The sequence below is a fragment of the Pararge aegeria genome, chromosome 9, assembly GCF_905163445.1.
Source record: "Pararge aegeria chromosome 9, ilParAegt1.1, whole genome shotgun sequence".
Lineage (NCBI taxonomy): Eukaryota > Metazoa > Arthropoda > Insecta > Lepidoptera > Nymphalidae > Pararge > Pararge aegeria.
In genome coordinates, this window is record NC_053188.1 from 14,067,573 (window position 1) to 15,221,005 (window position 1,153,433).

General features: G+C 35.9%; 36 protein-coding genes and 2 non-coding genes across 73 annotated transcripts; 16 read left to right on the forward strand and 22 right to left on the reverse strand.

Annotated features, from left to right (window-relative positions):
* Positions 1-543: 543 nt before the first annotated feature.
* Positions 544-131,275, forward strand: LOC120626133. Of its 12 annotated transcripts, XM_039893429.1 has the most exons (25): positions 544-922; positions 1,113-1,389; positions 58,291-58,468; positions 59,646-59,748; positions 61,642-61,763; positions 63,709-63,863; positions 65,309-65,479; positions 68,360-68,408; positions 72,198-72,362; positions 72,943-73,235; positions 73,717-73,868; positions 74,312-74,529; positions 75,066-75,405; positions 75,963-76,120; positions 77,096-77,209; positions 78,147-78,285; positions 80,391-80,597; positions 110,092-110,266; positions 115,384-115,410; positions 121,327-121,458; positions 122,762-122,881; positions 123,514-123,569; positions 125,234-125,273; positions 126,645-126,653; positions 127,291-127,433. In XM_039893429.1, exons 2-25 carry the CDS (start codon positions 1,288-1,290, stop codon positions 127,297-127,299), a joined length of 3,234 nt encoding a protein of 1,077 aa, XP_039749363.1. In that variant the 5' UTR covers positions 544-922; positions 1,113-1,287; the 3' UTR covers positions 127,300-127,433. The 12 variants fall into 12 exon arrangements, with proteins under 12 accessions (XP_039749363.1, XP_039749364.1, XP_039749352.1 ...); XM_039893430.1 differs by lacking the exon at positions 125,234-125,273 and having other exon boundaries at positions 127,291-127,352; XM_039893418.1 differs by lacking the exons at positions 125,234-125,273; positions 126,645-126,653 and having other exon boundaries at positions 127,291-127,936.
* Positions 131,276-135,961: 4,686 nt separating this feature from the next.
* Positions 135,962-150,533, forward strand: LOC120626223. 4 transcript variants are annotated; one of them, XM_039893628.1, is made up of 10 exons: positions 135,962-136,284; positions 139,973-140,057; positions 140,896-141,027; positions 142,718-142,861; positions 143,780-144,000; positions 144,598-145,131; positions 145,219-145,560; positions 146,057-146,297; positions 146,884-147,183; positions 147,833-150,533. In XM_039893628.1, exons 2-10 carry the CDS (start codon positions 140,003-140,005, stop codon positions 148,177-148,179), a joined length of 2,316 nt encoding a protein of 771 aa, XP_039749562.1. In that variant the 5' UTR covers positions 135,962-136,284; positions 139,973-140,002; the 3' UTR covers positions 148,180-150,533. The 4 variants fall into 4 exon arrangements, 3 of the variants coding, with proteins under 3 accessions (XP_039749562.1, XP_039749563.1, XP_039749564.1); XR_005658847.1 differs by lacking the exon at positions 135,962-136,284 and having other exon boundaries at positions 139,983-140,057; positions 147,833-148,899; positions 149,219-150,533; XM_039893629.1 differs by lacking the exon at positions 139,973-140,057 and having other exon boundaries at positions 135,963-136,284.
* A 1,243-nt stretch (positions 150,534-151,776) lies between these two features.
* On the reverse strand, positions 151,777-169,981 carry LOC120626197 (exosome complex exonuclease RRP44). Its single transcript, XM_039893580.1, has 15 exons — positions 169,782-169,981; positions 169,053-169,381; positions 167,708-167,904; positions 166,799-167,025; positions 165,826-166,099; positions 162,946-163,116; positions 162,213-162,328; positions 161,090-161,345; positions 159,143-159,267; positions 157,304-157,474; positions 156,324-156,530; positions 155,130-155,350; positions 154,288-154,456; positions 152,933-153,073; positions 151,777-152,086 (listed from the first exon to the last, which is right to left on the reverse strand). Exons 1-15 carry the CDS (start codon positions 169,833-169,835, stop codon positions 151,817-151,819), a joined length of 2,928 nt encoding a protein of 975 aa, XP_039749514.1. The 5' UTR covers positions 169,836-169,981; the 3' UTR covers positions 151,777-151,816.
* A 78-nt stretch (positions 169,982-170,059) lies between these two features.
* On the forward strand, positions 170,060-171,989 carry LOC120626198 (uncharacterized protein C15orf61). 3 transcript variants are annotated; one of them, XM_039893584.1, is made up of 3 exons: positions 170,060-170,553; positions 171,324-171,388; positions 171,843-171,989. In XM_039893584.1, exons 1-3 carry the CDS (start codon positions 170,522-170,524, stop codon positions 171,968-171,970), a joined length of 225 nt encoding a protein of 74 aa, XP_039749518.1. In that variant the 5' UTR covers positions 170,060-170,521; the 3' UTR covers positions 171,971-171,989. The 3 variants fall into 3 exon arrangements, with proteins under 3 accessions (XP_039749518.1, XP_039749517.1, XP_039749516.1); XM_039893583.1 differs by having other exon boundaries at positions 170,061-170,553; positions 171,210-171,388; XM_039893582.1 differs by having other exon boundaries at positions 170,067-170,553; positions 171,205-171,388.
* A 2,110-nt stretch (positions 171,990-174,099) lies between these two features.
* On the reverse strand, positions 174,100-182,850 carry LOC120626388 (odorant receptor 4-like). Its single transcript, XM_039893903.1, has 10 exons — positions 182,708-182,850; positions 181,180-181,428; positions 179,217-179,317; positions 178,539-178,706; positions 177,905-178,106; positions 177,440-177,539; positions 176,585-176,689; positions 175,720-175,881; positions 175,228-175,261; positions 174,100-174,263 (listed from the first exon to the last, which is right to left on the reverse strand). Exons 1-10 carry the CDS (start codon positions 182,848-182,850, stop codon positions 174,238-174,240), a joined length of 1,290 nt encoding a protein of 429 aa, XP_039749837.1. The 3' UTR covers positions 174,100-174,237.
* A 3,687-nt stretch (positions 182,851-186,537) lies between these two features.
* On the reverse strand, positions 186,538-195,713 carry LOC120626487 (odorant receptor Or2-like). Its single transcript, XM_039894015.1, has 8 exons — positions 195,508-195,713; positions 193,987-194,087; positions 193,198-193,365; positions 192,036-192,237; positions 190,794-190,893; positions 189,505-189,609; positions 187,997-188,158; positions 186,538-186,597 (listed from the first exon to the last, which is right to left on the reverse strand). Exons 1-8 carry the CDS (start codon positions 195,696-195,698, stop codon positions 186,538-186,540), a joined length of 1,089 nt encoding a protein of 362 aa, XP_039749949.1. The 5' UTR covers positions 195,699-195,713.
* A 4,209-nt stretch (positions 195,714-199,922) lies between these two features.
* On the forward strand, positions 199,923-228,489 carry LOC120626538 (probable cytochrome P450 304a1). Its single transcript, XM_039894082.1, has 9 exons — positions 199,923-200,068; positions 203,729-203,977; positions 210,526-210,698; positions 215,589-215,861; positions 219,256-219,373; positions 219,811-219,991; positions 221,351-221,468; positions 226,996-227,137; positions 228,153-228,489. The coding sequence occupies exons 1-9, from the start codon at positions 199,972-199,974 to the stop codon at positions 228,335-228,337; spliced, it is 1,536 nt and encodes a 511-aa protein (XP_039750016.1). The 5' UTR covers positions 199,923-199,971; the 3' UTR covers positions 228,338-228,489.
* Positions 211,484-211,555, reverse strand: Trnaw-cca. Its single transcript has one exon. It is a non-coding gene; the product is annotated as a tRNA-Trp (tRNA).
* Positions 228,490-239,950: 11,461 nt separating the features above from the next.
* On the reverse strand, positions 239,951-241,431 carry LOC120626488. Its single transcript, XM_039894016.1, has 2 exons — positions 241,291-241,431; positions 239,951-241,054 (listed from the first exon to the last, which is right to left on the reverse strand). The coding sequence occupies exons 1-2, from the start codon at positions 241,429-241,431 to the stop codon at positions 239,951-239,953; spliced, it is 1,245 nt and encodes a 414-aa protein (XP_039749950.1).
* An 18,049-nt stretch (positions 241,432-259,480) lies between these two features.
* On the reverse strand, positions 259,481-264,151 carry LOC120626262 (patched domain-containing protein 3-like). Its single transcript, XM_039893695.1, has one exon. The coding sequence runs from the start codon at positions 263,337-263,339 to the stop codon at positions 260,499-260,501; it is 2,841 nt and encodes a 946-aa protein (XP_039749629.1). The 5' UTR covers positions 263,340-264,151; the 3' UTR covers positions 259,481-260,498.
* Positions 264,152-264,779: 628 nt separating this feature from the next.
* On the forward strand, positions 264,780-272,159 carry LOC120626248. The gene is made up of 5 exons (XM_039893660.1): positions 264,780-265,726; positions 266,883-267,005; positions 269,115-269,261; positions 269,963-270,184; positions 271,768-272,159. Exons 1-5 carry the CDS (start codon positions 265,265-265,267, stop codon positions 272,041-272,043), a joined length of 1,230 nt encoding a protein of 409 aa, XP_039749594.1. The 5' UTR covers positions 264,780-265,264; the 3' UTR covers positions 272,044-272,159.
* LOC120626247 (interleukin-1 receptor-associated kinase 4-like) lies at positions 272,057-276,382 on the reverse strand. The gene is made up of 4 exons (XM_039893659.1): positions 275,928-276,382; positions 275,131-275,297; positions 273,579-274,693; positions 272,057-272,654 (listed from the first exon to the last, which is right to left on the reverse strand). Exons 1-4 carry the CDS (start codon positions 276,086-276,088, stop codon positions 272,265-272,267), a joined length of 1,833 nt encoding a protein of 610 aa, XP_039749593.1. The 5' UTR covers positions 276,089-276,382; the 3' UTR covers positions 272,057-272,264.
* Positions 276,383-277,676: 1,294 nt separating this feature from the next.
* LOC120626295 (DNA polymerase zeta catalytic subunit) lies at positions 277,677-293,915 on the reverse strand. Of its 2 annotated transcripts, XM_039893761.1 has the most exons (21): positions 293,783-293,915; positions 293,536-293,656; positions 292,436-292,569; positions 292,048-292,176; positions 291,188-291,282; positions 290,311-291,092; positions 290,054-290,231; positions 289,784-289,878; positions 288,556-289,706; positions 287,604-287,720; positions 286,838-287,522; positions 285,696-285,887; positions 284,838-284,958; positions 283,438-283,682; positions 282,793-282,950; positions 281,902-282,039; positions 281,330-281,467; positions 280,865-281,055; positions 279,353-279,580; positions 278,593-278,809; positions 277,677-277,941 (listed from the first exon to the last, which is right to left on the reverse strand). In XM_039893761.1, exons 2-21 carry the CDS (start codon positions 293,594-293,596, stop codon positions 277,780-277,782), a joined length of 5,217 nt encoding a protein of 1,738 aa, XP_039749695.1. In that variant the 5' UTR covers positions 293,597-293,656; positions 293,783-293,915; the 3' UTR covers positions 277,677-277,779. The 2 variants fall into 2 exon arrangements, with proteins under 2 accessions (XP_039749695.1, XP_039749696.1); XM_039893762.1 differs by lacking the exons at positions 277,677-277,941; positions 278,593-278,809 and having other exon boundaries at positions 279,381-279,593.
* A 2,278-nt stretch (positions 293,916-296,193) lies between these two features.
* On the forward strand, positions 296,194-331,962 carry LOC120626167 (protein Lilipod). 2 transcript variants are annotated; one of them, XM_039893529.1, is made up of 11 exons: positions 296,194-296,526; positions 296,620-296,884; positions 297,435-297,662; positions 300,843-300,908; positions 315,940-316,092; positions 320,893-321,014; positions 321,856-322,017; positions 323,071-323,302; positions 324,133-324,289; positions 330,729-330,880; positions 331,151-331,962. In XM_039893529.1, exons 1-10 carry the CDS (start codon positions 296,464-296,466, stop codon positions 330,874-330,876), a joined length of 1,596 nt encoding a protein of 531 aa, XP_039749463.1. In that variant the 5' UTR covers positions 296,194-296,463; the 3' UTR covers positions 330,877-330,880; positions 331,151-331,962. The 2 variants fall into 2 exon arrangements, with proteins under 2 accessions (XP_039749463.1, XP_039749462.1); XM_039893528.1 differs by having other exon boundaries at positions 330,729-331,962.
* On the reverse strand, positions 303,455-313,931 carry LOC120626169 (tetratricopeptide repeat protein 12). The gene is made up of 3 exons (XM_039893531.1): positions 313,542-313,931; positions 307,048-307,293; positions 303,455-303,769 (listed from the first exon to the last, which is right to left on the reverse strand). The coding sequence occupies exons 1-3, from the start codon at positions 313,821-313,823 to the stop codon at positions 303,557-303,559; spliced, it is 741 nt and encodes a 246-aa protein (XP_039749465.1). The 5' UTR covers positions 313,824-313,931; the 3' UTR covers positions 303,455-303,556.
* A 222-nt stretch (positions 331,963-332,184) lies between the features above and the next one.
* Positions 332,185-334,678, reverse strand: LOC120626168 (ribonuclease P protein subunit p30). Its single transcript, XM_039893530.1, has 2 exons — positions 333,708-334,678; positions 332,185-332,310 (listed from the first exon to the last, which is right to left on the reverse strand). The coding sequence occupies exons 1-2, from the start codon at positions 334,473-334,475 to the stop codon at positions 332,275-332,277; spliced, it is 804 nt and encodes a 267-aa protein (XP_039749464.1). The 5' UTR covers positions 334,476-334,678; the 3' UTR covers positions 332,185-332,274.
* A 394-nt stretch (positions 334,679-335,072) lies between these two features.
* On the forward strand, positions 335,073-337,480 carry LOC120626514 (putative malate dehydrogenase 1B). The gene is made up of 5 exons (XM_039894040.1): positions 335,073-335,227; positions 335,325-335,875; positions 335,953-336,434; positions 336,924-337,034; positions 337,247-337,480. Exons 1-5 carry the CDS (start codon positions 335,090-335,092, stop codon positions 337,471-337,473), a joined length of 1,509 nt encoding a protein of 502 aa, XP_039749974.1. The 5' UTR covers positions 335,073-335,089; the 3' UTR covers positions 337,474-337,480.
* A 634-nt stretch (positions 337,481-338,114) lies between these two features.
* On the forward strand, positions 338,115-640,363 carry LOC120626268. Its single transcript, XM_039893708.1, has 15 exons — positions 338,115-338,499; positions 596,503-596,632; positions 616,947-617,068; positions 621,907-622,719; positions 622,868-623,008; positions 623,926-624,050; positions 626,616-626,744; positions 628,404-628,572; positions 628,900-629,063; positions 629,609-629,776; positions 630,219-630,421; positions 630,984-631,149; positions 633,380-633,513; positions 634,428-634,539; positions 634,684-640,363. Exons 1-15 carry the CDS (start codon positions 338,394-338,396, stop codon positions 636,256-636,258), a joined length of 4,257 nt encoding a protein of 1,418 aa, XP_039749642.1. The 5' UTR covers positions 338,115-338,393; the 3' UTR covers positions 636,259-640,363.
* LOC120626270 (2-oxoglutarate dehydrogenase, mitochondrial-like) lies at positions 411,319-444,780 on the reverse strand. The gene is made up of 21 exons (XM_039893710.1): positions 444,712-444,780; positions 443,677-443,793; positions 442,348-442,435; positions 440,846-440,928; positions 440,321-440,462; positions 438,441-438,519; positions 436,383-436,559; positions 434,159-434,307; positions 433,531-433,616; positions 432,464-432,643; positions 424,813-424,993; positions 423,809-424,027; positions 422,858-423,051; positions 422,545-422,673; positions 420,102-420,223; positions 418,021-418,133; positions 417,315-417,502; positions 415,522-415,618; positions 414,907-415,099; positions 413,789-414,085; positions 411,319-411,446 (listed from the first exon to the last, which is right to left on the reverse strand). Exons 1-21 carry the CDS (start codon positions 444,772-444,774, stop codon positions 411,350-411,352), a joined length of 2,994 nt encoding a protein of 997 aa, XP_039749644.1. The 5' UTR covers positions 444,775-444,780; the 3' UTR covers positions 411,319-411,349.
* Positions 467,781-468,578, reverse strand: LOC120626269. The gene has a single exon (XM_039893709.1). The coding sequence runs from the start codon at positions 468,576-468,578 to the stop codon at positions 467,820-467,822; it is 759 nt and encodes a 252-aa protein (XP_039749643.1). The 3' UTR covers positions 467,781-467,819.
* Positions 640,364-642,254: 1,891 nt separating the features above from the next.
* Positions 642,255-649,125, forward strand: LOC120626345. Its single transcript, XM_039893841.1, has 7 exons — positions 642,255-642,494; positions 643,431-643,635; positions 644,110-644,189; positions 645,538-645,627; positions 646,257-646,361; positions 646,765-646,890; positions 647,533-649,125. The coding sequence occupies exons 1-7, from the start codon at positions 642,324-642,326 to the stop codon at positions 649,123-649,125; spliced, it is 2,370 nt and encodes a 789-aa protein (XP_039749775.1). The 5' UTR covers positions 642,255-642,323.
* A 3,094-nt stretch (positions 649,126-652,219) lies between these two features.
* LOC120626195 (contactin) lies at positions 652,220-658,956 on the reverse strand. The gene is made up of 3 exons (XM_039893578.1): positions 655,286-658,956; positions 654,144-654,329; positions 652,220-652,818 (listed from the first exon to the last, which is right to left on the reverse strand). The coding sequence occupies exons 1-3, from the start codon at positions 658,736-658,738 to the stop codon at positions 652,507-652,509; spliced, it is 3,951 nt and encodes a 1,316-aa protein (XP_039749512.1). The 5' UTR covers positions 658,739-658,956; the 3' UTR covers positions 652,220-652,506.
* A 3,008-nt stretch (positions 658,957-661,964) lies between these two features.
* Positions 661,965-758,767, reverse strand: LOC120626156. 2 transcript variants are annotated; one of them, XM_039893488.1, is made up of 8 exons: positions 758,720-758,767; positions 714,374-714,660; positions 679,279-679,358; positions 667,909-673,719; positions 667,659-667,825; positions 667,148-667,359; positions 665,564-665,754; positions 661,965-664,577 (listed from the first exon to the last, which is right to left on the reverse strand). In XM_039893488.1, the coding sequence occupies exons 4-8, from the start codon at positions 673,687-673,689 to the stop codon at positions 664,353-664,355; spliced, it is 6,576 nt and encodes a 2,191-aa protein (XP_039749422.1). In that variant the 5' UTR covers positions 673,690-673,719; positions 679,279-679,358; positions 714,374-714,660; positions 758,720-758,767; the 3' UTR covers positions 661,965-664,352. The 2 variants fall into 2 exon arrangements, with proteins under 2 accessions (XP_039749422.1, XP_039749421.1); XM_039893487.1 differs by lacking the exon at positions 758,720-758,767 and adding an exon at positions 714,766-714,854.
* A 26,222-nt stretch (positions 758,768-784,989) lies between these two features.
* LOC120626163 (angiomotin-like protein 2) lies at positions 784,990-812,573 on the reverse strand. Of its 4 annotated transcripts, none has more exons than XM_039893518.1 (18): positions 812,471-812,573; positions 812,090-812,269; positions 810,868-811,040; positions 809,953-810,107; positions 807,228-807,432; positions 806,099-806,334; positions 805,348-805,540; positions 803,208-803,357; positions 801,438-801,546; positions 801,165-801,310; positions 798,954-799,093; positions 797,727-797,933; positions 795,667-795,801; positions 795,121-795,251; positions 794,575-794,697; positions 793,431-793,516; positions 787,137-787,352; positions 784,991-786,217 (listed from the first exon to the last, which is right to left on the reverse strand). In XM_039893518.1, exons 2-18 carry the CDS (start codon positions 812,160-812,162, stop codon positions 785,951-785,953), a joined length of 2,745 nt encoding a protein of 914 aa, XP_039749452.1. In that variant the 5' UTR covers positions 812,163-812,269; positions 812,471-812,573; the 3' UTR covers positions 784,991-785,950. The 4 variants fall into 4 exon arrangements, with proteins under 4 accessions (XP_039749454.1, XP_039749452.1, XP_039749453.1 ...); XM_039893519.1 differs by having other exon boundaries at positions 805,360-805,540; positions 812,090-812,273; XM_039893517.1 differs by having other exon boundaries at positions 812,090-812,273.
* Positions 812,574-813,224: 651 nt separating this feature from the next.
* Positions 813,225-816,028, forward strand: LOC120626580 (rhodanese domain-containing protein CG4456-like). The gene is made up of 4 exons (XM_039894133.1): positions 813,225-813,622; positions 814,160-814,360; positions 814,789-814,951; positions 815,766-816,028. The coding sequence occupies exons 1-4, from the start codon at positions 813,568-813,570 to the stop codon at positions 815,815-815,817; spliced, it is 471 nt and encodes a 156-aa protein (XP_039750067.1). The 5' UTR covers positions 813,225-813,567; the 3' UTR covers positions 815,818-816,028.
* Positions 816,029-816,806: 778 nt separating this feature from the next.
* On the reverse strand, positions 816,807-819,762 carry LOC120626179 (peroxiredoxin-2). Its single transcript, XM_039893549.1, has 4 exons — positions 819,474-819,762; positions 819,285-819,402; positions 818,050-818,455; positions 816,807-817,886 (listed from the first exon to the last, which is right to left on the reverse strand). Exons 1-4 carry the CDS (start codon positions 819,643-819,645, stop codon positions 817,833-817,835), a joined length of 750 nt encoding a protein of 249 aa, XP_039749483.1. The 5' UTR covers positions 819,646-819,762; the 3' UTR covers positions 816,807-817,832.
* A 727-nt stretch (positions 819,763-820,489) lies between these two features.
* Positions 820,490-880,279, forward strand: LOC120626178 (histone-lysine N-methyltransferase 2C-like). 7 transcript variants are annotated; one of them, XM_039893541.1, is made up of 53 exons: positions 820,490-820,631; positions 820,806-820,893; positions 822,752-822,962; positions 823,157-823,297; positions 823,586-823,858; positions 824,865-825,141; positions 825,972-826,086; positions 827,515-827,634; positions 828,426-828,715; positions 829,493-829,572; positions 829,951-830,084; positions 830,469-830,563; positions 830,910-831,177; positions 831,832-831,992; positions 832,401-832,644; positions 833,075-833,234; positions 833,551-833,816; positions 834,854-834,928; positions 836,097-836,333; positions 837,365-837,499; positions 838,689-838,855; positions 839,654-839,885; positions 840,322-840,479; positions 840,723-840,847; positions 841,712-841,848; positions 842,238-842,440; positions 846,489-846,624; positions 847,164-847,379; positions 848,069-848,203; positions 848,655-848,768; positions 849,846-849,946; positions 850,613-850,827; positions 851,250-851,472; positions 851,757-851,867; positions 852,266-852,364; positions 853,995-854,205; positions 855,177-855,263; positions 855,687-855,790; positions 858,941-858,997; positions 861,249-861,563; positions 861,798-861,956; positions 862,059-863,207; positions 863,306-863,365; positions 863,544-863,634; positions 863,711-863,811; positions 863,928-869,780; positions 870,259-870,477; positions 871,368-871,523; positions 872,476-872,614; positions 873,986-874,268; positions 875,141-875,270; positions 875,802-875,984; positions 877,137-880,279. In XM_039893541.1, exons 2-53 carry the CDS (start codon positions 820,806-820,808, stop codon positions 877,227-877,229), a joined length of 15,132 nt encoding a protein of 5,043 aa, XP_039749475.1. In that variant the 5' UTR covers positions 820,490-820,631; the 3' UTR covers positions 877,230-880,279. The 7 variants fall into 7 exon arrangements, with proteins under 7 accessions (XP_039749475.1, XP_039749478.1, XP_039749476.1 ...); XM_039893544.1 differs by having other exon boundaries at positions 861,261-861,563; XM_039893542.1 differs by having other exon boundaries at positions 855,180-855,263.
* Positions 880,280-883,331: 3,052 nt separating this feature from the next.
* LOC120626138 (GTP-binding protein SAR1b) lies at positions 883,332-891,802 on the reverse strand. Its single transcript, XM_039893436.1, has 5 exons — positions 891,663-891,802; positions 891,310-891,359; positions 889,568-889,687; positions 887,587-887,888; positions 883,332-886,372 (listed from the first exon to the last, which is right to left on the reverse strand). The coding sequence occupies exons 2-5, from the start codon at positions 891,350-891,352 to the stop codon at positions 886,256-886,258; spliced, it is 582 nt and encodes a 193-aa protein (XP_039749370.1). The 5' UTR covers positions 891,353-891,359; positions 891,663-891,802; the 3' UTR covers positions 883,332-886,255.
* A 928-nt stretch (positions 891,803-892,730) lies between these two features.
* LOC120626624 (40S ribosomal protein S14) lies at positions 892,731-894,152 on the forward strand. Its single transcript, XM_039894242.1, has 3 exons — positions 892,731-892,811; positions 892,992-893,237; positions 893,884-894,152. The coding sequence occupies exons 2-3, from the start codon at positions 893,001-893,003 to the stop codon at positions 894,100-894,102; spliced, it is 456 nt and encodes a 151-aa protein (XP_039750176.1). The 5' UTR covers positions 892,731-892,811; positions 892,992-893,000; the 3' UTR covers positions 894,103-894,152.
* A 1,351-nt stretch (positions 894,153-895,503) lies between these two features.
* LOC120626625 (cytosolic carboxypeptidase-like protein 5) lies at positions 895,504-919,771 on the reverse strand. Of its 3 annotated transcripts, none has more exons than XM_039894243.1 (18): positions 919,367-919,771; positions 919,123-919,274; positions 918,847-918,972; positions 918,144-918,354; positions 917,189-917,310; positions 916,147-916,418; positions 914,537-914,633; positions 913,905-914,084; positions 911,765-912,012; positions 910,880-911,021; positions 910,234-910,317; positions 908,900-908,995; positions 907,213-907,341; positions 906,543-906,714; positions 904,897-905,035; positions 904,149-904,356; positions 901,215-901,352; positions 895,504-899,411 (listed from the first exon to the last, which is right to left on the reverse strand). In XM_039894243.1, the coding sequence occupies exons 1-18, from the start codon at positions 919,467-919,469 to the stop codon at positions 898,770-898,772; spliced, it is 3,261 nt and encodes a 1,086-aa protein (XP_039750177.1). In that variant the 5' UTR covers positions 919,470-919,771; the 3' UTR covers positions 895,504-898,769. The 3 variants fall into 3 exon arrangements, with proteins under 3 accessions (XP_039750177.1, XP_039750178.1, XP_039750179.1); XM_039894244.1 differs by having other exon boundaries at positions 907,213-907,338; positions 919,367-919,469; XM_039894245.1 differs by lacking the exon at positions 910,234-910,317 and having other exon boundaries at positions 919,367-919,469.
* Positions 919,772-920,509: 738 nt separating this feature from the next.
* On the reverse strand, positions 920,510-934,724 carry LOC120626380 (pyruvate kinase-like). 3 transcript variants are annotated; one of them, XM_039893889.1, is made up of 11 exons: positions 934,621-934,724; positions 928,884-929,016; positions 927,991-928,214; positions 926,008-926,230; positions 925,477-925,583; positions 924,380-924,526; positions 923,517-923,618; positions 923,052-923,297; positions 922,228-922,450; positions 921,787-921,943; positions 920,510-920,791 (listed from the first exon to the last, which is right to left on the reverse strand). In XM_039893889.1, the coding sequence occupies exons 1-11, from the start codon at positions 934,654-934,656 to the stop codon at positions 920,779-920,781; spliced, it is 1,611 nt and encodes a 536-aa protein (XP_039749823.1). In that variant the 5' UTR covers positions 934,657-934,724; the 3' UTR covers positions 920,510-920,778. The 3 variants fall into 3 exon arrangements, with proteins under 3 accessions (XP_039749823.1, XP_039749824.1, XP_039749822.1); XM_039893890.1 differs by lacking the exon at positions 934,621-934,724 and adding an exon at positions 934,049-934,204; XM_039893888.1 differs by lacking the exon at positions 934,621-934,724 and adding an exon at positions 932,107-932,255.
* A 1,155-nt stretch (positions 934,725-935,879) lies between these two features.
* Positions 935,880-954,934, reverse strand: LOC120626379 (ubiquitin carboxyl-terminal hydrolase creB). 3 transcript variants are annotated; one of them, XM_039893887.1, is made up of 12 exons: positions 954,794-954,934; positions 953,525-953,781; positions 951,828-952,094; positions 951,384-951,549; positions 949,328-949,535; positions 945,929-946,079; positions 944,925-945,042; positions 943,922-944,124; positions 943,090-943,250; positions 941,628-941,830; positions 940,243-940,433; positions 935,880-939,509 (listed from the first exon to the last, which is right to left on the reverse strand). In XM_039893887.1, the coding sequence occupies exons 3-12, from the start codon at positions 952,081-952,083 to the stop codon at positions 939,325-939,327; spliced, it is 1,842 nt and encodes a 613-aa protein (XP_039749821.1). In that variant the 5' UTR covers positions 952,084-952,094; positions 953,525-953,781; positions 954,794-954,934; the 3' UTR covers positions 935,880-939,324. The 3 variants fall into 3 exon arrangements, with proteins under 3 accessions (XP_039749821.1, XP_039749820.1, XP_039749819.1); XM_039893886.1 differs by lacking the exons at positions 953,525-953,781; positions 954,794-954,934 and adding an exon at positions 952,238-952,335; XM_039893885.1 differs by lacking the exons at positions 953,525-953,781; positions 954,794-954,934 and adding an exon at positions 952,207-952,335.
* A 9,086-nt stretch (positions 954,935-964,020) lies between these two features.
* LOC120626382 (regulation of enolase protein 1-like) lies at positions 964,021-968,458 on the forward strand. The gene is made up of 3 exons (XM_039893891.1): positions 964,021-964,567; positions 966,984-967,140; positions 968,167-968,458. The coding sequence occupies exons 1-3, from the start codon at positions 964,304-964,306 to the stop codon at positions 968,406-968,408; spliced, it is 663 nt and encodes a 220-aa protein (XP_039749825.1). The 5' UTR covers positions 964,021-964,303; the 3' UTR covers positions 968,409-968,458.
* An 11,072-nt stretch (positions 968,459-979,530) lies between these two features.
* Trnae-uuc lies at positions 979,531-979,602 on the forward strand. The gene has a single exon. It is a non-coding gene; the product is annotated as a tRNA-Glu (tRNA).
* A 19,972-nt stretch (positions 979,603-999,574) lies between these two features.
* On the forward strand, positions 999,575-1,004,564 carry LOC120626489 (larval cuticle protein LCP-30-like). The gene is made up of 5 exons (XM_039894017.1): positions 999,575-999,583; positions 1,000,962-1,000,999; positions 1,001,355-1,001,618; positions 1,002,553-1,002,669; positions 1,004,057-1,004,564. The coding sequence occupies exons 1-5, from the start codon at positions 999,575-999,577 to the stop codon at positions 1,004,562-1,004,564; spliced, it is 936 nt and encodes a 311-aa protein (XP_039749951.1).
* Positions 1,004,565-1,032,562: 27,998 nt separating this feature from the next.
* On the reverse strand, positions 1,032,563-1,035,428 carry LOC120626490. The gene is made up of 2 exons (XM_039894018.1): positions 1,035,425-1,035,428; positions 1,032,563-1,033,896 (listed from the first exon to the last, which is right to left on the reverse strand). Exons 1-2 carry the CDS (start codon positions 1,035,426-1,035,428, stop codon positions 1,033,277-1,033,279), a joined length of 624 nt encoding a protein of 207 aa, XP_039749952.1. The 3' UTR covers positions 1,032,563-1,033,276.
* Positions 1,035,429-1,076,613: 41,185 nt separating this feature from the next.
* On the forward strand, positions 1,076,614-1,081,607 carry LOC120626180 (protein ALP1-like). 2 transcript variants are annotated; one of them, XM_039893551.1, is made up of 3 exons: positions 1,076,614-1,076,683; positions 1,076,909-1,077,025; positions 1,078,098-1,081,607. In XM_039893551.1, the coding sequence occupies exons 1-3, from the start codon at positions 1,076,637-1,076,639 to the stop codon at positions 1,078,975-1,078,977; spliced, it is 1,044 nt and encodes a 347-aa protein (XP_039749485.1). In that variant the 5' UTR covers positions 1,076,614-1,076,636; the 3' UTR covers positions 1,078,978-1,081,607. The 2 variants fall into 2 exon arrangements, with proteins under 2 accessions (XP_039749485.1, XP_039749484.1); XM_039893550.1 differs by lacking the exon at positions 1,076,614-1,076,683 and having other exon boundaries at positions 1,076,706-1,077,025.
* Positions 1,077,019-1,082,370, reverse strand: LOC120626181. The gene is made up of 2 exons (XM_039893552.1): positions 1,081,889-1,082,370; positions 1,077,019-1,077,777 (listed from the first exon to the last, which is right to left on the reverse strand). Exons 1-2 carry the CDS (start codon positions 1,082,073-1,082,075, stop codon positions 1,077,164-1,077,166), a joined length of 801 nt encoding a protein of 266 aa, XP_039749486.1. The 5' UTR covers positions 1,082,076-1,082,370; the 3' UTR covers positions 1,077,019-1,077,163.
* Between the last annotated feature and the right edge of the window lie 71,063 nt (positions 1,082,371-1,153,433).

The window sequence follows — 1,153,433 nt, forward strand, 5'->3', positions numbered from 1 at the left end:
GTAAGCACTTCGAAATTATTAAAATTGAAGTCATGAAGAACTTGAATGAACCTGAAGAAGATTGAACCAATTTTAATAGAACTTTGACAAGAAGGTCTTTGCCAATTCATAGTCGTTGTTTTTGCTTATTTATAGTAAAACAGACAGCAAAGCCAGAAGCGTTTGATCGTCGCCATGGTTCCATTGCGAGTGAGCCGTTTATACCGCATACTTAATGCGGCATAAACGGCCGTAGCCAAGCCGTATCTATTGATTAAATTGAAATTTGTTCACAGGTCCGAGGAATTGCAGACCTGACTTCAATTTGATTTTGATGTCAATATTTTTTTCTCAAGAACGCCTGGAGGATGCGTTGCAGTACGCAATGCGAGGAAAGACAGATGCAAAGAATGATCCTTAATAAATGGGTTTTAATTTTTTTTTATTACACTAGCCGTTCAGCGCGACTTCGACCGCGTATAAGTCAAGCTTAAAAGATAGACATTACATTGTATTTTGTATGTTTCACAAGCGGGTGGGTTCCACGGGTTTATTTTGAAGCCATACAATTCAATTGCGAGGGGTGCGCGTGGACGTATGGCATGGCATGAGTCAATCAACAGCTGTGCAAGGTCCGGCTGCCGGCACGTTGCGCGCGCGCAGGTCGCACCATCCACTAACGTTTGGCATAGCAAGTCGCAGTACAACATCGAGCGCAGTGCGCGCTAGGCGCCCGTTAACCCACCCATCGGCAGCAGGTGTGGCGTTGACCGCGAATATTTAGCTTCGATCACACGTGGATCCTTATTGAGGTTTTTTTCAACGAAACATCAGTTCCGTTAGCTGTTTACTTGGATGTATTCATGATCGTAACTCGTTGGTCTTTTAAAATGAAAATAACAGCATACAGTGTTTGTAAACAAAAGTTCTATTTTACATTCAGGTCTGTTTATGCAAATGAAATCAATACTATTACTAATAGTAAATAGTTGTAATTGTCATTTATTTAGTTTGCTTGAGTAGTATACTTAAATTATTTTAGTTTCGTTAATACACGCTGAAAAGTTTATATGTTTGCGTCATTGGATTGTTTCTAGCGTCAAATATTTAAATAACTCGACTATTTCCATTAGGTATGATACAAATAACTAACGGAACAAAAGCAAGAAAAACAATGTAGGCTTGTATTATTTATTTATTAATGTTATTTTAGATGTGCATTGTGATGAAGTGATTATAATAAATACTGATAACCGTTAGTGGCAGATGTGGCATTGTTTCTAATTTGATTGTTGTGGGAGCGAGCCTATGGGGCAATGTGTGTCCCGGGACCATCCGGGCCCGTACGCGTTCTCGCGTCACTATGACGCAGAGAGCCTTGCTAGCAGCATCAGCGGGAGCACGCGCAAAGTAAGTGCCACATGTTTTTTTTTCTTGAAATTTTAGTTATTGTGGTAAAGTAAGTGCCACATGTTTTTTTTTCTTGAAATTTTAGCTTATGGGGTAATTAATGTGTACCCCTGAACCACTGGTTTCTATTGTGTGTCACTGGAAAGGCTGTTGTCATTTTGCTTAAGTATCCCTGAGATATATCTATATTCTATACGAGTTCAAGGGACTTAAATATGAATAAATAGAAACACTTATTTTATTAGTTCCAAAGACATTCGTATGTCACATTTGACGATTCTAATGGGGACTAGACTTGTGCTGTGACTTGCATAGTGACAGTCCGGTGTTAATTAGAGTTCTGTGACCAAGATCATTCAGACCCTTACCTACGCGTTCACATCATTTGCTGAAGGGCCTTGCGAGCATCTTCAGCGGGTGCGTGGAGCAAGAATACAGTAAATGTAACCTGGAAATTAAGATTTATCGGGAAATGTGTGTCCCAAGGTCGCTCTAGTCTATAATTATTTGTCTCATGATTATGAGCTATGTCGCAGAAAGATTTATAAGGTGTAAGTGCATGAAGAAGTTATTATAAATAATTTTGAGCTTTAGCCTGTAGAAGCGGAATTCTAGGGCAAAAGTGCCTTAAAGTGCGTCAACCAGTGCCTTCTGTGAGGCTCAGATTCGGTTTATTTGTTCGTTTGGACTCTGTGTGGGTTTTCGGACCAAGGTCATGGGCGTATTTACCCTAGAAACAAAAGGGCCATGCCCCGGGGCGGCAGGCTACGAGGGGCGATAGTTTGACCAACGGAATCGGTAGCGTGATCCTTTTTTAGTTCTTATTTTCATATGTGTTCAAAGTTTCTTCGCTCATTATTATCATTCAAATCAACAAACTTTGTTTTTTTGTTTTTTTCCATTCATTTATGGGGCCAATCTTACCATATATACGATTTCCGCATCACTATTATCAAGACAATCTGGGGGCACAGCACAAGCGCATAGAAACAATTTTTTTTAGTGTGTTTTGAAGGCTTGTGTGGGGAAAAGTGTGCTTCAGGACAATTCAGCACTACGATCATAATGCTCACATCATGAAACTCAAATCCGAAAGAATGAGCAGAGTTTGCAGGACTAGGCACAGAATAAGTTTCTTAAAGTGAGACAAACAGAGGTATCTTCGTACCTTATTAATTTCACATTTCACACCAGTAAAGCTACTACTTGTGTGTAATGTAGAAGTTCCCTTGTGCAGGGAAATACTACTATCCTACTTTTTTTTGCTTAGTAGCATTGCTGTGGTCCGGTCTGAAGGTCCCTTCACCTTCAGATCGTGGTTGCCGGCTCATGAGGCTTAACACCTACGCCTCAGTTCACAACTACGCCTCATTGATGGTCACGGGGCGGCACATTGTAGAACGTGCTCTTTGCATGCCCTGTGAAGTGTAGCTCTGTTTATAGGCGATGGTCTTCTACTTACCATCAAGTGGCCCATCTGCTCAATCAGTCAATCAAAATAATAAAAAAAACAATAATAGTCTGGACATGTATGACCCATCCACCCACTAGAAATTTTTCATGATACACATAATGTTAATTTTATTAACGTTATTTTAAACTAGATGACGAAAATATTCTTTCTACTTCTTTAGTTTAATAAACAAGATTTCATATGGCAATTTCTCTATTTTGCATAATCTACCTACTTTGGTAAATGGAGATTAAGTAGGTATTGATTTTATAATGCTCTTTCTTTTTTTTGTTACAACTCAAATCTTGCTCATATAGGAACAAGTTTACACCGATTAGGTCATCTAAAGCTGATCGGAGGAATGTCTTTGAAATGAGTCATACTTATTACAGCTAAAAGTCAATCGCAGCAAAGAAATTTGTACCGATATAAAAAAATACCTTATAGCTGACATGATAACTGTTTCGTTTTATAGTACACCTAAGAATTATACAGCCTAACGGGCGAAGATCCAAAGACGAGGAGGGCCAAGTTCTGCTGGAATGATTGCATGCCGTCAAAATACATTTCGAAATTGTGGGACTTGGGATGATAGAGAGAGATGGAGAAATAGTATGGCTGCCCTATATAATATTTTTTTATCCAGGTAGCTTACCGTTCCGCTTTATTAAAAATACGTAATTTGGCATTGCTAGTTTTATACGTACTCTTTGCAAATTTTATATTAAGTTTGTAGGTCACCATCCGTTGGTAGTTGGTAACTGCCAGAAAAGTATTGGATAGAAGCAGGCGTTACTTTGCGGAATTCCATAATATACTCGTATTATGAATTAAGCTTAATTGGCTATCCTCCACGCTTTTCGCAGCAATAATGCCAGGAAAGTTACTGAATATGGGAGATGACCTGTGCTAGGTACTTACTAAATTAAGGTTATACAGTTTTGTGTGGCTTTTTAACCTTGATTTAATATGTTAATATAAAATGTTTGGTCTAGAAAATTTATTCTCCAAACAATTTGAAATGTCAAAGCAATAATATACTATGGTCGTTTATTGTTGAAAACCGTGGGGTTAGTTTTGGCCATTATTGACATAGTGTAGAATACACACGACTGTTGATGTACGACCGTTTTTTATAAGGCTGATTAAGATATGACGGCAACTCACTTAAATGCCGAAAAATAAAAGTAGGTATACGATTAAACAGAGATATTGAATAAATGAGCGCTTCCTTGATTTTCACCTGCATCAAGGAAAGACTAATATTCATATGTCATTCGCCTGATACGTGGGATAGGTGTAGTCTTACGGACTTTACTCGTAGCTAATATAATCTATAAAAGCTTATTCTTACATCTTCAATATATACACAAAAATTATCTATTTCATGAGAATTTAACCCGGTATAGACAGGTGGTGTTTTGAGTAAACATCACTTTTATGAAGACTTTTTTATAATGTAGCATGTGAGTACAGAAATATGCATGCCAAAATAAGAATTTTGAAGTCTAGCAGAGATAACGAGTTTTGATTTTCGTCTCAATCTTGCTAAATAAAATTTATAAAGATAATAAGCACCACCCATGCCCCTAATGCTATTAGTTGGAGGTACTTCACCATGACTTACTACCTGGTAAGAATGCAGTGAAGAGTTAATTATGCTTTGAAGGTTTTGTTAAGTACATACGAGAGTGAGGTATAAGTCATGAAAGCTATAGAAAACACGTAAAAGAAACCCCATATGTATATCACACAGCGTTTAATCTTTTGCATCTCTTATTACGGCATAACAAATTAAAAACTCAAATATCAAACTATTTAACTTTTAATTAACATTTTTTATTCTTCAATAGTGACTTGAACTTCCGTCAATACTTTTTTTCTTTATTCTTTCCCATACTCTCTTTACTCTTTCAATCTGGGTTCCTGTTATTTTGAATTCCCACTGTAACTTATATCGACCACTGATGCATAATTTTGACCAGTCCATCAAAGGCAGATTTGCCAACAAATAAAATCAGCTACTGACTTCCGATCAGCCACCACCATTCCTAGATCTTATGGTGTAGGTGTACATTATTAAAAAGTTTGACCTTTGGCAAGCAAAACTATGGCATTAATATTTTATCTATTCTATGGAATCTGTTGGATGCGCTGCAGACAACCTTGTAACGATGCATTTAATGAAATATCGCTCTAGATCTCCGGGTCTTTCGAAACGTGACAAGGGATGAATGGAGCTTTGTTCAGATGGTTATGAACGATGCTCGTGCGCAGTTACAATTTTACAATTAAACCGGCGTGCGATTGTTGCGCGATGGTCACAATGGGGGGCAGTGACCCGATTATCCCCCTTCAATCGTTGGTTGTAAGGTTAACAATTTAGCGTCGTAACTGTTTGTTATTTTCATCGTAACAATTTTTGCCACCTAAATCGGAGCGAGTAGGTAGATATTATTTGACCCAAACTAAAAAGAGAGCGCTCTTTCTTTAAAACGATTTATAAGTCATATTACTTTTATAGCCGCTTGAATAAAGTGTTCTGTGAAAAAAAGTAATAGGAAGATATTTTAATTGTGTAGAAAAAAGTTCCTATCTTTTGACGACTTGTCATGATTTTGTTTAATGCTTAATCTTTGCAAACCGTCAACTTAAGAATATCAATATTTGGTAGCTAGTACTAAAAAAAAAAAATTTAAACTGTTCCATGGAGTTCCAAATTAAAGCCTCGATACGCTGAGCATCAACGATTGGCGCTAAGGTAGGTACCTCTACCCCTATGAAGTGGCGTGTATAGGGGAATTAACCAGGCAAGACATAAATCAGGAAGATTACTTAAAATGGATAGAAAGAACAAAATTCTATTTTGTTTTAGGGCAGGCTGCGCCTGCATAAAGTATATGCTATTGCACATAGGTTAATTTTCTTTAACATGATTGTTTATAAGTACTTATTCATCATTCCTATAATACAAAGGTTTTATTAGTCATTATTTTAGAATTCTCACGAAGCTTTACGAATTGTAGGTACGTATTGTGTATTCCATTACTCATGTGAAACCACCAATTCAGCATAATAGGCTACGGTCAAAGTTATTCATATTGCTTTTATTGTAAACGGAAGGCTTTTTTATTGCTCTACAAGTTATCAGTTTACTGCAATGTCTACCATTGCTAAGTGAATCGATGGTGCAGTCTAAAATGATAGCGGACTAACCTGTTGGGGGGTATGTGCCCAGTGCGGAGAGCAGAGAGCACCGATGATGAGAGTCGCTGATGATGAGAGTCGCTGATGATGTCGATGACGATGTTGATGATGGCAGTCGGTGATGCGCCTGATCTCTTTTATTTCCTCGATTGTCATGGAAAGTTTCCTGGATTGTTTCATTTTATTTCCTGCAGGAATTGTTTTTCTGCAAAAGTTCTAGGCAGCATATCTTTTAAGTTTGTTGATACGTGAACGAAGTGTCGGGGGACCGCTAGTAAGATATAGCATAACATATTATTAGTTTAAACAATGTATTTAACAACATTTACTAAATCGTGGTTACTATACGATTGATTAATTTCTAAACGACAAGACTGCTTGGAAGCAAGCCACTCCGCACTCATCTCTCACAAGATAGACAAAATATAAAGATTGTTAGACTATAAAATATTATTGAAAAAGAGCTATCTGCTGAGTTTTTGAACAGGTGGTAGAGTCACTACAAGCAGACTGACTTGACGTTTAAAAAGTTCTTTTAAACTAGGTCTACTTAAAATAAAAGAATTTTGAATTTTGTATTTTTTTAATTTTGCGTTGATAAATGACGTTCGTAGTCAAAATATAAGAAAAGGAGTCATGATATCTAAGTGCGCAATGTAGCTTACGATTAAAGTTACAGACAGTTGACGAGTGTTACGTAGTAATTACGTTTTCACATCGCGATCGTCACGGGCTGCAGCTAGTTTACGTCTCGATGCTTCCTTTAATCACATGTTACTAATGTGATTTCTTTGTGTTTTTTATTGTACAATATGGAAATAAGAAATGTACTTTTTTATTATTATTTGACACATCATAAACATAAGACAATATGATTATATTATATTGATATAGAAACTAGCAAGTTACAGTACCTAGGTACAATAATTTAGGTGCTTTGGTAACTAGTCTGAATTCCTAACTAATGTTCGTAGTCTTTATGATGTTCTAAGTAGGTGCAAAGCTATTTTTAAGTTAATACTTAATGGTATTTTATGTAAACTTTAATAAATATTTTTGGGTCATATGTTCTTGCTGCAGAATATAAAATAATAGTTGACATACATACGCACGTTCGTATAAAAATTTAAGAATTCACAGTGCTTCTCAAATGTAAACAGAAGACAGAAAAGACAAATAAATTAAAGCAAATATTACGCGTTCTTGCAAAAAAAACATAAGTATCTTAAGTAAACTTCTTAGCTAAATCCATACCGCGTAACAAACATCAAAACGGTACTTTTAATGATCTAGAATCCTTCGAAGCAATTATTTTGTGATATGCAAGGTCATTCCGTATTTAGGTGGCAAGCTAAATATGGTGATCATTAGGTATACCAAGTGTTAATCATTTAGCTGTCATATTGATCGCGTAACGTAGATAAACCACCGAGATGACGTCATCTCGGTGATCATCACAGCGAAGGATATAAATAATCAACATTTGCCGTAGTTTTGACAGGTGTTTTCCAATCGATAGTCTACGTTACTTAGTATCGAGTGGCGTACTATAAACCCTAAAAATGAATTAGTTCAGGGCATCAGTTACATGAAAACAAAATTGTGCTAAGCGTCAGTTCGTTAAAACAAATTATTGTACGTATTATTATTAAGAGAAAAACTGCATTCTTACTACTTACGCATTTTAAACACTTACACTTACGAATATATGTATAGACCACTGAGCTCTATCGTTACCACAAATTGTCCTTATGCCAGCTGTAATCTTGTCCCCATTTGAAGCACAACTATGTACATATGGAGTACTCTGGAACTAAGATTACAGTGTTTTTAGTAATTCAAATTTTAGTTCTTGAGACACTCGTACTACAGCTTCACAACTTACAGCGCCAAAATGGCGTCAATCGATAGGAAAATAAACAAAGTGGCAATATCCTAACAGTGCTTAGAATGGAGCTGAGTGTTACTTGGGTCCAAGCGGACAATAAAAACAAGATAATTCAGAATAAGTATGTTAACGTTTTAACATCATTCATGAGTCACAGAACCTGAAAGACAGACATTTACCCTATAACTATATTAAAGTTAGTTTTACTTGAATTGAAAATTGCAATTTCATTTAATCCTACTTCAGCTTTCATTTGTTTGACATTAACATCCGTTCTAGGAGTAATTAAATTCTCAAAGTGGACTTATTGATAAAGAACATTGCACTCGTTTCCATTCCAATATCTACCAAAACAAGATTATAAGTTACCTATAGCCGAGAAATAATTGCTCTATTACGTTTGTTAGTCAAGTTAAATTCAACCTGTACTCAAGGAAAACGACTCTTTCTAAAAATATGTCAAGACAGGGTAATGCTACTATACTCTAGTAAATTATATCTAGTTAGTTATTCTCGCGACTATATTAAACTCTATCAATTTGTAGTGACTCACAACTGATTTGGAAGGGAGATTATTTTTAAAATAAGCCTAAAAAATAAACTTAACTGTTGCTCTTTTTGTAAATCAACGTTTAACAATTACCTGAATATTTCTTCTTTATTATTTACTAGCGATATACATGTAATCTGAATGAATTTGTTGGGCTTTTCCAGTGTCTGTAAAACCATATATAAACACAGTGCGCATTTTCCACATACATCATAATGTTACCAAAAATATCAACTCCATATTTTTCATGTAACTTTTTTAGTTCATAGTGACATTGGTAGAGATAATTTATTTTAGTTCTTCTCTTCTAAACATTCTACGTGTTGTACAGTTCTATCTTGTTTCCGCATCTTTGGTTTCACTGAAATGATCTCAACTGCATACTTAGCTCAGTTTTTAGACACCTGACCTTGTACTTTCAAAAGTAAGTAACCAAGTTTGAAATGTGAATTCGTTTCCACCTTTATTAAATCGGCCAAAAGTGTCTGAAACTCTATTGTCGTAATGCATATACAATCAAACAAGTTATAATATAATCGTAATTTCAGTAGATGTGAGAGGGTGATAAGTAATTCGCTAGACTCTTAACAAATATGTTGCTTACCACAAATCGTAATTTCGTGGTTTTACATAAGACTTAATTATTGCTTATTAAACTTCACTCAGCAAGATTGAAGACTCTTTAATTATATACAAATACCTTCTGTTTACTTTTGTTTTCTTATTGAAGAATGTTACATATAGCAATACATCTGGTGTTAATTTCAATATAAGGATTTATATCTTAATCAAATAGTTGACCGGCATAACAAATATTTAGTAACTAGCGGTCCCTCGCGACTTCGTCCACTAATAAGTCAACCATAAAATATAGCTGCAAAAAAGACGGACTTTTTTAGAACTTTCAAAGGGGAACAACTATGTCATACATGATTTTACGCAGCGGAAGCTCTCCAAAGGTGTTATACTCCTATTTGTCATAACGTGATGATATCCAGCACTGAAATAACTTTTCAAATCGCACCAGTAGTTCCTGAGATGATAGCGTTCAAGTAAACAAACAAACATTACAGGCACTTATGAAGCGTTAATACATTTAACATGTTACACTGATGTTAGTGATGGTGATAACTTAAAACTAAAGCTAGGAGGGTTCCAAACGCACCCTGGTCTAAGAAGTTTTTTTTTTATCACAGTCTAGTTAATGTTAAACTATTAAGTTAGAGCAATTCATACTTAAGCTTTTTTATCATTTATGTAATCCTTAATATTATAATAGTATGTTTCTAACTTTCTATATATTTAAGTAATTATAAGATTGTGCCTTCCCCGAGTTGTCGTACGAGGCGACAAGTAGAATATAAAGGAGAACGGGTAGCGTGCTCTGTGCTACTACTACCATATAATACCACATATATTGCGATAACCAATCTGTATTCTCAGCGTAGTGACTATGGGCAAATCCTTCTATCGGCAGAGGCCTTTAGTCCAGCAGTAGACTGTTATAAGTTTATTGATGATAATAAATAGTGGCGTACAGTCATAGAGGCAAAAGAGCACTGCCTGAAGTAGATTTACATCGATGGCACTGCCTATTTATATAAGCAGTGGTTCACAGAATTTTTGATCTGAGAATGCATAAGATGGAAAAACTCTTCTCCTTTATGAGTTATGTAAAAATTTTAGTGTAGGCAGTGCTTTTGTGCTTGTATGAAGTGCTTCAAAGATGTAACTCCCGAGCCCTTTTAGTATCATAACCTTTAATTCTACATCAATACGCGCGCACCATTAACTTTTCCAAGTTATGTGCGTTTTAAGCAATTTAAATATCACTTCCTTCAAAGGTGAAGGAAAACACCGCGAGGAAACCTGCATGCCTGAGAGTTCTGCGTAATGTTCTCAAAGATGTGTGGGGTTCACCAATCAGCACTGGGCCAGCAGCGTGGTGGACTACGGCCTTAACCCCTTATCATTGTGGGGGGAGACCCGTACCCTGTAGTGGGCGGGTTATGTGATGAGTTGATATAATGATGATGATGATGATACATAAAGAACGTTTATCTAAATCTTAGTTACCATAGTTTTTATATCAATGAAATCGCGTTCAGCACTCACAATAGGCATATGGTAGATACTTTTTATCCTGCATGCTTGTGATAAAATCTACCACTCCCATATTATGTGAACCATGCGAAACTTTCCCCTTTGTGGTGGATTAATTCACCTTTGTATTTATATGCGAATGCGGTTACTACGAGATAAAAAAAAGAGTTATGTTTGCTGCGTGGATAATGTTACAGAGACTTTCACAGTGGTAATCGAATACGTTTGGGAATAGCCATGTACGTACCTTCTTATAATAGCGACGAGATTGATCTATTTATGTTTCGCGTACTTTCGAGGGTCGATTCACATTTCGTATTCTTTTCAGCAAGCAATCTTCTTCTTAGTCGGTTCGCTCTTGTCAGAGCGGTCGTGGTCGTCACTTAAGTGTTGTGGCACGCTTGACTATTCTTTGCCATTCCTCTCTGACAGCTGCCTTTACAGCACACTCGTGTATGGGGACAGCCACTACAGCCTTTATTTGTTCAGACCATCTCATGGGCGATCTTCCGCGTGATCTGGTGCGCTCGATTCTTCCTTGGACAACCAGACGTTCAATTGAGTCGTTGTCTCTTCTTGATACGTGACCAATGAAATTGAGAATACGAGCCTGTACTATGGAGGATAGACGTTGCGTGATGCCGAGTTCTTCAAGAATGGACTTATTGGTCTGGAATGCATTCCAAGGTATTCTTAACATTCTTCTCCAGCACCACATCTCAAGAACGTCTATCTTCTTCTTCTCACTCTCCCGCAGGGTCCATTTTTCCGAAGCACAGAGGTATATGTCGAACACAAGCGCTCTAACTAGCCGGATTTTCGTGGCTTTCGTTATGTTACGGTTCCTCCATATTTTAAGCAAGCAAAACTTATCTTGAAACCTTGCTTGCAAACACAAAAAACATGATTGTTTATTTTCTATTAAAGAAGTTTCGGTAGCAGTTAAGAAGTGAGTGGTGTCAGCCCCGTCGCCTCGGAGCGCACGTAAAAGCCATCGGTCTCGGTTATTATCACTTAATTGAGGAAATAGTAGTTAAAGCCCACCAACCCACATTGGAGCAGCGTGGTGGTTCTATGCTCTAAAATTTTGGGACATTAATAGGCTGCGGATGATTATGAAAAAAATATTATTTTCTCCTTTAACTCTACTTTCTAAGCTTTAGATTTATGTGTTTTTAGATAGAGCATAAGTCATAGGCTTCATCACTATCGCTGATGATTTATTATTCTAATCAAAATGGTAATTTTGAAACAGTTATTCGGTCAGGTGAAAGATATTTTGTTGTATGCGTTGTTTATAGTGTTTCCACGGCGCACGACCGGCGGCGGACGGGTCGTGAATCGTGATGATATTGGAAGATAATTCGCTCATTATAAAAGCGAGTTGTAGTTCACCAGTAGGAATCGGATTCATGATAGATGCATGTATGAATATGTAACGTTTAGTGAACGTATAGCCTTTATTTCTAGAACCATGTGAGAATTAAATAAATAATAATAAATGAATAAATTGTTTGTTGCCCAAGCAACTGAGACTCGTAATCATGTTAGTAATACATTAAGCAAAAAGACTTAAAAACTACGGTAAGCATTTCATATTAATTATTACAAGACCTTAGTAATACTTGGATGAAGTATTCTAAGATTGGTTAGTCTATTTTGCTTGCAAACATGGTCAGGATAGTATGGGAGCTTGAGCGCAGCTTTGTCAATAGCGACGATGTTTATATTGCACGACTCATGATGCGAAGCATCAGGTGCTTTACGATAGAAAATTTTTTTTCGCCTCATTTCGGCGGCTATTTTTATTATTATAGCCTTGTTAGTTCACGGAATCAAGATATTTTGCATACTATTGTCGAGATAATTTAATGGAGATTAATTCCATACTTATAAAAAATTGATTTACTACAATAGAATTGGAAAAAAACACCAAAATAAATGTGTGAAACCCGAAACCCCGAAACTTGTGAAAAAATACATTATTTTTAATTTTAATTAGTTAATTTTAAAAATAGTTAATTATTTTTAAAATTAATAAAAAACGAAAACTGCAAGACTGTATATCTATATATATCCATGTAAAATTAACATGGATGGTGATATATCTATATCTATAGATATTATGTACATTTTATTCCTCCAGGGGCGCCTGTGCATTGCACACATGAGACGTGCATTTTTGCACGACTCATGTGTTTTTTTTTCGTTATTTATTGACAAATAATGGGATAGCTATTTTATTAATGAGTTGTGCACTTTTGGATTTTCCAAATTTTTTATACTTATAAATAACACATTGGTTATAATAGCAACAATAATTATGATATACTTAGGTCACCTGTACTTATTCTAAGTTATCACTGTACAGATTTACTTTTTGGGTTTGGGTTTCTAACCTTGTTTAATGAAGGTTTTTTTTTAATTTTTTTATCGGGAATGATTGAAATTGTAGCTGGCTGTAAGTGATTATCAGATACCTTAACTTCACTTTAAACACGATTATCCACTTACTTCTTTAACTACTTCTTGTGCCCAGAAGGCTGCCTTTGTACACTAACACAATAAATTGTTTTTTTTTTCGGGGATGATTGAAGTTGTAAGTGGCTGCAAGTGATTCTCAGATAAAGAACCTTAACTTCGCTTTGTATACTGTCCACCTTTCTACGTACCTACTTACTTCTACAGCTCCATCTTATGCTCAAGTTGCCTCTAGAAGTTAAGGCTGACTTTGCATACTAACAGAATAAATGAAATAAAATAAATATTAATTTAATTTAGACATGTTTCCATATAAGTACAACTGTTTAATGTCGTATTTAGTATTTGTTTTTCCTGAATTGTTTCTATTTTGTTTGTTATTTATTATATCGATCTTTCTAGATATCTACCAGGATAACAACATCTGCTTTATCCAATCAGATTCGTCTGGACAATGATAACATTCAAAACAATTGCCCAATCAGTATTGATCGATTTTCATAGTGTTATTTGTATTAAGTGAGATTTGAAATACCGATCTGAATAAATAAAAACTAATTTAACCATGATTGCTCTATTCGGAATCGTTTTTATCGTTCAAAGTCAATTTTCAGCATTGAATTTGTATAATAAATGGATTTAAGTCAAGAAGTTATAAGTTTTTCAATTTTATCTTTGAAATATCTGCACTCGACCGAGACCGTGAGTAAGTACCTACTTTACTATACAAATAGACAGGTATATGTCGTGTCACGCAAAAAGAGCATACATTCTTCAGATTTGTTGTTAGAGTGAGAGCAACCGGAAGTTCACAGTTGACTATAGGCTAGAGATGTCTCACATCGGGGGAACGGAAGGGTTGAGATTCGGACTTTGGCTAAAGATCGTCATATGACCGGTTACGATTACATGCAACGTTGCAATTGCAATTTTTTTTCTGCAATTTGGGTGCTTCATCAAGCACGTCATAAATTAAGTTAGATATTTTTAATAAAATTGTTTTTACCTACACTTGAAGTAAAAATCAGTATAAATTAGTAATTACAAAATAAAGCAACCAAAATACTCTGTAATATTAGTTAACTAATATTTCAGAGTATTATCCAATTGTACATTATCCAATAAACAAACAGTTATATCATACTTGAAATTTTTGAAGGAAAATAATATTATTCATAGTTTTAATCGAAGGTTTCAAACTTTATGTCGTCACGGAAGTTAGCTGCGAGCTTCACACAGGTAGTCAATTGTACCGCTCCGCTGATTGGTTGATACCGATATTGAATTCACGTTTGAAACGCAAGATTTTCTAGAAGTTATAAAGTTTGAATCGGACTGCAATTTAGTTCTTTATTTTTATCGATTTTTCTTCAATGATCCGTGGAAAGAGAACAATTTTTGTTCAAGAATAATATTTTTTTAGTGTTGTGAAGAACCTCATGGATTATTTACAGTTTCAGTTCTTTTAACATCGTTAAGCAGCACTTAGCAACTTAAGTTGATGATGGGTTGGTTTTTTTTTTTTTTTTTAAATGGTGTAATCATAAATTCTTACGAATTTTACCGTACACCACCGTGCCGTCGACAAAAGGTAACCTAAGGTAAGGTAATGTTGAACACCGAAACCGTGAATCAACCCACAAAGAAAACCCACGTCCGGTTGAGAAATCGGGGACTTCATATTCGACTCCGAATACGCTACAAAGGTGATTAAAATAGATCGCAAGTTTACTGCTACAACTAGTTTAGCTAACCGTTATGACCAACCTTTCATAAACTGGGTGTTTATGTTATGACAGCTAGTTGAACGTCAATGACACCACACCACTGCAATTTGAACATTATAACCACGTTCATTATTAATCATGTAAAGCTAAACCACTTTATTGAACGGTTTATATATTATAAAATAAAAATTAGCGGTTTCTATCGCGGTTTAATCTTATGCCATAATGAGTTGACATCACTGAGATGTTATTACCTAGATGGATAAACTACATCATGCGTTGATCAACAACCTAAATATACGATTTATATTTTCTTTTGTTAGCAAAAGACAGAGAATCCAATGACAGAATACACATCATAACTTAAATTAAAATAAGATTACCTTTGCTTGTAGGAAAATTATTTACAAATGTATGCCATCGATATTGTTATTTATGGGAAAGGTACCTAAGACGTTGGCGTTATTGACTCTTTGTATGGCTAAGGTATATTGCTGCTATATACTGCGCTATCTATGAACTAGACTAGACGGAAAATCGCAACCTAGATTCAACATACGAGTACCTGTCTGGTGACTGGTAATGTTGTTTTAAGAAATACTTATTTTCATTGGCATTTGAGAAAACGTTTGGAAAATTACAGATTTTTCTCAACAACAGGGATCGGAATAAAAACTACATGACTGGTGTCAGTGATCACTCTGCTATAGAGTTACTAACATATCACTGTCCGACCTGTAACTCACCTCAGGTGTCGAGTTTCTAGACCTAGCTCTTAAGAGGTTTATGACTTAGGTATTGAAACTTAGGGCCTTTGTGTTAAGAATTGCAAAGGCGTTTTAATACGAAGTTGTTTTATAACCTATACCTTTGTGTTGTACCAATAAAACAGGTAGAGTACTTACGTAGAGATTTTTACGTTGGGTACGCTAATAATAGTTTTCCAGATTTGATTTGGAATAAACACAGTTTTTTAATGTGATGTTTCCGTTGTGTACTATTTATAATTATATCATCAAGCACGGAAATCAGTTTAACTGATGCCCTACAGAGAATGACTTCGTCTCTCATACTTAAGAGGGATATAAAGCCTAGGCCTACCACGCTCCAAAAACAAAAGCCTTCTTGTTGGAAACTACTAGGAATTCATCTATAAAAAGTATTAGTGATAATCTTATAGACTCTGTGAGAAAAATGATTATAATTTAAAATTACGGACGTATATTTTAGTATTTAAGAAAGTTGACAACCCTAACTAATTTTAATGACTTCAAATCTCTCTAACGCAACTATGCACGTGAACGTGTGCGTTAATGATTGTTTTAATATTATTCAGGACCATAACCTTTTTGCTATTGCCATAGCAAGCCATGATTTGATCTTTAAGGTAAACACGGCTGATGTTATGGTTGTCACTGTGTACTTTATATGACAATAGTTATTTCTTTGAAAGTATTGACAGGACAAAAAGTTGTTGCTTCCATTATTATGAATACTTTAATAAATACACCGGCTGCACACATCCTTTCCAACTAGATAGTATACATCGTGTAACAGAATTACAAAATACCTTTAAAGGGTACATCTATATATATGTATATTTCATAAGGAATCACCCTGTAAAATCATTAAATCAAAAGAAGCTTTTTTTTTTTTTCTATACAAATTAATTCAAAACATTCTAAGTTTATACTTTTGACAACCCTATTGAATATAAAAGACCGACACGCGCATAGTTCCTACGCTACGCAACGCATACGCTGATATTCTTTCAGTATATACTGTGGCAGAGGTTTATTCAAAACCTATTAACGTTTCGGTTTCCAGGCCATAATCGTCATAATCTACGCCATGGCGGTCGTAGCCTTAATAGGTACGATTTACTCGAGACACTGTTATCCGGCAGATGATACCGCTACACAATAACGATAAAATGTATCCTAAATCCATTACGACGCGGGTAGCTCCATTAGATCGCCTTACGGATAAAGAGCGCTGACAGTCGGTAAAAGCGCGGTGGGCGATATGAGTATGTAAAATAATATAGACATTTAAAATTGAAAACCCCTGTCTCTCAATATTGTGTAGGTACATTATTCTACTAGTCAAGCCCTTTCAATTGATACCCATGTAAGAGAATGTAATTGGACCGATTTTCATCAAACATACCTAAGAGCACTCGCGACTAATTTACTTTTCAAACAAAAAAAACTAAATTGGCTTATCCGTTCGGGCATCGTAGTGCCACAGACACCACCACCACCACTAGGTGGGCCATCTGCTTGTTTCGTCAATTATTACTATCGTGAGGGAAGAAAGGATAAAAACTAATTAAAAATTTAGAAAACTCAACGAATTTAACTAGTCAAGCCCTACATCGAGAGAGTTAATGTGAAAAAAATGTGATTTGCCATTTCAAGGTGGCAGCCATTTTGGATTTGAAATTTATCATACTCTGTGTCATCTGTGTGTTCTATTAGTCAAGCCCTTTCATTTGATACCAATATTGAGTTAGTGAAAAAAATGACATTCGCTGTTATGTGGTGACGGCACTCTTCGACCAATTTTCTTCAAACTAAGCCAAGAAAACTCCTAACAATTTCACCGTTCAAGAAAAAATTCTAGATGCCGCAGACAGACAATGTTTTTAAAAATTTCACATAATTTGAATATTATATTTTCCAAGAAAATTCTCATACTAGTTTACGAGTGCATAACTCGCAGTCATCATATAATTATATAGTAAGTAGGTAAATCAGTGTTTTCTACACATTACTTTGCTGAATTGCACAAAAAGCGCATTCAAACTTTCACTGTAATCGTGCAGAATGCATTGTTCAAGAGCTGAAATGAATCGTATTGTAAGCCGGGGACAAAAAGGCGAGTAGCATTCCATTTCCAATCTTCCGCCTTCCGCGCAGCCGGGATTGTTTACGTACAATTAACGATTCGGGTCCTAAAGTACTTTTTCTATCACGGAGAAAATCCCTGCCTTACGAGAGAAGCGGAGGTTATATCAAGCCCGGTCCAGATAAAATGTATCATTTAATTATCGTCTTGTAGCGGATTTTTTTTTTTTTTTTTATAAAATAAAAAACAGACTGTCTTACAACGATAGAGTAAGAAATAAATATTATGTTAAAGAAAATATTTATTTCATTTAGATCTTTACCAAGTAAAATGTTGTAAACAACTAGGTATAGATTTGCTATTATCTATTACTAGCTGTTGCCCGCGACTTCGTTTGCGTTTGATTTTGTTTTTTGATGTGACATTAAATTTAAATGTAGATCTAAAAAGATTTAAAGTATTCAGTATCGCTAAGCCTTTAATGAGGGGTTTGCTGCTGTCCGCTGAGGAGTTCTGTCCTCTATCTCCAACCACATCCATCAGATCTACACAAAGTAAATTAAATTATTTAAATCGGTTATAATTTGTCGGAGTTATGGTATAAAATCGTCAAACACTTATCCCCTCTCCCAAAGGAACCGATTATTACTTCTAACACTTCCAAGAATATGTGTACAAAGTTTCATGAGGATCGGTTACAAAAAAACTTACATTGACATTTATAATATTAGTAGGGATAGGGATAGGGAAGGAGGAAGGATATTAGGATATGTTTCAACCAGCACTGGGCCAGCGTGGTGTAATACGGCCTTTTAAAACCCCTTCTCATTGCGGGAGGAAACACGTGTCCTGTAGTAGGCTGGTAATAAGTTATTATTAAATTCTTTATTGCACACACAAAAACAAAATACGAAGAAACACATTAACAAATAAAAAATAATAATAAACTAGTTCAAGTGTGCAAAGGCGGTCTTATCGCTAAAGCGACAAGACTTATCATCGCAATACGCATCATGTGACGACGATATGATGACGATTATGTGTTTTAATAGGCAAATGTTAAGTACTCATACTCTCACCTTTTACAAAATATTTCTTTTCACGTAGAAGTTATAGGTTGAGCAGTTCTCCCGGCATTTCTGAATCAGCAGCTTTATCGCGACGAGCATAAATTGCTTAAATAAATTGCTTAATTTACCAATACTTGTGAAGCAGGTTGTATCCTTATCCTTCCTGCGCTTTAAGGGTATCTACCTTAATATTGTGTGGCGCCAAAATAAACCCAGTTTCATTTGTATTCACGAAATTTGTTTCGGAACTTATGAATAATAAATTTATTAGATTTAGGAATATCCAAGGAGTGCTTCTTATAATGATTTCATGTAAAAAGCTGGCAAACGGAAATTAGTGTCATTAGAACAATATTGTTAAGAGATTTCAATAAGATAATTAATTATATAGCTAACTAAGTATACCCCTCGTTCGTTTAGCTCGCGTGCCTTTACCCCTTATCTTTTTCAACCAACGTATATTTAAGTTAAAATTATAAGACTACACCCAGCACGGAGATTATCTTTAAGATTAAGAGAAAGCTCTGTGCAGTTATGCATACCTGGTAATATTGCAGATGCGCTTATCATTTAAGTGCATTTCTGATGGCGATGAATATGAAAACATGTTTGTATTTAAATTGGCTATATTTCATATAGATTCCTTGAACCCAGCCTCACCAACTTGAATAGTTTTATTCAACACAAGTTAATTTCAGTTACTTTGTGGGTTCTGATAGTCCAGTGTTTAGATCTTCAGCTTCTTTTTGGAATCTTATCAGGCACCTCTAAACAATTCAAATTACAAAATTCAAAATTCATTTACTTCAAGTAGGCCTAATTTATAAGCACTTTTGAAAAGTCAAGTCAGTCTGTTTGTAGTGACTCTACCACTGGTTCGGAAGGCAGATTCCACTGAGAAGAGCCGTCAAGAAACTCAGCAGATTGCTCTTTTCCAACATCATTTTGTAGTTTAACAATCTTTAGAATGTTTCTTTTTTGTGAGAGATGAGAGCGGAGTGGCCTGCTTCCAAGCAGCCTTGTCGTTAACTTGTGTAACTTTTCTAAGATATGTGTGTTTTAAGTAATTAAATAAGCAAGAAGCAAGCAGCAGCGTTGAGGCAAGAAGCAGCGTTAAAGCAAGTAATGCTTCAACGCTGAAGGAAAACCTCTTAACGATACCTGCACGGCTGAGAGATCCCTATAATATTCTCAAAGGCGTGTGGTGTCCAGCATACCTCACTGGGCCAGCGTGGTGGTCTATGGCCTAGCGCTCAATATGGGAGGAAACCCCATAAGGTAGATGTGTGGGTTGTTGATATAAAAAAAAAAAACCTTCACTAAATTCTACTAGCTCTACACTTAAATTTACTACGCAATTTACTTTGTTAGAATACTGGTAGTACATTAATTACTTAAAGTATTCAATTTCAGTATAGGTAAAGGTATAAAGTTAAACCTCAAAACGGAATTGCCCTCATAAAAAGCTTCTCTATTACGCCGAGCGACTATAAACTCTTTCTCAGTAGATGCTTGGGCTGAGTACTTCCTAAGTGCAATATAATCTTCACAAAGTTATTTTCCGAGCTTCATTAGTTACTAGCGGTTTCAGGTATGTTTAAACCATACAAACTTTGACGATTCACCGCCTTGTTGCCTTGATCGACTTTCATGGGTTGTACATGGATTCAAAATAGCCTATATATAAAATTCCAGAACAATTAAGAATGGAAACCCCTTTCAATGCTATACCTACATTCAACTTGTCAAGCCCTTTTATTTGATACCCATACTGAGGGGGTTTACCTTATGGGTCCAAAATGGTCACGGTTGCCGAGCAATGTGCCCAACATATTGGCGCTATTTCCTCTCGGGGTTAAAAAGCTTATAGTTTCAGTGATTCAATAACGTTTTGCTTGCCAATCTGGATGTCATAGTAAGATACACGTTTAGAATAGAATAGAAAAACTTTATTGCAACACAACGAAATAGGAAAAACACACGGAAAACAGTTATAGTACTTAGTGCTAGGGTGCAACGGTACACTAAAAGTGTTCTTTTAAAAGCAACTGAGCATACGAAGCCGATAAAAAAGTGGAAAGTGAAAAATAAAATAAACTTACATGAACATACATAAGTTTTTTTAAATAACCCGGTCAAGCCTCTGAGTCGTTAACGTAGTAAATAAATATCTTACGATAATAATTGTAGGAATCGAACCCTGAACTCAGAAAGCAGGATCCATGCCCACTGCGCCACTCGACCGTCAAAAATAATGCTAAATCATCAATTTAAGTTATCTCACAAATAATTGTCCCAATTTATAAAATGTAATTTTCCATTTTGGCGTCGGCTGCATAACTCGTAGACACGGCTATCAGTTTATGTCACCGTATGAAAACGCTGCCCATTCATGGACTTAAAAAGAGAACTTGTTCATATTAAGCAACTGAATTGTGGCGATAATTGAAATTCGCGATTTAGTGGTCTTGCCACATCGAGCTGTAAAGTGTAAGAATTGCTGTCCGGATAATACACAAGGCTGGAAGCTAATTGGAAAGAAGGTTCTAGATCACTGCCAATAAAAATCTTAATAACAACACAAAAGATATGTTGTGTACGCGTCACTTTGTCGCCGCGAACGAGACTCAGAGCACTCAAATTTTGAATCGACTTTATTGTAATTACCGAACGACATTGTTCATTATGCTCTAAAAAATTGAGCACGCTATTTTGAAAAAAATACATGACTGATTTTTTTTCCTTACTTAAAGTGCTAAGGGGTATTTCTTTCTTGTTATTAAGATTTCTATGTCACTGCCTTTATGTAATACTAACTAATACTCTATTTAGCGTTTCGGTACGATGTCGGGTGGAAACCTGTTAGTGACAAAGACGCTTAATGACATGTGCAAGTGTGTGCTATTACATGCATGATAATTTTTCTTTTCATATTATCTAGGAAATACCCCTGCAGCTGCAAATGTAAATACAGCTTATGGTTGTCACTGCGTAATTTTGCTGTGAAAACTTTGCACAGTTACTTATTACCTCATCAGCTCACCCCCTTGGCAAGCCCTTTCTGGACGAAATGAAAGAATTCGTGTACACGATTTCAATAAGCCCTTTTCTACTTTTTATTTTTATTCCATTCCCATTCCTATATTAATCATGTTGAGATAATCCGAGAAAAGTTTTCTCTTGCATTGTCACCAGTAACGGGCTAACCTGTTAGGGGTATGGCAGATTTATAGAGTGACAAGAGTTACAAGATTTAAATTTTGCATGTGATGATTAAAGCTGTATCTGATTTCTTTCAGTAAAAACTATTGCAGTGGTTTACTCAAAAACTATTAGGTTTTCGGTTTCACAGATAAGTCAAAGAGACAGTACATAATGTACCTAACGACGGTGAAGTATTATTTCGGTTTCATTCACACGTTGTATAATATTTTTTGGCTAGGCAGTGCTTTTGTGCATGGATGCAAAAAGTAGGTTATAATATTAACTGCAAAGATATAAAAATATACGCTTAATGTGGTAGTATCATTATTTTCCAATAGGTACCTTCAAGTACTTTCAAGCCCTTTCACTGACGATCCCTTACGCAGGCGCTTTTAATGCGCGTCTTAATATAATTTTAATTTAAACTTATTTCTACAATATAACAAGGGGTTCACCGCGACTTTGTCCGCGTAATATTCTTAAAACGTGAAATTATCCCATTTAAAGTTTGTTTAAAATAAGAGGTTTTCAGAGTTATTACATATAGAAATCTACGCAGATTTTATTGGCTTTACTTCAAAATTAAGGGACTTTCTTACAAAAGATCAATTCTTTCTTATAACGCATATAAAACCCTAAAAGAAACCTACCTTGAAAGGAATGTCGTACAAACTACATCCATCCATCCCTGAATATACACTTGGGTGGGATGGATGGCTGGATTGATTTTTGGACTTTCATTTTTTTTTGGTTGATGTAGTTGTATCTACAGAGTGGCATAAACTTTATGACTTATATAGTTTATTCATAGTTTAACAACATAAGTATAAAACTAACAAATTTGTGTGTGTGTTCCGTGTGTGTAAAAAGTGGCACAGTGGAATTTTGTGTTCGTAGTATTTTTATGCCATATTTGAATATGGATTAAAAGATAATGTGATACATATTAGTATTTTATGTCGTAGCCATAAAAGATTTTTAATGTAGCATTATTTGGGAGGAGCAAAACTACGTGATTTTATTAAAGGTCAGTTTGCGAAATATTAAAAAGGTGAAAGTTTTAAGGTCGATTACGGTCAACTTAACATTTTCCCTTTTTTCGTCATAGCCCATGAACAAAAATCAATCCCCCGATCATATGCCCTGACTAGTGATAAAATTAATGTGTTTAGCTACCAAAGCACAGCAACTGGGAATAGAAGAAGTTTTGACTCGTTTATTATTTACATTTGCTCTCCAATGCTTTTAGCAACACAAAGCTGTGGGAGAAGTCTTTTTTTTTATTTCCCCCGGGAGGAAATGGTCACCTGTGCAGCTGGGCATAGGTCTGTTGTAAGGAGTTCAGATCATTTATTCAGATATTTCGTTTAATTTATCGCCTCGACTTCAGGGTCCCGCAGGTAATAGGCATGATGATAAAACTGCGCTATAATGTTCGGAAATCAAATCAACTCAAATATTTTATTTCAAAGTAGGTACCTAACTGTACACTTTATGTCATACAAATCTGTCAATATTTCAATAATAATTTTTATTATTACATGAATTGGTTCAACCATAGTACCAAGTATATAATAAGTTTTAATATAAAACAAACAAGTATACAATAAGTTTTAATAAAAATCTTATTTTTGGCATTGATAGCAAAAAACTTGGCAACTGTTAATTTGAAATCACACAATACCTAACATCATAACGGAACGCTTTAGCGTTTACGCTTAGCGGCGTCTTTGTCGGCGGGTGGTAACTAGCCACGGCCGAAGCCCACCAGACCATACCAGAAAAATTCAAAAATGATTGCCCCCGCTTGGGATCGCACTCTCACTTGGGACCTCAAACTGATAACTACAGTGCTCACCGTCGCGCCAGGATCGGCAAAATTAATAAAATAAATAAAAAAAAACATATAGTTACTTAACTGAATGTGCCTTTGAATAATATTAATGTTATCTTTATATAGCAGCTAATTAACAAAAGGAAGTTTAACCAGTAACAAAAACCTAGTGACGATACGGTAGTGTTTTTTTTAATAATTAAAATACAAATGAAAATCGTACCTACCGCGGTTAAGATGTGTTTAATGTTTAACGACTTCCCTGACGACTTAACGATTTCCCTGGTGGTCTTATAAGTGGAAAGTCCTGGGTTTGATCACCGTAAAGGCAAAATTCCGAATTATCTGTTCCGGTCTGGTCGTAGGCTCTTAGGTAGGATATAAACTGATTTATGTACAAACCTGTAAAGTGGGTGTAAATACATTGCCCTCTAGAAATTTAAAAGAATGCAGCCTTTTATTCATAAAACACTAACGCACAAAAAAAATTGTAGACATAAAATAAGTTGCGGCCTCGCTGAAAGCGGTTTCGGCCGTAAGCGACCCGCTTTTGTGTCAGCCCTCCGCGTTCTTATACAAGGCGTTGGTTTTTCCTTGAAACCTGCGGGAAGCTTACATTTCCCCGGACTAAAAAGCAGCTTATGACTTAATCCAAGGTGTAATCTATCTCTATTCCAAAATTCAGTCCGATTGGTTTAGTAGTTTATGCGTGGAAGAGTAACAAACTTCCATCCATCCATACAAACTTTCGCATTTATAATATTAAAGTAGAATAATAGTAGTCAGTGGCATACATAGAGGGTATGCACAGGGTATGCAGATGATATAAAATAAAGAAAATCTCAAGTAAGAGTCATAAAAAACTTAAGAATAGGCATTGTAAGAGTTATAAAAAGCCTAGCCTTAAGTATTTATTAACTGTACTGGAGATTTCCTACATTTTATATTATTTGACGGCCGATTGGCGCAGTTTGCAGCAATCCTGCGTTCTGAGCCCAAGGTCGTGAGTTCGATTCCCACTACTGGAAAATGTCTGTGTGATGAATGTTTTTCAGTGTCTGGGTGTGTTTACATTATATGTATATTTTAAGTATTTATGTATGTTATTCATAAAAATATTCATCAGTTTTCTTAGTACCCATAACACAAGCTACGCTTACTTTATGGCTAGATCGCGATGTGTGTATTGTAGTAGTATATTTATTACGTATTTATATTTATCTGCATAACCTGTGCATACACTCAATGCACGCCACTGGTAGTAGTAGCGATTTTTGTGAAAGCCTTCGCCCAGAGATCATGCTTTTATTTGCCGCTAAGCAGGATAAATTATTGCTCTAACCAGGTTGCTTCTTTAATAGTTTTTAAATGACATTGTGAGATGGTGATATCGAAAACAAAATAACAACCGGCTAAGTTTGTTGTAGACTTCTTCGTAGACCAGGGCGCGTTTGGAACCCTCGTAGCTTTAGTTTAAGTTGACGAATTTATTTATTGCCATCAACTCACTATGTCATATTTTACATGTAATATATCAAAAGTGCCATCTATGTGCCTATATTTTTATTACTGTGTTACTGTGGCCTGATGGGCGTATGCCGGCGTGATAACAGGTACAAGAGGCTTAACAACTACGCCTTAGGTTGAAGGACACAGGGCGACATATTGTAGAACGTATTTCTTGCATGCCCTGTGACGTGTTGCTGTTTATAGGCGATGGTTTTACAATCAGGTGGGCCAACATATTTCTATCAAAAAAATTGGTTGTCTGTAAAGTCGGCTTACTGACGATAGTTGAACGTGACAACGTCGTAAGAAAATACTGATGGAATGGTTGCATTTTTCAAAAGAAAATTTTAATTTTATTTGTTTGATAGATGTTATCGTTGCTATAAACAATTGACACCAGATTCACTTTTCACTGCACTTCATCCTTGCCGAAAACATGTAAATGTATTATTGTATAGAAGCTGTCCAGGCGGACGCATCGCTCACTCGAGTAGGAGAGAGACAGATGTCGAACGCGGAGGCTGACTGTGCCTCTTTGTCGCTCGTTCCGCGCTCTCGCTTGCACATCAAGCCTTGAATGGAACGCCTCAGAGCGAGGTAACGCCGCATACGTCATGTTTTTTCGTGCGTGCAGCCAGCTACATCGAATTATAAGACGACATTATTGACGACGTCAAAAATATCCGCTCGCAGCAGGGCCGCAGGCATCGTGATGCGCTTCGCCCACACTGAATATAATTAATTAAATATACGGTACTGGAACATGCCGCCCGCCAAGCCTACACAGGGTTACCAAATTAAACGCTCTAAAAAAACGATGTCATTGATTGACAGCCAGTAAATGTTTATACAGATTCAAGCTTTAAAAAATTGGGCGCAACTTAAGAACAAAGAGCCATGTTTGCTTTGTGCTATCCAGTGGAGAAATTGTAGACAATGTCACGATTTTTGTACTAGAGTCTTCTAACTTGAAGACTTTTAATTCTGACGGGTCACAAGTTTCTCGTATTAAATGCCTGGCAATCCGTCTTAAGGGTGTATATGCCATTCTTTTGCAAATCGTCTGCATCGTCTCCTACGGAGGATTGGAGATTCTATACGTAATTTTTCTATCCTCCACCACATCTCACGCCTCTTATCTATATTTTCACAGTACTCCTACTGTAAAGAAATAGACCTGAAGGTCTCCGTATATCTATGGATATTAAATCGACTTAACCCGCTCATCTTTATGAGACAGAAGTAAATTACGCCGTTTTAAGCCTTAATATCATATGCATAAACCTTTTAAGGCTCTAACCGATGCTGGGTCGATAGATATATGAGGGGGGCTCTTGACAACCCTGCGCCTCCCGGTCAGAGGTGTTACTAAATAATTGTACAGCCTTTTGTATAATTTTATAGATTCATTACATTGAATACTAGCACCTACGTAAATATGGATGTATGGATATATAGGTAAGATTATATATATCCATACATACGAGTACATTTGTATAATCTACAAACATTCATCCAAAAGATTATCGTTATAGTTTTTGTACTTATTCTCATTTTTAATAGGCTTGTAAAATAAATGATTTATTTTACAAATGCGCACACATACACGCACTACAGGGGATTATAAATATTTCTAATACCTTTTAGTTCATATTTTCACACAAGAAAATAATAATTTTATATGTTTTTTTTATATTCAAAAGAAGAAACAAACAGATAATTTAGACTATAACAAAATCGACAAAAAAAATAACTAAAACCGATTCGCAAAATGAAATAAGTGAGTACTATTTTAATTCGAGATAGTCATGAAAATTGTTCCCGACCCAAATAATATGTACTCGACGAATTCAGACTAGACGCAGGGCAATTTTATAAATTGATACATAGCAACGGCAATAAGTAAGCTAACCTCTACGATAAATGTAAAAGAAAACTACTTAAATAGTAGCCTCATTATGCACAATGCCTTATTCTATTACTGATCTTGCCTTGAACTTTATATTATCTATTTATTAGTGAAAACAGGTATCAAGTCATGCTGAGTTAGACATAAAACTAGCATAGGAGCAGTGGCGTGCACTGGGTTTCTTACCAGGGTATGCATACAGTAGGAAAATTGCATAAAACGGCAAAATCCTCCTCCTATACGAGTTATACATAAATTTTAGGGTAGGCAGTGCTTTTGTCCACGTATGAAGTGCAGGCCACTGCATAGGAGACATAAACTTTACCCTCCAATTTTATCAACTGACAGAGGATTTGATTTTATAATCCATCTACCAAAGCACGGCAATAGACTGTCTAGCAAGAGAGAAACATTTTCTCCACGGAGAAAGGGCGAAATCTCCAGTTTTATCCACTTTCCAATCATATGATGTAGGTCAAAACAATTAATAAAAATATTGTCTCCATTCATCCGAAACGGCGAAAAAAAAAATTGCAACGTTGCATTCTGAAATCGAATCCTTTCATGACACGATCTTAAGCGATAATATATTTAGCGATAGAATATTTAAAAAAAAAGACCAAAAGTCGGCATCGCGGGAAATAACAAGTACCTACTTAATATGTAAGTCGATGTAACTAGATACATAAGCAAAGAACAATAACTAATATTACCTCGTAAACACAGTGCATTGACAATGGCCTTATTATATTCGGCCTTGAACTTTATTTACCCAGTTACCCACTAGTACAAACAAGGTCTGAAGCCAATTTACATTGTCAACGCAAGTTCATGTTTATTAGTGACCATTTATTGTAGTTAATCTAGACTTTCTTTTTTTAATTCCACTACAAGTTAGACCCAGTTAGACCCTTTACTGCACTCAGATGCATCTAAGATGGTAGCAGACAAATCTGTTAATTATATAAATAAATATGCTACGAAAATACACACATAGCCATCTAGCCCCAAAATAAGAGTAGCGTGTGCTATGGGTTCTAAGACAGCTGATGAATACGCTTAGGAATATAATACTCATAAATATTTATAATAAACAGATAAACACCCAGAAACTGAAAAACATTCATGTTCATCACACAAAATTTTTCCAGTAGTGGGAATAGAACCCAAGGCCTACTGAGCCAACCGGCTATCAAAAACCCCTAATAGGTTTCTTCTCAGCATTGTACGGGAAAGCTAAATCTTTCAGCAGCCTCCCATCGGACCAGAAAGGCTAGAATGGGCAGGAATTATTTTTTCCCCGCGGAAAGAATAAAATTTTATCTTTATCGCGGCTTTATCATCTAAACGCGGGTAAACTTATTCTATTCCCTGTTGCCATGCTTTGGGAGGTGGACACCTTAATTTTATCCCTTGTCAGGGGATAGAATCAGGGACAACTTTTTTTGTATACAGGAGGTAATGAATTTTTTATATTTAATTGAACTTTTGAGATTTAGAGATCATTTAAACCAAAAAGAAAAATACGGTGTTGCAAAACTAAATGCTTTTAGCTTTGAGGTACCTAATTATTTGTTTGTAGTTAAAAATATAACTTTTAATCATCATGTATGTTTGTCCAACTTCAGATACGAGTGATATATTACAGATTTCGTATTATGTGATCAAATTAACGTTTGCAAAAGTTTTCAATTTTCCCAAGACTCTGTAACTTTTAATGAAAAGAATAAACTTTATTGAAAGAGCTTAAATGGAGTTTGCTTTTTTTGCGCATCATTGTTTTCACTTAATGGATTTCCAGAAGATTGTTTGAATTGAGTCTTTGTGGATTAAGAATTGACGTTAAAAGCTAAAGATATAAAGATATTATAAAAGCTTTTAATCTTACCAATTATTATACTAGCTAAGTCGTAATAAACTTGAACGAAGAAAGAGCACACTCTTTCTTCGTTCATGTTTATTACGACTTTATACAAATCCTATAGGTCGACGAAAATTATATCCCCCGAATATATCCCCTCCCAGGGGATATAATTAACGTGTCCCCCTGCTAAGGCACGGGAACGGCATAGGAGAAGTTTACCCCGTAATTTTCCTATCATTTATTTATATATATACATTTTTTTTCAAATTTTCAACAGTGTGAATTCTAAAAGAAAAACAAAAAACACTATTAATAATTTATAAAAAATAACCCCTCTTCCGCTTGCGGGGCTTTTGAGTACCCAAGCAAAAAGCGCGGTGCAGCGGTCATTTAAGGACGCAATACGTGCGGTTTCAAGCATTACTGCCTTCTGTATACGATCCTTGATCCAATAACTAAGCGAATGCTTCTTAACATATCGGTCGAAGCTTTTCGCGAGAAGACCATTGACTGAAACAACTATCGGAACGATGACTATTTTGCACTCCGCATGGCGGAATCTCGTGAGCAAGGTCCAAGTATTTACCCCGTTTTTTTTTGCACCCCGTTATTATTACACATATGTTATTTGGATATTACTTCCACTAGTGCGCCAATGCTCTGAAAGTTGATAAAGCTGAGGGAGAAGATAAATTTTTATCCTACCCCCGGGGAGATAATGGTCTCCTAGCCGTGCTGGGATAAAAGTACTTAGCCTATGTAACTCCGTTATTTCAACTAAATCTATGCTAAAAATCAAGGTAATCGGATGCTTAGTTGGGGCGTGAAGGAAGGAAAAACAAACCAACACAGTATATAATATTAATAAGGATATCCTTCTCTTCTGAATTCTGTTAAAATTAAATTTTAAAAAGGCCATAGACATCTTGCAGAGAAGTAACAACTTGATCTAACCAGCGCCCAGTGGAATGTAGTCTCTAGTCGAAGAGGGAATGACCTCAAACTGCGTAAACGCTTTTTACTTATACATGCGACAGCACTATGAAGCGTTGAGTATTATTGTATGAATGAATGAATATACTTTTATTGCACACCATAAAGTACATAACAGAAAAGTACAACAAAACCGTATAAATATAATGTACGGTGATAACCTATTTTATATCTGTATCCTAGATAGATATGCCCTGCGGCTACGCCCGCGTAAATTTTCGGGACACAGCGTACATGGTCTACACCTATAGTCATACATATCATTTTTTTATCTTTCGTAAAAGAAATATATATTTTTTTAATAAAAAGTATCTTATATAACTTCTGACACCTCTAAGAATACGTGTACAAAGTTTCATGATGATCGGTTAAGTAGTTTTCGCGCGAAAGCGTAGCAAACAAACTTACATTCACATTTATAATATCAGGAAGGATGAGGCGGTGATAACCCAGTGGGTAGGACTTCGGGCGGCCGAGTTCGAGTCCCAGCACGCAAAGTGTTTTGCATTTTAAGCAATTAAAAACCCCCGATTTTCAATATAATGTTATTATACTTACTACAATAACAAGTAGCCCTTTGTTACCCGTATTGAGGGAATTGTAAAAAATAAATCTAATTCGCCATTTTGTGGTGGCAGCCATCTAGGATTTGAAATTTGTAATAGTGTATATTCATCATCATCATCATCATCATCATATCAACCCATTCCCGGCCCACTACAGAGCACGGGTCTCCTCCCAAAACGAGAAGGGGTTAGGCCGTAGTCCACCACGCTGGCCCAGTGCGGATTGGAGGACTTTACACACCTTTGAGACAATTATGGAGAAGACTCTCAGGTGTGCAGGTTTCCTCACGATGTTTTCCTTCACCGTTGAAGCAAGTGATATTTTAATTGCTTAAAACGCACATAACTTAAAAAAGTTAAGGTGCGTGCTGGGATTCGAACTCGGCCCCCGGAAATGTGAAGTCGAAGTCCTTCCCCAGTGAGTAGGACTTCGACTTGACTTCGACCGGAATGTTAGAAGTGCGTTGTTGGGGTTGGAACTTCTTTCCCCAAAAGGGAACCCGATGCCTTACTCACTACACTATCACGGCTTTACTGGGCTATCACCGCTTCAAAGTTACATGGGTTTAGAAAGTTAAATAGAACTGGATGAACTGGATGGATGTATGAAAATAAACTTAAAAAGAGTTTGACAGGTTGAATCAAACGTGATCATTTGCGGTCCAGCCAACGACTCCCTAAGGAATGTGGTCACGCGGGAATGGCCGCGGACCCCGAGTCATTACGCAAACACGCACAAAATGCGTCTCCATTTTGTATCGTTAGGGCTGCCACAAATGTATTATGGTCCTATAGATAAGTTAACAATTGTAAAATCAAATAATTTCGTCTCAAAAAAACTCTTAAATATCTTTTTAAATGTTACTTATCACTGTAAAAACCATTGGTGACTTTAAGAACAAGTTATACAACAAGATTAAAAACCGAAACTTTCTAGACTCCGAGTGAATTTAGACAAAAAAATGCACTAAAGATTAAACTAAAGCATAATAACAAGAAATAGGATGTTGCTAAATTACAAATATCTGTTTTTTGCTACACCTTAGCCCTTGACTGCAACGTCACCTAAGGCTAAGTGATGATGCTGCCCGATATGGTACCGGGCTAACCAGTTAGGCAGTAGGTATGCCAATTATATCCCTAATAATACTTAAATAAATATGTACGCTACATCGTAACCAGTGGCGTGCATAGAGGGTATGTACAGGGTATGCAAATGATATAAAATGAAGAAAATCTTCAGTACGTGTTATAAAAAACTTAAGGATAGACATTGTAAGAGTTATTGAAGTCTACGCTTAAGTATTTATAATTCGTACTGGAGATTTTCTTCATTTTATATCATCTGCATACCCTGTGCATACCCTCTATGCACGCCACTGATCGTAACCAAACGCTTAATCGCTTAGCGGCACGTTTTTGTCGCTAGGAAGGTAATTAGAAAAGCTTAGAAACCGAATACTCCACATAACTCCGGAATGTTAGAAGTGCTTTGCTGGGGATGGAACTTTTTTCCCCCAAAAGGGAAGCCGATGCCTTACTCACTAAACTATCACCGCTTTTTTACCCAAGTTGCTTGTTGCCAACCGCAATTGAATAAGTGAGCTTCATCCGTAAACCGGAAATTTCCAATCATGTTTATAGATCAATTTTGGTAGCCCTACAATGCATTCCATGTAACATTTCTTATACTGGATGAGTTAATCTGAAACTCAAATTAATGTTTTTGTAATTTTTTTTATTAGATGTGTTTGCCCCTACTTCGACCACTTATAATTGACGGCCGATTGGCGCAGTGGTCAGCGACCCTGCTTTCTGAGTCCAAGGCACCGGGTTCGACTCGGTACCCGGACTCTATCGCGAGAAGCTCTACTACTGCTAGAATACTACTACATCCCTATCCCTATCCCTATCCCTATCCCTATCCCTATCCCTATCCCTACTAATATTATAAATGTCAATGTAAGTTTGTTTGTTACGCTTTCACGCATGAACTACTCAACCGATCCTCATTAAACTTTGTACACATATTCTTGGAAGTGTTAGAAGTAATATAGGATACTTTTTATCCCGACATTAAGCTCGGTTCCTTTGGGAGAGGGGATGAAAGTGTTAAACGATTTTACACCATAACTCCGACCAATTATAACCGATTTAAATAATTACTTTTGTACTATAGAGGTTATAATATGTGTTTAATTTTGCCCAAACTTTGTATAGATCTGATGGATGTGGTCGGAGATAGAGGACAGAACTCCTCAGCGGACAGCAGCAAACTCCACATTCAAGGCTGAGCGATACTGAATACTTTAAATTTTTTAGAACTACAACTAAATTGAGTGCCACATCAAAAAACAAAATCAAACCCAGACGAAGTCGCGGGCAACAGCTAGTATTGCTATAAAAGCGAAAGTATCACTCTCTGTTTTTAAATTGAAGCACTCTTACCTTGTATTCTACAGACGGACATAGGCAGTGGCGTCCATGGCAAAAATCATGATTTATGCCTACATGGACTGTTACTTTTTATGGAATACGTGGAATTGTCACTATATAAAAAAATAAGGTGGGTCCAGCAAAGTTAGCACAGGCAGGACACAAAAATAATATCCCCCGATTATATCCCCCCACAAGGGATATAATTACCGCGTCCACCTGCTAAAGCACGGGAACATGGAATTGGAGAAGAATTTACCCCCTTTTATTATTACACATAAGTATATTATTATCCTTTCCCCGGGGATATAATTGTCCCCTGCCATGCTAGCCATGCAGACGAAGAAGTTGGACACGTGGCAAGGTGTTTGCTTCAGGCGCTCGATAAGAGTCAAAAATAATATCCCCCGATTATATCCGCTCAGAAGGGATATAATTACCGTGTCCACCTGCTAAAGCACGGGAACATGGAATTGGAGAAGAATTTACCCCGGTTTATTATTACACATAAGTATATTATTATCCTTTCCCAGGGGATATAATTGTCCCCTGCCATGCTAGCCATGCAGACGAAGAAGTTGGACACGTGGCAAGGTGTTTGCTTCAGGCGCTCGATAAGAGACGATAAGGTGAGCACAGCGGCCACGTTTTACCAGAACACGGTAATGTGTGGTAGAAACGTTCCTGAAGATGGCATGGATACCATTACGGTTTATAAAAACGTTTATAAAAGCTGACAGAACGACGGACTACGTAGATGCTTAGAAACAGGATACCATTAGCACCCTTCGGGAACGGAATCCTAAAATCACAACTTAAATAATGCCATAGAATTTATTTATGCGTCGACTAATATTTACACTGCATAGTGAATTTGAACCCTCTGTATTAGTGAATAGAGTATTTTATTAAGTACTCGTCTTCTAAGAGTGTGCAAAGATTATTGTGATGAGAAGGAAACGCGTGCATGTAACCAAGGCCGTCTTTATACAGCATAATGTGAAGCCTTTGAAGGAGTCGCATGAATATATAAATACAGCGATATCTTAACCTTTTCTTGGCCGATCTTCGTAATTTTTTTTTATTTTACTCTAGGTCAAGACTCAAATAGCTCCTTTTAATGTTTCATAAAATTTGTAAAATTAAACAATGTGTATCGATGTACATTTAAAAAATATGAAGACAGTCTTTACCGACGAATTACGTAAAATTAAAAAAAATAGAAAGCCGTTTTTGATCATTATCTAACTGTTGGACAGTGTCGGTCTTTATAGCTAGACCTTTTTTTTAATAAGACCTATACCGACATATCCAAGTCAAAGTCAAAAATCTTATTTATATATTTCTTGTGTGCGTGTGTATGTCACTGAACTCCCCCTAAACGGCTGGACCGATTTGAATGAATTTTTTTGTATGTGTTTTGGTGGCATCCTGGATGGTTTAGATTCACAAATCAGCCCGACAAATGGCTCTGGGGTCCGCTAGTATTTTTATACAATTAGATAAATGATGCGTACATTACATAAAAGTGGTAATACCATGATGATGTTGGTGATAACTACATTTGTAAACTTAAAAATAAAGCTACGAGGGTTCAAAACTCGCCCTGGTCTAAGAAGAAGCAAAAAAAATTTTCCTGGTATTCTTTTTGCCATCACCATCTCACATGGTTATTTAAAATAAAAATTTAACCTGATTAGAGCAGTCGTAATTCACAGCCACGCTTTTTTATTGTTCTCGTAACTCTTCATATTATAATAGGATTTTTTCATAAGTTAACTTTTAATACAAACTTTAAACCTTTACATTTTACTATCTTGTTAATATAAATAACCTTTTTGTGTTTATTGTATCCGAGTGGTTATAGTTGTAACATTGTTATACATTTATTTTAAAATGCATTTATGTATATTTACGATATGCTACATGTAGGTATTTGTGAGCATTAGGTATAGACCGTAGGCTAAAGATTACAAAACAAACTATGTATTCTGTGACTGTAGGTGTGTAGGTATGCTTAGCGACTATGGCTACGTAAAAGCAGCCCCTCGAGTGCTGCAGATATACGTATTAGTAATGGGTGACGATAATCCCTTCTTATCAAGCCTGACTGCACACCTACTACTTTACCAGTTCAAGCTAAATTTAATTTTCTTTAAAAAAAACTGAAACTTCAACATACAAAACAATATTTTTCATTTTACTTAAGCATTAGGTTTACAAGTGATTTTAACACAGTAGTGCACATTTCATATTTATTATAATTGAATTATTATTGAAAGCCTATACTACCTAAATAACAATAATAATTAGTTTAACAATATAACCTACTTACGAAATATTAATGGCGCACCTTTATATTAGGATATATGTAGGACCTGTATATTATATCAGGATAAATAGAAAATAAATTATCATTAATATTTTAGTAAACTAAAAACTAACTAATGAATAAATAAAGATAAATGTGGAGAACTTCCACCATTTTTGAAGTCAATCTTATATAACCTACACAGGTATTATGCACTAACACGAAAATTTCATTTCTGTACACTAACGGTGCAAAGTCTATAAGGAATAGTCCGCACAGCTTTGTTAAAGTTCAAGGTTACAAAACTAAACTTTTTGTATAGTATTGTATAAATTTAGCTGCTCATAGACTATGAATGTTGTTTTTATTCTGCGAGGAGCGCATCATGGCCTTTGGTTGCCCGGACAGCTCTGCGAACGGCAGTGCGATATGCAAGGCTACCTTGAAAGGCGACAAGCTAATGGGACAATACAGTATTCATGTAATAAAACACTTTTATTCCATTTCTTTTTCATGAGATCAATACTTTTAGAAAAATAACTGTGCATACAATGTTGCCATAAAAAGATCAAAACATTGTCTTTACATTTGAGGTCAAATGGGGTCACGAATAAATATGGCAACAGCAGAAAGGTTATGGCTCATAGTACATTTTAAAAGTACAATTAACACATTGACGTTACCAGAAACGCGTCACATCATCATTATAAAACCATTGGGCCTCCTCTCAGAATAAGAAGGGCCTATATCAGGTGGTTCTCTTAAGGGTGGTGTCCTGGTATCAGTGGCGTGGACTTCATAGATGCACAAAAGCACTGCCTACCCTTAAATATTTGTATAACTCATAAAGGGGAAGGATTTTTCCATTTTATGCCATTTTCCTTCTTTATGCATACCCTGGTCAAAAACCCTGTGCACGCCACTGCCTGGTATCCCAATTTATTTAACGTACCTACCTATACAATAACCAAGTAGAAATGTAACAGTTTCCATACCGCAAATAACACAGGTATAGTTTTAAATAAGCAAGACCCACTAGTTTATTTAAAGAGGTAGAGGTAGAGGTAGGATACCTACCTATATATTCGTAGCTTTAATTAAATGTAAACCTTGACACCAAATACAGGACGTTTCATATAAGAAACAACAATGCAATGGTTCATTCGTCGCGGAGAATTGTCAAGATGCTACAATACAATGCACCTACTGTTTCCGTATCAGTTTTAATAGCGTAGAAAAACACTGGCTTCTATCGGAGACGATAAAAATTCTTCACATTACGTCGCATGTTTTTACTAGTGCTTTATTTACTTATTTATGTTAATAAGTGCTATATCAACATAATATATACACGATAAGAAAGCTTAGAAGCAATCAGCCGGAAATATAAAAAAGCTATCCCATGCCTACACCTATCGCTGTATGAAAATATTAGACCAAGTATAGACGTTGAAAACCTGAGTTGAAGGCCAAGGTACATGGTTCTGAGCCCTGACAAACTCGAAAATACAGCATTGATGCAGCTTCGGTCCCATCGATCGAACTACAGTTGGAACGATTTGTCCAGTGAAACATCTATTGAAACCTAATGACATATTTTACCTTCGCAATAAAAACATAATATTTATACAGCATTAAAAATATATGAAAGAAATTTGAATTAGTTTCTTGTATTTATAAAATTTAATAAAGAGATGGTACGCATTCGTTTTATAGAAACAAGTAATAATATCATAATATTTGTATTAAAATTTATTATTGTCTGAACGTAATTTAGCTACCAGCGCCTACGTACAAAGTAATTAGTATATTTTAATGCGAAATCGTGCTTGGCTTACGCAAGTTGTTCAAGCTAATGGGGACGTTTTATGATAATATAAAAATTGCAAAACCATTATTAGCTTGAACGGCAGAAAACTTTGTTTAATTTTAACGTTTGCACAAAAAAGTTCAGAGCGTCTAAGTTATAAAACTATACAAAAGAAAATGCAGTGCAATTTTATCCAAGGGCAAACGAAGACTTTGCCAGAGGAAAAATTCCTTTCTAAACATCTATACACGTTGTGACAATGTTGCAATGATTCAATGTGTAGGAAGTTACTGTTTCGGGCAGCGGTTAATAAAGATCGATAAGCACTTAAGGTTCGCTAACTCTGACATGATATAGCACTAAAAGAAATGAAGCAAGGTAAGAATAAGAAATCCTCATAGTATTACCTGTACAGTATATATCTGTACAGGTAAATCAGTTAGATGCACGAATTCATGCGTGGCTTGTTGCCTTCCGCAACAAGAAGGACGTAATTGAATGTCCTGAACTCCTTTGTGCCTTGAAACAGTTTGAAAACAAGCCACTACATTCATACTAACTAAGCACCTGCTTTAATTTTCGTTTTATTCACAAGATTTTAATTACATAGCTTCGTTCCTGTTTCCGGTTTGTTATGAATTTTTAAAGCCCGGGTTAGCGTTCAACTGATGTGAAATTCGGTACACTTATGTTAATTCGGTGAACATGAAGCTGGAGGATAACATGACATTCTCTAAAGATAACATGGACTCGCTGACGGTAGATATGGACTCATGGGAACATTCTGATAGTAAGACAAACAAATCAAACTTTTTAAATATTATTATTTAGATAGATAAGTACAATTTGCGTGCAACGCGTATATATTGTATAGTAATAAATGAAAGTAAATAATAATAATAAATAAATAAATATACATACTATGACTATACACACATCGCCATCTAGCCCCAAAGTAAGCGTAGCTTGTGTTATGAGTACTAAGATGACTGAATACTTTCTAAATAATATACATAAATACTCTTAAATACAAATAAACATCCAAACACTGAAAATCATTTGTGTTCATCACACCAAACATTTTCCAGTAGTGGTAATCGAACCCACAGCCTTGGTCTCAGAAATCAGGGTCGCTGCCCACTGCGGCAATCGGCCGTCAAAATATTTGAATAATTTCACTAATTTATAATATCTGAAGATGTGGACGCATCTGGCTAAAAAACCACGCCGCGCCCTCATACAGGAAGTATTAAATAAAAGAATTGCCATATTATAAAAAATACGACGTATCCACGCATTACGAAGGCATTTGTACCTAATCATACTTTCCCAAGATTTCTATATAAGAAAAGCCTCATAAAACCATTTTACCGGAAAGTCCGTGAGAACAAACGTTTAACTTCATTTCCTAGTGCAAATAACGTGCAAACTGCATTGCACTGCGAATTTTGCTATGCTAAGGTATTCTTATGTTAAAGAAATTCCCTCGATTGTGCAGGAGTCACGAAGTAATGTCAAGTGCTCCGCAGTGCATGGCCACATTGGCTATGTTTTATCATCAAATGACCCTACCGGCTAAGTAAATGTCAAAACAGTCGAGAATTTCACAGGGGTTGACATGCGCAATGAAAGCCCGATCAATGCACCCCAGGGGTGCGCGCGCCACCCTGCCCCGCTCGACACGGCTATCTACGCAGTTCGTCACAAAAACACCATCAGTTTGAACTCGTTCGTCGTATCGCCCTTGAGAAATAAAAAAAACATTCGTCGATTAGCCATTTTTTTCAAACAATTGTCTAATCATTTGGAATTAGTGCCCAAAAAGTTCTCATTGAGAACAGTTCACTGCTAGATCGTTTCATACGATTTAGCTCGTTAAGGACACCTACTCACCCGTACGTACTCCTCTCAGTTGGTGTTCAGTCGGTCCTCGGTCGCGTGAGTCATTGGATTATCCCACTCTGTTAGATTTGCTTTGTTAATTGATATCAGTAATAGTGGCGTGTGTGACAGTGATTTCGGATGACGCTGGTGCTGCTGTACGGGGCCCTTTTAATGAACTGGTATAGGGACCCGGCTTAGGGAGGCCTACGCAACCAGCGGAAGGGATGGATGACTGTAGCATCTTCTATGACGACGACGGCGAAGCTCAGTGCGATATGGTAAGTATTTGTTACCTAGTGTAACAATTCTAGATAAAATTAAACAGCATAAATCAAAACCTTCTTTTATATTATCACTAACCATTGGATTGTTTGAATGCATTGTGTACTTTGATCTTTTTAGGTTATGATAATTCATTGTTACATAACCACGAAAAGAGCATTCGCGAAAGTTTCACAAAATGGACGTCCCATTTCACCCTGTTGCAATATCTATTCCGCTGCTTATGCGTTACGAGTCTATAATATAGGTGTACGATCTACGTCTAACGTTTATCGATTTGCTTTACTACTTTGAATTTTTTTGACGATACTCGAGACCTTTCGGGAATCTCCTTTGAATTTGACGCTATACCGTTGACGATATTAGTACACAATTATATGGTTTATTCATATACTGTTACCATTTTCTTCCATCTTACAGATCTCGATAAATTTTAGTATCATAATACGCTTCTATTGGTTCCAATAATTAAGAGTGTTAAACTAGAAACTTGATACGCAAATACACAGAAATACAATTAAATTATTAAAGACCAGTACTTCGCTTTAAGTCTGGCCCGTACTGCCTAAAAGACAGACTCAAACATAGGGTTGGGTGGGTAGTCCGCAATGGCAACATCATAAAACTTATAATCGGGAAACAATAGTTGAACAATTCATCAATGTACTCAGAACTATGGTATTAAACATTCCCTCAAACAGAAAAAGAACTCTCGTACTAATCTGTTGTTACATCCGTATAAGCAATCTTTAAGCGACACAATGATGATGCACAAAAAACAAACACACAGATACATAAAGACAAGCATACACAGAAAGCCAGAAAAAGCAATTAAACCTAATAATATTAGTAAATTTGTATCTGGGGCTAAAATTATCACTTTTAAAATTAACTACTATTATTAAAGGTGAATTTGAGTGTTCGTTCACTTGACTACGATACTTTGTGACTGATTATGCAACCTAAAGTGGAAACACTTTATCTGGACAAGTTGTTGTTGAGAGTTGCATGTCAGTTTTTATGTGTCTTAGATACGCAGTCCAAAACCTGAATAGAGGTCTAGCATTAAACCTGTATTATAATGCATGTTAATAGTAACATATATGACTTGCACAACATTTCTTACGACTACAAGTGAAGTGAAAGTAAAAGCATCGTGTTATCAATTGCTAGTACTAACTTACTAAGCGTTCACGCACCCACGTTTGCCATTGTATTTCTACGAGTATAACAATTACAATTCTCCACCGGCGCGGCGTAAGGTCATTTATACATTATGTCCTGTGGGATGGGAAAAAAATATTAGAAATGCTAGAGAATCTATGTATTTTTGGAAGTTTGTTAAATAGTCTTTTACACAAGGTATACTTAAATTAAACTACCTTCTATTTCCTATCTGTCCCAGAAGTAGAATCTTCAAGAAGGCGATATTACCTTTTGCCTCATATAAGGCCTCCTGACTTTTAAACTACTTTTGTGAATAATTACTTATTAGTTATCAAGCAAAAGTAGTTATATTAATTAAATATTTGTTTCTACTTCTTTTAAACTCGTGGTATATAGTATATAGTATATGGTATATGGTATATAGTACAGTTAAAAACCGACAGTTTAAGAAATAACTCATTTGACTACAATACAGTCTGCAAGCAAAACCTGCCTATCTAAGCAAGTTTGTTTTCAATATTTTTTTTGGCTTTAATGATCAAAATATTATAATGATCATCTCATGTGATCAAAATATTATAATGTTCTTAGGATAGATTTTTTCCAAAATTCACAATTATCTCAAATTGATAACAAGTATAAGACCTTTTCCAACAATCTCGTAATTGATATACGAGTACAAATAGTAAATTCAATTCAGTAAACAAAATCTAGAGGAAATTATAAATTTTGTTTACTTTTTTTTAGAAAGGCATATCTCTAGATAGATTTGGTGATATTGACGAACGAAGTGTAGCACCATGTAATTTTGATGTCTGACTTTTAACCGTCTCGTATCGCAATTTTAATGGCGGTTATTAAAATGTTTTTTATTGAAAATAAGTAAGCAATCGGTTTGCGCTTCAAACTATCTTCCCTGACATTGATTGTAGTTTTAAAATGGAATAAACCCCCATTGATTTTTTCTTCCACGCTTCCGAATTGAACCTCTAGTGTCTAGCGGCCCTTTGGCGTCCGCGTTCTAAGTAGGCACCTTCAAAGCGAGTGTGAAGCTGAAAATCAGGGCAACTTGCTTCACAAGCGTCCTCAAACCTAGATCTTGTCATTGTTTTCCGTGATGCATGATTAAAGTCAAGCTAAAGCATATTTACATAATAATGACTGCTGGAATTAAAGATTACTTTCTTTAATTATTATGTAATCTACTTTTGTTGAAGTCGAGGGAAGGTCTAGACGGCAAAATAAACTTGAACATTAAAGGCTTTAGCTCAATCAATATAATAATAGCAGCATAATATTTTCCAAGTTATACATACAATTTATTGAATGGTACTCTAAAAATCATCATTACTGGGTACTACCCAGTAATGATGATTTTTTAAGCTGTTTTCCGTAATTACATGTCTGTAACTACGTGCATAAGAACATTTTAAGATTCATGCTAATTTTGGAATTAATGTAACCATCTCACTGCGTGAACGCATGGTCTAGAATTGCTGTGTTTTATAAGAAACTTAACAATTGAGATTATACTTACATATATGTGTCTTTACAAATATATATAATAAATAAATAAAATAAATATACTACGACAATACACACATCGACATCTAGCCCCAAAGTAAGCGTAGCTTGTGTTATGGGTACTAAGAAAACTGATGAATATTTTATACATAAATGCAGATAAACACTAAGACACTGAAAAACATTCATGTTCATCACACAACATTGCCAGTTGTGGGAATCGAACCCACGGCCTTAGACTTAGAAAGCAGGGTCGCTGCCAACTGCGCCAGTCGCCCGTATATGTTACAAGCTATCATCAATCATAGAGTAAGATCTAAATCGGTCCACTGCTGGACTAAAGGCGTCTCCTATCGGGAGGGTTGGCCCATAATCACAACGCTGGGCAAACGGGTTGGGGATCGCAGTACATAGTAGTAGCACGGAGGATGCTGTTGACCGTTCTCGTACGTCACCGCGGGTAAAGAAGTGGTGATAACCGTACTCTGATCTGCCGTCACCACACGACTTGATTGTATGCATCCCTATTTCTATCCCTATCCCTACTAATATTATGTCAATGTAAGTTTGTTTGTTAACTTTCACGCAAAAACTTCACCGATCCTAATGAAACTAATCCTAAAGAACTCGTCAGCGGACAGAAGCAAACCCCTCCTTTAAAGCTTAGCGATACTGAATACTTTAAACTTTTTAGAACTACTATTAAATTTCGCGGGGAATAGCTAGTAAGCTATATTTAGTCACAATAATTTTATAGTAGGTAGGTAAATATTAAAAGCTTTTGCATCGATTTATTTACAGTTTTTATGAACACGTTCTTGAAATATAATGGGAAAAAGAATTCATTCTGTGCTAAAATTGCCAACGTGACTTTAGCTACTCTTAACCTATTTTGAAGTATGTTTTCCTTTATCGTCAATGATCGTAGAATTATTGGTACCGTTATTTTTTATATTCATAAAATAATTTATGTTATTGCAATTCATATTTTATGAGCGATTACATAGCTAGCTGTTTTTATCTAAGCATCGCGTTGAATTATGTGGCATCACGATTACTAAGAAGTGAGAAAGGAATAACCCAGTTTTGCAATCATCTGCAAGGATAAATTCCACATGGGCTATAAGGTTACGATAGTACCTACCCAATGTTGTACCTTGATAATCCAGTAAGTTATTATGGATCTAAGTCCTAGAGTCTGGTTCGTTATATTACTGGTTCATCGCTGAAGCTATTATAACAAGTATTATTCGAGAAATGGGAGTGTGACGAAAAATCAACATAATGTCTATTTATTTACTTTTAATAATACCTAAGTGTCAGTTAAATTGTAGTATTTAATTTCCTCTAATTTTGGGTGTCACTCCAAGAAAGGACGAACTTTTGTCATTCTCTTGTTTCGAAGGACCGGAGCGCAGTTGAGTACTTTGGCATCAGCCAATAAGACATAACCCAACTCCACATCTCAATTGTAAGGACTATAGATGGGAGTATAAACTTATTTTTTTTAAGAGTTCATCCAACGTCTTGAACTACGTTTGCGACGCTTCATTATTTTGATTTTTCCTGTGAGCATGAGTGATTCTACAGATTCCTATCTTTAAAGCTATGTGGCCGTGCTTTGTCAAGGCGAGTTCACAATTCACTTCAAGCAGTATATCGCAAAGGCTTATCACTCTTCCCGAGGGCAGCGATTAGGAACATGGGTAGATCTAATGACTCTCGAATCAATCTCAGCTCCATAAAGAAAGGTGGAGACGATGCGCATCATGGGTTTCGATGTATAAAGAAGAAACATTATAAATCGGCAATTTTTGTGATAGAATTGAAAAATGCTCAATCCTGAGTGATTAACAAAAAAATTACTAGTAGAAGTTAGAATCACAAGGAATACCGACTTTGGTTCAGAGGCTAAAATTATTGAAAATTGAAAATATGAAGATTAGGTTATTTAACTGGTAACAAAAGAGTCATATCTAACGAAAAGTGATAATACGTCTTGAGTTAGAGATTCGATAATACTTTCGGGTTGGTTTTTGGTTGAAGCCGGATAATAGCCATCTTTAAAGATAATTTATATGTTGCTTTCGATTATATATGAAATGGGTTGCTACCGATTGCATTTCCTCCACTGTATGTGGCATAATGAGGTCGTCTATATCCAGGACACGCGATGCGGATGGAAAAGCGCTGACCTATTATTGTATTACAGGTTTACTGTGGGTTCACTTTAACCTAGACCGCATTCTATTGTAGCATGTCGACAGGACATAAAACGCCCTGACAGAGCAGAAAAAACTGCTGAACGACATGGAATTTTACATTGTTACATAAAAAAAACTACACAATCGTTTAAGGTTTAATTATCCATTGGCCTTCTAAAATGCTCTAGGATAACCTCTGTATCTGTATTAATAAAATCCATTCGAGAGCTTTCCATTCGATAAACAAGACAATAGTTTTAATTACATAAAGCTGTGATAACCACGGGCCACTTAAGTGGTCCGAGCACAAAATCTAATTAGTTCTTCCTGCCTATAACTCCGTACGGTGCTTTAATTCCTAAAAGCCGACAGCCATAGTGTATTATTATATTCTGATTCATTGTGTACTGCAAAACTAATTATTAGAAGCTAGTCTGTGTTAGAAACAAAAACCTCAATAGTTCTGAATCCTACTCTATGGACTATTGCTCTGATCCAACTTTATGGACAATTGCTCAATTCATATATAGACATGCTATGTTTGTAAACAAAAAAAATGCCTACTAACACAAGCCAGAGTAGCCAGAGTAGACGGTAAAAGTCAGTAGATAGCAGCGAGCTTTTAGAGGAGAAATGGTCAATTTGTTTATGTTAAACCAGTGTGAAGTTCTTTTTTGAAACGAATTTAAATAAGCCCAAATCCCAAGTTTTCCCGCAATTCTATGGCCAAAAAATCTGTAAAAATAGGCCTTAAATAACAGGTATGGATTTAGAAATGAGCGTTTAAACTCTTTAAAGACAAAGTGATGGTTTTCATACAAAGGAAGTTTTAAATAGATAATACAAAAGATTTATTACCTCCACGTCACTCGACACATAAAATCATAATGATAAATGATCGCCACGATCCCAACGGTATTGGTAATCAACGACTGATGAGGCAGCTCATTAGGTGCTACGAAACATGGTCTTAAGGTTCTTATTTATTTTAGTTCAACCGAGTTACATCACACCTACTAAGGGGTCTATCAAAGCTGCTTTTACCAGTGTGAGGTCCAACAACTTGGGATCCCAACGTCGTTCAGTTAGTTCCCTGAGCAATGTGCCCAAACTATTGACCATTACAGCTTCGTGGTTCGTTAGGCTATGTCGGTAACTATGGTTCTATTACGGATAACCTTCGAGAATAGCCATCTCTCCGTAGCCCGCTGAGTGACTTTCAGCCTTCTTATAAGGTCCATAAGCGACCACGTTTTTAATGCCGTTGCATCACTGGTAACACTTACTTTAGAAGCGTGTCAGTATTAATATAAGCAATTAATTTGCATTGTATTTTATCTAGATAGGTTTGTATTGGACGATAATCATAACTGATAGAGAGCAAGGGAAGATTTAGATTGAGGCGCGCTTTAAGGCATTGGTTAAGGCTCAATACCTCGCATACTGTACGGATCAATTCTGTGTGGTTAAATCTGATCTCGGTGTGTTCACTGATGAACTGATGAAGATCATGCGCGAACGTCTGGAGTTTTGTGAGAAGACGGTACAAACTTAGATCAATAATTCCTTCATTAGGTCTTTGTTATTTTTTAATATTGGCTAATTGTGTTTTCCGTTTTGTTGTGTTGTTCTTTTTTTTTATTTTTATTAGTGTAATTAGCTTGTGGCAGTTCTAAATAATAATAATAATTAAATAAAATGTTGTATGTGGCAAGAAAAACGGATACCTACTTACAAGGAGGGCGATTCACACTTTAGTTATTCGCATCAGAAACGTGGATAAAAAATGTTCCGTGCAAGTTGATTACATAATAAGAATGCCAGTATGTAGTGCTTTTCGTATTCACTTTTCTGATTATTATTAAGTAATTTAAGTGAAAACTTCTTTATCACAGTAGCATCTTGCAGCCACAAACACCTACCCTGATCGTTGCAATCGAGTAAGTATATTTCGCACATGTTAGGTTTCTCATTCTTATTCTACGTTAAACAAATAACACAATCTCAATGAATCTCTGTTACGCCAATAAAGATATTTTTCAATCCTAAATATCAGTCTATGGTGGTTACTATCATAGACAGCAAAAGCTTTACCTAATTGCTAGTTTTTGTATATATTTGGATAAACTAAAATAATATATAATTTGGCTGTCTCTTGGAGATTTTTCGGTGACATTTCCTACTAAAAACTATACTTGTCTGGAGAAGCCACGATTGACATACATCTGTCCGGCTTAGACCGTATTCTATTGACAGTTCAAAGAAAGTAACAAAAAAAAATTGTAACAGCAATATGTCAGTGTATCATATCCATGCACGTCAGTATGACCTAAATAGTGGACTAGAACCGAAGTAACACTTATTAATTCTACAAACGCCTATCAAGAGTAGAAAGTAGACAATTCATAGCGCTGGATCAAATTACTAACTTGACACGGGATCGTTTCTGTTAACGTTCAGTTCAGATGGAAGAGTTATTTTACTGAACGGAACACGAGATATTAGTGCGCCTTCCATATTATAGTAATTTTTTTAAGTGCAAACTTCTTTGAGTACCTTTGGGTGAACAAACCATGGAACACGCGTCATCGTCATTGAACGCTTTTCATGATTTAAATGTATACTGTGTATATAATATGTACATAGGTTAAGTTTTGACTTCTATCGGCTTTCCCCAAAGATAGCACCGCATGTTTTTTTTTTTAATGAAGATTTTTAAATAATATTTATAATAAAATAGTATTTGTAAGACAACATATTAGTCTTTATAAACAAAAAGTGGATATAAACAGTCGACTTACAAGAAATGGTCATATATTAGTGACATCTGCATATCGTCTGCGAAAGGTACAGGTATACATTTGTGGGATTGAGTATACGCTTTTATAATATGATTTCTAAGGTATTTTGGACCTACCAATGCATAAATTTAAAGAATATGTTAAAACACATTTATTACAGCGAGGTTACTATACAATTGATGAATTGCTTAATGACAAGATTGCTTGGAAGCATCCGGCTCCGCTTTCATCTCTCACAAGATAGAAGAATAAATGTTGAAATGTAAAATGTAAATTGTTGTTGTTGGAAAAGAGCAACTGCTGAGTTTCTTGCCGGCCACTTCTCGAATCTGCCTTCTGAACCGGTGGTAGAGTCACTACAAACAGAGAGACTTGACGTTTCAAAAGTGCTTATATTAGGCCTACTTGAAATAAATGAATTTTGAATTTGAATTTGAATTTAAAGTAAACAATCATTTTGTTATTCCTCAAAGTTAAGTACCTCTTTAAAAAAAGAAGCGGGCATAGCCTAGGACTTCAGCCTCGCTTTTAAGGGGATTGAGTTAGATCCCCAGTTCGATCGCACCTATTATTGCAAGCAGATGGCACATATAAACGGTTTATTGGCGATAAACCATCGCCAATAAACTCTACAGGGCATGTAACGAACACGTCCTGAAAAGTGACGCCCGCCCTTTTCATTAACCTTAGGCTTAGAACCCTTCGCCCTTCAGAGCGGAACTCAGCAAGGCTGCTGGGCCGCAGAAATAAAAGCATAGTGGCCGGAAGAATTGTCACAAAAAGCTCTAGGTACTTACTCCTCTAACTTTTCGGAGTAACTTCTATTTGAGCAATAAATACTTGCTTTAATGGCGAACGAAAAGCGTGAAAGAATGATGGAGAACCTCAAAAGTTCTCCATAATGTTGAAAGGAGTGTGAAGTCTACCTACCAATTCGCATTTAGCCAGCGTAGTAAACTGCGGCCTCCACCGTTCTAATTCTGAGAGAACTACCCGTGCCCTGTAGTGCGCCCGTAACGGGAATATAATGAATAAAAGAAAATCAATACAGAAAATATAGAGTCAGATAGAAATATAGAGACAGATAAAATGGTATAACAGAGCGTTATACCGTATGTCGTGACGATACAGATCGATTTATCCGTCAAGCCACGCCAATAGACGTTTCAAATAAACAAGTAACACTTTCTTTTTAATCCTAGTAAGGAAATAGCGCGTTTCAATACCTATTATCACTGGCTACTTACAGCTGACAGTTGAAGGGCTGCCATTATCACAACAGTGCAAATGGGTAACCCAGAAACGTCAATCAGAACTTTAAATACAATAATCTTTGCTGTACTAACCTGCCGTGGCTACGCAAGTATGGTGTCTTATCAAAAACCATGTTTGACGACCTCAATGGCTTAGTGGCGAGCACTGAGGCCTTATAAGCGGGAGGTCCTGGATTCGAATCCCAATTTAGGAATTTATATCTTTTTTAATTTCTTACGGCTGGTCTGGTAGGAGGCTTTTTACCGAACAAAGTTGCAAGCGATTTAGCGTACCAGTACGATATCGCGTAGAAATCATATGGGTGTGGGCAGTGGCGTAAACTCGGTTTCTTACCAGGGTATACAGCAGGAAAATTGCATAAAAGGGAAAAAATCCTCCTCTTATACGATTATATAAAAAATTTAGGCGGTGCTTTTATGCCTGTATGAAGTGCACGCCACTGGGTATGGCTAACTGCCATACTTCTAACAGTTTCTCCCACTACTATCTTACACTGCATCATCACCTCAGATGAGATTGTTGTAAAAAAATTTATGTTTGTAGTAAAAAAACGAACACTTATTTTAAGCCTGACGATTGTAGTTAAAGGCTAACATGTAGAAGAAAAAAAATAGTACAATTATTTTTAGTCCGACCAGGGAATTGGGGCCAGTACCTCTCGATCCGTAATCTTACTTGCTAACCACTAGACCAATGAGGTTGCAATTGAGTGGCCCAGTTTAGGCGAGCAAGCCATTTCATTTGCAAACACATTACAAACACACAATGCAATAAGGAGAAAACATGAAGTCCATTGTAGATACCGTATGAAGCAATAAAACATTACATCGAATGTAAACAGTTGATGATATCATTACGAATTTCACACTTTGTCTTCTTGTTCGACTGTTATAGTAAAGAGTAGTTCGACAAAGTATATACTAATATTATAAATGCGCAAGTTTGTTTGTTTGTTTCAACTTCCTCGTTGGTATTGTGGTCTGCATTTTCGACTGCAGATCACGAGATCCCCCGGCCAAGGAATATTGTAGGGTTTTTCAATGACGACAGGTACGAGTCCGGAGTTTGGAAATTGGCAGTGATTAACCTGAGAGCTAGCTGTAGGTTCTGCTTTTATTTCCGGTCGTGTCGGAACTGCCGTCACATCGGAATATGAGTGTGAGGGAATAGAGACTTCACTGTGTTTACGACACGGCCAAAAACTGTTTGTTTTTCGCCTATGTTGGGCTCAACCTCTGAAGATTGACCACTGTGGTCCAAAAATTGATGTTTGTTTGTCACCTATGTCCAACTCAACCTTTGAACCATTCATTATGAAAGAAAGGCTCAAATGTACTTAGCTTGCATGCTAGAGTTGGAGAAAGGATTATAAGAAGATTGAATATTTATACCGGAAAAGCTTCTGTAATAAGTTACCCGCGTGATTTCAAAAAAAAGCATTTGTTACCTATATATATGCGTAGCTTGAACGCTCACTTGTCTAATTGGAAATTTGCAAAGATAGAGTGTTCATCTTACAGTTGGCTAGAGGATATACTAGTATTTTATCCGGGGTTAATAAAAGATTTCTGCACGGCAAAAACAACGTGTTAATCTTCTCCCACCACATTTTTATCATCTCTCCGAACATGGTCGCGCCGGTGGAAATAATATCCAATTAATATACGTGTTTTATTAAATAGGAGTATACTTCTCCTTTTCCATGTAGCCGTGGTAGTAGCACGGAGTACGCTGCTGCCTGATCTCCGTTGTATTCCCATAGTCGTCTCATACGACGCCCGCGCCGGGTGGCGAAAACTGTAACAGTGCCCGTTCTCGTCGTCGGAGTCTTTTGATCTGCAAAATAACTTACTATCTTGCATTACAGATACTTTTACACAAGAGATAGGAAAGAGGTTTGTAACCAACAAAAGGCAATATATAGTTTTAACTTTTTATTTGTATTTGGCTGTAACTGTATTCCCGTGGGAGGCCCTTGAATGAAAGGCACGTGTGGTATTCGCTAACGGTCAGTATCAATTTATTCCAGCTATACTGAAACCCGTTATAGGGCCTGCGCAATCTTGGGACTGGTTATCAATCAGTTATCATGAATATCATGCGGTGATGGATGAAAATTTCTTTTAAATTACATCACGGTGTGATTTTTTCTACCACATAATTTTATGACACATTTTGGTACAATTCCTCACTGAGTCATTGTATAGTATTAGCGGTGGGAACTTAGGACTATAATTGTTTATACAGACAATCTGAAATAGATGAGCGACTTTCAGTAATCATTTTATAATCAATCCATTTAAAGGCCGATTGGCATAGTGGGCAGTCACCTAAATTATAAAACATTTTGGCAAAATTCCTCACTATTCATAAAATTATTCATCATTCATCGTAGTAGGTACCCATAACACAAGCTACGCTTACTTAGGGTCTAGATGGCGATGTGTGTATTGTCGTAGTATTATTATTTATTTACTACTTTTCAAGTTATGCTCACAGTAACCTTGGGGAGCTGAATTTTTTAATATATGATTTTTATAAAAGTACGGCCGTGTCGTGACGGCAGATCAGTATACAATGGTCACCACCACGTCGTCTTTTTCGGGTGTCGTACGAGGCGACTAGGGGAATACTTTACCAGAAAACGGGCAGCAAAGTCCTCTGTGCTAACACTTCCATCTACTATTGACGACGGCCGACTGGCGCAGTGGGCAGCGACCCTGCTTTCTGAGTCCAAGGCCGTGGGTTTGATTCCCACGAGTGGAAAATGTTTGTGTGATGAACTTGAATGTTTTTCAGGGTCTGGGTTTTCATAACAACAAACAGTGGCGTGCATAGAGGGTATGCACAGGGTATGCACAGAGGGTATACACATGATATAAAATTAAGAAAATCTCCTGTAAGGGTTATAACTAACTTAAGGATAGGCATTGTAAGAGTTATAAAAAGCCTACGCTATAGTATTTATAACTCGTACTGGCGATTTTCTCCATTTTATATCATCTACATACCCTGTCCATAATACCCTTTAAGCACGCCACTGTTTGTTATTATGTCATAATTTTGCTGAAAGAATGCTTCAAGATTTCATGAAATTCTGGAATAGGTGGTATTGTTTAGGAAATTATTCCAAACGACAATTTACGGAAGTCTTAATACAAAACGCAGGCTTCGCGATAAATTACTTTAATAGACTCGTATCCATTTGCTCCATGAAGTCCAACTTTCATTGATCGTGAAATGTGATCCTCGATAGTCGCAACTACAATGATTTGTTACAACTTTCGCTTCTTCTGTTACAATCGTGATCATTATTCGTGCCCATGAAAGGGCCCCATTTGAATGATCTCAAGCGTCACATTAAACTTTGATAGGCCGTGAAGGCTTTTGTGTGTGGCTGAACACAATAACGTCAATGGACGCATTTTCGTCGATAAAAGGTTCGCTCGAAGCCCTGCATACTGGATTCGTGCAGGTTTCCTGCCCTATTACACGGCGGAGGCTTACAAAGGCTTTTATTCATTGCACTGTCTGCATAACGCTCAGTGCGTAGGCACTCTGTAAACATCACTCCGAAAAATCAAAGAGAGTCGAAAAGATTTAAAAGCTTCGCAATTATTTTTCTTGAATATTCTTTTATATTAGTCCATTTTCTTTTATATTATTCACATTTGAATAAACTAAATTAAATGGAACCACCAATGACAAAGTTCAAAGATATGAACTGTTAGGTACTCTATTGTTTCTTTACAAATCACATTCTGATATCAAATAAGTTTATTAAAAATGAAAACTAGAAAGGTTACTAGCTCTAGCTAAATTACAAACCTATTATAAAGCGTTACAACATTAAATTATGCTTTATGTTTTTGGCCATATAAATCAGCTTATTCAACTACGACTACTCTGTAGATTGTAGACTGTATTTATAAATGAAACGAGATACAGAAAAAAGTATTTAAACGTTCACAATACCGTCTAAGCGGCTTAACACAAGCTGCAGCTTTTATTTAACGTTCATTTAACCTTGGTGTATTTGAGCCGTGCCTATTTCAGTCCATTATCATCAGCGTGCTAAGCGGGGACTGTTCGTGACCTTTGCTTAGAGCTTCCTTATGAATTTACTTAGTTCTGCTTTGTTAACAACCGGTTTTAAGTCACCACACGTGTTTTTTATGTTTTTTAATTAGTCTTAGTATTTAGTATCTATCTGTGTGCACTCATTTGAACTGCAATCCAACACTTCACTCCAGTCCTTGCTTTAAACGGTGATGGAAAACATCGTGAGAAAACCTGCATGCCTGAGAGTTCTCCATAATGTTCTCAACGGCGTGTGAAGTCTACCAATCCGCACTTGGCCAGCGTCTACAACTACGCCACTACGGCCTAAACCATTCTCATTCCCAGAGGCGATCCATGCTCTGTAGAGGGCCGGTAATGGTTTGAAGATGATGACGGATGATGATTTAGTATCTGTGCATACAGGCTGCATTTGCACTGCAATCTAACGAAGAAATTTAATATTTTCAATTTCCTATATATTAAAGTCCCATAGGGGATTCGTAGATATCTTCCAAACTACTTCCAAACAAGTAAATTAGTGAGTACCTATAACGTAATCGCTGTATTACTTTTTAAACAATATAGTTGGGTTCCCCTCTCACCTTTAAAGAACAATGGCGATGTTTTGACCTGCGATTGTGAAGCAATACAATTTCATGCACCATAACACGGAGCATTTGAATGCGCAGTAGATAGTAGTACCGAAAATTAATTATCATGATATCTCCCACGACTGTTGTGATGGTATCAGTATCGTTTGCTTGCACTATTCTCACGATGATATTAAGTAATCAGTGGTACTGGTTACTCGTATTTTTGTTTCAACATATTAATGAGATAATACCTTTAAGAATGGACACCGCTTTTTCTGATCCCATACGTAATTGTATATTGAACAATGAATTATGTAAAAAAATAAAATAAACCGTAACCTGACTGCCATGGCAATAGCGTACCTAAGATAATGCACAGTTGTATGGTGTACCTACTTTCCTTACTACTTATATATACTTAAGTTAAGTACCTATATATAACACAGCCTTTTTGTTTAAACGTGTCATTGTTTAGATAATAGATAGACAAAAATACTAAGGATATAATACAGTTTCAATTTGACATTTGCAGGTAGGATACAATATCTTCTGTTAATGGTTTACTTGACTAATCGAGCCTTGAATCGAGAATATTTCTAGAGCTAGAGTCACTACCAACAGAGAGATTGGCAGTCAGCTTACCTATCCCCCGACTGAAATAAACAATTATAATGTTTGTATTTGGTTGATTAATCTGACTTATTTCTAATAGTTAATTTCGGAAATTTACTTAGAACTAAAAGGATGAAGACAAAACTGAGATTATTCAGAATGGGCTGGCAATGGTGCCAGTTCTGTATATAAATCTCTAAGCTAAACTAAATTGACAGGTTTTAGAAATCAACCGCGGGGAAAATTGACAAAAGTAAGGAAAGGAAAAGCACTTCTTTTAGATTTGTCAATTAAGTTTAGTTGAGTATAACAGAAGTGTTTAGTTAAGTTATGTGCTTTTTTATTATTAAAATATCACATACTTCAACGATGAAGGAAAATATCGTAAGGAACATGCCTGAGAGTTCTCAACAATGTTCTGAAAGGCGTGCGGAGTTCACCAATCCGCAATGTTCCTGTGTGGTGGACTACGGAATTAACCCCTTCTCATTGTTGGAGTAGATCTTGTAGCTTTGTACTAGGCCAGTAATGGGTTATGGCCAGTTATCACATATAATGATGATGGTGATGATGAATCTATTGTAGATACAAAGGCGCATTTGGAACGAAAGTACCAGGACCACATCGTCCGAAACAGTCCTTGAATAATGTCAATGATCCTACGATATAACTGTTTACGGAAACATTTGTAGTTACGCTATTACGTGCCTCAGTTGGAAATACGGTAATAATTTCGTTACTAAGGTTTATATCGCTACATTAATCTTTAATGCTATGTAAATTATTTTGTTCTGTATTTGGCCTAACGCTGCTATGTATGGGGTCGGCACCCGGCTATCTCTTAAGGGAATACACGAGGACGGACTTCGTAATGCGTTAGAATACAAAATTAGTGACTGGACAGCGTGCTTTTGTTTATTTTATAAAACTTTTGCTTATTCAAAGATGCAGACAGATAGAAAATACTTTTATTTTCCTGTTTTAGGAGACTGTTTTCACGCGATAGACAGTGTTATGTTAATAGTAGGTAATTTAAAATAAATTATGGTAGATATCACGTTTATTGTTTCAGTCGGCAAATGCATAAAGCGATCCTACTTCTTAATTACCCGTGAGATATTCCTGGTACATTTCCTTTAAATAATAAATAATTGTACCTACCGCGCACGAAAGGTAGAGCGTTTCATTTTCCAATAAAAAAATTAAAAAATACGCCGCGGAGCAGGCCTAGCAAAACAGTTTTACTAGGCGATACTACTCTACGCTGATATTAATGTACCTACTTATTATTTACATTCAAATATACCTACTTATATAAAATTTTAAAAACATGGTTTTTATGCAACAACATTTAGTTATGCTATATTATTTATTCTGTAGGAAATAAATAATATAGCATAACTAAAAAAAGTATTATTTACAACTAAGAATTAAAAATTAAAAAAATACTTTATTAGTTACTGCTCTAACGATAGTAGTGGTGACGCGTCGTGACCACCGCCACATTAGATATTTCACATCAAAAATACTGGTGCGGATTAAATACATGACACTCGATTTAACTATTCAAGTCAGGCTCATTCGAATAGAATCGATGTTGCTTAAATATTCTATGTGGATACTTGTGAGTAAGCCCTACCTCCGGATTGTTAAGGTTCCCTACACGGGGCAATTTATCGCATGGCAACCCGTCGCAAGCTATATCGCAAGCCACAGATTATCGATATACTTATTAAGGCAATTTCAGAGATTGCATACCATCTGGCCTGTTTCCACTTTAAAGTACACTCGTGTAAGTCGCGCAAACTCTTCCGGGCTAATGGCAAAAGGAAGTCGCACGAGTTACTGGTACAATCTACAGGCACATGCCACTTGCACAAGTAACAGGTGTAAACAATTTACACATGTTATTTGCATAAGTGTTTCTACTTGCACGAGCTTTCTGAGATGCCATGTGTAAACGACGCATAGCAATCGTTCGCAGCAACCGATTGCACGTGTGGGGACAGTAGTTTTGAAGCGACGGATCTCTCCAGCAATGGATTGCCTGTAATATATGGGCTGAAATGTCATGAACTTTTGAACGCATTTACAAATATCTACCCACAACCTGAATTTTTGTTGCCACTTGTGTCCCGGCAACTCTATTTATACCAAAATATTGAACCGCTGCGATCTGCATGCAATCGATTGCTGCGACGGTTTATACTGCCCTCTACTAGAAATGAGTGAAAACATTTCGACTAAACCAAGGCGGAATTCCTATGCATATTCTTTCGCACGCCGTTGAATTTTTTAAGCACTTACCTTCCCAGGCGTTTATTGCTTTATTTCCGACTAAAAAATATTTCCACAATCTTTTAGGATATAGAATACCGGTATTAGACAAAAAAAATGTTTTAACCGGCAACGTATCCTGTAATAAAAATTTAAAACTTGACTTTGTGAGCTGTAACCGAGTAGACCTTCTAGTTAGAATTTGCTTAAATCAATTTAATATGCATGAAATTTCTCTACATTTTTAATGTTTTAACTTTTGTGGGTTTATATTGTTTTGAATATATTTTATCCAGCGTTGAGAATCCGCAAACGGTAGTGTTACTAATTCGGTAGTTATCGTTCTAGCGCTGTGGATACTTTAAATAAATTTAAAAATTTAAATTATATTTAATTTCGAGATGCTACCCTTATCTAAAGGGATCAGTTGTTAAAGGAGAGCAATACTAGATCTAATCTAAAATCTGATGAATCTAAATTAAACTACCTATTAATTTCGATTACCTACTTATTACTTAAGATGTCTTTCAATAAGTTCAAAATTTATTAAACGTAAGCTTATAGAAAAATCCTATTATAATATTAAGGATTACATGTATGATAAAAAAGCTTGGGTATGAATTGCTCTAACTTCATAGCTAAACATTAACTCCACTGTGAGATGGTGATAACAAAACAAAACTGGCTAAGTTTGTTGCGGGCTCTTCTTAGACCAGGGCGCGGTTGGAACTCCTAGCTTTAGTTTTAGGTTAACGAATGCAGTTATCACCATCACCTAACATTAGTGCTAATATGTTAAATGTATAAACGCTTCATGGGTGCCTGTGATACGGTCGGCATGAATAAAACAATTTTTAATTTTGAATTTTGCAAATTTTTATTCGGACCTCACTGGCTCACTGACTTAACAAAAATATAATTATTGGTGCAATACATATCTTTCAAACTCTTAAAGTTTGGCATACAGGCATAAAAATTATATCTTCGTTTCTAGGATACAAGTAATATATGTGTAATGTGATTTCGTCAAGATCGATTTCATTACCGAGCCAATCGTTATTAGCAAATACCTACTATATAAATATTTTAGTAAATCCTGGATAAACACTTTATTTTCTCGGGATAAAAAGTATCCTAAGTCTGTTTTAAATATGCAAACTATCTCTATGCCGAATTCCATAAAAATCGATGCTAGATATAGGTAAGTCAGTAGTTTTACTTATAAAGTAATCATACGTGATTTCTGATTACGGACGGATAATAAGATAATTTTACATAAATTACACAATGAATACAATCGGCTAGTCATCTCCAGAGCCTCGACGAGCGAGGTCCACCGACCTATTGTAATCCGGTTTATTTTTTATTTATAGATACAATAAGTTTCACACGTCTTAATTCTTAATAAAAAACACTCAGTGCAAGTTTTTATAATAGAACCTGATCGAAAAAAAAATTAATTCTAGTAGGAATTAAAAATATGCTAGCTGCTAGCATACACTTATCTATAACACTATACATAATTTCCAATACTAACTACAAACGATTTTAAATGTCTGTTAATTCTGATGCCTTTACAATTTATATTTTCAATCAAACTCAACGATCCACATACCTACTCTTAAGTACATCTTCTAGGCCGACGCATATTATAAGTTTGTAAACTAGCTGAAATAAATCAGATACAGCCCTAAAGTTCCCACTACATGCAAAAGTAAAATCAAGTGACTCCTGTCACTTTATTAGGTACGCGTCGCGTAGTGTAGGTACTATGCGTGTTTCGGCATTTTATCTTCAATAGGGTTGTCATAAGCACTTACAATGTTTTGAATTAGTTTATATGCAAAAATAAATATGCTTCTTTTGATTCAATATTTTTACAGGGTGATTCTTTATAAAATATAGTTATGCACCCTTCAACAGTTTTTCGTAATTTCCTTACACTTTGTATATTTATATACAATGTGTAAGGAATTATATACATGAAAGCAATAAATAAATGAAATTACTCTTTGACAGTTTGGCTTGGATTGGAAACTGAAGGAATTAGTACCTATTTGAGGAATCTATGATTAGTACCTACATTTTAAAATTAGTACCTCATATATTCCTAAATTGTCTATTGCAGGGTCTCGAACCCGTGGCCACTCAGTCTCACTTATACCTTCCTCGCTATTCTAAAGTGTTCATCAAGGTATTTACTTGCTTTGCACTTGTAGAATCGATAGTATTTACGGAGGGATACTAGGGTCTCGGCAGTTGATTGGTTTGGAAAGTGTATTTGCCAGGAGGTTTCTGACGGTCTTTGGCTTGGCGAGGGGTTGGGGTACCTCGTAGCCGGAAAGCTCCGCTATATTTGGCTTTCTTATGTCCTGTAGTAATAGTTGTACAGGACATAAGAAAGCCAAATATAGCGGAAGCTATGGGAGACTTCATATTAGAAACTTATTTCCAGGGTCACTCTGAGTCGAAGGGTGCAAAGAAGAGGGAGAAAAGTGCAAACGGGAATGGCAACAAGCAAACCCGGGGCGTCGCTACATCTTTTGGTTTCCGACGTCGCCCCGCCAGCACATCGCGAGCCGATGACAATGCGCGCAGGAAGCAGAAGTCACACGATAAAAATGGAAATGGAGGTAAAATGACAAATATTTTCCACGAATGTCAGCGTCAATTATGGTTTTTGCAAATCCCGTGGGAACCGTTTGTTATCCTGGGATAAAATGTAAATAATATTAAATAAATAATAATCCTTAATTGCCATACTCTATTGTTAATAAAAGATATTGAACGTTATTATTTAACAAAATGGTAAAAAGAGCAGATTTTCAGTCGGCTCCAGTATCAAACTGAGCAAACAGCCGCGTCAATGGTTGCGTTATTACTATACCTATTATAGTATAATATAACTAACCAGAGTTAGAAATTTTAATAAAAATTTTTAATAAATTACAAATTTTAAAAAAAGGTTTAAAAGTACCTAATTGTATCAAATAAATTAATAAACTGAAGAATGACTTAGTATTTAATACAAACAAAACTCATTTGATATAGATATATCTAGCTGCTTCGATTTGTAAGCTGAGGTAGAATTTCTTTAATTTGTGTTTTTCTCCTATTTTGCTAAGAGTAGCCTATGTTACTTTCACTCCTTTAAAAAAACGCTATGCCAAAAATCAAGTTGATTCCTTAGTTAGGGTGTGAAGAAAGGACAAACTCTTCTCATTTATAATATTAGGAAGGACTAAGAGAAGCATAGATAGGGCAAAGTAAAATTCTAGATGTTTAACTTTCATCACTGTTTGTATGAATGAGAAAGCTTATGTCTGTTGTTTTATAAGCATATTTAGTTGTTTCTACTCTCTCTTATTTTCGTCGCGTTAAATTCAACGTGATATCCCTGCCTCCTTTTCTATCCCCGGCACGCATATCTATTCTACCTCCGACTTTTCGGAGCTATGTGCGTTTTTAATCCAAATTCAAATTCAAACTCAAATTCTTTTATTTGCATAAAACATTGTAGTTATACATGTTTAGTCATAATATATGACATGTAAATCTTAATTATATATTACATGCAAGCACCAAGCAATTAAATATTACATGCTCTAACAGTGAAGGAAAACAACGTGAGGAAATCTGCATGCCTGAGAGTTTGCCATCAATTTCAAATGCCTTTGAAGTCTACCAGTCCGCACTTGGCCAGAGTGGTTCGACTGTCTAACGCTAACAATATTTTTTAAATGGATTGTTTGTTGCTGAGATAGGCTTGTTCAAGCAGAAAGGGTTAAAAATATTTTGACTTATGTACAGGTTCAACGGAAGATCTTCGTCCAGAAGAGGTGTTGTCCGGTCGTTCGACGCCCCTCGCACGGCCACGGAAGGAAATATCGGGGCAACCACTACGTACAAATAGGTAAATTTTATTTTACAATAATTTACATCTGCATGTTACTATACTCATTGGTATGGCACCACAGTTACCTAACTAAGTCCTCCTGTCAAATATGCCAGTAGCATTCTTGCTAAGCGGCTCCATAAGTGATAATAAGTGCGAGCTAACAACATTGATAAAAAAGTATATAATTAGACAATTAAGGTTGATTGATTGCTTCGCTTAAAATGCTTCCGTAAATGCTAAATATTCGTCCATCTTTGCTTACGTAGGTACTGATGCTGCTACAATGAAGTTTAATAATTGAAGCATTTAAATAATATTTAATTGTAAATTTTTTCATAGGCGTACGTAATTGTAGACGGTCAAACATAGCTCAATTAATATTATCAATAATAGTCTAGTCTAGATCAAATCTGAAAGATATACGTGCAATGCATCAGTTTATGTGTATCGTAACATTAAAGAGGAAAAAAAGTTTCATTCATGAAGCAGGTAATATCTATTGTTTACAAAACTAATTACGTCATAAGCAAATGATCTAGAGAGAGCAAAACTAAAAAGTGTTGTCACATTAAAATAGTAATCTGTTAGGTAACAGGAAGTAGAAAGTCAATCAAGAAATGATAATGATATAAACAAAAGGAAATCTACATCCTTTAGCACTTTCGTTGCGTTGGTTGATAAAAAATGAAAACATATCGAAGTAAGCAATTATTTATAGCCACACCCAAAACAACTTTTATGTTCCGGTTTCGCAAGAGCTTGTTACATCTGCCGCAATTTTTATTTTATTTTTAAGGCAATGCTATGAATAAATTTCTTTGATGAATTGCAACCAATCGATTGTCTCGTGAAATCTTTCGGATTTTAAGCAATAGGTTTCAAGTAAGTTAAGACGAAAGCTCTTTAAAATTTTGCTATTCTAACAATCGTTAAACTTTTTACGTTTAATTGTATACAATTGTGAATACTAGATACGAACGTAGCAATAGTTAATACATACCTACTTACTTGACGTAAACACTGACCGACAAATGTCGTAACGTCACGATAATCTCCTTGCTCTGTTCCTTCTCTTCTCTCTTCTAAAGCTACAGCCACTTTCTTATTCAGGCAATAAACCAGAATTCTTAATATACTTTTCATTTTTCATTCACGTTCGATATACATTAACAAATTATTTTTCAATATGTAATCGAATTCAATAATGATTACAATATGTTAGTATATTTTATCCAAGTTAGTCAGTAACTCTGGAAACTATTAACACATAATCCAACATTACGAAATTGACTGACGTTCGTTACAATTTAAAGTATTAAAATACCGGCCTTCAAATTTGCATTAATTAAGTTATTTGTGTAAGTAGATAGATATATTCCACATAAGTATATTCCGACAAATATCACAATTCAATCCAATTAAATCAGTAGTAACTAAGTAATAATAATACATGACAAACATTGGTAATCAGACATTCTAACGCAGTCATTTAAATAATAGATTGCATGTGTATTACGAAAATTAAGATGTCTATTTTAAAAAATATAACCATGATTACAAGGCAAATTTGTTTCAAAAAAATATTGCTAATAAATTTTATCAGGCGATTAATTTACCCAAGTAAGTGATCGAATTCATTATGTACATAATTATGAACATTAATTTATAATTGAATGTAATAACCTAGTGCTACTATTACTATTGTAGTGCTACTTATATATATACTATTCAACCTTTGGTTATTATGTTATGTACACAGAAACCTTACACCTATTGTTTATTTACGGCATGGCGTAAAAAAACGTAAGCTTAGCTTATGCAAGCAAAAATTATATCGTTCGCTTAAATATTAAATTTTTATGCGACACCTTCTTGTAATAATTTGACAGTAACTCCTTAATTCCCTAGGTTCGGTTTCAGGCAACCGCACAGCAAAACAGCCAAGGTGGCCGACGTGAAAGTGCCTGCTGAGGAGGCATTCAGCGCACCAGTTAAGGATAAGGAAACCGCCATCAATAATAATACGTTAGGTTCGTATTCTAATTTCAAATTGTAAATAAAATGAACAGTCCATTAATAGATTATTCCGGCACCAATTTATTTGAGAATAAATATACTTGTTTAATTATTATTTAATTGCGACATTCCATAATACTCAATGACAAGGTGTGCAGGTGACATGTGCTGATCTAACCTTCAATTTTATACTTCCAATTATTCTATTTAACAAATGAAAATATTTGTAAATGGTAAAGTGATATGAGTGAATTTTAAATAGAATATAAAATGAAATAGTGAATATAAAAATGAAATGGCGGACTCCCAGGAAAATTTTACTCTTTCATCAATAAATAATGATAAAAGTTTTACTTCAATCGTGCGTAAAAGTTACCCGCACACACTTTTTTTTACTTTGTAATTAGTGTAATTGGCTTCTAGCCGTTCCAGTTAATAATAATAAATGAATATATATAGGTATTACTCAGACTTGAAGTTTTCGTTGATATTCAGTCTATATTGCATACCAACTATGAAACTAGTTACAAAATCAAACTTAATGCCTTAATGTAGTTTATACAAGTATAAAAGTAAAGTAGGTAGGTATCTATCATTCAATTCAATGCATCAGAACTTTTAGATGATGTAACGAACCATATTATTTGGATATACATATCTTTATATGGCCGGAAAACAATTTTCTACGTCTAACAATCCTATTGTTTTACTAACATGGTTGGTATAAATAATAAATCTTATCTTATTAGTTAGATTTATAAAATTCCGATAGCTTTATTCGGTCTACACAATACACAATGATAAATTGAGTCGACAAAGGCAAGAAACAGAAATTTATTTTTATGATTATATATGTCTAAGTGTTTTTAAATACACTAAAATATAATTATATCTAGATGTCATATAATTATTTTCTTCCGTAGATATAATTATTTTCTGTTTTGTAGTTTTGGGTTACCTACTGCCTACTCTTAGGAATGAGGAAAGTAGAGGTTAGTCAAGTCAAGTCATGTCAAAAATTTCTTTATTAAAATAGCCACATAGATGGCACTTTTGACAAAATGTATATATTAGTGAGTAGTGAAGGCTACGAGGGTTCCAAACGCGCCCTGGCCTAAAAACCAACCACAAACTTAGCCGGGCGTTCTTTTTGTTATAACCATCTTACATTGTCATTTGAAAATATTTATTTAGTTAACTAGATCCTACAATGTGAGTTGGCAACTGTTAACATAACTATGTCAGTAGGTACTTATTAATAACAGAATCGGCAGCTTTACGTGCTCTCCGGAATAAGAACTAGGGGACCAATAACACCACACATTTCCCGTCACTTTCCAGACTAGGACTAGGAATTTTTTGGCAGCATCACATCTGACATGCAACACGACTGTAAACATTACCTACTGATCATTTTTTTTTTTCAATTTTGCACTAATGTATAGAAGTACCTATATATCTATATTTCATCATCATCAATACATTACCGGCAAACTACAGAACACGGGTCTCCGCCCACAATGCGAAGGTGTTAAGGCCGTAGTCCACCACGCTGACCCAGTGCGGATTGGTGGACTCCACACACCTTTAAGAACATTATGTAGAACTCTCAGGCATGCAAGTTTCCTCACGCTGTTTTTCTTTACCGTTGAAGCAAGTGATATTTTGGTCACTTGAAAAAAGCACATAACTCAGAAAAGTTAGAGGTGCTAGCTGGGATTCGAACTCGGCCCACCCAAGTCTAGCTCCTACCCAATGCGGTATCATCGCTTCGGAAGCCGAACCACCGACGCGGTGATAGGTATAGTTTGCACACACTTATTTGAAGTTGGCTCCTCGAGACGTTGGCGCATGTTCAAATGCCACTTCAGGTTCTACCAATAAATTCCTAGAAACTTCAGTCCATCGAAAATAGTTCCCGTGTTTTGTACCTACCCTGATGAACTGTTCCTCTTTCAGATAAGAAAAGTACAAACCACTATAACTTGCCACTCCTGGCCACCCAGGTGTCGTCCAACGGTGTTACAAATATCGTGGGTGCCGGTGGGGTGCCTAAGCCTGTCACAAAACAAACGGTTATACTGACCTATCAGCCACAGCAGTATCCTCACCAAGTAAGTCAGAATATAAATATAAATATAAATATAAATATAAATATAAATATAAATATAAATATAAATATAAATATAAATATAAATATAAATATAAATATAAATATAAATATAAATATAAATATAAATATAAATATAAATATAAATATAAATATAAATATAAATATAAATATAAATATAAATATAAATATAAATAGAAATATAAATATAAATATAAATATAAATATAAATATAAATATAAATTTAAATATAAATATAAATATAAAAATAAATATAAATGAATAAATATAAATTTACTACGACTATACACACATCGCTATCTAGCTCCAAAGTAAGCGTAGCTTTTGCTATGGGTACTAAGATGACTGATGAATATCTTTACGAATAATACACATACATAAATACTTATTATACCGTTCAATATCCAGACACTGAAAAAAATTATGTTTATTACACAAACATTTTCCAGTGGGAATCGAACTCACGGCCCACTCAGAAAGCAGGGTCGCTGCCTACTGCGCCAATCGGCCGTCATATATACTTAATCAACATAAACATCAAAGTCAAAATCAAAATTAACATCCCAGTCCCAGGGGATATTAATTGGACTGATAATGACGCATTACAGACAGTTCTGGATGCATATTACACTAATTGGTGGGCCAGTTTTTATGATTATATTGAATTAGTGATATTGATTAATACTCGGGATCGTCGCCTTCACGTGCTCTGCGAGGCATATAAATGAACAAAGCTTATTTCTAACTCCAGGCACTAGGAATTCTTGGCCGAAACAACCAATACCTTGATAACAATAAGTGTGTGCTCGGAAACCGCGAGAAACCAGGCGTATGTTGTTAATATCCCAAAATCTCGCACAAATCTTTGCATCATCTATTCTTATATGCATGTCTAGGATTTGGAACGCCCTCCCGAGTTCTGTGTTTCCTAAGTTTACGACCTGGATATCTTTTAAACAAGAGTTCCACATCAGAACTTTCCATCGGGTGATATTGGTCAAGGTCAAGCGCTAGTAAATTACCAATAAAAGAAACAAAAAACCACCCTCGGAAACAAAAACGCAGGCTAGACCTCATGATTCGTAGTCACTTCGTAACAAACAGTCAAATTTAATACGCCTCATCAACCACTAATACTACCTAACTGCTGGGCAAAGGCTTTCTGTGTCAAAGTAGCGAGGGATAGTGCTTAAAACCCCATGCCGCTGAAATATAAAACCCTCATTACAAAGAATCAACCCATTACCGGTCCGCTTCAGGGCACAAGTCTTCGAATAAAAACGATTTTAGGCCGTAGTCCAGAACGCTGACTAAATGATGATTGGTGGACTCCACACCCTATTGAGTACCATTACAAAGAACTCTCAAGCATGGAGGTTTTCTAACAATGTTTTCGTACACCTTTATCAAGGTTTATCTAATTTGCAGGACATAAGAAAGCCACCTAGAGCGGAGCTTTCCGGTTCTAGAGCTACCTCAACCCCTCGCCAGGCCGTAGACCCTCAGAAGCCTCCTGGGAAATACACCTTCCAAACCAATCAACTGCCGAGACCTCAGTATCCCTCTGTGAAGACTATCGATTCTAAAAGTGCAAAGCAAGTAAGTACCTTGATGAAAACCTTAGAACAGCGAAGAAGGTGTAAGTGAGATTGTTAGGTGAAGGGTTTTTTCTAACAATATTTTCTCAGTACCAGAGACTCCAGAGTTAGGAAATTGAGAATTGGGGTGTCACATTCTTGCCTCGGAGAACACGTTAAGCCATCGTCAGCAGGCCTTAGAGCAGCGTGGCTGTTTCCGCAACTGCCTTTTCGGTATGATGCCACATGAAACTACTTCATTGCATGGATTACTAAATGACGCGTTGGTCACTAGACCACAGATGCTAACCATTGGAATAGCATGTTCAACTTCGGATCACAAGGTTCTAGGTTCATTTACCAGCCATCGGTTAGAACTTAGCAGTGGTCACATCCGTTCCTCGAAATGCATGTTAAGCATTTGTTCGCGGTTATTCTTGCTAACATTTTATAGTAATCGCTAAAGTCCGTCAACCCGCATTGTAGCAGCGTGGTGGGTATATGCGCTTTTAGGCCCCCTCATCAGAAAGGAGATCTGTGCCCAGCAATGAAACGTTAATTAGGCTTAAGATGATCATAAATGATAAATAAATACTAAACAGGTTAACTCCAGGTTATTGCGATTGGCTCCAATTTACATTTCGTACATTCACCTACCTTGCGATTGGTCCATTTCGTACTTAGTCCAATTCACGGTTGGTTTAATATTGTACTAAGTACAAACTACCTCTCGGTCCACATGCGAATCTTAACATTTGTGTCTGAACAGTATAATAACTAAATAAATAACATCAAGAACTCTTGATGCTCTTCACCGTTGATCCCTAAACTTGGCATGAAAGCAATTTTATTTTGGATATACTTTCCCAACACACGTTATAAGGGTGCCAATTCTAATACAACCCCGATAAGAGGCTTGCCCGGAATTCTGCAGACAACTTTTTATTACTATCTAGTCGCACTATGGTTTAACATTAAAGTTTAGAAAAGTCCTATTATAGTATAATTGACTACGTAATCGATAAAAAACTTGGTGTGAATTATTGCTCTAACCAGGTTGCCCTTCTAATAATTTTAAATGACAATGTGAGATGGTGATAACGAAAAAAGACACCCGGCTAATTTTGTTCTGGGCTTCTTTTTAGACCAGGACGCGTGTGAAACCCTCGAACCTTTAGTTTTAAGTTTACGTTACGAATATTGTTATCGCCATCATCTTATTAACGTGTAATGTACGCATCAAAAGTGTTACTATGGGCCTACTTGAGTAAAGATATTCTGGACTTTGACTTTGACTTTGACTTTGAAAACCGACTACGATTAAATTAATCTTAAACTAGGATACACAAAAGCTCAAAACAAGTGGATACCTATTAAAAGTTTAAAGCCCTGATTTTATATACGAGTATATCGAAAAACCATGTACTACAAATATATTTTTTTTACTAGAAATCTTTATCCATTAGTGCGTATGAATTATTTAGTTGCATAATTTAGAAGATATAAAAAAAATATTATATACTATGCTTATTTGTAAAGTATAATTGTCTAAAAACACACACAAGTGAAGTTTAATAAATGCTTTAAAAAGGTTCGAAATTGTTGAAACTCAGTACTATTGAAATAAACTAATAAATATGAATGAAAAAAATCGTGGGTATATACCGATGGCGAACGATGCAACACTTTCCGGAAGTAGCTTACCTTACCACAGAATTAATTCACTTTCTTTAGCCACCACCAACTTTATGAACTAGTCAAAATTCTCGTTTACCACACATACATATTTGATATGCAAAAATATGCTCTAAGCGCTAAACAAAAGATATATTGTTCTATGAAGTCTGAAGTGGGTCATACTTCATCTATTTCAGGGCTGTTGGTTTTGAAACCGAGTGCCGTTTGCTTAAAATATCACTGCAGAGTGCATTCACGTGGAACACACGAGATAATGCGCTCGGGATATATAGTTTGTACGAAATATTTAGGTACATATTTTCATTACACATCTAAGCTTCCATACTAATACTACTACTAATAATATACTTTTTATCCAGGGAAAACTTTTGCGATCCATCATTATCAGCTGTTAACTGTAACAACTGTTATACACAAGTAAAATTAAATTGCCTGCTTAAAAACATTTAAGTTCATTTATTTACAAATTTTCGTTAATAAATTTGTTTTCATATTTCACATAAATACTTTACGGTGGACCCTGAATTTCAATTTTATTTAACAAACAAAACTTAAAATATATATTCTCATATTAAGCATAATACTTTCTCCGGTATATCATAATTTAAATAAAAGACGTTTCAATTATACTTTACCAAAAAGTTATAATAACAGGTGATGATATTTTTTATAATAAAATTGAGTAAAACTAAAAAGAGATTGTAAACGTACATCTATTGCGTATATTCCTCGTTATTTAGCAATTTAATGACCCCTTTTACGGTAATTAATTTTCCGTGTAGTTATTTCAAGTTAGTTTAGATTAAAGTAGAGTTTGTTTTAATCAACACGTGTATTGCGTTCTTTCAATCTGTTAAAAAAGCTAAGTATATTGTGTCTAACAATTTCTTAAATCCTACTAGAAAAGTGCGGCACGGTGCATAAATCAAAAAACATGGAACCTAGTTTACAGTGATTTCGAAGTGAGTGGTTTGATTTATCTTCAGATAAGTCTCGCGTTTTTACTCCCGTGCATCTTAAGCTGTCTCTACGTTAAGGGACATTTTACTAACGTGTATTGACGTTGGACGGTCTCCTCGTGTTATGATAATATGATTTTTAAACAGTTAAAATGGTTAATAACTTAATGCCTTTTACTTATTACTTAATCTCGATGAAGTAGAGTGACAGTGAAAAGTGTAATGAGTGTCTTTGTTGTTTTCAGGTAGTCAATAATACAAGGAAGGCCGGCGCTATCGACGGATGGAGAGAAGGTGCGTATTTTTTTCATATACATCAAGTTAACTACTTTAAAAAAATATTACACAAAATTTTTATACTCATAAGTATAAACCTAGGTTTTGTAGGTCCAAGTCTGCTTTTGCAGTTGTTTTTCTGTGGTTTGATCAGTGACAAAAAGTATCTACAAAAATAATACTTTTTATTCTTATCTACTAATAGTAATATTAACATAGCAAGTACAACCAATAGTCAAAGAAGTTGGAGCATCTTTACGATCAGCAGTGCAAGTTTTTTTCTTAACTGATTGATTAAGAAAAACCTTATGGTACCTAAGTAATTGGGCACGTACTAAAACTTTATTTGAATAATACCTAATAGACCGTAAACGTTTTAATTTAATGTTAGATTTTAGTTAAATTTAATATCATCATCATATCAACCTATTACCGGCCCACTACAGGGCAAGGGTCTCCACTAACAATGAGAAGGGGTTATGACCGAAGTCCACCACGCTGTCCCAGCGCGGATGGACTTCTCATTTGACCTTTGAGAACGTTATGGAGAACAGTATGCAGGTTTTCTCACGATGTTTTCCTTCACCGTTGATGCAAGTGATATTTTAATTGCTTCAAACGCACATAACTTGAAAAGTTAGAGGTGCAGTTGGGATTCGAAATCGCCCCACCGAAAGTGAAGTCGTATTCCTACCCACTGGGCTACCACTGCTGCAGCAATTTAATATAAACTTTAAAATACTGCAGATTTGGGCCCCTGATACATTATTCTGTATCTCAGAATAAGGTTCAATGACCTCTCTTAGTTTTCATAATATTATTAATAGACCCACGTTGGACCCTAACATCCTTTTTTTATTTTTTTATTCCACTACAAGTTAGCCCTTGACTGCAATCTCACCTGAGGTATCTTCAAGATATTCTGTTTATTATACCGGAACACTATAATAAAAAGAATATCTTAAAGAAAGCCACTTAAAAACTAAACAGCTACCTAATACCGAATTTAATTTAGATGTTCCGTAAAAGTTATGAGTTCAGAATATGTAAAAAAACAATACGCTACGCACTGAGGGTTCCGCAGCTTTGAAATAAACATTAGTTATTATGAAAGTTAAGCTTAATTTGCTATAGTCCGCGAAAATCACGAGATTCTGTATGGTGTAGTTTATAATTTCTTCGATCCTTATACTCCACACCAAACAGATCTTGGGCAATGTACCCTCTACGCACGTTTCGCTCCGAAACCGGAGCATTCTTAGGAGATGTTTACTTTACAATGAATAATTGTTAACTAATATTCATTGTTTTAACATAATATATCATGGATATCTGCAAAGTAACGCCTGCTTCTACCCAAAACATTAGTTGTATGTTTAGCAGATTTTTTTTTATTAATAGTGTCTGAAGGATGAAGGGCGTGGTTTCCGGTTTAATTACAGAAGGCTTAACAGCTTCGCCTCAGGTTAATGGACACAGGGCGGCACATAGTACGATGTGGTCTTTGCATGCCCTGCGAATTGTTACTCTGTTTATATTAGACGGTTTTCTACACACTATAACGTGGTTCATCTGCTTGGTTCTTCTATTATCACAACAAAAAAACAGATAAAGTTACTATTTTTATGTTTGCTTCAAACAAAAACCTCTAAATCGTATTTAAACAAGGTTGATAGGAAATGATGTTGCATTGTGTAGTATACCAACTTTTTAATTACAATTGTTGCTAAGCAATTTAAGACATAAGCAGTTTTAGAAACTATCGAGAACTTTCGGTTAGAAACCATTTTGGAAAGTGTGGTGAAATAAGCCCAAGAATATGATGAAAGTGGCAACGAATGGTGTAATTGTATTTGTTTTGAGTATGTCTGTGAATTATGTTAAGCTTTAGCTTAATATAATTCACAACATAAGTCATGACGGTTTTTTATTTTTAATTTTTGGTATGGAACCCTAAAAATTAAAGTCACAAATAAAACAAACGTAAGTAGGTGCATATGGTAAATGATATAAAACTTAAATAAAAACAAAAATCCATAACCGGCAGTAGTAACCGGACCAGGCCTCATGAAAATCCCAAACTTTCATTCTACTGTCGCATCGCACGCTCGTTACTCGGTAATTAGGGTAAAGCAACCTGTTTAAATAATTTAATTTAAATGGTAGATATTAAACGTAAAAATACAAACTCTACAATTTTATTATTGTTTAGATTTATGATTAATTACGCCAATGGCATTGGGCATACTGGCGGAGCTAACTTCCTTTTAACGCAATCCGAATCGTGCCAGTTATTAAATTTAACTTCAGTAAGTAAATTCAGTTTAATATTTTTAAGAACAAACAAAATCAAATAGTTGTTTCATATCCTTTTGATAAAATTCAATGAGTGTCTTAGATAAAATTGAAAAAGTAAGCGAAGATTTTTTTAAAGATAAGTTTGTAAGTAGTTACTTCAGTAGGTACTAACTACTTAGTCTAGTCAACAAGTACAAAACGTGTTAACTCTTGATAAAGCTCCTAAAAATACGAGATAAATGTATCGAAATATTAGCACATAAAAAATTGCAATTGTTAACCAATTAAAAAAAACATAGCATTACGAGTTTTGTTCAAAACCCAAAAATGATAATGAAAATGATAAATATTTGATGAAAAATATAATTTAAGACGAGGCCAGTAAAATAGACCGTCTCTCGATACATCATTTTTTTTTTACTTATGACTTAATTCCTTTTTTTTTGTTCACCAAAAGTACCTACAGAGTACTACCACAAGAAATGCAACACCATTATCACAGTTATCGCATCATAGCGATATTTTTTAGGGCAACCAATAGTTTAACACTATTACGTTATTTTGAACCGCTTTCGTTGCGAATAATAATTGTTCCAAATGTAAAAGAGATTGCACACTGAAAGCGCCATGCGTATGCGCAGCCTATTTGTGCGAATATAGGCTTTGTTTTCAGTGTGTTTGTCGGTGCATCTTTTTAACAAGTTGAAAATACTTAGTCTCTCGCATAGCAACTGAGCGATCACACTTCAGAGTCACATCGCAAATCGCACCACGTTTCAATATGTTATCATCATCATATCAACCCATTACCGGCCCACTACAGGGTACGGGTCTCCTCCCGCAATGAAAAGGGTTAAGGCCGTAGTCCATAACGCTAGCCAATTGTGGATTCGCAGACTCCACACACCTTTGATCAGATTATCTCAGGCATGCATGATGTTTTCCTTTACCGTTGAAGCAAGTAATATTTTAATTGCTCAGAACGCACATAACTTAAAAAAAGTTATGAGGCTAGGCTATCACCGCTTACATATATTGTTTATAGTAGCTAATAATTCACGGACCAAACATATGGACACCCTGGCGATGTTAAGTGGAAAACCACTGCCTCTAAGCAGACCAACACTTCGCATAGCATGCAAGGAGCATGCCCTACAAAATGCATTCCTTTGTCCATCAATCTGTAATCGTGTAGGTTGTGCATCGCCAACCCAAAACACAGCAAAGTAGAAATAAGCATAGCGTAATTCTTTCCCGGACGAGCTCTAAAAGGTCACAAAAAGCTGTACTACTACTAAACTGAAACAACATGTTGCGGAAATGTCTCCTGGAAGCACGCGCGGCTTCAAGCTACCGACAATATTCTCTTTAAAAGAAGCGGCCGACAACAGTCGGATCGGCCTCTGCGGAGTGTAGACTTCGAGGTCTCCCTTAGCTTCCGCAAAGTAACGCAATTTATAAACCTTCCTTGTAAGTATTCAACAATTAACCTTCCAATGTACGTTTCAGGAGCCAGTTCAGCAGTGTCATCGGACTCCGGGGTGTGGACGGGTGGCGAGGGCGGAGACCTATCACCGCGCTCGCGGCACCGGCCTCGCAACCTTGAGATGGTGATGCGTGGGTCTCACAACTTCCACCTACGAGAGCTGCAAGTTGCTGACTTGGATATAATGGGTAAGCGCTTGTTTTAAGGAGTTACCTTTTTAATCATCTTCTTTTGGTTACTGGCTTAATCCCAAGCGGCACAATTTACTTCGCCAATGAGGCCAATTCTGTTGTCAGTATTCATAAAGCTGCCAATTTAAAACATAGTTTAAGTACAGGTTCATAAATGTGTTATACTTTTCTACGTTGTGCATAACGAAAAGAATAGGTCTGTAAATTTAGATCATGCGCCGTAGCTGTTAGTGCTGAAAAAATTGTAAAAGTTGTCTAATAAAAAAAAGTAGAGAAAATTATGGAAACAATTAATTGTAAGAAGCCCACAATAAGAATTTAGTTAAATGAATCAAAACTAAGTACACTTACATTTTATAAAACTTAACAGCCTACATAATACTAAACCAAGGTCACGTAATGAAATTTAAATTAGGTACTTTAATTCATTAATCAAAGTGCTTCATCTGATAAAAAAACAATTACGCAAATATGACTAAGAATCACAGATAAATCGATCTACAGACGTCATTAAAGGAAGAAGAGAGACCGTCTTTATTTCTTCTTAATCGGTTTAAAATACTGTCATTTGTTTCAGATGAAGCTGTTGTGACAGGCCATGCGGTCATACCTCTACCGAAATTACCAAGTTCATTCAACGACGAATCGTCCCCGGAGAGTGAACCAATCCCCACGTACATGCCACCGTCTCCCATCGCTCCTAAACCCATGCCCATACCAGAACCCAGCCAAAGTCAAAACTCACCCATGTCTACCTTAGAACGCTATAGAAATAGAAGTAGGCCCAGTAGAATTCAAACTAATTTTGAGTACAAAGATGAAGAGAAGTTATTATTGGACAGAGCACAACCAGAAGTACTTAATAAACAGGTAAATTATACGCATACTTTCAACAACAAGTTATTCATCAAAATAATATTAATATAAGCTTTTTAGCTTCATTAGTTCTTAATTCTAGCTAATATTAAGTTACGGTTTGACGACCGATCTTCATGTTTGTTTGCATATTATACCTAACTTAACTTATAACACTTACCTTTAATCCAGAAAACAAGGATATTTTCGAGAAGCTATTTAACTATCCTAGAGGATTGGTAAATAGCGTACAAAGCGAAAAGTACAAAGTGAAATGATCTATATTTAAACGCGGTCGAAGCCGCGGGAATTAGTTAAAAATATTAATTCTTTGGTTGCATGGAAGAGATCTCATTGCTATGTAGTCTTTTGTAGCAAAGAGGCCGCAAAATTGCAGCATCTATGATCTATCTAACTTGCTTTATGTATTCTCATTTTCAGTTTTATTTCGTGATGTACAATAAAAGTGATTCAGAAATTCATTTATTGTTTTCAGAAATCATTTATAATGTCCTCAAGTGGAGTGGCATCGCCTGCCACCGTAGACTCTAGTAAGGAATCCAGTCCGTCTTGTAAAAGCGAAGCCAGCCATTTTGGTAACAGTAGCGCATGGCAAACCAACGCTGCTGGTGAAGCTATGGCTACAAGGTATATTTCTAAATTATAAGAAAAATAAAATATTTAGGTCTCCACACCATAGAGAAAATATTGATCATTATAGCCAAAAAAAATGGCAGATGGAAAAATATTTTGTGTAGCAAACATATGAAAATATAGTTTAATAAAATAATAACAATATTGAAAATATAACTTTTAAACGACGTCGACGAATATGAATTTTTAAACAATTTCATATCGTCAAAAACTATAATTACGAGTTGCAATGAGTAGCTATAAGACAATTAGTAGAAGTTGAAGTTGTACCAATATCTAAATTGTATCAGCTGAGATAAAATATGGCATAGATTTATGACACTGAAAGCAGAACCCACTGAAGTCCATGATTACCATAAAATTACCATAGACATCGACTTTCTCTCACACTTAAGCAAAAAAAATTAATTAAATTCACTGTTTTCATTACACTAAAGGTCTCAAGACGACGTATCAATTGCGCTCAGCGTGTCCAGTTGCGAGGACGACAAATCTAAACTAGAAATAAAAGAACCCGAAATAGAAGTTAAGAGGGTTGAGGTAGAAGTTCCAACAAAAACTATAGTTATAGCGGATGAACCGCCCGTGCCACATCCATTACTGATGAAATCGCTTACTTTGAGCCAACATGATTCCCTTCGAGGCACTATGATGGGTAAGTCTTGCTCGTCTTCTTTTATCCTATTAACGGTGTTAATTTTATTTTTTATTTATCAAACGACAAATAGTAATTACTTTATTAGCATTAAAAAGCAAATTAGCTACTACTAGATGACGCTACAGACGCTATAAGACTGATGTGAAAGGCATATACTAATTTCGGCATCGACAGTAGGAGAGCCGTAGCTTAATTGGTGAAAGCGCTCAGGCCGCGATTGCCCGAGAGTCGCAGGTTCAAATCCTGTCGGTTCTGAAAATTTTTATATGCATTTTAAATTTATAAAATTGATAATTCCTCCAAGTGTAGGTAAAAACACTAATAAAAATTATAACAAATTACGTCAGTATATAACTAAAACGAATAGCGACTTTTGCATGAGTTTCCTCAGCAAGGCGCTGGATATCCTATCCGTTATATTTATATATATACTTAATCAGTCAAATGAATACCAGCTATTAGTATACCTGGAACAAAAATAAACAGCAATGTCTTATGATGTGAAACAATGTGACAATTTTTTTTTTATTCAGGTTCAATGACAAGTTCGAACTACAGTACGACTAGTACATGCACAAACCAGAGCGCAGAACACAACTTGACGCTCACACTCGAAGAATCCAAATTTGATATATCTGCTCTTGAAACATCAACACAAAGTCTACTTGATGACGAGACTTCCCCAGCCGATAGCCTGATATCATCTACAAGCACGAGTGACTCAAATAACGATTTGCATGTTGAGAGAGAACCACCTTCAATTTCAAGTGCATATCAAACTGCTAACACAAAGACTAGAACTCCAGAACCAATAATGGAAGACGAGGATGATAGAGTTGATGGTGAAATTCTACAACCAGTGAAGGAAGGAAGGTACGTTGTAGAAATTATTATATTAAAACCATTTTAATAAATATTCCTTCCATTTTGGTCCAAACCAGAATGACTAGTTGTATGAGAGTTGCTTAGCTAGTTACAGGTAGTTATTAGGTACCAACGGATCAAAAGTGCCATCTATGTGCCAATTTGAATAAATAAATATTTGACTTTGACTTTAACATACTATGATTAAAATGGAAAGTGATCATATTGTAGAAGTGTAGTATCTTAAAGAAGAACAACGATTAACCCTTAAAAAATAAAACACTGGCGAAAAAACATTGATTAAAACGAGAGAGCTTGTCATGGAACTGTACATTTACCTTATCATAACCACGTAGGAACTCTACGCAATGCGCCGTATGTTGAGTTATCTGAAATGGTTATAAAAAGTAACCAGGTACCTCCTGAGAAAATTTTATCAGATAAACCCAATATCTAACAAGTTCTGGCCCAACTCAGGTTTCATAGTTAAGCATGTGAACCACTCGAATAATTATGAATTCTTAACATATATCCTATAATTTCTAACATTACTTATGTCATTTTAGTAGTGACGGCTCAGGAAGCGGCGAAAGTGGTGGCAGTAAGGACGTAACTCCACCTTCACCTGGTACTCCCACTCATGCATCCGGATCATTATCCCTCTCCGATGGAAGAGACTTCTTCGACGATGAAATTGCCGATCAACCTGCATTGCTATTTAGAAGTAAGTAAATTCAATTTCGCTATGTAGCGATAAGGCCGCCAAATTGTATACTTTTTGTTAAATTTTTACTTATAATTTGTTATGTTTATGTGGTGTACAATAAAAGTGTATTCATTCATTCATTCAATAACAATAATGGCTAATATAACAATTGTACAATAATGGCTTCTTCTAATAGAGAAGAGAATTTACGTTAATGACTTTTACGCAATCATGAGATAAATGTCTGCACGGAAATTTCGACAGTATTTTGAAAATAATAAGCAATTAATAGGAAAATCCTTTTATGGAGCACTGGGTTGGTACACACTCATACACCAAGCGCTCAAGAAGGTACTTACCTTAATTAGAAGATATGTTTGACCAATTTTAATTAAAAAATTAGTTAATAAGATAACTGGCTTGTACAATGGAATTTTATTTGAAATAAACGTTATTATTATTAATAACAAATCCTGGAAATAATCTACTACTTACAATAATATTTACAAAATATATACGCCATCTAACTGTTTACTTATGGATATGGTATTATTACTAACTAACTAACTTAACTACAAACTCAATTACTAAGTTAACTATTGCCCCTTGGAATTGTTAGACTTACCTGTTAGGTTGGACCAGTTTTCGGGACACGACAATTTGGCAATATACAAATAAAACCCTGGAAATCAATTTATAAGTACACAATATTACTTACTATAGATAAAATTGCGACTTTTAAGTTCGAGGTATAGAAAGAAGCAAATTTTACCCAACTTTAAAATACTTTTATATCCAACTCGTTCTAGAGAATTTCATTTATAACCATCTAATACTTTGAATTTGTCTGTTCAGTTGCAATTTTTGCCTAAGATATAGAGGTTTTGTAATACTACAATTATCACTGTATTATCTTATGTTAGTTTACGTTAGTAGTACCATATTTTAAAAGGCGATTATAATTTGTTTCGCATTTTTTTATTCTTTGTGTAGAAAACAACCACGGAAGTCCATCAGTCAAAAGGGCAGATTCGGACCCAACTAAAAATCTCAGAAAATCGAGAGACCACGTCTTGTCAAGTCCACAAACTCAACGGAGTCGAAAATGTGAGTTCTTTTTACAATTTTAAATAAATTTAACAGAAGCAATAACAGCATCGCTTTTGGGGAGACCGAGCTCGATCCTCGGCATCCATCTTACTAACTAACTTTAAGAAGTTATATGCACTTATAATTTAAGCAAATAAATATCACTTGCTTATATCGTAAGGAAACCTGCATTTTTGTGAATTCTCCATACACAATGGCTACCTTTTTACATGGAATAAATGCTTTTAAGATACATCTCATGCCATAATACTGTACTAAGTAATATACAGTTTAGGAGCGCTGTGCGTTTTAATAATTTATATATCACTTGCTTAAACGGTAAAGGAAAACATCGTGAGGAAACCTGCACACCTGAGAGTCTTCTCCATAATTGTCTTAAAGGTGTGTGTGAAGTCTTCCTATCCGCACTTGTCCAGTCTAGTGAACTACAGTACCTTGAAAATGAAAAAAATAGTGTGATGATCGAAAATTTTATATTTCGAGTTTGTTTATCAAACAAGACGTTTTTGTGGTGCTCAGAAAAGTTAGCTTTTACATCGATGCAAATCGTTATAAGTATATATTATAAAACAAAGTCCTTCTACGCCTCTTTCTTTCTGTCAGGGCGCGAAAAACTCGAGAACCACCGAACAGATTTACATACGGTTTTTACTAGTGGACAAAGTGATTAATGAGGAAGGTTTAAGTGTAAAATTCATTCACGACGATTGTGAAATATGTCTGAAAAAATCATTTTCATTGTATACAGATGAATACTACGATACTAACTACTATTAACTACGAGCTTTACTGGCGTGCGCCTCGAAAATTATTAATGTAAATATATAAAAATAATGTACCTACTACATGTTTGATTTCGGATTGCGGGATTTGTGAAATACCGGAAGTCGCGGGCAACAGCTAAAGCTAGTTAGTAATAAAATGTAATCAACAGGCACAGGTCGCAACCCGGCAACTGAAAGAACACCATCCCTAGATACTCTCTCAAGCCTCGCTTCAGATGATCTCATGATGGACAACGACTTGGCACAATCCATCTCCAGCCTACAAAGCGTCGACGATTACATCGAGAGGTACCTGTTCTTACTTTTTAATAAAACCTTGTTGTACTCGTCCTACCACAGAAAAGAAAAACACCGAGCGGTGGGCATTTTTCTCCTCTAGGGTTTCGGAGGCATTCAATCAACTCACACGAAACGCTTTCATCCACAGCCGGCCACTTAATCCCCTACAAGGAAAGAGTAAAAATACATCTTCTAGACAAGTATACTTTACCTAAACCATCATTGGTTTTATCTACTCTACTGAAGTAGAAGCGAAACGGAAGCCAATGATGTTAATTTGTGAATAGAAGATTAAAAAAAATAACAAAATACTAAGGGCTAAGATTACTTAATGTCGTTTGACATCAGAATAAGAATTATTTCCAGTTCAACTTCCATTCTAATTTCTATGACCATGAATGTTACCAAATAAATTTATCATACCTATGTACAATAATTTTATTCAAATAACTATGCGATCCTAAAAGAAGAGTTATTATTTATCCTATTATCATCTGTTTCATGGTAATATAAACTTTCACAACAGATTATATAAAATAATGGCTACAAAAATGTAGTAACGTCTTCCAACGAAAAGCTGACGAAAATTGCTGGATTTCATTTTAGATGCTTATCGCTTTTTAATAACAATGTACCTAACCATTGTTTGCATAATGCGGGAAAAATAGTAGATTCATGCTTTAAAACTTCTATAATCTTGAGTAAGGCAGGTTATAAACTCATGCCATGCCTAAATAAAAAGCAACGATAGTATTTCACCGTTCGTTCTCAGTTATATAAATACCTATTATGTATATAAGGTATTTTCTCGTAAAGCGAATTGAGATCTGCACTACTTTGTATAATTGAACATGATGTAAGTTATAAAAGTGTTAAGGGGCTTTCTATAGGTATATGCCTGTCAAATGCATGTTATCTTTTACCAACGAGCAAAAATTACGATAGGTTTGAGCCCCGAGAAGCCCCCTGAAAGCGTGATAAAAAAGAAAGTTAAACCTGCGAGAGATTCTTCGAACAATAGTCCCATAAAAATTAGAGATACTAAATAAAACCTCAAAAAACCTACTACTTTAAAAGTTAAGGTTAGTATTCTATATAAGTATTTTATGATATAATATGATATGATGATAGTGAAGCGATCAAAGCTGAGTAGCTTTGTGTCTGTTTTAAGAAATGATGTATAAAAGGAACACTTGGCTTAATAAACCAGGAAAAATGCACGATGTAATTTACCTACTGCTATAACTACCACCGGTTCGGAAGGCCGAATTTACCAACAAGAAGCCGGCAAGAAACTCAGCATCATTGTTCTATCTTGTGTGAGATTAAAGCATTTATTAAAAAATTCGTTTATTTTAAAAATTATAGAATAGTAGCTTCGATGTATTAAATGTAGTTTTATACATTCTTTATACTTATTTTTTTATTTATTTATTAAACTCTTTATTTGTATACCACAACATTAACAAAATATAATAAAAATAGAAACATAAAGAAAGAAGTAGAATACAAAAGGCGGCCTTAACTCTTAATAGCAAAACTTATGTACCTTACTTAAGTACCTTTGGTATCATGTTATAAAAGCATATACCTACCTACTCAGCCCACAAAGGTTTTCCGCACTTTTCCAAAACGATATGCTGATATCACTTATTTATGTCCGTTTCTAGACGAATCTTTATAAGATCTGTGTGGTATAGTGCATTTAGATTGAAGAAATTATAAATTGCACCGTGCAGATATGAATGGTTTTCGCGGAATATAGCAAATTAAATCCAATGCTCATTGTATTTTATGGACTTCCGCAAAATAAAGCCTCCTTCTATCTAATATTTAATGTAAATATGTAAATAAATACGGTATTGGGTATTTAATGCCAACTAATATTATGAATACGAAATTGTGTTTGTTTGCCCTTCTTTCTCGTCCTAAGTAAGCAACCTATCGACTTGAGTTTTGGCATAGAGTTATTTGCAAGGACGGAGAGTAACTTGGGCTACTTTATATTCCAGTAATAAAACTGTTCCCACGGGATTTGTATAGAACCGTAATAAACGCGGAAGAAAACCAGACAACAGTTAGTGATGTCTATATAACTTCTCAACTCCACACAGGCTCGACAGCTCGTTCCGCAGTGGTCTCAACTCGCTGGACGAAAGGCAGTTCCACCAGGAATTATCCAGCTCGAAGACAGCTATCCGGCAGTGGAGCCAACTGTTGGAGAAGAACAACTTGCTGGACAGGCAGCTGGCTGCGATGGCGCAAGGGAAGATCGCCTCAGACTCTCTCACTGAGAGCACGACGAGTCTTAGCAAATTAGGGTGAGTTTATTCGAGATATTTCTATTCAATTAATCACTTCCACCAGAGCTCATTGTGGGCACTTATTGCAGTTGGTTTTTCTCTGCCCTTTTCTCCAGTATCGCATTTCGCAAGCCTTACAAAGAAACGTGACAAAACGTCGGAATAGTTAAGCATTGTTTTGTCACACTTCTACTCACAGCACTTTCCAAATGCAAAAACAATGAGTGTAACACACGTTCATACGCACACACAAGCCCTTGTAAATGTGAATTCGAGGCATTTATTATAAGTTTCCTTCTATATGATTTTATATGAACCGTGACAATTTACTTATTTATTTAATAGGAAGCCAACGTTATATACAATGCCTTAAATTTATTATAAACATATAATAATAATATGAATTATAAATTGTTTACCCCAATTACAGGCTAACTCTGCATGCATCATGAAATATAGACGTTCTTCAATGAACTTAAAACTGAACAGATAAATTTAAAAAATACAAAAGATACTAAACCCTATAATAAAAATAAAAGAGGATTGACAAGTTAATTTAAATATTTATTTCAGTAAATTCACTTTAATTTCACGTAACGTGGCATTTATTTATCACGGCACTTCTTATTCTTTCTGGTAGTAAAAACTTTCGACTGACTAGAAACTATGAAATACCTACGTATTTCATAGTTTCAGGAAATCTGAGTTTTAAATTTTTGGTATCGGTAGGCGGTTATAATGCAGATACCAATTTTAATTTTTATCCACAAAAAGATGATAATTTAAGTTCTAAAATACATTTCACGAGTTACGAAGCGTCATAAAATTTAAACAACTTTTTTATTTGGAAAAAAAAAACAAAACCAAGGATGAATAATAAATGTTACCTGCTTTCCAAATATAGGACAAATAACTGAGCTCGGCGTATATTTATGGTAAGTAAAAGTCGTGCCACGTAAAAAAGCGATGCTGGTTAAACTCCGCATTGGATAATTAATAAGTCCTTACATAAAAAAATATGAAAAATATCAATTTAAAAATATTATTTTGAATGTAGCCTGAAAAAAATCTATTTGTTCTGACTGTGTAATTGGAATAAAATTCACATTAGCTGGAGCTCTTCATAAGGACCAATTAAAATACCATTTTCACAAATACAACATAAATAAGGACTAGTGACATAATAAACTTATAAGTATAATATACCTAAAGTTACGTTAGTAATATGCATCATTGAATATAGTATATTATGCAACAAGTCCGGTACATGGCCTTTTACCGTCGAGGTGGTAGGTATAAGGCGCGTGAGATGTAAGCGAGCCCGATACGGAAGCCAAGAGTTTAATGAGAAATGTACTATACGCGCTTTATACGACGATATCATAACGTTTGTGAGGAATAAAACCAAGCTACAGTTTTAAATATGTTCTCAGAAAATTACTAACCATTTTCGCCGTTTTTCTACTATATGAAAGTTTCGTAGACCGAGATTGGTGGCAACAGATTTTTCACTCACGATTCGTGCTTCAACTACTGTTTCCGTCGGAGTAAAACTCTTTATGCAACGAAATTCATTATGAATTGTGAATATTTTGATCAAATTAAAGAAAATGCGTACATATTATAGCAGCAAAATACTGCTGCCCGGTTAAATTAAAATCTTCATTCACGTAACTTGCAGTGAGATACAAACTTAATCTGGATTTCGTAAATAAAACACAAGTGCAGTAATGTTAAATAAAACACATACAGCCTTATATCGATGTCATATGGTAGTCGTTACGAGCAAGTGTGATGATATTTTAGTATCTAAGGCCATGGGTTCTCTTTTTAAGTGACGTGACGTATAGGAATAATTTATAGTAGCCAATAACAATTCAAATTAAGTGTAATTTAGTGTTCTCTAATTACTAACTAAAGCTTATTTAGAACGTACCTAATTACCTATGCAGTTATAGTGAAATAAAAGGTGCTTGCTTTAAAACCGACTGAAAATATCAGTGGTACGGCGTTCTCTTTTCCATGCAAGTAAAGTTATGCTATTTTAAAAATATATAATGCTTGTATGTGCCCAGTAGAAAACAAGATAGGATCTAAAAATTTATGTACTAATATATAGCATAAATACTGGCTGTGGTTTTTTCTTCCCTAACATATATATTATAATTGCTAAAGTGTCTTTGTGTATATAAAAATCTTTGTGTCACGGTGTATGTGGCCAATGAAACGGCTCGACCTGTTTTTATAAAAAAATTATGTACCTGCCTTTGGTAGGTATGAGACTTGGAAGGCTGTAAAGTATATTTCATACCGCTGTAAAGTATACTTTTTTATTCATTTTCTCCAAGAAATCAAATTCCGAACCCGAACGTAAACAGCTATAACAACCATTACGAATCTGATCTTACTTAAATTCTGATCACGATTTTCAAACCGTTCCTTCCGTTTCAAAGTCAGTGAGTACTTTAATAATAATTGAATTTTATTTAAAACATTGCCAGTGAAATAACAAATCAATGTAAATACATAGTTATGTTTGTTTATTGAAATTATCAAACAAAAGATAGCGACGGACAAAGGCGATTCTACGGATATCGCCAAGCATTGTCAAACAATCATCACTTTTATCTTTCCAATTATTGTTTACAAATTCCTTGGGAAAATAATTCTTAAACACAAATACTGTTCATAATTAGTATCGGAATTCTTGTTTGTGTATAATGGGTTTGTAGGAGTAAAGTTTTGCAAATAAAAATAAACAATGATGGATATATAGATAAAGTCTTTTTATTGCACAAATTAAAACAGAAAACAAGAAATAACAAAAACAAAACATATATATATATATATATATATATATATTATATATATAAAATGCGCATAGGCGGTCTGATTGCTTTAAGCGTCGCTGTCTCCTCCAGACAACCCTTTATCGAATAATGAAGTAAGCGAAAACGGGATAGTGCAACAGGTTGATATGAGTGATAAAATAAATTAAATACACTTTTCAAACTAATTATACGTAAAATTTAATTAAATACCTATAAATATATATACATACATATCGATTTATATATAAATAGATAGAGAGTGATAGTGAGATGTTATTACTTGATGACCAAGCCCTCAAAACTTTTTTATCCACGGTTCCGACAAGAATGAATAACCGTTTTCTAGACAACAAATAACAACCATTTGGGTTTCCACGCAGCATTACAGATGTCAACGCAAACGTATCTTATATTTATAAAAACTGGAGTTGGAGTTGGGTCTCCTCTAAGAATGAGACGGCCTTAGTCCACCAAGCTGGTCAAGTGCTGATGGGATTATTAAAAATTATTTGTGTGATATAAATTAAAATTTAAAAAACGCACATAACCCTGATAGGTAAAGTTGCGTGCCGGGAATCGAACTCGGTTCCCTCGAAAGCCTCTCAGTTCCGCCGAAACCGAAGCCTTAGCACTAAACTACAATAGATTTCTCATAAAAGAAGTTAAGTATTTGGATTAATTAAACATTGGAAGGTCAGATATCTTCACCTTTAACAGAAATTGGAGCCAACGAACAACATAAATATAAAAAATAATAGGATACAAGAGGTATTTTGCAACAACCCACGTCTATACCATAATCTTGTGATATAAAGATTAGTCGGTCGGTTTTTTGCCGCTATTCCTAGCCTGCTATAAGATTTAAATCACAGTTTAGAAGAACCAGCTTTTAGTCGCATTCCGTTTCAAATAAGATACCCAACATATTTATCTACCTACAATTTATTTAGTTTTAGATCTACGACTGTGAACTAGATGCCTGCTTCATATTTATCAAGTAGATCCGGAAGAGCAAAGAAGGGTATATTCCGGAGGTTAAACGGTGCTATCATACATATTACCTATGTTTCTGTAGAAGATAATAAATTCTTATCTTTTCTATACATGTGTATAGACAAAATCGTGTTAAGGACCCACAGCTGGGCGTAGACCTCCTTTCTCATCGGAGAAATGGATTAAAAGTGGGTTGGTGTGCTATAAATCTTTCAAACTACACAATATGGTTAACGTTATCTTACTTATTAGGAACACATTTTTTCTTTGTTCCTGAACAATCATGTCCTAAAATCACTGTAATTTTATTCAAAAAACCCTCTCATTTTATGTTTTATACTAGAGAAAGATGGTTTATATAAATTTAGCTTATTGCCAAGGTCTACTGCTTTCAAAGCCATATTTACTGGATACAAGAATGTCTGCCTATTCGCCAACGCATTTTTTGCATTAAAGGCCATTCCATAGCAAACAAAGCTGTTAAATTTGAACTGGAATTTATAACCAATGTTTACGCAGTTGGAAACGCGTTTGTTTCAGTTATGCGTGATTGTTAAGCATGTATATTTGCGTGTTTTTCTTTAGTTTGCGCTCTTGCTTATGATAACGATCAGAATTGTTGAAAAGTCGTGATGAAATCCCACGATGATTATTAACATTAATATTATGTTAATTTTGAGACTTTTTTTACCAACTATTTAGGGATCCTTCTTAACCATGACCTATACGAAAACTAGTTGATGTGCAAACGCTTGTTCGTAGGGTTACCATATCTAAGGATTTATAATGAGAGTTCAGGGTTTTTGGACTCTTCTCAGAATTGCGGCTGGGATATCTTTCACCTTGACCTTCTTTGGATGGTCGTAGGATGGAAGGAGTTAATTCATGCCCAGAACTTTACATGAATGTAATGAATCTCAACTTTTTGCCTCCAAAGTGTGGGTTACTAACTCCTTATAACCTAAACACAACCTATTAGATGTGGTTGGTGAAAAGATTCGTGTTTATTTGTTACCTATGCTCGGTTCAACCGTTGAACTGATCTGGATGTAATTTGGCACGCATTTAGCTTGCAAGCAGGTGACGACATTTTATCCCGGGGAAATAAAGGGTTCCTGCGGAATTTTTAAAAACGAAATTCACGTGGACGAGGTCGCGTGCGATTCAAACACTCATATGTACCCAAAATATTGAACAGATTTTTTTGATAACGATAATTTCATGGTTTCAAACCATGATGTCTCATGGCAAATTGATGCTTTGTTTATGGCTATAAATACAGAACAAAGATACATAAACGTTGCAGCCTGTAGCTCACAATCCTTAAACTGTGGGTATTCGTCTGACCTCCATCGTAATCGGCAACAATAGTAATTACACAACAATAGGATTTATTTATTTGTTCCCCAGCGTCTTGAGGACGAACTATGCGAATCAAGTATGTGAATTCAGTGCTTTGAAATATTTAGGTAGTTACATGCATACGTAGTACTTGATTTGCTTGTAACAGTTTTATGCGAAATACTTTTTTTTTAATACAATGGCGTGTACATAATGTAATACTTGTTTTATCATGTGACTACCTAATAAAAATTGGAACAAATTAATTGTATGCAAAAAACTTCTTAAAGAGGAATACTGACCAAAATTTATATTATGTCAACATCTAAAGATTTCTTAATAAATATTTATGAGCAGTCATGTTTCATTATAATCTTATTGTATTTAAGTTAGATTATTATTTCTCCAATCTAGATTTGAAGAAGTCAAATTACGTAACTTCAAATAAATAAAAACTAGAACAATCATAATCGAACTATTTTAACATCGAGAAAATGAATTAAATATTAGGAATGGCGGTTTAGAAATAAGTTTCGGTTTCGCAAGAGACATTTCACGTCTCTCAGCCTGATTTTCAAGGTAAATTTTACGGTGAACTCTGGTGTCGAAAGGTCCTTGCACCATGGTAATCAGATGAAGCGAGGCAGCCGGCTCGTACTTCTACAGACTGAACAACTTCCATCTCCAACTCGGGTCGGAGTTTTTCCAAATTTTAACCATGGCTGATGCACAGTTCACCTTGATGGACCGAACTTAACGCTTCATGTTTTAAACTTCAAATTAAGTCAGTCAATAAACTTTTTGAACACAAAGCCGCAATATTAAGATGGCTGGAATAGTCGACTCGACGGATAAATACAAGGATTTAGCCAATGCAAAATATTCTTGTCAATATATTATCTAGCATTTTGTTAAAAAAAATAACTATGCAAAAGTAAGAAGCAGAAATAAGGGACTAAATGAGACACTTCTTTTAAATCATGCCATTAACCAAAACTAGGCGCAGCGCAGGAAGGCACATCCTATAAATCTGTATTGTCTTCATCCACGCTTGAGAGAATTCTGGTTACACCCTTGTTGGAATGTTTACGCAGCGGACTTGTGGGCAACAGAACATCTGTAGACGGCTTTTGCTTCGGTTCATCTCGACTCGACCGCCTGCGCCCGCGTGCCAGTCTTTGATGCGTCGCGCGCGCGGTCGTACGCTATAACCACGGAGTTTAATGTTTAAAAAAACCACGTGTTTCAAGCTACGAAGTATTCCTCGATACGCCGGTCATTGAACGCCGAAATACGATCGAAAAGCTATTAGTGTAACTGGATTAAGATTTATTTCTGTGAGCATAATGTTATTGTCTTCTTGAGTGCACCGGTACCGGTAAAGTGTCATAGTGCAACCACTAATTCGATTAGGCAAATCACGTTTGTCGATATGTTTAATTGTATTATCTTTGATTTGCCGGCTGAATTTCTGCTGCAACTATAATATTATGACGACCTATTATATTTAATTGAGTTCATTGACACCTATGTACAGGACCTATATGCAGCATAATTAGTGGTTGAAATTAATATCGCTTTGATAACATATCTCTTCCCTTTAATAAATGTTAGACAGGCAGTTTTATTATTATTATAGATAGACAAAAAATCAATAGGGTTTTCAGATTGATTGATAAATTTGATCGTTGGTATGTTTTGTCTATCGGTATAGCAAGTGATCCCTAAATGTAAACCCCCTCGACATTGCTCATTTGAATTCTTTGTGATGGCCACTCTTAAACATTTGATCTATAATTAATCCAGAATAAAAATGTTGTCAATATAGATGAAATAAATTTGTTACTCAAGATTAAAATAAACGTCTACATCCAACAGCGTAAAGATACTAGGATAAGAGGAATCATTTCTATTTATGTTTTTAATTTACTCTCACTTGAATGATAGTTAGAGGGAGATCCCGAGCACTTAATTGCTTCCTGTAGAAGCGATTCAAACAGCTGCCCTTTGGTAGGAACAGATGTAGCATTGAAAAATTCCTTGTGTTCACGATTTATTTACGCCTCTTTTTTCTAAGCACACAATTGTCAACAAATCTTTTCCATAGTATCCTTTCATAAGTTATATTTAAGTTAATTCCATTCAGTAGATGAGACGTGTTATCCAAGAAATTTGGATTGAATTATTTTTCATGTATCATTTGCTGTTAGGTAGTTTTGCCATTTTTTTGTTAAATACAGCACAATCGCCTGACTGATTTTAGGTAAGTCAGCGATGTGTTTTTTATGAAATGTTTTTTTTTAATATAGGTCACATCTTTATAAAGCTTTATTTATTTCAAAATTAACAATCTTACTTCGTGCCACATCCTCACTTACTTTAAACGAGGTTTCGACCAGAATATTTGTATTGACGTTCCTACCTACTCACTAATGTGCTCACAGAAAATGTATAATCTAATCTAATCTATTAAAACTTCTGATCTCTTTTTCTGCCATTGCTTTCCCAATTTATATCTATGATGACAGACGTGAGCAAAAATACTTACGGCTACATTACAATGAATTGCCTTATTATACCGAACAATTATTTAAACAAGGGCCCACAATTTTCTATGTGGAGAAAAACAGCACTATTTTTGAATCTGTCCATTTAGTCTAGAGATTTCAGTACAACATAATTAGAACTGATTTCTGATTGTTTTTGTGCAACAACATGTGGCTCTCATGTCAATAGCTGGTGAGCTTCTGAATGCATCGATTAAGGGAGTTTCAAAATTCCTTCTCAAATTCTAACCAAGTTTGATTAAAATTATTTACCTTTTTTATAATATTCCAATTCGAAAATAGCTTTTTCATTCCATATCATAGTATCATGCAAAATTCATACAATATTTAGTATTTAGTTCAGTTTTTAAATCGTAACATCATAATATTTTCATAAACCTTAGTTATAAAACTTTTATAGTAAAACTTTTAAATTCTAAAATAATGGGTTTTATGAATTTCAATGGCTATCACAGAAATGTCATACTTAATAGTTTTTCTATCAGAAAATTAACGTAGATTAATAAGTGCCTTCTAACAGATACATGTTGCTTAGTAACAAGCCTGATCAAAATTCATTATAAAATGTTCTTCCCTCTTTTACATTACTCACTTCGGTATGTGCTTTCAAGCTTTCAACTGTGGCTTTTACGCTAAGTACACAGTGCTCCCGCTGTTGTCGAAAGTGTTACCATGGCAATATTGAATAGCTTCGCTATAAAAATTTATTTTTTGTTATTTTTTTACATAAGTTTTTTCCTTGTAGCTTTTGCTCTATCGTTAGTTTAAAAAAGATTTGTGATATTTAAGCTTAGCAGGACTTGAATTTTACCTCGTAAGTAGTATTTACCCTTACAAGATTAAATGGCCACTGATGTTTTTCATTCAAACGTGTAAACGTTTTCAACAACGACAATTTATCTTTATTCATAGATAAGAGACCCAAGTTCCTATGTGAGTGATTCGTTTCTTCTGTTAAAACCGTATAAACCATATTTATTATATATGCCTAAGCTAAAAATATTCATTTATTTATGTTAATTGACCAAATTTGATCCTAATTGCCCTGTTGCCAGAGAGACAAGAAATAGCTTATGCACCGCTCAGTCGGTTGAGCTTTGTAGCATGGATAGCCTCCTAAGCTACTAAAAATTAAAAATATTGAAATTGATTGATTGATAACGTAGCTTAGGTATATGCGATTATCAAGCTAAGCAAGACTATCGCTCAAGGTAATATAACTAATCGCATGTGCGATCGATTGTTTTAGCAACTGTTGCTACCAAAGTTTATTGCTTGAGCAACAGAACAGAAGTTTCGGCAACACTCTGTCGACTACTCAAAATTAAGAGTGCGGTGGTTTTTATCGTTACCAATTGATAACGTAGTTCAAGTGCCTATCGCTCGTCCTATTTATAGCAGTCATGGTCTCCCATATTCCTTTTACTTGAATGACAGAACAGAAATTTCTACAACGCTCGGTAGGTTGAGCTATAGTTGATCTAGACCTTTGTCTTGTAAACCGCAGTCTGAATCTTTAGTTCTCAAATGACACTCAACTTTCCATATCAAGATAACTGAATCTGAAATAAAGTTAGTCATTGTGTGTGATAAGATATACAGTTAATACCAAGAAACTCAGTGGTTTTGTTTTTTTTATGAATGCACGAGTTTTATTTATATATCATGTCATGATTTTTTTTTCAAGGGTCAGAACGGCAAGAATACAAACAAATTTTTCCACATTTTATAATACTAACTTAGGGCTAGTTATACAAGGGTGCCATGCCGACGGTGTATTATGATAATAAATAAGTTTAGTATCACCACTTTTTTTGGGATCACTTTAGGAACTTTTAGGGAAAAAATTATTCAAAGTTTTTACAGAAAAATACGCAGTGGCAACCGAAAAATAAGCTGTGTTTACGTTAAAGATCGAAAAGTTATGATTGTCAATTTTTGATATAAGTGAAGACCCCATAGATATACTCGTTCGTAGGTACTGTGTCTTACTTTTGTTTTGCTTCATAATATTAAAAATGATTTTGCCTGCAACTAGTGGCTCATAAAAAGGTACTAAAATGATTATATTATTCAATTCACGTTGCAGAATCTGTGCATGGAATTAAAAAACTCGATTATTATACTATACGATTATAATTTTTATTTGTTTTACATTCAGACAGAGTTTCCTCTTTAAATACTTTTTACAAAATGATTGTCCGACAAGTACATACAGATATATTTACTATTAATTAATATTATTGACACTCGTTTACTTTCTTCCTCGTTTAATCCTTATATTAGGGACGTCAAGATCAATTGACGATTAGACTAGAAATAGGGCTCTCAATAGAACCCAAACTAGTGCTACAGAAATGGTATTCTGTGTCACACTATTACACTTCTCTTATGTCAGGCCCTTACTGTGTTAATGCTATGTACTCTTATGTAGTCTGTAGTCTGTCTTACTGTAGTCTAATCGACACTGCATCGCGCTGAGGTCCATAAATATGGATTATAATTACAAAAACAAAAGCGTCAAAAATATTAATTTACACTAGTTGGTAGGTACCTAGCTACTTGTCGGACAATCATTTTGTAAAGTTATTTAAAGGGAGAAAGTCTTTACGAGCCTAGTCCGAGCTACACTAACATTATATAAAACTGTCATTAAAAAAATAAAAATAAAAAACGTTTGACGATAATAGTAAAACTCCGGATGTCCTTAAATTGACAATAAAACAGCCACATAAAATTTTAAAATATTTTCTTACTCATTTTTGTCGTTACACTCTAGAATACCTACTAGGTTTTTCTATAAATGCTTAGGTACGTTTAATTTGAACTTATTGACACACAATCTTTAGTCAACATTTTGGTGCGAAGAACTAGCGTCAGAATTTGAGGGCATCGTGAAGGTATTTGGAGGTCAAGGCTTCAAACAGAGAAATCAACGGACAATAAGTTTCGCATCGAGGTTTCGTGCAATTTCCTATATTGGACTGCATACAATTTAGTAATTTTAGGTATTAAAAATGTGATGTAAACAAGATGATGACAATTTACATTGGAATGTTTACTTATCTTCAAGGTAATGAGATGAACCATTTCTTATATCTATCGTACGCAGATACTGAAAATTGTATCTAAGTATATGCTACAGCGAACGGAAAAAAATATTTCATTTCCAAACGAAAATTTAAGTGACCTAAAAAAGATTTCCAAATCCTTCTTCAAGATGCTCTTTAAAGTTTAAATTACGGAAAAACTACTTGTAAAATTGTTGAAACTTGAAATAAGAAAAATAAAAGACCGACATTAAGTACCAAATTAAATAACACGACATTTATAAATTTATAAACAGTAAACATATCTTGACACTTGTGAGCCACGGTGATCAGTTATGCTACTTACTCTTTTCCACGTTAACAAAGAGAGAAGTAATTTTACTTACTATGATAATGTAAAAGAATTGCTAACCTAGACAATAAATCTCTTAGAAACGCCTCATGGAGCAATTAAAATTTAAATTCTTACTCTGGTCCACATTAAAATCCTGGTATGCCCGGTTGGTATATTTCTAATTTATCTAATGTTAAAAAAAAATTAAAATATATTACACTTATAATTACAATTAATTACATATATTTGATATATCAACACTTAATAAAGTACTTACCTACCTTCTTAACTAGAAAAAAAAAACTTCAACCGCATGACCTAGCTCTTTCGATTCTCAATTTTAATGATTCTCGTATGAATGAAGTATCATATCAAGACTTTCTTTTTTATAGAACTAGGAAATTAATTCTGCAGAAATAACAGTTTTGGTATTAATTAAAACAGTAGTGGCATCGTTATAATAACGTTAATCTGGCAATTCATACCAATTTGCAAATAGATTAAGTTTTATGGTCTAAAATTTTATTTGAATATTTTTTATGTTCTGTTTAACAATACTGGGATTTAATGAAGTAGGTATTTATGGGGAAGCATTTATGTACCTACCTCCTGGATACTATAGCCGCAGTGTAAATTTTCATCAAAACTAACGTCACACCAACGTAAATCTGTCATTTTGAATTATTAATGACCAAACGTCAAATTATAAATTTGACATTACATTCGAATTAAGTTACATAATATATAAGGGCACAGACAGAGCTATGATAACCTAATTAAATAAAGTTTAAACTATTTAGTTCTCCTGCACTTGTATACCTATCATATATTTTCAGAATTCACAAAGCGAGATATTTCTTTTTAATTTACCCATTACATATATACGATACTTATGTTCTCTTATTTTTGCACGTTAACTACATACTTTTAAATTGTAAATTATACGACAAATCCTAACATATATCGCTTTTTCTAAAATCGCTATTTTCTTATCTACAAAGGTACTGAGTATTGAGTTTATACTTTTACCTCTTCAGTATAACTTCCATGTTTCTAGTGACGCCAGTACGCTACGGAGATGTGGGCAACAAAATAAGCTTTCTTTAACTTGTGGTTTTGTGCTGTGATCTAAATAAACCAGAACTCTAGTGTTAATAATAAAAAAGTGACTATAAAAGTGTGAACGCTTGTCATTCCTGGAATGACGATGGAAAGGATCAGTGTTGTTTTGGAGAAGGAGGCGCCGGTCAAAGGGATCGTGGCGCAAGTTGTCACAATGCTAAATGGCCAAGCACAAAGGTATGATATCCAGTTTTTATGCCATTATAAGTTAGCCCTTGACTGCAATCTCACCTGCTGCTAAGTTATGATACCTAAGATATTAACCGGCTAACCTGTAAGGGGCATGGCAGTAAAATTAAACCCATTATATGTATGGTTTTCTACGCGACATACCGGAAAGCTAAAATCTAACTAGCCATGGCCGAAGCCTTCCACCAGACCAGACTAGAGAAAATTCAGAATTAATCAAATTCCTACATCAGCATCAAAGCCTGGACCTCTCACTTAAAACCACAGCGCTCGCCACGGCGCTAGGAAGGTCGTCGTCGTTAAATATTATTATATATATATTGGCGACCATTCTCATTCAGCAGTGAGCTTTGTGGTCTTTTAAATCGGGAGGTCCGGGGTTCGATCTCCGACAGTGGATTTTTAGAAATTCATAATTGCTGAATTTACTCTGAGCATGTTTGGTTAAAATATCTCATGCTTCAGCGGTGAAGGAAAATATCGTGAGGGTACCTGCAAACCATTATGGAGTTCTCTCCGTTCTCCATCATATTCTCAAAGGTGTGTGAAGTCCACCAATCCGCATTAGGCCAGCGTGGTGGACTACGGCTTTAACGCCTTCTCATTGTATGGGTAATGGGTTGATATGACGATGATGATGTCTGGTGTAGGCATCGGCGGAATTATTATGTATCTGTGTAATATCGCAATTTTCACTTTGATAAATCAAACGTGCAAATAATCCCAATAAAAAGTGACTGTATAAACATCTACATAATATCAGCAATAATTCTCGAGTTACCCGTCAAGTAACTTATGTAATACAAGTACCACAGGTGTATGCATAAGCCATACATGATATATATTGTCTATACGTAATGATTGACCGGCCCAAGCTAACTTAGCACCTTTGAGCATAAGGGCCTTCACGCTCCGACATTCGAAAGGTGCTGGTATTGAACGACAACACTGCATGACTATTCCAACGTAACGCCACATTTATTAAGCATTCAGCAGGGCTAGTACATTCATGAGCCAAAAAGAAATCCCCCTATTATATCCCCTGACAAGGGATACTATTTACGGGTCCACCTACTTAAAGCACGGGAACAGGGAATAGGAGAAGTTTACCCCAGTTTTTTTTTATTATTCTATCATTTATTTTTTAATTATTAACAATGCTTAAAAATAAATTAAAAACACTATTAAAAATTTATAAAAAAAAAAACTTCCACCCTCCGCTTGCGGGGCTTTTGAATACCCAAGCAACCGGTGGTCAGGGCTCCAGAGTGAGAAACCTCCTCACAATACGCGCCGTTTCAAGGACTACTGCCTTCTGTATCCGACCCTTGATCCAACAACAAAGCGAAAGCTTCTTGAGATGTTGGTCGAAGCTTTTCGCGAGAAGACCATTGACTGAAACGACGATCGGAACAACAACGCTCGACTCAACATTCCACATGGCGGTAATCTCGTGAGCAAGGTCCAAGTATTTAGATACTTTTTCCTTTTCAGCTTTCACCAGATTACCGTCATGTGGAATAGTTATGTCAACAATTATTTGGATACTAATGATAATACCCCAGTTTATTATTACACATATATTATTTGGATATTATTTCCACACGTGCGCCAGTGCTCTGAGAGTTGATAAAGCTGTTGGAGAAGAAAATTGTTTATCCTTTCCCCGGGGAGAAAATTGTCTCCTTCCCATGCTAGTGCAGATAAAATTTCAGGCATTCAGTAAAAAGATCAGAAAGGCACCGCAAAACAATAAATATTCAGGTTGGCATGTGAAATATGTTCATTAATGTTCGCGTGAATTCATATTTATTTTTGTGCGTCAGTACTCAGAATATTTATAGATGAATGATCCATTTCATGATGAATGGCCGTGGCATAAAATTGCAATTTTGTATAGTCCGAAAAACCCCAAAGTTTTCATAATACTCCAATTGGAATTTTAAAAAAGTAAGTAGCAGAATTTTTACTTAATCAACTAAATACAGTTTTGTTCGTTCGTTCGTTGGTCTTAACTGCGGCATTGGTCGAGTGGCTAGTATGTTCAACTACGTATTACGAGGTGTTCGAATCCATAGTCGGACCAAAAAATTTTGGGTAGTGTGTTATTCCTGTTAACGAATTTTCAGTACGAGCCCGGAGCTAGGAAATTGGCGGTGTCAACCCCCGTGCCTCGGACGTCCCTGGTATTATCACTTACTTGGGAGTCCGTCTTGGCTCTAAAGTAGTCTCTCCTATAAGTGAAGTCGCCTGTGCCCAATGGGATAAAAATAGGCTGCAGATGATGTTGATCGTACCGTCTTGTACCGGATTCTATTATTACGGCTATCGACACTAGTAGACAGTGGCGTGCACTGGATTTCTTTCCAAGGTATACATACAGCAGGAAAATTGCACGAAATGGCAAATATCCTCCTCTTTTACCAATTATAGGGTAGGCAGTGCTTTTGTGAATGTATGAATTGCACGCCACTGCTCGTAGAGGACAATATGGTGCGCTTGTATGAAACTTTTCCAAGTTAATGTTGCGGTGTTTTATACGAAAACCTGTTGTGCGAAAAAAAAGTAAAATTTTTAGCACTCGCTTTCGCGCATACCGTTACCACGACGCTGCTAACGCTCCGAAATCCACAAAATCGGCGAAGTAATTTAATGTGAGCTTATTTTGAATTATTTTTTTAGCTTAATGGTTAGAACATACGCGAACAATATTCGGTCATACTCGTATTTTAATACAAGCGATGGTTCACTAAATAAAAAGTATACCTACTTACCTGTCTATGCCCATCCATCTCACTGCAAATCAAACCTCTGACAACATTCCAAGGCCTCGATACATAATGTTGTACCAGTTAATTAATGGATACGTTGAAACACGTTGATAGTAATTATTTTTGGTATCCGGGCAAAAAAATTCGAGCCATGATTAAATATTGAGTTATAAATGGCCTTACAGACAACTCAACGTGTAACGTACGCTCAAGTTATGTATACACCGGCGTGTCTGTCTCACTTGCTGAAATAGGTACCTACTTTTTTATAAAGTAAGTATTTATCCTTTGTTTAAGTCAAATTGAGTTTGAGTGTGAGAATGTTAATTATATAGCACTTCATAGATCTATGTATATATATATATAGCTCGTTTTTGATCTATTTTTAGAAATGCACCTTTATTATTTAGGTTTTCAAAAATTCAAAAAATTCAAAATTCAAAATTCATTTATTTCAAGTAGGCCTAATATAAGCACTTTTGAAACGTCAAGTCTGTCTGTGTGTAGTGACTCTACCACCGGTTCGGAAGGCAGATTCTACCGAGAAGAAGCCGTCAAGAAACTCAGTAGTTGCTCTTTTCCAACATTAACAATTTACATTTTACATTTCAAAATTCATTTTACTAATATTATCTATTATTACTATATCTTCATATGTATCCTACTTTTTAAGTTTATTTTTGTTGTGTCCATTGTTTTTTTTCCTATTTGTGGTGTACAAATAAAGTGTATAAATAAAATAAATAAATACTTACGATGGTTTTAAGTATATTAGGTATTATTGTAAATGAAACATTACATTAAAAACTTTCAACTTTTCAAAACTTTATTTACATCGATTATTTGGGTGAATAGGCCTATATATGTGCATGTCCACTAATATATAATACTAGCGTACCCAGCCCACTTCGCCGGGCTAGATTTTGCTTTATTTTATTTCAACAATAAACTTACATCATTAAATTTTTAATTTAAGTCTCATAATATATTAAATCATTTATTTATTTCCGTATTCATTCTCGTCTATTCTCTTTTTGAGTGGGTGAAGATCATTATCTACCAGTGGCGTGCACTTCATACATGCACGAAAACTGCATACCCTAAAATTTATATATAACTCGTATAGGAGGAGATTTATTGCCGTTTTATGCAATTTACAACTGTATGCATACCCTGGTAAGAAACCTAGTGCACGCCACTGTTATCTACACCCATGTACACCCAACAATAGAATATCATCACAGTAAATAAAAGCTGTTTTTGACAGTTTGACAGTTCAAAAATAGGAGTGCTCCGATCGTCACCAAACTTTACAGGATTACTCGCCAGGTCAATCTGGAGATTCCCTAAAAGTTTCATTGAAATCGGTCCAGCCGTTTCGGAGCCTATACGGAACATACCCACACGTTTTCTCTTTTATGTATATAAAATATATATTGGTTGACATGCCCATAAATAAAACCTATTTCTCATTGTGGGAGGAGCCCTGTTCTCTGTAGTGGGCCGGTTATGGGTTGCTATGATGGGCATCAGCCCATAAAATATAATTTTAGCAATTTACAATATAAGTGGACTTCAAAACTGTATTTAAAGTCAAAACACAACTATCTCTTAAGTGTCTAAATATAAAATTGAGACTACCTACTTAAATTCCGCGCATGGTATCGTAAGGTAACAAACCTGCATGCCTGAGAGATTTCCATAACGTTCTCAAAGGCGTACGAAGTCTTGGTCAGCGTAGTGGACTACGGACTAGACCCTTCCCGTTCTGGGAAAGGACCCGTGCCCTGTAATGCACTGTGGGCCGGTTATGGGTTTTTAATGATGATGTTACTTTAAAAACGCTACTACGTCGCATGCCGGTGTGATAGGGCCTCTATAAACCGTTATGCAATCAGATGAGTTCAACATAATCTGCAGTACAATATTAAACGACTCGACGAGTAGATTGGCGACTGTGGAGATTTACCGTTACATCGTCCGATGTTTTTGTGTTGCGAATGATGTGCCACTTTTCAACAACTAATAATGCGTCATCTAACGTAATGAAGTCGATGTTGGATTATGCAATTAATCTAAAGGATTAGGCGATTTGATTGGATTATAAAACTGTGAAACCACTTTCACCGGTTTAGTAAACTGGCCCCACGTCCATAAACCCTAAATGCACGTTTAAAAATCGAGAAAAGAAAATACGAGATTTTTAAAATTAAACATGCACACCCGTAGCGGAATGAAAAATAAAAAGGTAGTGCCAAATGCTTGACATTAGAGTTACAGTATTTTTAAACCACCTCATTCTTCTAACTAGCAAATCTTTAAAAGCCAGTGCGAATTGGTGGACTTTTAACACGTTTGAGAAAATTATGGAGAACTCTCACAAAGGCATGTTTCCTCACGACGTTTCGTTTCACCGTTGAAGCGAGTGATATTTCAATTAATTAAAACGCACATAACTCCGAAAAGTTAGTGGTACGTGGTGGGTCTCGAACTCGGATTTCACGAATGGAAAGCCGAAGCCTTACCCACTAGGCTATCACCGTTTTGCACGGTTATATACTTCATATAGACTGTCAAACTTTCAACAACGAAATGATCACCTAGCGAAAATGTAAAAAAAAAAATGAGCGGTTCAAAGTTAATAATAATAAATGATAAATATACTACGACAATACACACATCGCCATCTAGCCCCAAAGTAAGCGTAGCTTGTGTGGGTACTAAGATGACTGATGAATATTTTTATGAATGACATACATAAATACTTAGAATATACATATAAACACCCAGACACTGAAAAACATTCATCCTCATCACACAAACATTTTCCAGTAGTGGGAATCGAACCCACGGGGTCTCAAAAAGCAGGGTCGCTGCAAACTGCGCCAATCGGTCGTCAAAATTGGTTCCTGTAAAGGGCCTACATAAACAATAATTAATAAAAATGTATTTTAAATTTATATATTTAGTAGGTACTTATAGCTCGCATTAGTGTGGATCCATTACGAGCTTCAACCCTTTTGCATCTTTTGTATCGTCCCTTCGTGTATCCCCCTAAATTACTTTAAATAACACGCCAAGAGTTCGAGTATTGCTTTGAAGTTTAGTCGGCCAGGTAGTCAGGGGATTTGCCAGTCCCTTCGGTTCCACAATAATTTTTCGGCTCACATTTCAACTGATTTGCACAATGGCCTCGAAATATCTAATCTATTTTTTTGTAAAGATCAAAAGAGTGAAACTAAGTATATATTGTACCATAAGTGCAAAGGTCAAGCCTTTTGACTTATGGTACAGAATCACAAAATTCTTATTATGTTGTAAAAAATTGTTTAATCTTTATTATCTTATTGCGCATAATATATTTATATATATATTCTAGCGGCCCCAGCGCAATCTGTCGGGCAGATTTGTGAATATAAACCATCCAGGGTGCCACCCAAACGCATACCGAAAAATTCATTCAAATCGGTCCAGCCGTTTAGGAGGAGTTCAGTGACATACACACGCACACAAGAAATATATATATAAATATAAATATATATGTATTTATCCCTTTTATTTTCTGTTACATATCTATGAATATAATGAATGTGTTGCCTGTACCTACTAGTGATTGCTTACAGCAATAAGGCTAGTATGCTTTTCATATAAGCACTTCTAAAGCATTTCTAAACCATTTCTTTGGTTTATTTTTAAATAAGATAACCGTAATAATATAGCTTGGCATTCATACATATCTGTATTAATGCATTAAAATAACGAATGTTTCATCTTAATTGTGAGCTCTCAGTCTCCCTGACGCAGTAGTTAGCACTGTGGTGTATAGATATGAAGGGTTCCGGGTTCAATTCCCAGCAAAGGCATTTAGAAGATAATTGCGGGTTGGCCCGCAACTATCTCGCCTGCATCATCACTTATCACCAGGCAAGATTGCAGTCAAGAGCTTGCTGCAAGCATGTCATGGAATAAAAATCAATACAATTTTAGTTTAGTAGGTACCTACATGCTTTAAGTGTATTGCTACAAATTTAGTAACGACAAATTTAGTTTCGAAAAAAAAAATACATTTTATATACCTAATGTTGCTGTTACTAGTTAAACCTTGATTTCGCCGCTACTGAAGTAATCCATACGTATAGAGTTACCGGCTTTCAAAATATTGGAAAACAATAACCGCAAAGGCAAGGAAATAGGTATAAGTTTTGTAAGCCGACATGGATAAAATCGATACAAACTTTTGACGTAGGTATTGGACAGAAGCAGGCGTTACTTTGCGGAAATCCATGATATATTACGAATACTAGCCGCTTCAGCTCCAAAAGCAAATCAAAATGTTATTAGAGACTGTGGCGTGCACAGGGTTTTTGACCAGGGTATGCATAACGCAGGTACATGGCATATAATGGAAAAAATTCCCTCCAATACGACTTATATCAAATAATTTGGGTATGCAGTGCTTTTGTGCATGTATGAAGTGCACGCCACTAATGTACCTAGGTGATCTAAGAAAGTTAATTTTATTGCAAGCATACCATTACTATATCGAGCAACCATATTATATACTAGCGGATCGTAGATCTTTTAAATGGGAACAACTTTGTCAGAAATGATTTTATCGAAACTTTAACCGTTTACGTATCGGAAGCTCTCAAAAGGTAGAACCCCCGATTTTTGAACATTCTTTATTGGCTCTATGCTTCAATTCGTCTTAGCGTTATGACATATAGCCTATAGCCTTCCAACTCTGAAATATTTTTTCAAATCGGACCAGTAGATACTTCCTGAGCACTCCACGACCTTCATCGCGGTTAAGTAAATAAACAAAACTCTCCAGCTTTATACATATATTTATAAGATTAAGAAAGATTTGCATGTAGCTTTGTAGCTTTGCGGTTCACTCGACATGCACTGTACCGCTAGAATACTCAAGAAGTGAGTTTATCTCAGCTACCACATATTCAGGATATCCATAGATACGTTGGTTTACCTCTGAACAGCCTCGTTAGTCTATTGCTAAGCATGCTGAAGTATAGATCACGAGGTCCTAAGCCCGGAGTTTGGAAATTCGTGGAGTCAAACTCCGTGCCTTGGACAGAACGTTGAGCCGTCGGTCCCGGGCTTTTCACTGATTTGGGCAAATAGTTGTTAAATCCCGCCAACCCACATTTGTGCAGCACGGTGGGTCATTGTTGCGAGTTCAGTACAACAATGTGCTGAGGGCGGTGTTGAAGAAGCCACGACGCTGCAGCGCGTCAAAGATGTTTGCGGATGCGCGGGTAGATGATTTCGACGCGATCATCCGCGCGAGCATCTGCGTCAATGATGAGCAGGCTCGTGAGCAGAACCAACACCCTCCTCAGTATACTGGACAGCTATCTCTGGGGGTGCTGGGATGGTGTGCACACGCGCTATAGGGGGGGCTCAGTTAGACTTTAAGGAATTTTGTATATAGAACAAGGTTGTTTTTAGTTGTTAAGTACTAACATAGGTTTAAATACATTGTATTAATAACATGATATGGAGTAATGTCCGAAATAAAGATTATTATTATTATTATTATTATTTGCTCAAAAAGAGTTCAGTGCCTAGCAGTAATACGTTAATAGGCTAGGGGGATGGAGCGAGGTTTACTTCTACATGTGCGAGAGTCTCGCTTGGCCAACCACATTGTCACACGCTTCGTGACCACGAACTGAACGTATCTAATACTAAACATCAGAGGAAAATGGATCTTATTTGCAATAGTTAAAACTTAAGTTTGCCTACAATTCTTTAGCTCGGGCTTTTGACAGAACGTATGTTTTAAATGAAACAAAAATCAGAAGCACAGGATTGAAGACTTTAAATTCAAGGAAATTAGGCCCAAATTGACGGACCAAACCACGGCCCACCTGATGGTAAGTGAAACACCATTACCTATAAACATAGCAACACTTCACAGGGTATGTAAGGAGCACATCATGAACCCACGACCTTGGACTCAGAAATCAGGGTCGCTGCCCACTGCGCCAATCGGTCGTCTCAAAATAACAATAATCTCTACCGACAAAGACGTGCCACAAGCAATATAATGTCGATCTGCGGCGCAGAAACCGCTAAGAGGAGTTATGGATTTTGTATAACTTTAACATCATCACTAATCACTTGGTGAGATTGCAGTCAAGGGCTAACTTCTAGTGGAATAAATGGAATAAAAAAAAGTTACGTTCGCCGTCAACGGAAACGTCTATGTAGGAGGCTCAATAGTTCCTACAGTATGTTCTTACACAATTTCGATTTCCATTCCATTCCAATCTCTAATACTTCCTTTACTATCTGTAACTACAGGTAATATCATCATAAGCTAATGAAGGACTAATTGCTGTGAAAAACATCTCCTTTCTCATAGACGACATCCAGTAGAAGGTTGACCCATCACGTTACTTCAATCTAATTTAATTCAATTTTGGTTTATTGCTTTTATCTGTGCCAACTGGGCACATGGTTGCTTCAAGCTCGATAAGTCACGACGGCTTAACATGCTCTTTGAGGAAATGACGCAAGTTTAAGGCCAAATTCAGACCGAACGTCAACGTTGTTGAACTGGGGCAATCTCCTGCCATAACGAAGACATATATATTAATACATTGGAATCATCATTAAATAAGTCTTAAACCTAACCATTAAGAAATGGCAGAAAAAATATGAATGAGCGCTTGAAAAGAGCCTACAACCGAGTAGTTGTAGTAGACATGCAGTTTTAGTCGGAATAACCATTAATTCATGTATGGCAATAAGATATTCCTCGTTTACTAAATAGGAGCCTAAGCAATACGAACTGAAATAAAACAAAATGCAACTGGTTGATGATGTATGAAGATTACACAAAGCTATTGTTACGCGCGAGTCTCGAGGATCATTTTAATTATGAGTCAGCTGGAGCAGGGTTAGACTTATTGAGCGTCTCAACGCATGCGCGATGGACGCACCAGACGTATCAGTCGGAACCACCGGCAGCGGCGACCCCGTACAAAATAAACAATCGTATCCAATCCGTGACACTGACCTAGAAGTTCCTTGACAAACAAGCCATATCAATGCAAATTAAGGATAATACCTTTAGTTTAATCCGCGGAGTTACTAATGGAATAAAAAAACAGCAAAGACACTCCTTGTGCGGAACGATGACAGTGAACTCGTGTGTTTTCAAGACTCGTGAGCAAAAGAAAGTGTTTTGTGAGAAGCAGCGAGCGTGACGTAGTGTGACGCCGCTAGCCAGTAGTTTCGACGTTCAGTTGCCCCGACACACCTGGCTGCGTCAGTAGTCGACATGCCCCTATTGGCAAACTAAACGCGATCACCGGTGACAAGCACACGGGACGTTGACACCTGAATGCCAATTAAACTTAAATGTCAACGTATTCAGAAGAATACCGCCTACATGGCAGCATAGCAGTACCTGTATTTTAATTGAAGCGCCAGTCGGTTCGAAACAGAGTGTAACAAAAGAAATCTGTGCAATGATTGTGATCCGTTCGGCGTGAATGGATAGGGTCGCCGTGAGATCTGATTTTTCCGAGCGAGCTGGCGGCGGTGGCACGGCGGCGATAGCGCGGCCGCGCAAACTTCAGTTGGCCGTGTGCGTGCGCGCCGTGAAATTCTCTCGCAATGCGTCCCGCGTCGTCCATGTCCAACGCAGGCAACGTTGGAGCGCGGAGGTTGAAGACAGACCTCCGCGTAGCGGAACCTTCTGGGAGGTCCTCCAGCCCCGCTCCCAGCCTTCGCAGTCAAAGGGCCAAACAATACAGGTGCACTTATAAAATAATCCGCGAAATTACGTGTCATATTTTGGTTTCGTGTAACTCTTGGTACTTGTATCAAGTCTCTTAAAATACTTGTATCAATCTCAGTTAACTTAATCAAAAATAACCCATCGTAACAGTGTATAGCTCGATAAGTAGAACGTATCAGATTTCCCAAATATTTATCAGTGCCACAAGTGTCTTTATCATTCGATAATATGAGTTACGTTACAAGCTCAACGTTTTCAAACAGTTGATTTGAATGGTAGATTCCTCTTTAATAAAGTAATAAGAACTATTAAACCTGTTGCTTTGTGGGTATGTTAAGTGTGATTGGTTGGCGTAACAAGGCCAAATTAGAAGTTATACACGCTTTCTGTGTTAACTATGTCTACAGTTAAATTAATTATTATCCAGTAAAATTATCAAGGACTTTTCTCAAAATACAAGAATGTACCTATGAGGTTATTACAAATAGATAATAGATTAAAAATTCGCAATAACGCATTATAAAATCTGGTTTTTTGGTCGTGGTCAACATTGCAACATCAAAAAATGTGTGCTGTGTATAATGTATGAAATTTTGCAATTTTAAGCCGCTTAAGTTAGACCATTAAAATAACGAAATTGCACTGTTTCACCTATTTCCTTTACGCTCTATTGCTTCTTGTCGTAATCGAAGAATTAATAATTGTTTACTTCTTTTATGGTTTTACTTATGAGGAAATCGTATAAACATGCGCAGTTCAGCTGACTTGTCGTCATGTACATATATAACCTAAAACTTGTTTATTATTTATTTACTTACTTATTCAATAATCTTAATTGTACTATAACTAAGAATTTGTATGTCCTCATATTTATTGTCATCGATTAATGTCGGAGGTTTATAATCTGATAAGTATAGTAATTTTATAAAGTCGTTAAATAATTAAAATTTTGATAACTATAAATTGATAACTGCTAGATTTCTAGAACAAATGCGCTAATAATTGAATGAATGAATACACTTTTATTGTATACCACATAAACATATAGTAAAATTATAAATAAAAATTTAATAAAAAGTATACAATTTGGCGGCCTTATCGCTACATAGCGATCTATTCCAGGCAAACAAAGGCGTTAAACACAGCTCAAGAAGAGAGGTGGGTGGTGCATTAAAAAAAACATATAATTGTTATTTCATTAATAAATAGTTTTCAAGAAACAATTAAAATTATATTTGATTCGCAACCAATGTTCATGACATTGAGTGGTTGAGTATTTTGATATAAATACGACTGTATTTTCGATACTCTTTCGTCTTGTTTGAGACTCTAAACGATGCAGACGTTGTTGTCACTTTTTCTTAGTCGTTATAATTTTTTATTAAAAACAATCCATTCTCAAAATGATTCATTCTTAAAAATATCAGCTCAATTAATAATCGGCACAGAAGTATTAGTTGAAAAATGTAATCAACGGTAACCCATTGGTTTTCTGATACCATACAACTATATCAGTTGTAATCTGATAACATCCATTCGCTTATAGTAAAGGTATATCTACAATACGAGGTATTGTAATTATTAAATTTATTGCATTTAATTTCAAAGGAATTTTTTACCTATTCAGCAATATCTTTACTGGATTTGCGTAGGCATATTTAAGCCTGCACACATCACATTCATTATTAACTTCGCGAAGTAAGGTAATATTGAGTAAGCGCTATTTTAAATATTAAGTATTTTTTATTAAACTACCATCCATAAGAACTTCAAAATCACCCAGTCCCACGGGTCTTGAAAACACTCAGTGTAGATGTCACCAATCCAGTTAGGTACTAAATGATGACGTGATGTCGTTTTCTTCTAATTCCTTTGATTGGCTGAATCTAGAGTGCGTTTGTAATGTGGTAGGTATAATGGTCATAAGCTGTAATAAAATTGGGACGTAAAGATCTCGACTCAGGCCATTTTTATAACAGGATAAGTTTTTAAACAAACTCAGGGTTTCTTTGGCCGTCCCCTGGATATTTTTTTTGTCCTCTACAAGTTAGCCCTTGACTGCAATCTCACCTGGTGGTAAGTGATGATGCAGTCTAAGATGGTAGCGGGCTAAGCTGTTACGGAGTACGGTGGTCATACCCTAATCGTTTTCTACGCGACATCGCATTAACGGCACGTTTTTGTCAGTAGGGTGGTAACTAGCCACGGCCCAAACCTCCCACCAGACCAGACTAGAGAAAATTTATAATGCCGGGAATCGAACCCGGTACTACCAGGGTATGAGAAAGGGGTTCAGGGGTACTAGACTCGTTCTAGGTTAACGCGCTAACTTCTACTCTATCTATCTAATCATAGCGTAACCTATCATCAGGCGAGAGTGCAGTTGTAAAAAAAACGTAATATACGTAGGCAGATTATTATATGCCATGAGCAGTGGCGTGCACTTCATATATGCACAAAAGCACTGACTACCCTTAAATTTATATATGCCTCGTATAGGAGGATTTTTGCCGTTTTATGCAGTTTTCCTGCTGTATGCATACCCTGGTAGGAAACCCAGTGCACGCCACTGGACATGAGAGTAAAGTGAGATCTAAGTAGGTAGAAGATTTCTTTCTTTTTTGTTTATGTATATCTAAGACCGGCCATTGCCATTTTTGTATCGCTGCATATGAAACTAGATCTCTAGCAACTGGTTTATAACGTGATCTTAAAGTTGCTCACGGTCAAATCTTACCATTCAACTTGGATTCGTTACCTTCATTAACGTAGTTGGTAATTCTAAATGCGAACGTAGTTCTGCGGTTATTAAATGCACTTACGTGGAAAATAAATTGTTGTGTATGAATTATTATTATTATTAAACTCTTTATTTGTATACCACAACATTTAAAATATAACAAAAACAGAAACATCGAAAGAAGTAGTAATACAAAAGGCGGCCTTATCGCTTAATAGCGATCTCTGAATTATGTAGACTTATTTATTGCTGAAGTCGGTTTTTTTATCAATCTTAATCATATCAACCGATAGACGTAGGTATTTTGTAGGGAGTTCCAAATTTGTGCCGCTTCGAACCAGCAGCTACCTGCGACGCGCTTATTGTCGTTAACGCGCTCTTGGCCTGCCTTAAAATCTTATACTAATAAATACAAGCAGAAGAGTTTCTTTGTTTGATTACTTGAACGCGATGATCTCAGGAACTACTTGAAAAATTGCGATTTGAAAAATTATTTCTGTATTCCATTTATCGCGGAATTACACCCTTGTGAGAGCTTCCGCTGCATGCGCTGCTCAAACGGTTAAAGTTTCGATAAAATCATGTATCACAAAGTTGTTCCCGTTTAAGTTATTAGAAAAAGTCCGCGACCAGCATATGTCTATCTCTTAAGGTTGACTTATACGTGGACAAAGTCACGAGGGGCACTCTACACTGAAAAAATTTTAGAAACAATATTAATAACGATTTGAGCATTGAAATGTGTGCACAAATAAAGTCAAACAATAATCAACAAAATGTTTACTACGCTACCTCATGGTTTTATTTCAAATTAAAATTAGGTCGTTCCACTTCGCAAATTAACGTTCTATTCTTATAGACGCGACAGGCCCAGTAATATAATGTTTTAGGGCTGTAGGTAATTTTGCCCTTGAGTTTATAAATGTCCGGAGGCTTCGGCTGTGGCAAGTTTCTAATCCTTCCGTTCCAATCCTACAGACAAAGACATGCCGCTAAGCGATTTAGCGTTTTGGTATGATGCCGTGCAGAAAACATAGGCTATGCTATGGCTTCTATAACCTAACAGGTTAGCCCGCTTCCACATTAGACTGCATCATCTCTTCCCATCAGGCGTAATTGCAGTCAAGGTCTAACTTGAAGTGGTATAAAAATACATTTTTGTTATCTGATAAATCGATGAAAACTTCAGCGTATTATAAGTGCGTACAATATCGCTAGGAAAATACAAACAAACTGAAGAAACAAAATACCTAATATTATCATAACTATACAAGACTGTTTTTAACTCCGTCGTTTTTGGGTTGTCTGTCTGTGGCGTCGTAGCTCCCGAACGGATGAGCCTATTTTGATTTTATTTTTTTTATGTTTCAAAGGTGGATTAATCTGGAATGTTCTTAGCTATGTTGTTGAGAATTGGTACAAGATGGCCGACGCAACGACATGGCGGATTACATAATTTTTCTACAACTCCTTCAATCTGGGTATCTACTAGTAGAATAATGTCCATTATGTTGAAAGACGTGGGTATTTTAATTTTTTAATTCGTATTACCTATTAGCATTGGCGGAGTAAATTTTTGGGCTCGGTAAGTTAAACCGAAACTTGAAAGGCGAGACAAACTAGCACTAAAACATTTGCCATTTATGTTCTGATACGAACTGCGTAATTTTGTCGACCTCGCTGGCGCAACGGTGAGCTCTGTAAATTTAAGTAGGAGGCAATTTGGGAATTTATAATTTCAGATTTTTTTCGGTCTGGTCTGGTGGGTGGCTTTGCCTGCCACCCTACCGACATAGACGTGCCGCTAAGCGATGTAGTGTTCCGGTGCGGTGTCGCGTAGATCCTCCCTAAAAGGTTAGCTCGCTTCCATCTTAGACTGCATCATTACATACCAGGTGAGATTGCAGTCTAGGGCTAACTTTTAGTGGAATAAAAGAGAAATCCAAGGTATTTTCCCGAAGAAGCAAGCTGGGAACATGGAAGCGCGTCCCAAAATAGACATCGTCGATGACATTCTATAACATTTACTTCTGGATTAAAAGCCTCTCACGCTGCGTTAAAAGCCTCTGACGCTGAACAAACGGGTTGGTGATCGAAGTAGATAAGTAGTAGTAGTAAAACCCCGTTATATTCCCTAAGTCAGCTCGTACGAAGCCCGTGGGAAGAGAAGGGGTAACAACTGTATTCTAATCTGCCGTCACCACCCGGCACCTAAACTCTATCTAAACTCTTCCAAAGAAACATAATATCCGGGATCCTCAAGTCCTAAGGTAAGGGATCTCAAACCTTTGCCAAAAAATATGTTTTGAAAACATACATTTCTTAACGATATTAATTACTACAACTGTTGAAAGTCTGTTCAATTTTATACTGTAATTTACACCGGCCGGAGAATTGTGCATTTTTCATTTATGCCTTTAATTTATATTTTTTTGTAAATTTAGCTTTTTTGCGATTTTTTTTGTGGAATAAATTGTTTTTCTAAGAATAATCTTATGGAATTAAATTAAATACGAATATAAATAACAAGACAAGTTAAAGGAAAATTTAAATGTAAAATATGAGTAGATAATCGAATGTAAAATAGACACTATTTATCATCATGAAGAGTCGGATTGAATGTGTTCTGTACCTATTTATAATAAAAGATCCGATGTCATTACGTTCCAAAATAAACCGAATAATACGTTAATTTGTTTTTTTTATACTAAAATATCGATACCTAGCCATAGTCAATCAACAGAACCTTTCAATACGGTATAGCACTTCGATATAAAATTCTAAATTCTCCTGCGGATGTACGAAGCACGCGCGTCTTTTGGTAGCACGGCGGCCGGCGCCTATGACAAAACGCGGCATGGACCAAGACGGCACGGCACAAAGGCGACCGTTTCTAAGCGAATGGACTATACCTTTTCTGTGCCAATACCGGGTTTTAATCCTCCGAAACAAATGGATACTTAATCCTCTACAGAACGAGTCATGTCCTTGCTTGGTTGCTAATCCTCAGTTAGAATAAAGAAAAGTCACAAACTTGAGTACTGCGGCTTCCCGTCTACCGTCTACCGTCGTTCGTATTATTGAAAAATATTGGTATGCCCTTACTATACAAACTTTATAGGAAACATCATTAAATCTGAATAGATTTTTTTTGATACACATTAACTTATGTTCGTCTAATTGCACTACTCCCGCCATATGACTGCATGACTGTACATTTCACTTATAGGATAATATTCGTTTAAACGTATTCGATATTTAAAATAAATATATTTTGTTTAAAGTAAAAAAAACTACAAAAATATTTTAGGACGTCCGGATGTCTGTCCGTAAGGATGTGGCACTCTCACGAACGTAAAAATATACGTATCTAAGTTTTTTTTTTTTAATTCTTCATAATCGCAGCGCGCTGTTTGCTATTTCAAATCTCGGGATAATTCGTTGCCGTTTAATTACAATTAATAAAAAACTAAAAAAAAATTATTGGTCTTTAGTGTGTCTCTTATGAAAATTGGGTTCGTTCACAATGCTTGCGAGCTATTTATTGTGTTGCTTTACGTCGAGAATGGCGCAAAATGTTTTTTTATTCCACCCACGTCATTGACTGATAGTAAATGATAATTATAATTAAAAAATATAAATAAATGTTTATAGTTTAAGGTACTTTTTTAGTGAAAAATTAGATTATCAGGCGTGCACTTTTGGATTTGCCAAACTATTATTTTGTATTGTTTTTGATTTACTGTGTAACTGTTAAATGAAATGAACTTATTATTAACTACAAGTATGATCTTTGTTTCCAGGGCCAGTCTTCCCGTCCGCACAGCTCGCCTTCTCCAGCGGTCGCGCACACAGACGCCGTCCGACGCCGGCATCAGCGACGGTAGCACTTCGCCGGCGCCAGCTCCGTCCTCGCTGCTACAAGATGTCGTCGACATCAAGACTTTGCTTTTGCAACTGAAGCGGGTCCTACAGGAGGTCAGTAAATACTCGCTAATGCATGAAGCTCACTGTAGACTTTTTATTTAGATACTAATGTCCGTTTTCACTTACAACGATGTGGGCATTGCCTAAATAAGTAACACCTAATCCAAGGAGATTCCTAGGCATATTTTTATATTCTATCATTTATTTTTAATTCTGAACAGTGCCAAATTATATAAATTAAAACAACACTATTAAAAATTTATAAATAAAACATCCGCTTCTCCGCTTGCGGGGCTTTTGAATGCCAAAGCAACAGGCGGTCAGGGCTCCAGTGAGGAACCTCCTCACAATACGCGCCTTCTGTATCTGACCCTTGATCCAACAACCACGCGAAAGATGTTGGTCATAGCGTTTCGCAAGAAGACCATTGACTGAAACGACTATCGGAACAATAACGGGCGTCTCAATACCCCACATGGCGGTAAACTCGTGAGCAAGGTCCGAGTATTTAACAAATTTAATATATATATTTAATTTATTTGGCATATTATTATTATTTTATTATTTAACTCTTTATTTGTTCACTACTATGAAGTAAGGGAAATAAAAGAAGAACAGAAATACAGCGACGGAAGTAGAATACAAATGGCGGCCTAGCTTAGAAGCGATCTCCAGCAGTTATCGCCTAAGACTTGGTGCAACGTTTTTGTCTATAGACGTCATTAGGCATTCGATTAAGGCGATGCTAGGTTTAGTGAATACGGGCAATAATTGAATTTGCACTATCCCGTACTTCCAATCTTTATATAATAATTAATAACTAGTTTCTGCTTCTATTAATTAATTGAATTTCATCTAATACAAAATCACTTTACTCTTCAATAATATAACCAACGATGGCACAGGTCTCCTCCCACAATAAGAAGGGTTTAGGCCGTAGTCTGTGGACTCCACACGCCTTTGAGAGCATTGTGGAGAACTCTCAGGCATGCAGGTGTACCTTTCCTACATAAAACGCACATAGCTTAGAATAGTTAGAGGTACAACTTGCTAGCTGGGATTCGAACTCGCCTCGAAAGTGAAGCCGAAGTCCTAACCACTAGGCTGCAATACATTAAAACATTTCTTTAATAATAAGCAAACAAGTAAATAAATCCAGTGTATAAAACTACATACCTAATTAAATTTAGCCTTTTATCTTAATTAGAATTCAAAACACTCGTTTACAATCATTATGAAGATTGAAAACATTCAGATAATATAAACACCCACTTTTTAGTTTTTATAGTAGGTAGTTATGTGCAGTTTTTGGTGAATTTAGAAATTTCTACTACGAGTTCACTGTTCAGTTACGTTTGACTATATAGAAATGAGAAATCGAATTATAATGGCGTGTCAATTCTAACCGTGAATGATATAAAATATCTTCTAATGAATACAATCATATAAGCTCGGTTTTATTTTGGCCAGCTTTGTAGCAAAGATGATGAAAGAGATTTCAAAAGGTCTATTAGGCATGATCATAGGTTTCATAGGTTTTTCATAGATCATAGACAAAGTTAAAAATCAACCAATGTTATGATTAAAACAAACGTTCAAAAACAAATGTTAATGGGTGTACAGCTCCCGGTAAAGCTAGTTAGCACATGAATGTAGATCATAATATTTTCCAGTCCAATGGAAAGTGATTAAAACGCCGTAGACGGTAAAATTATGTATACCAAAAACTCAAATGTTTTTTTTTTGTTTTCATGAACAAAAATTCCTTTTTAACGATATGTAGGCTGTAGTTATAAATTAAAATATAGAGAAAGGAGCCTCATTTAATTCAGATATTTTTGATGACTTTTACTTGTGAAGATAAAGATTTCAAATTACGTCATAAGTACTTCGCGTGTTTCATACAGTTATCACTTTCGTAATGAAAGGAACATATTGTAAAATATACAGGCGGTTATTATAATTAGGTAGATTCATAATTCGACTCTGTGGCATGCATTATATTCTAATCAAGTGGAACTCTATAATTAGTAACGTTATATTAACATACACAGTTACTCAGCATTGAGTAGTAACAGATAATGCTATCTCGTTTAGATCAAAGACAATAGTGGGAAAATTTCTAGTTCCATGTGCGATAGTGCCTTGATATTGTAGTAAATAACATAACACACTAATTAAAAAACATACAAAAACTACGTTAAAGCCTTTTAAATATTTGAGTATAATAGAGGAATGTTTAAATGCAGTGCGTTGAAAATTTTCATATACATAAATAGATTAGGTCCGTTGTCCAGGGGAAAGTGGCAGGCAAACGGTCCTGCGGTCGATAACCCATGCGTTGGACAGACCTAATAAAAAGCTACAACTCAAACCTCTATTATAGTCCAATGTTGCCGAAACGCTCACGACCGTAAGGGGCTGCTAGCCAAGGAAAATGGAGAATTGTCAACCACGACCACTCTGTCTAGAGTGAACGACTAAGAATGAGATTAAATAAAACTAGCGGACCGCGAATGAGTCGACTTAAAAAAATAGTCGTATGTCCAAAATAAAGGATTCTGAGATTCCAATATAAATTAATCCTAGCTAGATCGATTTATCGCCGTTGAAACCCCCTGTATACTAAATTTCATGAAAATCGTTGGAGCCGATTCCGAGATTCCAATTATATATATATACTAGCTGTTGCCCGCGACTTCGTCTGCGTTTGATTTTGTTTTTAAAGTATTCAGTATCGCTTAGCCTTAAGTGAGTATTGTAGTATATATATAACATGTGACAAATAATTTGCAATAAAATAAAATTGCGACTATAATTAAAGGTCTAAGATATCCTATCTCTTAAGTTGGACCAGACTGCTCACGGTGAGCCAATTTTATTTAAAATCGGTTAAGTAGTTTAGGAGTCCATCGCGGACAAACATCGTGACAGGAGATTTATATATATTAAGATATATCTTTATCGATAAAACACGAATAAAATTACATTTTCTAAAAATGAATCTTAGCTAGTTCGATTTATCGCTTCGAAACCCCCTGTATACTAAATTTCATGAAAATCGTTGGAGGCGATTCCGAGATCCCAATTATATATATACAAGAGTTGCTGGTTTAAAGATATATATAAAGACGATAAAAGTTGTAGTAGAACTGAATGTGACAGTGCTCGGTCAGGTGCTACCGCCATACTTATTCCGCCAAGCAGCATCGCTCTGTTTCGGTCGTGGTTTCCGGTGCAATTACAGACCTACGCCTCAGTTTGGTGGCACTTGGTAGGACGCGTTCGTTTCGCCCTGCGAAATGTTGCTTTATTTATAGGCGATGATTTTCCACGTACGATGAGGTTTCCCATCTGTTTGGTCCGTAAACTATCACTATAGAAGGAAAAATAATTCATGGGAAGATATGCTCGTATCTCATGGTTGAAAACATGCTATTTCCTAAACTATTCTTCAATCAAATACTCTAATACTGAAAGTGTTTTTCTTTAGATTCCATCTTCCATGTTAGAAAATCTTGATAAGATCTTTAGCCAAACTAAAGGCATAATCTATCGTATGCTAGATAAGCATATACATCTGTTAAATAATTAAATAAACTTTGACTGCGATGAAGTTAAGAATCTTCTTTTCTAAGCAAAGTACACACCGAATCGATGGCCGCGGCTACCAACCCACGACCTTAGAGGCGTGCGATCAATCGCAGGATTGCACAAACAAAAAGCGTCTTGTGATTGGTCGAACGCAAGACGCAAAATTGAACGCCATCACGAACGCAGGTTGTACGTTGCGTTTCTTTTTTCTGAAAAGCGATAACTACAAACAAACAATTATGCCCGTTTTCACTAAACCTAGGAATCGCCTTGTGATTTTCGCGATTTCTAGAGAAAAAGAACGTTTCACGAACTCTCATGTGATGTCTAACGAAGTCTGGTCTAAAGTTACGACACCGATTTGGCGGATAGTAAAGTTTAAGGGAGTCGTAAACTGACACTTGACAGATGAAAAAAAAAAACGGTTTCCATACGAAAAACGATAAATATGATAATACAAACACAGAACACTACACCTTGTGGCAAATTAGGTTATATGAGTTGCCTAGTAAAAATCGTTCGGTGAAAGGTAAATGTATGCCTAGGAATCTTCTTTGATTAGGCGTTACTTTGTTTATGTCCTTCGTTAGTGCAAACGAGCATTACTCTACTAGATAAGGTGAAATCTTACAATCTCGTAAGCAGCTTAGCGTTGTCCGTATACTTAACTCGCCAAATTTATTTTAGCATTACTGACCCGTCTTCGATATTGCTGATGTATACGGGGATTAGGGATTATCCATGTGCTACAAAATGGACAGTCTGTTTAATAAGATTGCAAAATTGTAATTAGTGTACATACCTACTTTCTCTCTACAACGCACTTAAATAAATACTATCGTAAATCTTTTAAAAACGAGTTTTAATACAGCATGATGTAATCGGCTGTAGACATTTTAATAATATTTTTTCTGCATTGGTGCTAATTTGTTTGTCCAAAAATATCTTATGCTTTCTTGTTTTAAAAAAAGGTGTTTATTATTTTTAATATGCTCTAAACTTTTTTTTTTACTGCCGAAGTTTAAAATCCTGAGTACAAACCAATAATCCAGCGCCTTCTGCATATCCGAATGATCACTTTAAATAAAACAGCATCACTAATATCACAGCGTTTTTATATAGCGCTTTTATATTTAAACACGTTGGATCGTGGACAGGTTTAAAGGATTTTCAATTTCTTGCATTAAAATAAGCTGCACTGCATTTTTTTGACTTTCATGGTTAATTATTTACACGTAAAACCAAACTTAACTGAATTGACAGGTCTTACAGTAGCCTTTGATCTGTCAATTTAATTTGACATGGAGCGTGTTTAACAAGATACAACACAGCGTTGGTCGCAGTTAGTACGCAATATTGCACGCTGGTGCCACCTGGGCGCTTTGGTTTGGTTTTGCATTTTGGAGATTTATGTTCTACCGAATTAACTTCTTTGGAGATTAACTATTGTAACTACGTGACCCTTTATTTAATATGTGAATGCTTTTTTTTGCTTGTACTGCACACTTGATTTGTTTTGTTTTGTAACTGTTTATGTTTTCGTTGCATTGCCTTGTTTGCCGTACGCATCGCAGCCCGGGGAGGAGCATCATTCGATGAGTGTAAGTTACCAACTCTTTGAGCTGAGTTTGGGTTTTTTTTTATTTTATATCAAACTGGCTCTGTGGTCCAGTAGTCAGCATGCCGGACTACGGATCACTAGTTTCTGGGTCGATTTCTGGTCGGCCATAATATTATTAGATATAGAGTTTTTATGACGACAGATTATATCACGCCTTCTAGCCCGGGGAATTAAACCAACTAAAATAAAGTAAACGTAAAACATTTTACGTTATCGACGAATTGCTGTTTTTTAGTCTCACTTAAAATCGAGAATGGCAGGACCAATTAAAATAACGTTAGATTCTAAACTTCAATGGGGCCCTCATGTAAATAATTTATCGAACAGGCTTAGTTCTGCTGCCTATGCGGTAAAGAAGATACGCCATATGACCGACGTAGAAACTGCTAGACTGGTATATTTTAGTTACTTTCACAGCATTAAGTCATATGGAATTTTACTTTGGGGTAATGCTGCTGATATTAGCACTATTTTCGTGCTGCAGAAGAGGGCTGTTCGTTCTATCTACAAAATGGGTCCGAGAGAGTCATTGAGAGATAAATTTAAAGATTTTAAAATAATGACAGTGTATAGTCAGTACATATTTGAAAATTTAATGTACGTCCATAAAAACATTTCTAAATTTAAGAAAAAATGTGACTGCAATAATTTAAACATTAGAAGTAAGAATAAACTTACAGTGCAATATACTAGGTTACATAAAATTCATAATTCGTTTAAAGGAAATTGCATACAATTCTACAATAAACTACCAATTGACATCTTGGAGATGTCTCTTAAAAAGTTCAAAGTTTGTATTAAACGTAAGCTTATAGAAAAGTCCTATTATAGTATAAAGGACTACGTAAACGATAAAAAAGCTTGGGTGTAAATTATTGCTCTAACCAGGTTGCTCTTCTAATAATTTAAAATTACATTGTGAGATGGCGATAACAAAAAAAAAAAAAAAAATACCCGGCTAAGTTTGTTGTGGGCTTCTTCTTAGACCGGGACGCGTTTGGAACCCTCGTAGCTTTAGTTTTAAGTTTACGAATGTGGTTATCGCCATCATCTCACTACCGTGTAATTCTTATGTACGCATCAAAAGTGCCACCTGTGGGCCTACTTGAATAAAGATATTTTTGACTTTGACTTTGACTTTGAATTTGGCTAGTTTAGGTCTTGAAATATTTGTGGAAATTTAGGTACGGTATAAACGGTGGGAAGAATACCCATAATTTAAGTTAAATTTTATAAATTTCTTGTGCGTGTGTTTGTCGCCTAGCTCCTCCTAAAGAGCAGGACCGATTTTTTTGTAATTTCGGGAGTATATTTTAATGGCTTTGGTTGGAAAACCCAATAACACCAGGTAGGTGGTGCTGCTGTACTTTGTTACAAAGAAGATCGTTATGATATTACAATGTTTTTCTTCAGCCATTAAAGTATGGCAGTCTATTGGTTAAAACGGGTTAAGAGGATATTGAAAAGAAATAAAAAAGCTTCGCCGCTCCGTTGGAGATGCGCGTGCTTAAGTGGCTTTTGCGGAAATAACTATGGCCACCCATAACTCACAATTCCAGGACAAAGGGAAGAAAGCGAGACAACTCGTTTTTTTCTTTGTTTACCGAATATTGAAATTCGCTTTCGATTCGCTGCGGCCAAGATCTGGAATGATCTTCCTCCTCCGTTCCGTACATGTGATAATATTCTTGGCGAAATAGTATTTAAACACAAGCTAAAAAATTTATACCTTAGCTTACAAATTGAAGCAGCGAGATTTGTCTATGCAAAATGAGTACTGTTTGGAATAATTATGTATTTATTTTTTGGTTTTTTCTACAATTTAATTTTGTTTTCTTTAATATATATATGTTTAATTTAATTTAAGTTTGTGTTAGTTTTTTAGTTTTATTGTATCTCTTTTACAGTTTATTTGGATTTTTTTTTTTTTTTTATTTATATTTCTTTCTAAAATTTAGTCGGGCGTCGCGGTTGTTTGCTCAGTCTGATACTGGTGCAGACTGAAAATCAGCGCTGAGCATTGTTGCTAATGCACAGCATAAGGCTGAGTTTGCGGCCATTTGCCATATTGTTAATATTTATTGATGATTCTTTTAGTTATTAATCTTGTATTAACAATAGTGTATGGCAATAAAGGATTTTTATTATTATTATTATTATTATTATTAAAAGGAAATAAAACCTTCGCGTTGTTCTTATTTTCAAAATGAAAGATGAAAATGGTTTTTGGGTCAATTCGAATAATAAGTATGCAATACCACGCTGTATTTGCTTTTAGAAATACATTTTAGTGCAAAAAATTTTCTTAGGTATAGAATAAGGAGCAGACTGGTAGTTTTGATGATATATTATGAGTGACCAATCACAGAACAGATCTTACCAAATGATAAACCCAAATAATCCCTTATATGCAGCGGTGAGTGCTGTGGATCTAGGCGAGTAGGTCTCGGGTTTGATCTCTGGCAGGGGCAGTTTGGGAATTTATAATTTCATAATTTTCTCTGTTCTGGTCTGGTAGGAGGCTTCAGCCATAGGTAGTTACCACCCTTCCCACAAAGACGTGCCGATAAGCCACGCTATATGTAGTGTTCCGAAGCGTTGTCGCGTAGAAACCGATTCATCATCATCATCATTCACTTCAACCGATTGAAGTCCACTTCTGGACATACGTCTTTTGTAGAGAGTTCCAAAATCCACGGTCCTGGGCCGCTTGTTTCCAGCGGCTCCCAGCGACTCGTTTGATGTCGTCTGTCCACCTTGTTGGGGGCCGACCAACACTGCGTTTTGTGCGGGGTCGCCATTCCAACACCTTGGAACCCCAATGTCCATTCGGTTCTCCGAGCTATGTGCCCCGCCCATTTCCACTTCAGCTTAGCAACTCGCTGAGCTATGTAGGTAACTCTGATTCTTTTACGGATCTCCTCATTTCTGATTTGATCACGTAGAGATACTCCCAACATTGCTCTTTCCATCGCCCGCTGAGAAACCGATTAGAAGTATTTAATATAACTGCAATACTCCTAACAGGTTAGCCCGTTTCCATCTTAGACTGCATCATCTCTTACCAGCAGGTGAGATTGCTGACAAGGGCTTACTTGTAGTAGAAAAAAAAAGTAAGAAATACTCTTCCTGGCTAAGTTCAATCAATCAATCAATCATTTTTTTGTTTACATAGGTGTTCATTAATTTTTATAAGTGTCACATATTCCGCCAAGATTGGCGTGCAATAATTTATTTATCATTATAAATTTCTACATTAAATTTTTTTTACATTAACTAACAAGTCACATTTAAATTAATTAATTAAAGGTAAAAACACAAAAGAAAGGAAAATAAAAATAAAAGATTAAATAAAAAAATAATACTTAATAAATAAAACGAATTCATGAATGTCTATAATTATAATAATTTTCCATTAAGGTAGTCATTGATATGATAATAAATTCTATCCAAAAGTTTATCAAATAACACTGATTTGAAACGTGCAACAGGTACCTAAAAGCTTCAGCGCATCTTGCAAGTGGTTGTAAATAAGTACAGCCATACACTGTGCCACGGCGAGCTTTTGCAAAGGTTAGTAGGTAGGGTGAAGAGACAAATAAATAAATAAATATACTACGACAATACACAAATCGCCATCTAGTCCCAAAGTAAGCGTAGCTTGTGTTATGGTTACTAAGATTTACGAAGATGAATAATTTTTATGAATAACTAGCGTACCCAGCGCGCTTCGCCGGGCTAGATTTTGCTTTATTTTACTTTAACAATAAACTTACATCGTTAAATTTTTAATTTAAGTCTCATAATATATTAAATCATTTATTTTTCTCCGTACTCATTCTCTTCTATTCTCTTCTCGAGCGGGTGAAGATCATTATCTACACCCATGTACACCCAACAATAGAATATCATCATAGTAAATAAAAGCTGTATTTGACAGTTTTACAGTTGAAAAATAGGAGTGCTCCGATCGTCACCAAAATTTACAGGATTACTCGAAATCGGTCCAGCCGTTTCGGAGCCTATACAGAACATACCCACACACTTTCTCTTTTATATATATAAATATATACATAAATAGATAAACACCCAGACACTGAAAACACTCAGGTTCATAATACAAATATTGTCAGTTGTAAATTTTATGCAAATGTAGATATTATACACTAGTCAGATGCGTAGATACAAATTCAAATTATTCATCAAACAATATCCAATGCACTGTTGCGAGTGGTTCTGCTAATAAATCAATTGGCGCATTTAAATTTAACTGACCCTAATAGCAATGAAATCCTCACTCTGCGAGTTTCCACGCACGCTAATTGTAAACGAAAACATTATCACGTTTGTATTTCTCAAATATAATGGCTCTCTCTAGGTCTCTCATAATACATAATTCTCTTTTGCAATTAAATAATAATAATAATAATAAATATTTATTAACAACAATAAATAAATTACAACATACAACAACAAGAGGACAGAGAAAAAGAAAAAAAATACAATAATTTAGGACTATGTTGCTTCGTTGTGGTCAACGGGTCACCTACTCTGTGCCGCAGCACCATGGCAGTAAATGCCAAGGAATACTACAACGCTGATTTTTAAATCGACATTTTAAAGTGTTAATAATAAAAACTCAATTTTGATATGGCAATCAATATATGTGTCAAAACAAAACGGCTCTATTAGAAATGACTAATTAGAAATTATGTATTTCTCGTTAAAACTCCAATGTTTATTTCCTTCCAACCTGTCCTTTGGGGTTCGCAAATTTATGAACATAAATCGAACTTTGACAACCGTCGCGTGCGCACGTACCTACGTACTAATCGTGCAAACAAAAAACAAGTTACAAAAATTATATAAATTAATATTGTTTCACATAAGGCCTCATTGGAATTGAAAATAAGCTACGCGCTTTTTACGATTCTCGAAGGATTACTGTTAGTAGATTACTTTTAATCCAGTTTTGTCCTTCCCATGTTTTCCTAATCTTCATACATCTTTCTTTTTTGCCTATCAATACAGTCCAGTTCTCTTAAAATATGACTGTTCTCAAAATGCTTTATTACCCCCATAAGTATTTAACCGTTTAAAACATAAATATTAACTCCTCTAATATAATCTAAACCGATATTAATACATTTAAGGATTATTTGTTTTTAAATCTGTACCGTTGATGTGATTCATGTCGACATGGTTCATGATCAATTAAAGTTTAATCAAAATGAATATGAAGAGCGATCTAAACGAGCATGCTAGGCTAAGCCGAGAAAGTAACTCGGTGCTGTTAGTTCGTATAGATCAGTTTTCTGATGGCTAATTTTGAAAAACTACCGTACCGAAGTATCCAAAAAAATCTCATTTTGCAGAAATAAATTGCATAAAACGATTTATTTGGACAAAACAAAAAATCCCGCGAAAGCGCTCGCCGCGTGTAATGGCCGCACTCGTGACGTGATAGGCAAATTAGAGTTTAGTAAGTGTTTGTCCTATAGCGAAAGATTGTTGATTTTGGTATAATTAACAAAAAAATTAGCAACTGATAGTTTAAAATTACAAAATATTTGATATAAACAGAGATTTTTATAGTTCAAGCGGTACAAAATTATGTTTATATAGACGACGTCAGAATTACGAAAGATTCTGCAGTTTTATTCATTGAAAATAAATATCAATCTCACTTCGAATATAAATAAAAAAAAGTTTTTCATGATATATATCAATCTTAGGTATACCTAATTAGACAAATACAATATTGTAGCGATTCTTTGTAACTATCATCATGCCTATTGTCTATGGAGTCAACAGCCACAGACCCTCATCGCTCACTACTTCGCGTAGTAGTAGTAGTTCAGTTTCATGTAGTCAATGGTGATGTTCTATGTTACAGAGTGAAACTCTCGACCCGTTGCTGGCGGCGTGCGCGGAGAGCCCCGCGCGCGGCAACGGGCGCCGCCCCCCCGCCTCGCCGCTGCACCCAGACGCCTGCGCAGAAATGCGCCGACAGATAGTCTATCTGCAGGTACAATCGGGTTTTAACTAACGTGACGCTAATGCCCAATGATAAAAATCAAACTAATCTTAAATCTTCACATCATCATCGTATCAAGTATGAACCCATTACCGGGCTGCTTGCAGAGTGATCTCCTTCCACAATGAGAAGGGTGTAGTCTGCAGTCTACCTCACTGGAAAAGCTGCTTATTTACTAGCTGGGACCCGCGACTTCGTCTGCGTTCGATTTTGTTTTTTGATGTGGCATTCAATTTAGTTGTAGTTCTTAAAAAAAATCAAGTATTCAGTATCGCTAAGCCTTCAATTAGGGGTTTGCTGCTGTCCGCTGAGGAGTTCTGTCCTCTATCTCCAACCACATTCATCAGATCTACACAAAGTTTAGGCAAAATAAAGCACATTTTATAACCTCTATGTACAAAAATAATTATTTAAATCGGTTATAATTTGTCGGAGACTCGGAGTTATGGTGTAAAACCGTCAAACACTTTCATCCCCTCTCCCAAAGGAACCGAGCTTAATGTCGGGATAAAAAGTATCCTATATTACTTCTAACACTTTCAAGAATATGTGTGCAAAGTTTCATGAGTATCGGTTGGGTAGTTTTTGCGTGAAAGCGTAACAAACAAACTAACATTGACATTTATAATATTAGTTGGGATAGGGATTTATTTAACTCTTTATTTGTACACAACTATGAAATTAGGAAAATAAAAAAAAACAATAGAATTAGAATACAAAAGGCGAAAATTTTCACCGCTTACTAGTGATCTCTGCCAGGCAACCTTTGGATTAGGACAAGATAAGTGAAAGCGGACAGGTGGTGTAAAATTATAATAAACCTACATTCAAATAGCTAAATACAAATACATAAACAAATATATATCCAATCATACAAAAATACTTAAGAACATATTAGATAATAAAAATAAACATAAGGTACTAAAAATCGTCATTGTTGTGCAAGATAATATGCTTTCACCGCGTTTTTAAATGTTTCAAGCGATTTTGCCTCACGTATATTTAGTGGGAGCGTCACAATTCAATAGCTTGCACTGTAAACGAGAGTTTATAGAACGCCTTTGAGAACATTATGGAGAACTCTCTCGCAACATTCCTCGCAATGTTTTTCTATACCGTTGAAGCAAGTGATATTTAGATTGCCTAAAATGCACATAACTTCGAAAAGTTACAAGCTTGCTGGAATTAAAACACAGCCCCTAATGTGAAGCCGCAGTCCTAACCACTGAGCCGTTTACGTGTGTGTGCTTCGTGATACCCACAGGGTTTAATGACGATTTTGTTTGGGATGCAGGGCCAACTGGAGGAGCGCGACCGACTGGTGCGGGTGTTACAGCAGCAAATGCTGCGCATGGCGGAGAGCCATGAGCCACGGGCTGATGACACCTGCAACGTCGCCACGCAGACGGATAGGGTAAATGTCCTTTTATGGTTTACTGAGAAACGAAAAGACACTTTTGAAGTTTTTTTTTAAGACCTTAATACATCAAAGTTTATGTCTATGTTTTATTGTATACTTTGTGATTTCCCGTCTCTTTTCTAGTTTGTAATCCTTTTGTATAGGTATACTGGAAGAGATCACTCATAATGTCACTTTCGCTTGTGTTATTTTAGTTCTGTCTATTGCGTTAAAGTTGTTTAAACAAATAAATAAAATATAATGTAGGATGTAGTCAAACATTCATTCAAATCACGAAACCGATGAGACTTCGGAGGAAATTTTCTGAGAAGTCAATGTTCCAGTCAATTTGATAAATAACTCAATGGTAAATAAACAAGATGTTAACTGTCGTTAAAAACTATATTAATTGTAAATAAATGCGAGTAAACTTTACCGATTGTTACTTGTCAATCTTTAGCAACATAGTCCGTAGAGTAAGTTTTAATTCAGGTTCCAAAGTTCTTAATTTAAATATTTATAGGTCTTATAGTATTTGAAAACAAATGAAAACAATTGAGTCACATTTACAAATTATGTATGGTCATAATATGATATCACTATATTAAGTCAAATATATCTAATAAAGTGTTTTAATGATATTTCAGTTGCGGCCACCGATCGGCACCACACTAACAAGTTCTGAAAATTCCGGATTAGTGAGGTAACATAATATTCTTGATTTCTGCTAATCTAATATTTCATGTATCTCGAAATGAACCTTACCTTGGTCATCATTTTTTGCTTTATACCATACCCGTTGTTAAAATGAAGTAATTTACCTAAATAAGGCAACTTAAAAAATATTTTTTATTGGAAGCCTTTTTTATTTCTGTTATATTTCTAACAGAAACAAAACTTTTTATTTTAGATTTCATAGGATTTTTTTTCCAAGTATAACCTAGACTCTCAGCTAGTAACTGCTGTAATATTCAAGAATACCTACTTACCTATTGTAGCATTCTTTAATTTAGCCATATGAAATAGCTACATTTATCCATGCCTTATAAGCAATACTTCACAATTACTTACATTTTGTTTTTAGACTAAATTATTATTTATATCAATCAGAAGGCACTTTAAAAAAGATACAAGTCTAATTTTAAAAATAATCATTATTATCAAAAATCGCGGCGGCGGAAAAAGTTGGGAAAAGTCTCAAAGTCCGCTTAGATTTTCTTTTTTATATGCAAGATTTACTTTATTCAGGTCATCTTTATTAAAGTGAAAATACAATGTAGTTCCCTTTTAGTGTTTCTATGATTTATGTATTTGTTGTTTTAGGTTATACATCGCAACGGTACAATCACTCAAATCATTATTACATATTTTGCACACATCATTCGTCATATGTTACATAACATATACCCCCTCATATTGCTTATTGAAATGCAAGGAGCAATGCAGTGTCATTGCGCAAAACTCGATGTCCAAAATTCAATGTCTAGCGACTAATTTACGAACTTCAAAGTGGGTTATTGTTTTCAGAGATTACATGAGTAAGAAAATGACATTCACGCCCACATCCATGTGTAGAGTCACCCTTACTTTAACACCATATTTTACTGGTATTTTCATTTGATATTATTTCATACTCATAAAGACTATACACATTTATAGTAACTTTAAATGTAATTTCTACCTCTAAACATATTCCATAATCTTTTTATTTCTTTTTTGTTTTGTCGCTAACCTTGAGGTCCTATCACAAAATGGAGTATATGGCCACGGACATATGATTATGTTACGCACCATCCTACTATAAGCCACAAGTGTTGAGTTAAATCAATTCTTAGTATTACATTAAATTTTTTTCGTTTTCTGATAGAAAATACTGTACTACTGCTATTAATTGTGGCCATAAGCCGGTTAAGAATTGAACTTAGAAATTTAACCACATGTTAAGGTCTCGAAGGAATCGGGAAGCTTGTTATCCTGTGACATTGACCTTACTTTAGAATTAGTACTTCGTTGTGGCTAACGAGATGGTTGAACTGAGATCAACTTCATTTACCAAACTATGTCACAACACGTCATTAATTATTAGTATATTATGGGCTTAGAAAATAAGATTTTATACATATTAAGATAATCTAAGTGTTGATTTAACACAACTCGGCGTTGCATTACACATGAGGTGGGGGCCAGTGCATTCCCGGCTTAACTTTTTAACCGGCCTAAGACCTAAAAATGTGGTCAGACCTAAATTATCCGCATCGTATCCCTTCAGTCATTATTGTAATCATTCTGTTCTAATTTCCTCACATGCTGCTTTCGATTCGATTCGAATATGATAAATTGAAAATGTTTGGATATTGATGGGACCAGTTTCCACTTGGGTGGTACGAGGGTTCGTCCGTCGGATCAGGTAGCGTGGATCGACTGCTTGCTCGCTCTTTGCCTGTTGTGTTCAATCAATTTATTGTGCTTGCTGCATCTTTTGTACAAAAGCTCTGAGGACGTTTTGATTGCTGATGTAGACATGGAAGAATATTGTCACACTTACCTTAATTTACCGAAGTGATCTGTTTAAAAAGCATGATTGTGTCTTTGAATGCAAAGGCCTAGCCTTTGCCGTATATAACATTTTATTAAGATATAACCTATATAACAACATCAGTTTACGAGGCTTTTTGAGGACCAGTAGGTAGGTTTTACCCTTAGTACGCAAGACCACATATTGCTAGTGTCAATAGTTTTCGAATGATTGAAACTATAATATTAAATAGACAAGGAATAGAATGGACTTCTGTTTCAACCATCGAATTATTCTACACCTTTGCAGCCTTCCAACTTCCCAAGTATTTGCAAAATATCACAGAGTAAAACAGGGAGCAATAAGTTATTGCTAATCTGACGTTGATTACACCAGTTTTCTGAAATTTTCGGCAGGCTGTCGAAGTAAAGAGTAACTTAGGGTCCATTTTACTTTGATGATTAAAAATTAAAAATTTAAAATTCATTTATTTCAAGTAGTGTTACTCTAAAGGCACTATTAAAGTAGGCCTACTTGAAATAAATGATAACAGTTTTAACACTCGAAAACCATCGAGGTTTGCGAATTATGCTATTTCGTACTACGAGTAAAACGAGTGGCGCTTTTTTTTTAAAAACTTTATATAAGTTTTTTTTTATATCTTTATATTTATAAACGGCCGTCTTATAATACTTAGATATATATATGAGGCATATAAAGAACAAAAGTATATGCTTACCCGGGTGGTGAAGGCACCAGACTGGAAAAATATATTGATTAACATATTTTATATATTTATATAATGACTTATATTACATGGTAGTTAAAATCAAATTGTATTGCCTAACGTAATTTTTTTATTCATAAGTATTTTACTATTGCCTTTTATAATATGCTATTTATAATATGAAATGATTGCAGATAAATTGGTGCAATGCATTTTTGTATAAAAGCTATTTTGGATTTAAATATTCATTATATGGGTCTATAAATCAATAAGATAAAGATTTTTCTTGCAAAACAATTACTTACGCACAACAGTTAATAGTTAAGTACTTTGTTATTTAAGTCTCCAGCACGAAGTGTCTTCAGTCTTAGGAGAGAGACAGACAGGAATTTCGCACATTACCTATTTTCTTAAAACGTGTTATGTGTTGTGATTTGTCCATAGTAGTGTGGTTTCGTTTTACTGACATATTTAACCTAATCTGTTACAAACCGTGATTATGAGCATTGTATACGTGTTACACGCTGCCATACCAGAACGTAAAGGTGAGGAAAATAATTAACACACAAACTAACAAAAAAATATAGCAAAACCATTAAGACAAGATAAAAACATTTTTACTTTAATATCGTAGAAAAGGACAGAAGTAATAAGGCTGGAAATTGAGCCTTTAGCTGGAATCGACAAAACAAATTCTACATTTTTAAGTATTGTTTTATTGTTTTTGAAAAAAAAATTGATGGTAAAATTAAACTTTAATAATTTATCTGTAAACATATTCAAACAAACCTCCCTGGTGCAGCGGCGAGTGTGAGGTGTAAAGTCTCTGGTTCGATCCCCGCCTGGGGTAATTACGTAATTTATAATTTCCGAGTTTCCTCTGCTCTGTCCTAGTGGGAGGCTGCCACTCCAGCACCTTGGGAATATTAGTATAGAAGTATACATTAGTATATGAGTGCGTTTTTAATTGAAGCAATTTAAATTTCGCTCGCATTAAACCGTGAAGGAAAACATCGTGAGGAAACCTGCATGTCTGAGAATTCTCCATAATGTTCTCAACGACATGTGAAGGTACCAGGTATAACTACGGCCTTATCTAACCTTACCGATGATGATGATGATGATAATTATCATCCGTAGCATATTAGTATCTGTGCTTATATATTGTTTTTGTGTGTGCAGTTGGAATGAACAAGCTAGTGGGAGGAAGCTGCCGTCGTATAGTGAAGCACAAAAGACAAAGAGGCCTGCCACCAATGGGACCGCGAAATGTCAGTGCGGTGCGAGAAAAGTGAACGGTGTGACGAATGACGAGAACAGACTGACGGACAGTAGAACGGACTCGGTTCATCTCAAGTCAAATAGTCGAGTCGGATCCAAATACCTTCAAGCCTTAGCAACTAACACGGAGAACAGAAGATACATTAAACGCGATTCATCTTTAGGCGAGAAATCTGAACGGAGGAATCTCTATTCAGGCCGATCGCGGTCAATAGAGAACTTCCACAACCAGCACTATCTGTCCACTGAGCCATTGCTATCCAAAACAGCTGTGATAGAGGAATCTTCAATCAAGCACCACACATCGTACGGTGATCTATACAACGGAAGGATAAGTAGTAAGGAAAGTGTGAACGGCAACCGGCACAGTCCTAGTTTAAACGGTCAGTCGACAGATACAGATTACAGCTCAGATGGTGGATACAAGTCCCTGCCGTCGTCGATAAATTATAATGGATGCTCGCCCAAAAAGGTGAGCGGTATACCAAGGAGGTCTATAGAACAAAAACTAGTTACTCCAAAGAAGGTCAGGGCGAGCGCAATCTAAATCCACTTCGCTATTTGGCGTATTATCATTTTCTTTCATCTTCATCGTGCATCCTAGAAATCATATATACAAGCAAAATATCATATAACACAAAATTAAATTTAACCGCCACGTAATAGTAATTATAATATCGTTAGTTCTTTTTTGTTTAAGTGGTGAATTAATCGGGAGTCTTTGTAGCTATGTTTAATGAAAATCCTTCCAAGACGGCCGCCGCCAACTCGTAGCGAGCTGTGGAAAAAAGGAAATTCGACCTTTTAGCGTTGGCGGCCATCTTGGATTTAAAATTTTTCATAGTTATTAGTAACTTGACCAGTAGCGCGCTTTCATTTGAAACCCATATTGTGGGAGTTTTGGAAAACTGTGTTATGAAAAGAAGGAAGAATTTCAATCAAACATAGCTAAGAACACTCCCGATTAATTCACCTTTTAAAAATAAAAAAAAATAAAAATTGGTTGGTCCGTTCGGGAGGTACGATGACACAGACAGACACGTTTATAACACTCCGTCGTTTTTTCGTCGGGGTTTAAAAATGGAAATGCAAGATGAAGGTGCAAAAAAAGTGATAACGTAGCTACAGGCACTAAATTAAAGCATCGGCCACATCGTGACGGAGAGCATTGCAGGCCAATATAATGATCACCATTCCCAAGTTTATGTAAGATTAATCACGATGCAGTCGATGAATTAATAATTTTGATGATTGATGTACAGCTGTGTGAGACACTCTAGGATTTCCCCTTATTTTATACGTCATGTCAGTCGTTACTGGGCGCGTAATTAATATTGTGTTGTGAAATTCGACACCTCGTTGAATGTCATAAAAAATCAAGGCGTATTTCGATTTCACAATTCGTGAATTAGATTCCCGAGAGTTAAACACAGCTGTGTCATCTTCGAATGCTACCTATATCAGCAAGACGCCAGTGCAAGGCATGTACGCATTTATATCACTCGCAAGGCTTACATTAAGATTTTACGTTGTGGATGCCAAATTATAATCTTAATAATATCGTTAAAATATTAAATTCACAGTTGAATGTTCAATTTTTCGATGTTTGACATGAAATGTTTATTATTCCATTTCGTAGCCGATTGCTTTGCGCAATTTTTTTTTTATACATAAGCTATCTACTATTTGACCCCTACTGTACATGACAGTTAGCGGATATACTTGAACCGGGAGCTATTTTTTGTAGATTTTAATTTACGAATTTGTATACAGGCGATAAAATGTTATCTTAGGTTTTCTATTGTAGACATACTGGTAGTTAATGCTGTATAGCGGATTTATCTCACGAAAACCGTTCAGCCTCGGTTATAGTAATACAGTATACTGACAAGCATATTTATATATGTAAACCTAAGCAATGTGAATAGAAAAATGTAAATATGTTTATTTTTAAGACAATTTTGCTAAAATACCTGACAAATAATCAAATTCTGATTCTTATCTTGAAGTAATGAAATAATAAATTTGAGAACATTCATTAGTAAAGCTATATTTGTATGTATACTATTAACATAATTTCACAATCAGATTATTACCTCGCTACGAACTATTTGCATTTAGTAGCTAACGGTATTCGATACTGGATTGATAAGAGATTCTGATATTAAGTCCAAACTATTAGTGTGCAATGTGCGTATATGCACACCCACTACTGGAGCTATTTAACAGTCTTCGTGAGATAAAACAACTGTAAGATGTGATAAGAGTGGCTGTAAGAACTTGACTTTAATTTTGTCATCCTTACCTTTGAATTTAATAATGAATTGTATATTGTCAGATAGTTTTTCATTCATAAACTATTTATTCCTATATCGATTTATTCCTTTTCCCCATTTAATGTTTTTTAGACACAGGAATAGTTAGGTATCAAATAGGTACAAGCTAACACGCTTAAATAAGGCATTTTTATATCCCCAATGTCATTTTGAGAGCATTTGTCTAATGAATTTTAATGTTAAATGTACTCTAGTGTTTTGAATATAGTGAAATTGTAATCTTCCATTGAACTTTAATATTTAGCACTGTCAGGATCTCTTGTAACAATAAATATTAGATCTACCAATTTTTAAAATTTAACCAAAACCATCGATTTAAATGCTGTACGGTTTCAAAAGGGAACCTTTTTTGTTTACAAATCTGAAAGTAATAAACACAAAGAAGAACATACAGAAACCGTGTATCCTATGAAATAAATATATACTCAATATTTCAAAATCATGGAGTTAATAATAGGGCGCAGTTTAGACTACAATGCCTGTTTTGCAATCTTATCTGATCTTAAAATTAAGCATTGAACATTTTGTGACGTAGTTTTTGACAGAACTTCATATATGTAAACATAAATTGCTTAAGACATATTATTGCTGATATGCAAACATAAATTGTTTAAGACATATTATTGTATATTAAGATTAAAAATTTTGAGTTTGTTTTAGTGACGTAAAATTTGTCACTTCTGTATACAAACTAAATTCAGTTCTAGAAACTATAAATTATGGTTTCGAAACACATAAGTATACTAATTCTAGGAGTAGGTATACTGCGATCGAAATCATGATAACCCAAGAAATGTAATTTGTGACGAAAAATTTGACGTATCTTAGTTACACGAACTGTTGAGTATGACGTCATAAATTGAAGTTACAAGTGTGATACCTATAGTCCGACAAGCTTATCTGGCCCGGTGACAGATTTGCTTTTATCGCATGCGAAATGTCAGAGACTAGCAGGTCAACCGACATCTCTACTTATTATGGTGTCAATTAGTGTAATTTTTGGCTACCGGGCCAGATGAGTTTGATGTACTAAATGATTTTAAATCATAAAGAATCGAGCCCAAGAAGTTTAACCTAGAACTTGTAATGGTGAAATGGTCTTTTTGCTTTCCAATTGATTAACTTTTACACTACTAACAGTGACAACTCGCACGTTACATCGCGATATCGCGATAATTACAAGTTTTGGATCACAATGCGACAATCGCAAGTTCTGTGCTAAAGCCAGAGAGTTCCAGCTGCACCGGCTACATTAGCCCATGTTTGTAATAGAAACCAGTGTTACAAGAGCTCCGGCAGGTCGTAACCCAGCGAAATGCGAAAGCATAACATCCTATATTGATACCTAGTGTTATCGTATTGTAACGTCATGCATACGCATACAATCGTGTACTTATGCTACTTATATGTCGGTTTATTGCGTTATATCGCTCCTCTATTACTTACTTAGACCTTAGTTATATAAGTCAGAGCCCACTAGCTTTAGTAACAAATATATACCTATTAATTTAAAAACCAATATTTGTTTCAATAAATAACTTTAATTTTTACATGTTTATTTTTTATCACCGACTGCATTTCCGTACACCGATATGATAGTTAGGTTAGGACTTCTAGCTCGATTTAAAGGGGCCGGGTTCGAATCCCAGCACGCCACCTACATCCACCACTAACTTTTTTAAGTTATGTTGTTTGACGGCCGATTGGTGCAGTGGGTAACCCTGCTTTCTGAGTCCAAGGGCGTGGGTTCGATTCCTACAGCTGGAAAATATTTGTGTGATGAACATGAAGGATTTTCAGTGTCTGGGTGTTTATATGTATAATATTCATCATCTTAGTACCCATAACACAAGGTACGCTACTAGATTGCGATGTGTGTATTGTCGTATTTATTTATCACTTGCTTTAACGGTGAAGAAAAACCTGCATGCCTGAGAGTTCTCAGTAATGTGTAAACCCTTGTCATGGTCCGATAATAGATAGATATGATGATGATGACTGTGTTACAACACATTTCCCATACCATTATTATAAATGCGAAAGTGTTTTCGTTATTTAGTACTTCGATCACGCAATAGTTTAACTGATAGCTGCTATTCTTTGCATAATTTATGGCGCCGTAGAGTGTGAAATCCTACTTTTTATCCTTTAATGACTATCTTCTAAAACGTAAAGATGGGAGTCTCCATAAAAATGTATTGCCCTGTCTACTCCCAGGATAATGCCTCTAGAACAATCTTTTTTTCGGTTCAACAGAATTAAGAGCATACAGAATCCTCATTCAGCCATTATTGCATAGAGAGAGCACACACACGCTAGCTCGTAAACTTTTCCCATTTCCTCATTTTATGGTAAACGTTTAGAACATTAGAGGTTTAATAATTACTGTCAACTGCTAAAGGAATGGAGTGTCTAACCGCCGGTTCGAGAAATATTACTAAAGTGGAGTCGTTTTTAATGCTTCGAAATTAGTCGTGTACACGGATTCTGTATGTTCCTAACTCTGTGAATCAAAGCCTAGTGTAACAACACAACACTATTTATGTCGATATAATTTCCGACTTTCTCCTGAGATCAATACAGTAAATATATATAAGCTTAAGTATTTACTGTGCCAATATTGTTTCACAAATAACTGCACAACGTTGTGTTAAAAAAAGATGCGGTGACAACCAAAATATCAGCTGTGTTTACTTTTAAGGTCAAGGGGATTACTATGGCAACTATATGGCAATACAAAAAGGTTATGGTTCTTGATAATCTATATATATATAAAACAAAGTCGTGTTAGTTACGATTTATAACTTGAACGGAAGGACCGATTTTCATTATTTTTGATTTGTTGGATTTCTATTAGTCCGGAATAGGATAATAAGTATATAATAATAATATTTATCGATAAAACAATATAATCTAGCCGTTAGTAACAAAACACAACTGACAGCGCACGCCAGTTTGTCTATAAACGTAGAACGGTTGATGTGGCCTAAAGAGAGCTACATTAATCCGAAGTAAGATGAGCAGTACGTATTGTACTTTACAAAGGCATTGTGATGTACAAAATATTAAGGAGAAATGAAATTCGCGGGGTCAGCTAGTATAAAAAAAACAATTGACAAACGTGTTCATACGATCACACATCTTTGTTAATCATTCGAGGACCAAGTAGATTGTGTACCTATGAGTAGAAAACAAGCGTCTATAAACAGAGCGACACTCATCGGAATGCAAGAAACACGTCCTACAAAGCGCTGGCTGGTAAGGCCTTTAACAGTCCACTGTTGGACCAAAAGACCTCTCACAACGGGATGGTTTGTCCATACCCACGCTAGGTAGGCGGGTTTGTGATCGCAGCAGATGGCTGCAGTGGCACTGGGCCGCTTCTACCCGTTCTCCTTTATATTTCCTGTCGCCTCGTATGACACCAGGCAGAGGACGGATTTCAAGCCTCCAGTGCCCGTAATTGCCACGACAACCACGCCCTACAAACCGAAACAGAACAATGCTGTTACCCAACAGCATAAGCAGAAATAAGCATGGCGGTAGTAGATACTTCCCGGATTAGCTCTGTCACAAATAGCTCTAATTCTAAAACACACCTTCCAATCCGACTTATTATTATTATTATTAAATTAAAAACAGTGTCAAGAACACAATCATTAATAAGTTATTACATAAACATAAATAAAAAGTTAGCTGGAGCAAGCTAAAATACATAATCTCCTCCGTGCCCAGGTTTTGCTAAATTGTATAAACAACAATGTTAGGTATATAGTGAAGTAGGTCAACAGAAGTGATTAAATGTGAAGTTGAAATACTAAAGTAGATTGCAGACGTTTGTTTAAATATTAGATTCATTAATTGTTATGTATATTATACCTAATAATTATTAAGTTCGGCTTGGGCTAGCATAACGATCCGCTGCCATTTTTAATTCGAAATCGAGCCACACGGTGAACGGATCGTCGGCCTGGGGCCGGGGGCGCCTCATGTGAGGCTGAACCTCGGCTCAGGTGACATTTTTATTGTTTTAAGCGACAGCTTATAGAAAAGTCCTATTATAGTATAAAGGATTACGTGAAGGATAAAAAGGCTTGGGTGTAACTATTGCTCTAACCAGGTTGCTTCTTAAATATTTTAAAATGACAGTGTAAGATGGTCCTAACAAAAAGAACACCCGGCTAATTTTGTTATGGGCTTATTAGACCAGGGCGTGTTTGGAACCCTCGTAGCTTTAGTTTTAAATTTACGAATGTAGTTATCGCCATCTCTACTCACTACTATGAGCCTTTTTGAATAAAGAAATATTTGACTATGACTTTATTGGAGTGATGGGGTTTCGAACGATGTCGGTCAAACCAATGCAACGTGCATCGGTGAGAAAATGAAAACCGTCAACTGATTAGTGAGGTTTGTCAGGTTTTAGCCGCGGCTTCTTTCTAGCGACCGGCAAAGTATTATCTAGAGACTTCGTAAGTCAGACTCATAATAAGTACCTTATAATTTTTAGATTAGCGCGATTCTATTACAGGCGCAAAGAGGCACAAATATAGACAAGCTGACGACCTCCCTAGTCACGGGTTCGATTCCCGGTTTGGGAATTCATTATATCCAAATTTTCTCTGCTATGGAGGCTTCGGCCATCTAGGCCCTACTGACAAAGACGTGCCGTTCGCGATCCGGTACGATGTCGCGTAGAAACCGATTAGAGGTATGTTAATTATAACTACCATCCTCCCTAACAGATAAGCCCGCTACCATCTTGGACTGCATAGTCACTTAGGTGACATTGCAGTCAAGGGCATTCGGATTAACAAGTTATTGTTAATCCGAGGAAATGTATACCGATGAAGTGAGTGGACGTAAAAGTTACCATCACGTCATCTTGTCGTTGTCCACTCTCGATCTTGAACCTTGGACGAGCCGCGATAAGGGTAGGGTTGGCACTAACGGAATCACTAATCTAGGACAACAAAACTAAGTATAGCCAAAAACCTGGTCAGGTCAGAAGATGTTGACTTAACAATTATTCATTGTAAAGTCAACATCTCCTGAGGATGCTCCGGTTTCGGAGCGAAACGTGCGTAGAGGGTACATTACCGAGGATCTGTTTGGTGTGGAGTATACGGATTGAAGTAATTATAAATTACACCATACAGATTCTCCTGCTGTTCGAGGAGTATAGCAAATTAAGCTTAATTTTAATAATTGATTAGGTCCATCAAATCTGATTTGTAATGTCCTTTTTTTATATTTTTCGATTTACAATACTGGGTGTTAAATATTTGTGAACTCTTTATCCTTGCATAAACTGTTTCGTTTCAAAGGATGGCATTGTTTACGGTTACGCATTAAACCTTTTTTGATCATCATCATCATATCAACCCATTACCGGCCCACTACAAGCCACGGAGATCCGACCCCTTCTCATTGTGGGAGGAGATCCTCCCACAATGAGAAGGGGTTAAGGCCGTAGTCCACCACGCTGGCTCAGTGCGGATTGGTGGACTCATCACACCTTCGAGAACATTATCGAGAACTCTCAGGCATGCAGGTTTCCTCACGATGTTTACCTACACCGTTGAAGTACTTAATTACTTAACTTAGAAAATTTAGAGGTGCGTGCTGGGATTCGAACTGAAGTCGAGCTCCTACCCACTCGGCTATCACCGCTAAGGAAAAATAAGGTAATTAAAACATTATCACGGAAGAACAATCGACGTTTTACTTAAACAAATGATTAATATTTTTTATAAATAATTCGGGAACTAGGTCTCGGGCTTTCTTAAAAGAATTGTCAAAAAGCGTTAACGAGACCAGATCCTAGAACCGGCAGTTATCTTGGCAAAAGAATAAGTTTGGCAAAAATTGGCAAAAATGCTAGCATCTTAGGTACTAAGCCTAATGTGCTGCGGCAGTTTCATAGATGTTTTATATTTTATTTAGTTTTTTTTATGTATATGTTGTTTTGGTCTATCAATATTTTAATTGAAGTACTAAATTTTAAAATACAAATAATAATTCTTCAAAATTATTAAGTTGTATTTTTTTTATAATAAACCGGACATTAAGGTTTACGTTTAATTGAAAATTTAGTACATAAGTTACGATAGTATAATAGAGGTCTGTGGGATAAGTACTTATACTGTTAATTTGTCCGCGAAAGTTGCCAATAGATTCACCGGAAGCCTTTGCAAAATATTACACATAAACTCCGACGTCGATGGGAAATAATAACCTAATATCAGGCAGTGTCCGGGTGTAGCTAGTGGTACCTATCAACGGTCAAGGAACAACCTTACACAATCACCATACAGGATGGATGGCAGCCCTAGATAAGGGGAGCATACACGCGGTGGACGGCGGCCGGTCACTCCGCTATTGGTGTGCGGTAGTGTGGCACGGTATTGGTGTCAAAACAAAAAAAGAACACTAAATAAAGTTCATCTGTGTATTGTTGTGTACTTTTAATGCCGCATTTGTGTTTTAATTTGGAATTATACTCTAATATAAGCTGTGTTTACCGGAAAAAAGGATTGGATATTGTCATAATTGGAAGGTAAGTTAATGTTTTCTGTTTAACAGTTCGAGAGAGAATTGAGATAGTGAAAATAAATATAGCCAAAACTATTGAGATAGTTAATAACGATATGAAAGAATATAAATTGTAGAATAATAAATTACGATGAATTACTTAGGTATCTATAAAACCGGGAAAATACGATGGTAGATATATCTATGTACGGACCTGCCTGAACAATTTTCTATAAATTCGCTGGCTAATAGATAATTTCTAAAAATATATCTTTTAATTTAGCTAGGAACCTAATAGCAATAAATATGGTAGTTCTTGACTTAAAGCTTTAAGAAAAGGCTGTTTTGATATCGCTGAGAAATAGTTTAAAAGTGACTTAACTTCAGAATTCCTCAGTTATTGAATCTGTTTTGCACTATATTTAGGTATAATATTTCCAGATATTACCGACAAATAAGCAGAGTGATATAGGTTTTGAATTTAATGAAGATAATTAACAAAACAACAAGCAACCTAGATATTCGATTATTTATCACGAAATATTACGAATTAGGTAGGTAGGTTGTTGTTTACTCAATATTGCACGAAGAGCTGACCAGTTCCGCTTGAAATACTGACCTGATTAGGTTCATAATATTTGCTAGCGCATGAAATTTTCATAATAATTTAGTTCCATATTTTTGGTTGGGTTTAGCCTTGTGGTTAGGAATTGGGGATACAAAATGAGAAAAAAAAAACGAAAGTGGTAGCGGATCTTGCAAAACTCGTCCGTGAGTGGATTACATCGTTTAATTTAAATTCTATCATTATTGAACTCAAATTGTAAAACCTTAAATATCAAACCTTTATTCAATTAAACCATTACATATACTTCTATGGCATACATCAGTCATCATTGTGTTACAATCCCGATACTAAGTTTTGTTCGTTTGTTTGATAAGGTTTTTTATTTTTGTTGTGAATTTCAATGTGTCTATCGTGTAACGCAAAACTATTATCATCATAAAGACTGACTGACTGGCTTCTCTTAGAAATAGAAGGGTTTAGACCGCAGTCCACCACGCTGGCCCGGTGCGGATTGGTGGACTCCACACGCCTATTGAAAAACTAATGGAGAACTCTCAGGCATGCAGGTTTTTATTCACCGTTAAAGCAAGTGAAATTTTAATAACTTAAATTAAAAACGCACGCAACTTCGAAAATTACGAATGGTGCGTGCGGGGATTAAATGCCAATCACCGACAAAAAATTATTCCACGTTTATTTAACCTCACTCATTACCGGCCCACTACAGGGCACAGGTCTCCTCTTAGATTAAGAAGGTTTTTAGCTGCCAGTCCACCGGAGCGGAGCGAGGCAGCGGAGCTGAGAAACGTAGAAATATTAACCAATAGGATTGCACAAAATCTCCGCTGCTCTTAAGTGAACCAGACACAGTACGCAACTGCGCTCCGCATTAGTCCGTTTCCAGGCTCCGCTCCGGTGGACGGGCAGCCTTAGGCCGTAGTCTAACTTCCACGCTGGCTAGTGCGTATTGGTATACCACGTTTATTTGCAAGGGCCTAAATGTTTACATCACTCAGCTTTTGTGCGGGCTGGTGTGCAACCTCGTTGGAGTCATAGGTTAGGTACGCGGACTAAAGGTTGGGATTTATCAGACTAGGCTGAATAGGCATTGAATCTATCGCTCGATGCCCGTTTGATTGTTCAATGATATCGGCGTGCATATTAAAACTAGAGTCGATAGCGAATAGCAATGGGTTGATTACGTTATCGGTAAGTTCATGATTGTTGGTAGTCGTAAATAGTACGATAATCTCCCCTTAAGTGAAATTAAGTAAATAGTGACCTAAGGACGGTGGCGTAATTTATTAGCAAAAGTCAAAGAAGATTTTTAGGGATTCGTACGATAGTTTTATTATCAATTTTATGAATTTAAAATGCATATAAAAATTTTCGGAACCGACAGGATTTGGGACAGGATTATAGCGCTTTTTCCAATATTTTATTTTTTCCTGTCGGTTCCGAAAATTTTTATATGCATTTTAAATTCATAAAATTGATAATTCCTCCAAGTGTAGCTAAAAACACCAATAAAAATAATAAAGTTTTATTATAAACGATAAAAAAGAAACCCATACTTACTTAACACACATACTCTAGATAAATAACTCAAAACAGTCTTGTCAGAAAAGTAAGTCAAAAAATTTTACTTTATTTTACAAGAAAAACATAGCTGATAGCAAAACTACTTCGTAACATTGGACAAAAATATAATAGCGGAATATAAATAACGAAATAAAAAATTAAATTCGGCCGAGCAGGATTGGTCTATTCAAAGTTCCGATAGCACTTTTTTTTATTCATACCAAAGGAAACTGCTAAAGCCTAGACTTAAATAAAAATGAAAGTAGCACGACTCAATTTCATGTTGTCATTAAACTATCTCCTATCTATTTATCACATTATATATACATGGGAAAGACCACCACTAATCCCGTAGTCCAGGTACGTTTTTAAACGCTTACTTTTATTAATGTAATCGATTCGTCATGCATTTTGCGTCCGGTTCGCGAATATCAAACCGATATAAATCATTTATTGTGTTTGATTAAACAAATTGATAAATAAACCTGTGTAAAAATAACATGTTAATATGTATGAAAGCTTCATAAGTGTTTGTGATAGGCCTACATGAATTAAGAATTTTTAAATTTGAACTATATGTCGATTTTAACGAGTACCGCCCAGATTTTTTTTTCACCTTGCCGCTAGGTTAGGTAGCTTGCTTTTTTTTCGGTACGATGTCTCGTAGAAACCAATAATGGTTATGGAATAAATATAACTTAGACATTTCATCATAATTGCGAGTTCTCGGTCTCTCTGACTCAGTGTTGAGCGTTGTGGTCTCATAATTTGTGTGGAAAGTTCTAGGTCCGATTCCCATCAGAGTCAATTGGAGGATAACTACTATACTCCCTAACAGGTTAATCCTATCACCATCTTGAGACTGCATCATCAATTACCACCGTGAGATTGGAGTCGAGGCCTAACTTGTAGTGTAATAAGAAAAACTAAAAGTTGGTAACTACCAAACTTCTACAATTTGTCCATTGAGGTGGATTTTTTAAAAATATAGCTCTGAAAATAATTGATTTTAAATATAAGAAAAATAGCTATCCCACTACATGCAATAAGCCCACGTAGAATTGAAAAAAAATTGTCCCCTTATTGGTTCTATTGAAATGTCTTTGATAAAAAAAAATATATAACGACAATACACACATCGTCATCTAGCCTAAACGTAAGCGTAGCTTGTGTTATGGGTACTAAGATAACTGATGAATAATTTAATTTATAAAATACATAAATACTTATAATATTAAGAAAAATACTTATGACACTTATAAGCATTCATGTTCATCACACAAACATTTCGAACCCACGGCCTTTGGACTCAGAAAGCAGGGTCACAGTCCACTGCGCCAATCGGCCGTCTTTGGAGTTATACTTATAAGGCTCCAACTCTCTCGTTTGGTCAATAAGTAGCACACGAAAGTATGTTATTATATTTATCTTTCTTATAAAGTCAAACTAAGTAGATAGAAGATTATCTTGAATTAAAATAATACTTAATTAGTATTCCTTAATATAAGTAGATAAGCAAATTTTCATTTCAGTGAAAGTCTCTTATAAGCTGGTCGTTTTGTAGGTAATAAGTATCCAGTGAAACAGTATTATTATGTATTCTACGGTGAAAGTGATTTCAGATTTCTCTCCGTCGTGTCGTTGTGGAGGTAGCTATATCTAATGTTGTCTTATATTTTGTGCAGCGTAAGCTTTAACACCTTCCTTCCTTTGTACACTTCGTATATCATATGTTTATTATCACAATTGATGGTCCATAACTAATAAATATTTTTAAAATATCCAAGAACGTAAATCCGTCCCATTTATTGGCTGCATTTATAAACGCATGTGGTGGAGAATGGCTAGTTTTATTTTTATTGGTTGTGTGTTAAATAAATAAAAAATAAGCTCTATGCAGAACAAGTTTACAACAAAATCAAAGATTAGACCTTTTTCGAGCCAACTGTTAGTCGTATCGTGATGCTGTATAGCCTAAAATCTTTTTATTGCACAACTTTGAAACAATACAAGGAACACACAAGAAAAGAAAAATAAGTAAAATTAAAAATATCTAACAATAATCTTTCTAATTAAACGGGATATTTCGAGACACAGATATACCTACAAACACGCTTTCCAACTTTGTAATAAGCAGCCTCATCAAAAGCCTATCCACTCACGGGCTATAGGCCTCTCCGAACAGGATGGTTTGATGGTGATCGCAGTAGTAGAACAGAGTACGCTGCTGCCCTTGGTCCGGTATATTCCCTTAAACTACTATAGCTACTACATATACTTTGGCTTTTTGTTATTGAGTTACAGATCACACACACTTAACAGATCTGATATACAGGGTAGAATAAAAAACACCAGAAAGCTCTCGCCCTGTAGTTGTTTACATTAAAACTAATAACTTTTGTTTTACGATTTTTTTAGCTCGATAATTTGTAAAATATTAAATATTCAACATACTGCATAGATTTTCGAAAAAAAAAAATCTTACAGTTGCAGTTAATGTGCTCGAGATGGTGCGAGCTGAACGTGGCCTGCGTGTGCAGCTACGGGAGCAGATCTACGCGTACTGCGCGTTCTGCATAGCAGTCTCAGCCTTGCCTGCCCTGGCTTTATCTTACGTTGGTAGGTATGCAATTTAATGTCAATATATTCATTACTAGCGACCCCCCGACGTCGCACTGGTAACTTTCATATTTAAGTCAAAAAAAATTACTTTATGTGATTTAAATATAAAAGTTAGACACAATATGCTGTCGCTGACTTTTTTTTTCTAGTTAATTTATAGCTTCTGACACTCGCAAATCATGTAGTTTTCTATTGTTAAAAGAATTTTCAAAATTCAGAGCTTACGCTCTACAATCTCACAAACTTTACCATTTTAAAATATTATAGTATGTATAGAGAAGTGGATGAGCAATTTCGTACAATTTCTGATGTCCCGAGAAGATCCGAAATAAACTCTTTCGCAGGCGATAGCTAATTAAGAATAAATAATGATAAATTTCACCCAAAAGATTTACCTATCTATAGAAATCGCGTCGCAAACTATAGATAATTATTATTGAGAACACAGAGAATTTAATACTTTTTTTTTCTTTAGGTATTGTCGAATTAGTTTGTTTCACAATTCAGTTAAAGAAAATAATACTCATAAATATGTCTGTATATGAAGTGTATATGTATGTATATAAAGTGTCAGCTCAAAGTGACCCAACTAGACAACATTTTAGGTCTCTTGCACTTATAAAATGTGTATTAAATAACAGACAGTACATAAGTGAAAGCACCTAATCATAATTGAAAATTATTCAACGGTCGTTGACATATAACATCAATAAAATTATTTAGATAAGAACGCAACAAAACATGCTTCTTGAATGATAACCTGACGTACAATTGACAATTTGTTTTTATTATGATGTATCTACCTTAATATATCTCTAAGGTAACCTAAATTAGCGGATCTAAAATAATTATTTTCCAGAAAGAAAATAATCCTGCTGTTAGACCTTCTAAGTTTAGCTTTCTTATAAAATGTATGGCGGGCAAGATACAGACAGATAAAAATGAAAAATACAGTTTTGGCTTCAGTATCGATTGTTATGTTAACCTAGCTTTGTATTTGTATGTGCAATGAAGACTTCTTCTTCTTCAACTCCAAATGTTTACACTTAACATTAAATAACTACCTAATTGGTTGCTCTACATAATATTATAAATACTTGGGTATTGCAAAATATTATCTTCGGTCATAAAAAAGTGTTGTAACTTGTATGTACATAATTCCTGATAACGCTTAGAATGTTATAGACCAATGTTTGTAGGTAATCAAATTCAGGATCACTTATTTAACATGTTTGGTTTAAGTTAATACGTTATACTTATCTAGTTAGGTAAATACTATTGATATTTATATGTAATTCCTTATTAGTTTAATAAATGCGTATAATTTAGTTGCAATCTCACCTGATGTTAAGTGACGCTAGAGTAGTAGTAGTAGAATAGAAGTTCTAAATCGATTTCTATAGTTTTTCCGCTCAAATAGTCTTCCTACATACTATTGGAAATTAAATAACCACGTATTTATTTTATTTACTTTACAGCATAGCATACATAAAACCTTTAAGCATTAATGAAACCATAGAGTTTTTTTACGACATTCCTGGGGCAACGGTTAACGCTGTTAATTAAGGATATTGATAATTTAAATTTTATTAGCGATATTGATAAATATCTTCCAAAACGTACCTACGTGAAATATGTTACCTCCCACATTTATATCTGCTAATGAAATCATTTTCTACCGTTACAGTGGTACGAATAAGCAAACATTTATGGCTGAAACTACTCTCAAGCAGGTATCCAAATTTAGAGTTCATAAGAACGGACACGGTCCGATCTCTGCTGGACACGCATAGAAATCAAGGCATAATCAATGTGTTACTCTGTATAAAAGGTAGGTGCAAGTTTCGTAAAATCTGACTCCTACGACATGATCAACTTGTAGTTATAGCATATAATTAAAGTATCGAAAGGTTCCAATTATGAATTCGACAGCTGTATCGAAATATGAATCTTGATTAATAAAGGCAAACGAAAGGAAAGGCAAAGGTCGGTACCTATACAACCTATATATCTAATATATCATATTATTATGAGCCGTAACCATCGCCTAAAGATCATCACCGTAAGCAATAAAAATACAGGTATAATGTTTGCCATTACGGATAACTGCTGTATTTATACTTTATACTGGGATTACACTACTCTTACAATTTCTATTTGTATTGTTTTTTAATTTAAAAAAAAATCTAAGGATACGCTTCATCAGACAGAAAATTGGAAAATACTTCACCTGACATCAATACTTGCCCATGTTCACCAACACCCAAAGGTACTTAAAATGTTATTCTTGATGGCTATATAAGTACCGACCTTTGCCCGAGTCGACAAAGATTCCAGATACCTTTATTATCTACCATCATTCTCGGCCTATGAATTAAAAGGAAATTAAAGCAATAAATACCCTTCAAGCTTTTCCAATATGGGTTTTAACTAGTATTATCATATTAGTAATAACAGCGACCAATTCACGACGGCTTAACGTGCTCTTCGAGGCACAAAAGAAGAAGTTGATCAATTTCCAAACTGCGGGTTGGTACCAAGAACTGTTTAACAGAAAAACCTACGAACCCAACAATTTTCAAGCCTGACCCGCGATTCGAACCATGGGATTTTGTGATCTATAGTAATAACCACTAGACTACCGACGCCGTTCAGACGGCAAAACCGCATCTTAAAACACCCGTGGTATGGAAATTACTTAAAACACCCGCTGAATCTGACTAACAATCCAAAATGTCCATAATTTTAGGTGCGTTAGATACCGAGGAAATAAAAAATGCACTGGCGCAACATGTGATTGATCGTCGAGACCAGAAAGGAGACTTACTGTTCCCCAGATTACGACATTTGCTGGTATCAAGTTGGGGAAACTACGCATGGGATGCCAATATACAATTCAGACTCGAAAACCATTTTGTTATGGCCAACGGCGTTTATCGCGGTCGACCGGTATCTGATAGTAATATTCAGGTAATCAAAACAATAGTTCCACCATTAGGCAACAAAGAAGTGAAATTTCTTTGAATATTTAATAGTAGTTGTATAGTCGTAGTTGCGCCCATTCGTTGCCCTTTTGGCCGGCTGAACTGACTCTCACTTTATACTAAAAGTAATCAGTGACACATGACTACATACAGATGAGGTTTGAGTCACTTTCGGTTCCTTTTCTGATATTTCCAATTCATGGGTCATATCGTCGTCTAACTGTATCACAGCGTAAGTATGTCTCTCAGTCTCTTTAAAATACCCTGTAACTACAATTTTGTTTGTTCCACGGGAGGGTCATTTTCTTAAAAATGTATTTTTTAATCCTTTTTTCTCCTTTTACTAAAATAGCTCTTTCACCGAATCACTTTTGGGTCATTTATCAGCGTAAGTTACGCGTCGGGATTCTCGAAAACGATATTTCCATTACAAGGTTCAAATAATTTCCAACATATTTCTTATTTGTCACAAACTCCCTATTACAACTAAAGAAGTTTCACTTCAACACCATTGAAATTTTAAAGCTTGGAGTATAATACACATACTCAAACTCTTCTGCCACTCAAACGTATTATTTTGCAGGATTATGTCAGCGAAATTATATCTAAGTATTTCCCAAGCGACCAACCGCCGTGGCAGTATATAATTATACCCTGCGTCTCCATTGAACCAAAGTATTACATTTTAGTTCGAGTTCATCACCTCCTTCTGACTGGCAAGAAATCTCTTAACATCGGCGACCTTTTACTGTTACGGGACAAGGAGCCGAGTCGGATATTCGAGCAAACTGAATCTTCCCAGGAAAGCCCATTGGCAAAGCTATTTCCGAACCCATCTGCGGTGTTGGAACTTTGGGATAAAGTAAACGAAAATTTATCCAATATTTGGAATGAATTCATATTTGAGTATGATCCCACCGAAAGCACACACTCGATGAAAAGTTTGCCTGGAATTTTCCATGTAGCTGGGATTGTGTTAATATCAGCTGCAAATGCTTTAAAAAACGTTACCAGAAAAAGATCAGAAGAGAAAGATTCGCAGATAGCAAAAACGGCTAGCGTATTTTTAACTGCCGTGCAAGGTGAATGCAAGAGGAGAAATTTAACAATACCTAAGGTAAACAATGTCTCACTGCCGTTACGTATTGTCAATACATTTTATTTATGTTCTCTGCATATTAATTTATAATCTTATTTTTTGTAGGTGTTAATATCACCTCTTGTAACATTCGATCCACGAAAGTGGCCTAGAAAAATATTTGAGGCAACATATTCAACAACTCAAATATTTCTAAGGTTACCGGCGTCTATTCGGGATGAGGTAATGGCATTGAATGATCTCCGAACTACGGGGCAAGTGAAACACATTAATACATTGACGTGGAAGTACGGAGATATAGGACAACTATGGGTTAAGGCAACGGCGGAAGCAATGCGAGGCCTTGTTGAAATATATCGAGCTCCTTCAAATTTTTGGACGGACACCATAAGAGCGGATGGTGGGAAAAGGCATATTCTACAGACTGTCTCATTATGCGGAAGAAAGGTACATAATATCAATAATATCTCTCATTACAACCATATAGTGGTTATGGATTAAACCTTACTCAATTAGTGTCTAAGCATATTCTGTTTGTGTCTATCAAAAGTATTTTTTTTTAGTACTATAATGGCCCATGGCTATATGATGGCCCACCTGCTTGTAAATGAAAACCATCGCCTCTAAACAGAGCGACAATTCATAAGGCATGCAAGGAACACGTCCTGCAATGTGCAGCCCTGTGTACAACCTGGGGCGTTAAGCCCAATATGTGGATGTTATTGCACCGGCAATCCCGCCCTTCAGACCAGAACACAGCATTCCAAGAATACTGCCTTGTGGCAGAAGTATTTCCACCATGGAAATACTTCTCAGAGCGAGCTCTGTAAAGCTCTACTACCTACTAGTAATTCTTGAAATGATGTGGACTAAAATACGATTTACAAAAATGAAACAATCGCATTGGTTTTACACCTTATTACCTTTCTTTCTTACCTTACAGGTGACGTCATGGTCGCGTCCAGTATCTAGAGCCGGAATTGAGCGTGCAGCACGAGCCTTAGGTGTATCTTCCACAGACTTGGCGTTGTTTGCTGCAACTGAGTCCCTGCGTGCATTCTTTGAACATGCTCAGAGCGACACACCTGACTCCATACTTATCACGGCCAGGGCTGCCTCTGAGAGATTTCTATATACATTCTCTGAGGGCAACGGGAAGGATTATAAAAAGTCGCAGACAGGAGGTAAATTACTTTTACTCCTTCATAATTCCATTATTATTAGCAGTGATAACCCTATGGCTAGTGACCAGTGACTACTAAACCCGTCACGCACTTCTAACTTTTCTAAGTTATGTTCGTTTAAGCAATAATTAATAATCACTTGCTTTAATGGTGAAGCAGAGCATCGTGAGGAAACTTCCATGCCTTTGATTTCTCCATGTTTTCGAAGGCTTGTAAAACCCTTCTCATACTCTTCAGTGGGCCGGTAATAGCTCGATGTGATTATGACATTCCTTGCAATATTTTTTTCTTGACTTGTTGATAATTGTTTCCAGGGACTAGTTATGTTAGGTTACTTAGCTTGCATGCACGCGTTTATGTATCACATGGCAATTTTTTTGGTTTGCTGAGAAGGACATGTTTTTTTCCTAATTCTAAGGTCGCTATGAAGTGATAAGGTAGCCTTTTGTATTCTGTTTCTTTCTTCGTGTTTCTTTTTTTGTCTTGTATATAATTCTTGCTGTTGTGTGTGTTTTAGGTATACAAATAAAGGGTATAATAATAATGGCATGAAAATATTGATTTTTTGGTTTATTAATTTTTACAGGAATGGTGTGTCTGTCCCTACCTGTGGGTGCAACTCCAAGACGTATAGCTGCAGTTGTTGATGAGGCTTGCAAGCGTCAAGGATTATTGGCAGCCGGTTGGGCAGCCCAAGCTCGATGTGGTGCTCTCACACGATCAGTGCCATCACCGCTAGCAAGACTCACAATGAATGTATTATCTCGCAAATTCGCCGTATCCTATGCTGAAATAAATGCTCCTCTGGATACAGCGGAGCGGACGACGATGTGGGACAAGTCTATAGATTACGTTATTTACTGGAGACCGCCGCAAGCCAATATAAGTGAGTACCTTATCTATATTAATAAAAGCTAGAGTTTATTTTTGTTTTAGAGCGCCAATCTTTGGAACTAGATGGGTTAGATGACATAGATTTTAACTTAACATACCTACAAGGTTTTATGCAAATAAAATAATTTAATATAATTAAAAAAAAAAATCTTGATACCTCAATACTGAAGAAAGGTTATAGGCAAGCAACGCATTTATAGATTTTAAGTTCTCGCAGATTGTAAGTTACGCTTACTCTAAAGGCGTGCCCTTCTGTGCGTGCGAGTCTCATCCCAGAATAACGTGAGTCTTGGCCGCTATTCATCACACCAGTCAAGTGTGGGTAGTGACTTCACACGATTTTGACAACATTATCGAGAGCTCTCAGACATGCAAGTTTCGTCACGATGTTTCAGCGTTAAAGTTCCTGATTTTATTTTAAAGTTAAAAGTAAAGTTATAGTTGGGCGGATCGACCTTAGTTTCATTGCAAGTGAGGCCGAGGTACTAAACTTATACAAACTAGGTTACCAATACTTCAAGGAAGAATTTACATATAAGAAATTGATCACGGATGACGTTAAACCGCCCGAATGCCATTTTATCCGTAGTAGAACATTCTTACTCTTACACCAACGGGACTGAGCAGTTATTACATTTCAGGCATGTCACTAACAGTGATACAGTACGCAGACTCCGTCCGCTTAGCCGTAATGGCGGACGCACGTCTGGCCCCGATGCACACAGTTCCGGTCACACGTTGGCCTGCTGTCATTGAAAATCTCGTTAACAAAATTGACCAGGAAATCACTCGTATTGCTGCGCATGCGCATATGCCTGAACATATACCACGTAAAGTTCAAACACAAGTATCTCTTCAGGAAGCTCAGGAAACCAGCCAAGATGTAGAGACTGAACCAAACATGCAAGGAAGTCAAAGCTCTCTTAAACCAGCCGGTCCTGTAAGGTATAGTCCACCGCCGGAACGCAAACGTGTAATTGAAAAGTGAACTTTGCGTTTATAGGAGTTTTGATACACATCGTATAAATTTAGAAAAATCATATACAGGATTTTATTTACCAATGCTCAATTTTGGTGGGTCTGTATCATTAATAGAAAACATTTCTATTAAATGTTTAATTTTATAACATTCGAGATTTGTAATAAAATAAGAGCATAATCGCGGCGCCACGCCACTGCGAGAACGTTGACCGGGAGGATAACAGCTAATAGCTTTCGAATGGATTTGTTTGTATCGATATTCTAGTGTTTTGTTATCGTGTCTGTCTGTATTAATTTTTTATTAAGTACTGGAATAATAATACTGTATATCATTTTCCACAAGTTTGCTTTTGTCCTTGTTTATGACGAAATACAGGGAATGGTAAATAGTAACAATGCAGACATAGGATGTTTATACACAACATATGTCTGCATTGTTACAGACATATTTTGAAAATAAATTCATACTAATCCTTATTAATACCATAAAAGCCTTTTTTAATCCCGCACAGCCCCTGGTGACATCTGGCACAGAGGCCTGCAGACAGACATGAAGAGATGAGAAGGGTTTTATTATGATGTCAAAGCATCCGGGGACTAGATCCGAAATTTAAATAACTGTGTACAGCAAGCCGTTTAAAAAAAAAATAGAGATATCTTGCAATCTGCAAATTGCATATAGCCGATAGCGAACTTCTAGCCCGGGAATATAAAAGTGCAATAGCTAGTAAGTTTTTAAAAATGGGCTACTCGTTATAGAGTCGAAAACTCCGTATTACTGATTGCTGTTTTACAAATGTTTTCAAAGTACGCTGACTGTAGAAGTGTAGACCAATTAAAGCTTTAAAGCAAGGTTCATTTTACTCAGATAACCTGGAAAACGAGTGTACTATAGCGAGACTGTCAATTTTATAATAAGGGTACATAAAGCTAATTAGCAAGTAGCAACAAGGATGACATACATAAAAAAACGATGTCGAAGTTAATTATAAACTTAGAGGTGAACGCGGGAGAGGAAATGTAACGTTACACGCTATTCTTATTAGGGAATTTGGTGAGAACGTAGCGCGAAGCGCAACGAATACGTGAAACGGTTCCACACTCATGTCTTGCAGCTATTACGTACTTGCGATCTCGAACTCGTTGAGCAGCTTTTACTATAATCATAAAGTGCAACGATATAAATAGTGGGTACTTTGTAAACTCATTGGAAGAATAAGTGTGCACGCATAGCTGGGTCGGCCAAATCAGACGTCGCGAGCAGCGACGGGATAGTTGCTACACTCCTTACCCACTTTCACTCCCTTCATACCTCACCCTTTCGACGTACATACATACACAGGTATTACATTGTATAATTAATGCACCACAATGTATAAGTTAGTTAAGCAAAAAGAAAGATGTGGCAAGTTAGTAATTGTAATTTCGATATTCTTGATCCTACCTGAAGATTACCCCAGTCTTATCGTATGGAATATGAACTTTATATATAGCTGACTTTCGTTGGCGGATGTTGAATTGTTTGTTGTTGATTTGTTATGCGAAGTTCATAATGCTGTCAATTGAAATCATCTTCTTAAACAAAATTCAAAACATTTCTTAAACAATGAACAATATTAGGTCTTTCAATATACATTCAATACACCAAACAGAGCTTCAAAAATGTCCGCTCTAGGTCACTTAGCAATTATTTAAGGATGCTCCGGTGTCGGAGCGAAACGTATGGCGTGCGTATAGAGTTATATTATGGTAGATCCGTTCCGTGTGTCGTATAAAGATTAAAGAAATTAGAAACTGCACCATATAGATTTTCCTACTTTTCGCTGATTACTAAATTGAATAAGAATTCCTTAAAATAAAGTCTGATACACTTGAGTGTATGAAACGTTATTTTGCGGAATTCTTATTATTATAGCCTACAGAAACCGTGTATACGGCTAATATTGAAGCATGAAAAACCACTCTAGACACTTCATACCATTTAGCAGTTAACTGTTATTATTTTACCTCTAATGCTCTGTGTTAAGTAAGATGTGCCCGGGCTGTTTTTACTGTTTTTGCACAGCACTTACAATGCACAGCATACAATAATGGCTGAATGAGGATTCTGTATTTTTTTAATTCGACTGTCTGATACTATCCAAAAATTTCTTGAACGATACCAAATATGATAAATAATAACGCGAGGGTAAGCAGATCTTTATAGGTGCCAATTCCCTTTCTTTGACGTACCTACGCTTATGTTCGCAGATTATTGTGAGTCAAAGTTATGTGATAATATAAAATTAAATTAAGCAAATTAATAAAATGAGCTTGGTACTTATTAAAAAAACGAGAGTACTTGTATAAAATAAATCATTATTCCACAGTGGTGTTCTTATTTTAGGGGCGCCGCTTACGTCAGACTTTAGGTTCGAATATTTTGGAGTCTGACAGACATATAGGAAGTTTGTGATTCATATTGCAATAAGTGTGTTTCATTTTCTCTTGCAATAAATTCGGACTTTGATTGTCGGACGTAGGCGGACGCCCTTAATCTAAATCGAGGTTTTGGATTTCATGTCTAATCCAGAAACTTTTCGTTATCTGTCTCAGTGAGCACGTTAAACCGCAACATTTTTTTTTATTCCACTACAAGTTAGCCCTTGACTGCAATCTCACCTGGTGGTAAGTGATGATACAGTCTAAGATGGAAGCGGGCTAACCTGTTAGGGAGCATAGTATTCATACCCCGAATCGGTTTCTATGTGTCATCGCACCGAAACACTAAATCGCTTAGCGGCACGTCTTTGTCGGTAGGGTGGTAACTAGCCACGGCGATGTTATTCTGCCAAATTTTAAGGTAATCTGGTCAGTGGTTTAGGTGAAAAGAGGTATCAGACAAACAGTTACTTCCAAATTTATAATATTAGTTTTAGTATTATTCGACGGCCGACTGGCGCAGTAGGCAGCTTGGCAGCGACCCTGCTTTCTAAGTCCTAGGCCGTGGGTTCGATTCCCACAACTGGAAAATGTTTGTGTGATGAGCATGATTGTTTCTCAGTGTCTGGGTGTTTATCTGTATATTATAAGTATTTATGTGTATTATATTCATACAAATATTCAACAGCTATCGTAGTACCCATAACACAAGCTACGCTTACTTTGGGGCTAGATAGCGATGTGTGTATTGTCGTAGTATATTTATTTATTTATTTATTTAGTATAGACAGATCCTATTGAAAAAAAAGGGTTTATGAACGCTTCTTAGTTAGAAGCGATGATAGCCCAGTGGGTGGGAGCTCGACTTAACTTTCATGGGGCCGTGTTCGAATCACAGCACGCACCTCTAACCTTTTTAAGTTATTTGCGTTTTAAGTGATTAAAATATCACTTGCTTCAACACTGAAGTAAAACATCGTGAGGAAACCTGCATGACTGAGAGTTCTACATAATGTTCTCATAGGTGTGTAGAGTCATTCAATCCGCACTGGGCCAGTGGTGGACTACGGTCTTAACCCTTTCTCATTGCGGGAGAAGAACCGTGCCCAGTAGAGGGCCGGAAGTGAGTTTATGTGATTATGATGATTATATTTAATTTTAAAGTTTAAATGAAAATTTCAAATTTAAACGCAGAAAACATTTATTTACAAACACAATATGTCCTATTTTTTAGATTTCTTCTTTTTACTCTTGGTGTCTATCGTATCTTTTCTCTTCTTCTCCCCTTTGGAACTCCCAGTGATATCCACGACTTCCACCTCCTCTTTTTTATCCGCGGCGTCTTCTTTCACGTAGCTAACGCCGGGTATGTACGGTGTCACCAGTTGGAAAACGAGCTTTCTGTGTTGCAAGTTCGAACTGTCGAGAGTAAGTCTCACTGTCAGTTCGTCAAACGTTTTTAGCACTGTGTCACCGCATATTTGCACGTGTTCCTGCGAAATAAAATTGATCATAACTTTTGTTTTATCATGGAAGGTGTAGTAATTAAGATGCTGCTTATTACAAAATAAGGTTCACACACAAATTTTATTACCTAGTTTTAAATATATGGACTTGTCCACCAATCTGAACTAGACCAAACCAGGAAATCTGTCAGAATCTGTCTGTTCAGAATTGTCTGTGCCGGGGATCGAACGGTGACCTGCCTCTTATAAGACCAACGCGCTGACAACTGCGCCAGCGAAGTCGACGGCTCAACATTCCTTCACGCATAACGCTTTATTTCACGGTTTCAGCCCAAAATCAACGTCGTATATTATTGCGATTGCTTGTAACGCAATAACATACTGACACACATATTGACTGTCTTAAAGACAGGAAATATTCCATAAGAATATTGGATGACTCACGCAAGACCGTGATCTGATCGTTTACATATATTTCGCTCGCTATACCCGCTCGGTCAGTGGCGTGCATAGAGGGTATGCAGATTATATAAAATAAACAAAAATGTCCAGTACGAGTCATAAATACTTAAAAGTAGGCTTTTTATAACTCTTACAATGCCTATCCTTAAGTTTATGGATAGAGAGATTTTCTTACTGGAGATTTTCTTCATTTTATATCATCTGAATACCCTCTTTGCACGCCACTACGCTCGGTATAACGAAAGTGACATATATCGTTTACCTCAGCAGATCCTTCTCGTCGCAGTAGCACGCAAAGATAATCGTGCGTAGAACGCGACTACGCTATAAAGACTGCATTAAGAGAGTGTGTTTGCGGCACTAAACAACAATTCAGTGTTCCACGATATGTTGCGTACAGTTTAAACTTACCTCTTCGTTGTAAACGAATTTATCCGACGGCAAATAGAGCGGTCCTTCGAGCCCGTACTTTGGTATTAAAACTTGCAGCGCGTTCCGTTTCACCGCCAATACCACCGCGGCTTCGATCTCTTCGCGGTTCTTGAATAAGATCTAAAACAACAAAAATAGAAATACTAATAAGATCGTGAATGTTGGTTTAACATTGAGCGACACGACTAGTGTACGACCACCTACAAGCGACACGACTGGTGTACGACCACCTACAAGCGAACGACGACGTCATAAAACAAGGCGGGAGTTTGTGCGTTTCAACTGCGAGATCGGTATCGAATATTGTTGCATTACACCGGTAGGTACGATCGTAAATGTAAGATCGTGAATGTTGGTTTAACATTGAGCGACACGACTGGTGCACGAGTACCTACAAGCGATCGACGTCATAAAACCAGTCGGGAGTTTGTGCGTTTTAACTGCGAGATCGGTATGGACTATGGTTGCATTACACCGATAGGTACGATCGTAAATGTAAGATCGTGAATGTTGGTTTAACATTGAGCGACACGACTGGTGCACGACTACCTCCAAGCGAAGAACGACGTCATAAAACCAGTCCGGAGTTTGTGCGTTTCAACTGCGAGATCGGTATGGACTATGGTTGCATTACACCGGCAGGTACGATCGTAAATGTAAGATCGTGAATGTTGGTTTAACATTAAGCGACACGACTGGTGCACGACTACCTACAAGCGAACAACGACGTCATAAAACCAGTCGGGAGTTTGTGCGTTTCAACTGCTAGATCGATATGGACTAAGGTTGCATTACACCGGTAGGTACAGTACGATTCTAACTTAAATGCGTCTGCGTGAAGTTAGCAGACGTGAGCTGTTACCAGTGGCGTGCACTTCATACAAGCGCAAAAGCATTGCATACCCTAAAATGTTTGTATGACTCATAAATGCGAAGGATTCTTCCATTTTATGGCACCTTCCTTCTTTATGCATACCCTGGTCAAAAACCCTGTGCACGCCACTAGCTTTTACCCTCCCCACTACACCGGACACCCAAAATGTGTGTGGTGCGCAACGTCGTGCGCAAACTTCAGGGGCGCATTTACGTTTTAATCGTACTGTACGTCCGTAAATGTAAGTTCGTGAATGTTGATATGTAAGTAAGTATGTGTGAATGTTTTTGTGTTCAAATTATTATTGGTTTAATTTAATGAGATGTTTAGTTATATATGTCTGTAAAGTATTTAGAATAATTATTATTATAATTTAAGTATTATGTTTATATATTGTTATTGTATTGTTGTTATTATATGTGTTAGTAAGACCCTACAGAAGTTTTAACTTCCAACTTACGTGTGTATTGAGGGCGACGGACGCGCGACCGGCGTACTGCGCCTGTCGATGTCTGTAGTTAAGGTTATCGCACAACGCCTCCGCGTGTTTGGTGTCTAGCAGCGACGGGTGCGTCACGTCTGCTCCTATACACGCGGCCAACAGCCGGTGCACTATGACGTCCGCGTATCTGATGATAACAGACAAAGATATTGTAGTTAAAAAACATCCTGCCAGGACTGAATTTTCCGTTAATCAATTCCAATAGCAATCTAGTTATCTGTATAATTTAATTAACAAGAAACTCCGAAAAATTATAATACAGCCTTAAGGGCTGTTTTATAATTTTTTTTATTCATTATTAATTTTTTTAACGTACAAACCTGGAAAAAAATATTATTGAGTACCTTTCATCTCTTAGTTATGAAGACGTGGAAAACCATTTTAAAGCGTATTGTATAATTATTTGAAGCATATCAATTATTTGTATTCTTTACTCACGCATAACAACGCACACTCATTACATACATACTCAGACGAAGGAAAGAGAGAAAGAAAGAAAGAGAGAAATAAAGAAAGAGAGAAAGAAAGAAAGAGAGAAAGAAAGAAAGAGAGAAAGAACAGAACAGAACTGAACGGAACGAAACAGAAGAGAACAGAACCGGGCAGGCGTATTCTATACTCCCGCATACACAAACACACTCACACTCATTACATACATACTCACACGAAAGAAAGAGAGAAAGAACAGAACAGAGCTGAACGGAGCGAAACAGAACATAACAGAACTGGACAGGCAGACAGACAGTCTTTCGTCCGAAAGACTGTCTGTCTGCCTTAGAAAGAAAAAATCCGTATCTAACCTTCGTATAGGTGACGTGAAGTGCGTGTAAATGGGGCACGCAAGCCCGTAGTGGTAGAACTCGTCTGGGGTCTTAGTGCCGCTTGAGAAGTAAACTGCTTGCTGCATGCACCGCGTCGCCATTATACGCAGCAACGTGTTGAAAAATGGCCGACCGGGTATCACAGCCGCGTCCAGGGATTTTGAGAAGGCTTTGTTCGTTGAAACATCTAATTCGAAACCCTGCAAAACGTCATTTATCACTGATTACTGGAATGCGGTGATAGTCTAATTGTTAGGACCTACCGCTTTCGGGGTGCCGATGCGAGTTCGAATCCCAGCGCACACCTCTAACTTTGCTAAGTTATGAGCGTTTTAATTAATTAAAATATAACTTGCTTCGACGGGTACTTTAAAACATCGTGAGGAAACCTGCATGCTTGATTGCCCCGTAATGTTCTCAAAGGCGCGTGGAGTCCGCCAATTCGCCCGATACGCGTGCAGTGGTAATGGTATTTTTAATCCTACAGTTCGAATCGAAGTTTTCATATATGAGTCCCATATACAACGTGTAACCGAATTACGAAATAATGTTGAAGAATGCATAAGTATATTTCATAATCACCCTGTAAAAATATTTATATTAATTATCACGTTGTATATGTAACTTCCAAAATGAATTATTGGACATCGGTCCCCGAGGACAACACCAGATCGGAATCAGACCATTAGCTTAATACAAGTGGAGTTTCTTGCCGGCTTCTTCTCGGTAGAATCTGCCTTCCGAACCGGTGGTAGTCACTACAAACAGACAGACTTGACGTTTCAGAAGTGCTTATATTAGGCCTACTTGAAATAAATGAATTTTTTGAACAAGATTTGCACGCTCGCAAACGAAGAGTCATTTTCGCTCGGTATCGTCGGTGTAAGACGGACCTAAGTTGACTCCATATAGAGTCGGAAATCCTGTACTTCTGATTTTTGCTTTACTTTTCCAAAGAAATTGCAGGCATATGAACCAAAGAATTTTAGGGATATTTAAGCTTTAATACAATGTACATAAGATCCATGTTAAAGTATATCCATACTCGGAAAAGGTTTTTCGATTGCGAGCGAGCAAATCGTGTACTAAGGCTACAGCTCGGAAGAAGATCTTTTTATTGCTACGGTCGATTGCATCACCGTATTTCCTGTACATGAAAGACCCATCTATTACCTGTTGTCTAGCGGCCTTGAGGAATGTATGGAAATTAGCGGGAGGCGGCGCCGGGTGTCGACGCAGTAGTGCGCACCGCGGGTAATCGGTCGCAAGGTGTCGCGCCACGCTAACATTGGCTAGCAACATGAACTCTTCCACCATAGAGTTTGTGTCAACAATTTTCTTCGCTTGCACTTCTATGGGATCGTGCGTTTCCGAGTCCACCTGGAAAAGAATATAAAGAAATAAGATTGTATAAGCCGGTAGTATTTTTAGACATATTATTACTGAATAACAGTGGCGTAGACAGATGTTATGCAGGGTATGCGGATGATAAAAATTAATTATATTAATCAAGTACGAGTTATAAAATACATTTTTTAACTCGTACTTGATTAATATAATATATAACTCTATAACTCTTAAAAAGCCTATCCTTAAGATATTATAACTCTTACTGAGATTTTTATAATTTTATATAATCTGCTTTTTATAATTTATATACTACATCAACATCAAATAAAAATTCAAAAAGGGGTATGGCAGTTATATTAAACCCATACCCCTTTTTATTCTTTTTTTTAAGGGGATCAATCTTCAAAGAGGGTATCTTTGAAGATTTCTCCCCTTAAAAGTCAAAGTCAAAGTCAAAAATTATAAAGTCCTCAGGGAAGATGGGGTTATGTGGGATTCTTACCCACTAAAACCCCCTTGACACATATTTTGGAGGCTCCGTGATGGTCCAAAAACCCTAGGGGGTTAGGCCTAATCGGTTTCTTCCCGATATCCAGTGGCGTGCACTGAGTTTCTTACCAGGGTATGACTTATACTAGTTATATATAAGTTTTAGAGTAGGCAGTGCTTTTGTACATGTATGAAGTGCACTAGCCATATCTACCGGAACGACAAGCCGCTTAGCGCCGCACGTCTTTGTCGGTAGGGTAACTAACCAAGACCGAAGACATAATTCAGTGAAGCGAATCTACTAAACTGCTTACTTGAAACCGTATTTCGGGCGAGGCGAGAAGTAAAGCGCCGTTGTCGAGTCTCTTTTGCTTCATTTTCTTCGCGAGCGCATTCAGTATACGCAATGAGGAAGCGATTTCGTCGTTTCGGGATTTCTCGTCTATCGCCATTTGCGCCTCCCCGTAAGTCATCGCTGCGTGTGACTGGAAGTATCAACTTTTTTTTTATAACAGCATTTTAAGGGCCAAGTATATCGCACACCTGATGTTAAGTGGAAAACTACATCTTATAAACAGATAAACACTACGCAGGGTATGGAAAATAACACATCCTACAAATTGGCGCCTGTGTCCAAAGTCCTAAGGTGTAAGGACGCGTTAGGGCGCGTTCACATAGAACGTCCGTTTATTAATTATTTATTTATTCATAAGACACACCAGCAATGAATTGTAACTACATTCATAAAAAAATAAAGTTTTAGAATTACAAATCCTGTCTACAATAATCAATTATAGGTGTATACAGCATTATCGTTGCTATTACCGGTTGCAATTTAAAAAAAAAACTTAAATAAGTATTTAACTAAAGAAGATTATTATAAATAATAATGTAAATATGAATAAAGCTATTATAACAGATTGATTAGTAATTATAATTAAGATTATAATTAAAATTAAAATTAAGATTATTTTTATTTAATTTACATACAGTTTAAACGTATATTATGTTTCTAGCGTATGTAGTTGTTTGAGCGAGTTCACACAGAATACAGTATTCCGGATCCAGTAAAAAATACCGATCCGACAAAAAAGCAGCAATCCGTTTTACAGGTCCGTCTTAACGTATATGTTATGTTGCCAGTTCACACACATGCCTGTGTGACTGACTGGCGCAGTGGGCAGCGACCCTGCTTTCTGAGTCCTAGGCCGTGGGTTCGATTCCCACAACTGGAAAATGTTTGTGTGATGAACATGATTTTCTTCCAGAGTCTGGGTGTTTATCTGAAAAATATTCAACAGCTATCTTAGTACAAATAACACAAGCTACGCTTACTTTGGAGCTAGATGGCGATGTGTGTATTGTCGTAGTATATTTATTTATTATTTATTTATTTATAGTATTCCGGATCCAGTAACAACAAAAATACTGATCCGTTTTATTGGATCGAAACCGCGCGAGGCTTGGCACGGGGGTGCGCGGGGTGCGGTGTCCTCTGCACAGCCGCCATTTAGAACGTCCATCCCCGTAGAAAGTAGACTATACACTGAAGAACGAAAATCCAGTACGACCGGATCTGCTAAAATCGGTCCTGTAAAAGCTGTGTGAATATTACCACCAGTAGCGACGGATCAGTGGATCCTGTAAAATCGGATGTTCTATATGTTGCCAGTGATTACGGATTCGAAACGTGGTCACTTATTATGGACCTCATAAGAAAGCTCAGAATCACTGAGCGGGCGATGGAGAGAGTAATGTTGGGAGTATCTCTACGTGATACGAGAAATGAGGAGATCCGTAGAAGAACCAGAGTTACCGACATATTTTTCGCTCAGCGAGTTGCGGAGCTGAAGTGGAAATGGGCACATAGCTCGGACCGTGGATTTTGGAACTCCCTACAAAAGACCTATGTCCAGCAGTGGACTTCAATCGGTTGAAGATGATGGTGATGTGAACGAGGCCTTAGGCGTTATGTGCCTATATTGACACCGGCAACCACGATCTTCAGACCGGAACACTTCATGCTGCTTTGCGCAACAGATAAGTATGGCGGCAGTGCTTACCCGGACGAGCTCTGTCACAAAAAAACTCTACTATACTCCTAAGGATTTCTTAAGACATGGTACAATATAACATCATGAAACCCGCTTTACCTTTATGACGCTCTTGTGGAACTTTGTAGACAAAACGTTTGCGTTTTCGTCGATCACCCACATACATGAAAACGCCAGACGCTCTTCGCCACCGCGTAATGAACACAGATTTGAACTGAGCAGATCTGGAAACAAAATAATAATAATAATAATAATATCTTTATTTTATCAAAGTAAACGTATACATTTCATGAGTGTGAAGCCCTGTCTCCTGCGGTAGTTAAAACTGTGTTACAGGAGACAGTGTCTTCCCTATATCTATGGTCTTATTAACAAACGCTTGACAATTTTACAGGGAAAATTATATAAAGGAAAGAGAGGAAAAAAAAATGAAAAAAAAAAAAAAAAAAGAGAATTATGTAAATTTTTGAGGCGGGTGCTTAGGTACATTTGATATGTTTGTGAGTGTGCGCGTGTTTGTATGCGTGTGTGTGTGCGTGTTTGTATGCGTGTGTGTGTGCGTGTTTATATGCGTGTGTGTGCGTGTGTGTTTGTGTTTAATTTGTAATTTGTTTTATTTAAATTAGATATTCTTATGAAATATTTTCTCTGTACCCTCATAATCGTAATCTTTTAGCCAAGATTTAATATATGTCTTAATTTCTCTATTGGTCATGTCTTTTAAGGTACCTTTTTTTAAAAGGTTGTATAGGCAGGGTGCAAGGAAATTATAGTGCTTACGTGCAAAACTACTTTTTATAATAGGAATTGGGCATCTATCAATTCTCTTTGAACAGGTGGGTAGAAGGGGAACCGTTTTGCTATGGTATCTTCGCAATAATAATAACTTCTAAAAAAATAACTTCTTACCAAATAATATCTTAAGATCAGGTGAGATTGCAGTCAAGGGCTAACTTGTAGTGATTGAGTGAATAAATATACTTTTATTGCACGATACAAAATACATTAAAAAATGAACAGTATAACAAAACAACGTATACAATTTATCGGCCTCATCGCTTAATTTCTTCCAGGCAACCGATGGCGACGAAAATAAATACAGAAAATAGGTACGTGGTGCATACTAAAATAAATATACATTATATATATATATATATATATATATATATACACATATATATATAAAACAATACTTGTAAGTTTGTAACTCAACAGAAATAAGTAACTACGAATATAAATATAATAATTTTTTAATTTAAAAAGCATATAAAAAAATTCGAAACAGACAGGACTTTAACCTGCGACTCTCTGGCAATCGCGGCCTGAGCGCTTTCTCCAATTATGCTACGGCTCTCCTACCGATGTAAAAGGCATATACTAATTTCGGCATCGACGGTAAGACTACCTTTGCATACCTATGTTTGTGCAATTATGTCGCTGTATGTGTGCAATAAAGTGTTACCATCTATTTACTTATCTGCAAAATAACATAAAAATGAAAAGAATTCAAATACATAGGCGAAATATATTGCCTGGAGGAATTTTCTTCTAGTTTAACCTCGGGTAAAGTAGACAGGTTGATAATTATTACTGTAAGTAGATAAAGGTTAAATAAAACAAATACTTATAGATAAATAAACCACGCATAGACAAATAAGTACATAAATAACATAATAATACTTAGGCGCATATACGTACAAAAGACCTACGTGCAGTGGACAAAAAAGAAGTGTTAATATACACGAGATTCAAAAACATTTTTTTTATTTATATTATATATATATTTATATATATTACATGTATTATATATACATATATATTTATATATTATATACATATATTTCGTTTTTTTATTTACTTCCTAAAACTTTTTGGTAGAAAATGCTTTAGCATTAAGTCCGAATTTTGTTAACCGTTTCTTTTTTTTTGTTGTGCAATAAAGTGACTCAATAAAATAAAATAAATTAATCTGAGTATATCTTCGAAAGAATCGGTTCTCACCAGTTATGTTTTTTCATCTGAAAACTTAATAAAAAAAATACTTACCTGGAACCATATCAATTCTCCTGTCGACTAAATAGACGGTCGTCGATCTTGAAGCGGCCTCCTTATCCAAGGCAGTATTTGGTCTGACAAAATAAGTGACGTCAGCGATATGCACTCCTACGTCATACTGTTTGAGGCCGTCCGTAGTCTTCGTCAATAGAGGTCGCGCGTGCAAAGCGTCATCGATATCGGTGCAGCCAGGAGGATCGACTGAGCAGACGCATACTGAACGTAGGTCTACCCGTTTTTTTATCTCCTATAACAATGTATGGATGAATGTTGCAAATTTCGTCACTATCCTGACAAAATCGATTCAAATATATTGTACCAAAGAAGTCTGGGTGATATCCCAGTGGGTAGGACTTCGACTTCTCTTACGTGGGGCCGAGTTCGAACACAGCACGCACCTCTAACTTTTCAAGTTATGTGCATTTTAAGCAATTAAAATATCACTTGCTTCAACGGTGAAGGAAAACATCGTGAGGAAACCTGCTGGTTTATGAAGGTGTATGAAGTGAATTCCACCAATCCGCACTGGGCAAGCGTGGTGGACTACGGCCTTAACCCCATTTTCATTGTGGGAGGAGACCACTCGGATTTCCGGTATGGGTTGATAAGATAAAAGAAATCTTAGTAACAAGACACAAGAAATTTTGTGTACGTATAAGGTGATACGTATTGTTGTGAACGAGACTCAGAGCATTCGAATAAAAAAAAATGTAACAGTGTAATACTTTTTTGTCATTTTTAAACTACATTCCTAATTACTGAAGGGCATTTTTAGTGACTTATATCCCTTGTGAGGGGATATAATTTTTTGTCTCCTGCCTATGGTATCCCTGCTGGCTAAACTCCTGACGACCTTTTGCGCTGTAACCCGGTGTCTGTTACTACCCTTCAGGTAGGTACTCTGCGCCTGCGCATCTCTTTGCAGTAGTGTCAATGCTGCTGTCCCTATGGGCCTAGATTATCAGAGTAAGGGAATAGTATATAAGGGAAATTACATCTGTCTTTGCGAACACTTGTACACTATAACTTCTCCCGCGTAGTTGGATAATCTCTTAGGAGATTCATCACCGTGGCCGAAATCGGTCAGGGAAATTTTCCGAAAACAAATAATTACCTCTTCGGGTATAGTCCAATCGTTAGCAGGTAAACACGCAAGCACAGCTTCGCTGAAACGCGCGTGTGGAACATCGTGCTCCAGTAATATAACTTCGTTTTCCGCATTCTTGTTACCTGTAAGACAGCAATAACAGATTCATGCCCATTTTTCAAACCCATACAAAAAATATGGCCAAAGAGAAAATAAATAGAATTTTTCTATTTATTTTTCATTTATTCAAAACGTATATTATTCATAGTAACTGAAATTACGGAATAATGTTGAATGTTGCGTAAGTATATTTCATAGGGAATCACCCTGTAAAAATATTTAACCAAAAGAAGCATATTCTTTTTCCTACAAACTAATTCAAAACATTCTAAGTGTTTACTTATGACCACCCTATTGAAGATAAAAGACCGACACGCGCATAGTACCTACGCCACGCGACTAAAAAAGGTTGCCAATAACCACCACGCTGGGCAGACAGATTGGTAATCGCAGTAGGTGGTAGTGGCACAGAGGACGCCGCTGCTGCCCTGTCTCCGTTATATACCCTTTTAGTGGCCTTCACGACACCCACGGGTAAAGAAACAGGGGGGGGGTGGGGGTGTGGTGGCCAAAACTAGTATTCTGACATGTCGTCAAGCTAGATAATTCTGAAAAATACTCACCAATACTCCCCAATGATCGTGGCGAAAACTAGTATTTTGACATGCCGTCAAGCTAGATAATTCTGAAAAATACTCACCAATACTCCCCAATGATCTCACGAAGTGACCCAAAGGGTAGCGGCTGTTCCTAGGCCATGAGTCCAAAGCAACTAAGATCCGTTGGGACACGAGTAAGTCACTCTGACGTGTTTCGATACGCACTCTTGGTATACGCTTTTCCGCTGGTACGAATAAATGGCGTGTTGCACCTGTTATAGATAATAATAAATAAATAAATAAATAAATATACTACGACAATAGCCATCTAGCCCCAAAGTAAGCGTAGCTTGTGTTATGGGTACAAAGATGACTGATGAATATTTTTATGAATTATATATACATAAATACTTAGAAAATACATATAAACACCCAGACACTGAAAAACACTTAATGCTCATCACACAAGCATTTTCCAGTTGTGGGAATCGAACCCACGGCCTTGGACTCAGAAAGCAGGGTCGCTGCCCACTGCGCCAGTCGGCCGTCAAGGATAATTAAATAAATTAAAAAATATATATTAATTGTCATATTTGGCGGACAAAGCGGATGGCCCATCGGTTAGTAAGTGGAAAAACATCGACAATAAACAGAACAACATATCGCAAGGCACGCAAGGTAAACGTCCTAAAAAAGCAGCCCTGTGTCCATCAAAATGAGGCGCAGGTGTTAGTCTCATATGCCTGTAGTTACACCAGCGACGCCCTTGACACCGAAACATAGCAATGCCGCCTAGCGGTACAATGAGCATGGCGTTAGAAGCTTTTGTAGTCTGAAAAATACTACTACTGAAAAATAAATTACTGATTTATCTTACGTACGGATTTACTAGTGAACGCTATTTTCATTTGAGTTGTCCCATCGCGGTAAAAAAAAAAATAGTTTTCACCTTAATCAATTATCTGTCGATGAAACTGTATGCAGTTTTAAAACAAAATAATATAGTTCTTAGCTTTAAAAATTATTTATTTATTTATTCACAAGACGCACCAGCAATTAATTGTAATTCATAAAAAAAAACAATATATTTGTTAGAATTACAAATCCTGTCTAGTGCCATTACAATAATCAATTATAGGTGTATACGGCATTAACGTTGTTATCTCCGGTCACATTATAAAAAAATAAAAACTAAAATAAGTATTAAACAAAAAAATATTAAGAATAATAAATGTAAATAAATTAGAATGAAAAAAAAAATGTTTTTGGATACATAGCTCTAGGCGAATTTCCGTGTTTCGTTTGGGTGGTAACTAGCAAAGGCCGAATCCTCCCACCTCACCAGTCCAGAGAAAATCCGGAAATGATATATTCCCAAATAGCCCCTGTCGGGATTCGAACCTGGGACCACACCCTATAAGACTGCACTGCACTGCGCTTACTGTTACTGTTGTTATTTATAGTGTTCGCAAAACAGTTCGGGTACTGGTCGTTAATTCCTTAATCCTGTTTTTATTTGCCAAGAGCAATTTAGACCTTCGATTAGATTTAACTTTAATTTAATCCTAAAAGGTGCAATACTAGATTATTTTGTAATTGCTTATACATAATTTAAAAAAAAAAATCCTAAAAAGCGATGAATGAGATCCTTATAAAATTTTAATATGAATATTTAAATAATAATTACATGTGATGTGTCTAATACAACAAAAATAGAGATTTAAATCAGTTCGGATTTTAGGAGATTTGATGAAACATAGCCAAAACAAAACAAGTGTATATAATTGACGCAGTCTTTTTGAAATATGGTTGGCGCGTTTATGTCAACAACGTGCAAATTTTAGAAATAAAGTCACTATTTTTACTTGCATTTATTTGTATTTTTAAGTAAGTAATCAATAATTATATTGGATTAATAAAGTTTGCTGGAGGGTTAACTATATTCTTATATGAATTAAAGGGTGTCATAGTGGAAACTTTTACTGATTCATAATTGGAAAAATTTACTAAAATTGGCTTATTATTTTAAATAAATAGTTTGTAATAGTTAACAAAAAGGACGCTAAAAAACCGTTTTTTTTACACACTCTTTAGTCATTGCAAATGCACTATTCTCAATGCCTATATAAAAAAGTGCCGATATATCACAATAGATACAAAATACTCTCCACTTTCACGTACAAATACCTCACACATTTAAAAGTTTGGTGAATGTAAACACTACACAATATTATAAACTATCAAACATTCCACTCACTATTATCTACTCATATTACGTGGGAGGATAGTGCCGTAAATGAATAAAAATGTATTGTTAATAATGCCGATACTATTATTTTTAATAAACACAAAAATTAAAGAATTTAGTTTAATTATTACAGGTTAAAGAGCTCGAGACAGGCGTCAATGGCCACTTTCCAAGCATGGCTGGATGTTTGCCCATTCAATTCTAAATCACAACAATATTATTATTTTTATGCAGTACTGTTATAAATAATAACACGTGCCATTAAATATAAATATACTACGACATTACACACATCGCCATCTAGCCCCAAAGTAAGCGTAGTTTGTGTTATGGGTACTAAGAGGACTGCTAAATATTTTTCTAAATAATATGCATTAAAACTTACAATACTTATACAAATAAATACGCAGACACTGAAAAACATTCATGTTCATCAGACAAACATTTTCCAGTTGTGGGAATCGAACCCACGGCCTTGGACTCAGAAAGCACACACCCTGCCCACTGCGCCAATTGGTCGTCAATCGTCATTGTAATATTGAAATGGAATTGTTTTGATATCTTTTAAATAATTGTTTATTACAAACTCCTAATGGCGTAGTGGTATTATAAGTAGGAGGTCTCAAGTTCGTTTACCAGTTGGGGCTATAGGAAAATTACATATAGGGTTTAATATGATGATGAGATCACAGTGATTCGCTTATTTAGAAAGCAATAAAAACATTATACATACCCCGAAATTTGCTAGGTAACAATATCCCACAGTACTGTCGCCACTTTCTCTTAATAATCCCAACAACCTTCCCTGTCGGCGTAATATCATCACTTGCAGTATCAACCTTGGTCTTAAGCAATGTGGAATCTTCTAGGAAGTCCCCTGGGTCATCAGCTTTGTCTTCTAGAACTATGTCGCTGGGTTGGCTCCATTCTTCTTTTGGCAATATTTCTATAGCCACTATATCTCCATCTATCGCCCTGTTTATACCTATATGCCCTTGTAAAAGAACCTGAAAGAAGTTACTCTTCTTTTAATATGATAATTAAAAGTAGATTAAATTCTTTTAGGGTAGGTTTGCAACCTACTAAAGTCCCACTGTTGGGCACATTCCTCCTCTCTCTTAAGAGAGACGTTTTGAAAGCATTGACCCACCATACTGCTCTAAAACAGGTTTGTGGGCATTTTTAACCATTATAGTAACAAGTTAGTGTTATAACCGGCACAGAGGGCTTAATGCTCTCCAAGACACAATTTCCCAACACCAGGTTGGTAATGAAAACTCTTTACAACACAATACCTAACCTATCCGAGACAGACGCGGGATTCAAACCCAGGCCCATGTGTTTACGAATACATGCTAAACAAGGTAACATGCTAACCACCGGACCAACGAGGCAGTGGTTTTTAAATATGCAAAACAAAACCAAAACTATTTATAGTTTTTGTGTTTTGTTTGTCTACATGTAACGCTCAAATGTAAGGGCCAACTTCAAAGTATTTTCTTCCATTACTACATTCGGGTAGGTTCATAGATATAAAAAAAAGTCTTAAAGTATAATTTATACCGATTAGGGTGTCCCTCTCCAGATTTAAAATATTTTTTTTTTATTTGACATCAAGAAATACCAATAACGATATATTAACAAATTAATATTTAATGTGATGCTACTTTTACAGATAGGTAGGGGTACCCTAGTTAAATACTTACTGGTTTCTCATATCCACTAACAGAAGCTGTCCCTTCCATGAAGTTATCCCTTGACGCGTGGAAAGTTCCTTGATATAGCTTCCCATTTCTTATACCAGTATGTATCTGACTTGGCGTCAAATGTGCTGGATACAGGGCATCTCTGGAGCAACTTTCTGGTATAACATTCTTTGACAGCTTGTCAGATAGTCCAGTAAAGCCTTTTACATTTTCAATATAATCCTTTACTGAAAAATTAATTTGATGTTATAATTAATAATTATGATAATTGATAGTAATTGCAAGCCAGTGACAGTCTAATGCAGGACTAATAGATGACTGTGACTGGACTGGAAGATGGGACTGTTTGGCCATAATAACCAGGCTGGGTAGTTGAGTTGGTGATTGCAGTGGTAGCATTAGCACAGAGGATGCTGTTGCCCTTTTTCCTTTATTTTCCTTCAGTTGCTTCATACAACACCCTCGGGAAGGGGAGGGGTTGGTTACAACTGTATTGCCATCACTGCACAGCACATAATAGGATGTTATATGTCCTTAACAAGGCTGCTTGGAAGCAGGCCACTCTGCTCTCATCTCTCACAACACAGAAAAGTTCTAAAGATTGTTAAACTATAACATGATGTTGGAAAAGAGCAATCTGCTGAGTTTCTTGCTGGCTCTTCTCAGTGGTGGTAGAGTCACTACAAACAGACTGACTTGACGTTTCAAAATTGCTTATAAATTAGGCATATTTGAAATAAATGAATTTTGAATTTTATAATGTTGTATCAAATTTCATGCTAATATCATATAATTCTCCATAGTTTCATCCACAATTCCTGTGTTGTAGCAATCATACATAAACAGCTACATGATATTTGTTTCAAACAGAGTCACAGGACTTATAGTTATTTATATTAAGAAACATACCAGTGCAGCAAACAATGCCCCTTTCTTGAGCAAGTTTCCTGTTGTTCTCATCATCAGTCAGTAAAACAATTTGTGGGAACTGTCCAGCTACATTGTTAATGGAAAGATGTGAGGCATACCACTCTGCAGACTTACGAATAGCTCTGTCATTACGGTCGTTCTGCTTTTCACCAGGATTTCGTTCAACATATGTATCTCTGCAAGAACAAAATGTTTAAGTTTTCTGAAGTGAATCTTCATACATCGTAATTCAATGCATTTCACATACAGGCAAATTTAGTTATATGACAGAAAGAAGAATGATATCCAAAGAGAAGAAGAAAGAGATTTATTTATACATTGCAATAAACCCTGCTTCCTTGACTTTTTTTAGATCCTGACACTGTATGTAGTGAAGTAAACAGTAGCTTGATGACGATCTGTATCAGATCTTTGTTACAGCTTTCTTCTTCTTCTATCTTGCGGGAGATGAGAGCGAGGCTGGCTGCTTCCAATCTACCTTGTCATTGTGGAATTCATCAAATGTATAGTAACCTCGCTGTACTAGATGCGTTTTTACACATTTTTTAAATGTATGCATTGGTAGGTTAAGAATTTCCTTAGGGATCATGTTGTAAAAGCGTATACTCAACCCCACAAAGGAGTTCTGCACCTTTCGCAGACAATATGCAGATATCACTAATTTACATCCTGGTAAGTTGATTGTTAATTTCAGCTTTTTGTTTATAAAGAGTAATATTTTGTCTCACAAAGACTATATTATTATAAATATATTGCAAAGCTACTGTAAGAATACCTATTTGTTTAAATTTTTCACGAAGCGATTCGTATGATCCAAGTTTATATATTGATTGTACAGCTCTTTTCTGTCATGAGATGTAGAAGTGTAAAGTGATTTTAATTGGAGTTTATAAAAGAAGTTGCATAAGGTGCTGAAGTCTTGCCAATGAATTGTTTGTTTGTCATATATGCTAAACTATGTAGTTCAAGTTAACATTTGATAGCTATATTCCCAGGAACTAAAAGTCACATTAGATATATGACTATGCTCTATTTATTGTGCTTACAACCTAGTAAATGCAGTTAGCAGTTAAATATAGTGACTATATAGTTTCTGAGATTTACAAAAAAAAAATAGAGCTTAAAAGTGGTTATACTTGTGCCTAATTGTTTGTCTTTATTTATTTAAATATAAAGTAAGGTATATTACAAGTTTGTCAAATATGACAATCTGTGCATCTGAGTATCCGTCAAGCAACATCAGGACTCAAACAAAACATAGTTAAATTAGAATGCTGTCTTGTAAGAAGTATTTGCCTGAGTATTATTATTTTAAGATACTTACTTATGATGTTCGTTTACAAAAGAGTAAAACTTTCTCCTCTTATTTCCAATAATTTCAAGTAATCTTTGAAATATAGCTGAGTTTTGGTGTTTCACTTCTTCTAGTACGGTTTGTAAAATAATTACATTTCTCAAAGCATCCTCTTCTAACACATCTATCTGGTGCAATACCACATTACTGTCAAGCACTAAATAATGACAGTAATCGAACAGGGCACAAATAGATTCTGGTTTAGACTCCAGAACCATATCATCATCTTTTTGTGGGCATACATTACACGCTGCTGAACCACAAAGCAGGTCATCACGCAAGTAATGCTCCCTAACAATCTGAAACAATTTAATCATTATTAGTTTAGTTGTTTATAATAAATAAAGTTGTTTCAAATTTCAATAACAACAACATAATTTTGTAGTAACATCTAACAAAACAATTTATACTAATCCATCCATACAAATATTATGAATGTGAAAGTTTGCTTGTTTGTTACCTATGTTTAGGCTCAACCGCTACAACAATCATTATTAAATGTGGCACAGAAATACACACCATGTGAATAATTACATTTTTTTTCTCCTTCAATCCCCAACCCGTCTACCCAGTGTGGTGATTATGGGCAAACCCTCCCATTGGGAGGAACCTTTAGTCCAGCAGTGGACTGAAGGTTTATTGATGATGTGAACAAATTACCCATAAAAAGTAAGTTTAAGTATTGCAACATAACCTCACCTTCAAAACATTGCCGCGTTTTGTTTTAGTAAGAAATGTTTTTGTTGTCCACATTGTAGAATTAGGATATGAAAATACTTAAATTTTCATTTATGAGCATGGATGGTTTTTTTCCAAAAGGCAATGTTTAAGATATTAACACTGACGTAATATAAATCAAACTTAGAGGTAAACAATAACAACACAGACAAAAGATACGAAAGATCACAGAGTAAAAATAGACCAGTGTACCCCCACAATACACGTCACACTTAGAAATACAGGATGTACAACTTAGGTACTAACTTGTTGATTTAAAATACAATAGCAACTTTGGAAAAGTAATGATGGTGATACTAAAATAAAATAGATAAATAGTTCTGGGAGTTGGCAGCACTGTGTGTGCATGCTTATATAATTTCTGTCAAAGAAAAGCGATAAATGTATAAGTATTTACATATAGGTATTTTATTATTAATGAAAATCTTGTGACCCACTGAGATGTAAATGGGAATATTCAAAAACCTTCAGGCATTATCTATCTACGCAACAAAATGAAGCCAAGAATAACTGACACAGAATACTTTTTACTGAGAATTATTTAAATCAAGGTGCACAAATGAAATTGCTAATCCCAAAAACAATGTGGTTAATTAATATAAGTCTGTTCAGGAGAAAAAACCTCATTACACTTTCCTTAGTTTGCTTCTCGTCTAAACCAACATCTGCAGAAGTATTAACATCATATTTGTCACAGTGTAATGAACCTCCTTGGACCTCCTATTTTGTTAAGGTAAGGCCAGGTGATAAGGCTAAGCCCTCTTGGGGTATATTCAAAAATCTATGAAAACAGGAAGGCTATAGGAAGCCTAAGAGTTTTTAAAAATAGGTACCCTGCCACTTTTACTTAGACTTCAGTTTTATGTAAATCTGTATCAGATCATTATAAGTCTGCATTCCAGGAACAGCTGTCTGTTTAATCAATAATCATATTGGTCACTGGGTATGCTTCAGAAGCCTTTTGATTTTGAACTTAGACATCCATACAGCTTCAATAACTTCTAATAAGCTCGAAAGATTACCACTGCGTTTATTATAATAACAGAGACCAACAGCTTAAAGTGCTGTTTGTGTGCACATGCAAATAGGTAGAATGTTATGCTCCTAAAGTGGCTTTGGTACTGAGGATAACTTCACAGGAAATTATAAACCAAAATAAATTTTAGCCCATCTTGGAAATGAATCCTTTAAACCTGTGATCCACAATCAGAAATCTATCTGGCTGGAGTTTATGCCACTACACTATTTGACATCTTAAACACCTCTGGCAGCAGTCATTGTGTGTGACAGTCACAAATCGACCTATGCCCTGCTACTGTTTATAGCTGATGTGACAACTGCTGATATAATGGGGATACAAATTCATTACTCATTATGTTTGTAGTACAGCAGTGTGAAAGATAATCAATTTGGTATGTCCAACTTTAACTGGAAGGTTGGAAGATCAAACTATCAAATATTAAGAACTGGATGCTACCCATACATCAAATACCATTGTTCCAGAAAAGAAGCAGAGAACTTGGATGCATCAGATAGATTTATGAGAGTGATCAAGGTTGTTAATTTTGGTAAGAATAATTAATTTCAATCATAACATTCAGGGTGTGCAGTAGATGATCTTCATTTATTTAATGTTTTTTTATTCCACCAATACCTTGGCTAAGATAGCTCTTCACTGCAATCTCACAGGATGGTGATGATGACTAAGATGGTAGTGGGCAGACCAGCGAAAATTCAGAAGTTCTGAATGTCTCCTTTTAAGACCTCTCACTTAAGACAGCACTTACCACTGTGAAAAAATTGTGTACATTATTTTCACAGTGCTCTCTCAGGCTCTTCTAAGCTGAATACTTTTTTTATGTGAAAGCACATTTTGCATAAAAAAAGCATTCGCCCTGTTTTAAGATACCTTATTGCATATAGTAATATTGTTATATAGGCTCTTAAGCTATATTAGCTTATTTACCTAAGGTAAACATTTTTTAAAGTCATCTTAAAATTGGAAAAATATTTCCTTTTTAGGTATACCTTGTCTTCTTTATGGACTTGCAGCTACACAATTGATCAGGCACTCAGAGGTTGTGCAGACTTCAAAAGGACCTGTTACTATTTATTTCCTGTTACCAGAAGATAAGGGATCAATTTATTAAATTATTTACTGGATTTTTCTTGATGCATATTTTATTTTGACGTCAACCTTGGAATATTATAAGAGTAGTGTAACTTTTTAAGTTAGCAAAATCTAGTTACAGCTTACTGCTGGAATAAATGGCTCACCCAATAGGAGGTTTTGCCCACAGTCACCACGCTGGGCAGATGGGTTGGTGATGGTAGTAGTAGCACAGAGGATGCCATATTCCAATAATTAGCTAATTTGTATGGAATTGTCAAATCTTGCAATCAAGATGTGATTTTCGAGTATGCAAACAAATTGTGTTTATGTGTTCAAAATCTCTAACTTCTCCAGATTCCAAAGACAGCGCTTCCAACGAACTTTTGTAAAGAATATAAGAGGAAATAAGAGGTAGCAGTTACCTAATGAACATTGAAATTGTCTTGTAATTCTGATAAATATATTGCAAAAATCGCGTTAAAGCATCCGAAAGAAATTATTCATGGAGCCAAAACGATCGGCAGCGTTACGATTAGGAATGAGTTCCCGACGAGTCACAGTGTGACTTGTTGGAAACTCTTTTTCCCAATTCACCGTAGTACCTACGTACGTAAAGGAAGAAATTATGATTAGGATTGTCGATGGGGATTCATGGACGATGTGGGTAACCCGACTCACGAACATTATCACCCATACAAATAAATAAGTTGGCATTTTTTTCCCCAACGAGTCGCACGTTCGTATTGTCAGGGGCGAACATTGTTTATAACGAAATTCTGTAATCAAAGGCAGTAACTTCATACTATTTTTAAAATTGTATTTTGTACCCGTGAGAAGCAGGGCCGGTCGGGTAGTTATTGGGCTAGCTACCCGTTACTATACGAGTCTCCCTACGAGTCTGAGTTCCGTCTGGGAAGTAAACAACGGGTTCCCCGGACGTCTAATAAAGCCAACGTGAGGTTGCCGTGGTGGTTTTTTAGTTTGGGTAAACGAGTCCCACATAACCTCTGTCCTGCCAAAAATTACAGAGGTCATGATGACAGAGGAGGAGGAAAAATAAGTCCCGGTCGGGTGGGTAACTATATATACCTATATGATTGCGCCCGAGTCGAGCTAGGTAGGTATGTTCGTAAAAACCCTGCCCATAAAATCAGTGCTTACGAAGCGACTTCTAAAGGTTAGCGTGATTAGTGATCACAAGCCTTTATGTAAGTACCTACTTATCACCATATAAAACGTCCCCATCGTCTCCTATAATATATTATATTGAGTTTATTGCTTATTTGTAAGTACTATGTACTTGGAAACGTCAGATGCTGAGGAGAACAATGACCGTTCGGTATGTTATCGGCGCATGGCTACTTCCTCATCAGTCCTTCAGTGTTGTGAATCATGTACCTACCTCTAAGAATATACCTAGGTAGTAGATAACTTGACAGTTTTGCTTGTAAACGATAATTTATCTTTCTGGGGCAACCTACGAATACAGTTGTTCTGTATTCTGTGTGGGTAAGCGACTTGAGTAGGTACACACTATCTGACTAATTTGAATTAAAGTACCCACCTCAGTAGGTGAGTAAGTATACTTACAACACCAGAATAATATCTTCCTCTCTATCTCAAATCCCTCTTCTCAATTTCGGCTCTAGTTTTCTTCTCTACTCTTCTCTTCTTTATATACGGACCTAGTTTAAATCGCTTCTCGCTTCAGTAATGGTGCATCCATGTAGGTAGGTATGAGAATAGCGGGGCCAGTGGACGACGGTGATTGAAGGCGTACTTACTCCTGGTGCCTTTGGAGGACTTGTGGGTGTTGAAATCGGGGTTGTCTATCACCCACAGTACAGACGTCGAGTTGGCTGGCGTGCTTTTAGTCCGCCACGCCTCTTAATAGCAGAATTGGTGTGTCTTATAAAGAAAATAAATAATTTGTAACCTTTTTTTTTTTCTTGTGGGGAAATCCTCATGGGTACCAGCACACCACGGGGAGGTGCAGTGGTTATATCAAACTTCTACCGACGAAAACCCCACGGTATTGCATCTCGTCGCCTGGTGACTGGATCACAGCAACGCTTTCGCACAAGGTTAAACTTGGGTACGCAATAAAAGTAATTATTTCTTGTGATTAAGAAATTTATTTGTGATAAAGAACATTTTTAATAAAGATCTTGTTTAGATACCTAACTTCTCCTACATGGGCAATACATGTTTTTGTCGAACTTGAAGTTGTACCAGTTTAGATTCCTAACATTTTAGTAAAATTAAAGGTCAGTAGGTAATAAGGCTTTCGCAAATGTACAATTCCTAATCCATATCAGTATATTGGCGTAAAGTCAAAGTCAAAGTCAAAGTCAAAAATATCTTTATTCAAGTAGGCCCACAGGTGGCACTTTTGATGCGTACATAAGAATTACACGGTAGTGAGATGATGGCGATAACCACATTCGTAAACTTAAAACTAAAGCTACGAGGGTTCCAAACGCGTCCCGGTCTAAGAAGAAGCCCACAACAAACTTAGCCGGGTGTTTTTTTTTTTTTTTTTTGTTATCGCCATCTCACAATGTCATTTTAAATTATTAGAAGAGCAACCTGGTTAGAGCAATAATTTACACCCAAGCTTTTTTATTGTTGACGTAGTCCTTTATACTATAATAGGACTTTTCTATAAGCTTACGTTTAATACAAACTTTGAACTTTTTAAGAGACATCTCCAAGATGTCAATTGGTAGTTTATTGTAAAATTGTATGCAATTTCCTTTAAACGAATTATGAATTTTATGTAACCTAGTATATTGCACTGTAAGTTTATTCTTACTTCTAATGTTTAAATTATTGCAGTCACATTTTTTCTTAAATTTAGAAATGTTTTTATGGACGTACATTAAATTTTCAAATATGTACTGACTATACACTGTCATTATTTTAAAATCTTTAAATTTATCTCTCAATGACTCTCTCGGACCCATTTTGTAGATAGAACGAACAGCCCTCTTCTGCAGCACGAAAATAGTGCTAATATCAGCAGCATTACCCCAAAGTAAAATTCCATATGACATAATGCTGTGAAAGTAACTAAAATATACCAGTCTAGCAGTTTCTACGTCGGTCATATGGCGTATCTTCTTTACCGCATAGGCAGCAGAACTAAGCCTGTTCGATAAATTATTTACATGAGGGCCCCATTGAAGTTTAGAATCTAACGTTATTCCTAGAAAAACTGTCGTATCCTCCAGTTTCAGTTCCTCATTATTAAGTAGTACAGTGGTTTTCATGTGTTTAACATTAGGTAAAGTAGTAAATTGAAGTAGCCGTATGCTGTGCTCATTATCTGAAAATGTAAATAATATATATAGAATCAATATAGGTTGACTACAGATAAAAAATTAAGTTCACACGAACTACCTACCTGCGAACGAAAAAAACAGAGAAGCAATGTTACTTAATCAAAAACTTAGCCTCGGTACGAGGGCTTATAAACTGTCGCGCTAAGATTAGTTCGCTTGTGACAGTGCTGACAGATGAGAAAGTTCTAGGGCGTAGTCCACCACGCTGGCCCAGTGCGGATTGGTGGAGTCAACACACCTTTGAGAACGCAACGTTTTGGAAACAGCAAGTGTTTATTCAAGATCGGAAAGTTTGGAAAGTGAGACCTAACTATACCTACGTTTTTCGAGTGGTGATAGGTATAACTATTTCAAGTAAGATAATATCTTAGCGCATACGTCTATCACTTGACTTCTTATCATTGTGGATATTTAGCATTTATTTTCTACTAGATATACAGACCGAGGAGAAAGTTTCAAGTTCCATGGGGGGCAGTCCTGTAAACTGGATAGTGAGGGGGATCTGCGAGCGCATGATGAGCATGGTGATGTCTTGACGCACCAGCTGCCCGAGGGGCGTCCCTTGCCAACCGCTGCACCAGATCGCATCACCCACAGCAAATGCCTGGCCGTGTTAACATAATTATCATCACCATCATCAAAGTATTTCGGCCCACTTCAGGGCACGGGTCTCCCTCTCAGTATGAGAAGTATTTATTGTAGTCTACCACGCTGGTAAAGTTCGGATTGGTAGACTTCACACGCCATTAATTATGGAGAACTCTCAGTCAGGCAGGATTTTATCCTCACGATGTTACGGTGGCGGATGATATAAAATGGAAAAAATCTCCAGTAAGTACGATTTATACAAGGGTCGGTAAGTATGTAAGAGTTATAAAAAGCCTACCCTTCAAGTTTTTATAACACGCACTAGAGATTTTCTTACTAGATTTATTTACTCGCATTCCATTAGTCATCATCATATCAACCCATTACAGGCTCACTATAGGGCACGGGTCTCCTCCCGCAATAAGAAGAGGTTAAGGCCGTAATCCACCACGCTGGCCCAGTGCGGATTGGTGGACTCCAAACACCTTTGAAAACATTATGGAGAACTCTTAGGTATGCAGGTTTCCTCACGATGTTTTCCTTTACCGTTGAAGCAAGTGATATTTTAATTGCTAAAAACGCGCATAACTCAGAAAAGTTAGAGGTGCTGGTATTCGAACTCGCCCCCTCGAAAGTAAAGTCGAAGTCTTACCCACTGGGCTATCAGCGCTTCCTTCCCATACCATTAGTACTTACTGATTTTTATGAGTGTTACTTACTTTGTTTCTTATGAGTGTTCCAAGATAGCATGGTATCCAAAGCTGCAGGCACACAGCAATACCCACCATTATAAACAGGAAGTGGAGCTTACCATGTTCTAACGACTGAAACAAGGTGATAATATCAGAAGTGCACAATAGCAGGGGGCAATAGAGACATATATTATCGAATAATTCGTAAACAGGCATTTGTAATGCTACCTGGAGGGAGAGTACTCTGAATAATGTATTAAGAGTACTTTCCCTTCTGCGTAGCTAGCATGGGCAGGAGACACTTATCTCCCCGGGGAGATAAGTGTAAAATTGCCTCCGTTAGCAACTCTCAGAGCACTGGCGCACAAGTGGAAATAATATCCAAATACTTAATATGTGCGTAATAATAAACGGGGGTAAACTTCTCCTATTCCTATTATCCTATTTAAGCTTTAGTAAGTGGACACGTTTATTATATCTTTTGTCAGGCAATATAATCGTGGATATCATTTTTGTATCCTGCATGAGCAAGCCCTGCAGGTGGCATTTAAAAAATCCACTTTGTCTCCTCCATCTGAGAATTCTTTGGACGAGTTTCAAGAGTGAATTTTAGGGACGCGCTTAGGACGCACGTAACGATTGTCAATATGGTCACCAAATTGGATCCTCTATTTAACTAGCTCTATATATTCTTATATCCTATTATACTTTTTCCTGTGTTGTACAATAAAATTGCATTCATTTATCATTTCTTTACTTGTACTTAAAAGAAGTAACATGCATAAAAGAAAAAATGAAGCCAAACATTTGATCTATACAAGTTAAAAGGCCTATGCCAAACAATGCTGTCTAGAACTTATGTTTACTAGACTGGGTACTTACATCAGCTACTTGATAAGCTGCTAAGGACATGGGAATCGAGGTGATCGCCACTTGGTAGACTAACGGCGGCCCGTACACAGATGAAATTGCATCGATCGAACTGTGAAAATTAAGCTCTTTTTAATGTTAGTTATGTGCGGTTTAAGCAAAATATGACTTGTGATAACGTTGAAAGAAAACATCGCGAGGAAACCTGCATGCTTGAGTGTTCTCCATAATGTTCTGAAAGTCGTGTGGATTGGAGCCCTCTAATCCGCACTGGGCCAGCGTGGAGGACTAGGTACGGCCCAGACCCTTCTTATGTGTGAGGAGACCCGTGCCCAGCAGTGGGCCGGTAACGGGTAGATGACGATGATGAATGGTCTATTCGATTTGAAGAAAATGTGTAAGGAGCTTCGTTAAGACGCGTTCGGGTTTTTAATGTTAAATAGAGATCTATGTACTCAAAAGTAAGTAAGTACTTACTCCAGAACGAAATTATGCCATTCAATAATTCTTCTCATCCTACTATTTAGGATTGATTGCACTTCGATTCGATTGCGATCATATTTGGATAATTTTATCACGCTCTCGTCTAGGCCATCGAAAAGCACTTCGCAGTCAAGTATCATCATACTCATCAAGTAATAGTTATGAAGCAGGACGTGAAATAGAACATATATATACACTGAAAAAAAAAATACTTTAATAAAAACTGACTCGGAGAGTCAAGACATCTACCTAATTATGAAAGATAAAAATGCATAGATAAATCATTCATAGATTTCAGAGAGTTAAGCAAACACCTACACTGCTGGTCTCTACCAATGGGAGTTTAGGAGTTTAGTCATGATCACCCCTTATTCGTGCGACACCCGCGGGAAGAGGTGTGTACGCCGTGTGGTGGCGGTCTTGTGAACCAATGCTAGCAGACTAGCGAAAGAGGTCTATCAGTAATTCCAATGTTGATTCAAGAACGACACTAATTGTTACCACTACGCCGCTTCCCGCGACGCCGCTGTGTCCTTTGACTTCAGTGCGAATTTGTTCGTTTGCTAACTTCTATACAGTTGTTCCCCGACGCCGCGACCTCTGTTTTTATTTCACTAACAAAACTTACCGCAGAAAGTCTGAATGATAACAATCATATCAACTATTTCCCAAAACATGAATATTTCATAATTTGGAGAACGATAAGGGTCGTCGTCAGGCAGCCAAAATGGAAATATCATAGGCCTCAGTGTGTTTTCAGTTTGAGTTGCAAACAAACTTTGATACATAAGCATACCTATAAACGGGAGGACAAAAATCTTATTATATAAGTAGAATGACAAATAATGCTCAGAATACATTTTTGAGCCGAAAACAAACTATCTCTCGTATCAGTAAGTCGCAACTAATAAATATAGCTGATAAGTGTACATAGTTGCTAGTGACGGAACGTCTATTTCCTAAAGAACTGTTGACGAGTAACTGAGGCCATTTTTTTCAATAATCGATGGCTGCTGCTAAGAACATATCGCCTAGAAAGAAAATAAAAAAGTTCTAATATTGGAAGTTTGAATATGATGCCTGTTTTTTTTCTGCAATTTGGCAATAGTTTATTTCCAATCAACAAAAATAAAATATGAAAAGGAGTTATAAAGAGTAGAAATTATCTTCTACTCTTTTTTTGTCAAGGACATAGGCCATACGTGTAAGCTATACTTTTTAATTATCACCTTATCGTGTTTTTTTTGCCTGTATTCTTCTGCCTATATTTCATTAAATAATAAATTATAAAATAATAATTATAAACCTATTGTGCTTGCCGTATAGCTTATCGAAATAGCGATGGTGAAGGAAAACCAGATTAGGCATAGCTGCCATATCAGCAATTGTCCTTTTAGAAATGAATTTCTGAAAATAAATCAAGTGGTTACATTGGAAGATTGCACATTTTCAACTTAAATTTCATTAACTATACTATATATATATATATACGCAGATACCAAACAGTAAAACGTAGCATACTTAATACTTATTCCTTATGTAAATATCACAGGTAAAACCAGTAAAGATAAACCGTCTTCCAAAATAAATGTGAATACAACAAAAAAAACAATAAATAAATATTTGGTACAACTCTTTATGTCAGGGTGATTTTCCGCCTACGCTTATTTATTCAATCGCGTGAAATGTAACTAATATTTATATATTTTTTTATTTTTATTTAACTACGAGTTAGCCCTTGACTGTAATCTCACCTGGTGGTGGTGATATTAAACCCTAAAAAGGTTTCTATGCGACATCGTACCGGAACGCTATATCGCTTAGCGGCACGTCTTTGTCGGTGACTAGCCACAGCCAAAGACTCCAACCAGACCAGACCAGAGAAAATTCAGAAATTATAAATTCGTATAAGGAATCGAAAGAGCGACATCAATTTATCATTATCGTTATCATATCAATCTCCCAACAATGAGAAGGGGTTAAGTCCGTAGTCCACCACGCTGGCCCATTGCGCATTGTTGGACTCCACCCACCTTTGAGAACATTATGTAGAACTCTTAGGCATGCAGTTTTCCTCACGATGTTTTCCTTCAACGTTGAAGCAAGTGATATTTTAATAACTGAAACGCTCATAACTTTGAATAGTTAGAGGTGCGTGCTGGGATTCGAACTTGGCCCTCCGAAAGTGAAGTCGAGCTCCCCAATGCGCTATCCCCGCTTTTTCTTCAGCTAGGCATAATACTGGTAAATAGTATTGTTTATATTAATACTATTTATTGTTAGCGGATAGCGCTCTTTCCAAAAACATATGTTATATTTATTTTGAAAATTGGTTTAAAAAAAATGCGCATTCTTTGGGGTTTAATTTGTAAATATCTTATTTATAATAGCTTAATGTCAACTGCTTATTTTTAAACAATTTTGATTTTCCCTATGAGGTGAGAGGGTGAGATCCCCCTTTTTTGTGACCAGTTTGAATTGCTTTTCAACAATATCAAAGTAATGAAATAGCAACACGTGAAATCCTTATATGGATAGCTAATGAATATAGATCATCATCGCTGTGCTTGTGTATTTACACCGACAACTACGCCCTTTAGATCAGAACCAATCATTGCTACAATGATGCTTAGCGTGACTGTAGTACTTCCCCGGATGACCTCTGTCACAAAAAGCTCTTCTAAAAGACTCAATTAGCTTATTTGTATGTGGATTACTTGGAGGCTCTTCCTGGGTCAGTGCTAAACATAGATTGTCCGATACTAGATTGTTCTTAAATGGATATCAGTTTATTAGCATGCGCCCAAGTGACGTAGGGCCAGAATGCTAACTGAGGAAGCTAAGAGGCGCAAATATGAAAACCTTGCTAGCAGTTTTATTTTTGGGCTTTTTGTACTTTAAGGCCGTGAGTACCGTAGGCTTTTAAAAGAACTGGCAAAAAAGTTAACTAGTCTACCGGTTTCTTAAATATAGTTCAACAGGTACATACCACGATAATATTTTGGATTTGTCGATATTTCGACCCCGTCCCGTCGAATATGTACCCGTTGAACTATATTTAAGAAATGTTGATTAACCACAAAAATCTTAGTTTAAAATCTTTAATTAGTCTACCGGTGATTCTAAAGTTTACTAAAAATTACTAAGGAAATTCCCTCGCTACGCTTTTTTTGAAGACGTTTTATATTTTATTTAGTTCTATTTTATTACATCGATTTTATAAGATAATTATCACTTTAAGCAGAAGCAATTAAGACGTTACTTCTTACCTGTACGTTGACCCCAAGTTGCAAATATGCAAGAAATCTCTGTTCATAGAATTAAGTAGATCCACAAGCTTTGTCCCATTATATAATACACTTATATTAACTACGGGAACTGCACTTAAAATAATAGAATAACAGAAACATTCTATTGCAAATGAGTAGTCCTTTACATCAAAGCCGTGATACGTAAACATAAGTTCAAACGACGTTCCTACCAGTGACGTTGTAATGCATATTACTGGCCAAATAAATCTGCAATCAGAAAAATCTATCAAAATTATGTTTATATTTTAGTTTTTCATTTCATGCCATCGTCTGCTACTCTCTACCCTGATCCAAAACTCTGTGTACGCTAATGTTCTACGAGCGTTTTGTCAATATCGCTTTTTTTTTTTTAAATCCCTAATGAAGTCAATATCTCCCTATTATGCTCCGGTATAGGGGTAAACTTCTTTTGGCAAATTTACTTTAATCAATTTTACTATGGCTTACCCACTCTGTCCGCAATTTTCTTCTTATTTTTTTATAAAATATTGACCCCTCATAAATTTATTGAATGTCATAATTATTCTGGCATCAATATAGTATGAAAAAAAATAGTCAAGTATAATATGAAAAAAAGACACCTAAAGCTTCAGATTTCCGAGATACAAGTAAATAACATGAACGTAAATAAAGTGGCGGTTGAGTAGGAAAGCGGAAATGTTCAGAGAGCCCTTTGAATTTACAAATAAAGAAAATATTTTAGTGTGGGCTTAAAAAAAATACGTTGATCCACAAACGAACGGCCCAATGTCTCAAGACAGATTGCCGAGTTACAAAAAGAAATGAGAAAAAGAAAAAATAAAAGTGTGGGCTTAAGGAGATGCGCAAACGCAGACCCTTTTATGCTATCGACATGCGACATCGAGATAGGAAACAGTGGTTGAAGTCTAGTTACGGCAACTAGACACAGACGCCGATTGGTAAAATTGTTGAACACTGTCCTCTCAACTCGTAACTTGTATATCCATACAATTAGCATGGAAATCATTAATTAAAATTGTCTGAGATAACTTTTTTGTTAGTTGTTGCTTAAGCACACCGATCTATTCGATAGATGCGTCAGGCCGGTCAGTGTATTTCTGTATCACGTGGAATGGAAGCAAGAAAGAGCTGCGTCTGCGTTGCCTACTTAAATAACAATGTGCTATTGGAAACAAAATGTTCACTGCCTATTGCCGGTTGGATTTTCGTTGCCATACTATCGCCCTTACTAATAAATATTGTAAAATGGTTGCGCAACGATTTGTCTTCGGCTTGAAAGCCATACAGCTGATGAGATTTTCTACCTTTCTTATTCGATCGCGTGATCGTGAAGAAAATCGGTGTACTTACTACACCGATTTTCTTTATATATGTATTAAATATTGAAAGAATATCTTCTATACTTTCAATGTTTATTAAGGGGGATAGTTGTCTACGTTAGTAGACCCAGCGACCAGCGTCTAAATGCACAATAAACGATGAAGTTACAAAGGTACATATTAACCTGATATAAGAGTCCGGGTTGTTAAAGAATATCCCATTCAATATGAGGAATATTTTCAGTTGCGGATGAAATTTAAAAAGATCTAGATTCGGAGAATCGTAGTCTAAATTGCTCTTCCTAAAAATGCTCTTCAGTGTTTCCATTGTATTTTATATATAAATTTCGCAAGCTTGAAATATCCAGGATACGTTTTAACTTTCATGCATCGCAAATCAAATCTTCACAAGTTTTAATAAATCTATAACCTTTATAATATTCTGAATAGGTAAGTATTAAAAATAAGTCAAACCTCAGTTTTTATTCTCATCTGAAAGACGATTTACGTACTTATACATTTACTTACAAACAAAAACCAAATGGCTGTATATGTAATGCATCGGAAAATAACATGTTGTAAGTAGGTGGTAACTTACCTCAGATGATGTTACCACGATATTAAAAAACTTACGGTCGCCCTTGACTTCGTCAGCGTCAATTTTTGTGTTTGAGTCGGATTTTCGTTTTTTTTTGTCTTCAAAACCAAGCTAAGACCTACAGTCGTCTAAAGAAGCAAGCTACGTTTTTTGAAGCCCCAGCTCCCGTAGCATCGAAAACAAAGAAATGTACAAGCGGTATCACTTTCAAATTTGTAGTATGGATGAATTCGAAATCATCTAATGATGATTAATATGGGCTATGGATGAACATTTGGTGCTTTCGCATGATTAACTGGAAATGTAATTTAATGCGAACTACGCGGGCAAATTAGATGCAATTATTAAAAATTACCTACATGAAATAATGGTATAGAATAACTATTTATTGAAAAGCAGCTTTTTTAAAATAAGCTTTGTTAATATTGATACATGGACCGTTTATGCCATATTTTTTTTATTCCACGCCTCAAAATCTTTAATTTATCTACCTGCCTTTTTGGGTTACCACAAATGCCGTTTTCTTGTGATTCGTATTTGATATTTCCATATACTCTTGTAGCGAGAGATAAAAAAGACCGAGTCCGATCAGTCTAACTTCTCTCAAGCCTCCGCATTATGGTGGCTATGCTCTAGGATTCAAGTTCTCCCTTTCATGAGGTGGCAGTGAAAACACTACAGTCTACAAGTCTAGTAATTGATTTGAAAACCCTGTAGTTACATAAATAAACTTTTTTTATTGCGATCATAAACTCGATATGTTCTTCATCCATCCACTCAGCGTAGTGGGCCTCACCTCAATCCCCAGCACGGAGGTCTGACTTTTTATAGATAATTGCGTTTGAAGCAAACCTGCGTGCCTGAGAGTTCTCCATAATGTTCTCATAGGCGTATGGAATCTAACAATTCACCAGCCACTATCAGCGTAGAAAGGAAAGAGAAACTGCCGAAATTCGTGCAAGCTTTTTCTAGAAAGAATCTGCCTTCGGAACCGGAGGTAGAGTCACTACAAATGGCGTTTGAAAAGTGCTTATGTTAGCCCTAGGCGGCAGAAAAAAATCTGCTCTATATTTATATAAGGGCTTCTTTTATATTCTGACGTTGTTCCTAAAAAAACCGGACGAAACTGCTTGATAAAGTTGCTCAGACTGAGAGTAGTCAGTGGCGTGCATAGAGGGTATGCACAGGGTATGCAGATGATATTGAATGAAGAAAATCTCCAGTACAGCAGCAGCAGTTTAAATACTTTTCATAACTCTTACAATGCCTATCCTTAATTTTTTTAGACCTAGTACTGGTGATCCTCTTCATTTTATATGATCTGCATATGCACGCCACTGAGAGTGTAGGTCCGAATTAAACTATATGAGTTCTCGAACTTCGATTTTCGGTATCAGCCAATCAGCGCGTAGTAGCAAATTTCAGCGACAACATAAAGTTTGATTCCAACTAAACATATGTATCTAAACTGCATACCATATCCGGGCATCGATTTCAAGGTACGCATTTCAATTTTTGGAAACCTGTTCAAAGAATATTTAAAACTAGCTGTTGCCCGCAAATTCGTCTGCGTTTGTTTTGTAAAAAAAATTAAAGTATTCAGTATCGCTAAGCCTTAAATGAGGGGTTTGCTGATGTCCGCTGAGGAGTTCTGTCCTCTATCTCCAACCACAGTTTGGGCAAAATTAAACACATATTATGACCTCTATTGTACAAGAATAATTATTTAAATCCGTTATAATTTGTCGGAGTTATGTAAAATCGTCAAACACTCATCCCCTCTCCCAAAGGAACCGAGGTTAATGTCGGGATAAAAAGTATCCTACATTACTTCCAAGAATATGTGTACAAAGTTTCATGAGGATCGGTTTCAAACAAACAAACTTACATTGACATTTATAATATTAGTAGGTATAGGGATTAGTAGGGATAGGGATGTCAAATGGCGTATACTCCATTGAAAGTAGTTATCTTGCTTTTAGAAGTAGTAGAGATTTTTTTGGCAATGCTCGTCCAGGGACCAAGGCATATTATTAAGTCTTAACACCTACGCCTGAGGGCACAGGGCGGTACAGTGTAGGACATGTTCATTGCATGTCCTGCGAAGCGTTGTACTGTTCAACCGGAGAATATTCTCCGCTTCTACTTACGTTCAGGTGGGTCATCTGCTTAGTCTGTCAACAATTACTATAAAAAATAACCGTGGAGTATGTCGTCATCTCCTATGGCTCTGAAACATGGTCGTTAACTATGGGCCTCATAAGAAGGCTCAGAGTCACTCAGCGAAGTCGACGAGTCGCGAAGCTGAAGTGGCAATGGGCCGGACACATAGTTCGGAGAAAGGATGGACGTTGGGGTCCCAAGGTGCTGGAATGGCAGCCCCGAACTGGTCGATCCCCAACGAGGTGGACAGACGACATTAATCGCGTCGCAGGTAGCCGCTGGATCCAAGCGGCTCAGAACCGTGGAATTTGGAACTCCCCACAAAAGACCTATGTCCAGCAGTGGTCGTCTATCGGTTGATGTGATAATGATGATGATGATGATGATGACATCATCACATGGCAAAGGGCTCCTCTCAGAATGGGTTAGTTGCTCTCAAATGGAAAGGGTTTATACCATAACCTACCACTAGTTTTTTTTTTGACGTGACAACGTCTTATAATTCGATGGATGCACGCACGAAAAAACATGACGTATGCGGCGTTACCTCGCTCTAAGGCGTTCCATTCAAGGCTTGAAGTGAAAGCGAGAGCGCGGAACGAGCGACAAAACGGCTCTCTCCTACTTGAGTGAGCGATGCGTCCGCGTTGACAGCTTCTATACAATAATACATTTACATGTTTTCGGCAAGGATGAAGTGCAGTGAAAAGTCAAATCTGGTGTCAATTGTTTATAGCAACGATAATATCTATCAAACAAATAAAATTAAAATTTTGTTTTGAAAAATGCAACCATTCCATCAGTATTTTCTTACGACGTTGTCACGTTCAACTATCGTCAGTAAGCCAATTTTACAGACAACCAATAAAATTTTTTTTTGTATGATTTAGTAGATAATTTTGATCCCGGATAAACAAACGATAAGTACTTACCAGCAAGATTTTTCAAGCTAACCTGCAGTCGCGAGCAACGGCTATTTAAATGAAATAAACAGTTTCCGTTTACAATAATTATATTTCAAAGCAGATGTAACACACAAATGAAAAAATATTTATTCTTACTTACTAAGATAGCACTTGAAAGTTAATTGATAGCTACTAGTTAATAGTTAATTGAATTAAAATGACATTATTTTGGCGTGAAGAAATGCTTATTTAACATAAAAATAAAGCACTTTAGTTAACTTTGTAATAAAACATTAATTATAATGTGCACTAGAACCATTAAAAATATTCTTTTTTGATTTTTGTTTATTTATCCTTTAGAAGTATACTGCCGCAACACGTTGAAATATGTGTAGGACGAACTCATTATCTGGAAGTATACGTTAATTATTAAACATTAATCATATTAACCCATTACCAGGGCACGGGTCCCATGAGAAGGGTTTTTTAGGCCGTAGTCTACCACGCTGGATAACCGTGGATTGGACTCCACACGCCTTTGGAGAACTCTCAGGCATGCAGGTTTACTGAACAACTGCCGGCCAATCACGGCTGGGCCCCTGCTGCATGACATATAGTAGAACCAATCAAGTATCGCACCATGCATGGTGCGTGCGCGCATAAACTGATTGGTAACCATTTCCAATATCAATTTGCTAGACACGACCAACATCCTACTAATAGATTGAAGTAAGTAGTGAAAAATTTTGTTACTCAATCACGTAAAAACGGTTGAACGGATTTGGATGAAATTTGGTATTCATGTAGCCTTTGACATGGAAAAGAACATAGGCTGGGCCTAGGACTTTTATCCTGACTCCTTAAGTGCTTCAGAATCTCAGAATCAGACTTCAGAATTTGGGTCTAAAGCTTCGCTCTAAACCCAATTCTGAAGTCCACGCAGACGGAGTTGCGGGCAGAAGTATTATATAAATCATTGAGCTTATATTATAATCTCACTGATATGAACTATATCTTCTGTTATAATTTGATTAAAATGTTTTACGTGCGTTTGATAATGACGCAGGTTGGAAGTCTCGATTTGGCCTCGTCATTAAATATATACAATAGATGGAATGACGCATCTCGTAACTTATCAGCTGCCATGTTTGATTACGAAGCTCTTCAAATCATTAAATTAGCTATTTTACAATTGATATACAAATTTCTGAACAAACTGTAAAGCTAAAGTTGCAGTGGGCAACATGAAGCACGGAGGACCCACTGCTGGACACTAGCTGAACAGACATTCAGCGATTAACACAGTTGAGTCGCTGGACACTTGCTATACAGAACTGGGGACTGTGGATGTCCTTACAAAAATCCAAGCCCAGCGGTGAGACTTCTATCGGTTGAAAAACTAGGTTGAAAAACTTTTTATATTTATACTCTACTTATTAGAACACTACAACACAAACTACACCAAAAGAAAGCAGACACTTAAAGTAGTAGGATACAAAAGGTGGCCTTATCGTCATGTAGCTCGCTGTATCTTTGCCAGTCAACCAGAAAGTTGGGGCGGGGCGGTGCGTATAATATTAAAAATATATACATATGAAAAACTTACATACCTACTAATACATAAGCTTAGTGTACTAATAATAAATATAAAAAATAAATAAACGAATATATTCTGTAGCATAATTACCATAAATAAATTTAAGAAGATAACTTCTTAAATTTGAGTAAGAGCAAATAATAGGTGTTTTTATTGTGCAATGAGCCTTAGTAGCATTTATAATTTTGTGTTCATTGACGACGATACATACCGAGGAGAAAGTTTCAAGATCTAAGTTAGCTAGTCCCCTAAACTTGATACTGAGGGGGCGCTGCGAGCGCATGATGATCATGATGATGTCTTGACGCACCATCCGACCCAGAGGCGTCAAATGCCAACCGCTGTTCCAAATCGCATCGCCAACGGAATATGCCTGACCGTATTTTAATAAACAAGTCAAATAATAAGCGTAGTAAGGGCCTTTTTTCTGTTATGCGTATTTCTAAGAACATGCCGATTTGAACCGCATATTGCCCGCTCGTGTTCTATCATTTCATAACTTACCTTATCTTTATCAAACTGGCTGCGCTCATGGGAGACGCGGGCAGTTAACTGCATTAGAGCCCACTCGCTAGCGCGCCTGCAATAATCTACATATTGCATTAGTGCATCCCGTATTATATAAAATTACGGGATACAGTCGGCCGGAAACGACCAGATCCGCACGCGGGAGAAATCCGCATAACAGGAAAAGGCCCTCAGTCAAAGTGGGTATATATTTAGTATTTACGTGGTTTGATTAAAAACATATTAGATTGCTTGAAATAACCCGAACCGCTTAGTTTTTATAGTATAGCTAATCTGTTAAAAACTATGCTAATTGCTAGGTACTGAAATGGTTTTATTGTTCTGTACGATTTACATAAATACTAAAAAATTTACTACGACTATACACACAAAACCTCTTAAAGCTTTATTTATTTAAGATTTTAACTTTTCTATCTATTGAGTTTAAAAAAAAAAGAAAAAAAGAGATGAAAAAGAGGTTTTCATGTAAAAAGACACCACTTTCATCTCTGTATTTTTTTACATTTGTGTCGGTATATTCTTATGATACTCTATTTGAACTAGCAATTTTTAAATTTAGATTTTCCTATTTCGGCCTTACAATTTAAAAGAATTCACTTGGCAAGTTTCATTCTTATTTTGGTACAAATCATTGAAATGTTTCTTCTCGAACGCATGTTTTCATGTTAAACGTAAATAATATTGTATCTAACTCACTATCATTAATTGCTAAGTTACATACCTAATAAAATATTTGGTTTTTTTTTAATAAAAGATTTGTACATCTGTGTTACAAAGAACCTACCTATAAAATATTTTTTCGTATAGCTATGTAAAGAAATGAAATTGTATATTAGTAGCTGTATTATTTGAACACTTATATTTTGTATATTTTTTACCTCTTTTGTAATGCTGTTGTTTTTCATGAATAAATAAATTAATAAATTGGCAACTCTAATTATTTGGGCACCAATTGAAACCAATTCTGTAATCTCTTAAGCGGATAATAGTGCCGATTATTTTATAAATAGATCTCTGCCAAAACTAAATTAACAGTATCAATAAAATGCTATCTTTTACGGCAAGAGTTCCGAAAAGGACTACTTCAACAACTTGCAGTTAAGTAAAGTTTATAGATTTATGAACAACGGGATTGGCACCAATGTCATTGAAGTTCCTGATTTCTTTTACATTTATGTTTTTGGTACTTACTTTGTTTCTTATAATTGTTCCAAGGTAACATGGTATCCAAAGCTGCACGCACACCACAATACCCAACATCGCGAACAGAATGTCGAACTTACCATGGTCTAACGACTGAAAACAAATATCAGATATAAGAAGCAGGGTAGTAAAACACAATCTACAAGATTTTTATTTACGCTTTAAGTAAATAAATGAATATACTACGGCAATACACACATCACCATCTAGCCCCAAAGTAAGCGAACCTTTTGCTATGGGAAATTAAGATGACTGATGAAAATATATATGAATAATATACATAAATACTTATATTATACAAATAAACACCCAGACACTGAAAAACATTAAAGTTCATATCCAAACATTTTCCAGTTGTGGGAATCGAACCCACAGAAAAAGTATTCAATGTGTAAATGAAAATCGAAATAATACTCTTCACAGGCTTTAGAGGTACATTTAACGTACATGATATGTACATTAAATGTACCTTTCACTGAGACTTATCTGTGAAACTGAAAACTTAATTAGTTTTTGAGTAAACCACTGCCATAGTTTTTATTGAAAGAAATCAGATAAAGCCCTAAAATCACATGCAAAATGAAGATTATCCTGTCACTTTATTAGCGAAGGTACGTTTATTATACGAAGGTAAGGTTTACTTTCAATAGGGTTGTCATAAGTAAACACTTAGAATGTTTTGAATTCGTTTGTAAGGAAAAATAAATATGTTTCTTTTGATTTAATACTTTTACCTTATGAAATATATTATTTCCTTCAAAAAGTTTTCGTTATTCGCGTTGTAGAAATAGTAGTAGTAGAACTTTTTGTGACAGAGCTTGTCCAGGGAAGTAGGTAATACTGCCATGATATTTCTGCCGCAAAGCAGCGTTGCTGTGCTAAAGCGATATTTATACAACTTCCAAAAATATAGGTATGCCATGCCTCGGTCCCGAGTACACCACCAGCTCGAACTAGATCCTCTATTGATACGATAGATCGCACATCCGTAGCTTCCGTACAGAATCAAGCAGAGTTAGCATGCAATTTCAGTAGATTAAACGTATTCTGGAGTGGAAATTGGAAACTCAGGTTTTCTTATTATTTTCCATCAGGCATAAAAATCCTCAAGCTCTTACCTATCTAGTATAAAAAAAATAGTTGAACCTTGTTCTTTAAGTTTGATATTAAAATTATCCAACCGTGTTAGGGCGTTACGTCCAGAAATCATCGATGGCTGACAGACAGATGGACAAGTAGGTACACACGTTGCTATTTACTGAACTGGGTATACTTACTTCAGCTATTTGGTAGGCCGTTAAGGAAATGGGAATCGAGCTGAACATTACTTGGTAGACTAGCGGTAGACCATAGATAGTTGAAACTGCCTGCACTGACCTGTCAAATTAAGAAGAATTTGAAGTCAGTAAGCACCTAAATAATACAATTTTTATTGTTACATACTTCGAAGCGGTGATAGAGCTGTGATAGCCTAGGCACGGCACCACAGACTTTTCGGAGTTATGTGCGTTTTTAATTTAAAACAATTTAAATATCTCTGAGAAAGAAAACATCGCGAGGAAACCTGCATGCCTGAGAATTCTCTCTCACTACTACTAATGTGCACTTGGCCAGCGTGATAGAATACAGCATAAGCCCTTCTCATTCTGAGAGGAGGCCTCTATGCGTTGATAATGATGATGATACTTCTAAGAATTAATTCTTTAAATGGAATGGAATGGAGACCATTCAGCAGCATGGCAAAAAACTTAATATTATTAATTAAGATCAGACAATACTAGTGGGTGCTATTCTATCACTAGCGCCATCTATGGAAGCAACAAAAAATCTGTGATTTTCTTTGCTATCCGGTCTCAAGGCTGCCTGATAAAGTATCTACTGGTTCCACAACATTTAGCAGAATTATACTTTAGTAGTCGGGCCAGACACTAGCGTATCTGATATTACAAAAAAACACCTTCAAAGGGAGGTTAAATGGGCGTTAAAAGTCTCTGTCATAGTCACGATGTACGAATATAGCGTATTATATATTCTGCGGCTCTACCAAAACTAATAAAATTGCACATTACTCCTATCCGATTGGAATCCTGCATTTTTCCGGGGAAAAATGGCTGAATTGCTCAACGACATACCCGACCACATTCCTAGAAGGTTAGCCCGCTACCGCTATCTCATCTAGAGATCGCAGTAAGGGCTAACTTGTAATTGAAAAAAAGTGTTTTCGAGTCACATGCTAGTAAAAGGGAAGATACCATAGAAATATTAATAACAAGACACTGGAAATGCCCTTTAGTACTTTAAGTTTAAAAAACACTTGTCTACGAACGAAGGCTCCCAGCGGCCATACTACCATGAGTCATAACATGTGTTTCAAATGTTTTCTTAAAATTCGAGTGCTCCGAGCCTGGCTTATGACTTATAGATTTCACTACGCATTTCTAGATTATTATTACATAGTCACTAAGATTTCTATGGAAGAGACGTATAAATAGGTTTAAATACTTTAAAACAGTACTTACTGAAACACTATATTATGCCACTTGACAATTCGTCTCATCCTACTGTTTAGAATTGAATATACTTCAATTCGACGAGGAGAGTATTTGGATAATTTTGCCACACTCTCGTCTAGACCAACGAATAGGACTTCGCAGTCAAAGATTATCATGTTCATCAAATAAAAGTTATGTAGCAGAACATGAAATAAAATGTAAACAAATACTGGAAAAAATAAATCACAAATTAATTTAACTCTCAATAGCCTAGTCACAGTAAATAAATAAAAATCAGTATGAAAACAAACGTTCGAAACGGCCCACTCACACAGATGCACGCACAGAAGAGGTGCCTAAGCTATTATCGCATGATTGTAGTCGGGGGAACTAACTACTAGCTATGGGGCCTTGTGCATCTCTGTGTGTGTGCTGGTACGAACTTTTTTTTTCGTAGTTTTATATTAACTGTGGTTTAGTTGGAGATTCGGTCTCACTTTAATTACTTATACCTTAAAAAAATAAAGGATTACTTATTGTCTAATAGCGACCCGCCCCTGATTCGCACGGATGAAATGAATATAAGTGTGTATGTAATTTGAATTTTTTTTCCGGGAGTTTGAATGTCGCACCCGCGTCCCTCTTTCCAGCGTTCCTTAGAGATAATTTTAATGATCCACTGTAAATGGCAATTTTGATCCGCATCGATCCGCACCTAATGGATTTAATTGGAGGAATAATACTGTTTTGTTTAAAATATCTTGGTAAATAACTCATAACTTCATTGCAAAATAGAAAAGATAAAAATGGGTACTCTTGGTTATGCTTTGGAGATAAAGATATACCATCGCGGACTGTATCATTGATCTTCTTAAGTTTTATTTACTTCCGTAATCCATTGATTTAATCTTAAGGTTTAGCCAGCATTTGCAGTGTATGTGCACAAATGTATTTTCTTAAATCTTTAAATTTCTTGGCTTTTATCTTCTATAATATGTATGTTACTGCATACAAACCATCCTCTTGAATTACTCTTGTAATACACAAAGCAACGGCCTAGTTTAATAGATCTAAGCGTGCCAGGGTTGGAAGAGATTTTGTTTTATACTACATAAATGAGATGTACGTGTTTATCTAGTATGTAAGGTTTGGATTGACCCATCTCAGTGCATTTCACATAGGTACTTACCGCAGAATGTTTGTAAGACGATAATAATTATCATTATCTCCCAGAACATGAATATTTCGTAATTTGGAGTGCGGTATGGATCATCTTCGGGCAGCCAGAATGGAAAGATCAGAGGTCTTATTGTGTTTTCAGTTCGAGTTGCAAACAAACATTGATACATTAGTATACCTACAAACATGGAAAAAGGCGATATAAATATCAGACGTTGGTCTTATTTTGAGGATGAGTTAAAAGTCAAAGTTAAAGTCAAAAATATCTTTATTCAAGTAGGCCCGTAGATGGCAATTATGATGCGTTAATTGGGTACATGAGAATTGTAGTGAGGTACATGAGAAATGTACATGGTAGTGAGATGATGGCGATAACCATCTTCGTAAACTTAAAACTAGGGTTCCAATCTCACCCGGGTCTAAGAAGAAGCCCACAAAAAACTTATCCGCGTGTCCTATTTTGTTATCACCATCTCAGATATTTATAATCAATGAACCGTTGAAACCGTTTTTTAACGGTTTGATGGCGCACTGGGTAGGACTTAGGACATTCCCCTGCCCACCCCTAATGGGTACGCCCATGTTTGGATATAATATTAGTATTGATGTATATATGGACGAATGAATGTATGAATCAATACTCTTTTATTACAAACCAAACAAAAGTTTGAAAACAAAAAAACAACATATTGTTTACAATTTGGCGGCCCAATCGCTACGTAGCGATGACTTTCAAGCAATGGATGGCTTATGGATAGTGTAAAAAATCTTTTTCAAACAATTAAGGTAACATAAAAACCTATTGTTGCGGCGAAGTAGCTGAATGAGACAACTGTGACCAATGAAAACCACGATACGCATAGCTGCCATATAAGTAATTGCCCCTTCAGAAAAGTGTTCCTGAAAACAAAAAATAGTGTTTGAAGCGAATATTTTAACTAACTGACTGAATACTATCTGAATATATTAAAGCTTTTACTTTTATATTTTTAACGCTTTTGTTGTACAATTATAATCCTTCCGGACGTCAAGGTATGCAAACTTAATTCTTAAAAGCGATTGTAGTAAACTACTTGAAGAAAATAGACTTCAGGTTGTACCGAAATATACATTGATAATTTACACGCACATCCTTTCCATTTTTTCTCACTACAATAATTAATTATAAATAAATAAATATACTACGAAAATACACACATCGCTATCTAGCCCCAAAGTAAGCGTGGCTTGTGTTATGGGTATTAAGATAGCTGACGAATACTTTTATGAATATAGTACACAAAAATACATATAATATACAGATAAACACCCAGACACTGAAAAACATTCATGATCATCACACAAACATTTTTCCAGTTGTGGGAATCGAACTCACGGCCTTGGACGCGGAAAGCAGGGAAACCACTACCCACTGCGCCAACCTAGCGCCTATCGTAAGCTGTTAAGCTAGCCCTTACCTGCAATCTCACCTGGTGTTTAGCTACGACGCAGAGTAAGATGGTAGCGGGCCTGTATGGCAATTGTATTTAACCCAAGTAAGGCAATGCAGCGAAACACAACATCGCTTGGCAGTAAATTGATATATTATTAATTCCCAAATTATCCCTACCGCAGTTCGCATCCAGGAACTCCCGGTTAAAATACCACAGCTCTCATACTGCGCCAGGGCGTTCGTAAAGAAGTCTTAGCTATACATGAAGGTCCCTATATGCGCTAAGTTATGCGCTGTGCGCAAAGGTTTACTCTGTAACCTTATTATTGTGTGGTTATCAGTTCCCAGCTGCATCAATTTGTAATTTTATAATGTTTAAAATTACACAATTGCGCGAGACTTTTACGAAGATATACTCGTATGTCAAGATATGAAGGGTATATCTTCTGGTGCCGGAAGCAGAGATATTTAGGTGCTAAGTGCTGATAAATGTGATTGAAAGAATTTAATAAAATTAATAAATAATCTATATAGTTTTTCACGGCGAAAAAAAGATGTTATACTTAACCATATTTCTGACTAAATGGTTGTACGCTATACACTATTTAGTAAAAGTTGCATGATAGAAAAAAAAATAATGTAAATATTTTGAGTATTTTGGTTGTTTATTTTTTTTCATTTTTTTTTTACACAAACTGTTAGTTCCTTCAAGTGAAGACCAGAATACTTTAATAAAAATATACAATTTAATATATGATAATATGTACACTATGACTCTTAGAATGCATACACAATTGAAAAAAAATGCAAATTGCACCGTTGCGTACTAAAATCTAATCCGTTCAAGTTAGGTTAGGTTAGGTAGGTAGTTCGTAGGTAAGTACTTACCTATACCTTGGCCCCAAGCTGCAAATATAAATAAAGTCATTGTTCATTTTGTAAAGGAGATCCACAAGCCTTTCTTTATTTAAAATCACGCTTGTATATACAATAGGAACCACGGTTACAATAACAAAATAAATGAAGCATTCTGTTGCAAATGAATAATCTTGTACATCTACGCCGTGATACATAAACATTAATTCAAACGCTGTTCCTACCAGAGACAAAAGGCCGCTTAAAACTGGCCAGACAAATCTGCAATAAAAAAAAATTGTTGAAAGAATGGCTAGGAATAACTTGAAAGCCGGCTGTTCGGTTTTTGCTAAAAAAAAACATTTATTGTTTACTTCGCTCGCGTTCTTCAGCCGTGTTTACTACGTTTTTTTCTGGGTCTCCCCAGAAGGGGAAGGGCGTAAGCCCTAATCCACCACGCTGGCCAAGCGCGTAAACTTCACGCCTTTTAGAACATCATGGGGAAGTCACAGGCGTACAGGTTTGCTCACGATGTTTTCCTTCAACGTTAAAGCGAGCGATTTTTAATAGCATAAAAGAATAATAAGTCTTAGCAGTTCTTCGCCCTTGTTTATTGCGGTTTCAAAAAATGGTTAAAAGATAAGAACTTTTAAACTGTTAATGATTTTTTACAACAAAAATACTTTTGTTACATTTTACCTACCTATTACTTTTCTTATCTATAATTCATTATTTAAATTTTACTATGGCAATACATCCTATTTATGTTTAATATGTAACAGCTTTAAAACGTGTATTTTGCAGATAAAGATATTCTATTCTTTACTCTCATCATCATCACTTTTATAGGGAGGATAGAACATAGAGGGAGGGATATATTTCCTTACCGCTTATTTTTACTCTATTTTATTCTATTCTACTCTATTCTTACAAATCCCGTGATGAATGGTGTTCACTTTCCTGAGATAAAAGTAGCCTTTGTTACTCTACGTCCTGTTAACCCATTATTAAACTAAAAGGCACCCTGATATTTGAAGTACTGCCAGCTGAATTGTGACAAAACACTGCATAGGTATCTGTTCCTACGTTATGCCACGTTCTGCCACATTAATAGTGGTAAAGCGCACCCTGAATGAATAAGATCTTCTTAGGGGGCGTTCATAAAATACGTGAGTTTTTTAAGGGGCCCTCCCCCCCTTCGGTCAAATCTCATCCAATCTTACGTTGGAGAGAGGGGGGATCTCTGCAATTATGTCGCAATTTTTTTCTGATTTAAACAAAAAAAATATACTATTTTGGACCATTTTATTTGGACTAGATTGTACATGCTTAAGATTTAATTTTAAATGCAATTGTAATTGGATAAAAATCATTCACTAATTCGTTAGAAAGAAAATAATTTCATTCATACTTCGACGTTATACATCTACTGACTGACAAACCACCATATTTGTTTTATACCATTTGTTTTTTTTTCTATTTACAATAACGCGTTTACGTTTGTAAACCACATTTTTTAAACGTGAGATTGCTTGATGGGAGAAGGGGTTGAATAAAATCTCACCAGGGTGGTACCGAAAATTTTAAAAAATACCTCACGTAATTTATCGATGTCCCCTTATATCATTGTATATAAAAAGAGTAATAAAATATAAATTTACATAATAACCTGATATATGAATTGTGATTGTTAAAGAATATCCCATTCGACACCAGAAATATTCTCAACTGTGGATGAAATGTAAAAAGATCTAAATTCGGGCAATCGCAGTCAAAGTCGCTCATCGTGAAAATTCTCTTAAGTGATTCCATTGTTATTTTTTTATATTAAGTATGCTGATGAGATAAACCCACTTTCACTCAATCAATATTTTAACAATTGGATACCTCATAGGACCAATAGTATTTTGAAATAGACATTTGTGTGTTATTTATAAAAGAGTTGACTTATTTTGAGATTTATTTTTACTGTTTTAAAATTATAAATATTAACTAAATTCTTGTGTTGTTATTATTTTCGTGGTTTAACTGAATTATACTGTTCACGCAGTATCACATGCTTCAGCACATACGTATGAAACAATAAAGATAACTTCATGTAGTCATCCAATACGTTATCATGATTAATACCGACAGACGCTCGCGACTTTGTTCGCAAAGAATTTCTAATTTTCCGAGAGATTTAGAAATTTTCCCAATACGGTTTCTAGAGCCGAACGTAAGTCTATAAAAGCAATCTACAACTGTCTTCCAGCTCTATACAGCGAACAGCTAATGTTTTTTTTTAAATATTAATCACATAGAAATCATTGGTTTTCCCGATATTGAAAGTCTATTGGCTATTCTTTGATAATAAGCAAACGGACGAACATACGTCTTTTATATTTAAATTATGAGTGAATCTTTATGTAAGTATATGGAGCTATGCACATTTGATGCTTTCGCATGATTAAGTGGATATGTAATTTAATGGGAAATAGGCTGTCTAAGTGGAGGCAATCGAATTAATAGCAATTACATTCAGATTATGGTGCACAGAGTATATTACGGGGTAGCTATTGTTAAATAGGTAGGTAAATGATTACTAAGTATAGAGAACGGATTTATAATTATGTACTAACTTAATATGTACCTACTTCTACCGCGTGCATTTAAAATGGCTGGCTTTTACGTAGGCAGGTACGGGTGGTGCATTAGGATTGAAGAAATTATTAATTGTACCTACGACAGTTTTTCCCTTTTTTTAATCCCCAAACAAGTCAGCCCCTTGATTACAATCCCAGCTGAAGGGTCCGGGGTTTTTTAATTTTTTTTATCCATTATTATTTATTTTTGTTATTTCACTAAAAGTTAGACAGCAATCTCACCTGGTGGTAAGCAACGAGGCAGTCTACTCATTTGAGATAACATCGAAGCGGCTTTGGGGTGTGGCACCCCCAATATATTTTACTAGGCATCGTACCGGAACGCTAAATAGCTAAGCGACACGTCTTTGTCGGTAGGGTGTCGGTAGCCATAGTAGTAGCTATCCATCAGATACAGTATTACTATTACATTACTTATATTTATGATCTTTAAAATGTCGGCGGACGTTTCTATAACATGCTACGTTAGTTAGGTTTTCTGACGTTGCACTTTGTTACAATCATTAATAGACTAATCTAGATATTTTTAGTACCTTTGATATAGATATAGATTTGTAATTATTGATTCAAATCGCGTCTTTTGATGATTGATCGGCGTAAAGATATAGGTAACTGAGATTAGCCGAAGTTAGACATATTATCTTAGCTACCTACTGCTACTAGTGATTACTAACACCTTAGTCTACCAGTTCAAAGCACCGACCTCCTTTAACATACAGGAGAGAGATATAGCTTTTAAGAATGTTTCCCACGAAATTTACCCAGTGCCAGCGCAGAAAATATATTTTTTTTACTCCTCATGCTTTTAAAATTCCTATTGCTCTCGTGCATAAAAGCGATTGTAGGTAAATCGGGACCGAAAAGCAGCAGCAAAAATAAATTTACGTGGAATGTAGGCAGGTATATTGTGCCAGTAACATTTTCAACTAAAAACGCACTTTTGTTTAATCAGTTTCCCACTCAAGTCTATAATGGTTTGGTCAAAAGTAGGGCCAAACCATTATAGACTTTAGCCTAGATTATAGCCAAGCCTTATTCTTATGAATAATTGAGATCAATTTTGTTGACTTTTAAATATTTTATGATCTGTACCTTACTTGTAGTAATAATTACCTACCTTTCTTGAGTGATAATTTAACTACTATTTACTTCGATCGGACTACAGTAGAATCCTGATACTTCAGTACTTGTTAGATTATTATTATTCACTAGTTGTGTAATATGACTTGTAGCTTTTAAATACCTATTTAACAATGTTTACCTTACTTGAAGTGGTAGTGGTACCTAACCTAACTTACCTTTCTTGAGTGATAATATACCTACTATTTACTTCGTTTGGACTATACTAGAATCCTGATACTTCAAAAGTTTGTAGAGTCTTTTTTATGAAAAAACAAAGCTTGTTTGTGGAGCTGCCCTTCCTTCACGCTCTAACTTAGAAACCAATTAACTTGGTTTTTGGCAGAGAGTTAGATGAAAGGTCGGAGAGTAACATAAACAACTTTAAATATAATAAATGCGGTGCGGACGATGAACGCGGGTATCAGCTAGTAGAGTAGTATATAGTATCTAGATTCTAGTGCCACTAGTGGGGTGTTACTTGTGTACTTTTAATAATTACCTTTTTAATTACATGATCGTTAACCCAGAGCCTCAGTATACCTTAATCTACTTAGCTAAAGAGACGTAACTTTTAGTAGGAAGCCTAATTGACTGAAGTTAAGTTTTACAAGGCGAGATGACAAGCGCTATATGATATTTGATTTAAGTATAATTCATCAATAAGATAGGCCGCTTTGAAAGTGTTTATGACGAGCCACAGTAATCAGTTGAGTGGACGCATTCGTGCACAATGATTGGTGTTATCATATCGGTGTTGTTAATTATATTATTTTGTTTGCGCTTTTACAAAAATGCATATATCAAGCCTGTGGATAATTTCCCACCCGGTGAGTATTAAGAACATTAGATATTTATTTAATTAAAATTAAAATCTTCTACTTGTACACTTGTACATATAAATAGTTTTATATATAATATATATATATATATAAATATATTAGGTCGTGGAAAAAGTTTCTTTGCATTTTTTAAGAAAATTCAAAACATTTTTTAATATAGTTTATTTACATTTAACTAGAGTATGTAGGTACCATTTTGTTCGATAACTTTTTGTTATTTTTTAGGTAGGGACATAATCCCATTGCTATAGAAATGTTGGGGCTTCTGATCAAAAAACCGCGACGAGTAGTTTTGGCAGTGCTCTCCTGACACTGCCTAAAGAATTCTGAAACAGGAGGAAATCTGAAGGTGCAGGACTATCGGTCGGATACATTAACACCTCCCAGCCAAACTCTCTTAATTTTGCTAGTTTTTGAGTGGCTAAAGATGTGTGATGTCTAGCGTATCATGATGAAAAACCATATCCCATTTGTTGATAATTTCCGGCCGATTTATCTCAACTTCTTGCTTTAATCTCATCAGTTGATCGCAGTAGAGTTCAGAATCGATGGTCCTGTCTTAGTCTTTGTCCTTATCGCTTCGTAGCGATCTCTGCCAGGCAACCTTAGGGTAAGGAAAACAAAAGGATAACAGACTGCAGGCTGTGCTTATTAAAAAAAAAATAATAACTACATAACTACTAATACTTGAACTAGATTACAAAAATAAAATAACATATAATATAATAAATATTAAAAAAAAACTAATATATACTTTAAAATATCATAAATACTTTAATAAGTAAATACTATTACAAGTCGTCTTTAATGTAAACTATAGTGATTTTTGACAGCTTTCTTAAATATATCAAGTAATTTAGACTGCCTTATGTCGATTGGGAGCGCATTCTACAGCTCTATGGCTTGCACTGTAAACGAGTGCTCGTAGACCTTAGTTCTATGAAAGGGCATTCTATATAGAATAGCAAGATTTTGGAGACGCTCAAGTTTGTTAATCTGGTCTTCAGTCAAATTAAGAAAGCTTGCATCCGCATAATCGAGAATTGACAGAAGGAGAGAATGGGCTATCATAACTTTGGTTGGGATTGATATGTCTTCTGCCCATGCTAGCCGTGCTGAAAGAATTACTACTTATTTCTAAGTGATGGCTACGTCATGAAATAAACCTACTGTAAAAGTTTTATGTTTCTATAACCACAACCAGCATTTTAGTCAGTGTGTTGATGGATCAGTTATTTTATTGCTGTTAAAGAAAATGAAATCTAAGCAAGACATTCCTTACATTCTAAGTTTTATTACAAATGGGGATTGCGACAAAGCCTTCTATCTATTCTCGATTATGCGGATGCAAGCTTTCTTAATCTGGCCGAGGATAAGCTTAATAAACTTGAGCGTCTTAAAAATCTTGCTATTCGGTTCATATTTGGCCTTCGCAAATATGACCATGTTTCCGAATTTCGACAAAAACTCAAGTGGCTTCCTATTCGTCGTCGCCGGGATATGCATGTACTTTCACTTCTGTACTGTGTGTTATTCATCTAAAAACTCCCGCGTATTTGAAAGAGAAGTTCACTTTTCTTGGTGAGCAAGCTGATTTAAGATCGTGCCGTGCGCTGACGCTGAGTATGCCTTATCATAAGACAAAATTTGACAAGCGTTCGCTTAGCGTACGAGCTGTGGATTTGTGGAATGCGCTTCCAATGAGCATACGACGATCCAAATCACTGGCGATATTTAAAAAAGCAGTTAAGGCCCATTATATTGTCAACTACTTTTAATAGCATTTATATACTTACTTACTCATTTATTGTATGTTAAAGTATTTAAATTTGTAAGTGTTGTTATTTTATATATTAGTTTATTTTTATATTTATTTATTAATTATATTATATACTTTGATCTATGGGTGTACACTAGTTTATGTATTAGTATGTAGTTATTCGCATATATGTATTTTAAAATTTGTACCACCGGCAGTCTGTTCTCCTCTTCTTTTTTTCCTAATTCAAAGGTTGCCTGGCAGAGATCGCTATTAATTATATTTTATATATGTTAATGTTATGATATACAAATAAAGAGTTTAATAATAATAATATCATTATCACATACAGCCTATTAGGGCCCCACATCTAGACAAAGGTCTTTCTCTCTCATGGGAGAGACCAACGACGAGTTGATGGGCTTCAAAGACCACTGGATCAAATGTTTGGACGGTACCAATGTTATAGTCCGCCCTAGTTATCGCACCCAAGATCTACGTGATCTTTTGTCATAGAGATATATTCTTTTCTAAGAGTAGATAATAGTTGACCGACAAGGCAGGTAGGCGAAAAACCATCGCCCATAAACAGGGCTACACTACACAGGGTATGCAAGGAGCACGTCCTTCAACGTGTCACCCGGTTTCCATCAATTTGATGGGTGTACCTATGTACCTATATACCTAATAATTACACCGGCAACCACGCACTTCAGACCGGCAGGATGATAACGTATGTCGCGACAGGCTTGCGACAGGCGTAAATATTGCAATCACTGCTGTCAAACGTCACGTTTCCATACAATGAATAAACAAAACTGACATTTGACAGCAGTGATTGCAAGATTTACGCCTGTCGCAAGCCTGTCGCGAGATCCCCGCGGAACACGGTCTGTATTGCAACAATGCTGCTTAGCGATAAAAATTACTTCCCCGGACGAGCTCTGTCACAAAAAGCTCTACTACTACTAATTTATAAACTTACTCGTAGCTGCCGTAATATATTATATATGTAGTGATTTTTCATTATTATTTAACTAAGTAGGTACACGTTATCTCTGTCGGTTATACATACTTATAACTCGTGAGTTATTTGACCCACAATTGTGATAATTTTGTTTATAAATTTTTAACTACTTATTATGGGCTAAGTACTTATATTGTTTCAGATTTTTGCAACACTTATTAAATGTGCTCATTATCAGTGTTTCATCAGCAATCGCTTCGGAATTATGATTTAAATTCCGTTAGAATAATTCGACATAAAGAACAGATTACCATTAAAATATTTATAAACGAAAATAACCTATGTATTAATATAAAACTATATAAAATGTAGAACGTCTTCGAAACAACCGCAGCTAGGTATAGTGCCTAAGATGCTTGCAGTATTAGCCTTCGAATGGCGAAACTAATTCATTGTCAAAGCTAACTGCCAGCTCTAGCATCACCGGTAGACTCGTAAGCCCGTTTAAACAATTTAAGAGAATTTTGGCTATCAAAAAACGTGTAGCATATTTGGAATTTGAACACAATTCTTGAGGAAGGTTATGGCTATTAAAATCACGATACATGAGCAGAGCAACATAGGGCGATGCGACACTGTGAGTCGTAGAATTTTATACCAAACGGGACAGTTATAGCGGCGCGGCGGTGTTCTAGTGCTTAGTTTACGCACGCATCGCTAATTTTTAGCAGTTAGTTTCATGCGTTTGAAGCAATGAAACATCACTTGCTTCAACGGTGATGAAAAACATCGTGAGGAAACTAGCATGCCTGAGAGTTCTCTCTAATGTTCTCGAGGGCGTGCATAGTTTACCCATACTCCTTAGAACTTATCTTTCTTACACGTTCTAGAGTGTTTCTAGTTATTATTTTCACTTTTTCAGGGCCACCAAGCTTACCAGTGTACGGCGCGTATTGGATTGTTCTCATGAAGCAACTAAACAACTTGGGTGGCTCTTTGAGAACCCTCGCCGCGGAATACAACACGAAGATAGTTGGCTTCTACCTCGGCCCGTACGCAACCGTCGTGATCGACGACCCGAAGCTGATTAAGGAGGGCTTGTACAATGAAGACTTCGATGGACGTCTGGATATCATTGTAGCACGAATGCGATCTTATTGGAAGACGCTCGGTAAGTTACTTGGTACTACTTTATTTTTAACCCCAGACGCAAAAACGTCGCGGTTTTATAAGTTTAACGTGAATGTGTGTGGTACGTTTGACGAAAATCTGTCCAGGAAGGCTGCCGCAACAAAATAGCGGTTGACATATTTTTCCCACAACTCCCTCAGTATGGGCAAAAAATGAAAAGGTTTGACTTGGCCGACAGTAGAAAATGGCAAATTAATTTTGATTTCTCATAACCACACAATAATATGGGTATCAAATGAAAGGGCTTGATGTAACCGATATTATAATAGAGATATATAAGCTGAACGTGGCCATCACAATACGCAGTAGGACGGATGTACAGAATATTTTATCACGAAAATGCGACAGCGAGTCTTCTCTGTAAGTATAATGTGGCCGCCAAATTTAAAGCATTTGAATTAGTTAATAAACTCAAAACCTAAAATTCACGTCCATAAGGACAAACTATAAGGATAACAATTTGGAAGCACGAATAAATAAAACGCTCAGGTCACTAATATCAGGTAGATTTTATTACGATGCAGTGGGTTAGCTAAGTCATTAGGTAAGTATATTTATTACAGAAATAAAGATATCTCTCATATTGATACGATATCGAATTAATTTAAATGTTCACAAAGTTCTTGAAAAGGTAACCTTTGATACTCAAATTAAAATATTCTTTATTCATGTAGGCCTATCCTATCCTCGGTATCTACTTAAATAAGATAGATAGATAGATGTTACTTAGGCATTGCATTGTTCGTCGTTAGAGAAAACGTGCATAAGTTTATTATCAAAACATGTAGATAACCTTATCCAAATATGATTGTTTTGGTATAAGAGAAAATGAAAAATTTATATTATGGAATATACCGGAGGGGTTTACGTTTCATCATATCAACGCATTACCGGCCTACTACAGGGCACGGGTCTCTTCCCAGAATTAGAAGATTTTGGGCCGTAGTTCACCACGCTGGCCCAGTGCGGATAGTTGGACTTTACACGCCTTTAAAGAACATTATGGAGAATCTCTAAAACGCAGGTTCCCTCACGATGTCTTCCTTTACCGTTGCGGCAAGTGATATCTTAATTTCTAAAATCGAACATAACTCAAAAAAATGCATGCTGGGATTCGAACTCGGACCCCCGAAAGCGAAGCTGTCCTAACCACTAGGCTTTCACTGCTACACGTTTATGTTTATCAGCGGTATGTTTTCCAAAACTGAGCTACTTAGCTCAGTTTTGGAAAACATACCCTTTACGAGATATTGACTAAGGTTTGTTCTTGTACTTGAATAAATACTGCGATACTAATGTTGTAACATTTAAGTTTCTACTGGTCATTTAATAAAAATTTGGAACACAAACACCGCTGTTGCGTACTTAGATATATTCCCTCGCGGATTTTTTGTAGGTATCAATTAGTATGTACTTTAATTATGTAGTACATAATTTTTTTGTGTCATCCATAGTTTTCTCAGCGCACGCCAAATAATGACTTTTATAGAAAAAATGTAGCCACTTTGGGTACAGGGTTACTTTTTTACAAAATAAAGTATAGAATATGCTACTTCCTGATAGTTAAGCTTTCTTTTGGCGAAGAAATGGTTAAAATAGGTCCAGTACTTTCGGAGCCTATCGGGTACAACAAACAAACAAACAAAAATATCTTTCCTCATTATAATATTAGTATAGACTAGCTGTTGGCAGCGTTCTTTGACGCGCTGAATACGGTTTTCTACAAATCCCGTGTGAACCGTTTTGTTTTTAATAAGTAGCCTGTGTTAGTCTCCGTACTTTCAAATGATTTTATGCCAAAAATAAGAAAGTAAAAAATAAAATAAACACATATATATTAGTAAGGATTTCCTATTAACATTTAGTATCATTATATAAACATTTATATGGGTTGAAGCGGTGAGAGCGCAGCAGGTAGCACTTTGAGTGAAGTCAAAGGAGGCCGAGTTTCGAGGGTCCGAGTTCGAATCCCAGCACGCACATCTAACTTTTCTGTTATGTGCGTTTTAAGTAATTAATATATCACTTGTTTCAACGGTGAAGGAAAACATCGTGAGGAAACCTGCATTCCCGAGAGTTCTCAAAAGTACTGGGCCAGCGTGGTGGACTACGGCCATAACCCCTTCTCATTGTGGGTGACCCGTGTCCTGTAGTGGGCCGTTAATGGGTTGATATGATGATGATGACAATTACATAATTATATTTGATAATATTGTTCCTAGAAGAATATTAAGCTAATCACTGAGTTTATGGTTATGCCTTTATGCGTTGACCATATTTATTAGGTAGTCATTTACATAATTACAATCTATTAATAGTATAGATAAATACGATACAGAACTGATAATAATCGATCAACTGATAAATAGTAATTTGCAACCTCGTTGCAATTAAAATAAATACATTGAACTAGTTATCGCCTGCCGCTTTTTCCGCTTTAGCTTCGATCATTACAAATCCGTTATGCTTATCTGTGCCGCCAAACGGCGTTGCTGTGTCCCGCTCTGAAGAGCTAGGTTGCAGGTATAATTACAGGCACACGAGAATTAACGCATCGGGTTGACGTACACAGGGTGGCACTTCGTAGAACGTGCACTACAAAGTCGCTGTGTTTATAGGCAATGGATTTCCATTTACCATCTGCAAGGCTAGCACAGCAGGGCTACCACAGGCGGGAGACTAAAATATATCCACGAGTACATCCCCCGACAGGGGATCTAAATAACGTGTCCACCTGCTAAAGCAAGGCAACATGGAATAGGAGAAGTTTACCCTTCTTTATTACATATATATTATTAGGATATTATTTCCACTTGTGCGCTAGTGCTCTGAGAGTTGAAGCTATGGGAGAAGATAAATTTTTATCTTCTCCCATAGCTTTAGCATCCCCGGGGATATAATTGTCTCAGGCAGGAGATTAAAATTATATCCCCCGATTATATCCCTTGACAGGGGATATAATTAATATGTCCACCTGCTGGAATCTCCTTAAGAGATACCCGGCTTCCTGGGGGGGTAGCTCTGGTTATTTGGGATTCCTAACCACTAAAACCGCCTCGGTGGCAAATCTGGCGGTGAAAGGTCTCTCCAGATATGATCGACCTTATACACCTTTCGGCATCCCAAGCGCACCCAGCCATAGTGTGTTGTGCGGTATCCCTGTCTGCTTCACAGTGATAACATCGGGGCTTCGCTTCACGGCCAATTCTAAACAGGTACTTACTAAAACAACCATGTCCGGTAAGCACCTGCTTAAGTCTAAAGGTGATATTGCCACCTATTCCTGCCATACTGCCTAACAGGTTAGTCCGTAATCATTTTAGACTGCTAACCTAAATGGTACATTACAGTCGAGGGCCATCTTGAAATGCAATAACAAATAATAAACCTATAACTATACACAATACCTATGTATATAGTATGTTGGTCAAATGCGGAGAATATAGATTAGTCACTCTATGACTTGTTCCTCTTTTGTTAGAGTAGATAATTATATCGCCAAGTTGGCCTTTAACACTTGTAACATAGTTTATGTGACGCCAGGGTGACTTCAAACAACAACAGACCGCATATTAATACGTAATAAGCGCAGCTGTTCTTTATTAGTATTTACTATCTATTCCCCGTGGTTTCACTGATGTTAACTTGCATCATTAATCATCAATAACCCATAATAGTCCGCTTCTAGATTTTTTTTTTATAGTAATAATTGACGGACCAAGCTGAAGACCAAACCATCGCCTTTCATCAGCAGGGTTAGGACAGGCAGGAGACAAAAAATATATCCCCCGATTATATCCCCTGACAGGGGATATAATTAACGTTTCCTGCTAAATCACGGGAACGTGGAATAGGAGAAGTTTAGCCCCGTTTATTATTATACATTTGGAAATTATACCCACTTGTGCGCCAGTGCTAAGCAGGGCAGGAGGCAGGCAGGAGACAAAAGTAATATCCCCCGGGCCCCAATTATATCCCCTGACAGGGGATATAATTAACGCGTCGTCCTGCTAAAGCACGGGAACGTGGAATAGGAGAAGTTTACCCCCGTTTATTATTACACACATATTATTTGGATATAATGTCCACTTATGCGCCAGTACCAACGTTGAAAAAGCTGTGAGAGAAGATATTTTTTTGTCCTTTCCCCGGGGAGATAATTGTCCCCTGCTTATGCTAGCCGTGCAGAGCCACACTTCGCAGGGCAGAAGGCACACGTCCTAGAACATGCCGCCTTGTGGCCATCAACCTTAGGCGTAGGTGTTCAGCCTCATGTGTCTTTAATAACACTGGCAACCGGAAGTACTTTCCCGAACAAGCTGCCACTAAAGGCCTCTCCCAACGGGAGGTTTTGCCCATACCCACCAAGTAAGGCAGATGGGTTGGTGATCGTAGTAGCATAGAGGACGCTGCCGCCCATTCTCCGTTATATTCCCTTAGTCACCTCGTACGAAAGCTACGGGAAGAGGAGCCAGTGAGAACTGTACTCTGAACTGCCTTCACCACACGATACATAAATTCTCCTCTTAGCTGCCTTGACCGATATTTGGAACATCGGTAGTTTCGCCAGGTTTATCTACATGAGATTGTCTTGTTCTTGCTGTAAAAATCAATTCGCTTTGTCTAATAAACACGATTGAAAATATAGTGGCCCTCTGGTAATCCGATAAACATATTGGAGGACAGTGTTGAACTTTTGAATTTGTCGGATTATAGAGTAGATTATAGACTCCCGCCTTAAACCTTCCATAGTGTCCGGGTTTTTTTACAGAGAACCTTGTAAACCGACAAATTACAGATCAAATCATAGGATTTAATAGATAGCTTTTTTACCTTATAAAAACACGTACCTTCAGGATAAAATACCTTTCAAATGGTGAAGGAAATATATAAATCGGTTTAGTATTTCAGAGTTTAGCGATTACAAAAATACCAACTATCTAATCAATATTAGTATAGAATATGAGTCAACAATGTTTGGTATAAGGAAAACGAAAGCGTTTGTATCAAATGTAATTACCTCCATTTGTAGATTAAAAATGTATATAATCTAGATAGATCATAGAATAAATAGATTTTTCAATATCCAAGATGAAATAAAAATACCGGAAAGCTCTCGGCTTGTAGTTGTTTACGTTGAAACTTATAACTTTTGTTTAAAAATTTTTTGGTTATCATTATAGTTTGTGAAATATTTAATATTCAATATTTTAGATAGATGTTCTTGTAATACGCTTGGAGTCGTTTTCATTTGTATCGACACGTTATAAAGAAATTTAAGAGGAAGCATCGCTATTGGTTAGGGCTGCCGCGATGTCTTGGCAGCTGCTCGACGGCAGGCCTCAACGCATTGACGGCAGATTTCGACGCTGAGCGTGTATACGTGCTTAACCTTGTTTTTACCATCCTTTTCCATGAGAAATTGAGAAAATCAGTATACCAAATCAGTATTTAACTTGTTTTGTAGGGTTTTGTTAGCTGTTTTAACTATATAATACACCCTGTATTAGTTTATTGTTTGTTTGTTTGTGATTTTTGTTTCAACGTGCTAATGTCTGCAAGAATAAGAAAAGTTGCATTTTTCGAGAGCCCAATTCTTTGACCAAAAAACAAATTATAATGTACATAAACAAACGTATATTGTTTAGAATACCCATAAAAGCTCACGGTGGAAGCATTTTCGTATCAGAAGTCGTTAAAAGAAAAAGTCGCGACTCGTGAGTATACAAATACATAGATTGGAAATGCTGTAAACAAATAACAATATGTTGTATTCTTTAATGACCTTAGCACAGTTGATAATGTTTGTTATTATTGTTATTATATCACTGTCTCGAGGTCTAACCTGTAAGTACACAATCAGACAAACAGCGCCCTCTACCTTATTGCAGTAATCTTCCGCATTACCAGCCAGGTTGATACTTTGAGTTATAAATAAGCCACACTTTCTGCCACTAGATGATCTAATCAAAAGTGGTACCTATATTTCGTGAAAAAAAATTAGCCACTAAAGGGGTACTCACACGGGGCAATCCGTCGCTTGGTGCACGTCTTCATGCATTTGTCTTTAACCACGTGTCTGTGTGTGTGTGTGTGTGTGTGTGTGTGTGTGTGTGTGTGTGTCTGTGTCTGTGTGTGTGTTCACACAGAACCGATATTGATTTAGTTTTTTTTTGTCTGAAAGGTGCATTAGTCGAGAGTGGTCTTAGTTATGTCTGATAAAATTCGTACCCAGAAGATGGCCGCCACCACAAAATGGCGGTTTACGTATTTTTTCACAATTGAGGGAGTTGTAGTTGAGTTGTAGAAAATGGGTATCAATTGAAAGGGCTTGACTAGTAGAATACTTTAAACTACACAACATTTCAACTCCAAGATGGCCGCAACCCTAAAATGGCGAATAACGTTTTTTTTCACAACTTCCTCATTATGTGTATCAAATTTAAGGACCTCGACTCAAGAATAATGTAAACGATAGTCGGGGTTTTTTTTTAATTTTAACTTAATAAGTTTATGGTTATTTTACAGGCATCTTCTTTACCGACGGCTACTTCTGGCACGTGCAGAGGAGGTTCACACTGCGATACATGAGAGATTATGGGTTTGGACGACGAGAGGAGAGCCTGGAGGCCGTGGTTGCGAGTGAGACTAAGGAAATGATCGATATGGCGAGAAATGGTCCCAAATATCCAGCTGAAAACGTAAGTTGTTTAGTAAAAGATATTCCACCAGACGCGACCCCTAAGATGAAGAGTCAAATCAAATCTGTAGTATATTTTATTCCTAGAAGCATATTGTCGTGTGTTGCTAATTTGGTCTTAGACGAAATACGACGAAGGTGATTTAAATCACCGCGCAGTGTCTCGTATAGGCAGAGAAATATCAATTCGATAGACAACGATTTTAATGTCCCAAAAGATAAATTATTGCCAGAAATGTGGGATTTAATAATGAAAGGATAACAATATGAATATTGAAGCAAAAATAAACTTGTTGTGCAGTTTACTTAGCTACATAAAATTGCCTATGAATAGGGCCATTGTTTATTATTTTATAACAAATTACTTAATGAAATCTTTAACATGTCTCTCAATAAGTTCAAAGTGTATATATAAAACGTAAGCATTACTACCGTCCGAAAAATCTGAGTTACTCCCTAGTCGCGCCTAAAGAATTCTTACTTAGATTCCAAATATATTTAGTGCTTTTTTGTGTCCGGGGGAGAAATATCGCCATGCTTATTTCTGCATTGTTGCAATTCTGTGTTCCGGTCTGAAGGGCGGTTGCCATATAATTAAAGGCACATAAAACTTACGCCTTAAATTGATGGACACAGGACGTGCTCCTTGCATACCCTGTGATTGTTAGTATGGAAGATTTCCAATTACCATCAGGTGGGTCATCTGTTTCATCTGTCAATTATTATGTACAATAAAAAAAAATCATACTGTAGTTTCACAAAAAAGTTTAGCAAAAAAAAAAGATTTGACCCCGACGTGATTTGAACACGCAACCTTCTGATCTGGAGTCAGACGCGCTACCGTTGCGCCACGGAGTCACATATAGTTCAGTTCGATTAAATTGATACGATCTAAAAGCAATACCGCAAACCGAATTTTTAATTTTTATTACTTAGCAAGCATGAATATGCAAAACAAATTAACTCGAGTATGCCGACTTTGTCAAAGTTTTAATTGCAGCATTTTACTTTTCTGTCTAATTAGTGAGCGCGCACCGGAAACCAATTATTCATTTATCTATGATAAAGTCATTCAACTATTTATAATACATTTGAAATATAATAATACATTAAAAAAAAATTATAAATAGGTTGCCTCCTTTTGTAGTCTTTTAAAATATCGCGTTTAAATGTTTATAATATTCATATTTTTTTTAATTCGATCAATGACCGATTGGCGCAGTGGGCAATTACCCTGCTTTCTGAGTCAAAGGCTGTGGGTTCGATACCCACGACTGGAAAATGTTTGTGTAAAGAACATGAATGTTTTTCAGTGCCTGAGTGTTTATATGTATATTACTTTGGGGCGAGGTGGCGATGTGTTTACGATATACTTATTTACACGTACATACACGTAGTATATTTATTTAAAAAAAAAAAAAGTTGTGTTGTGTCCAGTGGCGTGCACTGGGTTTCTTACCAGGGTATGCATACACCAGGAAAATGGAAAAAATCCTCCTCTTATACGGGCTATATTTCAATTTTAGGGTATGCAGTGCTTTTGTGCATGTATGAAGTGCACGCCACTGGTTGTTTCCACCAATTCGCATTGGGCCAGTGTGGTAGACTACGGCCTTAATCAATTCCAATTATGGGAGGAGACCGTGCCTTGTAATGGGTTGAAGATGATGATGATTATATAATATTGTAATTAAAAATATAATATCGTAAATTAAAATAGAAATTTTAATAGTTAGATTGCTTCCAGGCATATTATTAAACAATATGTTTAATAATCAATTAATATAATAATAATATAAAGGGTTTCTGAGGGATTGTTTTAAGAACTCGAAATAGTTGGAAAATCCAAAAGTGCACGCCTCATAATCTCATTCATTACAATAAAATTGAGATCAAACCACATCTAATTATACCGTGAAAAGTAATAGGCTGCTATTCCTCAAAATACTGAAGCCTATAAAAAAAAACAACACGATTAGTGAAGTATTTCGCTCGTTATCGTGACCACAAGATACGGGATCCGCACATACAGACACACGGACGTCAAAGTACAGAACTTTTTTAAACAATTTGTTAGTAAGGTTAAATAATAAAAAGAGATTTAAAATATCATGAGTGTTAAAAATAGTGTTTTTTCTCAACATTTTTCTATTTATATTCACTTATAAAAGCAATAAAGAAAAAAAAGTTTCTGTTAAGTTGGAGAATCACTCGGTGTGCCTAAACTGACAGTAATAAACGTAAAAATAACATAGGATTATCCATAAATATAATAATAATATAAAGGGTTTCTGAGGGATTGTTTTAAGAATCCAAAATAAACGCGGACGAAGCTAGTAAATAGGTAATAGTTATACGACGTTTTGAAAACACCGAACCGCTTATCCGAGTTTGACTGATTTATAAATAAAACCGTGCCAGTTAGAGACAAGTTTTTATGTTTCCTGTACTTAATTGGAATTTGAATGTGCCAGAAAAAGGTATCCTTCGGTAACACAGAATTCTAAAATCTGACTCCGAATGGTTAAAAAGGCACAAAATCTAAAGGCAAGGCCAAACAGAGGCGTCCAACTTGCTTCTTTAGCGGAGTTAAATTATTATTTTTTATGACCCTATTATATAATAATATAATAATCAAAACTAAACTAAATAAAAAAAACTTACTTGAGATATTAATATTAAATATACAATAAGTTACAAATTACAGCCCTACATGGAGTTTATATACAGCTTGTAAATTGGAGAGTCGTATCTATTATTAATGCTTTTAGAATGCCGTCACTGCTTACCCACGTTTTTTTCATCAAGGATATTATTCATTTTCTGTTGATGGCAAGAAAGTCATCAGTATCTAAAAGTCTACGTGTAACAAAAATTATGCAACATGGCAACAGGGAATATATATATATATATATATATATATATATATATATATATATTTTACTATTCCACTACAAGTTAAACCTTGACTGCAAGCTCTTGTAAGTGATGCAGTCTCAGATGGTATCTGTCTAACCTGTTAGGAGTACGGCAGTTATATTAAACCCAAACACCTAATCGATTTCTACGCGACATCGTACTGGATCGCTAAATCTTTAGCGGCACGTCTTTGTAGGTAGGGTGGTAACTAGCCACGGTCGTAGCCTCCCACCAGACCATACCGGTGGAAATCAGAAATTATAAATTCCCAAATTGCCCCTGCGGGGAATTTAACCCGGCACCTCAAATTTGAAACTTACCGCTGCGCTAGGGAAGTCGTCACAAATAGGTTTACCCCATTTTACACATTTATTGTTTGGATATTATTTCCACCTGTGTTCCAATAATCGAAGAGTTGATAAAGCTGTGGAAGAAAATAACATTTTATCCTTTCCCCGGGGAGAAAAATGTCTTCTACCCATGCTATCCGTGCAGGACGCAAACTTTAACGCGGTTTGGACGCAGGTTCGACGCACCAGTGTAGCTTTCGCCTTAAATACATGATACCTACTATGATGTATAAATAAATGTACTTACCAAAGGAGATACTGTTGTCTTTTTATTAAAAAAAACCATTTTGCTTTTACTTTGTTATTTTGATACATATTATATAAGGCTTTCAAATTAAACATGTTTACCTGTATACATACCTATTTAGCTGTTATCTCGTAAACTACACAGCGCTGATTGTTTTATTGTTTTTAGGTATTTATTTTAACATCTTTATTGCGTAATAAAGAAAAACAAACAATGGATGCTAATAACACAATAATATATGTAAAAAACATATTAATATATAATATTTAAATTATTCTAATGATCAGTTAGAGTTAAAGTCAAATATTTTTACACATAAACACCGAGACACTGAGAAACATTCATGTTCATCACACAAATATTTCCCAGCGTGGGTGCGATTTCCACAAACCGCACCCACGGCCTTGGAATCAGAAAGCATGCTCACTACACCAATCGGGATTTTAGTTCAGTTTAGTCGGGTATGCATGGCGTGGTTGCCTCAACAATAATTTAAAAAAATATGCTAGTTCATATCGCTTACCTAATACTTCATAGTTTAAACGAAAATAAGTATTTTTTATAAGCTTACCTTTAATATAAACTTTTAACTAAATTATAAATTACTAATTGTACTTTCAACGTTCAATTTATTGCAGTCATTTTATTTCTTCTATTTGCACACTAATAGTTATGAAATCATTAGTTATACAAATTCTGGCAAATAAGTAAGTATGCAATAAGTTAACAATCTCTGAAGTAAAATGTTATAAAAAGTAAATGGGAACTTATTTATGAAACAATTTATTTAAAGATTGCTTTAGGAATTAGACCCCTTTACACACAACTGTACATATCTTTCTTATTTTTGCGTACTATACGCAGGTTATATATTCGATTCTTAATAATTAAAGAACATTATTATAATACTACTATTACTAAACGCGACATATGATCAAAATTCATCCATTCCTGATATAAGTAGGTACTTTTGAAACGTCAAGTATGTCTGTTTGTAGTGACTCTACCACCGCCGGATTTACTGGTTCGAAAGGCAGATTCTACGGAGAAGAAGCCGGCAAGAATCTCACAAATAACGCTTTTATAACCAGCGAACGAAAAAAACATAATTTTAGAATTTAAAAATCACTGTTTTATCTTGTGTGAGATGAAAGCAGAGCTGCATGCTTCCAAGCAACCTTGTCATTAAGAAATTCATTAATGGTATTGTAACCTCGATGTATGAAATTTGTTTTATGTGTGTCGGAATAGTTATGCAGTGTTCTCCTTCCTTCACATGACAACGGACAGAACTTTCATTCCGAAATTATGTCACGTGTAAGATGTCTCATAAGTATGTATCAGGTTTTATAGCATTTCTTATTTTTTTTTTCAGGAATTGGTGAAAGGCGACTTAATATGCCTGCAACATTTTTTCGACGTACCATTTATGAATGGTATGGTACACATTTTCGCCCGTACCACTTTCCCCAGGTCCGAATACAAAGTTCTTTTTGACCTAGCCCGCGCAACTTTACTATTTCAAAGGGGGACCAATGACTTTGGAGGTGCTTTAACAATAACACCGTGGTTAAAAGATGTTCTTCCGGGTTACAGTGGCTATTCTAATTTGAAGAAAGGAAACCAGGCTTTGTTGAATTTCTTTGATGTAAGTAACTTTAATTTACGCAATAGTAATAAAAAATAAGTACGTAAATTTTCACATTGATAAAATAAAGCTGCCATAGCGATTTTTATCAAAAACTTACTAAAGGCAATATTACATTGAATAATGTAAGAATTCTATCGATACCTCAAAGTACATTCAAACTTTTTCATTTAGAAGTTATTATGGAACAAAAGCAACTCACATACAAAAATAATATATTCATGAACGCTGCAAAAAAATAATACACTCCTTTTTGTGCAGGCGCTTAAATAACAGTTATCGTTCATCAGCTTGTAATAATAAAAAAACCATTCAGTAAAAATTCATAGCTCGATTCCTCAAACTTCAAAAAATAAAATTAAAAAATCTAACATCGCATTGTTTTAAATAAAAATAGCTATCGCGGGTCAATGAACTGACGGGCTCTAACCGAAAGTGTGTGGTTGACCGGCGTCTTCTTCTAGAAAACTCCACAAAAGTTAACCTCAAAAACCTCTTTTCATGATAAACTGCGTATGGCAAACACTATATTCCCGCCCCGCAGGTGGTAAAGTTATTCAAAATGTAACTGTCGGAACAGCCGCTCACAATACTTCCGATTATTTTATTAGACAATCCAGCTTGAAATGAAATTTAGTCAGGGCACATAAATAAACATAAATAATTGACTCAAGTTCTACAACAAAATCATCGTATATAATTTACATTATTTATTGGAAATAACTATTATTTTCTTTTGTTAAAATTTAAAATAACTATTTTTGACCGCGCTCATTACAGTTTTTTTTAATCCCGTAGATTATTTTCCTAAAGGAAAAATGCCTATGTTACTTTATATGCCAAAAATCAAATTGATTGGTTGCTTTGTTAGTTTTGAAACGAAGGAAAACAAAAAACTTTGGGAAAAACCACTTGTTACGCCACTGTTGACCTTTGTTGAACTACTTAACTTCCATAAAAGACACCTGCGACCTGTATTGAAGACGTATTAAACTTTCATAAAAGACACTTGCGAACTGTATACGAGACGTACTAAACTTTCATAAGCGATACTTGCTTCCTGTTTACGAGACGTACTAAACTAGCATAAACGACACATGCTTCCTGTATACGTATACGATACGTACTGAACTTATTACGGGACGTACTGAACTGGCATAAAATATGACAGTTATTTTCTATATCCGAGACGTATAAACTGTATACGGGACGTATTGAACTGGCATAAAATATGACACTTGCTTTCTGAATATGATACGTACTATACTTGCATTAACGACATTTGCTTCCTGAATACGAGACGTACTAAACTGTACACGGGACGTACTGAACTGGCATAAACGATGCTTGCTTCCTGAATATGATACGTACTAAATTTGCATTAACAACATTTGCTTCCTGAATACGAGACTTAATAAACTATATACGGGACGTACTGAACTGGCATAAACGACACTTGCTTCCTGAATATGATACGTACTAAACTTGCATTAACCACGTTTGCTTCCTGAATACGAGACGTACTAAACTGTATACGGGATGTACTGATCTGGCATAAACGACACTTGCTTCCTGAATACGATACGTCCTAAACTAGCATGTTTACGAAACGTATTTGAAGATTCTAGGGCGCCAAGGTTTGTCATATAAAATTGTGATTTTCAAATAAACACTTTTTCTTCCGGTCTATCACAATATACACGACTTCATAATAAATCATTCAAGGGAAATTGTATATTATTTTATAACAAATTATCGAATGAAATATTTGAGATGTGTGTCCAGAAGTTGAAAAAATGTATATAAAACGTGAGCTTAAAGAAAAATCCTACTATAATATTAAGGATTAATAAACGATAAAAAGGCTTCGGTGTGAATTCATCTAACTAGAACATAGTGGTGAGATGTGAGAGGAAATTACCCGACTAAGTTAAGTATCTAATAATATCCGCGTAGTGTCAAACGGGGGTGCACTTCTCATTTCCCCTGTTGCCGTGCTTTGGCGGGCTATAATCGAGGATTAACATTTTTGTCCCCTACCGAAAGTTACCTACTGGCTATGCTGAACCCTTGGTAAAAGTTTTGAAGTTTCCAAACCTAACTTCGTTGTTAAGTTACAACAGCCACATTTGCAATACCTTATTAAGTCGGCTCGAAGCTTGATTACATAGCATATAGAGTTCGAACAAGATGACAAGTACTTAGGTACATAGTGATACTCTATAAAACTATCTGAGTGGCGTTGTTAGTAAAAAAATAAAAATGCGTTGATACACATCATTGACTTCCGCAAAGAGATGCCTAGTTCTATCCATAAAAAAATATATTCAAATTTGTTCACAAATGGGTTTATTCCACTTCAAGTCACAAGATCAGCAGGTTATTGGCCCCATTGTCAGTAGGTGATCAGTAAAATATTATGTATTTATAAATAGCATTTATATGCAAATGCGAAATAAATTAATAGTCGACCGCTCTAACAATAACTGTCGATGGAAACGTTTTTATATTTGTATTTTAATTATTCCGATATCATATAAAAATATATTTCGTATAATAAATTCAGCTGCTAAGATGTGTCATAACTTGTTAGAGTTCCTTCACATTAAGGTATTTTTAATTTTAAAAAAATTCAGAGAAGGTTTCTAGCTGTCAATCTCAGCGTTATCTTTATCTTTATTTTTAGTTCCTACGTTATACGTACGTCCAGTTTGTGTTGTACAATCACTTTATAATAACAACCAATTTTATTCATAAAGAGTTTTGTCAATCGTACAAGGTAACCTACAGGGATGATGAACCGTTTTAAATATGAAGAGCAAGCCACCTAAACGAATTTTTGGCCCTTAACAAAAGCCTATTTAACAGTCCACTGCTGGGCTAAAGGCTTCTTCCAACGAAATGGTTTGCCCATAATCACCTCTCCGAGCAGGGTTGGAAATTGCAGAAGTCAGTAGCAGTAGCACAGATGCCGCTGCTGCCCGTTCTCCCTCACTTAGTTGCCTCGTAACCGCGGGAGGAAGGGTGGTGACAACTGTATTCTGACCTGCCGTCACCACACGGTGTCGTATGAAGTCTATACGCCACAGCCGCTGACTAAAATTCAGAATTCTTTTATTTTAAGGCCTAACAAGTATGTTGGTTTGAAGTGTCTCTTCCAACCACCGACCTGTGCTTCTAATGGTTACGAAAGCAAATTCTACCAGATTCTATCGTTTCTTCAACATCATTATTATTACAACAATTGTTCTTTCTATAGACAGACGAAAGTTAGGAAATTCATCTATTATATATTAGAAACCCCTTGTGTCTTGTTAAACATATAAACTTTTTAGCTTAAAAAAAGTATAATATATAAAATATAAGCTAAATAAAATTATAATATTTTTTCCAGAAAATAATAAAGCACGCATTAGCGACTCATGACAAAACATATGATCGCCATTTCTTAGACGTGTACATAAAAAAGTGGAAGGAAGAGGAAACGACAGTCAAAAAGACAACATTCTCAGGTTGGTATTTTACCTCAACCTTAAAATTACCTAGTTTGTTCCGAAAATTGATAGCTACGGAATAAATACAATATTTTTTACAAACTATTTTGAATTGTAGGATATATTCACACAAAATCTCTGTACTAGAAGTTATAGGGAAACTAAGTGCAGTTCGTCTTTTAAAATAAAAAAAAGAACTGTCACTCTTTTGTTTGCAACATAGGACGTTTTTTCTACTTTTCTATCTTCCAAGCTATATGTCCAATAAAAGTGTGTAATAAATGTTAAACCGTTTTTTTATGCTTACGTAATGTAGCATGATTATGTACATTGAAATTACAAAATATATTAAAAACTGAATATAATTAAATTAAAATTGCATAGGTACTCGACTTGAAAGGTTTATCTAATAATAAGAATTCAATTTAATTATTAAAATAATGTTTCTTCTACAGAACATCAGCTACAGCTGGTCTGCACGGACTACATGTTTCCTGCAGCGACCGGGGTTCAATCCGTGCTTACATTTTTACTTGAAAGGATATTATTACAGCCTGAAATTCAAGACAAAATTCACGAAGAAATCGACAGGGTGGTCGGGCGAGATCGACTTCCAACGCTAGATGATAGACGAAAGTATGTCAATGAAAATGATCTACTCATTTTCATTAAAATGTCGTGTCAAATTTTTTTGTATTATGTGATTTGATATTGAGCGACAGTCCCCGGCTTCGCACGGGTGTAACGTGTTATGCACACGGTACATTACACCTGTGGGACAATTTAGAGTGATAAATAATAATAACGGTTAAGCAAATGTTGAGTCGACCGTTGTTGTTCCGATCGTCGTTTCAGTCAATGGTCTTCTCGCGAAAAGCTTCGACCAACATCTTAAGAAGCTTTCGCTTGGTTGTTGGATAAAGGGTCGGATACAGAAGGCAGTAGTCCTTGAAACGGCGCGTATTGTGAGGAGGTTCCCTCTGAATCCCTGACCACCGGTTTCTTGGGCATTCAAAAGCCCCGCAAGCGGAGGTTGGAAGTTTTTTTTTTTTATAAATTTTTAATAGTGTTTATTAATTTATTTTTAAGCATTGTTAATACTTAAAAAAAAAATAATAATAATAATAAATGATAGAAAATAAAAAATACGGTTAAGCCATTTTTGACCTTGTAAGGTATAGCCAGCGTTTGTAATGTCATTATCATCATCATAACTTCAACTGATGGACGTCCACTGCTGTAGAGATACTACCAGCGTAGCTCACCCCATCTTTTGCAACGGTAACGCACGAATCGCCTAAATAGGATGCATAATGAGTTAGGTGATGTCTATAGAAAAACCACCGTTTCACCAACTCCTATGTGAAAATTTGATGTGTTTATAGGAATCTCCTTAGATTAGGCGTTAATTATTAAGGTATCACCTTGTTCTTCGTTAGTGAAAATGGGCATATTATATATTTGTTAAGAAATAGCATTACAAATTAAAAAAAAATCTTGGCTTTTCTCTTCTTTAATAAAACGCTGCTATAATGCATAAACAAGCTCCTCTTAAGTCACTATGTATTGCTGAAAACTGCACTAAAATCGGTTGCGTTGTTTCAAAGAATTAAGAGTACAAACAGAAATAGTGACTTTTCATGCTATGTAAAAAAGATTAGCAGCGTTCTTCTCTAGAGCTTACTTATATTAAGTATAAGTTATTCATATAAATATTCATCAGTCATCTTATACCAATACATCTTAACACAAGTACCGCTTAGTTTGGGGCTAGGTGGCGATGTGTGTATTGCCTTTGTATATTTATTTATTTATGCTATAGGTGGTCAACAAGGGAGATAAAAAATCATAGTAAATGTGTCACGTACTGTATGTACGTTCCCTAGTAGCAAATTAAGCTTAGAGTTCATAACTCATTCTCGTTTCATTCGTATAGAGGGAATTTCGCAAAGTAATTAATCTATCCAGTATTTTTTCAACATAATTTTGTTTTAGTATGCCTTACACGGAAGCCTGCATCAGAGAGATCATGAGGTACGAGCCACTGGTGCCCCTTGGAGTACCTCATCGTGCTATGAAGGCATCCAAATTCGGAGGTTATGACATACCTGAGGTAAAGTACTACAGTTATGATGATAATTTTTAGACTATAGCTGTTGGCAGCGTTCTTTGTCCGCGTTTTTTATGGTTTTACGTACTTTTTTTCATTCGTATCTGTCTCTCTGTTTGTATCTGGTGATACTATTAAATGAATTCAAATGAATCTTCGCACCATATAAGGTCATACATACTACGAGGTAGAACATAGAATACTTTTTATCCCTAAATTCAGCTCAGAGGGGAGCTCGGAGAGGGGATGAAAGTGTTTGACGATTTATGACCATACCTCTGTCAAATGTTAAGCTGTTTAAATAATTATTTTGTACTGGATTTACATATTCAAAATTAACTTTTCATTAATTTCACCGATCAATCTCCTTCGTGAACACGTCAAGATAAGAGGTATTTCTATGATAATAGTGGTTCTAAAAGAGCAATCGGCTGAGTATCTTGCTGGCTCTTCTCGGTAGAATCTGCTTTCCGAACCGGTGGTAGAGTCAACAAATAGACTTTCATGACGTTTCAAAAGTGCTTATAAACAAGTCCTACTTGAAATAAATGAATTTTGATTTTTGAATTTCTACCAATGCGGACGTGTTGTTTTAGATTACATTTTTTACAGCGAGGTTAATATAATATTAGATGAATTTCCTAACTTTCGTCTTTATGAAGAAAGAACAATTGTTGTAATAATATAAAACCACCGGCCGGTGGTTAGAAGAGACACTTACGAGACAACTAAGGGAGGAAGAACGGGCAGCATCGACCTCTGTGCTACTGCTACTGACTACTGCAACCCTGCTCGTCGGGGTGATTATGGGCAAAACCTCTCGTTGGAAGAAGCCTTTAGCCCAGCAGTGGACTGTTAAATAGGCTTTTGATTAGGGCCAAAAAATGGTTCATTCTTAAAATGGTTCAACGTCCCTGTAGGTTACCTTGTATGATTGATTCTACACAAACTGTACGTACGTATAACGTAGGAACTAATAATAAAGATAAAGATAAAGATACCGCCGAGATTGACAGCTAGAAACCTTTATTTCTCTTCAGAATATTTTTTAAATCAAAAACACCTTAATGTGAAGGAACTCTAACAAGTTATGACAAATCTTAGCAGCTGAATTGTGGGTTCGATTCCCACAGCTGGAAAATGCTGTGATGAACACGAATGTTTTTTAGTGTCTGGTTGTTTATCTGTGAATAATGTACTTAAATACTTAATATTTTAAGTATTAATACATAAATACTTAAAATATTAAGTATTTAAGTTCATTCATTATTCATGAGATATTTATCAGTAGTCTTAGTACCCATAACTTAGGTAGCTAAGCTTAGGTATCTACTTTGGGCCTAGTAAAAAAAACGTATGAAAGTAAATCCAATGGTAATTTTTCATATAAACTAGTGCACTGGCGTGCATAGAGGGTATGCACAGGTTATGCACGTGATATAAAATGAAGAAAATCTCCAGTACGAGTTATAAATAATTAAGGGTAAGCTTTTTATAACCCCTACAAAGCCTAACCTTAAGTTTTTTACGACTCGTACTGGAGATTTTCTTAATTTTATATCATCTGCATACCCTGTGCATACCCTCTATGCACGCCACTGATTACTAGTGTAATCTTAAAGAAAAATCTAATTTTGATAATCTTGGGAATAAATTACCAAAAAAAAAATGTACCAAGGAATACAATAACTAAAGATACTTCATCATCATCATGATTATCAAACCGTTACCGGCCCACTATAGACCTCCTCTCAGAATAAGATGGGTTTAGTCTGTAGTCCACCACGCTAGCCAAGATCGGATTGGTGGACTTCACACGCCTTTGTGGACATTATTAAAAACTCTCAGACATGCAGGTTTCCTCGCGATGTGTTCCTCGACCATTAAAGCAAGTGACAAACTAAAATAATAAAGTTTTAAAAGTTAGAGGCGCCGGGGTTCAAACTCGGAAGTGAGTCCAAAGTCCTAACCACTGGTCACTAAGAACGAGGTTTCATGTTAAACTATTCTAATATACAAGAAAAAACTAATTATAATAATCTTGAGGATTAATAGGCCCGAAATACAATAACTAAAGATACTTATCTGTGGTCAATTACATTTGTCCTTCTAAAAGTACAATTTTTTTTTATCACGGTGCTTATATCCTGTTTTAAAAACTAAATATATTTCTCACCGTTATTATGTATTATGAGAAAATCTTATAAAGTAGATAACTATATTATTAGGTAGCGTGATTTTAATTGAGTAATTTATTTCAATTTAATGACTCTGAAATCATTTATAATAGGTACTTACTTACTGTAGGTTTATTAATTAAGTTGTTATGTTTTACTATAAACATAGTAGGTAAAGAAATTATCTACATAAATAGTAGACGTATTAATTTTATGGCTTATTAATATTTATTGTAAATGCGACTTGGATAATGTATCCAATTACATACTACTAAAATAATCCTCGATTATCTGCTTTTAATTGGTCCACAAAAGGTCGCAAGCTCAGAGGTGTTTAGGTACCTATTTTTATTATAACCATTAACTGAAGACAGAAGTACCTACTAAATGCGGTATGCCAGCTCGATTTCATCCATTTAGTATCCATCCATCCAGGTAAATTTTTGTAAAACCCTTTCGCTAACGTCCAACACATAATTATTCATCTAGGTAACCTCCAAATTTTGTTATTATGTCATGCAGCTATTTACTTACTTAGTTATGATAAAAAACCCTGCCTTCTGGGTCTCAAGCCGTGGGTTCGATTCCAAAAACTGGAAAATGATTGTGTGATGAACATGAATGTATTGTAGTGTCTATATAATAAATATTTATCTATATTATTCATAACAATATTCATCAGTTATTTTAGTACCCATAATGTGAAGCTAAGCTTACTTTGGGGCTAGATGGCGATGTGTGTATTGTCGTAGTACATTCGCTCGCAAATAGCGTACATGGGAATTCCTCTAGCTGTGGCAACTGCCAATATTCATTCATCAATCAGGAAGATAAGGAAAACAGCGCCTCGCTTTTACTGCCTTTAGTCAAGGCTTTCATAAATCATGCTTTAATTGTATTTCAGTTTATGATAAATAAGTAATGAAACCTGACCTTTTCAAAAGCAAATGTTCTTGCTATAATATTATTTTTAACACTATTCCTATAATATTATCACTATAATATTATCTTTAACACTTACCTCCTGAATTGCTATGCAAAATCCAACGCCGATGGCAAAAGGCCGACCAGAAGTTTATTATTCGCTTGAAATAGCAAATGCATTTTGTCCTTGCCAGTTAAAACTAATTGGCATGCCAATCAAAGTGTGGTAGAGTAAGTTCCAAGCCAATAAGTTACAAAAAAAATTCTTGGCATCTCAAAGTAGTATGGTAGAGTCACTACAATCAGACATACTTGACGTTTCAAGAGTGCTTATAAAATAGTCCTACTTGTAATAAATGAATTTTGGACTTTGAATTTTGAATATGTCTTAAACAAGTGCTGTATCACAAGGAAATAAATAGCGCCCAGGTTACTTTGACATAAGTCGTCCGGGGAATTACTAACGTTATATTTATTTCTAACGCCAATTAGCATTGCTGTGTTCTGGTCTAATGGGCGTAACATAAGGCTTAACACCTACCCCTCAGGTTGACGAGACAAAGCGGAGTTCCTTGCATGCCCTAAGAAGTGTTGCTGAGTTTATAGGCGATGGTTTCACTAAAAACATGTGGGCCGTGCTTGGTCCAACATGAGGTTGATGAACACAAAAAAAAAAATAAGGTTGATATCAATTTACTTTAGGTTAAAGATTTTTACAGGAGAATGCTACTAATGCTTGATTTATTTAGTTCGGTGTAATTTACTTCAATAGCATAGCAAGATGTACTGAAATTGGTTATAATTTAATTTTTACTTTTGTTAATCATAAAAAACTAGCCAGCGATTTTCGTCTGCGGTTTATTCCGTTTGTTTTCGTGGGAGTAAAAATTAAATCTTTAAGCCTTTGTTACTCTCCGTCCTTTCAACTTACTCAGTGCAAAAATCAAGTTGAGCGGAAGCTTAGGGCGTTAAGCAGAGACAAACAAACAAGCAAACTTCGCATTTATAATATTAGTGAGGATAATTACCTAACCTACTGTTTTTAGCACTACGAAGTTATCTTTAAACACGTTATTTTATTATAGCTGATGATCTGTTAAACATAAGCGTTAAAGTTATAAGAGTTAGTTATAACAATGTAAGACACACGCGCCAAGATTTATTAGTTAATATCATGGTCACATGGTCAACAACAAGAAATGTGCTTGCTAATATCTGTCTATCCTCCAGTATAAAATTACCTATAGCGACCCGCGCCGCCTTCGCATGGGTGCAATTTATGTAAGTGTGTATGAGTTGGATGTCGCGCCCGCCCGCGCCACCCCGCCTTCCCCCTCTTTTATCCTATAAGATTTTAATTTTTTAATAATATACGGTAATGGACAATTTTGATTCTCATGATATGCACAACGTATCTTATGTATTTAATTGGATAAGGAATATTACTGTATTATTTATAATTGTTTTGTTAATAACCCATAATTTTTTTGTGAAATGTGAAAGAAAAAATACACCTTTGGAGACAAACATACAACATAGCGGACTTTTGTAGACCTTTTTAAGGTGTACAATACCGTAATACATTATCTATCTCGTAGAGTTCGGCCAGCGCTTGCAATGTATGCGCACAAAAAATGTGTTTATTTACGTTACATTAGAAATCGTAACATTCATCAGTATTTCTCTCGTATATTATGCATGTATTATACAATATTAAAACCCTTACGCATATAGGGACAGACAGACAGCGGCAAGCAACTTTGTTTATACTATTTAGTAGTGATATTGATCTATTAAGGTCTTTTGTGTATCAGTGAAGCGGTAACCGTTACTGCATGTATTATGTTGTTGTAAGTATTTGTGTTATCGAGTCTTAATTAAAAAAGCGGTAATAGCTTAGTGGTTAAAACTTAACAATTCCCCTCCATTTCGGGGGGCCGAGTTCGATCCCCGGTATTCACCCCTAAATCTTTGAAGCAGTGTTTTTAATTGAAGCAATTTCGATAGAAGCAGGCGTTATTTTGGGCAATTCCATGATATAGTTACTATAAAAATTAAGCCTAATTTGCTATACTCCGCGAAAACCAGGAGAATAACAAGAGTTTGTGTGTTCGTTTTGAAGTCCACTGCTGCACATAAGTCTTTAGTAGGGAGTTCCAAAATCCAAGGTCCTGGGCCGCTTGTTTCCAGCGGCTCCCAGCAACTCGTTTTATGTCGTCTGGCCGTCTCTTTGGTCGCCGTCCAACGCTGCGTTAACCAGTGCGGGGTCGCCATTCAAGAACCTTGGAACCCCAACGTCCATCGGTTCTCCGAGTTCCATTGCCACGTCAGCTTTGCGACTCGCTGGGCTGTTGGATGTTGAAAGACTGAGTAGTATATGTATAATGAGATACCTAAACCCTTCATTTGATATGGGTGTTTTATTACAGAATACCGTCATTTCATTCAACTACCTAACTTTGCACCACGATAAAGAAACATGGGGAGATCCAGAAAACTTCCGGCCGGAGCGCTTCATCGAGAATGGGCAGCTGCAAGTATCTAAGGATAAATCTCTTCCGTTCGGAGCAGGTGAGAGAATATTTAAATCCTAAACTCTTTGCAGTGTAATGGCACATTTCAACTTGCAGCTTCTTTAATAAATGCGAGAGCGTAAAATAACTCTGCATTACTGTGGGTGACGGATAACCCCGTTTCACTAGGATCTAGAGGAGATAAGAAGGAACCTTATTTAACAGACCAGTCATAACTTTCCTTCTTTAAAAATACATTTATAGATATACAATTTTCAGTAAGGGCGGCAGACGGAAAACTCTGTTTCACCAAAAGCTAGAAGAGCGGTGAAGAAACCTTACCTATTTAACACACCAGTCATAACTTTCCTTCTTGAATTTTAATTTTTTTTTAAATTTTGAATTTAACAGTAAGTTTATAGACATACAACTTTAAGTAACGGCGGCAGACAGACAACCCCGTTTCACCAGAAGTCAGAGGAGAGGAGAAAGAACCTTATTTAACACACCAGTCATAACTTTCCTTCTGTAAAAGTAAATTCATTGATTTGCAATTTTAAGAAACGACTGAAAACCCCATTTCACGAGGAGCCAGAGGAGAGGTAAAGGAACCTTATGGTATCACACTAGTCATAACTTTCCTTTAACAGTAAGTTTATAGTTAGAAAATTTCAAACAACGACGGCAGACAGGGCGGGTTTGTCTTATTATGACTGGAAACTGGTTGATTAGGTATAAACTAGGGAAGTGAATGCAAATTAAAAACGACTATTTACGTGGGCTAGACGGATATGTGAGTCATTTTGTTATAAATAAAAAACAGGTTAGTTAGCAAACTACAGAGAGAGCCTAGTAAGAGTAGGCTAATTGAAAAATAAATTAATATAACGCCAGTTTTAGAGTATATTTTTTATATGCCCGATTGTCGCTAAATAACAGGTAGGATTTCGCATAATCTTGCTTGACCAAGCTTTGGTTGACACTGCAAAAATTCCGTAATAATGTTTACAGAAATCTAATTTGTTTCTAAGGAGTCTTATTTCAATTTTATCTACTAACGTACAATTTTGCAGGTAAAAGGCTCTGCGCTGGAGAAACCTTCGCTCGGCAATCGATGTTTCAAGTGTTCTCTGGATTCATGCAAGCATTCAGCGTCTCAACGGCGGATGGGAAGCCGTTGCAGAAGCCGATGAAAAGAATACAGGGGATCATCACCACGTTGCCGGAGTTCTGGGTCCGCGTTACGCCCAGATTCTAAGCCTCTACAAATATTTTATACTCTGCCTAGGCACAAGCCACGCGGAAAAACGTTAACATAACGTATTCGTTCAAACTTACAAAAATACTTTTGCCAGCGTTCTTCGTCCACCTTTATTAAGCTTTTTATAAATCGCATAGGAACTGTTTGTTTTTACTGGGATAAAAATGAAAAATGGAGGTAAATTGACCAAAATTCAAAATTCATATATTTCAAGGAGGCCTAGTTTATAAGAATTTTTGAAACGTCAAGTGAGTCTGTTTTTTAGATTCTACCGAGAATAGCCGGCAAGAAACTCAGCAGATTGCTCTTTTTCAACATAATTTTATAGTTAAACAATCTTTGGAATATTTCTTTCTGGTGAGAGATGTCGTTAAGAAATTTATCAATCGCGTATTTACCGCGATATTGTTTAAAACCAATATTTTCAACTAGCTGTTGCCCGTCCTTCGCCAAATCCCGTGGGAACCGTTGGTTTTACCGAGACAAAAACGTTATATGCCTATTTTACTTTACTTCCTTTCACTAAATGCCAAAAAGGTCATTTATTCAGGTCGTAAGAAAGGACAAACAAACAACTGCAGTATCACTGAATCATTTATAATATTAATATAAAAATACGTCGTCGTACGCCCCCAAATTCATTAAAATATATCCATCACAGCTATCAATTGCACCCAAATCGTAGTGATCCATCGCTTCAAAATCGCCGTCCCATACTAACACACATTATAATATAATCGTCGCTGCGGTCTATCGCTATGCCTCGTTTGCAACGAGACGCGACATAAAAGAATGCTCGTGCAAGTAGAATTGCCCAGTCAGACAACGGAAGGTATATTTGCATCGTTCGAGTCCATAAGAATTATTAGCGTATTTGTAAAAATACTAATCAATTGAATAAAATATATAACCAATATGAATTTATAGTGATCAGTGAAGTTCAATTAAAACCCACTTTATAAAATTACTGTAACACTAGTGACTAGTGTTAACAGTAGGTGTGTGCATGTCACTTGCATCAGTAAAATATGCATATATGTATTATCAACGGATGACATCATATGTACTCGAGTGTACCTACGTGCCCCAGATTGCATGCGATCTAAGAATTTCAACATACACGTGGAATAATTCGTCACTTGCAATATCGCTTGCTACAGATTGCCAGGCGATGGATTAACCGATTATAGACATTTAAAGTACGCGTGTAAGTCCAGAAACACACGTAGTGTATCTTGTGCTGCTCGCCGATCACTACTGCATGCTTTAACGTGCAAAATATACACTAGCATACCGCGTTTATTACGGGTTTTCCAAATCTAGTGGCAACCTTTTGTTTTCCTGCACGGCTAGCATGGGCAGGAGACAATTATATACCCGGGGAAAGGATAATAATTTATTTTCTCCCACAGCTTTATCAACTCTCAGAGCACTAGCTCTCAAGTGGAAATAATGTATATGTAATATGAACGGGGGGAAACTTCTCCTGCTCCCTTTTCCCGTGCTGTATCAGGATGACACGTGAATTATATCCCTTGTCAGGGGATATAATCGGGGGATATAATTTTTGTCTCCTGCCTATGCTAGTCCTGCTGGGATTATATGTTACTCTCCGTACTTTCAACCAACTCTGTGACAAAAATCAAGTTATAAATATAGATAAGTAAACGCGTGAAGGAAGAACTAACAAACCAATTAAAAAACTAGCGCATTTATAATAATAATACTTTGGTGCCACACTCTATTGTATAATACAAGGACTCGAACTAAATTATTACCAATTTATTATTATAAATATGGCGAATGGCCGCAAACTCAGTCTTAAGCTGTGCCTTATTGGCAACAATGCTCAGCGCTGATTTTCAGTCTGCTCCAGTAGCAAACTGAGCAAACAACCGCGTCGTCGCCCGTTGCGTTATTATTATAACTAAGAGTTAAATTTTAGTAAAAAAATTAAATAAATTGTAAAAAGAACAAATAAAACGAACACAATCAGTACATACTTACAAGTAAAATGTAAAAAAAGGTGTATTAAGTAAAAAAAATAAATAATAAAAAGGTGTAAAAAATATATATAAGTATATTAGTATCTTATATTAAATATTAGTATTTATTTATAATATTCGTATAAAGGATTAGGATTACGCTGGGCGAAACAGGGCCTGGAAGTCTCGCATGTCGGTTGTTTGTTGTTTTTTTTCTGTAATGCATTAAATAAAGCAATGAGCCTCTCAGGTCTATTGGAATTCAGTTGCCTAGTAGTAGTAGGTAATATCGAGCCTTTACCACCGACTTAGCGTAACCGATAACAAGCAAACTTTACAGAAGAAGGAACTTAATTTCATTTTAACAAAACATTTATATGGAAAAATATTTTATTATTTAACATAATATCATAAGATTTCAATTCAAAAGCACATTTATCTACGAAAGTATGTATTTATAAAAACTTAGAATTCGTTTTTCATCGATCTCGCTAAGTCGGTGGTAATTGTTCGATAACGATATACAACGTGTAAATGAAAACCGAAATAATACTTCACAGGCTTCATTGCCTATAAAGCCTGTACCATTATTTTCTGTCTCTCAGACTTATCTGTGGAACTGAAAACCTAATAGTTTTTGAGTAAACCACTGCCGTAGTTTTTACTGAAAGAATTCAGATATATATCCAAAATTATAGAATTCAGATATACTATAATTTTGCATGTGAAGTTAGACATGCAAAATTATAGTCATGTGACTGTTATAACTTTATAAGGTACGCGTCGCGTATCGTAGGTACTATGCGCGTGTCGGTCTTTTATCTTCAATAGGGTTGTCATAATGAAATACTTAGAATGTTTGAATTCGTTTATATTGAGAAATAAATTTTCTTCTTTTAATTAATTATTTTTACAGGCTGATTCCTTATTAAACATACTTATGTATCCTTTAATATTATTTCGTAATTCTGTGACACGTTGTGTATTTATTTACACGGCGTGTATTTATTTACACGGCGTATTTTAAACAACTGCAGTAAAACATACAAACACGTGCACAACTGCAGTAAAACATACAAAACATGTTCATTAGGTAAACGGCGCAACATACGCTCAGTGTGTTTTTACCCTATGCCTCTGAATTGAAAACAGATCTTACACTCATTAATAAAATGTGCATGACCAATATTATTTATCTGTAAAGATGTCAAGTACCAGGAATAATTAAATAAAGAACATCCATTTCACGGTCAGGCTTTGTCACTCCATACGTGGATGCATTTAACTACCTTCAACTCGTATGATTCATAGAGGTCAGTGGAGCCCTGCATATGTCAGGGCTCACAGTTTTCGATACGGTTCATGCGTTTACTTCGAGAACTTGCACGTAAATAATAAGTTATTATTCCAGGTTTATTGTGTACCAATTTTGATTACTCGTTTATCGATTATTATATAATAATTTTGTATACTTGTATACAGCTACTACATACTACCTATTTGTAAATATTTATTCTTTATTCATCCTTTTTTATGACACCAAAAGATTGTGAAAAGAAAGACAATAGTTTTAGATTCGCACAAAATATACGGTGGGAACTAGAGAACTTATACATGTATGGGTCCTAAAGAACTAAAAACAAAAACTTTATACAAAACGAAAAAATATTAAATGATTGTTTTCTGTAGTAATTTGGTGAAATATAGGCCCAGTTTTTTTTTAAAGTACTCAAAGGATATTTATTTAAGTGACTTTATTCCAGCATTCCCAATCCTAGACATTAGTAATTTCCTTCAAGTGGATAACTTTTTTACTACTTAAATAGTATCCTAATTCTTCGCCTTTTCTAAACTAGCAGTAGTAGTAATTTAAATGGATGTTTTTTTCTCCACTACACGTTTACCCTTGACTGCAATCTCACCTGGTGATAAGCGATAATATAGTAAGTCTAAGATTGTAGCGGACTTACCTGTTGGTTAAACTAACCTAGTATGTTAGTCATACCCCCAATCGGTTTCTACGCGAAATCGCACCGGCACACTAAATCGCTTAGCGTTAGCTTGTTTTATTTTAAGAAGGTATATTTTTGTCTTTTTATAAGTGGTAGAGCTTTTTGTGGCAGATCTCGCCCGGAGAAGTACGCCATGCTTATTTCTGCGGCCAGGCATGGCTATGTTCCAGTCTGAAGGAGTGGTGTTATTACATGCACATAAAGATTAGATACAAGCTCAATGGACCTCAGGTCAATGGACCCAGGTCAGCGATTTGTAGAACGTATTCATTGCATGCCATGCGAAGTGTTTCTCTGGTTGTAAGCGATGTTTTTGGATACTTCATCAAGTGGGCCATGGTGGTTGATCCGCCAATAATTATTACTATAAAAAAGCAACCAGGTTGGTGTCGCCTAGGCTATTAAACAGGTTCTTTAAAAACATATTCCTACTGCTACTTAGATATTATAGCTCGGAGAACCCATGGACGTTGGGGTCTTAAGGTCTGGAATGGCGACCCCGCACCGGTAAACGCAGCGTAGGTCGGCCCCCAACGAGGTGGACAGATGACATCAGGACCGTGTATTGTGGAACTTCCTACAAAAGACCTATATCCAGCAGTGGACGTCGATTGGTTGACATGATGATGATGATGATGATGATGATGATGACTTATATATTATTGTAAAAAATTAATTTAAGACTATGAAGGTTAAAAAACAGTAATATATAATAGTACAAACCTTATTTTGATAAACAAAAGTATAATTTGAATATATTTTGTACCGGAAAAATAAAAGTATAAAAAATGTTGATATTTTATTTTGTATGTCAGTTACAACCCTAAGCGATGAACAATGAGTAATAATTTTAAAACAAACTTACTCAGTGGCTTTGTGTATAATATTCTTAAAATGGAAAGGAAATTCAAAGAGAGTAGAGTAGGTACAAAGGCGGTTTTTTCGCTTAGTTGTTATAACCGCCAGGGAACCTTTGGACAGGCATAACGTGATCGAGAACACGCAAATAATGAGAACCCAAATTAGACTGCACAAAAAAACTAATTTTGAAACAACATCACAATCTATATATATATAATGAAAATGGTCTTCGTTTGAGGCTCAATCACGCCTAAACCACTGATCGTATCGACATGAAACTACCACCATTCGATGCGAAATTTTTCCTAGATGGTTTATGGCTATCTATTTTTTGAATTCCAACATTCCTTCTTTTTTTTATTGCTGTTTTACTTTTATGAACATTTATCCCGCTAATAAAAACAAAAGATAAGCATTTTCTCTTGATTCTTTTGTTTTCATGGATTTCAACAGAGTGTATTAAACGGATTATGGTTTTTTACATTCAGCTAAGAATCTACTCACGGTAGTGGAGAACGGCTGGACCAATTGGGCTTTTTTTTATCTTCAAAATTGTCAGGAGAAAGTTTTGTATGTAAGAAAATTTTAAAAAAGCCCGATAAAAAGTAAAAAATTTCGATGATAATCGAAGAATTCCCATCTTTATAGTCACTCACCACGAAATCTCGGGAACCATAAGACTTAGAAACGTGAAACTTGGTAGGAATATTACTTTTGCTATGTAGAGGTCAGCTATGAATAGATTTTAAGAAATTCATTCCCCAAAGGGGATTGCGGGGGCGTTAACAATGAACAATTCCCGTTTTTAAACTATAGCTCCTATAGACTTCAAATTTGGTAGGAATCTTCTGTAAGAGGTGTAGAAATAGGCTATGAACGAATTTTACGATAGCTCACCCCACAGGGGGTTGCAGGGGTGGGTATTAACAATTAATATTTTTAATTTTCCAGCTAAAGCTCCTACAAGCTCCAAATTTTGTAGGAATTTTCTATAAGTGATGTAAAAATGATTTATGAACAAATTTTACGATATCCCACCCCAAAGAAGATTGCGGGGGCGTTAACAATGAAAATTTTCAATTTCCAAGCTATAGCTCCTATAGACTCCAAATTTAGTGAGAGTGTTCTATATGTAATATAAAAATGATCTTCGAGCGGATTTTACAATGAATCACCTCCAATAAGCTTCGCGGGGGTGGGTGTTAACAATAAAAAAATTCAATTTCGAAATATAGCTTCTAAAAATTCTAAATATGGTAGGAATCTTTTATTATTCACATAAAGAACATCTCAAAATGGATTTCAATAAAGTCTACTTCCGACAGGAATTGCGGGGGTGGGTGTTAAAATCTAAAATTTTGATTTCTAACCTGTAACTTCTACAGACCAAATTTGGTGGGGATCTTCGTGTATGTAGGGATATTCGTGTATTTCCTTACAACAATCGTCTTTTTGGCAGCGGAGAAAAAGTCATTGAGAGGTTTCAAAAACTTAACTTTACATGTAGCTATCCAATCAACGGACTAAGAATTTGACATTCATTTTACTTTTGCAGACTACATAACCGACGAATTCTTTTATTGCGGGATCGCGGAAATGTAACAGATTAAAATGAATGCATTTTCCAAGCACATGAGATGTGGAAAATAAATTTAGTTACTTATTCCAATAGAATTCATAAAAAACATGCACAATTAATTTTCTATAAAAAATTGATGTCACGGAGAAAATTTTAGTTCACATATGAGACTTGCAATGACTTTAACTTAAACTTTCAATGCTCATTTCAAATTTTTTTCTTCATGTCAATTATTATTAATTTTTGGAAGAAAGGCACGGAAATGTTATAATGATTGCACATTGAAAGTTACAATGAATATTAGTGAGAAAAATCACCTGGATGAAAGATACAGGCTAAATCGATGGAATTTGGAATTTGAGTAAGTCTAAACAATATCGATGCTTACAGTTCTATCCGCGGGGCCTATTTATGTTCATACAAAAATAAAAAAAAAGAGAATAATAAAAATATGAAAAAATAAAATAAAAATGAAACATAAAATGTAATTTATTTCCTTTTTCAATTCGCCCAGCGAAGCGGGCGGGAAACGGCTAGTCTATATATATAAAAGAAAGTTGTGTTAGTTACACCATTTATAACTCAAGAACGGCTAGACCAATTTTTATGATATTTGATTTTTTGGATTCCTCCTAGACCTGAATAGAATAATAAGTATTGAAATATAACATTCATAGAAAAAAATATCCGCGGTACGAAGTTCGCCGGGACAGCTAGTATAACATAAAAGTACAAATTAGACAAAGAACAAAACGAAACGAACAAGCGAAGAAACAAGTATAAGATGGTTCGAAATCTTTGCTAAATATTAAAAATGTGTGAGTGAGTTGGTTTGTCCTTCCTTTATGGCCTAGAAAGCAACCAATCAACTTGATTTTTGGCATCAAGTTAGTTAAAAGACAGAGAGTAACTTAAGCTACTTTTTATCCGAGGAAATAATAACTTTATATACTTTATCTATATATATAAAAGGCAATGGTGACTGACTGACTGACTGATCTATCAACGCACAGTTCTAACGATTAGACGTCAGCATCAGCTAAGGATTTTTGAAAATTCCAACCCTAAGAGGATTAAATTAGGAGATGAAAGTTTGTATAAAATCCTTCATTTATCAATTTATTTTTCAAGTTACATCCATGAAACTTTAAATTTAGATTTTCGATTTAAAAATAAGAAATATGTGTTTTACAAATTTTAAGAATTCCAGTTCCAAAGGCATCAAATAGGGGATGAAAATATGTAAGAAAATTCTTATTTTTCTTTTAGCAGCAAGACATTTTTTTAAACCTTTGTAGTTAAATTTACCAAATCAAAAATTTTACTCAACGTGAGCTCGTCAACGTCGAGCAAAAATTATATAATTTAAAAAACCGTAATAAACTTTAACGAAAACTTTCTGTCAGGTTATGTTTAGTAGCGCTATCTCTAATCAGTCGATAAGGATGTCTTATTGATTATCTACTTTATTTTTTTATCTAAAATTTTTTGATGTTATTGTTGATTATTAATTAAGATAAAAATATATCAATCTTGAATGAGTTGTCTTGTCTGTCTTGTCTTGCGATTTCGATTAGCGTTTTTTTATTACGTGAGCAATGAGCAAACATAATCACCTATCTATCTACTGGACAATGAACCGACTATTACCTCCTTTTGATTTTTATGAAGTGTTACGTAGATCAACCGATTTTCGAACTCTGCCCTAATAAAGTCTGACTGTGATAACCCCGTAAGATCTTAGAAGGGTAACGCGCATTCGACATCGTTCCTTACGAAGACCTAACAGAAAGAACTAAAAGAGCCCTACCCAAAGGCCAAATACGTTGTAAAACAAAACCAATAAGGATTGGATATTGGATATTGGATAGAAGCAGATGTTCCATTGCGGACAATGAACATTATATAATTTGCTATACTCCACGAAAATCAAGATAATCTGCACGGTGTAATGTTCAAGTTCTTTAATCTTAATACGCTGCACCAAACAGATCTTCGGCAATATACTATCTAGTCTCTACGCACTTCGCTTTAGGGGATGCTGACTTTACATTGAACAACTATTAAGAAAGTTTTAATTACATATTTATAATATTTAAAGGAAAATAATTACACTTTTTATCTATTGTCTACGCAAATAAATTAATTACGTCTATACATAAATATCGTGTAAGGTAATTGTGATATTAATAAATGCATGGCTAGATAAGCTGGAAAGTTGGTTTTGTTTAACATTTAAAGTTTGTTACCACATATATACTTATTGTATGAATGAATAAATACACTTTTATTATACACCACATAACAATATGTATAGTAAAATTATAAATAAAAAATTAACAAAACACAGTATACAATTTGGCGGTCTTACATAGCGAACTCTTCCAGGCAACCAAAGGCGTTAAACACAGCTCAAGAAGAGAGGTTGATTGATTGGTATATAACATCTAATATTCTATTAAACCTCTTTCTTTAATTAGTTTTTTTTTATTTATAGACTAGCGCTTGTCTGTTATATCACCAGATGCAGTGGCGTGCATAGAGGGTATGCAGAAAACCTTCAGTTATAAAAAACTTAAGAATAGGCATTGTAAGAGTTTTAAAAAGCCTACACTTAAGTATTTATTACTCGTACCTACCTTAGATTTTCTTCATTTTATATCATTGCATACCCTGTGCATACCCTCTATGCACGCCACTGACCAGATGGTAAGTAATCATGAAGGCTAAGGTGGAGCGTGCTTGCCTAGAAAATGCCTTTTCACTCTTGATTATAACGTTATCATTTTATAGGTAGTGGAGAAACTGGAAGCTGCTTACAGCTTCCAGTTGGAAATTTCTAGAATGCCCTTAGGCATTCTAGAAATTTGCAGTGCGAATCAAATATGAGGATGCAAAGTTTAATAGTTTTTAGTAAAATACTTATGTATTTAAGTTTTATTTTTTTATAATGTGACCGAAGATACAACGCTAATGCTGTAAACAACCACCACACCACCGTGAAAGAATAATAACTCACCACGTAAGTCTACTTTAAATATGAATTAACGTGTTTTTGCCTTACTTCCATACATCAAATACCAAAAACCTTATCTTTATATTCAAAGTGCTCTGAAATATTAATAAACGTTTCATTGACCTATAATTGATTATTGCAATGACACTAGACAGAATTTGTAATTCTAATACATCATTTAATTTTTTTATGAATGTAGTTACAATTAATTGCTGGTGTGTCTTATGAACAAACAAATAAAAAGCGCTACGTACGTGTCCATAGTGTAACAACCACGTACGGTAGCAGATCCTTACGGTGCCTCGCGGATCGATGGAAAAAGTGATTGGAGAACTCTATCAAACAGTTCTTGAGCACATTCTCAAAAATATATCTTATAGAATACCGAAAGGTAGAAAACCTTGCTCCAAACTCAGAAGTTTTTTATTGGCTAGGTCACCGATGAGTCTTCAAGCAAGGCGATCCACAGAATCCAAGGCTTCACTGGTAGTTGGAAGAACCAGCCCCAAAATAGGAGCAGTATGGTTCAAGTTGAGAAGCTGTTAAGGCGTGATGCTGTTCGTATAAAAATATAGAAGGTAGTTTAGTTTTAGGGTGGTGATATCCGCTAAGAGTTTCTTTAAAATAAAACCCCTAAAGGGATAAAACGGGTGTTGGATTGTATTAAAGTCCTGTAACATTACGACTCCGCGGTGAAACTACTATTATAAATGTGGAAGACTTTACCTACCTGCTACATGCTTTTTAGTATACACTTTCAAATAAAAAAATAATTATTAAAATCGGTTCAAATTTAACGGAGATATGAAGTAAAATTGTTAAAAATTTTCATTCCGTTTCCCGGAGGAAATATTCCGATACGGTTTATCGCCATATAAAGTATCGTATATGTTGACCCGGAATACCACTATACCAAATCTTATTTTAATCCGTTCAGTAGTTTTCACGTGATGCCCGGACAGACAAACAGACAGACAGACAAACAGACAAAAATTAAATAAAAATCTGTTTTGGACTCAGATTATAAAGAATCCCCCGGTCAAAATTTTCAAAATTTATTAAATGTACAGAAATCGTCCAGTTACAGTTTTATTATAACTATAGATATATTATGTTTTTTAAGTTACTGAAAAATATAGCTTATAGCTTAATAGAAGTACCTCAGTAGTTTTCTGGATTGAATAACGCTTTCTCCATAACAATCTTTCATTCAAATAGTCTGGAGACACAAGTCTTTGAACGGTGCGTTCGATTATAAAGCAGCATCACCCTATCAAAATTTTCAAAATATATTAAATGTACAGAAATCTTCGAGTTACAGTCTCATTATAAGTATAGATTATAGAATTCTGAAAACGAAGTCGCAGGCAACAACTATAGCTACGGAAACATTGAACCTATTTTCTCGTACTAAGGTATTTCAACATACCTACGAATTTTAATTCTCAATTTTAATATAGGTATTTTATATTTCGCTCATTACAAAAGTATTTTTTTATCTATTTACAAAGTTTCTTTGTACTGGATTGTCACTGGTGTTATTGACCGCGTGGGGCGAGAGATTATTTAGGTGACAGACAGATAAATTGAACTTTATCCGTCTGTCGGAGTGCACTCTAGTAGGTATATTATAACGATCGTTGCTATATAACATACTAGCTGTAGCCCGTGACTCCTTCAACGGATCGTGTCATTTTCCGGAGCAAAATAGCACATAGGTACAGTACGCGCGGCGAGAGTTTGGCTTTGACCTTCGGGTGGAAGGGATTACTGCGCATGGGTACTGTCACGCTCACAATACTTTTCCTTTTTTATGTACCAGGTTGGATATTTGAGTGGGTCAAAATTCATGTACAGTGGTAATAATGCTAGAAAATAATACGAAATAGATAAACTTCTTCATTTATTAAAACTATTGATAGTTATTTTACTTATATAAAATGTTTATTTCCTTTTAAAGTTTACAGAGACAGCGATGAAAATTCTAAATAATTGTTTTTTAATAAAATTATTTATTCCAAGATACATGTAAAATTGGTACATACAAACAAAAGAAAACTTAAAATAATTATTAAATACAAAAGTTAACATTAAAAAAAAGTCTTAGCAGCAGTGCTATTCAGATTCTGAATCAGTTAAAGGTCGCCTTCTATGAAATCACCGCATGGTCCAGTGGTGCTGCCGCGACACGAAATTGTGCAACGTCTTTTGCTTGTTGAGGGTCCGGTTGCAGTTGTCATCATCATCATCTTCATAACCATCATCAGAATCATCGTCTTCGGAACTATCATCGACGCGAATTATAAATTGCTCGGTAAGTAAATCAACTACATGGTCACTCTTGACGTACTCTTCTTCTATATCTTTTACCTTTTTACATATTTTTCCCCATTCCTGGGCACGTATTAAGGATACTTTTTCTTTGATAAGTTTGGTACATTCTTGTAAATTCCATTTAACATTTTTGCTAGCTACATATTGTTTAATAGTAGCCCATGCCATTTCTATGGGGTTGAGGTCTGGATGGTAAGGCGGTAATCTCAATATGCTATGGTTTGCTTCTGCTATAATTTGATCTATTGAAAAAGTTTTAAATCTTTCTTTATTAGCTTTTATCAAGTTGTACAATTGTGGCTTGAGCATTGTTGAATCATATTGTATGCCTTTATCAGTTAGCCAATTCTGCATATCGGCTTTTTTGGTATTGGAGGACGGTGCTAAATCCCATTGTTTATTGTGGTATGAAGCGTTGTCGACAACCACTACAGAATTGGGTGGTATGTTGGGAATTAATTGTGTCCTAAGCCATTTTTCATAATTCTCGTAATTCATGTTGTCGTGATAGTCCCCTGTTTTGGTGCCGGCTTTAAAAGTTAATAAAGCATTTGGTATAAACCCAGCTTCAGATCCTGCGTGGACTATCACGACTCGTTGTCCTTTAGAAATGGGTTTTTTTAGTCCTTCCGTAGGGCCATCGCTCCAGGCTTTGGTTGTTGAGTGCGATGAATCTACGTAGGATTCATCTGTGTAAACAATGGGTCTTCCTTCTTGTCGATATTTTCTTATTTTACTTAAATATTCAATGCGTTGTAATCGGATATTCGATGTTTCTATTAGTAATTTACGGTTGTTTTCTGTTTTTTTCCAGCGAAATCCTAACTCCTTAACAATTACACGAAGACTTCTTTCTGACCCTTTAAAGTTTATATCTTCCTCAAGTTTCTTTTTTAGTTTCCCAATGGTGGGAAGTTCATTATTCGTCTTGTGAAAATTGTGTATACATCTTTTTATAATACCTTGGTCAAAATTATCAATATTCGTAACTGGTTTAGCTCTGGGACGTTTTTTTCCAGGTGTTCTGAAAGTAATTAGCAAATCGGAACTCTTGGCTTGATTTGCGATATTTTTTACAGTTCCAATTGAAGTCTTAGTGGCCTCCGATGTCCGTTTTTGAATTTTAGCTAATTTAATTTAGAAACAGTTTCCGTTTTCATTACCTGCATAGTCTGTATAGTTTGGTTATTCTCCGACTGACTGAATAAAGAAGCAACTTCCTCAATCTGACTTCGAATTTGCTTCAATGAATCGACACATTCGTCAGCTTCTTTCTTTAAAAAGCAATTCACGTCATATATCATTTTCCGTGCTTGCCTTTTTAAAACAATGTTTTTTTTACGCATTTTCAAATCACTTTTTAATATTTAACAAAAAAAACTTAAACAAACAAACTCAACAAATAATAACAATCGACAACAATAAACAATTAACGAAAATAGCAATTCACTTGTGAACGTGATTGTACAACAGGAGTGCGCGGTACGTCGTATCGATGCGAGAGGCAGGGAACGACTGGAGCGCCAATCAGAGCACCGCGTGCGCCTACACACCCGCCCCACACCCCGCTAATTGCCCGTTGATACCCAATTTCTGATTTTTGCGCAATAACGGTCAAAGCCAAACTCTCGCCGCGCGTACTGTACCGAATTATAAACTATCCCTGTGCTAAACTTCATCAGGACCCGTTCAGCCGCTTACTAGGTACCTACAAACTAGCTGGTACCCTCGGTTTCAACCGTGTTAGCTTAGGGTCGTAACGCAATATTATTTTTATATTAACTTCAATATTTAATTTCATAAAGAGGAAACATTTTTTTGGTATTTTTGGATGAATTCAAAACTAATAAACTGAAATAAAATTTAAAATGGCCTATAAAGAGCTATATTCTGAAAAAATATCACAATACGCGGATAAAGAATTCCGTCTTTACTTCTGCCCTGATTTACCACTTTACGCGTAGCGTAGTTTTTAGGTTTTTAAACAACTTTTTTCATAATTTAATATCAGGACGACTTTGTCGATGTGTTGTATGTATCATATTCATCATCAACAGTATAAAATTTTTAACGGGCCATTGCAGGGCACAGTTCTCCTTCCAGATTTAGGCCATTGTTCACCACGCTGGCAATGTGTAGATTGATAGACTTTATACGCGTTTGAGAACTAGAGAGCTTTCGGGCATGCACGTTCCCTCACAAGCAAGTGATAACTGCTTAAAACGCACATAACGTCAAAAAGTTATGAGATGCCCGCCGAGATTCAAACTCGGTGTCCCAGTAGTCCTCACCACGACATAAACATACACACCTCTTCTGCTAATAGTCTTTGAGTCTCAGACGGACAGAAATAAATACTTCTTTTGCGGTTGAGTTTGTTTTCCATTACTACCTATCTTATCTGTGTGCGTGCGTGTGCATGTGTGCGTAATATTGGCGATGAACTTTGGCGATAGGTTTTTGAACTATGGAATTAATATGTAGTTATTTACCAAGTACATATTACTTCCAAGGTTAGTAAAACCGACGTCTTTATCGTATGTCCAGCAGTGAGCGACCTGTGGTTGATTAATAATGCAATGGGACAATACTATACGCCATTTTAAATGCAGTTCAATTAAGACATTTAATAAAAGGCAATAATGATGGCAGGCAGGCAAACGTGAAGGAAAGCATCAAACCTGCGTGACTGAGAATTCCCCATAATATTCTCAAATGCAAGTGGAGTCCACCAATCCACACTGGGCCAGCGTGGTGGACTATAGCTTGAACCCTTTACATTGTGAGATGCCCTACAGGAGGCCGGTAATGAGTTGATATGATGATGATAAATGATGTCAGGCCTTAGGTGCTAAAAGCGTTCTGTAACTATTATACCAGGGTAGCATAGCTTCCCTGCGAATATAAAAGCGTTACCTCGAGGCCCGTTATTCCGACCAACAACCGCTAGGAGATGACCCGCACGCAGTCGTCTACACGATTGCGCACAGCAGCTCATCGTGCATCGCCCCCACGGTGCGCCGGACATGGCATCAAAGGATCGTTGCCTAAAGCCAAAGTTCCTTTTAGTATTAAATCGAGGCTACCGAGGTTCTCCCCAAGCTTATCACATAGGTAAGGAGACTCAGCTCCAAGGGCCGAAAGTCGAAACGTACGGGACCCCGTTTGGCCAACACCAACCAGCGTAGACCCCCTCTTTCGAACAGATCCTTCTCTAATATTTATCTTTAACAGAACACACCTGACAGGCACTGGAGCAACGTCATTGTATTTCTTATCGGATTAATAATGTAAGCTGTATTATATATTGATTCCTGATACGAAAACTTTGCAGTCAGTCCTAAATACGGCACTGCGCGGTTTATCAAAAGTGCCATCTATGTGCCTATTTGAATAGATAGAAAATAGAAATATTTGACTTTGAAATATGCTTGTGATTACACCGGCAACGACGCCCTTAGCACCGGAACACAGCAATGATGCTTGGCGGCGGAATTAACCATGGTAGTAGGTACTTTCCAGAACGAGCTCTGTCTGTTTAATGAACGAATACACTTTTATGAGTTTTATTGTACAACACATAAATAATAGTATATTGTGCAACAAGTGCGACAAGTTGTCGATTGCCCACGAAAGCGAAGTTGAACGCACGAGTCTTTACAAGCAAATAACAAGTTTGATAAGAAGAAAAAAATATATTTTGAACAATAAATAAAAATTAATTAATATTAATAAACAAAAAATAAATTTTTTGAATTTTTTAAAAGGGCAAAGCCTTCTCAGACCAGAAATAATAGCTGAAAAATTAAGCATTCAAAAAAGTATCAATTAATTACAAATGCTTAGAATTAAACAGCTCAATATTAATTAATTATTTACACTTTCGTTCAAATAAATTGTCACATTTGAACAATTTGAAAACGTCAAATAGTATCTGCAACCCGTGCGATGTTGTCAACGTCATTTTGCGTGCGACAGGGATAGTTTGCGTGTGCTAAGTACAATTTGCGAGATTTTTCATAAATAACAGTTTTATTTATGAAAAATCTCACGCGTAATTTTAAAATGGGCAAACGGTTCTTTTTCAACCGCAACAGCGAGCGTCGATTTTTTTTGTATTACTCATGCGGGGAAAGTAGTATCCCCGCATGAGTAATACAAAAAAATTCGAGCAAGTTAGATAGAGGGTACAATTTTTTCTTTCTCGATAGTACCTATAAAAATGTAAGCTCGTTCAATGTATTCAAAACTAAATTAGCTTCTTATAAATTAAGTAATACCAATAAATTAAAAGACGAATACATTGAATGAGTATATAATTGTGTAAAAGTGTATTAAATTATTATAGAAAATTAAGTTTCCTATGTAAGTGTACTTAGGTATTTTTATGGGAATAATTGTCTTTAAATCTAACCTAATAGCCACGGTCAAAAACTCCCACTAGCCCAGACCAGAGCATATTCACGAGAAAAAAATCAGGAATTATAAACGTAAATCTTATACGTGAAGAGTAGTTTGTGTGTCTGACACGAACCTTCCATCGTATAGAAAAGAGGGATTTGTATAATAAATTTTCCATGCTACTTTTACACTTGTTGGGGGCTTTAACGTTAGATTATTATCACAATAATTATCATAATTATCACAGGTTATCTTATTATCAGTCATAGTTACAACCGTGACTTCAAGCACGTGCTCTTCGAGGCACGGGGGTGGGTGGCCACGGCCAATTTCCAATCTGAATAGCTTGCAAGCTCGCAATTCTCAATTTTTGATGTTTTTTAATTAGTTCTTTGTAAAATAACCACAATCTGGACTGTTTGCGTAATTGAAAGTATTTCTTATTTCCTCAATTTTATTTACATAACTACGAACCTACTTTTTTCGTTAAAGAAAAAAAAGGTAATACTTTCATTTTTTTATCAAGATAAGTTTGTCGAATCGTATCCAAGGTATAATAATTTCATTTTGAAGAAAGGAACTCTAAAAATCAGTAATAATAATTAATTATCTAGTAATCCTGTGTTATCATAGATCAATAATTATATACCTACCCAGAAGGTAGGTACATACACTATCGTAAAGTGAATCTCTTGAATGGAAAATCACAAAAAAGTAGTTTATTAAAACTATTCCATTCACACACGAATGTTAATCTATAACATAACTTCTTGCTCTATTTAAGTATTAAATCAATCGGAGTACGGCGCGGCGGTCGTATCGCTTTAGTCAATGACGTAGGTGGAATAAAAAAAAAATACTTTCAGCATTTTGCGCCATTCTCGACGTAAAGCAACACAATAGCTCGCAAGCATTGTGAACGAACCCAATTTTCATGAGACTCACTAAAGACAAATCAAATTTTTTTATTAATCTTATATCTTTAAACGAGCAATTCTTGTATATATTTAAATGGGGTTTCGGGGCGATAAATCGATCTAGCTAGGATTCATTTTTAGAAAATGTCATTTTATTCGTGTTTTATCGATAAATATATATATTTCTTATATCTTTAAACGAGCAATTGTTGTAAATATATAATTGGAATCTCGGAATCGGCTCCAACGATTTTCAACTAATTTAGTACACAGGGGGTTTCGGGGGCGATAAATCGATCTAGCTAGGATTCATTTTTAGAAAATGTCATGTTATTCGTGTTTTCCGATAATAACCGATTTGGTGCAACGAAGTTGCGAGGGTCAGCTAGTTTTAATTAAACGACAACGAATTACCCAGAGATATTAAATAGCAAACAGCGCTCTGCGATAAAGAAGCTTTAAAAAAAAAACTTCGATACGTTAATTTTCACGGTCGTGAGAGTGCCAGATCCATACGGTCAGAACAATCTGGCCATTTTCAAATATATTTGTAATTTATTTTTTTTTACTTTAAAAAAAATTATTGTTTTTAAAAATATCAAATACGTTTAAACGAATGTTTTTTCTTCCTATATCTATGTTAATACTGTCATTTTTAGTTTCGAAAACTCCGTGACTTTCATATAATGTAGAGTATCACCTGGCGTTCAATTTGGGTTGGTGCGGCAATATAATAAAAAATAGTTATATATATAACTTAATATTCAATATTTAATATACATAAATAATAATTATAATAAACTACTTTATCATAAATTTTAATACTACAGATATTATACATAATGTACTTATATATATTATGTATAATATGTGTATTTTGATGCAGTATTCTACGTAGTATAATGTGAAATAGATAAGAAATGGTGTTCAGCTTCTTGAATAAATTCAGGGATTTAGCCTGACGTATGTCAGCAGGGAGAGAATTACCAAGTCTGACACTATTAAGTATTAACCGTAAAGGGTTACTATAGTATTTACATGTCTACATAGAGGTCATTCAAATATCATTCAGATAGTTAGAGATCCAAGAGAGAAGTTAAAGACTATAGCGGAAAATTATATAAATTAACAAAAATCTCATTTTACAAATAAAAAAATGGAATAATCTTATCAAATTAGTATATTGTCATCGGTCCTCGATATATCTTCAAACTTTGAAGATATATCGAGGAGGAAACGTTTGAGGAGGGTCAAAATCAAATCCAAAGGAGTCGGTTACAAACATAACAACAAAGCTAATAAAAATCTTATTTTTTATATTGAAAATTGGAATAATCTTCTCAAATTAGTGTATTGTCACCGGTCCTCGATATGTCTTCAAAGTTTGAACGAAATCTGACCGTTTAAAGTGGGTCAAAATAGCGACCATAGAAGTCGGTTACAAACATACAAACATACAAGTGAAGCTAATATAAAGCGTGTAATAAATCAAATGACTTGTAATAATATGATGAATTCTATTTTTAATACAATTCTACCGGACCAGCTTACTTGTGACCTAATTAAGAAATTGGGTCACAAATGAGCAGGTCAGTTACCCTTTTTTATAATTTTAATAACCTAAATCATCGTTTCTGAAACAGCGATATTTTACTAATTAAAACTGAGAAAATAAAATTATCCTTGTAAGATAGATACCTAATTACATTATATTGCGATTAACGAATTATTTATTATCTAGACAGCATATATTTTTTTAAATGACGTAACTTTTAAGTAATTAGGCCAATTTTCGAAACATATATCAGCATGTTTATGTATACTTATATAATATTAATTAGGTAAGCAGCTATGTAAAAAAGATATCTGATTTAGCCCAGCTAATATACGCCAACGTTTTTGGTATATACCTACTAGCCAAAAAAGTACACCTAATATATTATAGAGTCTGCTCGAATAGTTTGAATAAGGCGCTACTTTACTTAGTACAAATAAATACATCTTTACTTATCTTATTTAACCATTTATTTAAATAATGGGATCATTCCTTATATTTCCATCATCATCATCATCATCGTATCAACCGATTGACTTCATCTGGACAGATGTGTCAACTATCAGTGCCTCTTCAGTAATCGAATTTAATTAAAATACCTTACAGCTAATAGAGATTACATACAGCATTACAAAAGTAATTACTCTGTTCTTATTAGTGAAATAAAATTTATTATTATTATTATTAATAAAAAGTCTCCAAACATTTTTTTTTAATTCAGAGATTTTTATTTTATTTATATTATAGATATAACCTAAAATAAACTATGTTAAACTAAATAAAATCTAAAACGCACAGTTCCTAAGATGCTGGCAGCATTGCCACTTTGGATGGCCAATTCTTTAGCCAAGGTAACTGCCCGCTCTAGGATCACCGGTAGAGTCGCTAACCCTTTTTGATAATTCTTTAAAAAGAGCTCGTGATTTTGGACCCCACGCTCCCAAAGTGGCACTTAAATGAAACTGCTATCCAGGTTTTCATATTTACGCCTCTAAAACTCTAAACTTTATTGACAACAAAAATATTTCCACTGTTTTCCACCAATCCGCACTTGGCCAGCGCGGTGGACTACTGCTTAAACCTGAGTAGTTTAGTGTAGTAGATTTTTTGTGACAGAGCTCGTCCGGAATGAAGTCCGGGAAGAAGGAGAAACACTTTATTGCACGTAAACATACTTATAGGAAAAGAAACATTAATGAAACAGTAAACAATGTAGACATGCAAAGGCGGCCTTATTGCTGCAAGCAATCTCTTACAGGCAACCTTTGTAGAAAGGACTTAGAGCAAGAGAACGGGATAGTGCCAAGAGTGTGGTAGTATATACATAAATACCAAAATGTATAGATACTTATACATAAATAATTTATATAAATATACGTAATATATAAGTATAAAATATACATAATATATAAAAGTAGATTTTAATACATAATTTACAGACAGTAATAAATCAACAACTTCAACTACCAACACTCAAAGAGAGGTAGTAGTCCTTCAGACGACTCTTAAAAATAGGAAGGGAAATACTTCCACGGATTTCAGCAGGCAGATTGTTCCAGCATAATTGCCTTTAAGGTGAAAGAATTACCGAAGAACTTCGTTTTACAAAATGGGAGTACCAGACGGTTACCGAGGCGGGGTCGAAGGTTGAAATGAGAAGTAGAGTCAGAAATAAAGCGAAAACGATCCCTTAAATTAGAGGGAGATAGTTGACTATTAAGAATAGAATAAAAGAACGACAGTAAATGAAGTTCACGACGTAAACGGATAGGCAACCACTTTAGCCTAGCTCGGTACTCCGAGATGTGGTCAAATTTACGCAGTCCAAACACAAACCGGTTGCATAAATTTGGAAGGCGCTCGAGCTTATTAAGAAGTTCTTCGGTAAAGTCAGGATAACAGGAGTCTGCGTAATCCAGTATAGGAAGAAGAAGAGATTGAGCAAGGGAAATTTTAGTTTTGATTTTTCCAACGATTTAAGTACCCAATCGAAGCGAAAATGTTTCGACTCACCTCAGCTATCTGTGGGAAAGTACTTCAACAATGCGTATTTCTGCCGCTATGCAGAATTGTTGCAATGCTGTGTTCCGGTCTGAATGACGTGGTTGCTGGTGTAATTACTGGTCACCGGGGGCACTTTGTAAGACGTGCTCCTTGCATGCCCTCGAAGTGTTCCTTCGGTTATAGGCTATGGGTTTCAAGTGACCATCCGAAGGGCCATATCTGCTTGGTCGTTCAAGTACTGCTAAAAAAAAACCCTTCTCATTCGGACCTGAGACCTGCGCCCTGAAGTGGCACAAGTGGGCTTATTAATAATGATAATCTCACAAACTCGGAAAACTACTGAGCTCGTTGAGCTCATATTGAAACTAAAAAGTTTTGTTTTTTTGCTTTTAGCTTAAACGCCAATCTAACTACTAATGAGATTTTAACAAACCTTTTGGATGTGATAGGTCAATTCTTGAAGAAGGTTATAGAACTATTTTAAATTTCCCTTGGTTAAAACATTTGAAAAGGGAAGTAAGTTTGTTTTTTTTCACGTCACGCCACGACACTTAGGTGTCGAGCAAATAAAAGAATAGTTATGTGATTTAATAAATGAATGAATGAGCGTAGGCGGGTGGCGCGAAGCGGCGGGTCGCTGTATATTGTGTCAATAGCAGAAGAAGGCACGGGATTCTTCTACTTCTTCTTCTTCTTCTTCTGCTTGCGGCTCAGGTTTGCCTGGTTCCTGGCGTCACGTCGACCGGCTACGAACTATTGAGACGCCGCTGTCTAGATCTCCCAGCAAGCATTGGTCGCCGCCAGGAATAGCAGCGCTTTCCTTGCTGGAAGAAGTTTAGCATCCTCTGGTTGCATTAGAGGCACGGGATACCGCAGTTTATAATTTGCCGCATAATAAATAATATGAAATATTATATACGATAGGTACATAATATATCATAGTATACTTATGGATAATTAATGTTATCACGTGTTCATTATAGTTACTGGTGGCATTTGACCTCTTTGGTGTACGATAACTCTTTACTCGTTGGTATTAAAATATTAAATGTAATGAAAGTAGGTCACAACTATCTATGAAAAATAATAAAATTATCGTCCAACTGTACGCCAGATTAGCGTACCGAGGCGAGAGTTCCGTAGGGAGGTACTTTGAAAGAAAAAGTTTAATCATCTATTTAGAAATATTATTTCACCAAAATACTTTACTAACTGTAGGTACCTTTATTATCATTTTGTTGGGCAGTTTAGTTATTTGGTAAAGCGTTAGCACCTATTGCGTTTTCCAAACATGGTGCTGTTTAGAGAAATCGTTAGACTCTTCTTTTTTTATAATATTTTCATAACATTTTTAAGAGTCGCTTAAAGAATTATCTAACACTGTATGTAGGTATGATAATTATATTTCACATTTATGTTCTCTTTCCATACTATTATGTAGGAATTAGTTTAGGTACGAATTTCACCACTGTAAAATAAACTAATTAAAAATATGAACCTACAGGTTTTGTAATTTTTAATATGTATGTATATTTTTATTACTTAGTTTGCGCACCGCTAAAACGGTAATTCATTTTCTCAAAATGGTTGCCTGGACGAAATCACCATGAGTGATAAGGCCGCCTTTGTTACTCAAATTCTAATGACTTGTACCTTTAGGTATTATTTTCTTTTTGGTTTTTTATGCAGTTTTAAGTTTCTTTGAGTTGATCTATCCCTTATAATGACGATTCAAAAACACCCTTCATTGTTTAAATGATTCTGTAGATAAGTCGTTTGTTGTGGCTAGCGAATATATAGAAGAAAGAGACTTTTGTAATGTACACAAACTCTTTAAAAAATACTAATATTTCCGTAGTAGGTGCACATTACATGCGTTTATACAAAAATCGAATCTTTTGTCTTTAAAATATTAGTGTGAAAAGTTGGCGCAATCAGTGAATAATTAAAGTTAATTAAAAAACTGGGACCTTTATCACGCGGATTTCATACTATAAGAACCCCAGGCTCCATCCTAAATCCCTCATTGTTTTCCAACAGAAATGATAATTATCAAGTCTATATCATAAAAACCTAGTTAATCCGAAATTTGTATGAAATGAGTAGGGATATCTAATAATATGAAGTGATTTTAATATAACTAATACCAGGTGTTAAGATAACTTGAAGTAACTGCCAAAACTTAGATTAAATCGCAGATAAAAATGGTGAAATACCTACCTGATTAGTGATTACTTAGTTACTATGTTGCGTAGGTACTTTTAGTTTTTAGGGTTCTGATCCGCATTATTGATGATAACACGTCGCCTTGTTGTCTGTTGGTCCATCCGTTTGATTTGTCCATTCCATTTGTCAGGTCTCATTCTGGTTAACAACTTGATATCAAGTTGAAAATTATGCTGAATACTCAGCCTCATGTAATCCGATGGACGTATTTTGTACCAAATCCCACGGACTTGTGTCGCATGCGTTCAGCGGCGGTGGTACAAGTCGGGGGTCTACCAACGCTGCGTTTACCGCTGCGCGGGGAGCCTAGCGTCCATGGGTTTTCCAAGCTAAGTGCCCCACCCCACAGAATAAAGACATACAGAAACTGTGTTCACCACTAATATTGGACCATTGAAAACCACTCAACTTTAGAGTTGTGTAGCGGTCTCCGCATTAACAAACTAGATGGCGCTACAAAAATCCTGCATCACGCTAAGTAAGTGTTCACAATAATTTACCATATATACAACTTGAAAAAATAAAGGACCTCCAATGTTCTAAACGTTTAACATGAAATGGGATAATAAGAAAAGTTTGTGAGCTAGCAACATTCCGCGGGTGTAAAGTAAGACGCTTTAGTTTTAAGTTAACGAATGCAGTTATTACCATCACTAACATTAGTGTAACATGTTAAATGTATGAACGCTTCATAAGTGCCTGTGATAAGGTCTACACGAATAAAACATTTTTGAATTTGAATTTGGCGTGCGCATGGCGTTTCACTGTTTTTGGACACAATGCACTGCATACAATAATGGCTGAATGAGGATTCCGTATATTCTCAATTCTGTGTCCCACCCATTGCCTGTTCAGCTATGCGACTCGTTGAGCTTTGTCTCTAAATATAGCTTTCTACGGATCTCCCCATTTCTGATTTGATCCGAGAATGCCCGGGCGAATACTTCCTATCGCCTGAATGGTACCCATTACATACATTCATACAAAAATCTAATCTTCTGTAAAAATTTTTTTGTATCATTATATGTAATGGATGCCTTTAAAACTTCTTTTCATACCAAAAGTCTTATGCCCTTTGCCACTATTCTTAGGAATCGCATATCTAATTATTGAGGCTATTTATTAAAAAAAACATATCACCTACTGTTACGTGATAACTATTGGTGGATAGTTGATGTATGCCTAGGAATTTTCTTAGATTAGACGTTACTTATTAAGGTATTGCCATGTTGTTCGTCGGTGAAAACGGGCAATAGTAACAAAAGTCTACGTAATTATTTGCTATAAAGAGGCATATCCACAGTGGCGTGCACAGGGTTCTTGGCCAGGGTATGCATAAAGAAGGTAGATGCCATGAAATGGAAAAATCCTTCTCATTTATGAGTTATACAAAAAAGTTAGGGTAGGCAGAGCTTTTGTGCTTGTATGAAGTACACGCCACTTTATATCCAGTGACCTAAATTCTTATAATTAAGCATGCATGTTGCAACAATTGAAAATAAAAAATCTCAACTTCCTTGCCTTTCAATTTCATCGCAATAATATAAGTAGAACCATTTCCTATTTAATACATCAGTAATAGTACTTAACAAAATAAGTTATGCTCGTCAAATAAAAGGCTTCTACTATCTATTAAGTACTTTTAATAAATTTACATGTATAAAATATAAAAATATATATAAATAAATACCAATTTTCGAAACCCTCAGTGCACATATCTGGTTCGCACTTAGCTAGTTTTTGCTTAGAATTTAGATCTGAATCTAATAAATTAAATTATTATCTACCTAATCAATTTTTAATTCGCTTAGATATTTGGATAAATTATTTCATAATAATTATTTTCTATTGGCACACAATAAAGCCTGTAACTATTTTTAACCTAATAAGTCTCATATTAGTGGGCATTAAGACAAGACTCATCAGCTTATCTCATATATGTACTATTTTTATCAGGGCCTTACAAATAAACGTAGAATAACGTCGGAAACCTTATTCAGTGTCCTGTCACATTTAAAATGATCTATCATGAATTATCACTTTAAGTGAAAAAAGACGGCATACCTAATTATAGTTTTTAGCATTAAATGAAAAAAGAATCTGGTAGTGGCTCCATGCCTTGTCATACAAAATCTTAGCACTTGTTTGGAGAACAAAAGTTTTTGTGTATTTAGGTCTCAGGTTGGGAACACCCGGGACGCCGGGACTCGGGATTGCAGATTAAAGGAGGTAACTAAGTTAGGAATTCAGGGACTGTCTTGCCAAAAGAGCGTCGGCAGACTATAAAGGCATGGTTTTCTAAATGACGGGATCGAAAGGGCTCCTGTGGGACGCAACACGCGTTGGCAGTTGACACATTGGCCTCATCTGAAATCATGGAGACAGCATCAAAACCGGGAGACGCAGCTGAGATGGCTTAAAACGCTAACAAGCATGACTGTACCTCTCTAATAGAAAGCGACATTTTTGTTCCGTTTACCGTGGAGACTTTGGGGCCATGGAGTCTAATACGGACTAAACCCTTCTAATTCTAAAACATGTGCCCTGTAGTGGGCCCTTAATGGACGGAAACGATGAAACTGGTCAAAAAAAGAATAACATATCTTTTTGAGGATCTATAATATATAGGAAATTTATAGATTTAAAACAATTCATGATTTTGAATCTTATTTTAGAATACGCAGTATATTATTAAAGTGCAGGAATCTATTTTGTAAAACCTTTTCTGGGGGAGTGCAATTCCAAATTTTACTGAATAAGAAGGGAGGTAGTCTATTATTTAAATATAAGTTCGTGGAAAACATACTTAAGCTCCGAAACGACTTGCTTACTTTTACAGCCGAGGTGTATAAAAACCCGGAAGGAACAATGTTCTTTTGGCATGAAGGCATAGAAAAAATGTAGAGGCTATATGGAAGCGAGACCAGATATAATTTGAAGGTAACTTTCCCTACTACAGTTCCTGGGATGATCTCGAAGATTGACAAAGGGAAGGACGGAGCTATATAGTCATTTACGCTACCTTCGGATATGTAAAACACTAAACATTTACATTATAAGTATAGATTGAGAATGTCCGCCTTTTTTGGTCGATTAATAATTATATTTTGCAGGCTGATAGCGACACTCGACGCTCAATCATCCGTAGCCAAACGATAAAACGATTACGTCGGTACTCGTTCGAAGAGATAAATACTGTTTTTATAATATACCTAATTGTCAATTCACTATCCGAACAGAATTTGCGACAAAGGAGTATATGGGTATCTCATCTATGCATCTTCAAATCACCGATGAGCGTGCACTGTCGGAAATAGGTCTTTTGTAGGAATTTTCAAATTTCATATTCTTGTACCACTTGTGAGACTGTTTTGATATCTTCTGTCCACCTCGTGTAGTGGGAGGTCAACGCTCAAGGCCATAGCCAGGCAGTCCTTTGGATGGAGCGAGTTTTGGACCTGAGATAATAATTACCTAAATTATAGCTAAATCTGTGATAAGTACCTATTTGTATAATCTGTGATAAGTAGATATTTGTATATGTTTATATTATATACGTATGTATTTTAAGAAGCGATGATAGCCCAGCGGTAGGACTTCGACTTCACTTTCGAGGGGCCGAGTTCGAATCCCAGCAAGCACCTCTTATATAACTTCTCCAAGTTTTGTGCGTTTTAACTAATTAATATATCACTTGCTTCAACGGTGAAGCAAAACGTCGTGAGGAAACCTGCATGGCTGATAGTTCTCCAAAATACTCTAAAAGGTGTGTGTAGTCCACCAATCCGTACTGGGCCAGCGTGGTGGACTACGGCCTTGATCCCTTCTCATTGTGGGAAGATACCCGTGCCATTACCTCTTACCGAAAAAGATGGAAACGAATTATCATATCATTAGTTTAAGGAGTCGAAAATATTTTAGCAAAGTACGATTCGAACTGCATGACTTCTCGAACTTCGTGCGTTTCGATGCGCAGAATTCAATATTCGGTATCGGCAGGACAGTACCAGGAGATAGGCACACAAAGTAATATATATTGTGGTTAATCGACAATAGTAGATTGTGCTACAAGGACATAAAGCGATCCATTTCATCGAGGATAGAATGGAATTTATGACCGAGTGACTCTTCTTTTCACTTCGATTGCGAGGAAATTTGTTCTAGGTCTTAGGTTCGATTCCCGGGTCAGATCAAATGTTAATATTTAAATGAATGATGATATGTGTTTTACGACCGAATTTGGCACCGGTTTTTTTATTCGATTGCTAAAAAATTCAATAAATGATTTCTATGTGATCAACTATACTCGAACCCAGAGCGAAAGTCAGTTATAACTATATACTTTTATACACAAGTATATAAAATTGAGTTTTAGTCCGCCTACACATAGCCTAAAGTACGACTTTAATGCCAGTTTTCACTGGTGACGAACTATGTCAATGCCCTTATAAATATTGTGGTCTAATATGTACTGTGTTTGTAAGGATACCTGCGTTGTGAATTCCGCGAAATAAATCCTATCCGCAACCAATCCTTATTTCCTTTTTTATTATTATCAGTATCGCAATATAACATCGAAGTGTGAGGGCATGTGTTAGGTACATTAGGTACAACTGTTTAGGAAGCTTTTGTTTACTTCGTTAACACAGGGAGAGATAGTAACCTAAAGCTTTTTTTCTAATCTGTACCTAATCAATCGATAAGATGTATTTTAGCTTCACAAAATTGTAAGAAACGATAAATTACTGTGTAGGTATTAATAAGATCGTGAGATTTATCTAGGCTACTTCCCAAAGTAGTTTCGTTACTTTCAATAGTTTGCTTACATTTAGATTGCCAGAAAACCATAATTTGGCACAGGATATCAAATACTTCGATGAACAAAACATAGAAAATTTATTATATTAAAATTGCGTCATTCTTCGAAGACTAATTTTATCTGTTGAATAAAAAAGGACATGTAAGTAGGTCATTCACAGGTTAAGATGGTCACCAACTCGAAAGATTAAAAAAATGTGATCATGTTTTTCAGACGATGGAACAAGAGATCCAGTAAAAAAAAAATGTCTGATTCGGACAATAAGTAACTACGAATATCTTAGTTAAAGCCCTCCGGGTGGAGTTTGAACACCTTAAACCTAACCTTACCAAAGCTTTGTTTTCCGGTCCGGGGTCGCCACTCCACTGACGGATAAGGTTAGACTTGGAGTATCTCTACATCCATACAAATATAAATAAAGTTGAAGTGTTTGTCAGTGATTTCGAAATTCTGCCTCTTATGAAGCACTTATCATTAAGTATTAGGACAATAGCATGACCCAAGTACGTTTTTAAAATGCTTGACTGTCTAGCAAAGCGACAATCTGTAAAACCCAGACTCCTCCAGTTCCAGAACGAATATTATATTCACGTTATATATATTATATTCACGTTCTAGTTTTATACTAACCGTAACCCCATCAGAACTGCAAATAGAAAGCTTCGACATTATTTACATCTTATTCTTAAAGTTATAGTCCATTTTCTTTTTGAATTTTGTTACATTTTCTAGTTTGTACCTACTGCCTATGCACCGTAATATTTTAACTTCCTTGAATATGACTTTTGATAAACGACTAAAACAGCGGGGGGTATCCTTGCATCGTTCGAGTCCATGTAGGACTAAAGTGTATTTATTTTCGGATGGACACTTGCCGATACCCACCTGAGGGATTGCTACGGCGTCACCGGGGGAGTGGTGGTTCGACGACATCGGGGGGGCCTGAAGTGTATCGAAAAAGAAGTCATATTTATATCAAAAAACCCACCAACTCAATGTCATGAACATTGTTTTTTAATCAAATTTGTAAAAATCCTATATAAATTAATTAAATATCTGGCAAATATGAATTTATAGTTATCTTAAGTTGAATCATTTACCTACTTTAACAATTTCTTGGTCTGTAAGCAATGACAGAAATAACTCAAAATCTCAATGCAGATAATTTAACGATAGCTCAAACGTAGTACGTCCATTATTAGAATTTACATATATGGGTACCTACCTACCCAGTTTCACACGCAAAGAGATCATCATAATTATCCAACCTGATCTCAGTTCTCACAGCCATTTTTCTGTCCTATCTAATGAATTAAATGTGATTTTTTATCAAAACAATTTTAAAGGTCAAGTGTTAATAAATTATGTTACTAACATAGATAATTTTTTGTAGGTTGAATTGTCTGAGGTTCTTCCGCTAGATTTTGTGACCTTGCACATTTTTGGACACCAATAAATGTTGCCAGTGTTTCCAGTAAAAGATCCTTAAAAACACAGAATTCTCAATCATGATTCAGCCATTATTGTATGCTTTGTATCCAAAAACAGTGAAAAGGCCCCGCACACATTCTGCGGGTGTAAATTCTTTCACGCCCTGCTTAAGCACCCAATCAAGAGTTATGAGAAAGGACGAAGAGTAACATAGGCTACTTTTTATCCCAGGTAGACAAACGGTGTCAAGGGATTTAAAAATCCGAAAAACACCTGTATAAACACGGACGAAGAACACCGCTATTAAAATAATGAACATAGGTAGGTACTGTGTCGTATTATATTTTGATTTTTGAGGATTGTTTTATTAAACGTTAGAAAACTTATTACTGTTTTTATTAAAGTTAGGACATTATTTTAATGGTGGGCATTTTGCAAATGTTAAATGACATAAATCTTTGCAAGATTTTCTTATCTTGTTGTGATACTCTCTTATCCCTGATAATGATAAGAACCTTTCATTGGCAACTATATTTGACCGTGGCTTCGCCCGCGTGAAATAACTTTTAAAATAGGTTGGTTCCAGTAATCTCACGATAATAACATAGCTAGTTAAATCAATGATTAGGTGATAGGTCATTTTAAATTAATAGCAAAATCTAACAACAAAATACTACTTTCCTTCCCTAACTCACTCACTCTCACCACTCACTGACAAATAGTCTTGTATAAAAACATCGATCTCGCTAAATCGATAAAAAACATGATGTTTTAATTTTTTTTTTGCTCACTGATATAAAACTGATATTTTTTTCGGATATATCGATCGATAAAGTTAGCAATGTATTAATCAAATTGGAGGTCAATACTTTTTTTCCCTACCTGCATCCATGCTAAAAATACCTACGATTGGTTTTACAAGCGTTTGTAATGTCGGTGCAGTGATTAAGCCCAGCTTAAGCAGGCAGGCAAGCATTTAAAATATTAGTATGGAATGTATCTACGTGCACAGTAATAGTTGAAGCATAAATTCAGGTTTAATCAAAAGTAGATTAGATTTCAGAAAGTGGATTACTGTGGTAGCGGACTGAAAAGAGTGCATAATCTCTAGTATGCTCCTGTTTATCAGTACTAACTCTAGATATAGAGGCTAAACGGCAGGGTAATTACGTATCTCGCGACAGGCTAGCGACAGCGTAAATCTTGCAATCACTGCTGTCAAACGTCACTTTTGTTTATTTATTCTATGGAAAAGTGACGTTCGATAGCAGTGATTGCAAGATTTACGCCTGTCGCAAGCCTGTCGCGAGATACGTAATCACCTAACGGATTTTGTTAAAGGTATTAGTAGTGGTCATATTTTCCCAAAGTAACAGCCACGCTCAATAAAACCTAATCTATCCGCTAACATAAAAAAAAATAACAAATAGTTCAAAGGACTAATATCTTCTTCAGGTGTCAGGTTTTAGAGATATAAAATAATTTACTGGTGCTCTTTAGTGAATAAGCATAAAACTAAAATAAACGAAGGAATTGTCCTGATAATAAATAATGTTATGGTACCTAATCCAAACGGCGAACGAAATTTTCATTCGCTGAATACAAGTCTAGATCAATAAGAGACCAACCATCGAAGTCAACCTTTATGTTAATTTCAAGGTGTGTTTGATTTTTGAGCCTCCTTAAAAAAAAAGAGTAGATTCTTAAATATCTCAAACAGTCTTTTATAAATCGATTTGAGTTATTCCATAATGCATTAGCAAATATAATGGCAGAACTAGTAAATGTATTCAAGAACATCCTCTCAGCCCCTCGTTTTAGTTTAAGACTTACGATGACCTTCAATCAGTTAGTTGTAAGTAGATTGCAAAATTGTATAGCAAATAGGTACTTAAATAATAATAATAATACTCGTGATGATAATATGTCAAGCTTCGCTATCAAATACGCATGATAACAAACTGACCCAAGGATAGTTGACATAAAAAATAAACAATTAATATTTCGATAGCAAATCAATTTATTTTATTTTCTATATAATTTGACGATACTTCACTGAGTTACAGTTGTAAAAATATTTCATGTTTTCTGTGTTGTTACAAGATTATCACATCGCAAACATAATATATAGCCTGAGGGCTCACTACCATCGCTAATAGCAGTATTATATTAAAATGCCAGTCTATTTGACTTCCTTAAAATAAGTGTTATAACTGTGGTAGAAAGCGTCAACAACATTTTAATAATACTGCTTTAAGCGATCGAAGTAAGGTACTAAATAATTTACACCTGTATTCTTTGCATACGTTCCTTATTGTTTAAATATCATAGTGACAGTATGTACAATAATCAGGTTATCTCCCTCGTTCCTTAAACATTTTAAAATTACCTTAATTTATTGTAAATATATATCTACATTCCTTCCTACCTACCTACCTATAACGAAAAGTAATACCATTATATATTAATCTTTAGCACCAATATTAGTGTAAATTTTAATGTAAAAAAAAATATATAATATTTTCAACATTTCTGCCAAATATTGTTACTATTTTGACTTGTGAACAAATCTCTACGTTGTTAGTCCTTGTAATTTAGCTTGGTTCATAGATTTGTATACAGCCAAATTTAAATCACACTATACCTCCTGTGTAAAAATTATTCATTTCTAAACTATTCAGTACGTTAGTTATACTTATTAAAATTGGAAGCTCCTGTTCAATACACAATAAATACGTATGCTTGACGATTTTCTTAATATAATAAATTACTAGTTTTTAAACCTTTATAATAATGATAGCTTTAATCTGGCTAATAATAAACAGTTGCCTTAACCTCGTAATAGTGCACAATGATTTAAAAAATATACATCATATCATTAAATTTAGCACAATATTATAAAAAAAACTATATGATAATTTTTCATGATGCAACGCCACTTTTAGTTACATCTATGAACAAGGAATTCTTTCAATGGCCTCATTATAATCGTAATTTATTCCATCGTATTAATCGTAATCAACCCTCAGTCATTTGTTTTCCTGTATCGTAGATTTTTCCATTCAACTCTACAGCTTCCGGTGCTTTTATTTCTTCCTCATCATAAGCCCGGTGCCCTGCTGGCCCAATTAATGATAAAACTACTGGTAGAAACATTAAACCGTTAAAGAGTCCGAACAGTATTACAAGTAAAAATATTTTGAAAAATGATTGAAAAGTGTATGCTTTTGACATACTAAGAAGCGACAAGGAAAGTAACGTGGATCCACCACCTAACAATACAGCAGACCCAATCGAAGTGACAGTCTTAAAAGTTCTTTCATTGCGACTACCTTGTGTGATAGTTAAGAAAGTGTGACCAACGTGGGCAGCATAATCAACACACAAACCTATCGCAAGTTCAAGACCGATACAGCAAACTATATCTACAGTCATACCCCATCTCTGCATCCAGCCTAGAACATTAACTATTGTTAACAAAACGCAAATAAATATCCACAAACACATCTGAAGATTCGTGATCAAGATAACGGTACAAATCATGACACAAAGTAAAGCTAACTCTATATTTCTTTCAACTTCCACTGCTATAATCTCGTCCGTGACCCAATTACCAAAAACTTTAGACCACACACTACGATAACCAGAGCCGGTGGTAATATTAGCCGATTTCACGATATCTTTAACACGATTCATTGCAGGAATGTATTCTGCGGGACCTTCGAACCTGGTAAACCTAAATGACATCGATGAAGCTGTAATATCGCTAATACTTTCACCACATGTAAGATTTCCACTGAATTTAAAATTTAATTGAAACCTTCCACCAACGGGACTAAACAAAAATCTTGATAAATACTTATTAAACTGTTCATCTGTTACAGTTGTTGAGTTTAACAAGTCGTGGTGAAAATTAATTAAAACATAACCATGAAAAATTTCTACCCATGTCATTAATTCAGCTACATAGGACTCATTCCTTAAGACCTGTACCGTGTTGTATAAATTTACAAATTCTGCGTTGTAATCCATGTCGCCCAGAAAAATCATTGCAGGTTGCCCTTCATCGGGATAATAATAATCATGAATATTAATAAACTCTTTGAAATACGTATCTTCAGGAATAAACCACTTTGGGTCAAATCTTTGTTCTAATTTAAATATTGCCTGAACACTAAAACCTGTCATAATTAATGTAAACAAAATAATGATTGCTTTGCCGGAATTCGTTAGAACAATATTTTTATATACATAGGCCAATAACTTCTGAAATAATGTTGTTTCAGTGGACACCGTTATCTCCTTTTTATGTTTGTAACAAAATATCACACCATTCCTTTGTTCCTTTATTCTTTTAAGATCTAATGTAAAAACTGCTACATAAAACGTAACAGAATAACAAAATATAAAAAACACTCCCACTGCTGCATATATACAAAATGATTTTAATGATGGTAATATGGTGATAGCTCCAATTAATAACGCTACGATATCTGTAAACGATGTTATCACAATGGAAACCCCCGCATGCTTAAGCATCAGACCGACTTTTGCAGAAGTGCTTTTGTGTACATCTGTAGCTAGAACCATTTTCCAACATGCATTCATTACAAACATATCATCTACTCCTAATCCCATTAATAGAAAAGGCAACGACGAGTGGACAGGGCCAAATGGTATACCAGCCAAGGAACACAAACTGACTGTAGTTATATAGGCCATCCCAACATTCAACAACCCAATGCTACCTAACGTTAACCGAATCTCTAGCCAGTTACATCGAGATACAGCACACACGACATAAATAAACATTAGTATTATGCCTACAGACAGTTTATCCATATCTTGAAACATAGTTTGACCACTTATATCCGCAAAACTCCTTCCTGCTTCATAATAGAATTTAACACCGTTCTCAGTAAAATTTAAATTATGGGCATAGTTTAGAAATTCCGCTTCCCAAAGTGCTACAGGAACAGACACCCAATCTTCTGTTCCGACTAAGTTTCCCACTTCGTTGAGATTAACTTCTGACATGTTTACATACATATACCATGACAACAATATTGATTTAGCTTCTACCACATGTCCCATTTTATTTTTAACTACTCCACCTAACAGATTTACGTAGTCCACAGGATGACCTGTGATCGGGTTTACTTTAATTTCATTGATTTTATTGACTATCTCATTTTTTGTAAGATTATGAATCAATTTTTCACTGTTATTCCAAATATCTAATATATTATACTGGTGACACGCTAAAGGCAAATGGTTGAGCACACCACAATAAAATCCATCTCCAAACACGAGCCCAGGATCGTGATAATCTACTTCAAAGGTATTATAGTTCGATAGAGAATTGCTATTATTAGACTTTAAGGAGACATCAGATCTTGGTTTCCAACTAGAATCGACTATTGTAACAACAGGGACTTTAAAGCATAATTCACTTAGATTGTAAGTTTTATTTTGAAAATCTATACTGAGGGTATTAATATGATCGGTAATATTTTTTAATAAACGCATTACAGATGGATCTAAGACATTATCGGCAGTTATCAGTAATTTCTGAACTCTAAAACCCGTTCCAAACTTATCGATATACCAATGCGTGTCATAATAAAAGTCTGAATCTGGCGGGACCCATAAATTCATAGGATTTTTTTCTATGTAAAATGTAAATAGTCCACCGCAACACAACAGAATGAACATCCATGTTGCTGCTATCACCCTCCACGGATGTCTGGCGACACAAACTCCAAGAGAGAAAAAAACACTCTCAACAAATGTAACAAAAATTGAAGAAATGTTTTCCCATAGTTGTTGAGGAGACTTGATTTTCTTTTTACGAGGCATAGGTAAAATATTATTTATAATGTCTATTATATATCTTAATGATATCGTAAACTAAAGTTTTGCTTATAATTTGAATATATAATTCCTAACTTGCACTAAATAGTTATTAGGCCACAACACATTTTGTTAGTTTTTCGAAGATGACGTTTTTGCTTCTATCCAAAACGATAACACCGCTACTTTTCAATCACTTAAACACGGTGAAACACATCAGTCATCACTTTTTTCAACACAACCGAGGGACAACATATTAAATATAAAAAATAGTTGTAGCCCTCTATAAATATACTTTCAAATTGCTGTCATTTTGTAAACACTTAAACACAATACGTCCTGCTACACGTGAACTGAGTACAAGTATATCATCGCCAATTTATCACTTAAACTGTTCAGCGAATACTGCAGTGAGTTTGTTTCAAACAACTCCCGATTGTTGGCGGGAAAGCGCAGAACTCCACCGTAAGACGCGGATTTTAATTGTACTAAAAGAAAATTCAGTGCACAACCGCACACTCGGAAATTCCAATGACAATAGTCGTAAATGCGTAAGCCGTAAGTTGTAACTCGTAACCCAGAATAACGACGATCAAAAATACGACCGACGCGGATGACCCCATCTACTTGTTTAGGACGTTAATTTTCAGAGCCTACTAAAATTGGCCGTATCACATTAAAAAAATTATATTATTTAGTTTCTCGGTAGACCTACAGCTGTATGTTGTTCGATGCAATAAATGAAATCCTTCGGTTCTGTTGGTAAGCTAACATATTAGATGGTCTACAGTAAAATACTTAAATACCTACCACCAACACTAAAGTACTCTCTGCACAGCAAATATAAACTAAAATTTAACTATATAATAATGTTGTCGATATCTAAGTATCGATATTAACACTCATAGTTGCGTCGCTATTTTTTTTCATATCGATACATAGCTTCAAAAATAATATTATTATTATTACTAATGCTTCTATAACAAAAATAATAGAATAAAAATTAACTTAACGATTTTAAGTAAGGAGCTAAGCGTGTAGTTTCCTTAATTTTTGCCCTTCTTTCGCTTCCCTATTGTCCATAAGGAACAAACAATTAAGATTCAAGGACAAAACAATTAAGGACATATTCGAAGAAAGGTGCCAACCTTTTGCTTCTTTCGTTCCAAAATTCTAATCCGATGCAGAAATTAAAAAAGTATAATGACGATCTAGCGAAACAAAAACATTATAATATATTCGTTAGTTCTTTTTAAACCCTTTAGTTGTTTTGTTCAATGGAAATTCTAATAGAATGATATTGTCAGGTTTCAAAAATGTATCAAACTCGGGTACATTCTCGAAAACTGGCAATATTAAGGTATCGACATCATATATATCACACAAAATACAGAAATACCGATACATCGATAATTTTTCTTCAAGCCTATTATCTATCTATGAAATATCATTACGTAGGTAGTATCTTAACAATCTGTGCAAACTGTACAAAAAATCAATATTTTGCAAAGTTGAAATAGGTACGAAAATTCAAAGACGTATTTTCCAAAAATATGGTTCAGTTTCACAATTTTGGTATTTAAGTGTTTACATCGTAATCAATTGAGTGTAAAATCCTTGTAATACCTACAAAACGTTTACTGCATTGCATGTGTATAATATTGTTTTTTTTATATTCCGATTTCCGTGTGTTTACTCCTATTGATGATACCTTAAATTCTCTGGACTTTCCTCCTTCTCCGTTCTTGGAGGAGTACTGATAAGTGTTCTGAGTTCTGGAGCCACTCGATATCTGGGTTTTTGTTAATGGATTTGAAGTTCTACCTGTGAGTTCTACCCGGTTTATCACGTTTATTGAAGCGATTTGGAGGTACAAAATGTATTAAGTATCTGTTACTACACATTGAAGTGTGAATAAACAAGAAAAAACAATGAAATACATTACAAAACTACTCCATGCTATCAACAACTGCTTAATACCAAAATTATCTAAAAGTTATTTTGAATGTACTACTCATGTAGAGTTTGATGTCCGCAATGATAATTTAGACAAGAACTTTGAACAACTAATGCAGTGTCTCAAAGATCTAACTTTGGAGAACAATGATGAAGCTCCAACCATAATATCATCACTCTACATTTTGTACCAGGAGCTCAAATGTGATGGTCCATGGAATAATGATAAGACCAATGAGTACTCAAAAAAACTGAACATTACTTTTGAGGTGTTGGCCGCTGTTTCCCTGGAGCGTGTTATTCAAAAAAGTACATTCAATGTACAAGAAATATTTGATAAATGCTTAGAAGAGCTAAACTGTAAATTAACATCTGATGATTTTAAGAAATATCCAGGCCTTATCGAAGTTTATTGCAATCTATTAGCAGATGTGACGGTAACTAGTTAATCCACAATACCAGCTTCATGTTATTAAAATGTTAACATAAAAAAATTCAACACAAAGCTTCTGAGGGGACGTTGAGCTAACAAGTTTGTGGTTGGGTGTTTAGCTCTCAAATTGAAATCTGTGATAGAAGGCCTAGTTATCATTATCAGACCATTAAAGACTCAAATTTTCCACATTGGAAACCTAAAAGCCTATGTAACTTCCTCTCTTAAAAAATTACAGGTTTTTACTAACAACAAAAAATGCAATGCCTAAATAAGTAATACCTACTCTAAGGAGATTCCTAGACATACCTCACCTGTTCACCAATTGTTTTCACCTAAGTGTTGGGGAAATGTATTTTTTCTATAGACTTAACCTAAATCTTTAGGCATTCAATTTAGGCAATGCCTTGGTTTAGTGAAAAAGGGCATTAGAGTAATCATGTTATCTCTAATGTTGAAACCGTTTATTCACTACTTTTGGACAAAATGCACTGCATGCCTGAATGTCTGAATGAGGGTTCTGTATGTTCTTAATTCTGTGAAAAAGACTTAAGGCAGTAACCTAAGTCAAAGTCAAATAGACTTTTGATGCGTAGGTTGAATAAAAATGTGTACATGGTAGTGAGATGATGGCAATAACTGCATTCGGAAACATTAAACTAAAGTTACGAGCTATGCTAACAGATGAACCCTATTGTCCATCCTCTTGATTAGTTTAACTCAAACCCAATTACTTCTGCACTAAAAATAGATGCAACTGACAAATGACAATACATAATCACTATAAATCTATTAACACCCTATCTATTGCCCTCTACAGGTTAAGGGTCTGGAAAGAAAAAAGTGTAGCCTTTACTCAACCAAACTAGCCAAGTGCAGATTGGTCGACTTTACACACTTCTGAGAACATTATGGAGAACTGTACAGCGTGCCAGTAATATTAAATTGCTAAAACGCACATAACTAGTTTATTGTCAGAGTTGTGACTGGGTCCCAACTAGGCTTAGCGTACTTTCACCGTCTCTCTATCCTATACCTCACAAAGAAAAATTTTAATAATTACTTCAAAGGAGTGTGTCAAAAGGCCAATTTTAATTTTGATCCAAACACACTATTGATTTGCTTTAAAAAGTTGACTAAAATCTTTTCAAATCCTTCAGGAGTACAATGTCAAACTGAAACCGGAAAAAATATTTCCAATGTTGCTGCTATTAATTGATGATTATATACTTATAAATAAAATGAAAGGATTGGTGTGTTGCATGAAGACTCTGGGATGTATGGTGGGTATTTTTTTTTTCACTAATTAGGTGCTTACAACATTACGATAATATTTTTCTTATCATAACTGGGCATAGGTGATCTCTCACGTAAGACAAGAATTTGATCATATAGCCCCCCAAGCTACTTCAATGCAATTATTATTACAAGATAATAAAATAAAACAAGAATATGTTGGTTATTACGGTTTGTGACCATAAAAACAGCACTATACAAAATAACAACAGAACTTACATGTACAAGTTATACCTTCTTCTGGTCCTGGGCCTGTCTCCATACTTGGTTCGCCTGAAGCATTTTATTGTTGTCTGTGTATTTTATTTACTTAAGAGTTAAACTTATTCTTAGATAAAAGTGTCCTTGTTATTATTATAAAACGGATGTGCAAATGAGAGCACAACATAGGCTGTTTTTAATAAATCTATTCTTTAATGGTGCAGGTTATATTTCTAAATCCACTTCAAGTTAGCTCTTAACTGCAAACTAACCTGGTAGTAAGTTTTAGTGCAAATTAGATTTAAATGCATAGTCTTTCTTTTTGACTTCCAGTAGGAAAAGTTTCTTTGCCTGAGCTTAAAATAATGCAATGTCTATACCTTTCTATTTTTTTTGTTATATAATCCGTGCAAACTGTGTGTGTGTTTTCCGGGATACAAAGTATCTTATCCAGGATGCAAGCGATCGCATATTATGAAAATTAAGCTTAATTTGGTATACTCCGCGAAAAGCAGGAGAATCTGTGTGGTGTAATTTATAATTTCTTTAATTCTTATACTCCACACCGAACAGGTCTTCGGCAATGTATCCTCTACGCACGTTTCGCCCCGAAACCGGAGCATCCTCAGAAGGAAAAACCCAAACAAGTTTATTGGCCCGACCCGGGGATAGAACCTTATTATTCCCAGTCAAACCTGGTAACCACTACCAAGACAGTTAACACGTTGGCGCAACTGCTCGATTTGCCACCCGTACTGTCCATTGTCCATTGACCTTAACTATCCAAAACCACTCCACTTTAGTAGTGCTTCTCAAATAGGCGTTTAGTAACTTCATTCCATTTAGCAGTTGACAGTAGTCATGTTATCTGTAATGTTCAAAACGTTTACCATACAATGGGGAAATTGGAAAAGTGCGCGGGCCATTTTCACTGTTTTTGGGCACATGCAATAATTGCTGAATGAGACTTCTGTATGTTCTTAATTCTGTGAAAAAGACTTACGGCAGTAACCTAAGTCAAAGTCAAATACATATCTTATTTCAAATAGGCCCAAAGAAAGGGACTTTTGATGCGTACGTTGGATAAAAAATGTGTAGATGATGGCGATAACTGCATTCGGAAACATTTAATTAAAGCTACGAGGGTTTCAAACGTGGCCGTCTTAGCAGAAGCCCACAATAATCTTAGCCGGGTGTTCTGTTTTATCACCGTCTCAAATTGTCATTTAAAACTTTAAAAAACAACCTGGTTAAAGCAATCATTCAGACCTAAGCTTATAATATAAATAGGTACTACTATTTTAAAGTTTGTTTGTACTGAATAGACTCTGAAAGTAACGGACCGATTTTAACTATTTCTTTGCCAAAAGTAAGCTAACCTATCACGAAATAATAGAATCTTAAAAAAAAATCTCTATAAAATTCATAACTTGGCGCGCGCTGAGAAAACTATGGGTGATATATAAAAACTATGTACTACATGATTAAAGTACTCATTATTGCCTACAAAAAAGCCTACGAAGTTATACCTATCTAAATATCATAGAGTCTCAATACCAGCTTTTGTGTTTTAATATTTTACTACTATTTATTTTACTGACTCCAGTTAACATTGCTTACCCAGCGCAAGACTTATTTTGCTACTGCAACTGCCACACATCCTCAAATAAACTGCTCCTATGGGTTGCTTTAAAAACGAAAACAAACGCGGACGAAGTCGCGGCCAACAGCTAGTCCTTAATACAACTTCTAGACATTTTCTATAAGCTTAAGTATAATACAAAATTTGAAATTTTTAAGAGATGTAATCCGAATTACATTCATCATTTTTACTTAGAATTACATACTGAATATTGTGAAATAAACTTATTTCCACCTAACATTTCTATTTACAGAAAAAACAAGACTTTGATGGAGGGAATTATTATGAAGTGCTTTATAGAAGCCTCAAGAGAGTGTTTTTAGAGAAAGATCTCAATATCACAGGATCAACACATATATGTCTTATAGAATTGTGTAACCTATTTCCAGATTATATAAAGGTAAGGTAATATTCATCATAATCGTCGTCATAAGTTCAAACTTCAAAATTCATTTATTTCAAGTAGGCCTAGTTTATAAGCACTTTTGAAACATGAAATCAGTCTGTTTGTGACAACCATATTGAAGATAAAAGACCGACACCTGAATATTACCTACGCTACGCGTCACGAACCTTATAAAGTGACAGAAGTACCACTTCAGACAGACAGTCAGATTTTACTTATGCACATGGTGTTAGGGCTGTATCGGTTTTGTTTTAGTGAAAACTATGGCAATGGTTTACTCAAAAACTATTAAATTATAAATAAATATAGTACGACAATACACACATGGTCATCCATCTAGCGCCAAAGTAAGCGTAGCTTATATTATGGGTATTAAGATGCCTGATAAATATTTTTATGAATAATATACAGATAAACACCCAGACACTGAAAAACATTCATGTTCATCACACAAACATGTCCCAGCTGTGGGAATCGAACCCACGGCCATGGACTCAGAAAGCAGGGTCGCTGCCCACTGCGCCAGTCGGCCGTCTTAGCGTTTCGGTTTCTCAGATAAGTCTCAGAGACAGTAAATCTCTAAATAATGTACCTGTAAAGCCTCTGAATTATATTATACTATTACTATATTATATTATATCGGTTTTCATTTACAAGTTGTATTAATAATGATTATAATAGTATTCATATTTCAGTATGACAAAATGGATAATATGTATTCTGGGATCCTACAACAGCTTAGTATTGAATCAAACATATACAGGAGAGCTGAATGCTTGAAATTCGCAAGATATTTACTAAGAACGCACGGAATTAACTGCCTTAGTAGGGGCAGTTTGAGAACTATTATATGTGACTGCTTGGAACTGTGCACAAACGATACAGTCGCCAATGTTATTTTGATGGACACTTTAGCGGTAAGATTTAATTTTGTATGTCATGTCATGTCTTGTATTTTCCCAGATTCAGGGAATAAACGTATCCCGGCGATAGGGTCTTACAGGGTAATAACAAAAAAAAAGCTGGCTAAATTTTAATCTAAGATTTTCGTGGTTTATCAACATTTCTTAAAAAAAGTACAACATACCACGCTATTTTTGGCTATGTCGATATTTCGACCCAGTTGCATGGATCGTGGTCACGACGGGACCGCTTGGTAAATAGTATAGTAGTGTCATCATCATCATATCAACCCATTTCCGGGCACAGGTCTGCCCCCACAATGAGAAGATATTAAGGCCGTAGTCCACCACGCTGGCTCAGTGCGGATTGGTGGACTTCACACAACATTGAGAACATTATGGAGAAGTCTCATGTGTGCAAGTTTGCTCGCGATTGAAGCAAGTGATATTTTAATTGCTTAAAACGCACATAACTTAGAAAAGTTAGAGGTGTGTGCTGGGATTCGAACTAACCCCCCGAAAGTGAAGTCGAAGTCCTACCCAGCAATATAGTACCTAGCTAATATAGTATATAAATATGTATAATAATATGTGGTTGTTTGGATCTGTGCTTATACAAAGTAGTTGTCTGTTTTTTTTTGATAAAACGTTAGTGCTGTGGTGGGTTTAAGCTTTTAATTTTATTGTTTTAAACCCACCATGTTGCTTCAAATCGGGTAAATGGTTTAATATTAAGTTAAAGTCATAATAACTGGGACTGAAGCCTAAACATGGCCTGAGTTGGTAATTACCTGTTACTCCGAGTTGGTACTGAGAATTTTTGTGATGAAGAAGACCAATACCTAACAATTTTTGACCCATCCTGGGAATCAAATCATGGACCTTATCAACAATTATTCATTGTAAAGTCAACATTTGAGGATACTCCGGTTTCGGAGCAAAACGTGCGTAAAGTTACATTAACGAAGATCTGTTTGGTATATTCCACATTTGAAGAAATTATAAATTACACCATACAGATTCTCCTGCTTTTCGCGGAGTACAGCAAATTAAGCTTAATTTTCATAATGGACTTTTGAATCTGTTCAGCCCATATTCCCACCCGTAGTCAGAGCAACGGTCAGCATTTAATTAAATGGTGTCAGCAGCTAGCACAACCTAATCCTAAGCACCTCAGATGTTGCATGTTTTCCATTTCCGCTTATATTATGTTGTAGACGCGGTCAATTTTACTTAAGTCACAGAGAAGCTGCAACCAAATTTAATCTAAAATACTTATCACCGCTTAGCTTCCAGCTCTTCGCGATTTTAGGAACCAAACAACGCGGTGGTGGGAATGTTGTGTAAAATAGCAAATTAAAAAGTCGTTTTGGAGTCTAGACATATTTGAACATCAGAGTAGAATGGATTTTATTATTATTGCGTTAAAGCTCTATTTGTCTATAATTTTTCAGCACGGATTTTTGCAAGAACGTTTGTTAAATAAAAATCGATTTTTATATTGACGGTATAGAGTTTGATACGCGAAACCGATTGCGAGCGTAGACGCAGACGAAGTCGCGAGGAACCGCTAGTTAAATAAATTTGCTTATTTCCAGGTCCTCGATGAATGGACTACACAATGCTGGTGTGTTTGGCAACTCTCTTCAGACCACAAAATAATTTCTACGCTATTGAAAGTTCTATACACCTGCAAGGAACAAAAGTTTGCTGCACACATTCAAAGGCTTATTATAATTCTCATTTGTCTGAATAATGAAAATGAAAGAAAACAACTTATGGCATGTTTAGATAAAGCTGATACTATTTGTAATGATACTTTCAAGACGCGGATATTTGAATTGAAATATTTATATTCGAAAATACAATTTTAATAAGTCATAAAAATGTAGAAAAAATATATATTTATTTGTATTTAACATATTTATAAGCCATAATATTATCAGTAATTAGTCTCAGTGTAAGCCTTGCATAAAAAGTTTCAAATTCACAGCACTTTTCTTTACCAAATCCTTTCATGATTTTACATTACTAATTTGGTTATAATTTTGTTGAATATCTAGAATTCATAATTTTATATTTCAACAATATAATGTTACTCATTTTTCATTTTATTCAAAATATCACAAACTTCAACAATAGTAGGTCGACTTTTTCTGTTGTGCTCTAAACACATTCTGGCCAAGTTGTAAACATCGTCAGCTTTTACCCAAATATTAACAGAACGATCCAGTAAAGGAGTAATGTCGTTGTTCACGGAATTCTCTTCGACATAATGCTTTATATTAAGATTTTCCCCGTTGTTTTCGACAATAGGTTTTAAACCTGTCAGTAATTCTAGAAGAACTATACCAAAACTGAATATATCAATTTTTTGTGTAATAGTGCCATGCAAGCCCTCCGGTGCCATGTATGCTGAGGTCCCCATGGGGTATGTAGTGACAAATGTGGAGTCGTATTGTTTTGCCAATCCAAAGTCACATAGCTGAAACAAATTGGGTAACATGAGCTTTGCTGGAAATAGGTTCCCTATTCCGAGTAACAGAGTATCAACCCATACTAAACTACCATTTCTTGGAACATGACATCAGACATTTGATAAATAATTAATGATTTTCTGTCTATTTTTGGCAGCGATCAGGCCATTGATGATGGGACCCGCCATGTATTCGGGGGTAAAAACCTTGGCGAGAGTGCGGTGAATATGCAAGTGAATCCATTGCTCTCACTTATAGGTCTATCGAGGGACACACAGAGTTTTTAGTGGGTGCAAGTCCCACATAACTACTCTGTTTCCCCCAACAGAGTGGTCTGTCTATCTGATGTTAAAATCTGGTTTGGAAAGCAGACTCTACATACTAAATATAGATTCTTGTTGAGATTGACTAAATGAGATTTTATAAAACAAGATACTGTAGCATAATTTCAAGTTTGATTTTTAGATTGTTTCTTTTGTAAAGTTTGACCTATACAATGTTATGTATAATATGAGAATTTACTATAAATTGAATCAAAACATGACTTATTTCATCATGTAATAATGACTTCTGTGCTGTATGTAAAATAAAGGCTAATTCGAACCTCTTAAGTTTGACACTCATCCAAGGCTAAACATATGTCTTAGTGGTTGATCAATGGTATCAACAAAATATGCTGAATCTAGTGAAAAAACTTAAAATATAATTTATAACAAATAGTAGAATTTTCTTTGCAATTAGCAGCAGTGCTTGCTATTTTCTTCAATAATATATACTTATCCTAACCAAGAAAAAATATAGGTATGCTTGCCTTATGTTGGCACCAACAGTATTTTTTTTTCTGTAGTATAACGACGGAGACAATTATTTTGATAGCAGATTTTTGGTCTAGGTAATAACTTAAATTATATTAAAATAAATATGATACATACCTTCGGAACACAATCTCTTGTCAATAATATATTAGCAGTTTTAACATCACCATGGACAAAATGTTTTGTAGAGTTTTGCGAATCTGATTCGCCAACTCCATTTAAAATAGTATTGCCTCCTTTATTTTGTAAAGGTTTGTCACTAGTATGTAAATATTTCAAGCCTTCAGCTGTCCCTATCATTATATTAATTCTTTGAATTTCATCTGAAATATGTTTGGCTTCAATGTTCTGCTGAAGAGAACCTCCATCAATATATTCACAAACAATGCAGGGAACTGGTCCATTCATAGAAAAACCCCATATTGGTACAATATTATTATGTCTGAACTGAGAGAGATATTTAACTTCTGCGTTAAATATTCGCATTGCTATTTCAGGTCTACGGTGTATTGCTAAGTGGCTGTGGGCTTTTTTAACAGCAAGCATTCCATATGTAGAATCTTTGCCTACAAAAACATCTCCAAAACCTCCACTCCCTATTCTGCCTTTTAGACCACATTTTGGATCCACAATTAGTGATTCTGAGAAGTTTCCTGTAATATCATCTAGTGTTCCATAGTCAAAATGAATCAAATTAGTATCTTGAAGTATTGCACTGTCTATTCCTGTAGAAATATTAATATTTGGAAAAGAGGTCTGATAGGTTTCAGGATAATGCATACCAATGTTTGCATTGCTTTGTGTGCTGATTGATTTCAAAGTCCTAGAGTCTGTTGAATCTATAGTCGGGGTAGTTGATTGTTGATGAGTACTTCTAGCATTTGCAAGCATAGCACTCAAGTCTGGTAAATTCATAGATTCTTCAGCTGGTTGAACTTTCGAAAATACTATAAGATCATCTGCTGATTTCATTTGAGCTGTTGTTTTGTTGCCAAAGGATTGGTGTACAGTTTCTGGTGGCATTTTATAAGTGGATGAATGGGAGAATTTTATCATATCACTAGCAGATTTCATCTGTCTCGTAGATCCGTTACACAGTGGGTTTGAGTTTGATTTCACAGCTGTGGTCATGTCATTAAGTCTTTGTTCTGCACTAACATCATTTAGAATTTCTGTCACATTCAAAGAAACAGGTTTACCTGGCCCATAATCTGGACGCACTGGTAAAGATTCTAGAAAAGAAAAATTAGAAGCATTATTAGGTCAGAACTTTGTTTGAAATCCCGCATAAACCTTACCTTTTTTAAGTTATGTGCATTTTGAGTAATTAAATACACTTGCTTTAACACTAAGAGTGTTATGTATGTTATATTCCAAGTTTAACTAAAAATATTGATTGTTTTTTAAATTCTATTCTCCATTCTGTTGAAAACAAATCTACTAAACTAATTTTGCAGTTCTAAACAATAATTAAGTTCTTTGTGGAAAAGGATGGCAATAGTTTTAAACCTATTATTTTAGTGTAGTTTCTCTCTCTCTATGGTTGTTCCTTCATCACTGAAGATCATGGTCCTGGTGAGATCTCAACTTTGCGATGGTAAACTGTCTCCATCAACTTAGTGTAGTTTTTAGTCAGTAACAAAGAAAGTTTAAATTGAATAATATATACCATTTAAAATCCTGGCAATTTCATCAGCAGCTCTAAATATTTGAGCTTTAACTAAAATTTCCTTCAAAATGCCAAGTGTGGGTCGTACCCGGCCTGATGTGCCCCACTCATCCATTAATATCTCCGAGCATTTTTGATTGGTTGATTTTGCATGCTCCTCTATCATTCTGAAAGTAAATCATCATATTATTACGAATTTAATATTTATGAACAATAAGCTCCTACATCCATGCGGACCCTTATTAAGGGTTTTCAAAAACCCATTGGAAACGGTCGGTTTTCCAGGTATAAAAGTAACCATCATCACTCTATCCTTTCAAATAACTCTATGCCAACAATCAGGTGCATTTATTACTTTGTTAAGGTGTGCATGAATGATAAAAAAACAAACCCACTTTCACATTTACAATATTAATAAGGAAAGAAGGGTTTTAGCATTAAGATAATTCCTATTCTATGTCATATTCAACAACCTAATTAATTTATTAAATGTAGCCTATAAGTTAATTCGGGTTATAAGCGATCACAGTTCCAAATTCCAGCCAAAATGGTTCAAAAAAGTAAAGAAATTACAAATCATGTAAAAATCTTTTTTTTTATTCTTCTACTAGTTAACCCTTGACTGCAATCTGGTGGTAACTGGTGATGCAGTGTAAGAGTGCAACTGGCTCACCTGTTAGGGCATACTCTAACAGGTGAGCCAGTCGGATCAGAATCAGAGCCAGAAGTTCCATAGAACTTCAACACTAATATTATTAAAAACAACCTTGTTATTCATAGTTCAAGTTCCTACTTACCGCACTTGCTCATTATTGTATTTCGGTTCAAAATCTTCACTATGTAGGTTTTTTGGTATAATAGACATTACTTTCTTCCAATCATTGTTAATCTCTAAGATATTAACAACTTTGCACAGTGCATCTGCAGGGAGCTTCCGAAGTTCAACGTTTTTGTACATGTTAATAAAATATTGCACTATTTCGAATACCTACGCCACAATCAAATGGATAAGCGAATAAGGAAAAACCTATCCATGAGTAGGACTACTTTATTGACCTTAGATAACTTTTAAAGCGGGTTTTCAGTAAAAACTTTTAACCATTAGTTCAGATTTTATCTAAAAAACTTGTAAAACCCAAAGGCCTATTGATATTTGTTTGTCGGACTCGTATCTAGGTATTTATCAAAGAGGTATTTATTTACTAGTTTGCACAGTTTTTTTTTTCTTCTGTCTTTACACAGATTAGCCAATGTCTTCTGCACGGATTACTGGTCTGTGCCTATTTGCTTTTTTTTTTTTAATTTATTGTACGGCCGTGGATTCAAGTCTTATTAAGTTAGGGAATTGGACTACTTTTAGCTATAGTCGTAAAAATGTAATAGGCCCGTTTTGACATTTGTCATCGCGACGTAACTAGTTATGGAACCATAAGACTCAGGACTCGATACTCACGATAAATCAATTCAAGTTTGTATCAGTACTTGATTGATATTATTAGTATTGTAAAGTGTTCGTTCGTTCAAAGTATTCCTTTAACTTCACAACCAATACGCGTGACTGGCTGTTGATTATACGTCCACTTTTCAACATGTTGAAACAGAGTTAGTACTATATAACAACAAACACAAAAATCGAGTCAAATCACTATGTTTAAATTAATGTCCAAAATAGAAGAGCCATAATTAACGCAATAGTAAACAATATATATCAAACTTAAACGAGCGCACAGTCAACTTTACAAGATGAGGAACGAAAAACTGCGCAGTGCGCGCGGGGACGCTTCAGTCATGTGCCGCTTGGTCAGATACATCATCTCAGACTCATTATTTAGAACCCATTTTGAGAACCAAGCTCATTATTTGCAGTAAAGATATCTACACAATATTTAATTTCGATATTCAGTAAAAAAATGGTTACAGCTCTAGTATAAAAAAAAAAAAGACTGAGAACGTAACTGTTTTCGGAACGTTTCGCAACAATTATAAATTGCATGCTACTATGAAGTAAGCGCAAAAAGAATACTCGCGATATATTCTTTCATATTATTTAACGTCCCAAAAAAATTTACGTGTTTTTTAAAACACTGTATGTAATTGATTTTTATTTTTTTGTTTCTTTCAGTTTCGTTCCAAGTTACATTCTATAGTCTTGCACAAATGTCAAAACGGGCCTATTACATTTTTCCGACTATAGTGTTTGTAAATTATATAATAATATTTCTTTATAATTTAATAGTGCTTAATGCACCAGAAACATACTTTAAAAATATTTTCACAATTCGCGGGACATACGTGTGTAAATAAAGTGATTTAATTTAATTTCATTCAGTAAGAGTAAAGTTCAATGTCATTCAATGGACAAATAACTAAGCAAATACTAAAATATATATAACACGTCGTGCGTGTTATTTTATATAGGTATTAGTAAAATTACTAATTCTACGTAAATTGATTCCACGAATCCATGAAGTAGGCACTTCTTGGAAATTAAAGCATTTGTAACTTCCGTTGGGGCGATGGGATGCCAGAATAAAAAAAAAACACCATAGATATAAAAAGATTTATTAATAAATATTTTAACTACATGATTCTATATTGACTTTCGCCAATAAATAATTAATTAAAAATATATTGACTAAAACCGAACCGCTAAAAACCGATTCCCTCTTCCATATAGTTGGGCGGTAAGTTAGCTGTGATGTCGCGTATTTGCTGCAATTTCTGTTGGGCGGATACTCGTCGCCACAGAACAGGGCACTCCGTGTTCACACATTCCATGTGTCGCGGGTGGCCGCAACATGAGTTACAAATCTGCAAATGAACGATGGCACCGTATGAGAAACAGTAACAGTACGGACGCCGAACACAGACTATGCGATACTGAGCGATCACGCCCAAGGTCCTGTACCCTTATTTTATTTATTTAAACACTATAATACTTATTCTAGGTAAATAAAAAACAAATAAAAACTTTTAAGCATAAGGCTACCTAATAGTTGAATACCAACTCACAGCGGAAAAATTAGACGGGCGTGGGGTGCTACTTCCTAATATATATAATTTTTAGAGATCATACAATAAAATTATTCGAGGCAAGCTCACGTGATCACAGACGCCATTGATTGGTTGACTTGATATTAACATTCTTGTGACGTCACAAGCCTGTAAACAATGTGGTTATACTATTGCTATATATAACTTTATTACTTGAGACTTAAAGATTATAATATACATAGGGTCTCTCGGATTCTCGGAAAGAACTGTAAACATTTTCAGAACACTCCTATATATTCAAAAATAGTTTTTAAACCATTTGTTTCTCTTAAATAAAATGTTATAAATTACTTCAATTAAAAAATAACGCACTTAACCCTGAAAAGTTAGAAGTGAGTGCCGGGGATTAATCTCGGACCCTCCGAAAGTAAAGTAAAGCCTAGTGGTAAGTGAGGGAAAATTACTCACTTGGTAGCAATATTGCACGTGCTCATCTGCCCTGGCGTGTCTAGCGGCGAGTAGCGCGGCGGAGGGGCGCGTGCGTGCGGCGCACGGAGCGCACAGAGAGCGCGCACCGCGTGCGCCGCACACAGCGCATCTGCCGCGCTCCATATACCGCGCGATCCCGCCCGCAGCGCCCGACCTTTCTATCTGCGCTTCACGGCTCCAGCCGATCTCTTGCCACCTATTTATTAACCCCCGACCCAAAAACGACGGGGTGTTAGAAGTTTAACGTGTATTTGTGTGTGTCTGTCTGTGACGCCGTAGCTCTTGAACGGATGCACCGATTTTTGATTTAGTTTTTTGGTGTTCATGGTGAATAGGTCGGGAGTGTTCTTAGCTACATTTGATGAAAATCTGTTCAAATATAATTCGTCATTTTGTTCACCACAAAATGGCGAATTATATTTTTTTTGCACAACTTCCTTATTTCAAATGAAAGGGATCCACGAGTGTCGGGGGTTTTCAAATTTTTAATTTAATTTTTGAATATTAGCTTTTGTCTTCGCTCCGCGCTCTCAAACGCGTATTCGACTTCGTGTTAATATCGAGAAAAAAGTAACAGCTTGTTAATCTACTTGTTGCGATCATTAGATACATTGCCCAACTATATAGATGGCACCACAAAGATTTTTCTTACAAACGAAACCGCTATTATTATTTTATAGATGGCATTTCAAGCGCCATCTACGAATTCTCCACAAACGTACGCAATAAATTCACTCACCACTTCAATACATCCACACCAAGCAAAGAAAGACATCTATGCAGCGGCGGCAAAAGAACCCTCGTCGCATAGTACGCGACGTGCGGAGATAACGACGCATCGCGCAGCAGTTCTCTCGGTGAATGCGATAGTTTCACTAGCGGTGTATTAGGTGCGCCTGCGCACACCAGCCACGACACCCGCTCGCCGGAGCGGGGCGCGCGGCGGCGGTCGCGAGATACCAGCCGCCTTACAACAGGGGCTTTATTAATAAATATAATAAATTAATAAAATCATTTTATTTCAGGTTGGGGACCCATATACAAAATTGAGAGATTAACATAAAATAAATATAAAAACACAATAATCAGATTAAAAAAAAAAACAATAATTCATTAAAATCTAAAATTAAATAAATTAAATTACATTAAAGTTTTGGAAACTGGTGCACTATTTGCCAATGTTTAAAAAATACGTTGTCAGGGGATGCCCGAGCGACGATTCTAAGGAGCTTATTATTAGGCTTTTGGTAATCAATATCAGAACAGGATGATTTTTTTATATGGCCGTCTTATACAGTACAGGATCCTCAAAAAAAAGAGCTGTGTTGCTAAAAGACAAGTCATGGATTCAGGATTCTAGGCCGAGGGCATTTCGGGAATCAATCACAGAACAGGATCAATTTTTATGACGGTCATCATATATCGATATTTTAACAGATATATTTCAATGAAGGTTTCTCAGCTAAAGGTATCTTTGAGCCGCGACATGGCGATAGTTGATAATAACTAGGAGTTTAATTAGCAGTGGCATATTGAGAGCTTATTGTGACAGAGCTCGTCCAGGGAAGTGCTTATTTCTGCCGCTAAGCAGCATTGTTGCAATGCTGTGTTCTGGTCTGAAGGGCGTGGTTGCTGGTGTAATTACAGGCTCATGAGGTTTAACACCTGCTTCTAAATTTATGAGCACAGGGCGGAATATTGTAGGACTTACTCTTTGCATGCCAATTAACGTCAGGTGGACCATCTACTTGGTCCGTCAATTATTAATATTAAAAAAAATTACCAAGATTTCAAAATTTGATCTATCTTTACTAGATCGCTTGTCTTTTCCGCTTGTTTCCAGCTGCTCCCAGCGACTCGTTAATCAATCGGGGGTCGCCGTTCCAGCAACTTCGGCATTCAACGATTCCACGGATAAATAAATAAATATACTACAACAATACACACAACGCCATCTAGCCCCAAAGTAAGTGTAGCTTGTTTTATGGACTGATAAATATTTTAAATAGTAATATACATAAATACTTATATTGAGTAACAACACGTAAACACCCAGACACAAACATTCATCTTCCAGCTGTGGGTATCGAACCCACAGCCTTGACTCAGAAAGCAGGATAGCTGCTCACATACATAAATATTTTACAATACTAATAAACACACAGACACTGAAAAACAATCAAGTTCATCGCATAAACATCTTCCAGTTGATCGAACACACAGCCTTGACTCGCAGCAGATAAATACTAACTTCGCGATTTCATTAGGCGGAGCGGCGGCGCCCGGTCGATATCCGGCGGGGCCGTGATACTCCCTCGTGAAGAACAGTTCTTGCGGCGACAGACTGCCCGCAGCCAGCTTTGTTAACGTACCGCACACCAATCGCTTCACGAGAGACATGTCGCCAGTTTCGAATAACGCACACAGAGAGCGCTGGAGAAGCTAAAAATAAATTTTGACCCATTGTAAAACAAGCTTGGATGTATACTCCATTTTCTGTAACTCGTCAGATTATTTCAACAATCTTTTCATTACTTTTTAGTGTAAATTATTTTATAAATAGATGAAAAAATAATTATAAGATACGTTTTTAATAAGCTCTTTGGCTTTTCCCCTTACTTCAGAAAGAATATTTATAAATTATAAATAAATAAATAAATATAAGAAATATATGGCAAAATTAGTGTTCGGCTATTCCTAAGAAAAAGCGGCGTACCTTAACACCAGCTGGGCAGCCATCTCTTCGAACAGTTTCTATACCTTTGGCTTCGTATACTGGCTTCTCTTGATCTGGGCTTTCATACATAAAGCCGACGTAACGTTTCTTAGTTTGTAAGATGCAAGGCTGATATACCTGTATTATAAAAAAATTGTATTGTAAAATTTATTCTTTAATTTATGTGTCACTAACTTGGGATTTTGTAAAATATTTCATTATTCTATTCTAGTATGTGTGTAGTGTGTGTGCGTGTGTAAAGTGCTACATATTTTACTGTGCAACTTGTAACCTATTTATAATGGAGTTTCTAAATGTTTCATTTACTTTTTTATCAATAAAGACTTTTATTATTATTATATTATAAGTTTTTTTTTATTCCACTACAAGTTAGCCCTTGACTTACACCTCACCTAATAGTTAGTGATGATGGAGTCTAAAATGGCAGCGGGCTTACCTGTCAGAATTATATCAGTTAAATGAAAACCCTTTGGTTTCATACACGGCATCGCACCGGAACGCTAAATCGCTTAGCGGCCTTGATGATGCCTCTGGCAAGGGTGTAAAAATACCTTTTCTAGCTTAAGTGCGACCGGCGAGGGATTATCGGCGGTCACAGCATCAGCTATCTGTTGGCCGATCTCGAATGCTTCCGCGCGAGTGCCGCCCGGTACCAACACGAACATAGAGTCCGTGTCGCCATAGACAACCTGTTTTACAAATATCGTCTTTGATATCCGGGTACAACCACAGCAGTTCTTTAAGTTTCGGCCATGAATCAAAACGTAAAACTATTTATTGGATAGAAGCAGGCGTTACTTTGCGGAATTCCTTAATTTTCATAGTAAAACTATTTAGTTACAAGCGAAACTTAAATATCACTTGCTTAAAGCGGTGAAAGAAAACATCTTGAGGAAACCTCCATGCCTGAGAGTTCTCCACAATGGTCTGATCGGCGCGTTAAGTTTTAAAATCCGCACATGCCCATCGCGGTAGATGACGGTCTGAATCCTCTCATTTCGAGAGGAGACCCGTAACCTGTAGTGAGCCGGTATTGGGATGATGATGTTGACAACCCACCCCGGCTTCGCACGGGTGTAATTTTGTATACATTTTTTAAAGCCTTTCTTGATAAATGGACTATCCAACCAAAAACAAAAATTTTAATTCAATCGAGTTACAATATTAGTATATAGATTACTTCCCCGAACGAGCTCTGTCCCAAAAAACTCAACTACCACTATGTAGGAATACAATGCTATAATGTTTATGGACAGGCGACTTATATGAATGTTTACAGGGACACGTGTGGTATGAGACCACGATTCTATGATTTCTCTGATTTCCAAAAGATCTATGTCAACCAATGAAGGTATATCGGAGGAAATGTTGATGAAGTTGATGAATGTTTATAATCTTCGTTTTTAGCAAAAAAAAAAACAGTCACAGATTAGTTTGCGAACCTTAGCATTCCACTTGCTACTCTTCACAAGTCTGATCGCACGTTCGAGCGTTTCTCTTCCCTTAGCCACCACACTGTCGCCAACTTCCACGCACGGCATACGACCACTGAAGTTGGCCGCTGTGTATCCGTACGTCACATTCGCTATTAATTTCAATCCTAAAAACGTATTATAGATAGATAAGTCAATCTAATCCGAAATCCACAGATTGCAGGTTGATCTTCGTAGTATCTTTTCCCATACTGCTTTGTACATAAGGATATCACTACAGATTTCAATTCTGATTTTTTATTAAACTTCGGGCGATATAAAATAATAAAATTTAAGAAAACAACAATTATTCATTGTAAAGTCAACATTTCGAGGATCCGGTTTCGGAGCGAAACGTGCGAAGAGTGTACACTTCCGAAGATCTGTTTGGTGTTGAGTATAAAGATTGAAGAAATTATAAATTACACCATACAAATTCTCCTGCTTTTCGCGGAGTATATCAAATTATGCTTTATTTTCATGACATAAATGCAATGCAATGTGGTCAAAGCGCTCAGGCCGCGATTCCTGTCGGTTCCGAAAAATTCTATAAGCATTTTAAATTTATAACATTGATATTTCCTTCAAGTGTAGACAAAAATTATAAAAAAATACCTAATTGTCTTGAATGCATGGCCTTCTTCACGGCTTCGTCTGTCTGTAGTTTCATGCCTTTTTTTACGGCTTGCCTGGCCGCGAGGATTCTTCTCAATAACGCTGGTAAGACTCCTCGTCGAACTGAAGATTTTACGAATCCCACTCCTACAGGCGACCAATGAACGAGGCCGCTTTTCATTAAAGCCTCCAATTTATTTTGCGGTATTCGCAATCGCCACGCTCCGAATTCGTATGGGGCGCTACTGTAAGTGTATGTTTTTATTGCTAATTTAATTAATTCAAGAGAATCTAATTCAAAATGAATTTATTTCAAGTAACCCGTAGTTATAAGCACTTTTGAAACGTCAAGTCAGTCTTTTTGTAGTGACTCTACAATTTGTTCGAAAGGCAGATTTCTAAGAAGGTAGATCTAATATTATCTTCGATATACTGTTAAAAAAGCATGTACCCATTTTTCTGTAATTTACTAAGACGATATGCTATTGTTTATATCGAAGTTTTGTTTATAATAACTAATGTTTTTTTTTTTATAAAGATTATAATATTATACATATATTGCGTATATTTATGAAAGTAAAGTAAATCCATCTGAGTTTAATGTGTATGTAAACAATAATAAAGTCCTAACTAGTTACAAATCAGTAATCATTAATCTGTGGAACTAGTTCTAACGCAAATCACAACACGCGTGAAGTTGTTTAAATTCGTTTGCTAGTCATCTTCACTAATTTCCATACTAAATTATTAAATAATCTAGATTGTCTCTGTAAAATAAAAGCCCCATATAAGCAAATGAGTGTAAGCGAGACAAAGCAAGACCTACTATCGTGATATTTCGGCGCGGCGCTTAATGTCATTGTATCGCGTTCGGCTGGTTGCTACCACAGAGTCTACCTACTAGAATAACGTAGTGCTTGCAGTAACGTAGACAAAGAGTATAATCTTTGTCCACACACTATTGAGCAAAATATAAAACATTATTTTTAAATTTAAAAGAGATATTTATATGTAACGCTAGCCCGGCTTTTCGGTTTCTATGGTAGTACCTCCACTGCTTCTAACCTTTAGTCCAGCAGTAGACTGATATAGGCAACTTAATACGATAGGGTTTGCCCATAATCACCACGCCAGGTAGACGGCGTGATCATTTATATGTTACTGAGTATACATTGATCTTGAATGAATGAAATACAAGCGTCAAAAAAAAATACACAATTAAAATACAGGAGAAAAGTGGCCTTATCGCTTAAAAGCGATCTCTACCAGGCAACCTACCATCTTCTTGTTCTTCTCACTGAGCCGACGTCTGCACGTAAGTTATCCGCTTGTTTACGACAAGCGTCTGATATAAATTATTCTAATTGTAATTAATATTTATAAAAATAAGTAGTTCTTACCCGTTTATATTTTGTACTCTTCCTATACAAGTTGAGAAACAATAATTGTATGCAATCATCATGGACGGATAGAGGCTTTGGAAGTCTAAAACTATGACAGGATCTGAGTAGAAACGTGATTCTGTAATAATTAATATCAGTGAGTAAAAAAATTACTAAAAAATTAATATATTTACTTAAATGCGACCAAAATTTATTACTTATAATATCAAATAAAATCCAATCATTTAATCAATCAAATCGATATTATATGTTTACGTTTACGTTTTTCGTAAAACCCACAGAACCAAATTTCAGTTCAGTAGTTTTTGCGACCGAAATTCGTAATGGACGTAGATTATACCCTGGATTAGCACATACTACTTATTATCCCGCATAAAAATAAAGTTCCAGTACAATTTAAGAAAAACCAAAAAAACACGGACGAAGCAGTTGGCAACAGCTAGTGTATAAGGTAGATTCACTCAATTTCTAACCTTTGTTCGACTTTTTTTTTTTATTCTACCGGAAATGTTAGTTTTTGCAGGTTTTCTAGACCTCCCTCACGTAGTGCTGAGCGCTGCGGCCTTTTAAGTGGGATCTCCCCGGGGTCGATTTCCGGCAGAGGTAATGTGGGAATTAATAATTTAAAAATTATCTACTGTATGGTTTGGTGAGATCGTATTAAGACCTATATTAAGCCGCCAAGTCATTTAGCGTTCCAGTACGATGTCTTGTAGAACTAACTAACCCTACTATAACCCTAACAGGTTAGTTCGCAACCATATAAGGCATCATCGCTTACCAGGTGAGATTGCCTCAAGGCCTAAATTGTAGTGGAATAAAAAAAAAGATGGTCATTATTTCAGATTTTGTTACCTGGCTCAAATATAAGAGGCAGGCACTCTGGTGCACGCATAGCAGCCCTCTGCTTCACGGTGGGTGACAGTGCAACCAGGTTAAGAGGCCTCGCCGCGCGGAGCATCAGCGATTCCACCCGGAATTGAGATCCCCTCGACAAAACCTCCCACCACTGTAGCCCGAATAGTCGCGCTAGTTCTGATGTACGATCTGAAACATCGAACGATAAGGTAGTTTTCATATCCTGCTGACGGACTTCCTGCTAATATCATAAAACTGAAAGTTTTTGTGGACGTTTGGATGTATAGCTGTTTGCTACTGTTTGACATAAATTTTATCATTCGGAATAAAATATCGAGGGTTTGAAGATGGTTGAGGAGCGCGACCAAGGAATCAAAGGTGGGTTGGGGCCGCTCAAACAAAAAAGTATTCAGAAGGTCATACAATTGGCAGCGAGCTGAAAAATTCAAAATGGCGGAGACAAGATGAGGGCAATGACCTACATAAATTCTAATTCAAAATTTCTTTATTCATGTAGTCATATCACAGGCACTTATGAAGCGTTCATACATATATGTTTACATAATTGTAAGGGGACGGTGATAACTTCGTTCGCCACTTAAAACTACAGCTATTAAGGTTCCAAACGCACCCTGGACTAAGAAGAGCCCACAACAAACTTAGCCGGGTAATTTTTTTTGTTATCACCATCTCACAGTAAATTAATATTAAACTATGAAGTGAAGTAAGAGCAATTCACACCCAACCCTTTTAATCATTTAAGTAATCCTTAACATTGTAAAAGGATTTTTCTGTAAGATTATGTTTTATATAGACTTCCAACTTATTGAAAGACATCTCAAAGATATCATTCGGTGATTTGCTATAAAATAATATACAATTGCCCTTGAATGAATTAACAAAAAAGAATAAACATGTTGAATTTTTTAAAAAGCCTTTTATTAGTTATATCAAACTGGCCCGCGTGACACACAGAGACAGTTAGTAGACTTATACGAGTAGCTAGACTGCACCGTCACTTACCACCAGGTGAGATGATTACATGCAAGGACTTGTAGAAGAATTAACAAAAAAAAATTCGGGAACGTGGATGTACTAATTGTACTGTAATGATTGGAAAAATCTGGCTTCTAACTTACTGATTATATCAAGCTTATCCAACATTCTTACAGTCCCATTTAATTTAGTCAGATAATATTCCACCGGAATCCATCGCAATATTCTAGATTGGTCATTCCACCATCCAGCTAATTGGGCATAAGTATAACTCGGCACCCTTTCTTTTAACACTTCATACATACAATTCTCAAAACTGTAGCTCGACAAAGCGAGTTCGTATCGAAATAAACGCCAAACATTAAAAGTGATTCTTCCAATTACTCTACCCTCGAATTCGTTTTCATCGTTTCTATATCGTTTCTGACGATTTTTCTCCGTGATTCTAGAAATTTCTCTTATCATTTCCAATCCCAATACTTGCGCTCTCTCAAGAATGTAGCCCCAAGAATTCATTTCTATCTCATATCCACACATTATATCGGGATCGTGTTTCCGGACGAAATCTATGATCTTTTCTAATATAGTATTTTCGTCATTCACGTAATTTATATCGTAATCGAATACACATTTGTCTAAGAACTTAGTTCCGCTAGTATTATCGACAACAAAAATTTCAGTAACATTCCTTTGTAAACGGTGATTAGGAGGACAGTCATTTGTAACTGAAAGAAAAACAGCTTCTATTTGATCAATTCCTGGATCAGGATTAAGATCTCCTCGAACAGACGTATGTACCTCTAAGAGCATCAACGTAAGAAAATCAGTCTGAAAAAATATACCAAATTGTCAATACTCTTGGTAAGAATAAAAATAGATGTATAAAAAAGTTCAAGAAAGATTTCTTACCTCAACTGTTTGAGAAACCAGCGAATTTTCTTTATTATTTTCAATGCTTCCAAAACATAGAAATGATCCATCAGGCTGCATTGTAACTTGGAGTGTATTATTTAATTCAGATTTTTCCTGTTCCAAAAAGTATGTCAAACATGAAAGTAAATAATTAATAAATATACTACGACAATACAAGTATCGCCATCCAGCCCCAAAGTAAGCGTAGCTTTTGTTATGGGTACTAAGATGACTGATGAGTATTTTCGCTGTGAGCTGATACTGCTGATGCTGATTTTCGAGTGATGACGCTGAAAAACATCCATGTTCATGAGGACTCAGAAAGCAGGGACACTACCCACAGCGCCAGCCAACCGTCATACATCAATAATTAGTTATTCTATGCATGGCTCAACGACTGAACTTAATTCTGGTACATAAAAAAGATGGACATGGGTACTCTTTATTGGTAAAGAATTTAGAAGCCACAAGGGCCTTCTAACTCTTTGCGTTGCGTATTTAGAAAGTGGGAAACAAGGCGCTGCATATGTGTTGATTGTATTTGAACTATTACTTAGGTGCAGATTATTTCGGTGTCTCTCGGTTCGACTTTAGAAAAGTGAAAGTCGAACTAAATACTGAAGTTTCTGAGGGCACTTCAAAACAGGACCCTTGACAGGTGAACCTGATTCGGTGTTCAAGACTATATAAAAGGTACTAGGCATTAATTACCCAATAAAACATAAGTGCAAGACTTGCGGTCGGGCAACGGATACTCATATCACGTACTTTATATAACTTTAGATTTTGATAAAACAAATAAGAAAGAAATGCGAAATTGTTTAATAAAGTTTTGCTCCATTGCAATATTCCTGGGTTTTGAAAAGATTTAATTTGATCAATTATCCCATGACATATTATATAATATATACTACACCATTTTAAACTGAATTTTGACAGAGCAAGTTACCTTATCTGTTAATTCCAAGCTGATCGTATTGTTTAATTCATTGAGGCCTATAGCTTGAGAACATTCCAACTCTTCATTGTTTACAAGAATCTCTTTAACATTATCATCGCTCAATTCATCTGCCTTTAAAACTGTTTGGTTAATTTCAATCCACTTTATTACTTCACTTCGGGTAGGTGGGCGTTTCAAAGGTCGCAATATACATTGTCTGTTATTAGCAAGCAACAGTTTTAGTTTATCGGGCTTTGAAGTTTCGTCAGACATTTCGTTTGTCTGCAAAAATAATAACTGACGCCATTCTTCTATACTCGTAGCGTCCAAAACTTTATCAAATGGTTTTTGGTCTTGCATCAGTCTGCTTTTTAATTGTAATACCATTTGACCTATTTCTACTTTATCACCAACATCTTTGTAACTCGAAAAATATGGGGCGGGGTTTCTTGTTTTTGGAATGGAAAATGTTTGTAATGTTGATAAAATATATTCTTTAGTGGGAGGTCTAATTTTTGGCGTCAGAATTTTTGATTTAAATTTTCTATTTTTATTACGTTTGGATACCGAATCTTGTTCAATCTTTACTTGCGGCTTATTATCTAATATACTTTGGCTTTCTAATTCGAAAGATTCACTTTTTACTATCTCGTCATCTTCAATAGATAAATCAAATAACTTAGATTTATTGTAAAAACTTTCTATTCCCATATCTTCTTCAGGTGTTGAATCATAATTGTCTGTTACAGAAATATTCATCGACTCATCTTTGACATACTTTATTTTCGATGGACCTGCTACTGGTTCAAATTTTTTCTTTAAATCATACAGAGTAGCTACATTAGGTACTGCCTTTTTATTTTCTAATGAATTTTGAGCAATCTTTATATTATCAAGATCTTCTTTTAACGCATCTTTCAATCGAGCTTCTTTTATGGGAGAATCTAAGTTAGAGGTCCTCATAAGGTGTACACTTGAGATATCATCTACGGTTTCCCTAGAAACATTAATTTCATCGGATTCACTATCTTTTGCTTTATCTTGGTCGGCCTTTAGTTTATTTTCTTCAGATATTTTATTTAAATCTACTTTCTTGCCTTTCGGCCGCGATAAGCCTACTTTAAGGGGTCTCATTTTTCGTTTTCTTACTTTTTTTACATCTGAAATTTAAAACCGTTTATTACGAATTAATTTCGTATATTTAATTAAACTGATTGAAAACGAAGAGATTACGTACGATCGTCATCAAATGTGCCATCCAATTGAGGTATATTAGCTCCATCCCAAAAGGAATCATGCCAAGAAGGCGAGTTTTCGCTATTTTCCTTGTTGCTGTAATTATTTAACTGAAATACATATATTAAGGTAACCATATGTTTATTATAGTAAGCACTAAGTGAGGGATTTTTTTAATTTGTTTGTCAAGGCGATTTAATGCGATCTAATTGACGCATAAAATTAAATAATTTTTGACTGCCAAGCTATGGAGGTATAAAAAAATAGTTACCAAGTATCAGGATCCAAAAGAATTGTTTCCTCATTAAAGATTTGCGAATATTCAGCATCAAAATCTACATCTTGTTCTACATCAGAATTTGCTGGTGTACCCATAATACTGCCATCTTCAGCAGGCTGTTCATCTAAATCTTGTAACATATCAACCAGATCTAAATCTTCACTGTCCACTGAAATATTTATATTGATTACTTAACCCAATTATAACGTGATTAAATTTAAACATAATATTACAAAGTATTAACTTACAATAAACCTGGCTGTATTTTAATGAAAAACTGCTATTTAAAGCAACATCTTCATCGACAACAGTATTATCTATATCGTAAATTGACTCATCTTGTACTCTTCTCATAGTTGTATTAATACTCAAATTAATTGTACTTATTGGTATATGATTACTTATGTCAGTAGCATTTAACAATTCTAAACCATCTTGAGTTTCGGCTGGATAGTGTACTAATTCTGTTACATTCTTATCATCTACTGGTATCTCAACTATATCCGCTAGTTTAATGGCCATCATTTTTTCGAATTTACTGTGCGTCTCTGTTTCCTCAATACCTATTCGACCCTGAGATAGTGATTTGGAAGAAATCGATGCATTTAGTTGTTTTCGCCTTTCTATCTCTTGATTCCATACCTCTTCAAGACCAGGGTTTTCAATACCATCACCTCTGCCTACTCTTTGACGGTTTATTATATGAGATGCTGTACAGTCAGCTTCGTAATAACAACTGCTTTCCGGTTTTAAGCGTATATCCTCAAATGATTTATTAGACTCGTCACTATACTGTGATAGGCCATTTCTACGAAATGTTATACATTGCAAATCAATGTTACTCATACCAAAAAGGTTGAAGTCGATAAAGAATTGCAATGTGAAATTTAAATGAGACTCGTGAGGTTGTAAAGATTGCCCTAAAATTGCTCCATTAGTACACAATTCAACTGCTTGTCTTATAAGACCAGGGCTATACAAAAATATTTTTAAAAATAGATGTTCTTTTTCATGAAATCCATAAAAAGGTCTGGAAATAACAAAATACTATGGTGTTTAAAATTCAATTTTATCAAATATTTCGGTTGTTAAAAAAAAAAAAATTGTATGGATGAAAATACTCACAATCCTTTTACCAAAGTTATTTTGTAAACATGTTGATTTGCTGATGTTGCTTGTTTTAGTGCAATGTTCAGAGCTTTGTCTAAACTGGCTGCTATCTGGAAAGATCAAGAGTATTTTATTCCTTTTTGCTGATTTATTTTAAAAACTATTAATTTTTTATACCTGGTGATATTATTGCTACATCTAAATTGGGCATCTATACTTATCCTAAACTGTACAATCAAATACATATTACTAAATATATAATAAAAGGTAAAAATATGGAAACAGTTAATAAGTTGATATGTTATAATTTGAGAATTGTTTGGTTGTGCAACTCTGTAAAAAAAAATGTTCTTTGCATGTATAAAGATCATTTTTAAATAGCACATAAAATAAACTTTCTCATCATCAGCATAATGTCCCACCAATGGGAGCATACTTTCTTATAGAAGAGAGAAATGCTGAGCTTAATCAACCATACTACTCGAACACAATGTGGTGATAGAAGTTATAAGAAGATAGTCATTCTGAGCTTAACTAACCGCACTACTTTAATGCAATGTGGTGATAGAACTTCACAATTATTATCAAGTATTAGTGACCATGGCCAATCTGTTAATTTGCCATTAGCCTTTTCTCTGAGTTGCCTCAGAGAAAAGGTTAATGACAAGTTGTGGAGAAAAAACGAGGGCAGTTAAAGGCTAAATTCAGACTAAATACAAAAGTTGTAAACCCATCTAGTAATGACATGTATGAATGGTGTGTGCCATTCTTTCTCCCTTCTTACAATTGAGAAGCATGACACAATTTTTAAAAATGTAATTTAAGAATTTGTGTACAATCAATTGAATTACCTTTATCAGCAATTGTCCACTTACTTGATATAAAAACTGGGGCTCTGGATTTGGTGTAGGGCAAGGTATGTAAAAATAGGGGAATACTCCATGTATATGCAAACATGCTTTTCGTCCATCAGGCGTGGGCCCAAATATTCTCAACACTGGTACCTGTTAAAAAAATATATGTCAAATCTGGTTACATAAAAAAAAATTATAGTTACTATCTCCAGTTTTAACCATTAGCTATGGATCCATTACCCTCATCAGGTTTACACTTGACCCTTAAAATTACCAACTATAGTGATTCAACAATAAAACTGTGTGGAAAAATATCATTTCAAATATTGATGTTTTCATCACTGATTACTGACAGCATTTTAGACAGTGACTAAGTTATAACTTGTAATATAGTTTAGCTCAATTATACCTGCTTTATATCTGACCCTCGAAATTCTGAATATATGACATCTATTCCAGGCAATGGCTTTGTTAAGTAATGATCACAGACAACTATTCGGATAGAAAATTCTGGTTTTATGTTTGTCACATCTGAACCTGAGTCTGAAACATATTTGCATATAAATTTTAATAAATTAAATTGAAATCTTTAAAAGAACCTGAAAATAAGGAGAATAATTGATATAATTTTTTTAAATGATGAGGCTTTTTCAGCTTTGATAGCCGTTGGTAAAAGTTTAAAATATAGCAAAAAAAAAAGAAACTTATCAGTGTTACGAAAATAATTGCTTCTTAAACGCTCATGCCTGTTTCAAACCAAATTTAAGGCATAATTGAAAATGTATTTGAAAGTGTACATTGTGTAATCAGGTAGAGTAATAATATTGATCATATTTTGAAAAAAAGACTTGTTTTTTTATTAGTCTGCACTGCAATCATCAGAATATTGTTATGCACCTATCTATTTTTACAGGACTTTATAACCAGTATATTATTTTACAAGACTTTGTAAGTAGTAATCTGAACCCATTTTTTTCTGCTATGCCAACTTTTAGGGAAAGTACAAGGTGCATCGTTCATTAGAGCTGACTGCAGTTATTTTACAATAAAAAAGATGAGTGTGCTTAAATTAAAGTAATTTCAAGGATGGTAACATTTTGAATTGTGCTTCCCGAAGGCGGAAGAAGGAAGGGACTATCCTGCTGCATATATTTCTTTGTGAAAAAATATTTTTGCTAAATTTGAGTTTATGCTAACATTTATATCTGAAATAGATTCTTTTCTTATTTCCAGCACTAAAACTCAACAAATATTTTAATTTAACTTTTTATACAATTACAAAACAAAATCTCAATAAAAACAAAATGAATAATTCTAAGTCTACTACAGAATGATGTTTATTCTATATGTAGTTGAGAAGTTTCCTTCGAGAAAAGTGAAATTTTCATTTTTGATTTTATAAAATTTATGTGAAGGGGTTAGATGGGAAAAGTGCCGTCCTGTATTGAGTGCAAATGCATAAAATCAAATTTTGGAAGGACAGCGTAAAATAACAAAAATAATGCTTACTTGTACCGTGTTTCTTTTCAGTGAAACTTTTTTCAAGTTCTTTCGCATGCTGTCCAAGCATCTTCAGAAACTTGTAGACTTGTGGTATTCATCACAGGAAAACGGATTAATATTTATGTAACTATAATATACCGATAAAATTGGTTTAAGTACAGAACTTGTTTTTAATCTAAATGTTAAAACGGCTGGTATGGCATTACCGGGCAAGGTAAACATTTCTTGTTGACTAATAAAAAGTAAGGTATACCTTTTCATTTCATTTCACAGACACTTTAGAGCATCTAGTCCATTCATCAAAAAGTATAGCGTGATAAAAAAAGGTAAAATATTTAAATTGAAATATAATTGAGCATTTTTAATTTTGCTTACTTGACTTTAAAGTTTGACTTTTGAAGTTTTGACACTTTAAAGGTCAGGAAGTTAGGGTAGGTACCTACTTATTAAACTTTGACCTTGAGGTGAGGCCAGTGCTGCCACTACATTCAAAGTACTCTGTGGTTACCAACATCCATATTCCAAAGATATTTTAGGCCTTAGATGTGTTTGGTCTTAGTTCGGGTTATGGAGGGTAGAGGTAAGGAGAGTCATCTTATATGGGAGAAAAGTTGAAAAGTGTCCAGTTGTATGCGCTAAATAACAGTTCAAAAATCCTCCACAATGGCGCTGGTGGATGCACAGGGTATGGTATGAATGTAGCAATCGTAGATGAATTGAAGTATGCCGAGTTAAAAAATTTAATGTCATTATCGACTAAAGTAGTTAATTATTGAGAATTTCAACAACTTACGTTGTACAAAATATTGTGGTAAATATAACCTTACTTCCTTGTTTATTTTTCAAGCCTACTCTAACAATATTTATATTTGGCGCTTCCTTTAAGAGTTACCTTGATGCAAATGTGGCGCCATCCTAATTTAATACATTTTGACGACACTTTTTCATAAACACAGATGATCCTCCTTACCTCTACCCTCCATAGTTCGGGTGTGAGTGAAGTTAATAGGTACGTAATTTCACTGAGAACGCCAAACTAAAAATTCAAAAACTCGAAGCCTACCGGGCTTTGAGTTTATAGTTTATTACCGGGTATAGCGGTAAAGGTATAACGATAGAGTTTATAACGGTTCAAATCGGCACAATTTTAAGCTGTCATTTAAATGACAACTTAAAACTGTGTCGATTTTAATATTAGATTTTAAGCGTTATCGTGAGAGGCCTGCGAACTATATTTGATATAATATAGACCCTATTTCTGTTAAGATTTATTAAAATGCAAAATAATGAAGCAACGATTTTTACAGTTTTTTATCTGAATCTACATTGAAGTCCGAGGATTTTTTTAAAAGGCATTCACACGTACCACTTCAAAGAGCCTACTTACACTTTATCTTCTAAGTCTAATAACTACATCTTATAAGTTGTAGGTTTAACTTAATGGCTACTCAAACTCAGTTGCAAATAAATAAATTTATTTATTTGCAACGGGTTTATAATATGTATCTTTTCGAAATCCTCAAAAAGAGGTCTGCGATGCCCGATGCTTAGCCCTGGACAAAAATTACACCTGGTGGACGTCACGTGTTGACACAGCCTAAGATGGTTAACAGTCCTGTTAATATTATGGCAGTTATATTAAAACCACGCCTCTAATCAAGACGCATGGCATGACTACGACGACTTCCCAGGCGATGTGGGCTTTTGCGGTTAATTTGCTCTCATTTTTTTTTAAATAATTTGTCGTTTTCAGAACTCATGATCAGTACTATATGAAATTTAAATGGGATTTTTTAATTATTTCGGGATAAATCCCCTTCGAACGAAAACAAAAATATGAAAATCTATCTACATATGACAAAGTTATGACCAAACATAAAAAAAAATAAACATCTGAATTTATAAACCCCTCCTTTTTAAAGTCATTTAAAAAACTAATTGCTACATTTTCTGTTGAAAAGTAATTTGACACTTTCAATAGCAGATGATCGTTATCGACTGGGAAGTGTTAGTTACAGTTCAAATTCCTTTCAACATTGCTATCAGCGCAAAAATTTACAATATAAAATGGCATCACTATGGAGATGTATATTACCAGTCCAGCGTAGTGTAATTAATAATTTATATCTATCCTCTATTATACTGTAAAATAGAGGTCAGTGACTGCATGCAATATTGGCTGAATAAGGGTTCTGTATGCTTCTAATTCTGTTTATGGCACCCACACTATTAAAGCGAAAAAAATATAAGCCTGTAAAGTGCGAGTTCGATTCTCACACTGTTTTATTATAAACCTACTGAACTTATAAGATACCGAATTTAATAGGCTCGCTTACATCTTAGAAAATCTGTGGCAAAGACTAGTAGAAAAAATCGAATATAATATAAAAAGATATTTAATAGCTATTATTGGAGTAAAAAAATTTAAGCTACGGGTCCGCTTACGTTAGTCCGCAGATGAGTTTTGATTTTCTAATTTAAGTATATATTTTTTTAATGCAAAAAAATAAATAAAAATCCTATTTTACTAACGTTGAGAACTTGCCTGTGAGTTGTTAGTTGCAGCATCTGTGCATATGAGCATAGACTAGGATTTTTTTGACACTTGACACTCAATTGACAAATGAAACTATGATTTACACAACTTGACAGCTGATCAAAGAAATTTGTCGTGTTTTTACATCACTCGTCTGGGTCTGAGCATTGTTCAATAAAAATATAAAAGTTTTCATAAAATATGAAAAAGTAAATTTTCTAATGTGTGCTTGTGATACAATTGAAAGGCATTATTCTGTAACAATATTAAATGTGAAAAGTTTTATTTTGTGACGACTGGAAAGTATGGTGCATGATCGTTCGCAAAAATGAAGTGCAGTTTAAATAATAAAACCAAAAGAAGAGTATCAATAGAGAGATAAAGTTGAACAGAGAACGATGGATGATGAAGAAGCTGATTTGCGTGAGCAAATATTCCACAACAATGTTCGAGAGCAGATAGTAAGCTTCGATCTGTTATTTTTTATTCATCACAATGAATAGAACATAAACCCTACGCTTCATTTTATTAATACATGTTACGCTTGTCCGTAGATATTCCTGCTTTTGTTTATACTTCTGTACCTCTTCTCGTTTATGCTAATCGAGAAGTTTCGTCACCGGGACAGTGAAGATTTATTGAGCTCTGATGAAGACGAAGTAAAGGTGTACAGGATAAGTTTGTGGCTGTGCACATTTGCACTGGCGGTATCCCTAGGCTCAGCACTGTTGCTGCCCGTGTCGATAGTCAGCAATGAAGTGCTTATATTGTACCCAAATAGTTACTATGTCAAGTGGTTGAACAGTTCTCTCATACAAGGTAAGTGAAAGAAAAATTCCTAATCGCATTGCCTAGAATGTGAGTACATTTTGGCATCATACATTGGCATGAAATCTAAAGGTGTTATGCACTTTAGCAATGTGTATTAGAAATATTCATGATTAATATTTATGCAATTATTCTAATCTCAAAAACTTAAGGATGCCACTGCTACAATCTCATTGTTTGGTGGTAAAAAGGTGTTTGATTAACAAGATTGTGAAATTTATGAGAAAGGTTACAAAAGTATATCTTGTAAAAACCAATAAAAGGGCAACATTTTGTACCCATGCTGCCTTTGCAAACTGTTCCACATTTAAAATCTTTTTAAGTATCTTCTCTCTTAAATTAATGGTTAGTATTTCTTGTTAGTGATAAAAGCTATAATAGACAAATCTACACTTATTTGTACTTCAAACCTTCAAACCTTCAAAGTGGGTCCTATCCCTTTACTTACACCAACTAACATTGCTTACCCAGCGCAATTTGATATTTTTTGCTGCTGCTACTTCCATTACTACGATAAATTTAATTTAAAAATTTGTTTCAGGTTTATGGAACCATGTGTTTCTATTCTCTAACCTCTCGTTATTTGTGTTCCTGCCATTTGCCTATCTATTTTCGGAATCCACTGGGTTCCCTGGCTACAGAGGTTTGAAGGGACGCGTCTACGAAACCTTCATTGTGCTGGCTCTACTAGGAGTAGTTATGCTTGGTCTTGCTTATGTTATATCCGCCTGGTTAGAGGGTGACAGATCCAGTCTTGATGCTTTATTAAGTAAGTGAAATGGATTTATGATGTAAATTAATGCTTAAGGAATTTTCATGTATTCTTTTTCCTCTCTCTATTTCCGACAGGGTGTTTAAAGTTTTTTGTATCTGTGTGTGTGTGTCTGTCTGTGGCATTGTATTTCCCGAACGGATGAACTGATTTTGTTTTTTTTTAATTTTAAAGGTAAATTCATCGGTAGTTTTAGTGATGTTTGTTGAAAATTGGTCCAAGATGTCCGCGGCCGCCGCCACAAAATGCCGGATAACATATTTTTTCGCAATTCCCTCATGGGTATCAACTAAAAGGGCTAGACTAATAGAATACTATACACTATGACAAACGTCAAATCCAAGATAACCGCCACAAAAAAAAGGCGAATTCATTTTTTCCACAACTCTCTAAATATGGGTAGGTATTATTTGAAAGAGCTTGACTAGTAGAATAATGTACGCTGTACGCTGTACGCTTGTTTTTTTATAAATAAATTAATGAAAATACTTTATTCCTTAAAGCCCATAAAATACAAAAAATACGGTAAAAACAAGTCAATACTATACATACACAGCAACAACAGAGGAGAGTAGATAATGAATATAATATATAATGTGTAAACAATAGTTTCATTACTTTCTATGATGGACAGACATTGGAGGCTTTTTGATAGGACCCCGTTGGCATCCTTTAGGTAGAAAAGATAAATAAATAAAATAACTTTCTCTTTTTTTTACTAAGTTCCATAATTACTATACGATGTTATAGTGGTTCGAAACACTATATCGACCGAGATTGCTTGTAGCGTCAATATCTCGTGCTAGGATTCAGGATGCATATAAAAAGGGTCAGCAGAACAATGTCGTGTGTGTTGAGTGTTAAAATGAATGAATGCAATGTAAACTAGTCGAACGTGATTCCTAGTTGTTTGTGCCTAATTGACTGTGCAATGCGCCTCTATTGTTTCGTGGCCAATGTTTCGTTGTGACCTCGGGGTGTGTAATATCGTCCTCAATTGGTATTATGTTTGAAAACGCGTCTAGATGATCGCTTTTAAACCATCATTATTCTTAAACTTATCTAAGAAATTCGTATGAATACTTATTATTTATCTAAGCAATGTATGTTTTACAGTTTACTGTATGTTTTTCACATCTTATTTGTTTCTATAATTTTTTATTTACGCACAATTATAACCATGTCCACTTTAGCATAGGTTTATTATAACGTTTTTAGTAAAAATTGGTGGCATATTTTTTTTTTACTTTATTATTTAAAGCAAATAAAAATACGTCATCAATAAAGTAAGGTATTTAAAAACTCCAGACCAGATATTGCCGGCCTTCATTGATGATAGTTCGTCAAGTCGATCTTTTTAAAAGAGTTTTAATTCTTGGCATCGTATGACAAACAAAAAACCTCGTTAATGATATAAACCTAAGCTTCTCGTGGTTAAACAACATAATTTTAAAATAGTCAACGCGTAATTATTGTTGTGCTATACTATATACTCATTTACTAATATAAAAAAAAAACTACAACTACAAACAAAATGCAAAAAATTATTAAAAAAAATATATTAAAAAAGTTTTATGAGGAAAATCGAACTACATATTTGAAAGACGCTTAAAAACAGTTTGGAACCGAGAATCACGATATTATCGACATGCGTTCAATGGCCGTAACGATCTTGATTTCATTAAGTATTGCTTATCTGTAAAACACTGAACATAACACTGTTTGGGTGGTTACTACCTAGGTATGGCAGACCGACTCGTTAAAAAACCAGCCAAGTTACGAATCCATACGATGTATTTTTTTTTTGTTTAAAGATAATTTGATTTTATTACAATTCTACACGGACATTGATATTATATATTTTCGATTGTTCTTTGTATTTGTGCTCAAACACCTACTTTCCTGTATAATTTTAACCGGGAAGTACCTAGGTTTTAATAATCAGCCGGTGAATAACACTTTTACTATGAAAATGCGCCGCTAAAGTCTATTAGTAGAGCTTTTAGTGACAGCTCGTCCGGGGAAAGTAGGTACTGTCGCTAATCGCCATGGCGATTTCTGCCGCTAAGCAGCATAGCTCTGTTCCGGTCTTAAGGGTGTGGTTGTCGGTGTTACTGCAGGCAAATGAGGCTTGACACCTATGCCTCAAGTTGATGGACACAGGCCGGCACTTTGTTCGACGTTTTTCTTGCTTGTATAGACGATTTACAACCGATTTAATATTTTTCCATTTACAACCAAACAGGTAGGTACCATCTGCCTGGTATATTAAACTATAATATAAAATAAAAAAATATATTTTGTAAGAACTTTAAATTCTGCAGCGAGACCATCGACTTTTTAATTCGGTATATAAAAATAATTTTATACTTTTCCAAGTAGTATATAAGAAAAAAGTTGTGGTATACAGACGTACGGACGAACAGACGACGAACGAACTGATTCTTTACCGAAGGGTAAAAAGAGCGATTGCTTAGTTGGCATCGAGTTGTAGATGTTGTGACGGTCAGACAATCTGATAAAATGTCGTGTTTAACACTTATATTACACTTGCTAATAAAACTGATTGAATGTAACTGTTGCATTTATATTTTCACTTTCTATGAGTGTAGTCAAGCGCGAAACTATTTAGAATTAAAAAAGAGCGTAGATACGAGTCGTTCGTCGTTTAAGAATATGGAGAGTACAAGTGGAGAGAGTACATACATTATTTTAGCTTGGTACTCTTACCAAGCTAAAATAATGTATGCCCAATCTTGAGATTTTCGAGATAAAGTAAAATGAAAATTTAGCAATTAATGAAATTATTATCAGCTTTAATAATTTTACTAAAATTAAGTTTTACTCCGATTTATGTTTTACTACGATACTGAACATATTAGCAGTGCGCACGTTTGTTTCCTTGAATAAGTCGCAACTGTGCTTAAAGTTTTAATCATTTTCAGCTGTATCTAAACGGTAAAGCTCACGGATTATTATTGACACTAAAATTAATAATAAAACCATTTTTGGACTCTCATCATAAGCCCGAACCAGACAAAACTTGAATTATTTAATATGGTTAGATTTTTCCTTCAGTGTTTTTTAAACTCAACACATAATTTTTTTTTATGTTGGGCCTTTGAAGTCCTGTCGTTCATGCATATATAGCTAAGCACAACGTATTTTTGTTCACAGATTTATGGACATATCTGCCGTTCTTGTACTCCTGTGTATCTTTCGTCGGTGTTTTGATGCTGCTTGGTGAGTTGCTTAAAATGTTTTATATATATTTTTTTGTAATTAAAGTACAAGGTCGCACTTGATTGCAATATCACCTAAGATGTTAGTGGACCAACCTGTTAGGGTTATGAGAGTAATGTTACCCATAACCCATAATCGATTTTTACGCGGAACCGTACCGGAAATCTACAGCTTTATGAACTCTCTGAGCACTGGCGCACAAGTGGAATGGACAATACACACATCGCCATCTAGCCCCAAAGTAAGCGCAGCTTGTGTTATGGGTACTAAGATAGCTGTTGAATATTTTTATTAATATAATACACATAAAATACTTATAGTATATAGATAAACGACCGGACACTGAAAAACAATCATGTTCATCACACAAACATTTTCCAGTTGTGGGAATCGAACCCACGGCCTAGGATTCAGACCTCAACTGTCAGACGAGGTCCAACTTCTACTATTCCATGTTCCCGTGCTCGTGCTTTAGGAGGTGGACCCCTAAGTCATATCGCCTGTTAGGGGATATAATCGGGAGATATAACTTTTGTCTCCTGCTAGCCCAGCAGGAGCGTCCCACCAGACCAGACCAGAAATTCCCGAAGTTAATTATAAGATGATTATAAAACCAGAACGCTCACCTCTGCACCAGTGAGGTTTTTCAATTTGAATAATGTCGAACTCCCAAACACGCGTCGAGAAGCTTCGCCACGAAAAGCGTTCAAAACAAACACAAATAAAACACGTGAACTGGTATTGACCTTGATTTAAATGTGCTGTTGATAGCCAATACAAAAACAATGCTAGCGAATGCGAAAATATTATTTGTGCACTTAGCGTTTCTTCAGAGCGAGGTTTATAAATGTTCTTTTTCTAGTAGAAGCGTCTATGCTAAATATAGGCGGTTTGAATACCCAAGGCAACGCACGGCCGGGGGTCAAACATTCCAGTATCACTTAGTGTTTTGAGCGTCATCCTCAGCCTAAAAATGATTGCTGAGCAAGTTTCTCTGTCATTGAGGAGAGGGATTTAGATCATAGACCCAACACAAGGCTCCAAAGTTTGATGGCCGACTGGCGCAGTGGGCACCGACCCAGCTTACTGAGTCCAAGGCCGTGGGTTCGATTCCCACTACTGGAAAATGTTTGTGTGATGATCATAAATGTTTTTCAGTGTCTGGGTGTTTAGCTGTATATTATAAGTATTTATGTATACTATCATAAAAATATTCATCATTCATTTTAGTACCCATAACACAAGCTACGCTATTTTAGGTCCAGATGGCGATGTGTATATTGTCGTAGTATATTTATTTATTTATTTACTTAATGTAGGTTTGTGGGCTTAAACAATTTTTTACTATCCCATGTAAGTGACGAACACCGGCTACAACGGTAGCCCTCCGAGACACGTACAATAATCGTCGCAAATTATGTATGGTCGATATAGAATAGGGTGGCGGCTGACGGATTTTGGTCTAGTAACTGGTCCCGATAGTACTGAACACATAATATGTATAATACTTTATACGATGACGATGTTTGAAAACCATGACTATTATTATGAAGAAAAAGCTGATTTTAATAAAATAGATTTAGCAGTAGGATAGAATAGAATAGGGCATAATTTACTTGCTCACTGTTTACACATAGAAGGTATAGTAGTAGTGCTTTTTGTAATAGCTCGACCGGGGACTTACTATTGCCAGCCTTATTTCTGCCGTCAATCAACATTTCTGGGTTCCGGTAGAAGTGTATGGTTGCAGGTGTAATTACAGGCACATACGACTTAGCACTAAAATCAGTTTGGCCCGTCAATTATTAATATAAAAACAAACTGTCTAAACAAACCATAAATTCTTTGAGATAGTATTAGTGAAACAATTTTTATGATAGAGATATTTACGTTAAAACGCACGGGTTTGTTATATTCTGTAAAAAACACAGACATTAAATCAATATCTTTGCTCGTAAGCTAGTACCTATTTTTATTTAAAAAAAACTGTTAAAATATTTTAAACCGTTCGATTTTAGCGAATATCAATTTTCTGTCCACGTTCACTTTTGTAAATTTCTGTATGTAGGACATCCATTTTTTATTGGGTTATAATCCTGATTAACAAGATTATCGTTATCATTTACAATTGGTACATCGATACATAATTAGTACTTACTAAAATTACTTCATACTGATTAATAACATTTCAAAGCAGTTGCCTACTTTTTACGATACTTGTTCGTGTCTTTATTACGTAGAATCATTGCCCGTTATCTTTTCCTTATTAATATTAAGAAACACAAAAACTTAAATTGCTTATTTATATTTTTAGTTCATGAAAAACGGTATGGAATCACTGTTCCTTATATTTCCTTAAAAAGAAACATAATATCTTTTCGTTTCATTATTAAATTACCAAATAAGATTATGATATCTTTTTATTGCGATACATATAATACTTACCCTTGACCTTCTTTCTGCACGCTACGTCTATTTTTCTATCAATAAAACATATTTATCATATTTCATTACTTTAATTTTAGCATTTACAGTAGGGTTTGAAACTAAAATTAATGACTACAAGAATTTGAAAATGGAAACTACTGAAAAACAAAATATACTCGCTGAAGTTTTTCCTAAAATTCGATAAAAGGATGTAGAGAATTCTACAAATCTCCCTCTTCATCTTCAACACCTTCTTTTTTATCCAGAAAATATTTAATAAGATCTTCGTGCTGTGGAAACTTTTCATCTAACTCTGTCCTGCATTCCTTCAGTTTGTCAAATTCTTCTAATTCCTTATAGGCCTTAGCTTTATACAGACGCGCCTTAAAGCTATTCTCATTGAGACGTATAGCCCATTCGCAGTCAATGAAAACCTGTAGAATGTTTACTGTTATAACTGTAACTGATAAACAAACTAATAAAACGAATAAAACTAATGTACGTATAACTATAACTAATATCTATAAACCATTTAAAAATTAGAATTGTAATGATCGTTTTTTTTAAATATATTTTTCGTTGTTGAATAAACTTCTTATGTACTATTTGTGAACTCGCTATCCTTACATAAACTGTTTCGTTTCGAAGAATGGCGTACTGTTTAAGTCATGTATTAAAATATTATTTTGGTCCATAAAAGAAAAAAAAAATTTAATGAATTCAGTGTCAGCACGGCTATGACATTTCTCCACGGGGAAAGGGCAATTTGTTTATCTTCTCACATAGTAAATAATATTCTGAATGCGAAAGTGTGTTTGTTTGTTTGTCTTTCCATTACGTCGTAACTAAACAACCAATCTACTTATTTTTGGCACATAGGCGAAGGGAGAGTATGAAACGGTTCCCACGGGACTTGTAAAATCCGTAATAAACGGGGACGAAGAAGAAGCCAGTAGTTTTAGAGAACACCATGCTTATTTCTGCCAGTCTGCAGGGCGTGGCTGCTGGTGAAAAAAACTGGCACAAGAGGCTTACAGGCTGAGATGTAGGTGTTAGGCCTTAAGACCTACATCTCAGGTTGATGGATACAGGGCTACACTTTGCAGGTCGTGTTCCTTACATGCCCTACGCAGTATTGCTCTGGTAAACCACATGTGGGCCTTCTTCTTGGTCCGTCAACTATTACTATATAAAAACCTTGAAAATACCATATAAACCCCTGGAAAAGCATTACGCTATAATACTAAAGTTCTAAAACACAACGCCTGGGACTTCACAAATCAATTTAAGTACGCGGTATATCGTAACTTTTTCGCTAGAATTTAAATGGCTAGTAGAACAAAAATCATAGTATGTAGGTGCATTTACGATAAATTACATGCAAATAAAAAATAAAAAAAAAACCGGTTGCTGGTAGGTTTGTGAAAACAAAAAAAGTTACTTGATAGACTAAAGTGTCTATGTTCGCGTAAGATTCTACATTTAAATATCCTTTATCTTGATAAAATTATTGTTTTTAATCTGGTGCCTGTGGTTCTGCTTGCATTATACAAAAACAAGATGTCCCTCGCGGTTTGACTTCGTGAACTATGGGTCTTAATGTAATGCTATACATTTTCAGCATGCCTGTTGCCATTTTTCTGCATTTATTTTGTTTATAAGGATTATTATTTTATGATTGATAGTCACATTTTAATTTTCAAATGGTGCAAGGATTATTAAAATCAATTTTGTAGCTTCCGAGTTTAGCAATTTTGTAGATTCAAACAAATAAATAGTTCCTCTTAATAATGTTATTATAGATTCACTCTTTAACCTCCTCAATAAAATGTCTAACGAATATCGGATTGAAGCAGGCGTTACTTTGCGGAAATCCATGATATATTATCAAAATTAAGCTTAATTTGCTATACTCCGCGAAAAGCAGGAGAATCTGTGTGGTGTGAGGTATAAGGATTGAAGAAATTATAAATTACACCACACAGATTCTCCTGCTTTTCGCGGAGTATAGCAAATTAAGCTTAATTTTGATAATGTCTAACGAAGATTATACTTGATTTGAAATTTGAAAATATTGTATTATTATGTATAATCACTAATTAGTATAATTAATGTAATACAGTATTTTTTGTAAGTCATTATACAATTCGCATAGCGGCCTTATTTATTATCATTAAAGTTACCTACATGTTTATATTAACTTTGACGTAACCGAATTGTTCGTACACGTTTTACTTATTATTGTTTGATTCTTTGGTCTAGCTATGGATCACGAGGTCCAATCAAGAGTCTTAGATAGGGATTTTTTTTCGATTTTCTCCATTTTATATCATCTGCATACCCTGTGCATACCCTCTATGCACGCCACTGCCTGCGATGTTTTGCTCTTTTTATAGGCGGTCAGTTTCAAACTAACTATAAGGTGGGCCGTCGTCTTGGTCAGTCAATGATTAATATAAAAAAAATTGGATCAGCGTTAAGCGTCTGTGGTCTCTTCCTATTCCTATGAGATAAGCTCTGCAGTGCAATGGGTCATGAGGTTGTAGTTCAAATAACGAATGAGCGATAAAAGTGCACCATTTAAAAAACAAGATAGCTGTTTAATACTTTGCTACACAAATGTATTCCATTCATCAAAAGCCTATAGCAGTCTAAGGCTGGACAAAAGACCTTTGCCAACGGGACGGTTTGCCCATAATTAAGACGCTGGGCAGACGGGTTCGTGATCCCAGTAGATAGTATCAGCAGCACATAATATGACGCTATTGCCCGTTCTCCGTTATATTCCCTATTTACTTCCCACGGGAAGAGGAGTATTTTATTTTATTTTTATTTATACACTTTATTTGTACACCACAAATAGGAAAAAAAAAACAATGGACACAACAAAAATAAACTTAAAAAGTAGGATACAAAGGGCGGCCTTATCGCTTAGTAGCGATCTCTTCCAGGCCTCAACCTTAGGATTAGGAAAACCGATTGGTGGGGTGTATTATTATAATATACAAACTTACTAACAATTACACACTAATACTTATCAAGATTACACACATACAATAATAATAAATATAAAAAAATTGTATTGTCATTATACGGCACAAAAATAATTATGACAGCTGTATTATGCCTGCCCTCTAATAGTAAATAGAAAATAGAGAAATGTTAACCTCGTGTAAATTGCTATTTGCCACGACTATGATTTGTTCAACAAACATTCGAGTCGTTTGGTTTGAACTTGCGGTACCTCATTAGTTGGTTTCTGCGATTTCATTCAATTTCCTACTTTCACACAGTGAAAATTCTGGTTTGCAATCGTGGATACGAAATGTGGTGAGAAATATCACGCATCCGCCTCCTTCATCCCGCTTTTCCTTACCTGATATCTACGCCCTACGAGAAAACTCAGACAATAGACCAAGTGTTTTTTTTAAATATTTACTCGTAATAGTTTGGCATTCCCTGGCAAGGCGGCTCACAGTGCATACCTTATCATAATTCATAAGCTTAATAATTGAAAAAGCTCGGTCAAAGTAAGTACATCATAATTACCAAGCTTGATATTTGACAAAGCATGGGGCTTTGTCAAATATCAAGCACAGTGCAAACCTTATCATAATTCTTAAGCTTGATATATGACAAAGCCCGATCACAGCACATACATTATTCACAATTCCTAGGCTTGATAATTGTCATTGCCTGCAATGGTACATACCTTATCGTATTTCCCAAGCTTGATATTTGTCAGAGCCCGGTCGCAGTACATCATTGCGTTGTCCTTAACCTGTTCGATAGCTCGGTTGTAACAGGAAAGCGCCCTATCGTACTCTTGGCGACGGAAAGCCTTGATAGCTTGAGTCTTGAGAGTGTCGGCCTTCTCTTTGCGAATCTTGCGGTCTAAAGCTCGGCGGTCCGCATCTTTGCCTACTTCTGCCATCCATGCGTCTTTGTCCATTTCTCCCTAAAATTACAGTACAAAAAGTATATATTTTCAAACTATTGGTACGAAAAAAAAATACTTCAAAAGGTTATATTTACATTAATTTTAAATACACCGACTTCAAGGTCTAGAACTTTTTATTTTTAAAATGTTTCAAGTTATTTTGAAAATTACAATGAAATTACGAAACTCCTACAACAGCGAATCACTTAGTGCAATAGGTCTCCATTGCACATTGGAAAGGGTTTAGGTCTCCTGTCACATTGGGAAGGGTTTAGTTAGTCCGCCACGCTTGCCTAGTGCGGATTGTAGGTCTCTTCACACACATTTGAATGGGGCTAGGTAGTCCGCAACGCTGGCCTAGTGCGTATTGTAGGTCTCGTCTCACATTGGCAAGGGTTTAGGTAGTCCGCCACGCTTGCCTAGTGCGGATTGTAGGTCTCTTCACACATTTGAAAGGGGCTAGGTAGTCCACAACGCTGGCCTAGTGCGGATTGGTAGTCTTCAGTCTTCACACGCCTTTGTGAATGTTATTAAGTACTCTCAGGCATGCAGGTTTACTCACTATGTTTTTCTTCATCGTTAAAGCAAGTGTTATTTAATTGCTTCAATTATAAAACTCACATAACTCCGAAAAGTTAAAGGTGCTAGGAATCTAAATCGTTCCCCCCCAAAGGGAGGCGAAGTTTATCACCACTCCACTATCACATCTCTACTAGGCTATCATTGCTTTTTATTTAACTAACATACTATCAAATATCGCAAGACAGATTTGGCATGGAAATAGATTTTTTTAATGGTGAAAGCTAAATATATTATTTTAAAAGAATATATTTAACAAAAGATATACATTTACATATACATGTATGACCTAGGCACTAATTAACGATATATAAGTATTTACACTTATGTGTTTTAAAATATATTTTGGCAGCTTAATATAGACATCGGTCATCGTGCTGCATACAATTAAATAATTATTTATTTATAGGTACATTTTTCGCATTTAGATTTGCACATGTCTAGATATATAACAATTTAAATAAGTATCACGAAAAAATATCGGTTTTCACGATGAAGTTGCCACCGTTTGCCTACTTGTTATTGACAAATACAGAGTTACGAACACACAGAAACCGTGAACTCGACTTGAAGCATAACACAACTCCACTTTGTAGTGTTTCTCAAACAGGCGCGGTTAGTCAGCTAATTCTAATTATTTTACCTCTAATGTTTTTAACTATTATGAAACTTTATTAGTCTACACCGTACTAAGTGTTTACTATGACAACCCTATTGAGGATAAAAGACCGACACGCGCATAGTACCTACGTTACGCTTACGTAAAAAAGTGACAGGAGTCACATAAGTTTTAATTTTGCATGTGATGTTAAGGGCTATATCTGATTTCATTCAGTAAAAACTATAGCAATGGTTTACTCAAAAACTATTAGCGTTTCGATTAAGTCTCAGAGACAGTAAATAATATACCTCTAAAGCCTCTGAGTATTATTTCGGTTTTTATTTAAACGTTGTATATAATATAAATAAATAATAGATTTTAACAAAGAATTTAGAAAAATAATACTACCCCAACAGTGTGAGCTTTGTGATCTCCTCACAATTTTTCAAAGTTCAAGACACCGCTGCTCAAACTACAAAAAAATATGTTATTTGATTGTTTAGGTACAGAAGGAGCGCCTAGAGGTGCACTTTCTCTGGACTTGGACCCAGGTCGGGAAGCCCTGCTCTAAGGCATAAATCGATTTTCTATTACGAATCAGATTCATCCGTTTATTGATGGAGCAAACTACTTGAATGCGATTCCAGTTTAGCATTCCAATGGTAAAATCAGTTTAATAGAAATCTTGGCTATTGCTAGGTATGCGCAATTACGCAATATTCAACATTGCACTGTCCTGTTTCGCTTACACATAAGATATTGGTAGGTATAGATTTCTGACAATTCGCACCGGTTTGTTTGTCATCAAGAAGCCTTAGTTTAGTTAGTTTTGTCTTGAAAATGTTTGTTTGACTGGTTAACTACAGTAAAGCTTATTTCTGACGCCAAATAGCATTGCTGTGAAGGGGTGTTAGCTGACATCTTTGACCGCATCATCTATATGCGATTGCTGGCACAGTGGTAATTTTGAGTGTGGTTTCACTTTTATGATGGATAAAATAAATAAACGTAACATAACGTCGGAATAGTCATAGTAATAATGATAAAAAAATAATGTTTATTTAGAGACATTTATTTATTTATTTATTTATTCATTAAGAGCACTAACAACATGCATATTACACATTTCACCCATTCGTAAGCATACACACACACACACACACACACACACACACACACACACACACACACACACACACACACACACACACACACACACACACACACACACATACACATAAACGCACTAATAAAATCTCGTCGTTTATGCGCGAGGGAATAGAAAGTGCAGTCGGTTGAAGTGTCGCAAAACACTTCTTATCTATAACGACGTCATTAATAAATCTTTTTTTTATTATTAAATACCTTCATCGAAATATAAGATCTCTTCACTTGGATCTATAAAGCACAGTTGGCTCTATTTCTGTATGCCATATGTTTAGCTCAAAAAGTAGCGGTAGGTGTATCGAGGCAATAAATTCATCATTTAAAAGTATCGACTAAAAATACGCTGTTCGCTGTGTCTTCTAAAACGAACGGGAGTCTTTACGTGTTTGACCGACAATATTTTATTTTTACGAAACGGTTCTTATATCTTTGCTTTCCAAAAAGGCCCGCATTCAAATGCCGGTTTAGTTAAGCTGTAAACTTTTTTTTGATAGTTATAATACTGAAAACCGGTTTTAGAAATCAAAAGCCCGACTTCTATATAGGTCAAATGTTTTCAATTCGTTAATTTACACCGATTTTCTCACCGATTGGCTGATTAATTAGCTCTCAGATAGGTCCTCTAAAATTGAAGCTTCGTTAAAAGGAGTCCAATTGTCTTCTTTTAATTTTGTTGATGATAAGTTATATTGAGCAAGAATGTGAATTTGCAATAAAGTGCCAAAAATAAAAATATTTTAAATTCAGTTTTCAAAGCCGCAAAATTAAAAAAAAAACGGTCAAGTATCAGACGGACGCTTGGAGGTTTCTGGGAAGAAACTATAATTATTATAGTACCTTCCATTACCGTATTATATTGCAGTGCATTTGTAGTTATATATTTAGCTTATAGAAAAATCATAACTAACAGGTGATAAAAAAAAAACCCGGCTAAGTTTGTTGTGGGCTCTTTTTAGACCATGGCGCGTTTGGAACCCTCCTAGCTTTATTTTTAAGCAACGAATGCAGTATCAACTTCACCTAACATTAGTGGTAACATGTTAAATGTTTGAACGCTTCATAAGTGCCTGTGATAAAGGTCGACATGAATAAAACATTTTTAATTTGAATTCTAATTTATCTTTAATTTTTTGTTCATTTTCACTGTGCACGATAAAAAGCATATTGGTTAATTAATAGTTATTAAAAAGTAATGTACATTGTACGTTTCATATTAGATACATTCTACGTTTCGTATTAATTCGTGTCGAAAATTTTTACACGCAGGTATTTAGAAGTAGGGCGATCGTTCGTTTTATCTTTATGCTACTTATTTGAAAGATATTTGTTATAGTTCTGCAGTATTAACGATATGTTTGTATGCTTTGAATTAGTAGTGGAACAATAAATATACTCCATTTGATTTCATATTTCTCAGGGTGTTTCCTTATGAAATGTTGATGCATAACTATATTCCTATATAACCTTCACGGTTATTTCGTAATTCGGTTACACGTTGTATACATAGGCGTGTTTCCATGTTTTCTCGCATTACATAACTGAGCCTTCCGGTCTCTGAAGTGCGTATGATCGATAACAGTTTTCCACTTTTTCTCTTACATACGGACTTATGTACTTAGCTTTCCCTTCGTGTTTAGCTTTACTACTCGTCAATGTAGGCACCTATTTCTTAACTGAGTACGCACTCGTTATATTCATAGCGATGCACGCGCCAAACTTTCACTGACAAAACGATTTGTCTTAACTATTTATATGCTTTTTATATGCGCCAATCGATTATGTGAGCTAAATGAATGCTGTAGTACTAGGACAATGAATATATATATAATAATATCTTGCAATAAGTGTTCATCCAGGGTCACTGGTACCTCTTTATTAATTTCAATTAAGTTGTTTTGGACTTTTTGTGTATGTTTGATTGAACGTAAATTGGATGTTATGAAAAACAAGAACTAAAAACACTTGCTTTCGGACCTTGGATATTATACCATTGCGACGTTCTGATAATCGTATTATAAGCTGAGTAAGTAGCAGTTATTTTGAGGTCCCATAGATATTTCTATTTTATACTAATTCGTGATTCAAAAATGTTTCTTGTTGTTATTGTTATATAGAGGTTAGGTTAGTCAAAAATTTGTTGTAAAGAGGTAAAAAATAGTTTTATTCACCTCAACTTTGTTTTTGATTAAAGGTATTTGCACTTTTTAGAAATTTACTCTTATTGCAATTCAAGGGGATTATGAAGAATTTGTTAAATCGAGGAAGTTTTTATATTGAGGTAGCTACGTTAAATTAAGGTTGCACTGCAATATGAGAACAATGAAGTCGTTCGGTGGTTCAGTCAAGAGTTAATTTACGATTGCTACGCAAACACTGGGCCGCTGATCATCATACATGTACGAGTACATTGTATGGGCGCGGTAGAGCCACAGATAACCCAATTTACATCTACTGTAGGTACTATTATAGTAAGTAACTTATTTGTCCTTCCTATTTGCGAAGCTTGCCTAATTCCTAGTGCTTGCTTAAAAGCTATTTTATGCGGCTATACTTAATGGTATTTAAATTTAATCAGTCTGGTATTACAAAAAGATCTTAAAAATAACTACTTCCATGGCCACTACAAAAGATATAACGAACTACCTATACTGTTCCATTTTGTATTGAATAGGTATAGATGTCTGTTTTAATTTTTTGGCCATTTTATGCGAACCCTGTGCATCCTTGATCAGCTTTTTGAACGAGAAGTAACAATATTTCAAAAGTTGTTTTATCCAGTTTTGTTACGGTAGTTTATGAAATATGAGGAGTAATCCCTACTAATATTACAAATGTGAATGTAAGTTTGTTTGTTACGCTTTCACGAAAACTACTAAACCGATCTTCATGAAACTTTTTATACATATTCTTGGAGGTATTAGAAATAATATAGTATAAAAAAAAAAATTTAATGAAAAGTATACTTTTAGTGAAAAAATCTCAAAATTACATTATACATATATTAGACTATGTAGCAGTACGCTGCCTCCCAAAATTACGCGGGCGAAGCCGCAGGGCACATCTAGTAATATAATATAGTAATAATATACTTGCATGGTGGTATGGGCATTAAATGTGAAGGGGAGAATACTGAACAAATGTTACCCGATGAATGTTAAAGTGGAAAAACATAGAAGAAAGACGAAGGCCAAAGAAGAGATGGATGCGTGTTAGGATATAAGTATAAGAGGATATATGTATGAGAGGATATACTACTTGTATATCCTGTCATACGTATATCCAAAGGAGTTGATAGTAGAATTTATAAATCAGCTAAACAAGAATAAAAGCACATGTTATTCAGTCCACAAAAATACTGTGGGGATTATGGTCAGGTCTTCGATCGAATTCTAATTTCGTCGTGAATATTATACAAACAAACATCATCATATTTCATACAATAAATACGGATTATCTTTAAACCCTAGGCAAATCAAATCAAACTGTAAAATTATCAGCATGCATGCGTTCACTTACGAAACGAAACGAACCAAAGTTACCGACATAGCTCAACAGGTCGCGTAGCTGAAGTGGCAATTGGCGGGGCACATACTCGTAGGTCGGAGTGTCTATAGACGTCCCAAGGAGCTGGAATGATGACCTTGCGCCACCGGTAACGATGTTACATATCAAACGAGTCGCAGGGAGCCACTAAACCTAAGCGTCACAAGACCGTGTTATTTGGAACTCCCTTCAAAAGATATGTCCAGCAATGGACGTCCATTGGTTGACATGATGATGATGATGCGTTCACTGCTGGACATAGTCTTCCCTAGAGCTCGCGTCCACATACGATGCGTAATCCAGTCACTTCTTAAGGTCATCGGCCAACGGCCTGGAGGTAGTCCTATGCTAAAATGCTTATTATTTTATAACTTACAGTGTCTTTCTTATCTAGTGATCGGAAAGCTTTGTGATTGATCACGGTTCGATCTCCCTTCACCTTCATTTTCACATCCTCATCCAATATGACTTTGCCTTTAAGGTACTCGTCAGCTATGGCTGTAGCGGCATCAGCTTTTCCTTTGTCACCGCTCGCCATATCCCTCACCAACCCGGATACTTCACCTATCTTCTTCATGAAGTTGTTCCATTCTTCATTCAATTCATATTGCTGGTTAGTCTTGAATGCAGGGTTCGATAATCTTCTGTTTACACTCATTGTTTATTGTTAAAGATACAGTATTGTTTGAATAAGTCTCAGAAATCTGTGTTTATTTATGTAAACGAGATTGTAGCTATTAACGCGTGGCTAGCGATATTGACATAATTGTTTGCATAGTTACCGTTGTCAGTCGAGTCTGCTGACATGACATTTCGTAGTGTTGTTTGTAAATAAAATTAAAAGTATTCAATAAATTTGTAAATAAAATTAAAAGAGGTCTGTATGCAAACACTACATTTAAGGACATGTTCAGTGAAGATTTAATATTTTTATACTAAGCCTCTTATAACTTTTCCGTGTTTGCGGGCATTTAAATTAATTAAAAATTATAAGCAATATATTAATTACGTGTCTACTGTCTAGAGCCTACGTTGTTGCGTAGGATAGCGAATGCCGCTAAAACTTTTATGTGATTTATTTTCATTGTCTGTTATGATTTTAAAATAAATCTAGATTAGAAAAGTTCCTCAAGCATTCTTCCGATTTATTTTAGGCAACAAAAAAAATGACAATTTGACTAAAGTATGGCGTAACGAGCGTTATAATTTTGCCCAATTTGTTAGTCTGTCTGTGATATGTTAGCTCCGAAACCGGATGAACCGAAGGAGTGTTAAGATAAACATCTGCGAATGCAGCCGTTTGCGGATTATAAGCTCTTTTTGGTTTTCGTATTAACCCAATAGGGGTAAAAAATTAAAATAAAGTAATTTTGATATTTTATCCTTCGTTCATCAGCAACTTTCACATTTATTACATGAGTGCAGTATGTCGAAGACGCTGGCATGCACGTGATAACTTAGTAGAGCTGTTTACGAAAGAGCTCGTCCGGCGAAGTACTACCGCTATGCTTATTTGTGCCGCCAAGCAGCATTGCTATGTTCCGGTCTGAAGGGCGTGGTTGCCGGTGTAATTACAGGCATAAGAAATCTTAACCTGCCGCCTACGTCTCAGATTGATGAGCATAAGCCGGCACTTTCAGGACGTGTTCCTTGCATTCCCTGTAAAGTGTCGTTTATAAGCGATGGTTTGCCTTTTACCATACCATTATACCTCTATTGTTTATAAATTGCTACATGCACATACATAAGAGACAAGACGCCCCGGCGGGGCATTGCAATAAAATAAAATTTGTCGAAATTATTTTTATTTCTTTACTTAATTTAAATTTTATATCAAAATTAAAATTTATTATTACAATTGATTTAAATATTAAAATATGTCAACTTAGAACTAAGGAAAAAAAAGAAAAAAATTTGTTAACTTAAGAATAATTTCGATTTACATTTATTATAGAATCCATCTGCAGGGCTAGCACAGGCAGGAGACAAAAGTTCTACCCCCCGATTATATCCTCCTGACAAGGGATATAATTAACGTGTCCACCTGCTAAAGCATGGGAACATGGAATAGGAGAAGTTTACCTTTAAGTTAGTTTAAGTTTAAGTGTTTATTATTACACATATTTTATTCTGATATTGAAAACGGTAGGAGAAGATATATTTTTATCCTTTCCCCGGGGATATAATTGTCTCCTGCCCATTCAGACGCCCGCAGGTTGGGCGTCTGACTTGTCCGTCAATTATCACTTAATATAAAGAAAAAAATAAAACATAATACCTTTACAAGATTACTTTATCAATATTAAAGACTCGTTTCATTTATTCATGACAATACTTGCACCATCTGTGCAAATATTATCATCAGTAAATTTGTTTTCCCAAGAAAATAATGATATCAAATTATGCAACACCATGGATTTATTGAGTGTTTTTGAGTTATACTATTATTTGAATTCTTTATGAAAATCAAATCAGATATATATAAAACATAATGAAAACATAATAAAATCCAGCGAGCTAGCATTCATCCCCCGGCTATATCCACTAACAAGGGTTAAAATTGACTTGTCAACCTTCCAAGTAACAATTCCACGATATCAGGGAATAAAAACGAAATGAAACGTTTATTTGGATATTACTTCCACACGTCACCCGAGCGACCATGCTCGAAGAGTGGATAAAGCTGTGGGAAAAGATTAAACACTTTGTTGTCATGTCTCCTGCCCATTCTAACCGTGTTGGTACAATAAACTTTTCTTTATCAATTTTCGCAGTATTCACCCCGCTTGGTTTCGTGAGACTTTTCGGCGTGGTCGGCGGTGTCTTGGTCAAGCCCCAGTTCCTAAGGGATCTCAATGAGGAGTATAATGTGCACTCGTGTGAAAAGCAGACCACGCAGCGACGTATCAACAATTCGCTTGCTACAGGTGAGGTCAATTAACGTTTTCTTGAGTCAATAAACTAAAAAACACGCAAAAGCGGGATTTTTAGTAGATTTTCTTAAACTATTATTGTTATAAAAGCTAAATTAATCGGTAACCCATTCACCATTAAATTTGTAATATTAGAGAAATCGACTAGAAATACTGGTTTGAAATTAAAATTAACATGATTCCTGTACTGATTGTCGATAGCACTAGAAGAAAATTATATAAAATAAGAAAAATCTTGAATGAAATAAACTTATCAAATTAGTGTATTGTCATCGGTCCTCGTTATACCTACAAAGTTTGAACGGAATCAGACATTTTGAAGAGCGTCAAAATCAAGTCTAAAAGAGTCGGTTACAAACATACAGGTGAATGAATGTAAATGATGTGCCCTAGGGAAGCACTTTACTACCAGTCTACAAGGCGCCGATGGCAACCTAATGGTCTTTTTAGGTAAATAATAATTAATCTCGAAAGGTGGAATGTGGTAAATTGTGCAATTTCAAACAAAATTACTTATGATTAATAAATAAATAAATTATTGTCGTAGTATATTACTACGACAATTAACACATACTACGATGGATGGGTACTAAGATGGATGTTGAATATTTCTATGAATAATATACATAAATACTTATAATATACAAATAAAAACCCAGATACCGAAAAACATTCATGTTCATCACACAAACATTTTCCAGTTGTGGGAATGGAACCCAGGGTCAGCAGAATCGCTGCCCACTGCGGCTCTCGGCCGTCAAGTAATAAAGACTCCTGACTACTCATATTAAGGTTCATATAATCTTGTTAAAACAATAAACTGTAGGTAAATTGATATGAGATATCTCTGTATTTTCATAAATTTGCCAAACCATTATTTACTACAAAACTTGTGCTAACGTTGAAACAACACTAGACATAAACATTTAGTTAAACAAGCGACACACAAACTTTCACACTCCACAAACCACTTGCATTAGAAATTGGTTGAATGGTTCGAAATCTAGAAGCGACTTGAACAATAACTAGAAAAGTGAGGCTGTTATTGTTCATTTGTTGCCTATCTTTTAAACACAATAATTTTACTATTGCCAAATTACACACCTATTAGATAGAGGTTTCGGTGAAAGCTTTTGTATGTTTAAGGCACGCTAAGTGATCTATTCTTTTTGATCGAAGGTAGACTTACGACAGACTTAAAGCAAAATAAAAAAAAGTATACTTCTCGTCTTTTTTATTTAAATTGTAAAATAATGTTGGAAAATAGCTGAGCTGGCTTCTTCTCGGTTGTATCTACTTTCCGAGCCGGTGGTACCGACACTAGAAACTGACATAGGTACTTGACGTTTCAAAAGTGTTTATATTAGGCCTTTCGAAAGAAATGAATGCATCGCTGAATAGGGTACCCCCCCTGTTGAAGAATTTTCTTGCCGGAATTAGAGGTAACGGCCTTAACCCCTTCTCAATGTAGATGGAGCCCCTGCCATTAATAATCACTCCAAACTGTCCCACATTAGTATCTACATAGCACCCGTGTGCAGCTGGCGCGGGTCTCTACTAATTATATATTATAGTCTTCAAATCTACATAACAAGGGTTTTATCATATAAGATTGAATTAGATTTGTAGTCCTAACCGCTCTAGGCCCCAGGCCATGTGCCGTCCCGTTTCTCAGCAACATCGTTATAAACTAGATACTTAATTGTCCAGTAAAATTTACCATGAGTGTTTTTTTTTCGCACGATTTACCGCCCTTAATATCTGGCCGTCCTAGGCCCGGGCCTACTGGGCCTTAGTGCAAATCCGCCACTGAATTAGGCATATTAAACCAAATAATCAAATACATACATTACGTGCATACCTACCTATGTAGGAAGCATCTTACTTCCTCATATACCCAGTTCTACTAAAGAAATAATATGTCGCTTCTTTGTATGTTGTGTTTGGAATTATATTAAAAACATCTGCATATCATCTGCGAAAGGTACCTATCAAAAGTAGTATTATTTAGTAATATGATTCCAAAGGTAATTCTGGACATTGCACAAGTTTAAAGTATAAAACGTCATTTATGACATCAAGGTTACGGTAAAATTGATGAATTTTTAAATGACAATAACTGACAAGGTTGCTCGGAAGCAGACCTATTCGCTGTCATATCTCGCAAAATAGAATAATGATATTTATATTGTAAAGTGTTGATGTTGGAAAAGACCAATTATTGCTGATGGTACAAGTAAACTAGAACTAGATTGTGTTTTAAAATATCATATGAAGTAGGCCTATACTTGAACATAAAATAACACGTTTGTGCCATATTATATGCCAGACAAACGAACAAATCTTATTTGAGTTTATTGCCCGATAACGTTGTAGGTATATACTCATCAAACCTTGGCCTTTGTTTACGTCAGTGAATAAGTGGGCACTCTGTACAAAATATGCCATTATAGGTACTATTGTCAGTAGAAGGTCAAAGAACATTTGCGTTAGATACTTATAACTATTTTATTTCATACTTATTCCTAGATGTTGATCGTGGGCAATCGCCTTCGTTTCCGTTTTTTAAAAATCGAAGTATAATGTTTGTTTTCGAAGTATAAAGTTGTTTTCTCGGTAAGTTTAGGAATAACCATGTATGCGTTTTGACTCCAGGATATGAATTTCACTATCATTAAAAAAATTATCGAGATCCGTTCACTGGTTGAACCCACTGATCTCTACTATAGTGAGTAGAATAGAATTCAGTAAGTTGAACCTAACATAAATGAGCAATCAAAAACAAACACATAGTTATTGTTCAGTTTATAACACTTCCGCATTTATTAATAATACTTCATGCTTAGGTTCCCATACAAATCTTGTTCGAAGATTCAGCAGCTACATTCAGCTACATTCAACCGTTTTCTTTTTTTTAAATCGAAAGGTTTTCACCTGATTGCGCATTCTGTAAAATAATCTTTCATCGTGGAATTCTTATAAATCCTAACACATATCAAAATTAAAGTTCTATATGTCTATGAAATTTTGATAGGACCTTGCATTCGTATAAGTTTCTTTTTATAGTCATAAATAACAGACGGACCGAACCGGTGGCCCTGATGCAGTGGCATGCACACAGGGTATGTTCTAAGCGGACAGGTATAAAATGAAAATAAAATTTGAAGCTAATAATTTGGTTCTTAACGGAAAAAAAACCAAGTGTATAAAATTCACTTTACCTAATGTTAAACACGTGAAAACCACTGTACTACTTAATAATGAGGAACTGAAACTGGAGGATACGACAGTTTTTCTAGGAATAACGTTAGATTCTAAACTTCAATGGGGCCCTCATGTAAATAATTTATCGAACAGGCTTAGTTCTGCTGCCTATGCGGTAAAGAAGATACGCCATATGACCGACGTAGAAACTGCGAGACTGGTATATTTTAGTTACTTTCACAGCATTATGTCATATGGAATTTTACTTTGGGGTAATGCTGCTGATATTAGCACTATTTTCGTCCTGCAGAAGAGGGCTGTTCGTTCTATCTACAAAATGGGTCCGAGAGAGTCATTGAAAGATAAATTTAAAGATTTTAAAATAATGACAGTGTATAGTCAGTATATATTTGAAAATTTAATGTACGTTCATAAAAACATTTCTAAATTTAAGAAAAAATGTGACTGCAATAATTTAAACATTAGAAGTAAGAATAAGCTTACAGTGCAATATACTAGGTTACATAAAATTCATAATTCGTTTAAAGGAAATTGCATACAATTCTATAATAAACTACCAATTGTCATCTTGGAGATGTCTCTTAAAAAGTTCAAAGTTTGTATTAAACGTAAGCTTATAGAAAAGTCCTATTATAGTATAAAGGACTACGTAAACGATAAAGCTTGGGTGTAAATTATTGCTCTAACCAGGTTGCTCTTCTAATAATTTAAAATGACATTGTGAGATGGTGATAACAAAAAAAAAAAAAAAACACCCGGCTAAGTTTGTTGTGGGCTTCTTCTTAGACCAGGACGCGTTTGAAACCCTCGTAGCTTTAGTTTTAAGTTTACGAACGTGGTTATCGCCATCATCTCACTACCGTGTGGTTCTTATGTACGCATCAAAAGTGCCACCTGTGGGCCTACTTGAATAAAGATATTTTTGACTTTGACTTTGACTTTGAAAAAAATCTCAAGTCCACTCTACGCGCGCCACTGCCCGGATGGTAAGTGAAACAGTATCGCCTATAAACAGGGCATGCAAGGAACACGTCCTTCGTTGTACTGCCTTGTGTCCATTAACCTAAGGAGTAGGTGTTAATTCTCATGTGCCTGTAATTACGCCGGCAACCCTTCTGTCCGGCACACAACATTGCAACAATGTTATTTTCGAGCAGATATAAGCATGACGGTAATACTTTCCCGGACGATCTCTGTCACAAATAGATCTAATTGAGCGACACGAAATTCTTTGAAGATTCTTAAACGTTATTGAAGCGAAGTCCTTAAGTATTGAAGTGGGTAGGACTTGGACTTCACTTTCGGGGGCTGAGTTCGAGTCCTAGCACGCACCTCGCGTTTTAAGCAATTAAAATATCACTTGCTTCAACGGTGAGGAAACTTGCATGCCTGAGAGTTGTTCATACTCATACTGTTCTCAAAGGTGTGTGGAGTCCTCCAATCCGCACTGGGCCAGCGGGGTGGATTACGGCCTTAACCCCTCCTCATTGTGGCAGGAGACCCGTGCCCTGAAGTGGGCCGGTTGGGTTGGGTTGATATGATGATGATGAAACGATGCTTTGGTTTTAGGTGGAAGCTACATATCACCAGAGCCGATGTGCCCGAGCCGCGGCGACCTCTCGGGTCTGAGGAACGGAGCCCTGCAAGCTGGCCTTAATGAGCAGCTCGAGAAGATTGATGCTAAGATCAAGGTCAGTAAAGATAATATACCTGCACCGGTTAATGCAAACTAATTTCTATTTTAAAGGAGTCCAATGAATTATAAATGCAGATAGACAAACGAAGAGGATCCTATATGATTTTTTTTGTGGATTAATTAAAATAAAAATCAAGTCAGGGAATATAATTTTTGTCTCCAGCGCGGATAGCATGGGCAGTAGACAATCCCCGGGAAAAGGATACAAATTTTACTTCTCCCACAGCTTTATCAACTCTCAAAGCATTGACGCACAAGTGGAAATAATATCCAAATAATATATGTACACATACTCGTGTATTATATGGATAATGCCATGCGGCTGGCACGGGCAGGAGACAAAAATCCCCCGATTTTCTCCTGAAAAGGCATATAGTTAATGTGTCCACCTGCTAAAGCAGATGAACATGGTAAAGGAGAAGTTTACCCAAGTCTATTATTTCACACATATTTTATTTTGGATATTATTTCCACTTGTGCGCCAGTGGTCTTAGAGTTGATAAAGCTGTGGGAGAAATTAAATTTTTGCCCCCCATTTTACGGGGGTAAAATTCTCCTATTCCATGTTACCGTGCTTTACCTTGTGGACTCGTTAATTATACCCCTTGTAAGGGGATATAATCGGGGGATATAAGTTTTATCTTCTGCCTGTGCTAGCCCTGCAGGGAGATAATTGTCTCCTGCCCAAGAAGCATTTCGCTTTGCATAGCTTTGCGAAAAATTAAAGAAACATAAATTAAAATGATTTGAGTTGAATGGAATGTATAAAATTAGGTAAACAAAAAAGATATAAAATATATTTCAAGTGTTTAACGTAGTTTCATTACAATCCCCAGGAGGTAGATAACCAACGGAAGACATCACCCCTGCAGCGGAATGTCGCCTACCCATTAGCGATGTTGCTGCTTCTGGCGCTCACAACCATAACCGTGCTGATGGTGCTGCAGAACACTCTAGAACTGCTCATAGGAATTAAGGCGCTGCCGTTGAGCACTCGTGTGAGTAGAAGCCTGAGGACCCATCTGTTGCCATAGTTTTGTTATGGACAGTTTGGTTACCATATACTATAGAATCGTTTCCCCTTATAGCATAATCTTTCATTCCTTAACTGAAGCTGTTGTCGGTGAAGCCTTCTTCAACCATCTCTATCCTTTACCTATCCTTTACCTCTCTTTTACCTCTTTATAAGTTCCTACCCGAACCTTTTAATTGTCCCACTGTCCAATTGTCTCGGACGTCCTCGTCCTCTCTTGCCATCTACTTTTCTCTCAAATATATTTCTGGTAAATTCATCATGCATTGTACCATTGCTCGGCGAGTTGATAAAACTGCGGGACAAGATAGAATTTTGTAGATCTTCTCTCTTCTCCAGGAAAAAAAGGCTCATGGCCGAGCAGCAATCGCGGCCTGAGACATATGCCAGTTTAACATGTATAGTTGCCATTCAAATATATAAAAATACTAAGATAGTCTTTGCTTTATTTTATTTAAACAATAAACTTACATAATTAAATTTTTTATTTAAGTCTAATAATATATCAAATCATTTATTTCTCTCCGTATTCATTCTCTTCTATTCTCTTCTCGAGCGGGTAAAGATCATTATTTACACCCATGTACACCCAAAAATAGATAGATAGATAGATAATCATAGTAAATAAAAGCTGTATTTGACAGTTTGACAGTTCAAAAATAGGAGTGCTCCGATCGTCACCAAACTTTACAGGATTACTCGCCAGATCAATCCGGAGATTCCCTGAAAGTTTCATTGAAATCGGTCCAGCCGTTTCGGAGTCTATACGGAACATACCCAAACACTTTCTCTTTTATATATATATATGTATATATATATATATATATATAGTTTATTTATATAGTTAGTTTTAAAAACCTGTAAACCCTGATTTAATTTTAAAAAATCTTACATTTAACAAGAAGGCATATTCGGTGGCCACTGTAATTGTGTTGATTAAACGGTGGATTTCCAACACTGCTAATTATTGTGACTCTGTAAAACTATATATATATTTGGAACACTTATTTTTTTGCAGCAATTCACACTGGGCATCGCATCGCTATCCAAACTGGGGTGGGCGGGTGCTACATTGGAGGCATTCCTTATCCTATACTTGCACGCCGCCTCCCTCACGGGTCTGGCTACCCCTATGAGCATGTTGCGAGTGTTGCCTCGCGCGAGGCAAACGCCGCTCACGAGGATCATAGCGCTGTGTGCGGTGCTACTTGCGCATTCTACTGCGCAGCCGCTGCTCGTTAAGATATTAGGTTAGTGAATAGAAGTTAGAACTACTACACTTTTCTGTATATCGCCCTCAAAGATATCCCTCCTAGTCAAAAAAAAAATGGTTGTTATAGGTAAATACACATACTAATATAAATAGCTCCTTATAATAATCCGACATGGCTCAGCGAGTCGCAAAGCTGAAGTGGAAATGGGCGGGGCACATAGCTTGGAGGACCGATGTACGATGGGGTTCCAAGGTGCTGGAATGGCGACCCCGCACCGGTCAACGCAGCGTCGGTCGGCCCCAACGAGGTGGGCGGACGACATCAAACGAGTCGCTGGGAGCCGCTGGAAGCAAGCGGCCCAGGACCGTTGATTTTGGAACTCCCTACAAAAGACATATGTCCAGCAGTGATGATGAATACAAATATTCTTGTTTTACATACAAAGAAAAAAATATATTTATTTCTATATTTTTGCACCTTGTTAGTACGGCAAGGCGAATTTATATAGAATGTACGAAAACTATAGAAAATATGACGGCGGCGGCGTTTTGTGGATGCGGCCAGTGGTTATAAATCTCTTCAAGGCAGCTAATGGCGTAAAATACGTATATACGCGCGCACACACAAACATAAACACACCATACACACCAAGACACACTACTCAATCGTTTTATTTTTATTTTATCTTGTTTTTGCTATGGAAGAGTAAGGCCTCCTGACACAGGTATTTTGATGCTTACTAGGAGGTCTTCACAACATGTATCATTTACAATGTAAGAAACTAAATAAACGATTTTTATTTTTTTTTTATCTTTTTAGCTTCTGCCGAAAAGTCTACACTAGACTTAAGACCAATTCCGTTGCAGGTATAACGAATTTCGATCTGCTCGGCGAGTTCGGTCGCATCGAGTGGCTCGGCAACTTCAAGCTGGTGTTGCTATACAACGCGATATTTGCGGCAACCGTGACCTTCTGCCTCGTCAGCGAGTTCACGGCGAGCGTACGCCGCGAGCTCTACAACAGGTTGGTGGAAAACGTGAACACGCTCGCACACTGTGTGTCTTTCCTCAACAACTGACAACTGTTTGTAACTTGTGCTCCTGTACGTACTTTGTCATATAGTGGAGGTTTCAAACTATTCATCGATCATCAATAGCGTATAACAGTCCAAAAAAATAACTTGGAGGATCTTTAAACCCTGATTTAATTTTAAAAAAAATCTTACATTTAACAAGAAGGCATAGTCGGTGGCCACTGTACTTGTGTTGATTATACGGTGGCTTTCCAACACTGCTAATTATTGTGACTATGTAAAACTAATCGTTTGAGTTTAGTAGAATATGACCACCGACTAAGCCTAAAGTTTAATGGTTATAAATGAACTTAATTATCTCAAACCAACTCAAAATAAATTAAGCTGATGTATATTAAAGGGCAATTTATAGATGCAATTCCGTAGCTGCAAAATTAAAGTGCAACTTGCCGTTGTGGAATCTGATTGGAGGTCACCTAACGGTTTTACGGTATACTAGATGAAAATATTTAGCTGTAAAATGTTTTACTTATTTATCCGTACTACAACAAAAGGTTAGATTTTTTATTTTTGGATCTTTTAAAGTAATAAGTAACCTTGTATTTAATTATTTTTAAACTTTGGTAAAACTTTAATATATATATTTTTATTGGTCTTATAAAAAAAAGGTAGACCAAAGACTGTTTTGCTGTTTATCTTTTTATCTCTTAATTAATTCTGCCACTATATTTCATAAGAACTATAGGAGCATTTTTTAGATACACACGTTCGAATTTATAAGAATATGATATTTACTGTGGCATCAAAATATTTACCTGTATTTAGTGTTAATGTAGTTTGCCATTATTGTTATCACAAAATAATGTTTTATGTACGGACCAAATGGCCTTACCCTGTGTAAGATATTATTATAATCCAGTTTATGAATTATGTTTTCGATTATAATTTAATTAATAATAAAAATAGTAAATTATAAAAAGTGAATTACATAAACAAATTAATTAATTTTCTAGATATAAAATTGCATTTTTAATTATTATGCATTTACTTTTAGCTGTATGAACAATGATTTGTATTTTATAATTATTTTAAAACGAATTTTGACATTGAAGACATTAAATGTATGTTTTTGAGGAAAGATGCAGATCTAAATAAATAATTTGATTTGTTTTTTAACCTATGAGACTGAATTTGTTAACTATTATTTGAATTTATGTCGGGAGATTATTTATTTTATTACGTGTAAGATAACGTTTAAATTCGGTTTAGTTTGTGAGTGCTATAAATTATACTAAGCAGTTGAAACATTTGTCCTTGAGCTTTGCGTTTGTGGGTTTGCGTTCATATAATTACACTTGGTCTGTCGTATTGTGCAACTTTATCGATCGATCGTTATCGAATAGGTAGAAAATCTTACACTCTTACACAGATGTATTTAATAGTGAAGGTTGGGTGTCCACCTTCACTATTAAATACATCTGTGTCGCTAACCGACTTCTTTGAGCTTTGATGCCGCGTATCAATCGATTAGAATTAGTAGTCACTTCATGCAAGCATAAACTCGCGGCCTAACCCAAAGGCGTATTGCAGAAGAATTTTCCAGACATCCGCCTGATATCTACCCTGTTAGAAATACCTGTGCACCAACAGTTCTTCATATTGTAGCTTTTCATAAACATACGTTTCTCATGTTTCATACAAACGCAAAGCTTCATGTGTTGTTCGAAGACAGCTGAACCCCTTATGTAAGTTTTTACGTCAGCAAACGTAACGCCGCAGTTACGTTAATAAGTCTTATACATGTGGAGTTGTCAAACCATGACGTCAGGGGATTGTCGATGGAATTTTACGAAGACTTCTTATTGGCTGCCGATATTCCACTATTGGTACCAATAACAATAACTGCGATTATCGCAATGTGTCAAACACAAGTTTCGCAACCTTTATTCATTAAGACGAAGTTAGACTAACGTCACACTTATGTTTGTTTACGTGGAGACGTATATTAAGGGCTTTAAGGGCACTGTATACTGTATTTTTTAAAAATCGTTCGTTGTGTAAAAAATCGTTTTATTCCTTTCTAGTGTAAAGTAACTTTTAAAATAACATAAAAAAAATGTTCGTTAAAAAAGAAATAGATTTTCTTTATGAATTTTCATCAACTACATTCTTAGTTAACATTAAAGTTTTAATTAATTTCGACGGCATACTTTATACTAAAAATGAAAAATAAAATTATGGTTTACATAATTCATAACAAGTAAGAAAAAATAGAGAATACTTGTTCCAATATTTTGCCATGAACACTATTTTTAATTGTGATATGTCTTTATAATGCAGAGTTAAATTTTGGAACCGGTCAGTGAGACGAAATGTTAGAGAAAGAAATTTAGTCTAAGGTCAATGATTTGCAAAAAAAAAAAAGCATACACCTGGTATTCGACGTGTGTTCTAGAGAATCGTAGATGATTTTATAGCTAATCGATAGAATGTATTATTATAAGAAATAAATGTAATATAAAACCTAGGTCCTAAAATTAAAGAGAGGATACATTAAAGATTCCCAATTTCTCTATTTCTAATAGTTTTAATCGTATCTCTCGCTGACCGCTTCCAATAAACACCCTGTTTTTTCTGATTTTGTACCTATGTGTCTATAAAACTTTTGGCTGAATTTAGAAATAAAAGATTCTTGTTTAAAAAAGACATCAAAGACTGTTTTAATTTAAGACACAAAATATGTTACGATAAGATCATACTTTTGTATGGAATAAAATATAAGAAAACGTCGCATCGGTTTATGATGTACATTATCTGTCGAACAGTATTAGAAAAATGAAATCGACATATAATGAAACGAAAAAAACACGTTTTTCTTGGGACAAAAGTATGACCTTTATAGTTGTATTTGTTTGCTCAATTGTCACTAACCAAGAGAACTGCTAGTTCAGATATAGTATTATGTCGTATGTTTAGTTGCAAAATGAGGGTAGATATAAATTTGCTTTAAACTTGCCATAGACAGGTTAGCTAAGGTTATTTGTCCCACTGCGAAGTTAGATGCCTAGTTAACGTCGTAAGTGCTCTTAGGGCTTTGTTCGTTACTCAATGACGGCCCATTGGCGCAGTTTGCAGCGACCCTGCTTTCTGAGTCAAAGGCCGTGGGTTCGATTCCCACGACTGGAAAATGTTTGTGTGATGAACATGAATGTTTTTCAGTGTCTGGGTGTCTATCTATATATTATAAGTATTTTATGTATATTATTCATAAAAATATTCATCAGTCATCGTAGTACCCATAACACAAGCTACGCTTACTTTGGGGCTTGATGGCGATGTGTGTATTGTCGTAGTATATTTATTTATTTATTTATAATGACACACATGTATACACAATAAAACTTACCAGTCGGAATTATAAGTTGGAAGCACGAAATTTATAGACCTGTGGAGGTCTATAAATGCTTCCATACTCGCCATTTAATATTTCACGTTTCATTTATGGACTCAAGAAGCTACCTACTTTGCAATATGTAAAGTTAAGAAAATTTGAGGCTTTAAAAAGTTAGCTGTTTAGTCGTATCTCACTGGTTGTTACCAATGATGTTTTAAGTAAAATATAAGAGAAAACTGGCATTTTAAACCTTGGCTAGGTAACCAAGTGTGCGTGCGCGCTCGTAACGTTACAAAATTTTCATGTTAGGGGAACGTATCGTGCCATTGGCCATCACATATTGCCGGTATTGTAACTTCTTTACCTCTATTTAAAACCATTTCATCATTTCATTCGCTTCGTGAGATTCTCCACGTACATATTTCTATTCGATCGCGTGAAAGTTAATTATGATTTGTATGCAATCGAAAGAGCGCCATCTAGTAACAATACTTGGAAACAGTATGCCGGTTCCACACAAATTGTAGTTAACTTTGTCACAATCGAACTGGTAGACGTAGGTTCAAAATCTCACTAGGCATTCTGATTGAGCTAGTCTCGCAAACGTAGGTCACTTAATGATGTTTCGAAGAATATTTAGTCCATTAATGGTAGTGGTAATTTTCTAATATTGGGGACAGCACTAGAAGCATATATTATCTATGTATAGTTAAAATACGGCACGATTGCAATAATTACTAACGCACACATTAACATAATTATTCGTAAAACAATGTTCTCCAACTAGCAGTTTTCTTACAATAAAATAGCGTAAAAAAAAATAACCGTTACCTAAGTATAGTGACTAGAAATTTATAAGAAAATAGTTTAGAAAAGTTACACGATTATCTACAAAATTTATAGAAAATTCTTAAAATGGTCTCAAATAGTTGAAAAAAAATATTATTTGTGGTGCTGTCGACATACGATATTATTACAAACCGATATCACCTTGTAGGTACTTAGCGTGTTAATAGGGTATCGCTTATAAGCCTTGCGTATGAATCGTCTATGAGTTAGTTAATAAAATATATTGAACTAGTGTGAGTTTTATACATTTTGTATTATCTGTACCAAACGTTGAGAATGCATTTGAAAAATATAATATGAAAAAATCGAAACGGTTTTTTTATTTTCTACGCTCTACGACTCACACCTAATTTACTATTTTAAACTAATGTTGAGGTCATACTGAAAAGCTATCTGCCATAGACAAGCACATGTTTGATAAAAAGTCGTCAATATGGCATGCGGTAACAATTGTTTGTTATAGTCTGTGGAAGCTAAATTGCATCATTATTTTCGGTTATTATTTTATGGCTATGGCTCTTGTCACAAATATATTTCCTTTAAAAAAAAAAAAAAAAGATGTTGCTTGCCGCTTAGATTTATTTTTATTTTTGACACAGGGTGTTTAAAGGTTTTTGTGCTAATTTAGCTGTACACAAATTCTTATCCAATCCGACAACCTTAACTAGTGGTACATCCATTTCCTGACATTTTCTGGTGAGAGTTAAGAGTTTTTAATTTATAAGTAGTGCTATCCTTTTCACAATTTTATATCTTGAAAGTGATGGCACTATGTACCACAGGATAGAAGTAACGATGGGTTGCATGCAGGGAAGTATGTGGAAGAGTCAGAGAGCGATCTCAGTTATTTCACGCTTGCAAGTCCGAAGGGGGTCACGTGTGTAGATCTTAACCGTTTAAACTAATATCAATGTACCTACGGGTACCAACAACATAAGCTATCGCTTGCAGTTTAGCTCAGTACTTGCTTAGCTACATCATGTAACGATACTTTACGCAGTCCTTCTACGATGACTTATACCTAGTATCAAGGTTAAGATAGTCATTACAGGCTTAGCTGGGTTGTAAAGTTTTACGAAAATTCATTACAAAATTATTTCATTGAAGAAACATCCCACGACCAAACAAATATCTGTTCATTGTAATATTTCTATCTTACTTCGCCAATGATCGCGTCTCTCTCAATCGTGTGATTCGAAAGCTGCCATCTAGCTTTGATAAATGTTAGCGTCCCTTTCACCCGCTCAGAGTCCGTAAAGCGCAAACCGTAGAATAAAGATGATTTAAAATTCTCAGAAATCTTACGAGCTTATTATCAAGGCTATATTGCCTCGCGATGTGTGAAAAGTAGGATATTCATGGGTTAAGGCCCGTAACAAAAGACATTGCATTACCTCCATGTTTGTCTCTTCGGGAGGCTTTGGCCGTGGTTATTGACCATCCTACGGAGAAATACTTGCTACCATATACCAAAGCCTTAAGCCATGTAGAGGTATCGGTTAAACAAAAGAGCTGGAAGCAGATTGTCCTGGAATAAAAAATAGAAAAGATGTGGGAAAAAAACTCTTTAGATCCTGTGCTGAACCCAAGCGGTGGTGCATGCCATTTCAGAACAATAGATTGTGCTACTGATATTATATAAATACTTTAGCATTAGGAACTTTGAGAACTGTGAATTGAGGATGTTTTTACAACAAACTAGTGCCAACTGCTCAAATTCATCTTAGTTTTTTTAATTCATTTTTTTGATAAGGTAGTAGAAATGTAGGTAGGTAAAGCTATTATGTAGAGGATATGTAGATCAAATGCCAAACTTGTGATTATCACATTGCCATTATCGCACGCAAGTGTTACTATTGGCTGTAGGTACCATTGCCTACTCTTGCTTGAGATGCAAGTGTGGAATAGTGTCAGCCAATCAAAGAGCAAGTCAGTCGTTAGATATTAGTAGTAGCACGGGGACAACGAGACTATTTTGAAGCACCTTAACTATCGAGGCTTTTTTGAAGCACTTCATTTATAGCTACGGATTTTATTTTCGCTCACTTGGTATCAAATTCGCCCATTCGGTAATTCTATTCGCACGCTTTGTTAGTCTTTGGCAACAATTACCCTAACTCAGCCTAAGTATCTCAATTTTATCGTGTTATAGGTTACCTATTTATGTTTGGTTTGCATTTTTTCAGATTTAAATGGCTGACCGATGTTTTTGTAATGCAAGAAAACTTGCATTTGTCAAAAATAGTATCGCCTATAGCAAGATTATCAACGGAACGCACAGTTACTGCTGAGAAGACTGATCCAAACCATGATAAAATAAAAAAGAACATTTAAAAACGTAAGTAGAAAGAAACAATGGAGTCTTTGGGACATTCTGCAAGGAAATTAGAAAAAAATGTAGGTACGCCCGCCTTTATACAATCTTGGAAGATATTCAAATTAGGTAAAGGAAAGAAATTCATCTTTAGTTATAAGTTTGTAGGTAGTTACTATTTAAGAATGATCTTAGTGATCCATGAGATATTTTTACGGGCTAAGGTTCGAAGATTTAAAATAAGAACAACTGGTGATGACTCTGGTGAAACTTTAATCGGCTTTTCAATCCAAGGTTCCAGAACACACCTGCAATCGGAGGCTAATCGTAGACCAGAATGGTGGCGGAGACTAAGCAATTGGCACACACACCTGTACACTGGTTTTATTTGGCAGTTGTCATGCTAAAACTCTCAGAGCAGACAAACATGGCTGCGATGTTGGCTGATGCTGGCTTTTATACCCCATATTTAATTAAGATCTAGAAAGAGACTAAATGTTACGGTGATTGTAAATCAGAAACTAAATTTTTTCTTCCAAAATCACTTAAGAGTTATCTTCAGTACGTTTCGAGGTGTAGATATTTACCTACGTGTTAACGCGCCATTATGAACTTTAAGTATCTTGTAAAAGTGGTATTCACTTTCAAGTAACTTTTGGGAGGGTCTACTGACGCTTCGTTTCCTGTGCAGGGTTGCCACTCCAGCGCATAGTTACCACTTATAATAGCTCTTTTTGTAGCCCGTCGATTAATCCTAAACTTCCTATGAGGTCCATAGTTAGCAACCATGTTTCGTTGTCATATAAGTCATCACTAGCGACACACTGTTCGAAAACTTTTTCAAAACCTTAGGAATTTTTTATGTAAAAAAATCTCTAAAAGTTTCTCGAACGCTGCCTATGCCTCTTGAACCTTTAGGCAATAAAAAAATTCTGTATGATAAATCCAGCAACTATCATATTTAAAACTTATTACAGTATGTACATTCAGGACAGTATATTTCTATATACTGAACTGAATGTACAGTGTTCCAATTAAATACATTTTAATAATTATACCTATATTGTTCAAACTAAAGACTATATTTTAAGGTGAAATCATCTAATGAACATATACTATTTTATAATTCGATTCGATTTAACATTTAAATAGAAATATCAATTATTTATTGTAATTATGCATTCAGAATTGTGTAATCTGTGATTTTCTTTAATGTGATCATAATATAAGCTATGGTATAACATGGCTTAATTTTTTATATATTTTGAACAGTGCAAAGTTTTTGTAAGAATTTTAAATTAAGTTAATATTAATACAAAATAATAAAAATATGATCTGATAAAATTTAATACATTGTAAATAATATTATTGTGTCATATGTGCCTTTCACAGCAAATAATTGTCGAGTGATTGTTGCCTTATTTTAACAATCTGCACCCCACAAACAAACACACCTGAAATAAAGAAATTGCAGCCAGATCAAAAACCTTAAACAAAAAAATGTTAACAATCTTCCCATATTTTTTTTGTTGAAAATAATGTGTTGTGTGTTGTAATAATCAAATATATGATTATTTTTGGTCATGTTTTTTCATAGCACATACTTTTTTCAAAACAAATATTGGAAAGACGGTTCACACTATGAGATAAGAAAGTCATAATACATTTTATGGCAGCATGCAGATACATAAGTCCAGTGTCAGTGGCATGCATAGAGGGTATGCACATCTGCCTAATGATATAAAGTGAAGGAAATCTCCAGTACGAGTTTAAAAAAACTTAAGGGTAGGCATTGAAAGAGTTATAAAAAGCTTACCCTTAAGTATTTATAACTCGTAGTGGAGATTTTCTACATTTTATATCATCTGCATACCCTGTGCATACCCTCTATGCACACCACTGTCCAGTGTGTATTAGGCTAAATTAATAAATAGTCCATAATACATGTGCAGACTGGTACAATCTGAAACTAAATGACTATATCAATTTGACAACATCCTAACTAATATTAAAAATGTGAAATTGTTTGTTATTGCACGCCTCATAAGCGAAGCGTTGAGGTTGTGCTCTACTCTCGACATTTCAAAAAAAGCAGTTTTCTTGAAACTGAAATTGATTTTTTGTTATTTATATTGCACTTACAGGTTAATTTGAGTACTCTAATATCAAGTCAAATAATTTGTCAGGCACATAAAATACATTTCAATAACAATTTTTTGTTTAACATAGTAAATAATAACATTAAACATAATCTTTTCTGGACGTCCGTGTATGGACGGGTGTATGTGGCATCAAAATTGGTCGAAAAAATGATCGTATTGGAATAATTTTTTTTTAATTATCTAAAGTAACACACGACATAATTTCTTAGTTAATAAGAGCGTTCAATTCACTGTCGTTAAATTTCCATGTAATTATTCTAGCTAATATTAATTGTAACTTTCAATGTGCAATCATTATGACATTCCCGTGTCTTGCTTACAAAAAATGAATAATAATTAATATGAAAAAAAAAAATTGTAATGAGCATTGAAAGTTTCAGTTAAAAAAATTTCAATTTTGGATTTTCCAAATTTTTTTGTTTAACCTCGCTTATGCCCATCTAAGCAACCAATAAACTTTATTTTTGGCATAGAGTTATAGGCTCACATCATTTTATCCCAGATAGCGAGCAGTTTCCCAAGGAATTTGTAAAAAAACCGTAATAAACTCAGGCAAAGAATGTACACACCAGCTAGTATTCTATAAACATTATTAGTTCGGAACTGTTATGTACAACAGGTGGGAATCGGTAAGAAAATTTGTAATAAATAAATTGATACTACTCCTCATGTGTTTTATTGTCTCTTACTTCTAAATTGGAAACTTCCATATAGTGTTTACCACATTTTCTTCCTTGAGTTTTTAGAATTAGCCTCTGGGCATTGTCTCTGATCACTTCTAAACACTGGTTAGCATTTAATCCAAGTATAAATCCTAGATTTCTAACATCATGAACTCCTCTGCAATGCATGTATGTTGCTGAGCCACTGGTGACTATTATGTTCTTGGATTTGCCAACTGCATGATAGTTATGCGCAGTACTGATAATGTTCTTCCGTGACATTGAATCTCGTATGGCAACTGAATACATGAGTTCGAAAAATATACCTCGCTCCACTGCCTGTCTGTACAATTTGCGACTAACTTTGAATGGCATTCTTATTTGAGGGTCAAATGTTATTACATCTACATCAAGAGTCCCACAGGCATATTGAAAAGCCTGTATTGTTTTAGGCATTACAGCAATAATATCATACTTCTTAATATTTTCAGACTTATTGAGCTTGAGTGAAATACTTGAGTCTGAAAATTCTATGGTAACCCTCTGTAAAATATTTAGCTTGCAATTCTTTTTTAAATCCTCTGGCACGTCAACCGGCAAAGGGATAAAATCTTTCTTCTCAGTCGGTTCACTTTTCTTCTTTTTCTTTTTGGGTTCTTCGCTTACTTCTTCAACATGTGTGTTTAGTGCTATAGTATTGAAACCTAGCTTCTCAATTAAATATAATGAGTTGAGATCGTAATTTTTATCTATGCTTAGATCACAAAACCCCCAAACACGTTCTTTATTTTGCATTGTTAGATTGTTTTATTAAGCATCAGATTGCTAAGAGGTTATGTTATGCTTTAATGATAAATAATGTGTTTATATATTTAACAGCTTACAGATTTTGGTTCTATTATCACTTGTAAATCATATCACTTGTAAGTAAATGCGTAGGTACAGTAAAAATCCAATGGGACGTTCACACTTCACGATCCATGATTTGTTTTGCTAATGTCGTTGACGTGACACTGGCACTATAGTTCAGGAACAGGTTCCATAGTGATTACTAATATAAATTTCTAGTATCGATTTCACAACCAATGATGGCCATCAATTAAAATTAATTTAATTTAGAATTGTAGTATAATAGTAAATATGTTAGTATAGATACAATGAGGTAAATAATTCATTACGGAATAATAATAATTTTTTTTTTTTTTTTTTTTAATGCGAACTTTTTAGCTCACATTAAAAATAATACCATAATAGTTAAATTACGACCAAGAAGTTTACATCCACTAATCACCTGAAACATCATAAACAGATATCTATTGTATTTATTTGAGTAATAACAAAATAAACTTTGTACCAATAATTCTTAATAACAAAACGTCTATAGAAGGAATTTCTTACACTAAAACAATATGGGTATTCGTATTGTAATTGCTGGAGAATCTCAGTGCAATTTGTTCGCAGAGATTTGTTTGGTAGCTGATTACTTATCTCAAAACCTACCCATATTTTGCTACGAAAGTATTGAAAAACCTGTGGCAGAATGGAAGGTTAGTTTATTAGCAAACTGCATCAAGTACCTTATTTTTTGAACCTTCATTCATAGACATTGTTTAGCATTCACTGATAAAATTCTAAAAATTTTAGCCGTGGCTATTTAAATTAAACCAAAATTATAAATGGCACCATATCGAATCACCTGTTGTTTGGAAAGAGCTACTAATGACTGGAAGTGCTCCGATTTACATAGGAGGAGCCAGTGAGTTTCTGGAATATATTCATTCCTACTACCAATTTGATGTTTTTATTGCACCAAAAAGATTTGATCATCTAGTAGATTATAGTGACCAATTTCAAAAGAAAATAAAACAGGAAGTTCAAACTGAAAAGAAATTTAGTAATTCTGAGTATTTTGAAAGGATTGAGAAAACTAGTTACACGGTATGCATTTCTGGGGCTGGAAATCCTTTAGCCATGTTTTTAATATCTGGGCTTTTGGAGACATTTGGAAAAATGAGATTTTCTAAAATATACTTGTATGACGAAGTCTGCTCACAACGTTTAATGGATTTTATAGAAAATGAATGTAATTACATAGAGTCCGATTATTCGGGGAAAATTGTAAAATATACAGAGAAGATTGGAGTTGCCCTAACAAATTCAGATCTTTTAATATTATTAAACTATGTACCATTTCGGTGAGTGACTATTTTATAAATTTAGATTTTTTCGGGATTTTTAATAATTTCTCATGCCGTTCTATAAATTTCACCAGGTCAACGTATTCCATAGGAGATTGGCTTTACAAGAACAAAAAACTCATGGAAAGCATGGCAGTTAAAATAAATGCTACTGCTTCACAGAATATGTATATTATTTTACCAAACTTAGGACCTGCTTGCTATAATGCGACTATACTCGCGAATTCATTAAATAAAATTGATAAAAATAATATAGTTGTAGTAACATCGGATTTAGGACTGGATATATTACCAGTTGCCGCTGAGATAGCGGAGGTACCTTTAAGAAATTTGTTTTGTCCGCCAGTTTGGGGCTTCGTTGGTATAAATCATCTGGCTGATATCCAGACAACATTTCATAAATATAATAGTTTTGACCCTTATGATAGACACACAAAGGTGAGGAGTTCTACTCTATGTATTGGAACACTTACACCGGAAATACGGACAATGGAATACTTGATGTTTTTTGATGAACGTTTGTGGAAAACTGTTGCTGATAGAAAAGTAAGTAGTTGCATACCTCTTTCCCAAATTATTCTGACAAAAGTTGTTATGTGGTTGAAATCCACCCTTTCCAAACAAATGTGTGATTATCGAGTGTACTAACTATGTATCTATCTTGTAATGAGGCCCGCTTCAGCGGATGCACTTCGACCCTCCAGGATCTTTTGTGCTCGTACTAACTATGTAAGTTAGCAACCTGTCAGAAATCTGAAATTTAAGATTTCTTATAAACACTTAAGTAATAAAAGTCATTATCGAACGACTGATATACTAAAACTTATTATAAATAGTTATAATTACAATTATAGGCGAATCCGAACCGCGACGTCAAACATGTGAGCTTAACTGTGATTAAGTTTGCGTCAAGCGATAGTGAACCATACGAAACACTCGTTAGAGCAACATTCATGTAATATGATGCAACCGGGTTTTTGGACGCGAGGGTGAGGCCTTCGCGTAAGAAAGATACCTTTAATGTTTCAGAGTGAAAAACATATAGCTGAGAGAAAGTTGTCCATAAATAAAGCTGTGGCAGTCTTAAATTTAGTAAAAATATGGCTTTTTGACCGTAATTCTAATTACATAGTAAATTTAGGCATTAAATGTGATGGTAAGTTATGTTCTTTAATAATATAAAAAAATATCTATCGAAACCCAAATAACATATTGCCTATATTACATAATCTTGTTAATTATTATAAAGCATTACTTGACTCCATTTTTTAATTTAATAAAAATAAGAAAATATTCAAAAGATAAAAGTAGATCAACTATTACATTTTGTCCTTACTACTTTAGGATGTAATTTAACACGCTTTCTAGGATCTTTTGGACTTAATTTTAAGGGATATTTTTCTCAACCGGCTCAGTTGGTTAATGGAGCGTGGAAACCGGCAAGTCATTTTATTCTTCCCAGAGATCCACTAATGAAAATATCATATTTAGAACGCATGGCAGAAATTGTAATGAACTTGAAAAAAACTGATTTGCCACAAGTAGCAGAATACACTCCTTGCATTTGTAAAGTGAAAGTGAAAATCAACCTTTAGTAAGGTAAACTTTAATACTTTTGTTTAACCACTTGACCGAACCTAACCAAAACTTCACTATTAATAAACTTGTTTTTTTAAATCTTTTAAATCCTTATAAACGCCCTAACTATGCAACAAATAAACTTTATTTTTGACATGCGGCTGAAAGGACGAATATATCCCAAGAAAACTAACGGTACCTATGGATTTTGTAAGAACCCATACTAAACACGCACGAAGATCGCAGGCAACCGTAAACCTACTTAATAAAATACATTAAGAACCACTTGTCCGATTTATTCAGGTCTCATTTATAACGCTGATCGTCGTGCAACTTAATTTCTGGATAGTGAAACATTATATATATTTTCCTGCTAAATATTAAAATTTACAAACATACTCGTTTATATTGAATCTCATTATCGTGTATCGTATTTATACGTGTGTATAAGATTTCATGATTTGAAATTATATACCTTTTTAGTATGCTACTTTAATCAATTAAAATTAATCAGATTTGTTTTAACTTTTGTACGATTAATTTGCAATTTGGTTTCGAAAAAATTTAAATAATCGATTCTCAATCGATACGATTTTTCTGAACGAATGTTTTAACGCCAGATGAATGGAACATCACTAATGTTTAGACGACAGCGAGACGTCGCGAGGGTCGTAGATAGTGAATGTATTCCGAGTTCAGCGGTGAAATGTTATGACGTGCAGCAACTGCCTTTGTTTCAATAACATTCGAATAGTTTTTCTAAAGGATCTTAGTTAACATAATGTAACGTGATATACAATAAAAAAAAGTTAAGTGTTCTCGAATTATGATTTTCTCCAAAGTATGATCGTGCCACGAAGAATTAGCATAGTTAGGTGTTCACATTGGTTAAGTTCTGTGAATGTTGTGCCAATAATGAGATAGTGGAGTGTTTGTGATGCGGCTGTGGGACATGTGGGGTGTGCTGTGGACCCTCGAGGCCCTGGCGCAGCTTGCGGGGGTGGTGTCGACTCCGTTGGATCCCGCGCCACTGTCTCTGAGAGGTGAGGCCTAAGAACAGAACTCTTACCTCCTACGCGCTCCTTACTTGCCAATAACACTGCATGCCCTAAACTTGTTTTGGTACCTTTAACTTTAGAATAAATTAAGTTTGTCTCCACCATATATTATATTGTTGAGTTTTACTTAACAACAAAACTTTTAAAATGTTTGTTTAACTTATTTGTCTTTTTTATTGGTTGGTTGTTTGTTTTATTCAAGAACTAGTTGTAGCCCACAATAGTCAGCATTTCATATATGGTTATTTTGAAATTTATATAATATAACAAATAACTAAAAACTTTAAATATTAAACTTTTTTTTTTAATTATGTTATTTTCCCCGTTTATTTTGATTCCCTATATAAAGGTCTGAAATCTTTGAAATTAAATTTTGACCATTTAATAAAACAAAATAAGTTTGTTAAACTATATTAAAGATTTTTTTACCTGTCTCCAATAATGTAAAACTATCTTTTTGTTACTAGTTGTAACTAAAAACAGTAAAGAAATAATAAAAACATACAAAAAGAACTAGTAGTATTGTGCAAAGTACACTATTGTAATTTTAATATTTTATACATAAATTTTTGAAAATTAAATTATCAATATTTCTCTTTTTAAACCCATCCATTTTGAAATTACTTACTGGATGGTTCAGAGTATATCTTGCTTATTTTTGGTAATTTATTACTACTATTTGTGGTTATCCAGTTTAATGAAAGTCCTGGACCAAAGAAACTGTTTTCAGTGTTTTCTTTGTGTTGTGTGTTTAAGAACAACACCATTATTATATTTATGTTCAAAATAACAGCATTAACTGTAATGTTGCTTTTTGCATGTTCTCGCTATGAAATTCAAGCAAGGCGTTTATTGGTGGTGCGAAGAAAGTAGTAATTTTAGAAGTTTAATGTTGGATAGATGCACATACTTTTCTAAATTTCATAATAATTTACATGAAATAATAAGCTTAGTTTTCTATCAAATACAAATTAGTGTGTGGGAATTGTCTTTGACGCCCACCAATCCGCATTGGCGCAGCATGGTGGGTCTATGCTCTACAACTATCTCTCCCAGTGGACAATCTGTGCGATCTGTGCCCAGCAGTAGGAAATTAATGGGCTGCAGAGATTCTTTTAGTTCAATACAAAGCAAGCTTATTGTTTCTTGTGAATTTTAAGTTCCTGATCAAAACAAAGTCATTTATTTCAAGAAAGGATATAGTTCTTGGAAGACTTATAACTATGCAATATGCAAAAATAATTTATTTTAATTGAAGTAGCTGTGATGTTCAAAAATACCAAGGAAGTTTTAATTTATTGTTGTAATAATTAGTGTGCTTGTAAAATTAAACATATTATTTTGTTTGATAAAATCATGTTTTTTCTTTTTAATAGTGTTTAATCTTACTTTACAGTCTCAAATAAAGTTCAATAAATCAACCTTGCAATATTGATCTGCTATCACTAAGGTTTAATTATAGTATCTATAAAATCAATATCACACTAAATAGAATTGTACTGTACACACATAAGAATTGCGCGGCGAAACATTCTACACACTAAATATTTGTCGCGCAGTTTACCTTCGTTGAAGCGTATTGCGGTTTACCTTATGCGATTTTATACAAATAATTTTTAGCCGCTGGAGTGCCGCCGCAATGCAGTTCTGACTAATGTGGCTAAGCCTTTAATTTTGGCAATAGAAAAACCGACCCTAAAAGATTTAAATCAAGACAGGGAAACATTTAATACGTTTAGTCAAAATCATTACTCCAAAGACGGGCAATCAATTATACGTTACTTAGCAAAGGTCGACCGCAAATCCGAACAAATTGCTCTGAGAAACGATAATCTGGCAGCTATTCGCCAGGCCGGGGATCGAGGATTCCATCCCGCAGGCAAAGGCGCATTAGTTCACGTTACGCGTTGGAATGTACTCATTTTCTTTTAATCGGACTACATAGGTATTCAGGATTAAAATTAGATCGGGGATTTTGCGGGCCATTAATTTGCGATGGTGGATGTGTGGTATTGAATAGAAATCCGGAACTTAGATAATCGAAATGGAGAAGTGCAATATTGTAGATCGTTATTTAACAGTACACAAAATCACTACCACAGTTGTCTTATCGATTCCATCAGTATAATAATATTTTGAAGCTAGATAAAGCGGTGATATCCTATAGGTTGGACTTCGACTTCACTTCCGGGGGTTGAGTTAGAATCCCAGCAGGCAATGCTAACTTTTCTAAGTTATGTGCTTTGAAGCAATTAAAATATCACTTGCTTCAACGGTGAAGGAAAATGTCGTTAGGGAACCTGCATATCTGAGAATTCTCCATAATGTGCTCAAAGGTGTCTGAAGTATACCGTGGAGTACGGCCTAAACCGCTTCCCTTTGTGGGAGGAGACCCGTGCCCTGTAGTAGGCAGGTAATGCGTTGTTATGATGATGATGCAGATGAATAAAATTTTATAACATAGGGTGGTGTGGTGATGCAGTTTAAGATAGTAACTTTTTAGGAGTATGGCAGTTATATTAAACCTCTACCCTAATCTGTTCCTACACGTCGTAGAAACAGATTAGGTTAGGTGTTTACAGTGGCGGGCATAGAGGGTATGCAGATGATATAAAATGAAGAAAATCTCCAGTAAGAGTTATAAATACTTAAAGGTAGGCTTTTTATAAATCTTATAAGGCCTATCCTTAAGTTTTTTTTATAACAAGTACTGGAGATTTTCTTCATTTTAAATCATCTGCATACCCTATGCATACCCTCTATGCACACCACGGGGGTTTAATATATTAATTCGCATAGGAACTAATATATTAATAACGTTTTTAATGAATAATATACATAAAAACTTATAATATACCTACATATAAACCCCTAGACACTGAAAAACATTCATCTGTGGACACCAGGGAAGTAGGTTTTACGGCTATGATTTTTTGAAATTTCACTTTGCCCTCAAAACTACGGGCTCCCATAAATTCTATGGGTCTTTCCTTTGCATCATGGACCACCACGATATCATGTTTTAAGAGGCCACCTCAGGTTTTTATTTACGACCTGGGTATTTTTATGTTTTTTTTAGTCTGTTTGCGTGACAATATAAACACCTTTCTTTTCTTTTTTTTTATATTATAAGTATTTACGTATATTATTCATAAAAAAAAAGCTATTATAAGCTACGCTTTCTTGGGGCGATTGGTGTATTGTCGTAGTATATTTATTTATTTACTTATAAGAATGATGAAGACCCACTTCGTACGTTAGTGTCCACATCTTTTACTTTGCCGAAGGTTGACCACTAATCCGCACAAATTACTTCTTCGTGAGACGATAATCTGGCAGCCATCCCGACCAAGTAAGAGGGTCGAAATTCGAAAATTCCATTCCAATAACGCATTACTACAAACCACTCTTCGTTATTTCCTTATTCACTTTTAATGCATTGAGGGTTTTTAAGGTTTCAGGTTGCGGGATTTTATTTTGGTTGATTCAGCTTTGTCTATAGTCTATTGCACAATGTCGCGGGTTCGATTCCTAAGTCAGGCTTTTTCACGCACGTCCGGAAGGTATACAACGTGTCGCTTCTAACAAAGCCAACAAAAGGGACATGCTGTGGTGGTTTTTATTTTGGGTATACGCCTATAGTGGGGGAGTCCCACATAACCTCCGTCCTCCGTCCACCACGCCAAAAAAAGGCCTTTTTACGCAACTCCTGGTAGAAAACGCTTTTATATCAAATCTGACTTTTTTAAGTCATGTATGGCAGTCTAAGATGATAGGGGGTTAACTTTTTAGGGGTGTGGTATATAAAACCCATATCCCTTATTCATATTTACGCGTCATCGTACCGGAACACTAAATCACTTGGTGGGATGATTCTTTCGGTAGTTTGTTAACTAGCCATCCCGACAGAAAGATCAGGAAAAATCAGAAAGTGTAATTCCCAAGTTGCCATTGCCGAGGATCGAATCCAGGACCTCCACCTATTAGATAACTGCGCTCGCCAATATGCCAGTGAGGTAGCGTCTGATATTGGGTAAATAAAACCTGTAACATGCAACATAAGTTAAAATGTGGTTCAAACACTATGTTAATTTCACCGCACTGGTTGGTCACATGTGGTAAAAGGTGCAAGGACAATTTGGTGTGACCACAAGTCCGCAATAAATATACATACTTACAAAATTCTAGTTTGACTTTGGTATAGTAACAATTAATGGACCAATCCCGTATAATTCGCGAGATTTATCCCCTTTTTTTGTCCGAGATTAATCTCGCTAAAAAGGCCGAGATTTCGCGAGATCGAGATCGAGTGTAAGCCTCTTGTGTCTTTAATAAAACCGGCAGAAGACACACCAGTGCTGGTTGGCGGAAGAAAAAACTATGGCGGTAGTACTTTCCCGGACGAGCTCTGTGTTACAGTAAATTTATAAAGTGGGTAAATAATTAAACTTTTGATAACTATAAATTCATATTTGCCAGATATTTATGTTCATGACATTGACTTGGTGGGTATTTTGATATAAATACGACTGCATTATCGATGCACCGCAGTCCTACATGGACTCGAACGATGCAAAGATACCTCCCGGTGTCTTAGACGTTTATCATCTGTTATTAAAAGCTCTACGACTATTTGACGTTTGCTACGGCCAGCTAATCATCCGCCGACTAATTGGCCGCACTTCAGGTTCTAAAAAATGCAATATTGGTATTTCTAAAAGCTTTACCCTGCGGTGTTACCCGCGGAGTACAGCCATTCAGCGTATAAGTATTTTTTTTTGCAATAAGACTTATTTTCCCGGGAAACGCCGAAGTATATAAATCGAATTTTGAGAAAGTTGATATGAAAAACTCTAGCTATAGTACTCATGAGCAACACAATCTACGAGAAATTCAGTTATTCATGAATCGCGCAGGAACCATAGATTTTTCGGGGTAAAAAATATCTTTAAACATTATTAATTCCATTATAAGTAAATCCGTGATTGCAATCTCACTAAGCGCGAGTGATGACGCCGTGTAAGTTGGTAGCTGGCTAAACTAAGCCTTATATGCCTAAGATGGCAGTTATAATAAACAGGTAAGCCCGCTATCTTCACTTACCACCAGGAGAGATTGCAGTCAAGGGCTTACTTGTACTGGAATAAAAAAAAAAACTCTGTCGGTTCGGTCGATTTATACGCGGCATCGTACTCGAACGGTAAACCGAATTAAAGATTTGTTTAACTACCTACAACAGAATTTGCGCCAAGGGGATTTATCATCACAGTTTTTAATGTACGAACCTAATTACCGGTTTCAAGAACGTGTCTTAGCTCTCGACCCACACAGATTCCAGTTAATTTGGTAATACATTCCATCAACTTTTTTAAGTTACGGAATATTTTGATTCAGATTAAGTTACCGTATTTCTGCGGCGTTGCTTTTAGTATAACTACTAAACTAGTTCTAGGTATTAGTTATACTAAAAACAACGTCGCAGAAATTACTGCCGTTAAAAAAGGCGAATTTCTGATAGTTTGCTAAAGCTGAGTTTCAGAATTGTCGTAAGTCTGAAAACCTGTTTTAGCAAAATGTCGAAATCTTTTTCATTAGTACGGCTGAGTGGAGTTCTTTAAATTATATGCTTTCGAACGTCAAGTCAGTCAGTCAACGTTTCTAGTGACTAATACCGTTTCGGATGGCAGATTCTATTCTCGCCAGCAAGACTTGATAGAATAGAAACTCAGCAGATTGCTCTTTTTCAAGAAGAGAAGCTCTTTGAGAGTTAAGAGCGAAGTGGTATGCTTCCAAGCAGCCTTGTCATTAAGGAATTCTTCAATCTTGTAGTAGCTAACCACGATCGGCTATATATAGCTGATGATTAGTTCAAAATCATCAGCATCATCACTTCAACCAATTAACGTGCTAGACATAGGTCTTTTGTAGGTAGTTCCAACATCCACGGTTTTGAGCCGTTTTTTTCCAGCGGTTCCGAGCACCGACGATGCCACCACAGACCACTGTGGGGGCCGACCAACGCGACGCTGCGTTTACCGGTGCGAGGTCGCTATTCCAGCACCTTCCAGGACCCGTGGGGACCCCTGCCCTGTAGTCGGCCGGTAAAGGGTTGATAACAATCATAATGATATTTTTTTATTTATACATATTACCGGTAGTTACTATCCATTTATATATTACCGTAACTTTGTCCGCGTACACGTAATTTGTTGAATTATCTTATTTGCCAGTGCATTGTTGCTTATTCTATAAGCAATCTAGTTGTTAAGTTGATTGTATGTGCGCGGCATTACGATGATCGCGGGCACATCGGTTGCATAACAAGAACGTTGCGTCCAACTAACGGGATTGGCGCGAGTTGGGACCTGAGAACTTCCATCTACAGTCTATATCGGCTTAGACTCGCCAATACGGCTACATTGACCGGGCATTTGCATCTCATCTTCGCAATTAGAGTTTGGACATCCTTACGTAATATATAAAACTAAGTAAAAACTGTTTTTGCACAAAGATCTTTTAAACTACGTAACGAATTGCAATGCTTGTTGCAAGTTTTCAGCAATAAATAAAGTTACTCAAGAGGAGTTTTTTTATGTATGTGTGCAGTTTTACTGCCTATTTATTGAATATAATCATAAAAAAATATTAAAATAGACCTTTTGAAAATTATTTTTAGACCTACCAATGTATAAGTTTAAAGAATATGTAAAAACACATTTATTACAGCGAGGTTACTATACAATTGATTAATTTCTTAATGACAAGGTTGCTTGGAAGCATCCGGCTCCACTTTCGTCTCTCACAAGATAGAATATGAATGTTAAAATGTAAAATGTAAGAAATTGATTACGAAAAATAGCAACTGCTGAGTTTCTTGCCGGCTTCTGCCCGGTAGAATCTGCCTTCTATAAACCGGTGGTAGAGACACTAAAAAAACCTCAATAAAGGTCGCTAGTGAAATATAAAAGTACGCGGAGGTCGCTACCAAAGACTTTTGAATATGTCAAATCATCAATTTCAAGTAGGCCTTAGATAATCATTAATAGTGTAACTCACAGTCAGTGTTTAACTTAGGCTTACGGATTTCGTACGAGGTGACTAAGGCAATCGTGCAGCAGCGTCGTCGGTGCTTCTACTACAATATACTGATAAACTGTAATGATCAAACAGTCTGCCCGGTGATTTGGGCAAACCCTCCCGTTGGCCTTTAGGCCTAATATAGGCTTTCTACTCCTTTGAGCGAGTGAGGTGCATTGAAGATCAGTTTGCATTTCATCTTTGTAATTAAAAATTCGGCCATGTAATATAAAAAAGCCGAATTCGCCTTTTAAAAAATTACTTTTAAATCTATTAATTTGAGGCCTAAAAGCTTCTTAATAATAAATAACTACTGAAAAGTCTTTAAAGCAAAAGCTCTTTAAGTTACCTAGTGTGACGATCAGATTGTGTCTGATTTTTCAAATAAACGTTGTCGTGAAATATAACAAAGGACGAACTTCGGTTCAATAGCAAAAACTTTTAAAATATGAAATCAAAAGGCCTGAAAAATTGATTAATTTCAATTAGGCCTAATATCAGCAATTTAAAAACGTTTTGTAGTGACTCTAACACTGGTTCGTAAGGCTGATTCTATCAAAAAGAAGAAAATTCTGACGGCAAGAAACCCAGCAGTTTCAAGACTCCAACATTATCAATTTAAAATTTTACAAACATTATTTTGTCTTGCGAGAGTTGAAAGCAGGCTGGTGTGGTTCCAAGCAGCCATTAAATAATAAATATCTAATCCTGAGAAGGCTGGAAAGGAAGGCTCTTTGAGCTAGTGAGTTGAAATGACGATCAGTACATTAATCTCACCGGGTGGTAAGTCTAAGATAATAGCGGGCGTACCTGTTAGGGAATATGGTAGTCGTACCCCTAAACGGTTTCTACACGACATCGCACCGGAACACTAAATCGCTTAGCGGCACGTCTTTGTCGGTAGGGTGGTAACTAGCCACGGCCAAAGCCTCCCACCAGACCAGACCAGAGAAAATGAAACTAATGTTTGTTCTACGTTCTCTTAATTACAGACTGAGTGAGCCCGTTGGACTATATTACTGGTTGGAACTAAACTAAATATTACATTATTAGAAGTTTCAGTTCGAATCAAGCTAGGACTTCTAGATATTTCAGTAGAGAGTAGATGTCGAAATCTCACGAGATGGTCCCGTTTCGTCATTTCTCATCACGGAATATTGTTTAATAGGATTGGAGCCAGTTTGTTCGTGCGTTCGTGATCGAGACCGTGACTGATAGATACAATGCCCCTATCGATGCAGATACTTTTTAGCGTACCGTTGTCTAACATGAAATCCTTTGAATGTATTTTCCCTTTTCTACCTCTACTGTACATACGGAGTAAGACAATAAAGCACTACTTTTTAAATATAAAATTTTCACATCTATAGATAATCACCTAAAGACAGATACCAATATAAAACAGGCCCGCAATTTTAGTTTAAAGAGGAAATTCGACTTTTAAATCTATCCAGTAGGCTAGAATAGGTCCGGTCCATAAAAAACATCAAAAATCCTTGCCTCATTAAAAGGATATTCTAACGACCACGCGAGCAGCGGTGAGCGCTGTGGTTTTTAGTGGAAGTTTCGGGGTTCGATCCTTGGTAATTTGGAAATGTATGATTTCCGAATTTTCTCTGGTGTAGTCAGGCTTCGGGCCTTGGTTACTAAACACTCTCCCGATAAAGTCGTACCTTTTACCAATTTGGCGTCCTGCAGGGTGATTACGTATCTCAAGACAGGCTTGCGACATGTGTAAATAATCTATCTATCTTATCTTAATATTATTCATTGTAAAGTGAACATTTCCTGAGGATGCTCCGGTTTCGGAGCGAAACGTGCGTAGAGGGTATATTGCCGAAGATCTGTTTGGTGTGGAGTATAAGGATTGAAGAAATTATAAATTACACCACACAGATTCTCTTAATTTTGATAATTTATCATGGATTTCCGGAAAGTAACGCCTGCTTCTATCCAAATCTATCTTTGTCTATCTTTGTGTTTTTATTGTAGCATGTATCATCCTGCCGGTACGATCTCGCGTAGAAACCGATTAGGGGTATGGTATTTTATATACCTAACTGTCGTACAATTGGCATACCCGTAACAGGCTAGCCCGTTACCAATAAGTCTGCATCGTAACTTAGCAGCTCACTTTTGCATTTATTACGGAATAATATGGTTGCTGAACCCTTCCATCCTTGGGACCTGTCACACACTTGCACAGCTATAATAGAAGGTTGTTGTTGAATGCAGTGTAGTCGGCCCCTCGATTACAAGCGTTACGCATTTCCATGTAATTGAATCATAATAATCTAGTAGGGGGGAATGGATGCGCGATTCCTGTTTACTATTCGCGCGAACAGGATGGTTACTAAAGGCAATGGCAGCTGGGTCGAACTATCGACAAATATATCGTGGTTCTACCATAATATAACCATTGAACTATTTTTAAGAAATGTTAATAAACCACGAAAATCTTAGTTATAAAATAAAAATAAATAAATAAATATACTACGATAATACACACATCTTCATCCAGCCTCTAAGTAAGAGTAGCTTGTGTTATGAGTACTAAGATTACTGTTGAATATTTTTATGAATATAATACACATAAATACTTATGACATACATATAAACGCTCAGACACTGATAAACATTCATGTTCATCACACAAACATTTTCAGTTGTGGTAATTGAACCCACAGTCTTGGGTACAGAAAGCAGGCCAACTTCACTCAGCGCCAATCGGCCGTCAAATAAAAAGACAGTCTTAAGTTATAGTTCACGAAACAATCGACAATGATCCCTTATTCTACGCAAATATCGTTAATCCTCATTGGATTTCAAAAGCTTTCCCGGTTGGCTTTAAAAGCGATTTGAAAATCTTTTTTCCAACTTTTTCCAGGTCAATTTACTGCGGAGTCCGGTTAAGCGATTCATCCAGGGCCATTATCCGCCACTCGGTTCTAGGACGCTAGATATCTCGACCTAACCCTGTAAGCTAGGCCGATTATCTACATACGTTTATCTATCCATTGTCAGTTTTTTCTTTGCAATTCTTTCCAAACTTGTTTGACTTAGAAATATTGCTTTTGCATCGTATCCAATAAAGTAATGCTTTGATAGGGCTGCCATGTTTAAGCAGTGCCTTTCAGAGATGTTTGTTAACGCCAGGGTACACTGCTTCTATGCTGTCATGCGTAAAATATGCTTCATAGCCAGTATGGTTACCTTGTGTTTTATAAACCTTTGCTGCTGTTGACAGTGGTGTGATTAATGTGTGGGTAGAACTTCGACTTCACTTTCTGATGACCAGATTGTCGGAACATTACAATAGATGAGTGGAATATGACTAGGATACAATCGATTCGATTTACATCCATCAATAATAACTGCTATATCCCTAACATGCTAGCCAGTGGCGTGCATAGAGGGTATGCACAGGGTATGCAGATGTTATAAAATTAAATAAAATCTTCAGTATGAGTTATAAATACTTGAGAGTAGGCTTTTTATAACTGTGACAATGCCTATCCTTAGGTGTTTTATAGCTCGACCTGGAGATATTCTTCATTTTATATCATATGCATACCCTGTGCATACCCTCTATGCACGCCACTGATGCTAGCCTAGTTACCATCTTAGACGCCCATTTTCACTAAACCTAGGAATATTATAATGCCTAATGATTGAGGCGGTCTCTAAAGGAAAAAAACGCTTCACCAATTCTTAGGTGATAACTATTAGTCAAAGGTTTACGACTAGGAATATCCTTAGGCCTAATATTGACTTATATAGACATTGCCTTGTTCAACGTTATTGAAAATGGATATAAATGGATTATAAAGTAAGATTCAAGTTATGAGCCAACTTAGTACCTAAATAAAATCACGTCAGCCTATTATTTTTCCCACTACTGGGCATATAAGCCTCTGCGCTCATATAAGAGACGGAAATAAGTCCGTAAAAAGACGGAAATAAGTAAGTTTAAAAAAAAATAACGCGTGCTTAGCCTTATATCCGACTTAAGCAAAAATTAAAGTGAGACAAAGTTATACAACCGGCATAAATCAGTCTCGTTTTAAATGAAACTTTACTCAAAGTACTCTGCAGATCTCATTATTATCATGTAATTAAAATGAAAGGTACCGATGGCTTAACGTGCTCAACGAGGCATAAAGGAAACGTAAAGGCCAATGTAGGTCACACCTCCATTTATCGATTTTCTTCCACGTTACCTTACCGGAGAAATCCAGTGGCTTTCATTGGTTTTAGTGTTTTTCACGCTGGCCGAAAAAGGCTTAGCCACAGAACTAGTGACACTGCCATTTACCATTCGCTCAATCAATAAATAGCTCCATCAAAGAATTCAACAAGACCTCAACAAGACAGTAATGAGACACAAAGCTGTCACCAATTAAAAATAAGTCAAGAAAGAGCCCTTATTGGAAAAAATAGCGCACAAAGTTCAGAAGATCTCAAATCAAATAAACGTGATCGCAGTAAAAGTAATAAGTACCCAACTTGTTTGATGTCGCTCGGCTTTGTTCCTTCTAACGAGCTCCATCACTAAAGCGAGTGTTAAAGTCAGCTCTAAGAATGGTATTTCCACTTTGTGTTTTAAAGGTTTTCAGGTATGGCTATAACACTCAGAAGCTTTAAATAAAACCAAAATGTTCTGTTACAATCCCTCCTTGTTTCTAATCTACATTTTGTTTCTGATCTCCTTGTTGATGATCTTCAGATGATTGTTTTTTTTAATTTAGTAAATTTTAACAGTCGCGTGAGTTTTGTAGTAAAATATATATACTTAAAATTATTTTTAATAAGTGATATTCATTAAGTAACTTTTCCGATAAAGTATTTTTCGTCTACTATTTTCAAAAATATGGTGTTCCCTGAAACATTAGTCAATTGACACGGACTGCATGTTTATTGATGGTATGATAAATATCACTCAAAAACAATTATCATAGGCTTATTAATTGTTATATTATAGCTGTTGCCCGCGGCTTCCGAAGCGGTTTGGTTGTTTTTTCAGTAATCCTGCGGGAACCGCACATTTTTCCGGGATAAAAATCAACCTATGTGTTAATCCAGGGTATAAACTATCTGCATTCCAAAATTCAGTCAAATTGGAAAGAGTACCAACATCCATCCATACAAACTTTCTCATTCATAATATTGTTTATGTTTGTAAAATTGTTTAATGCAGCACACAGATAGACTTGAAACCCCTTCGAAATAAACTGGAAAGCTACTACGAAAGATAGTATCCCGATATATATTATTATATTCTAATTTCGACCGTGTAGAAAATAAGTACGGCAATTTGGTTATTTGTTATACCAACTTCTATTCAGAATTGTAAGTAAGGAAAGACGTCTTAAGTTGTACCTAACTTGCTCCGTTAGTTTGCTTAAGATATGAACCATCTTTGTTTTACTTATATAACAATCCGCTTACACGTTCCAGGTGTATTAGAAACACAAACAATATTAAATTGTTGTACAATATGATTATTTTGTAGTTGCACTTTATCAGCTTCTTTAGTCATGTCACCAGTTTCTCTGCTTACGTAAACCCTGTGTCTGGATTACGCGGTAAACAGATTGAGTTTTTCCTTGTTATCTACTGTTCCTACGACATTTGTTGCTAAATCTTAGTTTCTGAATATCTGACATCCTCTAGTTGATAAATATACTAGTATTCTTCGTCTACCTCGATCACCCAATCATGATCACACATCTTAACCGGATGAGTGTTGTTTGTTAACTTAATTAAATGCCTGATTTTGTTATTCTGGCACTCGCTATCTGTCATCTCATACAAAACATTTTTGTTTCCTCCCAGGTCGTTCTGTACAATCGTGTTAGGAAGTTTTATAAGAATAGCATATGTAGTTGCTAAATAAACACCTCACATAATTCTGTCAATATCCTAATGCTATTAGTCCATTAAATAAAACAGATTTCCTCAGTCATAATTTAATCATAAGGGCCTTCCTATTTACTCTTTGAATAAATCTTCAAAATCTTACGCATTCACATAAACAAACTTAAGTATAATGATAAACAGTAAATGTGGCAAATTATAGTTAAGGAAATAATATTACGCTTTATTATATATTTAATAATTAGAACATTTTTTTCTGTCGGAAACGTTAAGTAACAGACCAAAACTACCGGTGGCAAACATCAAGGTTATCTTCGTGCGTTTTAATAGCAAAAAGACTAATATCATTGTTGTTGAAGCTAAAAACAATATACTGTAAGTAAATCTTGATAAGGCGTGGGTAAAAAGCATAATGAGATTACGACATCGACTCAATGATGGGAATGTTGCGACAGGTTAGGCCACGATTGTGTGTCGGAAATAATGACTATTTCACACAAAGTTGTTTTTTGTCGTTGTTTGGTATCATAGATTCCAGCAAAATAGAAGGCTCGCTTTTCGGAAGATAGGGTGTAACTCAATATAATCTTATGTACTTTGAAGTGTAGCTTAAGAATTAATGAAGAATGCTTTATTGAAAATCGTTTGACCTTATTTGAAGAACGAAAAATATAATTGAATTGCACGAGTGGCGGACACGGGATAGGGTGAGGATGGAAGTATACTTGCGCTTATCCTTAACCTTATTAATCCTTGTGATTAACCTTGATTATTGATAAGAATATTTACACTTATAATAATTATTTATATAAAGAGGCGTTCGGCAGATGCGTTTAGAACAGTAAAAGATAAAATTAAGCTTAAAAATTTTAAGGTAACTAAGAGAAAGCATGGTGAATTATGAAAACGTTAATAAAGGTTGTAAGCACAAACAAAAATTTCATTAGTTTCAACATAATGTATCAAAATATAGCAATGTGTCTGAGCACCCTTAGTCATATTTGATACATGGCCTTACTGAGAATGCGGTCCTCATTGACCGATGAGCATCAAACATGAAATCAGTTTTTGGTCCGAAGTCAAGCTATTGATAAAAGACTAAGACACCGGGAGGTATTTTTGAATCGTTCAAGTCCATATAGGACTGCGGTGCATCGATATTGCAGTCGTATTTACCCACCAACTCAATATCATGAACATAAATATCTGGCAAATATGAATTTATAGTTATCAAAAGTTTAATTATTTACCCACTTTATAAATTTACTTTAACACTATTCTATTTTAATGTTTGAACATACTTATAAAGTGTAGAGCCAACTATAGTGTTTTGTGTTGGTGGTGTCGAGTTACATTACGATTTATAATAAAGCTTTTATCACAATAGTGTACGGTGTGTGGCCTGTCAGTTCAGGATTTTGTACTTCATTACAGAATAACGACTGCATTTAATTAAATGCGCACACGGAGAATTTTGAATATTTGGCATAGTTAAAGTTTATTTAGAGATGTGCCGAAAGTCGCCAAAATAAAAATATATTTTATCTAATCTGTTATTCTTACACGATAGCGATCTCTAGGAATTGTTAAGCTATTTATCAAAATATGTATTACTGTAACAATATTTTAACAGGTGAAAGAAAATGCTGTTACCAAAATATCCGAATTATTTATGAAATAACATGACTTTCAACATTACGGCTAAATAGCTCGTTGTGAGATAAATAAGTGAATCTTTTATATTTTAAATTTTCTCTGTCCTAAAGTACGAGTCTCAGCGTCAAGATTAATTTCAGTACTTAAGGTTAAGATGGAGTTATTTCGTTAAAGTCGTGATACTAATGGACCATTTTATAAAAACGTGGGTTTTTATTCATAAAATACAAGTTCCCCGTAATTTCTAAACAATAAGTAGGAACCCCTTTACCCCTTATCAAACATTATCCTCTGCGACTTTGATCAAAATTCTGTAACCAAACGTCTAAAACTGATTGCGCGATTGGGACCCGCGAAACTTTGTTTTTAAGTTACAGGGGTAGTTCTTGCACAGCTTAATTTTAATTTTTTTTAGTATGCATATAGTTAGTAGGTGCATAAAAAGTGAAGTAGCGCGGCCGATACAGCTGTCATCAGTAATCTACCGGCGACTAAGCGAATATAACGGTGAACGGACAACAGCCTCCTTTGTGCTACTACTACCATCTAAAATGAACAAAAAAATCTACTGCAATAACTCCTTAACAACAGAGGCGACCAGTAATCTACCGGCGACTAAGGGAATATAACGGTGAACGGACAACAGCCTCCTTTGTGCTACTACTACCATCTAAAAAAAAAAATCTACTGCAATAACTCCCCAACAACAAAGGCTCCCATTGTGAGAGCCGTTTAGTCCAGCAGTGGACCAAATAGTCTATTGATGATGGTGATGATTAAATCTCGTTAAATATCTTCGCCCAACAATTTCGTTATAAATGTATAGTAGATACATAATATACTATAATTTGCAAAATATGAGCAAAGCTAGAATCCATTACACAAATTCGCTATTTCATATGACGCTTACTTCACATGAACAGCTGTGAGTTAAGCAACATTGTGAGAAAACTTGGAAATTTGCGTCGCCTTCAACTATAAAACACCTCAGCTACAACAGTTAGGTTTAGCACTCACTATTTATAGAAGTGGCGACCGGTTTTGAGGTAATGTTACTTCACATATATACATATTATAATCGCGGGAGTTGGAAGTTGAAGTTTGTTGCATGTAGGCTGACCTTTAGCAATTACGCATGCAGTTTTAACCGTTGCACCCGTGCGGAAGGCATCTATGTCTGGTTCTTGACTTATACTCTTACGTATGAAGAAGTACGTGTTAGCGTTTGCCCACCTGGCTGTTATCTACGCTACGCCATAAACATGTGACGTCACTAGAAGATTTATTAATGTGGAATTGCTTAAATAGTAATAATTTGCTTTATTTAATTCGTAATAATTCTTATCTAAATATTTAATGTTATTTCCAAATATATTGATAACTATATTTTTGTGAAATAATATCTTAAAATATTATTATTGATTCGTTTTGTTGTCAACATTGTAAACGGTATCTGAGTCGTTTAAAAGTCATTGCATTCTCGAGGAACCATTTGTAACGTTTAGAAGTTCTGCTCGATTATAGTTCAAATGTAATAAGTGTAAACGAGTATTTTTCAATTCCCATCCCCACGTTCAACAAGTGTAAATAATATCCAAATATACGTGTAATAACAAACTTGGGGTAATCTTCTCCAGTTCCCTTTTGCTGTGCTTTGGCAGGTGGACACGTTAATTTGAAGATTTGCTTGAATCAATCGAGATTGCGAGCAAGCAAATCTTGTACTAGGGCTAAAGATAGTAGGCATATGATATACTATAATCAAAGATAAAAATCCTAGTATATGTCCCCCGATTATATCCGCTGACAAGGGGATATAATCGGGGGACATGATTTTTGTCTCCTAGTATTTAGCACTAAGACATATGCTATTGTCCAATTAAAATATCCACGTGTGTTATACGAAGCTATAAAGTTATAAACAATACATCTAGGTGATCCCACAGCATGGCATTATATCTTCGATCGTAATCACGTCGGTTTCATAAGACTGTAATACAATAATGGTGGTGATCGATCGCCTGCTGGCGTGAGAGCTGCGGCTTAACGGATATACACATTGCAACCAATTTACACGCACAGCTTTTTCTAGAACCGTATGGAGCTTTTTTTTATCTAGATAAGCACAGGAGCAGTAAAAGAATAGAATTAATACTGTTACTATTTGATTTTATTTATCAATCTAATCCTTCCTTTATACTCCATAAAAAGTTAAATTAATATTCGTTTTCCGGGGAAATATTTGTCTGATGCCCATGCTAGTGCCGTGGGGTTTTCTGTAAAAAATATCTGTTTTTATGTTTGTTCGTGTTCGAGACCCAGGTTTCGAACCAAAACTTTGGAAATTGGCAGAGGCATCCCTCGTTTCACGGTGAGCATGTTAAGCCGTCAGTCCTGGTCCCCAAACCGCATGGATGGCCACTGGAACTACTTAGACAACAATGAAGATTTAACGGGTAGTGATTTTTTTAATCGCAGCCAAAAACAATTTAAGAAAAAAAGTATCAGTTCCAAGTCTCACCGAGTGTAGGGTTAGATTAGGATCAGTGAGTAGTGGGTTGATAGATGGTGATCTGCTGCCTTAGCACCTACAGGGTTTGCAAGCTCGAAATCGAGAAGCCGTTTTTGTCGATGGTAATACGGAAACTAATACGGAAAATGGATATTATTTGCACACATTAAAGATCAAATTGGCCTACAACGCTTGTCAGAACGCTTGTTTGACAAAAAATAGAAGTACAGGGCTAGCGGCCCTTAAATGAAACTTTTTATTTCATTTAATTTTACTTTGACCATACAGAGTTTAACTCGAAAAAGTCTCGATTGCGAGCAAGCAAATCTTGTACCTACTAAGGCTAAAGATAGTAGGTATCTGAAATAAATCCAGCATTAAAAGCTTGCTGTCTCTAATTAAGTTAAATATCTCTACTACGTACTGTATTACTGAAATATAAAAATCCTAGTATAGGAAGCAGTGTTAACAAAATATGGAGTTTTTACCTCAACAAAAGAGCGGTGTGACTCAAGACTTTCTATAAACAGGACCGTCGCGTCTTGAAACGCTTAGATTAATCGTCAACCCTTGACTCCGTGGATATTTATAAAGTTTAAACTGCAATTTCCAACAACCATTTAACACGAGGAATAATACGCCAGGCACGTTTCGTTGTCTCCCCTCGGAATTCAATATATGAAATGCTAATGAATGTTTCGCGATGCCAGGAAAATAGAAATAGATAAGTATCCACAGGGAATATGTTTGCGCATTCTACTATCGATCCAAATCTAAGACAATGGTCAACCATATTAAGTTGAGAGGATATCGAGGATAACAATGAAAACCTACTGTTATTTATTTACTAGAAGTTTTCCGTTACTTGAAATATTTGTTGGCTCGATTCCTGCTCTATAATAAAGCCTATAAAACTCCCTGCATGTCTTCTTTCTGTCGTAATAATTCCTCTATTATCTATCTAGCTTTAATAACCTAGATTTCTGAAAAAAGTCTACCAGCCTGTGAAAATCGAATTAGCATAAAGCTCTATGACAACCCGACAAACAAACAATCTAAAAACGTGTGTTTTAAATATTGGATAGAAGCAGGGGTTACTTTGCGGAAATTCATGATATATTATGAAAATTAAGCTTAATTTGCTATACTCCGCGAAATTATAAATTGCACCACACAGATGCTCCTGCTTTTCACGGAGTATAGCAAATTAAGTTTAATTTTCATAAAAAACGTGTGTTTTAGTCATGCCTACGGCCAAGGTAGGTCAAGTATTTTGAGAAAGTTATTTCGATATCACGCTCATAAACAGGAACACTATTAATACATAGATCGGTTATTATAATTTATAATAATACGTCTGTTATAATAGTTCATATACATAAAAAAATGCTGATGAAAGAAGATTAGACTTTATGGTCAGGGATTAACAAAATTAAAGTAGCATCATTACTCGAAGATTGATCTAGAAATTATATCTAGTAATTTTTTTGGGGAAAAGAATGGTTGGTATGAAAGATCAAATGAGTTAATAATATATCCACGATCAACGAATACACTTCAATTTTTGTATTCTTCAAATAATGTTTGATTAGCCTTATTCATTTTGTTTGCTGGGCTCATAAAACAAATAAGTTTAATAGACACGCGCACAGATAGTAATCAAAATTAAATGGAAACTGTACCTTCAGCGTCCTTTATAATTTAATTAACTTGTGTCGAAATAATTAGCAGAATGGGCTCGGGCCGACCTTGTTTCGCTCCTTCAATGGTTGCTACCTGACGAAAGTACATAATGGCAAATTTCGCTTATTACCTAATGTTTGTAACAGCGAAACGTAACAAAGGAATCTGTAGCTCATTATTACCGTCCTCATCTTCGTAGGTCAGTGAGACGTTATTATGCCCGTTTTCGCTAACGACGAACAAGGTAACGCCTAAGGGCCTGTTCACACCTCGTTTTATAAACCGTTGACGTGCGGATACGTGATAGATACGTGCGTCGATAGCGCGCTTTTATCCTACAGAGCAGTTTGGTGTCGTTTGTACCGATAAATACGCGTGTTGTTATCGCGTCTGTATCACTATACACGCGCGCCTTTATTCAAACTCGTGTTTGATAAATTTTTACAGGTGTGCACAGGTCTACAGGCTGAGTTTGACTCGCGTGCGTATCGTAACTGTATCGCTACAAACTGAAAACTGAAACGTTTTCTCTAGGCTTCACCTAATTCATGAGGCATTCCATTCATGCGTTTCCTAGGTTTAGAAAATCCGGGCATTACTGTGCTTTAGAGTCCGCGTTGTTGCTATTAGTTTACCTGACTAACACAACAAAATAATATTTTAAATTTATTATGAAGTTTAAATTTATCGAAATTATTCTTAATCCGTTACTGAATCTTTTTTATTATGGTCAAATATTTCTTTTATTAATACAAAAAATTAAAATGGGTACATAATATGTCAACTTAAAAAAACAGTAACAGAACAGAGTTTTGACGACCTCCCTTGTGCGTGTGCGCTGTGAATTTAAGTAGGAGGTCGCGAGTTCAATTCCCGGCAATATGGGAATTTATAATTTCTGAATTTTCTCTGTTCTGGTCTAGTGGGGAAGCTTTGGCCTTGGTAGTAGCGATTAAGTGTTTCGGTTCGATGTCGACTAGGAGTATGATTACCATATTCCTTAACAGGTTAGCCCGCTACCATCTTAGACTGTATCAACACTTACCAGGTGGGATAGCAGGCAAGGGCTAGCTTGTAGTCAAATAGAAAAATTAAGGAGTTGGATTTGATGTTATATTATGTAATGTTTACTGACAAACGTTATCCTTAATAGTGATTGGATTAGTTAGTAGTGATTTGTTTTATAAATGTACACTATTCATAAAATACATTGGAGTTCTTCGAATCCGTGCCTATTCGCTCCCTAGTACTGAATCATTATTTCTTCGAAGAGTGCCTATAATAATTTAAAAGCGTTTATACGCTTCATTAAACATCGTTGATTGTTTAAAGACCTTGAACTACCTTCACCCGACGGAAAGAAGTACTTGCGTATAGGTAACTTTGTTTATGAGAAGACTATTCATTGAACTTGTGTGAGCTTTTTTAAGTGCACCGCCATATATGAATTATGTAAAAGGCGTGAGTACTTATCGCAAAAAAACTAAAAAACCTTCACAGTTAAGTTAGAAATATTAAATGCAAAATAATCTGCCTGAATATATAAGTTGAATTTTTATTAGAATTTAAAATAAATAAATATACTACGACAATCCACACACTATATCTAGCCCCAAAGTAAGCATAGCTTGTGTTATGGGAACTGAGATAACTGATACTTGGTTTACTTATAATATGCAGATAAACGCTCATGCAGTGAAAAATATTCATGCTCATCACACCAACATTTTCCAGTTGTGGGAATCGAACCCACAGCCTCTGACTCAGAAAGCTGGGTCGCTGCCCACTGCGCCAGTCGGCCGTCAAATAAAACTGATAAAAAATTAAATATACTACATGATATTTAAATTAAACTAAAAAAAGTAGGTACCCGTGCAACCGGCTGGAATTGGAACGTTCAGAAACAGTTTTAGCCTTAAGCGCATAAGTTTAACTGCTCTGTTTTCGTAAATGTATTTAAAGTCACAGTAATAATTTTACAGTAGGTAGGTATGCAATGTTTCTTTGATTATTTGTATACTATTCCATTATGAAGAAATGTTATCATCAAAATGTATCAACCCGTTTAAGCCATATTGGCTATGCATGGATCTAAGTAAGTGTTCACACTTGTCCGGTGTCGGCTTTTATTCAATGTTCGGTCACAATTTGGGTTTTTTTTTAATTTAGCAGTGGTAATAATAATAATAATAATATAAATAAAATTTATTCAGCGTCCACACATAAGTAAACTAATGAAAACTAATTACTAATTACAATAAAAATAAATTATACACTATATATTACAAACTAAATGCCTTATCGAAAGGTGCTTCAACTGAAAAGGCTGCTACCTCAGCATGATGCTGCAGTATTTGACTACGGCAGCGCTGATTTTCAGGTATAGCGTTGATTCTAGCTACCCGTCACTACACAAGCCTATCGACGGTCTGAGGGGAGTGTTCAAGCTGTCCTGATCCCCTCCTCGTTTGCGCGGGAGCCCCAACAACGGGTTCCCCAGGCGTCTAACAAAGCCAACAAGAGGGACATGCCGTGGTGGTTAGTTTAGGTATACCCCTTTAGAGGGGGGTGTTCCACATACCGTCCTGCCCAAGGGTCGGAGGTAACAATAAAGCTTTTCCACCTCGCCAAAAAAAAATGTATAGCCTTGATTGGCGTCACGGATTTGCTGGGAAAAGTTTAAGTAGATGCGAAGTGAACTTGAAAAGGAGAGGTACACATGACTGACGCCATGCTTTTTAATGCTCTAAAGCTGCATTGCTGGGTTTTTTAAAACGCGAGGTTGTGTAATTGTAACTATTTTAGAAGCACACAAGCAGTGGCGTGCATACCGGGTATGCTCTAAGCGGGGCAGATGATATAAAATGAAAAAAAAAACTCCAGTACGAGTTATAAAAAACTTAAGGCATGCCTATGCATTGTAAGAGTCATTAAAAGCCTACCCTTAAGTTTTTATATTTCGTACCGGAGATTTTCTTTATTTTATATCAACTGCATACCCTGTGTGTACCAGCTGTGTACGCAAGACTTAAACCTGCGTATCAGGTTGATGGACGCAGAGCGAAACTTTGTTGGATGTGTTCCTTGCTTGGTCGGTTTGCTCTCTGAGATGATCTCGCATGTACCTATAACGCGCACCGTTAAAGAATAGATTTAATTCAAAAATTCAAAATTCATTTATTTCAAGTAGGCCTAATATAAGCACTTTTGAAACGTCAAGTCTGTCTGTGTGTAGTGACTACCACCGGTTCGGAAGGCAGATTCTACCGAGAAGAAGCCGGCAAGAAACTCAACAGTTGCTCTTTTCCAACATTAACAATTTACATTTTACATTTCAAAATTCATTTTTCTATCTTGTGAGAGATGAAAGCGGAGCCGGATGCTTCCAAGCAACCTTGTCATCAAGAAATTCATCAATTGTATAATAACCTCGCTGTAATAAATGTGTTTTAAGACATTCTTTAAAATTATGCATTGGTAGGTCCAAAATTACCTTAGGAATCATATTATAAAAGCGTATACTCAGTCCCACAAATGAGTTCTGCACCTTTCGCAGACGATATGCAGATGTCACTAATTTATGACCATTTCTTGTAAGTGCACTGTTTATATCCACTTTTTGTTTATAAAGACTAATATGTTGTCTTACAAATACTATATTGTTATAAATATATTGTGAGGCTACCGTAAGTATATTTATTTCTTTAAATTTTTCACGGAGGGATTCACGTGATTTAAGTTTATATATTGACCATACAGCTCTTTTCTGCAATATGAATATAGTTTCAATATCAGCATTTTATTTCTGCATATTATTTTTTTATTGCTGGTATACATAGATTGGAGAAAATGATGATGATGATGATGAGAGAAAAGCGGCCAGTATTCTATTGCAAGAGAGTTACAAGTTCAAATTTTGGTTGTTCCGAAATTTTTAATGCATTTTTAAATTTATAAGTTTTATATGACGTGGCCGATGTCGTGGTATCTCATTCGCTAAATATTTGCACGCACGTATGCCGTGAGAAAGAAATAGCACGACATAGGTCGCCTTTTATAAATCTGTTCTTTAATCGCTCGGGCTAAACTAAGTAAATATCCAATATTTATAAAGAATATCGGCGCAGAAATGTATTACTAGTCATCTTTGTTTATTATTATCAAATACCCCCACAAAATACCTAATCTCCGTTAGCATTCTTAAAACATAATTATATCTTCGATTAGCATTAGACAAGATTGTGGTTAAGCAAGTTTTATAAGAAGTACCACGAGTATTCGCGTCCATTTAGCAATTTTCCACGATGTTCTCGTATTAACTATTTAGCATATTATGTAAATTACATGCCATTACTGGAATTCCTTGATTCATCATCCATGGCGGCCTCATCAATAAAGGAAGTCACGTATGATATAAAGCTACTGAGTTCAAGCAGGAAATAAATTTTAATAAAAGGCAATGTATCGTGCTCCGAGGATATGGCATAAAGTAAAAATTGGCCAAGTAGTAGTCAGACTAGCGTGCTGAGGGTTCCGTCGTAATTTAGAAGTATATTTTCTTTTTCCAGTAAAGAAATGTCTTGTTTCTTGGAAGTTATATTGTTAAAGATTATAAATATTTTTATTAGATTAAATACAAGAAAAGCATATCTCGTCTTAAACAAAAAGTCATTGACAAAGTGAAATATTTCTATATTTAAACTTTTCATGCGTTCATTACATACAAAATACGTACAGAGAAGTGAGTAGTGACGGCGATAATACTACATTCGTAAACTTATAACTAAAGTTACGAGGGTTTCAATCGCGCCCTGGTCTAAGAAGAAGCCCACAAACTTAGCCGGGTGATATCTTTGACATACTTACAGGCCAAATTAATTTTGGCTACTTGTCTCCGTAACCCTAAAAAGCTTTTCCGTTCCCACCCAAGAGGGGGCCAGCCAGCCAGCTGATCTCACTCCAGAGCTTAGCAGGCCGCCCAGGTCGTAAAATGCTTCAGGGAGTTATACTGGGGAGCCAAGGTATGCTGCGCGTTGCTCGGCTACTCCTCTACATCGGAGCAATACGTGTGTCGGTGTTTCATCTGCCTCCATGCATGCTCTGCACAGAGGACTGTCGGTTATACCTAAAATGAAAAGTTGTTTGTTTAATTGGCAATGCGCTGTTATTCGTGGCGTGCATAGAGGGTATGCACAGGGTATGCAGATGATATAAAATGAAGATAATCTCCAGTGCGAGTTATAGATACTTCAGGGTAGTCTTTTTATTCCTCTTAAAATGCCTATCCTTAAGTTTTCATTAAATAGAACTGGAGATTTTCTTAATTTTATATCATCTGCATTTTATATATTATGCTTACTACCGTCCTTAGTTTGTTCCGACTTAGTTTTAGTAGTTTTGTTGTCAGTCGTGTGTTATTGATGCTTTATAATCTTTATATAAAAATTCCTTGTGTGCGTGTGTATGTCACTGAACTCCTCCTAAACGGCTGGACCGATTTAAATGAGTTTTTTGGTATGCGTTTGGTTGGCACCCTGGATGGTTTAGATTCACAAATCAACCCGACAGATGTCGCTGGGGTCTGCTAGACAACAACAAAAGAACAAGTATGTTTCAATAAGCAAAACCGGCAAAAGAAACCGCAAGTAAGTATCACCAGTTACCGGTTTTCGTCCGTATCGAAGGAAGTAAGTAGGTACTTATAAAATAGAAATCGTTATACATATGGTGAACTTGTCTCATGCTGTTAGGTGTATAATTGGTTGTAAAGTAAACATACCGGATTATAGGACCTTGGTGTCGAGAGCGGTCAAGGTGAAAAAACTAGTGCCTAAATAAATAATAGGATTTAAAATAAAATAAACTAATTTGAACCTGTGTGTATCGATGTTTATTGTGTTCAAGATATCGGAATGCGCGATTTTTCAGAGATAATAGATTGACAAAAATGGCTACTGCAGCCAAAGAGGATATGTGTGTAACTAAAGCTCTTATTTTTAGATTCCAAATTATAATATATGGCTAGGCTTTTTGTTTTTGTCAACCATTTATTGACGCCTTTTTAGCACTGTAATGCCAGCTCTTCACGTTGGCCAACATTGTGGTTATGGCCAATACCTATCTATAATTATCCCGTAGAGCGGGTGTTGTGCTTATGTATTGGAATGATGTCGTACAAATTAACACAAGATCCTTTTGGTGCTGTTTTTTAACAAAGATCAAAGGGTTAAATAAATAAATAAATATACTACGACAATACACACAACGCCATCTAGCCCAAAGTAAGCATAGCTTGTGTTATGGGTACTAATATGACTGATGAATAATTATATGAATAATATACATAAATACTTATAATATATAGATACACACTGAAAAACATTCATGTTCATCACACAAACATTGTCCAGTTGTGGGAATCGAACCCACGGCCTTGGCTCAGAAAGCAGGGTCGCTGCCCACTGCGCCAATCGGTCTAAATAAGGTTGTTGCAGGGTTATGTCTTCCGTGTTCACACGTTGATTGCACGCACCTGATTTATATATTCACGCTTCGTAACTAGCAAATATATTAAGCTCTACTACTTATTTAAATTCTGTCGCACATTAGCCTGGACCGAAGCAAACTGAACGACCGTCCAACCTACGGATACCATCACGAAGTTTTGGCTAATAACTTTGCCCCCAACTTGAAGAGAACAAAAACCACAAATTATAGAGTTACGGAATTTGTGGCTTTATATTTGTTTGTTACTCTTTCTCACAGAGTACTATTGTACTCGTACTACGTGTACTAGCACTAAGTAATTAAATTGGCTAAGTAATATATCGATGTTTAGCAATATAGTGTAGGTACCTACCTATTCAGAAAATTATGACCTTATGCTTCTAGGTACGAGTAGGAGCGTGACCAGTTTGTTGCTCTAACCTGTTATGATGTCATCGTCAGTGATGACGTTATGTCTATCGAAGAAGTTTATTCTTAAATGTTTTATCTTACGAACAATGAATGTTATTTATATCTTTCTAAAAAGGCTTTTATATCGAAATCTAAAAACTAAAATATGCTTGCCTTTCCCGAAGGACCGAGTTTGATATCAGCGTGCTACTTTAACTTATCGGGTCATTTACGTTTTTAATTTATTCAATTAGAATATCACTTGCTTCAAGCAAGAAAGTGAAAAAAACATCGTGAGGAAACCAACTATCGTTTTATCGACCAATACGCACTTAACCAGCGTGGTAGACTACGGCCACATACAAAGTGTACGTTTTTTTTAAATCGAATTTTCCAATACGCACTTAGCCAGCGTAGTATACTAGGGCCATATACAACGTCTAAATAAAAACTGAAATAAAACTTCAGAGGCATTGGAGGTACATTATTTACTGCCTCTGAGACTTATATGTGAAACAGAAACGCTAAGTTTATTAAGTAAAACATTGCCATAGTTTTTACTGAAAGAAATCAGATGCATGCGTAACATCACATGCAAGAGTACAATCAAGTGACTCCTGTCACTTAATTAGGTACGCGTCGCGTAGCGTAGGTACTATGCACGTGTCGGCCTTTTATCTTCAATAGGGTTGTCATAAGTAAACACTAAGAATGTTTTGTATTAGTTTGTATGGAAAAGTAAATATGCTTCTTTTGATTTCATATTTTTACAGGGTGATTCCTTATTAAATATACTTATGCACCCTTCAACAGTAAATCGTAATTGCGTTACACGTTCCGTTATTCGAAATGTAGCAGCGGTATATAGCACTATTTTAAGTACAGAATTAAGAACATTTAGCGATTATTGCATGCAGTGCATTGTGTCCAAAAACAGTGAAAACGCCACGCGCGCCATGAGATGTCATTCACATCCGTGAAATGTTGCTAGCTCACAAACTTTTCTCATTTTTCCCATTTTTAAGACGTGTCCATTTAGTTTACAGTTCAACGTTGTGTATAAGAATTGGCACCAAATTGTGCTTTTCCCAAAAGCTACACAGTTTTCATTCTTTAAGGTAGATACACTACATAAGTACAGCCCGTCTTGAAATATCGTGTTTACCCAAGCAAACTTAGGAGCCTTGTTTCGCTGGGTAAATTGACACTTTTACAATACCGGTGACGTAAGATCAATAATTTCATATTTCAAAGCATGTCTCCCCATTGTTTATTGGATGAAGCACTGTTGAGGATTCTGTTCCATTTCGAATGCGGTATGCTTGTTTAATCATGTAAGGCTTTATAATGCGGTTCTCGTGCAAGATTTAGCTATAACAGTGTTAACAACGCTGAGCTCTGATTTTCCAAGGCATTTGAATCTTTTTTTTTTTTATTGCCGCCAGCGCTGGACGACAGTCATACCTGTTCGAAAGCATAGATTTATTTTTTATTTATTTACACTCTTTATTTGTAAACTAAACGAAGAATAGAAGGAAAGACAAAGATTGGATTAGAATATAAAAGCCGGCATTATCGCTTAGTAGCGGTCTACATTCAAATAACAACATCGAATACATAAACACAAATTTCACAAATAAAAAAAATTATGAAATAGATATAAAAATAATATACAACATATAACAGATTTACGAAGTGTTCACTCATGGCAACCCCATTGAAGATAAAAGACCGACACGAGCATAGTACCTACGCTATGCGATGCGTACTTAATACCTAAAGTGACATGACTCAAATGATTTTAATATTTTTCATAATTTACCTCTAAAGCCTGTACATTTTAATTTCGGTTTCCATGTATACGTATATTATATGAAGCTTTAATAATCAATAAAATAATATATTATTTTATTATATATATATATATATATACATTTTGTTCAAAGAAATTGATTAAATTATGAGCTCTAAGGCTAGAGCGCGCTTGCCAGGAAATGCCTTTTCACTTTCGCCTTGAAGTGTCTACTCAAGTTATATGTGGACACGTTAGCACAGTTGCCGGGAGGGCGTTCCACATCTTAGCGTTACGTATCAGAAACGTGGACAAAAACGTTTCGTGCGTGTTGATTTAATATCAACCACACGCACACGGCGTCTGGCGTCTGTTCTGTGGTAGAATGGGGACTGAGGAACAAGATTGTGAAGTACCGAAGCATGTCCTGTTAACCGATTAACAGGCAACGTTGCGCCAGTGCTGTAAACTTAGTTTGGCCTATAAATATATATTATATAGCTTAATAGTAGTACCTCAGTATTTTCTGGATTGAATAACGCTTTTTCCATAACAATCTTTCAATTAAATTGACTGGAGACTCAAGTCTTCGAACGGTGCGTGCGTGCATGACTTATGGCTTTGAAAATTGGTCGCTAGCTACGTCTCTTATGAAGGCCCAGTCGCTCAGCGGGCGATGGAGAGAAGCTATGGAGAGAGGAAGTCCGTCGAAGAATTATTGTTACCGACATAGTTCAACGAATCGCGAAGCTGATATGGCAATGGTTTGAAGAACCGATGGAAATTCAGGTCCGAGGGTCTTTTATGTTTTTCTGATAACTGTCACGACTTGACCTATCCTACGGTTTGATGAGTTATATCGACGCGAAGCCGCCGGCCCATCTAATATAAAAGATATACACGCCGTAGATGAGTACGCTTGCTTATTTCAATTTGCAAAGGTCAATGCACACAGGTTGAAAAGGTCACCGCTTCGACCTCTACAGTCAACTAAATGTCTGGCTAAGCTATTAATACGTCGATTACATTACCTACTTATAGATTACGAAATAGCCTAACGAAGTGTTTTGCTGTCTGGCAAAATTAATAGGACTTCCAAAAATCGAACCTGAATTCTGAATGCTAATGTGATTTTGTTGGTTTTTTTTTTCTTTCATGCAGCAAGTAATAATATTAGTAGCCGTTGCCCGCGTTAGAAGTTTTTTCTGACGACCTCCGTGGCGCAGCGGTGACCGCTGTGGATTTAAGTGAGAGGGCCCGGGTTCAATGGCCGGCAGGGCTTTTGGATAATTTCAAATTTTTTTCTGGTCTGGTCTGGTGGGAGGCTTCTACCGCTAAGCGATTTAGCGTCCCGGTACAACATGGTGACGGGCTAAACTGTAAAGGGGTATGGCAGTATATTAAACCCATACCGGTTTCTACGCGACATCCGGAACGCTAAATGTCTTAGCGGCACTTCTTTGTCGGTAGGGTGGTGACTAGCCACGCCCGAAGCCTCACCTGATAACTTCCCAAATTGCCTCTGCCATCGAACCCGGGACGAACACAGAACAGAAGACACAGAACAGAACATACAGAAGTTCTACCTTGTGTATTATTGTCGGCAATTTTGAGCGTTGTCGTTAAAACGAAGTGCTATTCAGCATTTACGGGCCAAGTAAACAACGCGCAATTGTCCAAAATGAACGAAAACCCGTTTTTTCCACCCACGGAGCAATAAAAGCGATTAAATTGCTTTCTTGTGTTTCACTTTTGGCAAATGAGTGGTTTTTTTTTTTTACTTTGCTTAATCTATTTTTGTTTGTCAGGTCGGTGTTCTCATGTTCTAAGCTTGTCAGTATTAAATGTTATTACGAAAAATCCTTTGACATTATTACATTCATACTCGTATCTAACATATAACATATCATCATAATTATGATCATTATTTCAACCAATGGACGTCCACTGCTGGACATAGGTCTTTTGTAGGGAGTACCACAATCCACGGTCCTGGGCCGCTTGCCTCCAGCGGCTCCCAGCGACTCGCCTGATGTCATCTGTCCACCTCGTTGGGGGCCGACCAACATTGCGTTTACCGGTGCGGGGCCGCCATTCCAACACCTTAGGACCCCAACGTCCAACGCTTCTACAAGTTATTTGTAACCCTGGTTTCCCTTTAAAACGTATAAATCTTTCGCCTTATCGCATACATTTTCTTCGAGATTTCCGTGGAGGGCAGCTGCCCTCCCCTGCTTCCTCTGGGTACGCCCATAAATGGCAGTTATATTAAACTCTAAATATCTTATTTTCTTTAATTAAGTTTAAAAAGAGGTTTTATATCCGCTTCTAAAGAATTATCCGTTACGAATAGGTGCATGAACTTTCGTGCGTGGTTGGATCCGTAATGAATTTCTGAGGTTGACCATAATTACTCAATCAATTCACCGGTTCACTAAGTTTGGGTACGAGATGTACGGTCGGATAACTATTTCCTTAACTTAGAATGTTTCTCGATCACCGGTCTTACATAAATTACTCGTGAAGTGGATCACTGCTCGAATTAATTAATGCTTTGGTGAACCGTAAAATGGTAAATGGTTTTATTTTACTTCACATTCATCAAACTCTATTTATTTATGTGTAAGTATAAGACCAAGTGTATAAAATTCACTTTACCTAATGTTAAACACGTGAAAACCACTGTACTACTTAATAATGAGGATTGCATACAATTCTACAATAAACTACCAATTGACATCTTGGAGATGTCTCTTAAAAAGTTCAAAGTTTGTATTAAACGTAAGGTTATAGAAAAGTCCTATTATAGTATAAAGGACTACGTAATCAATAAAAAAGCTTGGGTGTAAATTGTTGCTCTAACCAGGTTGCTTTTCTAATAATTTTAAATAACATTGTGAGATGGTGTAACAAAAAAAAAACACCCGGCTTAGTTTGTTGTGGGCTTCCTCTTAGACCAGGACGCGTTTGGAACCCTCGTAACTTTAGTTTTAAGTTAACGAATGAGGTTATCGCCATCTCACTACCGTGTAATTCTTATGTACGCATCAAAAGTACCACCTATGGCCTACTTGAATAAAGATATTTTTGACTTTGACTTTGCCTTTATATATTTTCTTGTTTGTCAGGATAACGTCCTAAAATGTTTTTTAGCAAAAGTGAAGTAGCCTGAGTGACGTGTGTTTATATTTCTCTGCTCGATATGTCGAACAAAAGTAATTATTTGTTTCGAAATTACGAGGCGGCCCTGCCCCGAGCGTCGACCACGCCGACAATCTAATTGTTTAAGAAACAGCTTTCAATTATGCCCTCTATGCACAGGGCTGGCAACTTTTTATAAAGCTTATAAATATTGCCATTTAATTTATTCGTTATTTAAATGTCATGAAAATTAGACAGTTTAAATATTAATAATTCAATTATTGAGTTATAGTTGCATTATCATTAATATCTGTGGTAAAAAGAAAACTAAAACTATTAAAGAAATGATCCCTGAATATTCTTGATTTCTTGTTGTGTCGATTGTAATTCTTTGAAAGTGTTTTAATTCATAAATCACTTACTCTGCTAGGAAGTCTGCTTCACGTTGCCAGCAGATAAAATTTGAATAAATTTACTAATAATAATAAAATTCGATACTAAAACATATTTATTTAAATCTATTAAAGCGACCTAGCTCCTCGATGTCGCTTAGAAACCGATTATATGGGGGGTATGGGTGGATATAACTGCCCAGCACGTGCATGGCTGCACTTTAACCCCCTTCCACTTGAGACTGCATTATAACTTACCACTAGGTTATACCTAGGCTACCTTGCAATGCCAAAAAAAAAAAAAGATTCGTTTATCTACATTTGGGTTAAAAACACTACTTTACTTTTTACTATATCAACCCATTAACGGACAACTACAGGGCAGGCTCTCCCCCCACCGATTGGTGGGTTGGTGGACTCCACACATTAAGAACATTATGGAGAATTCTCAAGCATGCAGGTTTCCTCACGACCTTTTCCTGCAACGTTGAAGCAAGTGATATTTAAATTAATTAAAACGCACTTAAAAGTGCGTGCTGGGATTAAACCTCGGCCCCCGAGAAAAGTCTCTGCTACTAAACACTGAGTTAACGTCGCTTCTAGTTAGCTACCGTGTATAGACCAAAAAATTTCTAAACCCATTTGAGGTCCTTTATCACGATCACGTTCTTGTAACGTTCCAATTTTAGTTTAGCATGCGATGATTAAAACCGCTTAAATCATACTACTACCTTTTACCGCCGAATTCGCATGGTATTTTTTTAAAAATTAGGATCAACCTTTTACGTGTGTTATTATTAATTAATTATTGAAGCGTACAAAAATGACTTTGATCTGATCGTCTGTTATGTTGTATATTCTATATGTTTATGTGGTGTACAATTAAAGTGTAATCATTCATTCATTCATATTTCAAGACGGCCCATTGGCGCAGTTTGCAGCGACCCTGCTTTCTGAGTCAAAGGCCGTGGGTTCGATTCCCACGACTGGAAAATGTTTGTGTGATGAACATGAATATTTTTCAGTGTCTGGGTGTTTATCTGTATATTATAAGTATTTTATGTATATTATTCATACAAAATATTCATCAGTCATCGTAGTACCCATAACACAAGCTACGCTTACTTTGGGGCTTGATGGCGATGTGTGTATTGTCGTAGTATATTTATTTATTTTATATTTTATTATTTATTTTCACAAAAGATCCTGAAAAAAACATATGCAGTGGTAGCCCTATCTACAAGCCTACATTGTCGGAAAAACCTAAACATGTCGGCAAATTACAGATGCGAAGCAAGAAACGCCTACAAGGGCAGTAATGACTGGCTGCGGTCGCTCCCCTCGTGGAAATTTGGCATTTTAATCGTTTAATTAAACTCCTGTTAAGGGTAGGCCCGAGAAAATTAGATGGAAAGATTTTTTTAACTCACACTGCTAAGTTGTGCCAAAATTTCAAAAGTATAAGAAACAACACCAAATCAGTCAGATTACTTGCAGCAATAAGGCCGGATATGCACGCCTAAAATGTTTGTTTATACTTTATTTTATGAATATGTTGTTGTTTATATGCAATAAAGTGCTCTTTTTCTTCTTCTTCAGTCTATCAATAGTTTATAAGAGTTAACTGAAATTTCAAATTCAAATTTTATAACTTCTTTATTCATGTAGGCCTATCACAGGCACTTATGAAGCGTTCATACATATATGTTTACGTAATTGTAAGGGGATGGTGATAACTTCGTTCGCCAACTCAAACGTAAAGCTATGATGGTTCAAAATGCGCCCTGGTCTAAGAAGCCCACAACAAACTTAGCCGGGTTATTTTTTTTTAAATTTCCTTAGTCGCTTCGTAAGACTCCCGTGGGGAGTGGCGGGGAAGTGACAACTGTATTCTGATCTGCTGGCAACACATTGCCATAGATACAAAACATTTTAGTTCCCACCACTCATAGATAAAGATATACATCGTATTTTTTTCCGTTGAACACCGCTGCACCGCGCCGCTTATGACATTCGATATAGGATAGCTTATTAAACACCAAAATATTAATTTTCATGAAATATGTACCGTGACTTCTGAGGAAGTGCCGCCTTAACCTGTCGTTCTGAAATTGTTTTCCCTGGGATAGGCTGCACGTCTTTATTTATTTATTAAGGCTTATTCCTCGTTTTGTTTATTGCTTGTTTGGTTTTTTACTTTAGTTGTCCTCGAACCGGAATGTTCCGTTATAAAATTATTGGCATTTAACATGATCGGGGAATTATTTTTCTTCCTATGCAGGTTAAAGTATGCCAGTCTTTTCAAGTATTTCGAAATCTTTCTTTAATTATTTTTTCCATCACAAGTCAACCCTTGAGCAATCTCACTTATAGGTAAAAGAAACTCCATATTAGTATCTTATAGCGTTTAATTATTTTACTATCTCTAATAACATCATAACGCATTAAACTCAAACATCAATCTAACATTTAGATTTCTTCTGTTGGTACTCTGCTGTACCTCTTTTTTCCCGCCATTTTATATGACCTTCCTTTTTGACCTGGGTTCCTGTCATTTGAATTCCTACTCCAACTTATATCGACCACAGATAATGCATAATTTTGACCAGTCAGAACGAAGATACCTTTTTTCTTTAACCAAACGTACACACAAAGGCTGTTTTGCTAACATAGGTAAGTTATAAAAGTGACAAGATTTGTAAAAGAACGTTCCTAAACGCTGACGAAGAACGTGGAAAACAACTAAATATTTTGAAATTTCCATTCGTACTCACTCACATTGTAGGTAAGCCTGTAGTCGTGGGTGCCTTTTCATGTTTTGTTTACTTTCCGATCGGAGATTGTAAGTTTTATCAAAAAATATTTAAGAAAATTGCGCTGCTGATTTGAGATAAGCTGCAAAAATACATCTTTAACGATCTGCTGGTCGTAATATTTTAAAAAATGAGCAACAATTCTTAACAAAGCTTTTTTTTTATTAGTCTTTTTGTCATTGATCAACCAATGAGACACAATTGCAATAGCAGACTTGGGCTCCTCGGCGTCTTTTCTAAGCTCAGACACCGTTTTAGGAACACGTGTCAAATCTACAAGCAACTCTATTTGAATGAGGTGAGGACGATATTGAATTTTCCGTTTGAGTAAGTGCTCTACCTTGTTCGCGCAGTTTGTCGCTCTATGCGCGCTGACCTTTGTTCCCATAACCCTCGTTAGCTAAAAACAACTTTTTCCTATTGTCACGCAAAGCGCGCGCTAGAAAGCAATAATTACTTTTGTTTGACAACCGGTTAATCTTAATTTGAAACGGTAAAACTATTGTGGGTTCCCGCAACTAAGTTACACTTTGTTACAGTAAAATGTTAAAAGCAAACCTATAGGTACAATGCCGAATGCAGTGTGGAGAAGGCAGATCAGACTCAAATTGTCACCACCGATCCTCGTCCCGCGAGTGTCTTACAAGGCGGCTAAGAGCATATAACGGAGAGCGTGCAACAGCGTCCTCCGTGCTACTACTACCTTCTGTGCGATCACCTTTAGGCCTTTAGTCCAGCTGTGGACTGTTATAGGCTACTGATATTAATAGGTCCGATTCTTTTTTTTTTTTATAGTACAGGCCAGCTGGTATATGGAGAACCTAACATGCAAGGAACACGTCTCACAAAGTCGATTTACAAGGCATTGGTGTAAGACCTCATGTACCAGTTATTCTGTCTTGTGCGAGGCTACGGCCATGGCTGGATACCTCATACCACCCTGCCCCGAGAAATACGTGCCATGATGCGATAAGCTTTCCGGTACGATATCACGTAGAAACCGATTAAGAGTACCTACCTATGGCTTTATACCTAAAACCTACCTAAATAACTGCCGTACCCCTAACAGCTTAGCTCGTTACCATTTTAGACCGCATCATAATTATCACCAGTTGGCACGATGGGTATGGAATCCTAAAAGAGATTTATAAATAAATAAATATATTACGACAATACACACACCGCCATCTAGCCCCAAAGTACACATAGCTTGTGTTATGGGTACTAAGATGACTGATGAATATTTTTATGATGATACATAAATACATATAATATATTGATATACACTCAGACACAGAAAAATATTCATCTTCATCACACCAATATATTCCAGATGTGGGAATCGAACCCACGGCCTCTGACTCAGAAAGCAGGGTCGCGGCTCACTTCGCCAGTCGGCCGTCATAATCGTTGACATATCATATTGTAAATTTTTTAAGTTTGTTTAAAATCGCAGACTATGTTAACCATTTTATCTGCTTTGACCTTTTACGTTAACAGTTTGCGGATTGAAAGTATTATGCTATACGATATGAAAAGAGTTAGAAAAATTTAAGCCAATATATAAAGAAACTCCTAAATGCGGATGCATTGCTTCTCTCAACATTTTTTCAAATTCTTTGATAATATTGCCCGCTTCCAATTTTATCTCTACTATCCAATTTCGTCGCCATCCGTGAATAATTTATGAAGACAACTTTCTTTGCTTTTGACGCTGAATATCTGTTTACATTTTTAATGGTTTCGGCTGATGGGGGCTGATGGGGGCTTTGATTCTCCACGGGATTTAAATCTTAACTGCGCGCAAAATGCATAATGTAAGTAACCTTATTTTCTTATACTTTTCCATACAATTTGATCTAATCAATTACTTATACTTCAAACAATTTGGCGATCTCCGTAGGGCATTGAAAACCGATTAGGAGAATTAGGTTTAGTTGAACTGTCATACAGCTTAGCCCGTTACCATCTAAGACTGCATCATCACTTACTGTGAGAGGGGATTCCAATCAAGGACTTATTTTTTGGGAGAATAAAAAAACTAAAATCAGGAATAAGATTGCAAAGGCCGTGCTCAGTATTTCTACAAGATACTTAGAACAAAACTTGTTATTACTTATATTTAGATCTACTTTTAGTTATTACCTGTTTTGTGTACCTAATAACAATAAACAACAATAAACAAGATAATCTAACTCTCTACTCAGCCGTGTAGATTTCCTTACGATGTTATGCTTCGCCCGGTGTATGACCGACCGACATAAAAAAGGAGGAGGTTCTTAATTCAACTGTAATTTTTTTTTCTCCGTCAATTGTTCACCGATTTTGATGATTATTTTTTATTAGGTACGTTATACTTCAGAGGTGGTCCCATGTTAATTTGGTGAAGATTTATTGAAAGGATCCTAGAAAAATTTGCCCATAAGTGAACAGTTAGATGGCCTTTATTTATTCCAAATATTAATTTTACTTTGTAATTATTATTTCCCTAGAAAAATATATCTATTTTCGTAGAAAATATTTACTTCTTGCTTTTTAGTATTTTAAATTTGTAAAACTTCACATCAGCATTTGGCATGTCGGTGACTTGTACCAATAACCTCCTACTAAATATAACTCAACGCGGTTCAAACTAGTATTTCTTGAAATCGCTTGTCAAATTTGCGTTTCCAAATTAAAAATATTTACAGATTACTTGGAAATTTTTGTCTAGAACGAGCTATTGCCAAAGTTTTGCAACAATATATTCGTACAATAGACATTTGATTTCACAAGAATCTGTGTTGATGGAATAATATTTAGATCAAAGTTTCATTATCTACGCGACACCGTTGGACCGCTTTTGTGAGTCAATAAAGTCAATGCGGAACCGGTTCTTGATGAGATATAAAAGCACGAGGAGTGGGACAAGGCTTGGGCGGGGCATCCGTTAACACGTATACAATGTCGACGATATGCCATATCTCACATTGCCAAATTAAGCGGCCTTGACATTATCGTCTAGTATATCTTACTTGCGGTGATAGCCCGGTGGGTAGGAGCTCGAATTAACTTTCGGCGGAGTTCGAATCCTATCTTACTTTTTTTTGTTATTTGCTTTTTGAGCAATTAAAAATATCATTTGTTTCAACGGTGAAGGAAAATATCGTAAAGAAACCTTCATGTGGGTGGAGTCCACCAATCCGCACTGGGCCAGTGGTGGACCGACGGCCTACGGTATTCAGAGCGGTGACCCATGCTCTATAGTGGGTTGATAATGGTGATATCTTACATATAGCCTTAATATGCCGTGATTCCGTCATTCGTCTTGGGTCGATCCCCAAAGAGGTGGACAGATGATATTAAGCCAGTCGCTGGAAGCCGCTGGAAACATAAAAAGGCGGTTCAGGCCTAGCAGTGGACGTCGCTCGTTTATGGTGATGACGATGATGATGATCATATTCTATCAGCTCTAACATACGAATCGGTGATAGCCTAGTGGTAAAGACTTCGGCTACACTTTCGAGGTGCTGAGTTAGTACTTTGGCTACACTTTCGAGCTTTTCGGGCTGAGTTTGAACTCCGGTACAACTCTATAAATTTTTGCGTTTTATGCAACTAAACATCCCGTGTTTTGGCGGTCTATCTATCTTCTTATCATCAGTTCTACTTTTTCCCAAATCACAAGTTACTTACCAAACAGCTATAGGTGCGCCTATTTTACTTGAAGAGTATCCTCAACTTCTCCAGGATCCCACCAATAGATGATATTTTATGATAATGACAGATGATAAATTAACAACAAGGCTTTCGGAAGCATGCCATCTTCGCTCTCATCTCCAACAAGATAGAAAAATTCTGAAGGTGCAATCTGCTCTTGTCGGCTCTTCTCGGTAGAATCTGTCTTTTGAATCGGTGGTAGAGTCACTACAAACACACTGACTCGACGTTTCAAAAGTGCTTATAAAATAGCCTACTTGAAAAAAATGAATTTTTAACTATGAATGGTATCAACTAGGAACTATATTTAGGGTTTTAATCAAATAATCATTTCCGTTAATAAACGCCGGAGTACTGCGATAAGAAACAGAGCTAATAATACAAGTGTGGATTCAATACCCCAACCGGATATTCAGTCGATCAGTTAGGTACACCGTTTAGTTAAATGGGCAGGTGAACCATATCGCACGCTCCACAGTCTGCGTTACATAGCCATACTCGTAGTCATAAACAGTTACTGCAACGTTATTATGCCATTACTGTTGATACGTACACTGATGGATGTTCCCACGAGAGGCATGTCTCCTGTAGCTTTAGTACAAAAATTGCACGCTCGCAATCGAGGAGTCGTATTCGAGTATGGAAGTACTTTAACACCTAAGTAAAATAGATCTTATGTGCATAGTGTTAAAGCTCAAATTTGCCTACACTTAATTAGCTTGGGCTCAGGATTGTAAATCAAAAATGAGTAGTACAGGATTTGCGACTCTAAAACGAGTCAAATTTGGTCCATTTTACTTTGACCATACTGAGTTTTATACTGAAAAACGACTCTTCTATTGCGAGCGACCAAATCTTGTACTAAGGCTATAGTTCCGGTATTAAATTGTTGTGCAGTTCAAAAGAGGCGATCGAACTTGCATTGCGTGATGACAGTTGTGAATGAGTGTTATTATTGTAACGTATCCATGTTAGGCAAAAAACGGGATGGTTTTATCACAGATACCGATGTGTTATTACAGCGTCTGTTCGCAAGTTTTTTCGTCCCAACTCTGTTGAGTTATTACAATAGCGTTAAAATTAACCTACGCATAGTTTTTATGTACTAGGCACGACGCCTTACTCCCATCATTTGGATGACAGGTTTTGGAATTATTTTAGTACCTAGTTCATCACCCACAGAATAGGTGACTGCCGTAGTAGTTAGGACTCTAGACTCCCTTTGGGGACCAACGAATTTGATCGCAGACACGCAAGCTATGCTATATATATCACATTGCCAAACGGCCTTGACATTATCGTCTAGTTTGTCTTACTTACATAGCCTAGTGGCTAGGACTTCGGCTTCACGTTCGGGAGGGCTGAGTCGAACTCCTGACTTTTCGGAGTTTTAGACTGCTTAAGCTTATTAGTATAACTTGCTTTAATGGTGACGGAAAACATCGTGAATAAAAATGTCCACCCCAGATTTCTCCATAATGTTCTCATAAGCGTGTGAGGTTTATTAATCCGCACTAAGCCATCGTGCTTGACGGTCTAAACCCTTCTCAGTCTGAGAGGAGACTAAGAGCCAAAAATAATAATGATAATGACGATCATGAAATGAAAAAAAAGATTGAAAAAATGCGTTATTGTCATAAAGAAAAATAAAACAGAATCAAAAGTACTTAAACATAACACATAAAATATATACAAATTTTGTTTTATTTTTCACAGATAAGTGTACCTGTTCTCCGAACTAGTTGAGACTGTGTCTCGGAAAACAGGGCTAACCCGCTGATGACATAGTTTAATAATAAGAAATTAAGATCACTTGTATGCCATGTATGATAATGATTATCATTATTGCCATGTATGATAATGATTAAGGAAAGGGAAAAATAATTAGTTCATCTTTTTGATTTACGTGAGGCTATACTCCTGTTCAAAAGAGGCGCAGCGGAATATCCGTATTAAATTACATTCGGAGTTAAAGAAAATGCGTAATAAAATGCCCACTTTGGAAAGTATTCTTTTGCAAACAAAACAATAATTTTCCAAATGCCAACAGTTTTAAGGTAACGAACATATAAAAAAAACAAACATATTATAAACCAACGGACGTTGTTAAATAAATAAAAAGCAACATTTTTTAACCGGTGCTCAGTAAAATGTAAAAATTACTAACCACCTATACAGGGTAAAATAAAATATACCAGAAAACTCTGGACTTTTCGCTATTTACATTAAAACTAACAAATTTTGTTCTACGACTTTTTTTAACTCGACATTTTCTGAAATTTTAAATATTTAATATATAACGTAGATACTCTACTTGTTACTACTCTGTAAAGTAACATTGGCAATTCAGCGAGCGAACCACGACTGTATGATGCGGTCACTAACCCGACTACGCGACTTTGTCGAATCACATATACCTACATATCTAGTTTCACAGTGTAATGTCGTATGCAATTTTTTTTATATGATATAAATTAATACTGAATATTGAAAAGTTGTAAAAAAAAAGTAGTTAGTTTTAATGTAAAATAAAAAATACAACCAAATTGAAAACCTCCTCCATTTTTGACGATGGTTTATAAAATAGGTACAACCAAATGGACAACCTGCTTCTTTTATGCAGTTAAAAAATACGAGTGCTCTGTATAATTCCACCGTGAGTAATATAAAACTGAAATAATTAATCGCCAATTTGCTTTACAACTGCCAACTACAAGTTTCGGAAAACGAAATATGACAATTCATTTCCGCATCATTAATGGAAACGAGTTCGTCCATCGGACGTAATTACTGCTTCGCCAAGTTTCATATTGCGCCACATTTTGCTGCGCTTATTTTGCGATATTATTGAAATATTTCAACTAATACCATGTGATTTCAAGTATAATGCCATTATGATACTATCGGACTTGGCCTGCCTGTCGTCACTTAACTTCCGAAACATAATAGCAGATACTTTGAGAGATCTTAACTTAGAAAGGGAATTAAGGACTTATACAAAACAAGCATTTATAGTATAAAATGTGCATGTACCCTGCGGCTTTGGGCGCGTAAATTACTGGGCGCAGTGTATTGCTACATAGTCCATAGCCTTCCTCAATAAATCAAGAACATAACGTTAAGATTTTTTCAATCGTACCTACTATTAGTAGATATAAAAGATAGCTATGCAACTTCTTTCAACATATTATTTAAACGAAGGACTGAGGTGTTGACTATTAACATATCTGTGTTCTTGCTCTTAGAGCTTTAAATTTTAATCAACCACTATTTCAAACCGTCAATCAAGTAAACATTGCCAAGTAAACGACCGTCCCGGGGACCCTCTCTCGACTTACTCAAAATACTTTTTGTCGATCGTATGCTGGGCAAGCAACGTTGACACAAGTCAGTAAATGGATGGGTGCCCATCTTTAGAAATTTGAAAGGTATTTTGGTATCCATCAGTCCAGCTCCAATCACTGAGGAAAATTTGTAATGCTATTTTAATTCTTCTTTTAACAATCTTTAAAGGAAGAATTGAAATAGCATTGTGAGTTGATTCGAATGATGAAGTTTAACCAAGAGAATTTTTACATTTTTTTTAGTCCTTACAGTAGCACCCTATGCATTTAGCATATTTAAGGCTTCAGTAGGGGTTTTCTTCTGTCCGCTGTAGAGTTCAGTTCTCTATCTCCAATCATATTCATCAGATCTACACGAAATTTGTGTAGACCTAACTTCATACTACGACCTATCCTACTCGATATAGAGAAAAAGAATTACTTGAATCGGTGTACATTTTCCGGAGTTATGGTGTACAATAGTCAAGCCTTTTCATCTCCTCTCCCAAAGGAACTGTGCTGAATACCGGGAAAAAAGTACGATATATTCTCGAAGTATGAACTAAAATTTCATTAAAATTCATTCAGTAGTTTCAGTGCGATACGCGGCCCAGATAAAGATAGACAGGCAGACAGACAAAAATGAAAAAAAGGACAGTTTTGGCTTCAGTATCGATTATTCAATGCCCTCCAAAAACATTTTCAAAATATTATAATGTACAGAATTCCCCTTTTACTATTTTATTATAAGTATAGATATAAATATGGATAGGTATATCACTAATAGATGTATATCACTAATAGGTGACCAATTCGCCAGTTAATATTAAACGTGGGCAACACTTAAATAGGAAACATTTCGCAATACGAACTTTAAATAAGTTCACATAACATGGATGCATACGTTACCATCCAATTTCACGCATACGTTCTGCGGAGTAAACTACGTTAAACTCATACAGCTCTTATTACTTTAGGCATTAAGGTTTAAATCCTTTGGAAACATTAACAACGTAGAAATTATGTGCGAACGAATAAAATCTAGACCTGACATTTATGTAGAGGTAGTTTTAAACACTATTTAAAAGGGTTTTAACCTAGTTACTGAGTGAGGAGTTCGTTTTCCGTCGTTAATATTAAAAGTTTGAATTTGTCGTTTGGTTTATGCAATGATGAACTTTTTGTACTAACATTTTTTTCGCATTCATGAATAGTTTAAGTGCTATTGTCTGCTAAAGGTTTCTTTATGCATACAACAGGGGTATATTTCACTACTATAGTAAGTAAAAATACTGTCTGTTTAAATAAATGGTCGTGGACTAATAATATTCTTTTACTTAATTACTTTATTTACAGCCCATTGATATTCCACGGACGGGCACAGGACTTTTGTCATAGGAGAGGGTTTTAGACACACAACACTGCTTCAAAGCAGGCTTTTCGGATTATTATTATGATAGTGGCTGACCGACCGACTGACCGACCGACTGACCGACCGACTGACCGACTGACCGACCGACTGACCGACCGACTGACCGACTGACCGACCGACTGACCGACCGACCGACCGACCGACTGACCGACCGACTTAACGAACTCTCCGAAGCACGGGGGTCACAGAGTCCCCTGCTTTTCGCGAACTATCATCATCATCGTCTCAGCCTGCGGACGTCCACTGATGAACATACGCCTTTCCCAAGAAATGCCATCACACCCAAAGAAATGTCATCACACCAGCGGATCATAAAACGTGTAACCGAATTACACAATAATGGTCAAGGGTGGATAAGTATATTTCATTAGAAATCACCCTGTAAAAATAATAAATCAAAAGAAGCATATTTATTTTCCATACAAACTAATTCTAAGTGTTTAGTTATGACAAACTGATTGAACATAAAAGACCGACACGTGCATAGTACCTACGCGTATCTAATAAATGATGATTTTACCTTTGCATATTATAATTTTATGGCTGTATCTGATTTCTTTCAGTGAAAACAATGGCAGTGGTTTACTCAAAAACTATTAGCGTTTCGATTTCACAGATAAGTGTCAGAAACAGTCAATAATGTTTCTCTAAATCCTCTGAGGTATTATTTCGGTTTTCATTTATACGTTGTATATACCAAAGTCTAATTTCCATAAGATTCAAGCAATCTCACATTTGCTAATTTGATTACATTGTGGCATGATTACTTTATCATAATTACAAACAACATTAGTTTGTTAAATATTTTGATTAGTTTCTCCATTAACTCTTGTAGGAAAAAAAAATTGATTTACTTGCCAACGACTCTGTATGATCCGTTCGTAAAAGATATTGCGCTGCGCTCATAAAAGGTCGACTAAGAACTAGAAAATAGGTCGACTAAGAACTAGATAAGAGAAAACAAGAGTTTTTTAAAATCGACACCTAGGTCGACCTTCCTGTCACTGATGTCTTATATATATGGGAAGTCTCGGGTTCGTGCCCCGGCAGGACAATTTGTTAATGTCTTAATTTCTGACGACCCTGCTTCCTGGGTCTAAGGCCGTGGGTTCGATTCCCACAGGAAAAATGTTCGTGTGATAAACATGATTGTTTTTCAGTGTCTGGGTGTTTATATGTTTATACGTTCGGTTCAACCACTGCACCGAATTTGATGAAATTTGCCAAGTACATGGGTTATAAGCTTTGGATTATTTTTATCCCGGAATAGCCGGACCGGGATAACGTTACCCTGGGGATATAAAAAAAATGTATTTGTTATACAGACGAACAAAGCACTAAATGCTAAACTGAATTTGGCGAAATTTTGCATAGAAGTATTCAGCAAGATTTGCATCCGGGAAAACTAATGGTTCCTGCAGGGTTTTTAAAAAACTCAAAAGAACCGAAACAGTGCCACGGCAAATACCTAGTAATATAATAGTTTTGTTGAGTTTATTTTTTGCTTCGTTAGAAGAACGTGACTATTATAATGATGTTCAAAATAAATTTATAAAAGTTTTCAAATTTGAATACAGAATAGAATCGAATTTATTAGTGGTTTTTTTTTCTATTGCTACGCTGATTGCGAGATGCATCTACGGTAAACTTAATTTATTTAAATAAAATTTTTCTTTTTCATTTTGATATTAAAATTTTATAAAAGTATAAAGTATTTTTCCTTTAATTACCATGATTATTTTTTTAATCTTTTCTACTATTTCACCGATAGTCGAGTCCAGAGCAAGACCTCATGTATGTAATGAGTTTACCTGGTAAAAATATTCTCAGTATCAGCCAGGAGTTAGGTAAAAGTGAAGCATATAAGGTAGATCCTACGATTAAGGTTGGCTATGCCCAGCAGTGGGACATGGGTTTTTTCATTCCACCCCAAATTAGACTTTGTTTGTATTCTCACTTAGCGGTAAATAACAATACAGCCTAAGATGGTAGCGGGCTAACATGCTAGGGGTATGACAGTTTTATTTAAATACGCGATACAGGCTTATGCTAGGCGAAATCGTAGCGTTGCGGCACGTACCGTCGGTAGGCTTACTAGCCAAGCCTCCAACCAGACCAGAGTTTATTCAGATATTAAGAAGTTATAAGTTATAAAATTACCCTTGTTCATCACTATCTATACTTATAATAAAACTGTAACTGTAAGATGCTTTATGCGGGATGCTTTATAATCGATACTGAATCCGAAACAGATTTTTATTTAATTTTTGTCTGTCTGTCTGTCCGGGCATCACGTGAAACGGATTCAAATAAAATTTGGTATAGTGGTAGCTGATATTCCGGGTCAACATATAGGCTACTTTTTACCCCGATAAACAATAAGCTTCTCCCGGGAAATGAGATAAAAATGTTTATTAATTTTACTACATAGCTACGTAAAAATTTGCCGAAACCGATTTTAATAATTATTTTTTTATTTGAAAGTGTATACTATCAAGCATGTATTGTGTAATTTTAATGAAGATCGGATAAATATTGCCGGAGATAAAGGACATAACTATTCACAGATAACAGCGAGTCGCAAAGCATATCGGACAGATAATAACCGATTTGATGCAGACGAAGTTGCGCGGGTCAGCTAGTCATCCTATAAAAATCTTCTGGACTAAAAGCCACACAACCGACAAAGACGAGCCGCTAAGCGATTTAGCGGTTAACTATAACAGCCAGTATGGCCTTGTCAGGTTAGCCCGCTACCATTTTAGACTGCATCATCTTTTACCACCAGGTGAGATTGCAGTCAATCTCACCTGGTGGTAAAAGAAAGGGCTAACTTGTAATGGAATAAAAATAAGTATGGATAACAATTCGAGAGTGCCTTCTATAGGTCTATTTAAATTACGAGAGTTTTGACCTTGTTTTTAAAAAGCATTGAGCTTACAAAATACTACTAACATATTAAACCAATGATAAAGAGCAGATGTACTGCGGAAAACCCCAGTAATCGGGTCTTAGGAAATGGCCATTCAAACCGAAGATTAAAGCGTTTATTTCATCGAATCAAAGCAGATACATCTTGCGATCAGTATTCCTCTAGCGCACCAATCCAGCCGTTAATCAGTCTTCATTGCAAGGCGGTTTAATGAGATTTCTTTTGGGATCGCGTTTAAGACATCGCGCCAAGTTTTACGCTCCAATCAATTCTTTTACGCCAAGCAAAACTGTTTCCCTTAAAGGTTTTGATTTTTTTGGCGAGCTACGGTTTTAATTTTTATCTTACGATAAGCTCCCTAGCCTTTTTAGATAGAAGTAGTCAAATACTTTAGCATATAAATGCGAATGTATATAAAGGTTTCTCATCTTCATCTTCAGTATCGTGGGACCTTTGAAGTCTTTCAATTAAAAACCTTTTTTTTAGTGTTCATTTGTAATTCAAACGAAGAAAAAATATTATAAATAAATAAATAAATATACTACGACAATACACACATCGCCATCTAGCCCCAAAGTAAGCGTAGCTTGTGTTATGGGTACTGAGATAGCTGATGAATATTTTTTTATGAAAATAATACACATAAATACTTATAATATACAGATTATATCTTATTTTATCAAAAAAAAATAAAAATTATCTTTCTTAGATTAACGAAATATTATTATTATAAGAAAAGTCAAATGACAAAATAAAGATTAAAGGCAGTTAAAAGTTGATAGCGGATTGACAAGGGCTTGATAGTTGCAAGAACAGCACGTTACGAAACGAATCCAATCCAACCAACTTCCAAGTGCAGTGGGTTATCGATTCGACGTTAATTTCTGATACTATGCTTAATGCACATTGGGGGGCCGTGTTGAACTATCGGATATCTTATGGCTTTTAAGTCACTAGAATAACATCTATCTCCTCATGGCTGCAACCAGGGTAGTGCGGGCTACATAACCATAAGCCGCGGCTACCTGATAAACGTTTACTATGCTCCCATCGTTCAGCCATTTTCGCATTAAAGGGCTACTAAAAGCATTAAGGGCGAAAAGCATAAACTATGAGGCTAAAAAAAACTACGATTGAAAAAGAACTATGAGATATATCTAAAACGGCAACGTTTTTTTTTACAAAACAAAAGTCTTTATCATGGGATTCCGTCAGTAAGTTTTCATACTTTTCTTTTTTTTATGTACATTTTGTGGTAAACAATAAAAGTATTCATTCATTCATTCATGGTGCTGCGTGTTAAAAGGAAAAACAAACAAACACACTAGCATAATATTACTAGGGATTCAAATCACCATAACAATATATATTCTGTTTTACGTTACATAGTCCTTGATCGGTAACTGTAACCTTTTTTGAAGTTGCTTTTGCCTTTTATTTCCAATTCATAAGCTAAGAACAACATTCCCAACTATCCCAATTCCCAAGTTGTATTTTATTAAAAGAATACAAAAACAAATGGTAGTCGATATTAGAAAATGTTTCTACATCTTTATCTCCTTTTTTATGGGTGTAATTCGACATTTCGACGTGTACCAAGTTCGAGCGGAAAAATAGCTTGGCAGTGGCACTGTTGCCGTCCGGACACATTAATATAAAGGACCTTTCTTACTCATGTCTACTAAAATACACTTTTATGGACAAAAGTATCGATTTCGGCGGTTGCAACGCAGCGTGCATTGGAAAACCGGTAATCATGAAATTATCAGTTTAATACAAATAATAAAGCGGCTCTGGCAATTTGGGAACTTAAAATTTCTAAATTTTCTCTGGTCTGGCCCGGAAGCTTCGGCTGTGGCTCGTTACCATTGTACCGACATAGACTTGCCGGTAAGCGATTTAACGTTCCGGTACGATGTCCAGTGGCTTGCACTGGGTTTTTTACCAGGGTATGCATACAGCAGGAAAATTGTATAAAATGGCAAAAATCCTCCTCCTATACGAGCTATATATAAATTTTAGGGTAGGCAGTGCTTTTGTACATATATGAAGTGCATGCCACTGACGATGTCGCGTAGAAACGGTGGCACTTTTGATGCGTACATTACATGAGAATTACACGGTAGTGAGATGATTGCGATAATCATATCTAAAAACTTAAAAGTAGAGCTACGACGGTTCCAAACAGCTACTGGTCTAAGAACAAACTTAGCTTAGTGTTTTTTTAAGTTATCACCATCTCACATTGTCATTTAAAATTGTTAGAAGAGCAACCTGGTTAGAGCAAAAATTCACACCCAAGCTTTTTATCGATTACTTTCTACCAATCTAACCTTAGTTAAAGTGGACAGGGTTATAATTTTTGTGTGTAGAGATGTTTGTCTGTTTTGTCGTCTGTGTTAAGATTAACAGTTAACACCATGGTTTCACTGCCGCGTGCGGCGACAGCGACTGGTCCAGTTTTTTTTTCAGTATAATTATTACATGTAAAGGCTTCGCTCATTCGCCCTTGTGTGACAATGTGACTTATATATCCTATTTTAGCATTAAATATGCGTGTATTAATAGTTAAACCAATCTTGCCGATATAGATAGCTTGCATTCTTGATAAGGACATTAAATTGGAACTTTTTATTCCGGAATAAAATCCTGCAACCGTTTTCGAGATTTAGAAAAATTTAATTGCACCCAACATTATTGTCATTTTTTTGTATGTTTTCTATATCTATACTTATAATAAAACTGTGACTAGAAGATTTCTGTACATTTAATATAGACAGACAGAAGACAAAGTTTCTGTCATCCGCTAGTCACTCTTTAAGTACTTAACTATCATATTTCTGTCCGCCTGTAGAATATAACGTTATATTCTACAGGCGGACAGAAGTATGATAGTTAAGTACTTAAAGAGTAACTACGTACAAAATAGCAAAATTTTCTAATGCTTGTTGGTAAAATTGTTTGGGATGAGCATTGTAAGCGTGCCAACACCGCCCTTTCGTTTAGACGTCTGCCAAAGGGACATAATTTTATGGACAGTAAAATATTAAATTTACTTGTTGGGACTCGCAAGACGATATTATGAAATGAAAATTTTGTAGCTTACAAGGACTTCGGTTATTTGAGTAGTGCACATTGTTGATATAAAGTGTTTTCTTTAGACTCCTACTATTTTATTACGTGCGGAATTCCCATAGATACCATCGCAACAGGTCATATGGCCAAATTAGCCAAAGGCGCATCTAGAAAACACAATGTTTCGCCCAGCCCGAGGCGCTATATCCAACCCAACAGGCGATAGATGTCCCCGCATCGCCCCGAGGTCTTTATCAAAGGAGCAGGTGGTCCAACTCGAGCTGCTTCGCCTGTCTTTTCGGCGGCGGATTGGATAAGTGGCAAAGACGTCTCAGCCGCTCCACCGCCTTCTCCCAACTCAAAAATTCATAATTCATTTATTTCAAGTACGCCTCATAGAAGCACTTCTGAAATGTCAAGTCTGTCTGTGTGTAGTGACTTTACCACCGGTTCGGAAGGCAGATTCTACCGAGAAGAAGCCGGCAAGAAACTCAGCAGTTGCTCTTTTCCAATATCAACAATTTACATTTTACATTTAAAACACCACGTCCTTGCAAAAAGAAACGACGGTCTCGACAGCCCTGTCACTGCTAGCCATGGTCTCGACTACGGCTATCAGGGAGAGGATCTGCCTCATTTCTACCACAAGTACTGACCGCTGCTCCACCTAGCTGGGACATTTGACAAGCGTGTAAGACTCTCAGACTCTGAGATATAAGATTTTGTTCTTGTTGCTTTGCCATACGACCACCACCCAGAATTTATTTAATAGGTCGCAAGGGTGACCTGCCTCGCACTCTAGTGCCTTCTACTTAGCCCAGCACAACAAAGCGCTTTATGGACTCAATTCTCGCCGATAGACGTGTTAGAAGAATTTCAGAGTACAGCTCTGCTCTAACCTCGATAGACATGGCTCCATTTAGAGATTTTTACAAATATAGAATTGAACTAATGTATTTTGTTTGTAATATAGATTAGATTTAACTGTGACATGATTAAATCTAGGATTAAACATCCTGAATGAACCGCGCGAGCTGAGCCGAGCGAAGCCCTCCGCAACCTTCATGTTTATTTTTATCGATAGAGACTGTGTTGGTAACTTTAGTTCTTCTACCGATTTCCTCATTGCTGATTTAATCACGCAGATATACTCCCAGAGTCCATCGGCTGAGTGACTCTGAGCTTACTTATGAGGTCCGTACTAAGCGACAACGTTTTCTTTATATAGTGTTGTGTGATATAATAAGTACATATTATATAGCGGAGTTGGGACCCTCGGAACGGAGAAGGAAGTCAACGAAAGAATTATCCCAAGTCCCAAACCAAATATCTAAAATTGGATTGAATGCAAAACAACGAGAACAAACAGGAATACTTACTCCAACTCACGAATTTCGATACAAAAGCCTTTCGAGTTGTGCAAACACGAGCGCATCCAACTGGAAGCTACCGTCGCTAACGAGTTGGCTCGACCATTGTGTGAGCGAACTGCGGCCTGAGTGCTCGACGCTCGTGTATAACGAGATGTTGAAGAATAAATACGGTGCCTGTTCAAATTGCTTCAATGTTGCGCGGAAGGCTGATCTGAATGACATTGGAGACGGAATATATAAAACTGGCTGTTCCCCGCGAGTTTTATTCTGATATTTTTTTAATCCAGTGTTTACCAAAAAAGGCGTCCTACAAAAGATATCCTTATACGTTGCGTCAATGAGGACTGGCGGACTTGAACGATTATCATCATAAATTTGTCGACAACTCTGGCGTAGTGAAAAGGTTACCCCGTACCCTGTTTAAGATTAGACCGCTACCATCTTCGAATGCATCGTCACGAGACTCCAGTTAATGACTAACTTATAGTGGTAAAATAAAGTGTTAGTGATACATAGGTAATAATTGGCTGGTGCTGGGAATGAGTCTTAGTCGAACATTGTCACTATTTCACCAATGAGGCAGTGAAGGTTAGTTTGCGAACTAACCTTTAATGCCAAATATTTTTTGGTTGATTCTACTTCGAAAGCAAAAATGATTGTAAAATAATTTTTATATGCTTGTATACTATAAATATATATATATATATATATATATATATATATATATATATATATATATATTTTGATTTTATTACTCGATTTTAAACGCGTACATTTGTTAAATTCGTAAATTATGGTCGGGCCAATCCCGGCGCCAACTCGTTAGAGACTGCTTCCAGCTGGATGAGTACGCTCCTTTTTAAATAACTCAGTTACTTTAGTAGAATAATGAGTGCAAAATGGTCGAAGTAAAGATTTTGTAAAAAAACAAAAAGTCTTTTTAGGCGTGGTCCACGTTCATACCATAAAATATTTTAAATCTTCTAAGTTTGATGTTCAGGTATATGGGATCGCAGTATTTTTTTAAAATATTGTTAAAGATTTGTAAAAGAAATTAAATGATCATAACATATGTAAGAGTTTTTGGTTTTGGGATTTTGTTGGATGTAGATATGTGTAATATATGTTGCAGGGGATCCAAATAAAGCAGTAACATTTTTAAAGTGGTCAACGAGAAAAAATATTTGTGAATCTGTGGCACGTATAGATAGATAGATAATGGCTTCCTCTCTCCTATGTAATATCGAAACGATTTTCATCAGGGAATTGTTATTGAGTATTACACCATTCAGATTTAACCGCAACAAGCTCTGGCTTTGCAGAAAATTTAATCCTAATTCCGTCGCTGGCTGCAAATTAGCATAATCGGTGATGCAGTCTAAACTGGATCACACTAATTGGGGACATATTCATGTGGCAGTGCTCTAAGTATTATTTGCATGCTTGAATTAATCTTGTTTTGATGCATATGCCAGATTACTAAGATTCTGTACCCTAAAGGTAAAACGGGACCATCCTTAGAAGCTTAATGCTTCTAATACATTAGAAGCGTTATGCTTCTAATGTATTAGAAGCATAACGCCCGGGGCGTTATGCTTCTAAGCAGTTTCGTGCACTTGGTTTCTTACCAGTACATTCATAAGGCAGGAAAATGCCATAAAATGGCAAAAACCCTCCTCCTATACGAGTTATATATCAATTTTAGGGTAAGCAGTGCTTTTGCGCATGCATGAAGTGCACGCCACTGCTTCTAAGCTTTCCATCTCTCTTCTACTAGAAAGAAAGGGCCAATTATGGTGAAGCAATATTTATCTTTCGCAACCTTTATCTTGGATGTAGTTTTTTTTCTTCAACTTTCCTCTTATATGTAGACGTAGTCACACGTGCGGTTTGGTAGACTTCTTGGAAAACACAGTTTTTTAATTTATTACGATATAAGCATACACATTACAATAAAAATTCACCCGTTGTGTAACGGGTGAATTTTTATGACTCTGAAAAGCAAAAAGAACAACAAGACAAAAATTTAAAATAGGCTGGGCATAATTTTACGACCTCCCTGCCTCAGTGGTGTGACCTGAGGACTTATAAGTGGGAGGTTCCGGAGTCGAACATAGGTAGTCAAAGAATTTATAATTTCTGAATTATCTCTGGTCTGGTCTTGCTTGTTATCATTTTGGCAACAAAGACGTGCGAATTAGCGAAATAAGCAGATTAAGCAGTTTATACAAATATTGTATGGTAAAGGATAAGTCATGCTTTGAAGACAAACTGCCCAATTTCAAAAATAAATACTAAAATATTTGCTTAGTGCATTAATATTGTTCACTCTTACTTATTAAAATAATAGAATTAGTTTGGTTTTTTTTCCTTTTGTTTAATTTTGTATTATTATTATTATTAAATGCCTTATTGAACACACATAAACAAAATACAAAGAGAAACACAATAGATAATATAAAATTAAAAATTAAAAAAACTTGTTTAGGAGTGCAAAGGTGGTCTTGTCGCTAAAGCTATGTCTCCCAGACAACCTTTTGCGAAAGTAGTTTGTATATTTAGTTTATCTTTTTTATTTGTATTTTCTTTTCGTGTTATAGTTTCCATCTCTATTTAACGTAGACTTGAATTGTTATTAAGCATGTTGTAGTTACCCAAGTTGAACCTTATGTATCACGTATTATGTATGTATATTTAGTACCTTATGTATCATTTTTGGTGTGTGCTTACCCAAAAATGTATATATAACTTGTATAGGAGGAGGAATTTTGCCATTTTATGCATTTTTCCTGCCTTATGCAAGCCTATTATCAAATGTCAATATAATACATGTAATTATTATGGTGGTGCTTTGATAAAAAAAATAAATAAATATAAACTGATCAAGGTCATGGGTATTACTGCCATAAAACTAACAGGTTAAGCTTAGATTTTAGACTACATAATCATTACCTTAGCAGTCAAGGACTAAATTGTAGTCGATTAAAAAATATATGATTCCCATAATATCCAAACAAACCATTTAGGAAAATGAAACGGTCGCATTATCAATAAATGGTACACAAAAAAAGAACGCCTATTACACAAAATTGCCCCTGAAGACTATTACTTTCGCAAACTAAGACCCGGTTTATTCCCAGCTATAGCATAAATCGTTTAATACGTCGTGACCGTGATTATGAAATAGCTCTTACAAATAATATTGCTGTGCCTTTTCGAAATACTTATAATACGAAAACATATAATATATGATATGTGTCGTCTAGTGCGAGGCTATATCCGTGGCTAGTTACCACCCTACCGACAAACACGTGTCGCCAAGCGATTTAGCGTTCCGGTACGCGTGGAACAAACGAAAATTAAGCCATAACCTATATTACCCAAAACACAAGCTACGCTTACGTTGGGGCTAGATGGCGTTGTGTGTTTTGTCGTAAAACCCGTATATTTTATATGTATCTTATTGTTGTTTTGTTATGTAATTTGCGATAATGATAACCGACGATGTGTAAACCCGCATAAATGTCGCTAAAGGCCGTCATTAACTCACGTAATTCACGTTACCGTGTAATCATTTGGCGTGTGTCCTTTCCTTAAATCATCCGGCCGTTGGTCACGGCCATATGGGACACGTTTTCTCAAATTACAATTATAATAATCTATCTAAATTTATTTTATCATCGTAATTACATATCATATCATAGTCATTTAACTCACAGGTTAGCCCGCTACCATCTTAGACTGCATCATCACTTATTTTTTAGCCCAGGGGTCGTGCGTCGTTTGGCCTTGGACTCAGAAAGCAGGTTCGCTGCCCACTGCGCCAGTCGGCCGTCAGTATACCCATACTCGCTATCGGTTTCTACGCGATATCGTACCGGAACGCTAAATCACTTAGCGGCACGTCGGAAGGATGGTAACTAGCCCTTGCAGAAGTCCCCCCACCATACCGACCAGGGAAAATAAGGAACTCTAAATTCCCAAATTTCCTCTGCAAAGACCTCCCACTTAAATCTTACACAGGATTGCGAGTCTCAGGACGTGCTCCTAGCATGAATTGTGAAGTGTTTCTCGGTTTATAGATCCGTCAACTATTAGTATATAAAAAACCTATTCGTACTTTGAAGTAGGTATTTGTGTAATATAATAAGTCTATGCAATGAAGTCGATTATATAAAATGTTTTTTTTTTGTTACAGGTAAAAGGAAACCATCGAAAGTGTAGTTTGAGTTAAGGTGTAAGTAAAGGATAGCATTGAAAATTGAGATATTACTTACATTGTATGAACCGAAGTTGCTAACTCGCATTTAGCCGGGGTTTAAATTCAAACTGTTTATGTATTCGTACTTAGTTCACCCCCGGGAATAGGGTTGTCTTTTGTCTATTCTTCCAAAATATATAAATTAAAAATTAAAAACCGGACTTTCAGTATAGTGTTTAGTTTTCTACTAGTCTTTTCATTTGCTACCCATATTGAAGGAAATGTCAAAAATAAAATGTAATTCGCTTTTTTTGTGGCGGCATGTATTCTTGCACCATATTCATCACACATAGATAAGAACACTCCCGACTAAGTAAACTTTGAAACAAAATTAAAATCGGTTCATCCCTTCGGAAAATAAGGTGCCACACACACACATACCACAGGAGTATTTAAATGGCAATGTACATATTTCCCTGTTTGCTCCATTAAGTATTACTATAAAAACAACACTATTTATTACGGGAGCAAACAAAAATATTTTATTTATTTACACTCTTTACATGTACACCACATCAAGTTCAGAAAAAGAACAAAAAGTTCAAGTACGTATTAGGATACAAAAGGCGGCCTTATCGCTAAGTAGCGATCTCTATCAGGATCCTTAGGATTCAATCAACTCAGGATTACGAAAACTAATAAGAAAAACGTAAAGGTGGGGTATATACACACATATATTTATGTATCATAAGAATAACATATAAATACATAAACGCGACTACACAAATACAACAATACTATTTATAAATATAAAAATACTTTATCATACCATATATACTTAAATATGAGTTAGAGTAGTTAAATAGCCGTCTTTATTGAGCGAGATATTGAGCCTTAACAGCATTTATAAATATGCCCAGTGACTTCGACTGTCTTATGTGTATTGGGAGTGCATTCCACAATTCGGTAGTTTTGACAGTGAATGAAAAAATGTGGTAAAAAAAGAGAGAATATCTACTTCTTGAGCTGGCAACCCTATCAGGGGACCGAGTGGTTGTTGTGAATAATATACGGTGTTATAACAAACATAGGGAACAATATGTACGATCGTATAACTCTGTGGTGATATTCTTGCATATTAATTTTCTGTTAAAACGGAACGTTGCTTATATTTTAGTTCACTCCACGTTCTCGCTTAATTGAATGAAACTGATTATTTATTTACGCGTTTTAGTCGTGCGGAGCTTTGAATGTTTTATTATTTTTATATATTAACGTGCCTGTTCTATTAATATAAATTCTTATTTATATTGGCAGAAGCTATTAGGTTGGTACAGTGAACTAACAAAAAAAAACGTGTACTTATGGACAAAAATTTTTTCTTTCGCCTTATTCTACGTTTGTAGAAAAACCGACACTAACAATAGAAAAAAGGTATTGTTTGAATTATTGTCAAACCTAAATGTCAAACCTTTTTTTGGAAAAACTAAAATGTTCACTATAGCTAACTTCATGGTGTCGGTTTTTGTGACGGAGTGCGCGAGCATTTAAAAACTTACTCTCACCATTTTTTACTAACGCGCCAAAAGAAAAATAACTTCAAAATGAACTATACAAAGTTTTGGTATCTATTACCTGAACTTGTTTTTAAGTTTATACGTATACATGACAGTGTAAGAGTTTGTGTGTGTGTGTGTGTGTGTGTGTTTTTACATTGAACATTGGCGAAGTACCTTGGGCCCAATTGGCAAACTTAAAGCCATAAACTAGATTTGAGTTTAATTGAACAGTGATTACGTGCAAAGAGAGCATCTACTTCATAAAATAATTTATGACATCCCTAAATAATTTATACTGTATTTTAACAAACTTAAACCAACGACAGAAGCTGCCTGTGACTCCGGCAAGACTTCTTTTAAGTACATAATTAACTACCCATAAATAAAGCTATAGTGATCTCATTTTTACTTTACAAAATCAGAAAATGTAATTTAACTTCCATCATCATCATTATCATATCAACCGATGACCGGCCCAATATAGGACAAGGGTTTCTCTCACAATGATAACTAGTTAAGGCCGTAGTCCACCATGCTGGCCCAGTGCGGATTGGTGTACTCCACACAACTTTGAGAACATTATGGAGAACTCTCAGGCATGCAGGTTTCCTCACAATGTTTCCTTTACCGTTCAATCAAGTTATATTTTAATTGATTAAAACGCATATAAGTTAGAAAAGTTAGAGGTGCGCTGGGATTCGAATTCGGCCCACCGAAAGTAAAATCGTAGTCCTACCCACTAATCTATCACCGCTTTTACTTTACCAAGCCAATAATCCAACTCGGAACATTCCACTATTAACCACTGCGCCACGAAGATCGTGGAATTGCTTGCGTGCAGAAAATTAAATAATTTGGCAGTTCGCGATATGATCATAGTAATTCATATTGTTACGACATGTAAGCGACTCAGAGAGTTACATTCACTGAACTTTCTTGAACAAATTGGACATGATTGGATGATGCTAGATTGTTCTTGGTACCGTGCTTAGATTTATGTTGTCGACTCCGAGTGACGTGGAGCGATTTGATTAGCCTGCAAAACGCTCTACATAACGACGAACTCTCTGGCCAAAGTGAGCGCGGCAGTTTTAAGTTGGACGTCTCTGGTTCGATCCAACGGCCGAAGCCTTCCACTGGACCGAAATAGAGAAAGTTCAGAAGTTATGTTCTGGGGCTATTTGGTAATTTATAATTTCTGAATTTTCTCTGTTCTGGTCTAGTGAAACGCTGCGGCTGTGGCTAGTTATTACTCTACCGTACCGTTAGTTTACCGGTTATTATACTGATTAGCTTAGATTTAGGGGTTAGGGTTTAATATAACTGCCATACTCCTTCAAAAGTAAAAGTCAAAAATATCTTTATTCAAGTAGGCCCATAGGTGGCACTTTTGATGCGTACATAAGAATTACAGGGTAGTGAGATGATGGCGATAACCACATTCGTAAACTTAAAACTAAAGCTACGAGGGTTCCAAACGCGTCCTGGTCTAAGAAGAAGCCCACAAAAAACTTAGCCGGGTGTTTTTTTTTTGTTATCACCATCTCACAATGTCATTTTAAATTATTAGAAGAGCAACCTGGTTAGTGCAATAATTAAAGGTTAGCCAGCTACCATCTTAGACTTTGTAGTCAATGGCTAACTTGAAGTGAAATAAAGAAAGAAAAATAAAGTCTGTGGCGTGCAGTAAGGCTTGACTTTTTCTGAATAAATAAAAGTTCCTGATTTACTTATTCACAGCCCCCTTCATCAGCCCCGCTCTTAGACCTAGAAAGTTAGTAATAAAAAATTTTAAACTACAAAGTTGGGTTTAGATCCTCAATCCTTAAAAATATTTTTGGAACACTTTCGGTATTGGATACTTTAGAGTGATCCCTAATTTTACCTCGCTTTTAATGGCCTTTGAAAAGCTTTCGAGGTCACTGAACATTTTGGGCGACGCGTCAGTGCCTGAAATAAGTCGGGTGTGCTTAAACAGAGTTTGATGGAAGGAGAAAATTATTCTTAAAACTCAGCTATCGAACCGCAGTACCGAGCCCTGCGTGTAACTTCGTAACTCTGTGTAAAATTTGTGGGGAACTTTTTAGAAATAACCTGTTAAAGTTCATCATCGTGGGCCTTTTTTTAACCTCCGACGCTAAAACGACGGGGTTTTATAAGTTTGACGTATGTGTGCGAGTGTCTGTGAGTGCGTGCGTGTGTGTGTGAGTGCCTGTGTGTGTGTGTGAGTGCGTGTGTGCATGTGTGTGTATGTGTGCGTATGTGTGTCATCGTAGCACCACACCCAATGAACTGATTTTGATATTGTATTAGCTATGTTTGATGAAAATCGGTCCAAGATGGCCGCCGCCACAAAATTGCAGTTTATATGGGTATCAAATAGGGCTGGACTAGTAGAATAATGATTGATTTTTGGCATAGAGTTAGTTGAAAGGACGGAGATTATTAACATAGGCTACTTTTTTATCACAGGAAAGCAAACGGTTCCTACGGTATTTGTAAAAAACCCGTAAAAATGCAGACGATGAACCGATAGAGACCGTGTACACTACTATTGAAGCATAAAAAACCACGCCACTTCAGTTTTTCGAATAAACTGATAATCACTTCATAACACTTAACAGTTGAAAGTAATTATATTACCTCTAATATATATTCTAATCGTTTACCGTAAAATGGGAAAATGGGAAAAAAATCGTGAGCTAGCAACATTCCTCGGGTGTAAAGTGAGACGTGCGCGGCCCGTTTTCACTGTTTTTAGACACAGTGCACTGCATACATTAATAGCTAAATTGGTGCAGAAGTCATTTGTGGGATTGAGTATACGCTTTTATAATATGATTCCTAAAGTAATTTTGGACCTACCAAGGCATAAATTTAAAGAATGTGTTAAAACACATTACAGCGAGGTTATTATACAATTGATGAATTTCTTAATGACAAGGTTGCTTGGAAGCATCCGGCTCCGCTTTCATCTCTCAAAAGATAGAAAAATGAATTTTAAAATGTAAAATGTAAATTGTTGATATTGGAAAAGAGCAACTGCTGAGTTTCTTGCCGGCTTCTCGGTAGAATCTGCCTTCCGAACCGGTGGTAGAGTCACTACGCACAGACAGACTTGACGTTTCAAAAGGGCTTATATTAGGCCTACTTGAAATAAATGTTTTTTTTTTTTTTTAATGACGATTCTGTATGTTATTAGTTCTGTGAATAGGAGTAGTTTTCCTGCCGAACCAGCCTTATACTAGTCCTTATCAGGCACAACGGGTTCCCTTTAACATTTCACCCCTCTAAGTTATAACACTGCCCCAATTTTAAAAGCGTGCTTGTCACTGCAGTGTGTTTTAGCGGGGAATATGTGATGTTTATCCACAGTTTCGCAATCGTACAGTTATACAACGAGCAGACGTACCATTCATAGCTGATGTGGTTTAAAAAGAGGTCAGTGAACACACATATTTAGATAGCGAACAACAACTGCGGTGGTAGAAAGGGGTTTGGGACCAATTAGATACTTTATTATTTAATCGCGGGTAAGAATTGTTTAGGTAATGCTAGTAATCACATACTGACTTTTAAATTGAATTGATATACTACTAATATTATAAATGCGAAAGTTTGTTTGATGGATGTTCGTTATTATTTCACGCAAAAAGTACTCAACCAATTTTACTGAATTTTGGAATGGAGATAGATTATACCCGGGATTAACATATAGGCTGCTTTTTATCCCGGAAAAAGGTACACTTCCCGCAGGATTCATGAAAAACCAAAAAACCGTGTACGATTCCGGGGGAAACAGCAGGTTTAAGGTAAAGATTAGACTCATCAAGCGTTTTTAAATGGCGGAAAGAAGGAAATAAATATATATATAGAAACCATTTTGGGGTATGACTGCCAAAATCCCTAACAGGTTAGCCAGCTACGATGTCAGACTGCATTACCACCAGGTGAAATTGCAGTCAAGGGCTAACCTGTTGGTAAAAAAAAAAAACTTGGCACTAACGCCTGCTTCTTCGTAATTCTTGTATTATTATTAATTCGTTGGTTTGCGAGTAGAGCGTTGTCGGTATAGCAAACAAAGCTGTATGATTGTTGAACTGAGGTCCTGTCAAGTTTGTGAATATTGCAGGCGAGCGGAGCGCTTCCCACGCTAGGCGGCTGTAAAACCGATGTTTGTCACCTCGGGGGTTTTATTGCATTGCGCGCCGCTTTACGATTTCACCGACTTTTACCCGCATTGGAGCAGCGTTGTGTTTCTAAGCTCTCTATCCATCTCCTAATATACTTATGTATCAATAATTTATTGATCATCGTAGCCCTGAGTGCAGTTGAAGTTATTTTAGTAATTTATATGTATTTTACTTTTAAGTTTCTTACAGGTTACTATTTAAGATTCATTCAGTTTTATGCCCTTTCATGCGTCCGTCCTACCTTACGGGTTTCATCACCGTTCATCTCAGTGTCGCCCTATATGCATCAACCGGCGTTAGTGTGTAGCGCACCTGCAACCGCGACCTTCAGAACGGAACACAGCGATGCAACAATGCTGCTTAGAATTGTTGCATCGCTGGAATTGCTGGAATATGCATAGCGTAGTACTTCCCAGGACGAGGTCGTGTATAAATTGTTCCACTACTTCTCAATTTATTAATAGAGCCTTCTACGGGCCTAATTTGAATAAAGAAATAATTGTCTTTGACAATCTAATAATTTGAAATATTTTCATTAGGGTATCCCCATAAATATGTAAAAGAGAGGAATGTAATTTAACAGGTTTCAGTGATAGCCCGCAAGTGTTCACGGTGTACAAGTAGTGAAGCCTTCACTTTGAATGAATGAATATACTTTTATTGCACACCACAAAAAGTACATAGAAAACAAAAGAAAAGTATAACAAAACAACGTTTAAAAATTGGCGGCCTTATCGCTTCATAGCGATTTCTTCCAGGCAACCAATGGCGACGAAAAACAGGTACAGAAAATAGTTAAGTAGTTAGGTATTTTTTAGAGCATATTGTCAAAAATTATATTATAATTATATATACACAGAGGGCTTATAACGACCTACGTATACTATACAATAATGGCTTTAGAGTATTGCTAGGGCTGCCGCTTTTCTGCATCAAAAATGTTTGCGGAGAATCACGTTGATGATTTTTACGCAATCACGAGAAATAGATCTGCATCAATGATGAGCAGAATGCGCGGAAGCTCCAACAGTATTTTGAAAATATTGAGCAATAAATGGGAAATGGAGCACTAGGTTGGTACACACTAATACACCAAGTGCTCAAGAGGGTACTCACCTTAATTAGGAGATATTGATACTTATTTATATTTTAGAATTTTAATTTATAAAATAGTAAATAAGATCATTGTTACAAGCTATGGAATTTTATCTGAAATAAACGTTGTTATTATTAAGTATCTATTATTATAAATAGTTAAAATGGTTAAAATCAAGCAGGTTATAATATCTATGTAAAAGGAGAGAAGTGGCAGTGATCCATAAAATTGAGTAATTTGCCCGCCCTCCCGGGGCAACCCGGCTTAATGAGGAAATGTTGCAGATTACTGATAATATATTATTAGCCCGAGGTGCTGTATTTATTGTTCTGCACCATATGAATGGAAAATCGCTCATTTTAAGTAAGACTACTTTAAAAGTACTAATGAAACGTCACTTCTTCTGGATTAGTAGTAACTCTATCCCGTAAAGAATTTTTTTTTAAGTCTGTTAAAATAGAAGACGATGAGAAACTATTAAGTTGAATTTGCCTTGGTAACCGTTTGTTAGTAATTCTTTCACCTTTAAGGCTATTATGCTCTGGGACAACCTGCCTACTGAAATCTGTGGAAGTAATTCCTATATAATACTATATTCAAGAGTCGTCTGAAAGAATACTAGCTCTCTTAATAATAATAATAATAATAATAATAATCTCTTAATAATAGCTCTCTTAATACTAGTGATGGCATTTAAAGTAGTTTCTTTATTATTGTTTGTAAATTATGAATTAAAATAGACTTGTGCATATATTTATATAAATTATGTTTATTGTATATTGATATATTACGTATATTTATTTAAATTATATTTGTATTTGTATCTATACATTTTGGTATTTGTGTTTATATTACATCGCTCTTGGCACTATCCCGTTATCTTGCTGTTTTACTGTAAAATTCTTACTGTTTCTTTTCCTGTATGTTATACGTTTAATAAAGTATTTATTCTTCTTCTTCTTAAGACACGTTTCACGATATAACTTTTGGATCGTCACCGGTTTAAATATTGTTGTTTATTTTAACGATTAATTGATTGTACGATTTTTAAGACATCTAAATCTGAAAAAACGCTTACATTTTAAAAAGATTGGTCCGATTTGAACAGTTATTTCAATGTTGATAGCCCATTTATCGAGAAAGGCTATAGGCTATATATCATCACGCTAAGACCAATAAGACAAAGATCACATAAAGAATGTTTCAAAATGGGGGTTTTCTCCCTTTTGAGAGCTTCCGCTGCATGCGCTGCGTAAATGGTTAAAGCTTCGATAAAATTATGGATGACAAAGTTCCCGTTTAAAAAATTAAAAAAAAACTCATCATACCTTGCAATTTATACGCGGACGAAGTCGCGAGGCACCGCTAGTAACTCATATAAGAGGAGTATTTCCAATGTAGTGTTATCTTCTAGCCCCAATCCTGATCATAAACCTCATGCACGCCACTGAGCGGTTATGCCAAATCCCTACTAATTCCCTACTTATATACTAATATTATAAATGTCAATGTAAGTTTGTTTGTTACGCTTTAACCGTTAACCGATTCTTATGAAACTTTGTACACATATTCTTGGAAGTGTTAGAAGTACTTAATATAGGATAATTTTTATCCTGACATTAAGCTCGGTTCCTTTGGGAGAGAGGATCATACATTATTAGCCCGATGACGATGTTACACCATAACTCCGATCTTTTTTTTGATCTACAACTAAATTTAATGCCACATCAAAAAACAAACAAGTTTATATTTCAAAGAAACACCAAAGAATACCTCCTTACCAACTCAGGTTGGTAAGCAGGTAGGCGGGCAGGCGGTTTCGTGCTCTATAGCCCTCCCTCCTATGCGGATGAATTCTATGAGAGGAAACATGTGCTTTGTATGTGTGACATTAGGTTGAGGATTTCCATAATAATGACCAAAACAACAACGAAAATCGATATCGTTAGATTACTGTAAATAACCAATTACTGCTTTAGACTGACTCATTTGACTCGGCCTAAAACAGAAAGCACACCAAGTCACGTTAAAATTAGCTTACATGCGCTAACAATTGGTCTGCATACATTGCACAATGTTGGACAGATGTTTTGGGGACGTTGAGGTTTTCGGCCAATATACTCACCAAAAGTCGACCACAACCCAACAAAACAAAGCCAATGTCGGGCAGATAATTTTATTTAGTATCTAGCTGTACTATCTAGCTATACTACCCGTATTTTTTTTATATCAATTACGTGTGCAGACTATTAAAACTGTGGCTAACAACGCTTGTATAAATATAATTTGGGGAAGTTTGCTATGGCAAACCAAATAAAGTCTAGTTAAGATATCGTAGTACTGCACAATGTTGAAGCTGCATACAAAAAAAAGAGCAACCAGAAAGCAATACTTGTAGCATATCTGAGTACCGACCTAGAACAGTCTTCTATCCCAATGTCGAAGAAAAAAAGGAAGGAACACAATAAAAAAAACATATATAGTAGCTATTGTTCTGACTCATCGACGTGAAATTCAGTTTTTCAGGCATCGCGAGGGATCTTTAGATTATTTCGGCTACTCAAGTAGCTTTTATGGTGTTATTTCAGGGTGTACTCTATCACCATTCCATAATTCAGTCGAATTGGTTCAGTAATTACGGCGTAAAATAATAACAAACGTGCACACTTACCTACAATCAATCGCCTTTATGATATCAGTGTGATTTACTAAATAAAAAGATATATGTATAACCAGCTGTTGCCCGCAACTTCGTCTGCGTTTGATTTTGTTTTTTGATGTGGCACTAAATTTAGTTTTAGATCCAAAAAATTAAAGTATTCAGTATCGCAAAGCGTTAAATGAGGTTTGCTGCTGTCCGCTAAGGAGTTCTGTCCTCTACCTCCAACCACAGTTTTGGTAAAATTAAACACATATTATAACCTCTATAGTACAAAAATAATTATTTAAAACGGTTATAATTTGTCGGAGTTATGGTGTAAAATTGTATAACACTCATCCCCTCTCCCAAAGGAACCGAGCTTAATGACGGGATAAAAAGTATCCTAAAGCACTTCTAACACTTCCAAGAATATGTATAAAAATTTGGCATGAAGATCGGTTCAGTAGTTTTCGCTTGAAAGCGTAACAAACAAACTTACATTCACATTTATAATATTAGTAGGGATAGGGATATACGAGTACACTTAAACATTTAAATATATCATGTTACAACTATAAAACTAAAAACTGAGCGACGGAAAATTGCATTTAGTTAAGTCGTTTTATGCTTGTGCAAAAAACTTAAAAAATAAAAGTAAAACCTTCTTAACTCTAACAAGCCAATACTTAACAGGCGCTTATGAAACGTTCATAAATAGAATGATTATATTGTGATTTGTGAGCGGTGATTAGAAGACCGTTTTACAAGGCATTGTTATCGCATCTCCGATTAAAATCACACCCTAAATACCACAGCAGTTTCTGAATTACACCGAAATCGTATTTTTAAAAATATCCATAATATATTCACTATAAAATAAGAACTTTGATCGCATATGTTAAAATGCTAATCATAAAAAAACATCTGCGATAGGCATGCATAACAGATAGTTAAATAGTAAAAAAATAAATCTCTATCATTTATGGTACATTGTATTGTATCTGTGATCAAAAGCATGAATTAGTCATTGATTCGTGAGCATGCGTCCAATGCAGCGTGAAGAGAGAAAGTAAGAGACAAATAATTACACATAAATTTACCCTCAATAAATTTCGATTTCTATCTCGGTATTAAGCTGAAGTGACATGAATATAAGTCGAATAAATGCTGGAATTGGATAGATGATTCAAGCAAGTTATGCTATAAAAAGTTTTATACAGTTACAGTTCAGTTACAGTTTTATTATAGGTTAAGATGTAGAAAGATTAAGTAAAATTTTCCTCACCGGACAACATTTTAAAGATACCCCTAAGGCTTTGTAATAATAAATACGAATTATTCCCATTACGCCGCTTCCCACGACGCCGCTCTTCGCGCTTTTACATAAATTTAACTTCACTATATAATATGATGTATATTATGATATGTGCATGACTGTAATTTTAACAATTGATGTTGATTAGTAATGTTTAATTTTATTTCGGCAACTAAATATTCCAAAAAACAGTGGAAATGGAAAAGTGCACGGAGCGGCTACGTAGCGGCTTGAGCTGCGTTTAGATTGCAAAGTTCTGAAATCAAATCCGGTCATTTCACGCACTTAATGCGGGATCTTTCCCACATTTGAATTGCACTGCGTTATGTATCATCGAATTAAGCGACGAAATTTAAAAAAAAGGAACAAGCTATGAATACAGTTCGATTCTAGGGACGTTTTCTGCCAAAAGTGAATCATTTAATTTCAAATCATTTAAAACTGGCTGCTTGCACCGATTGCAATTCTATGATATGCAATGTAAATATAGCAAAATAAGCTCTAATTTCCGCGAAAAGAAGGAGAATCTGTACGATTTAGTTTATAAGTTTTTCAATTTTATACTCCGCAGCAAACAGATCTCCGGCAAGGTACTCTCTACACACGTTTCGCTCCCACACCGGAGCAACTTCAGATGTTGACTTAACAATGAATAATTGTTAAATTATTTAACAAAAAAACAAAGATAATGTTCTGATTCCTGTGTTTTTTGCGGGGTATAGCAAATTAAGCTTAATTTTCATTGTACATTCTAGTGAAAGTGCTAAAGTTTGAATACAATATTTTTATAGACCGTTCAAGTAGTACCTACTGTTCGACTGATCTACATTCGTGCGTGCCAATGTTCATTGCTTGTATTGAGCAATATTCTGCAATACTTTGCCTGGGCCACCTGTTTTGCATGCTTGATCGTTAAAAATGGCGTTTATATTCATTGTGTCACGTATTATAAAATGTTCGAGAGATTACACGCACGAAATCATCCGACCGAGCGTTTTTATTAACATACAATTGATAAAACAAAATAAAGTCTTTATAGGTCTTCTGCGACGTTAATAGACGGTAGTTATCTTTGGATGTTGTTACAGTCATCAACTCATAATAAAGATAAAGGGTTTTTTTGCTTTAGCGCGTTAACCCCTGGATCTATCTGTTCTTATTCTTCTTTTGCTTTCATCATTAAAAAGCTAATTCAGCACTTCGCCAATGTATATATTTATATCATAATCTTTCAAATAAAAAGAATTTTCCAAGACGGTTGTTTGTGAGTTAAAATTTTGAGAGAATATGGAGGAACCTACTAAGAAAAGATTTTTTTAAACTTTCACCTCCCTGTGAGGTTTACACTGGGGTGAAAGTTTGTATGAAATTCCGTCATTGTCCAATTATATCATTGAAACTTGATAATTGGGCTTGCGGTAGTGTAGAATTACATGTTAAATACTTTTTTATATATCTTCTTCTTCGATCTATCTATCTATATATATATAATGAAAATGGTCTTCGTTTGAGGCTCAATCACGCCTAAACCACTGATCGTATCGACATGAAACTACCACCATTCGATGCGAAATTTTTCCTAGATGGTTTATGGCTATCTATTTTTTGAATTCCAACATTCCTTCATTTTTTTATTGCTGTTTTACTTTTATGAACATTTATCCCGCTAATAAAAACAAAAGATAAGCATTTTCTCTTGATTCTTTTGTTTTCATGGATTTCAACAGAGTGTATTAAACGGATTATGGTTTTTTACATTCAGCTAAGAATCTACTCACGGTAGTGGAGAACGGCTGGACCAATTGGGCTTTTTTTTTATCTTCAGAATTGTCAGGAGAATGTTTTGTATGTAAGAAAATTTTAAAAAAGCCCGAATTCTTCGATTATCATCGAAATTTTTAACTTTTAAAAATTTCGATGATAATCGAAGAATTCCCATCTATATAGTCACTCACCACGAAATCTCGGGAACCATAAGACTTAGAAACGTGAAACTTGGTAGGAATATTACTTTTGCTATGTAGAGGTCAGCTATGAATAGATTTTAAGAAATTCATTCACCAAAGGGGATTGCGGGGGCGTTAACAATGAACAATTCCCGTTTTTAAACTATAGCTCCTATAGACTTCAAATTTGGTAGGAATCTTCTGTAAGAGGTGTAGAAATAGGCTATGAACGAATTTTACGATAGCTCACCCCACAGGGGGTTGCGGGGGTGGGTATTAACAATTAATATTTTTAATTTTCCAGCTAAAGCTCCTACAAGCTCCAAATTTTGTAGGAATTTTCTATAAGTGATGTAAAAATGATTTATGAACAAATTTTACGATATCCCACCCCAAAGAAGATTGCGGGGGCGTTAACAATGAAAATTTTCAATTTCCAAGCTATAGCTCCTATAGACTCCAAATTTAGTGAGAGTGTTCTATATGTAATATAAAAATGATCTTCGAGCGGATTTTACAATGAATCACCTCCAATAAGGTTCGCGGGGGTGGGTGTTAACAATAAAAAATTTCAATTTCGAAATATAGCTTCTAAAAATTCTAAATTTGGTAGGAATCTTTTATTATTCACATAAAGAACATCTCAAAATGGATTTCAATAAAGTCTACTTCCGACAGGAATTGCGGGGGTGGGTGTTAAAATCTAAAATTTTTATTTCTAACCTGTTACTTCTACAGACTCCAAATTTGGTGGGGATCTTCGTGTATGTAGGGATATTCGTGTATTTCCTTACAACAATCGTCTTTTTGGCAGCGGAGAAAAAGTCATTGAGAGGTTTCAAAAACTTAACTTTACATGTAGCTATCCAATCAACGGACTAAGAATTTTACATTCATTTTACTTTTGCAGACTACATAACCGACGAATTCTTTTATTGCGGGATCGCGGAAATGTAACAGATTAAAATGAATGCATTTTCCAAGCACATGAGATGTGAAAAGAAATTTAGTTACTTATTCCAATAGAATTCATAAAAAACATGCACAATTAATTTTCTATAAAAAATTGATGTCACGGAGAAAATTTTAGTTAACAGAAAATTCGTCGCACTTGAACCGATTTGATTGATTTCAACTTCGCATATGAGACTTGCAATGACTTTAACTTAAACTTTCAATGCTCATTTCAAATTTTTTTCTTCATGTCAATTATTATTAATTTTTGGAAGAAAGGCACGGAAATGTTATAATGATTGCACATTGAAAGTTTCAATGAATATTAGTGAGAAAAATCACCTGGATGAAAGATACAGGCTAAATCGATGGAATTTGGAATTTGAGTAAGTCTAAACAATATCGATGCTTACAGTTCTATCCGCGGGGCCTATTTATGTTCATACAAAATTAAAAAAAAGGAGAATAATAAAAATATGAAAAAAAAATAAAAATGAAATATAAAATGTAATTTATTTCCTTTTTCAATTCGCCCAGCGAAGCGGGCTGGAAACGGCTAGTTTACCATATATACCTATTTTGACCTATTCGAATTCAAATCTAATTACCTTTGCTAGTCTGTAGAAATTGTCAAGTTTAGAGGGAACTTTGGTGTCGTCGTGGGAAAATGTCATCGTTGAATCTGATTGTTTGCATGACGTAACTTTTTACTCCTGGACAGGTCGCAGGTAGGAACGCAAGGGGCACAGCTATAGTGTTCTTTATTTTTGATAACATTTAGTGCCGATTTTTAATAAAACTTTTCGTATAACACGCGCTAAAGCATTTTCTTAGAATTTTAAGATTGATGCATTACCTTTACCATTACCTATGGGAAGGAAGCTTAATATACAGAGCTATGTTACAAAAAGCTCTACTAAGAAGAGTGAGGATATTTCCACTGCATTGCTAGCTCTATATTGGTGATATTTTACTCCATAGCCCACCATACCTATAACTATTACCTCGTGAAATTTATTGTAAATCGCTTCTGAGTTTTAATATAAATTGCACTTTAATAAAGAAGCATTAGGAATATTCAATATATTTTTTTAAGAATTTCCCCTGAACTCAACGTAACTAGATGGAATTATAATATTTCCAAGGAGTCATAAAATTTTTATTGCCCCGCTTAAATTCCGTTGGAGCTGAAAGTAAACGAAAACGAGAAGGAACGCGGGAGTGTTTCCGGCTGGTGGCATAGCGTCAGACACGCCAACTTCCAACTCCAACTTAGGTTGGCAGTTGTTAGCACGCTGTTGGGATTGCTTAGGCGTTCTGCAGATCAGAAATCTTCGTGATATGCTTCGATGAAGGACATGTAAGCATATTACACTTAAAAGATACACACAAGTATCTCGAGTTTTTTGATAACTCTTTTAACTGTGGCTTCTATGTATAAATAATACCTAAATCGGCTCGATTATTGTCAAAATTCTCTTCGTTGGAATGTCTCGGCTACTGCCGCCTGTTTGGCACGTGTGTAGATGGTTTTACTTAGATTATATTCGTTTGAGATCTTGGCGTAGAGACCATTCCAGATACGCATTCTGTCGTCACGTAGTAAAACGTAATTACTGTAAAAATTATATGGGCATTCACAAAGATAAATTACTAAGTTGCTAAAGGAGAAGGATTTTTCAGAAATACCCTAATCCTATTTATGTCCTATTACTGGACAACATCTACGCATGTTTCGCTCCGAAAACGGAGCATCCTCAGGAGATGTTGACTATACATCGAATAATTGTTAAGACTTAACAATTATTCATTGTACATTGCCGAAGATCTATTTGGTGTGGAGTATAAGGAATGAAGAAATTATAAATTACACCATACAGATTCTTCTGCCTTTCGCGGACTATAGCAAATTAAGCTTAATTTTCATAGTATGGGCACATGCATCTTTCTCATAGGATCATCCCTCTAGGGACTTAGACCGTCCAGGTTTTCCTTGTTGAACTGGGAAGATTATTATTACATGTTATCTATTTAACACAGCTCGGATAACCGATGAACGGTGTGGTCCCATGGTTCGGGAATGGCGACCTCGCATCGGTAAATGCAGCGTTGGTAGACTCCAAATAAGATGGACGGACGACATCAAGTGAGTAGCAGGAAGCCGCTGTACCCAAGCGGCACAAGACCGTGGTATATGGAACTAGCTACAAAAGACCTATGCCCAGCAGTGGATTTCCATTGTTTGACGTGATGATGATGATGATTACTTTTTACGAATAGCAATAGAGAAAGCAAGTCGCCCGAAAAGTATAACGGGGCCGATGGTTTATATACTCTTCCAGGCATCTTCTTTTTCTTCTTCTTCTTTCCCTGGGCTTGTCTCCGTACTTGGTCGGCCGGAACCATCCGTTTCACGTAGTGCCACTGATACCGCTCCCCGCTGGGTCACTCCAGCCAGCCGAGCTCACTCCGGCAGCTTAGCAGGCCGCCCAGGTCGCCAAGTGCTTCAGTCTCCCAGGCATAGCATAGAGAATATCTTGACAGAAGAAACCAATATCCAAAGAGTAACTAACTAGCGATATGATATTAATGGTTTACAGCTTACTTATTAAAGCTATATTTATTGAAATAAATAAATAAATATACTACGAAAATACGCACGTCGCCATCTAGCCCCAAAATAAGCGTAGCTGTTGTACTAAGATAGCTGATGAATAATGTTATGAATAATATACATAAATACTTATTATATACAAATAAACAACCAGACACTGATAAACATTCATTTTCATCACGCAAACATTTTCCAGTTGTGAGAATCGAACACACAGCTTGGAAGTTGGGTCATCGAACCATCGGCCGTCTAATTAGCTTTTGAGAACATCAGAGAGAACTCTCAGGCGTGCAAGCTTCCTCACGATATTTTCCCTAACATTTAAAGCAAGTGATATTTAATTGCATAATTTTTAAAAAGCACATAACTTCAAATAGTGAGAGGTACGTGCCGGGCATCGAACTCGGTCCCACAGATGGCAAAAACCTCAAACGTACACGTACGCCACATACGTTACTTCTATAAAATAAGTAGGTCGCAAAAACAGCGCCGTCGCGTCATACCCGTGTGGAAAGGACAAAAAATTTCAATATACGACTATGTGCTCATTTCAGGGGGAAGGATGAGTTTATTACGAAGAACACGTCTCATAAAACCAGATCACCGAACTAATAAAACTCCTAGCCCCTCATTTAGCCTGCAGAAATACAATATAACCAATCACCCTTGTTACTGACCTTGTTACACCTAGAGATAGATGTAAGATTTCCGTTGGGATACGTACAAACGATATTTTGTTATAAACTACTGCCACTTTTCAATAAAACTACGATACAACGGCTCGGTAATAATTTTTCATTTTTTATTTTTACAACACGAGGTGTAAAAATTAAGAGTAAATAATCAAAAGTCAAAGAATTAAAATAATAATATAATATGACAATACACACAGCGCCATCTAGCCCCAAAGTAAGCATAGCTTGTGTTATGGGTACTAAGATGACAGATTAATATTTTAATGAATATAATACACATAAATACTTATAATATACAGATAAACACTCAGACACTGAAAAACATTCATGTTCATCACACAAACATTTTTCTAGTAGTGGGAATCGAACCCACCGCCTTAGACGCAGAAAGCAGGGTTAAAAGGCGCATTTAAAGGCGATCTCTGTCAGAAAATTTGAGAATTAGTAGAAAATTAGGAAAACAGACTGCAGAATATAATTATAAATAACATACATAACAAACACAAATAATATGTCATCTTATTTTCTGTTATATTTTTATGTTTGTTTGCTGTGTACAATCATTCATTCATCATCATCATCATCAACCCATTACCAGTCTACAGGTCACGGGTCTGCTCTCAGAAAGAGAAGGGTTAAGGCCGTAGTCTACCACGCTGGCCAAGTGCGAATTGGTAGACTTCACACGCTCTTGAGATCGTTATGGAGAACTCTCAGGCATTCAGGTTTACTCACGATGTTTCACCGTTTAAAGAAAGTGATATTCAAGTTGCTAAAATTAAATTCATTTATACATTACACAAAATAACACATATATTTGAACGCAAATATATAAACAAATAACTTACACACACATTTCAATGTTAACTTTGACTCAAATGGTTATAAGTCGACTGTGTGATTGTGTGCAAAACCAATGGCAAACATACGAATATTATAGCAGTCGTCTCTTACTCTACAGCTGACCCCAGTCTATTAAGCTCTACCACGAAAAAACACGAATAGCGGGTAATAGATTGTAAAGGACAATAAGTCGACCTACGTGACCTCAGAAACGGAATTATACCTATTTACGTCTGTGCGGAATCCACCATCTTATACAATTTAACACTCAAAGCTAGCTTGCATTACATTGTTAACATACTTCAAAGAAACGAGGTCAAAAATAACCTGATTTCGATAAAACTTCTTTCAGTTTACGTCATGCGATCTAGTTTTTTTCCGAGCTGCACTTAGGGTGTGATCCAGGATAAATACATGCCTTTTATGACTGATTGACTTTGGAAATTCAGATGTGAAAAAAGTGAAAAGCAGACCTTTCTTCTTGTTCCTAGGCCTATTTCCGGATTTTGGTACAACCTTCCGTTGGTTAAAACTCACCAAGTAAGATTATATAAATAGAAATATATTTGCAGTTTATTGATCAGTGGGATGGTTTGTTTCCAATATTCGCAGCCATAGAGCCTAGGATACTTAGTGTCATATTAAAATCATTTTATGTAGTAGAAGACATTTTTGTGACAGATCTCGTCCGGGGAAATGTCCAGTACCGAATTAAGGCCTGTGAAGTGTTGCTCTGTTTATAGGCAATGGTATTATCGTCAAGTCTTCTGCTCGGTCCGACAATTACAGTTTAAAAAAAAACAAGCATCCGGTAAGTTACAGGAAGTAAATTAAGGTCCTCCATAAATGCTCCACGGAATGCTGTTCGGGGTATTAAAATAATTTATGGATTTAGCTGATTTATGCTATTGTCTGTCAGTCAGTCAATCCGTCGACTGTTAATCATAATACTTTAAATATGCATAGGAAATAGTTTGTTTTTTACCTATTTTAGATCTATAAAAAATAATAGGCATTTTCGTTTGTAATACTTTTAACAGAAACCTTTTTCTCACGATTAAATTCTACATAAATGAAAGCGGTACAAGACAAAACTACTCATAGCTATGAAATAATAGCCTCTTTTAATTCCTTGAGCTCCTTCGCGTGTATCCATTTGATTCCCGTCGCGGAAGCAGCACTTGGGGGGCGTGTTATGACCCTATAGATTAAATAAATAATACGTTAGTTTTACTTTGATTATAAAAGCTCTCATTTTACTTGTGCTTAGTTTATATTTTTTACTATTTTTTCGCCTAAAACTTCGCTGGGCATGCAAGGAACTCTTCCTAAAAAGTGTTAGTGTGTGTAAGTGCGTAGGTGTTAAACCTCATGTTTAACCTATAAGTTTAACTACAATCACGCCCTTAAAACTGGAACACAACAATTCCACAACAAATATAAGCATGACAGTAATACTTCGCCAGACGAGCTTTGTCACTATTAACATCACCGATGCAATGTAGCTTGTTTTTTTTTTTTTTTTAATTTATTGTTCAAAATAAAAAGTTACAAATATTTTTCCAACATAATTCCATCCCCTCCATCCCCTTAGAAACTATGCGTTTATGGTGGGGATGGCAGGTTCGCAGTGTATATCTAAAAAAAAAAGAAAAAATTTATTCAACTACTTAATCTTAATGTAAAAATATTTGAACAATCTTAATCAAACAGTGGCATTTTTGAACTATTAGCTAAAAAATGTCTTTTACAATTTCTTAAAAATATATGTTTTTTTCCATTTACACATTGCAAAGCAGGTGGGAGATCTTCAAATATTTTGGGTAATATGTATTTATAATTCCTTCTTCCGTACACATTATGTGTTTTCGGTAGAATAAACTTTTTATAACTAGGCAGTTTCCGAAAATTACCATCTCGCCCTTTACGTCTAAGATGTTGTATATTACCAAATTCTTCCTTAAGTACAGCTACCGTAACTTTGCTCTGCACTGGCAATAATTTACAATATGTAAATAATTCATGGCATTCCTTTGAGTATTTTAGTTTGATTTTTTTAGGTACTATGGTTTTTAACATTTTTAGTTGTAGGTTGTATATTCGGGTAATATATGTTTTATATGTTCTACCATAACTACTCAGACCGTATCCAATTATTGAGTCTGCTAGTGCCAAGTATAGTAATCTCAGCGTCTTGTAAGGAAGTTTATATTTGAGTATGTATAACCTACTTAATGTATATGTTAAGAGGTTTTTTTACAGCAAATACTTTATAGAGTGCGTTCAGAAAATGCACAATCTTGTTTCTCAGTCGGCGTTCTACTACAAAACAGCGAGGCGCCGTAAGCGCTAGTATACGTACGAAACGTTTTTTATTCACGTTTCGGATACGAGCGGCTAAGGTGTGGCACGCCCTTCCGGCATCTGTGTTTCCTGCCAAGTATAACTTGTGTTCTACAAAGACAAGTGTATATGTATTTCCTAGGATCTATGTATTACCAATACATCATCGTTCGTTTTCGTTTTCATGAAATTCGTTTGCATCCAACATGATTGTTGTCAAGAACAAGCCATCTGTTATCAAATTTACTTTGTCGAAAACAACGTTTATTTGTAAAACAAGAGGTCAAAGTTAGCTTTTTTTTTTCAAAAACACCTTATCAGCCTAACTTTGGACAAACTGATTTTCAAGACCTTTTGTTTTCTCTAACAAATTCTTGGTTTCTTTTTGTTAATTTAATCATAAAATAATTTACGAGAACATGGTGAAAAATGGTTCCCATTAATTAATCATTCACTTATCTCAAATTGACAAGACTCCCTTTTTTATTTACAGTACAAGTTAGCCCTTGACTCACCTGATGGGACGGAGTGAGGGAATTATATTAAACCCATATCCCCAATCGTTTTATACGCGATATCGTACAGACGAGAAAATTTAAAAATTATAAATTCCCAAATTGCCCGGGAGTCGAACCCGGGTAAAGTCTCTACTCTCTAAATTAAAACCACAGCGCTAAGGAGGTCAAATCTATCTAGGCGTAATGTTGATTAATTATCAATCAAATCCATAATCTTCAGATAGCAGATGAGACGTAGAATTTTTTCTATTCTTTTCCTACCCTTCCCTTTAAATAAGTACGAGTATATAACGCCTAATTTCAATTTGTCATCTGTAAATTTTGTAGTAGATTGATTATTAACTGTGGGTGGTAATATGTATTTAGAAAATATAGAGTCCCAATTCAGCCTTATTGTTTGCAGTGCATTCTTTCAAAAACAGTGAAAACGCCTCGCGCACATCTCACTTTCACACTTCACATCATCACTTTACAGCCGCAGAATGTTGCTAGCTCACAAACATTTTCCCACTTTATGTTAAACGTTAAGAACATTAGAGGTAAAAATATAACTGCCAACTGCTAAATGGTATGACGTGACTAGCCGTTTGTTCGAGAAACACTACTAAAGTGGATTGATTTTTGATGCGGACACGGTTTCTGAATTTTCTTAATTATGTGTATGTATATATGTATAGCTTACTCGACTTTCTTTCCAAGAAGATTTTCCAGTCTCGGCCTAACGAACGGCCAAGGACCCTGGTTCTTGTGTTCCTCCTGGCAGAAGGCGACCCTAGCTTTTTCGTATCGACAAAACTCTTTGAGGACAATGTCATAGGGGAACGGATACACTTGTTCGATCCTGCACAAAGCTATTTTGTCCTCCATTTTCTTCTCTTTGCGCAGTTCGTCGATTGTGATGGCAATCTTTCCTGAGCAGAAGATAAGTTTCTTCACCTCCTTGGGCTTCTTACTTGCTGGACCGCTTTCTCTAATTGCCCTTGAAACATAATGAAATACATCAGCACGGCTAGCATGAGCAGGAGACAATTATCTCCCCGGGGAAAGGATAAAATGTACCTTCTCCCACAGCTCTATCAACTCTCAGAGATCAGGGGTATATTAACGCCAATGTTCTGAATGCCACGCCACATATGTAGGCCAGAACGGTCGTAAATTTAAAAGGTGTTATAAAGAGCATATGGCCTTCAATCATAACCATCCTGAAAATCCTCAATTTTGCAAAACATCTTTTAGACAGTGGACATTTCGTAGCCAGTAATCATTCATACGAAATATTACATACTTGCGACAAAGGGTTGAGACTCGATTTGAGGGAACAATTGGAAATTATAAACAAACAAATAAATTTATCAACTTAACCTTTATTAAACATAGTCAGAGGCACTAATGAGGGAGGGCCCTAGATAGATAAGGTGGGGAGTAAAAAAGGTATAAAAGGCACATTTGGCGAATTTTACACTTAACAAACATTCATTGTAATGTCAACATCACCTGAGGATGCTCCGGTTTCGGAGCGAAACGTGCGTAGAGGGTAAGGTCTGTTCGGTAAGGAGTATAACGATTGATGAAATTATAAATTACAGCATACAGATTCTCTTGCTTTTCGCGGAGTATAGTAAATTAAGATTAACTTTCATAATAGTAACTCTCAGAGCACTGGCGCAAGAGTCAAAATAATATCAAAACAAACAAACAAAAAATATATATATGCTGAAAATCTAGCTTTTTACAATTGTTATTTGTAATTCCTTTAAGCTTTGAAAGTATAAGTATGGAAATAGATGTTGATCGTTTTACCTTTGAAAGCAAGTGCCAGGCAGGAAGTCTTTAAAGGGAGAGGTGTAGTATGGATGCTTGAGTCCAACTTTCGGTGTCATTAATATGATCGGCTTGCGGAAGGGCAGCGCGATTTGTCGCCGCATCAGATGGAAATAGTTTGCTGGAGTTGTCACGTTGCAAACTATCCAGTTCGAGCTTCGTAGTTGTTTTACTGCGAGATAAAACACTTTTCTAATTACTAGCTGCTCTCCGCGACTTTGACTGCGTCCACTTCTTATATTCATTAAACCATCAGTTCGCTTAAAAATATCTGCTCCTTCGTAATTTTTTATAGTTCATATAAAAATTTCTTAAGTGACAGAGTCCGCGATTGCCACAGAGTCTTAGGTTAAACTACGACTCTGGCAATCGCGGGCTCTTTACCGTTAAGCTACGTACGGTTCTCATATATCCAAAGCCGAAACAAGAGATGACACATTTTTTTTTATAAATTTGTTATTTCCCCTAAGTATAACAAATACTAAGATAAAATTATAAAAAAGCATGACATTGGCAACCTGTTATAAATCTTTTCTTTAATGGCGCAGGTTATTTCAACCCTAATTATAGTAATCAGTATAGTAAACAGCTTACCCCACATTTCTTTATCATCAAGGTCAGGAATTCTATCCTCATCATCATCAGCCTGCTGAAGGTAACGCTCGACACGACCAGACGAATGTTCTGGACCCTGGGATATGAGGCTGAGATTTATGGACTTTGCTTAGCTAAAAACTACTTTGGGACAAGTTGGGAGTTGGGGCAAAACTGGTAAATAAACTTTATGTTATGAGCAAAGCTTTTTAATTTGAAAAAAACGTGTGTGTATGAATGAATGAATGAATACACTTTTATTGTACACCACAGAGAAAATTTACAGAGATACAAATACAACAGCACAATAAGGTAGAACATACAATTTGGGGGCCTTATCGCTAAATAGTGAACTTTTCCAGGCAACCAAAGGCATACAAGAAAATGCTATACTTATGTACACGCGTTAGAAATTATACTTTTTTGACGTAACAAGATAAAAATCTTTTAAAAAAGTCTATCTTTGCCTTATTTGTAGAAAAAAACTACACTTACAATAGAAAAAGGGTTTTTATAATGCATTGAATGTTTTATTATAAAGCATTATATTTATCTTTCGGACAACCAGTTTCACTGAAATTAAAAATTGGAGAATTTTGTACAATTGAATCAATTAAATCGTCAAACTTTTTTTTAAACTAAAATGTTGACGATAGCTAACTTCAGGGTGACGGTGTACACGCGCATCGTATAAATTTAAAATTATATAACTTCAAAAATAACATTTTTTTTTATTCCATTACAAGTTAGACCTTAACCGCAATCGCACCAGGTAAAGATGTATTTTAAAATGATAGCGAATTGAACTATTGGGGCGTCGTCGAAGTTATTGTTTACTTATAACCCTTATACCTACAGGATTAAATAGAGAATTTAAATCTAAGCCTGGACAGCCAAGCGCACAAATGTGTCTATCCTGGCGCAGCTAGGAGTTAGGTATCGACTTTCGTCTATATGTTACCAACGTTTGCTTTCTTATTTCGGGCACATAATGCGGCGGGGGAATGATAGCCTGGAAAAAATTATAGTTACGGGCAACACCGAATGCAAAAGGCCTAGAGGCCGAACAAGATACCAGACCAGCTGAAAAAATCAAATTCAGACCGCTTTTGATAGACAAATCGCAAAAATGGCCTCCAACATAAGTCGATGGAGACAGTTTACCAACGCGAAGTTGAGATTTCACCAGGACCACGATCTTCAGTGATGAAGGAACGACCATAGAGAAAAAAATCTAAGCGATCCACCTCACATCGAGGCAACTACTTTATTCTGATCTTTACCGCCCTTCAACCTTCAGAGAAAATTCACTAATTCTGTCTTAAGTCATACTTCATATATTCTCCACTTGATAAGACTATAAATTCCAAATCAAATATATGAGTTTAGTTAAGTTATATACGTAAGCAAACTCTAAGTACCTACCTACCCTTTACTCTCAGCTGTCTCAGCCTTTGATATCAATTAGCAATTCTGTAAGCATTAAATAGTCTTATGTAACCGCCTCATGGGTCTAGTGATTGGCATTGTTAACTGCGGTCCTTGTAGTCTCGGGTTTGAATCCTTGGTCTAGTCAAAAACTTGCAGTCTTTATTTTGTTGAAAACTCTAACAATTCATTTTCTACCCAACTATACTACCTTGTTTCTCAAACCCTGTGAAGTGTGAAAGCTGGAATAGAAGTGATCCGTGATCCAATAACAATTTAAAAGGTTTGCTGGCTGTACGGTGAAATACCTTTGCGTTTTCCCTATGGGAAGCATAAAAAAATATTAAGTGCTTCATTGAACTAACCGCTCCATCGATTCCATGTGGCAACTGTATCACGAGGCCGGACTGGCATATCCATTTGCTTTCCCCGTTCACTATAAACGTGTCAAACACTGGCTGCGCTTCGTCGGCGAAATCGCCGTATTGCGCCTCCCAGATTGTGAGGAGGTAGGGGCTTGAGTACGAATAGCCAACTTCAAAGCCAAGGATACCTAGTTTAAAAACCGCCTTTATTAGTTAAATAGCTTTTGCCCGCGACTTCGACCGTATTTGTATCGGATTCTTAACAATCACGCGGAAAACTTAAGTCAACTTACTATCAGAATCGACTGCTGTCTGACTCCTAGGGCTCCTAATAGGCAAAAATATAAGCAATTACACATACAATTAAAATTTGAACACTTATTACTGCCGATTCTGTTGTACACAAACTCAAAATATTGCCATTATTTTCACTATGTTATTTTTGTGAAAAAAGATCAGCACTATTTTTAGATGTACGAATTTAGTTTAGTTTATTGGTAGATTGTTGTACAAATTTTTTTTAACACTTAATTAGGAGGTCGCCAATAATTCAAAAGTCTTTTATTTTAAACTCTTAATTAGGCCTTATATTATAAGCACTTTTGAAAAGTTAAGTTTGTCTATCATTAAGAATTTCGTCATTCATTCATCTCCGAAGTAATGTGTAATATACTTGTTTATTTTGTTGCAGGTAAGCTTCACTCACCAAATTCACATAAAGAGCTGTTATGGAGGCTGTATTTTGCCTGGTCAGGATATAGCGTGTCTAAAACACGGTACGTAGCTCCGTCAATTCCCTGGTGATGATACACGTGATGCCTAAGAAAATAAAAACTGTTTTAACGCAGATTCTGGTGTAAACAAATCACTTAAGTAAAAAATTAAGTAAATAATTAAGTTAAATTAAACTGACATGAATGGGTAACTGACTGAAATTCCGCTGTTAAATCTACGTGTCAGTGAAAAAAAATATAGTAATAAAAAATTAAAAAATGTTTATTGCCGTCAAACAATTTTACAATAAATACAATTTCTATAGGTACCAGCAAAGCCGTTAGTAATGTTGTATTGAAAAATTAGTAGGATTTCTACTTGTTTAATATTTAGGCATGGTATGCTTTTACTTGAAATCGAAATTAGTTTAGATTCAACATACCTTGACGCGTCTCTAAAATGAGTATAATAATTCTGAAACGAAACTTGCTAACAATATTCAAGTAATATTGCTTTAAACCTAGGGGGATTATATTCTAGTGTTTAATCAAATTTAAACCGGAATGTTAAATGGTAAAAGAAAGCTAGAGCAATTGTTCTGCGGCGGAAATTGGGGCCTTTTACATTTTGCCTAGGCCAGTTAGGCGTCCCCAAACATAAGCGTTTAGAGATCGCGGAGCCGCAGATGTGGTTTGAATCGCTCGTTTGACATTGAATGGCCGCAAGGAAAACGTGTAAAACGCGTATTTTTTATTGACCAATGAGATGATAGCGGTGATATAAATTATAGCGAAGCAGGACAATATTTAGTGTCTATCTAGTCAAAGCCCTCTATAGTCCATTCATATTAACGTGCGCAATAAGATCACAGGTCAAGTTGTGATTTTCCTGAAATGACCAGACTGTATCAAGAGAACCATACCGCCCGCGCGGAAAGAACGCAAGCATCACCGTCCGCCACCGCTTCTGTTCTGGGAACGCTTTAGACTATTGTCGTTCAAAATTGTGAATCAGGGTCAGTCGACCGATACAAGGGAAGTCGGTCCCCGGTCGATTAGTTCAAACTGCGGTGAAATGATCAATTTAGCGAGAGGAATAAAAGTGCCCCACTTTGTTGCAGACCTTTGTGCCAGCAAAACGAATATCTGACTTCCTTTGTGCTATCAGAAAGCTACCGGTGATATTCAATCGTTCATTCAAACTGTTTTACTAATATTCTAAATGCGGAAGTGTCTGTTTGCTTGTTTATTCAGTACTAGGAACTACCGCGTTCATAAAGGTTTTTTCTAAATACCATGGAAACCGTTGTTTTCCTGGGATAAAAAGTAGCTTATGTTACTCTCCATCTTTTTATACGAACTCTGTGCCAAAAATCAAGTCGATTGGTTGCTTAGTTATCGCGTAAAGGAAGGAAAAAACAAAAAAACAAACAAACAAATATACTTTCTTATTTATAATATTAGTAAGATAGTTCGAATCCAACTTTATCATTCGGTATCTGCAAATCAGCGGGACAATATATTTGACTACCCGCGCGAAACTACACTCGCAGTTAACTTCCGCGACGACATGAAGTTTGAATTGATTTATTTCTATATAACACGCTTTTTATTAGATTTACCTGTATGTTTGTTTGTATGTTTATAACCGACTCCTTTGGACTTGATTTTGACCATCTTCAAACTTTGTAGATATATCGAGGACCGATGACAAACAATACACTAAGTTGATAAGATTATAAGAAAATAAGACTTTTGTTATTTTATATTATAATTTCATATATAAGGCAGGGTTGGTGTTAATTTTAATTTCCAAGGTTACCGAGTTATTATGTTTTAATAAACATAATGGTCTTAGAAAAACTAGGCATTTTCACACAACAGTCGCAGGACGATCTGACCCAAAAAAATCTCACTTGCCCCTCCTAGACCAGAAGCTGGATACACCCATGGTCACGGGTAACTGAGACCGACGCGACGGCTGAAACAGGGCCTCGCGATCCGTAGTTGAACTAGGTTACCCATTAAACTAACGAGGTTGGTAGCTAGGTAAAGTGATAATGAAAGACTTTACCTATGTGCCATAGTCCCCCTTTCGACGTCTTCACCGGTAAGCCGTACATGTATCTGATCACGCAACAATGATCCATACGCCAACGCTTCCCCCATCGCCCAATCGGCAATACCGTCCTTTACCTTAAAATATAATGAAGAAATATTATATAAAACGAATTTTAACGATTGCGATAGGAATTATAATTTAACTGGTAGTAATCATCACGTAAGGAAATCGTGTTGTGCATCCTCCATTAGTCGTTTGGTTTCGTCCGGCTTAGTTCGGATATTATCTTCAAGCGCCGGACGCCATGCTTATTTACATCGTGTTTTGGTTAAATATTAGATGTCAGAAGTAACTACAAAACATCGTTAATGACGGGGTTCCATAGCCACTACAACGTGATTCCGGTGGGCTTATAAGAAAATACATTTTGGAAATAAGTAACAATAAGTTTCCTCCGAGTAATGGGATCTTTTTTATCAATTTTACTTCATATCTCCGTTAAATTTGCACCGATTTCATTAATTCTTTTTTTATTTGACAGTGTATATACTACCAAGCATGTATTGTCTAATTTTAATGAAGATCTGATGAATATTGTCGGAGATCAAGGACTAATAATTCAATTCCTTCCTTTCATTCAAGGATAATTCTTCACAGATAACAGCAAGTCGCAAGGCATATGGGACAACGATAGAATGCATGTGTACCATCCTACTAATATTATAAATGCGAAAGTGTGTGAGGATAGATGCATGGATGGTTGGATGGTATGGATATTTGTTACGCTTTAACGCCACAACGAATGAACCGATTTGGCTGAAATTTGGCAGAGATACCTACAATATAGTATGGAATAGCTCATAGGCAGTGGCGTGCATAGAGGGTATGCAGGGGGTATGCAGATGATATAAAATGAAGAAAATCTCCAGTGCGAGTTATAAAACACCTAAGGATAGGCTTTGTTAGAGTTATAAAAAGTCTACCCTTAAGTATTTATAACTCGTACTGGAGATTTTCTTCATTTTATATGATCTGCATACCTTGTGCATACCCTGTATGCACGCCACTGCTCATAGGCTTCTTTTTATCCCGGAAAAGCAAACAGCTTGTACAGGATAGCATCACTATTTTTTCCGCATTTGTCTTTCAAAATCGGTGCAACGGAGTTTTAGATGGACGTGGTTTTTTGGATAGGCATAGTTGAAATATTATAAAGCTTTTAAATTTTGATTGGTTGAACGCGCTAATCTCAGAAAATGATTTGTAGTAACAATTATGGCTATATAACATCACGCTACTATCATTAATGAGAAATTTAGCAAAATACCATTTTTAAGAGATTCTGATCCGTGCGATGCGTGAACGTTAAACGTTACGCCAAACGACGGAAGTATGTAGTAAGTTTATCGGAATTGTTGTTTCTTTAAATTTCTATAAAACAGTCCGCGACAACATACGACTATTTTTTGAAGTCGACTCATTCACGGACGAAGTCACGCGGGTCCGCTAGTTGATTAATAAAATCTTTTAACTATTTGTTTATCTAATTTATTCAAAGTATATATGAGACCGTAAACTTTCAAAGATATTTACATAAATAGGTCTGAGTAAATCTTGAATAAACCGGTAGGTACTATACAAAAATACTGTGTAAAACTAAAATATTGAAGAGCTAGTTTCATTGCAAACATTTCATTGGAAGTTTAATAAATAGAACTAATAATTTATTGGCTTTTTCTTTCAAGATATTTTTCGGGATTAAGTAAAAGCCAGTCCGAACCCGTGGTAAAGTATGTACTTATTTTAGCTACAAAAATAAATATTTGATTTTTCAAAAGTGCTGCTTTTATATAAAGAACTATCTTTGCTTGCGATTTCATCCGCGTTTATTTTCGGTTTTTAAAAATCGCTTAGGAACCCTTTATTTTCTCGGGTTACATTTTATCCTCTCTGTCCATTTCCAAGATAAAGGCTACATGTGTGCCAAATTTTATCAACACGGTACAACGATTCAGACGAACCTAAGTATAGGAATAAGTATTCTCATACCTAGACATACTCCGAGGAAATTCTTTTAATAGACATGTTTGCCTCGAACTGCCTCGTTGATCTAGTGGTAAGAATATACGACTGCATATCACGAGGTCCTGGGTTTGAGCCCTGGGACGGGCCAATGAATATTATTGGGTTTTTCAACCAATTAATTCTTAGTTCCAGCTCGGAGATTGTTAATTGGCTGTAATTCCGCCGTGCCTCGGAGAACACGTACGTTCCTGCGCCTGATCTATTTCCGGTCGTGTCAAAGCTGCCGTCTCATCAGTCTATGAATAGAGTGAGGGAATAGAGATTGCACCTGTGTTTGCGCACACTCTTGTGCACTATAATATCTCCCGCGTAGTTGGAAAATCTGTCTGGATATTGAATATCGTCAGGGAAACAATTTTTTTATATTTACCATTTTTTCTCGTCTTTCCAATATTCTGTGGATGCCTTTATGACATTCAAAGGCCCATGGTTCGGGCGGCTTACAAAAGTGTTTGGATATCGTTTCAATAGCCGATTCACTGATACCAGTATCTTTAACCTACAAAATAAAGCCAGTTTAATCTACACTGATCCTCTATTTGTAACAAGCACACACTTTCAAATTTATAACATTAGTATAAAAAACACAAGTACGAGCCTACGCTCTCATTCATATGTTATAATATTAGATTTAGATTATTATCAATAAATTGAGTATGAAAACAGGATACTTTTTAAACGACCTTTTTAGGATCAGTTGCTTCGAAAAATCCAGTCCAAGGTGTATCTACCCAGTCCATTATGCTCAGTTTTGTAATCTTCTTTGCAAGTTCGAAATGCTTGTTCAGTGTGTCCGTATATTCTTTTTCCCATTTCTTGATATCAGCATCCGTCACTACGCCCTCTGCTTTCAGTCTTTCTTCGTATATTTTGTCAACTTAAAACAAAATCGTCATAATTCGAGCTTAGAAACAACAACATAAAACTTGGGTTGTCTTAACATTTACACCATAGGGGATACCAGCACTATAGTCAATCTCTTGACATAATGAATAATCGTTTATATGACATAACCCTTTCACTGTAACTGAGGCTGCTTGAAAATAAAAACCTAACATTTCTAAACTCAACGGGTTTTTGGGACGGAAACAAAACATTTAATCGGGATCCGTTTTTTGAGCAATGTTGATTGCCGACTTACCTATTTGTTTACAAACAAGGTGGTGGAAGATCGTCTAAACTAAAATAATATAGAAACTTTTTTATTCATGCATTCTGCAGATTATTTTAATTTTATGCCATTTTATTGCTTTTAACCTACCCTAGACAAACACCCTATGTTTTTTTTATATAACTAGTAGAAGGAAGATTTTTCCATTTTATACGATCTTTCTGCTTTGCCCTAGACCAAAACCAAGTGCACGTTATTGATACTTTGTGGGTAGTGTATCCTAGTTTACCGGCTAAACTAAACTAGTAAAGTCGAAGTCAAATATTTCTTTATTCAAATAGGCACATAGATGGCACTGTTGATGCGTTCATTACATGCAAAATGTGTACACACTAGTGAGTAGAGATGACGATAACTACATTTGTAAACTTACTAAAGCTACGAGTATTTCAAACGCGCCCTGGTCTAAGAAGAAGCCCACAAGAAACTTTGCCGGGAAAGCATATATAGCGTTGTTTATTACCAGTCTTCATGCTCTTGATCTTCTTGTACATGAAGGGTTGCGTGAACATCGGCTCGTCTTCCTCGCTGTGTCCGAACCGTCGATAGCACACGAAGTCTATCACCACGTCCTTCTTAAACTTGCAGCGGTACTCGATCGCAATACGAGCCGCATGCGCTACTGCTTCAGCGTCATCTCCATTGACGTGCAAAACTGGTGCATCGAATGCTTTTGCTACATCTGGAAATACAACATGTTTATTTTTAAAGTAGTAATTGAAAGACAAACTGCTGCTCTCGTGTCTTGGCAGTAGCGCTCCTAGGGTTTCGAATTTGAGCAAGCCCCATGTTACCGTTCTTGTTGTGCCAAATGACAAACATTTTTAACATATCTTTGATTGAGGTCTACACGCAAATTATGATTGAAAATTTGCCTAAAATAAAAAAAGAAATAACATCGCCCAAAGTGTTTCTGGGAAAACTGGTGTCTTTGGAATGTTTATTGCACCTGCTATGCTTTTTAAGGCATACTTATCAGATGCGTATTAACAATTCTATTAATTTTACAAGGCGATTATCTCGCCTTTGTGCACGCTCGTGATATTTCAGTGCGTTCCTTATGTCATTTATCGCGTCCGGCTAGTAAATTTATGTGATGATGATGAGAATTGTGGTGGTTATTGCGTATCCCATTAGAAGAAGTCTAGCTTCTCGTGACAGAGCTTGCCCGGGGAAGTACTGTAGCCATAATTATTTCTTCCACCAAGGAGCATTGCTGTGTCCCGGTCTATAAGGAGTGGTTTCCAGTGTAATTACAGGCTCATGAGGCTTAAAACCCACGCTTCAGGTTGATGGGCACAGGGAAGTACTCTGTAGGACTTGTTTCTTGCATTCCCTGAGAAGTGTAGCACTGTTAATAGCTAACCTTTTTCCACTTACTATTTATTAGATGAGCCATCTACCTCCGTCCGTCCGTCAATTATTACTTAAAAAAAAGATGAAAGAGAAAATTATAAAAATAAATACCGGAACAATAAGGCACGCTCCTACTGAATCTAGGATCGGTGGTGTACCCAATCTGGTTGTTGCAGACAATGTGTATGGAACCGTGTGTGGTGAAGAACTTGAGGTTGCCCAGCTGCATGGTTTCATACACCACGCCCTGGCCGGAAAACGCCGCGTCTCCATGCATTACTATTGCCATAACCTGAAAAATTCTACTCTATAATGTCCAAGCGGAATTTCGTCATAGACACTAGTGGTGCCGATTCTCCAATCTCTAAGCACAAATGTTATACACAAATCTCTAAACTGAATTGACAACTATCAAAGTAGTTGCTCTCTTAATGTTCCGTGTGAAAAGGATGGCACTATTTAAGGCTTGTCAGTTTAGTTGGTACAAAAACTTTAAAAAATTAGTTAACTCATAGTATTAAGTGAGATTGTAGTAAAGTATGTGTAGTCTAAGATAGTAGCGACTAACCTAGGGAGCATGGTAGTCATACCCCCAAATCGGTTTTTACACGACATCGCACCGGATCTCTAAATCGATTATCGGCCCGTCGTTGATGGTAGGGGGGTAACTGGGCCAGCCTATAAAACGGCCGGTTTGGCCCGCCAAAACAGACCAGAGAAAATTCAGAAATAATAAGTCCAAAGTCAAAGTCAAAGTCAAAAATATCTTTATTCAAGTAGGCCCACAGGTGGCACTTTTGATGCGTACATAAGAATTACACGGTAGTGAGATGATGGCGATAACCACATTCGTAAACTTAAAACTAAAGCTACGAGGGTTCCAAACGCGTCCCGGTCTAAGAAGAAGCCCACAACAAACTTAGCCGGGTGTTTTTTTTTTTTTTTTTGTTATCGCCATCTCACAATGTCATTTTAAATTATTAGAAGAGCAACCTGGTTAGAGCAATAATTTACACCCAAGCTTTTTTATCGTTGACGTAGTCCTTTATACTATAATAGGACTTTTCTATAAGCTTACGTTTAATACAAACTTGGAACTTTTTAAGAGACATCTCCAAGATGTCAATTGGTAGTTTATTGTAAAATTGTATGCAATTTCCTTTAAACGAATTATGAATTTTATGTAACCTAGTATATTGCACTGTAAGTTTATTCTTACTTCTAATGTTTAAATTATTGCAGTCACATTTTTTCTTAAATTTAGAAATGTTTTTATGGACGTACATTAAATTTTCAAATATGTACTGACTATACACTGTCATTATTTTAAAATCTTTAAATTTATCTCTCAATGACTCTCTCGGACCCATTTTGTAGATAGAACGAACAGCCCTCTTCTGCAGCACGAAAATAGTGCTAATATCAGCAGCATTACCCCAAAGTAAAATTCCATATGACATAATGCTGTGAAAGTAACTAAAATATACCAGTCTAGCAGTTTCTACGTCGGTCATATGGCGTATCTTCTTTACCGCATAGGCAGCAGAACTAAGCCTGTTCGATAAATTATTTACGTGAGGGCCCCATTGAAGTTTAGAATCTAACGTTATTCCTAGAAAAACTGTCGTATCCTCCAGTTTCAGCTCCTCATTATTAAGTAGTACAGTGGTTTTCACGTGTTTAACATTAGGTAAAGTGAATTTTATACACTTGGTTTTTTTTCCGTTAAGAACCAAATTATTAGCTTCAAACCACTGTACCACTTTAGCGAGAGAGTTGTTTACGTCGTCAAAAGCTAGTTCACGTCGATTTATTTTAAAAGTCAGTGATGTATCATCGGCAAACAGAACTATCCCGTGTTTATCCTTGGCAAGGTAAGGAAGGTCATTAATGTAAATAAGGAACAGAAATGGTCCTAATATAGACCCCTGTGGGACACCTATTTTCATAACTGATCCATTAGACCGTTTTCCATTCACGTCGACTTTCTGAATTCTATCGCGTAGATAGTTACTCATTAAGTCTAGAGCTACACCCTGAATTCCATAGTGGTGTAGTTTCCTAACTAACGTTTCGTGTTGAACACAATCAAACGCCTTAGATAAGTCACAGAACACACCAAGTGCATCACGTGACTCCTCCCAGGCTTCAAATATGTTTTGTATTAGCTCAACACCTGCGTCGATTGTTGAGCGACCCCGTGTGAAACCAAATTGCTTAATATGAAGTAAATTATACTTATGAAAATGGTAAAGTAATTGATTTAAAATGAGTTTTTCAAAGATTTTACTGAAAGTGGGTAGTACGGATACTGGTCTAAAGTTAGTGGGGTCAGAAGTACTACCCGATTTAAACAATGGAACTATTTTACTAAGTTTCATTAAGTCAGGAAACACACCACAATCTATACAATTATTAAATATTAAGGCTAAGTCGGGTGCAACAATATCAATTAATGATTTGACAACGTTTACGGAAATGCCCCACAGATCATTTGTTTTTTTATTAATTAATAATTTAAAGGCTTTAATAACGTCAGAGCCACTAACATGCGTGAATTTAAAAGAATGGTTACACTCAGGCACATTTTCCTTTAATAGAGAGAGAGCCATATCTGGTGAAGAGTTTAATGATTCTGTTGTGGAGACGGGAATGTTGGTAAAGAAGGTTTCAAAAGCAGTAGCCACCTCGAAATCTGTTGTTAAGGCTTTATTATCTACATTAAGTTTAAAGTTAATATTTCGTGGTGTTACTCTTCCCGTCTCCTCATTAATTATGTTCCAAGTAGTTTTGATTGCATTGCTGCTATTTTTAATTTTATTTTTGATGTATCGCGTCTTTTCTAAGTGGCAAGCGCGTTTAAAATTCTTGGAAAACAATTTAACATAATCCCCAAACTTATCACCAGTGTTAAATTGACGTTCAGCATACAATTCGTACAGCTTTTGCCTATTTTTATGAAGTTCAACTGTCGCCCACTCACTAAAATTTAATGTATCAGTAATCACAACCGACTTACTAGTAAATATAGAATGAAATAGTCTATTAAAGGTATTGAAAAAGGAGCTGTACATTGCATTTGGAGTCGCCCCTGAGGGTAGGAATGGGAGGTCATTTACTAGGCTATATCTCATTTTCTCTATGCGGTTGGATGTTACAGGAACAAATGTTATTTTACGTTTAGAAACATTTTTCTTCACATTTTCAAATTGAATAATTTGACCACAATGATCAGAGTCTAATTTACTAATAATATTTTTGCTTATAGGAATTATATTTGTAAAGATGTTATCCAAACAGGTGGCGCTAGTAGCAGTTATTCTTGTGGGCTCCATGAACATATTTGATAGATTGTAAGTTTTAAATAAATTCAATAACTTTATACTTAAAGAGTTATTTTCTAAAATGTTTACATTAAAATCTCCGCATATTATTAACTTTTTATTACACTTTGATATTTTAAATAACACTTCATCCATTACCTTTTCAAAAAGTTCAAAGTTTGACAAGGGTGGCCTATAAACAGTAACAATTATAAATTGCTCTAGTTCAACCGAGGCTAGCTCTATTGTCCGTTCAACAGAAAGGCTAACAATATCGTTTCTGTTTTTAAATTTTAAATTTTTATTTAATAAAATTAAAGAGCCTCCATGAATCGCTGTAACCCTGGTGAACGAACTACCAACATGGTGGTTACCAAAATTAAACAAATATTCATGGGTTTTCAACCAGTGCTCAGTTATACATAAAATGCTAATGTTAAAATCATTTAAAAATAATTCAATCTCTAAGTCTTTTCCTCTAATACATTGAATATTTTGGTGAACCAAGTTGATATAATTAGAATTAGATTTTTTATTATATTTTTGGTTTAATAGTACATTGTGCGACCCCTTACTATAATTTTTTTCATATATGCCTGAGGGAGACTCAGTTGTCTGCTTTTCTAAGCAAGAGAAAGCCTCTGTTGTCTCCTTAACTAGTTTAAACTAAAATGACTTGGAATAATTTCCAAGGTTTTCATGTCAAAACTATTACACTGCTCAATAAAAGCAGCTGGTTTAGCCAAGTTCTTGGCTGTTATGGTAAAAAAATACGATAGCGAAACAGCTATCTGTTGTTTAAAATAGTGTGATAGGTAATATCTATCTCGGTACAAATTATAAGTAGGATTAGCACATTTGCTAAAGTCTATAACATGAAATTTCTTATTATATGTACATAAATTGTACAAAGTCATATTTAAATTATACCTAATAGTATTTTCTTGGTGTGGCAAGTTATGAAAATAAGGAAATGTGTATAATACAATACTATTTACATTTAATGTATTTAAAGAATCAATAAGTTTAATCAGCTCAGGTTTGTTAACATTCCCTCTATTTCCCATTATGATAATTAAATTAGTTTTACAGTCAAACATATTCCTATTTCTACAAATTGCAGCTACAATAGCTTTTAAATTTGAGTTGGGTAAACAGTAGTTCAAAACTGTGTGTCCATTCAACTGAGAGTTAAGATATAAGCCCATGTTACATCCAATTTCATCGCTGTACATAATTGTTTTTATTGAACTGCTACTATGAGCATTTGCTTCAATAAAGGAATTATTATTAATATTTATGTTTTGTGATATTGAGTTACTTAACCTGACACACACCTTTCTCACATTAGAGGGTGATGACACTGATGACACAAACTGGGGATGACTGCCTATACTATCAAAACTATGGGTAGATAGTGAAGTTAATTTACCACTGGGTTGTTCTGTCTTATGCCATTCATCTGAAGTCTGTGTGTACTCAGATATCATTTGCCTTTGATACATATCAAACTTTACTGCCAGTGTACGTAAAGAAGTCTGTAATCTGGCTATTTGTGCTTCTAGGATTTGTGTGTCAGATTCATAACTTAATCTATTACTTTCTAACTGTGAACTATACATTTTAATTTCATTCAATAATTCTAAACGTTCTTTCTTTGGTTTCAGAGATTTAACAGAATTTTTATGTACTTTTAACAGTTTCTGTGTTTTTTTAATATATCGGTTAACTTTGATATACTTTTTTAGTTTCCTACTGCTGCAGGGATTGACTACTGTATCTGATTTGACTTTCAATAAATTAGAGAAGTTGGTATTAGCAGTAGACATGTCAGCAGCAGCAGTAACCAACTGCGGGGCCCTATCAACTAATTCTTCATATAGGCTTTGAGTGTGTATTGCTGTTGTGTTATGGGCTGCATCTTCCAGTTCGGTGATCTGGTGGTGGGCATCACTTAGCTCCCGCTGCAGGGTAGTAATCTGGCTCAGAGCCTCCTCATACTCAGCACGGCACTCATCAAACCTATTTACTAATAACTGAAGTCTATCCCGCTCTTCTACAATGTCTACATACTTTATGTGCAAATCCGATAGTTCTAATTTTAGTCTATTATTATTCCCAAGGACTTCTAATAATTCCTTTTCGTTTTCGTCTCTTTCATTATTCAATTGGGTGCATAGCTCCTTGCTTGCCTTTAATTCTTTCAGGGCCAATTGTAATTTGGATTGCTCCTGGCGCGCTAAGGCTCTGCGGGTCATCATTTTGTAATTAATTAATTAATGAAACAAGGAGTAATCACCCAAAGAATGCGAAATGACAGGTAGGTTTCGGTATTGCAGTGTATTGTTATAACAATTGCAGCGTTACACTTGGATAACGGGCAATTGCATATACACGTATGTGTTTTTTATGCGCTAAATAGTTGTTTCAAAGCCAAAACAGCTACTAGCACTCTTTAAAAACACCAAAACAGAAGTTTAAAATTCAAGTTTTACTAACCTAACTGTCACTTTGTTTACATCGACGAAAACTTTTCTTACGCACTTTTAACACTTAAACTATTAATATATACTACTATTTATTATATAAATTAGGCGATTAAATTGGATTTGGGCACTAAAAACACACAAAATAAATTAAAATAACAAAATAAAGTACAGAGATCTTTGAACAGCTAAAATTTCCTAAATTGCTCCTGCCGGGAATCAAACCCGGAACCTCCTACTTAAATTTACAGCGCTCACCGATGCGCCAGGAAGGTCGTCTTTAAAGGCCAGTGAAGTTCACACATCTGAACTTGGCCGGCGTAGTTCTTTCTCCCCGGAAGGGTTCAAGCCTTGGGCCACCAGTCCATTATTACTAGCCGTAGTAGGCTTGAAATAAGCTGTAAGTTATTATTCTTCTTCTTCAGCATTTTTCGACCATATTGGTGTAGGCCTTCTTCAACATATTCCATTTCTTGCGACATTGACTGTGTGGTTCCCACTCGAACCGGCTACCTTCTTCACGTCGTCCTTCCAGCGCATTTGTGGCCGCCCTTAGAGGCACTTTTCTCCCCATGGCTTCCATGTTAATGATTATTATGATTACTTAAGAAATGGGGAAACTTAAAAACATCCAGAGTATGTAAAACTTATAACAAAACTGTAAATTTTGTCAAAAAAGTTGTTCGTTCCAATTTTTTTTGTAATTATGTTGAAACAGTTTCTTTTATTTATTTGAAAACACTCCGTTAGTAAATATTTGCTTTAATTACATGCTCATATATGTTAGCTGGGAAGGCTGCCAAATGAGAATTAAACTGTTAATGTAAATTAATTCCAATCAATCTAGTAAGTACCGTTATTAGTTGTAATTTAATTTGACTGTCGGAGTAAATTGAAGATGGTGATATATCGAATTTCTTAGGGTTATCAAGGAGTCCCGGAATAAAGCTATAAGTATAGGTATCTATAAATTCTACTAGATGCTGCCCGCGGGTAACCTGATGTGAATAAGTCTGTATACTTCATCATATCAGCCTATTGCCGGCTCAGTACAAGCCACGGGTCTTCTCACACAATGAGAAGGGTTTAAGCCGTATTCCGCCACGCTGGCCCAATGCGGATTTGTGGACTCCACACCCCTTTTGAGATCATAATGGAAAACTCTCAGGCATCTCACGATGTTTTTCTTCCCCGTTGAAGCAAGTGATATATTAAATGTTTCGCTGCATACCTAATTGCAATAAAAATATAACGTAACGTGACTTATTCACCGCAGCATGGAAGGAAGTACATTATTTTATGTAAAAATACGAATAGTCCTCTAAACCAACCTTGAGTGTTCGATGTTTTTCCAGAACTAAAACTATTTATTTTTATTTATTTAAACTCTTTATTTGTCCATCACTACATAGTTAGGAAAATAAAAGACGAATGGAGAGAAACACATAAACTGGAGTAGAATACAAAAGGCGGCCTTATGGCTTAAAAGCGTTTCTGCCAGGCAACCTTAGGATTAGGACAACAAGAGCGAGAACAAATAGGTGGTGTAAAATTATTATAAACCTACATTCAAATAACTAAATACGAATACATAAACAAAATATACACAAATAAAATACAAAATATAAAAAAAAAAATGACGGTGAGTAAAAAATGCTTTCTTACTCTCCGTCCTTTCAACAATTTTTATGCGAAGAATCAATTCGATTGGTTGCTTTATTAGGGCGTAAAGGAAGGGCACACAAACACACTTTCGCATGTACCAATAAAGGGGTGTTTTTATCAGTTACCTTTAATTTTTCTTTGTTTTAGTCTTTTTGTATTTAGGCAAACCCGGAGGTGGGCGTTATTAGCTGTAACACAGTTTCTAACTAACACAGTTGTTACCGTTCCTTAGATTATAAAAATCCGTTGTAAATGAGACACAATAAAGACAATTATTATTATTATTACCTTGTCTCCATTACTGTCACCCTTCCAATGCTGCTCAGCTCTCGCCTTCCCGATGACTACTGGGGAGACTACCTCCAAATGTGACGGATTGCAGCTCATCGACACTTTAATGTATTTATTTGTGCGCCGTATGAACCGATGTATAAAAGTGCCGAGATGGTATTTGATGTCGCCCGAACCCTAAACAACAATAAAATTATGCAAGGGCATCAAACAATTGAGGTTTCTTAGGGCACGCTGACCACCCTCTGAGTCCACCACACCACATACCACCACAGTAGAGAGAAGCCTAATCAGAAGGTGGTACCACCTTCTGATTAGGGTCGGATAGTTTATCTACAAATTTTGTCCTTGTCGCTTGATAAAGCAAGGCTCTATCATCCGTCACTTGTCAAAGAGTGACAACCGGTCCTTAATATACTATATCCATTCTTTGACGTACAATGGCGGCAGATCAGAATACAGTTGTCACCACCCCTCCTCTTCGAGCAAATAAGGGAATATAACGTTGAACCGACAGCAGCGTCCTCTGCGCAACTTTTACCATCTACTGCGATCCACCAAGTCTGCCCAGCGTAGTTAATATGGTAAAACCATCCTGTTTAAACCAGCAATTGTTATAGCCTTATAATTGAATACTATCCTTAGGACCAATGTTAGCATCTTCTAATTTGTGTATGACATCTTAACCACATAATATTTTGTCTTTGTCGCTTGACATAAAGCAAGAAAGTGAAAAAACTTACGTTATCGGAGTAGGCTATCGGACACTTGTCAGACGGTGGAAGGAATTACACTGTTTGTTTGTTACCTATGTTCGGCACAATCTTGCAGTAATTTGGCATTTGTATTGCTAGTCCACGATCGTGGACATAGGAAACTTTTTATTCCGGAAAAGCACCGAAAACATGACTTCGTTCATGACTTCACTGCTAAACCGATCTTGATAAAATTTGGTATATATATAGCTTGCCTGCTTTGCAACCTATGCCCGGTGAATTTTTTTAAGATACCAAAGTCGTATGAAATAAAAAAATCAACAGTGCTATAGAAAATAAAATCTTTACCGGCTCTTTAGGCTCCATCGGTTTGAATTGAGCAAAAATATCGGTCAGCTGCTTGCGACACACATTGACTAGCATATTCAGTCGTCCTAAAATAATATAAAAATAAAAACCGAGTAATATACGAACGAAAACCAGAAGTTTAATACTCAAATAGGCTCGTTAAATACCTCTGAATACAACGTTTACCATTGTGGTCAAGTAATGAAAAAATGTGGTCTTTTGGTGTAAACGTCGCTGGTACGAGTGACTTGAAGTATTTTACTATTTCTTCCATAACTATTCGATCTAGTTTTTGTATTACCAAACGGTGATGCATAGTTTGATTAGCCTAGTGCTTAGCTTCAGTCTCATCTGGTGTTAAGTTTATCGATCTCTCTAGCGCATTGGTGAGCGCTGTATCTTAAATGTGGGAATTTGTAATTCCAGAATTTTCTCTGCTCTGGTAGGACGCTTCCGCAGTTACCACTCTACCAAAAACACACCAGGTTTAATATACTTGCCATACCTTTTCACAGACTTTCTCCTTTTCTTAACGAGATTGCAGCCAAGGGCTCACTTGTAGTGGACAATGCTGCCTAATGGAAATTGCTGTAATATTAAAAATGGAACATTTATTTATGCTGAATACCTCGATGTTGCATTGCCATGACGATTGACTCAACGCCCAACTTCGTGCTCGTGTCGACAATTTCTTCTAACATCGCAATCATGCTCTCCCCACCTTCTAATCCAAACCGTTTCTCCGCCGGCCACTTCGTAGCGAAGTATTTTTCCAGACTGTTGATAATTTATTTAATATTAGAATAGCTTTCGCCCACTTCGCTCATTTTCAGTTCGATTTTATTTGGTAAGTTGAAAATTCATTCCAATTTGAGGTTTGAACCTCTATTTTACATCGTCGATAGTGAAGAATTTTTTGCGGTCACCTGCGGTTATCTGTATGACACTTTTGAGCCTGTCCGTGTGCGGTTTGAGCTGTGCTTTGATAGATCAGCCATTAAGTCAGACACCTATTACTTTTATATATACCTAAAGAAAAATCAAGTGTACTTTAGCTTCATCAGCTTACAGAAAAACAACACGTCTCTCTTCAAGTTTGACAAGATTTGCCCCGCCGACCTGATATTATAACGAAGGATGAAGGCGGAATAAGAAGGACTCACTACGAAAGTTTAACTTCAACATCGGATCGTCCTGAGGGAGATATTATCTACCTACTTAGCATGTATGATTTGGAGTTCTTCAAGGGGTGGATTAACAATTGCCTTAGAAGCTATAAACGCATTGTTACTTCACTGGTGCTGAAGATGATAATGGGCGGCGATAATCACAAATTTACTTCATTTAACCGGCTCCTTGCATACTTCAATTTAAATTTAAAAATAAAACTGTTGGATGGAAGCAGGCGTTACTTTGCGGAAATCCATGTTATACCACGAAAATCAAGCTTAATTTACTTTACTCCGCGAAAAGCAGGAGAATCTGTATGGTGTAATTTATAATTTCTTCAATCCCAACTCCACACCAAGCATATCTTCGGCAATGTACCCTCTACGCACGTTTCAACCGGAGCATCCTCGGGTGATGTTGACCTTACAATGAATAATTGTTAAGAATAATTGTTTAGACATCTTCAAAATAAGCTTGATTTTTATGGTAAAAAAAAACTGATTATCGGCCGAGACGAACAAAACATAACTTATATATATTTGACTCAGGAATAGCCACCTATAAATATATTATTGAGACAAATCTATCGGTGAGTGTAAAGATGTTGCTTTGTGCAATTAGCGTACAAAATGCACCTCTCCTAAAGCGGATGCATGTGCTATACACATGCTTAAAACTTTATATTCGCTTCATTTCCAAAGCATTTTTTAATCATTAATCCAATGTAACCTGAACATTGTGTGGCAGTATGCCAGCCAAGTGCTCGAAAGCCATTAAAAACCTCGAAATTGAAAGAATTTTGTCCAATTTCTAGTAAAAAATTCATTACAATCGTATTCTCTTCGATAAATACGAATATTAAAGCGGCGAGCATGTTTTAAGAAACGAATTAGACCGAGGGTCGACGAGCGCCTACTTTCCCCCGGAAGCTTTTTTCATCGCTTGAAATATTAATAGCTATTTGAACTTCTTGATTTATTACATTGCTCACAAATCAACTTTTGCCTTGAGGATTTAGATTTTATTTACTTTGTTTCTTCTAACTTTTACTTTGTATACTTATATATTTATGTTTATATGTTTTATGTCACTTATGCTACGGTGAATCATCTTCTTCTGCCTATTAATGGCGGTACTTTCTCACGGCCGGAGAGGGAGAGATAGGGAGAGAGAGAAGAGAAGAGGGAGAGGAGGGGAGATTATATGTTCGGACCCAAAACACTGCTCTAATGTTGGCTGAGTAAACTAAGTATGTCAAAACAGATAGTAACATTACTAGCTGTTTTCACATACTTAGTTTTCAAAGCAGTGTGTGCAAAACTATTCGAGCGCCGAAAATATTGATCACTGATCCAAAGAAGCAGTGATACAATACTAATCAAATAAAATTAAGGGCTTATTGTCAACCGCCAAATAATAAACTACGGAAAATTTTTATGTTTTCAACGGTTTTTGTATAGAAATCTTTCGAGTTAACTCCTCAGGCGGACTAAGTGCCGATTGATAAACCAGCTCTTAGATATATAAACAGGCCAATGACCATAAACCGCATTCTGTTAACGGGCCACTGCTGGGCACAAACCCCGTCTCTCTAGAAGGGACGGTTTAAGAGCATAGACCCACCACGCCGCTCCAACGCGGGTCGGTGGGCCTGATAAGATACTTAAAAAATTATAACTAACAATACGGCTTTGGTGAGACGACGCATAATAGTACGCTTCTCCTCTGGTGTCTTGTCGAACACGCCCGGCGGCTCCATTCGCTCCCGTATAAACTGGATGGCGTCCAAATCGTACAAGTGCATGTACTCCACGCCTATTGAACCGCAGTAGGATAATTCCAACCGACTCACTATCTCTCTGAAAGTGAGTATTCTTACTGTATATTTGCTTTAATCTATACTAGTCATTATCATCATCACATTAGATACCCGCTACAAAGCACGGGTCGCTTCCCACAATGAGAAGGGGTTAAGGCCGTAGTCCACCACGCTGGTCCAGTGCGGATTGGTGGACTCCACACACCTTTGAGAACATTATGCAGAACTCTCAGGCATGCAGGTTTCCTCACGATGTTTTCCTCCACCGTTGAAGCAATTGACGTTGTAATTACTTTAAACGCATAACTTAGAAAAGCTAGAGGTGCGTTCTGGGATTCGAACTCGGCCCTCCGAAAGTGAAGTCGAGCTCCTACCCAATGCGCCATCACCGCTTCAATCTCTACTAGTACCTACTAGTACTAGAAGTTTATTGCGGTGTTTATTACAAATTCCGTGGGAACCGGTTGTTTACCTGTGTATAAAATGTATGTTACTCTTCGTCGTTTCAACTAACGCTATGCCAAAAATTTGTCGATTGGTTGTTAAGATAGGGCGCCGGGCGCAAAGTAAAGACAAACAAACAAGCACATTTGCTTTTATAATACTAGAACTGTTGGCCGCGTTCTTCGCTCGCGTTGATTGCACTTTATTACAAATCCCGTGGGAATCGGTTGTTTTCTTGGTACAACAAGTAGCATATGTTACTCTCCGTCCTTTGAACTAACGCTATGCCAAAAATTTGTCGATTGGTTGTTAAGATAGGGCGCCGGGCGCAAAGTAAAGACAAACAAACAAGCACATTAGCTTTTATAATACTAGAACTGTTGGCCGCGTTATTCGCTCGCGTTTATTGCGCTTTATTGCAAATCCCGTGGAAAACGGTTGTTTTCTTGGTACAACAAGTAGCATATGTTACTCTCCGTCCTTTCAACTAACGCTATGCCAAAATGCAAGTTGATTTATGTTAGTTGCAAACACAGGATTCCCAAGTAATTTGTAAAAAAAAACCATAATAAACTTATGCTTATTGCTATATTAGCTTAGCTCATATATGCTTTTGTTTATGCCTAACCTTCACAAGTTAGTGGAAACGTTTCAAACATGCTAAACTATGCAAAATTGTTCAAAGTTTCAGTTGAGCTAGATAGCTATGTACGGCTCATATCAGAAGTTTGTTTCGAATAATTTAGGTTCTCAGCATTTATTACAAGTGCGAAAAGAAACTAGAAGACCATTGTCCCATCAAGATGGAAAAAAACAAGCGCGTTCCACTTCTAGCCTTTCAACGTCCCACTGCTGGGTACAGCCCTCTTCTTTATAGGAGAGAGGGTTGTACAGCATAGACCCAACACGCTACTTCAATGCGGATTGGCGAAGTTAAATCACAAGTTAGTGATCATAACTTGGTCCACCGGCTTGAAGGAGGACTCCCGCTAGACCGTGTCGGGTTCGAGCCCAGCGTCGGCCGTGGCATTGTCAACTACTATTACTTATTATTTTAGGCTTTACCTACACGCTCGGTATCGTGTGAGTGACCATAAAAAATATATTTAATATTAGTCGACCGTGCTGCGGCCGAAGCTCGGCTCGGATCCGACACAGTCTGAGCTGAGGCACGGGGTTGAACTACAATTTAACGCCTAACACCGGGTTGGTACTGTTATTCTTTTCGTACAGAAAAACACTAAACATTTTAGAGTTGAGCCGGGAATCGAATATGTTACCAGTTACATGTTGTATGTCACCAGTTACATGTTAGTTGAACCTGCTTTCTACAAGACCAAAGAGACGGAACAAGAGCGGAGCCAAGTTACCATACATGATAGGAAATTTATACAAACTGTTATACTCATGAGAGATCACTAAAAGGGAAGAAAGAGTTCGAAACGATAACCGAAAAGGGAGCAAATATGAAATTTACCTTAGGGGTAGTGCTGTCTCTTTACCACCAATGTAAGTCCTTGCAGGTAGTTCGAACACTTCATCCATTTGAGCCTCAGCTACAACAGATAGGATACTAAAATCGTAAACACTACTATTTGGACGAAATGACAAGACCCACGTTGATTGGTGACGAGCATGGGTGGAACTTTTGTCTGATTTGCAGTCGTATGTGAAGCAGTACCATAATACTGGACTTGTTTGATCTGGTAAGTTTAAAAGTCGAATTTACATTACGAAACTTCTTCTTCGTCGTCGTCATCTTTTGGTGGCCCTCCTCTTAGTATGACAAGGGCTTAGGGCAGAAATCCAACTCGCTGACCTATTGCAGATTTGAAGACTTTACACGTGATAATGACTAAGACGCCTGGAGATATCTTTGCATCGTTTGAGTCTCATGCAAGACTGAAGTGTATCGAAAATGCAACCGTATCAAAATACCCACCAACACAATGACATGAACATTGACAGTGTTATTTGTAGTATTAGTACCTACAGTACTACAGAACTATGGATACTAAGACTACTATTAGATGTAGTTAAAAAAGCGTGTAGTGAATATAGAAAAAAGAATAACTTTATTCCCGAAAAAAAAATCAAAGATAGTAAATATTGTGTTAGATAAAGTTATCACAGGTAATCCCATTTTGTTTTTAAAATGTCAATTCTTTTTATTTCTGCAACTGTAACTCCTTTTATATTTGAAGACGAAAAAGAGCTGATTTTTGGATTACAAAGCGCCAACGTGCGTAAAGAGCTACACGTGAAAATCGCGTTTAGAGCGACATACAGTTGAATTTATATCACAGTCTGGATCGACGTATTTGCAAGTTCGCGGTGATACAAACGCGAGGTTCAATTTATTAAAGTACAATGTCGCATTTTCACCTCGTCGCGGTTGCAATAACTTACTACTCTACACGTAAATGAGACGTCCTGAATATTATGCCTATTTGACTTGGAAGTAGGGCAGAGAGGCTGAACGTCCCGAGAGAGAAACTGCGAACGTCTGCCCTCTTCTATGTACAGCAGACTGCGTAATAAGCTCTCTATCCCCAATCTATGTTATAAGCAACAGTAAGTTATATTAGGTTAACTAGGGGCCGTTTCCCTAATAATTGTTTGCACACTTCGAAATCTCTGGTTTCCTCGAGAATCGACTTTAATACTAATGGTCAAAAATATAAGTAAATAATTCAAGAATTTCGAAATCGCTATAAAAACTTTTATAGATTTCGTGACGACTGCTTTTCTACATAGCTAAGCTGTGGATATGTGTAAAAAACACCAGTTAAATTGTCTGAAACTCTTGCTTAGCTAAAGTTTAAATAAATAGGTAGGCGTAATAAAATACGTGCTAAGCATGGGAGCTACGGATAGGAACTGTGTGAGCCACAGATAAGAGTGGTGTAGAGCAGAGCATTGTGCAGAGCAGAGTAACCCATCATGTCAAGTCATGTATTACGTAGTAAACCCGCGTTTTTCAGGCATGCATCGTCCTCAGCTACCTCACTCAGAACATCTCCGTAGCTTATCCGCTAAACAACGTCTTATTAGTAGAAACGGTCACATAGTTTCATAGCCTATTTCTGATATTGCTTACTGCTTAGCTACATCGCGGTGGAAAATAACTTTTTTATGGCAGAATAAAATTGGTCTAGAGATTTAATTAATGTCTCGCGTTCATCCTTGATTTCTTATCTCACATTGTGTTGTATTACCGATTTTTATACCTCAAAATTTTCGGTAGAAGCGCGGAGTAGCTGATACATATAGAGGAACTCGTACGTACTTTCTCATCTACTATAAAAACTCATGATACTATTTACTGGTTTCTTATCGACTATGGTAAATACATACCTAGCGAAGTGCCAAGTTCACGCGAGACTATTCCACATTCAACTCCTTTCAATTCTAACGGCGGGACTTGTTTGTTAAGAAGCCAGTTAGCAGCTATCGTAAGATTCAGTGGATCAGTTTTTGCCAGGAGATGTCCGCGTACCTATAAATTTATTTATTTATTACCCATCCAAAGGTGGCGTGATCTTATGTTTTTAATTAATTATAAGCATACCAACCATATCAATTGATAAAAGAAAAAAGACAATATACTTTTAGGCTTGTCGACTTGAGTCACACTATCATTGAGGCTGCCGTCTATGAGAATATATATATGAGAATACATATATACTATATGTAACATGGTGTAGGAGTATTTTTTTTGTATGAATGGTTAAACCACAAGCGACAACAAATACATTTCCACTTGCTGCAGCCAAAGCCGTCGATCACAGATGCATTCTCAATACGATGTAGCATATATAACTGCCAAGTTAAAAAGTACCTACATCTGAATCATTTTTACTCGTAATTAAACTTGATTACCTGATAGCTTCGTATGAGACTCATCACGGCCAGGTGCATCTTGATTCTTTCTGTAGTCTCTTTATCTTCTTTTTTTTTGGGTTCTGCAATCCAAAAAAAAAACTACTTTTCGAAATTGGAACCTTTTTTTGTATGCAGATATAAAACTTTTATGTTACATAGCTGGGCGTTTCTAATACGTACATACAAGATGCACTCTGTACATTCAGATTTAACATCTCCTCGAGCCGAGTTGACGTCACAAACCGCATTTTCAAATGTGTTGCGACTCAAATGACAGATACGGGTCCTGAACAACTAAAAAGTACTTAGACAAATAAGGTTCCTGCCTCGGTACGAAACCACAGACTGTTGTGGCGTTGGTTTTAGAGGGCCTATGAGTTACTCTATAATACTGTTAAATCCTATATGGAAAAGCCAAAAAATATGAGAGGATGCAATATATTATCATATATATTACAATATATATATATATATATAAACAACTGAGTTTCTGTATAACATGTGTATCTTTTTGTATATCATTGTATATCTAGTTTTTTTGCCTACCCTATCTTCCTTTTATTATAATTTATTTAGTTTATTTTAATTGGAATGGAAGAGCGGAGTCTTCTTTCACAGGGGTACCCAGTAATACTACTCTTAAAAGAAAACTTCAGCGATATGTTGATACCACTTTGTTTCTTACCGAAATAAACTATTTTTATTTATGTTATTTATTATCTATCATCATCCGCAGCCTAGTAACGTCCCACTATTGAGCACAGGCCTCGTCTCTCATAAGGAGACACGGTTTTTTTTAAATCCACTACAAGTTAGCCCTTGCCTGAAATCTCATCTGGTGGTAAGTGATGACGCGGTCTAAGATGGCAGCGGGCTAACATGTTAGGGAGTATGATAGTCATACCCTTAATCGTTTTCTACACGATATGCCCAACACGCAGCTCCAATGTTGGTTGGTGAGCTTTAACGACGACGAACATTCTGGCCACCTGAACTTTGGACGCAGCAATTCTGTCAATAGCGGCAAATTTTTATAAAGCAGCGCAGGTTTTTCGGCGAGATTGTCTTTCCGATTCCCACATAGGTACATTTTGCATTGTATATTGACCAAAAAGGATGCTGAAGATCGAGTAAAGGCAAATAAAGTGCGGTTTCGTAACGCCCATTTTGCCTCGTATTTTGCCCTAGATGATCATTTGCTGGCCACCTGAACTTTGAATACAGCACCCCTGTCAATAGCGGCTGATTTTTATAAAGCAGCACAGGTTTTTCGGCGAGGTTGTCTTCCCCTTCCCACACCCATTTTGCATTGTACATTGCCTTAAAAGGATTATTGCTTAAGATCGTGTAAAGGTAAATAAAGTGCGGTTTCGTAACGCCCATTTTGCCTTGTATTTTGCCGTCGTACTTTAACTTTTTACTGTCGTACTGTGTACCTACCTCATGGTATGTGAAGTATGGTTTTATATTCAAAGGACGTATTAGTTTTCTGAGCTTACTAGTGCTGGTTCCAGGACTAAACTCATCCTCAAATTCTTCAATCTTGAGAGTAGGACCGCTAACGCTTTCGTAAAATCCATCCCATGACTGTAAATAGACTTCATGGCATAAATAAATTAAAAAATGTTTCAATGAAATTTTCACTTTCGGAAGATTTATTTATATCTGCAGGATAGTGTTTAATGTTTATTATATCGATGAATTATTAAAGACGTTATAATATTTTTAAAAAAAAATGTTTAGAAATGTTTTTCTGTGTTTGGGTTAATCAATAGTATTCACATTCCACGACGTCAGCTGTGTTTACATTTCAAGTACAATGAGTTCAAAGATTTCTATTGAAAAATAAAATAAAATGTATTTGTTAAAGTAATGAGAAGTCGTTACAATTAATTAGGTTTGACAATATTTTCCTTAAACTTAAATTTCATATGAAAATATTATATCTACCCGTAACTTATAATTTTAATAATGTCACTAAAATTACTATAAGTGTAAGTCGCGAAACTAAAGAGGCAGTGGGCGGGCACATAGGTCGGAGTACTAATTCTGGGGTATCCAGGTGCTGGGAATGGCGACCCGTAAACGCAGCGTTGGTAGAGGTAGCGAGTCGCAGGGAGCCAAGCGGCATAAGATTGTGATATTTGGAACTCCCTACAAAAGACCTAGGTTCAGCAGTGGACGACCACTACTTCTTAACTTTTGTTAATAATCTATTATAGTACTATCTTATCATCATAACAACCCATTACCAGTCCACTACAGGGCACGGATGTTCTCCCGCATTGAGAAGAGTTATAGCCGGAGTCCACCCCGCTGTCCCAGTGCCGATCGGTAGACTACACACGCCTTTAAATAAATAAATATACTAGGACAATACACACATCGCCATCTAGTCCCAAAGTAAGCGTAGCTTGTGTTATGGGTACTAAGATAACTGATGAATATTTCTATGAATATAATACACAGAATTACTTATAATATACAGATAAACACCCAGACACTGTAAAACATTCATGTTCATCACACAAACATTTTCCAGTTGTGGGAATCGAACCCACGGCCTTGGACTCAGAAAGCAGGGTCGCTGCCCACTGCGCCAATCAACCTTTGAGAACATTATGGAGAACTTTTAGACATGTATGTTTTCCTTCACCGTTGAAGCAAGTGATATTTTAATTACTTAAAACGTACATAACTTGGAAAGTTACTGAGTGCTGGGATTCGAACTCGGTCCCCCGGAAGTGAAGTCCTTACAACTGGGCTATCACAGCTTCTTTCTATATTATACTGCTACTTAAATAAAACATTGAAAGTACCTGACTAACTGCTCCTTTAGAGTTTTTCCAGTCTAAGTATTGCGCCTCCAAATAATTAGCATTAGTTCCGCTCAAAAATGTCTCCGCTTTGGATGACTGCAGCCTTTTCGATAGGTGATTTATGTACTTTGAAAAAGAATAAAGAGTAACTTAAAGAGTAGCAACTTGGCGACAGGAGCAATCATGGCGGTAGATCTAACCCGGACGAGATCAGTCACAAAAAGCTATATTCATCAGGATGAATCATCATCATCATCATCATCATCATCATCATATCAACCCATTCCCTGCCCACCAGTGGCGTGCACTTCATACATGCACAAAAGCACTGCATACCCTAAACTTTTTGTATAAGTCATAAAGGGGAAGGATTTTTCAATCCAATGCCATCTTCCTTCTTTATGCATACCCTGGGCAAAAATCCTGTGCACGCCACTGCTGCCCACTACTGGGACTGGGACTGGGACTCAACACACCTTTGAGAACATTATGTGGAACTCTCAGGCATGCAGGTTTCCTCGCGATATTTTACTTTACAGAAAAAGCAAGTGATATTTTAATTACTTAAAACGCACATAACTTAGAAAAGTTAGAGGTGCGTGCTGGGACTCGAACTCGGCCCCCCGAAAGTGAAGTCGACTCCTACCACCGCTTATTATCACTGTTTAATCTAATCAAAGCTATATTATTACTGTTTAATCTAATTTATCTATAATTCTAACTAACTGTAAAACACACATACGCATTTGTAAAAGGATGCAGGTAGGTACACCATTTTTATTTACTTTTTAGTGAGCATTCAAAAATAGGAGAAAAGAATTGTGTTTGAATAAATAAGAACGAATAAATTAATAACGAATGTATATTATATTTTTTTAAATCCACTTTACACATCAATTGTGTACAAAATAACGAAAATAATATCAGGTTAAGCCCTTCCTGCTGAAGTCGTCGCACTTTGTCAGTCTGACAGAGCCTTAAGCCTTAAAGCTTTATAGTCAAGGCTCTTTGTGAACTGATCAATTATTTGTAAAAAACACTTACCAATGAGTTGGGTCCCCGTAACGGCGAAGTTTTAAAAATCTGAAAGGCTATTGTTAAGGCCATTTGCAATTTTATAAGTGGTCTGCCAAAGAACTATAAATAAAAGTTGATAAAAACATATATTAAACTATATTATGTAATCTTTTACATAATATTATACAATTCTACAAAAAATCTTTTTTAAATCTTAAATTGTATTATTTAACGGAATGACAGAATTAAATAAAGTTGTGTGTCAGGTGCAAGCAAAGATTTTTGAATGTTTTTTTTATTTGAAAAAGGAACGGCTTGGTAATAGTCAAAAGTAGCTTTCTATAAAATAAGCAGATTGGTTATGGTATATTATGGTTATGGTATCTGTATATAATCTTTCGCGGTTATGGGAACACAGGGAGGCGGGAACCTGTGAAACTAAGTTTCATCTTCATCTAGACTTCTGGTCAGACGCTTCATGTCAACAAATACCTGACATCATGAATAAATAAATAAATAAATAAATAAATATACTACGACAATACAAACATCGCCATCTAGTCCCAAAGTAAACGTAGCTTGTGTTATGGGTACTAAGATAACAGATGAATAATTTTTATGAATAGTATACATAAATATTTATAATATGTAGATAAACACCCAGACACTGAAAAACATTCATGTTCATCACACAAATATTGTCCAGTTGTGGGAATCGAACCCATGGCCTTGGACTCACAAAAGCAGGGTCGCTGCCCACTGCGCCAATCGGCCGTCAAACACTATTAAAGTGTTTTTGAGAGGCAGAATGGAATAATAAAATGCTGGATGCCAAAAAACTCTGACCACATTAGCTCGGTGACAATCTTCCTCTTTAATTAGCCCACCGCAGGCAGCAACTCATGGAGGCCGAAGGTCACTGATTGCCCTTAGGTGTGTCTCCTCTCTCCGCTGCCTGCGGACGTCACCTCCTCGCAAAAAGAGGCAGCGGTATTCCACGATATCTCGCTACGAAATATCGTTTGAAAGATAGGGAATATAACTCGCTTCCGAGTTACGAGTTTGTTACTTTAGTCGCCTCGTACGACACCCGCGGGAAGAGGAGGGGTGGTGGTACCTATATTCTAAGACTAGCTGACCCGCGCAACTTCGTCTGCACCAAATCGTTTTAATATATTTCCTATATGCCGTGCAACTTGCTGTTATCTGTGAAGAGTTATGTCCTTTATCTCCGACAATATTTATCAGATCTCGATTTAAATTAGACAGCACATGCTTGGTAGTACACGTTGTCGAATAAAAAAAGAATTATTAAAATCGGTTCATTTTTAACGGAGCTATGAAGTAAAATTGATAAAAATTTTCATCCCTATGTATCCTATATGTTGACCCGAAATACCAGCTACCACTATGCAGTGGCGTGCATAGAGAGTATGCACAGGGTATGCAGGTGATATAAAATGAAGAAAATCTCCTTTGTTTGTTTGTCCTTACATTTGCACAGTAACTTAGCAACCAATGGACTTGGTTTTTGGCATAGAGTTAGTTAAAAGGACAGAGAGTATCAAAAATACTTTTTATCCCAGCCAAACAAACGTTTCCCACGGTACTTGTTAAAATACCGTAAGAAAGCGGGAAAAAGTTGTTTATAATGTAACAGTAATTTTGTAAAGTTTGTTTATAATGAAACATTTTAAAATTATAAGTTGACGTACAGTGCCAGATTATTTAATCAATTGATTAGGATTTTTACAAATGTGCTAATAATTGTTATTTAATTTATGTTACAGTAATTTTGTAAAGTGACTGATAACTTTATCAATCGTTTTAAGAGATCATTTAAATTAGAGTTTTTACACAACGAATGTTCATGACATTTTGTCGGTGGAAAGTAGTTTGATTGGATGGATGAATAAACATCAGTCTTGTTGGGAGACTCAAAGATACATCCTGATGTCTTTGTTATCTTAAACCACTAGGTCTTCTTTACAACATTTATAATTTTTTTGTTTTTTTTTTATTGATAAAAAAAATCCCTACTAATATTATAAATGTGAATGGAAGTTTGTTTGTTACGCTTTCACGGGAAAACTACTGAACCGATCTTCATGAAACTTTTTATACAAATTCAAGGAATAGCATTGAATGTAAATAATATAGTAAATGACTATAGGTGTAGACAGTGGCGTGCATAGGGTTTTCGGTCAGGGTATGCATTAAAAAAAATAGGTACTGAACATGCTATTTGGATGTTACTGTATAATTTTACTTGTGAGTAGGTACCTAACCTAACTTTTTTTTGTGATACCCATGTAGATCTTCTCATCATCTCCTATGTCCAGTATAGTAAGCTCTGATACGACCGACCAGTGAGTTTTTAAAATTGTCTGCCATAGCGGCAATTACATTAAATAATGTTTTTTTAGTGTAAACAATAAACAAACATAGGTATTATTATAAATAAATAATGAAACAAAAAACTGATCACTGCTATTCGCCTGTTTATGTAAGTCAGTCAGAGCCCTTTTTACGTGCCGCTCCTTGTAGGTGCATTCCTTCCTTTACGAATAATATCAATAAAACGTTAGTTAAGAATTAGCTCTAAACTTACCTACATTTTCCAAGCACACTGAGCCATCAGATCACACGCCGAACATAAGAACTTTCTTACACTAAGCACATTCCTAACGATCATTTACAAACAGTACACTGTCACATAGGTTAATGTTAACAATAATAATTGTAACTATATACAAACAACCGTACAGCAAACGAAAAAAACAGTATTTAATTCTAATTCAGTGAATATAAGTTGTTATGACAGAAGGTAAAAGGTAAACAATAATGGCGCTTAGCGATCGCCAGCGATAATGAGAATATCATAGTCAAAATATGTCCGTAATATTTTCTTAGTACACAAATGCTAATAAAAGGTGTTATTAAAACAATAAATAAAAATAATATTACTTCATCAGTTACCAATGGCACCTGGTAAACGTTAATTATTTATTTAACATAATTCGGCAACTTTTAATTTGGTTATTTTAATATACTTTTTGAACAAATTAGGTACTCATAAATTTCTAAAGACCTTGAATGTAATGAAATTCATTGATAAATTTTTTAATTACAAAAAAGAATTATTGCCGTTTAAAACAATAAACAAACAAAGCAAATTAAATGTCCTTATAAAAAAACAAAGCATACATTTGGATTTCTAATTTCCGTAAGCAGTGCTTTTAAGATTTGCACACAAGCAAAATCCCTATACTGGAAACCTGGAAAACTGGCACACATAGAAAGAGCCAAATATTGTGTAAGCACGCACGCGATTATATCATTACACACCACAACTTACGTGTGTGCACGTGCACACGAGTAACGACAGATGCATTCAATTGCCGTGCTTCTATGGAGACTGCGGCGGCGCGGCGAATTAATTCGAGCGACGAATAAACGATTTACCCGGCAATGGATACTTAATCGTGAAAACCCCAGCTAATATTATGGGATTTAAATTATATTTCTAGCGTTACTTTTTATTTAGGGATACTGTTTACAATTAAAAATCAAAATATAATCGAAATATTATGCAGTTTGTCTATTTTAGTTCTAAACCATGACACGGGACTTGACCATTGATTTACATAGAAGTGCGGCCGGTTTTAACTAGATGGCGCTTTTATAGTTTTCTATTAATTGTTTAATTTTTTTTAAATCTTTAAATTTTAGGTCGTCCTTATGGTCTGAGAGGCCCTGAGGTCAGGGTATGCACTGCTTATTTGCATCTATGAGATGCACGCCACTGGGTGTAGACTATGTAGCAGTACGCTGCAGGGCACATCTAGTAGTCTATATATGCTATGTCACATATAGAACAATCACCTCTGTCTTAAGATATCTTTGGTGGAAAAAATAACAGACTTTCCGTGACCCACCTTGAGCAAGCAAACAATTCGTAGACAATGAAAGTAATACGGTGTAGGGATGAGATATCAAAATGAATTTATATGGGTGAAGATTTGAGGCGCCACGAGGGGAAAACTTGGGGAGGATTCCAGGCGCCGCCGTTTAGAAGCTATTTTTGTGACAAGGGTGACTTATGTTTGCTTTCATTTTCATTCTAAAAAAAGTAGTCGAATCAACTCTTGCACATGGTTGTACGGAGCTAATATATATGTATATATATATATATCTATATATATATATATCTACTACTATTTACTAATTTATCTACTATCATCATTAATTTTAACAGTCCTATTATAGTATTAAGGACTATGTCAACGATAAAAATGCTTGGGTGTAAATAATTGCTCTAACCAGGTTGCTTCTTTAATAGTTTTTAAATGACAATGTGAGATGGTGATAACGAAAAAAAAATAACAACCGGCTAAGTTTGTTGTGGGCTTCTTCTTAGACCAGGGCGCGTTTGGAACCCTCATAGCTTTAGTTTTAAGTTGACGAATTTATTTATCGCCATCACCACTCACTCCTATGTCACATTTTACATGTAATGTACGCATCAACAGTGCCATCTATGTGCCTATTTGAATAAAGAAATATTTGACTTTGACTTTGACTTTGACATCTGACTGCTTAGTGTGTACCCAATATGCACGCCTCTAGGACAGTACAAGTACGTACAGAAGGAAAATGTCTCTACGGTAGTGAAGGCGCTTATTCATTAATCTTGATAAATGTGTCCAAAGTATTCAAGTTGAATACGAATGGCTAGTCAGCCTTTCGAAGCGGTCGTGATTATATTGTTAGAAAAAAAAATTACAAAAAAGAACGTATTTTGTAATACAACTAAAAAGCAAGAAATAAATATTTTCTACAACATTTTTAAGTAAAATGTTAAAAGTTGCTATGTATTGATCATTTACTTCGTATTACTAGAAAGTACCAGTCATATCAACCGATAGACGTCCACTGCTGTATCCTATATACATCGTATCTTTTATAGGGAGTTCCAAATTCCTTGGTTTTTTGCCGCTTGGATCCAGCGGCTACCTGCGACGCGCTTAATACCGTCTGTCCAACTAGTCGGGGGTCGACCAACGCTGCGCGGGGATGCCATTCCAGCACATTGGGACCCCGACGTCCATGCTTAATCCGCTTAAACTATATGGCCCACCCATTACCACTTTAGCTACGCGACTCGTTGAGCTATGTGGGTGACTGTTAATCTTCTACCGATCTCCACATTTCTGATATGATTACGTAGAGATACTCCGAGCATAGCTCTCCCCATCGCTCGCTGAGTGACTCTGAGCCTTTTTATGAGGCCCATAGTTAGCGTACATGTTACTGAACCATAGGTGGCAACACGCAAGAAAGTAGTTACCAGTAATGCTCTTCATTTTAAAGTCGGTTAATAAATGACAGTTTCTGTAAAATTGTCTTATTTGCTAACTATATGATTAACTGCATGAACTTGGCAAAAAAAGTCTAGGCCGTCCCGTCATCAAGTGGGAGATGGCAGTGCGTAGAAATTCGGAATATACGATTTACGACTTAACAATTGAAGAGGTCGACGATCCAAAATAATATCCTAGCTTGACATTAATCTTAGATTGAGGCCTACTTATAGTAGTTTTAGAACCAGACGAGCTCTTTGTAACACAGCTCGTCCAGGAAACTACTTCCGCGACACGCTTTTTAAGTAGAAAAGTTTGTGGAAAAGTATTTTATTTTTCTAGTTATACGCAAAAATTTGTTATTTTGACTTATTGTGTCATATTTTACATGTAATGTATGCATCAAAAGTGCCATCTATGTGCCTATTTAAATAAAAAAATATTTGACAGAGACTTTGTAGATTTTTAGCTTTACCAAGTAGCTTTGTTTCTTGAGACGGCCATAAACCGCGGGAAAATGTCTATCTCAAGGGGTATATGGCATAAGGTAACCATAAACTAGGCAATTCGTATAATACCTACTGTTTAGTCCCCCATTTACCTTGTCGAGGGTGACAGAGGATGTTAGTTTAATCTCCTTGAGCATGATCGATGGGCCCACATCATGATCAAACATCCACCATCAATACTGGTATTAGTAAATTAAGGCAAACGTCACGGAATATAGTCTTAAAATTACTGACAGATTTTTCAAACCGTTAAAACACTGAGGAGTAAATATACCTATCTAAGTTTTCTTAAAGGTAAAAAGTACGTCAACGTTTTCCTCCTTAAGGTTTTACATATTGGCATACACTGTGTATTGCCAGTAATTTGGCATGCAATGTTAAACAATAGTTACCCAAACCAAATTAATTGATTCAAAAATAAAAAAATTTAGTCTTATATGAATTGTCACATTAATTAATAGCGATAAAAAAACATTGAAACTGTTAGGCACATTGGAAATAGGCGTTTGACCTTTTTAGTAAAATCTGCTGATGTTGGTTGTCACGGCGTATTTTTTTAAAGTCTTGCAGCTATTTTCCTAGAAGTGTTTATCCAAGAAAAAATATAACAAAAGCAAAAAATAAAAAACTTTTCATTATCATGAATACTGTAATACCTTGGCATATTACCCGTCTCCAACTAGTGTGTTTTATATTACTTACTAGAATAGAAGTCTTACTATAATATGTAGATGTGTAATTAAGGAGACTAAATACTGCCCTGTTGTCAGTGCCGTACGTGACTGATGACCAAAATGCGTAATTAAGCGTTCATCCCCGTAGGTAATCCTTTGTGTTCACACTATATTAAATAATTGTTATCATATAATATGCTTAGCGGGGAAAATATACATTGATTTCGCGGGCATTCAGTTGAATAAAGCTAATATATAAACGCTTTTATAACATGATTCCGAATGTAATTTTGTACCTTCAAATGAATAAGTTCAAACACTGTGTTAAAATACAGTTATTACAGTGAGGTTACTATACAATTAATGAATTTCTAAATGACCAGGTTGCTTGGAAGATCCGTCATCCCTTGCAAGATAGAAATGATTATTATTTTTATGTCTAAAAATAATTAAATATACTACGACAATAAATACATCGCAATCTAGTCCAAAGTAAGCGTAGCTTGTGTTATGGGTACTCAGATAGCTGATGAATATTTTTATGAATACAATACACATAAATACTTATAATATACAGATAAACACCCAGAAACTGAAAAACATTCATGCACATCACGCAAACATTCCCACAACTGGAAAATTCCAGTTGTGGGAATCGAACTCACGGCTTTGGACTCAGAAAGCAGGATCGCTGCCCACTGCGCAAACTGCGCAAACTGCGGCCGCCAAAAGAGCAACTGCCAAGGTTCTTGCTGGAATCTTCTCGGTAGAATCTGGCTCTGGAATCAAACATGTGGTCAGATACGAAAGTGTTTATAAATTAGGTAGTTAAAATAAATGAAATTTGTTTTTTTTATTTTCCCGAGTGGTCTTACATCTGAAATCATTAATCTAATCTAATTCAAATTCATCAGATGGCAAATTTAATTAAGTATCGACTACAATCCTTGTCTTCAAGGATCTTATAAGGATAGACTACAACATTCAGTCTGCTATCCACAGATTTTGGATAAGGTACGATGGATACAACGCTGCTTTCACTTACCCGTATTGGCATAATCTCATCAAATAAAAATAAAACCCTCATCGCTTGACCATTTTTTGGTTGATTTACGTTACATCGTATGTACGTTGTAAATAAAAAAAAAAGATTTAAACCTCACATTAAAAACTACTAAGTTTATCTCTTTATAATATTCGTGAAAAAGTGTTGATGCAATGTTCTTTTCCTTCTAACCATATACCCATGTTCCGAGGGAGAAATGTAAACAGCCAGAGGTCAAGACGCAAAAGTCGAGCAACACCCTCAGTGTCTGTTGTCTGTAGTGCGTAATGACGCCACTTTGGTGAGTGGCGTTGGTACGTAGGAGGGTTACCGCGCCTTCCGCAATTCTCGGATTATCCTGATTTTTTAATTAACAAGATAGAAAACCAAGCTTGTACTTTGTGCTACAACTAGCTTTCAGTCGCAAAACTTATGCATCTACTATTAAATTTGAGAGAAAATGTGTAATTGCGTAAGTAATGCATTTTTATGCGACAGCGGCAATCAGGGTAGATTTGCTATTGATAGACAACGAAATTCTTCAAAATATTTTTGAAGAATTTCGTTGTCTATCAATATAATTCATCTGATCGATCTAAATATGAAATTTTAATTCGACCATTTAGGAATAAACCTCTATCAAACAAAAAATTTTACAAATCAGTCTTTAAATGAGGGAGCTACGCTCGAACATACATAAAAAACAACATTATTGATAACCTCCTAATTTTAAAGAAGTTGTTTAAAAACTATTACCTTAGAAACTCGTGTTGGATAGAGGTTTCAGTCGTGTATGATATTATTCGTGTATAAAATCATTGTCACATTACAATTGTATAGCTCTCTCTCTCCTATACTCTACGTTATATCTTTTATCTTACTCATGTAACGACATGTGCTGAAACGTAACCATGAAATTTCACTCTTAATTCTCGTAAGGTGATGGAATAATGTGCACCCATGCTTCAGGTTTAAGTAGATTATAAGGTCTTGTTTTTAAAGTTTTGTAAACTGTTGTTTACCTTTTGTTTTAAGTATTAACAAAGGTGAAAATACTGTATTACTAACACGATTTGGGCAAACTGAAGATCGGTTCATAAATAAGTTTACTTCTCCAACAAGAAATATATGTCGCCTAATATTTCACTTCAATAATTTACTATAATAGAAATGTTAATTAAATTATCTTAAAAATTCTATATATAATCTATTCAAGGTAATATGTCCTCCAATCCGCACTGGGCCAGCGTGATGGACTGCCTTGACCTCTTCTATTTGTGGGAGGAGACCCGTGTTCTGTAGTTGGCTGGTAATGGGTTTATGTGATGATGATGAAGGTAATATATTTTACTTTAAGGTAATATATATAACATTTTTGAACAACTAGATATTGCCCGCGTTCTTTGTCCGCGTTTATTACGGTTCCCTAGAAATCCCGTGTGACCGTTTCTTTTCCCGGGATAAAAAGTAGCTTATGTTAATTCTACGTGCTTTCAAACTATGCCTAATGTCAAGTGTGCAGGAAGAGCAAACGAACAGACAAACACACTAATAATAAAAACAGCACTTAAAAAGTCACAGTCAGTGTCAGTTGGTAAGCCACAGTCGCTAACTTATATTTATAGAAGTAAATTTGCTGTACATGCGTAATTTTAAAATGCAAATAAATGTGGGTCAAGAGCACGTCTAAAAACCATTACTCATTTAGAGCGATAAATTAAAAAGTTAAATTCACTTTCGACTGTCGTGTTTAAAGGGTGTAAAGTTGAAGCTGTTTTGTAAATTGCTTTTGGGGCACGCGTTTTACTTTTACATAGGAACTTTTGACACTAACTGCTTTTTGTCCCAATAAAGTATTATATTTTCACGTTATTCTTTTTTCTTAAATTACTCCGTTAAACTTCCCATATTCCTTGAACTTATTCATTGTCTATACGTCGAATTTAAAGTCTTTTCCGTTTACCTTATTAAACCAGCGGTTGCTCGCAACTGTAATAATAATTTATGCTTAATTTTTAACGAACCATTAGTGACCCTCAACAAGACACTGGCCTCCTACCAGAATAAGGCTTTCGGCAGCCACCACGCTGGCCAAGTACAAATTGGTGCACGCTACATGCCTTTCATACATTTTATCCACGATTCTGATACATACCGCTAAGATGTAAACGCTCTCCCGGCAACTATGTTTCCTGCCACGTATAATTTGAGTACCTTCCAGGCTAGAGTAAATAGGCTTTTTCTAGGCAAGCGTGCTCCAACCTAGACCTCATCGTTGCTTTCTAACGGGCATGATTGTCGTCAAGCGCTGGCCTATCGTTAATAAAAAAAAAATATGGAGAACTCCGAGGCATGCAGGTTTCCTCACTATGTTTTCCTTCACCCTTAAAGCTTGTGATGTATAATTGCTTAGAACGCACATAACTTAGAAAAGTAAGAGGTGTGTGCCAGGGTTTAACTTGCCCCCTGAAAGTAAAGGTGAAGTCTTAACCACTAGGCCGCTTATGCTTGATTATGTACTTATAGAGTTAATTGTAAAACAGGCATTTCTAAGGAAGGTTGACGTCAGACAGAGGATTAGTTGGAAAAAATATGCCCACAGCAAAGCAACCAATGTATCTTTAAGTATGAAGTATCCGACTTACAAGAGGAAATAAATCTTTATTTCCTCTTGTACAACCTCTCTCCTATACTTTTACTAAGAAGGCAAGTTATACTTGTTACTGAACTCGAATCTTTAGAAATAAAATAGTAGTAGTGTTTTTATGCGGCATTTTAATAAAGTGAATAAATGTATGTCAAGAGCACATCTAAAAAGCCATTACTCATTTGCAGCGATATATTAAAAAGTGGCTTGGATCGTGTTTAAAGGGTGTAAAGTTATAGATAGCTTTTTTGCAACGTTTGACACTACGAGTAACTGCTTTTTCCAAATACATGTATTTTTTTCCGTACTAATTTTTCCTGAAGTGAACAAATGTAGGTCAAGAGCACATCTAAAAAGATTACCCGTTTGAAACGACGTATTGAAAAGTTCTGTCGTGTTTGAAGAATGTAAAGTTCAAGTTCCTTTTGTAAATTGCTTTTGTGGCACATGTTTTACAAACACTAACTTTTGACACTTAACTCCTTTTTGTCAAATTTCTTTCTGAAGTGACATTAATTACAAAACTTCTGTAACTTATATATTTCTTGATTTATTACATTCCATCCGACTCTGTACCGAAAATACGGAGACTTGGTAAAGTTATCAATTAGCTTAGATCAGCGCCTAAAATATCTCTATTTGCCTTTTGTTTGTTTCTTGTTCCTTCAAAAGGCACTAATACTGACAAACAGATTTTCATTTTTTAAAACGTGTGTTGTTATATATAGCCAATCTGAAATAACGTCAAATTTCGAAATAGACTGCTTCAATCAATTCTACAAATTATTAAGTTCTGTATTTAGATTCAAGGTTTTCTCGAAAATATTTTTCCTATCGTTGATAGTAATTTAGGGAGGCTGTAGTTTGGAGCCGCCATCGTGTCTCGCATCAACTAAATGGGAAAATTATACGGTCTCAGGTAGAAGAAACTTCTGCTTGTTTTGTCAATGATATCTAATCCTTCTTTCGTAAAAACTATCGCATAAGCGGTGATAGCCTAGTGGTTTATACTTCTACCTCCATTTCTATATTCGTTTAATTATTATAGTGTGTCTGTTTGTTTATTTTTTGTTGGTTACCAATGTAAGCTCGTACATTGGTAACCAACACATACCAACCCAATCTCTCAAACGATCATCACTAAGAAATCTTTGTAAACTTTTGTATGCCTAGAGCTAGAGCTACCGTGGAGAAGGACATAGGATAAATTATCGTAGGACATCGAACGGTTCCCGCCATATTTTTTAAAAATCGAATGAAGAATATTAGAGCAAGATATGGATGTTTTTCCGGCTACGATCATGACGATACGTACAAAACAAAAGAATTATATTTAGTTAATAAAATATTTTACGACGAATATTTTTTTGGGAATTGTAGAGAATGTCTTTGTTCCATTTTTAATCTCCGGCGAATTTTTTCGTGGTGGAAATGTATATATATTTTTTCCAATATCTATGCAAATAAATAAATTGAAGTGTCCATCTGTGATCTTAGTATTACAATTACCTACTGCTTTCAAATTAGTATTAGAAGTGCTACTTTACTATATTTACAAATGTGCTATATAATTATATTTCCTAGTTCATTTATTTCATAGTTTCAAGAAATAATTGAAGTTATATTTTATTCATATTTTATTCAAGTTCATGACTTCGTTTTACTATAATTATGTTTCTCTTCAGTTTGACCTCCAAATTATACCTCCTGGTGCCTAAGTCGCTATCAGAAACATAATCCAAACCAGCATTTATAGAGTTTGTGTCTTTAGCTATTAAGATTTTGGTTCCCTCGAAATTTTTCGTTTTGTGTGACAGAGCTTCTCTGAAGTAATACTTACCACCGTGCTTATTTCTGCTACCAAACAATATTTCTGTGTTCCGGTTCAGAACGGAACACAGCATTGCAACTGTTTGGGGGAAGAAATAAACATGGCGGTAGTAGGTACTTCCCCGAATGAGCTTTGTCAAAAAAACTACTCAAAGCTCTATTTAACTTAAACCCTATGCAGGTAAAATCGCGGGTGACTCCTAGATATTTAATAATCAAATACCCTCTCGTGTATTTTATAGGAATATTTTAGGGAGAAATGATTTATAAAAGTATACCATTCCCTTCTGACCGTTAACGAATCCCAGACTGTAATCTCATTATTGGAATTGTTTCTTACGGTTCATTGTACCTACGTGTCTTTATTTTGTTTTTTACTGTTAAATAAAAGAACGTTGCTCTTTGAGCTATTCGCTTATTGTGTTTCATTTTTAACCCCAGCAAAAACGACGGGGTGTTTGTCGTGTCTGTGTATGTCTGTCTGCGGCATCGTGGCTCCCGAACGAATGAACCGATTAACCGATATTGATTTTTTTGTTTGAAAAGTGAATCAGACGGGAGTGTTCTTAGCTATGTTTAATGAAAATCGCTTCATACAATTTTAATTTTGTTACTTAACGTACCAAATGAGTATAGAAGATTACTTAGCTACTCGCGATTTCGACAAAGTATATATTTCAGTTTCATGTGACCTAAAATAAAATTACAAACCTTACTTATTGTAATGATATTAATTCGTTAAAAAAATTCACTCGTGGAATCAATAAATATCTGTGTCATAAACATGCACAGTGACAACAATAGTACACTAGGCTTAATAACATAAAGATGATGAACTCTGTTCTGGTGCGCTTTATTCACCTATAACATTACTTCGGTTATAATATGTAATGGTATCAAAGCAGGTTTGCAAACTGTTTACGAGCGAAGTTTCCTAGGTAAAGCTTTCCACAGCATAATATGATGCTAAACTTTAAACTGTATAGTTACTTCCTTATTTTATAAAAGTTTTTCTCCAGGAGGCCAAGGAGTAGGCAAAGTTTATATCAATGTTAAAATGTTTCTATAATCATCATCTTCCTCAGCCACTTACCTGTTTTATTACCACTGGAGTGTCTCTCATATACAAATGACAGCTGAAATCTTGTCCTCATTTGAAACGCCAAATTTGTACTGCGAAACTAATATTGCATCTATTTAGTAGGTCCAAATTTTAGTTCCTTTAACACTCGTATTACAGCTTCACAACTAGCAGCGCCAAAATGGCGTCAATTAATTGCAGATGTAATCACGGTCTGTGTTCTTAGCCTTTTAATGCCCCTTCTGCTGGACCTTTTGTATCTTTACACTATGGTATTAGTGTTTGTATCATCCTTACAATGAGTTGATTTTTCATCATAGTAAATTTCTTTTTGGCAATGGCAAAAAAATGCCAGTAATATTTGATATATAATTTTAAACTTTTATAAATAATTAACGGATAAAGTATCGCGCTGTGTCTATCCAACTGAGACGTTGGTGTTAAGCCACATGTGCCTGTAATTACACCAGCAACCTTGCCCTTCGGACCGGAACACAGCATTGCAACAGTGCTGCTTGGCAGCAGAAATAAGTAATACTACTACTAATAAAAAGGTAGTTTTAGTTCTCTTACACATAGCGTAAAAAAACACTTCATTTAGCGCATGATAAGGTAAAATATTCCTTTTCACGCATAACGCAAACTAAAGTTTCAGGCGAAACGCTAGTTACCGGATCTTTTCATGCATATCTAAGGAAACTTTGATTGTTTCAAGTTGCAACCTATGCAAATAGTTTAGTTTTGAAGAAACGCCCTGAAACTCTTAGCTTATTTCAGTTTAACATCCCATCGAGTGGTACGTTGCCTACATCACCCGCAGCACTTTTATGTGAGAAGTGTTTTCACTGCATTTTAACTGAGCTACAAAGACTTTTGTTTAATGAAGCGAGCGTACGGCAACTTTTATTTTATAATAAAATCATGTAGGTACACCACGGCCGACGTGGCTGAGGGTGAAATATACAGGTGAGCACGTTTAATATTGTATGATTAGTTACATTTTCTGCGTAATATAAATAAATAAATATACTACGACAATACACACATCGCTATCTAAGTAAGCGTAGCTTGTGTAATGGGCACTAAGATGACTGATGAATATTTTTATGAATAATATACATAAATACTTATAATATACATATAAACACCCAGATACTGAAAACAATTGCGTTCATCACACAAACATTTTCTAGTAGTGGGAATCGAACCCACGGCCTTGGACTCAGAAAGCAGGTTCGCTGCCCACTGCTTCAGTCGGCCGTCAAATATTGATTATAATCTAGTAATTTTTTTAGTACACCACAAGTTAGCTCTTGAGTACAAACTCTAGTGGTAAGTGATGATGCAGTCTAAGATCATAGCAGGCTAACCTGTTACGGGCATATGCGCTATATTAAGCGCGTACCCCTAAAAGGCGTCCAACAGGAATTTCAATTACAGTCAAACCTGGATAAGCGAGAGTTCAAGGGAGCACAATCTCATTCTCGCTTATAGAGGTTCCTCACTAACCCGAGTTTCTCGCTAATGCAGGTACATGGGTAGCGTTTCTCTCTTATAGAGGTACGCAGGAATAACAAGACATATATTCATGCACTATGTAATTTTATTTTATTTATAACTTATTTACATTTAAAAAAATCCGTCAATTTCGTTTGGGTTTCTGTTTTTGTATTTTGAATGTTTTTTTCTAACTCATAAATTTTGTCGAATATTGCTTGCTCGACTGTCGCTTATAGAGGTATAGATAAGTAGCAGTCTCACTTACGGAGGTCCATGAGGGAAAAACGACTCTCTCTTACAAAGGTTTCTGTTTCTCGCTCATAGAGGTTTTGGGAGCCTAAAATGACGGGTCCTGGCTATTTCTCTCACTGATAGAGTTTTCTCACTTATCCAGTTCTCACTTACCCAGGTTTGACTGTATATAGTGGAATACACACCTTGTAGTGGAATAAAAAAAGTATTGGAAGCAAGTCTTTAGTGGTAACTAGCCAAGAAGCTTGCCACCAAACATATACATGCTGCATTGCATACGAAAATAGAGTTATTTGCTATTTACTGTTCAAGGGTTCAACTATAGCGATTCAGAGATTTTTTAATGTCGGTTTCGGTCCTGCGTCTGTTCTCTTTCCGGTCGTGTCGGATTTTCAGTCTTACAGACTATGAAAGTGAGAATAGAGAGAGCACCTGCGCTTGCGCACTATTGTAGTATGGGTGTAATGCACTACATTATATTTTATTAGCAGTGGCGAAGTCGGTCAAGGAAAAAAAAAATATGATGATCATGAACACACACATGATACAATATTGGTTGGAAATTAAAAGTTCTAACACTGAAAATAGGGATGCACGTATGCAGTGGCGTGCACTGGGTTTCTTACCAGGGTATGCATACAGCAAGGAAATTGCATAAAACGGCAAAAATCCTCCTCATATACCAGTTATATATACATTTTAGGGTAGGCAGTGCTTTTGTGCATGTATGAAGTGCACGCCACTGCACGTATGCCACTTACCGGTCGATGCAGGATTCACCTATTTGGGGTAACCCGCTCGTAGCTCCATAGGTCTCATCGGCGGTTTCAAGTACAGGAGCTGCAGTGATAGTCGTAGATGGTGGGTGACAGGAAAACAAGGACGTGCGCGCCGCGTTGTACCACAGCGAGAATAGTCCGAAAGACAATGACGTATGAAAGTTGATAAGTAGGTGGCGCTAGCGAACGTTCGGTATCGTGACATTTACATTCCTTTTCAGTGTTAGACAATAGAAAATGATCTTAAATATAAAATTCTCGTGTCGCGGTGTTTGTAGTTAAACTCCTCCGAAACAGCTTGACCGATTCTCTAAAAATTTTTGGTGCATATTCGGTATGTCTGAGAATCAGACAACAACTATTTTTCGTCCCTGGTCAGCTAGTAATTAATATAAATTGAAATAAAAACAAAGTATTTATGCTTGCACTTTGGAAACATTTTATATACTGAACAATTAATCAGCATATTATCTTCACAAGACATGACATACTCCCATAAGAAAGCAAGCTTTGAGGTGTAGTTCCTCTACGCTGCTTCAATGCAGGTTGGCGGGCTTGAACCTCTAAATATATAATTAAGAGAATCACGAGCTCCTACACAGCGCTCGTAGACTTTATTTACGAATAAACTCAAAAAATCTTCACATGTGAAGGAATTTACAATGATTTATTTATGAAAAAGTTACCGGCTTCCTAGACCTGTTTGTATCTCTTAAAATGTTTTTGCGCTTGCAGTTTGGCATAAACTCGGGCGGTTTACCTCAGGTAGAAAATAGTTGCGTCCTTTATTATTTAAAAATACCAGCTGACATTAAATATTTATAGAGTAGGGCGCAAGTAATCCACTTTCAAAGCACGCCCTTTTCAAATTCAATACAATGAATCGGATCTTTTCTTTGCCAGTATCCTCTACGAAGGACCAATTCAAGTACACGTGATGTTCTGTGCCCTTTCAAAGGACAAAGCGTAACGCATGACAAACAAAACTTCTTTTATACAACCAAATCCTATTCGAAATGCACAATGGCCTTTTTGACACGACACAAAATCGCGATTCACGATAATTTAAAAAATAAATATCGTGACGATGTCCCTTTTATGGTTCCGCACCAAACAGGACCTGATGCCTAAGGCCCCTCAGTATATATGCATGTTAGCCAGAGGGGTTAGCTTCACTAGTAATATTTGCCAGTTGAAATGTCCATTGAATTTCTGTTATTGTGGCTTGTATTATTGCAAAAAATAAAATTAAAACATTAAGAAACCCCCACCATAAAGTAGCATTTTTTCACGTTAGTCTAAATAAGCACTTTCAAGGTTGGCCAGACTGAAGTTTAGGTACTTCAGTCTGGCCAACCTTGAAAGTGCCACTATTGGTTGCGCGAATACAATTTCAAATTTCTTTAGTAGTGCAAAATATTCTACGAAAAAACAGTGGCGTGCACAGGGTTTTTGACCAGGGTATGCATAAAAAAGGAGGATGGCATAACATTGAAAAACTTCCCCTTTATGAGTAATACAAAAATGTTAGGGTATGCAATAATTTTGTTCATGTATGAAGTGTACGCCAATGCGTACAAATACAACACGTGTTACGTGAAGATTATGCCATGTCACGACTACCATCACATGAAGTAGTATTATTTTAATTTGACAGTGTATGCAACATAGCTTTACTTTCTAATAATATAAACATTAATATTTAAAAAACCCCCGTCTTTCAATATATTGTACATTATTGTACTACAAGCCCTTTTATTTCACACCCATATGAAGGTAGTCGTGAAAAAATATTTAATCCGCCAACTTGGACCGATTTTCATCAACCATCGCTAAGAAAACTCCCGACGTTTCACTAAAAAAAAAATTGGTTGTCTGTAAAGTCGGCTTACTGACGATAGTTGAACGTGACAACGTCGTAAGAAAATACTGATGGAATGGTTGCATTTTTCAAAAGAAAATTTTTATTTTATTTGTTTGATAGATATTATCGTTGCTATAAACAATTGACACCACATTCACTTTTCACTGCACTTCATCCTTGCCGAAAACATGTAAATGTATTATTGTATAGAAGCTGTCCACGTGGACGCATCGCTCACTCAAGTAGGCGAGAGACAGAAGTCGAACGCGTAGGCCGGCTGTGCCTCTTTGTCGCTCGTTCCGCGATCTCGCTTGCACGTCAAGCCTTGAATGGAACGCCTCAGAGATAACGCCGCATACATCATGTTTTTTCGTGCGTGCAGCTGGCTCCATCAAATTATAAGACGTTGTCACGTCAAAAACTAATGCGGTTCATCCGTTCGGAAAATACGATGCCATAGACGGACACACACACATACGCACATACGACAAACTTGTAATACCCCTATCTTTTTATGTCAGGGGTTAAAAATAAGGATTATAATTTTGAAACCAAATGTCAACTTATACATTAAGGCTTGGATATGGTAGTAAGACCACCCAGTAAGGTGCAGAACCATCGGTGTGCTATCGTGACGCGCACTTAGCCGGATTCATTATTTATTATTTTCCGCTACGTTTTATGATATATGCAGGTTTTTCCGTTCTGCGATATCAACTTTTTTGTAGAATAACAAAACATGTAAAACGGAATAAAAAATACTATTCTCAATCTATGTATATTAATGCTAAAAGTATCTTTCTAAATCTCCCTGTTCATCTATACTTAATAATATTATAAATAGAAAAGATTTTTTGTTTGTTTGAACCGAATAGGCTTCGAGCTATACTTACGTAGATGGATGAGTATCTACCCACACAACTTTTCTTTTACAAAAATCTCAGTTAAGACTCAACTCCGACTATTGCTAAGTCAATTTACGTATATGGCAGAGACATTCACAGCTCAAAGCAAATCTACTACACATTATTACTGAGAATAACTTAAAGCCGTAACAAAGGACGGGCCAAATGCAATTTTGCACCACATGCCAAGTCACTCTGTATTACGGTACAAGATTATGCACCTCAGGTGTCATCTTCTGAACAAATATTTAAAGTATTTAGTTCAACCCGAGCATTAAGCAGTATAGAATTTAACCTAGATCTTATAGGGACTAGCTGAAAAGCTCGTGAAAATGTCGCCTGGTAGATGTGAAATATTGAAGTTAGATAAGGCCTTTGTATCTAAGAGTATGACACCTTCCTTTCTTTCAGTTGAATTTCTCATTACTTTACGTTTCTTTATGAGATACAAACAGTCTAAGAAGTTAGACTATACATCATCATACATCACTATTTAGCCCCAAAGTAAGCGTAGCTTGTGTTATGGGTACTAAGATGACTGATAGCTGATTTCACCCGGCTAAGTTTGTTGTGGGCTTCTTCTTAGACCAGGGCGCGATTGGAACCCTCGTAGCTTTAGTTGTAAGTTTACGATTGTAGTTATCGCCATCACTGCTATGTACACATTTTTTATATAATAACGCATCAAAAGTGCCATCTATGTGCCTATTTGAATAAAGAAATATTTGACTTTTGACTTTGATAAATAATTTTATAATATACATAAATACTTATGAAATACAGATAAACACCCAGACACTGAAAAACATTCAAACAATCATTGGTGACTCCTATTGGTCTCAGCGTTATGATATGTAGCCTATTGGCTAAATGAAATGAAATGAAAATACACTTTATTGTACACCTAACAGAAATTAAATTATAAACAAAAACAACACAATGAACACAGGTACAATGGGCGGCCTTATCGCTAAAAAGCGATCTCTGCCAGGCAACCCAAGCCAGGAAAGGAAAAAAAACAAAAATAAACACAGACTTAAGGGTTAGTAGGTTGTACACAGGAGAAGAGCAGTTAACAAATTAAAAATAAATATATATATCAATTACTATATCATACAAATTACAAGCCAACAACACAAAGAAAAGTGACTCCGAAGCAAAAAAAAAAAAAAAATGACGAATTAGGGTGGCATAAAATGTTTTTTAAGGAGTCTTTTAAAAATCGGTAGTGACTGCGCGCGCCTAATTTGAAAGGGGAGAGAGTTCCATAGCCGAACAGCTTCAACTGAAAAGGATTTAGAATAGAAAGAAGTACTATGGGAAGGAATTTTTAGTATAAGATTATCTTCAGAACGGAGAGAGCGACAGTGAGAATCACTGAGAAACTCAAACCGTTCTTTAAGATATGGAGGAGTAGCTGGATTGAACAGAACACAGTATAAGAGAGAAAGAATATGAATATTCCTGCGAAGGCGAATTGGAAGCCACTCGAGTTTGTCGCGAAATTCTGAAATGTGGTCATATTTACGAAGGCCAAATATGAACCGTATGCAAAGATTTTGAATGCGCTCGAGTTTATTAAATTGCTCCATAGTTAAATCAAGATAGCAAGTATCAGCGTAATCAAGAATTGGAAAGAGGAGAGATTGAGCTAGCGCAATTTTAGTTGGTATGGGAAGGAAATTACTTAATCGCCGAAGAGAACCTACAGCTGCAAACATCTTCCTGCTCACCTCACTAATCTGGGGAACCCAAGAAAGAAATCTGTCAAAAACAACCCCAAGATTCTTGACTGTGTCACTAAATTGTAATTGGACTCCATCAAAAACAACAGAAGGTAGGGTAGTCCAATCTATCCGTGAAATTAAATTCTGACTGCCTATTATAATTATTTTTGTTTTAGATGGATTTACCCTGAGTCCATAAGATCTACTCCATTGTACAACAGCTTCTAAGTCCTTATTTACTTGTTCAATCGCTAGGGGTAGATCTTGCAACTTAGATTGGGTATATATCTGTAGGTCGTCTGCATACAGGTGGTAGAGAGAGGATAAATTCTGAGTAATTGAACTAATGAAAATTGAAAACAGGAGAGGAGACAACACGCCACCTTGGGGCACACCGGCATTTATTGGACACCATTCTGAATATGAATTTTCAATCCGTATCCGCTGCCGGCGGCCATGCAAGTAACTATGAAACCAGTCAATGACACTAGGAGATATGTTAAGAGAGCATAAAATAGTTAAAAGTAGATCATGATCAACATTATTAAAAGCATTACTGAAATCTAATAATGCTAATACAGTTACAGATTGATTATCCATCCCGAAACGGATATCTTCAGTAATTTTAACTAAAGCAGTAGTCGTACTATGACCGGAACGAAAACCAGATTGAAATGGATTTAAAAGGTTACATCGAGTAAGAAACAGGGTCATTTGTCTATGAACTATCCGCTCAAAGACTTTGGACAAAAAGGGGAGAATAGAGATAGGCCGATAATCAGAGAAGCATGCGGGATTCCGATTTTTAGGAATTGGAGTTACCTGTGCATTTTTCCAAGAACTAGGAAAAAGGCCAGTATTAATAGAATTATTAAAGAGGAATGTAATGATAGGTGCAAGTATTTCAAGGAGTGGTGTGATCATCTTACGACTAATGCTGTCTGTACCAACAGCATCCGAGTTAACCTCTATAATACTTCTCTTAACATCACTAACGTCAATTAGACTAAAAATAAATGCGGGATCATTCGGGGTGGGCAAAGCTAGAATTTGATTTTTTGTATTTAATTTAGTAGTACTATCAATTGTACAAGAAGAGGAGAAGTGCTTATTAAGCTGGTTTAAATTAACATTATTGCAGGGAATATTCCTATTTGCTTTCCCAACACCAAGAGATTTCAGAAATTTCCATACCCTACCAGAGTCTTCCTCTTCAAGTACGGATTTATGAATATGGCGTCGTTGCTTATCTCTACATAACCTGTTGCATCGATTTCGAATTACTTTGTACTTGTCCCTATTAGAATCTGTAGCATTAGATTTGAACTTAGATTTTGCAACATTCTTCTTGTGCTGTAACGTTTTTATCTCCTCCTCAGTAAGCCAAGGAGCAGGAAGATGCTTGATTCTAACTGGACGAATTGGAGCATGAACATCGTACAGTTTTGTCAAAATTGAATTAAAAATATTCACCTGCTCATCAATACTGATTCCCGTACGAACATCGTCCCAATCAGCCTTAGCTGCATCCTCCAGTAAACGTTCCAGGTTCATACCACTAAAATTACGTTGCAAAAGCATACTTGACTTTGCTTTTGGTGGACGTATCTTATATGATAAATAGAGCAAATCATGATACGAAAAGGCATCTGCAGGGCACTGACCATGCTTAGCTACATAGTCAAGAGAAGAAACAAGAACCAAATCTAGAAGAGACGCGGTACAATTTGGAAAAGAGTGGGTTGCTGAAAGAGGAAGAATGCGTAAATTTGCTGCTTGTACCATAGACTTAAGGCGCGAGGCACGGAAGTCGTTTTTTAGAAGGCAGGTATTAAAATCACCCATTATTATCGTATGCTGATAAAGTGGAATAAGTTGGTCTAATAAGCTTTCAAATGTAGGGAAATAGTCTATGGCAAGGCTAGGATTATAAAAAACACCAAGTAACAATTTAGCATTGGAAAAATTTAACTCAATGAATAGATGCTCCGCCTGTGGAGTTTCTTGTGATTGCGATACCCTAATTACTGTAAATGGTATGTGCGAGCGCAGGTATATAGCAACACCCCCCCCAATACGGTTCGTACGATCATTCCGAATGAGGTGGAAACCAGGAAGACCATAAGATGTGGAGGATAAACAAGGCTTAAGCCATGATTCGGAAATTAGGATTGCATGAATATTCTTGCAATCGAAAGCTGAAAGCATATCTAGGTAATGTGCAGGAATACTCTGAGCATTGATATGTATGACATTGAAATTTTTAATTTCATCTGAAAAGTGTGAATTAAGAGTTTCACTGAGAGAAGGGAGGCTATAAAAACTATCGTTACTATCCAATCCAGTTGAGGAAGAAAGCGAAAAAAATGAGTCGTTGAGGCTTACATTCTGCAATGACATAATAGGTATTGATAATTATAAATAAAAGTAATACAAAATAAATAAAATAAATGCGTAACCAGCAGGTCTTACACCTACCAGCATAAATAAGATAAAACAAGATATAGCACACCTTTAACTAACAAACCAAAGAAAATTAACGCATGCCATGATCATTATAAAAAGAAAAGAAATAAAAGTAAAAAAAAAAAAGTAATAAAAAAAAAAAAAAAAAGTAAATAGTCCAAAAATACAATAACAGAGTAAAAACTTGTTTTCCGTTTTAAAATTACTTATAAAAGTTATTATAAGGCTGTATAATCAAAAATCTTTGCCTAAAGTTAAAGTAATTATTGCTTATGCAAAGTTATAAAAATAATTATAAGGCTGTATGATCAATAATCTTTGCCTAAAGTTAAAAGTAATTATTGTTTGTTTATGCACTTCATCTTGACATTTACATGTCATGCTGACATATTAAGACAACAATTGACAATTGACTGTTACAAAAACTTTTAATTAATTACACAAGTAGGTAAAAGTAAAATAAAGGAATTGCGAGTGTAATTAAAAATAAAAACTACTTTTTAACCATTCGCCTAGCAGTGCGAGGAACTGGCAATCTCGTCTCCGGACTCTTCGAAGCTACTCCAGGGCTCTGAACTGGCGATCCAGCAGTTGCCGCCGCCGACTCCACTGGAATCGCCTCAAGCTCCCTTATGCATTCCACTCGATGACGAGCCCCGTCCAAACCGATGATATAAATGAACCCATCACGTGTCCAACAATTGGTGATGCCAAAACGCTTCCGAGCTTCCAAAAATGCGTTGTGACGAGGCTTAGTTAAAAACTCTGACTGAGTAAAGCCAGTGCCCTTAAATTTTGTTTTTGAAAACCAAACCTTATTGCGGACTACGACATCAGCGAACTTAACTACAATAGGCCTGGGCTTGGTACTGGAAGAACGGCCAAATCGATAGCTAGCCTTAATGCTGGAACTTGAAAAATTCGGCAAATCCAAATGTTCGGCGAACGTTGTGGTAACTCGTGCAATCAAATTCTCAGCCTTGGCCTCGGGTATACCATGCAAGAGCAGCATTTTCCGCCTGTTCCGCATTTCCTGGCGATCCATTTCCATCTTAAGAAATTCAAGCTGATGCTGCAGAGTATTAAGTGTAGCCACAATGAATGTCTTGAATGATCCAAAGTCAGCAGCAATAGATGAAGTGGTGACAGTAGTTTTGGAAGATGAGTTCTTTTGTAATTCCTGTTGAAACTCATCCATCTTTATATAAAACATTTCGGACATTGCAGAAAAAGACTGTTTCAAAGTGTCCATTTTGTGTCAGTGAATAACTGTAGTAAAAGGTTATTTATAAATAGTAAATTTTACAAGGAGAACTTTTGCTGGTAGGTATTTTCACTCACATGTACATAATTCTAAATTAAAAAGGTTATTAAAACTATAACTTGTTATTATTTATAAATTCAAACTAAGAGCAAGTCAAAAACATGTGTTTACTATTACACACCTACCCTCGGCTATCTAACTATGGCTAGCCAATGGATAAATGGGCTATCCAATACTGAATTTTTTTTTCTAATCGGACCAGTAGTTCCTGAGATCATCGCGTTTAAGTGAACAAACAAACAAACTCTTCCGCTTTATATAAATTTGTGTAAGATTCCACTACGGTTTCTACGCGGCATCGTACCCGAATGCTAAATCGCTTGGCGGAACGGAGTTGTTACTAGCGACAGACGAAGCCTCCGACCAGACTTGAGGAAATTTATAAATTTCCATATTGCCTCCGCCTGGAATAGAACCCTGGACCTCCAACTTATAAGACCGCAGCACTCACCACAGCGCCAGGGCATGTACAAAAAAGTGTATTTTCATTTCATTTGATTTCATCCCCCATTTTTAAATATATAGTTGAACTCAAACATACTCCAAAAACTTTTGCGCTAAATAAGTTTCACGACAAAGAATTCTATTACGATATAAAAAAGTATCGAATATTCGCTCAAACACAAATTCATTTATTCAAAGCAGCCCTCTTTCAGCTTTATAAGCACTTTTGAAACGTTCAAAGGTGTGTTTATTTAACAAGAAGAATATTTTATTTTTCTTCTTTTCTAATCTAACAATAAAGTAATAAACCTATATGTTACGGAATAGCGAAGCCTTAAAGGGCGTACAATTACAGTTCAAACGTAAACGTACAATAAACATCCTCAAAGGAATATTTTTAGTGGCGTAAATATGAAACCTAAGAGCATCCGCGGGAGGAATTGCGAAATAACTGTTTGTTTACACAATCCGTACAAATGTTGAACACAAAAGAATAACGTTAACAGTAGGTTACGGTTTCTTTTACCCGCTATTTCAGTTATTAAATAGTTACAGGAAGAGCGAGCGTGTATCTTTGCTCTAAGTGTCTTTTTAATCCCCGACGCAAAAACGATGGGGTGGTATAAGTTTGACGTGTCTGTGTGTCTGTCTATCTGTGGCATCATAGCCGACAAACGGATGAACCGGTTTTGATTTAGTTTTTTTTCATTTGGAAGGTTAATTAGTCGGGAGTGGTCTAAACTATGAGAATCAGTCCAAGATGGCCGCCGTCACAAAATGGCGCATTTGAATTTTTTTTCACCACGCCCGCAACATGCGTATCAAATGAAAGGGCTTAGCTGGATGAATAATGTACATACTCTTTATAGACATTCGGGGTTTTTTCTTTGTCTATGGATTAAGAAATACAAACCTACTTGTACATTTCAAGAAATTATTGATATATATATATATATATACATATGTATATAGCTCGTCCGGGAAAGTAGTGCCGCCATGCTTATTTTTGCCGACAAGCAGCATTATTGCAATGTTGCGTTCCGGTCAGGAAGTCGTGGTTGCCGATAAAATGTCAAGTCCAAAGTCGATGGACACAGGTCGGTACTTTGTAGAAATCGTTTCTTGTATGCCGTGTGAAGAACTGCTTTGTTTATGTGTGATTGTTTACTCATTACCACGAGGTGGGCCGCTTCGTCCGTGTATTATTACTATTAAAAACAATACCTTAAAGTATGATAGGTAAGTTCCAGTGATATGAAGATCACATGTCTTTGTGCAGAACTAGTATATCTTACTGGCGGTCCCTCGCGACCCACAAGTCAACCTAAAAATATAGACATATGCTGTCGCGGACTACGTTTTGGAACTTTAAAATGGAACAACTTTGTTATACATGATTTTATCGTTACTTTAACCGTTTAGGCAGCGAACGCAGCGGATGCTCTCAAAAGGAATAAAAACCTCGATTTTTAAACTTTCTTAATTAGTGCTAAGCTCCTAGTGATCTTAGCGTGAAGATATATATTATATATATAAAGCAGCTAACCTATAGACTACCTCGATAAATGGGCTATCCAACACTAAAAGAATTTTTCAAATCGGACCAGTAGTTCCTGAGATCATCGATCATTATATTCAAGTAAACAAACAAACAAGCTTCAGCTTTATATATTAGTATAAGATTCGAAGTTACACATAGAAAGCGGGAGCAGTGTCAGTGTGGAAGCAAATGCTATTTTGTGTATGTCAGGTGGCACAACAAGTAATATGCATTACCCACGCAATGTTATGAATTCGCGATGAGGTTCTAGCTATATCTAATTTCACGTAACTCCGAGATCGCGCTAGCTGTAGGGCTGCTTTATGTAACCTGAAAACACATACGTCATTTTATAATACGTACCTTTTTCATATAGTAACTAGCTGTTGCCCGCGACTTCGTCTGCGTTTGATTTAATTTTTTGATTTCATGCATTCAATTTAGTTGTAAGTCTAAAAAAAATTAAAAGTATTCAGTATAGCTAAGCCTTAAATGAGGGGTTTGTATAATATAATTCCACCACCATCAGGTGGGCTAGCTGTTTGGCTCAATAATCCCTATCCCTACTAATATTATAAATGTGAATGTATGTTTGTCTGTTACGCTTTCACGCAAAAACTACTTAACCGATCCTCATGAAACTTTGTACACATATTCTTGGAAGTGTTAGAAGTAATATACGATACTTTTTATCCCGACATTAAGCTCGGTTCCTTTGGGAGAGGGGATGAGTGTTTGAAGATTTTACACCATAACTCCGACAAATTATAACCCATTGAAATAATTATTTTTGTACTATAGAGGTTATAATATGTGTTTAATTTTGCCCAAACTGTGGTTGGAGATAGAGGACAGAACTCCTCAGCGGACAGCAGGAAACCTCTCATTTAAGGTTTAGCGATACTGAATACTTTATTTTTTTTAGATCTCCAATTAAATTTAATGCCACATCAAAAAACAAAATCAAACGCAGACGAAGTCGCGGGCAACAGCTAGTAATTACATAAAGATATAGCCCTCTACTGGTTAGATCTACTCCTCTTTTAGAGGAGAGAGGTATCAAATGTTTAGACACCCAACGCGGGTTGTTTGGCTTTACTATTCTTATCACGAGTCAGCTATCATCACCAGTAAACAATGTTCCATTTTACTAGTGTTGTTTTTTACTGGTGGCTTGAACTACCAGTAAAAAACAACACTAGTAAAATGGAACAAAATCTCTAGTACGAGTTATAAAAAACTTAACGGTGGGTACAATACCCACCGTTAAGTTATAAAAGCCAACCATTAAGTTTTTATAACTCTTACTCGAGATTTTTACCATTTCATATCATCTGCCCGTTTAGTGCGTACACTGTATGCAGTGGCGTGCAGGGTACGGTATGCAGCTGATATAATATGGAGAAAATCTGCAGCTAGATATATTTAAAACTTAAGAGCAGCTATTGTACTAGATATAAATGGCCTATCCTTAAGTGTTTATAACTCGTACTGTGGACTTCCTACACTTAATATCATCTGCATAACCTGTGCATACCCTGTATGCATGCCACTGGTACCAACAATCCACATTGAAGAAGTATTGGTGAGTTGGAACTATTAATACAACTCTATATCAAAGATTAGCTTATGGCTAGTAGCAGGGTATTAATAGTGTGAAAACGATGATAATTAATAATTTGCGATGATGAGCATTTAAAGGAGTATAACATCCGTGTACTCATCGGTACACGGAGTATTCGATTAGCGAGCATTCTTTGTGCGATTATTTTTTCTTTGTCACACAAGTTCATTAATTCGCGAACCATTTATTCCTTCGCGAGCGCAACTTAGTAATTAGTTTTTTCATACTCATTTAACTGTTCTGTTTGCGAATATAACAAACGCTCACGCATTCTTTTGAGAACCAAATATTTATTACGCGGTTTTAATTTTACGAATTGTTTTTCACGTAAGGTGTTCTCTTGTTTGTTTTCTGTTGTTTGTTCTGTTCTACATAACAATTTTTGAATTTTTGTTCTCCACTAGTTACCCGGTTACAAGTGGAGTGCAAATATTGCTTGCATAAACCAAAACTGAATTCTCCCTCACTCTCTTCTCATTCTTCTTGCCATGATACTCTCACAAATCTTCCTACTACGATTAATGATATTCCGCGATAGCAGTTATATTCCTGTATATCACCTTTGTTTTTATAAATAGGCACCAGCGAAATATTGCACCACGCTTCCGGGATCTCTATTGCACGTCCTTAGTCTACCTTATCAACCTATGTGTACTTCCTGTCGCCCTCTTTTTATCATAGGTCCGTTATGCTAGATTTCATACAATGTTTTAGTGTCGAACATTTTTCACTTCCTTTAAATACTACGCAGTGGGCGCAGTGCATATATCTATAGGAATTTGGGCAACATGCATTTAGGTGCGTCTTCCGCTCGCTTGCTACAGTTTCTGTAATTTAGGTCCCTATGATGAACACAAAGAAACTCTAAAAAAATAATTGTATGAACACACGTAACTTATCGTTCATGTTGCCATTTAAATAAATTAAACTTAAATTAGCATTTAAGCTTTATCAACAGAAATAAATTGTTCGGCTTTGTAGAATATTAATAACACTGTGGCGAAATAAATCATTATAAATACATCGAAACCCAAATTACTTTGATTGTTAAATATAATGGGAGGGCTTTCGATGGCATTTACTGGCTTCGACTACGACACGATTATTTCAAGCCAGAACGGATGGAATGCTTATATATCCTGCTAACAAAAACAGATCATTATAAGTATTCAAAAACATATACAGAGTACCTAGTTACAGTAGATGGCGTCTCGATTCCAAGCAAATCGTGGTTAACTTATACGTGATCGTTTTGTAATCTTACGTAAAGAATCTGTCACCAAGCATGCAGAACTCTCTTTGCATTTTATAAAAACAAGGTTTTTTGTAGTTATAATCGGACAATATACGGCCCAAGCAAATCTTCTATTAACTGGGCAAAACTTCGCAGGACATGCAAGGAACGCATCCTACAGAGCCTTCTCTCCATCAATCTCAGGCGGAAGTTTTTATTTTTTCAACCACACGTTTCTGACCGTAATACAGCCATGCTGTCTGGACGCAGTACTTCCTCAAGCTGTGTCACAAAAAGCTCAACTACTACTAGTAGGTTCCTGTGTTAAACCTAAATGAATAAAAAAAAAAATCATTTTTTGTTTTAACCTTTATTCCAGTTTACACTCGACGTTGTCAAAGTTAGGACTACAGTCATGTGAATAAAGTTTCCCAGAACATGACTGCTATTTTTGAAATAAAACCAACTGCACATCCAGCTCCGACAGAGTTGTGTCCCCGCGGCATTGTTTACATTTTACAAGCTAGTTCGACGTACGCTGTATGCTATCAATATTTAACTTACCCACCTACTGGCCACCACTACCTGTGTACTCAACTTTTGCCGCCTAACACGTTTGTGACCAATTATTTCAATAAACGTATATTGTAGTCAATTTAGTTTAATCCGTCTGAAATAATATCATATCTATATATGTTTCTATCTATCTATGTCTTAATATATCTTTACTAATATTAAAGCTAAAGATATCTTTAGTTCAATCGCGACAATTTATGGAACTAGCAGTCGCATTTGAAATCATCTTTTTTTTAGTTAATAGCCCAATGTATGGGGAAGGCAATTGGGGATAAAACTTTTTAAAACTTTACCCCTTGAAGTTTATATTAGGGAGTGGGAATTTGTAAGTAAGATTTGCGACACTTTCAAGTTAGTAACATACATAAAAATTATATGAATTGAGGTTGACAATTAAAGTTGCAAGATGTAAAAATTACAACTTCAAAGAGGTTTAATAGGAGATTAAAGTTATTTGTTAGAAAGCGCTATACTCTGGAAATGCCAGTCAAGCAAATTAAATAAAAGCAATGTTTGTAAATAGCACGATTTATAAACATTGCCTCAATGAGGTTCGGCGATCATTAACCATATATAAATATATATATATATCGACCGAGTCTGGCTTAACGTACTCTCCGAGACAGAAGCCGTCACAAATTAGTGTACCATTAGGCTCCTGTTCCATATAAGATAGAGCAATAGAGCCTAACTCCACCACGCTGCTCTAATGCGAGGTAGGCAGGTAGGTGGGCTTAAGGAACGTACTGTATGTGTGCTAAATTGAGGTTGTCAGAACTTAAACTACAAATAATCTATGTAGTTCTTCACAGCAAAAAAATATATGTTACCTGATCATATTTATGACTAAAATGTTATCTGTTTTACAAGATTCAGTAAAATTTCTATGATAGAAAAAAAATTACGAAAATCACTGTTAAGTAATTTTTGAATTACAATTTCAGTTTGAAATAAAAAAAAAACTGTATAATATTTAGACTTTACTGAGTATTTTGTTGTTTTTTAGTTTTAGTTCCAGTGTAGTTAAAAACACTAGTATAAATATAATCTTAGTTAAGACATCATCATCGTCATTTCAACCCATTACCCACTAAAGGATACGGGTCTGCTTCCACAATGAGAAGGGTTTAAGGTCTTAGACCACGGCCCAGTGCGGATTGGTGGACTCCACACACCTTTCAAACCGTTATGTAGAACTCTCAGGCATGCAGGTTTCCTTCACCGTTGAAGCAAGTGACATTTTACTTACTTAAAACGCACATAACTTAGAAAAGATGGAGGTGCGTGCTGGGATTCGTACTCAGCTTCACGAAAGTAAAGTCAAGCTCTTACCCACTGGGCTTTCACCTCTTCTACTGCACTAAAATCTTATCGATGAGGCGGTTAAAGTCTGTTCCAACTAACTTTTCTAATTTATGTGCGTTCTAAGCAATTAAATATCACTTGCTTTTAACAGGGAAAAACTTAAAAGAAATACGAGCCATAATCTCTCAAGTCTATCAATCCTCAATTGCATGGTGGACTACGGTCTAAACCCTAGGAGACCCATGCCCTGGAGTGGGCCAATAAATAAATAAATAAATAAATAAATATACTACGACAATACACACATCGCCACCTAGCCCCAAAGTAAGCGTAGCTTGTGTTATGGGTACTAAGATGACTGATGAATATTTTTATGAATTATATATACATAAATACTTAGAAAATACATATAAACACCCAGACACTGAAAAACACTTAATGCTCATCACACAAACATTTTCCAGTTGTGGGAATCGAACCCACGGCCTTGGACTCAGAAAGCAGGGTCCCTGCCCACTGCGCCAGTCGGCCGTCATAATGGGTTGATAATGACGATGATACTAAAATCTTATCCGGTCATGTCACGCTATTGACGATTATTTATTAGTCTAATTACTTTTGTCAATGCCCTTCCAATTGTTAAGTTTCAACAATTATTTATTGTAAAGTCGACATCTCCTGAGGATGCTCCGGTTTCTTCGGATCTGTTTGGTGTGGAGTATACGGATTGAAGTCATTATAAATTACACCATACAGATTCTCCTGCTGTTCGCGAAGTATAGTAAAATTATGCTTAATTTTCATAATATATTATGGATTTCCGCGAAGTAACGCCTGCTTCTAAAGTTCTATCCAATATCCAACACTTCCCAGACAGTAAATCACAAGTTATATCGATATCCCATATACAACTGAAAGCATATAATAGAAATTATGTTTGTCGCTTGTCCGCTAGTCTATAAAAACCTACAAAAACTATATAAATTATTTGCCGGCGACACTGTCTCCGCGACGCGGCGTTGTTTACCAGTCTGCGAAATCTTGAGGAGGGTTAGCGACGAGTGGAAATTGAAGGGCGTCACTATTTTACAGATTTGGCACTTTATCATATGAAATTTGTGATTTTTCTTCTCTCAGTTATTGACTTACTTGGCTTATCGTACTACTGGTGCGAGTTGTCGGCAAACCAAAAAAAAACAGTTTATCGTTATATTTTCTGGCCAAAGAATTAGTATGGCCATCCAAAGAGGCAATGATGCCAGGATCTTAGGAACTGTGCCTCGCTGCGGTGGTTTCGAAGACGTTTATTTTAGGTTAAAAAATAAATATTTAATTTAATACATAATAGTTTGTGGTTTATTTTTACCTTTAGATACCCACGAATAGGCTAGGCAAACTGATCTGATCGTAAATTCAGTTAGATGTCGCTTCGTATTATTATCGTAATCCACATGTTAAGAAAATAAAAAAAAACAGACTCTTCAAGTAGTAGGATACTAAAGGCTAAGTAAGATAATATAATATCACTAAGTAACGATCTCTACCAAGCAACCTTATTATTAGGAAAACTAAAGACACAATTTTATACATATATTTTGGAGTTATTTGTTAGATATTATAACCGGCACCGACGCGACGTCTTAACATCAGGGCACGGGGCTGAACTGTACAGCGCCATTTTTCTGAAAGTTAAGGTGGTCTAAATGAGAGTTTCATAACAAAAAACTGATACGTAAAACAAATTTAAAATTGGTTTTATCAAATTATTTTTAACTAGCTGTCGCCCGCGTTCTTGATCCGCGTTTATAACGGTATTTTTACAAATCCCGTGTAAACCGTTCCTTTTCCTGAAATGTAAAGTAGCCTATGTTACTCCGTCCTTGCAACTAAGTCTATGCCAAAAATAAAGATGATTGGTTGCTTAGTAATGACATTCATCATCATCATCATCACATCAACCGATTGAAGCCCACTGCTGGACATAGGTCTTTTGTAGGGAGTTCCAAAATCCACGGTTCTGGGCCGCTTGCTTCCAGCGGCTCCCAGCGACTCGTTTGATGTGGTCTGTTCTCCTCGTTGGGGGCCGACCAACGCTGCGTTGCGCGTTGCGTTTCACTTTGGAGCTATGTGCCCCGCCCATTTCCACTTCAGCTTTGCGACTCGCTGTGCTATGTCGACGCCTGCCCAGTAATATGGATAAGTTAATACTTGTAGGTAAGGATAAGGGTAAAAGACCACGTGGCCGATCACCTCGTCGCTGGTCTGACCAGCTAAAGTCGCTCACAGGCCTCCCTATCACAAAAGCTATCAAAAAGGCCGAGGATAGAACAGGATAGAAGTAGTAAAAATCGCTAAGAAGGAACATGAATCCGGACACGACCTTCAGCAATGAAGTTAACGACGAAGAAGAAGAAGAAGAGGTATGTCGGTAACTCTGGTTCTTCTCATTCCTGATTTGATCACGTAGAGATACTCCCAACATTGCTCTCTCCATGGCCCGCTGAGTGATTCTGAGCCTTCTTATGAGGCCCAAAAGGATGTTATGAAAGTTCAAACAAACTTTCGCATTTTATACGAACGGAACAGCGGCCTCGCCTTCCTTAACATAATTTCTGTGTGGGTATGTGCAATAGTTTATTAGCCGCCCCGCTGACAAAGAACTGACGCTGCTTACCAAATTATGCTAATACCTATTAGTTGTATGAAATATTTGTTCTCCTGATAAAGTGGAAAAAAATAAGTAAGGATTCGAAAAGTGACAACCCTACTAGAGGCGCCAGTATGCTTGATCAATATCTCTCACTCGTTTCGATAATGCATTTTAATGACATCGGCAATCTGTTACGCATATGAATCAATTTTTATGACTGATGTCACCGAATTCGTGGCCAACGCCGACCAATAGTGACACGCTTTTAATGTTCATCGGCCTGCGACAACCATCGAAACTTCATAAGTTACCCATTGTAATAGTAGAACTTTATGAAGTAGTAGTAGAGTTTTAAATAGCAGTAGTTGATTTCTATGTGACAAAGCTCGTCCGGTAAAGTTCTTTGCTAATTTCATCAAGTAGCATTGCTGTGCATTCGGTCTGAAGTTCTGAACGTTCTTAACGGCGTAGTTTCTGTCTACTTTGTTCATATTCTGATGAGATGTCTATATCAGTCTCGTGTGATGAAAGCAGATCAGATTACAGTTGTCACTACACCTTTACACTACACGTTGTGTTTGTTGTGTAGTTGTCTTCTCCTGCGGGTGTCGTACGAGGTGACTAAGGTTATATATAAATAATAATAAATAAATATATACAACGACAATACACACATTGTCAACTAGCCTTAAAGTAAGCATACCAAGCGTTCTAAGATGACTGATGAATATTTTGAAATACTTATTATATACAGATAAACACCCAGACACTGAAAAACATTAATGTTCATCACACAAACATTTTAAAGTTGTGGGAATCGAACCCACGGCCTTTGACCCAGAAAGCATGGTCGCTGCCTACTGCGCCAGTCGGCTGTCGCCATAACGTAGATCGGGCCGCAGCGTCCTCTATGCTAATCACCAACCCATCTGCCCTGGGAGAGGTTTTGTCCACCATTGGACCATTATAGACTATTGGTGTTGGCTATAATGTTGGACAGGTTCTTGCACTCAATATACTAAGCCATAATGCAATCTTAACTCTTGCTTCCAGCTAAATATTTTCTAAAAAAGAAAACACGAAAAATTGCAGCATAATTATTTCGCAGAAGTGAAATAAGTTCAAGAATGTGCTCTCAGTGAAAGCGTACGACCCGGCGTGCTAGCGTTACTTGAAAAAAATGCACCGTGAAATTCTTATTTCAACGTTATTAAAGCGCCCTTGCTAATTTTAGTCAATTTTTTACTGAGATACTAGCGGACCACTGCGCCATCTGTCGGGCTGATTTGTGAATCTAAACCACACAGAGTGCCACCCAAACGTATACCAAAAAATTCATTCAAATCGGTCCAGCCGTCAAGGAGCAGTTCACATGTATGCGTGTGTATGTTACTATACCCACGCACACAAGAAATTCATATATATAAAGATAAAAGTGTGAGCATTATCGACTCAGTGGTACAACGAATTCCTTCTGCCACTGGTGGAACGAGTTGGTGGGACGACAAGGAATAAGCGGTGTTATTACTGCTATATTGTTTTTTTTCTTACACACCCTCATTCACATTCATAAACACACACGCGCACACTCATATGTAATATTTTCAGTACATAAATTGTATTGATTTTTTTCTTATTGATGTATTAATATAAATGTAAGAAAAGAGAGAAAAATAACACCCACACCCACATACGCATACATTATGTTCGCCTTATTTTGTATTATTTTTAATTAACTGCTTATTGAAATAACCTTATTATTATTATTATTTTCATATCCCGCTTAGTGGAAAAAATGTGGATGTGTTGTGTTTTTGCTGGTATGTTAGTGTCTCCTTCTTTCACGCAGCAACAAATTATCGCTCGTACAAACACTTTACTACTTTGCTACTTTTTGTCCTGCACGGTTATGTACATGCACGGTTTATATAGGATACACCAAAAGCGCCATTTTGGTTAAACGAATTATAATCAAATGAGACAGCCCAATTATGTTTTTAAATGTAGCCACTATTAAACATCTGCCGTGGTTTTTTTAAATTTAATATACATAAAAAACCACGACATTTACTATTAAAGCACGTATTTTAATGTAAATTTACTCACAAAACAGAAAAGTTCTAAAGATTGTTAAACTATAAAATGATGTTGGAAAATAGCAAACTCCTGAGTTTCTTGCCGGCTCTTCTCAGTAGAATCTTCCTTTCGAACCGGTGGTATAGTCACTACAAACAGAGACTGACTTCACGTCCCAAAAGTTCTTTAAAAACTAGGTGCTTATAACTTAAAATAAATGAATTTTGAATTTTAATTTGGATTTGAGAACGAAGGTATCTTAGGTACTGGAATAATACACATACTTTGGGGAAGAATTTGGAGAAGAATACTTTGGGGAAGAATTTGAATTCCTTCTTCCGTCGTTCAAGTCGGTAATAAACATGCCAACGTAAGCTATGGTCGTATTACTCATACATCCACTAAAAGGTAAAGCATGTACAAAAATATGTATGAGGATAAAAGCTTCTAAATAAGGGGTACCCTCGCTTAAAGTTTATGAGAGCATAAATCAGATGCAGAGAAAAAATATTCTAGAATTTGGTCTATCTCCCTAAGCATATTTCTTGTTACGTTTAAAAATATTTTTGAGCGTGAGAATTATATTTCATGCCAGTTTTTCCCAAAGGCGTGAGGAAAAAGTAAATAGTGCTACGTCCTTTTCTTATATTAATAAAATTATGAGAGTTGCACTGGGAGACCAACGTAAATATTGACTGGTTTTCCTTAGCAGATTAAGAAGATTCTAAAAATGTATCTTTTTCTTCATCACATCATCAAAAGTCCACTGCCGGACTAAAGGCCTTCCCAAACGGGAGGGTTTGCCTATAATGAACACGCTGGGCAGATAGCAGTGGAGTGCACTTCATACATGCACAAAAGCACTGCCTACCCAGGAATATTTATAAAGCTCGTGTAAGAGGAGGATTTACCCATTTGATGCCATCTTCCTATTTTCTGCCTTCCCCAGTCAAAAACCTTGTGCACACCAGTGGCAGATAGGTTGGTGATCGCAGTAGAAGAAGAAAAAAAGCTTTATTGCTTGCATTACATAAAGGAAGAGAAACAGTAAGAAGCTTACATTGAAACACAATGTAGACATGCAAAGGCGGCCTGTATTGCTGCAAGCGATCGGTTACAGGCAACCTTTGTAGACATGACTTACAGCATGAGAACGGGATAGTGCCAAGAGTGTTCTAATATATACATGAATACCAAAATATATAGATACAAATACATACATAATTTAAATGCATATACGTCATATAATTTAATATACATAATATGCATATATGAAGTAGATTTTAATACATAATTTACATAAAATAGATAGTAGATGGTAGTAGTAGCTCAAAACTGCTGTACGTTCCTCGTTAAAGTCAAAGTCAAATACTTCTTTATTCAAATAGGCACATGGATGGCACTTTTGATGCGTACATTACATGTAAAATATGACATAGAAGTGAGTTGATGGCGATAACTAAATTCGTCAACTTAAAACTAAAGCTACGAGGGTTCCAAACACGCCCTGGTCTAAAAAGAAGCCCACAAAAAACTTAACCGGTTGATATATTCGCTTAGTCGCCACGTACGACACCCGCGCGAGGAGGGGTGATGACATCTGTATTCTGATCTGCCGTCACCACACGGCATACGTCTTAAAATACTACTTGAAAACTTGTAATCAACGTACTTCTTTATAACTGCGAACTAACGAAAGTACGATCAAAGTTAAAGCTTTTCCGGAGTGTTAGCCTTATTTATTCATGACTAGCGGACCCCCGCGACTTCGTCAGCGTATGAGTCAATCGAGAAGCTAGAACATATCTAATGCTAACATCATAATCATCGTGGGTAGCTAAGTACCTACTATTATTTTACGTGGTATTTTAGTTGATACATACATACATACATACATAAATCCATAAATCCATCCTTACAAACTTTCGCATTTATTATATTAGTAGGATGGTACGCATGCATTCGATCGTTGTCCCATATACCTTGCGACTCGCTGTTATGTTTGAAGAGTTATGTCCTTTATCTCCGACAATATTTATCAGATCCTTATTAAAATAAGACCAAACATGCTTGATAGTATACACTTTCAAATAAAAAAAGAATGATTAAAATCGGTGCAAATTTAACAGAGATATTAAGTAAAATTGACAAAAGCTTTCATCCCATTTCCCGGAGGAAACTTATTGTTTATCGGGATAAAAAGTAGCCTATATGTTGACCCGGAATATCAACTACCACTATACCAAGTTTTATTTGAATCCGTTTTCACGTGATGCCCGGACAGACAGACAGACAGACAAAAATTAAATAAAAATCTGTTTTGGACTCAGTATTATAAAACATCCCCCGGTCAAAATGTTCAAAATATATTAAATGTACAGAAATCTTTCAGTTACAGTTTTATTATAAGTATAGATTCACCGTATAGTGTCCCAGCACCACGTATACGATGTCCAACCGCCATTCATTCAGCTGTTCATTAATACCCGTCTTGCAAACGGTGATTAATGAATTTCACTATTAAGAACAACGCCAAAATAAAATTTACCTAATGTTCCTGATATCAAATTCGTTTATGTATTAATATAGATTTTTAGTACACAAACGTACCGCTGGGAGCGCTGCCTCTAGAAGTGAGGGCAAATATTATGTCCAGCACAAGGTGAACTTGAACCATTTTACTATGTCATTAAAGTATTTAAATACTCAGAATCGACTCTTCGATTGAGGGTGTATTTAATATTGCCTATTCTGTTTTACATATTTATACAAACTAAACTAATTTGACAAGTCTGGAAATATCCTCTTTACCGTCCTGTTGTAGGTACTGTTAGTTCGATCGACAAACCAAAAAATCATTCCGTTCTGTTAGTTTACGTAGGCTAAAAGAAGAGATTTGGTTTCATGTTACACAATACATATTTTTTGAGTGCGGAATTGTGTTGTACTAATCATCATCTCCCACAATAGGAACGGTTTAGGCTGTAGTCCACCATGCAACTTTCAGACATGCAGGGTTTTTCACGATGTTTTCCTTCACAGTTAAATCAAGTGTTATTTATTTGCTTAAGACGCATATAACTATAAAATATTAGAGTTCCATGCCGGGACTCGAACTTGTCTCCCCCGAGGTTGTACTTATGTACCTAAATGATCTCAGGAGACATAAATCACTTATAGCTGCAGTCCCTTTCATTGTCTTCCTTGTGAAAAAGCACAGTACTATTCTCAGACTCGTTTATTTAGTTAAGACCATTGTGTCCAAGAAGCTTGGTGTCATTTCGGCACAGTACGCGATGGGGCAAAGGCCATCTGCTCGAGTCAGCCGCTGCAAAATGTGATTTCCACAATAAAAGGGGTAGCGCAAAACGGAACGTTGCTCTTAGTAATATTACCTTTTATAAGCAAATGAAATTCGTCCCCTGCTGAGTGATTGTTGCTTTGATAAATCACTGCGTCGTCGACGAATCTATTGACCCTGAAGTGTCTAAGGGTGTCTTTTGATAAATTATACATTTCCGATTGAATTGTGAACACAGTTTATCGTGTTTTGTATATCTGAGGAATGCCTCATTGGTCCTGTTCTCATGGTGTGTTCATTGTTGTAGATAGCTTGTGATAAACGACAGAGACACCGAGAGGTATCTCTGCATCGTTCGAGCCCATGTAGGACTGCAGTGTATCGATAATGCAGTCGTATTTATATCAAAATACCTACACGCAATGTCATGAACATAAATAACTAGCAAATATGAATTTATAGTTATTAAAAGTTTAATTATTTACCCACTTTATAAATTAACTGGAACACTTGTTATATATGCAGTGGCGCGCATAGCCCTTGGACCCAGGGTATCCACAAGGTGTTGAGCACAAACTTAAAGTACAATAAAAATTTAGATTTTAGGTAAGTACGTCGATTGATTTGTTGAATACTATCTTTCTAATGCTAATTGAATAAATATATACGTACGTAGTGGCCGCTCATAACTGGATGGCATTTAATATATTTTTTACTTAGTGCATTTTTAATTACAAAACTTTAACGTTCCTATCAGAAGGCTGACTCTGAGGGTAGAGTGTGCACTGCTTATTTGCATATATGCAATGCTCGCCACTGTCTGTATGGAGGTTTCAAAAGGTCATGGAATCTATTCCCGGGTCGAGCCTAAATTGTCAGTTAGTTTCTTCTGTTAGTCCCTTTTTAGGGTTATGTTACCAAAATAGTAAAAAGGACGATAAAAGGCTTTAACTTGAAATTTGAAATGGAGTTAAATGATTGATATACTTGAAAGAAAATTAAAAAAATGAATTTATCTATTCCTCACAAAAAGGGTAAAAAGAGGAGAATCTATCGAAAAAATTATGAGCAGACACTCCCATTCGGAGAGTTCTTTCTTCCAGCACTGGACTGTTAGTTAAGTGATTGATCGAAAGGAGAAACAGAATTTTAAAATTGGAGTTTTTTTATTAGGTTTATTAGGGTTACTTTATTATTATCATAATAATATGTAAAAACTACTTTTTATACATTTCAAAACCTTTTTTTTATATTGGCATAGTTTTGAATCATCGTGAATCATTATAATAAACCATATCATAAACCTTAACCTGTATCCCTAATCTGGTTTTTGGGGTATTCGTGGTTTCACGTATAAAAAGCAAAAAATAAAACACGCCACGCTGCTGTGGCTGCAGGGAATGTAGCGCCTGCCCTCGCGGGAAAATGGGTTTGCTTTTTGCTCGGCTGCGATTGCTCCAAACTCCGCCGTCCACTCTTCCGTACAAATATTTCTCTTATATTGATGCTCGTAAAAAGTTGCCTTCAGTGAAATTGCGGAGAAAGGCGTTAGGGAACTTATAATTTGCTTTTGCGAACTCATGTGCAAGACAAGAAGTGGTTTTTTATGTTCGTTCACATTTTTATAGTTTGCAGAAATAATTTTTCTCAAACATTTCAAATTACACTGATGAAATTTTTAAATTACCTTCGAAAATAGAATACGCGAAATATCACATTTACGGGCGTTAAAAAGAACAGAACTTCAATTTTAACAAATCATATCAACCAATTTGCGGCTCACTACTGTAGTCCACCACGCTGGCCCAGTGCGAATTAGTGGAATTATATTTATATAGGTATTGAGCGGTGATAGCCCAGTGGCTAGGACTTCGACTTCACTTTCGGCGGCCGAGTTCGAATCCCAGTACGCACCTCTGACTTTTAAAGTTATGCGTTTTAAGCAATCAAAATATCACTTGCTTCAACGGTGAAGGAAAACATCGTGAGGTAACCTGCATACGTGAGAGTACTCCATAATATTCTCAAAGGTGTGTGCCCAGACTCCAAACTTCGACCTTAACTCCTTTTTATTGTTGGAGGAGACCAGTGCCCTGTACTGGGTCGATAATGCGTCGATATGATGAGGTATTGAATTTGGGTGCAAGCAAAAACAAAAAAAAATAGGTACCTGTGCACTTGATATAATTGATTTAACATAAAAGCGCATTTTAATACCATTACCGTAGGTGTATGTGGTATGTATTCCGTAGGCAGTGGAGTGAAGCGCGCTAAAATCATGTTTGCGGTTGTTGGCGACTGATTGAATCTGTCGGGTGCCACTGCAACAAGAGGTGAGGTGCACCGCACGACTTGCCTCGCCTCGCCTCACCTCACCTCTCCTCGCCTCAGCTTACCTCACCTGATCTCACTTCTCGCTTCACCGCAACACCGACTCGTCCTGACCTCAGAGCCAGCCCACGAGCACGCAGCTATAGCAACTGCACTGCTCCAGCAATTTCAACGAATGTTTAATGTGTTTCAAGTTATATAATGGTTTTTGTTTGTACTTGCTCGCTCGGTTCACTGGTTTAGTTTTGTTATAAAGGCAAATTGAAATTATCGCTACACGGGTATAGTTTTGGGTTTATGAAAATACTGTTGCCCGCGTTCTCCATTAACATTCATTGCGGTATTTAACTTATCCCGTGGGAATCGTTTGTTTTCCTGGGATATGAAGTAGCGTATGTTACTCCGTCCTTTCAACTAACACTAAGCAAAAATCAAGTTCATTGGTTGCCTACTTGAGACGTGAAGGAAGGACAAACAAACAAGCAACCACACTTTCGCAGTTATAATATTAGTAAGGATTTACTGCTACCAATACACATTACATTACATTTAGCCCACCAACCCGCATTTGAGCAGCGTGGTGGGTATACGATATAAAACCGTGTCTCCTGCGACAGACGAGGCCTGTGCCCAGCAGTGGGACTGCTGTGCTTTGTCTTGGCTCAGAATAGTTGTTTGATTTTAATAGTTGTTTGACATGTTCATTATCCTCAGTATCTACTACGAATTGCTCATTAGCTAGGGAAAATCTTGTATCATCATCATGATGGTATCATGATATCAACCCATTACCGGCCCACAAAAACCCTTCTCCTCCCACAATGATGAGAAGGGTTCCCCAGACAGGGGATATAATTAATTTCCACCATCTAAAGCACGGGAACATGAAATAGACAAAGTTTACCCCCGTTTATACATATATTACACATATATTATTTGGATATTATTTCCACTTGTGCGAGTTGATAAAGCTGTGGGAGAAGATGCATTTTTTATCCTATCCCCGGGGAGATATTTGTCTCCTACCCATGCTAGCCGTGCTGGGAAAACAGAAACTCTTTACGGACGAAATCGCAGGATATTAAAAAGCATTTACGTCGAAATCACAGTATATCTATACTAATATAAAGAAAAGGCGAGAGGCTTGCGCTGAGAAAACTATAGATACATAAGAATTAACAGGACAAAGTCGCAGGCAACAGCTAGGTAATAAACACAAGTAACATACAGATTATGATGACGTTACTAATGCAAAAAATTAAACTTTACTCTACGTGTCCTAAACCTTAGGTGTCTTTTAAAATAGGTACGTATAATATTGGCGAATATTGAAGAAATATTTTTGTCACTACTCCGGTGAGGTAAAATTTATTCAATTGTATTGAAAAATGCTGGTGCTGATACATTCAGACAGGAAAATAGGGGCGAAGAAACGCAAATTGCCGAATCTCGTTATTATTTGGCACCGGCGGAGATTCCCGATAACGCTGGAGGTGCTGAAAAATGCGATAACAAATTGCACGAATATTCCCTTCAGTGTCAATAAAGCTCAACGGAAAGTAGCGAAGCGAGCATTTTGAGAATAAAATTAATAGTGGTTTCGTTCGTTAAAATACCCTTTTACCGATTATTTTATTTTATGACCGGTAACATGGAGGTCTGGTTAATGACCCATGCGTAAGTGTTGACTAGGTTGAGTGACCGCTTGCGTATCATCTCGTTTTCAGCAGCGATGCGCGGACCGTGCACGGTTGCGCGGGTGGATTAGATACTTTCTAAGGATATTAAACACATAAATTTTCTATGTAGGTACAAGAAATTACTCGATGAGCGATTTGATATAACGTTCCCTGATCAATTGGTTGAAAAGTTAAATGATGAACCCGGTTTTACCTAAATATACATCGGAACAATCAATGCAGTAGATTTTTCAACTACCAGAGTGCAATTGTGAGATTTTCTACCTATGTTTACTTATTCGATCGCGTTAGAGTTAACTATGATTTATATGGTGTCGATAGAGCGCCATCTATTGACTCTACTATTTTTTTCATATTTTTTGTTCTTTCTGAAGGTTAATTTTCTATATTTATTACATTGCTTCGATCTTCTTAAGACTTTTATTTAAAACCTTACTTACCGTACCGTACGTACTTCGTTGTTTGGAGAATTTTTATTTGGTCATAAATTTCTAGGGTTTGAAATATTATTTAAATCTCTAAAAGTTCCTATTTGATCTTCAGAATATATTATACCTGGCTAAGTGACCTTAATGCTAGACTGAAGAAGTCAATATTAGCGGAGGTTGGATGTGAAACAAAGCGTTTTGCCGTTCTTCGCAGAAACTTTCTTAAGTATGGTTTAATACGTACAATTTGTTACGTATCTAGGTTGTAAATCGGATTCCGTATCTTTTAAATCAATCTTTTCTAATTAAAATGTTTTAATCACAACTTCTTAATAGATCGAATGGATCAGTAAAAAGTGATTGATAGATTTGAAAGATAGATTTTTAAGTGTATAGATAGATTTTTTTTCATCAGTTTTTAGCTGAAACTAAAATTAAAGTACAAATTGGCTCTTAAGTTAGTTTTCCTTTCATTCAAGTCTAGTAAATCTAGACATGACTGTAAGCCCACAATAGACGGTATAGACGCGAACGGAAACAGACGGAAACGCAACAGTTAGGGAAGAGTGGCGACTGATTTTCAAGCGGGCCACAATAAACATATGACGACAACTACCAGTTTGTCAAGACTTTAATGACTCAGAAGGAAGGAAGGAAGGATGTGTGACCAATATTCTGGTGAACAAAATGGCCGACAGTAACTCATTTACAACTACTGGAGTAATTCTTTTTAACATTTAAAATAGCGGAGGTGTTGACCGACAAGAATGCTCCCTTCAATTTTACACTGTTGGCGCAACAACGGAATTTGGTAGAAAATTATAATTTACACTACAGGTGGACGGACACCCATTACAGTTCAGGCAATTAAACAGCTGTGCGTAATTAATAAATCACCATTCCTTTATATTAAAATAACATAAGTATGCCGTATCTCTGGAACTACTGGTCGTTAAAAAAACAATTTGTATGTTCTTTAAGGTTATTTAAAATCACGCGGCTCTTAGTAATCGAGCAAAGGGTGGGCGATGTGACTCGGTGGGTCGTAAAGTGAAAGTTTGTAACAGAAGTTGTACGGCGGCAAAGTCTTGGTATGATACTAGATCAGCTAAACTTAATAAAGTTATTGTTATCAGACACACAACAAAACATATGAAACTGAATATACCTATTATAGTAACTATTAAAGCTCTACGGTCTTCTCACAAAAAACACACACAATTAAAAGTTCAACACAAAATTGTCTGATTAAATATTTCCCAAAATCTTTCGTAAAACTCGAGTCCCTAAAGATTGGCAGGCCTATAAAGAAATTCATTAAGGAGACGCGATGCTGGTGACACTTCTCTGTGGTTGGTGAAGTAATCCCTAATGCTTTCGAAATTAAAATATTATATACCTACTACCCGCGCTTCTTGACAGTCAATTCCCGTATATTTCGTTTCTGACCATGTTTTATTTATTAATTTATTCGAGTAAGATTTATTTTTACGCCAACATCACGCTAAATTGAAAAACTAAAACTAAAACTAAAACTAAATTCTGATTCTATAATGCATGCATTAAATTTCATGAAGCCATAATAGTTTCATGTTTCGTGCATTTTTTGATAAAACTCGTGACTTGGTTACTAATCACATCTTGAAAACCCGTCATGAAACTAGTGTCACAAAAGAGACTGCTCTGAGTGTTTGTGTTTTACTCATTGAAAATTCTCAAACCGAAACAAAAACCTGAGGGTAAGACATCAAGGTAATAGATAAATAGTGTTCCAGATTCTGAATCCTAAACGGAGGGTGTTTAGGATTCGGAATCTTAAACACCCTCCAGAGTCTTGTGCGCATAGTTGTCCAGTGTGCACGCGTACACATTCTACCTGCCGAACACCAGTGCAGTTGCGTTGTAAACAAGTGACAGTGGTTTCAAACCTTTCGTCTGTAAAAATGTTTTTATGTGGAAAATGTAACAATGATACAGAGGAGGCTATTCAATGTTGTGTCTGCAAGAAGTTTTTTGACTATCCTTGCTCAGGAATAACTGAAATAGGCTACCGCAAGCTGGGTGATCGACAAGCTACTTGGAAATGTGCGACATGCAAACATGTTCAAGGTGCGAAAAAACAGCCGGGTTCGCCAGTTCCTTCCCCGACATCTCTGTCAATGGATACTGTCATGGCGGAGCTCACTAAGCTGTCACTCCAGTTGCAGCCCCTTCCAGAACTTTTCAAGGATATTCATTGCATTCAATCGGATATGGCTGCACTTTCGACTTCCACTCAGGAATTGATCAGTAGAATCGATAGACTGGAAAAAAGGATTGATAATATTGAGTCTGTAAGTGACGCCATGCCTGAGTTGAGGGTTGCCATATCTCAACTTCAAGAGCAGATAGATGAGCAGGATCAGTGGCTTCGATATAATAATATTGAGATAAAAGGTGTACCTGTAAAGCACAATGAAAACCTTTTCGATGTTTTGTCTAAAATAGGAACAAAGATAACCTTCCCTGTTTCTAAAAACAATATAAACTTCATCGCGCGTGTGCAGTCCCGAAATCCTTCTGAGAACAAAATCAAGCCTATAATTGTGTCTTTTATTAATAGATATCTTAAAGAAGATTTCGTAGCTGCTGGAAAGGCATTGAAGACACTCATAACATCTGATATCGGCATCCCAGGCAATACTAGAATCTTCATTAATGATCACCTGACGGTCAAAAATAAACAGCTGTTATCTAAAACGAAACTCCTTGCTAAGGAGAAAAATTACCGTTTTGTTTGGGTGAAGCACTCCAAACTATTTGTAAGAAAAAACGAAACGTCCCCCGTCTTAAGTATCAAAGCAGAGAAAGATTTGACGAAAGTAAAATAAAGTTAGTAACTAAAATAACATTTATTAGAAGTATATACCTAGAAATAAACTTTAATCTTAACCTCATACCTCTTCGTACCGCAAGGTTGGGAAGCACTGGCGTTCTTATCTCGCTCCTTTGTTCGATGGGCGCAAGCTATTCATTTGTAATTCCGAGCGCCTCCGTAGTTTTTGCAATGAATATTGCTAAGTTTGAACGGTGTTATGATAATTTATATTATTTCTACTTACGTTATGTAATTCATTCGAAAATATTGTTTTTTCTTAACCGAGTATTATTTACTGTTTGCATTGGTTACATTGTAATTTTATACACTGTTTACCATATTCAGGGCATTTGGAAACTAGTTGCGTATATTATTGCTATTAGAAGACGTCGATTTCTATTACACTATTTTATAGTTGTTAATGGATTACTATTAAGGTACACTGCAGAATTAAGAAGTGCACTTAAGTATGATAATACAAACAGTAGTTGGTGTAAGTTTCTCCATTGTTTATGTTTAAATACAACGTTTTTTACAAGAAACGGACCTACTATTTCTATTAATTTCAACATATTGTCATTGATAACCTATGTTGGTGTTGCAACTAAGTCGTGTGTATTTGGAAGGCTGCAGTATTCTTATTATTGTGTATTAATTACTATGGTCTATAAGTGGATTACTTTTAGGCTTATTTGGTTTCTTTATAGTTATTGTGTGCAGTGTTCACTCTAGCTAAACTCAACATTTATCACCAAAATGTTAGGGGATTGCGGACCAAGACGGACACTTTTTCCAGAAATATTTTATTGAATGGTTACGACATAATTACAGTGACGGAAACTTGGTTGCTTGATAGTGTTTCGGACACGGAACTTTTTGACACAAGATACTCTGTATGGCGTCGTGATCGTGATTACAAGCAAATGTGTCAGACAAGGGGAGGTGGTGTAGCTGTGGCTACTAAAAAGAGCCTGAATGTTGAATGTAGGTCGGATTGGCAATCCTCAGCTGAAGACCTCTGGGTTTCAGTCACTTATCACAACAAAAATCGTAACACTTCGCGTATTCATATTTGCACTATATATCTCTGTGCGGAGAATAAAGGTAATTCATTTGATCAACAATTGGATAACTTTTTGATCAATCTTGAAAAATTAACTAATGAACATCCTAATGATATGTTCTTAATTTTAGGTGATTTTAACATGAGTTCCATTCGATGGAATGAAACTGAAGAGGGCCTTCAAGCTTATAATTTAAATGATAATAATTCAAGGAACTTTATTGATACATTAAGTTTATGTAACCTTAATCAATTTAACAATATTAAAAATAACTTCGGTCGCATATTGGACTTAGTCTTATCGAATGATTCAGTGACTGTTTTACATTGTGATGACCCTCTAGTACCTGAAGATCCATACCATAAGGCCCTTTGTATCAATTTACCGTTCTTTTCCATCCAGACACTACCATTGTCATCTAGAACTATGTATGCATATAAAAGAGGTAACTTTTCTCAGATTAATGAAGCCTTATCGAATTATGACTGGGATACTATCTGGGATCTATTGCATGTCGGGGATCTTGAATCTGTTGTCAAATCGTTCTATAAAATTTTGTATGAACTGCGAGATAGATTTGTTCCCTTAATCAAAAATAAAAGTAATAAATATCCATCCTGGTATAGTATTCCACTTATTAAAGCAATTAAAGAGAAATACAAACATTTAGTTAAATATCGTACGTATAAAAACCTAGAAGACAGGCTTTCATTCGATATACTAAGAACCAGAGTCAAACTACTTGAATATAACTGTTACTCATATTACATTAATTCACTTGAAGAGTCTCTCACGAAAGATTCTCAATTATTCTGGTCACATGTTAAGCGTAGTATTGCCAAACGTGCAACTAGCTTCTATCCTAAGTCTATGACTTATTCCCATTCTAAATCTGACACTGGAACAGGTATATGTGAACTCTTTTCATCATACTTTCATTCAACCTATCAACAAGTAACTTCTTCATCTTCGCATGTGCAGCCAGGAGATTCTATTACAATTGACATTTATACAATTGAATTCATTCCCCAAGTTATAGAAAAAGCCCTAAAATCTTTAAAACCTAATAAATCAGCTGGCCCAGATGAAATTCCTGCCATTTTTCTGATTAGTTGTGCGCATAGTTTATCAGTTCCCCTTTCTATTCTTTTTCGGAGGTCTATATCTGAAGGATATATGCCTTCTCTTTGGAAATCTGCTTATATTACCCCTATTCATAAGAATGGCCCAAGAAATATGGTAGAGAATTATCGCCCAATCTCTAAACTTTGCCTTGTGGCCAAAGTTTTGGAACGTATTGTATATAATCAATGCTATAATGTCCTAAAGTCGCAATTTAGTCAGAACCAACATGGTTTCTTAAAGGGTAGATCTACGGTCACAAACTTGGCACTATTCTTAGATTTTCTTACTGATAAGTTAGATAGTCGTGACCAAGTTGATGCTGTATATACTGACTATAGCAAAGCTTTTGACAGGATTGACCACATCTTGCTTCTAAAAAAACTGGCCTCCCTTGGGATCAGAGGAGATTTGTTTCGCTGGTTTTCTTCTTATATTAATAACAGACTTCAAACAGTTGTGTTAAATGGTTTTAAATCAAATTGGATGGCAGTACCGTCGGGTGTGCCCCAAGGGTCCTTGTTGGGACCCTTTTTATTCACTATTTTTATTCATGATATCGATCTCTGCTTTATACATTCAAAATTTTTACTTTTTGCTGATGACTTGAAGGTATTTCGTACAGTCAATAATGTTAAAGATGCGGAACTTTTACAAGCTGACTTGTTTAGATTAGATGATTACTGCATTCAAAATAAACTTGATCTTAATGTCTTAAAGTGTAACTCTATATCTTTTACTAGGAAAAGGGAACCTTTTCTCTATGACTACATTTTAAAACATCAAAACCTTAACAGAACTGATATTATAAGAGATCTCGGGGTACTCCTCGACACTAAACTAATTTTTGATTATCATATAGATGCTATTGTGACCAAAGCATTTAAAGCTTTAGGTTTTATTATACGTGTTAGTAAACCATTCAAAAAAATGAAAACCATCAAAATCCTCTACTGTTCACTGGTCCGTAGTCAACTAGAGTATGCTTGCCAAATATGGAATCCTGCGTATCACATTTATATCAATAAATTAGAAAGTATTCAAAAGAAATTCATTACATTCCTTAAGCACAAATTTCACCTTCCTAAAACTTCCTACGAAATATCATGTTCGGATTTACACCTTGTACCCCTTCATACACGTAGAAACATTGCCGACGTTTGTCTCTTACTTAACATTGTTAGAGGGTCAATAGATAGTCCGGAATTACTTACTAAGTTAGATTTATTTGTACCCTCGCGATTACCTAGGCATAAAAAGATTCTGCACGTACCCTTAACTAAAACTAAGAATAGATTTAATTACTTTTTAATCCGTGTCTCTCGCCTTCTTAATTCTGTTTACAATGACCCTGAAATTGACCTATTTTATGGTAATATGAATAGTGTACGTCGCAAATTAGTAGATAAACTGTTGCATGCTAGGTAAACTTAACACTTTGTTTTAGTTTGCTGCGTTTCTGCTGGGTTCTATCAGGTACCCTTGTTTATATAAGACTTATCTGTGGAAACCTGTTATTAGTTTTAAGTCAATCAATCTGTTAACTAGTTAGTATCTACAACTGTTGGTTTTCCAATTAAAGAAAAAATAAAATAAAATAAAATAATCCAAAACATCTTTGTGCGTGTTGAAATTCATTTCAACATGTATAAAATAATATCATCAAACATGAAATAATTTCCCGATCAATGAACTAATTTCAAAATGCATGAAAGAAGTCTCGTAATGATAAATCTGTATATTTTTGTTGTAAGTAATCAATTAATCACGACAGTATGAATTCAAACCAAATGTAAGATTTACACCAATAAAAGAATTTTCATTTATTTTAAAAGTACTACCGCAAATTTTTGTACTGAATCCAAACAATAATTCTTTAAAATAACATTTTATTTTAATTCAAACAATACGAAAATGAGATTAGGGTACTTGGGGAAGACGAGGCAATTGTAAATTTCTAAATCTTTTATCTCGTTTTCCATTTCTTTATTCTGTTGTCAGTCTTTATTAACCCTCATTCCAATCAGTTACAAAATGTTCACATTGTCGAATCAAGTCGAGTTTCAACAAAGTCGTAGTACAACTCCGGAATCGATTCTCGGTCCAATTTAAGTTGATGTTAATTTATTTTGTATGATTGATGCCTGTTCATTTGTCTTTCGTTCAGAACTAGATACGGCGTCGTGCACAGAGCTTTTTTAGTCATCATCATGTCAACCGATGGATGTCCACTGCTGAACATAGGTTGACGGCCGATTGGCGCAGTGGGCAGCGACCCTGTTCTCTGAGCCAAGGCCGTGGGTTCGATTCCCACAACTGGACAATGTTTGTGTGATGAACATGAATGTTTTTCAGTGTCTGGGTGTTTATCTATATATTATAAGTATTTATGTATATTATTCATATAATTATTCATCAGTCATCTTAGTACCCATAACACAAGCTATGCTTACTTTGGGGCTAGATGGCGATGTGTGTATTGTCGTAGTATATTAGTATATTTATAGGTATATTGTAGGAAATTCCAAATACCACGATCTTGTGACACTTGGGTCCAGTGGCTCCGTCTGACTCGCTTGATGACATCCCTCCACCTCGTCGGTGATCTACGAACTCTGCGTTTCTTGATCAGATTAACGGAATGTCCTCCCGGCTACCCTCTTTCCCGATACTTATAATATGGGTGCCTTCAAATTAAGATCGAATAAGCACGTTCTAGGCAAGCTTGCTCATTCATCAGCTTGTCTACACAACGAGTAAATGAAAACCGAAATAATTTTGCAGAGGATTTACAGTGGCATTAGAGTGTTAGTGTCTCTGAGACTTATTTTGGAAACCGAAACGCTAATAGTTTTTGAGTTAATCATTGCCTTAGTTTTCACTGAAAGAAATCTACAGCCCTAACATCACATCCAAGAGTAAAATCAAGTGACTCCTGTCACTTTATAAGGTGTAGTTACGCGTCACTTAGCGTAGGTACTATTCACGAGTCGATCTTTTATCTTCAATACTTTGTAAATAACGTTAAATTGACCGCTTCACACTATTCATTAAAATTTTCTCTCTGATGTCTACCTTCCCTTTGAAGTAGGTACGTTTTCTTTATATTAGTAATTTATTACAATTTTGGGATTTAAAAAAAAAAAAGAAAAACTTTACCTACATGCAGACATTAATGAGTACTTTGATTGTTTTAGTGTAGGCTTTAACACTTTTATAAAAGTATAAAATTTAATTTATGCGATTAAACATTCAAATTGCTTTGTTGTAATCCAATCCGGTGTTGTCACAATCTTATTCGGCTGATGATGATGAAGATGGGGGATAGTTGTTAGTATGTTACAAATATTTATATTATTGAAAAACTACCAACATTAACAAATGCTATCAAAATTGCTTCAGCTAAAAAAAAAAACTCCCGCAAATCGACCTAGAAACGGCAGCGAAAACGCATCGTATTGAGAGTCTTATCCTTTTTAGAGTCTTAAAAGTTTGAGCAACAGAAATACGGGTCGTGAGGGCATTCATGTTCGCACTTCAGAGAGAGAATTTTTGCTACGGATAAATCTAGGTCACAACTCGCAACAAATACATCTTTCTGATATCAAAGGATATGAAAAGGTTTCGACGGCTAAGTACATTTTTGGGTTCTGGCTAATAACTACTCTAACACTACCCAGGAGATCCTAAGTTCTGTTTTAGGCAGAGCAGTAAAAATGTGTGTTGCTTTCATACTTAATTATGTGGAACACCGTTGGTCTATGGTTCGACTTGGTACTATTTCGATTACGGGGTTCGTCAAAATTGTAAGCTATTATTCGAAAATTATTTTTATTTGTTTAGCTTAATGTTTATTGTATATCATGTAATTCCGCGGAGTAACGCCGTAACGCCTCCCTCTAATCCAATATTTACGGATATTATTATTATTTATTTATTTATTTTTTACGGTATTTGATTCAATTGAAAATAAATTCTAGGTACTAGCCCGGAGTAACAAACATGGCGTTGTTCACTCCCGAACGCGTTAAGCGTTGTACAGAACTACGTGTGGTAATATAATAACAATAATAAAAAAAAAAATACTACGACAGTACACACATAGCCATCTAGCCCCAATGTAAGCGTAGCTTGTGTTATGGGTACTAAGATAACTGAAGAATATTTTTATGAATAATAATACAAATAATATACACGAATATAATATTGGCGCAGTGGGCAGCGACGCTGCTTCCTCAGGTTCGATTCCCACAACTGAAAAATGTTTGTGTGGTGAACATAACTGTTTTTCAGTGTCTGGTTGTTTATATGTATATTATAAGTATTTATGTATATTATCACCTTAGTCACCTTAGTACCCATAGCACAAGCTAAGCTTACTTTGGGGCTAGATGGCAATGTGTGTATTTTCGTAGTATATTTATTTATTTATATAAACCACCAGATACTGAAAAACATTCATGTTCATCACACATTTTCCAGTCCCATGAGCTTGGACTCCGAAAACAGGGTCGCTGCCCACTGCGCCAATCGGCAGTCAAACGTAACGCGATATTACGTAGGTGGAGGTTCAGAAAATAAAGAAATAGAGCTGTCATAAAAAAAGTCATAGCAGGTATTGCAGGATTGAGTGCACGCTAGTTATAGATGAACTTTGTAGCATCAGCGGGCTACATTTCGTGATTGGCAACATAAATTTATGAAAGGACGATAACGCTATGGGTCGGCTTTCGACAAATTGCACCCACTTCCATTTATTACGGTGGATGTAGCCGCTGTGATTCCTTCGCCCCTGCAGACAAGCCCAGTGACATTGATATATTCACCAATCGTAAATTACTCGCGCCAAGGCACTTGCACGAATAAACGGCGGACCCCTGATGGTGCAATTTTTATTACGATGCAAATATCGTATAACTGCCGATAGGTGCTTTTATTTTATAAAATACTTATACTTTTATTTATTTCTCCGTGAACATTTTAAAGTTAAAGTCAAATATTTCTTTATTCAAATAGACACATAGATGCCACTTTTGATGCATACTTGACATGTAAAATATGACATAGACGTGTGTTGATGGCGTTAACTAAATGAGTCAACTTAAAACTAAAGCTACGAAGGTTCCAAACACGCCCTGGTCTAAGAAGAAGCCCATAACAAACTTAGCCTGTTGGTTTTCTTGTTATCGCCGTCTCACATTATCATTTAAAATTATTTAAGAAGCAACCTGGTTAGAGGTTTCAAAATATATTAAAAGTACAGAAATCTACCAATTAAAGTTTTATTATAAGTATAGAGTGCGATTTAAAATAAATTTTTAAATTAAGATTTTTTTTTTATTAAAAATGTAATATTATGTAATAAATAGTCATTATTTTATCAGCAAATCATTATGTCATATCTGATTTGTGTCGGAACGTGTTATTTTATGTATATAACTTATACAAAACAATTTCGATATTTCACATCTGCCAGGAATCCCGTAACGACTCGCACACTTATTCACGAAAACACTTCATAGATTTAGATTTTTGCGAGGAGATACTTTGCATCCTGCAGATGGATATGAGATTATGTTTTTTTGTTTTGTAAAACTAGCTGTCATGAGGATAAAATTGGTTTCGGTTAAGTATAGGAATTTCATAACAAAAGGAATTATGGCAGGTTATTTCTTTTATTTATTATTTATTTATTTCTTTATTTGTACACCATTATTAAGTTAAAAAAACAATAGAAATACAAAGACAGAAGTAGAATACAAAAGGCGGCCTTATCGCTTAGTAGCGATCTCTGCCAGGCAACCTTTGGATTAGGACAAGATGAGCGAGAGCAGACAGGTGGTGTTAAATTATTATAAATTAAATTATCAATTAAATTAGGTTATCAATTAAATGCGTTTGTATTTTTCCAGAAATTTCGGACTGAATCTTAATGTTAACTGGATTCAAGTGGTACCCGCAAGTTTAAGTAAAACATCTTTATCTTATAAAGCCTTGTGCGGAACCCTACCGCACTCGAAACCACTTCAGACCGATTTGCTAGTACCCTTTCCAATTATAGCTAACATTGTGATGCTAAACGTCTGAAAATGTTATAGCCAAACCTTTCCACGCAGGATAATATTTTATTCTTGCAGTAACAGAAATGAAAATTTGGAAGAAAAAATCAAATCAACGTATCTTGATATTATTCTGCAACGGAGGAAATTTCCGGTAAACGTAAAGAGCGAGGTGTTGGAGCGCGAAAAAATATTTTCTGCTTAAAACAAAACATGGAAATTTAGAAAATGCTTAGAAAAACTACCCGGCGCATCGGTGAGCACTGTGGATTTTAGCGGGTGGTCCCGGGTTTGTATTGTGTTTCTATATTCCCTATGGTCTTAAAAATTTAACACCAGAACTCTGCAACAGAAAACAGAAGTGGCGACCTATCTTTTAACTTAAATTTCGGAAGTTAGAAATTAAAGTAAAAAGATAGATCGCCACTTTATTCTTGACCATGACATTTATCGCGATTTTGAAATTTAATTATTAAATTCAAAGTAGGTTATTTCAGTTTTTATAGCATTGAAAGATTATTTATTACAAATATAAAAAGTCTTGGCAGTTATTGTCGATCATCAAAACGGAGATTGATATTGCAGAATGATAAGTGAAATAAAATACCTACGAAGATATCGATACAAGTAAAGGCATAGTCTCTTCGATTTGGGTTTCTCTTTTGCGTACTCGAATCACAAACATTTAGTGCTTCGAGAAGCCCCCCAGATTGTCGTGGTGTAATTTTATATGCTTATGCTAAGCTAAAAAGTTAGCGGTTAAAATCACACCTTAAGAAAATACGAATGTTATGTATCTAAGTATCTATGCATATTATATAGTTATAAATGCAAAATATATGAAAAGTTTCGACTTTCACAAAGTCACGATACACCCCTTCGAGACTTTTCAGTATGAAATTTAAATAAGAGTAAATTTTTGGCGGGATATATGTATATATATAGATGTTTTATACTAACTAACGACGGATTTTTTTTTTGTTAAGTTTGACCGACTACCCCTACAATACAACTGCCATTGGCGGCGAACGGGTTAAGGAGCATTGTGAAGGTAGATTGTCCTAAGTGCTTTCAATAACTGAGTGAGGGAAGCTAGTTAAGACTATTATATATGATTTTTTTTTCCCGGTAGAAGAAATTATAGAATTTATAATTTCTGAAAAGTCAAAGTCAAAGTCAAAAATATCTTTATTCAAGTACGTACGCATCAGGTGGCACTTTTGATGCGTACATAAGAACCACACGGTAGTGAGATGATGGCGATAACCACATTCGTAAACTTAAAACTAAAGCTACGAGGGTTCCAAACGCGTCCTGGTCTAAGAAGAAGCCCACAACAAACTAAGCCGGGTGTTTTTTTTTTTTTTGTTATCACCATCTCACAATGTCATTTTAAATTATTAGAAGAGCAACCTGGTTAGAGCAATAATTTACACCTAAGCTTTTTTATCGTTTACGTAGTCCTTTATACTATAATAGGACTTTTCTATAAGCTTACGTTAAATACAAACTTTGAACTTTTTAAGAGACATCTCCAAGATGACAATTGGTAGTTTATTGTAGAATTGTATATTTTCCAGTCCGTTCTGTGTGCTGAGTGCGAGATTTTCCATCTATTCGATCTCGAAAAAGTAAACTATGATTTGTATGGCGTCGAAAGAGCGCCATCTCTGGTCCGTAGAGGGCGTTCTTTCAACAGCACACTGATTGAGGCTTCTGCCGTGGCTAGTTACCATCCTACCGACAAATACGTGCCACTAAGCGATTTCTTGTTGCGGCACGATGTCGCGTAGACACCAATAAGAGGTTGGGATTTAATATAGCTGCCATACCAGGTTAGCTGTATATTAACACTTACCAGGAGATTGCAGTCGTGGGCTAACTTGTAGTGGAATAAAAAAATGCTCATTTAGAACTGCTTATCTAATCCAATCCAATCCTTCGGGGGCAAACGAAGATGTGGAAGCCCAAAGGAAGCGGTCTCTGGAAGCAGAAATGAAGGCTTCAACTTATCTTGGAACACGATTACGTCTGCAGCTCGGGATAGGTCTGGATGTAAAGAAGTGTTCTCGGCCCTATGCACAACAAGTTGTTGAAGGACTCAAAGAAGAAGAAGAAGAAGAAGCCAATCCGGTGTTGAAAGATCGGTAGTTCCAAGAAACCAAGAAAATAACTTTATTACTAAAATGAACCCCAGACTACAATAATTTAACACCTAAAATGTCCAGAACCGCTGATTGAACACAACTCAATTCTCAACTAGCAGAAACGTATGTGTGTGGCAAAACCTAGTAATTAGTACCAGCTCAGCATTACGTTTCATTGCTGTATCTCAATAAGTTCGAAGTTTATATAAAACGTAAGCTTACAGAAAAATCCTATAATAATGTTACGGATTACTTAAACGATAAAAATGCTTGGGTGTGAATTGCTCTAATTCCGTAGCTTAATATTAATTTACCTTGAGATGGTGATAACAAAAAACTTTTTGTTTATATAGACTTATATGTTGCAAGCATGGAAGTCTTATACTGAGCGTACTACTGCTTCAAACTTTCATATATTTTTAATGGCAGTGGCATAAAGACATTTAATGCCTTAACTTATAACATCCAATTTGAATTTTATTAAAAAACTCTACCTTTAATAAAATGTGCCGAGGAACTTACGTAAGGAAGATCCGTGCCAAGGCAATAATGGCCGTCTAGTCCCAAACATACCTACTTAAGTCGGCTGGAAGGAAAATTCAAAGACTTTAAGACTCCGATTTTCATACTCTGAATATATTACAGCTATGTATCAGCGGGGTTTATCTTGGGACCAAAGAGCCAATATCGGCTGAGACTGCCCGTGTAACGAGTTAAGTGATATGAACAAAAGTCTGAACAAATCTTATATCTTTAAACGAGCAATTCTTGTATATATATATATATATATATATATATATATATATATATATATATATATATATATATATATATATAATTGGAATCTCGGAATCGGCTCCAACGATTTTCATGAAATTTTATATACAGGGGGTTTCGGGGGCGATAAATCGATCTAGCTAGGATTCATTTTTAGAAAATGACAAATGACATTTTATTTGTGTTTTTTAGTGTATCCTTAATACGAGTAAGTATAGTGGGTAGCGATAAGGCCGCTTCTTGTATTCTACCCGTACTTCTTTTTCCATTTTTCTGTGATCTTTTTATGATGTGGTATACCAATAAAATGTTAAATAAAATAATAATATCCTTAATATTATTAGGATTAGAATCCATTTTAACACTATTATTTATACTCTTTATTTGCACACTACAAAAACATCACCATGGTTAATCCATTGCCGGCCCACTACAAGGATCTCCTCGCAGGATGCGAAGGTTTAAGGCTGTAGTTCACCACGCTGGCTTTGGCCACGAATTTGTAGACTTCACGCACCTTAGAGCATTGTCCAACTGAGATTCAGGTTTCCTAACTATGGTATATTTTTTTTAAATATATAGACAATTGCTTGACTGCAATCACACACTCTAAAAAAAGAAAGCCAACTAAGAGAGATTTTCTCTTAGTTGACGTTATATAAATTATAACAATTATGATAATAAACATAACAACAAAAGCCGATTAGTTATAGCAGCAAGTTCATTATAGATTGAGCTAACAATGTAGGTATGTTCATTGATTCTAACAAATAAATACGTTGTTTCTATTATTATTTACTTCTTTGTATGATTAGATCATTTTTAATTATTTAGCTTAAACGTAAATTGAATCAGTTAAGAATATGCCTTAGTTAAGTAACAATAATAGGAGCAATGCAATCTTATTCGATGTATCTATGTTCTTGTTAGGCTCGTATGGAATCAAGATGCTTGATCACAACAATCACTATCTTGTTAGGAATAACCAATTTTTTTTTAGAGTGCACCTGATGCAGCCTAAGATGAAGGGCGCTTACCTAGAAGATGCCTATTCACTCTTGATTTGAAGGTACCCAGATTATAGGTATCGGGGAAGACGGAAGATGGGAGGGCATTCCAGGCCTTTGCGGTGCGGATCAGAAAGGAAGAAGTAAAACGCTTCGTATGTATTGATGGTATTTCAACAACGTAACGCAGATTCTTAACGATATTTTATGAAACGAAATTAATTCTGAAAACAAGAACAAAAAGCCGAAGTCCCAAACCAGGATAGGATATCACCGCATTTTCCAACAATTTAGTTGAGAGAAATAATTACCGTCGAAAACTGTTTATAAAATGTAAATTGTAATTACTAGCAAGTGTTCCCGGCAAATTGTATACCTCCTCAAAATAAGTGGTCTGTCACACCCAGCCATAGACGCCCGCTGGCTGTTTTAAAAAAAATTACAAAAACCCCCACACTGCTTTCCCACTTCATTTGCATCACTTTTTTTGCAAAACAATTAGAGCTAAGGTGGGGACATTTTATCTATTTTTTGTAACTGTCTTGCAAAAAAGTCGGAGTTTTAGCGACTTGGAAAAAAGGCGGAGTTTCTCAATTCGACCCGTATATTTTTTTACTTGATTTGATGATCCTTATTCATCAAAAAGCATGTCATGTCAAAAGCAAAAATTTTTTTTTTTAAATATGCCACGATATTGACACTATGGTTTTTTGTTCCCATCACTATTATATTTTTTATACCTAAACAATTTTTAGTTGTTTTTTTTCCAAACTCCTGTTATTTACATACATGTACCTATTGATTTTTTGGAACTTAGTTTTTATATATTTTTTTACTTTAATCCAGCTAAGTGAGTAACAAAAGTGTTAAGATTAATTAATCGACTACCTCCTTAGCCCAGCGTTGAGCGCTGAGGTTTTAAGTGGGAAGTCAATTTTGGGATTCATAATTTCTAAATTTTCTCTGATCTGGTCTTGTGGGACTCTTCTGCCGTGGCTAGTTACCACAGTACCAAAAACACGCGCCGCTAAGCGAGCAGCGTTTCGGTACGATGTCTTGTAGAAATTAGGGGTAGACATGCCATAAACCTAACAGGTTAGCCCGTTACCATCTTAGACTGCATCATCACTTGCCATCAGATGAGATTGCAGTCAAAGGCTAACTTGTAAATTGTAATGGTATAAAAAGAAAAAAAACTTGTATGCAAGTTTAGTTTTTTGTTTTGTTTTTAAAATATCTTTATTAATTAAATAATTGTATTACAGTTCATATCCTGGTGACTAGCCTTGGGTTGAACAAATCAATAATATACTACTTACAGTTTAGCAGGTTACAACACCTTTTTAAAAACTTTACAGCATATAAAATAAACATTTTTAACAACTTATTGAGCCACATAACAGATGATAATAACTTGTTTTACGTAGAACTTAGTACAGACGTACGTTTATTAATAAAAATTAAATGCATTTAACTGTTAAAGACATTAATCCTATATTTTTAAATTAAACGAGGGTAGCACTCGGATCTATGCAACAGTTACGTACAAAGCATTCACTCAAAGGCTAACTTGTAAGTTGTAATGGGATAAAAAGAAAAAAAACTTGTATGCAAGTAGTTATAAGTAAGCTTCTGCTAAAAAAAGTACAGAGCTTTTTAACACAATGATGCAAAGGTATATTCATTCCATAGTGTTTAGATCTTTAATAAGTCTCCCGCTCACAACATTAATGAGTTCATGAACTTGATTGTTATGAATATTGAGGTTCATTAACCACAGGTTCGAACAAAAGAAAAACAGACATGGTGCCAATCCGCGTCGCTTATGGAAATACGTCTCTCTCAAAGCCTCGAACGATTGCTGCCCTGCTCTTTGGGGAGAGGCTGTATGAGATCTTATGTCGAGTACTGGCCCACGCGGTCGTAAATTATGTGTGGATGTCGGCAAAGTGCGCGTGAATTGTTGATCTATTATTTGTTTCTCACTAAAATAATATATTTAATTATCCTTTTGCACGTCCTGTTCTTATTATGTTTATTTATAATTTTTTTAAATAAATAACGTCCTCCCTCGCGATTGTTTAAGCGCCTAGACCCACAAATCCCACAATGCTGCTCAAGTTTAGTAGGCTTTAATGTTAACTATTACTTGTATGGATTATTATGACATATAATTAAAATCGTTAAATTTAATGGTCTTCCCGCGAAAAGCTTCGACCAATATCTCTTTCGCTTGGTTGTTGGATCAAGGGTCTTATACAGAAGGCAGTTATTGTTGAAACGCTCACGTTCCTCATTTTGAGCCCTGACCACCGCTTGGGTACTCAAAATCCCCGGTATTGCTTTGGTTCTCAAGCGAAGTAGTGGTTTTTTTTTATAAATTTTTAATAGAGTTTTTTGTTTTTCTTTTATTATTTACACTTTTGAAAATTTCGATTAGTAACCGATTAGGGATGGGTTTAATATAACTGCCATACTCCTCCCAAGGTAGCGCGTTACCTACCATCTTAGACTGCATCATCACTTACCACCAGGTGAGATTGCAGTCAAGGGTAGTGAAATAAACATATTTCATGCAACTTACGTGTGAGAATAGGAACATGGTGCCTATATACAAAATATATAAAACTAATTCAGCGGTAGGTAAAGTGAGTTATTATCATCATCATATCAACCCATTACCGGCCCACTTCTGGGCACGGTCTCCTCCCATGATGCCGACGGGTTAAGGCCTCAGTCCATCATGTTGGCCGAGAGGTAATTGTTTTCGACGTATTTATAAACTTTTGTATAGGATGTCTACGCCTCGGCGTGTTGCTTGATGCCCTCGAATATTAAATAAACTCGCTGAATATATTCTCGGTGTCTCGCATGCATAGTTTGTGAAAAATCCCTCTCAAAGTGTGAACATAAAATAGCGGATCGGTCCCGCGTGGCCCGAGGGCACTTTCCGTCTTTGTGCTGCTAAAAGTTTGCTCTTTTATATTATGCCCTGTGAAATATATTTCTTGGGAACAAATTCCTCTACATTACAACAAGATCCTACGTGCCTGATATAAATCACTTATTTGTTAAGTGTATACACACTTTCCTTAAAGACGATGGAAGGGGATATGGTAGGTTGGAAAATCGTTAAGGTACCTTTCGCTCCTTTAAGGTTGGCGCCTTTGAGACTTTGGGAGAGTGTATCAATAACCTGTAATAGTCATTGTTGGACTAAAGGGCTATCCCAACGAAGGGCCCGTAATCACCACGTTGGGCAGACGGGCAGATCGCAATTTATAGCTCAGAGGACGATGCTGTTCGTTCTCCGTTATATTCCCTTAGTCACCACGTACGACATCCGCGGGTAGAGAAGGGGTGGTGACATCTGTATTCTGATCTGTCTTAACCACACTATATAAAAGGTGTATGAAAAGTATGAAATAAAAACGCCATTTATTTCTCGGTTCGAAAAAATTATAAGATTACATTAATGCATGTTACATACATACAATACTGAAATTGTTATGACTTGAAAAATAAGCTTATTTATATATATATATATATATTATATATATTATTGTTGTAATATATATATATATATATATATGTTGGTAAAAAAAAAAAAGGATTATTGATAGTCAAATACAAATAAAATTAGTATCACAATTGTGATTAATTTAAACAGTACTTATTATTTTCCCGTTTATTTTCATTGGTATTACATATTATAAAAATGTTTAGATTAGGCAGTGCTTTGTTGATGAATGAAGTGCACGCCACTGCATGATGGTACCTACATACACATACGAACTCGTTGAATAAATGTCTGGCCTTAAAGTTAATAACATAGCTATTAGCAATAGCTTGTTGATTCATCATGATTTGCTAACTTAAGGCACCTTCAGAAAAACCTCGTCGTTAACTGATGACAAAAACACGCGGTCATATACCCCATTATGAGACACCTCAGTTCGGAATATTCGTAAGGAATAAATTAGGGCTCTCGCAAACCTATGACTGTTTATCAACTTACAGAGTTCTATGTCATACAGGCTGTTACCCGCGTTTTCCGTCTGCGTTTGTCACGGTTTTTTACAAATCCAGTGGGAACCGCTTGTTATTTCAACTAACTCTATGCCCAAAATCAAGTTGATTGGTTTCTGAGTAAAGATGTAAAGGAAGGACACACAACCCAACACAATCTCGCATTCATAATATTATTAAGGACTATCGGTTCCCCGCGACTTCGGATAAGTTTCCCATGCAAACTTTCTGCACTATTACATATAGCAATTAAAAACAAAAAAAAAACAATATTTTAGGATTTTTCATCCAGCTTCGTTTAGCCGTTTTGGGGTGATTGAGGTGATTGGTTTAGTATTTATGTAGCAAAGCCAATAGCTAATAAATTTTTTCTTGTCCGAGTTTTCACGTTGTGATCTAAGTGAATGTTCAGCTTACTACAGGTTTTCACAACGTTTACAAATAATTTCAAAATTAATTATGTCATAATTCCATTTGTTTGAGTTTGCGTTTATATTTTTTATTAGATTAATACAACAAAATATTTTACAAACGAATTAATTAGGATAGAATGTTAAAAATAATGAAGTATTAATTGACTAACCAATCAGATGGCACACATGATGGAAACTGGAAAGCCAAGGCATATAAACAGAACAACACTTCATAGTAGTGGCGAGAATAGGGATTTTGAACAGGCTTTAGGCATATAAAGCAGGTACATGGCATAAAATTTAAAAATTCTCCTCCAATACGAGTGTATAAAATAATTTGGGTATACAGTGCTTTTGTGCATGTATGAAGAGCCTACTACGTGGCGCCCAGGGTCCATAAACCTGAGGAGTAGGTGTCTCACCTCATGTGCCTGTAATTACACCGGCACCCACACCCTTCAAACCAGAACACAGCATTGTAACAATGCTGCTTTGCGGCAGTAATAAGCATTTCAGTCGTACGAGCTCTGTCGCAAAAAAGCTCTACTGTCTAAATATAACAGAGAGGTCCCAGGCTCGATATCCGGCGACGACAGAAGCCAGAGAGAAAGTGAGCAATAAAAATTTCTGAATTTTCTCTGGTCTGGTTGCAGGCTTCGGCCGTGGCTAATATCCAAACTACCGGCAAAAACGTGCTGTCAAGCGATAAAGCGCTCCAATACGATATTGCTTGGAAACATACTAGGAGTATTTAAAGAAATGAAAAGCCCGTAAACGTATAAACAGGCTAGCCCGCTACTATCTTTGACTGCACCTTCACTTAGATTGCAGACGAGCACAAAAGATCCTGAAGGGTCGAAGTGCATCCGCTGAAGCGGGCCTCACTACAAGATAGATAGATAGGTTGCAGACAAGAGCTACACTGTAGTGGATTAAAAAAACCGCCCTATTATAACTAACTTTAGGTTGGCGACCTGAGCGGCCTGCTAAACTTCTGGAGTGAGCTCGGCTGGATGGAGTGACCCAGCGTGGAGCCGTACCAGTTGCACTACGTACAACGGAAGGTTCCGGCCCGACCAAGTACGGAGACAAGCCCAGGGAAAAAGGAAGTAGAAGAACTAACTAACAAAGTGAATCCGTGTGTCCGCCAATTCTTTGGTGTGTAGTTTGTAAGTGCCCTAAAAGGATCATTACAACGTGGGTCGTGTGTGAACGAACTCTGTTTATGCCGGACATACATTGTCCTCCCACGTCTTTGATATGGATAAATATTCGTTTACACGTTCCATTATATTGAGAACCTCTTTTGAAGTAACTGTTCGCTTTGTTATGCTGTTTTCTTTTATAATGTTTTTTCTTTTCATATCAATAGCTACTTTATTACCTTATTGCGTTACTTAAAGAGAGTTACTCGTCAGGCTTTCTAAGTTTGTATATTTTTCAAGTTTTAAGGAAACTGACGAAGCGGTGATATCGCATTCTGTGGAGGTCGATTTCACTTTCGGGGGGCCGAGTTCGAATCCCATCACGCACCTCTAACTTTTCTAAATTATGTGCGGTTTAAGGAATTAAGATATCACTTGCTTCAACTTTGAAGGAAAACGTCGTGAGGCTGCATAGCTGAGAATTCTACATTACGTTCTCATAGACGTGTGAAATCCACTAATCTGCACTGGACCGGCGTGGTGGACTACGGCTTTAATCCCTTGTGATTGTGGGAGGAGATCCGTGCGCTGTACTGATGATGATGAAGATGAATGTATTTCTGTGATTTCGACTAAACGCATCATAATGCCTTTTGTGGAAATCTTCATAGTTTGCTTGTTTATCTTCGTTCTCTTCTTTATGTCCTAAATGTGGATCCATTCTGCCCATCTTTAGTTTCAAAGGGAGAACCTTAACACTTGAAGTCATAGCTAAGAGAAAGCTAAAAGAAAAGAACATAACGAAAAGGTAGTTATGCTCTCTTTAGCTACGCTACGACCTTTTAGGGTTAATTAATGTTTTAATCGCTTCTGCGACTTGCAGCGTCCCTGCAACACTCTGTAACTTTTACTTAAAGTTCAAAGGAAAGCAATAACTCTTTGCTAAGTTACTTTTATTAATAATCACATTTTTATCTATGGCGATGGCGATAGTGTGTCGTAGTACCGATAGCGAACATTTGTTAATTTCACTGGTTAAGCAACGTTGACCCAAGCCAGTTAAGTCATCAACCAGGTTATAACCACGAACTTGTGACAAATAATAGTTACATAAATCCCGCTTATCCGCACTGGACGTGTGGTGGGCTTATGTTCACTTCTCTTATCTGGAAGCAGAGTCCTCTGAATTAGTTGGTGCAATAGCTGGTTTCAAAAGATTTGAAATCTCTGATAAAACTAGTGTTATTAGTTTTATAATAGCCAGATGAGCTGCAAGCTGTAAAACAAGTGCACCAAAACCTCTGTAGAGACCCCTATAACCTCTGTAGCAATGATTGTGTTGTAGCAATCCATGAATCCCTCGTATCCTGTTAATATTGGGGTCACTGTTGATCCTGTGTCTAAGTTTTAGATGATTGTTCCCCTAAATTATTCAAATTTATTTGTTCACCATGTTAACACAGAAAATCAAATTAATCACAAACATTTTTTTCATTATGATATTCATAATGAAAAAAATGAATTTCATACCACATGTAAGGCATTAAAAAAAATATAATTTCAAACATGCATGTTTTCCACTTCTCACTTCTCTTTCTCAATTAAATAATTATGACCGATATGTAATGCATGCACACCTTTGTTACATAGCATTCAAAGCATTTAATTTTGTTAACATGGAAAATATTTTTTAACAATGTCAAAGGCACTCTTGTGTGTTATTGGTTGTGACAATCACTCAACGTAGATAAGGTTCAAACAATTTTAGCTTTAACATTGAAATCTATATCAATACTGTAAATGGTTATTTATAATGAAAACTTCTACAGCCAAGTTGACTAAGTTCTGAGTGTAGTTTCTAAGTTCAATTTTGTGCAATAAGATGAAAAAAGTAAAAGTAAAATTGTTTTATCTGTATATGAAGTTTATGGATGATTGTCCAAATAGGAAAAAGATAATTTAGAAGCCTTTGAAGGAATGATACAAAAGACTGATGATGATTATGGCTACCACGCAGAAACTCTTCAGCTCCATATTGTTAGATGGTCGTGGCTTTATAAAATTTTCGTAACAAAGCTTTCCTTTTATCGCCAAGCTGATTAGTTTGGTTGGATCATCCATTAGCAAGCACAAAGAAGCCCATCTCTTCGAAAATTACCTTGTTCATGAATTTTAACGTGTTTTTTTTTTCTTCTTTTTCAGGTAATTAACTTGTTATGAGGAAACCAGGACAAAACGACGACTGATGGTAGACTGATATAAAAATTCGTTACCTAAGCTCTGCATATACATATTCAATGCTATGAAGTCTCACAGTGCATCCGGACACATTCATTAGGTAGGTAATAGTACTTTTAGTGTCTACTTATAGTTATAATGGTCAAGTTTAACTGAAAATAAATTCTTACTACCAGTCCGAAGACAGATATTTGTCGATAATCCACCATGCATCGGAGATCATGTTAAGTGGTTGTTGTTAACATTGTCAGTAACCGTTAAAAGCCTGCAAACCCGCAATGGAGCAGCGTGGTGGGTCTATTTTTAAATTAAAAGTTATGATTGAGTTAGCGTAATTTTTATTCAAAATTAAACACAATTTTTATGCTGTCACAAGCATACAAATCCACCAATAACAAAATTCTAATAATATTTAACTGAAAATGCTAAAATGTGAAAATAGAAAAAAAGTGCCACGTGACGCCCGTGGCGTTGCTGAGTCAGCAATGTGTTGCGAATAAATCTAAAAGGCTGATGAGCTAAAGGTTCTATTCTATTTATTTCTACTTTTATATTTATTAAACAGTTTGTATTAGTCTGTCAATAACTAACCTTGCTTAAAAACGGCTCTGGCAACAACATCCGAGGAAATGCCAATTAAGTAATGGTTTTAAATTTAAAAACAAAGCTATGCCTAAAGTTATATTACTATATTATAAGCTATATTACTATAGCTGTTAAAAAAATATCCGGCAAATAGGACGTTTTACGTAGTATTCATAATAATGAAAAACCTTTTTTACAAAGTGTTTTGAGGTTAATATTTTTACTGAAAAAGTAAACAACGATGCGCAAAAACAAAATTACCGGTGTCCATCAAAACATCCGCTGTTTACATTTAAGGTCAAACGAAGTCACGGATTACTTTGGCAAAATAAAACGTTTAAAATAACAGTTTCGGTATCGGTAGTACGAAAAGTTTTCTGCTCTCAGGATGCTATTGCTGGCGAGATGCGGGTTCAAACACTCTCGGTTCCGAAATTTGTAAACCCACTATAAATTCATCATCACCATCTCATCACACTACAGAGCATGGGTCTCCCTCCTTCCACAATGAGACAGAGCTAAGACAGTAGTCCACCATGCTGGCCCAGTTTGGATTGGTGCGGATTGGTGGACTACACACACTTTTGAGAACATTATGGCGAACTCTCCGTCATGCAGGTTTCCTCACGATGTTTTCCTTCACCGTTGAAGCAAGTGATATTTCCATTACTTAAAATGCACATAACTTAGAGGTGCGTGCTGGGATTCGAACTCAGCCCCCCGATCGCTATCACCTCTTCATTCATACATTTGTAAATATTCTGAGTCCGCGCAACTTAGATAGTGCGTTCCGAAAACAACCTTACCAAAAATACCTTACTTAAAGGTAGTTGTGTTTGTAAGAGATTTACCGAGATGTCGTAAATAATTTTACTGTTTCCAAAGACCCTTAATCATTGGACCGTTATCATCGTAAATCTATTAATTATATATAAATTTAACGCCCTAATTTATTTTTAATTAGAGCGATTTTGATTGATCGCATTCAATTTACTTTCAATTACACCGTGTAACGTTTGGATACGGTGTACCGTCGCAGAAAAAGTTAATGTATCGTGGAAAAATTAATAACATGCAGGTACCCTCGAGCGCTGGTTTCTCTAACGTAATTTAATACTGATGGTCATAATAAAATAAATATACTACGACAATACACACATTGCCATCCAGCCCCAAAGGTTAGCGTAGCTTGTGTTTTGGGTACTAAGATGGCTGATGAATATTTTTATGAATATAATACACATAAATACGCACAATATACAGATAAACACCAGACACTGAAAAACATTTCTATTTTTCAGTGTGTTTGTGTATTGTATGTATATTTTATGTATTTTTCTTTTCTCTAATTTTGTTATTTTAAATGTATCACTACAGGCTTTGCCTGAAATACAGACATTATTATCATTATTATCATCTTATATCTTTAAACGAGCAATTCTTGTATATATATAATTGTAATCTAGGAATCGGCTCATCAATTTGACATACAATATCAAATTCATTATTATAATTTAACAGTTCACAGTAATTATTTTTAAACGTTTTTTAAAACGTTAACCAAATAATGGGGAAAAAAGTTTGTGAGCTAGCAACTTTTCGCGGGTGTGGTGTGAGATCTGTTAGGGGCGTTTGGCGGGGACACAATGCACTGCATGCAATAATGGCTGAATAAGGATTCTGTACGTTCTTAATTCTGAGCTTAACGCCTACATCTCAAATAGATAGACAAACGGCGGCCTGTTGCAGGAAGTGCTTCTTACATGTCCTGTGAAGTTATTAGGCTATGGTTTTTCTATACCATCAGATGGGCCACCAGCTCTCGGTCCGCGATAATTCATATAAAAAAAAAACTATTTTTGAGTTGAATGTTCCATTTATCGAGGAGCGGAAAGGAGGAGGGTATTGATTTTTTTTAAATAATTTAATTAAAATATTGATTTGTGGAATCAAAAATATGATAGAATCAATTTAAATCATTAATAAATTTTCTTTATGTTATATTAGATTTTTTTTTTATTTTTTTTTATATTAATTAATTTTTTTATGGCTATTTATTTTATTACAAGCCTACAAAGCTTCGCTTCGATACGGAAGCATCTTAAATGTGAACTTTAGAACGCATAATTGCGAAGATCGTTTGGTCTGTGTTGTTTAAAAAATTGCCAAGTTATTTCCTTTTATATTTTCGCGTACACACAATATCTTTGTATTGTAACGAAGTAGGCAAGTGATGGAGGCGCGTAATTAAGCCCCAACCCACGTCATCAATCAGCTTACGACGCGACGCCTTGAAAACGAATGGAACGTCCACTTTTGTTTGCGTATTTATCGCGATTTTTTTTCGCGCTAATACGTTAAGCTGTTATTACTCAAAGATTGACGCTAAGGCTTCAATTCGAGTGCATAATTTTAAATACAATAATAGATCGTATCAATAAACATTATAAAAAAAGTCGCGCCGCATCTGTCTGTCTGGGTGCGAAAAACTGCAAAACTACCGAACACAGTTATCTGTAAATTTGAAAAGGAAGGTGAAAGAAAGATGATTGAACGATGAATTAAAAGAAATCGGAAAAATCGTACTACTACGGGAGATTTACTACCGCCGTGTGCGCCGCGAAACAAAAATAAACTTTTAAAAACCCCGCGAAAACTGACGGTTCCCGTAGGATTTATAGAAAACTAATTAGCGCAGACGTAGTCGTGGGCTATAGTGTAGTTAGTTAGTGTAGTTGAACAAAAGAAAAACAAAAATTAACAATTATAAATTCCTTTTAGAATACCTCAAAAAAAAAACCAAGCGGCAATAGCTTAGTGGTTAAAACATCAGCCTACCTTTCGTCGGAACCGATGATTGTTTCTTACAAGCATCTCTATCTTTTCTGAGATATGTGCGTTTCTATGTATGCAATTAAATATCAATTGCTTTAACTTGGGGAATGCCTAAGAGTGTTATCAAAGTTCTACAAAATCTTAATTAATTTTAGTAAAACTTATAAGATTGTTTATAAAAATCGTATTTGTTACTATCGTAACTATAAGCTCACTGATTCTGCTCACTGGTCACTGATTTGTAACTATGTCATATAAATTATTTTAAAAATAATGCTGCTACAAGCGATGGTAACCCCCTGATACTATCAGCGATACCCCAGTATCAAAAAATCTCTACCTACATAACACAATAATAAAACAACAAAATCACGTTTCCAGTAGTGATTGATGCGGCTAGGGCTCGCTTAATTGCGCGCCTCCGTCATTAATATTGTTGTCATTTAATCTCCCACTCTCCACTCGACTCTCCCTTGGCCCGGGCCACTTAAAAAATCGTTACGGCCATTATTCCCATCTGGAAATGCAATCGAAATCTGAATTTCAATTTGACATAGAATTATCAAACAGCGATAGTCTAGTGGTCTACCCTTCTCGTTCAGAGGCCCTGTAGTGGGCCGGTAATCGGTTGATAAAGACGATAATAATAAGATTATGACGCAGCCTCGATGGCAAGGGTATTTGATTATGGATTTTGACGGCCTGGGTTCTATTTTCTGGTCAAGCTGGGTTTAAGGCTTTTCTATCAAACAATTTTGACGGCCGATTGGCGAAGTTTTCAGCGACCCTGTTTTCTGAGCCCAAGGCCGTGGGTTCGATTCCCACTACTGGGAAATTTTTGTGTGATGAGCATGAATGTTTTTCAGTGTCTGGGTTTTTATATGTATATTCTAAGTATTTATGTATGCTATTCATAAAAATATTCATCAGTCATCTCAGTACCCATTACACAAGCTACGCTTACTTTTTGGCTAGATGGCGATATGTGTATTGTCGTAGTAAATTTATTTATTTAATTCTTAATACAGGCTAGCAGCGATTAAAATTTTTCATTCGCTAATACCTAGTAAAAGCTAGACAAAAATAGATATTAAAAATTATTTATTCAAGCCTAAAAGAAGACGCATATATGTATTCACATATATGTATTTTAAAACTTTTTACCACCTGCAGTCTGTTCTCCTCTTTTTTTTTTCAAATTCTAAAGTTTCCTGGCAGAGGTCGTTATTAGGCGTTAAGGCCGCCTTTTGTATTCTCCTTCTTTTTTCATGTTTCTTTTATTTCTTGATTATATTCTTGATGTGGTGTATAAACGAATAGATATAATAAAATACAACTGATGCATACATACAAATTTTTACATAGCAGTGAGATGATAGTACTGACTTTATACTTAGCATAAACTTAAACTTAAAACATAAGCTACGGGGGTTACGAAAGCGCCATGATGTGGGTAAAACCCACAGCATACTTATCTGATGTTATATTTATAAGCACATCATCACATTGCCACTTAATACCATCGATGCTTCCATTGGGCATTGCTTAAAACTAGAAGTAAAAACAAGTGAGAACAAGTACGTAATCAAAACAAAAAACGTATTTTATTGGCGTTCTGATTTGCTATATCCTCGTAAATAACCCCTTCGTTTTTTTATTAGAAAAAAATTGGCAAGAATTTATAGACCACGACAGCACCGACAGTCGATATCGTAATTAATATTTAGGTATTGGATATCGATTCAGGTCTATATTACAAACCTCCAGCTCTATTTAGGTCGCGGTCATTGTTTGCACTGGGTATTGATATTCTTCGCTAGTTGTTTGTCTTTGCTTAAAATGACTGCGTGGCAAAAATGCAGAAATTTACCCGTCAACTCCGCTGTAGCCCACTAGCTATTACCGGCGTTCTTCCGCGTTTATTACGGTTATTTTACAAATCCCATGGGAACCGTTTGTGTTCCTGGTATGAAAAGTAGCCTGAGTTAATCTCTGACCTATCAACTAACCCTGTCAAAAATCAACTTAATTTATCAACTTGATTTTTGGCATAGCTTACGTATTAAATAATTATTGCTTCTTTTGCGTGTTTCCTACAAGCAAAAGAAGCGGATAATATTATGTATCATTTCACTAACCTCTATATTATTAACACATTGGACTCGCTGTCCCCTTATAAGACAACTCAAATGTTGTTCCCATTTGAAACACCTTAAGAGACACACTAGTGACTGGAACTGATAATCTAGTAATTTTATTGAAGTATTATTGCCTATACTTGGAGGAAATATTGCATTTCAATAGCAGATCAGAATACAGATGTCACAAGAACTCCTCTTCCCGCGGGTATCGTACGAGGCGACTTAGGGAATATAACGGAGAACAAGTTACAGCGTCCTTGGTGTTACTACTACCATCTACTGCGATCACCAACACGTGCACCTAGCGTGTTGATTATAGGCTTGTAGTTGACTTTTATAGGGCATCGATGAATAATGCATATGCATTAATCATCGGAATTATTTATCGGAACCGGGTGGACCTCTGTAAGATTGATAAAAAGTTATATATTAATTTCGGGATCGGATCGGGTGTATGAGAACCGTAGCTAAGTTGGTAAAGCACTCAGGCTGCGAGCCGCTGCAGTTTAAATCCTAGGGATTCCGAAAATTTGATTATAAATTTAATAATCTAGTAGTAACTAGCCACGACCTAAGAGTCTCCCACCAGATAAAACGTTTTCGTACGTTTTAGACGTATTCGGTAAGAATTCGATTCGATTTATTTCATACAGTGCATTGAATTAAAAACAGAATCCTCATTCGCGCACGTCTCACTTTACACCCGCGGAATTTAGCTCACCAACTTTTTTCCATTTTCCCATTTTATGGTGAACGTTCATAATATTAGATGTAAAACAATTACTGTCATCTGCTAAATGGTACGGTCACTCCGTTTGTTCGAGAAAATATTCTAAAGTGGAGTGGTTTTTGATGCTTCAATATTAGTCGTGTACACGGTTTCTGTGTGGTCGTAAGTCAGCCTTAATACACCTTACCTTAATTAGTAAATTTGTCAAGAAATCATTTTTTTCTTTAAATGAAAAAAATAAAAAGTAAGGTCGCCACGAAGCCCTAGCCACTGAGCTATCACGGCTTTTACGCTGTGTCAGCATAAATACATTATATTAATAATTTGAAAATTAATAATATCCTGGTCAACTTATCCAGTATAATGTGTTTATACGCCCTCAAGGTATAATCCCGTAAAGTGTTTGCTTAGGACGGACATTTATAACGGGATTAAAATAGAAGATAATTAACGAAAGGATAAATAATTTGATGAAGGGTTCAAGGGTTAACAATAGGATACAATACCCTTAATGTTTTCATTTCTATACATAACGACGATGCCCAGTCCACCAATCCGCACTGGGCCAGCGTGTGGGACTACGGCCTTAACCCCTTCTCGCTGTGGGAGGAGACACGTGCTCTGTAGTGGGCTGGTAATGGGTTGATGTGATGGGATGACATAACGACGACCTCCGTGACGCTGTGGTGGCCAGGGCGGAAAAGTTATTGGGTTTGATCGACGGCAGCGGCAATTTATGAATTTTCTCAGGTCTGGTCTGGTCTGGTGAAAGACGTCGACTGTGGCTAGTTACCCTAAGCCGTGCCGTGCAAAGTGATTTTGCGTTCCGGTACGATGCAGCGTGAAAACCGATAAGGGGTATGGATTTAATAAAACTGCCATACCCCTAACAAGTTCAACCGCTGGCGTCTTAAATTGCATCATCATCAGGTGATATTGATGATGGGTGAAACCACGGACGTGACTTAAGAACACTCTCTTTCAAACAAAAAAATCTAAATCGTTTCATCCGTTCGGGAGCTACGATGGCGTGCACACACACACACACACACACACACACACACACACACACACACACACACACACACCCACACACACACACACACACACGCACACGTACATGCGCACGCACACTGAGTGAAATGTCCTGTCGATTTTGCGTCGGAGGTTAAAAACATTCGGTGTGCATTATTAAAAGACCTCACACCTCACTGCACGTGATAAATATTGTGTTCCAAAAACAAGGAAACCTGAGACACAAGTGGCTTACTGTGTTCCCTCGCAGGTGGTCTGCGGTGGCGGTGGAACGAGATAGTGTTACATGTCCTAGGCGAACGACGTGTTTGTTGTGCAACACTTGATATTTTATCCACATTTTATCAGATTTAATAATACTATGGCGAAATGAAGAGCGGCGACAACCTAGTGGTTAACACTTTGGCCTCCCTTTCAAGGTTTCGGGCTTCGTTTCGGAGTTATGAATGTTCTTACACGCTTCACCTGTATGTTTAATTGCATGTTTGTATGTTTGTAACCGACGCCTGTAGACTTGATTTTGACCCCCTTCAAACGGTCTGATTTCGTTCAAACTTTGTAGATATATCGAGGACCGATCAGCATACACTAATTTAATTAGATTATTCCATTTTTAAATTGCAAAATAAGATTTTTGTTAATTTTCATCTATAGTCGATAAGGCAGGAATGATGTTTATTATAATTTTTTGTTTATTATCTTTAGACGATTTCTCCAATATTAACAAATTTAATGGTAAATGGGTTAAGGACTAATTTTGCTCGTACAGAAATAATAGTTTAAGAACTAAAAATAGCAGGCTTTTATAAATAAACGGGAGAAATTAGTTTTTTTATAACCAGCGTGGTTTTTAGTTTTCCTTGAACTAAATTCATAACGTTGAAAGAAATCGTCGTGGAAACCTGCATTCTGGAGAGTTCTCCATAATGTTCCACATAGAGTTTTATGGATTGTTTTTGAATTTAATATAAAGCAGTGATAGCCTTACTAGTAGTTACAGCTTCAGCTTTCGGGAAGACCGAGTTCAAATCCCAGCATGCACCTCTAACTTTTCGAAGTTACGTGCGTTTTAAGAAATTTAAATAAATCTTGCTGCAAAGGTGAAAAACATAGTAAGAAATCCTGCATGCCCGAGAGTTCCCCATAATGTTCTCAAAGACGTGTAAAGTCCACGAACTGGACCAGCATGGTAGACTCGGGCCTAAACACTTCTCATTGTGGGAGACCCTACATACAAGTAAACGCGGACAAAGAACGTGGGCAATAGAGTATGTATGAATCAACGTAATTTCGATGTTTAATAAGCTTTTATTTTCAAAATGAAAGTTTTAAACCTATAAATAATTTTGTTTTATTAGACAATTAAGAATTGCATTACATTCAATTTCCTAGAAGTGATAGAATTATGTTCGTGAGAAAAACTGGAATTTCCGTTGAGGTTTTTATTTTGTTGCATCATGCGAACATTCTGCATAATAAATAAATGTCGTTTTACGTTCTGTCCAAATAAGTGCTAATATAGTTTGAGAAAAGTGAACCTTAATTGAATCACAGAAAGCAAGCCGTCATTCGCCAAATTTTATCAAGATTGCTACCGTCGTTAAGCCGAACATATGTATTAAACAAATAAACAAACAGACGCACTTCTGCATTTATATATTTATCGATGAACATGCAGTATTCAAAAAAATAAGCATTGCATTGAGAGCTACCGCCATTTTTGTCAATCAGCCGAAATGAGAGAATCAAAGCACACCGCATTGTACGTACTAGCTTACAAGGCTTAGTTTTGGCCGAAATTACTAGTTACTTTTCTTGCTACTATATAAAAGGGATAATATAAAAAGCAAGTATTTACTTAGTAGTTTTACATTTTTCTTAAAAATGTTGTAGAAAATATTTATTTCTTGCTTTTTAGTTGGTTAAGGAAGTTGGTTTTTTTTTCTATTAAAAAGCTTTATATATACACCGCTTGATCCTTATAAAATTAAATAAGTACCTACCAATAGTTGTAATCATTTTTGTTTTGCGTTGAGATATTTGTGAAACGGATTTCGCAAATGAGCAACAAACTGTATAAAAGCCATTCCCGGAAATCTCGTAAATATTGGCGGTATTTCTGCGAAGCTTCGAAATAGCTTTCCGTATTTAATTGAATGTAAAAAATGGAATTTAATGAAATATTATGTTTAACCGCAGCAAATGGGCGAATGTTTTTTTTCATTTTATTTCCAACTGCGTATGGCGTATACTAATCGCATGTAGTTACTCCATCCCTACTTTCTTACTAGTCGTTATAAATACGTAAATTACTGCATGAAAGAAGGATAAACAAATAAACTCTTTGAGATAAGTTACGTTCATTTGTTATACCGTTGCTGCGTGAAACAAGGTCAAATCAACAAGCCATAAATGGTAAAAATGTCGCTGTAGTTTTTAGTTTTGAAAACATTTTATAGCCTAAAGCAATAACTGCCCTAAGTCTCGTAAGCATAGGATCGGAAAATGCCATTTAATTGCACAAAGCGTACTGTTACCAACTCTAACTTATTTTGAACTCTTGACGGGATGGTATGAAACACAGAAGCGAACCGCCCTCATTTTTTGAAACTGAAAATACGAAGAAGTACTGGCGTGAGTTTTATGCAGTCTTCAATCAACTAAAGTACTTTTGACGAGATAAATATTTAAATCACGTTAAGTTGGATTTATAGCCTGGTGGTAGTTGGGAAAATGGTGGTTTCAACCCTCTTGTGTCGGACATCGGGCTGGATTCAATTCTCGATGTCATGGGGTTTCATACACGAAATTCTCTGATGTAGGTACACGTTTGAAGTAGAAATATGGCGTGACCAACTCGTGCCTTGGCGAGTACTTCAAGTTTTTGATCTCGGTGTAACATCAAGATAATAAGCGTTTTATCCGCGCAACAGAGAGGATGTTAACGTCCTATTTCTGGGGTCAAGCCGCCCAATGACCAGAATTCATCACATCAACCCATAACCGGCCCACTACAGAGCACGGCTCCTCCTACAATGAGAAGGGGTTAAGGCCGTAGTCCACCAGGCCGGCCCAGTGCGGATTGGTGTTCTACAGAGTTCTACATAATGTTCTCAAAGGTGTGTGGGCCTTTGAGAACATTATGTAGAACTCTCAGGCATGCTGGTTTCCTCACGATGCTTTCCTTCACCGTTGAAGCAAGTGATATTTTAATTAGTACTCAAAACCCACACAACTTTGAAAAGTTAGGTGTTCTGGGATTTGAACTCGGCCCACCGAAAGTAGTAAAGTCGAGCTCCCAATGCCCTATCACTTCGAGCAGAATTAATAGACTGAAATTAGGGGATTCTAGGACATCGTGGAAGGAGGGGGAAATCTATAGGTAGGGAGCTATTACATGAAAGAGAAGCTATATAAAACCACGTCGATCGAGAAATGTTTGTTCAGTGGAGTGTGATCGCTGAGATAACCTTTACTAAGACTAAAACGTCCCGCAAAAGACGACACTTTTTGCGATAGGGGCTTGGTATTTAACATTTGTCCAGGCACTTTTTCACTTTTTTAACATTTCTAATGAAATAGCCTCTAAAATCCCTCCTATGTAGTAATACGTTGGCTTTATTGTGGTCATCTTCATAGATCTATAATAATGTTATAAATATGGAAGTTTGTTTATGTTTGACTCAAACGCTGTACCATTCTTGATACATTTGGCACGTAAATTGGTTGCTTTCTGGTGCACGTATATAGATATACGATCCTTTTTTTAAAAGAAAAATACATGGGAAACACTCCCGATAAACAAATGGTTTTAAACTACACTTCATGGAATTTTCAGCCCAGTCACAAATTTGACGCCGTCCATCCACATGTCTCAAAGAGCACGTAAAATCGCCATCGTCATATGCATTCAGCATGTTATAATAAACAAAAGAATCTGAGAATCCGCAAATTGGAACAATGTTAGCTCTTTCTTCCTCATGTGAGAGGGAAGAATGATAACTTTGAGCAAGTAGTAGCAGTAATTAGCGCTTAAAAGTTGGCTTAGCTTTTTTCTAGGTAAACTGACAGATCATGACCAGTCCATATAAGCTAAGGATTATCTAGCGATTGGGATCTTAGGTTAATCGGATTTGAACTCTTAATTTCTCCCTCCTATAAGAGAGAAGAATGATATTTAAAAAATTACTACAAGATGTAATTAACGCATCCAGGTTGGCTTAGTTTTGCTAAGTAAACTAACAGATTGCGACTAGTCCATATTAGCAAAGGATTATCTAGCGATTAGGATCTTAGATGAATTGCATTTGAACAGTGCTAGCTCTTTAACTCTCCGTCTTTTGAGAGAGAAGAACAACATAAAAGAAAAGCGATAGGTACAAAATATTGGACGCATCGAAGTTGGCTTAGCTTTTTGTTAAGTAAACTAACAGATAATGACCATTCGGTATAAACCATTTTAGGATTATCTAGCTAATGGGATCTTAGGTGAATCTCCAAGGGTTTCACACATTTTATAAAAGCAAATAACATCCCCAGCGTGTGTTATCAAGGAAGAAGAGATCCGCATTTGAGCCGCTGTATTTCTTTGTCATCCCCCAGGACCTCCGAACACCCGCGGGATAATGGAATATTGGGCCACGAGACGCGCGAACAGTCAACACATTTACATTGAACACATTGGTTGCATCTTGCAAGTTGGTATATCCGGCTAAAAGGTATACCAACGCGATGGTTTGATTCAATACAATTGTGCGACTTCACGATTGTGAGTTGGCTGTCTTAGGCCCCTAATCACATAATTGTGTGAGCTTGGGTTTTCCAATATGGCAGCCAAAAATTAGAAAAACGACTTCAGTTTTAAACTCAGTGGGCATTAATTATAGTTAGACGGTCGATTGGCGCAGTTTGCAGCGAGCCTGCTTTTTGAGTCCAAGGCCGTGGGTTCGATTCCCACTACTGGAAAATGTTTTTGTGATGAGCGTGAATATTTTTCAGTGTCTGGGTGTTTATCTGTATATTTTAAGTATTGTCTATATTACTCATAAAAATATTCATATTCATACCCATAACACAAGCTAGGCTTACTTTGGGGCTAGATGGCGATGTGTGTATTGTCGTAGTAAAAAAAAAAAATATATATATATAGAGTTATGACTTTTTACCGGTAAAATTATTTTTGGTTTCGGCGCGTAGTCTATAAGGGATAAGATTTCCTAATCGAAAGTCGGTTTGCCTTATCGATACTCTGTGAAGACGGAGTAAATTGGAATTTAATGGCCTTCCTTTAAAGCTCAAACTCGTCCACAGATCTACATCCAGCGCTATTGTAAAATATCGATGCTCTAAAACGTCTGTATGGGTGTCTTTACACCTCTTGAGTAAACCTGCAGGCCTAAGATTTATCCGTTCTAAAAGGCGTGTGAAGTCAACCAATCCTCACTTAGCCAGCGTGGAGGACTACGGCCTAAACGCTTCTTATTATTTATTTTTATTTCATTCTATTATTATTTATTTATCTACTCAAACTCATATTTTAGTATTTATGGTATGTTAAAATATGTATTAGTATATTTATTTTTTATATTTATCAATAGTATTTTTGTATTTGTGTAGTCTGGTTTATGTATTAGTATTTAGATATTTGTATGTATGTACTAAATAGTGTACCCCACCTATTTGTTTTTCTTTTTAGTTTTCCTGATCCTAAGGTTGCCTGGCAGAGATCGCTACTTAGCGATAAGGCCGCCTTTTGTATCCTGCTTCATTCTTCATGTGTTTGTTATTTTTTTTTGTCTCGTTTTTCTGAGATGTGTACAAATAAAGAGTATACGTACGAGTAGACTTTCTTACTTCCTTACCATTATGATGTTTACTTTAAAGCTACTTCTTGATAAGAAAAAAATCTAAACTGCAAGTGACGTGTTTTCGGATTTTACCTACCTGTTTCTGCCCTAAATTACTAACATTTGATTGTGTTGCTTATTTAATTGTTTATTCTATAAACCTATAGTTCAATGCCAAACAAATCGTAATCCGGAATAGCAGTCAAATAATAGTACCGAGCATCATATCCACTGACGCGATAGACACTTCCCGCGGTCGTAAGCCAATAACGGAAATACGTAATTTATTTGAATGCTCCCGTTTGGGGCATATCATGGCCCCATGTTCGGCCGTTGGGGCGTTTTAGTGGCCCCATATAAGTTTATTTAGGACTGGACCCGGGCTCCCAACGTATTGGGGCGTGATTGGGCACGAACTCCAGTTATTGAGCAAATAAATCTATAAGAAGGTAGGTAAACACTAACTTAAGATGTTATATTTCTAAACGGGCTTTAGGAGGCTTAGGTGTATTTTTGTTGTTCTTTGTTATAGTAGTGTTTTCCTCAAATTTTTCCTAGTACTTATTTGTGGCTTTCCTTGTTTGTGCAGCTTCGAACTTAATACCGCCTTTTCGTTTACGTGGCCACCCCTGGCTTATCCTTTGTGTGGATGTAGGTCGAGGATCTATTATAGATAATGGGGTGCAGCGTCCACCACAGTACTTATTAATAGGCTATTTATAGATAATGTCTTCTCTAATACGAGTTATTTAAATAAATAGTTAGTTAGTTTCATTTATCGCCAAGGGACCGCAATAACCCAAAAGTCCTTGAATTAAAAGAAAACACACACTCGGTACACACACAAATGCACACCAATGAGTAAATGTCCAATCCATCCATCATAACCATTGAAATTAATTTAGTCTGGGCTATTTTTTTTAGATTACTTCCTTCTCTCAAATATACTTTATTATAATACTACTTAGTACTAAAATACTAAATTATTTATAGATGAAGATGAAAAAAAGAACCAGAAAGGCTGGACCATTTTTTTTGATATTTGTTATTTTTGATTCCTCTTAGACCGGAATAGGATAATAAGTATTAAAATATAACATTTATCAAAAAAAATAATGATCCGCGGTACAAAGTTCGCCGGGACAGCTAGTATTTAATACATTGACATGTGGTAATAGCCTAAGATACACATAGGATTCAACTTATAGGTAGCTACAATATGTTTACTGATAATTGAAGTTGACGCTAAAACTCTCTAACACGAAAAGAAAATGTAAAAAATGAAAAGAGAATATAAATATACAAAATTATACAAAAGAAAAAAAAGACAACCTAATTCTATATTAATTATTTTAAAAAGAAAGAAAGAACAATATTCATGACCAGAACAATCAAAATCTGACTATCTGGTGTACATCTGTATATTATTAGTATATATATATATATTATTAATACAAAATATTCATCAGTGATCTTAGTACCGAAAACACAGGCTACGCTCACTTTGGGACCAGATGGCGATGTGTGTAATGTTGTAGTATATTTATTTATTAAATACTAAATCAATGAAAAAAGCTGCCATAATAATTTCTTTTAAAGCTTGAATTGGCGTGTGATTTTTCCATTTTATGCAAGCTACACGCTTTATATCAGAACTCAGTGCACCCATAATGGGACTAAATTATCCCCTCTATTTATGGAGAACCCTTTATACTTCTAAATCTCAATTTTTCTATTTCTTTTCCTGCCAGTTATTGCTAAGCAATTTTTCTCATATATTTTTATGTCATGATTTTCCGCAACGTAATGCCTGCCTATCAATAATTTGGCTTCCATTTCTTACATCGTATCGCCATTAAACATGTCACTTTCATCCCACGCACGATCTCTTACATAAGTAGACGTGACGTGGTAATACTTTACTTTTTGACCGACCAAATAGATGGTCTACCGTGGTGCGTACGGAATGGGATACTAAGTGGAAAAACATGATGTATTATAAATATTAAGCTTACTTACTCCACACCAAACAGATCTTCGGCAATGAATCCTCTACGCAGGTTTCGATCCGAAACCGGAGGATTCTCAGAAAATGTTGACTTCTATTAACAACACTAACTTAACAATGAACAAAGACTTAACAAATTACTTAACAATTATTCATTTTAAAGTTGACGCTGCTCCTGAGGCTGCTCCGGTTTTGTGTTGTCGTATCATTGCTCCGAGATGTCATAAGGTTATTTTAAAAATAGACTACCATGACTTTCAAATCAATTATTTTACGTAACATTAACCAAATTAAAAACCAGCCACACTGGCTCTCACGGTCTTTATACAAAAGTTGTAAAGGGTTCCTCGTTCATTTCAAAGTTGGAACATTAAATCTCAATTTTTTAATAGATCAAACACAAATTCGGAAATGAACAAATCTTTTGAAGCATCTGAATTGTAAAATGAAACATTATGGATGCTGGAATTTGTTTCTCGAAGTTTGTTACGGCCGACGGCTTCCCCCGTTATAAATTAATTAGGAATCACCTCAGTCTACCGAACCAAACTCTGGTGAAATGCTGCGAATGTAGAGTATCCATTTGAAAATAAATTTAATTGGGACAGGTTACATTCAAACGTCAAATAATATTTCGAAGGATTTGGAGTAAAACCGTAGAAAACTCAGAACTGTAAGGCTACCTCGTTGATGGTCGGTGGGAAGAGGTACTAGAAATCTTGTTGGTATGAGCTTTCATCAGTAGCTGTAGGCTGAGTCTTGTAGGTAGCCATTAGTTTCCTACAAACAACGCTACGCGAATATTATAGTTGTAGATCACCGCGAAGAAACAGATTAGGTCAGGGGTATGGAAACTGTATTAAACCCATACCGGTTTAATAAAACTGCCATACCGCTAACAGGTTACCACTTACTTCTAAATTCAGTCACGGGCTAACTTGTATAGAGGAACAAAAAAATAAAAAAAATCGGGATTTACCACGAGATCAAAGGCGATGGACTACTGTAACTATTCTTCATACTGTGCTATTAGCGGATTACTTACAGAAATGACTATAATATAATCCGAACAATTCGACTTAAATGCGATCGAAATTCTGTCATCGTAGATTAACTTACCCTAAACAAAGTTTTGAGCTACCAAATCCCTTCAGCTACTAACGGCACAAAAGGAATAGGGGATTATGATATCAGATACTATAAGGTTTTATTACTCAGTGTATTTGATTTTTTTTGTGAAAATAATTTTTATGTTTTGTTCTACTGCCGGTTAGCCCTTGACTGCAATCTCACTTGGTGATAAATGATGATGATGCATACTCCACATACTCCTAATCAGTTTCCTTACGGCATCAAACCGGAACGCTAAATCGCTTGGTGGCACGACATTGTCACCGTCAATTACCACCGTCGGGGATCGATCCCGGGACCACCCACTTAAAACAACACACACCACAACGCCAGAGAGATCGTAAAATAATGATAAATTCCTGTGAAATCTCGCACAAATGGTCACACTAACTGGAATACATAATGTAAACGAATTTGTTGACTAACTGCCTTTGTTTGAAATAGTTAAACATAACAATGCGGGCTTTAGCAAACAAGCTGTTTCCGACTATGTATTTTAGAATATTTCTTTAATTGAAGTTGTTATAATACACTCGCTTGTGATGGCGCAGTTCAATCGAGTTCACTTTTTAGTTTTGAGTTAACTGAATGACTGTTGAAGTAGATCATCGATTCTGGTATATTTGACTTTAAGTTCTGCAGAGAACAAACACGTATGGCTGGCGTTTTCTTGCCGGTTCTATAGAAGTGTCTTGCCGGCTTCTAAAATCTGTCTTCTGAACCGGTGGTTGAGTCACTACAAACATGGCGAAGGCTTACTTGAAATTAATGTTTTTTTTTTTTAATTATGGTTAATTGTAGCCTACAAAAGGCAGCGTGGTAGTTTTAAGCTTATTAATCCTCTATTCTATGGGAGAGGAGGCCTGTGTCTAATAGTGGGACATGAAATAAATAGGTCGACAAATAGTTAGCTGATGATATATATATTTTTAGTCTATACATTTTACTCGACTAAATGATAACTCTAAGAGCATTTAGTTTTTAACATATACGAGTATGATATTTTCTCAATAGTATTATGCTGTTGTGGGTACCACATTGTTGAAAATATACTTTGGCAAACCACGCAATAATGTAGACCATGATCCAAGAAAAACCACGTTTACTTTCATTTCTTATCATGAACTTAATTTCGTAGACCCAATTTCATCACGTCCCAGAATTTGGTAAACATATCCGTAGGGCTTGTGCACTGTCCGATACGTAACCGATTGAGTCAGCAATAGGACTACGCCGCCGCGCGCTAAAAGAAAGGATTTTAGTGGTGGGAATTCAGTGTACTAAAATATGTCAGAAAAAATCAGCAAAACCACGCAAAAATTACGAAAATTACCAAAAAAAAACAAAATTATTATTGAAGTAAAACTTCTTTAGAATCATTGTGATTTCAAACTCGATGAAACGAAAATAAGTAAACATTAAAATAAACATAGTTAACAAGTAGTTACTATTTTGTAAATATAATTAAACAAAATAGATAATTAAACATAACTACTTGAATATTTTCTAATATTTTTAATACAAAATTTAATAAACAAATTTTAATATTTATTCATTAAATTTCATTATTATTTCTTACTACTCATAAATCACATGTATAACCTCAATGTATAATATGTATAGTCAGTTAAAAATATTATTATTAAAAATATATAAATTATTATTATTTGTTTATTTATTATAACAGTCAGTTTCACTTCTACCGCGTGTGACTTGCACACAAACACACACTTTTTTTCCTTAAGTCTCAGCATTTGTCAAAGATATATTATGTAAGGCACTGAGTTATATTTGTAACCGAAAAATTGCGCCCTAGATCTACGTCCGTTATAGATAAATATAACCGTAGCGTCTGGCTACGCCACTATCGTAACCAATTGTTAGTGAAGGTTTTTTTAACAAGGCTTGGGTATACTAAAAAAAATTGTTTCGTAAGTTAGTAATCGACGCCAAATGGAGAGAATAATCCAATAATCTAAGCAAAAACATGTTTACTTTCGTTTCTTATCATCGATATGTTTTCGTAGACCCAATTTTATTACATCTCACAATTCTGTAAGTATATATCTAAGGCCTGTGCACTGAGTCCGACCTACAACCGATAAAACATAGTTACGGCATACAGTTACGGCACTGCCGCTGTTTTTTTTTTTGCCGATTAAATTCTAAAATTGAAACACTTTATCGAGAGCAGTTATTTTTTGCATATATGTCTACTGTATTTATAAAGTCAAACTTAAAGAGTCTGTTAATATATATACCGCATTTATATTTGTTTTTTATTATCACCCTAATTTTTTACTATGTACAGTGCACCAACGACCAGGGTTTGAAAGAAAATCAGTTTCCTTCGTTATAGAGGTCACTTTAATCCGTGTAAATATTTGAGAATGGTATCAGAAACGAAACCAGTTAATAAACGGTTTCTTTGTGTCAGTGTTGACTATGTTTATTGACCGCTCGTATTCGATCGTATTCGAAACCAGTCAAAGAGCATTTTATATTGTTCCCAAATCAATTGTTCGCTAAAAATCCGGATGACGAACCGGTTTAACCGGCTTGAAACTATCATGCAAATTCAAACTTACTTTTCCCTATTTAGTCGGATTCAGATCGGACGTAGTGCACAAACGTTCTTACGTGGATGGTACACAGGTAGGTAATTTCACGGCTGCCCGATCAAAGCAACATTGACAGAACGTCGCTATGCGTGTAATATAAAAATAACATTTGCATTTTCATCCGGGCCCCTTCGTAGAAGCGGTATATTTGCATTTCTTAAATTTTACCATCAAAATATATTATTTCGACCTTATTTTACTTCTCATATTTCATTACGCTTGACTTCGACCTATTTCACATGCAATGCCCGGCCAATATGAATAATGTCGAATTAAAACAGGTAGTTTGATAGTAGTGTATGTGATTTATTACAGCGAGGTTACTATGCAATTGATGAATTTCTTAATGAATTATAGAAATATAGAAAAGTGACTGTCAATGTTGATGGTGAAGAAAAGCAACTGCAAAGTTTCTTGCAGCTTCTTGTCGGTTGAATCTGCTTTTCGAACCGGTGACAAAAACAACGTATATGAAGTTTCAAAAGTGCTTTTAAAAACATCCTATTTGATATAAATGAATAAATTTTAGGCACCATATTATAACTTTAATCTACAAGCTTGGCTGGTGACTTCGTCTAATCCTTAATGATAATTTTTTTTCGATTAAACTAGGATGGATAGTTTAGTATAACAAAATGCCGATTGCCGACAAAGTTTGATTTGCTACAGAATCTGGTGCAGGTATTTTTGTTCTAACGATGGGTCTAATAACCAGACACATTTCTTGGTTTCACATTCATGAATAATAGAACCTTCATAAAAACTTCACTACGAATATACATCATTTAAAACGACATATTCCACCGGTTAAGGCTTTGGGTTATCAGTCTCTAAGTAAGTTACGCTACCATTTTGTAGCTAGTATATTGATAATCTTAAATTATACATGAGCTTATAAAGCTCTCGGCCTTAAGAAATCTTTAGCCTCTGTTGTACTTTACTTTTACTACGAATTGTATTACTATATTACTATATCACTTGACATAACCTACAGGTATGATTACTATGTATCATCATCATCATATCAACCAATCGACGTCCACTGCTGGACATAAGTCTTTTGTAGGGAGTTCCACAATACACGGTCCTGGGCCGCCTGCCTACAGTGTCCTCCTGCCTTACTATGTATGCTATGTACTATGTATGTTTAAGGCTACTTTCGATTTTATCTTAATAAAAAAAATTAAAATTAGCAACTGAAGAAGCAGTGGGAGGCCATGTCTGTCGCAAAACTGGTTACTGCTGGGGTAGACGCTTTATGGATTAGAGGCCACGTACCAGCAAGAGCCGCGTAGGATGACCTCCAGCCTGATGAACCGACACCCTCATAAAGGTGGTGGGAAGACTCAATAGCGAAGGCAGGGGAAGGTTTGCTCTCGGAAGGGCCTATGTTTAGAGTACGCATTCAGGCTGTTGATTTATCGAATAAAAGTAATATTCTGTGACAATGAAGCTTAATTTGCTATACCCCGTGAAAACCAGGAGAATTTGTATGTTGTAATTTATAACTTTATACTCCACACCAAACAGATCTTCGGCAACACTGGAGTAACCTCAGCAGATGTTGGCTTTACAATTAATAATTATTGATTATTTTCGCGGAGTAGTTATTGGCAAATTAAGCTTAATCATTTGTTATCGAAACCATTCCGCAATTAATTTTTTGATCTATTATTGTGATACCGATCTTTGTAATAAAACACTTGAAAAGAGCAATAATGACTTTTATTACGTTTTCGCTTCGGAAAAATCATATTCATCGCTCATCTCGACATCTCACTCGAACAAGTTGGGAACGCAGGTAACTTTCAAAAAGTCCTTTTACAAGTTGGATGGAAGATAGGGAAGAATTTGTATAACTTTAGCGGTGAAACTTCTGAAATCCGAGCAAATAAACCTTTTTTCGTCCGCTTGCCTCCGTTATTTAAAAGAATACAGCCTTAGTTATTCTTTGGAAAGACGAAAAATATGTTTTAGCAGTTTTCAAAAGAAACCAAAACTCGTTTAAAAAAATTTTGCAAGTTTTAAAAATATCAACGTAAATATTTTTACACTCTACGAGGTGACTGAGGGATGGCTCTCCATTTTAAGTAGGTAATTAATTTGGTAAGAGCTTCCAACTAGCATGAAAACTTAACAAAGAGAGTTTATACTCTTTTAGAGTTGTATATAGCAACACTACAAGAGTTGTTAGTACACACGAGAGTTTATACTCTTTTAGAGTTGTAAATATATAACGATACTACAAGAGTTGTTAGGGTTGGGTTGTTTTGCACTTGAAGGATGTATCTCTCGCTAAAGCAGTGCTCGGTGCTATGGTTTATAAATGAGAGGTACCGGGTTCCATTGCTATCGGGGTCATTAGAAAATTTATAATTTTAGAATTTTCTCCGGTCTGGTCTGGTAGGTATAGGCTTAGGCCGTGGCTACTTACCAACCTACCGAAGAAGAAGATGTGACGCAAAGAGATTCACCGTTCCGGTGTTGCATATGACTTATCATCAGCTAAGATTGCAGTCAGTGCTTTGTGATAGAAGTACGACAGGCAAACGAAACTGTGAAGTTTTAAGCAGATTATTCTCGAAGCTTCACTGAAATATATTCTGCTGAAAACCGATAAGTTTGCGACGTTGCTAAATTACTGTAAATTGAGCATTTATGGTCCGCTTTTGCGATTCTTTACCAATCATTTGGCGCGATAGTTTCAACCTGCAGGTGACGTCAATGCTAGTTGGAACGGTGAGGAGCTGTTCCAGCTTAAATTCAAATAATTTTAACCTTACTTATAAGAATACCAAGTTTTATGGAATTTGTAGGGCTTCAGATAATGCATTTCCCATAATTGATCTTATTTGCTGTTTGAAAAAAAAGACTTGTTTTGTGTGTGTTGTCACACATTTTCCTATAATAGCTTTTAACCTCATATTAAATGCCTCTATAATAGTTATAAGGCTTTACCTGCTTTTAATAGCTTTCTAACTGTTCTTTAATAGTATCTTACTCATATTATACAGCTTTTCTAGCGATCAAATATTATCGTAACAAAAAATTACAAGTGCGCGCCTCGCTGCTTATAAAATCTTTATAAAAGGGATAGCACGAACTACCAGACCTACAAAAACCGCAGGAGGTCCACGTAACGTGATTTTCACCTAAAGAAAATGTGAATGACGTCAGCAAGAGTCTTTGAACGCAAGCATTTGCACCTTTTAAGGTGCATATAGTATACTCTCTAACTATAGTCGTAATTATATTAGTTTTATTCAAACACAATAGTACATAGAACGCTATTTGTTGTAAACACGGGTTATTACATATTCAAATACACAAAACTAATTTATTCACTACGTGTTGCGTCTACCGCTACCAATGCTCAACTGATCCCCGCTCTTTTGTGGCGGCCATATTTATTAAACTGTGCATGTCAACAATCTAGTCAGTACCGTACATCGCAGGAGTTTCAATCTCGACTGATATAATATTGTGTGTATAATCACCGGGCATCGTAACGTAACGAATATTCGTTACGTTGCGGTGTCACTTTAATGTTATTTTTTTCGAATGGTGCATCTTATATAACCTGTTTAGAGAGAATTGGGCTATGTTGACGTATAGGCAATTTAAACATGGTCTCGACGAATTTTCTCCATTGATCGTGCAAACCTATTTTGTCTGGTGACGCTTCGACCACCGTACCGACGTGTTGCCAAGCGATTTAGTTAGTGTTCAATTTGTCGACTATATTCGGGATATTCGTTAAATAAAACTATCATACCTCAGACAGAAAACCACGTAAGGTTGAAGTACCTGATATTTAAATAAAAATAGAGCAATTCTTGAGAGAAAATAATTATTGCCACATTTGCTACGGTAAGAACAGAATCAATCGCTTCACTGACCCGTATCTTTACTCTCCTATGTCATAACAGCGAACCATGAATTCTACACCCTTTCCCTACAAGTCCTCTCCATGCCAGTACCACTCAACCTGTGATGTTCCGAAAACGGAATAATTTGAATTTGACATACTTTGCTTACTACACTGTGGTAACAAGATCACGCAAGTAGGTAAATTATTCCGCGCTAAATTCTTACGTGTTATCGAAACCATAAATATTATCGGCTATAAAAATACGAGGCCGCAATGATGTGCTCTCCGCAACAAAGAAGCATCGAAATTTTTAAGAGCACCTCTCTTTTATAGTCTCAGAGCTTAGACTCGTATATTACGTATGGCGATAAAAGCGTTGGTCTACTCCCAGCGAGGTATACAGAGTCATCAAACGAATCGCGGGGAGCAACTGTATACAAGCGTCCCAAGACCATGGACTTTGGAACACCCTATAAAAGACCTATGTCCAGCAGTGGACGTCCAAATCGAACGAAGATCGACGAAGATCCGGTTGAAATTATGTAAACGATTATGAATAACCGGTAGAAAGAGGTAACGAAAAGCAATTTGAAGAGATTTTGTGACTGGGGAAGACCCGAGGCTCCAACAGCCATGAACACATCAGACTATGCATTAAGCGTTTTATATTTATTTACAATTTGCATTAGTGCACATGAAAATTACTCATGCGGTAAATGTGCTCAGTGCGTAGCAATAAATGTCAGAGTTCTTAATTATGTACTAATAAAACCAAATCACACACTCATTATAGGTAAATGTGTAACTCGACTAGAGTAAGCGATAAAGCGCTAAACAAGCGAAGGCGGAAAATATTGGCCCTTGGTCTAAGAGTCATAAATGTGCCCCATCCCTATGCGGCACAGCCATTATATCAGTTCGAAAGTATGATTTTCTTCTAATTATTGCCTTTAATGAGAATTTTAACGTATTTAAATAGAAAGCAACGCTTAACTGTAGTTATACTTCTCTTTAATCAGTTCCTTAGTAGATTTAATCATCAATAGCAAGTCCATTGTTGGACTAATGGCAACTATTCTTACAGCGGGGTTGGCCAAGAATCGCCACGCTGGACAGGCGGGACAGTGCTACCCGTTCTCCATTAAACTCCGTTAGTCGCCCCCCCGTGCGATCCCCGGGAAAAAGAGGGTAATGAGAACTATAATTTGATCGGCCATCACCACACGTCGTTTTAATCTTCTAGATATACAAAAGGATAAGTTGACTGACTGACTGATCGATCTATCAACGTACAGCTCTAACCACTTGACGGAAAGGGCTGAAATTTTATTTGCACGCAGATAGTTATTACAATGTAGGAGTCCGCTAAGAAAGGATTTTGAAAATTCCAAACCTAAGAGGGTTAAATGCGGGTTTACAAACTTTCAGTTTGTATAAAATCCTTAATTTATCAATTAATTTTTCAAGTTAATTCCATGAAACTTTAATTTTAGGTTTTCGATTAAAAATAAAGAAATACGCGTTTCACATATTTTAAAAGACATCAAATAGGGGATGAAAATTTATATGAACGTTTCTGATTTTTTAGTTAATTTACGTTCATATTTTTCTATTAGCAGCAAAACATTGTTTTAAATCTTTGTTGTTAAAATTTACCAAATAAAAAATTGAACGCAAAAGCTAGTCATATTTAAAAAGCAAGCGAATAGGGGATATATCGGTGCAAGACTCTTCAGCCACATTGTTCACTAGCTCTTACAGCATAATGAGGGCGCGTATCTTGCGCTAAAACCTAAGTATGACCGCATGTGTTTACTGCGCGGCCCGTGAAGGTTTTATAGTGCCACAAACTCTTCGCGAATGCTTTCAGAGCGGGCCACTAGAGGGATCGTAAAACCCAGCACAAGTGCCCCTATACAGCTAATTAATCCTCGTGGAATGGTCGTACTTCTTTATTAAGACTTGCTGTGCTATTTTACTGTTATTGCCTACGCTATGTGGTACTTATAGACAATAGAGTCTCTTGATAGTAATTGCGTGGTTAGGCATACATAGTAAGTTTTCTTAATAAAGCGATACCTACGGCCTGTAAGCTTTATATCTTTATATATATATTTCTTGTGTACGTGTGTATGTCACTGAACTCCTCCTAAACTGCTGGACTGATTTAAATGTAATATTTTGTATGCGTTTGGGTTCCATCCTGGATTGTTTAGATTCACAAATCAGCCCGATAGATGGCGCTGGGGACCGCTAGTATAACAGTAAAATGGACAGTATATCTATGTATTATTTATTTTGATATTGTGATAAAAATAAAATGTTTTGAAACTTAACTTAAAAACTTCGTTAACTTAAACCGATTTTCTGTTATCAATGTTGTCACTATCTCAAGAGCCTATAACAGTCTGAACTATTTTACTTTGCTCATATTCACCAGGCCAGGCAGCAGAAGAGGGTAGTAGTAGCATAGAGAGGTTGCGGCTGTGGCTGGTTAACACTCGGAAAACATGTGCCGCTAAGAGGTTTTGCGTTACGGTACGATGCGTAGAGGACGCTGCTGCCGTTCTGCGATATACTGCCTTAAACAACTCGTACGATACCCGCGGTAAGAGGAGGGATGCGACAAATGTGTTCTGATTTGCCATCACCACATGATTATGGAAACAATAAACGATTTATGAGTAAATAATAAATAAATATACTACGACAATACACGCATCGCCATCTAGCCCCATAGTAAGCGTAGCATGTGTTATAGGTACTAAGATGACTGATAAATTGTTTTTATGAATAATAAACAATAGTACTTATAATATACATATTATAAACATCGAGACACATGTGGTCTTGGGTGACAACATCTCATCCAATCTCAATTTTGGCAAGTGCATCGAGTCTAAAGCCAAAGTGGCTGCTAAAAAACTTGGTATCCTTAATAAGGTTAGCCGGTACTTTACGCCAGGTCAACACGCACTGAACGTTTTTTATCCACGTTTCTTATATACGCCCGCCCTCCCGGCGGAGGGCGCTCCACATCAAACTGTGTTTCCTGCCACGTCAAATTTGAGTACCTTCAAGGCAAGAGGGCTTTTTCTGGTCGAGCGTGGTCCAACCTAGACCTCATCATTGCTTTCTAACGGGCATGATTATCTTCAAGCGTGGCCTATCGTTAATAAAAATAAAAGTTTTTAAATGAAAAAGGTTTTTTTTATCGTAATAATTTGTATTTATTCACACTGTTTGTACTGTTACGAAACACGTGTTCTAAATATAAAAATACTAGAATATACAACTTGTACATAGTTTTAATGCCACCTAGAACTAACTTTACGATGTAGAATGTAGAATTCAGGTGTCGGTGTGCGCGCGCATCGTAAAAATTCACTGTCATAATTTTTCTTCATCGCGCCAAAAGAAGTATAACTTTAAAAAAAAAAACATAGAAAAATATTCATGTTTATCACACAAACATTTTCCAGTTGTGGGAATCTAACTCACGGCCTTGGACTCAGAAAGGACGGTCACTGCCCACTGCGCCAATCGGCCGTCAAAAGCCTGTAATAGGACTACATGAATAAATAATTTGAAATGTATTTGAATTTAGCTTGAAGAGTAAGTACTGAGTAGGTACACAATACAGACATCTTATCAATGATTCAAGCACAATAAGCTCCTTCAAGTCTCAAGTGAATATCATATTTAGTTAGTTTATTAGTAGTCTGGTAACTAAATAATAATTTAAGTACACAGTGTTGAGAGCTTTCAGAAATCCACTTATATTTATTCGTATGAATTTAAAATCAATTTGAGCGCAAAAGTTGGAATTTCATCATGATATTGAATTTACATATACACGTATACCTATTGATTATTTTCGTTAATGAGACGAGCACGCTAGAGTTTGCGTCAATTTTTCATTTTTTGACGTAAAACTCTTGAGGCTTAGACTAGGGAGTAACTCAGATTTTTTTTTGACGGAAGTAACGCTTACGTCAGACGTTTCTTCAGTTTTCGTTATTTAAAAACATTAATTTTGATTGGTCGTAAGTATATGCTAGTGGCAAATATCATAATTAATTAGGATTATTTATTTCCAATATTTTCAAACGGACCAATTATGAATAGGAAAGCGAAAAAGGAGGAGGTTATCAAACCTCCTCCTTTTTTGTAAGTAGGTTAAAATGAAATTCCTTTATATGATAAGTCTGTTATTTTACCATTTGCTAGGTTGTTAATAATTCCGTAACATTAGACTATAATTGTATAAAATATCGACACTCATCGCATATTATGTCCTATTAGATATACCTACTACCTAGTACCTAGTACCTACCCATAAACAATAGCCTTAGTACAAGATTTGCTAGCTCGCAATCGAGGAGTTGTTTTCGAGTATGGAAATACTTGAACTTTGGAGTAAAATGGACCTTATTATCCTTTCATTAAAGCTCAAATTTGGCTACAATTCTATAGCTCAGGCTTTGACAGAACGTTTGTAATACAATAATCAGTACTACAGAATTTTCGACTCTAAAAGTCCATTTTACTTTGACGATACAGAGTTTGATATTTGAGAACGACACCTCGATTGATTTAATCTTGTACTAAGGCTACACAGGTACACTGCGGTTACATTCGATATCAGTCGACAGATGGAATCGTATCCTGAATAATAAAGAGATTCGCACACAGTTCTATTTTATGTATCAGCAACAGATACAAAATATCATCCTCCTAATCACCAGGGTGATTTTTACGTCCTCCTTGGTACAGTGGAGAGCGCTGTGGTCTTATAAAGAGTAGTTCCTGTTCAATACAGTATTGCGCGCCTGGATTTAAATCTAGTGGATCTATATACGCGGATAGCGGTATAACTTCGGGCGCTACCAATATGCGGCGTTCGGGGGGAAACAACGCGCCAAGCGGTTACTTACGAATGTTACGGACATTGTGCGTCTTACCTTCATACGCATAGCAATCACTTTATTATATATGTCGGATAACCTTTGTGAACTGTGTTACTCAGTATTTCTACAATAAACGAATCTATTACTACAATACTACTATTATTTGGACTGTCAGAACTCCCTCGAACCTAAATAGGGTACGGGATCCACCAGTTTCCTGGTTTTTATACCGGCTAGGGCAACTGGGAATGTAAAAAATGTATCTGGTCTGGTCTGGTTAGGTGGTCCGCCTATCGCGACTTCAGCCTATGCCCGTAAATGTATCAATTCATCTCAGCCTCCATTTAATAAAAAACCAATAAGAGTGATAACAAAATTTGATTTGTATGTTGAACGTCATTATTTTTATCTGACGACGCGTCCACAGATGTTGCCAATTCATCCTACAGATATTTGTTATTCCAATTTCTTTGCAGCCCTACTGTTCGCTTTTCTTCCCTTTATTTGGATTTCTTGCGATATTCCTATGTTGGATAATGAAATGTCAACGCGGGACGCACAATATTGAATATGGAAGACTACAGAATGGCACCGGAATTGCGCGGGTGGCCTAAAGTATCAATAAGTAGCAACCATTTTTTCCGTTCTTAGTTCTAATAGACAATCTAATCATATATCCTCATCGGCTTAACTGCAGTATCTTGCTCGCTTCTTTAAGGTACAATCTGTGTGCTGAACCGAAAATTTTTGACGTTTTTGGAGTGTATAGAAGCTTGACAGAACTTTATTAATGTCCCACTCATGAGCAAAGCCTGTCTCTCTCGAGAGTAGGAATCAGAACTTCGACCCTCCACTGTGATTTCCGGGACAAACAAAGGTAATATTAATTAAAGCTTGTAGAAACTGTTTCCAATAATATTCCTACTTCACAGATAATCAAGATTATAGCCTAATACGTTAAATTTGAATACCGAAGCCGTTCTCTTACGCGAGCCCGTAACTTAAATTTTAAAGAGAAGACAGATTAACAGCAGGTTTATCCTGTCATGTCGAATCGAAGAGCCTCGTAAAGCTTTATTACTCAAGATTGTAATCTCACGTGAGTGTTTTGAATTGTATGTCTATGCAGAGACATTTATTTATACTGAGCGTTAAATCATAGATTTGAGCAGTGAAAGCGTTGGTTGAAATGGATGTAGCGAAACCTATACGAAATAAAGCATTTACACAGAAATCGTTCCTTTTTTTTCTAAATAGAAAGGGAATAACTAAAAGAATGCACTATACATCATTATCATTGTCAAACCATTACTGGCTCACTAGAGATCTCTACGGCTTTCCTCTCACAATGAGAAATGTTAAAATTCTACTCTACGACGCTGGCTGAGCACAATCCAATACCACGATTATACGGTTCTGTGAAAAAACTTACATAGCGCGAAGTTTAATTACAAATGGTACAGTGTCATCTATATTTCATTAGTTACAACCTTGATACTATGATAATATTTTATTATCATAGTATCAAGTATATTATACTTGTGGGGTTCAGTATTATAAATAACATAAAAGTCATGTACATAATTATATAAAAGAAAATATTGAATCAAAGGTGTATCTCTGAAAACTTAAAGGTACTGAAGATCTAACTCGGTCCGCCTGAACGGGAGGCTAAAGGTTTAAACAATAGTTCGCTCGGTTTTGCGCATGTAACCGTGAAAGAGTCAAGAGTCAAGAGTTGTTCCTGGGACTCCGCCATTTCATTAAGTATTCACCATTTCCTTTCAAATCCACTCTTTCACTTTTTATAAATATTTTCATTTCAGAAAATTGAAGGTTAGATCGGCTCATGTCAATATAAAATTGTCATTAAATATTAAAAAATGTCGCAATCTTCAGAAAATTTACTACAAAAGTACTAAATAAACAAGTATATTTAGAGATTTTCAAAAAACTTTGCGATTTAAAAAATTTTTTTGATACTGTTGAATTTTTATTCACTTTGCTATTTACAATTGATCCATTTGAAAATATTGGAAATAAAAAATCGTAATTAATTATGATGTTTGCCACTAGCTGACGTATAAGTCAAGAAGATTGGAGTATATGACGTATACTTACGACCAACCCAAATTATAATTTTGAAAGAGCGGAAACTACACAACGTCTGTCGTAAGCGTTACTTTTGTCAGAAAAAAATCTGAGTTACTGCCTAGTCGAGCCTAAAGAAGTTTTACTTGAAAAATCAATATAATAAACATTAGGGGAATGCGAATTGTTATTCGGTGAAGTGTCTTAACGAATACATTGTAGATTATCAGTTATTCATTTGATTGATTCGGAACGATAAAGCGCTCTGATCATTAGTGGCAATCATCACTTGTCAATTGAACTGCGCAGCGCGTATCGCGTCGACGGGACATTAATGTCGTCAACATTCATCGTGAACGATGAAAAATTACAGCCGTTTATTGTTGTTCAAATATTAAGCACGTATTTTACGTAGGCAACGTTGTATTATTCTGTATCTAAAATAAACATTGCACCATCATCTTCAGTATTATAATGCCGTAGTGCTGGACACACGTCCTTCATAAGAGATAGCTTTTAAGAGAACAGGCTCACCACACTGCTACAATGCGGGTTCACAGGTTAACACCAGACATAAATATATAAAATATAGATAGATTTCACCCTATCGAACCTTTTGAGACAATACCACGTACCTACGACACTTTTCTCAACAAATGCATCAATATCAATAACACGGGTCTCCAAATGCAGATTGGTGGACTTTATTTATATTTAAGAACTTATAATAATAATTTCTCGGATTTAGATTTATTTAATCTTACTCTTGCTCAGTTAAAAAAAACATCTTTATTCTAATTCTAATTTCTAATTGTTCTACGTAAAAGTACTACTTATGTTTTCACATATATATTGTTAATAAGGGTCTTCCCTTAATAATATGTGTTATTTTCTCTCAAGCCCATATTCTAAAGTGTCATAATTAAGTTATAAGTTTGCTGTCAATTTTAATGTATTCGTTAGATTTATTAGCGGCTACTTAATTGGTGTATGTGTTATTTTCTTTGTACTAATTTTAAGTATTAAGTATACTGTTTGGGCCTTAATAAATAAAAATAATTAAATAAGAACATTATGGAGATTATGACAATAAGAGCCATTTCTTCCTTTTGTGTCAAAGCAAGCGATTTGTCATTGCGATAAAACTCGGTGCTCCCGAAAGTGAGGGCGTAGTCCTAAGCACTAAGCTATCACCTATATATAACCGATAATAAAAATAGTGCATTAATACAGTGAGCATATAACTGTTGTACTGAACATCAGTTCGTTCGAGTCTGAAAGACAAAGTGGCCCTGTAGCAGCCCGTTGATTCGCGACAATCGTCACTTGTCAATTGAACTGCGCAGCGCGTATCGCGTCGGCGAAATGTTAACGTCGTCAACATTCATCGTGCACGATTAAAAATTACAGCCGTTTATTGTTGTTCAAATAACAAGCACGTGCATTACGAAAACAAAGTTATTTTTCTGTAAGTGTAATAAAACATCACATTATCATCCTTATGAGGCCTCCTAAATTAAATGACATATATCTTTAGAGATTTGTACCCACCACCCTGATACAATGCGGGTTGACGGGCTGTCGCGGTTCACATTAGCAATAGATACAGATTTATTTCGCAATATTCCGCGTAACTTATACATAAGCATAATATAATGTTAAAAGTAATTCAAACTTGCTTGAGCTTGAGGTTTTACCCGCAATATCTAATATACTCAAACATTAATAAATGTATGTCGTTTGATAAATACGCAATGTATCTCTAAGTGGGCTTCAAGATTCAATAAAGTATATCAGCTATTCAACCTGACAGAACTCTGTGTAAGTCAAGTTATATTTTAACTGCGGAACAGTTCAAACGAATCTCACTGCAGTCGTATCTCTTTTTGTTTAATTCACGAACTGTTGCGCGAATCTTCGAGTGCGTTTATGTCGGTTTTTTACAAACCCCGTGGAAATGTTTCATTTCATGGGATAAAGGGCTTATTTTTACTCTAACTCTATGCCAAAACACAAGTCGATTGGTTTCTTAGTTAGGTCGTAAAGTAAGGACAAACAAACAAACACTTTAGCACAATTTTAGTATGGACTATTTACGTCAACGACATCAATAAATAAACGGATCGTATGACAATAGGATTTCCGTGAGAACTGTAGAAAGCCAAAAAAACGCAATTTGATTTTCAAATCAAGAATATTGCTCGCCACTGTAAATAAGGTTTACGTGGGCTTATGGTAATGTCTTCGGTACGAATGCGTGTCTCAAACAAGAAATGAGAATTAGACATTTTATAGGCATAAGAATAGTGTACACTCTCGCATTAGTAACGTTAATAAAACTTATTTTATATTAGTCAGTCAGTCAATCAAGTCAGTCAGTCAGTCAAGACAGTCAATCTTTCACAATATAAAAAAGCAAACACTTTATCAAAAAATCATGAATGCATAATATATAATTAACTAGCTGTTGCCCGCGACTTCGTCTGCGTTTGATTTTGTTTTTAAAGTATTCAGTATCGCTTAGCCTTAAATGAGTATAGTTGTATATACATATAACATGTGACTGTCAATTAATTATAGACAAATAATTTGCAATAAAATAAAATTGTGACTTTACTTAAAGATCTAAGCTATCCTATCTCTTAAGTTGGACCAGACTGCTTACGGTGTGCCAATTTAATTTAAAATCGGTTCAGTAGTTTAGGAGTCCATCGCGGACAAACATCGTGACAGGAGATATATATATATTAAGATTAGTCAGCTGTCTTTGGGAGTCCGCCATATTGAATTTAGATAATGTTACTTGGCTACTATGCATTAATTATCATCCAAACCAAATTTGTATGAACATTTTAGTTACAAGATTTCACTGCAACCACTTAAGATGGCCAAAAGCTTATATTTAAAGCTTGTGAAAAAACACTGAAGTTTTATTGACACTTCTAAAGTGCACGCAAAACTTATGATTAGTAGTTAGTAGAATTCAAACAAACAAAGTATTATTGTGATCGTAAAAAATCTGTTGGAGTCTCTGCCAGGCAGCCATGTTGCAGAAAACAACTTATTATTCAAGATTTAGTATTTTTTTTCTTACAAAATGTCTGTAAACCAATAGACATTATAAATTACTTTGCAACTACTTATGAAAAAATTACGAATATTCGCCATTGAGTGGTTGGCGATGCGATTTGCTTTCCGGTTTCTACTAAAAATCGCAAGGATCTGGAATTCCATTTTCTTTCTGTTTGTATATAAGTACCTTTAAATGAAAAGGGCATAGGTAACTCCTTAGCAAGCACTGTAATAGCCCAGTGAGTAGGACTTCGACTTTACTCTCGGGTGACCGAGTTCGAATTCCAGCACACCTGTAACTTGTCTATGTTATGTGCGTTTTAAGCTATTAACATATCACTTACGTCAATGTTGAAAGAAAACATTGTGGGGAAGCGTGTGCTAAAAATATATAAAGATTGGAAGGACCAGGTATTCAGATATTCCTTTCAATACCAACAATGTTCAGGATGGCACTTAGATCTTTCATTAATTAACAGTATTATTGAAGCTAAATACCTAGTTTCTCATATTAAAGTATTAATTTTATAAAAGACATCATTAAAGCCCACCAACCTGCTTTAGAGCAGTGTTGTGGGTCTGTACTCTATAAACCTGACTTCCCAAGGGGTGAAATAAAACAACTAGACTGACTCTAATACTGTATATTAGGCTTCTCTATAATTCATATTACTTATTACCTTCAAATGACTCTACTACCAGTTCGGAATGCTGTCTTCGGCAGAGAAGACCACTGGCAAGAAACTCTACCGTTGCTCTTTTATTCAATCAATTAAAACAAGACTTATAAACACAATTACAACATTATCATATGTTATAACGCTAGGCCCTTTGATACAAAACATATAAGACAGGTCAAACATAACTACTATTATCACTAATAACATCAGGACTTTTGAAACCAATTGTTTGTATAGAGCAACGTATGCTACATAAGCTATCTGTATGAAATAATGCTAGGGCTCCATATATGATACCTGAATAACCCAAAGGATATAAGAGATATACTTATCTGATGCTACATCAGGTACAACCATAGTACCAACAACTTTTAACAACTTATCTCAACTCCATCACCAGTATATACGACTCTTGTTTTGCCACAACAATATTTCGTTAAGTATGTCGTTTCCATTATAAATCATCTATTCCCAATTTGTAACGTTCTATCCACAATACTTTACTTAATCTTCTATTCTCAATTCATTAATTTAAATCCGTCCTCACTTTTCTTTTGCCGCCAATCTAACTTGTCAAACTCGCGTCTCCCGCCATAGATCCTATATTTTTCTTTGACAGTCTACTAAAGGCCATTATTCTATTTTCAATACACTATCAATGAGTATACAAACTATGATTTGTTGATATATTTAATATAATCATCGGGTTTATCATAGATAAAGTGCTATAATTCCCTATTTCCTAACACGGCCATTCTGACAAGTACTTCGTTCTCGAAGTACATAGGGTTATTCTTTTTTAGGTATATGTTTTGTATCATAAGTCCTTAGGTACATAGAATATCCTAACAAGTACATAATCTTATGTACACCTCTATAACGTTAGTTTAAATGGTATATAAGCACAAATATCATCAAATCAGTTACATTCTGTATACACTTTTATCAATACACTGTAAACAATATTATATCAAAAGATAGGCATAATCAAAACATTTTATAATTAAAGTGAAAGAGACCAAAAAAAATTTTCATTAAAATTCCACACCATTTAACATATTACAACAATATAATACTTCTAATAAAGTAAAATGATTAATTTTCAACAATGTAAATCAAAAATACTCATTTTCATTTATCTTGTACATTTTAACATGTACAATCACAATCCAAATATTTCCATCTCAATATAAATCTCAAACAATTTATCCTTTTGCCTCTAGTCCAACTTTATCAAAATATCCACATAGGTAATTGTATTTCCCATCAATTCTGTCATTAACATTGTTAGTCTCATTTAGTCACAGATGCAATCGGTACAGTCTAATAGTCAAACCAATATATACCAAAACACCAACACCCACTGGTGATATCAACAACATCATCACTCTCAAGTGATATCAATAACATCATCACCCACTGGTGATATCAACAACATCATCACTCTCAAGTGATATCAATAACATCATCACCCACTGGTGATATCCACATCATCATCACTCTCAAGTGATATCAATAACATCATCACCCACTGGTGATATTCATATTTTTTCCACTGTCAAGTCAAGTAATATATAAGATAAATATAAATAAATTAATATAAAAACGCTAAGATGGAATTATTTCTATTAGTTTACATCTTTTTTTTTTTATCATCTCATCATAAAAGCCAAAGTATATTCAATGTTTGTTCAATTGTTATTTCTATTATTCAATGTTTTATTTCAATCTAAACATCAATTAAACCATCTGTTTAACAGAATCATTTATCATGCAAGGACTCTTAAAATTTCACATAAAATTTGATAATTTAAACAACTGTTAACCTAAGTATAATCTAATTATTTATAATGCAACTAATATATTTTCCTTTGCAGCAGCAACATTAATTTAGTTTATAATTGTATTTTATTTATATCATTTTTAAAAACTTCTCTCAACATCATACTGAAAGATCACTGACCTAACCTAACCCACAACATTTAAGCTGACTCCTAATTCTTTTCTTCACACAACCCAACATAGAAACTTAACTATTTCATTTAGCTATTCAGTAGTAATTTTCCCTATATGTATTGTTCTGACACATAATCATATTCTATTCTATTCTACCAACAAAATTTTTTTTTTTTTTGTTTGTTTTGTTTTATGTGTATTCTTTTATATGTTCTGAATAATTTACACAATCTCTCCTATCTCGGCTTTCCTGACAAGTACTTCGATCTCGAAGTACATAGAAAAGTTCCTAAATAAAAGTTAACAGCTCGGCTAACCTGACTAGTTGCTCAATATAAACTTGAAATCTTGTTTGTAATAAATAAGAATCAAAAGAAAAATCTATTACACATTCCGTTCGGCTAACCTGACCAGTTAAATTATTTTAACCTGGACAGTCTAATAAAATAAAACTTACCACAAATTCCATTTGGCTAACCTGATTAATTAAATAAAACTTGATAATTCAAATTAATCAAACTTATCACACATTCTGTTTGGCTAACTTGACTAGTTGGTTTATAACAAACAAAAGAAATATAAATCAAATCTATTTTTGACTCCAAGTAAAAAAGAGCCACTAGGCCAGTTTTAAATAATAAGTACTATCTTTGCAAAGTAGAAACAACAAAAATAAAAAATAAAAATATCACATCAATTGGTTCTCCGGACCACATATCCTTATATAGAATTTCAACAAGCATGGTGCTTTGTCTCCAGAGTGTTTCTGTTTCAGCACATAGCAGCAAAAAGTTGAGGCATCATTAAAAACATCAAACTCTTTACTATGTCCACATTTGACGGGATGGTTCTAAAAAAAGTAAATCTGCATTAGAGAAAGGCATAAATTGGACATGAATAGGATCCCACTTCTGATGCTAAAAATATATAGAGAATGGAAGACCCAGGTATTCACTTATTCACTTCAATACCCACAATGTTCAGGATGGCACTTAGATCTTTCATTAATTAACAGTATTATTGAAGCTAAATACCTAGTTTCTCATATTAAAGTATTAATTTTATAAAAGACATCATTAAAGCCCACCAACCTGCTTTAGAGCAGTGTTGTGGGTCTGTACTCTATAAACCTGACTTCCCAAGGGGTGAAATAAAACAACTAGACTGACTCTAATACTGTATATTAGGCTTCTCTATAATTCATATTACTTATTACCTTCAAATGACTCTACTACCAGTTCGGAATGCTGTCTTCGGCAGAGAAGACCACTGGCAAGAAACTCTACCGTTGCTCTTTTATTCAATCAATTAAAACAAGACTTATAAACACAATTACAACATTATCATATGTTATAACGCTAGGCCCTTTGATACAAAACATATAAGACAGGTCAAACATAACTACTATTATCACTAATAACATCAGGACTTTTGAAACCAATTGTTTGTATAGAGCAACGTATGCTACATAAGCTATCTGTATGAAATAATGCTAGGGCTCCATATATGATACCTGAATAACCCAAAGGATATAAGAGATATACTTATCTGATGCTACATCAGGTACAACCATAGTACCAACAACTTTTAACAACTTATCTCAACTCCATCACCAGTATATACGACTCTTGTTTTGCCACAACAATATTTCGTTAAGTATGTCGTTTCCATTATAAATCATCTATTCCCAATTTGTAACGTTCTATCCACAATACTTTACTTAATCTTCTATTCTCAATTCATTAATTTAAATCCGTCCTCACTTTTCTTTTGCCGCCAATCTAACTTGTCAAACTCGCGTCTCCCGCCATAGATCCTATATTTTTCTTTGACAGTCTACTAAAGGCCATTATTCTATTTTCAATACACTATCAATGAGTATACAAACTATGATTTGTTGATATATTTAATATAATCATCGGGTTTATCATAGATAAAGTGCTATAATTCCCTATTTCCTAACACGTGCGTGAACTACACCCTTAACTCCTTGTCATTGGCAGGAGACCCGACGTTGATATGATGATGATGAAGCAAGCACGCTTGTGATGTCATTGCAGCTACACGCTTAGACGCACGACAGCCTAAAAAAAAGTACGTAAGTAATTAAATGAATTTATTTATTTTAAACAGTTAAATTAAATAAATTTATTTAATGTGTACGCTCGGCCTAAAAATCGATGGCGGGTTCCGGGCGTACCGACGGGAAGTATAAACCGCTTTCAGCTCGATTGGTGCCATACATTATTCAGAGTAGGACCGGGACAACATCACTCAACTCCTTAACTACCATTTGTGCGCAACCACGTCTCCCTTTATTGAACGTAATACAAAGCCTCGTACAAATTTAATGATTACAAAATGTATAATATTGACCGGAATACCGCACCTGGGCAATCGTAGCTAGGTGGTTATCGCCATCATCTCACTACCGTGTAATTCTTATGTACGCATCAAAAGTGCCACCTATGGGCCTACTTGAATAAAGATATGACAAAACTAGTTGTGTAACCAATTCTATGTGACTACTAACTACAGCGTCCGGCAAGTGTCTTCGAGAGGAAAGGGTTTGCTGAAGCACTGCAGGCAGGTACCGCTAGTGATTGACAATGGTTGGCCGCGGCACCATTTTGTACTAGTGGGAAAAAATCTCTTTAGCGCGATTTACATTTCACGCAACTACAACTAACGCCATCTAGTGCTAGCGGGTCAATTTTGCGTTTTATTGTAATCTTACAGTTGTAATATTTACACGTAGACATTACAAAATAAGTAGTCAAGAAAATAAGCTAAGAATAAATATGGTAAATAATTTGCACAAGCGCGTACAATTCCTCACTTAATAAATCTTGATGATAGGCTTAGATAGGAAATAACCAGTGATACCTAACATTAACAGTAAGCTTAATCATATTTCCTTTCAATGTCTTAATATGAGTAGACGATTTGGGCACCGGGTTAAACCTGAGTGGTTTTTGTGGTGCTAATATATTATTTTACCAAAAATGTAATGTTTCCAGCAATAGTTAAATAAAAAAAATAAAAAAATTTTTGCCCGCGACTTAGTTCGCTATTCTCTGACTTTCTCTAGAACTGCCTCGTTGGTCTAGTGGTTCGCATGTCAAACTACGGATCACTAAATCCTGGGTTTGATTCCCGGGTTGAACCAAAAATTATACAAGTTATTGTGTATTATCTATTAAATAATTTTAGTACCAGCCCGGAGTAAGGATATCGCGGTGTCAACACCCGTGCCTCTAAGAGCGCTTATCGCTATCGGTCCTGGTTACGGTTGGTCGTTAAAGCCCACCAACCTTTATTGCAGCTCATCTGCAGCAGTGGGAAGTTAATAACAAGGAAAAAAATTCCACCAAGGGATTTTCTCAAAAAAATGCAAAGAGATAAATAAAATTCGACGTAAACAAATTTTCCAAAGCCAACTTGACTCCTTGGCTTTATGGTGGAGTAGTATTTACTTTTAACAGACTTCAAAAAGGAGGAGATTCTTAATTAAATTGGTATTTTTTTTATGTATGTATACCGATTATATATGTTTGCCTTCGTTTTGGCTTCATTCAAGCAAAGTTAGTAGACTTGACAATGCAGCATAACGACCAAAGAGTATACAAACATTACATTACCTAGCGTCAGTCGCTTAAGAAGCCTAAATCATCAAGGATTTTCATAAAAAAAATATTGTCGCTCTTTTTATTCAAAATTTTACCCAGGCGAAAATAATGGATTTTTTTAGTAAATTTATCAACCTAATCTTTTGTTCAATTTAAAATTCGTCTTAATGCCTATATTAAGTAAGAAGGCTAAGAAGATTATTTGTAATTTTTGACTATGTTTCAAATAAAACATATTTAGTTAGTAAATACATTATTTGTAGGTGATTGAAAGTGTATAACTACATTGCGGATTTCCATTTTCGTTTATAATTACTGAAAATAATCCAACGCTTTTGAATAACCAACTGAAAGCTATATATGTATTGTGGTGGAGTATAATGGACGCCACTTCGTTCACACGTAATCGGATTGAAGCGCATTGCACTTATGGGATTATCGGAGTGTTGCGTTTTTCACACCATGATCGAATTTCGCTCTCCGGTACTCGATGATGGGGGAGACGACTGACTATCACATTAGCATCAATGTCTGCATGTGCCGAATGGCTATTTCGGGACGAAAAATAAAGTGTTATATATATTGTTTTGGGCTCAACTGCTTCGTTCTACTACAAACCAAGAGGTTCTTCTTATTATTTCCGTTTTATTGCATTTGAAAGGCTATATATTTTTTTTATTCAAGGAATTTAAAATACTTACTTGCTTCAACTGTCAGGACACCTGCATGCATGAGAGTTCTCCATACAGTTCTTAAAGGTGTGTGAAGTCTATCAATCCGCACTATGCGCTATCGCCAACGTACTGGTCCTCCAGTCCACTCCAGTCCTCGGATCCCCTGGTCCTTCACTGGTCCTCCAGTCCTCGGATCCCCTCTGAGAATGAAGTGGGTCCAGGCTGAGGGGATCTGAGGGGATCCGAGTCCTGTAATAGGTTAATGATGATGTTGGTGTATCAGATTGAGTGATATTGGATAAAAACAGGCGTTACTTAGCGGAGTTCCATGATATATAATGAAAATTAAACTTAACTTGCTATACTCCGCGAAAAGCATAAAAATATGTATGGGCATAAAAATCTGTATCTATGTGGAAACGTGCGTAGAGGGTACATTGCCGAAGATCTGTTTGGTGTGGAGTATAAAGATTGAAGAAATTATAAATTATACATTATATTACAATTAAGCTTAATTTACACGGTAAGATTGAATAATAAAAAATGTTGAAAGAAAAAGCTACAACAGATTTTGTAATTTGCAAGTTTGAATATGAATACTTCAGTTCTAGCGCTTTGAAGCGTTTATAAGAAAATTGATATAGGAATCCGGTAACAGGTGCGGGCGTAATCGACAAATAACCTCGGTCTTTCCACATCTGACGCCTCTGTATGGACATAAACCCTCTTATTAATAAAACACAGACTAGTAAAACCGAGGTAGGTACGCTATAACTCATATTGAGAGCCACAATGTAAGTGTATTGGAGCTTCGGAACCTCAATAAAGGCTCATCTGTTCAAACAGTTTGCAGTACAAACAGGCGACTCTGAAAACAATGTAGGAATAAATAGGTATACCTACGAATGAAGAAAGATTTTTTGTTTGGTTTTTAACCATTTCTTTTCCGAAAGATAGTTAAACTATCACGAAGCAATTACTAGTAAGTATCATTTATTTTCTAATAAATTTGAGACCCTGAAGAAAATTTCAATAATGAACAACCCAAAGAAATTCTATCCATAATTTACCTATGAAATTAATTACGAGGCGTGTGTGAGAAAACTATTAATGAATGAATAAATTCATGAATATACTTTTATTGCACACCACAAAAAGTACATAGAAAAAAAAGAAAGTTTTAATTCATTCCAATCGGACATTAAGTTAGAAGTTATAGCGAGTTTAAAAAATCTGAGACTACATCTAAGTAAAAAAGTTATTTTTACATATTTTATTAATTTTATTGATTGAATTGAAAAATTTATTTTTAAAAAGTCCAACCGATTTGTTTGTCAAAAATACACAACTTAAAATAGAATTTCCCCCGTATTAAATGCGCATGGCAATAAATTTGGGTGAAATTGTCCAAGTTTGTCCAAAAATCTACTTGCTTGCTTTAGAAACAGCTTGTTATTAAATAATCGAGTAGATACTGCATACCAATACATTATTTTTTTCATAAATACATCAAATCTATAACAGTTCACTGATTTATTTATTTATTCGTAATTATAAATTCGTGATGCTGCACTAAAGGTGCCTCTCAACGGGAGGGTTTCCCCATTATCACCACGCTGCGCTGGATAGACGGTTTGGTGACCTCCGTAGATTGTAGTGATAGTACAGAGGATGACACTGTCCGTTCTCCATTATATTTTGGACATATTGGACGGCCATTTGGCGCAGTGGGCAGCGAGCCTGCTTTCTGAGTCCAAGGCCGTGGTTTCGATTCCTACAACTGGAAAATGTTTGTGTGGAATGTTTTTCAGTGTCTGGATGTTTATCTGTATTTTATAAGTATTTTTGTATATTATTCATAAAAATATACATCAGTCATCTTAATACCCATAACGCAAGCTACGCTTACTTTGGGGCTAGACGGCGATGTGTGTATTGTCGTAGTATATTTGTTATTTCTTTATTTATATTTATCAAATCAGACTTGGTAGTTTCTTTAAATAGGCGTGCTTGAACGAACTCAGTTTTTTTTAATTAGGTATCATCAACAACAATCTAATATTAATAGGCAGATTCTACTGAGGAGTGCCGGCAACAAACTAATTAGTTGCACTTTTCCACCATCAACATTTTCATCATTTTTTTCTTAGCTTTTTATATGTTTACATGTACATAGAGATAGATTTCTCAATATAGTGGCATACAGAAACTGGTACTCGGCCTTAACATTGTATTTTCATATCCATAAAGGTTCCAATCTAAGGATAGTCGTAAATCGTAGATCAGTCTCGTAAAAAACATAGTTCATATTCTTACCATACTTTACCGTATTCCAGCGCTTGATAGAAAACAGATGGGGTTCTTGCAGCAGGTGTAAATAACCGACAAATAACTACGCTTTATCGTCATCTGAGACCGGCTTATAAACTAGAGTAGTACTTATTTGCTTGTACCGTATGGATAATTAAGATGAAGCTATAATTAATCGTAGTCCCGTATTAAACTAATGTATTTGGTTTCCAATTTACTAATACATTAGTTACCTGTGATACTCGAGATAAAATCTATAATGTGTTAGCATTAACGGAACAGATAAAGCGGACCAAAGTTATAATTCTGTTACGTTTTAGAATTAAATTTGCTAAGTCAAAGTATGCTCTATTTATCTCAACCTTAGATTTATGCCCGTTCTCACTAACGATGGACAAGGTAATGCCTAAGTAAGTAACGTCTAATCAAAGAGGATACACATACCATTTCTATGTATACATTTACCTTTCACCGATCGATTTTCAATAGGCAATTAATTCATTTAACTAAACTTGTCTGTGGTTCTTGCCACAAGGTATTTTGTGTTTGTATTATCATACTTTTCATTTTCGTATGGATACATGTATATTTTTTTCATCTGTCAAGTGTCAATTAACCAGTCCCCTAACGAATTTTACGATCTTAAACGTCGCCTAACGTCGTTACACATCATAGGTATAAGATTTCGTGAAACGTTTTTTCTCTAGGAATCACCTAAATAACTAGTAAAGCGATTCCTACGTGTAGTGAAATAAGTAATCGGGAAATAAGTAATTGTAATTTTGTTTTATCATCATAAAGAATAAGTTATTTGGTTGCTTTGTTAGGATGTGAAGGAATTGTGATATTTGGTGGGTAATACCGAATACGTATGTTCTATCAATATAGAACACCGAATGTAAACTACCCTTGGAGATTGATGTTTTTTCCAGGACTAAAAGTAGACATTGTTACTCTCAGTCCTTTCAACTAACTCTTCGCAAAACATTAAGCCCGTTGGTTCTTAAGTTAGGGCGGGACTGTACTGGAGCTATGATTTGTCATTATTGATGAAAACTTCGCCAGCGCGATGCAGAATCATTGTGGCGCCATCTATCATCTGGCTCATCATTTAACCAGGGCATATTAGGTAATGTGGAGACCGCGGATCCGTCTTGTCCAAACGAACTACCAAACAGACTTTCGCATTAATAATACTAGTATTGATTAGTATTATCGTACAGGCATATTACACGGTGATAAATCTACAGAGTTTTATTTTACCGTTCAAGTAAGTGAACGTGATATTTAATTGCTAAAAACGCACATAACTCCGAAAAGTTAGAGCGCTGGAAATCGGATTCAGTCTGAAGTCAGTCAGAAAGCAAGGCCGAAGTGTAAACCGATCCAGTTAGGGGAATGGGTTAAATATAACTGCCATTTTTGACGACCTTCATGGCGCAACGGCGAGCGCTGTGAATTTAAGTTGGAGATCCGGGTTCGTTTTTGGCGGGGGCAATTTTGGCATTTATAATCTCAGAATTTCTCTGTTCTGGTCTGGACGGAGACTTTAACCGTGGCTAGTTACCACCCTACCGACAAAGACGTGCCGCTAAGCGATTTAGTGTTCCGGTGCGATGTCGCGAAGAAACCGATTAGGGGTTTCACTACCATATTCTTGTAGTGGAATAAAAAAAAAAGAAATATTCCCTAACGAGCTAGCCCACTACCATCTTAGATAACTTAGATAAAAAAAACACTGACTAGGCTATCAGCACTCGTTTAGATTTTTAAAGCGACGGTTGGTACTATTATTTAGATCGCTAAGGTGACACAGATATCGCGCAGCAGAACACAAACAGCGTAGTACACTGGAGCTGAAACGCTCCTAGAGCCGTGCTAGAGTGTCACCGATTACCTCTTTGTATACTGAAAAGACTAGCTTAAATCGAAAAAAGATACAAGTGCTTGGTATTTTTCTTGCGTTTTGGGTAAGGTAAAGCTTGTTTTCACCTATTTTACAGTAGTCATAGAACTTCTAATAATTAATTTTGATTCCACACAAACTTCCGCTTTTCTTACCCAATATACCGGGGGTATAATACCTTTACTCACCAAGTCGCATGACTGCCTCCCCAGACCCCAGGCTGAAAGTATAATTTAAAGCTAAAAATAATATTAAGTTCAGCTCCTAAAGTTCGCTGTGTAATTTTCAATTGGTACTTATGAATAACATCAATTGGGTTAAGAATGCAAATTACATTACTTAAATCTGATTGGCAGTTCCAGAGGTTAGCGAGTTTAAGAAAAAAAAAACAGGCTGTAGCTTTATTGTTTCTTAGATTCATTAGTCCTAGGTGCAACATTGTAATTTAGCTTTAAATATTTACTTTTAAAGGTTTATATTAACTGACTAATAATTAATTGTAAATAATTTATAAGAAATACTTTTTTACATTTTAATGCATGCTGTGATAACCTGTAAATAGTTGAACATTTACTATGTGACTCATTCCAAAAAAAAAAAAGCATGTTTTAATGTATCTACTGTTGGTTGTCCTTTATAAATAAATAAATAAATAAATAAACATAAGGTTGTTTTAATACGTGTTGGTACTTTTCCTTCTTCTATTGTGTCTTGAGCAAAATTGCTTTCAGTATTTAACATTGTGATTGGAAGATAGCTATTAAGCCCAATATATTGTTGGAAAACGTAAGAATGGACTTGAATAATAATCATTTTCACTTATTATTTTTGTTTGGACAGTGTTTACTGTTTACTCCTTTTAATACTTGTTATAAAATTAATGTTGGACAATGCGCTGCTCCGTCTTTTATACGGCCCAGATACCTCTAACAATGTTAATAACAAAACGAACCGCTAATAATTTATGATATTCGATTCTGAATACAGTAAAATATTATTATTGGTTCTTTATAAAAATAAAATCATTACTATTTAAGCAATTCAAAATGGTGGGTGTTTATATGTATATTATAATTATTAATATTATTCATTAAAATATTCATCAGTCATTTTGTTAGTACCCATAACACAAGCTACGCTTACTTTAAGGCTAGATGGTGATGTGTGTATTGTCGTAGTATATTTATTTATAATATTATTAATCTTGTAGTGACGTCACAACATGTTATATGGCAAAGCTGTGACGTGTCAAACACTACTAATAATCAATATGGTTCTTAAGCCTAGCTTAGCTCAAAGCGTTTGATATCATTTTCAATGAATATATTTTTAATTGAAGACTAATTACAGATGAATGCAGTAAGAGTGATGATAATAATAAATTATTACAGTCAATTTTAAATAACCCTGCGAAAAGTTCTCGACAATCATCAAAAGAGTCTCATATTCATAACATTAGCTTTTAAATGGTTATATAAATAAATCTTCTTAAAGCTTCCATTTCCTCCAAAGTGTTCCTCGCATTCAAACTCATTGCCGTTTCATGAATCGGTAATGCCTTTTCGCATCGAAATTCAATATAATATCGAGAGTTTTACAGCAACGCTATGAAAACTATAGCGTTTCAACAATTTCCCTTTGTTTACGATAAAGAAAATCCAACGAATGTTGTATCCATACTAAACATTGCAAATGCAAAAGTGTGTCGGTAACTTTATTCATACTTGTTTATTTTTTATCTGACTGCTAAAAATCGAGGGTATAATATACTAGGTATATGCTAACCGCATTAATTATGTTGAAAATTAACTAAACTTGTGACAATAATTGTTTAGCAAAAAATGATCCGCTAAAAGGGAGAAATAATTAATCTGTACTGTTAATAATTAAAAACATACTGAGCAAATTAAATTTATGAATCGGGCTAGTGAAAAATACTGAGTGGGCGAAATTTGTAGTAAGTTAGCGACTAGAAAATCTGAAGCGATAAATAAAGTGCTCCAAAACAGTGTAATTTTATCGTCCCCGTAACTACCAGTAAATAATATCGCTAAATCTCGTATCGGGATAAAAAATACAACTACTGAGTTATAATAGTCAAAGTAAAGTCCCGTTTGAGTTTAACGCTGATATAGACAACTCGTTCACTGAAAACTACAACAAAAAGCTACAATCAGTTTCTTTAATGACCTACAGTACATATTATAGTAATTTGCTACAGTAATTGATGTCTAAAAGTCATACAACATAGACCTCTAAAAGTCCCGGGAAATACAAGTAAAATAATAGTAGCCTTGAGAAAGAAAGCCGATACAAATTAAATTAAGAGACAAGTAGGTTATATTTTCTTGGCATTCACATTATCGAAAATCTTGCCAATCTGAAAATGGACCTTGACATTTCTAATTTATCCTTATAAATATACTAGCGATATCCCCGGCTACCGCTGCGTTTTTTAAAGGAACATTTTTTTTCTGGTTCTAACAAGTATTATGGGGATGAAAGCTTACTTTTTAAAGGTTGGATTAGTTGTTGATATTCAGCTAATACATTTGCTTTCACAGATTAACTAAACACTTTTTTTAAATTCCGCTTGAACGGATTTCCAATATCTTTATCTTTACATATAATAAAACAAAGTCCTCCACCACGTCTGTCTGTCTGGACGCGAAAAACTGAAAAACTACCGTACGGATTTTCACGAATGAACAGAGTGACTCATGCGGAAGGTTTTAGTGTTATTTTATTATGGTTTTCCTAAACATTGTCTGTATTTTTATCTGTTGCATCGAAAAATTATTCAATGAACTGATACCCCTGCCGCACCCCACTGACACACGATATAGGATGCATTTTATATACTGAACTATTATTTTAACTTACATATTGCTTACCTAATAAATTTATTTTGTTGACTTTCTTTTTTAAACAATAAATTGGAGACATTGGACAGAGTTACTGGGCCACTATGGCGCGACAAAAAAAAGACACCATTAATAATGTTTAGGATTTTTTTCCGTGGAAAAGAAGAGTATCAACAAAGAAACATACCTACCATTCCCATTTATACATTCTTATGGATTGCCAACGGAAGTAAAACTAAGCTAACTCTATTAGGGTCGGAAGAAATTGCATTGCAATTCAGAGACAGTTCGCATTTATCTTGGCAGGCTTTACGCAGCCAAAATGTTGGCAATCCCAACCTTGACCTCCGTAATCAGTAAGCGATGCCAAAAATGCGAATGCAGTAAAAGTTGTATTAAATTTTGGCAAGGAATTTGAAGGCCACAAAGATCAAGCACCAAATTTTGTTCCACGCGCCGCCACCGGGACTTCAATTGATCCTATTCTCAACTCGTGTTGAACGTTGACGCAACGGTTGTTTTTATCACAGATTTATGAAAATAATTAGAGGTGAAAGTATAGGAAACCCAATAACCCAGCAGTGATCCATTATTTAACTGAGGATGATCCTCAGGCAACAGGCCGAGCTTTCTCTCTCGTAGCAGATACGTTTTCAGAGCATAGACCTAATTACGCTGCGATCGAAGTTGATGAACTATTATCTCAACTTAGTAATAAAAGAAACGCCACAAATATCTTATGGCGTTTAAGCGTTTTAGTATATCTTATTATAGCATTACAAATAATATAATAAACTCAAACGTCAAACTATTTAATTTTTAATTAAATTTATTATTTTGCTTTTCTGTACTTGGCACTTCAGCCCGTACTGTTCCTATCCCCGCCAGTTTTATAATTTTTTCCTTTCTAACCTTTCTTTTTGATCTGGGTTCCTGCCATTTTGAATTCCCACTCAAACTTATGGCGACCACAGATTATGCATAATTTTGACCGTTCCGAACGAAGATGCCTTTTTTAAAAATAAACGTACATGCAAAGGCAGATTTGCTATTATTAATGATAATAGGGACTTTTAGATTTAGGATTTATTTATTATTTATTTATTTATTTTTATCCTCATTTATCAATATATTATATCAATTAATTAATAATTTATTGGCTTATGGTATTTGAGACGGTTCTATAATAAAATAAAATATAAATAAATATTTTAAAATATGTAATGGAAACTCGATGCGTTACCACGCTAACATCAAGTCTGTTCCATCGCTTTAGATACTTGTTCCTAATGAACAAAATCGCAGACGAAGATAGTAATCAATCATATTATATAGGTACAAAGATAACGTATTTTCATTTCCATATTATTGATTTAAGAGCGTATCATGAGAAGCTCATCTTGTTACTGGCACAAGGTCGGAACTTGGAACTGATCCAAGTAGCAGCAATATCGCCTTATTTCGGGGTGTATTGGGAATTAGGCTAATCAAAGATGTTACGCTCCTATTGATTTCGGCTTGAACGAGTAGTTGTACAAGATTCTATCACTTGTACGACAAAGTTTGAAGGAACTAATCAAATACATAATTGCCTTCCTTGGACCGTTATTGATGTTACATACTGACTTTTCAATGGACTGGCGTCAATATCGCCTCATCTCGGGGTGTATTGCGTATTAACCAAATTAAATAATATTTATTTTTTTATTGTTATACAAAACAGGTAATAACTAAAAGTAGATCTAATCCCGACCTTAAGCTCGGTTCCTTTGGGAGAGGTGATGAAAGTTTTTGACGACCATACACCATAACTCCGACAAATTATAACCTATTTAAATAATTATTTTTGTACTATAGAGGTTATAATATGTGTTTAATTTTGCCAAAACTTTGTGCAGATCTGATGAATGTAGTTGGAGATAGAGGACAGAACTCCTCAGCTGACAGCAGCAAACCCCTCATTTAAGGCTTAGCGATACTGAATACTTGAATGCCAATTGAATGCCACATCAAAAAACAAAATCAAACGCAGACGAAGTCGCGGGCAACAGCTAGTAATAAATAAATAAATATAAATACTACGACAATACACACATCGCCATCTAGCCCCAAAGTAAGCGTAGCTGGTTCTATGGGTACTAAGAAAGCTGATGAATATTTTTATGAATGTAATACACATAAATAAAATTTGAAGAAAACTTACCAAACATTCTTATGAATGCTTAAACCTTTGGCACTGAAAATCATTTATGTTCGTCATACAAACATTTTCCAGTGGTACGTCTTAAATGGCAAGGCTTAAACTAAGAAATAATTAAATTACTAACTAAATGTAACGGTCTAAAAGACCTCGTTTGGATACCTAACTAAGGTAACTAAAAGAAGATAAATTACATTTTTTTATTTAATAATTATAATTTTTCATAGTATTTATTTTTGTTAATCTTAATATATATAAATCTCCTGTCACGATGTTTGTCCGCGATGGACTCCTAAACTACTTAACCGATTTTAAATTAAATTGGCACACTGTGAGCAGTCCGGTCCAACTTAAGAGATAGGATAGCTTAGGTCTTTAATTATAAAATTCAAAATTCATTTATTTCAAGTAGGCCTAATATAAGCACTTTATAGTGGCAATTTTATTTTATTGCAAATTGTTTTTCTATGATTAATTGACAGTAACAACTCACATGTTATATAGGTATAAATACTACTATACTCATTTAAAGCTTAGCGATACTGAATACTTTAAAAACAAAATCAAACGCAGACGAAGTCGCGGGAAACAGCTAGTATTTAATAAATTTATATTGCATTTTTATTTTTTTTTCGTTATTGTATATTGTTATAATTTCTTTATTCTTTTTATTTTTATTATAAATACTAAAACTAAATCGCTCCGGTAATTAGACTAATGGGCCTGCAATTTAGCATCTCACACTTTCTACAATTATGTTTACAAAATGCCTCTTATGTAACGTAACCTTAAAACCCAGTAAACCACAGAGTATTTGGTGCGTGAACTGTGAATGAAAAGTTTTAACGGCAACGTTATACTTACAGTTCGAAAAGCTTTTATCACACCAACATAACGTCGATTATCGTTTGATAAACTGCTAAGTTATATTTGTCACGCGAATTAGTCTCATGCACGTATTGGTTGGAGATAGTTACGTTGCTCATTATTTATTTAGTAGTTTTTGCACGTGACTCCGATCGCGAATGAGCTGCGAATGAATTATCATCTCTTTTGTAAATGAAAACTGAAATAATACTTCACAGGCTTTAAAGGTACATTATTTAGTGTCTCTGAGACTTATCTGTGTAGCCGAAAACCTAATAGTTTTTGAGTAAACAACTGCCATAGTTTAGCATAGCTACATATAAGAAAGGGTGAGGTGGTAAGCGTGGTGACGCATCGAGCTTCCATTACATATCTGTTGCCCACGACTTCGTCTGCGTTTGATTTTGTTTTTTGATGTGGCATTCAATTGGCATTCAAGTATTCATAATCGCTAAGCCTTAAATGAGGGGTTTGCTGCTGTCAGCTGAGGAGTTCTGTCCTCTATCTCCAACTACCTACATAGCTCTGCTAAACTGTGCATAGGTACTATGCGCGTGTCGATCATTTATCCTCAATATGGCTGTCATGAGTAAACACTTAGAAAGTTTTGAATTCGTTTGTATGGGAAAATAAAGATGCTTCTTTTCATTTAATATATTCCCAGGGAGATTCCTTATGAAATATACTGCATTTGTCAATATTATTTCGTAAGTCACACACACACACATTGTATAAGCGAACTTATAGTTAATGAATTTGTGTTTGAACTGTTGTTTTGTATTTGTTTCAGGTACCTATAACAGAAAACAGTCATCTATTTTTCGATCCCCGTGGACCGTGGTGATAGAATTATATTTATTTATTTATTTATGTTTAGCAATTCAATCTAGCTCATCCCGCTTTGCTATTTAGTATGTTTGTCTGCGGATCCGGGAAGTCCCGGGTCAAACCAAGATAGAAGTAGGTAAAATAGAATAGAATAGAATAGAAAAACTGAATTGCAACAAAACACAAAGAAACAATGCATAGTATAGCAGAAATAGAAGTTAATGCTGGGGTGCAAAGGCCTTTTCAAATTATAAATAGTATTTAACAAATAGGTAAATATACAAATAGTACCTACTCATTAAAAAGTCCTTATCAAATTCAAAAAATCTTTGTTCATGTAGCCCTATCACTAGCACTTATGAAGCGTTCGTACATAACTGTAGATACCTACTACTAATAAGGCAACCTGTGGGTATAAGCATTTCCTGTCCTTTGAAGACATTCTACATTACATTATGACGGCCGAATGGACTTTTTTTAGAACTTTTTTATTTATTTTTATTTTATTTAAATAACTTTATTGCATATAAAGGAAATACACACTGGAACACTAACAGTGATCTCTTCCAGGCTATCTTAACTTTTAAAGGGAAACAACTTCGTTTCATATTTGGGTTGCGCAAATATGATCATATTTCTCAATTTCGGTCTCGTCTCAAGTGGTTACCTATCAGACTTCGCCGGAATTTGCACATTGTTTCTATTCTGTACTGTGTTTTATTTCATCCTTCTACTCCTCTTTACCTGAAAGAGAGGTTTCAATTTGTAGGACTCCCAGATGAACTTCGTTCTACGAGGAAGTTAGTCTTGAAGGTGCCTGGTCACAAATCCTTCTTCTTCAACGGATCATTTACGGTTCAGGCTATTAAAATATGGAACGCCTTGCCGTTAGATATCCGTGAGGCACAATCGATTGGGACCTTCAAGAAACTAGTGAAGGATCATTATTTGTCTCTTTCAGCCGAACAACGCTGAAGCGAATCATTTTAAGTGTGTAATTTGAATTATTTATGTATTTCATACTAATTGGGGATGTTATATGTAATATATTTATATAGATATTTATGTTATATATTTTATTTGTATTTATATGTAATATATTTATATATATATATATATATTATAGTTATATTTATATACATATATATATTTTATTTATATTTATATATTTGTATAATTTTTAAATCTTATTTATTGCACCACCTACCTCTTTTTCTATGTTTTTTCCTTTTACGCCATTGGTTGCCTGGAAGAAATCGCTATGTAGCGATAAGGCCACCAAATTGTACTCTCATGATTTGTATTTATATCTTTGTAACTACTTTTTGTTTCTTTGGTGTACAATAAAAGTGTATTCATTCATTCATTCAACTTGGTCAAACATAGTTTTATCGAAACTAACCTTTTACGCAGGGCACGCAGCGGAAGCTCTCAAAAGGAGTTATTTTCATGAGTGCTATGCTCCTATTGGCCTTAGCGTTATGATATATAAGCCTTTAGCCTTCCTCGATAAATGGGCTATCCAACACTGATGTAATTTTTCAAATACTCATTATAATATAAATAATAGAATATAATAAATAGTTCCTGAGATCATCGCGTTCAAGTAAACAAACAAACAACTCATCAGCTTTATCTATAACTATATAAGATAAGATAATAATAATAATCTTATTTCAAGCGTCTTATAGGCTCATTTCATAAATACGAGTATGTAGTGAAGTTGATGAAGTTATGTATGAGTAAGTATGAATGAAGCTTCGTAAGTAGTACAACTTATTTTATATGTTACTAGCTATTGCCCGCGACTTCGTCTGCGTTTGATTTTGTTTTTAAAGTATTCAGTATCGCTAAGCCTTAAATGATATATATATAGTAGTATTTATATATATATATATATAGCATGTGACTGTCAATTAATTATAGCCAAATAATTTGCAATAAAATAAAATTGCGACTATAATTAAAGATCTAAGTCTAAGTCTAATCTACTACTCACAGTGTGCCAATTTAATTTAAAATCGGTTAAGTAGTTTAGGAGTCCATCGTGACAGGAGATTTATATATATTAAGATTGCTAAGAACTAAACAAATATATGTTACTTAATTACTATTACAACTAAAGATGATTCTGAATGTACATTTGAATTTTATCTAGCTAGAAAAAACACTGTTCTAAACTGTTCAACCCAAACTCTTACTCTATATATATAAAAAATCCTCCTCTTACTTATATATATAGAGTAGCCAGTGCTTTATAATAATAATGATTGGATGTATAAAGTGCACGCCACTTCAACTAGTATAGACTATAAAACGTGAATCCACCTTTTAGAGCACGGGGAAATCTTCAAATAAAGGAATCAACTGCAAATATTGACCAACTCACAGCTAAAAAGCGGAAATAAAAATAGTGCACCGGGATAAAAATAAATCGAATTTCTTTGCGTTTTCTTCTGTGCCCGGGACTTGGGTACAGTTTGTTGTGCTCGAGCAAATAGCGCACAAAGCCACTGCAAAGACTTGTTCAAATACTTAACCTCCTATCCAGACTGGCCGTTATCTTAATGTACATTTAAAATGTAAACAGCTCGTACCCCCAGTTGGAAAAGTAGGTAAGAATTGCTAATTGAAGAAAGGAGAAAGAATTGAGATATGACGTAGATGGGACCCCATTTTTCGATTGGTACTTGTAATTTATTTATAATGCTTTTATTAAACTTCAAAATGCTTTTATTAAACTTTAAATTAATAGATAATGCTTTTATTAAACTTCAAAATGATGTTGGAAAAGAACAATCTGCTGAGTTTCTTGCCGGCTCTTCTCAGTGGAATCTGCCTTCCGAACCGGTGGTAAAGTCACTACAAACAGACTGACTTGACGTTTCAAAAGTGCTTATAAATTAGGCCTACTTGACATAAATGAATTTTTAATTGAATTGAATATTAATTTTTGCTAATTAGGTCTATAGGTCTAGGGTTATAGGTACTGTACCTACCATACTACTACTATGTATTTTTTGGTAACATAATAGTTAAATAAATATAAATATACTACGACAATACACACATCGCTATCTAGTCCCAAAGTAAGCGATGCTTGTGTTATGGGTACTAAGATAACTGATGAATATTTTTTATGAATAATATACATAGATACTTATATAGATAAAAACCCAGACACTGATATACATGCATGTTTATCACACAAATATTGTCCAATTGTGGGAATCGAACCCGCGGCCTTGGACTCAGAAAGCAGGGTCGCTGGCAACTGCGTAATAATAGAGCTTTTTGTGACACAGCTCGTCCGGAGAAGTGCTATTGCCATGCTTATTTATGCCGCTTTAAAAAAAAAAAAAAATTGCAGCTTAGCAGCATTATCGCAATGCTGTGTTGCCGGTCGTGGCTGCCAGTGTATATATGTACAGGAAAATTATACTTAACACCTACAATGGGTCTAGGCCTCAAATGGATGGTCACAGGGCGGCATGTTGCAGGACGTGTGAAGTGTTGCTCTGTTTATAGCCAGTGGTTTTCCACTTATCATCAGGTGGCCCATTTGCTTGGTCAGTCAATTATTACCTACTATTAAAAAAAGTTACGCCATTTAGCCATGCGAGAAGTGGCGTTCATAGAGGGTATGCAATTAAATAATAAATAAATATAGTACGACCATACACACATCGCCATCTAGCCCCAAAATTAAGCGTAGCTTGTGTTATGGGTACTAGGATGACTGATGAATATTTTTATGAATAAAATACATAAATACTTAGAATATACATATAAACACCCAGGCAATGAAAAACATTCATGTTCATCACACAAAAAATATCCAGTAGTGGGAATCGAACCCACGGCTTTGGGCTCAGAATGCAGGGTCGCTGCAAACTGCGCCAATCGGCCGTCAAATGATATAAAATGAAGAAAATATCCAGTACTAGTTATAAGAAACTTAAGGATAGGCATTGAAAGAGTTCTAAAAAGCCTACCCTTAAGTATTTATAACTCGTACTGGATATTTTCTTCATTTTATATTATCTGCATACCCTGTGCATACCGGCATTGTAAGAGATATAAAAAGCCTCCCCTTAGTATTTATAACTTGTGCTGGACATTTTCTTCATTTTATATTATCTGTATACCCTGTGCATACCCTCTATGCACGCCACTGCATGCAAACCTCAAACGAAGTTTACGTCCGTCAATTATAACTATAGAAAAATATCTAAAAATAAAACCATGAAATAACTGTAACTTTTTGACCGCTCAAACATTTCAGGTGTTTCAAACTATTGAAATAAAATAAAAGTGCTTATAAACCGCGCTAAAATGCTATAAAGTCGGTTTATTGCGGGGTAAAATTTTTCATGTAGGTACGGATTTTTCGTGCAGGTACCTACGGATTTATTTTCGCCGTTTTATTTCATTGCCATTGGCCCGTTCTCGCTTATAACGTGTAGCCGGACTGATAATTTCGTTTCGAATTAAAACATCGTGCAAAATTAAACAAATGAGTTTTTTCCATCAATAATTTTCATCATAATATTTTGCGTTAACGGTAATTCGTTGTTACAATGATCATCGTTAACTCGCAGCGTACTGCTACAAATTTTACACCTACCTCAATAAAACAGATAACAAACGTAAAGTTATTTCAAACAAACTACGTATTTAATCGAATGACTGAGGTCTGGACGAATAATATCTGTTCTTGCTTTTGCAGTTTCAATCACTTATTCCAATCCTTCAATCACTTAAACATTGCACTGGTTATTCTCGTTTTACTGCTGGGCCCAGTCTCTCATAAGAGAGGCGGTTTAAGAGCACAGACCCACCGCGCTGCTCGAATGCGGGTTGGTGAGCTTTAACGACTATTACCACAATTAAGGGATAGTAACCGGTACCGACGGGTTAACGCGCTCTCCGAGGCACGGGGGCTGACAATGCCAACTTCCTAACTTCGGACTGGTACCGAACATTCTGAACTGAGCCAATTTGACTGAAATTTAGAATTGAGCTTGAGTATACCCTTTATTCAATCATAGGTTCCTTTATATCCCGCGTTCAAAAATAGTGAAGCAGGCGTAGTAAACAGCTAGCATTTAATATTCTTGCCAAGTAACCAAAGCCAATAAAACGAAAAAAAAAAAACAAATAATTAGCTTAGCTATATTAAACATTCCTATTTGAAACTGATGTTTGAGGTTATATATATCCTATCCCCAGGGGCGTGAACTTTATACATGCACAAAAGCACTGCCTACCCTAAAATTGACGATTTCTGCCATTTTATGCCATTTTCCTGCTGTATGCATACCCTGGTAAGACACCCAGTGGACGCCACTGCCTATCCAATAACAGTTTTATCTGCAGAGTTTGGGAGCACGATCATATTATCTTACAGGCATGCAGGTTTCCTCACGATGTTTGCCTTCACCATTGAGGCTAGTGATATTTTAATTGCTCATAATTTTTCTATATGTTTATGTGGTGTACAATAAAAGTGTATTCATTCATTCATTCATAGCTCGGTGCGTGCTAGGATTTGAACTCGGCCCTCCGAAAGTGAAGCCGAAATCTACTACGCTATCACTGATACCCATTTATAATATTAGTATGGATTTCCCCAAGGGTTTTAACGTGGATAGCAATCAGGATTGCAATTTGCATTGTGCCGATAGATATCTGAGTATTTGAGCATGAGAACCTCTCGATATCGTAGAACGGAATGAATGCAAATTAGGCTGGAATACGAACGCAGTGGGTGAACTTGGGCGTGCACTTGCATGAATGAACTGGAATGCTTTATTTACCCCTCTTGTACACTGAGCATTGACTAATAACAAATGAAGATAGAAAGCAGGGGATACAAAGACGTAACTTTGAACTAATAGGCCTTTCTAGTTTTTTAATACATACAGTTGAAATTGTAAAAGTAGGATCAGAAACAGTTGATGGAAATGTATAAAGTAGACGATAAATAATGATTGACTTGACGATTTGGTTTGTTTTGTTTACGTAAATAAAATTAGGATAATCTCAATGGACCAAAAATAGGCGATAAAATAATCCGAAATGGCAATTACTATACAAAATGTCTGTCAATCAAATAAGTTTGACGTGCCTGTGTGTGTGTCTGACTTTGGCATCTTATTTTCCGAACGGATGAACTGATTTTGATTTGTTTTTTTCTAATCTGGAAGGTGAGTCAGGAGCTCGATGAAAATCGATCCAAGATGGCCGCCGTCACAAAATAGCGTATTACATCTTTTTTCCAGAACTCCCACAATATGAGTATCAAATGAAAGGGCTTGACTAGTAGAATAATTTACATTATATTGGAAGTCGAAAATTCTTACATTTTTAATTCGTATAAAATTCAAAAAAATTCACAGGTTCTTTATTTATCCTAGTAGGCCTATCACAGGCACTTATGATGTTTACATATTTATTTTATTTAAATTGTAAGGGGATGGTTATAACTTCGTTCGACAACTTAAACCTAAAGCTACGAGGTATCCTAACGCGCCCTGGTCTAACAAGAGCCCACAACAAACTTAGCCGGGTATATTATACATTATCAAGTTTCTTTATACATACGGGTGAAATTATTCATAACAGTTGATGGGAAATATAGTAAGTAGACAATCAATGAAGATTAAGTTAATGATTTTATTATAGAAGCTCATAGGTTACAATGACGCGAGTTCCATGATTTTTGTTCACCCAAAAAGTGCCTAAGTTTTTACTTCAAAAAGGCACTAAAAAATAAATTCTTACAGTTTAATTTAATAAAAGCTTACATCCAATGAGTTTACAATTTGTAATGTGAGCAAGGCGCTATCATTTTTCATTCCTTTTAACGCGACTTCAGATTTATTTGTTTTCCTTCAAGTAGGTATGTAGCTATGTTATTTCCTTGACACAATAAATTACAAATGAGATGTCAAGGGTTCCATTGTAACAATTGATTAATTCAATTCATTGAGTTTTTAAATACTTAATTTATGTTTACTATATACAACGTGTAACAGAAATACGAAATAATATTGAAGAATGCATAAGGAATCACCCTGTAAAAATATTAAATTAAAATAAGCATATTTACTTTTCCATGCAAACGAATTCAAAACATTCTAAGTGTTTACTTATGGCAATCCTATTTAAGATAAATAAAGTATACAAAGCGTGTAAAACTTTAATGGTACAACCTGAATATTCACCTTGTACGCAAAAAGTATCTTCTGAAGTCGAAACTTTTATTTTAACTCATTAAAAGTCTTATTATAAGAAATTTGGCTGACACTGAAACATTTAATTTTTGAATTTCGAACAATCGAATGAAATCTAGTAATGCCATAACTGTATTAAAAATACTGCTATCTTAATATATATAAATCTCCTGTCACGATGTTTGTCCGCGATGGACTCCTAAACTACTTAACCGATTTTAAATTAAATTGGCACACCGTGAGCAGTCTGGTCCAACTTAAGAGATAGGATAGCTTAGATATTTAATTATAGTCGCAATTTTATTTTATTGCAAATTATTTGTCTATAATTAATTGACAGTCACATGTACTCATTTAAGGCTTAGCGATACTGAATACGATAAAAACAAAATCAGACGCAGACGAAGTCGCGGGCAACAGCTCGTATGCTTATAAAATATATTTACGCCAAAGTAAACCGGTCAAATCACAATTAGATAATAAAGGTATATTCACTGGTTACTTAGTCTCTCGGGAAATAAACTGCCTTTTGTATAAAATCGCAGTGGTATTATGCCAAAATACTCATTGATATAATTGGGAAAGCGTGTTCGAGGTAAATAATATATAATTTTTATCACACTTATAAATTAACTATAAAATAGGGCATATTATAAATAACGAATACAATGATTTCAAGAGCACGCATCACTATGAGTAGTTGACACTCGACAAAAATTGCACCCACGGGCCACGTCGAGCTCGCCCCATAGGTTTGATTTAGTATATAAAGTAGGTTCAAAATTCGAACAATATCTTTTTAAATTTTTAGTGGTTCTTGGAATTTGTTATAAAAAAGCTTTGAACTGTATATGTATTAAAGCATTTTTAAAGCCACGAGTCATCGCCAGCTCCCGTACAATGTTTATCCATTTTACTAATCCGGAAAATGCCTCGTTAAGCTGACAAGACGGAATCTCCATTAAACCTTCCTCCCAGTCAGCACCGCGGCTAATAAGCGTTAAAGCGGTCTTCATAAAGCCACGGGGGAATAGCAGCTATTGATTTTCAGTTGCTTTTATGAAAGACAAATGCTGAAATTGTTCAAGGATTTAAAAAGAAACCTAAAGCGATTTCACAAACCATATCCTTTCAGATATACAGTAGAAAAGTGGAATCCTTGTGAAAGTAATAAATATCAGAAGTGGGATTATATTTCAATAAAACTGACGCGACTTTACTAACTAACGTAAAAATCTGTAAAATTTTTAAAAAGTTTTAAACGTAGTGCGTAATATCATAGTTCCGTAAGGTTTTCTACTAATAATCTGCCTTTTTACAAGTCGTATCTTATGGGATCATATTTCCAAAGTAATCCATATTAAAATAAAAATAAACAGTGTTTTTTTTTTATTTGTTTGTTTAGTATCGATATTCTGCTCAACCACTACACTGATTTGAATGCAATTCATAAATAAATAGATTGGATCTTTTAGGTAGACATACAATACGTTTTATACCTTATAAGCACCCGTAAACTATTTTCACGGAATTAAAATAAAATAGCGTTCGTTGCTTATGTGTGGCTTTACAGCTTCGCAGTTTGACGCCTTAGATTTACCGAGAGTAAATGTCAACACCATCTTAACAGTGTAAAGGTTACTTGCTATTGTGACCAGTAAGGGTCCTTCCACGGTTGCGCTGTCTAAACACCTTCGTGAGACCTCTGCATTACTATTTTTATTTCACTCTGTGCTAAAAGGCTAAGAGTTATGAAAATACCTCTTATTCTAATTCTACACGATGCCGTATATACAGACATCTGTATGGAAACAGTCCCTTAAGTTTTCACTTTTTAGAGCTTTAAAGTTAACATACGTTATATAACCAACAACTTAATATTAGTTGCCTAATAACTTTCAGTCGAGCCAGCTGTAGCTTCGATTAAGTTCAAACGACGGCCGACTGGCGCAGTGGGCAGCGACCCTGCTTTCTGAGTCCAAGGCCGTGGGTTCGATTCCCACAACTGGAAAATGTTTGTGTGATGAGCATTAAGTGTTTTTCAGTGTCTGGGTGTTTATATGTATTTTCTAAGTATTTATGTATATATAATTCATAAAAATATTCATCAGTCATCTTAGTACCCATAACACAAGCTACGCTTACTTTGGGGCTAGGTGGCGATGTGTGTATTGTCGTAGTATATTTATTTATTATTATTATTATTAACTTTCCATAGTTTAAAGTAAATCTGTGAAATGAATACGCTCGATGTTCAATTCAAATTATTCTTAGCTTTCATCATTTTTAGTGCTCACAACCATGTCCTGTATAATAAATACAGTAACTATCTAACTAAGAGACTTACTTGTTGCGATTATATTAAGGATGTATTGAAATACTATGATTGATGGATGGCGTAGATTATTAGGATTTCCGGCGTCAAACTAGGCAATACGTGTGTTCACCATAATAACTGAGCATGTAGATTGGCTCTTACGTATAATGTATTTTAGTATTAGTGTTCAAACGAAACTGATTTATGTCGGATACAGCAGTTTGTCTCGTTTTAAAGTCTAAGGCCACACTATTTGAAACCGTATTATAGCGTGCTAATGCTAGCCTGTTAGTTTTATCCTAGCCTGTTTTCGCAGTCCGATAATCCAATCGACGCAATCTTGTTTTTTTTTCAACCTCCTCAGCAAGTAATCCCATAGATATTATGAATAATGACACTTACATTTTTGAAGCTGAATATTGTTACAGTACTTTTTGAAAAGTTTTAAAATAATTATAACTGGATACGTTCCAGATATTCATTAAACTTTTGAGTGATGTTACAAAATTGTTATAAATTGTTGTTTAATTTACAAGAAATTATTAATATTACATTTGACACACCGTGAATGTGCATACCATTGTGTCGGTTTTTAACACAAAACAAAAAGATGCATAAGCTATATATACTTCAGTCTTGTTAAGAGAATCAGACAGCGCAAAGTCGCTTTAACAATAAACTTATTAAAATAATACTATTATAAATCCTACATCAAAGATCGGATTCAGAGAATAATTATATTTTATCTTATTTAATTTATGTTTCATTTGATTTATTAATTTTAAACTTTTGTCTTCAGATCGAGCACAGTTATCAAATACAGGTACACAAACTAGATACCCAAACTATCTAGTTAAAAAAAGGTCCGAGAAAAAAAAGTTGTTAGCTTTCATGGTAGGAACTACAAGGCCGAGAGTTTTCTGGTATTTTTTATTTAACCCTGTGTTATTATACATTTATTTATTTACACTCTTTGTTTACATACTCCAGGTCCAGTTCAGAACAGATACTTCAAGTAGGTAGTAGGATACTAAAGGTGGTTTTATCGCTAAGTAACGGTTTGTACCAGGCAATCATAAGATTAGGAAAACTAAGAAGAAAAAAGGTGGTGCATACATTGTAGTGGAAATTCATTTGTTTTCTTTACAAAGATCTTTTTTATATGCCTTAGCCTCAGTACGTATCTAATATATGGAATTCGTCACATTCACAAACATGAGTCAAAGGAAAAGGTCCCAATATCTAAAGAACACGTCGCACCGTGAATACGATGAATAAACAGCAGTTGCTGGTACCCCTACCTATGGAAGGACTTCTATGTGAAGCCCCAGCCTAAATATTCAGTACTCATAGGTAGACATTAATATTCAGGTTCACTTTTATTTTTGTCTGTGTACGCAGTAAATCAAATATAAAAAGCACTAATGTAAACAAAGAAACGTTTTTTTCTCCACATTTGCGAAAAATTAAAAACTTTCAAGCGGTATACACATGAAGAGGTTATAGTCTGGTTGGGACATCGGCTTTAGTTTCGGGGTGCCAAGTTCAAACCCCGGCACGTACCTCTTATTTTTCCAAGTTGTGTTGATAAAAAAAACACCGTGAGGAAACCTGCATAATTGAGAGTTCCCCATAATTTTCCCAAGGTCGTGTGAAGATCACCAATCTGCACTTAACCAACGCGGTGGACTACGGGTATATTATACTAGTCAAGACAAGGCAAATATTCAATATCCATATAATAAATAAATAAACATATTACGACAGTACACACATGGCAATCTAGCCCTAAAGTAAGCGTTAGCTGGTGTTATTGGTACTAAGATGACTGATGAATAATATACATAAATACTTATAATATACATATAAACACCCAGACACTGAAAATCATTCATGTTCATAAACACAAACATTTTCCAGTTGTGGGAGTCGAACCCATGGCCTTGGACTCAGAAATCAGGGTCGCTGCTCACTGCGCCATTCGGTCGGCAAAGTATATGGTGAGAGTTATGTAGCAAAAAAAACCGTCATTCTGTGGCAGCGGGCATATTGGCCCGAATTTCATCGAGTTAAGATCACTCCCGACTAATTCACCTTTCAAATAAAAAAAACAATTTAAAAATCGTTGTTTCTGCGTCGGGTATTAAAAACATAACATACAATACGATAAAAAAATAATGTTATTTTTGTCATAGTATTCGTCCGCCCGAATGAAACTTTTATCACGTTATCTTGTTACCTCAAAATGAACACGCATTCAATAAAATCACTGCACTTCATCGCAGACAGGAGCCGGCACAATAATTGCAGCGAGCAAACTCGATTTCCCCTAATTGGATTAAGTCAAACAAAAGCAGCCAGGTCGGGCAATAAAACACACGAAAGCCATGTTTTTCAGCATTGGACGTTGAGAGCTCTTCACTGCACATCATGGTCTTACTACTTTTGTTATTACCTCTAAAGCCGGATCTAACAGACGAGATAAATAATTTAAACAAACCTTTTAAATTATTTATCTATTACAAATTTTGTGTTATCAATATTTTTGTGTTATGCACCTTTGTTATTTATTTATAACTTAAACGTGCGGTGGTGAGGTTCGGCTCGTTCGTCATCTAGCCAGCAGCGACACGTAGTGTACACTTTAGAATCTGTTACGAATCTCTCGTCTCGGCGAAACAATGTAATGTTAAATCGAATAATTCGGCCGAATATTCGGTTCGGTATACCGAATAATATTCGGTATTCGGTTATTGGGTGAAACCACTTTTCGGCGCATCTCTAGTAAAAACTGATTTCGGGTATGGGTAAAACTGCCGCACCTTTGACAGGTCAGCCCGTTACCATCTTATACTGCCTATTCACTTACTACCAGGTGAGATTTTTCCAAAATTTTGTTGGTACAGATGAATATAATTGGAGATATTAGACAGAACTTCCCAGCGGGTAGCATCAAAGCCGCAGGGTTTTAAGACTAACGATACTGAATACATAAAGTGTTGTCACATTTATGAGGACTTGAGTGCAATGACTACATAAAAAACGTTAAAAGTATTCTTGATTAATCTTTAGGATACGTATCACCTAAAAATGAAATTTAGATTATTCCTCTAAAAATTACGTGATTGCGATTGGCAATGTTTACGTGGTTGAAGCTTTCAAATGTGGTTATTAAAGTTCCAAGAGCAAGAACCGATTTATTATTAGCCCGCACCCCAGTCGCTTGTTTAAATATAGTGATTTTTGTCATTGAAGAATCCTTTACAATTGGTATTTGATTTATTGACGTAGGTGTAGACTACTTTTCAGTAATCCCAGTAGCTGATTCCAGTAATTTATGCCAACCCGCAGTGTACATCTCGTATTGTATAATTTAAAACAATACGCGTTACAGCCGGTTTATTCGCTTATTACCGAGTTCACGTACATTAACCGTTACATAGAGAATAATTCGTTTGAAAGCTGCTAGCCTTTTCGGTGCAATTTATATCTTAAAGTTAAGAACTTGACTGTAATAGGGTAATTAACATTCAAATGGTCTTTATTAAACCTCAGAAGTTAGCTATCGAGTTTCGGGAGCTTTAATAAAGCTAAATTGGTTGTTTTATACGAATCCTGTGGGTTTTCAAAATCATAAGATTGGACATTTATAAATTGAAAATTATATAATGGCCGACACCGTTGTACGCAAATTCCTTAACTGGTCTATACAAATAGTACTTATTATCCTTTTCCACAAAGAGCGAAGTGAAAGGGATGGAATATTGTTTGTAACAATTGATTTAATATGTTACTACAACAGTATTATTAACGACTTAATACTAGCAAACAAAACGAAATCAATCAGACGTGATGCAGAGGCAAATACTTAATATCAACCTGGTATACCACTTGTGTCATTTATCTTTTTAGAAAAAATATACCCTGACGGGCTAGCACAGGCGGGAGACATAAAATATATACCCCGATTATATCCCCTGACGGGGGATATACTTACCGTGTCCACCTGCTAAAAACGGAAACAGGAAATAGGAGAAGTTTACCCCAGTTTATTATTACACATATATTATTTGAATATTATATCCACTTGTGCGCCAGTGATCTGAGAGTTGATAAAGCTGTGAGAGAAGGTAATTTTTTATCCTTTCCCCGGGGAGATAATTGTCTCTTGCCCATCCTAGCCGTGCTGGAGAGACCTTAAAGTTGCCCAATTAGTCTTGCCAGGGATCTGAAGAAATCGGCGAATTACAAAATATTATTGTATAAATGATATAAATCTCACAGTCATTCCACTAACATGTACAAATTTTGAATAAATTGGCTTATTTGCATAAAAAAATGTTTTTCTTTGATCTTGAAAACACTTGATTCTCTAGAATGACGTGGAAGCGCAGTATTATGGATGGGATAAAGCTTGGATGCATAATCAAATCAGATTAAACGCGTCCTTCGATTGCAGATTGGTAGAGGGTTATTTATTCGAGGATAAGGAGGCTTGACCGCCAACTTACCTGATCTTTAATGGCAAAGGTACAGCACCTTATAAGATAGTTGGAAACCGGTTGATACCTGTCATCTCTATATAAAATGTAGGGAATGAACAAATGACTTTTTAGAATCGTATGTTTCGTATGAAGGTAACGAATCAAAAATGGAAGTACGTTAACCTGAAAGGAGTAAGACAGTTTATAAAATCATCTGATGCTTTGTATGGGAATACCAAATTTTTTGATGGTACGGCTAAGCTACTTCACTTAACCATAGATGAATCTGAAAAGAGGAGAAAAAAAACTTAGCATCTTTGCCCCGGGAAAAATCTGCAGCTTCCGTTATAATGAATGTGGAAAAGTTTGCGCTCTGTGCATAATTTTTCCGGATTCGATTTGAAAGGCGAATGAAATATCAATTTGTGGGCATAAAGCTTCATAGATTTTAAGTGGTTCAGATTTCATCGTGTTTTAATTGAGGGAGCACGGGTGAGGATCTGGCGTTGAAGGGGTTTCAATGGAATGCCAATTATCTATCGCAAATTTTTATTTGTATAAATTGTGTTTTTATGTCCCATGTTTTAACTATTTTATAGGCAAGATAAAGGCAGACGATAGACACGTTCGAGATGTGGTGCTGGAGGCGCATGTTGAGAATACCTTGGACAGCCAACAAAGGTGTCTATCCTGGCGCAGCTAGGAGTTAGTGTTCGACTTTCCTCTATATGTTACCAACGTTTGCTTTTGTATTTCGGGCTCATAATGGGGCGGGCTGTAGGGTGGTAACTTGCCACGGCCGAAGCCTCAGACCAGACCAGAAAAAAATCTGAAATTATGAATTCCCAAATTGCCCCTGCCGAAAACGCAACCCGGGACTTCCTTCTAAAATTCACAGCGCTCATCGTTCCTCCAGGGAGTTCGTCAGGGCAGTAACATAACCAGTAAATACAAGTCCGATCCCAGATAACTATATCAAATAACTATCAGTAGTTATTTAATATAATGTGATATAGAACAATCAACCACGACGGGTTACTGTTATATTCTACCTTCCTATGCTGCAAAAATTAAGATAAGTTCCTTTTTCTCCTCATAAATATTTATATTAACCCAATCATATGCACAAGTAGGTACTCGATCGTTAAAGTAAGTACATGCGGCAGAATCTAACCCACTTTTGATCTACCAACCTTGATGCCGTCATATTTATATTTCATTCGGCTTTTAAAACGAATCTGAAAAATATGATCCATATCACGCAAACATTTCTCCATTCGTTATACTATTTTCAAGAGCTGCAGGTTTCCTCGCGCTACGCTTAAATTGAATTTGCGCTGGATTTCGCAGTGTTGTATTTATTTTGCAACAAATACCTAGGGCTTGAGCAGTTTGCTTGTTACACAAATACTGAGTATTTATTTTATTCAGCTTATCTACTCTTTGCTCACTTGCACATATTTATGATTTACCGCTTAAGCAAATGTATCTTTTAGAATAAATAAATAAATATAATTAAAATAAATATACTACGACAATGCACACATCGCCATCTAGCCCCAGAGTAAGCGTAGCTTGTGTTATGGGTACTAAGATAGCTGATGAATAATTTGTTTTTTTATGAATATTAAACACATAAATACTTATAATATCCAGATAAACACCCAGAAACTGAAAAACAATCATGTTCATCACACAAACATTTTTCAGTTGTGGGAATCGAACCCACGACCTTGGACTCAGAAAGCAGGGTCGCTGCCCACTGCGCCGCTTGGCCGTCAAATCTCCAATCTATCTTTTAGAAGCCTTTATTATTATAATTATTGTATCTTAATCTGCAAATAAGCGGTGATAGCCTAGTGGTTAGAGCTTCAGCCTCCATTTCGGGGGGACCGAGTTCGATCCCCGGCAAGGATCTCTAACTTTCGGAGTTAGCGCGTTTTATTAAAATACCACTTTGCTATAATGGTGAACGGGACATCGTGCGTAATCCTGCATGCCGGAGAGTTATCCATAACGTTCTCAAAGGTGTGTGAACTCTACCAATTCTACACCATTCTAATTCTGAGTGGAGACCCGTGCCCTGTGAGCTCACAATCCCGTAGACCCAGCACGGTGATTATGGCGGGGCAACCAGCCCCTAAATATTGAATCAATTTAAAGTTACCATTAATAGCATTTTGACTGAGGGGTTTGTACTCGAAATTTCTTGACAGTTTACGCCAATACCTAACGATCGTTGCTCTAACACGGGAATAGAATCCACGACCTCGTTATCTGCAATCGAACATATTACTTACTACTGTTGTCGGCCATGGATATTGTGCGTTATCTGTGGTCACGTGGGTGGCAGCATTGGACTAGCGGCGCGCTCGGCGCGGGCTTAAACGAAAAACGGGTGGTACGACGGCTGGAAAAATGGCGGGAAGGCGGTAGATTTTTCCATTCAGTTGGCCGCATGCAAAAATGTTGTAAGCGTATTGGAAAAATATAAGTAACCTCGGTATTGTATTAAGGATTATTTATTAAAAGACTATCTAAAACATACACCATTTATTAATTATCTTTTAATACTACTTACTACAATAGTCTTACTAAATTTAGAGATATTCGCAGTTTGCGAGGACTTAATATGTCGTACGAGTATGATCTATATTCGCTTCTCAATATATGTATATCTAAATCGTAAGACGTATCACATAGCACCCAGGAGACCGCTGAAGGAAATATATGGCTTTTGATTTTCCAATTAGGCGGAAGTCGTTCATATTTCCATGAGCGGAATAAATTTAATTTCATTTTCCTATGTGGACCTTTTTACGTTATTCGAATAAGTAAATTTGTAGGATGTTGTTTCCCAGCTGGAATGTCAATGTCAAATCGCCAAATGTATTTATGTAATACCTATATTCTAATTCTATCTTCATCTTATTTTTGGTTATATATTTATATGTGTTATGTTTATTTTATATTCATATATTATGTATATTTTATATTTATATATTACGTATATTTATTTAAATTATATATGTATTTGTATCTTCACATTTTGTTATTTATGTATAATGTATATCTATCAACACTCTTGGCACTATCCCGTTCTCTTGCTGTAAGTCCTATCTACAAAGGTTGCCTGTAAGAGATTGCTCGCAACAATAAGGCCGCCTTTGCATGTCTACATTGTGTACTGTATACTCCTTACTGTTTCTTTTCCTGTTTATTATACGTGCAATAAAGTGTTTCTTCTTTTTCTTATTTTTCTCCATTGCTGGGCACAAGACAAGAGGTTTTCAGATCCTTATAAGACAGGGGGTCTTATAAGAGACTGAAATCCTCCAATGAATGAATTAATGAATGAATGAATGAATATACTTTTATTGCACACCACACAAATTACATAAAAAAGAAAATTATAACAACGTATACAATTTGGCGGCCTTCTCGCTTCATAGAGTTTTCGTCCAATCAATAGCGAAGAAAACAAATACAGAAAATAGTCCAATCAAGTCTATAAACTCAACTCAACTGCTGCACATACAGTCTTCCGCTTACCCAGCCGCCTTAAACTACCGTATGTCACAAATACTTCACTAGTAAGTAGCAGTTCAGTAGTAAGTAGCGGACAGTAGTCCGCAGTCTCCATTCCAGCACAGGTACTGCGGGGCTAGCACGGGCAGGAGATAAAAATTATATCCCCCGATTATATCCCCTGACAAGGAATAGTAGAAGTTATTTGTTTATTATTCTTTATATCTATACTTATAATAAAACTGTAACTGGAAGATTTCTGTACATTTATTATATTTTGAAAATGTTGATCGGGGGATGCTTTACAATCGATACCGAGTCCAAAACAGATTTTTATTAAATTTTTGTCTGTCTGTATGTCTGTCTGTCTGTCTGTTCATGTGAAAAGTACTGAACGGATTACGCTACTCACTGACGTTACGCAAAAAAACGTATGTAGTAAGTATATCGGAATTGTCGGAATTGTTGTTTCTTTAAAGTTCTATAAAACAGTCCGCGACAACATACGGCTATTTTTTTAAGTAGACTCATTCGCGGACGAAGTCGCGCGGATCCGCTAGTTACACATATATGATTTGAATATAATTTCCACTTGTGCGCCAGTGTTCTGAAAGATGATAAAGCTGTGGAAGAAGATAAATTTGAATCCTTTCCCCAGGGATATAATTGTCTCCTACCCATGCTAGGCGTGGTGGAGTGACCGAGCGTGTTATGCAAAGTACAATCTGTGGACTAGAAAACAAACCAGAACCTCATTATCTGGGTATATGTGTAAAGAATTTTAACAAGTCCACCAATCGGTAGACATGTTGGACTACGACCTAAACCCTTCTCATTCGCCCGTGCTTACAGGGCACGGTGATGACTTGATATGAAGATGATGAATCGCTAATCCAAAAACAGTTCATAAATAACGATTATTCTAATAAAGCATCGGGAAATTGCCTGTTTTCCATGTCCATATAAATCTCGAGCTAGTTAATAACAGAGCCATAATCCTCCGGATTAGGACACTACAGATAATAAATTAGTAAACCGGCAACACATTTGTGTATAAATCTTTATACAATAATCTATGGTGGTTTATTCAATTATTGCGCTCAATTGAATAGAATAACAATTACCATCACGCGGCACATATTATAAAGCCAATCGTTACCTGAGTTATGCCTGAGTACGTTAAATTTAATATGACAATAAATTTCACATGAGCTCCCACAAAATTGTGCCTAGGCAGTTTAATGGCCTAATAAAATTCATAAAATGTACATCAAGATTAATAGGTTTAGGATTTACCTTTTAACTAAATTAACAATTTAATAGAATTAATGGTAATAAATGCGTGTTTGTTTGTTTGTCTTTACTTTTTGCCCTAACTAAGGAACCAATCGACTTGATTTTGGGCATAGTGTTAGTTAGTTAGTTAGAACGGAGAGTAATATATCCCAGGTACACAAACGCGGGCAACAGCTGGCACAGTAGTAATTTCATATTTTTGTTATTACCAATGGTAATAAAACAGAACTAAACTTTTAATGAATTTTTTAACAATTCCTACTTGAAAGAACGAATAATGCCGATTCCATTTTATATGATTTTTTATTTATTTATTTAATACAGTAACAATTCTCGACGACCGATTGGCGCAGTGGGCTGCGACCCTGCTTTCTGAGTCCAAGGCTATGGGTTCGATTCCCACAGCTGGATTGATGAACATGGATGTTTATCAGTGTGTTGGTGTTTATCTGTATAATATAAATATTTATGTATATTATTCATAAAAATATTCATCAGTCATTATAAGTACCCATGACACAAGCTACCTTCGCTTACTTTGGGCCTAGATGGCGATGTGTGTACCATTCTCTTAGTATATTTATTTATTGCCCGCGACTTCGTCTGCGTTTGATTTTGTTTTTGATGTGGCGTTCAATTTAGTTCTAGTTCTAAAAAAAATTAAAGTATTCAGTATCGCTAAGCCTTAAGAGGGGTTTGCTGCCGTCCGCTGAGGAGTTCTGTCCTCTATCTCCAACCACATTCAGATCTACACAAAGTTTGGTCAAAATTAAACACATATTGTTCGCTCCGCGTATATGTTCAACTTTTAAAAATCATTCAAATTAAGTTCACTCTATTTGTATAGTATCGTTTTTTATTCGCAATCTGGTCTAGCCAATGGCAGAGCTCGCTTCCCGAGCCTACGGTTGTACACGAATGCTCATTGGCCCCAGCCGAATGGAGTTGCAAAGTATATATAAAAAAATAAAAAAAAACCACGCTGCTGGTTCGAAAATGATTAGAATTTGATCTCCTGTTATTCCCGCTATCGTGGTAGACAACATAATTCAAGTTAATTCGCCCCTGTGAAGTTGTTGTGCAGTGTGTGAGTGGAGTGTGGATCCAAATCATCAGATTCTCCAGGCAGCATTGCCACGTGCTGTCTTGTCTCCCATACAATCGAAATACGACCAAACAGATCTCGGTCTGGATCGCCTCGGTAAGTATCTGCTTGTTGCTTAGACCAGTGCCTAACATTTGAAGAGTAGAACTTGCCCGTTTTACATCGGTGGAACATCCAATCGAAATTCGCGTTCTTAACCCAGAGTGCCGTCACCGGATCTCCACGGCAAGATTCGTGTCGTCACACATATTATAACCTATATAGTACAAAAATTATTATTTAAATCGGTTATAATTTGTTGGATTTGTGGTGTAAAATCTAGAAACACTTTCGTTCCCTCTCCCAAAGGAACCGAGCTTAATGTCGGGATAAAAAGTATCCTATATTACTTCTCACACTTCCAAGAATATGTGTACAAAGTTTAATGAGGATGGGTTAAGTAGTTTTTGCGTGAAAGCGTAACAAACAAACTTACATTGAAATTTATAATATTAGTAGGGATAGGGATTCAATAATTCTATCGAACTATTAGTTTTTTGAATTCTAATAGCTTTCATCCCCATCCGATTGAGCTGAAATTTTACATACAAGTTTTGGGTTGGGATTACAATGAACGGAAGCTAAGCTAATGTAAAAATTTTCCCGGCTAGCGTAGAATTTTATAAAAGCCGATTTAGACCTAAAACGAATATAAGCGTGAAATATGATTGTAGTTTTTTATTCTTCCACTACAAGTTTGGCCTTGACTGCAATCTCACCTGATGGTAAGTGATGATGCAATCGATGGTAACAGGCTAACCTGATAGGGGTATGGCAGTTATATTAAACTTTAACCCCTAATCGGTTTCTACGCGACATCGTACACGAAAAAGTTGAGATTTTAAAATTCTGAACTTACCTCTGCCGGGAATCGAAACCGGGACCTTCCACTTAAAACCACAGCTCCAGGGATATCGACAAAGTCTGTCTTATAATGGTGATTATACCAACGGTTCGGAAGGCCGATTCTACCGCGAAGAATAAGCAGAAAAATCGACAGTTCTTCAATTTGTCAATTTTATATTTATTATTCTGTCTTGTGAAGCGGTGATAGCCCAGTGGGTGAGCTCGACTGCATTTTCGGGGGGCCGAGTTCAAAACCCTGCACGTACCTCTAACTGTTCTGAGTTATGTGTGTTTTAAGTAATTAAAAATATTACTTGCTACAACGGTGAAGGAAAACATCGTGGGGAAACCTGCATGCCTGAGAGGTCTCCAGAATGTTCTCAAAGGTGTGTGGAGTCCTTCAATCCGCACTGGGCCAGCGTGGTGGACTACGGCCTTAACCCCTTCTCATTGGAGGAGACCCGTGCCATGAAGTGGACCGGTAATGGGTTGATATCATGATAATGATGATTCTGTGTTACGCGAGATGAAATACAGAAACCGTGTACACGACTAATATTGAAGCTACAAATACAACTTTATTAGTGTTTCTAGAACAGGCGGTAGGTCATTTAATTCCATTTAGAAGTTGACAGCAATTATTTTACCTCATATGCTCAAAACATTCACCATGAAATGGGGAAGTGGGAAAAGTTTGTGAGCTAGCAACATTCCGCAGGTGTGAAGTGCGAGTTTATGGACACAATGCATTGCATGCAATAATGGCGAAATGAGGGTTATGTATGTTCTTAATTCTGTGGATCTAAAAACTAAAACATAATACTCACACGAATAAATTTTGTACCTTTCGCAGACGATATGCAACTGTCAGTGTAATTTTTACTATCGGAGCAAATATTGTCGAGTTTTACTGAAGCATATCTGGCTGGACATTTTCACTTAGCGTTCCCATCACCCTTTGTGCGCAAAGCGGACAGCAAAGAGCTTCACTCCACTTTGATATGACCTCATTAGCCCTTCCGCGACATCCTTTTACCGTTACAAAATCTACTTTCCTATTTCTTTGTCATTCAATGCTTCATAAATGTTTTTTAACCAACGACGCAAAAAGACGGGGCGTTATACGTTTCACATCATTCACTCGGATAGGTGGCGGCACTTCAAGAAGAAGAGAGTCGTTACTACGCAAATAACGTATTTAAATGACGTCAAATCAGAAATCTTTCGTTCTGAGAACTTTCAAGCAAGACATCACAAACTTCAGAGCTGCAATAAATAATCGAAGCACCGTCAAATCAGTATATATATATATAGCAAGCAAATCAAATTATTAAAAACCGGCCAAGTGCGAGTCCCTCTCGCAAACGAATGGTTGTGGTACACGGTCTTTAAAAACGTCAAAAATCATGTATAAATTAAATATTTATTTTATCCTGTTTTTCAGTATTTGTTGTTATAGCGACAACAGAACTAATTCACCCGTAACAATTTCGACGCCTGGTAACAGACGGACAGCGAAATCTTAGTTTTTTTTTTATTTACTGCTTAATATAAGACCACTTTACACAATTCAGTCAATTCACAATTGTTTATAATAATTTTAAAACATTGTATATAACGTTGGCTTCCTAAATAAATAAATAAATATATTCAGTATCCATTAAGATCCAAGCAGTCGCTATTTCATTGCTGGAGTCAGTGCTAGAGCTAACATGAGTCAATTGTTTTTTTTTATAGTTATAGGGCGGGACCTTTGGGTACGGAACCCTAAAAATGGAGCTGTTATGACCGGTGCTAATACTTTGAAGCTTTACTGGAGTGTGTCCGACAGGAGACAGCATCTAATGCGAAAACCATTTGTGCGGAGAGCTTCTTGCTCTACACTTTGAGACGACCTCTTAGACCGGTCGCGTCGTCCTTTTACCGTAATACAATTTACTTTAAGGTTTTCTCTGATCTCATACAGCGTTGGAAAATAAATTGATTTTTTGGTATGAAATAAATGACTTTTTTAAGAGTTGAGAATGAAAAAAAAAAACGATGACGACAGTTCAGATAGAAAAATCTAGCAATCCGCTATTACACGTGAAACGCCGAATTCAAAATGTGACACCACGTCTAATGACCATAATTTTGTACCGCTTCTCAAGTCAAATCTCTGTATCTCGCTTATCAAGTATTTTGTGATGTCAAACTATCAGTTGATAAGTTTTTTGTTATCAATACTAAAACCAAAAATCTTTAGCTATATAAGGACTTAATAAGGCTCTATTTTCCCTATGACGTCACGAGGGTTCGCGAGTGTTAGCGTAAACGCGGGAAATATTTTTTTCAAATATTATTTGCAATTTCAGTATCAACAAAACCTTTAATTTCTGCAAAAATAAGAAATTTTTTGAAATAGTTAAATACTTCCAAACATCATACGGCAGTTTTCAAAATTAGTCATTGTGCCTGTTATAATAATGAGCGATCAAACTATCCTGCAATAAGCTTCGTTAAGTTGCAGGAGATCCTCTTACGTTTCCATTAAACGTTTCTCAGTCAGCGTCGCGGCTAATACAAACCCGAGCGGTCTTCATTAAACCACAGGAGATAGTGTTCAATTTCCAGCTTCTTTACAAAAAGTGAATAACTTTTCTCTTAGCAATGCTGTGTTAATTGCACGAACGCAGACGTGTGCGGGCGTGCATATGTGTGCGAATACGTTTGTGCCCACAAACACACACACACACACACACGCATATATATATACACACACTCTATCATTTTGAAGGAGCCTCCTTCAACATTGTTTCGTAATACGATTTCCTGTTGTATACTCGTATCAAAGCATAAAAGCTTTATTAAGGCCACGATCTATAAGAAAATAGTATCCCTTATAACATTAAACTATAATAATCGTTATTTCCAATCAAACCTACTGCATGTAACCCGACCAATAAACATCCAAACCGGAGTCATTAATCCGTAGGAAGAAGCGACTTATCGATTCCCATCATCCCCGTGAAGGTAAATTCTCCGCGAAGCGTTCAGAATTTCATAGAAGAATCCCCAATAACGTAGTCTCTTTGTCAGTAGACCCTGAATTATACGAAAATCTCTTTGAACCAGTGCAGCTTTTTGTCTTGTAATGTTTCATATATGCCTTTTGAACATTCCCGTAAAATTTGAACCGTATCATGGAAACGTTTCAACCTTCGTTACATCAGTTTCAAGCACTGCAGGTTTTTATTGGCTCTGCTTAAATTCAATTTACTTGCAGTACATGCCTCGTAGGTATCTAAACTTGGTATGTTTATTGTTTGTCAGTTGACGCTAGTACAACGTACAGTCTGTATCCTCTTTGGCTAATACTTTAATGTATGGTTGTTATGGTATATTTACTTTGATAGCTTGAACTTTCGTATTTAAATTTAAAGTTGAATATTTAGTTCGTAAGTAAAGCATTTTTTGAGAAAACTTTACCTAAAATCATGAATGATGTTTTACTGCGAGTATTACTGAAAAACGACTCATAACTTTCCCGACCAATTTAAATTTTGTGTCTGTCTGTCCGGGCATCACGTGAAATCTACTGAACGGATTTAAATAAAATTTGGTATAGTGGTAGCTGATATTCCGGGTCAACATATAGGCTACTTTTTATTCCGATAAACAATAAGCTTCTCCCGGGAAATGGGATGAAAATTTTTATCAATTTTACTTGATACCTCCGTTAAATTTGAATCGATTTTGTTAATATTTTTTTTTTTTATGAAACTGTATACTATCAAGCATGTGTTGTGTAATTTTAATGAACATCTGATAAATATTGTCGGAGTTAAAGGACATAAATCTTCACAGATAACAGAGAGTCGCAAGGCATATGGGACAACGATCCCATTTTACTTTTATTATAAATGCGAAAGTTTGTGAGTATGGAGGTATGGATGGTAATCATTATTACTTAAAACAAAAGTCCGGGAGGCTAAATATCTGACTGTTGAGGCACAATAACCGCTTTTTGTTATAATTTGTCAATCAAAACACGGGTACAATCTTAAGGTGACGTTCCTATCAAATCTTTATCCAAATAAATAGTTTTATAGTTAAAATGGAATATGTACCTACAAATTCCTCTTTAAATTATTCAAATTGGACCTATCGTTTAGACGTTACGACGGGTATAGAAATGCTTAAAAATATTTAAATTATATTTGATGCAGACGAAGTTGCGCGGGTCAGCTAGTATGGTTATAAAGTAAGACCTCTCTTTTCTTTGTATAAAAATAATTTTACAACAATCACCCTTAACTGGTTATTGTTGTAAAATTCTGTTAAATAATTACTTAAGAACCGTTCGCGTACGAAGTTTATATAGACTTCGCACATCATAGCGACTCAACACTGATTCAACTGAAAAAATAGCATAAACGCTGAGCTTTTTGTTAAGAAAGATGAAGCAGACTTTTTGACATTTACGTGCCAATAGTATTGGATGGCGAGTGGACCAGTCGTTGCCCAAGTTAAAAAAGGGTTCTTTTAAAATTAAGTTTTTTGTTCTAAAAAGGCTTTTTGACATTATATTATGCGGTCTGACGGCTGACCCTACACTATAAAGCTTACATTTTAATGCTATAATTTAATTCGATTAGATGTTAAGTCTATATTATGTGCGAACGCTATAATATGCACTTACGCCAATATTTGTTAAATAGTTAAGGTAAGTATAAGCGTTTTCATAATAATAACCACTCTATATGAGTCGAATCGGTGTTGAGTCGCTATGAAGTACGAAAAGTATTGACCAACGGGCTTCTCACACAAACAAATTACTTTCATTAGATGCTTACTCTGAAACGAAACTTCTAGTGCTTTTGAAAAATGAGTTTGCTTTGCTCCATTCACAATCCCCGTCTTTCCCGATTCTTTCTCCAAAGAGAACTTGAAACTTACTAGACTGTGATCTACAAGCATATCGATCTGCCTTTGTATTCTGTACCTTTCTTCGTAAATTTTCAATCCATGGGCAAACTTTCGAGACAATTCGAAACTAATAAAACTTTTTTTTTTTGTAATTAAGGTTATAATAAGACCTAATGATTCAATTTAACACTACTAAACTGTTTCTAATTTTTAGAAGTCCCGATGTACATTGAAAAATCTGCGAAATACGGGCAATATATATATATAGATTATATATGTGTGGCGTAATGTAATAGCAAAACCATTAAAATATAAAACATTAAAATCAGAAGGTCATTTAGATTTGCCAATTTGTTCAAATATTATTTCATATTTCATTTCATAAAAAGTACCTTTTTTGTGTACAACCAAACCAACCAAACATTACGAAATAAATGTCGGTTTCACAGATAGGTAAACATATAGAAATTTTTTATAATTTTTCTATATGTTTGTGTGGTGTACAATAAAAGTGTATTCATTCATTTATACATTCATAAGTACATAATTTACCTCTTAAAGTCTGTGAAGTATTATTTCGGTTTTAATATGCACGTTGTATATGTACCTACAATAACTGACGTTGTATGATATTTTATGAAATGTACTGTTTTTTTACAAGCTTTTTATTAGCTTCACCTGTATGTTTGTAAACGACTCCTTTAGACTTCGTTATGGCCACATTTAAGTCAAAGCACTTTAGGTTCATATTCTCAACAATGAATACATCTAAATATATAAACATTAAATGCTGTTCGTTAGTCTCACTAAAACTCGAGAACGCCTGGACCGATTTGGCTTATATAGGTCTTGAAATATTCGTGTAAGTTCAGGGAAGGTTTAAACGGTGAAAAAAAATACTCAAAACGACAGCAATATTCTGTATGTTGGTCACCCAATTCCTCTTACGCAGCTGGACCTATTTTGATGATATTTTGTGTGTGTTTTTCAATAGGTTCCTGGATGAGTTGAAAATAAAATTTGACCCGGTAAGTGGCGCTGCCTTACCAGGCAAGACGACTTCTGCCGGTTCCGCTAGTATTCAATACAGTAGAACCGACTTGTAATTAATTAATGTTTCATTAATATTTATGTTGAGAACTGTCTGGCATGCAGATTTCCTCACGATTTTCTCCTTCACCGTTGAAGCCAGTGATATTTTAATTGCTTAATTCGTAGTACCAGCCCGGCATTAAATGAATGAGCGTTGACCACCCCCGTACCTCGGAGAGCACGTTAAGCCATCCGTTTATTGTTTTCCGGGTTATTGTGACTAAAATGTGATAATTATTGTTCAAAGCTTACCAATTGACATTGGAGCTGCGTTGCGAGTTTAAGCTCTCAATCTGTCTACTCAATGAGAGAGGAAGCTGTGGGACGTGATATTTTTTATGTGCTGCCTTTTACAAGGAATATTGTTACTATAAATACGAGGTCAGTGCTCTGTCTCGAAAGTAGCTTTTGATAGTGCAAACTTTATTCGCAACCAGTATCCTTTTTTCATTTTTTTAATTTATTGATACATTAAGACGCACAAGTGACCGTACATTTTAGACATTGAATATAACATAACCAGTGGCCATTCTTATGAAAACGTGCATTTGACTACGTAAGTCTGTCTGTCGGAATTATGTACGGGTAGGCAGCGCTTTTGTTCATGTACGAAGCGCACGCAACTGACTCGGTGATCATTATATACCACGGACTTTCCACAAAGTAACCAACATTCTGTCCAATATTTTGTAGCTGAACAAGGATATCCGTGGGTGATCACGGATATCTTTGTGGGAAGATTCGGCTTCCAAAGTAAAACGATAGTGTTTTAGGTTAAAGCTAAATTTCGTGCTCAAGCAAGCATATCACGCATCAAAGTAACTCAGGTAACATCACGGATACAAGAGAAACTGGTTTTACTGCCAGCGTAAAATTTAAGATAAATTCCAACGAACCTTGAGGACTCAAATAAGCAAGTCAAAGTTAAAGGACTAAACCTTCTGTAGTATCTCTACTAATATTATAAATGTTAATGTAAGTTTGTTTGTTACGCTTTATTTATTTAACTCTTTATTTGTACACCACTATGAAGTTAGGAAAATAAAAAAAAAACAATAGAAATACAAAAACAGAAGTAGAATACAAAAGGCCCTACTTATCGCTTAATAGTGATCTCTGCCAGGCAACCGTAGAATTAGGAGAAAAAAGAGGAGAACATACTGCGGGTAGTACAAAAATGTTAAAATACATACATATACATGCGAGATAACACTTGTTAGCCCTACTGATCTAAACAGAAGCCCTTTTATATTACTAAACCTAGATTTCCAGGTCGGGTCAAATACTTAAGTTTTGATTTTTTGTTAAGAAAGTCTCAAAATGAAATTCAAGATATCCTTCCGCGTGCCTCGGAGAGTACGTTATGCCGTCAGTCCGCACACATTGGTGTCAATTTTGTGATAATTAATAACAATTAATGCAATATGCACACAAACCTACATTGGAGCAACGAGCTGTACCTATTATAGGTTATTAATCCTGCCTAAGGCCTTTTTTATCGTGGGAAAAATCCTGATGGATACGTCTCCCAACAGTGGGACTTTAATAGGATTTGCCTTAGAATGATGATGAAAATAATGTAAATTTTGCAGTCAGCTAACTGTATCTTTTTTTTTTATTTACTTTGGCTAAGCTAACTGTATCTGCTTAGGCATATAACTGAGGCTCAATATAAGTCAAATAAAATAGCTCGATATATTATAAAGTCTTTCATTGTTTGTTTTGCCATTTGAAGATCATCTTATCCTGAAATGGGACTTTAAAAGATCGAGAACTCCGATCCTCTTGAATCTTTTGTGTGTGGCATTGCTCTTTGTTCTTTATCTGAAGTACCTGAAGAATCCTTTTCAGCTATCTGATATTAAACTTTAAGTTTAACAGTGAAAAGCACTAATTTGCTGTTTTTTTGTTCAACCAGTCTAATACAAACTGTAGTGTGTATTTTACTGGTTGAACTATTATACTTTGATGTGACGATCTCTTATTGAGCACCTTTAACATGAGCCTGTATGCATTCGCTTTGATATTTTACAATAATTCATTATTATTGATGAATTTGAGTCGTAAATAGTTTTTAATACATTTTACTAGCTTCTGCACGCGACTTCCTTTGCGTGGACTATGGAACCTGGAAATTCTGAAATTTGGTCGCAAATAATTTTAAATTTTCCCTCGGGAACTACTTAAGGAATCGGGATAAAAGGTCGCGTTTGTTCTTTTCCATGTCAAAGGCTACATGCATGCCAAATTTCATTGAAATCCGTTTAGCCGTTTTTGCGTGATTGAGTAACAAACATCTATCACTTTTATAATATTAGTAATATTCTCTGTGTTGTTCCATAACTTGTTATCATGACTGTGATATATTTTATGAACGTATTTAATACTGATTTTTAACTTTAGAATTAGTGTTGATTGAGCATCAGTCATTACAAATCGTGGCTGGAGAAGTTAATTTTCAAACTACTGAATTGGGTGAATTTAATGTAGAATTATTTTTTTACAAAAATGTACTAAAGTACTAAAGAACGTAAAGTAGTATTATTTAATATTTAAAAGTGCATAGATCTCTAAGTGCGTCACGCTCAACTAAAATCTTGGATATTCGAATTAAAAATAACAAATAATTATTGATCATTTTAACGTATCTTTGAAATTTAAATACAATCTACAAATTGCCAAAAAACTAGCACATGAAACTAGTTATAGGTTTCATAGCAGAAAGCCAATTGACGCCACTCGTTAATCTAGACTTATCCGCCACCACATAAATTCGAGGACACCCTGGAGAGCACTGCCTGAAAATATATGGATGGAGCTTGATTTTCCAATTACGTGAAGTTTGGCGCTCATATTTACGTGGTAGGAATAAACTTTATCTCTAGCGCCTCTCTTTCACACTCATATCTTTAATTTGCCATGACAGAGAGAGAGAGGTAGAGTCGAAACTGTAGGTGTCGACTCGGAGAGCATAAATTTTCCTACTGGTACACAGTTAAATTACTTAATCGGGAATTGTTATTTATACTTGTCGAATGTTTCGTGCATGTTATTTGAAGTTAAAGCAAACTTCACACAGTTTCAACGCAATTCCTAATTATAAAGGACTTATAAATTAAAAGTTGATGTTCTAAACAAAGGAACAAACTTTTGCTTATAATGCTTTTTAGATATATAATTTCAAGGTTTTTCATCAAAAAGATATATATATCTTATCTATATGATATAATATATTTTTAATCCTGCATATAAACATAAAATACAGCAATGGCTTTAAATATTGGAAAGGGTTAAGTTAATATTTAGCTTATGCTTTACTTATCTAGTTTATCGACCGAACAAAATACGAATGTATATATATATATATATATATATATATATATATATATATATAAGATATGATATGACGCAAAATATATCACCATTGCAAACTAGATACCATATTAAACACCTAAGACTGTTTTCCCACCAGACAAGTGCTGTGTGTGTGTTGTCTAATAAGATATGTAACGGACAGGGTAAGATGTGCTTACATCGTTAACTCCCATATTTAGCAAGAATCTCTCTAAACAAAAAATATAACTTCTTTGAATAGTTTACCATCAGTGATTATTTTAGCTAAAAAAAATTATTATTGATGGAAAGCTTAGTATATCTCTTACTCTATTTGTGCACTTTTTAATATTGTGACTTTGCATTTGTTGTTATAAAGTTAGCTGTCTATAATTTCACCAAATTAATATGTTTTTTTTATTCGCTAAGAATTAATTATATCTCAAATAAAACAGTCAATTAATAATGTATTAAAACGCCATTCATCATCCCGATTTATCTGAAAGCTATCGTTTCGGAAATTTTAATGAAAACCCGCAGACAGCTGGGCTTAACGGCAATTTTATGCAAATCTACCTGCCGAGTGGCGCCATCAATGAAGCCATTACGCCGCTACTCGCGAGTCTCCTGAAAATTGTGCTTTTAATTTTTCTAAATTGGTCTCTTGTAAGATTTTATAGAGCGCCACCGATTCGCTGGTCTAGTTAACTACAAGACTGACCTAGTAGTTTATAGATTATTTATCTACGGATCACGTGATGGATTCCTGGGTTTTTCTGTCTCCATTCATTCTCAATACCAAACCGGATGGAACCTGGAACTTGGAGTAGGAAATTGCTTGCAGCAATAAGGCCGCCTTTGCATGCCTACATTTTATTATTCCTTTCTTGTTTTTGTTGCGTGCAATAACCTCCCTCGCTTCCTCCCTTTTGACGACCTTCCTGGAGTAACGGTGAGCGCAGTGAGTTTAAGTGGGAGGTCTGGGGATTTTATAATTTCTGGCTAAGCGATTTAGTGTTCCGGTGCGATGTCGCGTAGAAGCCGATTAGGGGTATGAATACCATGCTCCCCAACAGGTTAGCCGGTACCATCTTAGACTGCATCATCACTTACCGCCAGCTATGACTGCAGTCAAGGGCTAACTTATAGTAGAATAAAAAAAAATATTTGTTCTAGTTCTGGAGTACGGCATTGGACGATGCCTATCACTGTGCCCCGGAGAGAACGTTAACCGTTTTATTTGGCTAATTTTATCATCATTAGTGATGTTAAAACAAGTTATAATTAGTGTTAAAGCTATTTGTAACAGTGTAGGCGGTCAATGATCCCTCTGATCGTTCAAATTTTGACGTCTTTTTATTATTACTAATAATTGTCGGACCAAACACATGACCTTGACATGACAACTTGGGTTAGTGGAAAATCATTGCCTATTAACAGAGCAACACAGAGAGCATTACAGAGCTGGACGTGCAAGGAACGCATTCTGCAACGCGCCGCCCTGTGTCCATCAACCTAGGGCATAGATGTTAGGATTCATGTGCCTGTTTCAACAACACTAAACACGCCCTTCCAACATTAACACAGCATTGCAACTATGCTGGTTACCGTCAGAAATAAGCATGGAGGTCCGTGTTAGTACTTCCCCGGACGAGCTTTGTCACAAAAGGCTTTACTACCACTACTACACTGTGCCTCGAAGAGTACGCTAAGAGATTTGTTTGGACAATTATAATCCCTATCCCTACTAATATTATAAATGTCCATGTAAGTTTGTTACGCTTTCACGCAAAAACTACTTAACCGATCCCCATGATACTTTGTACACATATTCTTGGAAGTGTAAGAAGTAATATAGGATACTTTTTATTCCGATATTAAGCTCGGTTCCTTTGGGAGAGGGGATCAAAGTGTTTGACGATTTTACAACATAACTCCGACAGATTATAACCGATTTAAATAATTAGTTTTGTACATAGAGGTTATAATATGTGATTATGTTCCCCAATCTTTGTGTAGATCTGATGAATGCGGTTGGAGATAGAGGACAGAACTCCTCAACGGACAGCAGCAAACCCCTCATTTAAGGCTTAGCGATACTGAATACTTTAATTTTTTACTAAATTATTAAACTAAATTGAATGCCACATCAAAAAACAAAATCAAACGCAGACGAAGTCGCGGGCAACAGCTAGTATGTTATAATTCGTGTTAACACAATTTTTTTCATTTCAATACAATAACGCCCTTAACTGCAATCTGACCTGGTGTTAACTGCTAAGTCTAAGATGATAGCGGGCTGACATGTTAGTGAGTATGGCAGTTATATTAAACCTATAGGGATATAGGTTTCCTTAAACGCTAAATCGCTTAGCTAGCTTACGTATTTTTCAGCTGGGTAGTAACTAGCCACGGCGAAAGCCTCCCACCAGACGAGAGTAGAGAAAATTCAAAAATTATAAATTCTCTAATTGCCCCTAGCAGGAATCAAACCCGGGACCTCTAACTAAAAATCACAACGCTCACCGCTGCGCCAGGGAGTTCGTCAAATTGAATTTGGCGCAGTAAACACGTTCAACGCTCTCTCAAATCCCTCACGAATGTGGTTAAATTTTGGACATTTCGTATATGACAACGATTTCAATGACACTGTGAATCTGGATCCAGACAATTTAGGATAAAATGGTAATCGTTATGTAGAGAAGAAAAGAATAGTCCAAGAATCTAGAATATTTTTCATAATACTAAAATGCTATTTTCCTACTGTAGCGTAGTGAATCAAAGGCAACAATTTTTCGGTCCATTTGCTAGCGGTCGGTGGACGTGTGCGACGTCAGCGTGCGGCAACGTGATATTGAGCTTGCTAAATCTAACCTAAATACTTTCAGAAATATTTTTGCAAGCAGTTGGAATTTGTCGCAAAAGTAATCTAAAGTCACTAACGTGATACTGTTTGCAATTGGATTAAAACAGGCGAACTTTGCGGAATTTCATGATATATTATGAAAATTAAGCTTATTTGCTATAGTCCGCGAAAAGCAGGAGAATCTGTATGGTGTTATTTATAATTTCTTCAATCCTGATACTTGCAATGAATAATAGTTTAACTTAACAATTATTCATTGTAAAGTCAACATCTCCTGAGTATGCTCCGGTTTCGGAGCGAAACGTACGTAGAGGGTACATTGCCAAAGAACTGTTTAGTGTGGAGTATAAGGATTGAAGAAATTATAAATGACAGATATATAGCTTATTTGTTTGCACGAGGCGCCAATAATTAGTATTAGGTTTTTCTATAATAAAAAAAAACCCTAGCCCGGAGTTTGGATATGGGCGGCGACTCACCCCCGTAGTTGGAAAACACTCCGGGAAACTGTGTGTTATATTGTTGTTTGTATAGATATATCTACTTTAATAATGGTTCGCTGGGACTCGATGTAACGACACCGACATATAATGCAAAATATTCATTCTAGATTCGGGAGAACTTTACACTAAAATCAATGTATGTGTTCTTGCAGCTCTGAAAAATCATATGACTTACTTGTGTCGGTAAGATTTTTTTGCTGATATATAGTTGTTCGAGGATCGATAGGTTTTTGATCTTGGTAGTCTACGGGGTAATAGATTTAAAAATCTTAGGTTTTTTTTGTTTTAATTTAACTCAACCACTATCCCTAACAATCCTGTATAAAGCCTTTACGCACGGCATATTTTATCTACTGTAATGTAAATTAATCCTCGGATAAAATCAAATTAATTTGCGTACTAAAATCCACTTCAAATTACAAATAAGCTCCCTTAATTATGCATAGTTTGTTTTACGTTCAAACAGATAATAGTTAGGATTAAAACTGTTATCATTGGAATTGAAATAGGTTTTGGACGATCAAAATTAGCAATATTATGCAAATTTAAGTAAATCAGTTTAATTGTTTTTTTTTTAGTTGATCTTATCAACTAAAAAAAAAGACACTTTTATCTTCCAAATTGGATTTTTTACGTACTTTATTCTCGCACGTAGGGAAAAGGCAAAGGTATATCACCGTACAGCCATGCGTTCAGTTTTCGATACTCATGTCCAATTCGATTGTAAGGCATGAAGCTATGTCTTCAGTTTTTTTGTTTTTCCAAACTACAAACGTAAGGAGATTTTTTTATAATATAAGATGTACTTATCAAGCCTGGTTGATAGAAAATGCCTATTCATTCTTGCTGTGAAGGTACTCAAGTTATACGTAGGAGTAAATGCTGGAAGGGCGTTACGCACTCAAATGTATCAAAAATGGAACGCTTAATAAAGGTCCAGCATATTTTATGACAATCTATTTATCTTTTCTAGAATTATTATTACTGACCTCATACGTTGGGGTTTCCTCTTTTTTGAGATCGCAGATATGATATCACATTTTAGAAACCATTTTTTTTACAAATTAGCCCTTGACTGCGATCTCACCTGGTGGTAAGTGAAGATACAGTCTAAGATGGTAACGCGCTAACGTACACCTCTAATCGGTTTCTACGCGACATCGTACCGGAACGCTAAATCGAATACATACATAAATACATTTTGTCGGTGGGGTGGTAACCACAGCCAAAGCCTCCATCCATACCATACCGAGAAAAAAAAAAAAAAGATGAAATCGGTAAATTCGTTTTAATTTATGGCGTATTCAAGGAAAAAAATAGGGGTACACTTTTATATATATACTTGTGTTTTCTAGCAGGGCTCTCAGTTTTATTTTTTAGCTTTAATTTGTATGTGCTCACTTAAGCAGTTTTAACTTGAATTTGTGTGCTTGCTTGCAGGGTTGTCACCATTCGTGAGGCACTGGCAGCCGGCGGCCTACGAACCGGTGGTGAGGCCACGAAGACGCCGGGCCGTGCCGCTCACCCCTCCCCCCGCTACGCTACGCCTTGCGTTCACAGCACACAACAGGTAAAAAATTAAAAACTATGAAATTAAATGAAAAACTACTATGTTATTCTACTAGTCAAGCTCTTTCATTTGATGCCTATATTAAAGGAGTTGTGAAAGAAAAATCCAATTCGCCATTTTGTGGGGGGAGCCATCTTGGATTTGAAGTTTGTCATAGTGTATTCTGCTAGTCAAGCCTTTTTATTTGTTATCCATATTGAGATGAAAAATATGTAATCCGCTTTTTTGAGGCGGCGCCCTTCTTGGATCGATCTTTATTAAACATAGCTTAGAACACTTTCACCTAATTCACCTTTCAAATTAAAAAAAAACAAAATCAAAATCGGTTCACCCGTTCGATACCACAGACAAGACACACACACACGAACAAACACGCAGAACTTATAGCATTCATTATCGGGCCATACCCCGTCATTTTTGCGTCGGGGGTTAAAAAAGTATAACCTAAGTTAACTTAGCTAACCTGCATTTTGCATTCTTTCAAATAAATTGGTCCGTGGGTAGGGGAGCTCCTTGTATTAATTCTATTTCCTGAGAGCAATCATTATTTTATTTATCGGGAAGATACCCACGTCGCGTGACTCGCGGACATATTAAAACCTCGTGGCTTTATCTGTATTAGACGGGCACTTTGATGAAACCTCCAGCTATATTAATTTGTTACGTGAGCACTGGAATAAATATACTGTTGCATTTACATTGTAAGGACGCTGTAATTGTAGTTTTAATGCTTGGTTTTTATTATTCGTGCATTTCGAGGTAGACTTTTATTATTGCATGGTAGGACCGACGTTGTGCACTTAATATATACATCAATGCAATGCCTTATTTTAATCATAATTGAAGGGTTTGATATTTCAACAATGTACGTAACTTCCAATTTTAAATATATAAATATGGGCTAAATAATTATTTGATTTAAAGATTTCACATTTTCTAATTTTAGGTATACTTAATATTTTACAATTAATTATTGTTTTACTGAGGTTTTACTTACTATCATCATACACCCACCTAATATATAATCTGACGTTTCAATTTAATTTAAGGTTTGACTAATTAAATATGTAATTCTAAAAATTATATTATATATTTTTATATCAACCTCAGTTTCATTCAAATGTTGTAAGCAAGAAATGGCTGTATGCATGTAGGTAATTTGTGTTTGTGTTTGAAGAAATAAATGTAATAAAAACTGTAAACTGATTTTTGTACTGATTACGTCTGCTATGTAATGTGACCTGATCAAAAACTTGCGTATACCACTGGTTAGAGGGTTTAGTACCGTAGCATATATATACCCGAAATTTCAAATTATAATTAATTAATCATTAAATATATCATTTATTTACTTATACTTCTTTTACTTTATTTTTAAAATTTTCAACAGTGGAATAATAAAAGAAAAACAAAAAACACTATGAAAAATTAAAAAAAAAAACCACTCCTCCGCTTGCGGGGCTTTTGAGTACCCAAGCAACCGTTGCGGCGGTCAGGTCTCCAGAATGAGGACCCTTCTCACAATACGTGCCGTTTCAAGAATTACTGTATTAATTAATTTATTATTATTATGTGTACTGATTGACAATTTATACGTAGCTACATAAGTACTAATTGATAAAATGCATACTTTATAACTATAATAGCTGTGATTCTTTAAGATCCTCATTAAAATGATGGTAGAGTTCCAGATATATTTTTCTGTTGCACACGTACAAATTACATGACCTTCGGACCTATTTGGCAGCCCCAAAGAAATAGAATAGGACATAGGTACATACGAAGAACAGCAATTTTTGTTCTTCGATTCTATGTGTCTACTCTATAAATAGAAAGGGCAGATCTAAACAATATTATTTCCATTCTACATCATACAAAATAACTTTTGGATGGAAGGACTAAAACAATAAGGTTTTTACATAAATTAATGGTAATTCAATCACATCCCAATAAACTTGAAACAAGCTTACATAAATATCCCTTTACAGAAATTAAACCTGTCTCTTTGTTGCTACCACCGTTTGGAATGTAGATTATTATACTGATGTTTCGATACTCGAAAACGACGCTACGATTGAAAGAGTAAAAACCTCTTAATATAGGCATTGGTCTGGTTGTACAAACTGATATCGGATGACATCAAAGGGATGCGGAATTAATTCAAGCATCCGCGCGTACGTTACATGAGGTATTATCATGAGTAATGAGAGATTGCGTCCAATTATATCGACATTAAATATCGCTTTGACTGTTTCTATGTGAAATGTATAGACTTACGACCAGAGCTTGTATGCTCGGTATCCCTTACTTATGTTAATAAAGCTTTGTAACTGCAAGTCATTATCATAATCAGGAGATGTTGACTTTACAATTATTCATTGTAAAGTCAACATCTCCTGAGTATGCTCCGGTTTCGGAGCGAAACGTGCGTAGAGGGTACATTGCCTAAGATTTGTTTGGTGGAGTATAAGGATTGAAGAAATCATAAATCACACCATACAGATTCTCCTGCTTTTCGCGGAGTATAAATTAAGCTTAATTTTCATTATCATGGATTTCCGCAAAGTAACGCCTGCTTCTATTTAATATTATCATAATCATCATATCAACCCTTTACCTGCACACTACAGGGCACGGGTCTTCTACCATAAAGAGAAGGATTTTTCACGCTGGTCCAGTTCGGATTGGTGAACTTCACACGCCTTTGAGACCGTTATGAAGAACTCTCAGGCATGCAGGTTTCCTCACGATGTTTTCCTTCATCGACGAAGCAAGTGATATTTTAGTTCGCACATAACTAGGAAAGTGAGAGGTGCGTGCTGGGATTCAGACACGGCCCTCCTATAGTGAACCACTAGGTTATCACCGCATTAAGTAACTGCAAGTAATTTGTATTCACACAAGGAAATATTTTTTTCAAAATCAATAAAACGTTATTTTTAATGATGCTCTGGCTCTCCTTCTCTCTATGTACATCAGAGACAAATCTGTTTTATTGTTTAAATAATTTAGATAACGCTACTTTTTCAAGATACGGAACCCTTAATGCGAGAGTCCATTTCGCACTTCGACAGTTTTAGTTAGGTATGAAAACTAAAAGGAAAAAATCTACATTCGGCATTATTAAATATTGGATAGAAGCAGGGCGTTCATCATCTGTCTGCGCCTTTTCCCATCATCTGGGGTCGGCTCTCCTTGTCCGTTTCCTCCATTCAAGACGGTTTTGACGGATAGAAGCAGGGCGTTACTTTGGGGAAATACATAATACGCCATAATGAAAATAAAACTTTTAAAAATAAAGTGGAACAAGGAGTTTTAATACAAATATTGTTATCTCTTACGATTTAAACCAACGTTATATTATATATTCTATTAGCACATAATTAAATTGTATGATAATTAATTAATGAATCAATTAACAACGTCTAGAATACATTAACCTCAATTAGGATCTATTGTACGCCTAAATAGAATTAGGGGGTGGGATACAATGCATCATCAGTCTTCATTACTCAATTACGGGAATGCACCTGATAATATAATTTAGGTTCAATGCTCTATTCATAAATTGATTACTAGACATCACAAACATGAATTTAATGAAGCTATGATAATTGATATACTACTAGCCTGCGATTTCGACCGCGTTTGTTTGGGTATTTTTCAATTTATCTAAAACCATTAAACGTCTGAGTAAAAATATAGATAGGTACGCTTTTTTTTGTCTTCATTATAACAATAATAATTTATTCAAGCTTGAGAATTTAGATTTGAATGCCCTATACTCTGCGGTAGCTCTATTATAAGTTTTGTCAAAATCGGGTTTGCTGCTAAGCCGTGCAAATTTTATTGTTTATTTTCTTTAACACGTGGAAACGGTGGCTATTTGCTATTCCGGGGTATTTATCCGCGTCTCCAGGATACAAACTTTCTACGATCTTAACAAAATTTGGCATATATAATGCATGCATCCTGGAGATGGACAAACAGTACAGGGCGGACTTTTTATCCCGGGAAAACCAACAGTATCTGCAAGATTTGGATAAAATTGACTTTCCATTTTAAACCTTAAACAGAATTTGCACGCCTTATATGCACTATGCTGAGCCGCGTAGAAACTGATTATAGATATGCTTAATTCGAACGCATTTTTACTTGTATCAAAAATCGCTCAACGTGGCTAAAGATGTTTTCAGTTCAAAAATAACATCTAAAGTAATCACCTTATTCCCTTTGAATGTAGTGCACACACACAAACACGCACACATGCACACATGAACACGCTCGCACACACAAACACAAACAGACAAGTTTTGCGTACGTCGCTTCCGATGGATTGAAAGGCGCTGGAGTGACTTGTGTATTTTTATTTTGTGTATTTGTACCTTAAGTATTGAAATGAACATAAAAGGGTAGCCATCGAAATCTCCAAATGTAAGGAAAAGTTTCTCCAGACCGCTTGCATTAAGAAACATCAAAAAAAAACAGACGAAATATAAGCCTAACTCGCCTACTGATGCTAGGGTTCCGTATCGTGAAGAAAACGTAAATATAATTTTTTGCAAATATCTCTAAATTATGTCCAACTTTGGTATATAATTATTGTTCTTTTTGTGTTCTATTTGCATGTTCTATAATAGAATATGAAGTTTAGTTATATAGTAATAAGGCTCTATGGGAGCTCATGTTCACCGAATAAATTTCATTTAATTTTAATTTCATAGTCATTTCCAAACAAATGAAATGTTTAGAGATTTGATTTGTTTGATTTGATTAAATTTATTGACTATGATTATTACTGATTTCCAAGAATCATAGCTCGTTTGATAATCGTAAACATTCCATTTGTTACAGACAAACTTTAGAGATACTTATTCAGACAATTTTAATTTTACGTCAAAAACTATAAAAACTTTTATAATGTAAAAATTGAGCTCTTCAATCCAGCTCAACTCTGAATGCCTAATCAGACTAATCAGACCCAAATCAGCTTCTTTTAAGCAAAACTTGACAACCTTTCATTACTGTTTGAACTTTCAAGTCCAGTCTTAATCAATAACCAAATGGACTGACAGACACATACCATAAGACAATCCGAGTCACAGCAAAACAAACAGACGTAACTGAAGTTTCAAAGGTAGGCACCATATTGGTAGACTTTACACGTCCTTGAGGCCATTATGGAGAACTGTCAGGCAAACAGGTTTTCACACGATTTTTCCTCCACCGCTAAAGCAAGATATATTCAATTGCTTAAAACACACAAAAGACTAATTAAAGAAAAGTTAAGTGCTGGGGTTTGAAGTCCTATCTATTTCAGTTCGGTAATTACCGATGTGAAAAAAAATTCTACCTTTACTAAAATTGATGACCTTTACGAAGTCGGCTTTACCTGCATGCAGATTTCCCCACAATGTTTTCCTTCACCGTTATAGCTTAAATAAAACACTAACTCCAAAAAGATAGGGGATTGCTGGATTCAAACTCGATCTCCCAAAACGGAAACCGAAGCATTATCCTCATATAGCTTAAGCTATCACCGCTGCATTTTAGAATACGGAACCCTAAAAAAACTATCCATGTTTCCTAACCCTCGGTGGGCAGACCCTCGCCACGTCTGAGCAAATCGAAGATATTCCAGACTAATCCATTTGCTAAGGCCCAGGTTAAGCTTAGTACACACCTGGGACAGATTAGACAGGGACCACTTTTATTTAATACTCTGTACTGTAAAATGTTGATTGGACACGTGACTTTCTTATAGTCTGTCATCGTGAAACCTTTTTGTATTTTTATTTCACTACACGTCAGCCCTTGATATATCACCTGGTGGTAACTTGGTAAGTGATAATGCAGTTTAATATGAAGACGGGCCAACCTGTTAGAGGTTTTTTCATTCCACTACAAGTTACGAGTAGCTCTTAAATGTAATCCCAACTAGTGGTAAATGATAAACTGTTATAGACATGACACTTATAATAAACCCACACAGCTAATCTGTTGCTACGCGACAATGTACTGGTATGCTAAATCACTTAGCGACACATCTTCTGTGCTTCTGTGGTAACGAGCCCCAGCCGAAGCCATCCAGAACAAACCAGTGCAACTTCAGAAATAATAAATTTCCAAACTACCTCTGCCGGGTATTGAACCCGGAACAACTTATAACAAAAATAATCCTCGAGTAACAAGTAGACCATGTTAAACTCTACATAATATTAGTTAGGATAGCGCTCACCGCGTTTACGTTAATAACCGACTTAGTACCGATACCTAGACTCCCTCAACTCATTTCCGGTGCGCAGGTGTGGGCGAAGCTTAATGCCACAACCCTGTGGCATGCCTGCATTCCCTTAATTAAAACGTTTCCAATCGGACCAATACCTACCGATGTTTCATGCCCTTTTATACCGACCTCAATGAAAATAAAACGTTCAAACCGCCGTTTTTACGTCACCGATGCAAGGAGAGTCGTTTTTTTATAGTCATAAGTGATTATCGTAACTGATTATTATGTTTATGTTGTAATTGCGCCTATTGCTTTATTGTTTATATATGTAATCTAGATTTGGCCTCATTTTAGTAATAAGATAAACCCTTAACCAAAATGGTTTGTAACGCTGTTGGATTACTAATAAATAAAAAATTGGTTGTCTGTAAAGTCGGCTTACTGATGATAGTTGAACGTGACAACGTCGTAAGAAAATACTGATGGAATGGTTGCATTTTTCAAAAGAAAATTTTAATTTTATTTGTTTGATAGATATTATCGTTGCTATAAACAATTGACACCACATTCACTTTCACTGCACTTCATCCTTGCCGAAAACATGTAAATGTATTATTGTATAGAAGCTGTCCACGCGGACGCATCGCTCACTCAAGTAGGAGAGAAACAGATGTCAAACGCGGAGGCCGACTGTGCCTCTTTGTCGCTCGTTCCGCGCTCTCGCTTGCACTTCAAGCCTTGAATGGAACGCCTCAGAGCGAGGTAACGCCGCATGCGTCATGTTTTTTCGTGCGTGCAGCCGGCTCCATCGAATTATAAGACGTTGTCACGTCAATAAATTACTGTCCGACACAGCAGATGGAACACCTAGTGGTAAGTTGAAAAACTATGTGCAACACTTTCCATGAAGTATTCTTCGCAGAGCGTGCGAAGAATACTTCATGCAAAGTGCCGCCCAGGGTCCTAGCCCCAAAGTAAGCGTAGCTTGTGTTATGGGTACTAAGATGACTGATGAATATTTTTATGAATAATATACATGAATACTTAGAAAATATATATAAACACCCAGACACTGGAAAACATTCATGCTCATTACAAAAATATTTTCCAGTTGTGGGAATCGAACCCACGGCCTTTGACTCATAAAGCTAGGTCGCTGTCCACTGCGCCAATCGGCCGTCGGGATATAAAATCTATTGAATAATATATTCGAAGGTCGGACCAGGGGATTCAACCTGTGATCGGTAGCTAAACATGATCACCACTAGACCAACGAGGCACTTGTAATACCACCCACCCACAGATAATAAATACCAATGGTTTAACTACTTCGCCAGAAACGTGTACAACGAAACTTGTTGCAGGAAGTTTATTCCTAGGAGATGACCTGTATTGTAACTAGATCTCTATTGAAATACCAATAAAGTAACAATATAGGCGAGGAAGTGGGCGATTGCTCAATCAAATTGTCTTTGTTATCATTCTAGAGTGATTGATGTCAACGAACTCTATACAGCTCACGAGCTTTAGAATTGTTTATCAAGAAAAAGAACATTCCTTAATAGGTAATATAAATTTTTCAAGAGAAAAGCACAGAAATCTTTTTTTGAGGTGAGTACCTATAGGTTTATATACAAATGAACAGACTCTAACGAAACCAGTTTTCTTCAGAAGTCTGGGCCGTGCACCAGAACATTCTTTCGATAGCGGGCCACATCTGGCAACTCGCTCCTGTGATGACCACTATGGCTTTTTCAAGCACATAGGATTCTGGGTGGGGGTGTTGTGTTAGAGCAGTACAACACCCCAAAGTCCTAGCTTCCTGTGTAGAAATGAACTTTCGTTAAACGAGTACAGTAAGGGCCTGATTATATAGCCCCTCTGTATAGCTCATCTCTATAACATGATAACGAAAATAGTACTGACCCTGTTTAATCCGATATCAGAAGTGTGATATATATTTTCGAGATTGCAAACAAACAATCAACATTTTGATTAATGCGTTATACCCTGTTGCTGCCAGAATACCGGGGATTACCCCGCTCACGGGCGCTAATGGAACATTGAGGCCTTAATGCCAACTAGTTAGTTTGCTGTTTTAACGGCTTGGCTCTTACCAAAGAGCTTTTACATGCAGATATCGTACATAGCGTAATATTGCTGCTATTGCAGCCGCATTTCCATTGCGCGAGTTAATGTGTGCAGGAATGCTATTTACCCTACGTTAGTTAGATAGATGGATAGATAAATTCTTTACTGCACACAATTAAGGGATACTACACTAAATATTGGAAACAGAAATATAAGAACAATTATTATAATAATATTCTACTTCTTAAATAATATTATTATTATTATTCTATCATTTATTGTTTTTTTTTAATTCTTAACAATGCTAAATTATATAAATAAAAACAACACTATTTAAAAATTAATAAAAAAGACATACATATCTCTTCTTGCGGGGCTTTTGAATGCCAAAGCAGCGGTCAGGGCTCCAGAGTGAGGAACCTCCTCACAATACGCGCCATTTCAAGGACTAATGCCTTCTGATTCCGACCCCTGACAACTAAGCGAAAGCTTAATAATAATATCATATCACAGTAAAAGTGCCGAAACTTAATTGCGTTTCGGCCTGATCATTCGGCTTCACCGAACGCCTAACAATATCAGTATCACAATGCCGCAGCCAAGGTTAATCCCAGAGATCTACGGGCGAAGTTTTTTTGACAAATTGTAAAAATATTTCGCGGGGGATAACGGAGTTTAGGAGAGCGAAAACGGTGAAAAGTTGGCAGTTCGGTGTCGGTTACATAATCAAAATGTCCCTTGCCATATGACGCGATGTTCCCTCAACGAATGCCGAAAAAAATGTTTAATGATACGGAACTTTGGATTTATACTACTTGTTTGCCCACGTTTCACGTCGTTATTACGGTTTTTTTTTAGAAATCCCGTGGGAGCCGTTGGTTTTCTGGAATAAAAAGTAGCCTACGTTACTCTCCGTCCTTTTAACTAAATCTTTGCCAAAATGAAGGTCTCTCCTTCCTTCATGCCCTAACTAAATAATCAATCTATTTAGTTAGGGCGTGAAGGAAGGACAAACAAACTATTTTTAGAGTTCAAGTAAATAAGCCTATAAGAATACTGTTTTGTGTTTACACGAGTAATGCTATATTTGCAATGTTGTTCGAAATACAAAATGTCCTTTGTTTATTATACCAAGACAAAGTTACTCAACTTTCATGAAAATCCGTTGAAATATTGCAGAATTATGTGCATTTTTTTCCAGGATGCAAAGTAGCCTATGGCATTGTCCGGAACATAAACTTACTGACCTACTAAAAGGTGAGGTACCATAAAGGACTCCCATATCTCGGAAACAAGGCAAAAATAATAAAAACTTAAGCAGTAAAATGATAAATCAATCTCCATTTTCCCTTAGATTAATACTCCAAATTAATGGTTACGAATACGAAATAGGAGACGCAAATATTTCAGGCACATCTGAAATATTTGCTTTGCTATTATTCGTAACAGATATGCCTACCCGTCTACTAAAATATTTCAAATATGGGAATAAAGCCATGTCCCTAAACATAAAATTACTCAATTCCCCAAAATTGTACCCTATAACTATCAGAATAAAGTGGTGTTTTCGAATTAGGCGATCTGAATCCGCCACCAAATTTCTAACTGGATTTCCGTATTAATTACCTGAGCATCGGCCGCGCGAAATCTGCAGAGTTATATTTATCTTCGTATAAATATTTATAAGTTGGGTTTATCTGGGAAGTTATTTGTCCGCGGAGACAACTAATATGATTAATTTTCCGGATTTGATTGACTTTATTGTTAGAGAGCCGATGATGGAGCGACTCCTTTTTAATTAATATAGTTAATATGAGATTGAGAGTGTGCTCAACAACTGTTTGATCAAGTTCCTCCTTAGCTTTTTACCGCGAGGCACCGTAAGGATCTGCATCCCTACATGGTTGATATACCATGGACGCGTTAACAGCCCGTTACCATTAGCCCGCTAACATTTTAACTGGATCATCACTTACCAGTACTACAGTAGGTTAGATTGCAGTTAAGGGCTAACTAATACACGCAGAAAAAGAAACTTTTAGTATTAATTTACGTCTTGACATTCTTAATTATATATTATGAATTATTTTGTAAACTTCAAAGTGGTTGGTACAAACAGAAACTAATTAATAACGTACTAACTATCTACCACAGTCTATTGTGAACTTTTAGGTCAAAGACATAACTTAATTTATTCAAATAGACGTATAGACTGCTGGTTTTTACTTGCCCTACGCAAACGAAGTCTGTTGGAGAAGCTATGACGTCATGATATGATGCCCCATTAGCTGTTAGCCCTTATTAACCACATTTAGCAATTACTTAATTAAACAATCAATTAACTGCTTAACTTTACTTGTAAGCTTAACCGGAACTGCATGTACAACGTGTAATCGAATTACGAAATACTTCATAAGGAATCACCCTGTAAAAATATTAAATCAAAACAAGCATATTTATTTTTCCATAAAAATGAATAAGTGTTTAAAACGTATGCTTCTTTTAATCTAATATTTTTAAAAGGTGATTCCTTATGGAATATTCTTATTCTACAGTACTTACTTCAACAGTATTTAGTAATTCGGTTGCACGTTGTGTAAGATTCTACCATAACGCTTTGCGCACATTTCTACGACGATAGATAGATTATACGATACAGACGAAAGGACAGGAGAGGACCCTTCTCAAATATCTACTTCATGTTAAATCTCCACATTACCATCTATGAAACGAGACAGTGATTAATACAGGTCCGTAAATCAAAAACAAAGTGGCAGTTTAAATTGCCAACTTTTATTAGAAAGTCCAACATTGCCCGTCCGTCCTTATTTGGGTGGCTCAACACTGAAAACTCGGAAAAGAACTTATTAGAGAACGCAATTTCCCGGAGCCATTACTCATTTCAGAACAAGCCGGGCTTTCAGCTCGTCCTCGACTGACACACTTTAAAAGCCATCTCTTAAAACCTTACATCGGTCATTGTAGTTTTAAGTGGATATTTTAGTGTTTCGTAATATGTTACGTTAATATAAATATTAAAAGAGTGGGTCAACAACGAATATGTTGTATAGATTAGTTTAATTTGTTGCATATAGAAAATACAGCATGTACATATAGCCGAAACTTAACGCCGAAAAACAGCTTCCTCCAGCCTGACTGTGGGTGAAGTGGACTGGGTTATAATAGTGCGATTATATCAATTTCTCACGATTCTCTACCTCTTAGCTATCGCCCCATAATTTGTCATATCATATCAGATCCCTTGAGGAATCCCTGAAAGAATTCAGGTATCTGATAATAAAATGGTACCGATATACTGAAGTAAATACTTAGAATAAATACAAAATCATAATTTTATCATAGCTTATACAACCTGTAACCGAATACCGTTGAAGGGTGCATAAGTATATTTCATACAAACTATTTCAAAACATTCTAAGTGTTTACTAATGATAACGCTATTGAAGATAGAAGACCGACACGCGCATAGTACCTACGCTACCTGACGCGTACAGTAATAAAGTGACAGGAGTCACTTGATTTTAATTTTGCTGCATCTGATTTCTTTCAGTAATAACTTTGGCAGTTTGTTTAACTTCAAAACTTAGCGTTTTGGCTTAACAGGTAACTCTCAGAGACAGTAAATAATGTACCCATTTCGGTTTTAATTTACTCGTTGTATCAATTCATTAGCTTAGGTGCCGGAATTCTACAGTTTAAGTATTAGTAAGGACTTACTTTCGTCCAAAATTACTAAAAGTCTGAATACTACAGTTTTTGAACAGTGCGTGTCATAAGTGATGACTTACGAAAGAAAATAGAACTAGGAACAAGGCGTTACACAGAAGAACCAGATCACCGAAATAGCAACCAAATGGGTGGGCACATAGCTCGAAGATGGGGTCAAAAGGTGCTGGAGTGGCTACCTTGAGTAGGTTCCTAGTACTGAAAAGCGTTGGCCGCCCAGCCCCTAAATGGACAGCTGGCATCCACAGAGTCGCAAAGAACTCACAGTATACACAGGGCATAAGACTGAGGTTTGTTGAAATCTATCTATGTCCCTCAATCAGTAATTAAGTTTTAGCATCGGTTACTTTAAAGACTGAGCAAAGGGCTTGAAACATATCACATTTATTAATTTTGATTAATAAATGCATTTTTTAATAATATTCTTAAAATGAGCTCATACCGTTACGAAAACCGGCAATCAAGATTTGCTTACGTCATCCATCTCCCGAAACAGATAAACTTTTGACAGGTATATGAGTTTTAGCGTGTTTTCAATATGTTTTCGGTATAACAAATACTCGGAACTACGGTTAGCTTTTAGCGTCAGACACAAATAATTTCCGGTTCACGAATTAACTGAAACCCATACTGGAACAATACTATTGTGCAAACATTGGATAGAGCACTGATGGCACTCGGGGGATGCACAATATATTCTACTGCAATATAGGCATAACAATCGTTGAACAGGGTTTTTGACTAAGGTTAGGCATGAAACGGGAAGATTGCTCCTCTAAGAATAATTACAGACACACATAAAGGTGATTCACATAGAGCATATTGCCCACATATAAGACATTGCCATTTTATCTCGACTTGAGATACATAAGCGACCCGGCTATACCAGAGACAAACGCTATACTTTTCAATTATACATAAAGCACCTAATTTATATGTAAACATTAGTATACACGAAACAGTACTGTAGTGTATCGATACTAATAATTCCAATAAAAAAAACATTAAAACAATATTGTCTTGAATTTGACATAGCTTGTGGCGCCCTCGAAGATTAAATTTGGATTTCTGAAAATCCTTTAACTAACATTATTTAATCGAATTCCACAATCCGAATATCGATTCGAAAACTTTAGAGGAATTATACTTGACGTTATTGTATGCCAATTTATATATTATCTTGAATACTTTGTGTCATTATTTATCCGTAAAAACTCATTTATCAGCAAAAAGTTATAGGTAATAATGAAATGAATCACACCGGTGATAATCTAGTGGTGGATTCAACCTCTCTTTATGGGAGAACCGATGGATGTTGGGGTCCGAAGGTGCTGGAATGCCCACCGCACCGTGCCCACAACAAGGTTTGAGCCGCTGCTGGCAACCGGACCAGGATCGTGGATTATGGAACTTCCTACAAAAGACATAGGTCTTTTCTACCAATTGAAGTCCACTGCTGGGCATAGGCCCAGCAGTGGACTTCAATTGGTAGAATTGATGATGATGATAATGTGGTAATAGTCGTTCGAGTCAGCCCACTAAAACGCATTGGAGCAGCGTGGTGGATCCATGATCTAAAACCGTATCTCCTATGAGATACGAGACCTGTGTTTAGCAATGAGATGTTAATAGGCTGTAGATGATGATGATGGTGAATTAAGAATCAAATCCGGGGCCTTACCGCGGCTCTATCGAGGTCATTAGCTATAAATAAAAAGCACAGTAAATAAGCAATTATAATTATGCATTTAAAACATCGGTATGATATATGATATGATAGGTCCCTTATGAGATGGCCGCGGCCAGGGACAAGCCGAATTCTCGACTTGTTTCCAAGATGAATAATGGCCTTTGGAAATTGCGCTCCCTAATAACTTCGTTCCCCCAGTTTTTACTGTTGAGACACCCGAACACGGCCTGGGGCATGTTAGATGGCTTATAATAAATTTACTGGTCAAGTATGTGCCAAAACTGTTAAAACAAACTGGCGTGGGTAGTGGTGGTGTCGTGGTGGGTTATATCTTTGGTCCGTCAATTATAAAAATATTTTACCTCTAGTTGGGGGTATTCCATCCAACAAGAGGTAAAATCAGCATTAATTTGTTAATTTATTGCAAGTAGGCCTATTTTATAAGCACCTTTGAAACGTTAAGTCAGTCTGGTTGTAGCGCCTCTACTGAGGATTCTTTAAAAAAACCTCCAATAAACTTATTAATGTACATATTTTTATAGTATTTTTTTATTATATCCCAAGTGTTAAAAAGAAAAGCGTAGTTCTAACTAGAAACAACAAGTTTGTAATTTTTAGTCTATCGAGAAAATTTTAGTGAATCATATAAGTGGATTAACAGTTTAATTGACAACTACTGCAAACCACCATTTTAACCTTTCAGAATAGCGCCGCCATATTTAATTTTTTCCAAAAGAATTTTAGCTAATGTCACGAAAGATTATGTCAGTGTGGCGCTCGCCACATCAGGATTCTAACGATAATTTTATCTCAAATCTGTTCATGCTTTTATTCTTACAAAACCATGCGGATTGCATGCCACAAAAAACCTCCAATAAATAATAATGAATTTTTACAAACGAAGATTTGATTCATTAACCAATGTTTTTTTTTTTGAAATGGTAGAGTTATGGTAAAATTGTATGTATTAAATGTGCATGCATATACACATTTTATCAAGCATTATACTTATTGCTTACATAGCATGAGATCGATTAAATTGGTAATCAGTATACCAACGATACGGAAGGTTCTATTTTTGATTACAACCATTCTCTTCGTCAGACATTCCTGAAATATCCCCAAAAGTTTCATTGGTACCCAACCTAAATTTTACGAAAGAAATCGACGGGAAAATCAGTTTTCCTTACCTATTCTCGCACAGATATATTTGGGAAATCGGTTTGTTGATGTTTACTCGATTTGTTTCTCACGTTTTTACGCACCGAAAACTTTTTTGAAATTTCACGCGTGATCAAACTTTTTACGTTGAATTGGTTGGCCAATATTTATTGTTGTGTAACGGTTTTATAAGAAAAGTGTGTTGGGTTTTAGAGCATATACCTACCATGCTGTGCCAATGCAGGTTTGGCTTTAACGATTATTATCATACTGTTATTATCATAATTTTATCTATAAAATTTTTAAATGAATAAAAATTGCAATATTTAATAAAAAATTGTAATATATAATGAAATAATATTCATTTATTTGCTTCATTATTAATGTCATGCTTATAAAAGCAACTTTGCAAATATTGCAATTTTTAGACACAACAACCATTTCGTCATGCAAAACTTTAACTTAAAACGCAGTGCACGCCACAGAACAATTTTGTGCGTTTTTACAACTTGATTTGCTCCACTTGTATTAGTCGTAGACCACCTTGTATTCCTTGACGTATGGACTATACAACAAAAAATGTGTGCGTGTACTAGTGTACACACGTAAAAATGGAAACTTCTTAAAGACCTTATTTTTCGAAAAATGATCTACTGCAACTTTACAGAAACTGGTTAAATAAAGTTAAATTAGATAAAGTTTAACAAAAGGCTTTTATTATCATGGACATGAATACAAATGATACAATTATGTCATTTTACTTTATTACTACTAAGATTATTACAGCTTTAATTTAATTGTAATATTATTATTATGGCTTATGGTAACTGAAATATGAAATATAAATATAAATAAATAAATATACTACGACAATACAGACATTGCCATCTAGCCCTAAAGTAAGCTTGTGTTATGCGTACTAAATGACTGAAGAATATTTTTATGAATAGGTAATATAAATAAAATACTTATAATATACATATAAACACCCAGACACTGAAAAACACTTATGTTTATCACACAAATATTTTCCCGTTGTGGGAATCGAACCCACGGCCTTGGACTCAGAAAGCAGGGTCGCTGCCCACTGCGCCAGTCGGCCGTCGAATATTGTTTACATTCCATAAAAACTCCAGCAATTTTAGTGCCGGATCTTGTTGTTAATGTTTGAGGACTTTTTTTAATAATATATAAAATTCAAATAATCTTTCAAAAATTCAACTAGCTTCAAAGTTTTTTCTGATGCAGATCGGTTTTTTATCATTATTGCAACCGAGTAAAGAGGCACGAAGAGGGAGGAGGAAGAAAAAAATAATAATATCGTCCAACTTCTGATTTGGAGATATATAAAGTGCAACAATCAAAATATTCATCCTATTTTCCATTTGGCATTGAGCCATACATAAGTCAGGAGAAAGAACAGAAAAATCTATCGATGAGGTTACAATGTTAACAACATCATTAATATTATGATATATTCTTACGTCTTCAGCCGTTTAAATTTTGCAATGCATTTAAAGTTCGAATAAACTCGAATCAACCGTGGTTGGGACAAGAAAAAGACAGCGCGTAACGAAAAAAAGTGACGCGTAACTGAAAAATGTTACACTAAATTTTTTTCCAACCCCGATAAAGAAGTTTCACTTCAAAAATATATTTTATTTCAAAACCACAAAAATATTTTAGTTCCTTAGATTAATGCATTTAACCAAACGAACAAAAATTCAGCTTTATAATGCTATACGTACAGATAATATTAGTGTAGACGTGTGTGTGTATAGTGTGCACAGTGTACACACACGACATGCGTGTATATCATCGTGTGCATTACGAGTATAAATGTTGCAACTAGTGACGTGTGTAAACCTGCTCGGTATCATAAAGTGCTCACGTGCTGACTCTACATCAGCGTTGTTAAGGCAGAGTTGATTTATTGCTCTACCGCCTCTACATTTTAACGCCTGCGATCAAAGTTGTAGGTTTAACTTCTGTTTTTTAAACCCGCAGTACTTTCGTTCGTACAGGCTTCGTTGGTAAAAGTTGTTTGGAAGAATATTGTGGTTTCTAAAAACAACTTCAAAAGCGACTTTAAAGTAAGTACATAAATATTGTTTTTACCTATTAATCAATTTCCGATCCGATCCTATTTTACGTTGTTTCTAACGCCTCATTTAGCGTTAGCACTCGGAAGTAGTAGACAGTGGTTTATGTCAGGAGGCTTTCTACCATCGCTTAAAGCAGTATTATTTTAAGGTTACAGTTTATTAGACATCACTGAACGTCCTTTTAAGAAGAAGAAGAAGAAGAAGCACTTAATTGTACTTATAACATACATGAAAAGAAACAGTAAGAAGTTTACAGTAAAAAACAATGTAGACATGCAAAGGCCGCCTTATGGCAAGCAATCTCTTACAGGCAAGTTTTGTACACAGGATTTAAAGCAAGAGAACGGAATAGTGCCAAGAGTGTTAATTAGTTAGTTGTTTAATGTATAGATACATATACATACATAATTAATATAATAATATACGTAAAAGTATTATTATTATTCCCAAAGTATATTATGTTAAAAATATTAAAATAATACTGCTTACTGCGTAGAAAGCCCTCGGACTTATTATAAAACAGGACAGATATATTATAAATAAAGCGAATAAAAAATTAAAAGTCGCCCGCTAATGAGTAACTACTGTTAACAACAGTATTAAATTAGATTTGCGAAAAATTATCTAAATTAGTATTAATAATTGTTGAAATCGAGGAATATGAACTGTATGTAAAATTTATGACACACAACAATTTTAAAATTATAATATAAATACTGAGTGGGTGAATTTGAAATCAAGTGAGCGACTAAATTGTAAACGAGCGATAGCCGATGAGTTAAATGCTCGAAAATGTGAAGTCTCATTGTCCCCTTCGTACTTTTACTATCTGATGTTAGGCAAGAGTACCTTTAGTAAGATTCATACACTTTTAGCTAACAACAACTTTTAATGACTACAACACAATTATTTGCTCACATAGTATTTTAGTAAGCCATATTCAGTAATTGCGGTTTGCGAACTTTGATATACGAGTAAAGTAGCATTCGATAATTTAAATAGTAAGTTCCTGCAGGCATAACTAAAACCATATTTACCGCGAACGAAATCACCGATAGTATCTAGTAAATATATAAAGCTCTCAAATTATAGTCAGGAACTTCGAAGAACAAACTCGTATATCCATATTACCACCGGTCTTCGGGCAAGTGTCATTATTCAGGAAACTTTGTAACGTGTGTAAAAGCAAGGAAGCTGCTGCGAGACCAAAGTGCTCACGTACTGACTGTAAATCAGTGTTATATGGACGCTGATATATTGGCATTACACTTAAAAGGGCGTTCAAAACGTTGGTCCAGGGGTTGCATTTTCGATTAGGTACAACGAGTTCCTGCGTTCGATTCTCGCGTGGCCATTTAAACGCTCACCAAAATAATTAGAATAAATGAATGAATACACTTTTATTGTACACCACATAAAAATACAGGTAAAAATATAAATAACTAGTTAACACGATGTATACAATTAGGCGAAAACATAATTTTTTTTTTTCTTTTATACTACGACAATACATACATCACAATCTAGCCTCAAAGTAAGCGTAGCTTGTGTTATGGGTACGAAGATAGCTGATGAATTTTTTTTTAGAATACAATACACATAAATACTTATAATATACAGATAAACGCCCAGACACTGAAAAACATTCATGTTCATCACACAACCATTTTCCAGTTTTGGGAATCGAACCCACGACCTTGGACTTAGAAACCAGGGTCACTGCCCACTGCGCCACTCGGCCGTCAAATATGTTAATGTTAGTATTTACTCCTAATATGTTATTTTTAAAAGAACTTCAAAGCGGTACAGAATACCTGCGTTTTCTGTACATTAGTATCCGCAACATTCGTCTGAGTTAGAACCTATTTTTTTTAGAGCTTCTTGTGACAGAGTTCGTCGGGGAAGCACTACAATCGTGCTTATTTCTGCCGCTAAGCAGCATTGAAGGTGTGTTCCGGTCTGAAGGGCGTTGCGGGTTTAATTACAGGCACATGAGACTTCACATCTACGCCCCCGATTGATGGACACAGGGAAACATTTCGCAGGGTGTGTTTCTTTTATGCCCTGCGAAGTGCTGCTCTTTTTATAGGCGATGGTTTTCCACCTACCATCAGGTGCTTGGTCCATCAATTATTAATTATAAAAAAAAAAAAATTAGAGACTCACGACATAATTAATTATTAAATTATAAGTTAACCGTTCTGTATGTGTTGTTCTAGTAAATAAACATGATATTCTATTATATTCTTTTAAGACAATGATACGTCATTTATTGTCAATAGAATATAATAGAATGCATGCATTTCCAATTCAGCGTACATAAGAAATATGTGATTAATAAATGATCATAAAATGTAATGTTATTTGTCTATGCTAATACTATTATAAATGGGAAGGTGTGTATGTTGTTTAAATGCACGGATTTTTATCAAAAATCGTAAAATAATAGCCTGCCCGAATGATGAATTTTTGAAATTTATGAAATGAAAATTCATCATTTGGGCTTTTTAAAATAAAGCAGAGAAAGTCCTAGCGAGTGTGCCACAAATCGCAACTAAGTCATGTCTGACGGGTACAGCATTTGTATTTCATTTTCACGGACTTCAAACTCGAAGAAGGTTTAAGATTAGATAGTGTTTTTCTGTTTGTTAACCGATTACTCCAGAAATTAGAATTTTTTATGGTCTAATCTGGCGGGAGGTTTCGTCTCCCAGTCAGCCGTGGCTAGCTACCACCCTGCGGACAAAAACGTGCCGCTAAGCTAAATTGCGTAGCGTTTCGCTACGATGCCGTGTAAGCACCGCAGATTGTCGGCATGGGTTAATATATAACTGCTATACTCCGAACAGGTTTACATGCATCTTAAGAAGACTCAGAGTCATTCGACGAACGATGGTGTGAGCTATGTTATGTGATATTGATTTCTGATTTGATACCATATCTCTACGGTTTCAAATCAGAAATAGGAGATCCATAAAATAACTAAAAAATAAATTTAAAAAATGAAACTAGGGTTGCTAGGATAGCTCAACGAGTCGCAAAGACCTTGGAGCACCTCGAATGGCGACCCCACACAAGTTAACGCAGCGTTAGTCGACCCCAACGAGGTGGACAGACGACATCGAACGAGTCGCTGGAAGCCGCTGAAAACTGGAACTCCCTACAAAAAACCTATGTCAAGCAGTGGACGTCACGTCAATTTGTTGATGTGATGATGATGATGATGACTTCACCTTTATATTAGAGTCAGGGGAAATAAAGAATCTAATAAACATATTCCGCTTGTTGCAGAAAGTTTCGAATAGTGCTGCAGCCAGATCCGACCTCCGTGTTCGCGGAAGGCGTGCAGTTCCATTCCTCAGCCGGGCCCATCGACTACAACACCAAGCTTGTTTACTCCGGGAAGCTGGAAGGTAACTTACCTTACTTTTATCCTTTTTTTCAATAAACCTTAGCAGTCAAAAATCTGTCTATATTCAAACACACATAGAGAAGGAACTTTGGACGCGTACATATTTGATATGATGAATGATGCCTTCTTTCACTGAGAAACAATCCTTACTAATCTTTACTTAATATTATAAATGCGTAGGTGTGTTTGTTTATTTGTTTGTTTTCCCTTCCTTCACGCTCTAACTATCAAGTTTAAAAGACGAAGAGTAACTTAGTTTACTTTTTATCCCAGGAAAACAAACATTTGTCATGGAATACGTTAAATAAGTAATAAACCCTATTTAAGAAAAAGAATCCCCGTGTTTCTGAAACAAATCATATTGTTTCCGATATATGTGATATGTCACGGAAACAATATGATTTGTTTCTGTAAACACTACGTGTTTAGCGGTATGTTGCAGTGCTCTTGCGATGTGGAGTACCTACAGAAACAAATAACAGTAAGAGGTTCACAGTAAAACATAATGTAGACATGCAAAGGTGGCCTTATTGCTGCAAGCAATCTCTATAAAAGACTATTATACCATCTTTTTCTCAAAAAAATCTAGGCACCACATAACATCACGACTTCCTCGGCCGACATGACCTAATCAATTGACTGTGAGGATAGCAGTTTCTGAAACAATGTTTCGGAAACTAATGAAACATTTACGTGATGTCTGAGAAACAATGTGTATCCAAAACATTGTTTTTCTTTAAAAACAAGGCTTTATAGTAACAACTATACCTATAGATAGAAGATATATGACTGCCAGTGGCCATTTTATAATAAGGATTATTCTTTTTTAATGTGCACACAAACTAGAACAGTAAATGTCTACAAGCGGGAGATAAGCTTTCGTATAATCCCGTTAATTACACGCATTTACATAAATAAACCGTTGCTTTTTATGTGGGGTTTCTTTGCACTTTGATTTGCCACAGCAATTACATTAAATGCAGGCACTCGTCCCCTCCCTTATTGTTAGGAAGCTAATAGAATAGGGTCAATTAATGGAATATGCACACTTTATTTATCAACTGTTGTATAGCTATTTTGTAACAGAGCTCGTTCAGGGAAATAGTCGCCGCCAAGCAGCATTTCTGTGTTCCGCTGTGAAGGGCGTGGTTGCTGGTTAAATGGCACATGAGGCTTAACACAGATTTACGCTTCAGGTTTGATACAGGGTGGCACGCTGCAGGACGTATTCCTTGCATGCCCTGCGCACTGTTGATTTGTTTAAAGGCGATCGTTTTCCAGTTTCGTTCATCTGGTAGTTCCGAGTGGAACATCTATTTGGTCCAACAGTTATTGCAACAACATTATGCTACTGTTCAAATAATCATCATCAACATCTTCAACACATTATTGGATCGGCATTGATCGGAATTAAGAGGGTTTAGGTTGAGTTAAACGCTGGCCTGCGGTTTGTTAGAGTTTACGCGTCTTTTAAAACATAATGGAGAACACTTGATCATACAGATTTTGCGTTCTTCACGATGTTTTCCTTCGCCGTTAAAGGAAATAAATAAAACCATATATTACACATATTTCTTCTTTCCACTCTATCGTTGAGTCGGGAAAATTCAAGTATATATATTGTAGTTGCGTTTACGCTAGGGCAGGTGCAGGAAAACGAAATTAGTAGCGTTAAAAGAATTTGCGTTTATTCCTCCTTCCAAATTGTAACAATGAGTTGCAGAATTAAATTCTAACGTTCTTTAAAATTGTCTATAATGAGACTAACGTCTCACTGACATTAAAACACAGAAAAGTCAAAGTCACAGCGCTGTTACCGGCTGTTACTATATCAATGCGTTCCGTTTCGCGCAAACATAAATCTTAAACAGGAAAATATAAAACCAAGGAAACGTACTGTCGTATTAATATGATGAAGTATAGAATAATTCATAACAATAATTTGCAATTGAATAGCAGCACGGTCATTTATTATTCACGCCGCATGAGATGCGAATACGATTTGATTACAGAGTACATTCGTATAGGATGTCTTGATTAGATATATGCGTACTATAATTACCAACGTCTCGACCCAATTAGGCGTCGATCACGACAAATGTAGCATCGCACAGCCGAATAAGCGACTATTAGGTATCCTTGAGATTTATGACTGCGGTTTATATCTGTCCAATTTGCTCGTTGGCAATGATTTAAATCGTTAGATATGCCTTGCCGCGTATCCATTATGCAGTCTTGCATTCAAAATGCATGAAAGTTCCTAGTGTGAGATTTTCTACCTACGTTTAGTTATTTGATACCGTGGAAGTTAACTACGATGTATATGGCATAGAAAGAGCTCCATTTAGTGACGATACTGCTTCCCAGTATCTAAACTAGATGGCGCTCTTTTGATACCATATAAATCGTGGTTAACACTCACGCGATCGAATTAGTAAACGTAGAACAAACACTAGGCACCCCTCAATGTTAGATTCATTCGGTTGATAATATTAGATCCTTACATATGAATCCGCTTCCACAATAGCCTTCAGTTCTTCATTATCAACTTTCCGGCTGTCCACGGGGCTTGTTCTGCAGGTCGAAATGTCCGAAAAGAAAACGTTGGAACCAAAAAGTCACTGTAGTTTCTTTTGCGATACCTCCGCCATACAAATTAATCCTTCGAGCTGTTTCTGCAGCACGGTGCCACGATGGAACTCGTAACGAAATATTTCAACTGTACTGCGATCACCAAACCGTTTGTCCAGCGCGATCGTGGTGATTATGGGCGAACCCTTCCGTTGAAAGAGGCCTTTAGACCAGCAGTTGTCTGTTATAACTATACGACATTATACTGTATGTGTATGTCTACACTTTTCTTCCTATTTTACATATCGCCAGACAAAATTATTTCAATTATCTTTATGGTGTTTCAAATCCCACTCTATCGCACATTTCCGCGTCGTCAAGATAATAAATTACGGACGGGTAGCAAACTTCAATATTCCGTGCCTTTAGTACGAAATTACACAGCTCGAGAATGTCTATTGTTTTCGAGTATCGAAACACTATAAGATCGAAATAAACTGGACTTATTTGTGATGATTCTAAATTGTAAATTGTTTACTACCTTACGATTTTTAATCCACATACATTCCACTAGAAGCGCTGGCTGTAGATGAATAAATTGCATTTGGTTTATTATTTAATTTTATTTTAGTAACATACTATAAACATTATGGTATATTTTAATTTTTTTTTAAATCCGGTGTTGAAAAGTTTTTATATACGTAATGCAATACTTTAAAACAAAGAGCATTACTTCCATTTTACTGTAACTCTCGTGTTTACACCTTTTAACATACGTGCAATCAGTTTAGCTTTGCTAAGACAAACCCACTTGCCAAGCTTAAAAATCCTTGGGGCGAATCTTTGTATGGATTGATACAAAAGGATAAAGAGACAAGTTCAACGTAATCAGATAAGAAATAAAGAGGGCCGAAGAGATAAACATAGTAACAGTCATACCCTCAATGATTTGAAATTGATACCCATAGAAAAGACAACAAGGGGATGTCCCTGTGAGATGATTAGAAGAGGACGTCAGTTATTTCAGATGATTATAGGTTATGGATACCAACTCGAAAACTGTAAACGCTTGCGAAGTGTACGATTTTGTACTAAGGGCGCTGTAGCAAACTTAATAAAACGAAATTACGAGGTGCGACCCATCTGCTACATTCAAGACAAAGTGAAATTTGATGAAATTAGTTCACAAGTTTAATGGAGTGTGCTTCTCCGGAGTTTGACTTTCTTGTCTCCGGCATCACACACAACGGAGTCACCCCATTTAAATATTAATACTGTACATACGCAATAATACTCTTCAGTATATTGCTATTACCGTACATAACATGTATTTAACATCCCGCGGGAATGATCGTCGGATAATTTGCCGGAATAAAAAGTATCCTGTGTCCATATTCAGGAAGCATGTAATGTCTATACGAAATTTCTTCAAGATCGGTGCTGTGGTTAAACCGTAAACACGTAACAAACAAATATACTTTCCCATTTATAATATGACTAGAACAATAGATTGTGGTTCATTGTTTAACATGGATCTCCGCAAAGTAACGGCCGCGTTTATTCAGCATTGTGTTAAAGCTAATTAGCTTCATACTCTCGTACCCAAAGGTCGTCAAAATATTACAAAGCGCGAGGAGCGGTTTGCAATTAAGGTTATTTATGAGCGGTTTTGAGCAGCGAGTACAACTTTTGATTTTGATACATTTAGATGCCCAGAGGCTCTTTGCGCCTCGACTAAGTTTGCATTAAATATAGCACCCCATTTATTCGGTCGCCCATCAGTCCCTTTAAAGCAGTGACTGTTTCATTAAATTGTGAAACTGCTAGACTAATAAATAAATCTCACTTATCTTGAAGCATGATATGAGAAGTACCCATAGCTTCATTTGGTTTCGGGTATGAGGAAAACTCGGAAATTGTTTTGGGTTGGATCGTAAGCAAAAAAAAAGACAAAATTTATCACTCTAATAATAAACAATATCATTTCACATGTTTGATTTAATCTACATAAATAAAATCCCTAACAACGAAATCCTATTGTGATCTTGTTTATTACGAGTATGCAGTTTCCAAACGAAATCTGATTTTTTTTTTGCAGTGGAGTCACTATTTAATTATATCGATTCGCATTTGTTCTTTAATGTTCAACCCACGTAAACTTTTAAGATTTTTAAGTGTGACATGCCAAAACGCGACCTTATTTCCATGGCTTCTAATCTATTATTCAAATATGGAGTATTTAGATTTATTATGTGTGTTTTGTTTCAGATGACGATTCTTCACTGGTTTACGGGGTCATAACCGCTGACGGTCTCTTCGATGGAACAATATGGACTCCCACTGAAGAATATTACATCGAACCTCTCTCACGGTACGACGTCAACCATCCTTCCATGCATAGTGTCATCTACAGAAGATCAGACGTGGAGCATCCCCATGCTGGCCACGAAAACCCTCCCTGTGCTTCACATCTTCTCCACATAAAGGGCAAGCTCGGATACCAAGGAGAACTGTTCAATTTTACTGACCAAGTAACAGTTGAAGAAGTGCCCTTCAACAATTACACAGAAGACTTGAAAAGCGAAATAAACAGACGAAAGAAGCGTTGGCTTCCCGATGACGAAATGCAAGACGATGAGCCAAAGAAAAATCCAGAACTACCGTTAGACTTAGATGTCCCGTACACCAGTAATAGTGATCCATTTGATAAGTTTAGTACGAGAAAACCAAAAACCAAAATCGATAAAAGTAACCTCATAACTAAAGTGCGACTCGATTCAGAGGAATCTAGACCGAAGCCAAAGACGCATGTCGAAGTGATAAAGACTAAAGCAGGTGTTGTGACTGTTAGTAAAGATATAGTTAAGAAGGAGCCAGTAGGGTATACTATATTATCCGCAAACGCGAGTGACGATGGAAGACACGTGAACAAAAGAGCTACGGTAGACCCGAGAAAAACAACTTGCTTAGTATATTTACAGGCTGACCATATGTTTTATCAGAGATATGGTTCGGAGGAAGCGTGTATAGAAGTTATGACCCGCCATGTTCAGAAAGTTAATGCGATATATAAAGTCACAGGTAACTAAAACGGATTATTAATTTAATTACTAAAATGTTTAAGTAGTAGCTTAAAGAAGCCTAATTTCGAAAATAAATGTCGCATTAAATTAATCTTGACTTCATTTAAATAACCTTTCGAGTTATAGGACTTTTTATTTTGTTTTAGATTTCAATCAAGATGGAAAACCGGATAACATTACGTTTATGATCAAAAGAATTAAGGTCCACACGCTAGACGCTCTGAAAGACCCAGCCTACAGGTTTCCAAATAATTATGGCGTAGAGAAGTATTTGGAACTTTTTTCAGGTAATAATGAGTGTCTTAACAAGTTTTCGGTGATTATTTTGTTTATTAGCTTAATATTGACTTAAAATTGTTATTTATGCAAGCAACAGTTTCGTGATGAGGGTAATTTTACGCGAGTGCTATTTTTTATACGATGCTAGTATTCCATGTCAATATGAATTAGTTTTGAAGTTTAAAATTCGATCTTCTCGTTACGAGAGTAGATAAAGAATATATGAGGTATATAGGTATATAGGGGTGTATAAAAAGTATGTATCTATTTATTATGAAAAATAATATTATTTTCTCTTGAAATTGAAATACAAGGAAACGCTTTTAGCATTTAATTCCCATTTTGCTTCTCTTTTACAAATGTGAACGGAATACCCTAATTTATCCTGATTATTTAGTACCTATTCAGAAGATTAATTTATTGTCGCTTTTAGGGTTTCGTTACAAAAATGGCAAAAACGATCCGTAGGGTGCAACCAGACAGATGTAGCAAAGCAGTGAATGAGGTCAAAGCTAGGCTATGATGCTATGTTACCTTTTCCACTATTGCTGAGCTTAGCACATTTGAAATAGCACGTGAAATCGATAAACCGATTTTGATTTTGTTTTTTATTTGTTTGAAAGATTAATTCGTTTGGATGTTTGATGAAAATCGGATGGCCGCCGCCACAAAACAGCAAATTTTATATTTTTCTCACAATATAGGTTTAAAATAAAAAGGCTTGACTAGCAGAATTAACTTTACCATACACAATGATAAATTTAAAATCCAAGATGGCTGCCACCACTTTTACAGTTTTTTTTTTTATTCCTTTAATATGGGTATGAAATAAAAGGGCTTCATTAGTAGAATACTGTACTCTATATTGAAAGGGAATAATTTAGTGGCGGGTTAATTTTTAATTTATGATTAATGTTATTTTCAGAGGAAGACTACGACGCGTTTTGTTTGGCGTACATGTTCACATACCGCGACTTTGAAATGGGCACGTTGGGTTTGGCCTGGACGGGTGATCTGAAGAACGCCGGGGGAGTCTGCGAAAAGAATGGCGTTAGTATATTTGATCAGTTATCTCTAATACCTATGTCTCTTTTTTAGGTCTGTTGCTTGCTTTAACTTTCCTAGCGAGGTCCGTAATGTTTTTTAAAGTGACAAATAAGCCGAAAGCACTTAGCCAAATTAAGTGGATACTTGGACCGTACATAGATAGTTTCCATTTCTTGAATTAGTCCTGCTTCCACTGGGAATTATCGTTGAGTGCATCCGACTAATGTACTAACTAAACCAGTAGCCTTAGTACAAGATTTGCTAACTCGCAAACGATGAGCCGTTTTGGCAGTCAAAGAAAAATAGGTCTTATGTAATTCTTATTAGAATCGCAAATTGTAAATTCATTTTGTAAATTTTAACTTCAATTCCATATCATTAAGATGCATTTTACTCTTAACTCTTTTATGAAACCCCTACTTTTCTATAAGAGCTTCGAATGGTAAAAGCATATAACTGAAAAAAGTCACGTTATATTAGCAAACTTATCAAAATTAAAAGGCATTGTTGGCCTCGTGGAAGGAAAATACATTAACGTTTTAGTACTCGTAATAACGGCCCTTGACCGAAATAAACGAAACCGTTAAAGCCTAATGTAGTTAGCTCATTTCCTGGATATCAACTACAGCATAATATGCCGTTTTCCCATCTGGTTTTTGATGCTTTTCAAGTGTTCCTTCCAACTTATGATCCTCTAGTACTTGTTATCACGTTGTCTTAAGATCGTGACCTTTACGGATTGACGGAACGACGGACGTTGCAATTTGCAATTTTCATTTTTGATGCATTCTAGGAGTCCTATAATTGACATTTTATGTTTTTAAGTGTCTTACCTAAAAAAATTGTGTATAATATCAGTATCCTAACCTAACTTAACCTAATTATAAAAATGAAAACAACCAAAATTCTCAATAATGATTAAATTTACATTATTTTTATTTTATCACTAATTTTTGATAACCTGCTAATAAAACGCACTTGAAATTTTGAGAGCTAACTTTAAAACATTTATACTGAGAATTTAACTGAATCGTGTAAAACAACGGACATTCGAGTCAGAAATATACACGCAAAATGTTTAACAATTTTTTTATTGACATTTTTTATTCGTATATTGTTATGTGTCGGCAATAAAGTTAACAAAACAAACAAGCAACTATATCTTTCGCTGTGAAGACAAACTATATAGATTTATAAATAGCTAATAACTTCCTTCAACTCATTTAGCAGCGGAAGGTATTTTTCGTAATAGAAATATGATATTAATAATTGAATATTAAATTAAAACACCGTAAATCCATGTGACTGACAAAAGTGGATTTACATGTTGACTATTGTTCTCGCTTTTGTTCTATACAAAGCGAGGCTGAAATGCCAGAATGTACCTACAACGTAAGCCTGCTATTCAGTTCAGGTGCAACTCGATTCCGTACCTCTGAACTAATTTGTTTTTTTCTCACTACAGTAGTTTCTACGAAATATCGTGCATTTTACAAAAGTTAACCGCAACGGTAAGAATAAGCATGGATTTCGGATGTAGGTACGATATAATATTGTAGGGGCGCATGTTTAATGGACGAGCTTCGAAAAGTCGATGTATGCACCGACTCGCATCAATGTTGCTGAATCAGAAGGAATATAGTTTTCATTTGTTACCAAATCAAAACAATAAATATTAAATTCTAACACGTATAAACAAAAATAAGACAATATTCAGGTTCGTCTTTTCTCTTAAGAAACAGATAGTGTGAGTTATATCAATAAATACCTGAATCGTTTTTAAATATTCGTTAAGTAGTAGTGAGCCTTTTGTAACAAAGCTCGTCTGAGGAAGTATGCTGCCATGCTTATTTCTGCCGTCAAGCAGCAATGTTTCCTTCTAAATTACTTGGTTGGTAACATTACAGTTGGTAACACTACTAGCACATGAGATTTAGTACCTACGCCTGATGGACACGTGGCGGCACTTTACAGGATGTGTGCCTTGCATGCCTTGCGATTTGATACTGTGTTTAAAGGCCACAGTTTTCCACTAACTAGGTGGACTAAATGTTTGGTCCGACAATAATGACTATGAAGAAAAAATAAATAGAAAATCCTAAAAATATTGTTTAAATGTCATTCAATAATTTCAGCTTAAGTATTACAAAGCAAAGTTTATTTTAATGGAATCCTAAATATTATTTGTATAATTTTTTGTCCTTCCTTAACGCCCAACTAAGCATCCAAACGACTTGATTTAAGGCATAGAAATAATTGGAAAGATGGAGAATCAATGTTTTTTTTGCTCGAAAAATCGATGTTACCTTCTTCTTTGGACAAAAAAATAATGCACGTAAAAAAATAGTTATCCCAGCAAGACAAACGGTTCCCGCTGGATTAGCAAGAAAATCATAATAAACGCAAACGAAAAACGCGGGTTTAGTTTTTAATAAAAGGAACAACAAATAAGATAACTAAAATTTTAGATTGCATTAAAGCGTTAAAGTTTTAACGAACGCTGTGTGTTTTGGCAGTCCCACTTTCCGCATAGTTGCGGCGTTCGTGCTAAAGTTTAATTGTTTGCAGCACTACCGCGGCAGCATGAAGTCGCTCAACACCGGCATTGTGACGTTGCTGAACTACGGGAAGCACGTGCCGCCCGCCGTCTCGCACGTCACTCTCGCGCACGAGATCGGCCATAACTTCGGATCACCGGTATGTTCTGAAACTATCCGGATAACCGCTGAGTTCTGAAACTATCTCAAAACCAGTTGCGACCATGTATGCAACATGTTATATGCATGAAGCGCAGTGGCGTGCACTGGGTTTCTTACCAGGGTATGCATACACCAGGAAAATTGTATAAAACGGCACAAATTCTCATCCTATACGAGTTGTATACCAATGTTAGGGTATGCAATGCTTTTGTGCATGTATGAAGTGGTCAACAACCGGTGCCGATCAACTATAGGGTCAACCATCCTAGTAGAGCTTTTAGTGACAGAGCCCGTATATGAAGTACTAGCGCCTTACTTATTTCAGCAACAAAGCAACACTGCTGTATTCCAGCTAGTTTGTGGTTGACGTAGTAATTACGGGCACATATACTCAGGTTGATGGCACTTTTTAAGAACTGCTCCTTGCATGCTTTGCGAAGTGTTGCTATATTAATACGCGATGATAACAGTGATGAGTTTAAAAAAAAAGTTCAATTACTTTCCAAGAATTTTAAACGAGCGTTTTGGCCTAATCACACAAAAATTAAACGTTCTAAATTTTACAATTCAATAAAAAAATTAAACAATTCATGACAAAATTCAAAATATAACAACATTTAAAAAGATAATGTACTGTAACAATATTAATTTTGGAAGCAAAAAAACTCATTGTGCAGTTTACTAGGCTACACAAAATTGCAAATTCAGTCAAGGGCAATTGTCAATTATTTTATAACAAATTACCAAATGAAATTTTTAAATTGTCTCTCAATAAGTTCAAAGTTTATATAAAACGTAAGCTTACAGAAAAATCCTATTATAATATTAAGGATTACTTGAACGATAAAAAAGCTTGGCTGTGAATTGCTTCATAGCATAATATAAATAAACTGTGATAACAAAAAGAAAATTACCCGGCTAAGTTTGTTGTGGGCTCTTCTTAGACCAGGGCGCGTTTGGAACCCTCGTAGCTTTAGGTTTAAGTTGGCGAACGAAGTTATCACCATCCCCTTACAATTATGTAAACATATATGTATAAACGCTTCACCTACATGAATAAAGAAATTTTGAATTTGATAGTTTTCCACTACTTAAGTAATTATAAAATATTGTTTTACCACCACCAAACTAGTTTTCTTCGCCATTGGTTGCCTGGAAGAAATCGTTATGAAGCGATTTCTTCCAAAATTGTATACGTTGTTTTTTTATACCTTACTTTTTTATGTACTTTTTGTGGTGTGCAATAAAAGTATATACATTCAATCATTCATTCATCATCATATCTAGCTATTTCCGGCCCACTATTAGGCTGGTGTCTCCTCCCACCATGAGATGGGTTTAGCCTTAGACTGCCACGCTGGCCCAGACGTTTGAAAACATTGCCGTTAAAGCCAGTTATATTTTATTTGCTTAAAATGCACATAACATAGAAAGTTAGAAGAGCATGCTGGGATAAGAATTCGGCCAGCGAAATTGAAACCGAAGTCCTAACCACTATCAATGCTTCTTGGTCCGTCAATTAATATTATAAAAAAAAAAAATCGTTGTGCACCAATCCGCACTGGGCCAGCGGGGTGGGCCTGTCCCCTTCTCATTGTCGGAGAAGACTCGAGCTCGGTAATGGGTTGATACGATGATGATGATGAATTTGTTTCAGCACGACCCAGAAATGTGCACGCCCTTCGGAGAGGACGGCAACTACATAATGTTCGCGCGCGCCACCAGTGGGGATCGCAAGAACAACAACAAGTTCTCCCCGTGCTCCCTCCGAGCCATCGACCCTGTGCTTAACAACAAGGCTCGCTCCCCGAAGGGATGCTTCACAGGTAACGAAACTAAAACATGCACGACTAGTACCGAGCACGGCTACAATAGGCAGGAGATAAAAATTATATACCCGATTATGTCCCCTGAGAAGGAATAAAATTTACGTGTCCACCTGCCGAAGTACGGCAACCGAGAAAAGTTTACCCTCGTATATTATTTAGTTAATATTTCCACTTATACTGTGGGCGAAGTTAAAATTTTATCCTTTCTCTAGGGAGAAAAATGTCTACTGCCCTAGGTTATCGATTTGTTTGTTTACAAGTAAAGAAATATTTCCTCTTTATAAAATTAATATAATTCTTATTTTTTCTTTCCTAATTTCGCAGAACCGCAGCCAGCAATCTGCGGCAACGGTGTGGTGGAGGAAGGCGAGGAATGTGACTGCGGCTGGGCGTCCGAGTGCACGGACGTCTGCTGCCGCCCGCAGGCAGTGCGGCCGCACTACAAGCCTTGCACTCTCACCGAACATAGCGTATGCAGTCCTAGTCAGGTAAGCAAACGTAATTATTGTTGAGACCGGAAAAGTGGCAAATACGATTAGAGATTGAAGTCTGAGTCGAAGGCAGTATATATCTGCAGAAAATGTGAATGGCCAATTTGGCTTCTGCCCTTTTCGGCGCAGTAAAAACAATGAGATGTTTATTTGAAAAAAAATACAAAACAATAATACTGCGCTGTGCTGCTAAATGAGGATCATCTTGTCAACCAATGTACGTCTACTGGACGTCCACTCGTCATAGGTCATTGCAGGAAGTTCCAAATACCACGGTTAGTGCCGCTTGGGTTCAGCAACACCCAGAAACTAGTTTGATGTCATCAGTTCACCTCGTCGGGGATCTGCGCTAACCAACTTTTGCCTTGCTCTTGCCGGGAGGGCGTTCCGCATAATAGCGTTACGTGTAAGAAACGTGGATAAAAAACGTTTCATGCGTGTTGATGGAATATCAACCACATAGGGATGCCATCGCTCACGGTGTCTCGCTGATCCGATGATCTGATCTGATCTGATGATTAATTTTGTGGTCCGGTTTACAGGGTCCGTGCTGCACCGCATCCTGTACGCTGAAGTTCGGCGACAAGTGCCGCTCGGACAACGGTTGCCGTGACGCGGCGCACTGCGACGGCAAGCGCGCCGCCTGCCCCGCCAGTCGCCACAAGCCCAACCGCACCCGCTGCGACAAGGAGCTCGTCTGCTTTATGGGGGTGAGTGATGACTTTTGCCGATTTTTACTAACTAATAACAAGGAAATGTCTAAGTCAATAACGTCTAATCAAAGAAAATTCGTAGGCATACATTTATTACGTACTACGTAGGTAGTTTATGTTTGTGTTATCATATTTTTCATTTTCCGTATATTTTTATTTCTTTCAACTTTCAAGTGTCAGACTCCAAGTTCCCTAAACATTACGCACCGACGAATCAGTGTTGTAACTAAGATGGCGCCTAGCGCCTACTTAAAAAGGAAAATGCGAAATCGGGTACGAGCAGTCAATCAACTCAGGCATCGTTTACACGGGAGTCGCTTGTTGATAATTGGATTTCGTTCTGAAATATTAGCCGGTTACGGCGAACGTTTTTAACAGTACGAAAAATCAACCGATTTTAAGCCCTGTTATAATTTATATCCTTTATTTTCTTTCCCAGGAATGCACGGGCTCTATCTGCTTGGCATACGGTTTGGAATCCTGCCAGTGTGGGCCGCGTAAAGATGACCCCCGGTCGGCGTGCGAGCTGTGTTGCCGCAAGCCCGGTGGCGCCTGCGTGTCCTCCTTCCACTGGAACACATCGCCGTACGACGTGCCGGACATGTACGCTAAGCCCGGCACGCCTTGTAATGACTACAACGGGTAAGCACACTTTATCATCCCCAGCCCATTAAAGTGCTGAGTGCTGCTAAATGAGGTCGTAACAACTTAATGTATTAATGAATATTTTTATTTGTTTCATTTTTAATTTTGAATAACTGTGCTACAACTTGAAAAGCATTGCTACAAAAACAATTACACAGGGAGACAAAATAATCCTGGAGAAAAAGTGTACGTACTAAACAAATAGTAAATTAATGTATGGTAGGTGGTTACTTGGGGTTATCTGTGATTGCATTTTGAGCTTCAAGCGTCAAGAGCTCCTCTTGACTCTTGTTGAGGATTCGGCATATTTTAGTCTCGAAATTTTCGCGATCAAATTTAATAAATCCTCGGAATTTTGAGAAACGCATCAAAACGCATTTACCTTCGATATGTTTTACTGCCTTTTTTTTCACCTTAATAGGTTGCACACAAAGATTACCTACTTTGTAGTCCGAGCAAACAAACGATTCCCAGGGATACTTTCGAAAAACTAAAACAGACGCATGCGAAGTTGCGGGTAAAACAGCAACGGTAATTGTATGATTGGTATGTTGTTTAGGTACTGCGACGTGTTCCAACGCTGCCGCGAAGTTGACCCGTCGGGCCCGCTGGCGACACTACGAAGGCTGCTGCTGTCCGACGAAAGCATTGCTGGCTTTAAGCGCTGGGTACTACGCCACTGGTACGCCGTGCTGCTCATACTGCTGGCCGTTATTGCTCTACTGGTATGATCAAATCCTTAAACTTTTAATTCTCTCGTTGCTAAGCATATGTTTTTACTTTTTCATAATAAGAAGCGCACAACAAAGTTAGCCGGGTGTTTTTTTTTTTGTTATCATCATTTCGCATTGTCATTTAAAATTATTAGAAGAACAACCGGGTTAGAGCAATAATTCAGTATCACCTGGAATAGATATACCACACATATATTATTTGGATATTATACGTGTGGTAGTGCTCTGAGGGTTGATAAAACTGTGGGAGAAGATAAAATTGTCCGTCCTAATTTAGAGCTCCCCAAACTTTAATCCGGGTTGGCGACATCCAAGCATAAAGCGTGATAATAACCAGGATAGTCCGCTTAACATGTTCTTAAACACACGGGAGTGGAAAACTTTAATGTCCTAACCCCGGGCGTTTGGTAGTAGCAGAGCTTTTTTGTGATAGAGCTCGTCCAAGGAAGTACTACCACCATGCTTATTTCTGCCGCCAAGCAGCATTGTTACAATGCGTGGTTGCCGGTGTAATTAAGTACAGGCATATGAGGTTACCACCTAAGTGTCAGGTTGAAGGACAGGGCGGCACGTTGCAATACGTGTTCCTGCCATGCCCTGCGAAGTGTTGCTCTGTTCATAGACAATTGTTTGCGCTTGCCATCAGGTGGCAGGTGTGGCTTAGTCCGTCAATAAAAACTATAATTTAGAAAAAGGTACCTTTGATAATTTCTTGACAATAGACGTTCAGAAATAAACGCGTTACATGTTATTTTTAAGACAGCCTTTGGCGGCTTTTTCATTTTCTGTGGGGACCTAACAAGTCCAAGACCCAACAGAGTTGAATCTAAATCTTATCAAAAAAGAAAAAAAAAATATAAAAAAAGCACCTTTTTTAATTTTACCCCTGCACTTGTCTTTTGTGATCTGGAAAACTACTGTATGTTGTAGAATCAGATCAAGAAAAGTTTGATTGAAATTCTGATTACAATCATTCGACAGTTGTTTAAATGACACCCATTCGAAATATGTATAATTTAATATTTTTTTAACTTTATTTTTAGCGTTGCTGCAGCGTCCTTGATTCTGCAATAGAATTGGATGATAAAATCTAACCGTTTTTTAATAATAGTTTCTACGTCATTTAAGTTAAGAAGGTACTGAGCCAAACTAATTTACGTAAGCGTTGGAAGTAGGCTATACAAAAGAAACAAAATAAACCAAATAGCTAGCGTATCATCAGTGGCGTGCATAGAGGGTATGCACAGGGTATGCAGATGATATAAAATGAAGAAAATCTCTAGTACGAGTTATAAATACTTAAAGGGTAGGCTTTTTATAACTCTTACAATGCCTATCCTTAAGTTTTTTGTAACTCGTATTGGAGATTTCCTTCATTATGCAAGCCACTGCGTATCATGCACATGTTCATTAATTAATATGTTTTTTTAAAGCAAATACCTGCTTTGGGTAATGTTTCTACGACTAATGGTTCAAAGTTCCAGAACCCAGAGCAAAAGTGCAGTAGAAGCGCCATTTCGTTTTCTCATAGATTATCATACCATTGGCTAACTCATTGGCTCACTCGCCCACCTTTAATTATATTTAAATCCATATCGAATTTAGTCACTCGTAACATTAAAAGCAATTTAGCTCGGCTAAAAGTGGCGATCACCAATATCTATGAAGGTTTCTTACATATTATGTGTAAATCTCTCCAGGGACGTGACTACAATTGTTAACAACTGTAATTCCAATTAAGCTATATCTACATCTACAATCTACAGGGATAAAGCCACAGCTAGACAGTTACATACATACAATTTATTTATTTTTTCAGACGCTGCTGGTGGAAATGTCTGGTAGTCTGTCTGGTAGTCTTTTAATGACGATTTTTTTTTATGTTTTATATATTTTATTGATGGTATTTCATTACAGACTCTGTCCCTAAGCTCCATTGTTTTGAAATCATACTTACAGTTTTGGACCCATTAAAGAATCAAGTTGTTTCTTTAATGGGTCCAAAACTGAAAATTATTTAGCTTAAAGGGCACCCTGCTATTGGGGATTTGGAAGGCAAATATTTTTCACATTTAATTTAAATACTTTTTTAGTAGGACAATAATATGTTCAAGCACACCGAAATCGTATTCATAAAATTGTGTCATAATTAATTCCTGAGGATTATTTAATATACACATTAGAATTTTTCATGTTTAATAATATGAGTGATTTTTTAAAGGTGGCTAGCACCCGGTTCTTCGGCCGCCAAGCGAAGAAGATCAAATCAGTCACAATCATTCACTCATCCACCACCGAAACCGTCCGCCTGCCTGATGCAAACGACCAGGGTCTCATCGTGCATACAGCTGTTAGGTAAATATTGGCTGTTGGTTACAATATTGGCTTTTATAATTAAGAGAGATGGCCAGTGGCGTGCATATAGCGTATGCACAGGGTTTGTAGATGATATAAAATCAAAGAATTCTCCACTCCGAGTTAAAAAAAACTTAAGGATAGATTGTAAGATTGATATGCCTACCCTTAAGTATTTATGACTCTTACTGGAGATTTTCTTCACTTTATATCATCTTCATATCCTGTGCATACCCTCTATGCACGCGACTGGAGATGGCTGTTTTAGAAAAATCAATAATTGACATTGCGGAAGTTAATTGTTAACCTAAAATAAATAATAAATAATAATAAATAAATATATAACGCAATACACACATCGCCATCTAGCCCCAAAGTAAGCGTAGCTTGTGTTATGGGTACTAAGGTGACTGATGAATATTTTTATGAATAACATACATAAATACTTATAATATACATGTAAACACCCAGACACTGAAAAACATTCATGTTCATCACACAAACATTTTCCAGTTGTGGGAATCGAACCCACGGCCTTGGACTCAGATAGCAGGGTCGCTACCCACTGCGCCAATCGGCCGTCTTAAAAGAAATGAATCTACAGAATACAGATTTAATTTACTATCTTAAGTTATGAATACACTTCTATTGTACACCAAAAAGTAGTTATATCACTATACAATTGATTTCCCAATGACAAGGTAGCTTGGAAGCAGCCAGCTTCGCTCATCTTTCGCAAGATATCCTTATGTCCAGTGAAAAGCAAAGCGCCATTAAATCTTCCGTCTTATTATTGTGATGATTATTTTCTTTTGTTTCTGATCACACGAATTAGCCAATTTATCTAAGATATTATTTATTTCAATCTACAAAATAAATCATTAGTCATACTTATATTATTACGTTTCTTACAGATCTAAAGTGCCTCTGAAAAAGAAAGTGGCTTTAAGAACACGTGCTTACCGGAGTAAGAAGGACGCGCAGAAGAGCGACAAAGCGTCCCCTTCGCACATGATCAAGAAGAGAGTAAGTGCAGCCGTCTTGAAGTTCATTTCATTAATTAGATTTTAGATCTAAGATAAGTTAGATATGTTTCAAATGGTTTTTTTTATAATAATATGTCGAATAGAACCTTCAGGATATTTCATTAAATTACATACTCTATTTCAGAAGCCGAGCAATCCACCAAACACAGAGGAACCGCATAAAGTTCCGAAAGAAAGTACGGCGGTCGTGACAAACGCCGAGGGCAAATCTCCAAAGCATGTTATTTTATCTAAACATAAAAACAAAGTGAAGAAACGAAAGTTGAAAGTGAAAAAAGAAACTATTGACTATAGTTCCATGCAAAAACACTCCTCTTCCACCCCTATTAAAGATACTGAAGCTCTTACTAAAGTACAAAAATGGCTACTTAGTTCCCCCCAGCCTACAACCATTCCTAAATCTAAGTCTATTCCTCTAGGCCTTACTGAAAGAACACATAGGCAAGCCCCGAAGGGCACGAGAAAAACTAGACCGTCCAAAAGCGCAACCAACCTTCTCTCCGGAGAAAAAACTAGGTTACAAGTAGTTTTCAAACCTCCGTTCCGTTTTAGTGTTAAAATTTGTAAGAGTGACAAAACAAAAGTCGTGCTCGATAAATCGTCGAAGCCCGACGTAGATAGGAAAAGGCACGACACATTGCCTCAACTTACTTGTTCCGCTGACGCCAAACCTAGTTCTAAAGCCCCTAAACATGCCAGAAATGTCGGAGACATTAACAGTGCTCCCAAAACAGAGACAATTAATCAAGAAGGAGTTAGTCATGGTTACGAAAATTTACTGCCACGTAGTGCTAGCGATTGTAAAGTAGGAAGAAAAATACCCGATCTAAAAATTCGGACAAGTCATAAAAAGAGCAACTCCGTGGGTCAGAAACGTGAGACGACTGAGAGTCGACAGAACCTCATATCCCACGAGGACTTCGACAACGCACACGTTTACGAAAACGTACTCATGACCCAGGACGCTTTCGTCCCGAAAAGTTGTAGCATGCCCCGGCGACAAACCAGCGCTGGTATATCGCGGCAGAGCAGCTACGGTCACCTACCTCGAGCCCAAATCCGCCCACATAGACATAGCACCAACAACGTGAGTCGATCTAGAAATAACAGCACCAACGAATCCGAACATTTTTACAATATTATAGAGACGCTAAGGAGAGATAATACGACCACAAATAATAATAGCAATACTAACACTAGTAGTTCTTCGGGAAGCAGTAGTCGCGACGGCTTTTCAAGGAACGGGAAGACGTCTCGACAGAACAGTCTAGTCGATAAGCGGTCGAGCGGTGCCGAAGCGTCGTCGTCTTCCAAGCTGACGCGACAGCTGAGTGAGGTAGAGCTGTGTAAGACGCAGCCGGGAGACAATAGTTTAAGGGGCTTCCAGTTGGTGGTGGGCAAGGACAAGCTAAAGCGGCAGCTAAGCGACAACGAGTTAAGTCGGTCGCGGCTGCACCTTGCCATGCCCATGTCGGCGGGTGCGGAGCCACGACAGGCGTTCTGTTGGAACAAGCGCGCGTCGCTCGATTGCGAGGCCTCGCTGCCCGCCGCGCGAATCTCCAAACCGCGCTCCAACAAGAAAAGAACCACCTACACCTTCGGCGAACTCAAAAACACCGTCCCGAACTCCACCGACGGTTCCGCCGTCGAGAGTATTCACATCTCGCCGGAGGACTTCCTCAAAATTATCGACAACTAGATCGATTCATGGGGTGGGATATTTAAGTTAGTCGTTTCTACGAAAGAGTAATAATTATAATTAATCGATGTGTATATTAATGAGATATTCGAAGATGTATCTATCGCCGGCTGATGTAAATATTGTAATGTGCTTCTATTAATCATTAGGAATACCATGCGCCACTGAAACAGGCCATTGCTCAGTTGCATTAGATAAATAAATACCCTGGGGAAATGTTGGATTTCGTTAACTGCTACCTTACTTACGTTTTGCCTCGCGGACATGCATTTTGTTATATATATGTTGCCATCTATTTCATAAAAATATAGCTACTTGTTAATTTATATATTTAAGTTAGTGAATAACCCATTGACAACACCGCACCCCACGCCAAGCCAAACGTTTTAAGTCAAATCAACAATCACAAGCCACCCAAGTTATGATACGTCTGCCATGTTTCTGAGCAAAACCCTCTGTCATACAACAATTAAACGAACGAGTTGAGTTGAATCGTCTACAATGTGCAAGTGACGTGTTAACACTTCGCGTGGGGTGGAGTGTTGGATATGTGTTGCAATCATTATGTATTCTCTGATGTTACTGTAAACTTAGATCGACAATTTCCAGAAACCTTTTGTTAAACATTGTTAAGGAGTTAAGCTGCATTTTCGGTTGTACACAAAACTAATTCAAGATGCGCGCTATATATCTTGTAGAATATATGTAGAATACCAACAGGTTAATATACGAGATAAATTTCAGTCTAGTTAGGAACTATTCCACATTGTTCCTCCACTAACCTTTTACCATAGTATCCTAAGACGTTGGAAGGATCTGCACATGTACCTAAGTAAGACGTTGTAACCCTGTGAGTCCTTTACGACTCAAATGAAGTGCTTTACCATATAAAACTATACACTATATAAAACTACCGGTCAAATATAGCAGTGGAATATTTTTACTCTGAGCTCAATCTAAAGCTTACGGCTGCACAAAAGCTTCTCCATCCTTTTAAGGCTGGTTCGGGCAATTTCAATCCGGGTTCGAATTTCTTGTCCACAGTGCCATTCTTCATTTACCCAAGTCCCGAGGTATTTGTACATTTGCACCCGCACCAGGTCTTGGCGTTCCGATGCCGAAAATAACTGCCATCCTCCTAACATGTTAGGTTTCTACCATCTTAGACCGCAGCATTACTTAACACTATATGAGATTTTAGTCAGGCAATGGAATCAAGAAACCCTTGTTTAACAAGCACGCTATTAAGGCTGCATCTTCAGTTGCTGTCAGGGTTACACGTGCTACAGTCAAGCAATGATCTTTTCCCCAATATTCCCGGTTCCTAGTAAATGATTTATGTACAACCGAATCAGCACCATTATGCAAATAAATATATGGTATATTTTATAGGTTAATGGTAATTTTAATTTTTCTAGCTGGCAATGGTTTAGTTTCACTGAACGATCTCTATAAATGAATCTCTATTTTTTCTACATACTATGTACCTATTGTACAAATCTACTCATACTTATGTAAAGTGTTCATATATAATTATTATTTTAATACAATAAATTAAATTATGCATTAAAAAGATTTGTCCATTCGTTCATTTTGAAGACAAGCTTGTATTGAGTTGCGTCAAATAGTTATAAATGTTTATGTGCTTAGTACAATAACTAACGTTTTGTGGGCATCTCACCTCTAGGTATATTTTTTTTCAAATAGCTGTCAATTACTATGTCAATCTGTTAAAACTTATAAATGTCTATAAAAATACTTCGCACCCTATATTTTCATCTGAACAAAACGTAACGGTATCATAGAACTTGATCAATACAGAATTCTACCCACTTATGATTTGCTTATCGTTAGAGTAAAAAATACTAATTTTCAATTCTTTATAAATAAATTTTAAATTTATATTTTTTGTAACATCGGTATCGAATCGAATCTTTGCAATCTAAATGTACTCATCAGTTTAATCAACCACAGAGACAATTATTACCATTATAATTATAAGTACCCTTTAATCCTTGTACGTCTGGCGCCAAAATATCGCCATTTGGTTACAAAATAACCCATTCGCAACTTAATAGACCTTTATAAAATGTAAACAGATAGCTATATGTCGTTTACGTACTCATAATAGGGTGTGTCAGTAAGGTGCTAAGGTCTTCTATAGTAACGACATCACAATTACAATTTTAACATACATTTCGACACCTCTGTAAGGGCTCGTTCACAAGGGACCGTTTTTACTGATTCGTCGCGTCTGGACGATATTCGCACAGCATTGTGAACGCGCCCTTAGATGCTGTTATTCCTATATCACTAAATTGGAATGTATAACCTGCGCCCTCAAAGAATAGAATTATAAAAGGCGGCCCATGTCGTGCTATCTGTTTCGCACAATTTACGGGCGTGCCAAATAGTGCGAATGAGCTAGCATGATATTGACCACATTTTATGCTTAATGGCGTGGGTTATAAAGAAATCCTGTACATTTAAACTCCGTGTCTTTATTCAAACTTTAAAAAAAATATGTTACGTTTAAGTTTGTTCTTAAAAGAAAACAAAAAATCATTCAATCATGAATTACATCTAAGACATTGCGACTCATAGATGAATAGAATACTGTCTTGATAAATTGAACAAAACATGTCACTCAATAATTTTAAGAGATTAAAATAATAACTTTCTTTAATTAATAATCATATTTTTCTATAAATATTGGATTTAACTAACAACTATTTCCTAAATAATTAAAACTCTAATCAAACCATATTGAAACGAACTCAACTGCTGTTATTTTTGTTATGTTCTGCAATGTCTGGGATAGAATGTTATTTAATTAGTCATTGTATTAGCGAGACAATATTTGTGGTACATAATCTGTAATTATAATAAATGTAAATTATTGTTACTGTTGTGCTTATTCGTAGGTACAAATAAAGAAAGAATTAATACTTTTTGTATTTCCACCTGTTTATTATTTGAATCTGAATGTTTAAGTTGCCTTAATTAATCAGAGGGATGTTAGTACCCCGACTATCCCGTCCTAGGGATCACAAAAGGCCACTTTAATAAATGATTACAGATATACAACCTTTACATTTTGAAGTCAACATGTATATTCTTTGGCATGTTACTTTACCATAAAAGTATGTCATTTAGTCGTTGATACTTTATACCGCGTAACTTACACTGATAACGCCGAGTAAGTGATTCAGTGAACAAACTACCGGGAATTTTAAAATAAGTTCTAGGAGAACCCAATGGTCCTACAAGAAAACACCAAACACCGATTCGTTCAAAAATCGAGTTTCAAATTAAATTTTAAAACACAATGAATTGTTTTCAGGAAAGAGAGTTGAATAAGTGTCAGGAAATTTGTTTTATGGCTTGCATTGGAGAGGTGTGTTACCTCGGGGTAGTAAAATATAAATGATTTATTTTCTTCAATAAGAATAAATCTTAGTGTACAGTGCCAATATGAACTTATCATTTTCTTTAGATTTTTTTTTTTTATTGAAAACCCTAACTGTTGTAAAAAAAATGCGAAATTTAAATTCCCAAGTTTGAAATTAATAATAAGAAAAGGTAATGAATTTCTGTCTCAGATATCAGAATTAGTTCCATTATATTTGAGTGGTGAAAAAGGTCGCGATTGCTTTGCGCCAACGCCACAGCATCTATGAGCTTCGTTATAGGGAGGTAAGGGTAACATAAAACCTAGATATTGTATAGAAACCAATTTCTAAGACGATACTAAAAGTATTGAAAATGTTACAAATTTGTATTTTTAAATTTTTTCGTATAATATGTAAATTGTATGGATAATATGAGAATAATTGGGTAAAGTAGGTCGTGTAGTTATGCATTTGCCTCGATGTGGTAGATCCCTGTCTTATGAAAGATTAAAAATATAAATGTCTTTATTTTAAAACTATTTGTACAGTTTAATGTAATGAGAACTTATATTTTTTTTTTTATATTTTTTACACTGTGCCTCTTGTATTTTATGAGTTCTTTCCGCAAATACGCATATAAATTTAATTTATAAGCATATATAATTGCCATTTGTAACACTGCTCCCAAGTTTCTGAAATGGCTATTAAATAATTTCCTAAATGTGCTGCTGTTAAGGCGATCTGTTTACACATTACTAAAATAACTTATGTCAGTTATTTGGGATTGACAAACACTCATTAACGTGGTACGATAATAATATACTGATGATTTTTGGTGTTTCTGCAACTCGACCAAGATTAATGTTTACTGTAACAGATAGTTAAGTGGTTCGATTTAATCTGCCCTTCAGAAACTAAGGTCTAATGCAAATTAAAAAAACTTTAACACTGTTTTAAATCAAGAGTGCTCATACACAATCACAATAGACTTTTAAATTAAAATTTCGTTTCGTAATTCTGTCTAAATTATTTATTACTAACGTCTACAAAACGCGTGTAAAATATAAATTTAATGATAAAAAAAATGTGATTAGACGCTATGGAACTATGTAATGGTTTTGTATTTCAGTAAAATGTGAATCTATTCGAAATAGATATACGGTATATTATGTATTAAATAGCAATTATAGTGTTAGTTTTACAAACAACACTTACATTAATGACTGGTAACTGCTTCGTTCCTATCAGATACCACCGGCATACAAACGCCTAAAATTGAATAGATCACTAAAAAATGGTTCCCACTAAGCCGTAAGAGTTTTATGCAATTAATTTGCGCATTTAAGGAGCTATTTTATCTATATATTCTATAAGAGATTAGTCGAGAGCTAAAAGTAGGAACGTAGTGGTAAGTAATCATTAATCTAAGAACCAACCATTGTTTCACAATCTATGGCAGCTCTTTACCTGGCCATATGATCTCAGTATTTGTTCCAAGTGCCTTATGAACAAATCGATGCATTCCTAACTACATTCCAATCAGAAAAGCACAAAACATAACGAATTGTGACTTTGTGCATGTTTAATATAATCTCTAGGCAGCATAACCACCGTTAATAGTCGTATTTGTTATTTGGCTAAATTTTACTCGTAAGAAAGATTTGAGTGTAGTTCAAATACTTACTAATTAATTTTGAATAAAATAAATAAGTATTATTATTGTAGGTATTTGTTTATTTCTCATAAATAGTATCGACATTCCTCGGTAGTTATTTACAAGATTATTTACGCGGTATTGTTCTAGATCATTAACACTTATTTATCAATTATATCCACGTAGTAATTATATAACATAGATAAATTAATAAATAAACTATCAAAAGAAAATGAGTATTTTAACTGTAATCTCCTGCCTTTGTAGGTACGAGTACAAATACAAAGATGCACGACTTTATGTTTTGTGCTTAAACCTGGATGACTATAAGTACGACTGTTAAATTTTTATATTTCTTTGTCTTCTATATATAATATATAATGTTCATGATATTTCATATTACGTACCTACATACATAGATTGATACAGCTTATAAGTAATTAAGTTTTCTACAAAATTATGTTTTCAGTACTTAATTAGTCTGTGATAGAATAAGTGTATTTTTTTTTTGTTTTTTTTAATTTATTCCAAAATATCAATACAAATTTGTAATAAATTCATTTGCTAACATTTTACTATTTTTTCTGTATTTTTTAAATAAAAGAATCCAACACAGTTACGTGTATTTTTATTGAATAATTTATATACGTGCATACCTACTAAATAATATATTATCTATGGTCATTTGCAAACAGCAACTCTAGGGGGTCACGACTAAGGTCACGAGAAACATTTTTGAACAACAATAAAATCACAATTTAAAAGTTAACCAGTCATAAATTAAACCCATATTAAATTATTTTAAGTTAGAAAAACGTAGATTTTTTCTTGCACAAAAGAAGGTTTTATCATTACTATAAAGTTCGCTCTTTAAAACTGGCCGTTTCCCATTCCATAATTTTTGAAAAGTCATTGATATTACATTGCTTTCTTTTGTTTGGTCCCGTCAAGCTTCTGCCAAATTGTTGAAAGCATGTATTGATATTGAGAGGTTTGACTGAAAAATATAGTTCGATCGAATGGCTCCAATACGGTACAGTTTGCACTATGAAGACTACTCAGAACACCTGATGTCGAGATTTGGAAAGCTATTACAAATGCAGTCACTGGTGGACATGACACTCATGTGCAGCTCGCACACTTTGCGTGTTCACAAAGCAGTCCTAGCTGCAAGTAGTGCTTACTTTCAAGTAAGTAAAAAATGTTTATAGCTTCTGTAAACGCGCCTCATTTGGAATTGCAGAATGTCGGACATTTTGTAAACAATAGGGACATAACACTATCACTTTAACCTGTGGTTGCAATGTCCGATTACGAAGGATGGTTTTATTCGTCAATTGCCATCGCTAGATACCGCTTTGCAACAGTAAAACGGAATGTTTTTAGGCCCCCACTACATCTCGTGGGGGTCTTAAAACACTCCGAGGGTATACTATGTGGACATACATCGATTAAAATGAATGGATGATACAAAAAGCCCTCGCTCTTTTATAAGCTGGTTGGCCTTGTGCCCAACCTTGGTAAGCTAATTGGACGAAGACTGGTGATCATTTATCATTTTGCCGTCCGTAGTCTATGTACATACCTATTTAGCTACATTTCCGCCTTCAATAATATTAAATGATAGTTTTCTTTGAAATTTAGTTAAATACTTATTAAGGTAGAGAAATTGCATTTATTACTATACTGCTTACGCTGTAACCGTGAAACGTTTATGGGATAACGCTTCTTTTTTCTCTTTTTTCCTTCTTCGTCTTGCAAAATTTTATCATTTTCTATGCTGAGATCCAGTGGGAAAATGGACAAATGTGTAAACCATCCCATATATCTATTACTATTATCATCGATATAAATCTAATATAATTTAAGTCGGTTATTTTTATTCCTTTCTAAATTATAACACATTCCTAATAGTGTGGATCAAATTATATGAGAGGCATAAGTATGCCGAGCACGCTACACATTGATAGACTATGAAGGTGATGAATGAATGAATGAATGAATACACTTTTATTGTACACTAAAGAAAAAAGTAGTTACAAAGATATACACATAGACCAAGAGAGTACAATTTGGTGATGCTACAATACATAGTCGTACCTATGTTTTTATGATACTTTTTTCAGGAAGTCTTACAAAAACAGTCTGGTGAACCGCTAATCATTCTGAAAATGAGATTTAGCGTGTTGAAATGTCTAGTGGAGTTCATGTATTGCGGTAAAACTCAGTGCTTGGAAGAGAACCTGGATGAACTGGTGTCTGCTGCTCAGTTCCTGAAGATAAAGGGCTTGTCTAAAGTAACTAAAGAAGGATTAGGCATAAATAATCCCAGTAAGTAGCAAAACGAGTATATTAATGCTATATACTTACTTATCAAAGTCCTAGCTTAGCCAAATTTTGGCTTCAGTCGATGACATAAATAGTGTTCGGTTATAATTTTACCTAAAGGTAGAAAGGTAGGTAGGATATGCAAAAACTAAAATAGGTTTTAAAAGTTCTTTAAACTGAACTCTCGTTTCATGCCTTAAAGCTTAGATTTTTTTTAACGATTTTTTTAACGAGGCCAGCGGTTCGAAACTGTCATGCCTATTAGAAAGCAATGATGAAGTCTAGGCTGGAGCACGCTTGCCTAGAAAATGCCTATTCACTCTTGCCTTGAAGCATCCACCTTGAAGGTATTCAACTTATACGTGGCAGCCGCAGTTGCGTATATAGAGGGTATGCGCAAGATATGCAGAACATATAAAATAATGAAAATCTCCAGTACGAGTTATAATGCTATTTATACTATTTTACTCATTTAAGGTGAGCTGCCAGTGTTCACCCCACCGGTTGTGATAAACCGCCCGCCGCAGTCACTTATCGATTTGCACTCCCAGGTTCAGGTGATCATTTGTTTACTACAACTTCATTCATATTCCCATAATATTAGTTAATTGAGTACGATGCAACTGAGAAAGTATGTGTAGTCATTTGTGGAACTAGAAGACGCCCTGTTCCGTTTGGCTTATTAACATACCCGAATTCACTTGGCAGTTGCGTAAACTGAAAATGTCCTCAGAAGATGTTGACTTGGAATGAATAATTGTTAAGTGACCTTAACAAGCGCTTGACTGTTATCACACCAGATGGTTATTGATGATGCAGCCTAAGATGGAGCGCGCTTGTCTAGAAGATGCCTATTCACGCTTGATTTGAAGTATGGAAGGTAGAGGTAAGGAGAGTCATCTTATATGGGAGAAAAGTTGAAAAAGTGTCCAGTTGTTGCGCTAAATAACAGTTCAAAAATCCTCCACAATGGCGCTGGTGGATGCACAGGGTATGGTATGAATGTAGCAATCGTAGATGAATTGAAGTATGCCGAGTTAAAAAATTTAATGTCATTATCGACTAAAGTAGTTAATTATTGAGAATTTCAACAACTTACGTTGTACAAAATTTTGTGGTAAATATAACCTTACAGATTTATTATAAACAAACGTGCGTTTAGAGTGATTTAAGCCTACTCTAACAATATTTATATTTGGCGCTTCTTTTAAGAGTTACCCTGATGCAAATGTGGCGCCATCCTAATTTAATACATTTTGACGACACTTTTTCATATACACAGATGACTCTCCTTACCTCTACCCTCCATAATTTGAAGGTACCCAGATTGTAGATACCGGGGAAGACGGAATATGGAAGGGCATTACAGACGTTTTAGATTATTTCGGTACCTCGCAGTTCGATGGTAGAAAGGAGATGGTTCAACCAATTCGAATAGCTCCAGAGCACACTCTCCGGAATGTACCTCATACTATAAAGTTTTATTTGAATTTACAAAACTGCATTTATACATCATTTTATTTTATTTCATTATTGAATAAGAAGATTGCCACAGATCTCGTAAACACGCGTAATCACCGAGCTTTTTATAGAGCATATTATGAAAGAAACTTTACAAAATATGTTACGTACCTACTTTTTTCAGTTAAAAACAAACTGGAACTGCAAGTCAACTGCTTTCTTTCGCATTCTCATACCAGTTAGATAAACTGTAATCTTGCAGTAATCATTTCGTATTTTTTTATCTAAAAAATATTAATTGAAAACTTTATTGCACCACACAATTCAAACATTCAAGAAACTTAAAGAAGCTTAATCTGGACATGTAAGCGTGCAAAGGAGGTCCTACCGCTCAAGAAATGTATCTCCCAAAGAAATGTAACCATAAAGAAGTTGTAATTTTAGGATACTTCTGAACAAAAAGTGTCTACAGCACAACTCGCTCCGTCAACATCAAGTCAACCAGCCGACACCTTAAGCCGGAATAACAATAAGGTTTAGTAAATACATTTTTTATAACTCGGTTCGTTAAACTCGTAATGATGTTTTAAATTTAGTGAATAAACCACTACTGAAATAAACTGACCTCTGTGGTTGTTTATAACGTACTCCACTCCAGTGATTAGTAGCATACCTTTTTACTTGGTATCTAGTAGGTATATAGGTAAATAAAAAACCTGAAACTGATATAAACCGCATCAAAATCGGCCTAATAGTTTTTGCAGGAAATTTTGATAAGAAAAGATACCTACTCTTCATTCCAATTGTAACTAAAAATATTGAATATTATTCATTCTTGCACGAGATACGAGACGGGACATTGGCAATTCTAACTTGAATTTTCTTGTGACGGCCGATTGGCGCAATGGGCAGCGACCCTGCTTTCTGAGTCGAAGGCCGTGGGGTCGATTCCCACAACTGGAAAATGTATGTGTCATGAACATGAAAGTTTTTCAGTGCCTGGGTGTTTAGATGTATGTTATAAGTGTTTATGTATTTTATTCATAAAAGTATTCATCAATCATCTTAAAACCCATAACATAAGCTACGCTTACTTTGGGGCTAGATGGCGATGTGTGTATTGCCGTAGTTTATTTATTTTAAACTCAACATTGATTATATAGGATATGGTGGTGAGGATACCCTTTGACATTGAGGGCGGTTCTGGAATAGACTACGCTGATCCCACGCGTGGGGCAAGACCACGTCGCGGGAGACCTAGTTTCAAGGTAGATCATCATTAATCAGTCTCAGCCTATTAATATACCACTTTTGGGCATAGATGCATAGAAACATCACGAATGGCTAATGCGCGTTTTCACTAAAGACGAACAAAATAATGCCTATTAAAGAATAGATTTATAAAAGGCAGCCGATATCGTGCTATCTCATTCTAACAATATACGTGCGAATGAGATAGCGCTACATCGATAGCCTTTTATAAATATATCATGGCACGGGTTATAAAATTCAAAACTCATTTATTTCAGTCCAGTTTATAAGCACTTTTGAAACTTTAAGTCAGTCTGTTTGTAGTGACTCTACCACCGGTTCGGAAGGCAAATTCCACCGAGAAGAGTCGGCAAGAAACTCAGCAGATTGCTGTTATATTTTATGTTATACCTTTACTAGCGACCTTCTGGATGGGAGACAGGCACTGGTTTGGGTCGTGCGGCCGAGCGAGCGCTGTTGCGAAGGGAACATGATTCCAGAAAGGCCATCCACCACCTGAAACATCTGCAGACTCGACATATGCAGGTAAATACTGTCCCAGCACAGGTCTCGTCCTTCTTAAAGGAAATTGGGATAGAGAGGTTAGATTAGAAGACCTCAAAAATATTTGTGTGTGTGTGTGTTAAAGTTAGGTATGTCACAAAATCTCAACCATCGTCCGCTATTTATAAACCTACAAGCTGTTCTTCGTCTGCGTTTATTACAGTTTCTACAACGTTTGTTTTCGTGGCATTAAAAGACGATAAAGAAGCCGTTGTTCATCTCCGTCCTGTAACAAATTCTTTGCGAAAAATGAACTTAGGGCGTGAAGGAAAGAGAAACAAACAAACACTTAGTAAGGAGTCCTTAATAACTCAGCTTATAGCAATGCAACGCTTAGCTCGTGTCATGGATTTCCTTCGCACCATCACCCGTTCCACTACACCACTTAGCTTTGATGGAAATAAACTTTGATTGAAAGAAGGATGCTTTTGCACGCTCAAACCGTAGCTAAATGACACATCTCTGGGAGAAAGGGAGCTTAAAAATTATTAATATTAATCTTAATCCGGATACCCTTAATATTGCCAGCTCCAAGCATTTGCGTCTCACAGCGTCTGTTAATTAAAATTTGTTAACAAAATTGGCAACAAAAGAATTTCGGATTATATAATTTTATATTTTTAGGACTACATGGATCGTGTGACGCTTTCTCAAGCCGTTAACAGCATTTGTAACAATGACAATTCGCAAAGCTACCTCAACATGGACAACGACCTCATGTATATGGATCAGGCGATATCATCCAACGCGCTCGACCCAACAGCACCTTATAATAAGGATTCTCTAGGAAATGAGACTATAACTTCAAATTATCCTATGTCCGTAACTAATACTGCTAATGAGGCTTCAAGTGGCGACATAAACACCGCTATGTCACAATATGTTAATGCTTTAAAGAACGCAGGCTTGCCGACAGACTTGCCAATTTTATTTGAATCCGGTGATGGGTCCTATATAAACGTCAACGAACAAGTTCTCCTTGACATGGTCCAAAGCAGCGAAATACAGTACGAAGTGATTGAACAGCCTAATATAATTGAAAAGGTAGCAGATCCGAGTGAAATCAAAAGCATAGATGAACTATCGAAATCTATAGAACGCGGAGAAATGCTAATGGGTTCAAAAAGTTTTGCGTCGCATAACGACTTCAATAAAAGCAGTAACGCCAGTGAAATTAACAGCTTAAACGCTATACTACCGGACAACTTGGAATCATTTGGAGAACATCAAAATTATGTTGTACTAGATCATTCTCTCCAAGATAGCCATGCTTCAATAAGTCATGATAATGCAAATGATTTTTCAAGCATCGAAAGCGATATGCAATTTTTTACCAAAACTATGAGCGACGATGTCAAAAAGTATTATGAGGAGCAACAGCTGAATGATGCAAGAGTAATGGACCAATTTTGTCCCGCGAGTACTTCGTTGGATGCAAGTTTTAACATGTCCCTCCTTGATACGAAAACATCTCATTTAGAAGAAAACATGAGTCAACAATTTAATTCCTTAAATACTGAAGATTTAAGAAGAACCGACGATTGCTATGACTTTAGTTTGCAACTACCGCACTCAAATGTTTTCAAAGAAGATACTTTAGATTGCTTGATGTCACCAAAACAGAATGAGAAACATGGAAATTATATTGAAGATAATTTAGACAGCGGGGTGCAAGAACGTGATGAAATCATTAAGGATTTGATGAATATTGAAAATAAGATAGCGATGGAGCAAAGCAAAATTATAAATGAAGATAACACTATGAACTCTGTATTATGTGATGATGAAAAAGAAAATATTACGCCTAATGAGAATACCAATTTTTCATCTGCGTGCGAATTGAAATGGGATGTAAGCGGGAAGGATAGTGAGAATGTTGGTAACATAAATGTGGATAATGCCCTGGACTTAGGTACATCAGAATCACAAATGACTGAGTCAAAAGCCGACTTAACGAAGCCTGATGAAATTGCAAATGATAAATGGGATGCATTTAAATACGACGAAGAAATAGATAAAAACGTTGAAGATTTAACAGATGGAACTATTAACACAACTTTGGATGAAAATATACCGTTTGCTGTTGGGCTTTTGCCTCTCAAACAGATGCAGCCATCAGAAGATGACGGTTTACTTAAACGGAAACTCTCTGACGATATGTTGGATAATATAGACGCTCAGTGCTTGAAGCGTAAAATAAAGTATAAAAAGGTGTAAATATTAACTATGCAAACGTTATAGTATTAAAAATATAAAAAATAATTAAATTTAAGTTTCTTTTTACTTGTTAATGACTATTGATATGTCAAGACCAGCACGGCAGACAAGAGACAATTTTCTCTCCGGGAAAAAAATTAACTTCTCCCACAGCTTTATCAACTCTGAGCATTGGCCCACGACAATAATATGTGTCATAATAAACAGGGGTAAACTTCTCCAATTCCGTGTTCCCGTGCTTTAGCAGGTGGACACGTTAATTGAATCCCTTGTCAGGGGGGGATATATTTTTTGTCTCCTTCCTCTGCTAGCCCTGTAGTGGTTTAAAATTAATGAAAATAATTGTAATAGAGCAATGGAAAAATTTGGGAATAATTTGTGTCCCGATATTTGGCATCGACGGTAGGAGAGCCGTAGCTTAATTAGAGAAAGCGCTCAGGCCGCGATTGCCAGAGAGTCGCAGGTTCAAATCCTGTCGGTTCCGAAATTTTTTATATGCATTTTAAATTTATGAAATTGATAATTCCTCCAAGTGTAGGTAAAAACACTAATAAAAATTATAAAAATCTGTGTCCCACTTTGTACCATGACGTCTTTGAGAAGATGAGCGACCAATTTAGGTCAGGCAGCTAACAATAGTTATATGAAACAAACCAGAAAAAAATATGACATATTGTCTCCTATTGTCATGTTTAGTGGAACAAATGGAAACTGTTCTCCAGAGCATAAATACCGAGCCATTAGCGCAGAGTTAGTGTAACCGACAAATAACGAACTTTAATTACATTGACAAAGATACATGGCCTATTTCAATAAATTTAAAATACCTTTATTCTGTACTGGGCAAGACATTTTGGACTCGTCAGATTCGTGATAAGGCATTCGGAATGAATGAATTAAACTTACGCCCGAAATTATTACAATTATTATTCCAAAATCCGATTGTATTCCAAAATCTTCGAACAGTACATTACAATTTAGTAGTGCTATCCTTACAAACAAGGAAGAGTAGAAAATGATAACACTAATATTTTATCTGCCATCTGAAGTTTCTGTAGGTTTTAGCTATAGGTTATAATAGGACACTGCGCATCTTTGTTGGCCGGACTGACGTAATGTTTTTTTCAATTGGCTGGGAGATGCAGTTTTACCAAATTAATGGTCACATTTTGCATAACCGAACGTATCAGAGAGCCAACTTCAGACTGACCAAGTAAGATCGGTCAATCTATACCTTAGGTAAAAAAAACAACCACCTTAAAAAATATACCTTATGGGTCATTTTATTTAAACAGTTTCTTACAAAATACATATTAACATTTAATATTAAGGCCAAATCGGACTTCTGTTTACCAGGCAAATCCTTTTATTTTAGCTGCTTCAATTCCAAGTTTTTAATATTAACATCGACCATATAAAAATACATAGCATTCGTCAAGTATTGAAACCAGTATTATACACGGATTTAGAAAATCAATTAAGTACTGAAACACATGCTCATAAAAAACCATGATTTCTAGTGTGTAGAGCAGGTCAGTTTAAAAACGATCATGCTTTTAAACTATATATATTGCTGGCATTGTATAAGCATACCAATTGCTCATCGGCAATTTCTCTTTCTCTTTAATTTCTCCAACGAACAATAAGCATGCTTATTTGATGCGCATGCGCATGCCACTAAGTGGCAATAGCTTATTGCATGATTTCCTGCTACTAATGAGCATGAATGTCAGTAGTACCCATTGGGCTACAACACTCTTACATTTTACACAAGTAGTAAAAAATGTGTTACACCGTAACATGCCATTTACATGGAGAGAATTACTAGCACATTTTGTGGCGAGAACAACCGATTACCGATACTAATCTTTAGGCAATGCTTGAACTGGTGGTAATTTGCGGTTATTTCAAATATAAAAAAACCATCTATTATTTCGATTTCATATATACGCCCTGAAACAGTCACCGTTTACTCATAAACGTGTTTGGGATACTACTCTACCCGAAACGGGATTGACGGAATTCAATTCTGTTGGTTTACCAACTTTATTCCCGAAGTATAACAGACGGACGGCCTGATAGTGCTGTACACAACGGTTTTAAGTGAGATGCCATTTAAAATACGTGGAAAACGACGCAGAGACGACGCAACGGAGTAATGGGCAGAACTCTTCGTTAGTGTGTAAAGAAGGATGTTTTAGGATATGAAAACATAATTGAACGCGACAATAAATAAACGTACTTGTTAACAATCTCCATGTAAATAGTGCATAACACTATTGTAACTCTTGCACTGATTTATCCTATGCAAAATGTACATAGCAAGGAGCGGCTAAGGTGCCCATATTTTAAATTTACGGGGTTCTAACATAGAACCAATATTGGTTGCGATAAAACTACAGCTACGCGAGAGGTTAATTTACATAAGATCTAAAGTCTACGGCAGTCTGGGATATTATAATACATACTAACGGTACCGAAATGACAGGTTTTTTAATATTGCTGATTAGATGGAAGTAGCGGAAATAATTTTTAATATTTTTTTCATACTAACATGAATAAATCATTTCGTGGCAAAGTAAGTTTTCAGTTATACAGGATCTACTGCGACTAAAAAAACAGTTTATCCTGCGGAGATTCACATAAGAGGGAAAGTAGTTTGTTCAAGCGACCGGTCGCTAGAGCAAAAGGGTGCAGTTATTTAGAAGTAAAGAAAAGGAATAAATATAGTGATGCTTTTACAGTATAAGATTTTTCATATATACTTACATTTAAATGAATAATTAAATATACATTTATTTACCAGAACTACCTTATCTAATATAAATGGCTCGGATTGTTAGTAAATTTCAGAAAGTTATACAAAAGTAACTAAATGTCTTACATCTATCCACATTCACACACTCATTATGTAGATATGATATGATTCTATTTTCAAAAGTATCAAAAAGTAATACATAATATACAGATTCAACATTTATTGTCCTTATCAAAAAAAAAAAGAAATAACAAAATGCAATGTAAAAAAATGGCCGGATAATTATTAGTGTATCACAAAATAAATCACTTAAAAATATAATAAATACATATAAAAAGAATGTCAGCATTACATGTAATTGTATTGAATATTGCATAAACATCAATATCAAAATATTAAATATTCTTTAAAAATTGATCATGTAAAAAATAAGCATCTTAAAACCTACATATTTCCTTAAAGCACTAGAAACACAGGAACCAGGCGGAGGCGGGAATTTCTGTACATACGAGTATGTTGTATATCTTCCACATATACTTATAGTTAAGCTATATTTTTGTTTATTTAACTTCACGGGTACATGACACAGAATATATAGCCTCTGCCTTGATCTATGTTTCACCTTAAATAATTACCTTAGAGAATAAAGAGTAAAGAACGAATGTGTAAATCAATAGAGATTCTTTTGAGATTGCTAATCTATATGCAGAACTTCGCACATAGTAACCGTATGCGTCACTATGGTAATCCCCCATTTGGAAGGTGATTGGGGGAGAGGACATCCTACCGTCACCTCCGTTAGAGTAGGCCAAAACTCTCAAGTTATATGTTTTACCTGGAGTCAAGCTGGTCACATAAGCTTCAAGTTTATGTTCCACTGGTACTAGAGTGTCATTGGCAGTGCTCATGTCTTGATCTATTTCCCATACTCTGACCTGAAATAAGGAGAATAACGATTGAAAATAAATTAATACATGTTATATACAAGGTAATTTTGAAAAAGGGGACGAGGACACTACGAAAATGTATCACTATTATTCCGTTTACTGAAATGGTTGTAATTTCAAATGTATACAACGTGTAACAGAATTGCGAAATAATATTGAAACATGCATAAGGAATCGCTATGTAAAAATATTATATCAGAAGAAGCATATTTATTCTTCCATACAAACGAATCCAATACATGCTAAGTATTTACTTATGAACAACCCTATTGAAGATGAAAGACCGACACGCGCATAGTACTACGCTACGCGACGCGTACCTAATAAAGTGACTAAAGGGAGTCACATGATTTTAATTTTGCAGGTGATGTTAGGGCTGTAGCTGATTTATTTTAGTAAAAAGAATTATATTTCAGGTTTGATGATAAAGATACATGCACGGTTGCAAACTCTCAGTGAAAAATTTCATTAAGATTTTTGCTGTTTCCTCACATAGGTAAAAAAATAAACAAACACACTTTCACATTGATTATATTAGTATAGATTACAATTACGTATAAGTTGCGACTGCAGACAGCAATTCGGCGGATCGTAGAGGTTAGAGGAATCGTAAACTAACACTTGACAGATTAAAATAACATAAATTCTGTTTTTTTTAATTATCTTGAATCCATACGAAAAATGAAAAACATGATAATGCAAACACAAAATGCCTCGTCGAAGTAACCATGGACAAGCTAGGTTATAAGAGTTGCCTTGTGAAAATCGATTGGTTAAACGTTAATGTATGCCTAAGAATCTTCTTTGATTAGGCGTTATTTACTTACGCATTACCTTGTCCGTCGTTAGTGAAAACGGGCATACGGCCCACACCAACAACGAAGAACAACTCTGAAACGTGGCAGTTATTGCTAGTTGGAATTACAAAGAGTTGGCGCTCCGAAATAGAAACAGGCCGACAAGACAAATGAAGGGCTTCGTGATCAAAGCAAAGTTGCAGATGTAGCAAGGCAAGTAGCGCATCTTAAATGGACGTGGGCCGAACATAAAGCTCGAAAGGAGAACTCTTGGAGCAAACGTCTTCTGGAATGGAAACAGCCCATGGTTTTCATTCCAGAAGACCACCCTCAAGGACGGTTACCAATGCGCTGGAAGGACGATGCGAAGAAGGTAGCCGGTTCAAATTGGATCCACACAGCTCAATGACGCGAGAAGTGGATAATGTTGAAGAATGCCTACAGCAATATGGTCGAAAAAGGCTAAAGAAAGAAGAAAAGCTTATTTGCTTTGAGGCGTGATTATTAATATTTTACCTTGTAGCCAATGAGCGGTTCTTCCTCATCGGTTGGCTGTACGTATCTCCATACGACGCGTACTGTGCTGGGATTGACGGCCCAAACGTTGACAGACGCAGGCGGTTTTTGCGGCGCCTTGCGGAATGTTCGCTCTAAGTAGCGCTCGCTCTCCGGTCCTTCGCCCGCCGAATTGAACGCCATTACCTGATATAAGTACAAATGCTCAGCATTAAGTTCCTTTTATGAGAGTAAAAACTTATCCAGAAATAGTCATTATAATTAACAGCGGATATGTATTTTATATGCAATGTCATATACAGGGTTAAATAAAAAATACCAGAAAGCCTTTAAGTTCCTATCGTTAACACTTCAAAATTCATTTTAAATTTATATCGTAAATCATATTATTTCTGTCAAGTGTCATTACACTGTGAAACTAAATACATGTCCGTGTTGCCAAACCACTGCGAGCACGCACGACACGTGATTAGCGCGCTGTTGCCGCAGAGTAGTTACAAGTAGAGTATTTATGTAAAATATTAGTTATTGAATATTTCACAAACTATGGAGTTATAATAAAAGTAGTAGAACAAAAGTTGTGAGTTTTAATGGCTGAGAGCTTTCTGGTTTTATTTATTTGACCCTGTATATTAAGAGTAAACTGTTTCGGAAGCAAAAAACTTGGTTATAAAATGAGGGAGAAATTAATAGGTAATAAAAAAAGGTGTACCTACTCTTCACATGTAATGAAATGAAGAAATAGGGTTGCGTGGAAATATCTCCCGTGAACGCAACCTATGTGGGTACCATCCGTTCCATCGTGTATCCTTTTTTTTCAATTGAAAAAGCAGCTATTAATTTATCTTTCATTTAGCAACCAATGTTTTAACACATGGAAGAGTGAACCCTTGACATTTGATGAAATAAAGTAAAGTAGGGTGCATAGCGGAATATCACCCGCACACTATACCGTGCCTCTGAACACACACATACATCGTGAAATTATTCCAAATTATCTATTTGATACAAATATATATAAAAATCGACTGGAGGATCTATTGTACAAATAGTTATAAAGCTCGCGCGTCTTTTAGATTGTGTCTCAACAAACACTCGCCAACGCCCTAATAAAAATACTAAAAATAGAAAAGGATTTTTACCTTGACGAAGTAATAAATGTCTGCTTGCAATCCAACAATAAGGGCCCAATTCCGCGTTGTCCTAGAAAGATAGTATATGCACTCCTCTTCCTTATTTGCCTGCTTCCAATATTTGAGGCGGTGGCCTATCAGTTTGCCGCGTAATCTCTCGCGGGACTGATCAATAGGATTCCAAGTTACATTGAGTGCTGTAGAGTTAAAGGATCGCGCATACACTTGTTGCGGAGCGACCTGAGGCATATCTTCAGCGGAATATATTGTAACTACGTCGCTTTCTGGACCGGCACCTATGTCGTTAAAGGCCTGGACTTTAACGTTATAAGGAGTGAAAAAGTAGTCTAAAGGAATGTGTACGACATGCATTCCAACGTTGCCATATTCTTTTAATAAGAGCGATTGGAATTCCACTTCAGAGTTATTCCGACGCCAAAATATTTTGTAATGAATGCCCGGGCCGTTTTGCAGGGATTGTGGCAGCGGTGTCCATTTAATAGTGAGATCTCCAATTTTACCACCACCTCCGCCAACGTTGAACGGAGCTTGATACGGCTTATCCGGTTGAGTGGAGAACTGAGGACTAGGAGAAGACGGTTTCCCCACCCCCAAGCCGTTAACACCTTGCACCCTGAACTCGTACACAGACCATGGCATCAAAGTTGTGGATACTGACGCTCGTTTTCGGCCATTATACCTGTCGATTTCCATGACGTTTGCGACATTATCGTTCACGACATACCAAGTCGAATTCCATTGAGTGCGGCCTGTTATAACGTAACTGGTTACAGGGCGTCCATTTGGGTTACTGTCAGTCCATTCTAGTGTAACAGAGGAACGTTGGATATTTATAACCTGTAAGCCTCCAGGCGCACCAGGTGGACCTTCAATACGCAGTTGGGTACGTGTTGAAATCCGACCGATTGCGGACTTGACTATACATTCGTACTCTCCCACATCAGATAAACTCACGTCATAAATGGTCAACTCCCCTCCATCTATTTTAATGCGCTTATTGGCGTAAATATCAGCGTTCTCTCTCATACCTATACCATTATGATTCCAAAGATATGCAGTGTCTAATAGAGAATCAATATCTGCGTTACAGTGCAAAAATATTACTGAACCAACATGTGTCGTTATTCGGGGCGGTAGTCGTTCTATGAAGCGTGGCGCACGTAAAATGATGAGACGACCACGACTTTCATCAGTACCATATTGGTTTTTAGCAACACAAGTATAAACACCTTCATCGTCCCTCGACAGCTGCCTTATTATTAGATTACCATTTTCAGTTATAAATCTCTTGCCACCAGCTCCAATAACAATATTATCCTTCTTCCAAGTAAATGTAGGTTTAGGCGCCGCCTCCGGATTACATCGAAGAGTAACATTGCCACCTTCTGATCCATAAGTTTCCGATTCTAATGGGCGCTTCTTGAAAGATGGTTTAAGAGACAAAACACGAAGTTGTCCTGTCGAATATTTAGCTTTTAATTGATTTTTGGCTTCACACTGATACATGCCAGGGTCTCTCGTCGGATCTAAGTACTTGATTATGAGTACATTATCTTGTATAACATACCTATCTCTATCTTCAGTTGCTAATGTGTCCATAGAAAGTTTCTCACTATTCTTCCACCATGTGTAATTAACGTCAGGAATACCAAAAGCTTCACAGTTCCAATGTAAGTCACCTTTATTGTCTACATGCTTATTAGTTAGTGGAATTGTAAAGTTTGGTTCAGCTTGTACTTTAAGATAGACACTATTAGAAATGCGAGCTCTGTCATTGCGTACCTCACACAAATATTCACCTTCATCTTCAACATTCACATCGGGTATCGTCAAAACACGATCAAAACTGCTCAAATAAGCATGTTTAGGGATCCCACCATTTTTCCTAGTCCAATTATAAGAAGGAACTGGATATCCAAAGGAAACACACTCTAGTCTCACCTCCTGTCCTACTACTGGTGCATCTGGGAAGACTTTTGGAAACCCTATTGGGAACTTAAGTTGCTGATAATCTGAATGTGGGTAAACCAGAAGGGGGAAGAAAGGTCCATTTCTACCAGCATCGGACACTTTACTCATCACATTACAGCTATAGTTTCCTCTATCAATAGTTTCTAATGCTGAGAAGTAGAGACCTCCATCATAAGAGACAAATACTCTCCTATCTTCCTCTACAAGGTTTGGGAAATAGTTACGAGCCCAGAGAAAATTTACAGACGGATAATACGATGGTGGATCACAGTACATTACTTTACCCCAATATTGTTTACCACTCTCAACCGACCTCTTTTGATTGAACTCTCTTATAAACCCAAAGGATAACCTGACTGACTCAGAGCGAATAACACCAAATTTATTTGTAGCAGTACAGTGATACTTTGCGTTGTCATTTTCAGCGTCAGGTTTGTCTATCATAAGAGTACCACCGCTTAATATAAATCTAGAATCTGAGAGGGGATCTATTTCTGTGAAAATAGGATTGTCGACTTGATAATCTTCTCTGAACCACTTGTATGTAGGTGCTGGATATCCACCAGCGATGCAAGTTAACTGGACATGGTTCTTTTTCATTGGGTCATAGATTATATCCACTGGTTCTTTTATAAAGTATGGACCTCGGGGCAGTCTCTCTGGATCATAAGTATCCAGACCATAGGTAAAGGATCGTTCCTCCTCTATCAGATAATGCAATCTCTGCGTTTGACCTTCACAAATAAAGTGGAAATACTGAGTGCCCTCAACAGGTGCTAAGCCCCAACGGCCATCCTCATGAGAAAATCTATAAACTAAGTAATCTTTAGGCAGTAAATTGTAACTTGTGTATGTTATCTTTCTGTCATCAAAGAACGCATTTTCCAAACCCGTCAATTGAGAACCATCACCTTCGTTAACCCAATAGCCTGGGGTCTGCTGGTGAGCGCCAATGTACCATGATCCTTTCTGGGGATCTAAACGCATTAAGTTAGTGATAATAAACCCGTGTTCTTCTGGGCTGGTCAAAGTTGCTAGGTCCGATTCATACGCTTGGCATATTTTGCGAGCTTCGTTACGCGGTCGGTCTGGTGATTTGGTGAAACGATAACAAGATTCCCTGAAACGAATCCAATTCGGGGGGCACCTGTACCGCTCCTCGTAATCTAACTCTGCATAATAACTGGCCGTGTTCTGTGGATCAACTTCATTTTCCCTCTCGCCGTAAACATCAGAATTGAAACTATCTTGATAAAAAGAACTCTGAGCAGGATTAGTGTAGTCGTTACCGTTAACCGGGAAGCTGCCATAGGGCACCTGCAGATTTTGCCTGAAAGTTCCGTTCTGGTTGGCGTCCGGTTGATACGGTTGCTGGTAGTTAGGGTTGAAAGGCAGTTCCGAGCCCTGGCCGTAAACACAACTTAACGCCGTTAAAAGTAACCAAGTCGATCTCATTCTTTGTTCCCACATCACGCACGTTTGCTCCTATTCTATATATTTTAATTATAACGTTACTAAGTAATTAATTCCATTTATAAAAACATATTGATTAATACATAAAGATAAAGATTAAATTAAATATTATTGTTCCGTATCGTTTACGTTTAGATTTGATGACAGTTATTGACAATTCGTTACAACTATCAAGCCCCGCCTTAATCATAGTCTAGAGTATATTTTATAGAGTATTAAGTATTGAATATCCGTTCATCATACCTTAACGCGTGGTTTTATTGGCAGGATTCGAGCAGGTTCAGTGTTGCATGTTTTGAAATACGACGTCAAAAATTAAGGGAAAAGAATTGGATTTATTGGTTTTATAACACAGAGTACTGATATATTCTCCTGCGTAGTGAAAACAACGCAGAAGTAGTAACCGATGAAAATAAACACAAGATGGCGACTAGAGGAAGTGGAAAAAAAAAATCTACCAATCACTCACGCCTCAAGTTAGCTAGAATGTACAATATAATCGAACTGTATCTCTCGGAGACGACGGTAACAAATTAGACGACTAAATAGGCAGCTAGCATGTTATGGTCTTTGATTGTGAGTGAAGTTCCCTGAACATACAAGAATATAAAATCTTGCTACTTTCTGTGTAAAGCCAGAAGAAAGAAAAGAAAATAAAAATATTCTTTATATTGCACTTATGTTTTTACTCTGAAAGGCAAGTGTAAAACTTATATTAAAACCACATGTAATGTTTATATACCCTTTGACTTTATTTTCTTAAAAGTTTACCATATACCCGAAACGCACGAATCGTCCAAAAATGCGAAGATCAGATGTAAGGCTGCCCTCACACAGTCAATATTATTTCACAATAATAGTTCGATTCCCAAATTTACCCGCACACAGGTAATATAATTAATTTGACAATAATATGCAGTATATTATCAATAAAGCAGAGAGCCTAACAATGGAAATTTGAGTCGATAAAATCTCCGATGTCATTTATGCAGGTTTAGTACGTCTCGTATAAAGGTCACAACGGTATTTTATGCAAGTTTAGTATGTCGCGTATACAGGTCGCAAGTGTATTTTATGCAAATTTAGTACGCTTCGTATAATATAAAAAGCAAATGTCGTAATAAACAACTTTAGGACATGTCGTATACAGGTCGTAAGAGTTTTTATGCAAGTTTAGTACATCTCGTATAAAGGTCGCCAGTGTCATTTATGCAAGTTTAGTACATCTCGTATTTAGGTCATAGAAGTATTTTGTGCAAGTTAGTACGCCTCGTTTGCACGTCGCAAGTGTCTTTTAAGCAAGTTTAGTAGATCTCGTATCTTGGAAGAAAGTGTCTTTAATGCAAGTTTAGTACGTCTCGTATCGGGGAGGCAATTGTCGTTTATGCAAGTTTAGTACCTCTTATACACGTCGCAAGTGTCTTTTAAGCAAGTTTAGTAGATCTTGTATCTTGGAAGAAAGTGTCTTTTATGAAAGTTAAGTACGCCTCGTATATAAGAAACCAATGTCGTGATAAGCAAGTTTAAGACATCTCGTATACAGGTCGCAAGTGTATTTTATGTTTAGTACGCTTCGTATAAAGGCCGCAAGTGTAGTACATCTCCTATTAGGATCACAGGGGTCTTTAATGGAAGTTAGTAAGACTCTGATCTTGGAAGAAAGTGTCTTTAATGCAAGTTTAGTACGTCTCGTATCGGGGAGGCAATTGTCGTTTATGCAAGTTTAGTACCTCTTATACAGATCGCAAGTGTCTTTTATGTAAGTTTAGTACGTCTCGTATCTTGGAAGAAAGTGTACTTTGTCCAAGTTGAGTACCTACGCCTCGTATATAAGACGCTAATATCGTAATAAGCAAGTTTAGGACATCTCGTATACAGGTCGCAAATGTCTTTCATGCAAGTTTAGTACGTCTCGTATCCAAGAGGCAATTGTCGTTTATGCAAGTTTAGTCTCTTATACATGTCGCAAGTGTCTTTTATGCAGGTTTAGTACGTTTCGTATACAGACCGCAAGTGTCTTTATGATATTTTTGAGATTATGGAAGAAAGTATCGTTTATACAATTTCGCGTACGTCTCGTATTCAAGCCGCAAAGGTATTCTCGTATATCGCAAGTGTCTTTTATGCAAGTTTAGTAAGTCTCGTATATTGGAAGAAAGTTTCGTTATGCAAGTTCAGTATGTTTCGCATACAGATCGCATGTGTCTATGATACCAGTTTAGTAGGTACGTCTCGTATACAGCTCGCAAGTGTCGTTAATGCAGGTTTAGTACGTCCTGTGTAACGGTCACAAATATCTTTTATGAAAGTTTATTATGTCTTGTATATAGGTAGCAACTGTATTTTATGCAAGTTTAGTACGTCTCGTATGTAAGAAGCAAAGGAAGAAAGGAAGTAATTATTATTAGAACAATCGAGTATCGAGTAATAAAAGAGTAGTTGGTCTGTCTCTAAAAAACCTTGTCAGTCCTCAAATACCGGTCAGAGTTGAACATTAATGAAACTTCTAATTGTTAGCGTGCAAATCCATTAAATAAAATAGTTTCAATTGATCACTTTCTTTATTTTCCACATCATCAACAAGAATTATTGTGTCAATATTGATAATAATACTTATACTGTAGGTACCGCTTAAAACAGACAGTTAATATTATACAGTTCAGTTTCCGTAGTTATTCAACTTTGTATACTATAATATAAAGACCTTAGTTACAATCCCTTGCGATTTTAAAATTCATACCAATATCCGCGCGCAAGTTCACTCTTCTAATATTATTTCATCACAGATCAATCATGTACTTCTTCGTTTTATCTCCATACAGAAATAAGGTAGGGCGGAACATGATTCAATTATGGAATACAAAATTGCTACTATTCACACAATTCTTTCAAAATGCTACTTAAAAACTATTGACGGAATAATACAATAATTTCATACACTTCTCGCGTATTATTCAGTCAGTAGGATCGAAATAAATTAAAAAATAATTTGCTTATCATTTAATAAAAGTACCTACGTATTTACAAAACTAATAATTTTTGCGATATGCATACAAATTATGCTTTAATAAAATTTACTAATTTCTTATTGGATTCTATAAATAAAAACATAACTTTAATAAAAATAAATGAAATTATTGTACAATAAAAATATATCAGGGAGACAAATATCGACAAACATAACAATATTATATGAATAAAACAAACATAATGTTAGCTACTTAGATCAAATTTGATAAAATATCAGAATAAAAATAAAAATAAATTAGCATAATCTCAGGACAATTGTAATTTTCACTCTATTTTTAAAAGCGCACAAAACACTTACTCACAATTAATTACTATCACGACAATAAATTGCTCTAGAGCTGGGAATTTAATTTTATTTTTTATTTACTCAGAATGACAAGCTACAATTATATTAGGTGCCATTATACTTTCCTGCTGGCACAATATTATTTTTTAAGCGTTTTAGCTATAGTCGATGGTCTTGGCAGTTTTACAACAGGTGTCATATTGCCAGCAACAATTGTTTGCCAAAATGTCAGTTTTACTGGTCATGACCACAGGGTCTAGTACCTTAGAATGACAGTTAAAATGAACGCCATAAGTCCTGGCTTACACAATTGGCAGTTTGAGCAAGAAGCCATATGATCAGCCACAAACAACAATAACAATAATCGTGATGTGACAATTTCTTGGATAGGTCAGGCAATGCAAAATTGCTATTTTCAATTTTGCGGAAAAAAGCCACTGTTTTTTTTAAATTTGTGTTATTACCCAATTACGTGCCTGCTGTGAAATATACCCGGGACTATTATATCCCCGGGGAAGGGTTATAAATTTATCTTCTCCCACAGCTTTATCAACTTTTTAATATAATCAATAATTAATAAACGGGGATGAACTTCTCATATTACTATGTTCCAGTGATTTAGCAGGTGGACACGTTAATTATATCCCATGTCAGGGGATATAATCGGGGGATGTAATTTTTATCTCTCGCCCGTGCTAGCCCTGCTGGCATTATAACCACCATTTTTAACTACAGTGCAATCAATACAAACGTTTACTATTGCACACTCAAGATTATGCTATCTCTTTATTTTTTAATTAGATTATGGTAACTATAACTTGTTATTCTCATTTATTACACTATCATTGCCGCATACAACTAAAATAATACGTATTCACATAATCTTAAAACAACAAACACCATACACCAACGTTAAATAGCACCCATGGGAATAAAATACGATTAAAGCAACATTTATTATTTACAATACGCGAATGTTTTTATAACAAATATATACAGGTTGTTCTACAGTACATCATACAACAAAGTGAGAAGTAAATGTCACAGTCAGTAAGAAGTTATTACCTTTAGAGTATTACTCTGGACGTTTGGCGTAAAAAATCTTTTAAAGACGCATTTGATGTAATGGTTCTTTAAGTAAACCTAAAATATCCTAAACGAGTTATATTACCTTAATAGTTGCGCCATTTAATAAATAATATCCCTAACCAACCCAGATTTGTTATCTTAATTAATGAACCAGATTGTTAATCACCACAGAACGGCTCTAGTGGGACATTGCAGACTCTAGAGATAGCAACACCTCACTGACATTCCATATGTCAGTCAAAACATACTTCAGTTGTGTGACCAAATATTATAGTTATTATGTAATGGCTGCCCTAAATTAAATTACAGTCTCATAAAACAAATACATAGATTAATTTGTTCCTAAATGAGATACATCTTTGATTATGTTTTACAATAAATCAGTCGAAGATTTTTAAATAGCTTGGTTTATTCTATAGCAAGTTTTCCGGTAGATTATAAACACAATAATTATCGTTCGAGATCTATAATTCTGTAGGTGCCTATCTACGAGTAGTGTCTTTAAGCTTTGTCCAACTACTGAAAATTCTCTAGGATTTTAAGCTTTTACTCAATTGCTCCCGTTGCGAATTTAATTTTATTAAAAACAACTTTCTCATCTCTACATAAAGGTAGTTTGTAGTTTAGGATATGTACAAGTACTAAACTATTAAATTGAACCTTCTAAAATGTAGTGCCATCTTTTTCGATGGGATCTAAGCAAAAAGTATGCCATAACTTTAAGACGTGTCCTTAAAGTTGATTTTAGTTTTTTATATAACTGAATTGGCACCCTCTTGTATGTTTTTCGAAAATATAGGAGAACTAATGGACGTTGAGGTGCTGGCAACTCTACGCCGACATCGATCCAGTCTGTCAGTCAAGACCTGTATTGACCACTACAAAATCTATGTCGTGGAAAGCGATGGATATATTGCAGCATCCACACTGCGTCATGAGCAAAGTCCGGCCAATCACAAGCCTTGCTCAAACATCCGGGTCCAGTGATTGGTCATACGAATGGACGCCGCGTTTTGTCTGCCTTAAGTGCATTGGACGTTCATCAATTGTCGACGAAGCGCGACTGAAGGTACGGCGAAACCTTATACTATTACGGTTTCGTCGTACGACACGTCACGCGTCGTCGAGTTCGTTGTACGTATACCATTGTAAAGTCACTCAAAATATCAATATGAACACCCTAAACCACTATGTATTTATTTAGTGTCAGCTAACCAGGACAGTCTCGATTTTGAGTAGTTGCCTCAACTTATCGGTGACTCTAACGAGGGCAACCTTCGATGCTCTAACGTTGACTTTCTCCCCGGCACCAAGCAGTTGGTGGCATTGCGCCCTCTCCAAAAATTCCTGGGTGCGTATTTCTCGAAGCAGTTCTTTTGGAGATCCCGAGCCGCAGTGGATTTGCTTCAGCAGGCTGTCCTTTGACTTTATCTGAAAAGATGGGGACGCAAAATTGTAATTTATATATCGAATTAATAGTTTGAGGAATTTTGCATAAACTTTGGACCAAAAATACCTGAAGACTAAAGATAAGTCTTCAACAGGCAGTGTGGCTCCGAAACTTGACACTTATATAATACGAGGTAAAATACGAGGTCATTAAGCGGGCGATAAAGAGCTTGGAATATTTATATATTTTTTTTTAAGTTACAATTGCCAGACCAAGTAGGAGGTAAGTAGAAGTAGGAGTGTCGCTTAGTCCATCAACCTTTTGCGTTGGTGTTAAGCCGCACACACCGGCAACTCTTCAGACCAGAACACAGAAATGCTGCTTGGTGGCAGAAATAAGGATAGCGGTAGTACTCCGGCCGGTCACAAAAAGCTCTACTTCTACTCAAATCAGAAATTAGTAGATTCATAGAAGAATTCTGATTCTTGCTATTGCCGAAATAGCGCAGTGAGATTCGAAGTTAAAGTAAATAAATAAAATAAATAGGTATACTACGACACACACACACGCACACATCGCCATCCAGCCCCAAAGTAAGCGTAGCTTGTGTTATGGGTGTTATGGGTAACTGATTAATATTTAAATGAATACTTAAATACTTATAAATATACAGATAGACCCAGACACTGTCAAAAATTAATGTTTATCACACAAACATTTTCCAGTTTTGGGAATCAACCACAGCCTTGGACTCAGAAAGCAGGGTCCAGTCAGGTCGAAACTGGTCTTACTTCGCCAATCGGCGGTCAAAAATGTGTCAAAAAGTTACACGGTTTCACAAGAGTGGGAACTCGTTATTAAATCTGTTCAGAAGACAAATCTATGCATCATCATTATTATCAACTCATTACTGGCCCAATATAGGGCACGGGTCTTCAGCGCTCAGAATTAGAAGGGTTTAGAGCGTCCACCACGCTGGCTATATAACACATATAAAACTATAAATATAGAATAGTTGTAAATTCACCTGTAGAATGTTCGTGATATCCTGCAGCAGGCACCATAGACCATCGGCCGGTTGGCCTGGTCCCGTTCGGAGGCTGTAGAAAGGGGGTAGTGGAGCCTCCGTGCACTGGATCTCTATAGTCGCGTCGGGCGGCGGTGGCGGGGTCCCGGGGGGAGGGGACGACAGTGGGTCGCAACCGATCTCTTCACGATCTGAAAGTTTAAACGTTAAGCTTAGAATTTGACATCATAATCGCACAGTAAACTTGTTCACAGTACAATATTTCGATGCCTGATCTTTTTTTTATTACACTACTCGACTGCAATTTCACCTGGTGGTAAGAGATGATGCAGTCTCAGATGGTAGCAGGCTAACCTGGTAGGGAGTATGGCATTTAAAATAAACCTATACCCCTAATCGGTTTCTACGCCAATCGCTTAGCTGCACGACTAGACCAGACCAGACCAGAGAAAATTCGAAAATAATAAATTCCCAAACTGCCTCTGCCGGAAATTGAACCCGAGACCTCGATGTTTAAACGCTCACCGCTACACCAGGGAGGTCGTCAAATATCATCTCATGACGAGACAGTGTATAAGAATATTACTGTGGCCAATAAGGATACTTTCCTAGCGCCGCACTTACAGTACGTTTGCTTTGACTAGACAGCTTCATCGTCCCTGATTACAATTTTTACTCTATGATAATACACAGAGAAAAATAACAACAAATGGCAATAATTTAAATTTAAATTAAACTAATATAGAAAATAATAAGAAAAATAATATAGTACTAATATTATAAAGAGGAAAGATTTTTTGTTTTATTGGTACCCAACAGGCTCCAAAAGTACTGGAACGATTGTAACCATTTCTTCACCAATACAAGGCTTAACTATCACAAAGTACACAGGCTATAAATTATCTTTAAATAAATTGGAGATCCTTATGAAAATGGCAATAATGTAAACCAAAGTAGAAAAATTTGCGTATAAATTTAATTACGTGGCGTGCGCTGAGAAAATTATTGATGTTACAGAAAATAATGTATTACATGATTAAAGTACTCATTATTACCAAATTCCGCAAGGGAATATATCTAACCATAATATTTAAGACGCACTAGTAGCTTTTGTGTTCCATAATTTTTATAAATCGCTGGTGTAAACATAAGTGGGTTCCATTTATATTGCAGTATTAATTCTCATTCAAGTAAATAGTTTTATCATCAAGGTTATTTATGTAGCAGTAAAATACTTTTTAATTAATTCTAATTGGACATTTAATTTAGAAGTTATCGCGAGTTAAAACTACAATGGATTTATAAAAAAAAAAAAAAAAAAGAGAATTTAAAAATATCTGTAGAACTACACCTTAATTGAATGTTACATATCTTCCAAATAAATTGTTCCAACAAGATGCTTCAAAAACAAAAACAAACACGTGACTTCGCACGTGGGCAACAGCTATAATATTTAATAGTTTTTTTTCTTAAATATCAGCTTAGGAGGTATCAGTTTTTTTTCGTAGTCCCTATTTTTATATTTCTTTGTTCAATTATATACCTATAATTGATCTCAATATTATTCAATAAATAAACCTTCACCTATAATTTTGTCTGGAGATGGAAATCTCCAAGGCTCGATGGCACGTCCTTGGACATCAGCTATATACAAATGGAGCAACATGGCTGCTGACCCTTCTGCTAACTCTTCAGGCGTTTGACCGGCGTACGTCCCCAAAACAGGATCAGCGCCGTATGATAACAGCAGTCTAATTATTTCAACATGAGAGTTCTCACTGGCTTCGTGCAGCGGCCTGTTAATAAAAACGGATTAATTAAATATGCCAGACTCCAATAAAAAGAGAAAAAAGTATTGAGTAAACTGATATCAAAAGAACAGTTTGGTGGGTACATTCCAAGAATACTCAAACCTTTGGTATCAACACAGAATCTATTAAAATATACCCAAGAGAAAGTCGTGAATTCGATATGCATAGTTATTCACCGGGATAAATGGAAAAGAATCATGCTTACGTTGGGAGTTATAATTGTACTAGAGTTCTACACAGGGCCATAAAAATTTTATCAGAAGTATTATTAAGTGAATTCTTACCGTATTCCTCCTTGAGCTGCAGCAGAAACATTAGCACCATATTGGAGAAGCAATCGTGCTATTCGTACGTGACCCTTAGCCGATGCCACGTGTAATGGTGTAAAGCCTGCGTTGTCTTTAGCAGATGGATCCGATTCCATTTTCTCCAAGCAATATGCAACACAATCCTACAAAAAGGAAAGGAAAGTTTTAAAACAATTCCTATGAAACCCAGTTAGCAAACATGCTAAATATTGGATACTATACTTACTGTAAAACCAAGTCTGGCAGCGCGATGCAGGTGTGTCTCACCTACACTCTTATTAATAAACCAGCTCTTGATCTCTTTTTTGATATCGTGTACAGATTCAGGGCTAGGTTTAGGTGCTGGTCGCCGGACAACTTTCGGACAATTTTCTTCCCTGCGTATGATTTTCTTTTTCTTTCGAATGTAATCAAAACCTGAGCTAAATTTTCTTCTTCCAAAAAGGCGTTTTAAACGTCTCTTAGTGTTAACCTCAGTAGGAACCGGGTCACCACCTTCTACCTTGTTTTGATCCTTTTCGCCAGAAGTAGGGATCGCATCTTTTTTTGCTTTATTATTTGCGAGTTCCTTTCTTCTTTTATGAGCGAATGATTTTATGACACTATTTCTTTTCTTTAAACGCATGAGTCTCCCTTTAGCGTCATTCGTTTTCAATGATTTAGTGCTTCTCAATCCATCCCTTATTGAACTAGATCTTCGTTTTATTTTCTCTTTCACATTTTTTTTTGGCTTGAATTTAGGCTTTGTTTCCGGTTCCTTTTTTATTGGTGGATCATCTTGTATGATTTCTTCTCTACAGGAAGATGGAGGGGCAGACGCAGGTCGGTCATCACCAAATACTTCTTTAATCGTAGCTCGCTGCTTCAATACTCTGCTTTCAGTTCTAGTTCTTGATTTGAGTACAACTGGCGAAAATTCTTCTGTAGCACCAATAAGTCCATTGGTATCTTTAATGAAAGCTGTCCTAAACATAGTAACAGTTTCCTTTCTGAAAGCACCTAAATAAAAAATATCTTCCATCAACTTCTCCTTTTTAGCGCTTAGATTACCTTTATTTCCATTTTTAATCAGTCCTAAGCTTGGCGTTGCTAAAAGTTCAGTATTACTGGACTTTTTCGTAACAATTTTCGGCGTTTTATCTTCTTTTTCTTTAGATTTCTTTTTTGATTCTTCTTTCTTTCCACACTTTTCAATGAGGACGTCTACAATTGAATTACTCTTTTTCTTTGCTTTTGTTGCAGAAAATACTGTGGATGTTGAAGCTTCTGAATCGTAATGAAGCTTATTCATAGCAGAACAACTAGAATTAGACTCAAGATCACTGTCAAGATTTAATTTATCTGGTCTTCTATAGAGATCATCAGTTGCAGCGGACGGAGCTGATGACGGTGCGGGTGAAAGGGGAACGGGATCCAAGTCCGGAAGAGATGTTGAGCCACGTGTGAATTGTGTCGCACAGCCTTTAACAAATGAGCCACCGGAGCGGCCTCTCGGAATTGCAATAAGTCTAGAAGGCATGCGTAAAGATCTCTTATATCTGTATAATTCTTCTTCCCACCCAGGATGGAAATCTGATCCATCACCAAAACCAGGTTTACGCAACGCAGGTGTCGAGCAACTGCTGCTATTTCCACTATCTTTTTTTTTCGTCGGGGATGACTTCAAGGGAGTTTTTTGCAACGCAGATTTGTTTTCCTCAACTTTTACATTCTTACGCACTCGTAATCTACTTGCTACACTTAATGCGTCATCACTATCGGTGCTAGATTCTTCGTCAGGCTTTTCTTTTTTTATATTTTCCGTTGACAGAGTCTTACCCTTTGATTTTGACCTCTGTCGTGTGGATTTTCCTTTACTTTGCTTCTCCTCCTTAGGAGCAGAATCTGAGGAATTTCTAACACTGTTCATACGTTCATGACAACATTCTAACTTCACGTAAGCTGATTTTTCAGATAAATCTTTTAATAATTGATATTTTATTAATTGATCAGTTTGCTGCTTATCCTTCAGTAATTTGCTTTTTATAAGAGGTTCGTCATCGTCTGTTGATTCCAATTCTTCTTTTACAACTGTTTTTAATGTTTCTTCTTCTTCTAATTCCTTTTTTATGGGTACTGTGTTAGGTAAGCAATCATTTTTAACCAATTTATTTTTAACTTTCATATTAGTTTTATTTTTATGCGCTTTATTATTTTCTTTATCTTTTTGTTTTTCTGACTTATTTTTATCGGGTTTCTTTTGTCTACCTTTGACGGAAGAATCTCCTTTGATTAAGCTTACTTCACTTTCTAATTTAAGTTCATCCTCGTCCATTGGCTCCTTTTTAATTTCAATAATAGCTGGCAGCTCTACATTAGAATTTGCAGGTATAAATTGTACGTGTCCTTCATTCATGTTATTATTTTTTGGTAGCGGTTTGTCTATTTGCAAACCTTTATTTTCAATTGGTAGTTCATCCTCTTTCAAAACCCTATTGCCTCCAAACTGTTTTTGGTTTTTCAAGCTAGTATTTTCTAAAGACTGTTCGTCTCCTTTCACAGGGCTGTTTTCGGAGGTTAGATTGACGTATTTTGTGTAGGAATTTTCTAAAGTCGGTTCTGGTTCTGTATCAGTACCATTTTCAAAACGAGGTTTATTATCAACTACAAAACTGTTTTCTTGCATACCGCGGTTTTCAGTAACAGCGCTATTTTCTGTCACACCTCCATTTTCTACCACTTTACTGTTTTCTGCAGACTGTTGGTCCTCTTTAAAATCATTGCTTTCTGAAAGTTGTTCCAGTGACTCATTTTCTAAGTCTAAAGTATTACTCCGTTTTTTATGGTTTTTCTTTTTATGACATCCTGTTTTCAACTGTTCCATAAAACTATCGCAAGCATTAGCCCAATCCATGTCTAAGCCCTCCATGCTATTTTCTTGAGCTTCAATTTTTTCTTCAAAATTTTCTGTTTTTATTTGTAATACTGCATCTCTTTCTATTTCATCGATATTCATAGGTTCTGTTTTTATTTCTGGAATGTTCATATTGTAATGTTTCTCATTTTTTATAACAGATTCTAATCTCAGATTATCTTCGCGAATTTGGTTAAAAAGATGTTGTTTTTGAGATTTTGGAAGCAGTTTTGATGTATTATTTTCAACATTAATACATTCTAGCTTCATCTCTAATTTTGATGAACTATCTTGTGATGGTGGCATTACTTTTAATTCTGCCTTGGTTCTTATTCTGGAAGCAACATCATTTTCTGGAGATATTCTCTTAGTTTCAGGACTATCAAATTTCGGATAATCAGAATCTCGTGGAATCGAATCCACTGCTTTAGGCATTTTTATATGATGACTTAAGTCTGCAACCGATTGTTTCAAAATATTGAGTTTATTACTATTAGTCAATTCGTCATCTTTCGCTACATCGTCATCAGTTATTTCTATCACAGAATCATCTACATCATCTATTACAATGAGATCAGGAACTTCACTACTTGATTTAGCAGTTTCTAAATAACCCGTTTGTTTTGTTTGTAAACTGTTTCGTAATATACTTAATACTTCTTTATCCGCAGGTTGCGCACTCATGGGTAATAAATTATGCGGAATTAAGTCTCTATGGCTCGGAATCTTTTGAATAATATGGCGATTATTATTTGGTATTTTTTCATGATAATGAGGGTGGTAGTCATTTGCTTCTCTACTTCCGCCCTCAGGATATGAATTACCAGAATATCGATGATGAGGATAATGGTGATGTTCGCGATAAGGAAGAGCATTTACTGAACGCTTATGTTCATGTTGACTTGCCTCAAGCCTTTTATGGCTTGCATAACTGTATACTGGTTGAATCATTAGCTCCCGCTGTTCTCTCGCCGATTGACTCAGTTGTTCTATCCGACTATCAGCAGTCCATGTTTCGTGGCGAAGAATTTTTTCGGGAATGTTACTAACTATCGGGCCTGCAGGCCGTTTTCTTTCTTCTATAATTAAATGCCGATCATCGCGAATTCTACTCGCTGAATAACGATCCTCGCCACTTGTTCGCGTTAGGTCTATTCTGGGAACATAGTCAGTTCTCTTAACTGGCCCATTATATTTACTGCGTTCGTATACTTGATGGCGAGATTCAACGTGATTAGAATCAGTCACTGGTCTCGAAGGATTATGTGCTCCGTTATAACCAATATGCTGATTTGTAGCAGCATTATATCCGTGGTTCGTGTTTCGGTCTCTATATTGAGCAAAATCAGGAGAAAAGTCTACTTTGTGTGAAGCAACATAACCAGAAACTGTAGTGTTCCGGCTGCTAGACGTTGGTCTGGGTTGTATGGGATGAGCCTCATTTTTCATTGACGCAGAATCGATAACATCATCCTGAGTCGTTGAAGAATCTGCAGAATTCTTCACTGTTTTAACAGACAAATCAAGTGGGGACTCCCGTTTCTGCTTAGTTTGGTTCAATTGATCAACTAAAGCTGTGACGGAAACGGTCATACGCGCTTGCTGACTGGGATATCCAGGCTTAGCCGTTGAGCGCGATGGTGAAATTTGTACATGGTTTGGCGTTGTATAATCATAATTCGTTTTAGGAGCAACTGCCGTGCGGTACGATGTTCTAGATGGAAGTGCTTGTGGATGGGGCTGCGAATTATTTTGGATAGCTTGACCCGGTGAGCTCGAAGCATATCTTACTGCTGACGTAGACGGAGTAGCATAAGGGTAGCTATTTCTGGAATCTGATGTTCTCGTTTTGCTAGGATAATCTACTCGTGGAGCTAGCCGCGCTATTTCATGAGGTTGTAATGGCGGTTGTGGTGGTGGTGGGACTCGATCTGTCCCTCTAATTGCATATGATGCATTCAAAGCTTCTATAGAGCTGTGCTTAAATTGAAGTTGTTGATGAGAATCCACTCTTGGATTTGGAATTGGAATAGGTAAGGGTGCCGACGTCGTCTGCCGGTAACCGGAATATACTTGCTGAGGATCGTATTTTCTTTGAGGAAGAGTTGTATGTCTTTCATATTGAGACGATGCTCGCGTATGTGAAGGAGATTCGCGACGTTGAGACATCGAAGAGTAAATAGGTGAGGCACGATTATCCATGGAATTTATCCTTTTACTCGATTGCACGTGTTGTGGATGATGAATAGGTGGGACTCGGTCATTGTGTGGAGGTGGAGCCTGAGTGGGCGGTAAAGAATATCGCTGCGTGGGTGCATTATAAGCCGTCGTTTCTGTTAACCGACTAATAGCATGCTGCGGCATTGAGCTAGAGATTCTGGCATACGTTTGTGGACTCGGACGGGGTGGTATTGAAGGTTGAGGCGAGACCACTGGTGGCCCATGGGAATTTCTCCCGGTGTCGGAAAAATTGGATTCGTACTGATACCGCGGATAAGATTCCGGTGGGCGAGACGCAGAATAGTGATCTAATGGACGGCCCGACGTAAAATGGTCGGGTGCCCTCGCTGTCGGAGTTTGTACCCGGTGAATAGGGGTACGATACTGAATCGTAGTATCAATTTGTTCAGTTGCCATGATTGAAGCTTGCGGAACTTCAGAAGGCGGGCGAGCGGGCGACGGACTCGGCACAGCTGGAGCTGCCGCGGGGGAAGGCAGTGTGTGGAGAGTTGGTTTCCGTATTATATGAGACGGTGGTGACAAGGCTCCCCCTGTTTCTTCTTCGTCTTCAATTTCAGGCTGTTCTCTTCGCTTTTCTGCCGCTTCGCGCATCACTGTGGCTTTGTGAATAAAGTGCGGTTCAGGTTCGAGAGGCTCGGAAGGCGGTCGTGGCGGTATAGAGACGGGTGTTGGCGCTGTCGTTGGAGGCGGCGCCGCAGCCACAGATGGAGGTCGTGAAGATGGTGTTGGAGCTCCCGAGAGAGCAGGAGTTCCCTCCTCGGTCGGAGCGCTTGCAGGCCACATCTGTTGGCCGTTTGATCCCTGTGCCTGCTTTGGTATTCCCATAAAGTACTGGCGTGTCCCTTCCAGTACATTGTTAAAACTGACATCCATACTATGCACTCCCGGTCCGGCAACCAGCTCCTGAAAGAATAAAAATAATGTGCTCAGCATTATTTCGTTTACATATAAAAGAGAAGATTTTTACATAAATTAAAATTACAAATATTATAATATCATCATCATCATCATCATGACAACCAATGGCCGTCCACTTTTGTACGGAGTACCAAATAACAATGACTATAACATCTACACATAATTTAAACAACGTTCCACGTGGTAAGGGACAGAACTTCTTTAAGAGCTGTCAGTTTCTAGAGTCAAGTTAAGGAATTAACAAAAAATTTAAAAAAAAATGCTATTATGATAGCCCTTTTTGAATAAAGAAGGTTTAAGTTGAGTTTAGTTAAAATGGTAAGCGTAACCGAATTGCCAAGAGTTCGCGCAAAAAAAAAATTTGAAACCAATGTGCAGAAACTGGTTCAGTTATTTATCGTGAGGTCTATCAGCATACTTTATGGTACGTAGAACTTAAGGTGATGGGGTCGTTACCCGCCGGTTGCCCTTGAGCGTTCCTCGCCCCCGCACGCACACAAGTGGGTAAATACAATGTAAAACGCACTGCTTACTGAGCACACAACGAAAAACTTCCGCGAGACGTTACTAAAAAGTTTACCGACCTCATTATTGCGTGTCATGTTTATTCGATAGCGTTCGCTTTATTATATTCAAGTCAAAATGTTATTTTTAGGAAAGTTGAATTGCCTAAGCTAATAATATAAAGCTGAAATGTTGTTTCTCATAAATTCATCCTACAACTTCAAGCGACACATTTACTAATACACCAATATTATTTTATGCCTAATATTTAAACAATTTTGTCTTTATATGTAAAAAGAAAAATTATAACAATTATTATCACAACTTGAGCTATAAACGCAGATCAAGAATAGAAACACTTTTTACGTGAGGTAGGTATTCTGAGTTGCGTGCTAAAGAAAAGGTCAGTGTCATATCTGTCCTCTCGCACGCAAAAGAAACCGCTTGTTTACATTGTCCAATGTAAAACAATGCCACATCTAACGAGCCTTGGGACTTATGAGAAATGTTAGAATCACTCGGTGGGCGATGGAGGAAGCGGCGTCCGCGTAACTAAAGCAGAAATAAGGTCCGCAGAGGAGATCAGTATATGAGCATGGAGCCATAGCTTTTCGGGTTACGAGGCTGAAGTGGTAATAAGCGGGAATGGTGGAATAAGCTATGCGCGATGTACGTCAACGTAAATCCAGAAAAAATGTCTTTGCGGAGAAGCCAGAGTTAATATGTGAGCTTGGAGACATAGACAATACCTCGCTCATTCTCTGCGATCAATTCTGTCCTGGAGGCTAAACCTAGATGAAATTGTATACAATTTTACAATAAATTACCGGTTGATATCTTGGGGATGTCTCTACAAAAGTTCAAAGTTTGTATTAAGCGAAAGCTTTTAGAAAGGATAACGTAAACCATAAAAAAGCTTGGGTGTGAAGTATTGCTCTAACCAGGTTTCTTCTTAAATATTTACAAATGACAATGTGAGATGGTGATAACGAAAGAACACCCGGCTTAGTTTGTTGTGGGCTTCTTCTTAGACCAGGGCGCGTTTGGAACCCTCTTAGTTTTAGTTTTAAGTGTACAAATGTAGTTATCGCCATCACTTCTCACTACTATGTACACATTTATGTAATCATGTGTCAAAAGTGCCATCAATGGCCCCATTAGAATAAAGAAATATTTGACTTTGAATTTGACAAAAGATTTATGCCTCATGAGTTGCGAGGCTAAATTCGTAATTTGCAGGGCACATAGCTTAGAGTACCGAATGTACGTTAGAGTACCAGTAACGTAGTGGAGACGAAATCAACAGTCGCAGAGAGACTCTGAACACTAGTGGCTCAAGACGGTATACAAAAGTCCATCAAATGACGAGGGCTACTGCAGCATACTATTTGAGCCAACGATGAGCCGTTAGCCGATTTGAAGCGTTAGCAAGCTTATGCCGAAAGCCGTCGTCGGCTAGTTCAAAGACTCGGCATTAAAAGTACACAGTGCACATTGGTGCATAGCAATTCTGAGAATAACAAATGACTAGTACTTAGTATTTTGATTTTCTGTTGTTTCATTATTGTTTAAAAAATCATTAAATGACGTGATTATATGACGTAACATCCAATGAAGCGCGTGAAAACTTATTCTATTTGTGCGGAAGAACTCTACTGGAAAACGCACAAACTGAACAAGGGCGGTTGATATGTGCTAAAACAGGGCTGAAACTTGGATAAAAGACCTCTTTTTAAAGTAAGGGCATTGACACAACATAAAATACCTCTTGAAGCACTCTTTTATAACATAGTTTACAAGTTTGAATGAAAACATTTTACATAGTGAAGTCGCGGGAAACCGCTAGTATAATATAAAGAAACCCCATAAAAGAACCTCATGAATGCTATCGATCATGTCACTTTATACTGAACCAGTTACCTTTCATGGCATAGTAAATATTATATATTATCGCTAGGGTTAACACCAGAACGAAATATACACTTAAAATATTTTTATTATTACTTTGAGTACATTTTGAAGAAAATAAGTAGGTGTTATTACTTCGCCACCATAATAAACCCTGTGTGGTTTAAGTCATGGTGAGTTAGCTTAAGTTAAATATATAATATTTGTGTAATAAAGGAACAACAATATTAAAATCGCTCAAATGCGACACCGATCAAATCGCACTAAATATAGGAAGCCTAAATCTGCTTATTTTCTCAAAAAAATTATAACACAATTTATTTGTTTTTTTTTTTCCTTTAATATTTTTTTTGTAACAAGTTAAAGGAAAACAGTTATTTTTATGAGAATAAAGTTGAATAACATACAGCCCGTAACAACAGAATCTAAAATCTAACACAATTGGAAAAATCATAAACGCTCGAAGTTAATAATCGCTAATTCATAATCTTCAGATCAAATAATATGGTTATTAAGGACATCTTTATCAAAAGGGTAGCATTTCAAAACTTAATCTTCGATCTGCAGATTTTGTATCGTTATCAAATTCGTGCACCGTACGTGAAACGTACACCGCTGCAACAGAGATGTTATCAAACAAACTGAATTAAAATGTATAAAATTATAATAATACTGGTAGGGTGGCAACCCTATTCCCAGATCAATGGTCGTAGCGAAGCTGTAGCCGTGACGACCGCCCTCAATCGATTGTGGCTCTAGACGGCAAACAGTGGTGGAAATGTACCTGTGTTAGTTTATATTTAGGTACACGCGTAAACCAACACGAAAATATTTATTGCACTAGAGCTTCCCTTTACATATACTACTAGTTTCACATCGTCATAGCTAGAGACCGGATTATCTGATGCATAAGCTTAATAAACTAGTTCTTGTCGGTAAATTAACCTTGTGTTGCCTGCGCTCCTAGTACAACTTAAATAGAATAACCCTGTCCGAGCCAATCTAACGAAACGTAGAGTGAAGTTTCAGTGTAACGAAAAAAATGCCTGTGGAACTGTTTTGGGCGGCAGGTTAGACACAGGTTCAACATGACGGGCGAAAACACAGGGGGTCAAGAGTTCCGGCCTGCCAATCATCAGATCCTAATCAAGCATCCCGTATGCATACCTTCCTACATTTATCTATGTTTTATTCGATAAAAGTTTATTTATTATAAATTAAATAAATAAAGTAATAGTAACAAAACAAATAACCTTAGTTACATGCTGTAAATATAAGAAAATACTAGGTAAGAAAATGTTAGAGTATAAATAATCTGTGGGTAAACCTAAAATTAATATATCTGTCATTTTCGGGAGTTCGCCATATCAATCATTTTTTTTAATCGTATTCTTATCAGCCCTTTTTAATTGATACCTCTGTATATTATGGGGGCGCATACAAAATAACTGGGATATTTGAGAGTCCGCCATATTGGATTTATAATGACATCACTTAGCTAGCTACGCATTGTCCTCTTAACCAACTCTTTTTTAAATTCAGTTGTGAGAGTTTATCTGGTAAAGAGAAGCAAGTGATGTTGAGACTGACCTAAAATTGGTTGAAGAGTTTATTTTTATTCGACTACAAGATACCGCAATCCGCAAGTGACTGCAGTCTCACCTAGTGATGAGTGATGATGCAGTCTCAGATGGTAGCGGATTAACCTTTTTGGGAGTACGGCAGTTATAATGGTTCTACGCTAATAGATTTCTACGCGAAATCGTACCGGAATGCTAAATGGCTAAGCGGTACGTCTCTGTCGGTAGGGTGGTAACCACGGCAGAAGCCTCCCACCAGATAACAATAATATGACATCGAATTTACGCAACTTATTTCGCAATGTTAATCCAGCTAACACACGTAATAAAAGTTACATTTCCTAGTAACACGAGTTGCCCGGTGCATCCATACATTGCAGACGTAATCATGTTATGCACGCAGCCTTGTATGGATTCCGGCCACAGTAACCATTATTACGGGCCGGGTGGGTGAAGTGTTCCACCCGAGCCAGACCACTATGTATTTAACAAACACCGCGAATCCATTACATTAACTTGTCAATCCATATTCCTTATTTTGACGGCCGATTGGCGCAGTTTGCAGCGACCCTGCTTACTGAGTCCAAGCCCGTGGGTTCGATTCCCACAACTGGAAAATGTTTATGTGATGAACATGTTTTTCATTGTCTAGGATTTTAACTGTATATAATTATAAGTATTTATGTATGATATTCATAAAAATATTGGTGATACTAAGATGACTATCTTAGTACCCATAACACAAGATATGCATACTTTGGGGCTAGATGGCGATGTGTGTATTGTGTTAGTAAATTTATTTATTGATTAATGTTATTAATTCTAGCTGTTGATACCTTCTTCTTCCGCGTTTATTACGGTTTTAACTCTCGTATAGGATATGTAATCAGTACTTCTTAACTTACTAAATACTAAATATTATATATACTAAATATTTTTTTATACTACGACAACGCACACATCGCCATCTAGCCCCAAAGTAAGCTTAGCCTGTGTTATGGGTACTGAGATGACTGATGAATATTTTATGAATAATATACATATAAACACCCACTTAACAAAACTTATAACAAATCCCTTGGGAACATTTGCTTTTCTGAGATAAAAAGTACCCTATGACCCCGCCCTTTTAATTAACTCTCAAGTTGATTTGTTGCTTAGTATGGGCGTTTAGCAAAGACAAACAAACAACCATACTTTTGCATTTATAATCCACTACGACAATGATATAAAAATTAAAAATTGAAAAACCCCCGACGCGTCAACTAGTCTTATAGTCAACGCGTTGCCTAGTAGAATAATGTACACTATATTTGTATTGTAGTCAAGTTATTGTAGGGAGTTGTGAAAATATGTAATCCGCTACTTTGTGACGGCGGCCATTTTGGACGGATTTTCATCAAAGAATAATAAGAACACTGATTCACCTCAACACAAAAAAAAATCAAAATCGGTTTATCCGTTCGGGAATAACGATGCCACATACACACAGAAAGGTTAAACTTATAATACCCCGTCAATAAAAGGTAGGTAATAGGATTCCGATATTTACCTTTGGATGTCTCTACCCTGCTTGGCGGGAGTGACAACCTCTGGTCGCGTTCATGTCTCCTCCCGCGTATTCAGCGTGATCTGGAAACAAAGAAAATATTGCTTTAGCGAACTAATTAACTTTGATAACCTTATTTATAAACGCGGCATAACGTCGGAATAGTAAAAGCAAATTAATAGCACGGACGGCTGATGCGACGCATAGTGCCGGGATATATTGTGTGGTAAAGAATGAATTGTACGGGAGAAACTACCTTAGAAAATAAAGTGTTTTGCCGCAGATGAAGTCGCGGGGAACCACTAGTAAAGAATATATTCTGTAGGGGTTTCCAGTGCTGCTATTTCCGTGAATATAATTAACTTAGGTAACAAAATGAAAAGCTTCTAACATTTATTTTACACATTCCAATAAGCAGCATCCCCCTCATGTTTAATGGAATGTAAAGACCCCATTGTTAAAACAACCCTTAGAATTGTATATAGCAGGTAGGTGTCACGTTGTTTTTGTTGTTCATTTTTCTCCCTCACTTTATTATTTGTAACAACTTCAGGGTAGTTACTGTGGAGGAAATGATCTCGGTATTTCAAATTGTGAATTAAATTTTTGACATTAGTCGTTTTTATTTTGGTTTCGTATTTTTTATTCGTTCTTCCATGATAGTTAAAAAGAAGTCAGAAGTTGAAGGTTAGGCCGTAGTCCACGCTTGACAAAGTACGATAGATAGCACACGCCTTTAAAGGTGTCGTCGAGGACTGAGGTCCTTACTTAGGTATTCAAATCAATAACTGCTTCGTTGGCTCGACAAAAATCACTAGATTTTAGGACCTTAGGATAGGTTAGGATTAGGTTAGGCCATTAGTAAACGCTGTCTAACGATGTCGGCGTTTACCACGAGATCAAAGGCGCGAACTAAAACTCTTCTACACCGCGGTATGTAGGTACAAGTACGCGGTATAAGTGCCATGCCGTATGGACATTGACCCACATACATTTCTCTGTGATAGACTATTCCGCACGTCACGTGAATTGACTTGTTAAACGGAACTATGAATAAACGCGCTTCGGGCCTCGAGTCATACTCTACCATTATTATCGTCCGTTACGTGAAACCTAAAAGTATAATGATGCAATGCTATTAAAAATCTTTAGCGTAGCTTTAACTCTATAGCGTATAGGATATGTTAACAGTACTTCTTAACTTATTATAATTTCTGCTATCCTTACTATTATTATATGTATATTAATTATCCTTACTAATATTATAAATGCGAAAGTGTTTTTGTATGCTTGTGTGTTTGTCCTTTCTTCACGCCCTAGCATTAATCAACTTTAAATAGAGTTAGTTAAAACGGCGGCCAGTAACACTTTTTATTCCAGGAAAACATACGGTTCCCACAGTATTTGCAAAAAAAAAAACCCGAAATAAAAGCGGACGAAAACCGCGGGCAACAGCTAGTTTAAAATATTTGACGTCGGAAACGGCAAAATATGAATGTAATCAATATATTATTTAGATCTGTATGTGTACAATATTTTACCAAATAAATTTTATATTGATTGATTGATTGATGCAAATCATACATAAACCGGCCCACTACAGGGTACGGGTTTCCTCCCACAATAAGAAGGGTTTACTACACCACGCTGGCCCAGTGCGCATTGGTGGACTGATTGATTGATCATAATAACCCGCATTGAAGTTGCTTGCACGGTCTACTCTATAAATCTTTATCTTCTGGGATTGAAGAGGCGTATTTTATGTTCAGCAACAGAAATTAAGAGGCTCATAAAAGAGTATTTATCCTTCGAGTATTTAACTTATTATTATTATAAATTAATTACAGTTTTAACAATAAACAGGCATGACCTTGTGATGGAACGACAGTTAACTAAGCCGATAACATAAATTTCGTTACTACGTCACGAGATATCCACATACATACAATGTAATTTTCCCGCACAACAACACATCCCGTGTTGTGTATGTGTGTGGACTATTTACGTACCGCGCGGCACCCAGCTGTGGAGGGTCAATGCCCCCGCGCGAAACAAGGTGAATCGTACACGTAGTTTTTGTCTTCGCTGAAATGCGACTCGGCGCGCGGCGCGACGGGTTCTATGTTTAGCAGGTTTTACACAGTCGATTTTCGCCGCATGACTAACGAAATTAATACAATCAATCTGATCAAAATAATTTATTATCAGATGACAAATGGATTTTAGTAGGGCTATCTTTATTTTCCCTATAGATAAGGTTAACACTATTAAACTCCATTGTATTCTGAAGATTTTGGATTAAATTGATTATTAACTTCAGGCGGTGGATCAAAATCTATTTAATTCAACAGGGCGGCGCGTTGCAAATAAACAAACAAAATAGCGGATTAAGTTTTTCTGTCGTCAATATAAAATGCCAGACCGTAAGATCAACGATAAGCTTCACCGCGGATAGGCCTATGAAAAAAAAAATCCCACCGCTGAATATAGGGGTGCTCTTTCAAGGAAGATTTAGAGCATAGAACCACCATGCTCGGATGCTCGGATGGGGGTTGGTGGAAACGATCTATAAGTTTAATTTGCTATAATCTGCGACGGAAAGACCAATCGCTGGGTGTATTTTATTTTAATACTCGCTGTTGCCCGCGACTTCGTCTGCGTTTGATTTAGTTTTTTGATGTGGAAATTGGCATTCAAGTATTCAGTATCGCTAAGCCTTAAAATGAGGAGTTTGCTGCAGTCCGCTGAGGAGTTTTGTCCTCTATCTCCAACTACATTCATCAGATCTGCACAATGTTTTGGCAAAATTAAACACATATTATATAACCTCTTTAGTACAAAAATAATAATTTAAACACTTTCATCCCCTCTCCCAAAGGAACCGAGCTTAATTTCGGGGTAAAAAGTATACTTCTAGCACTACCAAGAATATGTGTACAAAGTTTCATGAGGATCGATTAAGTAGTTTTTACGTGAAAGCGTAACAAACAAACTTACATTGACATTTATAATATTAGTAGGGATAGGATTTTTAATTCACACGGATTCTCAATTTAAATTTTGTTATGCTCTTTACGCACAATTTACTCCGATACCAGCGATCCCGTCAAGGCTTGAACGTACAACATTTTTACAATTGCAATAAGTTGCAACAAAAGTAAATAACTATACATTTTTTTATATTTAATCGTAATATCTAATCTTTAAAACGTACTTGTTGCATTTACCGTATTCAAACGTGGTTCAGTGTCTATGCGGCCGATTTGGTAACTGTTATAGCCGCGCGGCAAATGTCGACTTATGTAGATCACGCCTTATAATGGCAATATATGAGATTATGTGGTCATTACTTGCAACTTGTATATGAGGGTAGGTATCCAATGTTTGTACATACTAGTAAGCCAATATGACGCGTAGATGTTGTCATATTCACCCATGAGACCTTAAAAAGTATATTGAGTCAATGATATATAATATTATGTACTATACGTTAATTTTACGTATGTATACGCCAAACTACCTGTTTGTATCTGTATTCTGATCAGTCACGACAAACCTGTTTGTATAATAATAACAATAATTTATTCAGGCTCAAAACAATGAATTAAAAATGTGTGTTACAGAGGGTAGGTCCTTTCTGATGTTACGTTACGTGTCTTAAGTTTCATCAAATCTGTATATTATAACAATTTAAAAGATAAAAATTTAAAAAAATAATAATAATTAAACTATAAGTAAAGAATAAATTGTGTAGGTCTGTATGGGGTATTGTGAGTGTTTGATGTGTTTTTGTGTGTGTAAGTATATAGGGACTTTATTTATATTATGTGATTCCTACTAAAAAATTGCGTCGCTCGTAACTTTTTTATTATTCAATTAATTTCGCTTTCAATTGCTCTACTTCATTTAATATATATTCAATGACTATTTTACACACGGCCTACGAGTGTGCTGGGTCTACGCTACGACGAAATATGTTAGAGGTGGCCTGTGACCATCCATATAATACTTTTGAAGCCGTTGCCTGTGACCACCAGTAAGACGTTAATAAGCTGGTTATGATGAAATTACATTCTTTATTTGAATTAAATGCGAAATTTTCATTCTGGAAAAGAATTTGGTTGGAACCGAAACTTTCTCTGGGTTGCAAAACTCGCTTGAAGTGAGATGTGATCGTGATCGTCGAGAAAGACGTGTCGATTAGAACTGAAAGTAGTTTTGTTTACCTTACAAAGACACGTACAGAAATAGCACAGATGAGCTTATCATCACATCTGAGATCTCGAACTGCAAAAGCGTCCAATATCATCACTTTTTCACAGATTTAAATAGTTCTTAAAAATCACTCGCACAAACAAACACACACACACATATATGGAAGTAAATTAGTATTATTAATCTCAACATGGCAAAAAAACTATTGCCATGTTGGGATTGTTTAAGCGGAAAACTGAAGCTGTTATTTCGTTTAAAAATTTATTTTTAGCAACATTACTACTGAAAGTGGCACAATCTCTGGTTCATAATTGGAATGGATTGCCACGATACAGGTGATCCTAGTGTGGAAATCACTGAACACTAATTATTCCAAAACATTTTTTGTTAAGTTACTTAGGAATATATGTAATATGCATGTTTTTAAGAGATCAATAAAGTTATTATTATTATTATTACATTGCCAACCGATTAATGTCCAACGGACCGAACTTGATCCCCCCGGAAGGGAAACCGAATCTTGCCCACTGGGCTATCAACGTTTCCCTCTTAACATGCGTATTTATATTTTTACTACACTTTAACTTGAGTTTTATACCATATTCAATGTCTCTTATCATAGCAAGCGTTTTACATACATCTAAGCATTTTTAAGTATATACAACGCATAATCGGCATGATATAGAAACGTGCAATGGAAAAATAAAATCTATATCTCGCGCAACTGTGAGCGCTGTGAATTAAGGTAGGAGGTCCCGAGTTCGATTCCCAGCAGGGGCAATTTGGGAATTCATGATTTCTGAATTTTCTGGTCTGGTCTGGTAGGAGGCTTTGGCCGTGGCTAGTTACCACCCTACCCTCAAAGATGTGCCGCTAAGTGATGTAGTGTTTCGATGCGATGTCGCGTAGAAACCGATTAGGGGTCTGACTACCATACTCCCTAACAGGTTAGCACGTTACCATCTTAGACTGCATCACCACTTAACACCACCTAACACCTAGAGAAAATTATATCCCCGGGGTAAGGATAAAAATGTATCTTCTCCAACAGCTTTATCAAATCTCAGAGTACTGGCGCACAAGTGGAAATAATATGATATTATATGTAATAATAAACGGGGGTAAACTTCTCCTATTCCATGTTCCCGGGCGCAAGGAGGTGGACACGTTAATTATATCCCTCGTCAGGGGATATAATTCTTATCTCCCGCCCGTGGTAGCCCTGATGGTGAGATTGCAGTCAAGGGCTAATTTTTAGTGGAATTAATAAAATTATTATCTTCAACAGCCTATAATGTCCACTGCTATGCTCAGAATTTTCGTCTCATAGGAGATAGTTTTAGCGAGTGAGTGAAGTAACATATTTATCATCATCATTATCATATCAATATCAACCCATTACCGACGACAGAAGCGGTTAAGGCCATAGTCCACCACGCTGGCCCAGTGCAGATTGGTGGACTGTCAGGTTCTCTCACGATGAAGCAAGCTCTCCTTCACCGTTGAAGCAAGTGGTATTTTAATTACTTTAAAGCGCGCATAAGTATAAGAAAAGTAAGAGATGCGTGCTGGTATTCGAACTGGGCCCCCTAAAATTCGAAGTCCTAGCCATGGCTATCACCGCAATTAGGCTGCCCGTCCACCGGAGCGGAGCCGAGAATCGGACTGATGCGGAGCGCAGTTGCGTACTGTGTCTGGTTCAGCAGCGGAGATTTTGTGCAATCCTATTGGTTAATATTTCCGAATATGCCTCCCTCCCTATGCTGCCTCGCTCCGCTCCGGTGGACTGGCAGCCTTAGTAACAAATAAAATTAATGGTTTCAGCGCTTAGGCTCACTACGCTGCCTATTTGTTGGTAATTATAATCAGGACCGAAACGTCAAATCCATAGCAAAATTTATGCCAGAAACGTAATTTCCTAGTCAATCATGACCCGGGCAACGTTTATGGTTCAGCGTTTCACGTTTCATGTTTCAAATGCCGAATTAAAAAACGAGAGCTTGCATGCGGAACGTTTTGCAAGCAGCGACCAAACAACCCAATTTCAAAGTCCATTAATCTTGGCACCCTATGCCGTTGAAGGAAGGTACATACTATGAAACCTATGTAGCCATTTGACATGTACTAGTTTAATAAGTTAGCGTTGTTACATTTTTTTTTAAATTTCTCTATTTTGCTTTAGTAAAATGTAAGCAATGTAAAATGAATAAGTTAAAAAGTATTTCTTTTTTTTGTGCAGGTTAACACCTTTGTAAACAAATACAAATGAGTAGACAAACTGAACCTTATCACTTGCGAAAAAAAAACGCAATACTATTTTACCTTATGTATATCTATGTTTAACATTTATGTATGTTCTAAGAGGTGATAGCCTATTGGGGCATCGGCATTCCTTTCGTGGAGACCGAGTTCGAGCCCCGGCACGCACCACTGACTTTTCGGAGTTCTGTGCGATTTCATTTAAGCAATTTAAATATCACTTGCTTTAAATGGTGAAAGAAAACATGGTGAGTAAACCTGCGTGACTTAGAGCTCTCCATAATGTTCTCAACGGCGTGTCAAGTCTACCAATCCGCACTTGGCAAGCGTAGGAGACTACGACCTAAACCTAAAGAATGAGAAGCTTTCTGAGAGAAGACTCGTGCCTTTTAGAAGGCCGGTAATGGGTATTATGATGATGATGTCATGTACGTTCTTACGAGCACAGTTATGCATGTAGTGAGTTTCTTTATTTCACAATAATGTTACAAGGGCATTTCCTGATGTGTCCTGTTCTTTCTTATCCGGGGCCTGTCTCCGTACTTGGTTGGCCTGAACCGTCCGTTTTACGTGTTAATTTATTGTCCTGTTATTAAAACTAGCGGACCCGCGCGACTTCGTCCGCGAACGAGCCGACTTAAGAAAATATTCGTTTGTTGTCGCGGATTGTTTTATAGAACTTTAAAGAAAAAACAATTCTGACAATTGCGATATATAATACTTACTACATACTTCTGTCGTTTGGCGTAACGTTTACCGTTCACGCATCGCACGCATCGGAATCTCTCAAAAAGGATATATCTTTTGCAGTTTTTGCCCGAGATTCCAATATAAATGAATCCTAGCTAGATCGATTTATCGCCCCCAAAACCCCCTGTATACTAAATTTCATGAAAATCGTTGGAGCCGATTCCGAGATCCCAATTATATATATAGATTTGCTCGTTTAAAGATATAACTAGATATGCCCTGCGGCTTCGCCCGCGTTAATTTCGAATGCAGCCAGTGGCGTGCATAGCCCTTGGACCCAGGGTATGCACAAGGTGTTCAACACAAACATAAAGTAAAATTTAGATTTTAGATATGTCGGTTTATAATCAAATTACTTTACGAAAGTTATATCTTTGATTGATTTAATACTATCGTGTATCTACTGCTAATTGAATAAAAGTACATACCCTGATTTACGTCACAAAATTATGACACACCATTCGGCAGCATTTTCTAAGCACACTGATGATGATAATATTTTTTTCCAACATATCATGTTTTTAGCGTCTTTATGAAAATTATTAAGATCACAATATCCTTTATCATTCCACACTTTACGTATATTGGACAATAAAACAAAATGAAAGCAAAATAATCGATTGGTGTGTACAAAGCCGCTTAGCCAAGAATAGTTTTCGTAATATTTATTATTAAACATACGTGTTACTTTATCACCTTTTTTTTGGGATATTTGTAACATTGGTACACACCTTTCTTTGCGAATGATTTCTAATTTTACGATATAGGGATAGAAATTAAAGTTTTCTCTAAGTACTTTTTAGAGGCACACTGAACCCAAACAAAGGCCGCACGAATATGCTTTCATTATAAAATGAATGAATAAACTATAAATTAACTATAACACATTAAACTATCACTCAAACTTTTATAAGTTACTGAATTTATGCACTTGAACCGTTTATTTATCACCAACGCCATTGAGCATTGTTCGAAGGTAAACAATAATGGCGATTGAATATGCCAATGAAAACATTGCAATCGAAATTAGTCAAAATATGTTTTTAATTTTTTTGTAAGTATAGGTTAGAACGCTATTTTACTTTGATATGTAAACAATAAATAAAAACAATATTTATTGTTAACTTTCTCACTTTCCAATGTTTCCTGAAAAACGTAAACTATTCATTCGTCATAATTAAGACAGCGTTTGATTTCATAGCTCATTTTTAAAACGAAAGACTAATTTGATAATATTAGTTCAATTTTCTTAAAAGACACTGTAAGGTATTTACACTTGTTAATGATATTTTTATTTCTAAAAAAGAATAATGGCAGTATACAACAATTACAAACCAAGCAAATCATTTTATTCATAAAAAAATCAAACACGTAATTGATTATCCACTTCCGTAAGCAGTGCTTATAGACACCTATACTTAGAGAATTTATGAATGAAACTGTTCACACAAGACCGATGCTAATCTTGTAAGTACAAGCGCACGATTATAACATTACACGACACACACTACTAACTTGCACGCACACATCTAGCAGAACGATTCTTTCTTTGGGCGTGATTATTTTATTTGATATTTCTATGCAACAGTAGATGGCGTCATATGTCGAGTGATTTATAATAATTGATTTACCCTACAATCGATAACATGAGATTTAAATAATAATATCGGTATTTTTACGTGTTTTAAAAGGTAAATGATTAGCATTTACGATTAGATATTAAAATACGAAGTAGAAGATTTTATTTTGTACGCTATACGCCTCGCGCGCGCTGTTTGCGCTGTCGCCTGTCTAGCGACAATTGACCTAGAAGTTTGGCCGCTCATTACTAGATGGCGCTTTCATATATTTTTTACTTAGTGTTTTTTTTATTACAAAACTTTAATGGTCCTATCTGAAGGCTCTTTAAGACCCTGAGAGTAGGGTATGCACTGCTTATTTGCATATATGCAATGCACGCCACTGAATGCAGCGTACTGCTACATCGTCTACACCTATAGTCATACATGAGATTTTTGACAAACATTTTTTTATCTTTCGTAATAAATATATATTTTTTATAAAAAGTATCACAATTATAAAAAAAACAGTATTATTATTCGCCAATAGATGTCAGGAAGTCATATTTTTCAGTTTAAATTGGGACTACCCAAACGCCACCTTTTTGTTATTTTTCTTCCAATGAAAAAAACAAATAAAATGTCATTTTCTAAAAATGAATCCTAGCTAGATCGATTTATCGCCCCCGAAACCCCCTGTATGTTAAATTTCATGAAAATCGTTGGAGCCGATTCCGAGATTCCAATTACATATATATTTATATACAAGAATTGCTCGTTTAAAGATATAAGATATATCTATTGTGATAACAATAACTAAATTAATTTCAATAAACAAAACTTTTAATACAACAGCTCAAAAATAATCTATAAGATTGCAGTCAGACAAAAATTGGTAGTTTTGAATCACATTCCGTTATGAATGCCTTTGTATTCAATGGTGATTTACAAGTCTTATACAAACAGTTCGCGATGTTAACATACCCGGCCGGTGTTAATTTAGCGCACCCCCGCGGTCCTTGCCCGTAACATAATTATACAACTGCATACCCTGCCAAGATTAATGAACTTTGAAATTGGGTTCGCGAACTATTTTGAAATTACGTCGCGTGCAAATCCGTTCGCGTACTTAAACCCGCATTTTCGTCGAACTGCCATCTTATAGATCTACATTATTATTTAGCTTCTATATTAATAGTTTTAACTAAATTAGGTAAGTTATTGTTATGATCATTACCATGAGTCCAGCCTATTCATACCCTCCCTGGACATAACCCTCCTCAGACCCTCCAAATGAGGGTTACGGGCGAACGAGTAAATAAATACAACCAATATTTATTATTGGTAGAATATATTACGTGATCACTCATATATTGTTACATACATTCTCCAGGATCCCTTCAACAGATCTTGACCAGATCAATATGAGAAGATATCGAAAGTATACCGTTTTCAAATATTTTTTTTTTTTTCAAATCAGTTCCTAAATGACAGAGTTCTGAGCTAAAAAACATAAAAAAAAATACAACCGAATGGAGAACTTCGTCCTTTTACGTAAGTCGTTTAAAAAATGAGTTTGTAATATACCAGCGATTATACGTAATCTTATGTATAACAATATGAGATAATATATACCTAACTATAAATAGTTATAGGCAAGAAGACTTTGTTACACAATACCTTACATTAGGTAGTACCAGTCGACTAAATGTAAACATTTATTCACTTTTCATACAATTGTAATAATTTATTCCACCTCCAGCTAGTCAACATTAATAAATAACGAGTTACATAATAATTCTTAGAAAGGTAAAAAAGGGATTATTACAAATACACATTATATGTATACATGTATATGCAAAGGGCGGGGGGTTTTGTTAAGTCGTCGGGGTTTCTAATCTAATAGGATTTTTGTTACATTTACCTCTCCTGAATCGAACATATTGTTTGTATCAATTATCATCCGTTTTCTAAATCGAATGCTGTACGCACATTTGTATATGTCATACTAACAACCGGGTATAAGCACGCTCTACGCGCCCGTCTGTGTCAATAAGGGGTGAAGGGGGCCAAAATTACGAGCTTTCCCTTGGCGCAAAGGCTCGATAAACGCGAGGTAATGTGTGGGGTGCATTTAATTGAATTGTTTGTGCTCGTAGCTATTGAGCACAAACACGCTTCATTTAATAGGTTATAGATAACAATGTGATATCAGCCGATTGATTGTGATAGCCGTTTAATCCGATACACGTAAAGTTGTAATATTTTGGAAAAATCATAGAAGCAAATGAAAAATCTTTTTTTGGGCACCGGGTATGGCTTTTAATGAAGTAGTTGCTGGCCTAAGCCTTGAGGAAGGCTATTTACAATCCCGCTAGCACTTCTCTTCTCAACCAAATAAACGAAGTTATAATAGAGAAGGCGGACGATGCGACGCGGCGCGTTTGGGTACGTATTGAGATGCGGATAAAAGTTTGTGTGGGTAAAAACTATTTATCTAAATATCTACGCGCACTAAATCGCGGGTACAGTATAAAAATTCTTTCGCATGAAATAAAATATTTAAGACCAACTAACACACTATAAAAGAGTTCACTTTAAATAAATAAAAATAACAAAACATTACATTAAATGATCCCCATGTCTGCGCAAAAGAATGGCGGATGGTAGGTTTAAAAATAAAAAGTCGCGTAGACGGTGCAGATGATTATTTATCTGCGAAGCGAGTAGCTATATTTAAACCCACCTACCATACACCTACCTAGTTCTAAAATGTAACTTGTACCTACTATTTCATCTATAGTAAAATGAAAAAAATTAAAAATAATGTATTTATTTGTTATCTCAATTTCATTACAGAACAATAGGCTAAGACCTCCATTTAAGTTTGCAAAAAAACCCTTATTGGTAGGTCTCGCTTTTTCCGATACAAAGTTTACACATATACTGATAACATGACTTAACTCATTACATTAATTATATATTTTTTTTTTTGTTTAATGTTTAGAATTTTTCAAATATTAACATTAACAATTGATGTAATTAAAATATTAATAATTGACGGATCAAACAGATAGCCTACGCGATTTGAGTGGGAAACCATCACCGATAAAAATCGCAGAATTTCGCGTAGCATGCAAGGAAAACGTCCACCAAAGTGCCGTCATGCCTATAATAACACACTGGCAACCACGGCCGGAACACAGCGATGTTTTTTTTTATGTTTATAGACGAGCGCTTGACTGCAATCAAACCTGATGGTAAGCGATGATGCAGCCTAAGGTGGAGCGCGCTTGCCTAGAAGATGCCTTTTCACTCTTGATTTGAAGGTACTCATATTGTAGGAACTGGGGAAAATGGAAGCTGGAAGTGCATTACAGATCCTAGCGGTGAGGATCAGAAACGAAGATGCGAAGCGCTTGGTACGCGTTCGCGGTATATCGACCACGTAGGAATGCAGATCCTTATTGTGCCTCGCGGTTCGATGGTAAAAAGGCGAGGGGGGAACTAGATCAAATAGTTCTTGAGCACACTCTCCAAAATATATCCTATAGAATACCTAAAGGCAGGCAACCTTGCGACGATGTTCCAAACTCTTAAGTTTGATGCTGCTTCATTGCAGAAATAGGCAAGCTAATGCTTAAAATGTATCAGCTTCAAGATCAATTATTGTATCTTCCGCAGTCGGAGAAGCTATAAATAATATAACAAAAAAAAGTGTGTGTACTTACACGCGTTAAATGTACTGTGTACTTTGGAGTAACAAGATGAATATATTTTCAATAATTTTATATTTCGCCTTATTCTACGTTTGTAGAAAAAACTACACTAACAATAGAAAATAGGCATTGAAAGTTTTATTATAACGCATTAGTTATTATTACATTTAGCATTATCGGACCACTTAATTTCACTGAACATTAAAATTTGAGATTTTCGTACAATTTAAACACCGGGATGAGCCCGCAGACTTTAACAATTGAAAGTAGTCACTGTCAAACCTTATAGCTAACTTCAGGGTGTCGGTTTTTCGTGACGGCGTGCGTGCGCATCATGGAAATTCAGTTCATCATTTTCCCCTAACGCGCCAAAAGAAGTATAACTTCAAAAAAATGTCGCTGTTATTTTAATATCGCCGTTATATATTTAAAATATTTACTTAAAAATTAGGTGTGATTTAAAAATAGGTTTACAGTTTATTACGATGCAGGAGTCAAAACATTGCATTTCTTTACCGCTAATGGTTTTGTAGTTACGTAATAAATTATAATGTTACAAAATTACACATTACTCAGGTCTCAGGTATATCATTAGATTCACATACAAATGTGTAATTACTTACTATACTTAGTTCTAGCTAAGTGTTAATGCAGTTATAATACATGGTGATTTAGAAAATGGTGTCAAACCGTAGTTGGATTTACTTAGAACAACGCATATAGGAGACTCTATCATCTACTCTTTTTTGATGACAAAGATTTGGTCCGAGTTAGTATTTGACGACATTGACGACATTTATTATACCTTGATTATGTTTATTTTTATTATCTATATGTTCATAAGTATTTATGTATGATTGAGTATATATTAGTTTATTATTTTATATTTATTTATTATATTTTTCTTATTTGTGCAATTTTGTTTGTGTTTTTGTATTTAGCTATTGGAATGTACGTTTATAATAATTTTACACCACCTGTCCGCTCTCTCTCATGTTGTCCTAATCCAAAGGTTGCCTGGCAGAGATCGCTACTAAGCGATAAGGCCGCCTTTTGTATTCTACTTCTGTCTTTGTATTTCTATTGTTTTTTTATTTTCCTAACTATATTGTGGTGTACAAATAAAGAGTTAAATAATAATAATAATAATATTTAAAATTAATATTTATAAATCAAATATTCATCTTCAGGGTACAATGCATCCCTGAGCTTAATTTAAGCATAATCGGTTCAGGGTATAAACATAGACAACATACTAAAATAAACAGACATACCGTCGAACTTTATAACATTAGTTTACCTACATTTAAGTACATGATATAATTCAATAATATATGTACATACACTATACCTTATCAATATATTTAATTATATTAACATAATATGTTTTAATGATATAACCACGCTCGACCACAGTCGATTTTGCATAAGAATCCATTCAACCTTCAGTCACTGAATTTCAAAAGGTCACACAGCATTTAACAGACCGATTAAGGAAATATCGTAGGCGAAACCAAGTAAGGAATTTAATTATAATGCAGAAAGAAGCCTTTGTTTTGCTTTTATTTATTTATTTATTTATTTATTTATTATTTATGTACCATAAATTGTGATTGTGAACATAAGATACATGAAGTGTACAAAGGAAAGCTTATCTCTATAAGAGATCTCTTCCAGCTACCCCAGGATGTGAGTAAGAAGTTTTACTACATAATTAAACTTGTTTTTGTTTTATTCAACAAAGAAATAAATGTACATACTACCTACCTTTTTTATGAAAATACATCGATGTATTTTATATTACATCTATATTAATTAGCGGTTTCTCGAGACTTTGACTGCGTAAAACTAATAATTAAATATTTCCTCTACAAACTTACAATAAATCCTGACTCACAGAGTTGCATCAACCTTCACTTTATTTGTTTGTTATCGCCAGCATTCTTTCCGACAATACTCCAGAAAACCAGATGCATAAAATAATTTTCAGATCCAACTGGTAGCACAAGAGCTTGTGACCTTCATTTCATTTCGAAAAATCAATATCTAGTGTAGACACATCGCTATCATTTCTTTTTCTTGAAAAGCAGACAACTTTTTACTGCCATGTTCAGATGACTAAAAGACATTAACGTTCCTTCGTCTTTCCTAACGTCAAAGGTTGTCCGGAAGAGATAGCTTTAGAGATAAGTTCATTCCAAGTCTTCTGTATATATGTTTAGTTTGTGTGCAATAAAGCTTTCAAACAAACAAATATGAATTAAAAAAATAACATCATAAAAAATAAGAGCAACCAAGGCGTAATCTTTCTTAAAACTTTAATGTCAAAAATAATTGAAGTGGCTGGGGATGGTAGGTAGACGATTAAGTTAGGTAGATAGTTTAATCTTTTAATATGGATCAGCCGTAGTATTTCGGGGCTAAATTGTCAAAGACCTTATTTGACCGAGCGGGCAATGGCCTCATAATCGTTAACATGATATTGCCCTGTGCAAGCAGTCATTCGAGGGTCCGACCTTTACCCCAACATCCCTTTTCTAATAACAGACTTTCGATAGAGGGCGATGGCCTTGTTCGACAAAAGTCACCAAGACGTATATAAATATAAAAATTTGGTTTTCTCGACCTCCGTGGCGCGGAGAAAACGATTGCCGGACCCTTTTTTCTATGACACTGACTAACTTCAACTATTATTGTATTTTGGAAGGTCAACTGTCAATACCATGAATGATGTGGAGTTTGAGCAAAACCTACGTGACTAGAGGAATTAATGAATTTGTCCTTAATAATAAATATAAATTACACCGTGGGTTTATTAGACCGTGTGTATCATGGAAATGCAAAGTAACGCCTTTTTTTGTCCAATATTAGTACGAGTGACAAATTCAATAAGTGTTAAAAGATATCAAAATTCCTGTTATTGAAATTATCCATCCAGTTCTAGAGTTTTCCCCTTTTTAGTACAGGCTGAAAAATAAATTACGCGTAATGCCAACATATTCTGATTATACTGCTATACTATCTACCCCCGATAGTAATTATCAATACAAATCAAAGATATTTGGATTGAAGATAAAATTTTGTGGCCCTTTTTAGGAAAAGCGCTAACAAATTTAACCTAGAGGGTAAAGTAGTAGTAGGTGTCAATATGAAAGGCTACTATAGCTTTTTAAAGTTCAAGATTTGATCTGCAGGATAAGATTTTAATTTTGGATAGGATTGATAATTTATGATTAATTTCGAGCATTAATTGATCTGCCTATCGTTTTATAGATAAGAATCTCTATATATATATATATATATATATATATATATATATATACCAGTTTCTTTGCTCGACTATCGATAGTTCTGCATCACTAAATTATATCATAACTTCAAAGGTAAATAAGATTTTGTTTGCTAAACATTGACCAGAAAATGTAATCACAGAAAAAAATCATATGTAACTAAATAATATGCTTCCAGTGCCGAGCAAGAGGCGTAAATATGATAGGATAGCAGCTTCATTTTTGTGCCTTTTGGAGTAGAGACTTTGGGACCGTGGGGTCCGGAGGCAAGAGCCCTTTTCAAAGAATTATCGAAAAGGGTTATCGAGTCTACCGGTGATCCTAGAGCGGGCAGTTACCTTGGCCAACGAATTAGTTTGGCCATCCAAAGGGGCAATGCTGCCGGCATCTTAGGAATTGTGCTGCGGTGGTTATATATATATATATATATAAATAACCACCGCAGCAAGGCACAGTTCCGTTAAAAAAAAAAAATTGTACTCAACATACATTTATATATATATATATATAAATGTATATATATATATACATATATATATATAATATATATATATAAATAATAAATATATATTATATATATCTACTAATAGGTCTATGGTTGCTACGGAGATCATAGTCCATAGAGATTAGAGGATCGCGATAGATAACTAAGAACTCTCTGCAGCGATGCGCGGGCGCGCCTATGGCCCACTTACCGTGTTCTATTTTTCAACGCACGCCCTCTATAATTAGATCCGCATTGTTTATGGCGCACGGCCGACTTGCGATCGCTCTTCCTGTATTTGTTCGCCATACATTGATAATATTTCATACGTTGCTTTGGTTATCGCAAGAAAATATTTATCCTTCACCTATACTTGGTTTATTACGATACTATTACAATCATTATCTTGTTGCTCTGGACCGGAAAGACGGATTAACATGATCTGTGTGCCAAAGAGGAGAGGTAAACCTATTACGGAACACCATTAATATACGGAAGCTGAATTTATATACATTCAAGGCTAATAAGGTAAATTAACATAATTAGGTAATTAGTTTATTTTTATTTTTTTGTAACATACTTTATGCACCATCCACTTTCCACTTTTTTATCGGCTTCGTACGCTCAGTTTGCCTTTAAAAAATCACTTTTAGTGATAAGGCCGCCAGTACCATTACCGTTTTCTTTGAATTTTTCCTATTGTGTTGTGTTGCAATAAAGTTTTTCTATTCTATTCTATTAACCAATGACAAAGAAGTCTTCGTAAGGCGTTACGTCACTTTATTTCGCGCGACCATATAATATATCCAAGGCTAGCATTAAAGGGAGATAGTGCGATAATTGGACAACTGTATTGTTAACCAGAAGAATTCAAGGTTAAAACCAAAGTAGATTTTAAAAAAGAAGATTTCATTTAAGATATAATTACCTTACTAAATACTCCTGGTATGAGCAGAAAAATAATTTTCTAATTTCGTACGCGTGGTATGCGGAAGCTTGGGCTCACGATAATGTACATGCGCGATAAATTATACACATAATAACTCGAGCACACAGTACGCACATAATTTGCTCTTGATGGTTATTATAAGAATAACCTTAAAAGAAACCTCATTATCATCGACACATTCCCGGCCCACTACTGGCCCACTACACGGGTCTCCTATTAGAATGAGAAAGGTTTCGGTTTAGGCCGTAGTCTACCACGCTGGCCAAGTGCGGATTGGTAGACTAACACGCCGTTGAGAATATTATGGAGAACTTGACGTTTCAAAAGTGCTTGTATTAGGCCTACTTGAAATAAATGAATTTTGAATTTTGAATTTTTTTGAACTCTCAGGCATGCAGGTTTCTCTAAATTCCAACCAACAACCCTATTCTAATTGAATATTATCTTATGAAGACAATAAATCATTTTAACCAAGTTTGTACTTATTTCAGGCAGCAACTTCCGCATTTATAACATTTCTAAATATATGTTTCAGCGCCTATTATGAGAATGTTAACAACTTTTTATTTCCTAACAATAGTTTCTGAGTGTTCATAAATAGTAAAACATCAACGCAAATTAGAGGATAATGAAAGATAAGTCAGTCACCTTTTCCCCTCGCATAAATTATTATTGTTTCTATCTAGTATGTAATAGATCAAATTTTACTTTTATAACCTCATGGTGTCCTTCTTTATTAAATGCACGGCTGCAACGCTAACGCAATCACGGGACAAATTTAGCATAGCAACAGCTTTTATCCTGAAAACGGGCATAAGAAACTTTATACCAAGCAAAAAAACGATTAGGGAAATTAGCCGGGAAAATGTAACGCCATGTAAAGAAACGAGCAAAGCTGGTGTATTAGTATTGCATAGCAACGTAACGTTAATAGAGATTTCTTATCGTCTATAAAGCCTAATTGCTATAGTTAATTATTTCCGTGAAACCCTCCTCAGCCGACTCATCTCAAAGCTGTATTGCAAGGTGCAAGCAGTCAATCATAAATAATCAAAGAGCATATTTCAAAATAACTTGCAGTAAATTCTCATTATGTCCAAAACATTTTGGAATAAAAAATATGTTATTGTTGAGGAAAGAATTTCGGTTTTTAATACGATTCTGACGGAATTTTGAGACTTACCGATGGCCACCTCTAACTTAACTAGTGTTGCCCAAATGCAAGAACAAGACGAGACTTAGCCAGTCTTGGTCTTGGTCTTGCGCCAATACACCTGGTCTTGGTCTTGGTCTTGGTCTTGCGCTCCCAGTCTTGGTCTTGGTCTTGGTCTTGCAGCAAGAGTCTTGCAAGTCTTGCAATTACCTATTAGTCTATTACTATTTATTAAAGTTTACTTTAAATCTTAGAAAAACGTATTAGAATTGGAACATTGTGAGCTTGAATTAACATAGCCATAGTAAAGATCAAGCAGATTAATAAATAACTGAAGATTTGATAAGAAATTCGAAAAATCAACTGACCTATATGTCGTTTTCCATGGAAGTAACTGTTTCTTAATAAACATTTATGATTTATAAGCTTACATTTGCTAAAACATGTAAAAAAACAAATTAATTACAATAACTTGACTGTATTTTAAAGAACAATACTTATCTGTCTAGAAAGAGATTGAACCCTCAACTTATAAGAAATTTAATAAAAGAGTTTTACGATTTATCATTTATTTGAATAAAAAATAAAATACAACACAAATCAACAGCTTTATCATTAGGTTATGATACTTTATATCAATTCTTTTGACCAAGAATTAATACAAAGTAACCATCTGGCTGACTCATCACTTAACCTATTTCTATGTTTTCTAATTACTAATGATGCTTTAGAAAATAACCTCTCAGCAGGTACTGAAGTTGCAGGTATTGAGAGAAAATCACGGGCCATTTTCGATAAAATCGGATACTCTGTCTCATGCGTCCTCCACCAATCTAAAATCACCAATCTGAAACTTATTTATTCTTTGGAACACCTGTAGGTACTCTTAAAATTCGAAATTATTTTGCATGAATAGTGTCAAATGTTATGATTTCGGCGCGGCGGCAACGATTGTTTTAGATTTCAAAAGAAGCCGCCGGCGCGTGTATCATAACCATGTACTTCCGAAAAGCGGCAAATTTCTTTGAGAAGTAAGTACAAAACCTTTGATGCCGCATTATCAAAGTGCCGATGGTTAAAACATAACTATGCATGCACTCAGTTTGATTTTAATAGATATTTTTTTATTCGCTATGTTTATGGTATTAGTCGTAATGCGCATAGGTCCAGTTTTTCATATTCTTTGATATAGTTTTTTGCGTCTCATAGAATTCCTAAGCGTACCTACCTACCTATACACCGAACTGTTACACCTAACTACTCCGTGAAATAGCGCTAAGTCCTAGCTGCAAGACGCAAGAGTCTTGCAGGCTATGTCTTGTTCTTGCTCAAGTCTTGCACGGTCAGTCTTGGTCTTGGTCTTGCTAAAAATACGCGGTCTTGTTCTTGGTCTTGGTCTTGCAAAAACGCAAGAACAAGACCAAGACTGCAAGACCAAGACTGAATTTGGGCAACACTAAACTTAACACATTTTTAATTAACAACGTGATTAGTTAGAGGTGCGAGCCGTGGATCAAAGCAAGCATAATGTAAGCGTCAAGTCTCTCACGACTGTAGTAGTACTCTACGACTACGACTGTAGAAGTAGTGACTCTACCACCGGTTCGGAAGGCAGGTTCTACCGGGAAGAAGCCGACAATAAACTCAGCAGTTGCTCTTTACCAACATCAACAATTTACATTTCAACATTAATTTTTCTATCTCGTGAGAGATGAAAGCGGAGCTGGATACTTCCAAGCAACCTTGTCATTCACCGCGCTGTAACAAATGTTTTATAATATATTCTTTAAACTTATGCATTGGTAGGTCCAAAATTACCTAAGGATCGAACTCGGTCACCCCACCATAAGGTGAAGTATGAAACACTAAGCTATCAGTTTTGAGAAATTTTGCGACAGAGCTGTCCGGGGAAGTACCTACTACAGCGATACTTATTTCTGTCGCCGTGCATTGCTTATTGTGTTCCGGTGCCAGTGTAGCTACAGGCACCTCTGGTAAGAGGACACACAGCGGTACTTTGCAGGACATGCTCCTTGCATTTCTTACGAAATTTTGCTTAGTGTATAGACGACTAGCTGTTGCCCTCGACTTCGTCCGCTTTTGTTTTTGTTTTTCGAAAGACATGTGCCTAATAAATGTAGTAAATGTAGCACTTTATGTATTTAGGATAGCTAAGCCTGGTGTAAAATCGTCAAACACTTTCGTCCCCTCTCCCGAGAGAACTGAGCTTAATTTCGAGATAAAAATCATCCTATATTACTTCTAATACCTACAGGAATATGTGTACACAGTTTCGTGATGATCGGTTTAGTAGTTTTTGCGTGAAAGCGTAACAAACAAACTTACATTCGCATTTTTAATATTATAGATAGATAGATAGACGATAGCACCCAGCTCAGATAACTGAATAACTTTGGGGTGCCAAGGTGCTGGAGACGCGAGCTCGCATCTCGACGTAAACCCGAGGTAGACCTTGAACGAGGTAGACGGATGACATCAAGCGAAACGCAGCACCCAATCGGCATAAGACCGTGGTATTTTTAACTCCTTACAAAGATCTATGCCCAGCAATGGAATTCTAGCAATTCAAACGGGCAATAATGCCAACTTTTTGGGTACCATGCCCATAAGTGGCCAGTTATACGGCTTATATTTTTTGTAATTTATATTAATGGTAGTTTGTAGTTATTATTATGTGTTTACTAATTGGAATTATTTTTATCCCTTATTTTAAATCAACGGTAAAAAAAGAATGTAATTACTCAGTAAACAGCAGTATATTTACATATCATTAGATTCGTTATAAAGGACGTCTATCCCTTCCAATGTCTCAGAGTAAATAGGTCGCGATAAAATACCTCTGGGACTATTTTAAGAAGTTGCTTGAAACACCTAGCGGTGTCCGTTTGGAATTTGTCCAACATCCACATTACAAATTGAGTTGGTTAATGCACGGTTATGTTTACTTTCTAATGTATCTAATGTATTTAGTTAGTTATGCGATTATGTTCTCTGTTGTTAAAATCATATGTATTGCCAGTTGAACTATAATTAAGATTTCGTGCTAGCCGAATAGGAATTATACTTTTGTAGGTACATAAATGAAAACTACTTTTATGATAGAGCAAAATTCATATTTTGTTTCAGATAAACCCTTAAGTTCAAGGTATCAAAAGGCGTATATTATGTAAGCATATAAATGTCATGATCTTTTACCGATTAAGTCTATAGATATATATAGTAAATTTTCTTGGTGCTTACTGCCATCGCTTAAAGAAGAATCTTATTTATATTGTAGTCGCTTTTCTTTCAGAATTATACTAATAAATATGTCATATAAAACGCACGTTATAAAATAATACTGCTTTAATCGATCATAGTAAAACCCCAAAAGTAGGAATAAAGATTCAGTTTGCTTCGAAAAAATAACTGTGTTAGTTGAGTATGTAACTCGACTAATATATATATATTTTTTTTTTTAGTTTAGTCGTCATCATTATATTTATAAAGGACTTCTTTCTCTGGCCCCTGAACTACCACTATGCTAAAAAACCAGACGATCTCTTGGTCTCACTCATTTCCTTTGCCTTTTTTTATTATTTCTGTGCTAAATTTCATCCAGATCTGTTCAGCCATCCTGGCTTGATTGAGTTACAAACATCCATCCAACTTTGGCATTCATAATATTAGTAAAGATTATAGCTGCTTTAGAAGAAAAAATATTTTTGGTTAGTGCTTAAAATCCGATATTACAATATTAGTATATTGATATTACATATCTATATAGTTCTGAACAAAAAATAATTTTCACTAAATCGTGCCCTTTTATAGGATTTTAAATGAAGAAAATTATTTTGTGATTCTACGCACACTGTGCACCGCCAAACCAACAGCCGTTCTTACCGACCTAGATGTTTCACAGAAAACTTCAATACCAAACTTCCGCCTTTTCTGGATAAAGGAGATTATCGTCCCATATAGAGATAAAGCTGCCAAAACTTCCTCTTCCCCGTGCCGTCAAACATCGTGCACCTCGAAGCACGCTCGTTAGCCGTGAGTCGATTGCGACACGCAACCGACTTGTTTTCCTTCTACGGTTTCTGTGTCAGTGGGTCAATAGCTGGTTACTCGAGAATAATTTTGAGCAACACCGAAACCGGTTGGTGAATTACATTAGTTTTAGTCTAACTAACGCGAGTTTGGCTGTAAAGTTGCGGCGAGAGCTCGATCGGTAATTCACTAAAGTTTGCTAAAACATTTTTTGGGATTCAAACCCAAAAAATGTTTTACTAAGCCTTCCCTGACCGTCTGTCCGTCTATCTGTAACAAGCTATATATCTTGTAAATCATAATAAATAATGATGAAATTAAGTCTTTTGCCTCTTTAACATAGAATAAAATAAAAATTGACAATATAATTGGTTCGCCATACCAAGAAACGTATTTTTTTGCTCGACCTTAATGATATTTTAATACTATTTAGTGTTTTATGTGCTGAACGTCAAGTGTGAGATTTTCTACCTACGTTAACTTATTAGATCGATTAAAACGTATTATGTAACATAGAGTATATCAATAGTGGATACCCCCACATCCACACTCCTCTCCTTCGTACATTAAATAGGTTATGAAAAAATACTCTTCTGTTAACAAGTCTATAATTTTGTATCATCATCATCATCATCAACCCATTACCGGCCCACTACCGCGGACTGGTCTCCGCTCAGAATGACAAGATTTTTGGCCTTAGTAGACCACGCCAAGTGCGGATTGGTAGACTTCACACACCGTTAAGAACATTATGGAGAACGCTCAGGCATGCAGGTTTCCTCACGATGTTAAATTGCTTAAATTAAAAACGCACTTAGCTCCGAAAACGCAGTGTTGCGTGCCGTAGCGTAATATGCTAAGTTAATTTTAAGTGTAATGATGCGACTGGTGATTGCTTGGACGCATAAGTTTGACCTTAGCTTTATGAAACTTTACTTCACTGTAACACATAACGCATTCAGAATTCCAGCTTATGAATAAATCACACCATTTTTAGTCCCGGAGTTCAAGCAACGGAATGATTACGCAAATCCATATGAAAATCGCTCAGATGGCAGATCATAGCGACTTAATGAAGGTTATAGTTGTGTGAAAGAAACCGTAGTGGGTCAGCGAGGCAAATCTTCCTTCGCTGGAGACCTTGGCCTCCTCTGACAGTTGCCTCATTTACGTATTTTTTATGCAAAATTTGTGGAAGGACACTACAAATTTAAAATCGAAAGACGTAAAACGTATCCGATGGTTGAAGCAGTGGCGTGCACTGGGTTTCTTACCAGGGTATGCATACAGTAGGAAAATTGTATAAAATGGAAAAAATCCTCCTCCTATACGAGCTATATTTCAATTTTAGATGCAGTGCTTTTGTGCATGTATGAAGTGCACGCCCCTGGGTTGAAGGAATGATTCCAGCGAAAGCATACAAGATGCATTTGTTACCTGGTTTGTTTCCAGCTTTAGTAGAGCTTTTTGTGCCAGAGCTCGTGCCGGGAAGAACTACCGCCAATGCTTATTCCTGCTATCAACCTACGCCTCAGGTTGATGGGCACAGGGCGGCGATTTGTAGGGCATTTCTATGCCTTGCGATGTGTTGTTTTTATCTGTTTATGGGCGATGGTTTTCCCCTTAATTGATCCGTGAATTATTAATAATACACAAAATAGAGTGACGCCAATAAAGCACACGAACGATGACGCAATAGGCATCAAAACTTGGTACACCCAAGCATGTCGCATGTATGAGACGACAAAATCACTGTGTATAGGATATCACTGTAAATATAAACTTAACTTGGCAACATTTATTAAAAAAAACAGCGCTCAAATATATAATAATAAACAGTATTGTGCTACTCGTAACCGATAACGTATTAAGAATTCCAGCGAATGCATAAAACATACTACTGTTAAGTAGTTTTGCGGATATGATGCAACGGATAGATTGCTAAAATCGACAACACGAAAGAGATCCTAGTAGTACAACACTGTAATGTAATTTTCTTTAATGTTGGCGATACTGCTTGTTCACAGATCTCTTACTGAAAGTGGCATGTTTTAAAATAGTTCTATCCTCTTCCAGGAAGTTCAGTGCCCAGTACCATAAAAGTACCTCTGTTGTATGTTCTGATGACGCTACCGTTATAAATTTGTCACCATTATCAAGATCTTAGTTTTGGAAACGAATGTCTCAATCAAGTCAATGCCATTTTCTTGGATTTGACTCAGTCTTCAATTTTTCTGCATTACGTGTCTTAGTTTAATTAAACAGATTCTATGTTTTTTTTACAAATGATTCTCCTACGACAAGGTGACTTCCTTATCGTGACAACAGTGACCAGTAGTCTGTTCAATGTCTAAAACCATAAAATAATTGTTTGGTGTTTAAGAAACATCATAATATATCGAGTCATCTGTCCAGCGGGCTGGATGTCGTCCCACACTGCGTTTACCGATTCCAGGTATCAACTCCAGAACGCGCCAGCCCCAATGCCCAGCGATCCTACCACAGACATGACCCACCAACTGCTACTGTTAAGCTATGAAAATGTAGCTCGAAGCGGCTGGATGAGAAAGGCGCAGGACCATGTGTGGTGGCGCGCTCTTTGAAAGGTCTATCTTCAGCAGTGCCTTTAGACTGTTGATGATGATATATCAAATGTAAGCGGCGCGGTGCGTCAGCGGTAATAATTCAATCAGTTGCATTAGTTTCAAGCAGAAGAGGAAAAAAAAAGTGTCAATACTTAATTGGATCAGTTCTAGATACCAAATTTCTAAATACAGATCACATAGTAAACACTTGTGTAGTAAACTTTAATTAGTTTGAATATTGTATAAGTTACTGTAGATCGAATAGATTAAAAGGGCTGTCGGTAGACATAATCACTGTGTATAGTATATCGCTGGAAATAGAATAAAATTGCTTGTTACTAAGGTAGGCGATAACGTACCAAGCATGTCGCATGTATGAGACGACAAAATCACTGTGTATAGGATATCACTGTAAGTATAATAAACTTGCTTATTATTAAGATAGGCGATAACGTACTAAGAATGCCGGTGAATGCATAAAACACTCTATTGTTTTTGTACATGAAGCAACGGAGCCAATCGATGTGAAAATTGCTCAGATGGCAGATAATATGGATATGACTATACAGTCAGAGATCATAGTTGTGCAAACGAGCCGGCAAAACCGTAGTAGGTCACCGGGCCAATGTCGACAGTCGGCTGAGCCCCGTCGCCGACAGCTCGCTCTAAATACGTTATTTACCCATTGTGCGATCACAAATTTAAATTTTATACATTCAGACACGTTTTACCTATTATTATTGTAGTGTTTAGAAAAGGATTTCGTTATATAATTAAAATTGAACTTAGCAAGGGTCAGTTTCATACAAATAAACCCTATCTTTATTAAACAAGTAAGTTCTAAAAAGTAGATTCAAGGAGTTATTATTACCCCTGAATTCTAAAACGAAAACCCGTCTAGTTCCATACAATATAGAGTCACAAACGCGGCCCTGCCTGATCAATGAACACGCAGTTTTCAACAAATTGTCTGCGACTTTTTGGAAATAAACTATACAGAGTACAGCATAAATGTTAAGCTGCGTTCTTATGCTTTTTTAAAAAGATATATCGCCTAGCTTCTTGGGTGCTCATTTTCATAGTGTAGATGATGCAGCGTAGATGTATGATGATGCAGCGTTCTGTAGAAGTTATAGAGTAAATGCAACTATACAATTCATAGTTATTATAAAACAAAACAATGTGTCATTTTTCCGATGTTTTTACGCGATCAGAAAATAGTGCGTAAAGCTCGAATGAAAACTAGTAAGATCTAATTTTAGAGTAATAAAATGTAATCTTATCAGCTTCTTCGAATGGCTGTTGATATATAGCTCGTACCGTAAAATTGGTGATTCATTTTAAGGTCGTGGTTACTCGGAAATCAGAATGAATCCAACCACGGTTTCGGGGAATCGTAAACTTAAACATGCTTCTTTTTATAATAAATGTTGCAATTTTGAATTCCAAAAACACAGTTATAACAGGACAAGCGTGCATACATATATACATAAACGTAGCATAACTTCGGAATAATTATACACTTTTGTTACGAGCCCTCAAATTTTAAACGTGTCATCGGTTTCAGTGAACACTTCGAAAGAAAAAAACCTAGGGTATAAGCTAGTTATATAAACCGATAAATCGAACAATAACTTTAAATCAATCGCAGATAGACGTATTAACACGTTCAACTCAGGCTTCTATTGATTCTCAGTCAACAGGTTTTTAATTCTCGTCAATAAACGCGTAACAGCGTAAAACTACATTTAAAATGGAAGGACCTGACTCCCATTTAAATCGTTATCAAAATTAATTAGTGCAGATAGGTCAATTATCTTACACTATCACATGTTTGTGTACGAGATAGATTAATATGAGCAATTAAGACGATTGTGGAGCGAAATGTCTTCTGTTATCTCGATTTGATAATAATATTTAGGAAATTATACCAACGCTTCCGATTTATTATTACTAAGGCACCTTGTAGTAGAACCTTTTGTTTTCCTCTCTTTATTGCACATCCAGAGATAGGCAAGCACGTTCCAAGGCCAACCTTCAAAAAACCGAGTGAGCCTTCCGTGTCATGGCTCGTCCGTGGAAATGCTACCGCCATGCTTATGTCTGCAGTAGTAGTAATACTTTTTCGTGACAGAGGTCGTTTGTGGATATTTCTATACCCCATGCTTATTTCCTCAGTACTTGTCTAGGTTTTTATGACAGAGATCTTCCGGGGAAGCACCATGCTTATTTCTTCAGTAGTAGTAGTAGAGCTTTTTTTGACAGAGCTTGTCCGGGGAAATACTACCGCAATGCTTATTTTTGCAGTAGAAGAACCTAGAGGCTACAGCTTTTTGTGACAGAGCTCGTCCGGGGAAATACTGCCGCTAGGTTAGTTCTGCAGTAGCAGTAGAGTCATTTGTGACAGAACTTGTCCGACGAAGAATTGCATTTCGAAGGGCACGGTTGCCGGTGCAAAAGGCACATGATCCTTAACACCTACACTCCAGGTTGATGGTCACAGACAAATTAAAACTAACATAAAACATTCAATGGCAGATTGAAGTTTGTCCATAGGGAAGAATGGAAAAAAGGTAGGACTACTAATCCAATCTCTCATCTAAAAATTTTAGTTTAGTACGGTTACCGAATAAGGGCGTAGAGTCGGTGGTAATGGGTCGATAGAATATGTTCAAGTTAAAAGAGAGAAATGGCACGATATATCAGTGTTTGCGAAGAGTTTGCTTGATTTATAGTGCAGCACGCGACGGGCGACGCGACGCGGTTCTCGCCGCTTCTCCTTAAAAGAGCTCACACAGATGTCGGTAACATGATCTGTTAAATATCGTCAGAAGTAAATCAAACTCAAGTAACTGCAACGCGGCAATACGCATGTAATGCGTGCGAACGAGCACTGTTGTATGAAATCAAGTGTGCTGTAGGGCTGTGTGATATTTCGTTCTATTATGGGCGATGGTTTTCTACTTATACCATTAGGTTTTTTTTCTAGTAGCAATTGACGAACCAAGCAGATGGCCCTCCTGATGGTAAGTGGAATGCCATCGCTTATAAATAGAGAAAAGCTTTGTAAAGCAGTTATGGAACTCTTAGGTACTATGAAGTGCCATTTGTAACCCTGTGTCCATCAACGCACGAACATTCCCTTAATCGCCTCGTACGACACTTGCGCGAGGAGAGTAGTGACAACTGTATTCTGATCTAGCGTCAACACAGGGTATTCCACGTATATTATTTGTATATATATAGTTTACCCGGGGTAAAAATGTCTCCTGCCCACCCTAGCAGTGCTGGTCGATGGACACTGGCGGCACTTTGTAGTGAGACTTCCTTACATACCCTGCAAAGTTTTGCCCCATTTATAAGCGGTTGCTTTCTGCTAGGTCAATCACCTGCTTTCCTTTAATTTCATTTCATTAACAATAATATATCACAGCCCTACTCAGCTCACTTCATTTTACATAACAGAGCTCATTTGCACTTTACTTTCGAATTACTTGCGTCCAGCCGCTTTGCATTTTGAGTTTGATTCGTTTCTGACGATATTTAATAGGTCATGTTACCGACATCTGTGTGGGCAATTTTATGAAGAAGCGGCGAGAAGTCGCCCGTCGCGTGGTTTACCATCAGGTGGACCTGCTTGGTCACCACAGATTACTATAAAAAAAAGTAACAGACTTCCGCATAGCTAGTAGCAACCCTGACGTAGTAGCGAGGCGGAAGTAGCGCAGTTGGTGAAAGTGCGGTGAAAGCGCGCGTCGCAACGTTTACCTAATCGCGGCTCTGCACGCGGCGGGCGGGCCACTGAGGCCGCGTTACATCACACCGCATTTGTGAAAGTCAATGTTATGCCGATACAGGCCGCGGCACCACACTGGATTCCATATTACACTCACATTTTTAGGTTGTAATAACTGGGAATTGATTTCAGGTCGCCGCAAACCATTGTTGCGTAAGCGTAGCAAAAAGTTTGTGCTAAGGCGTAGAAACAAAGAAAGAAATTTCATATTTGCCCATATAATTGCTTACCTAGACCTACCTTTTTGAAATAATAGAGCCTATTCGACTCGTGTATATCCAAAAGGCGATATTATTTTACGCATCAAGTCGAGAATCCTCAACATATCTTCACCATTTTTTACGAGGCTAACCTAAAGTTACATATTATATGAAAATAACGTTATACATATGAAAAGGACAACCGAAATCGGAGCTTTTAAGTTAGAGATATCCAGTAGCCTTCTTGTTTCCCGTTCTTGAAGGACCTTTTTGTTTTCTTTTTAGTTTTCCTAATCCTAAGATAACCTTTTCTATCCTACTATTATAAGATTCTGTTCTTTTTTATTTTCTTAACATTTTATGGAGTCAATAAATGAATAATATATAACAACAAATACCAAAATATAAAGTCGTTTATACCAGTTTACCTGCATATCTGCATAGAATATTTTGTTTTCGTTACATTATTTGTTTTGAAATCATTCGGTGCTTTATTATTTGACGTATCTCATTTGGAGGTCACGCAGCGAATCGCATCTCGCAGCGTTGTTAGCTGGCGTGGCTCGCCCCGGTGTGCGCGAAGCCTCATACTCTACGTCCTCGTACCAGGCACGTGAGAAACCCGATACGGACGATGCAATTAATCATGTTTTATTTATTAACTAAACGACTTCTCAGCTCCATTATCTACTTAGAAAACACGTTTTGTGACAATAAGCAGGTAGATATTTTATGCTTGGTAGACATAATGTAGGTATTGCACGTGACTTGACAATAGCAATTTTAAGATGAAATCTTACGGATCACGGAGTTAGCAAAAACTACGTGAAACTAAATTTATACTTTCATAATTTTTGTGTTCTGCTAGGAGGATTTGGCCGTGGCTAATTACCAACCTATCGACACAGACGTGGCATTAAGCGATTTAGTGCTCCGGTGAGATGTCGCGTAGAAACGGATTAGGAGTATAACTACCACACTCCCTAGGTTAGCCCGCTACCATCTTAGACTGGATCATGCCTCACCACCAAGCGAGATTGCAGTCAACGGCTAACTCATAGTGGCAATATGATAGCGGGCTAACTTGTTAAACCCAGTATTAAACCCAAATCGCTTAGCGGCACGTCTTTGCCATTAGGGTGGTAACTAGCACCGGCCGAAGATATTCACCACTACCAGACCAGGGAAAAGAACAGGTTAGACCAAAGAAAAAAAACAAACGGTATTTAACACAGCGAGTAAACATTTTTAGGCGTCATTTTAGTAACAACACGCTAATTACGAAGTTTTAGAGAAAGCGGCGGGGAGTTATCATCGAACAATGCTTATGCCCGCTTGATAGTGGGTATCTAAGTGGGTCACGGAAGACCTACATCATACTGCGAATCAACTAGACCAACGTGAGTTATGTGTTTACGTTGTTTACCCCCATTTCAGTATTTATAACTCATTTATCACCAGACGAGGTTCCGGCTCCGATAAATACGTAATATTACGCGTTCTCTTAGCATGAACTTAATCTTTCAATAAAACTAAAAACTGTTACGTGACTACGGCTTTTTTTTTAGTAACAAGTTAGCGCTGAGTGCGTTTTGACCAGATGTTGAATAAGTGATAAAGTCTAAGATGGTGGCGGCTGTTTTTGGATATGGCTATGGATATGGCTGTTATCTACACCCATATCGATATGAATTTATATATATTTTTTTAACAAGCCAAGTTAAAGTGGCACTATATACAACATTTATAACTCTCACTTATCCTATTTCCGGACTAAAAAGTTAGCTCTTGAGTGCATTCTGACCAGATGTTGAATAAGTGATAGGTAGTTTAAGATGGTAGCGGATAACCTGTTTTGGGGTATATATGGCTGTTATCTAAACCCATATCGATATCAATTTATATATTTAACAAGCCTAGTTAAAGTGGCAATTTATATAATAACATTAATTACAACTCTCACTTATCCTATTTCCGGACTAAAGCATCTCCTTATTTTTTCAACGTTGTACTCAAACTCTATAGAATTCAAATAGGAAACCGTATTCCAACGGGGCGCGGGTCCTCTTAGAACGAGAAAGGTTTAAAGACGTTCCAAAAGTTCGTTTTTTCCTAACGTCAAAAGTTGTCTGGAAGAGATCGCTTTAGTGATAAGACCGCCTTTGCACGTTCTATTTTATTTTCTAAGTTTCTTCTGTATTTGTGTTTAATTTGTAAAAAATGTGTGTGGGCAATAAAGACTTGAAACAAACAAACAAACAAAAGGGACAAGACCGAATTCAACATCGACCGTAGACATTGGGAGAGACTTGCGGAAGGAAGAGATATATGGTCCAAAAGGATGCCGTATTTATAAGAAGGCTTGGTTTGCCGTTCTCGGAAAAGTAAGAGATGCGAAGCCGGAGATAGAACTCGGTTCCCCCGAAAGTAAGGCCGAAGTCCTAACCGTTGGGCTATCACCGCTTGATTTCCACAACAAATCCTAAAAACATCGAACTGTGACTACCTTACGAATTAGATACATCAACGTATTTAATCAAGCGTATCAAGACAGACAAAAAATAAAGTTATAACCAAGTGTCTATAATAAAACAAAACCTTTTATCGTGAAATCCTTGACCTAAAATAAAAACAGATAATAGTTATCGCGTGACCCACTGCGGTGAGTGTCTTATTTCTAATTTAAATTAAGTTGTTTAAATTGCGCAACTCATATCAATTACTACAATGAAATATAAACAATTAACCAAACGTTTAACATCTCTACATCAAATTAAAACAATCTCTGCAACAAGAATAAGCAAATCAAAAATGTATTTAAGTACAAAGTAATAGAAACCATAAAAACATTTACACGCTGCGTATTTTGTATTCGTAGGTAGACGACGTGCGTTCATCTCGACAATAATTTCAGACCCGCTTTTGTACCTATACAAACGCGCAGATACTTTGATACAGACAAGGTGTATTGATACTAACTTCAAACGCGATTCTTGCCCGAAGCATCATCGATTCCAATTAGAACTTAATCCAGAAAAATACAATTATACCAATATTTCGAAACAAAATGGAACTATTTTTTTCCGTCAGATTTTTGTGTTGCGACGCTTTAAACGCGCGTCCGTTGCGAATAGGAAACACGCCATGTGCAATGATCCTTAGAGGCTTAAGGATAATTTTATTTATCTAAAAACTATTAAATATCGTGCGTCATGTTGATGAGCAAATATAAGTGAAAGAAATTGTGTCGAAAAAGAAAGTCGTATAACAAACATCTGAGATTGGGCGGGAGGAGCCAAAATTAGAAAAGTTTATTTAGTGATGGGCGTTGTGGCCTCAAAGTGAGTCACTGAAAGAATGCCTCTTTTTTACCTCGGTACCACTTAACAATATCAGTTCGACCTACGAGTAGCTCCACCGAAAAATAATACAATCGACTAGACTGGCCTCTCCGTAACAATTAAACATGTAGGTTTAAGTTATACCCATAATTTCGTGTTCTCCTAATAACATATTATCAGCAGGTAAAAAAGCTCATCGGCACTGACTATTTTACTCAGAATAAGTAACTGACAAAATCGAAGGTTGTCCAAGTAACGTTCGTATAATTTCTGAAAACAAAATGATTCACGAAGTAATAACCTACCTACCATAGTAATATTGAAAGGAATTATTATCGAAGCGTAGGTTTCATTGCCAACATAATTTAGAATCAAATTACTAATACCTAAGCTGAATTTATATAATTAAAATAACTTTCGGCTAATGAACTCTACCACTCTCATTAGTCATTATTTCCAGTAAATTGTATTACCATTTCCGATAATTTTAGTGTAAGAATATATTGTCTTTGAATAAACAATTACTTTAAGTCAAAGTGTAATGAAAGAAAGATAAGCAATATATAATATACTCTTTTTTTTGTAGGAAAATATTCTTTTGATAGGTTTGTGCTTGAGTTCGATTGACCGTATTTTATTGAAACAAAATAAGTCAAACCGCCTCGAACATAACAGAGAAACGTAAAAAAACATTACAGTTGTCAGTGTAAGTCTGAAATTTGCCACGCATGAAAGCGCCATTGAGAACAGTTAAAACCGCAACGTTACGAAGCGAGTAACGTTAAAACGGAACATTTTATTGTTTGAAGAATTTTATTTCAACGGTTGATGTTGATACACGAGTACATTTAACGAGCGGCTTCCTCGTCAGTGCCGGTGTCGGTGGCGAGTAGGAAACGCAGGCCGCCCGCTAACGCGCCTTGACCCACTTACACCGTGCCTACTTGTACCTCTCTACATAGAATTAAATAGCTTTTGCAACAGCATCGAGATGCAGTCGATCTTACTACATTGCTAATGACTTTATAGGGAAGTCATTGAAGGATTTCACTTCTAGCTGCTTATTCAGATACCTAATCGGCCTTGCCATAACTGTTACATAAAATGTGCCTTGGTTTGGTATTCTGGCTATGATTCTGTAGTTGTTTAAGTATATACAAAAGCTTTTTGAGTTTTATTTCCCAAGTACCTGTTTAATGAGAAAGTTTATTGAAAAATACAAAAAAAGCTATTTTTAAAGACGTCCACGCGGCCAGGTTATAGGTATACCAGTTTAAGAAAACCAAAGAGGTTGATACCTCTTCGGTTTTCTGCATTTTTTTAGTCAGCGCCAGATGCGATCGCCTTGAAAATACGTGCAAAAACATTAACTTAACGGTCCTACTAATTGTTGCTAATAAATGGACGAATGATTTAGAAATTATACTCAAGAATTTATTTGCGCTGAAATATTCGCATTTGCTTAGAATAACTTAGGTACGCGTAAAAATAAAAAAGACGTAGATTTCTATGGCACACCACACTATGCGCAAACCACTTCACTAAAAAGATATATCATCGCTCTCAGAGTAGATACCACCAAACAAAAAAACACGAACTTAATGCTCTACCATTAGTTGCTAAGCAAAGTTCAGGATGACTTACAAATAACACTTAATAATTTATTCGCGATTGCTATGTAATAAACATTAAATATGTATATCCATAACTGCGCGTAAAAATTGCGGAAAGAAATAGGGGGAGTAGTAGGTATTATGTGGCACAATAGGTATGTGCGCAACCTTGTGAAAAGACACAATGAATAATTAAGAAAATAATATTCATTAAATAGTGACTACTTAGTAACTATCGCTATTTAACAATATAAATTTGAATAAACATAAGTGTCAACAGCGTTCTAAATTTAGTGAACTTGCACACGAGGTCACTTTGCGCGTCAGTTCCCGATATCCTGAAGATGGCGCCCGTATGTTCTAAGTATCATTAGCCATTTAGCCTCGCTCAACTATTCAATGAGCTATTTCCACTGAATACGTCCATATTTTTAAATATTATAGGCGGAGGTCAATGGTACTGTTATCTGGGAATCCATAGAGAGATCGGTACCTGCGAGAACGATAGGATTCTAAAATTTATTGCCCATGGGTTAAAAACACGGGTTTGACGGCTACCTGAGCATTATAAAATAAAACCTTGATCATCCATATACGTTTTATTAAATAGGTGGTAAAGCCCGATAAAAATTTTTTTCTTTATTTTTTTATAGTTAAATTACTGCCCCATTTTTATTAAACCGAAGGACAAAGGAAAAAACTATTTAAGATATTTGAGAATATAAAAAATATAAAAATATATTGACTAGTGATTAAATATAATATCCACGAATTTAATGAAGTCGTACGATAACCTCTAAAAATAGAGTTCGTCGCACCTCAGCTAAAATGAGATATTGAACTGGCTCGAAAGAGGCACCTCTAATAAACTCATTGAAATCTTATCCCAGCCAACACTAGAATAATCGGCTGTTATATTGAATACTTTAGCCGCTGTGTTCTTTGTTCAAATTATATAGGTAGGTAGGTACTAGAGGAAAGAGAAATGCGGACAGGTTTTTATAACCGTAATGGTTATAAAACCTGATTTATCTCATTTGAAACGCTGCGGAATTCCACAAAGATTACAACAATGGTCTCTAACGCGCATAACGAGTAAAATTGTCTATTAAAAAGCTGATAAAATTCTACTTACGATTGTCATGATGTTCTCTCGAATCCAAAATTGTTACCAATCCATTAACTAATGACACAAATCACTTAATCGCAGTGCACAAAAGGAAAGTAGCCAGGCGTCGCAGACACTTCACTAGTTCACTTATGTACGGAAATTTCACTCAGTGCTTCAATCCAATAATGCACTGCACTAGCACTGTAGAGTTACTTAAAATTAGCACAACGTTTATTCGATAAGAGGATAAATATGGTTACATAAAACTACACACACCGTATCTCGGTTCACACCCAGCTCCAAGTAGGTACCTGTAACAAGACAAAGCCGTTGTAAATTTTACGATTTTTAAAGACATCTAGAGGGCGGTGTCTAACAATTTTTTGACACAGTGTTATTGCACTAAGAAAACTCACTTGGTTAGGAATGATGAAAACTGACACTAAAATAAATAACTAGGACGTAAAGAATTTAAGATTTCGCACAGTCGGAGCGCGTGCTATCAAACCGATGACCAAACGCTGACTGGCTGGCGCAGGGGGAAATCGGCGGGAGGGGGAAACAGACTGCGCGGAGGACAGATCGAGGGAGGGAGACTGTCTGGCCGACTGGTTGGTCGACCTATTGGCACGGCATGGCACACACAAACCCGCTGTCAGTAAATTTTCTAAGCTGATTCGTTTAACGCCTACAGCTAGGCGCGCATCTCGCAACAAACGCAGATAACTCTTATTCATTAACCTCGAAGTAATTTCTTACCGATCCAAGGTTCTAGAAGTATTTCTACTAGACCAATCGCAGGACAAATCCCCGGAAACGTTGCAACAGCAGCAGTTGAGTATCCGCAACCTTCGGGAGTTCTCATGGCCACGCGTTCGAGCGTAAAGGTCATCTCACAAAGTTGCTAGCAACTAGCAAATAATAACTATGTAGGTACCTCAGGCTCATTGTCTAATCGATTAGTTAATCAAGAAATATGTATATTTTCTTAGTGATAGCCTAGTCGCTAGTCGGTAAGGCATCGACTTCCTTTTGGGGCTTGCAACTTCAACTTTTTGGAGTGAGTGCGTTTTCCATTAATTGCTTTAACGGTGAAGAAATATATAGAGAAACCTGCATGCTTGAGAGTTCTCGATTATGTTCTCCAGGGAGTGTGAAATCCACAGTTGGCCAGAGTACTGAACTACGGCCTACACGATTTTCATTCTGAGAGGAGACCCGTGCTCTGTGGTGGGCTGGTGATGGATTGATGATGATGATGATGATATTTTTGTGGCGCAGTCGTGAGCGCTGTGGTCTTCAGAGGTGCCAGGTTCGATCGCCAGCAGGGGAAATTTCAAACGTCTGACGTCAACTTTCCTAATCCTATCAACATTTTATGAGTACTAAAATGTGAGAAACAAGTACATCTCATGGACTCTGGTATTTACCATAGGGATACCTAGCCTTCTAGAAACGGGTATAGGTTAGTTTTCTGTATTGTCCCGGAATAAAATGTAGCGTTTATCAATCTATTTAAATATCTCTATCTATTAGCATTGCATCATTGTTTTAAAGAAACACTAACCCTATACACTATCGTGTTTTTACAATGTTAGTACAATTTCATGCTGTGTATCAAAGCAATGAGTAAATCATTCTGGTTCAGCCACGCTTCCTAGTCTAAATTAATCTTTATGAAAATCTTGATAACCTTGTGAATTCTATAAATGCTAACGTACGCTTAATACTATTTAATGCGATGTTAATCATGCGTATTGAATATTAATAGTTTACACTGAACAGAGATTTAAGAATATTGACTCTAGGTAGAGGCGGTAAATGCTTTCTAATATAAACGTCCATACTTTTATTTAAAAACATAAACTGACTACTTAAAAGGTAGTGATTTTACCTAAACTTTGAGGAATAGAATAGAAACAAAGAGCGCATAAATAAAATATACTACGACAGTTCATACATCGCCATCTAGCCCCAAAGTAAGCATAGCTTGTGTTATGGGTTCTAAGATGACTGATGAATATTTTTAAAATAATAAATGTTAAATTTAATAAATTTAAAATTTATTAAAATTAAAACTGTTATTGATAACTCGATTATAATAATCGAATTTGGTTTCTCTTGGATTTTTAGTATTGAATTTGTATATAATATAATCATCAAGCCATTTACCGCATATATCCTGAAAATAAATTTAGTTGTACTTGGAAGTCTGAACTTAGGCCTCTGTTCCTTAAAGTTTAGCTAAATATACTCTACCTATTCTCATCACTGCTTATAATATGTTGTAGATTGTCTGAATTTTTCATTATTATCTATGGGTAATGGAAACAGTGACCTTTGTAAAGTCAGCGGCGATAGGTTACGACAGACGGTAAAAAAAACGTAGCGACTCGCTAAAAAAATGTAGAGCTCTATTGAAATGACGAAACAGGTTAGCTTTGCATTCATACTATGTTTATTTTAGTACGAACTTTGACTTTTCATTGTGACATCGTGTACTTACCTGCTTATGCACGTGTCTAATCAAGTGACTGCATTTAAACTGCAAGTGAATATAATTTTGTAACCCCGACGCAAAACGACGGGGTGCGTGTGCGTGTGTGTGTGTGTGTGCGTGTGTGTGTGCGTGTGTGTGCGTGTGTGTGTGTGGCATCGCAGTATCTGACCGGATGACTGTGACTGTGTTTTTAGTTAAAAAGGTGAATTAGCCTGAATAGAAAACAAACCGAAGCATGTCACAGTTCGACATAAGTGAAAACTCAAAACAAAAGTCAAACACATAGCATTTATTTACATTTGCATAGAGTTATTTAAAAGGACGGAAAGTAACATAGGCTATTTTTTATCCCATGAAAACAAACTTTTCTCACGGGATTTAAAAAAAAAACCGTAACAAACGCGACTGACGAACGCGAGCAACAACTTGTACGAAATATGCATTAAAAATGCAAAAATAACCTGCTTCGACATTCAAATAGATCGCTACAATTATTAACCGAATCTCTAAGTTTTTGTTATCGTATGTCGAAATGAATACGCCGGTGACTTTTAAAAGGTCACTGTTTCCATTAACCATAAATAGTTATGAATAATTCAGTATATCTGAAATAAGATTTATAATAGTGCAAATTTAAAACTAACAGTGTATTTTTATTCGAAGACTATTCACCCTTTCCATCTCGAGTGATGTTAAATTGAAGCTTACATGTTAGGTGCAAGCCACGCAGCGACGACTAACGCTGACAAATGGCAGACATCTGGTCTTTTATTCAAAATTGAGTGCAAAATATTTTTTTTTTTTTTTTTTTATTTATACTTTTTATTTAGTCTACCAATCCGCACCTGGTCAGAGTAGTAGACTACGGCCTAAATCCTTCTCATTCTGGGGGGAGACCCGTGCCCTGTGGGCCGGCAAAGGGTTTGATGATGATGATGATGATGATAATGAAGTTCAGAAAAAAAAAAGAACAGACACTTCAAGTACGTTGTAGGATACACAAGGCGGCCTTATCGCTAAGTAGCGATCCCTGCCCGAATATAATATGTAAATAAAAACAAATTAAAACAAATTACTTGTGGCGTGGAGCACACGAATTTGAGTGTTTTGCTCTTCATTTGTATACATATTACTTGAAATTTAAGAGGAACTACAAGAAGTCTACCGCTAGCGATATAAGATGTAAATTATACAATTTGTAGCTGACGCTGACTGATGACGTAATGAATAGATTAGGAAAAGGATATACCACTCAGTTCAATCTGCCATCTGAAGATTTTAGAATAAATTTATTCTTATTTTCAGGCATTAAACTTAAATGTCGATTGTCATCAGACCCTTATAAGATATGCATACTGAGTCGTTTTCGGATATCGAATAATTCGAAACGCTTTCACTTTAGAATAAAATGGACATTATAAAAAAATGTCCGCTATTAGCTCTATGGAAGCGTGGATGAACTAATTCTTTAATAAATCATAAACAGACCTTCTGTTACTGGTGACTTTGAGCTCCAATTCTAATGAAAAAATGTAAATAAAAAACTTGTTTCGATATGCCATCTGAAGATTTTAGAATAAATTTATTCTTATTTTCAGGCATTAAACTAAAATGTCGATTGTCATCAGACCCTTATAAGATATGCATACTGAGTCGTTTTCGGATATCGAATAATTCGAAACGCTTTCACTTTAGAGTAAAATGGACATTATAAAAAAATGTCCGCTATTAGCTCTATGGAAGCGTGGATGAACTAATTCTTTAATAAATCATAAACAGACCTTCTGTTACTGGTGACTTTGAGCTCCAATTCTAATGAAAAAATGTAAATAAAAAATATATAGATTGAATGTGTATGTAGTAATAAGGCCATCTAATTGTGGCCTCAGTCTAACTTGTTCTATGCACAGAATTAAGAACATACAGAAGCCTCATTCAGCCATTATTGCATGCAGTACAATGCGTTGTGTCCAAAAACAGTGAAAGCGCCCCGCGCACTTCTCACTGCACACGCAATGTCGCTAGCTCACGATTTTTTTTCCCATTTTCCCCATTTTTTATAAATAATGTGATAATATTTTTCTGCCCTTTGAAAGGAATATAATTTTTTCCCTGTGACATAGGTTGGCATAATTAAAATAAATATAACACTCGTAAGTACGGTAAAACGTTTTTTATACTTGAAACTAACGCGGAAACTAATTCGATATTCAAAATATAATGTAATGCACACATAGGGACTAGGGGCCATTGGCGTGCATAGAGGGTATGCACGGGGTATGCAGATGTTATAAAATAAAGAAAATCTCCAGTACGATTTATAAATACTTAAGAGTAGGATTTTTTTATAACTCTTACAAAGCCTATTCTTAAGTTTTTTATAACTCGTACTGGAGATTTTCATCATTTTATATCATCTGCATGCACGTCACTGCTAGGGGCACAGGTGAGATCGAAGTCAAGCGATAACTTTGATCAAACACCCTCGCTGAATTGCTCACGACCTTTCAGAGTGAGACAGGCTAGGTTCAGAGAAAAATAAAAATAAATAAATTTACACAATCTTCGCGGGGGTAACGCACTTGTTCAGCTCTACGTCTTTCTCTCTCGCACTCGACAATTCAGGTTTTTTTGCTCGCATGCCGAGTCATCGCCTTACCAGTTCTTTATTTTTAATGGCAACTTGGCGAACCTTTCACTAAACGAGCGCAAGATTTCATCAAATTCTTCGTTTTTGTGAAATTCGCTAGTATTTGGTACGTCTCGGAGGCTCTCAAAACAACTTGAACATCAGCTTACGTAACTTGGCATTCATAGTTATTAAGTATTGGGTTTTAACTTTATAGTTTTATGGTATTTAGCAGGAAAGTGTGGAGTTTTTTGGTAAATAAGTATATAATGCTGGATATAAACCCATTTGCATAAAAACGGGCGCGGGCGTTTCTTTACAACTATCTTAATAAAATCTTAAATAACAGAGGTTTTATTCGGATTCAATTAATTAAAAACACAAATCTACGTATAAAAAAGTGCTGGGAAGTAAAATAAAATGTTCCAAATTTAAAATAACAATATTATTTAAAAATACTCTTTTCAATTCGAGCATTTGCTCGCAGATTAAGTTTATATATTGTGCAATAAATAAATAAGAAAGGGTTTTTTGTAATTTCAATAAATTGATGTGGCAGTAAAGTTGTTTTTATATTTTATACTGTAACTAGCTGTTGCCAGCGAATTCGACCGCTCTTATTTGGATGTTTAAAAATAGTTTGGGATGCCTAATCGTAAAAAAATAAAATATTAGGGGTGGCCAATCTATCACTTAAGGGTATGAAAAATAGATAGTAGCCGATTCCTAGACCTACTGAATACGCATGTCAAATTTCATAAAAATCGGTCTGTCATTTTCGGAGGAGTATGGTTTCTAACATTGTAACACGAGAATTTTATATATTACTATAATATGCCGGACAAGATAATTATCGCTTGTAATATAGTGACTCTTCTCTAAGAAGGCTGTTTGCAATGTTATGTAACGGAACGGTTTTGTGTCAGTCGTTTCACTGTTCAGCGGACCTGGATTAGGTTGTAGTTGTAGAATGAATGAAATGCAAGGTTTTATTTTTAGATGAAACCAGAATCTCTTTATTTGGTGAGGAACGACGTCGTAAAGTGCTGAGAAGAACAGGAGAACCCTACGCAAAGGTAGTTTTTGAAGAAATTACGCCGTATGGTACCTTATCAAGTTTTGCGCTGGCATGACTTTTGAAGATACAGAGTTAGTTTTTTTACAGTTTTTTCACTTTTTACTACGTTACTGACCGAATGCCAAACATCACAATGCCAACAATACATTATCTGATAATCGCAATTGAATAAAAATAAATCAAAAATTATGACTCAAAATGTATATCGAGTGCAGTTATACTTTCAATGCAATACTGCAGGCTCTAGAGTAAATAGCATCTCTCTGGGCATAGCTGTAGTTTTAAAGTACAAATTGGTAGTCTCCTTGATACGCCAACTAAATTGCGAAACCTTAATTCACAAGGTTGCGTGCGCATTGCCGGGAAAGATAGCGTTAGAGGCCAGTCACGTTTCTATGTATATGTAGCTATATATAATTGATTGACCCGAGTTGCAAATTTTAAGAGAAGTCGCTATTCTCTTAAAATTTGCAACTCGGGTAAGATCCGTACTACCTGTTGTTAGCAAAAGTGACTTCTAGGGCTGTCAGATGGGCCACTGCGATATTTTTTTTAATTCAGTGCAAGTTAGCCCTAGGCTGCTATCTTACCTTAACCAGTTTCTACGCGACATCGTGACGGAACACTAAATGTCTGTACACATATTATCTTTATATTTCTTGTGTGCGTGTGTATGTCACTGAACTCCTCCTAAACGGCTAGACCGATTTGAATGAATTTTTCGGTATGCGTTTAGGTGGCACCCTTGATGGTTTAGATTCACAAATCAGCCCGCCAGATAGCGCTGGGGTCAGCTTGTATTATCATAAGTTTTTGTTCATTTCAATTTGACTAAGATGTCTAGGTTAAGTACAAAAACTCCCACTCAATCATTATTCTTTTAAAGTCTTAACACACCACAAACACTCAACTTATACGAGTAGCTCCTCGGAGAATTCCAATAGCTCGAGGTGTTATAATATACCCAACACACTCCGTTGGTCTTTTTTATTGGGTATTCCAGTCGCCTCACGGCTGGCGAGTCCCACATCCTCGCCATGAAATGGGATGTGTAAATGCATTTTTGACCAACGATAAAAAAAAAAGTTTGTACACTGTGAACTGTAATGTCTTTATCCGTAAAGTGGTAACTGGCCCCGGCCGATGCCACCCACCGGATTATCAATTCGCACAATCGTACTTGAATGTCTTGTACATGACTGAAAAAGCCACTTGTCTATTGCAATCCGGCCAACTTAGATTGCCCATTTTCACTAACGACGGCCAAGGTATTGCCTACATATGTAACGCTTATCAAAGAAGATTCCTAGGCATACATCTACTTTTCGAGATTGCAATCCCTCTTAAATTAGCCTTCTTGAACATCCGCTTAAGTACAAAGGGTACTCAGCCTTATTAAGTAAAATTTAGTTTGATAAATTTTCATGCTTTAAAATCATTCGTCATTCATACTATAAGATAGACATAGAGAAATGGATAAAGTCAGATAAAGAGTCTTCTGCAATTCTCACAATAATCACCACGTACACCAGAAATGGCCAGAATGTGATAAGGCTATATCAGGCAACCCTACTTGTGAGTTCGGCCGGTTGTCGAAGGCTGAGAAGTGAGACCAGTACTGGTCCAGTAAATACCCCTAGTATGAGTTACTCACATCAACATCGTTGATAATATGCGTGAATATCCGCTAGCCCTTGTCCCAGGCCTTTTGCTAGCAGAGATATGAGACGAAAGCTCACACCAGCGTCACAATACGCTAACCATGATCAGTTTGAAAAAAGTCTACAGCGAAAAAAAATTATATAATAATTTTACTCAACATACGTAAATCACTATTTATTTTAAAATGTCAGTCTTAGACCGCGCTGTGCCGCGTGGTAACGCCAGATCAAATATACAGTTGTCACCACCCCTGCTCTTTCCGCGGGTGTTTTCCATCCCTGTTCTTCGTACGAGGTGACTAAGGTAACATAACGAACAATGGGCAGCAGCGTCCGCTGTGCTTATACTACCATCTACTGCGCAAGCCCCCCGCGTTGGGCGACGCCGTTAATTTAGCATCTCTAAGCCATAGTAGCAAGCCTGATATTTATGTACAGAATAGGCGCTACTATCAGGCCTCGTTTCGAAACTCGATAACCATCGACGTTTGCGAATCACTCACTAAAGGTGCGTTCAAGAGAAAGTGACCAAACGATTACTTTCGTCGTCCAGTTTAAGACGGGTGTGTGCGTCGCTACGCAGTGGAAGGCTACCGTTACCCTCTTTTTGCGTAACGAGGCCGCGTGTAAAGTTCACAACGTCGGTATTTCGAAACTTCAACCTGTTTCTTTGTAGTTACATAAACCTATTGTTAATTGAAGGAAATAGAAAATTAAAACACTTTTATTAATAGTACCCCAGTACTTTTTATGGTAGAAATGTGACGTCAATGGATTCACGTTTACGTATTTCTGCCTTTGTTGCGTAGGAAGAAAATCATGGCATTTGATCGTCTTATAGTAGAACCGTGAATAATATATTTGGAATAAAGTGTCTGTCCGAGAAACTCTACTAGAGTGGAGTGGTTTTAGGTGCCTTAATATTAGTCGTCTAAACGGTTTCTGTATGTTCTAAATTCTGTGATAAAACGACAATAAAACTTCTGGTTAGACTTGGGAATTGAATAAGTGAATCGAGATCCACCGATTAAAATATGCTGACTAAACTCAAAGAGGGAGTTAATTAAGCAATATAATCTTTAAATGAATAGAAATAGTGAACAACTATGTTGAGTGGAAAACATGATAGGTTTAACACATTGGTTTAATTTAAGTTCAACACATAGGTTTTGATTTCTAAGCCGGTGTTGTCACTATCAGCAGACTGACTTGACGTTTTAAAAGTTCTTACAAACTAGCCCTATAGAAATAAACGAATTTCGAAGTTGTCTTTTAAACTCATACAACCGTATTCATTATTCAGTGACTTTTATAACCGGTTGACAAGTCTCAAAATAGTTTGACGGCCGATTGGCGCAGTGGGCAGCGACCCTGCGTTCTGAGTCCAAGGCCGGGGTTCGATTCCCACAATGGGAAATAGTTTGTGTGATTAATACAAACGTTTTCCAGTGTCTGGGTGTTTATATGTAAGTTGTAAGTATTTATATATGTTATTCATAAAAATATTGATCAGTAATCTTAGTGAGTAATCTTGTGTGTATTGTCATAGTATATTTATTTATGTATTTATTAGTTAGTTAACTATATGATCTAGCAAAATATGTCATAAATAGTTGTTTAATTTATAAAATGTAGTTCTATATTTTACGTAATACCTGAGTTACGTAATGGAACTAAGTTAACGTTTAATCTTCGGTCGCCCACAGCGGCTTTTTGCAACGTAGCGTGGGGATGGGACTTGAATAATACTCGTTTTCACTTATTACATTTTCTTCTTTTTTATTCCTATACAAGTTACCCCTTGACTGCAATCTTACCTGGTGGTAAGTGATGATGCAGTGTAAGCTAACCGGTTAGGGAGTATGGTAGTCATACCCATAATAGGTTTCTACGCGACATCGCACCGGAACTCTTTATCCCTTAGAGGCACGTCTTTGTCGGTAGGGTGGTAACTAGCCACGGCCAAAGCCTCCCACCAGACCAGACCAGAGGAAATTCAGAAATTATAGATTCCTAAATTGCATTCCCTACCGGCATCACAGAAAGCTCTATCAAGAAGAATATCACCACTTGCACCAGTAACATGTGCAATATGTAAAGGTATAGCAAAAAATGCGTGCAAGACTTACGCGATAGTACTTGCAACGCGATAGTACTTGCAAGCAGTGGCGTGCATAGACGCATACCGTCTAGGTATGCGGATGATATAAAATTAAGAAAATTAACTTGAGTTATAAATACTCAAGGTTAGGCTTTTAATAACTCTTACAAATCCTTAAGTTTTTTAATACCCGGACTGGAGATTTTCTTCATTTTATATCATCTACATACCCTGTGCATACCCTCATACCCTCTATGCACGCCACTGGTTGCAAGTGAAAACGCGCCAGTTTGCATGCGATCTCCGAAATCGCTTGCGATGAGGGTATTTGAACATTCACGTGTAATCAGACGCCTGTGATGTCGCTTGCGACGGATAGTCAAGCGACGGATTGCTCCGTGTGTGGACACCTTTATGTGACGTTGGTAACGCATTAGAACACTGCCCATTAATCAATGCGTTTTTGATGAGATATTAACTACCTTTAACACAATATAATCTTCACTTAATCTAATAAATACAATCGCTTAATTGCCTGATTCATTAGGTGACTAGCAATTACGCGTGACTTTGTTCGCATTGAATTTTTATTCAGCCTAGAGATCTTGGGATTCTATATTCCACGGACTTAACTCGTTTTTATGTCGTCCGTCCTTCAGTTTTGGGCTTTGTTCACCGGTTACGGAGTTTTACAAATGCTTTGGGACTGTTTCTTTTCCTGGGATAAAAAATAGTTTATATTACTCTCCGTCCCTTAAACTAACTCTGTGCCAAAAAACAAGATTGTATAAAATTTTACAATAAATTACCGGTAGATATCTTGGGGATGTCACTAAAAAAGTTCAAAGTTTGTTTTAAGCGAAAGCTTATTGGAAAGTCCTATTATATAAAGGATTACGTAAACGATAAAATAGCTTGGGTGTGAACAATTGCTCTAATCAGGTTGCTTCTTAAATATCTTCTAATGACAATGTGGGATGGTGATAACAAAAAGAACACCTGGCTAAATTTGTTGTGGGCTTCTTCTTAGACCAGGGCGCGTTTGGAACCCTTGTAGCTTTAGTTTTAAGTTTACGATTGTAGTTATCCCCATCACTACTCACTGCAATGTACACATTTTGTACATAATCAACACATCAAAAGTCCCATCTATGTGCCTATTTGAATAAAGAAATATGTAACTTTGACTTTTGACTTTGAGATCAACTAGTTTTCCATCCATCCATCCATTCATCCATTCCATTTCTTCACGCCCTAACTAAGCAACCAATCGTGGTTGCTTAGTTAAGGCGTAAAGAAAGAACAAACAAACACTACACACTACAAGGACAAATAGCGGTAACTTTTTAAAGCGGCACAACTTTTTCATGTACATAATTTTATCGAAATTGTACCGTTTACGCAGCGCACGCAGCAAAAGCTTTCAAAAGAAAAAGAAGCCCCGATTTTAAAACATTCTTCATTAGTGCTATTGGTCTTAGCGTGATGATACATATTCCTCAATAAATGGGCTATCCTATGAATGAATGAATGAATGAATACACTTTTATTGTACACCACAGAGAAAATTTACAGAGATACAAATACAACCGCACAATAAGGTAGAACGTACAATTTGGCGGCCTTATCGCTAAATAGCGATCTCTTCCAGGCAACCAAAGGCATACAAGAAAATGTGTAATGTAAGTAGGTGGTACAACAAACAAAATTAAATATTAGGACTTAAAACTAAATTAACATAAAAAAAAACATAAAACATAGTATATACTAAACATAACATATTAAAGATATGTACAAAAATATAAAATATATTCCATACATATATACAAATATATAAACATACAAATACGCTACTATAAATACTTAATTAAAAAATAAATAAAAAAAATCAATTAAATAAAAGAACCCTCAAAAATATGTAGAAAACGAAATAAACAAAAAAGAATACAGTGATCATTCCCATCAATGCCCGGCCGATACAGACAAGTAGTGATCCTTCACTTGTTTCTTAAAAATGCCGATCGTTTGCGCCTCACGAATCTCTAACGGCAGGGCGTTCCAAAGTGTAACGGCCTGAACCGTAAAGGATTTGTGGAAAAAAGAGGACTTATGACCAGGCACCTTCTGGATAAACCTCCTCGTAGAGCGAGCATCCTCTATCCTCTATAGGGATTTTCCAAATCGGATCAGTAGTTTCTGAGAACATCGCGTTCAAGTAAACAAACAAACTTTTCAGTTTTATATATTATAATTTATATACAACGACAACGCACACATCGCCACCTAAATATTTTTATGAATAATACACATAAATACTTATAATATACATATAAACACCCAGACACTGAAAAACATTCATGCTCATCACACAAACATTTTCCAGTTCTGGGAATCGAATCCACGGCCTTGGACTCAGAAAACAGGGTCGCTGCAAACTGCGCCAATCGGCCGTCCAATAGTATAATATCTAAGATTAGGAAGTAAGTATGTGAATTACGCTTTATGGTCCTATCAACGACGCTCTCCTAAAAACTGGGTTATAAGCACCTTTACATGTACCTACCTATAAAACCTGCCGCGTGATTCTGCACTCTCTTTACCTAAAGAGGAAACTCAATGTACAACAGTGGCCGAATCATATTAGGCATTTAACTTTTACTTTTATGATATTCAAACATTTCTTACAAAGAGTTATTTCGTGCGAGTGGCGATATCTGGTATGTAGGTTTCACAGCATGCATGTATGTCGCATTGTTTCACGAGCTATCCGATCTAATAATATAAATGCGAAATTGTGTTTGTTTGTTTGTACAGCCTCTACGCCCTAACTAAGCAAGCAATCAACATGTTTTTTGCTACTTATTGCTACTATTCTTGCTACTATTATTACTTGCTAATCTTGATAATCCTGTTGATTAGTTAGAGCGTAAAGTAAGGACTAATAAATAAACAAAGACCTCTATAATAATCACCAGCCTGCTACTTTGTCCGCGTTACGCTTTTTTAAAATCCCCCGGAAACAGATGATTTTGTTCATCTGAATGTTGTGCCAAATTTCATCAGAGTTCCGTTGTCTGTCTCCGAAACTCATCACCACATCAATATGAATTCAAATAGGAGCGTTTCGAACAAAAAAGGAATTTGCCAAATAGAAAGGAGTATGATTCTAAACATAAAAAAAAACGGAATTGTAAACCTTTTGAAGTCTGTTAAAAAGGGCCGATAGTTCATCATCATCATATCAACCCATTACTGGCTCATTACAGGGCACAGGTCTCCCCCCACAATAAGAAGGGGTTAAGGCCGTAATCCACCAAGCTGGCCCAGTGCGGATTGGTGGACTCCATACACCTATACACCTTTGAGAACAGTATGGAGAACTCTCAGGTATGCAGGATTCCTCACTATGTTTTCCTTCACCGTTGAAGAAAGTGATGAAGACGAAGATCCCCCCCCCCAAGATGAAGACGAAGTCCCACCTATTGGGCTATCAACGCTTCAGGCCGATAACAGCGAATAAGTCTTATTTTCTCATTAACGTTTTTGCTTGGGCTTGGTATTAACAATTTGAATAGAACACTTATTTCAGTAACCAAATAAAACAATAAATGATAAAACGATTGCAAACCTCGCTTGACCTTGTTTCTCACGGACAAGACAATCAATTAGGTTAGCACTCGGACAACTATTTCGTGATTTTTGCAACATGTAACGTAGAGACAGCTTTGTACACCATAGTAGGTATAACTTTTTTTATATGTTATGATAATTTTCCTGAAATTTTGTAACCAATCAATCAAATTTCTATTAGTTCGATAACAACTAGCCTTTGACTGCAATCTCCCCTCGTGGTAAGTGATGATGCAGTCTAAGATGGTAGCAGGCTAACCTTTACCATACTACCTAAGGATGTTAGGTTATATTATATATTAAACCGACATCGAGTACATAAATAAGTTTCTAAGCGACATCGTACCGAAACGCTTAAATCGCTTAGCAGCACGTCTTTGCGGTTAATTGCGCTATGTGCACAGTGGGTTTTTTGTATGTTGACCGTCACCAGAGAATATTCAGAAATTATAAATTAAAAAGGGACCTCCAACTTAAAACCACAACGGTCACCACTGCGCCAGGAAGGTCGTCATAACGTACACATTTTTTTTATGTAATGGTAATTTTCTTAACTTTTAATAATTAAATAATTTCGGAAAAATATGCTACCGATACAGTTTATTTTTTTTATTTTAGTTCGATAACAAGCTAGCCCTTGACGGCAAGATCACCTGATGATAAGTGATGATGCAGTCCCAAGATGGTAGCAGACTTACCTATTAGAGGAAAGGGGGGCACCCTTTTCAACACGGCATCGTACCGGAACGCTAGACCGAATAGCGGATGTACATTATATTGTATGGAACAGCAGAAGAAAATTTATAAAAAATATACTACGAGCTGTTGCCCACGACTTCTTCCGCTTTTGTTTTTGTTTCTAAAGCACGAGTTGCTTTATTTGAGAGACGTATAGCATTAAATATAGACTTAGTTGTACTGATATTTTTAAACTGTGTATTCATGTTTAAAATACGAGTGTAGTTAAAAAAAATCAATTCATATTATACATAGAAAAAAATATCTAAAAATACCTGTTTGTTTAGGTATCGTCCTTTTTAACTCGCGATAACTTCTAAATTGAATGTCCGATTGGAATTAATTACATGTATTTTACTGCTATATGAATACTCTTGATGATAGAACCATGTATTTGAATAAGAATTAATACTGCTATACAAATGTAACCCAGTTTTTCGGGCTTCTTTGTAGGTACTTTAGTCATATACTACATAATTTAGAAGTATTATCAATATTTTTCTCAACGCACGCCCAGTAATGGATTTCATAATCCAATCTTTCTATTTTTTTTTTAATAAATTACAGACTATGTTAATTCGTGATAGTTAAGCTTTCATTTGGCGAAGATGTGGTAAAAATCGGTCCAGTACTTTCGGAGCCTATTGGGTAGAAACAAAATAAAAACAATAAATAGATATACCACGACAATACCACACATCGCCATCTAGCCAAAGTAAGCGCATCTTGTGTTAGGGGTAATAAGGTAACTGATGAATATTTTTAATGAATAATATACATAAATACTTATAATATATAGATAAACACCCAAAAACATTCATGTTCATCACACAAATATTGTCCAGTTGTGGGAATCGAACCCACGGCATTGGATTCAGAAAGCAGAGTCGCTGCCCACTGCGCCAATCGGCCATCAAAAAATTTTTCCTCTTTATAACATTAGTAGTATAGGTGGACTCATATCATTTTCTCGTATCACAATATTATTACAGCGCGACCGTTATCAACGTGAAAGTGAAACAGTTGACACTGATCTGACATTGCTCCTCACGGATACCGCAATTGGGTCACGAGGACAACAAATTCGCACTTTTTTCAACACAGCTATTACGTAACTGTATTTACTTTATACATTTTTTGACAAACCTTCCAAATATTATAAATGCGAGTTTGTGTGTACTTCCTTACTCCCTAACTAGCTATTAATCAAGAATTAGTTGAAAGGACGGAGAGTAACATAGGCTTTTATCTCAATAAAATAAAAGGTTCTTACGGTATTTGTAAAAAAACCGTAATAAACACGGACGAAGAAGGTGGGCAACAAAGAGTTTGTTCTAAAAGAAGCTGTTGGCCGCGTTTGTGTCCTTATATTTCTTTTTTTTTTTTTAAACAAACTCTCAGTAACGATTAGTTTTCTCGGGTCAACTAGTATCCTATATCTGTCTACGAAACTCAAGCTTTCCCTGTCAAAATATTATTTAGGTAAAAGGCAATATTGCACACCTCATAAGCGAAGCGAGTGATTCTCCAACTTAAAATGTCACTTTTTTATTCTTTATTGGATTGTAGTGTATTTTATTTTGCTTATGCATTATCTTGTTATTTTGATTAATTACCTAATAATCACATCAAGGTGTGTCCATCATCCTCAGCTTGTTTTAGGAGATAATTTTACGTGTACTGAATAACTAGTTATAAGTTTATTTTATTAGTTCAGTTATAAATTATAATTAGTTTTCAGAAGTATTGTCATGAATAACATATTAATTATTTTCTCTTTGTGAAGAACTACATAGATTTAACAACAGAGCCTCTGTTGTGTACCTCATTTTGGAATACTCTGCGGCGCCGCTCGCTGGTAACAGTGCTCCCCTCTCACAAGGATAAAAGGATTTAAAGCCTATTAGACCCTCCGCGACGCGATCCTTCAATTCGAGATGGCGTTGAAATTTTTTTGAAAGTGTGCTTTGATTATTCTGTTCTTTTGGGAGGTTAGTATTTAGCTTTAGGTTTGAGCTGGCGATCGTAGTTATCACCATCCCCTTAAAATTAGGTAAACATATATATATGAACGCTTGACAAGTGCCTGTGATAGGCTTACATGAAAAAAAAAGAAATATTTGAATTTAGCCCTTTTCTTCAAACCACAGTCAAACAATTTTGTGTATTATATTGCTATTTAGATAGACGATGGATAGAAGTCGGTAACACTTTAAGGAACTACATAAAACTTCGTCGTTTTTTTTTTTGAAATTAAAGCATCAGCACCTGTTATATAATCCTCCTAAATGCTTTCTTAAGATAACCTGTTTTGTTGATTTGTTAATTGTTTTCATCAAAATTCTAAAAAATTAAAAAAAAAATCAAAATCTATTTATTTCTACTTTAAAAGAACTTTTTCAATGTCAAGTCGGTCAGTCTGTTTGTAGTGACTTTACCACCGGTTCATCATATCAACCCATTATTGGCCCACTATAGGGCACAAGTCTCCTCCCATAGTGAGAAGGTGTTAAAGCCGTAGCACGCTGGCCCAGTGCGGATTGGTGGACTTCACACACCATTGGGAACATTATGGAGAACTCTCAGGTATGCAGGTTTCCTCACCATTTATTACCCGATTAAAACAAAAAGGGTAACGTTTTTCACCATTAATTTAATTTTTTCTTAATGCTTGGTTTTCTACACGAAATCCTGGGTATAATACAGCTAACAGTATAGTGGGTCAAATGTACCGGCTGGCACTGACCTGACCTTGGCTCTGACGGACGTTAAATGGGTCACTGGGACATCATTGTGCTCTTTTTGCAACACGTACCTACGTCTGTTTACACATCGATCGATGTCTCTGGAAGTGTTTGTCTACGGAATGTTAACGTTTGATCTTACTATGGAAGATTAATGTATTTGATCGTGGCTTTTGGAATGCCGTCACCGTCAATCGGTGGAAATGATGATGATGTTGAATGTATTTAATAGGTACGTATTTAATAGGTACGTATTGTAATCCGTACGTGTATATTTTTTTGTAAAGTGTATTAAGGAAGGACAAACAATCGAATATATATATGTATGTATATATCCCTATCCCTTCCCTACTAATATTATAAATGCCAATGTTAGTTTGTTTGTTACGCTTTTACGCAAAATCCCTTATGAATCTTTGTACACATATTCTTGGAAGTGTTAGAAGTAATATAGAATACTTTTTATCCCGACATTAAGCTCGGTTCCTTTTGTAGAGGGGATGAAAGTGTTTTACGGTTTTACACCATAACTCCGACAAATTATAACCGATTTAAATAATTATTATTTGTTCTATAGAGGTTATAATATGTGTTTAATTTTGTGTAGATCTGATGAATGTGGTTGGAGATAGAGGACAGAACTCATCAGCGGACAGCAGCGAACCCCTCATTTAAGGCTTAGCGATACTGAATACTTTAAAAACAAAATCAAACGCAGACGAAGTCGCGGACGACAGCTAGTATATATATATATAAGGATTCAACACAACTACTGGTTCCACTATCAAAACCAGGAGGGTGGTCAAACTTTGTTTTTTTTTTTAATCTCCCCTTGATTTGTGCCGCCAAGCAATGCTGTGTACCAGTCTGAAGTGGTTACTGGTGTAATTACAGACACATGAGGCTTCACACCTGTAGTTTGATGGTCATAGGACGGCACTTCATAGGACGTTTTACTCACATGCTCTTTTTGATTATTATTGGTTTTGATTTCATTTGAAGATAAATCAATAAATATACTACGACAATACACACATCGCCATCTAGCCCTAAAGTAAGCGTAGCTTGTGTTATGGGTACTGAGATAGCTGATGAATATTTTTTTATGACTATAATACACATAAATACTTATAATATACAGATAAACACCCATATACTGAAAAACATTCATGTTCATCACAGAAACACTCTCCAGTCGTGGGAATCGAATCGCGTCGCTGCCCACTGCGCCACTCGGCCGTCAGATGAAATAGCCTTGAGTAGATGAGTTGTATGTTTGATGAAAATCGGTCCAAAAAGGCCGATATTTTTCACAACTCCCTAAATTTGGGTATAATATATATATATGTGATACCCAAATTTAGGGAAAAAAACCCCAGTGATATGGTATACACTGGGGTTTTTTTTTAATTATTAATTTAATTTAATAATATTTAAATTCAATAAAAGAAGAAACGTCGCTCGAAAGATCGTTTCAAACTTAACTCTCAAGGTCTTTCAATAAAATGGTTGTATCGTATAGCTTTGGTTACACATATTTGTGACTAAATTATGTTAAATCTGTCTCCAATTTGATAATTTTTTGTGACTCCACGTGTTCACCAAAAACGTTTACTATCCTCTATAAATAAAGATCGGCCATAGACAAGGGTAAGGTACAAAAACATGTCCTATTCCCTTTCTCCCTTATCCGTCGACGCAGGTAGATTCGATTTAGGGTTACCACTGTGGAGTTCTGCGTTCCACGTTTTATTCGTAGTACCTTAAATCTATCCAATCTACAGTAACCCTAAGTAATATTAAAAGAATTTAAAATACTCCAACTTTCAATATCGTGTTCATTATTCTAATAGTCTAGCCCTTTCATTTGATAACCAAGTCGTGAAAATATATGTAATCCGCCGAAAAAATATGTATCATCTTTGTTTCACAGACCAACCGTCCGATTCACTTTTCAAACAAAAAATATTATATCGCTTCCTCTGTTCGGGAAATACGATGCCACAAAATCCCCATCGTTTATGTGCCGGGGGTTTTAAAATAATTGAACTCTACTAAGTGCCAGTTATAAGAAAATAAAAAAATATTATATAATAATTTATACATAACTTTAAGGTACTACTAATTTTGATAATTTCATACTTTTAATAGATTCAAATACTAAACTTCGTTTTAATATTATAAATGCTAATTCCACAGCCAATATTTGTTTTAACCACTATGTCAATAGTGTACAAGTACACAAAGATAGCTTGTATCCTGTAGGATACTTTCTATCTCAAAATAAAATTTAAACAAAGGATTCCTTATGATATAAAAAAATATATATAAATCGATGATCTTATATCGATTTTGCATGTCGTAGGTTAAATGCAAGACGTAAACCTCCCTTTGCGTGGGCTAGATGGAAGACAAGGTATTCGGCAAAAAACTTTTTATCTCGTACGTGCAATGCTTTCAACAGCAAAAATTGTGAGACGGACATTTTTCATGTAAAAATTGGCACTTTTAGGAAAATTATTATGGCAAAATAATTAATTTAAGCTTTAAAGTTTTTGTTTTAGTTTAATTTTTTTTTTCTTTATTGAATTATTCGCTTGGTAGGAACTTATTCCTAAGCAACTGTGGTTAATGTTATAGTATATGTATAACTAAATTGTGGAAACTTCATTGGTTAATGTGATATAAAATACGGCATTACTTTTATGTGTAATAGTACTGTTTGTTTCCCTTGAAAAGCTAATAAAAAAAATAAAAAAAAAGATTTATTAATTGTCATTTAATAAAATTACTGAAACACAGCAGAAATAAATTTGAACTTTCTGTGTAGTTTGCTATCAACAGACGACTTGATAAGCATTTATACCCAAATTCATATCGGTTCACTTCAGTTGGTTTTCAGCGACAACCCTAGCTAATGTTAACAAAGGGATTTATTTTTTCAGAAAATAAAATATTAGAGTTATTGTTCGCGGGCACACAATAGTGATAACGAAGTTACATAATATCCTCACAGTTCATATCTGATTCAATTTCACTTTTGAACCGTCTTCATTGCTTTCATAACATTGATAACGAGTTTTATTAATTTAGAACAACGGTTCCCAGATACAGAACTAGAAATCCATTGAAGTAGTAGTTGAGCTTGTTAGGTCGTCCGTGGATTTAGGTACTACCGCCATGCTTATAACTGCCGTCAATCAGCATTGTTGCAGTATTGGATAGAAGCAAGCGTTACTTTGCGGAAATCCATTATATATTATGAAAATTAAGCTTTATTGGGGTCCCAAGGTGCAGGAATGGCAGCCCCGAACTGGTAAGCGCAGCGTTGGTCGACCCCCAACGAGGTGGAGAGACGACATTAAGCGCGTCGCAGGCAGCCGCTGGATCCAAGCGGCACAGAACCGTGGAATTTGAAACTCCCTACAAAAGACCTATGTCCAACAGTGGACGTCTATTGGTTGATGTGATGATGATGACGATGAAGCTTAATTTTCTATACTCCGCGAAAAGCAGGAGAATCTGTCTGGTTTAATTTATAATTTCTTTAATCCTTATACTCTACACCAAACAGATCTTCGGCAATGTACCCTCTACGCACGTTTCGCTCCAAAACTGGAGCATCCTCAGGAGATGTTGACTTTACTATGAATAATTGTTAAGTCATGTCATACGACAAAAGACGATGGTAACAGATGCCCTTTATTACTCCCAAAGATTAAAATGGCGATGGACAGGCCACATAGCTGGGATGGTTGACGACCGTTGGACAATAAGGCTGACGCCGGCCATAGAAAGGTAGGCAGACCGTATGCAAGATGGTCCGACGATATCGCTAAAGTTGCCGGCATAAACTGGATGCAAGTAGGCAAGGACAGATACCGGTGGTCATCGCTGGAGGAGGCCTTTACCCTCGCATGAGAGGGGTTCTTGCTAGAAGATATATAACACCAGATAATAATTATTAATTCTCTTAAATGCAATTTAGAACCACTTGTTATTTTTTTTCTGTTTATTTTTTTATTTATTTTCTTTGTACTTAATGTTTTCACGTAAAATCATAATATGAAATGCAATGTTATCGATGTATTGTAAGTAAGAATTAGAGGCTTTTTTATTTTATTTTATTTTATAAATTGTTAAGTCCAACAAAAAAGTAAGCGTCTCGTGGTTTTCGCGGAATATAGTCAATTAAGCTTCATCTTACGGGCACTTAACAACTACGCTACAGGTGTATGGACACAACGCGGCGCATTCCAGGACGTGTTCCTTGCATGCCCTGTGAAGTGTCGCTCTTTTTATAGATGACTTATTTCTTACCACCAGGTGGGCCACCTGCTTGGTCCGTCAATTATAACCATAAAAAATATCACTGAACTCTATACTACCACTGGGCAGGCTCCTGTCACCTTTTTTTGTGTCTTGAGTTGATTGACGCCATTTTGGCGCTGTGTGACGATGTAATACGGGTGTCCAGGAAACTAAAATTAGAATTACTAGATACTACACTATTTTAGAATAGAATAGAATTACTTTATTTGCTAGAAACACTCAACTTATTTAAAAGCAAACTTATGCAAAAATTCAAATGATTATAAACTAAATGATCTTATGATGAAAAACTCGTGGATTTTGTATAATTTATATCCAATTTATAATAATAATAAAAAAAAAACTAATAACAAAAGAAAATAATTATCACAATTAATTATTATACGTGCATGTCAAATTATAAAGTAAAGTACAATTAATTGAATGCCATAATATTTTCAGCCTTAGTCCAAACTTTTAATGTCAGTAATTTTATAAATTTTTGGTGCACTTTCATTTTATCTTAAAAGTTTGGAGAGGCATGATCTGAGCTGGTAATCACAGCCCTAAAAAAAGCATTTTTTTTTAAACTACATTTCGGCACATGAAGTTTGTTTGGATAAATACTCAGGATATTTAGAATTAGTTCTAGAGACATTAATACTCGTAAGTCACAGGGGGATATACGTTTAGCAGTTATTCTATCATCCGCAGCCTATTAACGTAACTGCTAGGCACAGGCTTCGTCTCTCATAGGAGAACTGATTTAAGAGTATATACCCACCACGCAGTTCCAAATCTGGTCTGTGGGCTCTAACGACTATTATCACAAGAAATAATTACCGGGACCGATGCGACGGCTTTACGGGCACTCCGAGACACGGAGATTGACACCGCCGCTGTTATACTATAGTGCGTAAATTATAAGAGGTCAAATAAATTAATGGAATTTTCAACCGTCTGAAAAGAAAGGAGGAAGTTCTCAATTTTACAGCGATTTTGATGATGCTATTTTGTTTGGTAGTCGGTTCCAAGCAAAATGTCAATGTAAATAATTACATTTTATTTTGCACCGACATAAATATCTTTTAGAAAATATCTCCATAAAGTTCTCAAAGGTTTGGGAAGTCCACCAATCCGCAATTGGCCTGCGTGGTGGATTACGGCCCCTTCGAACCCTTCTTATTCCAGTAAGGGACCGTACCCTGAAGTGGGCTGGCAATAGATTGAGAATGATGATTGTATATTGTATCATTTCAATACTTATCAATGAGTAAATAAAACAAAAACTACAAAACGATTATAGAATGTAAGAATGGGTATATCTACATAAATAAAAAAAAATACAGAGAAATTCGTAATAAACTATCGAGAAATGGATAAATACCTACCTACGGTCTGCTAATTGAGGATAAAAACACCTGAGGTGTTCTGAGAATTTGATTCCATATTAAAAAGTTAATGATCACTTTTATCGAATGAATGAATACCAATAAAAACATTTGCCCGCGACTAAGAAGAACATCTAAAAAGTATCTAACCTAAACGTTAATCTCCACATATTTTAAGCATAAATATATTTAAATATCTAAGTATATAAAAAACTCTCAATCCTTCCGTCGTATCCTCCCTAATAAATAATAACTATAACTATAACTATAAACACTATAACCTATATATTTTTTGATAGTTTGTGAGATTAGCGCACACAATATACTTAGTGATAGTAATAATAAATATGAATAAAGTCAGAGTCAAAGTCAATATGTCTTTATTCATACATAGATGGCACTTTTAATGCATTGATTACGTACAAAACGTTTACATAGCAGTCAGTGGTGATGACGATAACTATATTCGTAAACTTAAAACTAATGCTCAAAATAAAATATTAAAAACCAATATCCTTTTCGAACTTCCACCAAAAAAATCTATAGTGATACTAAAATAAAGACTTTGTAAACAAATTGTCAACTAGTCTTTATACAAAACGCATAATTTGATAGCCACAGTTGTTAACTTTTCCCAAATTTTATATGCAGATGACAGATCACTACCGATTAAAAAACAACTGTGAGAATAGATAATGAATAAGGTGATGAGGTAACAGCCCAAGTACCACCAAATATTAATATTAACAGTAAAGAAGTCAGTAAAAACTAATATACCAATTTAAACTAATAATATACCAATTTAAATCAATTGGTATATTAGTTGTATATGCGAATTAGAACCAACCAGAGAGTATATAAACTGCGCCAACATGCACATGTCGGTCGTAAATTGTAATGGTCTATACTCTACAACAGTCTTCCTCAAAGTGGGTGATGATGCCCACTTATGGGTGTTGGAGGCCTTTAGTCGAGGTTAATTATTCCTCGACTAACCAGCCCCTGCCTCTTAATTATTCCTCGACTAACCAGCCCCTGGTTAGTCGAGGAATAATTAAGAGGCAGCACAGGTCTTGAAAAAACAAAGCTAGGTTTAAAAATAAATTCCTTTCATATGGCAAGAAATTATTTTAACAAAAAGAAAACTGACTTCTACTATAAGTGCAATACAAGCTACAAAGTAAATAAATTTTGCTAAATCTGCGTAACCTTTTCGAGGGTACAGGCGAATGTATAGCAGCAATCGCGATTGATTGGCTGTCATTCTTCGCAGGGTTCTAGTTTCTGTCTCCGAAACTCTTTATCAGATCTGTATGAAAATTTGGAATATTTCTTAAAAAAATAATTTTGCAAATCCATCTAAAAATAAAGAAGTTATGCCCGAACACCAGTAAAAAAAAACATCCGAATTAATGACCTCCCCCTTTTTTAACGAAGTCAGTTAAAAAGTATGTCGCGTTGCGCAAGCAAATCATGATAACAAGCCCCGAATGGGTTTTTAACTAGTCAGGCTGCTGGCATCCTCCAGCAAAACTTAACGTGAGTTCAGCTTAAGCAGTCAGCCCACATCAGAGCAGCATGGTCAGTCTTAACTCTACATCCATCCTCTTAGGCACTGGCCTAAGCAATAAGAAATTCAGAAAGCTGATGATGATGATAATAATATAATGTAGGTGCGTATTGCGAGGAGATTCCTCAAGCCTGCCAGCCTGCCCGCTGGTTGCTTGGGCATTCAAAAGCCCCGCAAGCGGAGGATGGATGTTTTTTTTATAAATTTTTAATAGTGTTTTTTTAAGCATTATTAAGAATTTGAAAAAAAAATGAAACAGTATAAATTATAGTTTTAATGTAGCATTAATAGATAATTTCGTTTCTCTTTTTTAACATTGCATTTGAGAACCTTTTAAAATAAGACAGCAGATAAGCTTGAAAATTAATTAAATACTTTTTTTAAGATCTCATCTAAAAAAAACATTTTTAACAAATTAATTAGTACAATTATTTTTATCGGGGATTTAAATTGAAAGGCCCTAATATTTTTTTTACTTTTATAAGTGGGCGGCGGGCGAATAAGTTTGAGAACCTATGCTCTAGCAACAGAGTTGGCACAGATGTTGCGCAAGCCTCACCCGAGAGTGGAACAATGTCGCTAACATGAATAACGGACATCGTATTCTTAGCGAATTGGTTAAAATAAACTTGTAGTGCAATACACTACTTGACTAGGTACCTATATAAAATTGGTATTTCATGTAAAGGTATACCTACTAAAGCGATAGCAGCCTAGTGTGTAAGAGACATCTGCATCTCTCTATTTTTATTTTTGTGTATATTGTCTGTGGTGTACAATACGAGTATTCATTCGTTCTTTTGTTCGCACCTTTAACTTTTGAAGAGTTATGTTCAAAGCAATACCATATCACTTGCTTTAACCGTGAAGGAAAAGATCTTGAGGAAACCGAGAGTTCTCCATTGTTCTATAAGGTGTGTGTGTGGGTTTGTTTGTGTGTGTGTGGGGGGTGTTTGGAACTAAATTGCTCTACGTATACCTTGGGGTCCCAAGGTCCTTTATTTCGCCGTTTCACTTTTTTATGCTTTATGTAGGTCTATCCCTCTAGAAGTAATAATATCTCACTGGATTCGGACATCGAAATCATGAATTCTATTAGTCGCGTCGCGTCATGCGGAGTTAGGGTTGACCCGAAAATTTTATTTCTATGGCAAAAAAACAACTGGTTGCAAAAAGTACACTGAGTGAATGATCGGGTTCATGAATGAAAATCCAAGACAGGTTCAAAAGTCGGACATACGCCGACAAAAACACAAGAACCAAGATTCTAAAATGTCCTTATATTCTTATAGATCTTTACTGCTGCTCCAATGCGTGTTGGAATTATTATCACCTGTTATTTAAGTGAACCAAGACTGACGGCGCCGACGGTTTCTAAAAAGAATCCTTATCACTTTTATATATCTAATGCAAAACAATACCGTAACATTTGGAATTTCCTACTTAAGAGTGCTTGTCCAGAAGTGAACGTTAATCGGTTGATTTTATGACCATCAGATGATGAACATACTTTTTATTTCGGAAATTGGTATTTTTGCTGAGGGGATTATGTCTGAGAGTCTGAGATTGCATTTCAATGATATTCCATTTTTTTCGATATTAGGTACTTTGTAATTAAGAAGGTTTGTTCCGTAGGGAGTAATTTTTTTTACTAAAAGTAGTGAAAAGGGAGTGAAATATTACAAAAGGCCGATGTTTTTTATGTTAAAGCATTACAATCTGCTATTTTAGTCATATTATAAAGCTAATTCCCGCGACTACGTCCGCGTTTATTTAGATTTTCAAGAATCGAGTAGGAAGTTGATTTAACATTATGCAATGTCTATCTCTAGGATGCAAGCTATATCAATGCAAAATTTTCTCAAGATTGTTTTGATGCTAAGTAGTTTAAAATTAACAGCTATAGAAAAAATATTCAGTTTAAATACTCCTAACAATCAAGAGATGAGTGATCTAAAAGCAGCACCAAAAAATAGTCGATCGCGCTAGTTAAGCAAGACTTAAGTAAGTTAATAGATGGGTAGACAAACATAGATTGTATAGGTAAAACCTTTATAAACGCGCACGAAAAACGTGGATCCTAGCTAGCGTAGCGTAGTGGAGTATAGCTAGTTAAAAATAAATCCCGGTTGCAGGTGGCAACCCTAAGTGGCCTGCTGCGCTAACAATAATAATAATAACTCGTAGCGATTACAAACGAGTCATCGACCTTCGAAATATCTGACCTGCGCGGCGCGCGGCAAGGTTGCGCGCACGACAGCGCCGAATCACTTCAATATTCAAATATTCCTCGGTACGCTTCCTTATTTTAGTGTTGCAAATGGCACAGATGGATCATGATTTAGGTATCTATTTATTATTATCTATAATATTTTTTTTGTATCTATTATTATTAACACCGGTGATAAATAGTTTAGGAATTAGGACTTCGGCGTTCTTTTAATATAGGTAGTAACTCCTGACGCAAAAACGACGGGGTCTAATGAGTTATCGTGTTTGTGTATGTGTTTGTATGTCTGTCTGTGGAACCGTATTTTCCGAATGGATGAACGGATTTTCATTGTGTTTTTTTTTATTTGAAAGGTGAATAAGTCGGGAGTGTTCCGAGCTGTGTTTGATAAAAATCGGTCCAAAATGACCGCGACAAAATGGCGGTTTACATATTTTTTTACAACTACCTCAATATAGGTATGAACTACGAAATAAAGGGCTTTTCTATTGGAATACTAAACTAAGATAAATTTCAAATCCAAGATGGCCGCCACGTCAAAATGGCGAATTATATTTTTTATACCTATATCAATTGAAAGGGCTTTCACGTAAAAATGTACACGATATTAAAATTGCACATAAATCATCCGCAGTCTATTAACGTCCTACTGATTGCCTCTTCTATCATAGGAACATGTAATTAGCTAGTTAAAGATAGATCCAATATAATAAAAGCAGTGATAGCCTAGTGGTAATAGTGACCGCCCAGACCTGGGCCTCTTCTCATGGCGAGCTCTCGCGCTCGCCCCACTCCCCCGGTAGCAACCCCTCAGGTGGTTATCGGCAAGTGTCTATCCGAAAAAGAAAAAAGCCTAGTGGACTTCGGCCTGCCTTTATTTTACTACAATACTGGAAACCAGTAATAATAATAAATAATAAATAAATAAATATACTACGACAATACACACATCGCCATCTAGCCCCAAAGTAAGAGTAGCTTGTGTTATGGGTACTGACTGACAGATGACTGATGAATATCGTTATAAATAATAAAAATAAATACTTGTAATATACATACAGACACCAAGACACTGAAAAACACTCATGTTCAACATTTTCCAGTTGTGGGAATAAACCCACGGCTTTAGACTCAGAAAGCAGGGTCGCTGCCCACTGCGCCAATCGGCCGTCAACCAGTGTCACTAGATGTCGCTAATTCGATTCAATACAAAACGTAGTTAACTCACACTCGATCTAATAAGTAAACGTACGTAGAAAATATCATTCTATGCACTCTGATGACGTAGAACATTACTAGGTAGATTTTTATTGTACTCCGCAAAAACATCGCGAAATCGATATCGTACGTTCACCGATAGTAAATTATCTGACTTGATTGCAGGTTATTAATATAAAGGTACCTATTCCGATGGTCTCACGTCCCTTGACCTTTTCGAGTCGGCGGCGTGTTTTAGCAAAAACTCGTATTTCTTGAAAACGAAGGTGTTGATCGAAGTGAAGGTTACTGTAGACATTTAAGGCATCAAAACGATCTTGATTCGTATGTTTCTCTAGAACGTTCGATGTTAATTTAAGAAACAATTTACACAGCGCTTTATTTTTAAAGAGATATCGGGAGCAGTTCCATTTTCCGGGCAATAATGAATCCCTGAAAATCACTTGATCGCTACATAGCAGCTAGTCTGCCAAATTGTACCTTCTACCTTAACGCTCTATTTTTTTTGGTATTTTTGTGAATTTCTCTCTGCGGTGTACAGAAAAAGTGTATTAATTCAATCCCATTATCTTTTTCAGGATGCAAGCATTTCGTATATGCAACATGTCTTGAGAAAAACCCTAAACCCTGTACGCAGACATAATCGCGGGCAACAGCTAGTTTATAACATAAGTAGTGGAATGAAATGTGTGTGGTTTTGTCTGTGTTGTTTTTCGGAATACTGTGTGTGTTAAATGCTCAACCAAAGATAGGTTATTTATTATATTAGACCTATTTTAACACATAATCCCATCAAACTCCGTACACATGATTGATCTTTGCACCTTACCAACCGGCACCATGAATTTTTTCAAGATTCTACTATGTCACATATAAACTATATCTAGTCCAATTATAACTATAAAACGCTATTCCATTACTGTGTAATATAAAAAAAAATGCTTTATTGCACACCGAGAAAAACAGACAATATTAACATGCAAACGACAAATTGAAGAACGTTTTTATTTCGCGGCCTTATCGCTAAAACCAACACCCTTAAGCTTTTATATACGAGAATGGGCACTTAAGTTTAAAATTAAATCATTAAAAATGCTACAGTTAAATTAAGTAGAAAACACTTTCATTATGTATAATTAATATACATAATATTAATTTTAGTTTCTGGAAAATGTAAACCAAATCAATGTCCTTGAAATCAAAATGAATCCCAAATAAAGTCTAGACCACACATCCATATAATTTAAAAAAGAACGCGCTAATGTTCATCATCTTCATTATATCAACTCATTACCAGCCCACTACAGGGCACGGGTCTACTCAATGAGAAGTGGTTGAGGCCGTAGTCGCTTACCCAGTGCGGATTGGTGGAGTCCATACAAGTTTGAAAACATTATTGTGAACTCTCAGGCATGCAGTTTTCCTTACGATGTTTTCCTTCACCGTTGAAGCGAGTGATGTTTTAATAAAATTCATATTATCAGGTGCATAACACAGGATATAGAAGGGCGATATTTAAAAAAAAGAGTGTGTATACTTATGTACACGCGTTAGAAGTTATACTTCTTTGGCGTATGGAAAAAAATAACTAAAATGCAGTAGCGATTAACGATAAATATTAAAATTAATCAAAAAGATTTTATTTAAATAAAAAAGGTTTTATTAACGTAATAATATTTATTTATTCACACTGTTTGTACTGTTACGAAACACGTGTTCTAAATATAAAAATGCTAGAATATACAACTTGAACATAGTTATCGATTTTCATGCCACCTACAACTAATTTTACGATGTAGAATTCAGGCGTCGGTGTGCGCATCGTAAAAATTCATTCTCATAATTTTTCTCGGTCGCGCCAAAAGAAGTATAACTTCAAAAAAAATTATGGACTTGATTTTATTATTTTAAAGTAACTACTTTTATCTACATATTGAAATCATGGATTGGTATCGCGTATCGGAGCAATATCCGTGCTTGTTTTATTTTCGTAAGGCCGTGTCGTAAAGGTCGATCGAGGTGAACACCCCATCAAGGAGAAGCATTGACCTCAGACCATATCCGCGTATGAACTCGTGGGGCTCTTTGGGTAGGCTAAGTTACTTAGCTAGCAGCGCGGAGGGTCTAGCTCTCCTATGAGAGATAATATGAGCTCAGCAATTGGATATCGATAAAGATGAGGATGATTACAAAAGAGTTTAAAAAATTCAAAAAATTCACAATTCATTTATTCAAGTCTGTCTGTTTGTAGTGACTCTACCACCGGTTCGGAAGGAAGATTCTACAGAGAAGAGGCCGGCAAGAAACTCAGCAGTTGCTCTTTTCCAACATCAACAATTTACATTTTAAATTTTAAAATTCATTTTTCTATCTTGTGAGAGATGAAAGCAGAGCCGGATGCTTCCAATCAACCTTGTCATAAATAATCGTATATACACAAAAAATGACCAGAATGTCGTATAGTTATCGTGTCGTAGATCATTAAATGACATATAGGTACAAATGATTGCATTACAAGCTTGTATTTAATTTTATTAAGTATCTTGATTTTTTTCTAATGTGTCTTTGTCTACGATTCATGTTTTGAAATCGATTTATAAGCACTCGCTGGCATCTGATTAGGCTCTATCTGATTGGGTGTGGGTACCCCATACTTTTTTTTGTTGAAAAAGTCTCGATGAGAAGTTAGTTCGATGATTACGTGCTTTAAAGGAGTTAGCTTTATAAGCTGGTTTGAAATAAAATTACTACTTATAATTAGTTTTTCAAAAGCATTCAAATATCGCAGTTATCTTTGTCTTTCACGGGGTCGGAAAAGGGATTCTACAAAGTCAGCAAGAATCTTTACTCTCCGAATGAACAGCACATATTGTAATTTATAACATAAATACTTAGCTATTCCCGTGTGAACCGTTTGCTTTCCGGGGATAGGAAAAAGCCTATGTAATTCTCCATCCTTTAAAGTAACTCTATTACAAAATCTTATTTAGGGAGTAAAGTAAGGGCAAACAAACTAACAAACGAACACACATTCGGATTTTATTGCTTTTAACCGCCTTTGTCATTGAGCCATTTATCCGTTCTACACTCCATTTATCCTAACTTGTCTAGTAATGTAAATAATTGTTTCTTTACTTTTTAATGTGAAGAAACAATTATTAAATAAATAAATAAATATACTACGACAATACACACATCGTCATATAGCCCCAAAGTAAGCGTAGCTTGTGTTTTGGGTACTAAGATGACTGGTGAATAATTTTAAGAATAATATTTATAAATACTTATAAAATACAGATAAACATCCAGGCACTGAAAAACATTCATGTTTATCACAGAAACATTTTCCAGTTGTGGGAATCGAATCCACGGCCTCGTACTCAGAAAGCAGGGTCACTCTGCCTACTGCGCCAATCGACCGTCATTATAAAAATGAAAACAAACATAATAGAATGAGATTTTCTTTATGTGGGTGTGTTTTTATTATTTTCTTAACAATTTAAAAGTTAAGTTCAGACTAAATAAACGAAAGGATTGCTTACATCATAAGAGTTGCAATCAATATAGAGTTAGCAGAACTACAGAAGCATGCTTACGGAACGTGGCAGTCAAGTTTCCAGAGAAAACTCAAGCGTGGAATGAGCTAACATTGTCTAGATTTCCAATAAGAATGTATATTTTTAGCGCCTGTTTGCTGTCAGACACGGTGGCAAACGTGCCAATTATACACAAATCATTAAACGAGACTAAATTGAGAGTTATTGAAATAGTTCTGTCCTTTTCTACAGGGAAGAGTGAAGAGAAGGTCCGAAGGGCGTGGTTGCCTGTATTTTTACTACTGGCTCAAGAGGCTTACCACCTACGATTCATGTTGATGAACACAAAGCGGCACTTTTTAGAACGTGTTCCTAGCATGCCCTGCGGTTTTTGGTTTTCCGTTTTTTTTTCCTTGGTTATTACTTTAGGATTTACCAATTACTTGGTTTAGTTTAAAGATCAGTCTTTTTTCAATACAACATCTAAAAAAGAGCCGTATTGTATCGGAATGTTCCTGTTATGAATATTTTTTATTTATTCCACTATAAGTTAGCCCTTGACTGCAATTTCACCGGCTGGTTAGCAAATGCAGTCCAAAATGGTAACGGGCTTTCCTGTTCGGGGTATATCAGCTACATTAAACCCATATCTCTAATCGTTTTCTACTCAAGAATCTTTATCTCAAGATTCTCATCGTACTGAAACGCTAAATAGCTTAGCGTCTTTGTCGGTAGGGCGGTAACTAGCCACGGCCAAAGTCTGCCAGAACAGAGAAAAATTAGGTAAACGACTTACAAAGACGCAATCATTGTAAAGTGGTGTTCACATACGTCATTAGTGCAGGCCGCGATGGAAAATACACAGGTTACCGTTGCAGCCCGTTACAGGGACGTCTCTGTAAACGAGTTATCCTTCCGGGTTCATACCCGCCGTGCTTCATTACCGTGACTTGGTGCTTTTTACGCCTCGCACAAACCCACCCGCCTTGAAGCTGGTTATTAAATAGCTAGTTTTTCACTTCCGCTTTTGTCCCTCATCTACAGTTTTATCTATATATATAAAAGGCAAAGGTGACTGACTGACTGATCTATCAACCACTACAGCTCTAACCACTTGGTGGTACGGGCTCAAATTTTGCACACAGACAGTTATTACAATGTAGGAATCCGTAAGAGTGTTAAATGGGGGATAAAAGTCAATTAATTTTTAAAGTTAATTCCATGAAACTTTTAATTTTGGGTTTTCGTGTTTTTAAAAATTCCATCTCCAAAGGCATCAAATTGGGGATGAAAATTTGTATGAAAGTTTCTGATTTTATAAGTAATTTACGTTCAATTTTTTCTATTAACAGCAAGACATTTTTTGAAACTTTTTATTTAAAATTTACCAAATCAAAAATTCAATTTAACGTAAGCGAAGCCGCGGACAAAAGCTACTTCTATATAGAATATTACCAGGTTTTACCGTAATTTAACTGCCGTGAAATAAATATAGTATACAGTACAGAAACGATGGTGTAGTTTTTTCTTACTTAACTAGCTGTTGCTATCGTTCTTTGCTCGCGTGCATTACGGTTTTCTACAAATCCCGTGGGAACAGTTTGTTTTTGCTGGGATAGGTCGACAAGTAACCTATATTACTCTTCGACCTTTCAACTTAACCTATGTCAAAAATCTAGTTAATTGGTTTCTTAGTTAGCGCATGAAATAAGTACAAACAAACAACACTTTCGTAATTATAATAGGTATTAGTATCTCTCTACAATCTTTTAACCCCTATTTTAACCACAAAGGGAATTTTAAAAAAAATATGCCGCATTTTAAGTCCAGTTTAATTCGTTCAAAATATAAACCTGGAAAACAGACACACTTGACACAGACATATAATAGTAATTAATCGTATTATATGAGCAGTTTTTTTGTAAATCACAGATTTATTTGTTTATTATTAAAGGATAGGTATATTGGATAGGATTTTTAGCGATATTCAAAATATATACGCCTATATATTCAATGGGAAACCATAAATGAAAACCATAGTTTGGTATGGGCACTTCCGAAGATGAAAAGATTATCCCAAAATTGTTGCGAACGTATAGCAAGAAAAAAAGTAAACTGTATCCCATCCAAGAAACCACACGATCGATTCTTCAGATGCTATTATCTGGAAGCCTGATAAATATTATTTATAAAATAATTTACCTTAGGCTTACCTACGCAGGCAATTTGTATTTTAGTTATACCTAATGTTTATCATAAAAGTTATATCGGCCTACACTACGATATTAAAGTCAAACATCACACTAAACAGCTTCTAAAAATACCGAGTAACAGACAAGCTGACAACACACGAGTAACTGTTTAGGACTGGCTCTCGTGAGACGCTGCTGGCACCATTTAACGAACAGCGCAGGCCGTTGCACGCCACTCGGCAAAGACAAAATTTTTGAAAAGCCAAAACCATAACCAGTACAAAACAACGCACAACTGTTAAGTATTTATTGGAGTACAATAGTACACTTTCTTTCTATCAAAAGGTAATACTAAAACTACACGAATTCCAAACATCAAGAAACGTGTATAACTGTCAACGAACGATACCCGACTAAATTAACCCCGATGTCAGGCTATATATACCAATGAGGTTCACTTATATCATAAATACGAAAGTGTGTTTGTCTGTTTGTCATTCCTTTAAGCCGTAACTTACTTAACTCCACTTCGTTATTGCCATACAGTTAGTTTAAAGGACTTTTTATCCCAGGAAAACTAACGGTTTCCACGAGGTTTGTAAAAAACTGTAATAAAATCGGGCGAAGAATGTGTGTGGCTAGTGCAGAATATAAAATGCCTATTCACCAAGAGTTTTATTTGCCGCTTTAATAGACCTTCATTGTATAATATGTAGGAGTAAACAAACAAGAGCGGCGCAAGGTTGAACCTTGAACTTTGTCAGCGATATCTCGGCATCCGCATTTAATTAACGATCGTCGGATCATTGGAGTCATTTGGCATAGCGGGCAATTTGCTTTCCCGTTTGAAAATGGGCCATCCGTGTTAGCTGTGTCCCGCAGTTACGGTCGCATTTTTTACAAATGAAAAATCTTATATATCTTCCCAATAAGAGGATTACAGACGCAGCGCAGTTTTAAACAATAAATAAAAATGTTTCTTTGTATATCAAAACCGTCGACGCAAAAACTACGGGGTGGTAGAAGTTTGTCGTGTCTGTGTATTTGTGAGTGCGAACCCTCGTTTGTGTGTGTGTGTTTGTGTGTGTGGCATCGTAGCTCGCAAACGGCTATTTTTTTCAATACTGTGTAATGAAACGGCTCGAATTGTAGAATATATAATGATAAATAATAGATTTCAAATTCAAGATCGCCGCCTCCACAATATGGTGAATTACATTTTTTATACCCTCATTGGGTTTTATTGGGTATCAAATAAAACGGCTTGACTAGTAGAATAATGGTATAACATTAATTATAATTTTTTAATTAATTATATACACCTACTTCTCAGGTTGATGGAAACAGAGAAGCACGTTGTAGGACATGTTCCTAGCCGTACGAAGTGTTGGTAGAGAAAAAACCGACACAAGGTACTGTAAATTGAGTTACTACGGGTAACTCAATAAAATATTTTTTTACGTAAATGTTAAAACGCTCAGATATTTTTCATTTAGGTTTTAAATTAAGCTCTCGCTTTCCACTGCAGAATAAGATTATGCGATGCATATTTTTGCAATGCAAATCGCTGTTTATCTATTACTATGAAATATTCATAGCGGACTTACCGTTTACGTCGCACCTTTTACACCCTGAACACCTTCTATTACAGTACTAATTACGCTTATATTCAACCCTTACTATGTGTTTTTGGAATACTGCATGTACGAACTCGTTCTGGAGATATCTCCGGGCGAGAGGAAAGAATTTTACTCGGTATTTCCGCTCCGATTTGGCACTTTTTTATATTTGAATACCACATATGTTAATTAATATTGGAGCTTCACACAAAAGGACAGATATTGTGCTTTATATAAAAGAAATTCGCATCGTTTTAACGAACTGCTGGGCACAGGCATCTCTCATAGAACCACCACGCCGCTTCAATGCGGAATGGTGGGCTTTAGTCACGAGTAAGTGATAATAATTGGGACCAACGGCTTAACGTGCTCTCCGAGACAAGAGGGTTGGCACCGGAAATTTCCTAACGATTCTTGACCCGACCCAGGATCCGAACCCAGGACCCCAAGAAGACGGTTTACAGAAATTTAAGATTAATAAATAAATTGATAATCAAGTTTACCTAAACTTTGATCACATGATTCTCTGCGTAAAACTGAAAGCTTACTTTTCCCGCTTATTATTCAAATACAACATAGGTATTTATGTTATATATTTTATTTGTATATATAGGTATATTTATATATATATATATATATTATTTATATATATATATATATATATATTTTATTTATATATTTGTATAATTTTAAATCTTATTTATTGCACCACCTATCTCTTTTCTATGTTATTTCCTTTTACGCCATTGGTTGCCTGGAAGAAATCGCCATGTAGCGATAAGGCCACCAAATTGTACTCTCTTTATATGTATTTATATCTTTGTAACTACTTATTTTTCTTTGTTGTACAATAAAAGTGTATTCATTCATTCATTCATACAATCAAGTGAAATGTTCCATACAAATATATTACTTTGTAAATAATCATAAAGTCTCACACATTCTGAAGATTTGCATAGACATACCGACAGAAAATCATTACATCATATTTTAAACTATATTTTATTTATTCTACTATATGGTCTAACAAATGGATAAAATGTTATCTGGTGGTAACTGAAAGTGCAGGCTAAGATGGTAGTGGGCTAACCTGTTAGGTATTATGTCAGTTATGTCACACCCATACTTATCCCTAATCGGTTTATATTTCGCATCCGTCCGGAACGCTACATCACTAGGCAGCTCGACTTTTTCAGCAGGATGGTAACTAACTACGACCGGAACCTCTCAACAATCCAGACCACTAAAAATTCTGAAATTCTAAATTTTCCAATTGGCCCGACCCCGGGACCACTACGACAGGGCGTCGTTAAAGAGCTTAATATGAGGCCGTTATTTCCAGATGACAGACAGTTAATTTTATTTATTTGTATAATATATTTGTAAAGATGTATATGCTGTCTTTGGGAGAGGTCATACGGCAATATCGCCGTGAATCTCGAAGGGCATCTTATAATCTTACAAATATACTCCTCGTCGGCTGTTGAGTTGCGTCCGGTCGTCGAGCCGTCTCGCTTGGCGTCTGTATCCTTAGTTCTAGATATGCGCGCTCGCAATAGTGGAGTCGTTTTCGTATATTAAACCCTGCATCATCAAAGTGAAATGGACCTAATGTCGTTCACTCCAGAGTTGCAAATTCTGTACGATTTTTTTCTTTACAAACGTTGCGTTAAAAGCCCGAGCAAAAGAATTTAAGGAATTTTAAAGTTTTAAATAAATAAGAATAAGATCCATTTGACTCCCATAATTATGTATTTCCATACTCGAAAACGACTGCTCAATTGCGAGCGAGAAAATCTTGTACTAAAACTACTGTGACCTTGTGACAATCCTCACTGCACGTGTCACAACGTAACTATAGGCGAAGGTTGACACTGACACCGTTTACAGTTTATCAGATACGATGTTCTCGAATATATTACGTCTATACTTAGCTATAGCTAACTAACTTTTTGGAGTTATGTGCGTTTTAAGCAATTATATATCACTTGCTTCAACGGTGAAGGAAAACATCGTGAGGAAACCTGCTCGTCTGAGAGTCCTCTAACTCGGCTAGCGTGGTAGGGACTTCAGCTTAGATTTCAGCTTTATCTGCGTGCACTGAGTAAGCGGTTCGTCATACGTTTATACAATATACTACAATAAAATGGTCCTTTAATAGATTTAAAAAAAGGCAGCACAGCCATAAGTAAGGTACCTCTTATCACTTATGAATAATTGTGATGTGCAATATCTTTAGAAATTATTCTTATCCAGACATCGTTGTGTCGATATCCCTTGCACATTATAGCATATTATTTGAACATACAGTTCGGGAGATACTTTAAAATTTACGCGCGATCTCGCGGTTGCGGTAGGGAAGTTTACGTCTAGTAGCCGTACAACATTTCGTTCCTACTACAGCTAGTTTTATATAAATACTAGCTGATGGGTGGTGAGTAATGCCCACGACTACGTCCGCGTGAACTTTTTGATTGCCCGTTCCCAATAAAAGTTTAGAAAAGAGTCCGATTAATGTCGCACCTGATGGAAACACACCTATTATCGTACGGAATCGATTTAGAGCTTTGAGATGTTGCCCCAAATTGGACGGATTTCACAATAATACTTATAAAATGTTAGGCTCTAAAACCCTCTCCCCTACGAGAGAGGAGGCCTTTGGCGGCCTGATGATGATTCACTAGACCAACAATACACATATTTGGTTGTTTGGAAGCCTCTGAGGCTCAAGAAGGTGGCGGGAACCTGATTGTTAAAATTTCCAATAGATGTCACTCAATATCGTTATTCCACGAGAATACTCGATCGAGTTGTAGGTATTTAAACGGTATTAAACGTTTCGATTGTATCATATCAAATCAATGCTATAAACGAAATAAACGTAACCATGGTTGACTTTTAAAAGCGACCCTAAGGCAAGTGGCGTAAAAAAAAGATCTTCTGTCGCTCTGTTGCTGTTGAGCTGTGCGGACAAAAAATACGTGAAGAAACTTTCGACTATTCCGCCCGATAGCATTATGAAACGGTTTGCGAAAGCGATTGTTGCGCCACGAGGCACGAGCGACGAGTTTGACAACGCCACAACCTCCCGATATCATCTTAAACCGGTATTTGAATGGTGGTTAAAGAGATATCAGTTCGCCGTGGGAGTTCTGTGGTCGCCACAATTTGTATTATACGTAGGCATGCCCGCGCGATCATTCCAGCTGCCCGATTTCGTAACTAATCCAATAATTTACCGAGCGCCTGTCTTCATACAAAACGCATCTTTTTTTCAGTACCACAGTTTCGAGAATGTATAGAAATGATAGCTCACCACCACGTAGCAACCGTCACAAAAGTTTCTAGATAGGAGTATCTGCAGATAAGATGACAGTAGAAAGGTATCGTACGATGCTAACAAACAGGATGCCAACATAACGTATCTTTCTCTCTCCTATTTGTCCTTTCGGAGCGAACATCGAAATCATCTCCTGCTTTGTATACGCGATTGCTGAATCGATTGTTCTGCGCTTTAACTACTTTAGTGTATCGCAGGTTCTGCCTTAACCCCCTTTAAATTCCCCTGTGGTTTTAGTCAGGAATTTTTTTGGACTCTTTGTAGAGATTGACGAAACTATTCAACGTATCATTTGCAGCAAAGTATTGTATGTGGTGTATCAATTGGATCTTTGTGGCTCAATCGATCTATAAAATTGAGAAAACAATTATGTAATATCTGATGAGCGCATGACAACAGTTTCGTCTTCCACGTCTTGCATCACAACCACAGAATTAAGAACATATAGAAACCGTGTACACGACTAATATTGAAGCATCAAAAAACACTCCACTTTAGAATAGTCTCTCGAACAAACTTCTAGTGACTTCATACCATTCAGCAGATGATAGTAATTATTTTACCTCTAATGTTCTAAGCGTTTACCATAAAATGTGCAATGGGAAAAAAGTTTGTGAGGTAGTTACATACGGGTGTAAAGTGAGACGTGCGCGGGGCGTTTCCACTGTTTTTGGATACAATAATGGCTGAATGAGGATTCTGTACGTTCTTAATTCTATGATTACAGTAGATTTTACGCATGAGTTGCAGATTTAGATTTTAACTTTACGTAAGAGATATTTCGATTGCCCCATTAAAGGAGTACGAACAGAGGCGCCCGCGCCAATGGCTCTGGTTCGAACGTTATTTATACTTGTTAAAGTGATTTTACTGCTGAGCTGTTAATTGAACAAACCAGACAGTTTAGGGAAGTTATCTTATCTATATCTCTACTAATCATAAAGTTTTCACACAAAATGGGACTGTTTAATAAGTATTAAGTACTCGGAAACGCACATAGTAGTAAAATTCCTGGAGAGGTCACCGCCCAATTGTATTAGGAAAAAGAACAAAGGCGTGAATGTTCTTTATGCTTTAAGTTTACAGCTAAGGTGTTAGCAGATTAGACATACCTAGGGTAGACGGCTGATTGGCGCGAACTCTCTGAGTCCAAGGCCGTGGGTTCGATTCCCACAACTGGAAAATGTTTGTGTGAGGAACATGGATGTTTTTCAGTGTCTAGGTTTATCTGTATACCTTTAAGTTTTTATGTATTTTATTCATAAACATATTTGATCAGTCATTTAGTATCCATAACACAAGCTACACTTACTTTGGGGCTAGATGGCGATGTGTGTATTGTCGCAGTATATATTTTATTATTTAACAGTGTCCGTAAATGCTTAGCAAAAAAATTCATAACCTTATTTGACACCGTACTTGATGCTTCCAGTAAAAGCGCTGCCTCAGAGAACACCAATTTGAACAGCCTCGTCGTTTAATTGTTCTTTGGAACAGACAGATAGGGTCGAGTTGGTCGAGATGAACAAGAATGCTTGGCGCTTGGCAGGTAAGTACAGTATCTCTGCAATGTAAACTAGGTAGAGATGGCGGTGAGCTACACGACGGGAACTGGTTCAGGCGAGGGGCGGAGGCGCGGGCCCCAGACGGAGGGACGTCATTGACCTGCCGCCCCCGCCACCGCACCCCACCGCACACACCCCGCAAACACCCGCGCGAACCGTAACTTCATTGTATTGCTGCACTGCGAATCAAATTCGGTGTAGCGGAGACGTTTTTGCTAACATCGTTCAAGTGAACTCGATTAATCGGCTTTTTGATAACAGGAAACGGGGTAAATATAGCCTATGGAGACATTTCTAACTTTATTACGAAACGCTTTGGTCGGCGAGACGATAGGTTGTGGTTCTAGAAGGCAGGATGTATCTTCGAAATAGGCTCTAACTACTTATGTCCTACCTGTTGAATTTATGTACTTGATGTTTCATAAGCTAAGTTGATTTCAAAGCACCCTATTGGAAACTGAGTTACTGCTTAAAGCGATGGTAACAGTAAGCCATCTGGAATAAAAAAGTAAAGTTTCATTTAGATTTTGAACTTGACCCAGTGGATTCAACGAGCCGAGTTTGAAATGATCGCCCGTTCTTTAGGCCCGGCCGGGTGCGTAGATTCGGCCGACCTTCGGGTTAAACTTTTTGTTCCCTGCCTCCGCTCTTTTTGTTTACTCTTTGAAAACCATTTGTTAACATTTGAATTCCTTTGTTTAGTCGTTGTTTGGTTGGCAACAGTTCATCCGTCTGTAAAATACCCAGTTGTTTAATATAAATTATAGTGGGTGACACGCAAGCCGCCTGGAACCGATGTGTAATTTTTTGAAAATTGCTAACCGTTGTCCATCCTGCTGTCTGATTTAGTAAATTTTCGGACAAGTTGAGCATCAGTCGTCTTCATTGAACATTTTGTTATATTATTTGTTTTTTAGTAAGAACAGCGGTTAGCAACCTTTTGGAAGTTACTAGATTGGACACCAGATCTCGGAAGGTTCCTTTTTACTAATTCTTATTTTTTTGCTGTAAAATCTTGAAAACGATTGCACATTTTAGCTTGCCGGTGTGGTTGATTATCACGTTAAAGTACCTGCTTTTCATAATAAGTATACCGTGGACGTGCCAAAAACACACAAAGGAAAGGAGAATAAGTTCTGAAAGCACCCTTATTAGTCCAGATACCCTACTACCAATGAACCCCTGGCGCAGCGGTGAGCGCTGTGGTTGGTCCTGGGTTCGTTTCCGGGCAGAGGAAATTTGGTAAATTTTCTCTTGTCTGGTCTGACGGGAGGCTTCGCCCGTGGCTAGTAACCATCCCTTCAGCAGAGACGTGCTTTTAAGCGATTTAGCGTTCCGGTGCGATATCGCGCAAAAACCGATCGGGCTGCGGGTTACCACCAGGTGAGATTGCAGTTACAGTAGCAGTTAACTTTTAGGGGAATAAAAAAAATATAGATACAAATTTTAAGTGGTAAGTAAAAATAGGTACTTTTTATTACGCATATACTGTAAATAATTGAAGGTGAATGTCGTTTGGTGAACATGTGCACCGGAGTTGTCAAGACCTCTTGTCGAAATGGGATGCACTCCCATACACACTTGAGTGTGGAGAGGCGTTGGACACATGGCTGGGATGTGAAATAAGCAAGGGAACTCCATGATTACTTTCTCAGTATTCGTTGATACTTGATACTGTTTTTAATAATGTCGCATGTCGCACGGGAGAGAAAAGGTCCCATAGGAGTTACGTTGTTATTACAAATGTTTGACAGAAAAACTTACTTATATCTTTTTTGGACATATTTAACTACAGATATTCATACTTATCAGAAGTGGGACAACTGTAGCAAGAGATCGAAATGGATAGATTCGTGTGTCTGTTTTTTTTAACAACCCAGCTTTTATCATGTCCAGATATCTCACGGATTTTTATAGACCGAAATAAAGTTCTCATAATAACACACGACTGATTAGTTGAAGAAAAAGTACTGATAAACAGTGCATTTTGAGCTGTTAAAGATCTTCAATACAAAGGCAAGGCTATAAACAGCAAAAAATATCTATATATAAAGACGTTGTGTAGTCGCTTCGGCCGTGGCTAGTCACAATCCTACCAACAAAGACGTGCCGCACAGTAATTTCGCTTTCCGGTAACAATGCCGCAAAGAAACATACCCGTATGGTATGGATTGAATATAATTCTCATTCAAGTTCTTCAAAAAATCTAGGAAGGTAACTTTTAATACGTCTTTCTGCAGCGTGTCACAGCTTGAATAAATTTGTGGAGTTCACCAAACTTAGCCATCCCATTGTTGGGGTAGTTTTATTCTTCTTAATTCTCTGTTAAAATTTGTTATTTATTATTGTTTTATTAGTATCATAATGGGGATGTTTTATTTTTTTGGTCACCTGCCTAACTAACAAGTACCTATCTACTTTAACTAGCTAATATAGTGCGCGAGAACGTGACAATTTTCTTAACTTGTAACCGCGCCGCTGACTTAATAAGGTTGCGAACCCCTGGTATAGCGCATTCGCTATTCACAAATTAATGCGTATTGTCCTGTATATACCAAGTCAGAGGTCAGTTGGTTCAAATACACTACTATTTCCACACAATCATCCTTACTAACACTATAAATGCGTGTTTATTTGTTCTACTTTCGCGAAGCCTTAGTCGCCTCGTACGACACCCCCGGGAAGAGAAAGGATGATGTATTTTCTTATCTGCCGTCACCACACGGCACGGTTAAACTAAGCTTACGTATATGTATATCGGCTTTACGAAGCGATAGGACGAGTGATAATAAAAAAGTGCGTACAAAAACGTGTAGAGTACAAAACTTGGTGTCACTGGCACCCACTTAGGGCGTATCTGTTGACTGACAGCAAAAACTGAGAGCAGTCACCCACAGAAATAGATCTATATGGTGGATTTAACCAAAGTTTTATACCTGCAGATCAGTGGCGTGCACAGGGTTTTTGACCAGGGTATGCATAAAGCAGGTACATGGGCATAAAATAGAAAAAATCCCCACCAATACGAGTTTATACACAATAATTTGGGTATGCAGTGCTTTTGTGCATGTATGAAGTGCACGCCACTGCTGCAGATAGATTTGCAATTTCAAAAACTAAGCGGTGCGCGCTGGACAGTCGATTGGCGCAGTGGGCATTGATCCTGATGTCTGAGTCAAAGGCCGTAGGTTCAATTCCCACAACTGGAAAATGTTTGTGTGGTGAACATAAATATTTTTCAGTGTCTGAATGTGTATCTGTATATTATAAATATTTTTTTATGTTATTCATGAAAATATTTCTCAGTAATTCTTAATACTCATAAAAAGTTAAGCTTACTTTGGGGCGAGATCGCGATTTATGTATTTTCGAAGTATATTTGTTTATTTTTTTGCACCTGAAGGGTTCCGCACAAAGGTAAATACAACTTTAGGTATAAACTGCATTATGAAGATTGCCCAAGAAACCCTTAAAAGGACAAAAGGTAATCATTTTAATTTTATTCATTTGTATATAGATAGGTGCATGCCGGGTAAAAAGCTTTATTATAAATGTATGCGTTCTAAATGTAGAGCAGAAATGGTCGACGGATTGATTTTCTAATAATATAAAATCTAATACTAATGCTCTTGTTGCTAAGTGGGTAATAATAATTACATTAAATAAATAAATAAATAAATATACTACGACAATACACACATCGCCATCTAGCCCCAAAGAAAGCGTAGCTTGTGTTATGGGTACTAAGATGCCTGATGAATATTTTTATGAATTATACACATAATACTTAGAAAATACATATAAACACCCAGACACTGATAAACATTCATGCTCATCACACAAACATTTTTCAGTAGTGGGAATCGAACCCACGGCCTTGGGCTCAGAAAGCAGGGTCGCTGCAAACCACGCCAATCGGCCGCCAATTATACTGTTTGTAACCGACATCAAAAAGGAGGAGGTTATCAATTCGGATGTTTTTTTTATGTATGGTAGGGCATAATTTCCGCGACTACAAGCTTGTTGTATAAAATGGTTTTCAGGCTTGATTTTATCATTTTTTTTACTTTTAGTTTGTATAACATTTATCCTCGAAGTCGGTTTTTTTTTTTAATTTTTTCTATTATCTAGTCTTATTATATCAGCAATATATTCGTTACTTTTTAGTGTTAAGTATTTTTAAAAGTCAATAAATTACCTACTAATTTTAGCACATTTGTTTCACTTTCATATTTTAAAATAATATTTCATTATGAAAATAATAAGATACATAGATAAAAGAAAAATCTAGTGTATATATATTTATATAATCCTTACCTTAGGGTATATTGACAATGATTAGTGAAGTCGACGTTAAGCGAATCTGAAAAAGAAAGAAAATAATTGTAGAAGATTCATCCTCGGCCTAATAATGTCCCACTTCTAGCCACAGGACTGTCAAAATAGTAGTCCCACCGCGCTGTTTCAATGAAGGTAGGCGGACTTTAACGAATATTATCTTATGACATGTTATCACTAAAAAGTCGTCTCTGCTACACAGGGGCAAAGAAGAATGAAGAAGATTAAAAAGAAATATCAAATGGGACAAAAATAACCAAACTATTTTTTAAACAGTTTAGTTATTTTGTTTTTTTTTTGTTCTTTATTTACTTGCACTAAGATAGCTTTTCCTCGCGTTTTTACTCGCTTTAAAACCGAAGGTTAATAACGTAATGTTAATAATATTATATATACATATATGTATATAAATATAGTTTACGTATATTAATAGTCCGTTTTTTAGTTTAACAACCACGTACTAATATACGTAAACTTTCGTCTCGAAGTTAGTGATTAAGTCTTAATATTTTAGCCCAAACAAATATTAAATATTAAACGAAACGTGGGCAACGAGCGTGATACGAAAACGAAAACAAAATGGTTTTTGGGTTAAACAAACTGTAAACGGTGTCACGAGAATATCGCCTGCGCCCGCACCTGTGACTGATATACAGTTTGTTATTAGAGTGGGTGGGGGAAGTGGTGATAGCCTAGTTGATACGGCGTCGGCTTTCTTTTCAGGGGATCGAGTTCGATACCCGGCACGCGGCGCTAAATTACGGAGTTAAGTGCGTTTTTAAAATTTGAGCAATTGAATATCACTTGCTTTAACGGTGAAGGAAAAAATCGTGAGGTAACCTTCGTGCCTTAGAGTTCTCTATAATCTTCTCAAAAATTGTAAAGTCGACCTACTGGGCCAGCGTGGTGGACCTTGGCCCTTTCTCATTGTGGGAGGAGACCTATGCCCTGTAGTGTGCCGGTTATGGGTTGATGAATGTAGATTGGTTGTAATCTACATAATTCTCCTTTTTTTTAAATATGAGAAATGGTTCATAACAACACACTCAGATTTTTTTGCAAGATAAACATATTTTAGTTACGTGTATAACATGGACTCGGCCTTGACATCAAATTTTCGCTGCATCTTGTTTCAGGCGAGTTTATTAGTAGGTATTTAGGTTGGTAATAAAGGTGTTAACCCAGTTCATACAAACTGACACACTAAATGCTCATTTACATAAAATTCTCGACTTATTAATATATTAGGCGTTACTGGTCATTGTCTATTAAACTCTAGTAGTAGAGCTTTTAAGAGCTTGCCCTTGGACTTACCCGCCATACTTATGCTTGGCCAGCCGATTGGCGCAGTGGGCAGCGACCCTGCTTTCTGAGTTCAAAGCCGTGGGTTCGATTCCCACAGCTGGAAAATATTTGTGTGATAAACATGAATGGTTTTTCATCGTCTGTGTGTTTATCTGTATATTATAAGTATTTATGTACATCCTCATCCCTACTAATATTATGAATGTCAATGTAAGTTTGTTTGTTACGCTTTCACACAAAAACCACTTAACCGATCCTCATGAAACTTTGTACACATATTCTTGGAAGTGATAGAAGTAACATAGGATACTTTTTATCCCGACATTAAGCTCGGTTCCTTTGGGAGAGGGGAGGAGTGTTTGACGATTTTACACCATAACTCCGACAAATTTTAACCGATTTAAATAATTATTTTTGTACTGTAGAGGTTATAATATGTGTTTAATTTCGGTCAAACAGTGGTTGGAGATAGAGGACAGCAGCAAACCCCTCATTTAAGGCTTAACGATACTACATACTTTAATTTTAATATTTTTTTTAGTGTTGTGGCCAGAAAATGGACAGAAGATTACTAATGTGGAAGATTTAACAAACTATATAAATATAGACTGTAGAAAAAGATGAAAGTCGATTTCAGAGCAAGGGTTATCTAAGACGTGACGAGTAGTTAAATGAAAACAAAGCCTAGTTCTAGATGTTTTTATACCGACATACTCTACTTTTAGTTGTGAAAGATGATACAGCCGGTGGGAGATTATTTACCACTCTATCGACAAAGACGTGCTGCAAATCGATCTAGCGTTCCGGTACGAAATCACGTAGGAACCGATTAGGAGTATTGTTTATAACTGTCCTCCTCCTAACAAGTTAGCCCGCTGCCATCTTACGCTGCATCATCACTTACAATCAGGCGCGATTGCTGTCAAGAGATAACAGATAACTTGTTGGTGATTTTAATAAAAACACAGTTTTCGTTTGCGAATCTGTTTTTCTTCAGGTTAATTTCCAAAGTATAAAAACTAAAGCAAAAGATTACATCATTAAATCCCCAAAGCTCCGGACATACTTATATTACTTTTTAAGTATTTCTATAGTAACAAAATTATTTAAAAAAAAAACTAAGTGTACTTATAGCAGAGGTCGTAAAACCGACCTTAGTTCTAAAGCCAGGCATAGATAATTTTCGGTTCATAAAGCAAGAACAAAGAGCGTCTTCACGAAACCAAAGTTCGAACAAGACAATCTATATGAATGAAATAGTCGATAAAATAGGGTATTTGATAGAGATAAATGGTGAAGATTTAAGGATTAGTACTGAAATAAATTAGCTCTGTCCAAAAAGCTAAGCCGAATGATTATCAAATTTATTTAAAGTCAATTCGGCAACTCGAAAACTCCTTATCTTAATGATACCTTATCACATTCTAATCATCCTGAAACAAATACATATAGCGATCTATATGTATTTGTTTCAGGAGAGGAGTCAAAATTTAAGTCACAGCATGCATTTCCAATTTCAGGATCAATGTCGAGTCCCACTAATAATTATTATACGTAAGCTTATAGAAAAGTCCTATTATAGTATAAAGGACTACGTAATCGATAAAAAAGCTTGGATGTAAATAATTGCTCTAACCAGGTTGCTCTTCTAATAAATTTAAAATGATATTGTGAGATGGTGATAACAAAAAAAAACACCCGGCTAAGTTTGTTATGGGCTTCTTCTTAGACCAGGACGCGTTTAGAACCCTCGTAGCTTTAGTTTTAAGTTTACGAATGTGGTTATCGCCATCATCTCACTACCGTGTAATTCTTATGTAGGTACGCATCAAGAGTGCCACCTATGGGGCCTACTTGAATAAAGATATTTTTGACTTTGACTTTGACTTTGACTTTATCGGTTGTTTTTTAGTGTTGCTAAATGAGGTTGCAAGAACTGAAATTATGAATAATATACTATGTAGTTCGTGACTGCGAAGATTTTCTATACTTAACCATATTTTTGACCAAATGGTTGTTCGCTTTATACGTACACATTTGACTAAACATTACATTACAAAAAAATTCTCGTTCTCCATAATGTTCTCATCTCAAAGGCGTTCAACAAACTGCACTGGGCCAGCGTGGTGGACTACGTCCGAAACCCTTCTAATTTGTGGGAGACCCGTTTCCTGTAATGAATTGATATGATGGTGACATTAGATGTTAAAAAGTCCTCTAAGCCTACTTATCTCTTATAAATAAGCCAAAATTGCACGTCAATAAAACATAATATGTTTAAATAACTGTGGGTATTGAATAACTCAATGATTCATCAGTGACGAACCGAAACCTTTGAACTTATGAATGCGAAATTTGAAACGTAGGTAACTTAAGACGAGTCGCGGAGATCCTCTACAATGATCGTGTTATAAAATAACATATACATTAAGTTATTGTTGAAATTGTATGTATTGTACGTTTAACTAAAATATCGGCTAACATCTTAGGACCCTCTGTCCTTAGCTAGATATCAGTTTTTAGTAGGAGGAGCAGATAAAATACAGCTAAGACTACTGTCCTTCAATCTTACCAGAATCGATAACTAGATACCTAAGTTATGCCAAAATAGCATGAATATCGATTTATCCACTACAGCTCTACGAAATTTTATAAGAACAAGGTTGCTGACGCAGTCACCTCCGATACTAAATCTATGAACAATGATTGTTATTATATTCGATCTTGATGGAAAATAGCAGTTGGTGGGTTTCTCGCCGGCTCTTTTTCTTAGTCTAAACTGCCGAGCAGTAGTTATTACAATCAAGCAGCCTTAACAATTCTAATAGGACTACTTGAAATTGAAATCTATAAATTTTATTTTTATAAAACAAAGCACCCTTCTTTTTGGGTGTTAAAACGAAACATCGTACCGTTAGTTAACATACGAGTAACTTTTATTTAACATCTATTTCGACAGTCTCTTGTCGTGCTCAGGTCACGTGATCATTATGATAGTGCCAATTCGTCAACGAGGTGCACGCGCGCATAACATGGCCGACAAGATGGCGGCGGTGAAAGTGTTGCGGCCGGCATCCGAGCGAACTGGTGCCGGTCACATCGAGCATCTATCTACAAACTTAAGAGCTATTGCACAATTTGTTAAACCTGTAGTAAATTAAATGGGATCCGGTTTCAGTTATTATACCCATAAGTGGTTAACTTTGTGTTATTTATTTTCACAGATACCTCACTTTGAGGTAAAGTAGGTACATACTACAATTAAGTTAGGCTGAGTTCTGAATCTAACTTTCGAACGCTAGAGTCGCTAACTATACTTATCGTTAGACGTACAATGCCCTTTTCTTACAATTAAATGTTAATGTGACCGATGTTAATAAAAAATAAATAAATGTATTAACATCGGTCGATCAAAATATGATATTTCATATTCAATTGGATGATGTATTCATCTTCCAAGTGAATGTCACGGTAAAAGGTAGATAAAAAATCTCGCAGAACTTTTTCGCTCAAACGCAATACGAATGCGTATCTTGGGAGGTGTGCATAATGTATATAATAGGTATTTCCATCATTGTAACTAACATAACCATAACCTTCCATACATCAACTAATTATACATAACTAGGTAGTGATGCGAAAAAACCCGCTCTGCGTTACGTTGTGAAATGATTTCGTTCAGTCAAAATGCATGCAAAAACGTTAGGCAATAATGAGGCAGATCAGAATACAGTTATCACTACACCTCACGTAAATTATAAAACTGATTTTGTCCAAGCACGCTTATCTCAGTAACTACCAAAAGTCATTTAAAGGCTTAATTAAAGGCTAACGGTTTTTTTCCGTATATAATATATTTTTTTATAAAAAATAAATAATAATTTGTTTGTTCCTACTTAACATACTTCGTCATGGCATACTAGTTATTACCGACACACAAATACTTATGTAACTAATTAAAAAATATGTATCGATACCAAAACAAATCAGGCAGCTACCTCAACACTATTTGTGAACACAGTATCCATGTAATTAAAATCTTTACAACATAGGCTGCGGTTCTCACAAGACGAGCGACCTTGAAATGAGCCGACACTATTTATAGACTACCTAATAGTGTTGCTGCAACTGTTGATTTACAATCATCGTGAGTATGAATGTGGAAGATAATCAAATAGCTTTTCGCTACGAAACATATGCGATGGAATTCTACATTTTAGCTAATGCAAGTCTTCGTCCGCGTTAATTACGGTTTTGACAAATCCAGTGAGAGCCGTTTGTTTTAAACCAAATTAACAGTATACCAAAAATGATATTGATTTGTCGCATAGTTATTGCGTGAAGGAAATGCAAACTAACAAATAAACTATCGCATTTATACTATTAGTCTGAAACTGTAGGACTCAACTCAGCGGGCGATGGAGTGAGATGGATGCTTGGAGTATCAGGAGATCGACGGAGATATGAGTTACCGAAGAGAAGAACCAGAGTTAGAGTCATAGTTTAAAGATTCGCGAAGCTAAAGTGACCATGGGCGAGGCACATAGCTCGGAGAACCGATGGACGTCAATAGTAGTCTGATAGCCCAGCAGTTGTTGTTGATGTCTTCGGCTTAACTTTCTGGGGGCAGAGTTCGAATCCCAGTACGCACCTCTAACTTTTCTAAGTTATGTGCGTTTTAAGTAATTGGAATAAGGACTTGCTTTAATGGTGAAAGAAAACAACGTGAGGAAACCTGCATGCCTGAGGGTTCTCCGTAATGTTATCAAAGGCGTGTAAATTCCACACATCAGCACTGAGCCAGCGTGGTGGACAACGGCCTAAACCATTCGCACTGTGGGAGGAAACCCGGCTCTATCACGTTCGCCCTAGACTGTGATCTTAGCTGGTAGTCAGTTATGATGCAGTCTCTGATGGTAGTAGATTTAAATGAGTATGACAACGACGTCAATGATGATAATGTCAACTACGATGACGACGACGTACGCTATTCAATATTTGACACTTGTAGAGTAGCTTTATTCCTAAGTACCCGTGACCATAACAAAGCCGCCGAAAGATTTTCGGAAACATAAACGTCAAGAAACACATTATGGGTGCACAAAATAAAAAATACATAAAAAGCTGTTACTGAAAATTTTTCGCCTTTTTTTCGTGCCAAATAATAGAAAAACTCCCATTGACGTTTTCTAGTTACATCACCGTCTTTTAAGCTTAGAAAGGACATCCCAGGCCACAAGGTTGGTGGTAGACAAAGTAATTGAACAAGATCGTCTCGATCTCAGCCCCATCCAGCTTCCGACATGCCAGCCATGAATCATAATTTAACGCATGACACTCGCCTGATTTACGATCGCTAATATTGTCTCGCTCTAGAATATAAACTCGATAATTTTATACACTTACTATATATACATAGTAAAAATTGTCGTACCAAGCAGATAGCCCGACCATTATTGCTATAAAAAAATTAGCTCGCGCTTACTATCAGTAAGTGGACAACCATTGCATATTATACAGAGCAACACTTCACAAGGCATGAAAGGAATACGTCCTGCAAAATGACTTCCTGTGTCTCTCATCCTGTGACGTAGGTGGTAAGCCATCTGCCTGTAGTTAAACCGATCACCAAGCCCTTTAAGACGGTAGTACTTCCCCGGACTAGCTATCACAAAAAGCTCGGCAACTATTAAAATATTAGTTTTGTTTCAATAGTCAAAAGTCGAAGTAGTTGAAAGTCAAAGTCAAAGTCAAAGTCAAAGTCAAATATTTCTTTATTCAAAAAGGCACATAGATGGCAGTGAGTAGTGATGGCGATATATGCAATCGTTAACTTAAAACTAAAGCTTCGAGGGTTCTAAACGCGCCTTGGTCTAAGAAGAAGCCCACAACAAACTTAGCCGGGTGTTCTTTTTGTTATCAGCATCTCACATTGTCATTAGAAGATATTCAAATAAATATTAATTATTGACATTAGCCGATTTACAGAAAGCCTCAATGTTGTGTTGCTGAGCCGTGGCATAACAAACCTTATGACATAATCACTTGTAACAAACTTCCACGGACAATCATCATAATTACCAACACATTGCCGGCCCACTAAAGGGCACGGGTCTCATCTCGGAATGAAAGCATTGGCCGCAGTCCACCACGCTGGCCCAGTGGCCATTGGTAGACTTCACACGCCTTTGAGAACGTTATGGAAGACTCTCAGGTGAGTAGTTTTCCTCACGATGAGTTCCTTTATCGTCATTGCAAGTGATACTTTTAATTGCTTAAAACGCTACTACGCTAAACTAGGCTATCACCTATTTTCTATAGTTAACGTTTATTCGCATAGTGTTTGGTTATGGAAGAAGCATTATTACTTTTGCGGAAAACATGTGACTGTAGGTCTCAGCGAGGTACCATCTTGTTTTGTAATTGTAGAGCTCGATGAAAATAAAATATTTTTTTTTTTGTTTTCCTAACAACAAAAAAACGACGCCATTGTTCCAAACAAGTACAAAGGTATTTGCCCCAGTTCGAAGCTGGAGCGTGTTTAATTAGAAACACGAATCGAATCGGATTCCAAACGTCCTGCCGCCCGATAACCCTTCGCCCTCGTGTCGTAAATACCTATAAATGTATTACGTACTAGTGTGATAAAGTGCGGACATCGAGACAAAGTCGCGGCCGTTAACCCCGGGCTATCAGCTGACGACATCGCTTAACTGCGGAGAAATTATCTTTCGTGCAATATTTCGGTCGTTACTCGTTGACTTTTTGTCATAATATACTCCCGAAACAAAAATTTGGCTGTTTTTCTTTTTCGTTCTGACATAAAATAAGACTACTGATCATATGTGATTATATATCTGTAACACATGATTAAGTTCGTTATATATCTGTAACACATGGTTAATAAAAGTGTTAAAGTAACTTACTTTTATTAATCATGTGTTACAGATATATAATCACATATGATTATATATCCCCCATCATATGATTATATATCACATATGATTTATTAACCCCCGACGCAAAAGTATGGGTTGGTGTGTGTGTGTGTGTGATCGTTTGTGTGAGTGTGTGTGTGTGTGTGTGTGAGTGTGTGTGTGTGTGTGTCTGTGGCATTGTAGCGCCCGAGAGGATGAAACGATTTTGATTTTGTATATTTTTTGTTACTTCTTTTTTTCTTAACTCTTAATTACCTCAATATGGATATCAAACGAAAAGGCTTGACTAGTAGAATATTGCACACTATATGTAAGTCGGGGTTCTTTTCCATTTTCAAATACGATTATTAATTAAAATTTTAAACGATTTTTTGTCAGTTCCGTATACAATCAAAATATGTATTTATCTTTTGATGAAAATAAAAAAAATATATAGTCTGATTTTAATAAATATTTTTAAATCTTATGAAATAACTATTTCCGCGTATGAACATATCTGAATATAACAAACCCTTCCGTAAACAAATGAAAAACATGATTGTGTCTATGTGCGCGTGTAAGTTTGCATATTACAATGTGGATTTGGATTCCTCGTCATTCAGAAAGTGAAAGTAGGTACTGTGGGTGTTCGTGTGAGTGTGTGTGTATGTGTTTTTGTATGTGTGTGCGTGTGTTTGTTTGTTTATGTGTGTGTTTTGTGTGTAATTTTGACTAGCATCATAATCGATAGACAACGCAATAAAAATAAAAGTACTGAAATAATGAAGCCAATTGACAAAGAACATCATTCCTTATCCTGTTGTTGTATTGATCATATGTTGCGGCAGGATGTTGTTCCAATTAAGAAAGTTCCTAACAATATTTTGGCGGCACGTCTTTCTCGGTAGGGTAATAACCAGCCACGGCTAAAGCCTCCCCAGCAGACCATACCAAACAATCCTGAGACCTCCTGCTTTTTTACTCACCTCACCACTACGTCAGGAAGTCGCCAAGAGTTAGCTGTTGACACAATCGGCGCATGCTTCCATCCCGCATTAAGCCAGGCATTCGTCTCAGTTTGAAGAGCTTCATTAACTTTTAGGCTATATATAAATTATTTTGCACAACACACAAAATATGTTATATTCGCAGCAGATGGCCCTTATGTTAAGAAGAAAACCATTGTCTTTAAACAGAGCAATACATCGCAGGGCATGAAAGAAACACGTCCTGCGTCATGCCGCCATGTGTCCAACAATCTGAGGTGTAGGTGTCAAGCCTCATGTGCCTGAACTACACCGGCAACCACACCCTTTAGACCGGAACACACCAGTGCAACAATGCCGCTTGGCGGCAGAAATAAGCATAGCTGTAGTACTACTTCCCTAGCCACAAAAGCTCTACTGCTCAACTAAAAGGACTCGTTAGTATTCTCCACGGACTATACCTGTAAGCATTGTATGTATATTGTAGACTTCCGCAAAGTAACACCAGCTTGGATCCAATATCCCTGAGACTGATTTGATTCAGACTGTCCACCCAGGGGGGATAATTAAGATAAATTGTCCCAATAAGCAAAATAAACAAATCAAAAGATTTACAGGTTTATTGGACAGGAAAAGAGAGAGTAAACATTGAGATGCGGGGGTGAATCACAAAACTTCCGGCCATTAGCGTGTTTCGCGTGTCGGGCCCGTTTTTATAATGGAACATTCTTCGAATTCCGTCCTACCAATTGCTAATTAGGTGTTTTGATGTTATTTGCGTATTTGCTATTTTTATTATCATCCACATCAAGATCATTATTATTGGATAGAATCACGCGTTACTTTGCGGAATTCTATGATACAAATGCAATTCTTACAGCTATAGTCGTAGAGTCCGATAAGAACTAAGACAACAATTATTCATTGTAGAGTCAACATCTCCTGAGGATGCCGGAGGGTGTCGGAGCGAAACGTGCGTAGAGAGTGCATTGCTGAAGATCTGTTTGGTCAAGTATAAAGATTGGCGAGGTTATAAATTGCACCATACAGTTTCTCCTGCTTTTCGCGGATTATAAGCAAATTAAGCTTCATTTTCATAAGCTAATTATTTTCCCCATTGGGTTATTCTCTATCTTAGGAGAGGGGAAGGTGTGGTTTAGTTAGTTAGCTTATTAGTTATTTTGGTTCTAATATAAATCATTTTATTTGTCTAAAAGTCGCCTAAATTATGAGAACAATTTTTTTAAACAGTAAATCCAATTAACCTGTTTTTTAGGTGTGCCTCATACATAACCTATAACAGTACACTACTGGACTAGTCTCTCCAAATGGGAGAGCTGGTCCATAATCACCAAGCTGGGCAAATGCGAATTAATGATCGCATTAGACGGTAGTAGTAGCATAGCGGAAGCTGCTGCCTGTTCTCTGTTATATATAGCTAAAGTCGCCTCGTATGACAACGACGAGAAGAGAAGGGGTGGTGACAACTGACTAATCTATGCTGATCTTCCGTCAGCACAAGGCTAGGACTCTGATTTTTGTCCATAAAATCGTAAGCAATGACGAAGAGTACCTACGAAGCGTCGTTCGTCGTGGACGAATGCGCGTCGCGACCTACTTGTTCCACGAGCGGCGAACCGCGTGCCTCCGCACTGCTAAAAATAGACGAAATGTTGGGAAAGTTACAACACATGCATATCGATCGATTGTTTTCTACCTCAATTAAATACAAATCAAATCAAAACTCCCTCATTCAAATGTAAGTCTATCTTATTACAAGCTATAAAGGTCTCCACACTGGCAATACTTTTCAGCGATCTACAAAAATCATCATCATCACTTCAACCAATTAACTTCCACTGCTGGACATAGGTATTTTGTAGGGAGTTCCAAAATCCACGGTCCTGGGCCGCTTGTTTCCAGAGGCTCCCAGGGACCCGATAAACCCAGATAAAAAACAGACTAATTGGATTTACTGGTCAAAAAATTTGTTCTCATAATGTACATACAATAATCGTCTGTCCACCTTGTGGGGAGCCGAACAACGCTGCGTTTACCTTTGCGGGGTCGCTTTTCCAGCACCTTTGGAACCCCAACGTCAATTCTATGTACCCGCCCATTGCCACTTCAGGTTCGTCACAGGTTGAGCTATTTCGGTAACTCTGGTGTAAAGTTCTCCTCACTTCTGATTGAATTACGCAGATATACTATTAACATAGATCTCGCCATCGCCCGCTGAGTGATTCAGAACCTTCTTATGAGGCCTATAGTAAGCGACCACGCCTCAGATCCGAAAGTCATCCCTGGCAACACGCACTCTTCGAAAACTTTGGTCATCAGTCACGTCAGATTTTGGACGAAAAGATGCACGGCACATTTGGGGACTTCGTGGGACCAATCGTGCCACCGGTTGCTGCGATCGATTGTTATGACTCGTTTGCGACGGTACGTGGCATCACAGAGAGCTCGTGCAAGAAGCCCGAGTTGCTTTTGCAAATAGCATGTGCATTTCGTTAACACCAGTTACTTTTGCAAGTATCATATGCATGTAGCTTGTACCAACAGACTGCAGCGGTAGGTTTGAAAAGATGTATCACAGCGATTCTCTCGCAATCGATCGCTGCGACGACGGATCGCCCGTTAAACGATACTACCTAAAAACCTTATTAAAATAGGTCTAACATAGGGCTAGCAAAGCGTTTATCTTCTAATTGCTAGAGCGGTATGATATTCAATGGTGGATCCTTACTTGGCGTGGAGTATTTTTGTAGCGATATTGGTATATATGGCGTCAGTGGCGTGCACTGGGTTTCTTACCAGGTTATGCATACAGCAGGAAGATTGCATAAAATGCCAAAAATCCTCCTCCTATTCGAACTATATATAAATTTTAGGGTAGCCAGTGCTTTTGTGCGTGTATGAAGTGCACGTCACTGTATGACGTAGCGAATATTTCACGTAAGTTTTCACAAATACCCCAAACATGCCATCCCTGGATGACCGGTGCCAGTAAATAATTTTAATTTTGAAATATATGAGAGTCCTCTGACGTGTCTTTAAAAATCAACAAGAAGACGCGTTAAAATTTGGATTTGAATAAACCAAATGTAATACAGCGAACAAATGGAGTAAGACTAAGACATTGCCGTTTTGGACAAATACAGGAAAATTTTAACATTGCTTAGTTTAAAGAAATAAACATAAAAGGATTTATATCGATTTTATAATTTTAGGAAGATGAAACATCACTACAGTTCGAGATAATTAACTTAATAAAGGTCATTTTCTAGTCGCTATTATGCGCATTTATTCGCATTATTATAATTATTTCAACATCTATCTGAATATAAGGGTACAATAATTAAATATTTCTATAAGTACAAAATTCCACATAATCAGTCGTTATAGCAACAACACAAGTACGGACACCATCAAGCCTAGCCTAAATTTTTGAAAGCTTCTGAATAACTCGTTCATCATATTTACGATGCATGGTTCTCGAAATTCGGATGTAGTAATTTCGCAATATTGTTCTTAGCAAATGATGAAAAAAAAACTCGATCCTGTGGGCCTTGGCAACACTTGGCCGTTTGCCACGCCCATCCAGACTTGCTGGAAAAGCAGTTTTGCACTGCCAAGTCGTCGCTTGCTAATTAACCAACTGTTAATTTACACCCATTATCTACATCGCAATCTGTTAATTCTGGACTTTTCTGTATCTCTGTTTCGCTTGTATACAACTCCAGATATTACTTTGTTAACAGGTGCTATTAAAATTTCGATTCTGTACCTTGTAATACAAGGATGAGGAACAATAAAGTTTCGCTTCCTCGTACGTAACTCTTCAATCAAGATAAGTAGTGACATTGAAATTTGTTTAACGTTTACGAACACAACACAAGTCGCTAATTAAAAACTAAACACTTTTACAAATAGATCTAATTCAATTTAATCGAGAGCACAACAGGTGATTAAAAGTTATCATTAACTGACAGCATGCATAGTTACAGCGACGCAGATAACGGTACGGGTAATAAGTGTTATTTACTAAGTGGTTACAAAATGGTTCATATTGTAACATGATTGAGTTTTTTTCATGAATATAAAGAATCGCAGCTGATTTAATATAGTTATTCAGTTTGGTTTTATTCCACGTAGACACTTCTTATAACTTACAAGCAGTTTCTTTATTTACCTCAGAGCGTCAAGGATCCACATCGACAGCTCAGTCGTTTTGGACGACGACGTCGCGTAAGCAGTCACAAGCACTCTCACAAATCCAACACTACACCATCTGCACGGCACTGATCCGCCGCGACGAAGCGTATCATCCAGTTTTTTTGTGAGGTCTAAAAGAGTTTTTGTAGAAGACGCACGAAATAAAAGTCGGATCAATTCGATTTTAGCGAACGACACAAACACTCAGACGTACGGCCCGCTGAAAACTGGTAGTTTGAACGACGATAAAACCCGATCTCGAGCCGACCTGCCCTGGGGAGGGTAGAGAGGGGCTTCGAGGTCTCGTTCACTCTCGCGAGGCTCTTGTAACCACATTCGAAGTAGGGGAACGAAGGAGGCCGAAAAGAGCCGAAGAGCGCTCGCCGATCCCGCTATGATCGCTACGAAGTACGATGAACGATCCACGATTCCATGATATCGCGCACGGCTGACGGCCGATGGGTGACGTGACGGAGTTTACTTGGGCCTATCGCTGATAGCACATTGGCACAAGCGTCGCGTCAACTCTCTGTGTATGGGCTTGCGTATTTTTCTTTTCTCCCAGGCATGTGAATTGTGAAATCAACGATTTGTACTTACGCGAGTTCAGCGCGTGTTTTAGTACCTACTACAAATGTAAAGCAATCGTTAATTATAGGCACACTTTAATGTGTTTTTATATATTTATTATATACCAAGTTTACACTATATTTTTTGAATGAGATAATATAAAACTAAAACATATCGTCGTTACTGCAACTCAATTATACAAAATGCAGAAGTGGGGGCTGCTAAGAGCATAAGCAGAAAAAATATTTATATTATGCTGGCAGCACATCTCCAATGTCACTCTACAATCATACCATACGATATTTCATTAATATTAAAGTATATAATATATTATTTGCATAGTTGAACCAATTCAGCTTTGCATTTACCTATCGGAATGACCATAATTTGACTTCCGGTCAACTTTTTTTTTATATATTGCTAGACAGATGCTATATGAAGCAGTACCAACCAACAACAAAACTTCTATCCTTTAATATTATTAAGCTAATAAAGTGTTCTATTACAGTGACTTTAATTATAATAATTATTATTTCAGATGGCCCTTGGGTCCCCCAAGGCCAAGGTGCCCAAGACACTGCCACTATTTCCCCTCTAATATGAACGTGTTTGTATATTTGACTCAGTAATATCAGCTGTACACCGTTTGAAAGAAAACCGTTATTAGCTGATATGATATGTATATATAATATAGCCCTTTAAGAGCGCCGAAGCGGTGGTAGCCCAGTAGGTAGGAGCTCGACTTACTTTTCGGGGGGCCGAGTTCGAATCCCAGCACGCACCTCTAACTTTTCTAAGTTATGTGCGTTTTAAGTATTGGATAGAAACAGGCGTTACTTTGCGGAAATCTATAATATATTATGAAAATTAAGCTTAATCTGCTATACTCCGCGAACAGAAGCAGAATCTGTATGGTGTCATTTATAATTACTTCAATTCGTATACACCAAACAGATCCTCGGCAATGTACCCTCTACGCACGTTTCGCTCCGAAACCGGAGCATCCTCAGGAGATGTTGACTTAACAATTATTCATTGTAAAGTTAACAATTATCCATTGTAAAGTCACAGACTCTGCTTCTGTTCGCGGAGTATAGCAGATTAAGCTTAATTTTCATAATGCGTTTTAAGTAAAGGTGAAGGAAAACATCGTCAGTGGCGTACACGTTTTTTGACCAGGGTATGCATAAAGCAGGTACATGGCATAAAATGGAAACATTCCCCTCCAATACGAGCTATATAAAATAATTTGGGTATGCAGTGCTTTTGTGCATGTATGAAGTGCACGCTACGTGCACGTGCACGTGTGGAAACCTGCATGTAGTTGGCTGGTAATGGGTTGATGTGCAATGATTTACCGACAACTTTCTAGATCCACCTTAAAGGGCAACACAATTTGTTAAAAAAATACATATTTGAGAAGATTAATTCCTCGTTGTGATATGAATCTGTATATTAGATTCATATAGGATCCTGATCCTGCAAAAAAGAGGAAATCACACAAATAATTTTCCAATTAGTTAAAGGAAGTAGAACTATGTACAATTTCATATTGAATGACTTCAGTTGTATGATTCCCAGCAAATCAGCGGCAAAAGCTATTCAACGAGCGATAAAACTCCGTTAGAACCGATTTGCATTCAACAAAAACTGTTTGAAGGCAATTTCTCCGCGGGAATTTTTTGTGCCTGCCACGCTATCTTGGTATGCGCCAGGCCTTAACGGCGTTATAGGCATTAAGCGAATATTAAGTTGAGTGTTACATACTGTTTACATGAGTAATTTATATATTACCAGTAAGAACTATTAATTACTGGTATTAATTTAAAGCCATTATCGGTAATTTATGATGCAGGGTAATTTCACACATGAATTTGTTTTTACTAAAAAAACCTAGGCCGATGGGAAAAGGTTGTAGGTACCTATATTCAAATTCAAAATTAATTTATTTCAAGTAGGCCTAATGTAAGAACTTTTGAAACGTCAAGTGTGTCTGTTTGTAGTGACTCTACCACCGGTTCAGAAGGCAGATTCTACCGAGAAGAAGCCGGCAAGTAACTGAGCAGTTGCTCTTTTCCAACATCGTTTTACATCTTATATAGTTACTAGCGGACCCCAGCGCCATCTGTCGGGCTGATTTGTGTAATGAATATAGTTTTTTTCACTCATTTTGAAAAAAGAGAAAGCAGCGGGCATTTCTGACTTCAGTTTTAGGGTATAATTTTAATATCAAAGACATTGCGTCTTTGATATTGACATTAAAAGCGCAAGAGTGTAGAAACTACCTACTTTTACGTACGCATTCATCCGCCCGACTTTTCTCGTCTATCGCACAACTTTCCTACACATTGTTTATTTTTAAAACGTGGGAAAACTGTTTTTGCCTTACAAGAGTGATTTTCTAAAGAATATGTAATTTGATACTAAGAAATCGTGTCGCGGAAGTATTCTTGCTAAAGTATTATTCAAGAATATACAATATAAGAGTGGTGTATACTTGGACCGAGTTCTATCCCAAGCACGTATCTTTCGGGGTTATGTGAGTTTTAAGCGAATAACCCTTGTTCTGACGGTAAAGGAAAACATCGTGGGGGAAACCGCATGTTTAACAGTTTTCCATAATGTTCACGTCTGTCAATCAGCACGGGGCCCGCGTGTTTGACTACGACCCTTTTCAATCCGAGAGGAAACCCCGTAAATAAATGTTTAAGAGTTACCGTATACTTGTGAGAACTTGTGATTCCGAAAACTCAGAAAATACAAATTCCTTGCATTCGATAGCCAAATTTTTATGAGACTCCAACGGAGAAAAATCGAAACTATATTAAAGGTGGGCGTTACGACGCTGTAGATCAGAATATATTGCGTAGAATAACGAAAGAAAGCATGGGAAGCTTATCAGAAGGTGTACCCGAATGAATTCGCAGGAAACCGCTAGTCTTATTATAATAAGCATAATAATAACAATTAGTTAATAGAGTATTTGAGACAAAGCCCATATTATACATTTAAAACAACAATTAGTATTAGTTAATATACAATATCGAATTAAAAATTAAAATAACAGTATAAATTGATTCAAATGGCATGTCATAAATATAAAATAAAAAAAACAAAAAAAAATAAAAAAAAAAAATACAATGAATAATGATAGTGAAATGAAATGAAAAAAATAATTAAAATTTAATAATTTTTGCTCCGTGTGTGTGTATGTAAAACCACCACATTATAAAGTTTATTTTTTTTGATAACTTTTAAATGGCTTTTGTTTTCCAAAAATATGACAGCCATATCGTGAATATATTGTTCCCAATTAGTAATTAGTCAATAGTCAGTACTTTTTAAAATTTTGAAATCAATGCGAGCACAGGTTATAATAATAGTCGCACATTCCTAACATTCTCACCAGTGCTAGGGTCAATGTCTGTTGATGCTGTCGATACATATGTCGATATCAAGACCTTTACTTAGGCTAGAGCGGATATTAAAATTTAAGTACTAAACAATCAGCCTAGCCGTGTGATAAAGGCGGCAAATGCAAAAACAGTTGTCAAATGTCACCAACACAAACATCATATAGGTTAAAAAAACTAAGACTATAATATGTATGATGGTACCACAGAGTAAAGTCTAAATAGAGCAATCGGTTTGTGTTGGGCGAGGAAGGACCCTTTCTACAGTAGTCAATAACGGTCCTTTCTTCTCCCCGATAAATGTCGCGATGCTGTCTCGATGATTCACGATGTCGCAACTAATATCTCTTCTTTATACGTGATAGTACTATGTACAGAAGTAACTGTCCTTTGATCTTGATGAAAGATGCCTTTTTGTATTCCTAAACATCAAGCGTCTATATAATTTAAAAGGTTTTACACAGATTTAATGTCATCACTATAGATACTAATTGAAAAATAATTAATAACTGAAACTAACTGAAAGTCAACAGACGTGAGCAGTTACGCATACGTTCTCAAACGGCGCGGCGCGGCGCGGCGTGGCGTGACGAGTTAACCTTGTGAATTGCCGTCTCGACTGACCTCAGCAGTCCACCAAATTGTAGGAGCAGTTAAATCATGCCCACCGTTTGTTACAATGTACTAGTTTTAATGCTTTATAGAAAACATAATTCAAAATTTCTAAACTATAAATAACCTCATTACCGGTTTATAGTTGCCATTGAAATATAAAGAAGACAACTGGCCTTTTTTCGATTTTCCCTCTGAGGAAATAACTTAAACTATCTGTCACTACTCACTGCACTAATGTTTTCTCATTTTCATCTTTGGCATGCTATATATCATCTATACTACTCATAAAATATCTTAGGCAATACACACTTAAGTGTATAAACAATTTACAAGTGCTTGGCAGTCAGCTGATTTCAACTTCATAAAGATCCCGACTTTCTATACACGGAACGATCTGTAGCTTCGCTAAAACGCATGAACGTTGCATCGCGTCGTGACGATCCATTGAATAACTTTCGCCAAACAGTAAACGAATGGTTGCTGCTATCGATCATTTATTTATTTGAACGTGACGTCACAGAAAGCTAAATATTAAAAATAGTGGTAAAATCGCAAATTGTTCCGCGTTTTTTTCGTTTATTTAACATCCCTCGAGAACTGATTGTTTTTCTGGGATAGAAAATAATCCCAAGCATGCTACCTTTATTCTATATAAGCTGGCAAGCCGTGAATAGGCTAGCACTATTTTTTATTACTCAACGAGTCTTACAGCTGAAGTGGCAAATAGCTCAACTAAACGCAGCGTTGGTCGACCCCAACGAGGTGGACAGACGAATGTTCAAGCTATAAATGTCCAAATGGCATCAAGATCGGGGCAATGATTGAGCCACTTTCGCATTTATAATATTAGTACAGATGCTCGCCGAATCACAATGAGGCAAAAATCTAATCGTAGATTGTAAAGATCCAAACACTGACGATTGATCGTTGCTATAAATATTCAAGATTGCTAGATACGTTGAAACTCCGATGACTTCTTTGAAGCCATCGCAAAATCATTAAGAATATAAAGCTGGGATTCTCATTACAAAATATGTATTCTCTTATTTCCGCCCTGCATCATAAAAGTTAGAGATTTCCCTCTAGAGATTTTTTTTTCGTAAAATTAAACTCTTGTGTAGATACGTCGCTATCATTTCATGTTCATAACTTTACAAAATCTGACCTGCTAAACCTGCTCGGTCGAAACCAGAAGAGACTAGAGTTCAGAAATTATAAATTCCCCTATTGCCACTGACAGGGTCCAAAATGGGGCATTCCATCTTTACCCGGGACTTCTTCGTCTGGAAGCAGTAACTAGTTACTTCACCGGTTAGCGTTAAAGTTAAAGCCTTTGGTCCTAGTGAACAGTAGATAAATCTGAGACTCCCGCGCAGCCGACGACAGTTTTGCCGTCTTGGACTGGGAAGCGAATGAATAAATATTAGATACGTATATTTTTAATCTTTAAATCTTTCTCCAATAACTTTAAAATAATTTAAAATCCTATTCATTGATCAGGGTTTGTTCTCACTGGAGCCGGAAAAGATAGCAAGGTCAATTAGATTATCCAAAGACGAGGTAATCGTGATTCATCCTGTTATCTCTCGTCTTTGCTTCAGTGATAACATTGTAAGAGTTTATACATAATATTATGAGGGGCAGATCAAATTCCGGACTATTACTTTAAAATCTCTAGAGACACGTTTCAGTATTCATCAGTAGGTACCTCGTTATGTAACCTCTATTATTTTTACCTTCTACTGTTTACAATTTCCTTTTAATTTTGTCTAGCTACTAGTATTCTATTTATGTGGTTTCCTGAAAACCACCTTTTTCGTGTGATTCGTTGCGTTTGAAGCCTACCGATCCGCACTTGATCAGCGTAGTGGATTACTAAACCCTTCTCATTCTAACTTGTGCCCTGTAGGGTAATAGACCGATAAAAAAATAATGAAATACATCTCGTTTAACCAAGAATGTCGCATTGATTGATTAGCTTTTAACATCTCGCTATTATTTGCTGATTAAGTTTACTCAAGCACTCGATATAAACTTAGTCAATAGATTCCTTGATTAATATATAAGGGCCATTAATAAGAATGGTAATTATGTAATAAGTAAGCATAATATACGGACTTTATATCTCGCGACCGACTTTAAGACTCGGTAAGCAAGCAAGTGAACTCATCAGATAGTATGGTTGTCAACCTTTATTGCCACATAAAAAACACATTGAATTGAGTTCCTAGTTTTTGGATGTGTAAAAAGTTTTGTGACAGAGTTCGTCCGGGGAAGTAATACCACCATGCTTGATTGCAGGAATCCTGCATAAGTTTCAGAAGGTGATTCTAATTTCTAGCCTTAAGCAAAAAGAGCGCTCAGAAGGTAGATGAATAAGAAGATGGCATAGTATCTTTGAAGATTTTTTATCTAATCTATGGTTCATTTCTTGAACTTGCAGATGAGGTGCAATTTCCGTGGTGAAATCAGAAGTTATGTTTAAACACAAATTAACTTGTGTTACAGTTACAGATAACCACAGAAGGTCATATAAAATATAGATCTATAATTTATGGTCGAGATGTTGTTAAAAATATCGAGTCCGGCTAAAGAGTTGTCGACACCCCTGCGCATGGTGAAGTTGTGAAAGCCGATAGCACGCAGAAATTGGGTTAGCATGCGACTTGCGAGCGCGCAAGTCTTTGCCCGCTTCGTGCCGCGTGCGCGGTCTCCATCCGTTTATTTTGGTGCGACTCGATTTTACTGTTACGTTACAGTTATCAGCCTCATTGTTTTACTTTTTTCGATCATTTGTAACCGGTACGTAGGTCTTAAGCAGGTTTTTACTGGTCACAGAGGCTTTGTGATGTCCAGTTCGCACAATCTTACTTGTCCGGGCTGCAGTTGGCTGTCTGAAACGTTCGCACATGTACCACAAACAAAACTCACCTTAGAGCCTTTTAGAGTTAGACTTCTATTGAAACTACCAGCTATCTTAGATAGTTCGTACTGTGGTTACATCTAGATATCTAAATGCCAAAGAAAACGCAAATTGTACTTATATCTCGTCTATATGATGACTACAAAACTTCCAAAATAAATGAATTAAAATTTTAAATTTAAATAATTCACTGCAATGCGCGGGAAGACGTTCAGATGATCCGGATACCAGTCCACTGGGGCACCACTTTTCTTGACGGTATCTGTAAGTATGTTACGTACATCTCGATCTCCGTCCGTCTATGCCTGAGAGCAATTTTTGTTTTCTAGAAGAAAACAGTCATGTTAAACATTATTTTACAGTCAGAGTCAGAGTAGACAGTTATTACAGTCAACAGGTATGTAAGTAGTTTGTAAAACAGTAAGGCTGAGATAAAAGTATACCAACAAAATACAAGTTTTTATCGAACTATTTGCCATGACATGGTTTTGACCTGTGAGATTTAGGTCAAGAAAGATCGATTTAAGTAGGTACTTACTGCTTTAATTTTTGATTTACTTTTAAAAGATCTTATACCGAGAGGGAAATTAAAAAGGTCTTATTGTTTATAAAGATTAAATTGATAAATTTGAGAAGTAGTTAGTAGACACTTTTTGGGACAGAATTGTCCGGGGAAGTACCCACTACCGCCATGCCTTTTTGTGCTTCATCATTGTGCGCCAAGCAACATTGCTGTCTGTGCATCGGTCTGAAGGACGTGGTGGCCGGTGTAATTACAGGCATATAAGGTTACGCCTCAGATTGATGTGCAATGCGTGGTATTATAGGACCTGCTCCTCTCAAACCCTGAGAATTGTTGCACTATTTATAGGCGATGGGTTCCCACTAACCATCGGGGCTATCTGTCAATTGCTGAAAATTGTATTTGTCACATCATCAAATTGTCAAATTAACAATATGGAAATTAGTGGCTCAAACATATTTATAGCCTACTAGCGTACCCAGTTCGCTTCGCCGGGCTAGATTTTGCTTTATTTTATTTAAACAATAAACTTAAATCATTAAATTTTTAATTTTAGTCTCATAATATATTAAATCATTTATTTCTCTCCGTATTCATTCTCTTCTATTCTCTTCTAGAGCGGGTGAAGATCATTATCTACACCCATGTACACCCAACAATAGAATATCATCATAGTAAATAAAAGCTTTATTTGACAGTTCAAAAATAGGAGTGCTCCGATCGTCACCAAACTTTACAGGATTAATCGCCAGGTCAATCCGGAGATTCCCTGAAAGTTTCATTGAAATCGGTCCAGTCATTTCGGAGCCTATACGGAACATACCCACACACTTTCTCTTTTATATATATAATAATAGATAGATAGCCTATAGGTATTTTATTTTCGCATAAATTTCTCTGGGTAGGTACTATTACATTGGAGCATGACAAATAAAGTAACCTGTAGTACATATTCATTTCACCGAGAAAATAACAGCCCTAGAAGTTCAAAGAGATTTATAAACATCAGCAGAAATCGAACGCCAAGAAACAGGTTAGATTAGATTATGCGAGCCAATTTTGTGTCAATACAACGTTGAAAAGGTTCTGAACTGAACACGTACGTAGTTAATTTGTATGTATAGTTCGTCCGCTTAATTTATCTGCACTACATAACTTCGGAAACTAGGAATGCGAAAATGAATTCATCGGTAGATTGTTTCATGATTTAGTAGGTGGTAACTCATTTATATTAATTTGTTTTACATTAATTTGCCGTATTTAAATAAAAAGGATCGAACCATTAATGAGATGGTTATAAGACATAAAGCATTACAAATAAATCTGGAAAAACAAACGTCAAAAAACACGAGTAATCCAGCGTGACGTCACTTTTTGTAAGGCCTTAATACAAGTCATCATAATACTTAATATAAATTACGATACACCAAATGACGCATTTAGAAAATTAAGCATAATTTTCTATACTCCGCGAAGTGCAGGAGAATCTATATGGTGTCATTTGTAATTTCTTCAACCCTTGTACTCCACACCAAACAGATCTTCGGGATCACTTCGCTCCGAAACCGACAACAACAAACTTAACAATTAATAGCAAATTAAGCTTAATTTTCATAATATATAATGGAACTCCGCAAAGTTACGAATGCTTGTATTCAATCTTTGAAGTAGGCGACGCCTGCCTTACTCGCGCAAACTGTTTATGCGAATGAACTGTAATAATAATACATAGTCCCATTGTCCCCGTTCCCGTTCATTGGTAGGCAGTAGCTCGGTAAGATATACCGAGTTGCACAAGCTCGGCGAGGTCGCGGCCCAATATTCCTCTTAATCTAGTGTCAGGATCACGGCCGATAAATTTGAGATTCAACTTGTGAGAAGCAGCCATGTTTGGATAGTTCGCAAGAACGTTACGTGGCAACGAACTTTAGCGTTAATGTAACGAATCCTAGCTAATTTTATTAATGCGAAGGGTGCTTGCTTCTGAGTTTGTTTGTCCTTCCTTCACGTCTTAAACAATGATTTTTGGCACAGAGCTGGTTAATAGGACGGAGAGTAACATAGGCTATTTATCACCCAAGGACAAACAAACGATTCCCACGGGATATGTAAGAAATTACAAAGCGGCCGAAGATCGCGGATAACAGCAGTATAGTACTAATAATAAGTTAGGTCTAACTTTTTAAGCAAATGTTGATTCACTTAAATAGAATATCTTTTTTAAATGTTTTAGGCTAATTATTAAAAATAATGTCAGTGTAGAAACTTCTTATGTGTGCTGGGGATTCGATTTTAGGTTTAAAAAACGGGAGAGAGGTCTGAGATGTAAATAAAATGAATTGAATGGTATTTACATATTAGTTTATTACTATATCAAAACATAATATCGTTTAATTTTAATGAGCACAAACCAACATAACTGGTTTATTAATAATCGGACATCGGGCTAAGAACTGATTCTCAAGTGCCTACGGTCTGAAGTTTAGATTTACCTACTGAATCTTGAGAAACTGTTCTTAGCACTTAGTTTAGTATGCCCGTTTTCACTAACGAAGGACAAGGTTTTTTTTTTATTTAACTACAAGTAAGCCCTTGACTGCAATCTCACCAGGTAGTTATGTGATGATGCAGTTTAAGATGGTAGCGGGCGAGCCTGTTAGGTAGTATGGTAGTAATACCCCTAATCTGTTTCCAAGCGACATCGCACTGCAACGCTTAATCGCTTAGCGGCACGTCTAAGATGGTAACTAACCACGGCCAAAGCCTCCCACCAGACAAAACCATAAAAAAAATTAAAAAAAACCGAATTAAATTTTTTTTTATCTGCCAAGTATTTGTGTCCTTTTATCTTTTTTAGGAATCGTCTAACTCACTATGCATCTGATTAATACGATTCCTAGGTTAGAGAAAACGGCCATTAATTATTTTATATTTAAGTACAACAGCCAAACCATCTAAGCCCTTTTCGCAATTTGTACAAATCGAGGTTTAAAATTCACATGTTAAAGAACTCAATTTACTTTTTATTAATAATTTCAAATTAAATAAAAAAAGACTAGAAATAAGATCGTATTAATCGACAAATAATAATTAATGTTCTATAAATCATTGTGTAATACACTCATCACTATTTCCGTATTTACCGAACGTACACTAACTTAAAAAGTAATTCAATAATTAAGTAAGGCTACATAAGTCAACATTCCATTTCACATCACTCATTGATGGTCGGTTTTAAATCCATGTGATGCCATCGTTGCACTGTCGAATACTTTCTGATATAAACTTGAAGAAAGTTTTCGGTAAATATTCAAATAAGGCCCCATAGCTTTAGTAAATATCTACTTAATTTATTATTGGTAGGTTTACAATCCTTACTTTTTCCATACCATTGCATCTTTGACAGAAAGTAAACTTATGTTGGAGAACGCGGGAATAGGACATGGAATAATACTATTTTTCACTTTTTACTTTTGACATATAATCGAGCAGAGTTTCCCCCTACAACTAATTCATACAGAATGAATGCTTGAGAAGGTAATGCTTCTACTTTTATACGGCTCATTTAATTTATAGTGACGTCCCAACATGTTTATGGCGTAGCGTAGGTGTCAGCCAGGTGGGCAATCGCGAACTTTTATTTAATAAATGAAGCCCTATATACATATAGTGCTCCATATCATACTATGTAATTCATCACTTATTGCTGGTAAGTTTTTTTACTTTCTGTTACATTTTAACAACCTATTAAAGGTATGTGATGTTTGATAACTTTTGTAGCCTTATTTAGTTATATTATGTCAAAGTGTCATAATAAAAGCCGGTAGGGCTTTTATCCATTTTTATCCATTTTTGTTTAGTCCATATGTATCTAAACTTTTACATTTCATTGGCTTTAATTCATTCCTATGTCCATACATGCACTGTATTTTTGACCCAAAGTATACTTATATATACCCGACATTATCGTCATACAAACAATTTCGTTCCGAAATAGATGATACGATTTTCGAGCCTAATATTTTTAAAAATTTATAATGTTGATTTTTTTATTAAAGATTTGTTTAAGATGTTAAATAAGTCTTTTTGGCGACTGATCGACAATCCAAGGGAGTACAAACAAAAAAAGTTCACTAAGTAGTATAGACGATAATATAGTAACTAATGTACAGTTAGTTCTAATTACCTTTCTCTACGTTTTTAAATTTTTACAAATGGATAGAAAAATGTAGGTTAGAATCTACATAGGCATATGAAAAATCTATTTGGAATAGGAATCATATTGGATTGGCGAGTCAAAAAAAATTAGGTAAGAACTGTCATTTATTTATATTTTTTTTTTGTTTGGTTTAGGATTTAGAGTGAAAATCTATTAGTTTGGTTCTTATCTGCAAAAGTTAAATATACTACTAGGCTTAGAAACTTTATAAACTTTCTAAGTCATCTATTTATCATTTGAATTTTAAATTATATTCAACTTTTCCATACTTATTTAATTAATAATATCTACGTGTTTCATAATCCACATCCTGGTCTGTTAGTGCCCAAAGCTGGACATGGGCTCATCCTTTATGATAAGAAAGTGGTACTTAGAGCCTAGAATAACTACAACCCCGTTGCTCCTACACGAGGTTTGCGATCTTTACCTTAATTCGGGCTGGTAGTTACTGAGAAATTCTTAAAAGGAAATATCAATATTGGTCCGACCCATAGTCAAACAAGCTAACGAAAAACTGTAACTAAACGTTAAAATAAACTAATTACAAAAATTATTATAAACTATAAATTCACAACACTTTTAACACAACACAACCTTAATAAAAATGCTAGTAAAGGCATACTCTTTGGACTTTGACTTTATTCACGTTGAAGGCGGCTCACCGATATTTTTCGGTTTAGGAAATTGCCAAACCATAACGATTATAATACGTCTTTATACAAACCATTAAAAATCCGAAAACATTATGATTGGATATAAGTATTAAGTACTTGAAGTTCACTCGAAACACAGAGGGCTTCGGATTTGGCCTTCAACGTCCACATAAAAGTTATCGTTATCTTAATTTATATCTTTTCTGAGCAATATTTTACAATTGTTTTATTTTTCAGGGCCCTAATACTTTAGTTATGACATTGAATACGTATTATGGCCAATAACATGAAAAGTACTGTCTTGTTCAACGTCGAATTACAGAGATCAACTGTGACACAGTTACCAGTGTTTGAAACTGCAAAACTGTCTTTGCTAATTGCCTGTATGCTTATTTAAAAAAAATGGAGCTTTATTCAGAGTGGCCAAAATTAAGCATAATCTGTGATCGATATAAGTTCGTGTGAAATTCCATAATGACAGGAATCCAGATTAAAGAGGAGAGTAGGCTGCATGGTCAACAATCTTTGCCTGGCCGAACGGGGACCAACCAAAAAATATCGTAGATTAAATAAAATCCGGAAAAGGTAGGAAAAAATGTTCTGTGATTAACTAAGTTTGAATTATGCTGTAATTAGAGATTTCGATAGTCAAAATCGACATTTTGTTCGTGAGCTTGTAAATCTTATACGCCAAAGCCAAGGCGTCCAACTTAAGTCTACGGTAGCCTGCATTGCGTCACACGTAGGACCAATCACAAGGCTTGATCAAACAGGCGTTAATTGTGATTGGTCGTAAACTTACAAGCAGTCGCGTATAAAGGTTTGATGTCACGTGGTCTTGCCTAAAATGAGCCCTCGCAAACTGGTTCTAAAACTGAATTCGATACTGATGTCCACGCTTATTGTTATCTTTGGCAGATTCGGCAGAGCGTCTCCGAGCGGCTGCATACACAGCGAGCTTGGACGGTGAGGGTAAACTGGAATCACGCGGTCGTACAAGCGATTCGCGCGACTCAGCTGCTGGCAAGGACGCCGACGTTGGCACCGAAGGTAGCTTGCGTTGGGTCACTGTGTCGTACGGCAGCGGTGAACTACGCGACGCAGTGGAGGCTATTGAGCCAGATCCGTCGGAATCCTTTAAAAAATAACACCAGTCTTAGAAATCTGTTATTGATGAATCCAATTATTAATAGTAGGTATACATTTTATTAGTGGGCTTACTAAGGTATGACCTCCTAATATTGACGGAACGCTCAAACGCGTAGGGGCAACCCCTCGATTTGCACTACAACAACTTATGTGAAGGACTGTCGATAGGGATTTGTGGAATAAATTGATTAATTACCTATCATCATCAGCCATACAAATAAAATTGGCACGGAGTCAAATCCAAGGGATTCGATGGGGAAAAAGATCCCAACAGCCCAGTGTGACAAGATTGGCTGTGACTCCTCCTTTGGTCGTCCAGTAACTTCTTGTTAGGAAGGATACAATTTTATTTGCTACACATCGAACCGGGCATGCACAAAAGCTGATAAAAGGGCATTTTACCCCCCTCAGCTCCTTGAAGTTTTTTACTACCTACTAACGAAGCGTTGTCTGCTGTATGGAGGTGTCAAATCATGACGTTTGGTTGTCTATACGAAATCACTTAATTGCAATTAAACGAACAAATGTGTTATCCTTATGGTTTGAAGATCAGTCCATTGGGGGCACTTTAGACTTTTGTTAATGCATTTTTGAATATCACTTGGTTTAACGATAGAGAAGACTTTTGTGAGGAAACCTGCATGGCTGGGAATTCTCCACAATATTCTCAAAAACGTGTCAATACAAAGGGAGACTACCTTTTTTTTAGCGTGGTGTAAAAGCTTAGCTTTATTGCTACCTTCGACCCTTGGGCAGGACGGAGGTTATGTGGGACTCCCACATAACCTCCTTCCGTAAATGGGGTATACCCCCTATATAACTAAAAACCACAACGGCATGTAAAGGGTGACGACATAAACCTTCATGTCCTGTATTGAGTTTATAATAATGGTGTAGATGCTTACCTTCCGCGCGTCTCTGTGCTCAAGGCGATCGTATCTAGTCGTTCTCGCAGACGGTTTCCGTGGAGGTCGGGGCAAGGCCGAAGGTGGCGGCGGTAAAGAAGAGGAGCGCGTCTGTTGCGACGCTCTGCCTTGTCTCTCCAACAACAAAGCTTCTTCACCGCGGCCATTCCCGCGCGCTCCGACCGTACCCAGTCCGGGGAAGCAACACAAGCCACGCTGTTAACATACAATTTTATCGCATACTGATATTCTATTATATGTTTGCAATATATCACTTAATTGTGGTAATAATCCTTAAAGCCCACCAAACCATATTCGAGCAGCGTGGTTGGTCTATACTCTTAAACCGTATATCCTATGAGAGATGTGGCCTGTGCCCAACAGCTGGACGTTAATAGGCTACGGGTGATGGTTCTAGCTGTTTTCTGCGTTCATCGTCCCAGTTTATTACGGCTTTTACAAATCTCGTTCCCAGGAAGCGTTTATTTTCCCGGGATAACTCCGTTGGTACAGCCAACTCTATGCTGAAAACCAACGAGGAATTCCTGAAATATTGTTTTTCGTTTCTATTATTTAGTGTTCTATCGACAATGGAATTACCTTCATATTCTATAAAAAAACTGTCTACCTATTAAGGTTCATAGCCCGCAGACATATGGACGGACAGCGTTATGAGAAAGTCCCTGTGGCATCGCACGAGTATGTAATCCCTGAAACTAAGACTACAGTTTGCTAGCGAGCCTAGCAAACTGTTATACTGCTCACAGAAAGTGATCCAATCTACTTTAGTTAAGTTTAGTAAAAAGTATGTCCGCAAAGTGGTTCATTGCGTTCTCCGCTTCTAAGTGAGGCAGTTTTATGTACTACTTTACGCCTCCGCATCTCTGAGAATGTTTATTTTTTTCAAGACATGTCATCCCGAGATCGCTATAGATTACACTTTACGATTATTAGATTCACAAATAAAATCAATTCCAAGTGTTTGTACTAAGTACCTGCTAAATCAAAAAGAACCAAAACATCATTACAGTAATTAAGTACTTGAGTAGGTACATAAGTTAGTGCATAAAGCAAAAAAATAGTCAAACTGATTGTTCTTACCTCTTTCGCTCATTGACATGTTGAAGAAAGCCGAAACTCCAACACTGAACACAATAGCACGAGCAAAATTCATTTACAGTTAGTATTTACATATACCTATTATCGGTGGCATTCCAAGACCAAAGCTAGTATGAGATTTTAAAAGTCTTCTTCATTGTATTAGAGGTACATGAGATATATGTGTCTCTAAAAGCTGAGGCCAAACCGAACCGTGCACCCCGCGTTTGCGTTCGTTGCGGTGGCGTGAAAAACCACTAATCACACAGACGCTGCGGTTTGCGGAAATCTTGAGACAAAGTAATTAGCAATACCTTAAAGAAAACCCCTTTTTCCATTTGAACTCTATAGTTGTTCGGGTACTGTAGTACTCTTGTGGATCTATCATACGGAGAAGATTGCCACTTCTAATTTGTAAGCCCTGACGCAAGAGTAGAGGTTTATTAAGTTTTAACTCCTAAGTTTGACCGCATTCTTTGAAGGAGTGTTTTTTCGCTTTTCGGCTATTAAGTATTAACAGACCTTTTCTCAGCTGATGTTGAGATCAGTTTCATTCAATTGATATCTATGATTTCAAAATTTTAGCTTTAGCTAAACTAATCATTATGATACAAAATAGGATAACCTTCGTGTAAGCATAACAGTGTCAACCCAACTTCTCAACCATCGCACAGCAGGAGTCTGTGTGTGGAATCATTCATTTGGTTTATTATAAGAGAAAAGGCCGACGTATTGATAAAATTAAAAATGGACGATTAAGAGCTTTAAATCAAGCACCATTCAATCCATTTTACACTGACGTTGTAGTGTTTGGATAAAATAAACGAAAACCATCCAAGGTTGCGAGGTGTACAATCGAGCACAAGCGGTTTTTTACACTATTATTTTGACTTCGGAAATCCAAGCATGATTATTTTGACAATATCTAATTGTTATTATTTGCGAAACTCAAAGCTAGTATTAGGAATGGTTATTAAAACTACAACAAACAAAACATGTTTTTTTTATTAATCAACATGCCTCTAAAAATATATCGAGTACAAAATAGCTTACCAAAATATTCACTCTCTTAAAATTAGATCTTATTATTTTAATGGCCGTATCCAGTCCAGAGAAACGTATTCCGCTAGGATAAGATCTCACTGAGCTGAGCAGAGCGAAGACTTGCAGGGTTGTACCATTAGCTTATTGAAATACTCAGTTTTTATTTAGACAAGGCTAGTTATGAAAGGGTTGTTCTTACATTATGGGGTATTAGAGTATCCTTAATAATGAAAAACGTTTGTGTCACAACTTTTTCATGAAAACAATACTCTTGGAGATACAACTGTAAAAAAATACGCAGTAACAACCACAATATCAGCTGTTTTCCATTTAAGGACAAATACAACAGGTCCGCAGTTTACATGTGATAACTTAAACACAGCACTGACCAATTATGAATCAACCTTGCATAGATCAAAGAATCAATAAGTGAACAAATCGGAAATGAGGAGATCCACAGAAGAGCCAGTGTTACCGTTTTAGCTTAACAACTTGGGAAACTGAAGATGCGGGACATCACTGTGGAATCCAGATGGTAAGTGTTAATGCAACTTGTGGTTAGTGGGCAGAACAGAAGCCTGGAAGTGCATCTGTGCGGTGCTTATATGAATTGAAGAATCAAAGCGCTTCGTAAACAATGCACACCCTTTGCGAGTTTCCGCGGTCCTAATATAGAAAGATGAGAAAGGAACTAAATAGAAAAGTTCCTTAACTTACTCTCCGAAATATATATTGTAATATACCGATAACCAGGCCTTGGAACTATATTCCAAGCTTTTAACAACGCCTCGTCGTCAGTGATTCGTCTATTCCTAAAAGTCGTCGCTCTGCGCATTTCTTTTGTGGAACGCACCTAATAATACTTAAGGAAATCTTAAATACTAAATGACTGTGTGTAGTAGTTTTATGGACAATATACAGGTCAATTAAAATTTAAGGTGCCCTCAAGTACAGGCTTGCTGTGTCCTGAGGTATGCTTTGTAGATACAGCTATCACCGATAAAGGCACGTAGGTACATAATACGGAACGTATTAAAAAGTTATTTATATAAATAAGATACATTATTAAACGGTTTGAATTCATCATATTTTAGTCTTTTGTTAAAAAGATAAAAATGATTTTCAAAAACAAATACTTTTTTTAACAACACCTATTTAAATAATCCCATAGACTATACATAGCGTCTATTGAAATAAGTATTCGTATCGGCGCAACAGTTTATTCTTAAAATACATTGAAAAGTGGTAACCAAAGAGGATGCAAACAATACGTTAGTTAGAGGGATAACGTTGCTATAAAATGTAGGTATAAAAGTAAATGGAATTTAAAAAAAATATTATAAAAACTATTGTATAACATGAAAGAAACATCCTTTCCTCGTATTCTCTATCCATGTCAAAGTATGCCATGATTTAATTTAAAGCCGGGTCCAGATATTATTTGCCTGATCTGTTCACCATATCGCATTCAATTAAGTGTCATATCTCATGGTGGATGGAGCTTTCTGCTCTCCTTTTATGATAGAGCCAAAACCAGGTCGATATGTAATATGCCATATGTATTACACCAGCAATTATGAAAATAAGCATGGCAGAACTACCTCGGACGAGCTGTGTCACAAAATGTTCGTCTACTACAAGAGATACGAGTCGGTGATATGCATCAGTGACCGAAACGGGTAACGGACGAATATCTGAGCCCGGCTTAACATGTGATGTCACGGTTTTCCATTACCGAATGGCTATAAAAAGCAAGAATAGTGAATGCCGATACTTATACCCCCTTAAATAAAAAAATACAGCTAAAATAAATACCATAATAAAACAACATCGCATTAAAAGACGACTGATTATATTACAAAATTATTTCCAAATACTCTATAGAAATTGAGTATACGAATAACCTTTATTCTAACTTTGGCGTACTTTTGTGACCAATCCTTTAAATCTTATGTAGCTACCGACTGACTAAACTGGGTGTTTTATATATTCAGGACAGTATGAGGGAATCTTAAACGATTAGGAGGTTAACGAAGATACAAAAAGACTTTGTATGACGATATTTTTTTGTTGTTTTAGATAGTATATAATATGGAAATTCAGAACTAGTCACTGTTGTCTAAAAATTAATCTAAGCTTTATGGCTAGATTAAACTTTCTTTTTAATATGTTTGCTGTTTTCCTACTACCTCTATTGCAGCAGAGTGACGGAACTCTGCTCTATAGCTGAATCAATAATTATTTATGATTCAGCTATAGAGCAGATAAACAGATGAATACGATGAGAAACTTTTTATTGGAAATAACCGCTTCATTTTACAGAGTAAATTAATTTAAAATAATAAAAATTGGACCAATTTTTTAAATTATACCAAATATGTTCTCATTATAAGGGAAATTTTATTAAAATATATGAAGATTAGATTCCGCTTTTAAATAGTTTAACACAAGGAGTTGTTTGTCTGCGAAACAAACAATCCACTCATCATCATAAACTTTTTTACGTTTAAAAAACGGCCTGTTCTGAAGAGAACAGGCTGACTACCTACACTGCACTAAATAAATAAAACACTGTATCAGTTATATTAATAACACCAAGCAATCATACACCCCACGGTGAATTACAACGACTAGTGGAGTTCATATTCCATTTGCATATTTAGAGATTCTTTAAATCTACAAAAAATAACGTTTCCAAATCATCTTTTTAGTTTATATATACCTACGCTCACTGAATAAGGCACCACGCGGAGAATTTATTTTGTTTAATCTGTGGTTACACTAAGTTTACTTTTCGCCTAACTCGTATTGCTTTAAAGTCAAGCCATTACTAAAGTTCATTTGCGTTAAGAAAATACTAAGTCATCGTTGTTCGTCGTAGCCACGCCCCCTGACCAATCAGGAAACTATAAATTATAAAGTTAAGTTAACAGTACTGTCACGGATTTAAGACCTCATCAGTCTTATCCACGGTCGAGGGGGCTGAGGGTTCGGACTAAACCCTCGTACAAAAACCCAAATACATTTTTATTTGATTTTTATCGACGAAACTTATTCTATTGCTTTTTATAAATTTCACTCCATTGTGAATACACCTTTACCCTGTCCTGATGACTCACTATTTTCTATCTACTATAGAACTAGGCTATAGATATTGTTAGTATACTATTCATAAAAATACAATAGCGTCCTAGTACGAATTGCTGACATATACATTTTCTGCAAACAACAACGCAGAGTTTTTCCAGCAGGTCAGTTGTAAACAAAAAGACAGAAACTGGTCTATGGTTTAGCCAATATCCTCTGACCTCTAAGCCCAGCAAAGCTAAATAAAATTCTAGCAATAGTTTTGCTCGTATTCGAAGTTTGTTCTGTAACTAAATTATATTCGAAACATTTAAGAGATTCTAGTTTTAAACTTAGATTCTGACTCGGGAAACCAATCAAACATTATTTTAAACTGACTTGTTGAACAGACTCCTATGTTAGAAAGCTTATTGTTAAATCACTTCACAAATTCCAAACAATGAAAAAAAAAAAAAACACGCAGAACACAGAAAAGCTATTATAAAAAAAATCTTGTTTTTAATACATAGTGAAGGAATGTTATATGTTACAGATATGTCATACGTGAATTTTTTGATATTTGTGTTGATACGTCCAAAATCAGTCCTAATTTACTGATAAATCTTTACAACACGCATATGAAAAATCTCGTGTGAAAATACCTGCATTTGTATGTTTCTTGGAATGTTTTGTAAAATGTTTTTCGCAAATAGATCCATTTCTTAAGTACAAAATTCGTATTACTAACAATAGCTTTTTAAAATGTAAAAGTTTCCATAATTTACAAGTCTTTTATCGTACTTTAAAAAGAATTGTATAAAATTGTAAAGGTGAGGTTCTGATTATCGAGACAAAAGACATTTTTACATTATGCAATGAACATTTGACCTCAATTTGCTATAATCCATGACGGTACTTCCGCAAAGTACCATCTGCTTCTATCCATTTTTTTAACATTAGACTAGCCTCAAAGTGTAGGAAGTGAGTTGTCAGTATTCAGTAGTAGTGGGCGTGCGGTCGGGAATGGGAGGAGTGCGAGGAGTGAGACGAGTGGGAGGAGTGGGGGGAGTCGGGGAGGAAACTCACGGCGGGCACGGGCGGCCGCTCCAGGCGAGATTCCAAGGCTGCTAGTTGTTCTTCTAGTCGTAAGGAGGAACTGTCAAAACCGCATCCTGGAAATGACAAAGGAATGTTTCATCATCATCATCATATCAACACATTACCGGCCTAATACAGGGCACGAGTCTTCTACCACAATGAGAAGGGTTTAGGCAGTAGTCCACCACGCTGGCCCAATGCGGATTGGTGGACAATATTTATTGATACAGTATATGATATTTATTGATACAACATATTACATAGTTTAAAGATTCTTCGCAACCTTAAGCCTTGTCGACTTTTCTGGATACAGCACAATCCACTTAAATACCAGATAATGTACTAAAGTAAAACGAAAGAACAGCCATCATGCTTCATGTAGGTATGCGAACATGATTATTACCGTACGAAGGCTGCAAAACTAAAACTACTTTTTTTACTAATAATTGACACCTGATGTTTAGAGAAAATCCAGCGCGATGTTTATACATGTATATTATAAGTATTAATGTATATTATTCTTCAGTCATCTCAGTACCCATAACACAAGCTACGCTTACTTTGGGGCTAGATGGCGATGAGTGTATTGACGTAGATTATTCATTTATTATTATCAGTCCATACGTGACTGTTAGTGCCATCTAGTTGATATGTGCTCCAATGAAGCCCTTTAATAAAATAAAAAAAAAACGTGAGTGTACTTATACGCGTTACACTTATTTGGCGTAACAAGATAAATTTTTTTTCAAAAATGTTATCTTTCACCTTGTTCTACGTTTGTAGAAAAAACTACACTAACACTAGAAAAAAGGTATTAAATACATTGAAAGTTTTGCTATAACGCATTATCTAGTTGTCTCATTATCGGACAGCCAAGTCTTACTCAACATTAAAATTCGGGATTATTTTACAATTGAATCAATTAAATCACCGGAATGTGCCCGCAGACTTTGACAATTGAAAGTGTCAAACCTTTTTTCAAAATTACAATGTTGTCTATAGCTAACTTCAGGGTGTCGGTTTTTTGTGACGGTCTGCGCGTGCTTAGTTAAAATTTACTTTTTTAATGTATGACTTAGTATAAAGTATAAAAGTGGAGCTCAGTGGAAAAATAAATAAATAAACAAATTACCGCTAGCATTATCGTTGTGTGGCGAGTAGTTCCGCCTCGTTAGATGTCGATATCGGCCCGCCACCGCGCTGCCCGCACCCACCCCCTCCGCACTGGAGAACGATGTACCAGACGATAGACCCACTGAAACAATAATCCAGATGAGTAAGACGAATCTGCTGTGTGGTGACGACAGATCAGAATACAGTTTTCACCACCCGTAGTCATCCCGCGGGTGTCGTACGTGGCAACTAAGGAAATGTAACCGGTCAATGAACCCAGTCAACAATCACACAAGAAATTTATTCTCTCAATAGATCTCAAAATAATAACCCGTTATCAAATACTTTTTTGAAACGCATTTAGAAGATCGATAGCCGTTTGAAAGGATAATCCTTCGTAACTTTATAAGATCTGAGATATATATTTAGGAGTTGGTTGGTTACAGTATTAAATAAAATTAAGTTACTTTGCGTCAACAAATGATTGATCTATTTTATGTATGACTATTATTAAAGGCAATACCTCTTAAAATATAAAAAGTATGATAACTCAGGAACTTATTACCGTTACTCAGGTACTGATTACCGAGTTCTTCACGGCTAGAGTTGTTCCGCAGCGACGCAGCGCTCGTGTGCTTTTGTAATACTTTAATCATGGCGTCTCGTTCTGCTACTTTTGATTCGAGCTCTTTGACTCTGAAAGCAAAAAGAAAATACATTTTATTTTCTACTACAAGTCTCACCTGCTGTTAACTAATGATGCACTCTAAGATGGTAACGAGTTAACCTTTTGGGGAATGGCAATGAAATTAAACCCATACCTAATCGATTTCTACACGACATCGTACCGGAACGTTAAATCGCTTAGCGGCCCATCATTGTTGGTAGGGTGGTATCCAGCCACGGCTGAAGCCAGACCAGACCAGAGAAAATTCAGAAATTATAAACTTCCAAATTGCCCGGACCGGTCGAACCCGGTCCCTCACACTTAATTCCACAGCGCTTACCGCTGCGCCAGGGAGGTCTTAAAAAATAATATAGTACAAAATAATATTGTTTTACGCATATTAGCCAGATTGGCAGGTAAGAAGTATTCTCTAGTCTGTCTCACCTGCTTTCTAGATCAGCAACCTTTTTCTGCGCTAAATGCAACTCGTCCATATGTCGAATTTTTTCGCTGCGTGCCTCAGCCATCAGGCGCTCAGACTCTGCCGACGTTTTCTCCAACGCCGCGATCTTCACGTCTCTACAGGACAATTTTTATACAGGGGTTAAACGCAAAAAATTCAAAATTCATTTATTTCAAGTAGGCCTAATATAAGCACTTTTGAAACGTCAAGTCTGTCTTTTTGTAGTGACCCTACCACCGGTTCGGAAGGCAGATTCTACCGAGAAGAAGCCGGCAAGAAACTCAGCAGTTGCTCTTTTCCAACATCAACAATTTACATTTTACCATTCATTTTTCTATCTTGTGAGAGATGAAAGCGGAGCCAAACAGAAGAATGTTAACGATAACTATGTAAAGAAGTTGCGGTTAATTCCAAAACCATTTACTTCGGAAATTACGGGTAAAGGATTTTGTAATTTTTCAGCACGCAGTGTATCGCGAAATATGCGCAATGCTATAATAACGCTCCGCGATTTACGTGAGCATCGATACTAAATCAGCATAACTAAATAGGTATGTGTACGCAGAGGTCGATCGCAACATTGTCGTGTTGGTTTGTAGGTATATTTTGCTCGACCTGTATTTGAAGTTTTAGAGAGACAGGAGACGCGCTTTTTGTATTTCATTTAATATCAACTTTAGGTCTGTCTAAACTGTACCACTTAAACATGAAATCATCTATTTAGTCTACTGAATAGATGATTTCATGCTTAAGTTAAAAAAAAACTGTTGGAAATATCATCAAATTCATGAAAATACCGACAAAAAAGTCCAACGCTCGGTAACTCAGAATCATGTTATGAATCCCTGGTATCAATTTTCTTTCACTTAAACCATTTACAGAGTTACCAAAATGTTGTTTTGTAAACTAAATTAACAAGGGCGCTTCTATGTAAATATACATGCACATAAAGTTTGCAACGAACATGAACGAACTGTCAGACCCCGGCACTTGCCTGAAGTTGAAAAAACACACACAACACAAACACTAGGATTTATTAACTAATTATTTCAACTTTACTTAAACCACCTTACTATTGAACACGACCCACAAAAAGTCTTTTACGAGTTCCCTTAGTATAATAAGATTTGCCCACTCTTAATCGAAGAGTCGATTCCGAGTATCAAACCATGTCAAAGTAAAATGGACCTAATGCCACAAGTTTAGGAGTCGCAAATACTGTTGTTCTGATTTTTGTTTAACTAGCATTCTGTCAAAAATCCAAGCAAAGGAATCGTAGGCAAATTTGGGCTTTAAATAAATTCATTACTCCGATGTTCAAGCATTTCCATACTCGAAAACGTCTCCTCGATTGTGAGCAAGCAAATATTTTAGTAAGGCTTATTGTCTACGGATGTTAGATTATTGTTGAGCCAGGCCGGCTCAGACATAATTCTGATTCAACTTTATTGTTGCGCAAATCAATAATAGTATGTGAACAATATATACGCTAGGTTTTTAAGGGACGTAACAGAACGTCAGTAGCATGTGTGTGATCACTGAACTCTAGTACCCAAAGTTTAGGATGTAACACACTTCGTTATCATCGACTCCATTTCGAATATCAAAACACCGTAACGGCAAAGTAAAATGGATCTAATGTTCCTCATTTTAGAGCTGCAAACACTTATTGATTGTTATTTTACAAACTTCCGGTAACTTTCGTATAATGTGGACAAATATGGTCTTAAAAACAAGGAAGATAAGTCTCATTAATTATTACGTTACTGTTTTTCGAAATTTAAAACGATTATGATTGCAGGCGTGCAAATGTAAAACTCAGGGTTCAGGGACACTGTAATGACGTCGCACTGTCAACAATTTCTTTGGTTTTCTAAAGCGTTAACAATTAAAGATAGTCAAATTGGCAAGTGTAGAAGTTTTAGCTTCATGCATATGAGAGATAATACATAAATGAAATTTTTTCGGTTTTTCGGCGGTTGCGTGTTGAATGATGGCACAATGACTTCCTTCATACACAGTCCACAGATCTCTGTCTTACTTGGGTATTGAGGCGGCGGATACGGCGGCTTGCCGGAGCGCGGCCTCTTCGAGGTATCCCTGCTCCCACTTGGCACATTCTCCCTCCAAGGCCAGTAACCGTTCGTCTCGCTCCCTTAACGCGCGCTTTAATTCTTCCGCCCCCGCCTCGCTGACCGCACCCCCGCTCGTGTTGTTAGACACGCCGCCGCATGCGCATTCCCGTTTCCTGATATACGTAAAATAGTGGAGTTACAACATCATTCAACTGTTGGCCTTAGTACTGTCAGGTATTACCCAGGCTTGCCACAGTAGCATGCGAAAGCGATCCTGTGGTCTCGGTATGGCGTAGACGGTTCCGCTGGGTGTTAGTTAGTGGGTATTCTGGTCTCGTGTCAGCGAGTCCCACATACCCTTCCGGAAGCAGGTTAGATTATTTCTTACATGTCTCCGGGAGGGATGCGAATGAATGCATTTCTCAGCAAGAAAAAAAAAAAAAGCTATTACCCAGGCCATCGAATGTGCCTCCTCATAAATAACTTCATCATCATATACACCCATTAAAGGCCCGCTACAGGGCACGGGTCTCCTCCCACAGTAAGAAGGTGTTCAAGGCACTAGTAGTCCGACACACTAGCCCAGTGCGGTTTGGTGGACTCCACACACCTTTGACAACATTAAGGGAACTCTCAGGCATGCAGGTTTCCTCACGATGTTTTCCTTTACAGTTGTAGCAAGTGATAATTTAATTGCTTAAAGCGCACATAACTTAGAAAAGTTAGAGGTGCGTTCTGGGATTCCAACTAGGCTTTCCGAAAGAAAAGTCAAGTCCTCACCGCTAAATAACTTACATTTTTAAGTAATAATTGACAGATCAAGCTGATGGCCACCTTACGATGAGTGGACCCATCGCCTATAAAAATAGAGAATCACAGAGCAAAACTTCGCAGGGCTGTGTACATCAACCTGTGCCTGTAGTTACACCGGCGACTTAGCTCTTCAGACCGGAAAAAGCATACTGCTTGGCGTCATAAATAACCATGGCGTTAGTTATACCCCAGGCGAGTTCTGTTACATAGAGACAACATATATACGCATTTTTTACGCATTTTGTTGCACTTCCACGTTTATAATATTATTAGTATTTTGAAAGTATAGTGTAGCGCAGACTGTTTAGCTATTTTCAAGGTCGCCTCCTGTAGTAAGTAAAGGATAAATATACACCTTCTTGATATAAAATACCAAATACCTTAACGCCTGCAGTTCAGTCTCGAGCTGGGCTCGCAGTTTACGCTCCGTGTGCTCGCGACGATCGGACGCTTGTTGTAACGACGACAGTGCCCGCTGAAGTCCTAGTACACGTTCCACGTACCCGCTTGCGTGCCGACACTGACAACAACACCGTATTCGGTACATGGTATTCGGTACACGGTATTCGGTATACGCTATTCGATATACAATTGCAGTTAATTCATGCATGTAACTAATTACTACAGCGCCATCTAGACCCAAATGTAAAAAACCTATAGCGTTACCAAGAATGTTAAAAACCTATGGCGTTACCAACAAATGGCGTTCGCGTACCTAACAAATTCCTCAGAAAACATTAAGCTACTAGATGGTAGAGGGCGTTAGCTGTTACTTTTTAATGGCCTGTTTAAAATAATAATTAATGACAGCTTAGAGTTATCACGAAATTGATAGTAGATTAGATCAAAAAAACAGTTTAAAATAAACCAAACTAAAAAGTAGAAATAAATAATAGTTTAAAAAAAACTAAAAAACACGCTTTTTGTACAAAACCGAACTAAAAAATAGAAAATAAATTTTAATAAATTTAAATGAATAGTGTTAAAAATTTCAATAAATATAAATTAATAAGTGTGAATAAAAAAATATATTTTATTTTAAAAAAAGCGTAGGGTGCTTTTTAAGATATTATCAAAATAATAATCACTCTACTCATATCTGTCAATAAAATATTTATAACTATTGACACCAATAAAAAAATATATTTTATTTTAAAAAAAGCGTAGGGTGCTTTTTAAGATATTATCAAAATAATAATCACTCTACTCATATCTGTCAATAAAATATTTATAACTATTGACACCATGCACCCCACGCTTTTTTTACAATAAAATATATTTTTATATTCATACTATTATTAATTTATATTTATTGAAATTTTTAACACTATTCATTTAAATTTATTAAAATTTATTTCCTAATTGTCTTACAATGTAAACATTATTTCCATTACTTTTTATATTGTAAATTATAATTTAAAAATAGAATAAAATCAATTGCATTTAAATTGATAAAAAGACATGAAATAATAGTGGTTTTCTTTATGAGTGTTTGTTTTTATTATTTTTTAATATTTTTTAAACATAGCAGTAAAATGTAATGAAAAGATTGCATATATAACGTGTCACGGAATTACGAAATACTGTTGAACGGTGCATAATTATATTTCATAAGGAATCACCCTGTAAAAATATTTAATCAAAAGGAGCATATTTATTTTTCCCTACAAACTAATTCAAAACATTCTAAATGTTTACCTTTGACAACCCTATTGAAGATAAAAGACCGACACGGGCATAGTACCTTTACTACGGAACGCGTACCTAATAAAGTACCAGGAGTCACTTTATTGATTTTACTTTTACATGTGATGTTAGGGCTGTTGGCTTCAGTAAAAACTATGGTTCACTCAAAAACTATTAGCGTTTCGGTTTCACAGATAAGTCTCAGAGACAGTAAATAATGTACCTCAAAAGCTTCTGAAGTATTATTTCGGTTTTCATTTGCACGTTGTATAATAAGACAAGTTAGAAATAATGGATTTACACATGTATCTATTTACGTCTCACTGATGGACACAAGACTCGACTCTCTTACAGAGCATAGACTTACCACGCTGCTCCCACAGAATTAAGAACATACAGAACCCTCATTCTGCCATTATTGTATGCAGTGCGTTGGGTCCAAAACTGAGAGAACACCCCGGGAACGTCTCACTTTACAACCGTGGAATGTTGCTAGCGCACTAACGTTTCCACATTTTCCCATTTTACGGTAATCTTTTAGAACATTAGAGGTAAAATAATTATTGTCAACTGCTAAATGTTATAAATAATAATATTGCACGCCTAAAATGGCATACTGTGTCCCTATTTTAGCTCATAAGACCTTTATATGTACACAGTTTATGTTATAAATGAAGTATGAATTTAAAAAAAAACCGGCCAACTAATGAGCACTGGTCTTTTCTCAGAATTAAAAGCGAGCTTATCCCGTAGTCCAACATGCTAGCATATTACATATTGGTAGACTTCACACGCCTTTGAGAACTACGTCTCAGACATGCTCGTGTCCTCGCGATTTTATGCTTCACATAAATATCAAATCTTTCTTTCTCACACAACTTAATAAACGGCAAGTAAAATCCTACCTCGTCTTCCAATCGTACAACATTTGACTGTGCGTTGGTGAGGGCGGTGTCGAGGATGTCTATATGTGTGCGTTGCTCTTGTAACGTCGCTCGCTGCGCCGCCATTTCTATCTCTTGCCTCTCTTTCGCACAAGCTAACTCTTTATCTGCGAGAAAAGAAAACCTGTTAAAATAATTCTTATTCTGCTTTTTAGCAGATTATAATTTGGATTTTTCTTTCTGAGCGTATTACACTGGTAAGGCATTATGAGAGGTGTGAGAATGACTTCTTACTCTGTGTTATGAGTTGCGCGATCAGCATCTCTCTATTCTGTAACTCCTTCCGAAGCGCCTCGCTGTTGCCGTCGTTCTCAGCACGCACTCCTTGTGACAACAGCTCCACCTATCATACGACAGGCTGATAAAAATGCATATCGCAGTATTAGGTAAGAGCGTGGCCTAGGGCTGTAGCTAGAGTCGAATTTGAGATGGGGCAGCATTGTTTACAGGTAGGGCGGAAGTAAAAAAAATATCATAATTGATCTTCCCTGTCAGGCGCGATGGGCTCCTTAACCTCCTAACCTATGGTATTGTATAGTGAATCCATTCTGCATCACATAGATTTTATTTAAATAGCCCCATCGCTTCATATGATGGTGCTAAAATGCCATCACAGAAAAAATTATTATCATAATATGAAATTAATGTCACAAACTGTGGTATATTCGGAGAAGTTTAGATAACTATCGTTATAAAGTATTAAGTCAAAGTCAAAAATATCTTTATTCAAGTAGGCCCATAGGTGGCACTTTTGATGCGTACATAAGAATTACACGGATGATGGCGATCACCACATTCGTAAACTTAAAACTAAAGCTACGAGGGTTCCAAACGCGTCCTGGTCTAAGAAAAGCCCACAACAAACTTATCCGGGTGTTTTTTTTTGTTATCACCATCTCACAATGTAATTTTAAATTATTAGAAGAGCAACCTGGTTAGAGCAATAATTTACACCCAAGCTTTTTTATCGATTACGTAGTCCTTTAAACTATAATAGGACTTTTCTATAAGCTTACGTTTAATACAAACTTTGAACTTTTTGAGAGACATCTCCAAGATGTCAATTGGTGGTTTATTGTAGAATTGTATGCAATTTCCTTTAAACGAATTATGAATTTTATGTAACCTAGTATGTTACACTGTGAGTTTATTCTTACTTCTAATGTTTAAATTATTGCAGTCACATTTTTTCTTAAATTTAGAAATGTTTTTATGAGCGTACATTAAATTTTCAAATATGTACTGACTATACACTGTCATTATTTTAAAATCTTTAAATTTATCTCCCAATGACTCTCTCGGACCCATTTTGTGGATCGAACGAACAGCCCTCTTCTGCAGCACGAAAATAGTGCTAATATCAGCAGCATTACCCCAAAGTAAAATTCCATATGACATAATGCTGTGAAAGTAACTAAAATATACCAGTCTAGCAGTTTCTACGTCGGTCATATGGCGTATCTTCTTTACCGCATAGGCAGCAGAACTAAGCCTGTTCGATAAATTATTTACATGAGGGACCCATTGAAGTTTAGAATCTAACGTTATTTCCTAGAAAAACTTTCGTATCCTCCAGTTTCAGTTCCTCATTATTAAGTAGTACAGTGGTGTATTGGTGGTATTTATAATGTATCCAACTTTTTGGTATTTTTAAGAGCATTAACCCACAAGGTCCCCCTCCTCGGCGTTGGCATGTCTTTACTATCAACGCTTAGTATAGCAGTATTATTTTAATAATGTAAACGTTTTGTTTGCGAATTGTATTCGTTATTTTTAGGGCGTCACGGTATAGTATATTAAATCAGCTGTTATTCAAAATTCAGTAAAATAGTTGTCCCTTTTGTTCATATAATACTAAAATATTGCTAAGTTTTGTTGCGGCAAAACTTACCATTGTCGAGAAACTTAGTACCTATTATTTGAGCAACATTGTAACCTATTGTTTGAGCAGCATTGTTACCTATTGTTTTACCTGTTGTTTGCTCAACGTAAAAATTTTGTTACCTGTTGTTTGAGCGCCCTATTTAACTCATGCAGCCGCCGACAGTCCGCCTGCAGTCGCACCCGCGCGGCCGACTCGAGCCTCTCGCGCCGTTCGCACGACCCGACTAGCTCCTCATGCGCTGTACGAACTTTTTCCACTTCCTCTTCCAACTGTCGAGGATAAATATAGACTGTACAACAAGTTCAATAAATATTTTTATAATTTTTATTAGTGTTTTACCTACACTTGGAGGAATCAACAATTTCATAAATTTAAAATGCATATAAAAATTTTTGGAACCGACAGGATTTGAACCTGCGACTCTCGGGCAATCGCGGCCTGAGCGCTTTCACCAATTAAGCTACGGCTCTCCTACCGTCGATGCCGAAATTAGTATATGCCTTTCACATCAGTCTTATAGCGACTGTAGCGTCATCTAGTAGGAAACGTTGCAGTTTCGATCAGTTTCGTCTGAAACTAGAGATAATATTTTATATGCATTTTAAATTTATAAAATTAAAAGTTCAATAAACCTCTAAACCTAAATGACATCTCGAGCATTTGGACTATAACTTTGGTATTTAATAGCAAGAAGAAGCTTTTGATTTATCATGAGATGGGCCGATATGCCTTGTGTTGACGGAAAATCAGAATACAGTTATCACCACCTTATTTTTTCCGCGGGTGTCGTACAAGGCGACTAAGAGACTATAACGGAGAACAGGCTGCAGCGTCCTCTGTGCATCTACTACCATCTTTTGCGATCACCAATCCATCCATTTTAACGGCCGATTGGCGCAGTGGGCTACTTTCTGAGTCCAAGGCGGTGGGTTCGATTCCCACAATTGCAAAATTGTGCGATGAAATAAAGTAAAAAAAAACGATGGTTAATATTTATAGCCACTCTATTATATATACAGATATTATTTTTATTTTGAATAACTTGTAAGCACGAAACTATTTTATTTCAAGTCTACCTTAATAATTCAATATCAAAGTAAGTTTAAAGGTGTTTGGTCCTAGCTTCTATATGTGGTCACCAGTGGCGTGCACTTCATACATGCACAAAAGCACTGCCTACCAAAAAATTGCTATAAAACTCGTGTAGAAGGAGAATTATTGCCCTTTTTATGCAATTGACCTTCTGAATGCATACCCTCGTAAGGAACCCGGTGCACGCCACTGGTGGTCACATATTTACTTTTAAAATGAGCCATCTACTACAACAACCAACTAGCCATCAGAGAGCCGACGGATGGCGCTCTCAATATTGAACAGAAGTCGCTGTGGCCGAATTCGGTCTTGTTGATGATGATTTGACTTTCAGCCAAAGGTTATAATTTATAAGATTCACGGGCCGAAGAAGTTTGTTTTTAATATTATCAAACATAGAACATTGAAATGTGTCAAATCACATAGCCTGATACAAGGTTACGCTTCTCACAAACACGTCAGAATATAGAACAGGGTTCAGTGCAACGTAGTTTCACGCTGAAATTCATTCAAAACGACGGTGACATCACAGCTCGCGCGAAAATAAACATTACTCACAATCAAAATTAGATATACGAGGATTCATACGGTCAAACGACCGATATCTTTTTACATGGCCTTTTTATGAATTTACAATATTTTTGAGCTCCTCAAAGCATTCATGTGTAATATATTTCATTGTGTTTTAACTTTTTTATATTAAAACTACACCGCTAATTGGTTTCTACGCGACATCGTACTGGAAAGCTGAATCGCTTAGCGGTACTTCTTTTGCGGTAAGGTTGTAGCTAGCCACGGCCGTAGCCTCCCACTAGACCAGACCAGAGAAAAATTGAAAAAAAAATTGCTCATAATTGACAGATATACCACCTGCTTTGTTTGTCAATTATGAATATAAAAAAGAAAAGGATACATTCTATATAGCTTTTTTCGGAATAAAAACACATGACATTCTCTGGAGTATTATAAACATCAATCAATACATAATTATTTTTTTTTTTATTTAGTTTAGTATTTTAATTATTCTATTTATGTTGTAGTGTAATGCGTTGTGATGGGTCATAGATACCAAATAAATAAATAAATCTGTTAATTCGTTGCTGTTTTAAAAACACATTAGAAAACACGCTTTCACATTTATAATATTAGTAGGGATTTCGTTAGTACCTTATATATTACCTTGTTAGTCTTAGCGACTCGTTCGCACGCATCCGCCAGCTGCCTCTTGAGCTGATGGTTTTCTGCGGCCAGGGTATCGAGGACGGCTGAAAAGGCATCATCCGGTTCCTCCAGTGAACCCTCGCCACCGCTGCACCAGCCACTGGACTCGGATCCACCAGGTACTGCACGTACGCCCACACTGCACAAATGTACCATGTTTTTTTTTTAAATGTATTAATAGACAGACAAAGCACATGGTCCCCCCGATAGTAAACTAAAACCCGTCCGTATTTGTTTGGTTGTGCAATAAAGTGTTTAAATAAATAAATAAAAACAGTCGCAGGCAACCAAAGGCCAAAAAGGAAAAATTATATAGAAAATATACATAGGGTTGGGGGCTTTAACGACTATTGACACAATTGACGGCCGATCGGCGCAGTATGCAGCGACCCCGCTTTCTGAGCCCAAGCCGTGGGTTCGATTCCCACTACTGGAAAATGTTAGTGTGATGAGCATTAATGTTTTTCAGTGTCTGGGTGTTTATACGTATATTCTAAGTATTAATGTAAAAAAATTATCTGTCATCTTAGTACCCATAACACAAGCTACGCTTACTTTGGGGCTAGGTGGCGATGTGTGTATTGTCTTAGTATATTTATTTATTTATGTATATTTAATTTAGTGATAACGGGACGGTCGGCTTAACCAATAATATTAACCATGATATTATTAATGTTAAGCATAATTAAACGCTTACCTCGTCAAATCAGGTTGAGATCGTGACAAGTTCAACTTCTCTTTACTAAGTTTAGCTTTCGAGCCCTTTCCTTTTCTCTCCTCCCTGGGCTTGGAAGGTGCTCTATTGGAGTGCGGGGAGAGCGGGGAGGCGGGGGGTGTGGGCCCGCGCGGGGTGGGTGACTGGGCCACCTCCTTCGCAAGATGCTTCAACACTGACGATTGGTTTAGAAAGTCATCTGGTATCTCGGTGATTTCCTGAATGGAAAGGCACATAGGCTTTTTAAACTACAGTCTACGTATACCGGTAAAAAAAAACAGGTACATTTTGTAATGTTTACCTGTAGTTTTTTTTACTTTTATGCAGTAAAATAAGTTCCTTACATTAAATTAAATATTTATTAATTAAGTGCTACAATAAAGCGGCAAGTATATTTTTATGATACAAGTACTTGTATCATAAAACTTATTTGACCACATTTGTTATATACTAGCTGTTGCCCGCGACTTCGTCTGCGTTTGTTTTTTTTTTTTGATGTGGCATTAAATTTAGTTGTAGTTCAAAAAAAAATTAAAGTATTCAGTATCTAGCGATACTGAATACTTTAATTTTTTTTAAACCCTTAAATGAGGGGTTTGCTGTCCGCTGAGGAGTTCTGTCCTCTATCTCCAACCACAGTTGGGGCAAAATTAAACACATAATCTCTATAGTACCAAAATAATTATTTAAATCGGTTATAATTTGTCGGACTTATGGTGTAAAATCGTCAAACACTTTCATCCCCTCTTCCAAATGAACCGAGCTTAATGTCGGGATAAAAAGTATCCTATATTACTTCTAACATTTCCAAGAATATGTGTACAAAGTTTCATGAGGTACGGTTAAGTAGTTTTTGCGTGAATGCGTGACAAACAAACTTACGTTGACATTTATAATATTAGTAGTAGTAAGTAGGGATAGAGAAATAGGGACCTGCCAGCCCATTTGTTGAATAACAAGATATTCATTAATATCTCGATATTCAACAAATGGGCTGTTTTCTGAACTTAATTAGTTTTTAGTTAGTGCGTGAAGGAAGGATGAACAAAAAAACAAACATTTTTTAACATTCGCATTTATAATATAAGTTGGGATAGTAAAATGAACAAACCTGAACTCCATGGTCAGGAGGGCTTGTGTAGATCCTCTGCCCACCGATATCAATATAGTTAGCATGCGCAGTGACTGTTTGCTCTTTATGCATCTTTGGCAGGGGAATACCGCTGGGTTTCTTCACACCCTCCTTCTTCAGTGTGTGGTATGGAGAAGATTGTGTGTTTGAATGTTTTACTTCACTGTTTGTTCGTTCGTGTTCTCTATATAAAAAAAAAAAGTTAGCTGAATATAAATGAAATAATTACAAAAAAAAAAGTAAATAAAATTTTGTATATTGAATACTGTGTCCAACATCATAAGGTTCCAGTCGCGAAAAAATATGCAACTACTAACTTTGGTAGAAAATGTGGGAGTACCCCGATACACTGAAATATTTTTGACTGCCGATTCGCGCAGTGGGCAGCTACCCTGCTTTCTGAGTTCAAGGCTGTGGGTACGATTCCCACAACTGGAAAAAGTTTGGTGTGATGAACACGAATATTTTTCAGTGGCTGTGTTATCTGTTTGTGTTTATTTTATATGTATTTATTTATATTACCCATTACACAAGCTACGCTTACTCTTGGGCTAGATGGCGATGTTTGTATAGTCTTAGTATATTTATTTATTTATTAATAAAACGGCGTAACGCTTTTCAGTGTACTGGCGTGATGATGCGTGATGTTATGTTGTGTGTAATGTAAATATTTAAGCGATAGCCACAATCGCGGTTGAATTTTAAGAAAAGTTATATATTATTATATATATTTTTTATATATTACTTGTCTCCGATACTCTAAAAATTAATTTACATAATATTTTTTTCGTGCTGGATTTATTACGGAATAAAACATCTTCAAAAAAAAATGTTATCTTTAACAATAAATACTTACCTGTTTAGGTAAGTATTAGCAACAATAAATACGTATAAGTAGTAACAATAAATACTTACCTGTTTAGGTACTTGCGTTAAATTGGTTCTTAAGGATTCTTATAGATTAATTTAAAAAACTGTGACAATTAAAGAAATATTCATAACATATTTTAAGTCGAAACCGTAAATCTTATTTTCGAATGTGAAAAAAAGTGTTTTTCTTTTTTATTAAATAAAAAAAATTCAATTTTAATTTTTTTTTTATTCACAACAAAGTTGTGGACGCTACACTTGTTATAATTTATACGACGTTCGTCTTGACGTTTCAAAATTGCTTATAAACTAGGCCTACTTGAAATAAACAAATTTTGATTTTTTTTGAATTTTATAATGATTTTCTACTATCGTAAATTTCAAGTCTATATAGCTGGAGGAGTTACTGTAATATGATGTTGAGATTATTTCGATATTACTGCTTTGTTAAGGAATTCTAAATAAGGTTGACAAACAGCAACTTTCCACCACCCAAGTAAACAATGTCACTTTAAATGCAAAGATTTGTCTGTTACTTTTAAGCTTTCACCATTCAATGACTTTACATTCACATTCCACACGCTTAAAGGTTAGCCCCGAAAAATTATAAATTTTATCAACACTAAATTTAAAACCTACACCTTTCTTAACAAGGTCAAAATAACAATTACGTAATAAATATTAATTTATTATTGGAAAATTAATACAAATACAAATTTTATACTCTAAATTTCAAGTAGCCTACCTAATAAAATTCTTGATTTCAAAGTAGCTCTTCTGAAATGTCTAGTCTGTCTGTTTGTAGTGCTATCATATTCTGAAACTTTTCTGTCAGATTGTTAACCGGTAGTATTCATATAAAATTAATCGCAAATTATGTATGAAGCTTTAAGGTTAGCACCGGTTAGAATCTTTTGAAAGGGTACAGAAAGAAGGAGCAGTTTGAAATTTACTGAGATTAGGAGAAATCATCAATAATTAAGAGACATTCAGTGGCGTGCACTTCATACATGCACAAAATCACTGCATACCCTAACATTTTTGTAAAATTCATAAAGGGGAAGGATTTTTCAATTTTATGCCATCTCTGGTTTCATTCTTTATGCATACCTTGGTCAAAATCCCTGTGCACGCCACTGGAGACTTTTTATAATTTAAAGTTTTTAGTCTGCACATCTATATGTGAAAAGAGTTCACCTATGTGAAAAGAGAACATTTTTTAGTGTACCTTTAGTCCAATATAATTCAGTGCAATTTTCAACGCGCGAATAAAAACGGCACACGGTATAAAGCATTAAAATAGAACATTTTATTCATTCCATGAGAGGTTTATTTAGAACACCAGTAAATCCTGTATTATGAATCATTGTTAAATTTGAATGGAACCAACTAGGTGGTACTATATTTTAAATTAAAAGAGGATCCTTGAAATGTATCCAGATTTTACAGATGCATGTAGTAACATCCGGAATGAAAGAAGAACATAGGTATATAGGTAGAAAAGATGAATCCTATAACGAAAAACTTATCAACACTGATGATTTACTTGTCAGCATTTTAGATACAAATCAAGTCAAAAAGATTTCTATATAAGTATTTACATCATAGTATATGCTAGAATACTTTTTATATTTTGTCATGAAATAAATATAAAAAATTAACAATGACAAAAGTACAAATATCAATGAAAAAAAATATAATTTCAAAACTAATAAACAGCTGTCTTGCAAAGTATTACATAGGTGGATGCGCCATTTCTACAAATCACCGACGACGATATCGGTACCTACAAAAAAAAGGTTAGCCCACTATTCTTAGAAGACCAATAGCTTACCGAATAGGTGTTGGTCGCGACGACCAGGAATCATCCTGATTGTGGATGATGAGCGTATTGTATGAAGATGAGGAAACGTCCAAGGAACTGCGGTTGCTGTTCCCACCACCCACTGAGTCTTTCAGTGAGTTACGATTGCTGCCTGAGACACTATCCTGTTGGTGATAAAATAATATTTAAGGCCTTTTACTGTGACAACTTTCTCGCCAAAGGGCACTCAGATTGTACTTTGGAGGATGAATAAGGAAACTGGGTCAAATTCAAAAGCTTTCTATAATTAAATAGATCTATAAAAAATGTCGTGATAGCCCTGTGGTTAGGGCTTCCCCGGCATGCACCTCTCACTTTTCGGAGTTATGTGCGTTTTTAATTTAAGCAATTTAAAAATATCACTTGCTTTATTGATGAAGGAAACCTGCATTCCGAGCGTTATCCATTAAGTTCTGAAAAGCGTGTGAAGTCTACCAATTCAACCTTGGCCAGCGTGGTGGGTTCTGATAGGAGACCCATGCCTATAGTGAGGGTAATGGGTTGATAACGTCCATCCACGTTTTTTTTAACTTTAAAAGTTTGTAAAATGATGGTGATTGCATTCCAAATTTATTTAAACACAAGGCCCAACCCAACTTGAATTCAATTTTGAACAATGTTTGCAGCTGAGTTTACATTACACAATATGAACAAAAGACAACCCAGGATTCAAACCCCAGTAATATTTTCTTAATAATCAGATACATTTTTTAATAATCATATGTTTCTTTTTATCTACAAAATTATTAAAAAAGGTAAAATGAGTTTTTTGTTGGTCCTGAGTCTAGAGATTTTTTTGTATTTGTACACAAAAAAGCGAATACAATCTTAAGTATGCCAACTAAGTGGAACTACATTGTGCAAGTTTATTATGATATAAATTACCTTGAGTGAATTTCTATTGTTGTTATTATTAGTTTGGCTCTGGTTCTCTTGACCTTGTGGCTCGACCCTCGCTGTGTGGCGGACCACGTATCGCTCCTCTCTGGATAGGTTCTCATTTGATGTTGATACATCTGTCTCACTGCCTGATAAACTTTGTGGAAACCCACTGGGAACTGGAGAACAAGTAAGTTATTTAAAGCCTGGGGGAATGGTTCCTGAGCACTTTTCCAGGGCAAAAAGTATTGTATATTGATATGAATGAATGGAAGCTATGTATGTTTGTAATTTCATTGTTCTACATATGGTGGTTGGGTCAAACATAGGTAACAAAAAATCAGACACACTTTTGCATTTATATTATTAGTATGGATGACATGCGGACTAGCTTTCAACATCAATAAGCCTTATTAATGCTACAGTGCACAGGCCCTTTTCCACATATGATATACATAGAACATAGATTATCCAAACTGATACAACATGGGTTGACGGGTAATATACTGCAATTATTAGGTAGTGATTGTAATTTGGTGTTAGTGGCCATTTAAGCTTACGCAATGAAAGGAAAGAAGTTAAAAGTCAAATTTAAAGCTCAAATTTTGTGCATTTTCCAATCATTCGATTAAAGGAACCTAAAAATTATTGGCTTTCAACTTAGTTCAAAATTAGTTCACCAGTGACCTATTTCATCAACAATGGAGCAACATTTCAACATTGGGTGATGCAAATATTAACAGGAAATAACAAATAAATGCTCTTTATTGTCTTTTAGCGTGTACTTATACTAAGAGTGGGCATACTTTATAAGCTAGTTTTAACAACATATGAACTGATTGGTGATCTAATGTAAGTATTTGGCATAAGAGGTCTTCTTCCTATAGCTTCCTGTTTTTTAAGAATAAAACTATTTTCGTACTGAAAGAGTACTGGACCACTTTTGATGCAGTTTTTTTAAAACCGAATGATCAATACTCTTTTTTACTCAATTATTGACCTCATTCCCTGGTTTTTTACCATCATTCCATGCAATAATTTCATAGTTCACAATTCTCAATATATTTTACTTCAATAAATTATAAAAGTAAATAAATATTGCACAAAATGTTACATAAACTAATAGTAAATGTTAAAATCCGGAAGATAAACAAGGGCACTCATAATACAAAAGATATGATTCATTTGGTTAGTTTGTCAGACCTCAGTTACTAACAATAACACTCACCAGGTTGTTTCTGTGTCCTCTGAATATTATTAGCAAACGTTAGGAACCGTCCAGTCGGTCGCATGGACCCCATATTTATAACGTGACCTTTTTTATGTTACAACTACAAGTTATTAATTTATAATCAATTCACACCACATCTTGTTTACTATATCACTCTTGTACTTTGCTATGCGACATCTATCTGAAAGTAAATCACATACCACTGATAAAACATCTAACATATGCGTAGAAATAGATTGCAATAAGAAAAACCTAGTGATAGGTTCTACGACGTCGTGAATTAATGTTTGCAGTCGTGTAGCGTGACTAAAAATATTATGTTTTACGACACTATGATTATTTATTGTGTAGAATAAGTTGAAAACAATCACAACTTACAAAGAAAAAACGAATCTGTACTATCAAAACAAATCAAATTAACTTTTTAATCTTACAAAAAAAAGAATTATTTCTAATAATTTGATTGATGGGGGTCACAGAGAGCATATATTCACAGACTACGATGTTTTGTGTTTGTAATTTATGTTAAAGATAATACAGCCATTACCCACAGACTCTTAACCCCATGTTAGACCAACGCTCTCGGCGGAATAAAAGTAAGGCCACTCAATAAAGAAGTTATATCTATTTTATGTAGTGTCATATGTTTAGCATGATGTACTGATATTTTAAAATATATCACACGTAGTATACAAGTTTTGATGGTCACAAGGTAAATTGTTACAAGTCTGTTCCGACTTGTTTGCAATTTAACAAGATTAGGTGCTGTCAACTGTACCAACAAAAATGCCAACATAAACCCAACTTAACTTTGGATATTCAGTGGTGCCGATTCTGTGGTACACAAATTTATATGCTAAGTTAACGGTTAATTAACTAGTTTAGTATGTTGTCCATTTCACATGCGCTGTTTTTTGCCGTCTCAATGTAAGGCCGTTTTTCTTATGAGGTGAATTTTAATATTCTCAGCTGAGATTCTCAGTGTTCTGCGCATTTGTTTTCTGTGAGCATATTGGCTTCTTCTTAATGAATGTCACCTAGGAACAACGTAGTCTGGCACAGCCCGTAACTAAGGTCACAGCACAGGGTCACAGATCATAATAATCTTAGATAATAGTATAATAGAGGTCAGTGAACTGGAGTGGTGGACGGGTGGACCGAACCGAAGTGGAAATTCGTTGTCTGTGGTGTTGACTGCGGCCTAAAAAGTGAACCTACCTATTTTGAATTCAAATTTCACAAAAAGATGTTGGTAGATAATTATAATTGTTTTTAATTTAAATACTTGTTGTATTTTTAAATTTAAACTCAAAATTTACCAAGATACATAATTGGTATCTAATGATCTTACCCTAGAATAACAGTTAGGTACAATATTTTAGTGTTGTGACATTTGGTGTTTTTGATAAACTTGAAGGTAATAATTAATAATATTGCGCCGTGCGTTAAATAACAAAACTAATTTATCATTACAAATGCAGTGTATAAAGTCAACAGTACGACAATGCACCAGGAATATTTCTGCTATTCGTAAGTTTTTTTCTAGTTTTCTTAAAATCATCATGATCCTCTTCAGGCCTAACTCATCCTGCTGGGCACAAGCATCCTACCTCACGGGGGCTCAAATTAAAGGTGGTGCATCGCCATGCTGTTCCAACACGGTTTTTACAACCTTTAATGATTATTACACGTTAGTGAGACTTAACTGACGTATAAATGGGCTGGAACTGAGGGTAAAAAAACCAGAAACCTTAATTTTTTACCAAACTGGATACTGAACACAAGTCTTTATGACTATTTACTGACTACTACAGCAATAACATACTAATGAGAAGTTTTCTTTGAAGTGATATACTATGCCACCATAAATTCCTTGAAATTTAAGACCTACATCTATAACAAGATTCATTTAAATAATACAACCTATAATTATTTTTATAATTAATATAACTGTAGTGTAAGAAAAACACAAATAAATAAAATAGTATTGCAGCCACTTGTGACATATTTCAGTTGAGCCAGCATACATGAGTACTTTATAGCATACTAAATATTTTAAATTTACAGAAAACAGAACAGTTTATGTAAAGCAGACACTAACTGTGTCTCTACGTCTTTATTCTGAAAAAGTTAAGGTTGATGAACTAACTGTAGATTACCACCAAGTCAAAAATGCAACATTGAACGGGAATGTTTTGATTGTTGATGTAAGAGAACCGGAGGAAGTTAAAGAACATGGGAAAATTCCTAATAGCATTAATATTCCATGTAAGTTATACTGCATACTATTCTTTTTTACTTTAAATATTTTAGGTAAATTGATTAATGATGGTATATCTTTAATAAATTTACTATCTGGATGACTTCTTGCAAAGTCATTTGACTTCAAGCTGCCAAACAGAAAAAGTGGGTTTTGAACAAGCTATTAAAAATCCATACCATGTGTAATTATTTTTAGATTATAAAGACATTTCAATTTAATTTATTTGTGTTGTTGATGGATTACTATTTATTTGTAATGAAAGTAATGTTTTTAATACTTTATGTTTTGTTAAAGTTAGAGACATTTCAGTTTTAATTTATTTGTGTTGTTGATGGATTTCTATTTATTTGTAATGAAAGTAATGTTTTTATTACTGTGTTTTGTTAAAATTATTTGTTTTTCAATAACAAGAGGCACATAATATATTTCACAGTGGGCAATGTATCAACCGCTTTAGGCATCATGACAGATAAGGAATTCCAATCACTATACAAGAGGCCAAAACCTACAGAGGAGGGTGAAATTATATTTTATTGTATGATTGGGAAAAGGTCTGGAATGGCACAGCAAAATGCTATAAATTTAGGATATAAAAAGTGAGTAAAAGGTTATGTGCTGACTTCTTTTACAATAAGTAAAATTTATTTAAAGCTTTTTCATCTTTGAGTCTTAGGCCTATGCAGGGCACAATTATCTGGTATCTTCGGGCTAGCTGATGATAGCACTGAAACAATGATTTTATATCCAGTCAGCATGCCAGTGGAACTAAGATACTAGACCTAATTCAGTTACCTTCACTACCTGATCAAAGGACAACACTAAAAAAAAACACCAGACTGGGCGCAAAAAAAAATTTACTCATATTAAAGGGATGCGAAGGTAAGTACTGCATAGGGAGCATCATCGATGGCTTAATGTGTGATATTGCTATTCTAATTTTGACTGGGGTCAGTAGTCAATGTACAAGTAAAAGGAGCATTAATTGTTTCAGTTTTGTTTTAAAAATACCCTTAATATAAGTAACATTTTGTTTGCGCCGGGCCTGGGTTTTATTCCCCTTAAATTTTGAGCACTCTCCTTTGTGTTGATTTACCATTAAATGTAGACTATTCCCTGTGAAACCAAGACTACAAAAATAAGCAACTTGTAGATATAGAGCTTCTAGGTGTCTATATTTTCTACAACCTCAACTTACTGAAGATGAAGCTGAACTCCTTTCATATACATCTTAATAGAATATCATCCCACCATTCACCAGTTCAATGGTTATGCATGGTGTTGAATACTACAGGTTTTGACCATTATTCATAGTTTCTATTATTAGACCATTAGAGATAGTTCATAGTTCAGATATTCTTGAAGTACCGTATCTACCTCAGATTATACATATGAAAAACACTTCATTTACAGTGTCAAGAACTATCTTGGTAGTTGGACAGATTGGGCAAGCAAGCTTCATTAATTACTGAATTCCAATATTAAACTATGGAAAAAAGGAGACTTCATGGAAATATCTAACAAAATGGGGAACTTGATTTGGCAAATGCTGCTTTTCAGCAGTGGATCTTTGAAGGATAAATTATGGAGATTACTTACGATTAGTACTTAGCTACATTACCAATTATACTTTTGTTGTTATATTTTGTTGAATAATAATACTTTAATTTTTTTTTTTAAACTGGTGTTTTACTAATATCTTTGTGTCAAGTTCATTAATTCATACCAGCTCTCTAGCTGTAGATAATAATATCTATTAGTGATAAGAACTTTGCAAACACTTGGGATATAAAACAATAATGATAAGTTTATAGCAGTAGGTAAAGCTAATACCTAAAATATGCTATCTAAGAAGATAAAAAAGAATGTTTTATATCAAATACTTACTGTTCGCCGCGGTTTCACCCGCGTTCACTTTAGATCGTAGCAATCCAAAGTTCACAATAGTTGCGCGAACTTTACACACGTAAATTGCCCTCCTGCAATATGATACCTTCGTTCAATACTTTAATTTTACATTTAGGAACTTTGAGTAATATAAATACTCTTATAAATAAAAGGCAATGTTTATCAAAGTAAGGTTGTTGTGTTAATGAAGTGTTAATAAAAAATGTTAATTAAAATAATTAATATTCCTAATAATGCCTAATAACATAAAACCACAAACTATTTAGTCAGCGCAAAGAACAGCAGCACAACAGCTTTTTGTGCTAGCTTGCTTTGCAGATACTGTTATTCAGGCTGAAATAATAGTATATAAAACTTGCTGCAAATGTAATGTCAAATCAAATAAGTTAAGTAGTTTTGAATTCATTCATTATTTACAATCATACAATTTCATAAATCTTTATTCACAATATATGCAAAGATTATTCTTCCGAAACTGTTGTTGTGCTATTTAATTAAATTAAATTAATATTATAAATATAGTTAGGAAAAAATAAAGGAGTTTAATAAATTACAAAAATAAATTTATTACATTCCATATACACTATTAAGGCAAAAATATTATGTTGTATATCAGTCTTGAAACACTGGATATTTATATAAAACTAAAATTATGCTTATTCAAACATACTATATTATACATGTATTTTGTGGAAGCAGAGTATTTTACAATTTTTTAATCTCATTTTGATATTTATACACACTTGTTCACTTGTAGTGTAAACCTATTTCTTCACTGATAGCATAAATGCGAAAGCGCAAGAGCATGAATACCCAATACGAACTGAATGTTCCTGGTATAAAAAGTTTTAGCCTATGCCACTCTCCCCAGCCCATAAATTACAACATTCATTGGCTCTGTTGCATTGTGATTGAAGAATAGACCAAAAATCACACATTCGCATTTTTTAAATTATTACCAAAGAATCTGATAATATGATGTATTGCTTGGATAGGTTGTTCTGATGTTTACTTTACAAAATATATGAAGAAAAAGAAATTTCTCCCATCTTCCAGTTCTGTATTAGTGGTTTTAGTTCTTACCAAGGAACACAGACTTCTGAGTTTTTTTAGTTTTTAAACAAAACTTTGAAAAGATTAGAGCTTGTTTCAATGAAAAATATTTATGTAAGTCAACCTGTTAAGTTTTACATAAATAAAATATTGTAGATTGTATGTTAAAAATAATAAATGCATTTTATTTTTCTCTAAATTGTGATGATGCTCCATTTACTAATGGATAGCTTATATTACTTAATCAAATATATATAAAAAAGACAATATAAAAATCATTTTTATCAAGGCAATAAATTTCTGCTGAATCTTAGATATGAAGCATTTTATATTAGTTATGAGGAATTAAAAAATCATGGAAACCTTTTGTTTTGTTTAGCTATTGACAGTTAATAATTATTTCACAAAAAAAACAACCGATTTATTACTTTCCAAATAGAAAAAATAAAACCAAAAAATCTTTTTGTCTTGTGATGAAATTCTTGTGCTGTTATGTAGAAAGCGAACCCAATTTTAATCTTAATCTGCAACCTTTTGGAAGTACTTCTTTTTTTCAGCTGGGTTGGGAATTATCTGGGAAGCACAAAATGAGACATTACATAAAAACACTGCAATTTTTTTTTTTTTAGTGAATAATGTTGAACAAAATTGTATGTTTTTGTTTAATAGGAATTAAAGATGCTTTGTTGCTGTTCTGATTCTTTTACTTAATCACATTATTTAAGAGTATACTCACAGTATCCTGTCCTGGCTTCCATCCAGCTGGGCATACCTCACCATGTTGATCAGTGTACTGGAATGCTTGGACCAGCCTCAGGGTCTCATCAACTGACCGGCCTACTGGCAAGTCATTCATTGTAATCTGTCTTAAAATGCCTTTATCATCAATTATAAACAGGCCTCTTAGTGTATGACCCAAGTCTTCTAAGAACACTCCATAATCCTTAGCAATAGAATGAGTAAGGTCACTTAAAAGAGGTATGTTAATTTTTCCTAGTCCACCCTCTTTACGTGGAGTGTTGATCCAAGCAAGGTGAGTGAAGTGTGAGTCGACTGAACATGCCACAACATCAGTGTTGATCTTTCTGAATTCTTCTATTCTTTCAGAAAATGCCAATATTTCAGTGGGGCATACAAAAGTACTGAAAATAATATTATTTATTAAACACAACAATACAAATAGGATAAGAAAATTCTGCATATTCTGTGTGACAGCTAAACACTTGGTAGTGATTTGTAAAAAAAAATTAACCTAACTATTACCTACTATACTACTAACATTTTTATTATTTGATTTTGTAAGCTATATTTGTTAATTCGGAAGGAAAAGAGAAGCAATGATAGCCCAGTGGTTGACTTTAATACTTCACTTTCAGGGAACCAAGTTCAAATTCCAGCATGTGCATGCTGGAATTTGAACTTTTACTTTTCTAAGTTGCATGTGTGTTTTATTTTATTTTAGTTTTCTATGTTGTGTGCAATAAAAGTGTATGAATGAATCATAAATTCATTCATGCCTCTATAATGCTTTCAAAGGTGTGTGTAGCACCATGCACTGGGCCAGCATGGTGATTACAGCCTAAATGCTTCTCATTGTGGGAGGAGACCCAAGCTTTGTATTGGGCTGGTAATGGGTTGATATGATAAAGCTATAATTTTTCTATAGTTTAGTTGTTTTAGGCAAGAGAAACCTGAATATCGGGGAATGTTCTAAGCTTTAAAATGTAAAGGCATGCACTGAAACAGTGGGGTGTGTTAAAGTTCTATAAATCATTTCTTGACATTCTCTGCTCAGCCAAATAAATTGAGTATTTGTATTCGTTTTTAAAAACTGTAACTGGAAAGAAAGTAGATGCAAGCTGAGTAATGAGCTATATCAAACTACTCTAGTAACTTAGCTAGTTTTCAGCAACTATAGGCCAATATCAAGCTGTGCAATAAATAAAATTAAAAAAAAGCCGAATTACTTACAAATCTAATGGGTAGAAGAAGAAAACTAAATATTTCCCTTTGAAACTAGATAAAGAAAGCTGCGTTATCTCGCCGTTAACTACTGCTGTCGCCTCCCACTCCGGAGCCGGTTTTGAAACTAAAATGCAACGTTCATTTAATTTTTTTTAGTATAACTCTTGTTTCGTGTAATTTTTGAATCCAACATACTCATAGCCTTTGTAAATTGCAATTTGTGATCAATTTTCCGAGCACCGCCGGGAAACACATTGCCGCTTCCGAAAGAATAGCAGGAGTCGCTCTCAAATAGCGTAGAATGAACACAATTGAAAATTAAACTTAGTACAAAAATTAGCTTTGTTGCCGCCGGTACTCCTGCCATTGCAAAAAGTAATTTCGAAAGCACAGTTTTTGTTTTGTGAAATAAAAACAGCAAAACCAATGCTACAAAACAAAGTGCACTGCACAAACGGCTAAAATTACGATGTCAAATGTCAGTTGTCATAATTCTGATTACACGTAGCTGTAGATAGGTACCGTATTCCCTTCTTTGCTCGATGGTTAGCTTGGAGTCGATGGCCTCCGATTATGGAGGGTAGAGGTAAGGAGAGTCTTCTTATATGGGAGAAAAGTTGAAAAAGTGTCCAGTTGTTGCGCTAAATAACAGTTCAAAAATCCTCCACAATGGCGCTGGTGGATGCACAGGGTATGGTATGAATGTAGCAATCGTAGATGAATTGAAGTATGCCGAGTTAAAAAATTTAATGTCATTATCGACTAAAGTAGTTAATTATTGAGAATTTCAACAACTTACGTTGTACAAAATATTGTGGTAAATATAACCTTACTTCCTTGTATCTCCATACTTCCTTGTTTATTTTTCAAGCCTACTCTAACAATATTTATATTTGGCGCTTCTTTTAAGAGTTACCCTGATGCAAATGTGGCGCCATCCTAATTTAATACATTTTGACGACACTTTTTCATATACACAGATGACTCTCCTTACCTCTACCCTCCATACCTCCGATGCAACAGACTAAGTGATTCACGTTAACCAACCTAAAAATGTTAAAAATACGTTATACGTTCTTTGGTAGTTGGTATGTAATAACTTATTTAATCTGTAATGATGAGGTAATGACGCTTGTTTATGGCTTGTTTGTATCACTTGTCTTTGGTCTATTTCTATATTATTTTTTATCTATTGTGCATCGCATTCGCAATCTCAGCGAATGTTGTATTTTGTACTTTCGTAATTTTATTTTATTTGTATTCGCATAAAATAAGCTTAAAATGATTTTGTTTTCGCATTTTATATCATTCTCCTAAGTTCAGTAGCGTTCCGGTCCATCGCAATAAGTTGCGGTAAGTTCGTACTTCGTAGGTTTAAATGGCTAGTATCCACTTGTCGTTCATTATGGCCGTCTGATTACATTAAGTTTTATGTTTGGTAACGAAAAGGGAATAATACTCGCTGGCAAGTGCAATGTAATGTGTAAATGTTAATACTCTGAAGATTATAAGTGTTATACATTGTAGATGGACGGACAAGACGAAGGGGTCCTGGATGTGGATTTATTAGCTGATGATGGATCAGACGAAGAGAGCGAGGTTCCACCGTCCTCAGGTACTGACTATTCTTATTTATCCATATTTTAGTTCAATTTAAAACATTGTAACCTATACCTGTGTTACCTGTACTGTATAACATTGGACTTCAAATTCTTCCTTATTATCATGAGGCTAGTGAATATCCTACTTTAGACTCTCTTGTTAAGATTGCTGCAGACTCTCTTGGTCTTAGTGGCAATAGCTAACAGATTAATATGCTCACGTAATGAAGAAAAACATTTTTAATTACCAGTGTTGCTTGGCTAAATTGTAAAAATGCTTTTTCTTACTTTTTAGTGTTAATAATGAACATACTTAGTTCTTAAAATAGAAAAAACATGTTGAAGTAATGTAAAGGCATGAACTGAACAGGACAGAAAACTTAAGGAAGAGTATTTTTATTAATGTATGTGAAATAAATACTTTGCGATAAAGTAAATTTCGTAATAACCTGGTTCCTAGTGGCTCTGATAAATTAACACAGTTGAGTTTGAAATCTGCTTAGCCAAACTCTAATCCATCTTTTCTCCATCTTTTCTCCACATTTAGTCAATTGGTTTCAACTCAAACAAACATACACAATATGCCCATTCATGTATATGAGCATAAACAATGGAGTCTTGGAGGATGGGATAATTCTAAAGATTTTAAAATAAAGATAGTGTTCACTAAAATATTTCTAAATTTAAGAAAAAATGTGACTAATGCAATATAAAATTAGTAATTTGTTTAAAGGAAATTATATAATTTTACATCTTGTAGATGTCTCTTAAAAAGTTCTGCTTATATATTATTATAAATTTTTAGGTATAAATTTTTGCCCTAACCAATTATTTTATAATAATTTTTATTGATAACGATTAGAGATGGTGATAAAAAAAAGAACGCATGGCTTCTCCTTATCTCAGTATGCATTCTGAGCCTTTGTAACTTTAAGGCCAACACTGGAATGCTCTGCCTGATGAAATTATATTCTCTGAATCATTGGTGACTTTAAAAACCATGTCAAGAAACACTATCTGTTTTTATAAATATGTTTATACTTTATTTGTATGTATAAACTTAATAGTACATACTTTTTGTAGTTTAGATCTATGTTGTTATATTGTATACTTTGCAATATCTGGTTTCTCAGTTATTTATGATCCTTTTGTGTAAGTAGCCTAGGAAATATCACCCTTAGTGATAAGGTCACCTTTTGCTTGTGTTATTTGTAAGTCTTTCCATTGTATCTTTTCCTCTAACACGCAATAATGTTGTTTGAATAAAAATAAAATACTTAATTGTACAAAACATAAAACAATACAAATAGCATGAGCAGCGAGAAAAGATGCCCTTATGGTATTATACCAGTTGAGTATTCTACATAGTATATAAAATATTAAACACATAACTGACTGACTGATTTATCATGAGATCAAGAGCTAAACTTTTTCAATGAGATAGTTTATAGCTTGGAGAACCCAGATAAGAATAAATGGTTGAAATAGGGGTTGGAAGTATAAGTTAATAATAGTAATAATAGTTGAAGACACCAAAATTCGCATCTAGGTAAGTAATTATAAGTAAGATATACTAACATCAATGTTTTGTTGGCTATCAACTTTCAAGAATGCTAAAGTAGGGGATGAATAGGAAATGTTTTTGCAGATATTTTTTATTATTAAGGTTGAACATGAAATGTAGAATATGAAACCGGAAATTAAGAAAAAGGAAATGATTTTTAGGTTCATCATTGGTCTAGGAGACAGCTGGAGTAATCTTATCTCCAGCTGTGTCCAGGCAATGCCAGGATTTTTTTAATTTTATGGTCCTTCTACAGCTACTTCTATATATTCATAACTTCCAACTAAAATAATTGGAATTCCTTATAGATTTCTACCCAGGCCCTGCATCAACACCAACATCATGTGCCTCTTCACCGAGAGGCGAGGAACCGGCGTCTCCACTGGCCGTGGTTTCACAACCAGCATTCTTCCATCATCAGACTTACACACGGCCATTCTTCACATCAGGCAGGAGGGGCCCTGGTAGGCCGCGCAAAGAGGGCCCTAAGCTGGCACGTGAAGGGAAAATAGTTAGACGGTAAAATCTTGTGTATAATCTATCTATACATGTAATAAAGTTGTAGAATTTTAGTTATATTAGTATAAGTTCTACTGACCGTATTTATAATTTTTTTCAAAAAATCATCATTTTTTTCATTATATTAGGTAATTTTGTATTTGTCAATTATTAATTATATTTATATTAGAATTTTAAAGCATATATTGTTGCAGGTATAGAGGTAATCTAGCTGGCTCTGTCAGAGGAGCTAAGAGACACCGAAGTAGCCGGGATGAAGCACCTGATGATATGGTAGACGAGGATGACTTCACCATGCCAGCCCCGGAGGAACCGCCATACATGCCTGAAAAATGGTACCAATATTGATTATAGTATTCTAAAATATGTAAAAGATCTAAATTAAGTATATAACGGGCGGTTCAGGCCAACCAAGTACGGCGACAGGCCCAGGAGCTACATGGCGGTGTTTGTATTGTTATAGCATATTTTTATGAATTTTTAATTTTTCTATTGACGGTAGCATTTGTTATGTAAATAGGAAAGTGCCTGTGAAACAATAAAAGCAAATAACAATTAAATAAAACAAAATAAAATTGAGAAAACGAAAATAAAAAAAAGTGTATCTTACATAATTATTTCAGGCCTGGAAAAGTATGTGCCTTATGCAACCTCAGCGAGCGCAGTCAACTGGGACAGGGAGAGATGCGTCAGACTGTCTGCCCCGTTGATACCGACGGTAGCACCACGCCGGTGGTAAGCAACTCTGGCGGCGCCACCCCCACCAGTACACCGAGTACACCGATACTAGCGATGCCTGCGGGGTTAGCCTCACCACCACCAGAGTTGATGGAAAGTATCCAACAGCAACAGGCAATGCCGCTTAGTAGGCGGCAGAAGGCATTCAATAAATGCAAGTAAGTAATGTTGATTGATGTGGGATCAATCCTTAATTATAATCTAGTCATGAATGAATGAATACACTTTTATTGTTCACCACATAAACATACAGAAAAATTGTAAAAAAAAAATGTATAACGCAATGTATACAATTTGGCGCCATCGTCGCGATCTCTTCCAGGCAATCAAGGGCATACACAGCACAAGAAGAGAGATAGGTGAAGCATATAAATATAAATATTAATTTGCATATATACCTACTTATACATAAATACTATGTATATATATATATATATATGTATATAACAAACTAAGAATATTATATATAGATACTGATGATTAATATATACATTTACAATGAATATTAATAATACATAAATATATACAATATAGTCAATCCCCATACGAAACCGAAGGGAATAGGCATGACTCAGGTTCCCAAGATCAGACAAAAATAGATCTTTAACAAGTTTGTTATAAAACAATTTTTAAGAGATTAAAATTTCACTTGCTTCAATGGTGAAGGAAAACATCGTGGGGCAAACTGCATCCCTCAGAGTTCTCCATAATGTTGTCAAAAGTGTGTGGAGTCCATCAATACACACTTGGCCCCCCTTCTCAAAGTCAAAGTCAAAAATATCTTTATTCAAGTACAGGTACTTTACAGGTGGCACTTTTGATGCGTACATAAGAACCACACGGTAGTAAGATGATGGCGATAACCACATTCGTAAACTTAAAACTAAAGCTACAAGGGTTCCAAACGCGTCCTGGTCTAAGAAGAAGCCCACAACAAACTTAGCCGGGTGTTTTTTTTTTGTTATCACCATCTCACAATGTCATTTTAAATTATTAGAAGAGCAACCTGGTTAGAGCAATAATTTACAATGTGAGAGGAGATCTGTGCCCCGTAGTGGACAAGTAATGGGTTGATATGAAGAAGCTTAATTTGCTATACTCCGCGAATAGCGTGGAGCAAATTAAGCTTCGTTTTCATAATATGTAAATATTGCAAATTTTTAGGACCCCCTTATACAACATGGAGCACACGGATGAACTATCCATCATTGGGTTTATAGAACCCTTAGAACTGCCTGCAGTGGTATCATCTGGAATGCTTTACGTTCACCGATCCTGCCTTGAATTCAGTCCGCCATTTCAAGATCAAGTTGCCGCTGCATGTAATTCTGAGGAGGATAAAGAGCAACTAGAAGAAGCCAGGGTTAGAGGGATTGTTACAGCTGCCCTCAGTAGAAAATGTTCCTTTTGTCAGCGACACGGTGCAAGCATTCCTTGCAAGGTAAGTGTTTTACGTCCTGTTGATAAAATTTCACCACTTTGATTAATGTCAAGTTTGTGTTGAGTTTATAGGGTATGCAAAGGTCATATGAGTGGCAGTCAAAAATGAAAATGGACTCCTTCATGGATGTATCAGCTATAATAAAGTATCCTATTAAATTAGGACGAACTTGAGACATTACTCTACTCCAACTAAAAAATATAATAATATATAGCCGGAATATCCTGTGCAAAGTTTACATAATAATGAAGTGCGATATGCAAAACTGATTTTATAATTATTGCAACACAATCATATTTTTTTAAGAACTACCCTCACACTTACCCATAATATTTTGTATGGAGCTTTAAAAATACCTGCTCATAATTACCGAGCGCTGAAATCGTTCAGCATCGGTATTTATCGAAATACCAGTACGGATAAAACCGATTGAGGTTTAATTATGCCTTAGTAGATGTGTTGTTATGTTTATTTCAAAATGCATATTTTTCTTTAAACGAAAATAGTCTTTTGTTTTTAATGTAAGCTATCTAACTAACCCTACGCAACATTTCTTCAAGATTACTTTATCAATGCATAGGTAAAATCTTGCTTGAATAGTGGTTGTCCATGAAGAAAAGTATTCTGTGCCCATCCTTGGGAAGCAACAACTTTATACAGCTTTCATCTCTATTTATAATCTGGCTGAATATGGCTGAAATAGTCGTATACATACTTATAATGTAGTATAGCTCATTTAAGATATCACAGTGAAATGTTTCTGAAACAGTCGCAACAGTATTTAATATATTGTATATAGTGTAATGAAAGTCTTGTTTTATCATTTGCAGATGAGTTGCAGTAAATATTTCCACCTGCCTTGTGTTCTCGCTTCTGGTGGCTTCATGGACTTTCAAACTAGATCATCGTTTTGCAAGGATCATTTATATCAAGTGCCAGTCGACTGTAAGTTTCTATTTATTTCTTGTAAACAAAAACTTTTTTTTTTTTTACTACAACAATACACACATCGCCATCTAGTCCCAAAGTAAGCGTAGCTTGTGTTTTGGGTACTAAGATAACTGATCTGTTGAATATTATACATAAATACTTATAATATATAGATAAACACCCAAACACTAAAAAACATTCATGTTCATCACAAAAATATTGTCCAGTTGTAGGAATCGAATCCACGGACTTGGACTCAGAAAGCAGGGTCGCCGCCACTGCGCTAATCGGCCGTCAAATTATGCTAGTAAATTAGCTTACTGATTACAACAGCACACAGCATACAGCGGATTACAATAATTATTAATTTGATGCAATGTAAACAGATTCTACAATCAAATGCATAAGAATGCTTTCTTGCAATGTTATCTTGTTCAGAAAAATGGTATAACTTTTAGAATCAATCGATCAAATCTTAATTTAGATTGAATAGTCCATAGCTGGACTATTTAGTCCAACAATAGACTGTGTTTTAAGTGTAAAGTTAATAGTCGTATGCAAATAAACTCGTAGTATTTGGCGACAAACTGGCGCAGTGGGCAGTGACCATGCTTTCTAAGTCTAAGTCTGTCGGTTCTTTTCCCACAACTGGACAATGTTTGTGTGATGAACATGAATGTTTTTCAGTGTCTGGGTGTATATATTTATATGTATATTATATGCATTTATTTATATTATTCATAAAAATATTCATCAGTCATCTTACCCACAACACAAGCTAGGTTTACTTTGGGCCTAGATGGTGATGTGTGTATTGTCGTATTATTTATTTATCAGGAAATAGCACGTCAGAAAGTGGCAAACTATTGGCACTGTTCCCATTTACAACACCAAAAAGAATGTACACAGTTAAAGCAATACAAAAATAAATTATTCCATACTCTTCCAACTTTCCCAACAGGATTTCCTATAATAACCACGCTAGGAAGACTGGTTAGTGATCACAGTAGAAGTACAAAAAGGCTACTGCCAGTTGTCTTTTAAATTCCCTAAGTCGCCTCGTACGACAGCCGTGGGAAGAGGAGGGGAACTCTTCTGTACTCTGCTGTAATCAGTGCCATAAAAATTACAATACGAAATTTACTATAATACTAGTGTTATTTTTTTCTATTATTTATGTACCACAAATAGTGATTATAAACATTAATATATTAGGTAGGAAAGCATGTATCTATAAGATCTCGTTACAATGTACACTAGAAACAGTTAAGGACCTAGAATAGACCCTTGATATACGCGATACTAATCTTAATTGAGAACGAAACGTTTTTTGACCAATCAAAACTAACGTATTAAATATAATTTTAATTCTTCAACAGTTGTGATTTGGCAAATAGCCAGACCTTATCTTAAGAGTATGGTTTAATTGGTATATTATTGTAGGTACAGGTGATATCGACTGTCGGACTTGTAGGACCATTGGTGACATATCAAACTTAATGACATGCGTGACTTGCGGCGGTCACTATCATGGAACTTGCGTGGGACTCGCTCAGCTGCCTGGTAAGTCATTATTTATTTGTATATTAATTAGTACGGACAATTTCACTTACACTAATTAACATTACATTATTATTTGCATTCCACTTTGAACTACACGAACAATATGTATTTATTTAAAATTAGGGTATAAAATATAGAAAAGAGAGAAATACTAATAATGGTAACAAAAATAAAAAGAAAACAGACAAAAAAATTAATAACAAAAAAAACACATCACATTACCGGCCCACTACAGATCACGGGTCTCCTCCCACAATGAGAAAGGGTTAAGGCTACAGCCCAGTGCGGATTGATTGAGAACGTTGTGTAAAACTCTCAGGTTTCCTCACGATGTTTTCCTTCACCGTTGAAGCAAGTGCATTTCATGCTCAATTGCATAAAACGTCAGTGGTGCTTGCCGGGGCCCGAAATTTTTGTCTACACGAAAGGAAAGCCGAAGTATTACACAATAGGCTATCATCGTTTATTCATGCCGCGCGAGAATTTTTGCGTCGTCTCTCCGGTGCCTGAACATAAAATTTGTGTCAAAGTCAAATATTTCTTTATTCAAATAGGCACATAGATTGCACTTTTGATGCGTTGATTGTATACAAAAAGTGTACATAGCAGTGAGTAGTGATGGCGATAACTACAATTGTAAACTTAAAACTAAAGCTACTTTCGTACGTTTACGGGTTCCAAACGCGCCCTGGTCTAAGAAAAAAGCCCACAACAAGATTAGCGGGTTGTTCTTTTTGCTATCACCATCTCACATTGCCATTAGAAAATATTTAAGAAGCAACCTGTCGTAGGCGTGCGAGCGGGCTGGTCGTGCCGTTCGTGCCGCGTGTGCCAGGTGTGCCGCGGCGAGTCCGGCACGGGCTCGGGCGACGCGCGTGCCGTGTCGTGCGAGCACTGCGACAAGCTGTACCACGCTACGTGCCTGCGCCCCGTCATGGCCACCGTACCCAAGTACGGCTGGAAGTGCAAATGTTGCCGCGTGTGCAGCGACTGCGGGGCCCGCTCTCCGGGCGCCGGGCCCTCGTCGCGCTGGCACGCGCACTACACCGTCTGCGACTCGTGCTACCAGCAGCGCAACAAGGTAAGCCGCGCCACCGTGCTTGCGTAACCCTATTCTTCTTCTTCTTCTCCTTCTCCTTCTTCTTCTCATTCTCCTTCTTCTTCTCATTCTCCTTCTTCTTCTTGTTCTTCTGTTCCTGCCTTTTCCGTCCGTTGTACGTATGGCCACTGATGCGGCTCCCAGCTGCATCACTCCAGCCAGCCGAGCTCACTCCAGAAGCTCAGCAGGCCGCCCAGGTCGCCGAATGCGGCCTCTCTTCGACTTATTCATAATTCATTTATTTCAAGTAGGCCTAGTTTATAAGCACTTTTAAAACGTCAAGTTGGTCTGTTTGTAGTGACTATCACCGGTTTGGAAGGCAGATTCCACTGAGAAGAGCCGGCCAGAAACTATGCAGATTGTTCCAACATCATTTTATAGTTTGACAATCTCTATAATTATTATGTTTTGTGAGAGATGAGTTAATGAAAAGTAACTTAAATGCGCCGCTATGGCCAATAAGTGTGCCAAGTGGACCCATGTAGTAGTAGTATTTGGGAAAAATGAGATGAAAGCTATCAACATGAATTTTGGTAATGTTGGATACAACCCAATATCAGCAATAAAACTCAGTGCACTTTTAAGACTCCTACTAGGTTGTTTATTTTATGTAATAAATGATTACTAATAGTTGCGGAATACAGAATAATTTTTTGGGTGTATACTTATATCGCGTAAACTATACGTGGACCAATTCGCCCTCGAAGTCAATCAGGTACAATTTTATTATGTATAAACAAATTGATTGTTTGTCTGAAGGGCTCTTGCTGTCCACTGTGCCGTCGTGCGTACCGCGCTGCTGCGTATCGGGATATGATACGATGTTCTGCTTGTCGCAGGTATGGACACACACACGCACAATACTTATGCAAACCACATAACACGCACGCACTCGCGTATACACACACTCACCCGCACACTCGCACTCATGCATACACACTCACATAAGATGCTAAAAGTTATATGATGCCTAAAAATATACGAGCTAAAAATAAGTTAAAATAATATTTTTTTCTCATTTTGTTTTCATGTAGTTATTAGAATAAACATAATTTAAGGGTATTTTGTATTGTTATATAACCTGGCTAAAGAATAAGTTTGCCATATTTCCTATACAAAAATTGCCAAGACGTCAGATGTTAAAAAAATATTTGGCGATTAAAAAAACCGCTCATAATGATTTAAGCGCGTCAACATTCTTTACTTTTTTTCTTTAGATACGTACACGGATTGTGTGACCCAGAGGCGGATCCTCATCAATACAGGCTAAAGAAAGAACAGAACCCAACATATGAATACAGCTGTCCTATATGTAAAGCAAATCAGCAAGCGACTGGCTCCAAATCTGGATGTAAGTCAATCTTGGATATTTTTTTTAGACAAACCTGTATATTTTTCAGTAAAGTACATTTTGCATTTATGTATTTTATGATTAAATTTCGAGAAGAGACAAATTATTTTATAGTCTTGCAAAATATATCATTTTACATCTCACTATAGATGCATGCCTATTTTATTGAAGTATGACTCTTAAAAACACTGTATATTTCAATTCTGTTTGGCAATTTCGTGGATTCGCTTTTGATATAAATTTATATTCTAATATTTCTATTGGAAAGGTTATTAGGAAATAACTTATTAGCGGATAAAATTGCGTTTTGCGTGCGAATAAAGAAGGCCTCGTGAGATGAAAATGTATTATGAGCTGAGATTGTTTTATTATTTTTATTTTTAGCATTTGAAGAGGACAATATGGCTTCAACATCTCAAGATTCCTCGTTTGGTGAGGATACACCACAAGACCAAGATCCGCTTGCTATTGAACCTAAGGTATTTTCAGGCTAAAGTAATGTGTTTTTAAAACTTGTTCAGAGTTAACATCATAAGTATTGTAAAGCATTAAAGTTTTATAAATTTTTCTTGTCGCGAATAATAAAAAATTTAAGGTATTGTACAACATACTTTAAAACTTTATTCAATGTTGCATTTGTATATAAAGTGTTTTGTATATACTTTTTTCCTCAACGTTCTAACAGGAATGGAACAGGGCAATGCTTTGCTATGGTTTGGTCTGCTATATTGCCAGATTGCCATAGCAAAGCGTAGCCAGCTTGTTCTTCTCTTTAAAGCCGTTATTTTTGTATTGTTTCGAAAACAGTAATTTTTAATTACCCAGGTTGTCTCGCAGATTGATGTGGGACTAGGAAAAGGCAAACCTTACTCGGTGTCATCCAAAGTGGCCAAGAAAAAGATCGGTGGTTATAAACTCAAAGGTGGCTTCCCACCAGCCGGAAAACTTGGATTTCAAAAGCGGCAGAGATCGGTTTTCGATTTGGGGCGAAAAAGAGGTTCTAAGCCAAAGATGAGAGGCGTGTTTGGGGTCCCTGGGTTAGGGTTACAAAGACCTCAAGCTCCCGATAACAAGACCTCTGATGATGATCCAGGTAATAACAGTATTATATTATGAATTAATATATTAATGATTATATAGTTAAGATTTGTCGCTTCGTTAGGAGTAATATCTTGTTTCAGAGGTAGATAACAAACTTGATCTTTTTTCAAGTAAAGATACACTTTGGTTACTCAATACTTGTGTGTTATGTACCTATAGAAAATGAACACGACCTCAAAAATACCCACTAGTTATTTACGTCATTTTAATTTTCCATTGGATTAGGATTGGTTAGAATTTTCAGTAACATTCGTGCTTCAGAGGTAGGAAACATTTTCAGTTACCTAAGGATGTGTATCAGGAGTAGTGTATGAGGTTTTGGTACCTTGGTCAAGTGATGATTTTGTGCTGACTCAAGACTTGTGATTGATGTCGATTTGCGGTGTAAGTCTAAAATTAGACATTACAAAAGACCCACCGCTCTTTGGCTCATGGTAATTTTCGATTGGATGGTTGTGATTTAGAACACATTATTAGTTACTGGACCCAATAATGAGTAGAAAATTTACAAATACTTTTTTTCGAATAAATATAAATTTTTGCTGACTTAACACTCAAAACCTGTGTGTGTAAGATATGATTAGGTCGAAAACACAAATTACAATTGGACGGTTAGGATTTTTAGTAACCTAAAGATTTGTTTCAGGGGTTGAAAACAAACTGGTACTGTGTTCAAGTAAAGATAAATTCGTGCTGACTCAAGACCTATGTGTGATGTGCGGCGCTATAGGCACTGACTCTGAGGGATGTCTGATAGCTTGCTCGCAGTGCGGGCAGACTTATCATCCGTACTGTGTCAGTATTAAGGTAAGAATCGATGAATGCATAAACTAATACTATAAAATATGAAATTGTGTCCTTCTTTCACGCAGCAACAAAGCAATGGGGTGACGAGATTTTTTTGCTTAAGATAGTGAAAAGGGCCGGGGAAATTAATGCTACTTTTTCCTCTTTTAAATATTTGTAGAATTAGCATCTATTATTTGAAAAAATCTTTGATATATTTTACACGCTATTGTAAATGCAAATAAGAATATTACGACTTTTACCATTTAAAACACAGCATTATTTATAGGTGCTTGAGAGTATGAAATCACGTAAAGAAGAAAAGTAAACTTATCATGTTTATTATTAGTTTCCAAAAATTTGAAAAAAAAACTGTAGGAAGCTTTTATTCCCTTTTCGGTAATGACACCTTAACTTATAACCCTACAGGTGTCCCAAGTTATAGTGAGTCTCGGTTGGCGGTGCCTCGACTGCACAGTATGTGAAGGTTGTGGTTCCCGCGGGGACGAACCGCTTCTGGTACTCTGCGACGACTGTGACACGGCGTGGCATACATACTGCGCTCGCCCGACTCTAACGGAAGTACCTAGAGGCGCTTGGCGTTGTCCGCGATGTCGGAGATGTCTCGTCTGTGGTACTAGAGATACCGCTCTGTGGTGTGATAATTATACTGGTAAGAAACCTTTTTGTTATTTTAAGGTTAAGCTTTCTTAGAGGAACGGAACAGATAAATTCAAATTCAAAATTTATTTATTTCAAGTAGGCCTAATATAAGCACTTTTGAAACGTCAAGTCTGTCTGTTTGTAGTGACTCTACCACAGATAACGCTGACATATATAAAAGATTCACTTGGACACGTCTAATAATTGAATAACTACTTAAAAATCCCGGCGAAGTTGAGCTGCGGGTTTTACTTAATGTTTACTTTAACTATTAAAGTTCAAGACAGAGTTGAGAGTTGATGTTTAGGACTCTCACAAGACGCTGCTGGCACCATTTAATGAACTTGGCTGGCTGTTATTTCGTAATAAAACTGTTCAAAAAGGGGGAAACACAAAATTAGATCGTTTGTTGGATGTTAATAATAATCTTTGTTCCCCAGAGTGTGCACCGTGCGCATCACTAGTGATGTGCTGCGTATGCACGGAGCCATATTCGGACGGCGAGCTTATCATTCAGTGCACAGGGTGCTCGCGTTGGTTGCACGCCGCGTGCGACTCCATCCGCAGTGAGGGCGACGCTGAGACCTGCTGTCGGGCCGGGTAAATTATGTTACATCACTATTGTCTCTGTATTGAGATGCTGTTTACGCAGAAAGCATTATTGGGATGGCGAGCTCATGAACCATGTTGCAGTGTATATCTCCAGGATGCAACCTGGATGATACAAAGCTTTTCCATTATTTCTTTTGCTCAATACACAAGTATTATTTTTATTTTCAAATCCCATATTGATCTTTTTTTTTAAATAGTAGTAACTTTGCGCCATATTTCATCAAGATCGTTTCGTGGGACATGTGCCTTATTCGTTTCTTCTAATCCTGCTGTTCAGTTTTTTCACTTCAACACCCGTTCGCAGATACAAATGCCTGCTATGCCGCGGTCGCGACGTACCGCCTGCGCATTTAGTGCGTGCAATAGAGGCGGCGTGCCCGCAAACCCCCCCACCAGTGCGTCCGCGCCTCACCGCGCTGGCCCTAGGCCTCGCGGGGGAGTACTACGTCGATGACGTGTGCCTCTCTCAACGAGGGGCCCATCATATGAAGCAGTTGGAAGCAGAGATGGGGATAACGCACACGAGAAGAAAACGTAGATTCAAGAATGAGAATACGGAGAAGGACGCCGGTGAGTGCGATTTTGTTTCTTTTCCTTTTTTCGTCGGACATGTTTAAGAAAGCGGTGATTATTGACGCATGTTTAAGCTTTAATTTCATTTGTAGAGTTCTGTACCAAAATAGTTAAAATTGTTATGTGTTGTATTATATAAAAAAGTGTATAGTGAGGCACTCAGCGGCCCTAGAGGGCAACAAATTAACAGATTGTACCAATTCCGATGCAATCCCTTTCTACACGCAACTTGTGTGGTAGACCGGAACGGCTTTGCCTGCGTGCTGCCACTCTCAAAGAGTATACAAAGAAGTTATTCGTTAAATACCCTTATAAAATGTAGGCTTTGGATATCAATTGTTACAAACAATGCTTATCCAATTTTATCGCAAATGAAACAAACGTATTTATTTATTGTTATTTTCATGGTAAAATCTAACATTAATAGATTTTTATAACTAGTATAGTGTTTTAGAAATCAGCAATAATCCTTCATAAACCAGCTTAGTTTTGCGGTAAACAAACAAAAAGGAATTGGATGGATTGACGGAATAATTTTATAGTTTAATATTTTTTTAGTTTAAATTTCATTAGTTCTGTTTGAGTCGGTGCGCGATACTGAAACGCGCTCACTTTTAATGCATTTATGCATTGTAGAACACAATTAAACTCGAGTCATCCTTAGACTATGACGATGACATCCTTAGACGGCAGTAGGTCTCATAGGAGAAAGGGACTTAAAACCGAGACCCTAGAAGAGATATTGCTCAAATCTGAGTCGACGGGCTTTAACGATTACTATCACATGTCAGAAATAACCGGGGCCTAGGAAAGTGTCCAACCAGGCAACGCTGATACTAATAATTACCTGACAAAAACACAATAATCGTTGTTCGGCCCTAGAATTGAACCTAGGTCCTCAAAATCAGCAAAGCAAACCCTTAGACCAACGAGGCAGTAAGCGTATATTAGTTAAGGTCGAGTATCTAACAGTAATTTTTGTGTGTTGGACGCTGGCATATTGGATATAGAAATAATGGCATCTATTGAAACAGTGGTTCAGAATGCAGAAGGCGAGCTGGGCGACGAGACCAAGCCTGATGGCACCGTGGAAGTCAAAGAGGAACCTGGTGGGTGCAAGTATATTAACCATTCCATACAACTATATATTTATATACGATTACTACTACCGAGTTTTCGAGTAATCTCGTCCTTATCCCATGTTAAGTACAATGTCAGTAAGACGGCAGATTGGCGCAGTGGGCAGCGACCCTGCTCTCTGAGCCAAGGCCGTGGGTTCGATTCCCACAACTGGACAATGTTTGTGTGATGAACATGAATGTTTTTCAGTGTCTGGGTGTTTATCTATATATTATAAGTATTTATGTATATTATTCATATAATTATTCATCAGTCATCTTAGTACCCATAACACAAGCTAAGCTTACTTTGGGGCTAGATGGCGATGTGTGTATTGTCGTAGTATATTTATTTATATTTATTTTAAAAAAAATGTATTTTTCTTCAACTCTATTAGCCGTCGTAAAACTTCTCCACTCATTTTACTGAATATCCTCTATCTTCTTTAGTTTATTTAGTTTCTGTACTTTGTACTTTCGAATAAATATTTATAAATCATCAGGTAACATGATTTTTTATTATCAACTAAATTTATGTTTTTACAAAAATATTCAAGTACTTCATTTTATACTTGAATATTATTTTGTAATACTTACATATTTTTATATTATATATATTTTTTATAACTTACATTTGCGGTTTAATATATAAAAATACAGATTTTATTCTATTTTTATTTACGGATAAGAATATAAAGTCAAAGTTTTAAGCAAACGCCATTAATAAAGGCGTCTAATCTACGTCTGCGGTGGCATAGATATACGCGTTGTGTGCTTGACAAATCACAAGACACTTACCTGCGTCTTTTGATGCGATGCCATTTTGCATACTATTGCGGAAGCAGATTCGACGCTTTTGTTTAGTTTCTGCTCAAGGTAAGAACTCACGTTGGCTCTAAAATTCAGGTTTTTTCAATTTTACTGAAAGACAATACTGAAATAAAGTAATTCAACAGAATTAGGATTCTCACATTGCAGTTTTTTAATAGATATAATTTATTGTCATTGATTTAGCGCAATACTTGCAATTTTTTTTAATCGCATTTGTAACAAGTATATACGAATGTTCGACCCTATATCTGAATGTTGGCTTGGGTTAATTAGTATTTAGCACCATCAAATGCTTTTCCGCTAATTTTTATACGAAATTGACACCCAGGGCTAACTCCAACCAGCAACCTAAAGGAGGGTATACTCTGGAACATAGCGAACGATGGCCCAGTGCCCGAAGGCTTCACAATATACACCACGGACTCCGGCCTCACAGTATTGAGAAGGAAGCGGCAGCGGAACTTGAACAAACTCGGCATCGGCGGCTTTGTGGTGCGACAGAGACAGAACACCAAAGCTCAGGCGGACGACGAGAAAGACGGAGATGGAACACAGGGGTCCAGTGGTAAGTAATGTGACGAGCTCCGCTCTAAAATCTTATTTGGTAAAGATCTGCGACGTTTCCTAGTTAATTTCCTAACGACAGCTTCACTTCCTCGTTTCTTTTACGCACCGCAAAGCTCATTTATTATAGAGGTCCTTTAAATCAAGAGAGAATAAGACATCGGGCATCTTGTAGGCAACTCCACCTCAGGCTCAGGCTTGTTAGAAGGGGGATATGTTTATAATCACAGATTGTGTGGGTAGGTCATGGATAATGCAACTCGTAAAGTGCTAATGCTAGTGATAAGGATCATGACTGAAGGTTGAACATGCTCTTTGACAAAGCACTCAGGGCTACTGAAGACAGCGCCATTCACGCGTAAGTAGAAAGTAGAAGGAAAGTTATAAGGCAGTAAAAAAAAAAAGCAAAATAGCATAACCATATCACGACAATCGTGAGCTGGATGTGAAACAAGGCCTAACATTGACAGAAAAACCTTATAATTTTTATCCCAACCAGCAATTGGATGTAGCTTGGCATGAAGGACTCAAATCATTTACAATAATGAATTATTGACACTGAAACGGCAAGCAATGACTTTAATTCAGCAATAATAAACAAATAAAACATACTTTGTATTACTGGGACCAAAACCATAGAGTCGGCTCTATATTTCATTGTATTTTCGTTGTTTAACGATAATTTTAAGTAACCCAAAAGTAACTGAGTAGGTTAAGTCCTTGATGCTACACTTTTTACACCACTACACAGGTAGGAATATAAAGGAAGAAATAAAGAGAAACAGAAAGACTGGAGTAGAATACAAAAGGCGGCCTTATCGCTTAGAAGCGATATCTGCCAGGCAACCTAAGGATTAGGACAACATGAGCGAGAACAAATAGGTGGTGTAAAATAATTATAAACCTACATTCAAATAACTATGTAGATTGTCTGACTTAAAACTTCGCCACTACTTGTCTCGTTTGTGTGGATCATAGATTTTGAAAACAACTACATAAATAGTATTTAAAAAATGGTGTTAATTTTGGTAGATTCCCCGAGTAACAAACGCAAGCCGCGTCGCAAACCGCGCTCCAAGCTTATGGAGCAGTTTCCCTCCTACATGCAGGAAGCATTCTTCGGCAAAGACCTGCTTGAGCCAACTAAACCCGCTATTACTTCTACTGGTGAGTATTTTATGTTTTATGCCAACTTTGTTTTTTGATACATCATTCTTGCCCCACTGCTAAGCCCAGGCCACTTTCCTCATAGGACAGACTATGGACTTCTCAAGTCCAAGAGTCTGCTTTAGTTTAAGGTTTAAGAAGAAAGATAAACGCCGCTGTCTCACTACCATGTACATTTTTTTTTAATGTAATGCAATACATCAAAAGATGGCAGCTTTGGGCCTAATTGAATGAAGATAAATTTGACTTTGTTGTCCTGCTCCAATGCAAGTTGGAAAGTTTTGGCAATGGTTAGGACACGTTGCTCGGCAGTTGATCTTGTATGGACAAGAACATCATCAAGAGGTTACAATTTAACATTAATAATTCTATCTAGTCAGAGATGAAAGCGGTGCTGAACTCTTTTAAATTGTTGTCATTAATATTTTTTTAGTATTGTTGCAAGTAATAAATGTGTTTTATCTAACACTTTGTTTATACTAATGCATTGGTAGGGCCAAAATACCTCAGGAATCATCTTATAAAAACATATACTCAATCCCACAAAAGGCGACAACTTAATAAGTAATATTTTAGTATAAATTTAAAATATTACGTTAAGTCATCGTCTTTGGAAATTATTTAAAATGTCTTTAATAGGTTAGTACTGTACAGCACTCTGGCAAATAAATCTTTGCAATAGTGTGTTGAGTTCTCTAATAGTTAAGTGAGAATAGCATGCTGACTAAAACGGGCGTATGTGTGTGTGTTTGTGTGTATACTATTGAGTGTCCTTCTGTGTGTGTGACTGAAATTGATCGATTAAATAAAATACTCTATAGGCAATCTTTCAATGTATATAATACAAGTTAATATGGTACTAGGTATTAGTCCAGTGGCGTGCATAGAGGGGTATGCACAGGGTATGCAGATGATATAATATGAAAGAAAATCTTCAGTACGAGTTATAAATACTTAAGAGTAGGCTTTTTATAACTCTTACAATACCTATTCTTAAGTTTTTTATAACTCAAACTGGAGATTTTCTTTATTTTATATAATCTGCATACCCTGTGCAAACCCTCTATGCACGCCACTAAGTATTACAGCTATTGATTTTGAAATTCACTGTCAATATATATATAACTAACTCAAAAAGTATATATATATATATGTATAATACTCAAAAGAGTATATTGTGTATTTGTAGGTGCTGGAGGTATAATGGAGGCAGAGGGCAGCGGTCGCGGTGCTACACCGGAGGGATATCGGGAACTGCGCGACTTCGACAACTCTGACAGTGATGGCGACGACGTACTCTCTGCGTTATGCTCCTTCAACGACCATGATAACACTGTCTTCATAACCCTTAACACGGTGCGTGACGGGGAAACTAACTTATTGATTTTATTTAGATGGATATGTTATACCCGATATAGTATCGAAATGTTCCAACTATGAATTTGATCGAAAAGGGTGGTCAATCGTCATAAATTAAGGCAGATGAAATACACTACACCACACAAATATTCCGAAATGCACCCTCCTCTACGCACGTTTCGCTCCGACACCGGACAAGATGACACTTGTGGTGTATAAACATTGAAGACATTTAAAATTAACCCGTGCAGAATTTAAGCTATACTACTATTTCTGTAAACAACATGCACTTCATACAAACTTTTAATTTTATGTTATTCTTATAGTAAGTGGCTTTGTGCACGCTATTATTATTGTTAATATTAAATTCTTTATTGCACACACAAAAATAAAATACAAAGAGAAACACAATACATAAAAATTAAAAATAATAAAGAACTAGTACAGGTGTGCAAAGGCGGTCTTATCGCTAAAGCGATCTCTCCCAGACAACCTTTCTTTTTCGGATGGACACTTGCCGATAACCACCTGAGGTTGTTACGGCGTCACCGGGGGAGTGGGGCGAGCGCTAGAGCTCGCCATGAGAAGAGCCCAGGGCTCGACGACATCGGGGGGATAAGACCACCTTTGGCGCCAGTAGTATAGTAGTAGTAGTAGCAGTATAAGGAACACGCTACTGATTATAAATCATGTAATTCTGCAAAATAACCTCTGCTAATTCCATAATGACACAGATATGTGAGCGTTAAATTCAGATGTATAATTTGCTCTATCATATTCTCATTGCTTCTATAGGAAGAAAATGATATTCTCCAATCATTGAAACCCAAAGAAGAAAAAGACGAAGGGAATTTATTAATAGACACAACAAAGATTAAGACCGAGGCGTCCGATGAATACCAGTTGAAACACACAGAGGACTCAACAGCGTTGAAGAACGCAATCTTGGGTCCACCGCCTACTGAAAGTGACGCTGCTCCTACCGATGTACCTGTACACACTCCGAAACAAGAAAATATCAGCGCAGGTAAGTTCATAATTTTTCAAATCACAGAATTAAGAACATACAGAAACCGCGTTCAAACCTCATACTGAAGAATCAAAAACCATTCTACTTTAGAAGGGTTTCTCGAACTGGCGGTTAATCTCTTCATTCCATTTAGAAGTAACCCTTTAGTTTTTAGTAAGAATCTATCAACTCACTTCTATATACATATTTTAAATGTATATAGAAGCATCAAAAGTGCCTATTTAAATAAAGAAATATTTGTCTCTGAAAATCAAAAAAACAATTTCAGTAGTTTAATTAATAGCTTTGCTGTCAATTGAACGGCATATCGATATACAATACGGATACACATAACGTGCCGAGTCCTTAAAGTAGCCGACGCTGCCTTTCGGAATTAGTCGGCGCCTGTAGTTGCGAATGTCTCTACAAAGTAACATCAAAGTCAATTTTACAGAAACAAGCGTTGGCTCGCAATCGTCTAGAATATCGCCGAAGGATGAGCTGTCACTGCTGGGTGTGAATTTAGACGCGATGGTGCGGGACACGCTACCGGATATGGACAGCAACGACGTAGATGAGATATTCAAGGGTGTACTCACTGATGATTCACAGGTACGTTCATTTGGTTCACGTGAAGAAATGGCTTTTATTTATTTTTACTACATTTAAGCCTTTGACTGCTCTAATGAGACCATACCGCTCAGCAATGGACCAGAGATGATGCATGCAGATGATTAAAAAGATTTCTTCTAGGAGCCCTCCAATGAGATAAAAATTTACCTTTATTAATAATAGACTAGCGCTCGACAACAACGTTAAACGTGATATAAAAATGAACGTACTTTTCTTGTATAGGAATCCCAGGAGTCAACAGTTTCATATGTGAATTCTATGGCTGGAACTCCATACTCACAACAAAGGCAACAACTGCAGAGTCCTATGGAATATACATCACCCTATCACTCAGAGTTTGGCAGCGGGTAAGTTTGCATAAATCCTTATTATTTATGGCGACCTTATATGTGAGACGTAGTACACCCACATGGGTGCAAACAAAATACCTACAATACTTCCAAATGCTTAAATCGGTAAAATGTGAAAACATGACATATATAAATGCATTCAGAGTAATAATTATATTGGAAGTGAATTTGGAATAAATAACAGAGGTATCCCAGCTTAAAAAAAAAAAGAATTAATATACAAGTAGATGCAAAATATCAGTAAAATATCAAAAAATATGTTCCAAGTGAGAATGGCTTTTGCATGTAGTTTGCTGTTTTGGAAACTATGTGAATATAAATTAATACAACATTAAGTTTTATTTAGATGTGTTGTATCGGTATGAAATTCAAAAAAAGAGCATTGTCATTGCCATGCGCCTTACATTACAAAAACGCCGCGCGCCTTTAAACAAAAAAAAGTGGGTTATTCGAGTCCCCGCCATTTTTCTTCGATATTTTTATTGTTTTCAGAATTTTTTATGGAGGATTCATATTATGGGAGTAGATAAAGTCTTGTATGCGACTGTTACTGTGATAATTAGTATTAATACCCCCCTATACAATAATATAACAGTTGCATAAATAGCTAATAAAACATACCTCGATAATAATAACAAGCAATGAACAACCATCATTTTGATGGGCGTTCAAAAGCCCCGCAAGCGGAGGGTCGATGTTTTTTCTTATAAATTTTTAATAGTGTTTTATATGTATTCTAGCATTGTTAAGAATTTAAAAAAGGAAAAATTAAATTCAATAAATGATAGTAAAATTAACAAGCAATGAGAAGCTTGTTTATATTTTAAGACAGGTTTAATGAAATTAACAATGATATTCCAGCAGCGCACTTAGCCCTCTATACGGCGACTGCAGCGGAGGTTCCGGCACGAGTGCGGGCACGGGCGCATGGAACGAGCAGCCCGCACCGCCACCGTCGTACAACCAGCGCAGTGCAGACAAGATGCGTGCTGACGAGAGTAAGTCTCACACTTATCCTTGTGATGTACCGTCTAGCTATTGTTAATGTTACTATGTTGGTTTCCCACAGGAACTGTTTGTTGTTGCCGAAATTAAATAATATCCTATGTATAGGACCCCTCAAGGATGCAATATTTTTTCATGATATTTGTTGAGCCGGTGCATAGGTTAACAATTTTTTTTTTTTTAATATCGCGTGGAAACTTTTTACGGGATAAAAAAGTATCCTTTATGTTTGGCAATACACATAGGATGCAAGTAATATAAAATTAATGCCACAAAATAGATTTTATCATATTGTTGAATATCCACACAATATGATATTGTGCGTACGACTTTACGACTGTACGACCCGATAACTTGTTAAAACAAAAAATATATCACGCAGGTCTAGGTTCAGCGGCAACAATATCAGCGGTGCTATATGCCAACACCAACCACCCGGAATGGAAGACCGAGTTCCCCAACTGGGTGGATCGTTGCAAGCAAATCCTTAAGAAATGGCGGGCACTACCCTCCGAGCAAAAGGCGCCCTACCTCCAACGCGCGAGAGACAACCGCAGCGCTATTCGTATGAAAAAAGCTCAACAGGTATGCGCTCTCATCAACCTTCCCTATCGTGTGTGCTAACCATTACTCACTGTGTTGTACTCACTCGTGTGCCCACCTAGTCCGCGCGTCCACCGCAGCTTTTATTGGGCGTAGTTTAGACTAAACGTATTGTCCGTTGCGAAATGTTTGCGAGTGTGACGCAGCCAGAAAACATTGGCACATTCGTTGAAATTCTAATCAGATGTGGCTGTTTCTTTTTGAAATAACAAAGTAAAGAAAAATTAAGGAAATGAGTTAGAAAATCAAAATTGCACGCTCAGATGTGCTCAACATATTAGTTTATTATGATAAGACAAATTGAAGTGTGTTAAATGAGATGATTATGATATGATCATCTTGTAGCGCGATCAAGTTGGCTGGTCTGAAGTAAGGCACGACAGCAGAGATATAATTGCTAGAAATTCAATATTATTCTGGAATAACATTTGTAAAGTACATGCAATTTTGGAGCCAAGTTCAGTCCAGCTAAGTAAGAATGTTCGAAATTAAAATATACTAAATTTGTTAAGTTTTACGATCACAGTCTCGCAGATTAGATGAATGTAGTACCACACAAGTAATAAATCCTTTGTATCAAATCTGTGACTTATAATTCTGCAAAGACATTGTTGTCATCCATCATGCGTGGACGTAACTTGAATTATAACCTAGTTTAGCAATTCTTGAGGGGCTATGTACGTATTTTTCGTGCACAGAAGCGACTGTATATCTTTACGTATTTTCATGTAAGCTAAAAAGCTCAATTTGAGATAGCTCACAGTCGACTGCTGACAATACGTCTGGTATGAACGATGCCTTATCCTCGTCCAATCCGTTACTAACACTACTTCTTATAAACAGATTTATTATAGTAAATGGACGGTTTTAGTGTTGGTACGCTTCCAAGAGTGATGTTTAATGCTAGTCTTATTAAATATTGTCTACTGATATTTCTATCAGACGTGGCAAATATAATAAATAGGCGAATTACTGGGCTAAATAAAACTTTTGGGAATTTTCCATATTGTTTGTGTGTAGTGAGGGTACATGAAAGCTGCTAATGAAGGCTTTTGTTCCGCGATAGATTGAAAATCGAAAAGTAGTTTCCGTTGCTTGTGTAAAAGCCTTAAGAGACACACAGCACAGCTGTAAATATAGCGTAGATTTGCAACACCAAATAAAAGTTTCACAGTTTTATATTAAATAAACTAGTTAGGTATATTTTGTAAATGAACTCCTACAAGTAACAAGTGTAAAATATTTTTAGTTAAACGATTGTAATATGTTCATATTGAACCATGAATAAAATGAATCTAGAAAAGGCAATCTCATTGTGAAGTAAGATATTATCTGTCGAATTACGTCTTCTTGTAGTGGAATTGTAGAATTAAGTTTGAGAAATGTATGGGTATACATTATAATATTATCATAATCAAATATTTTATGTTTTGTTTGAAATTATGAATTATAAATGAAAATGTTAATGATTATATGTCAGCATTTACTTAGGATTCTACGATGACCGACTCTATATAAATTTTAATGGATTTTTAAGACTGCGGCTTTGTTATAAAAAGTATCGCTCGCAAGTGTAAAATAGGCGTTGATTATTATACAAACAATTTGAGGTTGTCATGGTAGGAGTCTATGTAATGAAGTAATTAATATATCGGTCGCCAACGTCGATTCGATCGCGGAAAGGAAGTTACTAAGCGTTGGTTGGCGCGGCAGAGCTCGAGCGGACCGGCGAGCGTTGGAGCCGCGGGCGGCACCGAAGAAGGCGCGCGCTCCCCGGCCACGCCCACGCCCACGCCCGCGTCGGCGCCCACCACGCCCAGCCCCCTCGCCGCGCCCACCGCGCTCCCCACGCCCACCGCGCTGTCCACGCCCACGTGCCCGGCGCCCGCGAGCGCGCCCGGCGCCGCCGCGACGGTTGGCCCCACCGGCACGGTTCGCGCGCCCAACGTGACGGTGACGGCGGGCGGGCTCCTGGAGGCGGACGCGCACATCCGCGTGCTCACCCCCTCCGAGATCATGCGCACGCTGCCGCGCCTCGCGCCTCCCCCCGCGCACCTCGCGCACCTCGCGCACCTCCCGCACCTCGCCGCCACTCGCAACACGGTACTCGCTCAGGCGCTCGCATATGCACGCAAATACACGCTCACACTGCTCCAAACACACACACACACATACACACCCCACATTGACTTGCAAGGTGCGTGTCAAATGGAACGATCTTCTCCGGTACCATCAAAAACAGCTATGAACAGGCAGTGCTTCTACGCACGTATGAAGTGCACGCTAATGAGCCTTTAACCTTTTCTACATAATACTACGAGAATGTACCTTATCTGATATACATATTTTATTATATTCGATTGATATATAATCTGGATAATTCTGGTAATTTTTGCAATAAAGTTATGTGTATGTAATAAATCTTCTGATAAAATAACTAAAGATATCACTATTCAGATGCATCACACACAAAATACATTTAAACTAGCGAATATAAAACGTCAGAAGGCAATTTTAATTAGCACACAAATTACACTTACCCATTCATACATAACAGTATTAATACAAGCAATCTATGGTCACATATCTGTGGCTTTGCACAATATCATTGTAAGTGTGTATGCGAGAAGCTTTTCGGACATTGTTGGGTGAACGCGCGTGTTGCTCGCGGTCCTTTGCGCTTTCTGAATTCAGTTTTAAATCTAGTTGTCACCCAACAAACTCTTGGCTGTTCAATGGCGTTGTAAGCTGTGTGATTATTTTTTTAAATTTTCTTTTAGCTTATTTTTTCTCGAGGACACAAATCACGAAACGCCTCCCGGACTCGCGTCCTCTGTATCCGTAACGTTGTTTATTTTCATTTTCGCTTTGTCTTGGTAGAGTTGGCTTTAACTGACTTTGGTGGCTGGTACTGGTGTGCTAACAATTCTAACTTTAGTTCGTAAATAGTTGACAATTTAGTTGCGTTATTATGCTCATAAGGTTTTTGTTAAGATAGTTCTTAAGTTTGCAGGTAACAGCGTAACAAAAATTTATACGACTAATGAAACAAATGCATTTATTTATTATATTTTTCCTATCTGCACTGTAAATAAAAAGGCATAATAATAATCTCTTATTTGTTATGTTCAATGAATATTTGTATTGCAATAAAAAATTAAATTATGTTAACTTTTTAATCATCCATTAACAAAAAGCACAACGATAATAATAATAAAATTAAATATTATTAAAACTAATACTTACATAATGAACACAAATTAATAGCGGATGCAATTTATGGTTGATGAAAAAAATAACTCCAGCATGATAATGTTATATTATATTTTTCAAAATTTTAAATTAAATTAGTAACAACTATTAAATCCATTCAACAGATTGATACAAACTAGTGAAATTTATTAATTTGAAATATATGAAGTTTTACAGTTTTCACAGATATTTTTGTTACAATATCATTATTGCATGTAATTTATAACTTACGTTTATATAAAGTATGGAGACAATTGGCACGTTTGTTGATGTAGTATTGAGTTTGAGCAAAAATAAATCTCGCATATCTCAACAAATCTATGTAACTATCTATATTGACAGTTGACAATTTGATTTCCACGTATTTATCTATTGATTAATTGGTCCTTCATTATTAGTGTATATCTTTAACATTAAATTTTGTTTAAGCGATGCAACAAAGGGAAAATATATGTCGAAAATATATAAGAGATGATATAAATATATTATATTTTATGCATAACTACTGTTTCAAAGTTAATGGATTTTTCCAAGATATATGTAATATACCCTATGATCAACGACGTAATTTGAGATTTGATGAGATCTAGGGATGCTGTGTAATATGTATCGTTTATTTATATTTCAGTACAATAAAGTACCTATTACGTTTTCGTTTGGCGGTAACAAAATTAAAAATTACTGGTGAATTAAATCGCGTAGTTAACATGCTTTCAATCAATTACAATCAAAGTAAAAATGATTTACAATCAGAGTAAAATAAACCTTAATATAATAGGAGCAAGAGCGAGCTTGCAGCCAACAGAGAACCGCGCGAGAAGCTGAACAAGAGCGTCAGTGGAAACAGTTACAGCAACTTCGCCAACAGCAAACGCAGCAACAGCAGCAAATCATACACGATCAGAGGATCCAAGGTATCTTTCTGAAAACATCTATGTATTTACTAACGTCGTGTTAGCCTTTCGTTTATATTCACGATGGCACGTATATAGCAAACATACACGGTAATTTTTTCATCGTCCAACATGGACAGCAAATTTCACAATAACTTTACTGCAAGGTTACTGCATCAGTCTTTAACTATTATTATTAGAATTAATACCGCCATAGCGTCGCGCTGCTGACACTTGATGTAAGATCCTTCTTATACACCAAAATCGGTATTGATTTATTTGTCTATTTTTTATTATTATTTTTACCAATGTACAGACATTCGACAGATTAATTGGATCAGTGTTGTCAAACGAAAAAAAAGGTAGCCGTGTGTAATAAAACAAGCAGTCGGCAGTGGCGTGCACTACATACAAGCACAAAAACACTGCTTACCCTACAACTTTTGCATCACTCATAAAGGGGATTTTTCCATCTAATGCTATCTCCCTTCTTTATGCATACCTATGCGGTTATGCATGATGTCGTATTCGTCATATGAGCGTGTATTCCCACCCCCAAGCAGCAATGCAGCGTATCCGCGGCCCCGACGGCAGCAGTCCCCCGGGGGCGGGCAGCGCCCCGTCCCCCGCGCCGGCGGACGCCCCCCGCGCGCCCTTCCCCGCGCAGCGCTTCCCCCTTTACGCCACTAACGAGGACATCAACCGCCAACTGCGGGACCTACTGCAGCGGCACCCGCACCCTGATAAGATGTGGCCACCGCAACAGCGCGATTGCGGTAAGTGATAAAATCATATACAATTGCAGAAAACAGGTCACGCCACGAAGCTCCAGAATATACTGTCTCTTTATCTCATTATAAGACTTGTATTATTATGTTCTACTATTTTACATTATGATGAAAATTGTTTATAACCTAACCATTAATAAATTTTAAAAATAAGGTTTTGTGGGTAACTAATTAATCGTTATATATAACTTTAATTTGATTTATGCCAGACATTTTATGAAATTTATTATCGGTTTAGCAGATGTGGTGATAATTCTTCTTTAATTAATCAATAGTTTCCAAGAAATAGATAAAATTATATTTGATTCAAAGCCAATGTTCATGACACTGTGCGGCATATTTCGATATAAATACGGTTTCCTTTTTTAATACACTTTATTTCTCGTCTTGTATGAGACTGCAGACGATGCAGGTATACCTCACGGTGTTAGTTGTCATCACAAGATATTGTAAATTGTAAAATGTTATAAAAAAAAGCAACGTAAGAATTTCTTCCTGGCTCCTTGTAGACTCCGTGAGGGATTTAATTTTATAAAACCTTATCAGAAATTCTGCATTTTTACCAAACTCATATTGATCAAAATTGTATTGCGTACCTAAACTAACTTACTGACTTATTTTCTAACTAAGAGTGACATCAATTGAGTACCTTTAAATAGGTGGCTTATTGTGTGTAGAACCGGGAGTTGACGAGGGAGTGTCCGCTAATGCAAACAACGAAGGAGGCTCGTTCCGTGCGCCGCCCCCCGTCGCACTGCGGGCTCGTGCGCCGCACCCGCACCAAATGACAATGCAACATCGACCTGAGCACAGTGAGTATAATTAAATATACCTAAACTCGTATTTTTATATAAAATATAACTAATATAAAGACGGCCTATTGGCGTAGCGGGCAGCGACCCTACTTTCTGAATCCAAGGCCATGGGTTCGATTTCATGACTGGAAAATGGTTGTGTTATGAACATGAATGTTTTTTCAGTGTCAGGGCGTTTATTGTAAAAATGTTCTAAAATGTACATAAATACAAAAATATACATATATTATAAGTACTTATGTATATTTTAGAACATTTTTTATTTCTTTCACATTTGTTTTATAAATATATAAAATAAACTATGTGAAACTAAATAAAATCTAAAATTCATTTATTCATCAGTCATCTTAGTACCCATAACACAAGCTACGCTTACTTTGAGGCTATATGGCGATGTGTCTATAGTTATTATACAGTGGCAAGAGACTCATTTAACATTTTATTTCAGTGATTATACAACACCGTCTCATCGGTGATAATTCGCAAATACAACAAAACATTGCTAATGCAGCTGCCCAACAAATGGTGGAACAAAAACAGATGGCTGCCTCACAGGGAAACGGTATGTGTTTTTCAAAAAATCTTATAATACATCTTCTAACAACGATCGGTGATCATTGCGGAAACATCTCTATTGACACAGCAGCTCCCTTACTGGCGTAGGTTTCTCCGACAAAATGTTCTTTCAACGGCTCTTATTATTATTATTACGGTAAATGCATGTTTATTTTAATATTATATATAACTATAGCGTGCAAATAATTTCCGTGTGGTGAAGGTAGATGAGTCTGCAGTTGTCACCACATCTCCTTTTCCCACGGGAATTAAAGTAATAAATCGGGAAACGGGCATTAGCGTCCTCTTTGCTACTCCCACTGCGTCTGCCCAGCGTAGTGATTATCAGCAATCCCTCCCTATAAGAGAGGCCTTTAGTCCATCAGTGGCTTGTTATAGGCTATTGACTTATGAACTGCAAAAAAAATATCTGAAATCCTATTCTGGCACTCTTTGATTTTTAAATCCAGGGTCATAATTTGACCTTTTTTATAAAATAATAATTTTAAATTAATTAAATAAAAATAGATCACTTATATTTCCTGTCGATAAAGATTATAATATTTACATTTTCCTAATTCAGAAAGTCGTACTTTAAATCATTGTGTATGTGTATAATATATTCAAATTTAAGCAAGTCAAACAGTTATATAATTTAAGCAATTTATTCTAAATCTCCAGCGGTTCTGCAAGTTGTATCAAGACATAATCAATTTGTTTTTGCATGGAGAACAATAAATGGCCTATCACATGCATTATAATATGGATTGTAGTTCAATAACTACAATTCTTTAACATGTGTATACCAACAGTTTTTAAGGAGTATTGCAAAGTAAATTGCATATTTTATTAATTTTATAAATTTAAAATGCAATTATAAAAATTTTCGGAACCGACAGGATTTGAAACTGCGACTCTCTGGCATTCGCGGCCTGAGCGCTTTCTCCAATTAAGCTACGGCTCCCCAACCGTCGATGCCGAACTGACTGTAGCGTCATCTAGTGGGAAATGTTGTACTTTCGATCTACTTTTTAGCATATTTTATTGTAATAAGACTAAGAATGTTAAACCAATTTTCTTGTAGCTTCTTCTGCTGATAAACATGATGGACACGATCAAGGTACGGATGAAATGGATATTGGAGACATGGACAAGCTCGAACAAGATACAGGCAATATTGGAGAGGCAAGTGTTCTTTGATTTACGTTTAATTGGTGTTCAACTATTAAAATGTAACCAGAGAAGGGTAGCGAATAGTTAGTTACAAGAATATGTCGAAGCTGCACTTAATCATTTTATGAAACCCAGATGAGAGTGATCTTCTAAATGAAACAAATATTGCTTAAAGATATAACACAAAAATAAAGTTAGTCTCGAATGATATAATAACGTATATAACGACGGCCGATTGGCGCATTGGGCAGCGACCGTGCTTTCTGAGTCCAAGGCCGTGGGCTCGATTCCCACAACTGGACAATATTTGTGTGATGAACATGAATGTTCTTCAGTGTCTGGGTATTTATCTATATATTATGAGTATTTTTGTACCCATAACACAAGCTACGCTTACTTTGGGACTAGATGGCTATGTGTGTATTGGCTTAGTATATTTATTTTATATACCTAATAATGATACCTGATACAATAACCCTGTACCTGTTGCTTTATGCGTGTTAAACAGTAAATTTTCAAGCATTGTTCTTTAAAACTCTTCCTGGCGTGCTTTTAGACAATTGGCACGCACTGCTAAAACCTTGGATGAGTTTGCTTTGTTTCGTGTCCCCTATTTTTACCGTTAATATTTACACATAGTTGTCAAGGTAGACGAAACAAATATCCTGTATTATCCAGGTGGACATCTTAACGGGTTTGAGCGGCGAAGACGACGAGAAGCTTCTAGAATCCCTTACGTCAGAGATAGGCGAGCAGTTTAATATACTGGAGTATGCAGACCCTGAGCTAGCTGCGTTGGGCGATGAGCACCTTTTGGATGGCCTCGATCTGCCTGACGACGTGACTGACCGCGCGGATCGTTCTGACCACCCACACCAGAAGCGCATGCCCGAGTAAGTATCACAGGATAAGAGGCCAAGCCTGTGGGCAACCAACTATCATCAGATTTGTATACAGCAGCATAATATTTCTAGAAATAAAAATATTGAGAGTTTCTGGGAGGTTGAAAAATTGGTATTACATATTATATGCATTTAATGAAAAGATTTACAAAATTTTTATAATCTTGGGTTTTTAGACCTCTTTTTTTTACTAAACAGTGGATTCGTGGAATTTTCTTTTCATCATATTTCGTCACCTGCATTTGTGTTACCTGGTTCTTACCATCTAACACTATTTTTGTTACTTTTAAGTAAAATTATAACACTGCGTTTCGTTGCGTCGTCTAATGACAAAATGGGCTTACGGTCATGACTTAAGTTCATGAAGTTTTCAGTTAGTTAAAAGCCTTACTGTGACATTTTTGATTCAACAGCGAAGACTCCGAGCAAAAGGGTGACAACAAGATGGACAGTGAACTCCAGAAGGCCGTAAAGAACATAGAGTATGCTAAACTATCGGTGAAATCGGAACTTACGGAGGTTAAAGCGGAGGTTCTCGAAACAAAAACTGAAGTTCCAGTGTCCTCAAGCATGGGGCAAATGTTCCAAGACAACATTCAAAGAGTAATTTCACAGAATCACCAAATTGCCTTACACGTATGTATTCTTTTACTATTCCTTTGGCCTGATTAGCTACTACACCATAGTATAGAGCAAAGATGCTGTACCTTTTCATCATCATCAGCTTATTAATTTCCAATTCCTGGGTACAGACCTCCTTACTCTAAGAGGGATTAATTTTAGTGATTTTAGTGATAATAAAATCTAGGAAAGAGACGTATAATGCCAACTCGGGGCGAGTTAAATGTTCCTGGAATAGATATAAGTAATCATCAACATCAATCAAGGTCACAAGTAAATAATTAATTGGTTTTCCATAGTCGATGCAAGCAGTGAAAGGGGAGGTCAAGGCAGAGTGTGAAGAGACAAAAGAAAGCGATTGGCCACGGCCCGTTTTTTCACACATGTTTGGACTACAGATACCCACTCAGGTACTATTTGATTATTACTACTTTTATATCATATGAATTGCTCTAACTTCATAGCTCAACATTTACTAGACTGTGAGATGGTCATAACGAAAAAAAACCTGGCTAAGTTTGTTGTGGGCTCTTCTTAGACCAGGGCGCGTTTGAAACCCTCCTAGCTTTAGTTTTAAGTTAACGAATGCAGTTATCACCATCACTAAACTGTTACACTAATAATGTTAAATGTACGAACGATGAATAAAACATTTTTGAATTCAAAATTATTTTATCGTATAATTTTGAAGTCTGGCCATTTATTATATCTTAACAGATGTCAAATCTTGTAGTTTGATTCGATATTTCTCACCCCGGTTTCGGGCTCACGTATTATGGACGTGACTCAATGTTTTAATTGGTTCCAGCAAGCGCAACAAATACGCGCCGGCCCGCAGAACGTGGCGCAACCGTTATCGGCGCGCCCTCAAGGACAGATTCTCAATCAACATGTACAGTTTACACAGGTAATTTTATCCGAAAGAGTTCGTCGAAAGTTAAACTTTTCAGAAGACGTCAAATTGAGTATGCAAGTTTTGTTTTAATAAATCAAAAGTCACTTTGCACATAGGCATATGTTAGGAGTTTCCCAGAAGGCTTAAAGAAGCGGGAGCTAAAAGGCAAGATCCGCAGGAGAATCAAAAACACTAACTCAGTCAAAACCATCAGCAAGTTGAAAAGGCAATTTTCACGCCATGCTTGTCGTGTGGTGCGATGGACGTTGGACCACAAAAACCCTAGAGTGGAAACCGCAAACAAGAAGGCGTAGTGAAGGACGCCCTCCAGCATGATGGACCGATGAGATAAAGAGATATCTCATCGGGGGAGAGATTAACGGGGCGTGGGTGGATTATTAAGGCTGAGAACAGACTGTGGTGACGCTTTTTGGCCTATGATGATGATGATGATGAAAAGACATTCTGTTCCTCTCCTTAATACAAAAACAAAGCAGGCCTAGTATTCTTTGTGAATAACAGTCTGAGACGAATCGCAGCGTACTTGGCAGTAGTTGAGGTGTCGTAGTTGCAACGCTAGTAATAAGACGAAGTCCTCGGAATCTAGGACAGTATAAAGTTTCATTCATTTAGTATATAATTAATCTAATAAATTGTTGAACATGACAAAGGAATAAACCCAGATATCTTTTAAATTTCTCAGCCATCTTGCAACCTTATGCATATGCCTTGCCTTATGAGATTTGTACACATACAAATTTTCAGATGTTTTGTAAATCTCTCTCAATTCTCTCATTATGTACTCTCAGTTTAGAATTTTGTAACGAAATGTAATCTATCTGCTTTGTTTCAATTAAGTGCACATTAACTGCCAGCGCTGTTACTGGAATGTCTGTTAAGGCGGAACTTTAGACTACGATATACGCGAGAGCAGCGGCGGGCAGAACTAATCCATCATAATATCAACCCATTACCGGCCCACTACAGGGCACGGCTCTCCTCCCACAATGTGAAGGGGTTAAGCTCGTAGTCCACCGGCCCCGTGCGGGTTGGTAGACTCCACACAAATTTGAGAACATTATCAAGAACTCTCAGGCATGCAGGTTTCCTCACGAAGTTTTCCTTCACCGTTGGGCAAAAGCAAGTGATATTATAATAACTTGAAATGCACATAACTTACAAAAGTAAGAGGGTGCGTGCTGGGATTCTAACAGGGCCCCCCAACAGTGAAGTCGAGCCCCTACCCACTAGTCCATAATTTCATATTAATATTATTAATACGGCAATGTGTTTGAAGAAGAAGCAGAAGAAGAAGTAACCAACTGACTTGATTTTAGAAAATTTTTTATTTGGAAGGAGAGAGGGTAACACAGGCTACTTTTGTTCATTGAATTCCCAAAAGTTTGTTTACAAGAACATTCATTCTTTTCACCAAATGTCGACCTTTCATCACGACGTCCTAACAAAACAACCAAACGAGTTATAGAGACCGCAAGTTTTGGCATAGAGCTAGTTGAAAGGACGAAAAGTAACATGGGCTACTCTTCATCCCAGGAAAACATAGGGTTCCCTCGGGTTTCTAGAAAACAGTGGACAAAGAACGCAAGCAATAACTAGTATTTAATAAAATGAAACTTTCCAGAACCCTAATGCTAACAGCGCGGCTGCGGCTGCGGTGAGTGCCTTGAGCGCCAGCACGCAAAGCATCGTGAACGCTATGACGGCTCAAGTCCAGGCGGCTTTGGCTGCGGGACGAGCCATCGCGCCTGGTACCCGCTTGCTGGGAGCCGATGGAGCGGTCGGTGTCGTGAGACAAGACCGCTCCGTTGCATTAGCCGCTCTACCGCATTCCGGTCAGTGTATAGTATTTATATTTGCTAACCTTCAAAAATATATTAGTTAATAGTCCATGGCAACTTCACGCTTATCAAATCGTTGAACTACGATTCCCTATTACCCTCTGTACGACCTTGAACTTTTTTATCAGGCCCCTTGTAAGACGAGACGAATATTTTTAGTAGTAATACAGCTTTTTGTGTAGAAAAGTATTACCGCCATTCTTATTTCTGGCTTCAAGCAGCATTGTTGTGTTGCGACCTGATGGGCGTGTTTGCTGTTGCAATTATAGACTCATGAGGTTTTAACACCTACGCTTCATGTTACACAGTGCGGCAATTTGTAAGACGTATTCCTTGCTTGCCCTGTGAAATGTTGCTCTGTTCATAGGCTATGGTTTCTTTTTTTTTAAATAACCATCAGGTAGGTCATCTGCTTCAATTATTATAATAAAAAAAAACCTTTGTATATCCAGGATAGTACGTGTTTCGTTCTAGTGATACATCAAAGTAAATAAAGCATCGTACGCGCTAAAAGTCAAAGTTCTAGCGTAATTTACTGCGGGATTACTTAATGCTTAAGTCGCAGTATCGCACTCCGGTCAGCTTAAATGTAACTTTGATGAATAGTCAATAACTTAATCCACATGAAAGTAACATCCATTCTGGAAACGTAACATCAGAGTAAGGATCAGATGTCAACGCAATCATAAGTTAAGCCACGTTACCGCAATCCTATATTAATTTAGATATAGTGATTGTTTCTAACAATGGTGCAGTTCTTAAATACAAACAACAGGCGACTTTTGACTTTTATAAACATCAGGCGGCAAGTACTCAGGTCGCAATTGCCGGAGAAATGCGAGGCCAAATCCAGCGGGCTTTATTTGCGTTTTCAAGTGTAATTTTTTGATATTTTCTCAAAAGTTTACGTAAAAACACTTTGAAATAAAGTAAAAATTGAAGTTTTTAACTTATTCTACATTTAGCAGCGCGCGGCATGGTGGCAGCGGCTCGTCAGTTGGCGCCGTCTGCTTTACGCCAGGACTCACCACTCACCGTTTCATCGCTATCCGGTAAATTGATAAAAATAAATCGTTCATTCAATAAGACCATAAACGAACGCGAAAGCTGTTACGCACACACACACTTGACGGCATATGGGTCGTACCCTCGACTCCTAGAAGCGAGGCCCAATGACTAAAGTTTACCTCATTCAAATGCGGCTTATTGAAGAGGGTGCTTAAGCTTTATTCTGCTGAACCATTATGTGCGTGCGAGCGTGCGTGTGCCTGTGTGCGTGTGCGTGCATGAGCGTGCGTGTGCGTGCATGCGTGCGTGCGCGTGCCTGAGTGCGTGCGCTTGCGCGTGTGTGTGTGTGTACATGTACATGTACTTATTGAGACAAAATTATGATTACGAGACCAGGGGATCCTCCCGTAGACTGAAAAGACAATTCGCACGAGTCGTCAGTTAAAATATTCTGAATAAAATTGTAGGAAGCCAAGGAGTATCCGGCGTGCCCACGGGAGTACGCAGCGCACCACCACCGCCTTATCCCGGCTTGCGTGCTCCACCACCACCCCCCTACCCTCAGTTACAGGTACGTACCGCGCTCACTGTTTCACCCCAATCCTTATACCTTAATTCCTGAAGTGTAATATCTAATGCAAGCAGTAGACAAATCTTTCACGTGTATATTTTATGACCATTTCAATTGATTCACGCAATTATAAAATAAGGTCATTTTATAATCCACTGGAACGTATGTTAAAATAGGTAAATACAAAAAGTGTAACCCTTGAATGCAAGATATAGACAGGTTTAATTTTAGAAAAATTTACAGATTCGCGTGAAGCTAATTCTTGAATGGTGATTAAACTTGGATACCCAGCGACTTGGTTCTCGTCTAAAAGTTGTTGTACGTTGTTTAGCTATAAAGTTTTAATAGCTGCTTAACTGACGAAGTTAAGTCTTACATGATAATGTATCAAATTGCTCATCATCATCATCATCTCAACAACGGGATGTCAACTACTGTAAATAGGTCTTTTGTAGGGATTTCCACTGCCTAAGGTTTTTTGCCACTTGTATCCAGTGACTCCCTCTGACTCGTTTTACGTCGCGCTACAAACACTGCGCTTTCCAGTGCGGAGCGGACCTTGAAACCCCAACGTCTATCGTTTCTTGGAGCCAAATTGAATTGCTTGGAGTTAGAATCAAATTGCTCCTTTAATGCCAATTCCGCACCATCAAAACTTCTTTAAACAATGTCATTATAACTGCTTGCATTAATATGCCACTAAAATTTCTCTGCCATCCTTAAATTTACCACATATTTTGAAGACATTTTCCGTCTTAGTGTGAAAGTAAGTGTGAAAGTGTAGCGAAATAATTACAGTACAGTGTTCCAATATGTTAAGGCAACAGAAAAAGCTGAAAGCCAGAAGCTGCCAGAAAATGTCTTGAAAAATATATAATACTCTTTCTGAATAGAAAATTAAATACAATCTTTAAATACTAATAAATGCATTATTTAAATATAAAATGTTGTCTTGGAGGATTTTTTTATTAATGTTGTGCATGTCGTAATATTTTATCTCTAATTGTTTTTTTTTTGTTTGAATTCGCTTTGACGTTTAGATTTGTTGAAATGAAACGAATTCAAAGCTTTTAATGTACGCTACTAAAGCTAGGCTTGTATTTTTGATCTTTTTCTTATCTAAAAAGATTATTAAATATGATCCAGTGAATACTATTTGTCAGCTTCGATTGTGACCGCATCGCCAATTATTGTATTGCCACAGTAGAAAGAAGGAGAACAGAAGGTCGATACGCTTTATCTCGTGGTAAATATTGAGTACATTTAAAGATACTGAGACCAGTATGATTTCTTTACTCGCGCAACACATACCTGGAACTTCGTCGAACCTCTGTTTTACTATCTTTGATCTGTGGTATTATTTTAACTCGTATCGGTGTAAACATATCCAGAGCAATATTAAATCATCCATACTTTGGTGGAGGTTCAGTAACCAATGTAAATACTTATCGAACGAATGGAATAATCGCTCGTTTAATTCATAACAAGTTCCAGAAACTAATATTGCATGGGTATAATTATATAGTATCAGCCTCACTTTCATATCTACTGAGTGAAATTAGTACATTAAATATTTAATTGAATCACCTATAGAAATCAATCGGATTATAGAGTATTGAGCTATATTTTTTAACATTAATATATTTCTTTAGAAGCTTTAGAAGACGTACAAATCATCGCAAAATTTCTCACAGGCTGACCTTTTCAGAGCTTCTATTTATTTATTTATTTCATAAGATATACCAACGATACACTGTATTATCATTAATAATTGTAAATTATAGTTTATAATCCGAGTAAAGTTATCAATTACAAGTAAACACAACATTGAAGTTAGTTTGGTTAAAAATAATTTAATTAAATTAAAGCACAAATGGTTACAATAAAAGAAATGAAACAATTGCAAAAATTTTAGTTCGTTTTAAAGCTAAACAAAGTGTCAAGAAAGATGTTATGTGTTAAGTTGTTATAAATATTAGTCATTCGGTTAATAGGCGAAAATTAGTATTGGAAAATTTTGAGTGGTTTTTAACTCAGGGTATCTCGGAATACGACATTGATACTGATCTGATAAAGCAGGTCAGGGCATCCAAAATGTTGTAAACAATTTTATAGAGTCAAGAGGTCAGTCACCTCACCAGTTGCCTTCTAACCGAACCATTTATATAATTACCCTATTCTTTTTTTCTATTCTATACCCTATTCTATTTGTTCGTAAATTGCCAAAACCAAAACGCTACAGGGCCAGTTACCAGGGACAGTTCAGAAATTATATATTCTTAAGTTGCCCATGCTGGAGATCGCTCACTGATAAGACACCAGCGTCTATCACGGCGCAATACCACCTAACGAATATGGATCCTTATCCTGTATTTACGTCGTCACGTAACCGGAATTCAAACTAAGTGAAGCCATAGTTATGAAGAAGTGTAAACAGTTAAATCACAAAATATATATTATCCTAAATACTAGGTAAGCTAGCTTAGACAGCATCAACATTTTAAAATACCTTCCGTACTCAAGGGCTATGAGCGGTGATAGCTTGTTAACACTTCGGGTTTTCCTCTCGGAAATGTTCTATCTCCGGCACGCACATGTTTCTTGTCGAAGTTAAGTGTGTGTTTTTTTATATTAAATTAATTCAGGCAAAGCATAACATCGTGAGTAAACCTGCATGCCTGATAGTTCTCCACAATGTACTCAAAGGCGTTTCAAGTCTACTAATCCGCACTTGGCCAGTGTGGTCGACTATGACCTTACACCTTTCTCACTCACAGAGAAGACCCGTGCCCTGTAGAGGGTAATGGGTTGATACTCAAGGATAGTACGACTTGACCAATAAAATCCCATCACACATGTGACCATTTATTCTAGTACGTAGTACGTCACAACTACATGAATTCATATTCAACTCGAAGAGAGGGTCAGCCAAGCAGAAATATTGCGGCTGCTGTATTCAATGATTAAATCATAGCTTAGTAAAGCTTTAGCGGAAATTTTCGAAGTTTTAATTAAATACTCTATACTCACAAGAGGGAGGTTAACAGAATACGGAGGTAGCATGAAAGAGAGACTGAGCCGGTGTCGTAGTTGTCTGTGGTCGCGGAGTGGTATACAGGCGTGTTGTTGCATGTGGGTGGTTGGGTGCAGGCGCCCTTTGACGCGGACTGGGGCGACTGGCTGCACCGCCGCCCGCTGCTGCTGCAGGTACCAAACTATACCTAAACCTTACTTTACCCTCACTGTACCCTCACCTTTCAAGTGTGACCCTTTTATCCCCCTTAGTATTATCCCCACTACTCCTTTTACTAACCAAACAATAACGCCAACGGTACAAGATAAGAAAGTAGACAAATCCTGACATATTATTTCGTGCCAGAGAAAAGGACAGTTAGTATCTCTATGCTTTTTTTCTTGCACGCAGCGTTCGCTGAATTCTTTATCTTGTCTCACTGGCCTTACTTTGAATACAGTGACTGCTGAACTCTTAAATCTATCGACGCGTAGTAGGTTTCAGTTAGCTAGCATTAGTTTACTTCCTTTCAAGCTATCTTTTATTACTTCGTATAATACACCAGTATTAGATTTGATTTGATATAGAATGTTGGCTCAAGTCATTTCGATATGCCTATCGGGTAAAGATCTACTAATAGTTTGAGCATTCGCGTAGAAAGCTAGAGCTAGAAAGTTATAAACTAAATAATGACAAACTTTTACTTAAATCACCGAATTGTTGAGTAGTCTTCTACACTAGCAATTGATTTTTGTAATCTTTTCAAACCCAAAACTATTTAAAAAAAAAATTAAGAAGTCTTCTGCAGTCTGAATTTTGAGCAGTTCATTGTCGTACATTTTGACAATGATTTTATGCTCTTTATTTTCAATATCTTACAGTCTTTTAGAGACTAACTAGTCTTCTACACATTTGTGCAACCCTTTTTAGAATTTAGTTTTATGATTTGTTATATTTTTATACATAGTCAAATAAAATTAGAATTGAGTGATATGTAACTTTAGCACCATATAATCTGCCCTAAGCACTAATAGCATATGTTCCAAAATATTAACCAAGTATTGTTGTACGTACTATTAGCTTGAATAACATATATTGCCCGAATGAATATCCTTATATTGATTCCTTTAAAACTCATAATGTGGGAAAAAATATATATAGTTTTGAATACACGCTACGGATCCCATGTCGTGATTAGTTACGATAGATCTAGATATAGTTATTTACATAAAACTTACGTTAGTTGCGAGTGAGCTTGTAACCCTGATTTTAGATATAGACTAGTGCAAAAGGTAGCAGACACCGCAACGTCGCGATTTCAGCACCGTCACACAATTTATGATATCGTTATATATCGTTTCCAGTATTCCTATGACCTTCCCTTCGCCTAAATGATCCAAACCTATTCCATAAAGCGGTTCCCCCGATTTACTTTGGAAGGGTACCTATGTAACACCAAAACCAACTAACTTAAGCAAGGCCACCGAGACGAAATAAATAACATAAACAAACTGATGTTAATTGCATGCTCAAAAATAAGGACAGAGGTACTACGAATTCTTTTCCCTCGCACGCAATTAACATCCGAATTTGTTAAATTTTTTTATCTCATCTCCCTAGCTTCGTTATGGAGGGCCTTGTCACTACTAATCACCTGGTAGTTAGAGCTTTTTCTCAGCTTGCTCGCTGCACGCATGCATAAAGACTAACCTTTGTTCCTTTTCAGCATCTATCCTAACATCACACTAATATAAGAATGTTGTATTGAAATAAACAATTTTGATTATGTTACAAGGTTTACATATTTTGACAACTACGGAAAGCATTACTTTCGCTTATCGGATTCCGGTGGTGGAAGATCATGAACTGAATGGTTACGGGTAATTAAGTAGTTAATGAATTATTGTTAAAGCCTGAACAACTTTTACTAGATAATAATGAATATAATATGAAAATTGTTAAACATATTATTACAACGCATTTTAATATTATATAGAGATTTGTTTATTAACAAGATATAGTGATTGAAATATCTTAAAAATCATAAAGTACACAAACATTTACACAGCATTGATTTCTTTTACTATTATTTTGCCATAGAAATATTGTAAACGTAAATTTTGCACCGTTGTAGTATTAGAACTGTCGGCCTACGTCGTATTAAATGCACCTAATTATTTGTAGTATTTAATATATATTTTTTTATATCGATCGATCGAACTGCCCGTTAAATGTGTTTCGATGATCCCTCCAAAATACATTAATATGAACAGAATAATCCAGTGTTGCAAATCATGTGTTAGACTCGATACACGACTAACACATCGCTCTCTCAACGAATTGCAACCGGATGACGGTGACGGGAGAACGTTGTCGGCCGACGATCGAGAGTCGACGGTCGGCTCTCGTCGAGGAGCGATGTGAAAACAGACATTTAACCGTCAGAACGTAAACCAGGAGCAACCGTTGCTTCTGGAGGAGCTGTTGGAGCAGGAGAAGCGCGAGCAGGAGCGCGAGGGCGGCGAGTGGAGCGCGGGCCCGCCGCCCGCGCCCGCGCCCGCGCCGCCGCCGCCCGCCGTGCCGCTGTTCGCCGCGCCCGCGCCGCCGCAGCCGCCGCCGCCGCCCGAGCGCGCCGCCAGCGAGGCCGACCACCACGCGCGCCTGGCCTACGAGCAGTGGCTCACCGCCTACAACACCTTCGCCTCCGACCAGCTGCGCTACTACGAGCAGGAAGTGCAGAAACTGCGCAAGATCCGCAAGGTGAGTGCGCACCGCCGGCGTGCCCGCGCCCGCGGTGGTTCCCGTAGTTCGCTTCTGTGTTCGTGCGCTTCGTAGTCGCGTGTTGCGTCCTCCACTTCGCGGTTATTTTTCTATTCCAGGTATGAATCCGGGGAGTGGGCACCTGTGTTAACCGAATGTCGATGTGTACTAACCGGGTGCTAGATTGCGAATGTGCCACCGCCGTTTCCTACACTGTCCGCGTTCTTATTACAGTCGCTGAATAGTAAGCAGCGGCAATTGAGAAAATCGGGGAACGAGCTGATGCCGAACGACGCCGCCGAACTTCAGAGAGTGTCGACCGAGCAGCAGGCGTTACAGAAACACTTGGAAGCTGCTAGAAAACAAGCCAGGCAGCACAGTATGCTCATCCAGGTAATTAATCTAAGGAATAGCTCTAAGTATAATTCAAGCGTAAAGTTGGTAAAAGCAACCGTTAATTTTCTTTATATATAACAATTTAATTTATTTCTGCAGGAATACGATACGAAGCAACGTCAACAGAATCCACAATTAACACAACAAACCATTATAAATCAGCAACAGATTTCTAATCAGACTGTGTTCGCTCAAAATCAGAACATAAACCAAAGTCAACAAATGCAACAGCAGGCTACTATAAACAGACCGATGCAAATAGGATTGCAGGGCACCACAATACAGCAACAAACATTGATCCGAACACAGCAAACTGTTCTCGGTTCCGACGGACAACCGCTGCCTCAACAGAGAATAGGATTAGTCACTTCACCGCTCAATACCCAGGGCAGAATCTTACAAGGCGCTCGTACGTTAGTTATTGAGCAAACTGGTTCGCCGCAGCAACAGTTGGTCCGGCAATTATCGGGAGTACAGGACAGACCTCAGTCGGTGAGCGGAATAGTGCAGTTCAATCAGCAGCAGATGGCTAATGTCCGAAATAACATGCCCGTGGGTAATCAAACTCCCCGCCCGTCTAATCAGAGGCCAGTTATGTCGCCGCTACATGTCCAGTCTCCTCATTCGCAATCTCCTCTTCACTCTCTGGCTCCCCAGTCCCCATTACACCCTATGGCGTCACCGATGCAGTCCCCATTGCATTCACAACAGTCTCCGCTACATCATACGTCTCAATCTCCCTTGCATTCAGCGACACAATCACCTCATCATACGCAGCAGTCGCCAATGCATTCTCAGCAGTCGCCAATGCACGTGCAGCAAACGAGTATACCGCAACAGAGTCCGATGCATTCACAACAGAGCTCGATGCATCCGCAGCAATCTCCTATACACCAGCAGAGTCCAATGCATTCGCAAAATCAAATGTCCACACAACATTCTCCGATGCACCCGCAACAGAGTCCGATGCATCCGCAACAAAGTCCAATGCATCCGCAACAAAGTCCGATGCATCAGCAGCAAAGTCCGATGCATCAGCAGCAAAGTCCTATGCATCCGCAGCAGAGCCCAATGCATCATCAACAAAGCCCGATGCATTCTCAGCAATCTCCGATGCATTTACAACAGTCGCCGATGCATACGCAGCAATCCCCGATGCAATCGTCAATGTCGCCACAACATTTTCTGCAACAACTGCAAGCTCAGAGAACAAGTCCACAACTGCCTACGCCTAGCCGCAGTCCGCAGGTAATTAATTAATAGATTTGATTGAAAATTATGTGCACACACTATGATTGTTTAATCTTAGAAATATTTATAAATATAAATATTTTTATTGTTAACAGATTTATCAACAATCACAAATTCAAAGTCCCGTAGCCTCTCATTCGCCACAGCTACAAAACGTGAGTATACAATAGTTAACAAGCAACCTGGTTTAATCAAATAGATAAAAAGGAGTTTATTGGATTCCGTAACTAAAATATTGGAAATAGTGACGATGCAATGCCATAGGCTAGCCACGGTCCCAAAGCATTACATATTCAGCGTTTTAAGAAAAAAACATTTTTTTTTTCTTTCTAGAATGATTATACAACTGGTAGATTCTCTCGGCCTGCTCCTGGGTGTTCACCATTGCCTACACGTTTTGCTCGGCCACCGCATCACCAGCAAGGTTAATATAAACTGAATAACAATATTATAATATTTTCAATTATTTTCATTGCTAATTACTAATTATGTATTTTTAGGTATGCGGGTTGGTGTACCCTTCGTTGGGCGTCAACAAACTTCCCCACTCGGTAGCCCACAACCTCTACCGTCGCCCGGAAATTCAACCAACGAAATGACTGTACGTATTTTAACATTAAAGTAATATTAAATCTGTAGAATGGCGTTAACATGCGCTGTAGTACTTACATTTTCTATCAGAATAGGTTCGAATTTTAAGTATGTTTATTGTTACAGCGCCAACAAATCCTACAAAGGCAGCAATACAGTCCTATGGGTGGTGCTCCGGCCTCTCCATCGTTATCGCGATCTCCTCATGTGGCACGCACACCCACTCCGTCCGCGTCACCGGCCGCTTCCCCAGCACCCCACCACGAGCACGGCGGTGGCACCCACCACCACCACCACATGGCACCCATACCTCCAGGATACAGATACTTCAAACCTGGCCTCTTTGGAGGTGCTCCAGTATGGCCAACAAAAGAAGACGACAGACGACGCGCTACTCACATAAATAAAGTGTCCATACTTAAACGGCGCACGCCTCCTCGACCGAGATTTTCAGGAAAGACTGGCGCTCCCGGCACTGAAACTCGCATTGATGATATTGCTGAAACGAGCGATGCACGAAAGTATGTGCTTTACTCTTCGGGCAGTGTTGAATATTCGAGCGCATCTGATGACTCTGCTCGTATGAGCTTTTCCAAAGATGACGACGACGAAGATATGCAAGATTTTGTCGACCATTTAGATGATGACGATATAGTTGTAGTAGAACCTGGCGCTATATCACCTGAGGAGCGCATAGCTACAGAAGAAGATTTTGAGGAACTGATTGACAGTGGTAAACCAGAAGATGAAGCCGAGGAAGAGATTCTTCAAGATAAACCTCCAACGCGTACAGAAACAACAACTAAAACTGTGGCAGTAATAAGTTTAGCGCCCGCGAAGCAGCCGTCATCTAATATGCAGCAATATAAAATAGTCAATCAATCGCAAAGCTCGGCACTCTCACGTTTACCAGTTCTAAGCGCCACTGTGCTTTCACCGCATTCGAACACTAAAATATTGAATGAAGTTTCTCAAGCTACAGTTGCATCTGTGTCGATCGCCAATCAAACTATTTCTGTACCGGTATTAAAAAATCTTTCAGTACCTGTAGCTAATGTTACTGGTCACGGTTCTGGTATACCCAAACCTCAAATGAAAAAGGTACCTTTGAACATAAGTAATCCTCCACTTACTGTAAACATGTCATCTCATTCTATGCCCAAGCCAATGAATTCCGTCATAAGCGTAATATCTTCTAATGTCGCGAAGAGTGCCAGTATGAATCCGGTTATTACACTCGCTACCTCAAACTCAATTGCAGGTACATCTAGGGTACCAGTTTCCATCCTTACTCAGCCTCAAGTAAAACAAAAAATTGTAAAAACCATAGAAAAACCAATGGCGTTATCACTATCAAACACAAAACTGTCAAGCTTATCGGTAACTCATGATGCTACTTTGCCTGCTAAGATCTTCCAAGATGAGGCTGCATCACCAGACAGCACAGTAGCATCTGAACATAACATGGATATGCAAAATCCTTCTGTGAACCAGCATTTGCTCTCTTTGTCCTCGCAAGAAATGAAACAAAAAGATCAACACTCCTCTATGCAATCGACTAAAGACATTGACATTGAAAGTGAAATTAGTAAACAGACCGAGTTGCCACATACTCTTTGTTTGTCAGATCGTACTCCACTTTTACTCGGAAAGGCAGACATAAAGAGTCCCGATCCCATACCAGAAAAGATACCTGACAATATTATGGAGGGTGACGATGAAGACAAGCCAGAAGATTCTTTGCAGAACCATTTGTTGTTGTCTTATAATAAAACTTTGCACGAGCAACAAATACCTAACACATCTTCTGCAGGCAAAAACGCCGAAGAAAATGTAGTAAAAACCATTAAAGCAATAGCAAATCAAACAAAAGAGATGGTGATTGATTCTAATATGCAAATAACTTCGGATATTACTCAAGATTCGGTTCAGATATCTATACCATCGCCTACTCCTTCACAAGAAAGATATTTAAATGATATAACAATGCGAGATCACCCAGAAACAGTAGAAGGTACTCCCAAACATGTAGAATCATTCGAACATATGTTAAGTTTTCTAGAGAACATTACCGATGATAATAAAAGAATGGGTATGAAACAAGCAAATGTAAAAAAACCTAATCCGCCGCCTACTCAAAATCCTAATTTAAATCCAAATCATGCTTTAAAACAACAAGAAAGTAGAGAAACAAAAGAACCACCCGCGTTTCCAACTAGAGACGTTGAAAGGATTGCAATGCAATCAGCAACCATACCTCAATTATCGCCTTTATCCCAACCAGCAGAGTTGACGTCTAACATGGCAAATGTATCACAGCAGTTACGGTCTATTATGTCTTCTTTAAACACTAATACATCTAAAGTGGAATCACAGACAATTATGAGAAAAAATAGTGATGCTACAGCCCCTACACAAGTCAACTTTGAAACTCTACTTCCATCTTCAAAAGTGGAAATAGCCACATCGCGACCATCGCCTATACAAAGAATAGAAAAACCGCAAACTTCTAATTCCAGTTCAGAAACAATACCTATGAGTGCAGCGCAGATGATTGGATCTCGACTTAATACTTTGTCATCAATGGGACAAATGAGAAAATCTCCAAATATATCACCTATTAATTCCCCTGTAGGGATGCAAAATACTATGATGAAATCTCCGGCACAATCGCCTCTTATTAACAATCAGACGTTTAACTTAGGCGAAGAATCTCACAATGCAAGCATAACTTCTCAAATGATGCAAATGCCAGCTTTATCAAAAATACACAATAATCCTTCAACACCTTCTTCTTTGATACACTCCAATAACATAACCACAACGAGTGTTAGTAGTTATCCAAAACCTCAGTCTTTGCCGACTAGTATACTGGGCCACACCTTATTACAGCCTACTAGGCAAATAAATACCAGCAATTTACAATTTAATCCGCAAAATATCAGTTCTAGCCAACCGCCGGCTTTGGTTATGACATCAAGAGCAATAATAAGTAACAAAGAACCTGCTCCTAATGTTACCGTACGTACACACAGTATCGTGAGCACAGGTATGGGACAAATGCAACCTAAACCTGCACAAGGTCCCATTAGCTTCGTGACATCATCAAAGCTCTTACATACGCAATTGACTTCACCATTAAAACGATCAAAGTCAACCGATGAACCAAAGAGCGAAGTAATAGTGGGCCACATTCAGCCGACCAAAAGACATAGTGTGGAATCGGTTATAGTTAAATCGGAACCCATGGAAACTGATGAATCAACAGTTGCAACAGATAATTTGGGAAATAAAATAATTCAACAAAATGCAGCGAACCAAAGAAACGACGAGTCACAAAATGTATTGCTAAAACAATTATTACAGACCACTACTACAACGTCGACGGTTGTTCCACAACGAACAGTGACGATACAAAGAAGTGCCCCTGCTTTAGGTACAATTCCGTCTTTAGAAGCTCAGTTGGCGAGACCAGCAATTCCGCCACCAACCCTAGCTTTAACTCAAGAAGTAGAAATACCCAAGAGTTCTCCTAGACATATAACTACAGTGAGTTCCCCTTATTCCAACCGTCCAATTCAGACGTCAATCCCTACATCATCAATGTCTCCTTTGATTTTAACTCAATCCTTAATGGACGTAAGAAAGACACCGATGAAGTTCTTAAATAAAGAAGAGACAACCCCTGTACCAGAATGTTCGCCCACGATCAAATCTTTACCCATGTATCCAACAAGTATAGAAAATCAGCAACTTCAACAAACCATAAAAAAAGAAGTAGCTCCACCGCAACAAAGCCCTATACACCGCCCATTTACACCACTGGACGTTAAAAAGGAACTTCTCGACGAGAGTTCTCAACAATCTGCAACTTCCGGTGTTTCTACTGCATCCGATCAAGGCAAATTAGATCAACCAATGAAAGAGGAATTCCCAGAGAGTGTTAATATGGAAAGTTCATCAGATATCAATCCGTCAGAAACGCCATCGGAAGCTAAGAGACGTAAGCGACGAGAATATCAACAAAAGAAGCGAAAACAAATGCAACTAAATATGAAAGCGGCCGCAGAAAATAATATGAATGCTGTAAACGCTAAAAAGCGCCCTCGTAAAGGTTCTAGATATGAAGAAGATTACGATACCTTCATTGACAACTTAATGGCCCAATTAAGATTACTGCCGCCTATGCAGATCCAAGAACCTGCTTTGACTACTAACTTTGCAGTTTGTCCGCTGTTTGGGTCTGGCGATTTGACAAAACTGAAAAATAAAGACTATGATATTCTGAAAGGTGATTTATTGGGTGATTTTGGGAATGCTAAAATACCGAACGTAGCCGATTATTATAACACCAAGCCATTCGGAGATGAGGAACCGCTTCCAGAAAAACCCGCATCATCAACACAAAGAGGTTTCTATGATCAAGAATTTCAGCCTATACTATTTGATGAAGATCCTGAGGACAAGAAACTTGATTTTATCTGCAAAGAGAGAGATACAGATACACCGGATACTATAGTCAGTTGCTCCAGTCCGGAGGGATACGAAATTGATCATGACGATAGATTCCCATATCTTAAACCAATTGATAACGATGAAGATGAAGAAGATGAAGAATCGTCTTTATCAGGCCGTGTTTCACCAGTTTTACCAGTCGTATCGCCTATTCCAATAAGAGTTAAACCGCTTTCTTTATACCAACTAAAAGATGAGGAGGATAATCAGAAATCATTAAAAACATTGGATACCGAAACTCCACTAAAAACAAAAATGGAGGACTCTCCTGGTAGCGGAGAAAGCAATGAAAATGTTACAGTCACTCTTACTCTCACCTCTGGCGCTGCAGAAGATATTCTAGGTGTATTGAAAGAACTTGCGGGTATACTGCACATCCCACCACCCACTTCCTATCAAATAATAGAACGTACGGCCACTCCGCCGTCTCATAAACTTGGACTGTACAGATCAAAAGGTAAAGATGGCAAGGAAGGAACGCCTATTGATATTCAAAGTATTTTGAACGGAGCGGCGAAATTCTGCAGACACTGTGATGTAGTGATTTTGGATTCTGTTGTTAGAGCAAAAGCGTCTGAATTTCCTCTTTTATCTGCTAATAAAGGAAACGCTGAAGAAATACTGTGTGATAGCGATTCGGAACTGTATTTTTGTAGTACACAGTGCTATGAAAGATTCGCATGGCGTCCAACGAATATTATTTTAGATGGAAAATCAAAAACGAACATCAAAGAGGACAGCAAATCTGATATAGAAACCAATTTGTCAAAAGATAGGGATGATTTTGATACTGCATCTACAGAAAGTATGGAAACAGATGAGCTGGACATAAAACCTGACATCAAAGATGAGAAAATGGATTTCTCGTTCATGGACTCCTTAGATAATGATGAATTAATGAAAGAGGTCGGTGATGATGTAAGCGCACTCGATGAAGATCTAAAGAGTATCGAGACTGATGAGAAAAGTAATCAAAGCGTTGAAAAAGAGAAATTCAGAGGAACACGATACAAAACTTGGTCACCAGGTTGTATCGGTCCACCGATAAAGTATAAACGCCCAACCGACCGAGAACTGACTGAACTAGTATTTAGAACCGGCGTTGCCATTATGCCCGTTACAAACGAAGATGCCAGGAAGTGTGAATTGTGTGGAATTCAAGGTGACGGAGTCGCGGATGGTGTATCGAGGCTACTAAATTGTGATGTTGATAGATGGGTTCATCTTAATTGTGCTCTCTGGTCGGAAGGCGTTTACGAGACTGTAAGCGGCGCACTAATGAACGTAGACTCTGCTTTGGCAAACGGTTCCAATGCAACGTGTGCAGTGTGCAGAAGGCTTGGAGCAACCGTACGATGCTTCAAGGTGCGATGTGGAAGCGTGTACCACGTGGGATGCGCTGTGAAGGAGAATTGCGTGTTTTACAAGAACAAGACTGCCTTCTGCGCTTCACACGCACCAAAGGCATGTATATTTCAGTACTATATTCTTATGAAACCAGGTTGAATCTTTCCCCCGCATTATGTTAAAAAGTATAAAAATATGTAATTATATAATAAAATTAAATTTTTACAGTAAAACTTCCCGATTAAAATTAAAAACTTTAGAAATAATAATATAACTAACGAAATCGGGGTATACTCATTTTTCATTTTATTCAGAAAATATCGATAATATTGAATAAACCTAATCTCATAGGGAATCTTCATTCAGTTTCTCGTACAGAATCAATACTGCTATACGTAATGGATATCGATATATTGAAAATTATGTAATAAGAATATCTAAGGTATAGGTATATAATCGAAGATTAAGTAATAGTAATGTTAGGTAAAACTGCGATACTATCTATAAGCATGTACATATCATGAAAATATGGTACAATTGCACTCTTAAATGAACTACAAAGTCAGATGACATTACCATGACGTGTATTATACAGAACGAGAAAGACAATGAGCTGACTACACTGAGCGTCGGTCGGCGGGTGTTCGTGTGCCGCGACGAGCAACGCCAGGTTGCATCGGTTATGTTGCACTCGGACACCAACCACCTCATCCGCGTTGGCGGGCTCATCTTCCTCAGCCCGGGACACCTGTTGCCGCACCAGCTAGCCGCCTTCCACACGCCAGACTACATATACCCCATTGGATATAAAATCGTGAGTATAATTTTTAAAGCAAATCTAATTTATTAATTTAAAGTTTGCTTACTCTTTAAGCATTTTTGAAACATCAAGTCTGTCTGTTTGTATTGGCTCTACCACCGGTTTGAAAGGCAGATTCTACTGAGAATAAGCCAGCTAGAAAATCAGTAGTTGCCCTCGTTCAACATCAATTTTATTTACATTTTCACATTTATTTTTCTTTCTTGTGTGAAATGAAGCACGGTGTCGATATTCCTGCAAAACTCGCTTAAAGCTCCTCGCTCGACCGAGTCACGAGTTTGTTCATCTAGAAGAAAAAAAAATATGTAAATAAACAAATATAAATAAATATACTAAGATATTACACACATCGCCATCTAGCCCCCAAGTAAGCGTAGTTTGTATTTTAGGTACTAAGATGACTGATGAATAATATAATACATTAATACTTATAATATATACATATAAAGTATAAACACTCAGAACCTAAAAAACATTCATGTTCATCACACAAACATTTTCCAGTTGTGGGATTCGAATCCACGGCCTTGGACTTTGTAAATTAAACAAAAAAAAAACAAATGATTAGTCATTGTACTTGGTTGATAGTGCCAAAGATAATATTTGTTTAAAAAGCTAAGTTCTATTAGGCCTGCCTGCACGACGCATCCCCGCATATTCTGATTTTGATAACAGCATATCTCCTTTATCAAGCTGGACTTATAAAGCTGAATATTGGGTATCCGAAATAAATAAATTTTAAAAATATTAAATTACAGGCACAAAAGAACTTACGCCTTAGATTACGAACACGGGGCGGTGCTTTGGACGTGGCGAAGGTTTCCACTTTCTATAGGGTCCTATCTGCTTAGTTTGTCAACTATTATAAAGAGATGGTTTAACAGGTGCGGTTTTACTGGTCCATGCGGCGCGCCAACAGCCGCTGTCGCTACGTGTGCTGGATCTCTGAGGAGGAGGGCCGGCCGCGCTTCCACGTACGCGCGCAGGACGAAACACTGCAAGAACTGAGCGCACCGACGCCGAGAGCCGCCTGGGCAGCTGTACGTATTGCCTTCTCCCTCTAAACCTAACTAAAACCTACCACGCACTTGCGTATTACCCTGTAACGCGCACAAGAACGTGCCGGTCAAGAATTTAGCGGTCCGGTTCAATGCCGCGTGAAAACCAATCAGTGGTAAATTAAACTTTTCGGTTTCAATTAAACTGCCATACCCCTAGGTTAACTCGTTAACATCTCAGACTGCATCAGTTAAAATTGCAATCAAGGGCTAACTTGTAGTGGAATAAACATGCTCAGCCAATTTCAGGTGAAGGGATAAAAAAATGTAATATACAACGTGTAAACGAAAACTGAAATAATACTTCACAGACTTTAAGAGGTACATTATGTAATCTCTCTGAGACTTATCTGTGAAACCGATAACCTAATAACGAATACGAAACGATAACGAAATATATCAAATACAGCCCTAACATCACATGCAAAATAAAAATCATGTGACTCTTGTAACTTTATAAGGTACGCGTCGTGTAGCGTAGGTACTATGCGCGTGTCGGTCTTGTATCTTCAATTTTTCTTTTGATTTAATATTTTTATAGTGTGTTTCTTATGTAATATTCTTATGCATCCTTCAATATTATTTCGTAAATCTGTTACACGTTTTATAGTCTTTTATTTTATGTCACACGAAACACACAGTTTTACGCACAACCTTATTAACTGGTTAGTTTTGCCAGTAGGGGGTCCCCAATGGTACTTATCAATCTAATATGAGGAATAGACTAAATTAATAGCCTTCCTCATCGTCATCATCATTGTCATATCAACCTATTGCTGACCACTACTGGACATAGGTATTTCGTAGGTTCTCCTAGCGGCTTGATTGATGTCGTCTGTTCACGTCATTCGGGGTCGACCAACGCTGTACTTAAAAGCATTTTAACCACGAATTAATATTTGTTCTCCTAATATTCTCAAAAATATTTTCGTAGGTTTTGGATGCAATAGCAATTTTAAGAGAGGGCAGAGGGGAGGATGGCGTTTTGAAACTTTGGCCTAACTACGTCACCGGAGAAGATCTTTTCGGACTTACTGAACCTGCTGTAGTCAGGGTTCTGGAAAGCTTACCAGGTTAGTGATTTTTTATTGTTATTCATAGATTTTACCTGTCATTATATCTACTACAAGGTTAGGGTGGTACAGGTATATAATTCTTATTTCAATATGACCAATAATTATTTAAAAAGTATAACCGAATACAATAGGCAGTAATTTCATTTACAACAGTGATAGATTTTATATGGTCTGATTTTTTTATATATTGCTGAAGTTTGCACTAGGCATGAATCCGTTAAATAATATCACAAAACATCAATTTTTCGCTCTCGCTCCTTTCGCATTTCTATTCTAATTTGTATAATTGTTGTAATTAGCTGTTTAAGTAGAAAATGAACGATCACAACAGAATAGATATGTGTCTACTAGATGCAAAGTTTGAATTCAAATGGAAAACACACTAACCTCACGTAGAGTAACATTGAGCGAAATATGTTACATCACGATGAAATATATCGTGAAATGTGTGTTTAGTAGTATTAAAGATTTTTGTGACCGCCACGCTCATATCTGCCGTTAAGCCTCATTGTTGTGTTTGGGTCTGAATGGCGTGGTTGCCGGTACAATGACAGGCACACGGGGTTTAACACCTACACCACAGGTTGATCCACACAGGTGGCACTTTGTAGGACGGGCTCGTTGCATGCCCTGGGACTTGTTTTTTTGTAGGCGATGGTTTTCCACTTATCAACAGGTGGGCCGTGCTTGGTCCATCAATTATTACTAGTATCTGGAGAACTGAGCTTTGCTTTAAAAAAAGAGGGCTCGAGCCGGGTGGGGTCCTCAGGTTTCCCCTTATGCAATTATAACCTTGTAGATGATGGCCAAATTTACCTACGTATTCGAATGATATTGCAGCAGTTTTTCATTGCCAGAAAACACTGATTAAACGACGTTTTCCAAAAATTCAATCTAGCTAGATCAATATATAATTACCCCTGAAAGCCACACAGGGTTTCATGCCGTTTCCGATATTCAGATTATACATGGTTACATATTATATACAAGAATTGCTCGTTTGAAGGTCATCGAAATTCAAATTAGAATTACGCGAATCTAAGCTTTATTCGTAGGGGGTTAAGGTTCTTCATAAGGATAAAGGTATGTGTCGCTATTGTTGTCGCGTTCTTTTTTTGTTAATAATTTATGGTAGACTTCAGCTTCTGTAAATTACACTTTAATACAGATAAATTATTTAGGAAGCCATGACCGCTTACAGAACCACGGTAGGTAGTCTGGGTATTTTTTGTTACGCATTTCCCTGAATAGTGACGCAACAAAATAAAGAAGTAGCCAAATTTTGCAATTTTCAACCTTATGAATAAAGTCGTAAAATTCGTTTTGGTCCGTCAATAGGTTAAATAAGTAAATAAAAAACCTCCTCAGGCATAGAAACACTCACGGACTACCGCTTCAAGTTCGGGCGTTCTGCTCTCCTGGAGGGCGGGCTAGCCGTCAACCCGTCGGGATGCGCTCGCAGTGAAGCCCGCTGTGCGCGCGTGTGGCGGCGGGCGGCAACGAGGTCGTTACAGCCCGCACCGCCGCCGCCCCTCGACGCGGCGCACTCCACGCACCCCGCGTGCCCGTACTCCAAACAATTCGTGCACACCAAGAGCAGCCAGTATAAGAAGATGAAGCTTGAGTGGCGAAACAACGTCTACCTCGCAAGGTATACTTTATAAACTAGTCTCTCTTCTTTTGCTTTCTGATTCCAAGGCCGTGGGTTCGATTCCCACAACTGGAAAATGTTTGTGTGATGAGCATAAATGTTTTTCAGTGTCTGGGTGTTTATATGTATATTATAAGTATTAATGTATATTATTCATAGAAAAATTCATCAGTCATCTCAGTACCCATAACACAAGCTACGCTTACTTTGGGGCTAGATGGCGATGTGTGCGTTATCTTAGTATATAAATTATTTATTTCTTTATTTATAACCTCTCTTTTCTTCCGATTTTGGTTGCGCTATTCTCTGAAAATGCAAGAGGGTTATTAATAAGTGTGAAACGTTTGGAACCTGAGCGTGGGAGAATATAATATAATTTTGTCATACGCATCATTTCGCTCCTTTGTCTTTCATAATAGCATATTTTCAAGTGTCTCTAAATTTCTTTTAAAATAATTAACCTATGTTGCTTCTTGATAATTAAGGTATTATGAGGTGAAGAATAGATTAAAATTGGTCCAGTACTTTCGGAACCTATTCGGTACAAACTAACAAAAAAAACAAAAAATCTTTCCTATTCATAACACTAAATATAGATAAGAAGCTTATACCAGTTCTGCGTTCTAAAGTAACTGGATTTCAAGCAGAGTAGCTTAGATTTTGAATGATAATATTTGTTGATTAAGGTTGACTTAATATCAAATTATATTAAAATGTATTATATGCCAAAGATTTTAACACATCTTCTCATCTCTCATCATATAGAATTTATAGATGAATCGCAACTCTAAACACAAATTGTGGTATAGTTTTGCGATTGGATTAATGACTAATGTATATCGTTAAATAAAATCCGTATAATTTTCCTCCAGATCCAAAATACAAGGACTAGGGCTGTATGCAGCGCGCGATTTGGAGAAACACACCATGGTGATAGAGTATATCGGAGAGATCATCCGCTCGGAGCTCTCTGAGATCAGAGAAAAGCAGTATGAAGCAAAGGTTAGTTATTTCGTATTCCACGTTCGTTTCCGCTTCAAAGGTTTGAAGTCTTTTGTTGTATTGGTTGTTATGTTGCACCACACAAGTAATATGGACACATCTGTCACTAGATAAATACAATTGGTCATTCACTTGAATTATCTGATGACTTTCCTGGCGCAACGCTTAAACGGTGGCAATTTGGGAATTTATTATTTCTGAATTTTCTCTTATCTGGTCTGGTGGGAGGTTTTGGCCGTGGCCTTTGGCTAGTTACCACCCTTCCGACAAAGACGTGCCGCTAAGCGACTTAGTGTTACGGTGCGATGGCGTGTAGAAAACGATTAGGTGGTATGACTGCTATATTCCCTAACAGGTTAGCCCGCTACCATCTTACGACTGCATCATCACTTACCACCGGGTGAGATTTCAGTCAAGGGCTAACCTGTAGTGGAATAATAAATAATATTGTACTCTTCAGTCAAAACTGGTCCTTCGAGCCAGATAGCTACTAAACTTTATTCTATATGCTAAACTATATTCTAATTCCAGAACCGCGGCACTTACATGTTCCGCCTGGACGAGCGGCGGGTAATTGACGCGACCCTCTGCGGCGGTCTGGCGCGTTACATAAATCACTCGTGCCAACCTAATTGTGTGACTGAGAAGGTAGAGGTAGACCGACATCTACGCATCATTATCTTTGCCAAGCGACGCATTGCGCGCGGCGAGGAGGTAAGTTAATTCATTTGATTACTCGTTGCCTATGAATTTAAAATCACTCAGGAATATATTCTAAGTCCGAGGATACTTTCGCTTATGCAGAATTTTGCATAGTGATTTTCCCGAATAAAAAGTTCCTATGTCCGTTTCTAGGATGCAAGCTATATTTGTGACAATCAAGTGATTGAGTCTATCATAGGTAACAAAGTGACAAACAAATATATATAAATGTACTAAATATACTACGACAACACACACACCGCCACCCAGCCCCAAAGTAAGCGCAGCCTGTGTTATGGGTACTAAGACGACTGATAAATATTTTTATGAATAATATACATAAATAAATAGCAATATGCAATTGTTATTATATGTATATTAATTATGCAATATGCAAACATCCAGACACTGAAAAACATTCATGCTCATCACACAAACATTTTCCAGTAGTGGGAATCGAACCCACGGCCTTGGACTCAGAAAGCAGAGTCGCTACAAACTGCGCCAAACGGCCGTTTAAATAAACACACAAAACGATATTGTATCACATTTATATCATTAGCACCGTGATAACTTGTATCGTAATAGTCGCCGGGAACACATTGTATTTGGTGGACAGCAAAATTTGCGCCATTATCGGTCTAATAATAGAGGGCAGTACCACACTCAGCTCCGCTAAAGAACGCTGAAAGACTGAAAGAAGCGTTCTAACAGTTTCTACTAGGTCCCTGAAATTCTTAAATATAAAAATACCAATGGTCCAGAAATACAATTCATAATGTATGGTAAGGTGATCGTTAATATGAACTAAAATATATTTCCAATTAATAAAGTTAATATGAACTAAAGTTTAAAGAATATGTAAAAACACATTTATTACAGCGAGGTTACTACACAATTGATGAATTTCTTAATGACAAGGTTGCTTGGAAGCATCCAGTTCCGCTTTAATCTCACACAAGATATAAAAATGAATGTTAAAATGTAAATTGTTGATGTTGGAAAAGGGCAACTACTCAGTTAGTTGACGGCTTCTTCTCGGTAGAATCTGCCTTCCGAACCGGTGGTAGAGTCACTTAACACAGACAGACTTGACGTTTCAAAAGTGCTTATATTAGGCCCACTTGAAAAAAATGAATTATGAATTTTGAATTTAAATTTTAGCTGGCGTACGATTACAAATTTGACATCGAGGATGACGCACACAAGATCATGTGTATGTGCGGTGCACCCAACTGCCGGAAATGGATGAACTGAGCTAAACCAAACCACCGGAAGTGGCTGAACTGTGTCTCCTCGCTCCACCAACGCAAGTGGATGAACTGCGCTGCAACCGAATACCGCAAGTGGATGAAATATGCGTTGTGCCTAATTATCGCAAATGCATGAACTAAGCGACGCGACTAAATTGTATGTACCAAAGTGATTTACAACCCTATAAATAAGCGAAACTATCATTTTAGTTACGAATATATATAAAAGCTGACGTGTGATTTATCTTATAAATAAATAAAGACAATATCGACAGAATTGTACAGCGCCTTTAGTACGAGTTTGCTGATCTCGAAAACGTTTAGTTTACACGAGCTTCAGTATTCATAACATCAAAGTGATATGAACATAAAGGTCTCTGTTTTATAGTGGTACATTCTGTACAATCGATTTTTACTTCACAAAGTTTTCGCTAGCTGTGTGGAATACTATAAAACAGAACTCGTACTGCGGGTAAACACACCGTTCGATAGGCGAACGGTTTGTAAATAGCATAGTATATTGATTGATATAAAGATCATTGTTGTTATTGAATTTTAACGTGTTTTAGATGTGAATGTTCCGAAAGTATACGTAGTTTAATTTTATATTATTATTAATGTATTCTATAGAAGTTTTTTTTTCCTTTGTGACCGCTTTTTCAACTTTTGACGTATATCGTATAATGATTCATATTTTTGTTGATCGGCGAAAGTTTTATTTACTGTTGGTATCGATGATTTATTTACGATATATTTAAATTATTATTATCACGTAAATTATATTGATTAGTATCACAAAATACAGATATTCCTTTTTATATAAAGTTCATTATTGTGTAATTTATATGAAATAAATTATAATTATTTCTTTTCGTCAATATCAGTGATGAAAGTGTTGAGCGCTAGGTTAAGTTACCGTGTAAACGAGTCTGCATTTAGTGTCGCATAGCACGTGTTATTAGCTGTTTAAATACATAATGCCACATTGTGCCTGACCAGTTTTGTATGTCTTTTCACTTAGGGCATCGCTCCCGCGAGCGATTTAGTTCGTACGATCGCGGTCGATTCCATGCTCAAAATTCAACTTCACTTAAATTAGTAATTTTTTTCATCTCATGCTTAATAGCGTAGCCAGGTGGTGATGACCTCAATCCTATGTACCCTAATTAGAAAGCAAACACATTTATTTATTTACACAAAAGTTAGTATTAAAAAAAAACCTTCGCACCAGTTAGTATTTAAAAAACCTGAGTGCTGGTATTACCGAAACTAGACATGCGAAGTTGGCGAACTCGCTGTCATCGCGTTACCTCGTACTGCAGATATAAGTTACAAACGTACTAATTTCACACTTCAAATCGCCCATAAAGCTTCCAGCGTAGAAAATCCTGGCTACATCCTTGGTTATTTCAAATAATAAGACAAAATCTCTAAAGCATCTGTGTCCAATAACTTTTCGAATTAATTTTATCAATTACTTAATAAAATTGTGTTTTATTTAACTGGTAGAGAATCTGAAACAATTAAATAAAAAAAAAAATACGGAAGAAGTTTTACAATATTACAGCCAGTGAGGCTCAAATAAATCAAAATTTGTCGCTACATAACCTGAGCTGAAGAAAGAAACATGTGATTCCTATTCCATCGATTAGGAATTTCGTACTCTAGCTTTGAATACCTTAATCAGATCCTTATAAAATTTAAATGGGACCAACTAGAAGGTAAACCCTAAAAAGTGTTGGTTGTCGGTTGATAGAAACATTTAATTACAACATTATTTTGTTGATTTCGTATTAAATTTTATTTATAAGTAACAAAAAATATCATATTATGTCCAAATAGACCAACAAAGATAAGTCATCAGGTTTTTAACGCTTAATTTGGTCCAGTTAAATAAAACCCTCTAAACAGTTGTAAATAAAAAAAAATTACGAGCCTCGCAGTTGAGAACATTAAATTTGAGCGGAATTTATAGTTAGAGTAATTTATACATTTATAACCCGAAATGCAGGTGTACCTCGCATAGTAGGAGCTAAGTACTGGTTGTTATTGGTTCTTTTTTGGTTGTACACAAATCTACAGAAGTTGTGATACTTTTTAGAACAGAATATTTACTGCGTCAACACTGAATGTGATAGCTACTCTATTAGCGCGGCGATAGGTTGTAATTTTTTTTCAATCGCACTGCATGTCTAAAGTTATAGCCAATCCAAATAAAATACACCAAACGTTTACAGCACTATGCTAGTGTACAATATACTAGATTATGTTCATAATGGAAAGATGGAAGAAAATGGAAATTTTAAGACGCTGCTGACACCATTCAACTGACCGTGGACGGTCGGCTGCCTGCCAGTTGGGCGTCTCACAAAATTATTATTTAGGTAAACAAGTCCATTAACTACTTTTAGGATTTTATTAACAACCGTATTAGAAACTGGGTGCCAACAAGAACGGGATAAGACCACACCTTGATCTATTACATGTGGCGATAATAGTAAAATTTTTAAAACCCGCCAACAAATACATGCCCAGCAGTGGGATGTTAATAGGCTGACGATGAAGAAGATTTAGTTCACGGATTTGTGTACAACCAAACTAGCGCCCGTCGCTTAGTGTGCGTAAAATTGAGTTTGTTGTAAAATAATTTGTAAATGTAATGGAAGTGGTCGTAAGTAGGAATTAGTGAGAAATGTTTTACAATGTAATATGAATTGGAAGCTATATTAGTCTAGTTGGGTGTTTTTGTACGCCGAGTATTTTCGAAGAGCATGAAAATACACAATATATTTATAGACATAATATTATACACGAATATTTTCGGTGTGAAGCTAACTTGTAATCAGAAATACATTTTTGTAAAGATCAGTTTTTTACATCTTTCTGTTAATAGATTCGAGAATGCTTGGCGTGCTAATGTGCTGGTATAAATAGGTTTAACGTTCCGGTGGCCATCTATCTAAAAATGTTTTGTCACGAAATGTATGTAATTATAAGTTTAAAATGTGCAATATCGAGTCAGTACCGAAATTGTAAATAATATTCACTTTGAAAATGTTTGATTAATAATAATCATGTAATAGTTTATATACTTTAATGCATTATATGCAATTTGAGTTATATTTACGTTGCTTTTCCATCAATTTATTTATTGAAAGCATTCCCATTGTTATGACAAAGTAAATAGAACTGACTACCGATTCACTTGGACAGGTTTTTCGAGTAAGTACTAGTGAAATTATATATTTTAGAAATATTCTATACTTAATATTTTTATCACATTATTTTCCTTCATTAAAACTTTAAAGTAAATCTTGCATTTTATTCCTAGTACCTGCCTATTTAAAATTGACTTTAAAGTGGTATTCAATGCTACTAAGTTTTTATGCTATAAAATCATTTTTTTTATTAATTGGATTTTTCTTGCATCCATTTGGTTTTTGGAGAAGAGGTCTTCAAACAATGAGCATATTGACGAAAGTTAGTGCCCCCTTATTAACAAAAATATCCCGTTGAGCGGAGACTTTAAAAGGATTCATTTTATTACCTTTTACGGAGCAAATTCATATGCAAACAATATCTTTCAGCTTATTAGAGAGTTGTTAGTAAAAAAAATTGAAGGCTTGGGGGGCGGTTGGGTAGGAGTTCGACTTCACTTTCGGGTGGCTGAGTTTTAATCCACGCACCTCTAACTTTTCTAAGTTATGTGCGTTTTAAGTACTTGAAATATCACTTGCTTCAATGGTGAAGGAAAACTGTGGAACTGTGGAAATAATGATTTCAAAGATGTGTGGGGCCAGACCATTGTGGGAAGAGACCCGTGTTCTGGAGTGGGCCGGTAATATGAATTGGGTAGTTTATCATTTCTTCACTAAATATATTAGCGATGTAAAAATGAAAACCAGGCATACAAGAAAAACAATTAAATTATTCGATATAAATTTTATTACAAACTTGTTTGGACTTAAACTGCAAATTATATCATACACCGAAGAATAATCAAAGTTATACTGACAAGACAGTTAACTTCAAAAATATTATTGGAAACGCTTGTCATTGGAACCGAGTTTTTACTTCGAGAGGTGATACCTTCCTTACTGTCACAAAATATTTCTAAATTGAATTATACAGACAAGCCGTTTCGTAATAAATATTGGACAATGTTTATGACATATAGAGAAGAAATTTACAAAAATATAAGATGTAAAATGTCGCGTTTACAAAATATATGTACAACACAATGAGTTTAAATATTGAAACAAAGTCAAAATACCACTAAATAAAGTTGGAATGAGACACAGAATAACAAATACAATAATGCATGAATATTCGAATAAATGAATGTAATAGAGCAAGTCATTGACTTAATCTGGATAGAAAAAAATGTCTATGAACATAAAAGATATAAGTAAAGAATATACAATGAAGAAACCAAAATTGAATATTAATACAAAAATCCATGGAGCAAATAATGCAATACGTTTGCAGTGCAGATATACCTGGCAAACTGCGTTAATTTACGAAAATTCTCCTAAAGAAGTAAAGGTAATTGAGTCTTGCAAACGACACAGGTGTCGTGACAATTTATTTTGTAGAAACAACAACACCATAATTAGGTTCTACACGCTAGTGGTGACGTTGGCATGACACGAGTGTCGTACGCGTCTGTACTACGCATGCGTCTCCATAGCTACTTTCGCGCTATGGACAAAAAAAGAAAGTACAACGCACAATACTGTATATCATTCGGTTGTTAAAACAATATTTTTTTTCTAACAATAACACACAGTCAAACACTCATCGAAGTACAAGCTTCCCGGGCAAGGAATGGCGGTATGATCCTGAAACACATAGAGCAAAAGCTCTTACGGTAGTTACGTTGTACATGTTTGACCAAGTAGTAAAATTTTAAATTGTTAGATTGCATTCTATCGAGTCGCTCCGAGAATCGCATTTTTCCATAGTTATATTATTTCTAGTGATTTAACTTATTTTTGTACTCATTGAGAGTACTGACGCGCAAGCCAACACGGCCTGTCGCAGATGTCGTGAGCTGAAGGGCTCCGCGCACCGCACCAATTAGTTGCCCCGTCGGACGGCATAGTTGGCTCACATACATAAACTACACATAAGATCTCACTGAGGGATCAATTTGTCAGATTTCTTATATATCAATTGTCATTTAGTCATAATTAATTAATCAGTTAAGAAATTTTTGGCCATTGAAAAGTGTCGTTTGTTTTTCCTTCTCCTAATTGTTTTAAGCATAATGTAGATATCCATACCCAGTTTTACAAACTCCAAATAACCATACCAATATTATTTTCTCACATTATAATGCAAAAATATAATAACATTCCTGTCCCGAAACATATTACATTTTCTACTGCAAGCTTAAAATATTAATGAATACTTGTGTGAAATAGGTTATTTTACTAGCATTGTTTATTAATAAAAATTATATAAACATTGGAACATACTAAAAATATTCTATTATAAATAAAAAAAATATTTAATAAAGTTATTGCCGATGATAATATATGCTCCTTCATACATATGTTACCAAATGAGTGTTCGCGCACAGAACCTTGGCACGCAATAATACAATGAAAGCTATTTAAAAGATTTAAAAAAATAACCTAATTCTGTTCGCTCACTAGTAGGTAACGCACCTTGGCGCATAACCAACTAAAGCTGATCTTACACCCAAAAGTTTTATAGTTTGTTATATTTTAAGCAACACATTTGCCGGATTGCGCGATCAAACTGACCTGAGTGAAGTAAACTTGGACAAACAAAATCTATTACACAGTGTCCGATGTTTTGTTTAATTGTGATTTATGGAGTGATTAAAAATATTAAATAGGTATAGCTGATAGTGGTGCCAATTCTGTTGTACAGGAATCTCTAACTGAACTAAATTGAATATGATAAAAATATTACTGTCCTTATCCATTCGGAACATTGTGAATATTAATATAAGTAGGTATTACTTTTAGACTTAAATTTAATTTTTATTGAGAGTTGTGGAGTTTTTTTAAACGAGCTTTTTAATAACCATATTAAATTTACAATTAATTTACTAGTGTACACTGTAGTGTACAATTAATTTACAGTGTGTGTGAATACGGTTAAACGGTATACCCCATGCAAAAAAAACTTAGCTTTGTCTTTATATATTTTCATCCAAGTTAATTTGAACCTAGAAATACTTTAATATTAATTAAACTGCAGCAACCGGTCTACAGCGGGGCCAATAGAGAGTTAGTTATGATATTGAGAACCGACTCGCGACGGCTGAGCTCGCGAGACGAGGCGCGGTATTGAAACAACACCAACTTCCTAAGCCCGGGCTGGTACTGAGAATTTACTTATTTTCAACTTACGACTATTTACAGATAAATTATATATGATTTATTTGCAGATTAACCCCATACCAATATTTTTTGTACCCTATACCGAGTCAAGCAAACTACTAAGCCAATGAGACAAGCCCCTATTCCACTGTCAATTCTGTTCCACACAAATCTCGATACTAAAACGGGTCTTGATACATTGATTGCTTAATGAAGTAATTAGACGATCTATGATAACTTCAAAAAAACGTGCCTATCTAACTATGAAGTGGATAATAAAATGGCGGCTCACGCTAGCATCCCATTACTGCAAATTTGTTTTATTAAAACGCCATAAACAAAATAACACTAAAAATTGTGCTCAACATATGTATTTGATTACAGAAATCCAACAAACCGTTTTAGTGATGATACTTTATGTAAAGAAGAAATGGGAAATTGGCACGCTAATATGCCGTACGTACGAGTATGGCCGTTCCTCAATATTCTTTATTCATTGAAGTATTATTATTTATAACTACTTTTCGCAGCTCCGTTTTTGGACACCACTACTTTATGAATTTATTTTAGAGATTTATGTACTTACAGAATTGGCAAGTATCTTCAAAAAGTTTGACCAAAATTGAAAACGAACTTAGAGCTAACATAGAATTTGACCCGACCTTATAGTTCAATGTACAAAACAAGAATTAACTTTTTGAAAGGACTAAACGTTAGCTATACATTTAATTTAGTTTTTCTTAGCTGGATAAAAAGATTGTCCTTTGGCAGGGTTTCCTCGTGAAAACGCTTGAGCAACTCGCACTCAAGACGTTCTTAAAGGTCCGTCACGGAGAACTTTTCGAGCGATTCTACCCGCGAATGAAATACGAAATCCAAGTATCGTGTGCTGGTAATTTTGCGGTTGTATCGTTATGAATCGTTAAGTGTGTGTGTAATGTTTGTGGGCTCAAATAAGCGTACTTGAAATAATTGATATTTGATTCGCTGCAAAAAGTTCTAATTAGAAAGAATAATTAATTATAGGTACTTATTGGAATCTTGAGTCATAATGTAGGAATAAATTTACCTACCTATTCTGTATTGTTTATTTGTTCAGAAATGCCCAAAAATGTAAGCAAAAATCTTTAAAAGATTGTATGACTTAAATTTGAAGTTAAAATAGTTTCATAACAAACTACTACATACACAAAGTACAACAAAATTTCTTAGTAGTTATAACCGTTTTTTTAAGATCTAGTTAGAAATCGAACATAAATTCCATCAATATTTACTCTTTTAACTTTTTTGATCCAAAACATTATTAAAGTTTGTATACTCTTTGATTCAGTAACAGCTGTCCAAATCCCTATTTAGATTGCTATACTTTAAGTCCCCTCCAACTTCACAGAATTCAAAACATGGAAAAATAACATTTCTAGTTATTTTGAAAAAAATAACTAATCAAATTGAATAAATTATAAAGCCTTAGCCTTAGGGTCAGTGCAAACCGAGCGTTTATTTGCAAGGGTCAAGTTTTTCCTGGGATAATCAAATATCTTCTGTATTCTATTGTAATAGAGTTTTATATAGTATTTAAGATATAATTTTGCGTTATCTATCGTTTGTTGATATATTGAATACTATATACTACTTTATTTCAGTGTGACAAGGACGGTATTTTATTATCCGTGGTATAAGTGTTCCAGCATGCTCACAGAGTTGGTCGCTCGATTTGTGCTGAACCTTAGTTTGGTGAGGCTTTATAAAAGGATACTTATAAAGCACAATACACATAAGTATCGTAAATACCTCAGTTGTTGTAACGTAATTTGAAAAACCCTATTTATATGAAAGCCACCAAGATTACAAACCCAACAAAATTGTTATGTCTTAAAATCACATTTACACGTAAGTGTGTGCGTATGAACGTGTATATGAATTATTGTTTTAACATCCTTTAGGACCATAACCGTTGCCATAATCAAATGGCTTTTGACCTTAAATGTAAACAGCTGATGTCATGGTAATCAGTAATCAGTGCAATTTTTTAAGACAACTTTGTACCGTTTTTTTTTAGTTATTTCTCTAGAAGTTGTGGAATAAATTTTATCATTATTATGAATACTGTAAGCCCTCATTTGCTTAGTAACCCCTTTTCCAACCATCGCTGCTGATATCACAAAAAATCTACTAAATAAAACAGGATAAAGAACTGATATGTTATATTTAAATTAATAATAGACAATTAAAAAAAAATATGGAATAATAATGATAATAGGACCGGGCATTTCTGAACTGTAGCCTGTGTAGGAGATTTGCTCGCTCGCAAACGAGAATTCGCTTTCTCGTGGTATACAGTCAAAATAAAATAGGCCTAGAGTCACTTGTTTTAGAGTCGGTCCTAAAAGTACTAGGTAAAGAATTGTAGGCAAATTTGAGCTTTAATCCAATATTAATAATTTTACTCTGATATACAAGTATTTCTATACTCGAAAACGACTCCTCGATTGCGAGTGAGCAAATCTTGGTACAGAATCATAGATTACAAAATATGTATAGATAAAAGAACGGGCGATAAATCGATCACAAAGTTGGCCCCAGTGAGCCTCAACTAAACGCGGCTAGTTCAGGGGTGACGAGAAGCGTATGCGAGTGACAGTGACAGGTGGTGTAGGGTTGTCACTCGTGGCGCTCAGTCGATGTACTGCGCGAGCCAGCGGAAGCCCTCGCCGTAGCCCTGCCGCTTCAGCACCGAACACATAAACAGCTCCAGCGGCCGCCCCGGAAGCTCCGACCGCGACACCTTGCCCTGGAAGTAGCGAGTAAAATGCTTTTTGCAGTCTTTCTATATAACAATAATTAATTAGCTTTCTTTGACCACAATATTTACTTACAACAACCAACATATGTCCATATAAAAAAAAAAGAAAATAAACAATAATTAAAAAGTATGTTGCATCGTTGTGGTCAACGGATCACCTCCTCAGCTTTGCGTTGCAGTACCATGGCAGTAGATACCTTCCAAGGAATACTCCAATGGTGATTTTCAGTAATGCCAACCGTACAGGCGGCAACATGGTCTGACGTAATGCTTGTATACTCCTTGGGTAAGTTATAAATAACAAAGATGATACAAACACTTGGTCCTTATAACCATAAAAATTAATTACAAATATAATAATTTAAAAAAAAAAACAAACGAATGTAGTGCCAAAAAAAAATTAAAGAGTAAATACTACAAATTACTCAATTATACTACAAATAAATAATAAAACTTCTAACAGCTGAGTATATGAGATTGGTATTAATTTTCAATAAATAAAACTGCAAATTAGCAATCCGCCATAAGAGATGAAACGTCGATTGACTTCACGTCTATATCCACACGTGATCTATGCTTGGAGAGTTAAGTAAGATGTGGGTGTAGATTTGGTCCTTTCCCAAGTGAGTGAGCAATGTCTCCAGCTATCCAGCTCTCATGCTAGCCGTGCAGGCACTATGTTTTTACACAGAATATCGCCCTTCCTTCACGTTATAACATAGCAACCAAACCATTTGTCCACCTAGTACTACTACTAATATTTCAAAAATAAAGTTTTCTCTTAATAGTCATTATGACTAATTTTGAAAAACCTGGCCTGTTTTTTCGAAGTATCTACTATCGAAAAAATATTTTTGCAGTAATTTAAAGGTTTTGTTAATTTTATTTCCTGAGTTAGTTTTAGTTTTTAAAATCACAAAATAAGTACTTGGTATACACAGATATTTTCAAAGTTCAAGCGGTTCAAAATGATGTTTATATAGACGGGGCGTCATAATTTTGAATTCGTGCGATTCACCTGTCATAGCACATCGCTAGATTTTGTAAATAAAAACAAATCTCACTTAGAATATAAATTAAAAAAAAAAAACAAATTTCATAATACATGAATCATATGTCATTAGACAAATACGATGTTTGAGAGATTCTTTGTTACTGTCATCATCTTTGTATTACAGTATTAACTGTAATCGTCAACTGACCTTGCCGGTGGTCTGCTGGTAGAGGTTGAAGAACTGGCGCAATTCGTCCTCGCTGGCGGCGCCGGGCTTGTCGATCTTGTTGCCGAGGATGAGAACGGGGCAGTTGCTGAGCGTCTCGTCCGTCAGCAGCGAGTCCAGCTCGGCCTTGGACTCGCGAAGGCGCTTGTGGTCACACGCGTCCACCAGGAACACGATCGCGTCGACGGCGGGGAAGTAGTCGCGCCACACGCGCCTCGCCTGCTGATGCCCGCCCAGGTCGAACGTCGTGAACCGCATGCTGCCTATCGACAGCTCCTCTGACGCTGCGCACGACAAACAAAACTCACGTCACTCACTTATTTTTATAACAGAGGTTTACTAACAAAAAGGTTGCAAGTCAAATTGTATACGTTGTTTTGTTATACTTTTGTTTTTGTTCTATGTACTTTTTGTGGTGTGCAATTAAAGTATATTCATTCATTCATTCATTCAATCAAGTCATTGAAGCAATTATAGCCTGGTAACTTCGACCTCTATTTCAGAGCAGATGCCAGAGCAGGGGGGCAGAGTTCGATGCCGGCACGTGCCGCTAACTTTTTGATGTTGTTGCCGTGCAATTAAATACAACGGTGAGGTAAACATCATTAGGAAACCTGCATGCATTAAAGTTCTCCATAGATCTCATGGGTGTGTGAAGTCTACCAATACGCACTTGGCCAGAGTTGTGGACTACGGCCTAAGCACTTTTGAGTCTGGAAGGAGATTGGTGCCTGGTAATGGGTTGTTAATAATGATAACTGACAAACAATACTTCCGAGAGATTACGCCATAAACTCCACTGCTCAATGACCAGTTGAGTTTATGACGATAATCTAATGGATATGCCATTACATCAATGATTCATGCATTTCACATTTTTCCTCACAGGATCATATCAACGGGAATGTAGAGGTTAAAAGAAGAGAAATCGAATATAAGTGAAATCAATATAAATCTAAAAATTAAAAGGGTCTGAATGAATTTAAAACCACTAAATACATAAACTTGAAACTATGTAAGAAATTATAAGCTATCATAATCTGCATTGGCATTGATTCTTTGATAAGAAAGTGAAAATAGTGTTTAACGTTACACACAAGAGAAAGGTACATTATAATATTTAGAGGATGATATATTATCATCATAAATAACCCAAGATCTTAAAATTTTCAAGACCCAGGATGCCTTAATCTTTAGACCAACCAACGGTCTTAGTTGATAAGTGTATGGATAAACTAATAACCAATTTCATAATTAGAAAAAAAATATGGACATTATAATTAAAACCTCTCAGATGTTATACTTTCATTTATGATTTCATAATGGCATGGTCAGGTGACCACAGCGTATAACACAGTGCATCTATTAATACATATTAATAAAAGTGATTCCTAAATAACTACTGATTGTTATAGTTAGGTTCATATTACTACTTGACCTAAGTATTTAGCATAATATACACAAACCATTATTTGTCTATGCTAATTCTTCAGAACAGCTAAATCGGTTTTAACGGAATGTTGCAGAGAATATCGCTAGAGCAATAATAGCTTAAAGGTAAGTTTTTAGCCCACAGGAGATAACACTATAAAGTTCTTAATTCCCCCTGTGAAGTGTGTGAATGTTCGGGTAGTTATGATAAATTTCCGTTTTTTTTTTGTTTTATTCTATTTTAAGTTTGCCCTTGACTGCAATCTCATCTGTTGGTAAGTTATGACGCAGTCTAAGATAGAAGCGGGCTAACCTGATATGGGTATAATACTAAACCCATACCGCCGCGACTGTCCCCAAAGCTAAATTGCGTAACAAGCCACAGCCAAACTCTCCCACCAGCTAAAAGCACTAACTTTAGTAACAATATATGGGGTATAAAATAAGATATATAAAATTCAACTAGGCTAAATATTATTACGATACTTTATAGGAATCTATATCAGAATAATGAAAGTTGTGATAATCTTACTGGGATGTAAAGTAGGTACATGCTGTGCCAGTCTGTCGTCCTTCAACATATGCAGAAGTGTTGTTTTGCCAGCATTGTCCAGTCCCAGGAATAACAGCTTTCCAGATTTTTTATACAGACCTGTACATAAATGTATCATTAAACACTTACTAGGAGAGAGGAGTATTATAGACACACCAGTGCTTTATACAGGTTTGCTGCGTGTTAATAGTCATTAGTGTCAGTAATATAGACCATTATCACATGTCACAAAAATCCAATCCTTGGCAATTTGTTGGTCCAATCTGAGTATCAAAGGAGTGCTCAATCCATATTAAATATGACACCTTTAAAACAAAGGGGCAGTTTTAGTACCTACATAAATCCCACACTAAATGAATAGGTTGATTTTTGTCAAACTTATGTAAGGAATTATAATAGATATAATGCTGCCAAATATGACAAAATATTAAGATATGGATGTCTTAGTTATAAAACATAAGAATTGCAACCTTGAAATTGATTCTCAGTAAATAAACTTGTTCTTATGATACAGTATTTTCCCTATGGATGTAATCTTTCTGAATTATTCACATACAATTTTAAATGAGATGTAAAATATTCATTCTATTTAATTAAAAGGTCAACAAACATCAGGCAATATACGTATCATACAAAGTAACTGTGTCACTGTGAATAACAGATATTGCAATCTTATTGACCAAATTAAACATTATAAATGAGTTCATTTGAGTAAAAATCATACTTTCAATAGATTTATCTGTCTGTATATTACCCTAGCCCTTGCTCAATGTTTATAATATCAGAATTTTACTTTTGGGTGTAGACAACTCTGTAGCAGAACAAATAGGGATAAAAACTTCACTGTACATATTATACTACACTCCCATCCTTCTAACCCGCACACTTCATACTACTACTATAAGATTAATAATCCTACTTATATTATAAAAGCGAATGTTTGTATGGATGGGTGGATGTGTGTTACAATTACGTACAATAACAACTGGACCAATTTGGAAGCAAGATACATATTTGATTAACACATAGGTAGTTTTTTATCCTGCAAAAATGTATGTTTCCAACTAGTCTCGCCCACATTCTTCGTCAACTTTGTTATTTTGGATTTTAACAAATCCTGTAAGAACCATTTGTTTCCCTGGGATAAGGAAGCCTATGAAAGGATGGCCTTTCAACTAGCTCAATCCCAAAAATCAAGTTGATTTGTTGCTAAATTAGGGTGTGAATGAAGGACAAAAAAACAAACAAATACATTGACATTTATAATATTGGTAAGGATCCCAAGAAATTTATCATTACTGTTGAATCAAGACAAATATCGAAATAATAGGTGTATTATTAAAAATACAATTGTATAATCAGCTGCAACATATAGTCTCTCCATACAAATTTTTATTGAATGTTTGCTTTTTTGGGAATGCATTAATGAAAAGCCTTCTTTGAACATTATTCGGAACAATAGCTAAACATTTAAAATGATTCCACCATCTCCCAGAAAAAAACTCACTCTGCCTATCAAAGCTGCCTTGAAATGCAAGGTAATGTAATAATAAATGTAAGTAAAAATAGCACAAAACTACACAACTTAAATTTATTACACAGATAATTCTAAACAGATCTTATGAGGCCAGGCCAGAGTTCAATAATATCTATCAACTAATAATACAAATATTTGGAGCAAATTATTTCTATGAAAAATAACAAGAATTCCTTAGACTTACCCAGAAATCCCAAGACGCCAGTAAACCAATCCCAGATAAACATTTTGAATCTGGAATGTGTGAATTTTTCGGTATTAATACTTTATCACAGTTCAAGCTCCTTCACAAAGAACTATATAATTTAATGATGACTCGCACTTCTCATTATTATCAATTACGTCGTTACATCTATCTATAAAAAAACGTTTCTTATTGCGAGACAGATGTTCACATATTCTTCAAGGAACATAGCAAGTGTAGTATTGCGATAATGAATTGAGTAATGTGAATGACTTATGACAGAACGTCATTTGCGTAGTTGAATCTTATAACAAAAATTCCCATTTCCTAACTTGTAGAACAGAAATACTCACTTATTAAAATTGTACTAGATTAACTAACACTAAAGGTAAGTTTATCACAAGGTTTCACACTTATTTGCAATATGTTTCGTCGCTAAAACCGACGATATTCTCAAATCTTTACGAATACGATGAATACTATCAATCTGTTGGCAACGAATGACGTATGCTACTTCCGGTAGTCTGTCACATTGTTCTACGTTTATGAAAGCGTTCAGTTTAATTTTTAAAGTCTTTATTTATATTGGGATCTAGGGGCCATGCATCACTTTTGCAGTTTACCTTCTGTTAAAAAGTTTAGTTTTTACCTTCTGCTTAAAAAACTGGTTTATGCTTTACAGAAGGCGTAAATCAATTTTGATAAATAAACCTAACAAGCAATAAAGGAATAACGAATTTTACAGATTCTTAGCACTAACAATTTTATTTAGGCATTTAACAAATTCAGCTAAGGTGTATTGAGCAATCGCAGTTGTTTTGTAAAGAGTCCCAAAGTTCCAAATGAAAAAAAGACCTGTGCAAATCACACGCAGTAAAAGTATAACTTTTGAAAAGTAGTTTACGAGAAATTGATATTTGAGATAAAGAGTACCAGTAGTATTGTGATAAAAGTAGGGTTTATTCTTTTCCAGCTTAAAAAATATTTAATATTTTAATGTAAAATATTATATTGACGGCCGAGTGGCGCAGTGGGCAGCGACCCTGCTTTCTGAGTCCAAAGTCGTGGGTTCGATTCCCATAACTGGAAAATGTTTGTGTGATGAACATGAATGTTTTTCAGTGTCTGGGTGTTCATCTGTATATTATAAGCATTTATGTGTATTACATTCATAAAAAATATTCATCAGCACACATCACATAATAACACAAGCTACGCTTACTTTGGGGCTAGATGTGTATTGTCGTGTATATTATTGCGTTATGGATAATAAGATGACTGTGGATATTTTTATTTTTATAAATACAAGATATAGGTACGTACATAAATCCTACATTATCGTGAAGCATTTTCATTTTAAATACCAAGTTTATAAGCTTTGATCAGTGTTGCTATAGTAGGTTACTAATTTATTATAGAAACACTGATCAAATTTGAAACTGAAACGTCAACTCACAACTGTCAAATTGTCTTTCTTGTTTTGACAGCTTTCAAAGCTAAAGGTATTGAATTTTATTTTACGAAAAATTCAGTGTTAATTGTGGATAATAATGGAATATTTATAGCAATCAATAGATTAGTGTTCGTTTTAATATTTGTGAAACATATTACGATAAATCTTGTGCGGATTGCAGAGATTTTTTAAGGTTATAAAAGTGCTGTATAAGTGTTGTTATTTGCAGGCTTAAGCCATGGCACCCAGGAAAAATAAAGTTGCTAAAGAGGAGGTCCAGGTGACTCTCGGCCCTCAGCATCTGGTCGGCGAGACCGTGTTCGGAGTGGCTCACATTTTCGCCTCGTTCAATGACACATTCGTTCACGTTACCGACTTGTCTGGCCGGGAAACAATTGCCAGGGTAACCGGGGGCATGAAGGTGAAGGCTGACCGTGACGAGGCCTCGCCCTATGCCGCTATGTTGGCCGCTCAGGTAGTATTTCCGTTCAGTTGAATGTAAACAGTAATCGTTAATTATAACCTCACTTTCAAAACATTGAAGTTAAAAATTAAAAATGAATTCAATCTATTCAGAAGGAGGATTTAATTCATACAGGCGGTCTGTCGTAAAATTGTCACATCATCAACAAAACATTTGAAGACATTATGTAGTGCCAACCCCACATATCGTGGAATATAAGCAAGAAGTAGAGAGAAGATGAATTTATAACGAAACAGAACTTTTGTAGTCTGCTACTAAATTTCTGTCAAAACATGATCTCGTTAGGGTCTAAACTAATATTTTAGTGATGATACAATTTGTTTGTCTCGGAACTTAGTGTCTGTAGAAGTGAAGAGTTTGGCTGCTGCTAGTTCAATGATAACCATCACTATTTAGTTCTAAGTATATTCCTATATAAACTGTAGCTTGAGCGGACAGAGTAGATTATATTATCTCAAAATTTTGTAATCATGGTACTAAGTCATGTTTGTAAAATATGGTATAAGTATAAAACCTAATAAGGAATGGATGGAGGCTAGCCCCTACCATTGTAGACTGCATCATGACTTGCCACCATCTGTGTGATTGCAAACATGAACTACTTTATTGTGGTGTAAAAAGAATTTTTAAATTTCAGGATGTTGCTGAAAAGTGCAAGACCTTAGGTATCACAGCACTACACATCAAGCTACGTGCAACTGGTGGTAACAAAACAAAGACACCAGGCCCCGGCGCACAGTCGGCGCTCCGTGCCCTTGCCCGTTCCAACATGAAGATTGGCCGCATTGAAGATGTAACACCTGTGCCATCAGACTCAACCCGCAGGAAGGGCGGTAGGCGAGGACGCAGGCTGTAATCTTTTAGTTTAAGCAAACTGTGGACTGAAATAAAAAGGTTTACAGTTAATACTTGTTTCTAAAACTTACCCCATATTCCCAATCAAATGTAAAATACACTTAATTGAACAACTTATACATAGTATCAAGTAATATGTATCTTTTTGGATAGGTGATTTTAAATCTTTTTACAATATGAACAAATTTTCGATTTGACAATAAGTAGGCAAATTATCAAAACTAATTTTACTGAGCATTAATGCAATATTCTAAACTTAAAACATTCAGGTGGGTATCAGATTATTATCTATTGATGGGACAGCAGCACCGGGAAAGAGATACAGCAGGTGCTACTGATTTTAAAGGCTTTGGTCAATTTTCAAACTCTGGGCTGGTATTAAGAATGCCTTTATAAAAACAAAGAATGCTATACATTGGCCCAACCCAGGAACCCAGGGATTGCAGTCGAGATATGCTCACCACTAGATCAACGGGGTAGGAATTAAACATTATTAGATTGTGAGCCACAAGCAACTTTTTCTGCTAAACCTACAGGCTATTATTTCTGATGGCGTCATATGCGTTGTTTTGTCAAATGCGAATATTGGGAATTTGCTATGTACGTAGACGACCTTAGCGCAACGGTGAGCACCGGGTTTGTTTCAATGGCAGGGGCAATTTGGGAATTTACAATTTTTAAATTTTCTCTGGTCTGGTCTGTTGGGAGGCATTGGCCGTGGCTAGTTACCACCGATAGGGGTAACTAGCCGAGTAAACCGATTAGGGGTCTGACTATGTAAATGTAATGTAAGTATAATTATTTCTTTTCGAATCATGCAAGTTGGCAGGCACTAAATACTGGGTATAAAGGCATAAATGAAAGAAAGAAAAATGATTCTCAGAACATTGTATGTTATTTATTAATATATTAAGATTTTTTATGTATAAATATTTTTTATTTAATAAACATGTTATTTTCTATGATAAACACATCTTACACGCGCACAATAATTTTAAAGTATATAAGTTTCCCATAAAAATGTTATATTATTTATCAAAATGGTATAGGTAATTTTATAATATTGCACTGTTATGATTATGGGGTTTAACAAAACTAAATACCAGCATAATCTATAATAAACCTTAAATTTCCAACACCAACAATGTTTTTTTATATCCTAGATTAATAATTTAATATTCTCATTAGATTATATATATATATATATATTATTACACACTGTTAGTACTATGATTGATTATTTTCAAAATGTTATGGGACAGAGCGAATTAAAATACAAACAAACTTTGTTGTACCTATCAGAAAATTTATAAGAACTTTCACAATGAGATCATATATGATTAGCTCCATGAGATAATCCAACTATCCACAAACAATGTTTACAATTAATTAGTTACCTACGATCATGTCTTTCATAGCACACCTCACATCTATATTTTTCTAACTTATTGTAAATCGGCATTACACAATACATCCCTATACAATAATTCTACTGCTAATTTCAACATAAAGTTTTTAATTCTCCCCGTTCGCGTAACCGCATTCCAAGGAAAGAAACCCTTATAAAAAAATTCAAAGGCGAACTTCGGATCGGATCTTTCACCCTTAAAAATCACAAGGGTCAATGATTTTGAGCATCTGAATACAATAAAGTCAAAGCTAAAACTTAATACGCCTGTTTTAACGATCAAATTCGTCTATAAATCAAGAGCTAGCGGTTCCTAGCGAAGAAACTATGAAATAAAATCTGAAAAACCAGTGCACATTCACAGGACGGCACGTCAAGGGGTTTTTAAAACAAATATGATATTACATTCGCAATTTTAACAATACCTAATGTTACCGCACTCTTAGGGCAAACTTGCTGATTTCACTCTTGGTTTTAAGATGCTCAAATTGCGTGGATAAACGTAAATGTTTCGTGCAAATTTATTGATTGTCAAACACTACTCCATTGTTTTTAAAATGTCAAATAATGTAACTTTAAAGTGCTTCACACTTATAAGTAACGAAAAGATAGTTTCCACACCACTAGCTCAACAAAGCCTTATAAACAAGATCCGTTATCTAAAGGCATTGCAATCATAAGGATTTTCGGGGTTGTAATGTACTGAAATCCATAAATCATAAAGGTTGTAATATGATTCGAATTGAGAAACAATCTTCATCTGAAGAAAATTCTTTTCATCCTAATATTTCTTCGATGGATAGCGTATCTTCCATACAGAGTCCGGCAAGCGCGAATATTCCTTCCAAGAATAGTCTCCGAATGGTCATATTAAATAAATATTCCTACTAGCCTTGATTTTGTTTTCAACGGAGATTTCAACTGAGGTGGTATGTAGCCTTACGAGAGAAAACAAAGTGTACAAGTATTACAACAGAAATATTGGCATGCACTATTTTATAACACAGTAACACAATAAACATATATCTATGAACGCTTCATAAGTGCATGTGATAGGCCTACATGAATAAAGAATTTTTGAATTTGAATTTATCGTTCTTATTCTGAAATATAAAAGCTAGAGAAGTTTAAAACTAACGATAAATGGCAAACAAAACAAAACCGCTTACGTTAATTTTAAATAAAGAAACCTTGGTACAAATCACACCTTGTTGGAATCGATGGTTTATGAGAATCAACATTACAACGACATAATAAAATAATACCTTCGTGTTTTACAGTTGTTATTTCGTGACAGCTTGGGTTTCGTTCCTCCGTACTTATTACGGTATTTCACAAATCCCATTGGAACCGTTTGTTTCCCTATTGTTACTCTTCTCCCTTTCAACTAACTCATTCAAAAATAAAGTTGACTGTTTGCTAAAATAGGGCGTTAAGGACAAACAAAAAAACACATGTACGCAATTATAATATTAAGTAAGGAGTAAGGATGTTTCTGCCTAGTTTTACTGTGTAAATTGATGTATTTTACCGAACTGAAGCTTTGAGATGAGGCACATTAGGTTTGTTTTACTATGACTCTGAGTTTATCTCTGAGATTATCGGGTCTGCGATTTCTATGGTGCTAATGGTAATAGCCCACCAACCAGCATTGTAGCAGCGTGGTGGGTCTATGCTCTTAAGTCGTCTCTCCTGTGGGAGACGAGGCCTGTGTCCAGCAGTGGGACGTTAATCAGCTGCGAATGAGGATGATGATGAATGTTAATTGACGATTGGTGTAGAATTTCTCATAATTCTTAGTTGAATATTATATAATACTGTTGCCTGAACCGTAAGCGACAATTTTCTATTTAGTATAGGCAGTGGAATACGCTATAATTTTTGGTTCGGTCACATCAGTAAATGCTGCTAAAGCTTAAGTAGCCAATGTGCGATCAGCCTTAGGGGCTGGGGCCAGTTGGATTTGGGTTACAAAACGCATGCGACTGGTGAATTTCATTTGTCGTTACGTGGGGAATCCCCTCATTTTATACTACACGTAGTCTAACTTCCCTATATTATGTTGTCCTGAAGTAATACTGAATGCGAGAATTCCCCGCTGTATCAATCAACAATAATGTGCCAATAGCTCTATGCCCCCATTTTTACTATCGACGAATAAAAAAATAGGCTAAGTAAGTAACGCTTAATCAAAGCAGATAGGTATACAATTACCTTTCACTAATAGTTTTTCAGTAGGCAACTCTATAACCTAACTTGTCTATGATTCTTGTCACAAGGTGTGGTATTTTGTGTTTGTATTATCATAATTTTCGATTGGATTTAAAGGTTAACATTTTTTTTATCTGCCAAGGCTCAGTCCTTTTGAGAGTCAGTTGAGACCACTCGTGACCACGTCGACGCAACTGGGTCGAAATATCGACAAATCCCATTTTATTATCGTGGAATATCTCAGTTTCAAATCTTTAGATGCCGAAAGGATTAGTTAACGAGATACCTAAACATTACGCACTGCCGAATCAGTGTTGTAACTTTAGATTGCACCCATCATCGTTATTTATCATCTAAGAGCTGGTCACCACCTAAATCATTAGCTTTACATTACTATCCCATTGCAGCTTGTCTGCTACATAATGACAAAGGTGTTGGTATATGCGACAGGCCAGCTTCGACGGCTCAAGTCCGGCTAAGCTACAGTACTAAAATAGTACGGATACGGGAATTAAAATTGGTGTTAACTAAACAGTAATCTCCGTAAACAACCCACAAATTGTATCTAAAATTAAACTAGTCACTAGATCACAAACTTGATCGGCCGAAATTCATATGCTTATTGTTAGACACGATTGTTGACACGATTGATGTCCACCAATCCGCACTGGTAATGGGTTGATACGACGCTGATGAGGAAAAAGGACGGTCTTTTGAAAGTTGACCAAATTTATTAGACTTAGTTTGATTGGTGAACTTTATGTTATTTATATTTAGGGACCTTGTGCTTACGTTTGGAAAGCGCAATATGGCAACTTCGTCGATATTATGGCTCTACTATCTCAGGAGTGTAAACTATCTATCTGACTTGATTCATACTCAACAAGTAATCCATCTAGTTAGTTAGTAGGACCAATATGTAGGACAAAATTAAACTATCAGCCGATCAAATGTTTATGGTCTAGGGTCTTTAACATACGTTTTAAGATGCGCTTTGAGGCCCTGAGTATTCAAAGAGCGTCTGATGCGGGCCTCGCGCGGGCCTTACGCTACAAGCTCGACTTAAGCCTGATCTTTTTGAGGTGAGAGGGCGAAGGGTTCGCGAAAGGACGCCGTTTGGCGGCCATCGAGGACTCGCCCAACGCCGTGCCCCCAGACACGTCCTCCCAACCTCCACCTAACACATCGTCTGAGGACGAAGAAGCCATCGCTCGGCAACGATTGCTACTGGCGCGCGAACCTACTCGAAGCGCTCGTGAGAAGCTCCGCTTACTCAACTTCGTCGATATTAAAGCTGTGCGAGGATTCTCAGTATCGTCTGCAGCTCTTCTATTAGCTTTCGCTTTGACAATTCCGCTCGCTTGCGTTTTCGATGTGTTCGGCTTCCGGATCGCGAGTATGTTCCTTCGTTTTGTTGACAAAGTTTTTGGCTTAGGCTCATTTTCGGCCAAATATCGAGTTCGAGACGTGCTTTTGACGGGCTCGTTCTTTTTGGCGAATTTCATGTTCATGTTTATTAGCTCGCCCGACCGCTGCGCCAGTACTGGGGGACTTCGTTTCCTCTCTGTATCCGTTTTCACAGGGACGTAGGCGTTCTCTTTCCGCTCGTCCGTCACTTTGGCTTTAGACCGAGCAAACGGCGGCACCCTCGTCGGCGACGCTGTCTTCGGTCGGAGACGTGACATCGTCAACTGAAAAGAAGAACTGATTAATCGATCATTTAAATTCACATCTTAGAATTGGTGGTTACGGTAAACAGGTGAACACATTAATGTCAGGACCTATATTCTCTATGACAATTTAATCTCAACTGCGCATCGTGATCTTTTGCGCCCAAAATTTTCACTTTTACGAACGGTAGCTAAGACTTAAGTTATATCATATTGTGCAGAGTCAGGGTCAAGAACCCTCAGCATGAGATATGCAAGCTCGCAATCGTGGAATCGTTTTCGAGTATTGAAACATTCTAATCTGTAAGTAAAATCTACCAAGTGTTTTAAAGTTGTATTGCAGATTTATAACTTTCCGCTTGATAAGACTTCATTTACTATAAGCTGAAGTTAGTGTTTCGATACTCGAAATCGACTCTAAGTGCGTGCATAATTCATTCTAAGGGCACAAAGCACAAGCATTAGTAGATGGTAAAATGTGACGTTATTAAGAGTCGGAATTGGAACACACTGTCTAGTACCTTACCCAAATAATTAATTTAAAGCTGGTGGTTATTTTTTTATATAGAAGTTTGGGGACACTGAAAATTAAAGACGGTTATTTGTTAAACAAAAAGAACAGTACATATTTACACGCATACTAATACATTTTTTAATAATCCTTTTTGGAATGTTATATGATTAACCTGTCCAACTAAAGTCATATGATAGTTCTATTGGTAGTGCTAACTGCTAACCCTTTCCCAATGTTCCGTTATAAAAAAGAAACTATCTGTCTATTACGTTTTTATATTTGTGTAGACCCAATTAGCATCAGTGTCAGTTTCGTCAATCTATAATCGGATTCATATATGTATGAAGAAAGATGACGCCTGGCTGTATCCGGATAATCTAACATTGTCGTAATAATTTTGTCACGGGTAATGCTTTTCTTGCAAATTGACATTAAAGTTTAAGGTGACATAGTATCAAATATTTACTAACTCTTCCTTTAAGAGGGCAATTGCCTTATCAGTAGGCCGTCGCAGAGGCGATTTATTTAAATTAAAATATCAGATGTATGACGCGCGTGTACTTAAAAATTTATTTAAAAATGAGCGTGTATGTAATGGAGATCTACAGGTAAAACTGATCTCAGGTCGGCTATGCCAAACACATAACAAAATTGTTTATTTTGTTTGTGAGACGACTCGAATTATTAATATCCATACACTAAACGAATGTTTCTTGGATTATAATTTCAGATGTTTGATAGTTTAGGTGATTAAAGATGTATCTATAAGTCTATCTGTCGAGATAATCTGGAAAGTAAGTAAGTAAAAAAAAATTGGTTGTCTGTAAAGTCGGCTTACTGAAGATAGTTGAACGTGACAACGTCGTTAGAAAATACTGACGGAATGGTTGCATTTTTCAAAAGAAAATTTTAATTTTATTAGTTTGATAGACATTATCGTTGCTATAAACAATTGACACCACATTCACTTTTCACTGCACTTCATCGTTGCCGAAAACATGTAAATGTATTATTGTATAGAAGCTGTCCACGCGGACGCATCGCTCACTCAAGTAGGAGAGAGACAGATGTCGAACGCGGAGGCCGACTGAGCCTCTTTGTCGCTCGTTCCGCGCTCTCGCTTGCACTTCAAGCCTTGAATGGAACGCCTCATAGCGAGGTAACGCCGCATACGTCATGTTCTTTCGTGCGTGCAGCCGGCTCCATCGGATTATAAGACGTTATCACGTCAAAACGCGTGTGTATTTAATTATTGGTGTAAGAACGTGTGTGTACGTAATGACTTATGAAGAAACCTCGTGTATACGTACTTGCGGGCGCATGGTGCGTGTGTGCGCGCGCAGCCACTCGCGTACAGCGGACAGGTTGCGATGCTCGGAGCATGGGATGCGTGAGTTGGGGTGCTGGCCCGTAAGATCCAAGATGGACGCGCCCAGAGAACGACCCACCTGTTTAATATAGTATTGACATAAATAATTGTAGTTTTTAGCTTTAATAAATAATAGTATTACAGATACTATTTTTGACTGGAGAAACAGAAATCTTAGTGTCCCCACACATGGGACTCTTGGCCACAATCACAAAATGCCGCCACCGGCAAATATTCTACCGAACGGGACACTTCAATGTGCGTTTTTATATCAGTGGCATATGGGAAAAATACTTCGACTAAAGAAGAAGAAACACTTTATTGCACGTATAACATACAGGAAAAGAAATAGTAAGGAGTATACAGTAAACAATGTAGACATGCATAGGCACCCTTATTGCTGAAAGCAATCTCCTACAGGCAACCTTTGTAGACAGGACCTACAGCAAGAGAACGGGATAATGCCAAGAGTGTTGATATACATACATAAATACAAAATGTATAGATAAAAATATATAGATAATTTAAATAAATATACGTATTATACAAATATACATAATATATATAACTTACATAACATTTATAAGTACATTTTAATACATAATTTACAAACAATAATAAAGAATCTACTTCAAATGCCATCCACTCAGAGGTAGTAATCCTTCAGACGACTCTTAAATATCGGAAGGGATTTGGATTGGTATCATTTATAAAAAAAAAAGGGATATTCAAATTTTGCGTAGTTTAAATTTTTCGTAACGGAACCTTTTTAAAAAGCGGCCAAGGGAAGGCTTTATAAATAAAATAATAAAAATAATAATATTTTACTGTAAAAAAGGCCCTTATGGTTATCGGTTTATAATTATTTTAAAACACTTACAAGTAAACACATACTAAATTCCACAAATACTTATTTAAACTTTTTACAATTAATAAATAAATATAACATTTGTCTATTAATTATTTATGACTAAGAAGTAGAAAAACAAACAATAATTTTAATTGTATAATAGTCAATGACTTTTTTATATTTGCTAACATTTAAAATTTCGTGTATGATACAATTCAATCTGATGTACATATAGAATTGTTGAAACAGGCGCTTTAAAAGTATTTACATCTGTATTTTTTAATTCGTGGTGCAATTCAGCAGTGGGTATATAAAATTTTGGAGATTTTTGAAGAGATAAAGTGAACTAAACAAAGCACTTAATGTATACTGTGAAAATTTGTAAATGGCATCTAAGTTTACCTTTGTAAGAGCTTTATGCTACATTATTACAAAACTAAGCGAACGAACCTTCACAGGATCTATCTCTTCAAAACCCTCCACATTCTTAGCGCGACAGTGTCTTACCTGAAATTGTGGGTCTGCTGAAATTCTGAATAAGTTACTTCAGATCTTAAACTAATAATATACGGTTGTTTTTCAGTGTCTGGGTTTCTATCTGTATATTATAAGTATTTATTATTATTTATCAGTCATTTTAGTATCCACAAGCTACGCTAACTTTAGGGCTAGATGGCGATGTGTGTATTCTCGTCGTATATTTTGTTTATTTATTTATACTTTGGGGAATTTCGATAGAAGTTAAAGCTAAGTTACTTGTGAAGTGTATCGTCGAGCTATTAGATTATTATGTTCATAAGGAAGTGTTTATGATCAAGGATTAAAATTTAAATTGGTCATTACGCTTAAGCTTTACGCTTAGCTCATAGTATGGAGGGTAGAGGTAAGGAGGATCATCTGTGTATATGAAAAAGTGTCCGTCAAAATGTATTAAATTAGGATAGCGCCACATTTGCATCAAGGTAACTCTTAAAAGAAGCGCCAAATATTGTTAGAGTAGGCTTGAAAAATAAACAAGGAAGTAAGGTTATATTTACCACAATATTTTGTACAACGTAAGTTGTTGAAATTCTCAATAATTAACTACTTTAGTCGATAATGACATTAAATTTTTTAACTCGGCATACTTCAATTCATCTACGATTGCTACATTCATACCATACCCTGTGCATCCACCAGCGCCATTGTGGAGGATTTTTGAACTGTTATTTAGCGCATACAACTGGACACTTTTCACCTTTTCTCCCATATAAGATGACTCTCCTTACCTCTACCCTCCATAGCTCATAGAAAACGTTCGGTGACAATGACGCGAGTTCCGTGCTCTTAATTCAAAGTCAAAGTCAAATATTTCTTTATTCAAATAGGCACATAGATGGCACTTTTGATGCGTTGACACCACAGTAGTGAGTAGGAATGGCTATAAATTCGTAAACTAAAACAAAAGCTACGAGGGTTCCAAACGCAACCTGGTCTAAGAAGAAGCCCACAACAAACTTAGCCGGGTTTTTGTTATCACCGTCACACATTGTCATTTGAAAATATTTAAGAAGCCACCTGGTTAGAGCAATAGTTCACACCCAAGTTTTTTTATCGTTTACGTAATCCTTTACTCTGTAATTGGACTTTTCTATAAGCTTTCGCTTGATACAAATATTTAAACTTTTTTTGATCTTGAATTGTCGCCCAAAGATTTCACTTAAAGAAGATTTCAGTTTTACAAGAAATTTACTCACTGCTATTTAAGCACGGAGGACAGGGCTAGTAGTTTTCAGATGTGGTCATACTGCAGTTTAATTAAGCTGAAACAGGTTTCCTTACACACACTTTTCTGATCCAAAAGCTTCCTACTTCGGGCAGTTTTATAAAGGTTAACATACTACGTTCCAGTAGTTTAACTTCAAAACAAAATAGGGGATTACCTCACAGAAGTTGATGTGATAATGGCCCTAAATTTGCAGCATTTGCAAAAGTTCTACAAACATTATTATCGGCGACAGTGCCACAAACCTGGAAAGGGTTTACCTCTTCGAAGATGTGCGGGGTGTATTTTGGCGGCATTGGCGTAGAGGGCAGCACCGTAGAAGGGCCCTCTCGCGCGGTGGGCGGCAACACATTCACCAGCCGCCCAGTGTTGTAGTTGCACTCGAGCGTGTACGAGCGCACCAGACCAGTGGCTTTTAATACTGCAACGCGTCCCGAGCCTTCACGTGACATGCCATCACGTCTGTCCCTGTTACAAACAACTTTTATTTTTTTTGACAACCCCTCTGGCGCAGTGTTGAGCGCTGTGGTCCTTCAAGTATGAGGTCCCAGGTTCGGGTATAAGTTCTGAATTTTCTCTGGTCTAGTTTGGTGGGAGGCAGTGGCGTGCATAGATGGTATGCACAGGGTATGCAGATGATATAAAATGAAGAAAATCTCCAGTACGACTAATAAAAACCACATAATAATACTTAGTATAGTTGGTACGAGTATATCTAATGAAATAAATAAACAAAACTTCACATCATCATATTTGCATGCCCAATAATGTGAAACCACAGTTACATTTCATTTACAACTACTATTAAAATATACAGGCTTACTTAGTTCCTATCGTTCTACAATGTAGCAGTATGTTTTTCCCACAGCTGGTTTTATTCTTCTAATTAACACCTAAGGTAACCGTTGCAGATAGGCACCGAGGACAAACCTCTGCGGTGTTTTCGGTGTAATTGTCATATTTGATAAATAAAAAAAAAAATTACCAGTTATTATAATTTGGACATACTTGAGGTACATGTTGCGCTCGGTAAAGTTGCAGGAAGAAAAGTGGAAGTGCAGATTGTTGAGGGACATGATTCGCGGCAGTAGCATGCACTCGACGCAGCTCTCGAGTTCCTCAAAATGGTTGCCGTACATGAAAATACCTGAACGAGTAAGTTCACTTTTTTTTATCGGCTTTCGTACATACTTAACTTAAAGAACTGAACTAAGATATTCGTGGTTAATCAACATTTCTTGTATATAGTTCAACGGGTACATACCACGATAATATTTTTGGATTTGTCGATATTTCGACCCAGTTGCATGGATCGTGGTCACGACGGGACTACGATCGAAATATCGACAAATCCAAAATCCAATCCAATACAATACCCTATATTTAAGAAATACTTAACTTAATCAAGGAACAGTGAGAATAAGGATTTATTTTTATATCATAAACAAGGGTCTTCGAACAGTCGATTGACAATGACAAGGTAGCTTGGAAGCAATCCGCTCCGCATTGAATGAATGAATGAATATGCTTGTATTGCGCACCGCAAAAAGAACATAAAAAAGAAAAGTATAACAAAACAGCGGTTACAATTCATTCATTCGTACATTTATCACTTAAATTATAAAATGAAGTTGAAAGAGCAACTGCTAAGTTTCTAGCCACTTCTCGGTAGTACCTGCCTACCGAACCGCTGGTAGATTCGTTACATACATACGTATTTGACTTTTGACAAATTCTTCGATTAGGCCCACTTGAAATACATGAATTTTAACATTTAAAAATTACAAAATTAGTGAAAAAAGAAATAATTAACAATATACAATAATTATGAATTCAAAAAATTAAAATGCATCCAATAATTTCAATTTGACTCAACCTGAGACTCTCCTGTCGGTTCCGAAATGTTTAAATGCATTTTAAAATTTATAAATTTGCAATTTCTCCCAAGTGTAGATTTTCTACATATACCTATGTCACTGATATCTTCCTTCACATCGGTTGTTTTCAATATATAAAATCTTCCATGTAGGTATTTATATCGAACATAAAAAGAGCTTAAAACGTTTTAAAATAACTTTTTTTTTCCATCGCTATACAACGTGGCAATGCTTCCAGTCTTTTTAACGAGGCGTAAGCCTGTTCTGATTTTTGATTATTTACTATTATTATTGTTGTAATTGAAGTTGTAATTTTTTTTTAAAGTAATTCGGTTATGTGCGTAAATCTTCATCTTTTTTCAGACTACGCTTTGCTTTATATTTAATCTATCTTCGATAAAAAGTACACAAATTAATCACATAACCCACCAGCAGTCGGGTAATAATGTAAGAGAAGTATTATGCTATTATGGTTGATAAATGCTATTACTCGGTAAAAGAGTTCTTGGATAATAAAATATAATTATTAGTTTAGTTATTTTTTACTTGACATCCCAAGTTTATTGCTCCATACAGTAAAATTAATGAAATTTTATTATATTCAGCCGATTATTTTGATTTTATTAATTTTGATGTTTTATTAATTATTACATAAATGAATTTGTTTAAATTAAGATTTGCATGTCATATATTATGACTAAACATGTATACCTACAATGTTTTATGCAAATAAAAGGATTTGATTTGATTTGATTTGATTAAAAACCCACCACGTACCTTTTTTGGACGCATGTCCGTGTAAATCAATATACAAATACAGTCCAGATTCTGTTTCCTTGTGCGTCGCCCGAGGCATTAAGGGCACAGGAGTGGTTGCGGGAACCTTCTTCTTTGGTTGTTTATCTTTGCCGGGTTTTTGTTTCTCCTCCTTCGGTGGGGACGGTTGTTGCTATGTAATTAGAGAAGATCAAAAAGATAAAGAAAATAAGAGAATTTTTATTTGAGACATTTGTATTTATTTTCAAACTAGCTGCGCACTGCGGTGTGACTTTATCAAAAGCTTTCTATTCGCAAGCCAGTTCTAAATTTAAATAAAACCTTTGATCCTCTTTTAATTGCCATGTTTCGGAATAAAATATGGTTCCATTTTTAAAGTACACGATAGATATGTTGGAGTAGGCTTTGTAATTTTTATTCTTTAGTCTTTCCCGTAGGGAAAAGGCAAAGGTATATCACCGTACAGCTATGTATACTTTGTAATTAATTTGGCCGCTAAACCACGACAGATGTGGATTCTTATACAACTTTTTCCCGACAATGCTCACATGTGTTTGGCCAGTGGAGCAACATCGATTTATCTCAAAGAAGGTTGTCAAAAGGATGCTTAAATTCCCAAGCATGTTTGAGAAAAGTACGTTACTATAGAGTAGTCAGTGATGAGACGTACCGGTACGAGTGTGTCGCCAACGCTGGGAGCGGGGGAGCGGGGCGCGGAGGGCGCATGCACGTCATTCCCGTCGCCCGCAGACACGGCCACGCTGGCAATCGACGAAGCCTCTACCGCGCCACACAGCTTCTTTAACATAATAAATACTCTATTAGAAGGCATCTTTACCACTAATAATCAAACATTGGCCTTACTACAAGATTTGCTCGATCGCAATTGAAGAGACGTTTCCGAGTATACACTTGAATATCTTATTTTTGCAGAAATTAAAGTTTTGTTTTTATAAATTACTAAATATATTAAAAAAAATATTTCCCGCGGAAACGCTCGTTATGGCTGCACTCGTGACGTCATAGGTAAATTAGAGCCTTAGAAGTCCTTGTTCCATAGCTAAAGATGAATGATTTTGGTATTTATAACAGTAAACTTAGCAACTAATAGTTTGAAATTACAAAATAATTTAAATACGCAAAGATTTTCGAAGATTTTCTTTCAAAATTATGCTTATATGGCGTGACGTCATATTTTCAAATTCCGCTTTTCTCCTGTCATAGCGGATTGCTAGATTTTGCAGTTTTATTTATAGAAATGAATACCAATGACACTGTCGAATATTAATAAAAATACGTTTGTCGTAATACATCAATCAGATATCATCAGATATATATACAATATTTTTGCGATTTGTCGTTAATGTCGTTAGGACTATTGTACTAAGGGTACAGAACACTTTCCCCGAACGATTTCAGCGATGGTGGTAAATCTCTAGAGAAGATTTCCAACCACGCGAGACAAATTCTGAACTCAAGGGGTGCTCTGTGGTCTGTATGTATATTCTAAATTAAAATTCAGTATAAAACCAATTAATGTAGCCAAATAATAAAAGCCAATTGATAAAAACCGAGAATTAATTCTCTAATAGTTCTATTGAGTGACAGTTTGCAACCTATCATTTCCATACGAAATTCGCGGAGAGTGTGTACACTGGCCACTGTCGCTGACAAATTATGTACTCTGAATGATGACGCTTCGCTTATCTATAAAACACTTTAATAAAAAAAAACATGAAAAGCAACGCCTCATCTTTCATATAAAATACTAGAGGTCCCACGCGACTTCGTCTGCGTACGGGACTTTTTTAGAACCTTTAAAGAGAAACAACTTTGTCATACACAGTGGCGTGCATTGGGTTTCTTACCAGGGTATGCATACAGCAGGAAAATTGCATAAAATGGCAAAAATCCTCCTCTTACGCGATAAATTTTTGGGTAGCCAGTGCTTTTGTGCCTGTTTGAGGTGCACGTCACTGGTCATACATGATTTTCTCGAAACTTTAACCGTCTACGCAGCGCACGCAGCGGAAGCTTTAAAAGAAAACCCCGATTCTGAAACTTTCTTCATTAGTGCTATGCTTCCATTGGTTACAGCGTGAGGATCTATAGCCTCCCTCGATAAATGGGCTATCCAACATTAAAATAATTTTTCACCGTCGTGAAATATGGAGCATTAAAAGTTTAAAGACATTTCTTACTATATGGGGATAACAGTAGACTGGTATAAAATCATATCTCTATTTCAGTTTCATAAAAGATCAGTTCCAACCAGATAGAAACGGTTTCGAATCTCGCCGGAATCTGCAATATTATTGCGTATAATAAAAAATATTTTATGAAAAATTACGACTTACTATTTCTTCATTGTTTTCGGAAATTATGTATCTCTTGAAACAGTTTGTACAGAAATAAACGTTTTCGCCGTTCTCATTGTACTCGCCGACGTTCATCTGGAACAAGGGAACAATTGCATTGACATATTTTCAATATGGTTTAAGTTAGATACGTAACTTTTCCATACAGTAATATACAGAAGTTTAGTTTGACAGCAGTGATCGCAAGATTAACGCCTGTCGCGAGATACGTAAGCACTCTGCGAGTCAGATAACTTCCTAGCTAAGTAATAATTGACTGTGAGATGGTGCTAACAAAAAAAACCCGGCTTAGATAGCTGTGGGCTCTTCTTGGACCAGGGCGCATTAGGAACCCTCCTAGCTTTAGGTTCAAGTTAATGAATGTTGCTATCAACATCACCTCACAAGAACGGTACTTTCACATTGTTTTCGAGCATCAACGTTTTACAACTTATCAATAATTATAAAAATTAAGGTTAATTGACTGTCGATTGGCGCAGTTTGCAGCGACCCTGCTTTCTGAGTCCAAGGCCGTGGGTTCGATTCCCACTACTGGAAAATGTTTGTGTGATGAGCATGAATGTTTTTCAGTGTCTAGGTGTTTATATGTATATTCAAAGTATTTATGTATATTATTCATAAAAATATTCATCAGTCATCTTGGTACCCATAACACAAGCTACGCTTACTTTGGGGCTAGATGGCGATGTGTGTATTGTCGTAGTATATTTATTTATCAACACCTGTAATTAGTAACGCCTGTTTCTATCCAAATTTAACAATCCTAATTATATCTTTTGTGAGATAAAAATAAGTGATCAATAGCCTATTTAGAGGGTTAGCCCACCACGCCGGTGTTGTGAATCATCACGCCAGGCACACGGGTTGGTAATCACAGTAGATAGTAGTAGAAGAGGATGCTTCCGTTCTCCGTTATATTCCCTAAGTCGACTCGTACGACATCCGCGCAAAGAGTAGGGGTGATGAAATAAGAAGAAGCTGTAAATGAGTTACTACTATTCGATCTACAATCAATTTTTTCTAACTTGTGTTACAATGCAAACAATCTTTTCATAACTATCTATTATTTTAAACTGACAACACTAATGTTGTCAGTTTAAAAAAACATGTAATTTATTTTTTTAAATAATTAATAAAAGTACACTTCACCACAAACTTTACTTTTAAATAATAAAAAAAAAGAGATTTTCTTTATTTAAGTGTGTTTTTAATAATTTTCTTAACAATTAAAATTAACTTTAAAACAAAAAGTAACGAAAATATAGTTTACATTATAACACATGTATGAAAAAATAGACTTTACAACGTCTTACTCTGGTATTCAGTTCATCAATCTCTTTTCGTTGATGCTCCCTGTACTCTTCTATTGAGTGGTAAGTGGGGTATTCAGGGCGCATCTGCGTGAGATTAAACATTTTTTTTTAATTAATCAAAGCTTTCAATTTGATGTTTATTTTTATATGATTTTGGGTATGGATTTTATTCATAGGTCAAGTTGCAGTTCTTGTTGGAGATCTTCCTGCTCTTTTCCGTGCTAAGAGCATTCTAAGAGCAAATAAGGAATGGTATCTGATGTATCAGAATTGCAAACACAGCTCCTCGTGGAATTGTAGTGACTGTGGTGATTTTGGGTATGAATTTTCTACACAGGTTCAGTTGCAATGCTTGTTGGAGATCTTCCTGCTCATTTCCGTGCTAAGAGCATTCTAACAGCAAATAAGGAAAGGTATCTGATGTATCAGAATTGCAAACTCAGCTCCTCGTGGGACTGAGGTGACTGTGGTGATTTTGGGTATAGATTTTCTACGCAGGTCCAGTTGCAATGCTTGTGAGAGATCTTCCAGCTCTTTTGAGGGCATTCTATCAGCAAATAAGGAATGGTCTCTGAAATATCAGAATTACAAACATAGCTCCTCGTGGAATTCCAGTAAATGAGTTGTGGAATTAAAAAAAACTTACCATAGCAGCACTATATCCGGGAACTAGGCTGGTGATACCGGGCATAGTGTCTTCAAGCCTAGCGACGGCTTGCCGACACTCACAGCACCACCCCATCTTCACCTTGCTGGCGGGTTCCTTACACTCAGCTCCTGAGCCCTCGCTGTACCATAGACAACTTAAGCATAGACTTAAGATATAAAACTTAAGATTTTATTTGATACACAATGGTGTAAAGTTGTCTGATATTGAACAATAAATGAGACAACAAAATCCAAGCACTTGCTTCATTGCTGGTGTTTAGGAATATGCAGCTCAATTAGACCGGAGTCTGTGCTAGAGCCTAGCTATGAGTCAAAAAAGAAAACATTTATTTTATATATATATTTAAAAGAAGCGAAATAAATAAAAAAAAATACCAAAAATACAAAAACCCACCAGCTTTAGTTAACAATGCCCTTCAGAATTAATAAAGTCCCAAGTTCGATGATAGCATGGGCATTTTGGTAATTTATTTATTAAATAGGAAGCCAACGTTATATACAATGCCTTAAATTTATTATAAACATACTGATAATATTATGAATTATACATTGTATACAGTATACCCCACTTACAGGCTAACTCTGCATGCATCATGAAATATAGACGTTCTTCAATATAAACTCTGAATTTCCTCTGGCAGGGTCTAGCCGTGTCTAGTTACCAGCCTAGCGACTAAGACGTTGACTTGTAGACGTAGTTTTTGCGTGAAAGAGTAACACACATCCATCCATCCATCCACCCATCCACCCATCCATCCATCCATCCATCCATCCATCCATCAATCCATCCATACAAACTTTCGCATTTATAATTTAAGTAGGAAGTAGGATAAAATAAACTTATAATAATAGTGACACTTACTCAAGAGCCGAAGAACTGGACTCCATCAGTAAACTGATGCTGTTCTTCAAGGTGTCCCTCAAAGGTTTCAAGGGATTGCTACCGTTGATGTTCAGCTCTTCGCTCGTACTGAGATGAACTGTTGATCCTAAACACGATCGCAGCACATTGTCGTTCAGGAGCGACGTGGTCTCGTCCGCGTTTGTGGAGATGTTCGAAGATACGTCGCTCGATTGAGACGGCATCTCTTGTAGCTTCATATCATATACCTGCGGCCAAAAATAAATAAATAAATATACTACGACAATACGCACATCGCCATCTAGCCCAAAGTAAGCGTAGCTTGTGTTATGGGTACTAAGATGACTGATGAATATTTCTATGAATAATATACATAAATACTTATAATATACAGATAAACACCGAGAAACTGAAAAACATTCATGTTCATCACATAAATAGTTTCCAGTTGTGGGAATCGAACTCACGGCCTTGGACTCAGAAAGCAGGGTCAATAATAAAATAAAGGAATTGCGCTTTATAGAACAGAATAGAATAGAAAAACTTTATTGCAACACAATACAATAGGGAAAACAGAAGGAAAACAGTAATAGTATTTAGTGCTAGGGTGCAAAGGCGGCCTTATCACTAAAAGTGATCTTTTAAAGGCAACCTGAACGTTCGAAGCCGATAAAAAAGTGGAAAGTGGATGGTGCATAAAGTATGTTACAAAAAATAAAATAAACTTACATGAACATACATACATACTACATTTACATAATAACTACTAAAATACCGATTTAAATTTTTATATATACTATAATAGATAGAATATATTAATAATCTTAATCTAAATCCATACTAATATTATAAATGCGAAAGTGTGTTTGTTTGTCCGCCAATAACGCAGCAACAGAGCAACGGATTTTTGGCAAAGAGATAGTTTATGAGCCGTAGAGTAGAATGGGATACTTTTTATCCCGGAAAAAGCAAAGGTCCTGTACGTAAGCGTAAGCGTATCTTACCGTGGGAAGATACGCTTACGCTTACGTTTTGTCCTTCAATCACGCAGCAACAGAGCAACGTGAGTTTTGGCATAGAGATAGTTTAGAAGCCGTATCTTGGAGATGTCTCTTAAAAAGTTCAAAGTTTTGCAACATAAGTTTACATAACACGTTTAAGGAAAATCTCTGTCGGGCGGACAGACGGACTTAGTCATACGGAAACCTAAATACCCCTGATAATGTATTATTTTAATTAGAAAGATAGAAAGTGACAGGTTGTGTCTAGTTAAATAGACATTACGTCAAATTATATTTGCGCTTCAGTTTTTATCTTAAGCTCAACTTAATAGCGAGATTACAACGTACTATTTCACTAAAATCGATACAAAATTAAGGTTATAATAACTGAGTGTGTATAGGTTAACTTCGGTCTTGATTTCGCTGGGACAGAGTTCGATGCCAAGCATGCACCATTAATTGTAATCAATACAGAGGGAGTACTACCTCGCCGCGGCGCCAGGTTGGGAAGACCTAGGAGCGCTTGACTGCAATCACACTTGATGGTAAGCGATTATGCAGGCTAAGGTGGAGCTAAGGTGCGCTTGCCTAGAAGATGCCTATTCACTCTTGATTTGAAGGTACACAGGGCACGGGTCTCCGCCCAAAATGAGAAGGGGTTAAGGCAGTAGTCCGCCACGCTGGCCAAGTGCGGATTGGTGGACTTCACACACCATTGAGAACATTATGGAGAACTCTCAGGTATGCAGGTTTTTACACGATGTTTTCCTTTACCGTAGAAGCAAGTGATATTTGAATTGATTATAACGCACACAACTAGCGCCCTGGTCTAAGAAGAGCCCACAACAAACTTATCCGGGTATTTTTTTTTGTTATCACCATCTCACAGTAAATTTATATTAAGCTATGAAGCTAAAGCAATTCACACCCAAGTTTTTTTATCGTTTAAGTAATCCTTAATATTATAATAGGATTTTTCTGTAAGCTTACGTTTTATATAAACTTTGAACTTATTGAGAGACATCTCAAAGGTTTCATTTGGTAATTTGTTATAAAATAATATACAATTGTCCTTGAATGAATTTTGTGTAGCTAAAACGGTACAATGAGTTTATTTTCTTTCTTTCTTCCGAACTCACCTGTTCAGCCAAATTAGTTGCATCGCCGCCCAGCGAGTTTATGTCCCTGCAACTGTCAACCGACGCGTCTTTCAGCATCATGGAAGATTTGTTCCCGGCCTTGACTTTCTCCCTTTGCTTGAGGGAATCGCCTTTATACGATGGTGAACTTGGACTTTTCTTCTTTTTCTTCTCCACCAACTAAGTGGGAAATGTAGATGAAATATATTAATTTAAAATGCCGAATTGACGGAACCGGCAGAATTTGAATCCGCATCTCTCATCAATCGCGGTCATTAATTCAGTTTTGAAACTATCTGTCGCCCGGCACTTTGTCCAGTTTTATTGGGATTCTAAAAATCCCGCAGGAACCCTAGTGGTTATTTTCCATCGTCAATGGGTAGCGGTTCTGGCGACAGATTGGTGTAATCGTGTCATGGAGCACCTGGTTTTGTACCCTTCAACGGCCAAGTCACACAACATTAACTATAATAATAAAGAAATCGCAGTAAGGAACCTTAGACTTGGCACGACTTAGTCTAGATTTCATTACTTTTTAGAGATAAACAAGCAGCTCCATAGAAACTTGGCTAGTTTTTTACAGAACGTTTTTGGTGCGATTAAATCAAAGGTTTGGAAATTAAAGAATATACCTCTGCACTTTCGCTAATATTCTGTATACTGCGTGATGTAAAACTCTTGCCCTCCTCGCAAATATCTTCTTCTTTTTCTTGACCGAAGTGATAGTATCTGGAACCAAGTGAATTCTTAATTTTGGTTTCATCACCAGGATCAGTACTATTGTATTGTACGACCTATTAATGATCAATAATTATGAATCTTTAATAACTAAAATACGATGTCACATTTTATTTTCTTGTTTTATCTGTACAATCTTAAATATATCTAAGTAGACAATAGTATAGAAAATGTGATCATCTAAAAATGCAGTTTAATAAAACATGTATCAAACGCCGAACCGCATTTCTCACATTTGACGGCCGACTAGCGCAGTGGGCAGCGACCCTGCTTTCTGAGTCCAAGGTCGTGGGTTCGATTCCCACAACTGGAAAATGATGAACATGAATGTTTTTCAGTGTCTGGGTGTTTATCTGTATTTTAAAAGTATTTATGTATACTATTTATAAAATTATTCATCAGTCATATATAGTGATGACTGATGAATAATTGTTCTTATGTTATGGGTACTAAGTACCCATAACACAAGCTACGCTTACTTTGGGGCTAGATGGCGATGTGTGTATTGTCGTAATATATTTATTTATTTATTTGTACGGCCATTCTTAGCATCGAGTTTAAAATGTTCTCCAATATTGTTGCTTATTAAAATATCCTTTGCCAGTGCCTATTTATTTTTTTATTAAAAAATAAAAGATTCGAAATTTTAAGATGCCGTGTGTGGTGAATAGTATCAATAACTAACTGATTTGATAATAATATTGGTAGGTACATGTGTTTTATAGTGTGACATATAGTGAGAGCGTAAAATATTTCCTGCACCGAAAATCTTACAGCATGACCCAAACGTACTCAGAGGAAAAGGTATAAGCCAAAACCCACAAAGCAGTATAAATTATATAATACTAGCTATTGCCCGCGACTTCGTCTACGTTTGATTTTGTTTTTTTGATTTGGCATTCAATTTAGTTGTAGTTCTAAATAAAATTAAAGTATTCACTAAGCCTTAAATGAGGGGTTTGCTGCTGTCCGCTGAGGAGTTCTGTCCTCTATCTCCAACCACATATATATATGTCGGAGTATATATGTCGGTTATAATTTGTCGGAGTTATAGTGTAAAATCGTCAAATACTTTCATCCCCTCGCCCAGAGGAACCGAGCTTAATGTCGGGATAAAAATTATCCTATATTACTTCTAACAATTCCAAGTAAATGTGTACAAAGTTTCATAAGAATCGGTTATGTAGTTTTTGCGTGAAACAAACAAACTTACATTGACATTTATAATATCAGTAGGGATATATTTTTTTTATGTATTTTACATGTATATTTTTTTTTATACCACCAAAAATTATTGGCTGTAAAAAATAATTCGTTTTTCTCGCACGTCCGAAGATTGGCTGGTAGCAAATGCTTTATAGTTAAGTCCGCCTTTTGTGAACCGTTTTTTGGTTATGCAATAAAGTGAAAAAATAAATAAACACGTATCCGGCAGGCGGCCTTATGTGACAAGCTCCAGCTATATTATCGACAGTAAAAATCTGAACCATATATTCACGCTTACCTTATAAGAGCCCTCGACGCGTATACCGTAGGATGGCATGCCAATGAAGGATTTAAGTAAACCCTGTTTAGATTAACACCTCTCGTATCAGTTCTATAGTGGCCCCTCGCAACTCCATCGGGGTTCAGAAATGGTATCATTTTGAAGACGTATAGCTTTCGCAGCTGGATCGCAATTGGATCGTTCCTTGTTAACAGCAAGTTTAGGAAACCGTTGAATACAAAGCTCGAAGGCGTCTCCCCTGGATGCACTCTTGCTGATATGAAGATGATCTGTCATAAATAGTATTTTGTCAAACAAGTGCATAAAAACAAGTCATTTTATAACCTCAGCTATATGCACTCTGCTATTTATTTTGAATACGAGGAAATGAAACAATCACTATTTAATAATAATTTCTTTTGTAACAAGTGAATAAAGTAGGTTTTGTGACCAAGTTATACACTTTGTTTTTCACTTCGATTGTTAGGAAACTAATAACCGATTACAGAAAGCTAAGACCAAACCTAGGCATACAAATTTATGATCAATCATAACACATAAGATGCCCCAATATGAGCAAGATTTTTTGATCGATATTACAAAAGTAGCATCCCACAAAGTATTTGCAAGTCTTTCCACATCACCTGGTTTTGTGCCCTTCAACGTCCAACTTACACAACATTCACTATGATAATAAAGAAATCGCAGTAAGGAACCTTAGACTTGGCACGACTTTGTCTAGATTTCATTACTTTTTAGAGATGAAACAAGCAGCTCCAACGAGACTTGGCTACCGAGCTACCGAGACCTATACCATATACCTACCTACTTTAGGCTCAGAACGCAGACCTATATCACTAGCAATAAAGCATACAAATAATATTTTTTCAAGTGTTTATTGCACCACTCAAAACCAACTTTATGCTTATAAAACAACTATAGGATTTTGAAATGGAAATAGTGGATTGAACAAGTGCTTAAAACAAATGGTTTTCTAAACTTTGCTATTCCACCATCAGTCAGTTGCTCAACATTAATCCAACTATGTAATTAATTTTACCTTTTTATTCATAAACTTGAATGGTCTCTCTTGGTTTTCTGGGAATAGGTTCTTCAATCTTTCTTCCCGTTCTGTTGTTATGCCGTGATTGGACGATATTGTCAGTAAGTCCACTCGTCTTCCTACAAATATAAATTTCAAATATAACCTAAAATAAACTATGTAAAACTAAATAAAATCTAAAACGCCCTCGATACTACCGCAGCTAGGCAGATTTCATGATGCTGGCAGCATTGCCCCCGGACCCCACGGTCCCACAGTCTCTACTCTAAAAGGCACAGAAATATCATGAATATCACATGAATGGTAGCAGCCACACCCACCATTGACGAGGTGGTCTGGATATGTGATGCAGCTAGGGTATCGATACAAGTTGCAACCAACACAAGTGACCTCCAAGGAATTTAAAATTGAATATTTTGAAAATTAATAAAGAATAATTTATCTTTCACTCTTGATTCATGAGGTTCATAACCATATAGTTAGGTAAATATACAAAAATTATAGGAATGATGGGACTTCGGCCAACTATTAGATTAGTATATGGAAACTTTAACTATACAATAGACTGCCACCTAGTCTGTGCATAACTCAATTTATTGGTTTATTATAAGAAGAGTTTAACTTCTCCGGTCATAAATTATTTCGAAAAGTATGAAGAACTCATTATTAATAGCGTACAATTTATTTTGAAACAACTAGAAGTTAGCCCTAACACAGAACAGGAGACATTTTATGACCTCGTCTGCAATAAAGGCTTTTGTATATTAACAAGTTAAACCTCAACTGCAATCCCAGACGATTTTAAGTAATGATCCAAGTTATGGTCTGAGATGGTTGCCCTAATCAGTCGCTTTGTGTCTTTTTTGCGTAGGGAGGCAACTAGCCGCGGCCGAAGCCTCCTACCAGACAAAGTATATAAATAATATCAGAGCTTTTGTTTTTAATAACTAACCTTCTAAGGAATATATCAAACACTCTCTGCAGTAATAAATGTCATCGGCAGACTGTGGAGTTGGCAGTGGCAACATCTTCAAGTCTATCGAGTTCAGTGCGATCTGCAGCTCAGCAAATGAGTAGGGATAAGTGAACGCAAAGAACGTTGTTGCCTTGGGATTCTCTGCTGTTCGATATCTAAAAGTGAGTGTGAAAGTGTTGTCGTCCGTCTGAAAGCATACATTTTATTTTAACTTAAAATTATGTTATAGTTATTATAAATATAATTTGTAGCAATGCAAACAAAAAAATTATACATTAAAACTATGTTGAATTAAGCACTGAATTCATCTCATTTTGATAATAACTCTGATGTGTGTGAGTGAAAATTATAATCTATCACATTATAATTTTCGCATGATATAAAAAAGACAGGGTTCATCACATTTTACATTGATATACTGTGTCAAAATTATATAACATCATAATTTTACATACAGTAATAGGAATTGTCTGGGATTTTGATTATATTCTTTTAAAAAATATATGTATGAATCAACGGCTGGAATCATATATTATTTCATCACAGCTATTGATTAATACGGGTTGAATTTTTGGTAGCAATATTGGTTGATAAAAAAATAGCAGACAGTGGTTTCGTGGACTGCTAGGACAGCTAGGCTACATATTAAAATGTTCAAACCCCTTTAAGTGAAACTTACTGAATGTACTGGGCGATCTCTTATCCTTTCCCACTGCGGCTTTCCAGGCAGTGTGCGGGTGACAGGCGCCATGCCTTGGTTGTACATTTTGCCTTGTTTGTTCAGGTTTATCAAATTCAAACGCACCTAATTCATAAAATAAAATAACTATGAATCAACAACACTCAAGTCATGTCTGCATGTATAGGTGAATAGACTGTACTCATCCTGTATTCAATAAAAGTACTAAAAATAAATTTCAATGAGATTTTGTTAATTGGTTAATGTTTTTCTTACCTGAACATTAGGCTCGCCAGCCTGTACACCAAAGTAGAACCAAGTTCGGTTTCCATTTTCAAATTCTGTGCCGGCACAGTCTGGCCGCGTCCACAAGTTGAACTCATAATCTGGAGTCTCTGCTACGTTCGTTTTAGGATTGACAGTCGGAGCTACAATAAGGGTAAGAATAAAATCAATATCTCTTTGTGATTTGTTGGAATTAATTCCTTTCAATAAACACTGTCACAAAATGTCGCCTTACCAATAAACTCGGTGGGCACCCGTTCCACATGACCCAGATTGCCCGAATCAAAGTTATGTATAAAATAAAAACCACCACACTCTATTATATTGTTGCGATCCATGACTAAAACGTTTGGCTACATTCTAAACATAAACACAAAAAACACGCAAAGTCACTAAGCATTTGCGAATACATTTACTTTCAGAATTTCACTGATGATCAGATTGGAATGTATAATATGTTATGAAAATTTCAAAATGACATTCAAAAATAATGTGTTTCACTATTTTTCTAAACAAAATTATGTAATTTTGTTGACATCGATTGACGGATAACAGCTGATTTGCTTTATTGGTGATCTTTTTTTGTGAAGGTCCCTAAAACTAATTATTTTAAAGGTAACTCAACTTTAAAATTAACCACGAAAATTTATATTTGATTAATGAAGACAATGAGATGGAATAATTGTATTTTATTTTAATTTGTAATCCCACTTTTTGCCATTATTGAATTTTATTCAAGATGGCTGACATGCCATTTTTAGACAAAGGAAGTGGATGCTCCGATATGAACTGCCAGTAACAAAAATATTTATTTTAAACAAAATGTTGGTTGTTGAATATTTATAACCTTGTTTTATTTATTTTTAATCAGAGTCAATTATTAACTATGTTGGAACGATTAACTTGAATCGAAAATAATTTAGAGAAATTTTTTTTTTTTGACAGTCGTATCGGATATAAGTAGTCTTTTAAAGTCGTGTGGTCGTAGCCGTGAACTATACGTAGGTTTAGTCGTGGGTGTGCACATTAGAAAGTACAAAATTATAAGTAGGTAGCTAGGAAGAATAAATAATTCATTTTTCTTAGGTCAGTAGGCAAGATTGATTGAATCTTTCTCTTTTTCTAACTTACATCCATCCTTTTTTACGTATTTAGATCATCCAAAGACATGAGAAACGATACACAGGAATTAAGCCTCGCCCTGACAGGCCTAGGCAGCAGGTTCGATCTTCGTTTCACGCACCCGTAGTTGGTACTAGGTATCTATCCATTCTTATAGGTTAGAGGCACGCATGATGTAGGTTCCTTTAAATTTTATGTCATGGTATCCAGATTGTTTAATGACGATGGAAGACATTATAAATATAAAATACCAGTATTCGATTTTTTGTATTTAATTTAATCACATATTACAATGTTACAAATTCACCTCGTACTTTAAACAATATGCATAAATAAATATTACATAATATCCTAGGTACTAAATGTTAAAATTTTGAGATATCTTAATGATAAACATTTATACAATATAAATATCATATCACTGGCAGTGACTACTCAGGTGTTATTTTATTCTCATAACAGTTTCGCCACTGCTATTTTCACTAATACTTTCTTGAAATGATCTTGATCCTCACTGTTTCTCACCTATTCGACTTGGCTGAAAAATAAAATACGTATTAAATAAATATAATATTATGTAGCAACAAAATTTGCTTTATAATATGGTTTGTTACACAAATGAGCATTCATTAAAGACGAAGGATTTAAATTCTACGGTTTTTTTTACATGTTTAAACCACAGAATTAAGAACATACAGAAACCGTGTACACGACTGAAATGACAAACTGTAAGCCCCAAACTTTCAGCTCATATAAATAAATGAATTATGATGATATTGAACCATCAAAAACCACACCACTTTAGTAGTCTTTCTCGAACAGATGCGGCGATTAGTCAATTCATTCCATTAAGCAGTTGACATTACTCTTTGATTTTACCTCTAAACGTTTACCATAAAATGGGTAAAATAATAAAAGTTTGTGACCTAGCAACATTCCGCGGGTATGAAGTGAAAACGGGCAATAATGGCTGAATGTGGGTTCTGTATGTTTTCAATTCTGTGGTTTAAACATTAGATCATGCAAATAAACAGCTGAATAATATTCAAAGTCTAATTTACAAGTTCAGTTCGAGCCATCCAGTTCGACCGTATTCAAGGTTAATTTATGTGCGCTCCTCTGACCTAGACTTGCTTCAAATAGCTTCGAGACACGCATAAACTTTACGTCATATCTATGACGCTTAAGATAATGGTGCCAATTCTATCGAATACAAATCTCTGAACTGAATTGACGGGTCTAGGGGAAGTGCTGTTCTTTTGCCAATGTTCTTTGTGGAAAAGGATAGCAGAACTTTTAGATGTGTCAATTTAGTTTTGATTTGTTTAAAACAGAATTGGTACGAGAATGACTCTGAGCCTTCTTATGAGGCCCATAGTTTATAGAAATAAATATAATTAAACCTAATCTAAAAGCCCGTAACACATTGGCAGTTCCCCTTGTGCTGAAAGTTCATGGGCGGCGGTGATTGCTTTATGTGAGTTTATCCAACCTATAGCTTGCTCACTACATTTATTAAAAAAAAACTCTTACATAATACGCATGGTGTTGGTGAATCCAGAACCCTGTTTCCAGCCAGTGACAACGACAACGTGGTCGCCCGTGTTGAGGAAGCCACGCGCACGACCGAACTTAAGACCGTACTGCACGCGGTTGTCCACGTCCTTCAACCAGTCGCTGGCCACAGACTCTGTAAAAAAATATTATTTTCATAAAGAGTTTATATTGTTAGAAATATACGAGGCTAGTTGGAATGATAGATTAATAATGTGGGAATACAATAGTCCAAAAATATTGAAAAAGGAAAAAAATATTGAACAAAGTTTTTAATGAGAATGACCTTGAAAACTCTTGGTTCAACAATTTGTTCCAGAGACCCATATTTTTAGAGAAATAACTATACATAGATTAAGAGATAGAAGAGAGCTAGTCATCCCGGCTATCACAGACGGTTTGCCCTTGGAGGAAGCTTACCCTGATATACTATGGGCAGTACGCCGCGGTAGAGATGAGCTAGCCGAGCGGTTTGCGGCTGGCGTGTAACGGCGATAATGGGGCAGCGCGGCCGATACTTGCTGAGCAGGTGAGCGGACCGCCCGCTCGTGGTTATCACGACTATAGCAGATGCCATGCATTTGGCGGAAGCTTCCACCGCCGCGATGGCTACCGACTGCGCGGACTCTATCGGTAGTTTTTCCTATGAGAAAAAAAAAGATTATACCGTCAGAAAATTCAGCTGTTATGATTTTAAAAAAGACTTAGCTCCATTTTATGCATAATTGATGCTCTGGATGTCATTCTGGAGACGATTGCTTGGATTCATGGAACGAATTTTGCACTAACAGTTTTATTCTTTAAGAACTCGACTGATACTGAATTCTTTGGACATAACTCCCGGCGAGACAATTACTCCATAAAGCGCCTCATTGTCCAACGCAAGGAAGAAGGCACACGGACCGATCATTAAAATGAAGCAGTTGGTGGTCACTTGAACGTGTACAAGACTGTCTGGTGGTCTGGCACTGACAAGGTCTCAAGGATGGTGAGGTCTGTAAACAGTCACAAACAGGGTCCCGATCTGATGACAACGATCACTTTGGTAAGAGTGTTACAAGGCCACTAAAAAGAAGGTACATTCTATATTGTTGTCATCTAACCTAACAGCGGTAAATCTGGAATAGATAGGAGAACGTTAGGATTCAATAAGAGGAGTCGAGATTAAATTAGTTAACGTGTACCAGCAGCACGTACAAAATATGCTAAGAGTAATAAGAATCATTGATTGTAAACAAGCTCACCTGAGAACTGAGATCAATGAAGAGCTGTTTGTGCCAAATAGCGGCTTCGGCCTCCTTGCAAATATTAGCCATAGTGAGAACACACTCTAAGGGGTAATCCCCCTTTGCAGTTTCACCAGATAACATAACACAGTCGGCTCCGTCCAGAATGGCATTGGCAACGTCTGAGGTCTCAGCACGTGTTGGACGAGGCTTCTTGACCATTGACTCCAACATTTGCGTCGCACAAATAACTGGTTTGCCTACCTGTTACCGAATTATAATAAAGCGTTAGGGTATAGAAAATTTTAAATTTTATCATCACATACACTTTTCTTTAAAAAATGAAATGGTGAGATAGTTCTTGGAATAGAATATTTCAAAGCATATGTCCAAAAATAGTTTAATTCAGAGATGGGGATTACATTTCTAATATATTATAGTAAATAGATTTTGTTTGTCTATCGATGGAATCATTATATTTACCCGGTTGCACCTAGCGATCATTGTTTTTTGGGCGAGGAAAACTTTTTCTGGTGGGATCTCAATACCAAGGTCACCGCGAGCGACCATGATTCCGTCCGATGCCTGGAAATAAAGGTAAATTATTTTCTTATTTACAATATGCATATTAGAAGTATAATTGACGACGAAGTTTGTTTTTAGTAAACAGGTAATGATCTAAGCATTCCCCAATTTATATTGATTAGAGGGGTTTGGGGATTATCTGTTTTCATAATCAAATATACGCGTGACATCGTAATAACAGTTGGACAAATTGAATTCATTCATGGGCCAAAGTCAATACATCTCGTATAACTTGACCCAATTATTCAGCAAATCGACCGCATCCGTATTTCAGTTACGAGCCTCAATGGTTAGAACATATTAACCGGCGGGAACTAGTTACAACTGTCCTGGATGGAGACGATCTACGCAAACCTTGAAAATATGTCTGAATAAAATACTACTGAGAAATAAAAAGAGTCCGAAAATAGGAGATAATTGAGATGGACAGTATGTAACAATTATGAACTGTTAGCGGTTAGCAATAATAGTTCTGCAGCATTTACGATGAAATTATTGTAGCATGGTTTGGTTTAAGACGTTTGAACATCAGACCATAATTCCATCATGCTGGGTCAATAAAATTAATAAAATTTTGTGATAATGTGTAATCACCAATGATTTTATTAGTTAAGTGCTAAAACAATATGTTTACATTATTAATTTGAAAGTCCTTTCTTACGCAAAACGAGAGGCATCAAGTTTTAGAAGTAAGTAGCTAAAATTGCACTCTTGTAACGGTACAGTACCCAAAGCTATCAAGAGGTATACATAGTACATACCGCAATGATCTCGTCGAGGTTGATCATGCCCTGGTGGTTTTCAATTTTGGAAATGATCTTGATGTTCTTGCCCTTCGCTCCGAGGATGCCACGGATCTCTGTTAGCGCTGCGCCGTTGCGAATGAAAGAGGCAAAAATCATATCCACCTAGAAAAATATTTTGAAAGTGTTACATTTTGTAATACAACCAATTTGGGCTTTTTGGCTATTTGTCAAAATACTAAAAGAAAAACAGAGTTGCATAGTTAAAAATGTCTGGCTTTTCATTTGTAACGACAAAATATTTGATACGGTAAATTGTACTAGAATTATCTATCAGACCGCAGACATACGAATGATAAATGCGAGACTAAAGTTTTTTTATCAGTTAAATTAAAATACCTAAACCGCACAAAAATAATAATGCACAAAGATGTAAAAATTGCTAGTGCTAAATATTTTTGTCATTAATTATTATATGTTATAGCAAATTTTAAAGATTACAACTGTATTAGCTTATATAATCATCGCAAATCATATTTTGATCATACAAGATTTTTTTAATGCAACTGATTGAATAGTTTTTAGCAGATATTAACAAATTAAATAATTGATTCTCAAAGTCATGACCGGTCATTCATGTGAGATTAATGTTGCTATAGTAGCATTTTATCAATAATATGGACCAAGATATGAGTTTTCAAGACACTGTTTAGACTAGACCAATAAACATTTGATATCAGACACATGACGTTAGCACGTGGCTCGTATTTCTCTCCTACGTTTGATCATGCGCTGATATCGCTAATCAGTGTTGGTGTTATATTGTTGTAATTGTACTTATCAATGTCGATTACTGTTTTATGCAACAGATATGATATACTGATAGTATATTTATCTTTGTTTATTTAGTACTGCAGATTTCCGCAACCTTGACATGCCATTTTAGTTTTAGTTTCGCATTATTATAGTAGGACTAGGATCTAGTTTAGAGGACCTCATTTTTTTTCTTTCAGACTTAAAAACTTTTTTTTATCATTTTAGAGCTAAATATAATATATTTTATAGTAAATTAAATGAAATAAAATTATTAAAGCTGTTTATTCATTAATACTTACGCCTTGTTCAACACCAAACAACAAGTCAGACTTGTCTTTTTCGGAAACAGCGGGCAGGTCCACAGGGAGTCCAGGTAAGTTTACACCCTTTCTTGATCCCAGCATACCTAATCGACGTATTATAAAATATAAAAAAGCATACAGAATTTATCTCTTTTTATATTACACAATATTAATAGATAAATTGTTTCGAAACACGGGTAGAATCGAAAAATGGTAACATTCCTATCATGATATTAACGCTTATCCAAATAAATAGCTAAGATTGGTTAAGTACCTGCAAATTCCTTTTTTAAATTACCCAAAATGGACCTATCGTTTAGAAGTTATGACGGGTATCGAAATGCTAAAAGCAAGAAAAATGCCGCGGGCAGCCCAGTTGCGTATAACATTGTTTGGAAATAAAACTGGACCCAGTATGTGGCGATTTTATAACCGGATATAGCCGATTTGGTGTAGATGAAGTTGCACGGGTCGCTAGTAACAAATATAAAAATATCAAATCCAATATAAAGCCAGAAAAATAATTACCACCATTCTCAATGGAGCAGACCAGTGCGTCAGAAGTGGCAGATTGGCAGATGATTGAGATGAGGCCGTCATCAATGAAGATGCGGTTGCCAGGCTTCACGACATTAGTGATGTTCTTGTAATCGACATACACGACATTAACGTTTCCACTTTCGGCGTACGCTGGGTCGGTAGACAGCTTGATGGTCTCTCCTTTCTTCAGCTCTACTTCTGCTGAACCACCCTGGTTAAGGAAATACAACATTTAGCCCAGAAGACCTAGAGTATTATGACCTTTTTGCACAGAACTGTACTATAGTCGATCGTGTGAATATGACGACCTAGAATACAATATGTCAGACTAGGATAGCCACGAACCACTGGGTAATATCAGTAAGTAGGTACCTTTGCATTCTTTCATCTATTGTGACTTAATTTTAAACTTATGTTTTCTTACCCGATAGAAAGGAATACGAAAAGTTTGGCTGGCTGTTTCATATTATTAGCTTGAAAATGTCAAAGGTTTCAAGTATTCGGTATGTAAAATGTGCATTCTCACTAAGTTATTATATTATTGAGTGATATTATAAAAATGTCTGCAGGCTGGCTTGTAATCGTGCAGTCTTACTGAAAGCAGCCCTCTTCTGCTTGCCGATACAATAACCCCTGTTAGCTGCAGCTTTTTTATTTTAGCAAGGGTCCCCCCTTGAACAATCGCAGAATGCCATTTTTATAAGTTTTTTCGAATCGTTATACCAGGCGTGCAGAAATAGGAAGAGATTGCTCTGATAGAAGAACGCCTCATTCTTAAACTGATTTGAAATAATATGAACAATTTATCTTCTACGCTGCTGATATTGAAACTAAATACTCGCAGTAGAAGAGTAGAGACATGACTAGCCTAGATATGCCTTTTGATAGGATACTTGGCAGAAAATTAGGGAGTTTGAGTTTCGAGCTTGTGTTTATAGTTTAAGAGCTAGCAAAGTTTTCGAGAAAGAATTTTAGGTCAGCTGATTTTGTGATACGAGTATGTCGTCCTTCTTGCACTTTCGGTTAGAGTCTGGGCTATCCGGCTGGCGGTAGCGGTTGCGTCCATGAGTGTGCATCCTACCTGTCCAGGTAATAAATCTGGATTTTAAAAACATTTTAGAAGGCGTAATTTTTAATTTTTTGTTTTTAAATAAGACGTTAACTCAACCGCTACCGCCAGCCAGATAGCCCAGACTCTAACCGAAAGTGCAAGAAGGACGACATATCACAAAAAAAGGTGACCTAAAATTCTTACTTTTCAAACTTTGCTAGCTCCCGTACTATATTTTGTTATTTTAGTTGAAGCCAAAAAGGAAAGTTTTTATAGAAAAGAGAGAAAAAGTTTTATTCGTATCCTTGGACTATTCAAGTCTGGCTGGCTGTTTGATATAAAGTTTTTATAGAAACGAGAAAAAAAGTATTATTCGTATATGTGGACTGTTATATAACCAAGCAACAGTACATACTCTAATGACCATTAGCAGTTAAGTGGTACCTTTCGAAATCAGGCTTGTGGATCAAACTTATTTTACAGAACAATTTACCTAGCCTTCGCAGCGACGTCGCTTCTGTTCGTAATATTTGGAGTTCGTGAAAATGGGAGTATTGGACGTCATGTTTTAAATTCGCAATTCGTCTCATTATCTTATTATAATTATTTTGTTATACTAATGATTGACCTACCAAGCAGATGGCACCCCTGATTGTAAGTGCAAAACAATTGCCTATAAACAGGGCAACATTTTGCAAGGCATGCAAGAAATATATTCTGCAAAGTGCCGCCCCGTGTCCATAAACCTGAGGCGTAGAAGCTAAGCTTCGTGTGCCTGAAGAACACCGCCAACCTTCAGACCGGAACACAGCATTGCGACAATGCTGTTTAGCGGCAGGAAGAGTTCTGTCACAAAAAGCTCTACCACTACTAAAGACTTAGGGCCAAATCTAGTTAAACTATACTCTTAAAACACTTACTCCTTCCAGAAGCCCTGTTCTGATCTCTGGTCCCTTGGTATCTAATGCGATGGCCAGCGAGAACGGAATACCAAGTCTTGCGCTGTAGTTCTTCTCTGCCTCACGACAGTTACGAATGGTTTCTGCGTGATATTCGTGCGAGCCGTGGGAGAAGTTCATGCGCGCTACATTCATACCAGTCTCCATCATCTTCTCTAGCATGGCAACATCACGAGAGGCGGGTCCTGAAAAAAAGTAATATTTTAATTTCCTTCATAGTTTTAGAGCTATATTTAATAGGTACTATGTTATTTTGAAGCGGTGATAACCCAGCCCAGATATCCGCTTTACTTTTGGAGAGCTGAGTTCGAATTCCAATTCAAAATCTATAAATTTGAATTCAAGTTATGTGCGTTTCGAGAAATTAAAATATCACTTGTTCCAACGGTGAAGCAAAAAATCGTGTTGAAATCTAAATGCCTGAGAGTTCTCCATAATGTTCTCAATGGCGTGTGGAGTTTACCAATCCACATTGGGCCAGTGTGGTGGAATACGGTCTAAACCCTTTTCATTGTGGGAGGAGACCCGTGTCCTGTAGTGGAACGGAAACGAAGATGATACATTTTATTTTGTGTTAGATGTCGTTTTGTTCAATTTACATTTTCTAGGTTTAATTCATTTGAAAGAAGAGTTAATTGACAAGATCAATTCAAGATTATGCTTTGGCATACCTAGTACCAAATATATGAATATTTTACACTTGTCAACTTGGCAAAAAATGTCGTTTCATTTTAATGCTTACTGTTAATAATATATTTTGTTTAGGTGTTAGTGTTTCTTAAGTGCATTAGTGGATGCGAGCAATATTTTTTTTCTTAACAAGGAAGTCAACAAATCTATGGTGTTTTACATACCAATGGTACAGATGATGCCAGACAGACGGACATAGGAGGCCTTGGAGTCGATGTCCAGTGAGCACATGTGCTGCAGGTGGGAGCCCGCATCCGCGGCTGCCAGCTGCATCGCAGGCTTTTCAGCTGACCCCATCTATAAAAATAATGAAAGCATACTATGTTACCATTTATTTCTCCCTCAGAAGTAGGAATAAAACTGCGACTTTTGTTGAAAGAGTAAGTATATGGTAATCATCTTAATACTTATTCTACAAACAGGCAGACTTGACGTTTCAAAAGTGCTTATATTAGGCCTGCTTGAAATAAATGAATTTTGAATTTTTATGAATTCCACCCATGCGACCATGTTTGATGAATGGATAAAACCGTGGGAGAAAATAAAAATTTTGTTCTTTCCCCGTAGAGAAATTGACTCTTGCGCATTCTAACCATGCCAGTGATAAGTTATGATGTAGCTGGCTAACCTTTTAGGGGCAGTGTTTATTTATTTATTATTATTAATTAGAACAAGTGGTTAAGACTTCGGCTTCACTTTCCGGGGTTTCGAGTTCGAATTACAGCACGCATCTCAACTTTTCTAAGCTATGGGCGTTTCAAGCAATTGAAATATAACTTGCTTCAAAGGTAAAGGAAGACTTCTTGCATGCCTGAGAGTTCCCCATAATGTTATGTCCCGTCTACATTGGGGCAGGATATCTTTTATCTGTATCTTTTTTATAAATTAAAAATGACGGAACTGCCTATACTTTGAGAGTTGAACTCAACGACTTCAATCTCTGCAACTCTCTCGAAATCGCGGCTTGAGCTCGTTACCACTAAGCTACAGCTCTCTTACCGCCGATACCGAATTAAATATATTTTTTTATCAGTCTTATAGCGTCTGTATCTTTATAAATATACTTGTTTTGACTGGCTGACTGATAAATAAACGCATCGCCTAAACAGCTGACATATATACAGATGTATAAAATTTAGCTTCTTTTAGGATAAAAATTATCCAATATCCTCCAGGATGCAAGCTATCTTAACTGAATAGGTAACCAGGGGTATTTTTTAATCCAGCGAGCATGTTTCCGGTTTTTTTTTCCGAGATAAAAAACGTAAGGACCTATCCTGCGTCATTTCTAGGTATAAGCTATATATTATGTTCACTTTTCATTGAAATTGATGCTGTGATTGAGCCGAACAAAGGTAAGAAACAAATAAATAAACAGTAAAACCTGTGGCATTTGTAATATTGTTTGGATTAATCTCTTATTTAGTTGCAAACACCGATAAACAAGACGTAATGCACAGCAGATGAGTACCTATTTACACCGTAAAATAATACGTGGAATACGTAATAAGTAAAGGAAAATTGTAAAATACGAACAAACTTAAAACCCAACACGAATGTATGCCCCTTTATTGGCCGAACTGAAAGCAAGTCACATTGTGTTTAGGGCAAGTAGAAGTGTTTCCATCCCTAAGTTACTTGAAAAAGATAACATTAATCATATATTATTATTAACGTACATATCGATTTACTGACACTTCAGGTATTTCTGCATATTAATTAACTTTCCTAGTATTGTTTCCTGATCTATCTACGATGAACATTATTCCTTAGCCAAAGTACCTAGTTGAGTTCTTAAATAGCTTTTTCAGTACAAATGCATAACATGTTACTCTGTAGGTGAATTGCTGCTAATAAATTTGGCATTGAACTACTGTTATTGTAACGATTAGTATACTTTGCATTCATTTAATATAAACATATACTTAAAAATAAATAAACAATAGTAATGTGCTCTTCAGTTTTATCTTTCATATGATTGAACATGGGTATAGAGATAAAACATTCTCATGCAAAACAGCATATTGCAAATATGTAGCTGGTGATAACATACATTTCCATTTTGACCTTTATTGTAATACATACATAGTTGAATATGGTCTAGTCTTCATAGAGTGCTAAAATAGCTAAATGGCTTTAAACTATATCATATGTTTAGTGCTACGTATGACATCATAGAGGAAGTTTTAAGTAGTATTGATGCATAAATACCTTACAATGTACCTATCCAAGTAGAAAAAGTGTTAGGTTTGAGCTTAACCAATAAATATGGTTAGGCATTAACTTCCTCGTTGGTTTAGTGGTGTGTTTAGCTTCGCATAACAAGGTCCTTGGTTAGATTCCCGGTTCGGGTAAAATACTGTTTGGGATTAGATTTTCTGTTTAAACATTTCGAACCATCCCGAATTTAAGAAGTTAGCGGTCTCCACCCTTGTCCCTCAGAAAACACACAAAGTATCACTAACGTGTAAAATAATTGTTAAAAACCTACCAAGCTCCATTAGAGCAGCGTGGTGGGTCCCTACTCTAAAACTATCTCTCCTATTCTGTGCCCAGCAGTGGTACGAGGAATTATGATGTCTATAGCAGCGTCAGGTGGCTGATAATCTTAAGACATACCAATCTATATAGTTATTTATTCCGTTTTGAGCAAAGCACCTCTAACATAAACTCCGGCGGAAAGCCTGACTCGTATTACTGAAGGTCGTCTACGGTTCAGACTTCAATCTCTACTAGTTTTGCAATTGCCTACTTTACCGGCTTCGGCAATGATAGCAACATATTGAATCAATGTAGGCAATAATATTTAATCGTCCTGTTTAGTTGTTTTTCAGTAAAAATATAAACAACAAACAAACGAACCAACGATAGTCTCTAACGCATGATAATAGAATATAACTAATAGTATAAGCCTAGTCTTTGTTATGTCGTGTGTGAAAAATGTGCTCCAATATTCTTTTTTCAAAGTAATATGTACTGCGTTTAAAACATAGACACGAAAATTAAGTTTTTGAAAACACCTACCAAAGAGTCTATAGACTGTAGAGTATGTAGGTACTTACTGGTTACGTGTTTTGCACTTTTAGCTGTTCTAAGTTCTTCGCTATTAGCTAGGCCTGACAAAAACATAGTTTTTGTGTATTGTTGTCTAGTGTCACCAAATCTAATATTGATTATTTTTATAAAGGTTGGGGTTAAGAACCATAATGGAGTGTAAAATAAATTAATTAATGCATGTCGTTCAAAATATAATGCAAATCAAGGTAAAATCGAATGTGCAACCGGCATTTTGGCGAAAAGAAAAATTTTCGGAACGGTAAAGCAAATAATTCAGTCTAAAATAGCACGTAAGTATTGATCCGTCGTACGAAAATAGAAAATCGTTACCTCAGTTTTGCCATCGTAGACTGTAGGCCAAACCATGTTTACACAATAATCACTATGAATATTTTTTTTTGAAATACAATAAAGTGGTAAGGACTGCAATGTTAGTGAACTTGAACTGCCCTTTAGCGTGGAAAACTTCTCTCGGCTATAACGAAACACGGACTTGCGTATTGGATACCGAATCAGAAACGACGGCGCGCGCATCGAAATCGCGCGGGGTGAGTACAAAACCACCCAAATTATTATTGTATAGAATAATAATTCCAAGGACTAAATCCTTTTATATTGAGCCCCTTCAGTGACTATCCCCTTTATATAATAACTACTTTATATAATTTCTGTAATTCCCATTAAGTATATTTTGAATTCTATTTTAAACATCTCAAAGACATGAGACGTTTTTACGGCTAGGCTGAAAAGGTGCCAAAACTGCCGCAGTAGTCAGTATACACTGCACTACCGAGTACTAGGTACTTAGGTATAACAAAATTATGAAAATATTTATTGATTAACTGAGTTTACGGATTTTGGATTTCCCGCAAACTCTATTTTCGGCTTCCCGCTACTTTTTTGATAGCTTCATTGAAGTCTTTTTTGACATTTCCTTGTGTTTATGACATTTTTCGACTTATTGCACGTTCGCTAACGTTTAGCAACATACGTCGTCAACCTTCGGTTCAGGTGAAAGATTTCTATAACTTTGATTTAGCAGTCCTATTTTTTTAAATGTGAAACATTGAAGGCGCGCCCTCGACAGTAATATTGACCCGTATGCCGTCACCGTAAACGGTATGACGTTCTTTTGCCGTCTTGCCACTGCTAGCAAAGAAGGCCAGCTTTATACCTACGAAGTTCCACTTTTCTATTATTTTACATCTTATCTTCTCTAAGGTTTTATATTAAATATAGATTCCTATATTAAGTAACATCTACAGGGCATCCCTTACGGTCAGATTTTTAAATTCAACTTGGTTTTCTAAAATCCTATCATAGATATAAAAGATAGTTGTATCTACTATATTCAATATAGTGCACTAAATGAACAATTTGTTGAGTGTGCATGATTATTGTGATTAGTGAAATTATGTTGTTTACTAAAAGTACCATTTTCGTGTTTTTTTTAAGGTTTCGGATAAAAGACAGCCGAGCAGAAATATTAATAGATATACCCATAAGGCATAACCCAACATCTCCAAATGTAGCAAATTAGAATAAACCGAAAGATTTTACTTAGAATTTAGGGCCCTTCTATAACCTGATGATGAACAATACAACATATGGTAATCATATATGGATTATCACGCACATTTAAGATAATAATATAGGTATTAGACTTTATTTATTGAACGTTCAGACTACTCATAATGACCACTCAAAACAAGACAAAATAATTTTTTACTAATTGTATAGGAATTTTAAAATAACGTTTCTATTCTGTCCATGGGGATATTAGTTACATGTTACTCTTTACTTTAAGCGCCGATTAGAGAGTTAGGTGCTAATACGAGTTTAGATTTCTGTGGACCTACAAGGAAATCATTGATGACTAATCATTGCTAAACACAATTCAGTTCCTGTAGGATTAGGTTGGAAAAGAATTCTGACACTTTAGTTTATAAATTAATCACACGGTATTGAGGTACCTACTTAATGACATATTTTTACATCCTTTACAATGGAATATTCTGGCTGCCATCAATTTTAAATGCCGGAGCAATACCTCAAACTAGGAATATACGATGTTATAGAGACTAATTAAATGAGCCTTTAGACTATCAAATAAATATTTATTCTTGTAGCTAGATTAAAATTACCTACCGGCAGATTTAACAATATATATAATATTGAATAAATAACCTCACAATAAACCTCCTATTATTGATTATGAAGAATTTTAAGCAATATAACTGTTCATAAATTAGATTACGGACTAGTTACTTACAAATGCCATTGATATTGCTTGAAAATGCCACGAGTAACAATTAAAATAAGTTAAAAACTTTGTCCAACTCCAAGAACTACACGTAAATGTATAAATAGTTTGACAGCAAGTCAAGGAGTAATAATTTAGAGGTCATTGCAATGTTACAGGTACTATGTGCAGTCATTTTTACGCTGGTCACATTGTGATCTGAGATTGAAAGTAATTGTAACAGATAACACTGCACTGATTTTTCGTGTCATGTTATTCTTATATATTAATTTGTTATTCCGTGGTTTCCTAAATTTATTAAGTTTAGGTCCCATTGCACAAATTAGCACCGCTTAGCACTTTACAGCGTTAACACAATTATTTTTTATCCAGAATAGAATACGTATCTAGTAGAAACATAACCTCTGAATAACACCCAAAAGACTAAACCTTACTATATCGCATTGAAGGAAATGATAATTTTATCGAGTTTAAATAAAACGAAAGGGAACGTAAGGATATAGTTTAAAGATACTTATTATTTGTAACATTTTTCATTTTGAATGACACTATTAATATGAATTAATGTTCGCACTACTCACTCTAATATTCCTATTTCTTGATTCGATTGCCTTCATTTTGTTTTTTTTTCCGGTATTATTAGACACGTCTTTTAATATTAACAGCAAACTAGCTTTTAGAGGATTTGTCTCATTCGACCGTTTCTGATGATAAAAACATCGACTCTTATCTATCGATTGTCAATAAACTTTACCCTCAGCCGTTCGGTTAATGTAACTTATTTTCCTAGATTAATATTTATCTTTATTATAGGTGTAGAGTGTGATAATAGTAGTAGGTAAGCTTTGAAATACGAAAAAAAATGATGAAAGGTTTCATTTATTTCGTGCATAAAATTTATGAGTATTTTTTCTAATGAATCTGAAATACATACTAACATAGCTGCATTTTTTTTAATTAAGCACATAATAAAAAGAAATTATTAAAAATCAAATTAGATTAGAAAAAGGTTCATAAACCCTGCTATTTTAAAACTAAACAGATTTATTATTGATCTTCAAAAAATGTAGAATTCCGATTTGTGATATTAGGATTGCTAGGATTTAAGAGTTTCATTTGAGTTAAAATAATTAATATGAGGGAAGCTTCAATTACATTCTAGTATATAGAACTCGCGTTTACGAAGGGGCGGCCCTTTGTACGCGTTCCTATAACTTCTTTATGCTTTAAGCATAGATATAAACGTTGAAATTGGTTCAAGGGAAAGTGTTTCCTATGCTATCATTCGCATTTCTACATAATATTTTTAGTATTCGCTAATACTAAACATTTAAAGCGTGATAATAAAATAAAATACTTCCTTATTGAAATCAGATTCATTTGTAAACTTCATGGGTGATAACAATCATGTGGGGCAACCTAGCCTTACCTAATTCCTTTTCTAAAGTAGAACTCGTAATTCAGTATCTGCTGATATTTTGCGATTACACACTTCTTTTTTATTTATTTTAATATTAGAGGAATCCTATGAAAATAGTCTGAACACCTGCACTGCTGACAAGTGATAAAATTTAATTGACCAACTGCAAAAGCACGGCATGCATATTATTTCCTCTCTTGCACCCATGCTCATAATGCATATGAAACTGTCCCATATTGCCATTTCCCAATGGAGAAAATGCTAGCCGTGCAGAGAAAAGTTATCTGTTACAATAAGTTCAAATAAGTGAACTCCTAATAATTACTTACACAACTTGTCACGACTATGTTTTGAACTATAGGAATAAGGATGAAACTATTTAGGGTTTTTTTTATCAGTCAAAAGGGAAACTAAAACAGGTAATAGTTAAATTAAATTTATTCCAATCAAATTTACAATAAAAATTAATTGTAACCAGAGTTTCTGTATAAATTCAACTCATTAAGTATAACTACTGACAAGAATTTTACCTTTTTCAAAGGCTTATGGAATGGCAACCGCGACAAATATACAGCTTATAAATAGAAAAGCAATCACCACGAAATAAAGAATTTGTAGTTATACATAATTACAATTCAAATACTTAAGCTAAACAAACATTTTGTGATGGTGATGTTTTTTATTTTGAACTATGATTACAATATAATCATAAGAATACTTCAGTTTATATTTTATTTTGAATACATCTTTAACTCTGTAGTAACAATACATTATGCAAATATTTCACATATACAATCACTTTCTTATGGGTTATTAAATTTATGCTTCATTGGACTACATATTTTATGAATATTGACATTTTTTTAAATAAACACTGTAATCTTGTTCAAGTTGTTCATTAAAAAATAGTTTTTCATTAATTACTGTAGTAAATATTAATTATTCATAAGAAAGCATTTAAAGAATTGTCCTGTTTTTATTATTTCCCGTTAATAAACTTTCGCTACATTTATAAACAAAAAATATAATGTATCAACAGAGATATACTATGTAATCTCTTCAAAAATATTTATTTATTTCTCGTCATAACTTGGTATTTTAGTTTTACTTTATCTACAAAGAGGAGCAAGGATTTAGAAAATGAGTCAAAGTTTGTGAAATGTTCTTAACTTTAATTTATTAATGTGATAATTTCTTAGTTTTAGACTTCGAGACTTAGAATAAGTAAAAAGAAAACATGAGCATTCAACAGTCATCAAAAAGGGATAATGCTAACATTCCAAGTAGAAAAATAGTTGCTTGTAGGAAAGGTAAGTTCTTAAACCATAGCAAATTCGTATGTATATATCATTAAAATTTTTATAAAGAAAGCAGTCATTTATTAAGCAAGCAGTTATGATATCGTTGTGGTTCTGATTTCTTATATCAATCAATGTAATGGAAATAAAAATTAAAAAGAAAGAGATTAGGAGTTAATTAATAACATTTCAAGTCAGTTAAAGAAACTGTATTACCTAATTGTATTAATTACTTCAATGCATTTTAAAAGGCTTTGCTCATTATTGGACTTTTAGCCTTTAAACAATCATCAAAGAACTTTTTCTAGCAAGATCTCATTTCATCGAATTTATAGTACTCGGTAGAGTAATAATTTACAAGACACATTCTGAAGTGTATAGTTAACAAAGTGAAAAATTGAACATTTTTGGTGTTCGACAAAACAGTGCTACCACGAAGACAAGTATAGGTACATATCAACACTAATCTTTCTAATATATTTTCTCTAATTTATTATTCTTTAATAGGGCAAAGTGCACTTACAATATTCGTGGTAATACTGTATTTATATAATTATTTTCTTAAATCTTTTATACATAATATTGTTCTATCTTTGAACTACTATTTCAGAAACAAATGATAAAGGCCAAATAATAAAGAAGTTATACAATATTCTGTGTCAGTTGGACTGTATAAAATGTTGAACGGAATAACATGACGGTTCTGAATTTAGCGGAGATCAGGTCTGGATACAAAGATTACTCTCAGATAAGCAAGATATTTACTACTCTACAAGATATTTTGTCATGAAATTTCCTACAAACAAGATATAAAATTGTCCATATGACTTTTCGTTATTTCACTTAACCATCTATATAACTCTTTTTGGATAAATAAGCATAAGGAAGATATTTGTAGCTGTTTAAAGTTGTTGAAATGGCAACAAATCTTCTTTTCTCTTTATTTACGTCTAATAAATATTTATATGACAGAGTTACATATAGATAGATAGTTATATGTAAATAGTACTTAGGCCCATATTGTCTATAGAAGAAGTAGTAGCAATGTGAACATTTAATTAAATTTGACGCAGTTAACAATGGTTTAAATATTTTTGTTAAACAATTAATAAGTTGAAGGTACAATTTTTCCAAAAATTATAGTTTTCCCTTAAATACCTTTTAGTTCATATTGTCCGATTTTAACAGGCGATAAATGTGATATTGCTATATATTTATGCTTTACAATATATCCTCTATTGATAGACTTTTTAATACTCTAGGTTTTAATACATTTTTTTTGCTACATTCATAATATCACTTCAGGCTGACACATATTAAATTGTCTCCTATAAATTGTCTTTTCAAAGCATAAAAAATTATAATATAGATAAACATAGAAGTTTGAAAATTCTTAATAAATCTCTCTCTAAACTACGAACTGTTTCAAATAAATTCAGCACTACAGAAATACACATATCACTGATGAGTCGTGGGGTAGAAAATACTATTGGTAATATACCAATATTATACGAATTTTTTGTTCAAATCAGCCATGGCGCGCAAGTATTGTCCAATCGGAAATGAGAGTGGTTTTAATGCCTCGTTATAACCTCTCAAAAATAAAATACCATAAACAGCCCGTCAATCTTGGCAGAACTACTCAATAAGTCGCGTATCTTGTGAAAATGCATTGGGACCATCAATTAATGTCTAACACTGGTTTCTTAGTTCCAGTGACATTGATAAAAATATTATGACAAAAGTAAGTAAGTAAGTGCTCATAACTTGTAATAAAAATAATCTTAATTTCATAGCATATTACTTGGTACTATAATACAAGGGTCTTTAAAAAAAGAGATTGTTAATGCATGTTTAAATAATATTGCTTAATGGCTTAACGTGGCTTGTAAGAATGTAATTTTGGTGCAAAGAACGAAATACATACTCCACTCATCTTTATCATATTTATTTATTTTACGAATCAAAACATTAATTAAATATTCATACCATTCAGACACTGAACCACATACCCGCAATCTAATCTTGTAATGACCTTAAAAGATCTTCTATTATTATTTTAATCTACGTTTAAACTAAAACCACTTTTAACTATAGAGACCCTGCTCTTGACATACTAAAACGCAATTAACAGATGGTCCCATGTAGACAACAAAAAATTCTGTTACATATTTTAAAATTGATTTCCCTTATTTTTGTTTAGTCTGATAAATAAGCATAAAATAATGTATACCTCTGTAACACCTTAAGCCAGTTTTAGACGGTTCATCATTACATATTTCAGCTATCAACACTCCCGAAGTGTCCAAATAAATTTTTCATATTATGTGATGAAGTTTGAGAAGAGTGTCTGCAAATTCTATTAAAAAAAGTGCTTACAACAGATGAACCATCTAATGCCGCGTTTATATTACAAATTTTGTGTCGGTAAATAAATAATTGAAATTAAATACGATAGTAAAATGTGCCGACAAGAGTCGCCTATGTTGTACAATATTTAATATAATACCCTCCCGATGACACATTACTTGACGAGCATTGGTCGCATACACAACAATTTTGATAAACTAGCCAATTTCACTCTTGACATAGAAAAGAAGGTATGGTGTAGCCGCAGACCTCATTTTGGGTTCCGCGGAGAGGAGATCCTCAAACTCTTCATTGGATATGGGTTTGACTAGGTCATCGTCACAGGCAAGCCAGCATGCTTCTGGCCTGGTTCTGGGGACACAGCACTCGTTGGCAGTGCAACCTATTAATAAAAACAAATAAATAGTTCGTAAAAAAATAAATAAACAAACCTTTGCCTTAAATGATAGATATGGTTGGTAATTTTAATAGTAGCAACTTAATCGCTACAATCCTAACTAATACTATAAATGAGAAAGTGTGTTGGTTTGTTAGCCTTCCGTTACGCCCTTAATAAGCAACCATTTTGAATTTTAGCATAAAGTTAGTTGGTAAGTCAGAGACTTTTTACTCCACGAAACCGAATGGTTCCCACGGGAGTTGTCAAAAACATAATATTAGGCAACAGCTTGTAATATTATAAATGTGAAACTGTGTCTTTTGGCTCTACTTTCAATTACGCAGCCACAAAGTGACTGAGCCATGACGGCCACAACTGGAAAATCTTTGTGTGATGAAAATTAATGATTTTCAGTGAGTGATAATTTCAGTTTCATAAAAAAATTTATCAGTCATCTTAGTACCCATAACACAAGCAAACGCTTAGTTTGGGGCTAGATGGCGATGTGTGTATTGTCGTAGTATATTTATTAAAATATAGTATTTTATGTATAGAGGTAATTTATGAACTTGCATGGTTTTTATCCCAGTTAAATGAATGATTTTTTTGTGAAAATTTAAAGCGCAATTCGATGAGGCGAGATTATAGATGCATCTGTATTTGCGCATACACTTGTTCACTATAATACCCGCGTAATTGGAAAATATATCTGGAGATTATAAAGTCTCATACACACCAGCAGGTGAAGGTCGGGGCCTGTTGAAGAGTGACCTCATGAAGCTGGAGCCGCTGTTTGCCGTGGACGCGTCCCCTCCCCCCTCCCGCTCGCACTTGGTGTCCGCTTGCGAGCTGTCCCGCGCGTACGCGACGTAGTGTCCGCCAGTGAGTGTTTGACCGAGATGCATTATTACCGCCCACAGGATGTATCTGGTGATTGGGAGAGAAAGTTGTTATCTCTGATTCTCACACAAGACTGAAGTAGAAAAACCTCCCGTGTTTATATCAAAATACCGACAGAGTGAAAAGTGAACGTTGACTCTAAATAATCCAAACTAATATTATAAATGCGAAAGTGTGTTTGTTTGTTTGTCCTTACTTAACATCCCCGCTGTCTGTACAGGTGTTGTACTTTATATCATAAATATCGACCTATGAAAATTACAATATTTTTTGATATTTATTGTATAAGACATACTTCCTCAAAGTAACACCTGTTCATCCAATGTTCCTGTTCATCAAATATCCCAAAGTAACATGATGGTTAAGTGGGAACGGTATAAGCGTTTTTGATTTACACAATTAAATATCACTTGCTCTAACATAGGCTATAATTTATTTAAAAAAAAATAAAGATCCTCTAGAAAATTGCAATAGTGTAACCCAAAGTTGCTGCTTTTAAATTTTGCCTATGAAATTCATAACTTATGTAATTCATTACTTTTTACTATGAATTTATAATAGTTTTCTCGGGGCGTGCCCCGTAAACTAAATAAATACATAAACATTAAAGTACGATTGAGCTGAAATTTTAGCATGATATATGATACGCATCAAGGATTGTTTTTATCTATTTTTCTCAACCATTAAATCACAATGTGCCACAGCGAAGCGTGGCAGGGTACAGCTAGTATATTATGTATGTCCGCAAAGTAACGCCTACTTCTATCCAATATTCACTTCTGTGTCATATTTTACATGTAATGTACGCATCAAAAGTGCCATCTATGTGCCTGTTTGAATAAAGATTTTTTTTTGACTTTTTTGACGACTTTGATTTTTTTTTTTTTAATATATAGCCAAGTACTTGACTGCAATCACACCTGATGGCAAGCCTGATGATGTAGCCTAAGATGAAGCGCGCTTGCCTAGAAGATGCCTATTCACTCCTGATTTGAAGGTATCGGGGAAGACGGAAGATGGGAGGGCATTCCAGGCCTTTGCGGTGCGGATCAGAAAGGAAGAAGCAAAACGCTTCGTACGTGTTGATGGTATTTCAACAACGTAACAGACGGTGCAGATTCTTTCGGTACCTAGCAGTTCGATGGTAGAAAGGAGATGGTTTGACCAAATGTATCCTGTAGAACACAGCCAGACAAGCAAGCAACTTTGAGTTGACTGTACCTGTGAGCGGGTTCGTGGTCGGGCGCCCGCTTCGCGCACGGCTCGCAGAAGCACGGCATGAGCAGCGGCGTGGGCGCGTGGCGGGTGATCTTCTCCATGCCGCCGCTGAATCGCTTTAGCTGCAGCACCAGCAGGCGTGGGAGGCGCGAGTACGCTACGCTTCGCCGCGCTTCGTTGTAGCGCAGGCAGCGCTCGCACCAGTACTGGAGCGAGTGAAATTTACAATAAAATTTTGGTAGTCAAGTTTTTAACTTCCCGCTAAGAACGTTATAAATTTTCAAAAGTTGGGAAGTTATTGGATTCACACCGTTTTTCGAAAATCGAGTTTTCATCAGATGTCGACTTTTCGAGGTACTAGAAAGCTTTCCTGACTATTCCCGCGATGGTATGTATGTATGTATGTGTGTGTGTGTGTGTGTGTGTGTGTGTGTGTGTGTGTGTGTTTGTGTGTTTGTGTGTATGTATGTATCCCTCTCATGACTTTTGAACGGCTTGATCGATTGGCGGCATTCGAAAGGGCTTTACCAAACTTAGATTTTCCACAATTTAAAGATCGATCCGGACCGAGAGATTCCGAGAAATCTCAAAAATAAAAATTTTGAAAATCTGTTTTTTAGAATAACTTAACAGGCTCTAACGATCGATCCCAAAAAATTATCAGCTCTTAAGCTTGATACACTCCGTCGATCGCCGCCGGTCCGGTCAAAATCGGTTGATCCGTTCGAGAGATATCGAAAACGAAAAATTACGAAAAAAGTGTTTTTTTTAGTATAATTTTGAATATTTTCGTCTGAATGAGTTTTGATCATTCAGACAAAAATATTCAAGTATTCTTCGTAGGGCTCGATAAGCTGCGCCTAATCGGATGATTCGTTCAAAGGTTATAGCAATTAGAGAATTAAAAAAATAGTGTTTTATGAAACTTCTACCAGACTTTTGAGCTTAAGGAGCTATGGAATTAGCGGGTAGTTGCAGGGATGGGGCCTTTAGTTTAACCGTTTTTCTATTTTTTTTTAAAGTGAAAACTTCTTCATGCGATTTGAGCAAAACAATAGCGTATTTAACTCCACGTACTGCAGCCTGGACGCAAAAATTCTAATTTGTAACTTTTTGTATATTGAATATTAATATGTAAGTTTTTTTGATTTAGTTTAGTTTTTAATTATTTTGTTATGTAATAGTGTAGATGTGTCATTAAATTAAATTATAATTGTCTGAAAATTCTTAAACTTGAACTACTTTTTAGAGCAATAACAATAAAGCCTTTAAGGATCAAAATTCAAAGTATTAATTCTTATTACTGAGTAATTCTTATTTTACTGGGGAGGTATGCAGATAAAAACTGTCCCTCAGGCCGTATAACATCTACCAATGATATATTGAGCTTGCATACTGCTGGAGCTTTCTCAGAGACACATGATTGGTACTACACTGCAAATGTTACTATGTTCTTAGTTCTAACCTTGTTTTGGTCGCGTAGGTATTCACTGGAGAGGCATGCAGATCGAAACGGTTCCTCGGCTGTGTCATCTTCCCCCACTGGTACACAGAGCTCACACACTGCCTGAGCTTTCTCAGTCACCGCTTCACATTCGAGACACATTGTCCGGACTACCATCATGCCTAAAACAAACCAAGCATGAATCATTTATATTAAAAACTCTAAATATGTGTTGGTTCTCTTTTCATATAGCAATTATTTGAGAGATTTTTATCTTTTTTATTGTGGGCCAGAGAGTAAAAAATATTAGAGATAAACAAGCTTGGCTGTGAATTGCTCTAGCTTCATAGCTTAATATAAATTTACTGTGAGATGGTGATAACAAAAAAAAATTACCTGGCTAAGTTTGTTGTAGGCCAGTCTTCTTAGACCAGGGCGCGTTTGGAACCCTCGTAGCTTTAGGTTTAAGTTGGGGAACGAAGTTATCATCATCCCCTTACAACTATGTAAACATATTTGTATGAACGCATCATAAGTGCCTGTTATACGCCTACATGAATACAGAATTTTTGAATTTCAATTTGAATTTATTCTGCAAGTAAAAGGTACCTATACTTTTTATTCCGAAAAACGCACAGTTCCTGTACAATTATGCACAAAGCGCATTCCTCAAATTAATCTTTTTTAAATTAAATTTGTTATTAAAATAGGGTTTTCGAAATATATCCAGGATAATTTTTAACCCAAAAAACTTACTTAAATAGTGTAAATTAGTTCAGGGTTCTGACAAAGTGCAAATTAAATCAATACTTATAAATCAACTTTTATGGTGACCAGATGTTATAGGACCTACCTTCAAAGTCATCTGCAACAAAATCCCAGCCGGGTCGAGACCGTTCTTCTTTCTCGGGATCTGGTGAGGGTGGTCGCTCTTCCGAGGGTGAGTTCCGTTTCTCGTTCGTCTTCACTTCCTTGCGTTTTTTCCAGGACTTGCGCAGATTGCCTAGCGTTTTACCACCGTCGACGTCCAGGTTCGGTTGGCGTCCAATCCCGTTGCTGTAATAAAAAATACGGATTTTAAAGAAATTGTCTTCAAAATGACAGTTTCTTTGACATACCTTGACATGTAGATGAGATTCAAACACGAAATGGCAACAATATAAAATAATAATACTTTAAGCAAGAGGTAATAAAGGTGCTGATCAAAGTAGTTTAAGTAGAAGAACTTTTTTGGCAGAGCTCGTCCAGGCAAGCAGCATATTTGGAATGCTGTGTTTCTGACTGAAGGGTGGGGTTGCCGGTGTAAAATTGCAGGCACTTGAGGCTTTGCTCCTATGCCTCTGGTCAATGGGTGTATTCCATACAAAGTTGCATTGCTCCATGCTATTTATAGGCGATGGGTTCTCTGGCATGATCCTTAGTTGAACAATTATTCATCATCAACATTATCAACATATTACCGGCCTACTAAAGGTCAATAGTCTCCTCTCACTATAAGAAGGGCTTAAGCAGTAAATAAGTGGACTTAACACACCTTTTGGAATGCTTAGGAAAACTCTTAGATATTCCTCACAATATTTCCATTCACTGTTAAATCATGACTTATCAATTGCTTAAATTCAAAACGCACTTAACTAACTCTGAAAAGTTGAGGTGCCGGGCTCGAACTCTGCTGAAGAGAAGCCGGAGCTTTACCCACTAGGATATAACCCCCCTTCCGTCAATTATGAAATAAATAAATGAATACAATTTTTTTAACCGTCAAAATGCAAATTTCTCCAAAATTAAATCTAAAACTTTTCGCTTCCCTCTGACTAATATAATTAAGTACCATTTTCTTGTAGTTAATTAAGTACCTGTCACCATTTTCTTGTAGTTGCAGCCTCGATGCACGCGCGCCGAGTGCTCGGCACGTTTCTCGTATGCTGTCTAGGATACACACCAGTAACTCGTGGGCGTCTTGTTGACGATTGCCTGCAAATACATTTTATAATTTAATTATAATTTCAAGCTACACTCACTCTTGAACATAGGCTCAAAAAGCGACATCACATCCGGTCCTCGCCTTTCTTATCCACCCACTCCCCGACACCCCACTGCTTGAGGGAGTTTCCACTATGAATGAATGAATGAATGAATGAATGAATGATTTAATGAATACACTTTTATTGTACACCAAAGAAAAAAAGTAGTTACAGAGATACAAATACACTAATACTATGCTTGCTTGTTTTTGGTTTCCACTCTATAACTTTCCTGATCCAACGGCCATCTCACTTACAACAGGCATGGACTGACCATTGCTATTATAACTTGCTGATAGTTTGGGCTATGTCAGTGACTTTGGTTCTCCTACAGATCCCTCCGTTTCTAGTTCTATTCTTAGCTTATTGAGTGACTTTAAATTTGTGAATCAGTTTATTTCTAAGCGTCTACATTTCACCGCCATAAGTGAAATGAGTTATACATTTTATTCATACTTTCTATGACCTCTTTGGTTCAGTTGATAGTGCTGTGGTCTTATGGGAAGGAGGGCCCGGGTTTCATCCCCAAGCAGGTGTAATTTCTGATTACAGACTTTTCTCTGGTTTAGTGGGTGTTTTGTGGGACAAAGTTGTTCCGTTAAAATGCCACTTGATTAGAGTATGGGTTTAATATAACTGCCATACCTCTTATAGGTGAGCCAGAAAACTTAAGACTGTAAATCAGGTGAGATTGCAATCATGGGCTTACTTGATATTTACTCCAAGTGTAGGTAAAAAACAATTAAAAAAAATATAATATTATATTTACATTTATGTATTTGTTTTTGTACCATCTAGACTTATAATATTTATAATAAATCAATAAGATAGGTTACCTTCAAAGGTCGAATTGACTTCTCTCAGAGCTGCGAGGAAGGAATCAGCGGCATAAGGCTCTGGTATAGCGTCAGTCGCACCGCAGTGGAGGCATTTGCTCTCAGCAGCTCGCAGGCTCAGGTATGTCTCGTGGAGTTTTTCTGTTGCTATCTGTAACATCAACAGATTCCGTCTTTTTTGGGAGGCTGAAAGTCGTCAAACCTACAAGCGTGACGATTCGTGACTCGACCTTGCGTTGATGCTTCTGACGTGGCTATTATTTTTTCCTCCACAGCTTAGTTGTTGACTGCAATCTAACGTGGTGGAAAGTGATGATGCAGTCTAGAGTGGTAATGAACTAACCTGTCAGGTTAGATTAGCTTACATAAAAAAGAAAGGTGAACTTAGACTCCTCTTTTTGTGAAGTCAGAAAAGTAAAGTGATTTAGTTTTACATAAATCTGTGATTTACATGACAGAAACTGTCTGCCGAGTATTATAAATAGCAAGACAATCCATCAAGGTTTATCTTGCAAACGATAGATGCTGTTTGGTAGATATGTATATTTTAGATAACACAGGACATTTTTATTATGTATTTTAATATTAACAAATATCTTTCGCGGCTTTCATAGGTTATGGATCAATTCTCTAAACAAAATTAAAGTATGTCAAGTACTCTGCCACCGGTTCGGAAGGCAGATTCCACCGAGGAGAAGCCGACAAGAAACTCAGCAGTTGCTCTTTTTCAACATCGTTTTACAATTTAACAATCTTTGTTCTATCTTGTGTGAGATGAACGCGGCTTGTTTCCAGGCAACCTTGTCTTTATGAAATTCATAATCCCTACTAATATTATAAATGTCAATGTAAGTTTGTTTGTTACACTTTCACGCAAAAACTACTTAACCAATCCTCATGAAACTTTGTAAACATATTCTTGGTTAGAAGTAAATAAATAAATAAATATACTAAGACAATACACACATCGCCACCTAGCCCCAAAGTAAGCGTAGCTTGTGTTATGGGTACTAAGATGACTGATGAATATTTTTAGGAATTATATATAAATAAATACTTAGAAAATACATATAAACACCCAGACACTGAAAAACACTTATGCTCATCACACAAACATTTTCCAGTTGTGGGAATCGAACCCACGGCCTTGGACTCAGAAAGCAGGGTCGCTGCCCACTGCGCCAGTCGGCCGTCGAAGTAATATAGGATACTTTTTATCCCGACCCCTTTGGGAGAGGGGATAAGTGTTTGACGCTTTTACACGATAACTCCGACAAATTATAACCGATTTTAATAATTATTTTTGTCGATAGTAGAGGTTATAATATTTATTTAATTTTGCCCAAACTTTGTGTGGATCTGATGAATGTTATTGGAGATAGAGGACAGACTCCTCAGCGGACAGCAGCAAACCCTAAGGCTAAGCGATACTGAATACTTTAAATTTTTTTAGAACTACGACAAAATTGAATGCCACATCAAGAAACAAAATCAAACGCAGACGAAGTCGCGGGCAACAGCTAGTAGTATATATAGTAACCTCGATGTATTAAATGTGTTTTTATACATTCTATAAACTTATGTAATGGTAAATCTAATATTACTTTCGGTATCATGTTATAAAAGCATATTACTCAGCTCCACAAAGGTTTTCTGTATTTCCTAAGACGATATGGTGGTATCACTAATTTATGACCGTTTCTTGAAAGTCGATCAGCAGTATTAAAACTATGTTAAGTTTTTTTTTTAAATTTGCATTGATCTTGTAGGGTTAAGATGAGCCAATGGAAAATTATGTTTTCGTCTTTCCTCAAATCAATCAGTCAATAGCCTTTAAAAGAGTTATAAATTCTTAATAGATGTTCTATTTAGTAAGTTAAGAAAGCGAAAGTCTAATAACTTATTGATTTATGTTCAAAGGGTAGGCTTCGACCTTGATATTTCCTATCGTAGATACCTACAGTTTCATTATTTATTAAAATAGAGACATCGATGAAGTCAATAATTTTTAGTCGAGTTCTGTGCTTATACATACTGTGAAGTATTGTGAATAATAAAACACATCGCTAACTGCTTGTATTTAACAAATATTATATTTGGAACATCATTAAAATATGATAGCTATGAAATTCCATGTAATTTCAACATCTTTTCTAATCACAGATTATGATGTTATAAAACCAAACAATAAACCAACGTAATATTGGAAAGTAGTGAGCGTCACTTTTTGGAGATGTTGACTTAGCAATTATTCATTGTAAAGTCAACATCTCGTGGGATAGTTCCAGCGTTGAAGCAAAATGAGCGTACAAATTCAAATTCAAATTCAAAATTTCTTTGTTCATGTAGGCCTATCACAGGCACTTATGAAGCGTTCATACATATTTGTTTACATAATTGTAACGGGATGGTGATAACTTCGTTCGCCAACTTAAATCTAAAACTACGAGGGTTCCAAACGCGCCCTGGTCTAAGAAGAGCCCACTACAAACTTAGCCGTGTAAATTTATTTCTTTGTTATCACCATCTTCCAGTAAAATTAAATTAAGTTATGAAGCTACAGCAATTCACACCCAAGCTTTTTTATCGTTTAAATAATCCTTAATATCATAATAGGATTTTTCTGTAAACTTACGTTTTATATAAACTTTGAACATATTGAGAGACAACTCAAAGATTTCATTTGGTGATTTGTTATAAAATAATATACAATTGCCCTTGAATGAATTTGCAATTTTGTGTAGCCTAGTAAACTGCACAACGAGTTTATTTTTGCTTCTAATATTTATATTGTTACAGTGCATTTTCTTTTTAACATACATGTTACATTTTGGTAGATCTGTATGGAGTATAAAGATTGAAGGAGTTATAAATTTCTACATACAGATTTTTCGTACATTGTAGCGAATCGAGCTAAATGTTCACTGTAAACCAACATTATCAAAATATAAATTTTGAAGAGAAAAGACGCAATATAAGAGATCAAATGTTGTTATATAAAATAATACATAGTTAAGTTGACTCTCCACTTCTTCTGAGTAATATCGATTTCGCATGTCGTTGGTTAAATGCAAGACGTAAACCTCCCTTTGCGTAGGCTAGATGTAAGACAAGGTATTCGGCAAATAACTTTATAACTCGCGCGTGCAATGCTTTCAACAGCAAATATTGTATGAGGGACATTTTTCACGTCAAAATTGGCACTTTTAGGAATATAATTATTACAAAATAAGTGTTACATATTATAATTTTCGCGTTGTACTTAATCCCTAAACAATTGTGGTATAACTTAGTTGTCGAAACTTCATTGTGTTATGTGATATAAAAATACGGCTTTACTCTTATGCGTAATAGTACTGTTTGTTTCGCTTGAAAAGCTAATAAATAAATAATATATACCTGTATTTTGCTCTTAGTCGCACTACTGTCCGCCTGTCCGAGTGACAGCAAGTCCTTACTGCTCCAAGACCTGGTCCCGGATGACGCGAGCCCCGCCGCACTGCGGCCTAGCGAGGAGCTCTTTAACCTAATGCTTCCCAGCTTTTGTTCCACTCTACTGAGGTCTGATACCAAATGGTGGAGATTGTGGACAAACTGGGGTGCATATCTGAAAGAAATTTGATGGATGTTATGGACTGGTAATGTATGGGCGGCATTTTTCAACTATGGGCCCTTGCTCATTATGATTTTTTGTCCATGATGATGTGTCTAAGAAGGTACACCGTAGATACGTGAAAATACGCTGACAAATATTTGCAGTAACCAACGACTTTTTGAAATCCATCTAAGGACAGAGCACGTTTTTTCGCCCAGAGACATTTATCGGTGGGCTAATCGTGGGCGTCAGTAGGTGACAGCGACAAAAAATCACAAGTAGCAGTGGGTCTTAAATTCCACAGAATATTGCAAATATTATCTTTAAGAGTTCAATTCAGACATTTGCCGAAAATCTTGAATTAAAAAACAACCATCATTCATCATCATTGCAATTATATTAAAGACTGTGGGTTTTAAAATATAAATATATCATCAAGCACTCACATCTATTATAGAATACAAAAATTGATTTTAGATCATTTCCTTGAAAGATAGCCAGCCTTGGGATTTAATCAAAAGATAAGAAGTATCAGGTGAGGTGATTAATGAAATGACTTTTGTCACTTAAAATATTTTATAACACATCTAAAAGAAAAGTCAAATAATTTTGTGATATATCACCAGAATCAATGTTTGCCCAATTTATTCATTTGTATTGTATGACTGCTTCAAATGAAATTCTTTCATTGCTATCATAAAGTAGTAAGTTTACTAAATAGTAACAAATCATGGCAACATCAAACTGAGACCAAAGGGAAATGCCAATTCATCAAAGGTTTGTTGACCCAATTACATCTATCAAAGAAATTGGTTATAGGCATTATGAATAACAAGCTTTTGTACAAAAATAAAAACATCCTGTTAGAACTGGGCTGGAGCTAAAATTATTGGGAAAAACCCAATATAATAGTCCACTTTCCTTTGACCAGATAAGTGTACAATGCACAGTACAGCATTTGTGTCTATTCTTTGTAAGAATTCTCACTGAGTATGGAACATATTACTAAGTTAGTGACTTTACAGTGGTCCATTTTGTAAAATTAAGAAAGGAATAATATAAAAGAAAAAACTGGAAACACCTTCGGGAGACATTCTGGTTACAAGCTTATGTTTATTTTAGTAGTGTGAGTAATGGCAATATATTAAAATGTATCTCCAATGTGAAATTGATGATGATATGACAAATTTTGATAACAGATTTCATAGAGATTTCAGTTTTATCACTCAAATTTATAGGTATTATAGGCTGTGACCCACTACTATCTACTTTAAAACATAAGTTTTTTTAAATATTGTCATATGGGAGAAATTTATGTCATTTATTTGTTACGCTATCAGTCAAATCTTATTATATCTTTAAACAAGCAATTCTTGTATACATATAATTGGAATCTCGGAATCAGCTCCAATGATTTACATGAAATTTAGTATACAGGGGGTTTCAGGAGTGATGAATAAATCTAGCTAGGATTCATTTTTAGTAAATGTCATTTTATTCATGTTTTCCGGTAATAACCGATTTGGTGCAGATGAAGTTGCACAGGTCAGCTAGTATTCATAATAAGAGTTAAATTATGTTCAAATCTGAGAAATAAATTCAGCCTTTGCTTTAACATCACATCACGCTTTTAGTCATATGATACTAAAATATATAGATAAAACACACATCTACATAGTAACAACAAATTGTTGATCAATTATTGGATGTAGTGAAGCAAAACATTCAAACCCATAACCCACAAAAATGTAGATTAAATATTGTATGATCATTTAAACATTTGTTTTGATCCTGAACTCATTGTTTATGTGTTTTGTTTAACTATTTACACTTAGGTTGATGATTAGTAGTTACACATACCTTAGAGTATAAAGCACGCTGTTCAGAAAACAAGTATTCCCAAGATTGGAAAGAGTTGCAATGGGAGCCTTCCATTGTGTACTCCCACTGTACTGGTTGTCTGATGGGTGGTGGCCATTCAACATGGCAGAGTTTCCTAATGGCACCTGAACTACCAGCCGAGACTCTGTTGAGGGATATAACTTGTTACAGCAACAAGAAATATCAGGATATTTCTTACAGCAGTATGATATTACTACAACACTTAGTATCCAACATTTGATTATCCAACCTTTATTGATTTTGTTTCGACTTTCACTACTCTATAATCTGAGTAAACCGGTATTAATATTTGGCGTGGCTATCGGAATCGAACCCAGGCTCTCAAGATCTGTAGATCATCTACCACTAGAACATTTAGGTAAACAGTTTAATGTTTCATGACATAAAACAGTTTTAGCATACCTTGAATCTTAGCCACGTCTGTTAGAGGTTTTAACTTTTTTGCAGCTTGTAATGTATTATGATACGTGCCTCCAAAAGGCCTCTTCGCTGGATTATTTTCTTTATTGCCGCTGGTTTCCGGGCGAATACAGATATTTTTTAGACTCGCAGGTTTATTTTCATTGCTCAATTTATTAGCATTATTTCTATTGAGTGACAGCGAAAGTTTGGATTTCTCAACACCTCTTTTATTTTCCAATAAAGAATTAACTGGCATCTTCAGTACACCTGGAAATTCACCGGAAAATATAAACACGAAAGTACGAGTTGCATCGCCATACACATCGTTCAAGGATTTCCGTGAAATTACTGCAATTAACATAATGAACAGCATACTTACGCCCAAATTTATATTACACACATTGACTTACATTATTTGCTATAAGGCAATGTATTTCCTTGGATAAAAAAACTACTTCAATAACCAGAAATTACGAAAATATAGCGGCGCAAAATTCCATCCGTAACAGTCAGCCATGTTGAATCATAGACAAATATACATAAATAGGAGCTCTTATAGAGTACAGATTCTAGTTTCTACATTATCTGTGGCCGTATCATAGATTTAAGCTATGGAGGGTAGAGGTAAGGAGGATCATCTGTGTATATGAAAAAGTGTCGTCAAAATGTATTAAATTAGGATGGCGCCACATTTGCATCAAGGTAACTCTTAAAAGAAGCGCCAAATATAAATATTGTTAGAGTGGGCTTGAAAAATAAACAAGGAAGTAAGGTTATATTTACCACAATATTTTGTACAACGTAAGTTGTTGAAATTCTCAATAATTAACTACTTTAGTCGATAATGACATTAAATTTTTTAACTCGGCATACTTCAATTCATCTACGATTGCTACATTCATACCATACCCTGTGCATCCACCAGCGCCATTGTGGAGGATTTTTGAACTGTTATTTAGCGCAACAACTGGACACTTTTTCAACTTTTCTCCCATATAAGATGACTCTCCTTACCTCTACCCTCCATAATTTAAGCCCAAAACCCAAAATAAATCTAAAGAGGATACAAACCCACAATATTTGTTATTATAGTATCATATTAAATCGATGATTTTATGTTCAACGAATATAAATCCATACTATTATAAAAATACGAAAGTGTGTTTGATTGTTTATTTCTTAGGTTGCCACCTAAGTTTGGTTCTACTTAACGCTGCTAAATTGATCGTGACTTTGTAGTCCATACATAAATGCGGATTTTTAATATTTGGGATATTAATTTCAGTAATTGAGAGTATCTTAATGAGAAGGTACCTCCTAATATTAAAATTCGGTAAATGTTTTAAAATAAAAATGTTGAAACAACTTGATCGCTCTGAATAAGTAATTTATTTTAAACGGGCTAAGAAACTGTTTTGTACAATAAATGAAGATCTATTTTATTGTACAAAATATACATTAAAGAGAAGTTTTTCAATGTTTATGTTTTTCAAATATTAAAAAAGGGAATTCACAAATATTTAATGAAGAAAATAATATGAAACAATATATTTAACCAATATATTTGGCATTAAAAGTAGGTATGTGAAAATATTACAAACTTCAGACATAGGAGTACAGCTGGAGTATTTAAGGCGAAAATTTCATTATAATTAAAGGTGTGAAACAAGGCGCACCGCATCACCAAATCTACTTACTTGTATTCTGAAGAACTTCACGGTTAAGTACTACGGCCACACTTATTATTGCCGCAAAGCAGCATTGTTACAATACTAAGTTCCGGTCTGAAGGAGGTGGTTGCCAGTTTAATTGCAGGCACATAACATAAACAGCTTCGCCTCAGGTTTACGGACACAAGGCGGCACGTTGCAGGATGTGTTCCTTGTATGCTCTTCGAAGTGTTGCTCTGTTTGAAGGCGATGGTTTTGCCTCTACTTGCAATCAGGCTAGCCAACTGCATAAAAAAAACAAGAATTATAACAGTGGTAATTACAGTCCATAGGCAGTTAGAAAATACACACGCAAAATTTTATTTCGGAAATCTACCAAGTGGTGCAATGAGGATTGGACAATTGTACAAAAGTCTGATGCGTCTGAGTTAAGAGCTTAAAAGGTAGTTTTAATAAGCTACGAGAGCAATGAAAATTTATAACTATTCTTCAGCCGTACCACACATTTGGAAATGATAATATTATATTAGGCCGTGTGGTGACGGTAGATCAGAATGAAGTTGTCATCAGCTTTCCTCTTCCCGCGAGTTTCGTACAAGGCAATTAAGGGAATCACAACAACCTGGGTATCTTTAAAACAAGAGTGAATAGGCATCTCCTAGGCAAGCTTAGGCCACATCTGCACTTTCCACTTCACTTGTGCGATTGTGGTCAAGTCTATCACCAAAAAAAATTAATTAATTTATTTATTTATTAAGAGCACTAACAACATGCATATTACACGTTTTTTAAACATAGCACATACACAAAAACATGGACTGATATTCACGTCAATTACAAGTGCACATAGCATTGACAAAGCGTCGTGTTAACTTAATTTGACAAAAAAATTAACACAAAATTTAACTCACCGATAAGTGTTCGGTGAGTTTTTTTTCTAAAAGCTGTGGGTGAGTCATGCAAGATATTGATGCCAGGTATCTTTTTAGATAACTCGTTGTATTTCGCACAAATAAAAAATATTACGGAGTACAGGCAGCAGCGTCATGCTACAACAGCAGTGCTTGTACAGGCAGGAGACAAAATTTAAAGCCCCCGATTATATACCCTGACAAGGGATATAACTTGCGTGTCCACCTGCTAAAGCACGGGAAAAAGGAATAGGAGAAGTTTTTTCCACTTGTGCGTCAGTGCTCTGAGAGTTAAAGCTAAGAGGGAAGATACATTTTTATGCTTTCCCCGGGGATATAATTGTCTCCTCCCCTTGCTAGACGGGTTGCTATCTATTGCGATCACCTGCCATGCCATGACCAGTCTGCCCAGCGACGCTATTATGGGCAAACCCTCCCAGGATATTGATGAACTTGATCGGAGCCAGTAATCAATACCTCCTCAGATTTTCTGTACCAGTACCCTAAGAAGCTTGACGGCACTGCGCAATTTGATCAAGAACTTTTCTACCTGGAGGCCGGAATCTCGATCCTCTTCCACACATCGCTAAAACACACAAAAAAAGTGGGTTCAGTACGATTAAAGTAAGTGATCCGCGCATTTTTAAGTTTCCGTATCATTGCAGGAAACTGAGATATATATATAGATATATATATATATATCTTATAACCGCACAAACGGACAGCCACCTATTCATTCCCGTCTTTATGATTCTTCTTGCTGTGTTTACATGTCATTATTTTTTTTTGTGAATGTCATGGTCACTTGTTATATAAGTGAATGTGTAAAATATTGTACAATTTTATTACTGTATATGCATTGGTGTGCATATAGGGTATGCAGTATGCACAGGGTATGCAGATGATATAAAATGAAGAAAATCTCCAGTACGAGTTATATGTATTTGTTCCGAGTATTATCGTAGTATAGTATAAAAAACTTAAGGATAGGCTTTGTAAGAGTTATAAAAAAAACCCACCCTTAAGTATTTATATCTGGTACTGGTGAGTTTCTTCATTTTATAATATCTGCATACCCTGTGCATATTCTCTATGCACGCCAATGTGTATACAGTATATGGTATATATGTATACTACGACAATACACACATAGCCATCTAGCCCCAAACTAAGCCTAGCTTGTGTTATGGGTACTAAGATAGCTGTTGAATATTTTTATGAATATAATACACATAAATACTTATAATATACAGATAAACACCCAGACACTGAAAAACGATCATGTTCATCACACATAAATTTTCCAGTTGTGGGAATCGAACCCACGGCCTAGGACTCAGAAAGCTGGGTCGCTGCCCACTGCGCCGGTCGGCCGTCTAATATGTGTAGTTATTGTCGTTAGTAAATAAATAAATGAGTGATCCTTTAGAGGTTCTGTTTTTTCTGTAGTCTCAAATTCGAAACGATTGCATAATTTTGTAATAACCAGTCCAGTCAAACAAATTCAAATTGTCCGCGGCGTCATTTGGAAATATCGACCAAAAGCGATATTAGCTTGGAAATTACCCACACCCTCGCCGTTCTAGTACCCACCCGATTGGGTGTGAAATCGATGCTTTACAACGAATTTATCACAGTAATTTCAAGCTGTCGTAGAGTAGGTACCCCTCTAGGATCCTTTGTCATGAGCTCGTTCACGTGATGCAACGCGTAGAGAACTCTGGAAGCTCATTCCCACCTATGAATTCCAAAACTCAAAAAAATTATGATGAAGTTTGGTATTCTTGGCAGATCTAATGCACAGAAATGTTTCGGAAAACCAATCCTAATTAATTTTGTAAACTGTGTTTCTTGGTTTTTTCTTGAACGTAGAATGCATTGACGTCATTTTATAATTAACTAGCGGTCCCTCGCGACTTCACCCGCGTATAAGTCAACCTTAAAAGATAAACAGAACAAATTTGTCATACATGATCGAACGATTTTAACCGTTTATGAAGCGCACGCAGCAGAAGCTCTGAAAAGAATCAAAAAAGCACCAGATTAAATTTCATTTTCATTCTTCATTGATGCTCTATATTCTTTTTGGCCTTAGCGTGATGTTATATAGCCTACAGCCTTCCTCGATAGATGGACAATCAAACACTAAAATAATATTTCAAATCGGAACAGTAGTTCCTGAGGTCATCGCGTACAAGAAAATAAACAAACAAAACAAACTTTATAATTATATATTAATAACGTTGGTGTGAGATGTGGTGGAAGGCGCCCGACGTGGCAACCCTGTTCTTGGACATTGCAACATTACTTTTTTTCTACAAGAAAATATTTTTTCTAAAATAAACGTACTCATTATTAAATCAGCTACCCGACAATAAAAGAACCGTCAAAATAGGTCCAGCCATTTCAGAGATTAGCCGGAACAAACAGACAGAAAGACAGACATATATTTTTATACATGTAGTAAAAACGGTTATTTCAATATTGCAAACAGACACTACAATTTTATTATATGTATATTTAGTTGATTTCGTAGAGGTACCTAGGTACACAGTTTGATAAAAAACAAAGTGAGTGCCTTATCAAAAATCTACTTGCTCGTGAAGTGCGATTGGAATTCCCATAAGTAGGTAGGTATTATATACTGATACTGAACCGGCATTGCGGCTATGGGCAAATGGTAACACTCGGATTTCCAGTGGTTCCACTTTCTATAAGTGGGCATTACTCATCAGGTTCCTAAACCTATAACTAATATATAAGCGGTGAAGGAAGGGAAAAATTCGGCGGAACCGAGATCGAATCTCGGCACGCACCTCCTAATTAAATATCTCGCTTTAACGGTAAATGAAAAAGTCCTGAGAAACCTGTATGCCTCCATAATGTCCTCAGAGGCATGTGAAGTCTACCAATCCGCACTTGGCCAGCGTGGTGGACTCTGACCTAAACCCTTTTCATTTTGAGAGGAGACCTGTTCCACGTTTTAAACGCCGATTGGCGCAGTGGGCAGACACTGCTTTCTGAGTCCAGGGCTGTGGGTTCGATTCCCACAACTGGAAAATGTTTGTGTGATGAACATGATTTTCAGTTATTTGGTGTTTATCTGAATATTTTAAGCATGTATGTATATTATTCATAAAAATAGTCATCAGTCATCTTAGTACCCATAACACAAGCTACGCTTACTTCGGGGCTAGACGGCGCTGTGTGTATTGTCGTGAAAAAAATATTGTTACCACCATTCTATGACCATCTATATTTCATGTCTGATATATTTTATTATCATCATTACCGGCCTACTACATAACGCCGGGAATGGGTTAATGTTGATGATAATGCATATGATAGCGTTTTTCAGTGTAGGCACAGTGCAGGGCTACCATTTCACCACCTTGGGACCCCAGTGTCAATCCTAGCTTGATAGTTACAGTCAAACCTGGGTAAGTGAGAACTGGATAAGTGAGAAAACTCTATAAGTGAGAGTAATAGCCAGGACCCGTGATTTTAAGCTCCCAAAACCTCTATTAGCGAGAAACAGAAACCTTTGTAAGAGAGAGTCGTTATTCCCTCACGGACCTCCGTAAGTGAGACTGCTACTTATCTCTATAAGCGACAGTCGAGCAAGCAATTTTCGACAAAATTTATGAGTTAGAGAAAAACATTCGAAATACAAAAACAGAAACCCAAACGAAATTCACGGATTTTTTTAAATGTAATTAAGTTCTAAATGAAATAAAATTACATAGTGCATGAATGTCTTGTTATTGCTGCGTACCTCTATAAGAGAGAAACGCTACCTATGTACCTGCATTAGCGAGGAACTCGGGTTAGTGAGAAACCTCTATAAGCGAGAATGAGATTGTGCTCCCTTGAACTCTCGCTTATCCAGGTTTGACTGTATTAAAAATAAACAGCTAGATTTAAGCGGCATTTAATCTGAATAGGAACGTTACGTTAGAATAGGTACAGCAATTAAGTCCCCAGCAATAGAAGAAAATCCATTTAATTACAGTTCTTTGTAAGAGCAACGTTGATGTATCTGGTTTTGATGCTTCGTTTACCGCTGCTCTGTGTTACACTAATAGTGTTTTGTCTTTGGTATAGATAATAATTTAGGAGTTTGTTCAACATAATATTAACGTCGCAGACTTTTTTTCAAGCGTTACAACTGCGTACGCAACTGCGTGTAACATACCAATAACAATGGCCCGTATATTTAATGTGAGGATATTAATATTAACTTGAAATATACTTGTAAAATAAATTATAATTACTTATGATAATCATCAAGTTGTTACTTTCATTATATTTTAACACGGCCATACTGACTCGTAATTCGTTCCGAAGTACATAGGGTATTCCTAATAGGTGCGTTTTGAGTTGTAGCGTTGCTTTTTAATTGCATCAGGTTGCATCAGGTTGAGGAAACGTCGATTGGCTAATGGGCCAGGCTTCGGTTTGCATTCCGGGGTTACCGAGTTCGTTCCACGGCACACACCTCTTACTTTTCGGAGTTATGTCCGTTTTCAATGAAAAGAATTGAAAATGTCACATGCTTTAACGATGAATGAAAACATCGTGAGTAAACCTGAATGCCTGAGAGTTCTCCATAACATTCTCAAAGGTGTGTGAAGTAGGTACACCTTTGAGAACGTTATGGAGAACCAATCTACAAATCCTAAGGAGAACTCGGGGCACCGATGATCCTTCGGGGTCCCGTACTTATTATTTCTTCACAAGAAATAAATCTGGTGCCCACCACGCATCTGTAACTTTTTAGTTGGAACTCTGTCGCCTCGAAAGGTAGGCCGTAGCCCGTAGCGTTCCTAGGATCTTGGATTTGAGCAAGCTAAGCTCAAAGTTACCTAAAGTAAAGTACTAATTTTACGCGTCACAACCTTTAAAAGTTACCGTTCTTCTGTTGTGTTTAATGACAAACAATATCAACTAATCTTTGAAAAAACACTACGATTAAGGTCAACACGCGAATTATGATCTGAGCGCGATCGTGTTTTTCAGCGCATACCCATAGAGCAAAATAAATATATCATCTAAGTCATTCTATCAGCCGGTTGAGAGAGGTTCTTAAATGTTTTTGCAAAACTTAAAATATCAATATCAAATATCTCTTTGCTATAAAGTATTAATTATTTTGTGGATTGCATTTAAGAATAGTCGAGCAAAATTTAAAGCATCCCGGCTTTTCGGTTTCTTTGGTAGTACCGCCACTGCGCCGTAGCTATAACCACTAGAAAATCGCCGATTATAAAGCGGTAGCTAGTAAATAAAAGTAAGAAATTGCAATTTAGACACAAAGCTACCGTTACATTCGGAAACACCATTTTCTACCCGGTGCAGCAATATTATGCAACGTATACATGTATGTAGGTATACTGGACTGTAACAACAATAAGACAACAGAGCTGCAAATTGAATTCAATTTTCTTGGTCAGTAAGGAAACACGAATATGCGAGTAGTGACCGTATCAACATGCATTTGCATATATTTAAAGAATGCATTCCAGTTTCTTGTCACAACTTATGTTGGGTGGATGTGCCAGTATGAAACTAATGAGGGATAAATTTTCACTTTAAAATGTTGTTATATAAATTAGTTACGATGTTGTTGATGTACGATACTGTTTAATTTTTTGATGTGACAACGCACGAAAAAACATGACGTATGCGGCGTTACCTCGCTCTGAGGCGTTCCATTCAAGGCTTGAAGTGCAAGCGAGAGCGCGGAACGAGTGACAAAGAGGCACAGTCGGCCTCCGCGTTCGACATCTGTCTCTCTCTTACTTCTATACAATAATACATTTACATGTTTTCGGCAAGGATGAAGTGCAGTGAAAAGTGAATGTGGTGTCAATTGTTTATAGCAACGATAATATCTATCAAACAAATAAAATTAAAATTTTCTTTTGAAAAATGCAACCATTCCATCAGTATTTTCTTACGACGTTGTCACGTTCAACTATCGTCAGTAAGCCGACTTTACAGACAACCAATTTTTTTTATTATTCGTTATCTAATAATTTAAAGTTGTAACGAATTTAACAAAGATAACTAAGAAAACTCCCGACTAATACACCTTTCAAGCAAGAAAAAAACAAAATCATAATCGGCTCATCCGTTCGGGAAATACGATGCCGCAGACGGTCACACACACACACACACACATACACACTCATAGGAGCACACACACTCAAAAATATACAGACACGTCAAACTTTTACCACGTCGTCGTTTTTGGGGTCAGGGGGGGCTAAAACCATACATACATAGGTTATTTTTACCTCTAAATGTATGGATTCCCGAAAAACGTTTGGAACAAAAGTTTTCCTTTATCATGAATACTATAATACCCTATTGGCAAAATTCCCCATTTCGAACTAGCGAGAGTTTATCAAACGTTTGCACGTGTCCGCGCGGTCAAGGAAAATTGGAAAGAACGAAGCAGTTTTTCTGCTTCAAACAGCTCTACTTAGTGCGAGATCGAAAACCAGCAGTCAATCAACCCAGTCAACGCTTACAAAGTATTTGCTCATTATTTATTTTTAACGATTTCAACAGCTATGTTTATATTGATTCTCAGTTTTTGTTTTATACCGTAACCGTTACGAAAAATTTAACGGGTCGCAATCCCTGGCGCGAGTAACGGCGTAATTGCCATGTTTTTGAATTAGACTCATTTTGGAAATGTTATTTTATCGATGTACAAATTAGTTGTCTGTCAATGCCAGCCCGGCGATGCGATGCGATGCCAATGTGACAAAACAATCGAAAGCTCAGTAAGGCAACAAATGGAATTAGTCTATAAGCGATTAATGAGTATTTGTGGCTTGTGGATGTCGGCTTTTAAACAAAGTTTAAATGAATTTAGTTTTGTATTGTTTTGTTTGAGGAAGGCAGTGAGGTTGATAGGTTTGATGGCTTACCTTTAACGTTTAATATAGATACATATCTCAAATTTATTTTTTATTGAAGTTATGCGCGCGCACAGGTTACACGATTTTAACAGGATAAAGGTAGTTGCGATGCCGAGTGAGAGGGAATACATCATCCGCCAGCTCACTTTTTACGATGCGCGCGCACACCGTCACAAATAACCGACACCTTGAAGATAGATATGGTCGTCTTTTAAGTGTTTCAAAAAAAGTTTGACGTTTCATCTACCTAACCTAAAGTATAAATTTATGTAGAATTAAAATTTACATAGATATCTTCCTCAGAAAGTTATAAGCTAAAGAATTCAAATTACGTTACTCTATTAAGAATCCTGATTGGTCAAGAGCCCTTTACTTTCTCGTTAGCGACTACGGCTACGACGTTGCGCTTCGAGGGTCTGATGTCGATAATTTTTAATGTCCAAAACTTACCTATATACTATATTAGATGTAATGTTATTATTTGGTACCAAAATATTAAACTTTCCTTCAGGAGTTCCAACCCGATATAAGCCAACATTGAATCTCTCTTAATCGATTGACATGTTGAACAAATGTAGAAAATAAAATAAACCTTCTATAGCCGTAAAAATGTAATAGGCCCGTTTTGACATTTGTCATCGCGACGTAACTATATAACTATATAAGACTCTGTACTCGATACTCACGATAAATCAATTCAAGTTTGTATCAGTACTTGATTGATATTATTATGTATTGTAAAGTGTTCGTTCGTTCAAAGTATTCCTTTAACTTCACAACCAATACGCGTGACTGGCTGTTGATTATACGTCCACTTTTCAACATGTTGAAACAGAGTTAGTACTATATAACAACAAACACAAAAATCGAGTCAAATCACTATGTTTAAATTAATGTCCAAAATAGAAGAGCCATAGTTAACGTAATAGTAAACAATATATATCAAACTTAAACGAGCGCACAGTCAACTTTACAAGATGAGGAACGAAAAACTGCGCAGTGCGCGCGGGGACGTTTCAGTCATGTGCCGCTTGGTCAGATACATCATCTCAGACTCATTATTTAGAACCCATTTTGAGAACCAAGCTCATTCTTTGCAGTATGGAGGGTAGAGGTAAGGAGAGTCATCTTATATGGGAGAAAAGTTGAAAAAGTGTCCAGTTGTTGCGCTAAATAACAGTTCAAAAATCCTCCACAATGGCGCTGGTGGATGCACAGGGTATGGTATGAATGTAGCAATCGTAGATGAATTGAAGTATGCCGAGTTAAAAAATTTAATGTGATTATCGACTAAAGTAGTTAATTATTGAGAATTTCAACAACTTACGTTGTACAAAATATTGTGGTAAATATAACCTTACAGATTTATTATAACCAAACGTGCGTTTAGAGTGATTCAAGCCTACTCTAACAATATTTATATTTGGCGCTTCTTTTAAGAGTTACCCTGATGCAAATACGGCGCCATCCTAATTTAATACATTTTGACGACACTTTTTCATATACACAGATGACTCTCCTTATCTCTACCCTCCATACTTTGCAGTAAAGATAACTACACAATATTTAATTTCGATATTCAGTAAAAAAATGGTTACAGCTCTAGTATAAAAAAAAAAAGACTGAGAACGTAACTGTTTTCGGAACGTTTCGCAACAATTATAAATTGCATGCTACTATGAAGTAAGCGCAAAAAGAATACTCGCGATATATTCTTTCATATTATTTAACGTCCCAAAAAAATTTACGTATTTTTTTAAACACTGTATGTAATTGATTTTAATTTTTTTGTTTCTTTCATTTTCTTTCCAAGTTACATTCTATGGTCTTGCACAAATGTAAAAACGGGCCTATTACATTTTTCCGACTATAACAGAATCAATATCACTCAAAAGATTACGACTTGGTCGCGGTACCTATGACGTATTATCTGTTTAACCATTCGTCCATATGAGATAAGTTTTGATAAGAATTCATAATTATTGATAAAAATATGATCAAAAAACATGACCTAAAGATTAAAATAATTTTAATATAAAAAAACTACTTTTTGTTACTTAAATAGAAAAGTTATACACAAGCTGTCCCTGACTTTTATTTAGCCATTATCAAGCTCTAAAACTTTTCTCTGGATATCTCTTATCATTAAGGCAGTAATAATCATTATATCTCTTATCATTAAGGCAGCGTTCGTAAGAATCGATATTTTCCTAACTTCGAACCTGTTCTGGGAATTTTTACGCAATATTAACTATTTTTAAGCAAGGCAGTATTTCAACTCAGAACCTCGTGATTCGTAGGCGAATATTTTAAGCACTCAATCAAAAAGTTAAGTTAGTCAAAACCCAGTCGCAGCTTCGCCCTTGCAGATTATTCGATTCGATCATCTTTGTAGATATTATATTTATATAAAAAAACAAACTAAGAAAATTTTACATTTTATCCAACTAAGCACTTGTGGAGGACTTGCGTTGTAAAAAACAAACCTATTTTTGGGTTGTTTAAACAAGTTTCAGGAGGAATTGTGTAATAAAAAACAAACCTGTTTTTTGGTCGTTAGAAACCACAGAGTAATGTGAGAGTGTATCGATCGTCTGATGTTTGGTTTATTGATAGTCTGTCAAACGTACGTCATGTTTTTGATGCCCCGTTGGCTGATGCCTTGTTGCGAGTTTATTGGTGGAATTGGCCCTTAAAGTGTTGTTGTGGATAACGTTACATAATCACGATTACCAGCTAGAACTACATATGTACTTGCTCACAATTTAAATTATTATCTTTAAGTATGTAGGTACTTGTAGTATATGATACTACGAGTACATACTGATAATACACCTGAACTCGTTCGTATAAATTAACTTGATTTAGTCATTATTATATACTACGAAGCTCGAACGGGTTGCATTGTAAAAGAAAGTGCTCTTTGCCGAAACTTTTAGCCGAAAATTCCATTATAGAAGACTATGTGGAGTTTGATTCTTCTTTTTGAAAAAAAATTGTGGAATTTCGTTGTCCTGGTTATTATTTATGGAAATATGGAAAGTGCCAAAGGTACATTCTCGAATTTCAGCTGGCTAAATGAACCCTCTGAGTGGAGTTTATCTAATGACGTGCTCACGGTGAAGACTGATAACAAGACAGATTTCTGGCAAGAGACGTGGTATAACTTTAGCGTTAACACCGGGCATGTTTACGGACTTGAGATCAAGGAGGATTTTACCATGGAGGTACGGTATCATTCATGGTCATTATACTTCCTGCATTCTATGGGACGCAGAAAGGTTATAAAAGGGATATTTAATTCATTGAATTCGTTTTATAGTTTCCATCTTCATTTAGTGCCGACTTGAACAGTAATATGTGTATCTAATAGGTACATTAGGTCATTATATTCTTAATCTTCTTAATATTATAAATGTCAGTGTAAGTTTGTTTGTTACGCTTTCACGCAAAAACTACTAAATCGATCATCATGAAACTATGTACACAAATTCTTGGAAGTGTTAGAAGTAATATAGAATACTTTTCATCTCGACACTAAGCTCGGTTCCTTTGGGAGAGTGGATGAGTTTTTGACGATTTTACACCTTAACTCTGACAAATTACCTATAACCGATTTAAAAAAAAAAATGTACTATAGAAGTTATAATAGGTGTTTAATTTTGCCTAAACTGTGGTTGGAGATAGCTGACAGAACTCCTCAGCGGACAGCAGCAAACCTCTCATTTAAGGCTTAGCGATACTGAATACTTTAATTTTTTGTAGATCTACTACTAAATGTAATAATACCACATCAAAAAACAAAATCAAACGCAGACGAAGTCGCGGGCAACCGCTATTAAATAAATAAATAAATTAATATACGTTCGGTTTAGTTTTAAGTATAGGTAAGTAAGATGGCACTCGCCTAATTCGAATGCCTAATGATCGAGGCGATGTCTATTGGAAAGAAATGTTTCGCTAACTCTTAGGTGATAACTATTGATGAACGGTCGATGTATGAATCAATTATTTGGCTTTCCTTGTGTTTTATTTTCCAATATACGTAATATGTGGTATGATAAAGGTTATTGTGATATTAATAATTTCTATAAAGCCGCTAAAAACATGATACCTGAACCAGGAAAAAAATATTATCATCATCAGTGTAACTCTGCAGAGTGGTGTGTCATAATTATATGACGTAAATCAGGGTATGTATTTTTATTCAAGTAGCATTAGATAGACGATAGTATTAAATCAATCAAAAATATGACTTTCGTGAATTGATTTGATTAAAAACTGACATAGGTAGGTACTTACCTAAAATCTAAATTTTAATTTTACTTTACGTTTGTGCTAAATATCTCGTTCGTACCCTAGGTCCAAGGGCTATGCACGCCATTGTGTATGCCTGGGAATTTCCTTAGATTAGGCGTTATTTATTTAGACATATAGGTAACATATACTGGAACAAAGTACAACATCCTGTATGCACGCGGGCCGTCACTCGAGGCCGGTTGTGCACCTCGGGCTCGTTCAATAGGTATGGCGAGCGCACCAAATTTTACCTAGTTCCTCGCCTTATTAATGAATTACCCACTGATCTACGAGACGATATTAAGAAAAAAATTGAAATCCCTCTTTTTAAATCACTTATTTTCACATGTTTTCTTTTATGTAAATAAATAAATAATAATAATAATACATTGTCTAGTTCTAGTGGTTAGTGAAAACGGGCATAAGATTCGTAGTAAGAACATGCATAAGCGGTAAAAACGATGCTCCACATTTTAGACGGAGAAATGACTGACTATAGAGTCTATTTTAGTTACTTTTACAGCATTATGTCGTATCTTCGTGCTGTAGAAGAGGGCTGTTTGTGAGATCTTTTCAGTCTATAGACATATTTGAAATTTTTTATAATCGTTGACAAATAAAAAATTAAATTTAAGATTACTTGTTACTGTTAGTGGTGTTTTTTTTTAAAACGGAAGCGAAAAAAAATTGCATTGCTATTGGTTATTTTATGTAGCCTAGTTTATTAACTAGGCTACATAAAATAAGTCATTCGTTCAAGGGAACGTGTTTAAAATTTTGCGATAGTAAAATTAGGATCATTGCGATTTGCGTGCAATCGATCTTCATGGCAGTGAGACGAAAGGTTAATGCTTGCCTTGCCTCCAATGCATGGGAATTCAATCGGGAGACAGGTTTGCTAAACAATATTGCAACATTTCTAAAAGTTTGGCCAGATTTTTTTTTGTGTTGTTTGATGACCTCCCTGGAACAGCGGTGTGGTTTTAAGTCGGGGGTTCCGGTTTCGATCCCCCGGGCAGAGGCAATTTGAAAATTTATAATATCTGAATTTTATTTAATCTGGTGGCTAGTTACCACCCTACCGAGGCATGTGGTGGTAGAGTCACTAAAAACTTGACGTTTCAAAAGTGCTTATAAAGTAGGCCTACTTGAAATAAATGAATTTGAATTTAAAGACCTGCCGCGATTTAGAAAGAAGCGATTTAGCGTATGGGATTAATATAAATGCCATATCCCTAACAGGTTAGCTCGTTACAGTTTTAGATTGCATCAAAATTGGAACAGTTGTGTAATAAAATAAAAGAGAAAAAGTATTGAGTTTGACTTGATGTTCTGTTTCAACAGGTCTGCGTGGAAGCGGAGTTCACCACTCTGTACGACCAGGCCGGTCTTATGATATACGTGGACGAGAAGCATTGGCTAAAAGCTGGTATCGAGTACAATGAAGGACAACCAACGATCGGAAGCGTACTCACTAACCAAGTCTCTGATTGGGCCACAGGTATTTTCATCAATTTATCATCAATATTTGACGGCCGATTGCCGCAGTGGGCAGCGACCCTGCTTTCTGAGTCTAAGGCCGTGGAATCGATTCCCACAACTGGAAAATGTTTGTGTGAACATGAAAGTTTTTCAGTGTCTGGGTGTTTATCTGTATATTATAAGTATGTATATTTTCATAAAAAATATTTATTATTTATTTATTCAGTCCACTGCTCGACTATAGTCCAATGCCAAGTTGGGTTGCATATAATCACCAGGCCGGGTATTATATACGGGTAACAACACGTCCGGTGTTGTTGATCGCAATAAAAGGTAGTAGCATTAGGTACAGATGATGCTCCTGTCCGTTTTCCGTTATATGCACTAGGCGCCTAAGTCGCTAGTATAAGTTTTTGAAGTTTATACTTCTTTTGGCGCGTTAGCAAACATTATGAGAGTAAATTTTTACGAAGCGCGCGCAAACCATCACTAAATCCTATACCCTGAAGTTAGCTATAAAGTTTGACAGTGTACACTTTTAATTGTTAAAATCTGCGGGCTTATTCCGGTGATTTAATTGATCCAATTGTACAAAAATCTCAAATTTTAATGTTTAAGACTTAGTCGTCCGATAATGAGTCTATCAGTATTCCAAATTTAATAATGTTTATTATTTCCATTTCTTTAATTATATAAATTCTTTTTTTTGGGATATTTAAATAAACTTTATTTAACTAGATAATGCTTTATAATAAAACTTTCAATGTATTACTACTGTGAGTGTCGTTTTTTTACAAACGTAGTAGAATCAAATTTTTGAAAAGATTTATATCTTGTTACGCCAAACAAGTATAACTTCTAACGCGTGTGCGTGTGTACACACACGTTTTTTTTTTTTATTAAATCTGGACTAAAAACTTTTTATAGGTATTATTTTTCAGATACAAAAATGTTTTTTTCTAGGTTTTAGTTTTTAAACTTTGATTTATAACATTAGTATGGCTTCGGACTAGATTATACTTATAGCTTTTAATTTTTATTGCAGGCGAATACACCGGAAACCCGAAAAAGTATTGGCTACGGCTGAGTAAAGTGGGGGGAGTTGTCTGCGTGAAGTATTCCACAGACAACGTTACATGGACCTTGCTAAGACTGAGTCCATTTATAATAGCAGACAAATATTTCGTTGGACCCATGTGCTGCACCCCACAGAGGGAAGGTCTGCATGTAACGTTTAGTAACATAACTATACGTAGCCCGGATAAAGATATATTGCATTCGAATTAACTCACTATCACTATTGTCGCTTTAAACTAAATATACGACATAAAATAATAGTTTACTTTTATTTTTCAATCCTCTATAAGTTTTGTGTGTGTAAATGTGCGGACCAAGCCAATGGCCAACCTCTTGGCAAATCAAAGAATTAATAATATACAGAAACCGTGTACACGACTAAAACTGAAGCATCAAAAACCACTCCACTTTAGTTGTGTTTCTCGAACACGTGGTTAGTTACTTCATTCCATTTAGCAGTTGACGGTTATTATTTTGACGGCCGATTGGCGCAGTTTGCAGCGACCCTGCATTCTGAGCCCAAGGCCGTGGGTTCGATTCTCACTAACGGAAAATTTTTGTGTGATGAGCATGAATGTTTTTCAGTGTCTGGGTGTTTATATATATATTCTAATAAAACGCTTACTTTGGGGCTAAATGTCCATGTGCTCATTCTCGAAGTATATTAATTTAATTATTTTACCGCTAATGTTCCAATCGTTTGCCATAAAATTGGGAGACATGGTTAATGATTATGAGCAAGCAACATTCCGCGGGTGTGAAGTGAGACGTGCGTTTTCACTGGTTTTAGGACACACTGCACTGCATTTAATAATGGCTGAATGAGGATTCTGTATGTTCTTATTTCTGAGAAACAACTCCTGTAATATTCCCATAGCAACATTCCGTAGGGCACGCAAGGACCACGTCCGACCGCCGACGAATGTACTAATCCCAGTGCCAACAGCAAACAAGCCTTCAGATCAAAACACAGCGATACTGCTTGGCGGTAGTAGTTCGTTTAGAAAGAGCTCTGTCATAAAAAGCTCTCCTACTACGGAAAGCAAGCACTAAACTATCATATTCTACGCTTGAAACTTAAAATACGTCTTCAAATTATGGTTTACTAGCTTTTACCCGCGGCTTCACCGCGTGGTAATTTAAGAAACTTTGGAAATAGGACACCGATCATGATGACTACAGGACAGTGCACTATTTCAGGACGCTTGTGTTTAATTTTTTCTGCGTCCTTTCAACTATTTCTATGCAAAAAAAATTGTCGTTTGGTTACTTTGTTAGGACGTGAATAAAGGACGATTTCCCATGGTTTTTTTTAATTCTCCTAAACTCACCGTGTCACTCTCCGTCCTCTCAACTACTCGATTGTTTGTTTGTTTATTGGTTTGTACTTTAATAACGCAGAAACAGAGCCTATTAACAGTTTTAGAGCATAGAGCCACACTTCTTCAATGCGGGTTGATGGCCTTTACATACTATAATTGAAGGTATAGTGATAATTGGCACAGTGGGCAGCGACTCTGCTTTCTGCATCAAAAGCTGTGGGTTCGATTCCCACTATTTGAAAATGTTTCTGCGATGAACATTAATGTTTTTCAGTGTCTATTTGTTTTTTTGTATATTATGTATATTATTCATAAAAATGAAACGGTGATAGTGCAGTGGATAGCAGCACGCCCTCACTTTCGGGGGGCCGAGTTCGAATCCCAGCGCACCTCTGACTTTCTAGGTTACTCGTATGTGCGTCTAAAGTAATTAATAATATCACTTGCTTCTACGGTGAAGGAAAACATCGTGATGAAACCTGCATGCCTGAGTGATCTATATTATGTTCTCTAAGGTGTGTGGAGAACACTCTGCAAAGGGCCAGCGTGGTCGACTACGGCCCTTAACCTCCATCTCAGTGTGGGAGGATACCCGTGCCCTGTAGTGGACCTGTAATGGGTCGATATGATGATTCAAAAAAAAACTCAAAGATGACTAATCTTAGTACCCATAACACAAGCTATGCTTACTTTATGGTTAGATGGCGATGTGTATATTGAATTATCTTATCTTATATCTTTAAATGAGCAATTCTTGTATATATATTATTGTAATCTCGGAATCGGCTCCAACGATTTCCATGAAATTTAGTATACGGGGGTTTCGGGGGCGATAAATCGATCTAGCTAGGATTCATTTTTAGAAAAGGTCATTTTATTTGTGTTTTCCGGTAATAACTAATAACCGATTTGGTGCAGACGAAGTTGCACGGGTCAGCTAGTATTTATTTATTTTATAGCTTGGTCGAGAGTACCAGCAAAATATTACTGCGAGATATAAAGCGAATATGTAGTTACCATGGTTGCGAAATTAATTTTCGTCTATGATAGGCTTCTTTGTTCTCAATAATAGGTAGGTGGGTCATAAATAACTTGTGTTACAATATTGATGAGTATTTTATCAAATAATATCTCCTCGAGCGTTGTTACGTCAACAGACCACCTCCCTAGGTCTATTTTATCCGGTAATAAATAACAGTCGAACTAGATGATGTTTGTCTTCGATCTTAATCTTTTCGTAGTGGCATTAAACCTGATTAAATAACATTCCTAAAATATTAACCAATAGGCGTAGTCGGTACCATATATTTATTTAGAAACGCACCCCGTGAAGACATTACAGTTGCCCAATTCGTCTCGGGGGGCTAATAAAAGAATGTAACCACGAGTAATAATTACAACAAATTTAATTATATTAAAACATAAAATAAGCTATATGACATTATTCTACTTAGCTCAGTCAAAGTTTTAAATGGTCACAATTAGCATAATCTGTATCACTACGGTGGCCACCGACCGAGCCTTTGTGTTAACTGTTCAATATAAATTCTTTGTTATTCAATCAGGGTTCCAAACTTTTAATTGGTTCCTACTTATATTCAGCTTTTTAATAGCCCAACTTTGAAAGATTACCTAATTTCTCAAGTAGGCCACGTTGCCCACGCTTCGCACTATAAACCACAATTAGGCCGGTATCGAATCCATATGGTGTGCAAAGAGCATAAAACATTTCATCAATAAAAAAACTAAATAAAGAAGAGTTTGTTTTTCGTTTGTTTCAATGCACTAATCTCTGGAACTCCTAAGGGAAATCCTAAAGAAGGCTATAGGTTGTATTATAAGTCAAGACATTTCATATTATACATATTGAGGGAGTTGTGAAAAGTAGTGAAAAACTAGTGTAAGGCCATCTTAGACCGATTTTCATCAAACAAAGAAAACTCCCGACTAATTCACCTTTCAAACAAAAAAAAATCCAAAATCGGGTAATCCGTTCGGATACTACGCTGCCACACTGTTTGTGGCAATCACACACACACACACACACACACACACACACACACAGTCAAACTATTAACACCAAGCCGCGTGTTGTTTTCATAAATCAGTAATAAGGTTGACAATTAAAATGGAAATGCCATATTTAGTATTTATAAAAATTCTATTTATATGTATGAATTCAGCTCCTCTGAAAATTCTTTGACTACTTTGTAAATCTCCGTCTTGATTTATACAGATTGCCTTAAGATTTAAATTTATGTAAGTAATGTTTCAAGCACATTCAGGCATAGGTAATACAGCTGGGTCGTAAAAACGTCCCAGACGTGAATTTCATCCTAAATTGTTACTTGCAAGGCATTAGACATTTTTTGAAACTTTTTTATTAGCATTCTACTGTTTTAGTTTTAATAAGAAAGGTAATGTGTTTTCATAATATCTAATGTTCGGAAAGTTGGCGTTTTTTATTTAAACTGCGGATGGAAAACAACTCTTTACTGCCCCGCGGATGGTAAAGTAATTAAAAAAGAGAACAGTCGGCACAGCTTAAAAAAATTTAAATGTTTTTTAGAAATCCTTTTTATCTCATAATTTTTCCTCACTATCCTATATGAAAGGAGTTTTTCTACTCGGGAACTCACCCTTCATTCTCACCCTCAAACTATGTATCTACTTCTCTATATAGAATGGGGTGTTTTACGTCTCGTTTTACAATCTACTATTATTTGGGAACCACAGAAAAAAATAATTAAAGTTTTCTATCTACACGTGCACAATTTTTTTTATTAATTCAAACTAAAATTAGAATTTATTAATAAGTCAGTAAAAATTAGCCCTTCGTGTTTCTAACGAGGTCCATCATACGGATGGATTAAAATGGACCTGGCACCCCAACAATACTAACTAACAATTCACATTACTTTCAGTGATACCATCATAAATCATATCAAGCACATGTCATTCATCATGGTTTTTTTTTCTTTGCAATAACATGTTTTTTTTTGAATAATCCCTTTAACGATTTACGTCCGGGCCACGGCTTTGTCGGCAGTATGCCACGACAATTTGGCCCAGCCTTTACTTTCTTGCTGAGCTAAGATCTCAGAATAATTAATATACAGAGCTTCATTATTTCAACACATTATGAATAATAACAATAATGTTTATTTCATACATTTTTAAAATGCATGCATGCATATAGGAATTCTACCTGCGATTCTCTGGCAATCGCGGCGTGAGCGTTTTACAACTAAGCTACAGCTTATACAATAAATTAGTATACCTTTGCCTTTTTTCCCAATCTTGTAGTGACTGTACTTTAAACATAAATTAAATGTAGGTAAAAACACTTTTATAATAGTAAAAACAGTTTATTTCATTTATTAAACAAAAAAATACGTTTTATGAGAATCTGTTATAGCGGAATATTGGATAGAAGCAGGCGTTACTTTGCGGAAATCCATAATATGTTATGAATATTAAGCTTAATTATAATAGAATATAGCATATTCCGCGAACAACAGGAGAATCTGTATGGTGTAATTTATAATTACTTCAATCCGTATACTCCACACCAAACAGATCCTCGGTACTCCAATGTACCCTCTACTCACGTTTCGCTCCGAATTCGGAGCATCCTCAGGAGTTGTTGACTTTACAATGAATAATTGTTAAGTGAAAAATTTGTCAAATGTGACTTTTATACCTTATCGTAAGGCATAAAAGGCGACACATTTGGCTAATTTTTCACTTTTTCATATTATGGGTGTATATAAAGTATTGTACGCATCTGTTGATAATTAATATAAATAAATAAATAAATATACTACGACAATACACACATCGCCCTTTAGCCCCAATTTAAGCGTAACTTGTGTTATGGGTACTAAGATGACTGATGAATATTTTTATATATAATATACATAAATACTTAGAATATACATATAAACACCCAGACACTGAAAAACATTCATGCTCATCACACAAACATTTTCCAGTAGTGGGAATCGAACCCACGGCCTTTGACTCAGAAAGCAGGGTCGCTGCAAACTGCGCCAATCGGCCGTCATTTGTTATTATTCATAATTAGGTATTAAAACACTCATGTGATATTATAAAACAGTTGCATAAATAACTAATATCATAAGCTTCATTATCATCATCAACTGAGGTTCAGAATTAGAAGGGTTTAGGCCGTAGCCACGCTGGTCACATGCGGATTGAAAGACTTCTCACGCCTTTTAGCAGGTCTCTCCACGATGTTGTCCCTTCAACCTTAAAGCCTTATTTATGTATTGCTTAAACATATGCTTGTATTCGTATAATTTGGGTCTCGGTTCTATCGTCCGTAGCCGTGGCCCAGGGATAACCGTATAATTTGTGGTTTCAGGGAACATAAATCAAGTCAAGTCGACTAAAGCAGAATTACTTGCGATTTTTTTGCAGTTGAATTTCGTTACAATACGCTCCATTACGCTCACTGTCCTGGAGTAATCTCTTTTCTTACCACGGATTTAACCCCTATATATCTTTGTTAACGTATTATATATCTTCTTTTTTAAGAATATTAGAAGCACTAATACCAATTAGAAAAGAAGTTTGAAGTTATAGCCATGAAAATGTATTTACCACCTAAACTTTTTATTCTTACAAATAAACTTCATTAGGCTGTATTATAATATATGTAAAATATCAGGGAAAAATATCTAAATGATGGTAATAATAATCGTTGCGTTGTGTAAAAGGAGTTAGCGGATAAACAGACAGGCACGGAAAGCGATTTTGTTTTATTTTATGTAGAGAAACGACTAGTAGACCTTGCAGTTACAAACCAATGAGCAACATGACAAACAAACAAACACACTTTCAAATCTATAATATCAGTAAGGATTTTATTAAATCTATGAAGGTTTTTCAAAAACAGATGTTATTTTGGCTATATTTCTGACAATATCGTTATACGCTGTACACGATATTCTCGACAGAAAAAAAAATGCTGATGCAAAACACTCTCATGCAATTTGAGGTTTACTTAGTTAGCTATTCATTAAAATTTTTGGATAAATTAAAAATAATTAGATATATAGCAGTGGGTAGGGGCTCGACTACACTTTCGGGGGGCCGAGTTCGAATCCCAGCACGCACCTCTAACTTTTCTTAGTTATATGCGTTGTAAATAATTAAAAATATCACTTGCTTCGACGGTGAAGGAACCTACATAACTGAGAGTTCTACATAATGTTCTCAAAGGTATGTGGAGTACACTAATCAGCACTGGGTCAGCGTGGTGGACTACGGCCTTAACCCCTTCTCATTGTGGGAGGAGAACTGTGCCCTGTAATGGGTGATGATGATGAGGCTCTCGGCCTTGTAGTCACTATCAATAAAACTAACAACTTTTGTTCTACGACTTTTTAAGTCGTAATAATTTATTTTATACACAAGATTCATGTTATTTCTGTAAAGTGACATCATACTGTGAAACCAAATAGAATATGTCCCTGTTGCCAAACCGCTGCGTGAGTTAGCTTGCGCGCTGTTGCCGATGTGACATGACGGAGTAGTAATAAGTAGAGTATCTATGTAAAATTTTGACGTGACAACGTCTTATAAATTGGTTTGCCGGGTGACTCTTCAAGAAACTGCGTTACGCTCCGCTCACGTTATGCGCTCACAATGAGAGCGAGTGAGAGGCACGCGTCCCTTCCACTCGGGCATGGTTAGCCCGCCTAAGAGCGAGAGAGACAGACATAAAAAGTGAAAGGCACGCGTCCCTTTGTAGTAAACGCTGTTTCATTGTACGCAAATGTATTGCAAGTTATTGTATGTATATTTGTATATAAATACGTATGTATGTGTAAAGGTAAAAATAAAATTTTGTTAATATGAAATTCAGTGCGAGATTCTTTGTATAAATTAATGTTTTAAATATAATTCTTTGTATAAATAAATGTTTTAAATTGTTACTATTATTTCATCCTTCTTCCTACTATACGAATGAATATTCACATTAAAATTATTTTACCACTCAAAGTCGTTGTCACGTAAAACTTTCGCCCGTATACCGACTTTACAGGCAACCAATTTTTTTTGAACATTGAATTTTTCACAAACCATCGAGTTAAAAAAAATCGTAGAACAGAGGTTGTTTGTTTTAATGTAAACAACTACATGCCGAGCGCTTTCTGGTATTTTTTATTTAACCCTGTATATTCAGATTTGAAAATACTAACTTGTGCGTACTTATGTACACGCGATAGAAGTTATACTTCTTTGTCGTAACAAGATAAAAATCTTTTCAAAAATGGTATCTTTCTAAGCTGTTAGACAAAAAATAGAAAAAAGGTACGTTAAAAGATTTAGTATAACAAATTATCTAGTTAAACAAAATTAAATATAACAAATAAATACATATAGTGAATACAGTTGTCAGTTTTCACGCAAACAAACTATTTATTGGTAACTATTTTTTTGAAAAACCAAAAATTTTGACTATAGCTAACTCCAGGGTGTCGGTTTTTGTGACGGTTTGCGTGCGCATCGTAAAAATGGTCTCATCATTTTCCCCTAAAGAAGCGCCAAAAGAAGTATAACTTCAAAAATTTGGTCGATTGGGTTTTATTGCGAAATAGTTTGGAGACAGACAACTATAAAAAGTTACAGCAAAACGTCAAAAAAATCGAACTCGGGAGCTCCCACTTATACCAGACGCACACCACTGCTTATACTTTACGCACGCATATCCTCTTACAAGCATTTGTTGCTAGGTATCGAAATGAAAAAGCAAGTTTCGAAATATCAAAAACGATATTTTGTCCAATAGCAATTGCGTTGCAGCCTCTGTCATAAACCGCATTGTATTCAGAGAGGTAAAAAACTTCAGCCAATCCGTGTGCCTTGTTTTCTCGATACCAAAATGATAAAAACGTCACCTTACTTAGATATGGTGCTACTGTCACAACTTCATTTTTCAGTACCTATCTACAAATAATCGCGACTGTAATTTAAAATAATCATTGCCAAATTGAGGTAAAAACTACCGGCGACAGAACCCAGGTTTCTTCTTAAAATTAGAAGGGTACAGGTACTATTGACTTCAGATGGCTTTGAGATCTTTATAGAAAATATGCATACAGGTTACCTCACACGGGTTTTAAACCTTTTTGTATGGAAGCTGGCATAACGACCCGGCGCCATTGATGTCGCCGGGTCGTTATGCTAGCGCCACATGATGAAAATGGCATGTATGGGTAGAGGGTACATAGCCACAAAAAATGTCATGTAACATAGAACCCCAAAGTGTCACGTTACCGAGATATTTGGAGATAAAGATAGACATAATTATGAGAATAACGCCAATTAGTTATAGTATACTGATTACGCGTATTTCGGTGACCGATTGTAATCATCGTTTCCAGCTTTATTATTGTTACTCCCAGATGCCAAATAGGCTTAATTATCATTATATATAATGAATGAATACACTTTTATTGTACACCACAGAGAAAATTTACAGAGATAAAAATACAACAGCGCAATAAGGTAGAACGTACAATTTGGCGGCCTTATCGCTAAATAGCGATCTCTTCCAGGCAACCAAAGGCATACAAGAAAGTGCCATACGAAATTAGTAGGTGCCGGTGGTAAAATAAAAATTAGTGAAATATTAGGATTATAATAACTAGCTGTTGCACGCGAAATCGTCCGCGTTTGTTTTTGTTTTTAAAGCATCCCGTAGGAACAGTTTATTTGAGAAATGCGTGTCCGCAGCAGAAGCAAAAAATATTCGATTGCGCTGGGTAAACAGTGTTAACTGGAGTCAGTAGACTGATAAAACTAACTTTGGACGTTTGAAGGAGCATTTCGAGTACGTTGATATAAGTCTCTACATTCTATCACTAAATTAAGAGAACATCGTACTTAGCCTTAGTTGACTCAAATAAAGATATTCTGTAAAAATAATTGAGACGTAATTTTACAGATATTTTTAAGATATCTTTGTATTATTGCTACTAAGCGATAAGGCCGCCTTTTGTATTCTACTTCTGTCTTTGTATTTCTATTGTTTTTTTATTTTCCTAACTTCATTGTGGTGTACAAATAAAGAGTTAAATAAAATTATTGTAAAAATACTGATAACCATCCAGTTGCAAGAATAAGGCAAAACAAAAATTCTTTCGTCGTTTTTATGTAACAGATTTAAAAATTCTCGGTTATATAATATAAAAACTAAATAATAATCTAATTTCGTTGCTGCTTAGTACTTACGTAATGTTTTATGAAAATTTTAGACTGAAATAAAACATGAATACGAGTAGTTAATAGCTCTTAAACTCCATTATACGTGACTTTCATGCTTAAAGTACAAAATTGAGGTCTACGTCCACATATGCTTAGCATGTAGGTTTTCATGTATTAGAGCAGGGCTTTCCAAACTGGGCGCTGTACGCTGCGGCAAGGCGAAAGTACAGAGGTGTACTGCTCCTTCTGCAAAAAAAAAATTGTTAGTTTTTGTGCAGCGGTGCATGTCCCACATTTTGAAAAATTATGTGGTTATCACCAAGGCTCCAAGCTCAGCCATCCTATAGTTGGGGTAGTATTATTTTTCTGAATTCTATGTTATAATTTATTATTTACTAGCTTCTGCACGCGACTTCGTCTGCGTGGACTTCAGAATTGGGTATAAAGCTTCGCTGGTTAACAATTATCAACTATCCCTCGGGAACTACTTAAGGAATCGGGATAAAAGGAAGCCTATGTTCTTTTCGCCACACACAGTTCTGGGTGTTACACACAGACATTGTTACTATATTATTATAAGATGTACTGTTTGTAACACTGTTTATTTTCTTTCTTTTTTCTATCTTGCTTCTTTCTTTCTTTTCCACGTCAAAGGCTACATGCATGCAAAATTTTGTACTGTTTGTAACATTTAACATGAATAAATGTATTTTCTTTCTTTCTTCTTTCTTGCTTCTTTCTTTCTTTTCCAAGTCAAAGGCTACATGCATGCCAAATGTCATCCATTTATAATATTAGCAGTATTAGGGTTTTATTAGATTAATAATGAAGATGATTTATTTTGGCTTATCTGCCTAACTAACAAGTATTTATCTACTTTAACTAGCTAGGTGAGGGCGATTTCTTAACTCGTAAGTGTAAGTTTCGGAACCTCTGTTTTAGAGAATGTGTCTTCATATAATATGGGAAAATAAGAAACTGTCTTAGAGTGTTTCTATTTATAGACACACTTTGTCTGTAGCTTTATTTATTGCCTATAATACGGTTATTGGTATTCAATACGATGTTGTTTCTTCTGTTACGAGATTCATTATGTTTCAATAATGTCCTTATTTACTCACGTGGGTCTTTGAAAGCTTTGAAACTTTTTATGATCAGTTAATGCAGGGACGCCAAGGCAGAGAATTTATTTTTCACTTCGTCCTATTAACGTCCCATTGCTTGGCACCGTCCTTCTTAGGAGAGAGGGTTTTAGAGGATAGCTCACCACGCTGCTCCAATGCGGGTTTGTGGGCTTCAACGACATACCTCCAGTTAGTGATAATTATCTAAAGTAATAACTGGGACTGGCGTGACGGCTTTACTCGCTCTCTAAAGAACGGGGGTTGACACTGGCAATCGGACCGGTTCTAAGAATAACTCAATACCTAACAAGTTTAAGCCAGAACTCAGAACTTCGTGATCCCTAGATAAACATGCTAACCACTAGACAAACGAAGCAATTCTTATTTTATCTTTAGTTGGGTAAAGATAAAATAAATAAATAAAAAAAGATACGTTTAACTTGTGGTAGCGAAATATAGATTCCAATGTTTAGAACTCGACGGCAAAGCATAAACTGGATTCACCGGTGATTTTTCCTTCAACTACTAAAATTCATAATTTTAGTAAGATATAAACAGTCATAATAATTATTATCAGCTGATAGTAATGTATATTATGAAATAATGGCATGTTACGTTACATTTACAAAATTTGGATGCACTGTCATCTCCCGTATGGTCTAGTGGCTAGGATACCTGGCTTTCACCCAGGAGGCTCGGGTTCGATTCCCGGTACGGGAAGTACTTTTTTTTTATATTATTTTTTTATGCTTTTAACGTGGTTTATATTATAGAACTTCTAATAAACCTTGAAATAATAAATAGTAAAACTAACAAAAGTTTCGCATGTATTTACTGTTGGTGGGAGACCTTGCCGCCAAATCGTGCCGCTAAGTGATTTCCCGTTGCGGTACTCTGCCGCGTAGAAGCTGATTGGTTGAGGTAGCTGCTATACTATCAATAGGTTAGCCCGCTCTTATCTTAAATTGCATCTTTAATTCTTTATTTACCAGCAGGTGAGATAATTTTGTATGCATTGTAGTCCATAGAGGTTTGCTCTCTATTAGGTTCAGTTATGCTGTCTAAAACTATTACGAACTACTTTGTACATTAAGAAAGCGCCTCCTACAGATAACAGAGCAATCTTATTATTGTGCACTTCAACTATATCAACTAAAGATCTAAATATTGTTATTTAATGCACAATGTGGACATAAAATCATCATCGTCATCTTTTATTTCAAGTAGACCAATGGCTAACTTTGGAAACGTGTAGTATGACTGGTTGTAGTGACTACCACCGGTTCGGATGGCAGATTCTGCCGAGAAGTAGCCGACAAGAACCTCAGCAGATGCTGTATTCCATCATCATCACTAATTCGCTGCTGGGCAAAAGCCTCCATCCGAAAACAAGGCTTAGATGCTCCACCACGCTGCTTCTATGCGGGTTGGTGAGTTCTTACTAATATTATCACACGCTAGTTATTATAACCGAGACGAGTGTGGATTCCTAATTTTTATAGAAAAGGCCAACCTAACCTAACCGGAGATCAATCCTTTACTCAGAATACGTAAACATTCTCATTTGTCTGGTGGGAGGCATTGGCCGTGGCTAGTTACCACCCTAACGCAAAGACGTGTCGCTAAGCGATTTAGTGTTCGGGCGCGATGTCGCGTAGAAAACGATGGAGCGGGCTTACCAGCTAGGAGTATGACTTCTTCCTAGCAGGTTAGCCCGCTACCATCTTAGACTGCATCATCACTTATCACCAGGTGAGATTGCAGTCAAGGGCTAACTTTGACTGGAATAAAAAAAATCTTAACCAGTAGACACACGGCAGTTATATGCATTGAGATAATAATTCTGAACAGCATTTACGTCTTGTTACCTAAATAGCATTGACGTCTAGATGGATGCTAGATAGAATATATGTTGCCCTTCGACGGAAAGATTCAAATCGAATAGCAAATGGCCGTTTAATGGAAGTGCTTTCGAGCTCTTTGAAACGCTTTAACGTTTATTCACTTAAAATATGTACCTAACTATCTGTATTATTCCGGAAGATGTCGCATCTTTGGAATTGAATTGAATATCGACAGTTGAACTAACTTACTTTTAAGCACAGTGATTTTTATATCATCGAACCTCGACTGGCCCTTTTAATTTATTCGAACTGTAGTAACTTCAAGCAATTTTCAAAATAGTTTTTATTGGATCATTTAACTGTTAACAATCAAGGGCAACAACATGAGAATAACAAAAATAAAAGAGAAAGACAGAAGATTGAAACTATCTAGAAATTACCACAACATGCTTTTGACGACCTCCCTGGCGCAGAGGTGAGCGCTGTAAATTTAAGTAGGAGGTCCCGGAGTCCTTGCAGGGGCAATTCAGGAATTTATAAGTTCTGAACTGTGTCGAGTCTGGTCTAGTGGTAGGATTTGGCCTCGGCTAGTTACCACCCTACCGACAAAGACGTGCCGCTAAGCGATTTGTTGTTCCGGTGAGATGTCGCGTAGAAACCTTAGGGGTATGACTACCACACTCCCTAACAGGTTAGCAAGCTACCATCTTAGGTTGTATAGTTACTTACTAGCAGGTGAGATTGCAGTCAATGGCTAACTTTCAAAGCTAATCAACTAACAAAACAAAAGTTAATATTTTATGTTTTTTGTCAAAGAACTACTAAACATGTTGCTTCTGTAAGTGAGCAAATTTGAGGCACGTGATGTTCTTTTTTTTTATACAGAGAAAATGCCTGGCGCATTCCACTCCGTTGGGGGAAACGGAGTAGTTACGTAGGACTTGCAACCACTATAAACTCTGTGTGTCCCTCGATAGACCTATAAGTGAGAGTACGGGGTTCACTGACGTATTCATGTCCTGCCTTGGTTCAACAAAAAGGTTGTTAAAGTTTACAACATCAATTATTAAAAATTAAAACATTATACATTCTTTTAAATTTTCATTTAGTAATTAAGCTGTAGCATGGCAGCTGCTTGACCGCAATTAATTGGTTTGACACCTTCGCTGCACAGCTATGCTTTTTGGCGGCAGAAATAGACATGGCGTTAGTACTTATCCGTACGAGCTCTGTCACTAAAACCTTATAATTTTAGTATAAATAAATCTGTAATATAATATTTTCCTATTAATGTTCTTAATCGTACCATAATTCGAAATTAATGCACAATTAAGAATATATTATTACAATAATATTTAAAACAATAGATAAATCTAATTAATTCAATCTAATCAAGTCAATAAAATATGCAGTCACACAGCACACTATGATTAATGAGCATGTTATTTATTGAAGGATATATTTTAAGAGATGTCACAGCAAATTTAATTGGTGTTAAACTTGCTACATATACATGCTACAATTTAGCAAAGCGAAATACTATCGTTTTGATAGTATTTCGCTTTGCTAAATGGTGATTGCTAAACGGTGAAGCGGTTAAACGGTGATTGCCCAGTGGATACTTCGACTTCACTTTCGGGGGGCCGAGTTCAAATCCCAGCTTTATCTCTAACTTTTCTAAGTTATGTGCGTTATAATATCAGTTGTTTCAGTGGTAAAGGAAAACATCGTGAGTAAACCTGTATACCTGAGAGTTATCCACAATATTCTCGAAGGTGTGTGGAGTTTACCAATTCCCACTGGGCCAGCCTTAACAACTTCTCATTGTGGGAGAGAGACCCGTGCCGTGCAGTGGGTCGGTAATGGGTTGATATGATGATACGAGAATATCGTATAATATCTGCGTCCTTTGTGCAGTCTTACGATGTTCTGCTTCACTGTTAAAGCACGTGCAATTTTAATTACTTAAAACGCACATAACCTAGGAAAGTTAATGGTTGTCGCTGGGATTCGAGCTCGGCATCCCGAAAGTGAAACCATAGCCCTTATCACTTTCTGGCCCTTGCTATCACCGCTTCAAACTTCTGAAGCTACTGTACGTACCCATACTTATTTCGGGAAACTTGTTGTTTCACACATTTTACGGTACAAGCGAACTATTCTTACGAGTAATTGACTGGGGCATTTTACTTGCACGAGCTTTCTGTGATGTCAAAGTCAAAGTCAAAAATATCTTTATTCAAGTAGGCCCATAGGTGGCACTTTTGATGCGTACATTACATGAGAATTACACATGTATTTCTGTGAGTCTTAGCGATTGATCGCAGCGACCGATTGCATATGTGTGGACCATGGAAATCTTAATAACAAGATTTACATGGAAATATCGAAGCAATGGAATGCTACGACGCGACGGTATGCCTGTGTATGGGGACCTTATACTTATATCAAACGAGTAGTATGAAAACATTTTCTATATGCCCCAAATATTTATTACAGGATATACACGAAATATATATGTAGGTAAGTGTCGTTGAATTTGTATTATGACAACATTTACGTCCAGTTTGATATGTGACCCTATCGTCTTTAATGGCCGTGATATTTCTCTTAGATTTATTTATCATACTATAAAAAGGTTAGTGGTTAATATATGTGCGAGGGTGGTTTGGCCTTGTTGCGATTGCGCAATTCAATGATAAGCGATAGTTAACCAAAATTGGAGCATGATGGTGGATAGATGGAGCACCATTTTTGAAGGTTTTTTAAATTAAACCTCTTAGTCGGTGATTCGATAATTATTTTGATGTATATTCTCCTCAAAAAAAATATTTTGGGACTTTAATTTTAAGGACTACAGCAGGGCTAAAAATTATATCCCCTGACAGGGGATATAATAAACGTGTCCACCTGCTAAAGCACAAGAACATGGAATAGAAGTGAGAAGTTTACCCCCGTCTATTATTACACATATACTATTTTGATATTATTTCCACTTGTGCGCCAATGCTCTGAGAGTTGATAAAGCTGTGGGAGACAGTGGCGTGCACTTCATACATAAAAGCTCTGCATACCCTAAAATTTTTGTGTAACTCATAAATGCGAAGGATTTTTCCATTTTATGGCATCTTCCTTCTTTATGCATACTCTGGTCAAAAACCCTGTGCACGCCACTGGTGGGGGAAGATACATTTTTATCCTTTCCCCGGGGAGATAATTGTCACCTGACCATGCTAGCCATGCTGGAGGTCAAAAAGAAGAGAGGAAACCTGCACAGGTGCTGGTTTTTAAGACTTTATTCAACGTAATGAGTTGAAATGATGGTGATAAATAAATAAATTAAAGAAATACTACGACAATACACACATCGCCATCTAGCCCTAAAGTATGCGTAGCTTGCGTTATGGGTACTAAGATGACTGATGAATAATTATATGAATAATATACAATATACATAAATACTTATAATATATAGATAAACACCCAGACACCGAAAAACATTTCATGTTCATCACACAAACTGTCCAGTTGTGGGAATCGAACCCACGGCCTTGGCTCAGAAAGCAGGGTCGCAGCCCACTGCGCCAATCAATCCGGCATCGGTGATATATTCTTAGTTTATCATGAAATAAATCTTTAAAACTGTATGTCTATTTACTCTTACCCCTCATCATGCAATGCTTTATCGCTTTGAAGTACATCTTTTCGCGGCGGTTTGACCTGCTGTTTGACTAGCCGCGGCCAAAGCCTTTCACCAGATAAAACTACGGCTCATTATGAAAATAATCAAAACAGCTGACTCTACGATTGCCACAGCGCTTGCAAATCTTATACCTACCTAGGCAACAAAGTCTCTGCATTATTCATGGTTTTCGGAGTTTACCGTATCATAAAGTCCGTTGATGGTACATACATAATTAAAAGAACCGGGCCTTCACACGGAAATCCGGCCTTAGGTCCAAACACAGTTTTACGATGATTTTATGGAATATATAGCTATTGGAATATATTGCCTATTGCCAGCGACTTCTTTTTGTTTTATTTTGCGTTTTCAAAAAAACACCGCAAGAATCTCTTATTATTCCGGGACTCAATGTATCCTAGGGCCGTCTCTAGGATACAAACTATTTCTTAAGTTAAGCGGTCAAACCATGGGTAGGTCAATGCTATTTTTTAAATAAACTTACGTAACTTTTATTTATTTATTTAAACTCTTTATTTGTACACCACTACACAGTTAGGAAAATAAAGGACGAATAGAGAGAAACACAAAAAACTGGAGTAGAATACAAAAGGCGGCCTTATCGCTTAAAAGCTATCTCTGCCAGGCAACCTTAGGATTAGGAGACAACAAGAGCGAGAACAAAAAGGTGGTGTAAAATTATTATAAACCTACATTCAAATAACTACATACGAATACATAAACAAAATATACACAAATAAAAACAAAATAAAATATTCATATATTATATATATATATATATATATATATGTATAATAAATATAAAAATAATAAACTAATATATATTATGAAAGCTATATTAATGAATAGATGATATAAAAAAAAAAAAAACTTTACCAGCTGTTTTCTGAGATAAATATTATCCTATGTCCATTAGAAGGATGCAATGTTAGAATTTCATAAAGATTGGTGCAACGGTTGAGATGAAGCCGAACATGGGTTATTTACCCAAACACTTTCGTATTTATAATATTAATATTGATTGTTTTTGCTTCAAATCTTGCGATCATCGCAATTGCTGTTACGAGGCATGCCTTTTAATTTCTATAGTTTCCATATATCCCAGCAATTTTGAATTTGGAACTGTTCTGTATTCGAATGTGTTTAAATTTTGAATCTCGTATTTAAGGTGCTCAGGCTTAAATTATGTGTTTCAGCTAATTTTAGAACAGTAAATTATATTGTCAGTGGACGAGAATGACTTTTACAGCGTCATAGTCATTTGGGAAATGACTATGACGCTGTAAAAGTTCCATTGCTAAAATTTTTCCGTGGATGAATGTGCACTGACAAAGACGTGCCTTTGACGACGTGCCGTGACGTGACGTGCCAAAGAATCTGTTTTCTGAACCGGTCGCTCTAACACCTGTACAAGACAAGTACAACAGACATACTTGACGTTTCAAATGAAGGCCTCATTTTTCTACTAATATTTTTGTGAATTGGAATTTGAATTTAGAATTTAGCGTTCTGGTACGATGTCGCGTGCCGGGGATCGAACCCGGTGAGCTCGAAGGTGAGATAGATGTCCTAGCCACTGACCAGGCTATCACCACTTCGTATGTTTTATACTATGTTATATGTATATATGAGCTTTTTAGGCTTTTTGAATAATTTTTTTTAATGATTTTGGAAATCATAAAAAAAAGTTGTTGTTGGATAATTTATCCAACAAGATGGCGCCACAAAGATCCTGCATCGCGCTTACTAATTAAAAATTGACCATATACACAACTTCCAAAGATGAATGGTTGGACCTCGGTCCCCGAACACAAAAACCCGTTCGGAGGAATATCTTCTTAGTAGAACGGTCGAGTGTATCACCATAGCTCCCATACAATGATATTATATAGGTAAGTATTTTATTTTTGATAAAACTGATGAGCACATAGCCACACACAAGCATATACACATAGGTACGAACGTCCGGGTCAATTTGTTTAATATCCTACCAGTAATAAAAATATAGCTCGATCGTTTACTAACATTTCGTCTTGAAATGTCATATTTAAAGCGTGGAGCTATAATGTATTATGCACTAGAGAAGACGTTGCTACAAGTTATAGTGCAAAGCAGGTGGGCCACAGTCTCTGTTGTAATTGACAAGTATAAGTGGCTTAATAAGACGCTTGGTCTTAAGTAAATTTTATTTAAATTTTGAATCAACTTCATTTTAACCAATGGATTCCCATCGCTGGACACCTTTTATAGGATTTTACACACGGTTCGGGTTTATGTTAAGGGCTAGAACTAGACTACCGTTATGGCGGGCCGCATAACTCGGAGGTCTAATGGTAGTTGAGGTCCCAAAGTGGAGTTGCAGCCACGAGCATAGCGTAAGGAAATAAATTGATTCGCAGAGAGTCGGTGGATAAACGTGGCTCATGTATGGAATGTAAGAAATAAAATAAAATAATATTAAAGTGCTTTTTGTGTCCTCAAAGACTGCGCGATTTACTTCGAAAATCGGATAAACGCATTATTCCCTCATATTGTTGCCCACGTTATCAATGGCGTGTATATTATGTAGATTTATTTTATGTATTAAAAAAAAGTATATTATCTAGGTTTTTTGGACATGAATAATCCTAATCTTAAAATTGCCGTCTGGTAGAGCTACTAAAGACTAAGGCTGCATTTTGTATGTTATTTTTTTAAGGTTTCTGGTTTTTATTACTAATTGATTGAATACCCCGCTAACTTGCTGTAGTAATCAAATAAATAGTTTGAGGGCTAAATAGAGATATAAATTTGAAGTAAAGACAGTTTTTGCTTTGGAAATCTGCAAGGCGTAAAACCGTGCATCATTTTCATGTCGAATGACTGAACCAAAAAAGGCTGCTCTAGTTCGTATTACATTATTGTTCAATGCTTAAAAGTCACTATTTACATTATGGAAGATAAATAGTTCATCTGACTCAATGTGAATTTTAAATACTTAGTCACACGGAAGGTGTCGTAGAGCATAATTATATTATTATTTTAACCGTTTTCTAATAAAATATTTTTCAATATGATGCGTATTTTTCCATTACTACGTGAAGCTGCCAGTCAGAGACACGTTTACTTGCTTTTACTTGATTATTTTACAAGGAATTACCGGGAAACAAAGAAAAAAAAATTTTCATTGCCCCTAGTGTGGTTTTATTTATCTTTGCATTCGTAAAGTACACTCCCTGTTTCCTTGGTAACTGGACGGAAAAGAGCAAATGCTTAGTTTCTAGCTGAATATAACGCAATACGGGCAGCAGTGACGTCAATAATACTGCCACAATCTACTGCAATTACTAACCCATATATCGACGGTCGATTGGTGCAGTGTGCAGCGACCCTGCTTTCTTTTTTTTTTTTTTTTTTTCTATTGTTATCCTGCAATCAGTCCTTGACTATGTGTCTGGGTGTTAAACTGTATTTTATAAGTATTTAAGTACTTATATTATTAATAACATTATTCATCAGTCATCTTAGTACCCATAACACAAGCCATTCTTACTTTGGGACTAAATGGCGATGTGTGTATTGTCGTAGTATATTTATATTATATTTATTTATTATATTATTTATTATTTATCTATGCCCAGAGTAGTGATTATGTGCGAACCATCCCGTTCTCTCTCTTTGCGCAATGGAGAAGTGTAGTGTCCCCCCTTTGGGGCAAAGAGCAGACACACTTCTCCTCTGTCTCAATGACACGGTCTGTGGCCTCGCATTTAATTTCACTCCAGGTAAGGCCAATCTTCGGTGCCTCCGCGTTGGTAGTTCACCGCCAGGTTTGTTTTGGTCTGCCCTTTTACGATTCCCCGGTGCGTTACAATAACGAGGCGCTTTTATTCCATTAATGGACTGTTCTAGGCTATTTTGAAGATGATTATGATATTAAGTCGATGATCTATATCTTTTAGATTAAATATTAATATTTAATATTTTTTGATACACATTAAATATTAATAACTGCTCGTCAATCTGCTTCACATGCTAATATATGCTAATAATGATTTACTGCTCGCAGTCACTTGCACTTAATTGCTAAGCATAGTATCGTAAACGTCAGGTGAGATAACTTTAAGGATGGCTCATATGGTTCGAGTTGCAAGCTCATATTATTAAAAACTGGTCGTTGTGAATCGCTCATTGAATGCTTATGAAAAACTTAGAGTAACTCATCATCATCACAATCAACCCATTACCGGTCCACACACGGGTTTCTTCTCAGAATGAGAAGGAAATTAAACCGTAGCCGGCCACGCTGGCCAAGTGCGTATTGGTAGACTTCACACGCCGTTGAGAACATTATGGAGAACTCTTAGGCATGTAGGTGTCTTTATTTACCCTTTAAAACAAGTGATATTTTAATTGTTTAAATTAGAAACTAAAATAACTTCTACAAATCATTGTTGCTTGCCAGGGCTCGAACTCGGGCTCCGCCAAAGAAGAGCCGATGCCCACCCACTACGCTATCACCGCTGTCTGATAGGTTTTTTTTATAATTAATAATTGATGGACCAATCCGATAGCCCACCAGATGGTAATTGGAAAACCATTGCCTATAAACAGAGCAACAATTCGCAGGGTATAAAAGAAACGCATCCTGCGAAGTATTGCCCTGTGTCCATCAACTTCAGGCGTAGAGGTAAAGTCTCATGTGCCTGTTATTACACCGGCAACCACGCTCAATGCTGCTTGGTGGCAGAAATTAGCATACGGTCCTTTACAAATTATGGATCGCAACTTAAATCACGTAAGCTAGACGCCTAATTCAAGTGGCATTTTCGTTACTACATGCGCTTAGTAACCCCCACAGTGTTTGTTACAATGACTTATAAATTTAGACGAATGCGATCCGTTCTACTTTCTCTAGCGCTGAAATGAATTCTCTGCAACTAGCGACTGGAAACATGTGAATCAGCCATTATAAATATTATAATTTTATCCACTTTTTATTTAGTTTACTGAGTGTCCAATAGATATTGGTTTCTTTTGGTGTCGGAAGAATTGATTAAATATTTTATATAGCTTTTTAATAGTATAATTAAAAGGCCGGACGTAATGGTAAATAACGATATCCAAGGTTTAAAGGTTATCTATTTATGATGCTTTTGAATATGAAGTGTTGTTATGCAAATATTGTCACTGCGCCAAACGGCCGTCAAAATTGTCCCTGTCGAACGAACCCAGGATAAGGGCGGATCCAGCTTGAAGGGGGTCACACGGTCGTGGTCAAGTCGAGAACTTATAATTTAATTTTGATGACAATAGATAGAAGTAAAAAGTAGGTATTTTATTAATGTACCTAAGTACTGTACTTAAATTTTTTTATTTTTTTTGTACACTTGAAAAACTTAACCTAAATAACTTGTACATATACACGTACATAATGCCATCTTCTCTTGAAGACATCCAGAGGAGAATTATCACTCACGGAATGAGGCAGCCTATTTATATTCCAGAACCGTGGTGAATGATTTGCCATAACAGCTAGTGGTATGTCGAGGGGTATACCGCAAAACTCCGCAAGAGTGAAGAGGTGGGTTCAACAAGTGTGTAGTGCATAAACTAAGAATTTATAACTTAGTATAAACGGTATAATATACTCGTAGCATAAAATATTAACAAAACAACAACATAATTTTAAAGTAGGTTTAGTATAAGTCCAATTGCCAAACAATAAGAAATAAAATAATTTAGAGAACTAACAAAAATAACCTTTAAGTTAAAACACACGCACTGGAATAATGAAAAAGTGATTACTTCCATTTCTTGTAATTAGTGAATTTGCAGCAATAAGTTTTAAGAATACTTCTAAACACATTAAAGGTAGAAAGAGATTGAGGTTTTTAAACTTAGAACTATGTTATGATATGTTGAAGTTTAGTTGTTTCGATTCCGATTGAGGTTAGGTCTAGCTAGACGTTACGTAGTTGAGAGAATTCAAATTTTCGTTGTGTTCATTCTCAAACGTTTGCCACCATACAAAGTTATTATATTATATTGAATTAATAATGTATTGAAGGTTTGTAGTTACATAAAATCTGTATGGTGACGAAATATATAAATAAAATCATTATGTTCAATTAGTGGTCCACCTAAGTCCTGGAAACAGCTCAGGGAGGGTCATGACCCCCATGACCCCCTGGATCCGCCGTTGACCCAGGACCTCCTCCACATATAAGACGACAGCGCTTACCACTGCGGCGGGGGTGTCATGAAAGCGCCCTCTCCAGCATTAATAATAAAATATAATAAAATATAATAAATATGTATTTTTGTGTGTGTTGTGGAATGATTGTCGAATGTTATGGAATGAATGACAACTGAGTTATAAATTTGTCTCAAAAAAATATACCTTTTAGCAAAGTTACTTGGTTTGGTTTGGTTTTCGTTTTAGTAGTAATCGGAAATTTAAAGAAACGAATTTTATGGAATGAATGATAACTGTGTTATAAGTTTGTCTCAAAAAAATATTCCTTTTAGCAAAGTTACTTGGTTTGGTTTTGGTAATCGGCAACGTGACGCAGACAATTACAGTTACACTAACAGTTTATTAATTCGCAGTTCGACAATCAGAGCCCTTTTTACTTGACGCGACCTATACATGTTATTTGTATCGCCCATCCCATTGATTAGCTTCTTCACCTGTTAAGGTCGTTTCCCTTAGTTATTGACTTGATAAAATCGTTTAACCCATTATATATGTTTTATTCATACTAAAGTGCTACCGGTTCACCATAAGTGGCTCAATTAGTGAGACCATGTGATGTTTATCATGTCACATTAAGTTATAACATTACATAACTGGCAGCTAATGCCGAATTTATCCACACGGTTTCTATATTTTATGTGTGCATTTAGAAGATTCTTCGCACCCCTGTCCCATGTATGTAAGGGACGTCCGGCACTTGGGGTCAAATTCTTTTTCATGTTTTTTTTAGTATTATAAAATTCTATTTTTTTTTGCAAGTAGGCTTAGTTTATAAGCATTTTTAAAACGTCAAGTCAGTCTGTTTGTAGTGAATCTACCGGTTTGGAAGGCAGATTCTACCGAAAACAGCCGGCAAGAAACTCATAAAGTAGGCCTTATAAGCACTTTTGAAACATCAAGTCAGTCTGTTTGTATAGTGAGTCTACCGGTTTGGAAGGCATATTCTATCGAGAAAAGCCGGCAAGAAACTCAGCAGATTGCTCTTTTGCCGTTTATTTTACAGTTTAACAATATTAAGAATTTTTCTATCTTGTGAGAGATGAGAGCGGAGCGGGCTACTTCCAAGCAGCCTTGTCGTTAAGAAATCATCAATCGTGTTGTAACTACGATAAGGTTATATTAAATAATAATAATAAAGCCCTTAGTAGGATTCACGTGAAGTATTGTTATGTAAACTGTGGTATGATTTCGCTGTGAATGAGAAATCACTTTTTATATAGCGGAGATTGCCATAAATGCAATAAATTCTCCTACTACGAGTTACATATGAATTTTAATAAATGATAATAATATATAAATAAATAAATATATATACTATGACAATACACACATCGCCATCTAGCCCCAAAGTAGGCAAGCGTAGCTTGTGTTATGGGTACTAAGTTGAATGATGAATATTTTTATGAATAACTAGCTGTACCCTGCCACGCTTCGCTGTGGCACATTGTGATTGAATAGTTGAGAAAAATAGATAAAAACAATCCTTGATGCGTATTGTATATCATGCTAAAATTTCAGCACGATCGGTGCAGAACTTTTTGAGTTTTTGAAGCGCACACAAACACACAACATAACATTTTTATATATTTAGATATACATACATTTTAATTTACATAATTATAAACACCCAGACACCGAAACAGTCATGTTCATCTCACAAACATTTTCCAGTTGTGGGAATCGATACCACGGCCTTGACTCAGAAAGCAGGGTCGCTGCCCACTGCGCCAATCTGCCGTCAACCGTCAGTTTAGGGCAGGCAGTGCTTTTATAAATTTAAGAACTGCTCGCCACTACCGATCATAGCCTAGTTAAGACTTCAGCCTTTCGCGGGGACCATGATAGATCTCTGGCATGCACCTCTACGTAAATTAAAAAAAAAACTTATTGTCTTGATAAAGTATTCCGTTTTTTTTTATATTAATAATTGAAGGGCCAAGCAGATGGTCCACCTGGTATCATAGGGCATGCAAGGACCACGTCCTGCAATATACCGCCCAGTGTCTATCAATTTGAGGCGTAGGTGTGCAACACCGCTTTCTGCTTTCTGTCAACAAGGGACTGATAAGGAATCTAATCGCACGTGACGATTGCTTAGTAACCAAATCTTAGTCCCTGTCTCAGCTCTCAAGAGGTTCTCGTATTAGCGATGTCGACTAAATCACCCTCGAGTGACTCCGGTCTACATTATTAGCAGGAATTAACAATTTGTATGCAAAATAATCTCATTACAAATTGTATCCGGTAATAATGAAAGTACTTACAAGTCGAGTTGGATCACTTTTAACACTACTATTAACCGGAATTTTTTAACGTCTCTATTTTATTACTTTTTCAATATAAATAGACTCAATTATGAAAAGTATCTTCTGTGTAATAGGTCGGGAAATTTGTCATCAAAATTCTATAATTCTATTGTTTTTACCGGTCTTATTCTAAAAGAGAATCAAAAAATCGGAAAGTACTATTACCAGCCATATGGGGACAATTTAAAAACGAAAACGATTCTACGCTGTTTTCTCATTGGTTTCCAGTGAGATTCAATTCAATCATTGGAGAAGAGTGAATGCATTGAATAAATTGCATATCCTAATAAAATTAATATGAAAATATTGAAGCTGTTAGAGAGTTATTCTAAATTGCAATAGTTTTCCGTTGAAAGAATAATCGTTACTCCTTAATTAAAATATACCTTTGAACATTACAAATAAAGTTGTAATTCATTTATACAAACATATAAAATTTTAGTTGTTAAACTAAACAAGCTATAGGTGAAAAAAGAAAAAAAAAATAAATGGTTTGATTTACTTTTATAGTTTTTATTAGTTAATTAATATTATTGATTTAATATATAACTTTATTTGTTAAGTCACTGGTTATACAAAGTTTTCTCTCTATCTGACATCAATAATTTGACATCCGATAATATAAGACAAAACATTGCGTAATAATATGTAACCGTTTTACAACGTTTATAACTACTTTGCCGAAGTGTAGTAAAAACAAATTATTTATAAATCTTTTTCATGCTATAATTATTCATGATTGTAATAGGTTTATTAACTTTCCAAACTTGGCTTGAGTTTAAATTTTTTAAATGACATAATCATTGTCGCAAATCGCAAAGTAACGCCTGCTTCTATCCAATCAATCAATCAATCAAAAATACTTTATTGTACACAAGAAAAAAATAAATAAAAGAGACAAAAACAACAAAGGTCCAATGTTTTGATATAATCAATTTTTTCTAACTTGTCTTGTCACGGATGTCAAAAAATCTTTTTATTTCTCTTTAATTTAAAGTATGTTTAAAAATATAAAAAAAAACTAGTGCGATAAAGTAAATGAAAACAACACAGTAAACAGAGATTTTCTTTACGTATATTTATATGAGTGTTTATATTATTTTCTTAACAATGTGACATTAACTTTACACTAAAACCGTACAAAAAAATTGCTTACATTGTATTAAGACAAGTAAGAAAAATATGTTTCACGTAAGTCCCACATACCTACAATAAATTATAATTGTGTCCATTTTTATGTTTTCAATATAAATGATAGGATGTTAAAGAAATTAAGAAGGCGATTGAAACGTGAGCAATAGACAAAAAGACAAAAATGCGAACTCGATGAAACCCGTCGGCACAATTTTCGGCACGAGACTTTGTTTAATCACGCGCCTCTTGATTGGAGCGCAAAGAGAGGATAATACCACTTTCATCCTTTGACCCATTTTCATTTTAGGTTGAAATAAAAGTCAATAGGTAACCAGTTACAAAGGAGTTTAGAGTAGGTATTACTTTAATGTGAAACGCACATAACTCCGTAAAATAAAAGTTGCGTAGCGCGGAACAAACTACGTCTCAACAAAAGGGAGGCGAAGTAGGACCCAGTGATTAGGACTTCAGACTAGTGGAAAAAGTTAAACCAGTGTGCGTATATTTCAAAATATTTCCATTTCATAACTCCATATTGTGTACAATTTATTTATTTAAACTCAAAGTCAAAGTCAAAGTCAAAAATATCTTTATTCAAGTAGGCCCATAGGTGGCACTTTTGATGCGTACATAAGAATTATACGGTAGTGACATGATGGCGATAACCACATTCTTAAACTCAAAACTAAAGCTACGAGGTTTCCAAACGCGTCCTGGTCTAAGAAGAAGCCCACAACAAACTTAGCCGGGTGTTTTTTTTGTTATCACCGCCTCACAATGTCATTTAAACAACTCTTTATTTATGCACCACTACACAGTTCATAAAATAAAGGACAAATAGAACACAAAGACTAGAGTTGAATACAAACGGCAGCCTTATAGCTTAAAAGCGATCTCTGCCAGGCAACCATATGATTAGGACAACAAGAGCGAGCACAAATCACCTATTTGTTCTTGTTGTGTAAAATTATTATAAACCTACATTCAAATAACTACATACGGATACATAAACAAAATTACACAAATGTAAAAAAATATATTTATAGACATATGAAACAAATACAGTGTAGGTTACAATGTATGTAAGTTTTTTATAACTCGTACTGGAGGGTTTTTTCCATTTTATGCCTACCCTCTTGTATATTGTTTGCAAGATCTGCTATCACCGCTTTTAAGAGTGGTATTACAGTCGACTAACAATATGGTTCTTACGTCACCCGGACGTGGACACAATCCACGGCCACGGGGACGTACGGACTAATCACCGTCCGATCAGTCCTCCAAATTCCGACGTCCGCCTAAGCCGAGGTCCGAGTCTCGCAGGAGACGCCCCTAGGTAGACGTCACCCCGATATTCCTCGAGCCCTGGGGCTCAAAACCCTTCATCAGGCGACGCTACGCGCTCGCCCCGACCCACCGGTGACGCTGTTGAAACCCGTAAGGTTCACAGTTACTAACATTTCGAATCCACACAATAACAATATGGTATCCAGACAAATTTCGCTGCGTTTAGACTAGCCACATTGTTGGACTCAATATAAATAAACAAATCCAGTATTATAGCAAAATAATTATTTTTGCGGAAATTTCTGACTGTTCTACACATTGAGACACACGACTAATAATTTGTACATGCGCAAAACCAATGCCTTCCACAGAATATGTTTGTAACGTATATTTCTTGGATAAATTTTTAATCGTTCTATTTTGCTAATTTAGTCACAGCTTCATCACTGTCTTGATTATATAATATATCATCATTTGAGATCTAACCGCCTTATAAATATTTACCTTATTATAATTAATTAAGATTAAAAATTATCCTAAAATATAGATCGAAATGAACGTAATTTGGCTTATTAACATGATTTAACATTTCGATAATTTAATATTGTCCTTGCTTATAGTCTATAAATATATTTAAATCATTCATATAGCTATCCGGTCGGTGCATATTATGTGAGGTTCCTATATTTGTTTGCTTAAGTTTCCCAAACTTTCGTAGTTTCGTAGTAGATACACATTAAAGAAAATATATCGAGAAATTATACAATGAAGATTTTGGAAGTCTCTGTTAGGTTCTCTTGTTTGGTCTGTTGAGATTTCGACTATGGTTATTTACAAAGACGTGTGCCGCCACGAGATTTAGCGTTCCGGTACGTTGCTGTAGAGAAATTGGTTAGGGGGGTTATCATTACACTACAGGGCACAGATCTCCTTCCACAATTAGAAGGACTTATGAAAATAAAGCTTAATTTGGTATACTCCGCGAACAGCAGAAGATAAATAAATAATAAATAAATAAATATACTACAACAATACACACAGCGCCATCTAGCCCCAAGGTAAGCGCAGCTTGTGTTATGGATACTAGGATGACGGATGAATATTTTTATGAATAATATACATAAATACTTATACTATACAGATAAACACCCAGACACTGAAAAACATTCATTTTCATCACACAAACATTTTACAGATGTTGGAATCGAACTTACGGCCTTGGACTCAGAAGCAAGGGTCGCTGTCCACTGCGCCAGTTGGCCGTCAGTCAGGAGAATCTGTATGGTGTGATTTATAATTTCTTCAATCCGTATACTCCACACCAAAAAGATCCTCGGCAATGGACCCTCTACGCATGTTTCGCTCCGAAACCGGAGCATCCTCAGGAGATGTTGACTTTACAATATTCATTTTAATGTCGAGCCGAGGATCTGTTGGGTGTGAAGTATACGTATTGAAGAAATTATAATATATAGGTACAGATGCTCCTACTGTTCGCGGAGTATAGCAAATTAAGCTTAATTTTCATAATATATTATGGATTTCTGCAAAGTAACGCCTAAGTAAGCTAAAATGCTTCTGTCTAACAATGAGAAGGGTTTTAGGCCTTATTCCACCACGCTGGCGCAGTGTGGGTTTGTGGACTTCCCAATATGCGTGTTTTAATTGAAACGTGGATCACCAAGGCAATAGACAAGCAAAGAGATGCGGTTGAGATATTAAGAATATAATAATCTGCACAGCAAGTGCATGAACATGTACCTATATCCTATTTAGTAACTTAGAGACAATGTTCGCTTGTCTTTTAAGTTATCAATACTCGTTACACTGAAGGCAACAGACTCTACATTACAGCGAAAACGGCAACCAAAGAAGCCAATGGAAACAAATCTACCGTTCGAGGCTGAGATCTCAGCAGGACTACGTTCTCAGGAATCTTAAGGACCAACTATGGAAAGAGAGACGAGAAAAATCCCGATTAATATAAGACTCGATAAGCTTATATAACTACAACAATAAATAAAGCTTATAGGTCTTTTTAAAGAAATGCATGCAATTTTAAATAATTTTCATATTAATTTTTATATTGCTATTTGGAAATGGATGTAATGTCTGTAAATAAAGGTTATTATTAATAAAGGTCCCTCGATTACCCAAATACAAAACAATTACGATTTAATCAGTCAGCGCAATTTTTTTGTGTTAGTTGCTTTTTACTCGCTGTAAGAGTTAACAAGTGAAAATCGTCAAGTAAGGAAAACGCGTTATGCCCCTCCATGCCATCTAGCGTTGTTCAGATGCTATCGCCAAGCGACATACATACATAGAATTAAGAACATTCAGAACCCTGATTCGATCATTATTGCATGCTGTGCATTGTGTCCAAAAACAGTGAAAATGTCCCGCGCACGTCTCACTTCACGCCGGCTAGCTCACACAGTATTACCAATTTTTCCCACTTTATGGTAAACGTTTAGAACATTACAGGTAAAATAATTACAGTCAACTGCTAAAAATAATGGAGTGAAAAATCGCCTGTTCGAGATTCGCTACTAAAGTGGAGTGGTTTTTGATGTTTCAATATTAGCCAAGTACACGGTTTCTGTGGCATATTCACGTTGGCCAGAGTAGATACAAAAGATAATAAATACCTCAAGGCACATGTTTTTTTAAATTTTATATTTCTTCAAAATATGAATTATTTTAAAAGTTTTTATTGCTCATAAAGATGACGCCTATGATTAGATTGAATTAAGAAAATTTGGGGCTATGAAAAAACAAGTTACTTACGTTTTTTTAGGAGAAAAACAACTTGCCCTTTTATAATATTGTCTATTAACAATATATATGTTAGCTGTCCGCCGTCATCCTTGTACTATTTGTATTCAGCGAAGGAATCCATGACGTATGATATGACATGCAAACCCAACTCACAACAAAAATATCACGTAAAAAAAGGGTGGTACAGATATTAACGCCCACCTCCAGGGGGGTGGGCGTTAAAAAAAATCAGACAGATGTGCGTGTGCGTGCGTATGCGTGTGTGTTTGTGTGTGTGTGGAGGTGCGTGTAGGACAACTTAGGTAGTGTGTATAGTATATATATAGTCGCATATTTGTATTTGGTAAATAACCTAAATAAACAATAACCTTTTATAATGATCTCAAATAAATAAATAGTGTAGATGTACTTGAAAATATATTCAATATGGAAACGTGCCTGGAAACTACAGTAAAAGCACATAAAATGCTATTGAAATCTTAAGAACTCGTAGAACGTAGAAGCCCGGAAATAACGATTTGCCGGCATGCGATTTTGGTATAAAGAATTGGTACTGTATCTAGGTTTTAAGAGTGTAGTTTATATTAAAAGATCAGTTTGTTAAGCCACATATATATTTATATATAATATATATATAAATATATATATGTATTTTTAAAGTAATTATTGACGGACCATTGCTGGCCCACCTGATGGTAAGTGGAAAACTATAACCAGAGCAACAATTCGCAGGGTATGCAATGAATACTTTCAGCATCGCGTACCTGTGGTGCTCAACCTGAGGCGTAGGTGTTAAGCTTGTTATTAGGGGGCGTCCATAAATTACGTGAGGTGTTTTTTTTTAATTTTCTGTGCCCCCTCCTCCCTCCCAGGACTTGGTGAGCTGTCGTGAGATTTTATTCAACCCGCTCCCCCATTCCCAATCTTACGAGAGATTTTTCTAAATGTGAGTTTCTTACGTAAACGCGTTGGATTGTTATTGTTGTTAAGTCAAATATGCCTGTAATAACAACGGCACCCACGCCCTACATGCCGGAATAGAGCATTGCAAAAATGCTGCTTAGCGGCAGAAATAAGTTTCGGTTTAACGTACGTGAGTGAGCTTTTCGTACATATTTTCCTAATTCCTGATCCATGGCACAGTGTCAAGTACCTAAGTATTCGTTAAAGGTAAATCTTTGTTGAAAACACCAAAAATATAACGATTGACGTTGAAAATCAACAACCATAACAAAATGTTACAAGTAGCCGTATAACCTTGTTTTCCACTTGATCTTTTGAACTTGACATATAAAGCGTTTGACATCGAAAGCCAAATGTTTGGGAAACGCTGGTTTTTAATTTAACGTGATAATTATGTATTAAAAATGAGAGCAGGACGATTGGTATTCGGTTGAAGATGGGAATGGTATATATAGGTAGTCTTCTTCAAACATCGTCATTACATTAGGAAAAGCTTAAAATATATATACACTATGCGGTCTCTTCTTCTGGTATGTATTTAATTATATATTTGTACATAATTATAACAAAGTTATATGAAATTCAAATATCTAAATATATAAAAAAAAATTATGCAAGTGAAGTTACCCGAAAAGTTACCTACAAAACTAAACTAAATCAAACCTAAAAACTAAAGAAAGTGGTTTTTTTTTTAAATATTTTAATGAACTTTGTCGGTGGTGTCAACTTGTCGTGACATCGTGATTCAAATCGTATCTTGTTTGCACTGAGGAAGGAATGTTTAGATACCTGTATAACAGGATGGGGGACCGTCTGGATTAGATGTTCTAATTTGGCGTTAAGCTTCTTTTTTTTCTTCGGATAAGTTTATGAATTTGGGTTATAATAGCCTATAAATATTATGAAAATAGCTTAATTTACTATACTACGCGAAAAGCAGTAGAATCTGTGTGGTGTAATTTATAATTTCTTCAATCCTTATACTCCACACCAAACAGATCCTCAGCAATGTATGAGCATCCTCAGGAGATGTTGATTTTACAATGAATAATTGTTAAGTGAAAAATTTGCCTATAAACATCTCAATGCTGGGCATAGACCTCACAAGATTTTTTTTCGGATTGTGTGCAGCTGATCCACCGTATTGATATATTTTTTTTTTAATCCTATTTTACTTTTCGTTCTGACCTGGGATTCGCACTCAGGACCCCGTGATCCGTAACATGCTCTAGACCAATTGGCAGGAGGTCCTGGTGACCATCACTAACTAAAACCTGATAAAAACATTAGAATCGGAATTCACAACATAAGTCTGGCATTGATGAGGGAATAGGCTTAAAATCCCTTTCTCCCATGAGAGTGGAAGACTGCGTCTTGTTGGATGGGACATTGATAGGATTACGAAGGGGGAGGAAGGCACAAAGTTTTAATGAAAAGCACGTATCCAACTTTATCTTTTTTATATGCCTAACTGGCGCAACGGTGAGCGTTGTGAATTTAAGTAGGTTTGACTGATGACCCTGGTTCGATTCCCGACAGGGACAATTTGGGAATATATAATATCTGTATTTTCTCTGGTCTGGTCTGTTGGGAGGCTTAGCCCGTGGACGACAAAGACGTGCCGCTAAGCGATTGAGTGTTCCGGTGCGATGTTGCTCAGAAACCGATTAGGGGTATGACTACCATACTCCCTAACAGGTGAGCCCGCTAGCATCTCAGACTGCAACATCACTAACCACCGCGTGCGATTGGAGTCAAGGGCTAACTTGTAGGAAAGTAATAATAAATCAATAACTAATCTTTTTATTTATATTTTGTTATAGGTGGCTGCTTTAGCAGCGGTTGCTTTTGCCGCCGAATCGTAAGTAATCATGTAGATTTAAAAAATAATTTGACATTTGAATACATGCATTGCAATATCATGTTTTTTTTATTTTTTTCTTTTATACAAGATAGACTTGCGCTTGACGACGAACATGCCTGATGGAAAGCAACGATGAGGTCTAAGTCGGGGTGCGCTTGCGTTTTTAGAATAAAACAATCTGTGACAGTCTAAGTACATAGAACCTATCCTAGCTTACACCTTTAAAGTGCGTTGGTTTAATTATACAAGGTTACTAATACTCTTACTTGAAAACATAGGACTTTCTTATAATATTCTACATTTATCAATTTGATTTCCATGATTGCCGTTTCATAACTTTTTTATATTTCAGCGATCCAACTCCAGTTTTAACGAATTTGGGAGGGTTATCAGTTTTCCCTACCACATTAAGACCTACAACGCTCAGATACGACCCTTACCGGTTCTTCAGCGGCAGAGTCACCAGGCCTACCAACGTTGACAATTCAGGTCGTTACAACCCTGGTAAATACGACCCCGGTAAATACGACGCTGGCCGTTACGACCCCGGTCGCTACAACCCCGGTAAATACGACCAATCTGGACGTTACAACCCCGACAACTCTGGAGCTTACAAGTAAGTTAAAAGTAAACAATAATTGTTTTTTTCTAAACGGACTATAGAAATTCCCATGGCACAGACATTTTCCTGCTTTAAAAAATTATTAGAAACAACTGACCTTTATTAATTACAGACTGGGATGGATGCTCAAGTATTGTCCCTATTTGAAGCATCACTTGTGTCTTACTCGTTTGTCGTATTAAATTTTTATTGGGATTAATATTGTATTGTTCATAGTACTTCTAATTATAGTACTTCTTAAAGGAACTAACCTTGCACACTATAATTACAGCGACACCACACAACACCAAAATGGCGTTAATCAATTGGAGACAAAAACAAAGTAAAAGCACCCTGTTCAGTGGTAGAAGTTCACTTTTACAACAGGACTTTCCAGCATCCTACATTATTTTGTCTTTACAAGGGGAATTCCCACCGTAATCGCCATTCGAAGCCATTTGGTGTTCAGTAATCGTCTTAAATCTCACTACTTAGATGCTAGTTCCCTTACCATAGTGTCCAGCAAACGTTCTGCATGACTACACTTACTCTCTTATGAGGTTGAGGAGCCCATCGTCATACCCAACAGCCTATAAAAGTCCATTGCTGAACTAAAGGCTACTCCCAACCGGAGGGTTTGCCCATAATCACCACGCTGGACAGACTGATTGGTGTTCGCAGATGGTAGTAGTAGAACAGAGCAAGCTCCTGCCCGTTCTCCAATATACAGCCTTAATCGCCTCGTACGACACACGTAGAAAGAGGAGTGGTGGTGACAAATGTATTCCGATCTGCCTGCATCACACGACTCTGTTGAGATTTTCCCCAAGCAATGAAAATATAATTGTTGTATTTTTTGGGTTTCTTTTTAATCTAATTAACTATCTGTAAATTTGGATCTACTTTAGTTTAATTTTTATTGGCTTTTAGTAACTCCATTTTTTTGTAGTGGTGACCGTGGTGACCGCGGCAGCGCTGGTGGTTTCTACACCGGTTCCTCAGACAAGGGAGGTCCAGGTGGCCCCGGAGGCCCAGGTGGTGCTTACACCGGCGACAGCGAGCCTAAGTAAGTGCTAGCTGAAATTATATAGATCTTCTATGTATATAAAAGAGAAAGTGTGTGGGTATGTTCCGTATAGGCTCCGAAACAGCTGGACCGATTTCAATGAAACTTTCAGGGAATCTCCGGATTGACCTGGCAAGTAATCCTGTAAAGTTTGGTGACGATCGGAGCACTCCTATATTTGATCTGTCAAATATAGCTTTTATTTACTATGATGATATTCTATTGTTCGGTGTACATGGGTGTAGATAATGATCTTCACCCGCTCTAGAAGAGAATAGAAGAGAATGAATACGGAGAGAATTAAATGATTTAATATATTATGAGACTTAAATTAAAAATTTATTGATGTAAGTTTATTGTTTAAATTAAATAAAGCAAAATCTAGCCGGCGAAGCGGGCTGGGTACGCTAGTATTCTATATAAATTATCGTCATACTCAGTGTGTAGACAGTAATCATCATCATCACTTCAACCGATTTACGTCCCCAGCACTGCTAGCATAGGCAAGGGACAATTATATCCCCGGGGAAAGAATACAAGTTTATCTTCTCCCACAGCTTTATAAACTCTCAGAGCACTGGCGCACAAGGGGAAATAATATCCAAATAATAAACTGAGATAAACCTCTCCTATTCCATGTTCCCGTGCTTTAGCAGGTGGAAAAGTCAATGTTTTCCCGTTTCAGGGGATATATTTTTGGTCTCCTGCCTGTGCTAGCCCTGCTACTAGACATAGGTATTTTGCAGGGCGTTCCAAAGACCACGTGGTCTTCCAGTGGCTCTAAGCGACTTGTTTGATGTCGTGACCTCGTTGGGAGTCGACCGATGACAACACCTTGGGACCCCAAGTCTATCAGTTCTCCAAGCTATGTGCCCCACCCATCGCCACTTCAGTTCCGCGACTCCGCCTGCGCGCTGAGTAACTCTGAGCCTTCTTATGAGGCCTATAGTAAGCGACTACGTGTTAGATTCGTAGGTCATGGCAAACGCACTGTTTGAAGACTTTTAGATTAAAGAAGCTATTAAGTCTACTATTCCTCGTACGAAGGCCTGTAAGGCCCATCTCTTCCCCCGCACGGTTGATACTTACCTCGAACGGCTGGTACTCTGTATGAGTTACCTCACTCTGTGCCTTACCTTTCAAAAGAAAACTACTTCTCTTAAGGGATCCTCTACGCTACTCTTATGCGAGTTAGTTATATATCTCACCGCCAAATATGTAATCAATATTATACTGGACATTACTTTCGGCCTACATCAAAACAAACATCGAGGGGTTCTATCAAAAAGAGAAACAAAGGGTCCCGTGGTATAGATAACTTATTAAAATAAGGTATATTTCATAAAGTCTAGTTCTCCATTCTACTATAAACCAATATTTTATTCAGAGAACCAGTGACAAACGCGGCACCAGCTACCACAGTAGCACCTGTGACTACCGCTGCACCTGTGACTACCGCTGAACCTGTGACTACCGCTGCACCTGTGACTACCGCTGCACCTGTCACTACCGCTGCACCAGTCACTACCGCTGAACCCGTTGTCATAATTTCCAGCACTCCGCAATACGTCAGCTCCACCCCAATTTATATTAGGCCTACACCCATTTACTACCCAGCCGAACCTAAAAACAACTACGACTACAAATATGGTATCATCCGTTTCGAAAAGGAACAGCGACCTGATGGCTACCACTATCTATACGAAACTGAGAACAAAATCCTCGCTGAGGAATCCGGTAACATCGAGAAGATCGACAATGAACGTGAAGGCATGAGAGCAAGGGGATTCTACGAGTACGTTGGTCCAGATGGTATCAAATACAGAGTCGACTACACCGCTGATGAACGTGGTTTCTTGCCCGAAGGTGCTCATTTACCTAAGGGAATTTATTAAATAGTAAAATAATAGTACCGTTATCATCTGCGTCGTCTCGTCATTGATCTTTCCGTCTCGCTCACATTCAGTCTCACAAGGAATGCCACAGAAAAAGTTACTGACGGTTCTGATAGAACGAGAGTGCACACAGAGTATAGCACCACAATTATCTGTTATAGTATCGTGTTATATATTAAACACACGGTGGATTTTTGTTACGTTGTTGCGTATAGCTCTGTTTACATTAGCCCTTATTGATACTCATTGTTAAAACTTTATGAAATGTTTATTTCCAAGTTGTTGTTACTTATTATAAGCGTTATAAAGTTACTTAATATTTAATTTTGACGTTTTATTTACATCATCTACATCATCAGCGTATTGATCAGTATAACGAAGATCAGTTTGACGCCTTTGATCTAATCGTAGGTCAATCATAACTGAGGCCAGTACGGGCACTTTCCTCTCCACATTATTACTCTGTCTAGACGGCTTCATGGGACCTCAGTTAGATATGCGCACTCTGTGGTATTGAGGTCTCAAGCTTGACACATCTTTCCTCATGATTAGGAATTCAGAGCTTAGACCCTTTAAGCCATTTCAATCCGGGTTAGCCTTAAGCAGTTTTATCACACTATGATATTAATAGGGACCGAGACAGCTTTATGTGCTCTCCAAGAAATCCGCCGGTTAACTTAAATTCCTAGGACTGCTACTGAGAATTTAAATCCTTACTAATATTATAAATGTCAATGTATGTTTGTTTGTTACGCTTTCACGCAAAAACGACTTAACTGATCCTCATGAAACTTTGGACACATATTCTTGGAAGTATTAGAAGTAATATAGGCTACTTTTTATCCCGACATTAAGCTCTGTTCCTTTGGGAGTGAAAGATGAAAGTGTTTGACGATTTTACACCATAACTCCGACAAATCACAACCAAACCAATTTAAATAATTATTTTTGTACTATAGAGGTTATATGTGTTTATTTTTACCAAACTTTGTGTAGATCTGATGAATGTGGTTGGAGATAGAGGACGGAACTCCTCAGCGGACAGCAGCAAACCCCCTCATTTAAGGCTTAGCGATACTGAATACTTTAATTTTTTTTAGAACTACAACTAAATTGAATGCCACATCAAATAACAAAATCAACCGCAGACGAAGTCGCGGGCAACAGCTAGTATAGAATAATTTAAAGCCAGACCCAGGGATTCTGGATCTGTAATCCGATATGACACTATACAGTAGTGGTAGAGCTTTTTTGACAAAGCTCGTCCTAGGCACTACCACCATGCTTATTTGGGCCGCTAAGCAGCATTGTTGCAATGCTGTGTTCCGATATGAAGGATGCGGTTGCCGGTGCTCGGGTTGACTGACACAGAGCGGCAAGTTGCGATACGTGTTCCTTGCTCTGAGAAGTGTTGCTCTGTTTATATGGAATGGTTTCCCACTGAACATCAGGTGGGCTTTTGTCATATTCCGCCAATTATTACTATAAAACCTATGCAGATAATAAAAGTCCTTACATTAGTTTGCTAATTATTAATATCTTATCTCTATCTTATTTAAATGTGGTTATTAAATAACCAGTTCTGGAGGCACTGGGTGGGTTTACATACACATGGAGCAAAAAGTTTTTTTTTTTTTTATGATATTTTAATGAGATTACTACTACGGATTTTTATTCTTTAAAATAATTGTTTTATAAATATAACCCAAAATAAACTATTTAAAACTAATTAAAATCTAAAACGTCCTCGAAACCACCGCAGCGAGGCACAGATGGTAAGATGCTGGCAGCATTGCCCCTTTGGAAGGCCAAACTAATTCGTTGGCCAACGTAACTGCCCGCTCTAGGATCACCGGTAGACTCGATAACCCTTTTCGATAATTCTTTGAAAAGAGCTTTCTTGCCTTGTGACCCCACGGTCCCAAAGTCTCTACTCCAACTGCTCGGCACTGGTAGCAGCCGCACCCACCATTGACATTTTAATCAATTTATACTGTAATTTTAATTTTTAACCCGATATTGTATATTGTTAACTATTTATTTTTCTTTTATCTAATATTGTTAGTTTAAATGTATTAATATGGGCTTTGCCTGAAATAAAGAGATTTTTATTATTATTATTAAAAAAGTGAAGATACAGAACCTAAATATAAAAAAAAACCTTTTTTATTGTAATTTTTTTATTATTATTTGTGAGTTATTTGGTAGGTACATTTATTCCAGTTTTTATGGACATCAGTTCAGGTTGAATTAAATGAAACGATCTTTTTTATTACAACCCCAAAAATGTTATGCCGGGGTAAGAACAGACTAATGGATCAAAATTACATCGTAAAGGCACTTACAGATCCATAAAATCTTAGACTGTGATGTCGGAATTATCGCGATTTAGGTACACAATAAAAAGCCTAAGCTATTCCGACTAGAGATCATTACATAAACTACACAATAAGGAATAATGTGCAAGGGTAGCATAACTTATAGTCGTGATGGAAATGATGCTTTACCGATGATGCACCTATCAAGATTAGACCACCACAGTAAAGTTATTTGTTCCAAGGTTACTTTATTTAACCGTCTATTAAAATGTGTTTAAATACTCTTAATTGGTTATGGTGTACAAATAAATATATTTCTACACCATAACCAATTAAGAGTATTTAAACACATTTTAAAGAGCGCAGATCAGTCATTTTATCAATCTTGGTTGTGACGTTTGCTTATTTGAAATCTTGCTAAAAGACCGTACACTCTCTTATGTCAAAAACAGTACCGTAACTACCATAGCTTAAAACAGTAGGAATTATCTTAAAATGTCAGATTATTTGACATACGTTGACGTCTTAAAAATAAGGATTACAATTCGGTTATAAAACGTCAACAGTATTATAATAATACTGCTTTAAGCGATGGTAATAAGGCTGGTAGAGCACGATCGCCAAATAAATGTGTTAAACTGATAACGATTCGTAAGTTATTACATACCATACCTAGGTAACCCCTCAATACGAACGAACGAAAGAAATCTCACAATATTTGCCATTTATGAAGACAGCCATGAAAAATGTTTGATAAAATTTGATATATTTATAGTGAAGAAACATACTTAACAAAATTGCAGAACTAGAATAAAAAAAAAAATAGACATTGTTTTCCAGTGTTTATCTTTCTAATTTCAATTTGAATGGAATTAAAAAGATAAACATATAAATATTGACATTTTAATTTATAAAATTTAGGTGAAAACCACCTATTTTACAAATAAGCGCTATTAATGGAAATGTCAACCAGCCATAAAATTTAACTCTTCCGCGTTCTAAAGCTAGATGGAGTAAGGTCACTTATGAAAAAAAACAAGATTTTTTTAATACTACTGGTTATTCTATTTACTATATGCCTGGGGATGCTTAAATAATCAATTTTTTGTATGTAATAGGAAATAATTTTCCTATAGGAAATTTATTTGCCGCGTTTATTTTTTTTATCTATCGTATAATCAAAACCGCCCAAAAGGCTAACGCTCTTATTTCTTTGTACTTATTTGTACCTATTAGGTGGTACCTACTTATATATTTTATTAGTTTTTTACGACTTTTATAACAGCTAGAATCGGCATCTTTATTCTTAACAAGCATAGCTTCCCGGTAAGACTTCATCATATCAACCGATAGACGTCCACTGCTGGACACAGCTCTTTTGTAGGGAGTTCCAAATTCCACGGTTCTGTGCCGGCTACCTGCGACGCGTTTAATGTCGTCTGTCCACCTCGTTGGGGGTCGACCAACGCTGAGCTTACCAGTTCGGGGCTGCTATTCCAGCACCTTGGGACCCCAACGTCCATCCACGTATTCGTCGAAAATTTTCCGACTTGACTTACCTTGCATTAAGATATGCTCGACAAAGCAGCTGTCTATCCAAAACAGTATTTTTAAATTGGGCTTAGTAGTTTTTGAGATTACCGTTTACGTTTAATCATGCACTAAAGCATGAAATATACCTACGCATACGCAACCTATTTATTCTTTTTAATTTAATTATTTAAAAAAAAAATGTCTACAGGTTTTCCATCCTTGACAACAATATCACTTTACGGCTGTGATTTTGTCATCGTGCGAAATCTGAAATATCACAATTTACCTAAAACTTAAGAAAATCTGTTAAGTTAAAGTAACTTTAGTACTTTATTGAACGGTCAAATTCTTATTCCCGGTTTCCGCAAGTCTTGGCTATATACGGCTTTCTGAACTCAAATTACATACAAAAATTTCAAAGTTAGTTATCGAGTTTACGCTGGCAAGACTTTATTTTATCATCCGCAAAGTTTAAGAATTTCTCCTGTTGTAACTTTGCTAGCACCCAACCATATTGAGAGTATTAAATAAAAACTCTTTAAATTATGAAACAAGTCGCCCCGAGCCGATGGATCCAGTATTGCCAGAAATCTCGACTATTTCTGTAAGATGCCGGACGTATGCCGTGATTTGTATTAACGTAAACAGCTTTAAAATTATTTACACAATCAAAGAGGATGTTTATTTTGTTGATGTATTAATCTGAATTTAATTTTTGGTATTTCAAAGAAGTGTTATGTTTTAATTGTTTACAATCCGTCTTTGTGTAAATCCTTATTCATGATTCTTAACTAACTAACTAACTTCGAAACTAGCAGGAAAAGGTAACAAAGTAACAAAATCATAGACTTACTTATTTACGTTTACCGCCTCTTTCTCAAAGTGTCTCGAGGTCGGTGCATAGACTTCTATTTTTTACGTTTCCCAACAGTTCACGTGCTATTCTGACGTTTACAAATATCCCCCAACCAGTCGAGTGCTAGTTTGTAGTGAATTAAAAAAACTAGTGGTTTAAATGCGACCATAATTAATTTATATTATAATTTTGAACATTATTAAAGTTATACTGTATAAAAATTAATGTTCAAATGCAAAATGTAAATAGTTGATGTTAGAAAGGAGCAACTGCTCAGATTCTTGCCGGCTTCTCCTCGGTAGAATCTGCCTTTCGAACCGGTGGTAGAGTCACTACAAACAGACAGACTCGACGTTTCAAAAGCGCTTATGTTAGGTTACTTGAAATAAATGAATTTTGAATTTTGAAAAGACTTACATACTTCTTTAATGACATATTTCGCCAAGGCTACTCTGTAATTTGCCTTTTTTTTCAAACAAATTATTAAAAAAGAGTATATATATGCATGTGTGTGTCGAATACGTGTTAGTGTGATTTAATGTATGTTTTATGGAAAATAAAAAAAAAAAGCAATCTGCCATCCTTATATAAAACATATGTGTGGGAAATTACTACACTTCCGTCTGCGCGTTTCTCGTAAAATGCGGTACCTACAAAGTTTTTACTTCATAGGCCTTTATTCCAGCAGTGGACTGTAATAGGCTGTTAATAATGATATTATATACACCTAACACTTAATTCTTACTTCTTTTTTACCGGCCGATTGGCGCAGTGGGCAGCGACCCTGCTTTCTGCGCTTGCCGTGGGTTCGATTCCCAAAACTGGACAATGTTTTTGTGATGAACATAAATGTTTTTCAGTGTCTGGGTTTTATCTATATATTATAAGTATTTATGTATATTATTCATAAAATTATTCATCAGTTATCTTAGTACCTATAACACAAGCTACGCTTACTTTGGGACTAGTTGGCGTTGTGTGTATTGTCGTAGTATATTTATTTATTTACTTACTTTAGTTACTAAACTTATCATGAAACATGGATAACACAATACCAATACTGAAGAATTTTATCTTACAAAGTAGAAGTACGTAGTTGAAAATGTGTAAGTCAGCCGCAAAGAATGGATTTCTCAATACTGGCCCATTACGAAACGTCTTCATGACTCAGGATAAATGCGTCCTGTTACTTGGCGCTGACACTGATCCAAGTAATGGTTTACGAAACCTGAATATAATATTTCAAGTATTTAACTTTTACTGCCTAAAGAAATCAGTGTTATATTCTAAAAAAAATTATGTACGTACATATGAAGTATTGTATACTAACCTATTCGATTATCGATTGTTCTTTTCATATAACTTATAATCGATAGTTTCATGTCAATGCGTCAAGATTATAAGTTATAGTACAAAACATTCAATATTTAATTTATTTTTTTAAAAATCACCCCCATGTATGAATTTTACATGCTACACGACTGGCAAAAATCATGTGTTATTATAACACATGATGATTTCTACTTTTAAAACTAAAGTAGCTAGCTATCTATTTAATAGATTTTTTTAACAAATAATAGCGTGCGTGATTCATAATTGCAAAAAACTTTAATATCTAAATAAAATAAAAATATTGTGAGTTTGTTTGATTTATTTTATTTCAGAACCGATTTTGTACTTGTTAATACATCAGTAATATCGTCGATCACTTGTTAGCTAAACATTTTCCTAGTAGATAGAAGAGTAGTAGAAGAAGAGGTTAATAGAGCAGCTTTCAGAAAATAGCTGTTAGCGTAATAATTTTATTACTTAAAATAAATACACATTATTCAAACAGATACCTGATTGTTTATGTTATAATTTGCCCTTTTTTACGTCACTTCGTTCCATTAAGGCTCCTAAGGAGGGTGGAAAATTAGATATTTCTCGAACATAAATTCATTAAGGGTTTTTTTCAGACGAAGAAGGTTAGCTGTCGTTAAATTTCCAGAACAAAAAAAATTTTATACTAGATAATTTGGGAACCATAAAATGATTATGAATAGCGAAAACAAGGGACTTTGGTAAGTTTCACAAATTTTGCAGCATCGGCGACCCAGTCAGCAAAAAACTTCAAAGTTTTGAGCATCGTTGTTACAAAGTTGCCTGTCTATCGGTATTCTTCGTGGCATATTTCGGAGTGTTCGCTCAGGAACTACTTCTGAAGTATCGTACTAGTATCGTACTTTGAATCTAAACGCTTACGTAGGTAGTTGATATTCCATGGATGGATACAAAAAAAAAACTTGATTTATTTCGACCGACTTGGTAATACTTTAATTAAACTAAACTTTGTATTTTACTAACATAAATGGTTAGTAAAATACAAAGTTAACTGTTAGTAAACTTAGCCTAAGGAAAAACTCTTTGGTTCCTCGTTTCTGATGCACTGCAAACATTTCATATAGTTGAATATAGCCATTATTAAAAATCTTATAAATTAAATTTCACCTTATTCTCCTACCAAAATATTTATTTTATTTATTTATCATAGGTGTACAAGTAAAGTGCATGTACATGTACAAGTAAAGTGAAGTAAAGTAATTATAATAATTATTCAACCAAATGCGTACCTCACACCTTATATTGGTGAGTATATAATAAATGTATGTAATGTTGCAATTTAAAATCTACTAGTAGGTACATGCCCTTCGGCTTGCATTTTCCCCATTACGGTAAATATGAGGACCTTCAAATCAAAAGCATTTTCTGGACGAGCGCTCCATCTTGGGCTGCTCACGCATTTTGCTAGCTACCCATCGGCCGTCACTATATTATGACTCTACTGTCTTAGGAATTCTACTCTGCTGGGGTAAATGGTAGAAGTTCGGGAAGAACCCAACGGATTCCCCGGGCGTCGAGTAAAACCTGAAAAACTGACAGGGTTGGGTATAGATATCCGGTACTTGATTTTACATATGTTTTTTGCTTAGGAGCTTTGTCTGGGTTAAACTTGGTCCATATACACTGTTTTTGGATTTCGGAAATGCATTTTGAATTAATTACGATAAAAATAAATTTCACTAAAAATTGCGTATAACGAAATGCAGCTAGATATGTATTTGGAGGCATCCCCTAGAATCTGACACTAAAAAGGATATTTAAAATAGGATATTTAATACATAGGTCAAAATCTATTTTAAGGAGCTAGGTTAGGTTAGGTTAGAACATAAAAGACCATTGAGAGCCGAGCGAAGCGGAGCGGAGCGAGGCGTCCCCTAGAATCTGACACTAAAAAGGTATATTTAACATAGGATATTTAATACATAGGTCAAAATCTATTTTAAGAAGCTAGGTTAGGTTAGGTTAGAACATAAAAGACCATTGAGAGCCGAGCGAAGCAGAGCGGAGCGAGACGTCCCCTAGAATCTGACACTAAAAAGGTATATTTAACATAGGATATTTAATATATAAAGAAGTGAGGTTATGATTTATAAAAAAAATCATTACTCGAAAACTATACTTTTCCGACAAAGGGGAAAGGTGGGGGGGGCTTCCCCTACCTCCCCCCTCCCACTCCCACCCTCGTACGCAAGTACCGGATATCTATACTTTTACCAACTGACATGCCGATGTAGTTTTAGTTCAGGGATGTCCCCATGGTTAAACTAACTAAAAAACCTAACGTAACTTGAGTCCTGCCCAAGTAACCACGACAAAAAAAGCTGCATTCTTAATTGCAATTTTTTGTAATTGCAAACAAACCATAGTCAATATAAAAAATCCCGCTACTGATTTCGATCTATTTACGTAGTAATCGACGGAATGGCGCTATAGTTATTATGTCTGACAACCCTAGATGGATTAAGCAGTACATGGAATACGTAATGATTTATGGAAAGTATCGAATAGAACAAAAAAACTGTTTCAATTCAAATAACTTTTCGGCAGAGCTTCTACTTGTTGTTGGAAAACGATTTCAATTAATACAGTCAATGGAATGAAAACAGATATACCTACCCAAGGAAATAATGCCCTGTTCACATTGCTCTAGAAAAGTAGTGAACTTAAGAATGTGGGATAACCGGATTTTATTTAAGAACGTTGCGTGTGATCGTGGACCGCTTTTAAACATTTAATTCCATAGATTTCATAAAAGTAAGTATAAGTTAATTAAACTTTATTTTGAAATACCATTTAATAGTAACCGATTAAATTTTTTTTAGCAGGGCTACTTTTACACTTAATATGTTGGGTTATCATAAGATAGGTTTTCATTAGACTGAGGAACTCCTCACTCTTGTCATGCTACTTATTTCATAATTACTTTTCATTTGACGGCCGATTGGCGCAGTTTGTAGCGATCCTGCTTTCTGAGCCCCAGGCCGTGGGTTCGATTCCCACTACTGGAAAATGTCTGTGTGATGAGCATGTATATTTTTCAGTGTCTGGGTGTTTATATGTATATTTTAAGTATTTATGTATGTTATTCATAAAAAATATTCATCAGTTGTCTTAGTACCCATAACACAAGCTACGCTTACTTTGGGGCTAGATGGCGATGTGTGTACTGTCCTAGTATATTTATTTATTTTATTTATTTAACTGTTGTTGTATTGTAGTGGTAGGTTTAAATCCACTGCAAGTAGATTTAATCTAAGCCTAATAATCTTACAATGGCAAATTCTTTGTTACGAGTAGATACAATAAATTGGGACCACCGAAAATGTGCCACGCCAAAATAAATTTACCGTACGCGTATCACTCGTATACCAGAGTAATATGAATCGGTCATAAAGGATTAAATAAATTGGCTCTGTTAATGTGTATCTAAGCCGCAAATGGCCGAATTGGATTGGAATTCAATTAAATTCACCCTCTGTGATCCGACCCAATTGATTATTACATCAAGAAATTTACTGAAATCAACAAGCAACATATACATAATATGAAACTACAGTACTGTACAGTATTTTGGTCCTTGACAGACTTACTGACTGACAAGTTTTTTTTTTAACGATAGGCCAGTGCATGACGTCTATTATGCCGATTAGAATGCAATGATGAGTTCTAGGTTGGAGCACGCTTGCCTAGAAAAAGCCTATTCACTCTTGCCCTGAAGGTTGAGTACCTTCAAAGATTTACGTGGCAGGATATACTGTTGCCGGGAAATATTGCGCATCATAGCTATGTTGTGGTAAGTGGTAGGTATCATCACCATCAACCCATTGCTGACCCATTACACGCTCGAGTCCCCTCTTAGAATGAAAAGGAATTAGGCCGTAGCCCACAACGTTCGCCTTGTGCGGATTGGTGCACTCCAAACGCCTTTGAGAACATTATGCAGATACCCAGATGTGCCAGATTCCTTGCTTACCTTCACCGTTGAAACAAGTGATATTATAATTGCTTAAAGGCACATAGCTTAGAATAGTCAGGGTTACGTGTCGGGGATCAAACTTTCGGGGAAGCCGAATTCCTAGGCTTTCACTGCTGATCTATATGGTAGATATAGACATTTGAAATTGGGTAAGAATCATTTCTTAGTTCTAAAAGTGAGGTGCTGCCAGGAATCTAACGGGTAACCTCCTCCTCCATGTCTTTATTAAATCTTAATAGACTTATGTAAATGTAAATCGAGAGTTAAATCCTTTCTTTGTGGAGAGTTCCTCTAAATAAAACTTTTACTAGCTTTTTATTACCGGCTTTAGCTTAATATTACCGGCTATTTCCTAAAACATCAAATCATTTATCAAATCATTCATCGAATCATTTTCGGATTAAATTCAACTCGCTGCCCTCATAATTTTATTTTATTATCAATTCTGGTGAACCGGATAATCTGGCGTTTTTAACTGTAAGTCTAGGTCTTTCGGTACTATCCCCGTAAGAAGGTTAACATTTGGACAGCATAAATATATAAAGATTTTTTGGAAATATTTTTCCTCATTCATACTAAGGTTATTCTTTTTTGTAAATATTTTTTTCTATTATTATTAAATAAATAAAAATTAAAGTCTAAATATCCGAGATATTATGAGAATAGCTTAGCAAAAATTTGCCTTTCTAAATCTATAATTTTAACTATTCGCTATTATTACTTTTATAGGCGAATTGCAAATGTATCTCGATTTTCTTTTCTATCTACTTAGGTAACAGATTTCCGATTATATCACAGATAAAAAATGAAACGCTCCAAAGGTTATAGAGGGATGAATAGAGAAGAGAAGACGATGTAATTGACTTCACATTATTATAAAAAAAAATAAAAAATAACGAGAACAATTCCCAATGGATTCGCGAACAAAGGAATCGCAAACACTAATGAACACCAATTTAATTGAAGATCTCCCAGCAGCACTACTTCAGTGCAAGAGGTGCTCTACTACAGAGCCTCGCTTTTCAGCATTAAGATCCACTGTCTCCTTAATTAAAATTGAGTCTGTACATGACTCGAAGATACAACGAGATGTGTACCTATATCTTTATGTTTACCTGGTATCGCGTCATAAGTAGATTTTCATTGCTAAAATTTCTCTAGGTGGGTTATGCTCTAAAACCCTCTCTCCTATGAGTGAAGCGAGGGGAAGGGACGTTATAGGGCTGATTAAATTTGTTACGGGCTTCTTCTTAGACCGGGGTCCCGCTTTTTATTGGCATTACTGTTACCCAGTAATGTAACTAGATTGCGCTCTTTTGATTCCACTCAAATCGCAGTTAACTTACAATCGATCGAATAAGTAAACGTCGATAAAAAATCGCACACTAACTGGAGTCCTCACTTTGGTTTTAAGTTAACGAATGTAGATCAGCATATCCAATAAAATTTAAATTTGTAATTTAAGAAAAAAATCGTAGCCTTTTAAAATCGTAGTTATTATTTAACTAGGCAAGCCCTTTTATTCGATACCCATATTGAGGGATTTCTGAAAAAAACTGCCATTTTGTGGTGGCAGCCATCTTGATTGATTTCAAATTTATTTTTAGTATTCTACTACAGACTACACACAAACTCACACACACACACACAGCCACACCCACACCCACACCCACCCACACCCACGCATACGCACACACGCGCCCACACACACACACGCACACATCCACACCAACACCCATACACAACACGCACCTTCTCGTTTTTGCGTCGGGAATATAAAATGTATGAGCGCTTCATAGGTAACATAGCTCTATTTCAAAAATATTTTTTTGTATTAATTTGAATTACCTAAATACTGATTATCATGTCCATTAACGAACATAATATGACTTTAATACCTACTTCTAACCACTATTAGTATTACACACCTTTAATAGTTGATTTTCACCGAGCATGGCTCTCTCTACAACTTAATTATGATTTAAAAAGTCCAACAGTACGACTTTTATGATAATAGAAGCACAGTTCTTTATCCTTATGACAAACTCAAATGAAAATGAATATTTCCTTTTTCCAAGCTGCTGTTGTGCTATAAAAACTGTTTTTTCACGCCATTTAAGCTCAGCTGGGAAATTCCTTTATCAGTGACTATCCACTCGACTTGGCCGTTATTATTGCGAACAAAGTCAAGAGCCCTTGTGACAATACGACAGGAAATTATAATTATTAGAACACTATTTTTTTTTTAACTGTGGTGTAGGTACACTGACGGAATACGAACACGACATTTTTTTAACGCGCATCCCGCTACCGCTGTGTATATTGACATAAAGTGTTAGTTAAACGTGGCATATTTACGTTGGTCAGAGTAGATACAGAAGATTGTACATTCCGGAAGGCACATGTTTTTTTTAAATTGTATATTTCTTCTAGAACATGAATTATTTCAAAAGGTTTTATTGCTCATATAGATGACGCATAGATTGATAGAAAATTTCGGTCTACGAAAAAGGAAGTTACTCTCGTTTTTATAGGAGAAAAACCACCTGCCCTTTATTATGAAAATTAAGCTTAATTTGCCATACTCCGCGAAAAGCAGGATAATCTGTATGGTGTAATTTATAATTTCTTCAATCCTTATACTCCACACCAAACAGATCTTCGGCAATGTACCCTCTACGCACGTTTCGCTCCGAAACCGGAGCGACCTTAGGAGATGTTGACTTTACAATGAATAATTATTAAGTGGTTCTTAACAATTACTGTATTACTAGCAGTTGACTGTGACTTCGTCTGCGTTTGATTTTGTTTTTAGATGTGGCATACAATTTAGTTGTAGTTCTAAAAAAAATTAAGTATTCAGTATCGCTAAGCCTTAAATGAGGGGTTTGCCTCTATCTCCACATTCAGATCTAGACAAATATTGGGCCAAATTAAACACATATTATTATAACCTCTATAGTATAAAAATAATTATTTAAAACCGTTATAATTTGCCGGAGTTATGGTGTAAAATCGTCAAACACTTAATCGGAACCGAGCTTAATGTCGGGATAAAAAGTATCCTATATTACTTCTAACACTTCCAAAATATGTGTACAAAATTTCATGAGGATCGGTTAAGTAGTTATTGCGTGAAAGCGTAACAAACAAACTTACATTGATATTTATAATATTAGTAGGGATAGGGATAGGGATAGGGATAGGGATTTATTGTATAAAATGCAATGCAATGGGCTTTAAGCATCGTGTAAAGATTGTTATACCATTAACTAAATCAACAACGAAACTTTAGAAAACTAAGGGAACGAATGGGATTTATTTTGATGAATGGGAGTTACGTGGCATTCATTTTTGAACTCGTTAGCAGCTCGCTTGCAGAAAGCTGCGTTATTCGAAAGTACAGTTGCAAGCAAAAAAAGACACTGACGATGCCGTTTCCTTAAAAACCGGCAAGACATTTGATTAGACTAGCGGCTTCACGCGACTTCGTGCGCGAACAACTTCCTTAGTTTTTAAGCTTATTCTAAATCGTAATATACCTCGACCCTTCATGTCGCTTTGTTATCTCGGCTACTAGGATAAAGCGGTCGGTCGAAGCGATAATTGTTAAATTGCGACTTTTCATTAATTGTGATTATTAATCAATATCGTTATTTATTTTATATTTCTTTTGTGCGTGTGTGTTACTGAACTCCTCCTTAACAGCTGGACCGATTTGAATGAATTTTTGGTATGCGTTTGGGTGGCACCCTGGATGGTTTAGATTCACAAATCAGCCCGACAGATGGCGCTGGGGTCCGCTGGTTTATTTATATATATCTATATTATAATATGTAGGCGTGAGTCGCCTCCATTTTATTTGCCCTTAGTAAGATCGAAATACGCTCTTGATAGCTATATTTATAGAGCTACACAAAGCTATAATAATAATTTCTCGGATTTAGATTTATTTAGTCTTGCTCTTGCTCAGGTAAAAAAACATCTTTATTCTAAATTTCATATGTTTTCATATATCAACTTTGATGGATAGTGTTAATAAGGGTCTTCCCGTATTAACATTACCTATCAACAATGTGTTTTTTTTTCTAATATCTAAAAGTTTCATAATTAAGTTATAAGTTTGCTGTCAACTTTAATGTATTCGTATGATTTTTAGCGGATACTTAATTGGTGTATGTGTTATTTTCTTTGTACTAATTTTAAGTATTAAGTATTAAGTAAACTGTTTTGGCCTTAATAAATAAAATAAATAAATTATGTGAGTGGTGATAGCCTGGCCTGGTAATGGGTTTGTGATGTATATCGCGAATGATCGCTAAATAAATAAAATTGATGATGTTTCGGAGATTATGCATTTCTTTGAAATTACAAACTGAAAAAGTATCCCGTTAAAATTCTGTATTACTTTACCACGTTTATAAAAATCATAACTACATCAATCATAGCTTAATCAAACCACGGGAGACTATATTAATTAGATAATAATAAGTGAAGTAGTAAGTAAGGAATTAATGACGATTCCCTTTCCCGCCAAGATGGCGTCCCCCCGACCTCTTCACCAAGGAGGCCATCTTGTATAAAAAAAAATGTAAATAAGTTTCGTCTGTATAAAATGCTGTTTATAAAAAATGCAATCGCTGATATGCCAGCGACAACAAAACAGACACATAAATTTTATTCTATTGTAATGGTTTATCTAATTGTAGTGGTACTTATGTATAGATGGCTGTAAATCATTCACTTCAGCTAAAATTTTAAGAAAACTTTACTTTTTTTTTACAAAGAATGTATTGCTATATAAAAGGGGTCAGTGATCCCGACACTAGTTAAATAACTCGGGGCCGACAGGTAGCTCATCAATCTTGCAGGAGCCGCAAGCAGAAGCGTTACATATTGAGGATACATGTGTCACTGTCTAGCTAGAGTTTACATTGTCTTTGGAAAAGCGAAAGCACTTTGTTCTTCAAAGTTCCCCATCATTTTCCAGCAATCCAGTGTTGTGCAAATTTTTAATTTCAATTTCAATTTTGTTTAGCACAATACATATTGTTACATTTATAATACAACTAGCTGTTGCCCGCGACTTCGTTCGTTCTTCGTTTTTGTTTTTTTGATGTGGCATTTAATTTAGTTTTAGTTCTAAAAAAAAATAAGGTTTGGTATTCTTATAAAAAAAAACTGGTGTAGTTTTTAAAAAGTAATTTTTCAATTCACATAGTAACAATATCTTAAAAGAACTGTCTGATTAGTCTTAGCTCCTTCTATCACTTACAAAGAATAGTAATCGTTAAAGGAAGAATCGAAATCGCATTGTTAGTTGATGCAAGGTTAACGAAGAACATTTCTAACATTTTTTTATTTAGTCCTAGCACTGAAGTCCTCATAAATGTGGCAGCAATTATGTATTCAGACTCACTAAGCCTTAAATGAGGGGTTTGCTGCTGTCCGCTGAGGAGTTCTGTCCTCTATCACCAACCACATTCATCAGATCTACACAAAGTTTGGTCAAAATTAAACACATATTATAACCTCTATAGTACAAAAATAATTATTTAAATAGGTTATCATTTGTCGCAGTTATGGAACTGAGCTTAATGTCGGGATAAAAGTATCCTATGTTTATTCTAATACTTCCAAGAATATGTGTACAAAGTTTCATGAGGATCGGTTAAGTAGTTTTTTTTAAACTTACAATCACATTTATAATATTAGTATGTAAATCTAATTATATAATGTAAGGTATGTACAGTCATGTTTGGGCAGCCATTTTTTTAATTAAATAATTTTATGAATTTCAAAACATAAGTAAGACATCGTATGGTATTAAGTTATTTTAACTCTGTAACTATTGATGCAGTAGGTACGCAGACACATGCCAGCAAATCGGTCATCAGTCAAATCTTAATCGGGGTTTTTTTTTCTCTTTTATTTCTATTTTTAACCGACTTACAAAGAGGAGGTTTCAATTCGGTTGTATTTTTTTTATCAGAACTCTGTGATTTATGAACCGATTTGATTTTTATTTTAAACTCCAAATCATTTAGCGGCACGTCTTGTCTGATGTCTTGAAGCCTCCCACCAGATCGGATGTAATTTGGAAATTATTAATTCCCATATTGTCTCTGCCAAGGATAGAACCCAAGACCTCACATTTAAAACCTCAGGGCTCACCGCTGCACCAGGGAGGTCGTTGAAAACATACATACATGCTGTTATGTAGACACTAAACTAGATAATAAAGACGTTGTTTACTTACAAGTACATTGTTTAACACATATTAAAAACAGAAATAATAATATTGAAGTCTGTAATGAAAAGGCTATATAAATATACGTTTGAAGTTAGGGCATTAAAATAATATTTTAATTGATCCATACCGTGAAAAAAGAGTAACTGATTATACAACGTGTAGCAACGTGTAACAACGTGTAACAACGTGTAACAACGTGTAACAACGTGTAACAACGTGTAACAACGTGTAACAACGTGTAATTAGAAAATAATAGTGAAGTTTGCATAAGTATTTCATTAGGAAGCACCCTGTAAAACTATTAAAATCAAAAGAAGCATATTTATTTTTCCATACAAACGAATTCAAAACATTCTAAATGTTTACTTATGAGAACCCCATTGAAGATAAAAGACCAACAGGCGCATAGTACCTACGCTACGCAACGCGTACCTAATCAATGGACTGGTGTCACATGATTTCAATTTTGCATGTGATGTTAGGGCTGTATCTGATTACTTTCAGTAAATACCATGGCAGTGGTTTACTCGTAAGCAATTAGGTTTTCGATGTCACAAATAATACTCAGAGACGTTACATAATGTACCCCTAGAGTCTAATGCCTGTGAAGTATTATTTCGGTTTCCATTTACACGTTGTTTATGACCCAAGCACGTCTATTACTGGCAGGAGAAAATTTCTTCTCGCGGAAATGACAATATGTTTATCTTTTCCCACAGTTTTATCCACTCTCCGAACATGACGGGTGGAAATAATATCCAATTAATATATACATCATCACATCAACCCTTTACCGGCCCACAACAGGGCACGGGTCTCCTCCCACACTAAGGCCGTGAGGATGCACCACGCTGGCCCAATGCGGATTGGTGGATTTCACACACCTTTGAGAACATAATGAAAAAAAAAATGAAAAAATATTTATTATCAAAAACAACATTTACAGATTCCATGTTACCGATGGTACCCACACTAGGTATTCCTGTTTCGTGGGTGCCTATTTACAATTTAACAGCTTAAATTTATGTTGTCACTCTAATTACAGTCGATTAAACAATTCGTACAATACACTCTAATTATTGATAAAGTTGCATTTTGTATGATATTACGCTAGACACAAGAAAAGTTTTTCTGTTGAATCATACATAGGTTAAGGTAACAAGCTAGGTAACAATTTTTGCTTTTGCCTGTTTTACGGAACAATGTTTAATGTCACAAATACTGGTCACTTTATTATAAATAAAGGAGTCTATAAATGGACTGAAACGTTTAGCAAAGCTCGACTTGATTCTTGGCAACGGGACCTTAAAGACCCGACGTTTGAGTAGAGTTTTATAATCTTTAGTGGATGTTATTGACTGATGAACTCTAAGTACCATTTTTAAAATATATAACTGACGTACACTAAGGACTCTGCTTTCCTGATATAGCTTGACGGTTGGATATCTATAAGGCTTCTTAAGAATAGTTTTGAGTACTGACCTTTGTGCTCCTTCTAACTGAATCAAGTGTGATTTCGAAGCATTACCCCAGGAAGTTATGCAATAGGTGATTAGAGACTGACGAAGGGCAAAGTAAACAGAGTAATAATGGAGAACTCTCAGGCATTGTTTATTAAACTATTTATTTGTATACCACAACTTTAACATTTACAAAATATAATAAAAACAGAAACATAAAGAAAGGAGTACAATACAAAACGCAGCCTTATCTTTTAATAGCGATCTCCGCTTAATAGCATCTGGTGAAGCAATTCATATTTTAAATACTTAAAACGTATATAACTCAAAAAGATAAACTCGGCCCCCCGAATATGAATCCGAAGTCCTAACAAATGGGCTATCACCGCTATCAATTATTATACGCAACAAAATGATATACGAGTAATGTATTAAACGTGTGTAAACATTTTCTTTTCTGTGTTGCCATGCTTTGGCAGGTAGATAAGTAACATTTATCCCAGTGGATATAATCGTTATTTTTCTGCCTATGTGTACGAAGCAAATATGGCATACATTTTGTCACGTAATTCACACATCTCGCTGACAGGGCGTGAAGTAATAGCATCGAGCAACACGTCTAGAAAATACGAGAAGTTAGTGGTGGGGTCAAAATTATATAATTAAAATAACGTGAGAATCACAATTATTTATTTAATTATCCGAGTATGAATTTTCTATTGTCGTTGTCGTATATATGCGTTTTATAAGACTTCCTGAGAGTATAATTTCTATAAGGATTTTTTTTTTAAATTCCTATATGAATCAAAAGTTGGGCTATTAAATGCAAATAGGAGTTTTTCAAATCGAACTGGAAGTTCCAGAGATTAGCGCGTTCAAATAAACAAATTAACCAAGTTTATTTTTTGTATACATAGTATAAAGAGCGATGTTTCATAACAAAGCTTGATTTGGTGTCCTTGCACAAAAAAATAATAAGACAGGTTCTTTAGATTGCGGCAATGGGTTCAACTTCTTATTCATATCCAAAAGTAAGGTGTTAGCTATTGCACATATTTTTTTCGGCGAAGTGCTAACTACTGTACATTGTATTGTTTGCTCATGTTTTTCCATTCGGTCTTTTGACCAAGCGGTCTGGTAGTTTTACAAAGAATCACGTGTACGTTACGTACGTTGTTTCCCTCAAAGATGTCAGATGCTTACTGTGTAGCACAATAAATAAATAATACATTAGTAGCATATAAATAAAACATAGAGCACCTTATATTCAATAAGATATTATACAGCTGATATAGTAATAAATGTATGACAGACTTTTAGATTCAATGGATACAAAACTATTTCGGAAAGACAATTTTTTTTTTTAATATACTTTTAACAACAATGACTTTTGATGGTAAGAAATGAAGCACCCGAAGATTGAGCTTTGCCCGTTAACTCTTAATTTAAAGGCAATAACATTAACACCCAAAGCGAAGGTATTTTGTACTCCTTTAACTAAAACAAATTTTTTATATTATTTTTTTTATTTTTTTATTTTTTTGTTAACTTGTAGTGGAAACTACAAGTTAACCCTTGACTGCAACCTCACCTGATGATAAGTTATGATGCAACCTAAGTTGGTTACTAGAATTCAAATTAAAGTTCAAATATTCTTTTTTCAGGTTGGCCTTTCGCAGGCACTTATCCACCAAATAACACCTAGAGCTACGAGGGTTCCAAACTCGCCTTGGTCTAAGTAAAGCCCTCAACAAACTTAGCCGGGTTTTTATCTTTGTTATCACCATTCACAGTGTGTTAATAATTTAGCTATGAAGTTAGAGCAATTCATATTCAAACTTTTTTATGTTTAAGTTATCCTTGACATAATCATAATAAATAAAGTAATCCGTGTAGGTCTGACAGTTATAAGCCGAACCTTAAATCGCTATCTCAATTGCTTGGCTTGGTCAGGGCCTAAGAGCGTCTCACCAGACCAGACTAGAGAAAATTCTAAATGACCAAATTATTCCTGCCGAGGATTGAACTCGGGGCCTTCTTTATAAGACCACAGAACTCACTACTGATCCAGGGTGGTTAAAGAAACGAATTTTCCGTCAGTGAGACGGTATAGTACTTTCGGCAACAATATGCAATAAGTACAAGTCGCAAAATAAATGCTCAGTATTTCGTTTCACTTATAATAACGCCCAACGCCAATGCTACGTAAACTCCATTTTATCCCTTTGTCAATAAAAAAGGGAATTTGGACCATTATATCCACCACGCCCATACGTTGATGGAAACTTGTAGCAGTCAGCGACTTTGCTCGTAGGAAAAGTAGCGCGAGGACCTTTCGTATGGAGATAAAAATTTGCTCATGTTCGAATCACCAATTAGGATAGGGGTATCTTAAAGCAATTTTGTTTTTAAATTGTTGAAACAAACGCAAACGTCCCCTTGGCAGATCTCCAACCCGGTGGTCAGATCAACTAGGCGACATGGCGATTATGGGTACACCCACCTTGGGTGAGGCCCTTTGTCTCGCAGTGGACTTTTTTTAAAGTTATAGATGAAGACATTCAATTTCAGCAGTCGGTTTATAATGAAGGTTTGAGGTACACACTTTAAGATTTTGTCATTTATTAAATATACATACACAGACGCAAATACTTACTCACACATACAAAAATTCACACACACATACATATCCACAAACATACATGGATTTCCTTTTGCACATAGTAAGCATTATTACGAAGACCCCAAAACGAAATAACAAGCAGCGTGTTATCCTCTTACATCTCATGAGGAGGCTATAATGCCTTTGATATTGGCGTAAAAATACAATATTCAATATTCACCGGCCGTCCAAAGCATATGGTTTTAACGAAAAGAGTAATAAGAAATGATTTCACAGTAACATTGTCATCACCTTTATTAATAGGAACCCTCTTCAGAGAACATTTCCTCTCACGAGAGATGGGAGTGTGGAGTATAAATCCACACTGCTAAAGTAACACAAAATACAATACTGATGTATTTAAATTTTACAATAATTCATGTCTTAAACTGATTTGAGTGACACCCTTCCCATGCTTTCCATCTCTACACGCTTTTTTTTCTAAATTTAGATTAAATATGTATTAAATATATAAATATATTCAAAATTAAAAAAACTAAAGTTTTTGGCCACATCTTCACTCCGTTTCTGAACGGCCGAAGGTTGGCAGGTAGAAAATCCTTTAGCATTGATTTCGCATTTTGTAAACGTTTTTTTTGGTTCTGCAATAAAGTCAATCCCTACTTACTTACTAATATTATTAATGTCAATTAAGTTTGCTTGTTACGCTTTCACGCAAAAACTACTTAACCGATCCTCATGAAACTTTGTACAGATATTTTTGGAAATGTTAGAAGTAATATAGGATACTTTTTATCCCGACATTTTAAGCGCTGTTCCTTTGGGAGAGGGGGTGAAAGTGTTTGACGATTTTACACCATAACTCCGACAAATTATAACCGATTTAAATAATTATTTTTGTATTATAGAGGTTATAATATGTGTTTAATTTTGCCCAAACTGTGGTTGGAGATAGAGGACAGAACTCCTCAGCGGACAGCAGCAAATCCCTCATTTAAGGCTTAGCGATACTGAATACTTTAATTTTTTTTAGAACTACAACTAAATTTAATACCACATCAAAAAAACAAAATCAAACGCAGACGAAGTCGCGGGCAACAGCTAGTACATAAATAAATATGTGTTGGATTTCTGGCAGAATCGGTTTTTCCGGTGCGTAGGCTTTACGAACAGGCAGAGCTGTCGCTATGAAATATTCTGTATTTATTTTGTATTCCAATGGGATTGGTGTAGCGCGGTGGCTTGGTGTGCTTTAACGACTATCATCACAAGTAAGTGATAAAAACCGGGACTCACGGCTTAACGTGCTCTTCAAAGCACGGGGTTTGACAGTGCAAATTTCCTAAGTCCGGGCTAGTAATGAAAATTCCTTAACAGCAAAAAACATACCTAACAATTCTTAACCCGACCTGGGATTCGAAACCACGACCTCGAGATACGTAGTTGAACATGGTAACCACTAAACCAACGATGCTGTTATGAAACCTTACCAAATCCAAACTCCTCACAGAGGAGTAGTTGGCCGACAGATGATAGAAAAGTTTTTTTGTGATTTTCACACATATAAACTTTTTCCGTTTTAAGTGTACAATAACGAATAAAACTACTTTATCATCTGTGCGTAAAATCAAGTTGGTCTGTCTCTAGATGTGAAAAAAGTTTTTTTGTCATTCCACTCACGTAAACATTTTTCGTTAAAGGAGTGAATTATGAAAACGTTTATAGGTGTGGAATGACACTCCTTATAGAGGAGTAGTTGGCCGACAAATGACAAAGAAGTTTTTTTCGTCCTTTCACACATATAAACATTTCCCGTTTAAGTGTACAATAACGAATAAAACTACTTTATCATCTGTGCGTTAAATCAAGTTGGTCTGTAGATGAAAAAAAAGTTTTTTTGTCATTCCACTCACGTCAATATTTTTCGTTAAAGGAGTGAATGATGAAAACGTTTATAGGTGTGGAATGGCGAAAAAACTTCTTTATCATCTGTGCGTAAAACCTATGGGTTATAAAAACCCTCATAAAGGATTAGTTGGCCACTGTCAAGGTGAGGCACCGTATCATTTTGCCGACACTTCGGCTTTTTATGAAAGCGGTCGAAGTGCGCCGAATAAAATAAACTTTATGGACATCTTTACGGTAAAAGCTTTCATATGTTTTTTTTTATTGTACAATAAATTGAAAGGTATTAGGAAAATATTGATTGAAGTTGAATATTGGAAAGCCTCCATGAAACAGAAAATAGCTAAGTGAACGCTCCTTTCAGATTGATAAAACGTTATAGTCCAAGGCAACTAAAAGTTCTCATATAGTATTTTAGTACTATGGGTATAATGATATTATATTTTATGGCGTTAAAGTAAAGATCACGTTGTTCTAGGTTCAATTCCCGCGTCGGACCTAAGATGTGTTTTTAGTTGGGTTCCAAGAGACGACGCAATCTTAGATGGTCACGGGCAAACCTGTTTTGGGGCATGACAGTTTCATGAAATCCATAACCTATTCGAATTCTAAAAATCGCTATTAATCGCTTTTTTCGTTTGAGGAGTGGTAACTGGCCACAGCCGAAGCTTCCTACCATACAAAAAACTTCTGAGTGATTATTTACATAATTGTGACAACTACAAAACAGAATGAGCGAGTTTTAGGTTGTAGAGTGTTTTGTTCACTATCACAAAGTGATATACACAGTTGCCAACTTAAAACTAAAGTTACGAAGCTCCCAAACACACTGTGGAGATCTTAAGAAGAAGCCCGCAACAAACTAAGCAGAAAATTCTTTAATGATTACTCTCTTGTCCCACTTCACGAGCTTATGACTAAGATAATATGTTAATACTATATGTGTATGTATGTGTATTTATGTATATATGAAAATATGTTTGTCTATTTATATTATTGCTATTATTATTTTATTTAATTATCTATGTATTTTTAGTGTGTAAATCTATGTAATTATATGTATAGAATTACGATTTCCCGTCACTTTCTGCCTTATTCCGTTAGTAAATGTAGCCTTATCTAAAAGTTAACTCACTTTTAGTGATAAGGCCACCTTTTGCACATAAGTATATTTAATTAATTGTTTCCTGTGTTGGTTTGGTTTGACATAAATCTGTCTTGTTTTAACTTTGGCTAAGAAAAGTAAGAGTACCTTCTATAGATCTCAGCCTAACATACCTTACTCCAAACTCTTGATGACCTCCTAGGCGCAGTGGCGAGCGCTGTGGACTTAGAAGTGGGAAATCCCAGGTTCGATTCCCGGCGTCGGCAATTTGGATTTTTCTGAATTTTCGTAGGCTAGTTACCGTACCATAAGATTGCAGTCAAGGGCCTACTTGTAGTGGAATAAAACAAAAGTAGTATCTTCTTATCTTTGAGTAATAAATGCATCTATATGCTGTGTATTGGCCGCAGAATAGAATGCCTTGTCACCCTCCCCTCCTTTTCCCGCTGGTGTCGTACGAGACGACTAAAGGAATATAACGGAGAACGGGCAGAAGCGTCCTCTGTACAACTACTAAAAACTACTGCGATCACCAACCAGTCTGCCCAGCGCGGCGTGGTGATTATGGCCAATTGATTTGTGATTAGAACGAAATAGGTACAAGTTATTCTAGTATTCATAAAATACGGTTAGGATTTTCACAGAGAAATATTTTATACAAAACGTGTCAATTCTTGTACACCGACGAATATTGATTTCTTGACATCTTAGGTTCCAACGTTTTGCAACAGTGCTATGGAAAGAAATTGCATTTTCAATACAAAATAGTCAAAAGAATTCCATCTTGACGAATAGCTCGAAAATGAACTGCGGAAACTCGTTATTACGCTGAAGTTAGAAAATTCTCATCGAATTAGATCAAAGAGATTAAATAACTGTTATATTTTACTACGAGTAGAATTTCTTTTAATATTATTATTCTATCTTCGGAATTAACGCAACGAAGAAATTACAACGCATCATTAAATAAATAAACGTTAGAACCTTAGATGTCATGAAATCAATATTCGTCGGTGTATAAGAATTGAAACGTTTTGTATAAAATATTTCTCTGTGAAAATCCTAGCCGTAATTTATGAATACAAGAATAACTTGTACCTATTTCGTTCTAATCACAAATCAATTAAAAACAGGGTGAGTTAACGGGTCTAGTGTTGTATGAATATTTAAGATAGCCTAAAGTGGAGCAAGTTGCTCAGTATTATTCTTGTTTCTGAATTAAATGCCCTATAAAATATCTATCAGGAGATTTTCTCTGTGTTTCCACTGAAGATTTACCAGGTTAGGTTAGCTCTAAGGATTTGATTGATGGTGTAAAAAGTAAATAAATGTTTGTATAAATCAAGTTTGAATACTATGTGCTTCAACAAGCTTCAGGTCGCGAAAAGATATGCAAGTTCTACTAACTTTCATAGAAAATGTCGGCGTATCCCGAAATACTGTATACATCAAAGTCCAAGGCCGTGGGTTCGATTCCCACAGCTGGAAATTGCTTGTGTGGTGAACATGAATGTTTTTCAGTGTCTGGGTGTTTAACTGTATATTTTATTTTTTCTTTAATTGGAAAACCAACAGTTGTAGATACTAACTAGTTAACAGATTGATTGACTTAAAACTAATAACAGGTTTCCACAGATAAGTCTTATATAAACAAGGGTACCTGATAGAACCCAGCAAAAACGCAGCAAACTAAAACAAAGTGTTAAGTTTACCTAGCATGCAACAGTTTATCTACTAAGTTGCGACGTACACTATTCATATTACCATAAAATAAGTCAATTTCGGGGTCATTGTAAACAGAATTAAGAAGGCGAGAGACACGGATTATAAAGTAATTAAATCTATTCTTAGTTTTAGTTAAGGGTACGTGCAGAATCTTTTTATGCCTAGGTAATCGCGAGGGTACAAATAAATCTAACTTAGTAAGTAATTCCGGACTATCTATTGACCCTCTAACAATGTTAAGTAAGAGACAAACGTCGGCAATGTTTCTACGTGTATGAAGGGGTACAAGGTGTAAATCCGAACATGATATTTCGTAGGAAGTTTTAGGAAGGTGAAATTTGTGCTTAAGGAATCTAATGAATTTCTTTTGAATACTTTCTAATTTATTGATATAAATGTGATACGCAGGATTCCATATTTGGCAAGCATACTCTAGTTGACTACGGACCAGTGAACAGTAGAGGATTTTGATGGTTTTCATTTTTTTGAATGGTTTACTAACACGTATAATAAAACCTAAAGCTTTAAATGCTTTGGTCACAATAGCATCTATATGATAATCAAAAATTAGTTTAGTGTCGAGGAGTACCCCGAGATCTCTTATAATATCAGTTCTGTTAAGGTTTTGATGTTTTAAAATGTAGTCATAGAGAAAAGGTTCCCTTTTCCTAGTAAAAGATATAGAGTTACACTTTAAGACATTAAGATCAAGTTTATTTTGAATGCAGTAATCATCTAATCTAAACAAGTCAGCTTGTAAAAGTTCCGCATCTTTAACATTATTGACTGTACGAAATACCTTCAAGTCATCAGCAAAAAGTAAAAATTTTGAATGTATAAAGCAGAGATCGATATCATGAATAAAAATAGTGAATAAAAAGGGTCCCAACAAGGACCCTTGGGGCACACCCGACGGTACTGCCATCCAATTTGATTTAAAACCATTTAACACAACTGTTTGAAGTCTGTTATTAATATAAGAAGAAAACCAGCGAAACAAATCTCCTCTGATCCCAAGGGAGGCCAGTTTTTTTAGAAGCAAGATGTGGTCAATCCTGTCAAAAGCTTTGCTATAGTCAGTATATACAGCATCAACTTGGTCACGACTATCTAACTTATCAGTAAGAAAATCTAAGAATAGTGCCAAGTTTGTGACCGTAGATCTACCCTTTAAGAAACCATGTTGGTTCTGACTAAATTGCGACTTTAGGACATTATAGCATTGATTATATACAATACGTTCCAAAACTTTGGCCACAAGGCAAAGTTTAGAGATTGGGCGATAATTCTCTACCATATTTCTTGGGCCATTCTTATGAATAGGGGTAATATAAGCAGATTTCCAAAGAGAAGGCATATATCCTTCAGATATAGACCTCCGAAAAAGAATAGAAAGGGGAACTGATAAACTATGCGCACAACTAATCAGAAAAATGGCAGGAATTTCATCTGGGCCAGCTGATTTATTAGGTTTTAAAGATTTTAGGGCTTTTTCTATAACTTGGGGAACGAATTCAATTGTATAAATGTCAGTTGTAATAGAATCTCCTGGCTGCACATGCGAAGATGAAGAAGTTACTTGTTGATAGATTGAATGAAAGTAAGATCAAAAGAGTTCACATATACCTGTTCCAGTGTCAGATTTAGAATGGGAATAAGTCATAGACTTAGGATAGAAGCTAGTTGCACGTTTGGCAATACTACGCTTAACATGTGACCAGAATAATTGAGAATCTTTCGTGAGAGACTCTTCAAGTGAATTAATGTAATATGAGTAACAGTTATCTTCAAGTAGTTTGACTCTGGTTCTTAGTATATCGAATGAAAGCTTGTCTTCTAGGTTTTTATACGTACGATATTTAACTAAATGTTTGTATTTCTCTTTAATTGCTTTAATAAGTGGAATACTATACCAGGATGGATATTTATTACTTTTATTTTTGATTAAGGGAACAAATCTATCTCGCAGTTCATACAAAATTTTATAGAACGATTTGACAACAGATTCAAGATCCCCGACATGCAATAGAGTATCCCAGTCATAATTCGATAAGGCTTCATTAATCTGAGAAAAGTTACCTCTTTTATATGCATACATAGTTCTAGATGACAATGGAAGTGTCTGGATGGAAAAGAACGGTAAATTGATACAAAGGGCCTTATGGTATGGATCTTCAGGTACTAGAGGGTCATCACAATGTAAAACAGTCACTGAATCATTCGATAAGACTAAGTCCAATATGCGACCGAAGTTATTTTTAATATTGTTAAATTGATTAAGGTTACATAAACTTAATGTATCAATAAAGTTCCTTGAATTATTATCATTTAAATTATAAGCTTGAAGGCCCTCTTCAGTTTCATTCCATCGAATGGAACTCATGTTAAAATCACCTAAAATTAAGAACATATCATTAGGATGTTCATTAGTTAATTTTTCAAGATTGATCAAAAAGTTATCCAATTGTTGATCAAATGAACTACCTTTATTCTCCGCACAGAGATATATAGTGCAAATATGAATACGCGAAGTGTTACGATTTTTGTTGTGATAAGTGACTGAAACCCAGAGGTCTTCAGCTGAGGATTGCCAATCCGACCTACATTCAACATTCAGGCTCTTTTTAGTAGCCACAGCTACACCACCTCCCCTTGTCTGACACATTTGCTTGTAATCACGATCACGACGCCATACAGAGTATCTTGTGTCAAAAAGTTCCGTGTCCGAAACACTATCAAGCAACCAAGTTTCCGTCACTGTAATTATGTCGTAACCATTCAATAAAATATTTCTGGAAAAAGTGTCTGTCTTGGTCCGCAATCCCCTAAAATTTTGGTGATAAATGTTGAGTTTAGCTAGAGTGAACACTGCACACAATAACTATAAAAAAACCAAATAAGCCTAAAAGTAATCCACTTATAGACCATAGTAATTAATACACAATAATAAGAATACTGCAGCCTTCCAAATACACACGACTTAGTTGCAACACCAACATAGGTTATCAATGACAATATGTTGAAATTAATAGAAATAGTAGGTCCGTTTCTTGTAAAAAACGTTGTATTTAAACATAAACAATGGAGAAACTTACACCAACTACTGTTTGTATTATCATACTTAAGTGCACTTCTTAATTCTGCAGTGTACCTTAATAGTAATCCATTAACAACTATAAAATAGTGTAATAGAAATCGACGTCTTCTAATAGCAATAATATACGCAACTAGTTTCCAAATGCCCTGAATATGGTAAACAGTGTATAAAATTAAAATGTAACCAATGCAAACAGTAAATAATACTCGGTTAAGAAAAAACAATATTTTCGAATGAATTACATAACGTAAGTAGAAATAATATAAATTATCATAACACCGTTCAAACTTAGCAATATTCATTGCAAAAACTACGGAGGCGCTCGGAATTACAAATGAATAGCTTGCGCCCATCGAACAAAGGAGCGAGATAAGAACGCCAGTGCTTCCCAACCTTGCGGTACGAAGAGGTATGAGGTTAAGATTAAAGTTTATTTCTAGGTATATACTTCTAATAAATGTTATTTTAGTTACTAACTTTATTTTACTTTCGTCAAATCTTTCTCTGCTTTGATACTTAAGACGGGGGACGTTTCGTTTTTTCTCAAAAATAGTTTGGAGTGCTTCACCCACACAAAACGGTAATTTTTCTCCTTAAGGTTTTCATTGTGCTTTACAGGTACACCTTTTATCTCAATATTATTATATCGAAGCCACTGATCCTGCTCATCTATCTGCTCTTGAAGTTGAGTTATGGCAACCCTCAACTCAGGCATGGCGTCACTTACAGACTCAATATTATCAATCCTTTTTTCCAGTCTATCGATTCTACTGATCAATTCCTGAGTGGAAGTCGAAAGTGCAGCCATATCCGATTTAATGCAATGAATATCCTTGAAAAGTTCTGGAAGGGGCTGCAACTGGAGTGACAGCTTAGTTAGCTCCGCCATGACAGTATCCATTGACAGAGATGTCGGGGAAGGAACTGGCGAACCCGGCTGTTTTTTCGCGCCTTGAACATGTTTGCATGTCGCACATTTCCAAGTAGCTTGTCGATCACCCAGCTTGCGGTAGCCTATTTCAGTTATTCCTGAGCAAGGATAGTCAAAAAACTTCTTGCAGACCCAACATTGAATAGCCTCCTCTGTATCATTGTTACCTTTTTTCACATAAAAACATTTTTACAGACGAAAGGTTTGAGCGATAAGACCGCCTTTGCACTCTCTATTTTCTAATCTAAGTTTCTTCTGTATATGTGTTTACTTTGTATAAAATGTGTCAAACACACGCTACGCTTACTTTGGGGTTAGATGGCGATGTGTGTGATGTCGTAGTACTTATATTTATTTATTTATTTTCTTTTAACCTGCGTAACCCTTCGAGTTTACAGCGTGATGTTATGTTGTGTGGGTGCGTAAAAAACGCTTCTTAATGTGATAGTTCCGTTGTCGGTTTTCGTGACTCGTCATCAGATCTTTTAGATAGAGCCATTTCGCTATAAACCATTTTCAATTAATAAAATAATTCTGTTAATCCGTCTAGACTTGGCGGAGCGATGCCCGAACCTACGTTTCATTTTTGAAGTCTGTTAAAACGAAACTACTTTATTAAAACAGATCTACCACTGAGTCGTTACTATATTCATATTACAGAAAAGGGCTATCACATCAATATAAAAACTAAGATTACGCGAATAAAAAAAAAATAGGTATACTTACAGTAGCTTCGCTAAATTCAATATATACAGTACAGAATATAACCAGTGTCAAACACACCATTAGTCTTTATAAAGATTATGGATATAAATCAATCTACTAGAAAGAGACATAAATTATTGTTATTACCAATCAGCATATTATTATGAGTGGTGAGTATATGCTTTAATAACATAATAGCGAAGGTAATATTAGCTTTACCTTTACATAAGTTCAAAAGAATGTATCATAACTCATTTAATATTAATAGGTTACTATAATATTGATCAATCTTTTTATGGTTGCTTGGAAGCGGCTCAGCTGTCGTATCACATAAGACAGAACGATGATTGTTAAATTGTATGATAATTTTGGAAAAGATCAACTGCTGAGTTTCTGGTTGACTTCTAGGTAGAATCTGCCTTCCGGACCGCTGGAAGAGTAACTGCAAACAGATGACTTTGATACTTGACGTTTCAAAAGTGCTAATTAGGGCGTTGAAACAAAAGAAATTTGAATTTGTTAATATTTTTCTTATTGACTCGCGCTTTGCGTCATTACGACTGTACCTACGTCTTATGAAGACTACGTTGGGGCGCGCATGCCTAGAAAATGCCTTGGAGGTACTGAAGTTACACGTGGCAAGAAACACAAATGCCAGAGAGTTCCACAACTAACTGTCTTGAATCAGAAACGTGGAACGTTTCGTTCGAGTTGTGCGGGCTAATTAGATTTCAACTGCATAAGGATGCCACCACTCATATTGTGTTGCTGTTCTGTAATATAACGAGGAATAAGTTCTGATATCTTTCTCTTAAAAAAGCCGCCCATCAGGTCAAAGAAGTCAAAGAAATTATAAATTCTTAATCGAGATTACATGACATGCGGACGGACGGACAAACGCACGGAAAAGTGTATTAATAAAGATACTTTAGATTTTGTAACCAAAAATAGTGTACATTATTCTACTAATGAAGCTCTTTAAATTTATACCCATATTGAGGTTGTGAAAAAAATAGCCACTTTGTGGTGGCGGCCTTCTTGGACTGGAAATTATTCAAAGGGTACAGTATTCTACTAGTCAAGGCCTTTCGTTTGATAACTATATTGAGCGAGTTGTGGAGCAATGTAACCCACCATTTTGTAGCGGCAGCCATCTTGGATCAATTTTCTTCAACCTAAGAACACTCTTAACTAAAACATCTAACAAAAAAAAAACAAAATCGGTTCTTCTGCTCGGGAAAAATGATGCCACAGACAGACAAGCACACACACAGACACGTCAAACTGATAAAAAACCCGACGTTTTTGCGTCGGGGGTCAAAAAGATAGGATAATATGAGGATATATTAATTTATTATAGAAGCAGTGATAAGCCCAGTGGGTAAGACTTGAACTTAACTTTCAGGGTGCCGAGTTCGAATCCCAGCACTTCTAGTATTTCTTAATTTAGTTTTTTATGCAATTAAAATATCACTAGCTTTGACAATAAATCAAAAGCATCGCGAGGAAATCGGCATGTCTGAGAGTTCTCCATGAGGTTCTCAAAGGCTTGTGCAGTCCACCAATCCGCACTGGGCCAGCGTGGTGGGCTGCAGCCTTAACCCCTTCTCATGGTTGGAGGAGACCCGTGCCTTGCAATGGGTCAGTAATGGGTTGAAAATCATATCATCAGATAGTACTTTAGGTAAGTAAAATATAATTTTAATAAGACATTTATGTCTATTTCGATAATATTAGTGTTTTAGTTTAGACAAATCCTTGAAACTTGTTGTTACCTTCTCAATCAGATAGACTATTGAGTACAACTACTGCAGTAGTAGTTAAGTATTGATAAAGTGAACGACAACTCGGTGAAGTTTAGCTAACAGCTTGGCTGTATTCCAACTGAGGCTATGCATATGATGCAGCAATATATACAACGTGTAAATTGAAACCGAAATAATACTTCACAAGATTTACAGGTACATTATGTAATGTCTTTGGAACCGAAAACCTAATAGTTTTTGAGTAAACCACTGCCATAGTTTTGACTGAAAGAAATCAGATACAGCCCTAAAATCACATGCAACATTGTAATCATGTGACTCCTGTCCTAAGAACTGTTCATTGTAAAGTCCACATCACCTGAGGATGCTCGGTTACGGAGCGAAACGTGCGTAGAGGGTACATTGCCGAAGATCTGTTTGGTATGAAGTATGAAGATTGAAGATATTATAAATTACACTATACAGAATCTCCTGCTTTTCGCGGAATAGGTATAGCAAATAAAGCTTAATTTCCGTAATATAAACTGTAAATGTTTATTGTACATTAATTTATATGCAGTCACAGTAAAATGGCTCTAATGCCACTCAATGTAGCCTTACCAATCCCATATTTCTGATTTTTTTTAGTAACATTCTGCCCAAAAAATTTGAGTTTTTACTATTAACCCATTTTGGTGTGGAGCGATGGCAAAAGACCGGTATGACTCTCGTTTCTAGGAGGTTGGGAAGGTCGCTGGTTGGGTTAGCTGCCCTAGAGTTCGGCTGCATGATGCCATTTTACGCTGTAAGTTGCGAAGCAGGAATTACTGGTGACACTGCAGTATTCGTCCATTGTACTCCGTATGTCAAATGTGGCCCTTCACTGCCATTTGAATAGTGCCGGCCAAATAAACTATTTTGTGAGACGCTTCGGCCGTGGTTAGTTACCACCCTACCTACTAAGACTTTTGCCCAACTAAAAGTCGACCCTTGACTGCAATCACACCTGGTGTGAGCTAAGATGATATGGTTACACTGTCTAACATGGAGCGTGGCAGTTATATTAACCACATTGTCCCCGACTGAGAACGAATCCAGGACATGCTACTAATAAAACCACAGTGCTAGCCACTGCACCAGGAAGGTCGTCAAAGTGTCTTCTGTTTACATAAAAACGAACATTAAGGCCACCGAATCTATTTTAAAGCGATATGCAAAAAAAATCAGTTTGCTATAACTTTCTTCGTTCTTGCTTTTTCTTTCACAGAAAAATCCTATTACAATGTTATGGATTACTTAAATAATAACAAAGCTAGGGTATGAATGGCTCTTACTTCATAGCTTAATATTAATTTACTGTGAGATAGTGATAACAAAACAAATTACCCGGCTAAGTTTGCACGGCGCGTTTGGAACCCTCGTGGTTTAAGTTGGCGACGAAGTTATCACCATCCCCTTACAATTATGTAAACATTTATTTAATATGTATGCTTCATAAGTGCCTGTGATAGGCCTACATGAATAAAGAATTTTTGAATTTGAATTTGTTCAAAATGTATTAGGGTACTTTATAGCTCTTTCGTCAGCTTAAGCGGCGCATGAATAGGTAAACATTGATTTACGTAGGATCAAACTGCTAAAATTTTAATATTTTCGATTAATGCTCGTATATATATATAAATGTATTCCTGTAAACCCTGGTGAGTCTCACATATTTATTAGGAGTGAGTAAGATTTAAAATAGTTCTACATTAAAAGTTCGAGAATGTTCAGACTTTTTAAAAACATTTTATAGCAGTTCTCAATCCCCGTACAAGGTTTTTACTTTAAATAAATAACAACCTATTACGACTCGAGCATTTGCTAATGTTTTTTATAAGGCGTATTACCTATTTTTATTAAAATTAAAGTGCTTTTTCTGCGAGTTAAAGACATTTAAGTATTTGCACGATATTATTTATAATGTCTGTAGAAGTATGTAGAAAATGTGGAATGCTCAGAAAACATTGTTAAGTTTATCAAGATAAAACTCTTAGGTTAGGTTAATAATAGACATGAAATCTTCAGGCAGGTCCCATCTCAATCTACAATACAAATATAAATAAATTCGGAGGAAAAATCCAATGCGGACTTACTTAAAATCACGTGAAACCGCGTCGCACAGCTAGCCATAGATGGTCTATAAATGTAGAGCATTTTTAATTTTATACACTTTTTATGAATCCAATACAGTTTTATAGTGGCCTGTGCAGCACGAACAAATAACAGTATAATTGTGTTTACAGCATGTGTCTATTGGCACTAAAAGCGTTATTGGATTTTTCAAGTGCTTTCATGCCATCGCCGAATAAATTGCTTTTGAAAGAAACAATAACTATTTATAGTTGCCGACAGATAACTCAATTTCCTACAATGTTGTTAGTGATTGAAGTGTGACCTGACATAAAAGCTTTTATAATCCGAGTTTGTTTTTTTTTCTCAGCAGGGCCCTATCATCCTCATTATAAACCCATTGGAGGCCCACTGCATGAATATTCTAATCTTACCTAGACCCGGGGAATCGAACCCCGGACTTCGTGACCCGTAGTTGGACATGCCAACCGCTATACTTAATACCATTACCGGCCCACTACACGGATCTTCTCTCATAATGAGAAGAGTTTTGGCCGTAGTCTACGCTTGCCAAGTTGTTACAGAATTAATACGTCTTTGAGAAAATTGTGCAGACCTCTCAGGCATGCAGGTTCCCTAACAATGTTTACCTTTATAACGATAAAACCAACGTAGTCTTCATAAGACGTAGGTACAGTCGTAATGACGCAAAGCGCGAGTCAATAAGAAAAATATTAACAAATTCAAATTTCTTAATTAGCACTTTTGAAACGTCAAGTATATCTGTTTGCAGTTACTCTTCCAGCGGTCCGGAAGGCAGATTCTCAGCAGTTGATCTTTTCCAAAATTAACATACAATTTAACAATCATCGTTCTGTCTTATGTGATACGACAGCTGAGTCGCTTCCAAGCAACCATAAAAAAGATTGATCAATATTATAGTAACCTATTAATATTAAATGAGTTTATAACGATAAAGGTAAACAAAACAAACGCTAGTGATATTTAATTGCATAACTCCTAAAAGTTCAGTATGTGGAGAAGTCCGATGTCATCATCTTCATCATCAATACAACCTACAACAGCCCACTGCTGGAATAAAAACCTCTCCCAACGGGACAGTTTGCTAATAATCACCACACCGGGCAGCCGAGTTGGTGATCGCAGAAGATGGTGGTAAAGGACGCCGCTATCCGTTATAGTCCCTAAATCGCCGCGTAGAACACCTACGGGTTTGAGACAACTCCATTCCGATCTGCCTTAACCGCATGAGATGTCCAATGAGTCAGATTTAGGGTCCTCTAGATTTCAATATGGCTTTATTTAAAGGCGGTTTCTCTGGTATCACTGGCAGTATAACTTCAAGTTAACAAGGTAAGTTGCTTAATCGTTTATATAAATTTTTATTTTTTTTAGTTTTTTTTTGTTATGAAAATTAAGCTTAATTTGCTATATTCCGCGAACAGGCGGATATCAATAAGCAGCAGAATCTGCATGGTGTGATTTATAATTACTTCAATCCGTATACTCCACGCCAAACAGATCCACGGAAATGTACCCTCTACGCACGTTTCGCTCCGAAACCGGAGCATCCACAGGATGACTTTACAATATGAATAATTGTTAAGTGCTCCATCTTCATCAACATCTCCTCTTTCTTCTTTTATTCTTTCTTCTTGATGATGTCCTTCATTGATAATTAAGTTTTGTGTTAATGTCAATGTGCAACTTTCGTATGTTTACCTATATAATATTGTATTATTTTATTTCTTTCTTTTATTGTCTTTTTTTATGATTGCTGTGGATTCGGTGACGACCAAGATAAGGGGCCTGGCTGAAAACCAGTGCTGCGATTTTAGTATGCAGCAATACAGAGGCAGCTCGTTTATCACACATTTATATTTTATATTAAACAAATGTAACATTTTACACAAATGTATGATATCAAAAATGATTTTTCTTTCCACTAAAAAAAGCCCTCGTGCAAAAAGAAACCTTTCAAACAAAGTTCTTGGTATAATACGAAAGGTCGTTTATATGCTCTACGCAGTGAGAGCATTCATTTCTTTGTTACTTGGAAAGAAGCCTTCAGGGTTTCATAGAAACACACTGTGTCAAGCCTTTGATATGCATCGAGTCATTGAAATAAAGACTTTAAGCGTATGGAATAAATGCTCTCATCTGCTTTTATATACTCGTGAGGGGTGTATAGTTGCGACAGCTAAGGTAATAACTTATTATGGGTGATGGTGGCTGATGGGCGTATGCCTTGGTAGTAGATATTGGGCTTATCTTTACTTTATGAGAAGTGAAGATACTTTGATCGCCTTCGTACACCGTAATATTGACTCGTCACCTACTCGAGTCGAATAAAAAACATCGAAACGTGCTTCATGGGATATAAAGTTCATTGCTTATGGTGTTTTGTCGACCTCTTTGCTGCATTGGCGAGCGTTCTATGAGTAGAGGCCCCAATTTCAACCTCCGGCAAGGACAGTGTGGGCATTTATAAGTTCAGATTTTTTTCTCAATCTACTAGGGGTATGGGATTAAAATAAGCATTCCTGTCTTTGTTACTGGGGTGGGTAATAAACATGAAACCAGATCCAATTAAGCTAAATTACTAGGGTTTAAAGGTTTGCCGACGTTTTGTATAATACCAAGACATACCAGGAAGAATATACAATATACATTGTCTGAAAGGTTTATTACAAGGGTTTAGGCACAAGGGCTTTTTTTTGTTATACAACGTGTAACCGACTTTCAAAATATTGTTTAAGGATGCATAAGTATATTTCATAAGGAATGAACGCTGTAAAAAAAAATGTGTGTTCAGAAATATTAAGACTTGATATATATCCCTACTAATATTATAAATGTCAATGCAAGTTTGTTTGTTACGCTTTCACGCAAAAACTACTTAACCGATCCTCATGAAACTTTGTACACATATTCTTGGAAGTGTAAGAAGTAATATAGGATACTTTTTATCCCGACATTAAGCTCCGTTCCTTTGGGATAGGGGATGAAAGTGTTTGACGATTTTACACCATGTTCCGACAAATTATAACCGATTTAAATAATTATTTTTGTACTATAGAGGTTATAATATATATTGAATATTGCCCAAACTTCGTGTAGATCTGATGAATGTGGTTGGAGATAGAGGGCAGTACTTCGGCGGACAGCAGCAAACCCCTCGTTTAAGTTTTAGCGATACTGTATACTTTAAATTTTTTTAAAACGACAACTAAATTTAATGCCATTCCAAAAAACAAAATCAAACGCAGACGAAGTCGCGGGCATTAGCTAGCACTCAATATTGTCGAATATTTTGTAACATTTTGTAGTAGTTATACGTAGAGCTTTTTTGACAGGGCTCGTCAAGGGCATGGTGGAAGTCCTACCACCATGCCTATTGCTAAGCCTAGCAGTATTGCTGTGTTCCGGGCTGAACTACAACCAGAAATATTATACATTAGTAGCTTTTCATAGGACTCTGGAAATTATATGGAAAGAACGCGGTTGCCGGTGTAAGTATGTTATTATGTTACAATTGGACGACCGGCTGGCGTGGTGGGCAGCGACCCTGCTTTCTGAGACCAAGGCCGTGGAATCGATCCCCACAACTGGAAAATGTTTGTGTGATAAACGTGAATTTTTTTCAGTGTCTGGGTGTTGTATATTTTAAGTATTCATGTGTATTATATTCATAAAAATATTCATCAGCTATCTTAGTACCCATAACACAAGGTACGCTTACTTTGGGGCTAAATGGCGATGTGTGTATTGTCGTAGTATATTTATTTTTTATTCTTTCTTGTGTTTGCAGTTTATACAAGAGGCTCAGTAATGTTGTTCGTACATTTTGGAACACTGCCAGCATACACTAACATCCGGAGCAGACGTCGAGCGTGAGCGGTATATCATCATGTCACCCGCAGATGACATCATAAGCACATCATTAAGCTCATTTGTGCATCTATCATCTAGAAAACGTGGTGTTATTTCAGTTACGTTGATCGTCATCATCATTCTGTAACCAGTTACAGTTCCACCGCAGGGCGTGGGTCCCCACTCACAATCGGAGCTGGCGGGTGTGTGAGAAAAAAAATCGCGAACCTATCAATGAAATGTTAATTACACTAGTGACTGTATACAGGGCCACCGCAGGGCGTGGGTCTCCGCTCACAATCGGAGCTGGCGGGTGTGTGAGAACAAAAATCGCGAACCTATCAATGAAATGTTAATTACACTAGTGACTGTATGCTGACAAAAACAAAAAAAATAATAAAATCATATATAGATGTTTTGTCTGGTTGTCTATGCGATTGTGTACTCCAAGTAAGGAGAGGAAGTGTCTGAAATCTACATACTTACAAAGTTATATCAACATCATAAAGGCTCGGGTGTCCTTGTAGAATGAGAAGGTCTAAGGCTGTAGTCTACCCTGGCCAAGTGCGAATTGTGTTTATATTAATGCTAATTTTTCTCTTTTATTATTATCTTGGCTATACGACTACAAAACTTTAAATTTGGGTCTCATTTCTATATTATAAATAAATAATAATAAATAAATATACTACGACAATACACACATTGCTATCTAGCCCCAAAGTAAGCGTAGCTTGTGTTATGGGTACTAAGATGACTGATGAATATTTTTATGAATAATATACATAAATACTTATAATATACAGATAAACACCCACACTGAAAAACACCACACAAACATTTTCCAGTTGTGGGAATCGAACCCCCGGCCTTGGACTCAGAAAGCATTGACGCTGCCCACTCCGCCAATCAGCCGTCAAAAACAAAATGACATGATATACTGGATTTTTCTTACCTGTTCTTTTTACTACTTTTAAAGGTAAACTTTATTTATACAAAACAAAACAAGTGTGTTAAATAAATAATAGACACAAAAATCTTTATGTATTTCACACTGAAAAATAAGGAAATGATTTTGTATAAAAGAAGGAAAATAAGGAAATATAGATAGGTAAGCACCGGCCACACAAAACATTCTACATCTGAGGGTTAGGCGATATCAGAAGGTAGGACGTCGTAAACTTTGTGGGCTTACTTCAGGGCACGAAAAAGGGATATGGTAGGGCAGCCTTTTATCTAAACCGTATTCACAAAAAGAGCGATTTTGTACTAAAATGTAACCCTACTACAATAAATATTTCTTTGATGCGGTTTTTGTAAAATATCTTTGCTGTCATAATCAAATGACTTTTGCACGTCTCATAAGCGAAGCGTTGAGGTGGGTATTACTGTCGGTTTACGCACACCGAGTGATTCTCCAACTTATAATGTCACTTTTTTATTCTTTATTGCGCTTATAAGTGAATACAAATAGACAAATGTTGAGAAAAAACACTATTTATAACACTCATGATATTTTTAAATAACTTTTTATTATTTAAACCAATTAAAAAATTGTTTAAAAAAGTTCTGTCTTGGACGTCCGCGTGTCTGTATGTGTGGATCCCGTATCTTGTGGTCACGATAACGAACGAAATACTTCACTAATCCAGTTGGTTTTTGTTTTATAGTGAGGAATAGAAGCCTATTACTTTTCACGGTATAATTAGATGTAGTTTAATTATTATTTACAAATAATCTCAATTTTATTGTAATGAATGAGATTATGAGGCGTGCACTTTTGGATTCCAACTATTTATATTTTATCTAGCTTCTGCCCGCGACTGCGTCTGCGTGGACTTCAGAATTGGGTCTAAAGCTACGCTCGTTAACAATTTTCAAGTTTACCACGGGAACTATTTGAGAGATCGGTATAGAAAGTACATACCCTTCCCATAGCATAGGTGACATGCATACCAAATTTCAATCTGTCTGCCCGCGGCTTGAGCTAGTAAACGATTTTCGAATTTTCCCTCGGGAACTACTTAAGGAATCGGGATAAAAGGTAGCCTTCTAGGATCTAATTTACGCTATGCCTATTTTCATCAAAATCCGTTCAGCTGTACTTGCGTGATTTAGTAACAAACATCCACACTTTCACATTTATAATATTAGTAGGAACACTGCGCTAAACACAGAAAGACTTTGTTGGACACGTGGTTAAACAGGCATAATGCGACAGCCGACACAGATACTTTATCATAAACGTAAATATTTACTACTGTAGCGGTCTCCACATTTCAGAACTAGATGTCGCCAGAAAAATCCTGCATCGCGCTAGCAAAGTGTTCACAAAGAATGCCTATATATACAACTTCTAAAAATGAATGTTCGGACCTCGGTCCCCGAGCACGATCACCCGCTCGGAGGAAGATCTTCCTAATGTTACGGTCGAGCGAAATATTTCTCATTAATTGAAAATTTTGGAGAGCACTGGGATCAATGAATTTTTGCGTAAGAATATAATAGAAAAATATGATATTTATTTTTTGGAACGCGATATGTGTACTTATATGTCTAAGCACATATTCTTATCTTCTATACTTTTTACTATTTTTATAAATATATAATGACAGCGACCCTGAAATGCTGGGAAGAAGGAATTTCTATCGGAGAAGTTTTGATCAGAAAATAAATAAATAAATATACTACAACAATACACACATCGCCATCTAGTTCCAAAGTGAGCGTAGCTTGTATGTTTAAAAAAATTGGTTGCCTGTAAAGTCAGTATACGGGCGAAAGTTTTACGTGACAACGACTTTGAGTGGTAAAATAATTTTAATGTGAATATTCATTCGTATAGTAGGAAGAAGGATGAAAAAATAGTAACAATTTAAAACATTTATTTATACAAAGAATTATATTTAAAACATTAATTTATACAAAGAATCTCGCACTGAATTTCATATTAACAAAATTTTATTTTTACCTTTACACATACATACGTATTTATATACAAATATACATACAATAACTTGCAATACATTTGCGTACAATGAAACAGCGTTTACTACAAAGGGACGCGTGCCTTTCACTTTTTATGTCTGTCTCTCTCGCTCTTAGGCGGGCTAACCATGCCCGAGTGGAAGGGACGCGTGCCTCTCACTCGCTCTCATTGTGAGCGCATAACGTGAGCGGAGCGTAACGCAGTTTCTTGAAGTGTCACCCGGCAAACCAATTTATAAGACGTTATCACGTCAAAAAATATATAAAAAAAGAAAAGTAGAGAGTTGGCTGCCTGGACTTAATAAAAACAAAACTTGTGCTAACCGACCTACTATTTCAAACTAGAGTACCCTTGGACTTTTGGAATTGGAATTTTTTAGCGAATTTTTAAACATGATATCAGCAGACAAATACAAATAGCCACAGCTGCAATATAAAAGAAAATCAATCAAGAAGGAAATGACGAAGTGGCCTTGTCCGTTATAGTTTAAAATTCGAATAAAAAAACGCTAGTCGGATGACAATGAGGCTTACGGTAAGTCAGTGATATTCACTTGGATAGAATACGCCTTAAAAAAACTTAACTGACTGCTAGAATGGGCAGGAATACATGAAGTATTCCTGCCCATTCTAGCCGTGCTGGGCACATTCCTCCTCTCTCCTTATAGATACAAATAGTTATATAGTTGTAAGCCTATAATTACATAAAGCTGTTTTAAAGGATATTATATGCACGAATTGCAGAGGATAGTATATTATTTTACATGCAAGTTTTTTTTTTTTTTTTTTATCTACTTATTTAAGGGACTTTTATAGGTTACCTATATGTCAGCCCCATCGTTACACACAATATGAATCCTAAATAAAAATAAATCTTAAACTACAACAATTTGAGAGAATCACCTCGTTGGCGATTCTCTCAAATTGTCTTTAAATAATAAAGTAAAAATAATAAATCTATAAAGTTTCATTGCCGAAATGCTCAACGGTTCGCTAATAATAGAATTAAAAATGCCAATGTTCATAAAATTAATATTCAGTTCGTAGGTAAGTGTTTCTCTCAAGCTGTGATTCCTAACACACGCCATAAGTAGGTGTAAAACATCATCTACCTCACCATGCAAGATTTTAGGTCCACAAGTGAATATCAATTATGTAAAAAAAATCTATCAAAAGATTAACTTACAATCGGATTTGAACAAAAAAACATTTAATACTTTGTACCTTCTGAACAATTATTGGAAATAGCACAAAACTTTTATAATTATAACGCCAAATTAATGAATTAAAAAACTAAAGCAAATCCTTAAAAAGTATTATTTCGATGATAAAGAACACAAAGAAATAAAGAATCTCCTGATTTCGCAGTAACATTACAAAAGGTATCAAAGAAAAGTTTTGAAATTCAAAGGGAAAACATCCGCCTCAGTGGAGCGTACTGTTGCTAACGTAAAATAAAGCCCCTTAGTATACGACGACGTTCTCTGTAAATAGGTTTAAAAAATTTTAACTTATACTTTTTAATTGCAATCAGGGCTTTGCCTTTAAAGTGTGGAAGAATATCAGCTTCAATAGAAGGTGCATGAATTTCATTTCAATCTTATGTTACACAGTATGGTCGAAACCGACCTTTTTTGGGATTTATGAGCGTACAAATCTAATATTACAGGACCCCGATATAGAAGAAACAGAAACAATCTAAAATGTCAACTGCGCGACTCGTGCGCCTATGCTCGGAGAAGATAAACATTTTGTTTTCTTTTTCCTGTGGTGGAAAAGTTTGCTGTCCATGGTAGACGTACAAATGAGATTGCACTCAAGAACTAACTTGCAATAGAAAAAAAAAACTATATTTTTGGATCGCACATTCAGCGCTACAATCGCAAATTCAAACGCGTGGCTCTCTAGATGTATCTCTCTGCATTATGTTCTTTATTTGCACTAATCATAAGGAAGTTTTCCTACGTCACTAATCCTAGTCTTCGCTAATACCATAAACTTGATTTTTGGTACAGAGTTACTTGAAAGGACGGAGAGTCACATAGGCTACTTTTTATCCTAAGAAACCAAACGGTTGCCACGGGATTTCTAAAAAACCGTGATACGCAGACAACATACGCGGGCAACAGCTAGTAAAACGTATAAAAATAAACATTTGATATCATGCTTTCGCCTTAAATGAAAAATTTAAGACTTATATTAGTTAGAAAATATCTACTGACTTTACATTCACGAAATAACCTAATTAGTAAACAAAATTCAACGAACTTATTAACGAGACAGAAATGTAATCCGATATTTGATTTAAAAAGACGAAAAGCTTCAAAATTGATGGAGCTTTTAGAAAATACATTTATATTGTACGCACGTAGCTTCTCTGTGATTTATGTCCAATGAGTCGTAATTGTGAAAGCCTTACCTTTTCGAAGAGAACATTTCAATTTTTTTAATGAAGAATTTACCGTGAAAGTGATAATTTGAACTCCCTGGCGTGACGAGCGCTGTTTTTTTTAAGAAGGAGGTCTCAGGTTTGATCTCCGGCGAGCAATTAGGGAATTCATAATTTCTGAATTTTCACTGGTCTGGTCTTGTGGGAGGTTCAGCCGCGGCTGACAAAGACGTTCCGCTAAGCGATCAAGTATTCCTGTACGGTATGGAGTTTCATACATATAACTGCCACACCCCTAACAGATTAGCCCGTTACCATCATTGACTGCATCATCACTTACCAGCAGAGAGATTACAGTCAAGGGTCGTAGCGGAAAAAAAATAAGAATTTAAGAAGAATTTGTTTATTTTTATAATCAAAAAGTGGATATAAACAGTCGACTTACAAGAAATGGTCATAAATTCTGGACATCTGCATATCGTCTGCGAAAGGTGCAGAAGTCATTTGAGGGATTGAGTATACGCTTTTATAATATGATTCCTAAGGTAATTTTGGACCTACCAATGCATAAGTTTAAAGAATGTGTTAAAACACATTTATTACAGCGAGGTTATTATACAGTTGATGAATTTCTTAATGACAAGGTTGCGTGGAAGCATCTGGCGACGCTTTCATCTCTTACAAGATATAAGATATTGGAAAAGAGCAACTGTTGAGTTTCTTGCCGGCTTCTTCTCGGTAGAATCTGCCTTCCGAACCGGTGGTAGAGTCACTACACACAGACAGACTTAACGTTTCAAAAGTGCTTATTTAGGCCTACTTGAAATAAATGAATTTTGAATTTTGAATTTTTGAATTAAGCTCAAATACTGAAGGCATGATGCCTATCAACAGGTCCCGCTAATTTGTCATAGGAATGTTGAGCATAGGCCCACCAAGCAATTTTCAATACCTATTCAGAGTTTAGCGTTTTCCACCTCCGTTTTTGGGAGAGCGGTTTCTTATTTATAGTAATAATTGTCTGACCAAGCAGATGGTACACCTGAAAGTAAGAGATAAACCATCGCCTATAAACGAAGCAAATGTTCGCATAGCATGCAAGAAACACGACCTACAAAGTGCCCATCAAACTTGGGCGTTGTTAAGCCTCATGTGTCTGCTATAACACCGGCAGCCACTTCTTTCAGATTGTTAAACAGCAATACACAAAATAAATAAATAAAACAGCCTTTAAACTGCTGTTTTTGGCTAAAGTATGACACCATCCTGAGCATGTTTACCTCGCGTTTGCTTGTACAAAAGTGTGAGGAGGCCTGTGCCAATAATCATTCTATGCATGTGGACACCAAAATACTTCTCTTACATGACATTTGTAAAGTATATAATAAATAATTAAAACCAGTCTTTAAACTCCTATTTTTGGCTAAAGTATGAGACCATCCTTAGCATGCCTTCCTCGCATGCCAACCAACGTGACAATCATCATCATGCCAAACCATTACCGGGCCCATTACAGGGTACGGGTCTCCTCCCACAATAAGGAGGGGTAAGGATTAACTTGACAATAAAAATATATAAATCCAATGTTTTTACGTACACGTTTTACATCGGATGTTTCCTTAGATGTGCAATCGATGAAAATATTACTTCACCTTTGAGAATAACACGACTGATATTGCGGAAATTTGACACTGTGATAGATAGCTTGCACCCTGGGAGTACTTTTTATCCCGGATAAATATATTACTCCCAAGGGAAAACAGAAAGTATTTGAAATACCGACATCAATCGAATACGGGTTGTCAGATTTTAATTAAATTTCGTGGGTGTGAGAAGATAAAGAATCGTAACTTCAACCTTTGGGCAGATTGATTTTATTGTGTAATCATTATTAACATTCTAATAGAGATACCTACTACTAAAAGATGGAGGATGGCTTTATACAACTCAAAACTACCACGCTACTCCAATATACACGGACGGCCGACTGGCGCAGTGGGCAGCGACCCTGCTTTCTGAGTCCAAGGCCGTGGGTTCGATTCCCACAACTGGAAAATGTTTGTGTGATGAGCAATAAGTGTTTTTCAGTGTCTGGGTGTTTATATGTATTTTCTAAGTATTTATGTATATATAATTCATAAAAATATTCATCAGTCATCTTAGTACCCATAACACAAGCTACACTTACTTTGGGGCTAGGTGGCGATGTGTGTATTGTCGTAGTATATTTATATTTATTTATTTATTTATTTAATATGCATTGGCGGACTTCGGTAACGCTCTGTGACTTTTTGTTAACAACAAATTTTAAATGTTTCTGTATCTATCTGTATAATTATTTGGAGTTATGAGCTTTTTAAGCAATTTAATATTATTTAATTTAACATGTCTGAGTTCCCTATTATGGTCTAGATGCGTGTGTCTTCAATTCTTGTCCTGATCCTTGCCCTGTCGTCGACCGGTAATGGATTGAAGAAATTTGTATGTGTTTGTATTTTTGTGTGTGTGTTACCGACACAAATTTTGGCTATCCAACGCAATAAATAATATAATAAAAAAGTCTGGTGAGAGGTTTTGGCCGTGGCTAGTTACCCTACCGACAAAGACGTACCGCTAAGCTATTTAGCGTTCCGGTACGGTATGTGTTTCATACATATAACTGCCACACCTTAACACGTTTACCCGCTACCATCTTAGGCTGTATCATCTGTTATCAGTTGAGATTGCAGTCAAAGGCTAACTTATTGTAGAATAAAAAAAAAATGGTTTGCGCCATAGCTACTAGGCTTCCATAAAGAATTCTTATAACGCAATTTATTCTGTCTGTTCCTAATCCCAAATAAATCAGTCTTTCATTCGTGAGGATTACTTTTCATTATGTAAATATAATGGACCTAAATATTATAGTCCGTTAAATTGAGGTTTAACAAGGATCCTCCAAACTAAGCCTCAATAAGAAATGATCTACTTATCTGCGAATCACCTGAGAGAATTCCTTTAGTAAGAAAATGAAGATAAAACTTTTAAGCGCAGGGCTACAGTATTGAAGGTTTATTCTTATTTTTATTTTATTTTTTGTTTTTTTTTTATTTTTAGTTTGTTATTTAACTTTAATTTTGATTTGAATAATTTGATTTTGAAAGCCTGAAATAAATGATTATAATACATAATATATGTATGTACTTAATTGCTGATACCTTGTTATTTGCTAATTTAGCGTTCATAATGCATTCTTAGCACCTGCTATTTTTATGGTTTCATTAGAACAAAATCTCGTACCTACCTACGTAACTTTGTTAACATAAATCTGTCTTTCGCATTTAATTTTGCTGCTATCTCTGCCCCCTCTGGAGGGGCTATTCGGGAATGTATCATTTCTGATTGTTTTCTGGTCTGGTGGGAGACATGCACCGAGGCTATTTTAAGCCTTACTGACAAAGACATAACGCCAAGTAATTATCCCAAATAATCTTAGAAACCGATTAGAGATATGTGTTTCATTTAACTGCAAACCCCTCTAACAGGATAGCCCGCTACCATCTTAGACTGCATCATTAACATCAACACGAGGTAAGTGGCTAACTTGTAGTGGAATATAATAATATATAAACCAGCGCGCAACAACTAGTTTAGAACCAAAATGAATAAACGGCTCGAGTATTTATTGTTCGTGATAAACAAAGACCGTTACAGCTTAGCGAAATTAAATTGTGAAAATACGAGAATTAAAATATCCTGGCACTTGATACTAAAAGGGTCCAACATTTTGCGCGATAAGAAAGACAGAGTGAATATTCCGAGTTAAACAAAAGTTGCGGTAGCGGATGTATTTAACAAGGAGACCCTTGTATACAGAGAGGATACCAATGCTATATCAGACTAGACTACGGTAAACATAGTGTTTATATTCTCCTTGACTGCAGTAATGACGAGGAATAAATAGGAACTATGTTATTAGAAAAAGTTTGTCGTATTCTTAATAATTATATAATAAGTTAAATGTTCAGATGTTGGCTACTGGATGCCTTCGATATATCATTTAAGCAATGAAAACATATAGATCCGAACAGTTAGAGTCTGTTTCGGAGATCCAACTCGGTCCCTTCGAATACCTTTCGCTCCTGAATCCTAACCACTAAGCTATAAACGAGGTATTGGTGGTAGGTTTATATTTGCCCTAAACCCTCCCCTCCGTGTCTTAGAGCACGTTAAACCTTCGTTTGAGCAGTGTGATAGATATATAGATAACGTGTTTATTGCACAAATCGTTACAGAGAAAACAAAAGATTAAAGATAAATAACTTGACAAGAAAGAACAAAAGGGTACATAGCACTTAAATTTTATAAATATGTTCCAGGAACTAACTTCTCGCCAGACAGCAGCCTCACAATTATTATAATATCACAAAATAGCTTAATTCAAATTCAATGTTCAATTGATACAATGAAATTACGTAATTCTTATCTTGGAGAGTTAAATATAATATCTTTTGTACGGGAGCTATGGTGATACGCTCGACCGTAACAATAGGAAGATCTTCCTCCGAGCGGGTGATCGTGCTCGAGGACCGAGGTCAAAACATTCATCTTTGGAAGTTATATATATATAGACATTCTTTGGGAACACTTCGCTAGCGCGATGCAGGATTTTTGTGGCGCCATCTAGTTCTGTAATGTGTTACATCATTTATTATATAAAACCGAAAAAGATTTTAACCCAGAACCTTATCACCTCGAATGTGGTAATCATTACGCAAACGAGGCAGTTATTTTGATGATTCCTATTATAAAACGCGTAAATAAAAACCGAAATATTACTTTATAGCCTTTAGAGGTACATTAGGTAGGTATTATTTCTGAGACTTATCTGTGAAACCGAAAATCTTATCGTTTTTCAGTAAACAACTGCCATAGCTTTTACTGAAAGAAATCAGATGCAGCCCTAACATCAAATGCAAAATTAAAATCATGTGACTCCTGTCACTTTATTATTAGGTACGCGTTGCGTAGCGTACATACTATGCGCGTGTCGCTCTTCTATTTTAAATTGGGTTGTCATAAGTAAACACTTATAATGTTTTGAATTCGGTTGTACGGAAAAACCAATTGGATTCTTTTGATTAAATATTTACACAGGGTGATTCCTTACGAAATAAACCTATGCACCCTTCTATAGAATTTCGCAATTCGGTTACACGTTGTAGATAAAGCTAATTATTTGTAATATTCACGGGTTCTGATGTTTTGCTATATTTTACCAGCTGTCTTAACTAGGTACACCAACGCAGCATGGCTTGTTTACGTCCCATAAAACATATAATTTATACCAAACACTCAATCCAACAATACAGCTAATACGGTGAAGCTAAAACAGTAACTCAGAAGACTAAATGTTTACGGCGACTTCAGCCTCAAGCAATTTCGGCTTTTCCGTAGAACCACGTAGTACTATGTTTTGTTTTTACTGCGAGTAGTATGTAATATTTTTTAATAATTAATTTGTTTTAGTACAGTGGTAGAAAAAGGCTTGTGTGGTTTTATGAAACGACGGTAAAATTAAACTTTTTTTCACATTATAAATTATTGAAAAATTATTATTATCACATTATAAATTATATTTTTTCACTAAATATTTTCGGAATATAAAAAAAAAAAATTAAAAAAAAAAAAACAAACATAATACTTAACAATTATTTAGATATATACCTATTATACCTATACGTAATTTTTATATTAAAAAAACTGAAAAGAATATTTTATAATCGTTAAGTCATTTTAATCCGTTTTTCAATTGTTTTCAATCATTCTATTATGAATTCCATCTTCATCGTAAGTTTCACAGTTTAAAAATATTACCAATATTTTATGGAGCACCGGCACAAATGCGTGATAGTCTATACACTACACGGTCAGCTGATGCGAACTATAGGCGCCGCCATATTAGCCTCGGCTGCTCTGACGAGCGGCGTGTCACTTTATCCCTACTCCGCGGCCAAACGTCACGCGACATGCAACACACAGTGAAAAAATTTCCGAGACAATGTAATAAAAGTTTTACTTAAATATTAAAAGAATGCATTTAAGCAGCGTTTCGGTTGTATGCAATAATAAAGGAAAATTAAATATGTGGCCCGCAACTTAGAGGAATTTCCACTTTACCGAAAAACCACGATGTTATTTTTTTATGCGAGCCGTGCGTAATATTATTTAATTATTAATTGGTTGTGGTATGGTAGTTTATCAAAAAGAAGGGCTATAAACCTGCATTTGAGCAGCGTGATAGATATATAGATAACGTAAACACATTAACACGTGACGTTTTAACTGTGAACCATGGCTTACACATTTCTGAGGTGGCACACTAAATACAACTTTAAACTTTTATAACATTCATCGTTCATATTAATAAGTGTTTAAGTATTAATTTGCAAATGTTCAAAGAATAATAAATTTCAATTTCAGTTTCAGCTTTAATAAATTAGTTTAGAATGCGTGTAGTGGGAATATGGGTTACGTCAGACATGTTTTTACAAATATTATAAACATAGCGTCGATTGAAGTTCCCATGTGATTTTGGTTGTTTAACCTTACTAATAGTAGACAAAATATTTGTACATTGCATAGAAGCAGACGTTACTTTGTCCATGATATATTATGCTTAATTAAGCTCAATTTGCTATACTCCGCGAAAAGTAGAAGAATCTGTATAGTGTAGTTTATTGTTTCTTCAATCTTTATACTCCACATAAATTTTAATACACTAATAAATATATATAAATCTAATAAACTTAATAAACTTACATAACTTACATAAATCTAATAAACTTACATAAAATTTAAATACATATTATATCCGGGCATTCGAAATAAAAAAAATGTTAATCCAGAAACCCATGGGATGGTATGACAGTTTTTTTTTTATAAACACATCATTTTTAAAATTGGCCTCGACTGGGAATCGTACTAAGAACAACCCTTTCTTTCGAGGTGATGTTTGTTACCCCTTTGCCACTGTACTCTCATCTACATATAAAGGCACCTAATTCCATTGAACGTGAAGAAAATAACTCTCTCGCGACAATGATATTAAAATTACATTATATTTGTATGAGCGAACTCTCCCTTTATCATATTGCTGTCACATCATGTTCAAAGATGGTTATGGAATTCCGAAAACCGATCAGGAATGAATTTGAATTGCGTAGAGGGTTCCATATAATTAATACTTTTTCCCTTTCAAAAATGCGTTGACTAAATGTTTCATCATATATAATCACTATGTGCCACAACCTTGAGCCTTATTAAAATAGTTTCAAAAACTAAAAAGTGATTTTCGGTCGTCATTATCACTCATAGAATATTATTCCTTACAAAATAAAATATAATAACAATCTTATGTAGATAAACTTAGCTTTTCCCATCATTTTATTTAGATGTATAGTTTGGGTATGGTTAGGTATGGCACTCAATAGCGCAGTAGCCACTATGCGTCACTGAGTTCAAATGGTAGTTTACGTCTATGAGTATACGATCCTAATCTTTATAATTACTAGTTCTTGCTTGCGTTCTACTTTCGAATTTATTACGGTTTTTTACAAATCATAAAGTAGCCTATGTTTCTCTCCGTCATTCCAACTAACTCTATGCCAAAAAATAAGCCAATTGGTTGCATAGTATCATAAATAAACAAACATAATTTCGCATTTATAATATTCAGAATCAAAAAAAGAAACAAAATTCAAATTCTTATATTTATACTAGCGGACCCCAGCGCCATCTGTCGGGCTGATTTGTGAATCTAAACCATCCAGGGTGCCACCCAAACGCATACCAAAAAATTCATTCTAATCTGTCCAGCCGTTTAGGAGTTCAGTGACATACACACGCAAACAAGAAATATATATATATATATAAAGATAAATACTCTTAGTACCTACCATATTTTGTCCTAATAAAGAATTAGAATTTAGATTTTTTCTACCAAAATAGTTTTTTTTCGCCCTCTATATACATGTATATATAGAGGTTAACATTTTGTGTTTCACGCATATTTTATCATTCACACCGACGCGACGTCCGACGTCCGACGTCCGACGTTGAGGTAAATTAAAAAGTATAATATAGTATAGGTCATTAGGTAAATACATCAAGTCAAATATATTTGTGCACTAAAAATTCCTTGACTTAAACAAAATGAATTTTGTAAGAGCAATTTTTTCAAAGCTGGTTTGAATCTTCTCTGTATATATATACAGATTTTACCGCTTTTTTTGGTAACAGCTTGAAAATCTTAATGCACATTACATAAAACCTTTTAAATAGGTAGCGGTCTTTAAAGCTTTATAGAAGACTTATCGAAGAATTTACGAAGAACCTGTATTTAAAAAACTTGGCGAACGGGTTTTAGAATATAAATATATTTGTAATTAACATAATACTGCAATAATAAGTATATTATATAAAATAATATACATAAAAAAATTAAAATAATTATAAATTTAAAAAAGCCCTACATTCACTACCATATTCTACTAGTCAAGCCCTTTAATTTGATACCCATTTTGATAGAGTTGTGAAAAAATATGTTATCCACCATTTAGTGGCAGCGGCCATCTTGGACAAAATTGAATTTCCATCAAACATAGCTAAGAACACACAAAACACACATGCACACACACACACACACACATACGCGCTTAAAACAATATAACTTATAAAACCCCATCGTTTTTGCGTATGTTTTTTTTAAATTCTAGTTTGCATCCTCCCAAAAAATAATAATTATATTATAAATTACTTTCTACTGATTGGGTCACTTTACTTTTTTTTAAATTCATAACAAAATGAAGAACAAATTCTTTTTTGTATTCGTCTTAAGGATTCGGAGAAAACAAGCTTTGACAAACTGACGGAAACGCCAGTGATCCATAAAAGGTTTTGTTTTTCCATAAAACCCTAATAATTGAGTTGCCTATGTAAAATCTAAACGTTCTTCGCAAGATAATAAGTTATTTGGCTTGAGCGGGTTATTTACACGTTATTTCTACCGGTAAGGGTTGGATCGCATATGTGATAACATCCGCACAGTAAACCGCACGAGCCGAGGTGCAAGCTAAACACTTGATTTCCAGTGTTTGATGTGTTAGTGACTTCACCTGATGGTAAGTTGAGCATGTTTTGCTTCCCTGGAAGAGTATGTCGGTTGTTCAAACTCAAATCTTTAATCGATTTTCGCAGATATCACTATTGAATCACTTTGACCAGTGGTATGCAATCGAACAGAAAAACCGCTTGACCAGCGAAACAGCCATTTAAGAAACCCATAAACATGTTATTTGCTTATTAAAAATCGTAAAAGTTTTGTAAATTGCTGTACCTATTTTTATCAGCGTTTCACAATTACAAAGTTTCTTATCCAAAAATAACAATGGCTATATTTTATTTCAGTAGACAGTAAGGCGTAACCTATGGCGTATTTGTTAAGCCTCCTATACCTGTAATTACACCGGCAACCGCGGCCTTCAGACCGGAGCACAGCATTACAGTAATGCTGCTTAGTCGAAGAAATAAGCATGGCGATAGTACTTCCCGAGCTCTGTCACAAAAAGCTGTAATTAGGGTTTATTTGGTTCAGATTTTCAATCGTCGTTCTACTTTTACAAAATATTGTATGGACCGATCTTCTGTTAGTTAACTGTGCTTTCTATTTGTAAAATTCCCACGGGAAGGGCAATTAATACTAGACGGTGGCAAAGCGGAGCATAGATGGGTACAGCTAGCATATATTTTCAGTTGCGTAGTTTTGCTTACTTGTATACTACTCTTTTTACTACGTGATCAAGATGGCAGTAAAAAAGCGTTCAGGCAGGTACAGAACCACTATAGCCTAGAAATAGAAGAGCCTTAATAGAAGGTGTATGTAAGACGTTATTTTGCGACGTAAATATTTTATAAATAAGACACGTATCTACCGAGTTATAAAACGGTAGATTAGTAAAATTTCTTTGTCGCAGTGTTTTATCACATCAATAACGTTTGATAACTTTACAAGTTGATTCGAGTTGTCAAGATAATTACGAGACCTGAGACTTGTGTAGTCGCATTAAACGGGCAATAAACTATTGGCTTTATTGTGAAATTTAACAGAGTTTTAGTTAAACACGTAGAAATGACATGGAGGACAAAGACAGGTCGCTGCAGTAATAAAGAGTTACGTGGGTGAGACAAAGACTAGGAGTTAATGAAAATGCGGACAGGTCTTCAATATAGGTTTAGGAAAGTATATGATCCTACCATTGAATTAAGAACATACAGAATCCTCCTTCAGTCAATATTATATGCAGTGCATTGAGTCTACAAACAATGAAAACGCCCCGTGCACTTCTCACTTTACACCCGCGGAATATTTCTAGCTCACAAACTTCTCCAATTTTATGACGAGCGTTTAGAACATTATAGGTAAAATAATTACTGTCAACTAAATTGGTATGGTATAATGGTATGAAGTGAGTAACCGTTTGTACGAGAAATCATTCTGAGGCTTCAATTTAGTCGTGAACACGGTTTTTGTATGTTCTTAGTTATGAGGATCCTGTATAAGTATTATACAGTGTTGCAGTAAGAAGAAGAAGCAATCGTACACCTAAATGAGAAAGTCTCTAGTTTTGTGAACTCTCCAAACCAGAATAATACGTTGCCTATTCATAGAGTTTAAAATGGCACTGAGTCAGGATATTACGTAATATATAAGTTTTAAAAAAAACATTTTGGACCGATTTTCATCAAGCATAGGTAAAATACACGTATTGTCGTAGTATCCTATCGTCATCTAGACCCTAAGTAAGCGTAGCTTGTGTTATGGGTGTTAAGATGACTGATGAATAATTTTATGAATTATATACAGATAAACACCCAAACTCTGAAAATCATTCACACTCAAAAAAAAAACATTGACACACTCAAAAAAAAAACATTGAAACACTCAAAAAAAAAACATTGAAACACTATGACAAATTTCAAATCCAAGATAGCCGCCATCACAAAATGACGAATAAAAAATTATTTTCGCAACTCCCTCAAAATGGGTTTAAATTTTAGCCTTTCATTTTAAACTTTAAAATGAAAGGCTTGTCTAAAATGAAAGTAGTAGTATAATGTATTATATTTCTGCGAGATATTATAAAAAAAAAACTGAAACAAACGCAGACGGTGTTATTGGACAACATCTAGTATTTCATAAGATTTACAGAAGCTTCATTTTGATATTAAAGACACAACACTTTAGATAATGTTCGTGAAGTGCGTAAACGATTTTGTAATTATTTAGTCTATTCTCAGCACTATAATATCTCATAAATTTTCACTTAGAAGCTTAAGTATTTCTGGAATATGTAATAAATAATGTAATATAATGAATAAAGGGTTCGTGCGATGAAGATGACAGAATAATTTAGATATTCTACTTCTTTATGATTTGTATGTGTTTTTTGACCATCCTGGCGCAGCGGTTAGCGCTGTAGATTTAAGTGGGAGGCCCCGGGTTCGATTCCCAGCAGGGGAAATTTGGGAATTTATAATTTCTGAATATCTGTTCTGGCTTCGGCCATGGCTCGCTAAGCGACTTAGTGTTCCGGTACGATATCGCTTAGAAACCTATTTTTATGACCTATGGTTTAATATAAATGCTATCTCCTATCTAGTTACTATCTTAGACTGCATCATAACTTATAGGCTGGAGGCATAGGTGGGATTTGCAGAAATAAAAAAAAACATTGTACAATCTGTGTCACAATGCTCTGAAGATTTGGTTGGAATGAGGATAGATTTAGTAAGTAAAATCTCTCTTTATCGTTTGTTTTCATTATTTTGGAACTTTTTTATATTAATTATTAAAACATACTTTTCACTAAACAGTAATGAAAAGATTGTTTACATTATAAACCAGTACACATCATTCGTAGTACGTAAAATAATATATTTTTTTTAAATCTATAATCAATAATCATGCATTTGTTTTGAATCCATTCAATCGTGCATTGCTCGATAATATATAGTTAATTAAACTAAATATAAAATCAGTTAGCCATATATGCGCATTGAACTTGTACGCGAACAAGGTTCGCGCGAATCCTTGGTCTCAAATCGCGATGGGAGAGCGGCGGGTCGACAGTGTCACTTTGGCGCTACGCTAACCAACATCGTTCGAACGCGCTTTCCCGGCAGTACAGAGTTATTCCTTTGCCGCGAAAAAATGATGTTCCACGTAAAAAATATAACGGGAATAATTTCACAGACGATTAAGAAATAATATGTAAAGACACATCGGCTTTATTCCAAACACTGGAAAAAATAAATTTACCATTATATTTATTGCTATTGAAAAAAAGAGTGAATAAGTTAACTTAAAGTGTTAGTAATATAGTATAGTATAAAGTTCCAGTTTTATTTAATTACTTAATAGTGAAAAATTGTGTAACGTAAAGTTTTAACATTGCTTTTTAAAGCTTTTGAGTATAAGGTAAACTTGAGAATTATAAATGAGCTGTGAGTGTGCGAGTAAACTTTTGATGGAAGAAAAAAACACTCGACCTACATTAAGATATGGCATTATGTGGTTCTTTTAACTGCTAATACTTTTCCAGTTCGCAAGTTTAGTGCCGCAAGGTAAGTTTAATCATAGTTAAAATTTGAAAACGATCGTAGCTGGGAAAGGGTCGGTTTATGGCCTCTCGAGATGTGATTTTCAGTTTACTGCTCACCCAAAAGTTTATTTATATTACTATTTACGATGGAATTAAATTTCTGAACCTACATACAAGTACAAAAGTATCTACCTTACTTAGCTAATTACTAAACTTATATATTATAAAAATAAGATCATTTTTAAACTGTTAGTTCACTCGTTATGTAGAAAAAAAAATCCGTATAAAAATAAAAATGTAAGTACCACTTATTTTCTTATTATACTTATTTACGACATGAAAACATTGACATATAACATACGATTCATTAGCAAGGAAACCATCTTCGAACCAAGATGAGATAGAATATCCTAAAAACTGCATAACATATTTTTACTTTAATTATCATAATATTACCTACATTAATCTAAACTATCATATTTAATACCTAACGTTTTTTTTTAGAAATATTTTAGTTAGTTGAATGAAGGTTCTGGTTCAATTATAGTGCAAATAATAGTCACTGAGTTAAAAAAACACAGTACGTACAGACAGAGACGTTATCATTATAGGGGTTCCGGCTTTCCAATTACTTCATAGAACCCTAAGTCGGAAATGCGATAAAACATGCGAATATCTTTAAGAAGGTTCTCTTTAAAAATCATTAGTGTTTTTTACACACCTTTTTTGTTTAACAATAATTTATAATATCATCCAGCATACATTTATTTAATGTGTTACTATCGCAGCGTAGCGCATGCACGTTTTGATAAAGCCCCATTTACTATATAATCTAAATTATAGGCAGAATTTTGCTACTTTGAGTTACACTATTGCACTTTTCTTAAGAATTTCATTTTCTTTTTTTAAAAAAAATATGCTTATGTTACTTTCGGTTAAAATCGGTCAAGTACTTTTGGAGCCAAACACAAACAACCAAAAAAATCTTTTCTCTATATAATATTAGCATAGAAAAACCAAAATTTATTTAGTAGGTACTTTCTGAAATACAAGAAAATTCAGTAATCATAGCATAGGTTTTAGAAGAATGGGAACCGGACGATTTTAAGCTATTTCTCCAAGCAGGGAGCAGGTTTGGGTCATTTCAATAATATTGCTCATATTATTGAAATGACCCAAACCTGGGTTTTTAAATTTTGGTAAGTCTGTTTGTGTCTTTCTAAAGAACAGCATACTGAATGGATTTACAAAAAACCACGACATTTTATTATTTATCTATAATAAGGGTTATGTGGTAAAGGAGACGATAATAATGTATTTTAATTTAAAACTTAGTACTATAGAACTATCGTAGAAATATACAATAGCAAAGGTACTACTTACGAAATTGTTCGTGTGAACTAGTTTTTGATTCTGGATACATATAAAAACGTTCATTCGCTATTGTAGACAATATATGCCGACCGAATGCGTCACATAAGAACATTACTTACCCTCGCAAATAATTCGTTTACTTGGCTACTCAATATTGTAGCGTTATGTTAAAACTATACCCCTTTTTCACAAAGGGGGCTTAAAAATGGAAAAAGATTACTCAGATCCAACCAGTAGTTATAGAAATTTTGGCATTCTAACAAGAGTTATTAGAGAGTAGAGTTTAGAGAATTAACAAAGAAAAACCGACATTAGAAGTAAAAATGTTAAGTATACCAACTAAAAAAGCTAAAATAAATATTTTCTACAACCTTTTTACGTCGGTGCCAAGTAAAATGACCTTCCGTGCATATCAAATCTTCATCAAATGGTACAATCTTTGAGGTATGACAAATCGAATGAAAAAACTTATAGTGTGCAGAGTGATCGCGTAACCAACATACATACAGTAGAAAAGGACCTCCTACTATTTTTTAAGTCTTAAAAATATGCTACTTAAAATAACGACACGTTCAAAATTTACTTGCCGTTTATAAAAACCGTAGCCAGCAAGAACGAAGCATGCACGTGACCAACACATGCTAGCACAAAAGGCAGCAATATAAATGCACAAGAATATTACACACCCAAAAATTTAAGTGATACGATTACGCTTATAAACGAACCAGAATTTTTCACACTCAAAATATTTAATGTTTTTTTGGAAGCTAATGAAAAAAAGGATATATATGATATTTAAATAAATACTTTTTTTACGATTCACGAAGAGGCTCAACTGATGGAAAACGTTCGCCTATAAACGAAGCAGGGCATGCAAGGTGCAGACCACAGTTCATCAATCTAAGGCGTAGGTGTAAGCCTCAAGTGGCTATAATAACGTCGTTAATCACGCCCTTCAGACGCGAACACAGCAGGGCTTGGAGGCAAATATTAAAAAGTAGTACTTCCCAGGACGAGCTCTGTAGCAAAAGCTCCAGCACTACTAACTTATTCTCTTGACAGTTACATAAAGACTATATATTATAATTATTGTAAATCAGGAAAGTCAAAATCCCATCTAACTTATGACAAGCGTTATCCTTCTGCGGAATTTGTTCCATCAGGTCACATCGAGTGAGAGAGTTGGAAATCGTTTAAATTCCTGTGATATTGACCATTCGCAATTAAGTTGGTCTCGTTGCTCAAGTTGGAATGCTTAACTTAGGATCATTAGGTATTTGGTCCAATTTCAGGATCGGGTCAGTATGTTGGGTTTTTCTGTAACACGTTCTCCGTACAGTAGTATTAGAAAGTGGCAGTCGATTGGCCGAGCTTGACAAAACATGGTTGTTGCTTGCATCCTGGAGACAAAAAAAGAGTATTTTTGTTTGTCTTTGAGCCCTGTAAATTATCGGTTCCCGCGTGATTTCTAACAAACCAGGCGAAGTCATGGTGAACAGTCAGTTATTCATCAATCAATATTTATTTTCCTTTTATTCCTGTTATTTCTTTCCTTCTACGTTGCTTTAAGAATACAAACATAATATAAATCACATACTCTACATTTTAAGTTATAACGATGAAATAATAAGACAACTAAACTAACTAACAACTTCAGGCACTTGTTAGTTGTTTTATCGCAAAGTTTGCAGGAATATTAGGTTTATTATTTCCTTCGGCCGACAATCATCATTAACTTTATCCTGTCAATGAACTACATTTCTTGGTGCCACCTTTTATGACAAGAGGTATTTCGAATAAGGAGCAATTTTGTGACTGTTTTCTAGATGGCCTTGGCCAAATTGGGCTCCAGGCCCCGAGGCTGAACCGCCTTACGCGGGTGATTAGCGAGGGGATAAACACCCCCGAAATAGTTCTTAAAGCCTCTCTAGATCCGCCACCTTGGCTGGGGGCCTAAAGGTCATTTTGGAGTCACGACTGAGACCCCTGCGCTGTGGGCAATAGACTCGTCGCCGTAAGCATGAGGCGCATTATTGATCTTGGTTATGATGCTCACGTCGTCATTGTCTTCCATGTGTGTGTCTTTATCTTCCAGCCGTATCATCGCGTTTTTTTGTGAGTGTTGTGCTCTTCCCCGGATCGCCTTGGCCATGCGAGGCTAAGGCCTTTCTTGGCCGAAGCTACTTTCCCCAGCGATTAGCATGGAAAAGAACAATTCCCCGGCTTTGTCTCTAGGCCACGGAGTGTTGTGGTTATGCTCGGAGGGCCTTGGCCAAGCGGGCATCAGATATCTAACATACATAAAGTATTAACATCTCAAAGCCAAATTATCCTAATTAAAAGATGTCTGATAAATAGTGATAAAAGTTACATAAGCTTATAAGTATCTTAAGACGGGGGCGGTAAGGGTTCCTATTGCCTACCATCTGCCATTTTTTACGCAAATTAGAAGACTTTGTTTTGGCAGATGTTTGATAAAGCCAAGGCCCTATACAAAGCAACAAGCAACAACAAGTTTGTCTAAGCCTCTTAAATCATCACGTTAAATTAATTCACAAATTGCTTTGATCGGACATCTTACTTATAGCCCTATCACGCGATACCACAATCTCGTGCGTTGTCTAAATTAATGTAATATATTATATAATTATCGGGCACATGTCATAAAGTTTGAGAATACATACGAGTATATGCTGTAGAATAAGTGCAAGAAGGAGAAAACTAGTAAGCTGTAACTGTTAGCTTAAAATATTATTGATCCTATCGAGCTACTACGGTGTTATATAACTAAATAAAACAAGTGGTTCACGAGTTAGTCATAGTCATACAGAAAGCCAGGAAATTCAAAGATATAGATTGCCGTCGATGACTCTGTGAAGCCGTGTAGAAAGGGTCCCTAGTATAAAATAAATCATATCCATATTACTACGGTAAAACATAGATATGTAAGAGGTTTTCGCTAATATCATCCGTCTCAGTTCTTCGAAACTTGACAGAGCATTTTAATGTCGCGAAATGAATACTGCATTCAAAAGTTGTGACTTCGCAGAGTAAAAGCTTCCGATTTGGCGAAGGCCGCCTTTTAATGCTTTCAGGGAGTCGTTGATGCAGAAAGTGTTGTAAAAGTTTATTTGTGCGCTGTTTTCATTAGTTTTTCATCAAAGGTTTGACGAAATACCCATAGTACAAACTTAATAAACACAGAAATACTCGAAGCAACAACCACAAGGAATTTGAAGTACCTTACAGTGTTTCTGTAATAAGTCCTTTTTTTATTAATTTTTGTACTTCAGTAGGTATGTTATAAAAACAAACCTTTCGTCTATGAAAATACGTCAACGGTTAAGTCATCATTAATAAGCATTCAAATTTAGAATAATAATGGATTTTTTAAGGTTTTAAATTGTATGAGACTTCCTAATTGTACCTGATTCATGAAGTTTAAATTTAAATTATTTTTTCAGCTTGCAACTTCGATAATCTTCTTAACAATTTGTATTGGTTTTATGTGTTTAGAACTTAATTTTAAAGAGAAAATATTTTATTGTTTGTTTGTACCCAATATGCTCCGAAAGTGCTGGACTGATTTTGAACATTCATTCTTTTCTAGAAATTTTATTAAATCGCCGGTAGAAACAAAAGATGGTTAAGTTAGTGTCGTAGTATTAATTCCTATTCAAATAAATTGTTTTATCATCAAGGGTATTTATATAGCAGTAAAATATATTTTAAGTAATTCCAATCAGACATTTAATTAAAAAAAAGACTGCACTTATGCAAAACAGTTTATTTTATTCTATTTATTAAGTTATTTGACTTTTTTTTTTAAATTCTCCCCATTTGTTTTATAAGAATACACAATTAAAAATATCAGTAGAACTACAACTGAATTGAATGCCACACGTCTTTCAAATTAATGTTTTAAAAGAAACAAACGCGGACGAAGTCGCGGGCAACAGCTAGTCCATTATATTCTTGCCTCTATCACGGTATTCTTAGTTATATTTAAATTTGTTCGTTGTTAAGTATACTATTCCAATTTCAGCTAAGAAAAAATAACTTGTTATTTACACACAAGTTCTATATAAACAACGGTAACTGGTAGAAATGCAGCAAACTATACCTAAAAATTAAGTTTACCTAACATGCAACAGTTTATCTACTAGGTAATATTAACCAGTTTTGTATGCATAATAAGATAAACAAATATGCACCTTCTACAGATGAAAAGCAAGTTATATTACGTTATTGGTTTTCCCCACTAGGTGGCCTGACAAACCGAACGATTTCCGTAGGATCCATACCATGGCAAATGGTGGAAGTCCTACAAAAAACACATTTGTCAAGTAGTGGACTACCGTTTAAAATGATGATGTGTGTGTAATTTGTAGCTTACATGACATGTCATAACGATTACATGATACTCGTTGTTCAGTGTAATGACAAAGCAACTGCTTGGTAACAGACAACTCCGCTTGTATCTTACACAAAATAGTTTTTTTTTAAATCTTTATTTATTTGGCACTTTTATCCATCATCCCTTAAGTAACTAGGTAACAAAAAACTAAACAAAATAGTTAAATTAATGATAATAAAAGGTCGAAAACAGGCATTTACTTAGTTTCTTGCCGGCTTCTTTCCAGTAGAATATGACTTTAGCAACCGGTGGTAGAGTCACTACATACAGAAGGTCTTGACGATTCAAAGCAAGGATACTCGAAATTAATTGATTTTGAATTCTGAATTTCAGTAATTGTCTTAAACCTCTTATAGCGGCATAAACTGCCACCAAAGGTAAACCTGCACTGAACACCTAGTAAAGTGCTTAGTAAAAATGTATTTTTTCTATTTTAAACAGTCGGGAGATGAAAATTGCAATGGCAACTTTTAGAATGAAAGAGGATCGATTATGTGAAGGCAAGCTGTTAAAGCTTTTAGGAAATCTGCAACTGTGAAAACTTTTTCATTTTAAAGTTTTCCTCCATATTTATTGTTGAGATTAATAAGAGAGAGCTTCACAGAGAGTAATTATGAAAAAAATCTTAACAACATTATATTATGTACCATAAATTGTGATTGTGAATATAAGATACATGAAGTGTACAAAGGAAAGCTTATCTCTATAAGAGATCTCTTCCAGCTACCCCAGGATGTGAGTAAGATGATTTAATTGTGGTATAGGTCAAATAAAGGTACAATATACTTCATAATAACTACTATGTATATTTAATATATCTAAAAATAATAACAAAATTCTACATACTAATACAATAAATATTTATATAATATAAATATATATCTATAATAAGTAAACAGTGATAAATATACTATGACAACGATAGATAATGCTCCTTTACATCGCGTTTAAAAGAGTGCACCGATCGGCAGTGTCTATAATATCTTCTGGTAGTAAGTTCCAAAGGTGTGTAGCGTGGACGGAGAAAGATTTCTGGAAGAAAATAGTATTATTATATGAAGGGACATCAAGAGGATTTTTTGACACGCAACATTGCCCATCGGCCTTGTGTTTGTTTAAATAGATTTCAAAAAACTTGTTTTTTTTTTGGAAAATTGACAAAAATAGGAATTTTGAAATTTGTAAGTTGAGTTATAAGGACAAGTGGGATATCATATGAAGAAATACTTCATTTTTCAAACTCAATTCTATAAGATATGCGTTACGGTGTAATTCGAGGCCAGCTAAATGATCATATTAAACAAATAACAATTTATAAGTTTTATGGTACGATACCCTAGGTGCTCAATTCTGATCAGCACTTGTTTTATAAATTGCATTACAAATTAGCTCTTAGATGGTAGTGGGTTAACCTATTTCTACGCGCCATCGTACTGGTACGCTCAATCGCTTGGTGGCACGTCCGCTCCGCTCGTAAGACAGAGTTCACTCTGCCATCAAACGTCTACTTTCCAGTTTTCTTTGTTAACAGTTAAAAATAGCAAAGGTTATCTTTTTAACATGATCAGTATATTTAAACTTTTGCTGCCAGTGTTTAACAATCAATATGGCTAGGTTTTTTTATTTTTTTTATTTAAATAGGGTGGAGATATTGCAATGAAACAATAAACAGAATAAAAGAGGACCGATTTTATGAGCGCCCGCTTTTAGAGCTGAAATCTGCGGCTGGGAAAAGTTTTAACGAAAGTTGTTCATATTGCAATTTTTTCAACATTTTCGCTTTGAAATATATGGGTAGGAAAGATCTTACAATGCAACACTCTTGTATCCATACATACCCAAGGATTTGAACCAATGCTTACAAGATTTCGTAGTGTTAAAGTAGTAGTAGTAGAACTTTTTGTGACAGATATCTTGCGGGGAAGTAAAAAAACAACTCTTAAGCTTATGATAAAATGACAGATAGATTAAACTAAGCAGTGATAGCCACGTGGTTAGAACTTCTTCACGGCTTCACTTCTTCTTCTTCTTCACCTCTAATTTTTCTGAGTTATGTGCGTTATAAGCAATTGAAATATCACTTGCTTTAACGGTGAGGGAAGAAATCGTAAGGAAACCTGCATAATGTTCCGCAAGTGCGTATGAAGTCCACCAATCACCACTTTTTCGTTTGTTTCAAGTAGGCCTAAGTATAAGCACTTTTGAAACGTCAAGTCTGTCTGTGTGTAGTGACTTTACCACTGGTTCGGAAGGCAGATTCTTTCGAGAAGAAGCCGGCAAGAAACTCAGCATTTTCTCTTTTAAACCATCAACAATTTACATTTAAACATTCATTTTTCTATCTTCTGAGAGATGAAAGTGGAGCCGGATGCTTCTAAGCAACCTTGTCATTAAGAAATTCATTAATTGTATATTAACCTCGTTGTAATAAATGTGTTTTAACATGTTCTTAGATTAGATATATATATATATATATATATATATATATAAAGATGAATTTCTTAGATTAGAAATATAAATATATATATATACTAGCTGTTGCCCGCGACTTCGTCTGCGTTAGATTTTGTTTTTAAAGTATTCAGTATCGCTAAGCCTTAAATGAGTATAGTAGTATATATATATATATATATAACATGTGACTGTCAATTAATTATACACAAATAATTAGCAATAACATTAAATAGCGACTATAATTAAAGATCTAAGCTATCCTATCTCTTAAGTTGGTGGCCAATTTGATTTAAAATCGGTTAAGTAGTTTAGGAGTCCATCGCGGACAAACATCGTGACAGGAGATTTATATATATTAAGATATATAGATATATATATATTTATCTGTGTTGAAGAAGACCCGTGTCCTGTAGTGTACAGGTAATGGGTTGATATGATGATGATGATAAAATTAATCGGTGCCTACGTATCCAATAGTTACAATATAACATTTCGATAGTTATATTTTGTTTACGCAACATAAAATGGTTTTCATGATAATCCAAACATTAGCTAATTTGGTGCACAATTTCCGAATCGTTATAAATTAAGCTTTGACGTTTGTTTATCACACGTGTGTGATCGCTAATAGTGTACACGCTCAACTATTTTGCGAGGCGCGTACATTTTAATCTTATAACCTTCATCTGATCGGATCTGTTTATTGTTAAACTGACAACAACATTTTTCATATACAACATTTTATAATGGAAATTAATATTTAATGATACAGTAACTCAAAAAGTTGTGCTGTTTGTAGCTAGGTATATCTAAAGGATGCATAAAGTTAGTTTTTTCGCAATCGTGCTTCTTACTTTTCCTCTTTTTTATAAATCCTTCCAAAGAGTAAAATAAATTTTCATCATACTAGCTCGTAATGGGACCTATTACATAAATACGAGTATGAAGCTCATAATTCAAAATATTAGACAAGCGTGTTTTATTTAAAACTACCGTACTATTGCTTTATTACTGATTAAGTTTAGCTTGTTCCAAGTTATATGTACGAAGCCGGATAGGTATTATATTAAAATAATATGTATTTTATTCTTTTTTTAATCAACAAAGGGGTTTTATACCGCTACAAATAGTAGGCATTGTCTTAAATGAACGTTTAATTTTATTATGTTATTCAAAGTTCGTGTTTCAGTGTTACACTCTCGGCTTTCTTAGCGCTTTCACTTTTAGCTCGCCTCGCTAGCTAGTACCGCCTCGACTGTACATACTTGATGCATAAACTACTATAAAATGGGCATTATATATTTAAAAGATTAAAATCGTATATTTGAATTATATTCAAATTCTCTATCAGTTTCTTGAATGGGTATTAGGAATGACCGGTTAAATGAGTAAGTATTATGCGAGACCGCAAGCTAAAAGAGATTACTCTTCGATGAATTATGGCGTCCATTTCACTCGCCAGAGCCCGTAAAGCCGTACCATAGATTTATGAAAATCCCCTCCAAAACTTACCCATCTTCGACGTCGCGTCGTTAAAATGTTTTTATTATATTAGCGTTGATTTAATCATCGCGAGGTGAAAAGCAGAGTATGTAAGTGAAAAGCAGAGTAAAAGCAGACCCCTTTACGGGTCGCCAGTTTGGTCCAAAAGTCTGTCTAGCATTCAGCGCCTCGGAACAAAACTAAACAGCGTGCAACGCAAGATGGCCATTAGGGTAGAGAGAGGATATCGTACGATATCATTTGAGGCATCAACATTTCTGGCCCGTTGTCCGGGCCATCACAACAAACAACACACAACAAACATCCACACTTTCACATTTATAATATGAGTATGTAAAAGTATCGAAATAATCTCAGAGTATATGTATTATGTGGAAGAAGATAATTGCAGTTGCGGGAACGAAATAAAAGCGATGTAAGCTACAATCTGCATTGCTCTTTTTGCTCGAGTGGGTCTTTTATACGTGAACATTGGAAATCTTCAAGTAGGTTTTTGATTACAGTAACATATTAAATTTTACTGCATGAATTCTGCGATCATATGCAAAATTCAAAATTCATTTATTCAAGGCCTACTTTATAAGCACTTTGAAACGTCAAGTATGTCTGTTTGTAGTGACTCTACCACCAGTTCCGAAAGCAGATTCTACCAAGAAGAGCCGGCAAGAAACTCAGTAGTTGCTCTTTATACGATATAGATGTTTTAAAGCATCCCGTAGGAACCATTGATATGATAAACTTTGCAATTGGCATATGTAACAAACAAATAAACAGACACACTTTAGTCAAAGTCAAATATTTTTTATTCAAATAGGCACATAGATGGCACTTTTGATGCGTACATTACATGTAAAATATGATATAGAAGTGAGTTGATGGCGATAACTAAATTCGTCAACTTAAATATATAAATATAAAACTAAAGCTACGAGGGTTCCAATCGCGCCCTGGTCTAAGAAGAAGCCCACAACAAACTTAGCCGGTTGTTATTTTTTTTTGTAATCACCATCTCACATTGTCATTTAAAACTACTAAAGAGGCAACCTGGTTAGAGCAATAATTTACGCCAAAGCATTTTTATCGTTGACGTAGTCCTTAATACTAAAATAGGACTTTTCTATAAGCTTACGGTACAAACTTTGAGAGATATCTCCAATATATCAACTAGTAGTTTATTGTAAAATTGTATACAATTTCCTTTAAATGAATTACTTATTTTATGTAGTCTAGTATATTGCACTCATATTGTATGGGTAGTATTTAAACGAGCGATTATGAATGTACATTTGGGGTAGCTTAATAAAAACACTTACAGTGAGCGAACGCATTGTAGTCATTACAAATATATAATTTTTATTTAGAAAATTATGATAATGCAGATATTTCTATTTTTTGCCCTGTACATGCTTGTCATGCTTTTTCTAAGTAATTATAACAATTTCTTAAAAGTTAATCCCATTACTTAATGTAGTTACGACATACACCAACCATATACAGTATACACACGTAAGGAATATCGTTCATCCAATTACTATACTGAGTACTTTTCCGTTGCTTTTTTAGATATAGTTTCAAATGGTTTGGAAAGCCGGTGCATTATTTGTTTGCACATAAAATACAAAATGAATATTTCAAAATCTGGTAAAATATTGGTTTGAGTTAAGAGCTATGTTTTTTTTGTGGTAAATAAAGCATATTATATTTATAATCGTCAAACAATTAATTTATATATATTTTGTTTATGCTACCAACCCACGCCGCAACGTTTAGACTAAAGGCCTTTGTATATCGTCGATAGACGCCGACCAATAGTCTAGTCAACAAGTGCCTTTTGGACCAACTTTTTTCAGCAGTCTCCGAAAATTATGATCGAGGTGTCGATCGATTTGGAATGACATCTAAATGATTTTTGAATAAAATGAAGATCCGCTTGCAAAAATTGTAAAAGTCTTTACCAATTGACTAAAAAAAGGGGCTTTGGTTTTTTGCAAATATCACAAAAACTAATAAAGATTTTTCAAAACTGAAAAAATTTACTGATGCCAACTCGACATTGACGCGATGCCAAAGCGACTCGATAGCCTTAGTACAAGATTTGGTCGCTCGCAATCGAGGTTTTGCATATCAAACTATGTAAAGTGGACCTAATGTCACCTTGTTGTGTTTTTGAACTTTCTGTCCAAAGTCCGTTCTATAGATTTTTTAACGCAATTGAAATAAGGTCCGTCTTACTCCGATGTTCGTGTATTTTCATAGTCGACAAAAACGACTCATCGATTGTGAGCGAGCAATCTTGTAGTAAGGCTACTGATGTGGTAGGAGTGAGAGGACAACATTCACAGCGTCTTCGCCGGCAAAGGCGAGTGCCTTTGAGAGATTTCTGACGTCACCTGAACGTAGACCCGTACCATGGTCACATGACTAAACTACAGTTAGTGCAAAAGTCCACCAAGTCTGATTCATGACGAACCGCGCCGAGATCCGAGTACTCCGAGGACTCCCTCGGGTCGACTTCTCCTATTCCCCCCGATATCGAGGTCTCTACGCGACATCGTACCGGAACGCTTAATAAAGCGACATAAAAATTATCTGTAGGTAGGGTGGTAACGAGCCACGGTCAAAGCATCCAGTTCAGACCGGAGTAAATTCACTAATTTCCCCTCCTGGAGATTGAACCCTTAAAACCACAGCGGTCAACGCTGCGCTGGGGGGTCGTCAAAGAGTGGACAAATTTCTGACGCCGAAAGATAAGATAAAGTTGAACCGGCGTGGAAACGGTTTCTGAACGTTGTTGAGTCCATAAATAGGCGAAGGTCTTAAATCTGCGTGGGTAGAAGAACTATCGTATTTCGTTTACCACTTAGAAAATAAAACTAATAAAGATAAACGAAATAAGATACTTTTATCTGATGATAATGTAATAGTAATATTTATTTTTGACTAATGAGACGTTAGTATTAGGTATCAAGATTCTCAGAATTATTTAACGAAAGCTAATGCGTCGGAAGTTCACAAAGGTTTTAAAAAGGTCGCATCAAGAACTCTATGAATTTTTTAGTGTTGGTTCATGTCGTTTTTTTTAAAAAGTTAACCCTTTACTGCAACTCACCTGAAAGTTAATCATGATGTTTTATTCCGCTGAAAGTTAGCCTTTGACTGCAAACTCACCTGGTGGTAAGTAATAAGTCATGATGCAGTTTAAGATGACTGGGCTTACCTTTTAGGGGCGCGGCAGTTTTACAATGTGTAACCGAATTACGAAAAATATTAAATCAAAAGCAGCATATTTATTTTACCACACAAACTAATTCAAAACATTCTAAGTGTTTACTTCTGACATCCCTTTTGAAGATAAAATACCAACATGCGCATAGTAGCTACGTTACGCGACGCGTACCTAAAAAAGCGCCAGGAGTCACTCGATTTTAATTATGCATATTAGAACTGTCTGATTTATTTCAGTAAAAGCTATGGTCGTGGTTTACTCGAAAACTTGTAGCGTTTCGGTTTCACAGATAAGTCTCAGAGGCAGTACATAATATACCTCTAAGCCTGTGAAGTATTATTTCGGTTTTCATATACGTTGTATAAAACCCATAGCTCTATCTGTTTCTGTGCAACATCGTAACCTACCACGGTCGAAACCAGAGAAAATTCTGAAATTATAACTTCCAAAGTTTCTAAGGCCACCAAATTGTACTCTCTTGCTTTGTATTTATATCTCTGTAACTCCTTCTTTTTCTTTGGTGTACAATAAAAGTGTATTCATTCATTCAACTTCCCAAATTGCCCTTGCCGGGGGTCGAACCCGGGACCTCTATGAGACCACACAACTTACCACTGCGTTTAGGCCACCGATAAGCATTTAAAACCGTTTAAATGCGACATGGACAACGAACGGACAGTTGAGTCCCCAAAAAGTGTTGTACGGTAATCTGTAGTTGAAAAGACTGAGGAAGTCTATTAATATTTGTTGTAGAGTGAGATATGAAAGATTAAGCTGCTTCTGAAAGCTTCCGATGGATACAACTTGAAAGATCTCCGCTGCATCTCAAAATATGACCATGCCTATATTCATGTCAGCAATTATTTGATGTCTTATTTGGCATAATATAAACAAGAAATAAATATACTAAGACAGTTCACACATCGGCATGTAGCCTCATAATAAGTAATATGTATGCTATTGTGTCACCGTGAGGTCTAAGTATTAGGAATTCGTAATTTCAAAATTGGCTTCCATCTAGTCCTGCATCGTGACTTGCAATCATATGAAATTGTAAATGTTGAGTAAGCTTCATAGGCTAATCAAGTGACTGCAAGTCCTATATATAGTCCTGCGACTTGAATTTTAAACTGTAGAGTCTGTGGAATGACACTGTAGTTTGTTGTTAAAGTGGGTAGTTCTAAACAATATTCTTTAATAATCTCTTATTATGTAAAAATGAAAGGAATTCCTATAAATAAGTCAGTAACTAGATAAAGGTGTGCTTTTTTCAGTAACTAACTCAAAGTCGCAACGTAGACTTTGAGAGAGGGAAAATTACATTATGTTCGTGAGTTTATCGTAGGCATTTTAGAAATAATAAGGTTGTTTGGAATGTTTGATAAGAATTGACGTCAATTATAGCCAGACACCCTAGCTAACCAAAATAAAATAAATAATAAAGACTTCTAGACTCACCGTATGAAAAACAAAAATCTCACACCCAGTTAGAGACGTGAGGAGAAATGTAAAGTGAAATGGGTCAGGTACCTGACGAGTGAGGCCACTTGAGCTTGTCAAGACTTTGAATGTAAAACAAAAGACCATTGCTTTAAGTTTGTTTTGTTCCGATTAAGGGGCAATTTGAACCAAAAGATGATATCTATCAAAAAAGATAAGAGAACTGTAATTGGGCACTTACGCGAGTCCTAAAACAAATTTAGGATGTACGATGTGTTGTAGGAGGATTGACTACTAACTGGCGTTTCTTTTTCATCTTAGTTCAATACTCACGCTCATAGCGTACGAAAATAGGTAAAATTTTGTTGGCTAGAAACTTAACTGCTTGACCTAGCTTTTAAGTTTTTAATAGAACTGGTCCGAAAGTAATACCATCATGCTTATTTCTGCCGAAAAGCAGCATTGCAATGGGTTCTGCTGTGCAGCGATGATAGCCCAGTGGGTAGCTCGACTTACCTTTCGGGGGGCCGAGTTCGAAGCCCAGCAAACTTACTTAACTTACTCAACTTATAAATTAACTTAACTTACTTCTAACTTGTCTTAAGTAAATGAATATCATTTGCTTCAACGGCGAAATTATCGTGAGGAAACCTGCATGCCCCAGAGTTCTCCGTAATGTTCTCATAGGTGCGTGGAGTCCACCGATCCGCACTGGGCCCCGCTGCCGCACTGCCTTAACCATTTCTCACCGTGGGAGACCAGTGCCCACAAGTGGGCCGGTAATTTGTTTGTCTCTTAGATTATTACAATAAAACAAAAAAAAATATTATAATTGACGGCCGATTAGCGCAGTTTGCAGCGACCCTGCTTTCTGAGTCCAAGGCCGTGGGCTCGATTCCCACTACTGGAAAACGTTTGTGTGATGAGCATGAATGTTTTTCTGTGTCTGGGCGTTGATATGTATATTGTAAGTATTTATATATATTATTCATTAAAATATTTATCAGTCATCTGAGTAACGAAAGCTACGCTTACTTTGGGGTTAGATAGCGATGTATGTATTGTCGTAGTCACATTTATTCATTTATATTATTTTCTGGTTAAAGTACTCGATTCAGGTCCCTAAAGGAATCGTAGGTTTGTTAAGACATTCGGATAAAAAAAACTAAATGCTGTGTAATCTTACAAATTATACTGTAAGTTTTAACAAGGAGGCATATTTACCCCAGATCTTTAGAACTTTTACGCAAGTGAAGTGTTAGACGAACTGTTAGCCACCAATATCAGATGCCCCAATAATGGCAAACGTGAAATTAATAACGAAACTGGTAATAATGAAGTGATTCTTAGTCCTACTATTAAAAAGCCACAGTACCACATTCTTAGTCTGAGAGCTAGTACATAGTAAAATTTTTCCTTTCGAGATCGTTTATGGCGCTCTACAGCAAGTTTTAGGACTACAAATATATACAATTTTGGGTTAAAATAACCCCACATATGGCAACGATTATCATTAGATGTTATCATGTTAGTGGTATACGTAATACCCGCCCAAGCATACCGAGCGTCGGCCTAACGAGCTTTCAGAGGCACTGGGGTAAAATATTGTTTTCATTTGTAACGTTTGTATTTGCTTATTCTATCTATTTCTAGTTTTATATTTTATCGCTTTGGGGTAACTATTACAAGAATAATTGTATTTTATATGGTATGTTGGTCTCAAAGCCGTTATAAAACCTAATTATTAGGATATTATGTCAGGAATATAACCGCATCGCAATTTTTAAGACATTTACAGCCTTACAAATTAAAACGAGCCATACCTTCTCAATAAATATAGATTAATATATGACTTTTTTTTATCATAGTTTCATAGTTTCAACTATGAAAAACATGACTTATTGCGACGTTGTGCAACGCCCCTTAAGCTCCGTCCACACGGCGCGTTGCGTTGCGTTGCGTCGTCGCAACGCAAATATTTTGACGCATAGCCGGCCACACGGGCGCTGCAGCGTTACTATGACGCAGTCAACGTTCCGTCGGCGCAGCGGCGACGCACAGTTGCGGCAAGTATTTTGAAAAAAATTCGCAGTCAGTCTATAGCAAATCATGGATCGGAAAAGACGTCTAGCATTGCTCCTATTACTACGTCACCGCCGAAATCGACGCAAGATCACAAGACGGTACTGGATCAGTCCTTTCATTTCATTAAGAAATCGTGATGGACAGTTTTTTTTTTTAGAATATCGGGAGTTGCTATTAGACGAAAAGAAGTTTTATAATTTTTTTAGAATGAGTGTATCCAGCTTCGAATGTTTATTGAAGTCCTTAGAACCACACATACGAAAAAACTATACTAATATGAGGAATCCAGTGGAACCAGTAGAAATGCTGGGAATCACTTTAAGGTAACTATATAAATATATTTAAGTAATAAAAATATAACAGTTTTTTTGGTTTGTTTAATTAGTAATCAACTCACAAATAATCAGCAATTGTCATAATTTTAAATTTAGACATTATTTAAGAGAGATATCATCCAGTAATTACAAATTAGAAAAATCGTATTCAGTTTCTTCACTTGCTTGAGATGTTTCTGGAGATGTAATTGAATTATTAAAATCAGAAATGTATGTACTTTGAAAATTTGCTGTTTGATACCCATATGGTGGTTGGTGAGACGTTGATGGGCCACTCACATATGATGATGTTTGTCCATACCGCATTTCATCTATAATTTGTATAACTTTACTTTGGAAACGGAGAGTTTCTCGGTCGGAAAATTCTTGAATAGATGGCAATATAGCTCTGAAAAAGGACATATGGCGATTTTCCGGCTCCTTGAGAAGTTTTAGTCCTTCTCTTTCAAACTCATCCATTTGCATTGCCCTTTTGCGCGCGACTGGAACATAGCGCGGAGTGTTGTCTGTGGTAATGTCATCATTTGTAGACGTAGATTCATTGTTGATTTCTCTAGGCGAGTCTAAGCTAGATTCGGTGGCATTTTGTTCCACTTTTCTCAAAAAAAGGAGTTGATTGTATAAATGATACTTCTTCAGTTTCGTAGCGCCCGAGCCCGATTTTGATGCTTCTTTTAATTTTTTTGAATATCTGAAGTAATTATCTTTTACACTTCTCCATTTTTTTATTAAATCATTACCTGCAAAACCAATAGTAAACATGATTTAATAATTTATACATAGTGAATTTCTCGATAAAATTTAATGACATATTCAGATATCGTTAACAAACACTATGTGACCGACTCTGGAATCGTGAAAATATAACAGCTGTTACATACAAAAAGCAATACCTACTGAATCAAAATGTATGCAACAGCTGCTATTTTTTTCGCGATTCCAGAATTAATTGGTTACATAGAGAAAGTTATTTGCTATCGATGTCTGAATATGTCAGTATTTTTTTTCGGGTATCTATCTATCTCATAAATGCATATTATAATAATTATTTTCTTTTCAGATACCTAGGAAGTGGAAATTCAATAACTGATTTACATTTCAAATTCAAACGGGGAAAATCTACTATTGCATATATAATACAAAGAGTTTGTCGTGCTATATGGACCAATCTTCTTCGAGACAACATCCCTGAACTGACAACTGAAAGTTTCCAAACAATAGCGAGGGGTTTTGATGTAAAGGCAAATTTTCCTCAATGTGTTGGTGCCATCGACGGCAAACATATCCGCGTGTGTAATCCTGCAAATAGTGGCTCACTTTTTTTTAATTATAAAGCCTTTTTTTCGATTGTGTTGCTAGCTATTGTGGATTCAAATTACAAATTCGTATTTGTCGACATCGGTGCATACGGAAAAGAATGCGATTCAACCATATTACAAAATTCTAAACTGTACGAGCTAATGATTAACAACAACTTACCACTACCTCAACCCCAGCCACTCTCTGGTAGCAATATACCAACCCCGTATGTATTTGTGGGTGACGAAGCTTTTGGACTGAGCAAACATATTATGCGTCCATATGGCGGTCAAAATCTCGACTTACAACAAAAGGTTTTCAATTACCGTCTAAGCAGAGCCAGAAGATATGTCGAATGCGCTTTTGGGATTATGGCTAACAAATGGCGCATTTTTCACAGACCGATAGACGTGTCCTATGACTTCGCTACTGACATTATAAAAGCATGTTGTGTATTACACAATTTTGTCGCTGATCGAGACGGTTTTAGACAAAGAGATAAATTTGCTATAAGTGTTGATGAATTTCTCCCAATACAACCCGTACATGAAGAACAGACAGCACCGAATGTCATAAGACAGCAATATGCGACCTATTTTATGACTAGAGGAACTCTGCCTTGGCAGCTAAATAAGGTATAATTGTATTATGAGGGTTTTCAAGATTTTCTTGCACCGCCAATTCCGCGATCAGTAAAAAAATAATATTTTATACCTACTCAGCGTAGTCTAGGTTAGTTTTGAGCTAAGTAATAAAATAGTACTCACGCTAATCTAAATTCCCTAAGTTTTAAAATTTTAGAGTGTCGAGATATTAATTGAGTAGTCCACTTTCAAACCCCGTTAAGTTTATGCAGCAATTAATTGAGAAAACTAATTAAAATGTTTAGACTTAAAATTACGATATTAAGATGCATTTTTTTGTGTATTACATGAACTTAGTAGCACATCGAATTAAATTATGTTAGCAAATAAAATCACTCTTTCATAATAATCATTTAATTTGCATTTTAAAATTAAACATAGCTAGTTTTGCAAAAGATTTTTTAACATAGATAGTTTTGCAGTTGTATGCAATCAACATAGGCAGTTTTGAAATAATCAAATATAAGCTTCTATTTTCCTCTACTCTTAAGAAATTACAATTTTTATCTATTATTACACTCTTAAGTCTATTTCTTCGTGTATTATGGTTTCTTCATTATCAGTCTCTTCTATAACAGTCTCATTTGGTTCTTCTTGAAGAAAATTGTAATATTGTAAATAATCGTAAGAAGCCCAATCTTCACCGAAATGTTTTTTCAAAAGATTTCGCACATCATTTAACTTTACTGGTTTTACTGGAACTCCAACATTCATCATAACGGGCACAATATTTTCGAATGATTTGCCTCTTTTGCAAACGTTGCCATAATTTATTACCTCAGATACATAATTAGGTTCCCCTTTAATGGCAATTCTATTATTTTTATCCTTTCTTAAAAAGAATCTTTTAGAGGCATTAAATTGAAAGTGCCAAGATCCAGGTAACTTAAGTACGTTTTTAACGCTTGATTTCCAATCATAAAAATGGAAGTCGCTGCCTAGTCTGAGAACCGTACCATACTTTTTAAAAATATCAAAATATGTCTGGGGTTCCACAATGACTTCTAAAGGACGTATTTCTCTTTCGATATTTCCAAATACACGGTCGGGGGGCAAAAATGAATGCCCCACTACAGGGAATATCAGCGTAAGTTTCTTGATGTGACGTGGAGCTTTTGTTTTTAGCCAATATGCCAACATTCCCAAAACGATTGAGTTTTTATTTTGCCCCCCACAACCGTCGCAAAATAATTTAATATGACTAACAGTGTCTTCAAAATTGGTATTCATTAGCCGATGAAATACCGCCGAAGCAATCTGATTAGATCCTTTCTTTGCCTCAGTTTCCAACCACGTGTAAATAAATGTGTTTAAACAGTTTTGAGCCCCACGAGATGGCCCTTGACATACTGTTAAGTTATACGTATACAATTGTCGGCTAAAGTAGGCACTCTGGTCTGGTACTTTTGGTAAAACCAAATTCTTTTGACAGTCAAAAGAGAAAATTATTTCGTTGTCGCCTTGTGTTTTGAGGCTAGTGTAAAAGCATTTGGCCTTTAGCTTGTGAATACGAAGCTGAGCTATTTGCAGCTGTTTTTTTGCTGTGTCGCGTTCTCTTTTAATAACTTCTTTTAATTGAATGCATTTAGAACATGCATCTGTAGCGGGAGACTTAAAACTCAAATTAAAGTACTTGTTAAAGATACGTCGGAAAAATTCATATCTCACTGACACATTCTGAGCGTCATCGTTGTAAAGTTTATGCAATTTTTTTATACTTAGATCGCTGCTCAGATATTGCACAGTAGATCTTCCTCTAACATAATGTGATTCCAAAGCTTCAAGTCCCTTTATAAACGATTTTACGGATTCTGTGCGATCAGAATACAGATTGGACTTTCTATTACCTCCTCTTCTTTCTTTCGGCATTGCCATCGTGATTAAATGCTGTTTACAAATTCTTTGAATTCTGTCCCTAGAGATTCCCAGAATTGTGGTCATTGCTTTTTGACACACCTTAATTAATTTGACGCGGCGTCTTCCAGCCAAATTTTCGTGCTTTGGTATAAAATAGCATATAGTCTGGGATTTTCTCTTTCCTTCTTTTTTAGGAGTTTGCGCTGTACAGTATTTTAATAAAAAAGTATCTTGGGTGACTTTAACTGAAGTTGAATAAAAATTCCGATGAAATTTACTGTAGTCTTGAACCGTTAAGTCGTTACACTTGTATCCCTGTTTTGAATTTCCATGTACACATTGTGGTATAACTGGCAGTCCCTTAGGCATATGTCTAAAACAAAACAGATAGGCACATTAATAAATAACAATAGAGCAAAAAAATCCCCAGCAAATAACCAGGTATCTATCCTATTTACAAAAGGTAACCATAAAATAATAATCTTACCGTTTCGACTTCTCAAGTTCTCTCTTCCATGTAGATTTATCAGCTATCTTTTTACGTCCTCTTCTGTTTGGTGCCAAAACAACTTCTTGTTCTTGATACTCCATGATAATTTTAATAGAAAATACCTCGTTTTTAAAAGCCTGCAGTATCTGAAGAAAGCAACGCGTGCATGCACTTCGACAGTATTATGCGTACTGGCACTCAAGATGGCGGCTTTTGCAAAAGTCACCACGCAACTTAGCGTCGTTTGCAAGTTAATACAAACTTAGCGATTTTTGAAAGTGGACTGCCGATCAACATAACGACTTTTGCAAAAGTATTGAGATTTCAATCCCATTTTATTCTTATCATAGCGAGTTTTAACACAGTATATTAAATGCTGACGTTAATATTTTAAATCCTTAACCGATTGGCGCCATTGGATAAAAAATGTTTTTTTTTTAACATAACGTGGTTTGCAAGTGGACTACTCAATTTTGTACTGATCGCGGAATTGGCGGTGCAAGAAAATCTTGAAAGCCCTCTTAAATAAAAAAAACATAAATATCTGTACTGTGAACTCACCAACTTTATTTTTTCGTTCAGCTGTGAAATTCTCGTAATCAGGAAATAAAACTTTTGATATGTCTTCCCAGGCTTTTGTTTTTAAATTTTTATTTTTAAAATCTACGTTTGACTTGTCCCATATAATTTCCCTTTCCTGTATCAATGTAATCAAGTAATCTATGTCAATTTCTTCAATGGTATTCATTTTACCCTGCAAATAAAACTAATTACCCTGCAAATAAAACTAAATACAAAAACGTAAACGTAAAACGAAATGAGCTTCCGTGTATCCTCTCTGTCAACGCACAAGCAACTGAGCGCTGACGCTCCGACGTCGCACGAGTAAACCCCCTCCCGCTTCGTCTCGGGGGCTGCTGTCCGTCATGTGTGCGTTGCGACGACGCAGCGCGCCGTGTGAACACCTTGGTTATTTGTATGTAAAACAACGCAGTGGTAGCGCTGCGTCGACGCAACGCTGACGCAACGCGCCGTGTGGACTGGCTCTTAGGGTATCAAAACTACCTCTATGTAAGTTAGATCCTTCTCGTTTCTTTACGTTCATTATTATTAGATCGCTTTGTGTCGTGGTATTTGCACTGGCATGACTAGTAACTAACTTTACTTTGTCGTTTAAAGTGCGATAATGTTACCAGGTAGTTTTTATAAGCTCTTTAAAATTGTTGTTTTTTTTAAATTTTATTTTGTAGTTGACTGCAATAATTGTGGTTAATGTAATCGTTCATGTATAACTAAGTTGAGGAAACTTCATTGGTTTATGTGATAAAAAAATACGGCATAACTCCTATGTGTAATACTAATGTTATGTTATACTTTACAAATTGTAAACTGTAATGATTGTAAATGTTGATGTTGGAAAAGAGCAACTACTGAGTTTCTTGCGGGCTCTACTCGGTAGAATCTGCTTTCCGAACCGGTGATAGAGTCTCTAGAAACATACATACTTGACGTTCCAAAAGTGCTTTTTATAAGCAAGTAGGCTTACTTGAAATAAATGAATTTTGAATTTCGTTTCCATTGAAAAGCGAATAAATAAAAAATAAAAAGATTTTTGTTCACACAGTTTAAAACTCAATGACCGTTAAGTCTAGAGCTTAAATAAAACTTACGATAGCAACGTAATTAAGAGGTAGCTACTAAGTTTAAACGAGATATTGTGCAAGCTAAGTATATTTTATTTCTCGATTCACTTTATAAATTAAATTGTTAAGGTTTCCTTTTAAAAAAAGCTGATATTTTTAAAAGATCAACGATGCTTAAGTATTTATCTGCGTTATCTGCGTTATCTGCGTTATCTGCGAATGGAGAGAATAAGTTGAACTGAGAAAATTGGAAATAAATAAATTCTAACATGAGTATGTAGTGAAGCGTTGATAGCTCAGTGGGTAGGAAGACTTACCTTTCGGAGTTTGAATCCCAGCAAACACCTCTAACTTTTCCTAGTTATGTGCGTTCTAAGCAATTAAAATATCACTTGCTTCAACGTTGAATCGTAAGGAAATCTGTATACCTGTAAGTTCTCTAAAATGTTCACAAAGGTGTGTGGAGTCCACCAATCCGCACTGGATCAGTGTGGTGGGCTACGGCCTTAGCCCCTTCTCACTGTGGAAGGAGACCCGTGCCCTTTAGTGGGCCGGTAATAGGTAGATATGATAATGAACAAGAGTCAGTGACAAAAGAAATATTTTTAGAATTATAGCAATCAGAAGAGGGAAAATGATTGGCTAACTACTAATATAATTGAGGGACAAGTAGAGGGAAAGAGGGGAAGAGGACGACTGAGGCTGGATTTTGTGGGACAAATAAAACAAAACGTTTTAGTGGAAACTTATAAAGAGGTGAAAAAGTAGGAGAAAAGCTTAGCTCTTAGGTTTAACAAGAAGATCACCTCTGTAGTTATCCATCAAAATCATGTTCAAGTAACTTAGTTACTTAAAAAAAATGAGTCATGGTCATCATCAACCCATTACTGGGCCACTACACTCAGAAATACATGGGTTTAGGCCGTAGTCTACCACGCTGGCCAAGCGCGGATTGGCAGACTTCACAATCCGTTGAGAACATTATGGAGAATTTTCAGGCACGCAGGTTTCACGATGTTTTCCTTCAACGCCAAGCAAGTGATATTAAAATTGGTTACATTTGAAACGCACATAACTCCGAAAAGTCAGTGGTGCGCGCCGGGCTTCGAGCTCGGCCTCCACGAAAAGAAAACCGAAGCCAACAAGGCTATAACCGCTAAAAACAAACCCTTATTAGAAAATAGTAAATAAGTGAAATTATTGTTCAACTTCAAATAATACTTGCGAGTTCAAGATCTACGATTATATAGTATGTCAAATTTAAATTCCTTAACCTTTCAAATTAAACCGAAAAAAAACCTAGGAGAAATTTCGGGCTATAGTATACTGTATATGTAGGTATAAAATATTTTCAAGTTATTTAAGCACTCCATCACAATTCGAGTCACGAGTCACTTTTATTATTATTATACGCGAACACTCACCGTTTGTTGCGTTAGCACATTTTGAATTTTGTCTACCGGAATGAGGGAAATTTCTAAGCCCTTTATGTATTTTGTTTTCTTGATACTTAGACGATGCCCGCGACGTCGTCCGCGTGGAATTTCTGCATTCGATTGTGATACAAAAATGTTATCAATAGCCGGTAACTGTCCACTTCTGGACAATAATCTTCGTTCATACTTCGTTCGATCGCAGAAGTTGGTATAGCACAGAGGAAGTTAATACGTTAACTAAATATGCTTTATAAATAAATCTTGAATCTAAGAGATACATTTTATTCCGTAAAAAGTACATTCTCCGGGGAATTTTTTAAAAACTGAAAACAAAGCGTATCAAGGGAACTAGTTTATTTGACAGCTTACATTATTGGCACAATTTTACGCAGGTATGACTTGTACAGTAATTACTTTAGTAATAAGTTTTATTGTGACATTAAAAATAAAAAAAGTCTTAACTTAATTTTTTCCCCTTTGGGAGAAGGGATGAGTGTTTGACGATTTTACACTATAACTCCGACATATTATGACCGATTTAAATAATTATTTTTGTACTATACAAGAGTTTCTAATATGTGTTTAATTTTGCCAAAACTGTGGTTGGAGATAGAGAACTCCTCAGCGGACAGCTCATTCACACAAACCCCTCATTTAAGAATTAGCGATACTGAATACTTTATTTTTTTTTAGATCTACAACTAAATTTAATGCCACATCAAAAAACAATATCAAACGCAGACGAAGTCGCGGACAACAGCTAGTTATGTATATAATTAACGCATCATGTGCCTATTTGAATAAATAAATATTTAACTTTGACTTTCTTTGAATCTCTGTACTAAGGAGTTTGGTTACCAAATGCAATTTTATTTATCAAACGAAGTACCAGGAACGCACGTACAAACAAATAGAAATAAGAAAAAAAAACCCTTAAAATTACTACTTAGTAATAAAGCTTACAAGAAATGGTCATAAATTAGTGACATCTGCATATCGTCTACGAAAGGTGCAGAAGTCATTTGTGGGATTGAGTATACGCTTTTATAATATGATTCCTAAGGTAATTTTGGACCTACCAATTCATAAGTTTAAAGAATGTGTTAAAACACATTTATTACAGCGAGGTTATTATACAATTGATGAGTTTCTTAATGACAAGGTTGCTTGGAAGCATCCGCCTCCGCTTTCATCTCTCACAAGATAGAAAAATGAATGTTAAAATGTAAAATGTAAATTTTTGATGTTGGAAAAGAGCAACTGCTGCGTTTCTTGCCAGCTTCTTCTCGGTAGAATCTGCCTTCCGAACCGGTGGTAGAGTCACTACACACGGACAGACTTGACGTTTCAAAAGTGCTTGTATTAGGCCTACTTGAAAAAAATGAATTTTGAATTTTGAATTTTGAAGCTATTACTAAGTAGTAATTACAGAATATGTTAATACTTCATATAAATAACAGTAGAAATAAATAAAACCCATCCGTTTTTAGAAAATACATTATAAGGTGAAATTTTGTAAGGTTCAATTGAAACTCATTCGCACAGAAACGAAAATAAAACCTGTGGCCTTGCTCAAAGTTCCTTTTACATCCAACGAATTTCCAAATAAATGCTGACACGGTGATAGCCTAATGGGTAGTTCGACTTCACTTGCGAAGAGGCGAGTTTGTATCCCAACACCATTAACTTTCCTTAAGTAATGTGCGTTTTTAGCAATTAAAATATGACTTGCTTCAACGGTGAAGGAAAACGTCGTGTGGAAACTTGCATGCTTGAGAGTTCTCCATATTGTTCTCAAAGGTGTGCGGAGTCCACCATTCCGCACTGGGCCAGCGTGGTGGGCTACGGCCTTAGCCCCTTCTCACTGTTGGAGACCCGTGCCCTGTAGTGGGCCGGTATTGGGTTGATATGTTGACGATGATGATGAATTTATTTTATTTATTTCATATATAAAAATGTATACAGGAGGAATCTCCTAATGGATACAGTGATACTCTATTGATTTGTGCACAAAGGAGTGCTGAAACACTCGCACTAAAGTAACTTGTGTTACGAGTGTCGCCACCTTCCTTCGGACCCATTACAACAAGGTGAAATTAGGAAAATGAAACACATATATATATATATTAAATTAATTACAAAGATATGTTTGATTTTTTTTATTTATTTTTTTTAATTACATTGTGGTGTGTGTGTGTGTGTGTGTGTGTGTGTGTGTGTGTGTGTTTTTTTGTGTGTGCGTTGCCTAACAGTTAGTTATTAAGCTGGAATAAAATTTATTATCCTCTTTATCATTACATTATTGTAAGGCTATTTAGTGCCCTGCTCTGATGGCCACAGGAATTCTTTTGGAGAATAAAGCTTGGCAAGTTTTGATGATTATTTATCGCCTTTTGTCATCAATTCTAATATTATAGATTTTTTGAAGTATTGATCGTTGACTTTTTTCCAAAAGAAAACTAAATTGTCTTAGTTATCTAGCTAAGTTTCAAGAAATTAGGAATCCTTCAGAAAATTGCAACAATGTAACCCAAAAGAAGCCAAAATTTTGCGCTGAGGAAACTATTATATGATGATACAAAGATAAAAGTTATGACCAAAGTAGGTACCTACAAAAATACATACGTCTAACTATTATGGTTAAGCCACAACAACAGCCTTTAAAGAAACTTTTATTGCACACCAAACAAAAGTACAGAAAAAAAATAGTTTATACAAAACACAGCGTACAATACATTTACATTTTTTTATTTATTTATTTAAGGGACAATCAACAGGTTACAACAACAACTCTTAAAAACTAAACAAAAAATGAAATAACATATAAATGTAATATTGTAGACCCACTTAAAGACTGCCACAACTTGCAAACAAAAACTATATTGTTAGTTAGAAGGAGAAAAAACGATTAAGAGAGACATAAGCTAGCTAAACTAACACAAAATAGAGTAAAGGAAAAAAAAAAATAATAATAATAACTAAGTTTAAACAGTACCACCGTATTGCGATAGGAAGTGGTCCTTTAGTTTTTTTTTAAATATAGGAAGACTATCCCCTATTATGTCTATGTCAAGCACTTTATTAATGCTGTTATACAAAGTTAACAACCTATTAATAGGCGCTGAGATCCCCAGATTTGTTTTCGAGACGGCAGCTTTAAAAGGCATATAATTTTTACACGACTGAACGGCCTTGGGATTCTGACAGAAACTTTGTAAAGTAGATCAGACGCATCTAGGGCATTATTAAAAAGTCTATATAAAAAACAAAGGTCCAATAGTTTTCTACGATCAGATAGAGTTAATAACTTATAGTGCCGCAGTCTGGAAAAGTAGCTAGAATTAATATTACATAACTTATCACCAAAACTTACATAATGCAGGAAGCGATTTTTATATTAATAGCGGGCCAACGACGAAACATCTGCAGCACCAGAAGACCCACCGATACGTTGCCGGCTTTTAAGGAATTTGTTTATTGAAAATTGTAGAAAAAATATATATATATATATTATTATTTATTTAATTTTTTTGCCTAGATTGTATTTTGGAGGAAACATATCAGATGGGAGATTCTTCCACAAATGATCTGGTATTTCGAACAGTAGAAGAATACCAGGCATCCAGATGATGAGGCCCTGAGGGTATACAATTTGGCGGACTTATCGCTACATAGCGATCGCTTCCAGACACCCTATGGCGTAAAAAGCACAAGTATATAAAAGAGTTGGTGCATATATACACATAAAAAATAAATATATATATTTTTGGAATTCTCAATTCATTCGAATCGGACGTCTTATTTCTAAGCTATCCTGCGTTTTAGAATACAAAACGCGTTCGGCTTATATTTATTTATCAAACTACTGTTTTAAAAGCGATAGATTAAATGTTTGTTACTCTATCACGCCAGAAGGACTACAATTGAAGAAGATTAAAAATACCACATGAATAGATTGTAAACATGTACCTCCATAGGCTACTTTTTATCCCGGGAAAACTAACGATTCCCGCGGATTAGTAAAAAAGTCGTAATTAACGCGGACGAATTCGCGGGCAACAGCTAGTTGGATGTGGTGTGGATAAGCCAATTTCCTAACTCCAGACTGTTACGGAAAATTTAAAAAAAAAATCTAGAAATTTTCATTTCGGTTCGCATCGTTGAAAAAGAATTTATTATCACAAAAACTTAGTAACTAAACAGCATAATTAGGAAAAGTCTTTTTCTATTCGCTTTGTCTCTCTGCCACCTTTCTGTTACCTTTTGGAGCAAGTTGTAAGCATTGGCATTTATCATTAAAATGCAAATCAATATTTCAGAACCCGCACTTCTCCAACTATCGCGTAGGAAGATAAAACGACAACCTGTCATATCGCATTGAAATATGGACCGTTGAAAGTAGATCGAAAGTGCAATTTTTCCTACAATATGGCGCTAACAGTCGTTTATTATGACAAAGGTGCAGATTTGCATATTAAAATTAAATATTTTATATTTGCCCTTAGTCGAAGAATTAAAACAAAATTAGCATTAATTTCGCCAATTGTTAACCGTTTTATTAGTTGTGCAATAAATAGGAAAAAGTTAATGTCGAATATTTCTTTATTCCAAGAATCTTTTTGATGCCTACAGTACATACAAAATATTTATATGGTACTGTTCTGATGTTGATAAATAAATTCCTCAAAACTAAAGCTACGAGGGTTCCAAATGGAAAAAGTCACGATTAGTGCAAGCTTTTTTACCATTTACGTTATCCCTAATACTCGTACTATAATAGGACTTTTCTATAAGCCGACGTTTAATACAAACATTAAACGTTTTAAGAGACGTCTTCAAAATGTCAACTGGTAGTTAATTGTAAAATTGTATGCGATTTCCTTCTTGCTAGTTTGCTGGCTAGGTATATATTAATAAAAAAAATTGTGCTCGTGTAGGTAGGGAAACTGCCCTTACCGATTTCTAGTCAATGTCTAGATTTTTTCTGGAGGTGTGTGCAAATAAAGGTGCATTCTCTATGCGCATACTCTTTAGTCCGACAGGACGGTATATCCGACACGAACGAAAATAGATCGGCCGTTAAGACCGACGCGGCATGGGGTTGAATCACAATCTTTTTTCAAAGTTAGTTCGTGTACATTGTTACTGAGCACTTCTTTTGATAAAAAGACCATAGCACTGGGTTACAGTAAGGCTATAGTCATACAACGACCCTCATCAAAATGTGATACGTCCAATGTTTGGTTGGTTCCAACTTTTATCCATATCTCATTATGCAGGTTTTCTATACAAAATTGACTATCACAAGTAGATAGTGTGCCGACAGGGGGTTATTTGTGTTGAATATGAATATCTAATATTTTAACAAGGGAATATGAATGTTTCATATGGTAAGTAATAACTGAATATGGCTTACTTAAACACTAAGTGAGCGAATTTATTGTGGAGACTACACATCTTAAAAACTTCCACTATTAGTTACTCATTAAAACCATAGTACTCAATTAACTTATAAATGCACATACTCGTAAATGTTTATATTTTAACCAAATGTTACCTAATTTTAGATATTAGTAGTAGTAGCGAGGTTACACTTTTTTTTATTAATTACTGTTAATCGCTTCGGATTTAATAGTCGCTCATTAATTCAACCGCTTTTTTATTTTTTTTAATTATGCTTATAGATTTTTATTCTTTCGATTTATAATATCCCATACTTTAAAGCGACTTCTAAATCCTACCCTATCTTACCTACCCATAACCCTATCTTACAATAGATGGCGTTCTTTAGGCGGTACGAAGTTCTCGTAATAATAAATGATAAATAAATATACTACGACAATACACACATCACCATCTAGCCCCAAAGTAAGCGTATCTTGTGTTATGGTTACTAAGATGACTGATGAATATTTTTATGAATAATATACATAAAGTTCTTATTACACACAGATAAACAGAACAACATTCATCTATACGAAACAAACATTTTTCAGAAAGAGGGGTCACTGCCCACCGCGTTAATCGTCCATATAATAATATAAAACATAATATAAGAAAGCAATGCCATCTTGTTATGACATAAAAATAGAAGGAAGTTTTAAATCAACACTTTTTTCGATGTTTACGACCCTACTCAACATGTTAAGTACTCTATTAAATCAGTTTGAGAGACTAATAGCTTAAAATAATAAACTAATACATAATAATAATAATAAACTAGGTACAGCAGCCAGCAGAGTCTTAAAAATAATGTGCCTGACGTAGTGATGAAATTAAAGTTATCAATACATCCATTCTCTCTAAATATTCATATCCAAAAAATAATTATTTAAAAAAAAAAAAAATTGCAAAAACTCAAGATTAAATTGATATTGCAAATTAAATAAAAAAAATATTTCCCATGAAAGCGCTCGCCGGGCGTCATGGCTGCTAGTCGTTGTTCCACAGCTAAAGTTTATTTATTTTGGTATTCATAGCAAAAACTTAGCAACTGATAGTTTGAAACCACAAAATAATTGATAAACGCAGAGAGTTTCGAAGTTCAAGCGGTGTAAAATAATCTATGTAGTAATAGACGTGATGTCATAATTTTGAATTCAGCGTTTCACCTATCATGTCGGAACGCTAGAAATTGCAGTTTTATTAATTGTGAATAATCGCATATCGAATATACCTACATAAAAGAACTAATTCACTAATCATATTATTTCATAAGATAAATACTGTCATAATTCCTAGTTATGGACTAGTGTTTTAATAAAGAAGTTATTAAATAGGCATACATTTTGAACTCCTTCGTCTTTAATAAGTTTTAAAACTTCAACGTCCGTTATTACAATGACAACTTTTACTTTGACAAGACTTATTGATATTTGACAACCGTTCACCACACATAGATTGACATCACACCACAGATTCTATATTGTCAATTCACTTCCAATTTGATCTGACCACAGACATTTTGAAATACGAACAGAAAGAAGTGTTTCGTGAAATCGGATAAACCTACATAGCTTTCACAAAATTTTAAACAAACTTAGTCGCCGGCTTCCTATTAATTTGCTATAGTAAGTTTTGCTTTAAGCTCAAGATTAATGATCTTGAGTCTTAAACTTTAAGAGTGTGAGCGGAAAAGTTTTTGTACTTGAAAAACAACGTAGCTATTAGTCGTTTAGGAAGAAGGTAGAGAGTTATGCTTTTTTTGTTAGTTTCCTTAATATACAATTCAAAATGTATCTACAATTTTAAATCTAACAATATAACTTGAAGATTGACAGACTTTCATACAAACTTTCAACCCCTATTAAACCCCCTTTACCGTGGATTTTCAAAAAATGCTTTCTTAGTTATTGTTTCTCTTCTTATTTTATTATTTAAACTAATCAATACTAACTTAGTTAAAGAAAAATTGTTGCTAAAGTGAAACCTGCATGCTTGAGAGTTGTACATAGTATTCTTAAAGGTATGGGGAGTCCACCAATTCGCACCGACTCGCGTGGTGGACTACGGCCTTTCTCCTTGTCATTGTGGGAGGAGATCCGTGCCATGTAGTGGGCCGGTAATGGCTTGATAAGATTCTTACTGGGAGGAGCGACTGGCCAGAGCTTTATAGCAAGTTGTGCCGCTTATCTGCTCCTAGTAATTACTGTCAATTACGTCTGTGTCGCCAACGCAAATGTTTCGCCTTCCCGTCTTGCCGCACAGTGTCCCGCGTTAGATCTCCCATTCCTCGCAGTCTTTCGGCGCTAAACTATTTTTGGATCTTTTAAGAAGATAGTATAATATATGATTAAACGAACTTGTAAGTGAAGTTCGATCATTATTATGCGTTGCTTAATTAAAATATATGATCACCCTCCCATCCCGATGCACGGTTTATCCCAAATAATAGAAAGTTTTGTACAAGTACATACTCTAAAATAATGAGTAAAAGACAAGATGCCGTACTAGGGCCGGGCGAGTAGAACGGAAATACATTATGCATTATTGTTTTAAAAATCTTTAAAAATTGTGCGGAGTTACCAAGTACCTAGGAAACTACAGTGTATTAAATCATATATGAATAACTAAGCAACGAAAATATAATTACTATTAGGTAAAACTATTGTAAAGTTGATTGAATTGTTGTAATTATGTTCTTGTTTCTGTTTTTACTTTTGTGTTTTCTTTTTTTTTTGTTCTCGTTTTAATCTGCTATGTATTTAATTAGTGAAATTGGTGTTAACTGTATTAATTGAATTAAAAATAAATAAATAAAAATAAAATGACTTCACTAATACCATTGTATTCCTGCCCGTGCCAATTTGCAGTAGATACATACAGTGAATTAATAATTATTGGATTGTGAATATATATATTTATATTTCTGAAATAATTGCCTAGTAAATTTAATATGTACCTTGGAACTAGCTGGTTGTTTCACAAGGCTTTGTGAAAAAATACCACACATATCTTTAGATGTAGATTTCTTTGCCAACGCAAAAGAAAAGAAAAATTAAAATACATAGAGATAAAAATGAAATTGTGCCGTGTAGTGATGGCAGATCAGAATACAGCTGTCACCACTCCACCTCGTAGGTGTCGTGCGAGGCGACTAAGGAAATATAAAGGTCAACGGCCATCAGCGTCATTATTGCTACTTTTACCATCTTTTACGGTCACCGACTCTGGAACTAGCTGGATAGTTCCAAACGCTTTGATGAAAAAATCCGTGTAGGATATGGTTTTCTTTGTACCACCAACCAAAAGCCAACTAAAAATAGGTAGAAATACAAATAACAAATGGAAATAATATTTTACCCCAGTGCCGCTGAGAGCTCGTTAGGCCGCCCGCTTGGTCGGTTTGGGCGTTTACTACGCGACATAACATGATAACATCTAATCTAAAGGATAATCGGTAGTCCTCAATGGGGTTATTTTAACCCAAAATTGTATAAACAGTTCTTAAATTGTATATGAATTCAGTTAAATTCAACTTCGGTGTATCTTCAGGGTGTCTTCTCTCTTATTTTTTTTATTTATTCACTTTATTGCATAACCCAAAAAGAAAGATTTACAAAAGGCGGACTTAATGCTTAAGCATTAGTTCGCAAGAATTAGCCAACTTAGTATTTATATACACATGTAAAATACACAAACATATATATAGTATATATATTTGTATATACAAATTAAAGACATACGTGTACATTAATGTGAACGTGTATTCACAAAAACAAAAAAGTGCTTACGCCGCGGAGAAGGGTGTCACTCAAACGATGGACAAGTAGATTTTGTGCATTTGACTGCTCAGATGTCAAGCGGCGGATGATGGCAACAATTATATCCCCCAATTATCCCCTATCAGGGGATATAATTAACGTGGCCACCTGCTAAAGCACGGAAGCTGAGCAACATAGAACAGGAGAAGTTTATCCCCGTTTATTACTACACATATATTATTTGCATATTATTCCCACATGGGCGCCAATATTCTGAGAGATTATAAAGCTGTGGGAGAAGAAACATTTATATACTTTCACCGGGGAGATAATTGTCTCCTGTCCATGCTAGCCGCACTGAGGATGCTCTGGTTTGTTTCCACGTGGTGGAACGTGCGCAGAGAGTAGATTGCCGAATATCTGTTAAGTGTGGAGTTTAAAAATTGAGGAAAGAATAGATTACAGATTCTCCTGCTTTTCGCGTAGTACAATACCAAATGAAGCTGAATTTTCTTATTATATCATGGAATTACGAAAAGTAATGCCTGCTAAAATTCATTATGTCAAGTGGCTGCTGCCCACGATATCGTTCGCGTTTACCACAATCCCGCGGGAACTATTAGGTTTGTCGCGATAATAAGCAATTAAGGTGGCCTCAAATGTTATTGTCTCTAAACTGACTGTGTCGTTTACTTATCTTGATAATGTGCGAAATTCTTGTAAAGAACTGAATGTTTGTTTATTAATACAAAAACACATAGCTCCGGAAAGTTAGAGGTGCCGGGGTCGAACTATGTCCCCCCGAAAGAGAGGTCGAAGTAATAACTATCAGTCTATCGCCGGAGCTATGTGCTTATTAAAATATCATTTACTTTACCGATAAAGAAAAACACCGTGCCTATAATTTGAGTCTATGTTAAGTCTAATGTTGAGGCTGAAGGTCATTATTCTGTACCCGATTATTTCGCTCAAAGATCGAAACGGCCAAAGATTCGTATATTTTATTTACAAATAGGTACGACGGATAAAATGTATAATACATCAAATAGGTGATCCGATTTTTGTAAATATAGTTACTCCAGTCGACCATAGCACGATATAGTTAGAATTCGAGGCAATATTTGTCTGAGGATCTCTTTACATAAGAAGTCGAGGGTACTCGAAATACCGCAGTCCACTTCAAATTTTGTTTAATGTTTAGCCCTTTCGAAAATATCAGATTGGTTGCGTTAAGAACTGCGACACTGTTAATCCACACGAGCGCTGATTGCCTAGTAGTTAGCACTTATGCCTTCCCTTTGAGGGTACAGAGTTCGATTCTGCATGTACTTCTAGTACTGGACCACGCGGGGGCAACGCATAGTCCACAGTACTGGTTACAATATTTTAGAAAATTTACTTTATGTCACATATCATAACGGTCCAATTCTTTATTTTGTGTTAAGTTCATATAGAGCCACCCATATGATCAACTACAAGAAGTCCCGTCTCTAATAATGAGAAGGATTTAGGTCATAGTCCACCATCTTTTTTTTTCTATTTTTCTTTCTTTCATGCCGGCCCTGTTCGGTTTGGCTGACTTTACATGTATTGAGAACATAATGGAAAAATCTCAGGCATGCAGTATTATGGAAATAAAGCTTAATTTTCTATACTCCGCGAAAAGCAGGAGTAACTGTCTTGCTTTATGGTGTAATATAATTTTTTTTTCAAATCTTAATAATCCACAGTAAACAGATATTTGGAAATGTACTCTCTCCGACACTCTCCGACTCCCTCCGGCATCCTCAGTAGATGTTAACTTTAAATTAATAATTGTTAAGTAATGTTGTTCTATCCAATATTCAAGCAGGTTTTGCGGTGTTTTCCTTCACCTTTAAAGCAGTTATATTTCTACTTCACCTTCTGGGGGCCGCGTTTAAATCCCAGCTCTCTCCCAGCCTCTAACTTTTCTAACTTATGTGCATTTTAAGTAATTAAAATATACACTTACTTCAACGTTGAAGGAAAACATTGTTAGGAAACCTGTATGACCATAATGTTCTCAAAGGTGTGTGGAGTCCAGCAATTAGTACTGGGCCAGCTGGACTATGGCTCTCTTTGTTAGAGGAGACCCGTGCCCTGGGCTGTGGGCCGGTAATGGGTTGATATGGTGAACTCTTAAAAGAGTGCATCTCTTGTGGGATCGAACTCGGTCCACTCAAAAGGGATGCTAAACTTTTACCCACTAGGATATCACAGCTACCAAATGGAGACCGAAGAACTCCATGGCCATTTGTGGCGCTTTACAAACCGTGAGTTTTTAAATATATTGCTTCTTTCTAGTCGACTTATGTTGTTTATGAAAATCACGTTATTCCGTTGCTTCGTTGCTGCAGGAATGAAAGACAAAACTAACGATCCCAATCATAATATTGGTACGGAAGCGAAGTAGGGTTTTTTGATACATAATTCATCATCCTCAACTTATACATGTACCACACTTCAGGGATCAGGCCTTCTCTCATATACGAGAGGAGTTTTAGAGCACCGACCCACCTTTTTGCTGCAATGCGGGTTAACAGACTATATGACTAGGTATGTCTAATTTGGGATCAGAAACATAAGTTCTCCTGCCTTAATATAATCACCCTGGCAGAGCCCTTTTAAGCTTTCTTTAACAAAATTTTGTTAGAAAGCCCGAGAGTCGGAACACTGGCAAGGTTCTATTAAGGCCGGAAACACAATTTAAACAGGTCACTGAAGCCGTTCTCCCAAAATCTGTCAGCGCCTGAAGACCAAAGTTTTCGAACATTGATTGTTACCTGTGGCTCCGAAATGTGATCTGTATATCAAATCAAGGATGAACATTCTTATTAGGCGATAAGAATGTTCCGAGAGTTCAGAGAGCGGCAATATGCGCTGTGAGCATTCAAAAATGCAGATATGTGACGATATAAAAAAAAGCCAAAAAAGATTGTTGATCGAATTCGTGAGCGTCTACAAATGTGACGAATGCAGATTTAGATAAAATATTTTCATATATTTTCGAAATCATGCTTATGGCTCATCTAAGTCTGAAAAAAAATCATTTTTTATTTAATTGAGTACTCAATTGACTAGTGTAAAGCATATAATAGTCTGTGAGCCATTGGCGCCGAGTTTCTGATTTGTGTTATGTACACCGTGCTGTGTACCAACCGCACAAAAATAGATAATCAAAGTTCCAGTTTGCCTTAATGAAAATAATTGTAACCAAGCAAAACAGTAATTGTGCAAAATGCAGATCTCCTTTATTTGAGATGCAGATAGTATTCATTTTTTATTTCATAAAATAAACCCAAAGAGTATGTAAACATCAAATGAAACCACAACATTGAAAGTTAATAAAACCATGTTTTAAATGAGAATGCTAATGAGTTTATATGAGGTTGATAAAAATGCATGCCTGATGAGATCTTACAAGAAAATATAATGAACTTTTGTCTTCTTCATTACTTATGTTTATGATATACTGATATTACACACTTTAAATTTGCATTTAAATATTTTTATTTTATTTAAAATACCTACAGTAAACCCTATATTTTTAACAATAATGTATTGTTTAGATACTCAATGATTGACAAAAATTTAAAATCTTTGAAACCAAAGAGGAGACAAACACTACGTTAACAACTACAAACCACAGCATTTTTATTTCCTGACTTAATTTAATACGTAACATAAACTGATTTTTCATTAGAAGACGCAAGAAAACAAAGTCAACAAAAATTTGTTTCGGAGTTCGAGTTATTTACCGTCATAACTAATTAACGAAGTTCTGAGGAACGATATATGCTAAAGTATATAAACATTGCTTGGTTTATAGAATCTTTGTAGTCGCTTATGAAGTTTTTACGATCTCCATGGCACATTGGTGAGAGGAATTGGCCGTGGTTAGTTCCCCTCCTACCAACAACGTGCCATTCCAGTGTCGATGACATGACATGACGTGACATGACGATGTCGCATAGAACCCGGTTAGCCCGTTACCATCTGTGACTGTATCATCACTTACCATTAGTTGGGACTGTACTCATGGGCTAACATGTATAGGAAAAAAAAAGTTATATAATCCGTGTCAAAAAACGCCCGCATCTCGTTATGAGTGTTTGTGTACTCTTAGTGTATTTCTGGTTATGATTAAAGCATTAGATTCAAATCAACCAACCCGCGTATCGCATGGCATGGGGTGGGCAGGGTGTTTTAAGTAATTATTGTGTATCCGGCACCGCCAGGCAGTGCCCCGGGTGGGTGTTATAAGTATGTTCTTGTAGTCCTTGGAATTTTGAACAAAGTTCAGGCGGACTCTCGAATGGCAAGTATTAATGGTTTTCAGTTTAGAAGTACTATTTACACGTAGGCACATGAATTATTGGGTGTTTGGGTGAACTTTTCGTGACAATTGTGAAACTCTTATTTAGTGTTTTTGTACGGCAGGGATTTTATTAGAGGAGTTTTTACAACTATTTTGTTTTTACACTTCACGGGTATTGTGTAATGTAAAGTTAAGATAAAATAAAGTTCTTAAATCGGACGAAAGTTTGTGTAGGAAAAATATAATTAGAAAGTAACGAAGTTGTACGCGGCCGAAGCGGAGAACTAGTTAGTAAATAAAAACTAATTAACAACAATTTAAAACACTCTATACAAGGGATAGATCATAAAGGTCTGAATTTCTTATCATATTGACTCGCGTGCAGCTGAATTTCAGCTAAAATGAATTAAATAGAAGCAGGCGTTACTTTGCAGGATTCCATGGCATACAATGAACACAATTTGCACTTTGAATTACACTGGAATTAACTATTATTCTTTAAATAGAAGAAAGAATAATAGTTAATTCAAGTGTAATTAAATGAACTATTTAAAGAACCGAATGTCGTCAAAACTATCAAACTGTTAAGAATGCAATGGGCAGGGCATGTGCAACGCATGGAAGGCACGAGAGCGCCAAAGAGGTTGATGGAGGGCACTTTGGAGGGGCGTAGAAGCCGAGGACGACCTAGGGGTCGGTGGAGTGATGGAGTTGAGAGGGATATGAGGGTTCTGGGAGTTCGGAGCTGGAAAGAAGCAGCTTCTGACCGCCTCAAATGGAGAAATATGCTTGACCGAGCCAAGGCCCACCCAGGGCTGTAGAGCTTTGATGATGATGATGATAACTATTATTCAGTGCAAAAGTCAACATATCCTGACTCTTGAGGAAATGTGCGCAGAGAGTGCATTGCCGAAGATCTGCTTAGTGTGAAGTATAAAGATTTAAGAAATTATAAATAACACCGTGTAGATTCTGCTGCATTTCGCGGAATATAGCAAATTGAGCTCAATTTTCGTTGTATTATTGGTTATGATTATTTTCAATAACTAGGTTTCCATTCAAATATTATAATGAAAGTATTTGAATGGATTCCCGTTATTGGAATTATCCGAAATCGGTACTCGTACATGTGTTTAAGCCCAATGACAATGCAAAATTAATTTAATTATTAATGAATGAATGAATTGAATGAATTCAAAGTGCTGAACTGATGATCCATCAGTTGGGGCTAATTAACAAATAGTTCTGCTAAATTTTACCGCTTACATGTGTGTCGATGTATCGAAATAATTTGATCGATGCGTATTCCAATAATAAATATGATATAGGTACATTCTAAAATTAAAATGAATATTAAACCTTATGTTTGTTTATTTAATATCTTGTTAGTACGGCAGGGCCACTTACACCAACTAGACAAAACTACATATTTTATGGACAACTACGAGTATAAGACAAATGAATGAAAGATGACATTAAAAATTTTAAAAGACATGATATTAATATAGTGTACTAATAGTGATACTCTGCGAATATTGAAGTAAAGTGTCAATATTCTCATAGTATCGCAATAATTCACGGAACAATCCACTAAAGAAACCGTCTTGGAATAGATCCCATTGAGTATTGCTGTCCAAGATCGCATTGAACGACGACCATGAAAGCGGTATACTCGTAGGTGCCACGCTTCGTGCAACAGTGTTACAGGAAGGGACCATGAATAGTTTATTTTTTTTTAGACGAAGGTTATTGTTTTTTGGGGTACGTATACAGTTGTTTTTTTTCATTAACTCTTTATTTATTTGGGACTTTTCTTAACAATAAGAATGTCAGCCCATCGTTCCCTTTACGAAAATGAATACTTCCTACTTCTCTTATCTTAGCTTAAAATCTAATAGCATTCTGGCTACCTCTGAATAAGGTGCCGCCAGGGTACTTTGCCAAATCCCCACGTAATAAAGATTAACTTTAAATTAATGGGCCCCTCATTGGTTTATTCCGAACACAATACCCCAACAAATGCACGACATGTTCGTCTATATTACAAATACACACTAAGGCGACCTGACCCTTTTCAACAGTTGGTTATGAAGATCTGGAGCATCGAAGTCGGTAAGAGTAAGCCTTAACAACAAGGTTAAAGTTTGGAGAGATTTTCAAAAGTCATGGGAGATCAATGTGTCGTGGTCTTTAATCGTGGTCTGGAATACCTATACAGCCAACCAAAATCACAAACTAAAGTTTACTAAAGTCCTGTCTCGAGCTTAAAAGTAAAATACAATATATACATATAGGACATGGAAATCGTTCGGTGAGTTAGGACAGTTCTCCTATTAAAGATAATCAATAAAATAATTTCTTAGGCCAGCGCGATTTCACAATACAACAAAAAAATTTCTGTTTTGAAAAGAATTTTTATTACATAAAAAGATATCTATTTTACGACTTTGAACTTGATGTATCATGATTCCGGTATTAAAGCAGGGATAGTTTGTTATTTTGATCCAAATTTATTCCTAACATCCTCGCGGGTGCCTTGCGTCAGTCAAACACGTAGTTTTATCATAGCAAACAGATTCAATAATATAAAACATCACATATATTTTTCGATTGACCGTTATCACAGTTATTTGTGGAGATATTTGTTTGATATGTGTTATTTGTTTACTGTTTTTACAGAAAGTATTTATTAAGAACTAGCTTTGTCCACGGCTGCGCACGCTTATATCTTAGTATGTAGACGATGATACATTATATATATATATATATATATTACATATATTTTATTTTTTTTATCCCTCCCTCCCTTATTTAAAAGTATTCTGTTATGAAAATTTAGCTTAATTTGCCATACTCCGCGAAAAGTCGAAGAATCTGCGTGGTGTTATATTTTGTAACCGCCTCAATCCTTATAATCCACACCAAACAGATCCTCGACAATGTACCCTCTACGCCTGAAACGGAGTATCCTCAGGACATGTTCATTTTACAATGAATAATTCATTAAAGTTAAGCTTAAGTTTCATAATTTATCATGAAATTCCGCAAAGTTACGTCTGCTTCTATCCAATTAAAGTATTCCTGCAAAAAAATCTGTTCAGCGGTTGAGCCAAGCGTAGGTAACATATCTCTCAGTTAAAACTTTATTACTGTAATTTTATCATAAAAAAAAAAAACTAGAAAGGTTAACCTAGACTCTCTCACTGTGATTTCTGTAACTTGGAAGTGGTAACGAGTACTGATTTAGATGCACCGCCGCACAAACAAAATACATTATTCTTTTGTAATCCGATACAGGTATTTAATATCTAACTAAAGACGGCCGATTGGCGCAGTGGACCACCCGCTTTCTGAGTCAGAGGCTGTGGGTTCGATTCCAACTGAAAAATGTTGGTGAGATGAACATGAATGTTTTTCAGTGTCTTGTTTTTATCAGTATATTATAAGTATTTATGTATATTAATTATATATGTATATTATTCATAAAAATATTCATCAGGTACCTTAGTACCCATAACGCAAGCACACGACACCGTCTAGCTCCAAAGTACGCTTACTCTAATTATTTTAGATAAGTTCGTAAATTGCAATTGGTGTAAAAATTGTGTCTATTCTGTTGTACCTGCAGAAATATCGATAATATACGAAATTGTCAGATTCTTTATATTTCTTTCTTTTAAATCATGTTTGCAGCATTTATGATTATGATTCCTTGCAGCAATAAGACCGCCTTTGCATGGCTACATTGTGTACTGTATAATCCTTACTGTTTCTTTTCCTGTATATTATACGCGCGATAAAGTGTTTATTCTTCTTCTTCTTCTATCCTTGTTAAGTCTAATATATGTATTGCCTTTAAAGCACCTTTTCAGGGGGATTGCACTACTTTCGTTACGGTCAATTTATGTTAGTTAAGATCTTTTGAAAGCTGTGTTAGGGTTTTGGGTTTGGGTTTGGTTTGTTTTATTGGTAAGGGTTTTGTTACCTTTCGGAGTTATATGCATTTTAAGAAGTTACGTATCACTAGCTTAAAGGGTGAAATCTTCGAATGGTTGGCCATTCTGAAGCGAGACATGTGCCCTGTAGTGGCATGCAGGGTGATTACATATCTCACGACAGTGGCGAGCACTTCATACATGCAACGAAGAACTGCCTATCCTAAAAAAATGTCTCACTCGTAAAGTAGGAGGATTTTTCCATGTTATGCCAAGTTTTTGAATTATGCTTACCATGGTCTAAATCCTTGTGCAAGCCACTGGTTCACAACAGGCTTGTTCACAAAAAATTGCTGTATTTTTTGTATGCAAAAGTGAGGTTTTACAAAGATCGGCACCAATGTCTACATTTGCAATAATAAACTTTGCGGCTCAAAAGAATCTTTTAAAAAAATGCAAATGAAGCCTTTTCATATGATACCCCACTTGACCTAGTAAATTTTAAATTTCGCCCCGTCACGTTCCCACTTGATAATTCAAGATGTTACGGAGAAAAAGAGCGTTGACATATGGATGGACTGACAAAGAGAGAACAAAAGGGATTTTCAACGAAGATTTTCGGAGCGCTTAAAAAAATGTATTTCAAAAGTATAAATCTAATACCTATTTTATAATACAACGAGTAAAAAAAACCAATCACAGTCACAAACCAGTCACTTATTTGTGTAACCGAAATGCTAATAGTTTTTGAGTAAACCACAGCCATTGTTTTTACTAAAAGAAATCAGATAAAGCCAACACATGCAAAAGTAAGAGCAAGTTACTCCTGTCACTTTATTAGGTACGCGTCGCGTAGCATAGGTACTATGCGCGTGCCGGTCTTTTATCTTCTATAGGGTTGTCTATAGTGAACACGTAATGTTTTTATACTTAAGCGTCCCTTCAAAAGTATTTCGTTACACGTTGTATATTAATAAAGATATAATGGGCCCTCATATTCTAAAAAATGGGCCCTCTTTTGTCAACCATGCTGTGTCAAATCTTACCTTTTCGTAAGTGATGATGATATGATGATAATGTCTAAGATGGCGTCGGGCTTAACTGTTAGAGATATTACAGTTATATTAAACCCATACACCCTATGGCACCGTACCGAAACGAAAAGTCGCTTGGCGGTCTGCAGTAACTCTTTTAACCTTTTGTTTTCTTTCTTCTTCTTCTGAACCGTGTACTTAACCATGCGCATTTCGTCCTAAAATACGACAACTCTTTGAAATTTTTTACAGTCTTCTCCTTTTTTCTCTTCTTGTCTTATATGATTGTTCCTAAATAAGTAGTTTGCGACAGCCCGTTATTCCGTCTTCTCCATTTCATTCAACAAGCTGGGAACACAAATATATCCGATTTCCGCAATAATTTCGCGTCTATTAGGTATAAACTTGGAACACCATCAAATAGCAATGCGCTATGGCGACAAAATTTATTACAGGTGGAAAGTAATAAATAGACCCATAATGTTGGCGTAGTAAAATGTTGAGGGATTTAAGTATCAGAGAATTCGTACAAATTCGTGTTGACCTTTGGCTTTGTCATGGCTGTAATAAAATATGAATGACGTCAGCAACGTCATGCAATACCGAACACTTGGGATGCTTTAATAAGAGTTCAAATACGAATAGGAAAAAACGAGAAAGCAACCATCTATATTATGGCATCGTCAATACTACCATATCACACGATCGGATTCGATTTTAGTATGCGATGCGATATTGCTATCTATTTTTTTGGATTTTCAGGATTCCTTCATTTCGGTAAGAATTACATTATTTTAAAGTGCTTTTACCTACACTTTAAGGAAACATAAGTATAAATTACTAATAAAAGAATAATATAATTAAAATAATCAGTAATGTGTACGTAAATAGTATTTTTATTTTTATTTTTTTAGGTAATTTTGTTAGTTAACATTGACATTGAGAATTTTTTACTGAACCGTGTAAAGTGGATGATCATTTGGGCAGAAATTTTGTCATGGATAACATAACTGTATTTCGCTGTGAAGAAGTACATAGATTATATTCTATTAATAATAATTATTAATATTTAAAGTTCTTTAAACCTCATTTTAGTGCACCTACACCTCGCAACAGTTCACAGAAAAGATGTTAGAGGTTTGACCCTCAAATATACTATATATATATATACTAATTTAAAAGGGCTCTTCAATGCTGAGAATTTAAAGATCGACAACCACCAGACCTAAAATTTTTCGACTTGTCCCGGGAGACAAGAGTCCAACCTATAGGATCTTTGTCTTTATATTTAAATAATGAAAGAGTGGGGACCATATGTTAAAATAACGCTTCATAAGCGATCCTATAATTATTATTGAAGTTGAGGCTTTTGGAAGTAAATTTGATCCCATTAATAAACATTGCATCATTATAAAATCGCTTTTCACGGGCACATTATTCTAGTTACTAGTACGAACACAAAATTTCCATGTTAACTTCTGGCCATATTTTTAATGATGTGGTCTACTCGCTACCCGTATATACCTTTGTAGTTCTTTTAGAATTTTTTAAGAATAAAAAATTATACCTTCTTTAAAACTTTATTAGGTCTATCCATAAATTCGTTGCTAGGCTGAGGGTGACTTATTGTGATCTGTTCTTGTTTAAAAAAAATTCGCGGTATTTTTTCGCATTTTACGTAAGGTTTTGGTTCTTAATTACGGGTTTTTGTAAACACTTTACCTGTTTTAAAACCTTATCCCATAGGATAACACTGTAAAGTTTGAAGAAGAAGTGAGCGAACTCCCGAAGTATATACCGAAGTATATGCTTCGCTCTAATGACTCTCAGACTAAAAAGTCTAACACCCGTATTGCGTTTGATTTTAAAAACTCACTGTTCTACTCACTCACATGACTAATCGAATCGTAAATTGGTGACAATGGGTTAATTACTATATATATACTACGATATAATTTTTTTAAATCGGTTTATTGTGAAAATGGTATAGATACAACAGCTATATAGTAAACAGTAGAACCTTTTACTTTTTTTAAGTCAATTAAAAACAGGTGAAATCCGAACAATGCGTCGTTGCTGCAAATTGAGTAGTTTGGCGTTACCGATTCGTTTCTGAGGATTAATCCAGCGCAGCGATCCAATGAGTTAAATTTTTGTCTGTCTGTCTGTCTGTCCGGGCATCACGGGAAAACTACTGAATGGATTTAAATAAAATTTGGTACAGTGGTAGCTGATATTCCGGATCAACATATAGGATACTTTTTATCCCGATAAACAGTAAGTTTCCGATTTTTTTTAAATCAATTTTACTTCATAGCTCGGTTAAGTTTGAACCGATTTTAATATTGTGTAAAAAAGTGTATACTATCAAGCATGTATTGTTTAATTTTAATCAAGATCTGATAAATATTGTCGGAGATAAAGGACATAACACTTCATAGATAACTGCAAGTCGCAAGGCATATGGGGCAGCGATCGAATGCATGCGTACCATCCTACTAATATTATAAATGCGATAGTTTGTGAGGATGCATGAATGGATGTATGTATGTATGTATGTATGTATGTATAAACTAAAATAAGGACAACTTAATAACTCAGTATATCACGTAAAATACCTAATAGTATGTACATAGCTAGCCACGATGATTATTATGTTACTATCAGTCCTATTCTAGCTTCTCGATTGATTCATACGCGGACGAAGTCGCGAGGGTCCTCTAGTATATATATAAATTCCTCAAGAAGCGCATCACTTTGAAGAGTTAGAGGTGCGTGCTGGACTTCGAACTCGAACCCTCCAAATTGTAGCCGGAGTCCTAACCACTAATCTATCGTTCACTATAACATAGCAAACACATATAGACCAATGGATGCATAAAGTTCGTAGCCTACCGCAAGGGCTTCACAGGGGTGACCTTTGAGGTACCAGGCTTTAATAAAACAGAAGACCATTTGCTTGATAGACGAAAGCCGTAAAAGCAATGCTTCACTATTGATTAAATACAGCAATAAACTACCTTGATGAACTGATCGAAGTAATACCGTACATAGATAAAGTTTATTACACGCAGACATCACGACAAAGTTGGCTGCCTTTGCACTAGATATGTGGTAAGTTATATCACTCACAAAGTCACTCTCAAAACTGAATCCTCAAAAAAAATTCAGAACAATAATCCAACAATATTTAATTTTCGGGAAATAAAAAATCATGTCAATAAGTAACGGCTGTGAGTTAGAAATTTTAAGTTTTAAGAAACATTTTCTGTATGTAACTTTCGTTCTGAGACTGTTTCATTGTTTTCTTTGGGTTTGTTTTACTGTACCGCCTACGCCATAAGTACGTGTAGCTTGTAAGGTGAATATCGGCTTTAATGAATGGGAAACAATAGGTAATTTAGAGGAAATTTGTATTTACAGGTTACATTAATCATTGATGACGCCACGAGTTGGTAATATTTTCATAGCTATTATTTCGGAAACCAGGCACTATGAGCTTTTGTCTTACACAATAAATCTTTGTGTTGATTCCAATAATAGATTCTTGCGTGACCGTTATTTTAAAATAACAGAAATAAAGTACACAAAAGTTAATAAATACTATATAAAAAAAATACACACATAATATACGCCATCTAGCCTCAAGGTAAGCGTAGCTGCGGTTGTGGGTACTAAGATAGCTGGTGAATATTTTTATGAATATAATAAACATAAATACATACAATACACAGATAAACACCCAGACACTTATGACAACAAATGAAACATTTATGTTCATCACACAAACATTTTCCAGCTATGGGCATCGACCCCACGCCCTTGGACTCAGAAAACAGGGTCGCTGCCCACTTCGCCAATCGGCTGTCAAATAAAAAATCAAATTATATTATTTACTTTAAGCATTTAAAATCTATTTTTATCCCGGGATATAAGTAGTAATCAGTCTCTTCCCGTTGGTATATAGTACATACTTATAAACTGTACAGGAGTTTATAATAAATGTCGGGAGTTGGAAACTTCAGACTAGACTAGATATTATAAAGTGCTGACAGTCACAGTCGTTGCGAAAAACATAAGCATCCAATATAAGCTCCTGTAATAATGTGTCTGCGGTAAACTTTTCCCGTTATGTTGAAGGTTTATTCGGTGTCGACACTTTACATTTCTGGCTTATATTAAACTTCTTGTCTTAAGTGAAGAATTGAAGTGGCAACGGGCGGGTCACAATGCTCGGTAAACTGGTGGATTTCGAAGTCATAAGGTGCTGGAATGACTACCTCCCACCGGAAAACACAGATCTGGTCGGCTCCCAACGCGTTGCACAGTGGACATCAAACAAGTGGGAGCCACAAGAAACAAGCAGCCGAGAACCGTGGATTTTGGAACTTCCTAAAAAGACCTATGACCAGCAGTGGACGTCAATCGGTTGAAGTGATGATGATCATGATGATGTTATACAGTCACATGTAATCAATAAAGCCAGCCTAGTACATTTAGTCAGCTCTGCAAATGGAAACGAATAAATACTTAGTTTTTTGGTAATATCATTATTTATAACTAGCTGACCCGTGCAGACGAAGTTGTCTGCACCAAACGTGAAATTTCACCATTCGTTAAAACACGAATAAAATGATATTTTCTAAAAATTAGGAAGTTAGATCGATTTATCGCCCCCGAAACTCCCTGTATACTAAATTTCATGAAAATCGTTGGAGCCGATTCCGAGATTCCAATTTTATATATATATATATATATATATATATATATACAAGAATTGCTCGTTTAAAGATATAAGAAATCATTAGGTGGATGAACCCTTTATAATATATTTAAGTTATATATATAAAAAAAAATCTTGAAAACTCTAAAAAAACCGACTTCTGTTTAACTTGCGGCGTATTTTAAGCTCGACCGATTTCGATAAAATTTAAAGGGCACCCACCACCTGGAAAGTGTGCCTTTTAAAACAAAAAAAATATTTTTTCAAATTGGTTCAAGTCTTGAGTAATCGGGTAACATACACGAATTGAGAACCATACAAATTATATGCATGGCCGCATTATTGGTAAAAAAAAAAATGCGTTTGGTTGGTAAGCTAGGCTCTATACTAAAATATTCCAACCACTTCTTAACGACATATCTCAAGGAGTTGCGTAGCTCGTAAAACAATGGAAGCTGAAATGGAGACTTCAAACCAGAATTCGGACTTACATCGGAGTTGACAAACAACATAATATGAGATGCAGATTGACCAGACTCTTTTGTGGCAATGGGCACAACGGAAGACTATAACGCGGGGAATACCCTAAAAAATACAGAATATGTTCAGCAGCGGACGTCCATTGGAACAACTCTTCAGTACAAAATCTAATGTTGAAATTTCTTTGCATTCCTGGACTTTCAAGAGAATGTTTCCGCAAATAAGCAAATAGAATTGAATTTTCTTCCCGTTAGTGGGGAGTAGAACAGTTAGATTACTATCCGATTTTCCCGAAATCCCTTTTAGATCTTATTGTTTTCTTATTATTCTGTTCAGTGAATCAGGATCGACGCATTAACTATAATATATTTCTAGAGTTTTGTACTCTAGACATATTATTATATTTCGTTAATGCGCACGTATGTCTATTACTAGGTAAATTATATTAAATTTACTCCACATCACACACAGTATCCTATATATCACCTTCCATTTCCCAAAGTTAGCGCAGGAATGACTGGATTACCACGTAAGGGATTTCACCGAGTAAAGTTGTAAACATGAATCGGATATAGACCTTCTTGCTTTACGTTTAGATTTGACTTACAATAATAAAAAATGAGTTGGCGGACGATGTATTCCCCTCTCACTCGGTATAACATCGCGCACACATTGACACAACCAACATGGTCGCACTCACGTTGATTTTAATTGGAATCATTGATTTAATATGTTTCTATCGTATCGGTGTATGTCAAACTAGTTGTAATCAAGCGAATTAGAGCTCCGAATCCATTTGGAGCTCGAATTCGGCAAGACCAAACTGCGATGTTTAACCTGCGACCTTAACGCCGTTAAAGATTACGTCAGCATGCGACCAATTAAAAGATGCGTGAGGTTAAGATAGTTTGACTAGTTTAATGCCTCTCGCTTAAATCATGAGCTTGTTCAACACGGCACTAAGCGCGTGGGACTGGCCATACGAGGGCAGTCGTTCTTAATACAAGCATGTTAACTATTTGTTGTCCTATCAAACATTATGACATTGTGATGACGACCTTGGATGATAGGACTCCTCAACAAACAGCAGCAAGTAACTTATAAATAATCAGTGTAATAGTAAACACTATCTTTAAATGAATAGTTGATAGATATAACACGAAAATCTGTTTCGTTTTATTTATTTTATTTATTTGTTTCGCCAACCCAATAAATATTGTGGTGAAACTCGATTACTAGTCAACCTGCATGAGTGTGTGAAATTTTTTAAATCACGTTGGTAAGTATTTTAAATCTTTATTTTAAAAATTCTCACCGAAAAACTGAAAGAAGTGGGATTTGAGCCCGCACTTATTGCGGCCTATTGCGGCCCGAGTGATTGCCCACTAAGTAATGGTCCTTTTGTACACAGATTGTGTTTTTAAACGTATTTCAAGGGACTGCCATCGAGGTACCAAGAAACATTGCAATTTTGATTAAGTTTTAAATCATTAAAGCATTACCTAACCCATAGTAATTCGGAACTGGACATATTTCACACCCCGCCGCTTCAGCTCCAAAAGCAAAATAAAATGTTATTAGAGAGTAGGTAATCTAAGATATTGTTTCGATGTTTGTATGTATTTTTTTTTTATTATTTTTGAATTTTTGGTTATCTTATTTTTTAATTTAATTTAATTTGTTGTAATCATTACTCGTTGTTATATTCTTTTAATAGCCCCGGGGAGACGAATTGGGCAACTGTAATGTCTTCACGGGGTGCGTTGCTAAATAAATAAATTATTAAATAAGACACTTTAAACGATATAACACGTTGCTTTTAAAATTTAGTTATTTTTTCCTTTTACTATAATTATAAAACTTATACCAAAAGATAAAGGACCTGACTATCCCTAAGAACAAATTTATATTATTACCCAGACTGATGACAACTGCCTGAATTAGTGGAAAGTTTTAAGTTATCTTCCACAATGACAAAATTTTGCTAACAACTTTGATGGCACGCGATAGTATTTGATAGCTTTGCGTTATCCAACGTTAAGTTTGTTAATTTGCAATAGATATTTAAACTGTTTCTAATCTTTAGAAAAGATTATCCATTAACTGCTAAACACCCTTCCTTATATGTAACATTGTTGTATTAAAGTCTTTAGCCGGCGTCGGCAGTAGTATTTATGGGGTGGTGCTACATTTACTTTGACTTCGTAGAGATAATGGTTTGGCTAATCTCCTAATAAAATCATCGTTAACACTATCACGTCTTGGCGAATTAGGCGCAACTTGTTGAGTGATCTTTATTGTCACAATGTCGTGATAAGTAGGTCATATAAAATCAGCCAGAATAATGCTGATATAAAATAACAGTTATCGCAGATCTCGGAATACGAATAGCAGCAATTAACTACATCTGTAACTTTATGGCTGTTTTTATTTTAGTCTGTCCATTCAATACAAACTTTTTACATTTGTTGTGCTTTTAAAAATCGTTGTTATTTGTCTGATTTTTTCTAAACAAAAACGATGTTTACCAAAATAACGATTTTTGTAATCATCTACGAATTATTCTTTGAATTTTTCAGGGTTTTACATTTTCGTAAAACCTATAGTCTATTGTCGTATTTAAACTTCAAATTTTATACAGTCTAAAAATAACTGAAGCGATTGGTCTTCTGTTAAATTATTTACGGGTTGAAATGTTGTGTTTTCCAACCACAGTTTGCTTAAAGAAATAGATTAAGTTTCTTGCCAGCTTGGTAGAATTTGCCTTCCGAACCGGTGGTAGAGTCACTATGAAGATATAGACTTGCCGTTTCGTAGGTGCTTACCAAGCACCGTAGGCCTTAGGCCAATTTAAAATAAATACAATTTGAATTTTGGTTTAGATAAAGAAGGCCATTTTTCCTAACATGAGGCATGAAAGGAATTTGTGTCTATAATATCTAAACTTCAGGACATTAATCAAGTCAATAATAAAAAGTAGACACCACCGTGCATGTTTCGAATAGTTATCAACTGAAATACTTTCTTCGTCTTCTTCGTCTTTCTTTGGGCTTGTCTCCGTACTTGGTCGGCCGGAACCTTCCGTTGTACGTAGTGCCGCTGGTACGGCTCCCCGCTGAGTCACTCCAGCCAGCCGAGCTCACTCCAGAAGCTTAGTAGGCCGCCCAGGTCGCCAAGTGCTTCAGGGAGTGATGCTGGGGAGCCAAGGTATGCTGCGCGTTGCTCTGCTACTCCTCTACATCGGAGCAATACGTGAGTGGGTGTTTCATCTGCCTCCATGCATGCTCTGCACAGAGGACTGTCGGTTATACCTAAAATGGAAAGGTGTTTGTTTAGTTGGCAATGCCCTGTTATCATACTTACTACCGTCCTTACTTTTTTCTGACTTAGTTTTAGTAGTTTAGTTTAGTTATTAGTCGTGTGTTAAGGTTTGGAAAGGCCTCCTTTGTATGTTTACACTCAATCCTAAATAACCTACATTGATAGCTGTTAGTTATAAGAATCGTTTGGAGTGCGCACAATAAATTATTGTTAAACCATATAAGTACAGTATTTCGGTCCAGTGCTTTGCTCGATTGAAGAGGCAATCTTCGTGAGCAATTTTATATCCTCAACGCGGAGAGCCCAAATCGAATGAAACTGAGAATCCAATGGATTTTCGTATTTTCATATTATAGTATTTATTAAAAAGAGAAAAAAAGGACTTTGTTTACGAAACATGTTGGTAATGATGATGAAACGGAGTGGGACACGAATGTTTTATCATTATCATCAACATCATTATAAATAAATAAATAAATAAATATACTATGACAATACACACATATCACCATCTAGCCCCAAATCTTGTTTTATCGGTGCTAAGATGACTGATGAATAATTTTTTAATGTATAATATACATAAATACTTATAAAATACTTATAAACACCCAGACACTGAAAACATTCCTGTTCATCACACAAACATTTTCCAGTTGTGGGAATCGAAAAGAGATCGAAGAAAGAGAGGCGCTGTACCTACCGATAACCGTGCTCACCGTTATAAATCACCGCCAATACTCAAACTCCCTAACAGGTTAGCCCGCTACCATCTTAGACTGTTTCATTACTTCCTAACAGGTGAGATTGCAGTCAAGGGCTCACTTGAAGTATAATAAATAAAAAGAAAACTCCGGACTGGAACTAAGAATATCGTGAAAGAAAAACCTAATAGTATTTATCGGCCTGACCCGAGCACCGAACCCGTGATCTGCAGTTGAACATGCTCTCCACTATACCAACGAGGCAGTTAAATCTATCTATAATGACATCATATATGTATAGGTATTCATTTTCAGGAAGTGTAAGTAGGTACAAATAACGCTTCGCTAAGTTTTGTAGAGAGAAAATTCACTAAGCATTTCTGGCACCATTCCACGTAACAACTGGTACTAGCTCGGAAAAAACAATTTGTACCGGTTATATTGCTATTTGTTGGTTTATAACCTAAGAGAAAATGTATGTTAATGATTTCTCTGTCTGCCTCGTTAGTATAGTGGTGAGCAGGATCAACAATGGATCAAAAGGTTCGTATCCCGGGTCGTGCAGGTCTCGGACAGTTTTCCCGGAGTCTCAAAAAGAGAGCAACCAGCCAAAGCCCCCTCTCGACCAGCCGCGACCCCGAAGTCCCATCGCCCGGGTTGTTGGTTCGAGATGGCGTTCAGCACCACCTCGCCTAGCCTAAAGGTGATTAAGCAAAAATTAGTTTTAAGTGGGTTCGGGCTGCCGTTTCAAAATTGGAACTTATATCATGGTTTAAAAACTGGCTATGTATTTCCAAACAGCTTACTAGATAGGTTTATTTATTTATTTATTAGCTTTTCAAGGGAAACAAACAGTATAATTGTACATAAAAGTAATGCCGTATTTTTGTATCACATAGACCAATAAAGTTTCCACAACTTGGTTATACATATAACACGATAACATTAACCACAATTGCTTAGGAGTAAGTACCTAGCAAGCAATTATTGTACAAAAAAAAGAAAAAATAATAATAATGTAAGTAAAACAAAAATGAAAAACAAAAACTTTAAAGCTATAGTACTTATTTTGTCAAAATAAATTTTCTAAACGTGCCAATTTTGACATGAAAAATGTCCGTCTCACAATATTTGTTGTTAAAAGCATTGCACGCACGAGATAAAAAGTTATTTGCCGAATACCTTGTCTTCCATCTAGCCCACGCAAAGGGAGGTTTACGCCTTGCATTTAACCTACGACATGCAAAATCGATATTACTTAGAAGAAGAGGGGAGTCAACTAAATTATGTATTATTTTATATAACAACATTTGATCTCTTAAACCGCGTCTTTTTTCTAAAGTAATTTTAGTTGCAGATATACTGTGATCACATAGTAAATTACGACGTTTAATATAACGCAGAAATTTACTATAAATCCTTTCAATTGCATCAATGTACACGTTATACTGCGGATTCCAGCATGCTGAACAGTATTCAAGAATAGAACGTATCAAGGCATTAAATAAAAGAACCAGAGCTGACGTCTTCTTAAAATCCTTAGTAACACGCATGATAAAACCAAGCATTCCAAATGCCCTAAGTAATGCCCTATGTTTAGGTAAAAATTTGTCAGATACTTAGCTATAAAAGAAAGGAAATTCTTTCGAAAATTTATCCATCACGCGGGCAAAATAAGGTTTTCAAATTTGTATGAAAATTGAACTTAATTTAAAGCGAAGTTGCGGGCGGGCAACAGCTAGATAAAAAGTATATTGTCAAACGATAGTTTAACCCTTCTCACTTTATATTTTGACCTAAATAACAAAGGCGGGCAAAGTTTATCTGGTCAATAAGGCATAAAAGGTATAAAACACTTATTCTTGATTAAATAGCGTTGTAAACTGTCTTGATGGTCTGTGGCCTTAGTACAACATTAGCTCGCGCTCAATCGAGGAGTCGATTTCGATTACAAAAAACTGGAACATCGGAGTGTTTGGAACTTATTAGGACTGCTTTAAAGCTCAAATTTGTCTACAGTTCCTTAGCTTCAACTTTTGACAGAACGTTTGCTAACAAATCAAAAGTACAAGATTTGCGACTCTAAAACGAGGTACATAAGGGTTATTTCAATTTGACGATACAGAGTTTGATATGCGAAAACGTCTCCTCGATTGCAAGCGAGAACATCTTGTACTAAAGCTACTGATTGACGTAACGAAGTGAAAATATGAAACAGGCAGCTGTGGGCGTATTGAATTCACTTGATGAATAGGTTTTTCCTACGGGATCGAATATAATCCTCACTAATATTATAAATGCGATAGTGTATTTGTTGGTTTGTCCCTCCTTTACGGCCTTACGAAGCAACCAGTTAACTTGATTTCAGCATAGAGTTAGTTGAAAAAACAGAGAGTCACATAGGCTACTTTTTATCCCAGGAAACAAAAGGTTCCCACAGCATTGGTAAATATCCGTTATTAATACGGAAGGAGAATGTGGGAAAAAGCTAGTAAATAATAATAATTTTATTCTTAGTTGGCCCTTGCTTACAGTTCACACATTTTTTGAACAAAGAGTTCAAATTCAAATTCAAATTCAGAATTCATTTATTTCGAGTAGGCCTAAGTACTTTTGAAACGTCAAGTCTGTCTGTTTTTAGTGACTCTACCACCGGTTCGGAAACCAGATTCTACCGAGAAGAAGCCGGCAAGAAACTCAGAATTTGCTCTTTTCCAACATCAACAATTTACATTTTACATTTTAACATTCATTTTTCTTTTAGTTATTATAATAAAATCAGAAAAAAGGCAATTTCGAAGAAATTTAATAACTGTGTACCGAAATTATATACTAGGTACTTTGTTTTTGTCATTTATTTTTCTCTTATGAATATATTAAGTAACTCTCACTGCTCAGTGATTTTACATTTTATCAATTCAAATAATACTTAACTATAGAAAACAAAATTTAAACTTTGCACAGTAGTAGCCTGTATTTAAATGAGTATTTATGTGAACTTCACTTAACCACTGATATGACCACAAAAGTCTTAATAACAAACTTGTTATTAGGAATTCTATGGCTGTTTTTCCCTATACATTTTACCCATTCAAAAAGTTAAAAACCTATATGGTACAGTTGAGTATATAGTATGTATGAGTGTATATATGTGTACACATTACACAAGCCGCTATACTACTCATAGCTAAGTTAATAAAATCTTAAATGTTTTGTTCATGTAGACAGCTCTTATGAAGCGTTCATACATATAATTAATCATCATGATTATCGTCAAATCAACCTAATGACTTCTACTGCTGGCAATAGGTCTTTTGTAGGGCTTTCCAAACTCCACGATTCTGGGCCGCTTGTATCCAGCATATATGTAAATAGAAGGTACATGACATAAAATGGTAAAATTCCCCTCCAATACGAGTTCCAAATTATTACCCAAATTATTTTATATATTTGGGTATGCAGTGCTTTTATGCGTGTATGAAGTGCGAACCACTGCCTGTGGGGGTCAATCAACGCTGCGTGCATATAATATGTCACCATTAATGTTTGGTGATGTTGTTAACTACATTCGTTAACTTAAAACTAAAGCTAGTCCGGTGCAATACTTCACGTGTATGTCGAGGTCATCGGTGACGCGGGCCCATAAGTTTTTTCGCTACCAAAGCAGCTAGAGAAGATTTTAAAATTACCAGAATTATAAGAGTCGACAAAACCAATTGTTGCTCCATTGTGTACGACTTTACTCCGAAGCGACGAATTCAATAAGACGGATCGTTCTCTATCTCAATTTACGTCCAATGATTGATTGCAGGAATGATTCATGATATTTTTTTTTATGTTGCTTTGTTTGACGACCGTTTTGGTCCCATTCATGGTAAACTGTCAAGTTCATTATAGATTTTAGTTTTTTTTTGTTTTACACATTTACATAAATAAACCTCAATCATAAGATAATATCGAAAGTGGTCTCTGTCATCATATCAACCCATTACCGGTTTACTACAGGGCACGGTTCTCCTCATTCAGACCTTGGTGGACTACAAACGCTTTTGAGAACATTATGGAGAACTCTCAGGCATGCAGGTTCCCTAACGATGTTTTCCTTCACCGTTGAAGCAAGTGATATTTTTATTGCTCAAAACGCACATAGCTTAGAAATGTTAGAGGTGCGTGCTTGGATTCTAACTCGGCCCCCCGAAAGTGAAGCTAAAGTCCTAACCGTACTTATCATACGAATTTATATATAAATATATATTTAGTTTTAAAACTAACGTATATTAGTTGTTATTTAAAAGTTAAAGCAGTTTATACAATGTTTTATAAAAGACAAAATTTAAAACAACCGAATCGATTTTATTTATTATTTCACACCATCAGAATGCTAAGTTATTCAGAAGTAGAATAATCTTTATTTAATTATAATAAAATTGCATGCTGTAATAATGGTATTCGCTAGAAGAAGTTATGCTAGAAGAAGAACGATTTGCGATCTATTTTGACGTGTGCGCTGTATAAGAGGACGTTCTAATACTGTTCGTTAGAAGATTAGAAAGAAATCGTTATGCCATATACGAATCTCTCATAAATAGGCCGCTTTAACAACAATTAACGCGTATAATATGATGTTAACTGTTTATCTTAAGACAACCTTATGTAGATATACTTTGCTCTTCTCAGTATGTTATTTAGAAACCTGTCAAGACATATCAAACGAACCAAAAACGATGGGGTTGCCACTTTTTATTACAAAGGTGGAAACTTTGTTATGCCACATTCCAAGTCCATAATCAGGTGAGTTCCATCTCATAATAATATTGCATTGTCCGATTGATCCGATGTACGTATATACGATTAACATATATATTGGAAATTACGGCACTATAACATCTATTGATAATTAATATTCTATAATTTAGAGTTTTAGAGTTATAGTAATTATTAACCTTTCATCAACCTGTTGCACTATCCCGTTTTCCCTAACTTAATTCTCTACCATAAAGGGTCTGAAGGAGATCGTTTAAAGCGATAAGACCGCCTTTGCGCATTATATGTCTATATTTTTTATTGTTTTTGTTATTTCTTGTTTTCACTTTTAATTTGTGCAATAAATACTTTATCTATCTATAAGACATTGTGAGATTTTTTAAAAGCCTACCCTTAAGTATTTATAACTCGTTCTGGAGATTTTCTCCATTTTATATCATCTGCATACCCCGTGCATACCCTATAGGACTAAGTAGAGTAGGACATTGTAAAGTACGGAAACAGATTGTATTAGGGATGCTCAAATTCATGGCAGAATATTTTTATTGACATTGCGTATGGACTTTGCTTGTGGAGTGCTTGCTAACTTTGAATAAGGCGAGAAATTTATATTTAGTTTTTTCCAGAAATAAAACGTTTCTTCTTCGCAGTAAGGGTATCAACCACACACTTGTTTATACAGAAATATTACGTTAACCATAAAGTAAACGCGCAAAGCCAATATTGGCATCAATAAGAGTAATTGCGGATGTCGGAGCTGAGCCGCAGCAAGCCATTATGGTGTCGATCAACTACTAAACGTATTCCATTATCGGCATTACTGTTGCTTTATACAGTTTTTAGTTGATGCCAGCTTTTGCGATTGTAATCTCATTATAAGTAATTTGTCTCAGCATTTTAATGTCACACTTCTGGGTACAGAATAGAGAAGAGGAGAGAACAGAGGTGTTGGAGTTATGACCCATCAGGCTGCACGCTGCTTCAAAGGGCTTAAATGACACCAGAAAGGCTAAGCGTGCTGTTCGAGCGACTAGTGTAGACTACACCAATTTCGAAATTTTGGGCTGGCGGATAAAATTCTAAACAGTAAAACTCAGCGTCGACAATAATTAGTGGCACGATCAGGGATCCGAAGCCATCCTTCTCGTGATCACTAGCTTAAGCTAGGCCTCGAAAAAATTTACATTATCAACATAATCAGTGGCGTTCACTTCATACATGCACAAAAGCACTGAATACCCTAACATTTTCATTCAACTTCTTTATACCCTGGTCAGTTTTATGTCAATAATATTCAAAGTATCTATTACTACAACACAAACAATTGCATACTTTAATTAGAAAATTATGTTTAACTCTTTAGTCTCAGCCCCTTTTTATGCAAAAGATGGCGCTACCAACCGTGCAAAGTTCCTTTAAGTCTATAATATAACTAAGGCTTGTTTGTTTTCAGGTAATTACATCATTGCGTGACGTTTATTACACATCAGGTAATTTCATTATTATTCCATCACCTGTCATAAAGCAATTTAGAAATTTTGTTCTGGAACACGCCTTTATTCCTTTAAAGTAACGTGATCCGTACAAATCGCTTAGATAAATGAGGCGATTTTAGGCTTGCATTTTCATACACACTATAATGAAGACTTAGACCTGCTTGGTTAGAATTATCAAGTAGAGATCATGAGGCCTCGAGTTCGGTGGGTCGGTCGGTAGGTACAAGAATTGTTATAAATACAAAAATAAAAAAAATCGTTTATTTAGTTTTTTACATTGCAAATGCTTACTCTTCCATAGCAAAAATAAGATAAAATAAAAATAAAACGATTGACTAGTGTGTCTTGGTGTGTATGGTGTGTTTATGTTTGTGTGTGTGCGCGCGCGTGTGTGTGTGTGTTACTAAGTTCATACATGTTATTAAGTTCGTTTATTTACATTAAATTTTGAATAGAAATAAACTGAAGAAGCGCCTCAAAAAATAATGTAATTGGGCTTTTTATTAAAAAATATTCAGGGGGCCCTAAAAAAACACCTGTTTTTCAACCCCGTGCCCCAGAAAGCATGTTAAGCCGGTCCCAATTATTGTCACTAACATGTATTAATAACAATAGTGAAAACCCACCAATCCGCATTGAGCAGCGGGGTAATATGCTCTAAATCCTCTTTGAGAAGGAATGCCCAACAGCCAACATGTTAATAGACTGATGATGATGATGAATAGTTTATTATCCTAGAGTAACAGTCCACCAACCCGCACTGGAGAAGTGGGGTGGGTATTTGCTCTTAAACGTTTCTATCAGAGAGGAGGTCCAACAGTAGCATGTTATGTGACTGATGATGATGATGATGACTATTCAGCATTTATTATCCTTGGTTAAATAGCCCACCAATCCGCCTTGGAGAAGCAGGGTGGGTCTATATAGACTAGCGCTTGACCGCAAACGAACCAGAAAATAAGTGGTGATGCAGCCTAAGACGGAGCGCGCTTGCCTAGGAGATGCCTATTCAGTCGTGATTTGAATGAATCCAATATGGGTTATATAATATACTTGCTTTTGCCCGCAGCTTCGCTCACTCTATGATTTGTTGTTGTGAATGTAAAATTTTTGATTTGGTAAATTTTAACTACAAAGGTTTAAAAAATGCTAGCATAGAAAAATATGAACATAAATTATATGAACATAGTTCATAGAAAAATATGAACATAAATTACAAAAAAAAATAGAAACTTACATATAAATTTTCATTCAGAGTTGAATATTTACAATTTTTGAAACACGTGTTTCTTTATAATCGAAAACCTACAATTAAAGTTTCATGGATGTAACTTGATAAATAAATTGATAAATGTAGGATTTTATCCAAACTTTCATTCCCCTTTTAACCCTCTTAGAGTTGGAATTTTCAAAAATCCTTTCTTAGCCTACGTTGTAACGGATCGGGCTGAAATTTTGCACACAGGTAATTAACCTGTGTGCAAAATTTCAGCCCGTTCCGTCAAGTGGTTAGACCTGTGCGTTGATAGATCAGTCAGTCAGTCACTTTTGCCTTTTATATATATAAGATTAGGTATCGGGGAACATGGAAGCCGGAAGGGCGTTCCAGATCTTTGCGGTGCGAAATATGGATTAGGAAATTCTCTCTACGAGAAAGGACGCCGAATAGTTTATTACCTTGATTCAGTCTAATAGCCAATCTGTTGCATCGGGAAATGGAAAATACTTTATGTTGGATTGAATTCAACATAAACAAACAGCTAAGGGGGAGTTACACCAGTTCAAAGCATTCACTGGGCCAGTTATCCTAAAAGGTAAACATGCTTTGAAGTGGTATCAGCTGTCAGTTTACTTTCACGTTACAATCTGATATGCGATGTATGTATAACGTATTACTTTGATTCAAAGGGTCTCGAATCGAAATAGTTTTAAGCAATTCAAATACCTATCACTTACTTCAACGGTGAAGAAAAACGTCGTGAGGTAACCTGCATTCCTGAGAGTTCTCCATAATGTTCTCAAAGGCGTGTGGATTTCACCATTCCCCCCTGGGCTAGCGTGTTGGACTAAGGCATAAACCCTTCTCATTTTAGGAGACCCGTGCTCTGTTGTGGACCGGTAACCGGACCGGTTGATATTAAGAATCGAAATAAACATTTATATTGGAAACTCGGGCAAATCTGCACAAATTTTTTTTTGAGATATTCTGATACGTGCGATGCGTGAACGATAAACGTTACGCCAAACTACGGAAGTATGTAATAAGTATATCGGAATGGTCGGAATGGTTATTTCTTTAAAGTTCTATAAAAAAGTCCGCGACAATATACGAATATTTTTTTAAGTCGGCTCATTCGCGGCGAAGTCGCGCGGGTCCGCTAGTATATTATACATATTAAAACACAGAACTCTGTTATTTCATTTCCAAATCACAGCCATGCGATATGATGCAATTCTCTTTGTGTTTTTAATTTGGTTTTATTGGTGGGATTAATTATTACTAAAGTCCAAAGCATTAAATTAAGCGTGTAAGCGTTTAAGCCCCATCATGAAATGATTGATTCGTAAGTATTCATTTGTCATTCACAAAAGCAATTTATAAATGCATTTCCAGCTCACACGCAATTCACTCATTTATTGTTTGTGTTTATTAAACGTTAATATTGTTTATACAGTTTTAGCAAAGTTATAGAGTGGCGACGTCTCATTATAGTTATTATTCACAGCTTATTTATGTCACCCAGTAGTGGGACTTTTACATTCACCGGCCTTCTCTCCCATAGGAGGTTTTTGGGGCATGGGCCACACTGCTCCAATGCGAGCTGGTGGTTTATGATCGGAGGGATCACGACCAACAGCTTAACGTGCTCTCCGAGGCACGGGGTGAATAAAGCAATGTTAAATAACGCAAAAATTTTATAACAGAGCCCCCAATACTTAACATTTTTTAGCCCTACCCGGGAATTGTACCCAAGACCTCGGGGTGCTATAGTTAAACATGTTTCTCACGATATATATTAACTGTAATGTGTACACTATTAGTAAGATTTATGTGAATATTTTATTTAAAGCTACAATCGGGTGTGATTACATACGAAAGTATATATGTATACTACCGTACTGTTGCCCGCGTTCTTTATCTGGTTTTTACAAATCCCGTGGGAAGCAATTGTTTTTTGGAATAAAAAGTAGTCTATGTTGTTTTCCGACCTTTAAAATAAATCAATGCCAACTAAATCTATGCTAAAATCAACTTGATTGGTTGCTTAGTTAGGGCGTTAAGCAAGGACCAAACAAACAGATGTTTGCCTTGCTTATCCTAATAGTAGTAAGTATTAAAAAAAAACAGAATGCTGAATTATAAACGTCTTTGGATAAAGTTATTTTAGTATAGACTTTAAACTTGGTTTTAAAAAAACAAACAGATAAAAGTCGGTCGTGTGTGCAAAGAAGTCAAAACTGAATTTATTTAAAGGTCAGGAGACCGAGTTATGGATTCCCTTTCAGTATCATTGCGAATTTCAGTAGCTATTTTTACTGGTTAGCAACCAGTTATTGTTATTGCAAATGAAAAGAGCTCAAAGAGCACGATATACAATCGAAAAATGTAATTGAGATTGTTAATGATCGAACGAATGTACCAATTAGGAGTATTAGAACCTCGTTTTTAGTGCAGCTTCTGTAAAAATCTGGTAGGAATTTTCTGCCACAGACAAACGAGCATTAAAAATGAGAGCTGTAAATAAAAATTATGGTCTATAGAGCATAGAGTTGCGCATGAATATTTTATTTTTTATGACGACTCAGAATATTGAATATAACGAATATTGAATTAACGATCACCATCTGAAGTCTTTTAACCTTATAAATACAGTCTATTCACAGGTATTTTACCTATGCCATTAGTTATTAAAACTATAATTTAACTAGCCAAGTATTTTAATTTATTTTATTTCATGTGGATTGTTGCAATCAATTAATTTGTTTATTTGGGCTTAGTCCGTTCTAGTTAAATAACAATAAATTTATACATTAAAAATACACCCATCTTATAACTGTGAACTGACAATCGCTACTAACTGATGAGCACAGACTATCTATGGAGGGAGAAATTTAAAAGTAAATTGAAGGATTTGTTGTCATAAGACTTTCTTTGAGTATTTTTTAATTTAATATTTGTAAAATTTTAGTCCGTTTTTTAATAAAACCTTGGGATAGAATAAAAATACTACGGAGGGATTATTTATTTAGTTTAAGGATTGTTGGTTTTTTTTAGGTGACTAAGAATTGAAAAATAGTGTTATACTATTTTTTAGCACGGAAAAAAGGAGAAATACAAAGTGCACTAGCTAGTAAGGTTAAATTTTTAAAATATTACTTGAGATTATACACGTACAAAGAAATGAATGAAAGCTGGGTACAAAATTTTCTAAATCCAAGCTAGTTTAAAGTATATTAGGTTTATGCTAGCTAATAGAATTCTTCGTGAACGAGGATATTCCTTACTTTTCAGCATGAGCTCGCATCTCTCGTTTATCGGATCTACATAAACCCTCATTAGTTATTACAGCTAGAACTCTAACTATGCATAAAGCTAATGCTAGGGATGTTTATTACTTTTGTCCATCGAATGAGATTCAAAATTATGACATTTGTAGTCGTGTTTGTATCCTCTTTGAACTCAATCAACCAATTTTAGTTAATTAATATTTTCGTTAGAAATTTTTTTGAAGTGAAACTTCTTTAGAATCATTGTGAGCAAGAAGTGGCGATGCGTTTTCATAAAAAAAATTTTCTTCGACAAACATTCTAATCGTACATCGACTTATTAAAACTACCATGAGTTATGTACAAAAACCACTTTTTCTACTAGTGTTTTAATTCTAATCTACTACCGAACGGATTTAAATAAAATTTGGTATTATAGTGGTAGCTGATATTCCGGCTCAACATATATATAGGATACTTTTCATCCCGATAAACAATAAGTTTCGTTCGATGAATGGGATGCAAATTTTTATCAATTTTACTTCATATCTCCGTTAAATTTGCATCGATTTTATTAATTCTTTTTTTATTTGACAGTGTGTACTAAAGCATGTATTGTCTAATTTTTATAAAGATCTGATGAATATTGTCGGAGATCAAAGACATAGTTCTTCACTTCTTCTTTTGGATTAATAGTAACAATTATGGCTAGATAACATCATGCTACGACAAATGGCTACTATGATTAATGAGAAATGTTGCAAAAACTGCAAAAAATATCCTTTTTGAGAGATTCTGATGCGTGCGATTCGTGAACGGTACGCCAAACGACGGAAGTATCGTATAGAATATCACAATTGTCGGAATTGTTGTTCTTTTAAGTTCCATAAAGCAGTCCGCGACAATATACGACTATTTTTTAAGTCGACTCATTCGCAGACGAAGTCGCGCGGATCCGCTAGTTTTAAATATGACTCAGGCCCTACGCATAGGCTCTAGCGTAGACTGCATGATGGTTGATAAAAAAAAAAACTATTTTGCGGTTTTTAAAGTTTAATTCCCAATCGCTGATCGGCCGGAGTTGCTGGAACTCAATGCATAACTTAGTTTCATAACGGGGCTTGTCCCGAGGATACCAGGGAAATGTTTATTAGAAACTTTCATACACGTAGGGTTACCATACGCCACTGTGTTATACATTATTATTTATTGTATCTTTATTATTATTAACTATTGTAAGAGTTATGGCAGTATGGGTTTAATAAAACTCTTTATATCGGTTACTTAACAAGCCTTTGCGTAAGCGACATTTCACCATATTTAAAAAAGGGTCGTTTAGATAGTTTTTGAATCGTCTCTCAAGATATACCTGCCAAGTTATGTATGTATGTATATATCGATTTCTACGCGACGTCATACGGAAACGCTAAAGCGCTTAACAGCACGTTTGTGTTCAAAGGGTGGTTCCCAGCAACAACTAAAGCCTCCTCAGACCAGAACAGAGAAAGTTCAGTAATAATAAATTCCCAAATTTCTCCTGCCGGTGATCGAACCAGGGACCTTCTACTTAAAACCACAGTGCTCACCGCTGCGCCACGCGCCAGGTAGTTCGTCAATAATACATGAATAGAACAGGCGAGTCACTTTGTGTTAAGTGTGCGCACCGCCAACACATGGGTGTCCAAACTAACAGAACGTCAGCTCTGTTTGTGGCTTTTGAGCATATTTATCCACTTTTTAAAATTACGCCATTTTGCAACTTTATAACGTCCATGCACTAAAAGTTTCAAGTATAAAAACAAAAGGGTTTTAGGAAAATTTCTTTACTAGTTTTCAGGAATTCTCATCCATGGATCTCTATTATGGTTACCCTATATACCAGTCAATTTAACTTGTTTAGTTTCGACATCGAACTAATCTCGGTTTTAGGGGTTTGTTAAAATTTATTCAGCCGCTTAGAATAAGGGCCTTGATATTCTAACATTCATAGTAATATTTGGTCAGCAGGATTCGAGCAATAATTTATATATATTGACTAACGTCACAATTTAAAGTTGCGTTACTAAGAAATATTACTTTGCTATCACAACCAAACCACTTTTCTATTCTACGTATTAAGTTAGGTTTGTATAGGTCATTGCAAAAACTAACCATTTAATGCTCAATAAATTACTGGATTAAATCCTTGAGATACCTCTTAATAAGTTCAAAGTTTATTTAAAAGCTTTAGCTTACAGGAAAATCCAATTATAAGATTATTGATTAAATGAACGACAGAAACCTTGGGTATAAACTGCTATTAACTTCAAAGCTAACTAAGCTATTAACTGTGCGATGGTGATAAAAAAACCCTGTTAAATTTGATTTGGGCTTTACTTAAACAATGCCATGTTTGGAACTCTCCAAGCTTTAGCTAATGTTAACGAATGTAGTTATAATCATCAACTTACAATAATAGTAACAAATTATACTTATGTATGAACGCTTTACAAGTGCCTGTGATAGGTCTGAATGCATAAAGCATGAAAAAAACATTTTTGAATTTGAATTTATCAAGAAAAATACATTTGTATAATTCGTATTAAGAATACATTCTCTTATTTGAAGTTCGTTAAAAATAATAAGATAACTATTTATCAATTTCATGAATATAATATAATGGTTGTCATATATCTTGATGTACATATTGGCCTTATATGGACTTTGAAGTGCGTTAAAGTACTTTACCCATGTCACATAATATTGCAAACATACAAGTGAGATGAAAGTCGAAATATTGGCGAAAGAAATTGTAGAAGTAAATCATATATGAAATGAATAAGTAAATATAGTGTACCTTTTAGTTTCGGCTTTCATCTTTCTCGTGTCAATCAGAAAAGCTACTCGCTTTTATTTAAACTCCAATCATGCACTAAAATATGAAAGAGAAACTATTAAACAACTAAGGAAAATTCTAAAGAAAATAATACAGATATTCCGAATTTAAATAAGTTCGTAGTAGGTAGTATAAAATAATAAATAATAAATAAATATACTACGACAATACACACATTGCCATCTAGCCCCAAAGTAAGTGTAGCTTGTGTTATGGGTTTTAAGATGACTGATGAATATTTTTATAATATACATAAATACTTATAATGTACATATAAACACCCAGACACTGTAAAACATTCATGCTCATCACCGAACATTTTCCAGTAGTGGGAATCGAACCCACGGCCTTGGACTCAGAAAGCAGGGTCGCTGCCCGCTGCGCCAATCTGTCGTAATACTTTGAGGGCTAGAAGGAAAATCGATCACAATAATAATATATAATTATATAATAAAAGAATAAGTAAATAAATATACTACGACAATAAACACATCGCCATACAGTTCCAAATTAAGCGTAGCTTGTGCTATGGATACTAAGATAACTAATCAATAATTTTATGAATAATATGTATAAATACTTATAACATACAAATAAAAACCCAGACACTGAAACAAATTTATGTTCATCACATTAACATTTTCCAGTTATGGGAAGCGAACCCACAGCCTTTAACTCTTAGAAAGCAGGATCACTACCCACTGCGCCAATTTTCGTCGCCAATTTTCTTCATGGATGGATTATTGTTCCCCCGATACTAGGGCAGCTCCTGGGCTCCTTTTCCAACGCCTGACATAAAATGCAAGAATTCAAGAGTCAAAAGGTGTTTGCACGAGAGAGTTATGTCTGCCCATTATCTCGTAGTGTCCTATTTCTGTAGAAAAAATACAAGTTACGGGTAGTAATAATTATATTCGCGCGCATGCTAGCCCTACTGATCTTGTTATGTTTGCGCATAAATTGATGAATACAATGCGTATACATCTGGAGTTTTGTGCGAAGTCAGCGTAAAGGCAGTTCAAATATTGGACAGTTTATATTTAAATTTTCAAAATTTTTTTGCACCCTTGTCTGTCTGTCTTGAAATTTGGCAAATAAAACTTAATATGGATGTGTGACTGAAAACATAAACTCACAGGAAGCGGATTCGCACATCAAAAGGAATCAAATTTAAAGGAACCGGACGTTGTGATTCGATACAACTGCCCGGGTTTATTCGAGGCATGCTCCCGTCTTCAGACGTTTACGTGTTTTTGATGTAGCACGTTCATGCGTATTATGTATTGACTGTAAGCTTTTTTGGCCGTTCGTGGCATACAACGTGTAAATGAAAACCTAAATAATACTTCACAGGCTTAAGAGGTACATTGTATACTGTCTTAGTAAATAACTGTGTAAATAATTGCCATAGTTTTTACTGAAAGATATCAGATACAGCCCTATCTATCATCACATGCAAAATTAAAATCCTCCTCCAGCTGTCGCTTTACGCGTCGCGTAGCGTAGGTACTTTGCCCGTGATGGTCTTTTATGTTCAATAGGGTTGTCAAAACTTACGTTTTGAATTCGTTTGTTTGTAAAAATAAACATGCTTCTTTTGATCTAAAATTTTTACAGGGTTTTTTTCTTGTGATATACGAGTATATCTACTTATACATCCTTTAACATTATTTCGTAATTCGGTTAAACGTTGTACATATACGAGCCAATTGTCGCAGTGAGCAGCGACCCTGCTTTGTTGTCCAAGGCTGTAGGTTCGATTCCACAAGTGAAAAATATTTGTGTTTTTTTTTTTTGAAAACCTGTTTTTTTTTCAGTGTCTGGGTGTTATACTTCTGTATATTATTCATAAAAATATTTATATATTATTATTACTTGCAAAGTAGGAAGGAAGAAAGTATAGGCGGGATTTTGTATACAAATGTATTCCACTATTTCCTCCAGGTATAATGTCTCAAAAGCAATCTTTTGTTTTGGTAAAATCGAAGTCTACTGTAGACATGTCGCTATCATTTCTTTTTTATTGGAAATTAGCCGTTTCACTTCTTTACTTTAAAAAACCGGGCCCTCTTAAATGGCCACCTTTTGTGAGCCGCTCCGTACGCCGCTTAAACAGTTAAAGTTTCGATAAAGTCATGTAAGACACGTAAAAGTTTAAAAAAAAGTCCGCGACAACATATGTCTATCTTTTAAGGTTGACTTATAATTATCCTCTTCTGAATCTCACAGAATATATCTTATCTTAAGAGATATAAGTATGTAAATATGCCCAATAGTTGCCAAGTGTTGTGCTTACAAGCATATCTCACTAAAGCAACATACATAAGACAATTCAAACAGAACAGTTCCAAAAGCTTGTTTAGCCAAAGTATTTGATACTAAACTTGAAACTACACGGAATTTGGACACTAGTTAAAGCTGAGTTAAATTATCTATACTAGTTTGTGTTTAAGCGCGGTGAACCGTAGTTGCGCTTAGTTGAAAAGAAAGAAGGAATCATTATTGGATATAATATTTACTAATATTATATTAACTTTTTTAAGTATTGGAATAAATGAAAATGTGTGTTTGTTTGTTTGTCCTTTACGCCCTAATTAAGCAACTAATAAGCATGATTTTTGGCATTTTAGTTGAAAGAGTAACATGGCTACTTTTGTGCCAGGAATACAAGTTTTTTACGACCGAACGGTTGTAATAAATGAGGGCGAAGAATGCGAACACACATAGTAATAATATTTATAAAAGAAGAATTTTGCATTGTAAAGCCACAACTCATCTCACTTCTGAGGATGCTGCGGAGTCGGGGCAAAATGTTGAGACCGTATTTTGGAAAATCTATGTTGTGTGGTGTACAAAGTGAAACATTAAGTCTGTTCTTCGCGGACTGTAGCCAATTAAGCTTTTCAGCTGTAAATTAAAATTGTGTAATATTGATTTTTAAATGTTCGTTGGATTATATCCCACTATTTAGGCTATATTTTCTCTCCATTTTCGATCCTTATGGGAGAGAAGACCTGTGACGCCATACTAAGGGCACAGGCCCCTTCTCTCAATGTGGGGAGAGAGTGTGAGCTCGAAATAATAAATTTTATTGCATAACCGCGTTTCCGTGACGTTGAGCAGAATATTTCTTTATTGCAATAGAACCCGCAACTCCGATGCGTGCCTAGGATTATATTACTAGGATTAGGAGTACATGGTTAACAGTAACAAACTAAGAATTGAGTTTTTGAGTTATATTAAAGGATTCAAATAAACCTTCGAGGGTTTGAACCATGCCTGGTCTAAGAGAAGACTAAAACAAACTTAGCAGAGTGTTATTTTTGTTTTGTTTTGTTTTGTGGTTAGAGCTTATTATAGAATAAACAAATACGCATTAGTAAAGTCATCATAATCATCATATCAACCCATCACAGCCCACTACAGTGCACGGGTCTCCTCCCACAATGAGAAGGCAGTAGTCCACCACGTTGCCAGAGTGCGGATTGGTGGACTTCACACGCCTTTGAGAACATTATGGAGGACTCTTAGGCAAGCAGGTTCCATCACGATGTTTTCCTTCAACGTTGAAGCAAGTGATACTTTATTACTCAAAACGCGCAAAACTTGAGGTGCGTTATGGGATTCGAACTCGGTCACCCTAAAGTGAAGACGAAATACTAACCACTATCACCGCTTCTTTATCGGGATGTAAACTGTAAAACGTTTTATAATTATGAGTTGATATTCATGTTTGTTATATACTACATACTTGACGGCCGATTGGCGCAGCGGACAGCGACCCTGCTTTCTGAGTCAAGGCCGTGGGTTCGAGTCCCACAACTGTTTGTGTGATGAATCCTTTTCAGTGTCTGGGTATTTATTCGTATATTATAAGTATTTATATACATTATTCATAAAATATTCATGTCATCTTAGTACCCATAGCACAAGCTGCGCTTACTTTGGGGCTAGATGGCGATGTGTATATTGTCATAGTATATTTATACTGTTTAATCCGATTAGATATTATGTACATAATTTATTTTATGCAAACAAACAACGACCAGTTATTTTTGTTACAAAGAACTTTTACTGGCGCGAAGTTATAGCTCACACAAATCTATAAAATTCATTTTTATATCCAATGTTTATCGACGGATACCGTTAATCTCTAATTTCGATGCGGGCGAAGCTACTGGAGTTAAGTCAATAATAAACAAACCATTGCACGATCATGATATCCTGCGTGCAAAATATAAACAGAACTAGCTCTTCCTTCGTCTGCGTTACGGTTTCTTACAAATCTCGTGGGAACCGTTTGTTTTCCTGGAATAAAAAGCAGCCTTCACTAGTCTCCGAACTTTCGACTAACTATATTTAAATCAAACCAAATTAAATCAAAATACACTCATCCAAATTAAATCATCGTACACCAAATACAAAGAATAAGAACGAAAAAAATACAAAATAAAAAAGGTACAATAGGCGGCCTTATCACTTTAAAGCGATCTCTACCAGGCAACAATTCAAGTCAATTAAAATATTTTATTTGTGTAAAACATTTTATGAATACATGTTTAGTCAAAATATATGAAATGCAAATTGTAGTTTAATATCTTTATTTCTCAAAAGAATCACAAAAAAATCGCTTAGTTGAGAAAACATTAAACTTAAAAATAAAACATGTTGTGAGCGTACACTATAAAAGGTACATATAAATCTATAAAGCATAACTCAATGCAGCTAAAAGAAAATGTTCGTACAATATTACCGAGCAAAAACATGCGACTTAAACAAAGATCATCGTTTACTGGAAACGACTTATACTGACATATTATTTATCAAGTAGAATTTTAATTTTTTCTTAAAAATAAACGTAGATTTAGCTTCTTTTATATCAGATGGCAGTTTATTATAATTTCAAATTTGAAAAAATTAAACGCCTCTTTGGACAATCGTGTAAAAAATACCAACTAATAATTTCACTAGAAAATAACATAAGCCACAAAAAATAAGACGTTTGATTTCTGCTTTTTAAGCAATCTTAGTTTTTTTTTTACTACTTTAATGTGATAATAAGATTCATTTCCCGCCAAAGATTTTCTTCAAAAACATTTTTGAATCTTCGCATTGATAATAAACACGAAATTTCGACAAAACTATTTCGGTTTGTTAAGTAGATAATGTCAGTTAGATTTAAATATTTCACACACCAGAAAACGGGAAATACAGAAACTCAACGAAGCTGCGTTGTTTAAGTAATAATTACGGTTCATGAACATTAATTTAATTGGCAATTACTTGACCATTTTAGCTAAATTAACAGCCCGTGTGGGGTTATAAATGATATCAATTAGACTAACCCTAAACAAGCTTATAAAGTGAAACCTTTTCTTATGATAATTATCATGCTAATATTATGAACCTAACTCATTGTGTGCCCCTGACGAAAGAAGGTTTAAGTTTGATCGCTTTCTCTGTCTTTTCGTTTGTGTCGGTAAAACTCTCAAGCAAATGGAACGATTGTTTTTTTGTACACGCAAATGTTTGGGTATAGGTCCGAAATTAATAATAATCTGACATTAATCAGACAAGGAGGTGCTAAACTTTTCTCACGAATTCCTGTTTATATTTCTAATGAAGCTACGTTGCGGTAGTGTTGAACTCCAGTTTGTCTAAAGGAGAAAAGCTACAGGCAAATACGAAATTTCCTTAAGATCAGTTTAATAATTTATACCTTAAATGTGCCTTAAGACTTAAAGATAATCTTCACCTCTTGTTGTATTTGAATAAGCGATTCAAATACACACATTGAAAAAACTTCCAAAAGGCAAAACTTTACATAAGATATCTGTCAAAAAACAAGTTATAATTTATTTTTAAAAAACGCTGCGTTCATACCATTTTCTATATCTCCCAATTCAAATACATTATTTTAGTTTATCTTCTAAAGTCCCTAAATGTCAAAAAAAACGTATTCGTAACGAAGTCTCTACTTTTTGTATCTGTTTCTCGAAGTTTAAGTAAATATACTCTACCGATCAAAGTGTTGATGACCGATTAATATTGGAAAGACGTGTTATTCCGGTTGAAAAGAATACACCACTTTTCTTTAAAACAATAAACATATAAAAAGAAGCACAGTTTTATTTAATAAAAAAGGCGTCCACGTTCATTTAAATTGGTAACAATCACGCCTATCGATGTCTTCTTTATATTTTAATTTTAAAAATTAATGCAATAATTGGCATGTTTTATCTAAAAATACCTGAGTTATATTAATGTGTTGTTAATAAAAATCCTCGCTGGAACATACAACTATCCAGCTGCAATTCACATACCTACTGTCGTGTACTAATTCCTACACAACAACTCGGATAAAATTCGGAGTAATTCGACTAAGCACGAGTCAGATAGAATAGTACTGGATACTATAAAAAGATACCAAATTACAAAATTTTTTTTTTCTTTGGATTTGTTTTAATGGCAAAATAGTTCTTCATTCTTTATGCATACTTTGGACCAAACTCTTTGCACGCCATAGTTGAAACCCCTATTCGAGACATGCTAAACTTGCAACAAAGACACTTGCGACCTGTATACGAGACGTATTAAACTTTCATAAACTACACTTGCATCCTGTACACGAAACGTGCAAAAATTGCATAAACTACACTAGCTTCCTATATACGAGACCTAGTAAACTTTCATAAACGAAACTTGCTTCATGTATACGAGACATACCAAACTTGCATAAACGACACTTGCTTCCTATATACAAAATGTACTAAACTTGCATAAAAGACACTTGCGTCCTGTATACGAGACGTACTAAGCTTGCGTAAAAGATACTTGCGAGTTAGCTACGAGATGTACTAAACTTCCATAAAAGACACTTATGACCAGTATACGAGATGTAGGCACTAAACTTGCATAAACGACAGGGTCGTCCTGTATACGAGACGTACTCAACTCGCATAAAAGACACTTGATTACTGTATACGATACGTACTAAAATTGCATAAAAGATTCTTGCGAGTTATCTACGAGACGTACTAAACTTCCATAAAAGACACTTGTGGCGTGTATGTGAGAAATACTACGTCTACGTCCGTACGTTTTATACTTGCATAAGTGATATTTGCTTCCTGTATACGAAACTTACTAAACTTGCATAAACGAAACTTGCTTCCTATTTACGATACGAACAAAAATTGTATTAACGACTATTGATTCCTGTATACGATACGTATATATATACTAAACTTGCTTAAAAGACACTTTCTTTCTGTATATGAGACTTGAGAGGTAGATTATGTAAATCACTTGCATAAACGACACTTGAAGCAGAGTGACTGATGCCTCGCAGTCGGTTTGGCGACATTGAAACCGACTAAAACTCGGTAGGTCCTCTGTTACTCGGCGAAATACGTACTCGGTGCATCTCTACAGACGTGTCATTTAGATGCGTACCGAAAAGAGTCCATGTGGTTTGGCTTTTTAATAACGAAGCCATTTTCAAACAAGTTATACTTATATACATTATTTAATTGAACTCCTAATTCAAATTTTTACATTATATACTTTATATTATTGGCTATTACCATTGTTATCAACCCATAACGGTTCTTGGGCACAGGTCTCGTCTCAGAATGAGAAAGAGTTAAGGTCGTAGTTTGCGCTGGCTAAGTGTGAACTTAAGACGTCTTAGAGAACATTATTGAGAACTCTCAAGCATTTCCTCAAGATGTTTTACTTCACAATTAGAGCAAGTAATATTAAGTTGCTTCAATTAAAAACACAAATAACTGAGAAAAGTTGGGAGTCGAACTCGGTCTCTCTGAAAGAGAAGGGGAATGTTTAACCTCTAGGCTACCACCGCTATCCTTAATAATCATGATTAAAAAAGATAAGAAGACTTACCTAACATGACTATAGTATTTTTTTTTTGCAGATCTGATCAGAAAAAATATATTAAAAGCCGAGCGTAGAACAAATAAATCATATAATGGAATAAATCAAATATTTGCGGCCGCATTCCAAGAACGTTCGATCCTACGCTCGCTGATATTTATAATATCTTGCGGGGGAAAGTCTCATATGGAATTTTAACATCATCTAAGCTTCGCATGCGAGCTTAAATAATAATTTTAAACTAAGGCCTAATGAATTTCCCATTTGTTGGGCACATACTCCTCTCATAGAAACTTTAATGTTGGTTTGAATGTGAAATATCTATTGATGCGCCTTGGCAGTCAAATCTAGCTATGTGCCGTCACGGTAAATGACACGACGCTCTGTTACGCCGTCATGCATCATAACGCCTCGAATCCTGTGATACAATGTTTAATTTATATTCCTCTATAAGTTAGCCCGTAGAAACTGAAGTCGCAATAAGATCTAGGTTGGAGAACCGATTGACGTGAGGATCCCAAGGTGCGAATTATGACCCTGCACTGGAAAGCCCAGTGTTGGACAAAATGACCAGCTGTGGACTTACTGCGGTTAAGATGATGATAAGTAAGCCAATCTCATCTGGTTGTAAATGATGATGCAGCCTAAGCTGGTATTGAGGTTTTTGGTGTATGGCAGATTTTTAAAATCCAAAATCCTAATTGGTTCCTCAGTGGCATCGTACTAAATATTGCTTGTTGGCACGAACGTCTCTTTCCTGTCGTGCCGAAGTCTCCTAGAGTCCCCAACCCGATGATGCCAGACAAAAAATCCTGGGTCGGAAATCCCCACTTATTAAATCACCACTGACATGACCCTAACAAAGGCGGTTGAATAATTATCGAGACTGAAGAGCTATCGTGCGGTATCGAGCGTCTAACTCCAAGCTGGGACTGTAATGCCTGTTTTCACTAAACCTAGGAACCGCCTTAATCGAATGCCTAGTGATCTAGGCGATATCTATAAATAAAAAAGTTATACGAACCGGAATATTGGTGACCGGTTCATGTATGCCTAGGAATCCCCTTAGATTAGGCGTTACTTATTAAGGCATTGCCTAGTTCATCGTTAGTAAAAAAGGCATTATTTTTTTGACTGGCTTGTGTCCAGCAGTGCGATATTTAACACGGTAGTGAGATGATGTCGATAACCATATTCGTAAACATAAAACTAAAGCCTAGGGTTCCAAACGCGTCCTGGTCTAAGAAGAAGCCCACAACAAACTTAGTCGGGTGTTTTTTTTAACTTTGTTATTATTCAGAAAACTTTAAGTATAAATCTGCGAAATGTCGATATTAATTCGCCGAACCCATTAGCTCATATAACTTTGTATCACGATCAAAGACATTTTATGTGTTCTCGCGATATGTACCAATTTATGTTGGAAACTCGGATAGGTAATCATAATATTTGTTAACGATATCTCGCAGGAATACATCATATATATCGTTGCTATGGTAGTTAAATATCGCAAACATGTTCGATTTTCAAGTTTAGATATCTATGATCAGATTATTTGCTCGGTATCTTATTATTAAGTAGATGTGGAGCTTTTTGTGACAGAGGTCGTCAGGGGGAGTATTACCGCTATGCCTATTTCTGCCGCTAAGCAGCATTGTTGCAATGCTGTGTTCCGGTCTGAAGAGGTTGCCGGTGTGATTACAGACTGAAAACATTCGGTCTGTAATTACACGTGAGGAAACCTGCATGCCTGCGAGTTCTACAAAAGGTTCTCAAAGGTGTGCGAAGTCCACCAATCTGCCTACGGCGGTTGACTACAGCCTTAACCCCTTCTCATCGTGGGAACAGACCCGTGCCCTGTAGTAGGCCGGTAATGGGACCGAGCAGATGGCCCACTAGATGTTAAATGGAAGTCACCATAAGCAGAGCAAAATTTCACAGGACAACAAAAAAGAGCAACACTTTGCAGGGCATGCTTGGAGCATTTCCTACTGTTGTAGGACATGCGATCCTCCTACAACAATATGGTAGATGCTAGATTCGTCAAGCTTATGTCACAGCCTGATGGATCTTACAGCTTATAAGTACTCTCATGTCTCTCTTAATCGTTTTTTCTCCTTCTAACTGACAATATAGTTTTGTATTTGCAAGTTGTAGCAGTCTTTAAGTGGGTCTACAATATTACATTTATATGTTTTTTCATTTTTTGTTTAGTTTTCAAGAGTTGTTGGTGTAACCTGTTGATTGTCCCTTAAATAAATAAATATTCTAAAAGTAAAATAATTTCTCGTTGAATTAGATTTTTCGCAAGATTGAATTTCACGTTTATAACAATCCAAAGTTTCAAAAGTTTGTACTTACAATGAAAATGATTATGTTCAAAGTTGTAAGTGTAAACGTGACTCTTCGAGATTTACAAAGTTAGGTATGTTAAAACGAAATTTGTTTTTGTTTCACATACGTAATGTTTCAATTGATTTTTTTTTAGTTTCATCATCTTGGTCAACCCGTTACCGGCCCACTACAGGGCACGGATCTCCTTTCAGAATGAGAAGGGTTTAGGCCGTAGTCTTCCACGCTGGCCATTGGTACCGGCGGATTGGTAGACTTTGGACTTGGAGAATACTGATTAAAAATAGTATCTGAACTCTTCATCACACATTTGTAATTAAAAAAGTAAGTACACTGAAAACAAGTTATTATAAACTAAGGCCGTTTTAATAAACCGGTATCGAGCTAGGAACAGGTACTCAAGTTACATCTTATCCAGAGATTGAACGATCTCGATTATTTTTTAATACGTCTATACGATATAACGTTGGAAACAAATTAGTTACACACACAGAATTAAGCGCATACAGAATCCGTGTACACGACTAATATTGAAGTATCAAAAACCACTCCACTTTAGCATGTAATTATTTTATTACTATAATTAATTTACCTCCAACCAGTTGCTGTAAAATGTGAAAAAGTTTGTGACATAGCAACATTCCGCTGGTGTAAAGTTAGACGTTTTCACTATTTTTGGAACACAATGCACTGCATACAATAATCACTGTGATCTAAGACAAACGGTGTCGAATTATCAAATTTGTCGGATTATAGAGTAGACCTGAGACCCCACTATAGTCCAGATTTTTTTACAAAGGATTTTATTTAAACAAAACGACAAATTACAATCCAATGATAGGATTCTATGTGTTTTATCATGCATTATCTACATTAACAAAGATGGTAAAAAAAATCAATAATAAAAGACATGTCGGATTACAGGGGGTGCCGGATTAGACAGGGGCTAGATTAACGGGGGTCAACCGTTATTAAATACACTTCAAAATATTAAACAACCCCTAAGTAGTCTGCAGTCATTTTGGCTGCCCTGAACTACACGCAGGGTCAAGGGTCAGGGCGGTTAAAGTTTGAAAACTGCAGTGGTTTTGATTCTTGTGGAGAAAAATGGAAAGTGCTTTTATAAATACTAAAGTCATTCTTTCTGTTATCTATAAGCGATTGATCGTCAGAAAAAAGGAAAAAGTGGTTTGGCATTCTAATATATTGTTGTACTAAGTAAAAATACTTAATCAGAAAGTCTACGTTGATCATAGTGAAGCAAAACATTTTTGTTTGTTTTAATACAAGTTAATCCTTTAATGCAATCTCACCTGGTGGTAAGTGATGATGCAGTCTAAGTTGGTAACGGGCTATCTTGTTGGTAACGGGCTATCGGGTTATGGCAGTAATATTAAATCAAATCGTAAAGCATAAAGGGTAGTGTCTATAATAATAATATAAGTGATGAGCCTGCGTAAATTACAATGTAACCACTAGCGTCTTTAAGCTGTTGATTTATTTTATGACGGGCCGTTATTAACTTCTACTTTAGCTTCGACCGGGTTATGATTAAGGTTAAAATAACATAGTAAATTGTGTTTAGTGGAATTACGCTGAGGGTACATGTTACGTTGTAATATTATTTGTTCTTTAATTTGAATCTTGACGGCCGATTGGCGCAGTTTGCAGCGACCCTGCTTTCTGTGTCCAAGGCCGTGGGTTCGATTCCCACAACTGGAAAATGTTTGTGTGATGAGCATGAATGTTTTTCAGTGTCTGGGTGTTTATATGTATATTATTAATAAAAAATATTCATCAGTCATCTTAGTATCCATAACACAAGCTACGCTTACTTTGGGGCTAGATGGCGATGTGTGTATTGTCGTAGTATATTTATTTATTTATTTATTTAATCTTTATATTTGTACACAAAGTGATAAGGACCATCTAAATAATGTCACTCATGTAACTTAGCTTTAACTTTAAACTTTAAATTTATCTTAAATAGTCGGCGGTCGATCGTTCGGATCAAAATTGTCGGTTATAATTGGTCTGATACCAGGAATCGTATGCAGCATTAAAATTTTATTCTACTTGATAAAATACTAGTTAAAAAAGTAGTAAAAAAATATAACATCCTGTTAGTAAATAATTTAATTATACTAGATATGAATTGTGTTCTCTGACGTTGTTAGAAAATAATTTAAACCTTGCGCTGGTCTCGTATAACCTCAAAAATGTCTGTACAGATTATTATTTTTTGTTTTGGTTGCTATATTAGGTTGTTACTAACCCAACCTTTAATTTTATTAGCGCCGGGAACTGGATTGATGAAGGCTATGTGGGACTCGCTGACGCAAATTCAAATGTCTTTTTTTTCAAGTAGGCCTAGTTTATAAGCACTTTTGCAACGTCAAGTCAGTCTGTTTGTAGTGCCTCTACCACCGGTTCGGAAGGCAGATTCCACTGAGACACACAAGGCCAGAATACCCACTAAAACCCAGCGGAACCGTCTACGCTATACCGAGACACCACCCCAACCTAACCTTAGGCTAAGCAAATTAGGAACCTCAAAAGAAATGCCTAAGTTAAGGTTGGAATTCTAAAAAAACCAAACTGGTATTATTTTATTTGGAACTAGCGTACCCAGCCCGCTTCGCCGGGCTAGATTTTGATTTATTTTATTTAAACAATAAACTTACATCATTAAATTTTTAATTTAAGTCTCATAATATATTAAATCATTTATTTCTCTCCGTATTCATCTCTCTCTCTCTCTCGAGCGGGTGAAGATCATTATCTACATCCATGTACACCCAACAATAGAATATCATCATAGTAAATAAAAGCTGTATTTGACAGTTTGACAGTTCTAAAATAGGAGTGCTCCAATCGTCACCAAACTTTACAGGATTACTCGCCAAGTCAATCTGGAGATTCCCTGAAAGTTTAATTGAAATCGGTCCAGCAGTTTCGGAGCCTATACGGAACATAACCACACACTTTCTTCTTTATAAATAACTAGATGTACCGGCGAACTTTATACATTTAAAAATGATTTTGATTGGAGTAAAATCAGAAGCGAAAGTAATACGCAGTGGCAATCTTATCTTATATATATATATATACTAGCTGTTGCCCGCGACTTCGTCTGCGTTTGATTTTGTTTTTAAAGTATTCAGTATCGTTAAGCCTTAAATGAGTATAGTAGTATATATATGTATAACATGTGACTGTCAATTAATTAAAGACAAATAACTTGCAATAAAATAAAATTGCGACTATAATTAAAGATCGAAGTTGGAGCAGACTGCTCACGGTGTGCCAATTTAATTTAAAATCGGTTAAGTAGTTTAGGAGTCCATCGCGGACCAACATCGTGACAGGAGATTTATATATATTAAGATATACACATACATCACAGTACATCTAGTTACTAATTTGTACTAACTATCAATCCAAGCGAGTACTCTATTTAGGTTCGAGGGAGCTCTGGCTGTCCAAATAATAGTAGCCCTGCAGTAATAGATTTGTTTATGGTAGAAATACTAAGTAACACAGTTCACATAACGTTATCCGACTATTATAATAATGTGATTGCTATGCGCATGAAGCTAAGACGCGCAATGTCCGTAACATTCGTACGTAACCGCTCGGCGCGTTGTTTCCCCACGAACCCCGCATATTGGTAGCGGCCGAAGTTATACCGCTATCCGCGTATATAGGTCCACTAGATTTAAATCCAGGTGCGCAAAACTATCTTGAACAGCTTGTAAAACTGCCACCTTAACCCTTCTCATGGTGGGGTGGAGACCCGTGTATCATAGTATGCCGGTAATAGGTTGATATGACGATGAAGATGATGACGTTTACTTACTCTTAGTAATAAAGGTAAAGGAGAGGTCAAGATTGTTGGACAGTGATGTGAGAGCTATGTGAGATGAACCTATTGAGGTTGAGCAAATATGTCGCAGCTTTAGTTTTAGTTTACGAATATGGTTATCGCCATCATCTCACTACCATGTACATATTTTTCATGTAATGCACGCATCAAAAGTGCCATATATGGGCCTACTTGAACAGATATTTTTGACTTTGAACTGCTGCACGTTTATACTCCGTCAACACATCATCATCCGCAATCCCACGATACATTTCGCCTAGTTCTAACGATACAGGCAGTGCACTCGGCTGACCGATATTTTGCAGACTTGAAACTTATTGTTATATTTTTGTTCATTTACACAATATATCTTTATGAGTTTTTGCCTGTGTTATTCTTATGTATAACCTATATTACTGTAGAATTTAATCACAATAAGTTCTGTAGTTTTTGCGTGAAATAGCAACAAACATCCACCCATATATTCATCCATACAAACTTTTGTTTATAACAACATCCATACAAATATTAGTAGGATAGGATTGTTTCATTCAAAAAATCAAATTCAAAAATGTTTTATTCATGTAGACCTCATCACAGGCACCTAGGAAGCGTTCATAAATTTTACATGTAATACTAATTTTACTGATGGTGATAAGTGCATTCGTTAACTTAAAACTAAAGCTAGGAGGATTCTAAATGCGCCCTGGTCTAAGAAGAGCCCACAAAAAATTTAGCCAGGTTTTTTTTGTAATCACCATCTCACAGTCGAGTTAACATTTCGCTATGAAGTTAGAACCATTCATACCCAAGCTTTTTTATCATAAATGTAATCCTTAATTTTATAATAGGATTTTTCTATAAGCTAAACACATCTTTACACATCTCGTTTAAAATTAAATGGAAAGTTAATTCATTTCATTACGTTTATAATATTAAAATGGCTGCAGTAGACAAACGCAGATTAACTTAGGAATAACTTGTGGAAGGCGGAATCAGGGTAAAACGTTTTTGTATTAAAACCTCCGGCTTTTATTATACCTCCCTCCTTGTACTCTTAAAGTCTTAGCAGTAAAATTTCCCTCATTTTCTTTACGACTGTGACGCTTCACTCCGAATTTATTTTAGTATTCATCTTATTTGTAACGTGAACTAAACAATTAAGGTATTCCACGATTTAGTGTTTTCTCATGGACATTATTGTTACAAGACACAGTTTATTGTTCTTTACTACATTCCGTTACCAGATTATTTTAAGCAAGTAGTAGCGCTTCTTGTGACAGAGCGTCCGTCCGTCCGAAAAACATTCATGTTCATCACACAAACATTGTCCAGTTGTGGGGATCGAACCCACGGCCTTGACTCAGAAAGCAGAGTCGCTGCCCACTGCGCCAATCGGCCGTCGGTATTTGTATATTATAAGTATTTATGTATATTATTCATAAAAATATTCATCAGTCATCTTAGTACACAAGCTACGCTTACTTTGGGGATAGATGGCGATGTGTGTATTGTCTTAGTATATTTATTTATTCATCATCATCATATCAACACATTACAAGGCACGGGTCTCCTTCCACGAAGGTTTTAGGCCGTAATCCACCACGCTAGCCAAGTGCGGATTGGTGGACTTTGCACGCTCTTGTGAACATTATGCACGCTGGGATTCGAACTCATCAGATCATCAGTTTATGTCGAAAAACTGGTTGCTGGTAATGAAAAATATGTATTACTTCGCTTCCCGTTCGCGTTGCCCGCGACTTCGTCTGCGTTTCTTTTTGTTTTTTGAAAGACATGTGGCATTCAATTTAGGTGTAATTCTACTGAAATTTTTTAGTTGTGTATACTTATATAAAAAAAGTTAGTAATTATTTAAATCGGTTATCATTTGACGGTGTTGTGGTGTTAAATCGTCAAACACTTTCGTCCCCTCTCCCAAAAGAACTGAGCTTAATTTTGGGATAAAAAGCATCCTATATTACTTCTAATACCTTCAGGAATATGTGTACAAAGTTTCATGATGATCGGTTCAGTAGGTTAACTTGCATTGACATTTATAATATTAGTAGGGATAGGGATAGGGATAGGGATGTTAATTATGTAGTAATTGCACTGTGACCGCCGATGCGTGAATCGCCGCCGCGACACAAATGTCGCGCTCTCGCGTACATGTTTCGATGGATAGAAATGGAAATCGAACAGTTTATCTCTTATTTATTTAGGAACCTAATCAAACGCAAATACACACACTCAGACAAATACACACACAAACTATGTGTTTCCGATCGGTCCGTGTAATTAACGTGAAATGTCCATGTCTGAAATTAGTGCCCCAGCCGACTTTGACCGCAGCATCGAGATGAGTTAGGCAGTGAACGGGGGTTCAGCCAATTTAAATGAGGTATGGGTGCAAAACTGAAATCAAGGTATATCTACCTAGGCAGTGAACTCATTTGAATATCTTATATTTTCATTTATCCCTAGAAGACCTAGCACTTCGTAACGCCAAAACAAAGAACGCCATCTATTGAAATTGATTTGAAGTGACCATTCCTTTACAGCAGACTTTTCCATTTCTCCGTTGTTTAGGTTTTTCTTTTTTTAAAACCATCCACCCTGGTTGGAGTAACACTGCTTCTGTATATAAGTTGTATGTCTAATAAAACCAAATATTTACAAGCCTCACCAAGTAAAAAAATATTTTTTGAAGATATACTTCTCTTGGCGCGTTAGGGAAAAATTGTAAAAGTAAAAAGGTTTGATAGTTGACTTTCAATAATAGAAAAGAGGTATTTTTTCTATTGTTAGTGTAGTTTTATCAGCAAACGTGGAATAAGGCGAAAGATAAAAATTTTGAAAAGGTTTTTATCTTGTTACGCCAAAGAAGTATAACTTCTAACGTGTGTACGTAATAAGTACACACACGTTTTACCTAGGTGATCAAAAATATAGTGACACGCGCATGGAAACAAATTCAATGTATAAAAAGTAACAATTGTCTGTTTTTTATAGTACTAGCTGTTGCCCACGACTTCGTCTGCGTTTGTTTTTGTTTTTTGAAAGACATGTGGCATTCGATTTAGGTGTAATTCTACGCACTTTATGTATTTAGGATAGCTAAGCCTTAAATGACGGGTTGGCTGCTGTCCGCTGAGGAGTTTTGTCCTCTATCTCAAATCACATTCGTCAGATCTACACGAAATTTGGGCATAATTAAACAAACATTATAACCTCTAAAGTAAAAAAAGTAATTATTTAAATCGGTTATCATATGACTGCGTTATGGTGTAAAACCGTCAAACAACTTCTAACCCTCTCCCAAAAGATCTGAGCTTAATTTTGGGATAAAAAGCCTCCTATATTAAATCTAAAACCTTGAGAAATATGTGTACAAATTTTCATGATGATCGGTTTATTAGTTTTTGCGTGAAAGCGTAACAAACAAACTTACATTCACATTTATAATATTAGTAAAGTAAAGTAATAAAATAATAATAAGATCTGTTTTATATGCTATTTTATTTTATTGTCATTATAAGGCTTGTCAGCCTTGTGTTTTCGGGTAGCTATTATTTAAATCCATATGGATGTTTAGGAGGAGGGGCAGGAAGTGTTTCAATTAGTGAAATTAAAAACTGACGCCATAAATAAACTACAATGCATCCTCTGACCCATATAAACTGTTAATCTATTTTATGGCATAAGGTTACATCTAAATTAATTTGCCGCGGCCGGGTATGACGTCGTAAATATTGTCATTGGGCTCGCTACAACGGATACTGGAGCCATTGAATTAAGAATATACATAATCCTCATTCAGTCATTATTGTATGCAGTGCAGTGAAAACGACCAGCGCACGTCTTACTTTAAACCCGTATAATGTTGCTAGCTCACAATTTCTTTCCCATTTTAAGGTAAACGCTTAGAACATCAGAGGTAAAATTATAACGGTCAACTGCTAAAAGCTTTGAAGTGACTAAACGTTTGTTCGAGAAACCATTCTAAAGTGAAGTGGTTTTTGTTTTGATTCTTCAATATTAGTCGTGTACATGGTTTCTGTATTTTCGTATTTCTGGGATAACTTTAGCATTACTCGCAGTATTTACAAGACTGAAAACTTTTAGCTATAAAATACTTCTTTTAAAATAAACTTTATTACCACCACCGACAATAGACAACGCAAACTATTATTTTCGTAATTTTGTAATATCTGCAATAGTCTGTGTATTAATTACTAAGCGGATTTATTGAGTCAGACTGAATTATGAGAAAATGCTTGGAGTAAGATTTTTATGTATAGCTTATGTGTTTTCTATACAGTGTCTAATATATAGTCTACGTGATTACTGTTATTAAAGTAAAACTTTTATTACATCGTCTCAGACTTTTTCGACAGTGTGTTGCATGTCGCGTGACGGTCGGCCGCTGAGTAGGGATAGAGGCGCTCATCAGAGCAGCCGAGGCCAATATGGCGGCACCTATAGTTGCATCAGCTGACCGTGTAGTGTATAGGCTATCACTCATTTGTGCCAGTGCTCCATAAAATATTGGTAACATTTATAAACTGTGAAACTCGTGATAAAGATGGAATTGACTATAGAATGATTGAAAATAATTGAATCAAAATGACTTAACCATTTTATTATTATTTCAGTTTGCTATTAATTAAATTGGACAATAATTACACCGTTTGGTCGTCAAATGTGGAATCTGATCAGTCTTAGTAAGCGCATGCTGACTACTGACTATACACTAAGTATAGGTTTATGTGCTTACTCTTTACAGACACACACGCACACACACACACACACACACACACACACACACACACACACATGCACGCACGCTTTTTTCTATTTTTGATTGAATTTATTTCACGCGAAAAATATTTAAAATGTGGAAAGTGATTAATAAGGAACTTCGTTTCTATCTGGTGTCCCACGACAGCACACCTTGTTTTGATAGGCATTTCACTGAAAATTGACGTAGATATACGTTTACCAGGGCGCGAGGTCACTTAATAGGAATCTTTAGCATAACGGTCATTCCTCGTTAGAATAATAGGTTAACTAGACGGATTGGTTTAATTTTATCTTCAGACTCGTACTCGTCTCGCAGTTCGTTTTAGTTTAGAGGACTCTTCAAAGATGTCCTCCCACTCAATGTCCACAAGACTACTTATATTGTGGATCTTTTTAGACTTTTCATTTTATTGCGAAACTGTTTACATAAGCTTCTATCCTAATATTATGTTGTTGAACGTTGTTGGATATCCATTTTTTTACCGTGGGTGTTCTATGGACTATATATGACCATAGACTATATATCAAGGAAGTTAAAAATTTTGGTTTACCAAAATTATAGAGGTAGATAAATTAAAGAGCAGTGTCCTAGTACGAAGTGTCAATTCTAACATTCATTATTTTCGATAATGAACATACGAACAGCGTTAAACGTTCAACATGTATAGCATTTTATTTTTAATTTTCTTTCAGTATTACTAAATTAAGAAAAGAGTTGATTTTTTTAATTTTTTTTATCAATTTGAACAAAAAATAGAACATTTACAAACCCGCAGAGGTTTAGCGTCATTGCCAGTCTGCGCTAACAGTAATAATGGTAGGTATTTACTATACTAGTTATTTTAGCAACAATGGTACGAATAAAACAATACGTAGCAAGTCAGTATCATCATCATCATGTCAACCAATCGACGTCAACTGCTAGACATAGGTCTTTTGTAGGGAGCTCCACAATCCACGGTCCTGGGCTGCTTGCCTCCAGCGGCTCCCAGCGACTCGCCTGATGTCATCTGTCCACCTCGTTGGGGACCGACCTATGCTGCGTTTGCCGGTGCAGGGTTGCCATTCCAGCACTTTAATACCTCAACGTCCATCGGTTCTCCGAGCTATGTGCTCTGCCCATTGCCACTTCAGCTTCGTGACTCGCTGAGCTATGTCGGTAACTCTAGTTCTTCTCTCTAGCATAGCTCTTACGTAGCAAGTAGTACAATCTTTTGAAAAAAAAAATCTAAATATTATTTGTTTGTAAGTGATGCAAGTAGCGCGATCGTTATTGAGGCTTTTTTTTCGCCACTTTATCTGAAGAATGGTCACTTTCTATGTGTCAGAGGATCTCCGCAAAAAAATATAAATAAGTATACTACAACAATACACACCAATACACACATCGCCTTCTAGCCTCAAAGTAAGCGTAGCTTGTGTTATGGGTACTAAGATAGCTGTTGAATATTTTTATGGAATTAATAAATATAATAATAAATACTTATAATATACATATATATAAACACCCATACACTGAAAAACAATAATTTTCATCACACAAACATTTTCCAGTTGTGGGAATCAAACCTACGGCCTAGGACTCAGGAATCAGGCACGCTGCCCACTGCGCCAGTCAGCCGTCAAAGATTCTCTAATAATCGTTCTCAGTGAGAACCTTTTGCTTTTGATATTTAAGTAGGGTTTCAATACTCGACTGATTAAATTACATCTAGCTCTTGCTATGCGATTCCGTTTGCAAGTATTATATGGAAATATGTTGTAATCCACTCTTTGTGAGATGCCATTAAATTATTATCACTTACGACGACCTCCCTAGCGCAGTGGTGAGTGCTGTGGTCTAATAAGTGGAGGTCCCGGGTTCGTTCGATCCCCGGCGGGGATATTTGGAATTAAAAATATATATATATATATATATATATATATAACTTCTCATGCAAAAAAATGAAAAACCATCGCCTTTAAACTGGGCATGCAAGAAACAAGTCGTTTTATCATGTAGACGGTGATTCGACATTTCAAAACATAACAGGAAGCAGAAATGTGCATAAATGTTGAGACACCTCAAATAATATTATGATCCTTTCAAATAAAGGCTCAAAAGGATCATTGGTTTATTTATCAACTGAACTCGTGATCTCATTTCGCGGGGTTATGAATTTTTCCCACATTTCCCGAATCCACGGGATTTCGCTAAAATCTTTTCGTTTTCGACATACCTAGATCTATATGATTTCATCTGACTACAGATCGGATATTTAATCCATCTCAACGTTTTACTGCAAAAATCGAGCATATCTTTCGAGTAAGTTCGTAAGTTTTAAAGATAGTTTATGATGAATTTCTAAATATAATTCAATTACTTACTTACTTAGAAGGGGTTAAGGCCTATGACCATCACGCTGGCCAAGTGTGGAGTGGTGGACTCCACACACCTTTGCAAACATTATGTAGTAGTAGTACTCTCAGGCCTGCAGGTTTCCTCAGGATGTTTTCCTTCACCGTTGAAACAAGTGATATTTTAAAATGCCCCCGAAAATGCAGTCAAACTTCTACCCAATGCGCTATCAGATTAATTGTAAAATTAAATAGGCCATTAAATAAATAAATAAATATACTACGACAATACACACATCGCCATCTAGCCCCAAAGTAAGCGTAGCTTGTGTTATGGGTACCAAGATATACACATAAATACTTATAATATACAGACAAACACCCAGACACTGAAAAAAAAATCATGTTCATCACAAAAACATTTTCCAGTTGTGGGAATCGAACCCACAGCCTAGGACTCAGAAAGCAGGGTGGCTGCCCACTGCGCCAGTTGGCCGTCAAATTTATTTTGTAATATCTGGTGGACTACGGCCTTACTCCCTTCTTATTGTGGGAGGAGACCTAGTAGTGGGCCAATAATGTTTACGATGATGATTGTATGAACTTAAAGTTTTAAGTATTTCATTAATGCACATATTTTAAATTTACTTTTTGCATATTTTATTGGTATTGCGCTTTGTTTCGCTACTTTTTTATCAGTAGTAAAATTGAACCTATATTTTTTACCCTTCGTTTTAGCGTTTTACAAGCAGATCATTTAACGTCATATATAATCCAACATGTCGGATATGAAATACATGGAGCCAAGCTCTTAAGCCCTCTCTCTTTTTACCCTCCCTCTAACGTTAATTTTCTAATGATAAGTACCTTCTTTTGAAAACTAGAAGTCTAGAAGTCTGGACTTGCATAGAAGTTACAGTCATCATCATCAATACAGCCTTTATAGTCCACTGCTGGACTAAAGGACTCTCTCAACTATAGCATTTTCCCATAATAACCAAGCTGGGCAGACGGGTTGTTAATTGCAGTAGGTAGTAGTAGCACAGAGGACGCTGCTGCCCGTTTTGAATTATATTCCCTTAGTCGCCACGTACGACAACCGTGGTGACAACTGTATTCTGATCTTCCGCCACCAGTAATATTAATAGCTAGCGGATACGCGCGACTTCGTCCGCGAATGAATCGACTTAAAAAATTGTCTTTTGTTGTCGCGGAATGTTTTATAGAACTTTAAAGAAACAACAATTCCGACGATTCCGATATACTAAGTACATACTTCCGTCGTTTGGCGTAACGTTTACTGTTAAAAGTTTTCATCCCATTTCCCGGAGGAAACTTATTGTTTATCGGAATAAAAAGTATCCTATATGTTGACCCGGGATATCAGCTACCACTATACCAAATTTTATTAAAATCCGTTCAGTAGTTTTCACGTGATGCCCGGACAGATAGGCAGACGGGCAAAGATTAAATAAAAATCTGTTTTGGACTCAGTATCGATTATAAAGCATCCCCGATCAAAATTTTCAAAATATATTAAATGTACAGAAATCTTCCAGTTACAGTTTTATTATAAGTTTAGATATAGATAGTAAATAGCACTTAAAAATATCACTACAATTTACAAAGCTTTTACCTATAAGTAGATACAATTTTAACTTAATTAAGGTAACTTCGTGATAGTTTATGGACCCGAGCGTTAAGATTTATTGCCAGTGCGGTTCAATATGGACATTTTATGCTAAATTGACGTTATATACGAATCTACGTGGTCTGTTAGCCTACTTATATTATATCCTACTTGTATATATTTATTATCATTATTGCTGGCTGTTTCTACCATGGACACCTTTGGACTTAAACTTAAATCGATTGCGTTTATTTAGTTGTTTTTTTACTTCGCGGGATAAATGGTTTCCTATGCCCGGATCTAGGTTGCAAGCAATTTATAATAGTTTAGCTATGAAACTGTGCATTAAACTTATAAATAAATAAAATAATAAATATCCTACGACAATACACACATCGCTATCTGGCCCCAAAGTAAGCTTAGCTTGTATTATGGGTAATAAGATGACTTTGAATGTTTTTTTTATGAATGATATAAATAAATACTTATAAACACTCAGATGCTAAAAAGCGTCTAGGTTCATCACTCAAAGATTTTCCAGTTGTGGGAATCGAACTCACAGCCTTGGACTGAGGAAGCAGGGTCGCTGCAAACTGCGCCAATCAGCCGTCAAAATTGTCTTGCTTGTCTTATTCATAAAGCTTATCTTAATGAGATCGTTTGTTAACTTGAACGTGATGATCTCAGGAACTACTGGTCCGATTTGAAAAAATATTTCAGTGTTGGATAGCCCAGGCTATAGGTATATCATCACGCTAAAGAAGTGGCATTTATTATTCATTGGCAGTGTAATAAAGTAATTTAATTCATATGCTTTTTTCACTACGAATTGTTAAGAGATGCTGCAATCTAAGAGGATAACTAAGCGCTAACCTGTTAGGGATAAGGCCCTTATATGAACCCATACCTTCTATCGGTCGCTATGCGACATAATACGAGAACGCTTAATAGCTTAGCGCTACGTCTGTTCCGGTAGAATGGTAACTAGCTACGGCCGAAGCCTCCCAGTCCAGACCAAAGCGGTCAGCGGTGTGGTAAAACCATGCCGCCCTTAGTTAGTTAGGAGGTCGTCAAAAAATCCAATCCAATTGCTATTAAGCAACTCTTTACAGTTGGTTATGAAACAAACGTTTAATTTAACGAGTATGACATTTGAATAGATCAGTCAATCGGAAATGCCTTTTATTGTAGGTACTTATTCGGTCATTGATTCTAAAGTAAGGGATTTTATTGATATATCCGCTCAATTTAAATAACTATTGTCGGTTTGGACTTTTATGATATGGATATGCCGCCATGGACGCCATTACAAAGACTTCGGTGGGTCTTGATAAATGGCTAGTGTTACGACACTATTTATAGGGATCCGCACCCAATGTGTAAAACGGGATCCTATTACTAAATCACCGCTGTCCGTCCGTCTGTCTGTCTGTTCATCTTTCACCAGGCTGTGTCACGTGAACCTTGATAGATAGACTGTTATGTTTTTCACAGATGACGATGGTGTGTTTCTGTTGCGGTTATAACAACTAATACTAAAAAACAGAATAAATAGCTAAGGGGGCTCCCATACAACAGACATGATTTTTCTTTGCTGATTTCATAGATAATTGTAGTATGTAGAATTTTGTTATTATTTAGATATATTAAATATCCTTAGTAGTTAGTATGTAGTATATTGTACCTTTATTTGACCTATACCACAGTTAAATCATCTTACTCACATCCTGGGGTAGCTGGAAGAGATCTCTTATAGAGATATGCTTTCCTTTGTACACTTCATGTATTTTTTTTTTTTTTTAAATAAGACCAGACACACATCGCTATCTAGCCCCAAAGTAAGCGTAGCTTGTGTTATGGGTACTAAGATAGGTGATGAATAATTTTAAGAATATACACATGAATAGTTATAATATACATATAAACACCCAGACACTGAAAAACATTCACATTCATCACACAAACATTTTTCCAGTTGTGGGAATCGAACCCACGGCCTTGGACGCGGAAAGCAGTGCACTCATATTATGTTCACAATCACAATTTATAGGTAGGTAGGTACATAAATAATAAATAAATAAATAATTGTACGGAAAAAATGTCGGTTTCAAGATTTAATTTACTACACTGAGTTTACTATAGCATATAGTTTTATAGAACATGTCTTTTAGAGCAAATTTTATCAAAGAAGATTGTCTTGATACTTAAATTACTTACTCAATTGTAAGGATTGCGGGTCCAATATAGAGCTCGGGGCTCCACACAGAATAAGAAGGGTTAAGGCCCTAGGAAGTACAACACGCTGGCCAAATGCGGCTTAGTTAACTTCACACGTCTTTTCCAGGCATGCATCCCAGGCATGGTTTCATCATGATGTTTCACAGATCACAACTTGTTCAGAACGCAAGTAATATTTAATACTTAAAAGCACATAATAGCCTTATAGGTTGCCTGGAAGAGATCGCTATGTACCGATAAGGCCGCCAAATTGTATATTCTTTGTTAAATTTTTACTTATAATTTTAGTATATGTTTAGGTGGTGTACAATGAAAGTGTATTCATTCATTCATTCATTCATAATTTAAAAGAGTTAGAGATACGAGCCGGGGTTCAAACTCAGATCCCGAAAGTGAAGCCGAAGTTCGACCCACTAGGCTACCCTTCAAACAAGAGAATTCCTGCTCTTATATCCAATCGTGAGGCATTAGATGTGAGCTTTCCCTGTGATATGGATGATAAGATTAAATCGAAAAAATATATTTCAAAACCAGTTTTTTTATTTTCTTTTATCAAACTATCATATAGTATCAGGAAACATAAGTAATTAACCTTCTTTAAAAATAATGACATAGTTATTATTATTATATACCTACGTATAAAAATCTTTATGTTAACACGTATTTTATCTTTTACAGATACATTTCTTTTGACGATGAAATCTCGAGTTTTTTCAGTTCTGCCTTTATAGTTTTGTTACAAAAGTGAAGCTAAAAAATCGAGGTGCTTATAGCATTAATAAGGTAAGTTTTGTAAAGGTAGGTAGGTGCTGAGGGCCGACGGCAATGGATTCGATTCCCGCTGCTTAAAAATGTTTGTTTGATGAACATGGATGTTTTTCAGTGTCTGTGTGTTTATCTGTATATGATAAGTATTTATGTATATTATTCATAAAAATATTCATCAGTAATCTTAGTACCAATAGCACATGCTTCGCTTACTTTAGGGCTCGATGAAGATATGTGTATTGTTGTAGTATATTTATAAACTGTGATTTTGATATAATATTGCTGTAAACTAACTGAAGGGCCCCCCCCCCCCCCCTGCTAAAAATTAAAGGCTTTTCATTTCAAGGAGATTTATAGACACATTAAAAAAATTTGCCTCAGTTAATTCCGTAATTTTTGAGACTGAATTTTCTTGCTTTCATGATAGTTCTTCGTAAAAGAATATTCTGGATATTTGAACACCAAAAACTTCAGACCTTTTAAAATTTCCATTATACTCTGATTTTTGGCTTAATTGTTAGGAAAGTTCATGATGGACGGGAAAGGTAATAATATATATTAGCTACTGCCTCGTTCTTCTTTCCGGTGTCAAATTCCATGAAAACCGATGGTTTTTCTGGCTTAAAAAATAGCATATGTTTCGTCCTTTCAAGTAACTTCACACCTAAATTCAAGTTGATTTTTTGCTCAGTTAGAGCGTGAAGGAAGGAGAAACAAACAATTATTCAAACACACTTTGATTGTATTTTAGAAGTAATAAATGATTTAATAATGATTCGACTATAGGTATCTATGTAAATACTTCTAACCACCGACGGGTCCCTAGAGAAAAATTCTGATCCCTTTTAATTCACAAATTCCTTGGTCGACCCGACCACGGAATTTGGGTAAGGTCAAAGAACCTATTAAAGGTTTGAGCTCACACCACAAAACAGATAACAGTTTGTTCTCAAGATAAAAGATGAGATACCTAGATACTATACCTATTCTGATTAATTTAAAGAACACATGGCTTTTACAGTAATAACACTTCAACTTTTAGTTACACTTTCTAAGTTAGAATTTATTGTACCATCACGATTACCTAGACATAAAAAGATAATTCTACACATATCTTTAACTAAAACTAAGAACAGAGTTGACAGAATTATAGAATTATTTCATTATCCGTATTTCTCGCCTTCTTAATTCTGTTTACAATGACCCTGACATTGAATTATTTTATGGTAATATGTATAACTGTAAAGCAATAGTGTGTGTATGTGTGTCTCAAACCATTAGATAAACTGTTGCATGTTAGGTAAATTCAACTTTCAGGTATAGTTTTCTTCATTTTTGCTGGGTTCTAACCTGTTGCACTTGTTAATATAGTTCTTTTCTGCGGAAAACTGATGTTAGTTTTAAGTCAGCCAATTTTCAAACTATTTTTTTATAAAAGCTATTGCTTTTCCAATTAAAATGAAATAAAATAAGTTTTATTATCAATAAAAAAGACAAAAAACATAAAAAAATCGCTAAAACATGTGGAACTATCGCTATTGGCGGAGTAAGATGATATGTCTCATGAAGGCCTAGAAGCTTGTTGGGTACTGAGTTTTTGGTCCTGAAGTTCTCATATTGTAGGAAGGAAATTAATATCTGGAAGTTTATTACGGATATATTATTATTATTACAGAGAGCTTTTCGTGGCGTGGTTCTTCATGTAATTATAGGCATATGAGGCTTAAAACCTGCGACTCATGATGGTAGACTTGGAACTGCACTTTGTAGGACGTGTTT

Coding starts and splice junctions, on each gene's coding strand:
- LOC120626380 (XM_039893889.1), bottom strand. CDS start 934,656: ATGAAGGCAATCGAATCAAGAAATAGGAATATTAGA. Junction 929,017..934,620: donor CAAGAAATAGGAATATTAGA/GTGAGTAGTGCG, acceptor TTATTTTTATAG/ATGGGGTCAGCTGAAAAGCC. Junction 924,527..925,476: donor TGTTTGGTGTTGAACAAGGC/GTAAGTATTAAT, acceptor ATATTTTTCTAG/GTGGATATGATTTTTGCCTC.
- LOC120626624 (XM_039894242.1), top strand. CDS start 893,001: ATGGCACCCAGGAAAAATAAAGTTGCTAAAGAGGAGGTCCAGGTGACT. Junction 893,238..893,883: donor CCGCTATGTTGGCCGCTCAG/GTAGTATTTCCG, acceptor TTTAAATTTCAG/GATGTTGCTGAAAAGTGCAA.
- LOC120626295 (XM_039893761.1), bottom strand. CDS start 293,596: ATGCTTGGACAGCATGCGAAAGAACTTGAAAAAAGTTTCACTGAAAAG. Junction 291,093..291,187: donor ATAACTTTGGTAAAAGGATT/GTGAGTATTTTC, acceptor TGTTATTTCCAG/ACCTTTTTATGGATTTCATG. Junction 287,721..288,555: donor GCTTGGAATTAACAGATAAG/GTAACTTGCTCT, acceptor TTTTTGGAACAG/GAAAAATCTGAATTAAATAA.
- LOC120626167 (XM_039893528.1), top strand. CDS start 296,464: ATGGATGATGAAGAAGCTGATTTGCGTGAGCAAATATTCCACAACAAT. Junction 296,885..297,434: donor GAACAGTTCTCTCATACAAG/GTAAGTGAAAGA, acceptor AATTTGTTTCAG/GTTTATGGAACCATGTGTTT. Junction 300,909..315,939: donor CGGTGTTTTGATGCTGCTTG/GTGAGTTGCTTA, acceptor CAATTTTCGCAG/TATTCACCCCGCTTGGTTTC.
- LOC120626133 (XM_039893418.1), top strand. CDS start 1,288: ATGGGGCAATGTGTGTCCCGGGACCATCCGGGCCCGTACGCGTTCTCG. Junction 61,764..63,708: donor CATCAATAATAATACGTTAG/GTTCGTATTCTA, acceptor TTCCTCTTTCAG/ATAAGAAAAGTACAAACCAC. Junction 65,480..68,359: donor ATTCTAAAAGTGCAAAGCAA/GTAAGTACCTTG, acceptor TGTTGTTTTCAG/GTAGTCAATAATACAAGGAA.
- LOC120626538 (XM_039894082.1), top strand. CDS start 199,972: ATGATTGGTGTTATCATATCGGTGTTGTTAATTATATTATTTTGTTTG. Junction 210,699..215,588: donor CCAAATATCCAGCTGAAAAC/GTAAGTTGTTTA, acceptor TTTTTTTTTCAG/GAATTGGTGAAAGGCGACTT. Junction 215,862..219,255: donor CTTTGTTGAATTTCTTTGAT/GTAAGTAACTTT, acceptor TATTTTTTCCAG/AAAATAATAAAGCACGCATT.
- LOC120626489 (XM_039894017.1), top strand. Junction 1,001,619..1,002,552: donor GACAACTCTGGAGCTTACAA/GTAAGTTAAAAG, acceptor ATTTTTTTGTAG/TGGTGACCGTGGTGACCGCG. Junction 1,002,670..1,004,056: donor ACCGGCGACAGCGAGCCTAA/GTAAGTGCTAGC, acceptor TATTTTATTCAG/AGAACCAGTGACAAACGCGG.
- LOC120626195 (XM_039893578.1), bottom strand. CDS start 658,738: ATGTGGGAACAAAGAATGAGATCGACTTGGTTACTTTTAACGGCGTTA. Junction 654,330..655,285: donor ACATTTATTACTTCGTCAAG/GTAAAAATCCTT, acceptor TACTTATATCAG/GTAATGGCGTTCAATTCGGC. Junction 652,819..654,143: donor AACCGCTCATTGGCTACAAG/GTAAAATATTAA, acceptor TCCTTATTTCAG/GTCAGAGTATGGGAAATAGA.
- LOC120626388 (XM_039893903.1), bottom strand. CDS start 182,850: ATGGAAACACTGAAGAGCATTTTTAGGAAGAGCAATTTAGACTACGAT. Junction 178,107..178,538: donor TATCATTCAGACTTTCTGCG/GTAAGTTTTGTT, acceptor TTTTTTTTTCAG/TGTATATATATGTTCTATTT. Junction 176,690..177,439: donor CAGCTTATCAAGTAGCTGAT/GTAAGTACCCAG, acceptor ACCTTGTTTCAG/TCGTTAGAACATGGTAAGCT.
- LOC120626262 (XM_039893695.1), bottom strand. CDS start 263,339: ATGCCTCGTAAAAAGAAAATCAAGTCTCCTCAACAACTATGGGAAAAC.
- LOC120626181 (XM_039893552.1), bottom strand. CDS start 1,082,075: ATGAATACCATTGAAGAAATTGACATAGATTACTTGATTACATTGATA. Junction 1,077,778..1,081,888: donor TGAACGAAAAAATAAAGTTG/GTGAGTTCACAG, acceptor TTGGTTTTGCAG/GTAATGATTTAATAAAAAAA.
- LOC120626514 (XM_039894040.1), top strand. CDS start 335,090: ATGGGTATTCGTATTGTAATTGCTGGAGAATCTCAGTGCAATTTGTTC. Junction 335,228..335,324: donor AACCTGTGGCAGAATGGAAG/GTTAGTTTATTA, acceptor TAAAAATTTTAG/CCGTGGCTATTTAAATTAAA. Junction 336,435..336,923: donor TGATAGAAAAGTAAGTAGTT/GCATACCTCTTT, acceptor AAAAACATATAG/CTGAGAGAAAGTTGTCCATA.
- LOC120626248 (XM_039893660.1), top strand. CDS start 265,265: ATGAAATACATTACAAAACTACTCCATGCTATCAACAACTGCTTAATA. Junction 265,727..266,882: donor ATCTATTAGCAGATGTGACG/GTAACTAGTTAA, acceptor CAAATCCTTCAG/GAGTACAATGTCAAACTGAA. Junction 267,006..269,114: donor TGAAGACTCTGGGATGTATG/GTGGGTATTTTT, acceptor TTCTATTTACAG/AAAAAACAAGACTTTGATGG.
- LOC120626168 (XM_039893530.1), bottom strand. CDS start 334,475: ATGCAAAATAAAGAACGTGTTTGGGGGTTTTGTGATCTAAGCATAGAT. Junction 332,311..333,707: donor TGGAAGTTTCCAATTTAGAA/GTAAGAGACAAT, acceptor TCTTTATTTCAG/GTGTGTTTGTTTGTGGGGTG.
- LOC120626345 (XM_039893841.1), top strand. CDS start 642,324: ATGGCTCCAATACGGTACAGTTTGCACTATGAAGACTACTCAGAACAC. Junction 643,636..644,109: donor ATTAGGCATAAATAATCCCA/GTAAGTAGCAAA, acceptor TACTCATTTAAG/GTGAGCTGCCAGTGTTCACC. Junction 644,190..645,537: donor ATTTGCACTCCCAGGTTCAG/GTGATCATTTGT, acceptor TTGTAATTTTAG/GATACTTCTGAACAAAAAGT.
- LOC120626169 (XM_039893531.1), bottom strand. CDS start 313,823: ATGAGTGTAAACAGAAGATTATCGAACCCTGCATTCAAGACTAACCAG. Junction 307,294..313,541: donor CACTAGATAAGAAAGACACT/GTAAGTTATAAA, acceptor CTGTAATTTTAG/GGAGAAATGGACAAAGACGC. Junction 303,770..307,047: donor AGCTTGGGAAATACGATAAG/GTATGTACCATT, acceptor AACATTCTACAG/GTTTTCATTGACTGCGAATG.
- LOC120626178 (XM_039893541.1), top strand. CDS start 820,806: ATGGACGGACAAGACGAAGGGGTCCTGGATGTGGATTTATTAGCTGAT. Junction 820,894..822,751: donor CGAGGTTCCACCGTCCTCAG/GTACTGACTATT, acceptor AATTCCTTATAG/ATTTCTACCCAGGCCCTGCA. Junction 836,334..837,364: donor TGGAACACAGGGGTCCAGTG/GTAAGTAATGTG, acceptor TAATTTTGGTAG/ATTCCCCGAGTAACAAACGC.
- LOC120626198 (XM_039893582.1), top strand. CDS start 170,380: ATGAAATTGCTAATCCCAAAAACAATGTGGTTAATTAATATAAGTCTG. Junction 170,554..171,204: donor GGACCTCCTATTTTGTTAAG/GTAAGGCCAGGT, acceptor TTATGTTTGTAG/TACAGCAGTGTGAAAGATAA. Junction 171,389..171,842: donor GATCAAGGTTGTTAATTTTG/GTAAGAATAATT, acceptor TTTCCTTTTTAG/GTATACCTTGTCTTCTTTAT.
- LOC120626580 (XM_039894133.1), top strand. CDS start 813,568: ATGCAGTGTATAAAGTCAACAGTACGACAATGCACCAGGAATATTTCT. Junction 813,623..814,159: donor CAGGAATATTTCTGCTATTC/GTAAGTTTTTTT, acceptor TTAAATTTACAG/AAAACAGAACAGTTTATGTA. Junction 814,361..814,788: donor TAATAGCATTAATATTCCAT/GTAAGTTATACT, acceptor TATATTTCACAG/TGGGCAATGTATCAACCGCT.
- LOC120626138 (XM_039893436.1), bottom strand. CDS start 891,352: ATGTTTATCTGGGATTGGTTTACTGGCGTCTTGGGATTTCTGG. Junction 889,688..891,309: donor TGGCGTCTTGGGATTTCTGG/GTAAGTCTAAGG, acceptor ATTTATGTACAG/GTCTGTATAAAAAATCTGGA. Junction 886,373..887,586: donor ACCAGCAGACCACCGGCAAG/GTCAGTTGACGA, acceptor CGCTACTTCCAG/GGCAAGGTGTCGCGGTCGGA.
- LOC120626270 (XM_039893710.1), bottom strand. CDS start 444,774: ATGGCCTTAACAATAGCCTTTCAGATTTTTAAAACTTCGCCGTTACGG. Junction 423,052..423,808: donor GATCAAGAGCATGAAGACTG/GTAATAAACAAC, acceptor TTTTGTTTTAAG/TTGACAAAATATACGAAGAA. Junction 415,619..417,314: donor CACATGGAATCGATGGAGCG/GTTAGTTCAATG, acceptor CTCATATCCCAG/GGTCCAGAACATTCGTCTGG.
- LOC120626223 (XM_039893628.1), top strand. CDS start 140,003: ATGTATTCTACGGTGAAAGTGATTTCAGATTTCTCTCCGTCGTGTCGT. Junction 144,001..144,597: donor TATCTGATAGTAATATTCAG/GTAATCAAAACA, acceptor ATTATTTTGCAG/GATTATGTCAGCGAAATTAT. Junction 145,561..146,056: donor TCTCATTATGCGGAAGAAAG/GTACATAATATC, acceptor CTTACCTTACAG/GTGACGTCATGGTCGCGTCC.
- LOC120626180 (XM_039893550.1), top strand. CDS start 1,076,727: ATGGATCGGAAAAGACGTCTAGCATTGCTCCTATTACTACGTCACCGC. Junction 1,077,026..1,078,097: donor ATGCTGGGAATCACTTTAAG/GTAACTATATAA, acceptor TTTTCTTTTCAG/ATACCTAGGAAGTGGAAATT.
- LOC120626268 (XM_039893708.1), top strand. CDS start 338,394: ATGCGGCTGTGGGACATGTGGGGTGTGCTGTGGACCCTCGAGGCCCTG. Junction 624,051..626,615: donor GAGTCTGCGAAAAGAATGGC/GTTAGTATATTT, acceptor AATTGTTTGCAG/CACTACCGCGGCAGCATGAA. Junction 629,777..630,218: donor AGCTCGTCTGCTTTATGGGG/GTGAGTGATGAC, acceptor TTTCTTTCCCAG/GAATGCACGGGCTCTATCTG.
- LOC120626179 (XM_039893549.1), bottom strand. CDS start 819,645: ATGGCAGGAGTACCGGCGGCAACAAAGCTAATTTTTGTACTAAGTTTA. Junction 819,403..819,473: donor GCAATTTACAAAGGCTATGA/GTATGTTGGATT, acceptor GTTGCATTTTAG/TTTCAAAACCGGCTCCGGAG. Junction 817,887..818,049: donor GGAAGCCAGGACAGGATACT/GTGAGTATACTC, acceptor TGTGCTTCCCAG/ATAATTCCCAACCCAGCTGA.
- LOC120626247 (XM_039893659.1), bottom strand. CDS start 276,088: ATGTACAAAAACGTTGAACTTCGGAAGCTCCCTGCAGATGCACTGTGC. Junction 275,298..275,927: donor TACAATAATGAGCAAGTGCG/GTAAGTAGGAAC, acceptor ATTTACTTTCAG/AATGATAGAGGAGCATGCAA. Junction 274,694..275,130: donor AATTGCCAGGATTTTAAATG/GTATATATTATT, acceptor TTTCTTTTCTAG/AATCTTTACCAGTGCGTCCA.
- LOC120626156 (XM_039893488.1), bottom strand. CDS start 673,689: ATGGATGTCAGTTTTAACAATGTACTGGAAGGGACACGCCAGTACTTT. Junction 667,826..667,908: donor CTGCCAGACTTGGTTTTACA/GTAAGTATAGTA, acceptor TCCTTTTTGTAG/GATTGTGTTGCATATTGCTT. Junction 664,578..665,563: donor ATATCACGAACATTCTACAG/GTGAATTTACAA, acceptor CCATCTTTTCAG/ATAAAGTCAAAGGACAGCCT.
- LOC120626269 (XM_039893709.1), bottom strand. CDS start 468,578: ATGGACACTTTGAAACAGTCTTTTTCTGCAATGTCCGAAATGTTTTAT.
- LOC120626488 (XM_039894016.1), bottom strand. CDS start 241,431: ATGATATATGACGTGAATTGCTTTTTAAAGAAAGAAGCTGACGAATGT. Junction 241,055..241,290: donor AAACTATACAGACTATGCAG/GTAATGAAAACG, acceptor AATTTTCACAAG/ACGAATAATGAACTTCCCAC.
- LOC120626197 (XM_039893580.1), bottom strand. CDS start 169,835: ATGTGGACAACAAAAACATTTCTTACTAAAACAAAACGCGGCAATGTT. Junction 154,457..155,129: donor TTCACGTCACCTATACGAAG/GTTAGATACGGA, acceptor TGTTATCATCAG/ATACGCGGACGTCATAGTGC. Junction 153,074..154,287: donor CCGTCGCCCTCAATACACAC/GTAAGTTGGAAG, acceptor TTGTTGTTTTAG/ATCTTATTCAAGAACCGCGA.
- LOC120626487 (XM_039894015.1), bottom strand. CDS start 195,698: ATGTTTATGTATCACGGCGTAGATGTACAAGATTATTCATTTGCAACA. Junction 194,088..195,507: donor AGCTTGGGGCCAAGGTATAG/GTAAGTACTTAC, acceptor TTTTGTTTTCAG/GAACACTTTTCTGAAGGGGC. Junction 189,610..190,793: donor CGGCCTACCAAATAGCTGAA/GTAAGTATACCC, acceptor ATTTGTTTTCAG/TCGTTAGACCATGGTAAGTT.
- LOC120626379 (XM_039893887.1), bottom strand. CDS start 952,083: ATGCCAGTTAATTCTTTATTGGAAAATAAAAGAGGTGTTGAGAAATCC. Junction 944,125..944,924: donor CTACAAGAAAATGGTGACAG/GTACTTAATTAA, acceptor TTTTTATTACAG/CAACGGGATTGGACGCCAAC. Junction 940,434..941,627: donor GACCACGAACCCGCTCACAG/GTACAGTCAACT, acceptor CCCAATCACCAG/ATACATCCTGTGGGCGGTAA.
- LOC120626163 (XM_039893518.1), bottom strand. CDS start 812,162: ATGGGGTCCATGCGACCGACTGGACGGTTCCTAACGTTTGCTAATAAT. Junction 806,335..807,227: donor CTCCTGACCATGGAGTTCAG/GTTTGTTCATTT, acceptor CTTTCCATTCAG/GAAATCACCGAGATACCAGA. Junction 795,802..797,726: donor TCCGCCGCCTCAATACCCAA/GTAAGACAGAGA, acceptor ATTGTCCTGTAG/AGACGTGAAGATCGCGGCGT.
- LOC120626382 (XM_039893891.1), top strand. CDS start 964,304: ATGTGGAGTTTGATTCTTCTTTTTGAAAAAAAATTGTGGAATTTCGTT. Junction 964,568..966,983: donor AGGAGGATTTTACCATGGAG/GTACGGTATCAT, acceptor CTGTTTCAACAG/GTCTGCGTGGAAGCGGAGTT. Junction 967,141..968,166: donor AGTCTCTGATTGGGCCACAG/GTATTTTCATCA, acceptor TTTTTATTGCAG/GCGAATACACCGGAAACCCG.
- LOC120626625 (XM_039894243.1), bottom strand. CDS start 919,469: ATGGATCGCAACAATATAATAGAGTGTGGTGGTTTTTATTTTATACAT. Junction 918,355..918,846: donor GAGATCGCCCAGTACATTCA/GTAAGTTTCACT, acceptor GTATGCTTTCAG/ACGGACGACAACACTTTCAC. Junction 907,342..908,899: donor CCGAAAACAATGAAGAAATA/GTAAGTCGTAAT, acceptor ATTATGTTAAAG/AAGCTGTGTGGCGCGGTAGA.